Source organism: Ranitomeya variabilis, chromosome 6, assembly GCF_051348905.1.
Source record: "Ranitomeya variabilis isolate aRanVar5 chromosome 6, aRanVar5.hap1, whole genome shotgun sequence".
Lineage (NCBI taxonomy): Eukaryota > Metazoa > Chordata > Amphibia > Anura > Dendrobatidae > Ranitomeya > Ranitomeya variabilis.
The window spans coordinates 11,434,897-12,558,591 of record NC_135237.1 but is presented as its reverse complement, the minus strand read 5'-3'; the positions used below and the strand labels follow the sequence as shown (position 1 = coordinate 12,558,591).

The following is a 1,123,695-nucleotide window of genomic DNA, read 5'->3' as shown; positions in this document are numbered from 1 at the left end:
AGGATACATCGGGGGCTTATCTACAGCATTACAGAATGCATTACAGAATGCTGGAGATCAGCCCCTGATGCCGGTGGGCACAGCTCACCTTCCATTTTGGGGTGACAGGTTCCCTTTAACTACGTTTTCCAGATATTAATCAGCCCGAATTGTTTGACCTAAAACAACTCCAGCTGGGAGCTTTACTTTCAGCTTTCCTCTTGTCTTGGAAGAATCGTGGTGTATGTAGTTTCCCGCAGGTCAATACATGATGCATCACAGAGACTTACATGTGCAGTGGCAGGAAGTGTCCTGGTGCCCCCAGGATCTGTTCTTGGTCTGGGTCAGTTTGTGGAGGAATGATCAGTGTTTGCCCTGAGGGTCTCTGTCTCTTCTTGCCTATACCCCATTGTGTTTGTCCTGGCCCAGGTAGTGGTGACCCATCCTTTGTACAGATGGTATATGTGATGTGGGGGTCTCTGTCACTTCTTGCCTATACCCCATTGTGTTTGTCCTGGCCCAGGTAGTGGTGCCCCATCCTTTGTACAGATGGTATATGTGATGTGGGGGTCTCTATCACTTCTTGCCTATACTCCATTGTGTTTGTCCTGGTCTAGGTAGTGATGCCCCATCCTTTGTACAGATGGTATATGTGATGTGGGGGTCTCTGTCTCTTCTTGCCTATACCCCATTGTGTTTGTCCTGGTCTAGGTAGTGGTGCCCCATCCTTTGTACAGATGGTATATGTGATGTGGGGTCTCTGTCTCTTCTTGCCTATACCCCATTGTGTTTGTCCTGGTCTAGGTAGTGGTGACCCATCCTTTGTACAGATGGTATATGTGATGTGGGGGTCTCTGTCACTTCTTGCATATACCCCATTGTGTTTGTCCTGGCCCAGGTAGTGGTGACCCATCCTTTGTACAGATGGTATATGTGATGTGGGGTCTCTGTCACTTCTTGCCTATACTCCATTGTGTTTGTCCTGGTCTAGGTAGTGGTGACCCATCCTTTGTACAGATGGTATATGTGATGTGGGGGTCTCTGTCACTTCTTACCTATACTCCATTGTGTTTGTCCTGGCCCAGGTAGTGGTGACCCATCCTTTGTACAGATGGTATATGTGATGTGGGGGTCTCTATCACTTCTTGCCTATACTCCATTGTGTTTGTCCTGGCCCAGGTAGTGATGCCCCATCCTTTGTACAGATGGTATATGTGATGTGGGGGTCTCTGTCTCTTCTTGCATATACTCCATTGTGTTTGTCCTGGCCCAGGTAGTGGTGACCCATCCTTTGTACAGATGGTATATGTGATGTGGGGGTCTCTGTCACTTCTTGCATATACTCCATTGTGTTTGTCCTGGTCTAGGTAGTGGTGACCCATCCTTTGTACAGATGGTATATGTGATGTGGGGGTCTCTATCACTTCTTGCCTATACCCCATTGTGTTTGTCCTGGCCCAGATAGTGGTGCCCCATCCTTTGTACAGATGGTATATGTGATGTGGGGGTCTCTGTCACTTCTTGCATATACTCCATTGTGTTTGTCCTGGTCTAGGTAGTGGTGACCCATCCTTTGTACAGATGGTATATGTGATGTGGGGGTCTCTGTCACTTCTTGCATATACTCCATTGTGTTTGTCCTGGTCTAGGTAGTGGTGACCCATCCTTTGTACAGATGGTATATGTGATGTGGGGGTTTCTGTCACTTCTAGCCTATACCCCATTGTGTTTGTCCTGGTCCAGGTAGTGGTGACCCATCCTTTGTACAGATGGTATATGTGATGTGGGGGTCTCTGTCTCTTCTTGCCTATACCCCATTGTGTTTGTCCTGGCCCAGATAGTGGTGCCCCATCCTTTGTACAGATGGTATATGTGATGTGGGGGTCTCTATCACTTCTTGCCTATACTCCATTGTGTTTGTCCTGGTCCAGGTAGTGGTGACCCATCCTTTGTACAGATGGTATATCTGATATGGGGGTCTCTGTCACTTCTTGCCTATACTCCATTGTGTTTGTCCTGGTACAGGTAGTGGTGCCCCATCCTTTGTACAGATGGTATATGTGATGTGGGGGTCTCTGTCACTTCTAGCCTATACCCCATTGTGTTTGTCCTGGCCCAGGTAGTGGTGACCCATCCTTTGTACAGATGGTATATGTGATGTGGGGGTCTCTGTCACTTCTAGCCTATACCCCATTGTGTTTGTCCTGGCCCAGGTAGTGGTGCCCCATCCTTTGTACAGATGGTATATGTGATGTGGGGGTCTCTATCACTTCTTGCCTATACTCCATTGTGTTTGTCCTGGTCTAGGTAGTGGTGACCCATCCTTTGTACAGATGGTATATGTGATGTGGGGGTCTCTGTCTCTTCTTGCATATACTCCATTGTGTTTGTCCTGGTCTAGGTAGTGGTGACCCATCCTTTGTACAGATGGTATATGTGATGTGGGGGTCTCTATCACTTCTTGCCTATACTCCATTGTGTTTGTCCTGGTCCAGGTAGTGGTGACCCATCCTTTGTACAGATGGTATATGTGATGTGGGGGTCTCTGTCTCTTCTTGCCTATACCCCATTGTGTTTGTCCTGGCCCAGATAGTGGTGCCCCATCCTTTGTACAGATGGTATATGTGATGTGGGGGTCTCTGTCACTTCTTGCATATACCCCATTGTGTTTGTCCTGGCCCAGGTAGTGGTGCCCCATCCTTTGTACAGATGGTATATGTGATATGGGGGTCTGACGCCCGCCATCGCCTCTGATGAGCTGCCATTTTCTCCAGGGCCTGAGTCACATTCGCTTACGGCATGGGATGTGATATGTGACGGTCGGCTCCGGCTCTGCTGTGCGAGCCAAGCGTCTGTTCTCTGTGCTCCGACCCACTCTCATGCGAAAATCAGAGCACAGCTGCAGAGAAGATGGAGAAAGTAATGTCTCCATGTCCTCCATTACTGACGTCCGTGGGAATCGTACTGCACTCGGCTGATATCTGAGTGCAGCGCGATGTTTCTCCCATAGACCTATGTGGGTGTGTGTGATACGATTCTCGGACGCCGTCACACAATGCTGCCATTGTTTTCGCCTGCAGATTCGGTATGAGACAATAATCGCACACGTGAGCTGCCCTATAGTTTAACATTGGGCCAAGTACAATCTGATTATCGGATCACAAATGTGAGCGAGCCCTAAGGGTTAATGTGAGTCCATACAGTTTATTGTGCATGATGGGTGTTATTGTTTAGTAATCCGTGTGCAGAGGATGATTATAATGGGTCAGGAGGACAGACGGGCTTTGTCTGGAGCTTTGTCCTTTGTGGCTCTGTCGCTTTTTGGGCCTCGGGGAATCTAATTTTGGGCGACAGTTCTGAGCGCTCGCTGTTATTTGTGTGCGCGGCTCGATATAGTCCTGGGGGGAGGGGGACGCTGTGAATATAAGAACCGCAGCAGGCACATAACTCACCGCATTACTTTATATATCGCAGCGTTTGTCCTATCTCCAAGGATTTCTTAATTAAAAAATAGAAAAAAATAGAAATCCAGAACTACAGCACAGATTAAGTGAGACAAATAGATCCATGGAGGACGCTGACACTCCTCGGTCTGCAGCAGATTATATATATGTAGATTATATACAGTATACAGCTTTCTGGATTGTGAGCGGAATTCTACAGCCGCAGTGTGGACTGACACAGGGATGTAAGGAGCATCGGCCGGCGGCGGGGAGAATATGGGACGCCGTCCCCTTCTGTATAATAATAAATAGAGTTTATTGTACAGTGACGTGAATCTTCTGGGGCCCCATATACAATCTGCAGAAGGGCCCCTCACCCACCACGTGACTGGTAATGCTGCCCTAGTGCTAGAATCAGAGAGTTAGATATCAGACCCCCCCAAAAAGGTTAGGGGATAACTTGTTAACCTATAGGGGTCCGACTACAGGAACCATCAGCGATACAGAGCAAGGGGCCAAGAAAACTCATCTGTGCAGACCCCGACGCACGTCCTCTGCAGACCCCGACGCACGTCCTCTGCAGACCCCGACACACGTCCTCTGCAGACCCCGACACGCGTATTCTGCGGACCCCGACACGCGTCCTGTGCGGACCCCGACACGCGCCCTCTGCGGACCCCGACACGCGCCCTGTGCGGACCCCGACACGCGCCCTGTGCGGACCCCGACACGCGTCGTCTGCGGACCCCGACACGCGTCGTCTGCGGACCCCGACACGCGTCGTCTGCGGACCCCGACACGCGTCGTCTGCGGACCCCGACACGCGTCGTCTGCGGACCCCGACACGCGTCGTCTGCGGACCCCGACACGCGTCGTCTGCGGACCCCGACACGCGTCGTCTGCGGACCCCGACACGCGTCGTCTGCGAACCCCGACACGCGTCGTCTGCGGACCCCGACACGCGTCGTCTGCGGACCCCGACACGCGTCGTCTGCGGACCCCGACACGCGTCGTCTGCGGACCCCGACACGCGTCGTCTGCGGACCCCGACACGCGTCGTCTGCGGACCCCGACACGCGTCGTCTGCGGACCCCGACACGCGTCGTCTGCGGACCCCGACACGCGTCGTCTGCGGACCCCGACACGCGTCGTCTGCGGACCCCGACACGCGTCGTCTGCGGACCCCGACACGCGTCGTCTGCGGACCCCGACACGCGTCGTCTGCGGACCCCGACACGCGTCGTCTGCGGACCCCGACACGCGTCGTCTGCGGACCCCGACACGCGTCGTCTGCGGACCCCGACACGCGTCGTCTGCGGACCCCGACACGCGTCGTCTGCGGACCCCGACACGCGTCGTCTGCGGACCCCGACACGCGTCGTCTGCGGACCCCGACACGCGTTGTCTGCGGACCCCGACACGCGCCCTGTGCGGACCCCGACACGCGCCCTGTGCGGACCCCGACACGCGTCGTCTGCGGACCCCGACACGCGTCGTCTGCGGACCCCGACACGCGTCGTCTGCGGACCCCGACACGCGTCGTCTGCGGACCCCGACACGCGTCGTCTGCGGACCCCGACACGCGTCGTCTGCGGACCCCGACACGCGTCGTCTGCGGACCCCGACACGCGTCGTCTGCGGACCCCGACACGCGTCGTCTGCGGACCCCGACACGCGTCGTCTGCGGACCCCGACACGCGTCGTCTGCGGACCCCGACACGCGTCCTGTGCGGACCCCGACACGCGCCCTCTGCGGACCCCGACACGCGTCCTGTGCGAACCCCGACACGCGCCCTCTGCGGACCCCGACACGCGTCGTCTGCGGACCCCGACACGCGTCGTCTGCGGACCCCGACACGCGTCCTGTGCGGACCCCGACACGCGTCGTCTGCGGACCCCGACACGCGCCCTCTGCGGACCCCGACACGCGCCGTCTGCGGACCCCGACACGCGTCCTGTGCGGACCCCGACACGCGTCGTCTGCGGACCCCGACACGCGTCGTCTGCGGACCCCGACACGCGTCGTCTGCGGACCCCGACACGCGTCGTCTGCGGACCCCGACACGCGTCGTCTGCGGACCCCGACACGCGTCGTCTGCGGACCCCGACACGCGTCGTCTGCGGACCCCGACACGCGTCGTCTGCGGACCCCGACACGCGTCGTCTGCGGACCCCGACACGCGTCCTCTGCGGACCCCGACACGCGTCCTCTGCGGACCCCGACACGCGTCCTCTGCGGACCCCGACACGCGTCCTCTGCGGACCCCGACACGCGTCCTCTGCGGACCCCGACACGCGTCCTCTGCGGACCCCGACACGCGTCCTCTGCGGACCCCGACACGCGTCCTCTGCGGACCCCGACACGCGTCCTCTGCGGACCCCGACACGCGTCCTCTGCGGACCCCGACACGCGTCCTCTGCGGACCCCGACACGCGTCCTCTGCGGACCCCGACACGCGTCCTCTGCGGACCCCGACACGCGTCCTCTGCGCCATTCATTGTCTATGGGACTGCTGGAGACAGACGGATACACGTCCGCAATCAGCCCGTCCTCCCATGTTGTGGTCCCGGGACTGCGGCATCTGTGGGGTCTTCCTGCCTGTCCTCATTGCCGGACTGCGGCTCGGGGCCCCCCAGTGCTGGTCATTCTGGGGGTCCTTCTTCCACTGCCCCTAGCATTATAGCTATGGCTGACTTCTGTCTCTGGGGTCCTCTCTGCCCCTAAACACCAGGAGGGAGAGAGGAGACACAATCCCCACTGGCCCCCGGGGGCCGCTCGCTGGCGTCCGGCACGCACGGGGTCACGGTCCGGCACGCACGGGGTCACGGTCCGGCACGCACAGGGTCACTGTCCGCCTCCCTGGGTGTCGGTGCTGCTGGGAGGAGGAGGAGTGACGCGGCCGTGCGGGGCGGGAGTAGGGGGGAGGAGGAGGACGGTGTCTCCAGGTGTCACCGGCGGAGCGGAGGACGGTGAGGCGGCCACTTTGTGTCAGTGTTTACAGACTGGGGGTGCAGTGACGTCACAGGGGGGGTCTACACTGTGTGATGTCATCGGCCACTGGGCGGAGTCCAGCTGTAGTTTATCCCCAGGACCCTCCGAGCTCCCCACAGGCCCAGCGGACTACAACCCCCAACATTACCTGCTTAATGAGAAGCTCCTCCCCCACAGGTGACTTGGCTCCTCCTCCCTGACTCTTGAGCGTCTGGGGATCAATTCCTGCAGCTGTAAACTACAGTGCAAAGTGGTATGGACACGAGAGATAGGCTGCGGTCACACGCTCAGTATTCGGTCAGTATTTTACATCAGTATTTGTAGCCAAAATCAGGGGTGGGTGATAAATACAGAAGTGGAGCTTATGTTTCTATTATAGTTTTCCTCTGTTTGTTCCTCTCCTGGTTTTGGCTACAAATACTGATTTAAAATACTGACCACATACTGATAGTGTGACGGCAGCCTTAGGGCTTGTGCACACGCTGCAGATTCCATTGTGGAATTTTCCCCAGCGGATTTGAAAAATCCACAGGGCAAAACCGCTGCGGTCATTACTGCGGATTTATCGCGGTTTCCTCTGCGGTTTCCTCTGCGGTTTCCTCTGCGGGTTTCTATTGGAGCAGGTGTAAACCCGCAGCGGAATCTGCACAAAGAAGTGACATGCTGCGGATTGTAATCTGCTGCGTTCCCACATGTTTTTTTCTGCAGCATGGGCACTGCGGATTTCGTTTCCCATAGCTTTACATGGTGCTGTAAACGCATGGGAAACTGCTGCGAACCCGCAGAATCCGCAGCGTGTGACCATACCCTTATAGTTATACAGGCTCCTGCTCTGTTATCTGCCATTATTGGGGGAAGGTGATTGTAGGACTGGTGTGTACAATCCATTACTCTCTGTTATCAGCCATTATTGGGGGAAGGTGATTGTAGGACTGGTGTGTACAATCTATTGCTCTCTGTTATCAGCCATTACTGGGGGAAGGTGATTGTAGGACTGGTGTGTACAATCTATTACTCTCTGTTATCAGCCATTATTGGGGGAAGGTGATTGTAGGACTGGTGTGTACAATCTATTGCTCTCTGTTATCAGCCATTACTGGGGGAAGGTGATTGTAGGACTGGTGTGTACAATCTATTGCTCTCTGTTATCAGCCATTATTGGGGGAAGGTGATTGTAGGACTGGTGTGTACAATCTATTGCTCTCTGTTATCAGCCATTACTGGGGGAAGGTGATTGTAGGACTGGTGTGTACAATCTATTGCTCTCTGTTATCAGCCATTACTGGGGGAAGGTGATTGTAGGACTGGTGTGTACAATCTATTGCTCTCTGTTATCAGCCATTATTGGGGGAAGGTGATTGTAGGACTGGTGTGTACAATCTATTACTCTCTGTTATCAGCCATTATTGGGGGAAGGTGATTGTAGGACTGGTGTGTACAATCTATTGCTCTCTGTTATCAGCCATTACTGGGGGAAGGTGACTGTAGAATAGGGGAATAGGATGCATTGCTCCCTTGTTTTGCCGAGCGCTCCTGTGTTCTCTATGTAAAATCTGCTGATTACTCCGCCGGCGTCTTGTCTCGGGGAGAACAATGGGACTGACAGCCCAGCGACATCCCGACCGTCAGTCGCCCCCATCCAGTAACCATCGGCTGCACCCAGCGCTGTCGGTGGAGTCGCTCACCATCAGGCTGCCGTCACACGCTCAGTATTTGGTCAGTATTTTACATCAGTATTTGTAGCCAAAACCAGGAGTGGGTGATAAATACAGAAGTGGTGCAGATGTTTCTATTATACTTTTCCTCTAATTGTCCCACTCCTGGTTTTGGCTACAAATACTGATGTAAAATACTGACCACATACTGATAGTGTTACAGCAGTCTGAGGCTTCTGTGTCGCTGATGGTGGCGGCTCCTCGTATTCGCCCCCGTACTATGGAGGTCTGGGCTGGGACGTTACTGGCCCTTAGATTAGTATGTCAGCACTTCTGTTGTCATGTAGGATGTCCAGGTATCATTTGGAACTACAAGTCTCAGCATGCTTTTCAGTCACCAGTCCCAGATGTCAGCCCGCAGGCGGATCAGTCGTTCATGTTGGCCTTCTGGACGCGTTTCCCCTGTAGCGCAGGGTGGAGGGATCGGTGCACGTTCTCTGAGCGGCCGTGGTCAGGATGCAGGAAATCACACTGCTGGCATCTGACTCTGGATATTGTGCGCTGTGCAGAATGGTGGGGCGATACCAGGCTGAAGGTCTGTGCCCACCGCGCCTTACAGAATGGGCTGGCTGTACCAGGCTGAGGGTCTGTGCCCACCGCGCCTTACAGAATGGGGTGGCTGTACCAGGCTGAGGGTCTGTGCCCACCGCACCTTACAGAATGGGGTGGCTGTACCAGGCTGAGGGTCTGTGCCCACCGCACCTTACAGAATGGTCTGGCTATACCAGGCTGAGGGTCTGTGCCCACCGCACCTTACAGAATGGGCTGGCGATACCAGGCTGAGGGTCTGTGCCCACCGCGCCTTACAGAATGGGCTGGCTATACCAGGCTGAGGGTCTGTGCCCACCGCACCTTACAGAATGGGCTGGCTATACCAGGCTGAGGGTCTGTGCCCACCGCACCTTACAGAATGGGCTGGCGATACCAGGCTGAGGGTCTGTGCCCACCGCGCCTTACAGAATGGGCTGGCTATACCAGGCTGAGGGTCTGTGCCCACCGCACCTTACAGAATGGGGTGGCTGTACCAGGCTGAGGGTCTGTGCCCACCGCGCCTTACAGAATGGGCTGGCTATACCAGGCTGAGGGTCTGTGCCCACCGCGCCTTACAGAATGGGCTGGCTGTACCAGGCTGAGGGTCTGTGCCCACCGCGCCTTACAGAATGGGCTGGCTATACCAGGCTGAGGGTCTGTGCCCACCGCGCCTTACAGAATGGGCTGGCTGTACCAGGCTGAGGGTCTGTGCCCACCGCGCCTTACAGAATGGGGTGGCTATACCAGGCTGAGGGTCTGTGCCCACCGCACCTTACAGAATGGGCTGGCGATACCAGGCTGAGGGTCTGTGCCCACCGCGCCTTACAGAATGGGCTGGCTGTACCAGGCTGAGGGTCTGTGCCCACCGCGCCTTACAGAATGGGGTGGCTATACCAGGCTGAGGGTCTGTGCCCACCGCACCTTACAGAATGGGCTGGCGATACCAGGCTGAGGGTCTGTGCCCACCGCGCCTTACAGAATGGGCTGGCTATACCAGGCTGAGGGTCTGTGCCCATCGCGCCTTACAGAATGGGCTGGCTATACCAGGCTGAGGGTCTGTGCCCACCGCGCCTTACAGAATGGGGTGGCTATACCAGGCTGAGGGTCTGTGCCCACCGCGCCTTACAGAATGGTGTGGCTATACCAGGCTGAGGGTCTGTGCCCACCGCGCCTTACAGAATGGTCTGGCTATACCAGGCTGAGGGTCTGTGCCCACCGCGCCTTACAGAATGGGGTGGCTATACCAGGCTGAGGGTCTGTGCCCACCGCGCCTTACAGAATGGGCTGGCTGTACCAGGCTGAGGGTCTGTGCCCACCGCACCTTACAGAATGGGCTGGCTGTACCAGGCTGAGGGTCTGTGCCCACCGCGCCTTACAGAATGGGCTGGCTATACCAGGCTGAGGGTCTGTGCCCATCGCGCCTTACAGAATGGGGTGGCTATACCAGGCTGAGGGTCTGTGCCCACCGCACCTTACAGAATGGTGTGGCTATACCAGGCTGAGGGTCTGTGCCCACCGCACCTTACAGAATGGTCTGGCTATACCAAGCTGAGGGTCTGTGCCCACCGCACCTTACAGAATGGGGTGGCTATACCAGGCTGAGGGTCTGGGCCCACCACGCCTTACAGAATGGTGTGGCTATACCAAGCTGAGGGTCTGTGCCCACCGCACCTTACAGAATGGGCTGGCTATACCAGGCTGAGGGTCTGTGCCCACCGCACCTTACAGAATGGGGTGGCTATACCAGGCTGAGGGTCTGTGCCCACCGCACCTTACAGAATGGGCTGGCTATACCAGGCTGAGGGTCTGTGCCCACCGCACCTTACAGAATGGGCTGGCGATACCAGGCTGAGGGTCTGTGCCCACCGCGCCTTACAGAATGGGGTGGCTATACCAGGCTGAGGGTCTGTGCCCACCGCACCTTACAGAATGGGCTGGCTATACCAGGCTGAGGGTCTGTGCCCACCGCACCTTACAGAATGGGCTGGCTATACCAGGCTGAGGGTCTGTGCCCACCGCACCTTACAGAATGGGCTGGCGATACCAGGCTGAGGGTCTGTGCCCACCGCGCCTTACAGAATAGGCTGGCTATACCAGGCTGAGGGTCTGTGCACCCCGCGCCTTACAGAATGGGCTGGCTGTACCAGGCTGAGGGTCTGTGCCCACCGCGGTGCCTGAGGATGCTCCATTATACTGGACGAGGACTGATCGCCCGCAGTCCGCACATTGATGGCAGCATGGCCGCTGTACACATGATTGATCACAATTATTTTAGGGCTGCACAAACCAATGGGGTGTACGTGATCATAAGTGATAGATGGAGAACTATATAAGAATGTTTGCATTTATCATCGGGGTCGAGGAGGGTGACCCAGCTCCTCACACTTGTCAATGCCAAATTTCCTTTCCCCTCCAGTTGTTCAGTGATAGCCATGATGCAAAATCTCCGCAGCCGGATCTTGTTGGGGTTTCTGCCCATCGGCTGTTTGATGGGTCGCAGCGCTGATTGCAGATGGTTCACACTTACCTGCAACTAGTCCTTGTGAAGTTGTGTCTACAGCATAGCGCCACCCAGTGTAGGTAGCCCCTGTAACCACTGTGCTGGGATACTGTTAGGTCAGAAGCTCCTCAGCAGACACCGCTATCTGGGGACTTGCCACTTAGCCGGTCTCCCTACCAGGAATCTGCCAGTAGGATGGCCCCTCCTGAGCCGTCTATAGGGGAACAACGCTCATAAGAAGCTGAATAAAATGATACCTTCATATCTACAGTCCAATATCTTATTCCACAGAAATCCACATTTTTCTTAATATGTAAATGTGTTGCAAAGATCTATGGGTGGGGCATAGATCTCCCTGAGAATCCACCTCCAAAGCTTGGTGTAAATGACGGGTCGTTACCAGTGAGAGACAAGTAATGACTGACAGTCCGCGCTCCTGATCTACATGTCTCACACTGGCAACGTTCCCTGGCATTTATAATAATCTCTGGAGGCAGAGTCTTGGGGAGATCTATGCCCCGCCCATAGATCTTAACAGCTCAATTTCATATAAGAAAAATCTGGATTTCTCTGGAATAAGATATTCGAATGTAGATATCAAGGTGTCGTGTTATTAAGGTTCCAATGACCCGTGGCCCATGTAGACGGCTCAGGAAGCTTCATCCTACTGACAGATTCCCTTTAAGGCCGGCGTCACACTAGCGGGTTTTACGGACGTATGAGCGCATAAACTACGTCCGTAAAATACGCATAACACACGGCCCAATGATTCTCTATGTCCCAGCTCCTATCTGCCGGATATTACGCATCCGTATTATACGGTCTTATACGGCTGTAGGAAATCACAGCATGCTGCGTTTGTCACCGTATTGCGCAAAAAAAATCGCCAATGAAAGTCTATGGGGGCGAGAAAAATACGGATTCCACACGGACCATCAGTGTGACCTGCGAGAAATACGCAACGGTGTTATAGAGAAAAGCCGGTAATTCAATTGTGGAATATGCAAAAAAAAGGGGGATATGAGATGGTTTACTGTATGTAATCATGTCTCATATCCTGTTGGGTTTGTGAAGGAGAAATGAAAAGCCGGCAATTGAATTACCGACTGTTCACAGATATCGCGCTGAATTAAATTTAAATACAGTATATATATATATATATATATATATATATATATATATATATATATATATATATATATATATATATATATGTGTCTCAATGACTATATATATATATATATATATATATACTGTATATATGTTTTAACGAACATTTGAGCACATAAATCCATTAGATGTCGGTTTTGCAAGCCTGCGAGAGAATATCGCAGTACGGAAGCCATACGGATTACATACGGAGGATGCCATGCGCAAAATACGCTGACACACCCTGCCTACGGATGACATACGGATCACTATTTTGGGAACATTTCTGCGTATTACGGCCGTAATAAACGGACCGTATTTACATACGCTGCGTGTGACGCCGGCCTAAGAAGATGTATTCTCATCCATCCAGACAAATTCGGCTCTGCTAGTTCCCCCGGAGGATATGTCTGCACATAGGAGCCTGACGTGGTCTCTATACTTATATCTAAAGGGAGAAGTGAAAGGCAGAAATCTGAGATAAAGCCACAAAGCTAAAGCTCAATCACAGGAATGCAGACAGATAGGATGGAGGAAAAACTGAATAAAAAGTGTAAAAAAATAAAGGAGGGCCGGTAACAATAGCAACAAATTAGTAGACGCCCCTTGTAGTGGGCACATGTACAGGTGAGGTAGAACAGCAGGGAGCCATGGAGCCAACTCGTGTTTCTCTGGGAAAGCTTCATCAGGTGCTCACTGTTCCTAGCTAAGTTGCGTGTAGACTCAATCAGATATCCAAAAGTATCCAGCCTACAGTATACCTACTCAGAAATGGTCCCTCTAAAGGCAGAAGATATAACCAAGTGACAAATGTAAAAAATGCATCAAACTTCATTAATGAACCAAGTCCCCTGTCAAATCTAACGCCCAATGTATGAAATATACCACAGATCTACTCACTAAGCTTGGCATAGACACCAATCACATGGAAACAGTAAAACCCATCATGGGGGTCCGCTCTCTGATGGTCCTTTTTTGCTCTGACTTATGGTTCTGCTCCTGGAAGTCTGAGCTATAGCTTGTTGCATCTGGATCCAGGCCTCACTATTGTGGGTTCTTCATGCAGTTTGTAAATTCTTAATTTGTGAGTCTCTATAGTATAGACACCAAAATAGATAATAGTGTAGATGACACAATAGACACATACTGTATATAGATGCTAATTTACTTGTCAGTATAGATAACAGTACAGTCTGCAATATAGATACCAGTACAGTCTGCAGTATAGATACCAGTACAGTCTGCAGTATAGATACCAGTACAGTCTGCAGTGTAGATACCAGTACAGTCTGCAGTATACATACCAGTACAGTCTGCAGTATAGATACCAGTACAGTCTGCAGTATAGATACTGGTACAGTCCGCAGTATAGATACCAGTACAGTCTGCAGTATAGATAACAGTACAGTCTGCAATATAGATACCAGTACAGTCTGCAGTATAGATACCAGTACAGTCTGCAGTATAGATACCAGTACAGTCTGCAGTGTAGATACCAGTACAGTCTGCAGTATACATACCAGTACAGTCTGCAGTATAGATACCAGTACAGTCTGCAGTATAGATACCAGTACAGTCTGCAGTGTAGATACCAGTACAGTCTGCAGTATAGATACCGGTACAGTCTGCAGTATAGATACCAGTACAGTCTGCAGTATAGATACCAGTACAGTCCGCAGTATAGATACCAGTACAGTCTGCAGTATAGATACCGGTACAGTCCGCAGTATAGATACCAGTACAGTCTGCAGTGTAGATACCAGTACAGTCTGCAGTATACATACCAGTACAGTCTGCAGTATACATACCAGTACAGTCTGCAGTATAGATACCAGTACAGTCTGCAGTATAGATACCAGTACAGTCTGCAGTGTAGATACCAGTACAGTCTGCAGTATAGATACCGGTACAGTCTGCAGTATAGATACCAGTACAGTCTGCAGTATAGATACCAGTACAGTCCGCAGTATAGATACCAGTACAGTCTGCAGTATAGATACCGGTACAGTCCGCAGTATAGATACCAGTACAGTCTGCAGTATAGATACCAGTACAGTCTGCAGTGTAGATACCAGTACAGTCTGCAGTATACATACCAGTACAGTCTGCAGTATAGATACCAGTACAGTCTGCAGTGTAGATACCGGTACAGTCTGCAGTATAGATACCAGTACAGTCTGCAGTATAGATACCGGTACAGTCTGCAGTATAGATACCAGTACAGTCTGCAGTGTAGATACCAGTACAGTCTGCAGTGTAGATACCAGTACAGTCTGCAGTGTAGATACCAGTACAGTCTGCAGTGTAGATACCAGTATAGTCCGCAGTATAGATACCAGTACAGTCTGCAGTATAGATACCAGTACAGTCTGCAGTGTAGATACCAGTATAGTCCGCAGTATAGATACCAGTACAGTCTGCAGTATAGATACCGGTACAGTCTGCAGTATAGATACCAGTACAGTCTGCAGTATAGATACCAGTACAGTCGGCAGTATAGATACCAGTACAGTCTGCAGTGTAGATACCAGTACAGTCTGCAGTGTAGATACCAGTACAGTCTGCAGTGTAGATACCAGTACAGTCTGCAGTATAGATACCGGTACAGTCTGCAGTGTAGATACCAGTACAGTCTGCAGTGTAGATACCAGTACAGTCTGCAGTATAGATACCGGTACAGTCTGCAGTGTAGATACCAGTACAGTCTGCAGTATAGATACCAGTACAGTCTGCAGTGTAGATACCAGTATAGTCCGCAGTATAGATACCAGTACAGTCTGCAGTATAGATACCGGTACAGTCTGCAGTATAGATACCAGTACAGTCTGCAGTATAGATACCGGTACAGTCTGCAGTATAGATACCAGTACAGTCTGCAGTGTAGATACCAGTACAGTCTGCAGTGTAGATACCAGTACAGTCTGCAGTGTAGATACCAGTACAGTCTGCAGTGTAGATACCAGTATAGTCCGCAGTATAGATACCAGTACAGTCTGCAGTATAGATACCAGTACAGTCTGCAGTGTAGATACCAGTATAGTCCGCAGTATAGATACCAGTACAGTCTGCAGTATAGATACCGGTACAGTCTGCAGTATAGATACCAGTACAGTCTGCAGTATAGATACCAGTACAGTCGGCAGTATAGATACCAGTACAGTCTGCAGTGTAGATACCAGTACAGTCTGCAGTGTAGATACCAGTACAGTCTGCAGTGTAGATACCAGTACAGTCTGCAGTATAGATACCGGTACAGTCTGCAGTGTAGATACCAGTACAGTCTGCAGTGTAGATACCAGTACAGTCTGCAGTATAGATACCAGTACAGTCTGCAGTATAGATACCGGTACAGTCGGCAGTATAGACAGAAATGCAAACACCATTATAGATACCATAAATGAATATTAGTTCTAAGTTATATCATATACATTTAAATGGCGACTCAAAAAGCAATACCATTACACAGGAGAAACACGAGTCTAAAGTAGCCAACAAGTTACAAAGTTACAGAATTTATAGAAAATTCCGTCATGATTTTCACAAAGAAATATACATAATCTTACCAAGTAGTGTATGATAGATTAGACAGGCTAAGATCTGCTATCACTTGAGTGCTTGTAACTCAATTTCATAGTGATCCAACAAACTAGTGCAGTCAATTTAGTGTTAATAGAATTGCTCTAAACCTCTGTGCAGTTAATATCATTTACACAGTTAAAGGGAATAGTTACCCATATGTGCAGAAGTCCCGTCTGGATCCTGGTCATATCACCCCAACGCGCGTTTCCCGTGTGATTGTTGCCGCTTCCCTGAGGCACTCAAGTGATAGCAATTCTTAGGCTGTCCATTTGTAGGTAACCTTAGCCTCTGTAGTATTTACGTCAGTCCCGTTCTGTGAAACTGTGTCATCTATCGTATCTATGGTCACAATGTGATTTTAAACAATCTATCATACACTACTTGGTAAGATTATGTATATTTCTTTGTGAAAATCATGACGGAATTTTCAATAAATTCTGTAACTTTGTAACTTGTTGGCTACTTTAGACTCGTGTTTCTCCTGTGTAATGACATGATACAGTAGATACCAGTATAGACCTCATATATAGGCCACATATAGATACCAGTGTATACAGCAGTATACGGATTATCGCTATAGGACTAGGTAAATCACTTATACTGTATGTGGAGCGGTTGCTTATTACATTCTTGTGATCTCCTAGTCCTTCTCCTTCCATCTCTAGTTTTTGGCATCACATGTCTTGGTTGAGTTTGGCGCTGGTTCCCGGAGAGGGTGCGGAGATAATTACATTCCAGGTCTCAGACGTGATCGTGCAGATCAGCACCTGTGGGTGCGGCGATGGGACTGACGCCAGACGTGTGGTTTATAGCTAAATGTAAATATTTATCATAATTAAGGTGGATAATATGCAGGGTCACATTATACCTGGGCCATATTATGTTATACGGGCTCATATTGTGCTGGGGTTATATAGCACCATGGTCACGCTATACCAGGGTCACACTATAACAGGCTCACATTATAGCAGGGTTACATTATAGCAGGGTCACATGATACAAGGGTTCCATTATACCAGGGTCACGCTATACCAGGCTCACATTATAGCAGGGTTACATTATAGCAGGGTCACGCTATACCAGGGTCACATTATAGCAGGGTTACATTATACCAGGGTCACACTATACCAGGGTCACACTATACCAGGCTCACATTATAGCAGGGTCACGCTATACCAGGGTCACATTATACCAGGGTCACACTATACCAGGGTCACACTATACCAGGGTCACACTATACCAGGGTCACACTATACCAGGGTCACATTATAGCAGGGTTACACTATACCAGGGTCACACTATACCAGGGTCACATTATAGCAGGGTTACATTATACCAGGGTCACACTATACCAGGGTCACACTATACCAGGGTCACACTATACCAGGGTCACACTATACCAGGGTCACACTATACCAGGGTCACACTATACCAGGGTCACACTATACCAGGGTCACACTATACCAGGGTCACACTATACCAGGGTCACACTATACCAGGGTCACACTATACCAGGGTCACATTATAGCAGGGTTACATTATACCAGGGTCACATTATAGCAGGGTTACATTATACCAGGGTCACACTATACCAGGGTCACATGATACAAGGGTTCCATTATACTAGGGTCACACAATACCAGGGTCACATTATAGCAGGGCGAGGGTCCCATTATACTATTATATTTTTTATTTTATATTGCCCTCCTCCAGCCTAAAAATAGCATCTAGCAGCCATCCCAGAGAAGGCGCATCTATTAGATGGCCAATTCTGGGTAAGAGAGGCCACTTTTCCCTGACAGTCGAGGTGACCTGCTGGCTCAGAGGGTCGGGGATCTGTTATTGGTGCCTTTCCCAGTGCACTTTTTTGTGACACCTTTAGTCTCTTTTTTACTGCATTCGGGTATAGCGCACAGTTCTTGGACTCTTGAAAAAATATGTACATAGAGAATGCAGAATAAGGGTTTGTTCCCACAGTCAGTGAACGCTGCGGGTTGGACACTGCGTACACTGGCCGCGTCCAGATGTTACAGCATAGCGGATGATTGCAAGAAATCCCATGCCCAGCATGCGTGCTCAGACATCCGTGGCTTCCCTGCGGAGATGGACTTGTGGCGCGTCTTTCCAGACCGCAGCAAGTCTATTTATCTTGTGGAGACGCTCTGTCTCTGCAACATAAATCTCACCGTCCAATGTATTGGACACGGTGATTCCGCACGGTTCAATGAACACAGAGGAGTCGCCTGCGTTCAAAAGCCGGCAGCGCTTTATACGGAGCGGACACGTGCTGCGCCCAAAGTGCTGCCGACTACTGACCGTGTGCACAGACCCTGAGTGCTGGTGTGAAAAAGCAGATGAAATCGCTCACAAAGGAGATTTTGCCTTATGGAGAAATGCATCAGTTATTTCTCAGGAGTAAATGTGCACCTGCCCGGGTTACAGACAGCGACCAGGGTCTCATAGTATTTATTACAGATATCTCATTGATTGTTTTATGCTGATTAGCGTCACTACTGGTTTAAGAAATCATCGTGTGGAATTTATACTCATTGCTGTTTTGTCTGTATTTTTACTGTTTTTTTTTTTTTTTTTTTTTTAAAAGCAAAAAAATCTGCAAAAAAAAACAAAACGCGCAAAAACCGCGAGAGAAATGCAAAAAAAACCAGTGCGGATTTCCTGCAGAAAAAGTCCATTTTTTGTCAGGAAATTGAAGTGTCAGGTTATAGCAGAGTCATATTACAGCACACTAACGTTGCAGCAAGGTTATATTCTAGCAGGGTGATGTTATAAGAAGTGTCATATTATAGACAAGTGATATATTGTGAACATTTTATAGCTGTGTCATAATCTGGTGGATCGGCATCTCCCATCATTAATAGGCTAAAAATCGATGTAATAAATGGTGATAGGAAAACATCCCATGAGCCCTCCGCTGAAGCCACGCCCCCTCCGTGGCAGTGATACATTGTATCTGTGTCAGTATTTACTGTATCACTTACAACAAACACTTCCTGTATAAAGAGGAGATTAATCTTCTGTAATCCCCTGGATTGTGGGTCAGTCCTGGAGAATCAGCTCTGCCATCTCCTTCCCAATGTGTAAAGTATGTGACCCCCTCCCTCATGAATAATCATCTCAGCAGGAAATCTCACTCACCTCACTGTACTAATTCTGTGAGTTTAACAGAAATCCTGTGGAAAGAAACCGTGAGACCTGCCATGTGTCCATTGTCACAATTGATGATTGCGCCTGTGGTTTATTTGGGGTGTATGGGAATCAGAGAACCAATCAGTATCCGCTCAGTAGATTGGCATCTAATCCTGCTGTCTCCCCCATGCTGTACAGTGCTGCTCTGCTCTATCAGCTGCAGCCTGAAATTGTTGGCAAACAGTCTCCTGTGTCATCAGGTCCTTGGGCTTCTTTCTTGGTCCCCTTGCTTTACACTGCAGCATCCTTCCATTGGGACTAGGCCGGGGTCAGGGACTTTAGGCTAGCTAGGTGCATTGTTTTCGGGTCTGTAATTCAGCTCCTGCTGCTGTTCCCTAATGACCCCATGCTTTACACTGCAGCATCCTTCCATTGGGACTAGGCCGGGGTCAGGGACTTTAGGCTAGCTAGGTGCATTGTTTTCGGGTCTGTAATTCACCTCCTGCTGCTGTTCCCTAATGACCCCATGCTTTACACTGCAGCATCCTTCCATTGGGACTAGGCCGGGGTCAGGGACTTTAGGCTAGCTAGGTGCATTGTTTTCGGGTCTGTAATTCACCTCCTGCTACTGTTCCCTAATGACCCCATGCTTTACACTGCAGCATCCTTCCATTGGGACTAGGCCGGGGTCAGGGACTTTAGGCTAGCTAGGTGCATTGTTTTCGGGTCTGTAATTCACCTCCTGCTGCTGTTTCCTAATGACCCCATGCTTTACACTGCAGCATCCTTCCATTGGGACTAGGCCGGGGTCAGTGACTTTAGGCTAGCTAGGTGCATTGTTTTCGGGTCTGTAATTCACCTCCTGCTGCTGTTTCCTAATGACCCCATGCTTTACACTGCAGCTCCTCCTGTGCAGTTTGGCCCCATGTAGCCTGCAGGGAGGAGGCCCCAGGATCTCTGTGAAGTTGGTTACACACTTTCAGCTCCTGCAATAGAAGGACTAGTTGCTATTTGTGAAGTGATGAGTGATCTGAGTCTCAATGATGGGGAAGTGGAGTAGACTGGAAGGAAATACCAGAGAGCAGCAACCCACTGCGTCATCTCCACGGTTATAACCCCCGGCGCCACCACAACACTGCTACATCGTGTAATAGGGCACAGGGAAAGCTGGGTGCTGCACTGCTGCCATTCCAGCACCCACAGAGCTAGTCACCCAGCTTTCCTAGGGCCTCAAATGGTAAATCTGCCACATATAGGACCAGGACTGCTGTGTGAGTAAGGAAATATTCCCAAATATGCCACTCAGGACTCCTGGAACGCTGGGCACCACTGGCATGGGGGTATCAGGGTTATATGAGGTCGCAGATGGTATTGATGCATTGTTATACAGAGTAACGGTATACACATGCTTGGGTACACTCACGATCAGTTATGTGCTCGGTTACATGCTTGGGTACATTCTCGATCAGATATGTGCTCGGTTACACGCTTGGGTACATTCTCGATCAGATATGTGCTCGGTTACACGCTTGGGTACGTTCTCGATCGAATTTGTGCTCGGTTACATGCTTGGGTACACTCTTGATCAGTTATGTGCTCGGTTACATGCTTGGGTACGTTCTCGATCGAATTTGTGCTCGGTTACATGCTCGGGTACACTCTTGATCAGTTATGTGCTCGGTTACATGCTCGGGTACACTCTTGATCAGTTATGTGCTCGGTTACATGCTTGGGTACATTCTCGATCGAATTTGTGCTCGGTTACATGCTCGGGTACACTCTCGATCAGTTATGTGTTCAGTTGCATTCTTGGGTACACACTTGATCAGTTTCATGCTCGGCTACACTCTCGATCAGTTATGTGCTCGGTTACTTTCTTGGGTACCCTGTTGATCAGTTATGTGCTCGGTTACATTCTCGGGTACACTCTTGATCAGTTATGTGCTCGGTTACTTTTTTGGGTACCCTCTTGATCAGTTATGTGCTCGGTTACTTTCTTGGGTACCCTCTTGATCAGTTATGTGCTCGGGTACACTCTCGATCAGTTATGTGCTCGGTTACTTTCTTGGGTACACTCTTGATCAGTTATGTGCTCGGTTACTTTCTTGGGTACACTCTTGATCAGTTATGTGCCCGGTTACATTCTCGGGAACACTCTCGATTAGTCATGTGCTCGGTAACTTTCTTAGGTACACTCTTGATCAGTTATGTGCTCGGTTACATTCTCGGGTACTCTCTTGATCAGTTATGTGCCCGGTTACATTCTCGGGTACACTCTCGATCAGTCATGTGCTCGGTTACTTTCTTGGGTACACTCTTGATCAGTTATGTGCTCGGTTACTTTCTTGGGTACACTCTCGATCAGTTATGTGCTCGGTTACTTTCTTGGGTACACTCTCGATCAGTTATGTGCTCGGTTACACGCTCGGGTACACTCTTGATCAGTTATGTGCTCGGTTACTTTCTTGGGTACACTATTGATCAGTTATGTGCTCGGTTACTTTCTTGGGTACACTCTTGATCAGTTATGTGCTTGGTTACTTTCTTGGGTACACTCTTGATCAGTTATGTGCTCGGTTACTTTCTTGGGTACCCTCTTGATCAGTTATGTGCTCGGTTACTTTCTTGGGTACACTCTTGATCAGTTATGTGCTCGGTTACTTTCTTGGGTACCCTCTTGATCAGTTATGTGCTCGGTTACTTTCTTGGGTACACTCTTGATCAGTTATGTGCTCGGTTACTTTCTTGGGTACACTCTTGATCAGTTATGTGCTCGGTTACTTTCTTGGGTACACTCTTGATCAGTTATGTGCTCGGTTACTTTCTTGGGTACCCTCTTGATCAGTTATGTGCTCGGGTACACTCTCGATCAGTTATGTGCTCGGTTACTTTCTTGGGTACACTCTTGATCAGTTATGTGCTCGGTTACTTTCTTGGGTACACTCTTGATCAGTTATGTGCCCGGTTACATTCTCGGGAACACTCTCGATTAGTCATGTGCTCGGTAACTTTCTTAGGTACACTCTTGATCAGTTATGTGCTCGGTTACATTCTCGGGTACTCTCTTGATCAGTTATGTGCCCGGTTACATTCTCGGGTACACTCTCGATCAGTCATGTGCTCGGTTACTTTCTTGGGTACACTCTTGATCAGTTATGTGCTCGGTTACTTTCTTGGGTACACTCTCGATCAGTTATGTGCTCGGTTACTTTCTTGGGTACACTCTCGATCAGTTATGTGCTCGGTTACACGCTCGGGTACACTCTTGATCAGTTATGTGCTCGGTTACTTTCTTGGGTACACTATTGATCAGTTATGTGCTCGGTTACTTTCTTGGGTACACTCTTGATCAGTTATGTGCTTGGTTACTTTCTTGGGTACACTCTTGATCAGTTATGTGCTCGGTTACTTTCTTGGGTACCCTCTTGATCAGTTATGTGCTCGGTTACTTTCTTGGGTACACTCTTGATCAGTTATGTGCTCGGTTACTTTCTTGGGTACACTCTTGATCAGTTATGTGCTCGGTTACTTTCTTGGGTACACTCTTGATCAGTTATGTGCTCGGTTACTTTCTTGGGTACACTCTTGATCAGTTATGTGCTCGGTTACATTCTCGGGTACTCTCTTGATCAGTTATGTGCCCGGTTACATTCTCGGGTACACTCTCGATCAGTCATGTGCTCGGTTACTTTCTTGGGTACACTCTTGATCAGTTATGTGCTCGGTTACTTTCTTGGGTAGACTCTCGATCAGTTATGTGCTCGGTTACACGCTCGGGTACACTCTTGATCAGTTATGTGCTCGGTTACTTTCTTGGGTACACTATTGATCAGTTATGTGCTCGGTTACTTTCTTGGGTACACTCTTGATCAGTTATGTGCTTGGTTACTTTCTTGGGTACCCTCTTGATCAGTTATGTGCTCGGTTACTTTCTTGGGTACACTCTTGATCAGTTATGTGCTCGGTTACTTTCTTGGGTACACTCTTGATCAGTTATGTGCTCGGTTACTTTCTTGGGTACACTCTTGATCAGTTATGTGCTCGGTTACTTTCTTGGGTACACTCTTGATCAGTTATGTGCTCGGTTACTTTCTTGGGTACACTCTTGATCAGTTATGTGCTCGGTTACTTTCTTGGGTACACTCTTGATCAGTTATGTGCTCGGTTACTTTCTTGGGTACACTCTTGATCAGTTATGTGCTCGGTTACTTTCTTGGGTACACTCTTGATCAGTTATGTGCTCGGTTACTTTCTTGGGTACACTCTTGATCAGTTATGTGCTCGGTTACATTCTCGGGTACTCTCTTGATCAGTTATGTGCCCGGTTACATTCTCGGGTACACTCTCGATCAGTCATGTGCTCGGTTACTTTCTTGGGTACACTCTTGATCAGTTATGTGCTTGGTTACTTTCTTGGGTACCCTCTTGATCAGTTATGTGCTCGGTTACTTTCTTGGGTACACTCTTGATCAGTTATGTGCTCGGTTACTTTCTTGGGTACCCTCTTGATCAGTTATGTGCTCGGTTACTTTCTTGGGTACACTCTTGATCAGTTATGTGCTCGGTTACTTTCTTGGGTACCCTCTTGATCAGTTATGTGCTCGGTTACTTTCTTGGGTACACTCTTGATCAGTTATGTGCTCGGTTACTTTCTTGGGTACACTCTTGATCAGTTATGTGCTCGGTTACTTTCTTGGGTAGACTCTTGATCAGTTATGTGCTCGGTTACTTTCTTGGGTACACTCTTGATCAGTTATGTGCTTGGTTACTTTCTTGGGTACACCCTTGATCAGTTACGTGCTCGGTTACACGCTCGGGTACACTCTTGATCAGTTATGTGCCCGGTTACATTCTCGGGTACACTCTCGATCAGTCATGTGCTCGGTTACTTTCTTGGGTACACTCTTGATCAGTTATGTGCTTGGTTACTTTCTTGGGTACCCTCTTGATCAGTTATGTGCTCGGTTACTTTCTTGGGTACACTCTTGATCAGTTATGTGCTCGGTTACTTTCTTGGGTACCCTCTTGATCAGTTATGTGCTCGGTTACTTTCTTGGGTACACTCTTGATCAGTTATGTGCTCGGTTACTTTCTTGGGTACACTCTTGATCAGTTATGTGCTCGGTTACTTTCTTGGGTAGACTCTTGATCAGTTATGTGCTCGGTTACTTTCTTGGGTACACTCTTGATCAGTTATGTGCTTGGTTACTTTCTTGGGTACACCCTTGATCAGTTATGTGCTCGGTTACACGCTCGGGTACACTCTTGATCAGTTATGTGCCCGGTTACATGCTTGGTTGATTCATTTCTCGTTTGTTACTAGATTACAGATTATACGAGGACACGGCTCCTGATCTTGTCTCTCCTTCGTTTCCCCTCTAGGTTGATGGATTTCTGACCCATGCTGACTCCACGGTCACAGCGCACCAGCCATGTCGCGGCCCAACAGGACCTCACTACCAAGGCGGCTGGCCCGCCGTGACCCGAGCGGTAAGGACGTCAAGAGGCCGATGGATGAAGCCGCCATTAAGGTAATCACAGGCCCGGAAAGTGTCCAGGAGGCAGCAGGACCCCTCTAGGATACAGACCCCCACAGATCGGGCTCAGTTCATGGCGACAGCTCTAGTCACATCCAGAGCTGCATTCACAAGCAAGATAGCGTTAAATATCTCCAAGTGTGAGAAGTCCGCGCCCCAATAACAGGATTGTGCATGTGTTCCATTATAGTTACATGATGACTGAACATTCCGGCTGCGGAGCGAGAGGCGTGTGACGTTATAGGAGGCGACTGATCGCAGTTATTGATTCCAATGTTACGGAGGGTGCGAACTATTGTGTCCGGCCCACTGTTCGGGTTCTGTGGGAAATTCTGGCCAATTTGCCTTTCTTCCCTGTTTGTTTTGTGTGGTTCCAGTACACACGGGAAATAAACCTGCGTGTAAGAAAACGTGGGGAGCGTAGAATGTTCTGGGAGGAATGTTCTGGGACAATCTCAGGGCGCCGACACTCGCTGATGACTGTATATAGTGTATATAATCATCGCCGCCTCTCCCTGACAGAAGCTGATCCTCAGCGAGGCCGAGACGCTGCTCACACTGGAGGCCGACTTCTTATCATCGCTGTCCCAGATCAGCTCCATCGTCCTCAGCCGATTATTACAGGTGACCGGTAAGTGCAGGCTCCACTGTGTACTGTGTGAGGGTTGTCGGCCCCGCCCCCGGTGATGACATCACTGATAGGACATCAGACCACGCCTCTTATACTCCAGCCCCGCCCCCAGTCATGACATCACTTATGACATCGGACCACGCCTCTTATACTCCAGCCCCGCCCCCAGTGATGACATCACTGATAGGACATCAGACCACGCCCCCTATACACCAGCCCCGCCCCCAGTCATGACATCACTTATGACATCGGACCACGCCTCTTATACTCCAGCCCCGCCCCCAGTGATGACATCACTGATAGGACATCAGACCACGCCCCCTATACACCAGCCCCGCCCCTGGTGATGACATCACTGATAGGACATCAGACCACGCCTCTTATACTCCAGCCCCGCCCCCGGTGAGGACATCACTTATATGACATCAGACCACGCCTCTTATACTCCAGCCCCGCCCCCGGTGAGGACATCACTTATATGACATCAGACCACGCCTCTTATACTCCAGCCCCGCCCCTGGTGATGACATCACTGATAGGACATCAGACCACGCCTCTTATACTCCAGCCCCGCCCCCGGTGAGGACATCACTTATATGACATCAGACCACGCCCCTTATATTGCAGGACCGCCTCCTGAGCCATCACTGCTGACAACCCTCCTGTGTACTGTGTGAGGGTTGTCGGCCCCGCCCCCGGTGATGTCATTTTTCCATCTTTCTTTCCAGATGTTCCGGATATTTTAGGGAACGATTATCTGCAGCTGCTGCGGCACCTCAGTGATAAGTTCCACGCTGTCTGGGATGTGACCACACGATGTTTCCAAACACTAAAAGAAGCTTCCGGACATCGGACTGTGGATCTCCAGGAGCTCTACCTGCTGAGCGAGGAGAGTGCGATCCTACAGAGCTACAGTCAGTGAGTGCAAAGACTCCGAGCGCCGCGCTACACAGCTGCCACAGACTACATGTCAGAGGATTAGATACAGCGGGCAGTATCACACAGGAGAGGATTAGATACACAGCTCAGCAGACAGTATCACACAGGAGAGGATTAGATACAGCGGGCAGTATCACACAGGAGAGGATTAGATACAGCAGACAGTATCACACAGGAGAGGATTAGATACAGCGGGCAGTATCACACAGGAGAGGATTAGATACACAGCTCAGCAGACAGTATCACACAGGAGAGGATTAGATACACAGCTCAGCAGACAGTATCACACAGGAGAGGATTAGATACAGCGGGCAGTATCACACAGGAGAGGATTAGATACAGCAGACAGTATCACACAGGAGAGGATTAGATACACAGCTCAGCAGACAGTATCACACAGGAGAGGATTAGATACAGCGGGCAGTATCACACAGGAGAGGATTAGATACAGCAGACAGTATCACACAGGAGAGGATTAGATACACAGCTCAGCAGTCAGTATCACACAGGATAGGATTAGATACACAGCTCAGCAGTCAGTATCACACAGGAGAGGATTAGATACACAGCTCAGCAGACAGTATCACACAGGATAGGATTAGATACACAGCTCAGCAGTCAGTATCACACAGGATAGGATTAGATACACAGCTCAGCAGACAGTATCACACAGGATAGGATTAGATACACAGCTCAGCAGACTGTATCACACAGGATAGGATTAGATACACAGCAGTCAGCATCACACAGGGCAGGATTAGATACACAGCAGTACCACACAGGATAGGATTAGATACATAGATCAGCAGTCAGTATCACACAGGATAGGATTAGATACACGGCTCAGCAGTCAGTATCACACAGGATAGGATTAGATACACAGCTCAGCAGTCAGTATCACACAGGAGAGGATTAGATACACAGCTCAGCAGACAGTATCACACAGGATAGGATTAGATACACGGCTCAGCAGTCAGTATCACACAGGATAGGATTAGATACACAGCAGTCAGCATCACACAGGGCAGGATTAGATACACAGCAGTATCACACAGGATAGGATTAGATACATAGATCAGCAGTCAGTATCACACAGGATAGGATTAGATACACAGCTCAGCAGTCAGTATCACACAGGATGGGATTAGATACACGGCTCAGCAGTCAGTATCACACAGGATGGGATTAGGTACATGGCTCAGCAGTCAGTATCACACAGGATGGGATTAGATACACGGCTCAGCAGACAGTATCACGCATGATAGGATTAGATACAGCTCAGCAGTCAGTATCACACAGGAGAGGATTAGATACACAGCTCAGCAGACTGTATCACACAGGATAGGATTAGATACACGGCTCAGCCGACAGTATCACACAGGAGAGGATTAGATACACGGCTCAGCAGACAGTATCACACAGGAGAGGATTAGATACACAGCTCAGCAGACTGTATCACACAGGAGAGGATTAGATACACAGCTCAGCAGACAGTATCACACAGGATAGGATTAGATACACAGCTCAGCAGACAGTATCACACAGGAGAGGATTAGATACACGGCTCAGCAGACAGTATCACACAGGAGAGGATTAGATACACGGCTCAGCAGACAGTATCACACAGGAGAGGATTAGATACACAGCTCAGCAGACAGTATCACACAGGATAGGATTAGATACACAGCTCAGCAGACTGTATCACACATACTACCAGTAGATACAGTGTGTGGTTCTGCTCTTTGGCTCTGGACGCCTTTCGCCCCCTTCACTATATATAGCGCTGCTGACTCGGCGCTCGCTGCAGACGGCTCCACAATGACAGCGCGGGATCACATGGTGACTGTCAGCAGTGGCTAAATCCGGAGTCCGCAGATCATTCAGGGCAGAGTGTTATCATGAGTGAACAGTCCTTATACAGAGGATGAAGTGACATCTTTGTATTTAACACCGCTGAGGGTTTGTTACAATGTATGTAGTCTAGATCATCCTCTGGGAAGATCTGGGACTCCGGACTGATACATTGTAACAAACCATCAGCAGAGCGAGTAATGATGAGGAATGGAGACGCTCTACTATAAAGTTGCAGACCTTTCTCCTCTTTCTTTCCTGCAGATATGTTGCCGCCTTTACAAATTTTCTGGTGCTGAAAGGATTTGAAAAATCGGCCAAACAATCGAGGTAAGAAAAGGGTCAGAGACAGAGGACGCCGCTGCCCAAATATGAGCATTTCCCAATAAATATGGAGCATGGGAAGATGGAAGACGATCTCTGCAGCGCCTCAGTGACCATCGGCCTCCCGGCTCCTCCTCTCATTAGTGGACTCCTCACTTGGGATGTCAGGTTAGGTGGGCGCCGTGTCTTGTCGGTCTGCAGCTGGTCCATACTCCTTCCATGTTTGGATGATGGATTGATCAGTGCTCTGTGAGATGTTCACAGCTTGGGCTATTCTTTATAACCTAACCCAGGTTTACTCCTCCTCACTGGGAGCTGGGCAGGGTGACCATGATGAAGCTCAGGTGCGCGGGTGGTGCCCTGTCCCTATTTTCTCTCCGGTTTTCCATGTAGGGCTGGTGGAGAACTGGGTGGCTGCGGCTCCCTCTTTAAAGCTGTAAGGCTGTGGCCCCCTCTGTAAAGCTGCAATTTCCGGTTGTCACGGTTCATGGGGAGGATACCCTTATCTTCCCCACCGCTCACACCAATTTGTCATGAACTGGGGTTGTTTTGTTGCCCCTGGTTCCTTTCTGAAGGGGATTTATCTATATCCCTCTTCCCAGTTCTGGTTTGGAACCTGCAGTTCTCTGGCGCCCCCCTTACCCTCAGGTCAGACAGGGTACTGCACCTAGGGTAATTATTTGCCAGAAAGGCTGCCTTACTTTGTACTGGCTAATGGGCACACTGCAGCGAGGGTGATATAACTACTCCCACTCAGGCGGGAACAGTATCAATGCCGTCTGTCGCTACAAAGTCTCCCAAATGCACAGGATAAATCCGCTGCCACCAGCTCCAATTTCATAAATAATATCGGGTCCGGAGCCAACCCAGATTAGTAGCATAATTCACTTCAGAGGAAGTGACAGTACGTTATAGAGCAAGGAGAAACAAAACTAGTAATTTTATATATTTTACTCCAAAAAGGTAGGCAGTGTTTACAGAAGTATAAAAAGATATTATAAAGAAGACAAGTATCGTATGTACAGTACAATTACAAATAAAATGGGGTTAAAGTTGAAAAGCACTTACAGTTCGTTCATATAATTTCATCTCATGGCTGACCATGTGCTGTGGGGGATGGGCACACATCTAGATGCATCACACATCTGTCTCGCATCTAGACCTGGGACAAAAGACTAAAGACTAGTGAAGACTGAGGTCTCACTCAGTTATCTCCATGCCCAAAACCAAGGCACTCCCCCTGTGGTGACCTCACTCAGAGGCTGAATACTCCCCTTTCTTAGAGTTATGACAAACCATTTCTATACATAACTCGCTGTATGAACCTCGTAGAAGAACAACACAATGATCATGATGCTCACCACATCAGGGGGGTTCGTTTAAGTATAAACAGGGCGTAGGTATGTGACCCGCTTACGGAGAAATCCATTCCTTGCATTTCGTTGGCTTAGATCCTAGCGATTTCAGTGAGTTATAGATTTCTCGTTGGACATCCGGAATATACAACTTTTATCTCGCCATCCCTAATCGGTGCCCGTATACATAACTTTTCAAGAACAATAGAGTCCCATGCGGTTTGGAAAATGCTATACCAGTTATAGCTAGTATTAGGCGGGAGGGGGGATGAAGGGTTTAGGGAGAGACTGGCTTTCGCAGCACAAAGCCATAAAAATTCCTCAGTGGAGCTGGCACGCTGGTCTCACATTACAGCCATATAGCAGGGGGGAGGGAGTTGCCTGCAGGCTAAGGCCTCTTTCACACTTGCATCGTGTGACGTACGTCGCAATCCGTCGTTTTGGGAAAAAAACTTATCCTGCAAATGTGCCCACAGGATGCATTTTTTTCCCATTGACTTGTATTGCTGACGGATCGCGACATATGGCCACACGTCCATCGTGTGCTGGATGCGTCGGTATTTGGCGGACCGTCGTAGTGAAAAAACGTAGTGAACGTTTTTTCGTACGTGGCGTCCACCATTTTCTACCGTGCATGCGCGGCCGAAACTCCGCCCCATCATCCTCGGACTTTAGACTGGGCAGCGGATGCGTTGAAACACTGCATCCGCTGCCCACGTCGTGCATAAATTTCACTACGTGCGTCGGTACGTCGGCCCGACGCATAGTGATGGACCCATACCGACGCAAGTGTGAAAGTAGCCTAAGAGAGCAGAGCTTTCTATGCAGAGTGAAGAGGGGTCGGAAAACCCACAGCGTGTGTCTGAAAAGCCATGGACCTTTTAGGTAGTTACTCAAAACATGGCATATTCATATTATCGTGACACCGGTGACCCCGTTTTTGTGTTTCCTGCAGCAGCTACTGGAAGGGAAATAAGAAGCTGCTCCTGCAGCTGATCGGGGAGGAGTCGGAGACCCCCGTCCACCTGATGCTGCAGAGGGTCTGCATCCAGCCATTCACAAATCACGTGCAGCAATATTCACTACTACTGTCCCGGCTGAACGGAGCACTCTTAAAGGTACAGCACCTTATGTAGAGATAGGAGCTCAGCTGCATCAAATCCTCTACTCCAATCACATCCAGAGCTGCCACATTCTCTACTCCAATCACATCCAGAGCTGCCAAATCGTCTACTCCAATCACATCCAGAGCTGCCAAATTGTCTACTCCAATCCCATCCAGAGCTGCCACATCCTCTACTCCAATCACATCCAGAGCTGCCACATCCTCTACTCCAATCACATAGAGCTGCCACATCCTCTACTCCAATCACATCCAGAGCTGCCACATCCTCTACTCCAATCACACCTAGAGCTGCCAAATCCTCTACTCCAATCACATACAGAGCTGCCACATCCTCTGCTCCAATCACACCTAGAGCTGCCAAATCCTCTACTCCAATCACATCCAGAGCTGCCACATCCTCTACTCCAATCACATACAGAGCTGCCACATCCTCTACTCCAATCACATCCAGAGCTGCCACATCCTCTACTCCAATCACACCTAGAGCTGCCAAATCCTCTACTCCAATCACATACAGAGCTGCCACATCCTCTGCTCCAATCACACCTAGAGCTGCCAAATCCTCTACTCCAATCACATCCAGAGCTGCCACATCCTCTACTCCAATCACACCTAGAGCTGCCAAATCCTCTACTCCAATCACATACAGAGCTGCCACATCCTCTACTCCAATCCCATCTAGAGCTGCCAAATCCTCTACTCCAATCACATACAGAGCTGCCACATCCTCTACTCCAATCACACCTAGAGCTGCCAAATCCTCTACTCCAATCACATACAGAGCTGCCACATCCTCTACTCCAATCACACCTAGAGCTGCCAAATCCTCTACTCCAATCACATCCAGAGCTGCCACATCCTCTACTCCAATCACACCTAGAGCTGCCAAATCCTCTACTCCAATCACATACAGAGCTGCCACATCCTCTACTCCAATCACACCTAGAGCTGCCAAATCCTCTACTCCAATCACATACAGAGCTGCCACATCCTCTACTCCAATCCCATCTAGAGCTGCCAAATCCTCTACTCCAATCACATACAGAGCTGCCACATCCTCTACTCCAATCACATCCAGAGCTGCCAAATGCTCTACTCTAATCACATCCAGAGCTGCCAAATGCTCTACTCTAATCACATCCAGAGCTGCCAAATCCTCTACTCTATTCACATCCAGAGCTGCATTCACTATGTATCAATATGCTGTTAGCTCTCAGGCTGCTGGATGTCACGTCTGCCCCTCAATGTTAGTTACAGCATTTTTATACTCTAGTCGCACCCAAAGCTGCAAACACAACTTTGTTAATGCCCTGTCAGTGCTGAGCTACCAAGGCCTAGAATCTGCCTTTTCTTTCCTGAGCTACATTATCCCTCATACTCTAGTCACTCCTAAACCTTACTGCCTGCCTCACATCTGCCTTTGGATCCTTCAGAGTGGCATGATGAGGATTGTGTTTGCAGCTCTGGATGTCACCAGAGAAGGGCATGTATTATAATGCAGACACAATATCGGGCAGTGGGGCGACGTAAGCGCTTGTAGTCCGGTCATCAATAGGAAATCAGCAGAATTATGAATGCTGCTCTGGGTGTGCATGTCACAATGCTGTGACTCCTGCAGCCTGACTCATCGCTGGAAATGATTTGTGACTGCAGCTCTGGATGTGAGTAGAGTATAAAGCATGTCGTCACTCAGCAGTGCATGCAGATTATTAGCAGTGTGCCGGTCATTATACCTTCTGGGGGGTTTCCCTCTGCAATTTATCACATTATCAGTGCTGCCTGGGGGATGATCCTTTATCAGGCCAGAAATAAAAAAAGGGAAGCGAGAAAGCGGCAGAGAGCGGCCGAGCCCCCGTGCCAATTATGGGACCTCTACTTATTAATGATGACTCTGGAGCTGCTGCAAATGGTGGAGGATGCGGGCACAGATTATAATGCTGATATCAGGTCACCCGGTCAGTCCCAAATCCTGAAACACAGAACCAAAGTCCCACCAGTAGCAGGAAATACAGATATATTGCACAGGGACCAGGACTGGGGGAATGACGACAGCCCCCCCTGCAGGTTATTCCTGGTGCAGCAGGTCACATTACCCCACACTGGCTGCACCGGCCTATTATTATCGGGTTTCTCTTGTACAGAACACGACTCTCGTAGACTCCATCGCTGCATTTGGGAGATTACAGACATTTATCAGACAAGCGCTGGACGAAGCCTCGCAGACAAAAATGTTATGGAGCTCTGTGTCCAGCAAACTGGTGGTAGGTGGCAGCGCAGCCAACTTGTAACCTATGTGTATAATCTGTGTGTGTACAGTGTGTATGATGTGTCCGGTGTGTGTGTACAGTGTGTATGATGTGTCCGGTGTGTGTGTACAGTGTGTATGATGTGTCCGGTGTGTGTGTACAGTGTGTATGATGTGTCCGGTGTGTGTGTACAGTGTGTATGATGTGTCCGGTGTGTGTGTACAGTGTGTATGATGTGTCCGGTGTGTGTGTACAGTGTGTATGATGTGTCCGGTGTGTGTGTACAGTGTGTATGATGTGTCCGGTGTGTGTGTACAGTGTGTATGATGTGTACGGTGTGTGTGCGGTATGTGTGTATGGTATGTTTACAGTGTACGGTATGTGTGTACAGTGTGTATGATGTGTCCGGTGTGTGTGTACAGTGTGTATGATGTGTCCGGTGTGTGTGTACAGTGTGTATGATGTGTCCGGTGTGTGTGTGTACAGTGTGTATGATGTGCACGGTGTGTGTGTGGTATGTGTGTACGGTATGTTTACAGTGTACGGTATGTGTGTACAGTGTGTATGATGTGTCCGGTGTGTGTGTACAGTGTGTATGTGTCCGGTGTGTGTGGTATGTGTGTACAGTATGTTTACAGTGTACAGTATGTGTGTACAGTGTGTATGATGTGTCCGGTGTGTGTGTACAGTGTGTATGATGTGTCCGGTGTGTGTGGTATGTGTGTACGGTATGTTTACAGTGTACGGTATGTGTGTACAGTGTGTATGATGTGTCCGGTGTGTGTGTACAGTGTGTATGATGTGTCCGGTGTGTGTGGTATGTGTGTACGGTATGTTTACAGTGTACGGTATGTGTGTACAGTGTGTATGATGTGTCCGGTGTGTGTGTACAGTGTGTATGATGTGTCCGGTGTGTGTGGTATGTGTGTACGGTATGTTTACAGTGTATGGTATGTGTGTACAGTGTGTATGATGTGTCCGGTGTGTGTGGTATGTGTGTACGGTATGTTTACAGTGTACGGTATGTGTGTACAGTGTGTATGATGTGTCCGGTGTGTGTGGTATGTGTGTACGGTATGTTTACAGTGTACGGCATGTGTGTATGATGTGTCCGGTGTGTGTGTACAGTGTGTATGATGTGTCCGGTGTGTGTGGTATGTGTGTACGGTATGTTTACAGTGTACGGTATGTGTGTACAGTGTGTATGATGTGTCCGGTGTGTGTGTACAGTGTGTATGATGTGTCCGGTGTGTGTGGTATGTGTGTACGGTATGTTTACAGTGTATGGTATGTGTGTACAGTGTGTATGATGTGTCCGGTGTGTACGGTATGTTTACAGTGTACGGTATGTGTGTACAGTGTGTATGATGTGTCCGGTGTGTGTGGTATGTGTGTACGGTATGTTTACAGTGTACGGTATGTGTGTACAGTGTGTATGATGTGTCCGGTGTGTGTGTGTGTGGTATGTGTGTACGGTATGTTTACAGTGTACGGCATGTGTGTACAGTGTGTATGATGTGTCCGGTGTGTGTGTACAGTGTGTATGATGTGTCCGGTGTGTGTGGTATGTGTGTACGGTATGTTTACAGTGTATGGTATGTGTGTACAGTGTGTATGATGTGTCCGGTGTGTGTACAGTGTGTATGATGTGCACGGTGTGTGTGGTATGTGTGTTCGGTATGTGTTTACAGTGTATGGTATAAGTGTACAGTGTGTATGATGTGTACGGTATTATTATACTGTCCGTATGTGCACTGTGTGTACAGTATGTGTACATTGTGTATGATGTGTACAGTATATATCCGATAGTTTTGGGCACAAAATACAAATTCTCCTAAATCAGCGATTAAATAATCCTATCAAAAAAGTTTGAAGAACTTCTTAATAAAATCAACAATTTTTCATTAAACACAATAATTAACAAAACACAGATTGTAAGTAGTCCATGATTAGACAATACATGATACCTTCCAGTAAGAAGTGGTACAACTATTAGATAGTTCTTTAAAAATACAAAAATACATGATTATATGATTATTCTCACAAAAACACCGGCCTCATTATATTGGACTATGGAACTATACTCACCATAATGTTCTCAAGAATTGCAGTCACAAATGTCCACAGTTTATTCATACAAAATTAATACAGAAATGTGTATGTATATATATATATATATATATATATATATATATATATATATATATATATATAATGATTTTTCATATTCTTTCATTATTACAGTGCCCTCTAGTGGGACAGAAGGAATTACATCCTATTGGTGATTTAATCCATATGTCCTGCTGCAATCATTTCTATAATTCCTGATATGCCTTTTTGCAGATTATGCCGAGCAATATCCAGTACATATATATATATATATATATATATATATATATATATATATATATATATATATATATATATATATATATATATATATATATCTCCTTTAAATCTATATCATACTCACTGCAAAAATGCATAAAAAAAGAGGAAAGTTATTTAAAGTGCAAAGTGCAATATACTAGTATTATATTGGTGCAAGGCAATCCTCATAGCAAAAAGATGCATATAACTCTTAGGGTAACATACCACCGAGTCAGACTGAAGGGCCACATGTAGGAACCCCCTAACGCACGTTTCGCGTTCTTGCTTCTTCCGAATGTGTTCCTTCTGCTGAAAAACACCCCCATAGCATGATGCTGCCTCCACCATGCTTCACTGTTGGGATTGTGTTGGGCAGGTGATGAGCAGTGCCTGGTTTTCTCCACACATACCACTTAGAATTATCACTGAAAAGGTCTATCTTCATCTCATCAGACCAGAGAATCTTATTCCTCATAGTCTGGGAGTCCTTCATGTGTTTTTAGCAAACTCTATGCGGCTTTCATATGTCTTGCACTGAGGAGAGGCTTCCGTCGGGCCACTCTGCCATAAAGGCCTGACTGGTGGAGGGCTGCAGTGATAGGAGACTTTGTGGAACTTTCTCCCTACTGCATCTCTGGAGCTCAGCCACAGTGATCTTGGGGTTCTTCTTTACCTCTCTCACCAAGGCTCTTCTCCCACGATTGCTCAGTTTGGCTGGACGGCCAGGTCTAGGAAGACTTCTGGTGATCCCAAACTTCTTCCATGTAATGATTATGGAGGCCACTGTGCTCTTAGGAACCTTGAGTCCTGCAGACATTCTGTTGTAACCTTGGCCAGATCTGTGCCGTGCCACAATTCTGTCTCTGAGCTCCTTGGCCAGTTCCTTTGACCTCATGATTCTCATTTGGTCTGACATGCACTGTGAGCTGTGAGGTCTTATATAGACAGGTGTGTAAATCAAGTCCTATCAGTGTAATCACACACAGCTGGACTCCAATGAAGGAGTAGAACCATCTCAAGGAGGATCACAAGGAAATGGACAGCATGGGACTTACATATGAGGGTCTGAGCAAAGGGTCTGAAGACTTATGGCCATGGGATATTTCAGTTTTTCTTTTTTAATAAATTTGCAAAAATTTCTACATTTCTGTTTTTTTCAGTGAAGATGGGGTGCAGAGTGTACATTGATGAGAAACAAAATGAACTTTATTGAATTTACCAAATGGCTGCAATGAAACAAAGAGCGAAACATGTAAAGGGGTCTGAATACTTTCTGCACCCACTGTCTGTTATAAGTGTTTGCTGTGGACACGGTATGCGTGGTCTCTGTGTGTATCTGTTCTGGGGACTCATTCTCTCTGGTAGGCATTAGGACTTAGGGAACATTCACACGGGAATGCAGTTTGGGTCCAGACACGTGCAGTTTTTATTGCTTTCTACAAGTTGCACAAAGCAAACTCAGACATAAATCTGACATAAACCATGCGGATATATATGGATGCCTCTGCATGCGTCATTTTGTCGCTGCGGTGACCTGCGTCAAACGCAACATGTTGCATTTTGTTGCGGTCAGCGCAGCGTCAAAACGACGCATGCGGAGGCATCCACATATATCCGCATGGCCGGTGTACGCAATGTTAAAGATAGGGTACGCAGGACGCATGCAGACATAGGCGGAGCTGAAGGCAGAGGCGTGGCAGTGGGCGGGGCTTAAGGGAGGAAGGGGGCTGCCATCCGAACGCTAGTGGGAATTGGGAAACTAGCCAACCCTGGATATATGCAGAACCAGCCAGGTGCAAGTAATCAGCCTGTAGAGCTAGGATCTAAAACTAGCATACCGCGCTTTAGTACACGGTATACGGTGTGTGTGTGCACTGTGTGTATTGTATATATACGGTGTGTGTGTGCACTGTGTGTATTGTCTGTATACAGTGTGTGTGTGCACTGTGTGTATTGTCTGTATACAGTGTGTGTGCACTGTGTGTATTGTCTGTATACAGTGTGTGTGTGCACTGTGTGTACTGGCTGTATACGGTGTGTGTGCACTGTGTGTATTGTCTGTATACGGTGTGTGTGCACTGTGTGTATTGGCTGTATACGGTGTGTGTGTGTATTGTCTGTATACAGTGTGTGTGTGCACTGTGTGTATTGTCTGTATACAGTGTGTGTGTGCACTGTGTGTATTGTCTGTATACAGTGTGTGTGTGCACTGTGTGTACTGGCTGTATACGGTGTGTGTGCACTGTGTGTATTGTCTGTATACGGTGTGTGTGTGCACTGTGTGTATTGTATATATACGGTGTGTGTGCACTGTGTGTATTGGCTGTATACGGTGTGTGTGTGTATTGGTTGTATACGGTGTGTGTGTGCACTGTGTGTATTGTCTGTATACAGTGTGTGTGTGCACTGTGTGTATTGTCTGTATACAGTGTGTGTGTGCACTGTGTGTACTGGCTGTATACGGTGTGTGTGCACTGTGTATTGTCTGTATACGGTGTGTGTGTGCACTGTGTGTATTGTATATATACGGTGTGTGTGCACTGTGTGTATTGGCTGTATACGGTGTGTGTGTGTATTGGTTGTATACGGTGTGTGTGTGCACTGTGTGTATTGTCTGTATACAGTGTGTGTGTGCACTGTGTGTATTGTCTGTATACAGTGTGTGTGTGCACTGTGTGTACTGGCTGTATACGGTGTGTGTGTGCACTGTGTGTATTGTCTGTATACAGTGTGTGTGTGCACTGTGTGTACTGGCTGTATACGGTGTGTGTGCACTGTGTGTATTGTCTGTATACGGTGTGTGTGCACTGTGTGTATTGTATATATACGGTGTGTGTGCACTGTGTGTATTGGCTGTATACGGTGTGTGTGTGTGCACTGTGTGTATTGTCTGTATACAGTGTGTGTGCACTGTGTGTATTGTCTGTATACAGTGTGTGTGTGCACTGTGTGTACTGGCTGTATACGGTGTGTGTGCACTGTGTGTATTGTCTGTATACAGTGTGTGTGTGCACTGTGTGTATTGTCTGTATACAGTGTGTGTGTGTGCACTGTGTGTACTGGCTGTATACGGTGTGTGTGCACTGTGTGTATTGTCTGTATACGGTGTGTGTGCACTGTGTGTATTGTATATATACGGTGTGTGTGCACTGTGTGTATTGGCTGTATACGGTGTGTGTGTGCACTGTGTGTATTGGCTGTATACGGTGTGTGTGCACTGTGTGTATTGTATATATACGGTGTGTGTGCACTGTGTGTATTGGCTGTATACGGTGTGTGTGTGCACTGTGTGTATTGTCTGTATACGGTGTGTGTGCACTGTGTGTATTGTCTATATATGGTGTGTGTGTGCACTGTGCGTATTGTCTATATATGGTGTGTGTGTGTGCACTGTGTGTATTGGCTGTATACGGTGTGTGTGTGCACTGTGTGTATTGGCTGTATACGGTGTGTGTGTGCACTGTGTGTATTGGCTGTATACGGTGTGTGTGCACTGTGTGTATTGGCTGTATACGGTGTGTGTGTGCACTGTGTGTATTGGCTGTATACGGTGTGTGTGCACTGTGTGTATTGTATATATACGGTGTGTGTGTGTGCACTGTGTGTATTGGCTGTATACGGTGTGTGTGTGCACTGTGTGTATTGGCTGTATACGGTGTGTGTGTGCACTGTGTGTATTGTCTGTATACGGTGTGTGTGCACTGTGTGTATTGTCTGTATACGGTGTGTGTGTGCACTGTGTATTGTCTGTATACGGTGTGTGTGCACTGTGTATTGGCTGTATACGGTGTGTGTTTGCACTGTGTGTATTGGCTGTATACGGTGTGTGTGTGCACTGTGTGTATTGGCTGTATATGGTGTGTGTGTGTATTGTCTGTATACGGTGTGTGTGCACTGTGTGTATTGGCTTTATACGGTGTGTGTGTGTACTGTGTGTATTGTATATATACGGTGTGTGTGTGCACTGTGTGTATTGGCTGTATATGGTGTGTGTGCACTGTGTGTATTGTCTGTATACGGTGTGTGTGCACTGTGTGTATTGTCTGTATACGGTGTGTGTGTATTGTCTGTATACGGTGTGTGTGTATTGTCTGTATACGGTGTGTGTGTGTGTGTGCACTGTGTGTATTGGCTGTATACGGTGTGTGTGTGCAATGTGTGTATTGGCTGTATACGGTGTGTGTGTGCACTGTGTGTATTGGCTGTATACGGTGTGTGTGTGCACTGTGTGTATTGGCTGTATATGGTGTGTGTGTGTATTGTCTGTATACGGTGTGTGTGTGCACTGTGTGTATTGTCTGTTTACGGTGTGTGTGCACTGTGTGTATTGGTTGTATACGGTGTGTGTGTGTACTGTGTGTATTGGCTGTATACGGTGTGTGTGTGCACTGTGTGTATTGTCTGTTTATGGTGTGTGTGTGTGCACTGTGTGTATTGGTTGTAGACGGTGTGTGTGTGCCCTGTGTGTATTGGTTGTATACGGTGTGTGTGTGCACTGTGCGTTTTGGCTGTATACGGTGTGTGTGCACTGTGTGTATTGTCTGTATACGGTGTGTGTGTGTATTGGTTGTATACGGTGTGTGTGTGCACTGTGTGTATTGGTTGTATACGGTGTGTGTGTGTATTGGTTGTATACGGTGTGTGTGTGCACTGTGTGTATTGGCTGTATACGGTGTGTGTGCACTGTGTGTATTGTCTGTATACGGTGTGTGTGTGTATTGGTTGTATACGGTGTGTGTGTGCACTGTGTGTATTGGCTGTATACGGTGTGTGTGTGCACTGTGCGTTTTGGCTGTATACAGTGTGTGTGCACTGTGTGTATTGTCTGTATACGGTGTGTGTGTGTATTGGTTGTATACGGTGTGTGTGTGCACTGTGTGTATTGTCTGTATACGGTGTGTGTGTGTATTGTCTGTATACGGTGTGTGTGTGCACTGTGTGTATTGGTTGTATACGGTGTGTGTGTGCACTGTGCGTTTTGGCTGTATACGGTGTGTGTGCACTGTGTGTATTGTCTGTATACGGTGTGTGTGTGTATTGGTTGTATACGGTGTGTGTGTGCACTGTGTGTATTGTCTGTATACGGTGTGTGTGTGTATTGTCTGTATACGGTGTGTGTGTGCACTGTGTGTATTGTCTGTATACGGTGTGTGTGTATTGTCTGTATACGGTGTGTGTGTATTGTCTGTATACGGTGTGTGTGTGTGCACTGTGTGTATTGGCTGTATACGGTGTGTGTGTGCACTGTGTGTATTGGCTGTATATGGTGTGTGTGTGTATTGTCTGTATACGGTGTGTGTGTGCACTGTGTGTATTGTCTGTTTACGGTGTGTGTGCACTGTGTGTATTGGTTGTATACGGTGTGTGTGTGTACTGTGTGTATTGGCTGTATACGGTGTGTGTGTGCACTGTGTGTATTGTCTGTTTATGGTGTGTGTGTGCACTGTGTGTATTGGTTGTAGACGGTGTGTGTGTGCCCTGTGTGTATTGGTTGTATACGGTGTGTGTGTGCACTGTGCGTTTTGGCTGTATACGGTGTGTGTGCACTGTGTGTATTGTCTGTATACGGTGTGTGTGTGTATTGGTTGTATACGGTGTGTGTGTGCACTGTGTGTATTGGTTGTATACGGTGTGTGTGTGTATTGGTTGTATACGGTGTGTGTGTGCACTGTGTGTATTGGCTGTATACGGTGTGTGTGCACTGTGTGTATTGTCTGTATACGGTGTGTGTGTGTATTGGTTGTATACGGTGTGTGTGTGCACTGTGTGTATTGGCTGTATACGGTGTGTGTGTGCACTGTGCGTTTTGGCTGTATACGGTGTGTGTGCACTGTGTGTATTGTCTGTATACGGTGTGTGTGTATTGGTTGTATACGGTGTGTGTGTGCACTGTGTGTATTGTCTGTATACGGTGTGTGTGTGTATTGTCTGTATACGGTGTGTGTGTGCACTGTGTGTATTGGTTGTATACGGTGTGTGTGTGCACTGTGCGTTTTGGCTGTATACGGTGTGTGTGCACTGTGTGTATTGTCTGTATACGGTGTGTGTGTGTATTGGTTGTATACGGTGTGTGTGTGCACTGTGTGTATTGTCTGTATACGGTGTGTGTGTGCACTGTGTGTATTGGTTGTATACGGTGTGTGTGTGCACTGTGCGTTTTGGCTGTATACGGTGTGTGTGCACTGTGTGTATTGTCTGTATACGGTGTGTGTGTATTGGCTGTATACGGTGTGTGTGTGCACTGTGTGTATTGGTTGTATACGGTGTGTGTGTGCACTGTGCGTTTTGGCTGTATACGGTGTGTGTGCACTGTGTGTATTGTCTGTATACGGTGTGTGTGTGTATTGGTTGTATACGGTGTGTGTGTGCACTGTGTGTATTGGCTGTATACGGTGTGTGTGCACTGTGTGTATTGTCTGTATACGGTGTGTGTGTGTATTGGTTGTATACGGTGTGTGTGTGCACTGTGTGTATTGGCTGTATACGGTGTGTGTGTGCACTGTGCGTTTTGGCTGTATACGGTGTGTGTGCACTGTGTGTATTGTCTGTATACGGTGTGTGTGTATTGGTTGTATACGGTGTGTGTGTGCACTGTGTGTATTGTCTGTATACGGTGTGTGTGTGTATTGTCTGTATACGGTGTGTGTGTGCACTGTGTGTATTGGTTGTATACGGTGTGTGTGTGCACTGTGCGTTTTGGCTGTATACGGTGTGTGTGCACTGTGTGTATTGTCTGTATACGGTGTGTGTGTGTATTGGTTGTATACGGTGTGTGTGTGCACTGTGTGTATTGTCTGTATACGGTGTGTGTGTGCACTGTGTGTATTGGTTGTATACGGTGTGTGTGTGCACTGTGCGTTTTGGCTGTATACGGTGTGTGTGCACTGTGTGTATTGTCTGTATACGGTGTGTGTGTATTGGCTGTATACGGTGTGTGTGTGCACTGTGTGTATTGGTTGTATACGGTGTGTGTGTGCACTGTGCGTTTTGGCTGTATACGGTGTGTGTGCACTGTGTGTATTGTCTGTATACGGTGTGTGTGTGTATTGGTTGTATACGGTGTGTGTGTGCACTGTGTGTATTGGCTGTATACGGTGTGTGTGTGCACTGTGTGTATTGGTTGTATACGGTGTGTGTGTGCACTGTGTGTATTGTGCGGTCACTATGGGTGATATTACAATGATATTAGTGTCCTGTATATTAGATGAGATGTGATAATTGTCGCTGACCCTCTGCACCCCTTGTGTCGCTCCGCAGGTCGCTCTCTGTACTCCAGATCGCCGGCTGCAAGAAGACAGTAAGCATATTCCGGTGACTGCGATGCCCGGCAGATACGACCGAGTCCTGCTCTTCAATGATCTGCTGGTTTTCCTGCAGGTAGCGCCACTGAGTGAGCACATACACTGACGAGCAGAAGGGTAACAATGTTCTGACCTGCTTTTCAGGCTCCATATCTCACCATCACTTCTGCTTCGAGTAGGAGACTCCCATCATTTTATAGGCAATCATCTTGGATCTCATACATAAATGCGACTTAGCACAAGATTAGTTAGACTGTGGAGACCTGGGTGTCGTAACCAGTGCCTTCCCCCCTCCCATCAATCCCGTAATGAAACACACACAGTCCTAGGTGGGTTGAACAGGTCGGTCACAGTTTATTAATTAAATAAGCTGAGAAAGGGCAATTACACATCATAACAGGCGCTCGCGCCGAGCTCCTGTCCGTGACTGACAGGGGAATTGGCCCAACGAGCGGTTACGACCTTTGCCCTCCTCCGCTTCTTCCGCTGTGACTTAATAGAGGTTACTAGGGTTAGTTATATCACATACGTAACTACATTTTTTTTTTTTTTATATAAAATATTACGATAGCCTTTACAGATTTACATCATCCCGCAGGTTAGTATCATCCTTAGCCTTTAACAAGGGGTGGGAGGGTGGGACAAAAGCTTCCAGGTGTCCGCCGGGAGGAAAGAGGAAGCTCCCGGCCGGACACCTGGATTTAACCCCTGTAGGAGTGGCCGCAGGACCCCTCCCCTCTAGTGACCACTGGCCGGCCGGGGGTCTTCCAATTCGTGCATCACTAAGGCTGCGTGTCCACGTTCAGGATGGCCGGCGGTATCGCTGGAGCGGCGAAGCCACGCCCCCTTTTTGGACGCGATGATGCCGGATGTGTTAACTGTACACATCCGGGATCATCGCCCCCCTCCCATAGGGCCCTGTGTTATGCGTTGCGGGGACGCTGTGTCCCTGCAAGGTGTACGGACATGCTGCGATCTGAAAAGACGCGCAGCATGTCCGGAGTCGCAGGCCCGCCGCGTGCGGGTTTCCACACATAGTGGACATGGGATTTCATAAAATCCCCTCCACTATGCTGGAACATCTGGACGCTGCGTGTTTGACGCTGCAGCTCTGCGCAGCGTCAAACAAGCAGCGTTTACTGACCGTGGACACATACCCTAAGGGTACCGTCACACAGTGCAATTTTGATCGCTACGACGGTACGATTCGTGACGTTCTAGCGATATCGTTACGATATCGTTGTGTCTGACACGCAGCAGCGATCAGGGATCCTGCTGAGAATCGTACGTCGTAGCAGATCGTATGGAACTTTCTTTCGTCGCTTGATCACCCGCTGACATCGCTGGATCGTTGTGTGTGACAGCGATCCAGCGATGCGTTCGCTGGTAACCAGGGTAAACATCGGGTAACTAAGCGCAGGGCCGCGCTTAGTAACCCGATGTTTACCGTGGTTACCAGCGTAAAAGTAAAAAAAAAACAAACAGTACATACTTACATTCCGGTGTCTGTCCTCCGGCGTCTCAGCTTCTCTGCAGTGTGAGCGCCGGCCAGCCAGAAAGCGAGCACAGCGGTGACGTCTGACGTCACCGCTCTGCTTTCCGGCTATGGTGCTTACACAGTGCAGAGAAGCACAGCGCCGGGGGACAGACACCGGAATGTAAGTATGTACTGTTTGTTTTTTTTACGTTTACGCTGGTAACCAGGGTAAACATCGGGTTACTAAGCGCGGCCCTGCGCTTAGTTACCCGATGTTTACCCTGGTTACCCGGGGACTTCGGCATCGCTCCAGCGCCGTGATTGCAAAGTGTGACCGCAGTCTACGACGCTGGAGCGATAATCGTACGACGCTACGACGTCACGGATCGTGCCGTCGTAGCGATGAAAATGGTACTGTGTGACGGTACCCTAAGGGGGAGTGATGCCAGGGGGGGTTATCTCGGATCTCCCCCCCTCCCCTCTAGTGACCACTAGCCGGCCGGGGGTCATCCAATTAGTGCATCACCAAGGGGGGAGTGATGCTAGAGGGGAAAATGGCACTGACATCCTTTCCGTGCTGCTCTATCTAGGTGCTCCCCAGTCAGAGACGCGCACCTTATACAGTACTGCGTCTGCCATTCAGGTTCTCGTACTGTCGCTGCATTGTTACTGTTTTGCTCCTAAAAATATACATTTTCAGTTTTATTATTTTGTTAGTATTTTCTCAATCCACATTTCGCTTCCAACACTACGTGAAATATACTTTGGGATTGCTCTCTATCAGATTCAGGCATGTCTCCACCGACATCTGATCCCAGGCCTCTTCTCCGCGCCCCCCGTGCTGGTGCACGCTGGTCGCCTCACTGGGGTCTGTATACAGCAGTTTCTTCTCCTCCACCCATAAGTGTTGGATTGAGTTGAGGTCTGGGGATTGTGGGGACAATCCAGCACCTCTACTTCATAGTCACTGACCCACTTCTTCCCCAATCTTGCCGTATACTTCGTGTCGTTATCCTTCTGGAACACTGTCGTCCTTTTCATACCCATTGTACTCGAGTGTATGAAGGAACTCGTCTTGTAGGACACTCACATATAGCTCAGCACTGAGACCATTGATCCTGGTCAAGTACCCAACGGCTTCGGCTGTGAAGCATCCCCATATCATCAGGCTTCCTCCACTGGACTTGACAGTTCCTTCAGTTTCTCGCTCCGTTAGCCCCTGTCCACTTCTTTCTTACAGACCTGTTTGCATCCGTCAGAGCCGTCTATTGACTTTCATCTTATTGCTCCATATCACCAGTTTCCATTCTTCTACCGTCCACTTCTCGTACTTTTCTGCAATCTCGAGCCGACGCTTCTTATAACAATATTGAAGTCGAGACTTCTTCACCTTTTCTTGGGCCGCCACCAGACTTGTGTAATGTCCGTCGCATGGTGCTTGTATGGACATCTGTGGTCTCACTATTATGAAGCATACGAGCCTCCACTGCCGTGTTTGTCGCTCCAGAACTGATGGGTCTTGGGATGAACTGACTTGCTATTCCTGATATTTTACCTGGACGTCCTCCTCTTGGCTTCTGAATGGATGTGTATACCATGGACTGGGGTGAGCTCTCCAGGATACAGCGAAGCTGCGGACAATGAAACCAGAAAACACTAAACTTGTCAAATTAACTTTTACTGTTAAACTCAGACTGATTACGCTTCCACCAAGCAGCATAATGTGACAGGTTAATTAACACACAGCCGGTCAGAAGTGACGGGACCACTGTGCTGCGTCACTCGGGAGGCTCGGGAATGGTGACTATGTTACTATAATTTACCTAATTGTCCAGCTGCCTAATGCGGCTACCGAGCATTTACCTGGAAAACTGGAACAATCAGATGAACGCCAGGGGCGGCCGACTGGTGATGCCGCACAGCACTTTACAAACTAAGAAAACAACTCTAAAGCCCAGCGGTAGAACCCAGTTATGGAATTATATAAAGTTGGGTTCACCTTATGGATCATGTGAGTGCAGTGGGCCGCTCCTCGGATCACCTCTGTAGACTTTTTAGTTCTCCTGCAAGGTCAGGGTCACATTACCGTAGAATACGACCGAGTGCTATGCCATAAAACATCGCTTAACCCTCGGCCCAGTGTTACTCTATGGAGCAGCTCACATCTGCGATTATTTTCTCATGCCGAGTTGGCATACAAGAACAATCGCAACTTGCTGCGACTGGCACCGAGACTCGGCCGGTTCTCAGCTCACTTGCACCCATATAAGTCTATGTGTGCGAGTAACATCGCAATATACGCCGACAGCACAGGAGATGGAGAAATTACTTTCTCCGCTTCCTCCGCAGCTGTGCGAGATAACGGAGCACAGCCCAATGCTCGGCTCCCGCTCGCAGCAGTCCGATGGGCACTGAGGCCTGCACGTGCCTGTATCTGTGTGTGTGCGGCTCTAAACTGTGTGCATGTTCCCACCATAATCCTCGCGGCGGGCCTGAGCTCAGGATTTGCCGCCCTGTGTCTGGTTCCTGCAGAGGTGAGCCCGCCTGGACGACGGCTGTTTAACCAAAGGATGACGTGTTTCTAACCGGTACGCGGTACCACAGCTAAGTGTACGGCATGGATTTCGGCTCTGCAGATGGCGCTCGACAGAGACGTCAGGCGTTCTTCTTCATCCAACGATCACCTAAGATGGTCACCGAACCAACCCGTTCCCGTCAGGCACTTCCTCCCAATTGCCTTCCCTGGCCTGAGCCGCCATCTGGTTTTGCCAAATTGCAGTTTACAACGTTTAATTAATTTAGATTGGGGAAGTAAGATAGTATTCATATAAAACCCAAAATATATTTATTATAAATGTCTAAAAATGCCACCAACCTGTGGCTACACCAAAAAATAAACAACAAAACACACAGTGAAAAAACTGGTGTCGGGGGGAAGAATAGTCCCTAGATAGTATCTATACTGATGGCTGCCTATCAGTGGGGGTTGGCGCCCTAGGGGTGCTTGCCCTGGGGTCCCTGTAGAGCCCTATTACCGCCAATGGGTCCCTCTACCCACACATTTGATACACTGAAGGTACCCCTGATGTACTAAACAGAGATAATCCTAAACATAGGGAATCCTAAACCCCCTCACCGTGAATATAAAAACACATGAGAACATGTGGTGGGCTTATGTCTGTATGATTGATACTCATCGTTAGGTGCCACTCCGTCAGCCCACTGTCATAAATCGCCTCTCGCCTCAACGCGTTTCGCCCCTCTGGCTCATCAGGAGGCCCGATAATCCTTATCATGGATCTCAGTGATCAGTTCCTGGTCCAAACTAGAGTGACCAGACAATATTTATGTCCGTCATAAGCCCACCACGTGTTCTCATGTGTTTTTATATTCACGGTGAGGGGGTTTAGGATTCCCTATGTTTAGGATTATCTCTGTTTAGTACATCAGGGGTACCTTCAGTGTATCAAATGTGTGGGTAGAGGGACCCATTGGCGGTAATAGGGCTCTACAGGGACCCCAGGGCAAGCCGTCGTAGAGTGGGGGCGCCGCAACGTTCCCCCTAGGGCGCCAACCCCCACTGATAGTATCTATACTGATGGCTGCCTATCTAGGGACTATTCTTCCCCCCGACACCAGTTTTTTCACTGTGTGTTTTGTTGTTTATTTTTTGGTGTAGCCACAGGTTGGTGGCATTTTTAGACATTTATAATAAATATATTTTGGGTTTTATATGAATACTACCAAATTGCAGTTTACACCAGCAGAACAGAGTCCATATAACATCACACCCGCCTCCGCCCACAGAATCGCTGCTTCTACTTCTCCTCACAGAACTGGAGTCGCCGCCTCAGGATAAAAACCCTGCACTAACCAGTTCAAGCCGGAGTCATCGAGCAGCTGCTGGGGAAACAGTGGCCTCCTGTGGCCGTGATTAGTACTGCAGGCAACAATAGTGTCAATTGTACATTACTAATAAAGTGGAACAGCAGCTGCTAATTACGTGCAAACGGTTACTGGTAGGTGACAGTCAGAGGCATGCAAATGGTTAACCATAGGTGATGGTCAGCAGCATGCAAACGGTTAATGGTAGGTGATGGTCAGCAGCATGCAAACGGTTAATGGTAGGTGACAATCAGCGGCATGCAAATGGTTAATGATAGGTCATGGTCAGCAGCATGCAAGCGTTTAATGATAGGTGATGGTCAGCAGCATGCAATCGGTTAATGTTAGGTGACCTCAGCAGGATGCAAATGGTTAATGGTAGGTGACGGTCAGCAGCATGCAAACGGTTAATGGTAGGTGACGGTCAGCCTCATGCAAATGTTTAATGATAGGTGAGGGTCAGCAGCATGCAAATGGTTAAAGGTAGGTGACAGTCAGCGGCATGTAAATGGTTAATGGTAGGTGACGGTCAGCGGCATGCAAGCGTTTAATGATAGGTGACGGTCAGCGGCATGCAATCGGTTAATGGTAGGTGACGGTCAGCAGCATGCAAATGGTTAATGGTAGGTGATGGTCAGAGGCATGCCAACGGGTGATGGTAGATGACGGTCAGCGGCATGTAAACGGTAAATGGTAGGTGACGGTCAGCAGCATGCAAACGGGTGATGGTAGGTGACGGTCAGTGGAATGTTCTCCATCACCTCACAGATGGATGGACGTCATCTCTTATTCTTCCAGCTGTCATGGTGCTCACATGATGCAGTTTGGCAATTTTCTTGGCCAACAGACCGCTATTGATGAGCTGGATGATGCGGTTTCTGTTTTCTTAGGAAATCTTCTTCATGGCGTCTCCTCAGTTCGCACTGGTGACCTTTCACTTGGGAATCATCCTAATAACACACGGAACTACTAGGGAACGTGAGGACAGGTTGTGATATGCAGTGTTCAGGAAGACAAAGATTATTCTACCATCAGGACCAAAACAGAAACAATGCAGCGACATGAGAAGAATCTGAATAACTGATCATAGGCTAAATAGCGGAAAGTCACATATATGTACGAGATAGAAAAGGTGGTCGTCTATAAAGTGATGGTGGCCTCACATTCAGCAGTAGTGGCCTCACATTCAGCAGTAGTGGGTGGTGAGATCTGGAGCCTGAGAGGCAGAAGGTCAGAACATCGTTTGCTCGTCGCTGTGTAATACAATGTTTAGCAGCTGTTGTCACATTGGATCCTGCAGCCGGCGACTACGAATAGTATCAGTGCCGCCTCCAGTCCTGATCAGAGCAGATAAATATGGACGCCAGGACGATGTAACAATAGAGATGGAGGGCATCTATCATTGTGTGCAGATGATATAGTATAACAGATCGTCACTCGCCATAAATGTGTCCTTTATTACCTGGCGTAATCGCCGCCGTTCTCCTGAATCCGGCGCCGTGTTTCTTTCCTTCCTGCTCCTCTCCGCTCCTGAGATATGGACTCCTCCTCCTCCCTGTATATAAATCTGCTGTTCTCATACAAATGGGGGTGGCACAAAAGACCATGCCCACAGAGGAGAATGATAACCACACCCACTTGGCTAACAGCACTAGATTTATATACAGGGAAGACAGGGCCATATCTCAGGAACGGAGAGGAGCAGGAAGAAAAGAAACACGGCGCCGGATTCAGGAGAACGGCAGCGATTACACCAGGTGTGACGATGACACATTTATAAGATCACCTGAAGATTGAATCTGCTGTAACTAAGGCTGTCAGGTGGCGCTGCCCTATAAAAACAAGGCGCCACCTACTGGCTGCACCAGGAATATAACACAGCTGGAAATCAGGCGCCAATCACACGATTCTGGTTAAACACATTTCTGTCTTTCCAGGGGAACGAGCCTCATATCTGTGACCTGCAGACCGTCTGGGTGGACACCACAGTGAAGCAAAAATCTGAGCCGAACAGGTAGCGTTCCTTAAAGGGACAGTACAGCTGTAGACGGGCTACTGCTCCCTGTTATCAGCCATTTCAGAGTCAGCTGTCTTTCCAGTTGGGGTTTGTGTCTGTAGAGTCACACTGTGGGGGGACTGACGCTCGCTCTCTGTTACAGCCACGTCGTGCGCATTGTGACCCCAGAAGAGGAGGTTTTCCTTTCCACGAAGGAGCAGCCGCATCAGGTGACGCGACCTATCATGGAATCCTCGGAATCCTTTCCTCACCTGCCGCCGGTGGGAGGATCTCTGCTGAAATCCAGTGTAGAGCAACAACGTCTCCCGTCTGCTGGAATGTTACATTGTATCCAGTACTAAACATCTCGACTGATACATTGTGACAAACCATCAGCGCAGGGAGACGACTGTGCTGTGAAATAGGATTTGTCTTCTAATCTAATCACCATTTTATGACCACTGCTTGCTGTCAGTGAATGGGAGCCGTCATCATAAGCCAGCAGTCCTGCTCACAGCTGATGTTTGTCGCTGTGTGTCAGTGGAGGTGACGGCTATTAACCAGCGCTCAGCACACCGGAGGAGAGCTGGGATCGGCCTGGATGTTAGAGCCTGTTCTCACTGGACGCCGCAGCTTTCCTTCCTGTGCTGTGGATGGAGCTTTTTCCTCTTAAAGGGGTTGCCCGTAGTTTGGACGTTTCCATTCAGAGCCACGATCTTGTATCTAGTGGGGGTCCCGGTGATTGGACCCCCAGCGGATGGGAAGTTGTCCTACCAGGTGCAGCCCCTTTAACAGTGAGCTGGTCATCACCACCCGGTCCCCTAACTGCTCTATCTGCCGCTCCGGCTCCTAGGTGCTGTGGTCCTGGAAGGTGAACCAGCTGATCCGGCAGAGTCTGGAGGGGGCTCGAGATTTCCCTCTATGGGGGAGAACCGGAGAATCCAGCGACCCCCCGACATCGCGGCTGTGTAAATACACGTACAGGAGCGAGGGCCGATACAAGAACGCCGTGTACGAGGGGGACATGTCCTGGGGGAAACCTCACGGCAAGTAAGTGACCGGAACAGGAGAGCGCAGAGCCCCCCAAAATCACAGAACGCACGGGCTGACAACTAACACGGCCGCCATTGCTGCTTCTGATGGGGTTGTCACCCAGATCTCCGACTCCAGCACCACAATGATCACAGTATAAAGAGGGAGACAGGAATGGCGGCCACAGGGGTGGTCACTGTGCTCCTAAATGTCAGAGACAAATTCATTGCGGAATTTCTGAAATAAAACAATAATAAAACGTTCTCCCCTCCCCCCACAGGGGAACGATAAAATGGTCGGACGGACGCAACCATGTGGGAGATTTCAACTTCGGACAAGAAGATGGGTGAGAAACTGCAAAATCCGAGACATCCAGTGCCCCATAATACCAGCGACATCCACAATGCCCCCCATAATAGCAGCAACATCCACAGTGCCCCCATAATAGCAGCAACATCCACAGTGCCCTGCATAATACCAGCGACATCCACAGTGCCCCCATAATAGAAGCGACATCCACAGTGCCCCCCCATAATAGTAGTGACATTCACAGTGACCCCATAATACCAGCGACATCCACAGTGCCCCCATAATAACATCGACATCCACAGTGCCCCCCATAATACCAGCGACTTCCTCAGTGCCCCCATAATACCAGCGACATCCACAGTGCCCCCATAATAACAGCGACATCCACAGTGCCCCATAATACCAACGACTTCCACAGTGCCCCCATAACAGCAGCGACATCCACAGTGCCCCCAATAATAGCAGCAACATCCACAGTGCCCCCCATAATAGTAGTGACATTCACAGTGCCCCCCATAATAGCAGCGACATTCATAGTTCCCCCATAATAGCAGTGACATCCACAGTGCCCTCATAATACCAGTGACATCCACGGTGACCCAATAAAACCAGCAACATCCACGATGCCCCCATAATAGCAGAGACATCCACGGTGCCCCATAATACTAGCGACATCCACAGTGCCCCCATAATAGCAGCGACATCCACAGTGCCCCATAATACTAGCGACATCCACAGTGCCCCCGTAATAAGACAGTAAGAAGTTGCTGACTTTTAGTCACTATAAAAGCGCTCTGAGCTCCTCTCTCCTCTCTCTTCACCTCTCCTCTCTCACGACTCAGCTGTCAGGTGACCAGGGGCTCCTCCCCTGTCCCTAACACAAGGGGTCGCCCTAGCTCACCATATTCCCCGGAATACGTCTGAAGGTGAAGATGCCGGGGCCGCCACCCTTGCCTTATCTCCTGAATCTGCCCTCCGTCTGTTCACTTCCCCCACCCAGGAAAGAAGGGCACTAGTATGAACCACAGTACACCAATCCCACAAATTAGGCTACACGAGGAAGAGTAACTGAAAATATCAGACATACAAATATTAGCTCACATATAACAAAGGAATGCACCGTGGTGTGGAGAATGGGGAAAACCAAAGTAAGAGGAGGAAAGACTCACAAACCCACGCAACAGTCACAGATTACTCTTCCAACACTCCTTCTCAAAAAGCCACTAAACACCTCTCCTCCCAGCCATGCAGCACAAGCTAACTCTGACGATGTGTGTCAGTCAGGACCCAGATTATAAAGGGGATAGGAGTGGGTAACCAAGCTCAGCTGAGAGCTCAGACTTCCAGAGCTCCCGACATGGCTGATTAACCCCTGTACTGCCAAAAGAAAAATTATCACCATTTAAAAAGAAGTGCTTATTTTCAGTGCAGGAGTAGGAGCAATCAGACGCGTGCATAGCAATTAATGTTCAGTTCACACCAGTGCATATCCTTAATGTCCAACTCCTAACACCACATAGTACCCAGTATCCTCCAGATAGCAGCCAGGCACATATTCTCTGGGTTACACAGTGACTACACACGCAGGTCCCCATTCATGACCACGTGCCGTGGGCAACTGAACCGCCGTGTCAAAGTCTCTTTACTCACAGTTTTTCAACAGTACATGATATCCCTCAGTTTGCAGCCATTAAACACGCTAGTATTCCTTCGGTCACAAGACAGTCTACATCTGGTTCACCTATGGGCACAAGACCGTCCACCTCCAAGATTAGTTAACGTGGGCGACTGCACCTCTGTATAAGCTGTGGGTGCCAGGCTGCCTTGGCCGTTTTGGCTCTGCTGCCCTGTGTTGCCTCACACAGTTGGAGCTCTGCAACACCGACCGCTCCGCACATGATCAAGCACCAACTGACTCTGGTCCTGACACTGACACTCAACCTGACACACCCAAACCCTTTACTGCAGGGATTTTAGCTGAGATCTGTGGCCTTCAGCCACATGGAAAATCCGAGCCTGGAATGAAAAGGACTGCATGACTACCATCCTGCAGTCTGCTTCAAAATATACAGTGGGGCAAATAAGTATTTAGTCATTCAGCAATAGTGCAAGTTCCACCACTTAAAAAGATGAGAGGCGTCTGTAATTTACATCATAGGTAGACCTCAACTATGGGAGACAAACTGAGAAAAAAAATCCAGAAAATCACATTGTCTGTTTTTTTTATCATTTTATTTGCATATTCTGGTGGAAAATAAGTATTTGGTCAGAAACAAACAATCCAGATTTCTGTCTCTCACAGACCTGTAACTTCTTCTTTAAGAGGCTCCTCTTTCCTCCACTCATTACCTGTAGTAATGGCACCTGTTTAAACTTGTTATCAGTATAAAAAGACACCTGTGCACACCCTCAAACAGTCTGACTCCAAACTCCACTATGGTGAAGACCAAAGAGCTGTCAAAGGACACCAGAAACAAAATTGTAGCCCTGCACCAGGCTGGGAAGACTGAATCTGCAATAGCCAACCAGCTTGGAGTGAAGAAATCAACAGTGGGAGCAATAATTAGAAAATGGAAGACATTCAAGACCACTGATAATCTCCCTCGATCTGGGGCTCCACGCAAAATCCCACCCCGTGGGGTCAGAATGATCACAAGAACGGTGAGCAAAAATCCCAGAACCATGCGGGGGGACCTAGTGAATGAACTGCAGAGAGCTGGGACCAATGTAACAAGGCCTACCATAAGTAACACACTACGCCACCATGGACTCAGATCCTGCAGTGCCAGACGTGTCCCACTGCTTAAGCCAGTACATGTCCGGGCCCGTCTGAAGTTTGCTAGAGAGCATTTGGATGATCCAGAGGAGTTTTGGGAGAATGTCCTATGGTCTGATGAAACCAAACTGGAACTGTTTGGTAGAAACACAACTTGTCGTGTTTGGAGGAAAAAGAATACTGAGTTGCATCCATCAAACACCATACCTACTGTAAAGCATGGTGGTGGAAACATCATGCTTTGGGGCTGTTTCTCTGCAAAGGGGCCAGGACGACTGATCCGGGTACATGAAAGAATGATTGGGGCCATGTATCGTGAGATTTTGAGTGCAAACCTCCTTCCATCAGCAAGGGCATTGAAGATGAAACGTGGCTGGGTCTTTCAACATGACAATGATCCAAAGGACACCGCCAGGGCAACGAAGGATTGGCTTCGTAAGAAGCATTTCAAGGTCCTGGAGTGGCCTAGCCAGTCTCCAGATCTCAACCCTATAGAAAACCTTTGGAGGGAGTTGAAAGTCCGTGTTGCCAAGCGAAAAGCCAAAAACATCACTGCTCTAGAGGAGATCTGCATGGAGGAATGGGCCAACATACCAACAACAGTGTGTGGCAACCTTGTGAAGACTTACAGAAAACGTTTGACCTCTGTCATTGCCAACAAAGGATATATTACAAAGTATTGAGATGAAATTTTGTTTCTGACCAAATACTTATTTTCCACCATAAAATGCAAATAAAATGATAAAAAAACAGACAATGTGATTTTCTGGATTTTTTTTTCTCAGTTTGTCTCCCATAGTTGAGGTCTACCTATGATGTAAATTACAGACGCCTCTCATCTTTTTAAGTGGTGGAACTTGCACTATTGCTGACTGACTAAATACTTTTTTGCCCCACTGTAAAACTCAGAGCAGGTTTTCCCTACATCTGCCCTGGACACTAGCATGTCCAAGACTAACACTTAGGCCGGCCTCACACTAGCGAGTTTTACGGACGTAAGAGCGCATAAACTACGTCCGTAAAACTCGCAAAATAAACGGCACAATTATTCTCAATGGGGCTGCTCCTATTAGCCGTATATTACGGTTCAGTATTATACGGCTTTCTACGGCCGTACAAAATCGCAGCATGCTGCGTTTGTCACCGTATTGCGCAAAAAAATCGCCAATGAAAGTCTATGGGGGCGAGAAAAATACGGATTCCACACTGACCAGCAGTGTGACCTGCGAGAAATACGCAGCGGTGTTAGTGAAAAGTCGGTAATTCAATTGCCGGCTTTTCATTTCTCCTTCCCAAACCCGACATATGACACATGGTTTACATACAGTAAACCATCTCATATCCCCTTTTTTTTTGCATATTCCACACTACTAATGTTAGTAGTGTGTATGTGCAAAATTTCAGCGCTGTAGCTGCTGAAATAAAGGGTTAAATGGCGGAAAAAATTGGCGTGGGCTCCCGCGCAATTTTCTCCGCCAGAATGGTAAAGCCAGTGACTGAGGGCAGATATTAATAGCCAGGAGAGGGTCCATGGTTATTGGCCCCCCCCCCTGGCTAAAAACATCTGCCCCCAGCCACCCCAGAAAAGGCACATCTGGAAGATGCGCCTATTCTGGCACTTGGCCACTCTCTTCCCACTCCCTGTAGCGGTGGGATATGGGGTAATGAAGGGTTAATGTCACCTTGCTATTGTAAGGTGACATTAAGCCAGATTAATAATGGAGAGGCGTCAATTATGTCACCTATCCATTATTAATCCAATTGTATGAAAGGGTTAAAAAACACACACACACATGATTTAAAAGTATTTTAATGAAATAAACACAGCGGTTGTTGTAATATTTTATTGCTCGCTCAATCCTTAGGAAACCCTCGCTTGGCAAAACAATAAATGCACAAGATACATACCCTCTGTTGAACCGTCACGTCCCACGAGGTAATCCATAGGAAGGGGTTAAAAGAATTTACAAGCAGGAGCCCTGCTAATGCAGCTGTGCTGGTGCCTGTAATTCCCCGGAGAATGAATGAAATGTAGGTCATTGACCTACATTTCCTTCAGTCGCGGTGATGCGCCCCCTGGTGGATGTCCTCATATGACCTGGAGCGTGGGAAAAAGTTCCCAGGCTGCAGTTCATGAGAACATCCACCAGAGGGCGCCTCACCGCGACTCAATGTAAGTATAGATCACTCTGCTTTCCTTTCAGCACCCGGGGATTACAGGCACGAGCGAGTGGTTTATCGCAGCTCATGCCTGTAATATTAGTTAACCCCTTCAGATGGATTACCTCGTTGGACGTGATCTGACATCTGAAGGTATGTATCTTGTGCGTTTATTATTTTTCTAAGCGAGGGTGTTCCTGATGGATTGAGAGAACAATAAATTATTACAACAACCGCTGTGTTTATTTCATTAAAATACTTTTAAATCATGTGTGTGTGTGTTTTTTAACCCTTTCCTACAATTGGATTAATAATGGATAGGTGTCATAATTGACGCCTCTTCATTATTAATCTGGCTTAATGTCACCTTACAATAGCAAGGTGGCATTAACCCTTCATTACCCCATATCCCACCGCTACAGGGAGTGGGAAGAGAGTGGCCAAGTGCCAGAATAGGCGCATCTTCCAGATGTGCCTTTTCTGGGGTGGCTGGGGGCAGATGTTTGTAGCCACGGGGGGGTCCTATAACCATGGACCCTCTGTAGGCTATTAATATCTGCCCTCAGTCACTGGCTTTACCACTCTGGCGGAGAAAATTGCGCGGGAGCCCACGCCAATTTTTTCCGCCATTTAACCCTTTATTTTAGCAGCTACAGCGCTGAAATTTTGCACATACACACTACTAACATTAGTAGTGTGGAATATGCAAAAAAAAAGGGGATATGAGATGGTTTACTGTATGTAATCATGTCTCATATCCTGTCGGGTTTGTGCAGGAGAAATGAAAAGCCGGCAATTGAATTACCGACTTTTCACAGATATCGCGCTGAAGTAAATATAAATACAGACTATATATATATGTGTCTCAATGACATATATACTGTATATATATACTGTATATATGTTTTCCCGAACATGTGCTCTGAGCTCCTCTCTCCTGTCTCCTCTCCTCACTCACTATCTATATTCTTTGCACTATGTCTCTGACTGCGCTCTGAGCTCCTCTCCTCACTATCTATATTCTGTGCACTATGTCTCTATGACTGCTCCCTGAGCTCCTCTCTCTTGTCTCTTCTCCTCTCCTCACTCACTATCTATATTCTGCTCACAGTGTCTCTATGACGGAGCTATGGGCTCCTCTCTCCTCGCTCTTCTCCTCTCACGCTTTCTGTATTTGTGCTCTGAGCTCCTGTCTCCTATCCTCATTCCTACTAAGGCTTTTATAGTGGCTATAATCAGCAACTTCTTACTGTCTGACCTGTTACGTGGCAGCGACCATGGATTGTGATTTATCCAAATTGAATTGAGAATTATTTGGAACTGCAAAGATGATGAATTTTTTTAAAAAAATAGCGCAAATATATTTTGCCAAAGCTCTGCATTCCCCCAATGACACGGAGGAGCTCCTGGCATTCTTGCCTTTTCGGGGTCCTACATCGTCCTGTATCTAAGTAACAGAAGCTCATTACATGTTATAATCTCTGGGTGACACAGATCTTCAAAATGACTCACAGGTTCGGAATATGTCTGATCCCGGACTCTGCCCGCGACCGGTACGACTGTTATAAATGTCACTGGAGGAATGGCGCCATGTACGGATATGGAATCTGTGAGTAAGTAAAACCAGATTGTGGAGGGGATCCAATTGGGGAATGGTGATAGGTCCCAGGTAGAGGATGGTGATAGGTCCCAGTTAGAGGATGGTGATAGGTCCCAGGTAGAGGATGGTGATAGGGCCCAGGTAGAGCATGGTGATAGGGCCCAGGTAGAGGATGGTGATAGGGCCCAGGTAGAGGATAGTGATAGGGCCCAGGTAGAGGATGGTGATAGGTCCCAGGTAGAGGATGGTGGTAGGTCCCAGGTAGAGGATGGTGATTGTTGTGAACTCTATTTTTGGGCTCCCTCTTGTGGTCACAAGTGGTACTGTGTGAGTGCTGTCTTTGGGCTCCCTCTGGTGGCTCTTTGTGTCTTTCTGCAGGTTTGTGGCTGGCATCATCTGTCTCGTTATCTGGTAGTTGGTTTCCTATTTAGCTCACCTGGACTTTCAGTTGTTGCCTGCTGTCAATGTATTCAGTGCTATTTGGAGCTCTCCTGCATTCCTTCGTTATCAGTCTCTTCAAGAGAAGCTAAGTTTTTGTTTATTCATTTTTTGATCACCAGTGTTCAATATGTTTCTTGGTTGGTGATTAGTCCTTGTCCAGCTTGCTTATATGTGATTTCCTCGCTTGCTGGTAGCTCTAGGGGGCTGAGTTTCTCCCCCCACACCGTTACTTGGTGTGGGGGTTCTTGTATTCTCAGCGTGGATATTTTGCATAGGGTTTTCTACTGACCGCACAGTTCCCTATCTGTCTTCTGCTATCTAGTATTAGCGGGCCTCATTTGCTGAATCTGTTTTCATTTCTACGTTTGTATTTTCCCCTTACCTCACCGTTATTATTTGTTGGGGGCTTCCTATATATTTGGGGTTATTTCTCTGAGGCAAGTGAGGTCTTATTTTCCCTCTAGGGGTAGCTAGTTTCTCAGGCTGCGTCGAGACGTCCAGGATTTTAGGCACGTTCACCGGCTACCTTTAGTGTGTTTGGTTAGGATCAGGTTTGCGGTCAGTCCAGTTACCACCTCCCTAGAGCTCGTTTCTATGTTCAGTAACTTAGCTAGTCCGTTTTGTGATCCTCAGCCACTAAGGATCATAACAGGTGATAGGTCCCAGGTAGAGGATGGTGATAGGTCCCAGGTAGAGGATGGTGAAAGGTCCCAGGTAGAGGATGGTGATAGGGCCCAGGTAGAGGATGGTGATAGGTCCCAGATAGAGGATGGTGATGAAAGCCTTGTTGGGGGAGAATGATGGGGCCCAGGTGGGGGAGGTTGATTGGGCCCAATGGAGGTTGGTGATGATGCTGTCAGTGAATGGAATCTTTCTTCTGTTCGTCCAGAGCTGGAATTTGATCAGATACTTCTCACAGCTGAGGGTTTGTTATTGGTCAGTGTCAGGAGCCCCTGTGCATGGAGGCTGGGCGCACCCCGTATATCACAGCCTCATCTGTATTTTCCAGGTACGCAGATGAGTCCGTGTATAAAGGTTATTTTAAGGACAACATGCGTCACGGATTTGGCGTCTTGGAGAATCGGACGTCCTCCACGACCTCCTGGATATACACTGGAAGCTGGGAGAAGGACAAGAGGTCGGGCTACGGAGTCTGGGAGACTGTGGACAAGTGAGTGACAACCCGGGCAGAAAATCTGGAGAGCAAATAAAGTGCGAAAAGCTGGTTAAAACCATGGGGTGCAGCGGGGGAGGTACGCCCACTTTGTTTTGTTGCAACAAAGTAACATGTAAAAAGCATCAGCTGCTGCAGGACAGGGGTCCAGAGACTGAGGTTAATGGGGAAAGCGGGTGTATGTGGCCAAATCTGTGCTCCTGACAAAGATGAGAAACCCGGGCAGGAGGAGCGATATGTCAGTCAGTACGGTAAAATGCTCTCATCCTGATCCTCCTGCTTCACCAAGAGGATGTTAGAACTGAGAGAAGGCTTAGAGGGTAAGAAGTGGAGGAGAGTGAACACTGTGCCATCCAGCGCTTGTAGCAGGGGGCGCCAGGATCCTCCCTGACACAGTGAGGGTAACAGAGTATTGTTGTAATCCAAAGGAAAGCGATCACTGCACAACCGCAGTATGAGACGATGACACAGAGACTTGTGTGGACTGCAGCTCTGGAGGTGTCTGGAGCACAGAGCAAAATAACATTACTGTTCTGTTTCCACAGCAGCGAGAGATACATCGGGATGTGGCAGGAGAACCAGAGACACGGCCTCGGAATCGTCCTCCTAAACACAGGCGCCTGTTATCAAGGGGTCTTCATCAATAATAAACTGGTGGTATGTATCCTAATGTGACCACTCCTGACCCACGAGGTTGGATCCCAGCCCTGCTGCTTCTGTATGTAGGGAGCTCCCCTACAGAGAATGTTACAATGTATCTCTGTATACAGGGAGCTCCCCGTGGTGACTGCAGACAGGATCTTATCATGTATCTCTGTATACAGGGAGCTCCCCCTAGTGGTGACTGCAGACAATCTTATCATGTATCTCTGTATACAGGGAGCTCCCCCTAGTGGTGACTGCAGACAGGATCTTATCATGTATCTCTGTATACAGGGAGCTCCCCCTAGTGGTGGCTGCAGACAGGATCTTATCATGTATCTCTGTATACAGGGAGCTCCCCCTAGTGGTGACTGCACACAGGATCTTATCATGTATCTCTGTATACAGGGATCTCCCCCTAGTGGTGACTGCACACAGAATCTTATCATGTATCTCTGTATACAGGGAGCTCCCCCTAGTGGTGGCTGCAGATAGGATCTTATCATGTATCTCTGTATACAGGGAGCTCCCCCTAGTGGTGGCTGCAGACAGGATCTTATCATGTATCTCTGTATACAGGGAGCTCCCCCTGGTGGTGACTGCAGACAGAATCTTATCATGTATCTCTGTATACAGGGAGCTCCCCCTAGTGGTGACTACAGACAGGATCTTATCATGTATCTCTGTATACAGGGAGCTCCCCCTAGTGGTGACTACAGACAGGATCTTATCATGTATCTCTGTATACAGGGAGCTCCCCGTAGTGGTGACTGCAGACAGGATCGTATCATGTATCTCTGTATACAGGGAGCTCCCCCTAGTGGTGACTGCAGACAGGATCTTATCATGTATCTCTGTATACAGGGAGCTCCCCATAGTGGTGACTGCAGACAGGATCTTATCATGTATCTCTGTATACAGGGAGCTCCCCCTAGTGGTGGCTGCAGACAGGATCTTATCATGTATCTCTGTATACAGGGAGCTCCCCCTAGTGGTGACTACAGACAGGATCTTATCATGTATCTCTGTATACAGGGAGCTCCCCCTAGTGGTGGCTGCAGACAGGATCTTATCATGTATCTCTGTATACAGGGAGCTCCCCGTGGTGACTGCAGACAGGATCTTATCATGTATCTCTGTATACAGGGAGCTCCCCCTAGTGGTGACTGCAGACAGGATCTTATCATGTATCTGTATACAGGGAGCTCCCCCTAGTGGTGGCTGCAGACAGGATCTTATCATGTATCTCTGTATACAGGGAGCTCCCCCTAGTGGTGGCTGCAGACAGGATCTTATCATGTATCTCTGTATACAGGGAGCTCCCCCTAGTGGTGACTGCAGACAGAATCTTATCATGTATCTGTATACAGGGAGCTCCCCCTAGTGGTGACTGCAGACAGGATCTTATCATGTATCTCTGTATACAGGGAGCTCCCCCTAGTGGTGGCTGCAGACAGGATCTTATCATGTATCTCTGTATACAGGGAGCTCCCCGTGGTGACTGCAGACAGGATCTTATCATGTATCTCTGTATACAGGGAGCTCCCCCTAGTGGTGACTGCAGACAGGATCTTATCATGTATCTGTATACAGGGAGCTCCCCCTAGTGGTGGCTGCAGACAGGATCTTATCATGTATCTCTGTATACAGGGAGCTCCCCCTAGTGGTGGCTGCAGACAGGATCTTATCATGTATCTCTGTATACAGGGAGCTCCCCCTAGTGGTGACTGCAGACAGAATCTTATCATGTATCTGTATACAGGGAGCTCCCCCTAGTGGTGACTGCAGACAGGATCTTATCATGTATCTCTATATACAGGGAGCTCCCCCTAGTGGTGACTGCAGACAGGATCTTATGTATCTCTGTATACAGGGAGCTCCCCCTAGTGGTGACTGCAGACAGGATCTTATCATGTATCTCTGTATACAGGGAGCTCCCCCTAGTGGTGGCTGCAGACAGGATCTTATCATGTATCTCTGTATACAGGGAGCTCCCCCTAGTGGTGGCTGCAGACAGGATCTTATCATGTATCTCTGTATACAGGGAGCTCCCCCTAGTAGTGACTGCAGACAATATCTTATCATGTATCTCTGTATACAGGGAGCTCCCCCTAGTGGTGGCTGCAGACAAGATCTTATCATGTATCTCTGTATACAGGGAGCTCCCCCTAGTGGTGACTGCCGACATGATCTCATCATGTATCTCTGTATACAGGGAGCTCCCCCTAGTGGTGGCTACAGACAGGATCTTATCATGTATCTCTGTATACAGGGAGCTCCCCCTAGTGGTGGCTGCAGACAGGATCTTATCATGTATCTGTATACAGGGAGCTCCCCCTAGTGGTGGCTGCAGACAGGATCTTATCATGTATCTCTGTATACAGGGAGCTCCCCCTGGTGGTGACTGCAGACAGGATCTTATCATGTATCTCTGTATACAGGGAGCTCCCCCTAGTGGTGACTGCCGACATGATCTCATCATGTATCTCTGTATACAGGGAGCTCCCCCTAGTGGTGGCTACAGACAGGATCTTATCATGTATCTCTTTATACAGGGAGCTCCCCCTAGTGGTGGCTGCAGACAGGATCTTATCATGTATCTGTATACAGGGAGCTCCCCCTAGTGGTGGCTGCAGACAGGATCTTATCATGTATCTCTGTATACAGGGAGCTCCCCCTAGTGGTGGCTGCAGACAGGATCTTATCACATATCTCTGTATACAGGGAGCTCCCCCTAGTGGTGGCTGCAGACAGGATCTTATCATGTATCTCTGTATACAGGGAGCTCCCCCTAGTGGTGGCTGCAGACAGGATCTTATCATGTATCTCTGTATACAGGGAGCTCCCCCTAGTGGTGACTGCAGACAGGATCTTATCATGTATCTGTGTATACAGGGAGCTCCCCTAGTGGTGGCTGCAGACAGGATCTTATGTATCTCTGTATACAGGGAGCTCCCCCTAGTGGTGGCTGCAGTCAGGTTCTTATCATGTATCTCTGTATACAGGGAGCTCCCCCTAGTGGTGGCTGCAGACAGGATCTTATGTATCTCTCTGTATACAGGGAGCTCCCCCTAGTGGTGGCTGCAGTCAGGTTCTTATCATGTATCTCTGTATACAGGGAGCTCCCCCTAGTGGTGACTGCAGGCAGGATCTTATCATGTATCTCTGTATACAGGGAGCTCCCTCTAGTGGTGACTGCAGGCAGGATCTTATCATGTATCTCTGTATACAGAGAGCTCCCTCTAGTGGTGACTGCAGGCAGAATCTTATCATGTATCTCTGTATACAGGGAGCTCCTCCTAGTGGTGACTGCAGACAGGATCTTATCATGCATCTCTGTATACAGGGAGCTCCCCCTAGTGGTGGCTGCAGACAGGATCTTATCATGTATCTCTGTATACAGGGAGCTCCCTCTAGTGGTGGCTGCAGACAGAATCTTATCATGTATCTCTGTATACAGGGAGCTCCCCCTAGTGGTGGCTGCAGACAAAATCTTATCATGTATCTCTGTATACAGGGAGCTCTGTTGTGATCCGCTTTTTGGGCTCCCCTGGTGGTGGCTGGTGGTACTGGGGATTTGTGTGTACTTTTCTGCCTCAGCTCACCTGCTTCCATCAGTGTTTGGGAGTTCCCTATTTAGCCTTGCTCTCCACTCACTTCCTTGTCGGTCATCATTGTATCCTGAGTCTTTCAGTGCATGTTCCTGCTACTAGTCTGCTGATCAGCTAAGTGGACTCTTGTCCTGATTGTTTTGTATTTTTTGTCCAGTTTACAGTTTGGTCATTTCCTGTTACTGGAAGCTCTTGTGGACTGAAATTGCCACTCCTGTGTGATGAGTTGACACAGGAGTTTAAAGTAATTTCAGGATGGGTTTTTGAAAGGGTTTTCAGCTGACCGTGAAGTCCTCTTTTGTATCCTTCCTCTATCTAGTAAGTGGACCTCGCTTTGCTAAATCTACCTTCATACTGTGTATGTCTTTTCCCCTGAACTCACCGTTTAATATATGTGGGGGCTACTATCATCTTTGGGGATTTTCACTAGAGGTAAGCCAGGTCTGTTCCTTCCTCTTCCAGGCGTAGTTAGTTCTCCGGCTGGCGCGTGGCATCTAGGCAGCCATAGGAATGCTCCCTGGCTACTTTTAGTTGTGTGGTAGATTTAGGTCACGGTCAGCTTGAGTTTCCATCACCCGAGAGCTAGTCTGTTATTTTGTGTTTCTGATGTTCCCATGCCATTGGGGAATCATGACAGTATGACCGGCCACTGTTAAAGTAATTGGCAGTAGAAAGGAGAGTAAAAGAAGTCTGTAGATTTTTTTTTTTTTTTTGCTACTTAGTTGGCTCAGTTGTATTTCTGCTCTATCTACAGCCTTGCCTTTCTCTCCTTCTAATCCTTGAATGGCTCTGATCTCTCCGGTTTAAGGATGGACTCTCAGAGTTTGGCTGCAGGTTTAAATAATCTTGCTACGAAGGTTCAGAATTTACAAGATTATGTTATACGTACTCTTATTTCTGAACCTAAGATTCCTACACCAGAGGTATTTTCCGGAGATAGATCTCGGTTTCTGAATTTCAAATGTAATTGTAAATTATTCCTTTCTCTCAGACCTCACTCCTCTGGAGATCCTGTCCAGCAGGTTAAGATTGTGATTTCTTTGCTGCGAGGTGACCCTCAAAATTGGGCATTTTCATTGACACCAGGGGATCCTGCGTTGCTCAGTGTGGATGCGTTTTTTCTGGCTTTAGGGTTGCTGTATGAGGAACCTATTTGGAGATACAAGCTGAAAAAGCTTTAATAGCCCTGTCTCAAGGGCAAGATGAAGCTGAGATATACTGCCAAAAATTTCGTAAATGGTCTGTGCTTACTCAGTGGAATGAGTGTGCCCTGGCGGCAAGTTTCAGAGAGGGCCTTTCTGATGCCGTTAAGGATGTCATGGTGGGGTTTCCTACGCCCACAGGTCTGAATGAGTCCATGACAATGGCGATTCAGATTGATCGGCGTTTGCGGGAGCGCAAACCCGTGCACCATTTGGCGGTATCTTCTGAAGGGACGCCAGAGAAAATGCAATGTGACAGAATTCTGTCAAGAAGCGAGCGGCAGAATTATAGGCGCAAAAATGGCTTGTGCTTCTACTGTGGTGATTCCGCGCATGTTATATCAGCATGCTCTAAACGTACTAGGAAGGTTGACAAGTCTGTTTCTATTGGCACTTTACAGTCTAAATTTCTTCTGTCTGTAACTTTGATTTGTTCATTATCAGTTATTACCGTGGATGCGTATGTGGACTCTGGCGCCGCTCTGAGTCTCATGGATTGGTCCTTCGCCAGGCGCTGTGGGTTTGATTTGGAGCCTCTGGAAGTTCCTATACCTCTGAAGGGTATTGATTCTACACCTCTGGCTTGTAATAAACCACAGTTCTGGACGCAAGTGACTATGCGTATGACTCCAGACCATCAGGAGATGATTAGCTTCCTCGTGTTGCATAATTTACATGATGTTTTAGTGCTTGGATTACCATGGTTGCAATCTCATAACCCAGTACTTGACTGGAAAACTATGTCTGTGTTAAGCTGGGGATGTCGGGGGGCTCATGGGGACATACCTTTGGTTTCTATCTCGTCATCTATCCCCTCTGAGATTCCGGCATTTTTGTCGGATTTTGGGGATATTTTTGAAGAGCCTAAAATTGGTTCTCTCCCTCCCCACAGAGATTGTGATTGCGCCATAGATCTGATTCCAGGCAGTAAATTTCCAAAGGGTCGTTTGTTTAACCTATCTGTACCTGAGCATGCTGCCATGCGAGAGTATGTTAAGGAGTCCCTGGAAAAGGGACATATTCGTCCTTCTTCGTCACCTTTAGGAGCTGGGTTTTTCTTTGTCTCTAAAAAGGATGGCTCGCTGAGGCCTTGTATTGATTATCGACTCCTGAATAAAATTACAGTCAAATATCAGTATCCGTTGCCGCTGCTTACTGATTTGTTTGCTCGCATAAAGGGGGCAAGGTGGTTCTCTAAGATTGATCTCCGTGGGGCGTATAATTTGGTGCGAATTAAGCAAGGGGATGAGTGGAAAACCGCATTTAATACGCCTGAGGGCCACTTTGAGTATTTGGTAATGCCTTTCGGCCTTTCTAATGCACCTTCAGTTTTTCAGTCCTTTATGCATGATATTTTCCGTGAATATCTGGATAAATTTATGATTGTGTATTTGGACGATATTTTGATTTTTTCTGAGGACTGGGAGTCTCATGTTCAACAGGTCAGGAGGGTTTTTCAGGTCTTGCGGGAGAATTCTTTGTGTGTAAAGGGTTCTAAGTGTGTTTTTGGGGTTCAAAAGATTTCCTTTTTGGGGTACATTTTTTCCCCTTCTTCTGTTGAGATGGACCCTGTCAAGGTTCGGGCTATTTGTGACTGGACGCAGCCTACTTCTCTAAAGGGTCTTCAGAAATTCTTGGGCTTTGCTGATTTTTATCGTCGATTTATAACTGGTTTTTCTGGTGTTGCTAAGCCTCTTACGGATTTGACTAAGAAGGGTGCTGATGTTGCCAATTGGTCCTCTGCCGCTGTGGAGGCCTTTCGGGAACTTAAGCGCCGCTTTTCGTCTGCCCCTGTGTTGCGCCAGCCCGATGTCTCTCTCCCCTTTCAGGTTGAGGTCGATGCTTCCGAGATCGGAGCGGGGGCGGTTTTGTCGCAGAAAAGTTCCGATTGCTCAGTGATGAGACCTTGTGCGTTCTTTTCTCGAAAATTTTCTGCCGCCGAAAGAAATTATGATGTCGGTAATCGGGAGCTTTTGGCCATGAAGTGGGCATTTGAGGAGTGGCGTCATTGGCTTGAAGGTGCTAGACATCAGGTGGTGGTTTTGACTGATCACAAGAATTTGATTTATCTTGAGTCTGCCAGGCGCCTGAATCCTAGACAGGCGCGCTGGTCGTTGTTTTTCTCTCGGTTTAATTTTGTGGTCTCATATCTACCAGGTTCTAAGAATGTGAAGGCGGATGCCCTTTCTAGGAGTTTTGAGCCTGATTCCCCTGGTGATTCGGAACCTACAGGTATCCTTAAGGATGGGGTGATATTATCCGCTATTTCCCCAGATCTGCGACGTGCTTTGCAAGAATTTCAGGCGGATAGACCTGATCGCTGTCCACCTGGTAGACTGTTTGTTCCTGATGATTGGACCAGTAGAGTCATCTCGGAGGTTCATTCTTCTACGCTGGCGGGTCATCCTGGAATTTTTGGTACCAGGGATTTGGTGGCTAGATCCTTCTGGTGGCCATCTCTGTCTCGAGATGTGCGTGTTTTTGTGCAGTCTTGTGATGTGTGTGCTCGGGCGAAGCCTTGTTGTTCTAGGGCTAGTGGGTTGTTGTTGCCCTTGCCTATTCCAAAGAGGCCTTGGACGCACATCTCTATGGACTTTATTTCTGATCTTCCTGTCTCTCAGAGGATGTCTGTTATCTGGGTGGTGTGTGACCGTTTTTCTAAGATGGTTCATTTGGTGCCATTGCCGAAGTTGCCTTCCTCATCTGAGTTGGTTCCTTTGTTTTTTCAAAATGTGGTTCGCTTGCATGGTATTCCTGAAAATATCGTTTCTGATAGGGGTACCCAGTTCGTTTCTAGATTTTGGCGGGCATTCTGTGCCAGGTTGGGCATTGATTTGTCTTTTTCGTCTGCCTTCCATCCTCAGACTAATGGCCAGACTGAGCGAACTAATCAAACTTTGGAGACGTATTTGAGGTGTTTTGTGTCTGCGGATCAGGATGATTGGGTTGCCTTTTTGCCGTTGGCGGAGTTTGCTCTTAATAATCGGGCTAGTTCTGCCACTTTGGTTTCCCCTTTCTTTTGCAATTCGGGGTTTCATCCCCGTTTTTCTTCTGGTCAGGTGAAGTCTTCGGATTGTCCTGGAGTAGATGCTGTGGTGGATCGGTTGTATCGGATTTGGGGACAAGTGGTGGACAATTTGAATTTGTCCCAGGAGAGGACTCAGCGGTTTGCTAACCGCCAGCGTCGTGTTGGTCCTCGCCTTCGGGTTGGGGACTTGGTCTGGTTGTCTTCCCGTTTTGTCCCAATGAGGGTTTCTTCTCCTAAATTTAAGCCTCGGTTCATCGGTCCCTATAGGATTTTGGAGATTATTAATCCTGTTTCCTTTCGTTTGGACCTCCCGGCATCTTTCGCTATCCATAATGTGTTCCATCGGTCGTTATTGCGGAGATACGAGGTGCCGGTGGTTCCTTCTGCTGAACCTCCTGCTCCTGTGCTGGTTGAGGGTGAATTGGAGTACGTTATAGAGAAGATCTTGGACTCCCGTATTTCCAGGCGGAGACTCCAGTATCTGGTTAAATGGAAGGGCTATGGTCAGGAAGATAATTCTTGGGTAACTGCCTCTGATGTTCATGCCTCGGATTTGGTTCGTGCCTTTCATAGGGCTCATCCAGGTCGCCCTGGCGGTTCTTGTGAGGGTTCGGTGCCCCCTCCTTAAGGGGGGGGTACTGTTGTGATCCGCTTTTTGGGCTCCCCTGGTGGTGGCTGGTGGTACTGGGGATTTGTGTGTACTTTTCTGCCTCAGCTCACCTGCTTCCATCAGTGTTTGGGAGTTCCCTATTTAGCCTTGCTCTCCACTCACTTCCTTGCCGGTCATCATTGTATCCTGAGTCTTTCAGTGCATGTTCCTGCTACTAGTCTGCTGATCAGCTAAGTGGACTCTTGTCCTGATTGTTTTGTATTTTTTGTCCAGTTTACAGTTTGGTCATTTCCTGTTACTGGAAGCTCTTGTGGACTGAAATTGCCACTCCTGTGTGATGAGTTGACACAGGAGTTTAAAGTAATTTCAGGATGGGTTTTTGAAAGGGTTTTCAGCTGACCGTGAAGTCCTCTTTTGTATCCTTCTGCTATCTAGTAAGTGGACCTCGCTTTGCTAAATCTACCTTCATACTGTGTATGTCTTTTCCCCTGAACTCACCGTTAATATATGTGGGGGCTACTATCATCTTTGGGGATTTTCACTAGAGGTAAGCCAGGTCTGTTCCTTCCTCTTCCAGGCGTAGTTAGTCCTCCGGCTGGCGCATGGCATCTAGGCAGCCGTAGGAATGCTCCCTGGCTACTTTTAGTTGTGTGGTAGATTTAGGTCACGGTCAGCTTGAGTTTCCATCACCCGAGAGCTAGTCTGTTATTTTGTGTTTCTGATGTTCCCATGCCATTGGGGAATCATGACAGAGCTCCCCCTAGTGGTGGCTGCAGACAGGATCTTATCAGGTATCTCTGTATACAGGGAGCTCCCCCTAGTGGTGACTGCAGACATAATCTTATCATGTATCTCTATATACAGGGAGCTCCCCCTAGTGGTCGCTGCAGACAGAATCTTATCATGTATCTCTGTATACAGGGAGCTCCCCCTAGTGGTGACTGCAGACAGGATCTTACCATGTATCTCTGTATACAGGGAGCTCCCCCTAGTGGTGACTGCAGACAGGATCTTACCATGTATCTCTGTATACAGGGAGTTCCCCTAGTGGTGGCTGAAGACAGGATCTTATCAGGTATCTCTGTATACAGGGAGCTCCCCCTAGTGGTGGCTGCAGACAGGATCTTACCATGTATCTCTGTATACAGGGAGCTCCCCCTAGTGGTGACTGCAGACAGTATCTTATCGTGTATCTCTGTATACAGGGAGCTCCCCCTAGTGGTGACTGCAGATAGGATCTTATGTATCTCTCTATACAGGGAGCTCCCCCTAGTGGTGGCTGCAGACAGGATCTTATCATGTATCTCTGTATACAGGGAGCTCCACCTAGTGGTGACTGCAGACAGGATCTTATCATGTATCTCTGTATACAGGGAGCTCCCCCTAGTGGTGACTGCACACAGAATCTTATCATGTATCTCTGTATACAGGGAGCTCCCCCTAGTGGTGGCTGCAGACAGGATCTTATGTATCTCTGTATACAGGGAGCTCCCCCTAGTGGTGACTGCAGACAGGATCTTATCATGTATCTCTGTATACAGGGAGCTCCCCCTAGTGGTGACTGCAGATAGGATCTTATGTATCTCTCTATACAGGGAGCTCCCCCTAGTGGTGGCTGCAGACAGGATCTTATCATGTATCTCTGTATACAGGGAGCTCCACCTAGTGGTGACTGCAGACAGGATCTTATCATGTATCTCTGTATACAGGGAGCTCCCCCTAGTGGTGACTGCACACAGAATCTTATCATGTATCTCTGTATACAGGGAGCTCCCCCTACTGGTGACTGCAGACAGGATCTTATCATGTATGTCTGTATACAGGGAGCTCCCCCTAGTGGAGGCTGCAGACAGGATCTTATCATGTATCTCTGTATACAGGGAGCTCCCTCTAGTGGTGACTGCAGACAGAATCTTATCATGTATCTCTGTATACAGGGAGCTCCCTCTAGTGGTGACTGCAGACAGGATCTTATCATGTATGTCTGTATACAGGGAGCTCCCCCTAGTGTTGACTGCAGACAGAATCTTATCATGTATCTCTGTATACAGGGAGCTCCCCCTAGTGGTGGCTGCAGACAGAATCTTATCTTGTTTCTCTGTATACAGGGAGCTCCCCCTAGTGGTGACTGCAGACTGGATCTTATCATGTATCCCTGTATACAGGGAGCTCCCTCTAGTGGAGGCTGCAGACAGGATCTTATCATGTATCTCTGTATACAGGGAGCTCCCTCTAGTGGTGACTGCACACAGAATCTTATCATGTATCTCTGTATACAGGGAGCTCCCCCTACTGGTGACTGCAGACAGGATCTTATCATGTATGTCTGTATACAGGGAGCTCCCCCTAGTGGTGGCTGCAGACAGGATCTTATCATGTATCTCTGTATACAGGGAGCTCCCTCTAGTGGTGACTGCAGACAGCATCTTATCATGTATCTCTGTATACAGGGAGCTCCCCCTAGTGGTGGCTGCAGACAGGATCTTATCATGTATCTCTGTATACAGGGAGCTCCCCCTAGTGGTGGCTGCAGACAGGATCTTATCATGTATCTCTGTATACAGGGAGCTCCCCCTAGTGGTGACAGCAGACAGGATCTTATCATGTATCTCTGTATACAGGGAGCTCCCCCTAGTGGTGACTGCAGACAGGATCTTATCATGTATCTCTGTATACAGGGAGCTCCCCCTAGTGGTGACTGCAGACAGGATCTTATCATGTATCTCTGTATACAGGGAGCTCCCCCTAGTGGTGACTGCAGTCAGGATCTTATCATGTATCTCTGTATACAGGGAGCTCCCTCTAGTGGTGATTGCAGACAGAATCTTATCATGTATCTCTGTATACAGGGAGCTCCCCCTAGTGGTGGCTGCAGACAGGATCTTATCATGTATCTCTGTATACAGGGAGCTCCCCCTAGTGGTGGCAGCAGACAGAATCTTATTATGGTTACTATCATTTTTCTAGGGTCCCGGTGTTCTGATTACGGAGGATAATAACATATATGAGGGAGAATTCACTGAGGATTGTTTCCTATCCGGGAAGGTTTGTATGACATGTATATTTTTTCTTTTTTCTGCGTACCTCGTCCCTTGCTTTTCTATGACCCCTTAGTTTTGCAGTTTGGGGTTCAGTTCATTCTTTATCATACTTTATTCATAGTCTATTTTCCCTTAAAGTAATATAATAAAATAAAGAAGTAGGTTTTATAATAAAATGTTGGATACACACACAATGTCTGCCACCCGTGTCCTCTTTAAGTGGTTGTTGGTATCTATCTGTCTTTGTCAGTCTGAATTGTAGCACTTGGATTTCTGCTCCTGAAGCAGGAAGCTCAGGATGAACAGAGCACAAGGTTTATCCAGTGCTGAGGATTGTGTGCTTTGTCGTTTCTCCGCTACTCGGCTCCTAGTAAAATCTTAATACAATACATTATATCTGGTTGATTTATAGGGAAAACTCACTTTCGCCAATGGATTCACCTTGGTGGGGTCATTCAATAAAAGTCCGCACAGCGGCCTGCAGACACAGGGGGTCCTCACCACGGCCAGCAGCTTCCAGGACGAGGTCCTGAAGAAAAAGTTGTGAGTAATAATCAGTATGTGGAGAAATCGATGTCAGGAGAAGGAAAATGAAAGATTAAATTCAGAATGTATTACACATGGAGAGCAATGGAATGGCGCCATCCAGTGGTCACACCAAACACACACACACAGGTCAGAATATTTCCCATAGAGGTCAGTGAAGCTGTGCCATCTGCTGGTCAGATTAACTTCACATAAAAACCAGGAAATACTGTGAGACATCGCCACCTAGAGGTCAAAGTAAGTACAAGAGAAAATCAGGAGATTCCAACCCATGGAGTGTAGAGAACAGCGCCACCTAGAGGTCAAAGTAAGTACAAGAGAAAATCAGGAGATTCCACCCCATGGAGTGTAGAGAACAGCGCCACCTAGAGGTCAAAGTAAGTACAAGAGAAAATCAGGAGATTCCAACCCATGGAGTGTAGAGAACAGCGCCATCTAGAGGTCTAAGTAAGTACAAGAGAAAATCAGGAGATTCCACCCCATGGAGTGTAGAGAACAGCGCCATCTAGAGGTCAAAGTAAGTACAAGAGAAAATCAGGAGATTCCACCCCATGGAGTGTAGAGAACAGCGCCATCTAGAGGTCAAAGTAAGTACAAGAGAAAATCAGGAGATTCCAACCCATGGAGTGTAGGGAACAGCGCCATCTAGAGGTCAAAGTAAGTACAAGAGAAAATCAGGAGATTCCACCCCATCGAGTGTAGAGAACAGCGCCACCTAGAGGTCAAAGTAAGTACAAGAGAAAATCAGGAGATTCCACCCCATGGAGTGTAGAGAACATCGCCATCTAGAGGTCAAAGTAAGTACAAGAGAAAATCAGGAGATTCCAACCCATGGAGTGTAGAGAACAGCGCCATCTAGAGGTCAAAGTAAGTACAAGAGAAAACCAGGAGATTCCACCCCATGGAGTGTAGAGAACATCGCCATCTAGAGGTCAAAGTAAGTACAAGAGAAAATCAGGAGATTCCACCCCATGGAGTGTAGAGAACAGCGCCATCTAGAGGTCTAAGTAAGTACTAGAGAAAATCAGGAGATTCCAACTCATGGAGTGTAGAGAACAGCGCCACCTAGAGGTCAAAGTAAGTACAAGAGAAAATCAGGAGATTCCAACCCATGGAGTGTAGAGAACAGCGCCATCTAGAGGTCAAAGTAAGTACAAGAGAAAATCAGGAGATTCCACCCCATGGAGTGTAGAGAACAGCGCCATCTAGAGGTCAAAGTAAGTACAAGAGAAAATCAGGAGATTCCAACCCATGGAGTGTAGAGAACAGCGCCATCTAGAGGTCAAAGTAAGTACAAGAGAAAACCAGGAGATTCCAACCCATGGAGTGTAGAGAACAGCGCCATCTAGAGGTCAAAGTAAGTACAAGAGAAAACCAGGAGATTCCACCCCATGGAGTGTAGAGAACATCGCCATCTAGAGGTCAAAGTAAGTACAAGAGAAAATCAGGAGATTCCACCCCATGGAGTGTAGAGAACAGCGCCATCTAGAGGTCTAAGTAAGTACTAGAGAAAATCAGGAGATTCCAACTCATGGAGTGTAGAGAACAGCGCCACCTAGAGGTCAAAGTAAGTACAAGAGAAAATCAGGAGATTCCAACCCATGGAGTGTAGAGAACAGCGCCATCTAGAGGTCAAAGTAAGTACAAGAGAAAATCAGGAGATTCCACCCCATGGAGTGTAGAGAACAGCGCCATCTAGAGGTCAAAGTAAGTACAAGAGAAAACCAGGAGATTCCACCCCATGGAGTGTAGAGAACAGCGCCATCTAGAGGTCTAAGTAAGTACTAGAGAAAATCAGGAGATTCCACCCCATGGAGTGTAGAGAACAGCGCCATCTAGAGGTCTAAGTAAGTACAAGAGAAAATCAGGAGATTCCAACCCATGGAGTGTAGAGAACAGCGCCATCTAGAGGTCTAAGTAAGTACAAGAGAAAATCAGGAGATTCCACCCCATGGAGTGTAGGGAACAGCACCATCTAGAGCTCAGATTCACCAAGTGAGGAGATTATTACCAATGGACATCAATAAAAGTCCGGGCTGTTATATGTCACAGCTCGGTCTCCCTTGGGAGAATGCGAGTGTCGTACATGTCACGTGAGGGATAAGGCCGTACTCTGCCACATGGGGAGGGCACCCAGAGCATAGACAGCTTCTCACACACTTTGTGCTGTTTCCTTCATCTCTGATTGTTGTTAATGTAAGTCTTATTCTACAAGCACCGAGGCTCGAGATTCATGGCGCCGCCTAGTGGACGGATCAAACACATGAAAATCACAACGTTTCCTATTGAGTTTTGGAAACTGCACCATTAAGTGATCAGTCCCACAGAATATTAGAAGCCGGATTTATTATCTACATATTAGGAAGTGAAATGTCAGCGACTAGTGGTTAGAACAACAACACATGAAAACACAACCTGCAGCAACTAATGGCCACATCGGTGGACATCAGCAGACTTTAATCAGATAGCGCCATCTAGGGGTCAGATAAACCAAACTTAAGAGTCATTAGACCTCAAAAGAGCCGTGTCATCTATGGTCAGATTAACCACACAGATATCAATTCCCCATAGACTTCAATGGAACAGCGCCATCTAGTGGTCAGATTAACCACACGGATATCTATTACCTATTATTGACACAGCGCCATCTATGGTCAGATTAACCACACAGATTATTAATATTGTTATTATCATAATTTATTTCTATAGCACCATTGATTCCATGGTGCTGTACATGAGAAGGGGTTACATACAAGTTACAGATATCACAGTAAACAAACTAACAATTACAGACTGATACAGAGGGGCGAGGACCCTGCTCTTGCGGACTTACATTCTACAGGATGGTGGGGAAGGAGACAATAGGTTGAGGGTTGCAGGAGCTCCAGTGTTGGTGGAGCAGTAGCTCCAGTAGTGGTGAGGAGGCAGCGGGGTCAATGCAGGCTGTAGGCTTTCCTGAAGAGATGGGTTTTCAGATTCCGTCTGAAGGATCCGAATGTGGTTGATAGTCGGACGTGTTGGGGCAGAGAATTCCAGAAGATGGGGGATATTCTGAAGAAGTCTTGGAGGCGGTTGGGTGAGTAGCGAATAAGTGTGGAGAAGAGAAGGAGGTCTTGGGAGGACCGGAGATTCCGTGAGGGAAGATATCGGGAGATTAGGTCAGAGATATATGGAGGAGACAGGTTATGGATGGCTTTATAGGTCAGTGTTAGTAATTTGAACTGGATACGCTGAGGGAATGGGAGCCAGTGAAGGGATTTGCAGAGGGGGGAAGGGGAGGAGTAGCGAGGAGAGAGATGGATTAGTCGGGCAGCAGAGTTAAGGATGGACTGGAGAGGTGCGAGAGTGTTAGCAGGGAGGCCACAGAAAAGGATGTTGCAGTAGTCAAGGCGGGAGATGATGAGGGCACGCACAAGCATTTTAGTAGATTGACGGTTGAGGAAAGGACGGATTCTGGAGATATTTTTGAGCTGGAGGCGACAGGAGGTGGACAGAGCTTGGATGTGCGGTTTGAAGGACAGGGCAGAGTCAAGGGTTACTCCGAGGCAGCGGACTCCCGGTACGGGGAAAGCGTGATGACGTTAATTGCGATAGATAGGTCAGGTAAGGAAGATCTGTGGGGTGGAGGAAATATGATGAGTTCAGATTTGTCCACATTGAATTTGAGGAAGCGAGAGGAGAAGGAGGAGGATATGGCTGATAGACACTCTGGGATTCTGGACAGCAGAGCGGTGACGTCTGGGCCAGAGAGGTAGATCTGAGTGTCATCAGCATAGAGGTGGTACTGGAAGCCATGGGACTTTATGAGTTGTCCCAGGCCAAGTGTATAGATTGAGAAGAGTAGGGGTCCTAGAACAGAGCCTTGGGGGACTCCAACAGAGAGAGGGTGGGATGAGGAGGTAGTGTGGGAGTGGGAGACGCTGAATGTGTGGTTGGAAAGGTACGAGGAGATCCAGGATAGGGCGAGGTCTTTGATGCCAAAGGAGGAGAGGATCTGTAGTAGGAGGCAGTGGTCAACTGTGTCGAAAGCAGAGTACAGGTCTAGAAGGAGGAGTACAGAGTACTGTCCGTTAGCTTTGGCTGTAAGTAAGTCATTAGTGATTTTGGTCAGGGCAGTCTCAGTTGAGTGATGGGGGCGGAAACCAGATTGTAGATTGTCAAAGTGCAAGTTAGATGAGAGGTGGGAGGAGAGTTCAGTGTGGACGTGCTGCTCCAGGAGTTGGGTAGCAAATGGGAGCAGCGATATTGGGCGATAGCTGGACATAGCAGTTGGATCGAGGGTTGGCTTTTTAAGGATAGGTGTGATTGTGGCATGTTTGAAAGCAGAAGGGAAGGTGCCAGAAGTTAGTGATAGGTTGAATAGGTGGGTTAGGGATGAGATAAGAGTGGTGGTGAGGTTGGGGAGGGGGTGGGATGGGATGGGGTCGAGCGCACAGGTGGTGAGGTGCGATTTGGAGAGGAGACAGTTAAGCCCCCCTTCAGTGATGTTGGATAGGGAGGTTATGGGGTTTGGGCATTGGTCTGGTATACAAAGGGGTTGTGGTGGTTGAACAATGAAGATTTGCCTTGTCTGGTCGATCTTATTGTTAATGTATGTGGCAAAGTCCTCAGCAGAGATGAGGGAGGTTGGAGGGGGCAGTGGTGGGCGGAGGAGGGAGTTAAAGGTTATGAATAACTGCTTGGGGTTGTAGGATAGGGAAAATACGAGGGCTGTGAAGTCGCCTGTTTAGCAGAGGTGAGAGCAGATTTAAAAGCGAGTGTTGCCTGTTTGAATGCAGTGAAGTCATCTTGCGAATGTGTTTTCTTACAATGCCGCTCCGCAACCTTGGACACTTGCCGGAGCTTTTTAGTGGTGTTATTGTGCCAGGGTTGTCTATTGATACGTCACACTCTGCCATGGACGAGAGGGCAACCGTGTCAATAGCTGATGCGAGAGTGGCATTGTAGAAAGCAGTGGCAGTGTCTGTGTCGTGGAGTGAGGATATGGATGCCTGTGGTAAGATGGAGTCAGAGTGTGTGGGTGTCTAGGTGTGCGAGGTTTCTGCGGGGGTGCGCATGTTGCTGGACATGGGTGACTGGTGAGGAGGACAGGGATGAGAAGGTGAGCAGATGGTGGTCGGATAGAGGGAGAGGGGAGGTGGTGAAGTTAGATAGAGAGCAGAGACGGGTGAAGACCAGGTCTAGTGTATGTCCGTCTGTGTGGGTGGCTGAGGAGGACCACTGAGTAAGTCCAAAGGATGAGGTAAGGGACAGAAGTTTAGAGGCTGTTGACTGAGGGGTATCAGTGGGGATGTTAAAGTCACCCATGATGATGGTGGGAATGTTAGCAGAGAGAAAGTGAAGAAGCCAGGTGGAGAATTGGTCAATAAAGGCAGTGGCCGGGCCCGGAGGTCGGTATATGACGGCCACTTGGAGGTTGGAGGGAGAGTAGATGCGGACAGAGTGAACTTGAAAAGAAGGGATGATAAGGGAGGGTAGAGGTGGAATTGGGTTAAAGGTACAATTAGAAGAAAGGAGAAGGCCCACTCCTCCACCATGTCTGTTGCCGGGGCGAGGGGTGTGGGTGAAGTGGAGGCCGCCGTAACACAGCGCAGCATTGGAGGCGGTGTCAGAGAGTGTTAGCCATGTTTCTGTGAGGCCGAGGAAGGCAAGACTGTGAGAGAGGAAAAGGTCATGAATCACATGAAGCTTATTGCAGATTGAGCGGGCATTCCAGAGTGCTCCAGAGAGAGGGAGCAGGGGGGTGGGCGTCAGGGGCACGGGTTTTATATTGGAAAGATTGCGGGAGTTCATATTAGATAGGGAGCAGTAGGAGGGGGGAGTAATGGGAGGTATGAGCTGTGGGGGTCCAGGGTTGGGAGATATGTCGCCAGCAGTGAGGAGAAGCAGAGAAAGGGAGAGCAGGTGGGAGGAGAGTGGCTGGCTTGTTTTATGTTTTATTAGGATAGATTTGGGGTTGAGGAGCAGGTCAGCAGAGGAGGACAGGTGAGGAGGTAAGAGGGAAGGGGAGATGATTATTTGGTTAGAGGGTGCTGGGGTTTGTGATAGCGAAGGAGAGAGAGGATTAGTGGAGAAAACACTGTAAGGGCATAGGTAAACATGTTGAAGGAGTAAGATGGGTTAATAGAAAAGCTAGATCCAAGTAATAAGAAGTGCTTACTCAGCAGACATACCCAAAAGAGACAGATACATAGAGTGGGGTCCTGACTCCTGCAATGACTAACTGCCGTTGAAATAACTGCGACGTCTTTATGCTTAGCTGCGTAATGCTTTGCTGCAGGAATGTGTGTGCCTGACCCCACACGCGTGCACCCCTTAAGATGCTAATAAATGTATAGGATATTTATAGATATCATTGACACAGCGCCATCTAGTGGTCAGATTAACCACACAGATATCTGTTGCCCATAAACTTCAATGGAACAGCGCCATCTAGGGGTCAGATTAACCACACAGATATCTATTATACATAGACATCATTGACACAGCACCATCTAGTGGCCAGCTTTGAGCATACACATATAAACTCTCCTGGTTTTTCTGGATTTTCCATTGCCATCCCTCACCTATAATTCCCGCACTTGTTTCTCACCTTGCAGCCAGTTTGGCGCCGGTTCGTTCCCGGTGGAGGAGCGCTGGCAGGGAATATTCGAACAATTCCAGAAATTCCTTGAATCTGGATGCAAAAGAGAAAGTGAGGAATCGTTCCTGGGTTTTCATGTGAAGTCCAGCAAGAAGCTGCAGAAGTCGCAGGAGTATCTGCACTGTCCGAGGTGAGCGGGTGCTGGGATAAGGGCGATGACATGTCTGCAGGGGGGGTAGGAGGAGGGGCAAATACTTCTGCAATGGCCCCCAATATCCGGGGACATCACATAGGAGAGGCTGCAACAGAGGAGGGCGGGAAACCAGCGACCTATCGTAGCGTCTGCGCAATGCAAGACTACACAGCAGCACAGAGGATGTCAGGAGGCCATCAGGAGGAGCCCTGTAGGCAGTATCACAGCAGCACAGAGGATGTCAGGAGACCATCAGGAGGAGCCCTGTAGGCAGAACCACAGCAGCACAGGGGATGTCAGGAGGCCATCAGGAGGAGTCTATACGCAGAACCACAGCAGCACAGAGGATGTCAGGAGGCCATCAGGAGGAGCCCTGTAGGCAGCACCACAGCAGCACAGAGGATGTCAGGAGGCCATCAGGAGGAGCCCTGTAGGCAGTACCACAGCAGCACAGAGGATGTCAGGAGGCCATCAGGAGGAGCCCTGTAGGCAGCACCACAGCAGCACAGAGGATGTCAGGAGGCCATCAGGAGGAGCCCTGTAGGCAGTACCACAGCAGCACAGAGGATGTCAGGAGGCCATCAGGAGGAGTCTATAGGCAGAACCACAGCACAGAGGATGTCAGGAGGCCATCAGGAGGAGTCTATAGACAGCACAGAGGATGTCAGGAGGCCATCAGGAGGAGCCCTGTAGGCAGCACCACAGCAGCACAGAGGATGTCAGGAGGCCATCAGGAGGAGCCCTGCAGGCAGTACCACAGCAGCACAGAGGATGTCAGGATGCCATCAGGAGGAGCCCTGCAGGCAGTACCACAGCAGCACAGAGGATGTCAGGAGGCCATCAGGAGGAGCCCTGTAGGCAGTATCACAGCAGCACAGAGGATGTCAGGAGGCCATCAGGAGGAGCCCTGTAGGCAGTATCACAGCAGCACAGAGGATGTCAGGAGGCCATCAGGAGGAGCCCTGTAGGCAGTACCACAGCAGCACAGAGGATGTCAGGAGGCCATCAGGAGGAGTCTTGTAGGCCGAACCACAGCAGCACAGAGGATGTCAGGAGGCCATCAGGAGGAGCCCTGTAGGCAGTACCACAGCAGCACAGAGGATGTCAGGAGGCCATCAGGAGGAGTCTTGTAGGCCGAACCACAGCAGCACAGAGGATGTCAGGAGGCCATCAGGAGGAGCCCTGTAGGCAGTACCACAGCAGCACAGAGGATGTCAGGAGGCCATCTGGAGGAGTCTTGTAGGCAGTACCACAGCAGCACAGAGGATGTCAGGAGGCCATCAGGAGGAGCCCTGTAGGCAGTACCACAGCAGCACAGAGGATGTCAGGAGGCCATCAGGAGGAGCCCTGTAGGCAGTACCTTTGCAGCACGGAGGATGTCAGGAGGCCATCAGGAGGAGCCCTGCAGGCAGAAACACAGCAGCACAGAGGATGTCAGGAGGCCATCTGGAGGAGTCTTGTAGGCAGTACCACAGCAGCACAGAGGATGTCAGGAGGCCATCAGGAGGAGCCCTGTAGGCAGAACCACAGCAGCACAGAGGATGTCAGGAGCCATCAGGAGGAGCCCTGTAGGCAGTACCACAGCAGCACAGAGGATGTCAGGAGACCATCAGGAGGAGCCCTGTAGGCAGAACCACAGCAGCACAGAGGATGTCAGGAGCCATCAGGAGGAGCCCTGTAGGCAGTACCACAGCAGCACAGAGGATGTCAGGAGGCCATCAGGAGGAGCCCTGTAGGCAGTACCACAGCAGCACAGAGGATGTCAGTAGACCATCAGGAGGAGGCCTGTAGGCAGTATCACAGCAGCACAGAGGATGTCAGGAGACCATCAGGAGGAGCCCTGTAGGCAGTACCACAGCAGCACAGAGGATGGCAGGAGGCCATCAGGAGGAGCCCTGTAGGCAGTACCACAGCAGCACAGAGGATGTCAGGAGGCCATCAGGAGGAGCCCTGCAGGCAGTACCACAGCAGCACAGAGGATGTCAGTAGACCATCAGGAGGAGGCCTGTAGGCAGTATCACAGCAGCACAGAGGATGTCAGGAGACCATCAGGAGGAGCCCTGTAGGCAGTACCACAGCAGCACAGAGGATGTCAGGAGGCCATCAGGAGGAGCCCTGTAGGCAGAACCACAGCAGCACAGAGGATGTCAGGAGGAGCCCTGTAGGCAGTACCACAGCAGCACAGAGGATGTCAGGAGGCCATCAGGAGGAGCCCTGCAGGCAGTATCTCAGCAGCACAGAGGATGTCAGGAGGTCATCAGGAGGAGTCCTGTAGGCAGTACCACAGCAGCACAGAGGATGTCAGGAGGCCATCAGGAGGAGCCCTGCAGGCAGTACCACAGCAGCACAGAGGATGTCAGGAGGCCATCAGGAGGAGCCCTGTAGGCAGAACCACAGCAGCACAGAGGATGTCAGGAGGAGCCCTGTAGGCAGTACCACAGCAGCACAGAGGATGTCAGGAGGCCATCAGGAGGAGCCCTGCAGGCAGTATCTCAGCAGCACAGAGGATGTCAGGAGGTCATCAGGAGGAGTCCTGTAGGCAGTACCACAGCAGCACAGAGGATGTCAGGAGGCCATCAGGAGGAGCCCTGCAGGCAGTACCACAGCAGCACAGAGGATGTCAGGAGGCCATCAGGAGGAGCCCTGCAGGCAGTACCACAGCAGCACGGAGGATGTCAGGAGGCCATCAGGAGGAGCCCTGTAGGCAGTACCTCAGCAGCACAGAGGATGTCAGGAGGTCATCAGGAGGAGTCCTGTAGGCAGTACCACAGCAGCACAGAGGATGTCAGGAGGCCATCAGGAGGAGCCCTGTAGGCAGTATCACAGCAGCACAGAGGATGTCAGGAGGCCATCAGGAGGAGCCCTGTAGGCAGTACCACAGCAGCACAGAGGATGTCAGGAGGCCATCAGGAGGAGCCCTGTAGGCAGTACCACAGCAGTACAGAGGATGTCAGGAGGCCATCAGGAGGAGTCTTGTAGGCCGAACCACAGCAGCACAGAGGATGTCAGGAGGCGATCAGGAGGAGCCCTGCAGGCAGAAACACAGCAGCACAGAGGATGTCAGGAGGCCATCTGGAGGAGTCTTGTAGGCAGTACCACAGCAGCACAGAGGATGTCAGGAGGCCATCAGGAGGAGCCCTGTAGGCAGAACCACAGCAGCACAGAGGATGTCAGGAGGCCATCAGGAGGAGCCCTGTAGGCAGTATCACAGCAGCACAGAGGATGTCAGGAGGTCATCAGGAGGAGTCCTGTAGGCAGTACCACAGCAGCACAGAGGATGTCAGGAGGCCATCAGGAGGAGTCCTGTAGGCAGTACCACAGCAGCACAGAGGATGTCAGGAGGCCATCAGGAGGAGTCTTGTAGGCAGAACCACAGCAGCACAGAGGATGTCAGGATGCGATCAGGAGGAGCCCTGTAGGCAGTACCACAGCAGCACAGAGGATGTCAGGAGGCCATCAGGAGGAGCCCTGTAGGCAGTACCACAGCAGCACAGAGGATGTCAGGAGGCCATCAGGAGGAGCCCTGCAGGCAGTACCACAGCAGCACAGGGGATGTCAGGAGGCCATCAGGAGGAGCCCTGTAGGCAGTACCACAGCAGCACGGAGGATGTCAGGAGGCCATCAGGAGGAGGCCTGTAGGCAGTACCTCAGCAGCACAGAGGATGTCAGGAGGCCATCAGGAGGAGCCCTGTAGGCAGTACCACAGCAGCACAGAGGATGTCAGGAGGCCATCAGGAGGAGCCCTGTAGGCAGTACCACAGCAGCACAGAGGATGTCAGGAGGCCATCAGGAGGAGGCCTGTAGGCAGAACCACAGCAGCACAGAGGATGTCAGGAGGAGCCCTGTAGGCAGTATCACAGCAGCACAGAGGATGTCAGGAGGCCATCAGGAGGAGCCCTGTAGGCAGTACCACAGCAGCACAGAGGATGTCAGGAGGCCATCAGGAGGAGCCCTGTAGGCAGTACCACAGCAGCACAGAGGATGTCAGGAGGCCATCAGGAGGAGCCCTGTAGGCAGTACCACAGCAGCACAGAGGATGTCAGGAGGCCATCAGGAGGAGTCCTGCCCTGTAGGCAGTATCACAGCAGCACAGAGGATGTCAGGAGGCCATCAGGAGGAGCCCTGCAGGCAGTACCACAGCAGCACAGGGGATGTCAGGAGGCCATCAGGAGGAGCCCTGTAGGCAGTACCACAGCAGCACGGAGGATGTCAGGAGGCCATCAGGAGGAGCCCTGTAGGCAGTACCACAGCAGCACGGAGGATGTCAGGAGGCCATCAGGAGGAGGCCTGTAGGCAGTACCTCAGCAGCACAGAGGATGTCAGGAGGCCATCAGGAGGAGCCCTGTAGGCAGTACCACAGCAGCACAGTGGATGTCAGGAGGCCATCAGGAGGAGCCCTGTAGGCAGTACCACAGCAGCACAGAGGATGTCAGGAGGCCATCAGGAGGAGGCCTGTAGGCAGTATCACAGCAGCACAGAGGATGTCAGGAGGCCATCAGGAGGAGCCCTGTAGGCAGTACCACAGCAGCACAGAGGATGTCAGGAGGCCATCAGGAGGAGCCCTGTAGGCAGTACCACAGCAGCACAGAGGCCATCAGGAGGAGGCCTGTAGGCAGTATCACAGCAGCACAGAGGATGTCAGGAGGCCATCAGGAGGAGCCCTGCAGGCAGTATCACAGCAGCACAGAGGATGTCAGGAGGCCATCAGGAGGAGCCCTGTAGGCAGTACCACAGCAGCACAGAGGATGTCAGGAGGAGCCCTGTAGGCAGTACCACAGCAGCACAGAGGATGTCAGGAGGCCATCAGGAGGAGCCCTGTAGGCAGTACCACAGCAGCACAGAGGATGTCAGGATGCCATCAGGAGGAGTCCTGCAGGCAGTACCTCAGCAGCACAGAGGATGTCAGGAGGTCATCAGGAGGAGCCCTGTAGGCAGTACCACAGCAGCACAGAGGATGTCAGGAGGCCATCAGGAGGAGCCCTGTAGGCAGTACCACAGCAGCACAGAGGATGTCAGGAGGCCATCAGGAGGAGCCCTGCAGGCAGTACCACAGCAGCACGGGGGATGTCAGGAGGCCATCAGGAGGAGCCCTGTAGGCAGTACCACAGCAGCACAGAGGATGTCAGGAGGCCATCAGGAGGAGGCCTGTAGGCAGTACCTCAGCAGCACAGAGGATGTCAGGAGGCCATCAGGAGGAGCCCTGTAGGCAGTACCTCAGCAGCACAGAGGATGTCAGGAGGCCATCAGGAGGAGCCCTGTAGGCAGTACCACAGCAGCACAGAGGATGTCAGGAGACCATCAGGAGGAGCCCTGTAGGCAGTACCACAGCAGCACAGAGGATGTCAGGAGGCCATCAGAAGGAGGCCTGTAGGCAGAACCACAGCAGCACAGAGGATGTCAGGAGGCCATCAGGAGGAGCCCTGTAGGCAGTACCACAGCAGCACAGAGGATGTCAGGAGGCCATCAGGAGGAGCCCTGTAGGCAGTACCACAGCAGCACAGAGGATGTCAGGAGGCCATCAGGAGGAGCCCTGTAGGCAGTACCACAGCAGCACAGAGGATGTCAGGAGGCCATCAGGAGGAGCCCTGTAGGCAGTACCACAGCAGCACAGAGGATGTCAGGAGGCCATCAGGAGGAGCCCTGTAGGCAGTACCACAGCAGCACGGAGGATGTCAGGAGGCCATCAGGAGGAGCCTTGTAGGCAGTACCTCTGCAGCACGGAGGATGTCAGGAGGCCATCAGGAGGAGCCCTGTAGGCAGTACCTCTGCAGCACGGAGGATGTCAGGAGGCCATCAGGAGGAGCCCTGTAGGCAGTACCACAGCAGCACGGAGGATGTCAGGAGGCCATCAGGAGGAGTCCTGCAGGCAGTACCACAGCAGCACAGAGGATGTCAGGAGGCCATCAGGAGGAGCCCTGTAGGCAGTACCACAGCAGCACGGAGGATGTCAGGAGGCCATCAGGAGGAGCCTTGTAGGCAGTACCTCTGCAGCACGGAGGATGTCAGGAGGCCATCAGGAGGAGCCCTGTAGGCAGTACCTCTGCAGCACAGAGGATGTCAGGAGGCCATCAGGAGGAGCCCTGTAGGCAGTACCACAGCAGCACAGAGGATATCAGGAGGCCATCAGGAGGAGCCCTGTAGGCAGTACCACAGCAGCACAGAGGATGTCAGGAGGCCATCAGGAGGAGCCCTGTAGGCAGTACCACAGCAGCACGGAGGATGTCAGGAGGCCATCAGGAGGAGCCTTGTAGGCAGTACCTCTGCAGCACGGAGGATGTCAGGAGGCCATCAGGAGGAGCCCTGTAGGCAGTACCTCTGCAGCACGGAGGATGTCAGGAGGCCATCAGGAGGAGCCCTGTAGGCAGTACCACAGCAGCACAGAGGATGTCAGGAGGCCATCAGGAGGAGCCCTGTAGGCAGTACCACAGCAGCACAGAGGATGTCAGGAGGCCATCAGGAGGAGCCCTGTAGGCAGTACCTCTGCAGCACGGAGGATGTCAGGAGGCCATCAGGAGGAGCCCTGTAGGCAGTACCACAGCAGCACGGAGGATGTCAGGAGGCCATCAGGAGGAGTCCTGCAGGCAGTACCTCAGCAGCACAGAGGATGTCAGGAGGCCATCAGGAGGAGCCCTGTAGGCAGTACCACAGCAGCACAGAGGATGTCAGGAGGCCATCAGGAGGAGCCCTGTAGGCAGAACCACAGCAGCACAGAGGATGTCAGGAGGCCATCAGGAGGAGCCCTGTAGGCAGTACCACAGCAGCACAGAGGATGTCAGGAGGCCATCAGGAGGAGCCCTGTAGGCAGTACACAAGATGGCGTCTGTATAGAGAGGAGGAGGACTTACATCAGCTCTCAGCTGTGCAGAGCGTTTCAGCCCTAATATCCAAAACCTGATGTTTGTGTCTGTTCTCAGGGACAACGAGAAGGACTCTGGTCAGATTGAAGATGTTATGCAGGAGCTGAGTCTGGAAGCTGAATCTTTACAGAAATATCTGGAGAAGGTAAAACACCGCTATGTGAGTAGGACATCATTGTGAAATTTAAAGCGACAGTACACCCATATGTTTGATTATGGCGCATATTACCGACACCATTATTTTAATGCCAATGCGGTCCCCAGTCATCTCATGGCGGCCTCAGAATTGTTAATTAGTGTGATTCTCATGAATGTGGGTGGAGCTATTCTCAGTGTAGGTGTGGTTTCCTGAACAGTGGGTGTGGCTCATGGATGTGAACTTTGTTTCCTGGACAGTGGTTGTGTCTCATGAATGTGGTTTCCTGAACAGTGGGCGTGTCTCTCGTAAATTTGGGTGTGAGTCATGAATGTGGGTGTGGTTACCTGATCAGTGGGTGTGGCTTATATTTCTCCCATTTCTCAGTTTCGGGGGGATGGTACATCTTGTATTATGTGCCTATTGTGTACTGTTCTATTTCAGGCCTTTAACACTTCCCACCACCCCCTGAAGAAGGTGATGAAGCTGCTCCTGCTGGTCTTCCAGGCCACATACTCGGGGCTAGGAGCCAACCTCCATCTTCTGAGCATGGCGCAGGAGGAGATCAAGTACTATGCAAAGAAGCTCTGGGAGTTCTTCAGGTGTCTCCCTTTATTCTCTTAACAGAGGCTGATGTTATATGGAGAGACTATAGGGTGTCCAGTGTGTGCGTATCAAAATATTGTCCCATGTGACCGGTGTAATATTAATAATAATATCCCTGGTGTCCGGTGTAATAATAATGATAATAATAATGTTAGTATCCCTGGTATCCTGTGTAATACTAATAATAATATCCCTGGTATCCTGTGTAATAATAATAATAATATCCCTGGTATCCTGTGTAATAATAATTATATTATCCCTGGTGTCCGGGGTAATAATAATGTTAGTATCCCTGGTATCCTGTGTAATACTAATAATAATATCCCTGGTATCCTGTGTAATACTAATAATAATATCCCTGGATCCTGTGTAATAATAATAATAATATCCCTGGTATCCTGTGTAATAATAGTAATAATATCCCTGGTATCCTGTGTAATAATAATGTTAGTATCCCTGGTATCCTGTGTAATAATAATAATAATATCCCTGGTGTCCGGTGTAATAATAATGATATTATCCCTGGTGTCCAGTGTAATAATAATGTTAGTATCCCTGGTATCCTGTGTAATATTAATAATAATATCCCTGGTGTCCAGTGTAATAATAATAATATCCCTGGTATCCTGTGTAATAATAATAATAATAATATCCCTGGTATCCTGTGTAATAATAATGATATTATCCCTGGTGTCCGGGGTAATAATAATGATATTATCCCTGGTGTCCGGGGTAATAATAATAATATCCCTGGTATCCTGTGTAATAATAATAATAATAATAATAATATCCCTGGTATCCTGTGTAATAATAATGATATTATCCCTGGTGTCCAGTGTAATAATAATAATATCCCTGGTATCCTGTGTAATAATAATAATAATAATATCCCTGGTATCCTGTGTAATAATAATGATATTATCCCTGGTGTCCAGGGTAATAATAATGATATTATCCCTGGTGTCCGGGGTAATAATAATAATATCCCTGGTATCCTGTGTAATAATAATAATAATAATAATAATATCCCTGGTATCCTGTGTAATAATAATGATATTATCCCTGGTGTCCGGGGTAATAATAATGATATTATCCCTGGTGTCCGGGGTAATAATAATAATATCCCTGGTATCCTGTGTAATAATAATAATAATATCCCTGGTATCCTGTGTAATAATAATGATATTATCCCTGGTGTCCAGTGTAATAATAATAATATCCCTGGTATCCTGTGTAATAATAATAATAATAATATCCCTGGTATCCTGTGTAATAATAATGATATTATCCCTGGTGTCCAGTGTAATAATAATAATATCCCTGGTATCCTGTGTAATAATAATAATAATAATAATATCCCTGGTATCCTGTGTAATAATAATGATATTATCCCTGGTGTCCGGGGTAATAATAATGATATTATCCCTGGTGTCCAGTGTAATAATAATAATATCCCTGGTATCCTGTGTAATAATAATAATAATAATATCCCTGGTATCCTGTGTAATAATAATGATATTATCCCTGGTGTCCGGGGTAATAATAATGATATTATCCCTGGTGTCCAGTGTAATAATAATAATATCCCTGGTATCCTGTGTAATAATAATAATAATAATATCCCTGGTATCCTGTGTAATAATAATGATATTATCCCTGGTGTCCGGGGTAATAATAATGATATTATCCCTGGTGTCCGGGGTAATAATAATAATATCCCTGGTATCCTGTGTAATAATAATAATAATAATAATATCCCTGGTATCCTGCGTAATAATAATGATATTATCCCTGATGTCCGGGGTAATAATAATAATATCCCTGGTATCCTGTGTAATAATAATGATATTATCCCTGGTGTCCAGTGTAATAATATTAATATCCCTGGTATCCTGTGTAATAATAATAATAATAATAATATCCTTGGTATCCTGTGTAATAATAATGATATTATCCCTGGTGTCCGGGGTAATAATAATGATATTATCCCTGGTATCCAGTGTAATAATAATAATATCCCTGGTATCCTGTGTAATAATAATAATAATAATATCCCTGGTATCCTGTGTAATAATAATGATATTATCCCTGGTGTCCGGGGTAATAATAATGATATTATCCCTGGTGTCCGGGGTAATAATAATAATATCCCTGGTATCCTATGTAATAATAATAATAATAATATCCCTGGTATCCTGTGTAATAATAATGATATTATCCCTGGTGTCCAGTGTAATAATAATAATATCCCTGGTATCCTGTGTAATAATAATAATAATAATAATATCCCTGGTATCCTGTGTAATAATAATGTTAGTATCCCTGGTATCCTGTGTAATAATAATAATAATATCCCTGGTGTCCGGTGTAATAATAATGATATTATCCCTGGTGTCCAGTGTAATAATAATAATATCCCTGGTATCCTGTGTAATAATAATAATAATAATATCCCTGGTATCCTGTGTAATAATAATGATATTATCCCTGGTGTCCGGGGTAATAATAATGATATTATCCCTGGTGTCCGGGGTAATAATAATAATATCCCTGGTATCCTGTGTAATAATAATAATAATAATAATATCCCTGGTATCCTGTGTAATAATAATAATAATATTCCTGGTATCCTGTGTAATAATAATGATATTATCCCTGGTGTCCGGTGTAATAATAATAATATCCCTGGTATCCTGTGTAATAATAATAATAATATTCCTGGTATCCTGTGTAATAATAATGATATTATCCCTGGTGTCCAGTGTAATAATAATAATATCCCTGGTATCCTGTGTAATAATAATAATAATAATATCCCTGGTATCCTGTGTAATAATAATGATATTATCCCTGGTGTCCGGGGTAATAATAATGATATTATCCCTGGTGTCCAGTGTAATAATAATAATATCCCTGGTATCCTGTGTAATAATAATAATAATAATATCCCTGGTATCCTGTGTAATAATAATGATATTATCCCTGGTGTCCGGGGTAATAATAATGATATTATCCCTGGTGTCCAGTGTAATAATAATAATATCCCTGGTATCCTGTGTAATAATAATAATAATAATATCCCTGGTATCCTGTGTAATAATAATGATATTATCCCTGGTGTCCGGGGTAATAATAATGATATTATCCCTGGTGTCCGGGGTAATAATAATAATATCCCTGGTATCCTGTGTAATAATAATAATAATATCCCTGGTATCCTGCGTAATAATAATGATATTATCCCTGATGTCCGGGGTAATAATAATAATATCCCTGGTATCCTGTGTAATAATAATGATATTATCCCTGGTGTCCAGTGTAATAATATTAATATCCCTGGTATCCTGTGTAATAATAATAATATCCTTGGTATCCTGTGTAATAATAATGATATTATCCCTGGTGTCCGGGGTAATAATAATGATATTATCCCTGGTGTCCGGGGTAATAATAATAATATCCCTGGTATCCTATGTAATAATAATAATATCCCTGGTATCCTGTGTAATAATAATGATATTATCCCTGGTGTCCAGTGTAATAATAATAATATCCCTGGTATCCTGTGTAATAATAATAATAATAATAATATCCCTGGTATCCTGTGTAATAATAATGTTAGTATCCCTGGTATCCTGTGTAATAATAATAATAATATCCCTGGTATCCTGTGTAATAATAATGATATTATCCCTGGTGTCCAGTGTAATAATAATAATATCCCTGGTATCCTGTGTAATAATAATAATAATAATAATATCCCTGGTATCCTGTGTAATAATAATGATATTATCCCTGGTGTCCGGGGTAATAATAATGATATTATCCCTGGTGTCCGGGGTAATAATAATAATATCCCTGGTATCCTGTGTAATAATAATAATAATATCCCTGGTATCCTGTGTAATAATAATAATAATAATATTCCTGGTATCCTGTGTAATAATAATGATATTATCCCTGGTGTCCGGTGTAATAATAATAATATCCCTGGTGTCCAGTGTAATAATAATGTTAGTATCCCTGGTATCCTGTGTAATAATAATAATAATATCCCTGGTATCCTGTGTAATAATAATAATATCCCTGGTATCCTGTGTAATAATAATGATAATATTCCTGGTATCCTGTGTAATAATAATGATATTATCCCTGGTGTCCGGGGTAATAATAATGATATTATTACTGGTGTCCAGTGTAATAACAATGATAATATCCCTTGTGTCTGAGGTAATAATAATGATATTATCCCTGGTGTCCAGTGTAATAATAATAATGATAATATCCCTGGTGTCCGGGTTAATAGTAATGATATTATCCCTGATGTCTGAGGTAATAATAATGATATTATCCCTGGTGTCCAGTGTAATAATAATAATATCCCTGGTATCCTGTGTAATAATAATAATAATATCCCTGGTATCCTGTGTAATAATAATGATATTATCCCTGGTGTCCGGGGTAATAATAATGATATTATCCCTGGTGTCCAGTGTAATAATAATAATATCCCTGGTATCCTGTGTAATAATAATAATAATAATATCCCTGGTATCCTGTGTAATAATAATGATATTATCCCTGGTGTCCGGGGTAATAATAATGATATTATCCCTGGTGTCCGGGGTAATAATAATAATATCCCTGGTATCCTGTGTAATAATAATAATAATATCCCTGGTATCCTGCGTAATAATAATGATATTATCCCTGATGTCCGGGGTAATAATAATAATATCCCTGGTATCCTGTGTAATAATAATGATATTATCCCTGGTGTCCAGTGTAATAATATTAATATCCCTGGTATCCTGTGTAATAATAATAATAATAATATCCTTGGTATCCTGTGTAATAATAATGATATTATCCCTGGTGTCCGGGGTAATAATAATGATATTATCCCTGGTGTCCGGGGTAATAATAATAATATCCCTGGTATCCTATGTAATAATAATAATATCCCTGGTATCCTGTGTAATAATAATGATATTATCCCTGGTGTCCAGTGTAATTATAATAATATCCCTGGTATCCTGTGTAATAATAATAATAATAATAATATCCCTGGTATCCTGTGTAATAATAATGTTAGTATCCCTGGTATCCTGTGTAATAATAATAATAATATCCCTGGTGTCCGGTGTAATAATAATGATATTATCCCTGGTGTCCAGTGTAATAATAATGTTAGTATCCCTGGTATCCTGTGTAATAATAATAATAATATCCCTGGTATCCTGTGTAATAATAATGATATTATCCCTGGTGTCCAGTGTAATAATAATAATATCCCTGGTATCCTGTGTAATAATAATAATAATAATATCCCTGGTATCCTGTGTAATAATAATGATATTATCCCTGGTGTCCGGGGTAATAATAATGATATTATCCCTGGTGTCCGGGGTAATAATAATAATATCCCTGGTATCCTGTGTAATAATAATAATAATAATAATATCCCTGGTATCCTGTGTAATAATAATAATAATAATATTCCTGGTATCCTGTGTAATAATAATGATATTATCCCTGGTGTCCGGTGTAATAATAATAATATCCCTGGTGTCCAGTGTAATAATAATGTTAGTATCCCTGGTATCCTGTGTAATAATAATAATAATATCCCTGGTATCCTGTGTAATAATAATAATATCCCTGGTATCCTGTGTAATAATAATGATAATATTCCTGGTATCCTGTGTAATAATAATGATATTATCCCTGGTGTCCGGGGTAATAATAATGATATTATTACTGGTGTCCAGTGTAATAACAATGATAATATCCCTTGTGTCTGAGGTAATAATAATGATATTATCCCTGGTGTCCAGTGTAATAATAATAATGATAATATCCCTGGTGTCCGGGTTAATAGTAATGATATTATCCCTGATGTCTGAGGTAATAATAATGATATTATCCCTGGTGTCCAGTGTAATAATAATAATATCCCTGGTATCCTGTGTAATAATAATAATAATAATATCCCTGGTATCCTGTGTAATAATAATAATAATAATAATAATATCCCTGGTATCCTGTGTAATAATAATAATAATATTCCTGGTATCCTGTGTAATAATAATAATAATATCCCTGGTATCCTGTGTAATAATAATAATAATATTCCTGGTATCCTGTGTAATAATAATGATATTATCCCTGGTGCCCGGGGAAATAATAATGATATTATCCCTGGTGTCCGGGGTAATAATAATAATATCCCTGGTATCCTGTGTAATAATAATAATATCCCTGGTATCCTGTGTAATAATAATAATAATAATAATAATCCTGGTATCCTGTGTAATAATAATGATATTATCCCTGGTGTCCCGTGTAATAATAATGATATTATCCCTGATGTCTGAGGTAATAATAATGATATTATCCCTGGTGTCCCGTGTAATAATAATAATATTATCCTTGGTGTCCGGGGTAATAATAATGATAATATCCCTGGTGTCCGGGGTAATAATAATGATATTATTACTGGTGTCCAGTGTAATAACAATGATAATATCCCTTGTGTCTGAGGTAATAATAATGATATTATCCCTGGTGTCCAGTGTAATAATAATAATGATAATATCCCTGGTGTCCGGGTTAATAGTAATGATAATATCCCTGGTGTCCAGTGTAATAATGATATTATCCGTGGTGTTCGGGGTAATAATGATGATATTATCCCTGGTGTCCGGGGTAATAATAATGATATTATCCCTGGTGTCCGGGGTAATAATAATAATATCCCTGGTATCCTGTGTAATAATAATAATATCCCTGGTATCCTGTGTAATAATAATAATAATATTCCTGGTATCCTGTGTAATAATAATGATATTATCCCTGGTGTCCGGGGTAATAATAATGATATTATCCCTGGTGTCCGGGGTAATAATAATAATATCCCTGGTATCCTGTGTAATAATAATAATATCCCTGGTATCCTGTGTAATAATAATAATATCCCTGGTATCCTGTGTAATAATAATAATAATATTCCTGGTATCGTGTGTAATAATAATGATATTATCCCTGGTGTCCAGTGTAATAATAATAATAATATCCCTGGTATCCTGTGTAATAATAATAATAATATCCCTGGTATCCTGTGTAATAATAATAATGATATTATCCCTGGTATCCTGTGTAATAATAATAATAATAATATCCCTGGTATCCTGTGTAATAATAATGATATTATCCCTGGTGTCCAGTGTAATAATAATAATATCCCTGGTATCCTGTGTAATAATAATAATAATAATAATATCCCTGGTATCCTGTGTAATAATAATAATAATATTCCTGGTATCCTGTGTAATAATAATAATATCCCTGGTATCCTGTGTAATAATAATAATAATAATATCCCTGGTATCCTGTGTAGTAATAATAATAATAATATCCCTGGTATCCTGTGTAATAATAATAATAATATTCCTGGTATCCTGTGTAATAATAATAATAATATTCCTGGTATCCTGTGTAATAATAATGATATTATCCCTGGTGTCTGGGGTAATAATAATGATATTATCCCTGGTGTCCGGGGTAATAATAATGATATTATCCCTGGTATCCTGTGTAATAATAATAATATCCCTGGTATCCTGTGTAATAATAATAATATTCCTGGTATCCTGTGTAATAATAATGATATTATCCCTGGTGTTCCGGGTAATAATAATGATATTATCCCTGGTATCCTGTGTAATAATAATAATAATATTCCTGGTATCCTGTGTAATAATAATGATATTATCCCTGGTGTCCGGGGTAATAATGATGATATTATCCCTGGTGTCCGGGGTAATAATGATGATATTATCCCTGGTGTCCGGGGTAATAATAATGATATTATCCCTGGTGTCCGGGGTAATAATAATGATATTATCCCTGGTGTTCCGGGTAATAATAATGATATTATTACTGGTGTCCGGGGTAATAATAATGATATTATCCCTGGTGTCCGGGGTAATAATAATGATATTATCCCTGGTGTCCGGGGTAATAATAATGATATTATTACTGGTGTCCGGGGTAATAATAATGATATTATCCCTGGTGTCCGGGGTAATAATGATGATATTATCCCTGGTGTCCGGGGTAATAATGATGATATTATCCCTGGTGTCCGGGGTAATAATAATGATATTATCCCTGGTGTCCGGGGTAATAATAATGATATTATCCCTGGTGTTCCGGGTAATAATAATGATATTATTACTGGTGTCCGGGGTAATAATAATGATATTATCCCTGGTGTCCGGGGTAATAATAATGATATTATCCCTGGTGTCCGGGGTAATAATAATGATATTATCCCTGGTGTCCGGGGTAATAATAATGATATTATCCCTGGTGTTCCGGGTAATAATAATGATATTATTACTGGTGTCCGGGGTAATAATAATGATATTATCCCTGGTGTCCGGGGTAATAATAATGATATTATCCCTGGTGTCCGGGGTAATAATGATGATATTATCCCTGGTGTCCGGGGTAATAATAATGATATTATCCCTGGTGTCCGGGGTAATAATAATGATATTATCCCTGGTGTCCGGGGTAATAATAATGATATTATCCCTGGTGTCTGGGGTAATAATAATGATATTATCCCTGGTGTTCCGGGAAAAAATAATGATATTATTACTGGTGTCCGGGGTAATAATGATGATATTATCCCTGGTGTCCCGTGTAATAATGATGATATTATCCCTGGTGTCCGGGGTAATAATGATGATATTATCCCTGGTGTCCTGTGTAATAATAATGATATTATCCCTGGTGTCCGGGGTAATAATAATGATATTATCCCTGGTGTCCGGGGTAATAATGATGATATTATCCCTGGTGTCCGGGGTAATAATAATGATATTATCCCTGGTGTCCGGGGTAATAATAATGATATTATCCCTGGTGTTCCGGGTAATAATAATGATATTATTACTGGTGTCCGGGGTAATAATAATGATATTATCCCTGGTGTCCGGGGTAATAATAATGATATTATCCCTGGTGTCCGGGGTAATAATGATGATATTATCCCTGGTGTCCGGGGTAATAATAATGATATTATCCCTGGTGTCCGGGGTAATAATAATGATATTATCCCTGGTGTCCGGGGTAATAATAATGATATTATCCCTGGTGTCTGGGGTAATAATAATGATATTATCCCTGGTGTTCCGGGAAAAAATAATGATATTATTACTGGTGTCCGGGGTAATAATGATGATATTATCCCTGGTGTCCCGTGTAATAATGATGATATTATCCCTGGTGTCCGGGGTAATAATGATGATATTATCCCTGGTGTCCTGTGTAATAATAATGATATTATCCCTGGTGTCCCGTGTAATAATGATGATATTATCCCTGGTGTCTGAGGTAATAATGATGATATTATCCCTGGTGTCCGGGGTAATAATAATGATATTATCCCTGGTGTCCGGGGTATGTTGTGGTTTCTGTTGGTGGGCTCCCTCTGGTGGTTACTGCTGGTACTGGGTGACTTTGGTGGGTTGCGGCCTTTGGTTTCCACCTGTCCATCAGAGGCTGGGTGTTTCCTATTTTACCTGGCCTTTCTGTCATTTCCCTTGCCGGCTATCAATGTGTTCAGATGTGCTCTGTTTGGTTCCTGCCTACCTGCTCCCAGATCTTTCAGGATAAGCTAAGTGCTGATTTTCAGTTGTTTGGTTTTTTGTCCAGCTTGCTTATTATGTCTCTATGTTAGCTGGTTGCTCTAGTGGACTGAGGTTCTCCCCATGTGCCATGAGTTGGCACATGGGTTCTTGTAATCTCAGGATGGTTTTTTTGATTAGGGTTTTTTGCTGACCGCTCAGTCCCCTTTTGTATCATTCTGCTTTCTAGTTTTCAGCGGGCCTCTATTTGCTAAAGCTATATATATCATCTCTATGTATGTGCCTTCCTCTCATTTCACCGTCAATACATGTAGGGGGCAACTATATCTTTGGGGTTAATTCCTCTGGAGGCAAGTGAGGTCTTGTTTTCTCTGCAGTACTAGTTAGCTCTTAGGCCATGTGCACACGTTGCGGATTTCTTGCAGAAATTTCCTGAAGAAAACCGGAAATTTTCTGCAAGAAATCCGCATTTTTTTTTTTGCGTTTTTTTTCCGTTTTTTTTCGCGTTTTTTTACCATTCTGCAAGCGTAATTAGCTTGCAGAATGCTAAAGTTTTCCAAGCGATCTGTAGCATCGCTTGGAAAACTGACTGACAAGTTGGTCACACTTGTCAAACATACTGTTTGACAAGTGTGACCAACTTTTTACTATAGATGCAGCTTATGCAGCATCTATAGTAAAAGATAGAATGTTTTAAAATAATAAAAAAAATAAAAAAATGCTTATACTCACCCAGACATCTCCTCACCGGCGTCCGTTCCTCTTCCTATAGCTGGTCTGTGCGCACAGGGCCTTCCGTGACGTCACGGTCACGTGAGCGGTCACATGACCGCTCACGACCAATCACAGGATAGTGACGTCATCGGCAAGGTCCTTCGCCGCACACCAGCTACAGGAACCGAACGGCAGCGTGCAGCGGTGAGGCGGGAACACTGCGCGGGACATCGAAGGTGAGTATAGGACTATTTTTTATTTTATTTCTTATTTTTTGACCACTTATATGGTGCCCAGTGCGTGGAGGAGAGTCTCCTCTCCTCCACCCTGGGTACCAACCGCACATAATCTGCTTACTTCCCGCATGGTGTGCACAGCCCCGTGCGGGAAGTAAGCAGATCAATGGACTCCTAGGTGTGCGGAATCCATGCAATTTCGCATTTTTAATGAACATGTTGCTTTTTTTTCCGCTATGCGATTTTTTCGTGGAAAAAATCGCAACATTTGCACAAAAAATGCGGAATACCTTGTAAATAATAGGAGGCATATGTTAGCGTTTTTTTCGCGTTTTTATCACGTTTTTATAGCGAAAAAACACGAAAAAAACGCTAAAAATCCTGAACGTGTGCACATGGCCTTAGGCTGGTGCGTATAATCTGGTGCGGATAAAACAGGGTGATGAGTGGAAAACCGCATTTAATACGCCTGAGGGCCATTTTGAGTATTTGGTAATGCCTTTTGGACTCTCCAATGCTCCGTCAGTCTTTCAGTCCTTTATGCACAATATTTTCCGTGAATATCTGGATAAGTTTATGATTGTGTATTTGGATGATATTTTGGTGTTTTCTGATGACTGGGAGTCTCATGTTCTACAGGTCAGGAAGGTGTTTCAGGTTTTGCGGGCCAATTCTCTGTTTGTGAAGGGCTCAAAGTGTCTCTTCGGAGTCCAGAAGATTTCTTTTTTGGGGTACATTTTTTCTCCTTCTACTATTGAGATGGATCCCGTTAAGGTTCAGGCTATTTGTGACTGGACACAACCTACATCTGTTAAGAGCCTTCAGAAGTTCTTGGGGTTTGCTAATTTTTATCGTCGGTTCATTGCTAATTTTTCCAGTATTGTTAAACCTTTGACTGATTTGACTAAAAAGGGTGCTGATGTTGCTGATTGGTCTCCTGCGGCCGTGGAGGCCTTTCGGGAACTTAAGCGCCGGTTTTCTTCTGCTCCTGTGTTGTGTCAACCAGATGTTTCACTTCCTTTTCAGGTGGAGGTTGATGCTTCCGAGATTGGAGCGGGGGCGGTTTTGTCACAGAGAAGTTCTAATGGCTCGGTGACGAAGCCATGTGCTTTCTTCTCTAGAAAATTCTCGCCCGCCGAGCGCAATTATGATGTGGGTAATCGGGAGCTTTTGGCCATGAAGTGGGCATTTGAGGAGTGGCGTCATTGGCTTGAGGGTGCTAAACATCGCGTGGTGGTCTTGACTGATCACAAGAATCTCATTTACCTTGAGTCTGCCAGGCGTTTGAATCCTAGACAGGCTCGTTGGTCATTATTTTTTTCTCGTTTCAATTTCGTGGTTTCATACCTGCCAGGTTCAAAGAATGTGAAGGCAGATGCTCTTTCCAGGAGTTTTGTGCCTGATTCTCCTGGAGACACTGGGCCTGCTGGTATCCTTAGGGATGGGGTAATATTGTCCGCCGTATCCCCAGACTTGCGACGCGCATTGCAGGAGTTTCAGGTGGATAAACCGGATCGATGTCCTCCAGAAAGACTGTTTGTTCCGGATGATTGGACCAGTAGAGTCATCTCCGAGGTCCATTCTTCTGTGTTGGCTGGTCATCCTGGAATATTTGGTACAAGAGATTTGGTGGCCAGGTCTTTTTGGTGGCCTTCCTTGTCTAGGGATGTGCGTACCTTTGTGCAGTCTTGTGAAGTGTGTGCTCGAGCTAAGCCTTGCTGTTCACGGGCTAGTGGGTTGTTGTTATCTTTGCCCATCCCGAAGAGGCCTTGGACGCACATTTCCATGGATTTTATTTCTGATCTCCCGGTTTCACAGAAAATGTCCGTTATCTGGGTTGTGTGTGACCGCTTTTCTAAGATGGTTCATTTGGTGCCCTTGCCTAAGTTACCCTCCTCCTCTGAGTTGGTTCCTTTGTTTTTTCAGAACGTGGTTCGTTTGCATGGGATTCCGGAGAATATCGTTTCTGACAGGGGATCCCAGTTTGTGTCTAGATTTTGGCGGACATTTTGTGCCAAGATGGGCATTGATTTGTCTTTCTCGTCTGCATTCCATCCTCAGACGAATGGCCAGACGGAGCGAACTAATCAGACTTTGGAAACTTATTTGAGGTGTTTTGTTTCTGCTGATCAGGATGACTGGGTTGCTTTTTTGCCACTGGCCGAATTTGCTCTTAATAATCGGGCTAGTTCTGCCACGTTGGTCTCTCCTTTTTTTTGTAATTCGGGGTTTCATCCTCGTTTTTCCTCTGGTCAGGGGGAATCTTCGGATTGTCCTGGAGTGGACGTGGTGGTGGACAGGCTACATCGGATTTGGAATCAGGTGGTGGACAATTTGAAGTTATCTCAGGAGAAGACTCAGCAGTTTGCTAATCGCCGTCGCCGCGTGGGTCCCCGACTTCTTGTTGGGGACTTGGTGTTATTGTCTTCTCGTTTTGTCCCTATGAAGGTCTCTTCTCCTAAGTTCAAGCCTCGGTTCATCGGTCCTTATAGGATCTCGGAGATTCTTAACCCTGTATCTTTTCGTTTGGATCTCCCAGCATCGTTTGCTATTCATAATGTGTTCCATCGGTCGTTGTTGCGGAGGTATGAGGTGCCCGTTGTTCCTTCGGTCGAGCCTCCTGCTCCGGTGCTGGTGGAGGGAGAATTGGAGTATGTTGTTGAAAAGATCTTGGATTCTCGTGTTTCCAGACGCAAACTCCAGTATTTGGTTAAGTGGAAGGGTTATGGTCAGGAGGATAATTCCTGGGTGGTCGCCTCCGATGTTCACGCGACTGATTTGGTCCGCGCCTTCCATAGAGCTCACCCTGATCGCCCTGGGGGTTCTCGTGAGGGTTCGGTGACCCCTCCTCAAGGGGGGGGTACTGTTGTGGATTCTGTTGGTGGGCTCCCTCTGGTGGTTACTGCTGGTACTGGGTGACTTTGGTGGGTTGCGGCCTTTGGTTTCCACCTGTCCATCAGAGGCTGGGTGTTTCCTATTTTACCTGGCCTTTCTATCATTTCCCTTGCCGGCTATCAATGTGTTCAGATGTGCTCTGTTTGGTTCCTGCCTACCTGCTCCCAGATCTTTCAGGATAAGCTAAGTGCTGATTTTCAGTTGTTTGGTTTTTGGTCCAGCTTGCTTAGAATGTCTCTATGCTAGCTGGTTGCTCTAGTGGACTGAGGTTCTCCCCATGTGCCATGAGTTGGCACATGGGTTCTTGTAATCTCAGGATGGTTTTTTTGATTAGGGTTTTTTGCTGACCGCTCAGTCCCCTTTTGTATCATTCTGCTTTCTAGTTTTCAGCGGGCCTCTATTTGCTAAAGCTATATACATCATCTCTATGTGTGTGCCTTCCTCTCATTTCACCGTCAATATATGTGGGGGGCAACTATACCTTTGGGGTTAATTCCTCTGGAGGCAAGTGAGGTCTTGTTTTCTCTGCAGTACTAGTTAGCTCTTAGGCTGGTGCGTGGCGTCTAGAACCAACGTAGGAACGCTCCCTGGCTATCTCTAGTTGCGTTTGTCAGGCGTAGGGCAGCGGTCAGCCCAGGTTCCATCACCCTAGAGCTCGTCCGATATTTGTTATACTTTGCTTGTCCTGTGCTATCCCTAGCCATTGGGGATTCATGACAGGGGTAATAATAATGATATTATCCCTGGTGTCCGGGGTAATAATAATGATATTATCCCTGGTGTCCGGGGTAATAATAATGATATTATCCCTGGTGTCCGGGGTAATAATAATGATATTATCCCTGGTGTTCCGGGTAATAATAATGATATTATCCCTGGTGTCCGGGGTAATAATAATGATATTATCCCTGGTGTTCCGGGTAATAATAATGATATTATTACTGGTGTCCGGGGTAATAATGATGATATTATCCCTGGTGTCCCGTGTAATAATGATGATATTATCCCTGGTGTCCGGGGTAATAATGATGATATTATCCCTGGTGTCCTGTGTAATAATAATGATATTATCCCTGGTGTCCCGTGTAATAATGATGATATTATCCCTGGTGTCTGAGGTAATAATGATGATATTATCCCTGGTGTCTGAGGTAATAATGATGATATTATCCCTGGTGTTCCGGGTAATAATAATGATATTATTACTGGTGTCCGGGGTAATAATGATGATATTATCCCTGGTGTCCTGTGTAATAATGATGATATTATCCCTGGTGTCCTGTGTAATAATAATGATATTATCCCTGGTGTCCCGTGTAATAATAATAATATTATCCCTGGTGTCCCGTGTAATAATGATGATATTATCCCTGGTGTCCTGTGTAATAATAATGATATTATCCCTGGTATCCCGTGTAATAATGATGATATTATCCCTGGTGTCCTGTGTAATAATAATGATATTATCCCTGGTGTCCGGGGTAATAATAATAATAATAATATTCCTGTTATCCTGTGTAATAATAATGATATTATCCCTGGTATCCTGTGTAATAATAATGATATTATCCCTGGTGTCCGGTGGGTTAGTATTTTTATTCCTAATTCTCCTCTCTTATCTCTTTTTAGAGTTTTGCTCGCTATGAAAGCAGATAAAAGTGGCCGTTCGCTGCTGGACGACGACGAAATGAGGTGAAGATTCAGCTTTTCTTTTGTTTGTGGCTTTTATGACGGACTTGTTGGGAAACATTATTAATAATCAGATTCTCTGGAAACTTTCCATCACGTTGTAATCTGGCACCAGAATCATCAATTCGGATAATTCACAGCGACACCGGAGATCAGCGCTAGAGATGAGCGATCGCCAAACATAAATTCGGCACGAATACGGCACATTCGGATTTGTGATCAGAAACACGAGCAAAATTTAATAAAATCGGCAAATATTTGCGTTGCCAAAAAGTATTTCCCGCCCTTTAGCAGCGGTAATGGTGGTGTATCATGAGCTTGGGGCAGGTGTTTGATGTGGGGAGGGGGTTGCAGAGCTCAGAGGCGCCGCCTTCTTGTAAACAGTTATTTTTTCCCCCTAACTTTATGTGTGCACACTGCGGCTAGCCAATCAGGGAGCAGAAAGCACCCACAATGTCCGGACACAACAGCTTGTGCCATTGGCTGTTGAAATCACATGTCCCTCTCCATATAAAGAGCGGACATCTTGTTTTAGCGCCATTTTGACACTGATACAGCGCAGAGAGGCTGCTCCTGACACTGGCATGCCCCTCATGTGATGTGTTTTGGCTGTATTTGGGGCCATTGTAAGGTGCTGTGCATGCATTTGTTTTTGCCTCCCATTGACATGAATGCCGTTCGGTTATGTTCGGCGAATATTCGACAAATTAATTGACGAATATTGCAAAATTGACGATCGTAGTCAGAACTGAACATTGAAATATTCGCTCATCTCTAATCACCCCAACTAGAAGCCACACTGACTATCTGATAATCCGGAATCACTCATAATCTGCCTCCATTTACGCTAGATTACAGGGATTACACCTCAAGGTGTGGGCTGATTGTGATATTTGTTATTATTTTCAGCGAGGACCTGAACCCCTCCACGCTCATCCTCCCGGCCATCCTGCCGCGCTTCCACGCAGACCTCTTCATGCTGTACATGCTGTATCGGCAGCAGGAGGACGCCCTCTACTGGCAGGGCATCGTGCGCCTGGGTCACCTGACCGACACCAAACTGCTGGAGTTTCTGGATGTGCAGAAGTGAGTACACGGGAGAAGAGGGGCCCGAAGTGGGAGGTCAGAGGTGCCGCAAACCTGATGATCACAGGGGCCCTGAAGCGGAAGGACAGAGGGTCCCCGAAATGGAAGGTCAGAAAGACCCCACAATATATCTGACCCCAAATGCTTACCTTCCTTCATCAAACAGACCTGAGCCATCTCTGCCCGCTCTACACCAATTATCAAGTGTAATCAGTATATCAGTACTAGAGCCTTATAAGAGGGGCTGATATCAGTCACATATGTGTAGTGTCTGGAGGTTATATCAGTACTGGAGCTGTCACCAATCCCACCATATGTCAGGGATCCCACCAATAATATGTCACGGTTCACGGGGAGGATACCTTTATCATCCTCGCCACTCACACCAATTTGTCATGAACCGGGGTTGTTTGGTTGCCAATGGTTCTTTCTGAAGGGGATTTATCTATATCCCACTTCTCAGTTCCGGTTTGGAACTTGCAGCTCTGGCGCCCCGTTACCCTCAGATCAGTCAGGGTACTGCACCTAGGGTAATTAGTCGCCTGAAAGGCTGCCTTACTTTGTACTGGCTGATGGGCACTACTCCCACTCAGGCGGGAACAATAATTATCAACGCTGCCGGTCGCTACATAGCCCCCCAATCGCACAGGACAAATTCCGCTGCCACCAGCTCCGATTTCATAATTATTAACGGGTCCAGAGCCAACCCAGATTAGTAGCGCAATTCACTTCAAAGGACGTGACAGTTTGTTATAGAGCAAGGAGAGACAAGCTAGTAATTTTATATATTTTACTCCAAAAAAAAGGTACACAGTGTTTACAGAAAGGTAAAAATATATTATAAAAGTAGACAAGTCGTATGTACAAAACAATTACAAATAAAATGGGTTTGAAATTGAAAAAACGCTTACATTTCGTTATGTCATCTTATCTCATGGCCGACCGTGTGCTGTGGAGGAGGGGATGCATCTAGATGCATAGCAGGCATCTGTACAGCAGCTAGACCCCAGACAAAAGACACTTGAAGCCTTCTGCTTCACTCAGTTATTTCCTAGCCTAAAAGCAAAGCCCTCCCCCTGTGGTGACCACACTTAGAGGCTGGATACTCCCTTGTCTTTGCATTATGAAAACCCATCATCCCACATATCTTGGCGTAGGAACCTCGTATATGGAAGACACAATGATCAAGATGTGCAGCACTTCGGTGCAATTCTTTTAAGCGTAAACGTTTCATGGTTACATTGCCCGCTTACAGAGAAACCTGCTCTTTGCACTCGTTAGGTTTAGCTTCTAGCGGTTTCAGTGAGTTATAGATCCCTCGATGGATGTTCGCAATATATAATCCTTATATCTCTAGCCCTGATCAGTGCCACTTTATATAACCTTAAAAGAACAATAGAAGCTCATGGTTACTCTACCAGTTTCAACCAGTACCAGGTGGGAGGGGGAATGAGTAGGGTAGGGAGACTTGTCTGCCCACAGCTTAGAGCCATAAAACTGCTCAGTGGGGGCTGCTACACGTTGGTGTTTCGTTGCACAGAGTGTGTCTGCCATAGGGCATTGTTTTTGTATCAGTGAATGCAGTGGGGGAGAACGGGGGGTCAAATCTGCAGTGTGTGTGTGTGTGTGCCATGGTACCTTCTAGAACTAAACCCACAATATGGTATTTTTACATCATCGTGACAGGAGCGTTATAAGAGGGGCTGATATCAGTCACATATCGTGTAATGTCTGGGGGTTATATCAGTACTGGAGCGTTATAAGAGGGGCTGATATCAGTCACATACAGAGGCATAATGATCTCAGTTCAGAGGTTACAACTGCAATCAGTCCTGTGCAGGATGAGGGCGTCCGCCAACATCCGAGGACATTATACCAGGATGAGGACATTATTACAGGAAGGGGCCAGGATAGGAGACATTGCTACATGATCGAACACGTATGTCTTCACAGCTTCTGGAACGCTACAAGGGCCCATACATCTGATGAACATGTGTTTTGGGGGCCCAGGTCCCAGCAGTCTCCCATGATGTAATGTACCCTCACACATGATTGTGGTCACTCATCATGACAATAGTTATGACTTCTGTTATATTTTCTCCATTAGGCAGTTGTGGCCCCTGAAGGACGTGAAGCTGACGGCCAATCAGGTAAGAGATAACAGCGGCCCTTCATACGTCTTGCATGGTATTTGGAGTCTGAGTGTGATTTTTTTTGGTTCAGGGGATTGTAGAGAATGTGATTGGTCTAGAGACAAAAGGGGCTGGGGTGTGATTTGCGATGGTGTGAAATCTTTCCTCCATTGTGCATCTGCAGCCTCTTGTCTAGAGATATACCACCATAGAAAGGAGACATGGGCCCCATTACCCACTGTAGGGGCCCCATTACCCACTGTAGGGGCCCCGTTACCCACTGTAGGGGCCCCGTTACCCACTGTAGGGGCCCCGTTACCCACTGTAGGGGCCCCGTTACCCACTGTAGGGGCCCCGTTACCCACTGTAGGGGCCCCGTTACCCACTCAAGGGGCCCCATTACCCACTGTAGGGGCCCCGTTACCCACTGTAGGGGCCTCTTTACCCACTGTAGGGGCCCCGTTACCCACTGTAGGGGCCTCTTTACCCACTGTAGGGGCCCCATTACCCACTGTAGGGGCCCCGTTGCCCACTGTAGGGGCCTCTTTACCCACTGTAGGGGCCCCGTTACCCACTGTAGGGGCCCCATTACCCACTGTAGGGGCCCCGTTACCCACTGTAGGGGCCCCTTTACCCACTGTAGGGGCCCCGTTACCCACTGTAGGGGCCCCGTTACCCACTGTAGGGGCCTCATTACCCACTGTAGGGGCCTCATTACCCACTGTAGGGGCCTCATTACCCACTGTAGGGGCCCCATTGCCCACTGTAGGGGCCTCATTACCCACTGTAGGGGCCTCATTACCCACTGTAGGGGCCCCATTACCCACTGTAGGGGCCCCATTACCCACTGTAGGGGCCACATCGGTACCCTCCATACCCACATGCAGAGAGGTCCAGAAATATTTGGACAGTGACATAAATGTTGACATTATAACCATTTACAAAAACATATTCCAGATCCAGTTCTATAGTCAATCTGGGCTTAAAGTGAACCTGTCAGCAACAAAAACATGATTAACCTGCAGATATGGGGCTAATGTGCAGGTTAATATCGTTACTGTCTGGCACCTGTGCGCAGCTGAACGCTGCAATGGGAAAACTGACCCGGACTGACAGCTGGCCGCAATGTAGAACGAGTGCCAGTCAGCCCCGGGGGTGTTTACAGTGGCCGCTCTGTATACTGAGAGCAACTGAACCAGAGCCCCCCTATGACTGAAACTGAATGCGGCCGGGGGGGATAACGTTCATATTCTCCCCGCAGTGCTTGGCTATGTGCAGGCACCGGGAACCTGCAGATTAACCCCATATCTGTCCTGTTAACCTGCAGATTAACCCCATATCTGTCCTGTTAACCTGCAGATTAACCCCATATCTGCAGGCTAATAGTGTTTTCGCTTGTGTCAGGTTCCCTATAAAACGACGGATCTCTGCTTTAATTTGAGGTCATTGACATCCTAATTGGAAGAAGGATTTAGGTACTACAGCTCTTTATTATGGTGATGCCTCTTTTTAAAGGGACCAAAGGTAATTGGACAATTCTTTTAAAAGCTCTTTAATGGGCTTCATTGGCTTTTCCTTCATTAATCCATCATCAATTAAGCATGTAAAAAGGACTCGAGCTGATTCCAGGTATGGTATTTGCATTTGGAGGCTGTTGCTGTCAACTCACAACGTGCGATCAAAGGAGCTCACAATGGAAGAGAAACAGGCCATCAATAGGCTGAAAAAAAGAAGAAATTCTAAAGATAGATTGCAGAAATGTTAAGAGTGGCTAAATCAACAGTTTGGTACATTCTGTAAAAAAAAAAAAAAAAGAGCACCCGGGTGAGCTGGGAACTGAAAAAGTCCTGAACGTCCACTGAAGACAACAGCCGTGAATGATCGCAGAATCATTTCCTTGGGGAAGAAAAACCCCTTCACATCATCCCCCAAAATGAAGAACACTGTCCAGGAAGTTGGGGTCTCAGTACCTAAGTCCACCATAAAGAGAAGACATCATAAGAGCAAATACAGAGGGGTCACCCAGATGGAGAAGAGAAAGGCCAGAATAGACTTTGCCAAAAAACATCTAAAGAAGCCGCCCAGTTCTGGAAAAGCAAAACTAAGATCAACCTGTACCAGAATGAAGGGAGGAAGAAAGTCTGGAGAAGGCTTGGAGTGCCTCTGGGTCCTCGGCACATCCTGTGTAACACATGGTGGAGGCGGTGTGATGGTGCGGGCATGCATGGCTGCTGGGTGACTAATGATTATTAATGATGTGACTGAAGACAGAAGCAGCCGGATGAATCCTGTGTGTACAGGGCGATATTTTCTGCTCAGATTTAACCAAATGCAGCAAGGTTGTTTGAATGGAGCTTCAGAGGACTGATGGACAATGACCAAAAACATCCTGCGAAATCATAGAAGTGGAATATTCTGCAATAGCCGAGTCTCACCAGATCACAGCCCCATCGAGCCGCACTTCACCGAATGAAGATAAAACTGAAGTCAGAAAAAGCAACAAACATGCGAGAACTGAAGTCACTGCAGTAAAGGCAGCAAAGTCTCACACCAGAGACCAGCAATGATGATGTGCATGACCTCCAGACTTCAGGCCGTAATTGCTTCAAAGCCTCACACCAGAGGAGACCAGCAATGATGATGTGCATGACCTCCAGACTTCAGGCCATAATTACTGCAAAACCTCACATCGGAGGAAAGCAGCGATGGTGATGGCCATGGCCTCCAGACTTCAGGCCATCATTACTGCAAAACCTCACATCGGAGGAAACCAGCGATGGTGATGGCCATGGCCTCCAGACTTCAGGCCATCATTACTGCAAAACCTCACATCGGAGGAAAGCAGCGATGGTGATGGCCATGGCCTCCAGACTTCAGGCCATCGTTACTGCAAAACCTCACATCGGAGGAAACCAGCGATGGTGATGGCTGTTATGATCCGGTGACCCTGGAGCCGCATGTGACTATCTCTGGAGTTAGTGGTACCTGTACTGACCGCAATCCTAATACTGACACCGCAACTAGAAGTAGCCGTGGGATGTACCTAACATGGCCTAGACACCTCGACACAGCCGGAGGACTAAATACCCCTAAAGATGGAAATGGGAGTTCTATCTTGCCTCAAAGCAGAGCCCCAAAGGATAGGCAGCCCCCCACATATATTGACTGTGAATCTAAGACGAAATACGTACACAGGCAGAAAAAACAGAGTTTAGCAAAAGAGGCACTACTAGCTAAAATAGAAAAGGATAGAACAGAGTACTAAGCGGTCAGTATTAAAACTCTAAAAATCCACAGCAGAATATACTATCTACTACATCTTACTAAAAACATAGGATGTATATCTGCATCTCCAAAGAATCCAGCATGTCACAAAAATCCAAACAAAAGTCTAAGCTGGACAAAAAACACAATAGATTGCACTGCACATAATAGCACACTGCATGCGTGCTACAGAGAACAAAACCAGACACTTATCTTAGCTCAATGCCCAGCTTAGTAAAAAAGGCACGCCAAAACCTAGAAACAAACTGGGAACCTCTGTCGGACACATTAGTCTCCGGAATACCATGCAAACGAACCACATGCTGAAAAAACAAAGGAACCAAATCAGAAGAGGAAGGCAACTTAGGCAAAGTCACCAAATGAACCTTCTTAGAAAACCGATCACAAACCACCCAGATAACCGGCATCCTCTGGGAAACCGGAAGGTCTGAAATGAAATCCATAGAAATATGCGTCCAAGGCCTCTCAGGGACCGGCAAAGGCAAAAGCAACCCACTAGCGCGGGAACAACAAGGCTTAGCCCGCGCACAAGTCCCACAGGACTGCACAAAAGAACGCACATCCCGCGACAAAGAAGGCCACCAAAAAGACCTACCAACCAAATCTCTGGTACCAAAAATACCAGGATGGCCAGCCAACACAGAACAGTGAACCTCCGAAATCACTCTACTAGTCCATTTATCAGGAACGAACAGTTTCCCCACAGGACAGCGGTCAGGTTTGTCAGCCTGAAATTCCTGAAGAACCTGTCGCAAATCAGGGGAGATGGCAGAAAGGATCACCCCTTCCTTTAGAATGCCGACCGGTTCAAGGACCTCCGGAGAATCAGGCAAAAAGCTCCTAGAGAGGGCATCAGCCTTAATATTCTTAGAACCCGGAAGATACGAGACCACGAAATCAAAACGAGAGAAAAACAAAGACCATCGAGCCTGTCTAGGATTCAGCCGCTTGGCAGACTCGAGGTAAATCAGATTTTTATGATCGGTCAAGACCACAATACGGTGCTTAGCTCCCTCAAGCCAATGTCGCCATTCCTCGAACGCCCACTTCATAGCCAACAATTCCCGATTGCTGACATCATAATTACGTTCAGCAGGCGAAAATTTTCGGGAAAAGAAGGCACATGGCCTCATCAAGGAACCATCAGCATTCCACTGAGACAAAACGGCCCCTGCCCCAATCTCAGAAGCGTCAACCTCAACCTGAAATGGAAAAGAAACATCTGGCTGACGCAACACCGGGGCCGAAGTAAATCGGTGTTTAAGCTCCTGAAAGGCAGAGACAGCCGCAGAGGACCAATTCGTCACATCAGCGCCCATTTTGGTCAAATTGGTCAGGGGTTTATCCACACTGGAGAAGTTAGCAATGAAACGGCGATAAAAATTAGCAAAGCCCCAAAATTTCTGAAGACTCTTCACGGACGTGGACTGAATCCAATCATGAATGGCCTGAACCTTAACCGGATCCATCTCTATAGATGAGGGAGAAAAAATAAAGCCCAAAAAAGAAACCTTCTGTACCCCAAAGAGACACTTAGACCCCTTCACAAATAAAGCATTATCACGAAGGATCTGAAACACCATCCTGACCTGTTCCACATGAGACTCCCAATCATCGGAAAAAATCAAAATGTCATCCAAATATACAATCATGAATTTATCAAGATAATTCCGGAAGATATCATGCATGAAGGACTGAAAAACAGATGGAGCATTAGAGAGCCCGAAAGGCATCACAAGGTATTTAAAATGGCCCTTGGGCGTATTGAACGCAGTTTTCCATTCGTCACCCGGCTTAATACGAATAAGATTATATGCCCCTCGAAGGTCAATCTTAGTAAACCAACTAGCCCCCTTAATCCTAGCAAACAAATCGGAAAGCAAAGGCAAAGGGTATTGAAATTTGACAGTAATCTTATTCAAGAGGCGATAATCAATACAGGGTCTCAAGGAGCCATCCTTCTTGGCAACAAAAAAAAATCCCGCTCCCAATGGTGAAGAAGATGGCCGAATATGGCCTTTCTCCAATGACTCCTTAATATAACTCCGCATGGCGGTATGTTCAGGTACAGACAGGTTGAAAAGTCGACCCTTAGGAAACTTACAACCTGGAATCAAGTCAGTAGCACAATCACAGTCCCTATGCGGTGGAAGGGAACTGGACTTGGGCTCATCGAACACATCCTGAAAAACGCCGGGTTCTGTACCTGCAACCATGGAAAACCCAGCACAATAGCATCATGCAAATTATGCAACACCAGAAAGCGACAATCCTCCCGATGGGCTGGCGCCATGCACATGGTCACCTGTGTCCAAAACTGGGTTTGTTAGCCAAAGGTGTAGCATCAATGCTCCTTAAAGGAATAGGGTTCTCCAAAGACTGCAAGGGGAAACCACAACGTCTAGCAAATTCAAAGTCCATTAAGTTCAAAGCGGCGCCTGAATCTACAAACGCCATGACAGAAAATGACGACAATGAGCAGATCAATGTCACAGATAACAGAAATTTAGGTTGTACGGTACCAATGGTAACTGAGCTAGCGATCCTCTTAGTACGCTTAGGGCAGACAGAAATGACATGAGAAGCATCACCACAGTAAAAACACAACCCATTCTGACGTCTGAATCCCCGTTGTTCCGCTCCAGACAGAATCCTATCGCACTGCATAGGCTCAGGTGTCTGCTCTGAGGACAACGCCACAGCACGCACAGCTCACGCAGGCGCCTATCAATCTAAATGGCCAGAGACATAGAATCGCTCAGACCAATAGGCGTGGGAAACCCCACCATAACATCTTTAACAGATTCAGAAAGACCCTTTCTGAAAATTGCCGCCAAAGCATCCTCATTCCACTTAGTCAGCACAGACCATTTTCTAAATTTCTGACAATACGATTCTGCCGCTTCTTGACCCTGAAACAGGGCCAACAAGGTCTTCTCAGCATGATCCACAGAATTTGGTTCATCATACAATAACCCTAGAGCCTGAAAGAAAGCTTCTACATTAAGCAAGGCCGGATTCCCAGATTCCAGGGAGAATGTCCAATCCTGAGGATCGCCACGCAGCAGAGAGATGACAATTTTTACCTGCTGAATGGAATCACCAGAGGAACGAGGTTTCAGAGCAAAAAACAGTTTACAGTTATTTTTAAAACTCAAAAATTTAGACCTGTCCCCAAAAAATAAATCAGGAGTAGGAATCCTAGGCTCTAAAACCGGAGTCTGAACAATATAATCGGAAATACCCTGTACCCTAGCAGCCAGCTGGTCCACACGAGAAGCCAATCCCTGAACATCCATGCCAACACACAGCTCTTCAGTCACCCAGAGGTAAAGAGGGAAGGAAAGACAAAACAGACTACAGAAAAAAAAATGGCTCAGCACTTTTCTTCCCTTCTTCTGAGATGCATTTAACTCATTGTTGGCCAGTTGTACTGTTATGATCCGGTGACCCTGGAGCCGCATGTGACTATCTCTGGAGTTAGTGGTACCTGTACTGACCGCAATCCTAATACTGACACCGCAACTAGAAGTAGCCGTGGGATGTACCTAACATGGCCTAGACACCTCAACACAGCCGGAGGACTAAATACCCCTAAAGATGGAAATGGGAATTCTATCTTGCCTCAGAGCAGAGCCCCAAAAGATAGGCAGCCCCCCACAAATATTGACTGTGAGTCTAAGAGGAAATACGTACACAGGCAGAAAAAACAGAGTTTAGCAAAAGAGGCACCTCTATCTAAAATAGAAAAGGATAGGACAGAGTACTAAGCGGTCAGTATTAAAACTCTAGAAACATCCACAGCAGAATATACTATCTACTACATCTTACTAAAAACATAGGATGTATATCTGCATCTCCAAAGAATCCAGCATGTCAGAAAAATCCAAACAAAAGTCTAAGCTGGACAAAAAACACAATAGATTGCACTGCACATAATAGCACACTGCATGCGTGCTACAGAGAACAAAACCAGACACTTATCTTAGCTGAATGACAGCAGGGCAAGTGGAGCCAGAAAGAGATGCAATCCCTCCAAGATACAATGGACAACTGGCAGGGATAGAAGGATCCTACACACCTAAATACCTAATAGAGCTGCAATAAGCAGAAACGCCTGCCCTGGCTTACAATCCAGAGACCACTGCACTACCACTAGCAACCACCGGAGGGAGCCCAAGAGCAGAATTCACAACAGATGGCCATGAGCTCCAGACTTCAGGCCATCATTACTGCAAAACCTCACATCGGAGGAAAGCAGCGATGGTGATGGCCATGGCCTCCAGACTTCAGGCCATCGTTACTGCAAAACCTCACATTGGAGGAAAGCAGCGATGGTGATGGCCATGGCCTCCAGACTTCAGGCCATCGCTACTGCAAAACCTCACATCGGAGGAAAGCAGCGATGGTGATGGCCATGGCCTCCAGACTTCAGGCCATCATTACTGCAAAACCTCACATCGGAGGAAACCAGCGATGGTGATGGCCATAAGCTCCAGACTTCAGGCCATCATTACTGCAAAACCTCACATCGGAGGAAAGCAGCAATGGTGATGGCCATGGCCTCCAGACTTCAGGCCATCATTACTGCAAAACCTCGCATCGGAGGAAAGCAGCGATGGTGATGGCCATGGCCTCCAGACTTCAGGCCATCATTACTGCAAAACCTCACATCGGAGGAAAGCAGCAATGGTGATGGCCATGAGCTCCAGACTTCAGGCCATCATTACTGCAAAACCTCACATCGGAGGAAACTAGTGATGGTGATGGCCATGGCCTCCAGACTTCAGGCCATCATTACTGCAAAACCTCACATCGGAGGAAAGCAGCGATGGTGATGGCCATGGCCTCCAGACTTCAGGCTGTCTTTGCAACAAAGGATTCTCTACAAAGGGTTAAACGTGAACATTTTATTCATGGGAAAGTGAATTTGTCCAATTTCTTCTGAGCCCTGAAATGAGGACGATTTGTAGAATAACGGTTGCAATTCCTAAATTTTGTTCAACCCCTTTAATTAAACCTGAAAGTCTCCACTTCAATCACATCTCAGTTGTGTCATTTCACATCCAAAATAGCGTCCTGCGAAGCTGAAATCACGAGGATTCGTCACTGGCCGAAGAGTTCTGGACCTGGCTGTATGGGCTCATACTCACCTGCATTTAAAACAGATGAGTACAATCCAATAAAAAATCAGATCTCTGATTAATGTTAGTCAGTGATTCTGTGTTCATCTGCGATTTTCTCAGCTTGGATTGGGCTGAGAAAAATAAAGCATGGCATATTGCGAATGGCTTCATATATCGGACGAGACTCGCCAATGCAAGTCACAGGGTGCAAGAAAAAAAATCTAACAGCCACAGACCATGCGTGAACAATCCAATTTTATGCACTAATAGGAAACCCGACATTTCATCAGCCGAGTACAGAAAATTCACAGCGTCAGAAGAGAGGAGACCTATACATAAAATAGATAGAAAGATGTCAGTCACATAATCAGTGCAGTGAGTGTGCAGCCTAATGTACATGGATTTACAGTGGGTGCGGAAAGTATTCAGACCCCTTTACATGTTTCACTCTTTGTTTCATTGCAGCCATTTGGTAAATTCAATAAAGTTCATTTTTTTTCTTATTAATATACACTCTGTACCCCATCTTCACTGAAGAAAACAGAAATGTAGAAATTTTTGCAAATTTAATAAAAAAGAAAAACTGAAATATCACATGGTCATAAGTCTTCAGCCCCTTTGCTCAGACACTCATATTTAAGTCACATGCTGTCCATTTCCTTGTGATCCTCATTGAGATGGTTCTCCTCCTTCATTGGAGGCCAGCTGTGTGTGATTACACTGATAGGACTTGATTTGGAAAGGCGCACACCTGTCTATATAAGACCTCACTGCTCACAGTGCATGTCAGACCAATTGAGAATCATGAGGTCAAAGGAACTGGCCAAGGAGCTCAGAGACAGAATTGTGGCAAGGCACAGATCTGGCCAAGGTTACACCAGAATTTCTGCAGTACTCAAGGTTCCTAAGAGCACAGTGGCCTCCATAATCCTTAAATGGAAGAAGTCTGAGACCACCAGAAGTCTTCCTAGACCTGGCCATCCAGCCAAACTGAGCAATCGTGGGAGAAGAGCCTTGGTGAGAGAGGTAAAGAAGAACCCCAAGATCACTGTGGTTGAGCTCCAGAGATGCAGTAGGGAGATGGGAGAAAGTTCCACAAAGTCACCTATCACTGCAGCCCTCCACCTTTCAGGCCTTTATGGCAGAGTGGCCCGACGGAAGCCTCTCCTCAGTGCAAGACATCTGAAAGCCGCATAGAGTTTGCTAAAAACACATGAAGGACTCCCAGACTATGAGAAATAAGATTCTCTGGTCTGATGAGACAAAGATAGACCTTTGTGGTGACAATTCTAAGTGGTATGTGTGGAGAAAACCAGGCACTGCTCATCACCTGCCCAATACAATCCCCACAGTGAAACATGGTGGTGGCAGCATCAGCTGCAGGGACAGGACGACTGTTGTGAATTCTGCTCTTGGGTTCCCTCCGGTGGTTGTTGGTGGTAGTGCAATGGTCTCTGGGTTGCAATCCTGGGCAGGTGTTTCTGCTGATTGCAGCCCTGACTGGGGTATTTAGGAGTGCAGGATCCATTAGCCCTTGCCAGTTGTCCATTGTTCTTGGAGGTTTTGCATCTCTGTCTGGTTCCTCCTGCCCTGCTGCCAATTCAGCTAAGATAAGTGTCTGGTTTTTGTCTTTGCAGCACACATGCTGTGTGCTTTACAATTCAGTGCAATTCATTGTGTTTTTTGTCCAGCTTAGACTGTGTTTGGATTTTTTCAGTCATGTTGGATTCTCAGGAGATGCAGATATACATTCTATGTCTTTAGTTAGATGTGGAATTTTTGTATTATCTGCTGTGGATATTTTTAGGGTTTTAATACTGACCGCTTAGTATTCTGTCCTATCCTTTTCTTTTTAGCCAGAGGTGCCTCTTTTGCCAAATCCTGTTTTCTTATACTCACAGTCAATATTTGTGGGGGGCTGCCTATCCTTTGGGGTTCTGCATAGAATTCCCATTTCCATCTTTAGGGGTATTTAGTCCTCCGGCTGTGTCGAGGTGTCTAGGATGTGTTACGTACACCCCACGGCTACTTCTAGTTGCGGTGTCAGTTTAGGGTTTGCGGTCAGTACAGGTTCCACCTTCTCCAGAGAAAGTCTCATGCGGCTCCAAGGTCACCGGATCATAACAGAAGACTGGTTGTCACTGAAGGAAACACGAATGCAGCAGAAGTACAGAGATATCCTGGATGAAAACCTCTTCCAGAGAGCTCTGGACCTCAGACTTGGCCGAATGTTCACCTTCTAACAAGACAATGAGCCTAAGCACACAGCTAAAATAACAAAGGAGCGGCTTCAGAACAATTCTGTGGCGATTCCTGACCGGCCCAGCCAGAGCCCTGACCTAAACCCAGGGTTTTCTCTTCCATGGAGGGGGTCACTCACAATGTGTGGTGGCTTCTCATCCATGGATGGGGCTCAGTCACAATGTGTGGGGGCTTCTCATCCATGGAGGGGGCTCAGTCACAATGTATCCCCCGTCTCAGGGCAGAAGTCTGGAGAATAAGGGGCAGCTCTGCAAGTATTGAGGCGTTACAGAAAGTTCATGGATTTGTCTATAAAATGTAACAACTGATGGAATACAGTAGTGCCACGCTGCCCACACAATCATGCTCATCACAGGGCACCACTCATCTCTTCCAGGGTGGGCTTGGGTCCTGTGCATGCACACTTATGTCCCTGAGCCCCTCTCACACCCTCCCATCCTTCATGCTCTGTGCTCTCCACTCTTTAGAGGTTCCCATCCCCCAGCTGCATGTGCCGCCTCCTTATTACTAACCATCTTGTGTATCACTCTGCCCCCCAACCTCACGGCATGTCCACCCTGCACGTTGTCACAAAAATTCAGTATAAAGACAATTGCCCCTGGTTCTCCCCCAGACCCGGACTCTGCCGCTGCCCAGGAACCCAGCGCAGCCCACACCCTATCCCAGGACAAAGGTGAGATGTAGGGTCTGGTGACAAAAGTCAGAATATGTCAAAGGCAAAAAGGGTTATACAAATGGAAGGTAAATCCAAGGTCTGGCAACAAAAGATCACAATATCAAAACACAGGATACAGAGTAAGCAAAGCACAGAGCTGTCACAGCACTGACAGCCCGACGCGCCTCTGCTATCCATAGGGCAGCTGAGCTGTCACTCACAGCACTGACAGCCCGACGCGCCTCTGCTATCCATAGGGCGGCTGAGCTGTCACTGACAGCACTGACAGCCCGACGCGCCTCTGCTATCCATAGGGCGGCTGAGCTGTCACTCACAGCACTGACAGCCCGACGCGCCTCTGCTATCCATAGGGCAGCTGAGCTGTCACTCACAGCACTGACAGCCCGACGCGCCTCTGCTATCCATAGGGCGGCTGAGCTGTCACTGACAGCACTGACAGCCCGACGCGCCTCTGCTATCCATAGGGCAGCTGAGCTGTCACTCACAGCACTGACAGCCCGACGCGCCTCTGCTATCCATAGGGCGGCTGAGCTGTCACTGACAGCACTGACAGCCCGACGCGCCTCTGCTATCCATAGGGCGGCTGAGCTGTCACTGACAGCACTGACAGCCCGACGCGTCTCTGCTATCCATAGGGCGGCTGAGCTGTCACTGACAACACTGACAGCCCGACGCGCCTCTGCTATCCATAGGGCAGCTGAGCTGTCACTCACAGCACTGACAGCCCGACGCGCCTCTGCTATCCATAGGGCGGCTGAGCTGTCACTGACAGCACTGACAGCCCGACGCGCCTCTGCTATCCATAGGGCGGCTGAGCTGTCACTGACAGCACTGACAGCCCGACGCGCCTCTGCTATCCATAGGGCGGCTGAGCTGTCACTGACAGCACTGACAGCCCAACGCGCCTCTGCTATCCATAGGGCGGCTGAGCTGTCATAGTGTCCCTAGGACCCAGCGAGTGCAGAATCTTGACAGTAGATATATAGACCCCTGTATACAGCTCCCAGAGATCTGCGCTCTGTCTTACTCCAATTCTGTCCGAAGCTTCAAGCCTCTGTGTGCAAGTCACATCCTCCAGTCACTTTCAGAGCTGCAGTCACAATCTGATTGTTTCTTCTTAATTATTAATGTTTGCTCCATTACTTTCCTCTAAACGTTTAAAACCCGCAGTAATTAGGACGGTAACTGCAGCTTTGGTGGGGACTGGAGAATATAACATGATGTAACAGCAGAATAATGACCACAGCTCTGGAGGTGACTGGAGGGTAAGACATGATGTAACAGCAGAATAGTGACTGCAGCTCTGGAGGTGACTGAAGGATAAGACACGATGTAACAGCAGAATAGTGAGTGCAGCTCTGGAGGTGACTGATGTTTCATGATGGGAAGGTTTGCAGTGCGTCTATGTTGTTGGCGGGGGAGATGTGTTAGTGATTTCTTCCATTTCTATTTTCAGAGATATTCCATCGTGAGACACAAGTGTTTCCAGTCTGCGACCGAGTGTCTGCAGAAGATCATGTAAGTCCTACAGCAAAGTCAGGGTTAATATGAGCTGTATTTGGGGTGGATCCTGTGTGGATGATGGGGGCAGAATTCTGGTGTTACACTGTGACCTCATGTATCTGCTGCACTCTAAAACTGTGCTACATAAAACCAGAACACGTTGGCAGCGCTCGGCTTGTATGTAATGATAGAATGGAAAATTAAAGGGGAGCTCCACCATTGGCAAAAATCTGATGACTATGCCCATCATTTATACAGACCTGCTTCAGCGACTGCTCTGCCATCAAGTACTAAAGACCTGAAGGGTCTGATTATCTGCTTACACTGCCACATTGCAGACCACCCGCTGTACCCCCAATAAGCACAGTCAGTTTCTCAGATCTTTAGATAAAACTTTTACATTTTTCTTGTTAAATTTGTTTCTCAGCTCAACGGTCGACCCGAAGGAGAAGCTGGAAATCATCCTGAACACGTATCTGGAGATCGAGAAGACAGTGTCTCGGGTGGTCAGTGAAGACTACAAGCTCCCCATGGACGATCTGCTGCCCCTGCTCATATATGTGGTGTCTCGAGCAGGGTGAGAAGTGTAGACGTGATACATTGTGATACATTGTGATTACAGATGGGCGAACCCAAACTGTAAAGTTCAGGGCCGGACCGAACACCTACTATTCAGGCACAGACCCCGAACACGGACTTCACCAGGTTCGGTTCGGGTTCAGGTTCGGCAGCGTTACCCACGCTGTCATCTGCATGACGGCATGAACACTGGTTCTGATCAGTGGTAAAATTAGAACAGAGAACTGCGGTTCCCACTCAGATGACAGCATGAGCCAGCAGCTGTGACCGGCGGTAAAAAGTTCACCTCCGGTCACAGGTTTCTGCTGATGGGAGAGTACTACTTCCATCAGCCTACGCCTCATGTTGCTGATAACAGCGAGAGTAGGCAGCTGGCGCCTGTGCTATAATTACATAATTTAAAAAAACAGCTTGGCTCATGTTTGACAAGCAGCCAAGCTGAAGCAGACAGCTGGGGCTGGTATTCTCAGGCTGGTAAGGGACCATGGATATTGGTCCTTCCAGACTAAAAATAGAAGCCCGCAGCTGCCCAGAAAATTGTATTAGATGCACCCATTCTGGCACTTTGCCCGGCTCTTCCCACCTGCCCTGGTATGTTGGCAAGTTGGGTAATATTTGTGGGGTTGATGTCAGCAGTTTTATGGCCGCTGACATAAAGCTCACGAGTTAGTAATGGAGAGACATTTAGACACCTATTCAATTCTGACCCCACAGTCAAATAAAGACAGCCAGAATAAATTACCAGCCTGAGAATACCCTCCCCAGCTGTCCGCTTTAGCTTGGCTGGTTGTCAAAAGAGGGAGGAACCCCATGCCATTTTTTATAATTATTTATTTAAATAATTTAAAAAAAACCAGCATGGGGATGCCTCTTCATGATAGCCAGCCATAATACAGCGGAGGGTGGCAGCCCGCAGCTGTCAGTTTTTCCTGGCTGCTTATCAAAAATACAGGGAAACACACACTGTTTTTTTTTATTTATCAATCGCACAGGTGGCTGCTGATGAATACCCATATCAGCCACACCTGCTCTCGCTGTTATCAGCGACAGCAGGCGTAGGCTGATGGGAGTAGTATTGCCATCAGCTGGCACCTGTGACCGGAGTTAAACTTTTTACCACCTGTCACAGGTGCTGGCTCATGCTGTCAATTGACAGCGAGGAACCTGCCACGCTCTGACTGGTAGTAATGATCTTACCGCTGATCAGAGCCAGTGTCGCGATAAGATCCTGTCTGCAACCACCACCGGAGGGAGCTCCCTGTATACAGAGATGCATGATAAGATCCTGACTGCAGCCACCACCGGAGGGAGCTCCCTGTATACAGAGATACATGATAAGATCCTGTCTGCAGCCACCACTAGGGGGAGCTCCCTGTACACAGAGATAAATGATAAGATTCTGTCTGCAGTCACCACTAGGGGGAGCTCCCTGTATACAGAGATACATGATAAGATCCTGTCTGCAGCCACCACTAGGGGGAGCTCCCTATATACAGAGATACATGATAAGATCCTGTCTGCAGCCACCACTAGGGGGAGCTCCCTGTATACAGAGATACATGATAAGATCCTGTCTACAGCCACCACTAGGGGGAGCTCCCTGTATACAGAGATACATGATAAGATTCTGTCTGCAGCCACCACTAGGTGGAGCTCCCTGTATATAGAGATACATGAGAAGATCCTGTCTGCAGCCACCACTAGGGGGAGCTCCCTGTATACAGAGATACATGATAAGATCCTGTCTGCAGCCACCACTAGGGGGAGCTCCCTGTATACAGAGATACATGATAAGATCCTGTCTGCAGCCACCACTAGGGGGAGCTCCCTGTATACAGAGATACATGATAAGATCCTGTCAGCAGTCACCACTAGGGGGAGCTCCCTGTATACAGACATACATGATAAGATCCTGTCTGCAGTCACCACTAGGGGGAGCTCCCTGTATACAGAGATACATGATAAGATCCTGTCTGTAGCCACCACTAGGGGGAGCTCCCTGTATACAGAGATACATGATAAGATCCTGTCTGCAGCCACCACTAGGGGGAGCTCCCTGTATATAGAGATACATGATAAGATCCTGTCTGCAGCCACCACTAGGGGGAGCTCCCTGTATACAGAGATACATGATAAGATTCTGTCTGCAGTCACCACTAGGGGGAGCTCCCTGTATACAGAGACACATGATAAGATCCTGTCTGCAGACACCACTAGGGGGAGCTCCCTGTATACAGAGACACATGATAAGATCCTGTCTGCAGACACCACTAGGGGGAGCTTCCTGTATACAGAGATACATGATAAGATCCTGTCTGCAGCCACCACTAGGGGGAGCTCCCTGTATACAGAGATACATGATAAGATCCTGTCTGTAGCCACCACTAGGGGGAGCTCCCTGTGTACATAGATACATGATAAGATCCTGTCTGCAGCCACCACTAGGGGGAGCTCCCTGTATACAGATACATGATAAGTCTGTCTGCAGCCACCACTAGGGGGAGCTCCCTGTATACAGATACATGATAAGATCCTGTCTGTAGTCACCACTAGGGGGAGCTCCCTGTATACAGAGACACATGATAAGATCCTGTCTGCAGTCACCACTAGGGGGAGCTCCCTGTATACAGAGATACATGATAACATCCTGTCTGCAGCCACCACTAGGGGGAGCTCCCTGTATACAGAGATACATGATAAGATCCTGTCTGCAGTCACCACTAGGGGGAGCTCCCTGTATACAGAGATACATGATAAGATCCTGTCTGCAGTCACCACTAGGGGGAGCTCCCTGTATACAGAGATACATGATAAGATCCTGTCTGCAGCCACCACTAGGGGGAGCTCCCTGTATACAGAGATACATGATAAGATCCTGTCTGCAGCCACCACTAGGGGGAGCTCCCTGTATACAGAGATATATGATAAGATCCTGTCTGCAGCCACCACTAGGGGGAGCTCCCTGTATACAGAGATACATGATAAGATCCTGTCTGCGGCCACCACTAGGGGGAGCTCCCTGTATACAGAGATATATGATAAGATCCTGTCTGCAGCCACCACTAGGGGGAGCTCCCTGTATACAGAGATACATGATAAAATCCTGTCTGCAGTCACCACTAGGGGGAGCTCCCTCTATACAGAGATACATGATAAGATCCTGTCTGCAGTCACCACTAGGGGGAGCTCCCTGTATACAGAGATACATGATAAGATCCTGTCTGCAGCCACCACTAGGGGGAGCTCCCTGTATACAGAGGTACATGATAAGATCCTGTCTGCAGCCACCACTAGGGGGAGCTCCCTGTATACAGAGATACATGATAAGATCCTGTCTGCAGTCACCACTAGGGGGAGCTCCCTGTATACAGAGATACATGATAAGATACTGTCTGCAGCCACCACTAGGGGGAGCTCCCTGTATACAGAGATACATGATAAGGTCCTGTCTGCAGCCACCACTAGGGGGAGCTCCCTGTATACAGAGATACATGATAAGATCCTGTCTGCAGCCACCACTAGGGGGAGCTCCCTGTATACAGAGATACATGATAAGATCCTGTCTGCAGCCACCACTAGGGGGAGCTCCCTGTATACAGAGATACATGATAAGATCCTGTCTGCAGCCACCACTAGGGGGAGCTCCCTGTATACAGAGATACATGATAAGATCCTGTCTGCAGCCACCACTAGGGGGAGCTCCCTGTATACAGAGATACATGATAAGTCTGTCTGCAGCCACCACTAGGGGGAGCTCCCTGTATACAGAGATACATGATAAGATCCTGTCTGCAGCCACCACTAGGGGGAGCTCCCTGTATACAGAGATACATGATAAGATCCTGTCTGCAGCCACCACTAGGGGGAGCTCCCTGTATACAGAGATAAGATCCTGTGATTTTGATTGCTTGGAATGATCACATGACATTTATAGTAACATAGAGCACCTTATAATGTTTTTTTCTCCAGGATCCAGCACTTAGGAGCAGAAATCCACTTTATTCAAGACCTGATGGATCCCTGTAACCGTGGAGGAATTAATGACTTTCTGCTGACAGCTCTGGAGGTCTGTAGAGATTCAGGAGATATATGAAGTGTTTTGATGACGGTTATAGAAGGGAAAGGAAAATCACCTTCAGCAAATTGTATGCAAATGTAATATATTACAAAAAGAGTGATTGCAATATCATTATGTTATATTAGTGATGTCATCACTGGGGCGGAGCTGGAGTATAAGGGGTGTGGTCTCATTATTATACCAGTGTTGTCGTCACCGGGGCGGGCTTATGGCTCCTCAGGGGCGGGGCTATGGCACCTCGTGGGCAGACACATGATTGCACTTTGTTTCTCTCCGCAGTCTTGTTATGAGCACATTCAGAGAGATGAGGTTCGACTTTTCAAATGAAGATAGATTTGCGCTTCTTACATCATAAAATGCACAAATTTGTGAAAAAGAACGGTGGAGCCGAAGCCGAAGAGTCCCGCCCTTCCTCCGCCCACGATTTGTGAGCTCCGCCCTCGTGTGGTAGATCATTCAGGATGTGTCCGGATACTTCTTCCTATCTGAGCAGAGATCCGTCATTTCTTATTTCATAGATAAAATTGTGCAGAAAAGAACTATAGAAAACCAGTCGCCCACTAGAATGGTCTGAGGCCTGAAGGGATCTCCAGCACCACCTGCTTGTAAGAAGTAGAACTAGATACAAATCCAATAACTAGAATGAGAAATCTTCAGGTTAAAATGGAAATAGAATCAAAACCAGAGATCTGCACTTCACAGGCCGACCAGAAGAGGAAATACAGCAAATCAGAAACCTGCGGCACCACGAAATGGGCAGAAGTAGAATTGGAGGAGAATCAGATCCATAAAGCTGCCCGTGGCCCAGAAAAGAAATGGAGCAAAATCTCACATTTCCAGCGCCACCTGCTGGCTAAAAGTATAATAACATAGTTCTGCGGCACCACCTGCTGGCCAGGAGAAGAACTGCAAGTTTAAGCGACTAATCAATAGAAAAAATGCCTAAGCGGACATTCAGCCAAACCGGGCGCAGGATACAAACACGGGAATGTATGATATTGCCGGAGATGCCACTACAACTACTGAATTATTATGTTTTTCCGTTGGTTGAGATTATTATCAATTTTCTATTATTATAAAAGAAGCCGAGAATCAAATGTTACCGCAAACACTGTTATTTAGAGCGACAGCGCTTCCCTGCCGCCGCTTCTTGCTGCGTTTCCTGGGAGAAGTCGTGACTGTGGTGGATCTAGAGATTATTTATTACAGGTTTCTATTTATATAGGGTTTAGGTGTCTGTGTGTAAATAGGTCACGTGTCACACTACATCGAGCGTCGGCTGCAAAGATGGAAAAGGACTTTAATAATAGAAGGTGAACTGTAAAGGGTTAAGTTGTAAAAATGACATTTTATAATTAAAGCTGTAATTGGATCCCTGTGAGTATGTGGTGTCGCCGTCGGTGTGTCCTGTGTGCGGACGATCTGCGCAAAGTCGAAACATTGTAACGACTGACACAGCTCCGAGCAGTCACAAAGACACATTCCTATCATGATGCCTACAGCCGATGGTGACGATACATGAGGGGTTTACCTGTAAAGCCTCCGTCCTGACGAGACGCGTGTAACGCCCTGAGGTCTCCTAGGACCGCATCCAGACCCTCTCGCGCTCCTTAATGCACGTACAGCCCAGTAACGTCACTGTGAGCTCAGACATAAACGAGTGGTAAGAGCAGGCGCGCAGTGTCTTAACTGTAGTGAAAACTTAAGCTGATGGTAATCGCGGCCGAGCGCGAGTTTATGTCCCAGAACGACCCTCATCCCTTGTGGCCGCCATAGAGCAGGGTCCTACGGGGGGGATCCAGCCCGGACCACCATCATAAACAACTGATCTTTACCAAAGTACCAAAGTGTAGGTAGATATATCAGGTAATGGCGGCTCTCCTGGTACCACGGGCTCCGGCGCTGCGTGACATCCGTCACCGCCTTGCGCTGCTCGCGCAGATGCTGCACCATGCGCAGCACTGGATCATCCCGCGGTGTTGCAGTCTCAGCTGTAGCGCCGACACTGGAGGCGGATCTTGGCCACGTAACAATGAATGATGCCCGCTCTCTCCTGGCAATGGCGCCACTTTATTAGAGGGGATATATCTGTGTAAAAAATGGGGCGGTGCGGCATATAGGGAGGATGTCCCGCATGAAGGGCGGCCACGATGGTTGTGGCGTTGGTAAATGCTGAGTTGCCCGGTTTTGCTACGTCGTTCAGCACTGCTGCTGGCGTGAATGAGGCAAGGTTGATCGAGGAGGATGTCCATGAGCGTCGCCTGTTGGGGAGTATAAAAAAACTATAAAAAAGAGGAATGGTGTGCACTCTGGTCGAAAGCTGAGGAGGTGCTGGTAGATCAGACCGTGTGGTCAAGTCAATAGTAGAAGAGAAAATACCGCACACTCAAAATTTGATATGATGCAAAAAGGTAAATGCCAGATTTATTAACAAAAAAAGGTCAACAATTGCCACTGTATTGGTTTGTAGTAAGGAAACCCGTAGTAAGGAAACCCGACGTTTCGACCCTCCCGGGTCTTATTCATGGGGTTACTTCACTCTTTTGTTATTCATACATAGGAGTGGCAGTGTTGGTAGGCAAGACAAAGGTCCTTTAAAGTCTAACCTTGTGAGACTAATAATCACTCCTATACAATAGGCCAGGGAGTCCTGTAAGGGGTAAGCTGCAGCAAGGTAGGGAGACCTTAAAATGGGTCCGTGAGCAGCTCCTCTGTCATGTATAGAGGGGTCCTGTGTAGGGTGAATAGCAGCCTGTAGGGCTGACCTGCTCTGTGAAGCGTCCGTGGAATAGCGGCGCATCCCGCGCCCAGCTGTGTAGTCCTGGAGAATGGAGAATAGCGGATGCGGATTTTAACCAATCAAATACATATAACTTTTACATGTAAGAATTATCATCACTTTCGCTCATTAAGACATTATTGCTATCCATCAATCTTAAAGCAATACAGTTCTTCAAATGTACACGTGTATGTCCCCTTTAAGAAGGGACCAAGTCTTTAGGAGGTAGCATTTCTTCCCTAGCTACCAGTCCATACTCAGCAAAGGCTCCGGTGCGGTATCTTCGCAAAGAGTCTCTTTCTAAGTAAAACCAGTAGGAAACACCCTTAATAAGGTGTGAACTATATACAAGAAAAAGTTTGTATCATGCACGGTCCATGATTACTGCAGTTCTGTAAACTTTTGTGCAAACTTGAGGACATAAACAAAACAACAAGGATCCCGGGTCAGCAGAGGGATCCATAAGGAATTAACCCTGGATGGGTTTAGCAGCAACAGTAAACAAACAGTTAAACGAAGAACTATTTACATTTTCATGGTTTCGAGGTTTATTCTCATACTATGTTGCAAGACAACAGCTGAAAGTGGCCACCTTCCGGCTGTGTAGGCTCCGCTTCTTGATCAGTGGCTGAGGCCGCACCAACATCACCTGTGGTTCTCCCCGGTGCAGTCAGGCCACCTGAGGCCTGAACCTGAAGGCGGACTCTATCCGCCAGCTCAGTTGCTGCAAGGACGTGTACGGTGGCGATGTCAGCGAGCCCTGTCAGATTTGGTTCAATCATAGCTGAAGTAGTAGGTGACACTCTCTCAGGTCCACATCGGCGAACGTTACGGGCATACCACCCCTGGGTATTACGATGACGGTAATAGGTCACTTGATCCCACTTTTGTAGAGAGTCACCACTTCGGCCACAGCAGGGAGTCTTCACGTTGCTACTGGCAACGAAAACGTCAGTTGGTAGTCCCGGTTCCTGTATGGAACCCCATCCCCTCTTCGGGTGGAAAGTCAATACAGTTCCTCGCCGTATCACGTCTCTATCATCACATGCAGGAGGCGATTGTTGTACTTTCAGTGAACCAATCAGTTCTGCCTCTTTTTGTCTCTTCCAATGTAAGATCAAACATTGTCTATATTATTCCCAAGTAAGCACAGCAAGGGTATACCCATCCCCCCGAGATCCATTTGGCCCGATCCGGGGGGTGTCCCACCGAAGGATCACCCCATCTGGGCCCACATCTATGGGTTCACCCATTCTGGTCGGCAGCGGTGGCACCAGCTTTCCCATTGCGTCAGGAGGTAACACCATTAGCTCAGCCGAGAGGAGACGGCTTTTACTAGGGTAAGGGGCGGTCATGGAAGGGGACTCTAGCGGGGGAGCAGGGACACTGGAGTCGGCTGCAGCTCGGACCGCGGCTCCTCCAATACGGTCCCCGAACGCGGCTCCGCTCGCTGTGGCTCCTCCTCCACTGGCTCCGAGGTCGGGATTGGTGGACACAGCTCCGCTATCTGTTCCAGGGGCTTCGGATCCTCCGGCTGCAGGGGACACGGGTCTGCCTCTGATAAACGAGGGCAAACCGGGACTGCTCCTTCCCCGTTCCGGCACTCGCTGTTCTTCATCATGATCTGCTGATCGGTGGCAATGCATGCATCGGACTCCGCCATTTCTCCTGGGCCGAGCTTCTCCATCTCCTGCTTCCCGCCATTGCAAATCAGGGGGTTGTCCTCTGTTTGAAGGCAGGACCTCACTTTGCAGCCAGAAGCGCAGGGGGCGGTAGCCATTTCTCGCGCCACTCTGGTAGTCTCCTCCCATGGCACGCCCTCCTTCTTCTCTGGCGTAGCAATGGCGGCGGCTTTTGGCGGGAACTTCTCTTGGTCAATGGCAATATACAGTGTCTCAATAAAGTACAGTCCGAGCACAACAAATCACAGTTCCAAGGCACACATGACCTGATTCTTCAGGCTTAAGTAGATCCTGTTCGTGACGCCAAGTTGGAGCGCCCCCACACCGCCGCAGGGCCTAGGGGGTACCCGGAGCCGGGCCTCTCGGTCTCAGTCCTGGGGTTGTCACGGTGGCAAGACCGGGTCCGTGGCCCTGTCCGTCAGTGGGGGACATCCGGTAGAATAAGTGGTGGTGTAGCGGTGCAGTTGTGGGGTGCAGGTCGCGGTAAATAACGAGGACACCAGGTTGCAGTCTCTTTACCTCTTTACTGGAGATCTCTGAGTCCTCAGTCCAGAATATGGTTCCCCAGGCTGCGCAAGTCCGGTCGGTCCAATGGCACCTCCAGAGTTCACTTCACAGGTGGAAATCAGTGCCTTCCTTCTTAGGCTACGTTCACACTAGCGTTGTGCGCCGCTGCGTCGGCGACGCAACGCACAACGCACGCAAAAACGCGGCAAAACGCACGCAAAAACGCTGCGTTTTGCGACGCATGCGTCGGTTTTTGCCGAAAATCGGACGCAAGAAAAATGCAACTTGTTGCGTTTTCTTGGTCCGACGCTTGCGGCAAAAAAGACGCATGTGTGGCACAACGCAACAAAAAAAAACGCATGCGTCCCCCATGTTAAGTATAGGGGGCGCATGACGCATGCGTCGCCGCTGCGTCGCCGACGCAAACCCGACGCACATTAGCCAAACGCTAATGTGAACGTAGCCTTAGCGCTATGTGTTGTAGTCCTTCCCTGCTGTGCTTACGGAAAGTACCCCACAACCGTTGTGTCTGTTTCTTAAGTTCCCTCACAACTCGATTAAATGATGTTCTTCTAATCTTCCGTCCCTTCCTGATGTTACAGTTAGAACGGCACCCGTTTGACGGGTAGGCCTGGAGTTCTTCCGGGACCCTAGAGACGCCCCTCTCCCGCAATTGCCTCCTAAGTCTTCATAGGTGATTTAGGTGAGACAGCCCGCCTGAGACTGACTGTCCTGCCGCTGTTTAGAGTATTGCTTGAAGCTGTCTATTGAAATACTCCCTCGGCGTTCCGGCCACCGGTAGTGCGCCTCAGTAGGGTGTTGCCCCCTTCTCACAGCATCACCCCTACTGGTATTCTCCTATTGCTTCGATCTCGTTTCTCACTCAGCACAATATATCTCTCTTCTAGTCCTTCCTTAGGGCACCGCCGCTTCTCAGTGCAGGCATGGTCCCGTTACTTTCTTTCCTGTAGCCAGGTCTCCATCAGGGTCCCAAACCTGACAGAGGCCCTACCGAATCCTCTCCTGCAACACCCTCTGCCACAAGGTGTTGCCTGGTTCGTATCCAGTCAGCTTTCTCTCTAACTTCCTGCCTGACCCCCAGTTTTACCAGTATGTGGAGAGTGGCCTAGTAAATAGAACCCTTAGCTCCCCCTGGAGGCCCGGCGGTGAAATGTATTGGTGTCTGTGATACCTGATCAGATGAACTCCTTCAGTGCCATCGAACGTACCATAGCTCCCCTTAGTGGCTGAGCCATAGTACTGCAACAACCAGGACTCTGGGGCGCTGCACTAACATATTCCGCAGCGCTTTACAGGTTGCACACATTATCATCACTGTCCCTGATGGGGCTCACAATCTAAATTCCCTATCAGTATGTCTTTGGAATGTGGGAGGAAACCGGAGAACCCGGAGGAAACCCAGGCAAACACGGGGAGAACATACAAACTCCTTGCAGATGATGTCCTTGGTGGAATTTGAACCCAGGACCCCAGCGCTGCAGTGCTAACCACTGAGCCTCCGTATATAGTGCTAACCACTGAGCCTCGATGCTGCCCATGACTACATGCAAGTTTCCTGCGCACACAAACGTCTGACAACACAGCGGAGGAAGAGCGCAGCGTATGAGAGCGATGGTGGTGACGACAATGACCAGACACCACTGGAGGCTGCTGCATTGCTACCAGAAATACAATCGTGAGGAGGAGGACAGCTTTAGCCTTGCTCCAAGCGCTGGACATCTGGCTCTTCTCATGTGACCAGGTGATGCCCCATGTGGTGACGGAGAGCTGACGTTTCTAGTCAGTGCCAGGACGTCTGTGAGGGTGGTGAGGACGGCATGGAGCTCGCACCCTGCAATAGATGGGTCCTCTGGCATCGTGTGAAAGAATTCCCTCATCAAAGATGACCGCACGTACCATGACCAGAGTTTTCAGCTGCCGTTGAGCCTCCTCCACCAGCAGCAGTTGTGCCATCACCTGCTCCCGAACTGACCAGAAGAAGTAGATCTTTATTGCCGACACTACCGGCCTCCTTCTCTGATGACATCAATGTCACCACACCCGGGCTCCTGGAGGAGACTGACCTACATGTAGGTAGGCCACACTGAGTGACGGGGATCATGGAAGATTAAGAAAACCTTATACTGGTTTGTGCTGGATCGGCACAACGCTAGGGAACAGCTACCTCCCGGCAGGTGAGAGCCGCCGCTCCGATGGCCGCAGGATAGAGGAGGCGATCCGAGGGTCAGAAAGGCTCGATGAAGGGACTGACTGCGCGCGAAAGGAACATTGTGAATCGTGGCAGGAAACAAATTTGTTTTTTCTTATTAATCTAATTGTAATCTTGCCTGTGCTCTAAAAGCTGCAAACATATTATTTCCTGGTTCGCCAATAAAGGGATCAGTCCGAGAATACGTTTGTCATCAGTGGCGTAACTACAAAGTTATGGGCCCCGGTGCGAACTTCCAAATGGGGCCCCCCCCGCCATAAAATTCAATGTAAGCCCCATAGAATACAATGCAGCCCCCCCCTCATAGTATAATGCAGCCCCTCCATACAGGGGCAGTGACAAAGACACGAGCAAATGGTGACGAGGGGGCAGAGGAGAGGGAACAAGGGGGCAAGGAAGACAGGCACTAGGGGACACATGGGGGCTAGGAGGCAGGGGAGAAGGATACAAGGGGTCTAGTGGGCAAGGGAGACTGACACAAAGGGCACACGGGGACTAGTGGACAAGAGAGACTGGCACACGGGGACACGGACTAGTGGGCAAGGGAGACTGACACACGGGGAATAGTGGGCAAGGGAGACTGATACAAGGGGACTAGTGGGCAATGGAGACTGACACACGGGGACAAGGGACAAGCACAAGGGGACAAGGGAGACAGGCACAAGGGGACACATAGGGACTAGTGAGCAAGAGACTGACACAAGGGGACAAGGGATACAAGCACAAGGGGACACACAGGGACAAGTGGGAAAGGGAGACTGACACACAGGGACTAGTGGGCAAAGGAGACTGACACAAGCACAAGGGGACAAAGGAGACTGACAGAAGCACAAGGGGACATAGGAGACAGGCACATGGGGACACACAGGGACTAATGGGCAAGGGAGACTGGCACACGGGGACACAAGCATAAGGGAGACAGGCTCAAGGGGACACACAGGGACTAATGGGCAAGGGAGACTGGCACACGGGGACAAGGGACACAAGCATAAGGGGACAAGGGAGACAGGCACATGGGGACACACAGGGACTAATGGGCAAGGGAGACTGGCACATGGGGACACAAGCATAAGGGAGACAGGCTCAAGGGGACTCACGGCCCCCTGACCTGCCAGAGCCGCTTGCAGCTGCGACCGTAGTAGTTACGCCGCTGCCTCACACACACACATACTACAGATATCACACACACACTACAGATATCACACACACACATCATACTACAGATATCACACACACATCATATTACAGATATCACACACATACTACAGTTATCACACACACACACTACAGATATCACACACACACACAGACATACTACAGATATCACACACACACACATCATACTACAGATATCACACACACACACACACACACTACAGATAACACACACACACACTACAGATATCACACACACACACACACACATACACACACTACAGATATCACACACACACACACATACACACACTACAGATATCGCACACACACACATCATACTACAGATATCACACACATACTACAGTTATCACACACACACTACAGATACCACACACACACACACACACCAGAGATACCAGCTCATATACACAACTCACAATCTCCTCTCTGGTACAGGGGTGGCTGATGTAAACCGGCTGCAGCTCCTCAGCTTCTCCTGACTAAGGCTAGTTTCACACTAGCGTCGGGAACAACCCGTCGCTGTGCGTCGGGCCGACGTTCCCGACGCTAGTGTGGTCTCCGCCGCACAACGGGGGCAGCGGATGCATTTTTCCCACGCATCCGCTGCCCCATTGTGAGGTGCGGGGAAGTGCGGGGAGGTGGGGGCGGAGTTCCGGCCGCGCATGCGCGGTCGGAAAAAGTGGACCGTCGGGAGCAAAAAACGTTACATGTAAGGTTTTTTTCTCCCGACGGTCCACTACCACACGCCCAAGCGTCGCAAAACGGACGCGACGTTTGGCAATGCGTCGCAAATGCGTCGCTAATGTTAGTCTATGACGAAAAAACGTATCCAGCAAGAACTTTTGCTGGATGCGTATTTTCGGCAAAATGACGCATTTGCGGCGTATTGCAGTTAACGCTAGTGTGAAACTAGCCTAAAGCGGCTCTGTCCCGCACCTCCCCCCTGCTCTCGCCTTCTGTCCCGGGGTTATTTTGGCTTTCTCTTAAAGGGCACCTGTCACCCCGTTTTTTCCGTATGAGATAAAAATACTGTTAAATAGGGCCTGAGCTGTGCATTGCAATAGTGTATTTTGTGGACCCCGATTCCCCACCTATGCTGCCGAAATACGTTACCAAAGTAGTCGTTTTCGCCTGTCAATCAGGCTGGTCTGGTCAGATGGGCGTGGTGTCTTCCCCCAGATCTTGCTTAGTTTTCCGTTGGTGGCGTAGTGGTGTGCGCATGCCCAAGGTCCCGAATCCACTGCACAGGGGAGTGAAAATAGCGTGATGTGCGACATTTCATTGGTGATCGGTGGGGGCGGCCATCTTCCTTTGGCCGCGCGTGCGCAGAAGCGGCGCTCTGCTGGCCGCGGCTTCAGGAAAATGGCCGCAGGATGCCGCGCGTGCCTAGATGGAGATCGCGGCGGCCATTTTCCTGAAGCAGAGATGCGACACCTCGTACACACACGGCTCCGCTCCGTACACCTCGTACACACACGGCTCCGCTCCGTACACCTCGTACACACACGGCTCCGCTCCGTACACCTCGTACACACACGGCTCCGCTCCGTACACCTCGTACACACACGGCTCCGCTCCGTACACCTCGTACACACACGGCTCCGCTCCGTACACCTCGTACACACACGGCTCCGCTCCGTACACCTCGTACACACACGGCTCCGCTCCGTACACCTCGTACACACACGGCTCCGCTCCGTACACCTCGTACACACACGGCTCCGCTCCGTACACCTCGTACACACACGGCTCCGCTCCGTACACCTCGTACACACACGGCTCCGCTCCGTACACCTCATACACACCCGGCTCCGCTCCGTACACCTCATACACACACTGCTCTGCTACATCCACCCAAACCCCTCCTGACCTCACACAAAAGCTTACCCTCCTCCAGCATGATGACAAACAGCACTGCACTACTGTCCTGCACTACACGGAAGCCCTTGATCATGTGACTCCAACTCCTCCCCTCCTGTGACCTCATCACAGGTCCTGTGCGCACAGAGCAGCTGCAGCCATAGTAGTGGTGTGCGGCTCTCTGCGGTGGAGGGGCTCTGCTGCGGGTCAAGTGCAGTCCCACCCGTGATCGCGAGTGCACGCGCAGCAGGGCCTGTAAGGAAGAATTATTTAAAGGGCCGGCGGCCCATTTTGTAGCTTAGAGTTCTTAGGAGCCCGCCCAGTCTGCTGGACTGGGTGGGCCCCTAAGCACTGCGGGCCCCGTCGCAATTGCGACCCCTGCGACCGCGGTAGTTACGCCCCTGTTTGTCATCATTGGGCAGAAAAGTATTCACATCAGTTGGATAAAAACAAAACCTTTCGGATCAGGATACAATAATCTTCATGTTCACGGCTTTTTAGGTGTTTTTTTCGAATTCTTATGCAACACGTTGGGACACATTCATTGGAAATCACTCCCATATAGTGCGATTTTGACGGAGGGAACCATCACGCTGTGTGGCTTCACTGAAACTTAATCATGGAAAAATACCGTATTCACTTACTTGAACACCGCAAAACTAATCCTCAATGACTTAGGTACGCGAATCTGAAATGTGTTACATCTTATAAAAAGATGGACATGTCGATCCTATCGTTAAAACCTAGGGGGCCCATGGCATTTGTTTGCATAATCCATCGTGCCTCCCTTCTTAATAATAAATTATGCAGGTCTCCCCCTCTCTTGGGTAAGGTTACCTTATCGACTCCTGCAAATGTCATCACGTTGGAATCGCCCCCGTGTGTATCGCGAATATGCTCGATCAGTCTGGGTATGCCTTTCCCCGTCGTGACTGATCTGCAATGTTCGCGGAATCGTACGTAAAGACAACGTATGGTTTTTCCGATGTAAAAACGCCCACAAGGGCAATACACCACGTACACCACATATTTGGTTTTGCACGATATAAACGTATTAACCATGTGTCTGATAGGGCCTATAGCAAGAGTCTGCCCTATGACGTGACTCTTGCAATATGAACAATGTCCACACCGATGGTTCCCCTTGGGTGCGCTGGAATCTAACCAATTTCTTTTATTATTGGATATCTGATTACGAACCAAGACATCTCTTAATCTTGTGCTGCGCTTACTTGATATTAACGGACCTCTATTTGCTATTTCTACGAGGTCTCTGTCTTTTCCAAGAATATGCCAATTCTTCCTAATGGCAGTTCTGATATGCATATCCATAGGGCTAAATTGAAAACAAAATGTAAACCGTTTCCCAATGAAATTATTAACTTTCGGGCTTTTACTGTTGGTACTTATCCTATTCCTAGCTTCTTGTAATTGCTTTTTTGGATAACCTCTTTTTTTCAAACTTTTGGCATAATTCAGCTGATTGTAACTCGGCTCCTTCTAACGTACTGTTCGTCCTGTGTACTCGTAAGAGTTGGCTATATGGCAATGACTGTTTGGTGTGGGGTGGATGATGGCTATTAAAATTAAGTAATGAATCAGATGCAACTGGTTTCCGCTATAAGGTTGTGTTTAAGATTTCGTTTTTAATTTCTACGGTGACATCCAAAAAAATCAAGCCGCAAACCACCAAACACTGATGTGAACGACATATTCATCGTGTTGAGATTCAGATACAAACTGGACGAATCTCTCCTCAGGTCCATCCCATACGAAGAACATGTCATCCACATATCTACAGTAAAACTTAAAGGGAACCTATCACCCCGTTTTTTCCGTGTGAGATAAAAATACCATTAAATAGGGCCTGAGCTGTGCATTACAATAGTGTATTTTGTGGACCCCGATTCCCCACCTATGCTGCCAAAATACGTTACCAAAGTAGACGTTTTCGCCTGTCAATCAGGCTGGTCTGGTCAGGTGGGCGTGGTGTCTTCCCCCAGATCTTGCTTAGTTTTCCGTTGGTGGCGTAGTGGTTTGCACATGCCCAAGGTCCCGAATCCACTGCACAGGGGAGTGAAAAGAGCGCGATGTGCGCTATTTCCCTGGTGATCGGTGGGGGCGGCCATCTTCCTGTGGCCGCGCGTGCGCAGAAGCGGCGCTCTGCTGCCCGCGGCTTCAGGAAAATGGCCGCGGGATGCCGCGCTTGTGCAGATGCGCGGCGGCCATTTTCCTGAAGCCGAGATGCGAACTCTGCTTCAGGAAAATGGCCGCCGCGATCTCCATCTGCGCACGCGCGGCATCCCACGGCCATTTTCCTGAAGCCGCGGCCAGCAGAGCGCCGCTTCTGCACACGTGCGGCCAAAGGAAGATGGCCACCCCCACCGATCACCAGGGGAATAGCGCAGATCGCGCTCTTTTCACTACGCCACCAACGGAAAACTAAGCAATATCTGGGGGAAGACACCACGCCCATCTGACCAGACCAGCCTGATTGACAGGCGAAAACGGCTACTTTGGTAACGTATTTCGGCAGCATAGGTGGGGAATCGGGGTCCACAAAATACACTGTTGTAATGCACAGCTCAGGCCCTATTTAACAGTATTTTTATCTCATACGGAGAAAACGGGGTGACAGGTGCCCTTTAATATGTTTCAAATACATATTGTGGATGGCATAAATGTACCTTTCTTCAAAAAGGCCTAAGAACAAATTAGCAAATGTACATGCTGCCGGAGTCCCCATGGCAGTCCCGGTTGTCTGAATATACCACAGATCCATAAATGTGAACGCGTTATGTGTTAAAATAAACTTAAGACTGTCACAGACAAAATCAACAAAGGACTGAGTGCGGTCAGTAGTATTAAGTATGTACCTGATTGCCTCAACCCCTTCATCTTGGGGTATTCTTGTATATACATTGACTACATCTACGGAAGCCAATGCAAAACCTGGTTGCCACTGGAAGTGTTTGATGTTTTTTAGAAACGCATCAGTATCCTTTGTATATGATGGAATGCTGGTCAATATAGGGCGTAAAAGCCAATCTATATACCGGGACAGCGGTTCAGTTATTGATCCAGTCCCGGATACGATAGGACGCCCGGGTGGATCTGCTATTGATTTGTGTATCTTAGGGACATGATACCAATGCGGCTTCACAGGGAACTCCGGCAGCAATTTCTCAGCCTTATTTTGTGTAATGACATTTGCTTCCACGGATCGTTTCAAAAAGGATCGCAATTCACCCTTAAATTTCTGCGTGGGATCTTTTAATAACCTAACGTATGTATTTGTGTCTGCCAATTGTCTGTTTGCCTCTTTTATATACATTGCTCTAGGGATCAACACGGTTTTGCCACCTTTGTCAGCCTGTCTCACTATGGTATCTGACCAACTAGTTATTTCTTTTAAGACCTTTTTTTCGGAACTAGTTAAATTTGGCGGCGCCTTCTTATAGATTAACGCCTCAACGTCTTTAACCCCTCTGTGACCTTAGACGTACTATCCCGTCGAGGTGACCTGGGCCTATCTGACCCTTGACTGGATAGTACGTCATAGCGATCGGCCGCGCTCACGGGGGGAGCGCGGCCGATCGTGGCCAGGTGTCAGCTGCCTATCGCAGCTGACATCCGGCACTATGTGCCAGGTGTGGTCACGGACCGCCCCCGGCACATTAACCCCCGGCACACCGCGATCAAACATGATCGCGGTGTACCGGCGGTACAGGGAAGCATCGCGCAGGGAGGGGGCTCCCTGCATGCTTCCCTGAGACGATCGGTACAAGGTGATGTACTCACCTTGTACCGAGCGTCTCCTCCCTGCAGGCCCCGGATCCAAAATGGCTGCGGGGCTGCATCCGGGTCCTGCAGGGAGGACTTCCGGGTCAGGAGCCGGCTGGAGCTGCAGCTCTGTAAGCTTGCAGCGATGAGTGACATCGCCGATCTCACAGAGTGCTATGCACACTGTGAGATCGGCGATCTGTGATGTCCCCCCCTGGGACAAAGTGAAAAAGTAAAAAAAAAAATTCCCACATGTGTAAAAAAAAATAAATAAATTCCTAAATAAAGAAAAAAAATATATATTATTCCCATAAATACATTTCTTTATCTAAAAAAAAAACAAAAAAAAAAAAAACAATAAAAGTACACATATTTAGTATCGCCGGGTCCGTAACGACTAGACCTATAAAACTGCCCCACTAGTTAACCCCTTCAGTGAACACCGTAAGAAAAAAAAAAAAAACGAGCCAAAAAACAACGCTTTATTATCATACCGCCAAACAAAAAGTGGAATAACACGCGATCAAAAACACAGAAATAAATAACCATGGTACCGCTGAAATCGTCATCTCGTCCCGCAAAAAACGAGCCACCATACAGCGTCATCAGCAAAAAAATAAAAAAGTTATAGTCCTCAGAATAAAGCGATGCCAAAATAATTATTTTTTCTATAAAATAGCTTTTATCGTATAAAAGCGCCAAAACATAAAAAAATGATATAAATGAGATATCACTGTAATCGTACTGACCCGAAGAATAAAACTGCTTTATCAATGTTACCAAACGTGGAACGGTATAAACGCCTCCCCCAAAAGAAATTCATGAATAGCTGGTTTTTGGTCATTCTGCCGCACAAAAATCGGAATAAAAAGCGATCAAAAACTGTCACGTGTCCGAAAAGGTTACCAATAAAAACGTCAACTCGTCCCGCAAAAAACAAGACCTCACATGACTCTGTGGACCAAAATATGGAAAAATTATAGGTCTCAAAATGTGGAGACGCAAAAACTTTTTTGCTATAAAAAAGCGTCTTTTAGTGTGTGACGGCTGCCAATCATAAAAATCCGATATAAAAAACGCTATAAAAGTAAATCAAACCCCCCTTCATCACCCCCTTAGTTAGGGAAAAATAATAAATGTAAAAAAAATGTATTTATTTCCATTTTCCCATTAGGGCTAGGGTTAGGGTTGGGGCTAGGGTTAGGGTTGGGGCTAGGGTTAGGGCTAGGGTTAGGGTTGGGGCTAGGGTTAGGGTTGGGCTAGGGTTGGGGCTAAAGTTAGGTTTAGGGTTGGGGCTAAAGTTAAGGTTGGGGCTAAAGTTAGGGTTAAGGTTGGGGCTAAAGTTAGGGTTAGGGTTGGGGCTAAAGTTAGGGTTAGGGTTTGGATTACATTTACGGTTGGGATTAGGGTTGGGATTAGAATTAGGGGTGTGTAAGGGTTAGGGGTGTGGTTAGGGTTACCGTTGGGATTAGGGTTAGGGGTGTGTTTGGGTTAGGGTTTCAGGTAGAATTGGGGAGTTTCCACTGTCCAGGCACATCAGGGGCTCTCCAAACGTGACATGGCGTCCGATCTCAATTCCAGCCAATTCTGCGTTGAAAAAGTAAAACAGTGCTACTTCCCTTCCGAGCTCTCCCGTGCGCCCAAACAGGGGTTTACCCCAACATATGGGGCATCAGCGTACTCGGGACAAATTGGACAACAACTATTTGGGTCCAAGTTCTCATTTTATCCTTGGGAAAATAAAAATTTGGGGGGCTAAAAATCATTTTTGTGGGAAAAATAAGATTTTTTTTTTTTTCACGGCTCTGCGTTGTAAACTGTAGTGAAACACTTGGGGGTTCAAAGTTCTCACAACACATCTAGATAAGTTCCTTGGGAGGTCTAGTTTCCAAAATGGGGTTACTTGTGGGGGGCTTCTACTGTTTGCATTTGCAGAGCCTCTGATGTACCCAATGTGACGCCTGCAGACCAATCCATCTAAGTCTGCTTTCCAAATGGCGCTCCTTCCCTTCCGAGCTCTGCCATGCGCCCAAACAGTGGTTCCCCCCCACATATGGGGTATCAGCGTACTCAGGACAAATTGGACAATAACTTTTGGGGTCCAATTTATCCTGTTACCCTTGTGAAAATACAAAACTGTGGGCTAAAAAATCATTTTTGTGAAAAAAATAATTTTTATTTTCACGGCTCTGCGTTATAAACTGTAGTGAAACACTTGGGGGTTCAAAGTTCTCACAACACATCTAGGTAAGTTCCTTGGGAGGTCTAGTTTCCAATATGGGGTCACTTGTGGGGGGTTTCTACTGTTTGCATTTGCAGAGCCCCTGATGTACCCAATGTGACGCCTGCAGACCAATCCATCTAAGTCTGCTTTCCAAATGGCGCTCCTTCCCTTCCGAGCTCTGCCATGCGCCCAAACAGTGGTTCCCCCCCACATATGGGGCATCAGCGTACTCAGGACAAATTGGACAACAACTTTTGGGGTCCAATTTATCCTGTTAGACTTGTGAAATTACAAAACTGGGGGCTAAAAAATAATTTTTGTGAAAAAAAAAAATAATTTTTATTTTCACGGCTCTGCGTTATAAACTGTAGTGAATCACTTGGGGGTTCAAAGCTCTCAAAACACATCTAGATAAGTTCTTTAGGGGGTCTACTTTCCAAAATAGTGTAACTTGTGTGGGGTTTTAATGTTTAGGCACATCAGGGGCTCTCCAAACACAACATGACGTCCCATCTTAATTCCAGTCAATTTTGCATTGAAAAGTAAAATGGCGCTCCTTCACTTCTGAGCTCTGCTATGCGCCCAAACAATGGTTTACCCCCACATATGGGGTATCGTCGTACTCAGGACAAATTGAACAACAACTTTTGTGGTCTAATTTCTTCTCTTACCCGTGGGAAAATAAAAAATTGGGGGCGAAAAGATCATTTTTGTGAAAAAATATGATTTTTTATTTTTACGGCTCTGCACTATAAACTTCTGTGAAGCACTTGTTGGGTCAAAGTGCTCACCACACATCTAGATAAGTTCCTTAAGGGGTTTACTTATCAAAATGGTGTCACTTGTGGCGGGTTTCAATGTTTAGGCACATCAGGGGCTCTCCAAACACAACATGGCGTCCCATCTCAATTCCAGTCAATTTTGCATTGAAAAGTCAAATGGCGCTCCTTCCCTTCCGAGCTCTGCCCTGCGCCCAAACATTGGTTTACACCCACATATGGGCTATCAGCGTACTCAGGACAAATTGCACAACAACTTTTTAGGTTTAATTTATTCTCTTACCCTTGGGAAAATAAAAAATTGGGGCAAAAAGATCATTTTTTGTGAAAAAATATGATTTTTTATTTTTACGGCTCTGCATTATAAACTTCTGTGAATCACTTGGTGGGTCAAAGTGCTCACCACACATCTAGATAAGTTCCTTAGGGGGTCTACTTTCCAAAATGGTGTCACTTGTGGGGGGTTTCAATGTTTAGGCACATCAGGGGCTCTCCAAACGCAAAATGGCGTCCCATCTCAATTCCAGTCAATTTTGCATTGAAAAGTCAAATGGCGCTCCTTCCCTTCCGAGCTCTGCCATGCGCCCAAACAATGGTTTACCCCCACATATCGGGTATCGGCGTACTCAGAACAAATTGTACAACAACTTTGGGGGTCCATTTTCTCCTGTTACCCTTGGTAAAATAAAACAAATTGGAGCTGAAATAAATTTTGTGTGAAAAAAAGTTAAATGTTCATTTTTAATTAAACATTCCAAAAATTCCTGTGAAACATCTGAAGGGTTAATAAACTTTTTGAATGTGGTTTTGAGCACCTTGAGGGGTGCAGTTTTTAGAATGGTGTCACACTTGGGTATTTTCCATCATATAGACCCCTCAAAATGACTTCAACTGAGATTTGGTCCCTAAAAAAAAATGGTGTTGTAAAAATGAGACATTGCTGGTCAACTTTTAACCCTTATAACTCCCTAACAAAAAAAAATGTTGGTTCCAAAATTGTTCTGATGTAAAGTAGACATGTGGGAAATGTTACTTATTAAGTATTTTGCGTGACATATTTCTGTGATTTAAGGGCATAAAAATTAAAAGTTGGAAAATTGCAAAATTTTCAAAATTTTCGCCAAATTTCCATTTTTTTCTCAAATAAACGCAAGTTATATCGAATAAATTTTACCACTATCATGAAGTACAACATGTCACGATAAAACAATGTCAGAATCGCCAAGATCTGTTGAAGCGTTCCAGAGTTATAACCTCATAAAGGGACAGTGGTCAGAATTGTAAAAATTGGCCTGGTCATTAACGTGCAAACCACCCTTGGGGGTAAAGGGGTTAATCACTAATGTCTTAAAGAGATCGATCACATTACCTGGTGACACTGGGGGCATGTATCTAGAGGACACACCTCCCATAAAAGACACCCCTGAAATCAAACCATCACTATGAGGGATTACTCTTTCTCCATTAAACTTAGCAATAACTCAGCATCCCCCTACTATCAGCCAAAGTCTGTACTCCTGAACCGGCCAAGAAACCAAGTGGTCCAATACTGACGGGTTGCTCCCCCTCTTTCATTACGGGAACATTTTGGTTAGAACTAAAAGCCTTATATAAGTGCAACTTTCTGATTGCTTTAAAGAGGTCAATTCTAAAATCTGTAAAGTCAAAATCATCGGGAATACAATAGGAGAGCTCTTTGCTCAGCAAAGAAAGATGTTCGGGACCCAGCTGGTGATCAGTTAGATTAAGCACATGCTGGTCTGCTTCAATGTCTACCGTCTCTTCCTCCAAGACACATTCTTTTTCTTTCGGCGTAAGTCGTAGCCGTTTCCTCCTTGCTCCTCGCCGTGTTCTCCTTCTAAAGGGAATCCCGATCCTGCACTATCCATAGCTGGTGTCTCGTCTGCTGATTCTGTGGGGGCAGCCGCTCCCTCACTAAGGCTTGAGTCAGACTCAGTGGTAAGATAATCTTTCATTCGATACTGTTTACATTTTTTATTTTTATTATTCATAGGAAACACTCTCTCCGGACCCTTAATGTCTCCTTGTTGTTGTTTATTCCAAGTGAATATATGTCCCATCTCGAAATCGTTCTTATCTCGAATAAACTTATCTCTCTTACGTAGTTTTATATCCGCTTGTATCGGGATCATCTTAGCGTCTAATTTTTTGTTTAATTGTGTCCACTGGTTTTCTGTCAGCCTACTTTTCAATTCATCTTGTGTTTTTTGCAAATCGTTATTCACTTGTTCATATCTTTGCATATTAGATTTCAATACTAGCTGTAACAGATCCTGTGAGCATTTAAGCATGATGTTTTCCCATTCGGTTTTAAAAGTAGGGTCGTAGGTAAAATGTTCTACTTCTTTCCATACACTCAATCCTCGAGGGACTCTGCCGCTGTCATGTTGAGTTGTCTTGTCATTTCCCTGTTTTCTCCAATTGATTATTACTATTTTATGTATTGATCTAATAAAATGTGTTACTTTTATACAAATCTGCTTCTTTCGGTGCTCCTTTCTCTCTTTTTTGGTTGCTCTATACTATGCACTGAACCTTTTTCTGATATAATCCGGCACCTTATGATCTTTCAGTGTATATGTGGTTTGGTTTATATGATTTATACTTTATATAGGTAATACTGCTACTGCAGTATATAATCGCAGTATCACTTATATATTGTATATACAACAGTCAATATACATTAGACAGGTCAAGCTGCAAATGCTGCAGATACAATATATATATAAAACTGAGTGTATGTGTGTGTGTATCAAGCCACGCCCATTCCACACGCAAAGCCCCATATACTATCTAATATATATATATATAAAATAAATATCTATGTGCCCACACAGCCGCACACACAGAGCCGCACACACAGAACCGCACACAGAGCCACACACACAGAGCCGCGCACACAGAGCCGCACACACAGAGCCGCACACACGGAACCGCACACAGAGCCGCACACACAGAGCCGCACACACACAGAGCCGCGCACAGAGAGAGCCGCACACAGAGCCGCACACACAGAACCGCACACAGAGCCACACACACAGAGCCGCGCACACAGAGCCGCACACACGGAACCGCACACAGAGCCGCACACACAGAGAGCCGCACACACAGAGCCGCACACACAGAGCCGCACACAGAGCCACACACACAGAGCCGCACACACAGAACCGCACACAGAGCCACACACACAGAGCCGCGCACACAGAGCCGCACACACGGAACCGCACACAGAGCCGCACACACAGAGCCGCACACACACACAGCCGCGCACAGAGAGAGCCGCACACAGAGCCGCACACACAGAGCCGCGCACACAGAGCCGCACACACGGAACCGCACACAGAGCCGCACACACAGAGCCGCACACACACAGAGCCGCGCACAGAGAGAGCCGCACACAGAGCCGCACACACAGAGCCACACGCACAGCTGCACACACACAGAGCCGCACACACAGCTGCACACACACAGAGCCGCACGCACAGAGCCGCACACACAGAACCGCGCACAGAGAGCCGCACACACAGAGCCGCACACACAGAGCCATACACAGAGCCGCACACACAGAGCCGCACGCACAGCTGCACACACACAGCCGCACACACAGAGAGCCGCACACACAGAGCCGCACACAGAGCCCCACGCACAGAGAGCCGCACGCACAGAGAGCCGCACGCACAGAGAGCCGCACGCACAGAGAGCCGCACACACAGAGAGCCGCACACACAGAGAGCCGCACACACAGAGCCGCACACACAGAGCCGCACACACAGAGAGCCGCACACACACAGAGCCGCACACACAGAGCCCCGCACACACAGAGCCGCACACACAGAGCCGCACGCACAGCTGCACACACACAGAGCCGCACGCACAGAGCCACGCACACAGAGCCGCACACACAGGACCGCACACACAGAGCCGCGCACACAAAGCCGCACACACAGAGCCACACACAGAACCGCGCACACAGAACCGCGCACACAGAACCGCGCACACAGAACCGTACACACAGAGAGCCGCACACAGAGCTGCACACACAGCTGCACACACACAGCCGCGCACAGAGAGAGCCGCACACAGAGCCGCACACACAAAGCCGCACGCACAGCTGCACACACAGAGAGCCACACACACAGAGAGCCGCACACAAAGCCGCACGCACAGCTGCACACACACAGAGCTGCACACACAGAGAGCCGCACACACAGAGCCGCACGCACAGCTGCACACACACAGAGCCGCACGCACAGAGAGCCGCACACACAGATCCGCGCAAACAGAGCCGCGCACACAGAGCCATACACAGAGCCATACACACAGAACCGCGCACACAGAGCCGTGCACAGAGAGCCGCACACATAGAGCCCCACACACAGAGCCATACACAGAGCCGCACACAGAGAACCACACACAGAACCGCACGCACAGAGCCACGCACACAGAGCCGCACACACAGAGAGCCGCACACACAGAGCCCCACACACAGAGCCATACACAGAGCCGCGCACACAGAGCCGCGCACACAGAGAGCCCCACACACAGAGCCATACACAGAGCCCCACACACAGAACCGCACGCACACAGAACCGCGCACAGAGAACCGCGCACAGAGAACCGCGCACACAGAGCCGCACACACAGAGCCATACACAGAGCGATACACAGAGCCGCACACACAGAGAGCCGCACACACAGAGCCCCACACACAGAGCCGCACACACAGAGAGCCGTACACAGAGCTGCACACACAGAGCCGCTCACACAGAGAGCCGCACACACAGAGCCGCACGCACAGAGCCGCGCACACACAGCTGCACACACAGAGCCGCACACACAGAGAGCCGCAAACACAGAGCCGCACGCACAGAGCCGCGCACACAGAGCCCCACACACAGAGCCATACACAGAGCCGCACACACAGAACCGCACGCACAGAGCCACACACACAGAACCGCGCGCACAGAGCCGCACACACAGAACCGTGCACACAGAGCCGCACACACAGAGAGCCGCGCACACAGAGCCGCACGCACAGAGCCGCGCACACACAGCTGCACACACACAGAGCCGCACACACAGAGAGCCACACACAGAGCTGCACTCAGAGCCGCGCACACAGAGCCCCACACACAGAGCCGCACACACAGCCCCACACACAGAACCGTGCACACAGAACCGCACGCACAGAGCCACACACACAGAACTGCGTACACAGAGCCGCACACACAGAGAGCCGCACGCACAGAGCCACGCACAAACAGAGCCGCACACACAGAGAGCCACACACACAGAGCCCCACACACAGAACCGTGCACACAGAACCGCACGCACAGAGCCGCACACACAGAGAGCCCCACACACAGAGCCCCACACACAGAGCCATACACAGAGCCGCACACACAGAGAGCCGCACGCACAGAGCCATACACAGAGCCGAACACACACAGAGCCATACACAGAGCCGCACGCACAGAGCCGCGCACACAGAACCGCGCACACAGAGCCGCACACACACAGAGCCCCACACACACAGAGCCATACACAGAGCCGCACACACAGAACCGCGCACACAGAGCCGCACACACAGAGAGCCGCACACACAGAGCCCCACACACAGAGCCATACACAGAGCCATACACAGAGAACCACACACAGAACCGCACGCACAGAGCCACGCACACAGAACCGCGCACACAGAACCGCGCACACAGAGAGCCGCACGCACAGAGCCACGCACAAACAGCCGCACACACAGAGAGCCGCACACACAGAGCCCCACACACAGAACCGTGCACACAGAACCGCACGCACAGAGCCACACGCACAGAACCGCACGCACAGAGCCGCACACACAGAGAGCCCCACACACAGAGCCCCACACACAGAGCCATACACAGAGCCGCACACACAGAGAGCCGCACTGTAATGATTCTCAATGGCGAGAGAACATAGCCCAGCATATATGAGAACTAGCTCTTGGAAGATGGAAACTATACTGACCATGAACTAAACCTGCCGCACAACTAGAAGTGGCCGGGTAGCATGCCTACGTTTTTTAACCCTAGATGCCCAGCGCCAGCCGGAGAACTACCTAATCCTAGCAGAGGAAAAGACAGTCCTGGCTCACCTCTAGAGAAATTTTCCCAAAAGGCAGACAGAGGCCCCCACATATATTGGCGGTGATTTTAGATGAAATGACAAACGTAGTATGAAAATAGGTTTAGCAAAATCGAGGTCCGCTTTCTAGATAGCAGGAAGACAGAAAGGACACTTTCATGGTCAGCAGAAAACCCTATCAAAACACCATCCAGAAATTCCTTTAAGACTCTAGCATTAACTCATAACACCAGAGTGGCAATTTCCGATCACAAGAGCTTTCCAGACACAGTAACGAAACGGCAGCTGTGAACAGGAACAAAATGCAAAAACACACAAGGACAAAAGTCCAACTTAGCTGGGAGTAGTCTAGTAGCAGGAACATGCACAGAAGGCTTCTGATTACATTGTTGACCGGCAAGAAACTGACAGAGGAGCAAGGTTATATAGCGACTCCCACATCCTGATAGGAGCAGGTGAACAGAGGGGATGATGCACACAAGTTCAATTCCACAAGTGGCCACCGGGGGAGCCCAGAATCCAATTTCACAACAGTACCCCCCCCTCAAGGAGGGGGCACCGAACCCTCACCAGAACCACCAGGGCGATCAGGATGAGCCCTATGAAAGGCACGGACAAGATCGGAGGCATGAACATCAGAGGCAGTGACCCAAGAATTATCCTCCTGACCGTATCCCTTCCATTTGACCAGATACTGGAGTCTCCGTCTGGAAACACGAGAGTCTAAGATCTTTTCCACAACGTACTCCAACTCACCCTCAACCAACACCGGAGCAGGAGGCTCAACGGAAGGCACAACCGGTACCTCATACCTGCGCAACAATGACCGATGAAAAACATTATGAATCGAAAAGGATGCAGGGAGGTCCAAACGGAAGGACACAGGGTTAAGAATCTCCAATATCTTGTACGGGCCGATGAACCGAGGCTTAAACTTAGGAGAAGAAACCCTCATAGGGACAAAACGAGAAGACAACCACACCAAGTCCCCAACACAAAGCCGAGGACCAACACGACGACGGCGGTTGGCAAAAAGCTGAGTCTTCTCCTGGGACAACTTCAAATTGTCCACCACCTGCCCCCAAATCTGATGCAACCTCTCCACCACAGCATCCACTCCAGGACAATCCGAAGATTCCACTTGACCGGAGGAAAATCGAGGATGAAACCCCAAATTACAGAAAAACGGGGACACCAAGGTGGCAGAGCTGGCCCGATTATTGAGGGCGAACTCCGCCAAAGGCAAAAAAGCAACCCAATCATCCTGATCCGCAGACACAAAACACCTCAAATATGTCTCCAAGGTCTGATTAGTCCGCTCGGTCTGGCCATTAGTCTGAGGATGGAAAGCAGACGAAAAAGACAAATCTATGCCCATCCTAGCACAGAATGCCCGCCAAAATCTAGACACGAATTGGGTCCCTCTGTCAGAAACGATATTCTCAGGAATACCATGCAAACGAACAACATTTTGAAAAAACAGAGGAACCAACTCGGAAGAAGAAGGCAACTTAGGCAAGGGAACCAGATGGACCATCTTAGAGAAACGGTCACACACCACCCAGATGACAGACATCTTCCGAGAAACAGGCAGATCCGAAATAAAATCCATCGAGATGTGCGTCCAAGGCCTCTTCGGGATAGGCAAGGGCAACAACAATCCACTAGCCCGAGAACAACAAGGCTTGGCCCGAGCACAAACGTCACAAGACTGCACAAAGCCTCGCACATCTCGTGACAGGGAAGGCCACCAGAAGGACCTTGCCACCAAATCCCTGGTACCAAAGATTCCAGGATGACCTGCCAACGCAGAAGAATGAACCTCAGAGATGACTCTACTGGTCCAATCATCAGGAACAAACAGTCTACCAGGTGGGCAACGATCAGGTCTATCCGCCTGAAACTCCTGCAAGGCCCGCCGCAGGTCTGGAGAAACGGCACACAATATCACTCCATCTTTAAGGATACCTGTGGGCTCAGAATTACCAGGGGAGTCAGGCTCAAAACTCCTAGAAAGGGCATCCGCCTTAACATTCTTAGAACCCGGTAAGTACGACACCACAAAATTAAACCGAGAGAAAAACAACGACCAGCGCGCCTGTCTAGGATTCAGGCGCCTGGCAGACTCAAGGTAAATTAAATTTTTGTGGTCAGTCAATACCACCACCTGATGTCTGGCCCCCTCAAGCCAGTGACGCCACTCCTCAAAAGCCCACTTCATGGCCAAAAGCTCCCGATTCCCAATATCATAATTCCGCTCGGCGGGCGAAAATTTACGGGAAAAAAAAGCACAAGGTCTCATCACGGAGCAGTCGGAACTTCTCTGCGACAACACCGCCCCAGCTCCGATTTCAGAAGCGTCGACCTCAACCTGAAAAGGAAGAGTAACATCAGGCTGACGCAACACTGGGGCGGAAGAAAAGCGGCGCTTGAGCTCCCGAAAGGCCTCCACAGCATCAGGGGACCAATCAGCAACATCAGCACCCTTCTTAGTCAAATCAGTCAATGGTTTTACAACATCAGAAAAACCAGCAATAAATCGACGATAAAAGTTAGCAAAGCCCAAAAATTTCTGAAGACTCTTAAGAGAAGAGGGTTGCGTCCAATCACCAATAGCCTGAACCTTGACAGGATCCATCTCGATGGAAGAGGGGGAAAAAATGTATCCCAAGAAAGAAATCTTTTGAACCCCAAAAACACACTTAGAACCCTTCACACACAAGGAATTAGACCGCAAAACCTGAAAAACCCTCCTGACCTGCTGGACATGAGAGTCCCAGTCATCCGAAAAAATCAGAATATCATCCAGATAAACAATCATAAATTTATCCAAATAATCGCGGAAAATGTCATGCATAAAGGACTGGAAGACTGAAGGGGCATTTGAAAGACCAAAAGGCATCACCAAATACTCAAAATGGCCCTCGGGCGTATTAAATGCGGTTTTCCACTCATCCCCCTGCTTGATTCGCACCAAATTATACGCCCCACGGAGATCAATCTTAGAGAACCACTTGGCCCCCTTTATACGAGCAAACAAATCAGTAAGCAGTGGTAACGGATATTGATATTTAACCGTGATTTTATTCAAAAGTCGATAATCAATACACGGCCTCAAAGAGCCGTCTTTCTTAGACACAAAGAAAAAACCGGCTCCTAAGGGAGATGACGAAGGACGAATATGTCCCTTTTCCAAGGACTCCTTTATATATTCTCGCATAGCAGCGTGTTCAGGCACAGACAGATTAAATAAACGACCCTTAGGGTATTTACTACCCGGAATCAAGTCTATGGCACAATCGCACTCCCGGTGCGGAGGTAGTGAACCAACCTTGGGTTCTTCAAAAACGTCACGAAAGTCAGACAAGAATTCAGGAATCTCAGAGGGAATAGATGATGAAATGGAAACCAAAGGTACGTCCCCATGAGTTCCTTTACATCCCCAGCTTAACACAGACATAGCTCTCCAGTCGAGGACTGGGTTATGAGATTGCAGCCATGGCAATCCCAGCACCAAAACATCATGTAGATTATACAGCACCAGAAAGCGAATAACCTCCTGGTGATCCGGATTAACACGCATAGTCACTTGTGTCCAGTATTGTGGTTTATTACTAGCCAATGGGGTGGAGTCAATCCCTTTCAGAGGTATCGGAGCCTCCAGTGGCTCCAAATCATACCCACAGCGTTTGGCAAAGGACCAATCCATAAGACTCAAAGCAGCGCCAGAGTCGACATAGGCGTCCGCGGTAATAGATGACAAAGAACAAATCAGGGTCACAGATAGAATAAACTTAGACTGTAAAGTGCTAATTGAAACAGACTTGTCAGGCTTCTTAGTACGCTTAAAGCATGCTGATATAACATGAGTAGAATCACCACAATAGAAGCACAACCCATTTTTTCGTCTAAAATTCTGCCGCTCGCTTCTGGACAGAATTCTATCACATTGCATATTTTCTGGCGTTTTCTCAGTAGACACCGCCAAATGGTGCACAGGTTTGCGCTCCCGCAGACGCCTATCGATCTGAATAGCCATCGTCATGGACTCATTCAGACTCGCAGGCACAGGGAACCCCACCATAACATCCTTAATGGCATCAGAGAGACCTTCTCTGAAAATCGCCGCCAGGGCGCACTCATTCCACTGAGTAAGCACAGACCATTTGCGGAATTTTTGGCAGTATATTTCAGCTTCATCTTGCCCCTGAGACAAGGACATCAAGGCCTTTTCCGCCTGAAGCTCTAAATGAGGTTCCTCATAAAGCAACCCCAAGGCCAGAAAAAACGCATCCACATTGAGCAACGCAGGATCCCCTGGTGCCAATGCAAAAGCCCAGTCTTGAGGGTCGCCCCGGAGCAAGGAAATTACAATCCTGACCTGCTGTGCAGGGTCTCCGGCAGAGCGAGACTTCAGGGACAAAAACAATTTGCAATTATTTTTAAAATTTTGAAAGTGAGATCTATTCCCCGAGAAGAATTCAGGCAAAGGAATTCTAGGCTCAGACATAGGTGCATGAACAACAAAATCTTGCAAATTTTGTACCTTTGTGGCGAGATTATTCAAACCTGTAGCTACACTCTGAAGATCCATTTGAAACAGGTGAACACAGAGCCATTCAAGGATTAGAAGGAGAGAAAGAGAGGAAGGCTGCAGTATAGGCAGACTAGCAAGTGATTCAATTAAGAGCACACTCAGAACTAGAGGAAAAAAAAAATAAAAATTGTAGCAGACTTCTTTTTTCTCTCCTTTCTCAGCCAGTAATTTAACCCTTTTTTGGGCCGGTCAAACTGTAATGATTCTCAATGGCGAGAGAACATAGCCCAGCATATATGAGAACTAGCTCTTGGAAGATGGAAACTATACTGACCATGAACTAAACCTGCCGCACAACTAGAAGTGGCCGGGTAGCATGCCTACGTTTTTTAACCCTAGATGCCCAGCGCCAGCCAGAGAACTACCTAATCCTAGCAGAGGAAAAGACAGTCCTGGCTCACCTCTAGAGAAATTTTCCCAAAAGGCAGACAGAGGCCCCCACATATATTGGCGGTGATTTTAGATGAAATGACAAACGTAGTATGAAAATAGGTTTAGCAAAATCGAGGTCCGCTTTCTAGATAGCAGGAAGACAGAAAGGACACTTTCATGGTCAGCAGAAAACCCTATCAAAACACCATCCAGAAATTCCTTTAAGACTCTAGCATTAACTCATAACACCAGAGTGGCAATTTCCGATCACAAGAGCTTTCCAGACACAGTAACGAAACGGCAGCTGTGAACAGGAACAAAATGCAAAAACACACAAGGACAAAAGTCCAACTTAGCTGGGAGTTGTCTAGTAGCAGGAACAAGCACAGAAGGCTTCTGATTACATTGTTGACCGGCAAGAAACTGACAGAGGAGCAAGGTTATATAGCGACTCCCACATCCTGATAGGAGCAGGTGAACAGAGGGGATGATGCACACAAGTTCAATTCCACAAGTGGCCACCGGGGGAGCCCAGAATCCAATTTCACAACACCGCACGCACAGAGCCATACACAGAGCCGAACACACACAGAGCCATACACAGAGCCGCACACACAGAGAGCCGCACACAGAGCCGCACGCACAGAGCCGCGCACACAGAACCGCGCACACACAGAGCCGCACACACACAGAGCCCCACACACAGAGCCATACACAGAGCCGCACACACAGAACCGCGCACACAGAGCCACACACACAGAGAGCCGCACACACAGAGCCCCACACACAGAGCCATACACAGAGAACCACACACAGAACCGCACGCACAGAGCCACGCACACAGAACCGCGCACAGAGAGCCGCACGCACAGAGCCACGCACAAACAGAGCCGCACACACAGAGAGCCGCACACACAGAGCTCCACACACAGAGCCACACACACAGAGCCACACACACAGAGCCCCACACACAGAGCCCCACACACAGAGCCACACACAGAGCCGCACACACAGAGCCGCACACACAGAGCTGCACGCACAGAGCCGCGCACACAGAGCCACACAGAGCCGCACACAGAGCCACACACACAGAGCCGCACATACACAGAGCCGCACATACACAGAGCCGCACACACACAGAGCCACACACACAGAGCCGCACGCACAGAGTTGTACACACAGAGCCATGCACACAGAGCCGCACACACAGAGAGCCGCACACAGAGCTGCACGCACAGAGCCGCACGCACAGAGTTGTACACACAGAGCCACACACACAAAGCCACACACAGAGCCATGCACAGAGCCACACACAGAGCCACTGTAACACCCCTGGTAACCAGTTGTTACAGCGATATTGCCTTCCTTTCGGGGAGCGTGATATCACTCTTGGAGGCAAGGAGGATTCTCTTCACCAGGTAAGCACACACATGCACCACATTCTGAATCAAGGCCAGAAGAGGGAGCTCTGAACCCGGATTCAGGGGAGTGTCCCCTAGCTATATGTGGTCTGGCCTGGAGGAGGAGTTAGCCAGTTGGAGGGAGAGTGGAGACAGAGAAAGAAGTCTGGATCTGAGAGCAGACAACGGAGCTGGCAGCCAGAGAAGTGCTGCAGCTCTAGGAAATGAGAATCTGAAGGGTGAAATTGCAGTGGAGCATTGAGGGAAGGAGCACAGGAGTGGAAGAAGAGCTCAGATGGGAACAGCGGCAGGACACCCTCAGAGCCAGAGTGCAGAAACTGGGTACCGGGAGCCCGAGGTCGTGTTGTTCTCCAGGACGCGCAGCAGAACCAGAGGGCATAGGACTCTATGTCAATTGCCCACACCAAGTCTGGGGTGAAGCAGTAACTTTAGAGCCCGGGTCACGATAGAGACCCTGTAAAATGGCTCATGCTGCCTATCGTACAGACATCTGTCGTAGGACAGGAGAGAGGGGACTCTGCCAGCAAGCTACAAGCAGCAGGGACTTTGCCATCTAGCGCAAGTAGGAAAGGCTTACGGACCTCACCTGGGAGAGGGACCCTCTATTGCCTCCAATGCACACAGACGAACATTACTGAGCAGCAATATTGGTCAGGCAAAAAAATGCCTCACAGTAAAATTATTATTGCTTACTATACAGGGAGCTTTCATCACTGAAGCTGCTGAGGTAAAGTGAAAGCTGAGCTCTGATTGGTTGCTATGGGCAACTAGACAAGTCTGCCTGTGAGGCGGTTTTCATTACTGAGATGTGATTTCCTTCAGGTCATAGTAATACTGTGTGAGGGCTGCTCTGTATTTACTATTTATCCTATTACATCTCTTATCAGTGTCAGGTGAATACTAAAGGGTCATAATACTAAGGACTGTTTTTTAAAATGCTGCCTCTCATGGTTCCCACTGTGCTGCCAACACTAGGTCATGGATCCCAGCGTATATGTCAGGGATCCCGGGGAGGATATTGTTACCGTCCCCACTAGTCACACCAATTTGTCATGAACCAGGGTTGTTTGGTTGCCCCTGGTTCATTCTGAAGGGGATTTATCTATATCCCACTTCCCAGTTCCGATTTGGAACTTGCAGCTCTCTGGCGCCCCCTTACCCTCATGTCAGGCTAGGTACTGCACCATAGGGTAATTAGTCCCCAGAAAGGCTGCCTGCTATGTACTGGCTATTGGGCACACTGCAGCGAGGGCGATATAACTACTCCCACACAAGTGGGAGCAATAATTATCAACGCCGCCGTCGCTGCAAAGATTCCCAGTCACACAAAACAAAGTATGCTGCCACCAGCTCTGATTAACGGGTTCGAAGCCAACCCAAATCAGGAGTGTAATTCACTTCAGAGGACGCACAGTTGTATAGAGCAGAAGAGACAAGCTAGCAATTAAATATTTTACTCCATTAAAAATTAGGCAGTGTTTACAGAGTATAAAAAGATATTAGAAAGGAGACAATTTGTATATACATTACAGATTACAAAATAAAATAGGATTAACGGTGAAAAGAGAACACTTACAGTCATTAGATCATTTCAAATCAGCACGGCGGCCGTGTGCTCAGGAGATACATCCAGGTGCATTGGAAACAGCTTGAAAAGCTGTTCTTAGCTTGCTTCCTGGACCAAGACTGGACTGAAGGCTGGACTAAGAGTATAGTCTTATACTTCTGAGCTTGTGACATCACTAAAGGGCTGGTTAATGATATGCACTGATCGGATAGTTCTTTACCTTTTCCAAAGTCTCAGACAAAAGAATTCCTGAGTGAGAGGGGAGGGACAACCAGTGGCTTTACAGGATTGGTCGTCTGTAGTTTAAAAGCCACACCCTGCTTACACAGTAGCTTCAAGTTACACAGTGTATCTATACCAGCGAATGCAGTGGGGGGGGGAGAAAGCAGGGTGGTCGATTGTCTAGGATCATGGTCACACTCAAAAATCTCTCAGACCATAGCATTTTGCATTATCGTGACACCACCCAAAAAAGGACCATCTATTGGGCAAGTTCATCCAAAAGCTAAGAAAGCAAAATTGTGTCAAAGAGCTGAGACACGTGATCAAAGTGACTCGCGTCTTGAAAGGAAATGGATGAGACAAACTAGTGTAAGGCAGCTGAGATATCAGAGCAACGGGAATGTCGTCTTCACAAGAATCGGATAAGGCAAGCTGAAGCAACGAATATGGAAACATCTGAACAAAAGGATGAACGTTGTGAAAATGACTGCATAATGTTGACATAAAAAAAAAAAGTTGTTGTTCACATCAATGCTACAACAAATTATTAAAATTCCAAAATAATAAAAGTTTAAAGTGGAATTTTTTTTACTGTAGCACTCTGAAAATGTCAATTTCAGGGTGAAACTGAAAATTTTACTTTAGCTACCATAACCAGCAATTTAACATATTTTCCGCGAGCAAAGCGGCGGATATTCTCCTAGTTACATATAATCTTTGTACTAACCAGTAATGTTTTTTTTGTTACATAGCCAAGCATTAAATTGTAGCTAAAATTTAAATTTCCTTTGATATGTTTTTAAAGCATTGCTGTTCATAGGTGATCCAGATCCTGAGACCCTCGCCGACTGGTCAGACAACGAGGCAGGAGCGCTCATGCACATTGATGTAGAGACTAGAGTTGAGCGACTTTTGCTTTTTTAGGATCGAGTCGGGTTTCGCGAAACCCAGCTTTCTCAAAAGTCGGGTCGGGTGAAATCGGCCGATTATTGTGGAAAGTCGGGGGCCGACCGAAACACGAAACCCAATGCAAGTCAATGGGGAATCAAATTCGGCAGTGAGTGGAGGACAGGAAAACACCAACAGTGCCCATTTTAATGCCAAAAACATCAATTCTTATTGCAGAAGCTTTTCAATCTTAATTTAGTTTATAATAATAGTTAGGCATTGAAAACTGGGGGTCATTTGGCTAAAGTTGTAGGGGGGTAGGGCTGGCTCAAGATTTTTGTGGGCCCAGGAAACACGGTATTCGTCACGGCGGTGGAGCAGGGGGAGGTAAGTATTTCAACTTTGCAAGTGCTGTGATCCTGAGCAAGCAGGGGGGGCCCACAAGTTGGCATTGGCACTGGCACAGGGCCCCTCATAGTACGGCGGTGTGTTTGATGGCGGGTGGCGCCTCCCACTGGCAGAGACACTTTTGCGTACTATGAGGGGCCCTGTGCCAGTATCGTCGCCAACGAGTATGCCCCCCCACTTGATGAAGGAACCTGCACTTTCATCTGCACCTTCCTCTTTGTCCCCGTGTAAGGTGGTATAGTATGCCGGAAGGGGAACCAGACTTTCAGCAGGGTCAGATTCTGGCTGTGTATAGTGCAAGGGGAATGTAGTGGTCTGGGTCAATGTACCAGCAGACTCATCTAGCAGCGGCTGGGCAATGGGCAGGATGAGGAGGAAACACAGATATAGGCCCAAATAAGAAAGTAGGCTAAATGCAGTTCAAAATTGGTAACAGGACTAAACAGGCAGCGTTGCTTTGTTCAATGGAGGACAACTGTAATTAGTGGCAGACACAGTTAGTAGGCCCAAATAATAAAGTGGGCTAAATGTCTGCCAAAAAATTGTTCATAAATAAACAGGTGGCATAGCTAGGTACAGGGGTGGGCTCCTCTGCTGAGTAGCAGACAGTGGTAGTAGGCACAAAGTATTAACTGGTCTAAATGGAGGCCAGGGCCCCTGTATATTTTAACTATCATCTATCATTTCAACAAATTTGTATTGGCAGTGCCATTGAAGGAAGACTACACAGTGGTGGAGCAGGGAGAGGTAAGTATTGCAAGTGGTAGAGCAATGTTCGAGCTGGGGGGGAACACTCTCTCGTGGGCGGCGGTACTGGCACAGGGCCCCTCATATTACGACGGTGTTTCTGACGTTGGTTGTGCACCACCACCGTCAGACACTTCATTGTACTATGAGGGACCCTGTGCCAGTGACGTCGCCCAAGAGTGGGCACACCCACCTGTCCAGGCAAACAGCACTCACACGGGTGCTTGCGCCAGGTGGTGACCACGGCCCTGTGGGGAGAGTCAGCCCATTTAGGGAGGTATAAAAATGGCCTATGGTGGACATTCAGCAGCTGCAAATGGAGGAATTGGAGAAGTCAGTAAGAGGAGGCCAAAAGCAAGACATTTTTCAGGCAAGCTACATGTCAGCAGGGGAAGGTGGGGCAAAATAATTTGAAATCCATGATTGGTTCATTTTAATGAAGGTTAGATGATCAACATTTTGGGTAGCCAGACGATGACGCTGGCTCAACACCTCCAGCCTTAGGTGCTATTGTGCTTTTGCCACTACCACCAGATGCACCACCACCACCATCAGTACCAGCTGGCAACCACCGCCCACGGCCTCTTGCACGAGACTTCCTCATTTTTTGAAAAATCTAACCAAAATAATAACCGTTATATGGTACTGTAAAACAAGGTTGAAGGTGTACATAAACTTGTTTTTTTTTTGGAGACTGAACCAAAACTCAGGCACAGTGTATAAAACAACACAATGAAAGTGGCAGAAAGATATATGAAAAAATAGAAGGACTGTAGTACAATTTCAATCTCCCTACAATGATCTCAGGACAAGTATGGCAGCAATAAAAAGGACTGCTGCACACAAAAGTGTGGACAAATAAACAAGATAACTGTGCAGAAAGGAGCAACAGGATTTTTGCTTTTAAAAAAGCAGTTGGTTTGCACAGCAGCGTGCAAACAGCAATGCAGCTATCAGGGAGCCTTATAAGGGTATGTGTCCACGTTCAGGAAACGCTGCGTTTTTGACGCAGCGTTGTGCCGCAGCGTCAAAAACGCAGCGTCCAGATGTTACAGCATAGTGGAGGGGATTTTATGAAATCCCGACCCCACTATGCATTAAAAAACGCATGCGGCTTTCCCGGAAAAACGCACAAGCGGTGCGCTTTTTTCAGAACGCAGCATGTTGCTACAATGAGCAAAACACGCAGGAACACCGCAGGTGACCTGCCAGTGACCTCAGGTGCATTTTTGGTCAGGATTTTACCTGCATAAAATCCTGACCAAAGCCTGAAGCAAGCCTGAACGTGGACACATACCCTAAGGCAGCCTAATAAGCTACAGAGCTGATGCACAAAAATATAGCCTCCACTGTTCTTTCCAAAAAAAGGTGGTGATGCACAGTGGAAATCGCTACAGCACAAGCAGTTTGGGGGTTATTCTTCCCTCCCTAACTATATCCCTTCTGATGAAGCTGCAGCAATCTCTCCCTATGCTAACATCGGCAGAAGTAAGATGACGGTCGGCGTGCACGCCCCTTTATAGCCCCTGTGACGCCGCAGAAAGCAAGCAATCACTGTCATGCCCTTCTCTAAGACGGTGGGGACCGAGACCTATGTCATCACGCTGCCCACCCTCTGCTTCCTCCTTCATTGGCTGAGAAATGGCGCTAAACGCGTCATACGAAACGCGACTTTGGCGGGTTGATCGCCGACCGCATGGCCGATCCCACACTAGGATAGGGTCGGGTTTCATGAAACCCGACTTTGCTGAAAGTCGGCGATTTTTTAATTTGTCCGATCCGTTTCGCTCAACCCTAGTAGAGACCTGTAGTCTGTCTATTGAGTTTGTACACCGCTGTACACGCGCTCATGTATTAGCTCAGCAGTTCTTACAATTGAGCATCACATTTACAATCATACTATGAAAATGGCTTCTCTACTGTGTGAATTCTCTCACGAGTAAAAAGAGTTGATTTCTGAGCAAAACATACCCCACATTTGGAACATGAAAATGGCTTCTCTCCTGTGTGAATTCTCTCATATCTCACAAGATAAGATTTTTCTGTAAAGCATTTTCCACATTCTGAACATGAAAATGTTCTCTCTCCTCTTTCTCGTGTATAGCCAGATTTAATTTACAAGTAAAACATTTTGCACATTCTAACATTCTAATCATAAATATGACTTCTCACTTGTGTGTATTTTTTCATGTTTCAGAAGATTTTTTTTTTGAGTAAAACATTTCCCACACTCTGAACATGCAAATGGCTTTTCTCCTGTGTGAATTCTCTCATGTATAATGAGATGTGATTTATCAGCAAAACATTTCCCACACTCTGAACATGCAAATGGCTTTTCTCCTGTGTGAATTCTCTCATGTATAATGAGACGTGATTTATGAGCAAAACATTTCCCACACTCTGAACATGCAAATAGCTTCTCTCCTGTGTGAATTCTCTCATGTGTAACAAGGCTTGATTTATGTGTAAAACATTTTACACACTCTGAACTTGAATATAGCTTCCCTCCTGTGCACATTGTCTCATGTCCCATAAGACTTTGTTTACTTGTAAAGCATTTTCCACATTCTGAACATGAATATGGCTTCTCTCCTATATGAATTTTCTCATGACAATTAAGCTGTGATTTATTTGCAAAACATTTCCAACACTCTGAACATGAATATGGCTTCTCTCCTGTGTGAATTCTCTCATGTTTAACAAGAAGTGATTTATAAGCAAAAGATTTCTCACATTCTAAACATGAATATGACATCTCTCCTATATGAATTTTCTCATGACAATTAAGCTGTGATTTATTTGCAAAACATTTCCCACATTCTGAACATGAATATGGCTTCTCTCCTGTGTGAATTCTCTCATGTGTAATGAGACATGATTTATATGTAAAACATTTCACACATTCTGAACATGAATATCGCTTCTCTCCTGTGTGAATTCTCTCATGTGTAATGAGAGATGATTTATATGTAAAACATTTCCCACATTCTGAACATGAATATGGCTTCTCTCCTGTATGCATTTTCTCATGAGAATTAAGCTGTGATTTATCTGTAAAACATTTCCCACACTGTAAACATGAATATGGCTTTTCTCCTGTGTGAATTCGCTCATGTATCAGAAGATATCGTTTATGAGTAAAATATTTTCCACATTCTGAACATGAAAATGGCTTCTCTCCTGTGTGAATTCTCTCATGTATAGAAAGATATGATTTAGTTGTAAAGCACTTCCCACATTCTGAACATGAATATGGCTTATCTCCTGTGTGAATTCTCTCATGTGTAACGAGATGTGATTTATAAGTAAAACATTTCCCACATTCTGAACATGAATATGGCTTCTCTCCTGTATGCATTTTCTCATGACAATTAAGTTGTGATTTATGTGTAAAACATTTCCCACACTGTGAACATGAATATGCCTTTTCTCCTGTGTGAATTGTCTCATGTATCAGAAGATATGGCTTCCGAGTAAAACATTTTCCACATTCTGAACATGAAAATGGCTTCTCTCCTGTGTGAATTCTCTCATGTATAGAAAGATATGATTTAGTTGTAAAGCACTTCCCACATTCTGAACATGAATATGGCTTATCTCCTGTGTGAATTCTCTCATGTGTAACAAGAAGTGATTTATAAGTAAAACATTTACCACATTCTGAACATGAATATGGCTTCTCTCCTGTGTGAATTCTCTCATGTGTAATGAGAAGTGATTTATGTGTAAAACATTTCCCACACTCTGAACATGGAAGTGGCTTGTGAATTGTAGGAGCTCCCTGATCTTCCACATTTCTTCTGTTACTTTTATTTTGCTTTATAATCTGTGATGAATTTGGAGATAACGTTTCTTTACAGAGACCAGATGTCAGATCTTTGCTGTGAGGTGCTGAGGGTATATCTGAGATGCCAGCATGGTCTTCATATGTATCTTGTGTGAAACTACAATCATCTGCTTTACAATATGATGATATCAGATGTCCTTCAAAGCTCCTGGTGCACTCATCTGCCAAGAAATAAGTTGGTGTTAGTTTTTGAGAATAATGTAACCTTAAAAATTATATTTATATATATATATATAACAACATTACACAATTAATTTAAGAAATTCTGTGTAAATTGCAAGATAGGTAGCAAATTGTTAATAAAGGGAACCTACAATCAAATTCATACCTATCGTACTATGGACTGCATTGATCAGACACTGGCTGCACAATGCTCATATGTCACAAACAGAAGTGAAAGGGTAGCGCACCCCACAACACAGTAATGTGTGAAGGGGAATGTAGATGTAGACCTTGATTCTTTACAAGGTAGAAAAATGTTTGTAAGGCCGGGGTCACACTTGCCGTATGGTAAATCAGTCCGAGTCTCCATGCCGAGAGTCACAGAAGTGTTCTCCGTATGGTCATTTGGTGTAATGCGTTTGCAAAGCGATGATGCGATTTTCTCGCACCTATGTATCCATATGACATCCGTATGGCTTTACATTTCTCACTGCTTTTCCCATTGAATTTAATGGCTCAATGGGCTGAAATGAGAAAAATGTGTGCGTATTTGTGACAAGCTACACAGATGATCCATGTGGTGTCCGAGCTTTTCTTGCACCCTGTATAAGGGAAGTGCCCAGGCTCGGACTGTCCCACCGGAGAACCGGAGGATCCTCCGGTGGGCCCAGGCACTGACACCTACTGGCAGGGCCCCCACTGCTTCAGGGGCCCCCCAGCCGCCCGCCCCCACCCACCCTCCTTGAAGACGATACTCACCCTGCTCCAGCGATAGTCTCGGCGTCTGCACTGCAGCTCGTCCTGAATGAGCGGTCACGTGGTACCGCTCATTAAGGTCATGAATATGCGCATATTCATGACCTTAATGAGCCGCCGCCGGGAGTCGGGACAGAGCGCGAGCGCGAGGGATGTCGGCACGGCCCTGCAGTGTGTGGGCCAGGTGAGTATGAGGGACGGGGGGACTGGGGGATGAAGGAGGACATAAGCCGGCGTGCTGTGCAAGATGGGAGCAGGAGCAGGATCGGGTGCGGGTGTGTGGGTGTGGGGGGGGTGGAGAGATAAGCCATGCATACGGGGGATATGAGCCATGCATACAGGGGAGGACTATGAGCCATGCATACAGGGGGGGTAATAGTCTGGGGCAGATTGCTGTACACACTGGAGCAATGCTGGACATACTGGGGAAGATTGCTGGACACACTGGGGCAATGCTGGACACTGGCGCAGATTGCTGGACACACTGGGGCAATGCTGGACACTGGGGCAGATTGCTGGACATACTGAGGCAGTGCTGGACATACTGGGGCAGATTGCTGGACACACTGGGGGCAGTGCTGGACATACTGGGGCAGATTGCTGGACATACTGGGGCAGATTGCTGGACACACTGGGGCAATGCTGGCCACACTGGGGGCAGTGCTGGACACTGGGGCAGATTGCTGGACACACTGGGGGCAGTGCTGGACAATAGGGCAGATTGCTGGACAAACTGGGGCAGATTGCTGGACACACTGGGGCAGTGCTGGACATACTGGGGCAGATTGCACTGTCACACTGCTGGGGCAGATTGCCGGACACACTGGGGCAGATTGCTGGACACACTGTCCGGGGGCAATACTGGACACACTGGGGCAATATGCTTGACATACTGGGGCAGATTGCTGGACACACTGGGGCAGATTGCTGGACACACTGGGGCAGATTGCCGGACATACTGGGGCAGATTCCTGGACACACTGTCCGGGGGCAATGCTGGACATACTGGGGCCGATTGCTGGAAACACGGGGGTAATATGCTGTACACACTGGGGGCAATATGCTGGACACACTAGGGCAGATTGCTGGACACACTGGGGGCAGGACTGGAGGCATGGGCAGAATGTAGATATGGGGCATGATTGGAGACACGGGGCAAAATGAAAGATATGGGGCAGGATTGGATCATGGGGCAGGATGGATACGATGGAGACAGAATGGGGCAGGATGGGGAGATCATATGGGGTAGAATGGATACTCATGAGGGCAGGATGCGAGAACATATGGCTGGAGCCAGGAATGAGATAAACAGGGCCAGGGTGGGGAATATTATTACCATAGGGGCTAATTAAGGGATATTATTACTGCAGTGATGTATTTATTTTATTTTTTGAGGACACTGTTTTAAATGGGGGCCGGTCCTGTTACTGTGCAGAGTGACACTATATCACCTTTTTTTCTTCATGTGGTGTAATGTAGAAGTTGTGAAAAATTAAGTAATGTGTTCTGCAAGCGGAGCTCGAGATAACTGTGTTATTTCCTGCAGAGACGAGCCCTGGCTGGATGAAGTGATGGCGGTCTGTGCTGGATGAAAGATGAAGGACTTCACCTAGAGACGTCACTGGTGAGTCAGTGTTACCTATACACTGACACTATACACTGTATACTATATACAGCGGTCCTGTGTACAATGTCACCAGTGATCACTGTATTACCTATACATTATATACAGAGCTCCTGTGTATAATACCACCAGTGATCTCTGTATTACCTCTACACAGACACTGCATACTAAGTACAGATCTCCTGTGTATAATGGCACTTAGGCTGCCGTCACACTATCAGTATTTGGTCTGTAATTTACATCAGTATCAATAGGCCCAAACCAGGAGTGGGTGATAAATGCAGAAGTGGTGCAGACGTTTCTATTATACTTTTCCTCTAATTGTTCCACTCCTGGTTTTGGCTTACAAATACTGATGTAAAATACTGCTAGTGTGATGGCAGCCTTATGGTGATAGTATTGTGTTTTTGTTTTGTTTTTTATTACTGATCAGTATTGTAGTATTCAGTCACTATGTGGTGGTAATATGTGGTCTGGAAATGTTGTTGTGGTATTTGTCCCTTGTATGTGCTATTTGGTCACCAAGTGGTGGTAATATGTGGTCTTGACATGGTGCGGTGGTATTTGTCCCTTGTATGTAGTATAATTCGGTCACTATGTGGTCTGGTCATGGTGTGGTGGTATTTCTTCCTGTATGTGGTAATATTGGTCTTGGTATAGTGGATTGTGTTGTGTATTGCGGTCATTTGTTCTCTCTGATATTAAAGGGAACCTACAACGTTTCAGTCCTCAGACCTTTGTCAAGCATAATACAAAAACAATCCAACCACCATTATATATCATTAGTCCCACCCCACCAATTGACTAGCAACCAATGGGATGGTTCAGTATAATCAGGAAACATATAAACATATAACTATAATTAAAATCCACATCCCATGAGCAGCCCACCATATATACTGACCATTAGTGGGGTTATACCCTCCCTGATCGCTCCTTCTATGTGAATCATCCCCAGAAAACACAACAATATGCAACCCACATGTCCTGATAGTAAACAGCGATCGCACCAATCCATACGGTGCGTCAGCCGTTCTCATAGCAACGGGTCGTGTCCATAACAGCACTAGTCCAATCTTATCCATGGAATTCCCATGTGACATCACAACAGGGGATGTCCATAGCGGCGCTGGTCCAATCATAACCATGGAGTTCCCACGTGACATAAGCGTCATGTGTCCAGCATGCCTTGCACTGGATCTTCTCTTTGGACATGCGCACACCACTACGCCACCAACGTAATGATGAGCAGGACGCCCATATGACCAGACCAGTGTGAGTGACAGCAGAACACGGCGACTTTACAAAGGTATTTCGGCAGCTTAGGTAGGTTATAAAGGCACACAAAGACACTAATGTAACGCCCAGCTCTGCCCCTATTTAACGCTATTTTTAGCTCATCTTCAAAAAACGGGGTGACAGGTGCCCTTTAATTAGAAGATTCTTTATTTCCATTAGTTTTAATGCTTTGTACACAGCGGCGGAGATGCACTTACAGGGGTTTCCTGTGGAAAAAAGTAATCACCTCTCCACAGGATAAGTGATAACGTATTGATTGGTGGGGGTCTGACTGCTTGGACCCACTCAGCAAAATGTGGAACTTTTTATCCCCATTAGACTGGAGTGGCATGTCCGACTAGATCACTGATCCATTCATTCCCTCAGTGGCTGCACTTGTTTTTTTCTGGAAGCCCCAAAGAGAATGAATGGAGCTGTGGTCAGAAATCCCATCTGCCGCTGCATTTTAAAATAGTGATAAAAGTGTCCTGTCAGGGATAAAACTTCCCCAGTTTCTAATGGTCGGATCTAAGCGATCACCAATCCTGTGGAGCCCATGGATCAGTGATAACTTGTTTTACCAAGAACCCCATTAATGTAAACTACCGTAATTATACATCCCAGTTATTGGGGCACACGGTAGATGTGCAGCAGCCGCCGGTGTTTTACAGCCGATGCTCCACTATAATGACAGATATTAGCATATAGCTGTAGGGTGGGCCCCTAGAGTCCATTCCTCTGGTGGGCCCCAGACACCCCAGTCCGACGCTGGATGTGCCCCAAAATATACATCTTTACATAGAGATGTGTATACTGATATAAATATCTATAATTCCCCCACATGTGCTCAGTAGCCCCTCCTCCAGCTTGCTGTAATCTGCCATGTGTTCCATCTGAGGCCCCCTCCTCCACCTTGCTCCATGTGCTGGTATATCAGGTTTCATTCAGGATTGAGGGGATGTACCTTTGCCAGTTTATAATAATAATAATAATAGGCTTTATTTATATAGCGCCAACATATTCCGCAGCGCTTTACAGCTTAACAGTTTCAAACACAAACTAAATAATAGACTTTTGACATAATTCCCCGCACCTGAGGCTGGACACACCTCTTTTTAGCTGGACATAAGTAGACAAGACATGTGCTTGGACGCTCTCTTGCCTTGTTTGCTTCCTGGACAACAACATGAGGACCACATGGCTGAGTATTAGGGGTAGTGGCCATAGTTGGGAAGGCTGATATTGCATGTGTGATTTGGGTAATTTGAACAATTATGGGTTTTTACTGTGTGATATTGTGGTGATTAGTGTTGAGCATTCCGATACCGCAAGTATCGGGTATCGGCCGATACTTGCGGTATCGGAATTCCGATACCGGGATTCCGATACTTGCCGCGTATCGGATACCGGAATCGGAAGTTCCAAGATTCAAAATTCAGAAATTCAGCCAATGATAATGATTCCAAGTGTGGGCACATCCTGTTTAGCATGGAGGGCATGAAACTACTGGCATGGCTGTGATTGGCTGCTGAAATGATGTCATGATGCAGTTTAAAAGTCGCTGGCGCCATTTTGCGATCACTCTGCTGTGAATTCAGTTAGTGACAGGACGCTGTTTGCTGACTGAGGGACAGTTTTGAGATAGCGATTTGCTTTTTTGTGCTTTCCAAAGGCTAATTTAGCAACCGCTGTGTTCACCTACTATTCACCTTGCTTTTGCCTTGTAGCGCTGTTTTCACAGCGATCTGCAAGGTCTCTCTGTGTGTGTGTGTGTGTGAGTGCAGCCCACTCTCTAGTCTGAGTGCAGCCACATAGGCCATCCATAGCTGGTTGTATTCAGTTCAGGGAGGGTGGTTCATTGCCTCATACTGTTCTTTTTTTTTTTTTTTTTTTGAAGTAGTGCAGGCTGCTGCACATTTTTTCAAATAATTCCTATTAGTGTCTTTCCACCCGTCTCCAGCTAATTTGTGGAAAAACACTACATAGGATAAAGTAGAGGAGGGTTTTTGGGCCTTGCAGCGCCGTTTACGGCTGTCTGCACGGTCTCCGTGTGACTGCAGCTCGCCCTGTAGTCTGTGAGCAGCCGTAGCCTGGTTGTCTCCAGCTCAGGGTTGTTCACTGTGTCATACCGCCAAATCAATTTTCATTTTGTTTTAAGTAGTGCAGGCTGCTGCACATTTTTTCAAATAATTCCTATTAGTGTCTTTCCACCCGTCTCCAGCTAATTTGTGGAAAAACACTACATAGGATAAAGTAGAGGAGGGTTTTTGGGCCTTGCAGCGCCGTTTACGTCTGTCTGCACGGTCTCCGTGTGACTGCAGCTCTATCCGTTGTCAGTTCAGCCCCCAAAAAATAAATAAATAATAAAGTTCACCAAACACACCAGTTACACCACTTTACATTTGTGTAGGCCACATTAACTCATATTCAAGTCTAGTCCACACTTTAGAAAATTAGTGTTTCTTATACCTGTTAGGAGTTTTTCAGGAATAAGCACACAAAGCCGTTAGTACTTTTCTGCTTATCTTTATCTGTCAACCACGATGAAGAAGGCAGTGAGTAAGGCACGTGGGCGTGGGCGTGGGCGCGGAGCAGGGAGGGGACGTGGGGATTCTGTGCCTGCTGCGGGCACCGGTGACTCATCAGCACCCACTTTCACAAGGGAACAGTCGTTCATGCGCAGCTTTGTCGCCGAGCGCCGTACACCGCTGCTGCGTGAAGACCAAATTGAAGCCGTTGTGGGATGGATGGCAGCTAATGCATCAACTTCCATTAGTGCCACATCCTCTCAGACACAGAGCACTGGAGAGCAGCCATCTGTCTCTTCACCACCTGCCAAATTGCCCAGGCAGACAGAGAGCCCAGGACAGGAGCCGTCTCTACTTCTGTTCTCTGAATCTCTTGGCTTGGAAACAGGGGGCCAGCCAAGCAGCATTGGAGAAATGGAAGAAGAGGCAGGGTGCAGTGATGCCCAACAGCTTTTTCTCTCTTCCTCTGAAGAGGCGGGTGGGCCAGTGGCTCCGGTCACCACATCGCAGGCCGCATCAGCTGATGATGACACTCAGGTGCCACTTACTGGTGCGTGCTCTGCTGCTGAGACTACCCGGGAGGAGCAGTTGGGGGCAGAGGGTAGTGTAGATGATGAGGTCCTTGACCCATCTTGGCGTGAGGGACAGGAAGGTGGTGGGAGCAGCTCTGAGGAAGAGATTCCCCGTACGGCCCAAAGAGGGAGAGGGAGGGGGAAGACTGCGGATCCTGCAGCTTCCGCTTTGGCACCCGTAAGGAGCATGTCTCTTCCAAAAGTCAAAAGGGGCGCTCCCAAGACTTGCAGTGCCTGGTCCTTTTTTGACACAGTTGCAGATGACATTTGCTATGTCAGATGCAAGGTGTGTCATCAAAAAGTCAAAAGAGGTCGACATGTCGGCAACCTCAATACCTCCAACATGTGGAAACATGTGCGCAACAGGCACCCGGCGGAGTTAGACAAACACACTGAAGAGCTAGGCCAACCAACAGCGGCAGCTACCACCTCTTCAGCTCGTGTTGCCTCTTCCTCCAGCTCACACACAGCTGGTTCGGCTTCCTCCCAGGATCGCCGTGGAAGAACCTCTGGCCCTGTTGTCCAGAGACCCGCTGTAATTCCACCCGCAGCACCACTTTCCCAGTCATCCACACACTCCCAGCCCAGTCTACAGCCATCGGTAGTACAGGCATGGGAGAAAAGGCGGCCTTTCTCGTCAAACCACCCACGAGCACAGGCTCTGACTGCAGGCATTGCCAAACTGCTGTCACTGGAAATGCTGTCATTCAGGCTGGTGGAGACTGACAGCTTCCGTGACTTTATGTCATTGGCAGTCCCACAGTACAATGTGCCCAGCCGCTTTTATTTCAGCAGGCAAGCCGTCCCTGCCCTGCACAAGCATGTAGAGGGACACATAAAACACGCGCTACTGAACGCCGTCAGTAGCAAGGTCCACCTCACCACCGATGCGTGGACCAGTCAACATGGACAGGGGCGATACCTTTCCCTCACTGCCCATTGGGTTAATGTCGTTGAGCCGGGTACAGACCGTGAGAGTGGCGCAGGACGTGTCCTGCCCACTCCAAGGATTGCAGGAATCCATTCTGTACGCATTGACTCCTCCTCTTACACCAGTTCCTCAGAATCATCGCTGCAGGAGCCGTCACAGTCCACCTCCACATGGACCCGTGATGAACGTGTACCTGTTACGACCGACATGAGCACAGCCGTGGCCAAACGTCAACAGGCCGTCTTGAAATTAATTTTTTTGGGGAATCACAGCCACACAGCGCAGGAGCTCTGGAATGCCATCAAGCAGGAGAGCGATGTGTGGTTTGTGCCAGCGAATCTCCAGCCAGGCATGGTAGTGTGTGATAATGGCCGAAATCTGGTGGCAGCCCTGGGCCTCGGCAACCTCACTCACATCCCATGTCTGGCACATGTGCTCAATTTGGTCGTGCAGAGCTTTTTGAGGGACTATCCGGATCTTGATGCACTGCTGCACAAGGTCCGCCTAGAGTGTGCTCACTTGCGGCGTTCCAGCACGGCAAAAGCGCGCATTGCGGCTCTGCAGCGCCGACACCGCCTGCCGGAACATCGCATCATATGTGACCTACCTACCAGGTGGAATTCCACGTTACATATGTTGGAGCGGTTGTGTGAGCAGCAGCAAGCTGTAATGGAGTACCAGCTGTATCAGGCGCACAGAAGTCGCACTCAGCGCCGTACAGACTTCACAACCACAGAGTGGGCCACTATGAAGGACGTCTGCCAGGTTTTGCGTCCCTTTGATTATTCCACGCGGATGGCGAGTGCAGATGATGCACTAGTCAGCATGACTGTCCCCCTTATCTGCCTGCTTGAAAAATCACTGCAAGCGCTAAGGGATGATGTTGTGGAAGAGGTGGAGGATGAGGATTCACCACTTCCATCATCTTCTGGACAGTCAGCGCCACGTGGTTCCTCACAAACGCGTAGGCAGGGGACAGTTTGTGAGGAGGATGAGGAGGAGTCAATGGAGGAGGAAGACATCCGTCCAGAGGAGGGAGCTACACAATTGTCCAGTACTCAGTGTGTACAGCGAGGGTGGGGTGATGACGAGCGGGCAGAGATCTCGCCTCCAGCAGGGGACAGCGTTTCTTGGGCAGTTGGCAGTCTGCAGCACATGGTGGATTACATGCTGCAGTGCCTGAGAAACGACCGCCGCATCGCCCACATTCTCAACATGTCTGAGTATTGGGTGTTCACCCTCCTCGATCCTCGCTACCGGGACAACGTAGAAAGCCTCATCACACCGTTGAACCGGGAGCGAAAAATGCGGGAGTACCAAGACACACTGGTGAATTCCATCATCTTCTCCATTCCAACTGAGAGAAGTGCTGCTAGTGCATTCCAAAGCAGCTCAGTGCGTCCAGGCAGTGGTGGAGGCTCTGCACAAAGAGGGAGCAGAAGCAGTGCCTCTGCCCAAGGCAAGACCAGTATGGCCCAACTGTGGCACAGTTTTCTGTGCCCCCCACAAAAGTCTACACCATCACAGACGGCTCCAGTCAGCAGGAGGCAACGGTTCCGTCAGATGGTGACAGACTACATGTCTTGCCCTCTTGCTGTACTCCCAGACGCCTCTTCCCCTTTCAAGTTTTGGGTCTCAAAGCTGGATACATGGCCAGAGCTAAGCCAGTATGCATTGGAGGTGCTGTCTTGCCCTGCGGCCAGTGTATTATCGGAACGTGTCTTTAGTGCTGCAGGTGGTGTACTAACTGACCGTCGCCTGCGACTATCCTCCGATAACGTTGACCGGCTTACTTTCCTGAAAATGAACAAGGCCTGGATCTCGCAGGAATTTGCCACTCCTCCTCCTGATTAAATAATTAGGTCACTGTATACGTTATCCAGGTCTCCTGTTGTGTTCATCTTTCAACCACCTGAACTTAAATTCCTGGGCTCCAACACCGCCAGTTGAGGCTCAGAAGTGCCGTCTGCACAGTCAAAACATACGACCCAGTGTTATTGGGTTTCAGTAACGTCAGCTGATCCCCAGCTGTGTAGCCGGCAATGTGTCCTGCGACCGCCACGCTGACACAACAACTGAAATGTAAGGGAACCTGTCCACCCCCCCCCCCCAAGGCGTTTGTTACTGAAAGAGCCACCTTGTGCAGCAGTAATGCTGCACAAGGGAAAGGTAGCTATTTTCAATATGCTCCTTGCACACGCAGAACTTAACACTTATAAAATGTGTCCACTGATACCGTAAAACCGTCCCGGAGGTGGGACTTTCCTTCGTAATATGACGCAGCACAGCTGTCAGACTGTGCGGTGTCAGCTGATCCGTAATAGCATGCCACGGCCGTGGCAGCGCACAGTCTGAAGAAGCCGTAGGGAGGAGAGCGAGAGGCGAGGATATGCACTGCGCATGGCCACGGATCACAGGCCCGCGGTGGGATTACATTAGACGACACTGCGAGGCGGGCTCTCGGCCAGCGCGGCCGCACAGGCGCAGCCAGCCTGACACCAAATGATGTCGGAAGGTGGGCAGCGCTAAGTGTGCCTGGCCAAGGGATAACATAACAGCGCAGGCTCCGGGACGGAATCAAACAACGCTGAGGAGCCGGGGCACGGCGCCGAGGGGGTAGGAATGACAGCTGTGCTGCGTCATATTACGAAGGAAAGTCCCACCTCCGGGACGGTTTTACGGTATCAGTGGACACATTTTATAAGTGTTTAGTTCTGTGTTTGCAAGGAGCATAATGAAAAGAGCCACCTTTTCCTTTTGAGCTGCACAAGCTGGCTCTTTCAGCTACAAACGCCTTGGGGGGGGGGGTTAAAGGTTCCCTTTCTCCAATCAGGCTTCGGCCTACATTGTGTTCCTCTGCTTCTCCTGCTGTCCCTGGGCTCCAACACCGCTAGTTGTTGCCTGGTAGTGCTGTACGCACAGTCAACAGTCGCTCCTCTGTTATTGGGGTTCAGTAACGTCAGCTGTTCCCCTGCTGTGTGTGTGGCAATCCCTCCTACCTCCTCCTACCTCCTCCTCCTCCACCTGTCCCTGGGCTCCAACACCGCCAGTTGCCGTCCAGAAGTGCTGTACGCACAGTCCCAACAGTCCCTCCTCTGTTAGTGGGGTTCAGTAACGTCAGCTGTTCCCCTGCTGTGTGTGTGGCAATCCCTCCTACCTCCTCCTCCTCCACCTGTCCCTGGGCTCCAACACCGCCAGTTGCCGTCCAGAAGTGCTGTACGCACAGTCCCAACAGTCCCTCCTCTGTTATTGGGGTTCAGTAACGTCAGCTGTTCCCCTGCTGTGTGTGTGGCAATCCCTCCTACCTCCTCCTACCTCCTCCTCCTCCACCTGTCCCTGGGCTCCAACACCACCAGTTGCCGTCCAGAAGTGCTGTACGCACAGTCCCAACAGTCCCTCCTCTGTTATTGGGGTTCAGTAACGTCAGCTGTTCCCCTGCTGTGTGTGTGGCAATCCCTCCTACCTCCTCCTCCTCCACCTGTCCCTGGGCTCCAACACCGCCAGTTGCCGTCCAGAAGTGCTGTACGCACAGTCCCAACAGTCCCTCCTCTGTTAGTGGGGTTCAGTAACGTCAGCTGTTCCCCTGCTGTGTGTGTGGCAATCCCTCCTACCTCCTCCTACCTCCTCCTCCTCCACCTGTCCCTGGGCTCCAACACCGCCAGTTGCCGTCCAGAAGTGCTGTACGCACAGTCCCAACAGTCCCTCCTCTGTTATTGGGGTTCAGTAACGTCAGCTGTTCCCCTGCTGTGTGTGTGGCAATCCCTCCTACCTCCTCCTACCTCCTCCTCCTCCACCTGTCCCTGGGCTCCAACACCACCAGTTGCCGTCCAGAAGTGCTGTACGCACAGTCCCAACAGTCCCTCCTCTGTTATTGGGGTTCAGTAACGTCAGCTGTTCCCCTGCTGTGTGTGTGGCAATCTCTCCTACCTCCTCCTACCTCCTCCTCCTCCACCTGTCCCTGGGCTCCAACACCGCCAGTTGCCGTCCAGAAGTGCTGTACGCACAGTCCCAACAGTCCCTCCTCTGTTAGTGGGGTTCAGTAACGTCAGCTGTTCCCCTGCTGTGTGTGTGGCAATCCCTCCTACCTCCTCCTACCTCCTCCTCCTCCACCTGTCCCTGGGCTCCAACACCGCCAGTTGCCGTCCAGAAGTGCTGTACGCACAGTCCCAACAGTCCCTCCTCTGTTATTGGGGTTCAGTAACGTCAGCTGTTCCCCTGCTGTGTGTGTGGCAATCCCTCCTACCTCCTCCTACCTCCTCCTCCTCCACCTGTCCCTGGGCTCCAACACCGCCAGTTGCCGTCTAGAAGTGCTGTACGCACAGTCCCAACAGTCCCTCCTCTGTTATTGGGGTTCAGTAACGTCAGCTGTTCCCCTGCTGTGTGTGTGGCAATCCCTCCTACCTCCTCCTACCTCCTCCACCTGTCCCTGGGCTCCAACACCGCCAGTTGCCGTCCAGAAGTGCTGTACGCACAGTCCCAACAGTCCCTCCTCTGTTAGTGGGGTTCAGTAACGTCAGCTGTTCCCCTGCTGTGTGTGTGGCAATCCCTCCTACCTCCTCCTACCTCCTCCTCCTCCACCTGTCCCTGGGCTCCAACACCACCAGTTGCCGTCCAGAAGTGCTGTACGCACAGTCCCAACAGTCCCTCCTCTGTTATTGGGGTTCAGTAACGTCAGCTGTTCCCCTGCTGTGTGTGTGGCAATCCCTCCTACCTCCTCCTACCTCCTCCTCCTCCACCTGTCCCTGGGCTCCAACACCGCCAGTTGCCGTCCAGAAGTGCTGTACGCACAGTCCCAACAGTCCCTCCTCTGTTAGTGGGGTTCAGTAACGTCAGCTGTTCCCCTGCTGTGTGTGTGGCAATCCCTCCTACCTCCTCCTCCTCCACCTGTCCCTGGGCTCCAACACCGCCAGTTGCCGTCCAGAAGTGCTGTACGCACAGTCCCAACAGTCCCTCCTCTGTTAGTGGGGTTCAGTAACGTCAGCTGTTCCCCTGCTGTGTGTGTGGCAATCCCTCCTACCTCCTCCTACCTCCTCCTCCTCCACCTGTCCCTGGGCTCCAACACCGCCAGTTGCCATCCAGAAGTGCTGTACGCACAGTCCCAACAGTCCCTCCTCTGTTAGTGGGGTTCAGTAACGTCAGCTGTTCCCCTGCTGTGTGTGTGGCAATCCCTCCTACCTCCTCCTACCTCCTCCTCCTCCACCTGTCCCTGGGCTCCAACACCGCCAGTTGCCGTCCAGAAGTGCTGTACGCACAGTCCCAACAGTCCCTCCTCTGTTAGTGGGGTTCAGTAACGTCAGCTGTTCCCCTGCTGTGTGTGTGGCAATCCCTCCTACCTCCTCCTACCTCCTCCTCCTCCACCTGTCCCTGGGCTCCAACACCGCCAGTTGCCGTCCAGAAGTGCTGTACGCACAGTCCCAACAGTCCCTCCTCTGTTAGTGGGGTTCAGTAACGTCAGCTGTTCCCCTGCTGTGTGTGTGGCAATCCCTCCTACCTCCTCCTACCTCCTCCTCCTCCACCTGTCCCTGGGCTCCAACACCGCCAGTTGCCGTCCAGAAGTGCTGTACGCACAGTCCCAACAGTCCCTCCTCTGTTAGTGGGGTTCAGTAACGTCAGCTGTTCCCCTGCTGTGTGTGTCGCAATCCCTCCTACCTCCTCCTACCTCCTCCTCCTCCACCTGTCCCTGGGCTCCAACACCGCCAGTTGCCGTCCAGAAGTGCTGTACGCACAGTCCCAACAGTCCCTCCTCTGTTAGTGGGGTTCAGTAACGTCAGCTGTTCCCCTGCTGTGTGTGTGGCAATCCCTCCTACCTCCTCCTACCTCCTCCTCCTCCACCTGTCCCTGGGCTCCAACACCGCCAGTTGCCGTCCAGAAGTGCTGTACGCACAGTCCCATCAGTCCCTCCTCTGTTATTGGGGTTCAGTAACGTCAGCTGTTCCCCTGCTGTGTGTGTGGCAATCCCTCCTACCTCCTCCTACCTCCTCCTCCTCCACCTGTCCCTGGGCTCCAACACCGCCAGTTGCCGTCCAGAAGTGCTGTACGCACAGTCCCAACAGTCCCTCCTCTGTTAGTGGGGTTCAGTAACGTCAGCTGTTCCCCTGCTGTGTGTGTGGCAATCCCTCCTACCTCCTCCTCCTCCACCTGTCCCTGGGCTCCAACACCGCCAGTTGCCGTCCAGAAGTGCTGTACGCACAGTCCCAACAGTCCCTCCTCTGTTAGTGGGGTTCAGTAACGTCAGCTGTTCCCCTGCTGTGTGTGTGGCAATCCCTCCTACCTCCTCCTACCTCCTCCTCCTCCACCTGTCCCTGGGCTCCAACACCGCCAGTTGCCGTCCAGAAGTGCTGTACGCACAGTCCCAACAGTCCCTCCTCTGTTAGTGGGGTTCAGTAACGTCAGCTGTTCCCCTGCTGTGTGTGTGGCAATCCCTCCTACCTCCTCCTACCTCCTCCTCCTCCACCTGTCCCTGGGCTCCAACACCGCCAGTTGCCGTCCAGAAGTGCTGTACGCACAGAGCCAAACACCTCGCCAATGTGTTAGTGGGGTACAGCACCGCCAGCTGTTCCCCTGCTGTGTAGCCGGCAACGTGTCCTGCGACCGCCACGCAGGCACAACAAGTTAAATTTAAGGGAACCTGCCCCCCCCCAGGCGTTTGTTACTGAAGGAGCCACCTTGTGCAGCAGTAATGATGCAAAGGGAAAAAGTGCCTCTTTTCGTGGTGCTCCTTGCACATGCTGAACCTAACACTTATGATGAAATGTGTCCCCTCACAGCGTTAAACCGTCCGGTAGGTGGAACTTTCCTTTGTCGTGTGACGCAGCACAGCCATCATTTTTACCCCCTTGGCGCCGTGCGCCGCCTCCTCAGCGTTGTTTTAATCTGTCCCGGAGCCTGCGCTGTTAGGTTAGCCCTTGGCCATGCACACATTTTGCGCTGCCCGTCTTCTGACATCATTTGGTGTCAGGCTGGCTGCGCCTGTGCGGGTGCGCTGGCCGAGATCCCGCCTCGCAGTGTCGTCAAATGTAATCCCACCGCGGGCCTGGGATCCGTGGCCATGCTCAGTGCATATCCTCGCCTCTCGCTCCCCTCCCTACGACTTCTTCAGACTGTGCGGTGTCAGCTGATCCGTAATAGCATGCCACGGCCGTGACACCGCACAGTCTGAAGAAGTCGTAGGGAGGGGAGCGAGAGGCGAGGATATGCACTGAGCATGGCCACGGATCCCAGGCCCGCGGTGGGATTACATTTGACGACACTAGGAGGCGGGATCTCGGCCAGCGCACCCGCACAGGCGCAGCCAGCCTGACACCAAATGATGTCAGAAGACGGGCAGCGCAAAATGTGTGCATGGCCAAGGGCTAACCTAACAGCGCAGGCTCCGGGACAGATTAAAACAACGCTGAGGAGGCGGCGCACGGCGCCAAGGGGGTAAAAATGATGGCTGTGCTGCGTCACACGACAAAGGAAAGTTCCACCTACCGGACGGTTTAACGCTGTGAGGGGACACATTTCATAAGTGTTAGGTTCAGCATGTGCAAGGACCATAATTAAAAGAGCTAAGTTTACCTTTTCCAGCATTAGTGCTGTACACAATGGCTCTTTCAGCTACAAACGCCTGGGGAGGGGGGGGGGTTAAAGGTTTCCTTTCAACTTGCTCCGGTGCAGGCTTCGGCCTACACTCCCCTCCCCCTGCTCCTCCTCCTGCTGCTCCTCCTCCTGCTGACCCTGGGCTCTAACAAACCGCCAGTTGGGGCCCAGATGTGCTAGCTGCACAGAGAAAAACACCAGCCAATGTGTCAGTGGGGTCCAGCACCGCCAGCTGTTCCCCTGCTGTGTAGCCGGCAACGTGTCCTGCGACCGCCACGCAGACACAAGAACTGAAATTGAAGGGAACCTGTCCCCCCTCCCCCAGGTGTTTCTATGTTTTACAGCCACCTTGTACAGCAGTAATGCTGCATGTGTGCAAGGTGGCTCAGAAACTCATTCTCCTTGCCCATGTGGAACTGAACACGTCTAAAATGTGTTCTCTGAGACCATTAAAACGTCCCTCAGGTGTGATTTTTCCTTTGTATTGACACGCAACAAGCTCCTTGGTAGCGCTGCCCGTCTTCTGGCATCATTGTTTGGCTGACTGCGCCTCTGCGGCCGCCTTGCCCCACACAACGCCCCTCGGTGTCTTATTTATTTTGACTGCGAGGGTGTGATTGACGGGCATGAACGGTGCATTTCTTCGCCTATCCCTCATCTCCTTCCGCCTTCTTCGGACTGTGCGGCTTCATGGCCGTGGCATGCGATAAGGGATCAGGTGACGCCGCATAGTCTGAAGCAGGTGTAAGAACCCCAGTGTGAGAGGCGAACATATGTGCTGCGGCAGGCCATGAATCCCAGCCCCGCAGTGTTTTAACAATGTTAAGACACTGCGGGGCTGGGGTTCATGGTCATCGCGAACCGCAGCGGCCAACATGAAATGATGTCAGAAGACGGGCAGCGCTAAGAGCGCTAGGCCAGGGGATAACACGACAGCGCAGACTCCTGCACAGCAAATAACGACGCTCAGGAGGCCGCACCCAGCACCAAGGTGGGATTCTTGACATCTGTGCTGCGTCTCATTACAAAGGGAACTCGCGCCTCCAACACAGTTTGACTGTATCAAGGGCAAAATGTTATACGTGTTCCATTCAGCGTGTGCAAGGAGAAAAATTAAAAGAGCAACCTTTGACTTGTGCAGCACTACTGCTGCATAAGCTGTGGCTCTTCTAGTTTGTAACCCCTGAGGGGGGGTTAAAGGTGACTTTTAAAATCGGTTCAATTAGGCTTCGGCCTACACTCTGCTCCACCAGCAGAGCCCGGGCTCCAACACCGCTAGTTGCTGTCCGGAAGTGCTGGCTGCACAGAGCCAAACACCTCGCCAATGTGTCAGTGGGGTCCAGCACCGCCAGCTGTTCCCCTGCTGTGCAGCCGGCAACGTGTCCTGCAACAGCCACGCAGGCACAACAGACCCAAAGCTGCCGCCAGTGCAGGCTTCGGCCTACACTCTGCTCCATCTCCTCCTCCTGCTGACCCCGGGCTCTAACACCGCCAGTTGGGGCCCGGTACTGCTAGCTGCACAGAGAAAAACACCAGCCAATGTGTCAGTGGGGTTCAGCACCGCCAGCTGTTCCCCTGCTGTGCAGCCGGCATCGTGTCCTGCAAAAGCCACGCAGACACAAGAACTGAAATTGAAGGGAACCTGTCCCCCCTCCCCCAGGCGTTTGTACGTTTTACAGCCACCTTGTACAGCGGTAATGCTGCATGTGTGCAAGGTGGCTCAGAAACGTATTCTCCTCGCACATGTGGAACTGAAAACACGTCTGAAATGTGTCCTCTGTGTGACCATTTTACCGTCCCGGTGGTGTGACTTTCCTTTGTAATGACACGCTGCAACCCCCTTGGTAGCGCTGCCTGTCTTCTGGCATCATTGTTTGGCTGCCTGCGCCTCTGCTGCCGCCCTGACCCACACAACGCCCCTCGGTGTCTTATTTATTGGGACTGCGAGGGTGTGATTGATGGGCATGAGCAGTGCATCAGTTCGCCTGTCCCTCATCTCCTTCCGTCTTCTTCAGACTGTGCGGCTTCATGGCCGTGGCATGCGATAAGGGATCAGCTGACGCCGCACAGTCTGAAGCGGGTGTAAGGACCCGAGTGTGAGAGGCGAACATATGTACTGCGCCAGGTCGTGAATCCCAGCCCCGCAGTGTTTTAACTATGTAAAGACACTGCAGGGCTGGGATTCATGGTCATCGCAAAGCGCAACGGCCGACATTAAATGAGGTCAGAAGATGGGCAGCGATAACAGCGCAAGGCCAAGGGATAACACGACAGCGCAGACTCCTGTGCAACAAATAATGATGCTCAGGAGGCCGTGCAAAGCACCAAGGTGGCATTTTTGTCAGCTGTGCTGCGTCTCATTACAAAGGGAACTCACGCCTCCAACACAGTTTGACTGTATAAAGGGCTAAATGTTATACGTGTTTCATTCAGCGTGTGCAAGGAGAAAAATTAAAAGAGCAACCTTTGACTTGTGCAGCACTACTGCTGCATAAGCTGTGGCTCTTCTAGTTTGTAACCCCTGAGGGGGGGTTAAAGGTGACTTTTAAAATCGGTTCAATTAGGCTTCGGCCTACACTCTGCTCCACCAGCAGAGCCCGGGCTCCAACAACGCTAGTTGCTGTCCGGAAGTGCTGGCTGCACAGAGCCAAACACCTCTCCAAGGTGTCAGTGGGGTCCAGCACCGCCAGCTGTTCCCCTGCTGTGTAGCCGGCAACGTGTCCTGCGACCGCCACGCAGACACAACAGACCCAAAGCTGCCGCCAGTGCAGGCTTCGGCCTACACTCCCCTCCCCCTGCTCCTCCTCCTGCTGCTCCTCCTCCTGCTGACCCTGGGCTCTAACAAACCGCCAGTTGGGGCCCAGATGTGCTAGCTGCACAGAGAAAAACACCAGCCAATGTGTCAGTGGGGTCCAGCACCGCCAGCTGTTCCCCTGCTGTGTAGCCGGCAACGTGTCCTGCGACCGCCACGCAGACACAAGAACTGAAATTGAAGGGAACCTGTCCCCCCTCCCCCAGGTGTTTCTATGTTTTACAGCCACCTTGTACAGCAGTAATGCTGCATGTGTGCAAGGTGGCTCGGAAACTTATTCTCCTTGCCCATGGGGAACTGAACACGTCTAAAATGTGTCCTCTGTGACCATTTAACCGCCCCGGAGGTGTGACTTTCCTTTGTAATGACACGCTGCAACCCCCTTGGTAGCGCCGCCCGTCTTCTGGCATCATTGTTTGGCTGGCTGCGCCTCTGCGGCCGCCTTGCCCCACACAACGCCCCTCGGTGTCTTATTTATTTGGACTGCGAGGGTGTGATTGATGGGCATGAGCAGTGCCTATGTTCGCCTGTCCCTCATCTCCTTCCACCTTCTTCAGACTGTGCGGCTTCAGGGCCGTGGCATGCGATAAGGGATCAGCTGACGCCGCACAGTCTGAAGCGGGTGTAAGGACCCGAGTGTGAGAGGCGAACATATGTACTGCGCCAGGCCATGAATCCCAGCCCCGCAGTGTTTTAACTATGTAAAGACACTGCGGGGCTGGGATTCATGGTCATCGCAAAGCGCAACGGCCGACATTAAATGAGGTCAGAAGATGGGCAGCGATAACAGCGCAAGGCCAAGGGATAACACGACAGCGCAGACTCCTGTACAGCAAATAACGACGCTCAGGAGGCCGCGCCCAGCACCAAGGTGGGATTCTTGACATCTGTGCTGCGTCTCATTACGAAGGGAACTCTCGCCTCCAACACAGTTTGACTGTATAAAGGGCTAAATGTTATACGTGTTTCATTCAGCATGTGCAAGGAGAAAAATTAAAAGAGCAACCTTTGACTTGTGCAGCACTACTGCTGCATAAGCTGTGGCTCTTCTAGTTTGTAACCCCTGAGGGGGGGTTAAAGGTGACTTTTAAAATCGGTTCAATTAGGCTTCGGCCTACACTCTGCTCCACCAGCAGAGCCCGGGCTCCAACAACGCTAGTTGCTGTCCGGAAGTGCTGGCTGCACAGAGCCAAACACCTCTCCAAGGTGTCAGTGGGGTCCAGCACCGCCAGCTGTTCCCCTGCTGTGTAGCCGGCAACGTGTCCTGCGACCGCCACGCAGACACAACAGACCCAAAGCTGCCGCCAGTGCAGGCTTCGGCCTACACTCCCCTCCCCCTGCTCCTCCTCCTGCTGCTCCTCCTCCTGCTGACCCTGTGCTCTAACAAACCGCCAGTTGGGGCCCAGATGTGCTAGCTGCACAGAGAAAAACACCAGCCAATGTGTCAGTGGGGTCCAGCACCGCCAGCTGTTCCCCTGCTGTGTAGCCGGCAACGTGTCCTGCAACCGCCACGCAGACACAAGAACTGAAATTGAAGGGAACCTGTCCCCCCTCCCCCAGGTGTTTCTATGTTTTACAGCCACCTTGTACAGCAGTAATGCTGCATGTGTGCAAGGTGGCTCGGAAACTTATTCTCCTTGCCCATGGGGAACTGAACACGTCTAAAATGTGTCCTCTGTGACCATTTAACCATCCCGGTGGTGTGACTTTCCTTTGTAATGACACGCTGCAACCCCCTTGGTAGCGCCGCCCGTCTTCTGGCATCATTGTTTGGCTGGCTGCGCCTCTGCGGCCGCCTTGCCCCACACAACGCCCCTCGGTGTCTTATTTATTTGGACTGCGAGGGTGTGATTGATGGGCATGAGCAGTGCCTATGTTCGCCTGTCCCTCATCTCCTTCCACCTTCTTCAGACTGTGCGGCTTCAGGGCCGTGGCATGCGATAAGGGATCAGCTGACGCCGCACAGTCTGAAGCGGGTGTAAGGACCCGAGTGTGAGAGGCGAACATATGTACTGCGCCAGGCCATGAATCCCAGCCCCGCAGTGTTTTAACTATGTAAAGACACTGCGGGGCTGGGATTCATGGTCATCGCAAAGCGCAACGGCCGACATTAAATGAGGTCAGAAGATGGGCAGCGATAACAGCGCAAGGCCAAGGGATAACACGACAGCGCAGACTCCTGTGCAACAAATAATGATGCTCAGGAGGCCGTGCAAAGCACCAAGGTGGCATTTTTGTCAGCTGTGCTGCGTCTCATTACAAAGGGAACTCACGCCTCCAACACAGTTTCACTGTATAAAGGGCTAAATGTTATACGTGTTTCATTCAGCGTGTGCAAGGAGAAAAATTAAAAGAGCAACCTTTGACTTGTGCAGCACTACTGCTGCATAAGCTGTGGCTCTTCTAGTTTGTAACCCCTGAGGGGGGGTTAAAGGTGACTTTTAAAATCGGTTCAATTAGGCTTCGGCCTACACTCTGCTCCACCTGCAGAGCCCGGCTCCAACACCGCTAGTTGCTGTCCGGAAGTGCTGGCTGCACAGAGCCAAACACCTCGCCAATGTGTCAGTGGGGTCCAGCAACGCCAGCTGTTCCCCTGCTGTGTAGCCGGCAACGTGTCCTGCGACCGCCACGCAGGCACAACAGACCCAAAGCTGCCGCCAGTGCAGGCTTCGGCCTACACTCCCCTCCCCCTGCTCCTTCTGCTGACCCTGGGCTCTAACACCGCCAGTTGGGGCTCTAGGAAGACAAGCTTGAATAGGTCCCCATCCTGGTTCCAGTACCGTCAGCTGGTTCCGGGCAGAGCCTTTGGCTTAGGTGCCTCCCTCTGGGTATCCGAGTTCCACCAACGTCAGGTGGTCCTTGGTAGTGCTTTCAGGCACGGGTACCTCCTGCTTAGTAACCGGGTTCCAGTAACGTCAGCTGGTCCTCGGTAGTTCCATTGGCTCTTGGACCTTCGGCTACTCATCCGGGTTCCAGTACCGTCAGCTGGTTCTCGGCAGTGTCTTTTGCTCTTGTACCTTCTGCTCCCCATCCTGGTTCCAGTACCGTCAGCTGGTTCCGGGCAGAGCCTTTGGCTTAGGTGCCTCCCTCTGGGTATCCGAGTTCCACCAACGTCAGGTGGTCCTTGGTAGTGCTTTCAGGCACGGGTACCTCCTGCTTAGTAACCGGGTTCCAGTAACGTCAGCTGGTCCACGGTAGTTCCATTGGCTCTTGGACCTTCGGGTAGCCATCCGAGTTCCAGTTCCATCAGCTGTTTCTCGGCATTTCTCAGCCTTCTTGTACCTTCTGCTACATTACCAAGTTCAAGACCCTAAAGACGATGACCCGGAAGACCACCCCTAAGATGATGACGACACCAGAGACGACAACCACCGAGATGACGACGACCCTGGAGACGATGACCCTGAAGACGACCCTGATGACGACGACCCCGATGACGACGACCCCGGAGACGACGACCCCGGAGACGACGACCCTGGAGACGACGACGACGACAACCTGGAAGACCGAGAAGCAGAAGAACAAGAGGCTGCAGAACAAAGAGCAGAAGAACATTAAGCATAACACTAAATATCAGAGCAAAAGATATTATCTAAATTATAAGCAGAAGAAGACTAAGCAGTGTATGGGGGTGAGTCCGTTCCTCCTCGTGGTGCCCCTGGATAAAGCCTGATGCTGCAGGCCAAACTGAACGCGGACAAATGTAACTGTTTTGTGACAGGCAGAACGGAAGGTGTAATCTTCAAACTTTTATAGATAACAACTACGGGAATGCCTGTCACAAATAAGAATATGATGAAGAAGTTGAATATAAAAAAGATAATAGTTAAATAAAAAGAATATGAACAATGTAAAAAAAAAAAAAAAAAATATATACGTAGAAGAAGAAGAAGATGAATAAGGTGAAGAAGTTGATGTCACAGAAGCTGATGATGAGGATAATGAAGAATAAAGTGTGGGAGAAGTAAAAAAGAGGGTGAAGGGCGTGGAAGTAGTGAAACATCAATATCTGACAAAATAAATAAAAAAGTAACATAGTCAAAATCTTTCTAACGCCGAACGTCATAAAAAAATAAAAATCCTGCTATTCTATTTGATTGGGATAAACCCCTGTGCCTTTAATGTCTCCGCCACCTCCCCCAATACATCCTACATTATTCTTAGTAGTTTTCCTTCATGTAGAATTAACCTACAAGGAAAGAAAGGGTTTATTTTAATTCCGATATTTTCGTCCCATTGACTTGCATTGGGATCGGGTATCGGTATCGGATTGGATCCGATACTTTGACGGTATCGGCCGATACCGAAAGTATCGCTCAACACTAGTGGTGATATTACTGCATTAGTGTTGTAGTATCAGTATATGTGTGTGTATATATATTGTAGTGCAGTGACCCCTGTTACAGCTAGGGGGCACTGTGTGTGCTCCTTGGGATATGCATGGAGGCGTATCTGTGGTGATAATGATGGTGAAACAGTGACTGGCAGAATTGTGTATGGCCGATGTGTGTCGCAGAGGGAGTCTGCGCTGTAAGCCTGATGTGATGCTGTTTTTTCTAGGACCTGTAGTCCCACAAGTGTTTGTATAATAGTCAGGGGAGGTTTACTGGGCTAGTTCGAGAGCATGGGTGGGTTGGACCAGCCACACACACACTCCCACCTAGGGGAGTGGTTACAACCATATAATGTGACCAGGGTGTGGGTCACATGATTCTTGTGTGTTCCTGTGTATGGATCTGAATAGTCCGTGCACTGAAGGTCCTGGAGAGCCTATGTGTTGGGCGTGCCATCTCCCTGAATAGCACATGGTGGGGCTTTGGACCTGGTGGCCTGGATGTTGGACGATCCCAGCCAGGGGCAGACGTCCTGAATAGCACCTGGACAGGTCAGCTGCGTGATCTTGGACGGTTTGTGTGTTGGGAGGTCCTAGGTGGGGACAGGATCTCTGAACAGCATACTGAAAGGCCGTGGATCTGGTGGCCTGGGTGTTGGACGGTCCCAGCCAGGGACGTACGTCATGAATAGAACCCGGACAGGCCACATGCCTGTGTTGGAAGTCCTGGGAGTAGGACTTCCTGAATAGCATAACCTGTGTTGGAAGTCCTGAGAGTAGGACTTTCTGAAGAGCACATGGGAAGGAGTGAGACAGTGGTCCTGGATGGTCTGTGTTGGAGCTCCTGTGAGTGGAGTCTTCCTGGAGCACCTGAGAGACTGTGGACCTGGACGGTCTGTGTTGGGGAAGCTACCGGCCTTCGGTGGCTCTGGACTGACTGAAGTGTGCCTGCCAGGCAAGTTGGTGATCCCCGTAAGGCAGTTTCCCCAGGAGAGAGGACTGACAAGGAGTCAGCAGGTGGAGCAGGAGCTCTCGTAAGGTACCTAGTCATATAGCTCACATGACATTGAGTCATGGTCTCTAAACACGCTGAACCTCACTTCGTTCAGTTACCGTGGGAGATCACACAGTTCATAGAATATCACAAGCACCAACAGTCTGTTGCAGACTGCGAATTGAGATACTGATTTGGCTTTTATCCTAAGTCATATTGCACGACTCGTTAAAGGGTTGGTTGTGACTTGTAGGATCGCTACTTCCAACAGGTGGCGCTATAGAGTTAAGTCCTCTTTTTCTCAGAAGAGGCAATTTGCATATTAAGATAAAGCTGCAACTTAATGTCACCGGTTGTTGCCTATTATGTTCTATGAAATGTATATAATGAACTGTGCATAACCCGATTTATGACGCCATAACAAACCATATGGACTGTTTAAGTAGAAAAACCATGCCTAAGTGCTTGAATCCCGTGCCATGCGAGTGTCCCCCAATACATGCGGTAAGCACAATATTACAATACATATATATTTATAGTAGCCAGCTTGGGTATAAATATATATGTATGTAATAGACTGTAGACTTGTGTGTGTAATAAAATATGCTTTATTGATACACGGTTTTGTCTCCGCTAGTATATATTATAAGGAAAAGACAACGTTGAGGCATTATTAAGTGAGTATTAATTATTAATAGTCAATTTCGGTGTTAATATTTAATATCTGACCTCAATAGAGGTGCAGGGAGAGTTCCCCTTTGATAACTATAAGTTTAATATTTTTAGGAGGGAACTCGTCCTTTTTAAATGGCGAGCTACAGGCCCACTTTTGAAATTTTGTTTTTCATGTTTTGCTGTGTGAATTTCTGGTCATCGACTGTGAACTGATCAGGCCAGAGGGACGTGGACAGATTACATTTATAAAGGGTGAACTGTTGTGTAATTCTGTGCTTTCAGAGCGCTGATAGTTCAGACGGGTGACGCAGATTTTCAATACGAGCTATACACAGAACAAAATCAATAACAGAGAACCCAGTCTTCTGATTTTTAATATTTTTCTTTTTCCTTTGCTTGATAATCTTTGAGAGATTAGTAAAACACAGTAAATTTCACCAAGTAACCCCCACCATACTCAAATCTGCAGAATTGCTGTGGTCTGCCCTATTGGATCAAGCATGTTGGCATGATAGCATGTACATATGTGGCACCCCAGGAGTTTGGGTACCACAGTAGTGCTGCCTTCCTCTCAGGGAGGGTAGTGCTATGTCTGGAGACAAGTGAGATTCCCTTTGATTGGTTTTAATACATACACAACATCTTCCAACTCCAGGCCAGGAGGGGGAGCTCCAAACCCTGTTTTAGGGCAGCTTCCCTGGACAAAGATCCTGGTTTGGAGGCGGAGTGAGCTCAGTTACTGCAGAGAGTCTGTGTGAGAGGACAGAGAGGAGTGGAACACAGAGGAAATACAGAGCTCCAAGAGGCCATGAGCAGGCCTCTGAAGAGTTATAGCGCACGAATCCGGGTACCGGGAGCCCGAGGCTTGCATGAATTACAACACACGGAGCAGAACCGGAAGGCATTGTTCTACAGTAACTTTGCCCATATTTACCTGTAGCACAGTGAGAGGACACCAACAAGCACAGCTCGAGCTGCCTGCCATACAGGTACCTGTCTCCAGACAGGGAAGCGAATAAGGACCTTGTTTAGACGCTCAGTGGCAGCAGGGACTCAGAGACAGAAAGCACAGAGTGGTAGGCTCCCACCTGACTTACCCAGGGGAACTTGTCTCTGGACTGCCCGGACTTCTAAGTGGACCTGTTTGCCGGTGCCCTGGACTGTGGCCTGCCAACCATCAGTAAACCAGGTAAAGACTACTTGCTTGTCTCTTCCATTTATTCACCGGCTACAACATCTACGCCACACACCATAGGATCTTGGGGACCCTGCTTCACCTGTGGGAAGTGTAACATTTGGGCTGCCGCAACATCCCGCAGGGACCCCTTAACTGCAGCGTTGGTCCCAATACTGTCCGAATACCACAGGTGGCATCACGAACATAAACTTTACTCCCTTGAAAAAGACCTTTCCCTTTTACATGGGTGCCCAGGGCCACGGACCGAGTCGCCACAGTGACATTCCCCTGTGAACACCGGACCTGGTTCTGAGTACCCCACGGCCCTGGCGGGTGACTCATTTGGCATCACGAACAGGATTTCGTGCCCTGGCATCGCCGGGTACTGTGTGCCAGTGACTGTGACACTTTGCCACCAAAATCCGCCATTGCCGCGCCGCGTGGAGCGCGAGGGGAGGAGATATACCTTCGTGGGCAGAGCTAGCCGGTAAGAGCACGAAGCAGGGGAAACGGGTGCCGCGCTGCCTGGAACGCCGAGTGAAGACGTCGTACAGCGGAGCCAGAAGAGAGGACGCTGCAAAGTGCCAAGCAGAGCATTGGAGGACTGGACGGACCGCTTGCAGACTCTGGAGAGGGGACCCGACCTCTATCAGGTTAGCGAGGGGGAAGAGCCATGTCCGATCCGGGAGGGGAAATGGTGGCGGTCACAGCCGCCGGCCCCATAGCACCCCCAGGTCCCGCAGCAGCCGCTGGCCCAGCGATATCCCCAGGCCCTGCAACAGATGCATTCGCGGGCCCCACGGTGGATGCAGCCGCTGGCCCCGTACCACTACCAGGCCCTGCAGAGCCCACGCTCCAACCGACCAGCCAGACACCCCCACAGCTACAGCGGCCATCATGCCCTTATCCATGCCGTACATACCAGGAGCAGCATGGCTCCCTCAGAATTCAGGAGAATCACATACGTTAAATGACTTTAAAGAAAGGCTGTGCAGCCTATTTGAAGTTTATCCCCTGACAGAGCATCAGAAAATTAACATTCTAACTGACCAACTGATTGGTGCAGCCCTGAGAGAAGTAAAATCCTGGCCAGATGTAGACAAAAGGACTGTGCAGCAGGTCTTTACTAAGATAAAAATTACCTTTGACACCCGCACTACTGCAGAGATAAAAATGAAGTTCTTCGGCTGTAAGCAAAAAGCCCAGGACAGTATACGGGACTATGCTCTTAATTTGCAGGAGGCGCTCTGGGCTGTTAACCAAGTAGATCCTAACAGTGTACAGGATGGAGATAGCACCCACAGGACTCAGTTACGCATCCTTGCCTTGCAAAACCCTGACCTTGACTTTGCCCAATTGAAGGACAGAGCCATCCGGGTGTTGCACGAACCTTCAGCCGTGCAGTGCCTCTTAAACATCCAGCCCTCACGTACCACCAGGAGGTGGCGTCATATCCTCAGGTCCCCGTTGGGGCTGATACCCAGGTCCTTGATGATGAGACTGCAGCGACCCAGTAAAACTATTCTCCCACAAAGTGACGCCACACATGGATATTTCAAATATAACTTGTTTATTTTTTATGGCATAACTTGCTAATACCAAAATTTGCCAACCAATCGGGTGTAGGGAGATTGTCTGCCTTCCGGTCTCCCGGTGCAGGTATCATCACCACCATAATCTCCACCCATTCCGCGGCTGCGACTGAAAAGAAAAACCAAAAACACAAGGGAGCGAGAGAGGGAAACAGGTCCGGATCCAAGTGAGGGGATCCAGGAGCAGTGAGGCGTGCCCGCCCCTTTTTGAATGAGGACACGCCCCCCGGTGGCCCAGCCTCCATGCAGCCAGCGCCGTCACCCCGTGGGAGACTGGGTAAGAGCCATGTCAAGGCCCTGCAGTCAGGGGACAGCGGGAACCGCAGTGTCCCACATTCTTCCACAGGACTACGCCTCCAGGTGCAGGAACTGACCAAAAGCATTGCTGCATTAGCACGGACCGTGCAGTCTCGACAGGAACCGGCAGAGGAAAAGATCCAGCTGGCATCCATGAAGCCATGGCTGGGGGACCACCACTGTGCAGGAAGACTACTGTACACAAGATGAGGTGCAAACAACAAAAGGTAGATTTATTGGGAGGCAAGGAATGAAGGGAATGAGGAAGATGCAAACAGGGGTTAACAATAGCAAAATACAATATAAATGAGTAATACTGTCCGGAAAATAGCACAGTGCTCAAACAATTACAGACTCACAATTTGTCTCACAAGCAACTTTAAGCAATAAAACCAATAACGATGCTACTCTATGTATAACCTCCCTGGCCTTTACTAAGCAGGCCACACGGCTTCCGTGTTCTGACTACTGAAGCCTGCACTAGGCCCTAACAGGTGCACCAAACAGGAACAGACTCACTGTGATGTTGGGGACTCAGGTCCAGTCCCAGGGGGGCCCCCAGCAGTCTATACGGTGGTGCGCACGGCTTTCTGTCAGCTCTGTGAAGCGTGGTCTTCTCCTTGCTTCCGGATCCTAGGAATGCTTCTGGAAACTGCAAGTCCCTTTCTCAGTATCTTCGTGGCTTAACAAACTAGCACAGAATAGCCACCTTTGCTGAAACCCGGAAAAGTCTTACAAAATTCAGGAGTACACTCTGTCCCAACCTGGGATCTTTCTTGTAGCAAACAGCACGCAGTTCTCTCTCTCTAGAAGCTTCTGCTCACACACGCAGTCCAGGCTCAACTCCTCCCCTCAAGCTAGGGCAATTCATCTTCACAGCCTTAAGCAGGGGAAAAGCAGAACATTTCATCTCACACCAGACAAGGGGGTACAGTCTCTTAAAGTGACAGCGTGTTCCGTACTGTCCATAACAGCACTACCCTCTTACATGCCTCCCTTCTTAATGGTGGTCGTCCTCGGCCATCACAGCATCAGGGTCAAAGTGTAATGGAGGAACGTGCAATGTGGAAACAGCACCTATAGGGGAGGCAAGACAGGTGTAAAAACAGACAGAGCACACTGTTCTACATATCGGACTAGTGGAACCCCTGCATTAGACCTCTGGGATCTCCGAAGCTCTTGGCTGTCAGGCAAGGCTTGACCATCTTCCAGAGGAACAGTTGTTGCAGGGGACATTGTGAGCTCTTGTCTGGTCTCATCCTCGCATGGCGGTACTGGTACATCCATGGGATTACCGTCTCTGGGTGGCTGAGGACCTCCTACTGTGTCAGGGACGGTCCACCACTCCTCATCGATTTGGCCATCAGGCATGACAGATTCAGGAAGTGGAGTGGTGCCTTCAGGTGACAATGGCGTAGAACAGATCTCAGACCAGCAAGGCCGCAGCATATTTCTGTGAAGTACTCTAGGGGCGGATGCCCCATTCTCATTCTGTACCTTGTAGACAGGGCCGTTAGCATACACTCGCTCGATAACCTTGTACGGCTGTACATCTCTCACTTAGTTTTCCCTTAGGGCGTTTCTCTCTGACCAATACTCGGTCTCCAGGTTGGAGCTGTAACTCTTGAGTCGGTTTGCAGGCCGTATGTTCTTTTTCTTGCAGTTGCTGACCCGCCAACCGCCATATCGTTTGCAATCGTTGCCGATGCTCTTTCACCCATGAGGTGACAGTTCGCTCCATCAGCTCCTCTGGCTGTTCCAAATTCAGCTCAATGATCTCTCGTCCAGCTCTTCCAAACAACAGTAGGTAGGGGGTATAACCCGTGGTGGAGTGGACCCGATTGTTGTAGGTCCAGACCAATTCTGGCAGATAGTCTGGCCAACACGCCTTCTTATCCTCCTCCAACGTTCTAAGCATCTGAAGCAAGGTTCTGTTGAAGCGTTCACAAGCTCCATTGCCTTGAGGGTGGTAAGGGGTGGTCCGGGACTGCTCGATGCCATACATGCGATACAATTCTTTCATCACCTTGCCTTGAAAACATGCGCCTTGGTCAGAGTGGATGCGCTTAGGGCACCCATACACCCAGATTAAGTCTTGACAGATGGCTCGCGCCGCCGATTCCGCAGTCTGGTCTCTAGTCGGAGTGACTACTGCGAACTTAGAAAAATGATCGGTCATCACCAAACAGTATTGCAGCCCCCGGGCCGAGTGTCCCACGAGGAGATAGTCGATCATCAAGACTTCCAGCGGTTCCTTAGTTTGTATGGTCTGGATGGGGGCCCTCTGTTCAGTACTCTTAATGAGGTCACATACTCGACATTGCCGGCAAACCTCTTCCACCGCAAGCTCCAACCGGGGGCAATACACATACCGCTGCAACCATTGGTAGGTCTTTGTGGGGCCGAAGTGCGCTCCGAATTCATGGGCTTCTTTAGCTATTTCTTGAGCCATTCTTCCTTGGATGACCACTTGCCACCTTACTTCCATATCTTTTGGCTGTTGCCTCTTATGATATAGTACTGACTCTCGCACTTCCAGTCTAAACCACTGGTGCAACACACTCCTCATTTCAGAGTCCAGATGATCTCTCTCTTGTTTGCCACGCTCCCGCTTTTGCGTTACCCACCATTTCATCTGTCTCAGCCCTTCGTCTTCATCCTGAACATGTCCCCATTCCTCATTGGTTCTCCCCAGGGACCGGGGTAATGTGCAGGCCTCCCTTCTTGACTGGGCCACAACCATTGGGGGCTTAAACTTATTAAAGTCTGGGGTTTCCTCCTCTTTGAGTTGCTCATCAAGATCCCCCACTGGAATCTTCACAGGCAGTCTTGACAGCCCATCCGCATTTGCGTTTTCGGTAGAAGAGCGATAACGGATGGTAAAGTCGAACTTGGCTAGGCGAGCCATCCACCGTTGTTCTAAGGCCCCCAATTTAGCATTCTCAAGGTGGGCCAGGGGATTATTGTCTGTTCGAAATTGAATCTTGGTACCTGTGAGGAATCCTGCAAACTTTTCTGTCATGGCCCACACCAGGGCCAGGAGCTCTAACCGGAACAAGCTGTAATTGTGAGGGTTTCTTTCGCTGTCTCGCAGGGACCTGCTAGCATACCCGATGACTCTCTCATGTCCATCCTGTATCTGAGAAAGTACTGCACCGAGTCCATGAAGGATACCATCGGTGTACAACAGGAAAGGTTGATCGAAGTCTGCGTAGGCCAAAATCGGGGCCGAAGTAAGGGCACTCTTTATAGCCTGGAAGGCCTCGTGTTGTCCCTGTGCCCAGGGGATGCGCTGGGTCTTCGGCACTCCAGCGGTCCCCCTAAGCAACTCATTGAGAGGACCTGCCACCTTCGCGAAGTCCTTAACAAACCGGCGGTAGTACCCAGCGAGTCCCAGGAAGGCCTTGAGTTCTCTCACTGTTTAAGGGACTGGCCACTTCTGGATAGCAGCCACTTTTTCTGGCGAGGGTAGAACTCCATCTTGTGACACTATGTGGCCTAGGTACTCGATCTCTCTCTTGAAGAGGTGGCACTTCTTTGGCTTCACCTTCAGGTTATGGGCCCGCAGTCTTCCGAGTACCTGTCCAAGCCGGGCAAGGTGTTCTTCGAATGAGGCTGAAAACACAATGATGTCATCCAGATAGATCAGGGTAGCCTCAAAATTTAAATCTCCCAAACACTTTTCCATCAGCCGTTGAAAGGTGCCTGGGGCATTGGAGAGCCCGAAGGGCATCCGGTTAAACTCGAAGAGCCTCATAGGGAGGATGAAGGCGGTTTTCTCTGTCTTTCTGTGCCACGGCTACTTGCCAGTATCCACTTGCTAGGTCCAGGGTGGAGAAGTATTTGGCTTTCCCCAACGCTGTCAAGGATTCCTCGATGCGGGGCAACGGATACGAGTCTCGAACAGTGCAGGCATTGAGTTTCCTGTAGTCTACACAGAACCGGATGGTCCCATCCTTTTCCTTGACGAGCACCACCGGGGCTGCCCAAGGGCTCTGACTACTCTGCACCACTCCTGAATCCAGCATCTGCCTCAGTAATGTCTTCACCTCTTGATACATCTTGGGCGGGATCTGCCGGTATCGTTCTCGAATTGGACGAGCTTCCCCAGTCGGTATCTCATGCGTGATGGCTTCAGTACAGCCGAAATCTTTGGCGTGACGGGCAAATGTGGCCTGATTTTCCCACAGCATAGCTTCAATTGCTTGTACACGCTCAGGGCCCATAGCCTTCACATCCACTTCCATTTGATCAAGGATGACCTGTCCACTCCACTCCAGGGATGGTGTCTCTTCGTCTCCTGCAGCAACTGCTAGGGTCCATCCCACGCCTTCTTTCGGTGATAAAGACATCTCCTTCTGACTTACCACTTCACCCTTATGTAGGTACACCAGGGCCAGATTGTCCCTCGTGGCAAAGTGACCTCCCTGGGGCTCACATTCAAAGCTCTTATGGGGACATGTCCTCGTTGGACCACAGCTATCGTACGAGCTATCATGACTTCTTGGTCCACTCCTCCGCCTACCACAGGCTGAACAACCACTTCCAACCCATCAAGGTTGCGGTGAGTCCCCACTGGAAGGTATACTATAGTTTTTCGCTCAAGAGGTAGGATTACAGGTTCTTTACCAGGAGCCCTGATGACCCCTACCGATTGATAAGATGGCACACTCTTCTGCATCCCACAGACGCGGATCAGTCGTTGAAGGGCTTCCTGAGTAGGCTTATGTGGAGTAGCCTTCTTCCAATATCCAGGTCCCCGTTTGGTAAACATAATCTGATCGTGTTCACGTAGGATATTCATTCCCAGTACTACAGGCAAATCTTCCTTGATAGGCTCAGGGACTAGCAGGATCCCTTTTCTCCCAACTTCTTGCCCACAGATTCGAATATTCATCCACACGACCCCTGTGGCCGGGATCGGTTGTTGGTTGGCAGCAAACAACCGGATCAATTTCTCTTTTTCTGGCTTGGCCAGGTCCTGGAAATGCTGCTTGAAGTACGCTTCTGGCATCGTTGTCACTTGTGACCTGGTATCTACCAGGCAATCCACTAGAACTCCCTCAAATTCAGCATGTAGAATGGGACTCCCAGCAATCAAGTGTTTGTTATGATATGGGGCGGCCTCTCTCCTCGCCTCCCCCGCAGAGTGCCGCACTACTGCGGGGATTGGTAGTTTAACGGCGGCTTCCGCTGGCCTTGAGTATAGTTCCGACAGTCTCTAGCAAGGTGCCCCCGTCCTCCACATTCCCAGCATTGGATGCCTCCTCCTCACCGGGGGGCACCTCGAGCCTGTCCTCGTGCCTTCGATGCCTGACGGGAGGGGGCTTGTTCCCACTGATCCCTTGTCGATCGGGTTGAAGAATGATTGCATGAGTATGGTGGGTCAGGCTCTCGTAGTTCCCCCACTCTTCGCTCCATCTGGGTCAGTTTCTCTTGCACGTTAACCAGGGACCGCTGCAAGTCTTGCACTACGTGGACCAGCACCTCTTGATGGTTTGGGTCCCCTCTGGAATTGGCACCCTGGACACACATCACCCCAGACGCATAGCTATCTTCTTTACTGCGGGCCACTGTTTCCGCCAGGATTTGACGAAACGTAAGGGCCGAATCTGCCCGGACCCGTTCTGACAGTGCTCGCCTCAAGGATGTGCTGTGTAGTCCCAGAATGAATTGCTCCCGGACTACGGTCTTTAGAGCCCATGCCGCCAAATCCGTCTGCCTCCTTTCTCTGCACCTCTGCGAACACTTCTTGCAGTGCTGTTGCATGCTGAGAAATTCCTTCTTCTTCCCGCTGCAGCCAAGAGAAAAATTTGGTGCGAAGGTGTCCCGCGCTAGCAGTCTCGACGTAGATCTCCACCAGGAACTTCACTAGCACCTTCAGGGTACTGCGGGTGAGTTCTGGTTGTAGGCAGACATTTCTACGGGCTTCTCCCTCTAGGGCAGTTAAAGTGATGTCCGCTTCAAGGTCTGGGCTGATGTTATAAATCTTCAGGGTGCTTTGCAGCCGGAACACCCAGTCGGACAGTGGCATATTCTTGCCGTCAAACTTTGGTAGCACACTAAATATGGTGCCCATAGGGAGTGTCCTTGCAGGGGTTCCACCAATGGGCAGCACGGTGGCTCAGTGGATAGCACAGCAGCCTTGCAGCGCTGGAGTCCTGGGTTCAAGCCCCACTAAGGACAACATCTGCAAAGAGTTTGTATGTTCTCTCCGTGTTTGCGTGGGTTTCCTCCGGGTACTCCGGTTTCCTCCCACATTCCAAAGACATACTGATAGGGAATTTAGATTGTGAGCCCCAACGGGGACAGCGACGATAATGTGTGCAAACTGTAAAGCGCTGCGGAATATGTTAGCGCTATATAAAAATAAAGATTATTATTATTATTATTATTAATGCCCACAGCATCTCCATTAACACTAGCATTCCCGCCATTACTGTCTGCTGCCTCCATCTTGGTGACAGTACCCTGCTCGCAGCGCCACTTGAAGCGATGGCCGGGGGACCACCACTGTGCAGGAAGACTACTGTACACAAGATGAGGTGCAAACAAAGGGTAGATTTATTGGGAGGCAAGGAATGAAGGAAATGAGGAAGATGCAAACAGGGGTTAACAATAGCAAAAGACAATATAAATGAGTAATACTGTCCAGAAAATAACACAGTGCTCCAACAATTACAGACTCACAATTTGTCTCACAAGCAACTTTAAACAATAAAACCAATAATAATGCTACTCTATGTATAACCTCCCTGGCCTTTACTAAGCAGGCCACACGGCTCCCGTGTTCTGACTACTGAAGCCTGCACTAAGCCCTATCAGGTGCACCAAACAGGAACAGACTCACGGTGATGTTGGGGACTCAGGTCCAGTCCCAGGGGGGCCCCCAGCAGTCTATATGGTGGTGCGCATGGCTTTCTGTCAGCTCTGTGAAGTGTGGTCTTCTCCTTGCTTCCGGATCCTAGGAATGCTCCTGGAAACTGCAAGTCCCTTTCTCAGTATCTTCATGGCTTCACAAACTAGCACAGAATAGCCACCTTTGCTGAAACCTGGAAAAGTCTTGCAAAATTCAGAAGTACACTCTGTCCCAGCCTGGGATCTTTCTTGTAGCAAACAGCACGCAGTTCTCTCTCTCTCTCTAGAAGCTTCTGCTCACTAGTGGTGTGTCGTTCGCGTATGAGCCGACACAAAGAGCCGGCTCCCTGCTGTGATCGATGGGAGCCGGCACACCAGTGAGAGCCACTAAAATTCCTGAATGGCTCTCACTGGGCGTAAAATCCTGGACTTCGGGAGGCGTAACTCCGCCCACCTGAGCAAAACCCCGCCCACTCTTCAATTTAATTGGCTCTAAGAAGTGGGCGGAGTTTCTGCAGTAGGTGGGCTGAGTTTCGGACGCCTAAACAGGTGTTCAATAGGGATCCATTTAGGATCCAAAAAGAGCTATTTTGTGAGCCGAAAGAGCCGGCTCTTTTTGGTGAGCGGAGCTATGAGAGCTGGATTGGACTGCCAATCACTACTGCTCACACACGCAGTCCAGGCTCAACTCCTCCCCTCAAGCTAGGGCAGTTCATATTCACAGCCTTAAGCAGGGGAAAAGCAGAACATTCCATCTCACACCAGACAAGGGGGTGCAGTCTCTTAAAGTGACAGCGTGTTCCGTACTGTCCATAACAGCACCACCCTCTTACATCCAGACCAGAGGACGTCCCCTGGTGACGACAGAAGAGGATCCCGCTGACAAGAGGAAGAGACGATGATCACTATCACCAGGACAGATGACCCATCTGCCGCCGCTGCAACCAGGCAGGACATATTGTAAGGTACTGTCATTTAAACGAGCGACCCCTGGGGCAGAGGGCCAACCCCCAAGAGTAGGACGAACAGGCCCACACAACTGGTGAGCCAGATATGTCGGACGACAACCTGTTCTCCCTCTTGTGATCGACGGCATCCCCATGAAGGCTTTGTTGGACACTGGTTCACAGGTCACAACTATGCCGTACATACTTTATAAGCATTATTGGGCTGATACAGACATTACCCGTGGTCCAGACAGTGACTTCACGATAGTAGGCAGTAATGGTCAGCCTTTGCCGCAGGTGGGATACAAGGAGGTCACCATTAAAGTGGGGCGGGTAGAGCTAAAAGCCCAAGGGATGGTGATTGTTCACATTGATCGACGTGAATGCAACCCTATGATGACCATTGGTACTAATGTTATTGAAAATTGTCTGGCCAAGGTTATTGTTTTGTTACAGCAGGTGGCAGAAACAGCTGGTTCCAGTGAGCAGAGAGTCCTGTAGAAAGAAATCAGAGCCCTGGTACAAAGACAACAGGTAGAACTGTCTGGTGGAGAAATTCCAACAACAAAGAAAAATTGTTTCAGCTTCTTCATAAAATTTGATACTTTAAACCAACATATTAAAATAGAAAAGGACACACTCCTGGGACAATGCCATAGCACATGTGAAGAGAGCTACGCGTTTCGACCTTGCGGTCTTAGTCACAGCTGATCTATTAGGTAGCCCATCCGGTATAAGAAGGACTACTACACCAATGGAAAGGTGAGAAAAAGTCACCTGACCCGAAGGTTCTATGCAATATAAAATAAAATATTATTAAATTGCTATGTGCATACATTCGAAAAAATTCAATAAAATCCAAAGAATCCATAAACAGACAGAAATAAACGAGAAAAAAAAACAAAAACAAAAAAACCCATAAAAATATATATGAATATATACATCAAAGTACTGCTGTTATCCATGTCAATAGTTGTTATATACACCAAAATCCTGCTATTATCTATGTTAATAATGAAACATGAGTTCACTTTTTTTATTAAGACCAAACGGAAATCTTGTGCCTAAATTGAAAATCCAGAAGGCTTCCCGTGTGAGCAAAGCCCTATGCATATCACCTCCTCGTGGAGATTTTTTTATTTTTTCAATACCTGTTACTCTCACGGAGTCCGCATTGCATGAGTGTACTTCGATGAAATGTCTGGCTACAGAGGAGATGGTACGACTGTTCTTAGTTGTACATTTAATATCGTACAAATGTTCTGATATTCTGTTTTTTAGTTTTCTTATTGTGCAGCCAATATATGATTTCTCACATGAGATACAATCTATTTTGTATACTATGAAGCGTGTATTGCAATTAATGAAAGTTTGAATTTTATATTTGTTTTCCATGTCGCTCGTACCAAAAAATTTTGTGATATTTAAATGGTCACACGTGGTGCAGTTGGTAACATTGCATTTATAGCACCCTGTGCAACTCAACCAGGTGCTATTTAGTTGTTGAGAGGAAAAACAATTAGGGGATAATATGTTGCCTAGCGTGGGTGCCCTTCTGGCTATAATATTGCAACCATTATTTAGTAACACAGCAAGAATGGGATCTTCAAATAAGATTGGAATAGCTCGATTAATGATAGTTTTGACAGAAATTCCAATCAAGGTTAAAGTATGGCAGCACAGCACAATTATCCGGGGAAGAAAAACACGTACTCAAACAGTTAATGCTCTGACGTTAGCAACGGAGGTGCTCGCATAGAAAGAAGCAAAAGCAGCATACAGTCCAAGGAACAAAATGCGGCAGCACTCACCGATTCTGGAGTATAAAACGCCTTTATTTATACATCACGGTACATCTTCACGGCTCAGAGGGGAGGAATAGTGGCTGGAGTGTGCGGGGAGAGACGACGGCCGTTTCGCGCTAAAGTCAGCGCTTCTACGGGTCCACAACCAAGGGAAGTGACGCCAGGAGAAATAGGTACATGCAATCAAACTCCTCCCGTGTTCCACTCCCATTGGATGTTTAACAAGTGCACGTGCATAATAATAAAAACTGTTAAAAACAATCATAAGTTAAATAGACCACATCTATCACAAAAAAACCTTGATTTAACTCTACTCCTTTACGTATACAAACTTATTATAACTCTTTACAAAATCGTACCTGTTTACGGAACAATAACAAATGAACATGCGCGAGGTTGATAACCATAGAGCATATAAGAAATATATATAGCGGACAATCAAGAGGAGAGGTCGCATACTAGAATGGTAAGCCCAAAATATAACATGATGTTTAACATTCCCTTATATCAAAAGAATTTTTTATCTATATGTATTCTGTTACATTCAAAATCTTTTTATAGAAAAACCGACATATCGACCCTGTCGTTCAATCCTGCTGGACCAGTGGCCCTAGTGCGCAAAATCCACCTCGCCTCCTTTCTTAATAATAATTTATGCAAGTCTCCTCCTTGTGTCGGCAAAGTCACCTTCTCAACACCTGCAAATGTTAACACCTTCAGGTTCCCTCCATGAACTTCTTTGACATGATTGATTAATCTGGGTACCCCTTTTCCTGTAGAAATCGACTTAAAATGCTCTCTAAACCGCACATACATTTTTCGGATGGTCTTCCCAATGTAGAACCTCCTACACGGGCAGAATACCACATAAACTACATATTCAGATTTACATTAAATAAGCTGTTGAACAGTATGTGTCACTGAACCAATATTGAGCGCCTGTCCAGTAAGATGGTACTGACAATATTGGCAGTGACCACAACGAAAATTGCCTTTTGCATACCCAAATAAATAAATACAGAAATAGGAGACGCGGTTTTAAGAAACGCAATTCACTGAGAGACAGAGTGTATCTGACTACTGAATCAGACTCAAGTCTCAGTGAGGGAATGGTCGCTAATGCAAGTTCCGTCGAGGAATTGACATCTGAAACTCCAAATCCAGCCTTACTCCCTTTAGGAAGAAGACCCGGAGGGGGAAACGCCAACTACGCTCCCGCCGGGCAGAACAAGAGGAAATTTGTCTCTTGGAGACAGGAACGAAAATAGAAGCTGACTATCAAGACTGCGTTGTTAATTTAACACACCATGAGTTGGACATGGCTCATGTGATGTTACTATTTAAGGGTCAAAATTATTGTATACCTGACCGTTTTGATTTTTGTTCCTTTCAAATAGATCTATTTAAAGCCACGAGGAAAATCCACCTGTATAAATCTTTTCTCTCTAGCTCTGAGGGTATGTGCACACGTTGCGGATTTCTTGCAGAAAGTTCCTGAAGAAAACCGGAAATTTTCTGCAAGAAATCCGCATTTTTTTTTTTGCGTTTTTTTTCCGTTTTTTTTGCGTTTTTTTAGCATTCTGCAAGCGTAATTAGCTTGCAGAATGCTAAGTTTTCCAAGCGATCTGTAGCATCGCTTGGAAAACTGACTGACAAGTTGGTCACACTTGTCAAACATAGCGTTTGACAAGTGTGACCAACTTGTTACTATAGATGCTGCTTTTGCAGCATCTATAGTAAAAGATAGAACGTTTAAAAATAATAAAAAAAATTAAAAAAAATGCTTATACTCACCCGCAGACAGCAGATCTCCTCGCCGGCGTCCGTTCCGTATAGATGGTGTGTGCGCGCAGGGCCTTCCGTGACGTCACGGTCACGTGAGCGGTCTCGGCCAATCACAGGACAGTGACGTCATTCGGCAAGGTCCTTCACCGCACACCAGCTACAGGAACCAGCCAGCGTGCAGCACAGAGGCGGGAACACAGCGCGGGACATCGAGGGTGAGTATAGGACTATTTTTTATTTTAATTCTTATTTTTTTACCAATTATATGGTGCCCAGTGCGTGGAGGAGAGTCTCCTCTCCTCCACCCTGGGTACCAACCGCACATAATCTGCTTACTTCCCGCATCGTGGGCACAGCCCCGTGCGGGAAGTAAGCAGATCAATGGACCCCTAGGTGTGCGGAATCCCCTGCAATTCCGCATTTTAATGAACATGTTGCTTTTTTTTCCGCGATGCGATTTTTTCGCGGAAAAAAAGGCTACATTTGCACAAAAAATGCGGAATACACTGAAAATAATGGGAGGCATATGTATGCGTTTTTTTCGCGTTTTTATCACGTTTTTATAGCGAAAAAACGCGAAAAAAACGCGAAAAATACTGAACGTGTGCACATGGCCTAATACCACTACTGCATTGGAAGGTGAGTCACCTTGTAGTATAGGACCTCTTGGTTTTATGGCAGGCACGCATACAGGAGCTTTGGCGGACATCCGAGAGGATGCCGCACTACTTCTTAGCCTCTCTGAAACCGTACGTGAGAATAATAAATCAGAGGTTATAGAATATGCACCCTTCACTGGCGGGATCCCCTCTACATATATGCGTCAAACATCTCCGGGTAACATGGTAGATTTGTTCTAAGCCCTAGTACTAAAGGATATGGAGGCTTTGATGTATAAAAGAGTGCCCTCTAATCTTACTAACAAAGAGAAAAAAGCCTTGAGGGATATAGCCAGCTGGTCGGACGTTATCATACGCCCAGCTGATAAGGGGGGCAAGACTGTTCTGATTTCCAGGGAAGCTTATTTAATGGAGGCTGACCGACAACTGTCGGATTCGACTACTTACACTAAACTTCATGGTGACCCTACACAAAAATTCAAAAAGGAGTTGTCTTCTTTCCTTAGGCTACGTTCACATTTGCGTTGTGCGCCGCAGCGTCGGCGCCGCAACGCACAACGCAAACAAAAACGCAGTTGCGTTATGACCAAAAAACGCAGCGTTTTGCGCCGCATGCGCCCCCCCAAAGTCTAGACAATTTTTGCATTTTTTTTGGAAAACGTATGCGTCGTACAACGCACCACGACGCAAGTACTTGCGTCGTCTGCGTTGTCAATACAAATCAATGGGAAAAAAGGCGCATCGACGACGCAAAAGCGACGCAAACACGACGCATGCGTTTTTTAAAAAATCGGCGCCGCAAAAAAAATGCAACATGTTGCGTTTGCCGCGCCCTGACAGGTGCGCCCTAACGCCGCATGCGGCGTACGACGCACCAAAACGCATGTACATGCGGCGCCATGCGGCCCCAATGTTAAAGATAGGGGCCGCACGACGCATGCGTTTTGTTGCGGCGCCGACGCTGCGGCGCACAACGCAAATGTGAACGTAGCCTTAGAAAGGCGGTGGAAACAAAAGTAATTACTCAGAGGAAAGCAGAGAAATTATTCCCTGCTTTCCCTACCAAACCACATTGGTATTATTTGCCTAAAGTCCACAAATCGATGACGCATCCTCCGGGGAGACCCATCGTGTCTGGGATAGGGTCGCTCACTGAGCCCCTGTCCCAGTACATCGATTGGCTTCTACGCCCCTTTCTCAAGGACGTCCCGTCCTATGTAAAGGACACTAATTCTTTCCTCAATCACATACAAGATTTCACCTGGCAGCCGGGGTTCTCCCTGGCGTCCATCGACGTGGTGAGTCTATACACGAGCATACCGCAGTCTCTAGGGGTCAGTTGTTATGACCTGGTGGTTAAGGAGCAACACTGATATGACCTGGTGGTTAAAGAAACACATGGGACAAGCTCTGAGGAGGTGGTAACTTTACTGACCGCAGTTCCTAATCCTAACACCAACACTAGAAATAGCCGTGGGATGTTCCTGTCACTCCCTAGACACCTCGTCACAGCCTGAGAACTAACTACCCCTAAAGATGGAAACAGAAAACTATCTTGCCTCAGAGAAATTCCCAAAAGGAAAGATAGCCCCCCACAAATATTGACTGTGAGTGGAGAGGGAAATGACATACACAGAAATGAAAACAGATTTTAGCAAAGGAGGCCAATACTAATCTAGATAGACAGAAATAGGAAAGGATACTGTGCGGTCAGTATTAAAAACTAAAAATCCACGCAGAGTTTACAAAAATAATCTCCACACCGACTCACGATGTGGAGGGATAAATCTGCTTCCCCAGAGCTTCCAGCTAGCCTGAATATATCATAATGACAAGCTGGACAAAAAGAAACATAACATGAGCTGAGCAATAAAGTCCAAAGCAAATGGACAACCCAAAGAACTAGCAAGAACTTATCTTTTGCTGAAATGGACAGGCCTTCAGAGAAATCCAAGGAGAGATCTGAATCCAACCAGAAACATTGACAGCTGGCATGAACTGAAGGCCAGAGCCAGGTTAAATAGCAAAGCCAGGAGAAACGATCAGTGAAAGCAGCTGCTACAGCAAAACTCAAGGAGCAGCAATTCCACTCGAAACCACCAGAGGGAGCCCAAGGGCAGAACTCACAAAAGTACCATTCACAACCACAGGAGGGAGCCCAAGAATGGAATTCACAACAGTCAATGCTATCAAACGCATTCTTGAGACCTCAACCAAGGGCCCTGATTATTTGAATTTTGTTTGTGGTAGCCTTGATTTTATTCTGACCCACAATGCGTTCACATTTCTTAATGATTGGTACAGACAGACCACTGGGACTGCCATGGGGACCCCGGCTGCTTGTACTTTTGCTAATTTGTTTATGGCCGTGTTTGAGTAGGATTATGTGTATTCAAATGCAAATATGTTTTTGAAGCACATCAAACTTTATTTGAGATATGTGGACGACGTCTTTCTGGTATGGGATGGCACTGAGGATGAGTTCACATCATTTGTGGAATACATGAATACCATAAATAATGCAGGAATGACTTTTACACATTGTTTCGGAGGTGACAAATTAGAGTTTCTGGATGTGTTAGTAGAGATTCAGGAGGGGAAAATATGTACATCTATTTTTCGTAAGCCTACTGCCATCAATTCAGTCTTACATTTTGACAGCTATTGCAGCGGCCCAGAGTCCTGGTCGTTGCAGTACTGTGGCTCCGCCACTATGGGGAGCTGTGGTGCGTCCGATGGCACTGAAGGTGCTCATCTGATCAGGTATCACAGACACCAATAGATTTCACCAATAGATTTCACAGTCGGGCCTCCGGGGGGAGCTAAGGGTGCTATTCATTAGGCCACTCCCCACCATAGTGGGTAAACTGGGGGTCAGGCAGGAAGTTAGTCAGAAGCTGACTGGGTTGGAACCAGGCAACACCTTGTGGCAGAGGGTGTTGTAGGGGAAGAGACAGTAGGGTCTCTGTCAGGGGTGGGATCCTGACAGAGGCTTGGCAACGAGAACGAACGTAACGGGACCGCGCCTGCTCCGGGTAGCGGCGGTGCCCAAGAAGGGACTAGAAGAGAGATATATTGTGCTGAGTGAGAAACGAGATCGAAGCAATAGGAGAACACCAGTAGGGGTCGTGCTGTAAGACCGGAGCAACATCCTACTGAGGCGCATAACCGGTGGCCGGAACGCCGAGGGAGTATTTCAATAGACAGCTTCAAGCAATACTCTAAACAGCGGCAGGACAGTCAGTCTCAGGCGGGCTGTCTAACTCAAATCACCTATGAAGTCTTGGGAGGCAATTGCGGGAGAGGGGCGTCTCTAGGGTCCCGGAAGAACTCCAGGCCTACCCGTCAAACGGGTGCCGTTCCTACCCGGATCTCAGGGAGGGACGGAGGATTAGCAGAACATCATCTAGTCGAGTTGTGAGGGAACTTAAGAAACAGACACAACAGTTGTGGGGTACTTTCCGTGAGCACAGCAGGGAAGGACTACAACACATAGCGCTAAGAAGGAAGGCACTGATTTCCACCTGTGAGGAGAGCTCTGGAGGTGCCATTGGACCGGCCGGACTTGCGCAGCCTGGTGAACCGTATTCTGGACTGAGGACTCAGAGATCTCCAGTAAAGAGGTAAATAGACTGCAAACCTGGTGTCCTCGTTATTTACCGCGACCTGCACCCCACAACTGCACCGCTACACCACCACTATTTGCACCGGACGTCCCCCACTGACGGACAGGGCCACGGACCGGGTCTAGCCACCGTGACAACCCCAGGACTGAGACCCAGAGGCCCGGTGATGGGTACCCCTAGGCCCTGCGGCGGTGTGGGGGCGCTCCAACTTGGCGTCACGAACAGGATCTACTTAAGCCTGAAGAATCAGGTCATGTGTGCCTTGGAACTGTGATTTGTACTTGGACTGTGCTTTATTGAGAGACTGTGTATTGCCATTTGCCGCCAAAACCGCCGCCATTGCAGCGCTGAGGAGAGGCGCAGGAGAAGAAGAGGGGCGTGGAGTAGGCGTAGACAAACTGAAGAGCGCGAAGGACAATGGCCGCCCAGTCTAAGTATTTTTGTGCAGTAAGGACGTGTCCGTCAGCAGCAGAGATCCGCCTCCTCATCCTCAATGGAGGGCGGAGGCAGAGAAAACGAAACCGCTCACGAAGGAGAGAGCGGGAAAAGGACCAGGAAGTGACCCACGTGGAGGACGCCATGGCCAGCAGCTCTGAGGCCGAAAGCGGGGTGGAAGCGGACGTCTCCCCTGACTACCTGGATGAGCGTGCCGGCCGGTTCTCCGTGGACAACACCAAATTCCTGAGGGCCGAGATTGAGGACTTATATAACCAGCTCCTCCAACTGAATGTGAGGGTCCAGGCTCCACCCCCCGGTGGTGCCGGCAGCGGGTTCCCAGACATCGGAGTCCTCCCCGGAAGAACCAGCGGGACCTGTCGCGGAAAGTGACCTCGCACCAGTTGGTGAGTCCGCCGATCCTGCCCCGCCAGTGGAGGGTGTGTTAGTGGGCCCCGTTGCAGCACCCCCTTCCCCGGGGACTCATAAGCTCCAGCGTCTGTTGCCCTGGGAGGAAGCTACGGGCATGGAACACCGTATGAAGGCCCCGATCGCGCCAATCACCCTGCCATGCGAGGCCCGTGCGGAGCGTATGGTATACCGCTGGGTGAACCCCGGACCAGACCTTATGGGATTCCCCGGGGTGAAGACACGGGAAGGGGAGATGGTGCAGGCCCTGAGCTGGGAGACATACCAGGCCCAGCTGGAACAGCAGTGGAAGGAGGAAGGCGTACCAGGCTGGGATGGAGGCTTGCCATCAGAAGGACCTGGCAGTAAAAGAGCGGGCCCGCAAGGACCCCACCACTCACCAGGCCCCGCGCAGGCAGGGCATCGTCACCACCTTTAAGCTCCGAGGAGGCTGGGGCTTTATTAAAGAACCGGGGCTATACGCGGAGGTCTTTGTTAACCGCCGGGACGTCGAGTCGCACCTCAGGGAGGGCCACCCCGATCGAGACCTCTACCCGGGGGACAGCGTCACCTACACCAGGCACTTTGGGGAGAAGGGGTGGTTTGCTCTGAATGTGCGCAAGGAGAGGCCAATGGAACCCCCGCCCAAGGTGCCAGAAAAGCCGGCTCCTGTAGCCAAGGTGCCACCGTGTGACCGATCTGTGACCACCCTGGTCACCCCCACCTGTACGCTGATGGAAACTGTGACCTGCAGTCTGGCCACCACCACCACGGTGGTGACCAAGGAGGCTCTCCCTCGAACAACCGGTGCCCCTGCTGTACCAGCACGGAGAGAGGTGGGGACACAGACCCTCATTACTGCACACGACCTGGTTGTGCAACAGACCCAAACCCATGGGGTGTACCTGGCAGCGGGAGTGAACCTGGAACTTGAACTGCCTGTATTGCAGGGGTTCACCCGCCAGGTGGCGCCTCGTGGAGGATTCTGAGAATGAGTAAGCATGACTGCCTTAAAAATGTAAATAGTTCTTTGTTTAACTGTTGTTGACTGTTGCTGCTAAACCCGTCCAGGGTTAATTCCTAAGGATCCCTCTGCTGACCCGGGATCCCTGGTGTTTGTTTATTTTTCCTCAAGTTTGCACAAGTTGAAAGAACTGCAGTAATCATGGACCGTGCATGATACAAACTTTTCCTTGTAAATAGTTCACACCTTCTTAAGGGTGTTTTCTACTGGTTTTACTTAAAGACTCTTTGCGAAGATACCATACCGGAACCTTTGCTGAGTATGGACTGGTAGTCTGAGAAGACGTACTACCTCAGAAAGACTTGATCCTCTCTTAAAGGGGATGCCGAAAGTGTACTTATGCGTGATACTGTTTTAGAACAGTAATGTAATGACAATGCTTAAAGTAAAAATGATAATGTTTACATGAAGAAGTTATGTGTATTGAAATGGTTAATTGTAAAGTAAAGAAATGTTGATAATGTTCCTTAGAAGAAAGAACGAGAGACAGAAGGAAGATGCAGTAGGCCCATAGGGGTAGACAGTGTGTCCTGCATAGTCAGTAGAAAGAAGTAGTAATGAGAATTGGTGTTATAAAGGAAATAGTTGATGATGTTGATAAGAAATTGGGGATAGAAGGTAGACCCTGAGTCCTCCATAGAAAGTTAGTTTGTTATAGCAAAAGAGTTAATAATGTGTTGTAGAGGACAGAAAGTGAACCCGTAGGTGTTAGGTAGTGAGTCCTCTTAGGAGTCATATGCAGATGGCTCAGTGCTTCTAAAAACCGAAAGTAATGTTATGTTCTATACTGTGTATAGTAGTTGAAAAGGCAGTAGGCCCTGGCTGAACGGGGCGGTCCTGTAACAGAAAGGAGAGGCAGTAGGTCTGGTGCCGATAGGACAGGCGGTCCTGCAGATTTAAAGAAGGAGAATGGAAAAGTTAAAGTACCTTATAATGTGATTATAGGAAGGTCTTTGGCGGACTTAGAGTGTGCGTCTTCTAAAGACAATGTTAATATATTATCCAAATGTTTGCACTTAGTAGAATACCCGGTTGGGTAACAGGAGTTATTTATAGCCTGTAATTTATAATGTTTTGATATTTAACCATGTTTTGTAACGTTCAAGTGTCCTCACCTCCCATAAAGGGAAGCCTGTTCAAGTATACTTAATGTTATTGCACTCAACAAAATTGTATGTCTTTTTGCTAAACTTGTATTGTTGTTTTCTTCCCAGTCCCGGAGTACTGTGTTTAACCAGGGGGGAGTGCAGCGGCCCAGAGTCCTGGTCGTTGCAGTACTGTGGCTCCGCCACTATGGGGAGCTGTGGTGCGTCCGATGGCACTGAAGGAGCTCATCTGATCAGGTATCACAGACACCAATAGATTTCACAGTCGGGCCTCCGGGGGGAGCTAAGGGTGCTATTCATTAGGCCACTCCCCACCATAGTGGGTAAACTGGGGGTCAGGCAGGAAGTTAGTCAGAAGCTGACTGGGTTGGAACCAGGCAACACCTTGTGGCAGAGGGTGTTGTAGGGGAAGAGACAGTAGGGTCTCTGTCAGGGGTGGGATCCTGACAGAGGCTTGGCAACGAGAACGAACGTAACGGGACCGCACCTGCTCCGGGTAGCGGCGGTGCCCAAGAAGGGACTAGAAGAGAGATATATTGTGCTGAGTGAGAAACGAGATCGAAGCAATAGGAGAACACCAGTAGGGGTCGTGCTGTAAGACCGGAGCAACATCCTACTAAGGCGCATAACCGGTGGCCGGAACGCCGAGGGAGTATTTCAATAGACAGCTTCAAGCAATACTCTAAACAGCGGCAGGACAGTCAGTCTCAGGCGGGCTGTCTAACTCAAATCACCTATGAAGTCTTGGGAGGCAATTGCGGGAGAGGGGCGTCTCTAGGGTCCCGGAAGAACTCCAGGCCTACCCGTCAAACGGGTGCCGTTCCTACCCGGATCTCAGGGAGGGACGGAGGATTAGCAGAACATCATCTAGTCGAGTTGTGAGGGAACTTAAGAAACAGACACAACAGTTGTGGGGTACTTTCCGTGAGCACAGCAGGGAAGGACTACAACACATAGCGCTAAGAAGGAAGGCACTGATTTCCACCTGTGAGGAGAGCTCTGGAGGTGCCATTGGACCGGCCGGACTTGCGCAGCCTGGTGAACCGTATTCTGGACTGAGGACTCAGAGATCTCCAGTAAAGAGGTAAAGAGACTGCAAACCTGGTGTCCTCGTTATTTACCGCGACCTGCACCCCACAACTGCACCGCTACACCACCACTATTTGCACCGGACGTCCCCCACTGACGGACAGGGCCACGGACCGGGTCTAGCCACCGTGACAACCCCAGGACTGAGACCCAGAGGCCCGGTGCCGGGTACCCGTAGGCCCTGCAGCGGTGTGGGGGCGCTCCACTATCACCCGACTCACATTAAAAAAGCGCTACCTTATAGCCAGCTACTGAGGACACGGAGAGTGAATAACACTCAGAGGGGCTTTGAACAGCAGTCTAGTGAACTATGCCAGAGGATGCATAGTAGGGGCTATCCAGATTCAATCTTACAGAGAGGCCTGGAAAGAGTTAATAAGTGTTCCCAGAGTCCCGAATTTGACACCTCTAATACACCAGGACAACGGTTTACCTTCTGCTTCCAATATGGTCCTATGGATTGGGAGATCAGATCCACGATCAGGAAGCATTGGCATGTACTCGAAAGAGATAGAGACCTGGTGGGTAGAACAATGAATGGGCCTCTGATTTTTAATAGGCGTAGCACCCGTATTAGGGATGTAATTGTCCGGAATCGAATCATGACACAAAATACTAATTGGCTTACCCAAAGAACACCAAAAGGCAATTTTCGTTGTGGTCACTGTCAATATTGTCAGTACCATCTTACTGGACAGGCGCTCAATATTGGTTCAGTGACACATACTGTTCAACAGCTTATTTAATGTAAATCTGAATATGTAGTTTATGTGGTATTCTGCCCGTGTAGGAGGTTCTACATTGGGAAGACCATCCGAAAAATGTATGTGCGGTTTAGAGAGCATTTTAAGTCGATTTCTACAGGAAAAGGGGTACCCAGATTAATCAATCATGTCAAAGAAGTTCATGGAGGGAACCTGAAGGTGTTAACATTTGCAGGTGTTGAGAAGGTGACTTTGCCGACACAAGGAGGAGATTTGCATAAATTATTATTAAGAAAGGAGGCGAGGTGGATTTTGCGCACTAGGGCCACTGGTCCAGCAGGATTGAACGACAGGGTCGATATGTCGGTTTTTCTATAAAAAGATTTTGAATGTAACAGAATACATATAGATAAAAAATTCTTTTGATATAAGGGAATGTTAAACAACATGTTATATTTTGGGCTTACCATTCTAGTATGCGACCTCTCCTCTTGATTGTCCGCTATATATATTTCTTATATGCTCTATGGTTATCAACCTCGCGCATGTTCATTTGTTATTGTTCCGTAAACAGGTACGATTTTGTAAAGAGTTATAATAAGTTTGTATACGTAAAGGAGTAGAGTTAAATCAAGGTTTTTTGTGATAGATGTGGTCTATTTAACTTATGATTGTTTTTAACAGTTATTATTATGCATGTGCACTTGTTAAACATCCAATGGGAGTGGGACATGGGAGGAGTTTGATTGCACATACCTATTTCTCCTGGCATCACTTCCCTTGGTTGTGGACCTGTAGAAGCACTGACTTTAGCGCGAAATGGCCGTCGTCTCTCCCCGCACACTCCAGCCACTATTCCTCCCCTCTGAGCCATGAAGATGTACCGTGATGTATAAATAAAGGCATTTTATACTCCAGAATCAGTGAGTGCTGCCGCATTTTGTTCCTTGGACTGTATAATGATAGTTTTGATTTCATTAAATTGCGGACTAAATTGTAAACAAACATATGGTTTATTAGAAATTTTTTTTGATATTTTTATTTTTATTTTTGTTTTTATTGATGTTATTGCTGTTTGATTCTGCATAAATAAGATCTGATTGATTTTTCAAATTGACCACATTTGTCGCTCTATTGAGCATCCAGTTAAGGTAACCCCGCTTAGTAAATTTTTTTCGTGATTGAGATAGATCTTCCTCTAAGTCCTTGTTATTATTGCAATTCCGCTTCAGTTTGGTGAATTCACCCACGGGGATGGCTTTTATTGTATGTCTGGGGTGGCTGCTTTTAGCATGGAGAACCGTGTTGCCTGCTGTTGGTTTTATGAATGTGCGTGTGGACACTAATTCATTCGGAGTACCTGTCAATTCTAGATCCAAAAAAGAAATTTTGGATACCACATGTACAAAAGTGAATTTTATATTACAATTAGTGTTGAGCATTCCGATACCGCAAGTATCGGGTATCGGCCGATACTTGCGGTATCGGAATTCCGATACCGAGTTCCGATACTTTTGTGGTATCGGGAATCGGTATCGGGATTGATATCAATGTGTAAAATAAAGAATTAAAATAAAAAATAGGGATATACTCACCTCTCCGACGCAGCCTGGACGTTACCAATGTAACCGGCAGCCATTGTTCCTAAGAATGCGCGCTTGAAAGACCTTAGATGACGTCGCGGCTTCTGATTGGTCGCGTGAGCGGTCACGTGACCGCTACGCGACCAATCACAAGCCGCGACATCATCTAAGGTCTTTCAAGCGCGCATTCTTAGGAACAACGGCTGCCGGTTACATCGGTAACGTCCAGGCTGCGTCGGAGAGGTGAGTATATCCCTATTTTTTATTTTAATTCTTTATTTTACACATTGATATGGATCCCAGGGCCTGAAGGAGAGTTTCCTCTCCTTCAGACCCTGGGAACCATCAGGATACCTTCCGATACTTGGTGTCCCATTGACTTGTATGGGTATCGGGTATCGGTATCGGCGATATCTGATACTTTTCGGGTATCGGCCGATACTATCCGATACCGATACTTTCAAGTATCGGATGGCATCGCTCAACACTAATTACAATTATTATTGTTAATATAGTTTATGAATTCCTGTATGGCAGATACATCGCCCCTCCATATAATCAACGTATCGTCGATGTATCTGCCATACCAGTGAATAAATGAAGAAAATGGATTGGATGATGAAAACAAATATAAATATTCCCAATGGGCCATCACTAAATTTGCCAAAGATGGTGAAAATTTTGCGCCCATAGAAACACCTGTGCACTGCAAATAATAATCCCCATCAAAAGAAAAGAAATTGTGCGTTAATAGAAAAAAAGTGACCTGTAAAATAAAATTGGTCAAATCCTCTGAGTAGGTACTGTATTTCCTTAAATGAAATTGCAGTGCTGTCATGGCTACATCATGCGGAATGCATGTATATAATGATATTACATCGCAGCTTAACCATGTGAAGTCTGATTTCCACTGTTTTTGTGTTATAATACCCAGAACCTCTTTGGTATCCTTAATATGCCCTGGGGTTCTTACAACTAAAGGTTGGAGCAGAGAATCCAGCCATTGACCTAAAAATTCATTTAGTGATCCTATACTGGAGACTATAGGTCTCATTGGGGGAAATTCAGCCTGCTTGTGAATTTTGGGAAGCCCATATAAAATGGGCATAACAGGGTGTGAGACATGCATGTAGTCCGCTTGTTTAGAGGTTAAAACCCCTAAGGATACACCTTCATCAATCATTATGTCTATTTGTTGTTTAAATAGGACAGTAGGGTCAGAAGTTACTTTTTTGTAAATATTATTGTCAGAAATTAGTTTGAAAATCTCATTTTTATAATCTATAGAATTCATTATAACAATTACACCCCCTTTATCGCTTGTTTTTATGACTATATCTTTCATGGCTTTAATTTCCTGAATGGCTTTACTTTGTTGTTTAGATATATTCTTTTTAGCTGGCTGTTTATTTTCGTGTAGGAGTTTAAGATCACGTTCTACTATTTCTTGAAATTTGTTCATGCATTCAGCTTGAGAATTTATAGGATAGAAATAGGGATTTTTTGTGCCAAAATAATCTGCCTGATTAACACATTTATTTGTTCTATCACTACCCTGCAAATCCTGCAAAATTAACAATGACATTTGCTCGTGGAAATCTAATGCATGAAACTCATTTTCAACCCGGTCCTCAGTTTCTATGTCCTGTTCCTGGTTAGCTGAAAAAAAATGTTTTTTTTATAGTCAGGTTCCTGATGAATTTGTTCACATCCAAAATACTTGCAAAGAGGTTAAAGTCTTGATCCGGTGCAAAATTAAGACCAAATGCCAAAACTTGCAGTTGCTCCTGTGAAAAAATTTTTGAAGACAAATTTACGACATTCTGACTTATCTCATCATGCTTTTGTTGCGGCGGGTTTGTACACCATAATGATTTTCTGTGCTTCCTCCCACCGCGCCTTTTGCGTTTTTTGATTTATTTGATTGTTTGGCTAGATTATACTCCATGGGCTCATTGAGAGAAATGTCAGATGTGCTGAGACCATTGTCATCTGATTCGCCATCTCAAGAACTAAAGCTTACATAGCGTTTATTTGGTCTTCTGCGGCGATTGGAAAAACGTAAAATTGATCTTGGAGTACTATAAGACTCATTGCCATCATTCCAATTATACACTTTGTTATTGGCATAATCCTCTAGGTCTCGTTCAAATTTCCGTTTTTTCCGTTGTATGATTTCGTCCTCTAATGTTGTTAGTTCATCCCGGATCTTCTTATAGGTGTCACAATTTTCACAAATGACATTCATATTTTTTAGACTTTCTTTGGAACTGTCAATTTCCTTTTGTATATCCTGAAGTTTTTTCTCCTCATATTTAACAATGAGACTCATGAGGTTCAGTGAGCAATTGCTTAATATTTCATTCCATTCATTGGAAAATGTTGTACCAAAGTCGGTGGTGCCTTTTTTCTTCAACTGTAAACCTCTTGGAATCATATATTTCGATATGTAGTTTTGGAGGGTGGTTAAATCCCACCAAGTTTTTGTCTCTTTTCTCTTCTTTGGTGGAGAAATTGGCAGAGTCACAGTGAGTGATCCAATCCCCATTGCAGTACCCCCCAGGAGTGAAATGTTGATATGGTGTCGGGCAGCAATAGGAATCAGAGGTAAAGACTACCAGGCCCTGGTAGAACCTGTGTATTCAGACAGTAGGCCTACAATCCTGACAGCCAGAGGGGTGGTTGAAGTCTGCAAAGGGAGAGTACCAATACGTGTTCTTAACTGTGGAGAGAAGGATGTTCACCTAACCAGATATGCCACAATTGCCAATCTATTTTCTGTTAATAACAATGTGATCCAAGCAACAGAACCCTTGGTCCCATCAGACCAGGCGGTGGACAATGGCTCTGCAGGTCAAATGGAAGATTGGTGTCAAAAATTACATGTGGGCACTGATTCTACACCTTCACACCAGAAACAAGGGGCTTACCGGGTAGTCCAAAACTATGAATGGGTACTCAGTTAACATCCACTAGATTTTGGGCAGGTAAAAGGGGTACAACATTATATCCCCACGGGTAGTCATCCACCTATTAAGGAGAGGTACTGGCCTGTACCTCCAGCTCATTACCAGTGTGCTAAAAGTATGTTGCGAGAGATGAAAGAGGCTGGGGTAATCAGAGATAGTTGTAGCCCCTGGGCAGGTTCATTAGTCCTCATCAGAAAGAAAAAAGGCTCCATGAGAATGTGTGTAGATTATAGGCAGATAAACTGCATAACACACAAGGATGCATACCCATTGCCTAGAATAGAAGAGTCATTGGCTGCATTCAAATCTGCTAATTACTTCTCTACCTTGGATCTCACCAGTGGGTACTGGCAGGTTCCCGTAGCAGAGGCAGGCAAAGAGAAGACGGCCTTCACAACACCGATGGGTCTCTCCGAATTCAATTACATGCCGTTTGCACTGTTCAATGCCCCAGGAACATTTCAGAGAATGATGAAGTGCTGTCTCGGACACAAGAACTTCGAAACTGTCTTGCTGTACCTGGACAACGTCATCATCTTCTCCAAAACGTATGAAGACCACCTGAAGCACTTGGCCGAGGTGTTTGAAGCCCTGTCCAACTTTGGCTTGAAGGTAAAACCATCGAAATGTCACCTGATGAAATCCAAAGTGCAGTACCTGAGCCATGTGGTGAACTCTGAATGAGTGGCCCCAGATCCAGACAAGGTCACCGTGATCAAGAACTGGCCAAAACCCAGTAACCTCCATGAAGTCCGACAGTTCCTGGTAGGCTATAACAGAAGGTTTGTTAAGGACTTCACCAATTTAGCCGCACCACTGCAAGACCTGTTAGTGGGCCAATCTAAGAAAACCAAGGGTAAGAATACCCCGTTTGACTGGAACGACAAACTGGAAGGATCCTTCACTCGGATGAAGCTGGCTCTCACGGGAGATGAGGTACTGGCCTACTCCGAATACGACCGTTTGTGCTGTACATGGATGCCAGCAATGTGGGGTTGGGATCAGTACTGTCCCAGGTACAGAAAGGCAAGGAAAGGGTAATTGCTTATGCCAGCACAAAGCTTCGCCCCACAGAAAGGAACTATGAAAATTATAGTTTCTTTAAGCTGGAGTTCATTGTCATTGTCTGGGCAGTGACAGAGAGGTTCAAGCATTACCTGGCCTCTGCAAGATTTACAATCTACACAGACAACAATCCGCCGACTCACCTGGAGGCGGCAAAACTCGGTGCCTTGGAGCAGCGATGGATGGCCCAGTTGTCCAATTATGACTTCACTATCAAATACTGTGCAAGGCACAAGAATGCCAACGCAGATGTGCTGTCCAGAATGCCCAACCTACCAGATGTGGGAGAGGATTCAGAGGAATTTGAAGAGGTAGAGCTGCCAGCTTTCCATCACCCTGGAGCAACTCAGTACTCTCATTACGTGAGGAACAAGAACATAAACAAGCAAGAAGCCATGCTCAACCCATTGCCCCACCATGGATGGGCAGAGACACAGGATAGTGATCCCGCAATCCATCTGGTCAATGAGCTGCTGAAACAAGCAGATTCGCATCTTGGTCTAGATGATCCACAAGAGACGCAACAGCTATGGAAGGAAAAAGGCAAATTGTTCATGTACGATGGTAAGCTGTGCCGGAGAAACATAGATCCACGTACTTACGAGTTAGTCTGGCAGATTGTGGTCCCAAGACGAGATGCGCCAATGGTTCTGGAAGCATACCACGATGGAGCAGGACACTTCGGATGGAAGAAGTTAGAGATCCGGTTACGTGGAAGATTCTACTGGATTGGCATGACAAAAGCCATCGAAAAGTGGTGCTGAAAGTGTGGCCCATGTCACCTGCGCAGAAAGGACCGTAACAGCCAGAGGGCTCCCCTACAGCCCATAATCACCAAAAAGCCACTTGAACTGGTGGCCTTAGACCATGTGAAGCTAACTCCAAGCCAGTCACTCTATGTTTATGAAGCGCCCCCACACCGCCGCAGGGCCGAGGGGTACCCGGCACCAGGCCTCTAAGTCTCGGTGCTGGGGTTGTCACGGTAGCTAGACCCGGTCCGTGGCCCTGCCGGTCAGTGGGGGACGTCCGATGCAATGAGTGGTGATAGTGGTGCAGTTGTGGGGTGCAGGTCGCGGTAAATAACGAGGACACCAGGTTGCAGTCTCTTTACCTCTTTACTGAAGATCTCTGGGTCCTCAGTCCAGAATACGGTTCACCAGGCTGCGCAAGTCCGGCCGGTCCAATGGCACCTCCAGAGTTCTCTTCACAGGTGGAAATCTGTGCCTTCCTGCTTGCGCTATGTGTTGTGGTCCTTCCCTGCTGTGCTTACGGAAAGTCCCCACAACTGTTGTGTCTGTTTCTTAAGTTCCCTCACAACTCGATTAGATGATGTTCTGCTAATCCTCCGTCCCTCCCTGATATTCTGGTTGGGACAGCACACGTTTGATGGGTAGGCTCGGAGCTCTTCCGGGACCCTAGAGTCGCCCCTCTCCACAAGTTGCCCCCCAAGACTGCATAGGTGATTGAAGTGAGACAGCCCGCCTTAGACTGACTGTCCTGCCGCTGTTTAGAGTATTGCTTGAAGCGGAATGTTATAATACTCTCTCGGCGTTCCGGCCACCGGTTGTGCACCTCAGTAGGATGTTGCCTTGTTCTTTTAGCACGACTCCTACTGGTATTCTCCTATTGCTTTGATCTCGTTTCTCACTCAGCACAATCTATCTCGCTTCTTGTCCTTCCTTGGGCACCGCCGCTATGCTGAGCAGGCACGGTCCCATTACGTTCGCTCAATTTGCCAAGCCTCTGTCAGGATCCCACCCCTGACAGAGACCCTACTGTCTCTTCTCCCCACAACACCCTCTGCCACCAGGTGTTGTCAGGTCCAATCCAGTCAGCTTTCTGTTCTAACTTCCTGCCTGACCCCCAGTTTTACCCACAATGGTGGGGAGTGGCCTAGTGAATAGCACCCTTAGCTCCCCCTGGAGACCCAGCTGTGAAATGTATTGGTGACTGTGATACCTGGTCAGATGAACTCCTTCAGTGCCATCGGACGTACCATAGCTCCCCTTAGCGGCGGAGCCACAGTACTGCAACGACCAGGACTCTGGGGCGCTGCATCTACGCTTTGACTATTGTGGATCACTACTCCAGATTCCTGGTAGTTGAACCTGTCAAGGATCATATAGCAAAGACAGCAGCCAGAGCCTTCCAACAGCATTTCTGTGTAGACCACATGAATATCCTGAACAAGTACTTACTGATCAAGGACCAGCTTTTGAAGCGGAAGTATTTCAAGAATTCTGCAACCTATATGGATGTAAAAAGATCAGAACAACTCCGTATCACCTGTCATGATCCCAATGGCTGGGGATCGCAAAAAGGACAAGCTCCAAAAATAGGATGAGCTCTAGGGTGATGGAACCTGAGCTGACCGCGATCCTAATCCTAACACACACAACTAGCAGTAGCCGGGGAACGTTCCTGCGGTGATTCTAGACGTCTCGCGCCAGCCGGAGAACTAACTTCCCCTAACAGAGGAAACACAGACCTATCTTGCCTCCAGAGAAATACCCCAAAGAAATAGCAGCCCCCCACATGTAATGACGGTGAAATGAGAGGAAGGCACATACGTAGGTATGAAAACAGATTTAGCAAAATGAGGCCCGCTAAAGCTAGATAGCAGAAGGATACAAAAGGAACTAGACGGTCAGCGAAAAACCCTTCAAAAAACCATCCTGAAATTACGAGTACCCATGTGCCAACTCATGGTACATGGGGAGTAATTTCAGCCCACTAGAGCAACCAGCAGCAAGGATTTACATGTATGCAAGCTGGACTGAAAACATGATAATGCAAAACACAAAAGCAGGAAAATCAAAACTTAGCTTGTCCTGACGGTTATAGGAGCAGGTAGCAGAGGTAAACAGAGACACACTGATTACATTGCTAGCCGGCAAGGGAATGACAGGGAAGCCGGGTTAAATAGGGAACTCCCAGCTCCTAATGGAACAGGTGGACACCAGAGACCGCAAAAGACAAAAGTCACTCAGTACCATCAGTAACCACCAGGGGGAGCCCAAAAACAGAATCCACAACAGTACCCCCCCCCTTGAGGAGGGGTCACCGAACCCTCACGAGAACCACCAGGGCGATCAGGATGAGCCCTATGAAAGGCGCGGACCAAATCCGTCGCATGAACATCAGAGGCGACCACCCAAGAATTATCCTCCTGACCATAACCCTTCCACTTAACCAAATATTGGAGTTTCCGTCTGGAAACACGAGAATCCAAGATCTTCTCCACAACATACTCCAATTCTCCCTCTACCAGCACCGGAGCAGGAGGCTCAACTGAAGGAACAACAGGTACCTCATACCTCTGCAACAACGACCGATGGAACACATTATGAATAGCAAACGATGCTGGGAGATCTGTAGTGATCCCAATGGCAGGGGATCACAAAAAGGACAAGTACAAAAACAGGACAGCTCTAGGGTGATGGAACCTGAGCTAACCGTGATCCTGAACTTAAACACACAACTAACAGTAGCCGGGGAACGTGCCTGCGATGATCTCTAGACGTCTCGCGCCAGCCGGAGGACTAACTTCCCCTATCAGAAGAAATACAGACCTCTCTTGCCTCCAGAGAAAAACCCCCACAGAAATAGCAGCCCCCCACATGTAATGACGGTGAAATGAGAAGAAATCACATACGTAGTTATGAAAACAGATTCAGCAAAATGAGGCCCGCTAAAGCTAGATAGCAGAGGATACAAAAAGATGAACTGCGCGGTTAGCGAAAAACCCTTCAAAAAACCATCCTGAAATTACTTGATCTCATGTGCCAACTCATGGCACATGAGTAGTAATTTCAGCCCACTAGAGCAACCAGCAGCAAAGATTCACATATCTGCAAGCTGGACTAAAAACATGCTTAAGCAAAAAACGAACAGGAAAATCCAAACTTAGCTTGTCCTGAAGGTCATAGGAGCAGGTAACAGAGGTAACAGAGACACACTGATTACATTGATAGCCGGCGAGGAAATGACTGGGAAGCCAGGTTAAATAGGAACTCCCATTTACTGATGGAACAGGTGGACCAGAGAAGACAAGTCACCCAGTACCATCTGTAACCACCAGAGGGAGCCCAAAAACAGAATTCACAACAGTACCCCCCCCTTGAGGAGGGGTCACCGAACCCTCACGAGAACCACCAGGGCGATCAGGATGAGCCCTATGAAAGGCACGGACCAAATCGGTCACATGAACATCAGAGGCGACCACCCAAGAATTATCCTCCTGACCATAACCCTGCCACTTAACCAAATACTGGAGTCTCCGTCTGGAAACACGAGAATCCAAGATCTTCTCCACAACGTACTCCAATTCTCCCTCCACCAGCACCGGAGCAGGAGGCTCAGCCGAAGGAACAACAGGTACCTCATACCTCCGCAACAACGACCGATGGAACACATTATGAATAGCAAACGATGCTGGGAGATCCAAACGAAAAGACACAGGGTTAAGAATCTCCAAGATCTTATAAGGACCGATGAACCGAGGCTTGAACTTAGGAGAAGAGACCTTCATAGGAACAAAACGAGAAGACAACCACACCAAGTCCCCAACACGAAGTCGGGGACCCACGCGGCGACGGCGATTAGCAAACCGCTGAGACTTCTCCTGGGACAACTTCAAATTGTCCACCACATGATTCCAAATCTGATGCAACCTATCTACCACCACGTCCACTCCAGGACAATCAGAAGGCTCCACCTGACCAGAGGAAAAACGAGGATGAAACCCCGAATTACAAAAGAAAGGAGAAACCAAGGTAGCAGAACTAGCCCGATTATTAAGGGCAAATTCGGCCAGCGGCAAAAAGGTAACCCAGTCGTCTTGATCAGCAGAAACAAAACACCTCAAATAAGTTTCCAAGGTCTGATTAGTTCGTTCCGTCTGGCCATTCGTCTGAGGATGGAATGCAGACGAAAAAGATAAATCAATGCCCATCTTAGCACAGAACGTCCGCCAAAATCTAGACACAAACTGGGATCCCCTGTCAGAAACGATGTTTTCCGGAATCCCATGTAAACGAACCACATTCTGAAAAAACAGAGGGACCAACTCAGAGGAGGAAGGCAACTTAGGCAAGGGTACCAGATGAACCATTTTAGAAAAGCGGTCACACACAACCCAGATGACGGACATTTTCTGAGAGACAGGGAGATCTGAAATAAAGTCCATGGAAATGTGCGTCCAAGGCCTCTTCGGGATAGGCAAAGATAACAATAATCCACTGGCCCGAGAACAGCAAGGCTTAGCCCGAGCACAAACTTCACAAGACTGCACAAAAGAACGCACATCCCTTGACAAGGAAGGCCACCAAAAAGACCTGGCCACCAAGTCTCTAGTACCAAATATTCCAGGATGACCTGCCAACGCAGAAGAATGGACCTCGGAGATGACTCTACTGGTCCAATCATCCGGAACAAACAGTCTTTCAGGCGGACAACGATCAGGTTTATCTGCCTGAAACTCCTGTAAAGCACGTCGCAAGTCTGGGGAGACAGGCGACAATATCACCCCATCCCTAAGGATACCAGTGGCCTCAGAATCTCCAGGGGAGTCAGGTACAAAACTCCTAGAAAGAGCATCCGCCTTCACATTCTTTGAACCTGGTAGGTACGAGACCACAAAATTGAAACGGGAGAAAAACAACGACCAACGAGCCTGTCTAGGATTCAGACGCCTAGCAGACTCAAGGTAAATCAGATTTTTGTGATCAGTCAAGACCACCACACGATGTCTAGCACCCTCAAGCCAATGATGCCACTCCTCAAATGCCCACTTCATGGCCAAAAGCTCCCGATTACCAACATCATAATTCCGCTCGGCGGGCGAAAATTTTCTAGAAAAGAACGCGCATGGCTTCATTACCGAGCCATCGGAGCTTCTCTGAGACAAAACCGCCCCCGCTCCAATCTCGGAAGCATCCACCTCAACCTGAAAAGGAAGTGAAACGTCAGGCTGACACAACACAGGAGCAGAAGAGAACCGGCGCTTAAGTTCCCGAAAGGCCTCCACAGCCGTAGGAGACCAATTAGCAACATCAGCACCCTTCTTAGTCAAATCCGTCAAAGGCTTAACAACACTAGAAAAATTAGTTATGAAACGACGGTAAAAATTAGCAAAGCCCAAGAACTTCTGAAGACTCTTAAGAGATGTAGGTTGCGTCCAGTCACAAATAGCCTGAACCTTGACGGGATCCATCTCAATAGTAGAAGGGGAAAAAATGTACCCCAAAAAATAAATCTTCTGGACTCCAAAGAGACATTTTGAGCCCTTTACAAACAAAGAATTGGCCTGAAGGACCTGAAACACCTTCCTGACCTGTTGAACATGGGACTCCCAGTCATCAGAAAAAACCAAAACATCATCCAAATACACAATCATAAATTTATCCAGATATTCACGGAAAATATTGTGCATAAAGGACTGGAAGACTGAAGGAGCATTAGAAAGACCAAAAGGCATTACCAAATACTCAAAATGGCCCTCAGGCGTATTAAATGCGGTTTTCCACTCATCACCTTGCTTTATCCGCACAAGATTATACGCACCCCGAAGATCTATCTTAGTGAACCATTTAGCCCCCTTAATGCGAGCAAACAAATCAGTCAACAATGGCAAAGGATACTGATATTTGACTGTAATCTTATTCAAAAGACGATAATCTATACAAGGTCTCAGGGAACCATCTTTTTTGGCCACGAAAAAAAAACCTGCTCCTAAAGGGGACGAAGATGGACGGATATGTCCCTTTTCCAAGGACTCCTTAATATAATCCCGCATAGCAGTATGCTCTGGCACTGAAAGATTGAACAATCGACCCTTAGGAAATTTACTGCCAGGAATTAAATCTGTAGCACAATCGCAATCCCTGTGAGGAGGAAGCGAATTGAGCTTAGACTCCTCAAAAACATCCCGATAATCAGACAAAAATACAGGAATCTCAGAAGGAGTAGATGAAGCGATAGAAATTGGAGGAGCGTCATCATGAACCCCTTGACATCCCCAGCTTAACACAGACATTGTTTTCCAGTCAAGGACTGGGTTATGAGTTTGTAACCATGGCAGACCAAGCACTAGGACATCATGTAAATTATACAGTACAAGGAAGCAAATCACCTCCTGATGAACAGGAGTCATACGCATAGTCACTTGTGTCCAGTATTGTGGTTTATTCCTAGCCAATGGTGTAGAGTCAATTCCCTTCAAAGGGATAGGGACTTCCAGAGGCTCCAGACCAAACCCACAGCGTTTGGCAAATGACCAATCCATAAGACTCAGGGCAGCGCCTGAATCCACATAGGCATCGACGGAAATGGATGACAATGAACAAATCAGAGTTACAGACAGAATGAACTTAGACTGTAAAGTACTAATGGCAAAAGACTTATCAACCTTTCTTGTGCGTTTAGAGCATGCTGATATAACATGAGCTGAATCACCACAATAAAAACACAACCCATTCTTCCGCCTATAGTTTTGCCGTTCACTTCTGGACTAAATTCTATCACATTGCATAGTCTCAGGTGCCTGCTCAGAAGACACTGCCAAATGGTGCACAGGTTTGCGCTCCCGTAAACGCCGATCAATCTGAATAGCCATAGTCATAGACTCATTCAGACCTGCAGGCGCAGGGAACCCCACCATAACATCTTTAATGGCTTCAGAAAGGCCATCTCTGAAATGTGCAGCCAGGGCGCACTCATTCCACTGAGTAAGCACCGACCATTTCCGAAATTTTTGACAATATATTTCTGCTTCATCTTGCCCCTGAGAGAGAGCTAATAAAGCTTTTTCAGCCTGAATCTCTAGGTTAGGTTCCTCATAGAGCAAACCCAATGCCAGAAAAAACGCATCCACATTGAGCAACGCAGGATCCCCTGGTGCCAATGCAAATGCCCAATTCTGAGGGTCGCCCCGCAGGAAAGATATAACAATCTTGACCTGCTGAGCAGCGTCTCCAGAGGAGCGAGATTTCAAAGAAAGAAACAACTTGCAATTGTTCCTAAAATTCAGAAAACTAGATCTATCTCCAGAAAAAAACTCTGGGATAGGAATTCTAGGTTCAGACATTGGAGTGTGTACAACAAAATCTTGTATATTTTGAACCTTAGCTGCAAGATTATTCAGGCTGGAAGCCAAACTCTGGACGTCCATGTTAAACAGCTGAGGTCAGAGCCGTTCAAGGATTAAGAGGAGGTAAGAATCAGCCAAGCTGCAATTAAGGCCAGGCAGCAAACTCAGAGAGAGAAAAAAAAAACTTCCTCAGACTTCTTTTCCTCCTTCTTCAGCCAATACAATTAACACTTTGTGGGCCGGCTATACTGTAGTGATCCCAATGGCAGGGGATCACAAAAAGGACAAGTACAAAAACAGGACAGCTCTAGGGTGATGGAACCTGAGCTAACCGCGATCCTGAACTTAAACACACAACTAACTGTAGCCGGGGAACGTGCCTGCGATGATCTCTAGACGTCTCGCGCCAGCCGGAGGACTAACTTCCCCTATCAGAAGAAATACAGAACTCTCTTGCCTCCAGAGAAAAACCCCCACAGAAATAGCAGCCCCCCACATGTAATGACGGTGAAATGAGAAGAAATCACATACGTAGTTCTGAAAACAGATTCAGCAAAATGAGGCCCGCTAAAGCTAGATAGCAGAGGATACAAAAAGATGAACTGCGCGGTTAGCGAAAAACCCTTCAAAAAACCATCCTGAAATTACTTGATCTCATGTGCCAACTCATGGCACATGAGTAGTAATTTCAGCCCACTAGAGCAACCAGCAGCAAAGATTCACATATCTGCAAGCTGGACTAAAAACATGCTTAAGCAAAAAACGAACAGGAAAATCCAAACTTAGCTTGTCCTGAAGGTCATAGGAGTAGGTAACAGAGGTAACAGAGACACACTGATTACATTGATAGCCGGCGAGGAAATGACTGGGAAGCCAGGTTAAATAGGAACTCCCATTTACTGATGGAACAGGTGGACCAGAGAACACAAGTCACCCAGTACCATCTGTAACCACCAGAGGGAGCCCAAAAACAGAATTCACAACAGAGATCCAAACGAAAAGACACAGGGTTAAGAATCTCCAAGATCTTATAAGGACCGATGAACCGAGGCTTGAACTTAGGAGAAGAGACCTTCATAGGAACAAAACGAGAAGACAACCACACCAAGTCTCCAACACGAAGTCGGGGACCCACGCGGCGACGGCGATTAGCAAACCGCTGAGCCTTCTCCTGAGACAACTTTAAATTGTCCACCACATGATTCCAAATCTGATGCAACCTGTCCACCACCATGTCCACTCCAGAACAATCAGAAGGCTCCACCTGACCAGAGGAAAAACGAGGATGAAACCCCGAATTACAAAAGAAAGGAGAAACCAAGGTAGCCGAACTAGCCCGATTATTAAGAGCGAATTCGGCCAGTGGCAAAAAGGTAACCCAGTCATCTTGATCAGCAGAAACAAAACACCTTAAATAAGTTTACAAGGTCTGATTAGTTCGTTCTGTCTGGCCATTCGTCTGAGGATGGAATGCAGACGAAAAAGATAAATCAATGCCCATCTTAGCACAGAACGTCCGCCAAAATCTAGACACAAACTGGGATCCCCTGTCAGAAACGATGTTTTCCGGAATCCCATGCAAACGAACCACGTTCTGAAAAAATAGAGGGACCAACTCAGAGGAAGAAGGCAACTTAGGCAAGGGTACCAGATGAACCATCTTAGAAAAGCGGTCACACACAACCCAGATGACGGACATTTTCTGAGAGATAGGGAGATCTGAAATAAAATCCATGGAAATGTGCGTCCAGGGCCTCTTCGGGATAGGCAAAGATAGCAACAACCCACTGGCCCGAGAACAGCAAGGCTTAGCCCGAGCACAAACTTCACAAGACTGCACAAAAGAACGCACATCCCTTGACAAGGAAGGCCACCAAAAAGACCTGGCCACCAAGTCTCTAGTACCAAATATTCCAGGATGACCTGCCAATGCAGAAGAATGGACCTCGGAGATGACTCTACTGGTCCAACTATCCGGAACAAACAGTCTTTCTGGTGGACAACGATCAGGTTTATCCGCCTGAAACTCCTGCAATGCACGTCGCAAGTCTGGAGAGACAGCCGACAATATCAACCCATCCCTAAGGATACCAGTAGGCTCAGAATCTCCAGGGGAGTCAGGAACAAAACTCCTAGAAAGAGCATCCGCTTTCACATTCTTTGAACCTGGCAGGTACGAGACCAAAAAATTGAAACGGGAGAAAAACAACGACCAACGAGCCTGTCTAGGATTCAAACGCCTGGCAGACTCAAGGTAAATCAGATTTTTGTGATCAGTTAAGACCACCACACGATGTCTAGCACCCTCAAGCCAATGACGCCACTCCTCAAATGCCCACTTCATGGCCAAAAGCTCCCGATTACCAACATCATAATTCCGCTCGGCGGGCGAAAATTTTCTAGAAAAGAATGCACATGGCTTCATTACCGAGCCATCAGAGCTTCTTTGTGACAAAACCGCCCCCGCTCCAATCTCGGAAGCATCAACCTCAACCTGAAAAGGAAGTGAAACATCTGGTTGACACAACACAGGAGCAGAAGAGAACCGGCGCTTAAGTTCCCGAAAGGCCTCCACAGCCGCAGGAGACCAATCAGCAACATCAGCACCCTTTTTAGTCAAATCAGTCAAAGGCTTAACAACACTAGAAAAATTAGTTATGAAACGACGGTAAAAATTAGCAAAACCCAAGAACTTCTGAAGACTCTTAAGAGATGTAGGTTGCTTCCAGTCACAAATAGCCTGAACCTTGACGGGATCCATCTCAATAGTAGAAGGAGAAAAAATGTACCCCAAAAAAGAAATTTTCTGGACTCCAAAGAGACATTTTGAGCCCTTTACGAACAAAGAATTGGCCCGCAGGACTTGAAACACCTTCCTGACCTGTTGAACATGGGACTCCCAGTCATCAGAAAAAATCAAAATATCATCCAAATACACAATCATAAATTTATCCAGATATTCACGGAAAATATTGTGCATAAAGGACTGAAAGAGTGAAGGAGCATTAGAGAGTCCAAAAGGCATTACCAAATACTCAAAATGGCCCTCAGGCGTATTAAATGCGGTTTTCCACTCATCCCCTTGCTTTATCCGCACAAGATTATACGCACCCCGAAGATCTATCTTAGTGAACCATCTAGCCCCCTTAATGCGAGCAAACAAATCAGTCAACAATGGCAAAGGGTACTGATATTTGACTGTAATCTTATTCAGAAGACGATAATCTATACAAGGCCTCAGGGAACCATCTTTTTTGGCCACGAAAAAAAAACCTGCTCCCAAAGGTGACGAAGATGGACGGATATGTCCCTTTTCCAAGGACTCCTTAATATAATCCCGCATAGCAGTATGCTCTGGCACTGACAGATTGAACAAACCACCCTTAGGAAACTTACTGCCAGGAATTAAATCTATAGCACAATCGCAATCCCTATGAGGAGGAAGCGAATTGAGCTTGGGCTCTTCAAAAACATCCCGATAGTCAGACAATAATGCAGGGACCTCAGAAGGAGTAGATGAAGCGATTGAAATCTGAGGTGCGTCATCATGAACCCCCTGACATCCCCAGCTTAACACAGACATTGTTTTCCAATCCAGGACTGGATTATGAGTTTGCAACCATGGCAGACCAAGCACTAGAACATCATGTAAATTATACAGTACAAGGAAGCGAATCACCTCCTGATGAACCGGAGTCATGCGCATGGTCACTTGTGTCCAGTATTGTGGTTTATTCATAGCCAATGGTGTAGAGTCAATTCCCTTCAAAGGGATAGGGACTTCCAGAGGCTCCAGACTAAACCCACAGCGTTTGGCAAATGACCAATCCATAAGACTCAGGGCAGCGCCTGAATCTACATAGGCATCGACGGAAATGGATGACAATGAACAAATCAGAGTTACAGACAAAATGAACTTAGACTGTAGAGTACTAATGGCAAAAGATTTATCAACCTTTTTTGTGCGTTTAGAGCATGCTGATATAACATGAGCAGAATCACCACAATAAAAACACAACCCATTTTTCCGCCTATAGTTTTGCCGTTCACTTCTGGACTGAATTCTATCACATTGCATAGTCTCAGGTGCCTGTTCAGAAGACACCGCCAACTGGTGCACAGGTTTGCGCTCCTGTAAACGCCGATCAATCTGAATAGCCATAGTCATAGACTCATTCAGACCTGTAGGCGCAGGGAACCCCACCATAACATCCTTAATGGCCTCAGAAAGGCCATCTCTGAAATTTGCAGCCAGGGCGCACTCATTCCACTGAGTAAGCACCGACCATTTCCGAAATTTTTGACAATATATTTCTGCTTCATCTTGCCCCTGAGAGAGAGCTAATAAAGCTTTTTCAGCCTGAATTTCTAGGTTAGGTTCCTCATAGAGCAAACCCAGTGCCAGAAAAAACGCATCCACACTGAGCAATGCAGGATCCCCTGGTGCCAATGCAAATGCCAAATTCTGAGGGTCGCCCCGCAGGAAAGATATTACAATCTTGACCTGCTGAGCAGGATCTCCAGAGGAATGAGATTTCAAAGAAAGAAACAATTTGCAATTGTTCCTAAAATTCAGAAAACTAGATCTATCTCCAGAAAAAAACTCTGGGATAGGAATTCTAGGTTCAGACATAGGAGTGTGAATAACAAAATCCTGTATATTTTGAACCTTAGCGGCAAGATTATTCAGGCTGGAAGTCAAACTCTGGACGTCCATGTTAAACAGCTGAGGTCAGAGCCATTCAAGGATTAAGAGGAGGTAAGAAGCAGCCAGACTGCAATTAAGGCTAGGCAGCAAAACTCTGAGGAAGAGAAAAAAAAAAAAAAAAAACTTCCCAGACTTCTTTTTCTCCTGCTTCAGCCAATACAATTAACACTTTGTGGGCCGGCTATACTGTCATGATCCCAATGGCTGGGGATCGCAAAAAGGACAAGCTCCAAAAATAGGACGAGCTCTAGGGTGATGGAACCTGAGCTGACCGCGATCCTAATCCTAACACACACAACTAGCAGTAGCCGGGGAACGTTCCTGCGGTGATTCTAGACGTCTTGCGCCAGCCGGAGAACTAACTTCCCCTAACAGAGGAAACACAGACTTATCTTGCCTCCAGAGAAATACCCCAAAGAAATAGCAGCCCCCCACATGTAATGATGGTGAAATGAGAGGAAGGCACATACGTAGGTATGAAAACAGATTTAGCAAAATGAGGCCCGCTAAAGCTAGATAGCAGAAGGATACAAAAGGAACTAGACGGTCAGCGAAAAACCCTTCAAAAAACCATCCTGAAATTACGAGTACCCATGTGCCAACTCATGGTACATGGGGAGTAATTTCAGCCCACTAGAGCAACCAGCAGCAAGGATTTACATGTATGCAAGCTGGACTGAAAACATGATAATGCAAAACACAAAAACAGGAAAATCAAAACTTAGCTTGTCCTGACGGTTATAGGAGCAGGTAGCAGAGGTAAACAGAGACACACTGATTACATTGCTAGCCGGCAAGGGAATGACAGGGAAGCCGGGTTAAATAGGGAACTCCCAGCTCCTAATGGAACAGGTGGACACCAGAGACCGCAAAAGACAAAAGTCACCCAGTACCATCAGTAACCACCAGGGGGAGCCCAAAAACAGAATCCACAACAATCACCCACAAACCAACGGAATATGTGAGAAGTTGACACAAGTAGTGATTGATCTACTGAAGACATTGCCTCTACATGAAAGGAACTCATGGCCAGAGTTATTACCAGACTTGGTAGACTTGTATAACCATATCCCAGTGAATTCCACCAACTGTACTCCAGCATACCTGATGAGAGGAAGATCCAGTAAACTACCTGTTGATCTAGACATGGGAGTCCTAACCCCAGAAAATACCTCACAAGATGCGGATTGGGAAATTGAGCGACAAGAAAAGTACCGCCAATTACAAAAATGTGTAGAGAGAAGTCTATCACAAGCGAGACAAAAGCAAGAGAGAGACTATAACCAACGTGCTCCTGCAATTCCCTTGTCACCAGGTGAACAAGTGCTAAAACGTAAAAGAAGAATGCACAAACTTGACGACCAGTGGGAAGCAGAACCTTATACGATCCTACCTTCAAACTTTGACAACATGAAAGTCTGCCTTTTCAGTAAAGATGGAGGAGAAACTTTTACTGCAGTATCCAGAGACCATCTCAAAGTATGCCCTGATAAATTGAGGAACAGAGAAACAGACTCAGGAACATCTCCACCCATTGAATCAGAAGAAAAAAAGATTCACACTGTTCTTGGAGATTTTCCCCAGTCTAGGACTCAAGTGTTGTGAATTTGCTTTTTGGCTCCCTCTAGTGGTTACTAGTTTTTTGACTCTGGTTTTTCTGTCATTCCTTTTATCCTCACCTGGGTTGTTAGTTAGGGGTGTTGCTATATAAGCTCCCTGGACCTTCAGTTCTATGCCTGGCAACGTAGTTATCAGAGCTAATCTGCTGTGCTCTTGTCTACTGATCCTGGTTCCGGTTATATCAGCTAAGTCTGCTTCTTTGCTTTTTTGCTATTTGTTTTGGTTTTGTATTTTTGTCCAGCTTGTTCCAAATCTGTATCCTGACCTTTGCTGGAAGCTCTAGGGGGCTGGTGTTCTCCCCCCGGACCGTTAGACGGTTCGGGGGTTCTTGAATTTCCAGTGTGGATTTTGATAGGGTTTTTGTTGACCATATAAGTTACCTTCCTATATTCTGCTATTAGTAAGCGGGCCTCTCTGTGCTAAACCTGGTTCATTTCTGTGTTTGTCATTTCCTCTTACCTCACCGTTATTATTTGTGGGGGGCTTCTATCCTGCTTTGGGGTCCCTTTCTCTGGAGGCAAGAGAGGTCTTTGTTTTCCTCTACTAGGGGTAGTTAGATTCTCCGGCTGGCGCGAGTCATCTAGAATCAACGTAGGAATGACCCCCGGCTACTTCTAGTGTTGGCGTTAGGAGTAGATATATGGTCAACCCAGTTACCACTGCCCTATGAGCTGGATTTTTGTATCCTGCAGACTTCCACGTTCCTCTGAGACCCTCGCCATTGGGGTCATAACACTCAAGTACATCAGGCCATAGTGATACCTGTTTTTTCGTTTCCCCAGCCAGAAATACTAGAAGAAGTGACTCAGAACCATCCTGAACCAGAGGAGACTCTAAAACAGTGGGCTCAAGTAAGAGAAGTCACCCCAGCAGTGGAACCAGAAAATCCACCCTCTGCTATTGGTGAATCTGTCGTGCCCACAGTGAGCAGAAGTAGTCCAAGAAGGTCTAGTATACCTATGCTACGTAGACTCACCAGAAGTGTAGCCATAAGACAGTGCACTACACCAGTGGTAGTGAGAGCAGTAAATCCTGTCAGGTCACTAGCAATCCGTGTACTACGTAGGTCTACTCGTAGCACCAAGAGCCAAATCCCAGCTCGTTACAATGACTAGAAATGTCATTAATAGTGTTGAGCGATACCGTCCGATACTTGAAAGTATCGGTATCGGAAAGTATCGGCCGATACCGGCAAAGTATCGGATCCAATCCGATACCGATACCCGATACCAATACAAGTCAATGGGACTCAAGTATCGGACGGTATTCCTGATGGCTCCCAGGGTCTGAAGGAGAGGAAACTCTCCTTCAGGCCCTGGGATCCATATAAATGTGTAAAATAAAGAATTAAAATTAAAAATATTGCTATACTCACCTCTCCGACGCAGCCTGGACTTCAGCGAGGGAACCGGCAGCGTTGTTTGTTTAAATTTCGCGCTTTTACTTGGTTACGTGAAGTCCCGGCTTGTGATTGGTCAGGTCGGCCATGTTGCCGGGACGCGGACCAATCACAGCAAGCCGTGACGAAATTACGTCACGGCTTGCTGTGATTGGTCCGCGTCCCGGCAACATGGCCGCCATTAACCAATCACAAGCCGTGACGTCACGGGAGGCTGGACATGCGCAATTTTAAAAAGCGCGCGTTTCCAGCCTCCTGTGACGTCCCGGCTTATGATTGGTCAGGGCGCCATGTTGCCGGGACGCGGACCAATCACAGCAAGCCGTGACGAAATTACGTCACGGCTTGCTGTGATTGGTCCGCGTCCCGGCAACATGGCTGCCATTAACCAATCACAAGCCGTGACGTCACGGGAGGCTGGACATGCGCGATTTTAAAAAGCGCGCGTTTCCAGCCTCCTGTGACGTCCCGGCTTATGATTGGTCAGGGCGCCATGTTGCCGGGACGCGGACCAATCACAGCAAGCTGTGACGAAATTACGTCACGGCTTGCTGTGATTGGTTAATGGCGGCCATGTTGCCGGGACGCGGACCAATCACAGCAAGCCGTGACGTAATTTCGTCACGGCTTGCTGTGATTGGTCCGCGTCCCGGCAACATGGCCGCCATTAACCAATCACAAGCCGTGACGTCACGGGAGGCTGGACATGCGCAATTTTAAAAAGCGCGCGTTTCCAGCCTCCTGTGACGTCCCGGCTTATGATTGGTCAGGGCGCCATGTTGCCGGGACGCGGACCAATCACAGCAAGCCGTGACGAAATTACGTCACGGCTTGCTGTGATTGGTCCGCGTCCCGGCAACATGGCTGCCATTAACCAATCACAAGCCGTGACGTCACGGGAGGCTGGACATGCGCGATTTTAAAAAGCGCGCGTTTCCAGCCTCCTGTGACGTCCCGGCTTATGATTGGTCAGGGCGCCATGTTGCCGGGACGCGGACCAATCACAGCAAGCCGTGACGTAATTTCGTCACGGCTTGCTGTGATTGGTCCGCGTCCCGGCAACATGGCGCCCTGACCAATCATAAGCCGGGACGTCACAGGAGGCTGGAAACGCGCGCTTTTTAAAATCGCGCATGTCCAGCCTCCCGTGACGTCACGGCTTGTGATTGGTTAATGGCGGCCATGTTGCCGGGACGCGGACCAATCACAAGCCGTGACGTCACGGGAGGCTGGACATGCGCGATTTTAAAAAGCGCGCGTTTCCAGCCTCCTGTGACGTCCCGGCTTATGATTGGTCAGGGCACCATGTTGCCGGGACGCGGACCAATCACAGCAAGCCGTGACGAAATTACGTCACGGCTTGCTGTGATTGGTCCGCGTCCCGGCAACATGGCGCCCTGACCAATCATAAGCCGGGACGTCACAGGAGGCTGGAAACGCGCGCTTTTTAAAATCGCGCATGTCCAGCCTCCCGTGACGTCACGGCTTGTGATTGGTTAATGGCGGCCATGTTGCCGGGACGCGGACCAATCACAGCAAGCCGTGACGTAATTTCGTCACGGCTTGCTGTGATTGGTCCGCGTCCCGGCAACATGGCCGACCTGACCAATCACAAGCCGGGACTTCACGTAACCAAGTAAAAGCGCGAAATTTAAACAAACAACGCTGCCGGTTCCCTCGCTGAAGTCCAGGCTGCGTCGGAGAGGTGAGTATAGCAATATTTTTTATTTTAATTCTCTCTTTTACACATTTTCACATTAATGTTGTTTCGATACCCGATACCCGATACCACAAGAGTATCGGAATCCCGGTATCGGAATTCCGATACCGCAAGTATCGGCCGATACCCGATACTTGCGGTATCGGAATGCTCAACACTAGTCATTAATTGCAATTATCTATTTGAAATGTGTAAATGTTTTCTTTCTAGTTAAAAAATAGACAATGAGTGAATGGACAGTGATTACCCAAAAACTGTGTTGTAAATAGTTTGGCACCCTCATGGTGCACCCTGGTTCTGCCCACTAACCGGCGTGGAGTCAAAGTAATCACTGCACTCGTATAATTTCAAGTTGCATATATCAGAAGTTTATTTGACTTGAGTCAGTTCGCCAAGCATTTGTCTACTGACTCAAGTCAAATAAACTTCTGATATATGCAACTTGAAATTATACGAGTGCAGTGATTACTTTGACTCCATGACTTGTGGGATGTAGTGTCCCGTTCACTAGCACCGTGAACTATACTGATTGAGTGCTAGCTTTCCAGATTCTCTACACTAACCGGCGTGGGCAGGACCTTACTTGTTCTACAGACCGAAGACAAAACCGTCTGGTCAGAATACGCCTTGAAGCCCGCCCAAACCCACATTGGGGATTTATGACGGGTCCCTCGCATTGGTAATCTTATATTTACTTATGAACATGGACACCCTGGTATACGGCCAGATATACTTTAATATAATAGTTTGCAATGTTCAAGAACCGTGTATCCCATAGGGGAAGAAAAAGTTTAAACTGTTTTGATATGTTTCCTATGTATTTACAAAAATGTCTTTGCTAACCTGTTGTTTATGCTTTCTTTCCCAGTCTAGGAGTACTGGATTTAATGGGGGGGAATGTGCCACCCCAGGAGTTCGGGTACCACAGTAGTGCTGCCTTCCTCTTGGGGAGGGTAGTGCTATGTCTAGAGACAAGTGAGATTCCCTTTGGTGGGTTTTAATACACAACATCTTCCAACTCCAGGCCAGGAGGGGGAGCTCCAAACCCTGTTTTAGGGCAGCTTCCCTGGATAAAGATCCTGGTTTGGAGGCAGAGTGACCTCAGTTACTGCAGAGAGTCTGTGTGCGAGGACAGACAGGAGTGGAGCACAGAGGAAATAGAGCTCCAGGAGGCCACGAGCAGGCCTCTGAAGACTTATAGCAAACAAATCCGGGTACTGGGAGCCCGAGGCTTACGTGAATTACATCACATGGATCAGAACCAGAAGGCATTGCTCTACAGTGACTTTGCCCATAATTATCTGTGGCACAGTAGCACCTAGGAGCCTGGAGTCACAGTGAGAGGACAACAACAAGCACGGCTCAAGCTGCCTGCCATACAGGTACCTGTCTCCAGACATGGAAGCGAATAAGGACCTTGTTTAGACACTCAGTGGCAGCAGGGACTCAGAGACAGAGAGTGCAGAGTGGTAGGTTCCCACCTGACTTACCCAGGGGAACTTGCTTGTCTATGGACTACCCAGACTTCTAAGTGGACCTGTTTGCCGGTGCCCTGGACTGTGGCCTGCCAACCATCAGTAAACCAGGTAAAGACTACTTGCTTGTCTCTTCCATTTATTCACCGGCTACAACGTCTATGCCACACACCATAGGACCTTGGGGACCCCGCTTAACCTGTGGGAAGTGTAACATCTTGGCTGCCGCAACATCCCCCAGGGACCCTGTTATGACCCCAATGGCGAGGGTCTCAGAGGAACGTGTAAGTCTGCGAGATGCAAAAATCCAGCTCATAGGGCAGTGGTAACTGGATTGACCATATATCTACTCCTAACGCCAACACTAGAAGTAGCCGGGGATCATGCCTACGGTGATCGCTAGATGACTCGCGCCAGCCGGAGAATCTAACTACCCCTAGAAGAGGAAAACAAAGACCTCTCTTGCCTCCAGAGAAAGGGACCCCAAAGCAGGATAGAAGCCCCCCACAAATAATAACGGTGAGGTAAGAGGAAATGACAAACACAGAAATGAACCAGGATTTAGCAAAGAGAGGCCCGCTTTACTAATAGCAGAATATAGCAAGATAACTTATATGGTCAACAAAAACCCTAACAAAATCCACGCTGGAAATTCAAGAACCCCCGAACCGTCTAACGGTCCGGGGGGAGAACACCAGCCCCCTAGAGCTTCCAGCCAAGGTCAGGATACAAATTTAGAACAAGCTGGACAAAAATACAAAACAAAACAGAAGCAAAAAGCAAGGAAGCAGACTTAGCTTTCAAAAGCAGGAACCAGGATCAGAAGACCAGAGCACAAAAGATTAGCTCTGATTTCCACGTTGCCAGGCATAGAACTGAAGGTCCAGGGAGCTTATATAGCGACACCCCTGAACTAACGACCCAGGTGAGGATAAAAGGAATGACAGAAAAACCAGAGTCAAAAAACTAGTAACCACTAGAGGGAGCCAAAAAGCAAATTCACAACAGTACCCCCCCCCTTAGTGAGGGGTCACCGAACCCTCACCAAGACCACCAGGGCGATCAGGATGAGCGGCGTGAAAGGCACGAACCAAATCGGCCGCATGTACATCAGAGGCGACCACCCAGGAATTATCCTCCTGACCATAGCCCTTCCACTTGACCAGGTACTGAAGCCTCCGCCTGGAGAGACGAGAATCTAAGATCTTCTCCACCACGTACTCCAGCTCGCCCTCAACCAACACCGGAGCAGGAGGCTCAGCAGAAGGAACCACAGGCACAACGTACCGCCGCAACAAGGATCTATGAAACACGTTGTGAATGGCAAATGACACAGGAAGATCCAGGCGAAAGGACACAGGATTAAGGATTTCCAATATCTTGTAAGGACCAATGAAGCGAGGTTTAAACTTTGGAGAGGAGACCTTCATAGGAACAAAGCGAGAAGAAAGCCACACCAAATCCCCAACCCGAAGTCGGGGACCCACACCGCGGCGGCGGTTGGCAAAACGCTGAGCCTTCTCCTGTGACAACTTCAAGTTGTCCACCACATGATTCCAGATCCGCTGCAACCTATCCACCACAGAATCCACCCCAGGACAGTCAGAAGGCTCCACATGACCCGAGGAAAAGCGAGGGTGGAAACCAGAGTTGCAGAAAAATGGCGAAACCAAGGTAGCGGAACTAGCCCGATTATTAAGAGCAAACTCAGCCAACGGCAAGAAGGTCACCCAATCGTCCTGATCAGCAGAGACAAAACACCTCAAATAAGCCTCTAGAGTCTGATTAGTCCGCTCCGTCTGTCCATTAGTTTGTGGATGAAAAGCGGACGAAAACGACAAATCAATGCCCATCCTACCACAAAAGGATCGCCAGAATCTGGAGACGAACTGGGATCCTCTGTCTGACACAATATTCTCAGGGATGCCGTGTAAACGAACCACGTTCTGGAAAAACACAGGGACCAGATCGGAAGAGGAAGGCAGCTTAGGCAAAGGAACCAAATGGACCATCTTGGAGAAGCGATCACATATCACCCAGATAACAGACATGCCCTGAGACACTGGAAGATCAGAAATGAAATCCATGGAGATGTGTGTCCAAGGTCTCTTCGGGACTGGCAAGGGCAAGAGCAACCCGCTGGCACGAGAACAGCAAGGCTTAGCTCGAGCACAAGTCCCACAGGACTGCACAAATGACCGCACATCCCTTGACAAGGAAGACCACCAAAAGGATCTGGCCACCAGGTCTCTGGTGCCGAAAATTCCCGGGTGCCCTGCCAACACCGAGGAATGAATCTCGGAAATGACTCTGCTGGTCCACTTATCAGGCACAAACAATCTGTCAGGTGGACAAGAATCAGGCCTACCAGCCTGAAATCTCTGCAACACACGTCGCAGATCCGGAGAAATAGCAGACAAGATAACTCCCTCCTTAAGAATGCCAACAGGTTCAGTGACTCCAGGAGCATCAGGCACAAAGCTCCTAGAGAGAGCATCGGCCTTCACATTCTTAGAACCTGGTAAATACGAGACCACAAAGTCAAAACGGGAGAAAAACAATGACCAGCGGGCCTGTCTAGGATTAAGGCGTTTAGCAGACTCGAGATACATCAGATTTTTGTGATCAGTCAAGACCACCACACGATGCTTAGCACCCTCGAGCCAATGACGCCACTCCTCAAATGCCCACTTCATGGCCAACAACTCCCGATTGCCCACATCATAATTTCGCTCAGCAGGCGAAAACTTCCTAGAGAAAAAGGCACAAGGTCTCATAACAGAGCAACCAGGGCCTCTCTGCGACAAAACGGCCCCTGCTCCAATCTCTGAAGCATCCACCTCAACCTGAAAGGGAAGTGAGACATCAGGCTGGCACAACACAGGCGCCGAAGTAAACCGGCGTTTCAACTCCTGGAAAGCCTCCACGGCAGCAGGAGCCCAGTTAGCTACATCGGAGCCCTTCTTGGTCATATCCGTCAAAGGTTTCACAATGCTAGAAAAATTAGCGATAAAACGACGGTAGAAGTTAGCGAAACCCAAGAACTTCTGAAGACTCTTAACTGACGAGGGCTGAGTCCAATCAAGAATAGCTCGGACCTTGACTGGGTCCATCTCCACAGCAGAAGGGGAAAAAATGAACCCCAAAAAGGGAACCTTCTGTACACCAAAGAGACACTTTGAGCCCTTGACAAACAAAGAATTTTCACGCAAAATCTTAAAGACCATCCTGACCTGCTCCACATGCGAGTCCCAATTATCAGAAAAAACCAGGATATCATCCAGATAAATGATCAAAAATTCATCCAGATACTTCCGGAACTTCCGAAGGCGTAGAAGAAGCAATAGACACAGGCAGGGAATCCCCATGAATACCACGACAGCCCCAACTTGACACTGACATAGCCTTCCAGTCCAGGACTGGATTATGGGTCTGTAACCATGGCAGCCCCAAAACAACCAAATCATGCATTTTATGTAGAACAAGAAAACGTATCACCTCGCGGTGTTCAGGAGTCATGCACATGGTAACCTGTGTCCAATACTGCGGTTTATTTGCTGCCAATGGCGTAGCATCAATACCCCTAAGAGGGATAGGATTTTCTAATGGTTCAAGAATAAAACCACAGCGCTTAGCAAATGACAGATCCATAAGACTCAGGGCAGCACCTGAATCCACAAACGCCATGACAGGATAAGACGACAGTGAGCAAATCAGAGTTACAGACAGAATAAATTTAGGTTGCAAATTACCAACGGTGACAGGACTAACAACCTTAGTTATACGTTTAGAGCATGCTGAGATAACATGTGTAGAATCACCACAGTAGTAGCACAAGCCATTCCGGCGTCTATGAATTTTCCGCTCATTTCTAGTCAGGATTCTATCACATTGCATTAAATCAGGTGTCTGTTCAGACAACACCATGAGGGAATTTGCGGTTTTTCTATCACATTGCATCGAATTAGGTGTCTGTTCAGACAACACCATGAGGGAATTTGCGGTTTTGCGCTCCCGCAACCGCCGGTCAATTTGAATAGCCAGGGCCATGGAATCATTCAGACCTGTGGGAATGGGAAAACCCACCATAACATTCTTAATGGCATCAGAAAGGCCATTTCTAAAATTAGCGGCCAGTGCACACTCGTTCCAATGTGTCAGCACGGACCATTTCCGAAATTTTTGGCAATACACTTCAGCCTCGTCCTGGCCCTGAGACATAGCCAGCAAGGCCTTTTCTGCCTGAATCTCAAGATTGGGTTCCTCATAAAGTAAACCGAGCGCCAGAAAAAACGCATCAATATCAGCCAATGCCGGATCTCCTGGCGCCAACGAAAAAGCCCAATCTTGAGGGTCGCCCCGTAAGAACGAAATAACAATTTTTACTTGCTGAGCGGAGTCTCCAGATGAACAGGGTCTCAGGGACAAAAACAATTTGCAATTATTCCTGAAATTCCTAAACTTAAACCGGTCTCCGGAAAACAGTTCAGGAATCGGTATCTTAGGTTCTGACCTAGGATTTCTGATAACATAGTCTTGTATGCCCTGCACACGAGTAGCCAGCTGGTCCACACTTGTAATCAAGGTCTGGACATTCATGTCTGCAGCAAGCATAAGCCACTCTGAGGTAAAGGGGAAAAGAAAAAAAAAAAATGAGAGAGGGAAAAAAAAAAAACTCAGAATTTTCTTTCTTATAATCCCTCTTCTGCAATGCATTACACATTTAATATTGGCCTGGCAAACTGTTATGACCCCAATGGCGAGGGTCTCAGAGGAACGTGTAAGTCTGCGAGATGCAAAAATCCAGCTCATAGGGCAGTGGTAACTGGATTGACCATATATCTACTCCTAACGCCAACACTAGAAGTAGCCGGGGATCATGCCTACGGTGATCGCTAGATGACTCGCGCCAGCCGGAGAATCTAACTACCCCTAGAAGAGGAAAACAAAGACCTCTCTTGCCTCCAGAGAAAGGGACCCCAAAGCAGGATAGAAGCCCCCCACAAATAATAACGGTGAGGTAAGAGGAAATGACAAACACAGAAATGAACCAGGATTTAGCAAAGAGAGGCCCGCTTTACTAATAGCAGAATATAGCAAGATAACTTATATGGTCAACAAAAACCCTAACAAAATCCACGCTGGAAATTCAAGAACCCCCGAACCGTCTAACGGTCCGGGGGGAGAACACCAGCCCCCTAGAGCTTCCAGCCAAGGTCAGGATACAAATTTAGAACAAGCTGGACAAAAATACAAAACAAAACAGAAGCAAAAAGCAAGGAAGCAGACTTAGCTTTCAAAAGCAGGAACCAGGATCAGAAGACCAGAGCACAAAAGATTAGCTCTGATTTCCACGTTGCCAGGCATAGAACTGAAGGTCCAGGGAGCTTATATAGCGACACCCCTGAACTAACGACCCAGGTGAGGATAAAAGGAATGACAGAAAAACCAGAGTCAAAAAACTAGTAACCACTAGAGGGAGCCAAAAAGCAAATTCACAACAGGACCCCTTAACTGCAGAGTCGGTCCCAATACGGACCGAATACCACAGGTGGCGTCACGAAAATAAACTTTATTCCCTTTAAAGACCTTTCCCTTTTACATGGGCGTCCAGGGCTACGGACCGAGTCTCCACCGTGACATTCCCTTGTGAACACTGAAACCGGTTCCAAGTACCCCACGGCCCTGGCGGATGACTCACATAGATAGACGGTCGGTCTTGAATAAGTCAAGCAGATGACTGCAGATGTTAGCCAAACTAATCTGTGTTTATGAGGAATCACTGTGTAAGACAGATTCCCCAAATTTCGACTGCCAGTGTTGTGTGACTAATGTGCAGAGAGTGTGTGCCTTACAGACACAACTGACAGAGAACGATCAGAATAATGCAGACAGATAAAAGCAGATTTCAAAACTTGAATCACAACTGCTGGAAATTAAAAATCATTGTGTTGATATGGAAGCACAGCTGACTCAGTCTGGGGCTGAGATCAAAGCTGTGAAGGACATGGCAGCAGCTAGTGATGCCATTATTAATCCGTTCAGTGTGGAGCTGGATACTAGTTCCCAACTGATTACTAGTCTGAAAAATATCAATGATTTTTCAAATGTGGTGCATGCCTTCTCTTTGTCTCTGAAAACAAGGTCAGATCCTGTAGTGATCCCAATGGCAGGGGATCACAGAAAAGGACAAGTACAAAAACAGGACAGCTCTAGGGTGATGGAACCTGAGCTAACCGCGATCCTGAACTTAAACACACAACTAACAGTAGCCGGGGAACGTGCCTGCGATGATTTCTAGACGTCTCGCGCCAGCCGGAGGACTAACTTCCCCTATCAGAAGAAATACAGACCTCTCTTGCCTCCAGAGAAAAACCCCACAGAAATAGCAGCCCCCCACATGTAATGACGGTGAAATGAGAAGAAATCACATACGTAGTTATGAAAACAGATTCAGCAAAATGAGGCCCGCTAAAGCTAGATAGCAGAGGATACAAAAGATGAACTGCGCGGTTAGCGAAAAACCCTTCAAATAACCATCCTGAAATTACCTGAACTCATGTGCCAACTCATGGTACATGAGTAGTAATTTCAGGCCACTAGAGCAACCAGCAGCAAAGATTCACATATCTGCAAGCTGGACTAAAAACATGCTTAAGCAAAAAATGAACAGGAAAATCCAAACTTAGCTTGTCCTGAAGGCTATAGGAGCAGGTAACAGAGGTAACAGAGACACACTGATTACATTGATAGCCGGCGAGGAAATGACTGGGAAGCCAGGTTAAATAGGAACTCCCATTTACTGATGGAACAGGTGGACCAGATACCGCAAAGAACACAAGTCACCCAGTACCATCTGCAACCACCAGAGGGAGCCCAAAAACAGAATTCACAACAGTACCGCCCCCTTGAGGAGGGGTCACTGAACCCTCACGAGAACCACCAGGGCGATCAGGATGAGCCCTATGAAAGGCACGGACCAAATCGGTCGCATGAACATCAGAGGCGACCACCCAAGAATTATCCACCTGACCATAACCCTGCCACTTAACCAAACATTGGAGTCTCCGTCTGGAAACACGAGAATCCAAGATCTTCTCCACAATGTACTCCAATTCTCCCTCCACCAGCACCGGAGCAGGAGGCTCAACCGAAGGCACAACAGGTATCTCATACCTCCGCAACAACGACCGATGGAACACATTATGATTAGCAAACGATGCTGGGAGATCCAAACGAAAAGACACAGGGTTAAGAATCTCCAAGATCTTATAAGGACCGATGAACCGAGGCTTGAACTTAGGAGAAGAGACCTTCATAGGAACAAAACGAGAAGACAACCACACCAAGTCCCCAACACGAAGTCGGGGACCCACGCGGCGACGGCGATTAGCAAACCGCTGAGACTTCTCCTGGGACAACTTCAAATTGTCCACCACATGATTCCAAATCTGATGCAACCTATCTACCACCACGTCCACTCCAGGACAATCAGAAGGCTCCACCTGACCAGAGGAAAAACGAGGATGAAACCCCGAATTACAAAAGAAAGGAGAAACCAAGGTAGCAGAACTAGCCCGATTATTAAGGGCAAATTCGGCCAGCGGCAAAAAGGTAACCCAGTCGTCTTGATCAGCAGAAACAAAACACCTCAAATAAGTTTCCAAGGTCTGATTAGTTCGTTCTGTCTGGCCATTCGTCTGAGGATGGAATGCAGACGAAAAAGATAAATCAATGCCCAGAACGTCCGCCAAAATCTAGACACAAACTGGGATCCCCTGTCAGAAACGATGTTTTCCGGAATCCCATGTAAACGAACCACATTCTGAAAAAACAGAGGGACCAACTCAGAGGAGGAAGGCAACTTAGGCAAGGGTACCAGATGAACCATTTTAGAAAAGCGGTCACACACAACCCAGATGACGGACATTTTCTGAGAGACAGGGAGATCTGAAATAAAGTCCATGGAAATGTGCGTCCAAGGCCTCTTCGGGATAGGCAAAGATAAGAATAATCCACTGGCCCGAGAACAGCAAGGCTTAGCCCGAGCACAAACTTCACAAGACTGCACAAAAGAACGCACATCCCTTGACAAGGAAGGCCACCAAAAAGACCTGGCCACCAAGTCTCTAGTACCAAATATTCCAGGATGACCTGCCAACGCAGAAGAATGGACCTCGGAGATGACTCTACTGGTCCAATCATCCGGAACAAACAGTCTTTCAGGCGGACAACGATCAGGTTTATCCGCCTGAAACTCCTGTAATGCACGTCGCAAGTCTGTGGAGACTGCCGACAATATCACCCCATCTCTAAGGATACCAGTAGGCTCAGAGTCTCCAGGGGAGTCAGGCATAAAACTCCTAGAAAGAGCATCCGCCTTCACATTCTTTGAACCTGGTAGGTACGAGACCACAAAATTGAAACGGGAGAAAAACAACGACCAACGAGCCTGTCTAGGATTCAGACGCCTAGCAGACTCAAGGTAAATCAGATTTTTGTGATCAGTCAAGACCACCACACGATGTCTAGCACCCTCAAGCCAATGACGCCACTCCTCAAATGCCCACTTCATGGCCAAAAGCTCCCGATTACCAACATCATAATTCCGCTCGGCGGGCGAAAATTTTCTAGAAAAGAATGCGCATGGCTTCATTACCGAGCCATCGGAGCTTCTCTGTGACAAAACCGCCCCCGCTCCAATCTCGGAAGCATCAACCTCCACCTGAAAAGGAAGTGAAACGTCAGGCTGACACAACACAGGAGCAGAAGAGAACCGGCGCTTAAGTTCCCGAAAGGCCTCCACAGCTGTAGGAGACCAATTAGCAACATCAGCACCCTTCTTAGTCAAATCCGTCAAAGGCTTAACAACACTAGAAAAATTAGTTATGAAACGACGGTAAAAATTAGCAAAGCCCAAGAACTTCTGAAGACTCTTAAGAGATGTAGGTTGCGTCCAGTCACAAATAGCCTGAACCTTGACGGGATCCATCTCAATAGTAGAAGGGGGAAAAATGTACCCCAAAAAAGAAATCTTCTGGACTCCAAAGAGACATTTTGAGCCCTTTACAAACAAAGAATTGGCCCGAAGGACCTGAAACACCTTCCTGACCTGTTGAACATGGGACTCCCAGTCATCAGAAAAAACCAAAACATCATCCAAATACACATTCATAAATTTATCCAGATATTCACGGAAAATATTGTGCATAAAGGACTGGAAGACTGAAGGCGCATTAGAAAGTCCAAAAGGCATTACCAAATACTCAAAATGGCCCTCATGCGTATTAAATGCGGTTTTCCACTCATCACCTTGCTTTATCCGCACAAGATTATACGCACCCCGAAGATCTATCTTAGTGAACCATTTAGCCCCCTTAATGCGAGCAAACAAATCAGTCAACAATGGCAAAGGATACTGATATTTGACTGTAATCTTATTCAAAAGACGATAATCTATACAAGGTCTCAGGGAACCATCTTTTTTGGCCACGAAAAAAAAACCTGCTCCTAAAGGGGACGAAGATGGACGAATATGTCCCTTTTCCAAGGACTCCTTAATATAATCCCGCATAGCAGTATGCTCTGGCACTGAAAGATTGAACAATCGACCCTTAGGAAATTTACTGCCAGGAATTAAATCTATAGCACAATCGCAATCCCTGTGAGGAGGAAGCGAATTGAGCTTAGACTCCTCAAAAACATCCCGATAATCAGACAAAAATACAGGAATCTCAGAAGGAGTAGATGAAGCGATAGAAATTGGAGGTGCGTCATCATGAACCCCTTGACATCCCTAGCTTAACACAGACATTGTTTTCCAGTCAAGGACTGGGTTATGAGTTTGTAACCATGGCAGACCAAGCACTAGGACATCATGTAAATTATACAGTACAAGGAAGCGAATCACCTCCTGATGAACGGGAGTCATACGCATAGTCACTTGTGTCCAGTATTGTGGTTTATTCCTAGCCAATGGTGTAGAGTCAATTCCCTTCAAAGGGATAGGGACTTCCAGAGGCTCCAGACTAAACCCACAGCGTTTGGCAAATGACCAATCCATAAGACTCAGGGCAGCGCCTGAATCCACATAGACATCGACGGAAATGGATGACAATGAACAAATCAGAGTTACAGACAGAATGAACTTAGACTGTAAAGTACTAATGGCAAAAGACTTATCAACCTTTTTTGTGCGTTTAGAGCATGCTGATATAACATGAGCTGAATCACCACAATAAAAACACAACCCATTTTTCCGCCTATAGTTTTGCGTTCACTTCTGGACTGAATTCTATCACATTGCATAGTCTCAGGTGCCTGCTCAGAAGACACCGCCAAATGGTGCACAGGTTTGCGCTCCCGTAAACGCCGATCAATCTGAATAGCCATAGTCATAGACTCATTCAGACCTGCAGGCGCAGGGAACCCCACCATAACATCTTTAATGGCCTCAGAAAGGCCATCTCTGAAATGTGCAGCCAGGGCGCACTCATTCCACTGAGTAAGCACCGACCATTTCCGAAATTTTTGACAATATATTTCTGCTTCATCTTGCCCCTGAGAGAGAGCTAATAAAGCTTTTTCAGCCTGAATCTCTAGGTTAGGTTCCTCATAGAGCAAACCCAATGCCAGAAAAAACGCATCCACATTGAGCAACGCAGGATCCCCTGGTGCCAATGCAAATGCCCAATTCTGAGGGTCGCCCCGCAGGAAAGATATAACAATCTTGACCTGCTGAGCAGGGTCTCCAGAGGAGCGAGATTTCAAAGAAAGAAACAGCTTGCAATTGTTCCTAAAATTCAGAAAACTAGATCTATCTCCAGAAAAAAACTCTGGGATAGGAATTCTAGGTTCAGACATTGGAGTGTGTACAACAAAATCTTGTATATTTTGAACCTTAGCTGCAAGATTATTCAGGCTGGAAGCCAAACTCTGGACGTCCATGTTAAACAGCTGAGGTCAGAGCCATTCAAGGATTAAGAGGAGGTAAGAATCAGCCAAGCTGCAATTAAGGCCAGGCAGCAAACTCAGAGGAAAAAAAAAAAAAAAACTTCCTCAGACATCTTTTCCTCCTTCTTCAGCCAATACAATTAACACTTTGTGGGCCGGCTATACTGTAGTGATCCCAATGGCAGGGGATCACAAAAAGGACAAGTACAAAAACAGGACGAGCTCTAGGGTGATGGAACCTGAGCTAACCGCGATCCTGAACTTAAACACACAACTAACAGTAGCCGGGGAACATGCCTGCGATGATTTCTAGACGTCTCGCGCCAGCCGGAGGACTAGCTTCCCCTATCAGAAGAAATACAGACCTATCTTGCCTCCAGAGAAAAACCCCCACAGAAATAGCAGCCCCCCACATGTAATGACGGTGAAATGAGAAGAAAGCACATACGTAGTTATGAAAACAGATTCAGCAAAATGAGGCCCGCTAAAGCTAGATAGCAGAGGATACAAAAAGATGAACTGCGCGGTTAGCGAAAAACCCTTCAAAAAACCATCCTGAAATTACTTGATCTCATGTGCCAACTCATGGCACATGAGTAGTAATTTCAGCCCACTAGAGCAACCAGCAGCAAAGATTCACATATCTGCAAGCTGGACTAAAAACATGCTTAAGCAAAAAATGAACCAAGAAAATCCAAACTTAGCTTGTCCTGAAGGCTATAGGAGCAGGTAGCAGAGGTAACAGAGACACACTGATTACATTGATAGCCGGCGAGGAAATGACAGGGAAGCCAGGTTAAATAGGAACTCCCATTTCCTGATGGAACAGGTGGACCAGAGACCGCAGAGAACACAAGTCACCCAGTACCATCTGTAACCACCAGAGGGAGCCCAAAAACAGAATTCACAACAGTACCCCCCCCTTGAGGAGGGGTCGCCGAACCCTCACGAGAACCACCAGGGCGATCAGGATGAGCCCTATGAAAGGCACGGACCAAATCGGTCGCATGAACATCAGAGGCGACCACCCAAGAATTATCCTCCTGACCATAACCCTGCCACTTAACCAAATATTGGAGTCTCCGTCTGGAAACACGAGAATCCAAGATCTTCTCCACAACGTACTCCAATTCTCCCTCCACCAGCACCGGAGCAGGAGGCTCAACCGAAGGAACAACAGGTACCTCATACCTCCGCAATAACGACCGATGGAACACATTATGAATAGCAAACGATGCTGGGAGATCCAAACGAAAAGACACAGGGTTAAGAATCTCCAAGATCTTATAAGGACCGATGAACCGAGGCTTGAACTTAGGAGAAGAGACCTTCATAGGAACAAAACGAGAAGACAACCACACCAAGTCCCCAACACGAAGTCGGGGACCCACGCGGCGACGGCGATTAGCAAACCGCTGAGACTTCTCCTGGGACAACTTCAAATTGTCCACCACGTGATTCCAAATCTGATGCAACCTATCTACCACCACGTCCACTCCAGGACAATCAGAAGGCTCCACCTGACCAGAGGAAAAATGAGGATGAAACCCCGAATTACAAAAGAAAGGAGAAACCAAGGTAGCAGAACTAGCCCAATTATTAAGGGCAAATTCGGCCAGCGGCAAAAAGGTAACCCAGTAGTCTTGATCAGCAGAAACAAAACACCTCAAATAAGTTTCCAAGGTCTGATTAGTTCGTTCCGTCTGGCCATTCGTCTGAGGATGGAATGCAGACGAAAAAGACAAATCAATGCCCATCTTAGCACAGAACGTCCGCCAAAATCTAGACACAAACTGGGATCCCCTGTCAGAAACGATGTTTTCCGGAATCCCATGCAAACGAACCACATTCTGAAAAAACAGAGGAACCAACTCAGACCAACTCAGAGGAGGAAGGCAACTTAGGCAAGGGTACCAGATGAACCATTTTAGAAAAGCGGTCACACACAACCCAGATGACGGACATTCTCTGAGAGACAGGGAGATCTGAAATAAAGTCCATGGAAATGTGCGTCCAAGGCCTCTTCGGGATAGGCAAAGATAACAATAATCCACTGGCCCGAGAGCAGCAAGGCTTAGCCCGAGCACAAACTTCACAAGACTGCACAAAAGAACGCACATCCCTTGACAAGGAAGGCCACCAAAAAGACCTGGCCACCAAGTCTCTAGTACCAAATATTCCAGGATGACCTGCCAACGCAGAAGAATGGACCTCGGAGATGACTCTACTGGTCCAATTATCCGGAACAAACAGTCTTTCAGGCGGACAACGATCAGGTTTATCCGCCTGAAACTCCTGTAATGCACGTCGCAAGTCTGGGGAGACAGCCGACAATATCACCCCATCCCTAAGGATACCAGTGGGCTCAGAATCTCCAGGGGAGTCAGGTACAAAACTCCTAGAAAGAGCATCCGCCTTCACATTCTTTGAACCTGGTAGGTACGAGACCACAAAATTGAAACGGGAGAAAAACAACGACCAACGAGCCTGTCTAGGATTCAGACGCCTAGCAGACTCAAGGTAAATCAGATTTTTGTGATCAGTCAAGACCACCACTCGATGTCTAGCACCCTCAAGCCAATGACGCCACTCCTCAAATGCCCACTTCATGGCCAAAAGCTCCCGATTACCAACATCATCCAAATACACAATCATAAATTTATCCAGATATTCACGGAAAATATTGTGCATAAAGGACTGAAAGACTGAAGGAGCATTAGAAAGTCCAAAAGGCATTACCAAATACTCAAAATGGCCTTCAGGCGTATTAAATGCGGTTTTCCACTCACCCCCTTGCTTTATCCGCACAAGATTATACGCACCCCGAAGATCTATCTTAGTGAACCATTTAGCCCCCTTAATGCGAGCAAACAAATCAGTCAACAATGGCAAAGGATACTGATATTTGACTGTAATCTTATTCAAAAGACGATAATCTATACAAGGTCTCAGGGAACCATCTTTTTTGGCCACGAAAAAAAAACCTGCTCCTAAAGGGGACGAAGATGGGCGGATATGTCCCTTTTCCAAGGACTCCTTAATATAATCCCGCATAGCAGTATGCTCTGGCACTGAAAGATTGAACAATCGACCCTTAGGAAATTTACTGCCAGGAATTAAATCTATAGCACAATCGCAATCCCTGTGAGGAGGAAGCGAATTGAGCTTAGACTCCTCAAAAACATCCCGATAATCAGACAAAAATACAGGAATCTCAGAAGGAGTAGATGAAGCGATAGAAATCGGAGGTGCGTCATCATAAACCCCTTGGCATCCCCAGCTTAACACAGACATTGTTTTCCAGTCAAGGACTGGGTTATGAGTTTGTAACCATAGCAGACCAAGCACTAGGACATCATGTAAATTATACAGTACAAGGAAGCGAATCACCTCCTGATGAACGGGAGTCATACGCATAGTCACTTGTGTCCAGTATTGTGGTTTATTCCTAGCCAATGGTGTAGAGTCAATTCCCTTCAAAGGGATAGGGACTTCCAGAGGCTCCAGACTAAACCCACAGCGTTTGGCAAATGACCAATCCATAAGACTCAGGGCAGCGCCTGAATCCACATAGACATCGACGGAAATGGATGACAATGAACAAATCAGAGTTACAGACAGAATGAACTTAGACTGTAAAGTACTAATGGCAAAAGACTTATCAACCTTTTTGTGCGTTTAGAGCATGCTGATATAACATGAGCTGAATCACCACAATAAAAACACAACCCATTTTTCCGCCTATAGTTTTGCCGTTCACTTCTGGACTGAATTCTATCACATTGCATAGTCTCAGGCGCCTGCTCAGAAGACACCGCCAAATGGTGCACAGGTTTGCGCTCCCGTAAACGCCGATCAATCTGAATAGCCATAGTCATAGACTCATTCAGACCTGCAGGCGCAGGGAACCCCACCATAACATCTTTAATGGCCTCAGAAAGGCCATCTCTGAAATGTGCAGCCAGGGCGCACTCATTCCACTGAGTAAGCACCGACCATTTCCGAAATTTTTGACAATATATTTCTGCTTCATCTTGCCCCTGAGAGAGAGCTAATAAAGCTTTTTCAGCCTGAATCTCTAGGTTAGGTTCCTCATAGAGCAAACCCAATGCCAGAAAAAACGCATCCACATTGAGCAACGCAGGATCCCCTGGTGCCAACGCAAATGCCCAATTCTGAGGGTCGCCCCGCAGGAAAGATAGAACAATCTTGACCTGCTGAGCAGGATCTCCAGAGGAGCGAGATTTTAAAGAAAGAAACAACCTGCAATTGTTCCTAAAATTCAGAAAACTAGATCTATCTCCAGAAAAAAACTCTGGGATAGGAATTCTAGGTTCAGACATTGGAGTGTGTACAACAAAATCTTGTATATTTTGAACCTTAGCGGCGAGATTATTCAGGCTGGAAGCCAAACTCTGGACGTCCATGTTAAACAGCTGAGGTCAGAGCCATTCAAGGATTAAGAGGAGGTAAGAATCAGCCAAGCTGCAATTAAGGCCAGGCAGCAAACTCAGAGGAAAAAAAAAAAAAAAACTTCCTCAGACATCTTTTCCTCCTTCTTCAGCCAATACAATTAACACTTTGTGGGCCGGCTATACTGTAGTGATCCCAATGGCAGGGGATCACAAAAAGGACAAGTACAAAAACAGGACGAGCTCTAGGGTGATGGAACCTGAGCTAACCGCGATCCTGAACTTAAACACACAACTAACAGTAGCCGGGGAACATGCCTGCGATGATTTCTAGACGTCTCGCGCCAGCCGGAGGACTAGCTTCCCCTATCAGAAGAAATACAGACCTATCTTGCCTCCAGAGAAAAACCCCCACAGAAATAGCAGCCCCCCACATGTAATGACGGTGAAATGAGAAGAAAGCACATACGTAGTTATGAAAACAGATTCAGCAAAATGAGGCCCGCTAAAGCTAGATAGCAGAGGATACAAAAAGATGAACTGCGCGGTTAGCGAAAAACCCTTCAAAAAACCATCCTGAAATTACTTGATCTCATGTGCCAACTCATGGCACATGAGTAGTAATTTCAGCCCACTAGAGCAACCAGCAGCAAAGATTCACATATCTGCAAGCTGGACTAAAAACATGCTTAAGCAAAAAATGAACCAAGAAAATCCAAACTTAGCTTGTCCTGAAGGCTATAGGAGCAGGTAGCAGAGGTAACAGAGACACACTGATTACATTGATAGCCGGCGAGGAAATGACAGGGAAGCCAGGTTAAATAGGAACTCCCATTTCCTGATGGAACAGGTGGACCAGAGACCGCAGAGAACACAAGTCACCCAGTACCATCTGTAACCACCAGAGGGAGCCCAAAAACAGAATTCACAACAAATACCCCCCAGGAGTGAAATGTTAATATGGTGTCGGGCAGCAATAGGCCTCAGAGGTAAAGATTACCAAGCCTTTGGTAGAACCTGTGTATTCAGATAGTAGGCCCACCCTCCTGACAGCCAGAGGGGTGGTTGAAGTGGAGGGTGCCAGTACGTGTCCTTAACTGTGGATAGGAACCAAATATGCCACACTTGCCAAATTGTTTGCTGTTGATAATAATGTGATACAGGCAACAGAACCCTTGGTCCCGTCCAACCAGGCGGAGAACAATGGCTCTGCAGGACAAATGGAAGATTGGTGTCAGAAATTACATGTGGGCACTGACTCTACCCCATCACACCAAAAACAAGGGGCTTACAGGGTGGTTCATGAGTATGAGCGGGTATTTAGCAAGCACCCCCTAGATTTTGGGCAGGTAAAAAGTATTCAACATCATATCCCCACGAAAAAATCATCCACCCATTAAAGAGAGATACCGTCCTGTACCCCCAGCTCATTATCAATGTGCCAAAGACATGTTGCGAGAGATGAAGGAGGCTGGGGTAGTTAGAGACAGTTGTAGCCCCTGGGCAGCTCCATTAGTCCTTGTCAGGAAAAAGGATAGCACGATGAGGATGCGTGTTGATTATAGGCAGATAAACTGCATTACACATAACGATGCATACCCACTGCCCAGAATAGAAGAGTCCTTAGCTGCTTTAAAATCTGCTAACTACTTCTCTACCTTGGATCTCTCCAGTGGGTACTGGCAGGTTCACGTATCAGAGGCGGACAAAGAAAAGACAGCCTTCACCACACCCATGGGTCTCTGTGAATTCAACTACCATGCCATTCGGACTGTGCAACACCCCAGGAACGTTCCAGAGGATGATGGAGTGCTGTCTTGGACACAAGAACTTTGAAACCGTATTGCTATATTTGGACGATGTCATTGTCTTCTCCAAGACTTATGAGGACCATCTGGAGCACCTGGCCGAGGTGTTTGAAGCCCTGTTCAACTTTGGCCTAAAGGTAAAACCGTCCAAATGCCACCTGTTAAAGCCCAAAGTGCAGTACCTGGGCCATGTAGTGAGTGCCGAAGGGGTGGCCCCAGACCCTGACAAGGTCACTGTGATCAGGTGATCAGAGACTGGCCGAAGCCCAGCAACCTCCATGAAGTCCGGCAGTTCCTCGGGTTGGTAGGCTACTACAGGAGGATTATCAAAGAATTCACCAAAAAAACTGCGCCATTGCAAGACCTATTAGAGGGCCAATACAAGAAAACCAAGGGTAAGAATACCCCATTTCACTGGAACGACGGACTGGAGGGATCCTTCACTTGTTTGAAGTTGGCGCTGACGGGAGAAGAGGTACTGGCCTACCCTGAATATGACCAACCGTTTGTACTGTATACGGATGCCAGCAAAATTGGACTGGGAGCCGTGTTGTCCCAGGTCCAGAAAGGCAAAGAGAGGGTAATTGCTTACGCCAGCAGGAAACTTCGTCCCACTGAAAGGAACGCTGACAACTACAGTTCCTTTAAGCTGGAGTTCCTCGCCATCGTTTGGGCAGTGACAGAGAGGTTCAAGCACTACCTGGCCTTAGCAAAATTCACCATCTTCACGGACAACAATCCACTGACACACTTGGACACAGCAAAACTTGGTGCCTTAGAGCAGCGGTGGATGGCCCAGGTGTCCAATTATGATTTCATCATCAAATACTGGGCAGGGCACAAGAATGAGAATGCCGATGCATTGTCCTGGATGCCCAACTTGCCAGAAACGGGAGAAGACTCGGAAGCACTCGAAGAAATAGAGTTGCCAGCTTTCCATCGCCCCAAGGCCACTCAGTATTCCCATCATGTGAGGTACAGGTGCAAGAACAAGCAGGACTCCAGGCTGAATCCCCTGCCCCACCATGGATGGGCAGAGACCCAGAACAGTGACCCCACGGTCCGTCGGGTGAAAGAGCTCCTGACGCAGGCAGGTTCACACCCTGGCCCGGATGATCCACAAGAGACGCAACAACTGTGGAAGGGGAGAGGCAAACTGTTTATCTACGATGGTAAGCTGTGCCGAAGAAGCATCGACCAACGCACCCATGAGTTGGTATGGCAGATAGTAGTCCCAAGACAAGATGCGCCAATGGTTCTGGAAGCGTACCACGATGGAGCAGGGCACTTCGGATGGAGGAAGTTGGAGAGTCTACTTCGTGGAAGATTCTACTGGGTTGGCATGAAGAAAGCCATCAAAAAGAGGTGTCGAGAGTGTGGCCCATGTAGCCTACGCAGGAAGGACCGTGACAGCCAAAGGGCTGCTAGGGGTCCGCTGGGGTGATGTAATGGCAGCTAGATGGTGTACCTTTCCACAGGCGAAGTGTATCCCCAGGGCTTCCCAGAAGTGTAGATGGTGATGGTGAACGATGTAAGGCGCAGTGTTATGAACTGGTGGTTTAGGAGCGACATGCGACGAACTCTGAGCAGGTGGTAACTATACTGACCGCAGTTCCTGATCTTAACACAACACTAGAAGTAGCCGTGGGATGTTCCTGTCACTCCCTAGACACCTCGTCACAGCCGGAGAACTAACTACCCCTAAAGGTAGAAACAGGAAAGCTATCTTGCCTCAGAGAAAAAGGATAGACAGCCCCCCACAAATATTGACTGAAAGTGGAGAGGGAAATGACATACGTAGAATGAAAACAAGATGTAGCAAAGGATGCCACTTCTAGCTAGATAGATAGTACAGGACAGAATACTGTGCGGTCAGTAATAAAAAACTAGAAAAATCCACCACAGAGAATACGAAAAACTCCACACCTGACTAAAGGTGTGGAGGGCAACTCTGCTGCCCAGAGCTTCCAGCTTAGCTGAATAAATCCATACTGATAAGCTGGACAAGAAAGAAAAAGATAGAATGTGCTGAACAATCAAGTCCACAACAAGTGGACTGCAAAAGAACAAAGCAAGGACTTATCTTTGCTGAACTGGTCAGAATATCAGGGAAATCCAAAAAGAGATGTGACTCCAAACAGGAACCATTGACAACTGGCACTGGCTGAAGGATAAGGCCAGACTAAAATAGCCGAGCCAAAAAGACAATCAGTGGAAGCAGCTGCTGATGCTAAATCCAAGGAGCAGCCATACCACTTAAAACCACCGGAGGGAGCCCAAGAGCAGAACTCACAAAAGTGGCACTTACAACCACCGAAGGGAGCCCAAGAGCGGAATTCACAACAGTACCCCCCCTTGAGGAGGGGTCACCGAACCCTCACCAGAGCCCCCAGGCCGATTAGGACGAGCCAAGTGAAAAGCACAAACCAAATCAGCGGCATGGACATTGGAGGCAACAACCCAAGAATTATCCTCCTGGCCATAACCCTTCCACTTGACAAGATACTGAAGCCTCTGCCTCGAAAACCGAGAATCCAAAATTTTCTCAACCACATATTCCAACTCCCCCTCAACCAACACCGGGGCAGGAGGATCAACAGAGGGAACAACAGGTACCACATATCTCCGCAACAAATATCTATGGAAAACATTATGGATGGTGTTATGACCCCAATGGCGAGGGTCTCAGGGGCACTAGTAAGTCTGCAAAATACAAAAATCCAGCTCATAGGGCAGTGGTAACTGGGTTGACCATATATCTAATCCTAACGCCAACACTAGAAGTAGCCGGGGATCATGCCTAAGTTGATCGCTAGATGACTCGCGCCAGCCGGAGATTCTAACTACCCCTAGAAGAGGAAAACAAAGACCTCTCTTGCCTCCAGAGAAAGGGACCCCAAAGTAGGATACAAGCCCCCCACAAATAATAACGGTGAGGTAAGAGGAAATGACAAACACAGAAATGAACTAGGTTTAGCAAAGAGAGGCCCGCTCACTAATAGCAGAATATAGCAAGATAACTTATATGGTCAACAAAAACCCTAACAAAATCCACGCTGGAAATTCAAGAACCCCCGAACCGTCTAACGGTCCGGGGGGAGAACGCCAGCCCCCTAGAGCTTCCAGCAAGGTCAGGAACAGTTTAGTACAAGCTGGACAAAAATGCAATCAAAACAAATAGCAAAAAAGCAAAGAAGCAGACTTAGCTTGATCTAGCAGGAACCAGGATCAGTAGACAAGAGCACAGCAGATTAGCTCTGATTACTACGTTGCCAGGCATTGAACTGAAGGTCCAGGGAGCTTATATAGCAACACCCCTGAACTAACGACCCAGGTGAGCATACAAGGAATGACAGAAAAACCCAGAGTCAAATAACTAGTAACCACTAGAGGGAGCCAAAAAGCAAATTCACAACAGGATGGCAAAAGAGGCTGGAAGGGCCAAACGAAAAGATACCGGATTGATAATTTTAGAAATCTTATAAGGACCAATAAACCGAGGCTTGAACTTAGGGGAAGAAACCTTCATAGGAACATGACGAGAAGATAACAAGACTAAATTCCCCACCCGAAGCCGGGGACCAACACACCGACGGCGGTTAGCAAAACGTTGAGCCTTTTCCTGAGACAACATCAAATTGTCTACCACATGAGTCCAAATCTGCTGTAACCTGTCCATCACAGAATCCACACCAGGACAATCAGAAGGCTCAACCTGCCCCGAAGAAAAACCAGGATGGAAACCAAAATTACAAAAGAAAGGCGAAACCAAAGTAGCCGAACTGGCCCGATTATTAAGGGCAAACTCGGCCAACGGCAAGAAAGCCACCCAATCATCCTGATCAGCAGACACAAAGTATGTCAAATAGGTTTCCAAGGTTTGATTAGTTTGCTCAGTTTGGCCATTTGTCTGAGGATGGAACGCCGAAGAAAAAGACAAATCAATGCCCATCCTAGCACAAAAGGCCCGCCAAAACCTAGAAACAAACTGGGAACCTCTGTCAGACACAATATTCTCTGGAATGCCATGCAAACGAACCACATGATGAAAAAACAATGGAACCAAATCAGAGGAGGAAGGCAATTTAGGCAAAGGTACTAAATGGACCATTTTAGAGAACCGGTCACAAACCACCCAGATAACAGACATCTTCTGGGAAACAGGAAGATCCGAAATAAAATCCATGGAAATATGCATCCAGGGCCTCTCAGGGACCGGCAAAGGCGAAAGCAACCCACTAGCGCGGGAACAACAAGGCTTGGCCCGGGCACAAGTCCCACAGGACTGCACAAAAGAACGCACATCCCGCGACAAGGAAGGCCACCAGAAGGACCTAGCAACCAAATCTCTGGTACCAAAAATCCCAGGATGACCAGCCAACACCGAACAATGAAGCTCAGAAATTACCTTACTAGTCCATCTATCAGGAACAAACAGCTTCCCCATAGGACAGCGGCAGAAAGAATCACCCCTTCCTTAAGAATGCCAACCGGCTCAAGGATTCCAGGAGAATCAGGCAAAAAACTCCTAGAGAGGGCATCCGCCTTAACATTCTTAGACCCCGGAAGATACGAGACCACAAAATCGAAACGGGAGAAAAACAGGGACCATCGAGCCTGTCTAGGGTTCAGCCGCTTGGCCAACTCGAGGTAAATCAGATTCTTATGATCGGTCAAGACCACAACGCGGTGCTTGGCTCCCTCAAGCCAATGTCGCCACTCCTCAAATGCCCACTTCGTAGCCAACAATTGCCGATTGCCGACATCATAATTGCGTTCCGCAGGCAAAAACTTTCGGGAAAAGAAGGCCCACGGTTTCATCAAGGAACCATCAGAATTCCTCTGAGACAAAACAGCCCCTGCCCCAATCTCAGAAGCGTCAACCTCAACCTGAAAAGGAAGAGAAACATCCGGCTGACGCAACACAGGGGCAGAAGTAAAACGGCGTTTAAGCTCCTGAAAGGCCTCAACAGCCGCAGAGGACCAATTCGTCACATCAGCGCCTTTCTTCATCAAATCGGTCAGGGGCTTAACCACACTGGAAAAGTTGGCAATGAAACGGTGATAAAAATTAGCAAAGCCCAAAAATTTCTGAAGGCTCTTCACAGATGTGGGTTGAATCCAGTCATGAATGGCTTGGACCTTAACAGGATCCATTTCTATAGACGAGGGAGAAAAAATAAAACCCAAAAAAGAGACCTTCTGAACTCCAAATAGGCACTTAGACCCCTTCACAAATAAAGCATTATCACGAAGGATCTGGAATACCATCCTGACCTGCTTCACATGAGACTCCCAATCATCGGAAAAAATCAAAATATCATCCAAATACACAATCAAGAATTTATCAAGATAATTGCGGAAAATATCATGCATGAAGGACTGAAATACAGAAGGAACATTAGAAAGCCCGAAAGGCATCACAAGGTATTCAAAATGGCCTTCGGGCGTATTAAATGCAGTTTTCCATTTGTCACCCTGTTTAATACGAACAAGATTATATGCCCCTCGAAGGTCAATCTTAGTAAACCAACTAGCCCCCTTAATCCGAGCAAACAAATCAGAAAGCAAAGGTAAAGGGTATTGGAATTTGACCGTGATCTTATTAAGAAGGCGATAATCAATAAAAGGTCTCAAGGAGCCATCCTTCTTGGCAACAAAAAAGAATCCCGCTCCGAATGGTGACGAAGACGGCCGAATATGCCCCTTCTCCAAAGACTCCTTAACATAACTCCGCATGGCGGCATGCTCTGGCAGAGACAGATTGAAAAGTCGGCCCTTAGGGAACTTACAGCCAGGAATCAAGTCAATAGCACAATCACAGTCCCTATGTGGAGGAAGGGAACTGGACTTGGGCTCATCAAATACATCCTGGAAATCCGACAAAAACTCAGGAACATCAGAAGAGGGGGAAGAGGAAATTGACATCAAAGGAACGTCACTATGTACCCCTTGACAACCCCAACTAGTCACAGACATAGATTTCCAATCCAGCACTGGATTATGTACTTGTAACCATGGAAAACCCAGTACAACAACATCATGTAAATTATGCAACACCAGAAAACGGCAATCTTCCTGATGTGCTGGAGCCATGCACATAGTCAGCTGAGTCCAATACTGAGGTTTATTCTTGGCCAACGGTGTAGCATCAATGCCCCTCAAAGGAATAGGGCTCTGCAAAGGCTGCAAGGAAAAACCACAGCACCTGGCGAATTCACCCGGCAAGTCCATTAAGTTCAGGGCAGCGCCTGAATCCACAAATGCCATGACAGAAAAGGACGATAATGAGCAAATCAGGGTCACAGATAGGAGAAATTTAGGCTGTACAGTACTGATGGTAACAGACCTAGCGACCCTCTTAGTACGCTTAGGGCAATCAGAAATAGCATGAGCAGAATCACCACAGTAAAAACACAGCCTATTCTGACGTCTGAATCCCTGACATTCTGCTCTAGTCAAAATCCTATCACATTGCATAGGCTCAGGACTCTGTTCAGAGGACACTGCCATATGGTGCACAACTTTGCGCTCGCGCAAGTGCCGATCAATCTGAATGGCTAGAGACATAGATTCGCTCAAACCAACAGGCGTGGGGAACCCCACCATAACATCTTTAAGGGCTTCAGAAAGACCCTTTCTGAAAATTGCTGCCAGAGCATCCTCATTCCATTTAGTGAGCACAGACCATTTTCTAAATATCTGGCAGTATAATTCTGCCGCTTCCTGACCCTGACACAGGGCCAACAAGGTTTTTTCTGCATGATCCACAGAGTTAGGTTCGTCATACAATAATCCGAGCGATTGAAAAAATGCATCTACATTAAGCAATGCCGGATCACCTGACTCAAGGGAGAATGCCCAGTCCTGAGGGTCACCACGCAGCAGAGAAATGACTATTTTAACCTGCTGAATGGGATAACCAGAGGAACGGGGTTTCAGAGCAAAAAACAATTTGCAGTTATTTTTAAAGTTAAAAAACTTGGATCTGTCCCCATAAAACAAATCAGGAGTAGGAATTCTAGGCTCTAAAGCTGGAGTCTGGACAAAATAATCTTGGATACTCTGTACTCTTGCAGCAAGTTGATCCACACAAGAAAACAAACCCTGAACATCCATGCCCGCGACAAAATCCTGAACCACCCAGAGATTGAGAGGAAAAAAAAAGACAAAACAGACTACAGAGAAAAAAAAAAATGGCTCAGAACTCTTTTTTTTTCCTTCTTTTGAGATGCATTTAACTCATTTTTGGCCAGTTGTACTGTTATGAACTGGTGGTTTAGGAGCGACATGCGACGAGCTCTGAGCAGGTGGTAACTATACTGACCGCAGTTCCTGATCTTAACACAACACTAGAAGTAGCCGTGGGATGTTCCTGTCACTCCCTAGACACCTCGTCACAGCCGGAGAACTAACTACCCCTAAAGGTAGAAACAGGAAAGCTATCTTGCCTCAGAGAAAATCCCCAAAGGATAGACAGCCCCCCACAAATATTGACTGTGAGTGGAGAGGGAAATGACATACGTAGAATGAAAACAAGATGTAGCAAAGAGGCCACTTCTAGCTAGATAGATAGTACAGGACAGAATACTGTGCGGTCAGTAATAAAAAACTAGAAAAATCCACCACAGAGAATACGAAAAACTCCACACCTGACTAAAGGTGTGGAGGGCAACTCTGCTGCCCAGAGCTTCCAGCTTAGCTGAATAAATCCATACTGATAAGCTGGACAAGAAAGAAAAACATAGAATATGCTGAACAATCAAGTCCACAACAAGTGGACTGCAAAAGAACAAAGCAAGGACTTATCTTTGCTGAACTGGTCAGAATATCAGGGAAATCCAAAAAGAGATGTGACTCCAAACAGGAACCATTGACAACTGGCACTGGCTGAAGGATAAGGCCAGACTAAAATAGCCGAGCCAGAAAGACAATCAGTGGAAGCAGCTGCTGATGCTAAATCCAAGGAGCAGCCATACCACTTAAAACCACCGGAGGGAGCCCAAGAGCAGAACTCACAAAAGTGGCACTTACAACCACCGGAGGGAGCCCAAGAGCGGAATTCACAACAGCGCAGTGAATAACGAGGACACAAAGGGTGCAGACTTTTTACCTTTTACTGAAGACTTCAGCATCCGCAGTCCAGAGTACCAATCACAGGACAGGCAGAGTCCAGCCGGTCCGAAGGCAAATCCAGAGTTCCCTTATCCAAGTGGAAATCAGTAGCCTTCCTACTAGCACCTGGGTGTTGTAGTATCTCCCTGCTGAGCACCACGGGATAGTTCTCAAAACCTTTGTAGATGTTCTAGATGTTATTTCTTCCTCTCTGTCCCCCAGATGGTATGGATAGGACAAACCCGTATGACTGACGGCCTGAGGCTTGTGCAGCGCCCCAGAGTCCTGGTCGTTGCAGTAGTGTCATTCTTCCACCAGGGGGAGTGATATTACGTCTGATGGCAATCAAGGAGATCTCCTGTTCAGGTATCACAACACACCACACACTTCACACTCCAGTCCACTAGGGGGAGCAAAGGTTCTATCTATTAGGCCACTCCTCACAGTTAGGTAAAACTGGTGGGTTGGTTAGAAAGTTAGAGAGTTCCTGGCTGGAGACTGATAGAGAAAGGTCTCCAGGCCGACCTGGCTGGAGCTAGGCCCAGTCAGATCCAGACTATGGTCTGAGGAGGAAGAGGGCCACGGAGCTGCGCCTGCAACCCATGCGGCAGCATCCTAAGAAAGAGACATTGAAAGGAAGCGTGTTCTAGTGAGTGAGAAAAGAAGGCATAGCAACAAGTGGATACCAGAGGGGTTAGTAGATGTGAGGAGCTGCATCCATCTGGTGCGCGTTCCGGTAGCCAGAATACCGAGGGAGTGAAGTGCTCTATGCCGTTACTTCAGAGATTGGCAGGGCAGTCAATTCCAAGTTGGCTGCCCGACCTAAGAACCTAAGCAGGCCCGATGGCAACTGTGGGGTCGGGGCATCTCTAGGGTCCCTATGAACAAGCCTCAGGCCATCAACGTCACACGGGTTAGTCCTATCCATACCATCTGGGGGACTGAGAGAAAGACATAACATCTACAATAGTTGTGAGGACCTTACTGAGTTGCTCAGCAGGGAGGTACTACAACATCCGAGCGCTATAGGAAGGCTATTGAATTCCTCCTGGATAAGGAAACTCTAGATTTGCCTTCAGACCGGCCGGACTCTGCTTACCCTGTGATCTGGTGCCCTGGACTGTGGACACTGAAACCTTCAGTAAAAGGTAAAGAGACTGCAACCTTGTGTCCTCATTCTTTCTGCACCTCACATCATCCACTATCTACACTCCTGGGAAGCCCTGCGGATACACTTCACCTTTGGGAAGGTATACCATCTAGCTGCCATAACATCACCCCAGCGGACCCCTAAGCAGCGTCGGTCACCCTGACCGAACACCACAGGTGGTGTCACGAACACCGTACAAACTAACTCTACACCCTTTTAGTTGGTCGCCCCTCCTAGGGCCACGGGCCGGGTCGGGCCACCGTGACATCCCCTGTCGGGAACTGAAGGACCCGGTACAGAGTACCCAATTGCCCTACACGTGGGGGCGCTCCAATTACTTTGGCGTCACGAACAGGATGTACTTAAGCCTGAAGAATTGGGTCATGTGTGCCTAAGAACTGTGCCAGAATTGTGCTTGAACTGTGATTTACTGCAAGAACTGTGTTTTGCCATTTGCCGCCATTACCGCGCCACGAGGAGCGCAGGAGAAGAAGGGGGGCGTGGAGTTGTGGGCGTGAACGACTTGAGAAGCACGAACAACAATGGCCGCCCAGTCTAAATATCTTTGCATCTTGAGGACATATCTGTCAGCAGCTGAGATCCGCCTTCTGATCCTCTATGGAGGGCGGAGACCAAAAGAACGAGACCGCCCCAGAAAGAGGGCACGGGAGAAAAACGAGGGAGAAGAAGAGACCAACATGGCGGCCCCCAGGCGTCCACGTGGAGATGCTCCGTCCCAGCACCGGCCCCCATCGCAGGACGAGGAGGAGGACCCACCATCGCTGAGTGGGATGACCTCGGAGTCGCCAACGGGGGGGCCCAAAGGCCTACCACTGGACAACTGGTTGGCCGCGGCCGAGTCCCGATGGCTGGCTTCCTGTGGGAGGATCGCTCCAAGGGGGGCGCGGCCCGCCCCGCTGCTGGCTACAGCGTTCTCATCTGCAGAGTGAAACGACAGCGGCGGAATTTCCCCACACGCCGGGCTAAGAGCTGGCCGCGGTTTGGGGATTCGCCTGTCTCCCACATCCGCCCCTGTACCTGCTATGGCCGCGGGAAACCCGATTGCACCACCACCAGGCCACGGGTTCAGGACCTGAGGGTCCTTCCTTGGATGGAGTATCGGCGACACCTGATGGCTGAGTGGAAGGAGGAAGCAGGGAAAGAGGCACGGATTGACCTGCAGGACGACTGCCCACCAAAATGGGGTGTTGTCGTACCTTTCATCCCCAAAAGAGGAGAGGGTTCATCCAGGAGATCGGATTGCCGGTAAGGGTTCACGTCATCGGGGACGAGGTGGAGCCCTGCTATGGAGAGGATGATGCAGATCGTGACTTACACCCCAAAGATGCTGTAACTTATGTCCGGTATCAGAGAGGAACAGGTTGGTGGGCCCGGGACTTTCAGCGGTGTGCAGGTCTCCTGGCGACGCCTAGAGCCCAGGAGACCGATCCAGTCGCGGAAAGAACAACTGCGACCCCCGCTGTGGTCACCACCCATAGCCGAGCTGCTCGGGCCTACGAGGTAACCCTGAATTCCACCTTTTCCCAGCCGAAAAGGGAGGTGTGCCAAGTAAGGCAACCCCTAGGGATCCCTTTGTTTACCCGGGATCCCTATTGTTTTCAAGTTTTACACCAAAGAACTGCGGAATCATGAACTGTGCATAGGTCACAAACTGCTGTACATAGTTTGCACCTTCTTAAGGGTGCTCTCTACTGGTTTTACAAAAGAAGAACTTTTTGAAGAGACTGTTCCTGATTACAGCGTGAAAGTTCTTGCTGACTTGCAAATTGATTGTTTGCACTACCTCAGAAGAGACTTGGTCCCTCTTAAAGGGAATGTTTGTGGTTACACTTTCTTTAAAAGTGATAATGTTGCCTTAAATAGATAGATAGTAATAATGTTTTTACATAATGATAATATGTAGCCAATAGAGAATGTTTTATGATGTACTTTGAATAAAATTGAAGTTAAAGTAATTACTAGGTTTTGTAGAAGTAGACTAAGGGAAAATGCAGTAGGCCCATAAGGGGTAGACAGATAGTTCTGCATATGTAGAAGAAGTGAGAATGAGGAAAATGTTAATTTGCACTTTGAAGTTTTATGGTATACCCGTAGAGGGTACTCGCACTTAAAGGAAAAAATACTGTTTTGTACTTGCACTTAGTAGATAGCATACCCGTATGGGTAATGGTCATTCATAGTTAGTTAATTAATAACTGTTATTTAAAAGTCGCGCGCGCATCATGTAAATATGTTCTTGTTTGCAACGTTCAAGTGTTCTCACCTCCCATAAAGGGAAGCACTGTTATATTAATTTGTTTTAAAGCATTTCAAAAATGTGTATGTCTTTTTGCTAATGTATTGTTTTCTTTCCCAGTCCCGGAGTACTGGATTTAACAGGGGGGGGAGTGCAGCGCCCCAGAGTCCTGGTCGTTGCAGTAGTGTCATTCTTCCACCAGGGGGAGTGATATTACATCTGATGGCAATCAAGGAGATCTCCTGTTCAGGTATCACAACACACCACACACTTCACACTCCAGTCCACTAGGGGGAGCAAAGGTTCTATCTATTAGGCCACTCCTCACAGTTAGGTAAAACTGGTGGGTTGGTTAGAAAGAGAGTTCCTGGCTGGAGACTGAGAGAGAAAGGTCTCCAGGCCCACCTGGCTGGAGCTAGGCCCAGTCAGATCCAGACTACGGTCTGAGGAGGAAGAGGGCCACGGAGCTGCGCCTGCAACCCATGCAGCAGCATCCTAAGAAAGAGACATTGAAAGGAAGCGTGTTCTAGTGAGTGAGAAAAGAAGGCATAGCAACAAGTGGATACCAGAGGGGATAGTAGATGTGAGGAGCTGCATTCATCTGGTGTGTGTTCCGGTAGCCAGAATACCGAGGGAGTGAAGTGCTCTACGCCGTTACTTCAGAGACTGGCAGGACAGTCAATTCCAAGATGGCTGCCCGACCTAAGAACCTAAGCAGGCCCGATGGCAACTGTGGGGGTCGGGGCGTCTCTAGGGTCCCTATAAACAAGCCTCAGGCCATCAACATCACACGGGTTAGTCCTATCCATACCATCTGGGGGACTGAGAGAAAGACATACAGTAACATCTACAACAGTTGTGAGGACCATACCGAGTTGCTCAGCAGTGAGGTACTACAACATCCGAGCGCTATAGGAAGGCTATTGAATTCCTCCTGGGTAAGGAGACACTGGATTTGCCTTCGGACCGGCCGGACTCTGCCTGCCCTGTGGTCTGTACCCTGGACTGTGGACACTGAAGCCTTCAGTAAAAGGTAAAGAGACTGCAACCTTGTGTCCTCATTCTTTCTGCGCCTCACATCATCCACTATCTACACTCCTGGGAAGCCCTGGGGATACACTTCACCTGTGGGAAGGTATACCATCTAGCTGCCATAACATCACCCCAGCGGACCCCTAAGCAGCGTCGGTCAACCTGACCGAACACCACAGGTGGCGTCACGAACACCGTACAAAGTAACTCTACACCCTTTTAATTGGTCGCCCCTCTTAGGGTCACGGGCCGGGTCGGGCCACTGTGACATCCCCCGTCGGGAACTGAAGGACCCGGTACCAAGTAACCCATTGCCCTACACGTCAGGGTGCTCCACTTGTTTATAGGGACCCTAGAGACGCCCCGACCCCCACAATTTGCCACTGTGTCTTCTTAGGTATTAAGGTCGGGCAGCCAACTTGGAATTGACTGTCCTGCCGGTCTCTGAAGTAAAGCGTAGAGTCAATTACTCCCTCGGTGTTCCAGCCACCAGCTACGCGCCTCAGAAGGAGGCAGCCTCTTACAGGACAGAACTCCTTCTGGTGTTGTCTCCTTGTGCTATGACTTCGTTTCTCACTCTCCACAATACAATTCCTTTCTTGTCCTTTCTTAGGATGCTGCCGCACGTGGGGCAGGCGCAGCTCCGTGTCTTTCTGTCTCGTGCTAGGCCTCTGTCAGGATCCCACCCCTGATAGGGACCCTCTGTCTGCAGCTCAGATGTTCCTCCTTTCCCCGTCTGCCTGACAGGTGTTGCCTGGGCCGAGCCCAGGCAGCTTCTGACTCACTTCCTATCCAATCCACCAGTTTTACCCTAATGTGAGGAGTGCCCTAATAGATAGGAGCAAGGCTCCCCCTGGTGGACTGGAGTGTGAAGTGTATTGTGTGTCTTGTGATACCTGGTAAGATGAACTCCTTTAGTGCCATCAGACGTAATATCACTCCCCCCTGGTGGAAGAATGACGTTACTGCAACGACCAGGACTCTGGGGCGCTGAATTGTAAGTCAGGAGGTATGTGATTCCTCAGTTAAAGGAATTTAACAGATCAGATGAAAAAGCTGATTTTACTTAAGCTGATTACATGGAGAAAATGCTAAATACGGAAGACGTTTCTGTTCCAAATATCATTCCAAGTGAACAGCTCGCCAAACGCACCCCAGTGAAGCCAGGAGATTGGGTGCTGATAAAAGTCATAAAAGTAAAGCACAAGCATCAACTCCCATGGGAAGGTCCATGCCAAGTCCTATTAACCTCTCCCACTACAGCAAAAATAACTGAAAGGACCTCTTGGATCCACATGTCCCATCCCAAGCTGGTAAAACTAGAATAGGGAGGACACAATGGAATCCAAATCTAATTGCCCTAAAGTCCAGCTACAAAGGGGAACGTGCCACAAGGGAAGGCTGGTGTCAGACCTGGTGAAGACTCCCAATCCCCAATCCCGGGCAAAAGATTTCGATTTAGGATGAAGCTGGTACAGTAGGTGTAATGGGGCCTGGGGCGGCAGCTGCCGGTGAAACACTTGTTTTCTCTTGTCACTGTTAAATATTCATTAGGTTATTCAGTTACTATTATCTCTGCACGGAGTATATTTGCTGACATGACACTTAGGTTATTCTTGTACACTAAGCATGGACAGATATAGAAACAGGTGCTATGTGAGACATATATACCGTGGTGTGAAAAACTGTTTGTCCCTTCCTGATTTCCTATTCTGTTGCAAGTTTGTCGCACGTAAATGTTTCCGATCACCAAACAAATGTAAATATTAGAGAAAGATAAGACAAGTGATCACAGAATGCAGGTTATAAATGAAGGACTTTATTATTAAATATTTACATTTGTTTGGTGATCTGAAACATTTACGTGCGACAAACTTGCAAAAGAATAGGAAATCAGGAAGGGGGTGAACACTTTCACACAGCTGTATAAACCACGTGACACACAGAGGGGGCTCTTCTCTTACTTCATTCATTAGAGGGTCTACATACAACAGCTGACATGTGCTTCTAAAGGCCTGACACCTGCTATTTCTGCAGCATATTGAGCCATGATATAGACATGGACAGACGAAAATATCCATTCAGAATCCAGGGAAAGATGAGTGAATTTCAACTAATCTAATGAGCTAATTGTCGACAAATGTCTTTGTAGATATTTCACATATTTTACTGCAATGATGCTTTTTGGTGGAGAATCCAATAAAGCACTACATGTTTTATAAGAATTACTGTGACATTTTCTTTGGAGTGTTTTCTTGTAAGAAGTCCAGAATAATAATAATAATAATAAATAGTGATGAGCGAACGTGCTCGCCACTGCTCGTTGCTCACCCGAGTATCAGGGTACTCGGCGAGCAGGGAGCATTTCCGGGATTATTCGGCGGTACTGCAGTCTCCACCCCACGTTATTGGCGGACTTTAGAGACACAATCACGCTGCAGGGATTGTCTGCCAGGCCATGAAATGCTGCAGCCATCTTTGTTGTGGTCGTGCAGTGATTGGCTGCGCCGCACAGCATCATCCCGAGTATAAGAGACCTGGCGCCGCCCTGCTCGCCACATTCAGCTCCGGGTTCAGTGAGAGTAGGGAGAGCTGCTGCGGAGATAGGGTCAGAATCGTGGTTTTTAGAGTTAGTGTAGGTCTGCAACTCTTACATCCACAACTCCTGAGAAACCAACAGTCCTTTTTAGGGCTAATTCATGGGTCCCGATATTGCAGCGCTAGGCAGGCAGGGCACAGCATATCCACATCAGTGCAAGGCCTGCAGGCACTGTATGTGAGTACATTGCTCCCACTGCATCCCTCCCAAAGCTCCATAACTGCCTGCTGCTGCTTATTTACTATATACCTAGTTGGATTTTTTTTTCCAAAAATTCACCCCCTCAAAAAAAAAATATACAGTCTGTTCTGTCAGACTGAGGCCTGTTGAAAAATCATAGTTTGTCAGGCATACGTAGCAAAGTTGTGTGTGCTAGCCTTGTGCCACTTTTATTTATTTTTTGGGTGTTTTAAATTCACCGAAAAAGGCCTCATATATCTGCGTGCTCCAACTTTGGGCATTGTAGGCCGGTGGACCCCTTTTTTGCTGTCTGAGACTAATTCTATACAGCACTATTTAGCTTTAAAATTACAAAAAAGGCCACATATTTGACAGTGTGGTATTTCCGTGACAGCCGTCATATATCTGCGTGCTCCAAGTCTGGTCATTGTAGGCTGGTGTACTTATTTTTTTGCTGTCTGATACTCAAATTCTATACAGCACTATTTTGCATATCAAAACAATAAAAAGGCCACATATTTGCCAGTGTGGTATTTCCGTGACAGGCCTCATAATACGGCGTGCTCCAAATTAGCGCATTTTCGGCCGTTGAAATACTTTTTTGCTGTCTGCTACCCAAATTATATACATCACTATTTTGCATAAATTCACTTCACAAAAAAGCCCCCAAACATTGAATTGTTAAATATTAATTATTAATTGAATTATTCATATTCTCAATTTTGTACTGAACACATTGCCTATCGCTGACATTACAAAAGCTATTTATGTATATATTATTATTATTTATTTATATAGCACCATTGATTCCATGGTGCTGTACATGAGAAGGGGTTACATACAGGGTTATAAATATCGTTTACAGTAAACAAGTTTACAGTGACAGACTGGTACAGAGGGGAGAAGACCCTGTCCTTGCGGACTTACATTCTATATAGCTCAGAGTATAATCGGTACATTGGGGTATCTTCCATTATCATGATGTACAATAACAAATTGTATTGTGGTACCGTGTTAGCCACTGTGCTCTGAAAGCTTGCAAACATATTATTTTCTGGTTAGCCAATAAAGGTATCACTCCTAGAATACTTTGTCATCATTGGGCAGAAAAGTATTCATATCGATTTTCTGGCTAACACGGTACCACAATACTATTTGTTATTGTACATCATGATAATGGAAGATACCCCAATGTACCGATCACAGATGGATTTGAAAAACCTCCTGAAGAAACTGGCACAAATGAACAGCGACATTTTCTTTCTATTCAGATGCAAGAAGGAAAACCTAATCCCTAAATTTAAATGTGCTTGTTCTTATTAATCTATTTGTAATCTTGCCTGAAGAAGGAGCCACTGTGCTCTGAAAGCTTGCAAACATATTATTTTCTGGTTAGCCAATAAAGGTATCACTCCTAGAATACTTTTGTCATCATTGGGCAGAAAAGTATTCATATCGATATTTCTTTAAGAGTAACGCACCTGGTAAATCGTCCTGATTAAATAAATGTGCAAAATAAGAATATTTAACATGAATACAGTCTGTTAGGTCAGGCTGAGGCCTGCCTGGTGTTTGGGTTTGAAAAATCGTAGATTTGCAGGCATACTGATCAGATATTATTTCACTACTAATAAAGTCATTTGTGTAGAGAATTTGAAATAGTGCAGTAATTCATTTAAAATGGTTAAGGCAAGGGGCAAGGGACAGGGAAGTGGACGTGATGCTGATGGTGCATCCAGAGGATGAGGCTGTGGCCAAGGTGAAAGTGGGCAACAACAAAGACCCACATCTTCTCGCTCGACCTCCCTGTCCCAGTTTTGTAGGGGACCGCAGCACATCACAATTGAAGCCAGAGCAGTGTGAAGCGGTTGTTGGATAGCGGATAATGCTTCCAGTCACTTAGCCACCATCACCACCACCATGGCTTACACACGGTCAAGTCTGAGTAGCCGTGAGTGTGGACAGGATATTCCTCACCCTGATCCTCCTTCTTCCCACCATGCCGAGTGCCCTGAGACAACTGATCCAACACTTGGACACTCTGAAGAGCTGTTCAGTTGTCCATTTCAAGATTCAGAAATCTGTGCCGGTCAACGAAGTGGGCAAAGATGAGATTGCATGTAGAGCTTCCCAAAGACTTGACCAGCCCCGGCTGACACGAAGGTGATGGTGGGAAACTGTCACAAGAGGTGGACGATGATGAAACACAATTGCCAGAAAGTCAGGATGAGCAGGGTGCAGATGTGATAGACGAGGTGTTGGATGACATAGTGACTGACCCAACCTGGCAGGAGGACATGCATAGTGAGGACAGCAGCACAAATGGGGAAGGAGGCATATCCCACCAACAGGCAGGAAGAAGCAGTGTGGTGGCCACAGACAGAAGGCGTGCATCTGTTCCCAGTAACACCAACATGAGGGAAGTTGCCATTCCAACTGTTAGATCTTCCCGAGCCTGGTTATTTTTTAAAGACTCTGCCGATAACCCAAAACAGGCCATTTGCAGCACTTGCCATGCCTGCATCAGCAGGGGTATCAAAACAACCAGCCTCACCACCACCACCATGCAAGCCAAGCACCCGTCTTTGTGTACCGAACCCCAGGCTCCAAGAACATGGTCTGCAGGTCACAACACTGCTTCTTCCACTGTTTTGCATAGAAGTCAATCCCCAGTACACCATGCATGTGAAGATGCCTCTAGCCCTGCAGCTGTTGTGCCCCACAGTCAAGCAGCACTATCATCACGTCCTTGTCCCAGCACAGCCTTCTTTTGTCTATAACCCAGTCTTTGGAACGCAAGCGGAAATACCCAACCAACGCCCCACAGGCCACACTACTAAATTCTAATATTTCTTTTCTGCTTGCGCTAGAAATGCTGCCTTTTAGTCTCGTTGAGATGTAAGCTTTCCGCAACCTGATGGCACGGCCGTCCCAAGGTACTCGGTCCCCAGTCACCACCATTTCTCCCGGTGTGCCATACCGGCATTACACCAGCATGTGTCTGACAACATTACCCGTGCCCTCAACAATGCTATTACAGGGAAAGTCCACCTAACCACGAACAAGTGGACAAGTCCTTGTGGGCAGGGACGTTACATCTCAATGATGGCACACTGGGTAAACATAGTGGAAGCCGGGACCCAGTCGGACCTTGGGATGGAACACATCCTTCCCATGCCGAGGATTGCTGGCCCTACATCAATCAGTGTTGTCCCCACAGTCTACAGCTCCTGCACCTCCTCCTCCTCTTCATCCTCCATCTCTGAAATCAACACATCAGTCAGAAGCTGGAAGCACTGCAGCACTGCCTCAGCCAAGCAGCAACAGGCTGTGCTGAAGCTAATTTGCATAGGTGACAAACCGCACAATACAGAAGAGTTTAGGACAGCGCTGAAAGAGCAGTCAGATGGAACTCTATGCTGCATATGTTGGAAAGGATTTGTGAGCAGAAGAGGGCCGCTGTTGACTACCAACTACTATCAACAAGGCCGTCAGATTTCAGGTCAGACTCCACACATAAGACCTCAGAAGTGGACATGGATGTCAGACATATGTAACATCCTCCAAAACTTTGAGGACTGCACCAAGATGGTGAGCGGCGATGACGCCATAATTAGCATCACCATCCCGCTTCTCAGCATTCTGAAAACCTCGAGGATTCATTGCAGGCGGAGCACGAGGACATGGAGCAAGGAACTATACAGGGGGATTACACTCAGCCCAGCCTCATGTCTTCTCAATGTGGACTGGTAGACAATGCGGAGGAATAACAGGAGCTACTTTCATGCGCTATAGACGGTACTACAAACACATCTGTATTAGCATCTGTTCAGCGGGGATGGCCTGAGGACAGGGAGGAGGACGATGAGGAGGAGGAGGACAGCATGGTCAGTCATCCTATTTGTGAGGACACGGAAGTCTTGCCTGTTAGCAGTCTGGCATGCATGGCTGACTTTATGTTGCGCAGCATTTCACGTGACCCTTGCATTAGCAAAATTTTGGGTGACACTCATTACTGGTTGGTGACACTTCTAGACCCACGCTACAAGGAGAACTTTCAATCTCTTCTGCCTGAGGCAGAGAGGTGTACTAAAATGTTGCAGTACCAGAGGGCCCTTGTAGTGGAATTACTTAGAAAATTACCATGTGAGAACGCTGGCAGCAGACGTCAGAGTCTGTTGTACAACCAAGGAGTCCAAGCGAGAGAGAGACAGAAGTACAATCCAGCTCAGGCAGGGGAACAATTGCCAAGTTCTGGGACAGTTTTCTCAGACCCTCCCATCGTGGCAGCACAGAGGCAAGGGGTGCTGTCACAAGAAGTACAATGTTTATGAAGATGGTGAGGGAGTACCTTGCAGATCGTACAAACATCCTCCGTTATTCCTCTGTGCCTTTTAATTATTGGGTATCCAAGCTGGACACGTGGCATGAACTGGCTCTCTATGCCTTGGAGGTCCTGGCCTGCCCTGCTGCTAGCGTTCTGTCAGAGCGGGTTCTTAGTGCCGCTGGTGGAATTATTACTGATAAGCGCATCCGCCTGTCAACTAAAAATGCTGACAGGCTGACTCTTATAAAAATGAACAAGGGCTGGATTGGGAAAGGCTTCTGTACACCACCAAGTGAAAACAATGAAACATGACCTCTAATGCATTCTATTTTTATGGGTAGGTGTATTCTCATGCACCTTTTCAAAACCACACATGGGTATACGCTTCCAGATTTGGTCTGTTTGGTGTTATCCTCCTCCTTAGTCTCATCATCCACAACCAGTAGAGCACCAGGGTGAACGGATTCAGTGATGCCCAAGTTACAATTTTTGGGGGGCAAGGGTGTCTATGATGCCCATAGTATCTTTTTTAAAAATGTATCCTCCCATGGTGAAATGTTTGTCAGCCCATACTTTTAGTGTATGGGCATTACAAGTATAGGAGAACAGCTCCTTTAAATTGGGTCTACTTTTCAAATAGGCCTTCAGCAATGTCTCCTCATTATCCACCACTAGATCACCAGGCTGAACATCTTCTGGTCTTTTGTGCTGCTACAGGCAGTCAATTTTTGGGCAAGCGTGTGTAAGATGCCCATAGTATGTTTTTAATAAATGTATCCCCTTGGGGACATGTTTATCAGCCTTATCACTTAGTGTATGGGCATTACAAGTGTAGGAGAAACGCTCCTTTCAATTGGGCCTACTTTTGAATGAGGCCTTCCTCCACCGCTCATCATTTTCCACCACTAGATCACCAGGCATTACAAGTGTAGGAGACACAATCCTTCACATTGGGCCCAGGTTTTAATGAGGCCTTCAGCAATGTCTCCTCATTCTCCACCACTAGATCACCATGGTTCATGTGTTCCGCGCTGCTACAGACAGTCAAGTTTTTGGCAAGGGTGTCTATGATGCCCATAGTATTTTTTAAATAAATGTATTCTCCTTGGGGAAATGTTTGTCAGCCAATAGGCACTTAGTGTATGGGCATTACAAGTGTAGGAGACACAATCCTTTACCTTGGACCTAGGTTTTAATGTGGCCTTCAGCAATGTCTCCTCATTCTCCACCACCAGATCACCATGGTTAACGTGCTGTGTACTGTTATAGGCCACTGAATTTTGGGCTAGGGGGCTGTGATGGCACTATTTTATTTAGTAAAGAAAGGACCCCAAATTGGGGAATTGGGCATGGCATTCCATTGGGCCTACTTCTTAACTCTGTCTCCTGCAATGTGTTCTTTAACTGCCACTAGATCACCAGGGTGAACGTGCTCTGTACGGTGCCTTTTGGGCAAGGGCGCTGTGATGGCACTATTTTAATAAGTCCAAAAAGGACACCACATTGGGGAATTGTTTGGCAGATCATGCACTGCATTACAAGTCTCAGAGACCCACACCACTACATTGGGCCTAATTCTTAACTCTGTCTCCTGCAATGTCTCTTGTTTAACTGCCACTAGATCACCAGGGTGAACGTGCTCTGTACTATTATAGGCTGGTGAAGTTTGGGCAAGGGGGGCTGTGATGGCAATAGTATATTTTTACAAAAAGGTACCCCACATTGGTGAAACCACATCCTTGTTGGCAAACACGTCATAACATTTCTGTACCTTAAAGAGCTCACTTGAAAAGCTCCTTTTTGTGTTGCCTGGTTGCTCACATTGGACCCAATACACTTCATATAAGTTTGATAAAGCAATGCTATTAGTTTTGCTCAGTAGTTCATTAAAGATATAGCTTTGTCCACTATATTAGTTTCTCTCCTTGAGAGCTATGACTTTGGCTGCCTCAAATGTACAAATGGCAAAAATACAAATGGCGATTTGTAAACAAGATTGAAATACTGTATACCGAATGCATTCAATCACATAGCTGAATTTCTTGTAAAACATTTACAGATGTGACAGACAATGCTCATAGTGACACAATCTTTATAAATGTTTGTTTACTCACTTCACAAACAGATCGAAGCCTCTATATGTTTGCTGTTTGTCATTGTAAAACATTAAGGTTTACTGAAACTATGCCTGTGGTGGTTTGATCTAAATCCTTTTGGCTTTTATTTTCTAGGGTTGGCCCCTCGTCTGATGACTCCATGATATCTTAGTTTCATCCAACCTTGAAAAGTGGCCACTTGAAGGTCTGGGTGAAAATAGAGTTACTAGATAGTGTAAATCACTATATAACACCAGAGAAACATGAGTAAAGGTACCGTCACAATAAGCGATGCTGCAGCGATATAGACAACGATGCCGATCGCTGCAGCGTCGCTGTTTCGTCGTTGTGTGGTCGCTGGAGAGCTGTCACACAGACAGCGACCAACGATGACGAAGTCCCCGGGTAACCCGGGTAACTCGAGGTTGAGTATGTACTGTGTTTTTTTTTACTTTTACCATGGTAACCAGGGTAGCCATCGGGTTACTAAGCGCGGCCCTGCGCTTAGTAACCCGATATTTACCCTGGTTACCATTGTAAATCATTGCTGGTATTGTTGCTTTTGCTGTCAAACACAACGATACACGCCGATCTGACGACCAAATAAAGTTCTGAACTTTCAGCAACGACCAGCAATATCACAGCAGGATCCAGATCGCTGCTGCGTGTCAAACACAACGATATCGCTAGCCAGGACGCTGCAACGTCACGGATCGTTGTCGTTCTCGCTGCAAAGTCGCTTAGTGTGAAGGTACCTTTAGACAGATGCCAAAACTGGGGTACCTGTACATGTACAGTGTGCTGATACCTGCATAATTGGGGATGCCCATACAGTGTAGGTAATCTCCCAGGGGTTCTCTGACTTGGTGTTGCTTCTTGGATATTCCAGACGGATCAAGTTTAAAAGCCTCTTGGGGATTATCTAAGTATACTGTATGTAGTTAATGTTCATATATACTGTGAGGCTGTGGCCTCTGATACAGCTAGGGGGCGCTGTTTGTTCTCCCCAGAATGTGCATGCAGACGGATGAGAGTCCATAGGTGTGCATGAGAGTCATGGATTTCCGGTCCAGGTTTTCCATGTGGCTGAAGGCCACGGGTTTGTGTGTGTTTAAAAACCCTGCAGTAAGGGGTAGTGTTGTGAATTCTGTTTTTGGGCTCCCTCTGGTGGCTGTGGATGGTACTGGGTGACTTGCGTTCCCTACGGTCTCTGGTGTCCACCTGTTCTATCAGGAAGTGGGAGTTCCTATATAATCTGGCTTCCCTGTCATTCCCTCGCCGGCTATCAATGTATCAGTGTGTCTCTGTTACCTTTGCTACCTGCTCCTAAAGCCTTCAGGACAAGTTAAGTCTGGATTTTCCTGTTTCATGTTTGCTTAATCATGTTTTTAGTCCAGCTTGCAGATATGTAAATCTCTGCTGCTGGTTGCTCTAGTGGGCTGAAATTACCACTCATGTACCATGAGTTGGCACATGAGTTCAAGTAATTTCAGGATGGTATTTTGAAGGGTTTTAAGCTGACCGCGCAGTTCACCTTTTTGTATCCTCTGCTATCTAGCTTTAGCGGGCCTCATTTTGCTGAATCTGTTTTCATAACTACGTTTGTGCTTTCCTCTCATTTCACCGTCATTACATGTGGGGGGCTGCTATTTCTGTGGGGTTTTTTCTCTGGAGGCAAGAGAGGTCTGTGATTCTTCTGATAGGGGAAGTTAGATCTCCGGCTGGCGCGAGACGTCTAGAGCCCCCCCAGGAACGTTCCCCGGCTGCTGCTAGTTGTGTGTTGAGGTTCAGGATCGCGGTCAGCTCAGGTTCCATCACCCTAGAGCTCGTCCTGTTTTTGCCCGTGGTCTTTTGATTATTCCCTGCCATTGGGAACATGACAGTATAGCCGGCCCAACAAAGTGTTAATTGTATTGGCTGAAGTAGGAGGTAAAAGAAGTCTGAGGAATCCTTTTTTTTTTTTTTTTTTCCTCACTCTGAGGTTGCTGCATAGCCATAATTGCAGCCTGCTGCTTCTTACCTCCTCTTGATCCTTGAATGGCTTTGATTTCAGCTGTTTAAACATGGACGTTCAGAGTTTGGCTTCCAGCCTGAATAATCTTGCTGCTAAGGTTCAAAATATACATGATTTTGTTGTACATGCTCCTATGTCTGAACCTAGAATTCCTATCCCAGAGTTTTTTTCTGGAGATAGATCTAGTTTTTTGAATTTTAGGAACAATTGCAAGTTGTTTCTTTCTTTGAAATCTCGCTCCTCGGGAGATCCTGCTCAGCAGGTCAAGATTGTTATATCTTTCCTGCGGGGCGACCCTCAGAATTGGGCATTTGCATTGGCACCAGGGGATCCTGCGTTGCTCAGTGTAGATGCGTTTTTTCTTGCATTGGGTTTGCTCTATGAGGAACCTAACCTAGAGATTCAGGCTGAAAAAGCTTTATTAGCTCTCTCTCAGGGGCAAGATGAAGCAGAAATATATTGTCAAAAATTTCGGAAATGGTCAGTACTTACTCAGTGGAATGAGTGCGCCCTGGCTGCAAACTTCAGAAAGGGCAATTCTGAGGCAGTTAAAGATGTTATGGTGGGGTTTCCTGCGCCTACAGGTCTGAATGAGTCTATGACAATGGCTATTCAGATTGATCGGTGTTTACGGGAACGCAAACCTGTGCACCAGTTGGCAGTGTCTTCTGAGCAGGCACCTGAGACTATGCAATGTGATAGAATTCTGTCCAGAAGCGAACGGCAAAACTATAGACGGAAAAATGGGTTGTGCTTTTATTGTGGTGATTCAGCTCATGTTATATCAGCATGCTCTAAATGCACAAAAAAGGTTGACAAGTCTTTTGCCATTAGTACTTTACAGTCTAAGTTTATTCTGTCTGTGACTCTGATTTGTTCATTGTCATCCATTTCCGTCGATGCCTATGTAGATTCAGGCGCTGCCCTGAGTCTTATGGATTGGTCATTTGCCAAGCGCTGTGGTTTTGGTCTGGAGCCTCTGGAGGTCCCTATCCCCTTGAAGGGAATTGACTCTACACCATTGGCTAAGAATAAACCACAATATTGGACACAAGTGACTATGCGTATGACTCCCGTTCATCAGGAGGTGATTCGCTTCCTTGTACTGTATAATTTACAGGATGTCCTAGTGCTTGGTCTACCATGGCTACAAACTCATAATCCAGTCCTTGACTGGAAAACAATGTCTGTGTTAAGCTGGGGATGTCAGGGGGATCATGATGATGCACCTCCGATTTCCATCGCTTCATCTACTCCCTCTGAGGTCCCTGTGTTTTTGTCTGACTATCGAGATGTTTTTGAGGAGCCTAAGCTCAATTCGCTCCCTCCTCACAGGGATTGCGATTGTGCTATAGATTTAATTCCTGGCAGTAAATTTCCTAAAGGTCGTTTGTTCAATCTGTCAGTGCCAGAACATACTGCTATGCGGGATTATATTAAGGAGTCCTTGGAAAAGGGACATATCCGTCCATCTTCGTCCCCTTTAGGAGCAGGTTTTTTTTTCGTGGCCAAAAAAGATGGTTCCCTGAGGCCTTGTATAGATTATCGTCTTTTGAATAAAATTACAGTCAAATATCAGTACCCTCTGCCACTGTTGACTGATTTGTTTTCTCGCATTAAGGGGGCTAAATGGTTCACTAAGATTGATCTTCGGGGTGCGTATAATCTTGTGCGAATAAAGCAAGGGGATGAGTGGAAAACCGCATTTAATACGCCTGAGGGCCATTTTGAGTATTTGGTAATGCCTTTTGGACTTTCTAATGCTCCTTCAGTCTTCCAGTCCTTTATGCACAATATTTTCCGTGAATATCTGGATAAATTTTTGATTGTGTATTTGGATGATGTTTTGATTTTTTCTGATGACTGGGAGTCCCATGTTCAACAGGTCAGGAAGGTATTTCAGATCTTGCGGGCTAATTCTTTGTTTGTAAAGGGTTCAAAATGTCTTTTTGGAGTACAGAAGATTTCTTTTTTGGGGTACATTTTTTCCCCTTCTACTATTGAGATGGATCCTGTCAAGGTTCAGGCTATTTGTGACTGGACGCAACCTACATCTCTTAAGAGTCTTCAGAAATTCTTGGGCTTTGCTAATTTCTACCGTCGCTTCATAACTAATTTTTCTAGTGTGGTTAAACCTTTGACTGATTTGACTAAGAAGGGTGCTGATGTTGCTGATTGGTCTCCTGCGGCTGTGGAGGCCTTTCGGGAACTCAAGTGCCGGTTTTCTTCTGCCCCTGTGTTGCGCCAGCCAGATGTTTCGCTTCCTTTTCAGGTTGAGGTTGATGCTTCCGAGATTGGAGCGGGGGCAGTTTTGTCGCAGAGAAGTTCCGATGGCACGGTGATGAGGCCATGTGCATACTTTTCTAGAAAATTTTCGCCCGCCGAGCGGAATTATGATGTTGGTAATCGGGAGCTTTTGGCCATGAAGTGGGCATTTGAGGAGTGGCGTCATTGGCTTGAGGGTGCTAAACATCGTGTGGTGGTCTTGACTGATCACAAGAATCTGATTTACCTTGAGTCTGCCAGGCGTCTGAACCCTAGACAGGCTCGTTGGTCGTTGTTTTTCTCCCGTTTCAATTTTGTGGTCTCATACCTGCCAGGTTCAAAGAATGTTAAGGCGGATGCTCTTTCCAGAAGTTTTGCGCCTGACTCTCCTGGAGATTCTGGGCCCACTGGTATCCTTAGGGATGGGGTGATATTGTCAGCTGTCTCTCCAGACTTGCGACGTGCCTTGCAGGAGTTTCAGGCGGATAGACCTGATCGTTGTCCGCCTGAAAGACTGTTTGTTCCGGATAATTGGACCAGTAGAGTTATCTCTGAGGTCCATTCTTCTGCGTTGGCAGGTCATCCTGGAATATTTGGTACTAGAGACTTGGTGGCCAGGTCCTTTTGGTGGCCTTCCTTGTCAAGGGATGTGCGTTCTTTTGTGCAGTCTTGTGAGGTTTGTGCTCGGGCTAAGCCTTGCTGTTCTCGGGCCAGTGGATTGTTGTTATCTTTGCCTATCCCTAAGAGGCCTTGGACGCACATTTCCATGGACTTTATTTCAGATCTCCCTGTCTCTCAGAAAATGTCCGTCATCTGGGTTGTGTGTGACCGCTTTTCTAAAATGGTTCATCTGGTACCCTTGCCTAAGTTGCCTTCCTCCTCTGAGTTGGTCCCTCTGTTTTTTCAGAACGTGGTTCGTTTGCATGGGATTCCGGAAAACATCATTTCTGACAGGGGGTCCCAGTTTGTGTCTAGATTTTGGCGGGCGTTTTGTGCTCGGATGGGCATTGAGTTGTCTTTTTCGTCTGCATTCCATCCTCAGACGAATGGCCAGACGGAACGAACTAATCAGACCTTGGAAACTTATTTAAGGTGTTTTGTGTCTGCTGATCAAGACGACTGGGTCGCCTTTTTGCCGCTGGCTGAATTTGCCCTTAATAATCGGGCTAGCTCTGCTACCTTGGTTTCTCCTTTCTTTTGTAATTCGGGGTTTCATCCTCGTTTTTCCTCTGGTCAGGTGGAGCCTTCTGATTGTCCTGGAGTGGACATGGTGGTGGATAGGCTGCATCAGATTTGGAGTCATGTGGTGGACAATTTAAAGTTGTCCCAGGAGAAGACTCAGCAGTTCGCTAATCGTCGTCGTCGTGTGGGTCCTCGACTTCGTGTTGGGGACTTGGTGTGGTTGTCTTCTCGTTTTGTTCCTATGAAGGTCTCCTCTCCTAAGTTTAATCCTCGGTTTATCGGTCCTTATAAGATCTTGGAGATTCTTAACCCTGTATCTTTTCGTTTGGACCTCCCAGCATCGTTTGCTATCCATAATGTCTTCCATCGGTCGTTATTGCGGAGGTATGAGGTACCGGTTGTTCCTTCTGTGGAGCCTCCTGCACCGGTGCTGGTGGAGGGAGAATTGGAGTATGTTGTGGAGAAGATCTTGGATTCTCGTGTTTCCAGACGGAAACTCCAATATTTGGTTAAGTGGAAGGGTTATGGTCAGGAGGATAATTCTTGGGTGGTTGCCTCTGATGTTCATGCCACTGATTTGCTCCGCGCCTTTCATAGGGCTCATCCTGATCGCCCTGGTGGTTCTCGTGAGGGTTCGGTGACCCCTCCTCAAGGGGGGGGGGGTACTGTTGTGAATTCTGTTTTTGGGCTCCCTCTGGTGGCTGCGGATGGTACTGGGTGACTTGCGTTCCCTACGGTCTCTGGTGTCCACCTGTTCTATCAGGAAGTGGGAGTTCCTATATAATCTGGCTTCCCTGTCATTCCCTCGCCGGCTATCAATGTATCAGTGTGTCTCTGTTACCTTTGCTACCTGCTCCTAAAGCCTTCAGGACAAGTTAAGTCTGGATTTTCCTGTTTCATGTTTGCTTAATCATGTTTTTAGTCCAGCTTGCAGATATGTAAATCTCTGCTGCCGGTTGCTCTAGTGGGCTGAAATTACCACTCATGTACCATGAGTTGGCACATGAGTTCAAGTAATTTCAGGATGGTATTTTGAAGGGTTTTAAGCTGACCACGCAGTTCACCTTTTTGTATCCTCTGCTATCTAGCTTTAGCGGGCCTCATTTTGCTGAATCTGTTTTCATAACTACGTTTGTGCTTTCCTCTCATTTCACCGTCATTATATGTGGGGGGCTGCTATTTCTGTGGGGTTTTTTCTCTGGAGGCAAGAGAGGTCTGTGATTCTTCTGTAGAGATTAGACTGAAAGAATCCATTGTATCTTTCTCCTGAAACATCTGGCTCATATCAAGAAACTTGAGCAAGTTGACATTTCCTTTTTATGCACGCATTCCTTCTGTTATTATAGCCTTTTACCTACATACTAGAGGTTGTAAATTTCACAGTATAGATAAGCTTTGTAAGAGAATGTGAAATAATGAGCGCTTGTGCGCATGTCTGCAAATGCATAACTCTTTTTCTTTATAAAGGAGGGGTAAAGCCCAGAGAGTCAGACGCGCTCCTGAGCTTCCCCTGTATATGATCACACAATACTTTGTTTGCGTGTCATTTACCTGGAAGCTTACCTCCAGTAAGCCAGGGACTGAGAAGGACTTAACATTTCTCTGGCGCACCGAACAGGGACCTGAGATAAGAGTATTTGCTCGAGATTTACCTGCGGATACGGACAACGGAGATCTGGGATAATGGACGGCAAATGAACTGAAAAACCTGGCCAGGTAAGAGACATTATTAGTTCTCTTTTATCTGCCCTGTATTATCCGAAAGATCTCTATGAGCCGTGTCACGCTGGGTTAGTCTAGTAGTGAGTAGATACCTATAAAACTCGGGTTACCATATTGTATAGACTTATGAGTCCTGTCCCTGGCAGTGTGTGAACAGTGTGAAGGTTGTGGTATGTTGTGAAAGAAGAGCAAAAGTGCGTAGAAAAATAAGCCGAAATAGTTGGGGTATAAGCCTTATACACGGAGGTCAGCCTAACTGGGTCATGTGGTTGCGTCCTTCTGGGAGACCTCCGCCCATGCTTGACTATTCATTAAGTGCTTAACCTCCTTCATTTCTGGATAAGGTTTGATAGAATGAGCCCAGGACGCGGGTTTTCATGAGCCTGGGACAAGTATGCTAACTGACACAGAAAGTTTTGTGATCTGTATGGTGTTGCTGGGTCTGTTTGCGTGCATAATAGCACTTAAGTACGTCCTGCATATTAGAAGAAACGGAGCAGACAAGCCCTTCAATATTTTAGCTCCCTAGGAGAGAAGGCAACGAGACATCACCATAGAGTAAGTGATTGTCCAAACGTCACCTAGGGTAGTCATAGCTAATATTGAAAAGAAAAATGGGAAATAAACAGACCAAAACCGTCTTAGGACAAGTGGAAGCAGCAGATATCATACAGGAAAGATGTGGAAAGATAGTCAGAAGGCAGATTAGGAGGGTAAGAGAAAAATTGGGAATTTCAGAAGCACTTATGTTCAGTACAGAATGGGAAAGACTGAGTAAAGAACGAGGTGGAATTATCAAAGACAATGCGTGGGAAGAAATCATACATTGTATGATAGAGGTCTCAAAAACAGCTAAAGAGGAGAATTGGAAGTACGATCCAGACACTTCCAAATGGATCATGGGGAAGGGAAAAAGTTGTGACATAATCCCGCCACCTTACCTAGATCCAAAAGCTCAATCATTTGTACCATCTGGAAGAGCAGAAGGAGGAAAACAATTTCCAGCCTTGTATCCCAATCTTGGTGGGGTAGGAGGATGGGAATGTTCACACTGTGGACAACAAAATCCAGATTGGAGAAATGATTGCCTAGCCTGTGGTACACCTAGATATGGCGCTGTACTTGCCCCTGTTAGGGTAGTACCAAGACCTTTTAGAGAAGCTGGTGCTGACGGGGTAATGAACACCAGATATCATCAGACCAGACAATACTTTCCTTGGTCCCCTGCCGAGGGTATGTCCCTCCTGCATAATGCGCCTGATCCCACTCAATATCCTATCCGATTTGCGCAGTATATACAACAAATCATGCAGACTCATGCTGGGGTCTGGGCGGACGGGGAAGAATTATGTAGAATGAAAATGTCCCCCGGACTTTTTCAGGAATTATTGACACACCTACAGCCCAATAGACCAGTGGCAGAAGGGGGTGCCTTACAGACAGAAGCATCAGGTACCCAGTTCACAGAGGCATTAATAATTTTCATGAGAGGAAAACAGAGGGAAAGGGGGTCTACAGGTGTGATTATGCAGAAATTTGGGCAAAGTATTGAAGAATATAGTCAAGAACTAGAAAATAGCTTTAGGGATGAAGGATTGGATTTGACTGATGCTTCAGTAAGGAGACTTTTTACAAAACAATTAATAGAGGGGCTAGATCCGAAAATCAGAGAAAAATTTAAATCCTCTACTCCAGATTGGAGAACGATTGAACAACCAAATATTGTGAAACAACGATGTTTAGGAATAGCCATGGATATGAGAGAATCGTAAGCCTGTTAGAATAGCACAAGCTAATACAGGAGGAAGAGTGAGACACAATTTTCCTTGCCACTACTGTAAAAAGCCAGGTCATTTCCAAAGAGAGTGCAGGAAGAAGTTGGCAGATATAAAGTCAGGCAAATTTGTTCCCAGAAATAACCCTCCCCAAACGGACAACCAGCAGAAATCTACCATCATAGATGGTCCCATACCAGATTCAGATTGACTCGATGTGTTACAAACCTCCCTACCAGCTAGAAGACCTATGATACAGGTGAATGTGGGGGGAGAGAGATTCCATTTTTGATAGATACAGGTGCAACTTCCTCAATTTTGAATCAAGATTTTCTTCCGAATCCGGAAGATATTTCAGAACAAACAACTTTTGCTGAGGGTTATGATGGGGTAATTCGAACACTGCCATATACTGTGCCCCTAGAGGTCTCATTAGGACCTAAATGTTTTGCATCCAGATTTTTGTATGCCAGAGGTGCCCCAACATGTCTGTTAGGAACTGATGTACTAAAGAAATTAGAAGCTAACATCAATTTTAGGGAAGATGGCACAGTTATGTTGACTATCCCTGATGATGCAGAATCATTAGAACAATATGTCAGAATTCAGGCTTTTGAGGATTATACTGAAGAAAAAGAGTACAACACAGATCTAGACCTCTCAACGGTCCCAGAAACACTGTGGGCACAGGGTGACACTGATGTGGGATTATTACATATCTCTCCTGTAAAATTATCTGTGCAACCAGGAACTGTTCTCCCACAGCTCAGACAATACCCTGTGAGTGCCCAGCAGGAACTAGCGATTACAAAACAGATAGAGGGATATAGAGAGAAAGGAGTTCTGGTAGAGATACAATCACCTGCTAACACTCCTCTGTATCCAGTCAAGAAGAGAACTCTTGATAAGGGTTCTATGCCCAAATATCGTATGGTACATGATCTAAGAGAAATAAACAAAGTTCTAGATCCAATCACCCCAGTTGTACCCAATCCTCATACGTTACTATCACAGATACCAGCCAGTTCTCAAGTGTTTACTGTAATAGATCTTTCAAATGCATTTTTCTCGGTTCCTTTACACCAAGATAGTTGGCATTTGTTTGCATTTACATTTAAGGGCAAACAGTTGGCGTGGACACGCCTTCCACAGGGAATGATACACTCCCCTACTCTTTATTCAAATGCCCTACAAACAGTTCTTCAAAGGTTTGAACCTGAATCACAGGTAGTAATTTTGCAGTATGTGGATGACCTACTACTTTGCTGCCCAGATTTAGAAACTGCAGAAAGGTCCACTGTGAGTTTACTATGTTTTCTAGAAAAAGAAGGGTGTAAAGTGAATAGACAAAAGCTACAAGTTTGTCAGATCAAAGTGGTCTTTCTAGGTCATTGCATTTCTCAAGGTAAAAAGCATCTTACATCTCAAAGAACTGAAGCAATAAGACAGATGAATGAGCCTAGAAATCATAAACAGCTACGAGCATTTTTAGGAATAGTGTCTCATTGTAGACAATGGATTATACATGCCAGTCAACTAATGCAACCACTGTATGACTGTGTAAAAAGTGAACCTTACTTGTTGACAAAAGAAGGTCAGATTTCGTTCCAACAATTAAAAGATGCCCTTGTTTCAGCTCCAGCGTTAGGGCTACCAGACTACACAAAACCATTTCAGCTTATGGCTGCAGAAGTTGATTCCCATGCTACAGGAGTTCTTACCCAGAAGCATGCAGGGAAACAAAGACCAATTGCATATCTTTCAGCAAGGTTAGATCCAGTAGCCAGGGCAGCGCCAACCTGTGTACGTGTGGTTGTTGCTGTCTCGCTATTGTTGGACAAAGCATCAGAAATTGTCCTAGAGCATCCACTCACAGTTCAAACTACGCATGATGTTTATGGGATATTAAACCAGGTCCAGCCAAAACACATTTCCATGGCCAGACATTTGCGGCTACAGTGTTCTTTGCTGCTTCCCTCTACTATCACATTTGCAAGGCTTCAGACTCTCAATTTAGCTACACTGCTACCTCTCGAGTCTGAAGGGGGGAATAAGGACACTGATCCACACGCAAATTTTTTCCCTACAGACACACATGATTGTACAGAGCTCATTTTACAAGAGACGGTAGGCTTACCCAATGTATCCGAAACACCACTTCAAAATCCAGATTTAGAGCTGTTTATAGACGGTAGTAGGTTTGCAGATGACACAGGTAACTTCCATACAGGGTATGCAGTTGTGTCAGAATCTGAAACTCTCAAAGCAGAACCTCTTCCACCGAAACAGTCTGCACAAGAAGCAGAACTAACAGCATTGATTGAAGCGCTAAAAATAGCTGAGAATCAGACAGCTAATATATACACTGATTCTAGGTATGCACATGGTATTGTGTTTGACTTTGGAGTAATCTGGAGAGCTAGAGGTTACATGACAGCGTCAGGCCAACCTGTAAAACATGCTTCTCTGATCAAACAGATCTTAGAGGCTGCACAAGAAACAAAAGAAGTAGCAGTAATTAAGGTAGCTGCACATGTGAGACTCGACACTAGGGAATCTAGGGGAAATGATAGGGCTGATAAAGCAGCCAAGGCAGCAGCGGTCAAACCCTTACAGCAGGTTCATACTGTAAACCCCACAGAAAATACTGAAGATAGACTGAGACAAGCACAGGAAGATGCAGGAGAAGAGGAGAGGGACAGGTGGAAAAAGGAAGGGGCAGAAGAACAAGCAGGAATTTGGAAGAAAGATGGACTAATATGTCTACCTAGAGCCTGGTACCCGATTGTAGTTGGTGGACTGCACCACCCTACTCATGTGTCTGCAAATGCAATGACACTACTGGCAAAGCAAGTCTGGTTGGCTCCAGGTTTTGGCAACTACGCAAGAGACTATTGTGCTGCATGCGTTATATGCCTGGCACATAATCCCGGACAGACGACAAAGACCCCTATGAAGCACCACGTCCGACCTCTCTATCCGTTTCAGCGATTACAAATAGACTTTATCCAGCTGCCAAAAAGTAATGGGTATGAGTATGTGTTGGTGTGTGTGGACATGTTCTCAGGGTGGCCAGAGGCCTATCCAGTTCGGAAGGCTTCAGCTAAAAACACTGCTGTAAAGCTAGTTGCCGAACTGATACCCCGTTACGGTCTCCCTGAAGTGATCGAGTCAGATAGGGGTACTCATTTCACTGGAGAAATATTTCAAAATGTACTGAAAATGTTGGGTGTTGAAAGTCAGTTACACACTCCATACCATCCTCAAAGTTCTGGTAAGGTGGAACGCATGAATGGAACTTTAAAATTAAAAATACAGAAAGCCATGGCTGAAACAGGAAAGCCTTGGACAGAATGCCTTCCACTGGCCCTTTACTCAATACGCAATACCCCAAGGGGTAAGACTAAACTGTCTCCATATGAAATTTTGTTTGGCAGGACTGCCAATTTAGGATGTTATTTTCCACAACAACTTGTGTTAAATATTGAGTCATTGACTTCTTATGTGCAAAACCTCCAGAAACAATTAACTAAGGTGCATGCACAAGTTTTTGCTTCCCTTCCAGATCCTGACAACATTGAAGGAAGTCACAAGTTGGAACCAGGTGATCAAGTCTATGTAAAAAGACACACCAGAAAGGCTCTTGAACCAAGATTTGACGGACCCTTCCAAGTCCTGTTGACAACACCTACATCAGTCAAGCTTGAAGGAAAGGCATCATGGATACATGCAAGCCACTGCAAAAAAGCAGTACAAAACTCATGATATTGATGTTAATAATGTTAACACAGATGTGGGATGAATTAGTTAGAGCCACGGATTATCTAGATGATCAAATTTGGGATATATTGGATATACTAAACACTAGTATAGCTGTACAGAATCAGCTTATAATAGTCATATACGTACTATTCCAGATTGTGCTCAAGGGTATCTCAGTATGCACAGATAAACTTTGTGTAATAGATGCAAGAGTATAAAGTTTTTTTTTTTTTTTCTTCCTTCTTATGTTATCCTCTAGTGATTCTAATTAATATTACTGTACTAATTTTTGTTTTTATATTTTAGTATACTGCTAAAGAAGAAAATAATTTGCGATAGAAGAATTAATACTAGATGTGATTCTCTTATTAATAATATAAGTGTGTGTATGTGTAATACCAAAAATAAAGGCTTTGTCTTTGGCCCTATGGTAATAAATAAAAGGAATATGTCAAAGGGGGGAATTGTAGAGATTAGACTGAAAGAATCCATTGTATCTTTCTCCTGAAACATCTGGCTCATATCAAGAAACTTGAGCAAGTTGACATTTCCTTTTTATGCACGCATTCCTTCTGTTATTATAGCCTTTTACCTACATACTAGAGGTTGTAAATTTCACAGTATAGATAAGCTTTGTAAGAGAATGTGAAATAATGAGCGCTTGTGCGCATGTCTGCAAATGCATAACTCTTTTTCTTTATAAAGGAGGGGTAAAGCCCAGAGAGTCAGACGCGCTCCTGAGCTTCCCCTGTATATGATCACACAATACTTTGTTTGCGTGTCATTTACCTGGAAGCTTACCTCCAGTAAGCCAGGGACTGAGAAGGACTTAACACTTCTGATAGGGGAAGTTAGATCTCCGGCTGGCGCGAGACGTCTAGAGCCCCCCCAGGAACGTTCCCCGGCTGCTGCTAGTTGTGTGTTGAGGTTCAGGATCGCGGTCAGCTCAGGTTCCATCACCCTAGAGCTCGTCCTGTTTTTGCCCGTGGTCTTTTGTTTATTCCCTGCCATTGGGAACATGACAGGGTAGGGGTATTCTAAGTGTGGTGTACTTATCCAACGGATAAATTATATATATTATATGTTATATATATTAGCGACTGGATAAAAAATAACCTTTATTAGGTACTACTAAAAACCAATTATGGCACAAAATATATAGACAAAACAACACCTAAGTGATTGGTGCCCTATAACCTTCACAAAAGGGCAAAAGGGGGGGAACAACACACAACAATTGACCATATACACATAAAACCAAGCCAACACTGACAGTATTAATATGGTTTTCAATCTGCAATCGTACTATAACTCTCACAGGGCCATAGGCCCTAAGCCGTGGAGTTAACCAAATTGAAAAGACCTGCGATATATTGGACAGCAAATGTATTAGGTCACTCTTATTACTTATGTCCACCTAACTACACAATATATGCGGTACTAGTCTTTTGTTCAATGGCCTTTCAAACACAGAGATGCATTATGCTTAGTGTATTCCAATTACCGAAACACAGCATATTTCCATTACATGTAAATGTGCATACTGGAAAGTGCCATATCAAAGATTGCAGCCATGTCAGTATGAAGTGGCAGCACAAACATCCAGCCTATAAGGATGCCATATATAAATAAATAATCACCCATCCATAAACTATGGGATACATATGTTTCTCATTTCATCTTGCATGAGTGTTCCCTGATGGGTACATTTATGGCACCTTAAAGGGTTAATGCAGGTGGAGTATTAAAGAAACGCTGGGATGTATGAGATCACACATATACACTAGTTTTGTGTGCTTGGGTGGATCTGACTGCGTCTTCACCATCTCCAGCCATTCATCTGTCACGGTCCACCGCGTGTGCACCCCTGGTAAAGATATCGTGCTATGGAAAGCGTCTCGCGACGCGTTTCTTCCTCATAGATTCATCAGGGGAGAATAATAATAATAATAATAATAATTTTATTTATATAGCGCCAACATATTCCGCAGCGCTTTACAACTTATAGAGGGGACTTGTACAGACAATAGACATTACAGCATAACAGAAATCACAGTTCAAAACAGATACCAGGAGGAATGAGGGCCCTGCTCGCGAGCTTACAAACTATGAGGAAAAGGGGAGACACGAGAGGTGGATGGTAACAATTGCTTTAGTTATTTAGACCAGTCATAGTGTAAGGTTCGGGTGTTCATGTAAAGCTGCATGAACCAATTAACTGCCTAAGTATGTAACAGTACAGACACAGAGGGCTATTAACTGCAAAAAGGGTATGAGAACATGCTAAGACCATCCGCTGCCATAGGGGCGTGTCAGGTGTCGGCTCAGGTGTGTGCTGGTCTGCAGAGTGCATGGAGACACAGGTCAGCAGAGCCAGCACCCAGAGCAGCTGAATAGCCTGGCACCGGCAGCGTACACAGAGATGCAAGTCGTCCATGGTACTGGTCTCGGATGTGGACAGTCCTGTGCCCAAAAGAGTCAGATGTGGACAGTCCTGTGCCCGGAGGTGGATGTCCTGTGCCTGAAAGAGGACTAGCATGTGTAACAATTGCAAACAGGTGGATTTGGTGCCCGGCTGCTATCCAGAGGATATCCTGAGCTGTGTGCGACTGTGAGTGAAGAGTCTGTAAAGAGACTGTGATACAGCGACGCAGGACACTCACAAGAACTAGTCAGAGGAGGGCTGGCGTGTGTAGTGTCTGCAACATATGAGGCTGTGTGTATGGAGACATATAGAGACTGTGAGATGGCGTGCGGTCGCCCAGGGAAACTGGACAAGGGAAGTCTGGCCTGTTTAGGGACCGCAAATCTAAAGCCATGTGATATGTATTGCTTTGAACTGGTGTAAACTGATCACTGATAATATCCACTCAAGTTATATGCATTTATGTGAATTGGACTTTAATGCTGTGAAGAAACACATTAAAAGAGACCTTTGTGTTTGAATTTGTGGGTCACTGCTTTTTCACTGCGTACGATGCTACTGCAGCCTTACAATACGTAATCACTATATTTCTTTAATTCTTATATGTAATTATTAACCTTTGTATGTTATTGTTAACATATACAAAAAAGTGTACGCACTCACACTAATCATTTTTACTGTTCCTTGAATTTGGTAGTTTGCAATGAAATTGCTTTGAATTGCAAGGATTAGCCTTTGTTAAAGCCGTATCTGAACCTTAGTGTTAAAAACATCGCAAAGACAATTGCCAAATTCTCCTGTAAATAATTCTGCAAAGAGGGAACCATCATACCATTAAAAAATACAAGTGGATTTTCATGGGCCCATCCAGTATGTGGGTTCCAAGGCCTAATGTGGTGCATATGACTATGCAGCAGGGCTCGCCTTGCCGCCAATGTGGAAAACAAAGGAGTACGGAGCACAAAATGCATATTGTGAAGTGGATTTTCAGGAGCTCATCCAGTATGTGGGTTCCAAGGCGTAAGGGGGCATATGAATTGGTAGCAGGGCAGGCCTTGAATTCAATGCAACTCTTTTTCAGGGGTCCCCACTGGACATCTTATGACAGGGGTATTGTGGTGCATCGTAATTCTTGGCAGCCCATCCTCTCACAGCATAGGCTACAACAGCTTAGGAGACCCACTGTTTAATAATGGCCCTTTAAGAAGATTAATGCCGCCTGATGCACCAGTAAAAATAGGCCCTGTGACTTTAAGAGTCCCTCCTTTGTAAATGAAACAAGATGGGTCTGCTTATGTGTCACACACCACATGGCCAGCTAGGGGTGTTACATATTACAATGACATTTCCCAGTGATGCATTTGTTGTGGTTGAAAACAGTGTTAGGGTATGTGCACACGATGCAGATTTAGTGCAGAAACGCTGCAGAACTGCACTGTGATTTACAGTACAATGTAAATCAATGGGAAAAAAAAAAGCTGTGCACATGGTGCAGAAAAATCTGCGCAGAAACGCTGCAGATTTCAAAGAAGTGCACGTCGCTTCTTTTGTGCAGTTCTGCAGCGTTTCTGCTGCAGATTTTTCTGCACCATGTGCACAGCTTTTTTATTTTCACATTGATTTACATTGTACTGCACAGAAACTGCACAGAAACTGCACAGAAACTGCACAGAAACTGCATAGAATCTGCGCAGAAACTGCATAGAATCTGCATAGAAACTGCATAGAAACTGCACAGAAACTGCATCAAATCTGCAGATGCAGATTTAGTGCAGAAAATTCTGCACCACATTTCCTACGTGTGCACATAGCCTTAAAGTTGAAAAACGCTTCAAAAAAGCTGCATCTGAACTATGCCTAAGTGAGGGAGGAAATTTTCGGTGTGGGGTGAAATATTTGGCCTTACAGGCAAGTCATTAACCTGCAGAGGATGGACCTTGACATATTTCCAAGCAAAACTAATTTTGGTTTTGTTTTAATGTGTTTTTTGTGGCACCGGGAAAAATGGCATGAATCTCGGAAAAAATAGTTTGAAGCTGTGAACTAGGAGTCAGGAATGCTTCCAGGGGCGATCCCCATGAGGTCCCTGTGTCATTTGAGCAGTGATTCCATAATTTTCAGACATTTTTAGACCTTAAAAGGACCCCCGGGGGATCACGGTAAAAATACTCGGGTCTCACATAGACTTACATTGGGCTCGTTGTTCTGGCCGAGTACCCGAGTATTCCAATCTGCTCGACCCGAGCAACAAGCACTCGAGCATTTTAGTGCTCGCCCATCTCTAATAATAAACAAAATATGTATATTTAACAGTCAGGCCTCGGCGTGCTACATGGAGGAGTGGATCCGGTCGGGGTGTTAGCGTTGCGGTTGTGTCGGCCTTGCGCCCATGTTGGTCGCCTTGAGCCGATGGTTTTGACTAGTGCGGCGCCCCCACACCGCCGCAGGGCCGAGGGGTACCCGGAGCCGGGCCTCTGGGTCTCAGTCTCGGGGTTGTCACGGTGGCTAGACCCGGTCCGTGGCCCTGTCCGTCAGTGGGGGACGTCCGGTGAAATAGGTGGTAGTAATGATAGCAGTGGAGCGGTGCAGTTGTGGGGTGTAAGTCGCGGTAAATAACGAGGACACCAGGTTGCAGTCTCTTTACCTCTTTACTGGAGATCTCTGAGTCCTCAGTCCGGAACACGGTTCACCAGGCTACGCAAGTCCGGCCGGTCCAATGGCACCTCCAGAGTTCTCCTCTCAGGTGGAAATCTGTGCCTTCCTTCTAGCGCTATGTGTTGTAGTCCTTCCCTGCTGTGCTTACGGAAAGTAACCCCACAACGGTTGTGTCTGTTTCTTAAGTTCCCTCACAACTCGATTTGATGTTCCTCTGCAATCCACCCCTTCCCTGTATTCAGGTTGGAATGGCACCCGTTTGTCAGGTAGGCCTGGAGTTCTTCCGGGACCCTAGAGTCGCCCCTCTCCCGCAATTGCCCCCCAAGACTTCATAGGTGATATGTGGTAGACAGCCCGCCTGAGACCGACTGTCCTGCCGCTGTTTGGAGTATGGCTTGAAGCTGTATTCTAATCCACTCCCTCGGCGTTCCGGCCACCGGTATTGCGCCTCAGCAAGGTGCTGCCTCTTTCAACAAAACCCCTGCTGGTATTCTCCTTCTGCTTGATCTCGTTTCTCACTCAGCACAATCTATCTCGCTTCTAGTCCTTTCCTGAGTCCCGCCGCTTCCAGGAGCCTGCGCGGACCCGTTACGTTCTTTCAATGCCAAGCCTCTGCCAGGATCCCACCCCTGGCAGAGACCCTACAGTCTCTCCCTTCACAACACCCCCTGCCACAGGGTGTTGCTCCGTTCAATCCCGTCAGCGTTCTCTCTAACTTTCTGCCTGACCCCCAGTTTACCCACTATGGTGGGGAGTGGCCTAATGAATAGCACCCTTAGCTCCCCCCGGAGGCCCAGCTGTGAAATATATTGGTGTCTGTGATACCTGATTGGAGGAACTCCTTCGGTGCCATCGAACGTACCATGGCTCCCCTTAGCGGCGAAGCCACAGTACTGCAACGACCAGAACTCTGGGGCGCTGCACTCCCCCCTGGTTAAACACAGTACTCCGGGACTGGGAAGAAAAACAACAATACAGATTAGTAAACAGACATACAATTTTGTTGAGTGCAAAACAATAAGTATACTTGAACAGGCTTCCCTTTATGGGAGGTGAGGACACTTTTAACGTTACAAACATGGTCAACATTATAAATTACAGGCTATGCATAACTCCTGTTACCCAACCGGGTATTCTACTTAGTGCAAATTCTGGAACAATAAATTAACATTGCCTTTAAGAAACATACACTCTTAGTTTACCAAAGGCCTTCCTATAATCACATTACAGGGTAAGGTAACTTCACATTCTCCTATTTTGAACCTGCAGGACCGCCTGTCCCTATGGCACCAGACCTACTGCCTCTCCTTTCTTTTACAGGACCGCCCTGTTCATCCAGGGCCTACTGCCTTTCTCTACTATACATAGTATAGACATAACATTCCTTTCATTTAAAGAACTCTGAGCCAGCTCTACTCGGTTCCTTTAAGGACTCACTCTCTAACCCCTACGGGTTCACTCTCTGTCCTTAGTAACAAAGCAACTTTCAATGGGGACGCGGGGTTTACCTTCTATCCTCACCTTCATTATTACTTTGCTTACTTTCAACTATGCAGACCTCAATCTCTACCCCTACGGGCTCTCTGCATCTTTTCTTTCTGCAAACATTATTTAGACATTTCAACAAATTCAACACATATAACTTAGCATGTAAAACAGTTACATTTCTTTTCAAGGCATCATTATGGCATTACTGTTCTGCAACAGTATCTCTCTCAAGTTCAGTTTCTCACATCCCCTTTAAGAGGGGACCAAGTCTTTCCGAGGTAGCTCGTCTTCTCAGCCTACCAGTCCATGCAAAGGTTCCGGTATGGTATCTTCGCAAAGTGTCTTTAACTAGAACCGGTAGGAAAGGTATCTTCACAAAGTGTCTTTGGCTCAAACAAATAGGGCAAATATCTTCGCAAAGTGTCTTTGGCTAAAACCAGTAGGGAGCACCTTTAAGAAGGTGCAAACTATTTACAAGGGAAGTTCGAATCATGCACAGTCCATGATTTCTGCAGTTCTTAAAGCTTTTGTGCAACAACTTCAGAAAAAGGAAAACAAACAAAGAGGATCCCGGGTCAACAGAGGGATCCATTAACCCTGGGCGGGTTTAGCAGCAACTTAAAGGAATAAAAGACAAACAGTAACTATTTACATTTTCATAAAGCAATCTTACTGAGGTTCTACGGGAGGTGACCTTCTTCCTGGCTTCACCAGACTCACAGATCGGCCAGGTGAGCCAGGACGCCGTTCTGGTCCCAGTAAGGATAGAATCCCTCTCCGGGAGGTCCTTCTCGTCGGTAGGCGTACCCGCCTCTCCGGGGCGCGGTGAGGTCGAACTTCCCCTGGTTCCGCGGGGTCAGGTCCCGCTGCCTTTCCTCCAGGACTATCCTCTTCTGGTGTCCCAGCAGCAGCCTGGAGGGCGACACATCGTTGGACCCCCCGGGCAAACCAGCCCGTCTCACTGGTGTTCTTTCTCCACCTCGTATAGGTGACGGCGTCCCCCGGCTCCAGATTGCAATCAGACCGCCTGCCAGAAGGTTCCACCTCTTCTCGGTCCACCCGGACCTGGATCGGCTCCCCGATCTCCTGTATGACCCCTCTCCCTTGCTGGGGATGGAAGGCCACCACAACACCCCAGTGTGAGGGCGAAATCTCGGGGACACTAACCAAGTCCACTTGTTCTGCAGGCTGGGGCCGGCTCCGCCACTCTGCCATAAGGCGCCGTAAGTGCTCCGCATCCGGCATGATCTTCAGACCCGGTGCAGGTAGGGCGCTTTCAGCCGGGTCCGGGTAAGGAGCAATGGGAGACAGCTTAATCTCGGTGGGTTGGCCCACCCGGGTGAGCACGCGGGCATCGGCCCTCAGTCGGCGGGTCAGTTGGCGGGCCTCGGCCGCAGCCACACGTTCCTCTGATAACGGCGTCGGAGGTCGGCCCATCAGGGACTCGGTAAGGGTCAGACCTCCCAGCAGCGGTGCCTCGGAGCCTATCTCGGACGCCGCGGCCTCAGACTGAGCCGACTCAGCTCCGCGTGGTGCTTCGGGTGCCGCCATCTTTTTCTCCTCTCCCGCGTCTTCTTCCCGCGGTCTCTTCCGTGGGCGGCCCCGTCCCCATGGTCTCCACCCTCCGACCAAGATCAGGAGGCGTACCTCAGCTGTTGACGGGCACGTCCTCAGGACACAGAAATACTTAGACTGGGCGGCCATTACTGTTCGCGCTCTCTAGCTCGTCTACGCCCACTCCACGCCCCTCTTCTCTTCCTGCGCTTTCCTCAGCGCTGCAATGGCGGCGGATTTTGGCGGCAAATGGCACAGCACACAGTCTTGCAATAAAGTACAGTCCAAGCACAGTAAATCACAGTCTCTAGGCACACATGACCTGATTCTTCAGGCTTAAGTAGATCCTGTTCGTGACGCCAAGTTTGCGGCGCCCCCACACCGCCGCAGGGCCGAGGGGTACCCGGAGCCGGGCCTCTGGGTCTCAGTCTCGGGGTTGTCACGGTGGCTAGACCCGGTCCGTGGCCCTGTCCGTCAGTGGGGGACGTCCGGTGAAATAGGTGGTAGTAATGATAGCAGTGGAGCGGTGCAGTTGTGGGGTGTAAGTCGCGGTAAATAACGAGGACACCAGGTTGCAGTCTCTTTACCTCTTTACTGGAGATCTCTGAGTCCTCAGTCCGGAACACGGTTCACCAGGCTACGCAAGTCCGGCCGGTCCAATGGCACCTCCAGAGTTCTCCTCTCAGGTGGAAATCTGTGCCTTCCTTCTAGCGCTATGTGTTGTAGTCCTTCCCTGCTGTGCTTACGGAAAGTAACCCCACAACGGTTGTGTCTGTTTCTTAAGTTCCCTCACAACTCGATTTGATGTTCCTCTGCAATCCACCCCTTCCCTGTATTCAGGTTGGAATGGCACCCGTTTGTCAGGTAGGCCTGGAGTTCTTCCGGGACCCTAGAGTCGCCCCTCTCCCGCAATTGCCCCCCAAGACTTCATAGGTGATATGTGGTAGACAGCCCGCCTGAGACCGACTGTCCTGCCGCTGTTTGGAGTATGGCTTGAAGCTGTATTCTAATCCACTCCCTCGGCGTTCCGGCCACCGGTATTGCGCCTCAGCAAGGTGCTGCCTCTTTCAACAAAACCCCTGCTGGTATTCTCCTTCTGCTTGATCTCGTTTCTCACTCAGCACAATCTATCTCGCTTCTAGTCCTTTCCTGAGTCCCGCCGCTTCCAGGAGCCTGCGCGGACCCGTTACGTTCTTTCAATGCCAAGCCTCTGCCAGGATCCCACCCCTGGCAGAGACCCTACAGTCTCTCCCTTCACAACACCCCCTGCCACAGGGTGTTGCTCCGTTCAATCCCGTCAGCGTTCTCTCTAACTTTCTGCCTGACCCCCAGTTTACCCACTATGGTGGGGAGTGGCCTAATGAATAGCACCCTTAGCTCCCCCCGGAGGCCCAGCTGTGAAATATATTGGTGTCTGTGATACCTGATTGGAGGAACTCCTTCGGTGCCATCGAACGTACCATGGCTCCCCTTAGCGGCGAAGCCACAGTACTGCAACGACCAGAACTCTGGGGCGCTGCACTAGCCAGGACCACAAATTTCACAGATTAATAAAGGAGACTTCTGTTCAAACATGATGACTTTACGGACCTTGATACGGGTTATGTACAAGGGATAGCGGCTACACAGACTTAAGCACGGTTCTTTCAAACTGGATCCTTCCTCTGTTGGCTACTTCAGGGCTCTGCAGCTTATCGCTTCGTCTGTATGTCACCATAACCCAGCTTCTAGGCCGCAGTCCTGATGAGCGAGTTTCTTGCTACTCACCCAGCTGTTCTGCGTCCTATCACTATAGACGCTCTGGATCTACCACTCGGGACCCCCGCTGGTCACACGCTCTCAGTCCTCTTTAGGTCCGTTACCTTTGGCACTACCAAGATCTCCGGTTTCTAGTAACTCAGAGTCTCATCTGATATCGCCTGCTGGAAGGTCTCTCAGTAGCTCTCTTTAGGATCTCACTGTTCCTCACTCCAGTCTCTTCTAGCTGTGGATCACTCCTTGTCAGCAATGCACACTTCTTACAATCCAAACTCTATCTAACTCTATTCAAGAAGCACAGTCCTGTCTCTCTCACAAGGGCCCCGTCACACACAGCGACGCTGCAGCGATACAGACAACGATGCCGATCGCTGCAGCGTCACTGTTTAGTCGCTGTGTGGTCGCTGGGGAGCTGTCACACAGACAGCTCTCCAGCGACCAACGATGCCGAAGTCCCCGGGTAACCAGGGTAAACATCAAGTTGCTAAGCACAGGGCCGCGCTTAGTAACCCAATGTTTACCCTGGTTACCAGTGTAAAATGTAAAAAAACAAACAGTACATACTCACCTTCGCGTCCCCCAGCGTCCGCTTCCTGCACTGACTGAGCGCCGGCCCTAACAGCAGAGCGGTGACGTCAGCGGGACCTCAACGATCAAAAAAAGGTCCAGGCCATTCCGACACGACCAGCGATCTCACAGCAGGGGCCTGGTCGCTGGTACGTGTCAAACATAGCGAGATCGCTACTGAGGTCGCTGTTGCGTCACAAAACTTGTGACTCAGCAGCGATCTCGCTAGCGATCTCGCTATGTGAGACGGGGCCTTAAGTCTTCCCTTTGTGGACAAGTCCCAACACTTACAGTGGGGAAAAAAAGTACTTAGTCAGCCACCAATTGTGCAAGTTCTCCCATTTATAAAGATAAGAGAGGCCTGTAATTGACATCAAAGGTAGACCACAACTATGAGTCAAAATGAGAAAATAAACCCAGAAAATCACCTCTGTCTGATTTGGCAAGATGCGTTTTGCATATTATGGTGAAAAATAAGTATTTGGTCACCTAAAAATATGCAACATTTCTGGCCCTCACAGACCTGTAACTTACTCTTTAAGAGACTCCGCTGTCCTCCACTCATTACCTGTAGTAATGGCGCCTGTTTGAACTTGTTATCAGTAGAAAAGACACCTGTCCACAACCTCAAACAGTCACAATCCAAACTCCACTATGGTGAAGACCAAAGAGCTGTTGAAGGAAACCAGAGACAAAATTGTAGCCCTGCACCAGGCTGGGAAGACTGAATCTGCAATAGCCAACCAGCTTGGAGTGATGAAATCAACTGTGAAAGCAATAATACGAAAATGGAAGACATACAAGACCACTGATAATCTCCCTCAATCTGGGGCTCCACGCAAGATCTCACCCCCGTGGGGTTAAAATTATCACAAGAATGGTGAGCAAAAATCCCAGAACCACATGGGGGGACCTAGTGCATGAACTGCATAGAGCTGGGACCACCGTAACAAAGGTTACCACCAGTAACACACTACGCCGCCAGGGACTCAGATCCTGCAGTGCCAGACGTGTCCTCCTGCTTAAGCCAGTACATGTCCAGGCCCGTCTGAAGTTTGCTAGAGAGCATCTGGATTATCCAGAAAAGTATTGGGAGAATGTCATATGGTCTGATGAAACCAAAGTGGAACTGTTTGGTAGAAACAAAGCTCGTCGTATTTGGAGTTCCATCCAAAGAACACCATACCTACTGTGAAGCATGGGGGTGGCAACATCATGCTTTGGGGTTGATTCTCTGCAAAGGGACCAGGACGACTGATCCGTGTACATGAAAGAATGAATGGGGCCATGTATCATGAGATTTTGAGTGCAAACCTCCTTCCATCAGCAATAAATTTAAAATTATTTTTTTTAAATAATAATTTAAAAAAATGGCGTGGGACCCCTCTATTTTTGATAACCAGCCTTGCTAAAGCTGACAGCTGAGGAATTCAGCCCACAGCTGTCATTTTTGCCTGGCTGGTTATCAAACATACAGGGGAACTCATGCCATTATTTAATTTGTTTTATTTATAGCACAGGCACCCGCAGCTGATGAATACTCCCTTCTGTGGCACCTTCTCACTGTTATCAGCGACAGCAGAAGCAGGCTGATGGGAGTAATAGTCACATCAGCTGTCATCTGTGACAGAAGATATCCTGTTTACCTCTGGTCACAGCTGCGGGCTAACACTGTCATATGACAGTGTGGGAAATCCAGCTCTCCGACCGGCGGTATTAATCTTACCATTGATCAGAGGTAGTATTTACCGCACAGTCATGCACATGACAGCGTGGCAAACATGTGATGTTCAGACCCCCCATTCATGTGAATGGGGTCCAGGTACTGTTCTGGTACCTGAACTAAACTTTTTTTTAACTGTTTGGCCGATCTGGTTGGATCCAAACTACCAGGGGTTCATCCATCACTGCTAGTGTTATCTCCTTGCTAGCAAGCCAATAAAATGACTGGTGAGTGACCTGGGGCACCTTTCCTGGCCCTAACACTAGGGAGTGCCCTAGCTCGCCCTGTTCTCTGGGGTACTTCACATGGCAAAGATGCCGGGGCCTCCACCCTTGTCTTATCTTCTAGATCAACCCTTAGTCTGCAGCGGCCCAGAGTCCTGGTCGTTGCAGTACTGTGGCTCCGCCACTAAGGGGAGCTGTGGTACGTGGCCGATGGCACTGAAGGAACTCTTCTGATCAGGTATCACAGACACCAATGCATTTCACAGCCGGGCCTCCGGGGGGGAGCTAAGGGTGCTATTCACTAGGCCACTCCCCCACCATAGTGGGTAAACTGGGGGTCAGGCAGGAAGTTAGTCAGAAGCTGACTGGGTTGGAACCAGGCAACACCTTGTGGCAGAGGGTGTTGCAGGGGGAAGAGACAGTAGGGTCTCTGTCAGGGGTGGGATCCTGACAGAGGCTTGGCAACAGAGCGAACGTAAAGGGACCGCGCCAGCTCCTGGAAGCGGCGGGTGCCCGAGAAGGGAACAGAAGAGAGATATATTGTGCTGAGTGAGAAACGAAGTCGAAGCAATAGGAGAATACCAGCAGGGGTCGTGCTGTAAGACCATAGCAACATCCTGCTGAGGCGCATAACCGGTGGCCGGAACGCCGAGGGAGTATTTCTACAGATAGCTTCAAGCAATACTCTAAACAGCGGCAGGACAGTCAGTCTCAGGCGGGCTGTCTCACCTAAATCACCTATGAAGTCTTGGGAGGCAATTGCGGGAGAGGGGCGTCTCTAGGGTCCCGGAAGAACTCCAGGCCTACCCGACAAACGGGTGCCGTCCCTACCCGAACATCAGGGGAGGAGGCGGATGATTAGCAGAACATCACCTAATCGAGTTGTGAGGGAACTTAAGAAACAGACACAACAGTTGTGGGGTACTTTCCGTAAGCACAGCAGGGAAGGACTACAACACATAGCGCTAAGAAGGAAGGCACTGATTTCCACCTGAGAAGAGAGTTCTGGAAGTGCCATTGGACCGGCCGGACTTGCGTAGCCTGGTGAACCGTATTCTGGACTGAGGACTCAGAGATCTCCAGTAAAGAGGTAAAGAGACTGCAACCTGTTGTCCTCTTTATTTATCGCGACCTGCACCCCACAACTGCACCGCTACACCACCACTTATCGCACCGGACGTCCCCCACTGACGGACAGGGCCACGGACCGGGTCTAGCCACCGTGACAACCCCAGGACTGAGACCCAGAGGCCCGGCTCCGGGTACCCCTCGGCCCTGCGGCGGTGTGGGGGCGCTCCAACGTGGCGTCACGAACAGGATCTACTTAAGCCTGAAGAATCAGGTCATGTGTGCCTTGGAACTGTGATTTGTTGTGTTTGGACTGTAACTTTATTGAGAGGCTGTGTATTGCCATTGACCAAGAGAAATTCCCGCCAAAAGCCACCGCCATTGCTACTTCGGAGAAGAAGAAGGGCGTGGAGTAGGCGTAGACAGACTGGAGAGCGCGAACAACAATGACCGCCCAGTCCAAATACTTCTGTGTCCTGAGGACGTGTCCGTCAGTGGCTGAAGTCCGCCTCCTGATTCTGTTTGGAGGGTGGAGACCATGGAGACGGAGCCGCCCATGAAAGAGGCCGCGGGAAGAAGACATTGGAGAGGAGATAAAGATGGCGACACCAGAAGCACCGCATGGGGATGGTCGAACTCCGGGAGAGGCTGGACAGCCCGGAGTGGCTCAGGGTACGCCGCCGCTGCGGGAGCTGACCCTTACGGAGCCAACGATGGGCCGACCCCCCAGGCCGCCGTCGGAAGAGTGCATGGCCGCAGCCGAGGCCCGGCGGATCGCTGCTCGCCTGGAGGCCGATGCTCGAGTGACCGCTCGGCTGGGCCAGCCCACGGAGGTCTGCTTGTCTCCAATGTCCCTTGATCCTCTCAACCCGGTCGCGGCTGGAAGTACGCCGCTGACACCAGGCTTGAAGCTCATGCCTGAAGCCAAACACCTGCGGCACATGATGGCTGCATGGCGAGCTCGACCACAACCGGTACCCCAGGTAGACTTACTCACTGTTGCGGAGCCCCCCTTGTCTCACTGGGGTGTAGTGGTCTCCTTCAACCCCCGATATGGACGCGGGGTTATCCAGGAGATCGGGGAGCCGCTACAAGTCCACGTGGACCGAGAAGAGGTGGAGCCTTGCAGTGGAAGATTTGATCGTGACCTGGAACCGGGTGATGCCGTCACTTACACCAGGTGGAGGAGGGCAACCAGCGAAGCGGGCTGGATGGCGCGGGGCGTACAGCGGTGCGTTGCGCTTCAGGCCGCTGCTGCAACTTCCGAAGAGAACCCTCCCACCGATAAGACAACAGAACCTGATCCTGGGGAGCAGCGAGGGACCCGGACCTACCATGCACCGTGGGGGCGTGCCGGATCGGTAAAAAGAACATCCCGGCGGGGGATCCTGTCGTTGTTGGGGCGGGACCCGATCCTTGAACCAGCCGGACGACCCGTTGGTCTGGTGAGGCCCGGGAGAAAACCACCTTCCTCCCCGAAGAATGAGTAAGCATGAACGCTTTAAATATGTAAATAGTTACTGCTTTCTTTGTTTTGTTTAACTGTTGCTGCTAAAACCCGTCCAGGGTTAACCCCTTATGGATCCCACTGCTGACCGGGATCCTTGTTGTTTGTTTATTTTTATCCTCTTCAAGTTTGCACAAGTTTAAAGAACTGCAGTAATCATGGACCGTGCATGATACAAACTTTTCCTTGTAAATAGTTCACACCTTCTTAAGGGTGTTTCCTACTGGTTTTATTTAAAGACACTTTGCGAAGAAACCTTTTCTACTGGTTCCTACTTAAAGACTCTTTGTGAAGATACCGTACCGGAGTCTTGCTGAAGTATGGACTGGTAGTCAGAGAAGATGTACTACCTCTTAAAGACTTGGTCTCTTCTTAAAGGGGACCTCCACATTTTGCATTTGAAAATTGTATTGCTGCGAGATGATGGAAAGCAATAATGTCCTAATGAGTGAACGTAATGATGATGCTTACATGTAAAAGTTATGTGTATTTGTTTGGTTAAATGTAAAGAAATGCTGATAATGTTCTTTAGAAGAAAGATGCAGTAGGCCCGTAGGGGTAGACGCAGTGTCCTGCATAGTGAAAGCGAGAAAGTGAAGATCAAAGTTGTTGTTTAATAATGCTAACAGAAAATGGGGATAGAAGGTCAACCCTGAGTCTTCCATAGAAGTTGGGTGTTATAGAAAAAGAGTTAATAATGTGTTCTAAGGATAGAAAGCGAGCCCGTAGGGGTTAAGTAGTGAGTCCTTTTAGGAGCCATATGTAGACGGCTCAATGGTTCTAAAACTGAAAGAATGTTATGTCTATACCGTGTATAGTAGTGGAGGGCAGAAGGCTCGAGGAGCGGTCCTGAAAGAAAGGAGAGGCAGCAGGCCTAGTACCGATAGGACAGGCGGTCCTGCAGATTAACAGAAGGAGTATGTAAAGTTAAAATGTGCCTTATAATGTGATTATAGGAAGGTCTTTAGCGGATAAAGAGTGTATATCCTTAAAGGCAATGTTAAATTATCGTTCAGTAATTTTGCACTAAGTAGAATACCCGGTTGGGTAACAGGAGTTATTTATAACCTGTAATTTATAATGTTTTAATATGTAACTATGTTTTGTAACGTTCAAGTGTCCTTACCTCCCATAAAGGGAAGCCTGTTCAAGTATGCTTATGTTATTGCACTCAACAAAATTGTATGTCTTTTTGCTGAACTTGTATTGTTGTTTTTCTTCCCAGTCCCGGAGTACTGTGTTTAACCAGGGGGGAGTGCAGCGGCCCAGAGTCCTGGTCGTTGCAGTACTGTGGCTCCGCCACTAAGGGGAGCTGTGGTACGTCCGATGGCACTGAAGGAACTCTTCTGATCAGGTATCACAGACACCAATGCATTTCACAGCCGGGCCTCCGGGGGGGAGCTAAGGGTGCTATTCACTAGGCCACTCCCCCACCATAGTGGGTAAACTGGGGGTCAGGCAGGAAGTTAGTCAGAAGCTGACTGGGTTGGAACCAGGCAACACCTTGTGGCAGAGGGTGTTGCAGGGGGAAGAGACAGTAGGGTCTCTGTCAGGGGTGGGATCCTGACAGAGGCTTGGCAACAGAGCGAACGTAAAGGGACCGCGCCAGCTCCTGGAAGCGGCGGGTGCCCGAGAAGGGAACAGAAGAGAGATATATTGTGCTGAGTGAGAAACGAAGTCGAAGCAATAGGAGAATACCAGCAGGGGTCGTGCTTTAAGACCATAGCAACATCCTGCTGAGGCGCATAACCGGTGGCCGGAACGCCGAGGGAGTATTTCTACAGATAGCTTCAAGCAATACTCTAAACAGCGGCAGGACAGTCAGTCTCAGGCGGGCTGTCTCACCTAAATCACCTATGAAGTCTTGGGAGGCAATTGCGGGAGAGGGGCGTCTCTAGGGTCCCGGAAGAACTCCAGGCCTACCCGACAAACGGGTGCCGTCCCTACCCGAACATCAGGGGAGGAGGCGGATGATTAGCAGAACATCACCTAATCGAGTTGTGAGGGAACTTAAGAAACAGACACAACAGTTGTGGGGTACTTTCCGTAAGCACAGCAGGGAAGGACTACAACACATAGCGCTAAGAAGGAAGGCACTGATTTCCACCTGAGAAGAGAGTTCTGGAAGTGCCATTGGACCGGCCGGACTTGCGTAGCCTGGTGAACCGTATTCTGGACTGAGGACTCAGAGATCTCCAGTAAAGAGGTAAAGAGACTGCAACCTGTTGTCCTCTTTATTTATCGCGACCTGCACCCCACAACTGCACCGCTACACCACCACTTATCGCACCGGACGTCCCCCACTGACGGACAGGGCCACGGACCGGGTCTAGCCACCGTGACAACCCCAGGACTGAGACCCAGAGGCCCGGCTCCGGGTACCCCTCGGCCCTGCGGCGGTGTGGGGGCGCTCCAACTCTGTCCCCTTCCCCCACCCAGGGAAGAGGGGTGCTACTGTGTACAGCAGTACAGCAACCTAACAGACAGGGTAACAAAGACAAGGGTAAACTGAAAACTCCACGCACATAAAATATACACTCAGATATAACAGGGGTATTCACCAGGGTGTGTACGGAGGAGGAAGAAAGCAAAACAGGGAAGGATAAGGAATTACCAAATGTATAAACAAGACAACAGTCGCTAATAAACTCCTCCAGCTCTCCTTCTCAAAACCAACTTCTCCCACTCCAATGTCATGCAGCAAGTGCTAACTCTGATGAGGACTTCGTAATCAATCCCAGATTTTATAGGGAGGAGTGGCGAACCGAGCACAGCTGAATGCAGGAGTTTCCAACATGGCCAAATAACCCACGTTCTGCTGGAATAAGCACGTTTAATACACTGGAGAATTGCTTCTTCTACGCAAACGTAGGAGCAAACAGACGCTGCTGTTTTCTGGCTATGCTCCTTTGCAGGAACCCATTTGTAAGAGGGTGGACTGTGTTTGCACCAGGAGAGCACTAGGCCCCTGTGGGGTTTGTCTGCTGCAGCAAAGAGCAGGTGCTGCATGTGCCAGGGAATCTGTGTGTGCTGGGGTGCCTGGTGTCAGCTGTTTAGAGCTGTGAGGGGAGCTTCCTGGAGGAAGGAGAGTCTGCTCTGAGAGACAGTGTGTGTGGAGCAGCTTGTGAGAAGCCTAAGAGATTGAACGCTGTAAGAGACTGTTTACTGCAACCCCCTTCAACTTGGAAGCCTGAGACTTTGCGGTGGAAAAAGACAGAACATTACTGAGAGCTGTGTGATGGTGGAGCTCTGTAGAATCCATGTTTGTGATGAGCGGAGAAGCCATATTAAGCAGAACTTTTATATAGAAACAGGCATATTGCTTCTAGGAGAATTCGTGAGGACTGCAGGAGGAGAGGCGGCATCTTGAGGCAACAGAACTATACGTCCGCGGCGTTTGGGTTCGGCATCAGCTGACAAGACAAGGAACCTTGTGTTGCTGCAACTTATTGGCGCCAAAGATCTGGGACTGGCTGCAGCCTATGCAATCTTTACGCCTGAGGGGAGACTCACCTCAGGTTACCATATAGTCATAGATACCCGGGTATCCCTAGTTGAAGCGCTGAAGGATCTTTGTATTATATTTATATGTATTGTTATTGTAGGTATTTGTAGGTTATACTCAGTGTGCCATTCCAGGGGGTCTCTTGATATGACTACATTTGATTTACACCTGTTCTCTGAGTACCTGAATTAACCTTCCTGATAGGTAAATTTATTTCAACTCCCAGTGAATACACTCTTCAGGGAACGTTGGATTGGCATAGTGATTTCAGCTCCTGAGTCTACTGTATAAGGGTAATCAATCTGTTTCTTCCATATACTAAGTTCTACTTTATCTGCTGTTTAACTAAAGACACTTTTGAGATTTCTGCCTCAGTCTTGGTTCGTGACTCACTGGATCTTATTCGGACCACTGGTCATTACACCTTGACAACAAGTTTCCATAACAACTCAGCACAAGAACATTTTAATATAATTTGTTCTTGAGAAAACCCCTTTAATGGTGAGGTTAAAGACATCAGAATCTACTAACCATCTAGCCTGTACGTGATAATCTTGACTCTCTCCCGAAAGTCTTTATTCAAACGTCTGACGCTTCTGTTTTCTTGGATATTAAATCACTGCCAGAGAAGTCTGAGAGCGGATTTCTTCTCTCACCATATAAAGAAGAGATGAACATATGGCCGAATCGGGAGAGACAGCTGTGGGCAGACTCCGGTATAGCTGTGTCCACACGAACATCACTGCATACAGTATGTGTCTAATAACAGCTAATGGCTCCAGAGTCCCAAAATTGGACAAATCCTACCCCTAATCAGTAGTGACAGTAGATTATAAAGATATCGGCCCCGGTCACGCTCCTCACCTCCATGTTCCCCCTGTATCTTACACCCATATTATAGATGCACAGCGGTGTTATCACATATAGCGCTATCACATTATCTCCAGATATCACCTGTTTTTATCTGAACGGGGGAATCTACGGCTGAAGAAAACATAAAACCTCCGTCCCACAACTGTCCGGTCCGGAGAATGAGGAGAACGTGACTCTTCTCTACTTTATTTAATGGTGGCTCCTCACCAGGGCAATTACCTGTGGGTTCGTCCTCTGCGCACCGCTCATCACCCCGCACATCACGCTCTTCTTTCTCCATTATGGCGGCAGAATTAACATTCATCAGATCTTCACCAGATTTCATAACTGTGAAATAAATAATTGAAAAGTTATAGATGGAAAGAAAAGTCAACATAACTGGAGAAAAAAGACATGGACAGCACATCTAAAACTAATACAGGTGCTTCTCTCAAAATTAGAATATCATCAATAAGTAGTGTTGAGCGATACCGTCCGATACTTGAAAGTATCGGTATCGGAAAGTATCGGCCGATACCGGCAAAGTATCGGATCTAATCCGATACCGATACCCGATACCAATACAAGTCAATGGGACTCAAGTATCGGACGGTATCCCTGATGGTTCCCAGGGTCTGAAGGAGAGGAAACTCTCCTTCAGACCCTGGGAACCATATTAATGTGTAAAATAAAGAATTAAAATAAAAAATATTGCTATACTCACCTCTCCAACGCAGCCTGCACCTCACCGAGGGAACCGGCAGCGTTCTTTGCTTAAAATCCGCGCATTTAATGGCTGCCGTGACGTCACGGCTTGTGATTGGTCGCGTGCCGCCCATGTGGCCGCGACGCGACCAATCACAGCAAGCCGTGACGTAATTTTCAGGTCCTGAATGCAGAATTAGGCATTCAGGACCTGAAATTACGTCACGGCTTGCTGTGATTGGTCACGTCGCGGTCACATGGGCGGCACGCAACCAATCACAAGCCGGGACATAATTTTAAAATGCGTGCGTTTCCTGCCTCCCGTGACGTCACGGCTTGTGATTGGTCGCGTCGCCCATGTGACCGCGAAGCGACCAATCACAAGCCGGAACGTAATTTTAAAATCCTGAATGCCTAGAATTAGGCATTCAGGACCTGAAAATTACGTCACAGCTTGCTGTGATTGGTCGCGTCGCGGCCACATGGGCGGCACGCGACCAATCACAAGCCGTGACGTCACGGCAGCCATTAAACGCGCGGATTTTAAGCAAAGAACGCTGCCGGTTCCCTCGGTGAGGTCCAGGCTGCGTCGGAGAGGTGAGTATAGCAATATTTTTTATTTTAATTCTTTCTTTTACACATTAATGTTGTTTCGATACCGATACCCGATACCACAAAAGTATCGGATCTCGGTATCGGAATTCCGATACCCACAAGTATCGGCCGATACCCGATACTTGCGGTATCGGAATGCTCAACACTATCAATAAGTTAAATTATTTCAGTTCTTCAATACATAAGTGAAACTCATATATTCTATAGAGTCATTACACACAGAGTGATCTATTTCATGTGTTTATTTCTGTTAATGTTGATGATTATGGCTTACAGCCAATGAAAACCCAAAAGTCATTATCTCAGAAAATTAGAATACTTTAGAACACCAGCTTGAAAAATGATTGTAAAATCTGAAATGTCCTACTGAAATGTATGATCAGTAAATGCGCTGAATACTTGGTGTGGCATGGAGGCGATCAGCCTGTGGCACTGCTGAGGGGTTATGGAATCCCAGGTCACTTTGATAGCAGCCTTCAGCTCGTCTGCATTGTTGGGTCTGGAGTCTCATCTTCCTCTTGACAATACTCTATAGGTTTTCTATGGGGTTAAGGTCAGGCGAGTTTGTTGCCAATCAAGCCCAGTGATACTGTTGTTTTTACACCAGGTATTGGTACTTTTGGCAGTGTGGACAGGGGCCAAGTCCTGCTGGAGAATGACATTTCCATCTCCATAAAGCTTGTCGGCAGAGGGAAGCATGAAGTGCTCTAAAATGTCCTGGTAGACGGCTGTGCTGACTTTGGTCTTGATAAAACACAGTGGACCTACACCAGCAGATGACATGGCTCCCCAAACCATCACTGATTGTGGAGACTTCACACTAGACCTCCAGCAGCTTGGATTATGGCCTCCACTCCTCCTTCAGACTCTGGGACCCTGATTTCCAAATGAAATGCAAAATGTACTTTCATCTGAAAACAACACCTTGGAGCACTGACAACAGTCCAGTTCTTTTCTCCTTGGCCCAGGTAAGATGCTCCTGGCCTTGTCTATTGAACATGAGTGGCTGACACAAGGAATGTGACACTTGTAGCCCATGTCCTGGAGACGTCTGTGTGTGGTGAAGCAATGACTCCAGCAGCAGTCCACTCCTTGTGAATCTCCCCCACATTACTGAATGGCCTTTTCTTAACAATCCTTTCCAGGCTGCGGTTATCCTGGTTGCTTGTGCACCTTTTTTCTACCACACTTTTTCCTTCCACTCCACTTTCCATTAATATGCTTGGATACAGCACTGTGTGACCAGCCGGCTTCTTTACCAATGACCTTTTGTGGCTTCCCCTCCTTGTGGAGTGTCAGTGACGCCTTCTGGACATCTGTCAGGTCAGCAGTCTTCCCCATGATTGTGGAGCTACTGAAACAGACTAAGGGAGATTTATAAACACTTAAGAAGCCTTTGCAGGTGTTATTTGTTAATTATTCTAATTTTCTGAGATAATGACTTTTGGGTTTTCATTGGCTGTAAGCCATAATCATCAACATTAACAGAAATAAACACGTGAAATAGATCACTCTGTGTGAAATGACTCTATGGAATATATGAGATTCACTTTTTGTATTGAAGAACTGAAATAAATTCACTTTATGATGATATTCTAATTTTGTTGGAAGCACCTGTAATTCTTTTGCAGCTATGAAACAAATACTAAACTGAACATGTGGTTCTTAGTTAAAAGGATTGTTCTCTTTAAGTAAATATTGGTCACCGGCTCCAAGTTATTCTAAATAATCTGTACTCATCTTCCCGGAGTGTTGTCTCTGCTCCCAGCATCTGGGATTGGCTGCAGTGTTGAGGTCCAATCAACAGCACAGCAGCCAATCAGTGAGCTCAGCAGGTCAGAGCGTTGGGTCCCCATGTAGATGTAATACCCCACTCAGGTCACTGATTGGCTGCCGCACTGTTGATATGACATCAGCACCACAGCCAATCCCAGACACCGGAAGCGGCTGCATTATGATCGGAGTCCATGAAGCCCACTGCTATGTGTTCTGGAATGTTACAGCGGTCCAGCTAATTTACATTATGCCACCCACATCACAATCCCTAGGTTAGGATCAGTGTGACGTTCTCTCATGAAAGATTCTTTGTGGTGGTGCCTATGTGGTCTCCAGACCAAAGTCTGGATATCATTGTGTCTAAAACAAAAGCTGGCCTCATCTCTGATGAGGATAGACCTCCATTCCAGCCTCCGGCCCAATCTTATTACTGTGTGTGTAAATATATCTCTGATAGGAATTGGTTCTGCCGGCTCCAGAGCAGTCAGACGTGCTGTAAAGTGACATCTTGTGTCAGCGACGTCAGTGAATAGAACACTGCAGACGTGGCAGACACAAGAGTCAACACATGACTAGTGTGCAAAGCGCCTCCTAGTGGTTATGTGATAACTGCTGGAACCGGAAGAGCCCGATCATGTACATATTATATTACATTATGTGTCTGTGGCCTGTATCAACCGGTATCTACTTTATTCACTTTGTATGGAACCAATGGGAATGGCCGAGGGAAGCGCTCTGCAGCTCTATAGATAATGGAGAGAGCAGAGGCCGAGCATGCACAACTCTGCTCCATCCAGGATGAGTCTGCAGACCCCTGTTCTAAGAATCACTGAGGGGCTCAGTAGCACTATAGATAATGGAGAGAGCAGAGTCCGAGTGTGACGATAATGTAAAACTGACGAATGATTTGCCTTATTAATTCACATGCCTTTCTAGAACTTTCTGATACCTTTGAAGCTGCACTGAGGCTGCCCTTCCCCTGTCAGCAGACTGTTCTCTCTAGCTCCTGTAACCTGAACCTCCAGCTCCAAGCCAAGAATTTTAAGTAGCCAGGAGCATGTGCAAACTTCTCTCTGTCCTCTTCCCCCCTCCCGAGGGACTTTCTTTGCTTCCAAACACATGAGGTTTGCTGTGTGTGGGGATCTTTTGCATAAGCCATATCGTGTCGCCAGTGTATGATAGAGATATGCCAGAAACATATTCAGAACGTGCCTTAAGAGAGCTTCCCAATGGCGCCTCTTGTTAAACTCTAGCTCTAACAGATCCCGAGAAATGGATTTCTCCCAAACAAAGCGGAATAGCCAGACCACGTTTGGAGTCAATAGAAAGCTAATTTTAATATAAGAGGAATGATGTGTGTGCCGTTACTCGGCTAGGTTGTCCAGGGAAGATATGTGAATTATAAGTATTGCTGGTAAATCTGTAATTCGGAGGAAAGGGGAGGGCGAGGGTAACTCAACCCTCTTTAGTGATGTCACATGCCTGCAGGTATAAGTCCCTGCACTCAACCCCACCTTCATTCTTGCCTGGGATCTCACTAGAGAAAGACTATCTGATGAATTGGGATATTTGGCTCCGCCTACCTGCATGGTTTGCCTGAAATGACTTAAGCAAAATGTGAGTTTTTTCTTTCTTTAATACCTGTTTATTTTATAATTGTTTTGTACATACTTTAAATTGTCTTATTTTGTAACATCTTCATATGCCTTTTATAAACACTGCCTGATCTTTTATGGAGTAAAATATATAAATTACTAGCTTCGTTCTCTTGCTCTAAAACGTACCCTAATTCTTCTGAAGTTAATTACGCTACTTATTTGGGTTGGCTTCGTACCCGTTTAATCGAAGCTGGTGGCAGCATACTTGTCCTGTGCATTTGGGAGTCGTTGTAGCGACGGCGGCATTGATAATTATTGTACCTGCCTGAGTGGGAGTAGTTATATCGCCCTCGCTGCAGCGTGCCCAATAGCCAGTACATAGCAGGCAGCCTTTCTGGCAACTAATTACCCCAGGTGCAGTACCTAATCTGACCGGAAGGTAAGAGGGGCGCCAGAGAGCTGCAAGTTCTCAAGCAGAACTGTAAAGCGGGATATACATAAATCCCTGCAGTTCGTGTTATATTGTGGCAGAGCAGTGGGATAACTAAAATAAGCCCCTGCGGTAAATTGATAGGTCAATAGCCTTGCGTGTGTTTTCATCACATTGTAGCAGTGGAGGGATAACTAAGATAAGCCCCCTGCACATGTGATAGCCGTGTGCTGGCCAAAGGTCACCCCGATCGTGACATATTGTTAACAGTCACGGTGTGATTCCTGACACCAAGCATGCACAACTCTGCTCCATCCAGGACAAGTCTGCAGACCCCTGTTCTCAGAATCTCTGGGGGCTCAGCAGCTCTATAGATAATGGAGAGAGCAGAGGCCAAGCATGCACAACTCTGCTCCATCAAGGACAAGTCTGCAGACCCCTGTTCTCAGAATCTCTGGGGGGGGTTCAGCAGCTCTATAGATAATGGAGAGAGCAGAGGCCAAGCATGCACAACACTGCTCCATCAAGGAAAAGTCTGCAGACCCCTGTTCTCAGAATCTCTGGGGGCTCAGCAGCTCTATAGATAATGGAGAGAGCAGAGGCCGAGCATGCACAACTCTGCTCCATCAAGGACAAGTCTGCAGACCCCTGTTCTCAGAATCTCTGGGGGGCTCAGCAGCTCTATAGATAATGGAGAGAGCAGAGGCCAGAGCATGCACAACTCTGCTTCATCCAGGACAAGTCTGCAGACCCCTGTTCTCAGAATCTCTGGGGGGGGCTCAGCAGCTCTATAGATAATGGAGAGAGCAGACGCCAGAGCATGCACAACTCTGCTCCATTCAGGACAAGTCTGCAGACCCCTGTTCTCAGAATCTCTGGGGGCTCAGCAGCTCTATAGATAATGGAGAGAGCAGAGGCCAGAGCATGCACAACTCTGCTTCATCCAGGACAAGTCTGCAGACCCCTGTGCTCAGAATCTCTGGGGGCTCAGCAGCTCTATAGATAATGGAGAGAGCAGAGGCCAGAGCATGCACAACTCTGCTCCATCCAGGACAAGTCTGCAGACCCCTGTGCTCAGAATCTCTGGGGGGCTCAGCAGCTCTATAGATAATGGAGAGAGCAGAGGGCAGAGCATGCACAACTCTGCTCCATCCAGGACAAGTCTGCAGACCCCTGTTCTCAGAATCTCTGGGGGGCTCAGCAGCTCTATAGATAATGGAGAGAGAAGAGGCTGAGCATGCACAACTCTGCTTCATCCAGGACAAGTCTGCAGACCCCTGTTCTCAGAATCTCTGGGGGGGGGGGGCTCAGCAGCTCTATAGATAATGGAGAGAGCAGACGCCAGAGCATGCACAACTCTGCTTCATCCAGGACAAGTCTGCAGACCCCTGTTCTCAGAATCTCTGGGGGGGGCTCAGCAGCTCTATAGATAATGGAGAGAGCAGACGCCAGAGCATGCACAACTCTGCTCCATTCAGGACAAGTCTGCAGACCCCTGTTCTCAGAATCTCTGGGGGCTCAGCAGCTCTATAGATAATGGAGAGAGCAGAGGCCAGAGCATGCACAACTCTGCTTCATCCAGGACAAGTCTGCAGACCCCTGTGCTCAGAATCTCTGGGGGCTCAGCAGCTCTATAGATAATGGAGAGAGCAGAGGCCAGAGCATGCACAACTCTGCTCCATCCAGGACAAGTCTGCAGACCCCTGTGCTCAGAATCTCTGGGGGGCTCAGCAGCTCTATAGATAATGGAGAGAGCAGAGGGCAGAGCATGCACAACTCTGCTCCATCCAGGACAAGTCTGCAGACCCCTGTTCTCAGAATCTCTGGGGGGCTCAGCAGCTCTATAGATAATGGAGAGAGAAGAGGCCGAGCATGCACAACTCTGCTCCATACAGGATGAGTCTGCAGACCCCTGTTCCCAGAATCTCTGGAGGGCTCAGCAGCTCTATAGATAATGGAGAGAGCAGAGGGCAGAGCATGCACAACTCTGCTCCATCCAGGACAAGTCTGCAGACCCCTGTGCTCAGAATCTCTGGGGGGCTCAGCAGCTCTATAGATAATGGAGAGAGCAGACGCCAGAGCATGCACAACTCTGCTCCATTCAGGATGAGTCTGTAGACCCCTGTTCTCAATCTCTGGGGGGCTCAGCAGCTCTATAGATAATGGAGAGAGCAGAGGCTGAGCATGCACAACTCTGCTCCATTCAGGATGAGTCTGTAGACCCCTGTTCTCAGAATCTCTGGGGGGCTCAGCAGCTCTATAGATAATGGAGAGAGCAGAGGCCAAGCATGCACAACTCTGCTCCATCAAGGACAAGTCTGCAGACCCCTGTTCTCAGAATCTCTGGGGGGGGTTCAGCAGCTCTATAGATAATGGAGAGAGCAGAGGCCAAGCATGCACAACACTGCTCCATCAAGGAAAAGTCTGCAGACCCCTGTTCTCAGAATCTCTGGGGGCTCAGCAGCTCTATAGATAATGGAGAGAGCAGAGGCTGAGCATGCACAACTCTGCTCCATCACGGACAAGTCTGCAGACCCCTGTTCTCAGAATCTCTGGGGGGCTCAGCAGCTCTATAGATAATGGAGAGAGCAGAGGCCAGAGCATGCACAACTCTGCTTCATCCAGGACAAGTCTGCAGACCCCTGTTCTCAGAATCTCTGGGGGGGGCTCAGCAGCTCTATAGATAATGGAGAGAGCAGAGGCCAGAGCATGCACAACTCTGCTTCATCCAGGACAAGTCTGCAGACCCCTGTGCTCAGAATCTCTGGGGGCTCAGCAGCTCTATAGATAATGGAGAGAGCAGAGGCCAGAGCATGCACAACTCTGCTCCATCCAGGACAAGTCTGCAGACCCCTGTGCTCAGAATCTCTGGGGGGCTCAGCAGCTCTATAGATAATGGAGAGAGCAGAGGGCAGAGCATGCACAACTCTGCTCCATCCAGGACAAGTCTGCAGACCCCTGTGCTCAGAATCTCTGGGGGGCTCAGCAGCTCTATAGATAATGGAGAGAGCAGAGGGCAGAGCATGCACAACTCTGCTCCATCCAGGACAAGTCTGCAGACCCCTGTTCTCAGAATCTCTGGGGGGCTCAGCAGCTCTATAGATAATGGAGAGAGAAGAGGCTGAGCATGCACAACTCTGCTTCATCCAGGACAAGTCTGCAGACCCCTGTTCTCAGAATCTCTGGGGGGGGGCTCAGCAGCTCTATAGATAATGGAGAGAGCAGACGCCAGAGCATGCACAACTCTGCTTCATCCAGGACAAGTCTGCAGACCCCTGTTCTCAGAATCTCTGGGGGGGGCTCAGCAGCTCTATAGATAATGGAGAGAGCAGACGCCAGAGCATGCACAACTCTGCTCCATTCAGGACAAGTCTGCAGACCCCTGTTCTCAGAATCTCTGGGGGCTCAGCAGCTCTATAGATAATGGAGAGAGCAGAGGCCAGAGCATGCACAACTCTGCTTCATCCAGGACAAGTCTGCAGACCCCTGTGCTCAGAATCTCTGGGGGCTCAGCAGCTCTATAGATAATGGAGAGAGCAGAGGCCAGAGCATGCACAACTCTGCTCCATCCAGGACAAGTCTGCAGACCCCTGTGCTCAGAATCTCTGGGGGGCTCAGCAGCTCTATAGATAATGGAGAGAGCAGAGGGCAGAGCATGCACAACTCTGCTCCATCCAGGACAAGTCTGCAGACCCCTGTTCTCAGAATCTCTGGGGGGCTCAGCAGCTCTATAGATAATGGAGAGAGAAGAGGCCGAGCATGCACAACTCTGCTCCATACAGGATGAGTCTGCAGACCCCTGTTCCCAGAATCTCTGGAGGGCTCAGCAGCTCTATAGATAATGGAGAGAGCAGAGGGCAGAGCATGCACAACTCTGCTCCATCCAGGACAAGTCTGCAGACCCCTGTGCTCAGAATCTCTGGGGGGCTCAGCAGCTCTATAGATAATGGAGAGAGCAGAGGCTGAGCATGCACAACTCTGCTCCATTCAGGATGAGTCTGTAGACCCCTGTTCTCAGAATCTCTGGGGGGCTCAGCAGCTCTATAGATAATGGAGAGAGCAGAGGCCAAGCATGCACAACTCTGCTCCATCAAGGACAAGTCTGCAGACCCCTGTTCTCAGAATCTCTGGGGGGGGTTCAGCAGCTCTATAGATAATGGAGAGAGCAGAGGCCAAGCATGCACAACACTGCTCCATCAAGGAAAAGTCTGCAGACCCCTGTTCTCAGAATCTCTGGGGGCTCAGCAGCTCTATAGATAATGGAGAGAGCAGAGGCTGAGCATGCACAACTCTGCTCCATCAAGGACAAGTCTGCAGACCCCTGTTCTCAGAATCTCTGGGGGGCTCAGCAGCTCTATAGATAATGGAGAGAGCAGAGGCCAGAGCATGCACAACTCTGCTTCATCCAGGACAAGTCTGCAGACCCCTGTTCTCAGAATCTCTGGGGGGGGCTCAGCAGCTCTATAGATAATGGAGAGAGCAGAGGCCAGAGCATGCACAACTCTGCTTCATCCAGGACAAGTCTGCAGACCCCTGTGCTCAGAATCTCTGGGGGCTCAGCAGCTCTATAGATAATGGAGAGAGCAGAGGCCAGAGCATGCACAACTCTGCTCCATCCAGGACAAGTCTGCAGACCCCTGTGCTCAGAATCTCTGGGGGGCTCAGCAGCTCTATAGATAATGGAGAGAGCAGAGGGCAGAGCATGCACAACTCTGCTCCATCCAGGACAAGTCTGCAGACCCCTGTTCTCAGAATCTCTGGGGGGCTCAGCAGCTCTATAGATAATGGAGAGAGAAGAGGCTGAGCATGCACAACTCTGCTTCATCCAGGACAAGTCTGCAGACCCCTGTTCTCAGAATCTCTGGGGGGGGGGCTCAGCAGCTCTATAGATAATGGAGAGAGCAGACGCCAGAGCATGCACAACTCTGCTTCATCCAGGACAAGTCTGCAGACCCCTGTTCTCAGAATCTCTGGGGGGGGCTCAGCAGCTCTATAGATAATGGAGAGAGCAGACGCCAGAGCATGCACAACTCTGCTTCATCCAGGACAAGTCTGCAGACCCCTGTTCTCAGAATCTCTGGGGGGGGCTCAGCAGCTCTATAGATAATGGAGAGAGCAGACGCCAGAGCATGCACAACTCTGCTCCATTCAGGACAAGTCTGCAGACCCCTGTTCTCAGAATCTCTGGGGGCTCAGCAGCTCTATAGATAATGGAGAGAGCAGAGGCCAGAGCATGCACAACTCTGCTTCATCCAGGACAAGTCTGCAGACCCCTGTGCTCAGAATCTCTGGGGGCTCAGCAGCTCTATAGATAATGGAGAGAGCAGAGGCCAGAGCATGCACAACTCTGCTCCATCCAGGACAAGTCTGCAGACCCCTGTGCTCAGAATCTCTGGGGGGCTCAGCAGCTCTATAGATAATGGAGAGAGCAGAGGGCAGAGCATGCACAACTCTGCTCCATCCAGGACAAGTCTGCAGACCCCTGTTCTCAGAATCTCTGGGGGCTCAGCAGCTCTATAGATAATGGAGAGAGAAGAGGCCGAGCATGCACAACTCTGCTCCATACAGGATGAGTCTGCAGACCCCTGTTCCCAGAATCTCTGGAGGGCTCAGCAGCTCTATAGATAATGGAGAGAGCAGAGGGCAGAGCATGCACAACTCTGCTCCATCCAGGACAAGTCTGCAGACCCCTGTGCTCAGAATCTCTGGGGGGCTCAGCAGCTCTATAGATAATGGAGAGAGCAGAGGGCAGAGCATGCACAACTCTGCTCCATCCAGGACAAGTCTGCAGACCCCTGTTCTCAGAATCTCTGGGGGGCTCAGCAGCTCTATAGATAATGGAGAGAGAAGAGGCCGAGCATGCACAACTCTGCTCCATACAGGATGAGTCTGCAGACCCCTGTTCCCAGAATCTCTGGAGGGCTCAGCAGCTCTATAGATAATGGAGAGAGCAGAGGGCAGAGCATGCACAACTCTGCTCCATCCAGGACAAGTCTGCAGACCCCTGTGCTCAGAATCTCTGGGGGGCTCAGCAGCTCTATAGATAATGGAGAGAGCAGACGCCAGAGCATGCACAACTCTGCTCCATTCAGGATGAGTCTGTAGACCCCTGTGCTCAGAATCTCTGGGGGGCTCAGCAGCTCTATAGATAATGGAGAGAGCAGACGCCAGAGCATGCACAACTCTGCTCCATTCAGGATGAGTCTGTAGACCCCTGTTCTCAGAATCTCTGGGGGGCTCAGCAGCTCTATAGATAATGGAGAGAGCAGAGGCCGAGCATGCACAACTCTGCTCCGTACAGGACGAGTCTGCAAACCCCTGTTCTCAGAATCTCTGGGGGGCTCAGCAGCTCTATAGATAATGGAGAAAGTAGAGGCCGAGCATGCACCACTCTGCTCCATTCAGGGCATGACTGCAGACCCCTGTTCTCAGAATCTCTGGGGGGCCCAGTGGTCGAATCACCAGTGATCAGCAAGTTATCCCCCATCCATTATTCGGTGAATAACCCTTTAAAGAGCCAGATTCATTTTCTTATCCTTTACAATTAAAGTATCATACATGAATCGAAAACAAATATGTTCACACATATATACACATATATCGTAAGTACAAGCATACACACACACGTATACACACACTATACACATATACATACAAACATACCATACACACACATACCATACATACACACACATACCATACATACACACACATAAACTGTACATACATGTACCATACATACATACACACATACATACACTTATACCGTGCATACATACATACGCATATACATATACAGTACAGACATACACACAAATTTACATACACACACATAGATACATGTACACATATAAAAACACATACAAACACATACATACACACATAGATACACTGTACATTCATACACACATGTCTATATACAAATACATACATACTAATCTATGATATCAGGTGTTCAGATGAGCCCTGGAGGAGGTCGGCCTCATAATTCCAAGATCAGCTAGATAGGGCTGCAGACCCCACTGTGGGGGATGGGGACACAGCAGAGAGGACTGACATTTGCTCCCTTCTGCTGCTGCAGCCATGCTGTCCAACGCAGTGAGCCTCCTTTCCCTGACCTCTTCTCTGTGAGATGCTGCTGGGAATAGAACAGTGGAGGGAGCAGAAGACCCCTGTAAGTCCTGCTCTTCCTCCACTGTTGTCGCCTGTGTCCTGTGTGGCCCGGACCCCCTGTAAGTCCTGATCTTTCACCACTGTTGTAACCAGTGTGCGGTGGAGCCCGGACCCCCTGTAAGTCCTGCTCTTCCTCCACTGTTGTATCCAGTGTGCGGTGTGGCCCGGACCCCTATAAGTCCTGCTCTTTCTCCACTGTTGTACCCAGTGCGCGGTGCAGCCCGGACCCCCTGTAAGCCCTGCTCTTCCTCCACTGTTGTCTCCAGTGTGCTGTGTGGCCCGGACCCCCTGTAAGTCCTGCTCTTCCTCCGCTGTTCTCCCCTGTGTGCTGTGTGGCCCGGACCCCCTGTAAGTCCTGCTCTTCCTCCGCTGTTGTCCCTTTTGTGCTGTGTGGCTCGGACCCCCTGTAAGTCCTGCTCTTCCCCCGCTGTTGTCCCTTTTGTGCTGTGTGGCTCGGACCCCCTGTAAGTCCTGCTCTTCCTCCGCTGTTCTCCCCTGTGTGCTGTGTGGCCCGGACCCCCTGTAAGTCCTGCTCTTCCTCCGCTGTTGTCCCTTTTGTGCTGTGTGGCTCGGACCCCCTGTAAGTCCTGCTCTTCCTCCACTGTTGTCCCCTTTGTGCGGTGCAGCCCGGGCCCCTGACTACAGGTGAGCACTCACAATTGCGACATGCCGTGCAGGAGGACAGAGACGGCAGCCAGTGAGTGCTCTCATCAGTCTGGTGGGGAAAGCATTCATTGGCCAGCGTCTCTCCCTGCATGACACGCCCCCTTTTTGAACTCCTGCATTTTGTTGCGCACCGCTCTCTCCCTAGCTTTTGGTACCCACTTGATTATAGGAGGGAGTGAGAGGTACCCAGTGCTGCATAACACCGGGCCCTTCTCACTCCCAAGAATAATCTTGACTGAGTGGCCCCAAAGTAGCTGCATGGTCTGCTGCTATGGACAGTATGCCCCTGCCTGGAAAGACCCCCTCCACCTCCGGGCCCCGCTGCAATTGGACCGGCTTCATCGGTGTTATGTCTGCCCCTGATCTCCACAGAGATTAAAGCTTCACTTCAGACTAGTAGTTCTGTGAGAGACTGTTTGTGTAAGAATACAAGGAGAGAACAGTGGAAAGGTCATCATTGTAGGCGTTTACTACAGGCCACCTAGGCAAGCTGAAGATATGGATGAACTCTATGCATCATATGGCCAATTTATAAAAAAAATATGACGTAGTGATCATGGGAGATTTCAACTATCCAGATATTTGTTGGGAATCTCTCTCGGGCAAAAGTACTGGGTCTAGAAAATTCTCATCTTCTCTTGCTGACAACTTCATCTTCCAAAAGGTAGAAGAGAAAACAAGAGGATCTGCCATCTTGGACCCAATTCTTTCCAACAGGAAGGAAATAGTTGAGGAGGTAATAGTGGCTGGGACCCTAGGATGCAGCGGTTATGCTGTCATAGAATTTTGGATTACTAGATTACTAGTGAAGGAAGACCTGTGAGGACTCAGACTTTGAGGTTGCACTTCAAAAGGCAGATTTTAAGGGACTGAGGAAGAGGGTAGGAAAGGTCCAAAGACTGGATGTTCTCAAGGACAGAAATGTCCACAAGAAGGATGGAAGATTTTTGAAAAATGACAATCTCAAAGCACAATCGTTAACAATCTCTAAAAGAGGGAAGAATACGAAGCATTTAAGGAAACCAGGATGGATGAACACAGAACTTAAACACATGTTAAAAAGTAAGAATGAAATGTATAACAAATGGAAAGAGGGAGGCATATCTAAAGAAGAATATAATGTTGTCTGCAGAACCTGCAGGGCACGAATCAGATTATCTAAGGCGGACAATGAATTAAGGCTTGCAAGACATGTCAAAAGCAATAAGAAAGGATTTTTGGGGGTATGTAAAAAGTAAAGTCAAACATGCGATAGGATTTTTACAGGATGAAAAGTGTGAAGTGGTAAAAAATGATGTTGAGAAGGCCGAAATTGTAAATTCCTATTTTGCATTTGCTTTCTCTCAGAAAGTAATTGTAACATCAACTGATCTTCAGGGTGCCATCAAAGGAATAAAAGTATCCACACTATCAATAAACAGAGAGATGGTGAGGGTACACTGAGCTAATTTACATGAATTTACATCTGCTGGTCCAGATGAATTACATCCTAGGGGACTATGAAAATTGTCTCTTCAGAGAGGAACTTAACTTAGTTATGTGACAAGGCTCGTTAAAGGGTCGACACTGACTTTTAGGATTGGTACTTCCAATAGGTGGCACTAGAGTTCTAGTCCTCTTCCTGTCTGAAGAGACAATTTGCATATTTCCCAGAGGAGCATTGCGGCTTTAAGTCTCCTCATCTCAGCATGCTATACATGTCACTCTCCGCATGGAAAAATTACACTTCTTAGATCCCTCTCATATAGCCAAACCAGATCTCACACTTTGCACTGACAAGGGGCAGTACCCTGAAACACAGTGTCTGCAAATTGAGATTCTGGTTTGGCTTTTATCCTAAGTTATGTAACAAGGCCCGTTAAAGGGTTGACATTGACTTTTAGGATTGCTACTTCCAATAGGTGGTACTAGAGTTCTAGTCCCCTTCCTTTCTGACAATTTGCGCATTTCCCAGAGGACCTTTCTGGCTTTAACCCCTTCACCCCAAAGCCTGTTTTCACCTAAGTGACACGGCCAATTTTTTACAATTCTGACCACTGTCACTTTATGAGGTCATAACTCTGAAACGCTTCAACGGATCCTGGTGATTCTGAGATTGTTTTTTCGTGACATATTGTACTTCATGTTAGTGGTAACATTTCTTCGATATTACTTGCCATTATTTATGAAAAAAATGGAAATATGGCAAAAAATTTTAAAATTTTGCAATTTTCAAACTTTGTATTTTATGCCCTTAAATCAGAGAGATATGTCACAAATAAATAACATTTCCAACATGTCTACTTTACATCAGCACAATTTTGGAAACATAATTTTTTTTTGTTAGGGAGTTATAAGGGTTAAAAGTTGACCAGCGATTTCTCATTTTTGCAACAAAATTTGCAAAACCATTTTTTTTACAGACCACCTCACACTTGAAGTGACTTTGAGGGGTCTATATGACAGAAAATGCCCAAAAGTGACACCATTCTAAAAACTGCACCCCTCAAGGTACTCAAAACCACATTCAAAAAGTTTATTAACCCTTCAGGTGCTTCACAGGAATTTTTGGAATGTTTAAAAAAAATTGAACATTTTACTTTTTTTTCACAAAATTTTTACTTCAGATCCAATTTGTTTTATTTTACCAAGGGTAACAGGAGAAATTGGACCAAAAAAGTTGTTGTACAATTTGTCCTGAGTACGCCGATACCCCACATGTTGGGGTAAACCATTGATTGGGCACATGGCAGAGCTCGGAAGGGAAGGAGCGCCATTTGACTTTTCAATGCAAAATTGGCTGGAATTGAGATCGGAACCCATGTCGTGTTTGGAGAGCCCCTGATGTGCCTAAACAGTGGAAACCCCCACAAGTGACAGCATTTTGGAAAGTAGACCCTCTAAGGAACTAATCTAGATGTGTGGTGAGCACTTTGAACCTCCAAGTGCTTCACAGAAGTTTATAATGTAGAGCCGTAAAAAAAAATTAATATTAATTTTCACAAAAAATGATCTTTTTGCCCCAAATTTTTTATTTTCCCAAGGGTAGCAGGATAAATTGGACCCCAAAAGTTGTTGTGCAATTTGTCCTGAGTACGCTGATACTTCATATATGGGGATAAACCACTGTTTGGGCGCATGGCAGAGCTCGGAAGGGAAGGAGCGCCATTTGACTTTTCAATGCAAAATTGGCTGGAATTGAGATCGGAACCCATGTCGTGTTTGGAGAGCCCCTGACGTGCCTAAACAGTGGAAACCCCCACAAGTGACACCATTTTGGAAAGTAGACCCTCTAAGGAACTAATCTAGATGTGTGGTGAGCACTTTGAACCTCCAAGTGCTTCACAGAAGTTTATAATGTAGAGCCGTAAAAAAAAATTAATATTAATTTTCACAAAAAATGATCTTTTTGCCCCAAATTTTTTATTTTTCCAAGGGTAGCAGGATAAATTGGACCACAAAAGTTGTTGTGCTATTTGTCCTGAGTACGCTGATACTTCATATATGGGGATAAACCACTGTTTGGGCGCATGGCAGAGCTCGGAAGGGAAGGAGCGCCATTTGACTTTTCAATGCAAAATTGGCTGGAATTGAGATCGGAACCCATGTCGTGTTTGGAGAGCCCCTGACATGCCTAAACAGTGGAAACCCCCACAAGTGACACCATTTTGGAAAGAAGACCCCCTAAGGAACTTATCTAGATGTGTGGTGAGCACTTTTAACCCCCAGTTGTTTCACTAAAGTTTAGAATGTAGCGCTGTGAAAATTAAAAAATCATTTTTTTCTTTCCACAAAATGATGTTTTAGCCCGCAATTTTTTTTTCCCCAAGGGTAACAGGAGAAATTGGACCACAAAAGTTATTGTCCAATTTGTCCTGAGTATGCGGATACCCCATACATTGGGGGGAACCACTGTTTGGGCACACGGCAGAGCTCGGAAGGGAAGGAGCACCGTTTGAAATGCAGACTTAGATGGATTGGTCTGCAGGTGTCATGTTGCATTTGCAGAGCCCCTGATGTACCTAAACAGTAGAAACCCCCCTCAAGTGACCCCATATTGGAAACTAGACCCCCCCAGGGAACTTATCTAGATGTGTTGTGAGAATTTTGAACCAACAAGTGTTTCACTACAGTTTATCACGCAGAGCCGTGGCACTGAAATTCGTGGCACTGAAATACGTGGCACTGAAATTCGTGGCACTGAAATTCGTGGCACTGAAATTCGTGGCACTGAAATACGTGGCACTGAAAGACGTGGCACTGAAATTCGTGGCACTGAAAGACGTGGCACTGAAATATCGTGGCACTGAAATTCGTGGCACTGAAATACGTGGCACTGAAATTCGTGGCACTGAAATTCGTGGCACTGAAATTCGTGGCACTGAAAGACGTGGCACTGAAATTCGTGGCACTGAAAGACGTGGCACTGAAATTCGTGGCACTGAAATTCGTGGCACTGAAATACGTGGCACTATGACTGTCAGAAAATGTTCATTAAACGGTTAGGGGTGAGTTTAGGGGTAGGGTTAGGGTTAGGGTTTGGATCCCTTTATCACCTTGATGGTGGTGGGTGACTTTTCAGTGTGTGTTCTGGTTTTTTTCTATAAAAACGCATGCGTTTTTAACGCAAACAAACGCGTTGAGATCGGACGCCATGTCGCGTTTGGAGAGCCCCTGATGTGCCTAAACAGTGAAAACTTTTGTGAAAACTTTTTTTGTGAAAACTCTTTTGTGAAAACTTTTTTTGTGCCGACGGTCCACCATTTCCGACTGCGCATGCACGGCTGGAACTCCGTCCCCACCTCCCCGCACCTCACAATGGGGCAGCGGATGCGTGGAAAAACAGCATCCGCTGCCCCCGTTGTGCGGCGCTTGCACAGTATGCGTCGGTACGTCGGGCCGACGCAGCGCGACGGCCCAGTACCGACGCTAGTGTGAAAGTAACCTAACGGGAAAATGGAAATAAATATATTTTTTACAATTTTATTATTTTTCCCTAACTAAGGGGGTGATGAAGGGGGGTTTGATTTACTTTTATAGCGTTTTTTGGCGGATTTTTATGGTTGGCAGCCGTCACACACTAAAAGACGCTTTTTATTGCAAAAAATAGTTTTTGCATCACCACATTTTGAGAGCTAGAATTTTTCCATATTTTGGTCCACAGAGTCATGTGAGATCTTGTTTTTTGCGGGACGAGTTGACGTTTTTATTGGTACCATTTTCGGGTACATGACATTTTTTGATCGCTTTTTATTCCGATTTTTGGGAGGCGGAATGAACAAAAACCAGCAATTCCTGAAATTCTTTTAGGGGGGTGTTTATACCGTTCCGCGTTTGGTAAAAAGGATAAAGCAGTTTTATTCTTCGGGTCAGTACGATTACAGCGATACCTCATTTATGTAATTTTTTTATGTTTTGGCGCTTTTACACAATAAAAACTATTTTATAGAAAAAATAATTGTTTTTGCATCGCTTTATTCTGAGGACTATAACTTTTTTATTTTTCTGCTGATGATGCTGTTTGGCGGCTTTTTTTTTGCGGGACAAGATGACATTTTCAGCGGTACCATGGTTATTTATATCCGTCTTTTTGATCGCGTGTTATTCCACTTTTTGTTTGGCGGTATGAGAATAAAGCGTTGTTTTTTGCCTCTTTTTTTTTTTTTTTTTTTTTTTTTTACGGTGTTCACTGAAGGGGTTAACTAGTGAGATATAGTTTTATAGGTGGGGTCGTTACGGACGCGGCGATACTAAATATGTGTACTTTTATTGTTTTGTTTTTTTTATTTAGATAAAGAAATTTATTTATGGGAATAATATTTTTTTTTTTCTTTATTTTAGGAATTTATTTTTTATTTATTTTTTTTACACATGTGGAAAATTTTTTTTTTTACTTTTTTACTTTGTCCCAGGGGGGGACATCTCAGATCGGTGATCTGACAGTGTGCACAGCACTCTGTCAGATCACCGATGTGACAGGCACTGTGCAGAGGCTTGCCGGCGCCTGCTATGAGGAATTCTCTGCAGACGCCGGCAAGCAGGGTCATCTGATGACCCGGAAGGAGTCCCGCGGCCATCTTGGATCCGGGGACTCCTTCCAGGTCACCGGAGCAGCGCGATCTCATCGCGCTGCTCCGGTGGGAGAGCGCAGGGAGCCCCCGTCCCTGCGCTATCCCCCTCTATGCCGCTGTCACTATTGACAGCGGCATCAGAGGGGTTAAATGCCCGCGATCGGCGATAGCGCCGATCGTGGGCATTGCTGCGGGGTGTCAGCTGTCATATACAGCTGACACCCGCACCCGATCACCGCGGCGCTCAGCGTGAGACCGCGGTGATCGAGCCGCCGTACTAGTACTGCGGCTGGCACTAATGCAGTGCCGGCAGCGCAGTACTAGTACGGCGCATGTCGCGAAGGGGTTAAGTCTTCTCAACACGGCATGCTTAACATGTCACTCTCAGCAAGGAGAAATAATATTTCTTGTATCCTAGGGGACTGAAAGAGGAAATTGCAGAACCACTAGCCAGAATCTTTGAGAAATCCTGGAGAACAGGATAACTCACAGAACATTGGAGAAGGGTAAATGTTGTCCCTATCTTCCAAAAAGAAAAGAAGATGGAGCCAGAAAATTGCAGGCCAGTGAGACTTTCTTCTATGCCAGGAAAGATCTTTGTACAAACTATTAAACAGCATTTATGTAAGCACTTGGATAAGAATACAGTAAGAAACTAGAACAAGCATGAGTATGTAGCAAACAAGTAATGCCAGACTGATCTAATTTCCTTCAATGATGGAATCACAGACTGTGTGGATCAGGGAAATCAGGAAAAAGAAAATTGAAGCAAACTTAATGCTCCTATCCTAGTATATATGGTCCCCTCATCCCCATCCTGATACACATGGCCCCTCATCCCTATCCTGGTATGCATGGCCCCCTCATCCCTACCCTGGTATGCATGGCTCCCTTATCCCCATCCTGGAATGCATGGCTCTCTCATCCCCATCCTGGTATGCATGGCTCTCTCATCCCCATCCTGGTATGCATGCCCCACTTAACCCTATCCTGGCATGCATGGCCCCCTCATCCCTACTCTGGTTTGTATGGCTCCTTCATCCCTATCCTGGTATGCATGGCCCCCTCATCCCTACCCTGGTATGCATGGCTCCCTTATCCCCATCCTGGAATGCATGGCTCTCTCATCCCCATCCTGGTATGCATGGCTCTCTCATCCCCATCCTGGTATGCATGCCCCACTTAACCCTATCCTGGCATGCATGGTCCCCCTCATCCCTACTCTGGTTTGTATGGCTCCTTCATCCCTATCCTGGTATGCATGGCTCCCTCATCCCTATCCTGGAATGCAGGGTCCCAACTCATCTTAGTATGCATGGCCCCATCTCTATCCTGGTATACAGGGCCCCATTGTTAACCTGGTATGACTGGCCCCCATCCAGGTATGCATGTCCCCATCCTTATGATTGACCACCACCCCATCCTAGTATGCACGGCCCCATCAGAAAGCATTAAAAAAACAAACCATTACACTTACCTTCACAACGTGCCCTCGCAGCGTCCTGTTCCGATGCCAGCAACTGCTTTATGCTTGTAAGCAGCACATGGCAAGGACGTCATGCGCTGCTCGCAAGCTGAAGGGCAGCTGCTGGAATACTCAATGCTCTGCACGCCGGGACTGTGTGCACGCAAAGCAGTGAGTATTCATTGCTCTTCAGTAGTGAGCACAGTGTCAGCTGGAGACTTGTTGCTGCAGCTGGCGGTCACATGTACCGATACTTAGGAGAAACTAAAATTCATGGAATGGGGTCAATATTCATGTCTCTTAAGTAGCGGCACACGTGATTGCCGGCCGCAACAGGAAGTCTCCCGCTGACACTGTGCTTACTAGAGAGCAATGAATACTCACTGCTTTGAGTGCACACAATCCCGGCGTGCAGAGCATTGAGTATTCCTTCAGCTTGCCATGCACTGCTTACAAGCATAAAACAGCTGCTGGAATCGGAACAGTACGCTGCGAGGGAGCGCCGGAAAGGTAAGTATAATGTTTCTTTTCAATGTTTTCTGATGGGGTCATGTGAGAGACTCCCTAATTATATCTTGTGGAAGGTGCTGTGGTCGGAGGAGACAAAAATTGAACTTTTTTGCCACCAAAGTAAATGCTATGTCTGGCGTTAAAACAACATGGCTCATCATGGCACGACACGCAGCACTGTGGCTCAGTGGTTAGTACTGCATCCTTGCAGCGCTGGGGTCCTGGGTTCAAATCCCACCAAGGACAACATCTGCAAGGAGTTTGTATGTTCTCTCTGTGTTTGTGTGGGTTTCCTCCCACATTCCAAAGACATACTGATAGGGAATTTAGATTGTGAGCCCCATCGGGGACAGTGCCGGTAATGTCTGAAAAGTGCTGTGGAATTAATGGTGCTATATAAATGAGTAAAAATGAGTAAAATACATAAATAAATCACCTCAAGAACACCATCCCCATAGTGAAACATGGTAGTAGGATTATCATGCTGAGGGGATGTTTTTTGGCAACAAGGACAGGGAAAATGATCCGAGTTGAGAGGAAGATGGATGGTGCAAAATACAGGGATATTCTTGAGCAAAATCTGTTGTAGGCTGTCAGTGATTTGAGACTGGGACAGAGGTTCACCTTCCAACAAGACAATGACCCATAGCACACTGCTAAAGCAACACACGAGTGGTGTAAGGGGAAATATGTAAATGTTTTGGAGTGGCCTACTCAAAGCCCCGACCTTAATCCAATGGAGAATCTGAGGTCAGACATGAAAATCGATGTTCATCTGAGTAAACCATCTAACTTGAAGGACCTGGAGCAGTTTTGTCTTGAGGAATGGGCAAAAATCCCAGTGGCAAGATGTGGAAATCTCATAGAGACTTATCCAAAGCGACATGTAGCTGTAATTGCCACAAAAGGAGGCTCTACAAAATACTGACTTTAGGGGGTGAATAGTTTTGCACACTGAAGTTTTCAGTTATTTTGTCCTATTTGTTGTTTGCTTCACAAAATAAAAGAAAACTGAATGTTCACAGTTGTCGGCATGTTCTGTACATGAACTGATGCAAACAAGTGAAATTCCAGATTGTGAGGTAACAAAACACAAAAAATGTCAGCGGGGTGGGGGGCAGTGGGAGCTGGTAGAATATTTTCACAAGCAACTGTATATAGAGAATAATACAGATACTAAGAATTACACCCAGTATACAGGATAGGAGAAGGATTTCTGTACATATTATATACACTATATACAGTTGTCAGAGTCCTGTGTGTATATATGTGGGGGGCTACGGCAGTGACAGGCAGAGATATTTACAAGATCGTTATGTGGTGCCCCCATATACAAGGGAAGGGACACGAGACATTTGTCAGGGTCTTGGGGACAATTTTTGGGATGTTTTTCCTCCTGTCTCCAGATACAACTCTCCCCCTCCAGCTCTCCCCAGTACTAGAGATGTCTGCCCGCTGCTTCTTCCCTCCCTTATAGAAAACATGCCCATGTGTATGGGGGTCTGGAGAAATTCCCCCACCTTAACCCTTTAGCTGCCGCCCTGCTGAATTCTACTAATTCCCTCACATCGGTCTGTTTCCTCCTACTGTGATGTTATCTCCAATAAATCTCAGCAAACACTATAGACCCCCATCCCCCGCCATGTGAGGTTTGGTGTCCTGCCACATACAGTAACAGAGGAGGGTGCAGCCACATAAAAAAGAAGGACTCCGCGGTTACAATATGTCATGAGCACGAATAAGTCCTCACCCCACTCTTCATATATTACTCACAATCCCAGGAGCCAACAACTAAGGAGGTGAAGGATGGGGAATTACCTGGATGGCAGACAGCGGGGTCCTGGAGAGGCTGCTTAGTGCTGGAGGACGGCAGACAGCGGGGTCCTGGAGAGGCTGCTTAGTGCTGGAGGATGGCAGACAGCGGGGTCCTGGAGAGGCTGCTTAGTGCTGGAGGACGGCAGACAGCGGGGTCCTGGAGAGGCTGCTTAGTGCTGGAGGACGGCAGACAGCGGGGTCCTGGAGAGGCTGCTTAGTGCTGGAGGACGGCAGACAGCGGGGTCCTGGAGAGGCTGATTAGTGCTGGAGGACGGCAGACAGCGGGGTCCTGGAGAGGCTGCTTAGTGCTGGAGGACTGCAGACAGCAGGGTCCTGGAGAGGCTGCTTAGTGCTGGAGGACGGCAGACAGCGGGGTCCTGGAGAGGCTGCTTAGTGCAGGAGGACGGCAGACAGCGGGGTCCTGGAGAGGCTGCTTAGTGCTGGAGGACGGCAGACAGAGGGGTCCTGGAGAGGCTGCTTAGTGCTGGAGGACGGCAGACAGCGGGGTCCTGGAGAGGCTGCTTAGTGCTGGAGGACGGCAGACAGAGGGGTCCTGGAGAGGCTGCTTAGTGCTGGAGGACGGCAGACAGCGGAGTCCTGGAGAGGCTGCTTAGTGCTGGAGGACGGCAGACAGCGGGGTCCTGGAGAGGCTGCTTAGTGCTGGAGGACGGCAGACAGCGGGGTCCCGGAGAGGCTGCTTAGTGCTGGAGGACGGCAGACAGCGGGGTCCTGGAGAGGCTGCTTAGTGCTGGAGGACAGCAGACAGCGGGGTCCTGGAGAGGCTGCTTAGTGCTGGAGGACGGCAGACAGCGGGGTCCTGGAGAGGCTGCTTAGTGCTGGAGGACGGCAGACAGCGGGGACCTGGAGAGGCTGCTTAGTGCTGGAGGTCGGCAGATAGAGGGGTCCTGGAGAGGCTGCTTAGTGCTGGAGGACGGCAGACAGCGGGGTCCTGGAGAGGCTGCTTAGTGCTGGAGGACGGCAGACAGAGGGGTCCTGGAGAGGCTGCTTAGTGCTGGAGGACAGCAGACAGCGGGGTCCTGGAGAGGCTGCTTAGTGCTGGAGGACAGCAGACAGCGGGGTCCTGGAGAGGCTGCTTAGTGCTGGAGGTCGGCAGATAGAGGGGTCCTGGAGAGGCTGCTTAGTGCTGGAGGACGGCAGACAGCGGGGTCCTGGAGAGGCTGCTTAGTGCTGGAGGACGGCAGACAGTGGGGTCCTGGAGAGGCTGCTTAGAGCTGGAGGACGGCAGACAGCGGGGTCCTGGAGAGGCTGCTTAGTGCTGGAGGACGGCAGACAGAGGGGTCCTGGAGAGGCTGCTTAGTGCTGGAGGACGGCAGACAGAGGGGTCCTGGAGAGGCTGCTTAGTGCTGGAGGACGGCATACAGAGGGGTCCTGGAGAGGCTGCTTAGTGCTGGAGGACGGCAGACAGCGGGGTCCTGGAGAGTCTGCTTAGTGCTGGAGGACAGCAGACAGAGGGGTCCTGGAGAGGCTGCTTAGTGCTGGAGGACGGCAGACAGAGGGGTCCTGGAGAGGCTGCTTAGTGCTGGAGGACGGCAGACAGAGGGGTCCTGGAGAGGCTGCTTAGTGCTGGAGGACGGCAGACAGCGGGGTCCTGGAGAGGCTGCTTAGTGCTGGAGGACGGCAGACAGAGGGGTCCTGGAGAGGCTGCTTAGTGCTGGAGGACGGCAGACAGAGGGGTCCTGGAGAGGCTGCTTAGTGCTGGAGGACGGCAGACAGCGGGGTCCTGGAGAGGCTGCTTAGTGCTGGAGGACGGCAGACAGAGGGGTCCTGGAGAGGCTGCTTAGTGCTGGAGGACAGCAGACAGCGGGGTCCTGGAGAGGCTGCTTAGTGCTGGAGGTCGGCAGATAGAGGGGTCCTGGAGAGGCTGCTTAGTGCTGGAGGTCGGCAGATAGAGGGGTCCTGGAGAGGCTGCTTAGTGCTGGAGGACGGCATACAGAGGGGTCCTGGAGAGGCTGCTTAGTGCTGGAGGACGGCAGACAGCGGGGTCCTGGAGAGGCTGCTTAGTGCTGGAGGACGGCAGACAGAGGGGTCCTGGAGAGGCTGCTTAGAGCTGGAGGACGGCAGACAGCGGGGTCCTGGAGAGGCTGCTTAGTGCTGGAGGACGGCAGACAGAGGGGTCCTGGAGAGGCTGCTTAGTGCTGGAGGACGGCAGACAGAGGGGTCCTGGAGAGGCTGCTTAGTGCTGGAGGACGGCAGACAGAGGGGTCCTGGAGAGGCTGCTTAGTGCTGGAGGACGGCAGACAGCGGGGTCCTGGAGAGGCTGCTTAGTGCTGGAGGACGGCAGACAGAGGGGTCCTGGAGAGGCTGCTTAGTGCTGGAGGACGGCAGACAGCGGGGTCCTGGAGAGGCTGCTTAGTGCTGGAGGACGGCAGACAGCGAGGTCCTGGAGAGGCTGCTTAGTGCTGGAGGATGGCAGACAGCGGGGTCCTGGAGAGGCTGCTTAGTGCTGGAGGACGGCAGACAGCGGGGTCCTGGAGAGGCTGCTTAGTGCTGGAGGACGGCAGACAGAGGGGTCCTGGAGAGGCTGCTTAGTGCTGGAGGACGGCAGACAGCGGGGTCCTGGAGAGGCTGCTTAGTGCTGGAGGATGGCAGACAGCGGCACTGACTGCTCCAGAGTCCAGAGAAACCTCCTGAAGATTGGGGGGACGCTCCTCTTCTTGATTGACTCCTGACAGCTGCACAGGACTGAGGACATAAGGAGTCACCTGACAGCCATTGAGGATGATGAGGGTGAGAGTGCAGCTGTCTGGAGCCATCAGGAGGGGGCAGGGAGGATATTGTCAGCTTTGTGCAGGCGAAGATAAATTAGGAGAGAAAGAACTTCTGTAATATGGGAACCCCCCAAGCAGAGGTCACCAGCCCCTCAGTACTATAGAGAGCGTCTCCAGTAGTGATGAGTGAACTCGAACTGCAAAGTTCAGGAATCATACCAAACACCTAGTGTCCGGTACTAAACCCCAAACACAAACTTTTTACCAGATGTCCTGTTTGCAGCTCAGCCAATCAACAAGCTTTTAGGCTATGTGCCCACGTTGCGGATTCGTGTGCGGATTTTTCCACACCGTTCTTGAAAAATCCGCAGATAAAACGCACTGCGTTTTACCTGTGGACTAACCGTGGATTTACCGCGGATTTCCTTAATTTTTTTTGCGGATTTCCCCTGCGGATTCCTATTAAGGAACAGGTGTAAAACGATGAGGAATCCGTACAAAGAATTGACATGTTGCGGAAAATACAACGCACCGTTTCAGCGCGTTTTTTTCCGCAGCATGGGCACTGCGGATTTGGTTTTCCATAAGTTTACATGGTACTATACAACGTATGGAAAACTGCAGTGTCAAATCCGCAACGTGTGCACATACCCTTAAGCTGTGGGCACTTCCGGAGCCATCACATCCATACCAAGTCCTGGCATGGCTGTGATTAGCCAGCACACAATGTGACCCAGCCTGCATAAATGACGGATCACGTAGGCCGCCACTATTTCTGCTTAGCTTAGGAATAGGACACAGCTGGAGTGAGGGACAGTTAGGCTATGTGCACACTTTGCGGATTCCACTGCGGATTTTTCCGCAGCGGAATTCCAAAATCCGCAGAGAAAACTCTTTGCGGTTTTTACTGCGGATTTTTTGCGTTTGTTCCTGCGTTTTCTTCTGCGGATTTTCATCTGCATTTTCCTATTGGAGCAGGTGAAAATCCGCAGAAAAGAAGTGACATGTTGCGGAATGGAATTGGAGCGCCCCCACACCGCCGCAGGGCCGAGGGGTACCCGGAGCCGGGCCTCTGGGTCTCAGTCCTGGGGTTGTCACGGTGGCTAGACCCGGTCCGTGGCCCTGTCTGTCAGTGGGGTCGTCCGGTGCAATAAGTCGTGTTGTAACGGTGCAGTTGTGGGGTGCAGGTCGCGATAAATAACAAGGACACCAGGTTGCAGTCTCTTTACCTCTTTACTGGAGATCTCTGAGTCCTCAGTCCAGAACACGGTTCACCAGGCTACGCAAGTCCGGCCGGTCCAATGGCACCTCCAGAGTCCTCCTCTCAGGTGGAAATCTGTGCCTTCCTTCTAGCGCTATGTGTTGTAGTCCTTCCCTGCTGTGCTCACGGAAAGTGACCCCACAACGGTTGTGTCTGTTTCTTAAGTTCCCTCACAACTCGATTTGATGTTCCTCTGTATTCCACCCCTCCCTGTATTCAGGTTGGAATGGCACCCGTTTGTCAGGTAGGCCTGGAGTTCTTCCGGGACCCTAGAGACGCCCCTCTCCCGCAATTGCCCCCCAAGACTTCATAGGTGATATGTGGTAGACAGCCCACCTGAGACCGACTGTCCTGCCGCTGTTTGGAGTATGGCTTGAAGCTGTATTCTAATCCACTCCCTCGGCGTTCCGGCCACCGGTATTGCGCCTCAGCAGGGTGCTGCCTCTTTCAACAAAACCCCTGCTGGTATTCTCCTATTGCTTGATCTCGTTTCTCACTCAGCACAATCTGCTTCGCTTCTAGTCCTTTCTTGGGCACCGCCGCTAAGCTGAGCAGGCACGGTCCCGTTACGTTCTTTCAATGCCAAGCCTCTGCCAGGATCCCACCCCTGGCAGAGACCCTACAGTCTCTCCCTTCGCAACACCCTCTGCCACAGGGTGTTGCTCTGTTCAATCCCGTCAGCGTTCTCTCTAACTTCCTGCCTGACCCCCAGTTTACCCACTATGGTGGGGAGTGGCCTAATGAATAGCACCCTTAGCTCCCCCCGGAGGCCCTGCTGTGAAACATATTGGTGTCTGTGATACCTGATTGGAGGAACTCCTTCAGTGCCATCGAACGTACCATGGCTCCCCTTAGTGGCAGAGCCACAGTACTGCAACGACCAGGACTCTGGGGCGCTGCACTCCCCCCTGGTTAAACACAGTACTCCGGGACTGGGAAGAAAAACAACAATACAGATTAGTAAACAGACATACAATTTTGTTGAGTGCAAAACAATAAGTATACTTAAACAGGCTTCCCTTGGTGGGAGGTGAGGACACTTTTAACGTTACAAACATAGTCAACATTATAAATTACAGGCTATACATAACTCCTGTTACCCAACCGGGTATTCTACTTAGTGCAAATTCTGGAACAATAAATTAACATTGCCTTTAAGAAACATACACTCTTAGTTTACCAAAGGCCTTCCTATAATCACATTACAGGGTAGGGTAACTTCACATTCTCCTACTTTGAACCTGCAGGACCGCCTGTCCCTATGGCACCAGACCTACTGCCTCTCCTTTCTTTTACAGGACCGCCCCGTTCAGCCAGGGCCTACTGCCTTTCGCTACTATACATAGTATAGACATAACATTCCTTTCGTTTAAAGAACTCTGAGCCAGCTCTACTCGGCTCCTTTAAGGACTCACTCTCTAACCCCTACGGGTTCGCTTTCTGTCCTTAGTAACAAAGTAACTTTCTATGGGGACGCAGGGTTTACCTTCTATCCTCACCTTCATCATTACTTCTTTACTTTCAACTATGCAGATCTCTACTTCTACCCCTGCGGGCTCTCTGCATCTTTTCCTTTCACAAAACATTATTTTCAGATTTCACAATTCAAACAACTTAAACACATATAACTTTTCATGTAAAACAGTTACATTTCTTTTCAAAGCATCATCATGGCATTACTGTTCTGCAACAGTATATTTCTCAAGTTCAATTCTTCACATCCCCTTTAAGAGGGGACCAAGTCTTTCTAAGGTAGCTCGTCTTCTCAGCCTACCAGTCCATGCAAAGGTTCCAGCATTGATATCTTCGCAAAGTGTCTTTTAACTAAAACCAGTAGGAAAGGTATCTTCGCAAAGTGTCTTTTAACTAAAACCAGTAGGAGGCACCCTTAAGAAGGTGCAACTATTTACAAGGAAGTTCGAATCATGCACAGTCCATGATTACTGCAGTTCTTTAAACTTGTGCAAAATTTTAGGAAAACTCAGAACAAACACAGGGATCCCGGGTCAACAAAGGGATCCATTAACCCTGGACGGGTTCTAGCAGCAAACAATCAGGAATAGTTAAAACAATAAAATAGCAACTATTTACATTTTCAGGTTTCCGAGGTTTACTCTTGTTCAGGTGGCCTTGGCCCCTGGCTCCCGGCTAATGTCGCGCCAGTATCACTGGTGGGTCTTCTCGGTGCAGTCAGACCGCTTGATGCCTGAACCTGAAGACGGATCCTAGCTGCCAGCTCAGTTGCTGCAATGACATGTGCAGTGGCAATGTTGGTAAGCTCTGCTACATTTGGTTCAATCACAGCTGAAGTAGTAGATGACACTCTCTCAGGTCCACGTCGGCGAACGTTACGGGCACACCCTTCCTGGGCACTCCGATGGCGGGTATCTCCTGACCGTACAGGCTTCAGACCCTGGTTCACGGCTGATGCGGCGGGGGTTTGTCCCATCTCTTTCCAGTCTTTCCATTGGGAAATCAGGCACTGCTTATATTGCTCCCAAGTGAGCACGGCAATGGCGTGACCTCTTCTCCAAACCCCATTCGGCTCAATCCGGGGGGCCTCCCACCGGAGAATCACTCCCTCCGAGCTCACATCTAGGAACTCTCCCATTGCGGTCGGTGGCGGGGATACCAGACCCTTCATTACTTCGAGGGATGATGCCACCATTCCCGCCATCAAGAGGCAGCTACTGTTGTGAAGGGGGTCGGTCGCGGGAGCGAGATCGAGCGGGGATGCAGGGGTACCTTCCGTACCTACACCTGATGTGGTTCCACCGATGTCGATCTGATCCATTGACAAGGGTGCTGGAGTCGGCTGCAGCCCGGACTGCGGCTCCTCCAATAGGATTCTCGGATTCGGCTCCGCTTGCTGTAGTTCCTCCTCCTCTAACTCCGAAGTCGGGATTGGTGGACGTAGCCCCGCTGTCGGGTCCGCAGGCCTCCGGTCTATCGTTGGTGAAGGAGGACAAGCCGGAATCGCTTCCTCCTCGCTCAGGCACTCGCTGTTCATAATCGCTGCCCGATAGTCGGTGGCAGTGCATGCACCTAACTCCGCCATTTCTCCGAGGTCGGGCTTCTCCGTCACCAGCCCCTCGCTGTTGCATATCAAGGGGTGTTTCTCTTCCGTTTTGGGGCAGGTCATTCCTCTGCAACCAGAAGTGCAGGGGGCGGTAGCCATTTCTCGCGCCACACTGGGAGTCTCCGCCCATAACACGCCCTCCTTCTTCTCCAAAGTAGCAATGGCGGCGCCTTTTGGCGGGAACTTTTGGCGGCTAATGGCGCAGCACAGTCTTACAATAAAGTACAGTCCAAGTAAATCACAGTCTCTAGGCACACATGACCTGATTCTTCAGGCTTAAGTAGATCCTGTTCGTGACGCCAAGTTTGGAGCGCCCCCACACCGCCGCAGGGCCGAGGGGTACCCGGAGCCAGGCCTCTGGGTCTCAGTCCTGGGGTTGTCACGGTGGCTAGACCCGGTCCGTGGCCCTGTCTGTCAGTGGGGGACGTCCGGTGCAATAAGTCGTGTTGTAACGGTGCAGTTGTGGGGTGCAGGTCGCGATAAATAACAAGGACACCAGGTTGCAGTCTCTTTACCTCTTTACTGGAGATCTCTGAGTCCTCAGTCCAGAACACGGTTCACCAGGCTACGCAAGTCCAGCCGGTCCAATGGCACCTCCAGAGTCCTCCTCTCAGGTGGAAATCTGTGCCTTCCTTCTAGCGCTATGTGTTGTAGTCCTTCCCTGCTGTGCTCACGGAAAGTGACCCCACAACGGTTGTGTCTGTTTCTTAAGTTCCCTCACAACTCGATTTGATGTTCCTCTGTATTCCACCCCTCCCTGTATTCAGGTTGGAATGGCACCCGTTTGTCAGGTAGGCCTGGAGTTCTTCCGGGACCCTAGAGACGCCCCTCTCCCGCAATTGCCCCCCAAGACTTCATAGGTGATATGTGGTAGACAGCCCGCCTGAGACCGACTGTCCTGCCGCTGTTTGGAGTATGGCTTGAAGCTGTATTCTAATCCACTCCCTCGGCGTTCCGGCCACCGGTATTGCGCCTCAGCAGGGTGCTGCCTCTTTCAACAAAGCCCCTGCTGGTATTCTCCTATTGCTTGATCTCGTTTCTCACTCAGCACAATCTGCCTCGCTTCTAGTCCTTTCTTGGGCACCGCCGCTAAGCTGAGCAGGCACGGTCCCGTTACGTTCTTTCAATGCCAAGCCTCTGCCAGGATCCCACCCCTGGCAGAGACCCTACAGTCTCTCCCTTCGCAACACCCTCTGCCACAGGGTGTTGCTCTGTTCAATCCCGTCAGCGTTCTCTCTAACTTCCTGCCTGACCCCCAGTTTACCCACTATGGTGGGGAGTGGCCTAATGAATAGCACCCTTAGCTCCCCCCGGAGGCCCTGCTGTGAAACATATTGGTGTCTGTGATACCTGATTGGAGGAACTCCTTCAGTGCCATCGAACGTACCATGGCTCCCCTTAGTGGCAGAGCCACAGTACTGCAACGACCAGGACTCTGGGGCGCTGCAGAATCCACTGCGTTTCCGCGCGGATTTTTCCGCAACATGTGCACAGCGTTTTTTGTTTCCCATAGGTTTACATTGTACTGTAAACTCATGGGAAACTGCTGCGGATCCGCAGCGGTCGAATCCGCTGCGGATCCGCAGCAAAATCCGCAAAGTGTGAACATAGCCTTAGGTTCTATGTGTGCGCACTCTGCAAAAAAGCCTGTGTGTGCTCTCCCGCCTGAGGGAATACTGTGCCAAAAAGCCGGTGTGTGTATTCTGCATCCCTGCCTGTTGGAGTACTGTTTCAAAAAACCTCTGTGTGTTCTCTGGACCCCTGCCTGTGGGAGTACTATGCCAAAAAGCCTCTGTGTGTATTCTGCATCCCTGCCTGTGGGAGTACTGTGCCAAAAAAGCCTCTGTGTGTACTCTGGACCCCTGCCTGTGGGAGTACTGAGCCAAAAAGCCTCTGTGTATAGTCTCCACCCTCACCTGTGGGAGTACTGTGCCAAAAAGCCTCTGTGTGTACTCTGGACCCCTACCTGTGGGAGTACTATGCCAAAAAGCCTCTATTTACACTCTGCACCCCCTGCCTGTGGGAGTGCTGTACCAAAAAGACTGTGTGTGTGTACTCTGCACTGATGTCAATGGGAGAACTGATGTGCCTGTATGACTAGTGAGCCTTAAAAATAATTATACTCCACCATTGTTTCTGTACGAGTTGTGGCTAGGCCTAAAAATAATTATACTCTACCGCTGTCCCTATCCGAGTTGTGAGCCTAAAAAATAATAATACTCTGCAGTTGTCTATGTGCGAGTAGTGTGTCTAGAAACCAGTTAAAAAAAATGAGTAGACCATCAATGAGGGGACGAGGATGTGGTGGTGGTGTAGCTGCTGCTGATGGTGGTGGACCTGCTGCAGGGAGAGGATGCAGTCATTCTGTTCATGCTACGTGCCCAAGTACAACACCTTCCTCTTGTGCATGTAGGCAACAGGACATATAGAATTTGTGGGGCCAAATACCGCTAAACGAATGGTGAGGCCAGAACATGTTGAGGCGATGTTTGATTGTATGGCTGAGAGTGCCTCCAGTTTTTCGCATTATCTTCCACCCAGTCCGCTGCAGAAAGCACTGAGTTGGCACCTGAGGACCATGGTCATCTAGCTTCCACCTCACCCCTTGCAAATCAGCCAAGCAGTCTGAGCCTCCAGTCATCTAGCAGTTAAGTCGCCCGTCAGGGCAGTGGGGATACTTGGTACCGGGTCCGATCGCAATTTAAGGGGTGGTCATGGTGGCAGCAACCCGGTCCGTGGCCCTGGGCGCCCAAGTAAAAGGGACAGTTTTTAAAGGGGTTGTGGAAATAATGAAAGTTTGTGATGCCACCTGTGGTTCTCGGTCAGAGGTGACCGATGCTACTTAAAGGGGTCCTCTGGGGGCAATCATGCTGCAGCAAAGATGGTGTTACTTCCCACAGGTGAAGTGGTGTCCCCAGGGCTCCCGGGTGTTAGCAAGCCTGAGTACATGTGGGAGTTGCCTGGTTGCTAGGGAATCCCCACATGTTATAAAGCTGTCTAGTAGCCGCAAATCGTCCAGCTGTGGCAAGGAAAACTAAATCTCTGAGCAGTCATAAATATTCGGAGATCACCCGAGCGTGCTCTGGAAAACCCGAACAACGAGTATTTTCGCTCATCACTAGTCTTGAACAATAGAAAAACTATAGAAAAGACACAAATGAATACACCAATAAAAACCAGTGCTGTGCATATTATAAGAGCATACTATACATCATCCCAAGTCTTAGGGTACCGTTACACTAAACGACTTACCAACGATCACAACCAGCGACACAACCTGGCCGTGATCATTGGTAAGTTGCTGTGTGGTCGCTGGGGAGCTGTCACACAGACAGCTCTCCAGCGACCAACGATGCCGAAGTCCCCGGGTAACCAGGGTAAACATCGGGTTACTAAGCGCAGGGCCGCGCTTAGTAACCCGATGTTTACCCTGGTTACCATCGTAAATGTAAAAAAAAACAAACAGTACATACTCACATTCCGGTGTCACGTCCCCCGCCATCAGCTTCCTGCACTGACTGAGTCAGCGCCGGCCGTAAAGCAGAGCACAGCGGTGACGTCACCGCTGTGCTCTGCTTTACGGCCACCGCTGACACAGTCAGTGCAGGGAAGCTCTTGGCAGCAGCGCGTGCATTGCAGCGCTCCTGCCGAAAGCAGTTTTAACCCTGTGGACGCCGGGGGACGTGACAGACATCAGAATGTGAGTATGTAGTGCTTTTTTTTTTTTTACTTTTACAATGGTAACCAGGGTGAATATCGGGTTACTAAGCGCGGTCCTGCGCTTAGTAACCCGATATTTACCCTGGTTACAAGTGAACACATCGCTGGATCGGCGTCACACACGCCGATCCAGCGATGACAGCGGGTCATCAGTAACGAAATAAAGTTCTGGACTTCTAGCTCCGACGGATTTATCAGCTGGATAAATCTTTGGTAGGAGCGTGGAATCCTTCGTAGGGGCGAGCTAGAGATCCTCACTGTTGTGAAGAATTCCACGCTCCTCTTACCTGGCTTCAGCATCTGGATTCCATGCCACTCCGATGGATGTTCACAGCCCTCTGCTGGATTCCATGCCCCTCCACTGTGCACAGTGGAGGGGTGTGAAATCCAGGAGCAGAAGCAAGGTAAGCCCGCCTTTATCTGCTGCCGGATGAAAGATCGCCGTTTACATGGCAAAGGTTTATCCGGTGGCGGATACATTTTTCAACTTGCAAAGATCAAGGGATCAGCAGATAAATATGTGTTCCCTTGCTCTTTGGTAGTTTTCAAACAGGCATATCTCCACCAGATTTATCCTTCATAGGATAAATCCGCTGGATAAATATGACCATGTAAAAGGACTTTTACGATTGCCTATGATGTGTGAGGAAACCTGGCAGTAAGAGATGGACCCCCTTTATTTACTTTTAATTCCCTGACAGGGTGTAATAAAAATGTTTTTCTAAATTGAACAACCTCTTTAAAATAAGTCCAGTCCCTATATTTAATTATTGTACCGAAGTCTGTCAAAATCACTAAAAATGTTCACCTTGGAGCTAATACTAGAAAGTACTGAAGAAAGGACATTTTTAGTGATACACTGACAGGAGGTGATCACTCCTGCAGTGCATCTCACTTTACGGCACCGCTGCGTGAGAATTTTCTCACGCAGCGGTGCCGCAAGTGACAGCAAGAACTCCTGTGACCTTTCTCACTGCGGCACAGTGATACACTGCAGGAGGATTACCTCCGATCAGTGTATTACCGGAGGCCCTGTAGAACAGTCACATCTCCCGATGTGACTGTTCTACACGTGAGATCATGGTGGGACACTCGTTATTAAATGGACTACAGTGGAAGGGTAAGTATATGTTGGTTTATTATTTTATTTTTGTTGCAGGAGATGCGGGCATCAGGGACTAGGTGTTTGGTGAGTATGAATGTTTTTGTATTGTTTTACAACTGAACACAGTCATGCGGGATAATGGGACTACTGTCCCATCATTGTCTCATCCTGTCACTGTTATATGTGACAGCAGACATAGCCGATGGGAGTAGTAGTCCCATCAGCCAATGCCTGGCTACACACACAGAAACACACAGACAGATCTAAAATATATAATGTCCAGAGCTATATATAATATATAATGTCCAGACATCTATACTATATAATGTCCAGACAGATCTATAATATATAATGTCCAGGCAAATGTATAATATATAATGTCCAGAGATATATTTATACACCGACTCTATCTGGGAGCAAATATTGCCTACTGAGTGTGTGACGAGGCTGTGTATAGTATATACAACACAGAGGTGACTGCCAGCCCTCACTTTTTAGGGCGCTCATTCCAAATCCAGGGAACCCTCCTGGGTAATACGTATATTCAAAAGTCAAAAGAACAGCGCTCCAACGGCTGTGTGTAGTGACCTGCCGAGCAGAATTTCAATAAGCGGTAAATCAATTTCTTTTACAGCTTGTATAGAATGGTTCATTGTCCTGTGAAAACTGAACACGTGCTGCCGAGAACACGTGCTGCGAAGATTGTTCTGTGCGCATGGATAGCGCGGTATTCCAGTCTAAACAGGCTATTAAATAACCACCAACTAACTTCTTTGTAGCTCTCTCTCTCTTAGGCCTCTTTCACACATCTGTTTTTTAGAATCAGTCACAATCCGTCAAAATGTTGAAAAGACGGATAGTGTGCAGATTGTAAAAAACTGATGCACTGGATCGTTTTTTTTAATGGATGTTTCCATCGAGGCAGTTGTAGCTGGAATTTAAGGCTATGTGCACACGTTGTGTATGCGTTTTTACCTCGTTTTTTCACCGTGAAAACGCATACACAACACAACCCATTGAATTCAATGGGATACTCACCTTCTGGCAGTCCCCGCAGCTTTCCCGATCCTCGCGATGCTCCCGGCAGCTCCCGTTCCAAGTGATGCCTTGCGACAAAGACCTGTGATGACGTAGCAGTCTCGCATGATGCTACATCATCTGGGGTTATTGTCACAAGGCATCACTGGGAACGGGAGCTGGCGGGAGCATCGCGAAGATGGGGAAGGCTGAGGGGGCTGCCGGAAAGTGAGAATATCACAATTTTTTTTTTTTATTATTATTTTTAACATTATATCTTTTTACTATTGATGCTGCATAGGCAGCATCAATAGTAAAAAGAGAGAGAGAGAATTTCCCTGACTGGAAATTCTTCCAGGCATGCTCAGTTTCAAAAGACGGAACCCGTCTCTGGATTCCTGCTTTTGACAGTCAGCGACAGATCCTGCGCCCATAGGCTTCCATTATAGCCAACGACGGACGGCGCAGGATCCGTCGCTGTCCGACTTTTCGACATACAAAAAAAAGTTCCTATGTCCGTTGTCTCTGGCCGACGGACAGCGATTTTACGATGGATCCGTCAAACGACAGATGAAACGGAAGGCCATCTGTCAGAAACCATCGCTAATACAAGTCTATGAGAAAAAAACGGATCCAGCAGAAACATTTGCTGGATCCGTTTTTTTCTAAAAACGATGGATTGTGACTGATGCCAAAAAACGGATGTGTGAAAGAGGCCTAAGGTGTTTAACAGGGTGTAGCAATCGCTGTTGCCCCTATGACCAGGCCAGGTGGGTGAGGAACCTGCTGACGCCAGCAAGTACTCCAGCTAGATGTGTGACCTTGGACACACATTGCTGCTCAGACCCTTCGGGTCCATGTGTAGCAGTGCACGCTGCCGGCCAATCAGAAGCCAGTAGCTGACGCAGGTGTGCATGTAACTGGGGGCGCAAGGCTGTGACATCATGCACTCCCGTCGGTTGCATGGTGAAGTCAAAGGATGCTGCACTGTGAAGGAGTGAATGTGATTTTTTTTAAATCAGTGGGTACATGGTGGCCATACTACTACATGCTTGACTATTGGGAGTGCATTATACCATATGGAGAACTATGGGGAGTGCATTATACTGTATGGAGGTCTATGGGGTGCATTGTACTATATGGAGGACTATGTGGGTGCATTATACTATATAGAGGACTATGGGGTGCATTATACTATATGGAGGACTATGGGGTGCATTATACTATATGGAGGACTATTATGGTGCATTTTACTATATGAAGGACTATGAGGGTGCGATATACTGTATGGAGGACTATGGGGAGTGCATTATACTGTAAGGAGGACTGTGGGGTGCATTATGCTATAGGGAGGACTATAGGGAGTACATTATGCATCTTCTATGGAGCCCCATGACTTCTATGTACTCCCTTGGTTAGCATAATGGTTCATTTTTGTTCTATACAATAAAGAACATTGGCAGAATGGTGGACATATATCAGGATGGGGATATATATTGGGATGGGGCCAGGATGAGGGACAAATACACAAGGATGAGAGACATATATAAATATAATTCAGGATGGGGTGGGCTCTGTCCCAATCTTGCACTGGGGCCCATCAGACTCTAGATACGCCACTGGTATTTGGCCACCTTAAAAACCAGAAAAGATTTGATCTGCACAATGGGGTCATTGCAGATGACAGCCTCAGCTATGCTGCATTTTACACCTTCAGCTCTGCAGCCTACAATCCTCACATCTTACATTTCACATCCTCAGCTCTTACAGATTTAACAACCTTTTTTTTTTACTTGACACCATTCTGCTATATCTGACACCCTCTGCCCTCACCAATACTACACTCAACAAACTCATTGCAGCTTCTTCTGAAATACTAACCTTACCAGAATTTGATATTCTCAGTTTGGGATATCTGACAAATTGAGATTTTATTACATCTGACAACTTCATTCTGACAACAAGCTAAATGTGACTAAAAACAGCTTCCTGACTACATCAGGTTTGCTCAAACCTGCAAAATCTTTATGTCTGACGCCCAGCTCATCATTATATGATAACCGCAGCTCTGCTACATCTGACCTCACCTTTGCCCGATCCAACAAACTCCAGCCTGCTGGATCTGACAACCTCAGTCTTAGCAGGACCATAGATGTTTACTGTTACTTACTGCCGGTTACTGCTCTGCGACTAGTCCCAGCAATGTGTGTGTCCCAGCAGGGCGGGAGACTGGGCACCGCCTCTGCACCTCAGCCCCCGTAAGTGGTAACAGTCACCTTCCGGACACATAGGTTTGTTGTGACAGTGTCAGCAAGTATCAGCAGGGACTACAGGGAGAGTCGGCACCACGTGTTCTGACCGCTGCTCTGCGGCCCCCTGCCTTTAGGGATGCTCCGCCGCCTGAGGCAAAGTACTCAACTTGCGTCATGATAGCAGCACCCCTGCCTGCACAGTAGGCAACTTGAGCCGTCTCTTTGGGGTCTCTGTCTATGGTGACTCCGAGCTCTGATTGCTGCTTTACCTCAGGTGTTATGTGGGCAAGTCTCTTTTAGTTTCCTGCCCTCTGGTTCTGCCATGGGACCTGTAGTTCCTCACGACCTCGGGCTCCTGGTGCCCGGTTTGTGTGCTCAGCTTAGAGAGGCCCAGTCGAAGCCCACCTCTAGCTCATAAGTCCTTCTGTTCTCCTTCACTGTCTGCTACCAACTGACTACTCCTCCAGACCAGGATGTTTATAGGGAAGTTCCCCTTAAACTGGGTTTAGAGCTCCCCCTTCTGGCCTGGAGTCAGAATGTGTTGCATGTAAGGTTACCTGCCAAAGGGATCCCTCCTGTCTCCAGGCACAGCACTACCCTCCCCGAGAGGAAGGCAGCACCACTGTGGTACCCGAACTCCTGGGGTGCCACACAGTCACAGTGACTCTGCCGCGAGTGGCAAGAATCCGAAGGATATCCTAGTCAGAAGTCACTATGTGACAAGTCCCCCCAACATGTTCGGTGCTGGTGTGCAGAAATGGGGCTGCTTCCCATGCAGCTCATTTGTTGCGTGCAGAAATATCACACGTGCAACTACTTTTACCAGTAGAGTAACTACTGGGGGGTAGAGGGGGCCCAGTTCCTTGAAGGGGCCCACCCGCACCAATGGCCGCTTCTGTTATTAAAAAATTGTACTCTAAAGTCTAAAAACAACTATAGGCGCTGCACACAATGTATTTTTACGTGAGTGATTCTACTGCTGCTGATAAAACGGACCTAACTACCAAACCTGTCCGATATAGGATGGAAAAATACCAGCCATGAAATGTATAAATATAACTATCTGCGCTGTAGATCACAAGATAAATGGTTAATAAAGTTATCTGTATGTGTTGTCCACCAAAGCGTAAGTACACCACTGCCTGTTCCAATATAGATCAGTACATTTTTAGTGCTTTATATATAGTCTAAAAAAGTCTGCTGTTTTACCGGTTGTTCCACTCTGAAGTTCTCCTGGATCTGCCCAGCCCTCAGGTGTAGTGCCGTAGTAATCCTCTGGGTGAATACAGGCGATGAAATAAAAGGTGATTCCTTTTCAAGATATGTATGAGGATAAGGCGGAGAACTGTCCCGGCCGGTGACAGTCCCCCCTTACCTCACCGATGCTGTTCCTGGATTCACAGCGTGAGCCTCTGCTTCCACTCACTTGTTGCCGACGAGGCGCAGCACAGCCGCAGGACCTCGTGTGACGTCACTTGCACGTGATGTGGCACGTGAACGGCCAGCAAATTGCACTCAATACCATAACAAGTCTATCCAACGCGTTTCAAAGTCCACGGACTTCTTCTTCAGGGATGGTATGGTGCTAGTCAGAGCTGATATTTATATTGTCTAGCTAGTGGAAGCTTCAGATCTCATTGGTTAAATGCAAAAAGTTCAATTTCGCTATTTAACCCGTTCGGAATCAGTGTATCTAGTTCAAAAATCCATTTGCTTTCCTCTTTTGACATCTGGTTAATAAAATTACCTCTCCGCCAACTTTTTTTAACAGTTTTAATCCCGGTTATTCCAATGTCCCTTATAGAGCCCCCATGGTGTTCTCTAAAATGTAATGATAGAGGGTGACCCGCGAATTTTTTCTTGATGTTCCGTAGGTGCTCCCCTATACGTACGTGTAGAGGTCGTATAGTGCGCCCTATGTATAATTTGTTACATGGGCATTTAATCCCATAGATTACTCCGCGGGTAAGACAGGTAATATGTTCTTTAATATCGGCTTCATTGCCTTTATGGCTGATGTTAAATTGTTTTTTTATATTTAGTTCCCTACATGGTAGACATTTTTTGCAGGGAAAAAAACCAGATGGAATTTGTGATATAAATGATGGTTTTGACCTTCCGGGCTTATACACGGATGGAGCTATGATGTTGCCCAGATTATTCGCCCTCCTGTAGACGAACCTTGGGCATTTGGTTAATGTCTCTCCAATTACCTTGTCTTCTTTAAGTATGTTCCAATGCTTGTTGACAATTTTCCTCAAAAAATGGCTATTAGAGTTATATGGCGTTATTATAGGTATCCCATCATTTTCCATATTAGGACTTTTTTTCTTTTTCAATTTAAGCAAATTTTGTCTTGATTGATTCCCTACCTTTTCTTTAACCCTTAGTAGGGTCTCTTTATCATATCCTTTTTTGCAAAACCTCTCTATCAGAACATTTGTTTCTTTATTAAAATCTTCTAATTTAGAACAATTTCTGTGGGCCCTTATAAACTGACTCTTAGGTACGTTCAGAAGCCAGCTGGGCAGATGACAGCTATTGAGTGAAATATAATTATTTGAATCTGTTGGCTTATGATATAAGGTAGTTTGGATCCTATTTCCCTCTATAAAAATTTTCAAATCTAAAAAATTTATTACTTTATTACTACTGTTAGCTGTAAAATTTAAAAAATAATTATTTTTATTGAGATCATTAATAAAATTTGATAATAAAACCGGTCCCCCTGACCATATAAAAACTATATCGTCTATAAAACGCTGCCATAGGACCAGGTTTGCTCGTAGGAGTCCGTCCACATAAATGTGATCTTCCTCCCACTTACCAACATATACATTAGCATAACTTGGGGCAAACCTGGTACCCATGGCAGTGCCCCACTGCTGGGAGTAGTAGTCCTTCCCAAAACAGAAGTAATTGTGGGTAAGTATAAAATCTATACACTCGATAATAAAAGAAATTTGATCCCCCGGTAAGTTTGCATCCTTAAGTAGAAAATGTTTAGCTGTTTCACAGCCTTTCTGATGTTGGATAACTGTGTAGAGAGATGTAATGTCGAGAGTGCCGATGATATAATGGTCCTGCCATTGGACAGTTTGTAATATCCGTAGAATATGTGCACTGTCTTTTAAATAAGATGGAAGTGATGGACATAATTTCTGTAAATGGCAGTCGACATATCTCGACAAATTGGTTGTAAGTCCGCCTATGGCTGAAATTATTGGCCTCCCTGGTGGGTGAAGTGAATCCTTGTGTATCTTGGGCAAATAATAAAAATACGGAATCCTAGGGTGTGTGATGTTAACAAAATTATATTCAGATTTATTTAAAAAACCTCTATGTAGTCCTGATTTAATTAAATTTTGCATCTCACACATATAGCTTTCGGTCGGATCCGCCTTAAGTTTTTTATAAGTACGTATATCGCCCAACAAGCGTAATGATTCTCTATTATAGTCCTCGGTATCCAGGATCACTATTCCACCCCCTTTATCTGCTGGCCTTATTGTGATTTCTTTATTATTTTGAAGTTGCTTAATTGCCATTCGTTCGCAATGAGGTAGATTATATTGATATTTAGAACACTTTTTGTTTGATATCCTCCTAATGTCATTTATAACGTTCTTCTGGAAAGCATTAAAGGCCTCCGAATATTCCTGAATCGGATGGAAATTCGATTTGTTTCTCAGGGAGGTGTGTTGATATGGGTCAAATGTCACCATATCCCCATTCGGTTGCTCACTAGCAACTTTCTTCTTCATGTAATATTTTTTAATAGACAACTTCCTCATAAACAATTTTATGCCTACAAAGGCTTCAAATTTGTTGAATTTCGTGCTAGGAGCATATTTTAAACCCTTATTTAGTAGATTATTTTCATAAATACTTAACGTGTGGCTACTGAGATTGAAAATCTTGTGTTCTACCGTTGTTGGTTCGTTTTTTTGTTGTTCGTGTTGTTGTTGGTGTTTGTTCTTTTTTTTGGTAAATTTCCCGGCCCTGCACCCCCTCTTTCGTGGTTTTTTCGAACCACCTGAAAAAAAGGAAGGTGACTTTGTTTTGTCTTCTGTTGTTTTAATTTCCTTGGTTCAGCAGGTCGAGTAAATGCTTTACTCGTAGTTGGTCTATGGGGGCTTAGTTCTCTTTGCTCATTTTCGAAAGAGTTTACTTCGTTTTCAAGCAGAAGAAACCTATTTTGCATATTTGTGGATAATATGGGAGTAGAAATCTCAGGACCATTACTTTGAATGTCACCTTCAGTGTCTAGATCAATATTAGCATTATTCTCAATAATCTCACTTGAGGCATTCTCTGCATCTGAGGTGACATGTATGGAAAATCTTTCACTCAGGGATAAAAAAGACCCTTCTCTTTCCTGAATTTCATCTATTGTAACCAGTTGACCATTTTTCCTCATAGAACACTCATCCTCATTGTTAGATACGTTCCTCCTTAATGTTTGGTATTCGTCCGTTCTGTCAATTTTGTTCAATTGAGAGATATCTCGATTTTCTGATCTTAGATCCCTATGAAATTTTCTTTGTTTCTTTTCCACAATTTCTTTTTCTTTGGTCTTAATTCTCCTCCTTATACTATTAGTAAGATGTATAATCTCCTGAAAATTTTCAAAGGGTTTTATATCTTCAAACAAATCAGAGATTTCGTTACGAATCCTAATTAGCCCGTCTTTCCTTTTCTTAATAATAAACATGACCACACTCCTTGAGAAATCATTAAACATTGCATCCCATTCAGCCAAAGTTTCTAGGTCACCAATGTCTCCTGATAGAGATTTATGTACTACCAGACCTTTAGGTATACAGTTCAATGACAGGTATCTCTCTAACGTTGCTATTTCCCATAAGTCCCGCATTTCTTTAATTAGGTGTTGTTCTAAAGTTTTCAATGATTCGATAGCTTTACTTAGGTCCTCTTTATTAGGATCCAAGTATGTTGTTTGGAGGTCTGTTTGAAAGAATTTTTGTATCTTATAAATCCTTTCCTTTCGGTCACTCCAAAGTTCAGTCATTGTTAATAAGTAGTGCTGCAGCCAATTAGTAACGGTAGTTATGTAAATATTTTATATAAAAATATAAAAATATAAAAAATTGTACTCTAAAGTCTAAAAACAACTATAGGCGCTGCACACAATGTATTTTTACGTGAGTGATTCTACTGCTGCTGATAAAACGGACCTAACTACCAAACCTGTCCGATATAGGATGGAAAAATACCAGCCATGAAATGTATAAATATAACTATCTGCGCTGTAGATCACAAGATAAATGGTTAATAAAGTTATCTGTATGTGTTGTCCACCAAAGCGTAAGTACACCACTGCCTGTTCCAATATAGATCAGTACATTTTTAGTGCTTTATATATAGTCTAAAAAAGTCTGCTGTTTTACCGGTTGTTCCACTCTGAAGTTCTCCTGGATCTGCCCAGCCCTCAGGTGTAGTGCCGTAGTAATCCTCTGGGTGAATACAGGCGATGAAATAAAAGGTGATTCCTTTTCAAGATATGTATGAGGATAAGGCGGAGAACTGTCCCGGCCGGTGACAGTCCCCCCTTACCTCACCGATGCTGTTCCTGGATTCACAGCGTGAGCCTCTGCTTCCACTCACTTGTTGCCGACGAGGCGCAGCACAGCCGCAGGACCTCGTGTGACGTCACTTGCACGTGATGTGGCACGTGAACGGCCAGCAAATTGCACTCAATACCATAACAAGTCTATCCAACGCGTTTCAAAGTCCACGGACTTCTTCTTCAGGGATGGTATGGTGCTAGTCAGAGCTGATATTTATATTGTCTAGCTAGTGGAAGCTTCGGATCTCATTGGTTAAATGCAAAAAGTTCAATTTCGCTATTTAACCCGTTCGGAATCAGTGTATCTAGTTCAAAAATCCATTTGCTTTCCTCTTTTGACATCTGGTTAATAAAATTACCTCTCCGCCAACTTTTTTTAACAGTTTTAATCCCGGTTATTCCAATGTCCCTTATAGAGCCCCCATGGTGTTCTCTAAAATGTAATGATAGAGGGTGACCCGCGAATTTTTTCTTGATGTTCCGTAGGTGCTCCCCTATACGTACGTGTAGAGGTCGTATAGTGCGCCCTATGTATAATTTGTTACATGGGCATTTAATCCCATAGATTACTCCGCGGGTAAGACAGGTAATATGTTCTTTAATATCGGCTTCATTGCCTTTATGGCTGATGTTAAATTGTTTTTTTATATTTAGTTCCCTACATGGTAGACATTTTTTGCAGGGAAAAAAACCAGATGGAATTTGTGATATAAATGATGGTTTTGACCTTCCGGGCTTATACACGGATGGAGCTATGATGTTGCCCAGATTATTCGCCCTCCTGTAGACGAACCTTGGGCATTTGGTTAATGTCTCTCCAATTACCTTGTCTTCTTTAAGTATGTTCCAATGCTTGTTGACAATTTTCCTCAAAAAATGGCTATTAGAGTTATATGGCGTTATTATAGGTATCCCATCATTTTCCATATTAGGACTTTTTTTCTTTTTCAATTTAAGCAAATTTTGTCTTGATTGATTCCCTACCTTTTCTTTAACCCTTAGTAGGGTCTCTTTATCATATCCTTTTTTGCAAAACCTCTCTATCAGAACATTTGTTTCTTTATTAAAATCTTCTAATTTAGAACAATTTCTGTGGGCCCTTATAAACTGACTCTTAGGTACGTTCAGAAGCCAGCTGGGCAGATGACAGCTATTGAGTGAAATATAATTATTTGAATCTGTTGGCTTATGATATAAGGTAGTTTGGATCCTATTTCCCTCTATAAAAATTTTCAAATCTAAAAAATTTATTACTTTATTACTACTGTTAGCTGTAAAATTTAAAAAATAATTATTTTTATTGAGATCATTAATAAAATTTGATAATAAAACCGGTCCCCCTGACCATATAAAAACTATATCGTCTATAAAACGCTGCCATAGGACCAGGTTTGCCCGTAGGAGTCCGTCCACATAAATGTGATCTTCCTCCCACTTACCAACATATAAATTAGCATAACTTGGGGCAAACCTGGTACCCATGGCAGTGCCCCACTGCTGGGAGTAGTAATCCTTCCCAAAACAGAAGTAATTGTGGGTAAGTATAAAATCTATACACTCGATAATAAAAGAAATTTGATCCCCCGGTAAGTTTGCATCCTTAAGTAGAAAATGTTTAGCTGTTTCACAGCCTTTCTGATGTTGGATAACTGTGTAGAGAGATGTAATGTCGAGAGTGCCGATGATATAATGGTCCTGCCATTCTGTTATTAGGCAGCACTGAGGGAGAGCACGACAAACCTGAGACTCTGCAGGCTGGCTGGCACACCTGCAGAGTCCTCAGTGCAGAGTAACTGAGCTTACCTGATAAGATTCTGACAGGCTCTGCTCTCAGTCCTGCACTCAGCTCCGCTCCTGCGTGCCCTCCTTCATGCACGCTGGAGCTCCCCTGCATCCTAGTGCTCTCCACTGATTTACCTCAGACACTGCCTGGCCCTGTCTGACCTCATCTCTTGCTCTTCGCCTGCAGCACTTGGTCAGACATTGCCAGTGCCCTCCATGAACTACCTGCCTGCAAACTCCACCTGAGGGCGGCCAGAATGTATCAGGCTAATTAAAGGGCCACTGTCACCCCCCTCCAGCCGTTATAAACTAAAAGAGCCACCTTGTGCAGCAGTAATGTATTATGATCCGGTGACCTTGGAGCTGCATGAGACTTTCTCAGGAGTAGGTGGAACCTATACTGACCGCAATGCCTAAACTTACACCGCAACTAGAAGTAGCCGTGGGATGTACCTAACAATCCTAGACACCTCGACACAGCCGGAGGACTAAATACCCCTATAGATGGAAATGGGAATCCTATCTTGCCTCAGAGCAGAACCCCAAAGGATAGACAGCCCCCCACAAATATTGACTGTGAATATTAGAGGAAAGGCACACGCAGGTAGAAAACAGGGTTTAGCAAAAGAGGCCACTCTAGCTAAACAGGAAAGGATAGGACAGAATGCTAAGCGGTCAGTAATAAAACCCTGAAAATATCCACAGCAAATAATACAAAAATTCCACTATCTAACTAAAGACATGGAACGTATATCTGCATCTCCTGAGAATCCAACTTGACTGGAAAAATCCTGGCACAGTCTAAGCTGGACAAGAAAAAACAATGAATAGCACTGATCTGTAATGCACACCGCATGTGTGCTGGAGAAACAAAACCAGACACTTATCTTTGCTGAATTGGCCGCAGGGCAGGAGGAACCAGACTGAGATCCAAACCTTCCAAGAACAATGGACAACTGGCAAGGACTAATAAATCCTGCAACCTTAAATACCCCAGTCAGCACTGCAATCAGGGACACCTGCCCAGGATTGCAACCCAGGGACAACTATATTACCACCAACAACCACCGGAGGGAACCCAAGAGCAGAATTCACAACAGTACCCCCCCCTTGAGGAGGGGTCACCGAACCCTCACCAGAGCCCCCAGGCCAATCAGGACGAGCCAGATGAAAAGCACAAACCAATTCGTCCGCATGGACATCGGAGGCAAAAACCCAAGAATTATCCTCCTGGCCATAACCCTTCCACTTGACCAGATACTGAAGTTTCCGCCTCGAAAGACGAGAATCCAAAATCTTCTCCACCACATATTCCAACTCCCCGTCAACCAACACCGGAGCAGGAGGGTCAACAGAGGGAACCATGGGCACCACATATCTCCGCAACAAAGATCTATGGAACACATTATGAATGGAAAAAGAAGCAGGAAGGGCCAAATGAAAAGACACCGGATTAATAATTTCAGAAATCTTATAAGGACCAATAAAACGAGGCTTGAACTTAGGGGAAGAAACCTTCATAGGAACATGTCGAGAAGACAACCAGACCAAATCCCCAACAAGAAGCCGGGGATCAACGCACCGACGGCGGTTAGCAAAACGTTGAGCATTTTCCTGAGACGTTAAATTGTCCACCACTTGAGCCAAATCCGCTGCAAACTGTCCACCACAGAATCCACACCAGGACAGTCCGAAGGCTCAACCTGCCCCGAAGAAAAACGAGGATGAAAACCGAAGTTACAAAAAAAAGGCGAAACCAAGGTAGCCGAACTGGCCCGATTATTAAGGGCAAACTCAGGCCAACGGCAAGAAGGCCACCCAATCATCCTGATCCGCGGACACAAAGCATCTCAAATAGGTCTCCAAGGTCTGATTGGTTCGCTCAGTTTGGCCATTTGTCTGAGGATGAAATGCCGAAGAAAAAGACAACTCAATGCCCATTCTAGCACAAAAGGACCGCCAAAACCTAGACACAAACTGGGAACCTCTATCAGACACAATATTCTCCGGAATGCCATGCAAACGAACCACATGCTGAAAAACTAATGGAACCAAATCAGAGGAGGAAGGCAACTTAGGCAAAGGTACCAAATGGACCATTTTAGAAAACCGGTCACAAACCACCCAGATGACAGACATCTTCTGAGAGACAGGAAGATCAGAAATAAAATCCATGGAAATATGCGTCCAGGGCCTCTCAGGAACCGGCAAAGGCAAAAGCAACCCACTAGCACGAGAACAGCAGGGCTTGGCCCGGGCACAGGTCCCACAGGACTGCACAAAAGAACGCACATCCCGCGACAAGGAAGGCCACCAAAAGGACCTGGCAACCAAATCTCTGGTACCAAAAATCCCTGGATGACCAGCCAATACAGAACAATGAATCTCAGAAATTACCTTACTAGTCCATCTATCAGGAACAAACAGTTTCCCCACTGGACAGCGGTCAGGTCTATCAGCCTGAAACTCCTGAAGCACCCGCCGCAAATCAGGGGAGATGGCAGAAAGAATCACCCCCTCCTTGAGAATACCAGCCGGCTCAAGGACTCCCAGAGAATCAGGCAGAAAACTCCTAGAAAGGGCATCCGCCTTCACATTCTTAGATCCCGGAAGATACGAGACCACAAAATCAAAACGGGAGAAAAACAAAGACCATCGAGCCTGTCTAGGATTCAACCGCTTGGCAGACTCGAGGTAAATCAGATTCTTGTGATCGGTCAAGACCACAATGCGATGCTTAGCTCCCTCAAGCCAATGACGCCACTCCTCAAATGCCCACTTCATAGCCAACAACTCTCGATTGCCGACATCATAATTACGCTCAGCAGGCGAAAACTTTCTGGAGAAGAAAGCACACGGTTTCATCAAAGAGCCATCAGAACTTCTCTGAGACAAAACGGCTCCTGCCCCAATCTCAGAAGCGTCAACCTCAACCTGAAAAGGGAGAGAAACATCTGGCTGACGCAACACAGGGGCAGAAGTAAAATGACGCTAAAGCTCCTGAAAGGCCTCCACAGCCGCAGAGGACCAATTCACCACATCAGCACCTTTCTTGGTCAAATCGGTCAGAGGTTTAACCACAGTAGAAAAATTAGCAATGAAGCGGCGATAAAAATTAGCAAAGCCCAAAAATTTCTGAAGGCTCTTCACAGATGTAGGTTGAGTCCAATCATGGATGGCCTGGACCTTAACAGGGTCCATTTCAATAGCCGAGGGTGAAAAAATGAAACCCAAAAAAGAAACCTTCTGAACTCCAAAAAGGCACTTAGACCCCTTCACAAACAGTGCATTAGCACGAAGGATCTGAAATACCATCCTGACCTGCTTCACATGAGACTCCCAATCATCGGAGAAAACCAAGATATCATCCAAATATACAATCATAAATTTATCCAGATACTCCCGGAAAATATCATGCATAAAGGACTGAAACACAGATGGAGCATTAGAGAGCCCGAAAGGCATCACCAGATATTCAAAATGGCCTTCGGGCGTATTAAATGCTGTTTTCCAGTCATCACCCTGTTTAATACGAACAAGATTATACGCCCCTCGAAGGTCGATCTTAGTAAACCAGCTAGCCCCTTTAATCCGAGCAAGCAAATCAGAAAGTAAAGGTAAAGGGTACTGGAATTTGACCGTGATCTTATTGAGAAGGCGATAATATATACAGGGCCTCAAGGAGCCATCCTTCTTGGCAACAAAAAAGAACCCCGCTCCCAATGGTGACGAAGACGGGCGAATATGCCCCTTCTCTAAGGACTCCTTTACATAACTCCGCATAGCGGCATGCTCTGGCACAGACAGTTTGAAAAGTCGACCCTTAGGGAACTTACAGCCAGGAATCAAATTAATAGCACAATCACAGTCCCTATGAGGAGGCAGGGAACTAGACTTAGGCTCATCAAATATATCCTGGAAATCTGACAAAAACTCAGGAACTTCAGAAGAAGGGGAAGAGGAAATTGACATCACAGGAATATCACTATGTATCCCTTGGCAACCCCAACTAGTCACAGACATAGATTTCCAATCCAGCACCGGATTATGTACCTGTAACCATGGAAAACCCAGCACAACAACATCATGCAAATTATGCAACACCAAAAAGCGAATATTTTCCTGATGTGCTGGAGCCATGTACATGGTCAAATGTGTCCAGTACTGAGGTTTATTCTTGGCCAATGGCGTAGCATCAATCCCGCTCAAGGGAATAGGGCTCTGCAAAGGCTCCAAGGAAAAACCACAGCGCCTGGCAAAGTCTAAGTCCATTAAGTTCAGGGCAGCGCCAGAATCCACAAATGCCATTACAGAAAAGGATGACAATGAGCAAATCAGAGTAACAGACAAGAGAAATTTAGGCTGTATAGTACTAATGGCAACAGACCTAGCGACCTTCTTAGTACGCTTAGGACAATCAGAAATAGCATGAGCAGAATCACCACAGTAAAAACACAGCCCATTCTGACGTCTGAATTCCTGCCGTTCTGATCCAGTCAAAGTCCCATCACATTGCATAGGCTCAGGACTCTGCCCAGAGGACACCGCCATATGGTGCACTGTTGTGAACTCTATTTCTGGGCTCCCTCCTGTGGTCACAAGCGGTATTGTGTGAGTCTTGTCTTTCTGCAGGTTTGTGGCTTATCAGCTGTTTCGTTAGCTGTGGGTGTTTCCTATTTAGCTCTCCTGGAGACTCAGTCCCTTGCCTGCTATCAATGTATTCAGTGCTAATCTGATTCCTTCTGACTACCTTGCCACCAGTCTCTTCCAAGAGAAGCTAAGTTACCGTTTGCTTATTTTTTGATCATCAGTGTTCATTATGTTTCTTGTCCAGCTTGCCAAAATGTGATTTCCTAGCTTGCTGGTAGCTCTAGGGGGCTGAGATTCTCCCCTCACACCTTTAGTTGGTGCGGGGGTTCTTGAATACTCAGCGTGGATATTTTACAGGGTTTTTTGCTGACCGCATAGTCCACTTTCTGTTTTCTGCTATCTAGTATTAGTGGGCCTCATTTTGCTGAATCTGATTTCATCTCTACGTTTGTGCCTTCCTCTTACCTCACCGTTATTATTTGTTGGGGGCTTTCTATATCTTTGGGGATTATTTCTCTAGAGGCAAGTGAGGTCTTATTTTCCCTCTAGGGGTAGTCAGTTTCTCAGGCTGGCTCGAGATGCGGTCAGTCCAGTTACCACCTCCCTAGAGCTGGTTCTATGTTCTGTAAACTTAGCTGGAATATTAGTGATCCTCAGCCACTAAGGATCATAACAGTATAGCAGGCCAAAAGAAGTGTTTAATGCATCGCAGAAGCGGGATTAAAAGAAGCTCTGAGTACAATTTTTTTTTTCCTCTTTCTTTGCTGCAGTCTGTCTAGCTTCTTTCATCCCCTTATACTCAGGGTGGTTTTGAGCTCAGCTGCAGACATGAATGTTCAGACTCTGACTTCTAGTGTGGATCATCTTACTGCAAGGGTGCAAAGCATTCAGGATTTTGTTATTCATAACCCTATGTCTGAACCAAAAATACCTATTCCTGAGCTGTTTTTTGGAGATAGATCTAGGTTTCTGAATTTTAGGAATAATTGTAAATTGTTTCTATCTTTGAGACCTCGTTCCTCTGGAGATTCCGCTCAGCAAGTTAAAATCGTTATCTCCTTGTTGCGTGGCGACCCTCAAGATTGGGCCTTCTCTCTGGCGCCAGGAGATCCTGCATTGTTGAATGTGGATGCGTTTTTCCTGGCGCTTGGATTGCTTTATGAGGAGCCTAATCTTGAAAATCAGGCAGAAAAGGCGTTGCTAGCTATCTCTCAAGGTCAGGATGAAGCTGAGGTGTATTGTCAAAAATTTCGGAAATGGTCGGTGCTTACTCAATGGAATGAGTGTGCCCTGGCCGCAAATTTCAGAGATGGTCTTTCTGAAGCCATTAAGAATGTGATGGTGGGGTTTCCCATCCCTACAAGTCTGAGTGATTCAATGGCCTTGGCCATTCAGATTGATCGGCGTTTGCGGGAGCACAAATCTGCTCATCCTCTGGCGGTGTTGTCTGAACAGAGACCTGAGTCTATGTAATGTGACAGAATTCTGACCAGAATCGAACGGCAAAATCATAGACGTCAAAATGGGTTGTGCTTTTACTGTGGTGATTCTACTCATGTTATCTCAGCATGCTCTAAGCACTTAAAAAAGGTCGCTAAACCTGTCACCATTGGTACTTTACAGCCTAAATTTATTTTGTCTGTGACTTTAATTTGTTCTTTGTCATCCTACTCGGTTATGGCTTTTGTGGATTCGGGTGCTGCCCTGAATCTGACGGATTTGTCGTTTGCCAGGCGCTGTGGTTTTGTCCTGGAGCCTTTGGAATTTCCTATTCCTCTGAGAGGAATTGATGCTACGCCATTGGCTGAGAATAAGCCTCAGTATTGGACGCAAGTGACCATGTGCATGACTCCTGTACATCAGGAGGTGATTCGTTTTCTTGTGCTGCATAATTTGCATGATGTTGTCGTTTTGGGTCTGCCATGGCTGCAGGCCCATAATCCAGTTTTAGATTTGAAAGCTATGACTGTGTCAAGTTGGGGTTGTCAGGGAATTCATGGCGATACTCCGTTGGTGTCTATTGCTTCTTCCACTCCTTCTGAGATCCCTGAGTTTTTGTCAGACTACCAGGATGTATTTGATGAGCCCAGGTCCAGTGCCCTTCCTCCTCATAGGGACTGTGATTGTGCTATAAATTTGATTCCTGGTAGTAAGTTTCCTAAGGGACGACTTTTTAATTTATCTGTACCAGAGCATGCTGCGATGCGGAGTTATATATAGGAGTCTCTGGAGAAGGGACATATTCGCCCATCCTCTTCCCCTCTTGGTGCAGGATTTTTTTTTGTGGCCAAGAAGGACGGGTCTTTGAGACCTTGTATAGATTATCGTCTTCTGAATAAAATCACGGTCAAATTTCGGTATCCTTTGCCATTATTGTCTGATTTGTTTGCTCGGATTAAGGGTGCCAGTTGGTTCACCAAGATAGATCTTCGTGGTGCGTATAACCTTGTGCGCATTAAGCAGGGAGATGAATGGAAAACAGCATTTAATACGCCCGAAGGCCATTTTGAGTACTTGGTGATGCCTTTTGGACTCTCTAATGCTCCTTCTGTGTTTCAGTCCTTCATGCATGACATCTTCCGGGAATATCTGGATAAATTTATGATTGTTTATCTGGATGAAATTTTGTTTTTTTCTGATGATTGGGAGTCCCATGTGAAGCAGGTCAGGATGGTGTTTTAGGTCCTGCGTGCTAATGCTTTATTTGTGAAGGGCTCAAAATGCCTCTTCGGAGTACAGAAGGTTTCCTTTTTGGGTTTTATTTTTTCTCCTTCTACTGTGGAGATGGACCCAGTCAAGGTCCGGGCCATTCATGACTGGACTCAGCCTACGTCTGTTAAGAGTTTTCAGAAGTTCTTGGGTTTTGCTAATTTTTACCGTCGCTTCATCGCTAATTTTTCTGGCGTAGTTAAACCTTTGACGGATTTGACCAAGAAAGGTTCTGATGTGACTAATTGGTCTCCTGCGGCCGTGGAGGCCTTTCGGGAGCTGAAGCGCCGGTTTTCTTCAGCGCCAATCTTGTGCCAGCCAGATGTCTCTCTTCCCTTCCAGGTCGAGGTTGATGCGTCTGAAATTGGAACAGGGGCTGTTTTGTCGCAGAGAAGCTCTGATGGCTCTGTGATGAAGCCATGTGCTTTCTTTTCAAGAAAATTTTCGCCTGCCGAGCGGAATTATGATGTTGGTAATCGGGAGTTGTTGGCTATGAAGTGGGCATTTGAGGAGTGGCGACATTGGCTCGAGGGAGCTAAACATCGTGTGGTGGTCTTGACTGATCACAAAAATCTGATTTATCTTGAGTATGCCAAGCGCCTGAATCCTAGACAGGCTCATTGGTCGTTGTTTTTCTCCCGTTTTGACTTTGTGGTCTCATACCTGCCTGGTTCGAAGAACGTGAAGGCTGATGCGCTTTCTAGGAGTTTTGTGCCTGACTCTCCGGGAGTCTCAGAGCCGGCTGGTATCCTCAGAGAGGGAGTGATTTTGTCTGCCATTTCCCCAGATTTGCAACGAGTGCTGCAGAAATTTCAGGCGGATAGACCTGATCGTTGCCCACCAGAGAGACTGTTTGTCCCTGATAGATGGACCAGCAGAGTCATTTCCGAGGTTCATTCTTCGGTGTTGGCGGGGCATCCTGGGATTTTTGGTACCAGAGATTTGGTGGCTAGGTCCTTCTGGTGGCCTTCCTTGTCGCGGGATGTGCGTTCCTTTGTGCAGTCCTGTGGGATTTGTGCTCGGGCTAAGCCTTGCTGTTCTCGTGCCAGCTGTTTGCTTTTGCCTTTGCCTGTCCCGAAGAGGCCTTGGACGCACATTTCCATGGATTTTATTTCGGATCTTCCAGTATCTCAGAAAATGTCTGTCATCTGGGTGGTGTGTGATCGTTTTTCCAAGATGGTCCATTTGGTGCCCTTGCCTAAGTTGCCTTCCTCCTCCGATTTGGTTCCTTTGTTCTTTCAGAATGTGGTTCGTTTGCACGGCATCCCTGAGAATATTGTGTCTGACAGAGGATCCCAGTTTGTGTCCAGATTCTGGCGGTCCTTTTGTGCTAAGATGGGCATTGATTTGTCTTTTTCGTCGGCCTTCCATTCTCAGACTAATGGCCAAAACGAGCGAACTAATCAGACGTTGGAAACTTATTTAAGATGTTTTGTTTCTGCTGATCAGGATGATTGGGTGACTTTTTTGCCATTGGCCGAGTTTGCCCTTAATAATCGGGCTAGTTCTGCTACTTTGGTTTCGCCCTTTTTCTGCAATTCTGGTTTTCATCCTCGTTTTTCCTTGGGCCAGGTTGAGCCTTCTGACTGTCCTGGGGTGGATTCTGTGGTGGATAGGTTGCAGCAGATTTGGAACCATGTGGTGGACAATTTGAAATTGTCACAGGAGAAGGCTCAGCACTTTGCCAACCGCCGCCGCGGTGTGGGTCCCTGACTTCATGTTGGGGATTTGGTATGGTTGTCTTCTCGGTATGTTCCTATGAGGGTCTCCTCTCCTAAGTTCAAGCCTCGCTTCATCGGTCCTTATAAGATTTTGGAAATCCTTAACCCGGTGTCTTTTCGTTTGGACCTTCCAGCATCGTTTGCCATTCATAATGTGTTCCATAGGTGTTTGTTGCGGCGGTACGTGGTGCCTGTGGTTCCTGCTATTGAGCCGCCTGCTCTGGTGCTGGTTGAGGGCGAATTGGAGTACGTGGTGGAGAAGATCTTGGATTCTCGTATCTCTAGACGGAGGCTTCAGTATTTGGTTAAGTGGAAGGGCTATGGTCAGGAGGATAATTCCTGGGTTGTCGCCTCTGATGTTCATGCGGCCGATTTGGTTCATGCCTTCCACGCGGCTCATCCTGATCGCCCTGGGGGTCTTGGTGAGGGTTCGGTGACCCCTCCTCAAGGGGGGGGTACTGTTGTGAACTCTATTTCTGGGCTCCCTCCTGTGGTCACAAGCGGTATTGTGTGAGTCTTGTCTTTCTGCAGGTTTGTGGCTTATCAGCTGTTTCATTAGCTGTGGGTGTTTCCTATTTAGCTCTCCTGGAGACTCAGTCCCTTGCCTGCTATCAATGTATTCAGTGCTAATCTGATTCCTTCTGACTACCTTGCCACCAGTCTCTTCCAAGAGAAGCTAAGTTACCGTTTGCTTATTTTTTGATCATCAGTGTTCATTATGTTTCTTGTCCAGCTTGCCAAAATGTGATTTCCTAGCTTGCTGGTAGCTCTAGGGGGCTGAGATTCTCCCCTCACACCGTTAGTTGGTGCGGGGGTTCTTGAATACTCAGCGTGGATATTTTACAGGGTTTTTTGCTGACCGCATAGTCCACTTTCTCTTTTCTGCTATCTAGTATTAGTGGGCCTCATTTTGCTGAATCTGATTTCATCTCTACGTTTGTGCCTTCCTCTTACCTAACCGTTATTATTTGTTGGGGGCTTTCTATATCTTTGGGGATTATTTCTCTAGAGGCAAGTGAGGTCTTATTTTCCCTCTAGGGGTAGTCAGTTTCTCAGGCTGGCTCGAGACGTCTAGGATTTCAGGCACATTCACCGGCTACCTCTAGTGTGTGCGGTTAGGATCAGGTATGCGGTCAGTCCAGTTACCACCTCCCTAGAGCTGGTTTTATGTTCTGTAAACTTAGCTGGAATATTAGAGATCCTCAGCCACTAAGGATCATAACAGTGCACCATCTTACGCTCACGCAGGCGACGATCAATCTGAATGGCCAGAGACATTGATTCGTTCAAATAAGCAGGTGTGGGGAACCCCACCATAACATCCTTAAGGGCTTCAGAAAGACCCTTTCTGAAAATAGCTGCCAGGGCATCCTCATTCCATTTTGTAAGCACAGACCACTTTCTAAATTTCTGGCAGTAAATTTCTGCTGCTTCCTGACCCTGACATAGAGCCAGCAAGATTTTTTCTGGCTGATCCACAGAATTAGGTTCATCATAAAGCAGTCCGAGTGCTTGAAAAAATGCATCTACATTGAGCAATGCAGGATTCCCTGGCTCAAGGGAGAATGCCCAGTCTTGCGGGTCTCCACGGAGCAGAGAAATAACAATCTTCACCTGCTGAACGGAGTCACCAGAGGAACGGGGTCTCAGAGCAAAAAACAATCTGCAGTTATTTTTGAAGTTCAAAAATTTAGATCTATCCCCAGAAAACAAATCAGGAATAGGAATTCTAGGCTCAGAAACTGGAGTCTGGACAACATAATCTTTGATACTCTGTACCCTTGCAGCGAGATGATCAACACGGGAGGACAGACCCTGAACCTCCATATCAGTACCCAAATCCTGAACCACCCAAAAATTAAGGGGAAAAAAAAAGACAAAACAAGCTACATAAAAAAAAAAAATGACTCAGAACTTTCTTTTCCCTCTTTAGAGATGTATTTAACACATTGTGGGCCAGCTGTACTGTTATGACCTGGTGGTAATGGAGCAGCACTGATATGACCTGGTGGGAATGGAGCAGTGCTGATATGACCTGGTGGGTATGGAACAGCACTGATATGACCTGGTGGGTAAAATAGATCATGGACAAGCTCTGAGGAGGTGGTAGCTTTACTGACCGCAATCCCTAATCCTAACACAAACACTAGAAATAGCCGTGGGACGTTCCTTGTTATGATCCCAATGGCAGGGGATCGCAAAAAAGGACAAGCGCAAATACAAAAAAATAGGACGAGCTCTAGGGAGATGGAAACTGGACTGACCGCGGCCCTAATCCTGACAAACACAACTAGCAGTAGCCGGGGAACGTGCCTGAGTTGATTCTAGACGTCTCGCGCCAGCCGGAGAATCTAACTACCCCTAAAGTGGAAACAAAGGCCTAGCTTGCCTCCAGAGAAATCACCCCAAAGATATAGAAGCCCCCCACAAATATTAACGGTGAAAACGAGAGGAAGGCACATACGCAGGGATGAAATAAGATGTAGCAAAAGAGGCCCGCTAATGCTAGATAGCAGAAAGATACAACAGGGGACTAAACGGTCAGCAGAAAACCCTTATAAAAATCCATCCTGAATTTCACGTATCCATGTGCCAACTCATGGTACATGGGGTGAAATTCAGCCCACTAGAGCAACCAGCAAGCATAGGATTCACATTTTAGCAAGCTGGACTAGACAAAAACATGATTAATCATAAAGGCTCAAAACTGAGAACACAAAACTTAGCTTGTCCTGAAGAGTCTGAGAGCAGGTAGTCAGAGGAACAGAAAAGCACTGATTTACATTGACAGCCGGCAAGGAACTGAAAGGGAAACAGGGCTAAATAGGAAACTCCCAGCCACTAATGGAACAGGTGGAGACCAGAGACCGCAAACAACAAAAGTCACCCAGTACCACCTGTGACCACCAGAGGGAGCCCAAAAACAGAATTCACAACAGTACCCCCCTTGAGGAGGGGTCACCGAACCCTCACGAGAACCCCCAGGGCGATCAGGATGAGCCCTATGGAAGGCACGAACCAAATCCGTCGCATGAACATCAGAGGCGACAACCCAAGAATTATCCTCCTGACCATAACCCTTCCACTTAACCAAATATTGGAGCTTCCGTCTAGAAATGCGAGAATCCAAGATCTTCTCCACCACATACTCCAATTCTCCCTCAACCAGCACCGGAGCAGGAGGCTCAACCGAAGGAACCACAGGCACCACATACCTCCGCAACAACGACCGATGGAACACATTATGAATAGCAAACGATGCTGGGAGATTCAAACGAAATGACACAGGGGTAAGGACCTCCAAGATCTTATAAGGACCGATAAACCGAGGCTTAAACTTAGGAGAGGAGACCTTCATAGGAACAAAACGAGAAGACAACCACACCAAGTCCCCAACGCGAAGTCGGGGACCCACGCAACGACGGCGGTTGGCAAAGAGCTGAGCCTTCTCTTGTGACAGCTTCAGATTGTCCACCACATGATTCCAAATCTGATGCAACCTGTCCACCACCACATCCACTCCAGGGCAATCAGAAGGCTCCACCTGACCCGAAGAAAAACGAGGATGAAACCCCGAATTACAAAAGAAAGGAGAAACCAAAGTAGCAGAACTAGCCCGATTATTAAGAGCAAACTCGGCAAGCGGTAAAAAGGTAACCCAGTCATCTTGATCAGCAGAAACAAAACATCTTAAATAAGTCTCCAAGGTTTGATTAGTTCGCTCTGTCTGGCCATTCGTCTGAGGATGGAATGCCGACGAAAAAGACAAATCAATGCCCATCTTAGCACAGAAAGTCCGCCAAAATCTAGACACAAACTGGGATCCTCTGCCCGAAACAATGTTCTCAGGGATCCCATGCAAAGGAACCACGTTCTGAAAAAACAGAGGAACCAACTCGGAGGAAGAAGGCAACTTAGGTAAAGGTACCAAATGAACCATCTTAGAAAAACGGTCACATACTACCCAGATGACAGACATTTTCTGAGAGACGGGAAGATCAGAAATAAAATCCATGGAAATGTGCGTCCAAGGCCTCTTCGGGACAGGCAAGGGCAACAACAAACCACTGGCACGAGAACAGCAAGGCTTGGCCCGAGCACAAACTCCACAAGATTGCACAAAGGAGCGCACATCCCTCGACAAGGAAGGCCACCAAAAAGACCTGGCCACCAAATCTCTGGTACCAAATATTCCAGGATGACCTGCCAATACGGAAGAATGAACCTCAGAGATGATTCTACTGGTCCATCTATCCGGAACAAACAGTCTTTCTGGTGGACAACGATCAGGTCTATCCGCCTGAAACTCCTGCAGCGCACGTCGCAAATCTGGGGAGATGGCAGACAAAATCACCCCTTCCTGAAGGATACCAGTAGGCTCAGAGTCTCCCGGAGAGTCGGGCAAAAAACTCCTGGAAAGGGCATCAGCCTTAACATTCTTTGAACGAGGCAGGTACGAGACTACAAAATCAAAACGAGAAAAAAACAACGACCAACGCGCCTGTCTGGGATTCAGCCGCTTGGCTGACTGGAGATAAATCAAATTCTTGTGGTCAGTCAAGACCACCACACGATGCTTAGCTCCCTCAAGCCAATGACGCCACTCCTCAAATGCCCACTTCATGGCCAAGAGCTCCTGATTACCGACATCATAATTCCGCTCGGCAGGCGAGAATTTTCTTGAAAAGAAAGCACATGGCTTCATCACCGAGCCATCGGAGCTTTTCTGCGACAAAACCGCCCCCGCTCCAATCTCGGAAGCATCAACCTCAACCTGAAAGGGAAGTGAAACATCTGGCTGACGCAAAACCGGAGCAGAGGAGAACCGGTGCTTCAGCTCCCGAAAGGCTTCCAGAGCCGCAGAAGACCAATTAGCAACATCAGAACCTTTCCTGGTCAAATCCGTCAAAGGCTTAACAACACTAGAAAAATTAGCTATGAAGCGACGGTAAAAGTTAGCAAAACCCAAGAACTTCTGTAGACTCTTAATAGATGTAGGTTGCGTCCAGTCACGAATAGCCTGAACTTTGGCAGGGTCCATCTCAATAGTAGAAGGAGAAAAAATGTAACCCAAAAAAGAAATCTTCTGGACTCCAAAAAGGCATTTTGAGCCCTTCACAAATAAAGCATTGGCCCGCAGGATCTGAAACACCTTCCTGACTTGCTGAACATGAGACTCCCAGTCATCAGAAAAAAACAGAATATCATCCAGATACACAATCATAAATTTATCCAGATATTCACGAAAGATGTCATGCATAAAGGACTGAAAGACTGAAGGAGCATTAGCGAGTCCAAAAGGCATTACCAAGTATTCAAAATGGCCCTCAGGCGTATTAAATGCAGTTTTCCATTCATCACCTTGCTTAATCCATACCAGATTGTATGCACCTCGAAGATCTATCTTAGTGAACCACCTAGCCCCCTTAATACGAGCAAACAAATCAGTCAACAATGGCAAGGGATACTGAAATGTGACCGTAATTTTATTCAGCAGGTGATAATCTATACTAGGTCTCAAGGAGCCATCTTTTTTGGCCACAAAGAAAAAACCTGCTCCTAGAGGGGACGAAGATGGACGGATATGTCCCTTTCCAAAGACTCCTTGATGTAACTCCGCATGGCAGCATGCTCTGGAACTGACAAGTTGAACAATCGTCCCTTAGGAAACTTACTGCCAGGGATTAAATCTATAGCACAATCACAATCCCTATGAGTAGGGAGCGAATTGAGCTTGGGCTCCTCAAATATGTCCTGATAGTCAGACAAAAACGCAGGGATCTCAGAAGGAGTAGATGAAGCAATTGACATCACGGGCACGTCATCATGAACTCCCTGACACCCCCAACTTGACACAGACATTGTTTTCCAATCCAGGACTGGATTATGGGTCTGCAACCATGGCAGACCTAACACAAGAACATCATGTAAATGATGCAGCACTAGGAAGCGAATGACCTCCTGATGAACGGGAGTCATGCACATGGTCACTTGTGTCCAGTACTGAGGTTTATTCGTAGCCAAAGGAGTATAGTCAATTCCTCTCAGGGGAATAGGGACTTTTAATGGCTCCAAATCAAAACCACAGCGTTTGGCAAATGACCAATCCATAAGACTCAGGGCAGAACCAGAATCTATAAAGGCATTAGGAGATATAGATGAAAGTGAACAAATCAGAGTAACAGACAAAATGAACTTAGGTTGTAGATTACCAATGGCGACCGATTTATCAACCTTTCTCTTACGCTTAGAGCATGCTGATATAACATGAGCTGAATCACCACAATAAAAACACAATCCATTTTGCCATCTATAATTTAGCCGTTCACTTCTGGACAGAATTCTATCACATTGCATACTCTCAGGTGTCTGTTCAGAGGACACCGCCAAATGGTGCACAGGTTTGCGCTCCCGCAACCGCCGATCAATCTGAATAGCCATAGTCATTGACTCATTCAGACCTGTAGGCGTAGGGAACCCCACCATAACATCTTTAATGGCCTCAGACAGACCTTCTCTGAAATTTGCAGCCAGGGCACACTCATTCCACTGAGTAAGCACCGACCACTTCTGAAATTTTTGACAGTACACTTCAGCTTCATCTTGCCCCTGAGAGAGGGCCAATAACGCTTTTTCAGCCTGGATCTCCAGGTTGGGTTCCTCATAGAGCAAGCCTAGAGCCAGAAAAAACGCATCTACACTAAGCAATGCAGGATCCCCTGGTGCCAATGCAAACGCCCAATCCTGAGCATCGCCCCGCAGGAAAGAAATGACAATTTTAACCTGCTGAGCAGGGTCTCCAGAGGAACGAGATTTCAAAGAAAGAAACAACTTACAATTGTTCCTAAAATTTAGAAACCTAGATCTATCTCCAGAAAACAGCTCTGGAAAAGGAATTCTAGGTTCAGACATAGGAGTGTGAACAACAAAATCTTGTATATTTTGAACCTTAGTAGCAAGGTGCCCCAGACTGGAAGCCAGACTCTGGACATCCATATCAACAGCTGAAGTCAGAGCCACTCTAAGATTAAGAGGAGGTGAGAAGCTAGCAGACAGCAATTAGAGACACGGCAGCAGACCCAAAGGAAAAAAAAAAAAAAAAAATTTCCTCAAGGCTTCTCTTCTCCTGCTTCTGCCAATTAACACCTTGTTGGCCGGCTGTACTGTTATGATCCCAATGGCAGTGGATTGCAAAAAAGGACAAGCGCAAATACAAAGAAATAGGACGAGCTCTAGGGAGATGGAAACTGGACTGACCGCGGCCCTAATCCTGACAAACACAACTAGCAGTAGCCGGGGAACGTGCCTGAGTTGATTCTAGACGTCTCGCGCCAGCCGGAGAATCTAACTACCCCTAAAGTGGAAACAAAGGCCTAGCTTGCCTCCAGAGAAATCACCCCAAAGATATAGAAGCCCCCCACAAATATTAACGGTGAAAACGAGAGGAAGGCACATACGCAGGGATGAAATAAGATGTAGCAAAAGAGGCCCGCTAATGCTAGATAGCAGAAAGATACAACAGGGGACTAAACGGTCAGCAGAAAACCCTTATAAAAATCCATCCTGAATTTCACGTATCCATGTGCCAACTCATGGTACATGGGGTGAAATTCAGCCCACTAGAGCAACCAGCAAGCATAGGATTCACATTTTAGCAAGCTGGACTAGACAAAAACATGATTAATCAAAAAGGCTCAAAACTGAGAACACAAAACTTAGCTTGTCCTGAAGAGTCTGAGAGCAGGTAGTCAGAGGAACAGAAAAGCACTGATTTACATTGACAGCCGGCAAGGAACTGAAAGGGAAACAGGGCTAAATAGGAAACTCCCAGCCACTAATGGAACAGGTGGAGACCAGAGACCGCAAACAACAAAAGTCACCCAGTACCACCTGTGACCACCAGAGGGAGCCCAAAAACAGAATTCACAACAGTTCCTGTCACTCCCTAGATGCCTCTTCACAGCCTAAGAACTAACTACCCCTGAAGATTGAAATAGAAAACTATCTCGCCTCAGAGAAATTCCCCAAAAGGAAAGATAGCCCTCCACATATATTGACTGTGAGTGAAGAGGGAAATGACAAACGCAGGGATGAAAACAGATTTTAGCAAAGGAGGCCAACTCTGACTAGATAGACAAAAATAGGAAAGGGCACTGTGCGGTCAGTATATAAAACCTAAAAATCCACGCAGAGATTACAAAAATAACCTCCACACCGACTCACGGTGTGGAGGGGCAATTCTGCTTTCCCAGAGCTTCCAGCTAGCCTGAATATTTCATAATGACAAGCTGGACAAAAAGAGACATAACTTTAACTGAACAGTAAGTACAAGAACTAGCAAGAACTTATCTTATGCTGACATGGACAGGCCATCAGGGAAGTCCAAGGAGAGGACTGAGTCAAACCTAGAAAAACATTGACAGCTGGCATGATTACAGACCAGAGCCCTGTTAAATAACAAGGCCAATGGAGCCGATTAGTAAAGTCAGCTGCCAGGCCAAACTCCAGGAGCAGCAGTTCCACTCGAAACCACCAGAGGGAGCCCAAGGGCAGAACTCCCAAAAGTAGCATTCATAACCACAGGAGGGAGCCCAAGAACGGAATTTACAACAGTTATCGCTGCCACCAGCTTCGATTAAACGGGTCCGAAGCTAACCCAACACAGTAGCGTAATTCCCTTCAGGAGACAGGGTACGTTTAGAGCATGGAGAAGAGACTAGTATTAAATATTATACTCCATAAAGTTTAGGCAGTGCTTTATAAAAATATTTTACAAAGATATTACAACGGAGACAATTGCAAATATGTACAAGGTAATTATAACATAAAGGGGATTAAAGGAGAAAATATAACACTCACATGTTCTCAGTTCATTGCATTGCAGGCAACCATACGTCCCAGCTCATTGGACATGCTCAGGGCTCTCCAGGAAAAGACAAGAAGACTGAGCTGGGGATCTGGGCAGACAGTTATAGCTGGAGCCTGTAACATCCCAGAAAGGGGTTGGATCACCTCGTCCCCCCTACCTCTTCAGTTAACTAATTTTGCATTAAATATATCTGATTTTTATAACTCCGTTACAAAACATGTCATAGTCGTAACCAACCCAGCATTCATCTCGGATTAACGTGGGCTGTTGTGAACTATGTTTCTGGGCTCCCTCTTGTGGTCACAAGCGGTATGGTATGAGTCTTGTCTTTCCTCAGGCTTGGACTCAGCTGTTTCGTTAAGCTGTGGGTGTCTCCTATTTAGCTTTCCTGGAAACTCAGTCTTGTGCCTGGTATCGATGTACTTAGTCCAAATCTGTCTCCTCCTGATTCCTTGCCACCTGTCTCTAGCAAAAAAAGCTAAGTTCTGTTTGCATACAATGGATCATTTGCATTATCATTGTTTTTTGTGCAGCTTGCCCAAAATGTGATTTCCTAGCTTGCTGGAAGCTCTAGGGGGCTGATATTCTCCCCTCACACCGTTAGTCGGTGCGGGGGTTCTTGAATATTCAGCGTGGATGTTTTTGCAGGGTTTTCTGCTGACCGCATAGTTCACTTTCTATTTTCTTCCTATCTATATTAGTGGGCCTCACTATGCTGAATCTAGTTCATCTCTACGTTTGTGTTTTCCTCTTACCTCACCGTTATTATTTGTTGGGGGCTTTCTATATCTTTGGGGTTAATTTCCCTAGAGGCAAGTGAGGTCTTATTTTCTCTGCAGGGGTAGTCAGTTCTCCGGCTGGCTCGAGACGTCTAGGAACAACGTAGGCACGTTCACCGGCTACTGCTAGTTGTGTGTTAGGATCAGGTATGCGGTCAGCCCAGTTTCCACCTCCCTAGAGCTGGTTCTATGTTTTGCAGACTTAGCTGGAATACCAGAGATCCTCTCCCACTAGGATCATAACAGTGGGCATTCTAATGAGATCAAATATGTCCTATCTGGGATACATATTTACAGAGAAATCCCTACTTCTTTACTAGATGGAGTTAGAAGCCCATGTTTCGAGGGATGGGTGGATCCACCGAAGGAGATTAAGAATATATATTTTCGTGTTCTTAACGTAAACGGTTTGCGTAATATCTTACAAAAACAAAACAAAGAACTTCCATGTGTTCTAGAGACTTAGAATCCAGTTCTTGCTGGAGGAAGATTCTAACCTGGTCGTAAAAATTCATTTAGGCAATAAAACGCTCTTCCCCCATGTACATTGGCAAGGCAGCTCTTGGTTGAGTGAAAGGGAAGGGGTTTGTTTTTTTTTAGCCCACAGCTTGCTAGCAAGAGAAACTACTTATATGATATTTCATACCATATCGTGACACCAGCCAACACAGAACAATGAACCTCAGAAATCAGTCTGCTAGTCCATCTGTCAGGAACAAACAGTTTCCCCACCGGACAGCGGTCAGGTTTGTCAGCCTGAAATTCCTGAAGAACCCGTCGTAAATCAGGGGAAATGGCAGAGAGGACCACCCCTTCTTTCAGAATGCTGACCGGTTCAAGGACCTCAGGAGAATCAGGCAAAAAACTCCTAGAGAGGGCATCAGCCTTAATATTCTTAGAACCTGGAAGATACGAGACCACAAAATCAAAACGGGAAAAAAACAAGGACCATCGAGCCTGTCTAGGATTCAGCCATCTGGCAGACTCGAGGTAAATCAGATTCTTATGATTGGTCAAGACCACAATACGGTGCTTAGCTCCCTCAAGCCAATGTCGCCACTCCTCAAACGCCCACTTCATAGCCAACAATTCCCGATTGCCGACATCATAATTGCGTTCGGCAGGTGAAAACTTACGGGAAAAGAAGGCACATGGTTTCATCAAGGAACCAACAGGATCCCTCTGGGACAAAACGGCCCCTGCGCCAATCTCAGAAGCGTCAACCTCAACCTGAAACGGAAGAGAAACATCCGGTTGACGCAACACCGGGGCAGAAGTAAATCGGTGTTTAAGCTCCTGAAAGGCAGAGACAGCTGCAGAGGACCAATTCGCCACATCAGCGCCTTTCTTCGTCAAATCGGTCAAGGGTTTAACCACACTGGAGAAGTTAGCAATGAACCGGTGATAAAAATTAGCAAAGCCCAAAAATTTCTGAAGGCTCTTCACGGATGTGGGTTGAATCCAATCATGAATGGCCTGAACTTTAACCGGATCCATCTCGATAGATGAGGGAGAAAAAATGAAGCCCAAAAAAGAAACCTTCTGCACTCCAAAGAGACACTTAGACCCCTTCACAAACAAAGCATTATCACGAAGGATCTGAAATACCATCCTGACCTGCTTCACATGAGACTCCCAATCATCGGAAAAGATCAAAATGTCATCCAAATATATAATCAAGAATTTATCAAGATAAGTCCGGAAGATATCATGCATGAAGGACTGAAAAACAGATGGAGCATTAGAGAGCCCGAATAGCATCACAAGGTATTCAAAATGGCCTTCGGGTGTATTAAACGCAGTTTTCCATTCATCACCCTGCTTAATCCGAACAAGATTATATGCCCCCCGAAGGTCAATTTTAGTAAACCAACTAGCCCCCCTAATCCTAGCAAACAAATCGGAAAGCAGAGGTAAAGGGTATTAAAACTTGACCGTGATCTTATTCAAGAGGCGATAATCAATACAGGGTCTCAAGGAGCCATCCTTCTTAGCAACAAAAAAAAATCCCGCTCCCAACGGTGAAGAAGATGGCCGAATATGCCCTTTCTCCAAAGACTGCTTAACATAACTCCGCATAGCGGTATGTTCAGGCACAGACAGGTTGAAAAGTCGGCCCTTAGGAAACTTACAGCCTGGAATCAAGTCAATAGCACAATCACAGTCCCTATGCGGTGGAAGGGAACTGGACTTGGGCTCATCGAATACATCCTGAAAATCAGACAAAAACTCTGGAATTTCAGAAGTGGAAGAAGAGGAGATTGACATCAAAGGAACGTCATTGTGAACCCCCTGACAACCTCAACTAGTCACAGACATAGACTTCCAATCCAACACAGAATTATGTACCTGCAACCACGGAAAACCCAGCACGATAACATCATGAAAATAATGCAACACCAGGTATCGACAATCTTCCTGATGGGCTGGCGCCATGTGCATGGTCACCTGTGTCCAAAACTGAGGCTTATTTTTAGCCAAAGGTGTAGCATCAATCCCCCTTAAAGGAATAGGATTCTGCAAAGGCTGCAAGGGAAAACCACAACGCCTGGCAAATTCAAAGTCCATTAAGTTCAAGGCGGCGCCTGAATCCACAAACGCCATGACAGAAAATGAAGACAATGAGCAGATCAAGGACACAGATAACAGAAATTTAGGTTGTACAGTACTGATGGTAAATGAACTAGCGATCCTCTCTGTACGCTTAGGGCAGACTGAAATGACATGAGAAGCATCGCCACAATAAAAACACAACCTATTCTGACGTCTGAATCCCCGTTGTTCCGTTCTAGACAGAATCCTATCACATTGCATTGGCTCAGGCATCTGCTCTGAGGACAACGCCACAGCGCGCACAGTTCTGCGCTCTCGCAAACGCCGATCAATCTGAATGGCCAGAGACATAGAATCACTCAGACCGGAAGGCGTGGGAAACCCCACCATAACATCTTTAACGGATTCAGAAAGACCCTTTCTGAAAATTGCCGCCAAAGCATCATCATTCCATTTAGTCAGCACAGACCATTTTCTAAATTTCTGACAATACAATTCTGCCGCTTCTTGACCCTGAGACAGGGCCAACAAGGTCTTCTCTGCTTGATCCACAGAGTTTGGTTCATCATATAATAATCCGAAAGCCTGAAAGAAGGCGTCTACATTAAGCAAGGGCGGATTCCCAGATTCCAGGGAAAATGCCCAATCCTGAGGTTTGCCACGCAGCAGGGAGATGACAATTTTAACCTGCTGAATGGAATCACCAGAGGATCGAGGTCTCAGAGCAAAAAACAGTTTACAGTTATTTTTAAAACTCAGAAATTTGGACCTGTCACCAAAAAACAAATCAGGAATAGGAATCTTAGGCTCTAAAACCGGAGTCTGAACAATATAATCAGAAATACCCTGTACCCTAGCAGCAAGCTGGTCTACACGAGAAGCTAATCCCTGAATATCCATGCTAGCCCCAGACTCCTCAGCCACCCAGAGAAAAAGAGGGAAGAAAAGACAAAGCAGGCTACAGAACAAAAAAAAAATGGCTCAACACCTTTCTTCCCTTCTTCTGAGATGCATTTAACTCATTGTTGGCCAGTTGTACTGTTATGATCCGGTGACCTTGGAGCCGCATAAGACTTTCTCAGGAGTAGGTGGAACCTATACTGAACGCAATCCCTAAACTGACACCGCAACTAGAAGTAGCCGTGGGATGTACCTAACAATCCTAGACACCTCGACACAGCCGGAGGACTAAATACCCCTATAGATGGAAATGGGAATCCTATCTTGCCTCAGAGCAGAACCCCAAAGGATAGACAGCCCCCCACAAATATTGACTGAGTATTAGAGGAAAGACACACGCAGGCAGAAAACAGGGTTTAGCAAAAGAGGCCACTCTAGCTAAACATGAAAGGAAATAAAACCCTGAAAATATCCACAGCAGATAATACAAAAATTCCACTATCTAACTAAAGACATGGAACGTATATCTGCATCTCCTGAGAATCCAACTTGACTGGAAAAATCCTGGCACAGTCTAAGCTGGACAAGAAAAAACAATGAATAGCACTGATCTGTAATGCACACCGCATGTGTGCTGAAGAAACAAAACCAGACACTTATCTTTGCTGAATTGGCCGCAGGGCAGGAGGAACCAGACTGAGATCCAAACCTTCCAAGAACAATGGACAACTGGCAAGGACTAATGAATCCTGCAACCTTAAATACCCCAGTCAGCACTGCAATCAGCAGGGACACCTGCCCAGGATTGCAACCCAGGGACAACTGTATTACCACCAACTACCACCGGAGGGAACCCAAGAGCAGAATTCACAACAGTAATGCTGCATTCTAACAAGGTGGCTCTTTTAGTTTTTGGTTCAAGTATTCCCAAAATAAAGCGTTTTGAAACTTAGCCAAAATACCTGTCTCTAGCCAGGGAGGCGGGTCCTCACTCCCCAGCTTGAACCGCTAGTCTGCCGTCACTCCAATCTTCAGGGGCTTTCGTCGCCGCCCCCTCCGCGCTGTTTACGCTTCAAAACCGGAACCTGCGCTGTGTACTACTGTGCTGTGCAGGCGCAGTGAGCTCTGGCCATCTGACGTCACAGCCAGGCTTGCAGACTGCGCCTGTGCGGCCGCCCTGCTTGTGAATCCCAGCCCCGCACTCTGCATAATGCATAACACACTGCGGGGCTGGGATTCCAAAGGTGGGTGGCCGCACTGCCCGCACAGGGGCAGTCTGCAAGCCTGGCTGGGATGTCAGACGGCCAGAGCTCACTGCGCCTGCACAGCACAGAGTAGCGGTTCAAGCTGGGGAGTGAGGACCCGCCTTCCTGGCTAGAGACAGGTATTTTGGCTAAGTTTCAAAACGCTTTATTTTGGGAATACTTGAACCAAAAACTAAAAGAGCCACCTTGTTAGAATGCAGCATTACTGCTGCACAAGGTGGCTCTTTTAGTTTATAACGGCTGGAGGGGGGTGACAGTGGCCCTTTAAATTCAGGTATGTAATGGTCACTGTGGGGTGAATGTGAGAGCATGGGGCAGGGTGGTGACTGAAGGGGATGGTGGAGGGGGGACAGGGCGGGGGGCTTTATTATACTTATTATTGCAGTGTTTAACATGTAATAAGGGCTGCTTGGAAGGCTGATGGGGAGATAGGGGGCTTATTATTCTTACAGCCATGGTCTTACTATAAGCCCCAGCCTATGAGTATAACAAGCCCCTATACAGTAACCATGGCGTGAGCTGCATTATATGTAATACTGTTATAGTAAGTGACTTATTGTTGTTATAAATAACGTTATTGAAGCTCTCCTGTCTGGTGATACAGGCCATTCATGGTTTGTACAGCGTCTATCTGCAGCGGCTCTAGTGTACCAGGCAGACATGTTTGTCTCTGTAAGGCTAGTTTCACATTAGCGTTTAAATCCGCAGCGTTTAAAATGCATCCGCAAGTGGTGGAAAAAACGCATATAAACGCGTACAAATGCGGCGTTTTTTAGACGCATGCGGTGTCGCATGCGGTTAAAAAAACACCGCGTTTGTACGCGTTTATATGCGTTTTTCCTGCGTTTGCGTTTTTTGGTGCGCATGATGAGAAATTTCACAAGAGAAAACTCTAGATAACCAAACACCGCCAATGGGACTACAGAGGGCGTGTATTATGGAATCTCTATATATAGACCCCTGAACAGCTGAAATCTTCAGATTTTGCTCCTGTATCCTGTGTCATGATGGATCTTCGCATGGAGAGCTTTTATTTCAACCTGGATTTAAGCATCAAGCTGTTTCTGGCCTGTGCTTTTGCTTGGGAGCAAGACAGAAATCGCCAAAGATGGAGAAGGAGACAACGTAGGCGTTTTTGGAGACACCCCATTATCGAACTATGTGAGAGCCGTGGAGCCTATAATCTCCTCTATGCCGAGCTTAATGCCAACCCGGAGAAATTCCATGAATATACAAGGATGTCACAAGACTCGTTCCGGGATTTGCTTTCTCGTGTTCAAGGAGCCATACGAAGACAGGACACCCAGCTCCGTATAGCGATTCCACCGGAGGAACGTCTGCTGGTTACATTAAGGTACGTTCCAAATATAAACCAATGACAGTCCAAATTTTGTGTTTCTGACATGTATTTTTGGGGTATTTTCCTTTCTGTCTTTAGCGTAACCACACCATAAAAAGAATAGATTGTAATGTTTTTTGTGTTTGTTTTTTTTACAGATTTCTGGCAACCAGAGAGAGTTTATCATTAGTGTTGAGCATTCCGATAATGCAATTATTGGGTATCGGCCGATATTTGCGGTATCGGAATTCCGATACCGAGATCCGATACTTTTGTGGTATCGGGAATCGGTATCGGAATCATGTTAATGTGTAAAATAAAGAATTAAAATAAAAAATATTGATATACTCACCTCTCCGACGCAGCCTGGACCTTACCGATGTAACCGGCATCTTCCGTTCCTAAGATTTAGATGACGTCGCGGCTTGTGATTGGTCGCTGGGCGGTCACGTAACCGCTCAGCGACCAATCACAAGCCGCGACGTCATCTAAAGGTCTTTCAAGCGCCATTCTTAGGAACGGAAGATGCCGGTTACTACCAGAGCGCGTCAGAGGGTGAGTATATCAATATTTTTTATTTTAATTCTTTATTTTACACATTAATATGGATCCCAGGGCCTGAAGGGGAGTTTCCTCTCCTTCAGACCCTGGGAACCATCAGGATACCTTCCGATACTTGGTGTCCCATTGACTTGTATTGGTATCGGGTATCGGTATCGGCGATATCCGATACTTTTCGGGTATCGGCCGATACTAACCGATACCGATACTTTCAAGTATCGGACGGAATCGCTCAACACTATTTATCATCCCTCCACTTCCAATACCGGCTTGGAATATCCACCCTGTCCGGAATAGTTGCGGACACCTGTCAGGCTTTGTGGAATGTACTCCGGGATGAGTTTATACCCCTACCCACCGTCGACATGTGGCTTGAAATTGCGGACAAATTCTGGAGTGTGTGTGATTTCCCCAACTGTTTAGGAGCGGTGGATGGAAAGCACATTCACATTATCAAACCAGCCAGAACAGGATCGGAGTACTTCAATTACAAAAAATATTTTTCTGTTGTGCTCATGGCAATAGCCGATGCGAACTGTCGCTTCATCGCCATGGACATTGGAGCTTTTGGCCGTGGCAACGATTCCCAGACTTTCAAGAACTCGGATATGGGCCGCCGTGTGTATGACAACAATTTCAATTTTCCCCCTCCACAGCCTCTCCCCAACACTCAAGGTCCACCTATGCCATTTGTTATGGTTGGGGATGAGGCCTTTCAGATGTGTGAAAACCTACTGAAGCCCTATTCCAGTCGGGACTTGAACCAAACTAAAAGAATCTTTAACTACAGACTGACCAGGGCCTGAAGAACAGTAGAGTGTACCTTTGGCATTCTGGTCGCTAAATGGCGCATTCTTGCATCAGCCATAAATCTAAAAGTGGAAACAGTCGACGAGGTGGTCAAAGCCTGTGTGGTTCTACACAATTATATAATGGTTAAGGAGCAACCCAACATTGAACTGGATGAACCAGTTGCACACTCACTGCCTGATTTCCAGCATCACCTGCTGCGGTCAACTGCAGCCGTTGGTCACATGCGGGACCAATTTGCTGCTTATTTTGATTCAGATATTGGATGTGTGTCATGGCAGGACAAATGTTGTGTAAATGTCGTAAATGTTGTAATTCGATCTGTACCAGTAATTTTCTGCAATGTTAATAATATTTCTCATTAATAAACTTTAGTTTTGGTTGTGTTGACCGTGTCTCCTATCTTTTTCCTCTCCAAACCAAGGCTGTCCTAAAACTGGCAGTATTTGATCTGTATTTAATATCAGTTTTTGTATTCCAAAACCAGGAGTGGGTGATAAAGGCAGAGGTGCTAGTTATTATGTTAATATCATAATTTACCTCTAATTGTTCCACTCCTTGTTTTGGCTTACAAATACTCATATAAAACACTGGCCACATACTGCTAGTGTGATGGCAGCCATGTTGCTTTATTGGTAAGCTTGTTGACATCATTGCGTCCGGATTCTGTTCTGCTGTATCCATTGGACACAGACTGAAGAGACAATCACTGTCACACTATCTATACTCATCAAGTCAGGTGTCAGAAATAATGAATTCATGGTAAACATATACAGGCTCATGAATTCACGATTTCTGACACCTGTGCAGGTGAGCATAGATATGTAGTGTGTGACCACCATTGTCCCCTCAATTAGTGTGTAATAGATTATGTATGAAGAAGAGCAAATGGTGGTTATACAAGGCAGTTCTCTATTCACCAGGTCAGGTGTCATAACATAGTTACATAGTTATTAAGGTTGAAGGAAGACTTTAAGTCTATCCAGTTCAACCCATAGCCTAACCTAACATGCCCTAACATGTTGATCCAGAGGAAGGCAAAAAATACCCATGTGGTAAGAGTAAGCTCCACCATGGGGAAAAAAATTCCTTCCCGACCCCACATATGGCAATCAGACTAGTTCCCTGGATCAACGCCTTATCAAGGAATCTAATATATATACCCTGTAACATTATACTTTTCCAGAAAGGTATCCAGTCCCCTCTTAAATGTAAGTAATGAATCACTCATTACAACATCATACGGCATAGAGTTCCATAGTCTCACTGCTCTTACAGTAAAGAATCCGCGTCTGTTATTATGCTTAAACCTTCTTCCCTCCAGACGTAGAGGATGCCCCCTTGTCCCTGTCTCAGGTCTATGATTAAAAAGATCATCAGAAAGGTCTTTGTACTGTCCCCTCATATATTTATACATTAACATAAGATCACCCCTTAGTCTTCGTTTTTCCAAACTAAACAGCCCCAAGTGAAATAACCTATCTTGGTATTGCAGACCCCCCAGTCCTCTAATAACCTTGGTCGCTCTTCTCTGCACCCGCTCCAGTTCAGCTATGTCTTTCTTATACACCGGGGACCAGAACTGTGCACAGTATTCTAAGTGTGGTCGCACTAGTGACTTGTATAGAGGTAAAATTATGTTCTCCTCATGAGCATCTATGCCTCTTTTAATGCATCCCATTATTTTATTTGCCTTTGTAGCAGCTGCCTGACACTGGCCACTGAATATGAGTTTGTCATCCACCCATACACCCAGGTCTTTTTCATTGACGGTTTTGCCCAGAGTTTTAGAATTAAGCACATAGTTATACATCTTATTACTTCTACCCAAGTGCTAATGAGTTTTTTGACACCTGACCTGTTCAGTAGAGGTCTGCACTGTATGTCCGCGATTTTCTCTTCAGACTGCCACACTAAGCACAGACAAAAAGAGATTATGGAGATACATGTAATATTTTTTGGCCCATCTCATATTTGTATACTAAAGACACACAAAGCTGCCTTTTTTTTTAACTACTGGAGATATGATGTGGCCCAAAAAGTAAGTGTGTGGCGAAGTTTCTTGGCGCACGGTGTGTGTTGCCGGCGGCGGAAAACACAATAAACCAAACATAATTGTGGCAAATCAAACTTTTTTTATTTTGTAACAACCCAAAAATGTATTTACTGTGCCGGCTTGGGGTAGAGTGATGTAAACGGGGGGTGTTATGCACTGAGGCCTGGCTAACCGTGGATGACGCAGAGGTGGCAGGAGAAGGGGTAATGAAACTAGAAGGGTCTGGAAGTTCGGGGATGGGGCTTGACACATGAGAGGCTTGAGACGCACTGGAAGGGTGAGACAAACCTGACATTACAGACACATTGGGAGGTGAAGGGGGAGGAATGCTAAGAGTCCTCTGTTTTTTTTTGGGGGGGGGTTTCTTGGTTTGCCGGGTTGTGGGAGGTCTTGGTGGGCTCATATGGCGTGGCGGGTGACCTGTCAGGGTCCGGCTGCACTGTGCCAGAGTCAATAGTGCTCATAGAGTGTGCAGCCATGCCAGAGTCCATAGTGCTCGTAGAGCATGCAGCCATGCCAGAGTCCATAGTGCTCGTAGAGCGGGAGGCCATGCCAGAGTCCATAGCGCTTGTAGAGCGGAAGGCCATGCCAGAGTCCTGCTGCATCGTGGTGGTGGCGGTACGTAAGGCCATGCCAGGGTCTTGCTGCATCGTGGTGGTGGCGGTACGGAAGGCCATGCCAGGGTCCTGCTGCATCATGGTGGTGGCAGTACGGAAGGCCATGCCAGGGTCCTGCTGCATCGTGGTGGTGGCGGTACGGAAGGCCATGCCAGGGTCCTGCTGCATCGTGGTGTCAGTGGAGGAGGTCCAAGCAGTAGCAGCGGATGTCATGGTGGTGGCGGTGGGATGTCCAACTGCACTGGGCATGGTGGTGGTGCTGTAGTGGTGTCCGGCTGTGGAAGGAATTGAGGTGGCCGTGCAGTGGGATGCAGCAGAGGTCGGCATTGAGGTCAATCATGACAGTGATGGCACAGGTGGATATGCTGCCACTGTCTGCTGGAAATACCGACTCTGCTGCATAGCCTGCACGTAAGCAGCATTGCAGGCCTGCATGACACTCAGCTGGAGATCAGGAGTAAGGTGTTCCGACATGCCCTGCTCAATTTGGTTAAAAAAATGATGTGCTGGCCTCTGGAGGTCGGCTTTCACTTGATCAAGGCTTTTGCTGACGTCCTGGATACGTGCATTCAAGAGGTTATGTGAAACATCCATTAGGTCACCCAAAGCCTTGATTGCTTCGTGTAAAACCGAGCTCAAGTGCAAAAACTCGGGCATGAGTGACCTGTCCGCCCTCTGCCGGGAGGAGCCCCAAAAAAAAGGGGCAGTGGAAGAGGACTGCGAAAGGGGAAGACCTGATGGACCAGCTCCCTGGTCTCCAGTTAGTGTGGCAGGCCCACTTGCTGCAGTGCTGCTGGTTGGCTGGGACGGGTCCGTGGCTGTCGGATGAGGGACCGCTCCAGAACCTGGGCCAACAGTAGTGCTGTATGTGCTGTGAAAAAAGGAAAAAGACAATTAATACCAAAAATTAACCAGACGCAAAATCCTGTGGAATATAAAAATACAGATTATGGCAACACAATACAACCAAATGCAAGGGGAAAATACTTACGTTCTCTGGGCAAGGACCGGTCTTAAAAATGCCAGAACGCGATGGTATCTGTATTTTAGGATCCTTGCTCCTGAACCACTGGGAACACTGCTATCTTGATGCAGGTCCTTGTTGAAGCGGTCCTTCATGGAACGCTAACGTGTTCTGACTTTGGTCACTGTAAAAAAAAAAAACATTTGTGGTCAGAAAAAGGACTTTTGGCCGTGATCACACAACTGTGTGTGATGAGAGAAACTCCTGAGAGTTTCTTTCATCACACACAGTCGAGTGAGCAGGGCCAAGGTCTCTGCTGCTTCATACTGCAGTGCAATACTTACCAGATGCACTTCGGACCCGTGTCGGGGCATTGTTCCAGCCATCCCACATCGCTTGGGCCACCTCATTCCATAACCGCCGGATCGTGATGTTGTTCGAGTGCAGTGGATCCCGGGTGTCCCACAACGGGACTCGCTCCTGGACCAGGGTGATAAGGAGGTCATTCTCGATAAGATCATCCTCCCGTTGTGAAACCTAAAAATTAAAGAAAGTCATTACAGTTTGCTCAATTAACATAAGGAAAAGAAAGAAAAAAGATGCTGAGAAATGGCATGAATAGGAAAGTCAACATACAAAAGGATTCCAGAAGAAAAAAGTAAAGAAATAAGAATGGAAAGAAAGGAAGATTCAAGAATATTACATTGAGGACAGTCAGCCTTGTATACGTACCCACTGCCGTCTTTCCACGGACCTTGACTCCGCTGCTCCTGCCCTGTCTCTGCCGCAGTAGAAGAGCTCTAAAAAAAAGAAAAAATCAAATTGTCACATGTGTCGATGTGACAGTGAATACTTACCAATCTGACGAGGCAAGTACTCACCTCACTTACATGCTCCACTTCCGACTGTCGTGGACGAAACTCCTCACCAGAAGAAGAATCCGAAGAAGACATTCTGATGCATGTAGAAAGAAAGAAATGCAAGAAATTAGGACATGTAGAGACAGAAAATAGAAAATAAAGGCATTGGCTAGGATATACTCACATTGTTCTGAGGCTTGTTTGCTCCAAGGTGCTGGGGTCTGTCTGCTCTGCTTGGCTGTCTGGTGAGAAGTGATCTGCAACTGTCCACACCCTCCCTTTATCACCTTGATGGTGGGGGGTGGCTTATCAGTGTCTAGACATGTTTTTCTCTATTGAAACGCATGCGTTCAAGAATGCAACCAAACGCATGCGTTCATATAGACAGCAATGTGTTTTTTTGTCGCAATACTTGCGCAATCGTCTGCATGCATTTCCAGGCGGCAAATAGACGCCTCTAAAAATTACTACATGTTGCATTTCCGCTCCAAGCCGCAAACGACGAGACGACGCATGCTTGTCAAACGCGGCAAAACGCGAACAAACAAAAATGCATGCTTCGATAATGTTAAATATAGGAATACACGACGCATGCGGTTATATGCTGTACAAATGCTGCGGCCACAACCGCAAATGTGAAACTAGCCTTAAAGGGAACCTGTCACCCCGTTTTTTCAATATGAGATAAAAATACCGTTAAATAGGGCCTGAGCTGTGCTTTACAATAGTGTATTTTTGTCCCCTGATTCCCCACCTATGCTGCCGAAATACCTTACTAAAGTCGCTGTTTTCGCCTATCAATCACGCTGGTCAAATGGCCATGTTTAAATCCCTGTTTCTCTCCCCCCCCACTCCTCGGCGTGTCTGATGTAAATTCGATCTGTGAATCGCACAGATCGCGCTCTTTTTTGGCAGTTGCGCAGTGCATTCTGCTCTTGTGCATTATGCTTTGTCCAACTGTGGGCATAGCATACAGCACATCACCGCGCATGCGGTGCATGCGCAGTGATGCGCTGTATGCTATGTCCACAGTTGGGCAAAGCATAATGCGCAGGCACAAGAGCAGAATGCACTGCGCAACTTGCGACTTTAGTAAGGTATTTCAGCAGCATAGGTGGGGAATCAGGGGACAAAAAATACACTATTGTAAAGTGCAGCGCCCCAGAGTCCTGGTCGTTGCAGTACTGATGCTCCGCCACTAAGGGGGGCTATGGTACGTCTGATGGCACTGAAGGAGTTCACCTGACCAGGTATCACAGACACCAATACACTTCACGGTCTGGCCTCCAGGGGGAGCTAAGGGCGCTATGTATTAGGCCACTCCTCACAGTCTGGTAAAACTGGGGGTTAGATAGGAAGTTAGAGAGAAACTGACTGGGAATTGAACAGGCAACATCTTGTGGCAGAGGGTGTTGCGGGGAGAGACTCAGGGGGGTACCTGTCAGGGGTGGGATCCTGGCAGGGACCTAGCGAACAGGACAGAATGTAATGGGACCGCACCTGCACTTCCTTGCGGCGGTACCCAGGAAAGGACAAGAAGCGAGGTGCATTGAGAAGAGTGAGAAACGAGATCAACGCAACAAGGAGATAAGCCAATAGGGGTAGTGCTGAAAGAGCGAGCAACATCCTACTGAGGCGCATAGCCGGTGGCCAGAACGCCGAGGAAGTAATTGACTACAAGTATTACTTCAAACAGAGGCAGGACAGTTGATTACAGGTTGGCTGTCTCACACAAATCACCTATGAAGACATGGGGGGCAATCGTGGGAGAGGGGCGACTCTAGGGTCCCGGAAGAACTCCAGGCCTACTCGTCATACGGGTGCGTCCTAACCAAACCATCTGGGGGACGGAGAAGAACATCTTAATCGAGTTGTGAGGGAACATCAGAAACAGACACAACAGTTGTGGGAACTATCCCGTGGTGCTCAGCAGGGAAGGACTACAACATACAAGCGCTAGTTGGTAGGCACCGATTTCCACCTGCAAAGGGAACTCTGGAGGTGCCATTGGACCGGCCGGACTCTCACCGCCCGGTTAACCGTATTCCAGACTGAGGACCCTGAAGCCTTCAGTAAAGAGGTAAAGAGACTGCACCCCTGTGTCCTTGTTATTGATTGCGCCTTGCACCACACACCGAACTGTTATTTCTTTTATTGGACGCCCCTCAGCAGGGTCACGGACCGGGTCTAGCCACCGTGACAACCCCAGGACTGAGACTCTGAGGCCCGGTACCGGGTACCCCTCGGCCCTGCGGCAGTGGGGGGCGCCCCAACTTGGCGTCACGAACAGGATCTACTTAAGCCTGAAGAATCGGGTCATGTGTGCCTTGGAACTGTGATTGAATTGTGCTTAGACTGTGCTTTATTGAAAAGACTGTGTATTGCCATTACCAAAAGGATTACCGCTAAAACCGCCGCCATTACAGCGCTAAGGAGAGCGCAGAAAAAGAAGAAGGGCGTGGAGTGTCATGATTCCCAATGGCAAGGGAAATCTCAGGACACAAAAAATAAGGACTAGCTCTCGGGTGATGGAACCTGGAGCTGACCGTGATCTAAACCTACACACAACACTAAAAGTAGCCAGGGGACGTGCCTGCGTTTCCTAGACGTCTCGCGCCAGCCGAAGGTCTAACTACCCCTAGGAGAGGAAAGCAAAGGCCTGACTTACCTCCAGAGAAATACCCCAACAGGAGATAGAAGCCCCCCACATATAATGACGGTGAATCAAGAGGAAATAACATACGCAGTATGAAGGTAGGTTTAGCAAAGAGAGGTCCACTTTCTAATTAGCAGAAAAATACAAAAGGCAACTTCACGGTCAGCTGAAAACCCTATCAAATACCATCCTGAAATTACTTTAACTCATGTGTCAACTCATGACACCGGAGTGGCAATTTCAGCCCACAAGAGCATTCCAACTGCAGAGTGTCACATAACTGCAAGCGGGACAAAAGACTCAAAAATATACTTTAGGACAAAAAATCCAACTTAGCTGATCAGTAGACTAGGAGCAGGGTACATGCAACAGAATGGTTCTGGTCACATTGATGGCCGGCATAGAAATAACAGGAAGGCAAGTTTAAATAGGAAACTCCCCTCTGCTGATGGCCGCAGGTGAACAAAGGCTGACAAAAGCACAAAGTCACCAGTACTGCTAGTAACCACCGGGGGAGCCCACAAACAGAATTCACAACAGTACCCCCCCCTTAAGGAGGGGGCACCGAACCCTCACGAGGACCACCAGGGCGATCAGGATGAGCCCTGTGGAATGCACGGACCAAATCAGAAGCATGAACATCAGATGCTGTCACCCAAGAATTATCTTCTTGACCGTAGCCCTTCCACTTAACCAGATACTGAAGCTTCCGTCTGGAAACACGGGAGTCCAAGATCTTTTCCACAACATACTCCAATTCACCCTCAACCAGCACAGGAACAGGAGGGTCAATGGAAGGAACAACCGGTACCTCATACCTCCGCAACAACGACCGATGGAAGACATTATGGATAGCAAACGATGTCGGGAGGTCCAAACGAAAGGACACGGGATTAAGAATCTCCAAAATCCTATAAGGACCGATGAACCGAGGCTTAAACTTAGGAGAAGAGACCTTCATAGGGACAAAACGGGACGACAAGCACACTAAGTCCCCAACACGAAGACGAGGACCAGCACGCCGACGTCGATTAGCAAACTGCTGAGTCTTCTCCTGGGACAAGCTCAAATTGTCCACAACCTGTCCCCAAATCTGATGCAATCTATCCACCAGCGTATCCACTCCAGGACAATCCGAAGACTCCACCTGACCAGATGAAAATCGAGGGTGAAACCCTGAATTGCAAAAGAAGGGAGAAACCAGAGTGGCAGAACTAGCCCGATTATTAAGGGCAAACTCTGCCAACGGCAAGAAGGCGACGCAGTCATCCTGATCAGCGGACACAAAACATCTCAAATAAGTCTCCAAGGTCTGATTAGTGCACTCCGTCTGGCCATTCGTCTGGGGATGAAATGCAGACGAGAAAGACAAATCAATGCCCATTCTGGCACAGAACGACCGCCAAAATCTAGACACAAACTGAGATCCCCTATCAGAAACTATGTTTTCAGGAATACCATGCAAACACACCACATTCTGAAAAAATAGGGGAACCAACTCAGATGAGGAGGGTAATTTGGGCATAGGTACCAAATGAACCATTTTAGAAAAACGGTCACACACAACCCAGATGACAGACATCTTTTGAGACACCGGAAGATCAGAAATAAAGTCCATAGAGATGTGTGCGTCCAAGGCCTTTTCGGGATAGGCAAGGGCAACAACAAACCACTAGCCCGAGAACAGCAAGGCTTGGCCCGAGCACAAACATCACAAGACTGTACAAAAGTACGCACATCCCGAGACAGGGAAGGCCACCAAAAGGACCTAGACACCAAATCCCTGGTACCAAAAATTCCAGGATGACCTGCCAACGCAGAAGAATGAACCTCAGAGATGACTCTACTGGTCCAATCATCAGGAACAAACAGTCTACCAGACGGACAGCGATCAGGCTTATCCGCCTGAAACTCCTGCAAGGCACGTCGCAGGTCTGGGGAAACAGCAGACAATATCACCCCATCCTTAAGAATACCAGTAGGTTCAGAATCACCAGGGGAGTCAGGCTCAAAACTCCTAGAAAGAGCATCAGCCTTCACATTTTTAGAACCCGGTAAATATGATACCACAAAATTAAACCGGGAGAAAAACAACGACCAGCGTGCCTGTCTAGGATTCAGACGCCTGGCCGATTCAAGATAAATCAGATTCTTGTGATCAGTCAAGACCACCACCTGATGTCTAGCACCCTCAAGCCAATGACGCCACTCCTCAAATGCCCACTTCATAGCCAGGAGCTCCCGATTACCAACATCATAGTTTCGCTCGGCAGGCGAAAATTTTCGAGAAAAGAACGCACATGGTCTCATCACTGAGCAATCAGAGCTTCTCTGTGACAAAACAGCCCCTGCTCCGATCTCGGAAGCATCAACCTCAACCTGAAAAGGAAGAGAAACATCAGGCTGGCGCAACACAGGAGCAGAAGAAAAACGGCGCTTAAGCTCCCGAAAGGCCTCCACAGCCACAGAGGACCAATTGGCAACATCAGCACCCTTCCTAGTCATATCTGTCAAAGGCTTAACAATACCAGAAAAGCCAGCTATGAATCGACGGTAAAAATTAGCAAATCCCAAGAATTTCTGAAGACTCTTAAGAGAGGCAGGCTGCGTCCAGTCGCAAATAGCCTGAACCTTGACAGGGTCCATCTCAATAGAAGAAGGGGAAAAATGTACCCCAGAAAAGAAATCTTCTGAACCCCAAAAATACACTTTGAACCCTTTACAAACAGGGAATTAGCCCGCAAAACCCGAAAAATCTTCCTGACTTGTTGGACATGAGACTCCCAGTCATCCGAAAAAATCAAAATATCATCCAAATACACAATCATAAACTTATCCAGATATTCACGGAAAATATCATGCATAAAGGACTGAAAAACCGAAGGCGCATTCGAGAGACCGAAAGGCATTACTAAGTACTCAAAATGACCTTCGGGGGTATTGAATGCGGTTTTCCACTCATCCCCCTGCTTAATTCGTACCAGATTATACGCACCACGAAGATCAATCTTAGAGAACCACTTAGCCCCCTTAATGCGAGAAAACAAATCAGTCAATAGCGGCAAAGGATATTGATATTTAACTGTAATTTTATTCAAAAGTTGATAATCAATACAAGGTCTAAGCGAACCATCCTTCTTGCCCACGAAAAAAAAAACCTGCCCCTAAAGGGGATGAAGAAGGACGAATATGTCCCTTTTCCAAGAACTCCTTAATATATTCCCGCATAGCAGCATGCTCAGGCACAGACAGATTGAACAAACGACCTTTAGGAAACTTGCTGCCAGGAATCAAATCTATGGCACAGTCACACTCTCGATGAGGAGGAAGCGAATTGAACTTAGGCTCCTTAAAAACATCATGATAATCAGACAAAAACGCCGGAACCTCAGAGGGAGTAGATGAAGCAATAGAAACCAAAGGTGCATCCCCATGAGAGCCCCGACAACCCCAGCTTAGCACAGACATTGTTTTCCAGTCCAAGTCTGGGTTATGAATTTGTAACCATGGCAATCCAAGCACTAGAACATCATGGAGGTTATACAACACAAGGAAGTGAATCACCTCCTGATGGTCAGGAGTAGGGTTGAGCGAAACGGGTCGTTCATTTTCAAAAGTCGCCGACTTTTGGCTAAGTCGGCGTCTCATGAAACCCGATCCGACCCCTGTGCTTGTCGGCCATGCGGTACGCGACTTTCGCGCCAAAGTCGCGTTTCAATGACGCGAAAAGCGCCATTTCTCAGCCAATGAAGGTGAACGCAGAGTGTGGGCAGCGTGATGACATAGGTCCTGGTCCCCACCATCTTAGAGAAGGGCATTGCACTGATTGGCTTGCTGTCTGCGGCGTCACAGGGGCTATAAAGGGGCGTTCCCGCCGACCGCCATGTTACTGCTGCTGCTCTGAGCTTAGGGAGAGGCTGCTGCCGCTTCGTCAGAAGCAGGGAGAGCGTTAGGCAGGGTCCACTAACCACCAAACCGCTTGTGCTGTAGCGATTTCCACTGTCCAACACCACCTTCGGTGTGCAGGGACAGTGAAAGCAATTGGTTTTTTTTCCCCTCAGCGCTGTAGCTCATTGGGCTGCCCTAGAAGGCTCCCTGATAGCTGTATTGCTGCGTGTACGCCACTGTGGAAACCAACTGCTTTTTTCAAAGCACATATCCTCTTGTTCCTTCCTTTCTGCACAGCTATCTTTTTTGTTTGTCCACACTTTTTATTTAATTTGTGCATCAGTCCACTCCTATTGCTGCCTGCCATACCTGGCTTAGATTACTGCAGGGAGATAGTAATTGTAGGACAGTCCCTGTTTTTTTTTTTTTTTTTTTTGTGGGAGATTAAGATTGGCATTTCTGCTACAGTGCCATCCCTGTGTGTGCCATCTCTCACTGAGTGGGCCATAGAAAGCCTATTTATTTTTGTCCTTGATTTGTGTTCTAAACTCTACCTCAACACAAAAACACTACATCAATCAGTGGGAGAAAAATATTGGCCTCAGTCAGGGCTTGTGTGCCACTCCTGTGCGTGCCATCTCTCATTCAGTGGGCCATAGAAAGCCTTTTTTTTTGTTTTTTTTTAATATTATTTGGTTTCTAAAGTCTCCCTGAAAAAAAAAAAAAAAACATAAAAAAACAGTGGGAGAGTAATATTGCCCTTTCAGCTTGTGCGCCAGTCTTGACTCCTGGGTGTGCCACCTCTCTCTCTCTAATTGTGGGCCATAGAAAGCCTATTTATTTTTTTCCTTCATTTGTGTTTTAAAATCTACCTCAACACAAAAACACTACATCAATCAGTGGGAGAAAAATATTGGCCTCAGTCAGGGCTTGTGTGCCACTCCTGTGCGTGTCATCTCTCATTCAGTGGGCCATAGAAAGCCTTTTTTTTTTTTTTTTTTTTAATATTATTTGGTTTCTAAAGTCTCCCTGAAAATAAAAAAAAAAAAACATAAAAAAACAGTGGGAGAGTAATATTGCCCTTTCAGCTTGTGCGCCAGTCTTGACTCCTGGGTGTGCCACCTCTCTCTCTCTAATTGTGGGCCATAGAAAGCCTATTTATTTTTTTCATTCACTTGTGTTTTAAAATCTACCTCAACACAAAAACACTACATCAATCAGTGGGAGAAAAATATTGGCCTCAGTCAGGGCTTGTGTGCCACTCCTGTGCGTGTCATCTCTCATTCAGTGGGCCATAGAAAGCCTTTTTTTTTTGTTTTTTTTTGTTTTTTTTTAATATTATTTGGTTTCTAAAGTCTCCCTGAAAATAATAAAAAAAAAACATAAAAAAACAGTGGGAGAGTAATATTGCCCTTTCAGCTTGTGCGCCAGTCTTGACTCCTGTGTGTGCCACCTCTCTCTCTCTAATTGTGGGCCATAGAAAGCCTATTTATTTTTTTCCTTCATTTGTGTTTTAAAATCTACCTCAACACAAAAACACTACATCAATCAGTGGGAGAAAAATATTGGCCTCAGTCAGGGCTTGTGTGCCACTCCTGTGCGTGTCATCTCTCATTCAGTGGGCCATAGAAAGCCTTTTTTTTTGTTTTTTTTTTATATTATTTGGTTTCTAAAGTCTCCCTGAAAATAAAAAAAAAAAAACATAAAAAAACAGTGGGAGAGTAATATTGCCCTTTCAGCTTGTGCGCCAGTCTTGACTCCTGGGTGTGCCACCTCTCTCTCTCTAATTGTGGGCCATAGAAAGCCTATTTATTTTTTTCATTCACTTGTGTTTTAAAATCTACCTCAACACAAAAACACTACATCAATCAGTGGGAGAAAAATATTGGCCTCAGTCAGGGCTTGTGTGCCACTCCTGTGCGTGTCATCTCTCATTCAGTGGGCCATAGAAAGCCTTTTTTTTTTGTTTTTTTTTAATATTATTTGGTTTCTAAAGTCTCCCTGAAAAAAAAAAAAAAAAATATAAAAAAACAGTGGGAGAGTAATATTGCCCTTTCAGCTTGTGCGCCAGTCTTGACTCCTGGGTGTGCCACCTCTCTCTCTCTAATTGTGGGCCATAGAAAGCCTATTTATTTTTTTCCTTCATTTGTGTTTTAAAATCTGCCTCAACACAAAAACACTACATCAATCAGTGGGAGAAAAATATTGGCCTCAGTCAGGGCTTGTGTGCCACTCCTGTGCGTGTCATCTCTCATTCAGTGGGCCATAGAAAGCCTTTTTTTTTTTGTTTTTTTTTTGTTTTTTTTTAATATTATTTGGTTTCTAAAGTCTCCCTGAGAAAAAAAAATAAAAAAATTAGGTGGGAGATTAATATTGACATTAGTGCTTGAGTGACAGTCCTGCGTGTGTGTCATCTCTGTGATTTGGTGCCACAGAAAACAGAGTGTGTAACATTGTGCCTGATTTTCCTTGTGGTCTCACCAACCTGTTAAGGGATATTGAAATCATACTGAAGTTATAGCTCACCGTGTAAGTTGTTTGACAGCAACAAATAAAGTTACTTTGGTTAAGATTTTAAAACAATGAGGAAGTCTGGTGCAAGAGGTCGTCGTGGGCGTTCATTGTCAGCTGGTAATGATGGTAGTGGTAGTGGAGCATCAGGTGGTCGTGGGGATAAAAATATTCCACCTAAGTCTGGAGCTGTGGAGCCAGTTTCGTCGTCTGGCTACACAAGGCCTCGAACGCTCTCTTTTCTGGGAGTAGGAAAACCGCTTTTAAAGGCGGAGCAGCAACAGCAAGTTTTGGCTTACATTGCAGACTCAGCCTCTAGCTCTTTTGCCTCCTCTTCAGAAACTGGTAAATGTGGATGTAACCAGTCGCTTGTGGATGTTCACGGTCAGGGACAAGTCGCTTCCTTGTCCTCCTCAGCAAAAACTACAACAAGAGAGAAGGATGCAGCAGGCGACACAACGGGTCACTCCATGGAGCTCTTTACACATACCGTCCCTGGCTTAGAAAGTGAAACATTTAACAGGCCATGCCCATTACAAGTAGATTCTGACATGGAGTGCACTGATGCACAGCCACAGCCAGAGTACTATGCTGCTCCTTTGACTCAGACCACCACATTGCCCTCTCAGGGTACAGATCCACAATCAGACCCTGATGAGACTATGTTGCCCCGCCACGAACGCTATACCACCGACCGACACAGTGACACAGACGAAGTTGCACACGAGCTCGAAGAGGAGGTAATAGATGACCCGGTTGTTGACCCCGATTGGCAGCCATTGGGGGAACAGGGTGCAGGCAGCAGTAGTTCAGAAGCGGAGGTGGAGGAGGGGCTGCAGCAGGCATCAACATCGCAGCAGGTTCCATCTGCCGGACCCCTATCTGTCCCAAAACGCGTGTCAAAGCCAAAACCTGTTGGAGCACAGCGTTGCCATCCGGTTAAAGCTCAGTCTGCAATCCCTGAAAAGGGATCCGATGCTAGGAAGAGTGCAGTCTGGCATTTTTTTAAACAACATCCAATTGATCAGCGCAAAGTCATCTGTCAAAAATGTTCAACTAGCTTAAGCAGAGGTCAGAATCTGAAAAGTCTCAATACTAGTTGCATGCATAGACACTTAACCACCATGCATTTTCAAGCCTGGACTAACTACCAAACGTCCCTTAAGGTTGTAGCACCCTCGGCCAATGAAGCTAGTCATCAACGCAACATCCCTTCCGTCACTGTAAGGCCACCATTTTCCGCACCACCGGCAGTATCTGTGCAGGTTTCTTTGGCAGCCGAAAGCAGTCAGGGTCAGGGAATCACCAGTTTTGTAGGAGGAAATATTGCATCTAGGGCACCGGCGGAAACAATACCGTCTCCAACCGTCTCTCAGTCTGCCATGTCCACCGGCACACCCGCAAGTTCCACGATCTCCATCTCTCCAGTTCAGCTCACACTACATGAGACTCTGGTTAGAAAAAGGAAGTACTTATCCTCGCATCCGCGTACACAGGGTTTCAACGCCCACATAGCTAGACTAATCTCGTTAGAGATGATGCCCTACCGGTTAGTTGAAAGCGAAGCTTTCAAAGCCCTGATGGAGTACGCTGAACCACGATACGAGCTACCCAGTCGACACTTTTTTTCCAGAAAAGCCATCCCAGCCCTGCACCAGCATGTTAAACAGCGCATCGTCCATGCACTCAGGCAATCTGTGAGTACAAAGGTGCACCTGACTACAGATGCATGGACCAGTAGGCATGGCCAGGGACGTTATGTGTCCATCACGGCACACTGGGTGAATGTGGTGGATGCAGGGTCCACAGGCGACATCAATTTAGGGACAGTTGTGCCTAGCCCACGGTCTAGGAAACAGTTGGCTGTAGGCGTTCACACCCCCTCCTCCTCCTCCTCCTCGTCCTCCTGCAGAAGCTACAGCTCTTCCACAGAACGCAGTCGGCCAACCACTCCATCGGCAGATGACACTGTTGCACACCAGTTGTCCCATTATGGGCCAGCTACTGGCAAGCGTCAGCAGGCTGTATTGGCTATGAAGTGTTTGGGCGACAACAGACACACCGCGGAAGTTCTGTCCGAGTTCTTGCAACAAGAAACGCAGTCGTGGCTGGGCACAGTAGATCTTGAGGCAGGCAAGGTAGTGAGTGATAACGGAAGGAATTTCATGGCTGCCATCTCCCTTTCCCAACTGAAACACATTCCTTGCCTGGCTCACACCTTAAACCTGGTGGTGCAGTGCTTATTGAAAACTTATCCTGGGTTCTCCGACCTGCTCCTCAAAGTGCGTGCACTTTGCTCACATATCCGACGTTCGCCTGTACACGCCAGCCGTATGCAGACCTATCAGCGGTCTTTGAACCTTCCCCAGCATCGCCTAATCATAGACGTTGCAACAAGGTGGAACTCAACACTGCACATGCTTCAGAGACTGTGCGAACAGAGGCGTGCTGTTATTTATTTGTGGGAGGATACACGGGCAGGCAGTAGGATGGCAGACATGGAGTTGTCAGGTGTGCAGTGGTCTAAGATACAAGACATGTGTCAAGTCCTTCAGTGTTTTGAGGAATGCACACGGCTGGTTAGTGCAGACAACGCCGTAATAAGCATGAGCATCCCCCTAATGCGTCTGCTGATGCAAAGTTTGACGCACATAAAGGAGCAGGCGTCTGCACCAGAGGAAGAGGAAAGCCTTGATGACAGTCAGCCATTGTCTGGTCAGGGCAGTGTACAGGACGAGGTAGCGGGCGAAGAGGAGGTGGAGGACGAGGAGGATGATGGGGATGAGTATATTTTTAATGCGGAACCTTTCCCGGGGGCACTGGAAATTGGTTGCGTGTCACGGCCGGGTTCTGGTTTTTTGAGGGACACAAGTGACGTAGATTTGCCTGCAACTGCCCCTCAACCAATCACAACCGGAGATTTGACAACTGGAACTTTGGCCCACATGGCGGATTATGCCTTACGTATCCTAAAAAGGGACACACACATTACGAAAATGATGAACGATGACGATTACTGGTTGGCCTGCCTCCTTGATCCACGCTATAAAGGCAAATTGCAAAATATTATGCCACATGAGAACTTGGAACTAATATTAGCAACCAAACAATCAACTCTTGTTGACCGTTTGCTTCAGGCATTCCCAGCACACAGCGCACGTGATTGTTCTCACACGAGCTCCAGGGGGCAGCAGACTAGGAGTGTTAGGGGTGCACACATCAGAAGTGGCGTTGGACAGAGGGGTTTTCTGACCAGGTTGTGGAGTGATTTTGCTATGACCGCAGACAGGACAGGTACTGCTGCATCAATTGAAAGTGACAGGAGACAACATTTGTCCAGTATGGTTACTAACTATTTTTCATCCCTTATCGATGTTCTCCCTCAACCGTCATTCCCATTTGATTACTGGGCCTCCAAATTAGACACCTGGCCAGAATTGGCAGAATATGCATTGCAGGAGCTTGCTTGCCCGGCAGCAAGTGTCCTATCAGAAAGAGTATTCAGTGCTGCAGGTTCAATATTAACCGAAAAAAGGACTCGTCTGGCTACCCAAAATGTTGACGATCTAACATTCATTAAAATGAACCACAACTGGATTTCGAAATCTTTTGCCCCACCTTGCCCGGCCGACACCTAGCTTTCCTATGAAAAGCTCTTGCCTGTGAATTACTTTTCTAATGTCTAATTTGCTGCAGCTGATTGTACAGCATACGACATGTTTACACCTCCCTAAATGGCCAAACTCCCCACACGGGGCCGTGGTATCGAAACTTGGCGCAAGCACCCGTGAGACTGCTGTTTGTCTGAAGAGGTGGGTGTGCTCGCTTTTGGTTGACGGCATTGCTACTGGGTCCCTCATAGTACAATGTAGTGTCTCTGGCGGTGGTGGTGCGCACCCAACGTCAGACACACCGTTGTAACATGAGGGGCCCTGGGGCGGTCCCGCCGGCCTCTAGAGAGTTCCCCCCTACCCCAGCTCAAAATGTGCTCTACCACATGCAAAATTATGTCGCACAGCTCCACCAATCTTTAGTCTATTCGCTGACATGATTCAATGTCTGGCACTGACAATACAAATTTGTAGACATCTATGATGCAACTTAAAGTAGTCTGTGTCTGTGTCCTATATTGGCACCATTAAATAGTTACTGCCAAATTACCATGTCAGAAACTCAGCAGATGAGCCCACCCCTGTACCTAAGTATGCCACCTTTTTTTTTGTTTTGGTTGTTTTGCGAGACATTAACATCTATTTATATTTTGGGAGTACTGGGACAGACACTCCTTGCAATACTCCTCCACTGACCACCAAGCTGCCTGTGTATCCATGTAACCGATGTAAAACTGCCATGAGCCTATTGTTTGTTATTTTAGGCCTTTGATAGCCTGTCTGCGGTCCCTACTTTAAATACTCCTCCACTGACCACCAAGCTGCCTGCCCGTGTATCCATGTAACCGATGTAAAACTGCCATGAGCCTATTGTTTGTTATTTTAGGCCTTTGATAGCCTGTCTGCGGTCCCTACTTTAAATACTCCTCCACTGACCACCAAGCTGCCTGCCGTGTATCCATGTAACCGCTGTAAAACTGCCATGAGCCTATTGTTTGTTATTTTAGGCCTTTGATAGCCTGTCTACGGTCCCTACTTTAAATACTCCTCCACTGACCACCAAGCTGCCTGTGTATCCATGTAACCGCTGTAAAACTGCCATGAGCCTATTGTTTGTTATTTTAGGCCTTTGATAGCCTGTCTGCGGTCCCTACTTTAAATACTCCTCCACTGACCACCAAGCTGCCTGCCGTGTATCCATGTAACCGACGTAAAACTGCCATGAGCCTATTGTTTGTTATTTTAGGCCTTTGATAGCCTGTCTACGGTCCCTACTTTAAATACTCCTCCACTGACCACCAAGCTGCCTGTGTATCCATGTAACCGATGTAAAACTGCCATGAGCCTATTGTTTGTTATTTTAGGCCTTTGATAGCCTGTCTGCGGTCCCTACTTTAAATACTCCTCCACTGACCACCAAGCTGCCTGCCCGTGTATCCATGTAACCGATGTAAAACTGCCATGAGCCTATTGTTTGTTATTTTAGGCCTTTGATAGCCTGTCTGCGGTCCCTACTTTAAATACTCCTCCACTGACCACCAAGCTGCCTGCCGTGTATCCATGTAACCGATGTAAAACTGCCATGAGCCTATTGTTTGTTATTTTAGGCCTTTGATAGCCTGTCTGCGGTCCCTACTTTAAATACTCCTCCACTGACCACCAAGCTGCCTGTGTATCCATGTAACCGATGTAAAACTGCCATGAGCCTATTGTTTGTTATTTTAGGCCTTTGATAGCCTGTCTGCGGTCCCTACTTTAAATACTCCTCCACTGACCACCAAGCTGCCTGTGTATCATGTAACCGATGTAAAACTGCCATGAGCCTATTGTTTGTTATTTTAGGCCTTTGATAGCCTGTCTGCGGTCCCTACTTTAAATACTCCTCCACTGACCACCAAGCTGCCTGTGTATCCATGTAACCGATGTAAAACTGCCATGAGCCTATTGTTTGTTATTTTAGGCCTTTGATAGCCTGTCTGCGGTCCCTCCTTCCACTAGGCCTCCACTGACCAGACCACTGCTGCCCGTGTACCCCTGGAACCAATTATAAAGTGCCTACAGCCAGCCCATTTTATTATGTTAGGCCTTCGAAGCCTGTCTGCGGTCCCTCCTTCCACTAGGCCTCCACTGACCAGACCACTGCTGCTCGTGTACCCCTGGAACCAATTATAAAGTGCCTACAGCCAGCCCATTTTATTATGTTAGGCCTTCGAAGCCTGTCTGCGGTCCCTCCTTCCACTAGGCCTCCACTGACCAGAACACTGCTGCCCGTGTACCCCTGGAACCAATTTTAAAGTGCCTACAGCCAGCCCATTTTATTGTGTTAGGCCTTCGAAGCCTGTCTGCGGTCCCTCCTTCCACTAGGCCTCCACTGACCAGAACACTGCTGCCCGTGTACCCCTGGAACCAATTATAAAGTGCCTACAGCCAGCCCATTTTATTATGTTAGGCCTTCGAAGCCTGTCTGCGGTCCCTCCTTCCACTAGGCCTCCACTGACCAGAACACTGCTGCCCGTGTACCCCTGGAACCAATTTTAAAGTGCCTACAGCCAGCCCATTTTATTATGTTAGGCCTTCGAAGCCTGTCTGCGGTCCCTCCTTCCACTAGGCCTCCACTGACCAGAACACTGCTGCCCGTGTACCCCTGGAACCAATTTTAAAGTGCCTACAGCCAGCCCATTTTATTATGTTAGGCCTTCGAAGCCTGTCTGCGGTCCCTCCTTCCACTAGGCCTCCACTGACCAGAACACTGCTGCCCGTGTACCCCTGGAACCAATTTTAAAGTGCCTACAGCCAGCCCATTTTATTATGTTAGGCCTTCGAAGCCTGTCTGCTGTCCCTCCTTCCACTAGGCCTCCACTGACCAGAACACTGCTGCCCGTGTACCCCTGGAACCAATTTTAAAGTGCCTACAGCCAGCCCATTTTATTATGTTAGGCCTTCGAAGCCTGTCTGCTGTCCCTCCTTCCACTAGGCCTCCACTGACCAGAACACTGCTGCCCGTGTACCCCTGGAACCAATTTTAAAGTGCCTACAGCCAGCCCATTTTATTATGTTAGGCCTTCGAAGCCTGTCTGCGGTCCCTCCTTCCACTAGGCCTCCACTGACCAGAACACTGCTGCCCGTGTACCCCTGGAACCAATTTTAAAGTGCCTACAGCCAGCCCATTTTATTATGTTAGGCCTTCGAAGCCTGTCTGCTGTCCCTCCTTCCACTAGGCCTCCACTGACCAGAACACTGCTGCCCGTGTACCCCTGGAACCAATTTTAAAGTGCCTACAGCCAGCCCATTTTATTATGTTAGGCCTTCGAAGCCTGTCTGCGGTCCCTCCTTCCACTAGGCCTCCACTGACCAGAACACTGCTGCCTGTGTACCCCTGGAACCAATTTTAAAGTGCCTACAGCCAGCCCATTTTATTATGTTAGGCCTTCGAAGCCTGTCTGCTGTCCCTCCTTCCACTAGGCCTCCACTGACCAGAACACTGCTGCCCGTGTACCCCTGGAACCAATTTTAAAGTGCCTACAGCCAGCCCATTTTATTATGTTAGGCCTTCGAAGCCTGTCTGCGGTCCCTCCTTCCACTAGGCCTCCACTGACCAGAACACTGCTGCCCGTGTACCCCTGGAACCAATTTTAAAGTGCCTACAGCCAGCCCATTTTATGTTAGGCCTTCGAAGCCTGTCTGCTGTCCCTCCTTCCACTAGGCCTCCACTGACCAGAACACTGCTGCCCGTGTACCCCTGGAACCAATTTTAAAGTGCCTACAGCCAGCCCATTTTATTATGTTAGGCCTTCGAAGCCTGTCTGCGGTCCCTCCTTCCACTAGGCCTCCACTGACCAGAACACTGCTGCCCGTGTACCCCTGGAACCAATTTTAAAGTGCCTACAGCCAGCCCATTTTATTATGTTAGGCCTTCGAAGCCTGTCTGCGGTCCCTCCTTCCACTAGGCCTCCACTGACCAGAACACTGCTGCCCGTGTACCCCTGGAACCAATTTTAAAGTGCCTACAGCCAGCCCATTTTATTATGTTAGGCCTTCGAAGCCTGTCTGCTGTCCCTCCTTCCACTAGGCCTCCACTGACCAGAACACTGCTGCCCGTGTACCCCTGGAACCAATTTTAAAGTGCCTACAGCCAGCCCATTTTATTATGTTAGGCCTTCGAAGCCTGTCTGCGGTCCCTCCTTCCACTAGGCCTCCACTGACCAGAACACTGCTGCCCGTGTACCCCTGGAACCAATTTTAAAGTGCCTACAGCCAGCCCATTTTATTATGTTAGGCCTTCGAAGCCTGTCTGCTGTCCCTCCTTCCACTAGGCCTCCACTGACCAGAACACTGCTGCCCGTGTACCCCTGGAACCAATTTTAAAGTGCCTACAGCCAGCCCATTTTATTATGTTAGGCCTTCGAAGCCTGTCTGCGGTCCCTCCTTCCACTAGGCCTCCACTGACCAGAACACTGCTGCCCGTGTACCCCTGGAACCAATTTTAAAGTGCCTACAGCCAGCCCATTTTATTATGTTAGGCCTTCGAAGCCTGTCTGCTGTCCCTCCTTCCACTAGGCCTCCACTGACCAGAACACTGCTGCCCGTGTACCCCTGGAACCAATTTTAAAGTGCCTACAGCCAGCCCATTTTATTATGTTAGGCCTTCGAAGCCTGTCTGCGGTCCCTCCTTCCACTAGGCCTCCACTGACCAGAACACTGCTGCCCGTGTACCCCTGGAACCAATTTTAAAGTGCCTACAGCCAGCCCATTTTATTATGTTAGGCCTTCGAAGCCTGTCTGCTGTCCCTCCTTCCACTAGGCCTCCACTGACCAGAACACTGCTGCCTGTGTACCCCTGGAACCAATTTTAAAGTGCCTACAGCCAGCCCATTTTATTATGTTAGGCCTTCGAAGCCTGTCTGCGGTCCCTCCTTCCACTAGGCCTCCACTGACCAGAACACTGCTGCCCGTGTACCCCTGGAACCAATTTTAAAGTGCCTACAGCCAGCCCATTTTATTATGTTAGGCCTTCGAAGCCTGTCTGCGGTCCCTCCTTCCACTAGGCCTCCACTGACCAGAACACTGCTGCCCGTGTACCCCTGGAACCAATTTTAAAGTGCCTACAGCCAGCCCATTTTATTATGTTAGGCCTTCGAAGCCTGTCTGCTGTCCCTCCTTCCACTAGGCCTCCACTGACCAGAACACTGCTGCCCGTGTACCCCTGGAACCAATTTTAAAGTGCCTACAGCCAGCCCATTTTATTATGTTAGGCCTTCGAAGCCTGTCTGCGGTCCCTCCTTCCACTAGGCCTCCACTGACCAGAACACTGCTGCCCGTGTACCCCTGGAACCAATTTTAAAGTGCCTACAGCCAGCCCATTTTATTATGTTAGGCCTTCGAAGCCTGTCTGCTGTCCCTCCTTCCACTAGGCCTCCACTGACCAGAACACTGCTGCCTGTGTACCCCTGGAACCAATTTTAAAGTGCCTACAGCCAGCCCATTTTATTATGTTAGGCCTTCGAAGCCTGTCTGCGGTCCCTCCTTCCACTAGGCCTCCACTGACCAGAACACTGCTGCCCGTGTACCCCTGGAACCAATTTTAAAGTGCCTACAGCCAGCCCATTTTATTATGTTAGGCCTTCGAAGCCTGTCTGCGGTCCCTCCTTCCACTAGGCCTCCACTGACCAGAACACTGCTGCCCGTGTACCCCTGGAACCAATTTTAAAGTGCCTACAGCCAGCCCATTTTATTATGTTAGGCCTTCGAAGCCTGTCTGCTGTCCCTCCTTCCACTAGGCCTCCACTGACCAGAACACTGCTGCCCGTGTACCCCTGGAACCAATTTTAAAGTGCCTACAGCCAGCCCATTTTATTATGTTAGGCCTTCGAAGCCTGTCTGCTGTCCCTCCTTCCACTAGGCCTCCACTGACCAGAACACTGCTGCCCGTGTACCCCTGGAACCAATTTTAAAGTGCCTACAGCCAGCCCATTTTATTATGTTAGGCCTTCGAAGCCTGTCTGCTGTCCCTCCTTCCACTAGGCCTCCACTGACCAGAACACTGCTGCCCGTGTACCCCTGGAACCAATTTTAAAGTGCCTACAGCCAGCCCATTTTATTATGTTAGGCCTTCGAAGCCTGTCTGCTGTCCCTCCTTCCACTAGGCCTCCACTGACCAGAACACTGCTGCCCGTGTACCCCTGGAACCAATTTTAAAGTGCCTACAGCCAGCTCATTTTATTATGTTAGGCCTTCGAAGCCTGTCTGCTGTCCCTCCTTCCACTAGGCCTCCACTGACCAGACCACTGCTGCCCGTGTACCCCTGGAACCAATTTTAAAGTGCCTACAGCCAGCCCATTTTATTGTGTTAGGCCTTCGAAGCCTGTCTGCGGTCCCTCCTTCCACTAGGCCTACACTGACAAAGGTACACCTGACAACAGACACATGGACCTGTAGGCATGGCCACGGAAGGTTACGTGTCCTTTGTGGCTCAATGGGTTAATGTATTGGATGCATGGTCCACACAGGGGACAGCCTGCTAAGTCTGTCTGCAGTCCCTAATTCAAGTTGCCCTCAACTGAATAAAGCTGAGCTTCTACCTTCCGGCTCTGATTAACTGCTGTTTTTAAACACATTGGTGGTTCCGGCCTACTAACGGTGTCTGCCCCTGCCTGGTGTTGTCCTCAACTGAATACAGCTGAGCTTCAACCTTCTGCCTCTCATTAACTGCTGTTTTTTTTGTTTTTTTTTAAATGGTGTTTAGGGCCTACTAACGGTGTCTGCCCCTCCCTGGTGTTGCCCTCAACTGAATAAAGCTGTGCTTCAACCTTCTGGCTTTCAGCCTATAGTATCAGATATTAAACTGCATTTGGCCTTCAACTTTGGTTACGGCCTACTAACGGTGTCTGCCCCTCCCTGGTGTTGTCCTCAACTGAATACAGCTGAGCTTCAACCCTCTGGCTCTCATTAAGTGTTTTTTAAAAAACAAAATGGTGTTTAGGGCCTACTAACGGTTTCTGCCCCTCCCTGGTGTTGTCCTCAACTGAATACAGCTGAGCTTCAACCTTCTGGCTCTCATTAAGTGTTTTTTAAAAAACAAAATGGTGGTTAGGGCCTACTAACGGTGTCTGCCCCTCCCTGGTGTTGCCCTCAACTGAATAAAGCTGTGCTTCAACCTTCTGGCTTTCAGCCTATAGTATCAGATATTAAACTGCATTTGGCCTTCAACTTTGGTTACGGCCTACTAACGGTGTCTGCCCCTCCCTGGTGTTGCCCTCAACTGAATAAAGCTGAGCTTCAACCTTCTGGCTCTCATTAAGTGTTTTTTAAAAAACAAAATGGTGGTTAGGGCCTACTAACGGTGTCTGCCCCTCCCTGGTGTTGCCCTCAACTGAATAAAGCTGTGCTTCAACCTTCTGGCTTTCAGCCTATAGTATCAGATATTAAACTGCATTTGGCCTTCAACTTTGGTTACGGCCTACTAACGGTGTCTGCCCCTCCCTGGTGTTGCCCTCAACTGAATAAAGCTGTGCTTCAACCTTCTGGCTTTCGGCCTATAGTATCAGATATTAAACTGCATTTGGCTTTCAACTTTGGTTACGGCCTACTAACGGTGTCTGCCCCTCCCTGGTGTTGCCCTCAACTGAATAAAGCTGATCTTCAACCTTCTGGCTCTCATTAAGTGTTTTTTTTAAAAACAAAATGGTGTTTAGGGCCTACTAACGGTTTCTCCCCCTCCCTGGTGTTGTCCTCAACTGAATACAGCTGAGCTTCAACCTTCTGGCTTTCAGCCTATAGTATCAGATATTAAACTGCATTTGGCCTTCAACTTTGGTTACGGCCTACTAACGGTGTCTGCCCCTCCCTGGTGTTGCCCTCAACTGAATAAAGCTGAGCTTCAACCTTCTGGCTCTCATTAAGTGTTTTTTAAAAAACAAAATGGTGGTTAGGGCCTACTAACGGTGTCTGCTGTTATGACCCCAATGGCGAGGGTCTCAGAGGAACGTGGAAGTCTGCAGAATACAAAAATCCAGCTCATAGGGCAGTGGTAACTGGGTTGACCATATATCTACTCCTAACGCCAACACTAGAAGTAGCCGGGGATCATTCCTACGTTGATTCTAGATGACACGCGCCAGCCGGAGAATCTAGCTACCCCTAGTAGAGGAAAACAAAGACCTTTCTTGCCTCCAGAGAAGGGGACCCCAAAGCTGGATAGAAGCCCCCCACAAATAATGACGGTGAGGTAAGAGGAAATGACAAACACAGAAATGAACCAGGTTTAGCACAGAGAGGCCCGCTTACTGATAGCAGAATAAAGAAAGGTAACTTATATGGTCAACAAAAACCCTATCAAAATCCACACTGGAAATTCAAGAACCCCCGAACCGTCTAACGGTCCGGGGGGAGAACACCAGCCCCCTAGAGTTTCCAGCAAAGGTCAGGATGTAGATTTGGAACAAGCTGGACAAAAATACAAAACCAAAACAAATAGCAAAAAGCAAAAGGCAGACTTAGCTGATATAACTGGAACCAGGATCAGTAGACAAGAGCACAGCAGACTAGCTCTGATAACTACGTTGCCAGGCATTGAACTGAAGGTCCAGGGAGCTTATATAGCAACACCCCTAACTAACGACCCAGGTGCGGATAAAAGGAATGACAGAAAAACCAGAGTCAAAAAACTAGTAACCACTAGAGGGAGCAAAAAGCAATTTCACAACAGTACCCCCCCCTTAGTGAGGGGTCACCGAACCCTCACCACGACCACCAGGGCGATCAGGATGAGCGGCATGAAAGGCACGAACCAAATCGGCCGCATGAACATCAGAGGCGACCACCCAGGAATTATCCTCCTGACCATAGCCCTTCCACTTGACCAGGTACTGAAGCCTCCGCCTGGAGAGGCGAGAATCCAAGATCTTCTCCACCACGTACTCCAACTCGCCCTCAACCAACACCGGAGCAGGAGGCTCAGCAGAAGGAACTACAGGCACAATGTACCGCCGCAACAAGGACCTATGAAATACATTGTGAATAGCAAACGACACAGGAAGATCCAGACAAAAAGATACAGGATTAAGGATTTCCAATATCTTGTAAGGCCCAATAAAACGAGGTTTAAATTTGGGAGAGGAGACCTTCATAGGAACAAAGCGGGAAGAAAGCCATACCAAATCCCCAACGCGTAGTCGGGGACCCACACCGCGGCGGCGGTTGGCAAAGCGCTGAGCCTTCTCCTGTGACAACTTCAAGTTGTCCACCACATGATTCCAGATCTGCTGCAACCTATCCACCACAGAATCCACCCCAGGACAGTCAGAAGGCTCCACATGACCCGAAGAAAAGCGAGGATGGAAACCAGAGTTGCAGAAAAAAGGCGAAACCAAGGTGGCGGAACTAGCCCGATTATTAAGGGCAAACTCAGCCAACGGCAAGAATGTCACCCAATCGTCCTGATCAGCAGAGACAAAACACCTCAAATAAGCCTCCAAAGTCTGATTGGTTCGCTCCGTCTGTCCATTAGTCTGAGGATGGAAAGCAGACGAAAACGACAAATCAATGCCCATCCTACTACAAAAGGATCGCCAGAACCTGGAAACGAACTGGGATCCTCTGTCTGACACAATATTCTCAGGGATGCCGTGCAAACGAACCACGTTCTGGAAAAACACAGGAACCAGATCGGAAGAGGAAGGCAGTTTAGGCAAAGGAACCAAATGGACCATCTTGGAGAAGCGATCACATATCACCCAGATAACGGACATGCCCTGAGATAGCGGAAGATCAGAAATGAAATCCATGGAGATATGTGTCCAAGGTCTCTTCGGGACAGGCAAGGGCAAGAGCAAACCGCTGGCACGAGAACAGCAAGGCTTAGCTCGAGCACAAGTCCCACAGGACTGCACAAAAGACCGCACATCCCTTGACAAGGAAGGCCACCAAAAGGACCTGGCCACCAGATCTCTGGTGCCAAAAATTCCCGGGTGACCTGCCAACACCGAGGAATGAACCTCGGAAATGACTCTGCTGGTCCACTTATCCGGGACAAACAGTCTGTCAGGTGGACAAGACTCAGGCCTATCAGCCTGAAATCTCTGCAACACACGTCGCAGATCCGGAGAAATAGCTGACAAGATAACTCCATCTTTAAGAATACCAACAGGATCAGCGACTCCAGGAGCATCAGGCACAAAGCTCCTAGAAAGAGCATCGGCCTTCACATTCTTTGAACCTGGTAAATACGAGACAACAAAATCAAAGCGGGAGAAAAACAATGACCAGCGGGCCTGTCTCGGATTAAGGCGTTTAGCAGACTCGAGATACATCAGATTTTTGTGATCAGTCAAGACCACCACACGATGCTTAGCACCCTCAAGCCAATGACGCCACTCCTCAAATGCCCATTTCATGGCCAACAACTCCCGATTGCCCACATCATAATTTCGCTCGGCAGGCGAAAACTTCCTAGAGAAAAAGGCACAAGGTTTCATAACAGAGCAACCAGGGCCTCTCTGCGACAAAACGGCCCCTGCCCCAATCTCCGAAGCATCCACCTCAACCTGAAAGGGAAGTGAGACGTCAGGCTGGCATAAAACAGGCGCCGAAGTAAACCGGCGTTTCAACTCCTGGAAAGCCTCCACGGCAGCAGGAGCCCAGTTAGCTACATCGGAGCCCTTCTTGGTCATATCCGTCAAAGGTTTCACAATGCTAGAAAAATTAGCGATAAAACGACGGTAGAAGTTAGCGAAGCCCAAGAACTTCTGAAGACTCTTAACTGACGAGGGCTGAGTCCAATCAAGAATAGCTCGGACCTTGACTGGGTCCATCTCCACAGCAGAAGGGGAAAAAATGAACCCCAAAAAGGGAACCTTCTGTACACCAAAGAGACACTTTGAGCCCTTGACAAACAAAGAATTTTCACGCAAAATTTTAAAGACCAACCTGACCTGCTCCACATGCGAATCCCAATTATCAGAAAAAACCAAAATATCATCCAGATAAACAATCAAAAATTTATCCAGATACTTCCGGAAAATGTCATGCATAAAGGACTGAAAAACTGAAGGCGCATTGGAGAGCCCAAAAGGCATCACCAAGTACTCAAAATGACCTTCGGGCGTATTGAATGCGGTTTTCCATTCATCACCTTGCTTAATGCGCACAAGGTTGTACGCACCACGAAGGTCTATCTTGGTGAACCACTTGGCACCCTTAATCCGGGCAAACAAGTCAGACAACAGCGGTAAAGGATACTGAAATTTGACAGTGATCTTATTTAAAAGCCGATAATCAATACAAGGTCTCAAAGATCCGTCCTTTTTTGCCACAAAAAAGAATCCCGCACCAAGAGGGGAAGAAGACGGACGAATATGTCCTTTCTCCAGAGACTCCTTGATATATGAACGCATAGCGGTATGTTCAGGTACCGACAGATTAAACAGTCTTCCCTTAGGAAATTTACTGCCTGGGATCAAATCTATAGCACAGTCACAGTCCCTATGAGGAGGCAGTGCACTGGACTCAGACTCACTGAAGACATCCTGATAATCAGACAAATACTCCGGAACTTCCGAAGGCGTAGAAGAAGCAATAGACACAGGCAGGGAATCCCCATGAATACCACGACAGCCCCAACTTGAGACTGACATAGCCTTCCAGTCCAGGACTGGATTATGGGTCTGTAACCATGGCAGCCCTAAAACAACCAAATCATGCATTTTATGTAAAACCAGGAAACGTATCACCTCGCGGTGTTCAGGAGTCATGCACATGGTAACCTGTGTCCAATACTGCGGTTTATTTGCTGCCAATGGTGTAGCATCAATACCCCTAAGAGGAATAGGATTTTCTAATGGTTCAAGAGTAAAACCACAGCGTTTAGCAAATGAGAGATCCATGAGACTCAGGGCAGCACCTGAATCTACAAACGCCATGACAGGATAAGATGACAGTGAGCAAATCAAAGTTACAGACAGAATAAATTTAGGTTGCAAATTACCAACGGTGACAGGACTAACAACCTTAGCTATACGTTTAGAGCATGCTGAGATAACATGTGTAGAATCACCACAGTAGTAGCACAAGCCATTCCGGCGTCTATGAATTTTCCGCTCATTTCTAGTCAGGATTCTATCACATTGCATTAAATCAGGTGTCTGTTCAGACAACACCATGAGGGAATTTGCGGTTTTGCGATCCCGCAACCGCCGGTCAATTTGAATAGCCAGTGCCATAGTATCATTCAGACCTGTGGGAATGGGAAAACCCACCATAACATTCTTAATGGCTTCAGAAAGGCCATTTCTAAAATTAGCGGCCAGTGCACACTCGTTCCAATGTGTCAGCACGGACCATTTCCGAAATTTTTGGCAATACACTTCAGCCTCGTCCTGCCCCTGAGACATAGCCAGCAAGGCCTTTTCTGCCTGAATCTCAAGATTGGGTTCCTCATAAAGTAAACCGAGCGCCAGAAAAAACGCATCAAGATCAGCCAATGCCGGATCTCCTGGTGCCAGCGAAAAAGCCCAATCCTGAGGGTCGCCCCGTAAGAACGAAATAACAATTTTTACTTGCTCAGCAGAATCTCCAGATGAACAGGGTCTCAGGGACAAAAACAATTTACAATTATTCACGAAATTCCTAAACTTAAACCTGTCTCCGGAAAACAGTTCAGGAATCGGTATTTTAGGTTCTGACATAGGATTTCTGATAACATAGTCTTGTATGCCCTGCACACGAGTAGCCAGCTGGTCCACACTTGTAATCAAGGTCTGGACATTCATGTCTGCAGCAAGCATAGCCACTCTGAGGTAAAGGGGAAAAAGAAAAAAAAAAAAAAAAAAACTCAGAATCTTCTTTCTTATAATCCCTCTTCTGCAATGCATTAAACATTTAATACTGGCCTGGCAAACTGTTATGACCCCAATGGCGAGGGTCTCAGAGGAACGTGGAAGTCTGCAGAATACAAAAATCCAGCTCATAGGGCAGTGGTAACTGGGTTGACCATATATCTACTCCTAACGCCAACACTAGAAGTAGCCGGGGATCATTCCTACGTTGATTCTAGATGACACGCGCCAGCCGGAGAATCTAGCTACCCCTAGTAGAGGAAAACAAAGACCTTTCTTGCCTCCAGAGAAGGGGACCCCAAAGCTGGATAGAAGCCCCCCACAAATAATGACGGTGAGGTAAGAGGAAATGACAAACACAGAAATGAACCAGGTTTAGCACAGAGAGGCCCGCTTACTGATAGCAGAATAAAGAAAGGTAACTTATATGGTCAACAAAAACCCTATCAAAATCCACACTGGAAATTCAAGAACCCCCGAACCGTCTAACGGTCCGGGGGGAGAACACCAGCCCCCTAGAGTTTCCAGCAAAGGTCAGGATGTAGATTTGGAACAAGCTGGACAAAAATACAAAACCAAAACAAATAGCAAAAAGCAAAAGGCAGACTTAGCTGATATAACTGGAACCAGGATCAGTAGACAAGAGCACAGCAGACTAGCTCTGATAACTACGTTGCCAGGCATTGAACTGAAGGTCCAGGGAGCTTATATAGCAACACCCCTAACTAACGACCCAGGTGCGGATAAAAGGAATGACAGAAAAACCAGAGTCAAAAAACTAGTAACCACTAGAGGGAGCAAAAAGCAATTTCACAACAGTCTGCCCCTCTCTGGTGTTGCCCTCAACTGAATAAAGCTGAGCTTCAACCTTCTGGCTCTCATTAAGTGTTTTTTAAAAAACAAAATGGTGGTTAGGGCCTACTAACGGTGTCTGCCCCTCCCTGGTGTTGCCCTCAACTGAATAAAGCTGTGCTTCAACCTTCTGGCTTTCAGCCTATAGTATCAGATATTAAACTGCATTTGGCCTTCAACTTTGGTTACGGCCTACTAACGGTGTCTGCCCCTCCCTGGTGTTGCCCTCAACTGAATAAAGCTGAGCTTCAACCTTCTGGCTCTCATTAAGTGTTTTTTAAAAAACAAAATGGTGGTTAGGGCCTACTAACGGTGTCTGCCCCTCCCTGGTGTTGCCCTCAACTGAATAAAGCTGTGCTTCAACCTTCTGGCTTTCAGCCTATAGTATCAGATATTAAACTGCATTTGGCCTTCAACTTTGGTTACGGCCTACTAACGGTGTCTGCCCCTCCCTGGTGTTGCCCTCAACTGAATAAAGCTGTGCTTCAACCTTCTGGCTTTCGGCCTATAGTATCAGATATTAAACTGCATTTGGCTTTCAACTTTGGTTACGGCCTACTAACGGTGTCTGCCCCTCCCTGGTGTTGCCCTCAACTGAATAAAGCTGATCTTCAACCTTCTGGCTCTCATTAAGTGTTTTTTAAAAAACAAAATGGTGTTTAGGGCCTACTAACGGTTTCTGCCCCTCCCTGGTGTTGTCCTCAACTGAATACAGCTGAGCTTCAACCTTCTGGCTCTCATTAAGTGTTTTTTAAAAAACAAAATGGTGTTTAGGGCCTACTAACGGTTTCTGCCCCTCCCTGGTGTTGTCCTCAACTGAATACAGCTGAGCTTCAACCTTCTGGCTTTCAGCCTATAGTATCAGATATTAAACTGCATTTGGCCTTCAACTTTGGTTACGGCCTACTAACGGTGTCTGCCCCTCCCTGGTGTTGCCCTCAACTGAATAAAGCTGTGCTTCAACCTTCTGGCTTTCAGCCTATAGTATCAGATATTAAACTGCATTTGGCCTTCAACTTTGGTTACGGCCTACTAACGGTGTCTGCCCCTCCCTGGTGTTGCCCTCAACTGAATAAAGCTGTGCTTCAACCTTCTGGCTTTCAGCCTATAGTATCAGATATTAAACTGCATTTGGCCTTCAACTTTGGTTACGGCCTACTAACGGTGTCTGCCCCTCCCTGGTGTTGCCCTCAACTGAATAAAGCTGGGCTTCAACCTTCTGGCTCTCATTAAGTGTTTTTTAAAAAACAAAATGGTGGTTAGGGCCTACTAACGGTGTCTGCCCCTCTCTGGTGTTGCCCTCAACTGAATAAAGCTGAGCTTCAACCTTCTGGCTCTCATTAAGTGTTTTTTAAAAAACAAAATGGTGGTTAGGGCCTACTAACGGTGTCTGCCCCTCCCTGGTGTTGCCCTCAACTGAATAAAGCTGTGCTTCAACCTTCTGGCTTTCAGCCTATAGTATCAGATATTAAACTGCATTTGGCCTTCAACTTTGGTTACGGCCTACTAACGGTGTCTGCCCCTCCCTGGTGTTGCCCTCAACTGAATAAAGCTGAGCTTCAACCTTCTGGCTCTCATTAAGTGTTTTTTAAAAAACAAAATGGTGGTTAGGGCCTACTAACGGTGTCTGCCCCTCCCTGGTGTTGCCCTCAACTGAATAAAGCTGTGCTTCAACCTTCTGGCTTTCAGCCTATAGTATCAGATATTAAACTGCATTTGGCCTTCAACTTTGGTTACGGCCTACTAACGGTGTCTGCCCCTCCCTGGTGTTGCCCTCAACTGAATAAAGCTGTGCTTCAACCTTCTGGCTTTCGGCCTATAGTATCAGATATTAAACTGCATTTGGCTTTCAACTTTGGTTACGGCCTACTAACGGTGTCTGCCCCTCCCTGGTGTTGCCCTCAACTGAATAAAGCTGAGCTTCAACCTACTGGCTCTCATTAAGTGTTTTTTAAAAAACAAAATGGTGGTTAGGGCCTACTAACGGTGTCTGCCCCTCTCTGGTGTTGCCCTCAACTGAATAAAGCTGTGCTTCAACCTTCTGGCTTTCGGCCTATAGTATCAGATATTAAACTGCATTTGGCTTTCAACTTTGGTTACGGCCTACTAACGGTGTCTGCCCCTCCCTGGTGTTGCCCTCAACTGAATAAAGCTGAGCTTCAACCTTCTGGCTCTCATTAAGTGTTTTTTAAAAAACAAAATGGTGTTTAGGGCCTACTAACGGTTTCTGCCCCTCCCTGGTGTTGTCCTCAACTGAATACAGCTGAGCTTCAACCTTCTGGCTCTCATTAACTGTTTTTTAAAAAACAAAATGGTGTTTAGGGCCTACTAACGGTTTCTGCCCCTCCCTGGTGTTGTCCTCAACTGAATACAGCTGAGCTTCAACCTTCTGGCTTTCAGCCTATAGTATCAGATATTAAACTGCATTTGGCCTTCAACTTTGGTTACGGCCTACTAACGGTGTCTGCCCCTCCCTGGTGTTGTCCTCAACTGAATACAGCTGAGCTTCAACCTTCTGGCTCTCATTAAGTGTTTTTTAAAAAACAAAATGGTGTTTAGGGACTACTAACGGTTTCTGCCCCTCCCTGGTGTTGTCCTCAACTGAATACAGCTGAGCTTCAACCTTCTGGCTCTCATTAAGTGTTTTTTAAAAAAACAAAATGGTGGTTAGGGCCTACTAACGGTGTCTGCCCCTCCCTGGTGTTGCCCTCAACTGAATAAAGCTGTGCTTCAACCTTCTGGCTTTCAGCCTATAGTATCAGATATTAAACTGCATTTGGCCTTCAACTTTGGTTACGGCCTACTAACGGTGTCTGCCCCTCCCTGGTGTTGCCCTCAACTGAATAAAGCTGAGCTTCAACCTTCTGGCTCTCATTAAGTGTTTTTTAAAAAACAAAATGGTGGTTAGGGCCTACTAACGGTGTCTGCCCCTCCCTGGTGTTGCCCTCAACTGAATAAAGCTGTGCTTCAACCTTCTGGCTTTCAGCCTATAGTATCAGATATTAAACTGCATTTGGCCTTCAACTTTGGTTACGGCCTACTAACGGTGTCTGCCCCTCCCTGGTGTTGCCCTCAACTGAATAAAGCTGAGCTTCAACCTTCTGGCTTTCGGCCTATACTATCAGATATTAAACTGCATTTGGCCTTCAACTTTGGTTACGGCCTACTAACGGTGTCTGCCCCTCCCTGGTGTTGTCCTCAACTGAACAAAGCTGAGCTTCCACATTCTGGCTTTCGGCCTATACTATCAGATATTAAACTGCATTTGGCCTACTAGTGTGGTTAGGCCCTTGAAACAGTGTCTGCTGCTCTTGGGTTTGCTACTCCACTGAACAAAGCAATGCCGCCTGTTTAGTCCTGTTACCAATTTTGATCTGCATTTAGCCTACTTTATTCTTTGGCCCTATATCTGTTTCCTCCTCATCCTGCCCATTGCCCAGCCACTGCTAGATGAGTCTGCTGGTACATTGACCTAGACCACTACATTCCCCTTGTACTCTACACAGCCAGAATCTGACCCTGCTGAAAGTAAGGTTCCCCTTCCCGCATATTATACCACCTTACACAGGGACAAAGAGGAAGGTGCAGATGAAAGTGCAGGTTCCTTCATCAGGTGGGGGGGCATACTCGTTGGCGACGTCACTGGCACAGGGCCACTCAGAGTACGCAAAAGTGTCGCTGCTGGTGGGAGGCGCCCCCGCCATGCAAACACACCGCCGTACTTTGAGGGGCCCTGTGCCAGTGCCAATGCGAACGAGTGGGCCCCCCCCTGCTTGCTCAGGATCACAGCACTTGCAACGTTGAAATACTTACCTCTCCCTGCTCCACCGCCATGACGTAGTCCACGTTTCCTGGGCCCACTAAAACCTTGAACCAGCCCTACCCCCCACAACTTTTGCCAAATGACCCCCAATTTCCAGTGCCCAACTATTATTATAAAGTTAATTAAGATTGACAAGCTTCAGAAAACAAGAATGGATGTTTTTGGCAGTAAAATGAGCACTGTAGGTGTTTTTCTGGCCTCCACTCACTGCCGGCTATGCTTCCCCATTGACTTGCATTGGGTTTCGTGTTTCGGTCGATCCCCGACTTTTAGCGATAATCGGCCGACTTCACTCGACTCGACTCTGGACTAAATCGGGTTTCACAAAACCAGACTCGATCTTAAAAAAATGAAAGTCGCTCAACCCTAGTCAGGAGTCATATGCATAGTCACTTGTGTCCAGTATTGAGGATTATTACTAGCCAATGGTGTAGAGTCAATACCCTTCAGAGGTATAGGAGCTTCCAGAGGCTCTAAATCAAACCCACAATGCTTGGCAAAGGACCAATCCATAAGACTCAGGGCGGCGCCAGAATCAACATAGGCATCTACAGCAATGGATGATAACGAACAAATCAATGTCACAGACAGGATAAACTTAGACTGAAAAGTGCCAGTTGCCAAAGATTTATCAACCTTTTTTGTACGTTTAAAGCATGCTGATATAACATGAGCTGAATCACCACAATAGAAGCACAACCCATTTTTACGCCTATAATTCAGTCGTTCGCTTCTAGACAGAATTCTATCACATTGCATATTCTCTGGTGCCTTTTCAGAGGACACCGCCAAATGGTGCACTGGTTTTTGCTCAGAAGACACCACCGAATGGTGCACAGATTTTTGCTCAGAGGACACCGCCAAATGGTGCACAGGCTTGCGCTCCCGCAAACGCCGATCAATCTGAATGGCCATTGTCATGGTCTCATTCAGACCTGCAGGCGCAGGGAACCCCACCATGACATCTTTAATGGCATCAGAGAGACCCTCTCTGAAATTCGCCGCCAGAGCGCACTCATTCCACTGAGTAAGCACAGACCATTTTCGAAATTTTTGGCAATATATTTCAGCTTCATCTTGCCCCTGAGAAAGGGCAATCAAGGTTTTTTCAGCCAGAATCTCTAAATTAGGTTCCTCATACAGTAACCCCAAAGCCAGAAAAAACGCATCCACATTAAGCAACGCAGGATCCCCTGGCGCCAATGCAAATGCCCAATTTTGAGGGTCACCCCGCAATAAAGAAATTATAATATTAACCTGCTGAGCAGGATCTCCGGCGGAGTGAGATCTCAGAGAAAGAAACAGTTTACAATTATATTTGAAATTCAGAAAACGAGATCTATCTCCGGAAAAAAACTCAGGTACAGGAATTTTTGGTTCAGACATAGGAGCATGAATAACAAAATCTTGTAAATTTTGAACCTTAGTAGCGAGATTGTTCAAACCTGCAGCTAGACTCTGGGGATCCATAATTAAACAGGTGAAATCAGAGCCATTCAGAGATTAAGAGGAGAGAAAAGCTGAGACTGCAATTAAGCTGAAATGCAAGTGGTCAAACTAAGCTAACACTAACACAGTGGGAGGTAGGGAAAAAAAAAAATAATAATTTCCCAGTCTTCTTTTCACTCCTGCTTAGTGAAGCGATTTTAACACTTGTCCGGCCATTCTGTCATGATTCCCAATGGCAAGGGAAATCTCAGGACACAAAAAATAAGGACTAGCTCTCGGGTGATGGAACCTGGAGCTGACCGTGATCTAAACCTACACACAACACTAAAAGTAGCCAGGGGACGTGCCTGCGTTTCCTAGACGTCTCGCGCCAGCCGGAGGTCTAACTACCCCTAGGAGAGGAAAGCAAAGGCCTGACTTACCTCCAGAGAAATACCCCAACAGGAGATAGAAGCCCCCCACATATAATGACGGTGAATCAAGAGGAAATAACATACGCAGTATGAAGGTAGGTTTAGCAAAGAGAGGTCCACTTTCTAAATAGCAGAAAAATACAAAAGGCAACTTCACGGTCAGCTGAAAACCCTATCAAATACCATCCTGAAATTACTTTAACTCATGTGTCAACTCATGACACCGGAGTGGCAATTTCAGCCCACAAGAGCATTCCAACTGCAGAGTGTCACATAACTGCAAGCTGGACAAAAGACTCAAAAATATACTTTAGGACAAAAAATCCAACTTAGCTGATCAGTAGACTAGGAGCAGGGTACATGCAACAGAATGGTTCTGGTCACATTGATGGCCGGCATAGAAATAACAGGAAGGCAAGTTTAAATAGGAAACTCCCCTCTGCTGAGGGCCGCAGGTGAACAAAGGCTGACAAAAGCACAAAGTCACCAGTACCGCTAGTAACCACCGGGGGAGCCCACAAACAGAATTCACAACAGTGGAGTGGGCATAGACAAGCTGAAGAGCGCGAAAGACAATGGCCGCCCAGTCTAAATATTTTTGCATCCTGAGGACGTGTCCGTCAGCCGCTGAGGTCCGCCTTCTCATCCTCTTTGGAGGGTGGGGACCATGAAGACGGGGCCGCCCACGCAAGAGACCGCGGGAAGAGGACGCAGGAGAAAAGGCAAAGATGGCGACGTCGGAGGCACCGCATGGGGACGACCCAACTCAGCATGGAGCTGCACCACCCGACACAGCCCCAGACGAGCCATCGTTGCAGGGACTGGCCCTCACGGAGCTACCGATGGGCAGACCGAACTGGCCGCCGTCCGAGGAGTGTGTGGCCGCAGCCGAGGCCCGGCAGCTAGCATGCCGCCGGGAGGCCGAAGCTCGTGTGGTCGCTCGGCTGGGCCGACCCACGGAGGTCCGCCTGTCTCCGGTGTCCCCTGCTTCCTTCATCCCGACCGCGGCAGAGTGTGAGCTGCAGGCACAGGGCCTGAGGATCCTGCCGGAGGAAGAACACCTGCGGCGCTTGATGACCGCGTGGCGGAACCGACCCCAACCTGCGGCCCTGGTCGATCTGACGAGCATCGAGGAGACTCCACCGTCTCACTGGGGTGTTGTGGTGTCCTTCAACTCACGAAAAGGAAGGGGAGTTATTCAGGAGATCGGGGAGCCACTACAGGCCCGTGTTGACCGGGAAGAAGTGGAGCCCTGCGGAGGAAGACACAATTGCGACCTGGAGCCTGGTGACGCAGTGACTTACACCCGGTGGAGGAGGGAGGTTGGCTGGATAGCTCGGGGCGTCCAATGGTGTGTTGCACTCCAGGCCACTGCCGGAACATCGGAGGACGAGCCTCCTGCGGGGAAGGCGCCGGAACCTGTCCCCGCGGAACCCCAGGGAATCCAGGCCCACCGTGTAGTTATGGGTCGTGTCCACCCACGGGCGAGGAGGATGTCCCGGAGAGGGATCCTGTCGCTGCTGGAGCCAGGTCCGATCCTTGTTACACCATGGCGACCCGTTTGCCAGGTGAGGCCCGGAAGGAGGCCGCCTCCTGCACAGCCAGAAACTGAGTAAGCAAGAATGCTGCATCATTTGTAAATAGTTTACTGTTTGTCTCCTGCTGTGTTGCTGCTAATACCCGTCTAGGGTTAACTCTTAAAGGGATCCCATTGTTTACCCGGGATCCCTATTTCTACTTTTTGTTTTTCGCTTTCTATCTTGTTGCACAAGTTATCAAGAACTGCTGGATCATGAACACTGCATGATTACGAACTCCTTGTAAATAGTTTGCACCTTCTTAAAGGTGCTCTCTACTGGTTTTACAAAAGACAGGACTCTTTGCGAAGACACTGTTCCTGGAGACAGTACTGGAGTCCTTGCTGTATACAGACTCGCAGCTTGAGAAGTTGCACTACCTCATAGAGACCTGGATCCTTCTTAACCCCTTCATGACCCAGCCTATTTTGGCCTTAATGACCTTGCCGTTTTTTGAAATTCTGACCAGTGTCCCTTTATGAGGTAATAACTCAGGAACGCTTCAACGGATCCTAGCGATTCTGAGATTGTTTTTTCGTGACATATTGGGCTTCATGTTAGTGGTAAATTTAGGTCGATAATTTCTGAGTTTATTTGTGAAAAAAACGGAAATTTGGCAAAAAATTTGAAAATTTCGCAATTTTCACATTTTGAATTTTTATTCTGTTAAACCAGAGAGTTATGTGACACAAAATAGTTAATAAATAACGTTTCCCACATGTCTACTTTACATCAGCACAATTTTGGAAACAATTTTTTTTTTTGCTAGGAAGTTATAAGGGTTAAAATTTGACCAGTGATTTCTCATTTTTACAACAAAATTTACAAAACCATTTTTTTTAGGGACCACCTCACATTTGAAGTCATTTTGAGGGTTCTATATGGCTGAAAATACCCAAAAGTGACACCATTCTAAAAACTGCACCCCTCAAGGTGCTCAAAACCACATTCAAGAAGTTTATTAACCCTTCAGGTGTTTCACAGCAGCAGAAGCAACATGGAAGGAAAAAATGAACATTTAACTTTTTTGTCACAAAAATGATCTTTTAGCAACAATTTTTTTATTTTCCCAAGGGTAAAAGGAGAAACTGGACCACGAAAGTTGTTGTCCAATTTGTTCTGAGTACGCTGATACCTCATATGTGGGGGTAAACCACTGTTTGGGCGCACGGCAGGGCTCGGAAGGGAAGGAGCGCCATTTGACTTTTTGAATGAAAAATTGGCTCCAATCTTTAGCGGACACCATGTCACGTTTGGAGAGCCCCCGTGTGCCTAAACATTGGAGCTCCCCCACAAGTGACCCCATTTTGGAAACTAGACCCCCCAAGGAACTTATCTAGAAGCATAGTGAGCACTTTAAACCCCCAGGTGCTTCACAAATTGATCCGTAAAAATGAAAAAGTACTTTTTTTTCACAAAAAAATTATTTTTGCCTCAATTTTTTCATTTTCACATGGGCAACAGGATAAAATGGATCCTAAATTTTGTTGGGCAATTTCTCCTGAGTACACCAATACCTCACATGTGGGGGTAAACCACTGTTTGGGCACATGGTAAGGCTCGGAAGGGAAGGAGCGCCATTTGACTTTTTGAATGAAAAATTATCTCCATCGTTAGCGGACACCATGTCGCGTTTGGAAAGCCCCTGTGTGCCTAAACATTGGAGCTCCTCCACAAGTGACCCCATTTTGGAAACTAGACCCCCCAAGGAACTCATCTAGAGGCATAGTGAGCACTTTAAACCCCCAGGTGCTTCACAAATTGATCCGCAAAAATGAAAAAGTACTTTTTTTTCACACAAAATTTCTTTTAGCCTCAATTCTTTCATTTTCACATGGGCAACAGGATAAAATGGATCCTAAAATTTGTTGGGCAATTTCTCCTGAGTATGCAGATACCTCATATGTGGGGGTAAACCACTGTTTGGGTGCACGGCAAGGCTCGGAAGGGGAGGCGTGCCATTTGACTTTTTGAATGGAAAATTAGCTCCAATCGTTAGCGGACACCATGTCGCGTTTGGAGAGCCCCTGTGTGCCTAAACATTGGAGCTCCCCTACAAGTGACCCCATTTTGGAAACTAGACCCCCCAAGGAACTTATCTAGATGCATAGTGAGCACTTATAACCAGGAAATAGAAAAAAATCCAGCTCGACGAGGTGGTGAAAAAGCAAAGTCTTGGTACTTTATTCACTTCATATCAAAAAATAGAGGATAAAACAACAGCACAATAAAATTAAAAACACTATCTACGCGTTTCTGGTGACATAGCACCCTTAGTCATGATAACTTTAGTGCAGCCTGTTCTATGCTTTTATGCTAGCACCCAGTAGGCACACCGGTGCTATAACTAATTACAAAAGGTAATCTAGTCAAAATGAAAAACACATGATAGTGTGTGCAAGCTGCAATTAGTTGCACAAGACAGATGGAAAAAAAGCACAGAAAAAAAAAAAAAAAAAAAAAAAAAACACAACAAGCAGACTACATGTATACTTTGGCTATATAAAAGGAAATACAGAATACATATATGTCATTCCATAATAATTCGTTGTTTACAAATGAAATGAAGCATGTGGAGTTATGTGACATATAATAATAAATATCCAAAAAGTTTTTGATATATCAAATTCTTTATGAAGTAGCTGGAAGAAAATGATTAGAGCAATGTCATAATGAAAGACATGTTGGGTGTTTCATTTATATGTTCCAAGATAATCATTCGAAGAGAATTTTTATTCAAAGAAGATTTTTACAGGATCTTGAGCGATCTCTAAATCGGAGACCTATGAAGATATATAAATAAATAAAGAATTCTAATTATTGGCATGATGATGGTTATAAGGATACAAAAAATGATTAAGGAGGCGGATATTAATTTACTGGATAAGAAACCTATGGACTGCATTGAAGACATTCGGGGGCAAAGGTAAACGTGAAGCAATGGAGCAGCGGTCAGCTACACAGAGAGGAGGAGAACATCGCAGATCTGACAGGTGAGTTCGAGCACCATAAAGGTGCTGAAGCCTGTCATTAAAAAAAATTTATATATATTTTTTGTTAGTATACATACTAAATGAAACACCTCGATTATGTCTAAAGAATTCTGATTATTAGCATGGTGATGGTTATAACCATCACCATGCTAATAATCAGAATTCTTTAGACATAATCGAGGTGTTTCATTTAGTATGTATACTAACAAAAAATATATATAAATTTTTTTTAATGACAGGCTTCAGCACCTTTATGGTGCTCGAACTCACCTGTCAGATCTGCGATGTTCTCCTCCTCTCTGTGTAGCTGACCGCTGCTCCATTGCTTCACGTTTACCTTTGCCCCCGAATGTCTTCAATGCAGTCCATAGGTTTCTTATCCAGTAAATTAATATCCGCCTCCTTAATCATTTTTTGTATCCTTATAACCATCATCATGCCAATAATTAGAATTCTTTATTTATTTATATATCTTCATAGGTCTCCGATTTAGAGATCGCTCAAGATCCTGTAAAAATCTTCTTTGAATAAAAATTCTCTTCGAATGATTATCTTGGAACATATAAATGAAACACCCAACATGTCTTTCATTATGACATTGCTCTAATCATTTTCTTCCAGCTACTTCATAAAGAATTTGATATATCAAAAACTTTTTGGATATTTATTATTATATGTCACATAACTCCACATGCTTCATTTCATTTGTAAACAACGAATTATTATGGAATGACATATATGTATTCTGTATTTCCTTTTATATAGCCAAAGTATACATGTAGTCTGCTTGTTGTGTTTTTTTTTTTTTTTTTTTCTGTGCTTTTTATCCATCTGTCTTGTGCAACTAATTGCAGCTTGCACACACTATCATGTGTTTTTCATTTTGACTAGATTACCTTTTGTAATTAGTTATAGCACCGGTGTGCCTACTGGGTGCTAGCATAAAAGCATAGAACAGGCTGCACTAAAGTTATCATGACTAAGGGTGCTATGTCACCAGAAATGCGTAGATAGTGTTTTTAATTTTATTGTGCTGTTGTTTTATCCTCTATTTTTTGATATGAAGTGAATAAAGTACCAAGACTTTGCTTTTTCACCACCTCGTCGAGCTGGATTTTTTTCTATTTCCTGCATTCCTCACGCCTTGACACAGTGTTTCCGTGCTCCGAGCCTCCAGGGACTACAACTATGGTGAGCTGGATTTTTTCTTTTGTCAGCACTTATAACCCCCAGGTGCTTCACAGAAGTTTATAACGCAGAGCCGTGAAAATAAAAAAATAATTTTTCTTTCCTCAAAAATGATTTTTAGCCCAGAATTTTTTATTTTCCCAAGGGTAATAGGAGAAATTGGATCCCAAATGTTGTTGTCCAGTTTGTCCTGAGTACGATGATACCCCATATGTGGGGGTAAACCACTGTTTGGGCGCACGGCAGGGCTCGGAAGGGAAGGCACGCCATTTGGCTTTTTGAATGGAAAATTAGCTCCAATCATTAGCGGACACCATGTCACGTTTGGAGAGCCCCTGTGTGCCTAAACATTGGAGCTCCCGCACAAGTGACTCCATTTTGGAAACTAGACCTCCCAAGGAACTAATCTAGATGTGTGGTGAGCACTTTGAACCCCCAAGTGCTTCACAGAAGTTTATAACGCAGAGCCGTGAAAATAAAAAATGTGTTTCCTTTCCTCAAAAATATTTTTTTAGCCCAGAATTTTTTTATTTTTGCAAGAGTAACAGGAGAAATTGGACCCCAAAAGTTGTTGTCCAGTTTCTCCTGAGTACGCTGATACCCCATATGTGGGGGTAAACCACTGTTTTGGCACACGTCGGGGTTCGGAAGGGAAGTAGTGACGTTTTGAAATGCAGACTTTGATGGAATGCTCTGCGGGCATCAGGTTGCGTTTGCAGAGCCCCTGATGTGCCTAAACAGTAGGAACTCCCCACAAGTGACTCCATTTTGGAAACTAGACCCCCAAGGGAACTTATCTAGATGTGTGGTGAGCACTTTGAACCCCCAAGTGCTTCACAGAAGTTTACAACGCAGAGCCGTGAAAATAAAAAATCATTTTTCTTTCCTCAAAAAAGATGTTTTAGCAAGCAATTTTTTATTTTCACAAGGGTAATAGGAGAATTTGGACCCCAATATTTGTTGCCCAGTTTGTTGTGAGTACGTTGATACCCCATATGTGGGGGTAAACCACTGTTTGGGCGCACGTCAGGGCTCGGAAGGGAAGTAGTGACATTTGAAATGCAGACTTTGATGGAATGGTCTGCGGGCGTCACATTGCATTTGCAGAGCCCCTGATGTGCCTAAACAGTAGAAACACCCCACAAGTGACCCCATTTTGGAAACTAGACCCCCGAAGGAACTTATCTAGATGTGTGGTGAGCACTTTCAACCCCCAAGTGCTTCACAGAAGTTTATAACGCAGAGCCGTGAAAATAAAAAATAATTGTTCTTTTCTCAAAAATTATGTTTTAGCAAGTAATTTTTTATTTTTGCAAGGGTAACAGGAGAAATTGGACCCCAACAGTTGTTGCCCAGTTTGTCCTGAGTACGCTGGTACCCCAAATGTGGGGGTAAACCACTGTTTGGGCACACGTCGGGGCTTGGAAGGGCGGGAGCACCATTTGACTTTTTGAACGCAAGATTGGCTGGAATCAATGGTGGCGCCATGTTGCGTTTGGAGACCCCTGATGTGCCTAAACAGTGGAAACCCCTCAATTCTAACTTCAACACTAACCCCAACACACCCCTAATCCTAATCCCAACTGTAGCCATAACCCTAATCACAACCCTAACCCCAACACACCCCTAACCACAACCCTAACCGCAACACACCCGTAACCCTAATTCCAACCCTAATCCTAACCCTAATCCCAACCGTAACCCTAATCCCAACCCTAACCACAACTGTAACCCCAACACACCCCTAACCCTATCCGTAACCCTAACCACAAGCCTAATTTTAACCCTATTTCAAACCCTAGCCCTAATTCCAACCCTAACTCTAATTCCAACCCTAACCCTAAGGCTATGTGCCCACGTTGCGGATTCGTGTGAGATTTTTCCGCACGATTTTTGAAAAATCTGCAGGTAAAAGGCACTGCGTTTTACCTGTGGATTTACAGCAGATTTCCAGTGTTTTTTTGTGCGGATTTCACCTGCGGATTCCTATTGAGGAACAGGTGTAAAACGCTGCGGAATCCGCACAAAGAATTGACATGCTGCGGAAAATACAACGCAGCGTTTCTGCACGGAATTTTCCGCACCATGGGCACAGCGGATTTGGTTTTCCTTAGGTGTACATGGTACTGTAAACCTGATGGAAAACTGCTTCGAATTCGCAGCGGCCAATCCGCTGCGGATCCGCTGCCAATCCGCTGCGGATCCGCGGCCAATCCGCTGCGGATCCGCTGCGGATCCGCTGCCCATCCGCTGCCGATCCGCTGCCCATCCGCTGCGGATCCGCGGCGGATCCGCTGCCGATCCGCTGCCCATCCGCTGCCGATCCGCTGCCCATCCGCTGCGGATCCGCGGCCGATCCGCTGCCCATCCGCTGCCCATCCGCTGCGGATCCGCGGCCGATCCGCTGCGGATCCGCGGCCGATCTGCTGCGGATCCGCGGCCGATCCGCTGCCCATCCGCTGCGGATCCGCGGCCGATCCGCTGCCCATCCGCTGCGGATCCGCGGCCGATCCGCTGCGGATCCGCTGCGGATCCGCTGCCGATCCGCTGCCGATCCGCGGCCGATCCGCTGCGGATCCGCTCTGTGTGCACATGCCATAACCCTACCCCTAACCCTACCCGTAACCCTAACCCTACCCCTAACCCTACCCCTAGTTCTAACCCTAGTTCTAACCCTAACCCTAGTGGAAAAAAAAAAAAAAATTCTTTATTTTATTATTGTCCCTATGGGGGTGATAAAGGGGGGGGGGTTATTTAATATTTTTTTTATTTTGATCGCTGTGATAGAACCTACCACAGCGATCAAAATGTACCTGTAAGGAATCTGCCGACTGGCAGATTCGGCGGGCGCACTGAGCATGCGCCCGCCATTTTCCAAGATGGCTGCGCCCAGCGAGGAGACGGCCGGACACCGGGAGGATCGGTAAGTATGAAGGGGTGGTGGGGGGGTGGATCGGGGCACGGGGGGGGCATCGGAGCACCGGGGGGGGGGATCCTGAGCAAGGAGGGAGCGGACAGGAGGACGGGGGAGCCGGCAGGCGGACGGAGGGGACCGGAGGACTAACGGAGGGCTGGGGGGGCGATCGGTGGGTGTGGGGGGGTGACTTCAGGTTTTCCAGCCATGGCCGATGATATTGCAGCATCGGCCATGGCTGGATTGTAATATTTCACCAGTTTTTTAGGTGAAATATTACAAATCGCTCTGATTGGCAGTTTCACTTTCAACAGCCAATCAGAGCGATCGTAGCCACGGGGGGGTGAAGCCACCCCCCCTGGGCTGAAGCACCACTCCCCCTGTCTCTGCAGATCGGGTAAAATGGGAGTTAACCCCTTCACCCGATCTGCAGGGACGCGATCCCTCCATGACGCATACGCTGCGTCATAGGTCGGGAAGGCACAGACTTTCATGACGCAGCGTATGCGTCAAAGGTCGGGAAGGGGTTAAAGGGAATGTTCACATGTTGCACTTATGAATAGTGTTGCCTTAAGATAGTTTAAGTAGTAATGATGTCTTGAAGAAAGAAGTAATGATGCTGATATGTAAAAGTTATATGTAGCCAACTAGTTAATTGTGAGAAATGTTTAATGGTGTTGCTAGAAGAATGAGGACAGAAAGTGAACCCGTATGGGGTTAGTCCAGGGCCGGCTCCAGGTTTTCATGGGCCCTTGGGCGACAGAACCTCAGTGGGCCCCCTTGTGGAGCAAATCATGTGGCGACAGTAAAACAGCAGGGACCACAGAGACCCAAATATTTTATTTAGAAAAAAACTATGTAAACTTTATAAAAACACTAGTGCAAAATAGAGAAAGTGCAATATATCAGGGAAACTTTTGATAAATTAGCTTCTCTGTAAGTTGTAAACTTCTAAACAAATTTAAACAATTTATGCCTTTTGCTAGATCTTTAACAGTAGTTACTTTTCTTAGGTGCTCCTTTAAACCTTTCTTCTTGATTTCTCTGAAGCAAAACGGTGTATAACGTCATTAAAATCTACACACTCAGCTTCTTCTGCCTCAATGGAAAGAACGGCCAAAGCATTTAACCTGTCCTGAGACATCTGGGACCTGAGGTAGTTCTTAATCAGCTTCAGTTTGCTGAAGCTCCTTTCAGCTGATGCCACTGAGACAGGAACAGTTAACAGCAATTGCAATGCTAAAACAAGATTAGGAAATGTCAAGTACAGTGAGTGAGACACTATATACTGCAAAGTCTCTTGTGGGCTTAGATGATCATCGGGCAACATCCTAGCCAGTGTTTTACATTCTTCCAGCATATCCTCCCCATCAACTGCTGGATCAGAAAAGTTTAAACAGTGTTGCTCCAGCACCGATCCATCAGAGGCTGATTTCTTGAGGTCCGTTAGAAATCCAAATTTGGTAGTGAATTGTTTCAAAAAATTAAATCTTGTATCTATTTCCTCAAGGACGGTGTTAAGCAGAGGCTTGAAGTAAGTTTCTTCAAATTCAGTCCTTGTGTCTAAAAATGACGATCCACTACTTGCTTGCTGGCATGCTGGCTCTTGACAATCTTTATCACTGCATTGTCGAGTTTTTTTTCTCATTCTGTGAGTTGGGTACACAATCGGGATATCGAGCTTTTCACAAATACCAGCAGCTTTACTTTCTGCTGTTTTGAATCCTGATGACAAATATTCTTTAAAAGAAGCAGTCACAGATTCGACAAGTGGAAGGACATCAGCGAGATTAATGGTCTTTGTCTGGACAGCCAGGCTAATTTGATTAACCTGCAGTAGGACATCATACCAAACACATAATGAGACAACAAAAGGGTATGAGCATATGCAGTCTAATAAAAACTTTGCCTCGCTGTATGTGTCACTTGAATATGTAGTAGTAGTACCATGTACAAATACTTCTAGGGCTTCGACAAGCTGGGGAAACTAATAAAACAGCTTTCAATGATTGAAGACGAGCACACCACCGTGTCTGAGACAAAGCCTTAAGTGTCAACTGTGACAAATGCTCTTTGGCCACTTCCCACCTTTTTGTCGCTCCAGAGAAAAATGTATAAAGGCGATTTAGGACGTCATAAAAACGTTTGGCTTGGCTCGAACTTTCAGCAGCGTGTACAATGACAAGGTTCCAATTATGTGGCGAGCAGGGTACAAAAAAGGCATAGGGATTTTTTTCTAAAATTATGGCCTGCACTCCTTTGTATTGCCCCCTCATATTGGCACCATTGTCGTAGCATTGACCTCGAATGTCAGATACACATAATCCATGTTCGCTCAGTCTTTCCAAAACAACTCCTGCAAGACTTCTTCCAGTTGTTTCTGTGACATGAACGAATTGCAGAAAACTTTCCTTTACCTCCACTGTTTTTGTTATTTTATCAATCTCCACATATCGCAGCACAAGTGACAACTGCTCTTTTTTGGAGATGTCTGGTGTACAGTCCACTATTATACTGAAAAATTTAGCTTGTTTTACCTTTTGAATTATTATTTCAATCACTGCTTCTGCGATCAGTTGCAAGAACTTGTTTTGCATATCCTTACTTAGGTAGTGGACATTGGTTCCTTCTTTAGCACGCTGCAAGTGTTCCTTCAGAACCAGATCAAAATCGGAGATTAACTCCAGTAACTGCAGAAAAATTCCATTTTGTTCTGTAAACACTGTATCTGACGATCCTCTAAATGGCAGATTATTTTTTGCCATCCATCGAATAACTTTTAACAATCTCAACAATACTTCACGCCACCGCTGTTCTTCTAAACGGAGTTGTTGGCGCAAATCTTTATCAATAGTTCTCTCTGAACTGATGCTTGCCTCTAGCTCTTTCCACTTGACATAATTAGACATGTGGCTGCTAGATACTTCATGGAGGTGCAAAGATCCCTTACCACCGACATGCTTCCAGTCTTTAAATCCACCTGGGCTGGAGAATATTGATCTACTTTGATTGTCAAATAACCGACAACAAAAACAATATATGGAGTCACCAAGCATTGAGTATATTAGCCAATCACGTGGAACCTTTTCTCCAGTACCTATCACCCTGTAATAATGAACAGAAGAAAATCGTCTCTTACTACCATCCGGAAAATCTGTGAGTGGAAAATCGTGAAGATTTACTTGTTTAGGTCCCCTTTTGATAGTTTGGCATCTCTGAAGGTTGGTGATTACATCAGGCCATTTTGCTGGATCATCACTGAGTTCTGGCACAGGTCCAGGATGACAGGGCAGGACTGGCTGGTCTGGAGAATCCAAAGGCATGTCACCTATTTCCTCAATGTTGGAACACGCTTCTAATGAGCCACTAACATTTGGCTGCACACAGGGCAGTTTCTAGCCCAAAAATGACACAGGGCGAGAGTAGGAAATTTCGCCCCCCCCCTCCCCCCCCCCCGGCACCGAAAATAATAAACATTATTTTTGTGGGCTTGAGTAATAAATAGAGAGCAGGCTTGTATCTTCCCTTTTTTTAATAAATTATAATTTGCCTTTAACTTATATAGAACTTGGGGAAAAGGGACAAGTATGCTAATTATTAACGGTGAGAACAAAGTTGTAGGTAAATAATATCTATTAATTATTTTGGAAACAGATCCTAAAAATTGTAGGTTGCAGATTTATGAGAAACTGACTCTTCTAGATTTAGCCGCTGCAAAAGCATTAATAGCTTCCGAATAATTCAGCTTTTCTGCCAGTTCATTTTCTAATTCCAGGTCACATTTACTAATCTCTTCTAAAAGGAGATTGGCGAGACTTTCCCCAGATGTATCAGTAGCAGGACGATAGCCAATAAAATGTTCCTTTATTGCTACGTGATCATCATCTATATCAACAAATCTTAAGGTGTATGACAACTGTTCAGTGTGACCTGCATCTTGTGTGCAGTCCAACATTATTGAAAAATACTTAGATCTTTTGGCTTTTTCTAGAATACATTTCTTCACCTGAGAGGCCATCAAGCAGATAATTTCATTTTGAATTAAATTTCCACAGTAATGTGTATGGATTTCCTGGGAAGTAATTCGTTTTAAATGATCTCTCATTACTGGTTCAAATTTTCCAAGAAGCTCTATAAGCCCAAGGAAATGTCCATTATTTGGTGTAAACAATGTATTTGACGATCCTCGAAAAGCTAAATTATTGGTTGCCAGGTATACAGTTACTGCCATAACTCTTTCCAACACTTCTCGCCTGGGTGAGGATGCCACCAGACTGCCAAAGATGAGGTAAGTCAGCTGGGCCCCCTCCCGGGTTTCATGCTGTGGGGCATGCCAAATCAGCATGCCCCAAGGGTGGTTGGGGGGGGGGCAGGTGTGGGGGTCCCCATCCAAAAAAAAAGGCTAGCCCAACCCATCCCATCCCTCAGACCCCCTCACCTGTTCAGTGTGTCAGTGCCCTCTGCCCTCTGAGTCTGAGCGCGCTCAGACTGCTAAATGGGGCTGCTGGGAAGGGAAGGACTAATCCATAGGCAGGGGGTGGGCATTTTTGCTATACTGCTACCACTGTCAGACTAGACTGCAGCCTGTCCTGTCCAGCATTGAAATTGGCAACAGCCAGGCAGCCTAGTCTGACAGTGATAGTGTGTGTGCTTAGCTCTTTGATCACTGTCTCAGGGAGCGCCCGTGCTCAGCCGAGAGCGCGGCGCCCCTGCTATCAGTGTGGGAGTGGCCGAGCTGCCTCATCCTGGCTGTTCATTCTCGCTGTTCATCCAGCGCGGAGCGGAGGTGAGTCATACCTCCCAACTTTTGAAGATGGGAAAGAGGGACAAAGTTTGCGGCGCGCTTTGCGCGCCGCGGCAAATTTTAGGCCACGCCTCTGACCACACCCATTCATAATTAGTCACACCCATATCCACATCCCAACCACACCCATTTAGCACTGCCGATCACACTGTTTCATATACAATAATTATAAACAAAAAAATATGGCCACACAGTGCCCCATACTGTATAATGGCCACACATGATGCTCCATACTGTATAATGAACACACATGACGCTCCATACTGTATAATGGCCACACATGATGCTCCATACTGTATAATGAACACACATGATGCTCCATACTGTATAATGGCCACACATAATGCTCCATACTGTATAATGACCGCACATGATGCTCCATACTGTATAATGACCGCACATGATGCTCCATATTGTATAATGACCACACATGATGCTCCATACTGTATAATGACATACAGGCACGCAGCTCACACACAGGCACGCAGCTCACACGCACGCAGCTCACAAACACATGCAGCTTTGACACAAATGCATCACACACGCAGCCATCACACACACACGCAGCCATCACACACACACACACGCAGCCATCACACACACACAGCCATCACACACACACACGCAGCCATCACACACACACACACACGCAGCCATCACACACACATGCAGCCATCACACACACACGCAGACATCACACACGCAGCCATCACACACACACACACACGCAGCCATCACACACACACGCAGCCATCACACACACGCAGCCATCACACACACACAGCCATCACACACACACAGCCATCACACACACACAGCCATCACACACACGCAGCCATCACACACACACAGCCATCACACACACACAGCCATCACACACACACAGCCATCACACACACACAGCCATCACACACACACAGCCATCACACACACGCAGCCATCACACACACACAGCCATCACACACACACGCAGCCATCACACACACGCAGCCATCACACACACGCAGCCATCACACACACGCAGCCATCACACACACACACGCAGCCATCACACACACACGCAGCCATCACACACACAGCCATCACACACACACACGCAGCCATCACACACACACACACACGCGCAGCCATCACACATGCAGCCATCACACACACACGCAGCCATCACACACACACACGCAGCCATCACACACACACACGCAGCCATCACACACACACGCAGCCATCACACACACACACGCAGCCATCACACACACACACACGCAGCCATCACACACACACACACGCAGCCATCACACACACACAGCCATCACACACACACACGCAGCCATCACACACACGCAGCCATCACACACACACACACGCAGCCATCACACACACACAGCCATCACACACACACACCCAGCCATCACACACACACACACGCAGCCATCACACACATCACACACACACAATCTCCTCTGTGATGCAGGGGCGGCTGATGTCCATGTGCAGCTCTCTGCTGAAGTCTTCAGTCTCCTGCTCACAGCTCTGCACTATCCCGGCACCTCCCCCGTCTCTCCTTCTCTGCCGGGATAGCAGCTAAGAGCAGAAGCCGGAGCTCCGTGCACACACAGCCAGAGGTAGTGAATCGCTGACCTTTCTTCTTGATTGCTGCAGGCTCTCTCCTTCAGCGTGGCAGCGCCGCACAGGGGGCGGGAGGGGGGGGGGGGTGTTGCGCGGGCGGTCAGGAGGCAGCTTTTATATAAAAAAAAAAAAAAACAGGCTCTCTCTACGTCCCGGAAGTGGGCGGGGCTTCACCGGCGGCCGCAAATTCGGGATTTTAAATGCCCGAAGCGGGACAGCGGGACCCCGGTGCCAAAGCGGGACTGTCCCGCTGAAATCGGGACGGTTGGGAGGTATGGGTGAGTGGCGGCGCCGAGGTGGCCGCAACCATTATGTGCGGTGCGGGGGGGGGGGCGCGGCGACGCGAGGCGATGATCTGACCGCTCAGCTGTCAGATTTGCAGCTGAGTTCGGGCAGGGCGCGCCCGCGCTCAGCACTGAGCGCGGCATCCGCGCCCCTGACAGCCCTTAAACAGCAGCAGCAGCGGGCAGGGGACCACCGGGGCCCGAGGCCTCTCCTGCGCCCCCCGGCCCCACGGCGCCCCGTGTGGCCGCCCTGCCCGCCCTGTTGAAGAAACGGCCCTGGCTGCACATCAGACATGGTAGAAATCACAGATTCTTCATTCTCTTTAGATGCACTCTTCCTGAAGAAACGATCAATAGAAGGTAGCTTCTTGATTTTGTCCTCCAATAACTGTTTATCTTTTCTTTTCTGACTTCCAGACTTGTACTTCTTTGTAGGAGGTCCATGTTGACTTGCCAGTTCTTGGCCTTGATCCGTGCTATCCATTTTAGCCTAAAAAAAATAAAAGGGATCGCCGCCATCATCTCCGCATCACCGTCATTATTTTTCCTATCACCGCCATCATGTCTCGATCATCTCTGCATCACCGCCATTATTCTCTGCATCAGCACCATCATGTCCCCATCATCATCATCTCTACATCACTTTCATTATTCTCTGCATCACCGCCATTATAAGACCACACCGGGTACCACTCCTTTCAGCTAAGAACAGGAAACTGAGGCTACAATTTGCACAAGCTCATCGAAATTGGACAGTAGAAGATTGGAAAAACGTTGCCTGGTCTGATGAGTCTCAATTTCTGCTGCGATATTCGGATGGTAGGGTCAGAATTTGGCGTAAACAACATGAAAGCATGGATCCATCATGGTGTCATGGTGTGGGGAATATTTTCTTGGCACTCTTTGGGCCCCTTAGTACCAATTGAGCATCGTTGCAACGCCACAGCCTACCTGAGTATTGTTGATGACCATGTCCATCCCTTTATGACCACAATGTACCCAACATCTGATGGCTACTTTCAGCAGGATAATGCGCCATGTGCATGTCATAAAGCTAGAATCATCTCAGATTGGTTTCTTGAACATGACAATGAGTTCACTGTACTCAAATGGCCTCCTCAGTCACCAGATCTCAATCCAATAGAGCATCTTTGGGATGTGGTGGAACGGGAGATTCGCATCAGGGATGTGCAGCCGACAAATCTGCGGCAACTGTGTGATGCCATCATGTCAATATGGACCAAAATCTCTGAGGAATGCTTCCAGCACCTTGTTGAATCTCTGCCACGAAGAATTGAGGCAGTTCTGAAGGCAAAAGGGGGTCCAACCGTTACTAGCATGGTCATATATATATATATATATACCATGCAGTGTACTTACAAAAATGCTGTCAGGCGGTGAGCGGCAGTGGCTTCAGCGGACAGGATGCTCGCATCCCCGGCGTTGAGTGTGCGCTGATGTTCCACAGCGGCTTCAGCAGCTCAGTTTGCGCTGCCATGCGCCGTGGCTCCAGCGGACCGGACGGCTCCCTGTGTCTGCGCTCCTATGTCACATAGGACCAGTGGCGGACACAGAGGCCAAAGGGCCCATGTTCAAAGAATGGTCCTGGGCCCCCCCTTCCCCCATATATAGTGTATAACGCAGCACTTCCACATGTAGTTCAGTCAAGGAAAGTAATGTTTATTCATTATATTGGCTGTGTGCGCACACACTCATTCTCACTCACGCTGCCACGCACACACACGCACGCACTCACACACACACACACTCACGCACACACTCACTAACACACTCACACATATATACAAATACATATGATATATACACAGTAACACATATGTATATACATAGTGGACGTTAATTGAGTACTTACTGGCTGCTGTCTGCTGGTTCTGGCGGGCAGGTGTGGTGACAGTGGTGTGCAGCGTATATACAGCGGCGGTGAACCTGCCGATACGAGGGGAGATGGGGAGATCGAGATGGGCAAGTGGACGGCCGACGGCCGTGGTCTGGAGCCGGTGGCTCTGTGACTGTGACACAGACAGAGCCACCTGTGTCCTGCGAGCCGGCGGGTTCTGCGTCCGGAATTCCGCCGGGGTGCAGCAGTGGCTCGCTTCCGGGTCCAGCAAGCAACGGCTGAAGGACGTTCCACGTGGAGGGGCCGGGCAACATATGGCTGGGCGGGGCTTTCAGCGGGGACTCCGTCTCCTCCGTCCCCTCTGTCTCTGGATCGGCGAGTCGGCGGCCAGTCCCAAGTAAGAAAAAAAAAATAAAAAAAAATTGCCGTCGGATCCTGGGGGCCGGGGGGCCCCCAGAAGTCAGGGGGCCCCGGCATCTGCCCGACCCTGCCGTCCGCTGACGCCGGCCCTGGGTTAGTCAGTGAGTCCTCCAAGGAGCCATACAGAGATGGCTCAGTGATCCTGAACTGAGAGAAAGAAGATAAGGTCTATACTGTGTATAGTGGCAGAAAGGCAGTAGGCCCGGGCAGAAAGGGGCGGTCCTGTAACAGAACGAGAGGCAGTAGGCCTGGGGCAGATAGACAGGCGGTCCTGCAGATGTAAAGATGGAGAATGAAGAAAAGGTTGATTAGCTTTATAATGTTTTATAAGAAGGTCTTTAGTGGATTTAGCGTGTACGTCCTTAAAGGCAATGTTAAATTATTGTTCAGAAATTTGCACTTAGTAGAATACCCGGTTGGGTAAGAAAAAGTTATTTATAGTATGTTATTTATAATATTTAGCCATGTTTGTAACGTTCAAGTGTCCTCACCTCCCATAAAGGGAAGCTCTGTTCAAAATTTACTTATTGTTACTGCATTTCAAAAATTGTATGTCTTTTTGCTGACATGTATTGTTGTTTTCTTCCCAGTCCAGGAGTACTGGATTTAACCGGGGGGGAGTGCAGCGTCCCAGAGTCCTGGTCGTTGCAGTACTGATGCTCCGCCACTAGGGTGGGCTATGGTACGTCTGATGGCACTGAAGGAGTTCACCTGACCAGGTATCACAGACACCAATACACTTCACGGTCTGGCCTCCAGGGGGAGCTAAGGGCGCTATGTATTAGGCCACTCCTCACAGTCTGGTAAAACTGGGGGTTAGATAGGAAGTTAGAGAGAAGCTGACTGGGAATTGAACAGGCAACATCTTGTGGCAGAGGGTGTTGCGGGGAGAGACTCAGGGGGGTACCTGTCAGGGGTGGGATCCTGGCAGGGACCTAGCGAACAGGACAGAACGTAACGGGACCGCGCCTGCACTTCCTTGCGGCAGTACCCAGGAAAGGACAAGAAGCGAGGTGCATTGAGAAGAGTGAGAAACGAGATCAACGCAACAAGGAGATAAGCCAGTAGGGGTAGTGCTGAAAGACCGAGCAACATCCTACTGAGGCACGTAGCCGGTGGCCAGAACGCCGAGGAAGTAATTGACTACAAGTATTACTTCAAACAGAGGCAGGACAGTTGATTACAGGTTGGCTGTCTCACACAAATCACCTATGAAGACATGGGGGCAATCGTGGGAGAGGGGCGACTCTAGGGTCCCGGAAGAACTCCAGGCCTACTCGTCATACGGGTGCGTCCTAACCAAACCAGCTGGGGGACGGAGAAGAACATCTTAATCGAGTTGTGAGGGAACATCAGAAACAGACACAACAGTTGTGGGAACTATCCCGTGGTGCTCAGCAGGGAAGGACTACAACATACAAGCGCTAGTTGGTAGGCACCGATTTCCACCTGCAAAGGGAACTCTGGAGGTGCCATCGGACCGGCCGGACTCTCACCGCCCGGTTAACCGTATTCCAGACTGAGGACCCTGAAGCCTTCAGTAAAGAGGTAAAGAGACTGCACCCCTGTGTCCTTGTTATTGATTGCGCCTTGCACCACACACCGAACTGTTATTTCTTTTATTGGACGCCCCTCAGCAGGGTCACGGACCGGGTCTAGCCACCGTGACAACCCCAGGACTGAGACTCAGAGGCCCGGTACCGGGTACCCCTCGGCCCTGCGGCAGTGGGGGGCGCTCCATAAAGCACAGCTCAGGCCCTATTTAACAGTATTTTTATCTCATATTGAAAAAACGGGGTGACAGGTTCCCTTTAAAGCACTTTCCTACTGGTGACGTGAAGAAAATTTGACAGACCAGGCAGAGGTCCAACGTTTGCAGCTAAGGTTCACACTTGCATTGTGCAGTCCGTTCAACAAATCCGTTAAACGCACAGCACTAATGCAAGTGCCGACTTTTGCACTGTGCTAGCGCAGACGAAGCATCTGCTAGCTTGATCTGCGCTAGCAGTGCGCTACTAGTGACGGACCCGGAAATGCTGCAGCCCGCGTCTCGGGTCCGTCACTCAATGCGTCTCAGGTCCGTCACGCCATTGTGGGCGTACGCTAGCAATGCATTTGCCATTGCAAGTAATGGCGGCGTTAACGGACTACGTTACACCGTGTTATGCCGCGGTGTAACGTAGTCCTTTAAACGGGTTCACACAACGCAGTGTGAACCCAGCTTAACAGTACAGTACTCCAAGTGTTATCCCCGACAAACCCAAACCAAAGAATTATCATCCATCCTGGAAGTGAATACTTGACTTCAGCAGAGCCAGCTACATTGTATGGAGCCATTTATTATATGGCAAGCTAGATCGAGGGTGGATGACATTGACTGTGCTATATTTAGATGGAAGATCTGGTTACCATTAGCTGAGATTATTTTGGGAAGAAAGTTGAACACCCATATATTCCTACATAGCAACTTTATAATTCAAATAAAGACTGAATCCCTAAAAAGATCTTAATAAAACTTGGAAGATAACCTTTTTGTACTAATATGAAGTTATTCCAATAAAAAGGAAAACGTAGCTTAAAACCGTTATTCCGTTTCCAACCATGATAACACACTAGGCATAGGTATATGATTGCATACACATTTGTATATTTTAAGATAGAAAGTACGTATAAGGATTAAATACATGTAATGATTAAGTACATATATTCACATCATCCATCACCAAGGGGCTTTTAAACATCATCCATCTGGAAAATCAGAGAAGCAACACCAAGACAGAGAACCCCTGGAAAATTCAAAACACTGCACGGGCGTCCTCAATTATGCAGGTATCACAACACTGTACACATGTAAGAACAGGTACACCAGTTTATGCTTCTGTCTAAGGCTACTTTCACACTAGCATCGTTCGACGCACGTCACAATGCATCATTTTGAAGAAAAAACGCATCCTGCAAAGTTGCCCGCAGGATGTGGCTTTTCTCCAAGCGTAATTAGCTTGCAGAATGCTAAAGTTTTCCAAGCGATCTGTAGCAACGCACGTTGTGAAAATTGTGCACAACGTGGGCAGCGGATGCAGTTTTTCAACCCATCCGCTGCCCAGTCTATGTCCTGGGGAGGAGGGGGCAGAGTTACGGCCATGCATGAGCGGAAATGGCGGACGCGACGTATAAAAAAAAGTTTACATTGAACTTTTTTTTGTGACAACGGTTCGCCAAAACACAACGGATCCAGTGCACGACGGATGCGACGTGTGGCCATCCGTCGGCAATACAAGTCTTTGGGCAAAAAAGGCATCCTGCGGGCACATTTGCAGGATCCATTTTTTTGTCCAAAACTACGGATTGCGATGGATGCCACACGACGCAAGTGTGAAAGTAGCCTTAGGGCTAGGGTTAGGGTTGGGGCTAAAGTTAGGTCTAGGGTTAGGGTTAAATTTAGGGTTAGGGTTAGTGTTGGGGCTAAATTTAGGGTTAGGGTTAGGGCTAAAGTTAGGGTTAGGGCTACGGTTGTGGCTAAAATTAGGGTTAGGGCTAGGGTTGGGGCTAAAGTTAGGGTTAGGGCTAGTGTTATGACCCCAATGGCGAGGGTCTCAGAGGAACGTGGAAGTCTGCAGAATACAAAAATCCAGCTCATAGGGCAGTGGTAACTGGGTTGACCATATATCTACTCCTAACGCCAACACTAGAAGTAGCCGGGGATCATTCCTACGTTGATTCTAGATGACACGCGCCAGCCGGAGAATCTAGCTACCCCTAGTAGAGGAAAACAAAGACCTTTCTTGCCTCCAGAGAAGGGGACCCCAAAGCTGGATAGAAGCCCCCCACAAATAATGACGGTGAGGTAAGAGGAAATGACAAACACAGAAATGAATCAGGTTTAGCACAGAGAGGCCCGCTAACTGATAGCAGAATAAAGAAAGGTAACTTATATGGTCAACAAAAACCCTATCAAAATCCACACTGGAAATTCAAGAACCCCCGAACCGTCTAACGGTCCGGGGGGAGAACACCAGCCCCCCTAGAGCTTCCAGCAAAGGTCAGGATATAGATTTGGAACAAGCTGGACAAAAATACAAAACCAAAACAAATAGCAAAAAGCAAAAGGCAGACTTAGCTGATATAACTGGAACCAGGATCAGTAGACAAGAGCACAGCAGACTAGCTCTGATAACTACGTTGCCAGGCATTGAACTGAAGGTCCAGGGAGCTTATATAGCAACACCCCTAACTAACGACCCAGGTGCGGATAAAAGGAATGACAGAAAAACCAGAGTCAAAAAAACTAGTAACCACTAGAGGGAGCAAAAAGCAAATTCACAACAGTACCCCCCCCTTAGTGAGGGGTCACCGAACCCTCACCACGACCACCAGGGCGATCAGGATGAGCGGCATGAAAGGCACGAACTAAATCGGCCGCATGAACATCAGAGGCGACCACCCAGGAATTATCCTCCTGACCATAGCCCTTCCACTTGACCAGGTACTGAAGCCTCCGCCTGGGGAGGCGAGAATCCAAGATCTTCTCCACCACGTACTCCAACTCGCCCTCAACCAACACCGGAGCAGGAGGCTCAGCAGAAGGAACTACAGGCACAATGTACCGCCGCAACAAGGACCTATGAAATACATTGTGAATAGCAAACGACACAGGAAGATCCAGACGAAAAGATACAGGATTAAGGATTTCCAATATCTTGTAAGGCCCAATAAAACGAGGTTTAAATTTGGGAGAGGAGACCTTCATAGGAACAAAGCGGGAAGAAAGCCATACCAAATCCCCAACGCGTAGTCGGGGACCCACACCGCGGCGGCGGTTGGCAAAGCGCTGAGCCTTCTCCTGTGACAACTTCAAGTTGTCCACCACATGATTCCAGATCTGCTGCAACCTATCCACCACAGAATCCACCCCAGGACAGTCAGAAGGCTCCACATGACCCGAAGAAAAGCGAGGATGGAAACCAGAGTTGCAGAAAAAAGGCGAAACCAAGGTGGCGGAACTAGCCCGATTATTAAGGGCAAACTCAGCCAACGGCAAGAATGTCACCCAATCGTCCTGATCAGCAGAGACAAAACACCTCAAATAAGCCTCCAAAGTCTGATTGGTTCGCTCCGTCTGTCCATTAGTCTGAGGATGGAAAGCAGACGAAAACGACAAATCAATGCCCATCCTACTACAAAAGGATCGCCAGAACCTGGAAACGAACTGGGATCCTCTGTCTGACACAATATTCTCAGGGATGCCGTGCAAACGAACCACGTTCTGGAAAAACACAGGAACCAGATCGGAAGAGGAAGGCAGCTTAGGCAAAGGAACCAAATGGACCATCTTGGAGAAGCGATCACATATCACCCAGATAACGGACATGCCCTGAGATAGCGGAAGATCAGAAATGAAATCCATGGAGATATGTGTCCAAGGTCTCTTCGGGACAGGCAAGGGCAAGAGCAAACCGCTGGCACGAGAACAGCAAGGCTTAGCTCGAGCACAAGTCCCACAGGACTGCACAAATGACCGCACATCCCTTGACAAGGAAGGCCACCAAAAGGACCTGGCCACCAGATCTCTGGTGCCAAAAATTCCCGGGTGACCTGCCAACACCGAGGAATGAACCTCGGAAATGACTCTGCTGGTCCACTTATCCGGGACAAACAGTCTGTCAGGTGGACAAGACTCAGGCCTATCAGCCTGAAATCTCTGCAACACACGTCGCAGATCCGGAGAAATAGCTGACAAGATAACTCCATCTTTAAGAATACCAACAGGATCAGCGACTCCAGGAGCATCAGGCACAAAGCTCCTAGAAAGAGCATCGGCCTTCACATTCTTTGAACCTGGTAAATACGAGACAACAAAATCAAAGCGGGAGAAAAACAATGACCAGCGGGCCTGTCTCGGATTAAGGCGTTTAGCAGACTCGAGATACATCAGATTTTTGTGATCAGTCAAGACCACCACACGATGCTTAGCACCCTCGAGCCAATGACGCCACTCCTCAAATGCCCATTTCATGGCCAACAACTCCCGATTGCCCACATCATAATTTCGCTCGGCAGGCGAAAACTTCCTAGAGAAAAAGGCACAAGGTTTCATAACAGAGCAACCAGGGCCTCTCTGCGACAAAACGGCCCCTGCCCCAATCTCCGAAGCATCCACCTCAACCTGAAAGGGAAGTGAGACGTCAGGCTGGCACAAAACAGGCGCCGAAGTAAACCGGCGTTTCAACTCCTGGAAAGCCTCCACGGCAGCAGGAGCCCAGTTAGCTACATCGGAGCCCTTCTTGGTCATATCCGTCAAAGGTTTCACAATGCTAGAAAAATTAGCAATAAAACGACGGTAGAAGTTAGCGAAGCCCAAGAACTTCTGAAGACTCTTAACTGACGAGGGCTGAGTCCAATCAAGAATAGCTCGGACCTTGACTGGGTCCATCTCCACAGCAGAAGGGGAAAAAATGAACCCCAAAAAGGGAACCTTCTGTACACCAAAGAGACACTTTGAGCCCTTGACAAACAAAGAATTTTCACGCAAAATTTTAAAGACCAACCTGACCTGCTCCACATGCGAATCCCAATTATCAGAAAAAACCAAAATATCATCCAGATAAACAATCAAAAATTTATCCAGATACTTCCGGAAAATGTCATGCATAAAGGACTGAAAAACTGAAGGCGCATTGGAGAGCCCAAAAGGCATCACCAAGTACTCAAAATGACCTTCGGGCGTATTGAATGCGGTTTTCCATTCATCACCTTGCTTAATGCGCACAAGGTTGTACGCACCACGAAGGTCTATCTTGGTGAACCACTTGGCACCCTTAATCCGGGCAAACAAGTCAGACAACAGCGGTAAAGGATACTGAAATTTGACAGTGATCTTATTTAAAAGCCGATAATCAATACAAGGTCTCAAAGATCCGTCCTTTTTTGCCACAAAAAAGAATCCCGCACCAAGAGGGGAAGAAGATGGACGAATATGTCCTTTCTCCAGAGACTCCTTGATATATGAACGCATAGCGGTATGTTCAGGTACCGACAGATTAAACAGTCTTCCCTTAGGAAACTTACTGCCTGGGATCAAATCTATAGCACAGTCACAGTCCCTATGAGGAGGCAGTGCACTGGACTCAGACTCACTGAAGACATCCTGATAATCAGACAAATACTCCGGAACTTCCGAAGGCGTAGAAGAAGCAATAGACACAGGCAGGGAATCCCCATGAATACCACGACAGCCCCAACTTGAGACTGACATAGCCTTCCAGTCCAGGACTGGATTATGGGTCTGTAACCATGGCAGCCCTAAAACAACCAAATCATGCATTTTATGTAAAACCAGGAAACGTATCACCTCGCGGTGTTCAGGAGTAATGCACATGGTAACCTGTGTCCAATACTGCGGTTTATTTGCTGCCAATGGTGTAGCATCAATACCCCTAAGAGGAATAGGATTTTCTAATGGTTCAAGAGTAAAACCACAGCGCTTAGCAAATGAGAGATCAATGAGACTCAGGGCAGCACCTGAATCTACAAACGCCATGACAGGATAAGATGACAGTGAGCAAATCAAAGTTACAGACAGAATAAATTTAGGTTGCAAATTACCAACGGTGACAGGACTAACAACCTTAGCTATACGTTTAGAACATGCTGAGATAACATGTGTAGAATCACCACAGTAGTAGCACAAGCCATTCCGGCGTCTATGAATTTTCCGCTCATTTCTAGTCAGGATTCTATCACATTGCATTAAATCAGGTGTCTGTTCAGACAACACCATGAGGGAATTTGCGGTTTTGCGCTCCCGCAACCGCCGGTCAATTTGAATAGCCAGTGCCATAGTATCATTCAGACCTGTGGGAATGGGAAAACCCACCATAACATTCTTAATGGCTTCAGAAAGGCCATTTCTAAAATTAGCGGCCAGTGCACACTCGTTCCAATGTGTCAGCACGGACCATTTCCGAAATTTTTGGCAATACACTTCAGCCTCGTCCTGCCCCTGAGACATAGCCAGCAAGGCCTTTTCTGCCTGAATCTCAAGATTGGGTTCCTCATAAAGTAAACCGAGCGCCAGAAAAAACGCATCAAGATCAGCCAATGCCGGATCTCCTGGCGCCAGCGAAAAAGCCCAATCCTGAGGGTCGCCCCGTAAGAACGAAATAACAATTTTTACTTGCTGAGCAGAATCTCCAGATGAACAGGGTCTCAGGGACAAAAACAATTTACAATTATTCACGAAATTCCTAAACTTAAACCTGTCTCCGGAAAACAGTTCAGGAATCGGTATTTTAGGTTCTGACCTAGGATTTCTGATAACATAGTCTTGTATGCCCTGCACACGAGTAGCCAGCTGGTCCACACTTGTAATCAAGGTCTGGACATTCATGTCTGCAGCAAGCATAGCCACTCTGAGGTAAAGGGGAAGAAGAGAAAAAAAAAACAAACTCAGAATCTTCTTTCTTATAATCCCTCTTCTGCAATGCATTAAACATTTAATACTGGCCTGGCAAACTGTTATGACCCCAATGGCGAGGGTCTCAGAGGAACGTGGAAGTCTGCAGAATACAAAAATCCAGCTCATAGGGCAGTGGTAACTGGGTTGACCATATATCTACTCCTAACGCCAACACTAGAAGTAGCCGGGGATCATTCCTACGTTGATTCTAGATGACACGCGCCAGCCGGAGAATCTAGCTACCCCTAGTAGAGGAAAACAAAGACCTTTCTTGCCTCCAGAGAAGGGGACCCCAAAGCTGGAAAGAAGCCCCCCACAAATAATGACGGTGAGGTAAGAGGAAATGACAAACACAGAAATGAATCAGGTTTAGCACAGAGAGGCCCGCTAACTGATAGCAGAATAAAGAAAGGTAACTTATATGGTCAACAAAAACCCTATCAAAATCCACACTGGAAATTCAAGAACCCCCGAACCGTCTAACGGTCCGGGGGGAGAACACCAGCCCCCCTAGAGCTTCCAGCAAAGGTCAGGATATAGATTTGGAACAAGCTGGACAAAAATACAAAACCAAAACAAATAGCAAAAAGCAAAAGGCAGACTTAGCTGATATAACTGGAACCAGGATCAGTAGACAAGAGCACAGCAGACTAGCTCTGATAACTACGTTGCCAGGCATTGAACTGAAGGTCCAGGGAGCTTATATAGCAACACCCCTAACTAACGACCCAGGTGCGGATAAAAGGAATGACAGAAAAACCAGAGTCAAAAAAACTAGTAACCACTAGAGGGAGCAAAAAGCAAATTCACAACAGGCTAGGGTTAGAATTGGGGTTAAAGTTAGGGCTAGGGTTGGGGCTAAAGTTAGGGCTAGGGTTGAGGCTAAAGTTAGGGTTAGAGTTGGGATTAGGGTTTGGATTAGGGTTGGTATTAAGGTTAGGGTTGGCATTAGGGTTACGTTTGGGATTAGGGTTAGGTTTGGGATTAGGGTTAAGGTTAGGGTTGGGATTAGGGGTGTATTGGGAATAGGGTTAGGTTTGAGGTTAGGGTTGAGATTAGGATTAGGGGTGTGTTGGATTTAGGGTTTTGATTAGGGTTATGGTTAGGGTTGAGATTAGGGTTGTGATTATCGTTAGGGTTGTGATTAGGATTATAGATCGGGTTGGGATTAGGGTTAGGGGTGTGTTGGGGTTAGGGTTGGAGTTAGAATTGGGGGGTTCCACTGTTTATGTACATCAGGGGGTCTCCAAACACGACAGCCAATTTTGTGCTCAAAAAGTCAAATGGTGCTCCCTCCCTTCTGAGCTCTGCGGTGCACCCAAACAGTGGTTTACCCCCACATATGGGGCATCAGTGTACTCGGGACAAATTGGACAACAACTTTTGGGGTCCAATTTCTCCTGTTACCCTTGTGAAAATAAAAACTTGGGGGCTAAAAAATCTTTTTCGTGGAAAAAAAAATATTTTTTATTTTCACGACTGCATTATAAACTTCTGTGAAGCTCTTGGGCATTTAAAGTTCTCACCACACATCTAGATAAGTTCCTTGGGGGGTCTAGTTTCCAAAATGAGGTCACTTGTGGGGGGTTTCCACTGTTTAGGCACATCAGGGGCTCTCCAAACGTGACATGACGTCCGATCTCAATTCCAGCCAATTCTGCATTGAAAAAGTCAAACGGCGCTCCTTCACTTCCAAGCTCTGCGGTGCGCCCAAACAGTGGTATACCCCCACATATGGGGTATCAGCGTATTCAGGAGAAATTGCACAATAAAATTTATGGTAAAATTTCTGTTTTTACACTTGTGAAAATAAAAAAAAATGTTTTCTGAAGTAAAATATTTGCAAAAAAATGTTAAATGTTCATTTTTTCCTTCCACATTGTTTCAGTTCCTGTGAAGCACGTAAAGGGTTAATAAACTTCTTGAATGTGGTGTTGAGCACTTTGAGGAGTGCAGTTTTTAGAATGGTGTCACACTTGGTTATTTTCTATCATATAGACCCCTCAAAATGACTTCAAATGTGATGTGGTCCTTAAAAGAAATGGTGGTGTAAAAATGAGAAATTGCTGGTCAACTTTTAACCCTTATAACTCCCTAACGAAAAAAAATTTTGTTTCAAAAATTGTGATGATGTAAGGTAGACATGTGGGAAATGTTATTTATTAACTATTTTTCGTGACATATCTCTCTGATTTAAGGGCATAAAAATACAAATTTTGAAAATTGCAAAATTTTAAAAATTTTCAACATATTTCCGTTTTTTTCATAAATAATTGCAATATCGAAGAAATGTTACCACTAACATGAAGTACAATATGTCACGAAAAAAAAATCTCAGAATCAGAGGGATCCGTTAAAGTGTTCCAGAGTTATAACCTCATAAAGGGACAGTGGTCAGAATTGTAACAATTGGCTCGGTCATTAAGTACCAAATTGGCTCTGTCACTAAGGGGTTAATCCCTAAAAAGATCTTAATGAAACTTGGAAGATAACCTTGTTTTACTAATATGAACATATTCCTTTAAAAAAAGCGGAGCTTAAAACCGTTATTCCTTTTCAACCATGATAACACACTAGGCATAGGTATGGCAGAATATGGCGCATGAAGACTGAATCCCTAAAAAGATCTTAATGAAACTGGGAAAGTAACTTTCTGTCACTAATATGAACATATTCCAATAAAAAAAAACGGAGCTTAAAACGGTTATTCGTAATACTTACCAAAGTGATGATGGGAGAGCCTGGTGTTGCAGCTTGACTTCAGTAAGATATGCCCCAGCTAGCATGTCCACTTACTCTGCATTCTCTGGTTGCTAGGGTACTGGATGTGTGAGAGGAGGGTTTATAAACTATCTCAAGGTAGACAATATTAAAATTAGCTTCTAGCCTTATCTCACTCAAAACATCACCCTCCCTCTCTCAGTTCAGGTACACAGAGAAGGGAGTGGTAAGGCTATGTGCACACATTCAGTATTTATCGCGTTTTTTTCGCTATAAAAACGAGATAAAAACGTGAAAAAAACGTTTACATATGGTTCCCATTCGTTTCTATGTAATCTGCAAAACTTGTGCAAATGTTGCGATTTTTTCCGCAAAAAAAAACAATCGCGGAAAAAAAGCAACATGTTCATTAATTTTGCGGAATCGCTGATTTCCCGCACACTGTACAAAATCTACCATAGGCATAGGTATAGACAAATATGACACATAGGGTTTTAGTATTTTTCACAAAGCCGCCCTCATAGAGGCACAGCCAGGGCTGCCACTAGAAATTTCGGGGCCCCATACTGGCAAAATTTCTGGGGCCCCCTTGAGACTCCGCCCAGGCTCCACCCCAGCCCCGCCTCCACGCTCCACCCCTCAAACAGTCCACAGTCCCACCGCTCTCTCTTGGAAAAACTCCACTTCTCACCTATCACACATTGACAGTTCCCATCACCAGATCACACATATAGCCGGCAGCTTTTGTTTTGGCCAAAAGATTTTTTAAGCCACCAAAATGACAAGGTAGACACTTTTGGCCAGGCCCTACTCTACTGTAATTTATTAAATATTTGTTAAAATATGCAGTACAATTTAGGTATATTTTTATTTATTTTTCAATTTTTAAAATGACCTATAATACCACATAGAAGGAACAAATACCACAGCACCATGACCAGACCACATATTACCGCCACAGTGATTGAATAATATCAAATACAAGGAACAAATACCACAACACCATGACCAGACCACATATTACCACCACATAGTGACCGAATACTACAATACTGATCAGTAATAAATAAAAACAATACTATCACAAGTGCCATTATACACAGGAGATCTGTACTTAGTATGCAGTGTCTGTGTAGAGGTAATACAGTGATCACTGGTGACATTGTACACAGGAGATCTGTATATAATGTATAGGTAATACAGTGATCACTGGTGACATTGTACACAGGACCTCTGTATATAGTATACAGTGTATAGTGTCAGTGTATAGGTAACACACTGACTCACCAGTGACGTCTCTAGGCGAAGTCCTTCATCTTTCATCCCGCACAGACCGCCATCATTTAATCCAGCCAGGACTCGTTTCTGCTAGAAATAACACAGTTATCTCGAGCTCTGCTTGCAGAACACATTACTTAATTTTCCCAACTTCTACATTACACCACATGGAGAAAAAAAGGCAATATAGTGTCACTCTACACAGTAACAGGACCGCCCCCCCCATTTAAAACAATATACTCAAAAAATAAAATAAATACATCACTGCAGTAATAATATCCCTTAATTAGCCCCTATGGTAATAATATTCCCCGTCCTAGCCCCCGTGTGTCTCATTCCTGGCTCCAGCCATATGTTCTCCCATCCTGCCCTCATGAGTATCCATCCTGCCCCATATGATCTCCCCATCCTGTCCCATCTGTCTCCATCGTATCCATCCTGCCCCATGATCCTGCCCCATCTGTCTCCAATCATGCCCGTATCACCATTCTGCCCCGTCTCCAATCATGCCCCCTGTGTCTCAATTCTGCCCCATCTGTCTCCACTAATGCCCAGTTTCTCCATTCTGCCCCAGCGTCCAGCATTCTGCCCCAGCGTCCAGCTTTCTGCCCATGTCCAGCTTTCTTCCCCATGTCCAGCTTTCTGCCCCCGTGTCCAGCATCCTGCCTCAGTATTCAGCTTTCTGCCCCAGTGTCCAGTGTTCTGCCCCAGTATCCAGCGTTCTGCCCCAGTGTCCAGCTTTCTGCCCCTGTGTCCAGCGTTCTGCCCCTGTGTCCAGCGTTCTGCCCCTGTGTCCAGCGTTCTGCCCCTGTGTCCAGCGTTCTGCCCCTGTGTCCAGCGTTCTGCCCCAGTGTCCAGCTTTCTGCCTGTTGTGAATTCTGTTCTTGGGTTCCCTCCGGTGGTTGTTGGTGGTATTGCAGCTGTCCCTGGCTTGCAATCCTGCTCAGGTGTCCTTGCTGATTGCAGGCCTGACTGGGGTATTTAGGGCTGCTGGATTCATTAGTCAGTGCCAGTTCTCCATTGTTCTTGGAGGGATTGCTTCTCTCTGGTTCCTCATGCTCTGCTGCCAATTCAGCTAAGATAAGTGTCTGGTTTTTTGTCTCTGTGCACACATGCTGTGTGCTTGTAATTCAGTGCAATTCATTTGTGTTTTGTCCAGCTTAGACTTTGTTTGGATTTTTCAGTCATGCTGGATTCTCAGGAGTTGCAAATATACTTGCTATGTCTTTAGTTAGATGTAGTATATTTGTATTTTCTGCTGTGGATATTTTTAGGATTTTAATACTGACCACTTAGAATTCTGTCCTATCCTTTTCTATTTAGCTAGAAGTGCCTCTTTTGCTAAATTCTGTTTTTCTGCCTGCGTGTGTCTTTCCTCATACTCACAGTCGATATTTGTGGGGGGCTGCCTATCCTTTGGGGGCTCTGCTCTGAGGCAAGATAGAATTCCCATTTCCACCTATAGGGGTATTTAGTCCTCCGGCTGTGTTGAGGTGTCTAGGACGGGTCAGGCACACCCCACGGCTACTTCTATTTGCGGTGTCAGTTTAGGGTTCACGGTCAGTACAGATACCACTTACTCCTGAGAAAGTCTCTCATGCGGCTCCTAGGTCACCGGATCTTAACAGTACAACTGGCCAACAATGAGTTAAATGCATCTCAGAAGAAGGGAAGAAAGGTGTTGAGCCATTTTTTTTTCTGTAGCCTGCTTTTTCTTTCCTTCCCTCTTTTCCTCTGGGTGACTGAGGAGACTTGTTCTAGCATGGATGTTCAGGGATTAGTTTCTCGTGTAGACCAGCTTGCTGCTAGGGTACAGGGTATTTCGGATTATATTGTTCAGACTCCGCTTTTAGAGCCTAGGATTCCTACTCCTGATTTGTTTTTTGGGGACAGGTCCAAATTTTTGAGTTTTAAAAACAACTGTAAACTGTTTTTTGCTCTGAAACCTCGTTCCTCTGGTGATCCCATTCAGCAGGTTAAAACTGTCATTTCCCTGTTGCGTGGCGACCCTCAGGATTGGGCATTTTCACTGGAATCTGGGAATCCGGCCTTGCTTAGTGTAGACGCCTTTTTTCAGGCTCTAGGATTATTATATGATGAACCAAATTCTGTGGATCAAGCGAAAAAGACCTTGTTGGCCCTGTCTCAGGGTCAAGAAGCGGCAGAATTGTATTGTCAGAAATTTAGAAAATGGTCTGTGCTGACTAAATGGAATGATGAAGCTTTGGCTGCAATTTTCAGAAAGGGTCTTTCTGAATCTGTTAAAGATGTTATGGTGGGGTTTCCCACGCCTGTTGGTCTGAGTGATTCTATGTCTCTGGCCATTCAGATTGATCAGCGCTTGCGGGAGCGCAGAACTGTGCGGGCTGTGGCGTTGTCCTCAGAGCAGATGCCTGAGCCTATGCAGTGTGATAGGATTCTGTCTAGAATGGAACAACAAGGATTCAGACGTCAGAATAGGTTGTGCTTTTATTGTGGCGATGCTTCTCATGTCATTTCAGTCTGCCCTAAGCGTACAAAGAGAATCACTAGTTCAGTTACCATCAGTACTGTACAACCTAAATTTTTGTTATCTGTGACCTTGATCTGCTCATTGTCGCCATTTTCTGTCATGGCGTTTGTGGATTCAGGCGCCGCTTTGAATCTAATGGACTTTGAATTTGCCAGGCATTGTGGTTTCCCCTTGCAGTCTTTGCAGAACCCTATTCCTTTAAGGGGCATTGATGCTACAGCTTTGGCTAAAAATAAACCCCAGTTTTGGACACAGGTGACCATGCACATGGCGCCAGCCCATCAGGAAGATTGTCGTTTTCTGGTGTTGCATAATTTGCATGATGCTATTGTGCTGGGTTTTCCATGGTTGCAGATACATAATCCTGTGTTGGATTGGAAGTCTATGTCTGTGACTAGTTGGGGTTGTCAGGGGGTTCATAGTGACGTTCCTTTGATGTCAATATCCTCTTCCACCTCTTCTGAGGTTCCAGAGTTTTTGTCTGATTTTCAGGATGTATTCGATGAGCCCAAGTCCAGTTCCCTTCCACCGCACCGGGACTGTGATTGTGCTATTGACTTGATTCCAGGCTGTAAGTTTCCCAAGGGCTGACTTTTCAACCTGTCTGTGCCGGAACATACCGCCATGCGGAGTTATGTTAAGGAGTCTTTGGAGAAGGGGCATATTCGGCCATCTTCTTCACCATTGGGAGCGGGATTTTTTTTTGTTGCTAAGATTAGGATGGCTCCTTGAGACCCTGTATTGATTATCGCCTCTTGAATAAGATCACGGTCAAGTTTCAATACCCTTTGCCTTTGCTTTCCGATTTTTTTGCCAGGATTAAGGGGGCTAGTTGGTTTACTAAGATTGACCTTCGGGGGGCATATAATCTTGTTCGTATTAAGCAGGGTGATGAATGGAAAACTGCGTTTAATACGCCCGAAGGCCATTTTGAATACCTTGTGATGCCATTTGGACTCTAATGCTCCATTTGTTTTTCAGTCCTTCATGCATGATATTTTCCGGAATTATCTTGATAAATTCATGATTGTATATTTGGATGACATCTTGATTTTTTCCGATGATTGGGAGTCTCATGTGAAACAGGTCAGGATGGTATTTCAGATCCTTCGTGATAATGCTTTGTTTGTGAAGGGGTCTAAGTGTCTCTTTGGAGTGCAGAAGGTTTCTTTTTTGGGCTTCATTTTTTCTCCCTCATCTATAGAGATGGATCCGGTTAAGGTTCAGGCCATTCATGATTGGATTCAACCCACATCCGTGAAGAGCCTTCAGAAATTTTAGGGCTTTGCTAATTTTTATCGCTGTTTCATTGCTAACTTCTCCAGTGTGGTTAAACCCCTGACCGATTTGACGAAGAAAGGCGCTGATGTAACGAATTGGTCCTCTGTGGCTGTCTCTGCCTTTCAGGAGCTTAAACACCGATTTACTTCTGCCCCGGTGTTGCGTCAGTCGGATGTTTCTCTTCTGTTTCAGGTTGAGGTTGACGCTTCTGAGATTGGCGCAGGGGCCGTTTTGTCCCAGAGGGATCCTGTTGGTTCCTTGATGAAACCGTGTGCCTTCTTTTCCCGTAAATTTTCGCCTACTGAACACAATTATGATGTCGGCAATCGGGAGTTGTTGGCTATGAAGTGGGCGTTTGAGGAATGGCGACATTGGCTTGAGGGAGCCAAGCACCGTATTGTGGTCTTGACCGATCATAAAAATCTGATTTACCTCGAGTCTGCCAAACGGCTGAATCCTAGACAGGCTCGATGGTCCTTGTTTTTCTCCCGTTTTGATTTCGTGGTCTCGTATCTTCCGGGTTCTAAGAATATTAAGGCTGATGCCCTCTCAAGCAGTTTTTTGCCTGATTCTCCTGAGGTACTGGAACCGGTCGGCATTCTGAAGGAAGGGGTGGTCCTTTCTGCCATTTCTCCTGATTTGCGACGGGTTCTGCAGGAATTTCAGGCTGACAAACCTGACCGCTGTCCAGTGGGCTAACTGTTTGTTCCTGACAGATGGACTAGTAGAGTGATTTCTGAGGTTCATTGTTCTGTGTTGGCTGGCCATCCTGGTATTTTTGGTACTAGAGATTTGGTTGGTAGGTCCTTTTGGTGGCCTTCTTTGTCGCGTGATGTGCGTTCTTTTGTGCAGTCCTGTGGGACTTGTGGGCGGGCCAAGCCTTGTTGTTCCTGTGCTAGCGGGTTTCTTTTGCCTTTGCTGGTCCCTGAGGGGCCCTGGACGCATATTTCTATGGATTTTATTTCAGATCTTCCGGTTTCCCAGAGGATGTCGGTTATCTGGGTGTTTTGTGACCGGTTCTCTAAGATGGTTCATTTTGTGCCTTTGCCCAAATTGCCTTCCTCTTCTGATTTGGTTCCGTTGTTTTTCCAGCATGTGGTTTGTTTGCATGGTATTCCGGAGAATATTGTGTCCAACAGAGGTTCCCAGTTTGTTTCTAGGTTTTGGCGGGCCTTTTGTGCTAGGCTGGGCATTGATTTCACTTTTTCTTCCGCATTTCATCCGCAGACAAATGGCCAGACCGAGCGAACTAATCAGACTTTGGAAACTTATTTGAGATGCTTTGTGTCTGCTGATCAGGATGGTTGGGTGGCTTTCTTGCCATTGGCCGAGTTCGCCCTTAATAATCGGGCTAGTTCTGCTACCTTGGTTTCGCCCTTCTTTTGTAACTTTGGTTTTCATCCTCGTTTTTCTTCGGGGCAGGTTGAGCCTTCTGATTGTCCTGGTGTGGATTCTGTGGTTGACAGGTTGCAACAGATTTGGGCTCATGTGGTGGACAATTTGGTGTTGTCTCAGGAGGAGGCTCAGCATTTTTCTAACCGTCGTCGGTGTGTTGGTTCCCGGCTTAGGGTTGGGGATTTGGTCTGGTTGTCTTCCCGTCATGTTCCTATGAAGGTTTCTTCCCCTAAGTTTAAGCCTCGGTTTATTGGTCCTTATAGGATTTCTGAGATCATCAATCCGGTGTCTTTTCATTTGGCCCTTCCGGCCTCTTTTGCCATCCATAATGTTTTCCATAGATCTTTATTGCGGAAATATGTGGTGCCTGTTGTTCCCTCTGTTGATCCTCCTGCTGCTGTGTTGGTTGATGGGGAGTTGGAGTATGTGGTTGAGAAGATTTTGGATTCTTGCCTTTCGAGGCGGAGGCTTCAGTACCTTGTCAAATGGAAGGGTTATGGCCAGGATAATTCTTGGGTTTTTACCTCTGATGTCCATGCTACTGATTTGGTCCGTGCCTTTCATTTGGCTCGTCCTGATCGGCCTGGGGGCTCTGGTGAGGGTTCGGTGCCCCCTCCTCAAGGGGGGGTACTGTTGTGAATTCTGTTCTTGGGTTCCCTCCGGTTGTTGTTGGTGGTATTGCAGCTGTCCCTGGCTTGCAATCCTGCTCAGGTGTCCTTGCTGATTGCAGGCCTGACTGTGGTATTTAGGGCTGCTGGATTCATTAGTCAGTGCCAGTTGTCCATTGTTCTTAGAGGGATTGCTTCTCTCTCTGGTTCCTAATGCTCTGCTGCCAATTCAGCTAAGATAAGTGTCTGGTTTTTTGTCTCTGTGCACACATGCTGTGTGCTTGTAATTCAGTGCAATTCATTTGTGTTTTGTCCAGCTTAGACTTTGTTTGGATTTTTCAGTCATGCTGGATTCTCAGGAGTTGCAGATATACTTGCTATGTCTTTAGTTAGATGTAGTATATTTGTATTTTCTGCTGTGGATATTTTTAGGATTTTAATACTGACCACTTAGAATTCTGTCTTATCCTTTTCTATTTAGCTAGAAGTGCCTCTTTTGCTAAATTCTGTTTTTCTGCCTGCGTGTGTCTTTCCTCTTATACTCACAGTCAATATTTGTGGGGGGCTGCCTATCCTTTGGGGGCTCTGCTCTGAGGCAAGATAGAATTCCCATTTCCACCAATAGGGGTATTTAGTCCTCCGGCTGTGTCGAGGTGTCTAGGATGGGTCAGGCACACCCCACGGCTACTTCTAGTTGCGGTGTCAGTTTAGGGTTTGCGGTCAGTACAGATATCACTTACTCCTGAGAAAGTCTCTCATGCGGCTCCTAGGTCACTGGATCATAACATCTGCCCCTGTGTCCAGCTTTCTGCCCCTGTGTCCAGCTTTCTGCCCCTGTGTCCAGCATTCTGCCCCTGTGTCCTGCGTTTTGCCCCAGTGTCCAGCGCTCTGCCCGTGTCCAGCTTTCTGCCCCTGTGTCCAGCTTTCTGCCCCTGTGTCCAGCGTTCTGCCACTGTGTCCAGCGTTCTGCCCCAGTGTCCAGCGTTCTGCCCGTGTCCAGCGTTCTGCCCCTGTGTCCAGCTTTCTGCCCCTGTGTCCAGCTTTCTGCCCCTGTGTCCAGCGTTCTGCCCGTGTCCAGCTTTCTGCCCCGTGTCCAGCGTTCTGCCCCAGTGTCCAGCGTTCTGCCCCAGTGTCCAGCGTTCTACCCCCGTGTCCAGCGTTCTGCCCCCATGTCCAGCGTTCTGCCCCCGTGTCCAGCGTTCTGCCCCCGTGTCCAGCGTTCTGCCCCAGTGTCCAGCGTTCTGCCCCTGTGTCCAACGTTCTGCCCCAGTATCCAGCGTTCTGCCCCTGTGTCCAGCTTTCTGCCCCCTGTGTCCAGCTTTCTGCCCTGGGTGTCATGATCCCATGGCTTGGGAATACCAGAAAATAACAGACTAGCTCTCGGGTGATGGAAACTGAGCTGACCGTGAACTAAACCTATACACAACCCTAGAAGTAGCCGGGGAGCGTTCCTGCGTTTTATCCCTAGACGCCACGCGCCAGCCGGAGATCTAACTACCCCTGTGAGAGGAAGGAACAGACCTGTCTTACCTCCAGAGAAATTCCCCAAAGGAAACAGCAGCCCCCCACATGTAATGACGGTGAGGTAAGAAGAAATGACAAACATAGAATGATGTATATAGTTTTAGCCAAGAGAGGTCCGCTAGCTAAATAGCAGAAGGATAGAATAGATAAACTTCACGGTCAACTGAAAACCCTATTCAAAAACACCATCCTGAAATTACTTTATGACTCCAGTGGTAACTCATACCCCTGGAGTGGCAATTCCAGTCCACGAGAGCTTCCAACTGCAGAGAGAAACAATACTGCAGCTGGACAAAAAGACTTCAGATAAATTCAAAGCAAAAATCTACTTAGCTGAGCAGGATACATGAGGCAGGAGCATGCAACAGTAAGCTACTGAATACAACGATGACCGGCATGGAACTAACAACCAAGCAACCTTAAATAGGAAACTCCCCTCTGGATGATGGAAAGCAGGTGGACAGAAAAGGTAACAAACAGAGAAGCTGCCAGTACCACAAGCGACCACCGGGGGAGCCCAAAAACAGAATCACAACAGTACCCCCCCCTTAAGGAGGGGGCACCGAACCCTCACCAGAACCACCAGGGCGATCTGGATGGGCGCCATGAAATGCCTGAACCAAATCAGAGGCATGAACATCAGATGCTGTCACCCAAGAATTATCCTCCTGACCATAGCCCTTCCACTTAACCAGATACTGAAGTCTATGTCTGGAAACACGGGAGTCCAAGATCTTCTCCACTTCATACTCCAAATCACCCTCAACCAGCACAGGAGCAGGAGGCTCAGCAGAAGGAACAACCGGTACCTCATACTTCCGCAATAATGACCGATGAAAAACATTATGAATAGCAAAGGATGCAGGGAGGTCCAAGCGAAAGGACACCGGATTAAGAATTTCCAAAATCTTATACGGACCAATAAACCGAGGCTTAAACTTAGGAGAAGAGACCTTCATAGGGACGAAGCGAGAAGACAGCCACACCAAGTCCCCAACACAAAGACGAGAACCAGCACGCCGATGACGATTAGCGAACTGCTGAGTCTTCTCCTGGGACAACTTCAGATTGTCCACCACCTGTCCCCAGATCCGATGTAACTTATTAACCACAGCATCCACTCCAGGACAATCTGAAGACTCCAACTGACCGGACGAAAAACGGGGATGAAACCCTGAATTACAAAAAAAAGGCGAAACCAGAGTGGCAGAACTGGCCCGATTGTTAAGGGCAAATTCTGCCAATGGCAAAAACTCAACCCAATCATCCTGATTAGCGGACACAAAACATCTCAAATAGGTCTCCAAGGTCTGATTAGTGCGCTCAGACTGGCCATTCGTCTGAGGATGAAATGCAGACGAAAAAGACAAATCAATGCCCATCCTGGCGCAGAATGCCCGCCAAAATCTAGACACAAACTGAGTACCCCTGTCAGAAACTATGTTTTCAGGTATACCATGCAAACGCACCACATTCTGAAAAAACAGAGGGACCAGCTCAGACGAGGAGGGTAATTTGGGCAAAGGAACCAAATGAACCATCTTGGAAAAACGGTCACACACAACCCAGATGACAGACATCCTTCGAGAAACAGGAAGATCAGAAATAAAGTCCATAGAGATGTGCGTCCAAGGCCTCTTAGGGATAGGCAAGGGCAACAACAACCCACTAGCCCGAGAACAACAAGGCTTGGCCCGAGCACAAACATCACAAGACTGCACAGAAATACGCACATCTCGAGACAGGGAAGGCCACCAGAAGGACCTGGACACCAAATCCCTGGTGCCAAAAATTCCAGGATGACCTGCCAACGCAGAAGAATGCACCTCAGAGATAACTCTACTGGTCCAGTCATCCGGAACAAACAATCTTCCAGGCGGACAGCGATCAGGCCTATTAGCCTGAAATTCCTGCAAAGAGCGTCGCAGGTCTGGGGAGACAGCAGACAATATTACCCCATCCTTAAGGATACCAGTAGGCTCCGAATCACCAGGAGAATCAGGCTCAAAACTCCTAGAGAGGGCATCCGCCTTCACATTTTTAGAACCAGGCAAATATGAAACCACAAAATTAAACCTGGAGAAAAACAACGACCAGCGCGCCTGTCTAGGATTCAGACGCCTGGCCGACTCAAGATAAACCAGATTCTTGTGATCCGTCAAGACCACCACCTGATGTCTAGCACCCTCAAGCCAATGACGCCACTCCTCAAATGCCCACTTCATAGCCAAGAGCTCCCGATTACCCACATCATAATTTCGCTCAGCGGGCGAAAATTTTCGAGAAAAGAACGCACATGGTCTCATCGCTGAGCAATCAGGACTCTTCTGCGACAAAACCGCCCCTGCTCCGATCTCAGAAGCATCAACCTCAACTTGAAAAGGAAGTGAAACATCGGGTTGGCACAACACTGGAGCAGAAGAAAAGCGGCGCTTAAGCTCCCGAAAGGCCTCCACAGCCGCAGAGGACCAATTAGCAACATCAGCACCCTTCTTAGTCAAATCAGTCAAGGGCTTAGCGATGCCAGAAAACCCAGCTATGAATCGACGATAAAAGTTAGCAAATCCCAAGAACTTCTGAAGGCTCTTAAGAGAAGTAGGTTGTATCCAGTCACAAATAGCCTGAACCTTAACGGGGTCCATCTCCATAGATGAAGGAGAAAAAATAAATCCCAAAAAAGAAATCCTCTGAACCCCAAAAATGCACTTAGACCCCTTCGCAAATAGAGAATTATCCCGTAAGATCTGAAAAACCTTCCTGACCTGTTGGACATGAGACTCCCAGTCATCCGAAAAAATCAAAATATCATCCAAATACACAATCATAAACTTATCCAGATAATCATGGAAAATATCGTGCATAAATGACTGAAAAACGGAAGGAGCATTCGAGAGACCGAAAGGCATTACCAAGTACTCAAAATGGCCCTCAGGCGTATTAAATGCGGTTTTCCACTCGTCCCCCTGTTTAATCCGCACCAAATTATACGCACCACGTAGATTGATTTTAGTGAACCACTTGGCCCCCTTTATGCGTGCAAACAAATCAGTCAGTAAAGGCAGCGGATACTGGTATTTAACTGTAATCTTGTTCAAAAGTCGATAATCAATACAAGGTCTCAATGAACCATCCTTTTTACCCACAAAGAAAAAGCCTGCCCCTAGAGGAGATGAAGAGGGGCGAATATGACCCTTTTCCAAGGATTCTCTGATATACTCCCGCATAGCAGCATGCTCAGGTACAGACAAATTAAATAAACGACCCTTGGGAAATTTACAACCAGGAATCAAATCTATAGCGCAGTCACACTCTCTGTGAGGGGGGAGAGAATTAATTTTAGGCTCCTGAAAGACATCATGAAAATCTGACAGAAATGCTGGGATCTCAGAGGTAGTAGATGAAGAAATGGGAACCAAGGATACATCCTCATGAACCCCCCGACATCCCCAGCTTAACACAGACATTGTTCTCCAGTCCAAGACTGGATTATGGATTTGCAACCATGGTAATCCAAGTACTAAAACATCATGTAGATTATACAACACAAGGAAACGGATCACCTCTTGATGTTCTGGGGCAAGGTGCATAGTCACTTGTGTCCAGTATTGTGGTTTATTATTAGCTAAAGGTGTAGAATCGATACCCTTTAGGGGTATAGGTACTTCCAGAGGCTCTAAATCAAACCCACAACGCTTGGCAAAGGACCAATCCATAAGACTTAGAGCGGCGCCAGAATCCACATAGGCATCCATGGTAAAAGATGACAATGTACAAATCAATGTTACAGACAAAATAAATTTAGACTGCAAAGTGCCAACAGAAAAAGATTTGTCAACCTTTTTTATGCGTTTAGGGCATGCTGATATAACATGAGCTGGATCCCCACAATAAAAGCATAACCCATTTTTACGCCTGTAGCTCTGTCGTTCACCTCTACACAAAACTCTATCACATTGCATATGCTCTGGTGCCTTCTCAGAGGTCACCGCCAAATGGTGCTCAGGTCTTTGCTCAGAAAGTACCGCCACCTGGCGCACAGGTTTGCGCTCCCGTAAGCGCCGATCAATCTGAATAGCCAATTTCATGGCATCACTCAGACCTGTAGGTGCAGGAAACCCCACCATGACATCTTTAACGGCATCAGAGAGACCCTCTCTGAAATTCGCCGCCAGGGCGCTCTCATTCCACTTAGTAAGCACGGACCATTTACGAAATTTTTGGCAATATATCTCAGCTTCATCTTGCCCTTGAGAAAGGGCTATTAATGCCTTCTCAGCCACAATCTCTAAATTAGGTTCTTCATAAAGTAACCCCAAGGCCACAAAAAATGCATCCACATTCTGTAACGCAGGGTCCCCTGGCGCCAATGCAAACGCCCAATCTTGCGGTTCGCCGCGCAGCAGAGAAATAATAATTTTAACCTGTTGTGTAGGATCTCCAGCAGAACGAGATCTCAGAGACAGAAATAACCTACAACTATCTCTGAAATTCTGAAAGCGAGATCTATCGCCGGTAAAAAATTCAGGCATAGGAATCTTAGGTTCAGACATTGGTGCATGCACAACAAAATCCTGCAAATTCTGAACTTTAGAAGCAAGGTTATTCAAGCCTGCAGCCAGGCTCTGAGGATCCATGTTTCAAACAGGTGAATCAAAAGCCATTCAGAGATTAAGAGGAAAAAAAAAAAAAAGGTCTGAAGACTGCAATTTAAACAGAGAATGCAATGAGCAAGCTAAGCAGCAATCGTAGAACCCTAGGTGAAAGGGAAAAAAAAAAGTTCAAAACCTTTAATCTTTCATCCTGCTTTAGTGCATAGTTTTAACACATTACTGGCCGGTCATACTGTCATGATCCCATGGCTTGGGAATACCAGAAAATAACAGACTAGCTCTCGGGTGATGGAAACTGAGCTGACCGTGAACTAAACCTATACACAACCCTAGAAGTAGCCAGGGAGCGTTCCTGCGTTTTATCCCTAGACGCCACGCGCCAGCCGGAGATCTAACTACCCCTGTGAGAGGAAGGAACAGACCTGTCTTACCTCCAGAGAAATTCCCCAAAGGAAACAGCAGCCCCCCACATGTAATGACGGTGAGGTAAGAAGAAATGACAAACATAGAATGATGTATATAGTTTTAGCCAAGAGAGGTCCGCTAGCTAAATAGCAGAAGGATAGAATAGATAAACTTCACGGTCAACTGAAAACCCTATTCAAAAACACCATCCTGAAATTACTTTATGACTCCAGTGGTAACTCATACCCCTGGAGTGGCAATTCCAGTCCACGAGAGCTTCCAACTGCAGAGAGAAACAATACTGCAGCTGGACAAAAAGACTTCAGATAAATTCAAAGCAAAAATCTACTTAGCTGAGCAGGATACATGAGGCAGGAGCATGCAACAGTAAGCTACTGAATACAACGATGACCGGCATGGAACTAACAACCAAGCAACCTTAAATAGGAAACTCCCCTCTGGATGATGGAAAGCAGGTGGACAGAAAAGGTAACAAACAGAGAAGCTGCCAGTACCACAAGCGACCACCGGGGGAGCCCAAAAACAGAATCACAACACCTGGGCCGCCCGGATCGCCGCTCTCAATAAAAAAAAAAAAAAAGGTTATGCTTACCTGCCGCGCTCCTGCTCTCTCCACGCAGCTGAAGCGCGCACTCGCCGGCAACTGACAATGACGTCAGCTACCAGCCTCAGATTGGCTGGCAGCTGTTAACTATTGACGTGCGGGCGTGGACCCGCACGTCAATAGCTTTAAACAGCTGCAGTGCCGGCCGCCGCTAAGGGCCCGGTTCAGCCTGCGTCTGCCGGTAGGGGCCCGGTGAGCAGATGAGACGGGGCCCGATGCGGGCCCCCTCTGCCCACCAGGCCCCATACGCCAGTCACGGCTGTAATTGTTATGATCCTGGTGGTTAGGATCACAAAACTGACCTGATAGGTAAACCAGAATATTAGGACAAGCTCTGGGGATGTGGGAACTTTTACTGACCGCAACCCTGATCCTATCCACACACACTATAGGCAGCCGTGGAGCGTTCCTAAAATCCTAGACGCCTCTTCACAGCCTGAGAAACTAGCTACCCCTAGAGAGAAAGCAAAGCCTCACTTGCCTCAGAGAAATAACCCCAAAGTTTAGACAGCCCCCCACAAATAATAACGGTGAGTTTAAGGGGAAAATACAAACGTAGAAATGAAAACAGGTTTTAGCAAATGAGGCCCGCTAATCACTAAATAGTCAGAAGATAGCAAGGGATCTGTGCGGTCAGTATAAAACCCTATCAAAAATAGCCACGCAGAGAATACAAGAACCCCCACACTGACTCACGATGTGAGGGGCGCAACTCTGCACCCCAGAGCTACCAGCAAGCGAGAAAATCACATATAAGCAAGCTGGACTGAACTCATCATAAACTGAAAAACATTTTCAAGGAAACAATGAGCAAACATGAACTAGCAAGACTTAGCTTCTCCAGAAGGAGACAGGTCACAAGGAAGTCCAAGAGAGATCAGAACCAGTACTGAATACAACGACAGCAGGCAACAAGTAAAGGTCCAGGTGGAGTTAAATAGGAGGCCTGAATAGCAGATGACAAGGCAGCTGAGCCCAGCTACAGACCAGCCGTATCGCTAAAAGCCACCAGAGGGAGCCCAAGAACAGAACTCACACAGTAACATTCATGACCACAGGAGGGAGCCCGAGAACGGAATTCACAACAGTACCCCCCCTTGAGGAGGGGTCACCGAACCCTCACCAGAGCCCCCAGGCCGATCAGGATGAGCCAAATGAAAGGCACGCACCAAATCGGCCGCATGGACATCAGAGGCGACAACCCAGGAATTATCCTCCTGACCATAGCCCTTCCATTTAACCAAGTACTGAAGCCTTCCTCTCGAAATATGAGAATCCAAGATCTTCTCCACCACATACTCCAATTCTCCCTCAACCAACACCGGAGCAGGAGGATCTACAGAAGGAACCACAGACACCACATACCTCCGCAACAATGACCTATGGAACACATTATGAATGGCAAATGACGCTGGGAGGTCCAAACGAAATGACACAGGGTTGAGGATTTCTAAAATCTTATAAGGACCGATGAAACGAGGCTTGAACTTAGTAGAGGAAACCTTCATAGGAACATAACGAGAAGACAACCATACCAAATCCCCCACACGAAGTTGGGGACCCACACAGCGACGGCGGTTAGCAAAGCACTGAGCCTTCTCTTGTGCCAACGTCAAATTGTCCACTACATGGTTCCAAATCTGCTGCAACCTATCCACCACAGAATCCACCCCAGGACAGTCAGAAGGCTCAACCTGACCTGAGGAAAAACGAGGATGAAAACCAGAATTACAAAAAGAAGGCGAAACCAAAGTAGCGGAACTAGCCCGATTGTTGAGGGCGAACTCAGCCAATGGCAAAAAAGTCACCCAATCATGCTGATCAGCAGACACAAAACATCTCAGATAAGTTTCCAAGGTCTGATTAGTTCGTTCGGTTTGGCCATTCGTCTGAGGATGGAAGGCCGACGAAAAAGATAAATCAATGCCCATCTTAGCACAAAAGGACCGCCAAAATCTGGACACAAACTGGGATCCTCTGTCAGACACAATGTTCTCCGGAATACCATGCAAACGAACCACATTCTGAAAAAACAGCGGAACCAAATCGGAGGAAGAAGGCAACTTAGGCAAGGGCACCAAATGGACCATTTTAGAAAAACGATCACAAACCACCCAAATGACAAACATCCTCTGAGAGACTGGAAGATCCGAAATAAAATCCACGGAAATATGCGTCCAGGGCCTCTTCGGGACAGGCAAAGGCAAAAGCAATCCACTGGCGCGAGAACAGCAGGGCTTAGCCCGAGCACAAATCCCACAGGACTGCACAAAGGAACACACATCCCGCGACAAGGAAGGCCACCAAAAGGACCTAGCCACCAAATCCCTGGTACCAAAAATCCCAGGATGACCCGCCAACACCGAAGAATGAACCTCGGAAATAACTCTACTGGTCCATCTGTCCGGGACAAACAGTCTCTCCGGTGGACAACGGTCAGGTCTATTGGCCTGAAATTCCTGCAGCGCCTGTCGCAAATCAGGGGAGATAGCAGACAAAATCACCCCCTCTCTGAGGATACCAGCCGGTTCAGAAACTCCCGGAGAGTCAGGCACAAAGCTCCTAGAAAGGGCATCAGCCTTCACGTTTTTCGAACCCGGAAGGTATGAAACCACGAAATCAAAACGGGAGAAAAACAGCGACCATCGAGCCTGTCTAGGATTCAACCGTTTGGCAGACTCGAGATAAGTCAAATTCTTGTGATCCGTCAAGACCACCACACGATGTTTGGCCCCCTCAAGCCAATGACGCCACTCCTCAAATGCCCACTTCATTGCCAACAACTCTCGATTACCAACATCATAATTCCGCTCGGCAGGCGAAAACTTTCTTGAAAAGAAAGCACATGGCCTCATCACAGAGCCATCAGAGCTTCTCTGCGACAAGACAGCCCCTGCCCCAATCTCAGAAGCATCAACCTCTACCTGGAAAGGAAGAGAGACATCCGGCTGACGTAAGACAGGAGCCGAAGAAAACCGACGTTTCAGCTCCTGAAAGGCTGCCACGGCCGCAGGAGACCAATTCGTCACATCAGCACCCTTCTTGGTCAAATCCGTCAAAGGCTTAACCACACTAGAAAAACCAGTGATGAAGCGACGGTAAAAATTAGCAAAGCCCAAGAACTTCTGAAGACTCTTCAGCGATGTAGGTTGAGTCCAGTCATAAATAGCCTGGACCTTGACTGGATCCATCTCAATAGTAGACGGAGAAAATATAAAGCCCAAAAAGGAAACCTTCTGGACTCCGAAGAGACATTTAGAGCCCTTCACAAACAAGGCATTAGCACGCAGGACCTGAAATACCATCCTGACCTGCTTCACATGAGATTCCCAATCATCAGAAAAGACCAAAATATCATCCAGGTACACAATCATAAATCTATCCAGATACTCTCGGAAGATGTCATGCATGAAGGACTGAAACACGGAAGGGGCATTAAAAAGCCCAAAAGGCATCACCAAGTACTCAAAATGGCCTTCGGGTGTATTAAATGCTATTTTCCATTCATCGCCCTGCTTTATACGCACAAGATTATAAGCTCCTCGAAGATCTATCTTGGTGAACCAACTAGCCCCCCTTATCCGAGCAAACAGATCGGACAGCAGTGGCAAAGGATACTGAAATTTGACCGTGATTTTATTTAGAAGGCGATAATCTATACAGGGTCTCAGAGAACCATCCTTCTTGGCCACAAAAAAGAACCCTGCACCCAAAGGGGACGAGGACGGGCGAATATGCCCTTTCTCCAAAGACTCCTTTATATAACTCCGCATAGCGGCATATTCAGGTACAGATAAATTAAAAAGTCGTCCCTTAGGGAACTTACTACCAGGAATCAAATTTATAGCACAATCACAATCCCTATGAGGAGGTAGGGAACTGGATTTGGGCTCATCAAATACATCCCGGTAATCCGACAAAAACTCAGGGAGTTCAGAAGGAGTGGAAGAAGAAATTGACATCAAAGGAACATCGCCATGTACCCCTTGACAACCCCAACTAGACACAGACATTGATTTCCAATCCAATACTGGATTATGAACCTGCAGCCATGGCAAACCCAACACGACAACATCATGCAAATTATGCAACACCAGAAAGCGAATATCCTCCTGATGTGCAGGAGCCATGCACATGGTCAACTGAGTCCAGTACTGAGGTTTATTCTTGGCCAATGGCGTAGCATCAATTCCCCTTAATGGAATAGGATACTGCAAAGGCTCCAAGGAAAAACCACAGCGCCTGGCAAACTCCAAGTCCATCAAGTTCAGGGCAGCGCCCGAATCCACAAATGCCATAACAGAGTAGGACGATAAAGAGCAAATCAGAGTAACAGACAAGAGAAATTTAGGCTGTACAGTAGTAATGATGACAGACCTAGCGAACCGCTTAGTGCGCTTAGGACAATCAGAGATAGCATGAGTGGAGTCACCAAAGTAAAAACACAGCCCATTCTGACGTCTGTGTTCTTGCCGTTCAGTTCTGGTCAAAGTCCTATCACATTGCATAAGCTCCGGCCTCTGCTCAGAGGACACCGCCAAATGGTGCACAACTTTGCGCTTTCGCAAACGCTGATCAATCTGAATGGCCAAGGACATTGACTCATTCAGACCAGCAGGAGTGGGGAACCCCACCATAACATCCTTAAGGGCTTCAGAAAGACCCTTTCTGAAAATTGCTGCCAGGGCACACTCATTCCATTGAGTAAGCACAGACCACTTTCTAAACTTCTGGCAATATACCTCCGCTTCATCCTGACCCTGGCACAGAGCCAGCAAGATTTTCTCAGCCTGATCCACTGAATTTGGTTCGTCATATAGCAATCCAAGCGCCAGAAAAAACGCATCTACATTAAGCAATGCAGGATCTCCTGGCGCAAGGGCGAATGCCCAGTCTTGAGGGTCGCCACGCAACAAAGAAATAATAATCTTTACTTGCTGAATGGGGTCACCAGAGGTGCGGGGTTTCAGAGCAAGAAACAGTCTACAATTATTTTTGAAATTCAGAAACTTAGATCTATCCCCAGAAAACAAATTAGGAATTGGAATTCTAGGCTCAAACATCGGATTCTGAACTACATAATCTTGAATTCTTTGTACCCTTGCAGTGAGTTGATCCACACAAGAGGACAGACCTTGAATATCCATCTCTACACCTGAGTCCTGAACCACCCAGAGGTTAAGGGGAAAAGAGAGACAAAACACGCTGCAAAGAAAAAAAAATTGACTCAGAACTTCTCTTATCCCTCTTTTGAGATGCATTAACACTTTGTGGGCCAGCTGTACTGTTATGGACCTGGTGGTTAGGAGCACCCGGAATGACCTGATGGTTAAACTAGAAATATGGGACAAGCTCTGGGGAGGTGGGAACTCTACTGACCGCAAACCCTACTCCTATCGCACACACTAGAAATAGCCGTGGAGCGTTCCTAACTCTCCCTAGACGCCTCTTCACAGCCTAAGAGCTAACTACCCCTAGAGATAGAAATAAAAGCCTTACCTTGCCTCAGAGAAATTCCCCAAAGGAAAAGGCAGCCCCCCACAAATATTGACGGTGAGTTAAGAGGAAAGTCACAAACACAGGAATGAAACAGGTTTTAGCAAAGGAGGCCAATCTTACTAAATAGTCAGAGGATAGGAAAGGGAACTTTGCGGTCAGCACAAAAAACTACAAAAACTACGCAGAGTGTGCAAAAAGACCTCCACACCGACTCACGGTGTGGAGGTGCAACTCTGCACCCCCAGAGCTTCCAGCTAGCAAGGAAATATCATGATAGCAAGCTGGACTAGAACATAACATGTACAGAGAAATATTTTCAAAAAGCAATGATCAACAAATGAACTAGCAGGGACAGCTTCTGCTGGAGCAGACAGGTCCTCAGAGAAATCCAAGAGAGATCTGAACCAGTACTGAGACATTGTCAGCTGGCATGAAGTAACGATCTGAGTGGAGTTAAATAGGGAAGCCAGCAAAGCAATAAACGAGGGCAGCTGGGAAAGCCAACCTCAAGGACCAGCAGTTCCACTCAAAGCCACCAGAGGGAGTCCAAGAACAGAACTCACCAAAGTACCATTCATGACCACAGGAGGGAGCCCGAGAACAGAATTCACAACAGGCGGGCACACAAAACTTTGCCACAGTTGGGCCATACTGGTCTTGCCTTCTGCTGAGGCACAGCTTCTGCTCCCTCTATGTGCAGAGCTTCCTCCACTGCCTCGATGCACTGAGTTGCTTTGTAAAGCACTAGCAGCACTGCTCTCGATTGCACTGGAGAAGATGATGGACGGCACCAGTGTGTCTTGGTACTCCCGCATTTTACGCTCCCGGTTCAACGGTGTTATGAGGCTTTGAAAGTTGTCCTGGTAGCGAGGATCTAGGAGGGTGTACACCCAATAATCAGCCGTGTTGAGAATGTGGGCGATGCGGCGGTCGTTTCTCAGGCACTGTAGCATGAAATCAACCATGTGCTGCAGACTGCCAACTGGCCAAGAAAAGCTGTCCCCCTGCTTCAGGCATGATCTCTGCCTGCTCAGCATAACCCCACCCTCGCTCAACACACTGACTACTGGAGAATTGTGTAACTCCCTCCTCTGGACAGATGTCTTCCTCCTCCATTGACTCCTCCTCATCCTCCTCACAAAGTGTCCCCTGCCTAGGCCTCTGTAAGGAACCAAGTTGTGCAGACTGTCCAGAAGCAGATGGAATTGTTGACTCATCCTCCATCTCTTCCACAACATCATCCCTTACTGCTTGCAGTGTACTTTCAAGCAGGCAGATAAGGGGGATAGTCATGCTGACTAGTGCATCATCTGCACTCGCCATCCGCGTGGACTCATCGAAGGCACGCAAAACCTGGCAGACGTCCTTCATACACTGTGTTCTAAATTATTATGCAAATAATATTTCCTCATATTTTCTCTAAATTACCTATCTGAATTGCAGTCATTTTTATTTTACAGTCTTCTACTATTCTAGTATAACTATGCAAAACAAAAGAGGACAAGCAGTCATAAAGTCCAGACAATACTCTTTTTATTGTATCAAAAACATAAAATACAGACAAACGATGCATGACTGGGCTAAAAAGATGACAATAGGGGGTCACCTACAACATACAAAGAGAAGCCCAAGGCAGGGTGCCAACCTAACAAGCAATAGTACTGATAGCATATGGGGAACGGCTCAGAGTACACACAGCTGTAAAGTGATAGTCTCCCATATAGCTGGGAGGTATTGTATCCACAGCACTGAATACTCCATATACGCACTAGATATCTGGGCTGAAATAAGCCATATACATTACCCGATGCCGATGGTCTGTAGAGTAGGGACACCTGTACACCCCGACGCACGTTTCGGTAGTGTTCCTTCCTCAGGGGGAATAGTATAATTAGGGGGAATAGTATAATTGCAATGTTTTGGAAAAAACTGCCTATGAAAACAGTATCTTTTTTAAAAAAATAAACACTCAAAATGCATGTTCCAAATTATTATGCACAGCAGAGTTTTCAACTTTTTTTTTATTTTGAACAAAAAAATGGTGAATTGTGAAGTTATAAGCATTATCAGCTTATTACAAAATGAAATCAAACAGTTTTCAAGTGAAAACTTTATTCTAGGTGATGTTACATTTGCACGTAGGACCCCTTGTTCGAAAGAAGCTTCTGAACTCTCTCGTCCATTGAATTTGTCAGTTTTTGGATGGTTTCTGCTTCAATTGTTTTGCATGTGGACAGAATACCCTCCCAGAGCTGTTGCTTAGATGTGAACTGCCTCCCACCATCATAGACACTCCTTTTGATGATGCTCCAGAGGTTCTCAATGGGGTTGAGGTCAGGGGAAGATGGTGGCCACACCATAAGTTTGTCCTCTTTTATGCCCATAGCAGCCAGAAATGCAGATGTGTTTTTTGCAGCATGAGACGGTGCATTATCATGCATGAAAATGATCTTGCTGCGGAAAGCACGGTTCTTCCTCTTGAACCATGGCAGGAAGTGTTGTTTTAGAAACTCCACATAGATTATGGAGTTCATCTTTACCCCTTCAGGGATCATAAAGGCGCCAACAATCTCTTTCCCCATGATTCCAGCCAAAAACATTACTCCACCTCCTCCTTGTTGGTGCCTTAGCCATGTTTTCATGGGGTGTCCATCCTCCACTCCATCCATCTGGACCATCGAGCGTTGCACAGCACTCATCAGTGAACAAAACAGTTTGGAAGTCAGTCTTCATGTATCGTTTGGCCCACTGGAGCCGTTTCTGCTTGTTGCAGTGGATAGAGGTGGTCGACAGGATGGCTTACGCACAGCTGCAAACCTCTGAAGGACCCTGCATCTTGTTGTTCTGGGGACGTTGGAGGCACCAGCAGCTTCAAAAACTTGTCTGCTGCTATGACAAGGCATTTTTGCAGCTGCTCTTTTAACCTTACGCAATTGCCTGTTGGAAAGAGTCCTCAATTTATCCTTATCAGCACGCACACGTGTGTGCTGGGATTCAGCTACATACTTCTTGATTGTGCGATGATCACGATGAAGTGTCTTGGCAATGTTGATTGTAGTCATGCCTTGACCTAAATACTCCACAATTTGTTGCTTCTCAGCAGCCGACACATCCTTTTTCTTTCCCATTTTGGCAAAAAATGTAGGCTGCTTAATAATGTGGAACAGCCTTCTTAAGTAGTCTTGCCTTTATTTGGACACACCTGCCAAACTAATTTGCACAGGTATCTGCAATAGCTTTCAGTGATATAAAGAGCCCTGACACACATCACCATTAGGGTTGAGCGAAACGGATCGTTCATTTTCATAAGTCGCCGACTTTTGGCAAAGTCGGCGTCTCATGAAACCGAGCCGATCCCTGTGTGGGGTCGGCCATGCGGTACGCGACTTTCGCGCCAAAGTCACGTTTCAATGACGCTAAAAGCACCATTTCTCAGCCAATGAAGGTGGACGCAGAGTGTGGGCAGCGTGATGACATAGATGTCAGTCCCCACCATCTTAGAGAAGGGCATTGCAGTGATTGGCTTGCTTTCTGTCTCGTCACAGGGGCTATAAAGGGGCGTTCCCGCCGACCGCCATCTTACTGCTGCTGATCTGAGCGTAGGGAGAGGTTGCTGCCGCTTCTTCAGAAGCAGGGATAGTGATAGGCAGGGTACATAAAGCTACAAACCGCTTGTGCTGTAGCGATTTCCACTGTCCAACACCACCTTTTGTTTGCAGGGACAGTGGAAGCTACATTTTTTTTTCCTCAGCGCTGTCGCTCATTGGGCTGCCCTAGAAGGCTCCCTGACCCTGATAGCTGCGTTGCTGTGCCTGTGTGTGTACGCCGCTGTGCAAACCAACTGCTTTTTTCAAAGCACAAATCCTGTATTTCCTTCCTTTCTGCACAGCTATCTTGTGTGTTTGTCCACACTTTTGTGTGCAGCAGTCCTTTTTATAGCTGCCTGCCATACTTTTCTGAGATAACTGCAGGGAGATAAATATTGGCAAGTCTGCCTCTGTGCCATTGCTGTGGGTGGCATCTCTCTCATTGTGTGGCACCGAAAACGAAAACCACTGTGTGATACTTGGCCATTTTTTTTTTTTGGCTACATCCTCCCTTTTCCAGAAAAAATAACTTAGTGGGAGATAAATATTGACAAGTCTGCCTCCGTGCCATTGCTGTGGGTGGCATCTCTCTCCCATTGTGTGGCACCGAAAAAACCACTGTGTGATACTTGGCCATTTTTTTTTTGGCTACATTCTCCCTTTTCCAGAAAAAATAACTTAGTGGGAGATAAATATTGGCAAGTCTGCCTCCATGCCATTGCTGTGGGTGGCATCTCTCTCTCATTGTGTGCCACCGAAAACCACTGTGTAATACTTGGCCATTTTTTTTTATATAAATTCTCCCTTTTCCCAAAAAAATAAATTAGTGGGAGATAAATATTGGCAAGTCTGCCTCCGTGCCATTGCTGTGGGTGGCATCTCTCTCTCATTGTGTGGCACCGAAAAAACCACTGTGTGATACTTGGCCATTTTTTTTTTTGCTACATTCTCCCTTTTCCAGAAAAAATAACTTAGTGGGAGATAAATATTGGCAAGTCTGCCTCCGTGCCAGTCCTGTGTGTGGCATCTGTCTCTCATTGTGTGCCACCGAAAATCACTGTGTAATACTGGGCCTTTTTTGTTTTTGTGGGTAAATTCTCCCTTTTAAAAAAAAAAATAGTTAGTGGGAGATAAATATTGGCAAGTCTGCCTCCGTGCCAGTCCTGTGTGTGGCATCTGTCTCAAATTATTGGGGCACAGAAAACATAGTGTGTAACATTGGGCCTGATTTTCCTTTCAGTGTCAGGCACCTATAAAGGTATATATAAATCCCACAGAAGTGGAGTTCAACTTATAAGTTGTTTTACAGTAACAAATAGCGTTACTTTGGTTACGTTTTGCAAACAATGAGGAAGTCTAGTGGAAGAGGTCGTGGCAGTGGGCGGTCATTGTCAGCTGGTAATGATGGTAGTGGTGGTGGAGCATCAGGTGGTCGTGGTAAAAGCAGTACAGCACCTAAGTCTCGAGTTGTTGAGCCAAAAACGTTGTCTGCCAGTGCCTACTCAAGGCCTCGAACGCTCTCTTTTCTGGGAGTAGGAAAACCACTTTTGAAGCCGGAGCAGGAGGAACAAGTATTGTCTTTCATTGCTCACTCTGCCTCTAGCTCTTTCGCCTCCTCCTTGGAAAGTGCCAAATGTCAGAGCAGTGCATCATAAGTGGATGCTCCCGGTCAGGAACAAGTCGCTTCCTTGTGTCCTTCACCCAGAACAACAGTGAAGGATGCATCAGTCGACACAACAGGTTACTCCATGGAGCTCTTTACACATACCGTTCCTGGGTTAGACAGTGAAACAGTTAACAGGCCATGCCCATTAGAAGTTGAATCGGACATGGAGTGCACAGATGCACAGCCACAGCCAGATTACTATGCTGTTCCTTTGACTCAGACCAGAACATTGCCCTCGCAGTGTACTGAGGCAGAATCAAACCCAGCGGAGACTGTCATGGTTCCCAATGGCAGGGGAACGTCAGGAACATATAAATAAACGGACGAGCTCTTGGGTGATGGAATCTCGAGCTGACCGTGAGCTAAGTCTACCACACAACTAATAGTAGCCGGGGGGCGTGCCTACGTTTTATCCCTAGACGTCTCGCGCCAGCCGGAGGTCTAACTAACCCTGGTAGAGGAAAAAACAGACCTGGCTTACCTCTAGGGAAATTCCCAAAAAAGGAGACAGAAGCCCCCCACATATAATGACGGTGAGTTCAGAGGAAAAGACATACACAGTATGAAAGTAGATTCAGCAAAGCGAGGTCCACTTACTAGATAGAAGGATACAAAAGGGAACTTCACGGTCAGCTGAAAACCCTTTAAAATACCATCCTGAAATTACTTTAAAACTCATGTGTCAACTCATGACACCGGAGTGGTAATTTCAGCCCACAAGAGCTTCCAGCTACAGAGAATAACATAACTGTAAACTGGACAAAAGATGCAAAACAAATTTTGGACTAAAGAGTCCAACTTAGCTGATCAGTAGACTAGAAGCAGGAACATGCAACCGAAAGGCTCTGGTTACATTGATGGCCGGCAAGGCAATGACTGGAGAGCAGGATTAAATAGGATACTCCCCACTACTGATGGGAACAGGTGAACTGAGACCGCAAAACACACACAAGTCACCAGTACCACCAGCCACCACCAGGAGGAGCCCAAAAACAGATTCACAACAGTACCCCCCCCTTAAGGAGGGGGCACCGAACCCTCACAAGAACCACCAGGGCGATCTGGATGAGCCCTATGAAAGGCACGAACCAAATCAGAGGCGTGAACATCAGAAGCAGTTACCCAAGAATTATCCTCCTGACCATAGCCCTTCCACTTAACCAGATATTGAAGTCTCCGTCTGGAAATACGGGAGTCCAAGATCTTCTCTACAACATACTCCAATTCACCCTCAACCAGCACAGGAGCAGGAGGCTCAGTAGAAGGAACAACCGGTACCTCATACCTCCGCAACAACGACCGATGGAAGACATTATGGATAGCGAAAGATGCCAGGAGGTCCAAACGAAAGGACACAGGGTTAAGAATCTCCAAAATCTTATAAGGACCGATGAACCGAGGCTTAAACTTAGGCGAAGAAACCCTCATAGGGACAAAACGGGAAGACAACCAAACCAAGTCCCCAACACGAAGACGAGGACCAACACGACGACGGCGGTTAGCAAAATGTTGAGTCTTCTCCTGGGACAACTTCAAATTGTCCACCACCTGTCCCCAAATCCGATGCAACCTATCCACCATAGTATCCACTCCAGGACAATCCGAAGATTCCACCTGACCGGATGAAAAACGAGGGTGAAACCCCGAATTGCAAAAGAAAGGAGAAACCAAAGTGGCAGAACTAGCCCGATTATTAAGGGCAAATTCTGCCAACGGCAAAAAGGCAACCCAGTCATCCTGATCCGCAGACACAAAACACCTCAAATAAGTCTCCAAGGTTTGATTAGTTCGCTCAGTCTGGCCATTAGTCTGAGGATGGAACGCAGACGAAAAAGACAAATCAATGCCCATCCTGGCACAGAATGCCCGCCAAAATCTAGACACGAACTGGGCTCCCCTGTCAGAAACAATATTTTCCGGGATACCATGCAAGCGAACCACATTTTGAAAAAACAGAGGAACCAATTCAGATGAGGAAGGTAACTTAGGCAAGGGTACCAAATGAACCATTTTCGAAAAACGGTCACACACCACCCAGATGACAGACATTTTCTGAGAAACAGGGAGGTCAGAAATAAAATCCATAGAGATGTGCGTCCAAGGCCTCTTCGGAATAGGCAAGGACAACAACAATCCACTAGCCCGAGAACAACAAGGCTTGGCCCGAGCACAAACATCACAAGACTGCACAAAAACTCGTACGTCTCGAGACAGGGAAGGCCACCAGAAGGACCTAGCCACCAAATCCCTGGTACCAAAAATTCCAGGATGACCTGCCAACGCAGAAGAATGAACCTCCGAGATGACTCTACTGGTCCAATCATCAGGAACAAACAGTCTACCAGGCGGGCAACGATCAGGTCTATCCGCCTGAAACTCTTGCAAAGCCCGTCGCAGGTCTGGGGAAACAGCAGACAATATCACCCCATCCTTAAGGATACCCGTAGGTTCAGAATCACCAGGGGAGTCAGGCTCAAAACTCCTAGAAAGGGCATCTGCCTTCACATTTTTAGAACCTGGTAGGTATGAGACCACAAAATTAAACCGAGAGAAAAACAACGACCAGCGCGCCTGTCTAGGATTCAGGTGCCTGGCAGACTCAAGATAAATCAGATTCTTGTGATCAGTCAAAACCACCACCTGATGTCTAGCACCCTCAAGCCAATGACGCCACTCCTCAAATGCCCACTTCATAGCCAAAAGCTCCCGATTACCAACATCATAGTTTCGCTCGGTGGGCGAAAATTTTCGAGAAAAGAACGCACAAGGTCTCATCACTGAGCAGTCGGAACTTTTCTGCGACAAAACCGCCCCCGCTCCGATCTCAGAAGCATCGACCTCAACCTGAAAAGGAAGAGAAACATCAGGCTGGCGCAACACAGGGGCAGAAGAAAAGCGGCGCTTAAGCTCCCGAAAGGCCTCCACAGCAGCAGGGGACCAATCGGCAACATCAGCACCCTTTTTAGTCAAATCAGTCAAAGGCTTAGCAACGCCAGAAAAACCAGTTATAAATCGACGATAAAAATTAGCAAAGCCCAAGAATTTCTGAAGGCTCTTAAGAGAAGTAGGTTGCGTCCAATCACAAATAGCCCGAACCTTGACAGGATCCATCTCAATGGAAGAAGGGGAAAAAATGTACCCCAAAAAAGAAATCTTTTGAACCCCAAAAATACACTTTGAACCCTTTACACACAAAGAATTAGCCCGCAAAACCTGAAAAACCCTCCTGACTTGTTGAACATGAGAGTCCCAGTCATCCGAAAAAATCAAAATATCATCCAGATACACAATCATAAATTTATCCAAATATTCACGGAAAATGTTATGCATAAAGGACTGAAAGACTGAAGGGGCATTTGAAAGACCGAAAGGCATTACTAAATACTCAAAATGGCCCTCGGGCGTATTAAATGCGGTTTTCCACTCATCCCCCTGCTTAATTCGCACCAAATTATACGCCCCACGAAGATCAATCTTAGAGAACCACTTAGTCCCCTTTATGCGAGCAAACAAATCAGTCAGCAATGGCAGAGGATACTGATATTTGACTGTAATCTTATTCAAGAGTCGATAATCAATACAAGGCCTCAAAGAGCCATCTTTTTTAGACACAAAGAAAAAACCTGCTCCTAAGGGAGATGAAGAAGGACGAATATGTCCCTTTTCCAGGGACTCTTTAATATACTCTCGCATAGCAGCATGTTCAGGTACAGATAGATTAAACAAACGACCCTTTGGAAATTTACTGCCAGGAATCAGATCTATGGCACAATCACAATCTCTGTGAGGAGGGAGTGAACCAAGCTTAGGCTCCTCAAAAACATCACGATAATCAGACAAAAATGCCGGAATCTCAGAGGGAATAGATGACGAAATGGAAACCAAAGGTACGTCCCCATGAGCCCCCCGACATCCCCAGCTTAACACAGACATTGTTTTCCAGTCAAGGACTGGGTTATGAGATTGTAACCATGGCAATCCAAGCACTAAAACATCATGTAGATTGTACAACACAAGGAAGCGAATCACCTCCTGATGGTCTGGAGTCATACGCATAGTCACTTGTGTCCAGTATTGTGGTTTATTACTAGCCAATGGCGTAGAGTCAATACCCTTCAGAGGTATAGGGACTTCCAGAGGCTCTAGATTAAACCCACAGCGCCTGGCAAAGGACCAATCCATAAGACTCAGAGCGGCGCCAGAGTCCACATAGGCGTCCGCGGTAATAGACGATAATGAACAAATCAAGGTCACAGACAGAATAAACTTAGACTGTAAAGTGCCAATTGAAATAGACTTATCAACCTTCTTTGTGCGTCTAGAGCATGCTGATATAACATGAGCTGAATCACCACAATAGAAGCACAACCCATTTTTTCGCCTATAATTCTGCCGTTCGCTTCTGGACAGAATTCTATCACATTGCATATTCTCTGGCGCCTTCTCAGTAGACACCGCCAAATGGTGCACAGGCTTGCGCTCCCGCAAACGCCGATCAATCTGAATAGCCATTGTCATGGACTCATACAGACCTGTAGGCGCAGGGAAACCCACCATAACATCTTTAATGGCATCAGAGAGACCCTCTCTGAAATTCGCCGCCAGGGCGCACTCATTCCACTGAGTAAGCACAGACCATTTACGAAATTTTTGGCAGTATATCTCAGCTTCATCTTGCCCTTGAGATAGGGCTATCAAGGCTTTTTCAGCCTGAATCTCTAAATTAGGTTCCTCATAAAGCAACCCCAAAGCCAGAAAAAACGCATCCACATTGAGCAACGCAGGATCCCCTGGTGCCAATGCAAATGCCTAATTTTGAGGGTCACCTCGCAGCAAGGAAATTACAATCTTAACCTGCTGTGCGGGATCTCCAGCGGAGTGAGGTCTCAGAGAAAGAAATAATTTACAATTATATTTGAAATTCAGAAAACGAGATCTATCTCCGGAGAAAAACTCTGGTGTAGGAATTCTAGGTTCAGATATAGGAGCATGTATAACAAAATCCTGTAAATTTTGAACTTTAGTAGCAAGATTATTTAAACCTGTAGCCAAACTCTGAGGATCCATTTTTTAAACAGGTGAGATCAGAGCCATTCAAGGATTAGGAGAGAGGCAAAGACTGTAATTAGAGCAGAAATGCAACTGATTCAACTACAGAGCAAGCAAAGCAGCAGACTGCAATTAAAGCTGAAATGCAACTGACTCAACTACAGAGCAAGCACAGAAAAAAAAAATGTACAGACTTCTTTTTCTCTCCTTTCTTCTGCCAATAGATTTAACACTTGGCCGGCCATACTGTCATGGTTCCCAATGGCAGGGGAACGTCAGGAACATATAAATAAATGGACGAGCTCTTGGGTGATGGAATCTCGAGCTGACCGTGAGCTAAGTCTACCACACAACTAATAGTAGCCGGGGGGCGTACCTACGTTTTATCCCTAGACGTCTCGCGCCAGCCGGAGGTCTAACTAACCCTGGTAGAGGAAAAAACAGACCTGGCTTACCTCTAGGGAAATTCCCAAAAAAGGAGACAGAAGCCCCCCACATATAATGACGGTGAGTTCAGAGGAAAAGACATACACAGTATGCAAGTAGATTCAGCAAAGCGAGGTCCACTTACTAGATAGTAGAAGGATACAAAAGGGAACTTCACGGTCAGCTGAAAACCCTTTAAAATACCATCCTGAAATTACTTTAAAACTCATGTGTCAACTCATGACACCGCAGTGGTAATTTCAGCCCACAAGAGCTTCCAGCTACAGAGAATAACATAACTGTAAACTGGACAAAAGATGCAAAACAAATTTTGGACTAAAGAGTCCAACTTAGCTGATCAGTAGACTAGAAGCAGGAACATGCAACCGAAAGGCTCTGGTTACATTGATGGCCGGCAAGGCAATGACTGGAGAGCAGGATTAAATAGGATACTCCCCACTACTGATGGGAACAGGTGAACTGAGACCGCAAAACACACACAAGTCACCAGTACCACCAGCCACCACCAGGAGGAGCCCAAAAGCAGATTCACAACAGGAGACTATGGTGCCCCGTCACGAACGCTATACCACCGGCTTACACGGTGACACAGACGAAGTTGCACACGACATAGGAGGTCATAGATGACCCAGTTGTTGACCCTGATTGGCAGCCATTGGGGGAACAGGGTGCAGGCGGCAGTAGTTCAGAAGCGGAGGAGGAGGAGCCGCAGCAGGCATCAACATCACAACAGGTTCCATCTACCGGGCCCGTATCTGGCCACAAACGTGTGGCAAAACCAAAACCAGTTGGAGGACAGCGTGGCCATCCGGTTAAAGAAGCTCAGTCTGCAATGCCTCAAAAGGTATCCGATAGTAGAAAGAGTGCAGTCTGGCATTTTTTTAAACAACATCCAAATGATCAGCGCAAAGTCATCTGTCAAAAATGTTCAACTATCTTAAGCAGAGGTCAGAATCTTAAAAGTCTAAATACAAGTTGCATGCATAGACATTTAACCACCATGCATTTGCAAGCCTGGACTAACTACCAAACGTCCCTAAAGGTTGCAGCACCCTCGGCCAATGAAGCTAGTCAGCAACGCTACATCCCTTCCCTCCCTGTTAGCCCACCATTTCCCGCACCACCTGCAGTATCTGTGCAGCTTTCGTCGCCAGGCCAAAGCAGTCAGGGAATCACCAGGTTTGCAGTAGGAAACACTGCATGTAGGTCACCGGCAAGAATACCATCTCCAACCCTCTCTCACTCACCCATGTCCACCGGCACCACCGCTAGTTCCACGATCTCCAGGTCTCCAGTCCAGCTCACCCTACATGAGACTCTTGTTAGGAAAAGGAAGTACTCATCCTCGCATCCGCGTACGCAGGGTTTGAACGCCCACATTGCTAGACTAATCTCATTAGAGATGATGCCCTACCGGTTAGTTGAAAGCGAAGCTTTCAAAGCGCTGATGGACTACGCTGTACCACGCTACGAGCTACCCAGTCGGCACTTCTTTTCTAGAAAAGCCATCCCAGCCCTCCAACAGCATGTTAAAGACCGCATCGTCCATGCACTCAGGCAGTCTGTGACTACGAAGGTGCACCTGACAACAGATGCATGGACCAGTAGGCATGGCCAGGGACGTTACGTGTCCATCACGGCACACTGGGTGAATGTGGTGGATGCAGGGTCCACAGGGGACAGCAATATTGGGACAGTTCTGCCTAGCCCACGGTCAAGGAAAGAGTTGGCTGTAGGCGTTCGCCCCCCCTCCTCCTCTTCCTCCTGCAGAAGCAAGAGCTCGTCCACAGACCGCAGTCGCACATCCACTCCATCCGCAGCTGCCACTGTTGCACACCAGGTGTGCCATTATGGGACAGCTAGTGGCAAGCGTCAGCAGGCTGTATTGGCAATGAAGTGTTTGGGCGACAACAGACACACCGCGGAAGTTCTGTCCGAGTTCTTGCAGAATGAAACTCAGTCATGGCTGGGCACTGTACATCTTGAGGCAGGCAAGGTTGTGAGTGATAACGGAAGGAATTTCATGGCTGCCATAGCCCTTTCCCAACTGAAACACATTCCTTGCCTGGCTCACACCTTAAACCTGGTGGTGCAGTGCTTCCTGAAAAGTTACCCGGGCTTACCCGACCTGCTCCTGAAAGTGCGCAGACTTTGCTCGCATATCCGCCGTTCGCCCGTACACTCCAGCCGTATGCAGAACTATCAGCGGTCTTTGAACCTTCCCCAGCATCGCCTAATCATCGACATTGCAACAAGGTGGAACTCCACACTGCACATGCTTCAGAGACTGTGCGAACAGAGGCGTGCTGTTATGTTTTTGTGGGAGGATACACATACATGGGCAGGCAGTTGGATGGCAGACATGGAGTTGTCAGGTGTGCAGTGGTCGAAGCTACAAGACCTTTGTCAAGTCCTTCAGTGTTTTGAGGAATGCACACGGCTGGTTAGTGCAGACAACGCCATAATAAGCATGAGCATCCCCCTAATGCGTCTGCTGATGCAAAGTTTGACGCACATAAAGGAGCAGGCGTCTGCAGCCGATGAAGAGGAAAGCCTTGATGACAGTCAGCCATTGTCTGGTCAGGGCCGTGTAGCAGACGCGGTAGTGGGCGAAGAGGAGGAGGAGGACGAGGAGGATGATGGGGATGAGTACTTTTTGAATGAGGAAGCTTCTCCTGGGACAACAGAAATTAGTGGAGTTGCAAGGCCGGGTTCTTTTTTTTTAAGGGAGACAAGTGACGTAGATTTGCCTGTAACTGCCCCTCCAACCAGCACAACCGCAGATTTGACAACTGGAACTTTGGCCCACATGGCGGATTATGCTTTACGTATCCTCAAAAGGGACACACGCATTATTAAAATGATGAGCGATGATGATTACTGGTTGGCCTGCATCCTTGACCCTCGCTATAAAGGCAAATTGCAAAATATTATGCCACATGAGAACCTCAAACAAATCTTAGCAACCAAACAAGCTACTCTTGTAGACCGTTTGATTCAGGCATTCCCAGCACACAGCGCCGGTGATGGTTCTCACACAAGCTGCAGGGGGCTACATGGCAGGTGTTAGAGGTGCACAGATCAGAAGTGGCGTTGGACAGAGGGGTTTTCTGACCAGGTTGTGGAGTGATTTTGCAATGACCGCAGACAGGACAGGTACTGCAGCATCTATTCAAAGTGACAGGAGACAACATTTGTCCAGTATGGTTACTAACTATTTGTCATCCCTTATCGATGTTCTCCCTCAACCGTCATTCCCATTTGATTACTGGGCATCAAAATTAGACACCTGGCCTGAATTGGCAGAATATGCGTTGCAGGAGCTTGCTTGCCCAGCAGCTAGTGTGCTATCAGAAAGAGTATTCAGTGCTGCTGGTTCAATATTAACCGAAAAAAGGACTCGTCTGTCTACCCAAAACGTGGATGATCTCACCTTCATTAAAATGAACCACTCCTGGATTTCAAATTATTTTGCCCCACCTTTCCCGGCTGACACCTAGTTTTCCTATAAAAAGTGCTTGCTTGTGGACTGGTCTTACTGAGTGTTCCAATCTCTTAATTTGCAGCAGCTGTTTGACCAGCATACGACATGTTTACACCTCCCGCAATGTGAAAACTTTCCCCACGGGGCCGTGTGTTGTGGATTCCGTTTTTGGGCTCCCTCTGGTGGCTACAGATGGTACTGGTTGACTTTGGTTTTTGCGGTCTCTGGTTTCCACCTGTTCCATTAGGAGCTGGGAGTTCCCTATTTAACCTTGCTTCCCTGTCAGTCCCTTGCCGGCTGTCAATGTATTCAGAGTGTCTCAGTTTATCTCTTGCTACCTGCTCCCGATCCATGTGGACAAGCTAAGTTTTGATTTCTCAGTTTTTGTGTTTTGCCTTATCATATTTTTGGTCCAGCTTGCATATATGTGAATCTTGCTGCTGGTTGCTCTAGTGGGCTGAAATTACCCCCCAAGTACCATGAGTTGGCACATGGGTAATTTCAGGATGGTGTTTTGAAGGGTTTTTCGCTGACCGCCTAGATTACTTTTGTGTCCTTCTGCTATCTAGCTTTAGCGGGCCTCATTTTGCTAAATCTGTTTTCATACCTATGTATGTGCCTTCCTCTCATTTCACCGTCATTACATGTGGGGGGCTGCTATTTCTTTGGGGTATTTCTCTGGAGGCAAGATAGGCCTATCTTTCCTCTTAAAGGGATAGCTAGTTCTCCGGCTGGCGCGAGACGTCTAGAATCATCGCAAGCACGTTCCCCGGCTACTGCTAGTTGTGTGTTGAGGATTAGGACCGCAGTCAGCCCAGGTTCCATCACCCTAGAGCTCGTCCTATTTTTGTGCTTGTACGTTTAATGTTCCCCAGCCATTGGGAACATAACAGTACAGCCGGCCCGTAAAGTGTTAATTGTATGGCTGAAGCAGGAGAAAGAGAAGTCTTGAGGATTTTTTATTTTTTTTTTCTTTCCTCAGAGTTTTGTTGCCTAGCCTTTAATTGCTGTCTGGCTGCTTCTCACCTCCTCTTAATCTTTGAATGGCTTTGACCTCAGCTGTTTAACATGGATGTCCAGAGTTTGGCTTCCAGCCTGAATAATCTCGCCGCTAAGGTGCAAAATATACAGGATTTTGTTGTTCACACTCCTATGTCTGAACCTAGAATTCCTATCCCAGAGTTTTTTTCTGGAGATAGATCTAGTTTCCTGAATTTTAGGAACAATTGTAAATTATTTCTTTCCTTGAAATCTCGCTCCTCTGGAGACCCTGCCCAGCAGGTTAAGATTGTTATTTCTTTCCTGTGGGGCGACCCTCAGAATTGGGCATTTGCATTGGCACCAGGGGATCCTGCATTGCTCAGTGTGGATGCGTTTTTTCTGGCACTGGGTTTGCTCTATGAGGAACCTAACCTGGAAATACAGGCTGAAAAAGCTTTATTAGCCCTCTCTCAGGGGCAAGATGAAGCAGAGATATATTGTCAAAAATTTCGGAAATGGTCGGTGCTTACTCAGTGGAATGAGTGCGCCCTGGCTGCAAATTTCAGAGATGGTCTTTCTGAGGCCATTAAAGATATTATGGTGGGGTTCCCTGCGCCTACAGGTCTGAATGAGTCTATGACTATGGCCATTCAGATTGATCGGCGTTTACGGGAGCGCAAACCTGCGCACCAGTTGGCGGTGTCTTCTGAACAGGCACCTGAGAGTACGCAATGTGATAGAATTCAGTCCAGAAGTGAACGGCAAAATTATAGGCGGAAAAATGGATTGTGTTTTTATTGTGGTGATTCAGCTCATGTTATATCAGCATGCTCTAAACGCACAAAAAAGGTTGATAAATCTTTTGTCATTGGTACCTTACAGTCTAAGTTCATTTTGTCTGGAACTCTGATTTGTTCACTATCATCCATTTCTGTCGATGCCTATGTGGATTCGGGCGCTGCCCTGAGTCTTATGGATTGGTCATTTGCCAGACGCTGTGGTTTTACTCTAGAGCCTTTGGAAGTCCCTATTCCTCTGAAGGGAATTGATTCTACACCATTGGCTAGGAATAAACCTCAGTACTGGACACAGGTGACCATGCGCATGACTCCTGTTCATCAGGAGGTGATTCGTTTTCTTGTACTGTATAATTTACATGATGTTCTAGTGCTGGGTCTGCCATGGTTACAAACTCATAATCCAGTCCTGGATTGGAAGACAATGTCTGTGTTAAGCTGGGGATGTCAGGGGGTTCATGATGACGCACCTGTGATTTCAATCGCTTCATCTACTCCTTCTGAGGTTCCTGCGTTTTTGTCTGATTATCGGGATGTTTTTGAGGAGCCCAAGCTCAATTCGCTTCCTCCTCATAGGGACTGTGATTGTGCTATAGATTTAATTCCTGGCAGTAAGTTTCCTAAGGGACGTTTATTCAATCTGTCAGTGCCTGAGCATACTGCTATGCGGAATTATATTAAGGAGTCCTTGGAAAAGGGACATATTCGTCCCCTCTGGGAGCAGGTTTTTTTTTCGTGGCTAAAAAAGATGGTTCCCTGAGGCCTTGTATAGATTATCGCCTTCTGAATAAGATTACAATCAAGTTTCAGTATCCTTTGCCATTGTTGACTGATTTGTTTGCTCGTATTAAGGGGGCTAGGTGGTTCACTAAGATAGATCTTCGAGGTGCGTATAATCTTGTGCGGATAAAGCAAGGTGATGAATGGAAAACTGCATTTAATACGCCCGAGGGCCATTTTGAGTATTTGGTAATGCCTTTTGGACTTTCTAATGCTCCTTCAGTCTTTCAGTCCTTTATGCACGATATTTTCCGTGAATATCCGGATAAATTTAAGATTGTGTATCTGGATGATATTTTGTTTTTTTCTGATGACTGGGAGTCTCATGTTCAACAGGTCAGGAAGGTGTTTCAGGTCATGCGGGCCAATTCTTTGTTTGTGAAGGGCTCAAAGTGTCTCTTTGGAGTCCAGAAAATTTCCTTTTTGGGGTACATTTTTTCTCCTACTATTGAGATGGATCCCGTTAAGGTTCAGGCTATTTTTGACTGGACGCAACCTACATCTGTTAAAAGTCTTCAGAAGTTCTTGGGTTTTGCTAATTTTTACCGACGCTTCATAACTAATTTCTCTAGTGTCGTTAAGCCTTTGACTGATTTGACTAAGAAGGGTGCTGATGTTGCTAATTGGTCTCCTGCGGCTTTGGAGGCCTTTCGGGAACTTAAGCGCCGGTTCTCTTCTGCTCCGGTGTTGTGTCAGCCAGATGTATCACTTCCTTTTCAGGTGGAGGTTGATGCTTCCGAGATTGGAGCGGGGGCGGTTTTGTCACAGAAAAGTTCTGATGGCTCGGTGACGAAGCCATGTGCGTTCTTTTCTAGAAAATTCTCGCCCGCCGAGCGGAATTATGATGTCGGTAATCGGGAGCTTTTGGCCATGAAGTGGGCATTTGAGGAGTGGCGTCATTGGCTTGAGGGTGCTAGGCATCGTGTGCTGGTCCTGACTGATCACAAAAATCTGATTTACCTTGAGTCTGCCAAGCGCCTGAATCCTAGACAGGCTCGTTGGTCGCTGTTTTTCTCTCGTTTCAATTTTGTGGTTTCGTACCTGCCGGGTTCTAAGAATGTTAAGGCGGATGCCCTTTCCAGGAGTTTTGTAGCTGACTCTCCTGGAGAATCTGAACCTACTGGTATCCTTGGGGATGGGGTGATATTGTCTGCCGTCTCCCCAGACTTGCGACGTGCATTGCAGGAGTTTCAGGCGGATAAACCTGATCGTTGTCCGCCAGAAAGACTGTTTGTTCCGGATAGTTGGACCAGTAGAGTCATCTCTGAGGTTCATTCTTCTGCATTGGCAGGTCATCCTGGAATAATTGGTACTAGAGACTTGGTGGCCAGGTCTTTTTGGTGGCCTTCTTTGTCGAGGGATGTGCGTTCCTTTGTGCAGTCTTGTGAAATTTGTGCTCGGGCTAAGCCTTGCTGTTCTCGGGCCAGTGGGTTGTTGTTATCCTTGCCTATCCCGAAGAGGCCTTGGACGCACATTTCCATGGATTTTATTTCAGATCTTCCTGTCTCTCAGAGGATGTCCGTCATTTGGGTGGTGTGTGATCGCTTTTCTAAGATGGTTCATTTGGTACCCTTGCCTAAGTTGCCTTCCTCCTCTGAGTTGGTTCCTCTGTTTTTTCAGAATGTGGTTCGTCTGCATGGGATTCCGGAGAACATCGTTTCTGACAGAGGATCCCAGTTTGTGCCTAGATTTTGGCGGACGTTCTGTGCTAAGATGGGCATTGATTTATCTTTTTCGTCTGCATTCCATCCTCAGACGAATGGCCAGACAGAACGAACTAATCAGACCTTAGAGACTTATTTAAGATGTTTTGTTTCTGCTGATCAAGATGACTGGGTTACCTTTTTGCCGCTGGCCGAGTTTGCTCTTAATAATCGGGCTAGTTCTGCTACTTTGGTTTCTCCTTTCTTTTGTAATTCGGGGTTTCATCCTCGTTTTTCTTCTGGTCAGGTGGAACCTTCCGATTGTCCTGGAGTGGACGTGGTGGTGGACAGGTTGCATCAGATTTGGAATCATGTGGTGGACAATTTAAAGTTGTCTCAGGAGAAGGCTCAGCGGTTTGCTAATCGCCGTCGCTGCGTGGGTCCCCGACTTCGTGTTGGGGACTTGGTGTGGTTGTCTTCTCGTTTTGTTCCTATGAAGGTCTCTTCTCCTAAGTTCAAGCCTCGGTTCATCGGTCCTTATAAAATCTTGGAGATTCTTAACCCTGTGTCTTTTCGTTTGGATCTCCCAGCATCGTTTGCTATTCATAATGTGTTCCATCGGTCGTTATTGCGGAGGTATGTGGTGCCTGTGGCTCCTTCTGTTGAGCCTCCTGCTCCGATGCTGGTTGAGGGAGAATTGGAGTATGTTGTGGAGAAGATCTTGGATTCTCGTGTTTCCAGAAGGAAGCTCCAATATTTGGTCAAGTGGAAGGGTTATGGTCAGGAGGATAATTCTTGGGTGGTCGCCTCTGATGTTCATGCGACTGATTTGGTCCGTGCCTTCCATAGGGCTCATCCTGATTGCCCTGGGGGTTCTCGTGAGGGTTCGGTGACCCCTCCTCAAGGGGGGGGTACTGTTGTGCATTCCATTTTTGGGCTCCCTCTGGTGGCTACAGATGGTACTGGGTGACTTTGGTTTTTGCGGTCTCTGGTTTCCACCTGTTCCATTAGGAGCTGGGAGTTCCCTATTTAACCTTGCTTCCCTGTCAGTCCCTTGCCGGCTGTCAATGTATTCAGAGTGTCTCAGTTTATCTCTTGCTACCTGCTCCCGATCCATGTGGACAAGCTAAGTTTTGATTTCTCAGTTTTTGTGTTTTGCCTTATCATATTTTTGGTCCAGCTTGCATATATGTGAATCTTGCTGCTGGTTGCTCTAGTGGGCTGAAATTACCCCCCATGTACCATGCATTGGCACATGGGTACTCGTAATTTCAGGATGGTGTTTTGAAGGGTTTTTCGCTGACCGCCTAGATTACTTTTGTGTCCTTCTGCTATCTAGCTTTAGCGGGCCTCATTTTGCTAAATCTGTTTTCATACCTATGTATGTGCCTTCCTCTCATTTCACCGTCATTACATGTGGGGGGCTGCTATTTCTTTGGGGTATTTCTCTGGAGGCAAGATAGGCCTATCTTTCCTCTTAAAGGGATAGCTAGTTCTCCGGCTGGCGCGAGACGTCTAGAATCATCGCAGGCACGTTCCCCGGCTACTGCTAGTTGTGTGTTGAGGATTAGGACCGCGGTCAGCCCAGGTTCCATCACCCTAGAGCTCGTCCTATTTTTGTGCTTGTCCGTTTAATGTTCCCCAGCCATTGGGAACATAACAGCCGTGGTCTCGCCACTTGGCTCAAGCACCCGTTACAGAGCTGTTTGTCTGAAGAGGTGGGTGTGCCCGCTTTTGGTCGACGGCACTGCCATGGGATCCCTCATAGTACAATGTAGTGTCTCTGGCGGTGGTGGTGCGCACCCAACGTCAGACACACCGTTGTAACATGAGGGGCCCTGGGGCGGTCCCGCCGGCCACAAGAGAGTTCTCCCCGCCAGCTCAAACTGTGCTCTACCACGTGCTAAATTATCTTGCACAGCTCCACCAATTTTTAGTCTATTCGCTGACATCATTCAATGTATGGCACTGACAATAACAATTTGTAGACATCTATGATGCTACTTAAAGTAGTCTGGGTCAGTGTCCTATATTGGCACCATTTTATATTTTTACTGCCAAATTACTATGTCAGAAACTCAGCAGATGAGCCCACCCCTGTACCTAAGTAGGCCACCCTTTTTTTTTTTTTTGGTTGTTTTGCGAGACATTAACATCTATTTATATTTTGGGAGTACTGGGTCAGACACTCCTTGCAATACTCCTCCACTGACCTCAATGCTGCCTGCCTGTGTATCCATGTAACCGATGTAAATCTGCCATAAGCCTATGTTTTGTTATTTTAGGCCTTTGTTAGCCTGTCTGCGGCCCCTACTTGCATTACTCCTCCACTGACCACAATGCTGCCTGCCTGTGTATCCATGTAACCGATGTAAAACTGCCATGAGCCTGTTTTGTTATTTTAGGCCTTTGCTAGCCTGTCTGCGGCCCCTACTTGCATTACTCCTCCACTGACCACAATGCTGCCTGCCTGTGTATCCATGTAACCGATGTAAAACTGCCATGAGCCTATGTTTTGTTATTTTAGGCCTTTGCTAGCCTGTCTGCGGCCCCTACTTGCATTACTCCTCCATTGACCACAATGCTGCCTGCCTGTGTATCCATGTAACCGATGTAAATCTGCCATGAGCCTATGTTTTGTTATTTTAGGCCTTTGTTAGCCTGTCTGCGGTCCCTACTTGCATTACTCCTCCACTGACCACAATGCTGTCTGCCTGTGTATCCATGTAACCGATGTAAATCTGCCATGAGCCTATGTTTTGTTATTTTAGGCCTTTGTTAGCCTGTCTGCGGCCCCTACTTGCATTACTCCTCCACTGACCACAATGCTGCCTGCCTGTGTATCCATGTAACCGATGTAAAACTGCCATGAGCCTATGTTTTGTTATTTTAGGCCTTTGTTAGCCTGTCTGCGGTCCCTACTTGCATTACTCCTCCACTGACCACAATGCTGCATGCCTGTGTATCCATGTAACCGATATAAAACTGCCATGAGCCTGTTTTGTTATTTTAGGCCTTTGTTAGCCTGTCTGCGGTCCCTACTTGCATTACTCCTCCACTGACCACAATGCTGCCTGCCTGTGTATCCATGTAACCGATGTAAAACTGCCATGAGCCTATGTTTTGTTATTTTAGGCCTTTGTTAGCCTGTCTGCGGTCCCTACTTTCAATACTCCTCCTCCGCTGACCACAAAGCTGCCTGGGTATCCATGTAACCTATTTTAAACTGCCTTGAGCCTATTTTTAGGTATTTTAGGCCTAGTAAGCCTGTCTGCGGTGCCTCCTTGCAATCCTCCTCCACTTACCACACCAATGCTGCCCGTTTACCCCTGGAACCTATTTTACAGTGCATAGAGCATATTTTTTTATTTTATTTAATATTAATAAAGCCATGATGGACTACGCTGTACCACGCTATGAGCTACCCAGTTGACAATTCTTTTGCGAGAAAAGCCATCCCACCCCTACACCAGCATGTAAAAGACCGCATTGTCCATGCACTCTGTCAATCTGTGAGTCCAAAGGTACACCTGACAACAGACACATGGACCTGTAGGCATGGCCACGTAAGGTTGCGTGTCCTTTATGGCGCAATGGGTTAATGTATTGGATGCATGGTCCACACAGGGGACAGCCTGCTAAGTCTTTCTGCAGTCCCTAATTCAAGTTGTCCTCAACTGAATAAAGCTGAGCTTCTACCTTCTGGCTTTCGGCCTATAGTATCAGATATTAAACTGCATTTGGCCTTCAACTTTGGTTACGGCCTACTAACGGTGTCTGCCCCTGCCTGGTGTTTGTCCTCAACTGAATAAAGCTGAGCTTCTACCTTCTGGCTCTTATTAAGCTTTTTTTTTTTTTAAAAAAATTGGTGTTTAGGGCCTACTAATGCTGTCTGCCCCTCCCTGGTGTTGCCCTCAACTGAATACAGCCGAGCTTCTACCTTCTTGCTCTCATTAAGTGCTGTGTTTTTTAAAAAAATAAGTGTTTAGGGCCTACTAACGGTGTCTGCCCCTGCCTGGTGTTGTCCTCAACTGAATACAGCTGAGCTTCAACCTTCTGGCCTATAGTATCAGATATTAAACTGCATTTGGCCTTCAACTTTGGTTATGGCCTACTAACGGTGTCTGCCCCTGCCTGGTGTTTGTCCTCAACTGAATACAGCTGAGCTTCTACCTTCTTGCTCTCATTAAGTGCTGTTTTTTTAAAAAATAGGTGTTTAGGGCCTACTAACGGTGTCTGCCCCTGCCTGGTGTTGTCCTCAACTGAATACAGCTGAGCTTCAACCTTCTGGCTTTCGGCCTATAGTATCAGATATTAAACTGCATTAGGCCTTCAACATTGGTTACGGCCTACTAACGGTGTCTGCCCCTGCCTGGTGTTTGTCCTCAACTGAATAAAGCTGAGCTTCTACCTTCTGGCTTTCGGCCTATAGTATCAGATATTAAACTGCATTTGGCCTTCAACTTTGGTTACGGCCTACTAACGGTGTCTGCCCCTGCCTGGTGTTTGTCCTCAACTCAATAAAGCTGAGCTTCTACCTTCTTGTTCTTATTAAGCTTTTTTTTAAAAAAAAAAATTGGTGTTTAGGGCCTACTAACGCTGTCTGCCCCTCCCTGGTGTTGCCCTCAACTGAATAAAGCTGAGCTTCAACCTTCTGGCTTTTGGCCTACAGTAGCAGATATTAAACTGCATTTGGCCTACTAGTGTGGTTGGGCCCTTAAAACAGTGTCTGCTGCTCTTGGGTTTGCTACTCCACTGAACAAAGCAATGCCGCCTGTTTAGTCCTGTTACCAATTTTGAACTGCATTTAGCCTAATTTCTTTGGCCATATATCTGTTTCCTCCTCATCCTGCCCATTGCCCAGCCACTGCTAGATGAGTCTGCTGGTACATTGACCTAGACCACTACATTCCCCTTGCACTCTACACAGCCAGAATCTGACCCTGCTGAAAGTAAGGTTCCCCTTCCCGCATGTTATACCTCCTTACACAGGGACAAAGAGCAAGGTGCAGATGAAAGTGCAGGTTCCTTCATCAGGTGGGGAGGCATACTCGTTGGCGACGTCACTGGCACAGGGCCCCTCAGAGTACGCAAAAGTGTCACTGCTGGTGGGAGGCGCCCCCGCCATGCAAACACACCGCTGTACTTTGAGGGGCCCTGTGCCAGTGCGAACGAGTGGGCCACCCCTGCTTGCTCAGGATCACAGCACTTCCAACGTTGAAATACTTGCCTCTCCCTGCTCCACCGCCGTGACGTAGTCCACGATTCCTGGGCCCACTAAAACCTTGAACCAGCCCTACCCCCCACAACTTTTGCCAAATGACCCCCAAGTTCCAATGAACAACTATTATTATAAAGTTAATTAAGATTGACAAGCTTCAGAAACAAGAATGGAAGTTTTTGGCATTAAAATGGGCACTGTAGGTGTTTTCCTGGCCTCCACTCACTGCCGACTATGCTTCCCCATTGACTTGCATTGGGTTTCATGTTTCGGTCGATCCCCGACTTTTAGCGATAATCGGCCGACTGCACTCGACTCGACTCTGGGCAAAGTCGGGTTTCACAAAACCCGACTCGATCTTAAAAAAATGAAAGTCACTCAACCCTAATCACCATCAATGAGTTTAAATGACAAACAAAAAAATTCTAACCCTATCACTACTAAACTCTATGTGCATAATAATTTGGAACACAGTGTAGTGGCCCACTCAGTGGTTGTGAAATCTGAACGGCGCGTAGTGCGACTTCTTTGCGCCTGATGCAGCTGGTACTGCATTACTGCTGGCTGCTGCTCACACAACCGCTCCAACATATGTAACTTTGAATTCCACCTGGTGGGTAAGTCACATACGTATGATGCGATGTTCCGGAAGGCGGAATCGGCACTGCAGAGCTGCAATGCGTGATCTTGCCATGCTGGAACGCCGCAAGTGAGCACACTCTAACCGGACCTTGTGCAGCAGTGCATCAAGATCCGGATAGTCCCTCAAAAAACTCTGCACGACCAAGTTGAGCACATGTGCCAGACATGGGATGTGAGTGAGGTTGCCTAGGCCCAGAGCTGCCACCAGATTTTGGCCATTGTCACACACTACCATGCCTGGCTGGAGATTCACTGGCACAAACCACACATCGCTCTCCTGCTTGATGGCATTCCAGAGCTCCTGCGCTGTGTGGCTTCGATTCCCCAAAGAAATTAATTTCAGTATGGCCTCTTGACGTTTGGCCACGGCTGTGCTCATATCAGTCGTAACAGGTAAACATTCACGGGTCCATGTGGAGGTGGACTGTGACGGCTCCTGCAGTGCTGATTTAGAGGAACTTGAGTATGAGGAGTCAGTGTACAGACTGGATTCCTGCAATCCTTGGAGTTGGCAGAACATGTCCAGCGCCACTCGCACGATCTGTACCCGGCTTCACTACATTTAACCAATGGGCAGTGAGGGAAAGGTATCAACCCTGTCCATGGTGACTGGTCCTCGCATCGGTGGTGAGGTGGACCTTGCTACTGACGGCGTAGCACGTGTTTAATGTTTCCCTCCACATGCTTTTGCAGGGCAGGGACGGCTTGCCTGCTGAAATAAAAGCGGCTGGGCACATTGTATTGTGGGACTGCCATTGCCATAAAGTTACGGAAGGTGTCAGTCTCTACCAGCCTGAATGACAGCATTTCAAGGGACAGTAGTTTTGCAATGCCAGCATTCAGAGCCTGTGCTTGGGGGTGGTTTGCCGAGAATGGCCACCTTTTCTCCCATGCCTGTGCTACCGATGGCTGTAGAGTGGGCTGGGAGTGTGAGGATGACTGGGAATGTGGTGCTGTGGGTGGAATTACACTGGGTCTCTGGACAACAATGCCAGAGGTTCTTCCACGGCGATCCTGTGAGGAAGCCGAACCAGCTGTGTGTGAGCTGGAGGAAGAGGCAACAACACGAGCTGAAGAGGTGGTAGGTGCCGCTGTAGGTTGGCCTAGGTCTTCAGTGTGTTTTTTTAATTCCACCACGTGCTTGGTCCGCACATGTTTCCACATATTTGTGGTATTGAGGTTGCTGACACTTTTCCCTCTTTTGACTTTCATTACACAGCTTGCATTTGACAAAGCAAATGTTATCTGCAACTGTGTCAAAAAAGGACCAGGCACTGCAAGTCTTGGGAGCGCCCGTTTTGGCTTTTGGAAGAGGCATATTCCTAATAGGTGCCGAAGTGGAGGCTACAGGCAACGCAGTCTTCCCCCTCCCTCTTTGGGCCATTCGGGGAATCTCTTCCTCAGAGCTGCTCCCACCACCTTCCTGTACCTCACGCCATGATGGGTCAATGTCCTCATCATATACACTCCCCTCCTCCACCAACTGCCTCTCCTGCGTAGTCTTGGCAGCACAGTACGCACCTGAAATTGGCACCTGAGTCTCATCATCAGATGCGTACTGAGGTGTGCTGACCGGAGGCACTGGCTCACCTGCCTCTTCAGAATCAGAGAGACAAAGCTGTTGGGCATCACTGCATACTGCCTCTTCTTCCATTTCTAGAATGCTGCTTGGCTGGCCCCCTTTGCCCAAGCCAAGAGATTCAGAGAAGTAGAGATGGCTCCTGTCCTGGGCTCTCTGACTGCCTGGTCAATTTGGCAGGTGGTGAAGAGACAGATGGGTGCTCTTTAGTGCTCTGTGCCTGAGAGGATGTGGCACTAATTGAAGTTGATGCGTTAGCTGCCATCCATCCGACAACGGCTTCAATTTGTTCGTCCCGCAGCAGCGGGGTACGGCGAGCTCCTACAAAGCTGCGCATGAAGGACTGTTCCCTGCTAAAACTGGTGGACGATGAGTCACCGGTGCCCACAGCAGGCACAAAATCTCCATGTCCTCTCCCTGGTCCACGCTCACGCCCACGTGCCTTACTCCCTGGCTTCTTCATCTTGGTAGACTGATAAAGATAGGCAGAAAAGTACTAAGGGCTTAGTGTGCTTATTCCTAAACAGCTGCTAACAGGAATAAGGAACACTAATTTTATCAAGTGTGGACTAGAATTTAATATGAGCTAATGTGGCCTACACAACTGTAAAGTGGAGTGTTTGGTGAACTTTATAAACGTTTTGTTTTTTTCGCAGAACAGACTACAGAGTGAGCTGCACTCACACAGAGATGGTGCAGACAGCCGTGAACGGCGCTGCAAGGCCAAAAAAGCTCCTCTATGTAATCCTATATAGTGTTTTTTCACAATCTAGCAGGATACGGATGGAAAGCCAATAATAGGATGAATTTGAAAAAATGTGCAGCAGGCTGCACTAATTGAGGAACGGACAATGGAACGGTATGAGGCAGTGACACACCCTGAGCTGACTACAACCGGCTGTCGCGGCAGAACAGACTACAGAGTGAGCTGCACTCACACAGAGACAGTGCAGACAGCCGTGAACGGCGCTGCAAGGCCAAAAAAAGCTCCTCTATGTAATCCTATATAGTGTTTTTCCACAATCTAGCAGGATACGGATGGAAAGCCAATAATAGGATGAATTTGAAAAAATGTGCAGCAGGCTGCACTAATTGAGAAACTGACAATGGAACGGTATGAGGCAGTGACACACCCTGAGCTGACTACAACCGGCTGTGGCGGCAGAACAGACAACAGAGTAAGCTGCACTCACACAGAGACTGTGTAGACTGCCGTGAACGGTGTTACAAGGCCAAAAAAAGCTCCTCTATGCAATCCTATATAGTAGTTTTTCCACAATCTAGCTGGATACGGATGGAAAGCCACTAATAGGATAAATTTGAAAAAATGTGCAGAAGGCTGCACTAATTGAAAAACGGACAATGGAACGGTATGAGGCAGTGATGCACCCTGAACTGACTACAACCAGCGGTGGCTGCAGACCAGACTACAGAATGAGCTGCACTCACACAGACACCTTGCAGTCAGCTGTGAACAGCGCTGCAGGGCAAAAACAAGGTTCTCACACAGCGGTTGCTAAATTAGCCTGGCTAAAGCACAATAAAGCAAATCGCTATCTCAAAACTGGCCCTCAGTCAGAACACAGCATCCTGTCCCTAACTAAATTCACAGCAGAGTGAACCCAAAATGGCGGCGGCGGCGACTTTTATAGTGCATCATGACATCATTTCTGCAGCCAATCACAGCCATGCCAGTAGTTACATGCCTAACATGCAGAACAGGATGTGCCCACACTTCTAAGGATTCCTCATTGGCTGAATTCTGGCTTTGAATTATGGGAACTTCCGATCCCGGTATTCGATATACTGAAAGTATCGGAACTCGGTATCGGAATTCCGATACCGCAAATATCGGCCGATACCCAATACTTGCGGTATCGGAATGCTCAACACTAGTGAGGATATTACCAGATTGTGCCCACCATGCCTCAGACCACACGAGGACGTTACTAGATTGTGGCCGCCGTGCCTCAGACCAAACGAGGACGTTGCTAGATTGTACCCATCATGCCTCACACCACATGAGGACGTTACTAGATTGTACCTACCGTGCCTCACACCACATGTGAGGACATTGCTAGATTGTGCCTGCCGTGCCTCAGACCACACATGATGACATTCCTACATTATGCCTGCCATGCCTCAGATTAAGCGCTACATTAAGAGCAGAAACTTGGTCATTGTATTTTAAGTCAATACGGTACTTGTGGGGGATCATTACTGTATAAAGGGGATGTGGTGGGTACAAAAAAAATTGACCATATCAGACAAGAAATTTTCTCCCAATCCCCTCATACCATGCACTCTCCTCCCTCCTCCACTGCATCTAGCTCACTCTCTGACTTTGAACTAGTCACAGAAAAAGAAGTGATCAGGCTCCTTGCATCTTCTTGCCCTACTACTTGAACTTGTAATGTCTTTTATTATCTGTACAAGCCCCTTCTAAAATGTAAAGTGCTGCGGAATATGTTGGCGCTATAGAAATAAAACTATTATTGGTATTATTTCATATAAAGATCTGTGTGGCCCTGTACTGTACAGTGCTGTGAAAATGTTTTTGCCCCCCTCCTGATTTTTTTTACTCTTTTGTTAAATGTTTCAGAATAACAAACAAATTAAAATATTTCATAAAGATAACACAAGTAAACACAAAATTCAATTTTTAAACTAAGGTCTCTAATATTAATGGGAAATAACTGGACCCTGTGTGAAAGTAATTGCCCCCTACTTTATGTTGTGGTTTGTCACATCTTTGAAAAGCGGAGTTCAGTTTCCCTAGCCACACCCAGGCATAATTACTGCCACACCTGTTCTCAATCAAAAAATCACTTAAATAGGACTTACCTGACAACGTGAAGTTGACAAAAAGATCCTCACAAGATAGACGTCATGCTGCGATCCAATGAAATTCATGAACAAATGAGAAGCAAAGTAATTAAGATATATCAGTCTGGAAAAGTTCATAAAGCCTTTTCTAAAGCTTTGGGGCTCCAGCGAACCACAGTGAGATCCATTATCCACAAATGGAGAAAGCATGGAACAGTGGTGAACCTTTCCAGAAGAGGTTAAAGAAATTGACATTTTTTTAGCTGAATTTTTTATTTTATATGAAATAAATATTTTCTTAAACTGTACAATACAGGAACATATAGATACATTGTACATAGCAGTGTATCTCTGTGAACCTATACCATCTGCTTCTAAACTCACAACCTGCAATACAGCTATTAGGCCAGTTTCACACGTCAGTGCCTCTGGTACGTGTAGTGACAGTTTTCTCACGTACCAGAGACACTGACAAACGTAAACCGCAGATGTCAGCATGTTTTGACGGACCGTGTGCTTGTGTGCAGAACACGCAGACATGTCCGTTTTTATCTGGACACACGGCCCGCCAAACGTCCCGCACACTGAGAACAGTGTACACTGTCCTCCGTGCACATGGACGGCCGCAGGGGAAGCAGCACTGCTGTAAGCCGGATGTCATCCATTGTCCTTTGGTCGGCCGGCGAGCATGGGACAATGAATGAAAGAAAAAAATGACGTGGGGTCCCCCTTATATTTTACAACCAACCCGGCAAAACTCACAGGTGCGGTCTGCTATTCTCAGGCTGGTAAGGGGCCATGGCTATGAGCCCCCCCTCAGCCTAAAAAAATAGCATCCCGCAGCATCTATTAGATGCGCCAATTCTGAAGCTTAGCCTGGTTCTTCCCACTTGCCCTGTAGTGGTAGCAAGTGGGGTAATGAGGGGTTAATGTCACCTTCCTATTGTAAGATGACATTAAGGATACTTTCACACTAGCGTTAACTGCATTACGTCGCAAATGCGTAGTTTTGCCGAAAAAACGCATCCTGCAAAAGTGCTTGCAGGATGCGTTTTTTCTGCATTGACTTACATTAGCAACGCATTTGCGACGCAATGACACACGTCGCAACCGTCTTGCGACGGTCGCGCCGTGCTGTTGCGGACCGTCGGGAGCAAAAAACGTTACATGTAACGTTTTTTGCTCCCGACGGTCCGCTTTTTCCGACCGCGCATGCGCGGCCGGAACTCCGCCCCCGCATCCACGCACTTCCCCGCACCTCACAATGGGGCAGCGGATGCGCAGGAAATATGCATCCGCTGCCCCGTTGTGCGGCGGGGACAATGCTAGCGTCGGGGACCTCGGCCCGACGCACGGCGACGGGCCGAGCCCGACGCTAGTGTGAAAGTAGCCTAAGCCGGCTTAGTAATGGAGAGGTGTCAATAAAACACCTATCCATTACTAATCCTATAGTTGTTAAAGGGTTAATCAAACACACCACACAGTTAGAAAAAAGTATTTTAATGAAATAATACAATATGCACATTTTTTCCATCTTTATTAGTCTGCCATTCCAAGCGAAGCCCTCGATCTCCTAGAAAAAATTGTCAAAATAATAAACCAACAATATACTATACCTGTCCGGCGTACAGTCATTCCCACGCCGTAATCCATATCTAGGGGAATTTACAGTTTACATCCAGGAGCGCTGCTAATGCAGCCGCACCCGGCTGTAAACTACTGGGGAATGAATAAAATGCTGGGAGCAGAGCTTTGGTGACTAACAGTGACGTCACCGAAGCTGCGCTCCCTTCCCTGGCGGCCTGAACTAAAATGAACTCTTTAGCTGGTATTTTCCCATCACCTCCATCATCAGGACCCCTTTAAGCAGCGTCGGTCACCTCTCACCGAACACCACAGGTGGCGTCATGAACATTCTTATTTCTAATAACCTCTTTAAAGACCTTCCCTTTTATTTGGACGCCCAGGGCCACGGACCGGGTCGCTGCCACCGTGACTTCCCCTTTAATGACCACCAGACCCGGTACCAAGTAACCCCTAGGCCCAGGTGGGCGTTCAAAATCTTGGTGTCACGAACAAGATGGACCAACCTGATAAATCGTGTCCTGTGTGCTATGGACTGCATTGAATCGTTTAATGGCTGCCATTGTTACACCACGAGGTGGGTAAGGAACGGAGATGTGTTGTCACGGATGGAGCTCGAGAACGGGTGCAAAAGTTGGACCCGCCCACTATAGACTTTAATGGAAAGAGAATATGTCTGTCAGGAGGACGGATCTGCCCCCAGAGATGGCTGGCAGGAAAGTGGAGCAGAAACTGCCCATGAAAGACAGAGGAGGAAGGCGCAGGAAAGCGTGCAGCAGACATGGTTGAGCGCTACCCGGTAGAAGCGATGGCGGACAGCAGTGGAGAGCCGCCAGAAGCTACGGAAGGAGGAGTGGACTCCCCCGGTCGTCCAGAAGAAACCCCGGACTAGAAGACCGCATTGGATCTGGAGCCCCTCAGTGCAAAGATGGATGAGCTGGCCCAATAACTCCTGCGGACCCAGCTGGCAGCTTTGACCGCATGGAAGGAGTGCCTGCAGAAAAGAGTGATGACAGCGCAGCACCTGACCCTGCCACCACCACTCACAACCCCAGCGGAGGTGGAGGAGACCGGCACTGGAGAAGCAGGTATGGAAAATGTCCCAGTAGTTGAGGAGACCCTGCTGGGACTTTTAGAACCCCCGCCAACCCTAACGCCCAGCCAGGTAGTTAAAGCAGTAATCTGGGACCGCATGGCAGACCTGGGGGGTGTATTGACAGACCCGCTGATACCCGAACCCTTGCCCTTGGGGCATGCAGAAGGGAGGAAGCAATATATTGGAGGCACCCAAAGACAGACCTTATGGGATTCCCAGAGGATGCCCAAGCAGGGGCAAACCAAGTAGAGATTGTGGAGAAGGAGGAATACTGCTGGCAGCAAATATTAATGTTAGAAGCAGAAAGGCAAGAACGCAGACCTAAACGGGAGGCAATGGAGAGGCACAACATGGGGGCCAAAGCCCAAACCCGCAAAGCCAGACCTGCAGACAGGAGTCCAATCAGAAAAGGGACTGTAGTTTCCTTCAACCTGGAAAGAGGATGGGGATTCATCAGAGAGAATGGAGAGTCTTCAGAACTTTTTGTAAATCGCCGTGATGTAGAATCAGACATCTTAACCTCTTCATGACCCAGCCTATTTTGACCTTAATGACCTGGCCGTTTTTTGCAATTCTGACCAGTATCCCTTTATGAGGTAATAACTCAGGCTTCAACGGATCCTAGCGGTTCTGAGATTGTTTTTTCGTGACATATTGGGCTTCATGTTAGTGGTAAATTTAGGTCGATAAACGTAAAAATTATTTGTGAAAAAAATGGAAATTTGGCTAAAATTTTAATTTTCAAATTTTGAATTTTTATTGTGTTAAACGAGAGACTTATGTGACCCAAAATAGTTAACAAATGACATTACCCACATGTCTACTTTAGATCAGCACAATTTTGTAAGCCAAATTTTTTTTGCTAGGAAGTTATAAGGGTTAAAATTTGACCAGCGATTTCTCATTTTTACAACAAAATTTACAAAACCATTTTTTTTAGGGACCACCTCACATTTGAAGTCAGTTTGAGGGGTCTATATGGCTGAAAATACCCAAAAGTGACACCATTCTAAAAACTGCACCCCTCAAGGTAATCAAAACCACATTCAAGAAGTTTATTAACCCTTCAGGTGCTTCACAGCAGCAGAAGCAACATGGAAGGAAAAAATGAACATTTAACTTTTTAGTCACAAAAATGATCTTTTAACAACATTTTCTTTATTTTCCCAAGGGTAAAAAGAGAAACTGGACCCCAAAAATTATTGTACAATTTGTCCTAAGTACGCTGATACCCCATATGTGGAGGGTAACCACTGTTTGGGCGCACAACAGGGCTCGGAAGGGAAGGAGCGCCATTTGACTATTTCAATGAAAAATTGGTTCCAATCTTTAGCGCACACCATGTCGTGTTTGGAGAGCCCCTATGTGCCTACACATTGGAGCTCCCCAACAAGTGACCCCATTTTGGAAACTAGACCCCTCAAGGAACTTATCTAGATGTATAGTGAGCACTTTGAACCCCAAGGTGCTTCACAAATTGATCCGTAACAATGAAAAAGTACTTTTTTTTCACATAAAAATTTTTTAGCCTCGTTTTGTTCATTTCCACACGGGCAAGAGGATAAAATGGATCCTAACATTTATTTGGCAATTTCTCCTGAGTACACTGATACCTCACATGTGGGGGTAAACCACTGTTTGGGCACACAGCAGGGCTCGGAAGGGAAGGAGCGCCATTTGACTTTTTGAAAGAAAAATTAGCTCCAATCGTTACAGGACACCATGTCGCGTTTGGAGAGCCCCTGTGTGCCTAAACATTGGAGTTGCCCGACATGTGACCCCATTTTTGAAACTAGGCCTCCCATGGAACTAATCTAGATGTGCCATGAGCACTTTGAACCCCCAAGTGCTTTACAGAAGTTTATAACGCAGAGCCGTGAAAATAAAAAATCATTTTTCTTTCCTCAAAAATTATTTTTTAGACCGCAATTTTTTATTTTCACAAGAGTAACAGGAGAAATTGGACCCGAAAAGTTATTGTCCAGTTTGTCCTGAGTATGCTGATACCCCATATGTGGGGGGGGAACCACTGTTTGGGCACACGTCGGGGCTCGGAAGGGAAGTAGTGACGTTTTGGAATGCAGACTTTGATGGAATGGTCTGCGGGCATCATGTTACATTTGCAGAGCCCCTGATGTGCCTAAGCAGTAGAAACCCTCCACAAGTGACCCCATTTTGGAAACTAGACCCCCCAAGGAACTTATCTAGATATGTGGTGAGCACTTTGAACCCGCAAGTGCTTCATAGAAGTTTACAACGCAGAGCCGTGAAAATAAAAAATCATTTTTCTTTCCTCAAAAATGATGTTTTAGCAAGCAATTTTTTATTTTCACAAGGGTAACAGGAAAAATTGGACCAAAATAGTTGTTGCCCAGTTTGTCCTGAGTACACTGATACCCCATATGTGGGGGTAAACCACTGTTTGGGCACACGTCGGGGCTTGGAAGGGAAGTAGTGACTTTTGAAATGCAGACTTTGATAGAATGGTCTGCGGGCATCATGTTACGTTTGCAGAGCCCCTGATGTGCCTAAACAGTAGAAACCCCCCACAAGTGAACCCATTTTGGAAACTAGACCCCCCAAGGAACTTATCTAGATGTGTGTTGAGCACTTTGAACCCCCAAGTGCTTCACAGAAGCTTAATAACGAAGAGTCGTGAAAATAAAAAATAATTTTTCATTCCTCTAAAATTATGTTTTAGCAAGCAATTTTTTATTTTTGCAAGGGTAACAGGAGAAATTGGACCACAATAATTGTTGCCCAGTTTGTCCTGACTATGCTGGTACCCCATATGTGGGGGTAAACCACTGTTTGGCTGCATTTCAGGGCTCAGAAGGGAGGGAGCACCATTTGACTTTTTGAACGCAAGATTGGCTGGAATCAATGGTGGCGCCATGTTGCGTTTGGAGACCCCTGATGTGCCTAAACAGTGGAAACCCCTCAATTCTAACTCCAACACTAACCCCAACACACCCCAAACCCTTATCCCAACTCTAGATATAACCCTAACCCCAACACACCCCTAACCCTAATCCCAACCCTAACCCCAACCCTAACCCTAACACACCCCTAACCCTAACCACAAGCCTAATCTTAACCCTATTTCCAACCCTAGCCCTAATTCCAACCCTAACTCTAATTCCAACCCTAACCCTAAGGCTATGTGCCCACATTGCGGATTTGTGTGAGATTTTTCCGCACCATTTTTGAAAAATCCGCAGGTAAAAGGCACTGCGTTTTACCTGCGGATTTCCAGTGTTTTTTTGTGCGGATTTCACCTGCGGATTCCTATTGAGGAACAGGTGTAAAACGGAATCCGCACAAAGAATTGACATGCTGCGGAAAATACAGCACAGCGTTTCCGTGTGGTATTTTCCGTACCATGGGCACAGCGGATTTGGTTTTCCATAGGTTTACATGGTACTGTAAACCCGATGGAAAACTGCTACGAATCCGCAGCGGCCAATTGGCTGCGGATCCGCAGCCAAATCCGCACCATGTGTGCACATAGCCTAATCTAACCCTAACTCTAGTTCTAACCCTAATTCTAACCCTAGCCCTAACCCTAGTGGGGGAAGAAAAAAAAAATATAATCTTTATTTTTTTATTGTCCCTACCTATGGGGGTGATAAAGGGGGGGTTCATTTACTATTTTTCTATTTTGATCACTGTGATAGGTTTTATCACAGTGATCAAAATGTACCTGGAACGAATATGCCGGCCGGCAGATTCGGCGGGCGCACTGCGCACGCGCCTGCCATTTTGGAAGGTGGCGGCGCCCATAAAGAAGACGGATGGACACCGCGAGGCTCGGTAAGTATGAGGGGGGAGATCAGAGCAAGGGGGGATCGGAGCACGGGGGGTGGATCAAAGCACGGGGGAGCGGACAGGAGGACAAAGGGGAGCGGACCACAGTACGGGGCAGAAAGGAGGACTGGGGAGCAGATCAGTGGCGGGGGGCAGATCAGGGTTTCCAGCCATGGCCGATGATATTGCAGCATCACCCATGGCTGGATTGTAATATTTCACCATTTTCATAGGTGAAATATTACAAATCTGTTATGACCTGGAGGTTAAGGAGCAACACTGATATGACCTGATGGTTAAAAGGCAACAAGGGACGAGCTCTGAGGAGGTGGTACCTTTACTGACCGCAGACCCTGAACTTATCACAACACTAGAAGTAGCCGTGGGATGTTCCTGTCACTCCCTAGACACCTCGTCACAGCTGGAGGACTAAATACCCCTAAAGATAGAATCAGGAAAGATATCTTGCCTCAGAGAAAACCCCAAAAGGAAAGATAGCCCCCCACAAATATTGACTGTGAGTGGAGAGGGAAATGACGTACACAGAAATGAAATCAGATTTTAGCAAAGGAGGCCAATACTAATCTAGATAGACAGAATAGAAAAGGATACTGTGCGGTCAGTATTAAAAACTAAAAATCCACGCAGAGTTTACAAAAATGATCTCCACACCGACTCACGGTGTGGAGGGGCAAATCTGCTTCCCCAGAGCTTCCAGCTAGCCTGAAAATATCATAATGACAAGCTGGACAAAAAGGAACAAAACAAGAGCTTAAGCAATAAAGTCCAAAGCAAATGGACAACCAAAGAACTAGCAAGAACTTATCTTTTGCTGAAATGGACAGGCCATAAGAGAAATACAAGGAAAGATCTAAATCCAACTCAGAACATTGACAGCTGGCATGAACTAAAGCCCAGAGCCAGGTTAAATAGCAAATCTAGGCAAGACGATTAGTGAAGGCAGCTGCTACAGCTAACCTCAGGGAGCAGCAGTTCCACTCGAAACCACCAGAGGGAGCCCAAGGGCATAACTCACAAAAGTACCATTCACAACCACAGGAGGGAGCCCCAGAACGGAATTCACAACAGTACCCCCCCCCTTGAGGAGGGGTCACCGAACCCTCACCAGAGCCCCCAGGCCGATCAGGACGAGCCAAGTGAAAAGCACGAACCAAATCGGCAGCATGGACATCGGAGGCAACAACCCAAGAATTATCCTCCTGGCCGTAACCCTTCCACTTGACCAGATACTGAAGCTTCCGCCTTGAAAAACGAGAATCCAAAATCTTCTCCACCACATATTCCAACTCCCCCTCAACCAACACCGGAGCAGGAGGATCAACGGAGGGAACCATGGGCACCACATATCTCCGCAACAAAGATCTATGGAACACATTATGAATGGAAAAAGAAGCTGGAAGGGCCAAATGAAAAGACACCGGATTGATAATTTCAGAAATCTCATAAGGACCGATAAAGCGAGGCTTGAACTTAGGAGAAGAAACCTTCATAGGAACATGACGAGAAGACAACCAGACCAAATCCCCAACACGAAGCCGGGGACCAACACACCAATGACGGTTAGCAAAACGTTGAGCCTTCTCCTGAGACAACGTTAAAAATTGTCCACCACATGAGTCCAAATCTGCTGCAACCTGTCCACCACAGAATCCACACCAGGACAGTCAGAGGGCTCAACCTGCCCCGAAGAAAAACGAGGATGAAAACCAAAGTTACAAAAGAAAGGCGAAACCAAGGTAGCCGAACTAGCCCGATTATTAAGGGCAAACTCGGCCAACGGCAAGAAGGTCACCCAATCATCCTGATCAGCAGACACGAAGCATCTCAAATAGGTTTCCAAGGTCTGATTGGTTCGCTCCGTTTGGCCATTTGTCTCAGGATGAAACGCCGAAGAAAAAGACAAATCAATGCCCATCCTAGCACAAAAGGCCCGCCAAAACCTAGAAACAAACTGGGAACCTCTGTCAGACACAATATTCTCCGGAATGCCATGCAAACGAACCACATGCTGAAAAAACAATGGAACCAAATCAGAGGAGGAAGGCAATTTAGGCAAAGGTACCAAATGGACCATTTTAGAGAACCGCTCACAAACCACCCAGATAACAGACATCTTCTGGGAAACAGGAAGATCCGAAATAAAATCCATGGAAATATGCATCCAGGGCCTCTCAGGGACCGGCAAAGGCAAAAGCAACCCACTAGCGTGGGAACAGCAAGGCTTGGCCCGGGCACAAGTCCCACAGGACTGCACAAAAGAACGCACATCCCGCGACAAGGAAGGCCACCAAAAGGACCTAACAACCAAATCTCTGGTACCAAAAATCCCAGGATGACCAGCCAACTCTGAACAATGAACCTCAGAAATTACCTTACTAGTCCATCTATCAGGAACAAACAGCTTCCCCACTGGACAGCGGTCAGGTTTATCAGCCTGAAATTCCTGAAGCACCCGCCGTAAATCAGGGGAGATGACAGAAAGAATCACCCCTTCTTTAAAAACGCCAACCGGCTCAAGGACTCCAGGAGAATCTGGCAAAAAACTCCTAGAGAGGGCATCAGCCTTAACATTCTTAGATCCCGGAAGATACGAGACCACAAAATCAAAACGGGAGAAAAACAGGGACCATCGAGCCTGTCTAGGGTTCAGCCGCTTGGCCGACTCGAGGTAAATCAGATTCTTATGATCGGTCAAGACCACAACACGGTGCTTGGCTCCCTCAAGCCAATGTCGCCACTCCTCAAACGCCCACTTCATAGTCAACAACTCCCGATTGCCAACATCATAATTGCGCTCCACAGGCGAAAACTTTCTGGAAAAAAAGCACATGGTTTCATCAAAGAACCATCAGAATTCCTCTGAGACAAAACGGCCCCTGCCCCAATCTCAGAAGCGTCAACCTCAACCTGAAAAGGAAGAGAAACATCCGGCTGACGCAACACAGGGGCAGAAGTAAAACGGCGTTTAAGCTCCTGAAAGGCCTCAACAGCTGCAGAGGACCAATTCGTCACATCAGCGTCTTTCTTCGTCAAATCTGTCAGGGGTTTAACCACACTGGAAAAGTTGGCAATGAAACGGCGATAAAAATTAGCAAAGCCCAAAAATTTCTGAAGGCTCTTCACTGATGTAGGTTGAATCCAGTCATGAATGGCTTGGACCTTAACAGGATCCATTTCTATAGACGAGGGAGAAAAAATAAAACCCAAAAAAGAGACCTTCTGAACTCCAAATAGGCACTTAGACCCCTTCACAAATAAAGCATTATCACGAAGGATCTGGAATACCATCCTGACCTGCTTCACATGAGACTCCCAATCATCGGAAAAAATCAAAATATCATCCAAATACACAATCATGAATTTATCAAGATAATTGCAAAAAATATCATGCATGAAGGACTGAAATACAGAAGGAGCATTAGAAAGCCCGAAAGGCATCACAAGGTATTCAAAATGGCCTTCGGGCGTATTAAATGCAGTTTTCCATTCGTCACCCTGTTTAATACGAACAAGATTATATGCCCCTCGAAGGTCAATCTTAGTAAACCAACTAGCCCCCTTAATCTGAGCAAACAAATCAGAAAGCAAAGGTAAAGGGTATTGGAATTTGACCGTGATCTTATTAAGAAGGTGATAATCAATACAGGGTCTCAAGGAGCCATCCTTCTTGGCAACAAAAAAGAATCCCGCTCCCAATGGTGACAAAGACGGCCGAATATGCCTTCTCCAAAGACTCCTTGACATAACTCCACATGGCGGCATGCTCTGGCACAGACAGATTGAAAAGTCGGCCCTTAGGGAACTTACAGCCAGGAATCAAGTCAATAGCACAATCACAGTCCCTATGTGGAGGAAGGGAACTGGACTTGGGCTCATCAAACACATCCTGGAAATCCGACAAAAACTCAGGGACTTCAGAAGAGGGGGAAGAGGAAATTGACATCAAAGGAACGTCACTATGTACCCCTTGACAACCCCAACTAGTCACAGACATAGATTTCCAATCCAGCACCGGATTATGTACCTGTAACCATGGAAAACCCAGTACAACAACATCATGCAATACTGAGGTTTATTCTTGGCCAATGGTGTAGCATCAATGCCCCTCAAAGGAATAAGGCTCTGCAAAGGCTGCAAGGAAAAACCACAGCGCCTGGCGAATTCCAAGTCCATGAAGTTCAGGGCAGCGCCTGAATCCACAAATGCCATGACAGAAAAGGACGATAATGAGCAAATCAGGGTCACAGATAAGAGAAATTTAGGCTGTACAGTACTGATGGTAACAGACCCAGCGACCCTCTTAGTACGCTTAGGGCAATCAGAAATAACATGAGCAGAATCACCACAGTAAAAACACAGCCTATTCTGACGTCTGAATCCCTGCCGTTCTGCTCTAGTCAAAATCCTATCACATTGCATAGGCTTAGGACTCTGCTCAGAGGATACCGCCATATGGTGCACAACTTTGCACTCGCGCAGGCGCCGATCAATCTGAATGGCTAGAAACATAGATTCGCTCAAACCAGCAGGCGTGGGGAACCCCACCATAACATCTTTAAGGGCTTCAGAAAGACCCTTTCTGAAAATTGCTGCCAGAGCATCCTCATTCCATTTAGTGAGCACCGACCATTTTCTAAATTTCTGGCAGTATAATTCTGCCGCTTCCTGACCCTGACATAGGGCCAACAAGGTTTTTTCTGCATGATCCACAGAATTAGGTTCGTCATACAATAATCCGAGCGCTTGAAAAAATGCGTCTACATTAAGCAATGCCGGATCCCCTGATTCAAGGGAGAATGCCCAGTCCTGAGGGTCACCACGCAGCAAAGAGATGACAATTTTAACCTGCTGAATGGGATCACCAGAGGAACGGGGTTTCAAAGCAAAAAACAATTTGCAGTTATTTTTAAAGTTCAAAAACTTGGATCTGTCCACAAAAAACAAATCAGGAGTACGAATTCTAGGCTCTAAAGCCGGAGTCTGGACAACATAATCTTGGATATTCTGTACTCTTGCAGCAAGTTGATCCACACGAGAAAACAAACCCTGAACATCCATGTCAGCGCCAAAATCCTGAACCACCCGGAGATTAAGAGGAAAAAAAAGACAAAACAGACTGCTGAAAAAAAATTGGCTCAGAACTTTTTTTTCCTTCTTTTGAGATGCATTTAATTCATTTTTGGCCAGTTGTACTGTTATGAACTGGTGGTTTAGGAGCAACATGGACGTGCTCTGGAGGAGGTGGTACCTGTACTGACCACAGTTCCTGAGCTTAACACAACACTAGAAGTAGCCTTGGGATGTTCCTGTCACTCCCTAGACACCTCGTCACAGCCGGAGGACTAACTACCCCTAAAGATAGAAACAGGAAAGCTATCTTGTCTCAGAGAAAATCCCCAAAGGATAGACAGCCCCCCACAAATATTGACTGTGAGTGGAGAGGGAAATGACATACGCAGAATGAAACCAGGATGTAGCAAAGGAGGCCACTCTAGCTAGATATAGAACAGGACAGAATACTGTGCAGTCAGTATTAAAAACTAGAAAAATCCACCACAGAGTTTACAAAAATCTCCACACCTGACTAAAGGTGTGGAGGGTAAATCTGCTTCCCAGAGCTTCCAGCTTAACTGAATAAATCCATAGTGACAAGCTGGACTAGAAAAAACATAGAAAGTGCAGAAAGATTAAGTCCACAACAAGTGGACTGCAAAAGAACAAAGCAAGGACTTATCTTTGCTGAACTGGTCAGAATATCAGGGAAATCCAAGAAGAGATGTGAATCCAACCAGGAACCATTGACAACTGGCACAGACTGAAGGATAGAACCAGGTTAAATAGCCGAGCCAGAAAGACAATCAGTGGAAGCAGCTGCTGACTGCTAAATCCAAGGAGCAGCCGTACCACTTAAAACCACCGGAGGGAGCCCAAGAGCAGAACTCACAAAAGTGCCAATTACAACCACCGGAGGGAGCCCAAGAGCGGAATTCACAAGAGACGCCTATGTGACGTCATGGAATGATCATGTCCCTGCAGATCGGGTGAAAGGGTTAACTCCAATTTCACCCGATCTGCAGGGACAGAGGGAGTTGTACTTTAGCCCAGGGGGGTGGCTTTGCCCCCACGTGGCTACGATCACTCTGATTGGCTGCTGAAAGTGCAACAGCCAATCAGAGCAATTTGCAATATTTCACCTATGAAAATGGTGAAATATTGCAATTCAGCCATGGCCGATGCTGCAATATCATCGGCCATGGCTGGAAATCCAGATCTGCCCCCCCACCGCCACCGATCTCCTCCCCAGTCCTCCGTTCTGTCCCGTACTCCCCTCCGTCCGCCTGTCCGCTCCCCCGTCCTCCTCTCCGCTCCCCCGTGCTCCGATCCACCCCCCCTGTGATCCGATCCACCCCCCCACCCCCTCATACTTACCGATCCTCCCGGAGTCCGTCCGTCTTCTCCCAGGGCGCCACCATCTTCCGGCCGGCAGATTCATTCCATGTACATTTTGATCACTGTGATAAAACCTATCACAGTGATCAAATTAAAAAAATAGTAAATGAACCCCCCCTTTATCACCCCCATAGGTAGGGGCAATAATAAAATAAAGAAAATATTTTTTTTCCACTAGGGTTAGAACTAGGGTTAGGGGTAGGGTTGGGGGTAGGGTTAGGACTAGGGTTAGCGTTAGAATTAGGCTATGTGCACACGGTGTGGATTTTGCTGTGGATCCGCAGCGGATTCGTAGCAGTGTTCCATCAGGTTTACAGTACCATGTAAACCTATGGAAAACCAAATCCGCTGTGCCCATGGTGCGGAAAATACCACGCGGAAATGCTGCGTTGTATTTTCCGCAGCATGTCAATTCTTTGTGCGGATTTCGCAGCGTTTTACCCTTGTTCCCTAATAGGAAACCGCAGGTGAAATCCGCATAAAAAACACTGGAAATCCGCGGTAAATCCACAGGTAAAACGCAGTGCCTTTTACCTGCGGATTTTTCAAAAATGGTGTGGAAAAATCTCACACGAATCCGCAACGTGGGCACATAGCCTTAGGGTTGGAATTAGAGTTAGGGTTGGAATTAGGGCTAGGGTTAGAAATGGTTAGGGGTGTGTTGGGGTTAAAGTTGTGGTTACGGTTGGGATTAGGGTGAGGGTTGTGGTTAGGGGTGTGTTGGGGTTAGGGTTGTGATTAGGGTTATGGCTAGAGTTGGGATTAAGGTTAGGGGTGTGTTGGGGTTAGTGTTGGAGTTAGAATTGAGTGGTTTCCACTGTTTAGGCACATCAGGGGTCTCCAAACGCAACATGGCGCCCCCATTGATTCCAGCCAATCTTGCGTTCAAAAAGTCAAATGGTGCTCCCTCCCTTCCGAGCCCCGACGTGCGCCCAAACAGTGGTTTACCCCCACATATGGGGTACCAGCATACTCAGGACAAACTTGGCAACAACTGTTGGGGTCCAATTTCTCCTCTTACCCTTGTGAAAATAAAAAATTGCTTGCTAAAACATAATTTTAGAGGAATGAAAAATTATTTTTTATTTTCATGGCTCTGCGTTATAAACTTCTGTGAAGCACTTGGGGGTTCAAAGTGATCACCACACATCTAGATAAGTTCCTTGGGGGCTCTAGTTTCCAAAATGTGGTCACTTATGGGGGGTTTCTACTGTTTAGGCACATCAGGGGCTCTGCAAATGCAACGTGACACCCGCAGACCATTCCATCAAAATCTGCATTTCAAAAAGTCACTGCTTCCTTTCCGAGCCCCGATGTGTGCCCAAACAGTGGTTTACCCCCACATATGGGGTACCAACGTACTCATGACAAACTGGACAACAACTATTTGGGTCCAATTTCTCCTGTTACTCTTGCGAAAATAAAAAATTGCTTGCTAAAACACAATTTTTGAGGAATGAAAAATTATTTTTTATTTTCACTGCATTGCGTTGTAAACTTCTATGAAGCACTTGTGGGTTCTAAGTGCTCACTACACATCTAGATAAGTTCCTTGGGGGGGTCTAGTTTCCAAAATGGGGTCACTTGTGGGGGGTTTCTACTGTTTAGGCACATCAGGGGCTCTGCAAATGGAATGTGACGCCCGCAGACCACTCCATCAAAGCCTGCATTTCAAAACGTCACTACCTCCCTTCCGAGCCCCGACTTGTGCCCAAACAGTGGTTTACCCCCACATATGGGGTATCAGTGTACTCAGGACAAACTGGGCAACAACTTTTGGGGTCCAATTTCTCCTGTTACCCTTGGGAAAATAAAAAATTGTGGGCTAAAAAATCATTTTTGAGAAAACTGTTGGGGTCCAATTTCTCCTGTTACCCTTGTGAAAATAAAAAAATGCTTGCTAAAACATCATTTTTGAGGAAAGAAAAATGATTTTTTATTTTCACGGCTCTGCGTCGTAAACTTCTATGAAGCACTTGGGGGTTCTAAGTGCTCACTACACATCTAGATAAGTTCCTTGGGGTCTAGTTTCCAAAATGGGTCACTTGTGGGGGTTTCTACTGTTTAGGCACATCAGGGGCTTTTCAAACGTAACATGATGCCCGCAGACCATTCCATCAAAGTCTGCATTCCAAAACGTCACTACTTCCCTTCCGAGCCCCGGCATGTGCCCAAACAGTGGTTTTCCCCCACATATGGGGTATCAGTGTACTCAGGAGAAACTGGACAACAACTTTTGGGGTCCAATTTTTCCTGTTACCCTTGGGAAAATAAAAAATTGTGGGCTAAAAAATCATTTTTGAGAAAAGAAAAATTATTTTTTATTTTCATGGCTCTGCGTTATAAACTTCTGTGAAGAACTTGGGGGTTCAAAGTGCTCACCACACATCTAGATTAGTTCCTTGGGAGGTCTAGTTTCCAAAATGGGGTCACTTGTGGGGGAGCTCCAATCTTTAGGCACACAGGGGCTCTCCAAACGCGACATGGTGTCCCCTAATGATTGGAGCTAATTTTCCATTCAAAAAGCCAAACGGCGTACCTTCCCTTCCGAGCCCTGCCGTGCGCCCAAACAGTGGTTTACCCCCACATATGGGGTATCATCGTACTCAGGACAAACTGGACAACAACATTTGGGGTCCAATTTCTCCTGCTACCCTTGGGAAAATAAAAAATTCCGGGCTAAAAATCATTTTTGGGGAAAGAAAAATTATTTTTTATTTTCACGGCTCTGCGGTATAAACTTCTGTGAAGCACCTGGGGGTTTAAAGTGCTCACTATGCATCTAGATAAGTTCCTTGGGGGGGTCTAGTTTCCAAACTGGGGTCACTTGTAGGGGAGCTCCAATGTTTAGGCACACAGGGGCTCTCCAAACGCGACATGGTGTCTGCTAACGATTGGAGCTAATTTTACATTCAAAAAGTCAAATGGCGTGCCTTCCCTTCTGAGCCTTGCCGTGCATCCAAACAGTGGTTTACCCCCACATATGTGGTGTAGGCGTACTCAGGAGAAATTGCCCAACAAATTTTAGGATCTAGTTTATCCTGTTGCCCATGTGAAAATGAACAAATTGAGGCTAAAAGAAATTTTGTGTGGAAAAAAAGTACTTTTTCATTTTTACGGATCAATTTGTGAAGCACCTGAGGGTTTAAAGTGCTCACTATGTTTCTAGATAAGTTCCTTGGGGGGTCTAGTTTCCAAAATGGGCTCACTTGTGGGGGAACTCCAATGTTTAGGCACACAGGGGCTCTCCAAACGTGACATGGTGTCCGCTAACGATTGGAGCTAATTTTTCATTCAAAAAGTCAAATGGCGCTCCTTCCCTTCCGAGCCCTGCCGTGCGCCCAAACAGTGGTTTACCCCCACATATGAGGTATCAGCGTACTCAGGACAAATTGGACAACGTTCGTGGTCCAGTTTCTCCTTTTACCCTTGGGAAAATAAAAAAAATTGTTGCTAAAAGATCATTTTTGTGACTAAAAAGTTAAATGTTTATTTTTTCTTCCATGTTGCTTCTGCTGCTGTGAAACACCTGAAGGGTTAATAAACTTCTTGAATGTGGTTTTTAGCACCTTGAGGGGCTCAGTTTTTAGAATGGTGTCACTTTTGGGTATTTTCAGCCATATAGAACCCTCAAACTGACTTCAAATGTGAGGTGGTCCCTAAAAAAAATGGTTTTGTAAATTTGGTTGTAAAAATGAGAAATCACTGGTCAAATTTTAACCCTTATAACTTCCTAGCAAAAATAATTTTGTTTCCAAAATTGTGCTGATGTAAAGTAGACATGTGGGAAATGTTATTTATTAACTATTTTGTGTCATATAACTCTCTGGTTTAACAGAATAAAAATTAAAAATGTGAAAATTGCGAAGTTTTCAAAATTTTCGCCAAATTTCCATTTTTTTCACAAATAAACTCAGAAATTATCGACCTAAATTTACCATTGCAAAAAACGGCCAGGTCATTAAGGTCAAAATAGGCTGGGTCATGAAGGGGTTAAAATGTTTGCACTTTTCATATGATTAAAATGTTTACACTTACAGTACAGACCAAAAGTTTGGACACACCTTCTCATTTAAAGATTTTTCTGTATTTTCATGACTATGAAAATTGTACATTCACACTGAAGACATCAAAACTATGAATTAACACATGCAAAAAAGTGTGAAACAACTGAAAATATGTCATATTCTAGGTTCTTCAAAGTAGCCATCATTACTTAAAGAAATGAAGGTCAGTCTGAAAAATTGGGAAAACTTTGAAAGTATCCCCAAGTGCAGTTGCAAAAACCATCAAGTGCTACAAAGAAACTGGCTGACATGAGGACCACCCCAGGAAAGGAAGACCAAGTCACCTCTGCTTCTGAGGATAAGTTTATCCAAGTCACCAGCCTCAGAAATCGCAGGTTAACAGCAGCTCAGATTAGAGACCAGGTCAATGCCACACAGAGTTCTAGCAGCAGACACATCTCTATAACAACTGTTAAGAGGAGACTTTGTGCAGCAGGCCTTCATGGTAAAATAGCTGCTAGAAAACCACTGCTAAGGACAGGCAACAAGCAGAAGAGACTTGTTTGGGCTAAAGAACACAAGGAATGGACATTAGACCAGTGGAAATCTGCTTTGGTCTGATGAGTCCAAAGTCCGTGTCTTTGTGCGACGCAGAAAAGGTGAACAGATGGACTCTACATGCCTGGTTCCCACCGTGAAGCATGGAGGAGGTGTGATGGTGTGGGGGTGCTTTGCTGGTGACACTGTTGGGGATTTATTCAAAATTGAAGGCATACTGAACCAGCATGGCAACCACAGCATGTTGCAACGGCATGCTATTCCATCCGGTTTGCGTTTAGTTGGACCATCATTTATTTTTCAACAGGACAATGACCCCAAACACACCTCCAGGCTGTGTAAGGGCTATTTCACCAAGAAGGAGAGTGATGGGGTGCTACGCCAGATGACCTGGCCTCCACAGTCACCAGACCTAAACCCCATTGAGATGGTTTGGGGTGAGCTGGACCGCAGAGTGAAGGCAAAAGGGCCAACAAGTGCTAAGCATCTCTGGGAACTCTTTCAATATTGCTGGAAGACCATATCCGGTGACTACCTCTTGAAGCTCATCAAGAGAATGCCAAGAGTGTGCAAAGCAGTCATCAAAGCAAAAGGTGGCTACTTTGAAGAACCTAGAATATAAGACATATTTTCAGTTGTTTCACACTTTTTTGTTAAGTATATAATTCCACATGTGTTAATTCATAGTTTTGGTGCCTTCAGTGTGAATGCACAATTTTCATAGTCATGAAAATACAGAAAAATCTTTAAATGAGAAGGGGTGTCCAAACTTTTGGTCTGTACTGTATGTAAATCATGTTTTGCATGGTTTAAAGAAAAGAGTCTCCCGTAAAGGGAAGAAAAAGTTTATGTACCTGTTGAAATGCATTTGCAAAAATATTGCACAATTCTAACCTGTTATTGTTTTTGTGTCTTTTCCCAGTCCTGGAGTACTGGATTTAACAAGGGGAGTGTAACACCCCAGGAAGCCAGTTATTACAATGGTGTTGCCTTCCTTTCGGGGAGGGAGATGCCATGCCTGGAAGTGAGGAGGATCCCTTTAACAGGTGGTACATACACGCAACATGTTCTGATTCCAGGACAGAAGGAGAAGCTCTGAACCAGGTTTCAGGTGAGCTTCCCTAGATATATGTTCCTGCTTGGATGAGGAGTTAGTCTGTAGCAGACAGAGAGACAGTTGGAGAAAAGCTGGAGCTGTGCAGCCACGTGGTGCTGCAGCTCCAGGTCAGAGAGAAGCAGACAGCATTGCATCTGTAGAACGTGCCAGAGGGAAGAAGCACAAGAGAATTAAGGAGCTGGAAGAGAGCTGCGACTGAGTTCCTTCCACGCTGAAGCCGGGCACCTGAATCCCACGGCTGTGTGGGACTGTATGTCCCATAGCAGAATAGACTTCAGGTCGTCTGTCTGCACCCACCCCCGAAGGTACAGAAACATACAGAGCCCAGAGTAATCTTAGAGACCCCTATAAAAAGGCTTGCGTTGCCTACCATGCGGGTACTGTCTTAGGATAGGGAAAGAGAGAACCTTGTGTGGAGCCATAGGCAGCAAAGGACTCGCCTTACAGCGCAAGAAGGAAGGCTTACAACCTCACCAGAAAGGGGGATCCGTAATCGCTGCCAGGCCGACCGGACCTCACCAACACCTGTTATAGGTACCCTGGACTGTGGCAGTGAATCACCAGTAAACAGGTAAAGAGACTGCAACCTTGTGTCATCTGATTATTTCTGGCACCACACTATCCTTGACAAATACATTGGGAGCCCTGGGGACCCAGCTTCACCTGTGGGAAGCCATACCATCCTTGCTGCAGTGCTATCACTCCCAAGATGACCCCTTTAAGCAGCGTCAGTCACCTCTGACCAAATACCACAGGTGGTTTCACGAAAACTTATTTCTAATAACCCCTATAACCCCTTCCCGACATGCGCCGTACTATTACTGCGCATGTCGGGTCCCCTGCTTTGATGTGGGCTCCGGCGGTGAGCCCACATCAAAGTCGCGACATGTCAGCTGTTTTGTACAGCTGACATGTGCGTGCAATAGCGGCGGGTGAAGTCGCAATTCACCCGCCGCTATTAACCTGTTAAATGCCACTGTCAAACGTTGACAGCGGCATTTAACTGGCGCTTCCGGCCGCGCGGCCAGAAGTGAGTGCATTGCCGACCCCTGTCACATGATCGGGGGTCGCCGATGCATCAGGATGGTAACCATAGAGGTCTTTGAGACCTCTATGGTTACTGATGCCAGCCTGCTGTGAGCGCCCCCTGTGGTCGGCGCTCATAGCAAGCCTGCATTTCAGCTACATAGCAGCGATCTGAGGATCGCTGCTATGTAGCAGAGCCAATCGAGTTGTGCCAGCTTCTAGCCTTCCATGGAGGCTATTGAAGCATGGCACAAGTTAAAAAAAGTTTTTAAAAATTTGAAAAAAATAAACATAAAAGTTTAAATCACCCCCCTTTCGCCCCATCCAAAATAAAACAGTAATAAAAAAAAAACCTACACATATTTGGTATCGCCGCGTTCAGAATCGCCCGATCTATCAATGAAAAAAAAGCATTAACCTGATCGCTAAATGGCGTACCGAGAAAAAAATTTGAAACGCCAGAACTACATTTTTTTGGTCGCAGTGACATTGTATTAAAATGCAATAAAGGGCGATCCAAAGAACGTATCATTAAAAACGTCAGCTCGGCACGCAAAAAATAAGCCCTCACCCAACCCCAGATCACGAAAAATGGAAACGCTACGGGTATCGGAAAATGGCACTTTTTTTTTATTTTTTATTTTTAGCAAAGTTTTGAAATTTTTTTCACCACTTAGATAAAAAATAACCTAAACATGTTTGGTGTCTATGAACTCGTAAGGACCTGGAGAATCATAATTGCAGGTCAGTTTTAGCATTTAGTGAAGTTAACACAACACCAATAAAATACCCTTCGGTGGTTAGCCGCACATCAAATAAATACCTATAGAAAAAGACACCACACACAAATGATATAAAAATCACTTTATTAGAATCAGAAATAAAGACCATAAATGGTCATAAAAAAGCCAAAAATGGGCAGCAGGTAAGAAACAACAAACACAGAAAAAAAGGGGTAGACACCTGGTACACAATCATAGCAATGTATACATACATATACTAATACATCTCTAACGCTCACATTGCATATTACTAAGTATCAAACCCCTGGACGAAGCAACTTCTTGCGAAACGCGCGTCGGGTGTGGTGGACTCCTGGTTCCTGCTCCATTGTTTGGTAAATATGTGTTGGTGTGTTATTTAACATGCCAGATAAGTATTTGTATAACTGATTTTGCTTATGTGGGATACTTGTTATATGTGACTCTATATGGCATATCAGCCTTTATATGGGACCATATCTGAAATCCGGATGTCACATTTTTTTATCTAGATGTTTTTTTTTTGTGTAAAAAAACTGTTATACTATACCCAAATATGGATTTAAACGTTTGATACTTAGTAATATACAATGTGAGCGTTAGAGATGTATTAGTATATGTATGTATACATTGCTATGATTGTGTACCAGGTGTCTACCCCTTTTTTTCTGTTTGTTGTTTCTTACCTGCTGCCCATTTTTGGCTTTTTTATGACCATTTATGGTCTTTATTTCTGATACTAATAAAGTGATTTTTATATCATTTGTGTGTGGTGCCTTTTTCTATAGGTATTTATTTAGTGAAGTTAGCAAAAAAGCCAATCAAAAAACAAGTGTGGGATTGCACTTTTTTTTACAATTTCACCGCACTTGGAATTTTTTTCCCGTTTTCTAGTACAAGACAATGGTGTCGTTCAAAAGTACAACTCGTCACGCAAAAAATAAGCACTCACATGACCATATTGACGGAAAAATAAAAAAGTTATGGCTCTGGGAAGGAGGGGAGTGAAAAACGAAAATGCAAAAACAAAAAAGGGCCGAGGCTGGAAGGGGTTTTAAAGACCTTCCCTTTTATTTGGTTACCCAGGGCCACGGACCGGGTAGCAGCCACAGTAACTTCCCCTTTACTGACCACCGGACCCAATACCGAGTAACCCCTAGGCCCAGATGGGCGCTCCAGACCAAAGGACCGAAACAACAAAACTGCACAGAGTCTGTCCCAGCTCTGCACTACACAATACACATCCAGTTAGTATAATGACAGATAATACAGATAACAATGATCATATTACGGACACAAACAAACATCGCAAAACTCACTGGTGATGTTGATTCTTTGAACCGTGTTCGCAGCCTTTACCCAGAGATATGGAGAGATCCAGAAGAGAGATTGCATGTCCAAAACAAAGTAACAATAAAATTTCTTACCTTGCTACAGCTGGGATTTGCACATCCAATCTCCCAGGAAATCCCACATAAGAATTCCGAATAGGCTGGTTACCACGGTCCCATGCTGAAACCAAAACTGTTGTAGCTGTTTTCGTTCTGACCCAAAGTCAGATATGCTAGATCACCAGTGAGGCCAAATTAAAGAGGATACGCCCCAGATGACGAGCATGAAGAAAGGCATGCACGCAGATTGTGAGCAAATCACTTTCCTAATTAAACGAAAACAAGCCAGTATTTTATACCATTTACAGCAAATGCAACTGAATGTAATTCATGTAGCCCCCCGTTACCCAGCGTCATGCATTATTTACCATATGCTTAGAACATGTTGCTGACTATTGAGAACATAAGTATAAAATCCTTAAATAGGTGTTAAACATTAATTATTAATTGAATTATTCTTATTCTGTACTGAGCACATTGCTTCTTGCTGACATTACAAAAAGCTATTTCTGTGTGTGTAGCTCAACACCATATAAAGGGGAACACGTGGTCTGTGGGACATATAAATAGCATCTCTTAGGAGGGTGTGGGGGCTTTTGTCACGTGGGGGCTGTCACCTCCTGCCTTCACCATCATTCTCCATGGACATCAGACAAGTCACACAAGGAAGGAACAGCTGGTAGCCATAATAACTTCAGACTTCACACAAACGGATGGCTTTTACCATTCAGAACTTTGGGAAAGATGAGTAACAAGCACTGCTATTTACACATGGACAATCTGTTCGTAACTATTTCATCTATTTTTATGTTTTTCTTCAATTTGGTTTTTCTGTGGACAATTCAATAAACCACTACATATTTTATGAGAATATCATGACATTTTTCTTTAAGAGTAATGCACCTGGTTAAGTCCTGATTAAATAATTGTGCGAAATAAGCATATTTAACAATAGGAGACTACAAGACTATTGCATTATAATAACAAATTCTAGTAAATTCTAGCAAAAGAAGGAAAAGCATTAACCCTTCTATATCAGTAATAAAGAACTATATAATCAAATATTTAAGGGACGGTGATGTACATAACAAGAGAGGACACTGTGTAATATGAGATAGCAATATACAGTGGGCACGGAAAGTATTCAGATCCCTTGAATTTTTTTCAGTTTCATTGCAGCCATTGTGTAAATTCAGAAAAGTTCATTTTTTCTCATTAAAGGGGTTGTCCACTACTTTCAATTAACCCCCCAATGTATCCCCGCGGGGCCCCTGATGAATTGTGTAATTACCTTGCATTGCCGTTCTCGCCTGTGAGCGGCGCTATTCCGGCGGCTGAGTCCGGGTCACGTGATGCCCAGGCTGCAGCCGCCGCTTATTTCCGCCAACGTCACGTCAATTTCCAGACTCTGGAAATTGACGTGACGTCAGTAGCAGGCGTGACCCAGCCGCACAGTCAGCAGTCGCTCATCAAGAGTGACTGGGCTGTGGGCGGGGCTGAGGCTGCCTGTGGGGCTGTGCTGGGGGCAGGCGGGGCTAGGCAGGGATGATTGTGCGGGTGCCGGTGCAGTGCGGTCCCCGGCGCCTGTGCTGTGCGGTCCCCGGCGCCTGTGCTGTGCGGTCCCTGGCGCCATGCGGTCCCCGGCGCCTGTGCTGTGCGGTCCCCGGCGCCTGTGCTGTGCGGTCCCCGGCGCCTGTGCTGTGCAGTCCCCGACGCCGGTATGTGCTGGGGTCTGCTGGGGGGGTGGTCTTTGGTGTGTGTGTCTCTGTGTGCAGGCATTGTCCGATGGGACTACAAGTCCCATCGGGCTCTGCCTGCTACAGTGACAGTGAGTGACACATTAGCCAATGATGGGACAGTAGTAGTCCCATCATCCAGCTAATGTGTTGAATGTAAAAAAAAATACACATATACAGTACATACATACATACAACACACACCATGCGACAACATGCGCCATGCGACGACATGCGCCATGCGACGACATCACCATGCGATGACATGCACCATGCGACGACATGCACCATGCGACGACATGCACCATGCGACGACATGCACCATGCGACATGCGGAATGCGACGACATGCAGCATGCGACGACATGCAGCATGTGACAACATGTGCCATGCGAAGACATGCAGCATGCGCCGACATGCAGCATGCGACATGCGCCATGTGCCAACATGCAGCATCCGCCAACATGCGCCATGCAACGCCATGCACCATGCGATGACATGCGCCATGCGACAACATGCAGCATGCGACATGCGCCATGCGACAACATGCGCCATGCGACGACAACGGCCAAGCGACATGCGCCGACATACGTCATGCGCCGACATGCGCCATGCGACGACATGCAGCATGCGACAACATGCAACATCATGCGACATGACGCATACAGTACATACATATAGTACATACATACATACAGTACATGGAACATAGAGTACATACTCACCATCACTTGTCACCTTGATCCCCGAAGCCAGTGTCATCTGTAAAAAATATTAAAATAATAAACAAACACTATACTCCCTGATCCGCAGAAATCCAATTAAAACGAGTGTCCCTCGACGATCTCCCGTGGAGAGCAGGAGCATCAGCTGATGCAACCACTCTCCAGGGGCTCCAGGAACACAATGAAGGGAGGAAGGTATCCTTCCACAATGTATTCCCCACAATGTATTCCTACGCCCCTGTGAGAAAATAGTCCCTAGTCTCACTTTATGGCATTGCTGTATGAGAAAGTTCCCATGCAGCTTTTTGCCATAAATTGAGACCAGTGAACTTTAGTAACCTCAGTGATGCACTGCAGGAGCCATTGTCTCCTGTCAGTGTGTCACTGAGGGTCCTATAGAGCAGTGACATCACCCGATGTCACTGTTCTATAGGGGAGATTGTCGTGGGACACTCGTTATTAATTGGACTACGGCGGACAGGTAGTATACGGTTTATTATTTTACGTTTTTTGTAGGCGCTGAAGTATGGTAAGTATGGTGAAATGAAGAATATTAAAATACTTTTTCCTAATGTGGGTGTTTTATTAACCTTTTTTTAGTATTGGATTAATAATGGATAGGCGTCTTGATGCCTCTCCGTTATTAACCCGGCTTAATGTTACCTTACAATAGCAAGGTGACATTAACCCCTTATTACCCCATATCCCACCACTACACGGGAATGGGGAGAGGGGCTAAGTGCCAGAATTGGCGCATCTTACAGATGTGCCATTTCTGGGGCGGCTGCGGACTGGTATTTGTAGCCGGGGGGGACCAATATCCATGGCCCCTCTCTAGGCTATGAATATCAGCCCGCAGCTGTCTGAGTAGCCTTTCTGGCTATAAAATATAGGGGGACCCCACGTCATTTTTTTGGGGGGGTCCCCCTATTTTAATAGCCAGTAAAGGCTACGCAGACAGCTGCGGGCTGATATTCATAGCAGGCTACAAATATTGGCCCCCGGCTTTCCCCCTCTGGCGCAGAAAATTGCGCGGGAGCCCACACCGTTTTTATCCGGTTTTTTATTAAATTTAACGCTCATTAAGGCCTGTTTCACACTTGCGTCGGTACGGGTCCATCACTATGCGTTAGGCCTACGTACTGACGCACGTTGTGAAATTTGTGCACGTCGTGGGCAGCGAATGCAGTTTTTCAACGCATCCGCTGCCCACTCTGAAGTCCGGGGAGGAGCTTTGGCCGCGCATGCGCGGTAGAAAATGGCAGACGCAACGGACGTGCCAACGGTCCGTCAAAACACGACGCATCCGTTGACCGACGGACGCGACATGTGGCCATCCATCGCAATCCGTCACTAATACAAGTCTATGGGTAAAAAACGCATCCTTCGAGCACATTTGCAGGATCCGTTTTTTTCCCCAAAAAGACGGATTGCTAAAAATGCAACTGTGAAAGTAGCCTTAGGCTGCTTTCACACTAGCATCGGTAAGGGTCCGTCGCGCTGCGTCGCAAATAAAAGTCTAAGGAGAAAAACCGCATCCTGCAGACAACTTTGCAGGATGCGTTTTTTCTCCACAATGACGCATTGCGACGTGCAGTGCACGATGCTAGTGTGAAAGAGGCCTTAGAAACATCGGCCTTTCTATTATATATCCATGGATATATCTATCCATAGATATATTTATCTATAGATATATCTATAGATACATAGATGTATCTATCCATATATTTGGCTGCTTTCACACATCAGGTTTTTGCCGTGAGGCACAATCCGGCGAGTTTTGAAAAAAACGGATCAATTTTTTTCCGCCGGATGCGTTTTTTTCTCATAGAGTTGTATTAGCGCCGGATTGCGCCTAATGGCCACACGCTTCATCCGAATTTTGCCTGATCCGTCAAAAAAGCTGTTTCCGCAGTATGGAAAACACATACAGAGGAAAGTTTTTTCTATCCGGCGAAAAAACGCACAGCGACGGATCCGGCAAAAAAACATATGAAACTGAGCTGTGAAATGATGAATCCGGCCTTGGAATCCGTTTTTTCATACATGTTTCCATTCAAATCATGCATTTTCCGTTTATTTACTTATTTCCAAAAAAACGGCATTAAAACCGGGCATAAACCGCACCAAAAAAAGCATCAAAACTGCACCAAATACTGCATCAAAACCTGGTGCAGTTTTGGTGCGGTTTTGATGCAGTTCTTGGTGCGGTTTTGATGCAGTTCTTGGTGTGGTTTTGGTGCAGTTTTTGCGCAGTTTTGATGGTTTTTGGTGCGGTTTTGGTGCAGGGTTGTGCACTACACTGCGGATTTGATGCAATCCAGTGCGGCAAAAAACGCTGTGGATCTGCAATCAGATCTGCAACGTGTGCACACAGCCTTAGCATTTAGTGAACCTAGCAAAAAAGCCAAGCAAAAAACAAGTGTGGGATTGCACTTTTTTTGCCATTTCATTGCACTTTGAATTTTTTTCACATTTTATGTTACACGACATGGTAAAACCAATGATGTCGTTCAAAAGTAGAACTTGTCCCGCAAAAGATAAGCCCTCACATGGCCATATTGAGGGAAAAATTATGGTTCTGGAAAGAAGGGGAGCGATAAACGTAAACAAAAAAGCTCCAGGGGTGAAGGGGTTTAGAAACATGGATATGGACATATCTATGGAAATAGACATAGATATATCTGTATCTATCTATCAATCTATCTATCCCTCTATCTGTGTGTAATGGAGTGTGGGTTGGACAAATGTAAAAGAGGAGGTTGGACAGAAATGACATCACAAATCTTTTTGAAGATAGAAGGGGGAGAGGAGGGAGGGGTTGGGGTGTGCCAGGTGCAGAGTTACAGGCGAGTGCAAAGCATCATGGAACTTGTAGTATTAGAGCACAATAACTCAGGAGAAAGGAAGTTGTCGATTAACCCCATGAGAGCTGAATCCAGCACTAAAGATGTGCTGCTACAGCATAAAAGGTAATATTGCTAAAATAAACAGATGTTTTCAGTGGCACATAATAGCAAGATTTATGAAAAAAAAAGGTTATAGTAGTGGACAACTTCTTTAACCCCTTAATCCCGTTTGACGTACTATCCCGTCAAGGTGACCTGGGACTTAATTCCCGGTGACGGGATAGTACGTCATAGCGATCGGCCGCGCTCACGGGGGGAGCGCGGCCGGGTGTCAGCTGCCTATCGCAGCTGACATCCGGCACTATGTGCCAGGAGCGGTCACGGACCGCCCCTGGCACATTAACCCCCGGCACACCGCGATCAAACATGATCGCGATGTGCCGGCAGTGCAGGGAAGCATCGCGCAGGGAGAGGGCTCCCTGCGGGCTTCCCTGAGCCCCCCGCAGCAACGCGATGTGATCGCGTTGCTACGAGGGTCTTACCTCCCTCCCTGCAGGCCCCAGACCCGGATCCAAGATGGCCGCGGATCCGGGTCCTGCAGGGAGGGAGGTGGCTTCACAGAAGCCTGCTCAGAGCAGGCACTGTGAAGCAGCCTGCACTTCTATCAGATCGGTGATCTGTCAGAGTGCTATGCAAACTGGCAGATCACCGATCTGTATTGTCCCCCCCTGGGGCAAAGTAAAAAAGTAAAAAAAATTGTTTCCAAATGTGTAAAAAAAAAATAAAAAAAAATATTCCAAAATAATGAAAAAAATATATATATTATTCCCATAAATACATTTCTTTATCTAAATAAAATAAGAAAAACAATAAAAGTGCACATATTTAGTATCGCCGCGTCCGTAACGACCCGACCTATAAAACTGGCCCACTAGTTAACCCCTTCAGTAAACACCGTAAGAAAAAAAAAAAAACGAGGCAAAAAACAACGCTTTATTACCATACCGTCGAACAAAAAGTGGAATAACACGCGATCAAAAAGACGGATATAAATAACCATGGTACCGCTGAAAACGTCATCTTGTCCCGCAAAAAACGAGCCGCCATACAGCATCATCAGCAAAAAAATAAAAAAGTTATAGTCCTCAGAATAAAGCGATACCAAAATAATTATTTTTTGTATAAAATAGTTTTTATCGTATAAAAGCGCCAAAACATAAAAAAATGATATAAATGAGATATCGCTGTAATCGTACTGACCCGACGAATAAAACTGCTTTATCAATTTTACCAAATGTGGAACGATATAAACGCCTCCCCCAAAAGAAATTCATGAATAGCTGGTTTTTGATCACTCTGCCTCACAAAAATCGGAATAAAAAGCGATCAAAAAATGTCACGTGTCCGAAAATGTTACCAACAAAAACGTCAACTCGTCCCGCAAAAAACAAGATCTCACATGACTCTGTGGACTCAAATATGGAAAAATTATAGCTCTCAAAATGTGGTAACGCAAAAAATATTTTTTGCAATAAAAAGCGTCTTTCAGTGTGTGATGGCTGCCAATCATAAAAATCCGCTAAAAAAAACGGCTATAAAAGTAAATCAAACCCCCCTTCATCACCCCCTTAGTTAGGGAAAAATAAAAAAATAAAAAAAATGTATTTATTTCCATTTTCCCATTAGGGTTAGGGCTAGGGTTGGGGCTACAGTTAGGGTTGGGGCTAAAGATAGGGTTAGGGTTTGGATTACATTTACGGTTGGGAATAGGGTTGGGTGTGTCTGGGTTAGAGGTGTGGTTAGGGTTACTGTTGGGATTAGGGGTGTGTTTGGATTAGGGTATCAGTTATAATTGGGGGTTTCCACTGTTTAGGCACATCAGGGGCTCTCCAAACGGGACATGGCATCCGATCTCAATTCCAGCCAATTCTGCGTTGAAAAAGGAAAACAGTGCTCCTTCCCTTCAGAGCTCTCCCGTGTGCCCAAACAGTGGTTCCCCCCAACATATTGGGTATCAGCGTACTCAGGACAAATTGGACAACAACTTTTGGGGTCCAATTTATCCTGATACCCTTGTGAAAATACAAAACTGGGGGCTAAAAAATCATTTTTGTGAAAAAAAAAAGGAATTTTTATTTTCACGGCTCTGCGTTATAAACTGTAGTGAAACACTTGGGGGTTCAAAGCTCTCAAAACACATCTAGATAAGTTCCTTAGGGCGTCTACTTTCCAAAATGGTGTCACTTGTGGGGGTTTTTAATGTTTAGGCACATCAGGGGCTCTCCAAACGCAACATGGCATCCCATCTTAATTCCAGTCAATTTTGCATTGAAAAGTAAAATAGCGCTCCTTCCCTTCCGAGCTCTGCTATGCGCCCAAACAGTGGTTTACCCCCACATATGGGGCCTCGTCATACTCAGGACAAATTGCACAACAACTTTTGTGGTCTAATTTCTAATCTTACCCTTGGGGAAATAAAAAAATGGGGGCGAAAAGATCATTTTTGTGAAAAAATATGATTTTTTATTTTTACGGCTCTGTATTATATACTTCTGTGAAGCCCTTGTTGGGTCAAAGTGCTCAACACACATCTAAATAAGTTCCTTAAGGGGTCTACTTTCCAAAATGGTGTCACTTGTGGGGGGTTTCAATGTTTAGGCACACCAGGGGCTCTCCAAACGCAACATGGCGTCCCATCTCAATTCCAGTCAATTTTGCATTGAAAAGTCAAATGGCGCTCCTTCCCTTCCGAGCTCTGCCCTGCGCCCAAACAATGGTTTACACCCACATATGGGGTATCAGCGTACTCAGGACAAATTGCACAACAATTTTTGGGGTCCAATTTCTTCTCCTACCCTTGGGAAAATAAAAAATTGGGGGCGAAAAAATCATTTTTGTGAAAAAATATGATTTTTTATTTTTACGGCTCTGCATTATAAACTTCTGTGAAGCACTTGTTGGGTCAAAGTGCTCAACACACATCTAGATAAGTTCCTTAAGGGGTCTACTTTCCAAAATGGTGTCACTTGTGGGGGGTTTCAATGTTTAGGCACATCAGGGGCTCTCCAAATGCAACATGCGTCCCATCTCAATTCCAGTCAATTTTGCATTGAAAAGTCAAATGGCGCTCCTTTCCTTACGAGCTCTGCCATGCGCCCAAACAGTGGTTTACCCCCACATATGCGGTATCAGCGTACTCAGGACAAATTGTACAACAACTTTTGGGGTCTATTTTCTCCTGTTACCCTTGGTAAAATAAAACAAATTGGAGCTGAAATCAATTTTGTGTGAAAAAAAGTTAAATGTTCATTTTTATTTAAACATTCCAAAAATTCCTGTGAAACACCTGAAGGGTTAATAAACTTCTTGAGAGTGGTTTTGAGTACCTTGAGGGGTGCAGTTTTTAGAATAGTGTCACACTTGGGTATTTCATATCATATAGATCCCTCAAAATGACTTCAAATCAGATGTGGTCCCTAAAAAAAAATGGTGTTGTAAAAATGAGAAATTGCTGGTCAACTTTTAACCCTTATAACTCCGTCACAAAAAAAAATTTTGGTTCCAAAATTGTGCTGATGTAAAGTAGACATGTGGGAAATGTTACTTATTAAGTATTTTGCATGACATATGTCTGTGATTTAAGGGCATAATAATTCAAAGTTGGAAAATTGCGAAATTTTCAAAATTTTCGCCAAATATTCGTTTTTTTCACAAATAAACGCAAGTTATATCAAATAAATTTTACCACTAACATGAAGTACAATATGTCACGAGAAAACAATGTCAGAATCGCCAAGATCCGTTGAAGCGTTCCAGAGTTATAACCTCATAAAGGGACAGTGGTCAGAATTGTAAAAATTGGCCCGGTCATTAACGTGCAAACCACCCTCGGGGCTTAAGGGGTTAATGTACACTCTGCACCCCATCCTGCCTAAAAAAAACAAATGTAGAAATTTTTGCAAATTTAATTAAAAAAACTGAAATATCACATGGTCATAAGTATTCAGATCCTTTGCTGAGACACTCATATTTAAGTCATATGCTGTCCATTTCCTTGTGATCCTCCTTGAGATATGTGGGGTCAGGTCAGGAAACCCACACTCTGCTGTTTTATCCTTGTGCTTTATTCCTATCCTCCTATGTTCCCTTGCCATCCACATTCACCGCACAATCCCCCCTCCATCACGACTCATACACATCAGCCCCTCTATACTTCCCTTTCCCTTGTACAGCTCCCATGCACTTCTCACCTTCCTGAAAAACCTCAGCCCATCTTGCCCAAACACACTGCACAAAAAACTTTGTACAATTTCAAAAACTTCTTGCTTTTTATCTTTCTACTCCTACTGACATCTCCCTCAACCCCGGTCCACCATCCCCCAACCTCAACCACTACCCAATCTCATATCAAAACCATACTAACCTTATAATATTATTTGCACTCCCTCATCTCTCTCTTTCAGTTGTGCCCTTTGGAATCCACGGTCTGTATGTATCAAGCTTCCTATCCTGCACAACTACTTTCTGAACAACTATCTGAATCTGTTGGCCCTCACTGAAACCTGGATCCAGGACTCTGACACGGTCTCCCCTGCTGCCATTTCTCATGGTGGCTTACAATTCTCCCAATCTCCAAGACCCACAAACAGACCTGGTGGTGGAGTCGGCATACTCCTGTCCCCACAATGCACTTTCCAGGTCATCCCCCCAGTTCCATCACTCTCATTCCCTTCTTTTGAAGTCCACACCATCAGGGCCTTTCGTCCCCTCTCCCTCAGAGTAGCGGTCATATATCAGCCCCCAGGCTCACCCACCCACATCCTGGACCATTTCTCAGCCTGGTTGCCCCACTTTATCTCTTTAGAACTCCCAACCCTTATCCTGGGAGACTTCAACATCACCACCAATCCTCTGTAATGCTCTACCCCAAGATATTAGGACTATCAACAATTTGCATAGTTTTAAGCGCTCCCTCAAAACACATTTGTTCAGAGCAGCCGATCACGTTCACTAATCAGTCATTTTAGGTTTGTGCGTGTAGCTCATTCACTACTTCCATCTATTCCCTGAAGATGGCTGGACCATCATTGTAAATACACACCTCTACTTTGTATCTCCCCCACCTCATTGAAGATCATAAGCTCTCACGAGCAGGGTCATCTTATTTTGCTTTAATTATTGTATTGTTAACGTTGTTAATTATGACTGTTCTGCTTGAAACTGTAAAGCGCTGCGAAATATGTTGGCGCTATATAAAGATCATTGAGATGGTTCTACTTCATTGGAGTCCAGCTGTGTTTAAACTGATAGGACTTGATTTGTAAAGGCGCACACCTGTTGTCACGATTCATACTGTGACTGTCCATGTCACGGATCCCACCGTGCTACCGCCAATGTCACAGATCGTGGTGACCTTTGGCCAGCACACGACTATCACATGTGCAGGTGGGCTTCTCTTAGTTATCCCTCCACAACTACAACGTGATGAAAACACACACAAAGCTATTGACCTTTCAATTTACCGCAGGGGCTTATTTTAGGTATTCCACTGCTTTACAATTTAACACGAAATGCAGGGATTTATGTATATCCCGCATTAGTTCCACTTGAGAACTTGCAGCTCTCTGGCACCCCCGTGCGCTCAGGTCAGATTAGGTACTGCACCTGGGGTAATTAGACGCCAGAAAGGCTGCCTGGTATGTACTGGCTATTGGGTACGCTGCAGCGAGGGCGATATAACTACTCCCACTCAGGCAGGAACAATAATTATCAATGCCGCCGTCGTTACAACTCCCAAAGGCACAGTACCAGGTATGTTGCCACCAGCTTCGATTAAACGGGTCCAAAGCCAACCCAAATCAGTAGCACAATTCACTTCAGTGGCTTAGGGTACGTTTTAGAGCAAGAGAACGAAACTAGTAATTTAAATATTTTACTCCATAAAAGAACAGGCAGTGTTTATAAAAGGTATATAAAGATGTTATAATATGAGACAATTTAAAGTATGTACAAAGCAATTATAAAATAACATGGATTAAAGAAGATAAAACTCACATGTGCTCAGATCATTTCAGGAAACCATGCTGGTAGGCGGAGCCAAATATCCCAACTCATGAGGTTTGGCAGCAACAGCTCCTCAGGCAAGACTGAAGGTGGGGTTGTCTGCCGGGCTTTATAGTCGCCGGCTGGTGACATCACAAAAAGGCTGGTTTCCCTGGACCCTCCCCTCTCCTCAGACAGATTTCAACAGCAATTCTTATAATTCTCATATCTTCGCTCGAGAATCTGGCAGAGTCCCAACACACACCTCATTCATCTTGTATTAAAATTGGCTCTCTATTGAATCCAAACATGATCTGGCTAGTCCGCTTTGTTTGGGAGAAATTTCTCAGGTTGTGTTGGAGTTAGACTCTAGCAAGAGGCTTCGTTGTGAAGCTCTATTAAATTATTAAATAACATTCCGAATATGCATCCTGTTTTTTTTATCATTGATGGGGCCCGAATTATGCCCTTTTTACTATCTCCCATGTCTACAAAGGAAAGCACGTTTCTTGTGGACAAAGCCAGCTCGGGGCCAATTAACATTCCTGGCTTGGAGGGGCAGAGCAGAGAGGAATAGCTTCACACACACACACAGCAGAAGCAAAGAGAGGAGGCTCAGAGCCCACAGCGTGCATGATAATAGGGAAAATGAAAAATCCTAATCCATTTTATGAATTATCGTGACACCTGTCTATAGAAGACCTCACAGCTCACAGTGCATGTCAGACCAAATGAGAATCATGAGGTCAAAGGAACTGGCCAAGGAGCTCAGAGACAGAATTGTGGCAAGGCACACATCTGGCCAAGGCTACAAAAGAATTTCTGCAGTACTCAAGGTTCCTAAGAGCACAGTGGACTCCATGATCCTTAAATGGAAAAAGTTTGGGACCACCAGAAGTCTTCCTAGACCTGGCCATCCAGCCAAACTGAGCAATCATGGGAGAAGAGCCTTTGTAAGAGGTAAAGAACCCCAAGATCACTATGGCAAACGCTCCACAGATGCAGTAGGGAGAAGGTTGCAGTCAACTATCACTGCAGCCCTCCACCAGTCGGGTCTTTATGGCAGACTGGCCTGACGGAAGCCTCTCCTCAGTGCGAGACATGAAAGCTTGTATAGTTTGCTAAAAAAAAAAACCACACAAAGGACTCCCAGACTATGATAAATAAGATTCTCTGGTCTAATGAGACGAAGATAGAACTTTATGGTGATAATTCTAAGCGGTATGTGTGGAGAAAACTAGGCACTGCTCACCTGCCCAATACAATCCCAACAGTAAAACATGGTGGTGGCAGCATCATGCTATGGGGGTGTTTTTCAGCTGCAGGGACACGACAACTGGTTGCAATTGAAGGAAATATGAATGTGGCCAAGTATAGAAATATATTTGATGAAAACATCTTCTAGAGTGCTCTGGACCTCAGGCAAGGCCTAAAGTTCAATTTCCAACAAGACAATGACCCTAAGCACACAGCTAAAATAACAATGGAGTGGCTTCAGAACAACTCTGTGACCATTCTTGACTGGCCCAGCCAGAGCCCTGACCTAAACCAGAGCATCTCTGGAGAGACCTGAAAATGGCGCCCACCAACGTTCACCATCCAACCTGACGGAACTGGAGAGGATCTGCAAGGAAGAATGGCCAAGGATCCCCAAATCCAGGTGTGAAAATCTTGTTGCATTATTCCCAAGAAGACTCATGGCTGTACTAGCTCAAAAGGTGCTTCTACCCAATACTGAGAAAAGGGGCTGAATACTTATGGCCATGTGAGATTTCAGTTTTTCTTTTTTAATAAGCAAAAATGTCTACATTTCTGTTTTTTCAGACAAGATGGGGAGCAGAGTATACATTAAAAAGAAAAAAGTGAACTTTTTTGAATTTACCATTTGGCTGTAATGAAAGAGTGAAAAATGTCAAGGGGTCTGAATACTTTCAGTACCCACTGTACATAATAAAAGAGACTATGTAAGATATATATATATATATGTGTGTGTGTGTGGCTATATACATGTGGAGACACGGGGATCGGTGGGTGCCCGGGTCCGCTAGCTGGAAGCACATGAACCAGGGATCATCCCACTGCACGCCAGCTCTCACCTTTAACGTGAGCATAATGCTAATCAGACAAAACTCACAGATAACACGTAGAACAGTCCCAGCAAAATACCCCAAGATGGTGCACATTACAGTCTCACCCTTCCGCTGACTCGCCTGTATAATAGCACCTGTTACTTCAGAGCTTCCATGATCGACTACTCCATCTGTGGCACACACACATAGAGGAGGTAGCGACAAGCTTAGGAAGATGACAGTTCATTGAGGTACAAGGCCAGTTGACCTGAGAGTCACAACCTCGCTTCTCCGAACATTTCCATGGAGGCAGGCGACCGGCAGGTCCCAATCCTGGCTTTCTCCAAACGTATCCACGGATTTGCGATGGTCAATGGAGCAGATCTGTTTTCTTCCAGCTGGGACCAAAGTCCCCTAAGCCAACATCCTGTAGAATAATGAATTTGTGTCCCTCGTGATTGAGCCATGATGTATTTCTCACAGTGCTGTAGAATCCCCTGGATGTTTGGATGTCTTGGCATAATCTCTGGCTGGCTCTCAGTCTCTCTATAGAGGTATGAAACCTCTTTTTATACTTAACAAGTGTCCTTCATTCAGTATTGACATAAAGGGTAAGAATGGAGATGAGATCAAGTAGCATTACTTGATCATTAATCTATTTGCATAGTTTTTCCTGCTCTGCTTTAGAAGTCACCAAACTATCTGGCCTACACAATGCATAATTACCATATCAGTAAACATCACTACTCATCAAGGATAAAAGCACAATGTTATATGAAATTTCAATATTACAGACTTACACAAGCAAAGGTCTGTCTTATTGACCAACACAAATTCAAAAGTCAACATAGTCTATTCTTCTTGGTTTGCTAAAAACAGTCATCTGGTTAATGAAGATACAATGCTGTGTTTCCACAATGATTACCTAACAAGGTATGAAGTGACACGTAGGTAAATAAAGGTAAAATTATTTTTATTGACATATTACTTAAAATAACAAATCTTTAAAAAAACAGGGTGATGGAAATAAATGGACCTCCAAACAAAAATAGGGGGTGACCCAAAGACCCAGATGGCAGTATGTTTTTTTGAAATTTTTATATATATAATGTTGCTATACTGAAAGTAATATCCCTGTTAGAAAGAAAGGACTAACAATATGGATGGACGTGAAAAAGTCTCTTTAAAAACCATAAGGCAGTCTTATATCTAATTTAAGGGTATATATAGAACAAGCAACCAAATATATATATACAAACCAATGCCCTCACATCATGAAATAAACATGGCTTTGTTAGCAGTGATAATAAGTTTCATAGTGACCAAACAGTGTGAATAGTATCCACTCCTAGGCAGAGTAAGGAAATAAGTACGATGTAATTCAAAAGTAATTCAAAAGGGTGGTCACTAGATGGCAGTGCAATACCACAGAAAGAATGGCTAATGCAAAGGCATGCAGAGAGAAAGATATATTCACAAAGCCGTTAAGTATTTACCTGACGATGAGTGGAACAAGTAGCAATGAAGGTGGGAAGGCGGGTCACCTCCTAAGCCCGACGAGCGCCGTTTAGCCTTTCGGATTCTTCAATCAAGAGGGGCGTACTTATTTCCTTACTCTGCCTAGGAGTGGATACTATTCACACGGTTGGGTCACTATGAAACTTATTATCACTGCTAACAAAGCCATGTTTATTTCATGATGTGAGGGCATTGGTTTATATATATATATATATATATATATATATATATATATATATATATATATATATTTGGTTGCTTGTTCTATATATACACCCTTAAATTAGATATAAGACTGCCTTATGGTTTTTAAAGAGACTTTTTCACGTCCATCCATATTGTTAGTCCTTTCTTTCTAACAGGGATATTACTTTCAGTATAGCAACATTATATATATAAAAATTTCTAAAAAACATACTGCCATCTATGTCACCCCCTATTTTTGTTTGGAGGTCCATTTATTTCCATCACCCTGTTTTTTAAAGATTTGTTATTTTAAGTAATATGTCAATAAAAATAATTTTACCTTTATTTACCTACGTGTCACTTCATACCTTGTTAGGTAATCTATGTCAGCATTCATGATCGAAGTGCTAATTCTTTGCCTATAAAAACTCCTTTGTTTTCGGATTATGGGATTAATGTGTTTCCACAATATATATATCTATCTCGTTAGATTTGTTGCCATTGAAGGAGGGGGGCATAGACACATTTCTTGCACAGGGGCACCAAGGTGTCAGTGTCTGTCCCTGGTCTTGTGACTACTAAGATGTGATTTATATGCAAAACATTTCCCACATTCTGAACATGAATATGGCTTCTCTCTTATATGAATTTTCTCATGACAATCAAGATATGATTTACGTGCAAAACATTTCCCACATTCTGAACATGAATATGGCTTCTCTCCTGTATGAATTCTCTTATGTCTATGAAGTGCTGATTTACATGGAAAACATTTCCCACATTCTGAACATGAATATGGCTTCTCTCTTGTATGAATTTTCTCATGACAATTAAGCTGTGATTTATGTGCAAAACATTTCCCACATTCTGAACATGAATATGGCTTCTCTTCTGTATGAATTCTCTTATGTCTATGAAGTTCTGATTTACATGGAAAAGATTTCCCACATTCTGAACATGAATATGGCTTCTCTCCTGTATGAATTTTCTCATGTTTACTAAGATGTGATTTATGTGCAAAACATTTCCCACATACTGAACATGAATATGGCTTCTCTCCTGTATGAATTTTCTCATGACAATCAAGATGTGATTTATGTGCAAAACATTTCCCACATTCTGAACATGAATATGGCTTCTCTCCTGTATGAATTCTCTTATGTCTATGAAGTGCTGATTTACATGGAAAACATTTCCCACATTCTGAACATGAAAAAGGCTTCTCTCCTGTATGAATTCTCTTATGTTTATGAAGTGCTGATTTACATGGAAAACATTTCCCACATTCTGAACATGAAAATGGCTTCTCTCCTGTATGAATTTTCTCATGACTATTAAGATGTGATTTATAAGCAAAGTATTTCCCACATTCTGAACATGAATATGGCTTCTCTACTGTATGAATAATTTTCACGTGACCATTAAGCTGTGATTTACTTGCAAAACATTTCCCACATTCTGAACATGAAAATGGCTTCTCTCCGGTATGAATTTTCTCATGACTATTAAGATGTGATTTACGTGCAAAACATTTCCCACATTCTGAACATGAATATGGCTTCTCTCCTGTATGATGCATTTGATGTTTAATTAGAGTGTTGTTTCCAGTAAAACATTTCCCACATTCTGAACATGAATATGGCTTCTCTCCTGTATGAATTTTCTCGTGATATTTAAGATATGGTTTATGTGCAAAACATTTCCCACATTCTGAACATGAAAATGGCTTCTCTCCGGTATGAATTTTCTCATGACTATCAAGATGTGATTTATGTGCAAAACTTTTCCCACATTCTGAACATGAATATGGCTTCTCTCCTGTATGATGCATTTGATGTTTAATTAGAGCGTGGTTTTGAGTAAAACATTTCCCACATTCTGAACATGAATATGGCTTCTCTCCTGTGTGATGTCTTTGATGTTTAATTAGAGCATTTTTTTGAGTAAAACATTTCCCACATTCTGAACATGAATATGGCTTTTCTCCTGTATGAATTCTCTTGTGCTTAATAAGGTCCGCATTACATACAAAACATTTCCCACATTCTGAACATGAAAATGGCTTCTCTCCTGTGTGAAGACGTTGATGTCGAACAAGATTTACTTTATGAGAAAAACACTTGCCACATTCTGAACATGAATATGGCTTCTCTCCTGTATGAATTCTCTTGTGCTTAATAAGGTCCGCATTACATACAAAACATTTCCCACATTCTGAACATGAAAATGGCTTCTCTCCTGTGTGAAGACTTTGATGTCGAACAAGAGTTACTTTATGAGAAAAACACTTCCCACATTCTGAACATGAATATGGCTTCTCTCCTGTATGATGTCTTTGATGTTTAATTAGAGTGTTGTTTTCAGTAAAACATTTCCCACATTCTGAACATGAATACGGCTTCTCTCCTGTATGAATTCTCTTGTGCTGATTAAGCTCCGCATTACATACAAAACATTTCCCACATTCTGAACATAAAAATGGTTTCTGTCCTGTGTGAAGGATTTGATGTCGAACAAGAGAATCTTTACGAGAAAAACACTTCCCACATTCTGAACATGAATATGGCTTCTCTACTGTGTGAATTCTTGTGTGATTACTAAGAAGTGATAAACGTGAAAAACATTTCCCACATTCTGAACATGAATATGGCTTCTTCCTTGTAGGAGGGCTTTTATCTTCAGCATTTCTTCTGCGACTTTCCTTTTGTTTAACTATCTGTGATGGAGTAGGAGATATTTCTTCATTAAAATCATGAGATGATCGATCTCTGCTGTGAATGGCTGAGGAAATATCAGAGATATCAGCATGCTGTTTAAATGCATCTTGTGTGATACTACAATTCTCTGCTTTAAATTCTAAAGATATTAGATGTCCCTTGGAGCTCCCGGTACAGTCATCTGCCAAAAATAAAACGCATGTTATTTTTGAAAACTATAACCTTAAATATATCTAAATGTAACAAATATTGAAAAAAATCCCATACAAATTGCAGAGTAAGCAGCAAAATTATTACTAATTGCCTAAAGTGTCATTTACTTGGGGGTGAAGACAGAATAATCAATTCTACTAATGTTCATTATTGTTCAGTGTGGAATCCTGCTACTCGTTGTACTGCTGAGTGAAACAGTTGTCGTGTGTCAGTAGATCTGCTCCATTGGGCCAGAATTACTGTGGGCGCTGAGAGTCAGGAGACGTATAATGCAGTGTATGTGCGCACACTGCGGACTGATTAACCCTTTAGTGTCAGAGCCAATTTGATACTTAATGACCAAGCCAATTTTTACAATTCTGTCCACTGTCACTTTGAGGTTATAGCTCTGGAACGCTTTAACGTATCCCACTGATTCTGTTTTATCGTGGCATTTTGTACTTCATGTTAGTGGTAAAATTTATTCGATAACTTTCACTTTTTTATTAAAACAAAACGGAAATTTGGAGAAAACCTAGAAAACTTTTAAATTTCAAAACTTAACTTTTGTACCCTTAAATCAGAGTGGTGTCAGACAAAATAGTTAATAAATAACATTTCCCACATGTCTACTTTACATCACCACAATTCTGTAAAGATATTTTTTTTTGTTAGGACGTTGTAAGGGTTTAAAGTTGACCAGCGATTTCTCATTTTTCCAATTTACAAAACCATTTTTTTTATTTAGGGACCACCTCACATTTCAAGTCAGTTTGGGGAGTCAATACAACAGAAAATACCCAAAAGAGACACCATTCTAAAAACTGCACCCCTCAAGGTGAGTAAAAACACATTCAAGAAGTTATAAACACTAAAAGTCACAAAGGCGCTTATTAACACGTGTGCCTAGTAGGAACAGCAGCAGGCAACCAGCCAGTAAGGTGTGTGAGACTGTCAAAAGGTAATAAACATGTAAAAAAGAGAGAGGTTGCCGCGCTGAAGGCACTTACAATTTTGCAGTGTAGTCCTATGTAGAAAATGTCCACATGTGACAGCAAACTCTTCTCCACTGTTCAGTGGTGTTTAGCAAATGGGAGCGTCCTCCCCGTAATTGCAGTCCCCGGAAAATGCCCGCCGCTCTTCCTCAACCCACCTTGAGGAAGAGGGACGGTTCCCTCGAAACGCGTCGGGATTGGCCCTTGCACACGTCCGTCAGTTACGGACAGGTGACGTCACTAACACACCACGCCCCCCGCTAACCCCGCTACGCTACAGCGGCGCCATCGGCCGTGGTTACCGCTGACACACAGCGGCGGGCATTTTCCGGGGACTGCAATTACGGGGAGGACGCTCCCATTTGCTAAACACCACTGAACAGTGGAGAAGAGTTTGCTGTCACATGTGGACATTTTCTACATAGGACTACACTGCAAAATTGTAAGTGCCTTCAGCGCGGCAACCTCTCTCTTTTTTACATTCAAGAAGTTTGTGAACCCTTTAGGTGCTTCACGAGAACGAAAGAAATGTGGACAGAAAAAAAATGAACATTTTACTTTTTTCACAAATTTTTTTACAGTGGAACCAATTTTTTCTATTTTCACAAGGGTAAGAAGAGAAAATGGACCACAAAATTTGTTGTGCGATTTCTCCTGAGAACGCTGACACCCCGCTTGTGGGGAAAAGATACTGTGTGGGCTCATGGCAGGACTCAGAATGGAGGGAGCACCGTTTGACTTTTTGAACAAAAAATTGGCTGGAATCAATGGTGGCACTATGTTGTATTTGGAGACCCCCTAATGTACCTAAACAGTGGAAACCCCCCAATTCTAACTCTTAGCCCAACCCACTTTAGCACAACCCTAATAGAAAAATGGAAATATATTTTTTTTATTTAATTATTTTTCCCTACATAAGGGGGTGATAAATTTACTTTTTTATTTTGATCACTGTGATAGGGCCTATCACAGTGATCAAATTGAACCAATAGAAAAATTCTACTGTTGTCAGGTGCCTGCCGGCAGATCTTGGCGGGAGCTCTGCACATGCGCCCGCCATTTTCTTCCAGGAAGACGACACAGGCAGTCCGGGGACAATCAGGGGGGATGCAGGGACTCCGGAGGTACCGGGGGGAGGGGGATGGGAATCGGAGGGGGACCCTATTTCTTTTTTTTTTTGTGGTTGCCATTATACCATTAATAATGGCAACTGCAACACTGGGTTTGGTAAAAAAAAAACAACCCGAATCATGTTCTCAGAGAAATTCAGACTCTGGGGGGCGCTATACTCTTATTCCTCAGCTTCGTTAAAAAGCGGCGCTGTGGTTTAAGTACCCTTACAGCTGCTGTTAAAAGCCGTATCGGTTGTTAAGGGCTTTATGTGCATTGTGCAGTGCACACTGCTGCCATTTACTGGCTGATGTGCATATGAACATATATTCAGTCTCCCTCCCCAGAAGATGCCATAGAAACAGTGGGAGATGCTTTCACGCTCAGTGCGGACACTTTCTGTAAGGTGGTACAACCTAGTTCTGCCCTGTCTAGTCCAGGGAGCGGTGGGAAGCACTATACTACCAGAATCTACTCCAGTCGATGCTGTGGGGACATCTTTCTCCATATAGTCACCTCTACAAAGGCGTGAAGCTTCTTACAATGGAGAGAGATAAATCTGACCCAGTGCACCCCTCCTTGCACTGTGGTTACAGCCTGATGAAGAAGTCAGTGGAGTTTCAAATGTATATAAGAAAAAAAGCGTATAATTTATTGAGTCTGCTGGATCATTACAGTGGATTTTCACCAACAGGTCAGAGGAACCACTTTATATTTCTCTTAGCATTTATATTGGCTTATCCTTAGTAAAAGACATCAATATCAGATGACTGGGGATCCAACACTCAGCACCACCATCAATTTCCTATTACCAGCTCTGGCAGCATCCATATTTAAACAGTATACAGCGTGTAACAGCACAGCTCTGCAACTTTCTATCTACAATTCTAAAAGGTTTGTTTCATAACATGTCTCACCATGCATCACTAAATAATCACCATCCCCACAGTGAGGCATGGTGGGGGAAGCATGTGCTCTGGATCTTATCTTCTGCAGCTGGGGTTTTAGTCAAGCTGGAGGGAAACATGACAGTAAAAACGAGAGAGTTCCAGCATTCACTTGTTAATGTGGAATTAAAACATGACTTTTAATTGGAAATATTAAAAATTAAAGAAAAAAAATCAAAAATTGAAGGAAGAAGGGGAGGTAGACATAGGAAGAGGGGTATAGTATAAAAGTACGTGGGTTACTCGTTTCAAGCTAAAACACTTTTAGGGTATGTGCACACGTTGCGGATTTCCTGCGGATCTGCAGCATTTTTTTATCGTGCAGAAACGCTGCAGATCTGCAAGTGATTTACAGTACAATGTAAATCAATTGGAAAAAAAAATTCTGTGCTAATGGTGCAGAAAATTCCATGCGGAAACGCTGCGGATTAAAAGAAGGAGCATGTCAATTCTTTTTTGCGGATCTGCAGCGTTTTTGTACCCATTCCATTATAGAAATTCGCAGGGGTAAAAAGCCCAAGAAATCCACACAAAATCCGCAGTAAATCTGCAAAAAATCCGTACAAAAAACGCATCAAATCCGCACCTGCGTTTTCTGCCAAGACATGCAGAATCCGCACGAAAAATTCCTGAGGGTAATCTGCAACGTGGGCACATAGCCTAAGTCCTGACAATAAAGGTGTCCGAATGAGATGCATATATAGCAAACAGGAAAAGGAAAGGACAAATGGAACATGTGGTGCAATTAGACAGACAGTACAGACCAAAAGTTTGGACACACCTTCTTATTTAAAGATTTTTCTGTATTTTGAGGACTATGAAAATTGTAAATTCACACTGAAGGCATCAATACTATTAACACATGTGGAATTATATACTTAACAAAAAAGTGTGAAACAACTGAAAATATGTCATATTCCAGGATCTGCAAAGTAGCCACCTTTTGCTTTGATGACTGCTTTGCACACTCTTGGCATTCTCTTGATGAGCTTCAAGAGGTAGTCACCGGGAATGGTCTTCACTTCACAGGTGTGCCCTGTCAGGTTTAATAAGTGGGATTTCTTGCCTTATAAATGGGGTTGGGACCATCAGTTGTGTTGAGCAGAAGTCTGGTGGATACACAGCTGATAGTCCTACTGAACAGACTGTTAGAATTTGTATTATGGCAAGAAAAAAGCAGCAAGAAAAATACAGAAAAATCTTTAAATGAGAAGGTGTGTCCAAACTTTTGGTCTGTACTGTATATTGTCTTCCAAATTATTATATATGATTTCCATCAGTCTGTATAAAGGGCTGTACTCAGAGGAGAAAACTCCATTGAACAGAGAAAAAGGGGTGGTGGGATGGGGCGGACAATGCATGTAGGATACTATACCCGAACAGTAGATGCAGTGGAAAAATGTCTGAAGTGCATAATGTTCATAACTGAATTAGCGACGATATGGCCCCAATGGAAAAATGTCAAAAATATCTCAAGAAACTGTATTTACAAGAAAACCCATATATCATAAGGTAAAAATAAAATCACAATGTTTGGTTATTGTCTGTACAGGGCTTTTATTTGTGTCCAAATGAAGGGGCTGTCCAGGGATTACGCAAGAAATGAAAGACTTAACATGCAGGGAAGCCCATTAACCATCTCCTAATGATTAAAGGGAACCTGTCACCCCCAAAATCAAAGATGAGCTATGCCCACTGTCATCAGGGGCTTATCTACAGCATTCTGTAATGCATTCTGTAATGCTGTAGATAAGCCCCGATGTATCCTGAAAGATGAGAAAAACAGGTTAGATTATACTCACCCAGGGGTGGTCCCGGTCTGGTTCGGGTCCAATGGGCGTCGCGGTCCGGTCCGGGGCCTCCCATTTCTTACAATGACGTCCTCTTCTTGTCTTCTTGCTGCGGCTCCGGCGCAGGCGTACTTTATCTCCCTGTTAAGGGCAGAGCAAAGTACAGCAGTGCGCAGGTGCCGGGCCTCTCTGACCTTTTCCGGCACCTGCGCACTGCAGTACTTTGCTCTGCCCTCAACAGGGAGATAAAGTACGCCTGCGCCGGAGCAAGAAGACAAGAAGAGGATGTCATCATAAGAAGATAGGAGGCCCCGGATCAGACCGCGATGCCCATCGGACCAGAACGCAGCGGGACCGCCCCTGGGTGAGTATAATCTAACCTCTTTTTCTCATGTTTCAGGGTACATTGGGGGCTTATCTACAGCATTAAAGAATGCATTACACAATGCTGGAGATAAGCCCCTGATGGCGGTGGGTGACAGGTTCACTTTAACACCAACCAAAGAGACAAATCTCATTAGGTGAGAAGCTCGCGGTAACATCATACGGATGTTAATGATTACGGCACTATTAGTGGCATTGGTCATAAGCCAGATTAGAATTGATGGCAATATTCATTAAGTACATAGAAACAGCAGTGCCGCAATAATAGGAATGTCACCAGATTATATACGGGAGGATTGGGTCTCAACTGCTGTAGCAAGTTTATTTCATGGGTCTTGCTGTAGATCAGTCATGTATAATAAAGCATTAGATGTAATACATTTGTAAAAAATAATATGTAGACTTAAGGTTCCGGCGCTTTAGATGTAGCACCAGGAGAAGCAGCTCCCACACCGACAAGAATCCTACTGACAAATCTGCAGACATCCACCTCCCCAACACAAGAGAAAGACCACCGGCCCCCACATGATCTATAAAGGCCAGTCACTAGAATCCCGGACCATTTCTGAGACCTGGAGGGCGCACGTGTGCACCTAGAGCCAGGAGGGGCTGCTCTTCCCACAGAAAAACCCAAAAAGGTACAATCTGATGAGCGGCACATGGAAGACCCTTCAAGATTGATAACAATAGACTATAACAAACGCCCCCCCCCCCTTCATGAAGAAGCGGTAACGCGAAAAGGCGCTCGTCGGGCGCAGGACACTAACACGATCTTACTCTTATGCTGCATCACTTTTCAGCCTCTTGAGCCAGGTAAAACTGATCATTTCTTTCATCAGCTCTATTACATCTTTTTCTGTTTTTGAATCCTCTATTTCCCTATGCATTGCACTTCACTCTATACTTGCCTGCCACCATTGGCCCTTCTTGCAATCACAGTCTATAGGACATTTTTTATGGTATAATACAGATAGTAATTCGCTCGATTTCCCACGTTTTTTGAGCTGTTTTCAGTAATATTTAAATTGAATTTAATGTCTGTGGTGACAAGTTAGGCTCTCCTTGGTTTTTGTTTTCCTTTTGTGTAATGGACAGAAGGGAAATCTGAGACGCTCTGACATCCACCCCCTCTCTGAGTATATCCATATAACCTCCCTTCAGGGAACACTTCCCAACAGACATATTACTAGAAAACTGCCATCATTTTGTGTCACATCCTGACTTTTTTCTGGAGGTCCTACATTTTTTCCATCTCCCTGTCTTTCTTATACTATATAAGTTGTTTTAAACATTACGTTAAATAAAAAATTCTTTTATTCACTACTTTGTGTGTCACTTCATACCTTTTTAGGTAAATTTTGGTAATTATATATAACAAACTGGCGGCTGACATGGCAAGTAGCATTATGCCAGACATCCAAAAGACCCTGGAACAGGCTATGAAGAAGGCCTTTCAGCATTTTCAAGAAGAATTAAGCAAAACATAAATGACAGATAGAGGAGCCGAAGCAGAGGGTCTCACAACTGGAGGGTGATAACATACAGCTCTCCTTGCAGATGAAAAAGACAACTGCAGAAACAAAATGCGTGTCTGAGAAGGTCGAAGATCTGGAAAACAGGTCAAGGCGCAGAAACCTAAGGCTAGTAGGGCTCTCTGAGTCGGTCCCTGCAGCTGAACTTCAAAGACTTTGCAAAAGAGACCTACCAATGGCCCTGGGAATTAATCACGGTTGTAGGGTTGAAAGGGCTCACAGAGTTGGGCCAGTTCTACGATCTCACAACCAAGGATCTGGTGACCGGACATTAAGACCACATCAAGTAATCATGAAATTTCCTACAACGGTGTGTACTTGTAATAATTATAGGGGATAACTCAGGAGACTCTTTGCGTGGAACAAGTTAACTACAGGACACAGTTTTATAAGTGGTAAAGTCTATATTATCACACGGTGATTCAAACAGGTGCAGAGAGAAACTCAAGTCCACAACACTTGGTGCAAATAATAAATGCAGCTTAGCAGTCTATAGCAGACCTGGGCAAGATGCGGCCCGCGGGCCGCATCCGGCCCGCCTGACGATTTTAAACGGCCCGCCGCCCGCCACCGCTTGGCCAGCCGCCAGAGACAGTGCAGCGGCTGCGCGTCGCTACGGCGCTACCAAGCATGGGTCCCCTTCCCTGCTGTTTGGCACTCCAGCGCCTGCGCACCCTGCCCTGAAACTCCTGTCTGCTGAGAGGCGCTGACCGCCGCTGGTACTTCCGCATCAGGGAAGCGCCAGCAGCGGGTGACGTCACTGAGCGTGTGACAGGCTGCTGCGGTGCTCCTTCATCCGTTGCGCCGGACGCCGGTGTTCTGTGCGGCTGTAGCGTACTTGGACAGTGACGTCGATCGGGCGGGTGCCGGTGGTAAGTGCTCCATACCACGGCCGCGCGGACCGGGTAATGGAGCTGCCTGGGGCCTGCATGCATGATGGGGGGGGGGGGGGAGCAGCAGCCAGCCCTGGGGGGGATGTGGATGGGGGCAGCACAAACAGGACATTATGGGGCAGAATTATCAGGTTTCAGGACAGTATGATGGGGGCACAAGTGACAAATCAGGACAGTATGGGCCATACTGTCCTGATTTGTCACTTGTGCCACAATACTGTCCAGATTTGTCACTTGTGCCACCATAATGTCCTGATTTGTCACTTGTGCCACCATACTATGGGGGCACAAGTGACAAATCAGGACAGTATGGTGGCACAAGTGACAAATCGGGACAGTATGGTGGCACAAGTGACAAATCAGGACAGTATGGTGGCACAAGTGACAGATCAGGACAGTATGGTCACCATACTGTCCTGATCTGTCACTTGTGCCACCATACCGTCCAGATTTGTCACTTGTGCCACCATACTGTCCTGATTTGTCACTTGTGCCACCATACTATGGGGGCACAAGTGACAAATCAGGACAGTATGGTGGCACAAGTGACAAATCAGGACAGTATGGTGGCACAAGTGACAAATCTGGACAGTATGGGGGCACCAAAATGAATTCTTGCCCCGGGTATTACTACTACAGTATTGGGTAAAAATGAGTTAATTATATTAGTCCGGCCCTTTACAACCATCCAAATTTCTCATGCGGCCCCATGGCAAAATTAAATGCCCACCCCTGGTCTATAGGAAACTTCAGAGAAACAAGCAATCAAGCAGAAAGTCTATGAAGCACAGTTATACTTGAGGATACTTGACACGAATAAATCCTTGACTTAGTCCAGACACAGATAGATAAGCTTATAAGGCAGTTCAAATCATATCTTAGCTCAACCAGGGAGGCCTGGTTAATAGTCACAGGTTATTGCAGCAGCAACAGCTTACATGTCCAGCAAATGCAGATGAAGTAAACACGAGCAGCAGATGAAGGAGGATTACTGGAGACTTGTGTATGCAGGAGGAAGTCAGAGCAGAGTAGCAGGATCACCACACAGGTTCACAGGAGCAGGTGTATAGCCAGGGAGTAGTCAGAGGTCAGGAGCTGGATGCAAGGCAGAATAATCTAGCACAGACTGAAGGCTGGGGTGGAATTTTATAGCAGGAAGAAACAGTGCACATGAGACCAAAGACGCCATGTTGGAAAAGGGCAGTGATGCACAAAAGGTAAAAAATGTTCAGAGTCCTGACAGTACTACTCCCTTCAAAGGAGAGCACAAACAGGCTCTAACCAGAGTAGAAAGAGAAGTGGAAGGCCCCGCTGCACAACTGAGCAACAAGACAAGTACATTAGAGTCTGTAGTTCGAGAAATCGACGCCTCACAGGTCCTCAACTGGCAGCTTCATTAAATAATACACACAAAACGCCAGTGTCATCGTCTACAGTGAAGAGGCGACTCCGGGATGCGGCCTTCAGGGCAGAGTGGCAAAGAAAAAGCCATATCTGAGACTGGCTAATAAAAGGAAAAGATTAATATGGGCAAAAGAACAGACATTGGACAGGGGAAGATTGGATAAAAGTGTTATGGACAGACAAATCCAAGTTTGAGGTGTTTGGATCAAACAGAGGAACATTTAATACATAAAGATATACTTTTGTGGTTTCCTGATGAAGGAGTCACAGTACTCCGAAACACGTTGAATAAAGCCACTTTTTCATCTGAATATCCATTTGGACTTCAAGCAGCGCGGAGTTAATACACCTTTTTATCCCCCCCCCCTTTTTTTTTTTTTACAGAACAAAATTTGTGAGATGCAGAACAACTGAAAAGATACTGGAAGAGTGCCTGACACCATCTGTCAAGCATGGTCGAGCTAATGTGATGGTCTGGGGTTGCTTTGGTGCTGGTAAAGTGGGAGATTTGTACAAGGTAAAAGGGATTTTGAATAAGGAAGGCCATAACTCCATTTGCCACGCCATGCCATACCCTGTGGACAGCGCTTGATTGGAGCCAATCTCATCCTACAACAGGACAATGACCCAAAGCACACCTCCAAATTATGCCGAAACTATTTAGGGAAGAAGCCGGCAGCTGGTATTCTATCTGTAATGCAGTGGCCAGCGCAGTCACCAGATCTCAACCCCATTGAGCTGTTGTGGGAGCAGCTTGACCGTATGGTGCGCAAAAAGTGCCCATCAAGTCAAACCAACTTGTGGGAGAGGCTTCTGGAAGCATGGGGGAAAAAGTCTCCAGATTACCTCCGCAAATTAACTGCTAGAATGCCAAAGGTCTGCAATGCTGGAATTGCTGCAAAGGGAGCATTTTCTGACGAAAGCAAAGTTTGAAGGAGAAAATTATTATTATAAATAAAAATATTTTTTTCGAACCTTGTCAAAGTCTGGACTAGATTTTACATTCATTTGGCAACTCATTTGATTAATGAAAGTATGTGTTTTCATGGAAAACACAAAATTGTCTGGGTGACCCCAAACTTTTGAACGATAGTGTAGTAGTTATAAACACTACAAATACAAAGTAGTGGCTACTGCTGGAAGTGAAAAAGGAATCCAGCTCAGGAAAATGTATAAAATTGAAAATTCTTTAATTTTTTTAAAAAGAGAAGAAACACTGCATGTCAAAAATCAGCATAATCCAAAAGATGGAAGGATAACCATAGTACAGCTGAACGCGTTTCGAACACCAAGTGCTCTTAGTCCACGGCTGTGGACTAAGAGCACTTGGTGTTCGAAACGCGTTCAGCTGTACTATGGTTATCCTTCCATTTTTTGGATTATGCTGATTTTTGACATGCAGTGTTTCTTCTCTTTTTAAAAAAAATTTGGAATAAAGAATTTTCAATTTTATACATTTTCCTGAGCTGGATTCCTTTTTCACTTCCAATGTTTCCCGAGAGCTGCAGCAGAAGCTCCTTTCCGTGCTCGGACTGATCAAAACCTATGGAGGTCAATCAAGAAGGGTGAGCTGAAATTCTCTGTGTGCTTCAGTGGCTACTGCTGGAAGTAATAAATACCTGAAAAAACTCCAACAATAAGAACAAAATTTATCTAACTTCTCGGAAACTTACTATCTAATTATATAATAACATCAATAAAAAGGGCAGTAAGCTTCACCTATGAAGTATGGTATCTAAGACCAGCACATAAGAAGGGTATATGCTAGATAGGAGACATAGGTGTAATATGCTATATATGGCATATAGTTGATGGGCAAATACCTCCTACAATACATCATAAGACAGACAGTTGCAAGACATTTAAAAAAAATTTTGTCACGTACTCGCTTCTCAACACGTGACTTGGGGTTGCGCCTGCAAGGGTTAATCTATCTCCCCGCTCTCAGTCCAGCATTCAACCTCTGTCCTATGCTGTAATGGGAGCATAAATCACACACCGACAAAGGCCACACACCCCGCTCATACACGCTGCCACCACTCACCGAACACACGGGCGATGAGTCCCAGAAATGTTACTACTACTGTCTGCCAATCAGCAGGGTCAAATACTTTAAGACTATGGACTCTTCAGAGCATACAAGGTTCAGACTTATTAAAGTTTTAAGATTTAATAGAAAAGGTACAGTGCTTACAATAAAAGATATAAAATATGGGATTGAAAAGGGACAAAAAAATGCAAAAATAGTGATAAAATAAAGGGATAAAACTTACAGAAATATCAAACTTTGCTTTCTGATTCTCCGTCCCTGAGGGAGGGAGAAATATGGAATGGCTCACATCAGCTTTTCATGCTGCCCCCCCCCCCAATGTGAACATCTTTCTTTGTGTGTAGGCCTAATTTATATAGTCAACCTGGAGGTCAACTTTCTAGACGAGCCTCTCAGGTTAATATTATAATTCCTGGTTTGTGACTGGACCATGGCCACTCCACCGATGAATGTATTATTTTCTCTGAAACTCTTTGTGTAACGTTTCTCATAGATAGTTTCAGGCTGTAATTTGCATCTCTCTTCAAACGAGCCAGATGGTGTGAAATGTTTCCACTTCCTGGTTCTTAGCAAGGCCCCCTGGCGAGATTGGAGACAGGAGACTGCCTTCTCAGGATAACATACGCTGTGACCCCTGCAGTCTCAGGACTATGTTAAATTACTGCTAGTCATAAATCACTACAATACTGTCTAAGAAAAAGGGCAGTAAGCCTCACTTATGAAGTATGGTACATAAAGAGGGTATATGCTAGAGAGGAGACATATAGGTATTATTATAGATTATAGGTGTAATATGCTATATATGGCAAATAGTTAATGGGCAAATACCTCCAAGAATACACCATAAGGCAGACAGTAGCAAGACATTTCAAAAGTATACAAATGAACGAAGGATATATGACCTTTTGACAGCAGTGCAGCTCCCCGACGTGCGTTTCGCTTCTTCCTGGGGGTCCTGTGACAGGACTATATAATATGTGATGTGGGATATGGTTCTTCCCATAGGTTTTTTTTGTGGTTTTTACTTCCTCAGAAAAAAGTCCACAATGTTATTAGTGGTGTAGGAAGCTAGAAATACACTATAGCATATAGAGAGCTCACTGTTTATTTGTTTTAGGGTAAGTTCACACAGGGCGTTTTGCTGCTTTTTTTTCTGCAGCAAAACCTGATCATCTTGTCAGGAAAGAAGCTGCGCCAAAAACGCAGTTTTAGGTGCGTTTTTTGCCGCTTTTTTTCATGCGTTTTTTTTCTTTGTGCATGCCAATAAAGTTGAGTGCACACAGAGAAAATAAAACAACTTCCTGTAGATATGATAGATAGATTGCATAGAATGAATAGAATAGATACTTTACCTGTGGTAACCTCTTCCCCGGCATTTTCCCACGGTATAGAGGTAACTGCAGGTCAGGCTGTGAGGGAGCGAAGGCTCGGTGACATCACAGCTAGTTACTGAGCCTGCGCCCGCTCCGTCTCCTTCATTTCCCAGTTGCTTACAGCCGGGAGCGGTCGCATTAGCATCGCTCCTGGTTGTAAGCTTTATCTCCCCCAGATACTGCGTGGGACACTCGATTTATCGGACTACGACGGATCAGGCAGTATAGTTTTGCTTTTTTATTTTATTTTTATTACAGGAGATCGATGGCTTCGCTTTGGAATGGCAGAAAAATAAAAGGATTGTCAAAACTGTTTGGTGTTTTATTTCATTAACCCCTTCATGACCCAGCCCATTTTGACCTTAATGACCTGGCCGTTTTTTGCAATTCTGGCCAATGTCCCTTTATGAGGTAATAACTCAGGAACGTTTCAACGGATCCTTGCGGTTTTGAGACTGTTTTTTCGTGACATATTGGGCTTCATGTTAGTGGTAAATTTAGGGCAATAATTTTTGCGTTTATTTGTGAAAAAAATGGAAATTTGGTGAAAATTTTGAAAATTTAGCAATTTTCAAATTTTTAATTTTTATTCCGTTAAGCGAGAGTTATGTGACTCAAAATAGTTAATAAATAACATAACTCACATGTCTACTTTACATCAGCACAATTTTGGAAATAATTTTTTTTTTTTACTAGGAAGTTATAAGGGTTAAAATTTGACCAGCGATTTCTTATTTTTACAACTAAATTTACAAAACCATTTTTTTTAGGGACCACCTCACATTTGAAGTCAGTTTGAGGGTTCTATATGGCTGAAAATACCCAAAAGTGACATCATTCTAAAAACTGCACCCCTCAAGGTGCTCAAAACCACATTCAAGAAGTTTATTAACCATTCAGATGCTTCACAGCAGCAGAAGCAACATGGAAGGAAAAAATGAACATTTAACTTTTAAGTCACAAAAATGATGTTTAGCAACAATATTTTTATTTTCCCAAGGGTAAAAAGAGAAACTGGACCCCAAAAGTTATTGTACAATTTGTCCTGAGTCCGTCAATACCCAATATGTGGGGAACCACTGTTTGTGCACACGACAGGGCTCGGAAGGGAAGGAGCGCCATTTGACTTTTTCAATGAAAAATTGGCTCCAATCTTTAGCGGACACCATGTCGTGTTTGGAGAGCCCGTGTGCCTAAACATTGGAGCTCCTCCACATGTGACCCCATTTTGGAAACTAGACCTCCCATGGAACTAATCTAGATGTGCGGTGACCACTTTAAACCCCCAAGTGCTTCACAGAATTTTATAAAGCTGAGACGTGAAAATAAAAAATAATTTTTCTTTACTCAAAAATTATTTTTTAGCCCGCAATTTTTTATTTTCACAAGAGTAACAGTAGAAATTGGACCCCAAAAGTTGTTGTCCAGTTTGTCCTGAGTACGCTGGTACAACGACATGTTGGGGCTCGGAAGGGAAGTAGTGACGTTTTGGAATGCAGACTTTGATGGAATGGTCTGCGGGCATCACGTTGTGTTTACAGAGCCCCTGATGTGCCTAAACAGTAGAAACCCCCACAAGTGACCCCTAAGGAACTAATCTAGACATGTGGTGAGCACTTTGAACCCCCAAGTGCTTCACAGAAGTTTACAACGCAGAGACGTGAAAATAAAAAATCATTTTTCTTTCCTCAAAAATTATGTTTTAGCAAGCAATTTTTTATTTTCACAAGGGTAACAGGAGAAATTGGACCCCAATATTTGTTGCCCAGTTTGTCCTGAGTATGCTGGTACCCCATATGTGGGGGTAAACCACTGTTTGGGGAAGTAGTGACGTTTTGAAATGCAGACTTTGATGGAATGGTCTGCGGGCGTGACGTTGCGTTTGCAGAGCCCCTGATGTGTCTAAACAGTAGAAACCCAACACAAGTGACCCCATTTTGGAAACTAGAGCCCTCAAGGAACTTATCTAGTTGTGTGGTGAGCACTTTGAACCCCCAAATGCTTCACAGAAGTTTATAACGCAGAGCCGTGAAAATAAAAAAAATTTAATTCCTCAAAAATTATGTTTTAGCAAGCAATTTTTTATTTTCGCAAGGGTAACAGGAGAAATTGGACCCCAATAGTTGTTGCCCAGTTTGTCCTGAGTATGCTGGTACCCCATATGTGGGGGTAAACCACTGTTTGGGCGCACGTCGGGGCTCGGAAGGTAGGGAGCACCATTTGACTTTTTGAACGCAAGATTGGCTGGAATCAATGGTGGCGCCATGTTGCGTTTGGAGACCCCTGATGTGCCTAAACAGTGGAAACCCCTCAATTCTAACTCCAACACTAACCCCAACACATCCCTAACCCTAATCCTAATCTAGCCATAACCCAATCACAACCCTAACCCCAACACACCCCTAACCACAAACCCAACACACCTCTAACCCTAATCCCAACCCTAACCCTAATCCCAACCCTAACCACAACCCTGACCCCAACACACCCCTAACCCTAACCATAACTCTAACCACAAGCCTAATCTTAACCCTAGTTCCAGCCCTAGCCCTAATTCCAACCCTAACCCTAAGGCTGTGTGCACACGATGCGGATTCGTGTGAGATTTTTCTGCAACATTTTTGAATAATCCGCAGGTAAAAGGCACTGCGTTTTACCTGCGGATTTACCTTAGATTTCCAGTGTTTTTTGTGCGGATTTCACCTGTGGATTCCTATTGAGGAACAGGTGTAAAATGCGGCGGAATCCGCACAAAGAATTGACATGCTGCGGAAAATGCAACGCAGTGTTTCCGCGTGGTATGTTCCGCACCATGGGCACAGCGGATTTGGTTTTCCATAGATTTACATGGTACTGTAAACCTAGCCTAATTCTAACTCTAGCCCTAACCGAAACCCTAACACTAACCCTGGTTCTAACCCTAACCCTAGTTCTAACACTAACCCTAACCCTAGTTCTAACCCTAACCCTAATTCTAACCCTACCCTAGTGGAAAAATAAAAGTAAATATAATTTCTTTATTTTATTATTGTCCCTACCTATGGAGGTGATAAAGGGGGGGTTCGTTTACTGTTTTTTTATTTTGATCACTGTGATAGGTTTTATCAGTGATCAAAATGTACCTGGAACGAATCTGCCGGCCGATTCGGCGGGCGCACTGCGGAAGATCGCGGCGCCCATGGATCAGACGGACGGACACCTGGAGGCTCGGGAAGTATGAGGGGATCGGTGCACAGGTGGGGGATCGGAGCACTGGGGGAGCAGACAGGAGGACGGGGGAGCGGACAGGCGGACGGAGGGGAGCAGAGCACAGGACGGAGGACCGGGGAGGAGATCGGTGGCAGTGGGGCAAATCAGGGTTTCCAGCCATGGCCGATGATATTGCAGCATCGGCCATGGCTGGATTGTAATATTTCACCAGTTTTCATAGGTGAAATATTACAAATCGCTCTGATTGGCTGTTTCACTTTCAACAGCCGATCAGAGCGATCCTTGCCACGGGGGGGATGTCCGGGGACGAGTACCACTCCCCCTGTCCCTGCAGATCGGGTGAAATTGGAGTTAACCCTTTCACCCGATCTGCAGGGAAGTGATCCCTCCATGACGCCACATAGGCGTCACAGGTCGGATTGGCACCGACTTTCATGATGCCTACGTGGCATCACAGGTCGGGAAGGGGTTAAAAGATTTTTTTCTTCATGTGTGTGTTTTTATTTAACCATTTAATTACTGTAGGATTAGCAATGGATAGGTATCTTATTGACACCTCTCCATTACTAACCCGGCTTAATGTCACCTTACAATAGCAAGCTGATATTAACCTCTGCTTTGTGGCCTCCCCTCTAACACTCTCGCACCCCTCCAATCTATTCTAAACTCTGCTGCCCAACTAATCCACCTGCCCCCCCCCCCCTCCCCCGCTACTCCCCGCCCGGCCTCTCCCATCTGTGAATCCCTTCACTGGCTCCCCATTGCCCAGAGACTCCAGTAAAAAACCCTAACCATGACATACAAAGCCATCCACAACCTGTCTCCTCCATACATCTGACCTCGTCTCTCGGTACTTACCTACACGCAACCTCCGATCCTCACAAGATCTCCTTCTCTACTCCCCTCTTATCTCCTCTTCCCACAATCGTATCTCGTACACAAGATTTCTCTCGCGTATCACCCCTACTCTGGAACCCTCTACCACAACACATCAGACTCTCGCCTACCATCGAAACCTTCAAAAAAGAGCCTGAAGACCCCCCTCTTCCAACAAGCCTACAACCTGCAGTAACCACCGATCGACCAAACCGCTGCATGACCAGCTCTATCCTCACCTACTGTATCCTCACCCATCCCTTGTAGATTGTGAGCCTTCGCGGGCAGGGTCCTCTCTCCTCCTGTACCAGTTATGACTTGTATTGTTTAAGATTATTGTACTTGTTTTTATTATGTATACCCCTCCTCACATGTAAAGCGCCATGGAATAAATGGCGCTATAACAATAAATAATAATAATAATAACCCCTTATTGCCCCACTTGCCACTGCTACAGGGCAAGTGGGAAGAGCGGGCAAAGAGCCAGAATTGGGGTATCTAAGGCTGGTTTCACATTTGCATTTAAAAACGCAGCGTATTAAACGCAAACGTAGCTGGTGAAAAAACGCATGTAAACGCGTGCAAACGCTGCGTTTTTTAGACGCATGCTGTAAAAAAAAGTGGCGTTTTGCCGCGTTTACATGCGTTTTTTCCTGTGTTTGCGTTTTTGAAACGCATGCTGAGAAGTGTGTGACAGCTGCCAATCATCAAAATCAACAAGAAAACTCACTATAAATAGAAATAGCTAGGGTTAGGATCCCTAGGGTTAGGGGTAGGGCCTAACCCTAACCATCCTAACCCTACCCCTAACCCTAGGGATTTTAACCCTAACCATACCCCTAGGGATCCTAACCCTAAACCTAACCCTACCACTAACCCTACCCCTAACCCTAACCCTAGGGATCCTAACCCTAACCCGGATGCTAACCCTAACCCTAGCTATTTCTATTTATAGTGGGTTAGGGGTAGGGTTAGGATCCCTAGGGTTAGGGGTAGGGTTAGGATCCCTAGGGTTAGGGGTGGGGTTAGGGGTAGGGTTAGAGGTAGGATCCCTAGGGTTAGGTGTAGGGTTAAGGTACCTTCACACGAAACGATATCGCTAGCGATCCGTGACGTTGCAGCGTCCTGGCTAGCGATATCATTTCGTTTGACACGCAGCAGCGATCAGGATCCTGCTGTGATGTCGCTGGTCGCTGAATAAAGTTCAGAACTTTATTTGGTCGTCCGATCGCTGTGTATCGTTGTGTTTGAAAGCAAAAGCAACGATACCAGCGATATTTTACACTGGTAACCAGGGTAAACATCGGGTTACTAAGCGCAGGGCCGCGCTTAGTAACCCGATGTTTACCCTGGTTACCAGCGTAAAAGTAAAAAAAACAAACAGTACATACTCACCTGCGCGTCCCCCAGCGTCTGCTTCCTGCTCTGACTGAGATCCGGCCCTAAACTGAAAGTGAAAGCACAGTGGTGACGTCACCGCTGTGCTGTTAGGGCCGGAGCTCAGTCATTGCAGGAAGCAGACGCTGGGGGACGCGCTGGTGAGTATGTAGTGTTTGTTTTTTTTACTTTTACGCTGGTAACCAGGGTAAACATCGGGTTACTAAGCGCGGCCCTGCGCTTAGCAACCCGATGTTTACCCTGGTTACCCGGGGACCTCGGCATCGTTGGTCGCTGGAGAGCGGTCTGTGTGACAGCTCTCCAGCGATCAAACAGCGACGCTGCAGCGATCAGCATCGTTGTCGTTATCGCTGCAGGGTCGCTTCGTGTGAAGGTACCTTTAGGGTTTGGATCCCTTTATCACCTTGATGGTGGGGGGTGGCTTAGCAGTGTGTATTCTTGTTTTTTTCTATAAAAACACATGCGTTTTAAACGCAAACAAACGCATGTGCCTTAAAAACGCATGGGTTTACATAGACAGCAATACTTTTTTTTGCCGCAAAAAAGCATGCGTTTTTTTGCGGCAAAAAAACGCCTCTAGAAATTACTACATGTTGCATTTCTGCAACCAAACGCAAGCGTAGAAAAAACGCATGCATTGACAAACGCAGCAAAACGCATGCAAAAAAACCGCATGCGTTTTTATTATTAAATATAGGGAAAAAACGCATGCCTTTTTTTGCGCTAAAACGCAGCGGCAAAAAAACGCAAATGTGAAACCAGCCTAATACATGTGCCTTTTCTGGGCAGCTGTGAGCTGCTATTTTTAGGCTGGGGAGGCCTATATCAATGGCCCCTTACCAGCCTAAGAATACCAGCCCCCAGCTGTGAGCTTCAGCAAGGCTGGTTGTCAAAAATGGGGGGACTCCATGCCGTTTTTTTTTTTTTTATTATTTATTTAAATAATTTAAAAAAAAGCGTGAGGACCCCTCTATTCTTGATAACTAGCCTTGCAGAAGCTCACGGCTGGGGGTTGCAGTCAACAGCTGTGAGTTTTGTTTGGCTGGTTATCAAAATTAGGGGGGAACCCACGCCGTTTTTTAATTTATTTATATTTCCCTGCCGATCAGAAGCGGTGTGACAGAGTGTCAATCACTAATGTCGGACCCCCCATTCAAATGAATGGGGGGTTCGCTGCTGGATGACAGGCTGCATGGACGCATCGCGCAGCATGCCATCTAGATGTAGCAGTCACATCCGTCTCTCCTTGACTTTTCTGCAGCAAATACGCTGCACGAAAAGTCAACCTAGCGTATTTGCAGCGTTTTTTCACCACCCATTCAAGTCAATGGGTGAAAAAACGCTGGAAAAATGATGAAAGAAGTGACATGCTCTATGTCAAAAAACGCTGCAAAGCATAAAAAATACTGACCTCACAAAAACCCAATGTGTGTGCATGAGATTTCTGAAGTCTCATAGGCATTGCTGGTACTGGAAAAAGCAGCTGAAAATTAGCATAAAAAAACGCAGCAAAAACGCCCTGTGTGAACTTACCCTTAAGGGTTAAATCTCTGTCCCTTTTTATATCATTGTTAAGTCTTTTTTTCTTTCTTTTCTACCCTTCTCTAACCACCTGAGGATCTTCCTTTCATCCCTAGAACCATCACAAGGAAAACAAAGCAAAAAGGTAATAGGCTGAGGTGGCAGTGATTATGAAGGTCATCTCTTGGAAGGTGAAAGACCTACGATATAAAAGAGTAAAGATACTACTGAGACATCTGAAAAGGTACTCGCCAGATACTGTATTGCTCCAAGAAACCCATCTAAAAGGAAGAGGATTTTTTTAGGCTCAGCAAGTTGTGGGTGGGAAAAGTAGTGGGCTCGGCAGCTCAAGGTAGACAGACACGCAGGGGTAGTGATACTATTCCATTGTAATTTTGTATTTAATCTGCTGTCCCAGGAAGGTGATGATCGGGGAAGATGGGTTTGGGTCACCATAAAGCACGGAGGAGAAGTCTATTCAACCTACAATGTATATGGACCTAAAGGTTCTAAGGCCATGTGCACACCTTCAGTATTTTTTGCGTTTTTTTCGCTATAAAAACGTGATAAAAACGCGAAAAAAAAGCTAACATATGCCTCCTATTATTTACAGTGTATTCCGCATTTTTTGTGCAAATGTTGCATTTTTTTCCACTAAAAAATCGCATCGCGGAAAAAAAAGCAACATGTTCATTAAAAATGCGGAATTGTGGGGATTCCGCACACCTAGGAGTCCATTGATCTGCTTACTTCCCGCACGTGGCTGTGCACACCATGCGGGAAGTAAGCAGATTATGTGCGGTTGGTACCCAGGGTGGAGGAGAGGAGACTCTCCTCCACGGACTGGGCACCATATAATTGGTCAAAAAAAAAGAATTAAAATAAAAAATAGTGATATACTCACCTTCGATGTCTTCCCGCCTCTCAGGTGCATGCTGCCGCTTCGGTTCCTATAGCTGGTGTGCGGTGAAAGACCTGCGATGACGTCACTGTCTTGTGATTGGTCGAGACCGGTCATGTGACCGCTCACGTGACCGCGACGTCATGGAAGGTCCTGCGCGCGCACACCAGCTATAGGAACGGACGCCGGTGAGGAGATCAGCTGTCTGCAGGTGAGTATAAGCATTTTTTTTAATTATTTTTAAACATTCTATCTTTTACTATAGATGCTGCACAGGCTGCATCTATAGTAAAAAGTTGGTCACACTTGTCAAACACTATGTTTGACAAGTGTGACCAACCTGTCAGTCAGTTTTCCAAGTGATGCTACAGATCGCTTGGAAAACTTTAGCATTCTGCAAGCTAATTACGCTTGCAGAATGCTAAAAAAAGCGCGAAAAAAAAAAACGCAAAAAAACCACCGCAAAAAAAAAAATGCGGATTTCTTGCAGAAAATTTCCGGTTTTCTTCAGGAAATTTCTGCAAGAAATCCGGACGTGTGCACATACCCTAACAGAGTCTTCTTTGAGGACCTGGAGAGGAAAATTGTCCCGGACAACTCGCCTTTGATAATTACTGGGGAGACTTGAATACAGTTCACAATAGGGAGGTGGAGAGAAAGAGCCAGAGTCTGATCCCTCCAAAAAGACTGTTCTCCCCTCTTTTCTTGAACAAACTGGATTGAGGGATGTTTGGCGTTGGTTACATCCAGAGGATAGAGAATTTACCCACTTCTCTCATGCCCACAAATCCTGGTCAAGGTTAGATTATCTGCTGATCTCAGAGAAACTATTAAATAAAATGAAGTCAGTGGAGATCCACGATCTGGTCATATCTGACCATGCTCCGGAGGGTATGGAATTGGTGGATAATCAGATATAAAAGGAACACATTACATATGGAAATTTCCAGCCTCTCTCACAAAAGATGAGGGATTTAAAGACAAATTATGGGGCAGGTGGGAGGAATTCGAATGGGACAAGGAACATGCAAACCAACACACTTTGTACTGGAGTACAGAGAAAGCGGTACTAAGAGTCAAAATTATGATGTCTGTGCCTTCAAAGAAAAGAGTAGCGGAAAAATAATCAGGTTCTAGTGCAAAGATTAGAAATCTATATACAGAGCCCCACAACGCAAAACAGGGAACAATGGAAGCTGGCCAAACAAGAGAGTTTGAAACCTGGACCGATAGGAGGGAGCAGATGTTCCACTCTAGGCAGGAGGTTGAATTGCTGAGATAAGGGAACAAAGCGGAGAAGTTGCTGGCAAGACTGGCAAAAGGGCGTCTGCAGGTGAATCCAAAAGATTACGAGATGGCCAGGGAACTATAACCCCAAACTTTGTAAAAGTTTTGTAGTATTTCATTGATTTTCCTAAGAATTATATGAACTCTCACATACTAATTTGGTAGAAGGTAAAAAAGTCCTCCAACAAGTCACGCTTCTAAAACTAACACGGACAAGATGTAATTAATGCAGAAATAACAGAAGGAGAAGTCATAAGCCATAAGTCATCTTCAAAATGGGAAAGCACCGGGCCAGATGGATTTAGCAGGAAGTTTTATAAGGCCCTCAGGTAACATATCTCCCAATTGTTAACAAATTACTACAACACCAATCTCTTAAACGGAGGGGGGGTTGTTGTGGGGGGGGGGGGGGGGGGGGTGTCATTCCAGAAAGATCTAAAGAAACATATATTAGGGCAGAGACACACTGCCGTATTTCTCGTGTGATAGATCGCACTGCACGGACTGCCTGGCACCTCTCCTGACCGGAGCATGACAGAATGATGGATTACTATGCAGTTGTCAAGCTCAGGTCAGGAGAGCCAACAGCCAGTACAAGTTTTACGAGAAATACAGCAGTGTGTCTCTGCCCTTAAAGTCTTACCCAAACCAGGCAAGGACCCCCTTGAGGCCTGCTCTTCTAGACCCATTTCCCTTATTGATGTGGACCAGAAGATTATGTAAAAAATAATGGCGGACAGATTGGCAGTAATATTACCCCAACTGGTGAACCCTGCACAAGTGGGATTTGTTAAAGGTAGGGTGGCAGTAAAAAACATACGAAAGGTGCTGTGTTGGACGGGATGGGTCGCCACAGCCAGTCGGGAGAAATCCGGCTCTGCTGTCTCTGGATGCAGAGAAACCTTTAGATAATGTTAGCTGGGACCTTCTGGGGGGTGGCTCCGAACTCGTTCAACACAAAGGGCAATTTTAGAATATACACGGAGGGGTGCATAGGGACCCGACCGCTAGAATATAAACGCCAGGCCTCCTCTCTGAGCCATTTTGACTATATAAGGGGAACAGGCAGGGGTGCCCGATGTCACCACTGCTTTTCAGCTTGGCATTGGAGCCCTTTGCTCGGTATATGGAAGAGTCAGATTGATTTTAGGGAATCGGGATGGGCGCTAGCAGCACTAAAATAGCATTATTTGCAGATGAGGTCATCTTGCTCTTGTACCGGCCACTGGAACAATTCGGAAACATCTTTCAGTTTATCCAGAAATTTGGGGAATACTAGGGCTATAAGTTCAATATCGCCAAGAGTGAACTGTTGGAATTGGGGAAAAATGCCTGCAGAACAATGGAAGAAAGTAGGTTTAGAATTGGATATTGCAAAGACACATATCACCTATTTGGGAATAAAGTTAGGCAGCCTTCCGGCACAACTATATTCACGAAATTATACATCTCATCGAAAAAATGTTAGGAGAACTTCGGAGATGGGAGAATCTACCACTATCTCTTCTGGGAAGATGCAATTTAATTAAAATGATCAGCTTTGCCAGACTCCTATACCCACTACAGACATTACCACTGATACTCAAACATCTACATATAAACAAAATAAATTGAGCTTTCACCCATTTTATTTGGGTGGATAAAAGGCCCAGAATCGCATTGGAAAAACTGATGATAACTAGGAGTGAAGGTGGGATCAATTTCCCCGAATGTTAGAGCCCACAACATAGCAAGTCTTTTTAGACACGTGATAGATTGGCTACAGGAGACTTAGGGTACCGTCTCACAGTGGCACTTTTGTCGCTACGACGGTACGATCCGTGACGTTCCAGCGATATCCATACGATATCGCTGTGTCTGACACGCAGCAGCGATCAGGGACCCCGCTGAGAATCGTACGTCGTAGCAGATCGTTTGGAACTTTATTTCGTCGCTGGATCTCCCGCTGTCATCGTTGGATCGGTGTGTGACACCGATCCAACGATGCGTTCGCTTGTAACCAGGGTAAACATCGGGTTACTAAGCGCAGGGCCGCGCTTAGTAACCCGATGTTTACCCTGGTTACCATCGTAAATGTAAAACAACAAACACTACATACTTACATTCTGGTGTCCGTCAGGTCCCTTGCCTTCCGCTTCCCGCACTGACTGAGTGCCGGCCGTACAGTGAGAGCAGAGTGCAGCGGTGTCACCGCTGCGCTCTGCTTTCACTTTACGGCCGGCAGTCAGTCAGTGCGGGAAGCGGAAGGCAAGGGACCTGACGGACACCAGAATGTAAGTATGTACTGTTTGTTTTTTTTACTTTTACAATGGTAACCAGGGTAAACATCGGGTTACTAAGCACAGCCATGCGCTTAGTAACCCGATGTTTACCCTGGTTACCCGGGGACTTCGGCATCGTTGGTCGCTGGAGAGCTGTCTGTGTGACAGCTCTCCAGCGACCACACAACGACTTACCATCGATCACGGCCAGGTCGTATCACTGGTCGTGATCGTTGGTAAATCGTTCTGCGAGACGGTACCCTTACTGCTACTCTAATACCCAACTGGAAAGACATCTGGCGGCGCCGTGTGAATTAAATGCCCTCTTACATGCAAAACAGGCCAAACTCCCGCAAAATGTAAAATCCTCCTTATTGCTTCGGGATACTATCGCATAATGGAAGATAGTAAGGAAGGCATTCGGCCTTCCCTTCCAGATCTCTAAACATATGCCACCATTTGGTCACCCGGAATTTCCCCAGGGATCAGAAATCAAAAGAGCGATAGGACAAGCAGGCGACAACATGAGAAAAGCAGGGGATTGTGATCAATCACCAGGGGGATATATCTGAATATCCCACTGCTGCCACCAATATGTCAGGAACTGGGGGCATGTGTGGTAGCTCCCCAGTTTTCAGGGATTTATTATATCACACCAATTATTACAAATGTACTATTTATTAGTGGTCATGGGTCATATAACCACCCATAACTTTTGTTTCCACCTTCAGTTCCGGTTTTGGAACTTGCAGCATTCTGGCGTCCCCCTTTACCCTCAGGTCAGTCAGAGAACTACACGTAGGATAAATAGTCATCAGAAAAGCTGCCTTGCTATGTCCTGGCTATTGGGCAATCTGCCATGAGTGCGGTATGTATATTCCCAGTCCCAGGGCGGGTAATACACATAAAACCTCAGTTCTGTCACTGCCAGAGTCTCCCAAATCCCCGAACACTTTGCTGCCACCAGCACCTCATTCTATATTAAAATCAATATCGGGTCAGGAGCCAACCCACAAGGTAGCAACCTTTTTTGCGTGGAGATCGTGGCGATATACGTTCTTAGAGCAAGGAAAAAGAAACTAGTAAATATAATAGATTTATTCCCAAAAAAATATAGGCAAGGTTTACAAAAGTATAAAGATGGTACAGAAAGAGACAAGATACAGTACATGCAGGAAAATACAAAATAAAATGGATTAAAATATGAAACTTACACATCTCAGTCAATGGCACGCCATGTGGAGGAGGGGAACCTTCCCTGGGCATCAGGTCAAAAGATTCCCCTTTGTCTCGCCCTCTGAGCTTTATACCTCTGCCCAAAATTAAGGGTCTTCCCCCCTGGAAGACCTCATAGGATGGGCTGGTTACACCCCCTTTAGAAAGTTATTAGGAAACTACTATTGGTCATAAATCTGGGTGGAAACTTGACGCCAGGGGTATCATTTCTCTTATTACGACATTATTATTATTATTATTTATTTATATAGCACCATTAATTCCATGGTGCTGTACATGAGAAGGGGTTACATACAGGGTTATAGATACCGTTTATAGTACACAGGTTTACCGTGACAGACTGGTACAGAAGGGAGAGGACCCTGTCCTTGCGGACTTACATTCTATGGGATAGTGGGGAAGAGACAGAAGGTAGGGGTGAGGCGGCGGCGAGGAGGCGGCTCTGGTGGTGGTGAGGCGGTGGCTCTGGCGGTGGAGAGGCGGCGGCTCTGGTGGTGGCGAGGTGGCAGAATGGTTATTGTAGGCTGTAGGCTTTCCTGAAGAGATGGGTTTTCAGGTTCCGTCTGAAGGATCCGAGGGTGGTGGATAATCGGACATGTTGAGGCATGGAATTCCAGAGGATGGGGGACATAATGTTTGCCATCAAAAGAAAGATAACTACCTGCCGGTTAGGGGAAGGAAGGAAACCTTTTCTCAGCTCCTGACAGGCACATAAGCCAAAAAACGCTGCTGTGAACAGTGCTATTCATGCAGATTCCAAAAATATAAGTTTCCTGCATCTATGACCATTCTATTATATTCGAGTTGGAATGAACAAAGACATGGGTTTGCCATGTGCTTGAGACAGACGGATATACACGGGTAGGGCAATAAATGTGCCCAGCTGCTGGTCTCACATTAAACCAGCATGTGTAGCTGGAGGGAGGGGGCCAGTGGACATACCAACATGGGGAAGAGGGAGGGGGTTGGAGGCTGCAGTTTAAGGGTCTCAGGGCTGCATGGCACAAAAGTAATGGGGGAAGGGCAGCACCAGCCCTGGGAGTGTACTTAGAATATAAACATATTCATATGTACGAAACTATGTCTGCACTGTACTGTCTGGAGAATTTGGGCAGGATGTTAAGGGTCTTGGGAACTATTCTAGAGGTATAATGTCTATTAAAGATACAACATATATTACCAGAGAACGCCACTCTTGACAATGCAAAATGCAGTAAAAGATTAAATAAAAATAAAATAAATCAAAATTAAATAAATACAGTAAAAGAGATTCTCTTCCTTCCCCTATTACCCTTCTATGTATTCATCCTGTCTTCACTCTCTCATTATTTCTCCAAAGTTTGTGTTACAAGGCACTGATGGATAAATACCGTATATACTCGAGTATAAGCCAAGACCCCTAATTTTGCCACAAAAAACTGGGAAAACTTAATGACTCGAGTATAAGCCTAGGGTGGAAATGCAGCAGCTACCGGTAAATGTCAAAAGTAAAAATAGATACCAATAAAAGTAAAATTAATTGAGGCATCAGTAGGTTAAGTGTTTTTGAATATCCATATTGAATCAGGAGCCCCATATAATGCTCCATACTGTTCATTATGGGCCCCATAAGATGCTCCATATTAAAATATGCCCCATATAATGCTGCACAAAGGTAAAGGCCCCATAAGAAGCTCCATAGACACATTTGCCCCATATAGTGCTGCACAAACCTTATGGCCCCATATAGTGCTGCACAAACGTTATGGCCCCATAGATGCTCCATACAGACATTTGCCCCATTTGCTGTTGCTCCGATTAAAAAAAAAAAAAAAAAACACATACTCGCCTCTCCGTCGCTCAGGCCCCCGGCACTTTCAATATTTACCGGCTCCTCGTTCCGGCGCCGCTCCATCTTCAGCGTCTCCTGCACTGACCGTCAGGCAGAGGGCGCGAACTAACCACGTCACCGTGCCCTTTGACCTGAGCGTCACTGCTGAAGATGGAGTGGCGCCAGAACGAGGAGCAGGTGAATATCGCGCAGCGCTCCCCCTCCCCGTTATACTCACCTGCTCCTGGCGCGGTGCAGTCCCTGCCTCCCCGCAGCTTCTTCCTGTAGTGAGCGGTCACCGCATATAAATTACTGTAATGAGCGGTACCATGTGACCGCTCACTACAGGAAGAAGCTGCCGGCGCCGGGGAAGCCAGAGAAGTGCAGGGACCGCGCCAGGAGCAGGTGAGTATAATTAGACAGCCCCCGCTCCCCCTCCTCTGCCGACCCCTAGGTATGACTCGAGTATAAGCCGAGAGGGAACTTTCAGCCCGAAAAAATGGGCTGAAAATCTCGGCTTATACTCGAGTATATACAATATTTATGTATCTATATACTATTTTAAAAGTTATGCGGACCTGTTGTCTGACAAGTAAGATTTGTATATGTACTTTTAGTAATTTACAGTGCCATTGCTGATGTTATATCCTATCCTACGCTATGTTATCCTATCCAATGTTATTTAAAAAAAAAAAAAAATCAAAAATATTATGTTTAAAAAAGTAATCTCTATACAAGGGTGGATGCTTATGAGCAGGGCAAATAAAGGAGAAGGAGAAAAAAATTAAAACTTTTTTTTGTTATGTGTGGATGGAAATTGATGCTAGGTGTAAATAAGGAGCAATTACATGAACTGCTTGAGGAGAAAGCCGCACTTTGCATTCGCTGCGTCTAGTGGCTTGCGCTTTCAGTGGAAGATAGGTCTACAGATGGAGATCTAAAATATGAAACTGGTGTATTTCTAGCCCAACTCGGTGCTGCGATATATCACTTTACAAGAACAATAAAAATCCATGCCTTTGAGAGCGACTTAGATCAGTTTTAGCTGGAGGGATGTGGCTGAGCACTCCTGCACCTGTGGACACATCAACCTTTGCAGTGAAATGGTTATCAGGTTCAGTTGGCACATTTACATCATTTTCCGCATCATTCCTAGGGAAAAAATGGTTATCAGAGACATAATTACTAGATAAAGCATGGTCACGTAACACATGCGATTTCCCATTATAGTCATCATCAGGGTTAACGATAACCTTATTAGCAGATTGGGGAGGGGTGTCAGGGACGTAGTATGCAACCATCCTCCCCAAATCAGTCCCCAATAAAACATCAGTGGGCAAGTTATCAGACAGCCCCACTTCCTTCACCCCGCTCCCGGCACCCCAATCAATGAAAACCCGGGCCATCGGCAAGGGACAGCTGATGCCCCCAATCCCGGTGACAGTCAGGGTTTTCCCCGGAATGATCTCTTCAGGGGCCGCCAGTTCGGGTCGGATGATGGTCCGTTCAGCCCGTGTCCTTGAGGCCTATAGCGACATTGTCTCCCACGGTGATGTGCTGTACGTTGTCACACCCCCTCCCAGCCACACCACCCACCAAAAGAACTGCTGCATTAGGCCCTGGCGCCTTGGCTGGGGGGGCTCTTCTGTTTCGCTGGACAGTAGGCACTGATATGACCAGTCTGTTTGCAGGAAAAACACTGGCGGTTGGTGGTAGGTCTGGTGATGTTGGCAACAGGGACAGGGCCTCTGTTGTGTTGGCTGGCAGGGGCACTGGCATTGGTTGCAGGCTTACCCCCTCTCCAGCTGACGGTGACTAGCTTCCGCACATCCGACTTACGGTTGGCCTCGTAGGCATCGGCAATCTGCCCTGCTTTCGTCACATCTTTGGGCTCTCGGTCCATCACAAACTGTCGCACCTCAGCTGGCAAAGATGTAAGAACTGGTCTTTGATCATCAGGTCTCGCAGCTGTGCAAAGGTGGTCACTGACAGTCCTTGGGTCCACTGGTCAAAGTGGGTCCCCAGTCCATGCGCCACATCGCTGTAACTATCATGGGGACCACGTTGGAGGTTCCGGAACTTTCTACGGTAAACCTCGGGTGTAAGCTGGAACTTGGGTATCAGGGCCTGCTTGAAGGCCTCATAGTCACCATCTTGTTCTTGAGGGAGGGCAGCAAACGCCTCCAGAGCTTTGCCTCTCAGCCCTGGGGTCAGGTATCGTGCCCATTGGTCCCCAGGCAGCCCGTACTGTCTGCAGGTTTTTTCAAAGGCCCGCAGAAAAGTGTCCAAGTCCCCGTCCTTTTCCTTCACAAGTGCTTGGGCCGGGGCTTTGGTATCTGAGTGCTGTTGGGATCACGGCAGGTGGTGGAGGGTATCGGGTATCCCCCCCTGCCGGACCATTGCCAGTTCATATTCTCGCTGGGCTTGACGCTCGGCTCGCTGGGCCTCGGCCTCCAGCAGGTATTGCTGAATGAGCTGCAGACGTCCATCACTGGGGAGTTATTCCAAGGCCGCAAGCAGGTGGGGGTCCAATTCACCCTGGTTGCTAGTAAGGCCGGCATTCAGTGGTTGGACCTCGGCAGCAGCACCGCCTCTGCTTGGGCCGGGTTCTGCGCCTGCTGGGCTCTGGCCGTTTTCCCGTTGCACCAGAGCCACGACTAGTTGACCTTTGTTTGTGTTCGTGGCGTCGATCCGCCACACCCCACAAAGGGCAATAAGAGCGTCCTTCTTAAGCTGCTTATACCAGTTTTCTCCCATCGCAGCCATGGTTGCCAAATAAAAGATAGGAAAGAAAAACGAAGAGAAGGGTAGGGGGTAATCGCAAGTACATACGGTATTATCTCAGGACTAGAAAACCGGTTTTTACGTACCGGTAATAGGATTTTACAGAGTCCACGACAGCACCCACAACGAGAGAGGGGATCCGCCCACCTTCCGGACAGGAACCTACAGGTTAAAAAAGGGCGGCCCCCCCTCGCCCTCCAGTTTGTGTTCCAGAGTACAAGGGATACCGCCAATGAATCAGTACATGACAATATTATCTTAAACACTACTAAATACCACCACCTCTATAGAGTGATCTCTAAGGCACACCTTCCAACAGAGTGCAGGAATAAGTAACTAAATACGGGGGGAATGTATGGGTGCTGTCGTGGACTCTGTAAAATCCTATTACCGGTACGTAAAAACCGGTTTTCCTATCGCCACGACAGCACCCACAACGAGAGACTTTCAAAGACTATTAACTGGGAGGGACCACAGCACTAAGTACTGAACGGCCAAACTGTAAGCTGGAATTAGCAGATAGATCAAGGCGATAGTGTTTATAAAAGGTGGAAGGTGATGACCAAGTTGCCGCCTAAAGGTACCTTCACACGAAACGATATCGCTAGCGATTCGTGACGTTGCAGCGTCCTGGCTAGCGATATCGTTTCGTTTGACACGCAGCAGCGATCAGGATCCTGCTGTGATGTCGCTGGTCGCTGAATAAAGTCCAGAACTTTATTTGGTCGTCCGATCGCTGTGTATCGTTGTGTTTGAAAGCAAAAGCAACGATACCAGCGATATTTTACACTGGTAACCAGGGTAAACATCGGGTTACTAAGCGCAGGGCCGCGCTTAGTAACCCGATGTTTACCCTGGTTACCAGCGTAAAAGTAAAAAAAACAAACAGTACATACTCACCAGCGCGTCCCCCCAGCGTCTGCTTCCTGACACTTGAGCGCCGGCCCTAAAGTGAAAGTGAAAGCAGAGCGGTGACGTCACCGCTCTGCTGTTAGGGCCGGAGCTCAGTCAGTGTCAGGAAGCAGACCTGGGGGACGCGCTGGTGAGTATGTAGTGTTTTTTTTTTTTACTTTTACGCTGGTAACCAGGGTAAACATCGGGTTACTAAGCGCGGCCCTGCGCTTAGCAACCCGATGTTTACCCTGGTTACCCGGGGACCTCGGCATCGTTGATCGCTGGAGAGCGGTCTGTGTGACAGCTCTCCAGCGATCAAACAGCGACGCTGCAGCGATCGGCATCGTTGTCGCTATCGCTGCAGCGTCGCTTCGTGTGAAGGTACCTTTACATATCATTTCAATGGGGACATCTGCCTTCTCCGCCCAGGATGATGCCATGGCCCGAGTGGAGTGCGCCCTGATGCCTTCTGGTGGTGTTACTCCCCTGGCAGAGTAGGCAAGACATATCGCTTCTCTAATCCACCTAGCGATAGAGCTCTTCGTGACACCGGAACCCTTTTTTCGATTCTGGAAAGAAATAAACAGAGCCCTACTCTGTCTCCAGCTCTGTTCCTGAATCCAGGTATTCTAGTATTGCCCTCTTTACATCTAAGGTATGATATTTTTCCTCCTCCTCTGAACCTGGATTTTCATAGAAAGATGGTAAATAAATCTCCTGACTTCTATGAAATTTAGTTGCCACTTTTGGCAAGTATGCAGGATCAGGTTTTAAGACAATCTTATCTTGGAGAATTACCAAGTAGGGAGGATCTACTGACAACGCATGTATATCACTGACCCTCCTGGCAGATGTTAATGCTAAGAGTAGGGCTGTTTTTAAGGTTAGATTTTTAATCGAAATAGAGTCTAAAGGCTCAAAGGGAGGTTCAGTCAATGCCTCAAGCACCAAATTGAGGTCCCAAGGGGGTACTCTTACAATATGGATTGGGTTAGAACGCTGGCATGCCTTAATAAACCTAGCAACCCATCTATTACCAGCTATGTCACTGTTGTACAGAGCTCCTAAGGCTGATACATGAACCCTTAGAGTGTTGACCGCTAGACCCAACTCCCAGCCTTTCTGAAGAAATTCTAAAATGGCTGAGATCGGAGCATTATCTCCCAATGGTTTCTGGTAAAACATAAGGAATCTTTTCCAAATTTTTGAATAGATTTTTGTTGTAACCTCCTTCCTGCTTTTCAATAAGGTAGTTATTAAAGCCTCGGAGAACCCCCTCTCCTTCAGAAGCTCCCTCTCAAGTTCCACGCTGTTAAGTGAAGAGTCTCCAAATCTGGATGACGAAATGGACCTTGAGAGAGGAGATCCGGAACCACTGGTAACACCCAGGGATCGGTGACAGACATTGCTTTGAGGAGAGAAAACCAAGGCCTCCTGGGCCAGAAGGGGGCGATTAAAATTACTCTGGCCCCTTCCTCCCGGATCTTCCTGAGAACTATCGGAATTAGACACATAGGAGGGAATGCATACGCTAGCCGGAAGTTCCAACGGACGCGAAGGGAGTCCACTATGAGAGGTTGGTCTGCCCTGTGTAAGGATGCGAACCTCCTGGTCTTCCTGTTCTCCCTCGTAGCAAACAGATCTATTGTCGGTAATCCCCACAGATTGACTATCTGATTGAATATGTGCTGGTCTAGGGACCACTCTCCCTGACGAAGGGAATGGCGACTGAGGAAGTCTGCTTCTATATTGAGTTTCCCTTCTATGTGAACCGCTGTCAGAGATTGTAAGTGATCCTCGGCCAGAGACAATATCTGTGCTGCAGTGGTCATTAAGGAACGTGACCTTGTCCCTCCCTGATGATTGATGTAGGACACCACAGTCATATTGTCTGACTGTATTTGAACGTGCGAACTCTTCAGGGGAGGTAGCAGGCAAAGAAGAGCCTGGTTGACTGCGGCCAGCTCTCTTAGGTTTGAGGAATTCTGGGACTCTAGACTTGACCAACGCCCCTGGGTTAGAATGTCTCCCATATGGGCTCCCCAACCGAACGGACTGGCATCTGTCGTGACCACGTTGTCCGGAGTGATGGTCCAGAGGACTCCTTTTGACAAATGTACTGGATTGAGCCACCATCTGAGGTCGTGAAGAGTGGCAGGCGATATACTGAACTTCCTGCTTAGAGCACCCTGAAGATTTTTCTCTGCTTGAAGCACCTCGTACTGAAGCATTCGGGTGTGAGATTGAGCCCATCTCACCGCCGATATACATGCAGTCAAAGAACCTAGAAGAGACATTGCGTCTCTTAAACTTAAGTTTGGAGCTTTCCTTACGGCCGTGATCTTCTGAATGATCCTTTGTTTCTTTTCTTCTGGTAGGAAGGATGACTGATTTTCTGAGTCTAGGAGAACTCCTAAGAATGATTGATGTCTTGTGGGTTCTAGTTTTGACTTTTTCCAGTTGATTATCCACCAGAGACCCTGTAGGGATGATATTATGGCATTTACCCTAGATGTACACTGAGCGATAGAATTTCCAATTATTAAAAAAATCATCTAGATAGGGCACTACCAGGGTTTCTCTTTCCCTGACATGGGCCATTACTTCTGACACAACCTTTGTAAAAATTCTAGGAGCCATGGATAGGCCAAAGGGCATTGCTAAGAACTGGAAATGCTTAATCTGATGGTTTACCCATACTGCCATCCTGAGGAATTGCTGATGATCCCGGTGAACTGGAAGATGGTAATACGCATCTTTTAGATCCAACACTGACATGTAGCACCTAGGAAACAAAAGCTTAGTTGTTGATCTGATGGATTCCATCTTAAAAGCGCGGTACTGAAGATATTCATTCAATCTGCATAAATTTATAATAGTCCTAAAGGACCCATCAGGCTTAGAGATTAAGAACAGCGGAGAATAAAAGCCAGTCTTCTCCTGATATCTTGGTACTTCTTCAATAACTCGCTTTGTCAGCAATTGTTGAATCTCTAACTCTAAGGCCTGTTGTTGGGCCGGAGTATCCAGTGATGTTACAATAAAACGATTTGGGGGAGTTCTCAAAAACTCTAATTTTAAACCTGACCCGACTACCCCCATTATCCAGGCACTAGATGTTATCTTCTGCCATTCTGCTGAGAAGAACTTTAGTCTTCCCCCTACTGGCAGACCTGCTTTATCTGCGTCTCCGTCTTGAGAAAGATGAAGGGTTTTTATAGTCCTTTCTTCTTCTGATCCGACGTCTCCCAGTCACGATTATATCCCTGCTGGTCTGACTGGAATTTCCTGAAGGGCATGCGTCTTCGGAAGGCGTTCCTAAAAGTGGGATTAAATGCTTTAGGAAATCCCTTCTTTCTATCTTCTGCCTTTGCAAGTATGTCATCCAGCACTGGGCCGAACAGGTACTCACCCCTACACGGAATAGAGCATAATTTGGCTTTCGCCTGGGCATCCCCCTTCCAAGTCTTTAGCCAAAGCGCCCGTCGGGCTGCATTTGAGAGCCCCGCCGATCTTGCAGCTAATTTCAGGGAGTCAATTGAGGCATCTGCCAGATAAGCCGCTCCTTCTCTGACCTGAGACAGGGAGTTTAGCAACTTATCCCTAGGTGTTTTGGCTTTAAGCTGTTTTTCCAGCTGCGTCACCCAGACCATGATTGACCTTGCCGTACAGGTGCCTGCGATTGCAGGTTTAAAGGCTCCCGATGATGCCTCCCACACTTTCTTAAGGAGCATGTCAGCCTTTCTGTCTGAGGGATCCTTAAGGAGTCCTACATCCTCTAATGGTAGTGAAGCTGTTTTTGAGGTAGAGGCTACTGCCGCATCCACTTTCGGGACTTTCACCCACTGAGATAAGGTGTCATCCTCAAAGGGGTACCTTCTCTTTGCGGCCGAAGGTAAGAACCCCTTATCCAGCTTGTCCCATTCTCGTCTGACCAGATCTTTAATGGTCTCAACTACGGGGAAAGCTCTACGATTTCTCTGGCTCAGTCCTGCAAACATGATTTCCTGGGTGGTTTTTGGCTCTTTGCTCTCTGCCACCCCCATAGTTGCACGGACTGCTTTAATTAAAGTGTCCATATTTTCCGTGGAGAAACAAGGCCTTCCTTCCTCATCCGAGGAGGCCGATGATGAAGTCTCCGAGCACTCGCCCTCTTGCAATGAAGGGCTGGAATCGGATATTACCTCCATGCTACTTTTCTCATGCCGCTTGGTTTTAAGGGATGATTTTATTTCCTCCCTAATTACTTCCCTTAAATCTGATACACGAAGGGGAGCTTCTTCCTCTAACGTGCGGTATATACACAACTGACATAACTTTTTTAGATAGGTGTCAGGTAGTGGCTCCGTGCATAACGCACACTGCTTATGCTTGGACTTTGAGGTCTTTTTTCCCTATAAGAAAACATAGTACAGGGGACAATCTGTATCAGCCAATGGTTCAAATATAAAACTCACCACTGCTGATGAAACAATAAAGTACCGGTTTTTGAGGGGGTGAGGTACGACGTGACGTGCCAGGGTCCTGCTGCCCGCGTGCCACATCTCCAGTGTGAGATCTGCTGCTGCTCCTTTGCTCACCTAACGTTCGGTGTTCGGCGTCTCCTGTAGAAGACATGCTGCCGCACACTACTCACCAAGCGCTGCCTTCTTTTCAAAGGTCCCGCGCTCTTCCTCCCGGCCTCCTCCGGAAGTCGTTCCTCTACTTCCGGGTCATAAGCGCCGACATTCTGTAGCGTCGTGCGCGCGTGGTCGACCCGGGGCGGCGCGCCTTCCCCCGGGAACGCCACCTCGACCGCTCAGCTATTCCTCACCGAGCCGGTCCTTGCCAGACGAGGGGGGAGGCTGAAAACAGAACCTCCCCCGACGCTGCTTCCAGGCCCCCGACTCTGCCGTTCTCACCCGGACACCGCACAGAGGCTTGGCGGACCTGGGTAAGCTAAACTGTAGGCTCCCGCCGTCCGGACAGGAACCCAAACTGGAGGGCGAGGGGGGGCCGCCCTTTTTTAACCTGTAGGTTCCTGTCCGGAAGGTGGGCGGATCCCCTCTCTCGTTGTGGGTGCTGTCGTGGCGATAGGAAAACACTGAGCTTGCTCTCCAAACATATTTGCGCAGAGTCCTCGCAAGAACTTTGCAAGTTTTTAGTGAGAGGAATGACTGCTCAAACCAGATCACTAATCCTCTATTATCCCAGCGCCTGCTGCCAATATGTCACGATTCACACCGTGACTGCCAACACTAGGTCACGGGTCCCACCAATGTGTCACGGATCCCAGGGAGGATATCTTTATCATCCCTGCCGCTCACACTAATATGTCATGAACCGGGGATGTTTGGTTGCCCAGCTCTTTTCTGAAGGGGATTTATCTATATCCCACTTCCCAGTTTCGGTTTGGAACTTGCAGCTCTCTGGCGCCCCCTTACCCTCAGGTCAGATTAGGTACTGCACCTAGGGTAATTAGTCTCCAGAAAGGCTGCCTGCTATGTATTGGCTGTTGGGCACACTGCAGCGAGGGCAATAACTACTCCCACTCAGGCAGGAACAATAATTATCAACGCCGCCGTCACTACAAAGATTCTCAATTGCACAGGACAAGGTATGCTGCCACCAGCTCCGAGTAAACGGGTCCGAAGCCAACCCAAATCAGTAGCGCAATTCACTTCAGAGGACACAGTTTGTTTATAGAGCAGAAGAGGCAAGCTTAGTAAAAAAATTACATACTTTACTCCATTAAAAATTAGGCAGTGTTTATAAAAATATTAAAAGGATATTACTAAGGAGACGATCATATGTACATTACAAATGAAAAAGGGATTAAGAGTGAAAATTGACTTACGATTCTTTCATATCATTCAATGGTGCCGTGTGCTAGCTGGGGGAGTGGACCTTCCCCACTTAGTTTCAGTTAGATATATCTCAAGGCACGGTGCATATAATAATTATAATTAAGAGAAAAAATATTTATATATAATATCTAAATCTATAACCACTAATATGCACCAATGGAAAGTAGAATGGACATTCGGAACCATATAGAACAACAAACGAAGAAAAACCGAAACAAAGTCCAAAACATAAATTACAAATTTTATTAAAATATATATAATATGGTGTAACAGTGGGAAAAATACCGTAAAAGGAACATCACCAGGGACAATTAGTCAAATTAAATAAATATAACACCTAATATGATAGTATATATAAGTCTATACCCATGGGCAAAAATTATATGGAGCAGCCAGGAAAATGATAATAAATAAATAATCCATAATAATTGATAATTAAAAGTGCATATACAACCAGTACAAAATATATATATATATATATATATATATATATATATATATATATATATATATATATATATATATATATATATATATATATATATATATATGTATATATATATATATGTATATATATATATATATATATATATATATATATATATATATATATATACACGGTATATATGTGTGGCTCAAAAGGAAACCAGAGTTTACAGATATTGGTGCAAAATAATAGTGCTGGGTCTAAGTGATATAAATTATGTAGTAATCATAGCGATATGGTCATAGTGACCCTAAAGATGAATTGCCCAGCAAGAGACAAAAAAGTACATCCCAGGGACATCTACCCCATTCGGCTTTAGCTGCAGGTAACATTAGGTGGCTTCCTTTTCCTTGTATTTTTTCTCTCGTTTATTTTTATACTTTGTTTTTTGTCTCTTGCTGGGCAATTCATCTTTAGGGTCACTATGACCATATCACTATGATTACTACATAATTTATATCACTTAGACCCAGCACTATTATTTTGCACCAATATCTGTAAACTCTGGTTTCCTTTTGAGCCACACACACACACATATATATATATATATATATATATATATTGTACTGGCTGTATATGCACTTTTAATTATCAATTATTATGGATTATTTATTTATCATCATTTTCCTGGCTGCTCCATATAATTTTTGCCCATGGGTATAGACTTATATATACTATCATATTAGGTGTTATATTTATTTAATTTGACTAATTGTCCCTGGTGATGTTCCTTTTACGGTATTTTTCCCACTGTTACACCATATTATATATATTTTAATAAAATTTGTAATTTATATTTTGGACTTTGTTTCAGTTTTTCTTCGTTTGTTCCACTTAGTTTCAGGTCCGATTGCACAGCCTGTCACAGCTGAATCCCCTGGCAAAAGACACCCCAAGCATCCTGTCTTACTAAGTTATTCAAGCCCCAATCCCAGGCACTCCCCTTGTAGTGACATCACTTAAAAGCTGAGACCTCCTTTTTACTTACACTTAAGAAAACTATTGTTACTCATATCTTGCTGTATGAACTTCGTATCCGGAATACACCCGAATCTCTAGGTGCGCCACGTCAGGGAGATTCTTTTAAGTGTAACTACGGAGCAATTACATGAACTGCTTAAAGAGAAATCCGCACTTTGCACTCGCTGCGTCTAGCGGATCGTGCTTTCAGTGGAAGACAGGTCTACCGATTGATATCTAAAATATGAAATGGGTGTATTTCTAGCCCAACTCGGTGCTGCGATATATTACTTTACAAGAACAATAGAAATCCATGCCCTTTGAGAGTGACTTAGACCAGTTTTAGCTGGTACTAGATGGGAGAATTGTTTACCACAGCTACAGGAGCAATAAACATTCTTTTGGTGGGGGCAATGAGTGATTTAGGATTCACACACTGCTACATATCAGCAAGCTGAAGCAAACAGAGAAGGGGGGTCAGAGCCCACAGCATGTGTGCTAACAGGGAAAACTAAAAATCATATTATACATTATCGTCACACTCGTCAATGTAAATATAGCAGATCCGTTTTATAATTTAACCCTTTGGGAAATCTGGTTTCACCTTTAAGGATCGAATGTGATACATATTTGAGAAGCGCTTTTCTTCAATTACCTCCTCGTGAGGGACAACTGACCCTTTCTATGCCTGTGAACATCAGGGAGGATAAATCTCCCTGGCGTGTGTCTAGGAAATGCCTGGATAGCCCTGACAATGAGCTTTTCATTTTTATAGATGTGGATGCTACGTCATAAATACCTTCTCATAATGTGACCTCACGCTTTCTTGTGGAGCAGACCGCGTATTGTTTAGCACGTAATTTGCATTCAGCTAAGTAAACCACTTGTGTGATGATACATTTGATGAAGGAATCAATAGCACACTGCTCAAAAAAATAAAGGGAATACTAAAATCCCACATCCTAGATATCACTGAATGAAATATTCCAGTTGTAAATCTTTATTCATTACATAGGGGAATGTATTGAGAACAATAAAACCTAAAAATGATCAACGTAAATCACAACTAATATCCCACGGAGGTCTGGAGTTGGAATGATGCTCAAAATCGAAGTGGAAAATGAAGTTACAGGCTGATCCAACTTCAGTGGAACTGCCTCAAGACAAGGAAATGATGCTCAGTAGTCTGTGTGGCCTCCATGTCCCTGATGATCTCCCAACAACGCCTGGGCATGCTCCTGATGAGGCGTCGGATGGTCTCCTGAGGGATCTCCTCCCAGACCTGGACTAAAGCATCCGCCAACTCCTGGACAGTCTGTGGTGCAACGTGACGTTGGTGGATGGTGCAAGACATTATGTCCCAAATGTGCTCAATCGGATTCAGGTCTGGGGAACGCATAGCTTCAATGCCTTCATCTTGCAGAAACTGCTGACACACTCCAGCCACATGAGGTCTAGCATTGTCCTGCATAAGGAGGAACCCAGGGCCAACCGCACCAGCATATGGTCTCACAAGGGGTCTGAGGATCTCATCTCGGTACCTAATGGCAGTCAGGCTACCTCTGGCGAGCACATGGAGGGCTGTGCAGCCCTACAAAGAAATGCCACCCCACACCATTACTGACCCACTGCCAAACCGGTCATGCTGAAAGTTGTTGCAGGCAGCAGATCGCTCTCCACTGGGTCTCCAGACTCTATCACGTCTGTCACGAGTACAGGGCACCAGTGGCAAATTTGCCAATCCTGGTGTTCTGTGGCAAATGCCAAGCATCCTGCACGGTGTTGGGCTGTGAGTACAACCCCCCATCTGTGGACATCAGGCACTCAGACCACCCTCATGGAGTCGGTTTCTAACTGTTTGTACCGACACATGCACATTTGTGGCCTGCTGGAGGTCATTTTGCAGGGCTCTGGCAGCGCTTCTCCTGTTCCTCCTTGTACAAAGGCTGAGGTAAAGGTCCTGTTGCTGGATTGTTGCCCCCTCCACGTCTCCTGGTGTACTGGCCTGTCTCCTGGTAGCGCCTCCAGCCTCTGGACTCTACTCTGACAGACACAGTAAACCTTCTTGCCACAGCTCGCATTGATGTGCCATTCTGGATGAGCTGCACTACCTGAGACACTTGTGTGGGTTGTAGAGTCCGTCTCATGCTACCACGAGTGTGAAAGCACAACCAACATTCAAAAGTGACCAAAACATCAGCCAGAAAGCATTGGTACTGAGATGTGGTCTGTGGTCCCCACCTGCAGAACCACTCCTTTATTGAGTGTCTTGATAATTGGCAATAATTTCCATCTGTTGTCTATTCCATTTGCACAACAGTATGTGAAATTGATTGTCAAACAGTGTTGGTTCCTAAGTGGACAGTCTGATTTCACAGAAGTTTGATTTAATTGGAGTTAGATTCCGTTGTTTAAGCGTTCTTTATTTTTTTGAGCAGTGTATATTACATTCTCTTGTTGTAAGGCTGTGTTTCCACGGTCAGTAAATGCTGCGAGTTTGACGCTGTGTAAATCCGCAGCTTCAAACCCGCAGTGTCCAGATGTTACAGCATAGTGGAGGGGATTTCAGCACAAGCAAAACGCCCATCCACGACACATAGCTTCCAGTCCCACTTTGCAGGAAGGCAAGAGACACCACTTATGTAGCCACAGCAAAGTGAATAAGTGGTCGGTTGGATAACAGATATTGCTTCCAGCATGCTTGCCAGCTCCACCCAGTCTTCCACATGGTCCGGTCTCACCACACTAGAATATGGATCACTTAATCCTCACCCTGATCCCCCTTCCTCCCACATGTCGAGTCCCAGGAGACCTGCGATCCCACACTAGGACACACCGAGGAGCTCTTTACATCATCATTTCTTGATTGTGTCTTCTTACCCTGCATGCTCCAAGAGGGACAGGAGGACATGCTGTTTAGTGATGAATAAAACTGAGCAGCCAAGGCCACAAGACCATGACGGTGGGGAATGGCAAATTTTGTCTAAGGCCATGTTCACACAGTGCGTTTTTTACCGCGGAAACGCGGCGGTTTTGCCGCTGCGGTTCCGCAGCTGTTTTCCATGCAGGGTACAGTACACTGTACCCTATGGAAAACAGGACACACTGTGCACATGGTCCGGAAATTTAAAAAAAAAAGCCGTGCGGAATAGCTCCCGGAAAAAAGAAGGAGCATGTCAATTCTTCGTCCTGAACCGCAGCAGTTCTGCACCCATAGACCTCCATTGTGAGGTCAAAATCGCAGTAAAACACGCAGATCAAAAATATATCTGCGTGTTTTACTGCGGTTTGATGTGCAGAACCGCTGCTGCAGGAAGTGCGGGGGAGCGGGCGGAAGTGCGTGGGCGGAAGTCCGTGGGCGGCGTGTGTGGTCCCGACTGTGTCACGAAGAGACTGTCATCATGGAGTTATACCATCGCATGGGGATCGATGTCGGGCGTCTGATTGATTTGGTAAGTCTGTGTGTCCGTCCCCATGCGACGATATGCCTCTATTGTGCTAAGTCGCCGTATCGGACTACTACTCCCATCCGGTATTAGGATGGGAGAGTTGTCCCTGTGTCCGGCGACTTAGCACAATACTAAAGTTCACACCAAACACAAACACACAATACACATACATGACACACAGTACAGTACATACAACACATAACATAGAGTATATACTCACCATACACCACACTTGTAGGCGAAGCCCTCGATCCTCCAGGAAAAAAATCACAAAATAAAAAATCAAATCCATACTCCCTGTCCGCAGAATCCATAAAACGAGTGTCCCACGCCGATCGGCTGCTCTCCGGCGATACACTGCCAGGAGCGAAGCTCCTAGCAGTGTATCGCGTACTGTCCCGGAGCTCAATGGCGCCGGCGTCTCGGTTAACGGCAGTACAGCTGCGTTGAACTTTCCCACGCAGCACTGCCGTTAAGCGAGAGAGCCGGGGTCAATGACCGCCGGTAAACTCGCTCGCGCATGCGCAGTGACACACCGACAGGAACTATGGCTCCTGTCAGTGTGTTGCTGCAGCCGTGGAGAGCAGACATATCTCTGGATGTGTCTGTTCTCCATGGAAGATCTTCGTGGGACCCTCGATGGATTTCTGCGGACAGGGCCAGGGAGTATGAATTTGTTTTTTTATTTTGCGTCTTTTTCAGGTCGAGGGTCTTCAGGACGGATTGAGCGTACAATAAAATATGGTCAAAAAGTGTGTGTCTTTATTTCATTAAAATAATTTTTTTCTAGTGTTTGTGTTTTTTTTTTTAACCCTTTCATTGGATTAATAATGGATAGGCGTCTTATTGACGCCTCTCCATTATTAACCGGGCTTAATGCCACCTTACAATAGCAAGGTGGCATTAACCCCTCATTACCCCATATCCCACCGCTACACGGGAGTGGGAAGAGAGTGGCCAAGTGCCAGAATAGGCGCATCTTCCAGATGTGCCTTTTCTGGGGTGGCTGGGGGCAGATGTTTGTAGCCAGGGGGGGCCAATAACCATGGACCCTCTTCTGGCTATTAATATCTGCCCTCAGTCACTGGCTTTACCATTCTGGCGGAGAAAATTGCGCGGGAGCCCACGCCAATTTTTTCCGCCATTTAACCCTTTAATAGGATTAATAATGGATAGGCGTCTTATTAACGCCTCTCCATTATTAACCGGGATTAATGCCACCTTACAATAGGAAAAATACGTGCAAATGAAAGACGTGGCACTTAAATACGGGGTACGTGGCACTTAAATACGTGGCACTTGTACGTGATACGTGGCACTTAAATACGTGATACGTGTCACTTATACGTGATACATGTCACTTATACGTGATACGTGGCACATGGCACTTATACGTGGCACTTAAATACGTGGCACGTGGCACTTAAATACGTGGCACTTAAATACGTGGCACGTGGCACTTATACGTGGCACTTAAATACGTGGCACGTGGCACTTTTTTACGTGGCACTTAAATACGTGGCACGTGGCACTTAAATACGTGGCACGTGGCACTTATACGTGGCACTTAAATACGTGGCACGTGGCACTTAAATACGTGGCACTTAAATACGTGGCACTTAAATACGTGGCACGTGGCACTTAAATACGTGGCACTTAAATACGTGGCACGTGGCACTTAAATACGTGGCACTTATACGTGGCACTTAAATACGTGGCACGTGGCACTTAAATACGTGGCACGTGGCACTTAAATACGTGGCACGTGGCACTTAAATACGTGGCACGTGGCACTTTTTTACGTGGCACTTAAATACGTGGCACTTATACGTGGCACTTAAATACGTGGCTTGTGTTCAGTTATTAGGGGTTACTTTGAAATATTTCCAGCAATTGTTTAACATTACTTGGTCGCGCTATAGATTATGAGATGACACTATTGTATTTATTGTAGGTTCGGGATTATCCGGCCTTGTGGGACCCAGCTGATGAATCCTACAAGGATAAATATTTCCGGGACCTAGCCTGGACTAAAATAGTACGAGACCTTATCCCAGATTGGGACAAGTATCCAGGGAGTACACAGCAGCAAATTGGTAATTTTATTTAAATTTATTTAGTAAACCTTGAGTATATTAAAAATATAATTTGTTTAGATCTCACAAAAAATGTTGTTGTATTTTTTAACCTTTTTTTGGTAGATAACGACGTGAGGAAACGTTGGCGCTCAATCAGAGACCGTTTCACGAAGTTCCTGAACGAATGTTCTAAGAGTGGCTCTTCGCCAAGCAGAAGAAAATTTCCCTTTAGCGAAGAGCTGCAGTTTCTTGTGTCCAGTAGGACATTGAGAAAGTAAGTTAAAATCCACTCCACATGATTATTTAAATATAATATGTTGTGCGAAAAATTGATGTTTTTTTTTTCTCCAACAGGACGGAAGGAAACATGTCGGTGGCTGATCTGGAGGACAGCGACAAAGAGGATGGAGCAGGCAGTTCCTCTGGAGTGGGAGGGACCATCTCTACCTCCACTCCCACAGCTTCTGCTGAATCAGCATCCACTTCAGCAGCTGCTGCATCAACATCTAGTTCAGCAGCTGCTGAAGCATCTGATTCCGCAGAAGCTGTGAGAGTGGAGAAGAGAGCTGTCTATCCGGTGGCAGCAGAGAAAAAAAAAAAAAAAACAAAGAAAAACCAAGATGACCAAACTGTCCAAATAGCTTGCGACACGTTAGATCTATTAAAAAAATCAAGTTCTGATGACCACTGCGACTCCTTCGCAATAACTGTGGCTAGAAAAACACGCTCCCTGCCACCGGATAGACAATCTCTTTTCATGTCCATGGTCCAGATGTCCCTCACTGCTCTGGAGGACCCTGCTCCGATATCTCCATACAATGAAGTTCTGATGGGGGTGTTGGGACTTTTCAGGCCCCGACACCGAACACCGGAAACCCCAGCTTCCAGACCCCAGTATTTGGCCCACAGCCAAGTTACTTCGGGAGATAGAGGAAGTTCGCAGCATATGGGGGGAGCACCATATCAATCAGAGGGATCAAATGTCCTCTACACTCCAGAATATACTTTTCTGAATTGAACGTGGGCAAAAGTTTTCAGTGGCACCGAGTTTTTTTTTGTTTGCTTTTTAGCTCCAGTTGCCGGTTGCCTTTGAAAGGGGCTTTTTTTGATTTTTTTCTAATTGAAAAATCTTTTGTAAATATTGCAAAGAATTTGTGTTCTTTTAAATATATTATATTTCACACATAATATTCTCGTCTTTATTACAATGCGGTCAAGGCCGCTATCCTGGGTTTATGGGCTATCAATTAGTGGTTTATGTGTTGATGTGTTAACAATTGTATACGTCATACTGCTATTATTTTCATAAAACACCAAAATTTTTGTAGCCAAAAAAAACAAAAAAAAAAAAAATTACACCCAAATAGATTTTTTATTGATATTACAACCAATTATTTAAAACTTTTTTTGGTAACATGAAACAAAAAAATTTTTTTTCAAACTTTTGTGTTGGTTGCTGGCGTTTCTCATTCTTCGGGATGTTGGCAAAACTGTTATCAGCGATGTCGGCAACATTTCTGGGGGGGTCAGTGTAGATGCATCCTTCTCTGCTGGTCAGGCTGCTCAACACCAGCACAGGAGTATTGCCAGTGCACGGCACCTTCTGGACTCATGAAGTAGTCAGTGAAGGATTCTCTCACACGCACACCCGAGTTGGACGGCCTGCCCAGACCCCCGTTGACCACTGGATTAAATACTGCCTGCTGGTACTCCACATCTACGTCAGTGTTGTACTCACGAGCATAGTTGTGGAGTACACAGCAAGCCTTTATCACAGCATCAACGGTGTCTGTGTCCAACTGAATGGCAGTGTGAAAGATCCTCCACTGACTAGTCATGATCCCAAAGGTGCATTCCACATATCTGCGTGCACGACTCAGCCGATAATTAAAAATCCTCCGTCGGGCATCCAGTCCCCTTCGTGGGTATGGGCGCAGCAGGGTTGTCGTTAAGGGAAACGCCTCATCCGATACCATCACAAAGGGCACTGGATGTGTGGAACCCGGCAAAGGTCTTGGGGCTGGGAGCGTGCCGCCATCTCGAAGAATTTGCATCCCAATCTGTGACGTTCGCAACACCCGAGAATCCCCAGTACTACCATAGGCACCAACATCAATGGCAACAAATTTGTAATGGGCATCAGCCACCGCCATCAGGACCACTGAAAAATACTTCTTATAATTAAAGAAGCGTGATCCTGATCGTGGTGGCTGCTGAACCCGAACATGTTTACCATCGACTGCACCTATGCAGTTTGGGAAATTGGCCACAGACTGAAAGCCTGCTGCAACCTGCAGCCAAGTCTCCTCGGTTGGGGAAGGCATCACTATAGGTTGCAACTTCTGCCAGATGACGGTACATGTACACCTCACAATGTTAGAGATGGTAGATTTACCAACTCTAAATTGGAGGTGCAGTGATGTATAGCTCTCTCCTGTGGCCAAAAATCTGCAAAGAAACAAAAAAGAAAATTAGAAATGTCACACAAAAAGGTAATTACAACATGTCACAAGTAAAGCCGCTATAATATGCGTCCAGCACCATTCAATAATGATGGCATTAACACCCAGCACAACACAAAGGGTGTAAAAAATTTAAATAGAAAGCCTGATGGGACTTGTGCACACACGCATGCGAGATATGACCGAGTGTTGCATGGTAATCCCCGGACCTGCTGCATGCACTCCGTTGTGGAGCGTGCGGCTCCATGTATTGGTATGTGGGTGCACACTCCGCTCCAGAGTGCAGGCGGCAGGGCCGGGGATTACCATGCAACACTCGGCCGTATCTCACGTGTGTGTGTGTATGTGTGCACCCTGTCCAACAGGAGGACTGGGTGGGTTTAATCACACATACTGGACACAGAGACGTGTAGAATAGAGACCTAACGACATTCCCCCCTGAAAAATTGTTACTTACCGCAAGGTGATGAGCAGCCTTTCCTCAGCAGAGATGGACTTCCTCATCACCGTGTCTTGCCGTTTTAAATGGGGTGCCAGGATGGTAAGAAGTCTGTCGAAGGCCGTAATTGTTAGCCGACAAAAAGAGATAAATTTTTCAGGATATCTGAAAAATTAAAAAGAAACACAAAAAAGGGTTACTTCACAAGTATTGCTAGCAAAAAAATGTAAATTAGTCTTCAATATATTTCTACTTACCTCCTCAAATCATTGTACAGCACATGAAAGTGCCCCTTCTCCGTTCGGTCTGCTACAAGCGGGTGCACCCACATCCTTTTCTGCGCACGTCTTCTCTGCCGCAGCCTCTAAAATAAAAAAAAAAATATATATTTTGTAAACACAACAATGAAAAATATATCCAACATGCCTGTAAAACAATGTGGATTATGTAAGGGTACGTGTCCACATTCAGGAAGGCCCACCCCCTTCTGGGACGCAATGATGCCAGATGTGTTCATTGTACAAATCCGGCATCATCGCACCCCACGCATAGGGCCCTGTTTTATTCCTTGCGGAGCCGCAGCTTCTCAGCAAGGAACACGGACATGCTGTGATCATAAAAGACGCGCAGCATGTCCAGAGTCGCAGGGCTGACGCATGACACACAGTGGACACGTGATTTCATGAAATCCCCTCCACTATGCTGTTACATCTGGACGCTGCATGTTTGGCGCTGCGGCCCCACGCAGCGCCAAACACACAGCGTTTCCAGAACGTGGACATGTACCCATAACCCAATATATAAAACAAATAGACATCTGCTTACCTGACGTTTATGACGATTCAAGATTAGAAGAATCAACCCCAGGATCGCAATCCGGTGTGGTGTGCGGAGCTGGATCCGCGGGCTGTCATCTGGCCTACTCTCAGCACTCTGCAGAGCGCTGTCATTACAAACACGTCCACTCATTTTGGTGTGTTAGTTCCAAAATGGAGGATGGAAGAAGAAAAGGGTTGGACAAGGAAATGACATCATTTTTTTTTTTTTTTCCTCCCCACTGCAGTAAACTTTATTTCTGTTAAACACAGACAATCTGCAGACAAAACTGCATCAAAAAACGCACTAAAAAACGCACTAAAAAACGCACCAAAAACGCACCAAAAAACGCACCTGCGTTTTCTGCAGAGACCTGCAGTTTCAGTCAGGAAAAAAAAAGGATGGAAATCCTGAACGTGTGAACATACCCTAAAGGTACCTTCACACGAAGCGACGCTGCAGCGATAGCGACAACGATGCCGATCGCTGCAGCGTCGCTGTTTGGTCGCTGGAGAGCTGTCACACAGACCGCTCTCCAGCGACCAACGATGCCGAGGTCCCCGGGTAACCAGGGTAAACATCGGGTTGCTAAGCGCAGAGCCGACGTTGCAGCGTCCTGGCTAGCGATATCGTTTAGTTTGACACGCAGCAGCGATCAGGATCCTGCTGTGATGTCGCTGGTCGCTGAATAAAGTTCAGAACTTTATTTGGTCGTCAGACCGGCGTGTATCATCGTGTTTGAAAGCAAAAGCAACGATACCAGCGATATTTTACACTGGTAACCAGGGTAAACATCGGGTTACTAAGCGCAGGGCCGCGCTCATTAACCCGATGTTTACCCTGGTTACCAGCGTAAAATGTAAAAAAAACAAACAGCACATACTCACCTGCGCATCCCCCAGCGTCTGCTTCCTGACACTGACTGAGTGCTGCCGGCCCCAACAGCAGAGCGGTGACGACACCGGTGCTGTACTTTCACTTTACGGCGCTCAGTCAGTGTCAGGAAGCGGACGCTGGGGGACGCGCAGGTGAGTATGTACTGTTTGTTTTTTTTTACTTTTACGCTGGTAACCAGGGTAAACATCGGGTTAATGATCGCGGCCCTGCGCTTAGTAACCCGATGTTTACCCTGGTTACCAGTGTAAAATATCGCTGGTATCGTTGCTTTTGCTTTCAAACACAACGATACACGCCGGTCTGACGACCAAATAAAGTTCTGAACTTTATTCAGCGACCAGCGACATCACAGCAGGATCCTGATCGCTGCTGCGTGTCAAACTAAACGATATCGCTAGCCAGGACGCTGCAACGTCACGGATTGCTAGCGATATCGTTACAAAGTCGTTTCGTGTGAAGGTACCTTTAGGAGGAAGATGGTGATAAGACACAGTTGCTGATAAGTCAGGTTGTTGCTAAGTCACCAATTCAGGAGGACCAGGGCAGCGCATGGCGGTGGAAGACGAGGTGGTGGTTGATGAAGTCACTGAACCAACCTGGGAAACCTGGGGCATGCAGAGCAAGGCCAGCAGAACTGAAGGGGACAGATCGGCAGTACCGAAACCGGCAGGAATAGGTAGTAGGGTGACCAGGGGGAGAAGGTGGGAAATTATTCCGCCGACACTCGTCAACTTCTTCTTCAAAGAATTAGAAGATCCCCAGTCTGGTTCTTTTAAAGCAGAGAGTTCTAAGTAAAAAAAAATGGTAATTTACAACCTGTGCAATGAAAAAAATAAGCAAGGGCCTGACTACTAAGAGCCTAAACACCAACCTGCATGATCAGGAACATGTCATCTAAGCACCTGAGAACGATTGGGTCTACAATTGGTGCCAATGGGTGACACCACTGCCTCTTCCCCTGTGGTAGGTGATGGCCAATCCCCTGTCTACGATACTGTTGCAGATGCCTCCCACCATACGCCTTTTATTGCACATTCTGAGGCACCATTATCAGGTGTTACAAAATCGTTGTCCAAGCACAGCATTCAGCTGTCCCTACCCCAGGCCTTGAAATGAAAAAGAAAATTCTCAGCCATCTACCTATGGGCCCAAATGCTAAATGTGCACATTTCCAGGCTGCTTGCCGTGGAAATGTTGCCTTTTTAAGTTTGTAGACACAAAGTATTTCTGCTGACTCATGGCGGCAGCTTTCCCTTGATTCTTTGTCCCCAGCTGACTATTTCTTTTGGTGTGGCATTTCCTCTTCTACTAGCACGTGTCCAGGAATATCACTCATGCCCTCATGCCCTTACCAATGCACTTACTGGGATTGTCCACTACACGACCGATACGTGGACACGTGTCATGTCCCCTGGTCCTTGTGTGGCTAAGTCCTGAACCCGAACCCGTCCGAACCTGCTTCCCCAGTCCAAACACGTTTTTCCTAATTCATGTTTGGCCAGTGCCTGAACCAGAAAACCCTGGTTGGTGTGCAGCCAGTTTCTCCACCTGCTCCTCTGGTACGTGTGTGGTCAGTGCCTGAACTCGAACCCCTGGTCCTTGTGCAGCAAGAGCCTGAAGCAGCTTCCCATCAACCCACTGAGGCCAGTGCCTGAACCTGAAACCCTGGTCCTTGTGTGTCCAGTGCCTCAACCTGCTCCCTTGGTCCTTCCCCGGTCAGTTCCTCAACATGCTCCACTGGTCTGTGTGTGGACAGTGCCTGAACCCGACCCTCTGGTCCTAGTTCGGCCATTGCAAGAACCTGCTTCCCTGTTCTGTGTGTTACCAGCGCCTGAACCTGTTCCCCTGGTCCATGTGTGGCCAGTTCCTGAACCTGTTCCCCTGGTCCATGTGTAGCCCGTTCCTGAACCTGCTCCCCTGGTCTGTGTGTGGTCAGTGCCTGAACCTGCTTCCCTACTCCATGTGTGGCCAGTGCCACAACCTACTCCACAGTCCGTGTGTGTGTCCAGGACCTGAACCTATTCCGGAGATCCACGAGTCTGGACAGCTATACCAGTCTCCAAATTCAGTCCTGTCAGTGACTCCTTGTCAGTGTCGTTCTTCCTGAGTATCCAGAACTGGCATAGTCTGAGCAGAGCCAGAGACCGTGTCAGTGTGTGTGACCCTTGGGGTGAGCAGCTGCAGTACCAGGGACTGCCCTGGAGTGATAGCCGGCCGATATAAGCAGCTCAAGCATGACTCCACCATCAGGAGCTCCAGCGAAAACCAGGAACTCGATTAGCTACGCCTTTCTTAGTTAAGCCCAACCCTGCTCCTATTTCACCTCTATGTTCTCGCTGTATCTTACACCCATATTATAGATGCACAGCGGTGTTATCACATATAGCGCTATCACATTATCTCCAGATATCACCTGTATTACCTGAATCAATAGCTGAAAAAACACAAAACATAAACCCTCCATCCCAGAACTGTCCGGTCTGGAGAATGAGGAGAATGTGACCCTTCTCTGCTTTATTTAATGGTGGCTCCTCACCGGGGTGGTTACCTGTGGGATCGTCCTCTGTGCACCGCTCATCACCCTGCACATCACGCTTTTCTTTCTCCATTATGGCTGTAGTATTATTATTTTCAAATTTTACACCTGGATTTCAGATCTGTGAAAAAAATAATGGAAAAATCACAAACCGAAGGAAAAGTAACAGCAAAAACACAAGAAAGGAAAAGTCACGTGGAAAGTTCTAGATGACCAGAGAAGATCAGTAAAGAGGCGCCATCATCTCTCCGGACATGACGGCTTTAGTAAATCCTCATAGTCTCCATTATATGATTCTGGAGCATCTCGCTTTATATCTCGGCCTTGTACCGTACCTCTGTTATTCCTACTGATAATGTATGAATATATTGACAGCCGGGTGTTACCAGGTGAGAGATGTCTCAGCACAGTCCAATCAGTTCACAGGGTCAGTGTATGGACATGCCCCTTTAATAAATCTAATGTAAACACCCAGTTGTCAATTTATTCATAGCTGAGGACCCCCGTGCCAAAAGCGTCTAGAAAGTTTTTACTCAGGGTCAAGAAACCAGGATCTGGTGACTGCGTCGGCGTTTCCTTCCATGTAATGTCACTCCGCGCCGTGAGGTCAGACGTGGATATTGCTGTGTGATAACCAGAAGAGGATCCTGTGGTCAGAGGATCCTTCAGATCTAGATCTGATGTGAGAATAGGCCAGGGCCTATTTAACACTTCAAGGACCAGAGATTTTATTTGCTTTTGTTTTTTTCCCTCACAGGTGAGGGATATGGTTGTTTGTCATTTTTCTTTTTTTAATAATAATAATAATAATAATAATAATAATAATAATAATAATCTTTATTTTATATAGCGCTAACATATTCCGCAGCGCTTTACATGTTGCACACATTATCATCACTGGGCTCACAATCTACATTCCCTACCAGTATGTCTTTGGAATGTGGGAGGAAACCGGAGAACCCGGAGGAAACCCACGCAAACACGGAGAGAACATACAAACTCTTTGCAGATGTTGTCCTTGGTGGGGTTTGAACCCAGGACTCCAGCGCTGCTAACCACTGCGCCACCGTGCTACCCCTTTTTTTACAGGACACCAGGGATTCAATGGATTGGGCATTAGGTGACTCACAAAGTCCCCTTCCCGCATGCTGCTGCGTTCCCGCAAACCGCATTACTGGTACGGCGGCACGACGATCGTGCGGCCTTACGGAGAGCGGCGTGGCGACCCGTGCGGCTGTCAGCTGTATGTGACAGCTGACACCCCGCAGCAATGCCCACGATCGGCACAGAGAACAATCGCGATGCGATCGCGTTGTTCCGGTGTTCCCCATAGAGACCCCGGCTCCAAAATGGCCACGGGCGTCCTTCCGGGTCCTTCACTGAGGTGGCTTGGAGGCGCCTGCTGAGATCAGACGCCGGCAAGCCTCCTACAGTGCCTGTCAGATCGCTGATCTGACACAGTGCTATGCAAAGTGTCAGATCAGCAATCTGACTTTATATAGTAATGTCCCAACCTGGGACAATGTAATAAAGTAAAGAAAAAAAATATATATATTTTGCAATAAATCCATTCATTTCTGTAAATAAAAAAACAATAAAAGTACACATATTTGGTATCACCGCGTCCATAAGGACCCACTCTATAAAACTATCCCACTAGTTACCCCTTCAGTAAACACCGTAAAAAAAAAAAAAGAGGCAAAAAAATGCTTTAGCATCATATTGCCGAACGAAAAGTGCAATAAAACGCGATCAAAAAGACAGATATAAATAAACATGGTACCTCTGAAAACGTCATCTTGTCCCGCAAAAAAGCCGCCATACAGCACCATCAGCAGAAAAATAAAAAAGTTATAGCTCTGAGAATAAAGCGATGCAAAAACAATTTGTTGTTTTTTTTTTTTATATAAAATAATTTTTATTGTTTAAAAGCGCAAAACATAAAAAAAATAAATGAGGTATCGCTGCAATCGTACTGACCCGAAGAATAAAACTGCTTTATACTATTCCGCGTGTGGTAAAATTGATAAACGCCCCCCCCCAAGAAATTCAGGAATAGCTGTTTTTTGTTCATTCTGCCTCCCAAAAAATCGGAATAAAAAGCGATCAAAAAATGTCATGTACCCAAAAATGATACCAACAAAAACGTCAACTCGTCCGGCAAAAAACAAGACCTCACTTGACTCTGTGGGCCAAAATATGGATAAATTATAGCTCTCAAAATGTGGTGATGCAAAAACTATTTTTTGCAATAAAAAGCGTCTTTTAGCGTGTGACCACCGCCAAACAAAAACCCGCTATAAAAACCCGCTATCAATAGTAAATCAAACCCCCCTTCATCACCCCCTTAGTTAGGGAAATATAATAAAATAAAAAAATGTATTTATTTCCATTTTCCCATTAGGGTTAGGGCTAAAGTTGGATTTAGGGTTTGGATTATGTTTACGGTTGGGGTTAGGGTTGGAATTAGGGTTAGGGGTGTGTTGGGGTTAGTGGTGTGGTTCGAGTTATGGTTGGGAATAGGGTTAGGGGTGTGTTCGGGTTAAGGGTGGGATTACGGTTGGGAGTGTGTTGGGGTTAGGGGTGTGTTGGCGTTAGTGGTGTGGTTAGGGTTATGGTTGGGATTAGGGGGTGTGGTTACGGTTATGATTGGAAGTGTGTTGGGGTTAGGGGTGTGTTGGGGTTAGTGGTGTGGTTAGGGTTATGGTTGGGATTAGGGTTAGGGGTGTGTTCGGGATAGGGGTGTGGTTAGGGTTGGGATTACGGTTAGGGGTGTGTTGGGGTTAGGGTTGGAGTTAGAATTGAGGGGTTTCCACTGTTTAGGCACATCAGGGGCTCTCCAAACGCGACATGGCGTCCGATCTCAATTCCAGCCAATTTTGCATCGAAAAGTCAAATGGTGCTCTCTCCCATCCGAGCTCTGCCGTGCTCCCAAACAGTGGTTTACCCCCACATATGGGGTATCCGTGTACTCAGGACAAATTGCACAACAACTTTTGAAGTCCAATTTCTCCTGTTACCCTTGGGAAAATAAAAAATTTGGGGTGAAAAATCATTTTTGTGAAAACAAAATATGAATTTTTTTTTGTACGGCTCTACAATATAAACGTCTGTGAAGCACTTGGGGGTTCAAAGTGCTCACCACACATCTAGGTTTGTTCCTTAGGGGGTCTAGTTTCCAAAATGGTGTCACTTGGGGGGGTCTCCACTGTTTATGCACATCAGAGGCTCTCCAAACATGACATGGTGTCAGATCTCAATTCCAGCAAATTTTGCATTGAAAAGTGGAACAGTGGTTTACCCCCACATATGGGGTGTCAGCGTACTCAGGACAAATTGTATAACAACGTTTGGGATCCAATTTCTCCTGTTACCCTTGGGAAAATAAAACAAATTGGATCTGAAGTACAATTTTTGTGAAAAAAAGTTAAATGTTCAATTTTTTTTAAACATTCCAAAAATTCCTGTGAAGCACCTGAAGGGTTAATAAACTTCTTGAATGTGGTTTTGAGTACCTTGAGGGTATGTGCACACGTTCAGGATTTCTTGCAGAAATTTCCTGACAAAAACTGGACATTTCTGCCAGAAATCCGCATGCGTTTTTTCCGCGTTTGTGCGTTTTTTTCCGGAGCTTCCCATTAAATAGCGAGAAAAACCGCAAAATTAATGAACATGCTGCGTTTTTTACCGCGATGAGTTTTTTTCGTGGAAAAAAAAACACATCATGTGCACAAAAATTGGGGAATGCATTCTAAATGACAGGATGCATATGTATTTGTTTTTTATGCATTTTTATTGCGTTTTTATAGCAAAAAAACTGAACGTGTGCACATACCCTGAGGGGTGCAGTTTTTAGAATGGTGTCAATTTTGGGGATTTTCTATCATATAGGCCCTCAAAGTCACTTCAAGTGTGTGGTGGTCCCTAAAAAAATTGTTTTGCAAGTTTTGTTGTAAAAATTAGAAATCGCTGGTCAACTTTTAACCCTTATAACTTCCTAACAAAAAAAAATATGTTTCCAAAATTGTGCTAATGAAAAGCAGACGTGGGAAATGTTATTTATTAACTATATTGCGCGATATGACTCTCTAATTTAAGGGCATAAAAACTAAAAGTTTGAAAATTGCAAAATTTTTGCCAAATTTCCATTCTTTCCACAAACAAACGCAAGTCATATCGAAGAACTTTTACCACTATCATAAAGTACAATATGTCACGAGAAAACTATCTCAGAATCACCAGGATCCGCTAAAGCGTTTCAGAGTTATAACCACATAAAGTGACAGTGGTCAGAATTGAAAAAAATGGTCTGGTCAGGAAGTTGAAAACAGGCTTCGGGGTGAAGGGGTTAGGGATACAGCACTACATAGTACCCAGTATCCTCTGGATTGCAGCCGGGAACCATGCCCTCAAGTTTGCAGACGATAAACACGCTAGTCCTTCTTCGGGCATAGGACAGTCTACTGCCGGGTATAAGACAGTCCACCTCCGAGACCAGTTGCCGTGGGCGACTGCACCGCTGTGTATGCTGTGGGTGCCAGGCCTCTGAGCTGCCTTGGCTGCTTGGCTCCGCTTATCTGTGTTGCCTCACATAGCTGACTGCTCTGCCCTCTAGCACTCACCAGACTGACATTCAACCTGACATTGGACCTGACATACCCAAACCCTTTACTGCAGGGATTTTAACTAGGATCTGTGGCCTTCAGCCACATGGAAAACCCGGGCCTGGAATAAAATGGACTGTACGACTATCATCCTGCAGTGTGTTTCAAAATACAAAAACCCAGAGCAGGTTTTCCCAACTCTGCCCTGGACACTAGCACAAAGACTAACACTTATTCTTAGTCTGCACTACAATCACAGCTACGCCTGTGACTGCAATGCACTCTCATGGCCTCCATAAGCCTCTGTGAGCATCATGGGGAGAATAAACAGCAACCTCTATCTGTGACATCGGTCACTGCCTCACATAATGTTGTTCATTGTTTTCGTTTTTGTTACAGGGAATGTAAATGTTGTTACTTAAAAAAAAAGTAAAACAGTTCTATTTCAAATAAAGGACTTTATACTGGCTATGTATTTATTTACCATATACCGTATTTTTCGCTTTGTAAGACGCTCCGGATTATAAGACACACCCCAAATTTTGAGGAGAAAAATAGGAAAAAACTTTTTTTAATAAATTGGTGGGGCGTCTTATAATCCATGCGTCTTATTACTTACCAGGGGTTGTGGCTGCGGTGGATCAGGGTCCCAGGGTCGTTGCTGGAGGCAGGAGTGGAGCATTGCTGCAGGCTGGCATGAGGGGGTCTGCAGGAGGGGCTCCGGTTCTGCAGGGGGGGCTCCGGTTCTGCAAGGGGGCCTCCGTGCTGCAGGGGGGCCTCCGGTGCTGCAGGGGGGCCTCCGGTGCTGCAGGGGGGCCTCCGGTGCTGCAGGGGGGGCCTCCGGTGCTGCAGGGGGGCCTCTGGTGCTGCAGGGGGGCCTCCGGTGCTGCAGGGGGGCCTCCGGTGCTGCAGGGCTGTCTTCAGTGCTGCGGGGGGCTCTGGCAACATTTTGTGAAAGACCAGAGCCCCCCGGCAGTTGTCCATGCATTCCTGTATAGACTGACTCCGGGAAAATGGCCGCCGGAATCTCGAGAGATGAGATCTCAGAGCTGAAATCTCATCTCCCGAGATTCCGGCGGCCATTTTCCCAGAGTCAGTCATACAAGAACGCATGGACGAACTGCCAGGGGGCTCTGGTCTTTCACAAAATGTCGCCAGAGCCCCCCGCAGCACCGGAGCCTCCAGCATCACCCGGGGCAGCAGCGGTGACGGGCGACAGTGGTGGCGGGCGGCGGACACCCCCTCATCCCAGCCGGTAAGCGGTATATCCGCTTTGTAAGACGCACCCCCATTTTCCCCCAAAATTTGGGGGAAATAAAGTGTGTCTTACAAAGCGGAAAATACGGTAACTATAAGATTAGTAATGGATAGGTGTCTTAAAGATGCCTCTACATTACTAACCCGTGGGCTTGATGTCACCTGACAATACAAAAGGTGACATCAACCCCACAAATATTATCCCACTTTTCACCGCATCAGAGTCATTTGGATGTTTTGGGTTGTCATTATGATTTAAAAAGAGAAAACACAGTAGTTTGACAATAAATGGATTCACCCAACCACTAACCATGAGTGGAGAAAAAGTTTTGGTGTTTTCATTGCTATTCTCTGAAAAAAGGGCTAAAAAAATTCTGCCGGGGAATGTAAACTTTTGAGCACAACTGTATATAAATGTATTTGCATTTTGCAGTGAGAAATAAGTATTTGATCCCCTACCAAATATTAAGGGTATGTTTCCACGTTCAGGAAACGCTGCGTTTTTGATGCTGCGTTTTTCCGCAGCGTCAAAAACGCAGCGTCCAGATGTTACAGCATAGTGGAGGGGATTTCATGAAATCCCGACTCCACTATGCGTTAAAAAACGCATGCGTTTTTGCCGCGAAAACGCATGCGTGGTGCGTTTTTTCAAAACGCAGCATGTTGCTACAATGAGCAAAACACGCAGGCACACCGCAGGTGACCTGCCAGTGACCTCAGGTGCAGTTTTGGTCAGGATTTTACTTGCATAAAATCCTGACCAAAGCCTGAAGCAATCCTGAACGTGGACACATACCCTAAGAGTTCTGGCTCCTACAGACCAGTTAGACGCTCCTAATCAACTCGTTACCTGCATTAAAGACAGCTGTCTTAGTCACCTTTATAAAAGACTGCTGTCCACAGAGTCAATTAATCAGTCAGACTCTAACCTCTACAACATGGGCAAGACCAAAGAGCTTTCTAAAGATGTCAGGGACAAGATCATAGACATGCACAAAGCTGGAATTGGCTGCAAAACCGTAAGTAAGACCAGAGGTGTATTTAGGTTTTCTGGCACCCGGGGAAAGAATTCAGTTTGGCGTACCCCCCCCCCCCCCCCCCTCCTCCAAGGACATATGCATTATGTCATGCACCGACGAGCTGCTTTTCCTAATGATCTCAATTTTCAGTGAAAAACTGAGATAAGCAGGAAGAGAAGCTCGTTGTGACAGGACTATAAGGGTATGTGTCCACGGTAAGTAAACGCTGCTTGTTTGATGCTGCGCAGAGCTGCAGCGTCAAACACGCAGCGTCCAGATGTTCCAGCATAGTGGAGGAGATTTTTTGAAATCCCGTGTCCACTATGCTTGGAATCACGCACGCGGCGGCCCTGCGAGTCCGGACATGCTGCGCGTCTTTGCAGATCGCAGCATGTCCGTCTACCTTGCGGGGACGCTGCGTCCCCGCAAGGCATAACACAGGGCCCTATGCGTGGGGTGCGGTGATCCCGGATGTGTACAATAAACACATCCGGCATCATCGCGTCCCAGAAGGGGGAGGGGCTTAGCGCCGAGCGGCTTTGCCGCTCCGACGATACCACCGGCCATCCTGAACGTGGACACGTACCCTTAGTGTGAAAATAGCATATGAGTGAAGTGTCCATGTGACGACTACTGAAACCTGCAGAGCTGAATCCTGACATTGCAGGCTTCTGAATTCTGACAACGAATGCACTGCACACTTTTGGGATTCTCCCTTGCCGGTGGACGGTCATGTCAGCACAAGCATGTGATTTGTATCCTTCTGGCCACATTCCGACTAGACGTGTCTGACCTCGCTCAGTTCATTTTCATTTACTAAGGCCACACATGTCTAGTCAGCATGTGACCGCATGAATGTAAATCGCCAGCACGAGAGAATCCTGACAGCGTGCAGTGCGCACTGTGAAAATTCAGAAGTCTGCAGTCACAAAGAATGACTGCATCACAAACCTGGACATCCCCTTTAATGCTCCTAACAAATAAAAGCATGAGAATTAGTCAGTATCACAAATAAAATTTACATCCAGGTACCTTATAGATGACGTCGTCTCTGGCGTCAGTCTCCTTTTCTTCATCTTGTCCAGACCCCATGATGAGTTTTCTCATCCACAGCCGTCTCTGCAGACTTCCATCTTCTCAGGTCTTTTGCAGCACATCCCCACACAACGCCCTTAACCCCTTCACCCCCAAGGGTGGTTTGCACGTTAATGACCGGGCCAATTTTTACAATTCTGACCACTGTCCCTTTATGAGGTTATAACTCTGGAACGCTTCAACGGATCTTGGCGATTCTGACATTGTTTTCTCGTGACATATTGTACTTCATGATAGTGGTAAAATTTCTTCGATATAACTTGCGTTTATTTGTGAAAAAAACGAGTATTTGGCGAAAATTTTGAAAATTTCGCAATTTTCCAACTTTGAATTTTTATGCCCTTAAATCACAGACATATGTCACGCAAAATACTTAATAAGTAACATTTCCCACATGTCTACTTTACATCAGCACAATTTTGGAACCAAAATTTTTTTTTGTTAGGGAGTTATAAGGGTTAAAAGTTGACCAGCAATTTCTCATTTTTACAACACCATTTTTTTTTTAGGGACCACATCTCATTTGAAGTCATTTTGAGGGGTCTATATGATAGAAATTACCCAAGTGTGACACCATTCTAAAAACTGCACCCCTCAAGGTACTCAAAACCACTTTCAAGAAGTTTATTAACCCTTCAGGTGTTTCACAGTAATTTTTGGAATGTTTAAATAAAAATAAACATTTAACTTTTTTTCACGCAAAATTTATTTCAGCTCCAATTTGTTTTATTTTACCAAGGGTAACAGGAGAAACTAGACCCCAAAATTTGTTGTACAATTTGTCCTGAGTACGCTGATACCCCATATGTGGGGGTAAACCACTGTTTGGGCGCATGGCAGAGCTCGGAAGCGAAGGAGCTCCATTTGACTTTTCAATGCAAAATTGACTGGAATTGAGATGGGACGCCATGTTGCGTTTGGGGAGCCCCTGATGTGCCTAAACATTGAAACCCCCCACAAGTGACACCATTTTGGAAAGTAGACCCCCTAAGGATCTTATCTAGATGTGTGGTGAGCACTTTGACCCAACAAATGCTTCACAGAAGTTTATAATGCAGAGCCGTAAAAATAAAAAATCATATTTTTTCACAAAAATGATCTTTTCGCCCCCAATTTTTTATTTTCCCAAGGGTAAGAGAAGAAATTGGACCACAAAAGTTGTTGTGCAATTTGTCCTGAGTACGACGATACCCCATATGTGGGGGTAAACCACTGTTTGGGCGCATAGCAGAGCTCGGAAGGGAAGGAGCGCTATTTTACTTTTCAATGCAAAATTGACTGGAATTAAGATGGGATGCCATGTTGCGTTTGGAGAGCCCCTGATGTGCCTAAACATTGAAACCCCCACAAGTGACACCATTTTGGAAATTAGACCCCCTAAGGAACTTATCTAGATATGTTTTGAGAGCTTTGAACCCCCAAGTGTTTCACTACAGTTTATAACGCAGAGCCGTGAAAATAAAAATTCTTTTTTTTTTTTTTTTTTTTCACAAAAATGATTTTTTAGCCCCCAGTTTTGTATTTTCACAAGGGTATCAGGATAAATTGGACCCCAAACATTGTTGTCCAATTTGTCCTGAGTACGCTGATACCCCATATGTGGGGGGGAACCACTGTTTGGGCGCATGACAGAGCTCGGAAGGGAAGGAGCGCCATTTGGAATGCAGACTTAAATGGATTGGTCTGCAGGCGTCACGTTGCATTTGCAGAGCCCCTGATGTACCCAAACAGTACAAACCCCCCACTAGTGACCCCATATTGGAAACTAGACCCCCCAAGGAACTTATCTAGATGTGTTGTGAGAACTTCGAACCCCCAAGTGTTTCACTACAGTTTACAACGCAGAGCCGTGAAAATAAAAAATCTTTTTTTTCCCACAAAACTTATTTTTTGGCCCCCAGTTTTGTATTTTCCCAAGGGTAGCAGGAGAAATTGGACCCCAAAAGATGATGTCCAATTTGTCCTGAGTACGCTGATACCCCATATGTTGGGGTAAACCCCTGTTTGGGCACACGGGAGAGCTCAGAAGGGAAGGAGCACTGTTTTCCTTTTTCAACGCAGAATTGGCTGGAATTCAGATCGGATGCCATGTCCCGTTTGGAGAGCCCCTGATGTGCCTAAACAGTGGAAACCCCCCAATTATAACTGATACCCTAATCCAAACACACCCCTAACCCTAATCCCAACGGTAACCCTAACCACACCTCTAACCCAGACACACCCAACCCTATTCCCAACCATAAATGTAATCCAAACCCTAACCCTATCTTTAGCCCCAACCCTAACTGTAGCCCCAACCCTAGCCCTAACCCTAGCAATAACCCTAGCAATAACCCTAACACTAGCCGTAACACTAGCCCTAGCCCCAACCCTAGCCCTAACCCTAGCCCCAACCCTAGCCCTAACCCTAGCCCTAACCCTTGCCCTAACTCTAGTCCTAACTCTAGCCCTAACCCTAATGGGAAAATGGAAATAAATACATTTTTTAATTTTTTTATTTTTCCCTAAGGGGGTGATGAAGGGGGGTTTGATTTACTTTTATAGCGGGTTTTTTAGCGGATTTTTATGATTGGCAGCCGTCACACACTGAAAGACGCTTTTCATTGCAAAAAATATTTTTTGCGTTACCACATTTTGAGAGCTGTAATTTTTCCATATTTGAGTCCACAGAGTCATGTGAGATCTTGTTTTTTGCGGGACGAGTTGACGTTTTTATTGGTAACATTTTCGGACACGTGACATTTTTTGATCGCTTTTTATTCCGATTTTTGTGAGGCAGAGTGATCAAAAAACAGCTATTCATGAATTTCTTTTGGGGGAGGTGTTTATACCGAACCGCGTTTGGTAAAATTGATAAAGCAGTTTTATTCGTCGGGTCAGTATGATTACAGCGATATCTCATTTATATCATTTTTTTTATGTTTTGGCGCTTTTATACGATAAAAACTATTTTATAGAAAAAATAATTATTTTGGTATCGCTTTATTCTCAGGACAATAACTTTTTTATTTTTTTGCTGATGATGCTGTATGGCGGCTCGTTTTTTGCGGGACAAGATGACGTTTTCAGCGGTACCATGGTTATTTATATCAGTCTTTTTGATCGCGTGTTATTCCACTTTTTGTTCGGCGGTATGATAATAAAGCGTTGTTTTTTGCCTCTTTTTTTTTTTTCTTACGGTGTTTACTGAAGGGGTTAACTAGTGGGGCAGTTTTATAGGTTGGGTCGTTATGGACGCGGCGATACTAAATATGTGTACTTTTATTGTTTTTTTTATTTTATTTAGCTAAAGAAATGTATTTATGGGAATAATATATATATATTTTTTTCTTTATTTAGGATATTTTTTTTATTTTTTATTTTTTTTACACATGTGGGGAATTTTTTTTTTACTTTTTTACTTTGTCCCAGGGGGGGACATTACAGATCATTGATCTGACAGTGTGCACAGCACAGACGATCTGCTGTGCAGGGCTGCAGGCTTACCAGCGCCTGCTCTGAGCAGGCACTCGGTAAGCCATCTCCCTCCCTGCAGGACCCGGATGACGCGGCCATCTTGGATCCGGGACCTGTGGCGAGGAGGGAGGTAGGAGACCCTCGGAGCAACGCGATCACATCGCGTTGCTCCGGGGGTCTCAGGGAAGCCAGCAGGGAGCCCCCTCCCTGCGCGATGCTTCCCTATACCGCCGGTACACCGCGATTATGTTTGATCGCGGTGTGCCGGGGTTAATGTGCCGGGGGCGGTCCGTGACCGCTCCTGGCACATAGTGCCGGATGTCAGCTGCGATATGCAGCTGACACCCGGCCGCGATCGGCCGCGCTCCCCCCGAGAGCGCGGCCGATCGCGTATGACGTACTATCCCGTCGGTGGTCATACAGGCCCACCCCACCTCGACGGGATAGTACGTCAGATGTCAGAAAGGGGTTAAAGATAGAAGCATCATTATAATGCTCCTGAATAAAAAATTGCCCCTCACTATATTCCCTGCACAAAATATGACCCCCACACTGTCCCTCTTATGCTACATGCTCTTTACACTGACCTCTCCTTTCTATACCGCCCCCTCTTCACACTGTCCTCTCACACTGTGACCCCCCTATAGGGCCCAGCATTTATACTGTACTCTCTCATCACATACACCCTCCTTAGTATACTGTCCCCTTCTGGCTGTGCCCTTACACTGCCCCCCCATGCTACGCCCCCACTACTCAGTTTCTATTCTGTGCCCACTCACTTTTCTCCCCCCATACTGTCTCCTCACACTATTTCCCTCCCTCATACTGTCTCCTCTCACATCCCCCCGTTCACCATACTGTCTCCTCATATATTTACCCCCTCACTTTCTATACTGCCTGCTCACACATGCCTTTGACTCCCCATACTGTGTCTGCACACATCCATCACTCTCACCCCCCATACTCTGTCCACATACATTTTTCACATCGCTACTCATTCTGTGTCCGCATACATTCCCCGTTCGCTCCCCATACTGTCTGCACACATCCCCAATCACTATACTGTTTCTGCACCCATCCCCCTATACTGTTTCCTCATACATGCCCCCCATTCCCCAGTACTGTTTCCTCATACATGTCCCCCATTCCCCCGTACTGTTTCCTCATACATGCCCCCATTCCCCCGTACTGTTTCCTCATACATGCCCCCATTCCCCCGTACTGTTTCCTCATACATGCCCCCCATTCCCCAGTAGATTCCTCCTACATGCCCCCCATTCCTCCGTACTGTTTCCTCATACATGCCCCCCATTCCCCCGTACTGTTTCCTCATACATGCCCCCATTCCCCCGTACTGTTTCCTCATACATGCCCCCCATTCCCCAGTAGATTCCTCCTACATGCCCCCCATTCCTCCGTACTGTTTCCTCATACATGCCCCCCATTCCCCCGTACTGTTTCCTCATACATGCCCCCCATTCCCCAGTAGATTCCTCCTACATGCCCCCCATTCCTCCGTACTGTTTCCTCATACATGCCCCCCATTCCCCGTACTGTTTCCTCATACATGCCCCCCATTCCCCCGTACTGTTTCCTCATACATGCCCCCATTCCCCAGTACTGTTTCCTCATACATGCCCCCCATTCCCCAGTACTGTTTCCTCGTACATGCCCCCCATTCCCCCGTACTGTTTCCTCGTACATGCCCCCATTTCCCTGTACTGTTTCCTTGTACATGCCCCCATTCCCCCGTACTGTTTCCTTGTACATGCCCCCATTCCCCCGTACATGCCCACCATTCCTCCATACTGTTTCCTCGTACATGCCCCCATTCCCGCGTACTGTTCCTTCGTACATGTCCCCATTCCCCCGTACATGCACCCATTCCAGTGTACTGTTTCCTCATACATGCCCCGATCATCCCCTTTGCTCCTCATTTTGTGTCCTCAAATCTCCTCCCATACATTAAATTCCCCATTCCCCACTCCAAATCTCCCACCAACACAATGAGTAACCCCATCTCCACTCCAAATCTCCCCCCACACAATAAATCCCACCATCCCCACTCCAAATCTCCCCCAACACATTAAATCCCCCAACCCCACTCATTAAATCCCCCATCCCCACTCAAATTCTCCCCCAAATTAAATCTCCCCTCATTAATTTTATCTTCGGTGTCTTCAGCTCCACTGGAGCACTTACCACCCATCTGCGTCTCTGCAGCGCCGGCGAGTGACGTCAGCAGCGTGATGACATGACACGATCATGCAGCTGGCGTCGCTCTGACCTAGCGGTCAGAGCTTCAATTGTACTCGCGTCTCTAAGATGCGAGCACAATTATTCCCTTGAAGCCGACGAGCTGCAGTTTCTCTGTGCCAGCTGTCAGTTTGACAGTCGGCACAGAGAACAGCTGACTCCGAGTCTGAGGGGCAGCAGAATGCAGCCACCGGGGGAAGACACTGCGGACCGCCACATTAGACTACCCGACTGCGCCCCCTGCTGGCTGCGCCTGTCGCACATGCCCTGGATGCCCCCCTAGATACACCTCTGAATAAGACTCTGGGTAAGAAGGAGACAACTGTTGGTGCAATAGTAAGAAAATGGAAGAAATACAAAATGATTGTCAATCGACATCGATCTGGGGCACCATGTAAAATCTCACTTCGTGGGGTATCCATGATCATGAGGAAGGTGAGAGATCAGCCTAAAACTGCATGGGGGAAACTTGTTAATGATCTCAGGGCAGCTGGGACAACAGTCACCAAGAAAACCATTGGTAAAACATTAACACATTACGTCATAAAGGTATAAAATCCTGCAGTGCCCGCAAGGTGCTTCTGCTCAAGAAGGAACATGTACAGCCTGGCTGAAGATTGCCAATGAACACCTCGATGATTCTGTGAGTGATTGGGAGAAGGTGCTGTGGTCAGATGAGACAAAAATTGAGGTTTTTGGCAGTAACTCAACTCACCGTGTTTGGAGGAAGAGAAATGCTGCCTATGACCCAAAGAACACCGTCCCCACTATCAAGCATGGAGGTGGAAACATTATGTTTTGGGGGTGTTTCTCTGCTAAGGGCACAGGACTACTTCACTGCATCACCGTAAAATCCTCAGACAAACCTCCTTCCCTCCGCCAGGACACACAAAAATGGGTTGTGGCTGGGTCTTCAAACAAGACAATGACAAAAACAGTCAAGGCCACAAAGGAGTAGCTCAAAAAGAAGAACACTAAGGTCATGGAGTGGCCTAGCCAGTCTTCAGACCTTAAGCCCCCGTCTCACTAAGCGAGATCGCTAGCGAGATCGCTGCTGAGTCACAAGTTTTGTGATGCAACAGCGACCTCAGTAGCGATCTCGCTATGTGTGACACGTAGCAGCGACCAGGCCCCTGCTGTGAGATCGCTGGTCGTGTCGGAATGGCCTGGACCATTTTTTGATCGTTGAGGTGCCGCTGGGTAGCACACATCACTGTGTTTGACACCTTACCAACGACCTCGTTGACGACTCAGACACTGAATCGTCATAATAGCTCCCATGTGACATCGTTGTACAGGTCGCTACAGGTCGCTGGTGAGATGTCAAACAGTGAGATCGCAGCAGCGATCGTTGGGAAGATCTCACTGTTTGACATCTCACCAGCGACCACATAGCGACGCAGCAACGATCCCTGACAGGTCGTATCGTTGTCGGGATCGCTTTAGCGTCGCTAAGTGAGACGGGGCCTTTAATCCCATAAAAAACGTATGCATGGAGTTGAAGCTCCGAGTTGCAAAGTGACAGCCTCAAAATCTAATGATTTAGAGATGATTACTGCCTTTACTGTTGTATGGGGCCCGGTGGCAGAAGGAAAGAGGAGGGCCCGGAAATGCTGGCTGCTCAGGTCCCTCCCCTCTTTGCCTCAGCTCACCGGGAACCAGGGGCAAGGGGGCCGGTCACCGTCACATACCAACTGTAACGCTGCTTTACTTTTCACAACTATGCACGCGGCATCTCGCATCTCCTGTCGTCACAGCTGCTCCTCCCGACTCGTACCTGTTAGATCGCCCCTTCTCCCTGCACACATTTCCAGCCTCTGCAGAACGGTGTCTGCACGCTCATGGCTGGATGGAAGCTGCAGCTGTGTGCAGGACCTCAATCACCCCCTGAACAAGAGGTAAAGAATGGCCTGAATGTGTCTGATTGCTTAGCAGAGTAAAGAGGGGAGGCAGGGGCTGCAGTCAGAGACTAGAAGCAGCGATTTACTGTGACCCCGGAGCTTTGTGCTGTCTGATCGGTGCAGGATTCTCATCTACAGACAGCACTGACCAGAGAGCTCGGGAACACAGTCACTAAACCACTAGCTGTATTCTCTGACTGGCGGCCTCCTGTCATTAATACTGTAACAGATCCAGGCTGGGGCTGAGCCCTGAGCCCAGTGAAGCCTTTATTCACATATATTATACCTGTGGTATGTAACACACAGCTACAATATAGACACATAATACATACATGTACAGTATATCACATATGCAGTAGACACAGGGGTTTATTATACACTAGATCAGAAGTCCCCAATGTTTCTGACCTTGAGAGCCACATTCAGCCTTGAGAGAGGGTCGCGAGCCACATTCAGCTCTCACCCCCTCACGATAGTGGCAACCAAAGCCTCATTACAGGCATAGTGTTAACCAAAGCTTTTCCACAAAAATCAATCACCCCAAAGCAGCATACAAAGATCTAGGGGTCCCTACAATACCCCCCATTCAGTATTCTCCTATAAAGCACTCCCAAGACACTGTCACATCCAGCTTCAAACACCCCCTCTGACAGGTGGTGTCATCCTGTCTCCAGCGTACCATACTTAAATCAGGGTGGATAAAAATCAATGTTTTTTTTTAAAAATCAAAAAAATCTGATTTTTTTGATTTAAATCGGATTTTTTTGATTTAAATCGGATTTTTTTCAATAAACTGCTTTTTGAGGAAAATATTTTACCATCCAAAGGTTCTTCCATCATGAGATAAAGCTGAGTTGTTTAACTCAGTAGAATAAAGGCTGTATATGTGTAACATTCACAATGCCATGCTCTTCCAGAGGTTTCTGTAGGATGCTGACTATCCAACAAGTTTGGGCATGTCAACTGAATGGAAAAAGAAACTAAACCAAAAGTGAAACCAAGCTAGAAGTGTGGAATTAAAGGGGCAGTATGAACAAAATGTGGAGGCTATTAATAGTTTATACAATTAAGACATGCTGCTTTTAAACACCTACCTATTGCCATATAGTAAAACAAAAAAGATTTTTACTTACTTTGGGGTCCCCCCCTCACCCTGGCGTTAGATCGTTGCCCCTAGTTTCGTCCGTGTAACTATGGGCGCACATGCGCACTGCTCTCACTTCTCATTTTAATCGTGATTTATATTAAAAAAACCTTTTGATTTAAATCAGTGATTTAAATCATGATTAAAATCATGATTTAAATCGATCCGATTTAAATAGAAAAAAATCTTTTGATTTAAATCGTGATTTAAATCATGATTTAAATCGGCGTGATTTAAATCAATCCACCCTGACTTAAATCATCTCAAAATCCCTAAGGCTAGGTTCAGATTGCGTTAGTGCAATCCGTTTAGCGCGAGCGCTAGCGGATTGCGCTAACGCAATGTATTTTTCGGGGCCGCGTTCAGGGGTCGCGCTAACGTCCCCGCTCTTGCAGATCCCTGATCTGCGAGAGCGGGGAACGGACCTCTGGCGCGCTACAAAAGACCGGCACATCGCTAGCGCGTGCCGAAAATGACACGCGCTAGCAATGCGCTCCAACATTGCCGGCAATGGGAGCGCTAATGGACACGGTGCACGGCGTTAATTTCGCCGTGCAACGCTGTCCGTTAGCGCTATCCCATTAACGCAATGGGAACCTAGCCTAAGACTAGTAGATGTGTATCCAGATCTTCTCTTCTGTGCAGGGCTGCTCACAAAATTCACCATTTTCAGATGTGCTCTTCATACCAATTTGCTAGAACTGGAGCTAATTCACCAAGCTGACAGACAGCCGCGAGCTACAATTCATGGGACCGCGAGCCACATGTGGCTCCCGAGCTACAGGTTGGGGACCCCTGCACTAGATGGTGGCCCGATTCTAACGCATCGGGTATTCTACAATATGTATGTATGTATGTTTGTTGCGCTGTCAGTGGTGTTTAAATCCCGCACTAATATCGCTGATTGGCTGATATCCGAGACAGACAATTAGACCCTTAGACAACACAATGGCGGCACTTGACAGCAGTGGAGGACAATGATGATTCCAGAATTCGCGGCAGACAGTGCCCTTCGCTGATTGGTCGAGGCCGCCAGGTCTCGACCAATCAGCGACGTGGGAGGCCGGCCTCGACCAGAGACTGTGCCCTTCGCTGATTGGTCGAGGCCTTGTGGCCTCGACCAATCAGCAACGCGGGATTTCCAGGACAGACAGCCAAACCCTTAGACAATTATATATATACTAGATGGTGGCCCGATTCTAACGCATCGGGTATTCTAGAATATGCATGTCCACGTAGTATATTGCCCAGTTAGGTAGTATATTGCCCAGCGACGTAGTATATTGCCCAGCCACGTAGTATATTGCCCAGCCACGTAGTATATTGCCCAGTGACGTAGTATACAGCACAGAGCCACGTAGTATATAGCCCAGTGACGTAGTATACAGCAGAGCCACGTAGTATACAGCACAGAGCCATGTATTATATTGCAGAGCCACGTAATATACAGCACAGAGCCATGTAGTATATTGCAGAGCGACATAGTATACAGCACAGAGCCACGTAGTATATTGCCCAGTGACGTAGTATACAGCACAGAGCCACATAGTATATTGCCCAGCCACGTAGTATATTGCCCAGCCACGTAGTATATTGCCCAGTGACGTAGTATATTGCCCAGTGACGTAGTATATTGCCCAGTGACGTAGTATATTGCCCAGTGACGTAGTATATTGCCCAGCCACGTAGTATATTGCCCAGCCACGTAGTATATTGCCCAGTGATCGTATACAGCACAGAGCCACGTAGTATACAGCACAGAGCCATGTAGTATATTGCCCAGTGACGTAGTATATTGCCCAGTGACGTAGTATATTGCCCAATGACGTAGTATATTGCCCAATGACGTAGTATATTGCCCAGTGACGTAGTATACAGCACAGAGCCACATAGTATATTGCCCAGCTACGTATGTCACAGGTTAAAAAATAAACATACTCACCTTCCGATCCGAGGGCCCATTGTAGTTCTAATATACTCACCATCGGGTATTCTAGAATATGTATGTATGTATGTATGTATGTATGTATGTATGTATGTATGTATGTATGTATGTATGTTGCGCTGTCAGTGGTGTTTAAATCCCGCACTAATATCGCTGATTGGCTGATATCCGAGACAGACAATTAGACCCTTAGACAACACAATGGTGGCACTTGACAGCAGTGGAGGACAATGATGATTCCAGAATTCGCGGCAGACTGTGCCCGTCGCTGATTGGTCGAGGCCATCAGGTCTCGACCAATCAGCGACGCGCACAGGCCGGCTGGCCTCGACCAATCAGAGACTGTGATCGTCGCTGATTGGCGGCCTCGACCAATCAGCGACGCAGGATTTCCAGGACAGACAGAAAAACCCTTAGACACACACACACATACAGTCATGGCCAAAAGTATTGACACCCCTGCAATTCTGTCAGATAATACTCAGTTTTTTCCTGAAAATGATTGCAAACACAAATTCTTTGGTATTATTATCTTCAATTAATTTGTCTTAAATGAAAAAACACAAAAGAGAATGAAGCAAAAAGCAAAACATTGATCATTTCACACAAAACTCCAAAAATGGGCCAGACAAAAGTATTGGCACCCTCAGCCTAATACGTGGTTGCACAACCTTTAGCCAAAATAACTGCGACCAACCGCTTCCGGTAACCATCAATGAGTTTCTTACAATGCTCTGCTGGAATTTTAGACCATTCTTCTTTGGCAAACTGCTCCAGGTCCCTGATATTTGAAGGGTGCCTTCTCCAAACTGCCATTTTTAGATCTCTCCACAGGTGTTCTATGGGTTTCAGGTCTGGACTCATTGCTGGCCACCTTAGAAGTCTCCAGTGCTTTCTCTCAAACCATTTTCTAGTGCTTTTTGAAGTTTGTTTTGGGTCATTGTCCTGCTGGAAGACCCATTACCTCTGAAGGAGACGCAGCTTTCTCACACTGGGCCCTACATTATGCTGCAAAATTTGTTGGTAGTCTTCAGACTTCATAATGCCATGCACACGGTCAAGCAGTCTAGTGCCAGAGGTAGCAAAGCAACCCCAAAACATCAGGGAACCTCCGCTATGTTTGACTGTGGGGACCGTGTTCTTTTCTTTGAATGCCTCTTTTTTTTCTCCTGTAAACTCTATGTTGATGCCTTTGCCCAAAAAGCTCTACTTTTGTCTCTTCTGACCAGAGAACATTCTTCCAAAAAGTTTTAGGCTTTTTCAGTTAAGTTTTGACAAACTCCTGCCTGGCTTTTTTATGTCTCGGGGTAAGAAGTGGGGTCTTCCTGAGTCTCCTACCATACAGTCCCTTTTCATTCAGACACCGACAGATAGTACGGGTTGACACGGTTGTACCCTCGGACTACAGGGCAGCTTGAACTTGTTTGGATGTTAGTCGAGGTTCTTTATCCAACATCCGCACAATCTTGCGTTTAAATCTCTCGTCAATTTTTCTTTTCCGTCCACATCTAGGGAGGTTAGCCACAGTGCCATGGGCTTTAAACTTCTTGATGACACTGCTCACGGTAGACACAGGAACATTCAGGTCTTTGGAGATGGACTTGTAGCCTTCAGATTGCTCATGCTTCCTCACAATTTGGTTTCTCAAGTCCTCAGACAGTTCTTTGGTCTTCTTTCTTTTCTCCATGCTCAATGTGGTACACACAAGGACACAGGACAGAGGTTGAGTCAACTTTAATCCATGTCAACTTGCTGCAAGTGTGATTTAGTTATTGCCAACACCTGTTAGGTGCCACAGGGAAGTTACAGGTGCTGTTACTTACACAAATTAGAGAAGCATCACAAGATTTTTCGAACAGTGCCAATACTTTTGTCCACCCCTTTTTTTATGTTTGGTGTGGAATTATATCCAATTTGGCTTTAGGACAATTCTTTTTGTGTTTTTTCATTTAAGACAAATTAAATGCAGATAATATTAACAAAGAATTTGTGTTTGCAATCATTTTCAGGAAGAAACTGAGTATTATCTGACAGAATTGCAGGGGTGTGAATACTTTTGGCCATGACTGTATATATATATATATATATATATATATATATATATATATATATATGTATATATATAGATGGGTACCATATATACTCGAGTATAAGCCGAGATTTTCAGCCCATTTTTTTAGGCTGAAATTGCCCCTCTCTGCTTAAACTCGAGTCATTGTCCCAGGGGGGTCGGCGGGTGAGGGGGAGCAGTGGCTGTGACATATTCACCTGCTCCTTGCATCTCCGATGGTCTCCAGGTGTCGGCAGCCTCTTCCAGCGTTGAGCGGTCACATGGTACCGCTCATTACAGTAATGAATATGGACCTGACCACTCCCATAGGGGCGTAGCCGCATATTCATTAATGTAATGAGCGGTAACGGTGATCGCTCAACGCTGGAAGAAGCTGTCAGAACCCAGAGAACCAGGCACGCGCCAGGAGCAGGTGTCCTCTGCAGTGTCGCTCAGGTCAGAAGGCGCGATGATGTGGTTAGTGCGCGCTCTCTGCCTGAGCGTCAGTGCAGAGGACGCTGAAGACACAGCGGCGACGGAACGAGGAGAGGTGAGTATTGCAAGTGCCGGGGGCCTGAGCGACGAGAGGTGAGTGTGTGATTTTTTCTTTTTTATCGCAGCAACAGCAAATGGGGCAAATATCTCTATGGAGCATCTTATGGGGCCATAATCACCATTTGTCCAACATTATATGGGGCATATTTTAATATGGAGTATCTTATGGGGCCATCATGAACTGTATGGAGTATTATATGGGGGCTCCTGATTCAATATGGATATTCAAAAACACTACCTACTGATGTCTCAATTAATTTTACTTTTATTGGTATCTATTTTTATTTTTGAAATTTACCGGTAGCTGCTGCATTTCCCACCCTAGGCTTATACTCGAGTCAATAAGTTTTCACAGTTTTTAGTGGCAAAATTAGGGGGGACGGCTTATACTCGAGTATATACGATATATTCTATATGTGTACACACATATATATATATATATATATATATATATATATATATATATATATATATACGCTGTGAGTGTACTTCACATATACATTACAGACCAAAAGTTTGGACGCACCTTCTCAATTAAAGATTTTTCTGTATTTTCATGGCTATGAGCATTGTAAAAAAAAAAAACAAATCACAGAGCAAAAAGCAGAGATGATTACCTGCTGAAGCCTCCAAACAAAGGCACCTGCAGGGCGCATCGGACCCAATTAATGATGGCAAAAAAACAGGTGCAAAAAATACCGATGAAACAACCACTTTCAATCCAGTATTGGTTGCTTGGCATTATTGCACAAAAAGATAAGCGATAATAGTCTGTATGTGGCGTTGTTCACACAAGCAATGCAGAGCATCTGGTCTACAGCCTATTACTAACGCACATACAGGCGGGCTGCCCAGTGCTACAAAATGCATGCTGTGTGAATAGAGGCCTACAGTTTACAGAGCCATCTTGGTCCGACTGCGCCCTGCAAGATAAAGTGCAAAAAAACCACATATCAATGTATGTAAGGTATTAGTTTATATTGGGGCCTCAATACGTAAGCCGGCAATATACACTCACTGTCCACTTTATTAGGTACACCATGCTAGTAACGGGTTGGACCCCCTTTTGCCTTCAGAACTGCCTCAATTCTTCGTGGCATAGATTCAACAAGGTGCTGGAAGCATTCCTCAGAGATTTTGGTCCATATTGACATGATGGCATCACACAGTTGCCGCAGATTTGTCCCACCACCAGCCTGAACCGTTGATACAAGGCAGGATGGATCCATGCTTTCATGTTGTTTACGCCAAATTCTGACCCTACCATCCGAATGTCGCAGCAGAAATCGAGACTCATCAGACCAAGCAACGTTTTTCCAATCTTCTACTGTCCAATTTCGATGAGCTTGTGCAAATTGTAGCCTCAGTTTCCTGTTCTTAGCTGAAAGGAGTGGTACCCGGTGTGGTCTTCTGCTGCTGTAGCCCATCTGCCTCAAAGTTCGACGCACTGTGCGTTCAGAGATGCTCTTAGGCCTACCTTGGTTGTAACGGGTGGCGATTTGAGTCACTGTTGCCTTTCTATCAGCTCGAACCAGTCTGCCCATTCTCCTCTGATCTCTGGCATCAACAAGGCATTTCCGCCCACAGAACTGCCGCTCACTGGATTTTTTTTCTTTTTCGGACCATTCTCTGTAAACCCTAGAGATGGTTGTGCGTGAAAATCCCAGTAGATCAGCAGTTTCTGAAATACTCAGACCAGCCCTTCTGGCACCAACAACCATGCCACGTTCAAAGGCACTCAAATCACCTTTCTTCCCCATACTGATGCTCGGTTTGAACTGCAGGAGATTGTCTTGACCATGTCTACATGCCTAAATGCACTGAGTTGCCGCCATGTGATTGGCTGATTAGAAATTAAGTGTTAACAAGAAGTTGGACAGGTGTACCTAATAAAGTGGCCAGTGAGTGTATATTATATACATATATATATGCACTGTGAGTGTACTTCACATATACATTACAGACCAAAAGTTTGGACACACCTTCTCATTTAAAGATTTTTCTGTATTTTCATGACTATGAACATTGTACATTCACACTGAAGGCATCAAAACTATGAATTAACATATGTGGGATTATATACTTAGCAAAAAAGTGTGAAACAACTGAAATTATGTCTTATATTCTAGGTTCTTCACAGTAGCCACCTTTTGCTTTGATGACTGCTTTGCACACTCTTGGCATTCTCTTGATGAGCTTCAAGAGGTAGACACCAGGAATGGTCTTCACTTCACAGGTGTGCCCTGTCAGGTTTAATAAGTGGGATTTCTTGCCTTATAAATGGGGTTGGGACCATCAGTTGTGTTGTGCAGAAGTCTGGTGGATACACAGCTTATAGTTCTACTGAATAGACTGTTAGAATTTGTATTATGGCAAGAAAAAAGCAGCTAAGTAAAGAAAAACGAGTGGCCATCATTACTTTAAGAAATGAAGGTCAGTCAGTCCGAAAAATTGGGTAAAACTTTGAAAGTGTCTCCAAGTGCAGTGGCAAAAACCATCAAGCACTACAAAGAAACTGGCTCACATGAGGACCGCCCCATGAAAGGAAGACCAAGAGTCACCTCTGCTTCTGAGGATACGTTTATCCGAGTCACCAGCCTCAGAAATCGCAGGTTAACAGCAGCTCAGATCAGAGACCAGGTCAATGCCACACAGAGGTCTAGCAGCAGACACATCTCTACAACTGTTAAGAGGAGACTTTGTGCAGCAGGCCTTCATGGAAACATAGCTGCTAGGAAACCACTGCTAAGGACAGGCAACAAGCAGAAGAGACTTGTTTGGGCTAAAGAACACAAGGAATGGACATTAAACCAGTGGAAATCTGCGCTTTGGTCTGATGAGTCCAAATTTGAGATCTTTAGTTCCAACGACCGTGTCTTTGTGCAGAAAAGGTGAACGGATGGACTCTACATGCCTGGTTCCCACCGTGAAGCATGGAGGAGGAGGTGTGATGGTGTGGGGGTGCTCTGCTGGTGACACTGTTGGGGATTTATACAAAATTGAAGTCATAATGAACCAGCATGGCTACCACAGCATCCTGCAGCGGCATGCTATTCCATCCGGGTTGCGTTTAGTTGGACCATCATTTATTTTTCAACAGGACAATGACCCCAAACACACCTCCAGGCTGTGTAAGGGCTATTTGACCAAGAAGGAGAGTGATGGGTGCTACGCCAGATGACCTGGCCTCCACAGTCACCAGACCTGAACCCAATCGAGATGGTTTGGAGTGAGCTGGACCGCAGAGTGAAGGCAAAAGGGCCAACAAGTGCTAAGCATCTCTGGGAACTCTTTCAAGATTGTTGGAAGACCATTCCCGGTGACTACCTCTTGAAGCTAATTAACCCCTTACTGACCTCGGACGGGATAGTACGTCTGAGGTCAGCTCCCCTGCTTTGATGCAGGGCTCCGCGGTGAGCCCGCATCAAAGCCGGGACATGTCAGCTGTTTTGAACAGCTGACATGTGCCCGCAATAGCGGCGGGTGAAATCGCGATTCACCCACCGCTATTAACTAGTTAAATGCCGCTGTCAAACGCAGCGATCTGGTCATGGTGTGGCGGTATTTCTCCCGTTTGTGGTATTATTCGGTCAGTATATGGTGATAACATGTGGTCTGGTCATGGTGTGGCAGTATTTGTTCCTTGTACTTGTATGTGGTATAATTCGGTCACTATGTGGTGGTAATTTGTGGTCTGGTCACGGTGTCGCGATATTTGTTAATTTTATTTGGTATTATTGGTCTTAGTATAGGAGATTGTGTTGTGCATTGAGGTCACTTGTTATCTATGATATCAATAAGGGGAAGAGTCTTGATTTCCAATACAGATCAAACATGTGGAAGTTTACCCCTCCCTGTCCTGTGACTACTACACAGTAGAAAAAAATGAACTTACATTTGTTCTCCTGCGAAAACAAGTACCGTATATACTCGAGTATAAGCCGAGATTTTCAGCCCATTTTTTGGGGCTGAAAGTCCCCCTCTCGGCTTATACTCGAGTCATACCCGGGGGTCGGCAGGGGAGGGGGGCTCTCTAATTATACTCACCTACTCCCGGCGCGGTCCCTGGACGTCCCTGCTTCTTCCAGCACTGCAGATTCTTCCTCTACTGAGCGGTCACATGGTACCGCTCATTACAGTAATGAATATGCGGCTCCACCTCCCATAGAGGTAAAGTCGCATATTCATTTCTGTAATGAGCGGTAACTGTGACCGCTCAGTACAGGAAGAAGATGCAGCGCTGGAAGAAGCAGGGACTGCACAGCGCCAGCAGTAGGTGAGTATATGGGGAGGGGGAGCGCAGCGCTGTGCGATATTTACCTCTCCTCGTTCCAGTGCGGCTCAGTCTTCAGCATCCTCTGGCTGTGACGCTCAGGTCAGAGGGCGCGGAGACGTAGTCAGTGCGCGCCCTCTGCTGAACGTTAGTGCTGAGGACGGAGCCGCACGAGGAGCAGGTAAATATTGAAAGTGCCGGGGTCCTGAGCGAAGAGAGGTGAGTATGTGATTTTTTTTTATCGCTTCAAAAGCATAAGGGGCAAGTGACTATACGGGGCATCTTATGGGGCCCTAACTCTTGTGCAGCATTATAATGGGGCAAGTGAATATACGGAGAATCTTATGGGGCCATAACTCTTGTGCAGCATTATATGGGGCAAGTGACTACATGGAGCATCTTATGGGGCTATAACTCTTGTGCAGCATTATATGGGGTAAGTGACTATATGGAGCATCTTATGGGGCCATAATGCTTGTGCATCATTATAATTGGGCAAGTGACTATACGGAGCATCTTATGGGGCCATAACTCTTGTGCAGCATTATATGGGGCAATTGACTATACGGAGCATCTTATGGGGCCATAACGTTTGTGCAGCATTATAATGGGGCAAGTGACTATACGGAGCATCTTATGGGGCCATAACTCTTGTGCAGCATTATAATGGGGCAAGTGACTGTACGGAGCATCTTATGGGGCTATAACACTTGTGCAGCATTATAATGGGGCAAGTGACTGTACGGAGCATCTTATGGGGCTATAACACTTGTGCAGCATTATAATGGGGCAAGTGACTGTGGAGCATCTTATGGGGCCATAACACTTGTGCAGCACTATATGGGGCAAGTGGCTGTACGGAGCATCTTATGGGGCCATAACACTTGTGCAGCACTATATGGGGCAAGTGACTGTGTGGAGCATCTTATGGGGCCATAACACTTGTGCAGCACTATATGGGGCAAGTGGCTGTACGGAGGATCTTATGGGGCCATAACACTTGTGCAGCACTATATGGGGCAAGTGACTGTACGGAGCATCTTATGGGGCCATAACACTTGTGCAGCACTTTATGCAGGATTATATGGGGCATCTAATGGGGCCCATCAAACTTTATAGAGCATTATATGGGGCTCCTGATTCAATATGGATATTCAAAAACACTTAACCTACTGATGTCTCAATTAATTTTACTTTTATTGGTATCTATTTTTACTTTTGAAATTTACCGGTAGCTGCTGCATTTTCCACCCTAGGCTTATACTCGAGTCATTAAGTTTTCCCAATTTTTTGTGGCAAAATTAGGGGGGTCGGCTTATACTCGAGTATATATGGTAATCACTTATGCTAAGGCCACATTCAAACGTTCAGTATTTGGTATTATACATCAATATTTGTAAGCCAAAACCAGGAGTGGGTGATAAATACAGAAGTAGTGACATGTTTCTATTATACTTCTCCTCTGATTTTTCCACTCCTGACTGGCTAAAACAAAAGCTGCTGGCTATGCATGTGACCTGGTGATGGGAACTGTTAATATATGATTGTTGAGGCTGTGGTGCAGAAGTGGAGTTTTTCCAAGAGAGGTCGGTGGGACTGTGGAACGTGTGAGGGGTGGAGGAGCTGGGGTGGATCCTGGGCGGAGTCTCAAGGGGGACCGATATGTTCGAAAGTATGGGGCCCTGAAATTCCTAATGGCAACCCTGCCTATACATAGAACAACTCGGCACAGATGGCGAAAATCCTCGCACACACTGCAAACATGTTTCCTGCAGCGGTGCTCCAGGTGCGCCAAACGCCTGTGTAGAAAATCCAATCTACCCGAAGATTTCATCCATTATAAGTTTATGCTTAAAACATACCACACTGCCCTTCACGTCTCCAAACAAACCTATTACAACACCCTCATCACCTCACTGTCTAATAACCCTAAACGTCTCTGACACTTTTCATTCCCTACTCAACCCAAGAGTGCAGGCCCCAACCACGGATCTCCGCACTGACGATCTTGCCAATTGCTTCAAAGAAAGAATTGACCATATCTTACAGGAAATTACCTCCCAATCCCCTCATACATGCACTGTCCTCCCTCCCTCACTGCATCCAGTTCACTCTCTGACATTGAACTAGTCACAGAAGAAGAAGTAATCAGGCTCCTTCCATCTTCTCGCCCTACTAATTGCACCAGTGACCCTATTCCGTCACATCTCCTCCAGTCCCTTTCCCTGGCTGTCTCCACTCACCTAACAAAAATATTCAAGTTCTCTCTCTTCCGGTATCTTTCCCTCCTCATTTAAGCATGCCATCATACATCCATTACTTAAAAAAACATTGCTCGACCAAAACTGTGCCGCTAACTATAGACCTGTCTCTAATCTACCCTTCATCTCTAAACTCCTGGAACGCCTGGTCCACTCCCGTCTTATCCGCTATCTCTCAGATAACTCTTCTCAACCCTCTACAATCCGGTATCCGCACTTTAGACTCTACTGAAACTGCCCCCACTAAAGTCTCTAATGATCTAACAGCTAAATCTAATGGTCACTACTCCATGCTAATTCTCTTGGATCTCTCCGCAGCATTCGACACTGTGGATCATCAGCTCCTCCTCACTATGCTCCGCTCCATCGGCCTCAAGGACACCGTTCTCTCCTGGTTCTCCTCCTATCTCTCTGGCCGATCCTTCACTGTATCTTTTGCTGGTTCCTCCTCCTTCCCCTTACTGTTGGAGTTCCTCAAGGATCACACCTGATTGCTCTTAGCTGCAGATATATTCAGAGCCATGAGTCTGATCCAGACTATATTCTGATCCAGGCATCTTTCAAATTACAGATTTCGAAGTACATTACTTTGAATTAGACTCTCGAATTTGACTGGAATTGACTGTAAGGTAATGGGATAGAAAAACCACTACAATGTTTCTGTTTCTTTTCACTTTCACCCCCATACTACTTCATTTCTTCCTATTTCCTGTAATCCCAACACCTAGTAAGGCACTAGTAATTTCCCCCTTCATCCCTCCCAGCCATCTCAACTCCTCCTCCAAACTGTTCCTCCACATACAATCCTTTTTCTCCAGTCACACATGGCCACATTATGTCCTATCCTGCTCCCACTTTCTAACGCTTTGTCTACTCCTCATTGCTAGTGACGTATCCCCAAATTCTGGCCCTCCTCAACACATCCCCACCACTCATTTCTAACACCCTGCCACGATCCTCTACATGTTTTCACAACCCTGATAACCTCATACTTCTTCATCCAGTCTCCACTCCCCCAGTCCCCCTACCTGGAGAGCATGCTCTGTCTGCAACAAACTGTCGTATACCTATGACTTCTTTATCACTAACAAACTCTCCTTCCTTGGTATCACAGAAACCAGGCTCACCCCTCTGACTCAGCCTCTCCAGCAGCACTTTCTTTTGGTGGACTCAATCTCTCACACCCCTCGCCACACCAACAAATGTGGTGGAGGAGTTGGCTTGCTCCTGTCCTATACCTGCTCCTTTACCCCAATTCCCCTACCACCCTCCGCTACTCTTCCCTCGTTTGAGGTGCACTCCGTCTGCCTCCGCCCCCCGCTCCAAACAAGCCATCTCCACCTTTCTCGACCACTTCACCACAAGGCTACTTAATTTCCTTTCTGATGACATCCCCACTATCATCATGGTTGACTTCAACATCCCCATTGACACTTCCACCTCAGCTGCCTCTAAACTTTTATCAATGTCTGCCTCCTTTGGCCTCACTCAATGGCCCTTGGTGGCCACTCACAAAGATGGCCACACGCTGGACCTTATCTTCACCCTCCTCTGTTCCCTAACTAATTTCCCTAACTCACCCCTCCGCTTGTCTGACCACAACCTACTGAGTTTCTCTTCCCTCTCCTCTCCTAGTGAGCAACCCCCACTCCAAAAACTCACTCACCCTTGCCGAAATCTCAAACACCTCAATTTACAATCACTCTCTGAGTCCTTTCATGACAGATGCTGGTGCCACTTTTTATAACACAATAACAGCTTTTATAACAATAACACTTGATTCGGCCATCCCCCTCACGCACAGCAAAATTCGTGCAATCAACAGGTAACCCTGGCTGACCAGCCTGACCAAAGAACTGAGATGGGCTTCCAAAGCGGATATGGAAGAGATCCTGTTCTGTCGAACACTTTATTGCATACGAGCAGTCCTGTCACGGATCCCTTCTCCGTGGTGTCACTTATTTGTTACGTGCCTGCTCTCACACGTGACATGGGGTTGCGCCTGCAAGGGTTAATCTATCTCCCCAATCTCAGTCCAGCATTCAACCTCTGTCCTATGCTGTAATGGGAGCATAAATCACACACTGACCCAGGCCACACACCCGCTCATACACGCTGCCACCACTCATCGAATACACTGGCAAGGAGTCCCAGAAATAACTCATAAAAATATGTTTATCACTCATAAGGCTCACAAACCTCAAGGCTATGGATTCTTTAGAACATTCAAGGTTCAACTTATGAAAGTTTATACTATAATAACAAAAGGTTCAATGCTTACAATAAGAAAAAGGTATAAAAATATGATAATAAAAAGACATACAACTTATGCAAACAATGTCAAAATAAACAGGATAAACTTACAGAAATCATGTAACTGGTAGGGTACTGTCACACAGTGAAATTTCCATCGCTACGACGTTACGATTCGTGACGTTCTAGCGATATCATTACGATATCGCTGTGTCTGACACGCTACTGCGATCAGACACCCTGCTGAGAATCGTACGTCGTAGCAGATCGTTTGGAACTTTCTTTTGTCGCTTGATCTCCCGCTGACATCGCTGGATCGTTGTGTGTGACAGCGATCCAGCGATGTCTTCGCTGGTAACCAGGGTAAATATCGGGTAACTAAGCGCAGGGCCGCGCTTAGTAACCCGATGTTTACCCTGGTTACCAGCGTAAACGTAAAAAAAACAAACAGTACATACTCACATTCCGGTGTCTGTCCCCCGGCGTCTCAGCTTCTCTGCACTGTGAGCGCCTGCCGGCCGGAAAGCGAGCACAGCGGTGACGTCACCGCTCTGCTTTCCGGCCGCTGTGCTTACACAGTGCAGAGAAGCAGAACGCCGGGGGACAGACACCGGAATGTGAGTATGTACTGTTTGTTTTTTTACGTTTACGCTGGTAACCAGGGTAAACATCGGGTTACTAAGCGCGGCCCTGCGCTTAGTAACCCGATGTTTACCCTGGTTACCCGGGGACTTCGGCATCGCTCCAGCGCCGTGATTGCAACGTGTGACCGCAGTCTACGACGCTGGAGCGATAATTATACGACGCTGCGACGTCACGGATCGTGCCGTCGTAGCGTCCAAAGTTGTACTGTGTGACAGTACCCGTAGTCTGCTTCTGCTCCCTGGGGGGGGGGGGTGAATATAGATTGGATCACACCAGCTTCTCAGGCTGCCCTCACATGTGAACACAATTCTCTGTCTGCAGCCTAAATTTTTAACTTTGGTCTAAGGTCAGGTTTCTAGACCGGCCCCTCAGGCCAATATCATAACTGCTGCCTGTTTGATTTGGCCACGGCCGCGCCACTAATGAATACATATTATTTTCCTCTGGAGACATTTCTGAGATGGTTCCCAGGAATAGCTAACCTTCAAGCCGCAATTAGCATCTCCCCTCCAAGACCTCAGAGGTGTCAAGTGATCCTTTGTTCTCGGCCTTAGCCAGACCTCCTGGGGAGATTTGGAGACAGAGGTCTTAAGGTACCTTCACACGAAACGACTTTGTAACGATATCGCTAGCGATCCGTGACTTTGCAGCGTCCTGGCTAGCGATATCGTTTAGTTTGACACGCAGCAGCGATCAGGATCCTGCTGTGATGTCGCTGGTCGCTGAATAAAGTTCAGAACTTTATTTGGTCGTCAGATCGCCGTGTATCGTTGTGTTTGACAGCAAAAGCAACGATACCAGTGATGTTTTACACTGGTAACCAGGGTAAACATCGGGTTACTAAGCGCAGGGCCGCGCTTAGTAACCCGATGTTTACCCTGGTTACCAGCGTAAAATGTAAAAAAAACAAACAGTACATACTCACCTGCGCGTCCCCCAGCGTCTGCTTCCTGACACTGACTGGGCGCCGGCCCTAAAGTGAAAGCACAGCGGTGACGTCACCGCTGTGCTGTTAGGGCCGGAGCTCTGTCAGTGTCAGGAAGCAGAAGCTGGGGGACGCGCAAGTGAGTATGTACTGTTTGTTTTTTTACTTTTACGCTGGTAACCAGGGTAAACATCGGGTTACTAAGCACGGCCCTGCGCTTAGCAACCCGATGTTTACCCTGGTTACCCGGGGACCTCGGCATCGTTGGTCGCTGGAGAGCGGTCTGTGTGACAGCTCTCCAGCGATCAAACAGCAACGCTGCAGCGATCAGCATCGTTGTCGCTATCGCTGCAGCGTCGCTTCGTGTTAAGGTACCTTTACTGGTCCCAAGGAAGTACATATTAACACCTAGGTGCGACTTGCCTTCAGGACAGATGCTACATTATCACTAGTCACACTTATAACCCTAGACATATGCTTCCTACATATATATATATATATATATATATATATATATATATATATATATATATATATATATATATACATATACACACACACACACACATTTCACCACAAGTCCCTTGCTAGCTTCAAGTCCGCGCTCACTGACGCAAAACAAGATTACTTCTCATCTCTCATATCTTCCCTGTCTTGCAACTCTAAACAGCTTTTCAACACTTTCAATTATCTACTCAGTCCCCCGGCACCTCCTCCCTCTCCTCTCATTTCTGCTTAAGGGTACCGTTACACAAAACGATTTACCAACGATCACGACCAGCGATACGACCTGGCCGTGATCGTTGGTAAGTCGTTGTGTGGTTGCTGGGGAGCTGTCACACAGACCGCTCTCCAGCGACCAACGATGCCGAGGTCCCCGGGTAACCATCGGGTTTCTAAGCGCAGGGCCGCGCTTAGTAACCCGATGTTTACCCTGGTTACCATCGTAAATGTAAAAAAAACAGTACATACTCACATTCCGGTGTCCGTCAGGTCCCTCGCTGACTGCTTCCCGCACTGACTGACTGCCGGCCGTAAAGTGAAAGCAGAGCACAGCGGTGACGTCACCGCTGTGCTCTGTACTGCCGGCAGTCAGTCAGTGCGGGAAGCGGACGGCGAGGGACCTGACGGACACCAGAATGTAAGTATGTACTGTTTGTTTTTTTACATTTACGATGGTAACCAGGGTAAGCATCGGGTTATTAAGCGCGGCCCTGCGCTTAGTAACCCGATGTTTACCCTGGTTACAAGCGAACGCATCGTTGGATCGGTGTCACACACACCGATCCAACGATGACAGCGGGAGATCCAGCGACAAAATAAAGTTCCAAACGATCTGCTACGACGTACGATTCACAGCGGGGTCCCTGATCGCTGCTGCGTGTCAGACACAGCGATATCGTATGGATATCGCTGGAACATCACGGATCGTACCGTCGTAGCGACAAAAGTGCAACTGTGAGACGGTACCCTAAGACTTTGATTCTTTGACTCCCATCCTCAAAAAGTTTGCCGTCGACCCATCCTCTGCATCTAGCTATCGCTCAACATCTCTTCTCCATTATGCCTCAAAACTACTCAAACAGCATGTCCATCTTGAACTGTCCTCCCACCTCTCCTCCTTTTTATACCAGTTATAATCTGGCTTCCGACCGCATCACTCAACTTAAACTGCCCTAACTAAAGTCACCAATGAACTACTAACCGCCAAGAGCAAGCGACACTATTCTATCCTCCTTCTCCTGGACCTGTCTTCTGCCTTTGCCATTGTGGACCATTCCCTTGTTACAATTTCTCTCTTCTTTGGCAGCACAGACTTGGCCCTATCCTGGATCTCATCATATCAGACCAGACATTCAGTGTCTCCCTCTCCCACACCACCTCCTCACCTTGCCCTCTGTCTGTCGATGTTCCCCAAGGATCAGTTCTAGGACCCCTACTCTTCTCCATCTACACCTTCGGCCTGGGAAAGCTCATAGACTCCCACGGTATGCAGTATCATCTCTACGCCGATGACACGCAGATCTACCTATCTGAACCTGACATAACCTCCTTACTGATGAAAATCCCACAATGTCTGTACGCTATTTCATCTTTCTTTTCTTCTCGCTTTCTAAAACTGAACATGGACAAAACAGAATTTATCATCTTTCCCCCCCCTCACTCTACCCCTCCACCAGACCTATCTATCAATGTCAGCTCACTTTCCCCAGTCCCGCACGCTCGGTGCCTCGGGGTGATCCTCGACTCTGCCCTCTCTTTCCAGCCACATATCCAAGCCCTTGCCTCCTCCTGCCAACTCAAAAACATTTCCCGAATCCGTGCATTCCTTGACCAAGAAACTGCAAAAACACTAGTGCACGCCCTCATCATCTCCCGCATCGACTATTGCAACTTCCTACTCTCTGGCCTTCCCTCCAGCACTCTCGCACCACTCCATCCTACACTCTGCTGCCTGACTAACCCACCTGTCTCCCCGCCGTTACTCTCCTGCCCTTCCGCTCTGCCAAGCCCTTCACTGGCTTCCTATTGTCCAGAGGCTCCAGTTCAAAACCCTATGACAAACTAAGCCATCCACAACCTGTTTCCTCCATACATCTGTGACATGGTCTCCCGATACCTACGGTACCTACACGCAACATCCGATCCTCACGAGATCTCCTTCTCTCCTCTTATCTCTTCTTACCACAACCGCATCCAAGACTTCTCCCGTGCTTCCCCCATACTCTGGAACTCTCTACCCCAACACATCAGACTCTCGCCTACCACGGAAACCTTCAAAAAGAACCTGAAGACCCACCTCTTCTAACAAGCCTACAACCTACAGTGATCCTCAGTCTACTGAACCGCCGCGCAACCAGCTCTATCCTCTCCTAGTGTATCCTCACCCATCTCCTGTAGACTGTGAGCCCTCGCGGGCAGGGTCCTCTCTCCTTATGTACTTGTGTGTGCTTTGTATTGCTCATTTTTATTGTGCTTGTCTATGGTTGCCCTGTTCACATATAAAGCGCCATGGTATAAATGGCTCTATAAAAATGTATAATAATAATAATAATAATAATCAGTCCTAGGCCGCCTACTCTTCTCTTTGTATACTGCCCTTAAGGGACAAGCAAAGTAAGCTGAATAAGCGGATTACCATTACAAACTGCTTGCTGACATAGAATAGAGCGAACACATTCAGGATCAGTGTAAGATCTATGAATTAAAATAAACTTTGTTCCTGGGACAATTTCTTTACTTTTGCTTCCGTATGAAAAGATTCATCGTCATTTGATGAGAAGGAAAAACTTGGGTCAATTGTAGACGTAAATCTGCAGGTTGGACGCGACTCAGTACAAGTTGTTAATTTCAGTTATTTGAGTCTGACGTCCCTGGTTTTATATCAGAGGAAATTCTGTGTGTGATCGGCGCCGTCACCGTCCAGACCCAAATCCAGAGAATCTGAGAGAAGGCGGAAAATCGCTGATCACAGATGTCTCCATCCAATATCACCGAGAGAGAGAGAGCAAAGCTGGAGAGACAGACCCCAAAAGACTGCAGAGAAAGGAGGAGAGACACCCCAAAAGACTGCAGAGAAAGGAGACAGACCCCAAAAGACTGCAGAGAAAGGAGACAGACCCCAAAAGACTGCAGAGAAAGGAGACAGACCCCAAAAGACTGCAGAGAAAGGAGACAGACCCCAAAAGACTGCAGAGAAAGGAGACAGACCCCAAAAGACTGCAGAAAAAGGAGACAGACCCCAAAAGACTGCAGAGAAAGGAGACAGACCCCAAAAGACTGCAGAGAAAGGAGAGACAGATCCCCAAAAGACTGCAGAGGCTACGTTCACATTAGCGTCGTGCGGCGCAGTGTCGGGCGCAGCCGCAGCGACGCATCATGCGCCCCAAAATTTAACATGGGGGGCGCATATACATGCGTTGTCTTGTGTTTTGTAACGCATGCGTCATTTGGGCGCAACTATCAGGGTGCAGAGGACGCTGCATGATGCAGTTTGTTCTGCGTCAAAAATCATGCAAAAAATGAACGCATGTGTCACAAAACGCTGCGTTTTGCATGCGTTGTGCGTTCCATTGCTGACGCTGCGGCGCACAACGCAAATGTGAACATAGCCTGAGAAAGGAGGAGAGACAGACCCCAAAAGACTGCAGAGAAAGGTGGAGAGACAGACCCCAAAAGACTGCAGAGAAAGGAGGGAGAGACAGACCCCAAAAGACTGCAGAGAATGGTGGAGAGACAGACCCCAAAAGACTGCAGAGAAAGGAGGGAGAGACAGACCCCCCCCCATAGACTGCAGAGTTAGGTGGTCCTATAAAGTGCTACTACTGACTAAGGCTACGTTCACATTTGCGTTGTGCGCCGCAGCGTCGGCGACACAACGCACACCGCAAATGTGAACGCATGCACAACGCTGCGTTTTGCGCCGCATGCGTCCTTTTTTTCATTGATTTTGGACGCAGCAAAAATGCAACTTGCTGCGTCCTCTGCGCCCGGACGCGGGCGCCGCAGGGACGCATGCGGCGCAAAACGCAAGTGCACCGCATGTCCATGCGCCCCCATGTTACATATAGGGGCGCATGATGCATGCGGCGCCGCTGCGGCGAGGACCGCAAATGTGAACGTAGACTAAGGGGCTGAACACTAATGCGCGGCACAATGTGCAGTTAGAGCTGTAGAATTATTATTCCTCCTTCCTGTATTATTTCCTTCACACCATAGAAAATCCCAATAAAATACACAGAAGTTCCAGGGACTGAAGCCTACACGGCCGGTGTGCGGCCCCCTGTATACAGACACATGGTGTGCGGCCCTCTGTATACAGACACATGGTGTGCGGCCCTCTGTATACAGACACATGGTGTGCGGCCCTCTGTATACAGACACATGGTGTGCGGCCCCCTGTATACAGACACATGGTGTGCGGCCCCCTGTATACAGACACATGGTGTGCGGCCCCCTGTATACAGACACATGGTGTGCGGCCCCCTGTATACAGACACATGGTGTGCGGCCCTCTGTATACAGACACATGGTGTGCGGCCCTCTGTATACAGACACATGGTGTGCGGCCCCCTGTATACAGACACATGGTGTGCGGCCCTCTGTATACAGACACGTGGTGTGCGGCCCCCTGTATACAGACACGTGGTGTGCGGCCCTCTGTATACAGACACGCGGTGTGCGGCCCCCTGTATACAGACACATGGTGTGCGGCCCTCTGTATACAGACACGTGGTGTGCGGCCCCCTGTATACAGGCACATGGTGTGCGGCCCTCTGTATACAGACACATGGTGTGCGGCCCTCTGTATACAGACACGCGGTGTGCGGCCCTCTGTATACAGACACGCGGTGTGCGGCCCTCTGTATACAGACACGCGGTGTGCGGCCCTCTGTATACAGACACGCGGTGTGCGGCCCTCTGTATACAGACACGCGGTGTGCGGCCCTCTGTATACAGACACGCGGTGTGCGGCCCTCTGTATACAGACACGCGGTGTGCGGCCCTCTGTATACAGGCACGCGGTGTGCGGCCCTCTGTATACAGACACGCGGTGTGCGGCCCCCTGTATACAGACACATGGTGTGCGGCCCTCTGTATACAGACACATGGTGTGCGGCCCCCTGTATACAGACACATGGTGTGCGGCCCCCTGTATACAGACACATGGTGTGCGGCCCTCTGTATACAGACACATGGTGTGCGGCCCTCTGTATACAGACACATGGTGTGCGGCCCTCTGTATACAGACACGCGGTGTGCGGCCCTCTGTATACAGACACGTGGTGTGCGGCCCCCTGTATACAGACACATGGTGTGCGGCCCCCTGTATACAGACACATGGTGTGCGGCCCTCTGTATACAGACACATGGTGTGCGGCCCCCTGTATACAGACACATGGTGTGCGGCCCCCTGTATACAGACACATGGTGTGCGGCCCTCTGTATACAGACACATGGTGTGCGGCCCTCTGTATACAGACACATGGTGTGCGGCCCTCTGTATACAGACACGCGGTGTGCGGCCCTCTGTATACAGACACGTGGTGTGCGGCCCTCTGTATACAGACACGCGGTGTGCGGCCCTCTGTATACAGACACGCGGTGTGCGGCCCTCTGTATACAGACACGCGGTGTGCGGCCCTCTGTATACAGACACATGGCGTGCGGCCCTCTGTATACAGGCACGCGGTGTGCGGCCCTCTGTATACAGGCACATGGAGGCCGAGCACCGGTCCTGGCCCTTCCGCCTCCTCACAGAACACAACATGGCCCCGGGCACAGACAGATGGGCGGCTGGGATTACCTGCTCACGAGTCTAATGGCGGCTCCACCGGGACCGGACAGACGTCAGCTCCACCGGACACAGCGGCCACAGGGAGAAGCCGCACAGTGAGAACACTGCCCGAGACCGGAGGGCAGCGCACAAGTGGTGAGAGAGAGGCCTGGACGTAGGAGCACGTGGCCACAGTGAGGGGGGAGGAGCACACAGAGACTGGCGGGAGCCGAGCCTGGGAGACCCCCGGCCATGACGTCACCATCCGTCATAGGACTCAGAGTCACCTCAGGACCCGGGGAGTGCGCGCTCATAGGGACTGACACCGCGGCAGCCATGTTGGATAAGGGAACACTGCCCTAAACCTGCCGCAGTGCTGAGGTAATATGACCCCAAGAGGCGACAACGGCGGCAGCAAAGGAAGAAAACCGCGTCCAAAGTGATCTGGAGGATCAGGAAGGACACAGCACACAGGAGCCGCCAGATCCTCCCACAAGTCACAACATGGCGCATTCAGCACAACAAAGGCGTTCGGCCATGTGCACACGTTCTACAGATCAAAGGTCCAAAAGAGTCAGAACACCCTGCAAATACATAGGACTCCTCCAATCCCCCGTGTATAGATTAGAGAAACATGGAGGAAAAAATCCAAATAATGTAGATTTAAAATGAAATAATTTATTTCACATTAAAATATTAAAATTGAAACCAGGGAATATCACAAAATAAATGAGGGTCACAGAGACCAGGAATTCTTACTAGTTGGACAGATAATGATAAATGCCACAGAGACCCTCATACATTTTAAATATCCCACCAACAACCCTCCATAGAAAATGCTCAGTGCCAGAATCTTTGTTGTGGTAACAGATACTTATAGCTTCTAAAAACGCCAAGTGCCAATAGGAGCATCTGTTAGTCTACGTTCACTATTGCGGTCCTCGCCGCAGCGTCGGGCGCCGCATGCGTCATGCGCCTCTATATTTAACATGGGGGCGCATGGACATGTGGTGCACTTGCGTTTTGCGCCGCATGCGTCACTGCGGCGCCCGCTTCCGGGCGCAGAGGACGCAGCAAGTTGCATTTTTGCTGCGTCCAAAATCAATGAAAAAAAGGACGCATGCGGCGCAAAACGCAGCGTTGTGCATGCGTTTTGCTGCGTTTTTGTTTGCGTTGTGCGTTGCGGCGCCGACGCTGCGGCGCACAACGCAAATGTGAACGTACCCTAAAGGCGACGGCCCACGTGTGAACGATATCATGTTACTACAGTAGTGATGGGCAGTCCGGCTCTTTTTTTAAATAAAACTAGATTCTCCTCTGTCCTCGTTCCCGCTCTTTGCCTGTACAGTGACAGCCTCATGATACACCTGCTGTATAAGTCTCTAGTGAAGCAGGACACACTGTGTTTAGCATTGCTGTTTCCTCAGATTGTCGGCTCCTGTGATCAGGCCCGTGCTACTCGGTTGTAGTCCTCACCTGTATTACTGTGTAATATTTGCCGTTTTTTGTACACGTCCTTTCTGAATTAGTAAGTGCTGTGCTATATGTTGGTGCTGTATAAGGTTGTAATTCGTAAAAATAAAGGCGTGCTGCAAGCACTATGCTAAGGCTGCTTTCACACTAGCGTCGGTGCGGGGCCGTCGCTATGCATCAGCCCGATGTACCGACGCACGTTGTGAAAGAAATGAACAACGGGGGCAGCGGATGCAGTTTTTCAACGCATCCGCTGCCCCATTGTAAAGTCTGGGGAGGAGGGGGCGCGGTCGAAAATGGCGGACGCGACGCACAAAAAAACTTACATGGTACGTTTTTTTGTGCCGACAGTCCACCAAAAGACGACGCATCCGTCATGTGGCCATACGTCGCAATGCGTCGCTAATGAAAGTCTATGGAGAAAAAACGCATCATGCAGACAATTCTGCAGGATGCGTTTTTCTCCAAAACAGCGCATTGCGACGTACACAACAACAACGCTAGTGTGAAAGTAGCCTTCCACGCACACTACACACACTACACACACATACACTGTATACATACACAATGTATACACACACTGTACAAACACACACACACACTGTACACACACACTGTACACACACACACACACTGTATACACACTGTACACACACACACACACTGTATACACACTGTACACACACACACTGTACACACATACACTGTATACATACACAATGTATACACACACTGTACAAACACACACACACACACTGTACACACACACTGTACACACACACACTGTATACACACTGTACACACACACACTGTGCAAAGCATACGGAATAGTAATCTCAGTTTATTTCAACACAACATGGAACAGAAATGTATAAATGCCACTATACCATGGTATCAACTTCTCCTTCTGGTGGTGCACAGCACTACAAATCCCAGCAAGTCAAACAGACTATGGCAATGCAACCCTAGTTACATACCAACTGTATTAACAGTTAAGTTACAGTAAATATAATTGAGGTAGTATTACACATAGAACAAGTTAAAAGAGATTGTCCGTGACTAACAAAGTACTTTGCACGCGAAACGCGCGTTGGGGATCTCTGACACAGGCTGGAGGAGGACGCCTCACCATATTATGGGTAAATTAAGCTATCTTCCTTGTACATGAATGAGGCATTAAGCTTTCTGCAGCATGTGCTGTGGATACTGTGTTTGACAGATTGCAATTGGCGGTTTATTTATTTTTTTCAGTTAACCACAGCATATGTTGTGAGTGCGGCAATATGAGTGGGAGGGAATGTACACCTATTTCGGTGATCATACAGGCACATAGCATATAAGCAGTGTGGTGATCCCTCATTGTCCGTCTAATACCTTTAGTCTGAGATACTCCACCCTGTGTCATAATTAACACTTTAGAGTGATTCACATGATTTTGTAAGAATGACCTATGTATTTATGTTTAATTTTTATGGCAATAAATAAAAAGAGCTACTAAATTTGAACTAATGTGTTTTGGTATGTTACTCATTGTCCTCCTGATTAATAATGTTTCCCGAGAGCTGTAGCAGAAGCTCCTTTCCGTGCTCGGACTGATCAAAACCTATGGAGGTCAATCAAGAAGGGTGAGCTGAAATTCTCTGTGTGCTTCTTTGGCAGGTCTCCTATACCTGAGGGCAGAGTCCCCAGGGGGCAGGTCCCTTGTACTTGAGATCAGAGTCCCCAGGGGGCAGGTCCCTGTACCTGAGGGCAGAGTCCCCAGGGGGCAGGTCCCTTGTACCTGACATGAGTCCCCAGGGGGCAGGTCCCTTGTACCTGAGATCAGAGTCCCCAGGGGGCAGGTCCCCTGTACCTGAGGGCAGAGTCCCCAGGGGGCAGGTCCCCTATACCTGGGGGCAGAGTCCCCAGGGGGCAGGTCCCTGTACCTGAGGGCAGAGTCCCCAGGGGGCATGTCCCTGTACCTGAGGGCAGAGTCCCCAGGGGGCAGGTCCCTGTACCTGAGGGCAGAGTCCCCAGGGGGCAGGTCCCTTGTACCTGACATGAGTCCCCAGGGGGCAGGTCCCTTGTACCTGAGATCAGAGTCCCCAGGGGGCAGGTCCCTGTACCTGAGGGCAGAGTCCCCAGGGGGCAGGTCCCTTGTACCTGACATGAGTCCCCAGGGGGAAGGTCCCTTGTACCTGAGATCAGAGTCCCCAGGGGGCAGGTCCCTGTACCTGAGGGCAGAGTCCCCAGGGGGCAGGTCCCCTATACCTGGGGGCAGAGTCCCCAGGGGGCAGGTCCCTGTACCTGAGGGCAGAGTCCCCAGGGGGCATGTCCCTGTACCTGAGGGCAGAGTCCCCAGGGGGCAGGTCCCTGTACCTGAGGGCAGAGTCCCCAGGGGGCAGGTCACTGTACCTGAGGGCAGAGTCCCCAGGGGGCACTTCCCTGTACCTGAGGGCAGAGTCCCCAGGGGGCAGGTCCCTTGTACTTGAGATCAGAGTCCCCAGGGGGCAGGTCCCCTGTACCTGAGGGCAGAGTCCCCAGGGGGCAGGTCCCTGTACCTGAGGGCAGAGTCCCCTGGGGGCAGGTCCCCTATACCTGAGGGCAGAGTCCCCAGGGGGCAGGTCCCCTATACCTGAGGGCAGAGTCCCCAGGGGGCAGGTCCCTGTACCTGAGGGCAGAATCCCCCCGGGGCAGGTCCCCTGTACCTGAGGCGAGAGTCCCCAGGATTAATACTCTCTGTAGTAACATGATATCGCTCACGTGGGCCGTCGCCTTTATGCTCCTATTGGCACTTGGCGTTTTTAGAAGCTATAAGTATCTGGTTACCACAACAAAGATTCTGGCACTGAGCATTTTCTATGGAGGGTTGTTGGTGGGATATTTAAAATGTACAAGGGTCTCTGTGGCATTTATCATTATCTGTCCAACTAGTAAGAATTCCTGGTCTCTGTGACCCTCATTTATTTTGTGATATTCCCTTGTTTCAATTTTAATATTTAAATGTGAAATAAATTATTTCATTTTAAAGAAATCTACATTATTTGGATTTTTTTCCTCCATTTTTCTCTAATGTATACATGGGGGATTGGAGCAGTCATATGTGCGCACATTGCAGATTTGCCTGTGGAATTTTCAGCGCAAATTCTGCATCTCTTGTAAGAAAACGCAAGTAAAAACATGCGGATTTGATGCATTTTTGATGATTTTCAGGCTTTTTTTTATCTATAGATATATCTATCTATTATCTATCATGAACCTATTATCTATCTATCTATCTATCTATCTATCTATCTATCTATCTATCTATCTATCTATCTATCTATGTTATCTATTTATCCATCTATGTATTATATATCTATTATCTATCTTATCTATCCATCTATGTATCTATCTGTCTATTATCTATCTTATCTATTTATCCATCTATCTATTATCCATCACTAGATGGTGGCCCGATTTTTACATAGTATATAGCACAGCCACGTAGTATATAGCAGCCACATAGTGTTTAGGACAGCCACGTAGTATATAGCACAGCCCGCAGTATACAGCACAGCCCACGTAGTATATAACACAGACACGTAGTATATAGCACAGCCACGTAGTATATAGCACAGCCACGTAGTATATAACACAGACACGTAGTATATAGCACAGCCATGTAGTATATTGCACTGCCACGTAGTATATGGCACAGCCACGTAGTATATAACACAGCCACGTAGTATATAGCTCAGCCACGTAGTATATAGCACAGCCACGTAGTATATAGCACAGCCACGTAGTATATAACACAGACACGTATATAGCACAGCCATGTAGAATATAGCACAGCCCCGTAGTATATAACACAGCCACGTAGTATATAGCACAGTCACGTAGTATATTGCACAGCCACATGGTATATAGCACAGCCACGTAGTATATAGCACAGCCACATAGTATATAGCACAGCTACGTAGTATATAGCAGCCACGTAGTGTATAGGACAGTCACGTAGTATATAGCACAGCCCTCAGTATACAGCACAGCCCACGTAGTATATAACACAGCCCACGTAATATATAACACAGCCACGTAGTATATAGCTCAGCCACGTAGTATATAGCACAGCCACGTAGTATATAGCACAGCCACGTAGTATATAGCACAGCCACGTAGTATATAGCACAGCCACGTAGTATATAACACAGACACGTAGTATATAGCACAGCCATGTAGTATATAGCACAGCCACGTAGTATATAGCACAGCCACGTAGTATATAACACAGACACGTAGTATATAGCACAGCCATGTAGTATATTGCACAGCCACATAGTATATAGCACAGCCACGTAGTATATAGCACAGCCACATAGTATATAGCACAACCCGTAGTATATAGCACAGCCATGTAGTATATTGCACACCCACATAGTATATAGCAGCCACATAGTATATAGCACAGCCACATAGTATATAGCACAGCCCGTAGTATATAGCACAGCCCACGTAGTATATAACACAGACACGTAGTATATAGCACAGCCACGTAGTATATAGCACAGCCACATAGTATATAACACAGACACGTAGTATATAGCACAGCCATGTAGTATATTGCACTGCCAAGTAGTATATAGCACAGCCACGTAGTATATAGCACAGCCCGTAGTATATAGCACAGCCCACGTAGTATATAGCACAGCCACGCAGTATATAGCACAGCCACGTAGTATATAGCACAGCCACATAGTATATAACACAGACACGTAGTATATAGCACAGCCATGTAGTATATAGCACAGCCATGTAGTACATAACACAGCCACGTAGTATATAGCACAGTCACGTAGTATATTGCACAGCCACATAGTATATAGCACAGCCACGTAGTATATAGCAGCCACGTAGTGTATAGGACAATTACGTAGTATATAGCACAGCCCGCAGTATACAGCACAGCCCACGTAGTATATAACACAGCCCACATAGTACATAACACAGCCACGTAGTATATAGCACAGCCACGTAGTATATAGCACAGCCACGTAGTATATAACACAGACACGTAGTATATAGCACAGCCATGTAGTATATTGCACAGCCACATAGTAAATAGCACAGCCACGTAGTATATAGCACAGCCACATAGTATATAGCACAACCCGTAGTATATAGCACAGCCATGTAGTATATTGCACACCCACATAGTATATAGCAGCCACATAGTATATAGCACAGCCACATAGTATATAGCACAGCCCGTAGTATATAGCACAGCCACGTAGTATATAACACAGACATGTATATAGCACAGCCACATAGTATATTGCACAGCTACATAGTACATTGCACAGCCCCGTAGTATATAGCACAGCCACGTGGTATATTGCACAGCCACGTAGTATATAGCACAGCCACGTAGTATATAGCACAGCCACGTAGTATATAGCACAGCCACATAGTATATAGCACAGCCCGTAGTATATTGCACAGCCACGTAGTATATTGCACAGCCACGTAGTATATTGCACAGCCACGTAGTATATAGCACAGCCATGTTGTATATAACACAGCCCATGTACTATATAACACAGACAGCCACGTAGTATATAGCACAGTCACGTAGTATATTGCACAGCCACATGGTATATAGCACAGCCACGTAGTATATAGCACAGCCACATAGTATATAGCACAGCCCGTAGTATATTGCACAGCCACATAGTATATTGCACAGCCACGTAGTATATTGCACAGCCACGTAGTATATAGCACAGCCATGTTGTATATAACACAGCCCATGTACTATATAACACAGACAGCCACGTAGTATATAGCACAGTCACGTAGTATATTGCACAGCCACATGGTATATAGCACAGCCACGTAGTATATAGCACAGCCACATAGTATATAGCACAGCCACGTAGTATATAGCAGCCACGTAGTGTATAGGACAGTCACGTAGTATATAGCACAGCCCGCAGTATACAGCACAGCCCGCAGTATACAGCACAGCCCACGTAGTATATAACACAGCCACGTAGTATATAGCACAGCCAAGTAGTATATAGTACAGACACGTAGTATATAACAGACACGTAGTATATAGCACAGCCATGCAGTATATTGCACAGCCACATAGTATATAGCACAGACACGTAGTATATAGCACAGCCACATAGTATATAGCACAACCTGTAGTATATAGCACAGCCATGTAGTATATTGCACACCCACATAGTATATAGCAGCCACATAGTATATAGCACAGCTACGTAGTATATAGCACAGCCCATAGTATATAGCACAGACACGTAGTATATAACACACATGTAGTATATAGCACAGCCACGTAGTATATTGCACAGCTACATAGTACATTGCACAGCCCCATAGTATATAGCACAGCCACGTGGTATATTGCACAGCCACATAGTACATAACACAGCCACGTAGTATATAGCACAGCCACATAGTATATAGCACAGCCACGTAGTATATAGCACAGCCACATAGTATATAGCACAGCCCGTAGTATATTGCACAGCCACGTAGTATATTGCACAGCCACGTAGTATATTGCACAGCCACGTAGTATATAGCACAGCCATGTAGCATATAACACAGCCCATGTACTATATAACACAGACAGCCACGTAGTATATAGCAGAGCCACGTAGTATATAGCAGAGCCACGTAGTATATAGCAGCCACATAGTATATAGCACAGCCACATCATATAGCGCAGCCACATAGTATATAGCACAGCCATGTAGTATATAGCACAGCCACATAGTACATAGCAGACACGTAGTACATAGAACAGCCACGTAGTATATAACAGCCACGTAGTATATAACACAGCCCACGCAGTAAATAACACAGCCCACGCAGTATATGACACTGCCCACATAGTATATATTAGTCACACAGTATATAACAGCCCACGTAGTATATAACACAGCCCATGTAGTATGCAGCAGTGTGGGCACCATATCCCTGTTAAAAAAAAAATTAAAATAAAAAATAGTTATATACTCACCCTCCGGCGTCCAATGAAGCTGTCCTGATGCGTGCAAGGCTGCCGCCAGCTTCCGTTCCCAGTGATGCATTGTGAAATTACCCAGATGACTTAGCGGTCTCGCGAGACCACTAAGTCATCTGGGTTATTTCGCAATGCATCGCTGGGAACGGAAGCTGGCGGCAGCCTCGCCACTCGCGCGCATCGGTGGATGGCGGAAGGTGAGAATAGCACCATTTTTAATTTTTTAAAATTATTTTTAACTTTATATCTTTTTACTATTGATGCTGCATAGGCAGCATCAATAGTAAAAAGTTTGTCACACAGGGTTAATAGCAGCGTTAACAGACTACGTTACACCGCGTTATGCCACGGTGTAACGCAGTCAGTTTAATGGACTGCTAAAATGCTATGCAGGAGGCGGCGCTGACTGGGGGGAGTATGGAGGGGGCACTGAAAGCAGGGGAGTAGGGAGCGGCCATTTCGCGGCCGGACTGTGCCCATCGCTGATTGGTCGCGGCCTTCTGGCCTCGACCAATCAACGACTTGGGATTTCCGTGACAGACAGACAGACAAACAGACGGAAGTGGACCTTAGACAAGTATATATATAGATGTATCTATTATCTATCTATTATCTCTCTACCGTATATACTCGAGTATAAGCAGAGAATTTCAACCCATTTTTTAGGCTGAAATTGCCCCTCTCGGCTTATACTTGAGTCATACCCAGGGGTCGGCAGGGGAGGGGGAGCAGCAGCTGTGTAATCATAACTCACCTGCTCCTGGCGCGGTCCCTGGTTCCCCCCGGCGCCGGCAGCTTCTTCCTAGTAGGTAGCGAGCGGGCACATGGTACCGCTTATTACAGTAATGAATATGGACCCCACTCCGCTCCCATAGGGGTGGAGCCGCATATTCATTACTGTAATGAGCGGTACCATATGACCGCTCACTACAGGAAGAAGCTGCCGGCGTCGGGGGAACCAGGGACTGCGCCAGGAGCAGGTGAGTATAACGCAGTGCGCGATATTCACCTGCTCCTCGTTCCACCGTCGGCGCCGCTCTGTCTTCTGCACTGATGCTCAGGTCAGAGGGCGCAGTAACGCGATTAGTGCACGCCGCCCTCAGCCTGAACAGTCAGTGCAGAGGACGGGGAAGACACAGCGGCGCCCAGCGGTGGAACGGGGAGTAGGTGAATATAGGAAGTGCCAGGGGCCTGAGAGGTGAGTATGTGATTTTTTTTTTTATCGCAGCAACAGCAAATAGGGCAAATGACTACATGGAGCATCTTATGGGGCCATAATCAACATTTATGGAGCATTATATGGGGCAAATGTCTGTATGGAGCATGTTATGGGGCCATAATCAACGTTTGTGGAGCATTATATGGGGCAAATGTCTGTATGGAGCATCTTATGGGGCCATAATCAACGTTTGTGGAGCTTTATATGGGGCAAATGATTGTATGGAGCATCTTATGGAGCCATAATCAACGTTTGTGGAGCTTTATATGGGGCAAATGATTGTATGGAGCATGTTATGGGGCCATAATCAACATTTGTGGAGCTTTATATGGGGCACATGTCTGTATGGAGCATTTTATTGGGCCATAATCAACGTTTGTGGAGCTTTATATGGGGCAAATGATTGTATTGGGCATCTTATGGGGCCATAATCAACGTTTGTGGAGCTTTATATGGGGCAAATGATTATAAGGAGCATCTTATGGGGACATAATCAACGTTTGTGGAGCATTATACGGGGCAAATGTCTGTATGGAGCATCTTATGGAGCCATAATCAACATTTGTGGAGCTTTATATGGGGCAAATGATTGTATGGAGCATGTTATGGGGCCATAATCAACATTTGTGGAGCTTTATATGGGGCAAATGTCTGTATGGAGCATCTTATGGAGCCATAATCAACATTTGTGGAGCTTTATATGGGGCAAATGATTGTATGGAGCATGTTATGGGGCCATAATCAACATTTGTGGAGCTTTATATGGGGCAAATGTCTGTATGGAGCATCTTATTGGGCCATAATCAACGTTTGTGGAGCTTTATATGGGGCAAATGAGTGTATTGGGCATCTTATGGGGCCATAATCAACGTTTGTGGAGCTTTATATGGGGCAAATGATTATAAGGAGCATCTTATGGGGACATAATCAACGTTTGTGGAGCATTATACGGGGCAAATGTCTGTATGGAGCATCTTATGGAGCCATAATCAACATTTGTGCAGCATTATATGGGGCATATTTTAATATGGAGCATCTTATGGGGCCGATTATAAACTTTATGGAGCATTATATGTGGCTCCTGATTCAATATGGATATTCAAAAACATTTAACCTACTGATGTCTCAATTAATTTTACTTTTATTGGTATCTATTTGTATTTTTGACATTTACCGGTAGCTGCTGCATTTTCCACCCTAGGCTTATACTCGAGTCACTAAGTTTTCCCAGTTTTTTGTGGCAAAATTAGGGGTCTCGGCTTATACTCGGGTCGGCTTATACTCGAGTATATACGGTATTTATCCATCTATCATCTATCTATCTATCTATCTATCTATCTATCTATCTATCTATCCATAAATCCATTATCTATCTATTATCTATCTATTATCTATCTATTTATCCATCTATCTATTATCTATCTATTTATCCATCTATCTATTATCTATCCATCTATCATCTAAGGAGGCTGAAGTTGGTTTCTTATTCGTTCAGTTTCTTATTCGGAGCTGAAGTTGGTTTCTTATTCGTCAGTTTCTTATTCGGCAATTTTTTATTTTCTGTTTTTTATAGGTTTAACAACAAAAAATAAGCATCACAATAACAAAACACAATGCAGCGAGGTGCCCTGATGTGAATACACTTAAAAACAGCTACAAAAACTACAAAACTGGCACAAAAATGGGCATCAAAGTGGGCACCAAAGAGTGGTGAAGAAAGGGTTAAATGCCTTTGGGCCACTGATCTCACACTGCAGACATATAGAAGAGGGCACCACACATAAAAACCAGGTATCTCCAGCCTGGCCCAAATGGGTTCTGGGCATCAGAACTGGCATCAAAGTGGGCAAACAGCTCATTTTCACAGATTTGAATATGTAACCGATGTTTTTATGGGCAAACAGCTCATTTTCACAGATTTGAGTAAGTAACAAATGTTTCTAAGGGGTTAAATGACTTTGGGCCACTGATCTGACACTTAAAATACACAGAAAGTGATGCCCTGCATCAAACCCAGGTCCCTCCAGCCTGGCCCAAATGGGTTCTGGGCACCAGAACAGGCATCAAAGTGGGCAAACAGTCCATTTTCACAGGTTTGAATAGGTAACTGATGTTTTAAGGGGTTAAATAACTTTGAGCCACTGATATACCACAGTGCATATGTCAGGAAATATTAAGAAGTCCTGATTACTTCAATTACACATACAGGGCTCTCAGCTACAGTTTCCTCTGCCTGCCAGTGCAAGGCTGGAATTCTAAGCCACTCCTCTTTCTCCCTCCCCCCTGCTATACAGCCGTAATATGAGACGAGCCTGCCAGCTTCACTGAAGAATTTATATGGCCCTGTGCTGCGAAAGCCCGTGTCTCCTTAAATCCCTCATTCGCCCTCCCCCCTGATACTGGCTTAAACTGGTACAGAAAACATGGCATTCTATTGTTCTTTTAAGGTTATGTATATTGGCACCAATCAGGTTGTCCCGTTGGGGTGATCCTGCCGAGGTGTGCATGGAGGAGTACTGCGAGGTTCTGCCTCCGTAGCGCAGTCCAAAAGGGGAAGGTGTCAGGAAATAGGAAGAAGTTCTGATTACGTCAATTACGCATACAGAGCTCTCAGCTGCAGTTTCCTGTGCCTGCCAGCAGAAGGCTGGAATTCTAAGCCTGCATGCAACTCCCTCCCCCTGCTATTTAGTTGTAATGGGAGACCAGGAATGTTTATGGCTCTGTGCTGGGACAGACAAGTCTCCCTACACTCCTCATTCCCCCCTCCCACCTGATACTGGCTAAAACTGGTAAAGCAAGCATGGGATTCTATTGTTCTTTTAAGGTTATGTATATTGGCACCGATCGGGCCTAGAGATATAAGGATTATATATTCCAGATGTCCATCGAGAGATCTATTACTCCCTGAAATCGCTAGAAGCTAAACCCAACAAGTGCAAGGAGCGGGTTTCTCCGTAATCGGGTCCTGTAACTACGCCGTGTTTACACTTAAAAGAATCCCCCCCGACGTGGTGCACATCCTGATCATTGTATCATTCATATACGAGGTTCATACAGCGAGCTAGGTATAAAAATAGTTTGTCATAACTCTTAAGAAAGGGGAGGATTCAGTCCGAGTGTGATCACCAGGGGCGTAACTACCGCGGTCGCAGCGGTCGCCATTGCGACCGGGCCCCGCAGGTCAGGGGCCCCGGGCCGGCAGGTCTGAGCAGGGCCAGGCTGGCCATCGGGCACTTCTGGCAAATGCCAGAAGAGCCGATGCCAGTAGTGGGCCGCTGCACTGTTCCTCCCCCGGAACCCCCCCCAGTGCCGCCGCCGCATTTAACTATACCGGCGTCTATGACACCGGTATAGTTCAATGCAATGATGGGAGGAGAGAGCGTCACCTGACGTTTCCTCTCCCATCATTCCCCGCTCTGCCTCTGACAGTACACTGCGGGTGCGCGATGACGTCATATCATCGCGCACCTGCAGTGTCCTGGGCAGACTGCAGCCGCCAGGAGCAGCGCGGGCAAAAGGAAAGGTGAGGAGAGTTTTTTTTTTTTTTTTCTTTTTAACCGGACTGTGGGGCCATTATCGGGGGGGATGAGATGAGATGTGGGCTGTGCTCTATATATCCCTGCGCGGGCTGTGCTGTATATACCACTGTGCGGGCTCTGCTGTATATAACACTGTGCGGGCTGTGCTCTATATACCACTGTGCGGGCTCTGCTGTATATAACACTGTGCGGGCTGTGCTGTATATACCACTGTGCGGGCTCTGCTGTATATAACACTGTGCGGGCTGTGCTGTATATACCACTGTGCGGGCTCTGCTGTATATAACACTGTGCGGGCTGTGCTCTATATACCACTGTGCGGGCTCTGCTGTATATAACACTGTGCGGGCTGTGCTGTATATACCACTGTGCGGGCTGTGCTCTATATACCACTGTGCAGGCTCTGCTGTATATAACACTGTGCGGGCTGTGCTCTATATACCACTGTGCGGGCTGTGCTCTATATACCACTGTGCGGGCTGTGCTCTATATACCACTGTGCGGGCTGTGCTGTATATACCACTGTGTGGGCTGTGCTGTATATACCCCTGTGCGGGCTGTGCTCTATATACCACTGTGCGGGCTGTGCTCTATATACCACTGTGCGGGCTCTGCTGTATATAACACTGTGCGGGCTGTGCTGTATATACCACTGTGCGGGCTGTGCTGTATATACCACTGTGCGGGCTGTGCTCTATATACCACTGTGCGGGCTGTGCTCTATATACCACTGTGCGGGCTGTGCTCTATATACCACTGTGCGGGCTGTGCTCTATATACCACTGTGCGGGCTGTGCTGTATATACCACTGTGTGGGCTGTGCTGTATATACCCCTGTGCGGGCTGTGCTCTATATACCACTGTGCGGGCTGTGCTGTATATACCACTGTGTGGGCTGTGCTGTATATACCCCTGTGCGGGCTGTGCTCTATATACCACTGTGCGGTCTGTGCTGTATATACCACTGTGCGGGCTCTGCTGTATATACCACTGTGCGGGCTGTGCTGTATATACCACTGTGCGGGCTGTGCTCTATATACCACTGTGCAGGCTCTGCTGTATATAACACTGTGCGGGCTGTGCTCTATATACCACTGTGCGGGCTGTGCTCTATATACCACTGTGCGGGCTGTGCTCTATATACCACTGTGCGGGCTGTGCTCTATATACCACTGCGGGCTGTGCTCTATATACCACTGTGCGGTCTGTGCTGTATATACCACTGTGCGGGCTCTGCTGTATATACCACTGTGCGGGCTGTGCTGTATATACCACTGTGCGGGCTGTGCTGTATATACCACTGTGCGGGCTGTGCTGTATATACCACTGTGCGGGCTCTGCTGGATATACCACTGTGCGGGCTGTGCTCTATATATCCCTGTGCGGGCTCTGCTGTATATACCACTGTGCGGGCTGTGCTCTATATACCACTGTGCGGGCTGTGCTCTATATACCACTGTGCGGGCTGTGCTCTATATACCACTGCGGGCTGTGCTCTATATACCACTGTGCGGTCTGTGCTGTATATACCACTGTGCGGGCTCTGCTGTATATACCACTGTGCGGGCTGTGCTGTATATACCACTGTGCGGGCTGTGCTGTATATACCACTGTGCGGGCTGTGCTGTATATACCACTGTGCGGGCTCTGCTGGATATACCACTGTGCGGGCTGTGCTCTATATATCCCTGTGCGGGCTCTGCTGTATATACCACTGTGCGGGCTGTGCTCTATATACCACTGTGCAGGCTCTGCTGTATATATCCCTGTGCGGGCTCTGCTGTATATACCACTGTGCGGGCTCTGCTGTATATACCACTGTGCGGGCTGTGCTGTATATACCACTGTGCGGGCTGTGCTGTATATACCACTGTGCGGGCTGTGCTGTATATACCACTGTGCGGGCTCTGCTGTATATACCACTGTGCGGGCTGTGCTGGATATACCACTGTGAGGGCTGTGCTGTATATACCCCCTGTGCGGGCTGTGCTGTATATACCCCTGTGCGGGCTGTGCTGTATATACCCCTGTGCGGGCTGTGCTGTATATACCACTGTGCGGGCTGTGCTGGATATACCACTGTGCGGTCTGTGCTGGATATACCACTGTGCGGTCTGTGCTGGATATACCACTGTGCGGGCTGTGCTGGATATACCACTGTGCGGTCTGTGCTGGATATACCACTGTGCGGTCTGTGCTGGATATACCACTGTGCGGTCTGTGCTGGATATACCACTGTGAGGGCTGTGCTCTATATACCCCCTGTGCTGGCTGTGCTGTATATAACCCTGTGCGGGCTGTGCTGTATATACCCCTGTGCGGGCTGTGCTGGATATACCACTGTGCGGTCTGTGCTGGATATACCACTGTGCGGTCTGTGCTGGATATACCACTGTGCGGTCTGTGCTGGATATACCACTGTGCGGTCTGTGCTGGATATACCACTGTGCGGTCTGTGCTGGATATACCACTGTGCGGGCTGTGCTGGATATACCACTGTGCGGGCTGTGCTGGATATACCACTGTGTGGGCTGTGCTGGCACCCAACACCATGTTGCAGTGCAGGAGATTCCTGCAACAGTCCGAGGCGTATCTAGGGGAAGCGGGGCGGGGGAAGGTGGGGGGGTTGTGGGGGCGGGGGAAGGTGGGGGGGGTAGGGGGGGTAGGGGGCGGGGGAAGGTGGGGGGGGGTAGGGGGGGTAGGGGGGGGGTAAGGGGGGGGTAGGGGGGGGCCCCATTTGGAAGTTCGCACCGGGGCCCATAACTTTGTAGTTACGCCACTGGTGATCACCACAGGGGGAGTGCCTTGGTTTTAGGCTGGGAAATAAGTGAATGAAGCAGCAGTCTTTCAGTGTCTTTTGTCCCTATACTAGCTGCTACACAGATGTGTGATATACATCTTGATGTGTCACCTGAGCACATGGTCGGCCGGGAGATGAAATGATCTGAACAAAATGTAAGTGTTCTTTTCAACTTTAATCCCATTTTATTTGTAATTGTACTGTACATACGATACTTGTCTTCATTATGATATCTTTTTATACTTTTGTAAACACTGTTACCTTTTTTTGGAGTAAAATATCAAATTACTAGCTTTGTCTCTCCTTGCTCTATAACGTACGGTCACGTTATCTGAAGTGAATTACGCTACTAATGTGGGTGGGCTCTGGACCCGTTATTAATTAAGAAATCAGAGCTGGTGGCAGCGGAATTTGTCCTGTGCATTTGGTAGGCTTTGTAGCGACCGGCAGCGTTGATAATTATTGTTCCCGCCTGAGTGGAAGTAGTTATATCTCCCTCGCTGCAGTGTGCCCATTAGTCAGTGCAAAGTAAGGCAGCCTTTCTGGCGACTAATCCTAGGTGCAGTTCCCGGTCTGACCTGAGGGTAAGGGGGGCACCAGAGAGCTGCAAGTTCCAAACCGGAACTGGGGAGTGGGATATAGATAAATCCCCTTCAAAAAGAACCAGGGGCAACGAAACAACCCCGGTTCATGACAAATTGGTATGAGTGGTGGGGATGATAAAGGTATTCTTACCGTGAATGTGACAGAAGTATAAAAAGATATTATAAAGAAGACAAGTATCGTATGTACAGTACAATTACAAATAAAATGGGATTAAAGTTGGAAAAACACTTACATTTTGTTCAGATCATGTCATCTCCTGGCCGACCTTGTGCTCAGGTGACACATCAAGATGCATATCACACATCTGTGTAGCAACTAGTATCCGGACAAAAGACACTGGAAGAATGATGCTTCACTGACTTATTTCCCAGCCTAAAACCAAGGCACTCCCCCTGTGGTGATCACACTCAGGGGCTGAATCCTCCCCTTTCTTAGAGTTATGACAAACCATTTTTATACCTAGATCGCTGTATGAACCTCGTATATGAATGACACAATGATCAGGACCTGCACCACGTCGGGGGATTCTTTTAAGTATAAACACAGCATAGTTACATTACCTGCTTACGGAGAAACCCGCTCCTTGCACTCGTTGGGTTTAGCTTCTAGCGATTTCAGGGAGTTATAGATCTCTCGATGGACATCCGGAATATATAATCGCTATATCTCTATCCCCGATCAGTGCCAATATACATAACCTTAATGAACAATAGAATCCCATGCTTGCTTTACCAGTTTTAGCCAGTATCAGGCGGGAGTGGGGAATGAGGAGTGTAGGGAGACTTGTCTGTCCCAGCACAGAGCCATAAACATTCCTGGTCTCCTATTCTAACTATATAGCAGGGGGAGGGAGTTGCCTGCAGGCTTAGAATTCCAGCCTTCTGCTGGCAGGCACAGGAAACTGCAGCTGAGAGCTCTGTATGCGTAATTGACGTAATCAGAACTTCTTCCTATTTCCTGACACCTCCCCCTTTTGGACTGCACTACGGAGGCAGAACCTCGCGGTACTCCTCCATGCGCACCTCGGCAGGAACGCCACAACAGGACAACCTGATCGGTGCCAATATACATAACCTTAAAAGAACAATAGAATCCCATGCTTTCTGTACCAGTTTAAGCCAGTATCAGGTGGGAGGGGGGAATGAGGGATTTAGGGTGAGATGGGCTTTGGCAGCACAGGGCCATGTACATTCTTCAATGAAGCTGGCAGGCTCGTCTCACATTACGGCTGTATAGCAGGGGGAGGGAGAAAGAGTGGCTTAGAATTCCAGCCTTGTGCTGGCAGGCAGAGGAAACTGCAGCTGAGAGCGCTGTATGTGTAATTGAAGTAATCAGGACTTCTTCCCATTTCCTGACATATGCACTGTGGTATCAGTGGCCCAAAGGCATTTAGCCCCTTAAAAACATCAGTTACTTATTCAAATCTGTGAAAATGGACTGCCCACTTTGATGCCAGTTCTGGTGCCCAGAACCCATTTGGGCCAGGCTGGAGGGACCTGGGTTTGATGTGGGGCTCCTGTTGTGGATTCTGTTTTTGGGCTCCCTCTGGTGGTTACTAGTGGTACTGGGTGACTTTGGTGGTTTGCGATCTCTGGTTTCCACCTGTTCCATCAGAATCTGGGAGTTTCCTATTTAGCCTGGCTTTCCTGTCATTCCCTTGCCGGCTATCAATGTAATCAGAGTGTCTCTGTTTGCCTCTGCTACCTGCTCCTATAACCTGCTGGACAAGCTAAGTTTTGATTTTCTTGTTTTTGTGTTTTGCCTTATCATGTTTTTAGTCCAGCTTGCATACATATTAATCCTTGCTGCTGGTTGCTCTAGTGGGCTGAAATTACCCCCCATGTACCATGAGTTGGCACATGGGTACTAGTAATTTCAGGATGGTTTTTTGATGAAAGGGTTTTTCGCTGACCGCCTAGGTTACTTTTGTATCCTTCTGCTATCTAGCTTTAGCGGGCTGTTATGGTTCTCAATGGCAAGAGAACATAGCCCAGCAAACATAAGAACTAGCTCTTGGAAGGATGGAAACTAAACTGACCATGAACTAAACCTGCCGCACAACTAACGGTAGCCGGGTAGCGTAGCCTGCGTTTTATCCCTAGACGCCCAGCGCCGGCCGGAGGACTAACTAATCCTGGCAGAGGAAAATATAGTCCTGGCTCACCTCTAGAGAAAATTCCCCGAAAGGCAGACAGAGGCCCCCACAAATATTGGCGGTGATTTTAGATGAAATGACAAACGTAGTATGAAAATAGGTTTAGCAAAATTGAGGTCCGCTTACTAAATAGCAGGAAGACAGAAAGGACACTTTCATGGTCAGCTAAAAACACTATCAAAACACCATCCTGAAATTACTTTAAGACTCTAGTATTAACTCATAACATCAGAGTGGCAATTTCAGATCACAAGAGCTTTCCAGACACAGAAACGAAACTGCAGCTGTGAACTGGAACAAAATGCAAAAACAAACAAGGACTAAAGTCCAACTTAGCTGGGAGTTGTCTAGCAGCAGGAACATGCACAGAAAGGCTTCTGATTACAATGTTGACCGGCATGGAAGTGACAGAGGAGCAAGGCTAAATAGCGACTCCCACATCCTGATGGAAACAGGTGAACAGAGAGGATGATGCACACCAGTTCAATTCCACCAGTGGCCACCGGGGGAGCCCAAAATCCAATTTCACAACAGTACCCCCCCCTCAAGGAGGGGGCACCGAACCCTCACCAGAACCACCAGGGCGATCAGGATGAGCCCTATGAAAGGCACGGACCAAATCGGAGGCATGAACATCAGAGGCAGTCACCCAAGAATTATCCTCCTGACCGTATCCCTTCCATTTGACCAGATACTGGAGTTTCCGTCTGGAAACACGGGAGTCCAAGATTTTTTCCACAACGTACTCCAACTCACCCTCAACCAACACCGGAGCAGGAGGCTCAACGGAAGGCACAACCGGTACCTCATACCTGCGCAATAATGACCGATGAAAAACATTATGAATAGAAAAAGATGCAGGGAGGTCCAAACGGAAGGACACAGGGTTAAGAATCTCCAATATCTTGTACGGGCCGATGAACCGAGGCTTAAACTTGGGAGAAGAAACCCTCATAGGGACAAAACGAGAAGACAACCACACCAAGTCCCCAACACAAAGCCGAGGACCAACCCGACGCCGGCGGTTGGCAAAAAGCTGAGTCTTCTCCTGGGACAACTTCAAATTGTCCACTACCTGCCCCCAAATCTGATGCAACCTCTCCACCACAGCATCCACTCCAGGACAATCCGAAGATTCCACCTGACCAGAAGAAAATCGAGGATGAAACCCCGAATTACAGAAAAAGGGAGACACCAAGGTGGCAGAGCTGGCCCGATTATTGAGGGCAAACTCCGCTAAAGGCAAAAAAGCAACCCAATCATCCTGATCTGCAGACACAAAACACCTCAAATATGTCTCCAAGGTCTGATTCGTCCGCTCGGTCTGGCCATTAGTCTGAGGATGGAAAGCAGACGAGAAAGACAAATCTATGCCCATCCTAGCACAGAATGCTCGCCAAAATCTAGACACGAATTGGGTACCTCTGTCAGAAACGATATTCTCCGGAATACCATGCAAACGGACCACATTTTGAAAAAACAGAGGAACCAACTCGGAAGAAGAAGGCAACTTAGGCAGGGGAACCAAATGGACCATCTTAGAGAAACGATCACACACCACCCAGATGACAGACATCTTCTGAGAAACAGGAAGATCCGAAATAAAATCCATCGAGATGTGCGTCCAGGGCCTCTTCGGGATAGGCAAGGGCAACAACAATCCACTAGCCCGAGAACAACAAGGCTTGGCCCGAGCACAAACGTCACAAGACTGCACGAAGCCTCGCACATCTCGAGACAGGGAAGGCCACCAGAAGGACCTTGCCACCAAATCCCTGGTACCAAAGATTCCAGGATGACCTGCCAACGCAGAAGAATGAACCTCAGAAATGACCTTACTGGTCCAATCATCAGGAACAAACAGTCTACCAGGTGGGCAACGATCAGGTCTATCCGCCTGAAACTCCTGCAAGGCCCGCCGCAGGTCTGGAGAAACGGCAGACAATATCACTCCATCCTTAAGGATACCTGTAGGTTCAGAATTACCAGGGGAGTCAGGCTCAAAACTCCTAGAAAGGGCATCCGCCTTAACATTCTTAGAACCCGGCAGGTAGGACACCACAAAATTAAACCGAGAGAAAAACAACGACCAGCGCGCCTGTCTAGGATTCAGGCGTCTGGCGGACTCAAGATAAATTAGATTTTTGTGGTCAGTCAATACCACCACCTGATGTCTAGCCCCCTCAAGCCAATGACGCCACTCCTCAAAAGCCCACTTCATGGCCAAAAGCTCCCGATTCCCAACATCATAATTCCGCTCGGCGGGCGAAAATTTACGTGAGAAAAAAGCACAAGGTCTCATCACGGAGCAATCGGAACTTCTCTGCGACAAAACCGCCCCAGCTCCGATCTCAGAAGCGTCGACCTCAACCTGAAAAGGAAGAGCAACATCAGGCTGACGCAGCACAGGGGCGGAAGAAAAGCGGCGCTTAAGCTCCCGAAAGGCCTCCACAGCAGCAGGGGACCAATCAGCAACATCAGCACCCTTCTTAGTCAAATCAGTCAATGGTCTAACAACATCAGAAAAACCAGCAATAAATCGACGATAAAAGTTAGCAAAGCCCAAAAATTTCTGAAGACTCTTAAGAGAAGAGGGTTGCGTCCAATCACAAATAGCCTGAACCTTGACAGGATCCATCTCGATGGAAGAGGGGGAAAAAATATATCCCAAAAAGGAAATCTTTTGAACCCCAAAAACGCACTTAGAACCCTTCACACACAAGGAATTAGACCGCAAAACCTGAAAAACCCCTCCTGACCTGCTGGACATGAGAGTCCCAGTCATCCGAAAAAATCAAAATATCATCCAGATACACAATCATAAATTTATCCAAATAATCACGGAAAATGTCATGCATAAAGGACTGAAAGACTGAAGGGGCATTTGAAAGACCAAAAGGCATCACCAAATACTCAAAGTGGCCCTCGGGCGTATTAAATGCGGTTTTCCACTCATCCCCCTGCTTAATTCGCACCAAATTATACGCCCCACGGAGATCTATCTTAGAGAACCACTTGGCCCCCTTTATGCGAGCAAACAAATCAGTCAGCAGTGGCAACGGATATTGATATTTAACCGTGATCTTATTCAAAAGCCGATAATCAATGCACAGCCTCAAAGAGCCATCTTTCTTAGCCACAAAGAAAAAACCGGCTCCTAAGGGAGATGACGAAGGACGAATATGTCCCTTTTCCAAGGACTCCTTTATATATTCTCGCATAGCAGCATGTTCAGGCACAGACAGATTAAATAAACGACCCTTAGGGTATTTACTACCCGGAATCAAATCTATGGCACAATCGCACTCCCGGTGCGGAGGTAATGAACCAAGCTTAGGTTCTTCAAAAACGTCACGATATTCAGTCAAGAATTCAGGAATCTCAGAGGGAATAGATGATGAAATGGAAACCACAGGTACGTCCCCATGCGTCCCCTTACATCCCCAGCTTAACACAGACATAGCTTTCCAGTCAAGGACTGGGTTATGAGATTGCAGCCATGGCAATCCAAGCACCAACACATCATGTAGGTTATACAGCACAAGAAAGCGAATAATCTCCTGGTGATCCGGATTAATCCGCATAGTTACTTGTGTCCAGTATTGTGGTTTATTGCTAGCCAATGGGGTGGAGTCAATCCCCTTCAGGGGTATAGGAGTTTCAAGAGGCTCCAAATCATACCCACAGCGTTTGGCAAAGGACCAATCCATAAAACTCAAAGCGGCGCCAGAGTCGACATAGGCATCCGCGGTAATAGATGATAAAGAACAAATCAGGGTCACAGATAGAATAAACTTAGACTGTAAAGTGCCAATTGAAACAGACTTATCAAGCTTCTTAGTACGCTTAGAGCATGCTGATATAACATGAGTTGAATCACCGCAATAGAAGCACAACCTATTTTTTCGTCTAAAATTCTGCCGTTCACTTCTGGACAGAATTCTATCACATTGCATATTCTCTGGCGTCTTCTCAGTAGACACCGCCAAATGGTGCACAGGTTTGCGCTCCCGCAGACGCCTATCGATCTGGATAGCCATTGTCATGGACTCATTCAGACCCGCAGGCACAGGGAACCCCACCATAACATCCTTAATGGCATCAGAGAGACCCTAGTCTCTCAGAGTAAGCACAGCCCATTTACGGAATTTCTGGCAGTATATTTCAGCTTCGTCTTGCCCCTGAGATAGGGCCATCAAGGCCTTTTCCGCCTGAAGTTCTAACTGAGGTTCCTCATAAAGCAACCCCAAGGCCAGAAAAAACGCATCCACATTGAGCAACGCAGGATCCCCTGGAGCCAATGCAAAAGCCCAATCCTGAGGGTCGCCCCGGAGCAAGGAAATCACAATCCTGACCTGCTGAGCAGGATCTCCAGCAGAGCGAGATTTCAGGGACAAAAACAACTTGCAATTATTTTTGAAATTTTGAAAGCAAGATCTATCCCCCGAGAAAAATTCAGGCAAAGGAATTCTAGGTTCAGATATAGGAACATGAACAACAAAATCTTGTAAATTTTGAACTTTCGTGGTAAGATTATTCAAACCTGCAGCTAAACTCTGAATATCCATTTTAAACAGGTGAACACAGAGCCATTCCAGGATTAGAAGGAGAGAGAGAGAGAAAGGCTGCAACATAGGCAGACTTGCAAGAGATTCAATTACAAGCACACTCAGAACTGAGAAAAAAAAAAAAAAAAATCTTCAGCAGACTTCTCTTATCTCTCCTTTCTCTGTCAATTAATTTAACCCTTTTTGGGCCGGTCAAACTGTTATGGTTCTCAATGGCAAGAGAACATAGCCCAGCAAACATAAGAACTAGCTCTTGGAAGGATGGAAACTAAACTGACCATGAACTAAACCTGCCGCACAACTAACGGTAGCTGTTGTGAATTTGCTTTTTGCTCCCTCTAGTGGTTACTAGTTTTTTGACTCTGGTTTTTCTGTCATTCCTTTTATCCGCACCTGGGTCGTTAGTTAGGGGTGTTGCTATATAAGCTCCCTGGACCTTCAGTTCTATGCCTGGCAACGTAGTTATCAGAGCTAGTCTGCTGTGCTCTTGTCTACTGATCCTGGTTCCAGTTATATCAGCTAAGTCTGCCTTTTGCTTTTTGCTATTTGTTTTGGTTTTGTATTTTTGTCCAGCTTGTTCCAAATCTATATCCTGACCTTTGCTGGAAGCTCTAGGGGGGCTGGTGTTCTCCCCCCGGACCGTTAGACGGTTCGGGGGTTCTTGAATTTCCAGTGTGGATTTTGATAGGGTTTTTGTTGACCATATAAGTTACCTTTCTTTATTCTGCTATCAGTAAGCGGGCCTCTCTGTGCTAAACCTGATTCATTTCTGTGTTTGTCATTTCCTCTTACCTCACCGTCATTATTTGTGGGGGGCTTCTATCCAGCTTTGGGGTCCCCTTCTCTGGAGGCAAGAAAGGTCTTTGTTTTCCTCTACTAGGGGTAGCTAGATTCTCCGGCTGGCGCGTGTCATCTAGAATCAACGTAGGAATGATCCCCGGCTACTTCTAGTGTTGGCGTTAGGAGTAGATATATGGTCAACCCAGTTACCACTGCCCTATGAGCTGGATTTTTGTATTCTGCAGACTTCCACGTTCCTCTGAGACCCTCGCCATTGGGGTCATAATAGTTTGCCAGGCCAGTATTAAATGTTTAATGCATTGCAGAAGAGGGATTATAAGAAAGAAGATTCTGAGTTTTTTTTTTTTTTCTTCTTCCCCTTTACCTCAGAGTGGCTATGCTTGCTGCAGACATGAATGTCCAGACCTTGATTACAAGTGTGGACCAGCTGGCTACTCGTGTGCAGGGCATACAAGACTATGTTATCAGAAATCCTAGGTCAGAACCTAAAATACCGATTCCTGAACTGTTTTCCGGAGACAGGTTTAAGTTTAGGAATTTCGTGAATAATTGTAAATTGTTTTTGTCCCTGAGACCCTGTTCATCTGGAGATTCTGCTCAGCAAGTAAAAATTGTTATTTCGTTCTTACGGGGCGACCCTCAGGATTGGGCTTTTTCGCTGGCGCCAGGAGATCCGGCATTGGCTGATCTTGATGCGTTTTTTCTGGCGCTCGGTTTACTTTATGAGGAACCCAATCTTGAGATTCAGGCAGAAAAGGCCTTGCTGGCTATGTCTCAGGGCCAGGACGAGGCTGAAGTGTATTGCCAAAAATTTCGGAAATGGTCCGTGCTGACACATTGGAACGAGTGTGCACTGGCCGCTAATTTTAGAAATGGCCTTTCTGAAGCCATTAAGAATGTTATGGTGGGTTTTCCCATTCCCACAGGTCTGAATGATACTATGGCACTGGCTATTCAAATTGACCGGCGGTTGCGGGAGCGCAAAACCGCAAATTCCCTCATGGTGTTGTCTGAACAGACACCTAATTCGGTGCAATGTGATAGAAAAACCGCAAATTCCCTCATGGTGTTGTCTGAACAGACACCTGATTTAATGCAATGTGATAGAATCCTGACTAGAAATGAGCGGAAAATTCATAGACGCCGGAATGGCTTGTGCTACTACTGTGGTGATTCTACACATGTTATCTCAGCATGCTCTAAACGTATAGCTAAGGTTGTTAGTCCTGTCACCGTTGGTAATTTGCAACCTAAATTTATTCTGTCTGTAACTTTGATTTGCTCACTGTCATCTTATCCTGTCATGGCGTTTGTAGATTCAGGTGCTGCCCTGAGTCTCATGGATCTCTCATTTGCTAAGCGCTGTGGTTTTACTCTTGAACCATTAGAAAATCCTATTCCTCTTAGGGGTATTGATGCTACACCATTGGCAGCAAATAAACCGCAGTATTGGACACAGGTTACCATGTGCATGACTCCTGAACACCGCGAGGTGATACGTTTCCTGGTTTTACATAAAATGCATGATTTGGTTGTTTTAGGGCTGCCATGGTTACAGACCCATAATCCAGTCCTGGACTGGAAGGCTATGTCAGTCTCAAGTTGGGGCTGTCGTGGTATTCATGGGGATTCCCTGCCTGTGTCTATTGCTTCTTCTACGCCTTCGGAAGTTCCGGAGTATTTGTCTGATTATCAGGATGTCTTCAGTGAGTCTGAGTCCAGTGCACTGCCTCCTCATAGGGACTGTGACTGTGCTATAGATTTGATCCCAGGCAGTAAGTTTCCTAAGGGAAGACTGTTTAATCTGTCGGTACCTGAACATACCGCTATGCGTTCATATATCAAGAAGTCTCTGGAGAAAGGACATATTCGTCCGTCTTCTTCCCCTCTTGGTGCGGGATTCTTTTTTGTGGCAAAAAAGGACGGATCTTTGAGACCTTGTATTGATTATCGGCTTTTAAATAAGATCACTGTCAAATTTCAGTATCCTTTACCGCTGTTGTCTGACTTGTTTGCCCGGATTAAGGGTGCCAAGTGGTTCACCAAGATAGACCTTCGTGGAGCGTACAACCTTGTGCGCATTAAGCAAGGTGATGAATGGAAAACCGCATTCAATACGCCCGAAGGTCATTTTGAGTACTTGGTGATGCCTTTTGGGCTCTCCAATGCGCCTTCAGTTTTTCAGTCCTTTATGCATGACATTTTCCGGAAGTATCTGGATAAATTTTTGATTGTTTATCTGGATGATATTTTGGTTTTTTCTGATAATTGGGATTCGCATGTGGAGCAGGTCAGGTTGGTCTTTAAAATTTTGCGTGAAAATTCTTTGTTTGTCAAGGGCTCAAAGTGTCTCTTTGGTGTACAGAAGGTTCCCTTTTTGGGGTTCATTTTTTCTCCTTCTGCTGTGGAGATGGACCCAGTCAAGGTCCGAGCTATTCTTGATTGGACTCAGCCCTCGTCAGTTAAGAGTCTTCAGAAGTTCTTGGGCTTCGCTAACTTCTACCGTCGTTTTATCGCTAATTTTTCTAGCATTGTGAAACCTTTGACGGATATGACCAAGAAGGGCTCCGATGTAGCTAACTGGGCTCCTGCTGCCGTGGAGGCTTTCCAGGAGTTGAAACGCCGGTTTACTTCGGCGCCTGTTTTGTGCCAGCCTGACGTCTCACTTCCCTTTCAGGTTGAGGTGGATGCTTCGGAGATTGGGGCAGGGGCCGTTTTGTCGCAGAGAGGCCCTGGTTGCTCTGTTATGAAACCTTGTGCCTTTTTCTCTAGGAAGTTTTCGCCTGCCGAGCGAAATTATGATGTGGGCAATCGGGAGTTGTTGGCCATGAAATGGGCATTTGAGGAGTGGCGTCATTGGCTCGAGGGTGCTAAGCATCGTGTGGTGGTCTTGACTGATCACAAAAATCTGATGTATCTCGAGTCTGCTAAACGCCTTAATCCGAGACAGGCCCGCTGGTCATTGTTTTTCTCCCGCTTTGATTTTGTTGTCTCGTATTTACCAGGTTCAAAGAATGTGAAGGCCGATGCTCTTTCTAGGAGCTTTGTGCCTGATGCTCCTGGAGTCGCTGATCCTGTTGGTATTCTTAAAGATGGAGTTATCTTGTCAGCTATTTCTCCGGATCTGCGACGTGTGTTGCAGAGATTTCAGGCTGATAGGCCTGAGTCTTGTCCACCTGACAGACTGTTTGTCCCGGATAAGTGGACCAGCAGAGTCATTTCCGAGGTTCATTCCTCGGTGTTGGCAGGTCACCCGGGAATTTTTGGCACCAGAGATCTGGTGGCCAGGTCCTTTTGGTGGCCTTCCTTGTCAAGAGATGTGCGGTCATTTGTGCAGTCCTGTGGGACTTGTGCTCGAGCTAAGCCTTGCTGTTCTCGTGCCAGCGGTTTGCTCTTGCCCTTGCCTGTCCCGAAGAGACCTTGGACACATATCTCCATGGATTTCATTTCTGATCTTCCGCTATCTCAGGGCATGTCCGTTATCTGGGTGATATGTGATCGCTTCTCCAAGATGGTCCATTTGGTTCCTTTGCCTAAGCTGCCTTCCTCTTCCGATCTGGTTCCTGTGTTTTTCCAGAACGTGGTTCGTTTGCACGGCATCCCTGAGAATATTGTGTCAGACAGAGGATCCCAGTTCGTTTCCAGGTTCTGGCGATCCTTTTGTAGTAGGATGGGCATTGATTTGTCGTTTTCGTCTGCTTTCCATCCTCAGACTAATGGACAGACGGAGCGAACCAATCAGACTTTGGAGGCTTATTTGAGGTGTTTTGTCTCTGCTGATCAGGACGATTGGGTGACCTTCTTGCCGTTGGCTGAGTTTGCCCTTAATAATCGGGCTAGTTCCGCCACCTTGGTTTCGCCTTTTTTCTGCAACTCTGGTTTCCATCCTCGCTTTTCTTCGGGTCATGTGGAGCCTTCTGACTGTCCTGGGGTGGATTCTGTGGTGGATAGGTTGCAGCAGATCTGGAATCATGTGGTGGACAACTTGAAGTTGTCACAGGAGAAGGCTCAGCGCTTTGCCAACCGCCGCCGCGGTGTGGGTCCCCGACTACGCGTTGGGGATTTGGTATGGCTTTCTTCCCGCTTTGTTCCTATGAAGGTCTCCTCTCCCAAATTTAAACCTCGTTTTATTGGGCCTTACAAGATATTGGAAATCCTTAATCCTGTATCTTTTCGTCTGGATCTTCCTGTGTCGTTTGCTATTCACAATGTATTTCATAGGTCCTTGTTGCGGCGGTACATTGTGCCTGTAGTTCCTTCTGCTGAGCCTCCTGCTCCGGTGTTGGTTGAGGGCGAGTTGGAGTACGTGGTGGAGAAGATCTTGGATTCTCGCCTCTCCAGGCGGAGGCTTCAGTACCTGGTCAAGTGGAAGGGCTATGGTCAGGAGGATAATTCCTGGGTGGTCGCCTCTGATGTTCATGCGGCCGATTTAGTTTGTGCCTTTCATGCCGCTCATCCTGATCGCCCTGGTGGTCGTGGTGAGGGTTCGGTGACCCCTCACTAAGGGGGGGGTACTGTTGTGAATTTGCTTTTTGCTCCCTCTAGTGGTTACTAGTTTTTTGACTCTGGTTTTTCTGTCATTCCTTTTATCCGCACCTGGGTCGTTAGTTAGGGGTGTTGCTATATAAGCTCCCTGGACCTTCAGTTCTATGCCTGGCAACGTAGTTATCAGAGCTAGTCTGCTGTGCTCTTGTCTACTGATCCTGGTTCCAGTTATATCAGCTAAGTCTGCCTTTTGCTTTTTGCTATTTGTTTTGGTTTTGTATTTTTGTCCAGCTTGTTCCAAATCTATATCCTGACCTTTGCTGGAAGCTCTAGGGGGGCTGGTGTTCTCCCCCCGGACCGTTAGACGGTTCGGGGGTTCTTGAATTTCCAGTGTGGATTTTGATAGGGTTTTTGTTGACCATATAAGTTACCTTTCTTTATTCTGCTATCAGTAAGCGGGCCTCTCTGTGCTAAACCTGATTCATTTCTGTGTTTGTCATTTCCTCTTACCTCACCGTCATTATTTGTGGGGGGCTTCTATCCAGCTTTGGGGTCCCCTTCTCTGGAGGCAAGAAAGGTCTTTGTTTTCCTCTACTAGGGGTAGCTAGATTCTCCGGCTGGCGCGTGTCATCTAGAATCAACGTAGGAATGATCCCCGGCTACTTCTAGTGTTGGCGTTAGGAGTAGATTTATGGTCAACCCAGTTACCACTGCCCTATGAGCTGGATTTTTGTATTCTGCAGACTTCCACGTTCCTCTGAGACCCTCGCCATTGGGGTCATAACAGGTAGCCGGGTAGCGTAGCCTGCGTTTTATCCCTAGACGCCCAGCGCCAGCCGGAGGACTAACTAATCCTGGCAGAGGAAAATATAGTCCTGGCTCACCTCTAGAGAAAATTCCCCGAAAGGCAGACAGAGGCCCCCACAAATATTGGCGGTGATTTTAGATGAAATGACAAACGTAGTATGAAAATAGGTTTAGCAAAATTGAGGTCCGCTTACTAAATAGCAGGAAGACAGAAAGGACACTTTCATGGTCAGCTAAAAACACTATCAAAACACCATCCTGAAATTACTTTAAGACTCTAGTATTAACTCATAACATCAGAGTGGCAATTTCAGATCACAAGAGCTTTCTAGACACAGAAACGAAACTACAGCTGTGAACTGGAACAAAATGCAAAAACAAACAAGGACTAAAGTCCAACTTAGCTGGGAGTTGTCTAGCAGCAGGAACATGCACAGAAAGGCTTCTGATTACAATGTTGACCGGCATGGAAGTGACAGAGGAGCAAGGCTAAATAGCGACTCCCACATCCTGATGGAAACAGGTGAACAGAGAGGATGATGCACACCAGTTCAATTCCACCAGTGGCCACCGGGGGAGCCCAAAATCCAATTTCACAACAGCGGGCCTCATTTTGCTAAATCTGTTTTCATATCTACGTATGTGCCTTCCTCTCAACTCACCGTCATTACATGTGGGGGGCTGCTATATTCTTTGGGGTATTTATCTGGAGGCAAGAAAGGTCTGCGTTTCCTCTTCTAGGGGAAGTTAGTTCTCCGGCTGGCGCGAGACGTCTAGAGTCACCGCAGGCACGTTCCCCGGCTACTGCTAGTGTGTGTGTTAAGTTCAGGATCGCGGTCAGCTCAGGTTCCATCACCCTAGAGCTCGTCCTATTTTTGTGCTTGTCCTTTTGTGATCCCTAGCCATTGGGATCATGACAGTCTAGCCGGCCCGCAAAGTGTTAATTGTTTGGGCTGAAGCAGGAGAAAAAGAAGACTTGAGGAAGGTTTTTTTTTTTTCCTTCCTCAGAGTTTTGCTGCCTAGCCTTTAATTGCTGTCTAGCTGCTTCTTACCTCCTCTTAACCCTTGAATGGCTCTGACCTCAACTGTTTAACATGGATGTCCAGAGTTTGGCTTCCAGCCTGAATAATCTTGCTGCTAAGGTTCAAAACATACAGGATTTTGTTGTTCACACTCCTATGTCTGAACCTAGAATTCCTATTCCAGAGTTTTTTTCTGGAGATAGATCTCGTTTCCTGAATTTCAGGAACAATTGCAAATTGTTTCTTTCTTTGAAATCTCGCTCCTCTGGAGACCCTGCTCAACAGGTCAAGATTGTTATATCTTTCCTGCGGGGCGACCCTCAGAATTGGGCATTTGCATTGGCACCAGGGGATCCTGCATTGCTCAGTGTGGATGCGTTTTTTCTGGCATTGGGTTTGCTCTATGAGGAACCTAATCTAGAGATTCAGGCTGAAAAAGCTTTATTAGCCCTCTCTCAGGGGCAAGATGAAGCGGAAGTATATTGTAAAAAATTCCGGAAATGGTCGGTGCTTACTCAGTGGAATGAGTGCGCCCTGGCTGCAAATTTCAGAGATGGTCTTTCTGAGGCCATTAAGGATATTATGGTGGGGTTCCCTGCGCCTACAGGTCTGAATGAGTCTATGACTATGGCCATTCAGATTGATCGGCGTTTACGGAGCGCAAACCTGTGCACCAGTTGGCGGTGTCTTCTGAACAGGCACCTGAGACTATGCAATGTGATAGAATTCAGTCCAGAAGTGAACGGCAAAACTATAGGCGGAAAAATGGATTGTGTTTTTATTGTGGTGATTCAGCTCATGTTATATCAGCATGCTCTAAACGCACAAAAAAGGTTGATAAATCTTTTGCCATTAGTACTCTACAGTCTAAGTTCATTTTGTCTGTAACTCTGATTTGTTCTCTGTCATCTATTTCCGTCGATGCCTATGTAGATTCGGGCGCTGCCCTGAGTCTTATGGATTGGTCATTTGCCAAACGCTGCGGTTTTAGTCTGGAGCCTCTGGAAGTTCCTATTCCTTTGAAGGGAATTGATTCTACACCATTGGCTATGAATAAACCGCAGTACTGGACACAAGTGACCATGCGCATGACTCCCGTTCATCAGGAGGTGATTCGCTTTCTTGTACTGTATAATTTACATGATGTACTAGTGCTTGGTCTGCCATGGTTACAAACTCATAATCCAGTCCTGGATTGGAAAACAATGTCTGTGTTAAGCTGGGGATGTCAGGGGGTTCATGATGACGCACCTCTGATTTCAATCGCTTCATCCACTCCTTCTGAGGTCCCTGCATTTTTATCTGACTATCGGGATGTTTTTGAGGAGCCTAAGCTCAATTCGCTCCCTCCTCATAGGGATTGTGATTGTGCTATAGATTTAATTCCTGGCAGTAAGTTCCCTAAGGGTCGTTTATTCAATCTGTCAGTGCCAGAGCATACTGCTATGCGGAATTATATTAAGGAGTCCTTGGAAAAGGGACATATTCGTCCATCTTTGTCCCCTCTGGGAGCAGGTTTTTTTTTCGTGGCTAAAAAAGATGGTTCCCTGAGGCCTTGTATAGATTATCGCCTTCTGAATAAGATTACAGTCAAATATCAGTATCCTTTGCCACTATTAACTGATTTGTTTGCTCGCATTAAGGCCGGCGTCACACTCGGCGTAAGACAATACGGTCCGTATTTTACGGCCGTAATACGGCCGAAATACGGTGAAATGTTCCCAAAATAGTGATCCGTAGGCAGGGTGTGTCAGCGTATTTTGCGCATGGCATCCTCCGTATGTAATCCGTATGGCATCCGTACTGCGAGATTTTCGCGCAGGCTTGCAAAACCGACATCTAATGGATTTATGTGCTCAAATGTTCATTAAAACATATATACAGTATATATATATATATATATGTCATTGAGACACATATATATATATTCTGTATTTAGATTTCATTCAGCGCGATATCTTTGACCAGCCGCTAATTCAATTGCCGGCTTTTCATTTCTCCTGCACAAACCCGACAGGATATGAGACATGGTTTACATACAGTAAACCATCTCATATCCCCTTTTTTTTTGCATATTCCACACTACTAATGTTAGTAGTGTGTATGTGCAAAATTTCAGCGCTGTAGCTGCTAAAATAAAGGGTTAAATGGCGGAAAAAATTGGCGTGGGCTCCCGCGCAATTTTCTCCGCCAGAGCGGTAAAGCCAGTGACTGAGGGCAGATATTAATAGCCAGGAGAGGGTCCATGGTTATTGGCCTCCCCGTGGCTAAAAACATCTGCCCCCAGCCACCCCAGAAAAGGCACATCTGGAAGATGCGCCTATTCTGGCACTTGGCCACTCTCTTCCCACTCCCTGTAGCGGTGGGATATGGGGTAATGAAGGGTTAATGCCACCTTGCTATTGGAAGGTGACATTAAGCCAGATTAATAATGGAGAGGCGTCAATTATGACACCTATCCATTATTAATCCAATTGTTGGAAAGGGTTAAAAAACACACACACACATGATTAAAAAGGATTTTAATGAAATAAACACAGCGGTTGTTGTAATAATTTATTGTTCTCTCAAATCCATTTGCAGTCCCTCGCTTGGCAACATAATAAACGCACAATATACATACCTTCTGATGTCAGATCAGGTCCCACGAAGTAATCCATCTGAAGGGGTTAACTAATATTACAAGCAGGAGCCCTGCTATAATGCAGCTGTGCTCCGTGCTTGTAATTCCCCTGCGAATGAATGAAATGTAGGTCATTGACCTACATTTCATTCATTCGCGGTGAGGCGCCCTCTGGTGGATGTTCTCATGAACTGCAGCCTGGGAACTTTTTCCCACGCTCCAGGTCATATGAGGACATCCACCAGGGGGCGCATCACCGCGACTGAAGGAAATGTAGGTCAATGACCTACATTTCATTCATTCGCAGGGGAATTACAAGCACGGAGCACAGCTGCATTTAGCAGGGCTCCTGCTTGTAATATTAGTTAACCCCTTCAGATGGATTACATCGTTGGACCTGACAGTACATCAGAAGGTATGTATCTTGTGCGTTTATTATGTTGCCAAGCGAGGGACTGCAAATGGATTTGAGAGAACAATAAATTATTACAACAACCGCTGTGTTTATTTCATTAAAATCCTTTTTAATCATGTGTGTGTGTGTTTTTTAACCCTTTCCAACAATTGGATTAATAATGGATAGGTGTCATAATTGACGCCTCTCCATTATTAATCTGGCTTAATGTCACCTTCCAATAGCAAGGTGGCATTAACCCTTCATTACCCCATATCCCACCGCTACAGGGAGTGGGAAGAGAGTGGCCAAGTGCCAGAATAGGCGCATCTTCCAGATGTGCCTTTTCTGGGGTGGCTGGGGGCAGATGTTTTTAGCCACGGGGGGGCCAATAACCATGGACCCTCTCCTGGCTATTAATATCTGCCCTCGGTCACTGGCTTTACCGCTCTGGCGGAGAAAATTGCGCGGGAGCCCACGCCAATTTTTTCCGCCATTTAACCCTTTATTTTAGCAGCTACAGCGCTGAAATTTTGCACATACACACTACTAACATTAGTAGTGTGGAATATGCAAAAAAAATGGGGATATGAGATGGTTTACTGTATGTAAACCATGTCTCATATCCTGTCGGGTTTGTGCAGGAGAAATGAAAAGCCGGCAATTGAATTACCGACTTTTCACTAACAGCGCTGCGTATTTCTCGCAAGTCACACTGCTGGTCCGTGTGGAATCCGTATTTTTCTCGCCCCCATAGACTTTCATTGGCGATTTTTTTGCGCAGTACGCTGACAAACGCAGCATGCTGCGATTTTGTACGGCCGTAGAAAGCCGTATAATACTGAACCGTAATATACGGCTAATAGGAGCAGCCCCATTGAGAATAATTGTGCCGTATGTTATGCGAGTTTTACGGACGTAGTTTCTGCGCTCTTACGTCCGTAAAACTCGCCAGTGTGACGCCGGCCTAAGGGGGCTAGGTGGTTCACTAAGATAGATCTTCGGAGTGCGTATAATCTTGTGCGGATAAAGCAGGGTGATGAGTGGAAAACCGCATTTAATACGCCTGAGGGCCATTTTGAGTATTTGGTAATGCCTTTTGGACTCTCCAATGCTCCGTCAGTCTTTCAGTCCTTTATGCACAATATTTTCCGTGAATACCTGGATAAATTTATTATTGTGTATTTGGATGATATTTTTTTTTTTTCTGATGACTGGGAGTCTCATGTTCAACAGGTCAGGAAGGTGTTTCAGGTCCTGCGGGCCAATTCTTTGTTCGTGAAGGGCTCAAAATGTCTCTTTGGAGTCCAGAAGATTTCTTTTTTGGGGTACATTTTTTCTCCTTCTACTATTGAGATGGATCCCGTCAAGGTTCAGGCGGTCTGTGACTGGACGCAACCTACATCTGTTAAGAGTCTTCAGAAGTTCTTGGGTTTTGCAAATTTTTACCGTCGTTTCATAACTAATTTTTCCAGTGTTGTTAAGCCTTTGACTGATTTGACTAAAAAGGGTGCTGATGTTGCTAATTGGTCTCCTACGGCTGTGGAGGCCTTTCAGGAACTTAAGCGCCGGTTCTCTTCTGCTCCTGTGTTGTGTCAACCAGATGTTTCACTTCCTTTTCAGGTTGAGGTTGATGCTTCCGAGATTGGAGCGGGGGCGGTTTTGTCACAGAGAAGTTCCGATGGCTCGGTGATGAAGCCATGTGCGTTCTTTTCTAGAAAATTCTCGCCCGCCGAGCGGAATTATGATGTTGGTAATCGGGAGCTTTTGGCCATGAAGTGGGCATTTGAGGAGTGGTGTCATTGGCTTGAGGGTGCTAGACATCGTGTGGTGGTCTTGACTGATCACAAAAATCTGATTTACCTTGAGTCTGCCAGGCGTCTGAATCCTAGACAGGCTCGTTGGTCATTGTTTTTCTCTCGTTTCAATTTTGTGGTCTCGTACCTGCCAGGCTCAAAGAATGTGAAAGCGGATGCTCTTTCCAGGAGTTTTGTGCCTGACTCTCCTGGAGACGCTGAGCCTACTGGTATCCTTAAGGATGGGGTGATATTATCTGCCGTCTCCCCAGACTTGCGACATGCATTGCAGGAGTTTCAGGCGGATAAACCTGATCTTTGTCCGCCAGAAAGACTGTTCCGGATAGTTGGACCAGTAGAGTCATCTCCGAGGTCCATTCTTCTGCATTGGCTGGTCACCCTGGAATATTTGGTACTAGAGACTTGGTGGCCAGGTCTTTTTGGTGGCCTTCCTTGTCAAGGGATGTGCGTTCCTTTGTGCAGTCTTGTGAAGTTTGTGCTCGGGCTAAGCCTTGCTGTTCTCGGGCCAGTGGGTTGTTGTTATCCTTGCCTATCCCGAAGAGGCCTTGGATGCACATTTCCATGGATTTTATTTCAGATCTCCCTGTCTCACAGAAAATGTCCGTTATCTGGGTTGTGTGTGACCGCTTTTCTAAGATGGTTCATTTGGTACCCTTGCCTAAGTTACCTTCCTCCTCTGAGTTGGTCCCTCTGTTTTTTCAGAACGTGGTTCGTTTACATGGGATTCCGGAGAATATCGTTTCTGACAGGGGATCCCAGTTTGTGTCTAGATTTTGGCGGACGTTTTGTGCTAAGATGGGCATTAATTTGTCTTTTTCGTCTGCATTCCATCCTCAGACGAATGGCCAGACGGAGCGAACTAATCAGACCTTAGAAACTTATTTAAGGTGTTTTGTTTCTGCTGATCAAGATGACTGGGTTGCCTTTTTGCCGCTGGCCGAATTTGCTCTTAATAATCGGGCTAGTTCTGCTACTTTGGTTTCTCCTTTCTTTTGTAATTCGGGGTTTCATCCTCGTTTTTCCTCTGGTCAGGTGGAGCCTTCTGATTGTCCTGGAGTGGACGTGGTGGTGGACAGGCTGCATCAGATTTGGAATCAGGTGGTGGACAATTTAAAGTTGTCTCAGGAGAAGGCTCAGCAGTTCGCTAATCGCCGTCGCAGCGTGGGTCCCCGACTTCGCGTTGGGGACTTGGTGTGGTTGTCTTCTCGTTTTGTCCCTATGAAGGTCTCTTCTCCTAAGTTCAAGCCTTGGTTCATCGGTCCTTATAAGATCTTGGAAATTCTTAACCCTGTGTCTTTTCGTTTGGATCTCCCAGCATCGTTTTCTATTCATAATGTGTTCCATCGGTCGTTATTGCGGAGGTATGAGGTACCTGTTGTTCCTTCGGTTGAGCCTCCTGCTCCGGTGCTGGTGGAGGGAGAATTGGAGTATGTTGTTGAGAAGATCTTGGATTCTCGTGTTTCCAGACGTAAACTCCAATATTTGGTTAAGTGGAAGGGTTATGGTCAGGAGGATAATTCTTGGGTGGTCGCCTCTGATGTTCATGCGACTGATTTGGTCCGCGCCTTCCATAGGGCTCATCCTGATCGCCCTGGGGGTTCTCGTGAGGGTTCGGTGACCCCTCCTCAAAGGGGGGGTACTGTTGTGGATTCTGTTTTTGGGCTCCCTCTGGTGGTTACTAGTGGTACTGGGTGACTTTGGTGGTTTGCGGTCTCTGGTTTCCACCTGTTCCATCAGAATCTGGGAGTTTCCTATTTAGCCTGGCTTTCCTGTCATTCCCTTGCCGGCTATCAATGTAATCAGAGTGTCTCTGTTTGCCTCTGCTACCTGCTCCTATAACCTGCTGGACAAGCTAAGTTTTGATTTTCTTGTTTTTGTGTTTTGCCTTATCATGTTTTTAGTCCAGCTTGCATACATATTAATCCTTGCTGCTGGTTGCTCTACTGGGCTGAAATTACCCCCCATGTACCATGAGTTGGCACATGGGTACTAGTAATTTCAGGATGGTTTTTTGATGAAAGGGTTTTTCGCTGACCGCCTAGATTACTGTTGTATCCTTCTGCTATCTAGCTTTAGCGGGCCTCATTTTGCTAAATCTGTTTTCATATCTACGTATGTGCCTTCCTCTCAACTCACCGTCATTACATGTGGGGGGCTGCTATATTCTTTGGGGTATTTCTCTGGAGGCAAGAAAGGTCTGCGTTTCCTCTTCTAGGGGAAGTTAGTTCTCCGGCTGGCACGAGACGTCTAGAGTCACCGCAGGCACGTTCCCCGGCTACTGCTAGTGTGTGTGTTAAGTTCAGGATCGCGGTCAGCTCAGGTTCCATCACCCTAGAGCTCGTCCTATTTTTGTGCTTGTCCTTTTGTGATCCCTAGCCATTGGGATCATGACAGGCTCCCTTTTCTATATGTATGCCCTGTGGTATCAGTGGTCCTATTAGGGTTGAACAATTAATATAAATGTTCAATTCTCTAGTTGCCTACTCCTGGCCTAATGGATATATTGATCATGTGCACTAAAGAAATACACCAGACACAGTCAGCTGTAACTCTCCTTGATCAATGTGTGGCTCAGCTCCAAGAAGGGATTTATTAGTGAAAACACAATGTTATATATCTCCTGTAAGGGGGCTCGGTTAGCTCTAAAATGGGAGTGATCGGATGTATTCCATTGGTTAGTGGGTTGGGCATGAGCAAGTCCATGGGCGGATCCATGAGGTCATCAGGGTGGGTTGGTCCGTGAGGTCATCAGAGTGGGCGTCACTGTGGGTGGATCCATGAGGTCATCAGGATGGGCGTCATCTTGGATACCAGACCACACGGCATGCTGAAACAGGAAATGGCGGCCATCTTCAGTGTCTTCATTGTTCATCTTGGATACCAGAGCACACGGCTCTGGTAGAGGAGATGGCAGCCATCTTAAGTGTCCTACTTTGTCTGAGGAAAACTTATGTAAGGTTAAACAATACATGTTATGGGTTGCTTCCCTCAATTACCTTGTGTGTTGAGGTTAATTAAGTATTTGATATTATGGCTCTCCTCAACAGTCCCCCCTAAATACTTTATTAACCTTTTCTTTTATCTTGATCCCACCGTGGTTCCCTAACCCATCGATGTTAAGTGTTATTATGACATCAGAGGCTTCATGACAATATGGATGCTATAGACACCAGAGAATGTGTGACCAATTATGGGTATACTGAGGAGGTATATCGGAGCGTGTTACCAGTGTCCTCGGGACTTCCCAACCTGCTGGATCTATTACTCTCCAATCTCCATGGTTACTTAGAGTAAAATACACATGTGACTAACCCTGATGTACACATCCTAGATCTGACCGTCTTGCCCGGGAGGGGGGAATTGGAGTTTTCACCAGTTTGAGACAAGTTTTCCCTTGTGGAAAACCTCCCTTTGTAGCTGGACTTTGACAAGCAGGTCAGATCCTACTCTGTCCCTAACTGTCTAACAAGTTTATAATGTGAGAGATGGATCCAGGAGGCGCTCAGCAATCCTGACTGAAGTAGGAGTAGTCAGGAGCACTTAGTAGGGACCCTTAAATCTCGACTCCAGGAATGTCTTTTCTGATGAACTTCTTTACCAGCATGTAGTCACCAGGTTAGAAAGTATGGGTACCGTCACTGGAATCTGGACCTGGAATGGATGATAAAACTTGTACATGTGTTATTGACAGTTCTTTAGTAACAACAATTACATAATTTACAAGAGTATCACTTCCTAAGGCTTGCTGTTGTGGAAAATATTGACCCAACCTTGGAGGCCCCCCAAAAAGAATCTCGTATGGTGTGAGTTTGGTGGGACCCCTTGGAGTGTTTATGACTGAGTATAAGGCAACGGGCAAAATGTCTGTCCAAGTCTGACCTCCTAACTGGCTTTCAGTATTTTATTTTTGAAGGCGTCACTCAGTCTTTCTACTTTCCCACTGCTCTGTGGGTGATATGAAGTATGTAAACCCAAATCAGCTCCCACCAATGTCCATAGTTCCTTAGTCAGTGCTGCAGTGAACGCAGGTCCTTGGTCACTCTCAATTACCTCTGGGACCCCATATCTGCAGACTACTTCAGTCACCAGTCTCTTAACAGTCACTCTGGCAGTCATGTTGGTTACTGGATAGGCTTCGGGCCATCCTGAGAACATGTCAGTCACTACCAGTACATACTCGTACTTCCCTACTTTTGGCATTTGAATGTGATCAATCTGAATCCTCTGAAAGGGATAAAGTGGTTTAGCCAAATGTTTCTGAGTAACTTTCTGAGGCGGTGCTGGATTGCATGTTGCACACACAAGGCAGGACTTGCAATATTTTTGGGTAACAGTAGAGATTCCAGGTGCCATATAAGTCTTCCAAATTAGGTCATTCATCTGATTCTTGCCTCTGTGGGTGATACCGTGTGCCCATTCTGTCACTGAGGGGTACAGATTACGGGGTAGACAGACCTTTGTGTTCACCCTCCAGACTCCATCTTCATCCTTTTTTAGCTCCTCCTTCTTGCCATGACTTCTTTTCATCATCTGGTGTCTTGCCTTGATGTATATTGATAATCCTCATAAGAGAGGCTTTAGTCCCTTCTTCAGTGTCTTGTGACACGTACACCGCTGCTTTTTCTTTCCCAAATGGATCCACAGCATAGGTTTTTGCTGTTTTGTCAACAAAGAAGTTCCCCCTTGCTTCTGGAGAATCCAGTCTCCCGTGAGCTTTGATCTTGATCACTGCAACCTTTGAAGGTAGATTCAGAGCGACCACAAGTTCTTGCATGGTAGCAGCATGTTTTAGAGGAGTTCCACTGGACGTTAGGTATCCTCTGGCTGCCCAGATACTGCCGACGTCATAAGCCACTGCAAAAGCGTATCTTGAATCCGTGTAGATGTTGACCATCTCCGTCGCTTCCTGACAAGCCAACGTCAAAGCTTTAAGTTCCGCTTCTTGTGCAGACGTGCGGTGGTAGGGATCCGGCTGAGATGACCTGGTCATGTGTAACCATGGCATATCCCGTATGGAACCTTCCTGTTTCATCTCCAAATCTGGAACCATCAGTGAAGAACGTCAGGTCAGCATGTGGGAGTGGGTCTTCAGACACGTTTTTCTTGGAGGCTGCTTCTTCCTGCATTTGTTTGAGACAGTCATGATCCTCTGAGTGTGTAGAGGCATCTTCTCCGAGAGCATCAGTATCATCATCCACATCCCCCCTGGAAAGAGGAAGCAGCGTGGACAGTTTGAAGATGCTGCAGCGGACAAGAGTGACATTATCCGGAACCAAGAGCCAACATTGGAGTCTCATATGATGCTGCACCAACAGATGTTTAGGTTCCAACAATAGCAATTATGTCGTGTGGAGCCATTAAGAGAACTGGATGTCCTCAGATGATATCAGGATTTGTGATTCCAAGAGCTGGTGCAGACTGTATGGCCTGTTTAAGAGCATAGAAAGCTTCCACGGATTTAGTACATAGTGGAAACGCTGACATCTTGAGGTCATCGTACAATGGCTGCATCAGCTTTGAGGCATCTGGAAACCTTTGGCAACAATAATAATTGATAGGTCAGCCAACTCATCCGAGGCCCTTGTCTTAGGTTCTTGGCAGAACTCAACACCAGAGTCCCATGTCTCGTCATGCTCCTGTAGAAAGGCATCGGCTGTTTTTCTGGATCTAGAACTTGGTTCAACAGAGTAGCAGCTTGCTGGGGTGTAAACTTGATGTAGAGGGTGGGCTCCTCAGACATGAGCATTGGCACTGTTGGTGGTGGCACCTGAGGCGGGAGTAGAGATGGCACCGGGAGTGCAGATGTAGTCCCTTGTGTATGAGGAGCCGGAGGAGGTAACAGTCCTGGAATGAGGGGCTCTATTTGAGCAGCTCCAGTATCATGGTGTGGGGTCCAGGTGACACAGACAGTCTTAAAAAAACTTTAACAGTCCTGTCCTTATTAATGCGAGTTATTGCTGCATGAAGTTGCTGAGCACTAACGTCTGGATGAATAGGGTCATAAGTAGGGGTCACAGTGTATATGATCATTCTACACAGGAGATTGCCAGCTTTAGTCATCGCTAAGTCCCCAACAGCTATCTGACCACGTGACTCAACAATGATTTGACTGTCAGCTTGAATAGTCGCCCCTCCTGCTTCCACTATAGCTCTAGCTACACCTCCATTGTGCTCTAACCGAGAATTGGCAGCATTAACAATAGCGTCTGTCTCCATTGTTGTTATGTCACCCTTTCCCACCACTAACAAGGGTCCCTCAGGAAGTTCTTTTTCAAAAATAGGTTGCCAACATTCCCTCCCCTTTGTGCTTCCTGTGCTATTGGTATCCCCCTCCCACATTGAGCCCCCCTTGTTACAGTTGCCACCGTCCCATACAGGTGTGCGCTTGGCTGCGAGACAGCCTGTGAGGTACTGGGTATAGAGTTAGGTAGACTGCATGAGAGTGCTGTTGTGGAAGCATTGGGAGGAGAGGCCGCTGCTTGGAGCATCTCATGTGGGTGTGCGGCTAAATTGGCAGTGGAAGTGACAGTAGAAAGGGTAGGTGCTGGGGACGATCCAGGTGGGAGGACTGCTGGATTCACAACAGGAGTGATAGGGGAAAGGGTTGGTGCCCCATTGGAAACAACTGAGATAGGAAACATGGGTAAAGCCTGTTCACTTCCCGAAGGAATATAGTATTGGCCGTTAGTGGTCATTACTGGGTAACAAGGATTTGGTGATGTGGCGTGTAGCCCTTAATCTGAGATGTTCACCACCAGGAGCAGCACATTCGCCATCCACAACATGGCCGCCGTCAGAATTATATTTACCACCAACAAGATGGCCGCCATCAGAATTATATTTACCACCAACAAGATGGCCGCCATCAGAATTATATTTACCACCAACAAGATGGCCGCCATCAGAATTATATTTACCACCAACAAAATGGCTGCCGTCAGAATTGTATTTACCACCAACAAGATGGCCGCCATCAGAATTATATTTACCAACAAAATGGCTGCCGTCAGAATTGTATTTACCACCAACAAGATGGCCGCCATTACATTTAGCACATGGCTCTGGGCCACCATTTTGGCTGCTATCACATTTAACACATTCGCCATTAACAAAATGGCCGCCATTACATTTACCACATGGCTCTGGGCCACCATTTTGGCTGCTATCACATTTAACACATTCGCCATTAACAAAATGGCCGCCATCACATTTACCACATGGCTCTGGGCCACCATTATACGGTGGTGGCCGCTCACAGGATATATTTTTGTAATACACATAAGTCAAAACTCTATTCTTTCTATTCCTTTTCTCTTCTACCCAATTTCCAATTTTTTATTTATTTATTTATTTTTTTTTTAAATACAGACTTTCAGAGACTCTTTCTCCTGCCCTAGCAATAGACAACAATCCATTATCTTCTAGGATACCTTTTCTTTCTTTCAAGACAAGCTTCCAGTCCAGGGGCTGTAACCATCCCCCTTCTGGCATTCCACACAATTTCCACTAATGTGCATGAGTCTAACTTGCCATCTGAATTTGGCTTAGTGCCCATACGGCAGAACTGCATTAATTTCTCCATCTTTCTATAGATATACAGTATATATATATATCTATCTATCAAGATAACAAACACCAAACAAACAATAAGACGGGGGAGATGACTCAAACCTGAGATTCTAAAGGGAACTGAGTCTGCAGTACTCAGTTCCTATTGCTTCTTGTCACGTGGTCCCTGTCTGACTTCCGTGCTCCGTACTTTACAAACCAATTATTCCCTACTTGTCAAATTGCTCCCTAACTTACCGGTCCCCGTGCAGAGTCAATTACTCGATGTCACGGGGCAAAAAAAGAAAAACTATAAATGTAATTGGCTCAAACTGAGCCAATTGCTCCAAGTTTCAATGAGCCGCTACACAATTTATTATGCCCGAACTGAGCCAATTGCTCCAAGATTTACTGGGCCCCCCTAGGCCGAGTCAATTACTCCAGGTCCTAGTCTCTCTTGTACAGAACTGAAAATCTTATCACAGGCGACAACCGTATACCACAGACAAAAATTATTTTTCTACACTTGCTTGCTTTCCTTCCCTAAAAAAAAACAAACTTGTTTTTCCCGTCCTACCACATGCTTTTCTTTCTGTAAACACTTGCTTTCCTTCCTAGAAACCTCTCCTGTTCCAAACACAATGCTTCTCCTAACTACCAGTGTAAAAACCCGTTTTTCCTGTTTTATCACTTGCCTCTAGCCCTCTGTAAACACTTGCTTTTTTTTTCTTTCTTAGAAACCTGCTTTGACTGTCCTTACACAATACTTCTCTTCACTATCAGTCATCTCCCCTCTTCACAACATGTAACAGGCAGTAGGCAACTAAAACATGTGACGGTTCTTGCAATTAAATGACCAGCAGCGGAGATACCCTTTCTGCCGTCTTACAGATACCAAGAAAACCGGACACGGTCAGGCAATCTGCACAGGATACCCCGAAGGACACAGGTAAAGACTACAGATTATAAAAAATCAGCAGACTTACCGTGTTCTGTTAAGGAGTTGATCAGTCTCCAGGTTCGGGGTACTCAGTGCATCCAGCCGTTCCACTCGCCGGTTTTCAGGGTTCAGGGCTCTTCCTCTGCTGGCCCCAGGTTGGGCGGCCAAATATTAGGGTTGAACAATTAATATAAATGTTCAATTCTCTAGTTGCCTACTCCTGGCCTAATGGATATATTGATCATGTGCACTAAAGAAATACACCAGACACAGTCAGCTGTAACTCTCCTTGATCAATGTGTGGCTCAGCTCCAAGAAGGGATTTATTAGTGAAAACACAATGTTATATATCTCCTGTAAGGGGGCTCGGTTAGCTCTAAAATGGGAGTGATCGGATGTATTCCATTGGTTAGTGGGTTGGGCATGAGCAAGTCCATGGGCGGATCCATGAGGTCATCAGGGTGGGTTGGTCCGTGAGGTCATCAGAGTGGGCGTCGCTGTGGGTGGATCCATGAGGTCATCAGGATGGGCGTCATCTTGGATACCAGACCACACGGCATGCTGAAACAGGAAATGGCGGCCATCTTCAGTGTCTTCATTGTTCATCTTGGATACCAGAGCACACGGCTCTGGTAGAGGAGATGGCAGCCATCTTAAGTGTCCTACTTTGTCTGAGGAAAACTTATGTAAGGTTAAACAATACATGTTATGGGTTGCTTCCCTCAATTACCTTGTGTGTTGAGGTTAATTAAGTATTTGATCTTATGGCTCTCCTCAACAGTCCAAAGGCATTTAACCCCTTAAAAACATCACTTATTCAAATTTTGTGAAAATGGGCTGCTTGCTCACTTTGATGCCAGTTCTGGTGTCCAGAACCCATTTGGGCCACGCTGGAGGGACCTGGATTTGATGCAGTGCATCACTGTCTGTGTATGTTAAGTGTCAGATCAGTGGACCAAAGTCATTTAACCCCTTAAAAACATCAGTTACTTATTCAAATCTGTGAAAATTGCTGTTTGACCACTTTGATGCCAGTTCTGGTGCCCAGAACCCATTTGGGCCAGGCTGGAGGGACTTGGGTTTGATACAGGGCATCACTATCTGTGTATTTTAAGTGTCAGATCTCAATGGCCCAAAGGCATTTAACCCCTTAGAACCATCAGATACTTATTCAAATCTGTGAAAATCGGCTGTTTGCCCACTTTGATGCCAGTTCTGGTGCCCAGAACCCATTTGGGCCAGGCTGGAGGGACCAGCGTTTGATGCAGGGCATCAGTATCTGTGTATTTTAAGTGTCAGATCAGTGGCTCAAAGTCATTTAACCCCTTAAAACATCAGTTACTTTTTCAAATCTGTGAAAATGGGCTGTTTGTCCACTTTGATGCAAGTTCTAGTGCCCAGAACCCATTTGGCCCAGGCTGGAGGGACCTGGTTTTGATGTGGAGCTCGCTTTTCTATATGTATTCACTGTGGTATCAGTGGCCCAAAGGCATTTAACCCCTTAAAAACAGTTACTTATTCAAATCTGTGAAAATGGACTGTTTGCCACTTTGATGCCAGTTCTGGTGCCCAGAACCCATTTGGGCCAGGCTGGAGAGACCTGGGTTTGATGCAGGGAATCACTATCTGTGTATTTTATGTATCAAATCAGTGGCCCAAAGTCATTTAACCCCTTAAAAACATCAGTTACTTATTTAAATGGCCAAAATTGACTGCCCACTTTGATGCCAGTTCTGATGCCCAGAACCCATTTGGGCCAGACTGGAGATACCTTGTTTTGATGTGGGGCGCCCTGTTCTATATGTCTGTAGTGTGAGATCAGTAGCCCAAAGGCATTTAACCCTTTCTTCACCGCTCTTTGGTGCCCACTTTGATGCCCATTTTTGTGCCAGTTTTTTTAGTTTTTGTAGCTATTTTTAAGTGTATTCACATCAGGGCACCTCGCTGCATTGTGTTTTGTTATTGTGATGCTTATTTTTTGTTGTTAAACCTATAAAAAACAGAAAAGAAAAAATTGCCGAATAAGAAACTGACGAATAAGAAACCAACTTCAGCTCCGAATAAGAAACTGAACGAATAAGAAACCAACTTCAGCCTCGTTATCATCTATCTATTATCTATCTATTATCTATATATTATCTTTCTATCTATTATCTATCTATAGATATATCTATCCAGCTATCTATAGATCTATCTATCCATAGATCTATCTATTTATAGATAGTGTTACAACTCTGCTGGCATCACTGCATGGCTTCCCATCCCTCACACACCATCTTACTCACTGCTCCAGGTCATGCTGTGATCTGCCTGCTGCCGCCTCCATGTTCTGTGCCTCTGCTCTCTGCTTGCTTCCTGGCTGTGTGCATAGGGAGGCGGGGCCAGAACTCTCTGGTTCTTATAGAATTAAGGTGCACCTATCTAATGTGTTCCTGGCCAATTACCAAGAGGCCTCTAGTATTTAGGGCAGCTCCAACCTGTGGACTGGGCCTGTGCAATGTGTTAACTCAATGTCTAGCATCTGAGCTGCTAGGTCTTGCTCTGTGTTTTGCCTTCTCTGGAGGCTTTTCTCCTTGCCTTTCCTTTATCTTGTTTGTCTGCCCTCCAGGAGGCAGAATATCCTGGTCTCGGTGTCCTTGTTCTTGTACCTTGTCTCGTTCCATTACCTTGTCTGAACTTTGTCCTACCTCTGTCTGGTAGTCTTCTTGTCTGGGGTTTCTTTCCCTGCTGTGTCTTTCCTTGTGTTTTCCCTGTACCACTTTCTACCTCTGCTCCGCACTCCTGCGGTTCTGCTCCGTTCCACTCTGTTCCGCTGCTGCAGAAATCTCTTGCTGCAGCTCCTCTCCGCATACCTTGCGGTTCCGCTCTGCTTAGCTTTTGTTGCTGCAGAACCTCTTGCTGCAGCTCCTCTCCACATGCCCTGCTGTTCCGCTTCGCTGTACTTCTGCTACTGCAGAATCTCTTGCTGCTCTACAGCTCTTATCCGCAGCCTTGCAGTTCTTCTGTGTGAACAGGTCCCAACCTGTTCCGTCATACTTCATTCCTTCCTGCTTGTAAGTGTACCTGTACCTCCTGTGTGTACATGTCCCAACCTGTCCCTTCATACTTCATTCCTTCCTGCTTGTATCCATCCCTGCACCTCCTGTGTGTATAGGTCCCAACCAGGGGTTGATTAAGGGTAGCCAGGGCCCCGGGTCATGTGATGGGGTCATGCGACGGGGTCATCATATACCTGAACCAGATTATTCCAGAAAAATAGTTGCTGTGTGAAACTATAACCTGTCAAACATCCATTGATCTAGTCAATTTACCCTTCAGTTAGGAAGAAAAAAAAACAATCACAATACTATCACCATAAGTGCCAGTATTCACAGGAGATCTGTACTTAGTATGCAGTGTCTGTGTAGAGGTAATACAGAGATCACCGGTGACATTATACACAGGAGCTCTGTATATAGTATACAGTGTATAGTGTCAGTGTATAGGTAACACTGACTCACCAGTGACGTCTCTAGGTGAAGTCCTTCATCTTTCATCCAGCACAGACCACCGTCACTTCATCCAGCCAGGACTTGTCTCTGCAGGAAATAACACAGTTATCTTGAGCTCCGCTTGCAGAACACATTACTTAATGTTTCCCAACTTCTACACTACACCACATGAAGAAAAAAAGGCGACATTGTGTCACTCTGCACAGTAACAGGACCGCCCGCCCATTTAAAACAGTGTCCTCAAAAAATACAATAAATACATCACTGCTGTAATAATATCCCTTAATTAGCCCCTATGGTAATAATATTCCCCATCCTGACCCCGTGTATCTCATTCCTGGCTCCAGCCATATGTTCTCCCATCCTGCCCTCATGAGTATCCATCCTGCCCCATATGATCTCCCCATCCTGCCCCATCAGTCTCCATGGTATCCATCCTGCCCCATGATCCTGCATGATCTGTCTCCAGTCCTGCCCCATGTCTTTCATTCTGCCCCGTGTCTCCAATCATGCCCCGTATCTACATTCTGCCCATGTCTCCAGTCCTGCCCCATCTGTCTCCAGTCCTGCCCCCAGTGTGCCCAGCATCTCTGCCCCCAGTGTCCAGCATCTCTGCACCCAGTGTCCAGCATCTCTGCACCCAGTGTCCAGCATCTGCCCCCAATGTCCAGCATCTCTGCCCCCAGTGTGTCCAGCATCCTGCCCCCAGTGTGTCTAGCATCCTGCCCCCAGTGTGTCCAGCATCTCTGCCCCCAGTGTCCAGCATCCTGCCCCCAGTGTGTCCAGAATTCTGCCCCAGTGTGTCCAACATACTGCCCCCAGTGTGTCCAGCATCCTGCCCCAGTGTGTCCAGCATATTGCCCCCAGTGTGTCCAGCATTCTACCCCAGTGTCTCCAGCATATTGCCCCCAGTGTGTCCAGCATTCTACCCCAGTGTCTCCAGCATATTGCCCCCAGTGTGTCCAGCAATCTGCCCCAGTGTCTCCAGAATATTGCCCCCAGTGTATCCAGCAATCTGCCCCAGTGTCTCCAGCATATTGCCCCCAGTGTGTCCAGCAATCTGCCCCAGTGTCTCCAGCATATTGTCCCCAGTGTGTCCAGCAATCTGCCCCAGTGTCTCCAGCATATTGCCCCCAGTATGTCCAGCATATTACTCCTAGTTTGTCCAGCATCCTGCCCCCAGTGTGTCCAGCATTCTGCCCCCAGTGTGTCCAGCATATTGCCCCCAGCTTGTCCAGCATCCTGCCCCAAGTGTGTCCATCCTGCCCCCAGTGTGTCCAGCAATCTGCCCCAGTGTCTCCAGCATATTGTCCCCAGTGTGTCCAGCACTCTGCCCCAGTGTGTCCAGCATATTGCCCCCAGTTTGTACAGCATTCTGCCCCCAGTGTGTCCAGCATCCTGCCCCCAGTGTGTCCAGAATCCTGCCCCCAGTGTGTCCAGCATCCTGCCCCAGTATGTCCAGCATATTGCCCCCAGTGTGTCCAGCAATCTGCCCTAGTGTGTCCAGCATTTTGCCCCCAGTGTGTCCAGCAATCTGCCCTAGTGTGTCCAGCATATTGCCCCCAGTGTCTCCAGCATATTGCTCCCAGTTTGTCCAGCATCCTGCCCTATTGTGAATTCTGCTCTTGGGCTCCCTCCGGTGGTTATAAGTGGTAGTGCTGCTGTCTTTGGATCGCAGCATTCATCAGGTGTGTCCACTTATTGCAATTCTGACTGGGCTATTTAGCCTTGCTTGATCCTTTAGTCAGTGCCAGTTGTCCATTGTTTTTGGAGGATTCACATCCCTGCCTAGTCTCTCCTGCTTTGCCCATCCAAATCTACAAAGATAAGTTCTGGCTTTGTTTTGCAGTCCACATGCTGTGGGCCTTATAGTTCAGTGCATTTCCATGTTTTGTCTTGTCCAGCTTTGTCTGTGTAAGGATTTATTCAGCCAAGCTGGAATCTCTGGAGATGCAGATATACCCTCCATATCTTTAGTCAGATGTGGAGATTTTGTATTTTCTGTGGTGGATATTTTCTAGTGTTTTAATACTGACCGCATAGTACTCTGTCCTATCCTTTCTATTTAGCTAGAGTGGCCTCCTTTGCTAAATCCTGTTTTCAGTCTGCGTATGTAATTTCCCTCTCCTCTCACAGTCAATATTCGTGGGAGGGCTGTCTATCCTTTGGGAATTTTCTCTGAGGCAAGATAGTTTTCCCGTTTCTTTCTATAGGGGTATTTAGTCCTCCGGCCGTGTCGAGGTGTCTAGGGAGTGTTAGGTACATCCCACGGCTACTTCTAATTGCGGTGTTAAGTTCAGGGTCTGCGGTCAGTACAGGTACCACCTTCTCCAGAGTATGTCTCATGCTGCTCCTAGGCCACCAGATCATAACAGTACAACTGGCCGACAATGAGTTAAACGCATCTCAGAAGAAGGGAAGAAAAGTGCTGAGCCATTTTTTTTTCTGTAGTCTATTGTGTCTTTCCTTCCCTCTTTTCCTCTGGGTGGCTCAGGAGTTTGGCGCTGGCATGGATGTTCAGGGATTGGCTTCTCGTGTGGACCAACTTGCTGCTAGAGTACAGGGTATTTCCGATTATATCGTTCAGACTCCGGTTTTAGAGCCTAGAATTTCAACTCCTGATTTGTTTTTTGGGGACAGGTCCAAATTTTTGAGCTTTAAAAATAACTGTAAACTGTTTTTTGCTCTGAAACCCCGTTCCTCTGGTGATCCCATTCAGCAGGTTAAAATTGTCATCTCCCTGCTGCGTGGTGATCCTCAGGATTGGGCATTTTCCCTGGAATCTGGGAATCCGGCTTTGCTTAATGTAGACACCTTTTTTCAGGCGCTAGGGTTATTGTATGATGAACCTAATTCACTGGATCATGCAGAGAAGACCTTGTTGGCCCTGTGTCAGGGTCAAGAAGCGGCAGAATCGTATTGACAGAAATTTAGAAAATGGTCTGTGCTGACTAAATGGAATGAGGATGCCTTGGCGGCAATTTTCAGAAAGGGTCTTTCTGAATCCGTTAAAGATGTTATGGTGGGGTTCCCCACGCCTGCTGGTCTGAGTGATTCTGTGTCTCTGGCCATTCAGATTGATCGGCGCTTATGCGAGCGCAGAGTTGTGCACACTATGGCGTTGTCCGACGAGCGGAGTCCTGAGCCTATGCAGTGTGATAGGATTTTGTCTAGAGCTGAGCGACAAGGATTCAGACGTCAGAATAGGTTGTGTTTTTACTGCGGCGATTCTGCTCATGTTATTTCTGATTGCCCTAAGCGTACAAAGAGAATCGCTAGTTCAGTTACTATCAGTACTGTAAAACGTAAATTTCTGTTATCTGTGACCTTGATCTGCTCATTATCTTCATTTTCTGTCATAGCATTTGTGGATTCAGGTGCCGCTTTGAACTTAATGGACTTAGAATTTGCCAGACGTTGTGGTTTCCCCTTGCAGCCTTTGCAGAACCCTATTCCTTTAAGGGGCATTGATGCTACACCGTTGGCTAAAAATAAACCTCAGTTTTGGACACAGCTGACCATGTGCATGGCGCCAGCCCATCAGGAAGATTGTCGTTTTCTGGTGTTGCATAATTTGCATGATGCTATTGTGCTGGGTTTTCCATGGTTACAGGTACATAATCCGGTGTTAGATTGGAAATCTATGTCTGTAAATAGTTGGGGTTGTCAGGGGGTTCATGGTGACGTTCCTTTGATGTCAATTTCCTCTTCCCCCTCTTCTGAAATTCCTGAGTTTTTGTCAGATATCCAGGATGTATTCGATGAGCCCAAATCCAGTTCCCTTCCACCGCATAGGGACTGTGATTGTGCTATTGACTTGATTCCAGGCTGTAAGTTCCCTAAAGGCCGACTTTTCAACCTGTCTGTGCCAGAACATACCGCCATGCGGAGTTATGTTAAGGAGTCTTTGGAGAAAGGGCATATTCGGCCATCTTCTTCACCATTGGGAGCAGGTTTTTTTTTTGTTGCCAAGAAGGATGGCTCCTTGAGACCCTGTATTGATTATCGCCTCTTAAATAAGACCACGGTCAAATTTCAGTACCCTTTGCCTTTGCTTTCTGATTTGTTTGCTAGGATTAAGGTGGCTAGTTGGTTTGCTAAGATTGACCTTCGAGGGGCATATAATCTTGTTCTTATTAAGCAGGGTGATGAATGGAAAACTGCGTTTAATACGCCCGAAGGCCATTTTGAATACCTTGTGATGCCATTCGGGCTCTCTAATGCTCCATCTGTGTTTCAGTCCTTCATGCATGATATCTTTCGGAATTATCTTGATAAATTCATGATTGTATATTTAGATGATATTTTGATTTTTTTCGATGATTGGGAGTATCATGTGAAACAGGTCAGGATGGTATTTCAGATCCTTCGTGATAATGCTTTATTTGTGAAGGGGTGTAAGTGCCTCTTTGGAGTGCAGAAGGTTTCTTTTTTGGGCTTCATTTTTTCTCCCTCATCTATAGAAATGGATCCGGTTAAGGTTCAGACCATTCATGATTGGATTCAGCCCACATCCATGAAGAGCCTTCAGAAATTTTTGGGCTTTGCTAATTTTTATCGCCGTTTCATTGCCAACTTCTCCAGTGTGGTTAAACCCCTGACTGATTTGACGAAGAAAGGCGCTGATGTGACGAATTGGTCATCTGCGGCTGTTTCTGCCTTTCAGGAGCTTAAACGCCGATTTACTTCTGCCCCTGTGTTGCGTCAGCCGGATGTTTCTCTTCCATTTCAGGTTGAGGTTGACGCTTCTGAGATTGGGGCAGGGGCTGTTTTGTCTCAGAGGAATTCTGATGGTTCCTTGATGAAACCGTGTGCCTTCTTTTCTCGAAAGTTTTCGCCTGCGGAATGCAATTATGATGTCGGCAATCGGGAGTTGTTGGCTATGAAGTGGGCATTTGAGGATTGGCGACATTGGCTTGAGGGGGCCCGGGTTCTAAGAATGTTAAGGCTGATGCCCTCTCTCGGAGCTTTTTGCCTGATTCTCCTGGGGTCCTTGAGCCGGTCGGCATTCTGAAGAAAGGGGTGATTCTTTCTGCCATCTCCCCTGATTTCTGACGGGTTCTTCAGGAATTTCAGGCTGATAAACCTAACCGCTGTCCAGTGGGGAAACTGTTTGTTCCTGATAAATGGACTAGTAAAGTGATTTCTGAGGTTCATTGTTCTGTGTTGACTGGCCATCCTGGGATTTTTGGTACCAGGGATTTGGTTGGTAGGTCCTTTTGGTGGCCTTCTTTGTCACGGGATGTGCGTTCTTTTGTGCAGTCCTGTGGGACTTGTACGCGGGCCAAGCCTTGCTGTTCCCGCGCTAGTGGGTTGCTTTTGCCTTTGCCGGTCCCTGAGAGGCCTTGGACGCATATTTCTATGGATTTTATTTCAGATCTTCCGGTTTCCCAGAGGATGTCGGTTATCTGGGTGGTTTGTGACCGGTTTTCTAAGATGGTTCATTTGGTACCTTTGCCTAAATTGCCTTCCTCTTCTGATTTGGTTCCGTTGTTTTTTCAGCATGTGGTTCGTTTGCATGGCATTCCGGAGAATATTGTGTCCGATAGAGGTTTCCAGTTTGTTTCTAAGTTTTGACGGGCCTTTTGTGCTAGGCTGGGCATTGATTTGTCTTTTTCTTCCGCATTTCATCCTCAGACAAATGGCCAAACCGAGCGAACTAATCAGACCTTGGAAACTTATTTGAGATGTTTTGTGTCTGCTGATCAGGATGATTGGGTGGCTTTCTTGCCATTGGCCGAGTTTGCCCTTAATAATCGGGCTAGTTCTGCTACCTTGGTTTCGCCCTTCTTTTGTAATTTTGGTTTTCATCTTCGTTTTTCTTCAGGGCAGGTTGAGCCTTCTGATTGTCCTGGTGTGGATTCTGTGGTTGACAGGTTGCAGCAAATTTGGGCTCATGTGGTGGACAATTTCTTGTTGTCTCAGGAGGAGGCTCAGCGTTTTGCTAACCGTCGTCGGTGTGTTGGTTCCCGGCTTCGGGTTGGGGATTTGGTCTGGTTGTCTTCCCGTCATGTTCCTATGAAGGTTTCTTCCCCTAAGTTCAAGCCTCGGTTTATTGGTCCTTATAGGATTTCTGAGATTATCAATGCAGTGTCTTTTCGTTTGGCCCTTCCAGCCTCTTTTTCCATCCATAATGTTTTCCATAGATCTTTGTTGCGGAAATATGTGGTGCCCGTTGTTCCCTCTGTTGATCCTCCTGCCCCGGTGTTGGTTGATGGGGAGTTGGAGTATGTGGTTGAGAAGATTTTGGATTCTCGTTTTTCGAGGCGGAAGCTTCAGTATCTTGTCAAATGGAAGGGTTATGGCCAGGAGGATAATTCTTGGGTTGTTGCCTCCGATGTTCATGCTGACGATTTGGTTCGTGCTTTTCATTTGGCTCGTCCTGATCGGCCTGGGGGCTCTGGTGAGGGTTCGGTGACCCCTCCTCAAGGGGGGGTACTGTTGTGAATTCTGCCTTGAGGCTCCCTCCAGTGGTAGGGCTGCTGTCTTTGGATCGCAGCATTCATCAGGTCTGTCCACTTATTGCAATTCTGACTGGGCTATTTAGTCTTGCTTGATCCTTTAGTCAGTGCCAGTTGTCCATTGTTTTTGGAGGATTCACATCCCTGCCTGGTCTCTCCTGCTTTGCTGTCCAAATCTACAAAGATAAGTTCTAGCTTTGTTTTGCAGTCCACATGCTGTGGGCCTTATAGTTCAGTGCATTTCCATGTTTTGTCTTGTCCAGCTTTGTCTGTGTAAGGATTTATTCAGCCAAGCTGGAATCTCTGGAGATGCAGATATACCCTCCATATCTTTAGTCAGATGTGGAGATTTTGTATTTTCTGTGGTGGATATTTTCTAGTGTTTTAATACTGACCGCATAGTACTCTGTCCTATCCTTTCTATTTAGCTAGAGTGGCCTCCTTTGCTAAATCCTGTTTTCAGTCTGCGTATGTAATTTCCCTCTCCTCTCACAGTCAATATTCGTGGGGGGGCTGTCTATCCTTTGGGAATTTTCTCTGAGGCAAAATAGTTTTACCGTTTCTATCTATAGGGGTATTTAGTCCTCCGGCTGTGTCAAGGTGTCTAGGGAGTGTTAGGTACATCCCACGGCTACTTCTAATTGCGGTGTTAAGATCAGGGTCTGCTGTCAGTACTGGTACCACTTTCTCCAGAGTATGTCTCATGCTGCTCCTAGGCCACCAGATCATAACACTGCCCCCAGTGAGTCCAGCATTCTGCCCCCAGTGTGTCCAGCATATTGCCCCCAGTTTGTCCAGCATTCTCTCCCCAGTGTGTCCAACATCCTGCCCCCAGTGTGTCCAGCATCCTGCCCCCAGTGTGTCCAGAAATCTGCCCCAGTGTCTCCAGCATATTGTCCCCAGTGTGTCCAGCATTCTGCCCCAGTGTGTCCAGCATATTACCTCCAGTTTGTACAGCATTCTGCCCCCAATGTGTCCAGCATCCTGCCCCCAGTGTGTCCAGCATCCTGCACCCAGTGTGTCCAGCATATTGCCCCCAGTGTGTCCAGCAATCTGCCCCAGTGTGTCCAGCAATCTGCCCCAGTGTGTCCAGCATATTGCCCTCAGTGTGTCCAGCATATTGCCCCCACTGTGTCCAGCATTCTGCCCCAGTGTGTCCAGCATTCTCCCCCAGTGTGTCCAGCATATTGCCCCCAGTGTGTCCAGCAATCTGCCCCAGTGTGTCCAGCATATTGCCCCCAGTGTGTCCAGCATATTTCCCCCAGTGTGTCCAGCATATTGCCCCCAGTTTGTCCAGTATCCTGCCCCCAGTGTGTCCAGCATTCTGCCCCCAGTGTGTCCATCATATTGCCCTCAGTTTGTCCAGCATTCTGTCCCCAGTGTGTCCAGCATCCTGCCCCCAGTGTCCAGCATCCTGCCCCCAGTGTGTTCATCAATCTGCCCCCAGTGTCTCCAGCATATTGCCCCCAGTGTGTCCAGCATTTAGCCAATTGTGTCCAGCATATTGCCCCCAGTTTGTCCAGCATTCTCTCCCCAGTGTGTCCAACATCCTGCCCCCAGTGTGTCCAGCATCCTCCACCAGTGTGTCCAGCATCCTGCCCCCAGTGTGTCCAGAAATCTGCCCCAGTGTCTCCAGCATATTGTCCCCAGTGTGTCCAGCATTCTGCCCCAGTGTGTCCAGCATATTACCTCCAGTTTGTACAGCATTCTGCCCCCAATGTGTCCAGCATCCTGCCCCCAGTGTGTCCAGCATCCTGCCCCCAGTGTGTCCAGCATCCTGCACCCAGTGTGTCCAGCATATTGCCCCCAGTGTGTCCAGCAATCTGCCCCAGTGTGTCCAGCATATTGCCCCCAGTGTGTCCAACATATTGCCCCCACTGTGTCCAGCATTCTGCCCCAGTGTGTTCAGCATTCTCCCCCAGTGTGTCCAGCATATTGCCCCCAGTGTGTCCAGCAATCTGCCCCAGTGTGTCCAGCATATTGCCCCCAGTGTGTCCAGCATATTGCCCCCAGTTTGTCCAGTATCCTGCCCTCAGTGTGTCCAGCATTCTGCCCCCAGTGTGCCCATCATATTTCCCCCAGTTTGTCCAGCATTCTGTCCCTAGTGTGTCCAGCATCCTGCCCCCAGTGTGTCCAGCATCCTGCCCCAGTGTGTTCAGCAATCTGCCCCCAGTGTGTTCAGCAATCTGCCCCCAGTGTCTCCAGCATATTGCCCCCAGTGTGTCCAGCATTTAGCCCCAGTGTGTCCAGCATATTGCCCCCAGTTTGTAGAGCATTCTGCCCCCAATGTGTCCAGCATCCTACCCCTAGTGTGTCCAGCATTCTGCCCCGTGTGTCCAGCATTCTGCCCCCAGTGTGTCCAGCATCCCGCCCCTAATGTGTCCAGCATATTGCTCCCAGTGTGTCCAGCAATTTGCCCCAGTGTCTCCAGCATATTGCCCCCAGTGTGTCCAGCATACTGCCCCCAGTGTATCCTGCATTCTGTTCCAGTGTGCGCCCGCACGTCAATAGTGTTAACTGCCGCAGCGCCGGTAGGGGCCCGGTGAGCAGATGAGACGGGGCCCGATGCGGGCCCCCTCTGCCCACCAGGCCCATATACCAGTCAGGGCAGTGATGGCGGCGGTCATCTGAGCGGTTGCCCAGGGCCCCCCCACACCACTGGGCCCTGGGCTACCTCCCAGATTGACCTCATTATAATCCGCCACTGGTCCCAACCTGTTCCGTCATACTTCATTCCTTCCTGCTTGTATTTGTACCTGCACCTCCTGTGTGAACAGGTCCCAATCTGTGGCTTCATACTTCACTCGCTCCTGTCTGTTCCAGTACTAGTATCCACTGTGTGAACAGGTCTCTACCTGTTCTTTCATACACCAGCCTGCCTGCCTGCCTTGTCTCTGCCGTGCCTGCCTGCCTACACGCCTGAGTTTCTGCCGTGCTCTTCTGCTAGTCCTGCCTGTCGCCCGCACCTGTCCCAGTGTTCCTGTTTCCCCAGTGGGATCAGCAGCCACAGCCAGACACCGCTCTGGAGTAGCACCTGGCAGCTGCCTGCTGCACAAGCCTGAGCTCACCATCAGAGGCCCCAATGAAAACCAAGGCAGCTGTCCTAGTCACGCCCCTTCCAGGGTAGTCTAGTTTGTGGCACAGTGGGTCCACAAACCCCCTGGCTCACGCCCAGCAGTCAAGGCATGACAGATAGATCTATAGATAGATAATACCAAGCCCAATGTTTAGTAATAAACATAATAAAATGGTACATAGAGAGTTAAATAAACACACATACTCACACTATATCTGCATTAGGTCGGGGTCACACTTGCGAGAAACTCGCACGAGTCTCGCACCTCAGTACCTGGCACTGCCGCCGGAACTGGGACCGAAGCATTCAGATACATAGAAATACATGCAGCTGCACACTCCGGTCCCGAGTGCCGGCGGCAGTGCTGGGTATTGATGTGAGACACTCGTGCAAGTTTCTTGCAAGTATGACCCCAGCAATAAACGCAATATCTGTAAGAAAAATTGGAAAAAAAATGGCGTGCGCTCCCGTGCAATTTTCTGTGCCAGTGAGGGAAAGCCAGCGACTGGGGGCCGATGTTTATAGCCTAGGAAGGGGTTAATACCCATGGATTTTCCCAAGCTATGAATATCAGTCCACAGCTGTATATTTAGCCTTTTCAGGCTATTAAAAAAGGGGGCCCACCCCCCCCCAAAAAAAAATAACATGGGGTCCCCCTATAATTTATAGCCAGGAAAAGCTATGCAGACAGCTGCGGGCTGGTATCCATAGGCTAGAGAGGGACTATGGATATTGGCCCCCTCTCGGCTACAAACACCAGCACACAGCCGCCCCGGATCTTAAGGTACCTTCACACTGAACAACTTAACAACGATAACGATAGCGATCCGAGACGTTGCAGCGATAGCTGGATAGCGATATCGTTGTGTTTGGCACGCAGCAGTGATCAGGATCCCGCTGTGATGTCGTTGGTCGGAGCTAGAAGGCCAGCACCTTATTTCGTCGCTGGATCTCCCGCTGACATCGCTGAATCGGTGTGTGTGACACCGATCCAGCGATGTCTTCACTGGTAACCAGGGTAAACATCGGGTTACTAAGCGCAGGGCCGCACTTAGTAACCCGATATTTACCCTGGTTACCAGTGTAAATGTAAAAAAAAACAAACACTACATACTCACCTTCTGATGTCTGTCACGTCCCTCGCCGTCTGCTTCCTGCACTGACTGTGAGCGCCGGCCATAAAGTAAAAGCACAGCACAGCGGTGACATCACCGCTCTGCTTTAGGGCCGGCGCTTACACAGTGCAGGGAAGCGGACGCTGGGGGACGACGCGGCAGACACCGGAATGTAAGTATGTAGTGTTTTTTTTTTTACATTTACACTGGTAACCAGGGTAAACATCGGGTTACTAATGGCTGCCCTGCGCTTAGTAACTTGATGTTTACCCTGGTTACCCAGGGACTTCGGCATCGTTGGTCGCTGGAGAGCTGTCTGTGTGACAGCTCTCCAGCGACCACACAACGATGAAACAGCGACACTGCAGCGATCGGCATCGTTGTCTATATCGCTGCAGCGTCGCTTAATGTGACGGTACCTTTAGCCTCTCTCTCACCACTGCCCTGTAGCGGTGGCATATGGGGTAATAAGGGGTTAATGTCACCTTTCTATTGTGTATCTTCTCCGCCCACACACATAGTCTCTGCTTACACTCTGTCCACACACTCTTCCTCCTCCCTATCTGCAGCGTTTCTCGCACCCATCTCCGCAGCAAAACCTCAGATGTTTTTAAATCTGCGTTTTTGCTGTGCATTTGCCTGACACAGTGTAAGTCAATGGGTGCAGAAACGCTGCAGATCCGCAAAAAAAATTGACATGCTGCTGAAAATAAAACGCTGCAAATCCGCACTATTTTTCTGCAGCATGTGCACACCAATTGTCAATTTCCCATTGAATAACATTGGATGTTTACTACACTGCGGATTTGATGCAATTCTGCACATCCAAAGACGCGGATCTGCATCAAAATCCGCAACGTGTGAACATAGCCTTACAGCTCTCAGAATAAGACAATGGAAAAACAAATTCGTTTTTGCAAAATATTATTTTAATGTGCAAGGCTGAGTTCACACGTAGCAGAATTGCCGCGGAAATTTCCGTGGCAATTCTGCGCCTCCTGCCGCGGGTATATCGCATGCAGAATTAGCATGCATATACCCACAGAAAACTAGCGTTTTGCAAGCATAATTAGCTTGCAGAATGCTAGCGTTTTCCAAGCGATCTGTAGCATCGCTTGGAAAACTGTTTGACAGGTTGGTCACACTTGTCAAACATAGTGTTTGACAAGTGTGACCAACTTTTTACTATAGATGCAGCCTATGCAGCATCTATAGTAAAAGATAGAATGTTTAAAAATAATAAAAAAAATAAAAAAAATGCTTATACTCACCTCAGCGGCTTCCGTTCCTAATGCTGTGTGTTCAGGACCTTCCATTGACGTAGCGGTCACGTGACCGCGGGTCATGTGACCGCGACGTCATCACAGGTCCTTCACACACACCACGGAAGCCGCTGAGGAGGTCGGGCCACCAGAAGGTGAGTATATCGCTATTTTTTATTTTAATTCTTTTTTTTTTACCACTTATATGGTGCCCAGTCCGTGGAGGAGAGTCTCCTCTCCTCCACCCTGGGTACCAACCGCACTTGATCTGCTTACTTCCCGCATGGTGTGCACAGCCCCGTGCGGGAAGTAAGCAGATCAATGCACTCCTATGTGTGCAGAATCGCCGCGATTCCGCAATTTTAATGAACATGCTGCGTTTTTTTCTGGATTGCGATTCCGCTCAGGAAAAAAATGCAGCATGTGCACAAAAAATGCGGAATGCATTCTGTTACATAGGATGCTTAATGTTAGCGTTTTTTTCGTGGTTTTATAGCGTTTTTATAGCGAAAAAACGCGAAAAAAATGCAAAAAATCTGCTACGTGTGCACACAGCCTAAAAGTAGCAAAGCATAAAAAGCTATAAATGTTGTATTGCTACAATCGTACTGACCCCAAGAATAAGTCGTCACTTTTACCACAAAATAAAATATAAAAAAAATGTGTAAATTTCTGTTTTTTCTTCTGAAGAAAAAGCGATCGTTAAATATTATCCACCTGAAATAGTCACGAAAAATCTTTAACTTGTCGCGCAAAACATAAAGAAGTTGCAGCTCTCCGAGCATGTTTAGTGCGCCGACTTTGGTCTTGATAAAACACAGTGGACCTACAGCAGATGACATGGCTCCCCAAACCATCACTGATTGTGGAGACTTCACACTAGACCTTGGAAATCAAGGTCCCAAAGTCTGGAGGAAGAGTGGAGAGGCCACAATCCAAGCTGCTGGAGGTCTAGTGTGAAGTCTCCACAATCAGTGATGGTTTGGGGAGCCATGTCATCTGCTGGTGTAGGTCCACTGGGTTTTATCAAGACCAAAGTCAGCGCAGCCGTCTACCAGGACATTTTAGAGCACTTCATGCTTCCCTCTGCCGACAAGCTTTTTGGATATGGAAATGTCATTCTCCAGCAGGACTTGGCCCCTGTCCACACTGCCAAAAGTACCAATACCTGGTGTAAAAACAACAGTATCACTGGGCTTGATTGGCAGCAAACTCGCCTGACCCTAACCCCATAGAGAATCTATGGAGTATGGTCAAGAGGAAGATGAGAGACACCAGACCCAGCAATGCAGATGAGCTAAAGGCTGCTATCAAAGCAACCTGGGCTTCCATAACCCCTCAGCAGTGCCACAGGCTGATCGCCTCCATGCCACGCCGCATTGATGCAGTAATTGATGCAAAAGGAGCCGCTGCAAAGTATTGAGGGCATTTACTGAACATACATATCAGTAGGAAAATGTAATGACTCTATAGAATATACGAGATTAACTTTTTGTATTGAAGAACTGAAATAAATTCACTTTTGGATTATATTCTAATTTTGTGAGATGCATCTGTAAGTGTTGGTCTGCCTGTCTGGGAGCCATACTTACACAGGCAACCCACCAGATGGAGACCCAACATGGAGTCTCCACATTTCAAAAAATTGTTTGTAACATCAGCAGCAGCAGTAACAGCAGGCACAGAAACCATGACAAAGGCGGCACAGAAACCATGACAAAGGCGGCACAGACTGCAATAATGTGAAATCAATGCATGACACTAAAAACGACACAATCGCCTAGACTGCCCAGTCTGCGACTGTTGTAGTAAAGTCATTGGAGATCCATGACTTGTTCATCTTGATGAAAGTTAGGCAGGCTACACTTTTAGAGGACAGCCGGCTGCGCTTATCCGTCGTCACCACCAACAGCGCTGAAGACATATTCTGAGAGAACACTGGCTGCCGGGCACGACAAAACCTTCAAGGCATGTGAGGCGAGCTCAGGCCACACTTCTATTTTTGAAGACCAAAATGCAGAAGGGTCAGGGGCAGGCTGGGCCGGGGGGCAGAGAGGCAAATGCCACCCGGGCCGCACTCCCAGCAAATTATGCGGCCGCGGCCAGCAGCAGACACAGTTGCATCACAGTCCATAAGCGCACATGTCTACGCCGTGAGCTGTGCACAGCTGTCTAACCTTAACGGCTGCGCAGCTCCATGTTCTCTGTACTTCCGGGTCAGGTGTCGGGCATGCGCGATGAGATGTACCAGATGCTGGAAGCAGAGAGGTGCTGCTGGGGTTATAAAATGAATTCAATGGGTGAGGGGGTGAGGGTAACTGCAAGTGATGAAGTGGGTGTAAGGGGGACTGCACATGATGGAGTTTGGGGGTTAAAAGAGACAGCACATGATGGAGTGGGGGTAAGTGGGGCTGCACATGATGAAGTGGAGGGAGTGGGGCTGCACATGATGGAGTGGGGCTGCGCATGATGAAATGGGAATGGGGCTGCACATGATGTGGGGATAAGGGGGATTGCACATGATGAAGGGAGTGGGGCTGTGTTGTGAATTCTGTTTTTGGGCTCCCTCTGGTGGCTACTTGTGGTACTGGCTGACTTGTGGCTTGGGTCTTCAGTGCACCTGTTTTCATCAGGCAATTGGGAGTTTCCTACTTAGGCTGGCTTCTCAGTCACTCTAGCGCCGGCAATCAATGTTACCAGAGCTCTCCTGTTACTTGCTACCTGCTCCAAGTCTGCAATTCAGCTAAGTTGAATCTTTGGCATTTGAACATTTCTTTTTTGTCCAGCATGCATTTATGTTTCTTGTGCTGCTGGAAGCTCTAGTGAGCTGAAATTGCCGCTCCGGTGTCATGAGTTGATAACGGAGCTAAGGTAATTTCAGGATGGCTATTTAGGATTTTTGAGGTAACCGTGAAGTCCTCTTTTGTATTTTCTGCTATTTAGTTAGAGGGCCTCACTGTGCTGAATCTATTTTCATACTGCGTTTGTGTTTTCCTCTTATCTAACCGTTATTATATGTGGGGGGCTACTATGACTTTTGGGGTTTCCCTGGAGGCAAGCCAGGTCTGTGTATTCCTCTTCTAGGGGTAGTTAGATCTCCGGCTGGCGCGAGGTGTCTAGAACCAACTTAGGAACACCCCCTGGCTACTATTAGTTGCGTGGTAGGTTCAGCATCGCGGTTACCTTAGTTACCATCTTCCTAGAGCTTGTCCGTTTTTTCCCTGTTCCCTTGCCATTGGGGATCATGACAGTATTGCCGGCCACTGAATGTATTGGCTGAAGAAGGAGAGAAAAGAAAAGAAGTTTCTGACCTTTTTTTTTTTTTTTTGCTCTGAAACTCTGCTTAGCCATAATTGCAGTTTGCTGTTTTTTTTTTTTTCCTCTCCTCTTAACCCCTGAATGGCTCAGATCTCAGCTGCTGAGAGATGGATATCCAGGGTTTGGCTTCGGACCTGAATACACTTGCTTCTAGGGTTCAAAATATCCAAGACTATGTTATACATGCTCCTATATCTGAACCCAAGATCCCTATACCTGAGTTCTTTTCTGGAGATAGATCTTGCTTTTTGAATTTTAAGCACAATTGTAAATTGTATCTTTCTCTGAAATCTCGCTCCGCTGGAGACCCCGCTCAGCAGGTTAAAATTGTTATTTCCTTGTTGCGGGGTGACCCCCAGAATTGGGCATTTGCATTGGCACCAGGGGATCCTGCGTTGCTCAATGTGGATGCGTTTTTTCTGGCACTGGGGTTGCTCTATGAGGAACCTAATTTGGAGATTCAGGCTGAAAAGGCCTTGATAGCCCTCTCTCAAGGGCATGATGAAGCTGAAATATATTGTCAAAAATTTCGAAAGTGGTCTGTGCTTACTCAGTGGAATGAGTGCGCCCTGGCGGCTAATTTCAGAGAAGGTCTCTCTGACGCCGTTAAAGATGTAATGGTGGGGTTTCCTACGCCCACAGGTCTGAATGAGTCCATGACTATGGCTATTCAGATTGATCGGCGTTTACGGGAGCGCAGACCAGTGCACCATTTGGCGGTGTCTTCTGAGCAGGCACCGGAGATTATGCAATGTGATAGAATTCTGTCCAGAAGTGAACGGCAGAATTATAGGCGTAAAAATGGATTGTGCTTTTACTGCGGTGATTCTGCTCATGTTATATCAGCATGCTCTAAACGCACAAAAAAGGCTGATAAGTCTTTTGCAATTGGCACCTTACAGTCTAAGTTTATTTTGTCTGTAACCTTGATCTGTTCATTATCATCTATTACTGTGGATGCCTATGTGGATTCTGGCGCTTCCTTGAGTCTTATGGATTGGTCCTTTGCCAGACAATGTGGGTTTAGCCTAGAGCCATTGGAAGTTCCTATCCCACTGAAGGGTATCGATTCCACCCCTTTGGCTAGGAATAGGCCACAATTCTGGACACAAGTGACTATGTGCATGACTCCTGATCATCAGGAGGTGATTCGTTTCCTTGTGCTACATAACTTGCATGATGTCTTAGTGCTTGGACTGCCATGGTTGCAAACTCATAATCCAGTCCTTGACTGGAAAACTATGTCTGTATTAAGCTGGGGATGTCGGGGGGCTCATGGGGGAGCATCTTTGGTTTCTATTGCTTCATCTACTCCTTCTGAAATTCCAGCATTTTTGTCTGATTTCTCTGATGTTTTTGAGGAGCCTAAATTGAGTTCTCTTCCCCCCCACAGGGATTGTGATTGTGCAATAGACTTGATCCCTGGCAGCAAGTTTCCCAAGGGTCGCTTGTTCAATCTATCTGTGCCTGAGCATGCTGCTATGCGAGAGTATATTAAGGAGTCCTTGGAAAAGGGACATATTCGTCCATCCTCATCCCCTTTAGGAGCAGGTTTTTTTTTCGTGGGTAAAAAGGATGGCTCCCTGAGGCCCTGCATTGATTATCGCCTGTTGAATAAGATTACAGTCAAATACCAGTATCCTTTGCCACTATTGACTGATTTATTTGCTCGTATTAAAGGGGCAAAGTGGTTCTCTAAGGTTGATCTTCGGGGTGCGTATAATTTGGTGCGGATTAAGCAGGGGGATGAGTGGAAAACTGCATTTAATACGCCCGAGGGCCATTTTGAGTATTTGGTGATGCCTTTTGGCCTTTCTAATGCTCCTTCAGTCTTTCAGTCCTTTATGCACGATATTTTCCGTAAATACCTGGATAAATTTATGATTGTGTATCTGGACGATATTTTGATTTTTTCGGATGACTGGGAGTCGCATGTTCAACAGGTTAGGAAGGTTTTTCAGGTTTTGCGGTCCAATTCTTTGTTTGTAAAGGGTTCAAAGTGTACCTTTGGGGTTCAGAAGATCTCCTTTTTGGGGTATATTTTTTCCCCTTCTTCTGTTGAGATGGATCCTGTCAAGGTTCGGGCCATTTGTGATTGGACGCAGCCTACTTCCCTGAAGAGTCTTCAGAAGTTCTTGGGCTTTGCTAATTTCTATCGTCGATTTATAACTGGGTTTTCAAGTATTGCTAGACCTTTGACTGATTTGACTAAGAAGGGTGCTGATGTTGCCAATTGGTCCTCTGCGGCTGTGGAGGCCTTTCGGGAGCTTAAGCGCCGCTTTGCTTCTGCCCCTGTGTTGCGCCAGCCTGATGTTTCGCTCCCTTTTCAGGTTGAGGTGGATGCTTCCGAGATTGGAGCAGGGGCGGTTTTGTCACAGAAAAGTCCCGATTGCTCAGTGATGAGACCGTGTGCATTTTTCTCTCGAAAGTTTTCGCCCGCGGAGCGAAATTATGATGTCGGGAATCGGGAGCTTTTGGCTATGAAGTGGGCATTTGAGGAGTGGCGTCATTGGCTTGAGGGTGCTAGACATCAGGTGGTGGTCTTGACTGATCACAAGAACCTGATTTACCTTGAGTCTGCCAGGCGTCTGAATCCCAGACAGGCGCGCTGGTCGTTGTTTTTCTCCCGGTTTGATTTCGTGGTTTCATACTTGCCGGGCTCGAAAAATGTAAAGGCAGATGCTCTTTCTAGGAGTTTTGAGCCTGACTCCTCTGGTGATTCCGAGCCTACTGGTATCCTTAAGGATGGAGTGATTTTGTCTGCTGTCTCTCCAGACTTGCGACGTGCGTTGCAGGAGTTTCAGACTGATAGGCCTGATCGTTGTCCGTCTGGGAGATTGTTTGTTCCAGATGAGTGGACCAGTAAAGTCATCTCAGAGGTTCATTCTTCTGTGTTGGCAGGCCACCCTGGAATTTTTGGTACCAGAGATTTGGTGGCCAGGTCCTTCTGGTGGCCTTCCCTGTCTCGAGATGTGCGTACCTTCGTGCAGTCTTGTGATGTGTGTGCTCGGGCCAAGCCTTGCTGTTCTCGGGCTAGTGGATTGTTGTTGTCCTTGCCTATTCCAAAGAGGCCGTGGACGCACATCTCTATGGACTTTATCTCGGATCTTCCGGTGTCTCAGAAGATGTCCGTCATTTGGGTGGTGTGTGACCGTTTTTCTAAGATGGTTCATTTGGTACCCTTGCCCAAATTGCCTTCTTCATCGGAGTTGGTTCCCTTATTTTTTCAGAATGTGGTTCGTCTACATGGTATCCCGGAAAACATCGTTTCTGACAGGGGATCTCAATTTGTATCTAGGTTTTGGCGAGCGTTCTGTGCCAGGATGGGCATTGACTTGTCTTTTTCGTCTGCGTTCCACCCTCAGACTAATGGCCAGACGGAGCGAACTAATCAGACCTTGGAGACTTATTTAAGGTGTTTTGTGTCTGCTGATCAGGATGATTGGGTCGCCTTTTTGCCGTTGGCCGAGTTTGCCCTCAATAATCGGGCCAGTTCTGCTACTCTGGTTTCTCCTTTCTTTTGCAATTCAGGGTTTCACCCTCGTTTTTCATCTGGCCAGGTGGAATCTTCGGATTGTCCTGGAGTGGACACTGTGGTGGATAGACTGCACCAGATTTGGAGTCATGTGGTGGACAATTTGAAGTTGTCTCAGGAGAAGACTCAGCAGTTTGCTAATCGTCATCGTCGTGAGTGTCATCGTCTCCGTGTTGGGGACTTGGTGTGGTTGTCTTCTCGTTTTGTCCCTATGAAGGTCTCTTCTCCTAAGTTTAAACCTCGGTTTATAGGTCCGTATAAGATTTTGGAGATTCTTAATCCTGTATCTTTTCGTCTGGACCTACCAGCATCTTTCACCATTCATAATGTCTTCCATCGGTCGTTGTTGCGGAGGTATGAGGTGCCGGTTGTTCCTTCTGTTGAGCCTCCTGCTCCTGTGCTGGTGGAGGGTGAATTGGAGTATGTTGTGGAGAAGATTTTGGACTCTCGCATTTCCAGATGGAGACTTCAATATTTGGTTAAATGGAAGGGATACGGTCAGGAAGATAATTCTTGGGTGACTGCTTCTGATGTTCATGCCTCTGATTTGGTCCGCGCCTTTCATAGGGCGCATCCAGATCGCCCTGGTGGTTCTCATGAGGGTTCGGTGCCCCCTCCTTAAGGGGGGGGTACTGTTGTGAATTCTGTTTTTGGGCTCCCTCTGGTGGCTACTTGTGGTACTGCTGACTTGTGGCTTGGGTTCCCAGTGCACCTGTTTTCATCAGGCAAATTGGGAGTTTCCTACTTAGGCTGGCTTCTCAGTTATTCTACTGCCGGCTGTCAATGTTACCAGAGCTCCTCTGTTGCTTGCTACCTGCTCCAAGTCTGCAATTCAGCTAAGTTGAATCTTTGGCATTTGATCTTTTGTTTTTTGTCCAGCATGCATCTATGTTTCTTGTGCTGCTGGAAGCTCTAGTGAGCTGAAATTGCCACTCCGGTGTCATGAGTTGATAACGGAGCTAAGGTAATTTCAGGATGGCTACTTAGGGTTTTTAGGTAACCGTGAAGTCCTCTTTTGTATTTTTCTGCTATCTAGTTAGAGGGCCTCACTGTGCTGAATCTATATTCATACTGCGTTTGTGTTTTCCTCTTACCTAGCCGTCGTTATATGTGGGGGGCTGCTATGACTTTTGGGGTTTCCCTGGAGGCAAGCCAGGTCTGTGTATTCCTCTGATAGGGGTAGTTAGATCTCCGGCTGGCGCGAGGTGTCTAGAATCAACGTAGGAACACCCCCTGGCTACTGTTAGTTGCGTGGTAGGTTCAGCATCGCGGTTACCTTAGTTTCCATCTTCCTAGAGCTAGTCCGTTTTTTCCTATTCCCTTGCCATTGGGAATCATGACAGCCCGCTAATACTAGATAGCAGAAAATAGAAAGGGATCTATGCGGTCAGTAAAAAACCCTCTGTAAAATCCACTCAGAGAATGCGCGAGCCCCTCACACCAACTAACGGTGTGAGGGGAGCAACTCTGAACCCCAGAGCTACCAGCAAGCAGGAAATCACATGTTAGCAAGCTGGATTAAACTCATCATACACAGAGCACATATTGATAACTGATGAGTAAAAACTGAACAACAAAAACTTAGCTTGTCTTGGAAAGACAGAGACCAAACGTAGTCAGATGAAATCAGAGTAGGTCTGAACACATTGACAGCAGGCAACAAGTGAAGTTGCAGCTGAGCTAAATAGGAAACCTCACTGGTGGATAACGAGACAGCTGATCCCAGCCACAAACCCACAGGAAGATAAACAAAACCACCAGAGGGAGCCCTGTTATGATCCTCGTGGCAGGGGATCGCAAAAAAGACAAGCAGTATTAGCATAAATAGAACTAGCTCTAGGGAGTTGGTAACTGGACTGACCGCAGACCTAAACCTATCCAACACAACTAGAGGCAGCCGGGGAACGTGCCTACGTTGGTTCTAGACGTCTCGCGCCAGCCTGAGAAACTGTCTACCCCTGAAGAGAAAGCAAAGAACTCTCTTGCCTCCAGTGAAATAATCCCCAAAGAAATAGAAGCCCCCAACAAATATTAACGGTGAGGTAAGAAGAAAGCACATACATAGAAATGAAATAAGGTTCAGCAAAAGAGGCCCGCTAATACTAGAAAGAGGAAAATAGAACAGGGATCTAAAGCGGTCAGCAGAAAACCCTTACACAAAATCCATCCTGAGATTACAAGAACCCATGCACCATCTAATGATGCATGGGGAGAAACTCAGTTCCACTAGAGCGACCAGCAAGCATGGGAATCACATTTTAGCAAGCTGGGCAAGACATCATGAAAAACAAAATATGCAAAAACTGAGAAAACAAAACTTAGCTTGTCTGAAGAAACAGGGAGCAGGGAGTCAGATGGAATCTGAGTAGCTCTGATTACATTGACAGCCGGCAACAACTGAAAGGGAAACATAGCTATATAGGAAACTCCCAGAAGATAATGAGAATCACAATGGCAGGTGTTAGCCAAAGACCAGCAGAATAAAATGCAGAGCCACCAGGGGGAGCTCAAAGCAAAAGTCACACAGTACCATCCGTGACCACAAGAGGGAGCCCAAAAACAGAGTTCACAACAGTACCCCCCCTTGAGGAGGGGTCACCGAACCCTCACAAGAACCCCCCGGACGATCGGGATGAGCCACATGGAAGGCCTGGACCAAATCGGCCGCATGAACATCAGAGGCGACAACCCAGGAATTATCCTCCTGACCATAACCCTTCCACTTAACCAAATATTGGAGCCTCCGTCTAGAAATACGAGAATCCAAGATCTTCTCCACCACGTACTCCAATTCTCCCTCAACCAACACCGGAGCAGGAGGCTCAACCGGAGGAACCACAGGTACCACATACCTCCGCAACAACGACCGATGGAACACATTATGAATAGCAAACGATGTCGGAAGGTCCAAATGAAAAGACACCGGGTTGAGGACTTCCAAAATCTTATAAGGACCGATAAACCGAGGCTTAAACTTAGGAGATGAGACCTTCATAGGGACGAAGCGAGAAGACAACCACACCAAGTCCCCAACACAGAGTCGGGAACCCACACAACGACGGCAGTTGGCAAACAGCTGAGCCTTCTCTTGTGACAGCTTCAAATTGTCCACCACATGATTCCAAATCTGATGCAATCTGTCGACCACCACATCCACACCAGGACAATCAGAAGGCTCCATCTGACCCGAAGAAAAACGAGGATGAAACCCCGAATTACAAAAAAAAGGAGAAACCAAAGTAGCAGAACTAGCCCGATTATTAAGAGCAAACTCGGCCAACGGCAAAAAAGCAACCCAGTCATCCTGATCCGCAGAAACAAAGCATCTTAAATAAGTCTCCAAGGTCTGATTAGTTCGCTCGGTTTGGCCATTCGTCTGAGGATGGAAAGCAGACGAAAAAGACAAATCAATGCCCATCTTAGCACAAAAAGTCCGCCAAAATCTAGACACAAACTGGGATCCTCTGTCAGAAACTATGTTCTCAGGAATCCCATGCAAACGAACCACATTCTGAAGAAAAAGCGGAACCAACTCGGAGGAGGAAGGCAACTTAGGCAAGAGCACCAAATGGACCATCTTAGAGAAACGATCACACACCACCCAGATGACAGACATTCTCTGAGAGACCGGGAGATCTGAAATAAAATCCATGGAAATGTGCGTCCAAGGCCTCTTCGGGACAGGCAAAGGTGACAACAAACCACTGGCACGAGAACAGCAAGGCTTAGCCCGAGCACAAATTCCACAAGACTGCACAAAGGAACGCACATCCCTTGACAAGGAAGGCCACCAAAAAGACCTGGCCACCAAATCTCTGGTACCAAATATTCCGGGATGACCCGCCAACACAGAAGAATGAACCTCAGAGATAACTCTACTAGTCCATCTATCCGGGACAAATAATCTCTCTGGTGGACAACGATCAGGTCTATCCACCTGAAATTCCTGCAGCACACGTCGCAAATCCGGGGAGATGGCAGACAAAATAACTCCTTCCCTAAGGACACCAGTAGGCTCAGAATTTCCAGGGGAGTCCGGCACAAAACTCCTGGAGAGAGCATCAGCCTTCACATTCTTTGAACCAGGCAGGTATGAGACCACAAAATCAAAACGAGAGAAAAACAACGACCAACGAGCCTGTCTGGGATTAAGCCGCTTGGCTGACTCGAGATAAATCAAATTCTTGTGATCAGTCAAGACCACCACACGATGTTTAGCTCCCTCGAGCCAATGCCGCCACTCCTCAAATGCCCACTTCATCGCCAACAGCTCCCGATTACCGACATCATAATTCCACTCGGCAGGCGAGAACTTTCTTGAGAAGAAAGCACATGGCTTCATAACAGAGCCATCGGAGCTTCTCTGCGACAAAACTGCCCCCGCTCCAATCTCGGAAGCATCAACCTCAACCTGGAAGGGAAGTGAGACATCTGGCTGACACAACACCGGAGCCGAAGAAAACCGGCGCTTCAGCTCCTGAAAGGCCTCCACAGCCGCAGAAGACCAATTAGTAACATCAGAACCCTTCTTGGTCAAATAAGTCAAAGGCTTAACAACACTAGAAAAATTAGCTATGAAGCGACGGTAAAAATTAGCAAAACCCAAGAACTTCTGAAGACTCTTAACAGACGTAGGCTGTGTCCAGTCACGAATAGCCTGAACCTTGACAGGGTCCATCTCTATAGTAGAAGGAGAAAAAATGAAACCCAAAAACGAAATCTTCTGGACTCCAAAAAGACATTTTGAGCCCTTCACAAATAAAGCATTGGCCCGCAGGACCTGAAACACCATCCTGACCTGCTGCACATGAGACTCCCAGTCATCAGAAAAAAACAGAATATCATCCAGATACACAATCATGAATTTATCCAGATATTCACGGAAGATGTCATGCATGAAGGACTGAAAGACTGAAGGAGCATTAGAAAGTCCAAAAGGCATCACCAAGTACTCAAAATGGCCTTCAGGCGTATTAAATGCAGTTTTCCATTCATCACCCTGCTTTATACGCACAAGGTTTTTTTTTTTTTTTTTTTTTTTCAAAGTACTTTTTTTTCTAAGTATTCAGCAGTTATAACATGGCAGTTAGACAGGGCAGGAGACAGGTAAGACAATCAAAATCTATTCCCTATTCAGTTGGCACACAGCAAATACTCACCATATGTATTTGTATAATTTATATCCTGGCTGCTGCTTTCACACACAATCACCGCCCTTGCATCAACTCTTTACACTCCATCCATATTGGCCCCTCTGTCCTGGCCTCTCCTATGTATAGCACTCATGCTCTGTTCACATTGCTTAACAGTACAGATCCATTCAGTCCCACCATCCAATACAAGAGACGCTCTCACAAATCACTTAACCATCTGCTCACTCTTTCTATCCTCCTTCTCCTAGTTGCTGGAGACATCTCTCCGAACCCCGGCCCCCCATGTTATAGCCAGTCAAACCTCCCAACTGCTACACCCAGAAACCCCTCTAACCTTATTAATATTCCATGCATGCCTTCTGTCTCTTTCAATTGTGCTCTTTGGAATTCTCGCTCTGTGTGTAATAAACTCTCCTTCATTCATGACTTCTTCCTTTCTAACTCTCTTAATCTCCTGGCTCTTACTGAAACCTGGATCCAGCAGTCAGACACCACCGCTGCTGCTGCTCTCTCATTTGGTGGACTACACTTTTCTCATACCCCAAGATCAGACAACAGAGCAGGTGGAGGCGTTGGTCTGCTCCTTTCACCCAAATGTACCTTCCAAGTTATCCCCCAAGTACCCTCACTTGTATTCCCTTCCTTTGAGGTCCATGCTGTCAGATTCTACGTCCCCTTCTCCATGCGAGTGGCGGTGGTGTATCGTCCTCCCGGCCCCTCTCACCAGTTCCTGGATCATTTTGCCACCTGGCTTCCACACTTTCTCTCTTATGACACCCCCACCCTCATCATGGGTGATTTCAATATCCCAATTGCTTCTCCCCTCTCCCCATCTGCTTCTCACCTTTTATCTCTAACCTCCTCTTTTGGCCTCTCGCAGCATACTAACTCTCCAACACATGAAGATGGAAACTCCCTTGATTTGGTCTTCTCCCGGCTTTGCTCACTGGATGATTTCACAAACTCCCCTCTCCCGCTCTCTGACCACAACCTTCTTTCATTCTCTATCAAGAACTGCCATCCCGCTCAGGTCATCCCCACTTTCCACACTTATAGAAACATACAGGCCATTAACACCCAGAAACTTATGAAGAACTTGCAGTCTTCATTGGCCCCAATCTCCTCCATCTCTTGTCCTGATTCTGCTCTGAAGCATTACAATGAAACCCTGCAAAGTGCCCTGGAAGAAGCTGCACCTCCTATACATAGAACAACTCGGCACAGACGGCGACAACCGTGGCACACGCTGCAAACACGTTTCCTGCAGCGGTGCTCCAGGTGCGCCGAACGTCTGTGGAGAAAATCTAATCTGCCCGAAGATTTCATCCATTATAAGTTCATGTTAAAAACATACAACTCTGCCCTTCACCTCTCCAAACAAACCTATTTCAACACCCTCATCACCTCGCTGTCCAATAACCCTAAACGTCTCTTTGACACTTTCCGGTCCCTACTCAACCCAAGAGAGCAGGCCCCAACCACAGATCTCCATGCTGACGATCTGGCCAATTACTTCAAAGAAAAAATTGACCACATTCGACAGGAAATCATTTCCCAATCTCTTCATACCAAGCACTGTCCTCCCTCCCCCACTGCATCTAGTTCACTCTCTGACTTTGAACCAGTTACAGAAGAAGAAGTAAGCAGGCTCCTTGCATCTTCTCGCCCGACCACTTGCACCAGCGACCCCATTCCGTCGCATCTCCTCCAGTCCCTTTCCCCGGCTGTCACCTCTCACCTAACAAAAATATTCAACCTTTCCCTCACTTCCGGTATTTTTCCCTCCTCATTTAAGCATGCCATCATACATCCACTACTTAAAAAGCCCTCCCTCGATCAAAATTGTGCCGCTAATTATAGACCTGTCTCTAATCTTCCCTTCATCTCTAAACTCCTCGAACGCCTGGTCCACTCCCGTCTTACTCGCTATCTCTCAGATAATTCTCTTCTCGACCCTCTTCAATCTGGTTTCCGCTCTTTACACTCTACAGAAACTGCCCTCACTAAAGTCTCTAATGACCTACTAACAGCTAAATCTAATGGTCACTATTCCATGCTAATTCTCTTGGATCTCTCCGCAGCATTCGACACTGTGGATCATCAGCTCCTCCTCACTATGCTCCGCTCCATCGGCCTCAAGGACACCGTTCTCTCTTGGTTCTCCTCCTATCTCTCTGGCCGATCCTTCACTGTTTGTTTTGCTGGTTCCTCCTCCTCTCACCTTCCCCTTACTGTTGGGGTTCCTCAAGGATCAGTCCTAGGCCCCCTCCTCTTCTCTTTGTATACTGCCCCTATTGGACAAACAATCAGTAGATTTGGTTTCCAGTACCATCTCTATGCTGACGACACCCAATTATATACCTCTTCTCCTGTTATCACGCCGACCTTTTTAGAAAACACCAGTGATTGTCTTACCGCTGTCTCTAACATCATGTCCTCCCTCTATCTGAAACTGAACCTGTCAAAAACTGAACTCCTCGTGTTCTCTCCCTCTACAAACCTACCTTTGCCCGACATTGCCATCTCTGTGTGCGGTTCCACCATTACTCCAAAGCAACATGCCCGCTGCCTTGGAGTCATCCTTGATTCCGAGCTTTCATTCACCCCCCACATCCGATCACTGGCTCGCTCTTCTTATCTGCATCTCAAAAACATTTCCAGAATTCGCCCTTTTCTTACTTTCGACTCTGCAAAAACTCTTACTGTCTCACTTATTCATTCTCGTCTGGACTATTGTAACTCTCTACTAATTGGCCTACCTTTTACCAGACTCTCCCCGCTCCAATCTGTCCTGAATGCTGCTGCCAGGATCATATTCCTCGCCAACCGTTACACCGATGCCTCTACCTTGTGCCAGTCATTACACTGGCTACCCATCCAATCCAGAATCCAGTACAAAACTACTACCCTCATCCACAAAGCACTCCATGGCTCAGCACCACCCTACATCTCCTCTCTGGTCTCAGTCTACCAACCTACCCGTGCCCTCCGCTCTGCTAATGACCTCAGGTTAGCATCCTCAATAATCAGAACCTCCCACTCCCGTCTCCAAGACTTTACACGTGCGGCGCCGATTCTTTGGAATGCACTACCTAGGTTAATACAATTAATCCCCAATCCCCACAGTTTTAAGAGTGCACTAAAAACTCATTTGTTCAGATTGGCCTACCGCCTCAACGCATTAACCTAATTATCCCTGTGTGGCCTATTAATAAAAAACAACAACATAATCACGTTCCTCCATCATGTTCTCATACACTTTATGCAGTTAATAGCCTCTGTCTGTACTGTTACATACTTAGGCAGTTAACTGGTTCATGCAGCTTTACATGAACATCCGAGCCTTACACTATGGCTGGTCCAAATAACTAAAGCAATTGTTACCATCCACCTCTTGTGTCTCCCCTTTTCCTCATAGATTGTAAGCTTGCGAGCAGGGCCCTCATTCCTCCTGGTATCTGTTTTGAACTGTGATTTCTGTTATGCTGTAATGTCTGTTGTCTGTATAAGTCCCCTCTATAAGTTGTAAAGCGCTGCGGAATATGTTGGCGCTATATAAATAAAATTATTATTATTATTATTATAAGGTTATACGCGCCACGAAGATCTATCTTGGTGAACCAACTAGACCCCTTAATGCGAGCAAACAAATCAGTTAACAATGGCAAAGGATACTGAAACTTTACCGTGATTTTATTCAAAAGGCGATAATCAATACAAGGTCTCATCGAGCCATCTTTTTTAGCAACGAAAAAAAAACCTGCACCCAAAGGGGACGAGGATGGACGAATATGTCCCTTTTCCAAAGACTCCTTTATATAACTCCGCATGGCAGTATGTTCTGGCACTGACAAATTTAAAAGTCGTCCCTTAGGAAACTTACTACCAGGAATCAAATCTATAGCGCAATCACAATCTCTATGAGGAGGTAGAGAATTGAACTTGGGCTCCTCAAATACATCCTGGTAGTCAGACAAAAACACAGGGATTTCAGAAGGAGTGGATGAAGCAATTGACACCACAGGAGTGTCATCATGAACTCCCTGACAACCCCAACTTGACACAGACATAGCTTTCCAATCCAGGATTGGATTATGAATCTGCAGCCATGGCAGACCCAGCACGACAGTATCATGCAAATTATGCAATACAAGAAAGCGAATCACCTCCTGATGAACAGGAGTCATGCACATGGTCACCTGAGTCCAGTACTAAGGTTTATTTGTAGCCAATGGTGTAAAATCAATTCCCCTCAGAGGTATAGGGATTTTCAAAGGCTCCAAATCAAAACCACAGCGCCTGGCAAATGACCAATCCATCAGACTCAGGGCAGCACCTGAATCCACAAAAGCATTCACTGAATAAGATGACAGGGAACAAATCAGAGTAACAGACAAAATAAACTTAGGCTGTAAAGTACCAATGGTGACTGATTTATCAACCTTCTTTTTGCGCTTAGAGCATGCTGATATAACATGAGCTGAGTCACCACAGTAAAAGCACAACCCATTTTGCTGTCTATAATTTTGTCGTTCATTTCTGGTCAAAGTTCTATCACATTGCATAGTGTCAGATGTCTGTTCAGAAGGCACCGCCAAATGGTGCACAGGTTTGCGCTCCCGTAAACGCCGATCAATCTGAATGGCCAGAGTCATGGACTCACGCAGACCTGCAGGCGTAGGGAACCCCACCATGACATTCTTAATGGCTTCAGAAAGACCTTCACTGAAATTTGCAGCCAGGGCACACTCATTCCACTGAGTAAGCACCGACCACTTGCAAAATTTTTGGCAGTACACCTCTGCTTCATCTTGCCCCTGTGAGAGGGCCAATAACGCTTTTTCGGCCTGAATCTCAAGGTTAGGTTCCTCATAGAGCAATCCAAGAGCCAGAAAAAACGCATCCACACTGAGCAATGCAGGATCCCCTGGGGCCAATGCAAAAGCCCAATCTTGAGGGTCACCGCGCAAAAAAGAAATAATAATCTTAACTTGCTGAACGGAATCACCAGAGGAACAAGATTTCAATGAAAGAAACATTTTACAATTGTTCTTAAAATTCAGGAACCTAGATCTATCACCAGAAAAAAACTCCGGAATAGGTATTCTAGGCTCAGACATAGAACTGCGAACAACAAAATCCTGAATATTTTGAACCCTAGCAGTAAGGTGATCCAGACTGGAAGCCAAACTCTGGACATCCATGATAACAGCTGAACTAAGAGCCACACCAAGATTATGAGGAGGAAAGAAGCAGCCACACAGCAACTAGAGACACGGCAGCAAAAGGAAAAAAAATAAATAAATTCCTCAAGGCTTCTTTTCTCCTGCTTCTGCCATGCAATTAACACTTTGTTGGCCGGCTGTACTGATATGATCCTCGTGGCAGGGGATCGCAAAAAAGACAATCAGTATTAGCAAAAATAGAACTAGCTCTAGGGAGCTGGTAACTGGACTGACCGCAGACCTAAACCTATCCAACACAACTAGAGGCAGCCGGGGAACGTGCCTACGTTGGTTCTAGATGTCTCGCGCCAGCCTGAGAAACTGTCTACCCCTGAAGAGAAAGCAAAGACCTCTCTTGCCTCCAGAGAAATAATCCCCAAAGAAATAGAAGCCCCCAACAAATATTAACGGTGAGGTAAGAAGAAAGCACATACATAGAAATGAAATAAGGTTCAGCAAAAGAGGCCCGCTAATACTAGAAAGAGGAAAATAGAACAGGGATCTAAAGCGGTCAGCAGAAAACCCTTACACAAAATCCATCCTGAGATTACAAGAACCCATGCACCATCTAATGATGCATGGGGAGAAACTCAGTTCCACTAGAGCGACCAGCAAGCATGGGAATCACATTTTAGCAAGCTGGGCAAGACATCATGAAAAACAAAATATGCAAAAACTGAGAAAACAAAACTTAGCTTGTCTGAAGAAATAGGGAGCAGGGAGTCAGAAGGAATCTGAGTAGCTCTGATTACATTGACAGCCGGCAACAACTGAAAGGGAAACATAGCTATATAGGAAACTCCCAGAAGATAATGAGAATCACAATGGCAGGTGTTAGCCAAAGACCAGCAGAATAAAATGCAGAGCCACCAGGGGGAGCTCAAAGCAAAAGTCACACAGTACCATCCGTGACCACAAGAGGGAGCCCAAAAACAGAGTTCACAACAGAGCCCAAAGACAACACTCACACAGTACCAGTTGTGACCACAAGAGGGAGCCCACGAACAGAGTTCACAACAGCTATGGTTATTCATTTGGTTTATCAATGCCATGCAGTATTGTGGCTGGAATATCTATTAGAGTCATTATGTGTCAGTGCGGCGCCCCAGGGTCCTGGTCATTGCAGTGATGTCATTTTCCTCTCGGGGACAGTGATATTACGTTTGGAGGCAAAGAAGGACAACTGCATCCAGGTAGCACGAACATGCAACACATTTCACACTCCAGACCACCTGCTCCTATTTATTAGGTCACTCCCCACAAACATATGAAAACTGGTGATCTGGAGGGGGAGTTAGTTCCTGGCTGGGGTTCAGCCTAGTCGTTTCCTGGCAGGAGTGAGTTTCTGTCAGAGGACAAAGCAGAAAGATAGGGAGCTGTGCATGCCCTGAGAGCTGCAGCATCCAAGAAAGAGGCAACTTGAAGGAGAACTGTATTGTAGCGAGTATGAAGGAAGTTATAGCAAGGGAGTGGATACCAGAAGGGGACCAGCCCTGCACAGACTGCCTCCTTCTGAGGCGCAGAATCCCGGTAGCCGGAACACAGAGGAAGTAAGGATCTCTATGCTTTGCTCCAGAGACCGGCAGGACAGCTAATTGTACATTACCTGCCCGCCCCTATACCTAGGAGGTACGGTGGCAACTCTCAGAGGCTGGGGCGTGCTAGAGTCCCTATAAACCGCCTCAAGCCACCAGTCATACGGGTTTTGTCCTAACCGACCACGGGGGACAGAGAGAGAGCCATTAAATCAGTGAGTACCTTATTTGAAGCTAATGCAGTAAGGAACTACAACACGTTAGCGCAAGGGAAAGCTACTGATTTACACCTGGATAAGGGCACTCTGGACTTGCCTCCAAACCGGCCGGACTCTGCCTGCCCTGTGATCTGGTGCCCTGGACTGTGAATTCCTGAAGTCTTCAGTAAATGTAAAGAGACTGCAAACCTGTATCCTCGTTATTCTCTCCACCCCTCACCATCTTCTATCCACACATCAGGAGCCCTGGACATATACTTCACCTGTGGGAAGGTATACCATCTCAGCTGCCATAACATCACCCCAGCGGACCCCTTAAAGCAGCGTCGGTCACCCTGACCAAATACCACAGGTGGCGTCACGAACATAAACTATTTCCCTTTTAAAGACCCTTCCCCAAACCTTTTTTTGGACGTCCCGCAAGGGCCACGGACCGGGTCAGCCACCGTGACATCCCCCTGCAACGTAACGGACCCGGTACCGAGTACCCCATTGCCCTAACTGGGGGCGATCCAACAGCACCTATTAAATCCCTGAAAATTGAGAAGGTGGGGATTCTTTTTATAGTGAAGTGCTGTTATGGTACCTAGATATTTATCTATAACCCTAATTGTATCAGTTATGAGTGATCTAGATTGAATGCACTGTCTATTCTATGTTACATATGTACATCTTACCCTTTTACTAGTTATTATGTGCACATTGTTATCAATCTAGTAGTGTATCATATAGTCAGTACAGGCCGTCTGGCCCTCTGTTTCTTACTTTCGGTCTTATAGGGTTTAATAGGAGTGCAGGGACAGCCATCGCACGAGCGGGGAGCCAGTCTCGTGTTTCTTAGGGTGCCAACCTCCGCACCTAGGTAGGCACTCAGACAGAGCTAATATCTAGGGACAGGTCACTCATTTCCACACATCGGCTGAGTGAGCTTGTCGTGACATAGCAGCACTTTCATACCATCACTATCTAGATGTTATCAAATTTGGTGTTGTCAGTTGTATGATGTATGTTTTTATGAGGTATAATACTGGGCGTACCTATATATATATATATATATATATATATATATATATATATATACATCTTTGATGGAGGTATTTTGATGGAGGCATTTTTCTAGTATTTTATTATTATTTACTAGTCAGTTTGAGAATATAGGGTATTTCACTGATTTTTCTTCCCTATTATCTCTCAGCCCAGTATATATAGGCATTTTTCACTGAGGGGGATTCTCTATTTTCTCTATTTTATCATAGATTTAATAATAAAGGTTATATTTGATAAGAGGGGCTTCTCTTTTGGTAAGCTGTTATATTTTCACCCCTGTGCATATATTAGTTTGTAAGAAGGTGATAGTGGACTGCAATGGATGAAGTAAGGGGACTTCAAATTAAAGTGGAGGGGAGTAAGACGTCTGAATAAATGTCATTGTTCAATTAGATCCTCCACCAAATTTCACAGCGGGTGCAGGACACTGTGGCTTGTACTTCTCTCCGGGTCTCCGTCTAACCATTAGATGACCAGGTGATGATCTGGGGAGGCTTTAGCAAGGCTGGAATTGGGCAGATTAATCAAATGAATCAAGCCGCATACCAGTTTATCCTGGACAAACAGCTGCTTCCTTCTGCTCGGGCAATGTTCCCCAACTCTGAGGACTGTTTTTTCCAGCAGGACAATGCGCCATGCCACTCTGCTAGATCAATCAAGGTGTGGATGAAGGACCACCACATCAAATCCCTGTCATGGCCACCCAATCTCCAGACCTGAACCCAACTGAAAACCTCAGGAATGTAATCAGGAGGATGATGGATCGTCACAAGCCATCAAACAAAGAAGAACTGCTGACATTATTGTATCAGGTGGCGCAGTGGATAGCACAGCAGCCTTGCAGCGCTGGAGTCCTGGGTTCAAACCCCACCAAGGACAACATCTGCAAAGAGTTTGTATGTTCTCTCCGTGTTTGCGTGGGTTTCCTCCGGGCACTCCGGTTTCCTCCCACATTCCAAAGACATACTGATAGGGAATTTAGATTGTGAGCCCCATCGGGGACAGTGATGATAATGTCTGTAAAGCGCTGCGGAATATGTTAGCGCTATATAAAAATAAAGATTATTATCAGGAGTGCCATAAGGTCACCCAGGAGCAGAGTGAGAGACTGGTGGAAAGCTGCCAAGATGCAGGAAAGCCGGGATTAACAATCATGGTTATTCCACAAAATATTGATTTCTGAACTCTTCCTGGGGTATAACATTAGTATTGTTGTTTCTAAATGACTATGAACTAGTTTTTTTTCATTATTTGAGGTCTGCAAGCAATGCATTTTTTGTTATTTTGACCATTTCTCATTTTCAGAAAATAAATACAACATTTATTGCTTGGAGCTTCGGAGACATGTTGTCAGTAGTTTATAGAATAAAAGAACAATTTACATTTTGCTCAAAAATATAAAGAGAAAAATCAGACAAACTGAACATTTTGCAGTGGTCTCTTCATTTTTGCCAGAGCTGTATATGCTGCAGGTCTCTGAGTTACTCTTTCTTCCGGAAGTAAATCACACGGAAACACCCCTGAAAATATTTGTTCTGTATAGCAATCCACCTTCATCAGTCTTGTAATATGCAGGGAATCCATCAGTAGAAATCCTATAAGACTTCACGCTCGTTATTCATTTCTAGAATAGATGAGTACAGGGCATACCTCACCATATATACAGTGTGTGGCGTAGATAGAGCAGAGCATACTTCGGCACGCAGGTCACCTGTTTTAATAAGGTGGAAGCGACCTCCAGGTTCTGGATCAGCTGATACATCAAATGCAAAGAATCTGAAACCGTCTATAATAATAATAATAATAATTTTATTTATATAGCGCCAACATATTTCGCAGCGCTTTACAACTTATAGAGGGGACTTATACAGACAATAGACATTACAGCATAACAGAAATCACAGTTCAAAACAGATACCAGGAGGAGTGAGGGCCCTGCTGCTTGCAAGCTTACAAACTATGAGGAAAAGGGGAGACACGAGAGGTGGATGGTAACAATTGCTTTAGTTATTTGGACCAGCCACAGTGTAAGGCTCGGGTGTTCATGTAAAGCTGCATGAACCAGTTAACAGCCTAAGTATGTAGCAGTACAGACACAGAGGCTATTAACTACATAAAGTGTATGAGAACATGATGGAGGAACGTGATTATGTTGTTGTTTTTTTTTTTTTAATAGGCCACACAGGGATAGTTAGGTTAATGCATTGAGGCGGTAGGCCAATCTGAACAAATGAGTTTTTAGGGCACGCTTAAAACTGTGGGGATTGGGGATTAATCGTATTAACCTAGGTAGTGCATTCCAAAGAATCGGCGCCGCACGTGTAAAGTCTTGGAGACGGGAGTGGGAGGTTCTGATTATTGAGGATGCTAACCTGAGGTCATTAGCAGAGCGGAGGGCATGGGTAGGTTGGTAGACTGAGACCAGAGAGGAGATGTAGGGTGGTGCTGAGCCATGGAGTGCTTTGTGGATGAGGGTAGTAGTTTTGTACTGGATTCTGGAGTGGATGGGTAGCCAGTGTAATGACTGGCACAAGGTAGAGGCATCGGTGTAACGTTTGGCGAGGAATATGATCCTGGCAGCAGCATTCAGGACAGATTGGAGCGGGGAGAGTTTGGTAAGAGGGAGGCCGATTAGTAGAGAGTTACAATAGTCCAGACGAGAATGAATAAGTGAGACAGTAAGAGTTTTTGCAGAGTCGAAAGTAAGAAAAGGGCGAATAAATTCTTCTCAATGAATTGCTAGAGCGCAATTAGCCTTATGTTTACCAGATATATGGGCGAGGGCCATATCCTCTCTAACTGCTAGATCAGTATTGAAATTGGGTTGATATGGCTGGGATGGTAAAATATAGTGATGTACTACAGATACTTGGCTCATGCTAAACATGATGCAGAGGAACTATTAACTTTAAAGCTCATTAGCACTCCTGAATCTGATCACCAACTATTGTTGAATTCAGAACCTGATAAAAAATACAGATGTTAATGAAACTGTAAGTCATGTAAATCCGCGATATAAAAAGAATGCAGAGTTTTTACTAAGCAGACTGTAAGGCTAGGTTCACATTGCGTTAATGTGTGCACGCTAACGGACAGCGTTGCACGGCGAAAATGTCGCAATTAACGCCGTGCAACGGGTCCGTTAGCGCACCCATTGATAGCAATGTGAAGTTTCCCTGTAGCGCATCGCAAGCACGTGCCCTTTTCGGCTCACGCTAGCAATGTGCCGTTTTTCTGTGGCGCGCCTCGGACGCTGCTTGCAGCGTCCGCGGTGCGCCCGAGGTCCGTTCCCCGCTCTCGCAGATCGGGGATCTGAGAGAGTGGGGACGTTAACGCGACCCCTAACGCGGCCCCTAAATAAACATTGCGTTAGCGCAATCCGCTAGCGCTAGCGCTAAACGGATTGCCCTAACGCAATGTGAACCTAGCCTTACAGAACCAAAATATTACATTGTGGAATGATAAAAGTGAATTTATATTCAAAGGAAGTGTAATTCCCGGCTCTATCATGCTGGATGTGGTGCATAACACAACTCAGAGTCCTGCCATGTCCAGCAGGAATTTACCCCAGGGCTGGGATACATTTATGCAGGCTATGGAGGGATTAAATCTGCCATCCACCATTGTGGGTAATTCCACTACTAGACAACAGTTTGATTGATTAAAAATTCCAAAGAACAAAACTGATGGACCATCTAAGCCACAAACTCTATTCAGACTACACCGTGCGATCCGTCCTTTACACTCCTCACCACTACAGGTACCTTCACACTAAGCGACGCTGCAGCGATACAGACAACGATGCCGATCGCTGCAGCGTCGCTGTTTGGTCGCTGGAGAGCTGTCACACAGACGGCTCTCCAGCGACCAACGATGCCGAAGTCCCCGGGTAACCAGGGTAAACATCGGGTTGCTAAGCGCAGGGCCGCGCTTAGTAACCCGATGTTTACCCTGGTTACCATCGTAAATGTAAAAAAAACAAACACTACATACTCACCTTCTGATGTCTGTCCCCTCGCCGTCAGCTTCCCGCACTGACTGTGAGCGCTGGCAGTAGCAGGGCACAGCGGTGACGTCACCGCTGCGCTCTGCTTTTACTTTACGGCCGGCACTCACACTCAGTGCGGGAAGCGGACGGCGGGGGACATGTGACAGACATCAGAAGGTGAGTATGTACTGTTTGTTTTTTTTACTTTTACGATGGTAACTAGGGTAAACATCGGTTTACTAAGCGCAGCCCTGCGCTTAGCAACCCGATGTTTACCCTGGTTACCATTGTAAAACATCGCTGGCATCGTTGCTTTTGGTGTCAAACACGACGATACACGGCGATCTGACGACCAAATAAAGTTCTGAACTTTCAGCAACGACCAGCGATATCACAGCAGGATCCTGATCGCTGCTGCCTGTCAAACTCAACGATATCGCTATCCAGGACGCTGCAACATCACAGATCACTAGCGATAATGTCCAGCTTTCTGCCCCAATGTCCAGCTTTCTGCCCCAATGTCCAGCTTTCTGCCCCAGTGTCCAGCTTTCTGCTCCAGTGTCCAGCGTTCTGCCCCAGTGTCCAGCGTTCTGCCCCAGTGTCCAGCGTTCTGCCCCAGTATTCAGCGTTCTGCCCCAGTGTCCTGCGTTCTGCCCCAGTGTCCAGCTTTCTGCCCCCCGTGTCCAGCTTTCTGCCCCCGTGTCCAGCTTACTGCCCCCCTGTGTCCAGCTTTCTGCCCCCGTGTCCAGCCTTCTGCCCCCCTGTGTCCAGCTTTCTGCCCCCCTGTGTGCAGCTTTCTGCCCCCCTGTGTGCAGCTTTCTGCCCCCGTGTGCAGCTTTCTGCCCCCGTGTCCAGCTTTCTGCCCCAGTGTCCAGCTTTCTGCCCCCCAGTGTCCAGCGTTCAGCCCCGTGTCCAGCATTCTGCCCCCGTGTCCAGCATTCTGCCCCCGTGTCCAGCATTCTGCCCCAATGTCCTTTCTGCCCCCCTGTGTCCAGCGTTCTGCCCCAGTGTCCAGCGTTCTGCCCCAGTGTCCAGCGTTCTGCCCCAGTGTCCAGCGTTCTGCCCCCGTGTCCAGCGTTCTGCCCCCGTGTCCAGCGTTCTGCCCCCGTGTCCAGCGTTCTGCCCCAATGTCCTTTCTGCCCCCCTGTGTCCAGCTTTCTGCCCCCCGTGTCCAGCTTTCTGCCCCCCGTGTCCAGCTTTCTGCCCCCCGTGTCCAGCTTTCTGCCCCCCGTGTCCAGCGTTCTGCCCCCCGTGTCCAGCGTTCTGCCCCCGTGTCCAGCTTTCTGCCCCCTGTGTCCAGCTTTCTGCCCCCGTGTCCAGCTTTCTGCCCCCCGTGTCCAGCTTTCTGCCCCCCGTGTCCAGCTTTCTGCCCCGTGTCCAGCTTTCTGCCCCCGTGTCCAGCCTTCTGCCCCCCTGTGTCCAGCTTTCTGCCCCCCTGTGTGCAGCTTTCTGCCCCCCTGTGTGCAGCTTTCTGCCCCCCAGTGTCCAGCGTTCAGCCCCGTGTCCAGCATTCTTCCCCCGTGTCCAGCATTCTGCCCCCGTGTCCAGCATTCTGCCCCAATGTCCTTTCTGCCCCCGTGTCCAGCGTTCTGCCCCAGTGTCCAGCGTTCTGCCCCAGTGTCCAGCGTTCTGCCCCAGTGTCCAGCGTTCTGTCCCAGTGTCCAGCATCCTGCCCCAGTGTCCAGCATTCTGCCCCCGTGTCCAGCGTTCTGCCCCCGTGTCCAGCGTTCTGCCCCCGTGTCCAGCGTTCTGCCCCCATGTCCAGCGTTCTGCCCCAATGTCCTTTCTGCCCCCCTGTGTCCAGCTTTCTGCCCCCTGTGTCCAGCTTTCTGCCCCCTCTGTGTCCAGCTTTCTGCCCCCGTGTCCAGCTTTCTGCCCCCGTGTCCAGCTTTCTGCCCCCGTGTCCAGCCTTCTGCCCCCCTGTGTCCAGCTTTCTGCCCCCGTGTGCAGCTTTCTGCCCCCCTGTGTGCAGCTTTCTGCCCCCCTGTGTGCAGCTTTCTGCCCCAGTGTCCAGCTTTCTGCCCCCCAGTGTCCAGCGTTCAGCCCCATGTCCAGCATTCTGCCCCCGTGTCCAGCATTCTGCCCCAATGTCCTTTCTGCCCCCGTGTCCAGCGTTCTGCCCCAGTGTCCAGCGTTCTGCCCCAGTGTCCAGCGTTCTGCCCCAGTGTCCAGCGTTCTGACCCCTGTGTCCAGCTTTCTGACCCCTGTGTCCAGCTTTCTGCCCTGGCCCCCCCCCCGCCCCCCCCCCGATCGCCGCTCTCAATAATAAAAAAAAAAAAAAAACAAGTTCTGCTTACCTGACCGCGATCCTGCTCTCTCTGGTTATCGGTGGGGGCGGCCATCTTCCTGAGGCTGCGCGTTCGCAGGTGGAGTGCTCTGCTGCCCGGGGCTTCAGGAAAATGGCCGCGGGATGCCGCGCATGCGCAGATGGAGATCGCAGCGGCCATTTTTCTGAAGCCGAGATGCGAACAGGTAAATTCTGCGCCGCCGGCGACCCGCCCCACGCATTGTGCCGCCCCCCGCATTGTGCCGCCCGGGGCGGCCCGCCCCCCCCGCCCCCCCTTCCTACGCCACTGGTCCCGTGCATAATGTCACAGGTGATCCCTGTATTACCTGTACATTGACATTTTAAACAGAACTCGTGGGTATAATGTCACTGGTGATCACTGTATTACTTGTACACTGACACTATACACTGTATACAGAGCTCCTGTATATAATTTCACTGGTGATCACTAGTGATGAGTGAACGCGCTCGCGACTACTAGTTATTCGCCCGAGTATCACGGTACTCGTCATACTCAGCGAGCACCGAGCATTTCCGGGATTATTCGGCGGGAACTGGTGTCTCCATCCAGCATTTTTGGTGGACTTTAGAGACCCAATCACGCTGCAGGGATTGTCTGCCAGACCATGAAAGGAGCCAGCAGCCATCTTTGTTGTGGTCGTGCAGTGATTGGCTTGGCCGCACAGCATCATCACGAGTTTAACAGACCTGGTGCCGCCCTGCTCGCCACATTCAGCTCCTGATTTGGCGAGTGTAGGGAGAGCTGCTGCTGAGATAGGGTCAGAATCGTGGTTTTAAGGCCGGCCTCACACTAGCGAGTTTTACGGACGTATGAGCGCATAAACTACGTCCGTAAAATACGCATTAAACATGGCCCAATGATTCCCTATGTCCCAGCTCCTATCTGCCGTATTTTACGGATCCGTAATATACGGTCTTGTACGGCCGTAGAAAATCGCAGCATGCTGCGTTTGTCACCGTGTTGCGCAAAAAAATCGCCAATGAAAGTCTATGGGTGCGTGAAAAATACGGATTACACACGGACCAGCAGTGTGACTTGCGAGAAATACGCCAGCCAACGCCAGGTGCAAGGAATTGAGCCAAGCTCTCAATCATGAATCCCAGACATGCTAATTAGCTGAAAACGCCACACAGACATCCCGGAAGTCTGGGGCTCGCCTCCACAGAGTTGCATGCATCATGGCCAGTCTAATTAATGTGGACATGCTCCTCATCCTGGTCCAAGAAAGGCCAGAAATATGGGACCAGCGGGATCCAAACTACTCCAACCGGGCCAGGAAAGAGGCAGCTTGGAGGGCCATCTGTGGCCTCCTATTCCCTGATTATGCCCAACGGCCACGTGCGGACCAGACAAGACTAAGTAAGTACACTCATGTATTCCCCAGATTTGACTTTACAAGATGCTTTCCCTACATGATGACTTGAAGAATCATTTTTAGATATCTGTGTCATTTATGTCCATTTTGTCAAATCCCAAAGCTGATTAACAAGGCCAAGTGTTTATGTACATAGGTAATCTTGATGTTGCGCGGATAAATATTTCTTGGTACTCATACCTCGCCCAGAGGGGTGTTGCCCCTTGTCTTTATTTGTCCTAAATTGTCACATTAGGCTAATTCTTGCAGAAGGCATTTTTATTTCACATTCACAATCCGACCTAATGTATGTTTGCAAGAACAGGGTTCTCTCCCCTCCCAGTCTGTGACTGTAAAGTTTCCAACTGTGACCGATATATAGACCACTGCATGTAACCCCTTTCACATCTGCTGCACCATGTAAATAATGGTGCAAGAAACCCCCCCCCAAAAAAAACAAACAAAAAAACAAAAACAATGACAACTGTAAGAAGCTATGTTCCTACTGATCTTGCTCAATATTTTTGAACATGTAATTGCAGTGGATGATGTAATGACACGATGGCGCAGCATCCGGGACCAATACCGGCGTGAAAGACAGCAGCGGGCAAGAAGTGGGTCATCAGCCCCACTCAAGAAGCGGAAATATATCTACTATGACCGTCTTTCATTTTTGGATGTCAGTATGAATCTGAGGCAGTAAGTAATAACCTCTCCACACATTTTGATTGATAATCAATCTTATCTTGTTATTTTTACGGTTCTTACATTGCCAATTACATGTAAGGATGTGTAAATATAGTGCAAAATATAATGTAAACAAGGCTAAATTCAAAAAGGATCCTGGATGAGAGAGGACTCTGCCCGCCAAACATCACTACCTACTACAAGGGATGGATGAGAAGGTAGTAGGCGAGATTAGAAATGTTCATGCAGTGGTTTGTTAGTTGGTTTGTTACTGGATGTTCTGTGATTGTTTGAAGATGTGGGTCTTCCTGTTTTTGTTTGAGCTTGAAATGTTAGGCCACATTATGATGTGTTGTGATAGTGTTGTTAACCTTTGGTGTGATCCCACAGAAAAATCTGGTATATTCATGTGTGAATTTGAGATAAGAGTGGAGTAGATGTTGGTCTGATATGAGGTTGTGTGTATGTTTTTTGACACAATATAGCTCACAGATGTGTAATTAAACAATGGGCAAAAACTAATCCCTTTTTTTTTGGCTTTTTATTAACAGAACACAGTCTAACCTCACAGAGAGGGAGACCGGGTCGGAATCGGAGGCTCTGATCGATCCTGTAAGTGTTGATGAAGAGGTGGCAGGCCCATCTTTCCAAGCTTCAGCATCCATCCTTGAGGACCCATCAGCATCATCATCACAGCAGGCAGCAGCAAGTGAGGAAGATGCAGCAGCACCACCACCCTCAGCACCACATGATGCTGAAAGGCCTGAGGAACATGCCCAGAGCAGCAGCCCTCCACACCCACTGGTGTCATCCCCACAGGCAGCTGGGCCTTTACGGAGAGCCCGCCGAAGGAGAGAGCTGCAAGCAACAAGAAATGATGTTGACGCTGGGGTCCTCAATTATTTGGCCAGGGCAGCAACGGATGATGGAGAGGAGGCCTTTGCCCGCAGCCTTGCCCGTTACCTTAGACCCCTTCCCCGTGAGGTGAGGCTACGTGTGAGAGGGTGTATGCAAATCCTGATTGATTTAAGCACAGCTCCAAATAACCCCTATGAGGTGTTTGAATATCTTGAGCGAAGGCAGCTTTCCCAAACCAACCTCTTGCGCCTTCAATTCCCTCAACAGGAGCAAGATCAATCAGGATTTGCAGCACCTCCTCCACGTATGCCTCCACCTCAACCCCTCCCACCACCAAATATACAAAGGCCATCAGTCTACCAAATGGCAGCCTACAACCCCCAATCCCAATATGGCAACTTTTCCAGACCCAGTGATGTAGGCTGGTCCCAACCTGGGTTTGGACAACATGGCCATTTTGGGCTTGGGTATGATGCAAGCCAATATGTCCGTCAGCATGAGGCACAGAGACAATTGGCTTATGGACACCACCCAACTGGCCAATATGGACAAGGCCAGTATTCTGTGCCACAAGCCAGTGCATCCTCACAGGATGAAGTCACATTGGCCCAACAAAGGCCCCCTGACCAGGACCCAGAGCAGGCACCATCTCCCCCGCCAACTTACAGGGATTTGTAATGTATTGTTGTTTTGTGGCCTAATCTTTATATTTGTGAGCTGCCTACCATGGTTTTGTGTTATTTTTGGCACCATTTAACCTTTTCTGTTTTTTCTGGTTTTAAACTTCACCCTAAAAAAGGAAAACTAACATATGAAAAAAATATGTTAACAGGGAAACCAAAAAAGGCTGGTTCTTTAAGTAAAATGTTTTTGAAAAAGCTAAATGATGTTTTGGTCAAAATCATTATTGCATCACACACATATTCTAGAAACAGAAACATAGGGTCAATAAGGAAACACAACACACACAGTACTTTTTCTGGGGCATAAAAAATTATATTTCACAAAGACATCAAGAAAATAAGAAAATTACAACTGAGAAACAGCATAATCTTGCCAGGGAGTAGAACCCTGAGGAGATACAAAATAATTTGTCAAAACATCCCTAACTTTGACTCCAGAAAGGGGACGGCGCGGAGGAGGGCCATGTGGTGTTGGCCTAATTACACTACGCAACATGTGTTCATCATTACCATCTGCAAAGCAATCATGTATGCGGGTAAAGTTGTGCAAAATGACTGATGCTTTGATAACTTCAGTGACGGTAGCCTCACTGAGCTGTATGGCAGTCTGAAGGACACGCCATTTTGCCACCAGAATACCAAATGCACACTCAACCAGTCTCCGCGCCCTAGAAAGGCGCAAATTAAATATCCTCCGACGGTGGTCCAGGTTGCGCCGGGGATAAGGCCTCATGAGGTGTCTGGTCAGTTGGAACGCCTCATCACCCACCAAAAAAAAAGGCATTGGTTCTGCAGTGGAGCCTGGGAGTGGTTGTGGTGGTGGGAGATGTAACTGGTTGTCACGTAGCCGCCGACCCATTATAGACGAATTGAATACCCTAGAGTCTCCAGTTCGGCCATAGGCCCCAATGTCTACAATTATAAACCTGTAGTTACTGTCAACTACAGCTAACAGTACTACAGAGAAAAACTGCTTATAGTTGTAGAATTGGGAGCCCGAGTTCGGCGGCTTACGTACCCGGATATGTTTCCCATCCACCGCTCCAATGCAGTTTGGGAAGTCACAATTCACCTGGAACCCATGGGCTATTTTGAGCCAATCAGCCTGTTTTGGCTCAGGCATCACAAGGTCCTTGAGTCTATCCCATATTTGCCGACATGTTAAACGCACAATGCCAGAAATGGTTGATTGGCCAATCAAAAACTCCAGGTGGAGTCCCGCAAATGACAATCCAGTGGCCAGGAATCTGAAAGAGAAACACATACCAAAAAATTACATATGGGTCAAGAGTGCACACAAAACATTTCTCATAAAAAAATCCCAAACAATGCTGGGACAAACCAAAATTACAAAGGGAGCTTAACTAAAATATTTTATGATCTTTGTCACATCTGCTTGTGACCTAATGTACACATATTCTGGGTCAAAAATAAAGGAAACCCATAAATACAACAAAAGGTATGTGAGGATGTAGAATACATACCGTAATGTAAGGAGAAGACGTTCCTCGGCGGAGATGGCTTTGCGCATCATTGTGTCCTGAAATGTTATTCCTGGGCGTAATATCTCCAACAATCTGTCAAATGTTTGGATTGTCATGCGGCAGTAGAGATAGAACTTTTCTGGATGTGCCCGCAGAGCTGTATATAGCCGATGAAAATGGCCTTTAGTGAGGCGTTGGGTCAACAGAGGATGCACCCACATTCTTCTGCTCCTCCTTCGCGGATCCACAATCACAGGGTATGGCTGGCCAAACCGACGCGACAAGACCCAGTTAAACAAAACCCGCTGTGTTGGGGTGAACTGCAGGTGGTCAGACATGGTACAAATGTTAACCCAACACTCCAACAGATGGCAAACCACAAAATGACCATATGGGAGGGAGACACCTGTTGTAGGGGCCTTAAATAGGGTTGATGATGGTAATTTAAATCAAGTTCAGCCTCAAAAACCGTTAATTGTCCATTTTGTCAAGTTGCGTGAAAAAAACGCAATACGGTGGACATACGGATTACATACGCAACATTACCTGCGCAAAATACGCCACCACACCTTGCCTACGGAGTTCGTACGGATCACCGTATTTCGAAGCTTGAGGCGTATTACGGCCGTAAAAAACGGACCGTAATTTTATACGCTGAGTGTGAGGGCGGCCTAATAGTTAGTGTAGGTCTGCAACTGTGAAACCACAACTCCAGAGAAACCAACAGTCCTTTTTAGGGCTAATTCATGGGTCCCGAGATTGCAGCGCTAGGTAGGCAGGGCACAGTATATCCACATCAGTGCAAGGCCTGCAGGCACTGTATGTGCGTCCATTGCTCCCACTGCATCCCTCCCAAAGATAACTGCCTGCTGCTGCTTATTTAGGGTACTGTCACACAGTCACACTTTGGACGCTACGACGGTACGATCCGTGACGTTGCAGAGATATCCTTACGATATCGCTGTGTCTGACACTCTACTGCGATCAGACACCCTGCTGAGAATCGTACGTCGTAGCAGATCGTTTGGAACTTTCTTTCGTCGCTTGATCACCCGCTGACATCGCTGGATCGTTGTGTGTGACAGCGATCCAGCGATGTGTTCGCTTGTAACCAGGGTAAACATCGGGTAACTAAGCGCAGGGCCGCGCTTAGTAACCCGATGTTTACCCTGGTTACCAGCGTAAACGTAAAAAACCAAACAGTACATACTTACATTCCGGTGTCTGTCCCCCGGCGTCTCAGCTTCTCTGCACTGTGAACGCCTGCCGGCCGGAAAGCGAGCACAGCGGTGACGTCACCGCTGTGCTTTCCGGCCACTGTGCTTACACAGTGCAGAGAAGCAGAACGCCGGGGGACAGACACCAGATGGTGAGTATGTACTGTTTGTTTTTTTTACGTTTGCGCTGGTAACCAGGGTAAACATCGGGTTACTAAGCGCGGCCCTGCGCTTAGTAACCCGATGTTTACCCTGGTTACCTGGGGACTTCGGCATCGCTCCAGCGCTGTGATTGCAAAGTGTGACCGCAGTCTACGACGCTGGAGCGATAATCATACGACGCTGCGACGTCACGGATCGTGCCGTCGTAGCGTCCAAAGTGTGACTGTGTGACAGTACCCTTACTATATACCTAGATGCAGGGTTTTTTTTTTTTTAATTCACCCAAAAGCAAAACATTTTTTAATACAGTCTGTTATGTCAGGCTGAGAGCTGTTGTTTCTGTCTTTGAAAAATCGTATTTCCGCAGGCATATGTAGCATAGTTCTGTGTGCTAGCCTTGTTCAATTCTTTTTGTTAAATTAACCAAAAGCCTTGTGCCACTCTTTTTTTGGGGGGTTTAAATTCACCAAAAAGCCAAAAAAAATGTAATACAGTGTTATGTCAGGCTGAGGGATGGTGTTTCTGTGTTTGAAAAATCGTAGCTTTGCAGGCATACTGATCAGATATAATAAATACATTTGTGTTGAATGTTTGAAATAGTGCAGTAGTCCATTTAAAATGGGCAAGGCAAGGAACGGGGAAGTGGATGTGATGGTGATGGTGCATGCAGAGGACGAGGCCCTGGCCAAGCTGAAAGTGGGCCATAACAAAGACCCACATCTTCTCTCTCGACCTTCCTGTCCCAGTTTCTAGAGGACCGCAGCACACCACTATTGAAGCCAGATCAGTGTGAAACGGTTGTTGGTTGGATAGCGGATAATGCTTCCAGTCACTTAGCCACCACCGCGACCACCATGTCTTCAACATGGTCGTGTCTGAGTAGCTGTGAGTGTGGCCCGGATATTCCTCACCCTGATCCTCCTTGCTCCCACCATGCCGAGTGCCCTGAGACAACTGATCCCACACTTGGACACTCCGAAGAGCTGTTCAGTTTTCCCTTTCAAGATTCTTGACTCTTGGCTGGTCAACTTGAAGTGAGGAAAGATGAGATCGCATGTAGTGATGCCCAAAGCTTTGAACAGCCACGGTCACACAAAGGCGATGGTGGGAAAGTGTCACAAGAGGTGGACGATGAGTCAATATTGCCAGAAAGTCAGGAGGAGGAGCAGGGTGCTGATGTGGAAGACAATGTGGTGGATGACATAGGGACTGACCCAACCTGGCAGGAGGACATGCAGAGTGAAGACAGCAGCACACATGGGGAAGGAGGCATATCACCCCAACAGGCAGAAACAAGCAGTGTGGTGGTCACAGACAGGTGTGCATCCGTTCTCCGTAACATCAACATGAGGGAAGTTGCCTTTCCAACTGTTAGATCTTCCCGATTCAGGTTATTTTTTAAAGACTATGAAGGAACAGATGATTGGCCTCGGGGAGACCAAAACATCCAACACCGCGGAGACACCATCACGTGTTTCTCAACGCAGTGATCCAGAACACTGCCCCCATCCCTTATGGGAAATATGCAAATGCTTCTCTGCATTCTGAAAACTTCTCTGCTCACAATTAAAGAGGATGCATTGCAGGCAGAGCACGAGGACATGGAGCAAGGAATCATACAGGGGGATTACCCTCATGTCTTCTTTCTTTAAGCAGATCGATAACATCAGAAAAAGCTTTGGCCTGCAGCCCCCAATGCCCCTCCTCTTATCTGCTCAGACCTGTTCTTCTGTCATGGTGGAGAAGCTGGTTTTGGAAGATCAGCTCCCCACCCTTCTGTCAAGATCACATCTCACCACTTGCACGCTTGACCCGCTTCCCGTCCCACCTCGCCAGTCTTCATCCCAACCTTAACACATCTCTTCAACCTTTCACTTACAAATGGTGTCTTCCCCTAATCCTTCAAACGTGCCTCAATGATTCCCACCCTCAAAAAGTCCTCCCTCGACCCATCCTCTGCATCTATCGCTCAACATCTCTTCTCCATTATGCCTCAAAACTACTCGAACAGCATGTCCATCTTGAACTGTCCTCCCACCTCTCCTCCTGCTCCCTCTTTGACAGGTTACAATCTGGCTTCCGACCGCATCACTCAACTGAAACTGCCCTAACTAAAGTCACCAATGACCTACTAACTGCCAGGAGCAAGCGACACTGTTCTATACCCCTTCTCCTGGACCTGTCTTCTGCCTTTGACATTGTGGACCATTCCCTCTTGTTACAACTTCTCTCTTCTCTTGGCAGCACAGATTTGGCCCTATCCTGGATCTCGTCATATGTAACAGACCGAACATTCAGTGTCTTCCTCTCCCACACCACCTCACCTTGTCGGTGTTCCCCAAGGCTCAGTTCTAGGACCCCTACTCTTCTCCACCTACACCTTCGGCCTGGGACAGCTCATCATAGAATCCTGTGGTTTGCAGTATCATCTCTATGCCGATGACACGCAGATCTACCTATCTGGATCTGACATCACCTCCTTACTGATGAAAATCCCACAATATCTGTCCGCTATTTAATCTTTCTTTTCTGCTCTCTTTCTAAAACTGAGCATGGACAAAACAGAATTCATCATCTTTCCCCCTCATACTACCCCTTCACCAGACCTATCCATCAATGTCAATGGCTGCTCTCTTTCCCCAGTCCCGCATGCTCGGTGCCTCGGGGTGATCCTCGACTCTACCCTCTCTTTCAAGCCACATACCCAAGCCCTTGCCTCCTCCTGCAGACTCCAACTCAAAAATATTTCCAGAATCCGTACATTCCTTGACCAAGAAATTGCAAAAACATTAATGCATGCACTCATAATCTCCCGCATCGACTACTGCAACCTCCTACTCTCTGGCCTCCCCTCTAGCACGCTGGCACCACTCCAATCCATCCTACACTCTGCTGCCCGACTAACCCACCTGTCTCCCCGTTATTACCCAGCCTCTCCTCTCAGCCAAGCCCTTCACTGGCTTCTTATTGTCCAGAGTCTCCAGTTCCAAACCCTATGACATACAAAGCCATCCACAACCTGTCTCCTCAATACATCTGTGACATGGTCTCTCGGTACTTACCTACACGCAACCTTCGATCCTCTCAAGATCTCCTTGTCTACTCCCCTCTTATCTCTTTTCCGAAAGATGAGACTGAACTCCAGCGATTTCTTGGACTATGTACCTATTGTCGTCAGTCGATACCAGACACATCCTGCATAATGCAACCCTTTTACGATGCCTTAAAAGATGGTATAATGAACTATAAGGAAAAATTATCCATTTGTATGGAAATCCTTCATCGTGCCTTCTCTGAATTAAAGCAGCTTATTGCTTCCGCCCCTGCCTTGGGCATCCCAGACTATACTCGACCGTTCCATTTGTGTCTGAGAATGAAGGACACGCAGCAGGGTTACTCACACAGTCGCCTGGCAATAGACAACGACCAGTGAGCTATTATTCGGCCCGCCTTGACCCCGTGGCCCAAGGGTCACCAAGTTGCACGAGGGCAGTTCACGCCACTCACTCGTTGCTTGACAAGACTGCAGACATAATTCTTGGACATGAGATGCACATTTTTGCCCCGCATGATATTGCGGCAATACTCACACTCACTCCAACAGCCAAGACATTTGACTGTACAACGACACTTGCGGCTGCAGTGTTTATTCCTTTTGCCGGACTAAGTCAAGTTGCATCGCTGTACTACAATCAACCCTGCTACTTTACTGCCGGTCCCCAAGAAGGATGGCAGTGATGAGGATTACCTCCAACATGACTGTTCCCAACTCCTGACTGGAGAGACAGCTACTCCTTCAAATGTCAGCGAAAACCCACTTCCAAATCCCTATCTGGTGTTATACACGGATGGTTCAAGATATGCTGATGAGTTTGGCAGATTCCACACCGGATATGCTGTTACTACGGAAGACACTGTAGTGCACGCAGCTGTACTCCCTCCATCACAGTCAGCACAAGAAGCAGAACTTCAGGCTCTGTCTACTGCATATGTTCTGGCCAAAGACAGGCAGGCTAATAAATACACAGACTCACAGTATGCATTTGGCATTGCTCATGATTTTGGAGCCCTATGGGCCAATCGAGGGTTTATTACTACCGCCGGTACTCCAGTGAAGGATGCTGAAGCTGTTAAAACCCTCATGGACTCAATCAAATTATCTACCCAGGTGGCCATTATCAAGGTCAAGGCGCACGGTCCTAGGAACAGTCCACAGACTGATGGTAACGCCTTTGAGGATATGCAAGCAAAAGCTGCTGCTCTCCTACCTGTTGAACTGACCATACTAACTATGGTGACCACACGCTCTCAGCGTAAACAGTTAGAAGAAACACTGACTCTACAGGAACCTGATGATATACACCAGACAGGTTTTTTGCCGGACCCCGCGAGACTGCTTAATGACAATGCAGAGAATGTCCCCAAAGGAAGTGAAGCAGTGGAAGGCTGATGGAGCACGTATGGACAATGGTCTCTGGAAAAAGGACCAACTTGTCTGTCTCCCTAAGCGGATGTACCCTGCTATTGCCATGTGGGCACATGGGCCCACACATCGAGGAAAAAACCAGGCCCTAGCCCTGGTACAAAAATTTTACTGGACTCCAGGTATTTCTACAGTCCTGACAGCACTCAACCGTGCATGTAACATCTATCAAACCTGCAATCCGGGTCAACTTCAACGTGTACCCCCGAAGCACCTTACTAAGCCAGACTATCCTTTCCAAAGGCTTCAGGTGGACCACATCATGTTGCCTAAGTCTGGAAGGTATGAATATTGTCTGGTGGTTGTCGACATGTTCTCCAGTTGGCCGGAAGCATTCCCCATTACCAACATGACTGCAAAAACTACAGCAAAGAAACTGGTGATGGAAGTCATATGCAGATATGGTGTTCCAGAAGTCGTTGAAAGTGACCAAGGCCCGGCCTTTTTTTCTCATGCGTATCAGGAGGTTCTGACAATGCTTGGATCCACTGTAGCCCTCCATACTCTGTACCATCCACAATCTAGTGGGAAAGTTGAGAGGCTGAATGGCACACTGAAGGGACAATTGACCAAAATGATGCAGACTACCGCTCCATGGCCAGAGCTCCTACCCATTGTACTGTAGCACATTCGTACTACCCCTATGGCAAAACATGGCCTGTCCCCATATCAGATAGTTTGGTGTAGGCCCCCAGTTGCAAATTTCCAGCCTCAGTAGTTATCAGAAGAAACTGACCGTTAGTACTATTTGTACATCCAATGATTATGCAAATGTGGGATAAATTAGTAAAATCCACAGATTTAGATGATCAAATATATGCAATATTGGAGATATTGAATACTGTTCCTGTGCAGCAACAATTGGTAAGTTACTAACCAACATACCTTAGTGCTTATCTTACTGCTGCGCAAGGAGGAATGTGTCAAGTTATAGGTCCTGCTTGCTGACATTACATAGATCCTCAAGGACAATTACATTTACAAGTTAAATTGGATAATATACAACAACCAAGAGAAAAATACCAAAGAGATAATAATGAGAATAGAGATAGTTGGTGGTCCAATACTTTTTTTTTTTTATCCTACTAATTGGTTCCAAGGTATCGGGGGATGGTTAGTGGGAATTTTACAAGGCGCTTTTCAAGTTATATTGCTTATTGTTTTAATACATATAAGTATTAAGATAATCATGTATTGGGTAAAATGCTTTGTGAAAAAAATCAAGTGTTTCAAAATCAAATGTGATGACTCCTTATATAAAATATTGATATTTATACGAGATATTCTTCTTCTGCACAGCAAATGTTGAATTGGTTAATTTATCCAGTATTGGTAATGGCTATTTTAATAATTCTATTATCTGTGTGGAATTGTTTCATAACCTTTAAAATGTTGTGTAAGAAGCCAACAGTACTCATGGTGATCTACAGCAACCGCAACAAACCAATTGATCAAGGACCGATACAAATGGGACAAGATTGATTGTATGGATGAAATAGATCGGTATCCAGACATATATAATGATCAATATGGTTTCTCACTTTAGAGTATGAGTACAAGGTTATTATCGGACAAAATATGGCTGCAGAAGGAGAATAGTCTAGTTAGTTGTACAAAACGGGAGTATAATAACCTTGAAAAAAGAACAAAATAAGCTGATAAGACCCTTGGAAAAACAACTGCGCATGACCTTAAAAGGAAATCACGCGCTAGAAGGTTCTGGAAGACTTCATTGCACATGACAGTGCGTGATGAATTATATAACGATGATTTTGTAGAATGTACTGCGCAGAAGTGGATATAGTCAGATAGGACTATAAAAGAATGGGGATGATTCAGTGAGGTAGGAACTTTCTTCAGACAGGTGAAGCAGAGGTGCTGGCCGTCTTGATGTTTTCCCGGAATTTTCCTCAACTGAATTGAGGTCCCTCCAAGTGAGGAGTGATGCTACAATATCCGGTGATGTATTGATGCTTATTCATTCCTATGTAATTTGTTGTATGTTTTTGACATGACTGATAGTCACTGTATATCCTTTAATTTATGCTTAAAATTGCTATTATATCTGAATAAAACATTTTGTTTTACCACAAGAACTGTTATGACTTATGTTAGTGAGCGAGCTGTAGGTTTAAAAAATTTGAATTGGTAAGACAGTCAGCTAGCTGGAACCGCATGGACCGGGGATCTCGTCCCACCGCACGCCCACTCTCCCTTTAACGTGAGCATAATGCTACTTAGACAACACAGAGTGAGGGTAAAACAGTGTGGCAATGCTTTACTGAACCACAAAACAGGAAAAACGAAATAGAATATTAAACTAAGGTTCAAAAAACTAAGCAAAAAACAAAGAAACCTTGTATGTATAGGTACTGGATAAAACCAATTTTTATTTATTGAATCTCTAAAAACCTAAAACAACAACAATCAACACACAGACAACCGTGCCAGACTAAACTGCCCCTTGCACTATATATGTCCTGAATTGCCCTGCCTTGCCGCGGAGGTTGGCACCCTAAACACCAAATCGAGAAAGGCGCCCCCGCTCAACGTCGACTATCCACTATTTCTCCTATCTGCCAACTATACAATGTGATGCATTTATGCCAACATGCTGACAAAGATGGACAGAGGAAAGTCTTGCCGACTAATATATCAGGGCAATAATGGCAGTAAGTCACCCATGTGATAAAAGGTGCAAGACACCATACCATAAAGTGCAAAAAACAGTGCTAGACATACACCAAGTACCTCGCTCTAACTGCTCCCTGCCAAACTCACTCCTGCCTGCCAGTGGAGGTTGGCACCCTACTGTGAAGCGGATATGGCGCCCCCACTCCGCATCGGCTGGCCCTAAGAGCTAGCCCTACGTGTGCTACTTGACACTAAAAAGATGTTATATGTATAATGTGATCACAACCATTTGTTATGGTCAAGGCACTAAGGTAGCAGGCAGAAGATATGGGTACAGTATTGATATATAACCGTAACCCAATACAATAGTATTCATATATATAGCAGTTAAAGAAACCGGGTACTTATCATTTCTGATGTATATGAACGCCTCAACGCGTTTCGCCAAAATGGCTCATCAGGAGGCTGAGATAGAAAGATGCTGCATGTTGACTGCCCACGTTCCCCCTATATATAGACCATTAGAATTGAGCACCACCCCCAACATATCCTTTAAGCGGTAGAGGTGCATGTTATACTATAACTCCTGAACTCACTCCATGTATACATCATATGTCACTCAATTTGGTTACTCACTCTATAGCCAAAAGTTGAACCGCCATCATACGATCCTGTGGTAAATCGATAGTGCCACGAGGATCGGCATCTCTAGTGTGTGTTGTTCCGGCGTGTGCGTGCTCTTTCTGCGCATGACCGGAAATGTACCGGCTGCCATGTTGTTGAAGATCAAACACTATTATAGACCAGCTATTATGAGCTACGGAAGATATGGACCTCCATTTTTAGGAGGACTCAATCATACACTCAGAGCGCTCCTGCGCAAGTACCAAAGCAACTTATTATTGATGATCAAAACATAACAGGTCCTCCACGCCAATACGGAAGTCACACATTTATCACAAGAATCGGCGTCTCTAGTGTGTATAATTACGGCGTGTGAGTGCTCCTTCTGCGCATGACCGGAAATATACCGGCTGCCATGTTGTTGAAGACCAACCCCTATTTTAGACCAGCTACTATACGCTGTGGAAGTTGTCATCCTCCATTTTTAGGAGGAATCAATCATACACTTAGAGCACTTCTGCGCCAATACCGAGGCACCCTGTTAATGATGCTCAAGACCTAACAGGTACTCCATGCCGATGCGGAAGTCACACACAAAAGAGATTTTGTATACATATAATTAAAAATTGGCCATCGTGAGATTATGTCCAAGGAACAACATAGAATGATTAAATCTTAATAGTCCAAGGGAACAGTGGGTATAGAATAATTGGTAGTAAGATACATATATATAAGAAATGTAAAATGATATTCCATTACAATTAATGGGACCCATTATAAAAATTGGGCATGAACTGCCCGGCATAGCAAGTAGAAATCATCGAATAAAGGCCCCTATATCATGGGCAGAGGACTCACTAATTTTTTTAATTAATTTAGACTTCTAAGAACCAAAGAACAAAGAATGCACTATAAAAAGCAGGCATAGGACACATTCTCGTTCCGACCTCTTGGAGTAATACAATTGAACCGGTAAATCCAAGCACACTCCTTTTGAAGCAGCAACCTGTCAAAATTTCCCCCCCTGGGACTTAGGGTGAGCGATTCAATGACACTGAATGAGATTTCATTCACATCGCCCTGATGAACCTCATTCATGTGCCTAGCAATCGGAGAGTCACGTTTATGCCTTATATCTCCGATATGCTCACCCACCCTTCTTCTTAGTTCTCTCCGTGTCTTCCCCACATAATTTTTGGGGCATCCACAGGTGGCTACATATATTACGCCACTAGTTTTGCAGTTTGAGAAATCTCTAAGATAGTATTCCCTCCCATCATATGCACTGATGATTGATTTACAGGGTCGCATGAATTTACAATTCACGCAGTCACCACATTTAAAAAAACCCGCATGTTCTGCGTTCAAGCCACGTACCCCTCGTTGCCGATCTCTTAAAGTGGCTATGTACCAGCCTGTCTCTCAGGGAACGACCCCTCTTATATGTTATCTGTGGACAAGGTCCTACAAAGTCAGCTAGATCTGGGTCGGCTGTTAGAATGTCCCAATGTTTATACAGGATTTTCATTACCCTATCATGTTGGCAATCATATGTGCCAATAATCCTGGTTTTAGTCAGGGCTGTATTTTCTTTGCGGCCTCGGGCCTGACCCTGTAACAGGGAATCCCTATCTTGCTGAAGAGCATGATTAAATGCTGTTTCAATAATCCCTGTCGGGTAACCCCTCTCTGAGAACCTTTTCTTCATGTCCCCAGCTTGTTTAAGGAAGGCCTCCATGTCCAAACAATTCCTCCTGAGTCTTAAAAATTGTCCCTTAGGGATGCCGTTTCTCAATGCCCTAGGGTGATGGCTCTCACACCTAAGGAGACTATTTGTGCTCGTAGGTTTCCGAAAAATTTGTGAACCTAGAGAGCCATCCACCTTTCTATGGATCAGGACATCCAGGAATGGTAATGCTGTACGGTCAAGCTCAAAAGTAAATTTCATACCAAGGGTATTATGATTGAGCTCAGCCATAAATTCACCAAATTCCTGTTGTGTCCCTTGCCACAAAACAAAAACATCATCAATAAATCTGTACCACATGTTTATATGCCGATGCCACCATTGCGTGTCATCCGCAAAGACAATGGTTTCCTCCAACCAGCCCAGGAACAGGTTTGCATAGGTCGGGGCGCAGGGACTCCCCATGGCCGTGCCCCTTAGCTGGTGGAAGTACTTCCTGTCAAAAATAAAAACATTTTTTGTGAGTGTGAACTGTAATAGATCTAACACAAATTGGTTATGAGTCTTAAGTTGTACTGCTCTAGATTTTAGAAAATATTCAACGGCTCTTAAACCTAAATCATGTGATATATTACTGTACAGACTTTCGACGTCAATGGAGACCAGGAAGGAATCTTCAAGGACATGGATGCCTTCCAATTTTAGAAGATCGGAGGTGTCCCTAATGTATGGAGAGCTAGCACAAACGGGCGTAATATCTCATCAACATAAACACCACAATTCTGTGTCAGAGAATCTGAGCCCGAAACAATTGGGCGACCTCTCAGTGGATCTATCCCCTTGTGCACCTTAGGTAAGGTGTAAAAGGTTGCAGTAAGGGGATATGTTGGCAAAAGGAAATCATATTCGTTTTTACAAATGAGCTTACTCAACAGTGCTGCTTCAAGGATAGATTTCAACTCATTCCTGAAAGTGATTGAAGGGTCAGATGGTAAGATTTCATTTGTGTCATGATCATTCAAGATGGTATAGCACATTTTTGTGTATTTGGATTCTGTCATAATTACCAAATTGCCCCCTTTATCAGACGGCTTTATGACCAGGGCACTTTCTTTAGTGAGTTTTAATAGAGACTCTTGTTCAGATCTAGTTAAGTTGCACTCCATAGGGCCCAATGGAATCTTATGTAAATCTCTTTCCACTAAATTAAGGAAGATATCGATACTTGTAATATCGCCCTGTGGGGGCATCTTGGCGCTTTTATTACGAAGATTGGTATGAGATGAAACTATATTACTAGACTCATTCTCCTCCAATAAGCCCACTAGTGCCCTGTAGCTCTCCAAATCACTACCATCCAGCCCCAATCTCTCACATTCTGATTGATCATTACGTGCAAAAAATTTCTTCGACTTCAATTTTCTACAAAACAAGTTAATGTCTTTAGTCCATTCAAAGCTGTTAAATTTGTTTGTGGGGACAAAGTTCAAACCTTTTTTTAATACACAATAGTCCTCTCTGGTCAGGGGTACATCAGACAAATTAATGATCTGCCCACGATTTAATTCAACTTCGACCTCAGCTGGTACCCTGTTGTAATGTTCCTCTCTAAAAAAGAGGAGGATGAGGAAGAGGCTGCAGAGGAGGGATGGGAGAATGGATTTAACCCATCTTTCCCAGCAGTGGGATTTCTCACCGCTTGTTGTACCTGCCCACCTCTGTGAAAGCCTCTTGTGTGGTATTTCCCTCTTCCCCTCCATTTATGGCGCCTCCCTCCTCTAGAGGAAAAGAATGGTTGAGACCTTTCTGTGTCGGATGTATCAATATCAGAAGATGATATGTCTGATATACTATTTTGATGAAATGTGTAGGCATGATTCTCACTGAAGGCCTTAAAATCCCTTTGGAACTGCAGTTGTTTCCTCTCCTTAATGAAAGATTGGTACTTTTCTACCGAGGTTTGTAATAGACCCTCTCGTCTGTTAAAGTCTGAGTCACCTCTCAATTTTAAGATGTTCTCAATTGATTTATTCAATTGTTTAGAAGATGCCTCAAAGATCTTTTTTTCTTCCTCAAGAAGTAATAACATAAATCTTATTGAGGACTCAATAGACTCCTTTAACCACCTTGTTAATAGATCAGGAGATGCAGTTCGAGGTGATGGTTGTAGGTTTATTCTAAGGCCTCTAGGAACCACCCTATTTTTGATGTAGTTCTCTAGGGTCTTGATCTCCCACCAGGACTTAATGTGTTCCTTATAGTCACTATATAGATTCCCAAACTGGGATTTGAGTGACTGGTTTGAACTGTCCCCTAGTGCAGAAAGCCTGATTTGCATCCTCTGTCCACGCCTCTATATTCAATGGGCCTGACAGAAAACTTGCCATGCCAGCATAGAATAAGCAAGAAAAACGAAATAGAATATTAAACTAAGGTTCAAAAAACTAAGCAAAAAACAAAGAAACCTTGTATGTATAAATACTGGATAAAACCAATTTTTATTTATTGAATCTCTAAAAACCTAAAACAAGAACAATCAACATACAGACAACCGTGCCAGACTAAACTCCCCCTTGCACTATATATGTCCTGAATTGCCCTGCCTTGCCGAGGAGGTTGGCACCCTAAACACCAAATCGAGAAAGGCGCCCCCGCTCAACGTCGACTATCCACTATTTCTCCTATCTGCCAACTATAAAATGTGATGCATTTATGCCAACATGCTGACAAAGATGGACAGAGGAAAGTCTTGCCGACTAATATATCAGGGCAATAATGGCAGTAAGTCACCCATGTGATAAAAGGTGCAAGACACCATACCCTAAAGTGCAAAAAACAGTGCTCGTCCACAGATAACATATAAGAGGGGTCGTTCCCTGAGAGACAGGCTGGTACATACCCACTTTAAGAGATCGGCAACGAGGGGTACGTGGCTTGAACACAGAACATGCGGTTTTTTCAAATTTGGTGACTGCGTGAATTGTAAATTCATGCGACCCTGTAAATAAATCATCAGTGCATATGATGGGAGGGAATACTATCTTAGAGATTTCTCAAACTGCAAAACTAGTGGCGTAATATATGTAGCCACCTGTGGATGCCCCAAAAATTATGTGGGGAAGACACGGAGAGAACTAAGAAGAAGGGTGGGTGAGCATATCGTAGATATAAGGCATAAACGTGACTCTCCGATTGCTAGGCACATGAATGAGGTTCATCAGGGCGATGTGAATGAAATCTCATTCAGTGTCATTGAATCACTCACCCTAAATCCCAGGGGGGGAAATTTTGACAAGTTGCTGCTTCAAAAGGAGTGTGCTTGGATTTACCGGTTCAATTGTATTACTCCAAGAGGTCTGAACGAGAATGTGTCCTATGCCTGCTTTTTATAGTGCATTCTTTGTTCTTTGGTTCTTAGAAGTCTAAATTAATTAAAAACATTAGTGAGTCCTCTGCCCATGATATAGGGGCCTTTATTCGATGATTTCTACTTGCTATGCCGGGCAGTTCATGCCCAATTTTTATAATGGGTCCCATTAATTGTAATGGAATATCATTTTACATTTCTTATATATATGTATCTTACTACCAATTATTCTATACCCACTGTTCCCTTGGACTATTAAGATTTAATCATTCTATGTTGTTCCTTGGACATAATCTCACGATGGCCAATTTTTAATTATATATATATACAAAATCTCTTTTGTGTGTGACTTCCGCATCGGCGTGGAGTACCTGTTAGGTCTTGAGCATCAATAACAGGGTGCCTCGGTACTGGCGCAGAAGTGCTCTAAGTGTATGATTGATTCCTCCTAAAAATGGAGGATGACAACTTCCAGAGCGTATAGTAGCTGGCCTAAAATAGGGGTTGGTCTTCAACAACATGGCAGCCGGTATATTTCCGGTCATGCGCAGAAGGAGCACTCACACGCCGTAATTATACACACTAGAGACGCCGATTCTTGTGATGTGTGACTTCCGTATTGGCGTGGAGGACCTGTTATGTTTTGATCATCAATAATAAGTTGCTTTGGTACTTGCGCAGGAGCGCTCTGAGTGTATGATTGAGTCCTCCTAAAAATGGAGGTCCATATCTTCCGTAGCTCATAATAGCTGGTCTATAATAGTCCAAAATACAAAAAGAATAAAGATGCGGCACTCACCCAATGTTTGCTGTGTGATACGTGAAGTTTATTTCTGACAAGCTTTAAAATCCATCAGGACTGCAGGAACATGGTGAGGGTGCGGTAACTGGAGTACGGACGATGGCCGTTTCGCACTACATGTGCTTCAACGGGTCCGATTAGAAGATTACAATACGTCATTTCCTCTTAAAGGTTTTCAGACGATTTAACATGTGACAATATAAGTGAATCATTAATAAAATAACAACATAAATATACAAGTAATCCTTATACAGACATGCAATTATGAAATATTACCATCTTTTCTTTTTTAGAGCTACCGATGTACTATTCAAAAAATTGTTATATTCCACTGTCGACCTTTGTTCTAAGAACACGCTATAAAACTGTTATACATAAGAATATGAAGCTAATTACAAATCTTAAGTTGCAAGCAACAAATATGCAATCATTTTGTTAGAAAATCCGATCCAGATAGGCTCTGTTTCACATAGAGTAAGAGATTTGATTCTTTGTAAAAGTAAATTCGTTGTGTACGTTTTGTTCTGCCCATGCCGATATTTTTATATCGGAAAAACAATAAGGCCTTTAATTGTAAGGTTCAAAGAACATTACAATTCGATTAAAACAGGAAAAGGCTGTCTTAGGTTAATTCAGCATAAGAAGGAAAAACATAACGCTAATCCTGATCTTCTTACATTCGCTGGCATAGAATTAGTGAAATATCCTGCGCAAGGAGGCGATCATCATAGGAGACTATTGCAAAAAGAAGCTAGATGGATTTTAGATACTAATGCCCAAGGGCCAATAGGTTTAAATGACCGTTTAGACATGTCGGTATTTCTATAGTATGGTTCTCCAAAATGATTGCATATTTGTTGCTTGCAACTTAAGATTTGTAATTAGCTTCATATTCTTATGTATAACAGTTTTATAGCGTGTTCTTAGAACAAAGGTCGACAGTGGAATATAACAATTTTTTGAATAGTACATCGGTAGCTCTAAAAAAGAAAAGATATGGTAATATTTCATAATTGCATGTCTGTATAAGGATTACTTGTATATTTATGTTGTTATTTTATTAATGATTCACTTATATTGTCACATGTTAAATCGTCTGAAAACCTTTAAGAGGAAATGACATATTGTAATCTTCTAATCGGACCCGTTGAAGCACATGTAGTGCGAAACGGCCGTCGTCCGTACTCCAGTTACCGCACCCTCACCATGTTCCTGCAGTCCTGATGGATTTTAAAGCTTGTCAGAAATAAACTTCACGTATCACACAGCAAACATTGGGTGAGTGCCGCATCTTTATTCTTTTTGTATTTTGGACACACAGCGTTGTTTCCCATGCAGAGCACCATACACCCATAGCTGTTGTGAGACCTGTTTTGATGTCAGAGGTTCGCTATCAGCTATATGCTGGGGAATAAAAAGGTTTGATTGCCGTCCGGATATTTTTCTCTTTTTACGTGTGTGGTCTATAATAGTGTTTGATCTTCAACATGGCAGCCGGTACATTTCCGGTCATGCGCAGAAAGAGCACGCACACGCCGGAACAACACACACTAGAGATGCCGATCCTCGTGGCACTATCGATTTACCACAGGATCGTATGATGGCGGTTCAACTTTTGGCTATAGAGTGAGTAACCAAATTGAGTGACATATGATGTATACATGGAGTGAGTTCAGGAGTTATAGTATAACATGCACCTCTACCGCTTAAAGGATATGTTGGGGGTGGTGTTCAATTCTAATGGTCTATATATAGGGGGAACGTGGGCAGTTAACATGCAGCATCTTTCTATCTCAGCCTCCTGATGAGCCATTTTGGCAAAATGCGTTGAGGCGTTCATATACATCAGAAATGATAAGTACCCGGTTTCTTTAACTGCTATATATATGAATACTATTGTATTGGGTTACGGTTATATATCAATACTGTACCCATATCTTCTGCCTGCTACCTTAGTGCCTTGACCATAACAAATGGTTGTGATCACATTATACATATAACATCTTTTTAGTGTCAAGTAGCACACGTAGGGCTAGCTCTTAGGGCCAGCCGATGCGGAGTGGGGGCGCCATATCCGCTTCACAGTAGGGTGCCAACCTCCACTGGCAGGCAGGAGTGAGTTTGGCAGGGAGCAGTTAGAGCGAGGTACTTGGTGTATGTCTAGCACTGTTTTTTGCACTTTATGGTATGGTGTCTTGCACCTTTTATCACATGGGTGACTTACTGCCATTATTGCCCTGATATATTAGTCGGCAAGACTTTCCTCTGTCCATCTTTGTCAGCATGTTGGCATAAATGCATCACATTGTATAGTTGGCAGATAGGAGAAATAGTGGATAGTCGACGTTGAGCGGGGGCGCCTTTCTCGATTTGGTGTTTAGGGTGCCAACCTCCGCGGCAAGGCAGGGCAATTCAGGACATATATAGTGCAAGGGGCAGTTTAGTTTGGCACGGTTGTCTGTATGTTGATTGTTGTTGTTTTAGGTTTTTAGAGATTCAATAAATAAAAATTGGTTTTATCCAGTATCTATACATACAAGGTTTCTTTGTTTTTTGCTGAACCACAAAACAGGCAGATAACACGTAGAACACTCCCAGCAAGATATCCCAAGATGTTGCACATTAGAATCTGACCCTTCCACTGACTCGCCGGGATGGCAGCTGTTACTTCAGAGCTTCCAGGATCGACTACCCCACCTGTGGCACACACACAGAGAGGAGGTAACGAGAAGCGTTGGAAGATGACAGTCCATTCAGGTACAAATTCAGTTAACCAGAGGGTCACAACCTGGCTTCATCTTCCAGGGTCGATTACCCCACCTGTGGCACACACACACACGGGAACACCAAGCTTAGGAAGATGATAGTTCATTGAGGTACAAAACCATTTGATCCGAGTCACAACCTGGCAGGTCCCAATCGTGAAGAAGATAGTTGAGGATAGCGACGCTGTTACGTTTAAAAGAGGCGGACTGCAGCAGGTTGAACCCTATATCACTACTAGGGTATAAAAGCTAAAAAGTAAGGATACATACACACCAAGTATATACACATCCGCGCTACGTCCTACGTTGCATTAAGTAATAACACTACGGGTATGAAATTTACCTGCTCAATGGAATGAGATGAGCGGTTTTGATAGTGGTACAAGTCAGGTCAAAGATAGTATAAATTTGTTTACTAAAAGACAAAAGTAAGGGTATTTGTTAGATATATGTTAGAGTGGTCTATTTGAGTGCATAAAAATATACACACATTGATAGCATTGCTCTATGATCAAGAGCTGGATTGCTCGTTCTCAAGGTGTCCGTCGTGTAAAATGCACTCAGGGTATCAATCTGGAAGAAAAAAGAGCCTATATATATCCCTTAATTAGTATCAGTCTCTAAAGATTGCAGTTATAGGTTACTAAATACCTGTTCCCAATATGCGCTTATACAAAGTCCGCAGATCATGCGCTGCTTAATACCTATATATTGTAACTAGATAGGTTGATATAGAGTCCAGGAGTCTCAGACGGCGCTGAGACGACAGTCAGCAGAGCGATAATGCATGAGGGAAGGCTACTTAGCTGTAGGGTTCATGCCATTTCCTTTCGGTGGTTGTCAGCGGGAGTCTTCTGCACGCACTGTCCCGGCCGGTGACAGGCGTGAGTGTAGTTAGAAGTCGTCACCGGAAGTTGAGAAGGACCTTCGGTATCCGGGTCACGTGATCATGTCACGTGATGCTTCTCTTGCCTGACGATCACGTGACCTGGATACCGAAGGTCCTTCTAAACTTCTGGTGAAGACTTCTTAACTACGCGCACGCCTATCACTGGCCGGGACAGTGCGTGCAGAAGATTCCCGCTGACAACCACCGAAAGGAAACAGCAGGAACCTGACAGCTAAGTAGCCTTGCCTCATGCATTATCGCTCTGCTGTCGTCTCAGCGCCGTCTGAGACTCCTGGACTCTATATCAACCTATCTAGTTACAATATATAGGTATTAAGCAGCAAATGATCTGCGGACTTGTATAAGCGCATATTGGGAACAGGTATTTAGGAACCTATAACTCTGCAATCTTGAGAGACTGTGATACTAATTAAGGTATATATAGAGGCTTTTTTTCTTCCAGATTGATACCCTGAGTGCATTATTCTACATAACGGACACCTCGAGAACGAGCAATCCAGCTCTTGATCATAGAGCAACGCTATCAATGTGTGTATATTTTTATGCACTCAAATAGACCACTCTAACATATAACATCCACCTCCCGTGTCTCCCCTTTTCCTCATAGTTTGTAAGCTTGCGAGCAGGGCCCTCATTCCTACTGGTATGTTTTGAACTGTGATTTCTGTTACGCTGTAATGTCTATTGTCTGTACAAGTCCCCTCTATAAGTTGTAAAGCGCTGCGGAATATGTTGGCGCTATATAAAATTATTATAACTAACAAATACCCTTACTTTTCTCTTTAAGTAAACACATTTATACTATCTTTGACCTGACTTGTACCACTATCAAAACCGCTCATCTCATTCCATCGAGCAGGTAAATTTCATACCAGCAGTGTTATTACTTAATGCAACGTAGGACGTAGCGCGGGTGTGTATACACTTGGTGTGTATATATCCTTACCTTTTAGGTCCCAATCCTGGCTTTCTCCAAAAGTATCCATGGATTTGTGATGGTCAATGGAGCAGATCTGTATTCTGCTGGCTGGGGGTGAAGACCCCCTAAGCCGGTATCATGTAGAGCAGAGGTCCCCAACTCCAGTCCTCAAGGCCCACCAACAGATCAGGTTTTCAGGATTTCCTTTGTGTTGCACAGGTGTTGCAATTACCACCTGGGCAGGACTAAGGAAATCCTGAAAACATGACCTGTTGGTGGGCCTTGAGGACTGGAGTTGGGGACCTCTGATGTAGAATAATGAATCTGTGTCCCTCGTGATGGAGCCATGATGCATTACCTGCAGTCCTGTAGAGTTCCCTGGATGTCTTTGCGAAATCTCCGACTGTCTCTCGAAAGAGGCATGTAACCTCTTTTTATACTTAACAAGTGTCCTTCATTCAGTATTTACATATAGGGTAAGAATGGAGATGAGATCAAGTAGCATTACTTGATTATTTAATCTACTTGCATAGTTTTTCCTGCTCTGTTTTCGAAGTCACCAAACTATCTGGCTTACACAATGCATAATTAGCATATCAGTAAACATCACTAGTCATCAAGGATAAGATCACAATATGTTATATGAAATGTCAATATTACAGGCTTACACAAACAAAAGTTTGTTTTCTTGACCAACACAAATTCAAAAGTCAACATACAGATAACAGTCTATTCATCTTGGTTTGCAAAAAATAGTCATCCGGTTAATTAAGATACAATGCTGTGTCTCCACAATAGATATGCAAAATGCAAGCAGGAACCGCGTATACCGAACGACACAACCAAGTTGCGGGAATTGTATACAGGAACTTCTGCACAGCATATGGGCTAAGTCCCCCTAAGTCCAGGTGGGTGATGCCAGAGAAAGTGCAGAATGAAAGGCCAAAAATCCTGTGGGACTTCAAGATCCAGACGAATAAGCAGGTGTTGGCTATCCAACCAGACATTGTGATAGCAAGCAAGGATCAGAAGACAGCAATGATAATAGATGTGGCAGTGCCAAATGACAGCAGCATTAGAAAGAAGGACCATGAGAAGCTGGAGAAGTTCCAGGGCCTCAAAGGAGAACTGGAGATGTGGAAGGTGAAGGCAACAGTGATTCCAGTGGTGATAGGAGCACATGGAGCAGTGACACCAGAGTTGGAAGAATGGCTACAACAGATCCCAGGAACAACATCTGAGCTCTCTGTCCAGAAAAGAGCAATGCTGGGAACAACTAAGATACTGCCCAGAACCCTCAGGGTATGTGCACATGTTCAGGATTTCTTGCAGAAAATTCCTGAAGAAAACCGGAAATTTTCTGCAAGAAATCCGCATTTTTTTTTTTGCGTTTTTTTAGCATTCTGCAAGCGTAATTAGCTTGCAGAATGCTAAAGTTTTCCAAGCGATCTGTAGCATCGCTTGGAAAACTGACTGACAGGTTGGTCACACTTGTCAAACATACTGTTTGACAAGTGTGACCAACTTTTTACTATAGATGCTGCTTTTGCAGCATCTATAGTAAAAGATAGAATGTTTAAAAATAATAAAAAAAATAAAAAAATGCTTATACTCACCCAGACATCTCCTCAGCGGCGTCCGTTCCTCTTCCTATAGCTAGTGTGTGCGCACAGGACGTCCCGGTCACATGACCGCTCACGACCAATCACAGGACAGTGACGTCATCGGCAGGTCCTTCACCGCACACCAGCTACAGGAACCGAACGGCAGCATGCAGCGGGGAGGCGGGAAGACATCGAGGGTGAGTATAGGACTATTTTTTATTTTAATTCTTTTTTTTTGACCACTTATATGGTGCCCAGTCCGTGGAGGAGTCTCCTCTCCTCCACCCTGGGTACCAACCGCACATAATCTGCTTACTTCCCGCATCGTGGGCACAGCCCCGTGAGGGAAGTAAGCAGATCAATGGACTCCTAGGTGTGCGGAATCCCCTGCAATTCCGCATTTTAATGAACATGTTGCTTTTTTTTCCACGATGCGATTTTTTTGCGGAAAAAAAGGCTACATTTGCACAAAAAATGCGGAATACACTTAAAATAATAGGAGGCACATGTTAGCGTTTTTTTCGCGTTTTTATAGCGAAAAAACGCGAAAAATACTGAACGTGTGCACATGGCCTGAAACTCCCAGACCTCTGGTAGAATGAGAAATGACAACAAAAACCAATTCCAGTGGGGGGTGAGAAGGAAGTTTTTATGTTTCATATCTGTATATTTGTAGCCATTAAAAGAGGGGGACCCAGACCCTTTTCTTGCACCAAGCTGTCAGTGTAAGCCCCTGGTCTTGTGACTACTAAGATATGATTTACGTGTGAAACATTTCCCACATTCTGAACACGAATATGGCTTCTTTCCTGTATGAATTGTCTCGTGCCTATTAACATGTGATTTCAGTGCAAAACATTTCCCACATTCTGAACATGAATAAGGCTTCTCTCCTGTATGAATTTTCTCGTGCCTATTAACATGTGATTTCAGTGCAAAACATTTCCCACATTCTGAACATGAATATGGCTTCTCTCCTGTATGAATTTTCTCATGACAATTAAGCTGGGATTTCAGTGCAAAACATTTCCTACATTCTGAACATGAATATGGCTTCTCTCCTGTATGAATTTTCTCGTGACAATTAAGCTGTGATTTCCATGCAAAACATTTCCCACAATCTGAACATGAAAATGGCTTCTCTCCTGTATGAATGTTCTCATGACTATTAAGATGTGATTTACGTGCAAAACATTTCCCACATTCTGAACATGAATATGGCTTCTCTCCTGTGTGAAGTCTTTGATGTTGATTAAGATAAGATTTATGAGTAAAACATTGCCCACATTCTGAACATGAAAATGGCCTCTCTCCTGTGTGATATCTCTCATGCGAATTAAGATCTGTTTTATAAGTAAAACATTTCCCACATTCTGAACATGAATATGGCTTCTCTCCTGTGTGAATTCTCTCATGATAACTAAGTTGTGATTTATTAATAAAATATTTCCTGCATTCTGAACATGAATATTGCTTCTCTCCTGTGTGAAGTCTTTGATGTTGAATAAGATTTACTTTATGAGAAAAACATTTCCCACATTCTGAACATGAAAATGGTTTCTTTCCTGTGTGAAGCCTTTGATGTCGAATAAGAGTTTCTTTAAGAGAGAAACATTTCCCACATTCTGAACATGAAAATGGCTTCTCTCCTGTATGAATTTTCTCATGACAATTAAGCTGTGATTTCTGTGTAAAACATTTCCCACATTCTGAACATGAAAATGGCTTCTCTCCTGTGTGAACTCTCTTGTGACGACTAAGATGCGATTTATGTGCAAAACATTTCCCACATTCTGAACATGAAAATGGCTTCTCTCCTGTGTGAAGTCTTTCATGAGAATTGAGATATGATTTCAGTGAAAAACATTTCTCACATTCTGAACATGAATATGGCCTCTCTCCTGTGTGAATTCTGTTGTGACGATTAAGATGCGATTTCTGTGCAAAACATTTCCCACATTCTGAACATGTATATGGCTTCTCTCCTGTGTGAATTCTCTCATGATAATTAAGATATGATTTCAGTGAAAAACATTTACCACATTCTGAACATGAATATGGCTTCTTCCTTGTAGGAGGGCTTTTATATTCAGCATTTCTTCTACTTTTATTTTGCTTAACAATCTTTGATGGAGTAGGAGATATTTCTTCATTAAAATCATCCGATGATCGATCTCTGCTGTCAAAGGCTGGGGGTATATCTAAGATGTCAGAATGCTGTGTACATGTATCTTGTGTGATACCAGAATTATCTGCTTTAAATTCTAAAGATATCAGATGTCCCTCGGAGCTCCCGGTACAGTCCTCTGCCAAAAATAAAATGCATGTTATTATTTTTGAAAAATATAACCTTAACTATATCTAAATATAACAAATATTGAAGAAAAAATGCCATACAAGTTTCAAAGTAGCAAAACTGTTATTAATTGACTAAAGAGTCTTTTACTTGGGGGTGAAGACAGAATAAGCAATCAATTCTAATAATGTTCATTATTGTCCAGTGTGGAATCCTGTTACCCACTGTACTACTGCCGAGTGAAACAGAGTCGTGTGTCAGTAGATCTGTTCCAATGTGCCAGAATTACTGTAGGCGCAGTGAGTCACGGGATGTATAATTATTATTATTATAGCGCCATTAATTCCATGGCACTTAACATATGAGAAGGGATATACATAAAAAACAAGTACAATAATCTTAACCATTACAAGTCACAACTGGTACATGAGGAGAGAGGACCCTGCCCGCGAGGGCTCACAATCAACAAGGGTTGGGTGAGGATACAGCTGGTCCTGCAGCGGTTTGGTTGAGCAGTGGTTACTGCAGGTTGTAGGCTTATCGCAAGAGGTAGGTCTTCAGGTTCTTTTTGAAGGTTTCCATGGTAGGCGAGAGTCTATGTTGTGGTAGAGAGTTCCAGAGTAGCGGTGATGCGCAAGAAAAATCTTGCATTCGATTGTGGGAAGAGAAGAGGAGATAACAGGGGAATATAGAAGATCTTGTGAGGATCGGTGGTTGCGTGCAGGTAAGTACCGGGAGTCGAGGTCAAAGATGTATGGAGGAGACAGGTTGTAGATGGCTTTGTATGCCATTGTTAGGGTTTTGAACTGGAGTCTTTGGGTAATGGGGAGCCAGTGAAGGGATTGACAAGAGGGGAGAGGCCGGGGAATAGCAGGGGGACAGGTGGATTAGTCGGGCAGCAGAGTTTAGAATAGATTAGAGGGGTGCGAGAGTGTTAGAAGGGAGGTCATAGAGCAGGAGGTTGCAGTAATCAAGGCGAGAGATGATGAGGGCATGGACTAGGGTTTTTGTAGATTCTTGGTTGAGAAATGTACGGATCCGATAAATATTTTTGAGTTTAAGTCGGCAGGAAGTGGAAAGGTGTTGTGAATTCTGCTCTTGGGCTCCCTCCGGTGGTTGTAAGTGGTACTGCTGCTCCTTTGGATCTCAGCAGTCATCAGGTGCTTTCACTTACTACCAATTCTGACTGGGCTATTTAATCTGGCTAGATCCTTTAGTCAGTGCCAGTTGTCCATTGTTTTTGGAGGATTCACATCTCTGCTTTGTTTCTCCTGCTATGCTGTCCAAATCATCAAAGATAAGTCCTGGCTTTGTTTTTGCAGTCCACATGCTGTGGACCTTATTGCTCAGTGCATTTCTATGTTTTTTCTTGTCCAGCTTTGTCTGTGTAAGGATTTATTCAGCCAAGCTGGAAGCTCTGGAGATGCAGAGTTACCCTCCATGCCTTTAGTTAGGTGTGGAGATTTTTGTATTCTCTGTGGTGGATATTTTGTAGTATTTTAATACTGACCGCACAGTACTCTGTCCTGTCCTTTCTTTTTAGCTAGCGTGGCCTCCTTTGCTAAATTCTGTTTTCAGTCTGCGTATGTAATTTCCCTCTCCTCTCACAGTCAATATTTGTGGGGGGCTGTCTATCCTTTGGGGATTTTCTCTGAGGCAAGATAGTTTTCCCGTTTCTTTCTTTAGGGGTAATTAGTCCTCAGGCTGTGGCGAGGTGTCTAGGGAGTGACAGGAACATCCCACGGCTACTTCTAGTTGCGGTGTTAAGTTCAGGGTCTGCGGTCAGTATAGAGGCCACCTTCTCCACAGCTCGTCCATGCTGCTCCTAGGCCACCAGATCACAGAAAGGGCTTGGATATGTGGTTTGAAGAAGAGCTCAGTGACAAGGATTACACCAAGGCATCGAGCATGCAGTAATATCAAATAATGCAGTATATATGCGCACACTGCAGACTGATTAATGTGAATTGTGCGGTACACGCTGCTGCCATCTACTGGCTGATCTGTGCATATGAATGTTATATATGAAGATGCCATAGAAACAGTGGGAGATGCCTCCGCGTTCAGTGAGGACACTTCCTGTAAGGAGGTACAAACTAGTTTTGCCCTGTCTAGACCAGGGAGCCGTGAGCAGCACTCCCACTCCCAGAATCTATTCCAGTCCATGCTGTGGGGACATCTTTCTCCATATAGACGCCTCCACAATGGAGTGAAGCTTCTTACAGTCGGGAGAGATAAATCTGAACGAGTGCGCTCGTCCTTGCATTGTTGTTATAGCCTGATGAAGGTGGTGGAATTTGAAATGTAGATAACAAAAAGCATAGAAGTTATTGAGTCTCCTGGATCATTACTGTGAATTTTCACCAACAGGGCAGAGGAACCACTTTATTTTTCCTTTAGCATTTCTAATGACTTATCCTTAGTAAAAGTCATCAAGATCAGATCACTGGAGATCCAACACTCAGCAGCACCACCCTCAATCTGCTGCTACCAGCTCTGGCAGCAGCCAGATGTAAACCGCATACAGAGCTGAACAGCACAGCCCTGGAACTTTCTATTCTAAAAGGTTTGGTTTGTGTCATGTCTCACCATGCATCATTATAGAATCACCATCCCCATGGTGAGCCATGGTGGAGGAAGCATGTGCTCTTCTACAGCTGGAGTTTTAGTCAAGGTGGACTGGATTATGACTGTAAAAAAGAGAGGGTTCCAGCAACAGCTTGACAGTGTGGAATTAAAACATGACTTTTAATTGGAAATATTAAAAATTAAAGAAAAAACAAAAAATTGAAGGGAGAAGGGTAGAAAGACATAGGAAGAGGGGGGAGGATAAAAGGACAAGAGTTACACGTTTCAAACTAGAACGCAGTTAGTCCTGACAATAAAGGCGTCCGAATGAGATGCATATATAGCAAACAGGAAAAGGAAAGGACAAATGGAACATGTGGTGCAAGTAGACAGATGTTGTCTTCCAAATTGTATTTCAATCAGTCTATATAGAGGACTGTGCTCAGAGGAGAAAACTCAATTGAACAGAGAAAAGGGGTAAAGGGTGTGTGGGGGCGGACAATGCATGTAGGATACTATATCCGAACAGTAGATGCGGTGGAAAAACATCTGTGAAGTGCATAATGTTCATAACTGAATTAGTGACGATATGGCCTCAATGGAAAAATGTCGAAAACATCTCAAGAAACTGTATTTACAGCAAAACCCATATATCATAAGGTAAAAATAAAATCACGATGTTTGGGCAATTGTCTAAACAGGGCTTTTGTGTCCAAATGAAGGGGCTGCCAAGGGATTAGGCAGGAAATGAAAGACATAACATGCAGGGAAGCCCAGTAACCTAATGATTAACACCAACCAACAGAGACAAATCTCATTAGGTGAGAAGCTAGCGGTAACATCATATGTATATTAATTAGTGATGAGTAAGTATACTCGTTGCTCTGGTTTTCCAGAGCACGCTCAGGTGATCTCCGAGTATTTGTTAGTGCTCAGAGATTTAGTTTTAGTCACAGCAGCTGCATGATTTGCGACTGTTAAACCGCCTGATTACATGTGGGGATTCCCTAGCAACCAGGCAACCCCCACATGTACTTAGGCTGGCTAGCAGCTGTAAATCACGCAGCCGCATCAACAAAAACTAAATCTCCAAGCACTAACAAATACTCGGGAGACCACCCGAGCAACGAGCATACTCGCTCATCACTAATATTAATGATTATGGCACTATTAGTGGCATTGGTTATAAGCCAGATTAGAATTGATGGAAATATTCATTAAAGGGACTCTGTCACCTGAATTTGGAGGGAACAATTTTCAGCCATATGGGCGGGGTTTTCGGGTGTTTGATTCACCCTTTCCTTACCCGCTGGCTGCAATATTGGATTGAAGTTCATTCTCTGTCCTCCGGAATACATGCCAGCGCAAGGCAATCTTGCCTTCCGCAGGCATGTACTCCAGAGGACAGAGAATGAACTTCAATCCAATATTGCGGCGAGCATGCAGCCAGCGGGTAAGGAAAGGGTGAATCAAACACCCGAAAATCCCGCCCCTATGGCTGAAAATTGTTCCCTCCAAATTCAAGTGACAGAGTCCCTTTAAGTACATAGAAACAGCAGTGAAGCAATGTATGAATGTCACCAGATTATACAACCCCTGGCAAAAATTATGGAATCACCGGCCTTGGAGGATGTTCATTCAGTTGCTTAATTTTGTAGAAAAAAAAAGCAGATCACAGACATGGCACAAGCTAAAGTAATTTCAAATGGCAACTTTCTGGCTTTATGAAACACTAAAAGAAATCAAGAACATAAAATGTGGTAGTCAGTAATGGTTACTTTTTTATCCAAGCATAGAGGAAAATTATGGACTCACTAAATTCTGAGGAAAAAATTATGGAATCATGAAAAACAAACAAGCAAAAAAAACCTCCAACACATCACTAGTATTTTGTTGCACCCCGTCTGGCTTTTATTACAGCTTGCAGTCTCTGAGGCCTGGACTTAATGAGTGTCACACAGGACTCTTCATCAATCTGGCTCCTACTTTCTCTGGTTGCTGTGGCAGATCAGCTTTGCAGGTTGGAGCCTTGTCATGGACCATTTTCTTCAACTTCCACCAAAGATTTTCAATTGGATTGAGATCCGTACTATTTGAAGGCCATGATATTGACCTTATGTGTCTTTATTCAAGGAATGTTTTCACAGTTTTTGCTCTATGGTAGGAGGCATTATCATCTTGAAAAATGTTTTCATCATCCATCCCCAAACATCCTTTCAATGGATGGGATAAGAAAAGTGTCCAAAATATCAAGATAAACTTGTGCAAAGAAGTGTCCAAAATATCAACATAAACTTGTGCATTTATTGAAGATGTAATGACAGCCATCTCCCCAGTGCCTTTACCTGACATGCAGCCCCATATCATCAATGACTGTGGAAATTTGCATGTTCTCTTCAGGCAGTCATCTTTATAAATCTCATTGGAATGGCACCAAACACAAGTTCCAGCATCATCACCTTGCCCAATGCAGATTCGCGATTCATCACTGAATATGACTTTCATCCAGTCATCCACAGTCCACGATTGCTTTTCCTTAGCCCATTGTAATCTTGTTTTTTTCTGTTTAGGTGTTAATGATGGCTTTCGTTTAGCTATTCTGTATGTACATCCCATTTCCTTTAGGCGGTTTCTTACAGTTCGGTCACAGACGTTGACTCCAGTTTCCACCCATTCGTTCTTCATTTGTATTGTTGCGCATTTCCTGTTTTGGAGACGTATTGCTTTAAGTTTCCGGTCTTGACACTTTGATGTCTTCCTTGGTCTACCAGTATGTTTGCCTTTAAAATCTGGACCAAATACAAACAACATGGGAAGGTTGTTAGACACAGCTGTGAACAACCAACATCTTTTTCAACATTGCGTGATGATTTACCCTCTTTTAAGTTTGATAATCCTCTCCTTTGTTTCAATTGACATCTCTTGTGTTGGAGCCATGATTCATGTCAGCCCACTTGGTGCAGCAGCTCTCCAGGTGTGATCACTCAGTTTTAAAAGCAGACTAATGAGCAGATGTAATTTGATGCAGGTGTTAGTTTTGGGTATGAAAGTTTACAGGGTGATTCCATAATTACACCCTTATGCTTGGTTAAAAAAAGTAACCATTACTGACTAACACATTTTTGTTCTTGATTTCTTTTAGTGTTTCTTAACCCCTTCATGACCCAGCCTATTTTGGCCTTAATGACCTTGCCGTTTTTTGCAATTCTGACCAGTGTCCCTTTATGAGGTAATAACTCAGGAACGCTTCAACGGATCCTAGCGGTTCTCAGATTGTTTTTTCGTGACATATTGGGCTTCATGTTAGTGGTATATTTAGGTCGATAATTTTTGCGTTTATTTGTGAAAAAATGAAAATTTGGCTAAAATTTTGAAAATTTAGCAATTTTCAAATAATGAATTTATATTCTGTTAAACAAGAGAGTTATGTGACACAAAATAGTTAATAAATAACATTACCCACATGTCTACTTTACATCAGTACAATTTTGGAAACAAAATTTTTTTTTCTAGGAAGTTTTAAGGGTTAAAATTTGACCAGCAATTTCTCATTTTTACAACGAAATTTACAAAACCATTTTTTTTAGGGACCACCTCACATTTGAAGTCAGTTTGAGGGGTCTATATGGCTGAAAATACGCAAAAGTGACACCATTCTAAAAACTGCACCCCTCAAGGTACTCAAAACCACATTCAAGAAGTTTATTAACCCTTCAGGGGCTTCACATCAGCAGAAGCAACATGGAAGGGAAAAATGAACATTTAACTTTTTAGTCACAAAAATGATCTTTTAGCAACAATTCTTTTATTTTCCCAAGGGTAAAAAGAGAAACTGGACCCCAAACGTTATTGTACAATTTGTCCTGAGTACGCCGATACCCCATATGTGGGGGGGAACCACTGTTTGGGCGCACGACAGGGCTCGGAAGGGAAGGAGCGCCATTTGACTTTTTGAAAGAAAAATTGGCTCCAATCTTTAGCGGACACCATGTCGCGTTTGGAGAGCCCCTGTGTGCCTAAACATTGGAACTCCCCCACAACTGACCCCATTTTGGAAACTAGACCCCCCCAAGGAGCTCATCTAGATGCATATTGAGCACTTTGAACCCCCAGGTGCTTCACAAATTAATCCGTAAGAATGAAAAAGTACTTTTTTTTTTTTCACAAAAAATTTCTTTTACCCTCAATTTTTTCATTTTCACATGGGCAACAGGGTAAAATGGATCATAAAATTTATTGGGCAATTTCTCCTGAGTACACTGATACCTAACATGTGGGGGTAAACCACTGTTTGGGCACACGTCAGGGCTCGGAAGGGAAGGAGCACCATTTGACTTTTTCAATGAACAATTGGCTCCAATCGTTAGCGGACACCATGTCGCGTTTGGGGAGCCCCTGTGTGCCTAAACATTGGAGCTCCTCCACAAGTGACCCCATTTTGGAAACTAGACCTCCCATGGAACTAATCTAGATGTGCGGTGACCACTTTAAACCCCCAAGTGCTTCACAGAAGTTTATAACGCAGAGCTGTGAAAATAAAAAATCATTTTTCTTTCCTCAAAAATTATTTTTTAGCCCGCAATTTTTTATTTTCACAAGAGTAACAGGAGAAATTGGACCCCAAAAGTTGTTGTCCAGTTTGTCCTGAGTACACTAATACCCCATATGTTGGGGTAAACCACTGCTTGGGCACACGTCGAGGCTCGGAAGGGAAGTAGTGACTTTTGAAATGCAGACTGATGGAATGGTCTGCGGGCATCACGTTGCGTTTGCAGAGCCCCTGATGTGGGGGGTTTCTACTGTTTAGGCACAAGTGACCCCATTTTGGAAACTAGATCCCCCAAGGAACTTATCTAGATATGTGGTGAGCACTTTCACCCCCAAAGTGCTTCGCAAAAGTTTACAACGCAGAGCCGTGAAAATAAAAAATCATTTTTCTTTCCTCTAAAATTATGTTTTAGCGAGCAATTTTTTAATTTCACAAGGGTAGCAGGAGAAATTGGACCCCAAAAGTTGTTGTCCAGTTTGTCGTGGGTACACTGATACCCCAAATGTGGGGGGAACCACTGTTTGGGCACACGTCGGGGCTCGGAATGGAAGTAGTGACTTTTGAAATGCAGACTTTGATGGAATGGTCTGCGGGGGTCACGTTGCGTTTGCAGAGCCCCTGATGTGCCTAAACAGTAGAAACTCCCCACAAGGGACCCCATTTTGGAAACTAGACCCTCCACGGAACTTATCTAGATATGTGGTGAGCACTTTGAACCCCCAAGTGCTTCACTGAAGTTTACAACGCAGAGCCGTGAAAATAAAAAAATAATTTTTCATTCCTCTAAAATTATGTTTTAGCAAGCAATTTTTTATTTTTGCAAGGGCAACAGGAGAAATTGGACCCCAATAATTGTTGCCCAGTTTGTCCTGAGTATGCTGTTACCCGATATGTGGGGATAAACCACTGATTGGGCGCATGTCGGGGCTCGGAAGGGAGGGAGCACCATTTGACTTTTTGAACGCAAGATTGGCTGGAATCAATGATGGCGTCATGTTGCGTTTGGAGACCCCTGATGTGCCTAAAAAGTGGAAGCCCCTCAATTCTAACTCCAACACTCACCCCAACACACCCCTAACCCTAATCCCAACTCTACCCATGACTCTAATCACAACCCTAACCCCAACACACCCCTAACCATAACCCTAACCCCGACACACCCATAACCCAAATCCCAACCCTAACCCCACCACACCCCTAACCCTAACCACATGCCTAATCTTAACCCCATTTCCAATCCTAGCCCTAATTCCAACCCTAACCCTAAGGCTATGTGCCCACGTTGCGGATTCGTGTGAGATTTTTCTGCACCATTTTTGAAAAATCCGCAGGTAAAAGGCACTGCATTTTACCTGCGGATTTACCGCGGATTTCCAGTGTTTTTTGTGCGGATTTCAGCTGCAGATTCCTATTGAAGAACCGGTGTAAAACGCTGCGGAATTCGCACAAAGAATTGACATGCTGCGGAAACACAACACAGCGTTTCCGCGCGGTATTTTCCGCACCATGGGCACAGCGGATTTGGTTATCCATAGGTTTACATGGCACTGTAAATCTGATGGAAAACTGCTACGAATCCGCAGCGGCCAATCCGCTGCGGATCCGCAGCCAACTCCGCACCGTGTGCACATAGCCTAATTCTAACCCTAGTTCTAACCCTAACCCTAGTTCTAACCCTGACCCTAGCCCTAACCCTAATGCTAACCCTAGCCCTAACCCTAACCCTAGTGCAGAAAAAAAAAATATATTTTCTCTTTATTTTATTATTGTCCCTACCTATGGGGGTGATAAAGGGGGGGGGGGGTTCATTTACTATTTTTTTTATTTTGATCACTGTGATGTTTATCACAGTGATCAAAATATACCTTGAACGAATTTGCGCCCATGGAGGAGACGGACGGACTCCGTGAGGCTCGGTAAGTATGAGGGGGGGATGGGGGGGATCGGGAGGGGACTACGGGACAGAACAGAGGACTGGGGAGGCAATCGGTGGCTGTGGGGGCACATCAGGGTTTCCAGCCATGGCCGATGATATTGCAGGATCGGCCATGGCTGGATTGTAATATTTCACCACTTTTTATAGGTGAAATATTACGAATTGCTCTGATTGGCTGTTGTACTTTCAACAGCCAATCAGAGCGATCGTAGCCACGAGGGGGTGAAGCCACCCCCCCTGGGCTGAAGCACCACTCCCCCTGTCCCTGCAGAACGGGTGAAATTGGAGTTAACCCTTTCACGCGATCTGCAGGGACACGATCCCTCCATCACGCCACATAGGCGTCACAGGTAGGATTGGCACCGACTTTCATGACGCCTACGTGGCGTCACAGGTCGGTAAGGGGTTAACCCCTTCAAGTCGCAGCCCTTTTTCATTTTTGCGTTTTTGTTTTTCACTTCCCTCCTTCCCAGAGCCATAACTTTTATATTTTTCCGTCAATATGGTCATGTGAGGGCTTATTTTTTGCGGAACGAGTTGTACTTTTGAACGACACCATTGGTTTTACCATGTCTTTTACTAGAAAATGGGAAAAAAATTCCAAGTGCGGTGAAATTGCAAAAAAGTGCAATCCCACACTTGTTTTTTGTTTGGCTTTTTTCGCTAGGTTCACTAAATGCTAAAACTAACCTGCCACTGTGATTTTCTAGGTCATTACGAGTTCATAGACACCTAACATGTCTAGGTTATTTTTATCCAAGTGGTGAAAAAAAATTCAAATCTTTACTTGAAAAAAAAAAAAGAAAAAAAAAGTGCCATTTTCCGATACCCGAAGCGTCTCCATTTTTTGTGATCTGGGGTCAGGTGAGGGCTTATTTTTTGCGTGCCGAGCTGATGTTTTTAATGATACCATTTCGGTGCAGATACGTTCTTTTGATGGCCTGTTATTGCATTTTAATGCAATGTCGCGGCGACCAAAAAATCGTAATTTCGGATTTTTTTGTCGCTACGCTGTTTAGGGATCGGGTTAATGCTTTTTTTATTGACAGATCGGGCGATTCTGAACGCGGCGATACCAAATACGTGTAGGTTTGATTTTTTTTTATTGTTTTATTTAGGATGGGGCGAAAGGGGGGTGATTTAAACTTTCATATTTTTTATATTTTTTTCATATTTTTAAAAACTTTTTTTTTTAACTTGTGCCATGCTTCAATAGCCTCCATGGGAGGCTAGAAGCAGGCACAACTCGATCGGCTCTGCTACATAGCAGCGATCATCAGATCGCTGCTATGTAGGTGTGCTGTGAGCGCCGACCACAGGGGGGCGCTCACAGCAGGCCGGCATCAGTAACCATAGAGGTCTCAAGGACCTCTATCGTTACTGTCCTGACACATCGCCGACCCCGATCATGTGACAGGGGTCGGCGATGAGGTCATTTCCGGCCGCCCGGCCGGAAGCAGTAGTTAAATGCCGCTGTCTGCGTTTGACAGCAGCATTTAACAGGTTAATAGCGGCGGGTGAATAGCGATTTCACCCGCCGCTATTGCGCGCACATGTCAGCTGTACAAAACAGCTGACATGTCGCGACTTTGATGCGGGCTCAGCGCCGGAGCGCACATCAAAGGGGGAGACACGGCATGCGCAGTAATAGTACGGTGCATGTCGTGAAAGGGCTATAGCCGGAATGTTGCCATTTGAAATGACTGTAGATATGTGCCATGTCTGTGATCTGCTTTTTTTCTACAAAATTAATCAACTGAATGAACATCCTCCAAGGCCGGTGATTCCATAATTTTTGCCAGGGGTTGTATAAGAGAGGATTGTGTCTCAACTGCTGTTTATTTTATGATTCAGAGGGTCTTGCTGTACATCAGTCACGTATAATAAATCATTAGCGGCAATACATTTGTAAAAAACAATAAGTTGACGATATATAAGGGCGGATGCTTATGAGCAGGGCAAATACTAAAGGAAAAAAGAAAAGAAAAAGGAAGAAAGAAAAATTATAAAATGTTTTTTGCTTATGTGTGGATGGAGATTGATGCGGTCAATGTAAATATAGCAGATCCGTTGTATAATTTAACCTTTTGGGAAATCTGGTTTCACGTTTTAGGATCCAGTGTGATTCACATTTGAGAAGCGCTTTTTTTTCAATTACCGTATATACTCGAATATAAGCCGACCGGAGAATAAGCAGAGACCACCTAATTTTGCCACAAAAAAAATGGGAAAACTTATTGACTCGAGTATAAGCCTAGGGTGGAAAATTCAGCAGCTACCGGTAAATTTCAAAAATAAAAATAGATACCAATAAAATTAAAATTGGGACATCAGTAGGTTAAATGTTTTTGAATATCCATATTGAATCAGAAGCCCCATATAATTCTCATACAGTTCATGATGGGCCCCATAAGATGCTCCATACAAAAATATGCCCCATATAATGCTGCACAAAGGTAAAATGGCCCCATAAGATGCTCCATATTAAAATATGCCCAATATGCTGCTCCATAAAGGTTGATGGCCCCATAAGTTGCCCGATAGAATAATATGCCCCATATAATGATGCACAAAGGTTAATAATAGCTCCATAAGATGCTCCATAGAATAACATGCCCCATATGCTACTGCTGCAAATACAAAAAAAAAAAAAAATGAAATACTCACCTCTCATCGCTGAGGGCTAGGTGCCGGGGTCCTGAGCAGGCAGGGATACCGGCGCGCTATGCGGGCGAGGTGCCCGTGTCACCGCTGAATGAATGAATATGCACTCCACGCCTATGGGAGTGGAGTCGCATCCATATTCATTACTTTAATGAATAACTGAACACAGGAAGAGCTGCCGGCGCCGGAGACCATCTGAGAAGCAGGGACCTTCAGAGACTGCGTCAGGAGGGGGTCAGTATGATGTGACTCCTGCTGCTCCCCCGCCGACCCCCTGGGACAATGATTCGAGTATAAGCCGAGGGGACACTTTCAGCCTAAGAAAATGGGCTGAAAATCTCGGCTATTACTCAAGTATATACGGTACCTCCTCATGATGGACAATTGACCCTTTCTATGACTGTGAACATCAGGGAGGATACATCTCCCTGGTGTGTGTCTAGGAAATGCCTGGATAGCCCTGACAGTGATCTTCTAATTTTTATATAGGTGGATGATATGTCATAAATACGTTCTGATAATCTGACCTCACGCTGCCATGCCGGCTTCAGACTCTGTTCACACTGGGGAGTCTGCTGTGCAGTCTTAAGGTACCTTCACACTAAAATATATCGCTAGCGATCCGTGACGTTGCAGCGTCCTGGCTAGCGATATCGTTGTGTTTGACAGGCAGCAACGATCAGGATCCTGCTTTGATATCGTTGGTCGGAGCAGAAAGGCCAGAACTTTATTTCGTCGCTGGATCTCCCGTAGACATCGCTGGATCGGTGTGTGTGACACCGATTCAGCGATGTCTTCACTGGTAACCAGGGTAAACATCGGGTTATTAAGCGCAGGGCCGCGCTTAGTAACCCGATGTTTACCCTGGTTACCAGCGTAAATGTAAAAAAAAACAAACAGTACATACTCACCTTCTGCTGTCTGTCACACGTCCCTCGCCGTCCGCTTCCCGCACTGACTGTGAGTGCCGGACTAAAAGTAAAAGCAGAGCGCAGCGGTGGCGTCACCGCTGTGCTGTGCTTTCACTTTACGGCTGGCACTGACACAGTCCGTGCGGGAAGCGGACGGCGAGGGACGTGTGACAGACAGCAGAAGGTGAGTATGTACTGTTTTTTTTTTTACGTTTATGCTGGTAACCAGGGTAAACATCCGGTTACTAAAGGTACCTTCACACTAAACGATATCGCTAGGGATCCGTGACGTTGCAGCGTCCTGGCTAGCGATATCGTTTAGTTTGACACGCAGCAGCGATCAGGATCCTGCTGTGAGGTCGCTGGTTGCTGAATAAAGTTCAGAACTTTATTTGGTCGTCCGATCGCCGTGTATCGTTGTGTTTGACAGCAAAAGCAACGATACCAACGATATTTTACACTGGTAACCAGGGTAAACATCGGGTTACTAAGCGCAGGGCCGCGCTTAGTAACCCGATGTTTACCCTGGTTACCAGTGTAAAATGTAAAAAAAACAAACAGTACATACTTACATTCGCGTCCCCCGGCGTCCGCTTCCCACACTGACTGAGCGCCGCAAAGTGAAAGTGAAAGCACAGCACAGCGGTGACGTCACCGCTGTGCCCTGCTACTGCCGGCGCTCAGTCAGTGCAGGAAGCGGACGCCGGGGAACGCGAATGTAAGTATGTACTGTTTGTTTTTTTTACATTTTACGTTGGTAACCAGGGTAAACATCGGGTTACTAAACGCGGCCCTGCGCTTAGCAACCCAATGTTTACCCTGGTTACCCGGGGACCTCGGCATCGTTGGTCGCTGGAGAGCGGTCTGTGTGACAGCTCTCCAGCGATCAAACAGACGCTGCAGCGATCGGCATCGTTGTCGCTATCGCTGCAGCTTCGCTTAATGTGAAGGTACCTTAAGCGCGGCCCTGAGCTTAGTAACCCGATGTTTACCCTGGTTACCCGGGGACTTCGGCATCGTTGGTCGCTGGAGACCACACAACGACTTACCAACGATCACGGCCAGGTCGTATCGCTGGTCGTGATCGTTGGTAAATCGTTTAGTGTGAAAGTACCTTTAGACCTTCCTGTTGCTCAGCCTGAGTTTGGGGGTTGGTGGAGGTTTGTTCACTGATGTTCAGCTTGGCAGGAGGTAACTTTTTGTTTAGTAGCTGAGGCTGCTGGGAAGGCCTTCTCCCATTTAGCTCAGAACATTCCTGGATGCCGACTATAGCATTTGCGTGTCTCTTGTATACCAGCCCTGTGTTGGTGTAGCTGTTGATACTCTAGTCTTTATTCAGGAGTTTGGTGAAGTATACTTTGCTGTTTGTTCATTTCTCTATTGGATTTGTGTTCCCCTCACCCACATATTCTGTCTTCCTGATAGGTTGCTTTGTGGTGCAGTTTACTTTATTCCCTGTCTTTCTTTAGCTGTGGTTTCCATTACTGTTCACCTCCTGGGGTGGGGGTTGGGGGTTTAGCTCAGGGCTGGACAAAAGATAGGGACAGGTTGGTGACTCTGGCCTCCCTACCATCAAGGGTACCCCCGAGTTAATGAAAGGCAGGCCTTCCCCTAATCTGAGGGGCAGTTCAGGGGCCCAGGTTCCTCATCTCCTGTTTTCCCATTGCTTCCCGTGACATATGCTTTCTTGTGGAGCAGCCGGCGTATTTTTTAGCACATAATTTGCATTCAGCTAAATAAACCACTTGTGTGGTGTTACAGTTGATGAAGTATATCAATACTAAAAAGACTGGGCTTTGACCATACGTTTGCATATTGCACATTTGGATGAGCCACATCTAAAAGTTACCTATGAAAGATAACCAGGATTTGTGAGCGGGAGAGGGACAACTGAATAATCCTGGAGATAATGTATCTCCTAAGGAGCAGAATGTCTGGCTCCTGAAGACAGTATGCTAGCCAATTTTTTATCTTGATACAATATTGGTAAATTTTTATTAAAAATAGATGTAATAGCCTGGTAGTCAGTGCTATGTATCACCACAAATGTGAGAGCTTCAAGTCTTTTATTTTTTGTACGTATATAGGAGGGAATTAGGAACAATACCAAATATCAGTTAAGTTTACATCAAAACCTTCAGGCCTGGGCTAAAAAGCTGAAGACGTAGAGGAATTTCACCTTTCAGCACAACAAGGACCCTAGCGACCTCCAAATCACCGTAAGAAAGGCTTCACCAGAAGAAGATGGAAGTTCTGGATTGGCCCAGTCACTTTCTTGGTAGGATTTTTTTTCCTGGCATTTTAATAAGGGTGTGAAGACTTTTTATATACACTGTATGGCTTAAGGATTCCACCTCGACAGGTGAGCCCAATACAGTCATTACACAGAAGCGACCTTACACCATTTATTCCACACTGAACAATACTGTCCCACTACTGGCCCTACAACTTCAATGACATCAGGTGAGAAAGATCTTTTGTCCAAAAAGACATTTCAGACAATTGAAGACAACAAAGAAAGTGATTTCCAGACTCCCCTGGAGAACAGAAGGGTCAGGCAATTAAATGCCCCCTGCCCAACAGATGTCCAGATTGTTAGCGGAGTGTGATATGTACAGAGGTGTGAACTGTCACCTGTATATTGACTGTATTGTCTTCTATATAGTTTAATGAGCTTTTGTGTAAAATTGTGGTGGTTTAACATTTTTAGAAACCGCTTGACCTGCTACAGTTCACAATTTTTATTCTAAAAAATGACTACTGTCATCCATGCCGTTTAAATATACTTTGTGTGAAGTTATGGTGGCTTGAAATAAAACAAAAACGCTTGGCCTAGTACAGGTGACCAAATTTTATTTTATTAAAAAACGTAGCTTCAATTAATCAAGAAAACTTGATTTCCAGAAACCTAGTTATTAGGCATGTGGTAAGGGACAGGAAGTGCTGATGATGGTGCATGCAGGCGGCGAGGACGTGGATAAGGTTCGACTGCGCCTGTTGCTGAAGCACAAGCAACACGCCCACCCACAACACATAGCATCCTGTCCCATTTTGCAGGGAGGCATGGGACACCACTTCTGTAGCCACACCAAGGTGAGCAGGTGGTCAGATGGGTAGCAGATAATGCTTCCAACATGTTTGCCAGCACCACCCAGTCTTCCTCATAAGTCCAGTCTCACCACCCAAGAGTCTGGATCACTTAATCCTCATCCTGATCCTCCTTCCTCCCACCATGTCGAGTCCCTGGAGACCTGTAATCTCACACTAGGACACTCCGAGGAGCTCTTGACATCATCAATTCTTGATTGTTTCTTCTCACCCTGCATGATCCAAGATGAACTGGAGGACATGCTGTTTAGTGATGCAAAAAACTTAGAGCAGCCAAGGCCACAAGACAATGATGGTGGGGAATGGCAAATTTTGTCTAAGGAGGTAGATGATGATAAGACACAGTTGTCGATAAGTCAGGTTGTTGCCAAGTTACCAATTCATGAGGACCAGGGCAGCGCGCGGCGGTGGATGACAAAGGCACTGACCCTACCTGGGAAGCTGTCATGCAGGGCAAGGCCAGCAGAACTGAAGGGGACAGATCGGCAGTACGGAAACAGGCAGGAATAGGTAGTAGGGTGACCAGGGGGAGAAGGCGGGAAATTATTCCGCTAACACTTGTGAACTTCTCCTGCAAAGAGTGTTAGAGCAGGATCCATTTTATTTTGCTTGCCTCCATTTTGTGTAAGTGTTACAAAAGTTCAGAAAAACAAGTCAATATTCACTATTCTTCATTGTGCTGTTATTGCTGATTGCTAAGAACTAATTGTAGCAGGGAATGTCCTTGGTAAGATAACGAATAATGCTCTGTGTAAAAATATGTTTTCGAAACCATAGGGAGAAGGGAGTAATACACTCCGACGCTTAGCCCAGATATGGAGAATCCGCCTCAGACATAAGAATGAATAAAAAGTGTGTGTAAGCTCAATAAACTAGAGATACTTTGGACGCATGCCAGGTGTATTGTGTCTTATCTCTTCGGCGCCGTTATCTCTAGGGTGGACTCAGAGAACAGGTCGAGACCTGCGACAACAATTCTGGCTGCCCGAACAGGGACCTGAGTGCTTCATCTGAGACCCGGCCGACTCCAGTAATGGACCAGGGGACTTCCAGGGACTAGTGGTATCACACAGCGCTGGGGTAAGAATACTGATTATATTCTGCCTACGTCATTCCACTTGTGGACGGGTTTTCCCCTGCTTCTAGTCGACCGGGACCAGGTAAGATCACGGGCTTTGCCCAGCTCAGGTACCCTTGAACCCAGATGTTAACCCTCATTGTGTGGCTACTGATGACTCCACTGTTAGACTAAAATGATTGACTCTTTGTATGTTGTGCTTGTGGAGTGTTTGTTGTTTGTCTGTTCATATACCTGTGTTATCAATCTTGGAAGCAAGCTAATGCAGTAACCTTCAAGCACAGTAAACCTATAGTTTAGGACTAAGGCAGGAGGACATAGCCTACTCTAGGTGAGGAGGAAAGGTCCATCTGATAAGTTTTCAGCCTGCATGTATCGTAGGAGGACATAGCCTACTCTAGCTGAGGAGGAAAGGTCCGTCTGATAGTTTTCAGCCTGCACGTATACTTGCAATAGAATTGGGAACCAAGTACAGGGTTCCATAGTGCTAGAGAATTAGTCCAGAGAATAGTCCAGAAGGGAAGGAATCCCAGAAGCAGGTTAGTGTGCTCTTGAAGGCAGGAGGCTTCCACCCCTCAGGGGAATTAGATTCAGGTAAATGGCATGACTTCATGAAAACCCACACGGCGCAGCTGACAGTGGACCTCCGACTTACCATGTTGCTAGTAGGTATCACCCATGGTCTCCCACAGAACAGATGTCTTTGACTGCCCAGCTGCCAGACATTAACCAATGACCTATGACTTTTGCCAGACAGTGTTGGGTGATACAGCACACTTACCAGGCAACCAGACAGGACGTGCAACAGTTAGTGCGTTCAGCCCTGGGGGAAGCACCTTCCACCCGACTGACAGCTGAGACATTTAAAATGTACCCAGGGGGAAATGGTCCCCAAGACGAAGAACCTAACAATGCCAGGTCAGGGTCTGACTTTGTTGAAGCACTAGAAAAAGCCTTTAAGATTAGACAGGAGGAAGTATCGGTGCATTTAGAAGACTGTGTACAGGACCCGAAGGAGCTCCCCATTGATTATTTCTACAGGTTGCAACAACGATGGTCTGATATGGGTTATGGTGAAGATGATAGAACTGCGACATGTTTGTTAAGTCATGCATATATGCAAGGGATTGATAAGTATGTGAGAGAAGGTGATGGCAAGTAGACCAGATTGGAGATCCTGCCCCCCAGGCGATCTTGCTAAGATTGCACATGGAGTCAGTTTGGACTAGCAGAAGCAGAAGACTAAGGTTCAATTTCAGAGGAGTGGACCCTCACAGAGAGGTGGAGGACCCACTACGGGCCCTAGATTGTGTTACGGATGTAAGAATCCAGTTACATTTTAGGAAAGATTGTCGCACAAACCCATACCCAGATAAGGTTCCCACCCCCCAGACCGACGAATAGGTAACTGGCAGCCTGCAACTGTGTCCTCTAGTCACTCTACCTCCCACCCCCGACTGTACAGTACAGGTGAGCCTGCCAGGAGGAACTACAGCCGACTTTCAGGAACAGTGACTATGACCCCTCAACTTAAACCCAGTACCCTCTGCAAGATTATGGCCCTGGATGCAGCTGCAAGTACTGCAGAAAGTGATCCTCCCACTGCACCTGCCCTGGATCAACTCCCCACTGATCTGTGGGCAAAAGGCAAAACTGATGTGGGAAAACTCAAAGTTCCTCCCATAATAGTCAAATTGAAACCGGGGTAGCACCACCCCTATTGCGTCAGTACCCCTTGAGTGCTGCTCAGGAGGCTGCAATAGACGCACAGTTACAAAAATTGCTGGAATCAGGGGTTGTTGTGCCTACACAGTCCGTTTGCAACACTCCCCTGTATCCAGTAAAGAAGGTTAGGCCTGGGGAGCCGGTGAATTATAGAATGGTCCATGACCTCAGAGCAGTCAATGCTGCAACAGAACTGCTCGCTCCCTTGGTTCCTAACCCACACACCTTGTTGGCACACATACCTGTTGACAGTATTTGTTTTTCAGTGATTGACTTAGCAAATGCCTTTTTCAGTGTTCGATTGCACCTAGATTGCCAGTATCGTTTTGCTTTCATCTTCCACAACAAACAGTATACTTGGACTCTCTCTACTACAAGGAGCCCAGAATTCCCCTACTATCTTCTCACAGTGCATGGCACAAGTCCTGCAAGGCTGGCATGTTAAAAGAGTAGTTCTCATTCAGTATGTTGATGACCTATTGCTGTGTGCTCCTTCTCGTTCTCTGTGTAAAATGACCACGATCTCTTTACTCTTTTTCCTCCACGAACAGGGGTGTAAGGTATCCAAACAAAAATTACAGTTTTGCTTAAGTAGTGTTGTGTTTCTAGGACATTGTCTCTCTCCAGGGAAAAAGCACCTCACCCCTGAGCGAAAACAGGCTATCATGGACATGCAGCCCTCACGGAATTTGCAGGGCCTCCGTGTGTTTCTAGGACTAGCTTCCTACTGTCGTCCATGGATTCGTTCTGCCTCCATCTTAATGCAAACTCTATATGACTGTATGCAACCTGTCCCCTTCTGCCTTACACCAGAGGCACTTGACTGTTTTTACTCTCTGAAATTTACATTGTTTCTTCTCCAGCTTTGGGCATTCCCAATTATGCCCTTCCTTTTAACCTCTTTCTTTATGAAAATGCAGGACATGCTACGGGTGTGCTAACTCAGCTTCATGGAGACAGAGACCTGTTGCTTATTACAGCGGCCGCCTGGATACAGTGGCGAGAGGAAGTCCCTCCTGTGTTCGGGCTGTGTTGTCTGTCCAGCTGTTGCTACACAAGTCTTCAGAGATTGTTTGGGATCACCCACTGACGGTCCATACCCCACATGATGTACATAGTATCCTTAACCAAGTACAACCTAGCCACCTGTCCATGGCCAGACAGCTGCGACTTCAGTGTGCTACTCTCATGCCTACTAATGTGACTTTGAAAAGGTGCACTGTCCTAAACCCCGCTACTCTTCTCCCAGTTCCCATGGATCCAAATGGGGGAGGGGTAGGTGACATGGAAAAGGACACTCTTTTTCTTTCTAGAATGGATCCAGAGGAACAAGATCACGTTTCCAAACCACATGATTGTCTAGAATTGATGTCTCAGGAAACGGTTGGTCTCCCTACTGTCTCTAGTGTGCCCATACTTAATGCTGATTCTGAGCTTTTTGTAGATGGATCCCGTCACCAAGATGACCAAGGACGCTTCTGTACCGGATATGCTGTGGTCTCAGAACATGAGGTAATCAAGGCAGAGTCAATGCCAGCTCATATGTCTGCACAAGAAGCAGAGCTCAAGGCGCTCATAGAAGCGTGCAAACTAGCAGAAGGTAAGACTGTAAATATCTACACTGATTCCAGGTATGCCTCTGGCATTGCACACGATTATGGGCCTATCTGGAGAGCCAGGGCTTTCCTGACAGCAAATGGCCACCCCATTAAACATGCTGAGGCAGTCCAGCAACTTATGAATGCACTACAGCTTCCCACCCAAGCAGGCATCATAAAGGTAAAGGCACATATCAGAGGCACTGATGGACAGGCAAAGGGTAACGCACTGGCAGACCAGGCTGCCAAGAAAGCAGCAAGCACTCCTGTAGCCTCTAGAGTACATCACCTAGACACCCCACCATCTCCACTTGTGTCAAAAGACATCTTAGCCCGGTTACAAGAACAGGCAAGTAATGAGGAGAAAAATAGGTGGCAAGAGATAGGGACTTGCTCTGATACCGTCACTGGGTTATGGGGGAGGGGTGAAAAGGTCTGCCTACCACAGATACTGTACCCAAAGATGGCACAGGTTCTGCACGGGAATGTGCACCACTCTAAGACGGCCATGTGTGACACCATAATAATAATCTTTACCCTACAGAAACAATGGATTGCCCTTGGGTTTTCCACCTGCGCAGAAAGGCAGGTACAGAGCTGCATGATATGTGCCACACATAATCAGGGTAGGACAGTGAAAACTCCATCCAAACACACTCCCTGACCCCTTTACCCATTCCAGAGACTGCAGATTGATTATATTCAGTTGCGTAGGGTAGGGACATATGAGTATGTGTTGGTCTGCATTGATTTATTCTCAGGTTGGCCAGAAGCCTACCCAGTTGCCAAAAGGTAAGGCTAAGACAACGGCGAAGAAACTGATGGCTGAGATCATATGCAGGTATGGAGTTCCTGAAGTCATTAAAAGCGATCGGGGCTCCCATTTTACTGGCGAGATCATGTCAGAGGTAATGGCAGCACTTGGGGTAAGTCAAGCATTGCATACTCCATACCATCCACAGAGCAGTGGAAAAGTGGAGAGACTAAATGGAACTCTTAGGCTTAAAATCCAGAAGGCAATGGCAGAGACTGGTAAACCATGGACAGAATGCCTTCCTCTGGCTTTGTTTTTAGTAAGATATACCCCAAACAGGAAGACAGGACTGTCACCGTATGAGATTCTGTTTGGCAGGGGCCCCAATCTTGGATGGTTGTTTCCACAACAGTTGCAGCTCAAGTACCAGGACTTGACTAGCTATGTGCAGGCCTTACATGGACACCTTGCTAAAGTGCATTTAACTGTCTTCAGTTCTCTTCCAGACCCAGACAAGGTTCCTGGACACCATCCCTTGGGGTAGTGATAAAGCGGCACGTCCGGAAGAGCCTGGAACCGAGATTTGACGGACCATACCAAGTGCTCCTGACCACAGCCACAGCTGTCAAGCTCAAAGGAAAACCTAGTTGGATCCACGCATCACACTGCAAGCGAGTTAAAGAACCCGACAGCCGATAAAGGAAACATATTGATTTGGCTGGTTTCGATTTCCATGATATTATGCGTAATCGCATGGGACAGTCTGAATTCTCCAACATCCTTGAACAATAAGTTTGCGCAACATCACAGAAAATTGATAGATTACTTGTTGAGAAATTCCCAGCCCTTATCAGACTGTTGGATCTGTACACATTCACCAACGTCAGCCACAAGTATCCCCTTCCTAGCTATCCCTGTGTCACCTGAGGAACTGTTTGCCTGGACTGATTGTTCTGACACACTTGCCAACAATGCCACAAACAATGTTCAGTTGTGGAACACTACTGTTGGACAGCTGGTGGTCAGATACTTTCTCTTTCCTAAACCCAGCCAATTGGTTTAAGGGGATCGGGGGCTGGGTAGCTGGGATTTTACAAAGCTTATTGCATATAGTTGCGATTGTCCTTATTGCATATATAGTGTTCAAAATAGTTTTTAAGTGTATCTCTGTATGTGCTGGGAGATCTGTGTTTTGTTTAAAGCAACAATATTGTTTTGCAGTAGAAAGAAATATTGTAAGTTGAAGTTGGAAGTTGAAATATGGTGCCTAGTTTTAGAAGGAAACTTGTATGTGATTGTTTGGTTATCAGTGTGATTGAAAGATTGGTAAAAGATTTACCTGCTTCAAGTTGAGTGGTTGATATATAGCAAATTAGGATCAACAGAGGAAGTGAATTCTGATTGTTTTTGTCACACTGAAAAAGGAAAGTTGTCTATTACTATGACAAAAAAACTCAATGTTTTGCAGTGCAAGAAGGAACTGAGATTAATGTGTCGGGAAAGCAAACAATTACAAATTTGGGACAGGGGGTCTCCCTGCTAGATAATCAGTTTCCGTATAAGAAGACGACTTTGAATTTGTGTGTTGAATCTGATATTGTTAGCCCAAAGACGGGGAAAGAAATCTGTCAGGAATGCAGGAAAAATATTCTCAATCATTGGTTTTTCTAAGGTGTTCTGGTACGTGAATTATGTGATGAAGGTTTTGTAGAAATTAATTAAGTCTGAGAACTGCTGCATTCCATTTCTGTGTGAAATTTCTAAAATACCTGATGGGAGGGGGGAGTCAAACATCTGCGCTATTGCTTTCTTCTGTGTTGAGGAATGCTGTGATTTTCTTATCTCTGCTGTGTCTCTGGTATGGAGGGGACACGTAGCTGCGTTCCAGTTTTCTCTGTATTTTCTGTCCTTGGTGTAGTATGCGCTGGGAAATTCTGCAATCACACAGCTGATGAGGATATATATTAACAAATCCTATGGCCAGGAAACAGTACAGCTTATTCAGAATAGTGAATAAAATGGGGGAATATGTTAGACCAGGATCCATTTTATTTTGCTTGCCTCCATTTTGTGTGTTACAAAAGTTCAGAAAAACAAGTCAATATTCACTATTCTTCATTGTGCTGTTATTGCTGATCGCTAAGAACTAATTGTAGCAGGGAATGTCCTTGGTAAGATAACGAATAATGTTCTGTATAAAAATATGTTATCGAAACCATAGGGAGAAGGGAGTAATACACTCCGACGCTTAGCCCATATATGGAGAATCCGCCTCTGACATAAGAATGAATAAAAAGTGTGTGTAAGCTCAATGAACTAGAGATACTTTGGACGCATGCCAGGTGTATTGTGTCTTGTCTCTCCGGCGCCGTTATCTCTAGGGTGGACTCATCAGAGAACAGGTCGAGACCTGCGACAACAAGAGTTAGATGATTTCCAGTCTGGTACTTTTTTAAAGAGAGTTCTAAGACAAAAATGGTAATTTACAACCTGTGTAATGCCAAGATCAGCAAGGGCCTGACCACTAAGAACCTAAGCACCACCAGCATGATTAGGCACATGTCATCTAAGCACCTGACTCGTTGGGACGAACGATTGGGTTTACAACAGGTGCCAATGAGTGACACCACTGCCTCTTCCCCTGTGCTACGTGATGGCCAATCCCATGTCCATGATATTGTTGCAGATGCCTCCCACCCTACGCCTGTTATTGCACATTCTGAGGCACCATTATCAGGTGTTACAAATTCCATGTCCAAGCACAGCATTCAGCTGTCCCTACCCCAGGCCTTGAAACGAAAAAGAAAAATTTTCAGCCACCCACCTATGGGCCCAAATGCTAAAAGTGCACATTTGCAGGCTGCTTGCCATGGAAATGTTGCCTTTTAAGCTTGTAGACAAAAAGGATTTCCGCAAACTCATGGCAGCAGCTTTCCCTTGATACTCGGTCCCCAGCTGCCACTATTTCTCCTGGTGTGGCATCTCCTCCTCCTACCAGCACGTATCCAGGAATATCACCCATGCTCTTACCAATGCACTTACTGGGATTGTCCACTTAACGACCGAGACGTGGACACGTGTTATGTCCCCTGGTCCTTGTGTGGCTAAGTACTGAACCCAAACCCCTGGTCCTTGTGTGGCCCAGTGACCGAACCTGCTTCCCTGTTCCATGTGTTGCTTGTTCCTAAACATGTTTTCCCTAGTTCATGTTTGGCCAGTGCCTGAACCCGAAAACCCTGGTTCTTGTGCAGCCAGTGCCTGAACCTGCTCCCTTGGTCCTTGTGTGGCCAATTCCTCAACCTGCTCTCCTGGTACGTGTGTGGTCAGTGCCTGAACTCAAACCCCTGGTTCTTGTGCAGCAAGAGCCTGAAGCGGCTTCCCATCAACCTGAGGCCAGTGCCTGAACCTGAAACCCTGGTCCTTGTGCATCCAGTGCCTCAACCTGCTCCCTTGGTCCTTCTGCTTTTACTTCCTTAACATGCTCTACTAGTCTGTGTGTGGCAGTGACTGAACCCAACCCTCTGGTCCTAGTTCAGCCATTGCAGGAACCTGCTTCCCTGGTCTGTGTGTTGCCAGCGCCTGAACCTGTTCCCCTGGTCCATGTGTGGCCAGTTCCTGAACCTGCTCCCCTGGTCTGTGTGTGGTCAGTGCCTGAACCTGCTTCCCTAGTCCCTGTGTGACCAGTGCCAGAAGCTACTCCCTAGTCCGTGTGTGTCCAGGGCCTAAACCTATTCCTGAGATCCATGAGTTTGGACAGCTATACCAGTCTCCAAATTCAGCCCTGTCAGTGACTCCTTGTCAGTGTCATTCTTCCCGAGTGTCCAGAACCGGTGTAGTCTGAGCAGAGCCAGAGACCGCGTCAGTGTGTGTGACCCTTGGGGTTAGCAGCTGCAGTACAGGGACTGCCCTGGAGTGGTACCCGGCCGCTATCAGCAGCTGAAGCATGACTCCACCATCAGGAGCTCCAGTGAAAACCAGGAACTCAATTAGCTACGCCTCTCTAAGGTAAAGCCCGGACCCTGTTCCTATTCCACCTCCATGTTCCCGCTGTATCTTACACCCATATTACAGATGCACAGCAGTGCTACCACATATAGCGCTATCACATTATCACCAGATATCACCTGTATTTATCTGAACGGGGGAATCAATAGCTGAGAAAACACAAAGCATAAAACCTCTGTCCCAGAACTGTCTGGTTCGGAGAATGTGACTCTTGTCTGCTTTTTTTAATGGTGGCTCTCCACCGGGGTGGTTACCTGTAGGATCGTCCTCTGGTGTGCACCGCTCATCATGCTTTTCTATCTCCATTATGGCTATAGTATTATTTTCAAATTTTCCACCCAGATATCAGAACTGTGAAAGAAATAATGGAAAAATCACAAACAGAAGGAAAAGTAACACAATAAAAAGACTTAAGGAAAAGTCACGTGGAAAGTTTTAGATGACCAGAAAAGATCAGTAAAGAGGCGCCATCAGCTCTCTGGACACGACGGCTTTAGTAAATCCTCATATTCTCCATTATATGATTCTGGAGCATCTCGCTTTATATCTCGGCGCTGTACCGTTCCTCTGTTATTCCTACTGATAATGTGTGAATATATTGACAGCTGGGTGTTACCAGGTGAGGTGGTGTTTCGGCCAGGGTGGATAAAAATCAATGTTTGTTTAAAAAAATCAAAAAAATCGGATTTTTTTGATTTAAATCGGATTTTTTTGATTTAAATCGGATTTTTTTCAATAAACTGCTTTTTGAGGAAAATATTTTACCATCCAAAGGTTCTTCCATCATGAGATAAAGCTGAGTTGTTTAACTCAGTAGAATAAAGGCTGTATATGTGTAACATTCACAATGCCATGCTCTTCCAGAGGTTTCTGTAGGATGCTGACTATCCAACAAGTTTGGGCATGTCAACTGAATGGAAAAAGAAACTAAACCAAAAGTGAAACCAAGCTAGAAGTGTGGAATTAAAGGGGCAGTATGAACAAAATGTGGAGGCTATTAATAGTTTATACAATTAAGACATGCTGCTTTTAAACACCTACCTATTGCCATATAGTAAAACAAAAAAGATTTTTACTTACTTTGGGGTCCCCCCCTCACCCTGGCGTTAGATCGTTGCCCCTAGTTTCGTCCGTGTAACTATGGGCGCACATGCGCACTGCTCTCACTTCTCATTTTAATCGTGATTTATATTAAAAAAAACCTTTTGATTTAAATCAGTGATTTAAATCATGATTAAAATCATGATTTAAATCGATCCGATTTAAATAGAAAAAAATCTTTTGATTTAAATCGTGATTTAAATCATGATTTAAATCGGCGTGATTTAAATCAATCCACCCTGGTTTCGGCACAGTCCGATCAGTTCACAGGGTCAGTGTATGGACATGCCCTTTTAATAAATATAATTTAAACGCCCAGTTGTCAATTTATTCATAGCTGAGGACAGGGCTGTGGAGTCGGTAAGCCACAGTTGCGACTCCGAGATTTTATCAGGTTCCGACTCCGGCTCCTTCATAAATGGCCAATTCGTAACAATAAATTTACTGTTGTAAAATATTAACATCGTGCTTATTCAGTTTCTCACCATCATATAAGTAATCAGACCACTTAGAGCAAAAACTATATTTATAAGAATACAATTAGAATATAGCAAATAACTTTTATAAACCTTTCTAAGTAAATATGCAATAAACACTTATGCAGTTAATAAGAAATCTATAAATTTGTCCTCAGAAAAAGTATTGCCTCTGTCAGATCCTCCTTCATGGATGCCCTCAAATCTGATCTAATTATTTTGCGAGCAGAGAACAACCTCTCTACACTAACTTGGGTTGGTGGCAAAGCAGTAACCACTCGGGCAACATCTCTGACAATGTCAGGATACAGAGGAATCGCTTGTTGCACTGTTATTTTTGATGAACGGTCAAATTTCTCAATTTCTTTTAGTGCACATGAAAAATTCTGCTGAAATGTACTGGCTGTGTTCTTTGATGGGGATGACTCTTCTTCTATGCGGGAACGCTTTGCACGGTCCTTGTGATCCAATTATTGTTCTAAATTAAATTCATCAGTTGATGAGGGTGAAGATGTGACAGGACGACCAAATTCTTCTTGTTCCTCCTGACTGTTCTGCAACCCTTTCATCCTTACTGCTATTTCAAACAGAGCTTCTTTTCCTTTAGTTAGCTGTTGATCATGTAGAAGAATCCGATGCATTGGGTCTACATAAACAGCTGCCAAAAGAATGTTATTTTGTAATAGTAGCTCCTCTCTCCATTTCATTGATGTAGCAATGCCACTTGCAATTAACCCTCCTCTTTGGGACAGGCGAAACATCAGGTGCTTCCACTCCTTTAAGAAAATACCTGGAGTTAAGTCCTCTGCTTGTAATTTTTTAGTCACTGTAAATGGGTGCTCTAGCAATTTTTCCAGCTCAGTCACCTGATTCCACTGACTTTCATTTAGCGTTAGTTGAGGGTTAGCCATGTCTACAAGAAAGGTTTTCAGTTCAACCAAGCGCTGAATCATTAAGTAAGTACTGCCCCATCGTGTGGCTCAATAATTGCCCCTTTTCCAGCACGTCTCTTCAAAATTGAGTCAACTTTAGGGGTTCTGGCAACAGTAGCCAATTTTCTCACCTTGCCAATCAGTGCGGCAGCATGTCCTTCTTATAGAAAAACAATCCACTGAAACATATAGAAATATCTCCAAGGGGCAAATTGCCGCATTGATAGACTTCTCATAGATATCTCAGGACACTCCGAATACTATAAATCCTACACACGACCAAAAAGGAGTACATGTCCCACTTAATTAACCAATTTAAATATTTTATTAATAAATACAAAATCACAAAATCAATATAAAACAGACATGAAAAAGGCTTCAGACAACAACTCATGAGGGGGAAGAACGACACAACTGCAATAACGGAATAAATAAGTGAGCAGACCTAGTAAGCGTGTAGTCCAAATTCACCAGTATCCATTATAACAGGTAAAACCCCATAATAGGGTTGGATATCTGTGAAAGTACCATACACTCTATATACCAGCATAAACAGGGAAATCCTGATTCTCTAATACTCAATTAGGCATGGTACAAGAAAAAAGATATACGGACCCCTTTAAAGGACGCTCAGCTTACCCATAGTAATATCCGTCAGTGTGCGCTCCACAGCAGCCCCAACGCGCGTTTCGCGTGGGCTTCTTCCGGGGGCATGTCCTTCTTGCAGACTGTCTCTTATAGCCAGCTGTAGAGTATGCACAACATAGCGCATGTGATGAATGAAAGAACGTATTGACACAGTTTCAACAAGATCATCTAAACCAGGGGTGGGCAATTAATTTTGCGATGGGGCCCATGAGAAATTGGGATGGTTTTAGAGGGCCGGACTAATACAATTAACTCATTTTTACCCAATACTGTGGTATACATATGCTATCTTTTAAAAAACATACAGTATGTTAAACAATGCAAAGATTTACAATACAAAGAAAATATGGAAGACATACATCATTAGATTAGAGATGAGTGAACTTACAGTAAGTACAGGTTCTTGCAAATGCAAATTTTCCACTGGATTCCACTGCCTGGAGAAAATGGATGCAGCCCTAGAGCCAGGAAAACAAGAATACAGCCATGTATAGCTATGGAAATAAACATATCTGGTATCGCTGTATATGAAATTGTCAACTATGGGCCAGATGGGGGTGTGGATGCAGGAAAAAATAGTATTTAGGACCCCTCTATTACATAGTAAAAGTGCCCCATCTGTGCCCTCATACCCCACTGTGCCTCCATATAGAAAATAGAACCCCTATGTCCCTGCATATAGGGATCAGACCCTTCTGTGCCTCTAGCAATCCCCCCGTCCCCCTCCCCAGTATGTGATATCACCATTTTAGGTAGTATTCTCCATGTAGCCCCCAATATGTAGTATCCCTTAATGTAGCCATCCCCTGTAGGTGATCCCCACTGATAGCAATCCCACCTGCCCTGCCCCCCCCAGTATGCGATATCCCCCACTTTAGGTAGTATTCTCCATGTAGCCCCAAAATTATTGTGTCACCCTGTGTATTCAACACTCCTGTGTCACCCTGTGTATTCTGCACCGTTTCACCATGTGTGTATCCTGCACCCGTGTCTCCCTGTGTATTCTGCACCCCTGTGTCTCTGGATGTTTTTCACCCCCATGTCACCCTGTGTATCCTGCACCCGTGTCACCCTGTGTATCCTGCACCCGTGTCACTCTGTGTATCCTGCACCCCTGTGTCACCGTGTATCCTGCACCCCTGTGTCTCTCTGTGTATCTTGCACCCGTTTCCTGCACCCCCGTGTCGCCCTGGGTATCCGGTGGCTGCACTATATGGCAGTGTCCCCTATATTACCCTCCGTCTCTTATAAGTGCAGATAAGAGATGCAACCTCTGCCATTCACCCCCAGCCCAGAACACACGTGCTTCCTACAGGACTGGGCCCTGGCTCTCTGGAAATTGATGCTTGCTGGTTTCTCTGCTGATTCTGACGATTGCTTTGGTTGGATATCCCTGGGAGCAGATATGGACCACGGACACACAGGCTTCAGCTGCGGATTAGTGTCTCCTCATACCCGTGTCGTGTCCACCTCGGCATTAGGTAGTACATGGACTTGTACGTTCCCCGTTGTGTTTCGGGTGATTTAATGGGAGGATCAGGGTTCATAACTCCCCAGCAACACAAGGACCCCCTCTCCCCCCGACTGCACGGATACTCACCCGAGACCGCCAGCCAGCAACTTTCACCGCAGCACATCCCGCGCGGCGCTGGAGTGACGTACACACGTGACGTACAGGGCCGGCCAGTGAGCACCGCCCCGCCAAACCACTAGCGTCGCCCTGACCGCCGACGCAAGATCACATGGGGACCCATATGATCAACGCATCAGACAGCGGGTGGAGTCAGTGGGTATGGCAGGGTGCAGTCAAATGACCAACGCACTCCGGCGGCCATCTTAATCATGGGCTGCTCAGAAGCGTCTGGCCGAGCGGTGCCAGGGCGGGCTGTTTAAAATCATCAGGCGGCCCGCATCTTGCCCAGGTCTGATCTAAACTATCATGTTGCTGTTCATCTGAAGCAACTTCAGTTTGCTCCTCAGTTACAATACTGTGTTCCTCTATTTCAAACATTTCTGTGTCAGTAGACCCAGAATGTTCTTCTAGCTGCTGGTCACCATCATTACTCTCACTCATTAGCTTAATAGTACTTATCATATTTGAAGCATTGTCAGTTACGACAGAAAGAACTTGCTCTTTTTTAAGTTCATAGTCTTGCAGAACCTTTTCCACCAAGACCTGGAGAAACTCACTGGTGTGAGGAGCTTTGGTGTCTTTTACTGCCAATGTCTTGGTAACTATTTCATTTTTGTCACAAACAAATCGGACATTGATGGCAAAATAGTTCACTCTGTGACGTGTGCAGGCATCCATTTTAAGAAACAGAAAGCGTCCCTTGAGAGTTTTTTTTCTAATACTCTCTCTCTCCAGAGAAACACCAAGCTTGCGGGCCATTTCCCCCCATTCAGACACATAAAAAGCTGGTCGTGAAAATAATGAAATAGGCACACTATCCTTTACAACAAGCTCTATGATCTGTTTTTTTAACTGTATCTACTGTTATTGTCACAGTAACTTTGTCACTGACAAAATATCTTGCAACTGATGGCTGCAAAGTTCCCTGCCCCTTTGTTTGGCTGAAGAGCCTGGTTCATTGGTTTGGATGCAGTCTTTCTCATCCACTGCTTTCAGTACTTCTGGATGAAAGCGCTGTAAATCTCTCTTTAGATTAGAAGCTCTGGTAGGAGCATTTTTATCTTTGCCTGAATATGCACTGATCTTGGCTTCACAGCATTTGTTTTCGTCTGGATCATTTGTCATACACTGACAGACATAATCATAATTTCTATCTTGCGTGATGGTGAAATGTTCAAATACAGCTGATTTAATGTGACGCTTCTTTGACATTCTCAGGTTTTTAATTCTGCATTCACAATCCAAATGACAATTGTTTTTCCTATAAACAATTGTACAAAATTATTGCCAGGTCGTACAACTGATATAGTGTTCAGTAATACTGTTATTCCTCATGTACTCACAGTTAACTGATGCAAAGTTTGTTAAAAAGATAATACTTCTTACAGTCTTCCTCTTCTGAGTAGCAGCTGTGAGATGCTTGGAAGACGCACACCTAGTAAACATCTAGTCTAGAGGAGGAGCTTTACTACTAAGAATTTGCAACACATTTTCACTTTCAGTTTCATACATTGTAAGTAGGGGGGTTGGGGCAGCATGAGGTTAACCAAGTATAAGATTAGATAAGGCCAGTGGAGAACAGTGACACACAAGTAAGGCAGTGTGCACACGTAGCAGATTTTTTTACGTTTTTTTTCGTGGTTTTTCGCTATAAAAACGCAAAAAAACGCTAACATTAAGCATCCTACGTAACAGAATGCAATCCGCATTTTTTGTGCACATGCTGCATTTTTTTCCTGAGCGGAATCGCAATCCAGAAAAAAACGCAGCATGTTCATTAAAATTGCGGAATCGCGGCGATTCTGCACACACAGGAGTGCATTGATCTGCTTACTTCCCGCACGAAGCTGTGCACACCATGCGGGAAGTAAGCAGATCAAGTGCGGTTGGTACCCAGGGTGGAGGAGAGGAGACTCTCCTCCACGGACTGGGCACCATGTATTTGGTAAAAAAAAAAAAGAATTAAAATACAAAATAGTGATATACTCACCTTCTGGCGGCCCGACCTCCTCAGCGGCTTCCGTGGTGTGTGTGAAGGACCTGCGATGACGTCGCGGTCACATGACCGCGGGTCACGTGACCGTGACGTCAATGGAAGGTCCTGAACACACAGCATTAGGAACGGAAGCCGCTGAGGTGAGTATAACCTTTTTTTTTTGTTTTTTTTATTATTTTTAACATTCTACCTTTTACTATGGGTGCGGCATAGGCTGCATCTATAGTAAAAAGTTGGTCACACGTGTCAAACACTATGTTTGACAAGTGTGACCAACCTGTCAGTCAGAAATTAGCTTGCAGAATGCTAGAGTTTTCCAAGCGATCTGTAGCATCGCTTGGAAAACTCTAGCATTCTGCAAGCTAATTTCGCTTGCAAAACGCTAGTTTTCTGCGGGTATATGCATGCAAATTCTGCATGCGATATACCTGCGGCAGGAGGTGCAGAATTGCCACGGAAATTTCCGCGGCAATTCTGCTACGTGTGCACTCAGCCTAAGAAATGTCTCTATCTCCAGCAGAACTGCTTATCACTGTTGTTCATAGTTTGATAGAACATATATATATTTAAGTAACATTTATAAAATTCATATATAAGTTAAATTATGAAATATTAATACATTTTTTTTACAGCTGGAGTCGGAGTCGGTACATTTCCGACTCCAACCAAAACTAACTCCGACTCCACAGCTCCTGATCACGATCCCAACTTGTATTTTGGTACAGATGTGGCTAGGAGCATAGCAGGCACATATACAGTTTTTGAAATTAAACGCTTTTTTCGGAAATGCATTTTAAAATTTTGCGCTTGCGTTCCCATGGATAAAATATTATCAAACATACTCTTGTGACATATCTGGTGAAAACCTGTACAGTTCTGAGTAGAATGGTGTTTATTTTGTTTCTCTATCTTTTTTCTAGCCTGAGTTATGAGGGGAAATGTAAAGGCAGGCAACACCGAAATTCACACTTTTTCCAAACTTTGAAAATCAATTAAAAAAAAAAAAATTCTAGAATTTTTTTTTCTTTACATTTGGCACTCTCTGACACACTATTAAAAAATAACAAAATCTCAAAAGAATTAAAAATATAGAGGTAAAAATCATTGGTTCACTTGACATGGAATGACTCCTCCCCCCAAACTAGCCATCTCCACCTTTCTCGACCACTTCACCACCAGGCTACTTAATTTCCTTTCTGCTGACATCCCCACTATCATCATGGGTGACTTCAACATCCCCATTGACACTTCCACCTCAGCTGCCTCTAAACTTTTATCACTGTCTGCCTCCTTTGGCCTCACTCAATGGTCCTCGGTGGCCATTCACAAAGATGGCCACACGCTGGACCTTATCTTCACCCTCCTCTGTTCCCTTACTAATTTCCCTAACTCACCCCTCCCCCGTCTGACTACAACCTACTGACATTCTCTTCCCTCTCCTCTCCTAGTGAGCAACCCCCACTCCAAAAACTCACTCTTGCAGAAATCTCAAACACCTCAATTTACAATCACTCTCTGAGTCCATTCTCCCTCTTAGGCCTCTTTCACACTTTCGTCTTTTCAGATCCGTTGCAAAGCGTCGTTTTGGGAAAAAAACTGATCCTGCAAATGTGCCCGCAGGATGTTTTTTTCCCATAGACTTGTATTAGCGACAGATGGCCACACGTCGCATCCGTCGTGCGACAGATCCGTCGTGTTTTGGTGGACCGTCGTCTGGAAAAAACGTTCAGTAACGTTTTTTGTCTGCGTTGAAAAAACGTACAGCGACGGATCCTGCGGCATCCGTCGTTGGCTAAAATGGAAACCTATGGGCGCAGGACCCGTTGCTGTCCGTCAAATGACGGAATCCAGCAACTGATTCCATTTTTTTACACTGAGCATGCCTGGAAGGATTTCTATTCCTTTAATTTAACCCATTTTTCCTGCAGCTGCTGCAACGACGGATCCGTCAAAAAACAGGATCCAGTGCATCCGTTTTTTACAATCTGCACAGGATCCGTCTTTTCAACACTTTGACGGATTGTGACTGATTCTAAAAGACAGAAGTGTGAAAGAGGCCTAACAGACATTGCTTCCCTTCATGACAGATGCTGCTGCCACTTTTTATAACAGCAACACTTGATTTGGCCATCCCTCTCACGCACAGCAAAACTCATACAATCAATAGGCAACCCTGGCTGACCAGCCTGACCAAAGAACTGAGATGGGCTTCCAGGGTTGCTGAGCGGAGATGGAAGAGATCCCGCTCTGCCGAGCACTTTATTGCATACGAGCATTCCCTTGCCAGCTTCAAGTCCGCGCTCACTGCCGCAAAACAAGATTACTTCTCATCTCTCATATCTTCCCTGTCTTTCAACTCTAAAGAGCTTTTCAACACTTTCAATTCTCTACTCAGTCCCCCGACACCTCCTCCCTCTCTTCTCATTTCTGCTTAAAGGTACCTTCACACGAAGCGACGCTGCAGCGATAGCGACAACGATGCCAATCGCTGCAGCGTCGCTGTTTGGTCGCTGGAGAGCTGTCACACAGACCGCTCTCCAGTGACCAACGATGCCGAGGTCCCCGGGTAAACATCGGGTTACTAAGCGCAGGGCCGCACTTAGTAACCCGATGTTTACCCTGGTTACCAGCGTAAAAGTAAAAAAAACAAACACTACATACTCACCTGCGCGTCCCCCAGCGTCTGCTTCCTGACACTGACTGAGCTCCGGCCCTAACAGCACAGCGGTGACGTCACCGCTGTGCTTTCACTTTCACTTTAGGGCCGGCGCTCAGTAAGTGTCAGGAAGCAGACTCTGGGGGACGCGCAGGTGAGTATGTAGTGTTTGTTTTTTTTACTTTTACGCTGGTAACCAGGGTAAACATCGGGTTACTAAGCGCGGCCCTGCGCTTGGTAACCCGATGTTTACCCTGGTTACCAGTGTAAAACATCGCTGGTATCGTTGCTTTTGCTGTCAAACACAACGATACACGGCGATCGGACGACCAAATAAAGTTCTGGACTTTATTCAGCGACCAGCGACATCACAGCAGGATCCTGATCGCTGCTGCATGTCAAACTAAACGATATCGCTAGCCAGGACGCTGCAACATCACGGATCGCAAGCGATATCGTTACAAAGTCGTTTCGTGTGAAGGTACCTTAAGACTTTGTTTCTTTCTTTAAGCAGATCGATAACATCAGAAAGGCTTTGGCCCACAGCCCCCAATGCCTTTCTCTTATCTTCTCAGACCTGTTCTTCCAAAACCAGTTTCCCCACCATGACAGAAGATCAGCTCCCCACCCCTCTGTCAAGATCACATCTCACCACTTGACCCGCTTCCCATCCCACCACATCCCCAACCTCGCCACAGTCTTCATTCTAACCTTAACACATCTCTTCAACCTCTCACTCACAGCTGGTGTCTTCCCCTCATCCTTCAAACATGCTTCAATGACTCCCATCCTCAAAAAGTCCTCCCTCGACCCATCCTCTGCATCTAGCTATCGCTCAACATCTCTTCTCCATTATGCCTCAAAACTACTCGAACAGCATGTCCATCTTGAACTATCATCCCACCTCTCCTCCTGCTCCCTTTTTGACCGGTTACAATCTGGCTTCCGACTGCATCACTCAACTGAAACTGCCCTAACTAAAGTCACCAATGACCTACTAACCGCCAAGAGCAAGCGACACTACTCTGTCCTCCTTCTCCTGGACCTGTCGTCTGCCTTTGACATTGTGGACCATTCCCTCTTGTTACAATTTCTTTCTTCTTTGGCAGCACAGACTTGGCCCTATCCTGGATCTCGTCATATCAGACCAGACATTGAGTGTCTCCCTCTCCCACACCACCTCCTCACCTTGCCCCGTCTGTCGGTGTTCCCCAAGGATCAGTTCTAGGACCCCTACTCTTCTCCATCTACACCTTCGGCCTGGGAAAGCTCATAGACTCCCACGGTATGCAGTATTATCTCAACGCCGATGACACGCAGATCTACTTATCTGAACCTGACATAACCTCCTTACTGATAAAAATCCCACAATGTCTGCCCACTATTTCATCTTTCTTTTCTTCTCGCTTTCTAAAACTGAACATGGACAAAACAGAATTCATCATCTTTCGCCCCTCACTCTAACCCTCTGCCAGACCTATCTATCAATGTCAATGGCTGTTCACTTTCCTCAGTCCCGCACGCTCGGTTCCTCAGGGTGATCCTCGACTCTGCCCTCTCTTTCAAGCCACATATCCAAGCCCTTACCTCCTCCTTCCGACTCAAACTTAAAAACATTTCCCGAATCCGTGCATTCCTTGACCAAGAAACTGCAAAAACGCTAGTGCATGCCCTCATCATCTCCCGCATCAACTATTGCAACCTCCTATTCTCTGGCCTCCCCTCTAGCACTCTGGCACCACTCCAATCCATCCTACACTCTGCTGCCCGACTAACCCACCTGTCTCCCCGTTACTCTCCTGCCCTTCCTCTCTGCCAAGCCCTTCATTGGCTTCCTATTGTCCAGAGGCTACAGTTCAAAACCCTATAACATACTAAGCCATCCACAACCTGTCTCCTCCATACATCTGTGACCTCGTCTCCCGGTACTGACCTGCACGCAACCTCCGATCCTCACAAGATCTCCTTCTCTACTCCCTTATCTCTTCCCACAACCACATACAAGACTTCTCCCGTGCCTTCCCCTATACCCTGGAACTCTCTACACCAACACATCAGACTCTCGCCTACCACGGAAACCTTCAAAAAGAACCTGAAGACCCACCTCTTCCGACAAGCCTACAACCTACAGTGATCCTCAGTCTACTGAACCGCCGCGCAACCAGCTCTATCCTCTCCTAGTGTATCCTCAACCATCCCCTGTAGACTGTGAGCCCTCGCGGGCAGGGTCCTCTCTCCTTATGTACTTGTGTGTGCTTTGTATTGCTCATTTTTATTGTACTTGTCTATGTTTGCCCCGTTCACATGTAAAGCGCCATGGAATAAATGTCTCTATAAAAATGTATAATAACAATAATAATAATCAGTCCTAGGCCTCCTCCTCTTCTCTTTGTATACTGCCCTTAAGGGACAAGCAAAGTAAGCTGAATAAGCTGATTACCATTACAAACTGCTTGCTGACATAGAATAGAGTGAACACATTCAGGATCAGTGTAAGATCTATGAATTAAAATAAACTTTGTTCCTAGGACAATTTCTTTAACCCCTTCCCGACCTTTGACGCCACGTAGGCGTCATGAAAGTCAGTGCTAATCCGACCCATGACGCCTATGTGGCGTCATGGAATGATCGCGTCCCTGCAGATCGGGTGAAAGGGTTAACTCCTATTTTACCCGATCTGCAGGGAGAGGGGGAGTTGTACTTCAGCCCAGGGGGGGGTGGCTTTGCCCCCACGTGGCTACGATCGCTGATTGGCTGTTGCACTTTCGACAGCCAATCAGAGCAATTTGCAATATTTCACCTATGAAAATGGTGAAATATTGCAATCCAGCCATGGCCGATGCTGCAATAGCATCTGCCATGGCTGGAAATCATGTTCTGCCCCCCCCCCCCCCCCCCGATCTCCTCCCCAGTCCTCCGTTCTGTCCGGTACCCCCCTCCGTCCCCCTGTCCGCTCCCACCGTGCTCCTGTCCGCTCCCCCCGTCTTCCGATCCCCCCCCCCCCCCGTGCTCCGATCCACCCCCCCGCCACCCCCTCATACTTACCGAGTCTCCCGAAGTCGGTCCGTCTTCTCCCTGGGCGCCGCCATCTTCCAAAATGGCGGGCGCATGCGCGGTGCGCCCGCCGAATCTGCCGGCCAGCAGATTCATTACAAAGTACATTTTGATCGCTGTGGTAGGTTCTATCACAGCGATCAAAATAAAAAAATAATAAATAACACCCCCCCCTTTATCACCCCCATAGGTAGGGACAATAATAAAATAAAGAAAATATTTTTTTTTTCTTTTTCCACTAGGGTTAGGGTTAGGGGTAGGGTTAGGGTTACGGGTAGGGTTATGGCATGTGCACACAGTGCGGATTTGGGCGTGGATCCGCAGCGGATTGGCCGCAGATCCGCAGCGGATTGGCTGCTGCGAATTCGTAGCAGTTTTCCATCAGGTTTACAGTACCATGTACACCTATGGAAAACCAAATCCGCTGTGCCCATGGTGCGGAAAATTCTGTGCAGAAACGCTGCGTTGTATTTTCCGCAGCATGTCAATTCTTTGTGCGGATTCCGCAGCGTTTTACACCTGTTCCTCAATAGGAATCCGCAGGTGAAATCCGCACAAAAAAACACTGGAAATCCGCTGTAAATCTGCAGGTAAAACGCAGTGCCTTTTACCTGCAGATTTTTCAAAAATCGTGCGGAAAAATCTCACACGAATCCGCAACGTGGGCACATAGCCTTAGGGTTAGGGTTGGAATCAGAGTTAGGGTTGGAATTAGGGCTAGGGTTGGAAATAGGGTTAAGATTAGCCTTGTGGTTAGGGTTACGGGTGTGTTGGGGTTAGGGTTGTGGTTAGGGGTGTGTTGGGGTTAGGGTTGTGATTAGGGTTATGGCTACAGTTGGGATTAGGGGTGTGTTGGGGTTAGTGTTGAAGTTAGAATTGAGGGGTTTCCACTGTTTAGGCACATCAGGGGTCTCCAAACGCAACATGGCGCCACCATTGATTCCAGCCAATCTTGCGTTCAAAAAGTCAAATGGTGCTCCCTCCCTTCCAAGCCTCGACGTGCGCCCAAACAGTGGTTTACCCCCACATTTGGGGTACCAGCGTACTCAGGACAAACTGGGCAACAACTGTTGGGGTCCAATTTCTCCTGTTACCCTTGCAAAAATAAAAAATTACTTGCTAAAACATAATTTTTGAGGAAAAAACAATTATTTTTTATTTTCACGGCTCTGCGTTATTAACTTCTGTGAAGCACTTGGGGGTTGAAAGTGCTCACCACACATCTAGATAGGTTCCTTCGGGGGTCTAGTTTCCAAAATGGGGTCACTTGTGGGGTGTTTCTACTATTTAGGCACATCAGGGGCTCTGCAAATGCAACGTGATGCTCGCAGACCATTCCATCAAAGTCTGCATTTCAAATGTCACTACTTCCCTTCCGAGCCCTGACGTGCGCCCAAACAGTGGTTTACCCCCACATATGGGGTACCAGCACACTCACAACAAACTGGGCAACAAATATTGGGGCCCAATTTCTCCTGTTACCCTTGTGAAAATAAAAAATTGCTTGCTAAAACATCTTTTTTGAGGAAAGAAAAATGATTTTTTATTTTCACGGCTCTGCGTTGTAAACTTCTGTGAAGCTCTTGGGGGTTGAACGTGCTCACCACACATCTAGATAAGTTCCTTGGGGGGTCTAGTTTCCAAAATGGGGTCACTTGTGGGGGGTTTCTACTGTTTAGGCATATCAGGGGCTCTGCAAACGTAACATGATGCCCGCAGACCATTCCATCAAAGTCTGCATTCCAAAACGTCACTACTTCCCTTCCGAGCCCCGGCATGTGCTCAAACAGTGGTTTACCCCCACATATGAAGTATCAGCGTACTCAGGAGAAAAGAAACTGGACAACAACTTTTGGGGTCCAATTTCTCCTGTTACCCCTGGGAAAATAAAAAATTGTGGGCTAAAAAAATATTTTTGAGGAAAGGAAACACATTTATTATTTTCACGGCTCTGCGTTATAAACTTCTGTGAAGCACTTGGGGGTTCAAAGTGCTCACCACACATCTAGATAAGTTCCCTTGGGGGTCTAATTTCCAAAATGGAGTCACTTGTGGGGAGTTCCTACTGTTTAGGCACATCAGGGGCTCTGCAAACGCAACCTGACGCCCGCAGAGCATTCCATCAAAGTCTGCATTTCAAAACGTCACTACTTCCCTTCCAAACCCCGACGTGTGCCAAAACAGTGGTTTACCCCCACATATGGGGTAGCAGCATACTCAGGAGAAACTGGACAACAACTTTTGGGGTCCAATTTCTCCTGTTACCCTTGGGAAAATAAAAAATTGTGGGCTAAAAAGTCATTTTTGAGGAAAGAAAAATTATTTTTTATTTTCATGGCTCTGCGTTATAAACTTCTGTGAAGCACTTGGGGGTTCAAAGTGCTCACCACACATCTAGATTAGTTCCTTGGGAGGTCTAGTTTCCAAAATGGGGTCACTTGTGCGGGAGCTCCAATGTTTAGGCACACAGGGGCTCTCCAAACGCGACATGGTGTCCGCTAATGATTGAAGCTAATTTTCCATTCAAAAAGCCAAATGGCGTGCCTTCCCTTCCGAGCCCTGCGGTGCGCCCAAACAATGGTTTACCCCCACATATGGGGTATCATCGTACTCAGGACAAACTGGACAACAACATTTGGGGTCCAATTTCTCCTATTACCCTTGGGAAAATAAAAAATTCTGGGCTAAAAATCATTTTTGAGGAAAGAAAAATTATTTTTTATTTTGACGGCTCTGTGTTATAAACTTCTGTGAAGCACCTGGGGGTTATAAGTGCTCACTATGCATCTAGATAAGTTCCTTGGGGGGTCTAGTTTCCAAAATGGGGTCACTTGTAGGGGAGCTCCAATGTTTAGGCACACAGGGGCTCTCCAAACGCGACATGGTGTCCGCTAACGATTGGAGCTAATTTTCCATTCAAAAAGTCAAATGGCACGCCTCCCCTTCCGAGCCTTGCCGTGCACCCAAACAGTGGTTTACCCCCACATATGAGGTATCGGCGTACTCAGGAGAAATTGCCCAACAAATTTTAGGATCGATTTTATCCTGTTACCCATGTGAAAATGAAAAAAATGAGGCTAAAAGAAATTTTGTGTGAAAAAAAAAGTACTTTTTCATTTTTACGGATCAATTTGTGAAGCACCTGGGGGTTTAAAGTGCTCACTATGCTTCTAGATAAGTTCCTTGGGGGGTCTAGTTTCCAAAATGGGGTCACTTGTGGGGGAGCTCCAATGTTTAGGCACACGGGGGCTCTCCAAAAGCGACATGGTGTCCGCTAAAGATTGGAGCCAATTTTTCATTGAAAAAGTCAAATGGCGCTCCTTCCCTTCCGAGCCCTGCGCCCAAACAGTGGTTTACCCCCACATATGAGGTATCAGCGTACTCAGGACAAATTGGACAACAACGTTCGTGGTCCAGTTTCTCCTTTTACCCTTGGGAAAATAAAAAAATTTTCGCTAAAAGATCATTTTTGTGACTAAAAAGTTAAATGTTCATTTTTTCCTTCCATGTTGCTTCTGCTGCTGTGAAACATCTGAAGGGTTAATAAACTTCTTGAATGTGGTTTTGAGCACCTTGAGGGGTGCAGTTTTTAGAATGGTGTCACTTTTGGGTATTTTCAGCCATATAGAACCCTCAAACTGACTTCAAATGTGAGGTGGTCCCTAAAAAAAATGGTTTTGTAAATTTTGTTGTAAAAATGAGAAATCACTGGCCAAATTTTAACCCTTATAACTTCCTAGCAAAAAAAAAATTTGTTTCCAAAATTGTGCTGATGTAAAGTAGACATGTGGGAAATGTTATTTATTAACTATTTTGTGTCACATAACTCTCTGGTTTAACAGAATAAAAATTCAAAATGTGAAAATTGTGAAATTTTCAAAATTTTTGCCAAATTTCTGTTTTTTTCACAAATAAACTCAGAAATTATCGACCTAAATTTACCACTAACATGAAGCCCAATATGTCACGAAAAAACAATCTCAGAATCGCTAGGATCCATTGAAGCGTTCCTGAGTTATTACCTCATAAAGGGACACTGGTCAGAATTGCAAAAAACGGCAAGGTCATTAAGGCCAAAATAGGCTGGATCATGAAGACAGACCCCAAAAGACAGCAGAGAAAGGAGGAAAGACAGACCCCAAAAGACTGCAGAGAAAGGAGGACAGACCCCAAAAGACTGCAGAGAAAGGAGAGACAGACCCCAAAAGAGTGAAGCGGAAGAGACAGACCCCAAAAGACTGCAGAGAAAATAGGAGACAGACCCCAAAAGACTGCAGAGAAAGGAGGAGAGACAGACCCCAAAAGACTGCAGAGAAAGGAGAGACAGACCCCAAAAGACTGCAGAGAAAGGAGGAGAGAGACCCCAAAATACTGCAGAGAAAGGAGGACAGACCCCAAAAGACTGCAGAGAAAGGAGAGACAGACCCCAAAAGACTTCAGAGAAAGGAGGAGAGACAGACCCCAAAAGACTGCAGAGAAAGGAGGACAGACCCCAAAAGACTGCAGAGAAAATAGGAGACTGACCCCAAAAGACTGCAGAGAAAGGAGGAGAGACAGACCCCAAAAGACTGCAGAGAAAGGAGGAGAGACAGACCCCAAAAGACTGCAGAGAAAGGAGAGACAGACCCCAAAAGACTGCAGAGAAAGGAGGAGAGACAGACCCCAAAAGACTGCAGAGAAAGGAGGAGAGACAGACCCCAAAAGACTGCAGAGAAAGGAGAGACAGACCCCAAAAGACTGCAGAGAAAGGAGAGACAGACCCCAAAAGACTGCAGAAAGGAGTAGAGACAGACCCCCATAGACTGCAGAGAAAGGTGGTCCTATAAAGTACTAAGGGGCTGAACACTAATGCGCGGCACAATGTGCAGTTAGAGCTGTAGAATTATTATTCCTCCTTCCTGTATTATTTCCTTCACACCAGAGAAAATCCCCATAAAACTACACAGGAGAAGTTCCGGGGACTGAAGCCTCTTACACGGCCGGTGTGCGGCCCTCGGTATACAGGCACGCGGTGTGCGGCCCTCGGTATACAGGCACGCGGTGTGCGGCCCTCTGTATACAGGCACGCGGTGTGCGGCCCTCGGTATACAGGCACGCCGTGTGCGGCCCTCGGTATACAGGCACGCCGTGTGCGGCCCTCGGTATACAGGCACGCGGTGTGCGGCCCTCGGTATACAGGCACGCGGTGTGCGGCCCTCGGTATACAGGCACGCGGTGTGCGGCCCTCGGTATACAGGCACATGGTGTGCGGCCCTCTGTATACAGACACGCGGTGTGCGGCCCTCGGTATACAGGCACGCGGTGTGCGGCCCTCGGTATACAGGCACGCGGTGTGCGGCCCTCTGTATACAGGAACGCGGTGTGCGGCCCTCTGTATACAGGCACGCGGTGTGCGGCCCTCGGTATACAGGCACGCCGTGTGCGGCCCTCGGTATACAGGCACGCCGTGTGCGGCCCTCTGTATACAGGCACGCCGTGTGCGGCCCTCTGTATACAGGCACGCCGTGTGCGGCCCTCTGTATACAGGCACGCCGTGTGCGGCCCTCTGTATACAGGCACGCCGTGTGCGGCCCTCTGTATACAGACACGCGGTGTGCGGCCCTCTGTATACAGACACGCGGTGTGCGGCCCTCTGTATACAGACACATGGCGTGCGGCCCTCTGTATACAGACACATGGCGTGCGGCCCTCTGTATACAGACACATGGTGTGCGGCCCTCTGTATACAGACACATGGTGTGCGGCCCTCTGTATACAGACACATGGTGTGCGGCCCTCTGTATACAGGCACGCGGTGTGCGGTCCTCTGTGTACAGACACGCGGTGTGCGGCCCTCTGTATACAGACACGCGGTGTGCGGCCCTCTGTATACAGGCACGCGGTGTGCGGCCCTCTGTATACAGACACGCGGTGTGCGGCCCTCTGTATACAGACACATGGTGTGCGGCCCTCTGTATACAGACACGCGGTGTGCGGCCCTCTGTATACAGACACGCGGTGTGCGGCCCTCTGTATACAGACACATGGTGTGCGGCCCCCTGTATACAGACACATGGTGTGCGGCCCCCTGTATACAGACACGCGGTGTGCGGCCCTCTGTATACAGACACATGGTGTGCGGCCCTCTGTATACAGACACGCCGTGTGCGGCCCTCTGTATACAGACACGCGGTGTGCGGCCCTCTGTATACAGACACATGGTGTGCGGCCCTCTGTATACAGACACATGGTGTGCGGCCCTCTGTATACAGACACGCGGTGTGCGGCCCCCTGTATACAGACACGCGGTGTGCGGCCCTCTGTATACAGGCACATGGTGTGCGGCCCTCTGTATACAGACACGCCGTGTGCGGCCCTCTGTATACAGACACGCGGTGTGCGGCCCTCTGTATACAGACACATGGTGTGCGGCCCTCTGTATACAGACACGCGGTGTGCGGTCCTCTGTATACAGACACATGGTGTGCGGCCCTCTGTATACAGACACGCGGTGTGCGGCCCTCTGTATACAGACACATGGTGTGCGGCCCTCTGTATACAGACACGTGGTGTGCGGCCCTCTGTATACAGACACATGGTGTGCGGCCCTCTGTATACAGACACGCGGTGTGCGGCCCTCTGTACACAGACACGTGGTGTGCGGCCCTCTGTATACAGACACGCGGTGTGCGGCCCTCTGTATACAGACACATGGAGGCCGAGCACTGGTCCGGGACCTTCCTCCTCCTCACAGAACACAACATGGCCCCGGGCACAGACTGGTGTGCGGCGGCTGGGAGGATTACCTGCTCAGGAGTCTAATGGCGGCTCCACCGGACACAGGGAGAAGCCGCACAGTGAGAACTCTCCCCAAGACCGGACGGCGGAGCACAAGTGGTGAGAGAGAGGCCTGGACGTAGGAGCACGTGGCCACACTGAGGGGGAGGACCACAAAGAGACGGGCGGGAGCCGAGCCTGGGAGACCCCCGGCCATGACGTCACCATCCGTCATGTCACCTCAGAGCCCGGGGAGTGCGCGCTCATAGGGACTGATACTGCGGCAGCCATGTTGGATGAGGGAACACTGCCCTAAACCTGCAGCAGTGCTGAGGTAATATGACCCAAGAGACGGCAGCAAAGGAAGAAAACCGCGTCCAAAGTGATCTGGAGGATCAGGAAGGACACAGCACACAGGAGCCGCCAGATCCTCCCACAAGTCACAACATGGCGCATTCAGCACAACAAAGGCGTTCGGCCATGTGCACACGTTCTACAGATCAAAGGTCCAAAAGAGTCAGAACACCCTGCAAATACATAGGACTGCTCCAATCCCCCGTGTATAGATTAGAGAAACATGGAGGAAAAAATCCAAATAATGTAGATTTCTTTAAAATGAAATAATTTATTTCACATTTAAATATTAAAATTGAAACCAGGGAATATCACAAAATAAATGAGGGTCACAGAGACCAGGAATTCTTACTAGTTGGACAGATAATGATCAATGCCACAGAGACCCTCATACATTTTAAATATCCCACCAACAACCCTCCATAGAAAATGCTCAGTGCCCTGTAAAGGCGGCTACTGCCCATGTGTAATGTGCACCATGTTACCACAGAGAGTATTCATCCTGGGGACTCTGCCCTCAGGTACAGGGACCTGCCCCCCGCTGAGGAAGCCATTAGGGCGCTGTCGGGGGACGTGAGGGCAGAGTCACCAGGACTAATACTCTGCGCCTGTCGCTGATTGGTTGCGGCCGGCCGGGCACGACCAATGACCAAAGCGGTGTTTAAATACAACGCCAATATCACAGCTGGACTGCATCTGTCACTGATTGGTCGCAGGATGTCGGGGGTTCGGGGTGCAGGATATAGTACAGCCACATAGTATATATCACAGCCACGTAGTATATAGCACAGCCACGTAGTATATAGCACAGCCACATAGTATATAGCACAGCCACGTAGTATATAGCACAGCCACGTAGTATATAACACAGCCACATAGTATATAGCACAGCCTGTAGTATATAGCACAGCCTGTAGTATATAGCACAGCCACATAGTATATAGCACAGCCACATAGTATATAGCACAGCCACATAGTATATATCACAGCCACGTAGTATATAACACAGCCACATAGTATATAGCACAGCCTGTAGTATATAGCACAGCCTGTAGTATATAGCACAGCCACATAGTATATAGCACAGCCACGTAGTATATAGCACAGCCTGTAGTATATAGCACAGCCTGTAGTATATAGCACAGCCACATAGTATATAGCACAGCCACGTAGTATATAGCACAGCCACATAGTATGTATCACAGCCACGTAGTATATAGGACAGCCACGTAGTATATAGCACAGCCACATAGTATATAACACAGCCACATAGTATATAGCACAGCCTGTAGTATATAGCACAGCCATGTAGTATATAACACAGACACGTAGTATATAGCACAGCCACGTAGTATATAGCACAGCCCGTAGTATATAGCACAACCATGAAAAAAAACAAAAACATAATCCAGTTCCTCCATCATGTTCTCATACACTTTATGCAGTTAATAGCCTCTGTGTCTGTACTGCTACATACTTAGGCTGATAACTGGTTCATGCAGCTTTACATGAACACCCGAGCCTTACACTATGGCTGGTCCAAATAACTAAAGCAATTGTCACCATCCACCTCTCGTGTCTCCCCTTTTCCTTATAGATTGTAAGCTTGCGAGCAGCAGGGCCCTCATTCCTCCTGGTATCTGTTTTGAACTGTGATTTCTGTTATGCTGTAATGTCTATTGTCTGTACAAGTCCCCTCTATAAGTTGTAAAGCGCTGCGGAATATGTTGGCGCTATATAAATAAAATTATTATTATCATTATTATTAAATACATTTGTACAGCTGCAGACACATACTCAGGACTGACGGTGGGATGTCCATGTAAATCAGTCACCCAATGGAGTACTTGGAGAACCTTAGAACTGATTACACAATATTATGGTACTCCTTTGCAAGTACAAACAGATAATGGGTCTCACTTTACAGGACAACAAGCGAAAGACCATGCCTTATAACAAAATATAGAATGGGGGCATCATGAGCCCTATTACCCACAGGTGGCGGGTCTTATTGAAAGCATGAATGGATTATTAGAATCCCGTGCACCTGGAAGGTGGTGAGCTGCCTTTGTTTTCTTGCTGACTTCATGCTATACCTGTTTGTTGTGCTCCCACTTTTTCACTGCTCCATTACATTTAAGACCTTATCATTTGCACCATTGCACTTTACTCTGAACAACTACAGTTTAATTTTCACCGTGTCTGGTGTTTTCTTCATCATGTCGGATTTATCCAGACAAAGGCTGAAAAAAGCAGCTCGGGTATTTTCTGATAAACCTGATGAATGAGACCAATGATTTTTCTGACCTCTCTACCAATTTTAAACAGCTGTAGAAATTAAGGCTGCAGGAAACTAAGGTGTGGTGGGATCTCACTACCTTAGGCTACGTTCACATTTGCGGTGTGCGCCGCAGCGTCGTCGCCGCACCAAAACGCATGCGGCGTGCGGCCCTATCTTTAACATTGGGGCCGCATGGCGCCGCATGTACATGCGTTGTCATGCGTTTTGGTGCGTTGTACGCCGCATGCGGCGTTAGGGCGCACCTGTCAGGGCGCGGCAAACGCAACATGTTGCATTTTTTGGGCGGCGCAGACTTTGGAAAAAACGCATGCGCCGTGTTTGCGTCGTCGATGCGGCTTTTTTCCCATTGACTTGTATTGACAACGCAGACGACGCAAGTACTTGCGTCGTGGTGCGTTGTACGACGCATGCGTTTTCCAATAAAAAATGCAAAACATTGTCTAGACTTTTGTCTAGACAAAAAAAAACCACTATATATATATAAAAAAAAAGGGGTTTGGCATTGTCTTTCACAAGGCTATTCACTACAGACAAGACTGAGAGGAGAATCTGCTTTCCAAACCTGTAAGTATATATTTCTCTTTGCATATTTTTTATTCTGTGTTTTATTTTTTGATTTGGATTTAATTTGTGCAATGTTTGGTCTGTGCTATTGTACGGTTATGGCACTGTGGGTTGTTAGTGAAAAATTGTGTTTTTTAATCTTGTTTTGATGTACTTCTGGCGTTATATGATGGCGTTTATTGTCACCGGCCTTGCTTGGTTTTGGATTGGTTTTATGGATTTGGGGTTGTTCTGGTGTCATGCGGTTGTTCAATGTCTTTAAATTTGGCAGATTTTTATGTTAAATTTCTGGTGCATGTCTTTTTCTGGTTTCTATTGTTGGGGGTATCCGTATGGCATTTTCTTGGCTCATGTCTTGCTGTGTTTTATGCTGTTGGCATTTTTTTTTTCTTTCCTTGAGTGTCTTTTCTTGCTGGTGGGGGGGCTACATTTATGATGTTTCATTTGTATTGTATTGTTCTGTGCTGCTATGACATTCTATTTTCAATTGTATTTTCCCTTTTTTTTTTTTTTTTTTTTTTAACTGATGGTTTTATGTCGTTTTCCCCATGGCTTCCGTATGTATCTCCTTTCTTGAATGTTTCCATTGAGAAGTGTGTAGTATGGCCTCTTTTTTTTTTTTTTTTTTTTTTTTTTTTTTAGTTGGGGGCCTTTTTTAAAAAATTTATTGTGTTTTCTTTTCATTTGGACTATGTTTTATCTTTTGGGTTGCTGTATATTGTAACAGCGGTTGTCCCGTAATGTTTATTGCTTAGTATCTAGAATGTTATTTAGCGCCTTTTTCTGATGTATTTTGGTGGATGTCACCAGATGGTGTTGTTTTGGATTATGTCTTGTTGTAATTGTAAATTATGGCGTTCATTAGTTTGCTTATTTCATTGTGCCTTTTTTTTTTCCAGTAGAAATTTTTAGGTGTCTATTTTTTCTGAATTTTATTTGGTTCTATTCTTGTATTGTTTCTTCTATTGTCTTCTCTTGCAATGTATGGCGTTGTGGTGTCGCTTTTTGAGTTTGCATTGTCCTATCAGTCAACAGTCATTTGTGGTTGTTTTAATGTTTTGGGCCTATTTTATTGTATGTGGCATTGGATGTAATTTTTTGCTCATTTTTTTCATTGCAGAACAAACTTGCAAGAATGCCAAGTTCTTCGGAGCATAGCCAATCGGCGCGGGGGAGTGCGGTGAGTAATTATGTCTAGTTGCTTACAATTCGCTGCCATTTGTAGCATTGACAATAATTTTTGTATACAATTTTTCCAGGCTTCTTCAAGTGAGGGGGAAGACGGTCAGCGGGAGCAGAGAGATCGGGGCCAAGATGTGGCGTCAGGCCGGCGAGTGAGTATTTTTTTTCTTTATTTTTTTTTTTTTCAGTAGCATCCTGCTGTGAGGAACATTACATTTGAGGAGCATCCTGCTTTCACTAGGGATGTTTACTAAGCTTAGGCCCCCGTCACACATAGCGAGATCGCTAGCGAGATCGCTGCTGAGTCACTAGTTTTGTGACGCAACAGCGACCTCAGTAGCGATCTCGCTATGTGTGACACGTACCAGCGATCAGGCCCCTGCTGTGAGATCGCTGGCCGTGTTGGAATGGCCTGGGCCGTTTTTTGGTCGTTGAGGTCCCGCTGACATCGCTGAATCGGTGTGTGTGACACCGATCCAGCGATGTCTTCACTGGTAACCAGGGTAAACATCGGGTTACTAAGCGCAGGGCTGCGCTTAGTAACCCGATGTTTACCCTGGTTACCCGGATGCTGCAGGGGGACTTCGGCATCGTTGAAGACAGTTTCAACGATGCTGAATTCGGTCCCCTGATCGTTGGTCGCTGGAGAGAGCGGTCTGTGTGACAGCTCCCCAGCAACCACACAACGACTTAACAACGATCACGGCCAGGCAGTATCGCTATTCGTGATCGTTGGTAAATCGCTATGTGAGACGGGGCCTTTGTACATTATAGATTTTCAGGGCAGCAAGTATTGGGGGAAGGTAAAATAAAGTTGAACTCCCTGCACACAAACATTCCAAAACACAGGTGTAGAAAACATCAATATACATACATCAAATGGCAAAGGATAGGGCAAAGGTACCTATCATTCCAGGTACTGGTGGTTGTTATTATTTGCATATTTTTAACCTATTTGTTTTCTAATTTTTCTAGGTTTCACAACGGGACCAAGGAGATACTGGAATTGATGTTGACCTCCTGATCTCCAGCATCCAGGAGCGTGGCCCGTTGTGGGACAGCCGTGACCCTCGGCACATGGACCAGGTGGTGTCGAGGCGTTTGTGGGCAGAGGTGGCAAAGTCGCTGTGGGATGGCTTTGACAGTGCCTCAGCGAAGGCCAAAGGCAACTTTAGTGAGTATTGCAGATACGCTGCTATGACCCATCTTGCCAGGATAAACACAACCGTGTGTGATGCGATCAACGCCTAAACTTTGCATCGCTCACGGTTGTTTTATCCTTTTAAAATGCTAAATATGTAACCATTTTTTTGTCTTTACATTCACAGTGAAAAAGTTGAGGACCAGATGGCGATCCATGAAGGACCGTTTCAATAAGGGGATCCGTGCTGCGGAGGAGCAAGCTCGGAGTGGTGCTGCTGCGTCCAAGTCGGTGCCGTACAAATACAACAGGGCCCTCCAGTTCCTAAGACCGGTCCTTACCCGCCGACAGTAAGTATTTTGGCCACATAACATATTGCACAGCCACATTGTACATTGCCCAGACACATAGCATATTGCACAGCCACATAGTACATTGCCCAGCCACGTACATTGTGCATCCACATAGTAGATTGCCAGGCCACTATATCGCAGCCACATAGTACACGTTCTAGCTACATATACACATAGTATATTTCCAAAGGAACATAGTGTATTGGCCATCCATGTAGTCATTGTAGCATTTTGGCCATCCTTTTACCCTAGTGGAATGGTATATAGCCCATTAGTAATTTTTTGGTTAGGCGTGAGTCATTGTAGTCCATGACAGGTTACGTTCTGAGTCAGGGTAGTTCTGATCGCATGAATAATGATGACGTCTGGATCACATGATCCTAACGTCATGGCCGTTCCTGCGATCAGATCAGCAAAGTGTATTTATTTATTTTTTTTTTATAAATGTTTTTTTTTACTTTAAATTTTTTACTAATTTTGCGGCATAGGCAGCATCAAGAAAGATTTTTTTTTTTTAAATGTTTTAAAACGATGACAGAGGTATGCATTGACTTTTGCAGCGGGAATGACCAGTCATTTTCTACCGTAGGTATGTCCATGATTGTTATCGTCAGCCCTAATGGTCAGCTGGCGGTAACAATCAGCAATTTATTATAGGCAACACAGACTGAGAGACAGGGGATTGTAATGTATTGATGTGTCATGTAATGTTAATTTTTTAACAGGAGTTGGCGTATGTGATAGGTTATTAATTGAAGACTAATTTTTTCCTTATCTTTTCACAGGACACACAGCAGCACCCTCCAGCGAGCTCCCCCCTGTGAAGCGGAACTTCATGGATCGCCATCTGACCCGTCACAGCCCTCCCACAGCGACAGCAGGCTTGCACCACCATCATCTGGAGAACCGGCTGCCGGTACATCAGGTTTTCCCCTGCCCGAGGCCTCTGGCGCACCTTCGTTCGGGAATTCCCGACAGTGCCAGCGGGCCTCGGACAGGTCAGTCATGCCCGAATTTTTGCACTTGGGCACGGTGTTCCAGAACGGTTTCAAGGCGTTGAGCGATAAAATGTCCAGTATGGAACGGCGCCTTGAAATCCTGGAAGCCGAGCTCTCAAATCCGGCAAAGCATTTTTTAAGCACAATTGCTAAAGGCATGGTGGAAAACCTTACGCCGGAACTCCAGATTTCGGTGATGCAGGACTGCAACAATTCCTACGTGAGGGCTCTGCAGCAGTCTCGGCGCATGCAGTCAGCGACACTGCCAGTAGTACCGTCGCTGGCTAGCATGACTCCGACTACTGCTGCAGAGCCACTCCAGCCAACCCACCCTGGTCCAAGTGCCGAGCGACGCCACCACAGGCACCATAGCAGTGTGCCTCCTGCTCCTGCCAGGCCCTCATCCTCCCGCAGCCATCATTCTAGGGGAGATCGGGGAAAGAAAAGAAAAAAACACAGAAGCAAGAGAACACGCACTGAGGCTCTGGCTGCTCCAGTACAAACAACAAGTAGACGTAGGGGCTCTAGCCGCAGTAGGAGCAGCCAGAGCCAACCAAGAACCTCACAAAGGCTCGTGTTGCCTCCTCCCTCCCCTGCAGAGGTGGCGGTTTGCTCCCCATTAGACCTGCCATCCAGCCTCCTGGACTATAATAGGTCAACATCCTCCTCCTCCTCGTCGTCGTCATCATCCTCATTTTCCGCTCCCCATTCCGAAAAAGATACATACCATTCCCCCTTTGTGGCACACGTTGATACCCCCTAAGTTTATTTCCCCTTTTTTTTTTTCTGTTTCCCCCCAATAAAAAATTTTGGTTGTAATACAATATTTGCTCTTATTTACCTGTATACTTCTCAGCAAGTCACACCGTGCGCCGTCTACACATATTTTGTGCTTCAAACAACTCATATATGCAATGTCAGACACTATTTTTACCATTTTTATTTTGCCTTTTTTGGTGTGTCTCTCATTGCTGTATGAGGTGTTTACAAACAATAAAGTGTATGAGGTGTTTTCAATCACTAAGGGTATGTGTCCACGCTCAGGATTGCATGAGGATTTGGTCATGATTTTACATAAGTATTTGTAACCCAAAACCAGGAGTGGGTGATAAATACAGAAGTGGAGCTTATGTTTCTATTCTACTTTGCCTCTAATTGTTCCACTCCTGGTTTTGTATTACAAATACTGAAGAAAAATCGTGACAAAATCATCATGCAATCCTGAACGTGGACACATACCGTAAAGGTACCTTCACACTTAACAATGCTGCAGCGAAACATACAATGATGCAGATCACTGCAGCATCGCTATTTGGTCGCTGGAGAGCTGTCTGTGTGACAGCTCTCCAGCGACCAACGATGCCGAGGTCCCCGGGTAACCAGGGTAAACATCAGGTTGTTAAGCGCAGGCCGCCGCGCTTCCGATGATTACCCTGGTTACCAGTGTTAAATGTAAATAAAACAACAGTACATACACTCAGAATTGCGTCCCCCGGCGTCCGCTTCCCTGCCCTGACTGAGTGACGGCCCTAACAGCAGAGCGGTCACATCACCGCTGTGCTGTGCATTCACTTTCCGGCCGGCGCTCAGTCAGTGCAGGAAGCATACGCCGGGGGACGCGAAGATGAGTATATGTCCTGTTTTTTTTTAAAACTTTCACACTGGGAAACAGGGTAAATATCAGTTTACTATGCGCCGCCCTACGCTTAGTAACCCGATATTTACCCTGATTACCATTGTAAAACATCGCTGGTATCGTTGATTTTGCTGTCAAACACAACGATACACGGCGATCTGACAAACAAATAAATATGTTATATGGTATGGTATAAATTTTGTCTTTGAAGCAGGGTAGAAAACTTAAGAAAATTTTTTTATTAAAACACAACATTTTAAAAACAAAGGGTTCCAAGTTTTTTAGATAAGGCACATTACATTGGTGAACTATTTTTAGCATAGTCACACCAGAATACAGTCCAACAGTTTACTACACCATTGTATCTTGCCATGACAGACGGCCAACATCTGACACAAAATAGGCCGCAAAACGATCCCTCATCTGCGCAATTTCCACACTTGTCCTCAGAGGATGATCATGGAAATTGGGCAATGGGTTGGCTATGGTTTCATCGAGATCAACGTTCAGTCTCTCTTTGGCCAGAATAAAATTGTGGAGAACCACACACGCCTTCACCACCTCATCCACTGTCTCAGTTTTCAGATTAATGGCGGATCCTAATATCCGCCATTTTGAGACAAGGATGCCAAAGGCGCACTCCACAGTCCTTCTGGCCCTGGACAGTCTGTAATTGAACACCCTTTTCCAGTCCACCACCTGACAGCACCATTAGAGGACGTCCTTCTTATCCGCAGTGGGACAGGAACCACAAGTTAAAAGGACCCTCCCCACTCCACCCACCAGTGTTTTTCCTGTCCCACTGCGGATAGGAACTGCAAGACGTAGCCTCAGACGGTGCTGTGCAGATGGTGGGGATCAGGGGGCCCAGCCTTTCCCTTCCCCGCCGCAAGATATCTGCGGCTGATACCTGCGATGGGGGGTCCCTCAGCCTCCCCCAGTGTAGCGCTGCTCCTGGGGCCAAGGTCCGTTTCTCCTTGCTGGGGCTCTCGGCCCGGGCGCTGTCTGCTGCAGCGGCGGCTGTTCCCGCATGCGGCCGCAGCCGTTTCGGCGGGGGCTCTCTGTGCAGCAGCCGCTGCCGGCTCCAGGACACGCGGCCGCGTCACTTCCGGTCGGCGGCCGCGTCACTTCCGGTCGCGGCAAGCATCGGACCGGAGGACGCTAGCGGCAGCGCCGGCCTTCAGGAAGGCCTTTTCTCAGCATGGTCGACCGCGCGGGGCGCGGTAAGGAGGCAGGATCAACCAGGTAAAACCTATATAAGCATACAATGGGGGTCGTTGTTCCGCCGGCTATCCTGACAAAAGGTGCACACGGCTGTATTGTAATATTATCCTCATCATGGAGGACACTACCAGACCTGAGGGGACTGACCAGCTTCAGGGGCACGTGAGTAGGCTATGTAAAGCCATACCACAAAGCCCACCCCTCCCCCCCCCCCCCCCCGCTTCCCTACTTACGGTGCCACGTATGTCTATTTACCCTAGGCTGAGCCTCCCATCCCCACAACTGAAAGGAAAAAATCGGGGAAGAATAAATGCCCGATTTGTGCCACTAAGTTTCCAGAAAATTGGCGGAAACCATTGTGCAGATCGTGCACATCCAAAATTGTGGGTGATGAGCAGACGGCACTACTATCCAGCATGAGGACCATGATTCGACAGGAGGTTCAGGCTTCTATCTCAGGCTTGAATCTTCCCCAGACTCAGTCAGAACCACAGACTTCACGGAAGAGGCCAAGGGAGTCTAGCCCTTCTTCCGAGGGTGAGGTTTCGGAGGATTCTGACCAGGAAAGAGACGGATCTGTGGGCAAAGGGAAGAGATATCTCTTCGCCGCAGCAGACACAGATGAACTTCTTTATGCTGTACGTAACACCATGCAGCTACAAGATACACCAGAGGAAACCTCGATCCAGGACGAGATGTTTGGCGGATTACATGCCCAGGTGACAAAAGTCTTCCCCGTCAACAACCACATCCGTTCCATGATCCTGGAAGAGTGGCAGGAAGCGGAGAAGAAGCTAGTGATTCCCAGGGACTTTAGACTTCGTCTGCCCTACAACCCTGAGGACATTAAAGTTTGGGATGAAGTTCCCAAGATCGATGTCCCACTAGCAAAGGTGGCGAAGAAGACCTCAATTCCATTTGAGGACTCTTCCGCGTTAAAGGATCCTATGGATCGTAAAGCGGATGGTTTGCTAAGGAGAACTTGGGAGTCCTCCGCGGCAATAATACGGGCCAATATAGCGGCAACTTCCGTAGCCCGGTCAATGCACTTATGGATTGACGACTTAGAGGATCACCTCAAAGCCAAGACTTCTAGAGAGGTTATCCTTAAATCATTGCCTTTGCTCAAACTCGCAACAGGCTTTATGGCGGACGCTTCTGCCGAATCTGTACGGTTTGCGGCTAGAAGCGAATCCCTGTCTAATGCGGCCAGAAGAGCCATATGGCTAAAGACCTGGTCGGGGGATCTCCAGTCAAAAAATAAATTGTGTGGAATCCCATTCTCAGGAAATAAAGTATTTGGGCCGATTCTAGACGATATTCTAGAAAAAGCCTCAGATAAAAAGAAGGGTTTTCCTGAGGAGAATACCAAAAAATATCAACCCTTTCGTAGGTCCCGACCTGGTCAGAGGACAAACTACAAGGGGAAAGGGAAGACTGGGAGGTGGTCTTATCCCAAGGGTGGAAAGGGTAGAGACTCCATCTTCCCTAGTGCAGGCACACCAAAGTCAAATAAATGACATAAAGGTGGGAGGTCGATTACAGAAATTTCTAGGGGGTTGGCAGAAGGTATCCCAGAATCCTTGGATTCTACAAGTAGTTGCACAGGGATACAAATTAGAGTTCTCCAGCAGTCCCCCAGAAAGATTTGTAGTGACCCGACCTTGCCCGCTCTCCGACTCCTCCATGTGGACAAACATTCAGGAGCTGTTAGAATTAGAAGCGATTGTGCCAGTTCCCATCTCAGAAAGAGGCAGAGGCCATTATTCCCATTTGTTTTCAATAAAGAAACCATCCGGAGACTCCCGGACGATTATAAATTTAAAACCATTAAACAAATGGGTCCGGTACAAAAGATTCCGGATGGAATCTATAAGATCCACGACGCCTCTAATAGACAAAGACATGGTAATGTGTACCCTAGACCTAAGCAACGCATACTATCATGTCCCGATACACCTCTCCTACCAAAAGTTCCTGAGGTTCGCCATAATGAACAGGGGGATTGTACATCACTTCCAGTTCAGATGTCTCCCCTTCGGGCTTGCTTCAGCGCCCAGGATCTTTACCAAGCTGATGTCGGAAGTTGTGGCCTATCTAAGGAATCAGAATGTGACCATAGTCCCATACCTGGACGACTTCCTGATAATGGCGAAATCACAGAAACTCCTCAAGATAGACTGCACGTTCACTCTTTCCATCCTACAGGAGCTGGGGTGGATCGTGAACTGGAAAAAGTCCTGCCTGGTCCCAAATTCCAGAATAAAATTTTTGGGAGTGATCTTAGATTCCAATCTAAGAACATCTTTTTTACCAGAAGACAGACAAGAGACCTTGATCAGGCACATCCACCATTTCAGAAGAAGTACCCCCTCCATAAGAGAGGCAATGAGGATACTCGGTTTCATGACAGCATGCATACCCTGTGTGAGATGGAGCCAATTCCACTCGCGGAAGTTGCAAAGAGAAGTCCTAGGATCTTGGAACAGAAAACAAAGTTCCCTAGACAGGAAGATGCTTGTGTCTCCTTCGGTAAAGAAATCCCTAACCTGGTGGACCACACCAGCGAACCTGAGAGAGGGAGTTCCATGGATACTCGATCCCTGTGTTACGGTTACCACAGACGCCAGTCAATACGGATGGGGCGGTCATATAGGGAGAACATACTACCAGGGAGAATGGACTCCTCAAATTGCCGCAAGATCGTCGAATTTCAGAGAGCTGTACGCGATCTGGAAAGTGTTGTGCCAGGCCCAGTCATTGGTCCGAGACAAACACGTGAGAATACTGTCCGACAATGTCACAGCAGTGGCATTTCTGAGACACCAGGGAGGTCCGAGACATCCACCACTGCAACACTTAGCAGACCAGATTTTCAGGTGGGCAGAAAGATCTGTCAAATCCATCTCGGCAGTTCACCTGGAAGGTGCCAAGAATCAGGTTGCAGATTTCCTGAGCCGAAAGTCGGTACATCCCGGAGAATGGGAATTGAACCCGGAAGTATTCAGCAGTCTGTGCCAGAAATGGGGAACGCCTCAGGTGGACCTCTTTGCCACCAGGTCAAACACAAAGGCCAGAGCATTTTTTTCTCTGAATCCTCTAGATGGAGCCACAGGAGTAGACGCCTTGTCTCAGTATTGGGGAGAAGGTCTCCTATACGCTTTTCCGCCTCTTCCTCTGATACCGAAGACACTCAGGAAGATACGAGACGAAAGAGCAACCGTAATCCTGGTGGTTCCTTTCTGGCCGAAAAGGAGCTGGTTTTCTCTATTGTCCAGGATGTCAACAGAAGAACCAGTCTTTCTACCGAACAGGCAGGACCTTCTACTTCAAGGTCCAGTATTCCACAAGAATCCAGACTCTTTTCACCTATCTGCTTGGATCCTGAACGACAAACCCTAAGATCTAGAGGCCTGTCAGAAGATGTCATTACCACACTCCAGGCAAGCAGAAAGCCGGTGACTTCGGCGATTTACAACAAGATCTGGAAGCGGTATTGTTCCTTTCTGGGAGAAGGTCATGTGGATACTTCAAAACCAGATATCCCCAAAATCCTCGATTTCCTGCAACTCGGATTTGACAAGGGCCTTCGGCCTAGCACTCTAAAAGTACAGATTGCAGCACTTAGTGTATTTTTTGATACATCACTAGCCTCCCATCCCTGGATAGCCAGATTTTCCAGGGCCACACAGAGAATGAGGCCACTTGTGAGGAAATCAACTCCTCCTTGGGACCTAAACTTGGTCCTTAACACTTTGTGTAAAACCCCTTACTTACTGTCAGAAGATATGGACATAGCCAATCTCTCCTTTAAAACCGCCTTCCTGATTGCCATCACATCGGCTAAAAGGCTAGGGGAGATGCAGGCTCTTTCTATCCAGAACCCATATCTTCAAATCTTTGACGACAGAATAGTCTTCAAACATAACCCAGCTTTCCTCCCCAAAGTAGTATCATCTACCAATATCAATCAGGAGATAATCCTTCCTTCTTTCTGCCAACACCCTAAAAACGCAAAAGAAGGGGTCTACCATAACCTTGACGTTAGGGAGACTGTTCTAAAATACCTGGGGGCGACAAAAAGCTGGAGACGGGACACTAACTTATTTATTCAATACGGTGGTCCAAATAGGGGTTGCAAGGCAGCAAAATCAACCATTGCTAGGTGGATTATAAACATGATTAGCCTAGCATATACAAACCAAGGGAAAGATCCCCCGGACACTCTTAGGGCCCACTCAACACGAGCCATTTCTACATCATGGGCAGAGAAGGGGGGGTGCCTCAGCTGAGCAAATCTGTAGGGCGGCGACTTGGACTAGTCTTTCTACCTTTGCTAGACACTATAAATTAGATGTCGTATCAGACCAATTAGCCTTTGGTAGAAAAGTCTTACATGCAGTAGTCCCACCCTAGTTAACATCCTTTGGTATTCTCCAATGGTGCTGTCAGGTGGTGGACTGGAAAACGGTAATTAGTTCTTACCGGTAATTGTATTTCCAGGAATCCACCTGACAGCACTACTAGTTCCCTCCCACTGCAAACTTTTACTACTGACTAATGTGATGTAACATTGGTGTGTAATTGTAAATAAACTCTCTTTTTTGCATCCATCCAGATGTGGTACTTAGAAAATCACTGGTGGGTGGAGTGGGGAGGGTCCTTTTAACTTGTGGTTCCTGTCCCACTGCGGATAAGAAGGACGTCCTCTAATAGTGCTGTCAGGTGGATTCCTGGAAATACAATTACTGGTAAGAACTAATTACCGTTTTCGTATGGTCCAAGCCCCGACTGGAGTAGGGTTTCAATAGGTTGGCAGACATTTGGAATGCCTCATCCCCAACCACAACAAATGGCATCGCAGGGCCTTCGGTGTGGGGAAGAGGTCGTGGCTGGGGGAAATTGAAATTGTTGCCATATAATTTTTGGCCCATATCCGACTCTTTGAATGTGCGCGAGTCATTTGAACGGCCAAACGCACCAATGTCGACTGCGAGAAAACGGCAGTCCGCACCGGCAATTGCCATCAGCACAGTGGAAAAATATTTTTTGTAGTTGTAGAAAAGGGATCCACTTTTCCCTGGCTTGGTAATCCGTATGTGCTTGCCATCCACCGCGCCAATACAGTTTGGAAACGAACACACTTCCTCAAATTTCTCGGCGTTGGCCAACCAGATATCGCTTGTAGGGACGGGTAAAAATTCTTCACGGAGATTATCCCACAAAGCGCGGCAGGTCTCAGCAATAATTCCGGAGAGAGTGGAGACTCCAATCCGGAACTGAAATTGAAGGGATCGCAAGGTCTCTCCGGTAGCCAGGAAACTGCCAAGAAGATAAAGAAATTACATTAGTACATTGCAATTTATAAAAGTACATTGACCATACCACCCCCAACAAAAATTAAGAAAAAAAAAAAAAAAAAAAGGGAAGATGTGAACGTAGCCGAACATATCTCAGTCATTCAAACAGCTACGTACCGTAGAGTCACCAGCAGCCGCTCCTCTGCGGATATAGCTCTCCGGAGCTGAGTATCCTGCCTGCTAATGGCTCCTTCCACCTGACGCAGAAGATACCGGAAGCTCTCCTGAGACATCCTGGTGTACTCGAAATATTTCTCCAGGTTCTCATTCAGTTCGCCAAACAAGCTATGGTATGCTCCACGGCTCTCCCGGACTTCCAAGATAGGGTGTATCCAAAATCGGCGATGAATCCATCTCCGTTTTTCTCTTTCATGAGCACAGGCGACAGCATAGGCATGAGCCAAGGCAAATTCCATCTCCATATCCATGACGATACTGTCCATGGGACGCTCCATCATGAATACCAGCAAAATGGGAGGAATTCATGTCTGCCATGGTATATATACACAATTACATAAACACCAACCCTCTTCTAGCCATTGGTGGCCCTTATCTATTGTGTAGACACTTTTTTTTGTGGGTGGGATGAAGAATGACTCACTGCACAAAAAAACGCATGCGGCGCAAAACGCTGCGTTTTTTGTTGAAAACGCAACTGCGTTTACAAAAAACGCTGCGTTTTGCGCCGCATGCGTTGAAAGCATGCGGCGCAAAACGCAGCGTTGTGCATGCGTTTTGCTGCGTTTTTGTTTGCGTTGTGCGTTGCGGCGACGACGCTGCGGCGCACACCGCAAATGTGAACGTAGCCTTACAAAGTTATGTTTCCAAAAGAATGATATCAAGAGGTCTGAGAATAAAGAAAAAATCCACCACTACTTTCTGTACTGAATTCACACCAGATTGGAACAATTTATTAAGTGACTGTTCATTAAATCTTATGCGTTTAATTATACGCTGAACAACCACAAGGATGCTGCTGAATATGAGGAATTTTTCAAAAAAATGCATAATTTGGTGTTCACATTGGAGGAGGAAATTATTCAAAGAAAAAAACGTAAATTTCAGAGAGAACTGAATGATTACTCTTCCAACAGGATTTAGGATTGGCAATATTAGAACTCCGAAGTCTATTCTGAGACATGGTGAGAAAAATGCCAGGAAGACACAGGTCAGCTTCAATTCGTCCAACTATGAGTCGTCTGACAATTTCAGTGCTTCTGATTCTTCAGACATTCTTCTAACAGACCACACAGGCTGTCAAAAAACGCACAAGGCGCAGCGGCCGCAAGCACAGAAAGACACTTTGGCATGACAACGCGCCTCAAGAAAACCTTCTCAATGAATTAATTCCTGACAATGTTCTGAATTTATCTTCAAGAAATGTATCAGCTGAACATTTAAGTGTTATCACATGGTTTGAATTTTGCTGTGGACCAGGATTTTGATTTATTTTCCACTATTCTTGATGTAAATAAATTCATGCGTGATTTGACAGTGAAAAGACATTTTTTTGAAGATTTTTCCAATTCAGTGTATACCTCTGATATGGTTACTAATGAATTTCATGGGTTGGATTTTCAGGAACAATATTCGGTATTAACGCTTCAAGAACTCAGTTCACAAACCAACATGTCAAGTGACTCAGTCAGTCCAGAAGCTTCAAAGTGAGAAATCCATCATTTTATCCGATTCAATCTCGACCTGATTGTATGGACAGATTTCAGGAGGTTATAGAGCGTGAATTGAAACTGCTTAAAAACAACACAAGAAGAAATTCTAATAAAAATAATTTGTCAAAAAAACATCAAAATGCCATTTCAGAATTGAAAAAAATGACGGACATAATAATCAAAATGTCTGACAAGGGCGGAGTGATAGTTATCATGAACTCTGAGGATCATAGAGGTGCAATGGAGAAATTGTTGGGGGATAATCTCACATATAAAAAAACTACAAGAGGATCCAACAGTGCAATATAAACTAGAAACTGATATATATAACCCTGTATGTAAGCCCTTCTCATGTGCAGCACCATGGAATTAATGGTGCTATAGAAATAAATAATAGTAGAAACTGATAGAATTATCCAGGATGGACCGAGTTTGGGGGTTTTGTCAAAAAAACAGGCAGAATTTCTGCAAGTTGATTATCCTATTTTGCCCATTTTGCATGGTTTGCCAAAGATACACAAACCTGGATCGTTTCCATCTCTGAGACCCATAGTCTCGAGAATAGGGGCTGCAAATGAACACTTATGTGAATGGCTTGACTCATTGCTTCAGCCATTAGTTCGACGTACCCCGGGATATATTAAAGATTCCAGGGACATTCTCAGTGTTCTATCAAACAGAAAGTGGTCATCAACTTATACCTGGCTAAGTGTGGATGTTATATCATTATCAGTAGCGTAGCTACTGGGGGGGCAGAGGGGGCCATTGCCCCGGGCCCAGTCACCTGAAGGGGCCCACCGGGAGATCCACTGCGGAGTCTGAGGTGTCAGGGAGAGAGCAGCACAATGCCGGCTGCAGAGCCTCCCTCCGTGCAGAGTGCAATGTGGTCTCACCAGAGGAGTCTCTTCCTGGCTGGCAGCAGCAGCTGCAGTTCCTTTCTGGCTGTGCAGTCAGTGTGCACGCTAGGTTTGGCTGAGGCACGCTGGGTCCTAGTGCCCTCCTTGCATCTTAGTGATGGGCAGTCCGGCTCTTTTTGGTGATCCGGCTCTCATGGCTCCGCTCACCAAAAAGAGCCGGCTCTTTCGGCTCCTGAGCCGACTCTTTTAGTATCCTATTAAATCCCTATTGAATATATGTTCATGCGTCCGAAACTCCGCCCACCTACTTCAGAAACTCCGCCCACTTCTTAGAGAGCCAATTAAATTGAAGAGTGGGAGGGGTTTGCTCAGGTGGGCGGAGTTACGCCTCCCAAAGTCCGGGATTTTACACCCAGTGAGAGCCATTCAGGGATTTTAGTGGCTCTCACTGGTGTGCCGGCTCCCATCGTTCACAGCAGGGAGCCGGCTCTTTGTGTCGGCTCGTTCGCGAACGACACATCACTATTGCATCTATCTGGACACTTCCTGGTTCTCCTCACTGTCTGCCTGAAAACTTCATCAGTAAGTGGGGATAGAATTTATTAGAGTAATTCTATTTAGGCACATCATGGTCACTGTGGGGGTGAATGGAAGAGGATTGTGATATTGTAGAGGCTGAAGTGGGAGAGGAAGACAGGGCACTGTGGGGTAAATGTGAAACGATAGGGGTTATTGTGGGTGTGCAGGGGGACAGGGCACTGTAGGGGTGAATGAGAGAGGATGGTGGTATTTTGGGAGGGGGACAGGGTACTGGGGGTGAATGGGAGAGTCTGAGGGTATTGTGAGGGCTGACGTGGGTAAGGGGGCACTGGGGGGCTGATTATTCTTATACTGTTTAATGTTATGAGATATTCACTCCATCATATGTGAGGGTATGTGTCCCCGAGGTGTATTGGCAGCGCTTTGGACGCAGCAGATACCCCGCTCCACCCAAAGCGCCGCGATTCTGCATATATTCATTGAACACAGGTGGAATCACCGCATCCTATTCATAGACTGTTTTATTTATCTTGTAGAGACGGAGCATCTCCACAAGATAAATAGACACGCTGCTGTCTAGAAAGATGCGTCACATGTCCGGTTACGCAGGTCTGCCACCTGCGTCTATGTATGCATAGTGGAGATGGGATTTCATAAAATCCCCTCCACTATGCTGTAACACCTGGAAGCTGCGGTTTCGACGCTGCGGATGTTCACAGCATCCAATCCGCAGCAAAAACCCAAGCAATACGCCCCTTGGAAACATACCCTAATAGTTGCTGTCTTGGGGGCTGGAGATGGGGAGGTCGGGGGCTTTTTATTATTGCGAGCTGGGTCTTTTATAAGTATTAGTTAAAGGGAACCTGTCACCACGTTTTTGGAAGATGGGATAAAAATAGCGTTAAATAGGGGCAGAGGTGGGCGTTACATTAGTGTGTTTGTTATGCGTTTATTACCCACCTAAGTTGCCGAAATACCTTTGCAAAGTCTCCGTTTTCACCTGTCAATCAGGCTGGTCTGGTCAAAAGGGCGTCTTGTCTTCCCCCAGATTTTGCGTAGTTTTCCGTTGGTGGCGTAGTGGTGTGCGCATGCCCAAAGTCCCGAATCCTCTGCCAGGGGATTTAAAAGAGCGCGCTGTTCGTTTTCATTGGTGATCGGTGGGCGCGGCCATCTTCCTTTGGCCGCGCGTGCGCAGAAGCGGCGCTCTGCTGGCCGCGGCTTCAGGAAAATGGCCGCGGGATGCCGCGCGTGCGCAGATGGATATCGCGGCGGCCATTTTCCTGAAGCCGCGGCCAGCAGAGCGCCGCTTCTGCGCACGCGCGGCCAAAGGAAGATGGCCGCGCCCACCGATCACCAATGAAAACGAACAGCGCGCTCTTTTAAATCCCCTGGCAGAGGATTCGGGACCTTGGGCATGCGCACACCACTACGCCACCAACGGAAAACTACGCAAAATCTGGGGGAAGACAAGACGCCCTTTTGACCAGACCAGCCTGATTGACAGGCGAAAACGGAGACTTTGCAAAGGTATTTCGGCAACTTAGGTGGGTAATAAACGCATAACAAACACACTAATGTAACGCCCACCTCTGCCCCTATTTAACGCTATTTTTATCCCATCTTCCAAAAACGTGGTGACAGGTTCCCTTTAAACAAGCATAGCAAAGAAGGTTAATATTACTATAACAAGGATAAGTATTAACATAAGGGCACAGACAGACACTGTATAACTCGTGACGATTGCATTGCAATCCTCGGACTGGCCCTGACACCTCTCCTGACATAAGCTTGACAGCGCAATAGATTACTATGCAACTGTCAGCCTCAGGTCAGGAGAGCCAAGGATTGTGATGCGATCCTCACATGAGAAATACGTCCGTCTGTCTGCCCCCTAACAAGTATAACAATACAGTAACCACGGGCTGCATTCTATGTTATAAGAATACATTGCTTATAATTAAATTATTAAAAGGAACCTGTCACCCCCCCAGGGCCTATTAGGGTAATAGAGCCAGCCACCTTCAGCAGCGCTAAGTCTGCATTCTGTGAAGGTGGCTCTTATGTTTTTGATCCCTAATAACGCTGAAATATTCACTTTTATAAATTGCGTGCCATGCCCGCATTGAGTCTGGGGGGTACGTCTTTTGTCCCTGGACACAACCGCCTCCCAGCCGTCTATCATCCCACCGGGGCGCCGATGCCTGGACTCTTATTTTTCGGCATGCGCCGTGCGTGCTGCCCTGGAACTCACATCAGCTGATGTACTGATATCGCGCCTGCGTGTAGCGGAGGACCGAGATCCCGCCCCGCAGTGTTATGATTTATTCACACTGCGGGGCTGGGAATCTGGTGCTGTGCGTAGGTGCGATCGACTTACATCACTTGATATAAGTTCCAGGGCAGCGCGCACTGCGCATGCCCGAGAAATAATTGCAGAGCGCTGGTGACGGCACAAGACAGAAAGGAGGCGGTGCTCGGTGGGATGATGAACGGCTGCGAGGCGGCTGAGTCAGGGGGAGAAAACATAGCCCCCGGACTCAATACTGGTATGGCGCACAATTTATAAAAGTGAATATTTCAGCGTTATTAGGGATAAAAAAACATAAGAGCCACCTTCACAGAATGCAGCCTTAGTGCTGAAGAAGGTGGCTCTTTTACCCTCTTTTAGTAGGCCCTGGGGGGGTGACAGGTTCCCTTTTATTAAAGGCTTGGGATAATTGTCTGCAGTCACTCTACAGACTGCCAAATCATGATGGGGGGCACCTGCCGTCATGAGACCCCAAGACCACTGGTGTGATCAGGTGGTCATGCGACCACGTTTGCTATTTGCACGTGTTGACTAGACAAGTTTGACTTCTCTTAATAAAAGAAAATCATCACATGACCTCCTGCTCTCATCAGCGATGCTGGGGCCATTATAACTGTACATAGGGGGACTCCTAAATATTAAGTAGGCACTTACGAAGCATTGAAGCCTAGCTACTGGGTGGCAGACGGTGCTGAACCGGCTGTCAGTCTGTCCCGGGGCATCAGTTACAGCCGCCACTCTCTATACACAGAGCGGTGACTGAAAAATGTTGAAGTAATAGTATACACAGTTTGTCAGTCTGGGCCAGGTGGAAAAGATGGGAAAAGTGAATGGCTCCACCGGAAAGAACGTCCTCTGTAAGTCATCATCAATAACTGTACTGTGATCTCTCTATGTCATGCAGGACTGGTATCTACCACTATATGGTATTACCATATGGCGGTGATATCAGTCCTGGTTATTGTATAGAGATTTATTTTCAATAACAGTGTGGTCATCTTCTGAGGTTCCCCTATACCCACCGTAGTTACAATCATGGTTACCTGGTTAAGGGCCACAGGTGGACACAGACAGAAAAGGGCCCATGTGCAAGAACAATATATGGGCCCTTTGCAGCACAAAAACTTCTAAAAATACAAAATTGCACCTTATTTAGAGGTAGAAATGGGCCCCCTAAACTCTTGGGCCCATGTGCTGCCACATACACTCACCGGCCACTTTATTAGGTACACCATGCTAGTAACGGGTTGGACCCCCTTTTGCCTTCAGAACTGCCTCAATTCTTCGTGGCATAGATTCAACAAGGTGCTGGAAGCATTCCTCAGAGATTTTGGTCCATATTGACATGATGGCATCACACAGTTGCCGCAGATTTGTCGGCTGCACATCCCAAAGATGCTCCATACAAGGCAGGATGGATCCATGCTTTCATGTTGTTTACGCCAAATTCTGACCCTACCATCCGAATGTCGCAGCAGAAATCGAGACTCATCAGACCAAGCAACGTTTTTCCAATCTTCTACTGTCCAATTTCGATGAGCTTGTACAAATTGTAGCCTCAGTTTCCTGTTCTTAGCTGAAAGGAGTGGTACCCGGTGTGGTCTTCTGCTGCTGTAGCCCATCTGCCTCAAAGTTCGACGCACTGTGCGTTCAGAGATGCTCTTAGGCCTACCTTGGTTGTAACGGGTGGCGATTTGAGTCACTGTTGCCTTTCTATCAGCTCGAACCAGTCTGCCCATTCTCCTCTGACCTCTGGCATCAACAAGGCATTTCCGCCCACAGAACTGCCGCTCACTGGATTTTTTTTCTTTTTCGGACCATTCTCTGTAAACCCTAGAGATGGTTGTGCGTGAAAATCCCAGTAGATCAGCAGTTTCTGAAATACTCAGACCAGCCCTTCTGGCACCAACAACCATGCCACGTTCAAAGGCACTCAAATCACCTTTCTTCCCCATACTGATGCTCGGTTTGAACTGCAGGAGATTGTCTTGACCATGTCTACATGCCTAAATGCACTGAGTTGCCGCCATGTGATTGGCTGATTAGAAATTAAGTGTTAACAAGAAGTTGGACAGGTGTACCTAATAAAGTGGCCCGTGAGTGTAGTTTGCACTAATGATATGTCCACCTGTTAGGGGCCCACTCACATGTTTCGCCCCCCCTGAGCTGAACCCCTAGCTACGCCTCTGATCATTATATACATGTATACCACATGATTTGGCAATGAGATCATTGAATTTTCATCTGACAAGATACAGTAATTATTCCCAAGATTTAATCAATTATATTTTGCAGGTTATATTTTTTTTTTGCTAACTCACATTTTTTCTTTTGATCAATGTTTTTATTTACAGCATACTGGGGTGGCCATGGGTGCAAAATTCTCACCTTCATTAGCAAATTTGGTCATGGCTTTTTGGGAATTTCAGTTTTTGTTTTCTGACTCTACTCCTTTTATTTCTGCCATTGTCTGGTATGGCAGATACATCGATGACATGCTCATCATATGGGGTGCCGATGTATCTGCCATACCAGATTTCATCAACTACATCAACTCCAATAATTTGAATATCAGGTTTACTCATGTCTTTGATAGACATCAGATTTCTTTTCTGGATTTGAAATTATGTGGGGTTCAGGATTGCAAGATTTCCACACAAACGTATCATAAACCAATGAGTGGCAAAACAATTCTTCATGCCAAAAGCTGTCATCCTAAACACACCATCAGGTCCATACCTGTTGGTGAGTTTACTAGAATTAAACGTAATTGTAATGATCAACAAAATTTAAACACAGAACTTTTGTAAGAAGACTTGTAAGAATAGAGCTCTAAATAGAGTGGCAGCCAAAAATCATGAGGATTTGATTTCCTCTCATAATTCTAACAATATAACTGATGACTCTGTTGGTCGTAAACCTTTTTTATGTTTGCAATATAGTTCTCAATTTTATTTAATCAGAAATATCATCAAAAAATTCATTCCAATTTTGCATGAGGATCCCACACTTGCATTGATATTACAAAGTGGATGCAATATAGTAGCAAGAAAGGCCCCCACTATAGGTAACGTTTTGTCTCCTACCATGTACACATCTCGTACTTCTCGGGAGACATGGTGGAGCACAAAGGGTAGCTATAAATGTGGAACAACAAATTGCAAAGCATGCAAACAAGCTATCAATACCACATTTTTTCACAATCATGACAATACTAAAAAATTCGACATTAGGAGCTTTATTAATTGTAACACTAAGTCAGTGGTTTATAAAATTGATTGTACCATCTGTAAATTAGCCCATGTAAGCTGCACAATAAGGAAGTTAAAAACTCGCATAGCTGAACATTTAGATGATATTTCTAATGGTACTGACACCAACTTTTCCCGTAATATATCTTCAGTAGCAAAAATTTCATTCAGATGCCGGTAACATTTCCTCACTGCAAGTTTGTGGACTGGAGAAGTGTTATGATCCCAGTGGCAAGGATCGCAGGTCTGACAAGCTAAGTACTAAAGGACAACTAGCTCTGGGGAAGTGGTAACTAGATTGACCGCAACCTGATCCTATCCGCACACAACTAAAGGTAGCCGTGGAACGTTACCTAAAAAATTCCTAGATGTCTCGTCACGGCCTGAGAAACTGACTATTCCTAGAGGGAAAGAAAGTCCTTGCTTGCCTCAGTGAAATGACCCCAAAGATATATTGATAGAGATTGCTCGAGCCCCTCGCACCAACTAACGGTGCGGGGGAAGCAACTCCGTACCCCAGAGCTTACCAGCAAAAAGAAATCACATACTAGCAAGCTGGACTAGACTCATCATACACAGAAATCATATTGCAAGCAGATGAGCAAAAAATATTCAAACAGAACTTAGCTTATCCTGAAGAGGCAGAAAACAAGATGATCAAGAGCAATCAGAATAGCACTGAATACATTGACAGCCGGCGACAAGTGGAAGTGAAGCAGAGCTAAATAAGAGCCTCCCTGGTGGATAACGAGGCAGCTGATCCAGCCAGACCTGCAGGATAATAAACCAAGCCACCAGGGGGAGCCAAAAAACCAAAGTCACACAATACCATCTGTGACCACAAGAGGGAGCCTGAAAACGGAGTTCTCAACAGAGAAGGTTAACCCCTTCCCGACATTTGACGTACTATCCCGTCGAGGTGGGGTGGGCCCCCATGACCGCCGACGGGATAGTACGTCATACGCGATCGGCCGCGCTCACGGGGGGAGCGCGGCCGATCGCGGCCGGGTGTCGGCTGCATATCGCAGCTGACATCCGGCACTATGTGCCAGGAGCGGTCACGGACCGCCCCCGGCATATTAACCCCCGGCACACCGCGATCAAACATGATCGCGGTGTACCGGCGGTACAGGGAAGCATCGCGCAGGGAGGGGGCTCCCTGCGTGCTTCCCTGAGACGATCGGTACAAGGTGATGTACTCACCTCGTACCGAACGTCTTCTCCCTGCAGGCCCCGGATCCAAAATGGCCGAGGGGCTGTATCCGGGTCCTGCAGGGAGTACTTCCGGGTCGGAGCAGGCTGCAGATGAAAGCTGCAGCCTGCTCCGATGAAAGTATGATCGCCGATCTGATAGAGTGCTGTGCACACTATCAGATCTGCGATCTGTGATGTCCCCCCCCCCTGGGACAAAGTAAAAAAGTAAAAAAAAAAAATTCCACATGTGTAAAAAAAAAAAAAATAAATTCCTAAATAAATAATAATAAAAAAAAAATATTATTCCCATAAATACATTTCTTTATCTAAAAAAAACAAACAAAAACAATAAAAGTACACATATTTAGTATCGCCGCGTCCGTAACGACCCAACCTATAAAACTGGCCCACTAGTTAACCCCTTCAGTAAACACCGTAAGAAAAAAAAAAAAAAAACGAGGCAAAAAACAACGCTTTATTACCATAACGCTGAACAAAAAGTGGAATAACACGCGATCAAAAAGACGGATATAAATAACCATGTTACCGCTGAAAACGTCATCTTGTCCCGCAAAAAACGAGCCGCCATACAGCATCATCAGCAAAAAAATAAAAAAGTTATAGTCCTCAGAATAAAGCGATGCCAAAATAATTATTTTTTCTATAAAATAGTTTTTATCGTATAAAAGCGTCAAAACATAAAAAATGATATAAATGAGATATCGCTGTAATCGTACTGACCCGACGAATAAAACTGCTTTATCAATTTTACCAAACGCGGAACGGTATAAACGCCTCCCCCAAAAGAAATTCATGAATAGCTGGTTTTTGGTTATTCTGCCTCACAAAAATCGGAATAAAAAGTGATAAAAAATGGTCACGTGTCCGAAAATGTTACCAATAAAAACGTCAACTCGTCCCGCAAAAAACAAGACCTCACATGACTCTGTGGACCAAAATGTGGAAAAATTATAGGTCTCAAAATGTGGAGACGCAAAAACTTTTTTGCTATAAAAAGCGTCTTTTAGTCTGGTTTCACACTTGCGTTTTTATCTGCATGCGTTTTTTAAAAAAACCACATGTGTGAAAAAATGCATGTAAACGCGGTAAAACGCATGCGTTTTTATAGAAAAACACAAGAAAACAAGAAAAAAACAAAAAACCCTAACCCTACCCCTAACCCTACCCCTAACCTGAAATACGTGGCACTGAAATACGTGGCACTGAAATATACGTTTATATACGTATATACGTATATAAGTGCCACGATATTTCAGTGGCCACATATATAAGTGCCACGTATTTAAGTGCCACGTATTTAAGTGCCACGTATTTAAGTGCCACGTATTTCAGTGCCACGTATTTCAGTGCCACGTATTTCAGTGCCACGTATTTCAGTGCCACGTATTTACGTGCCACGTATTTTTCAGTGCCTGAAATACGTGGCACTGAAATACGTGGCACTGAAATATACGTTTATATACGTATATAAGTGCCACGATATTTCAGTGGCCACGTATATAAGTGCCACGTATTTAAGTGCCACGTATTTAAGTGCCACGTATTTAAGTGCCACGTATTTAAGTGCCACGTATTTACGTGCCACGTATTTACGTGCCACGTATTTTTCAGTGCCTGAAATACGTGGCACTGAAATATCATGGCACTGAAATATCGTGGCACTGAAATATCGTGGCACTGAAATATCGTGGCACTGAAGTATTTACGTGCCACGTATTTTTCAGTGCCTGAAATACGTGGCACTGAAATACGTGGCACTGAAATACGTGGCACTGAAATATCGTGGCACTGAAATACGTGGCACTTAAATACGTGGCACTTAAATACGTGGCTCTTAAATACGTGGCACTTATATACGTGGCACTTATGACTGTCAGAAAATGTTCAGTAAACGGTTAGGGGTGAGGTTAGGGGTAGGGTTTCAGGTAGAATTGGGGAGTTTCCACTGTCCAGGCACATCAGGGGCTCTCCAAACGCGACATGGCGTCCAATCTCAATTCCAGCCAATTCTGCGTTGAAAAAGTAAAACAGTGCTCCTTCCCTTCCGAGCTCTCCCGTGCGTCCAAAAAGGGGTTTACCCCAACATATGGGGTATCAGCGTACTAGGGACAAATTGAACAACAACTTCTGGGGTCCAAGTTCTCTTGTTATCCTTGGGAAAATAAAAATTTGGGGGGCTAAAAATCATTTTTGTGGGAAAAAAAATATGTTTTATTTTCATGGCTCTGCGTTGTAAACTGTAGTGAAACACTTGGGGGTTCAAAGGTCTCACAACACATCTAGATAAGTTCCTTGGGAGGTCTAGTTTCCAATATGGGGTCACTTGTGGGGGGTTTGTACTATTTGGGTACATCAGGGGCTCTGCAAATGCAACGTGACGCCTGCAGACCAATCCATTTAAGTCTGCATTCCAAATGGCGCTCCTTCCCTTCCGAGCTCTGTCATGCGCCCAAACAGTGGTTCCCCCCCACATAGGGGGTATCAGCGTACTCAGGACAAATTGGACAACAACTTTTAGGGTCCAATTTATCCTGATACCCTTGTGAAAATACAAAACTGGGGGCTAAAAAATCATTTTTGTGAAAAAAAAAAATAATTTTTATTTTCACGGCTCTGCGTTATAAACTGTAGTGAAACACTTGGGGGTTCAAAGTTCTCACAACACATCTAGATAAGTTCCTTGGGGGGTGTAGTTTCCAATATGGGGTCACTTGTGGGGGGTTTGTACTGTTTGGGTACATCAGGGGCTCTGCAAATGCAACGTGACGCCTGCAGACCAATCCATTTAAGTCTGCATTCCAAATGGCGCTCCTTCCCTTCCGAGCTCTGTCATGCGCCCAAACAGTGGTTCCCCCCCACATAGGGGGTATCAGCGTACTCAGGACAAATTGGACAACAACTTTTAGGGTCCAATTTATCCTGATACCCTTGTGAAAATACAAAACTGGGGGCTAAAAAATCATTTTTGTGAAAAAAAAAAATAATTTTTATTTTCACGGCTCTGCGTTATAAACTGTAGTGAAACACTTGGGGGTTCAAAGTTCTCACAACACATCTAGATAAGTTCCTTGGGGGGTGTAGTTTCCAATATGGGGTCACTTGTGGGGGGTTTGTACTGTTTGGGTACATCAGGGGCTCTGCAAATGCAACGTGACGCCTGCAGACCAATCCATTTAAGTCTGCATTCCAAATGGCGCTCCTTCCCTTCCGAGCTCTGTCATGCGCCCAAACAGTGGTTCCCCCCCACATAGGGGGTATCAGCGTACTCAGGACAAATTGGACAACAACTTTTAGGGTCCAATTTATCCTGATACCCTTGTGAAAATACAAAACTGGGGGCTAAAAAATCATTTTTGTGAAAAAAAAAAAATATATATTTTCACGGCTCTGCGTTATAAACTGTAGTGAAACACTTGGGGGTTCAAAGTTCTCACAACACATCTAGATAAGTTCCTTGGGGGGTCTAGTTTCCAATATGGGGTCACTTGTGGGGGGTTTGTACTGTTTGGGTACATCAGGGGCTCTGCAAATGCAACGTGACGCCTGCAGACCAATCCATTTAAGTCTGCATTCCAAATGGCGCTCCTTCCCTTCCGAGCTCTGTCATGCGCCCAAACAGTGGTTCCCCCCCACATAGGGGGTATCAGCGTACTCAGGACAAATTGGACAACAACTTTTAGGGTCCAATTTATCCTGATACCCTTGTGAAAATACAAAACTGGGGGCTAAATTTCATTTTTGTGAAAAAAAAAAAAAATTATTTTCACGGCTCTGCGTTATAAACTGTAGTGAAACACTTGGGGGTTCAAAGTTCTCACAACACATCTAGATAAGTTCCTTGGGGGGTCTAGTTTCCAATATGGGGTCACTTGTGGGGGGTTTGTACTGTTTGGGTACATCAGGGGCTCTGCAAATGCAACATGACGCCTGCAGACCAATCCATTTAAGTCTGCATTCCAAATGGCGCTCCTTCCCTTCCGAGCTCTGTCATGCGCCCAAACAGTGGTCCCCCCCCACAAATGGGGTATCAGCGTACTCCAGACAAATTGGACAACAACTTTTGGGGTCCAATTTATCCTGATACCCTTGTGAAAATACAAAACTGGGGGCTAAAAAATCATTTTTGTGAAAAAAAAAAATTATTTTTATTTTCACGGCTCTGCGTTATAAACTGTAGTGAAACACTTGGGGGTTCAAAGCTCTCAAAACACATCTAGATAAGTTCCTTAGGGGGTCTACTTTCCAAAATGGTGTCACTTGGGGGGGGGTTTAATGTTTAGGCACATCAGGGGCTCTCCAAACGCAACATGGCGTCCCATCTCAATTCCAGTCAATTTTGCATTGAAAAGTCAAATGGCGCTCCTTCCCTTCTGAGCTCTGCCCTGCGCCCAAACAATGGTTTACACCCACATATGGGGTATCAGTGTACTCAGGACAAATTGCACAACAATTTTTGGGGTCCAATTTCTTCTCTTACCCTTGGGAAAATAAAAAATTGGGGGTGAAAAGATCATTTTTGTGAAAAAATATGATTTTTTATTTTTACGGCTCTGCATTATAAACTTCTGTAAAGCACTTGTTGGGTCAAAGTGCTCACCACAAATCTAGATAAGTTCCTTAGGGGGTCTACTTTCCAAAATGGTGTCACTTGTTAGGGGTTTCAATGTTTAGGCACATCAAGGGCTCTCTAAATGCAACATGGCGTCCCATCTCAATTCCAGTCAATTTTGCATTGAAAAGTCAAATGGCGCTCCTTCCCTTCCGAGCTCTGCCCTGCGCCCAAACAATGGTTTACACCCACATATGGGGTATCAGCGTACTCAGGACAAATTGCACAACAATTTTTGGGGTCCAATTTCTTCTCTCACCCTTGGGAAAATAAAAAATTGGGGGTGAAAAGATCATTTTTGTGAAAAAATATGATTTTTTATTTTTACGGCTCTGCATTATAAACTTCTGTAAAGCACTTGTTGGGTCAAAGTGCTCACCACACATCTAGATAAGTTCCTTAGGGGGTCTACTTTCCAAAATGGTGTCACTTGTTAGGGGTTTCAATGTTTAGGCACATCAGGGGCTCTCCAAATGCAACATGGCGTCCCATCTCAATTCCAGTCAATTTTGCATTGAAAAGTCAAATGGCGCTCCTTCGCTTCCGAGCTCTGCCCTGCGCCCAAACTGTGGTTTACCCCCACATATGGGGTATCAGCGTACTCAGGACAAATTGTACAACAACTTTTGGGGTCTATTTTCTCCTGTTACCCTTGGTAAAATAAAACAAATTGGAGCTGAAATAAATTTTGTGTGAAAAAAAGTTAAATGTTCATTTTTATTTAAACATTCCAAAAATTCCTGTGAAACACCTGAAGGGTTAATAAACTTCTTGAAAGTGGTTTTGAGTACCTTGAGGGGTGCAGTTTTTAGAATGGTGTCACACTTGGGTATTTTCTATCATATAGACCCGTCAAAATGACTTCAAATGAGATGTGGTCCCTAAAAAAAAATGGTGTTGCAAAAATGAGAAATTGCTGGTCAACTTTTAACCCTTATAACTCCGTCACAAAAAAAAATTTTGGTTCCAAAATTGTGCTGATGTAAAGTAGACATGTGGGAAATGTTATTTATTAAGTATTTTGTGTGACATATGTCTGTGATTTAAGGGCATAAAAATTCAAAGTTGGAAAATTGCGAAATTTTCAAAATTTTCGCCAAATATTCGTTTTTTTCACAAATAAACACAAGTTATATCGAAGAAATTTTACCACTAACATGAAGTACAATATGTCACGAGAAAACAATGTCAGAATCGCCAAGATCCGTTGAAGCGTTCCAGAGTTATAACCTCATAAAGGGACAGTGGTCAGAATTGTAAAAATTGGCCCGGTCATTAACGTGCAAACCACCCTTGGTGGTGAAGGGGTTAATAACTCACTGCGTGGTGGAGACGTCAGACACCGACTATTAACCCGAGACGCCTACTGGATTTATTACCTAGGCACCAGATTTCCAGACTGAATAGACGCAATGAAATTATGTTTCATTATCAATGAATGTGTCTTTTATTCATTTGCTTTGTATATTATCTTTTGTAGGAGTGTTTTTATCTTATTTTTGTACATTCGGTTTGTTCACAATCAATGTTGTAGGACCTTATGTGTCATGTGATTAGTCACTCTGAATGGATTGGTTCAGTCTGTATATATATATCCTTCATTTGTAGCATATAGCAGCTTTGATAAAGATCGCTCTTGCGATCGAAACGCGTCACCCGCTGTCTCTGTGTGCACATGGTGCGGTCTTTTGCCTTTTGTCATTTTTAATTGATGAAATAAATGTTGAAGATATTATCTAAGGAGCTGCAACAAATACCTTTTTTCTTCCTCTGCTGTTGTGAACTATATTTCTGTGCTCCCTCTTGTGGTCATTAGCGGTATGGCACTTTGAGTGTCTTTCCCCAGGTTGGCACCCACCTGCTTCGTTTGGTCTTGGGTGTGCCTATATAAACTTCTTGGATACTCAGTATTGTGCCTGGATTCGTTATCAGACCATGTCTGTTTTCTCCTGCCTCCTGGTCTCCTGATTTTGCAAGATAAGCTAAGTCCTGCTTTCTTATTTTTGTGCATTTGAATTTTCCTTATTTTGTTCCAGCTTGGTGTAAAATGTGATTGCTATTTTGCTGGAAGCTCAAGGGAGGCTGTTATCCTCAAGGGGGTTCTTGGATATTCAGCGTGGATATTTTGTAGGGTTTTTTGCTGACCGTATAAGTCATCTTTCTATTTTCTGCTATTAGTCAGTGGGCCTCTCTTTGCTAAATCTAGTTCATTCTTACGTTTGTCATTTCTTCTTACCTCACCGTTATTATTTGTGGGGTGCTTGTATTTACTTTGGGGTCTTTTCTCTTGAGGCAAGAGAGGTCTTATTTTCTCTGAAAGGGTTAGTTAGTTCTCCGGCTGGTGCGAGACGTCTAGAACCAACGTAGGTACGTTCCCCGGCTGCTGCTAGTTGTTTGTGTCAGGATTAGGTATACGGTCAGCCTAGTTACCACTTCCCTATGAGCTGGTTTTTTGTGTTTGCAGACTTAGCTGGTACTCCTGAGATCCTCTGCCATTAGGATCATAACACTCTGCTACTCATCGTCTCATCAGGACGGAGTTCCCGTGCACCTGGAAGGTGGTGAGCTGGCTTTATTTTCTTGATGACTTCATTATTAAAATCCACATTGGAGAAAATTACACAATCAGATTCATATGGACAATGGAGAGATAATCTCAGTAAGGCCCTGCAGATTAAAAATCGGCCCATTACTGACTCCATGACACCACTCATGAGGATGCCGACACCTAATGTGAGTATACATGAAGTACACGTTGACACACAAATTTACTGGAAGTTACATGAAGAGGTAAAAATGCCTTATTGTGCTACTCCAGCGGCTGCTGGATTATAATTGTATGCTACAGAAGCAGTATTAATAATGCCAGGAAACGTAAGTACAATCCCTACAGGATTGAGATGCAAAATTACTAAGGGTCATTTTGGGCAGATTAATACTCGATCCAGTTTTGCTTTGAAAGGGGCATTAGTAATAGGAGGAGTAATTGATGCAGATTCTCAAGGAGAAATGAAAGTGATTATGATCAATTGGGAGCAGAACCCCTTGTGGTTAAAAAAAATAAGGTAAAAAAACGGCTCAGATATTGTTAATTCCCATCAGTTTAGCAGATGCCAAAGAAGGACAAGCCCCTACTGAACTAACAGTAAGAGGAGATAAAGGGTTCGGCTCCACTAATATTACGCATGTCGGAGCTAAAATTTGGGTCCAAAACCCTCAAGGACCGCCTTCCCCTGCTGAAGTCATTGCTTAGAGAAGTGTTATGATCTGGTGGCCAGGAGCAGCATGGACGAGCTCTGGAGAAGGTGGCCTCTATACTGACCGCAGACCCTGAACTTAACACCGCAACTAGAAGTAGCCATGGGATGTTCATGTCACTCCCTAGACACCTCGTCACAGCCGGAGGACTAATTACCCCTAAAGAAAGAAACAGGAAAACTATCTTGCCTCAGAGAAAATCCCCAAAGGAAATACAGACCCCCACAAATATTGACTGTGAGAGGAGAGGGAAATTACACACGCAGACTGAAAACAGAATTAGCAAAGGAGGCCACGCTAACTAGAAAGAAAAGACAGAACAGAGTACTTTGCGGTCAGTATTAAAATACTACAAAAATCCACCACAGAGAATACAAAAATCTCCACACCTAACTAAAGGCATGGAGGGTAACTCTGCAACTCCAGAGCTTCCAGCTTGGCTGAATAAATCCTTACTTACACAGACCAAGCTGGACAAGAAAAAACATAGCAATTCACTGAGCTATAAAGTCCACCGCATGTGGACTGCAAAAACAAAGCCAGGACTTATCTTTGATGATTTGGACAATCCAGCAGGAGAAACCAAGCAGAGATGTGAATCCTCCAGAAAACCATGGACAACTGGCACTGACTAAAGGATCTAGCCAGAATAAGTAGCCCAGTCAGAATTGGTAGTAAGTGAAAGCACCTGATGACTGCTGAGATCAGCAGCAGTACCACTTACAACCACCGGAGGGAGCCCAAGAGCAGAATTCACAACAGAGAAGGATAGGACTCTCCTCATAATGAGGCCTGGAGTAGAAAAGTGGGAATATGACCCTCAAGAAAAATGTTATTTGAGGGAATAATGCTTTTTTATTTTGTTACAGATTCAAAAACGTAATATGTGGAATCCTTGGAATAGTGTATTTGGACATCCCCACGGTTATAGGGTGGACAAGTTTACAGTGAACAAGATCCCGACACATCATCTCGTGCTACCTGAAGCATTAAAAGCATCCAGTATACAGACTGCTGGATTTGTACTCTGTCATGGTTCTCAATGGCAAGAGAACGTAGTAAGCATACAAAAAGGACTAGCTCTTGGAAGATGGGAACTCGAGCTGACCGTGAGCTAAACCTACCGCACAACTAACAGTGGCCGGGTAGCGTGCCTACGTTTTTATCCCTAGACGCCCAGCGCCAGCCGGAGGACTGACTGACCCTAGCAGAGGAAAATACAGACCTGGCTTACCTCTAGAGAAATTTTCCCCAAAAGGCAGACAGTAGCCCCCACATATATTGTCGGTGATTTCAGAGGAAATTGACATACAAAGTATGAAGATAGGTTTAGCAAATTGAGGTCCGCTTACTAGATAGTAGGAAGACAGAAAAGGGAACTTCACAGTCAGCTGAAAACCCTTTCAAAATACCATCCTGAAATTACTTTAAGACTCTAATATCAACTCATGACACCAGAGTGGCAATTTCAGCTCACAAGAGCTTCCAGCCTCAGAAATATTCAATCACAGAGAACTGGAACAAAAATGCAAAACAAACTTAGGACTACAAGTCCAACTTAGCTGATAGTAGTCTAGGAGCAGGAACATGCAACAGAAAGGCTTCTGGTAACATTGTTGGCCGGCATAGAAATGACTGAGGAGCAAGGCTAAATAGAAAACTCCCACATCCTGATGGAAACAGGTGAACAGAGGAGATGAAGCACACAAGTTCAGTACCACCAGTGACCACCGGGGGAGCCCAGAAACCAAATTCACAACAGTACCCCCCCCTCAAGGAGGGGGCACCGAACCCTCACCAGAACCACCAGGGCGATCAGGATGAGCCCTATGAAAGGCACGGACCAAATCGGAGGCATGAACATCAGAGGCTGTCACCCAAGAATTATCCTCCTGACCGTAGCCCTTCCACTTGACCAGATACTGAAGTCTCCGTCTGGAAACACGGGAGTCCAAGATCTTCTCGACAACGTACTCCAACTCACCCTCAACCAACACCGGAGCAGGAGGCTCAACGGAAGGCACAACCGGTACCTCATACCTGCGCAACAATGACCGATGGAAGACATTATGAATAGAAAAAGATGCAGGGAGGTCCAAACGAAAGGACACAGGGTTAAGAATCTCCAATATCTTGTACGGGCCGATGAACCGAGGCTTAAACTTAGGAGAAGAAACCTTCATAGGGACGAAACGAGAAGACAACCACACCAAGTCCCCAACACAAAGACGAGGACCAACACGACAACGGCGGTTGGCAAAATGCTGAGTCTTCTCCTGGGACAACTTCAAATTGTCCACCACATGCCCCCAAATCTGATGCAACCTCTGCACCACAGCATCCACTCCAGGACAATCCGAAGACTCCACCTGACCGGAAGAGAAACGAGGATGAAACCCCGAATTACAGAAAAAAGGAGAAACCAAGGTGGCAGAACTAGCCCGATTATTGAGGGCAAACTCCGCCAAGGGCAAAAAGGCAACCCAATCATCTTGATCCGCAGACACAAAACACCTCAAATAAGTCTCCAAGGTCTGATTAGTTCGCTCGGTCTGGCCATTAGTCTGAGGATGGAAAGCAGACGAAAAAGACAAATCAATGCCCATCCTAGCACAGAACGCTCGCCAAAATCTAGACACGAATTGGGTTCCCCTGTCAGAAACTATATTCTCCGGAATACCATGCAAGCGAACCACATTTTGAAAAAACAGAGGAACCAGCTCGGATGAGGAAGGCAATTTAGGCAAGGGAACCAAATGGACCATCTTAGAGAAACGGTCACACACCACCCAGATAACAGACATCTTCTGAGAAACAGGGAGATCAGAAATAAAATCCATGGAGATGTGAGTCCAAGGCCTCTTCGGAATAGGCAAGGATAACAACAATCCACTAGCCCGAGAACAACAAGGCTTGGCCCGAGCACAAACATCACAAGACTGCACAAAACCTCGCACATCTCGCGACAGGGAAGGCCACCAGAAGGACCTAGCCACCAAATCCCTGGTACCAAAGATTCCAGGATGACCTGCTAACGCAGAAGAATGGACCTCCGAGATGACTCTACTGGTCCAATCATCAGGAACAAACATTCTACCAGGCGGGCAACGATCAGGTCTATCCGCCTGAAACTCCTGCAAGACCCGTCGCAAGTCTGGGGAAACAGCAGATAATATCACTCCATCCTTAAGGATACCTGTAGGTTCAGAATTACCAGGGGAATCAGGCTCAAAACTCCTAGAAAGGGCATCCGCCTTCACATTTTTAGAACCCGGTAGGTAAGAAACCACAAAATTAAACCGAGAGAAAAATAACGACCAGCGCGACTGTCTAGGATTCAGGCGCCTGGCAGACTCAAGATAAATCAAATTCTTGTGGTCGGTCAATACCACTACCTGATGTCTAGCCCCCTCAAGCCAATGACGCCACTCCTCAAAAGCCCACTTCATAGCCAAAAGCTCCCGATTACCAATATCATAATTTCGCTCAGCGGGCGAAAATTTACGAGAAAAGAACGCGAAAGGTCTCATCACGGAGCAGTCGGAACTTTTCTGCGACAAAACCGCCCCAGCTCCGATTTCTGAAGCGTCGACCTCAACCTGAAAAGGAAGAGTAACATCAGGCTGACGCAATACAGGGGCGGAAGAAAAGCGGCGCTTAAGCTCCCGAAAGGCCTCCACAGCAGCAGGGGACCAATCAGCAACATCAGCACCCTTCTTAGTCAAATCAGTCAACGGTTTAGCAACATCAGAAAAACCAGTTATAAATCGACGATAAAAATTAGCAAAGCCCAAAAACTTCTGAAGGCTCTTAAGAGAAGAGGGTTGCGTCCAATCACAAATAGCCTGAACCTTGACAGGGTCCATCTCAATGGAAGAGGGGGAAAAAATGTACCCCAAAAACGAAATCTTTTGAACCCCAAAAACGCACTTAGAACCCTTTACACACAAGGAATTAGAGCGCAAAACCTGGAAAACCCTCCTGACCTGTTGGACATGAGAGTCCCAGTCATCCGAAAAAATCAAAATATCATCCAGATACACAATCAAAAATTTATCCAAATATTCACGGAAAATGTCATGCATAAAGGACTGAAAGACTGAAGGGGCATTTGAAAGACCAAAAGGCATTACTAAATACTCAAAATGGCCCTCAGGCGTATTAAATGCGGTTTTCCACTCATCCCCCTGCTTAATTCGCACTAAATTATACGCCCCACGAAGATCAATCTTAGAGAACCACTTGGCCCCCTTTATTCGAGCAAACAAATCAGTAAGCAGTGGCAAAGGATACTGATATTTAACCGTGATTTTATTCAAAAGCCGATAATCAATACACGGCCTCAAAGAGCCATCTTTTTTAGATACAAAGAAAAAACCGGCTCCTAAGGGAGATGACGAAGCACGAATATGTCCCTTTTCCAAGGACTCCTTAATATATTCCCGCATAGCAGCATGTTCAGGCACAGATAGATTAAATAAACGACCCTTTGGAAACTTACTGCCCGGAATCAGATCTATAGTACAATCGCAATCTCTGTGCGGAGGTAGTGAACCAAGTTTAGGCTCCTCAAAAACGTCACGATAATCAGATAAAAATTCCGGAATCTCAGAGGGAATAGATGACGAAATGGAAACCAAAGGTACGTCCCCATGAGTCCCCTGACATCCCCAGCTTAACACAGACATTGCTTTCCAGTCGAGGACTGGGTTATGAGATTGCAGCCATGGCAATCCAAGCACCAACACATCATGCAGATTATACAACACAAGGAAGCGAATAATCTCCTGGTGATCCGGATTAATACGCATAGTTACTTGTGTCCAGTATTGTGGTTTATTACTAGCCAATGGCGTGGAGTCAATACCCTTCAGAGGTATAGGAACTTCCAGAGGCTCTAAATCATACCCACAGCGTTTGGCAAAGGACCAATCCATAAGACTCAAAGCGGCGCCAGAGTCGACATAGGCGTCCGCGGTAATAGACGATAAAGAGCAAATCAGGGTCACAGATAGAATAAACTTAGACTGTAAAGTGCCAATAGAAACAGACTTATCAACCTTCTTAGTACGTTTAGAGCATGCTGATATAACATGAGTTGAATCACCACAATAGAAGCATAACCCATTTTTTCGCCTAAAATTCTGTCGTTCGCTTCTGGACAGAATTCTATCACATTGCATAATCTCTGGCGCCTTCTCAGTAGACACCGCCAAATGGTGCACAGGTTTGCGCTCCCGCAAACGCCGATCAATCTGAATAGCCATTGTCATGGACTCATTCAGACCTGTAGGCACAGGGAACCCCACCATAACATCCTTAATGGCATCAGAGAGACCCTCTCTGAAATTCGCCGCCAGGGCGCACTCATTCCACTGAGTAAGCACAGACCACTTACGAAATTCTTGGCAGTATATTTCAGCCTCATCTTGCCCTTGAGACAGGGCCATCAAGGCTTTTTCAGCCTGAATCTCTAAATGAGGTTCCTCATAAAGCAACCCCAAAGCCAGGAAAAACGCATCCACATTGAGCAACGCAGGATCCCCTGGTGCCAAAGCAAATGCCCAATCCTGAGGGTCGCCCCGGAGCAAGGAAATTACAATCCTGACCTGCTGTGCAGGATCTCCAGCGGAGCGAGATCTCAGAGACAAAAATAATTTACAATTATGTTTGAAATTCTGGAAGCGAGATCTATCCCCGGAGAAAAATTCAGGTAAAGGAATTCTAGGTTCAGATATAGGAGCCTGAATAACAAAATCCTGTAAACTTTGAACCTTCATAGCGAGATTATTCAAATCTGTAGCTAAACTCTGAGGATCCATTTTAATCAGGTGAAATCAGAACCATTCAAGGATTAGAAGGAGAGAGAGACGAAGGCTGCAGTAAGCAGAGATGCTAGTGAATCAACTAATGAGCAAACTCAGAAAAAAAAAAAAAAATTCTCTGCAGACTTCTTTTCTCTCCTTTCTTCTGCCAATTATTTTAACCCTTGGCCGGCCAAACTGTCATGGTTCTCAATGGCAAGAGAACATAGTAAAGCATGCAAAAGGACTAGCTCTTGGAAGATGGGAACTCGAGCTGACCGTGAGCTAAACCTACCGCACAACTAACAGTGGCCGGGTAGCGTGCCTACGTTTTTATCCCTAGACGCCCAGCGCCAGCCGGAGGACTGACTGACCCTAGCAGAGGAAAATACAGACCTGGCTTACCTCTAGAGAAATTTTCCCCAAAAGGCAGACAGTAGCCCCCACATATATTGTCGGTGATTTCAGAGGAAATTGACATACGAAGTATGAAGATAGGTTTAGCAAATTGAGGTCCGCTTACTAGATAGTAGGAAGACAGAAAAGGGAACTTCACAGTCAGCTGAAAACCCTTTCAAAACACCATCCTGAAATTACTTTAAGACTCTAATATCAACTCATGACACCAGAGTGGCAATTTCAGCTCACAAGAGCTTCCAGCCTCAGAAATATTCAATCACAGAGAACTGGAACAAAAATGCAAAACAAACTTAGGACTACAAGTCCAACTTAGCTGATAGTAGTCTAGGAGCAGGAACATGCAACAGAAAGGCTTCTGGTAACATTGTTGGCCGGCATAGAAATGACTGAGGAGCAAGGCTAAATAGAAAACTCCCACATCCTGATGGAAACAGGTGAACAGAGGAGATGAAGCACACAAGTTCAGTACCACCAGTGACCACCGGGGGAGCCCAGAAACCAAATTCACAACAGTACTCATTCACCTGTAACAGCGACGAGCCTCCCATTTTTGGCTATTCCAGTATCTTTGGAAGAAAGTTTAACCTGGAACAATTGCTCAGATACTTTGGCAAATAATAACACTCAAAATTCCCGATTATGGAACACTACGGTGCCCATACCAGTAGTAGGATGGTCAATCTTCCTTGGTGGCAAGGGAATATGAGTGGAACAAGTAATAACTTACAATATTTAGCTTATAAAGGACGTGCATTGGTACCAAGAAATAAAACCGGATTGACTGATTTAGGAATGATCCCTTTAAATAATATACAAATAAGTTTTAAATCTACATCCAATACTGCGGATGCTTTTAAACCCATTTTGTTAGAAAGAGTAATTCATAATGTATCATGGTCATATGCTTAAATGTTTATTAATGTCACTAATGATACCCCGCGAAGAAGCCTACGCAAAACACGTAGGGGCTGCAAATCCCTTGATTCACTGCGACCAAGATGGGTGAGAATCAACCCTTGAATAGCCTCATCACTTATTGCACGTAAAGGCGCAGATATGGGTTTACTTTGGGGCAGTTGTTCAAACAACAATCAGCTGGTGAAAAACATCCAGCAAGCACACAAGCCGGAAGAAAGCACACAAGCCGAAACGCGCGTAGGGGTGGCGCCGCAGGTCTGAGGTAATTATGCTTCAACAATGTTACTTAGTGTCTTGCATATAGCTTGGATGTGCTTGCTGGATGTTTTTCACCAGCTGATTGTTATTTATCTTATATTTTACTAGCACACTTGCTCTCTTTGCTATGACCGTATCTTATTTTTGAGTATAGCTTATCAATATCCTCTCACCTGCGGCTATGGTGTAGTTGTCACCTTTAAATAGCATCTCCTTCTCTTTTTTAATATTTGTTATTTTTAATATTGTAGTCTTCAATAAAGTTTATTGTTTGATATCATCCCGTTTTGTGCAAGGTTTTCTTTGTAGGGTCTATATGCTGTGGTTGCATGGGATTTCTTGTTAGTAATCCCTTAATGGGCACAGGTGTTATTTGTGACACACTGTGTATTGTTTATCATTATTGGTTGACATTAAGGGAAGTTGTACGTTGGCTAGACTGACGCCTGCTACATTTATTGTGCCATATAAACAGATGCTGGGGTATTACCTAACCATATGATATTCAAAAGAGCGGCAGATAATAAACCTAGGGAATCAGGACGACCTCATGTAGTGCAAATGGAAGTGAAAAATACAATCTTTAGTACTCGGTTTGTACATCCAATGATTATGCAAATGTGGGATAAATTAGTAGAATCCACAGAATATTTAGATGATCAAATAGATGCAATATTGGAGATAATGAATACTGTTCCCGTGCAGCAACAATTGGTAATAGTTACCAACCAACATACCTTAGTGCTTGATTATCTTACTGCTGCGCAGAGTAATGTGTCAAATTATTGGTCCTGCTTGCTGTCATTACATAGATCATCATTTACATTTACAAGTCAAATTGGATAATATACAACGACCAAGAGAAAAATACCAAAGAGATAATAATGAGAATAGAGATAGTTGGTGGTCCAATACTTTATTTTTAATCCTACTAATTGGTTCCAAGGTATCGGGGGATGGTTAGTGGAAATTTTACAAGGCGCTTTTCAAGTTATATTGCTTATTGTTTTAATATATATAAGTATTAAGATAATCATGTGTTGTGCAAAATGCTTTGTGAAAAAAAATCAATCAAATGTGATGACTCCTTATATAAAATATTGATATTTGTATGAGAAATTCTTCTGCAGAGCAAATGTTGAATTGGTTAATTTATCCAGTATTGGTAATGGCTATTTTAATAATTCTATTATCTGTGTGGAATTGTTTCATAGCCTTTAAAATGTTTTGTAGGAAGCCAACAGTACTCATGGTGACCTACAGCAACAAACCAATTGATCAAGGACCGAATGTGATACAAATATATCCAATATGTAAGGGACGGTGATGTACATAACAAGAGAGTTCACTGTGTAATAAGAGATATCAATATACATATTAAAGTAGACTATGTAAGATATATGTGTGTGTATGGCTATATATATGTGGAGACACGGGGATCGGCAGGCATCCAGGTCCGTGTGATACCAATGGGACAAGATTGATTGTATGGATTAGATAGGTATCCAGACATATATAGTGATCAATATGGTTTCTTGCTTTAGAGTATGAGTACAAGGTTATTATCAGACAAAATATGGCTGCAAAAGGAGAATAGTCTAGTTGTACAAACCAAGAGTATAATAACCTTGAAAAAAGAACAAAATAAGCTGATAAGACCCTCGGAAAAACAACTGCGCATGACCTTAAAACTAATCACGCGGTAGAAGGTTCTGGAAGTCTTCATTGCGCATGACAGTGCGTGATGAATTATATAACGATGATTTTGTAGAATGTACTGCGCAGAAGTGGATATAGTCAGATAAGAATATAAAAGAATGGGGATGATTCAGTGAGGTAGGGACTTTCTTCAGACAGGTGAAGCAGACGTGCTGTCCGTCTTGATGTTTTCCCGGCATTTTCCTCCTCACTGAATCGAGGTCCCTCCAATTGAGGAGTGATGCTACAACATCCGGTGATCTATTGACGCTTATTCATTCCTATGTAATTTGTTGTATGTTTATGACATGACTCTGATAGTCACTGTATATCCTTTAATTCATGCTTAAAATTGCTATTATATATGAATAAAATACTTTGTTTTTCACAAGAACTGTTCTCAGTTGTGCCTAACTTGCATGTTAGTGAGTGAGCTGTAGGTTTCAAAAATTTGAGTGGGTAAGACAGTCAGCTAGCCGGAACCGCATGGACCAGGGATCTCGTCCCACCGCACGCCCACTCTCTCTTTAACGTGAGCATAATGCTACTTAGACAACACAGAGTTAGGGAAAACAGTGTGGCAATGCTTTATTGAACCACAAAACAGGCAGATAACACGTAGAACACTCCTAGCAAGATATCCCAAGATTGTGCACATTAGAATCTGACCCTTCCGCTGACTCGCCGGGATGGCAGCTGCTTCCAGGATCGACTACCCCACCTGTGGCACACACACACAGAGAGGTGGTAACGAGAAGCGTTGGAAGATGACAGTCCATTCAGGTACAAATTCAGTTAACCGGAGGGTCACAACCTGGCTTCATCTTCCAGGGTCGATTACCCCCCCTGTGGCACACACACACACACACACACACACACACACACACACACACACACACACACACACACACACACACACACACACACACACAGAGAGTAGGTAAAAACAAGCTTAGAAAGATGACAGTTTATTGAGGTATAAGGCCGTTTGACCCGAGTCACAACCTGGCAGGTCCCAATGCTGGCTTTCTCCAAAAGTATCAATAGATTTTTGATGGTCAATGGAGCAGATCTGTATTCTGCCGGCTGAGGCTGAAGTCCCCTAAGCTGGAAATCCTGTAGAATAATGAATCTGTGTCCCTCATCATGGAGCCATGATGCATTACCTGCAGTCCTGTAGAGTCCCCTGGATGTCTTAGCAAAATCTCTGGCTGTCTCTCAGTCTCTCTCTATAGAGGCATGTAACCTCTTTTTATACTTAACAAGTGTCCTTCATTCAGTATTTACATAAAGGGTAAGAATGGAGATGAGATCAAGTAATATTACTTGATTTTTTAATCTACTTGCATAGTTTTTCCTGCTCTGTTTTTGAAGTCACCAAACTATCTGGCTTACACAATGCATAATTAGCATATCAGTAAACATCACTAGTCATCAAGGATAAGATCACAATATGTTATATGAAATTTCAATATTACAGGCTTACAGGCTTACACAAGCAAAAGTCTGTTTTCTTGACCAACACAAATTCAAAAGTCAACATATAGATAACAGTCTATTCATCTTGGTTTGCAAAAAATAGTTATCCGGTGAAATAAGATACAATGCTGTGTCTCCACAATAGATATGCAAAATGCAAGCAGGAACAGCGTATACCGAATGACAACCAAGTACCGGGAATTGTATACAGGAACTTCTGCACAGCATATGGGCTAAGTCCCCCTAAGTCCAGGTGGGAGATACCAGAGAAAGTGCTGGAGAATGAAAGGGCAAAAATCCTGTGGGACTTCAAGATCCAGACGACTAAGCAGGTGTTGGCTAACCAACCAGACCTTGTGATAGCAGACAAGGATCAGAAGACAGCAATGATAATAGATGTGGCAGTGCCAAATGACAGCAGCATTAGAAAGAAGGAACATGAGAAGCTGGAGAAGTTCCAGGGCCTCAAAGGAGAACTGGAGATGTGGAAGGTGAAGGTAACAGTGATTCCAGTGGTGATAGGAGCACTTGGAGCAGTGACACCCAAGTTGGAAGAATGGCTACAACAGATCCCAGGAACAACATCTGAGTTCTCTGTCCAGAAAAGAGCAATGCTGGGAACAACTAAGATCCTGCGCAGAACCCTCAAACTCCCAGGCCTCCCTGGTAGAATGAGAAATGACAACAAAGACCAACTCCAGTGGGGGGTGAGAAGAAAGTTTTTATGTTTTATTTTTGTAGATTTATAGCCATTAAAAGAGGGGGGGCCCAGACCCTTTTCTTGCACCAAGCTGTCAGTGCAACCCCCTGGTCTTGTGACTACTAAGATGTGCTTTCTGTGCAAAACATTTCCCACATTCTGAACATGAATATGGCTTCTCTCCTGTATGAATTTTCTCATGACAATTAAGATATGATTTCTGTGCAAAACATTTCCAACATTCTGAACATGAATATGGCTTCTCTCCTGTATGAATTTTCTCGTGACAATTAAGATGTGATTTCTGTACAAAACATTTCCCACATTCTGAACATGAATATGGCTTCTCTCCTGTATGAATTTTCTCATGACAATTAAGATGTGATTTCTGTACAAAACATTTCCCACATTCTGAACATGAATATGGCTTCTCTCCTGTATGAATTTTCTTGTGAAAATTAAGATGTGATTTCTGTACAAAACATTTCCCACATTCTGAACATGAATATGGCTTCTCTCCTGTATGAATTTTCTCATGACAATTAAGATGTGATTTCTGTACAAAACATTTCCCACATTCTGAACATGAATATGGCTTCTCTCCTGTATGAATTTTCTCATGACAATTAAGATGTGATTTCTGTACAAAACATTTCCCACATTCTGAACATGAATATGGCTTCTCTCCTGTATGAATTTTCTTGTGAAAATTAAGCTGTAATTTCAATGCAAAACATTTCCCACAATCTGAACATGAAAATGGCTTCTCTCCTGTATGAATATTCTCATGTATATTAAGATATGATTTCTGTGCAAAACATTTCCCACATTCTGAACATGAAAATGGCTTCTCTCCTGTATGAATTTTCTCATGACTATTAAGAGATGATTTATGTGCAAAACTTTTCTCACATTCTGAACATGAATAAGACTTCACTCCTGTGTGAAGTCTTTGATGTTGATTACGATTAGATTTATGAGTAAAACATTTCCCACATTCTGAACATGAATATAGCTTCTCTCCTGTGTGAAGTCTTTGATGTTGATTACGATTAGATTTATGAGTAAAACATTTCCCACATTCTGAACACGAAAATGGTTTCGTTCCTGTGTGAAGCCTTTGATGTTGAATAAGAGTTTCTTTAAAAGAAAAACATTTCCCACATTCTGAACATGAAAATGGCTTCTCTCCTGTGTGAATTCTCTTGTGCCAATTAAGATGGGATTTTTTTGCAAAACATTTCCCACATTCTGAACATGAAAATGGCTTCTCTCCTGTGTGAATTCTCTTGTGACAATTAAGCTGTGATTTCTGTGCAAAATATTTCCCACATTCTGAACATGAATATGACTTCTTCCTTGTAGGAGGGCTTTTATCTTCAGCATTTCTTCTCCGACTTTTATTTTGCTTAACAATCTTTGATGGAGTAGGAGATATTTCTTCATTAAAAACATCCGATGATCGATCTCTGCTGTCAACGGCTGGGGGTATATCTAAGATGTCAGAATGCTGTGTACATGTATCTTGTGTGATACTAGAATTATCTGCTTGAAATTCTAAAGATATTAGATGTCCCTCGGAGCTCCCGATACAGTCATCTGCCAAAAATAAAAGGCATGTTATTATTTTTGAAAAATATAACCTTAAATATATCTTAATATAACAAATATTTAAGGAAAAAAATCACATACAAATTGCAAAGTAGCAAAACTATTATTAATTGTCTAAAGAGTCGTTTACTTGGGGGTGAAGACAGAATAAGCAATCAATTCTAATAATGTTCATTATTGTCCAGTGTGGAATCCTGCTACCCACTGTACTACTGCTGAGTGAAACAGTTGTCGTGTGTCAGTAGATCTGTTCCAATGTGCCAGAATTACTGTGGGCGCAGTGAGTCAGGAGTTGTATAATTATTATTATTTATTATTATAGCACCATTAATTCCATGGCACTTAACATGTGAGGAGGAGTATACATAAAAAACAAGTACAATAATCTTAATCAATACAAGTCTGACTGGTACATGAGGAGAGAGGACCCTGCCCACGAGGGCTCACAATCTACAAGGGTTGGGTAATGACACAGCTAGTCGTGCAGAGATTTAGTTGAGCGGTGGTTACTGCAGGTTGTAGGCTTATTGGAAGAGGTAGGTCTTCAGGTTCTTTTTGAAGGTTTCCACGGTAGGCGAGAGTCTGATATGTTGTGTGTGATGGTGTGATATGCTATGTGGATATCATTTTCTGTATATTTCTATTTTACTTATTTTCATGGTGTTGAGCTGTTATTTGCCATGTGATATTCTCCTCACAGTTCTGTATTGTTATCTCTCCACAGGGTCAGTATAATGTTGTTTGCTAATATGCTAATGACATGTTGACCTAGCTTGTTGAAACAATGAGCCCCTGGGACCCACCCCTCTAACCTGTGAATGGGGAGGTGAGACATAGATCAGTCTTGTTTGGAACTATGAAGTGAAGAAGACAGCATGTCAGAGAGAAGGGGAAGCATATGGACCATTTTTTATCCTCTGTGTGCTGGATTGTTGGACTTTTATCCTGTTACTGAACTGCATTCGTGTTCTGGACTGCTGTATCCTCAGTGTGGTGGATTATATGGACCTTTCGTGTTTTTGCCTAAATAAAGGTTCTGGAATTGTTCACTATTCTCTTGCTCTGTTGATTGTGTGATACTGGAGAAGGAACCTGTGACATTGTGGTAGAGAGTTCCAGAGTAGGGGTGATGCGCGAGAGAAATCTTGTATTCAATTGTGGGAAGAGGAGATGAGAAGGGAATATAGAAGGAGATCTTGTGAGGATCGGAGGTTGCGTGCAGGAAAGTACCGGGAGACGAGGTCAAAGATTTATGGAGGAGACAGGTTGTGGATGGCTTTGTATGCCATGGTTAGGGTTTTGAACTGGAGTCTTTGGGTAATAGGGAGCTAGTGAAGGGATTGACAGAGGGGAGAGGCCGGGGAATAGCGGGGGGACAGGTGGATTAGTCGGGCAGCAGAGTTTAGAATAGATTGGAGGGGTGCGAGAGTGTTAGAGGGGAGGCCACAGAGCAGGAGGTTACAGTAGTCTAGGCGAGAGATGATAAGGGAATGGACTAGGGTTTATGTAGATTCTTGGTTGACAAATGTACGGATCCAGGAAATATTTTTGAGTTGAAGGCGGCAGGAAGTGGAAAGTGCTTGGATATGTGGTTTCAAGGAGAGCTCAGTGTCAAGGATTACACCAAGGCAGCGAGCTTGCAGTAATATCTATAATGCAGTGTATGTGCGCACACTGCAGACTGATTAATGTGAATTGTGCGGTACACGCTGCTGCCATCTACTGGCTGATGTGTGCATAAGGACGTTACACATTCAGCCCCCCCTCAAGAGGCTGCCATTGAAATAGTGGGAGAAGCCTCCACGCTCAGTGCGGACACTTCCTGTAAGGAGGTACAAACTAGGTTTGCCCTGTCTAGTCCAGGGAGCCGTGAGAAGCACTACAGTGAGAAGCGTCTTACAGTTGGGAGAGATCAATCTGAACGTGTGCGCTCCTCCTTGCATTGTTGTTATAGCCTGATGAAGGTGGTGGACTTTGAAATGTAGATAATAAAAAGGAACCACTTTATTTTTCCTTTACCATTTCTAATGACTTATCCTTAGTAAAAGTCATCAAGATCAGATCAATGGGGATCCAACACTCAGCACCACCACCCTCAATCTGCTGCTACCAGCTCTGTCAGCAGCCAGATGTAAACAGCATACAGAGCGGAACAGCACAGCCCTGGAACTTTCTATTCTAAAAGGTTTGGTTTGTGTCATGTCTCACCATGCATCACTATATAATCACCATCCCCACGGTGAGGCATGGTGGAGGAAGCATGTGCTTTGGAGCTTCTCTTCTACAGCTGGGGTTTTAGTCATGATGGACTGGATTATGACAGTAAAAACGAGAGGGTTCCAGCAACCGCTTGATAGTGTGGAATTAAAACATGACTTTCAATTGGAAATATTAAAAATTAAAGAAAAAAAAAACATACAAAATTGAAGGAAGAAGGGTAGGAAGACATAGGAAGAGGGGGGAGGATAAAAGGACAAGAGTTACACGTTTCAAACTATAACGCAGTTAGTCCTGACAATAAAGGTGTCCGAATGAGATGCATATATAGCAAACAGGAAAAGGAAAGGACAAATGGAACATGTGGTGCAAGTAGACAGATGTTGTCTTCCAAATTGTATTTCAATCAGTCTATATATAGGGCTGTGCTCAGAGGAGAAAACTCAATTGAACAGAGAAAAGGGGGAAAGGGTGTGTGGGGGCGGACAATGCATGTAGGATACTATATCCGAACAGTAGATGTGGTGAAAAAACATCTGTGAAGTGCATAATGTTCATAACTGAATTAGTGACGATATGGCCCCCAATGGAAAAATATCGAAAACATCTCAAGAAACTGTATTTACAGCAAAACCCATATATCATAAGGTAAAAATAAAATCACGATGTTTGGGCATTGTCTAAACAGGGCTTTTATTTGTGTCCAAATGAAGGGGCTGTCCAGGGATTACGCAGGAAATGAAACATAACATGCACGGAAGCCCAGTAACCTAATGATTAACACCAACCGAGACAAATCTCATTAGGTGAGAAGCTAGCGGTAACATCATATGTATATTAATTAGTGATGAGTGAGTAAACTCGTTGCTCGGGTTTTCCAGAGCACGCTCGGGTGATCTCCGAGTATTTGTTAGTGCTCGGAGATTTAGTTTTAGTCACAGCAGCTGCATGATTTGCGACTGATAGACAGCCTAATTACATGTGGGGATTCCCTAGCAACCAGGCAACCCCCACATGTACTCAGGCTGGCTAGCAGCTGTAAATCATGCAGCCGCATCAACAAAAACTAAATCTCCAAGCACTAACAAATACTCGGAGACCACCCGAGCAACAAGTATACTCGCTCATCACTAATATTAACCCCTTCCCGACCTGTGACGCCACATAGGAATCATGAAAGTCGGTGCCAATCCGACCTATGACGCCTATGTGGCATCATGGAGGGATCGCGTCCCTGCAGATCGAGTGAAAGGGTTAACTCCAATTTCAACCGATCTGCAGGGACAGGGGGAGTGGTACTTCAGCCCAGGGGGGGTGGCTTCACCCCCCGTGGCTATGATCGCTCTGATTGGCTGTTGAAAGTGAAACAGCCAATCAGAGCGATTTGTAATATTTCACCTATGAAAACTGGTGAAATATTACAATTCAGCCATGGCCGATGCTGCATCATCATCATCGGCCATGGCTGGAAACCCTGATCTGCCCCCCCCCCCCACGATTGCCTCCCCAGTCCTCCGTTCTGTGCTCCACTCCCCTCCGTCCGCCTGTCCACTCCCCCGTCCTTCTGTCCACTCCCCCGTCCTCCTGTCCACTCCCCCGTCCTCCTGTCCACTCCCCCCGTCCTCCTGTCCGCTCCCCCCGTCCTCCGATCCCACCCCCATGCTCCGATCTCCCCCCTCATACTTACCGAGCCTCCCGGTGTGTGTCCGTCTGCTCCATGGGCGCCGCCATCTTCCAAAATGGCAGGCGCTTGCGCAGTGCGCCCACCGAATCTGCTGGCCGGCAGATTCGTTCCAGGTACATTTTGATCACTGTGACCAAATAAAAAAAATAGTAAATTAACCCCCCTTTATCACCCCCATAGGTAGGGACAATAATAAAATAAAGAAAATACATTTATTTTTCCACTAGGGTTAGGGTTAGAACTAGGGTTAGGGATAGAACTAGGGTTAGGGTTAGAGTTAGGGCTAGGGTTAGAATTAGGGTTAGAATTAGGCTATGTGCACACAGTGCAGATTTGGCTGCGGATTTGTGGCGGATTGGCCGCTGCAGATTCGTAGCAGTTTTCCATCAGGTTTACAGTACCATGTAAACTTATGGAAAACCAAATCCGCTGTGCCCATGGTGCGGAAAATACAGCGCGGAAACGCTGCATTGTATTTTCCGCAGCACGTCAATTCTTTGTGCGGATTCTGCAGCGTTTTACACCTGTTCCTCAATAGGAATCCGCAGGTGAAATCCGCATAAAAAACACTGGAAATCCGCAGTAAATCTGCAGGTAAAATGCAGTGCATTTTACCTGCGGATTTTTACAAAATGGTGCAGAAAAATCTCACACGAACCAGCAATGTGGGCACATAGACTTAAAGTTAGGGTTGGAATAAGAGTTAGGGTTGGAATTAGGGCTAGGGTTGGAAATAGGGTTAAGATTAGGCTTGTGGTTAGGGTTATGGTTAGGCGTGTGTTGGGGTTAGGGTTGTGGTTGGGATTAGGGTTAGGGTTGGGATTAGGGTTAGGATTAGGGCTATGGCTAGAGTTGGGATTAGGGTTAGGGGTGTGTTGGGGTTAGTGTTGGAGTTAGAATTGAGGGGTTTCCACTGTTTAGGCACATCAGGGGTCTCCAAACGCAACATGGCGCCACCATTGATTCCAGCCAATCTTGCGTTCAAAAAGTCAAATGGTTCTCCCTCCCTTCCGAGCCCTGACATGCGCGCAAACAGTGGTTTACCCCCACATATGGGGTACCAGCATACTCAGGACAAACAGGACAACACCTATTGGTGTCCAATTTCTCCTGCTACCCTTGCGAAAATAAAAAAAAATTGCTTGCTGAAACATAATTTGTGAGGAAAGAAAAATGATATTTTATTTTCACGGCTCTGCGTTATAAACTTCTGTGAAGCAATTGGGGGTTCAAATTGCTCACCACACATCTAGATAAGTTCCTTGGGGGGTCTAGTTTCCAAAATGGGGTCAATTGTGGGGGGCTTCTACTGTTTAGGCACATCAGGGGCTCTGCAAACGTAACATGATGCCCGCAGACCATTCCATCAAAGTCTGCATACCAAACTGTCACTACTTCACTTCTGAGCCCCGACGTGTGCCCAAACAGTGGTTCCTCCCCCCATATGGGGTATCAGCGTACTCAGGACAAACTGGGCAACAATTTTTGGGGTCCAATTGCTCCTGTTACTCTTGTGAAAATAAAAAATTGAGGGCTAAAAAATAATTTTTGAGGATAGGAAAAGGATTTTTTATTTTCACGGCTCTGCGTTATAAACTTCTGTGACGCACTTGGGGGTTTAAGGTGGTCACGGCTCATCCATGGGAGATCTAGTTTCCAAAATGGGGTCATATGTGGGGGAGCTCCAATGTTTAGGCACACAGGGGCTCTCCAAACGCGACATGGTGTCCGCTAACGATTGGAGCTCATTTTTCATTCAAAAGTCAAATGGCGCTCCTTCCCTTCCGAGCCTTGCCGTGTGCCCAAACAGTAATTTACTCCACATATGAGGTATCGGTGTACTCAGGAGAAACACATTTTAGGATCCATTTTATCCTGTTGCCCATGTGAAAATGAAAAAATTGAGGCTAAAAATTTTTTTGTGAAAAAAAGTACTTTTTCATTTTTACTGATCAATTTGTGAAGCACCTGGGGGTTCAAAGTGCTCACTATGCACATAGATAAGCTCCTTGGGGGTCTAGTTTCCAAAATGGGGTCACTTGTGGGGGAGCTCCAATGTTTAGGCACACAGGGGCTCTCTAAACGCGACATGGTGTCCGCTAACGATTGGAGCTAATTTTTCATTGAAAAAGTCAAATGGCACTCCTTCCCTTCCGAGCCCTGCGCCCAAACAGTGGTTTACCCCCACATATGGGGTATCGGTGTACTCAGGACAAATTGTACAATAACATTTGGGGTCCAGTTTCTCTTTTTACCCTTGGGAAAATAAAAAACTTGTTTCTAAAAGATCTTTTTCGTGACTAAAAAGTTAAATGTTCATTTTTTCCTTCCATGTTGCTTCTGCTGCTGTGAAGCACCTGAAGGGTTAATAAACTTCTTGAATGTGGTTTTGAGCACCTTGAGGGGTGCAGTTTTTAGAATGGTGTCACTTTTGGGAATTTTCAGGCATATAGACCCCTCAAACTGACTTCAAATGTGAGGTGGTCCCTAAAAAAAATGGTTTTGTAAATTTCGTTGTAAAAATGAGAAATCGCTGGTCAAATTTTAACCCTTATAACTTTCTAGCAAAAAAAAATTTTGTTTAAAAAATTGTGCTAATGTAAAGTAGACATGTGGGTAATGTTATTTATTAACTATTTTGTGTCACATAACTCTCTCGTCTAAAAGAATAAAAATTCAAAATTTGAAATTTGCGAAATTTTCTAAATTTTTGCCAAATTTCCATTTTTTTCACAAAAACGCAAAAATTATCAACCTAAATGTACCACTAACATGAAGCCCAATATGTCACGAAAAAACAATCTCAGAATCGCTAGGATCCGTTGAAGCGTTCCGGAGTTATTACCTCATAAAGGGACACTGGTCAGAATTGCAAAAAACGGCCAGGTCATTAAGGTCAAAATAGGCTGGGTCATGAAGGGGTTAATGATTATGGCACTATTAGTGGCACTGGTCATAAGCCAGATTAGAATTGATGGAAATATTCACTAAGTACATAGAAACAGCAGTGCCGCAATGTATGAACGTCACCAGATTATATACGGGAGGATTGTGCCTTAACTGCTGTTTATTTTATGATTGAGAGGGTCTTGCTGTACATCAGTCACGTATAATAAATCATTAGATGTAATACATTTGTAAAAAATAATAAGTTGACGATATATAAGGGCGGATGCTTATGAGCAGGGCAAATACTAAAGGAAAAGAGAAAAGAAAAAGGAAGAAAGAAAATTTAAAAAATATTTTTTGTTTGTGTGTGGATGGAAATTGATGCTGTCAATATAAATATAGCAGATCCGTTGTATAATTTAACCTTTTGGGAAATCTGGTTTCACGTTTTAGGATCCAGTGTGATTCACTTTTGAGAAGCGCTTTTTTTTTTCAATTACCATATATACTCGAGTATAAGCCGTCCCGAGTATAAGCCGAGACCCCTAATTTTGCCACAAAAAAATTAGAAAACTTATTGACTCGAGTATACAGGTAAATTTCAAAAATAAAAATAGATACCAATAAAAGTAAAATTAATTGAGACATCAGTAGGATAAATGTTTTTGAATATCCATATTGAATCAGGAGCCCCATATAATCCTGCATAAAGTTGATGATGGGCCCTATAAGATGCTCCATAAAAAATACGCCCCATATAATGCTGCACAAAAGGTTAATAATGACCCCATAAGATGCTCCATACAAAAATATGCCCTTTAATGCTGCACAAAGGTTAATGATGGCCCCATAAGATGCTCCATAATATAATATGCCCTATATGCTGCTCCATAAAGGTTGATGGGCCCCATAACTTGCCCCATACTATAATATGCCCCATATAATGATGCACAAAGGTTAATAATGGCTCCATAAGATGCTCCATAGAATAAGAGGATCCATTGAATAATATGCCCCATATGCTACTGCTGCGATTGCAAAAAAAAATAAAAAATGAAATACTCCCCTCTTATCACAGGGGGCTAGGTGCCAGGGTCCTCAGCAGGCGGGGATACCGGCGCGCTATGGGGGCGAGGTGCCCGTTTCACCACTGGCTCAGTCCCCCTGCACTTGCGATATTCACCTGTCCCCGATCCACCGACGTGCGCCGCTGTCTCTTCCGGGTGACTGTTCAGGCAGAGGGTACGTACTAAACACGTAATCGCGCCCTCTGACCTGAACATCACAGCCAGAGGATGCGGAAGACACAGCGCGGCGGTGGAGCGGCGACAGGTGACTATCACATGGCTCACCCTCCCTCGTCATACTCACCCTCCTGGCGCGGTCTCTGCTTCTCCGATGGTCTCTCCATCGCCGGCGGCATCTTCCTGTGTTCAGCGGTCATGTGGTACCGCTCATTAAAGTAATGAATATGCACTCCACGCCTATGGGAGTGGAGTCCCATCCATATTCATTACTTTACTGAATAACTGAACACAGGAAGAGCTGCCGGCGCCGGAGACCATCTGAGAAGAAGGGACCTTCAGAGACTGCGTCAGCAGGGGGTGAGAATGATGCTGCTCCCCCGCCGACCCCCTGGGACAATGATTCAAGTATAAGCCGAGAGGGGCACTTTCAGCCTAAGAAAATGGGCTGAAAATCTCGACCTATACTCAAGTATATACGGTACCTCCTCATGATGGACAATTGACCCTTTCTATGACTGTGAACATCAGGGAGGATACATCTCCCTGGTGTGTGTATAGGAAATGCCTGGATAGCCCTGACAGTGATCTTTTCATTTTTATAGGGGTGGATGATATGTCATAAATACGTTCTGATAATCTGACCTCACGCTGCCATGCCGGCTTCAGACTCTGTTCACACTGGGGAGTCTGTTGTGCAGTCTTAGACGTTCCTGTTGCTCAGCCCGAGTTTGGACATCGGCGGTGGTTTGTTCACTGATGTTCAGCTTGGCAGGAGGTAACTGTTTGATTAGTGGCTGAGGCTTCTGGGAAGGCCTTCACCCTCTTAGTATGGCTCAGAACATTCCTGGATGCCGACTATAGCATTTGCGAATCTCTTGTATACCGGCCCTGTGTTGGTGTAGCTGTTGATACTCTAGTCTTTATTCAGGAGTTTGGTGAAGTATACTTTGTTGTTTGTTCATTTCTCTATTGGATTTGTGTTCCCCTCACCCACATATTCTGTCTTCCTGATAGGATGCTTTGTGGTGCAGTTTACTTTATTCCCTGTCTTTCTTTATCTGTGGTTTCCATTACTGTTCACCTCCTGGGGTGGGGGTTGGGGGTTTAGCTCAGGGCTGGACAGGAGATAGGGGCAGGTTGGTGACTCTGGCCTCCCTACCATCAAGGGTACCCCCGAGTTAATGAAAGACAGGCCTCACCCTAGTCTGAGGGGCAGTTCAGGGACCCAGGTTCCTCATCTCCTGTTTTCCCATTGCTTCCTGTGACATATGCTTTCTTGTGGTGCAGCCCGCATATTGTTTAGCACATAATTTGCATTCAGCTAAATTAATCACTTGTGTGGTGTTACAGTTGATGAAGGAATCAATACTATATTGCATCCTCTTGTTGCAAGATGAAAAAGACTGGGCTTCGACCATAAGTTTCCATATTGCACATTTGGATGAGCCACATCTAAAGTTACCTATGAAAGATAACCAGGATTTGTGAGCGGGAGAGGGACAACTGGAAAAACCTGGAGATAACGTATCTCCTAATGAGCAGAATGTCTGGCTCCTGAAGACAGTATGTTAGCCAATGTTTCATCTTGATACAATATTGGTAAATTTTTATTACAGATAGATGTAATAGCCTGGTAGTCAGTGCTATGTATTGCCAAAAAATTTGAGAGCTTCAAGTCTTTTATTTTTTGTACGTGTATAGGAGGGAATTAGTAACAATACCAAATATCAGTTAAGTTTACATCAAAACCTTCAGGCCTGGGCTAAAAAGCTGAAGATGTAGAGGAATTCCACCTTTCAGCACAACAAGGACCCTAAGCGACCTCCAAATCACCATAAGAATGGCTTCACCAGAAGATGGAATTTCTGGATTGGCCCAGTCACTTTCTTGGTAGGATTTTTTTCCTGCCATTTTAATAGGGGTGTGAAGATTTTTTATATCCACTGTATAGCTTAAGGATTCCACCTCGACACGTGAGCCCAATACAATCATTACACAGAAGCGACCTTACACCATTTATTCCACACTGAACAATACTGTCCCACTACTGATGCACCCTGCCCAACAGATACAAGATTGTCAGTGGAGTGTGATATGTACAGAGGTGTGAACTGTCACCTGTATATTGACTGTATTGTCTTCTATATAGTTTAATGAGCTTTTGTGTAAAATTGTGGTGGTTTAACATTTTTAGAAACCGCTTGACCTGCTACAGTTCACAATTTTTATTCTAAAAAATGACTACTGTCATCCATGCCGTTTAAATATACTTTGTGTGAAGTTATGGTGGCTTGAAATAAAACAAAAACGCTTGGCCTGGTACAGGTAACCAAATTTTATTTTATTAAAAAACGTAGCTTCAATTAATCAATGAAACTTGATTTCCAGAAACCTAGTAATTAGGCATGTGGTAAGGGACAGGAAGTGCTGATGATGGTGCATGCAGGCGGCGAGGACGTGGATAAGGTGCGACTGCGCCTGTTGCTGAAGCACAAGCAACACGCCCACCCACGACACATAGCATCTTGTCCCATTTTGCAGGGAGGCATGGGGCACCACTTCTGTAGCCACACCAAGGTGAGCAGGTGGTCGGATGGGTAGCAGATACTGCTTCCAGTATGTTTGCCAGCACCACCCAGTCTTCCTCATAGTCCAGTCTCACCACCCAAGAGTCTGGATCACTTAATCCTCATCCTGATCCTCCTTCCTCCCACCATGTCGAGTCCCTGGAGACCTGTAATCTCACACTAGGACACTCCGAGGAGCTCTTTACATTATCAATTATTGATTGTTTCTTCTCACCCTGCATGATCCAAGAGGGACATGAGGACATGCTGTTTAGTGATGCAAAAAACTTAGAGCAGCCAAGGCCACAAGACCATGATGGTGGGGAATGGCAAATTTTGTCTAAGGAGGTACATGATGATAAGACACAGTTGTCGATATGTCAGGTTGTTGCCAAGTTACCAATTCAGGAGGACCAGGGCAGCGCGCGGTGGTGGAAGACGAGGTGGTGGATGACAAAGGCACTGACCCTACCTGGGAAGCTGGCATGCAGGGCAAGGCCAGCAGAACTGAAGGGGACAGATCGGCAGTACAGAAACAGGCAGGAACAGGTAGTAGGGTGACCAGGGGAAGAAGGCAGGAAATTATTCCGCCGACACGTGTAAACTTCTCCTGCAAAGAGTTAGATGATCTCCAGTCTGGTACTTTTTTAAAGAGAGTTCCATAACAAAACAATGGTAATTTACAACCTGTGTAATGCCAAGATCAGCAAGGGCCTGACCACTAAGAGCCTAAGCACCACCAGCATGATTAGGCACATGTCATCTAAGCACCTGACTCGGTGGGACGAACGATTGGGTTTAAAACTGGTGCCAATGGGTGACACCACTGCCTCTTCCCCTGTGCTAGGTGATGGCCAATCCCATGTCCATGACACTGTTGCAGATGTCTCCCACCCTACGCCTATTATTGCACATTCTGAGGCACCATTATCAGGTGTTACAAATTCCATGTCCAAGCACAGCATTCAGCTGTCCCTACCCCAGGCCTTGAAACGAAAAAGAAAAATTCTCAGCCAACCACCTATGGGCCCAAATGCTAAAAGTGCACATTTGCAGGCTGGTTGCCATGGAAATGTTGCCTTTTAAGCTTGTAGACAAAAAGGATTTCCGCAGACTCATGGCGGCAGCTTTCCCTTGATACTCGGTCCCCAGCTGCCACTATTTCTCCTGGTGTGGCATCTCCTCCTTCTACCAGCACATGTCCAGGAATATCACCCATGCTCTTACCAATGCACTTACTGGGATTGTCCACTTAACGACCGAGACGTGGACACGTGTTATGTCCACTGGTCCTTGTGTGGCTAAGTCCTGAACCCAAACCCCTGGTCTTTGTGTGGCCCAGTGGCCGAACCTGCTTCCCTGGTCCATGTGTTTCTAGTTCCTAAACATGTTTTCCCTAGTTCATGTTTGGCCAGTGCCTGAACCCAAAAACCCTGGTTCTTGTGCAGCCAGTGCCTGAACCTGCTCCCTTGGTCCTTGTGCGGCCAGTTCCTCAACCTGCTCTCCTGGTATGTGTGTAGTCAATGCCTGAACTCAAACCCCAGGTCCTTGTGCAGCAAGAGCCTGAAGCGGCTTCCCATCAACCTACTGAGGCCAGTGCCTGAACCTGAAACCCTGGTCCTTGTGCGTCCAGTGCCTCAACCTGCTCCCTTGGTCCTTCTGCGGTTACTTCCTCAACATGCTACACTAGTCTGTGTGTGGCAGTGACTGAACCCAACCCTCTGGTCCTAGTTCAGCCACTGCAGGAACCTGCTTCCCTGGTCTGTGTGTTGCCAGCGCCTGAACCTGTTCCCCTGGTCCATGTGTGGCCAGTTCCTGAACCTTCTCCCCTGGTCTGTGTGTGGTCAGTTCCTGAACCTGCTCCCCTGGTCCATGTGTGACCAGTGCCTGAACCTGCTTCCCTAGTCCATGTGTGACCAGTGCCAGAACCTACTCCATAGTCCGTGTGTGTGTCCAGGGCCTAAACCTATTCCTGAGATCCATGAGTCTGGACAGCTATACCAGCCTCCAAATTCAGCCCTGTCAGTGACTCCTTGTCAGAGTCATTCATCCCGAGTGTCCAGAACTGGCGGAGTCTGAGCAGAGCCAGAGACCGTGTCAGTGTGTGTACCCGGCCGCTATCAGCAGCTCAAGCATGACTCCACCATCAGGAGCTCTAGTGAAAACCAGGAACTCGATTAGCTACGCCTCTCTAAGGTAAAGCCCGGACCCTGTTCCTATTCCACCTCCATGTTCCCGCTGTATCTTACACCCATATTACAGATGCACAGCGGTGCGATCACATATAGCGCCATCACATTATCTCCAGATATCATCTGTATTTATCTGAACGGGGGAATCAATAGCTGAGAAAACACAAAGCATAAAACCTGTCCCAGAACTGTCTGGTTCGGAGAATGTTACTCTTGTCTGCTTTTTTTAATGGTGGCTCTCCACCGGGGTGGTTACCTGTAGGATCGTCCTCTGTGCACCGCTCATCACGCTTTTCTATCTCCATTATGGCTATAGTATTATTTTCAAATTTTCCACCCAGATATCAGATCTGTGAAAGAAATAATGGAAAAATCACAAACAGAAGGAAAAGTAACACAATAAAAAGACCTAAGGAAAAGTCACGTGGAAAGTTCTAGATGACCAGAGAAGATCAGTAAAGAGGCAAGCGTCAGCTCTCCGGACACGACGGCTTTAGTAGATCCTCATAGTCTCCATTATATGATTCTGGAGCATCTCGCTTTATATCTCGGCGTTGTACCGTTCCTCTGTTATTCCTACTGATAATGTGTGAATATATTGACAGCTGGGTGTTACCAGGTGAGGGGGTGTCTCGGCACAGTCCAATCAGTTCACAGGGTAAGTGTATGGACATGCCCTTTTAATAAATATAATTTAAACGCCCAGTTGTCAATTTATTCATAGCTGAGGACCCCTATGCCAAAAGCATCTAGAAAGTTTTTACTCAGGGTCAAGAAACCAGGATCTGGTGACTGCGTCCGGGTTTCCTTCCATGTAATGTGACTCCACGTCAGGAGGTCAGACGTGGATATTGCTGTGCGATAACCAGAAGAGGATCCTGTGGTCAGTGGATCCTTCAGATCTAGATCTGATGTGAGAATAGGCCAGGGCCTATTTAACACTTCAAAGACCAAGGATTTTTTTCTTGCTTTTGTTTTTTCCTCACAGGTGAGGGATATGGTTGTTTTTCATTTTTGTTTTTTTGCCAAATGCATAGAATAGCGGGAAAAACGCAGAAAATCCGCAAAATTAATGAACATGCTGCTTTTTTTACCGCGATGCATTTTTTTTGCGTAAAAAAAACGCATCATGTGCACAAGACATGCAGAATGTATTCTAAATGATAGGATGCATAATGCATGCGTTTTTTATGAGTTTTTATAGCATTTTTATTGCAAAAAAAACGTGAAAAAACCTGTGCACATAGCCAAAGTCTCTTTAATGCGGTTACTTCACAGCATTAATGTCCAATTCAAACACTACAAAGTACCCAGTATCCTCCGCATTGCAGCCAGGAACCATGCCCTCAAGTTTGCAGCCAATAAAATCGCTAGTCCTCCTTCATGCATAGGACAGTTCACCTCCGATACCAGTTGCCGTGGGCGACTGCACCGCTGTGTATGCTGTGGGTGCCAGGCCCCTGAGCTGCCTTGGCTGCTTAGCTCTGCTGGTCTGTTCACATAGATGGAGCACTGCAGAGCCGACCGCTCTGCCCTCTAGCACACACCCGACTGACACTCAGCCCGACACTGGACCTGACACACCTAAACCCTTTACTGCAGGGATTTTAACTGGGATCTGTGGCCTTCAGCCACATGGAAAATCTGGGCCTGGAATGAAACGGACTGCACGACTACCATCCTACAGTCTGTTTCAAAATACAAAAACCCAGAGCAGGTTTTCCCAACTCTGCCCTGGACACTAGCATGACCAAGACTAACACTTATTTTTAGTCTGCACTGCAATCACAGCTACCCCTACATGTGACACTGCGGGTTCTCCCGAAGCGGATTTGATAAATCTGCAGGGCAAAACCACTGCGGTTATCCCTGCAGATTTATCGCGGTTTGTCTTGCGGTTTCCGCTGCGGGTTTACTCCTGCACTCGTTTTACTATTGATGCAGCAATATGCAGCATCAATAGTAATGTTAAAAATAATAAAAAAATGGTCATACTCACCCTCTGACGTCCCGATCTCCTCGGCGCTGCACGCTGCGGTCCGGTTCCAAAGATGCTATGCGTGAAGGACCTTCGTGACGTCATCGCAGGTCCTGCTCGCACAGCAACCCTGAGACCGGACGGCCGCGTGCAGCGCTGAGAGGTTAGTATATCATTATTTTTTATTTTAATTCTTTTTTTTACACAAATATGGTTCCCAGGGCCTGGAGGAGAGTCTCCTCTCCTCCATCCCGGGTACCATCCGCACATGATCCGCTTACTTCCCGCATCGTGGGCACAGCCCCATGTGGGAAGTAAGCGGTTCAATGCATTCCTATGTGTGCAGAATCGCAGCGATTCCGCACAAAGAAGTGACATGCTGCGGAATGTAAACCGCTGCGTTCCCGCGCTTTTTTTCCGCAGCATGTGCACTGCGTTTTCGGTTTCCCATAGGTTTACATTGAACTGTAAACTCATGGGAATCTGCTGCAGACCTGCAGCTGCAGAAACGCTGCAGATCCGTAGCAAAATCCGCAACGTGTGCACATACCCTCAGGATTCTCCCTTGCCGGTGGACGGTCATGTCAGCACAAGCATGTGATTTGTATACTTCTGACCACATTCCGACTAGACATGCCCGGCCTCGCTCAGTTCATTTTCATTGAGTGAGGCCACGCATGTCTATTCGGCACGTGACCGCATGTATATAAATCGCCAGCACGAGAGATTCCTGACAGTGTGCAGGGCGCACTGTGAGAATTCAGAAGTCTGCAGTCACATAGAATGACTGCAGACTCATCACAAACATGGACATCCCCTTTAATGCTCCTAACAAATAAAAGCATGATAATTAGTCAGTATCACAAATAACATTTACATCCAGGTACCTTATAGATGACATCATCTCTGGAGTCGTTCTCTTTTTCTTCATTTTGGCCAGACCTCATGATGAGTTTTCTCATCCACAGCCGTCTCTGCAGACTTCCATCTTCTCCGGTCTTCTGCAGCACATCCCCACACAACGCCCTTTAAGATAGAAGAGTGATTATAACGCTCCGGAATAAAAAATTGCCCCTCACTATATTCCCTGCACAAAATATGACCCCCACACTGTCCCTCTTATGGTACATGCTCTTTACACTGACCTCTCTTTTCCATACCAGCCCCCTCTTCACACTGTCCTCTCACACTGTGTCCCCCCTATAGGGCCCAGTATTTATACTGTACTTTCTCATCACATACACCCAACTTAGTATACGGTCCCCTTCTGGCTGTGCCCCTACACTGTCCTCCCAAGCTATGCCCCCACTACTCAGTTTCTATTCTGTGCCCACTCACTTTTCTCCTCTATACCATCTCCTCACACTATTCCCCTCTCTCCTCATATTGTCTCCTCTCACATCCCCCGTTCACCATACTGTCTCCTCATATATTTGCCCCCTCATTTTCTATACTGCCTGCCCACACATGCCTCTGACTCCCCATACTGTGTCTGCACACATCCCATCACCCTCACTCAACATACTCTGTCCACATATATTTTTCACATCGTTACCCATACTGTGTCCGCATACATTCCCCGTTCGCTCCCCATGCTGTCTGCACTCATCCCCAAGAACCATGTTTCTGCACCCATCCACCATACTGTTTCCTTTTACATGCCCCCCATTCCCACGTAGTTTCCTCGTACATGCCCCCCATTTCCGCATACTGTTACCTCATACATGCCCCCATTCCCCAGTACTGTTTCCTCACACATGCCCACCATTCCCCAGTACTGTTTCCTCGTACATGCCCTCAATTCCACCATACTGTTTCCTCCTACATGCCGAAGGAAATGGTGTGAATCCAGCTCCAGGATAAAAATGCAAAATTTTATTTAAACATTTAAAACACTGCTAGAACATGACCAGCACGAAGGTGACGGAGAGCAACCAGCACCTGGACGCGTTTCGGGCAACAAAGATGAGGACTAAGGGCATCTTTGTTGCCCAAAACGCGTCCAGGTGCTGGTTGCTCTCCGTCACCTTCGTGCTGGTCATGTTCTAGCAGCGTTTTAAATGTTTAAATAAAATTTTGCATTTTTATCCCGGAGCTGGATTCACACCGTTTCCTTCTACATACCAATCAGTGTTGTGGCAGCAACACTTTGTATCCGTGCTCGGACTGACTTCTACCATCTCGTCTGAATTAATGGGTGAGCTGAAATACCGTTCTTTTTTCACCTCCTACATGCCCCCAGTTCCACTGTACTGTTTCCTCGTACATGCCCCCAATTCCACTGTACTGTTACCTCATACATGCCCCCATCCTCCCATACTGTTCCTTCATACATGCCCCCATTCCCCCATACGGTTTCCTCGTACATGCCCCCATGCCTGTGTACTGTTTCCTCATACATGACCTCATTCACCTGTACTATTTCCTCATATATGCCCCCCATCTCCCCCTTTGCTCCTCATTTTGTGTCCTCAAATCTCCCCATACATTAAATCACCCATTCCCCACTCCAAATCTCTCCCCCACACAATAAGTAACCCCATCTCCACTCCATATCTCCCCCACACATTAAATCCCCCCCAACCTCACTCCAAATCTCCCACATCCCCACACACAATAAATACTCCCATCCCCACTCAAATTCTCCCCCATCTTCACTCCTAATTCTCCCCCCAAACTAAATCTCCTCCATGCATTTAACCTTTGGTGTCTTCAGTTTCTCTGGAGCACTCACCATCCATTGGCGTCTCTGCAGCGCCAGCGATTGACGTCAGCAGCGTGATCACATGACAATCACGCAGCTGGCGTCGCTCTGACCTGGCGATCAGAGCTTCAATTGTACTCGCGCCTCTAAGATGTGAGCACAATTATTCCCTGGGAGCCGATGCGCTGCAGCTTCTCTGTGCCGGCTGTCAGCTTGACAGTCGGCACAGGGAACAACTGACTCCAAGTCTGGGGGCAGCAAAATGTAGCCACTGGGGGAGACACTGCGGACCACCGCATTAGACTGCCCGATGGCGCTCCCTGCTGGCTGCACCCGGGGCACATGCACCGTCTGCCCCCCCTCTAGATATGCTTATGAGTAAGATGCTGGGTGAGGAGACAACTGCTGGTGCAATAGTAAGAAAATGGAAGAAATACAAAATGACATTGATCTGGGGCACCATGCAAAATCTCACCTCGTGGGGTATCCTTGACCCTCAGGAAGGTGAGAGAGCAGCCTAAAACTACACATGGGGAACTTCTTAATGATCTCAAGGCAGCTGGGACCACAGTCACCAAGAAAACCATTGGTAACATATTACGCTGTAAAGGTTTAAAATTCTGCACTGCCCGCAACTTGGTCCCCCTGCTCAAGAAGGCACATGTGCAGGCCCATCATCACACCTAGATGATTCTCTGAGTGATTTGGAGAAGGTGCTGTGGTCAGATGAGACAGAAACTTAGGTCTTTGGCATTAACTCAACTCGCCGCGTTTGGAGGAGGAGAAATGCTGTCTATAACCCAAAGAACACCATCCCAACAGTCAAGCATGGAGGTGGAAACATTATGTTTTGGGGGTATCTCTCTGCTAAGGGCACAGGACCACTTCACTGCATCACCATAAAATCCTCAGTGACAACCCCTCCTTCCCTCCGCCAGGACAATAAAAATGGGTCGTGGCTGGGTCTTCCAACAAGACAATGAAACAAAACATACAGCCAAGGCAACAAAGGAGTGGCTCAAAAAGAAGCACATTAAGGTCATGGAGTGGCCTAGCCAGTCTTCAGACCTTTATCCCATAAAAAAAATTTATGGAGGGAGTTGAACCTCCGAGTTGCCAAGCGACAGCCTCAAAATCTAATGATTTAGAGATGATCTGCAAAGAGGAGTAGAGCAAAATTCCTCCTGACATGTGTGCAAACCTCATTATCAACTACAAAAAGCGTCTGGCTGCTGTGCTTGCCAACAAGGGTTTTACGATCAAGTATTACTCTTGTTTGCCAGAGGGATCAAATACTTCTTTCTCACTGCAAAATACAAATACATTTATATCTTGAACTGTCCTCCCACCTCTCCTCCTGTTCCCTCTTTGACCGGTTACAATCTGGCTTCCGATCACATCACTCAACTGAAACTGCCGTAACTAAAGTGACCAACGACCCACTAACCGCCAAGAGCAAGCGACACTACTCTGTCCTCCTCCTGGACCTGTCTTCTGCCTTCGAAACTATGGACCACTCTCTCCTGTTACAGATTCTCTCATCTCTTGGCATCACAGACTGGCCCTATCCTGGATCTCATCATATCTAACAGACCGGATATTCAGTGTCTCCTTCTCCCACACCACCTCCTCATCTTGCCCCCTGTCTGTCGGTGTTCCCCAAGGCTCAGTTCTAGGACCCCTACTCTTCTCCATCTACACCTTCAGCCTGGGACAGCTCAGAATCCCACGGTTTACAATATCATCTCTACGCTGATGACACGCAGATCTACCTATCTGGACCTGACCTCACTTCCTTACTGACCAAAATCCCACAATGTCTGCCCACTATTTCATCTTTCTTTTCTGCTCGCTTTCTAAAACTAAACATGGACAAAACAGAATACATCATCCTTCCACCTCACACTACCCCTCCACCCGACCTATCCATCAATGTCAACGGCTGATCACTTTCCCTGGTCCCGCACGCTCGCTGCCTCGGGGTGATCCTTGACTCTACCCTCTCTTTCAAGCCACATATCCAAGCTCTTGCCTCCTCTTGCCGATTCCAACTCAAAAACATTTCCCGGATCCGTGCATTCCTTGACCTTGAAACCACAAAAACACTAGTACATGGCCTTATCATCTCCGGCCTCGACTACTGCAACCTCCTACTCTCTGGCCTCCTCTCTAGCACTACTCCAATCCATCCTAAACTCTGCTGCCCGACTAATCCACCTGTCTCCCCGTTATTCCCCTCTCCTCTCTGCCAGGCCCTTTACTGGCTTCCTATTGCCCAGAGACTACAGTTCAAAACACTAACAATGACATACAAAACCATTCACAACCTGACTCCTCCATACATGTGACATGGTCTCCCGATACCTACCTACACGCAAACTTCGATCGTCTCATAATCTCCTTCTCCCTCATCTCTTCCTCCCACAACCGCATCCAAGACTTCTGCCGTGCTTCCCCTATACTCTGGAACTCTCTACCCCAACACATCAGACTATCGCCTACCACGGAAACCTTCAAAAGGAACCTGAAGACTCACCTCTTCTGACAAGCCTACAGCCTGCAGTGATCCTCAGTCTACTGAACTGCCGCATGACCAGCTCTACCCTCTCCTAGTGTATCCTCACCCATCCCCTGTAGACTGTGAGCCCTCGCGGGTAGGGTCCTCTCTCCTCCTGTACTTGCGTGTGCCTTGTTTTACTCATGCTTATTGTACTTGTCTATATTTGCCCCGTTCACATGTAAAGCGCCATGGAATAAATGGCGCTATAAAAATGTATAATAATAATAATAATATAAATTATACAATTTGATTTTCTGGATTTTATTTTTTTTACCCTTAAAATTATAGACTGTTCATGCCTGTGTCAGTGAGCAAACTTACAAAATCAGCAGGGGATCAAATAATTATTTCCCCCACTGTATGTGGGGCCCATTATTCGGTATGGAAGACTACGTGGGGCCCATTTTACTGTATGTAGGACTATATGGGGCTCATTATTCTGTATGTAGGACTAGGTAGAAACGAATATTCTGTATGGAGGACTATGCGGGTCCCATTTTTCTGTAAGGAGGACAATGTGGGGACTTTATACTGTATAAAGGATTTTGTGGGGAAACTATACTGTATTGAGGACTATGAGTGGACATTATATTGTATGGAATACTATATGTGGCTATTGTACTGTTTGATGGACTACGTGGGGCCACTATCCTGTATGGAGGATTATGTGGGGCCCATTATTCTTTATGAAGGATTTTGAGGGTCATTATTCTGTATAGATCCGTTATGCTGTATAGGCAACTATGTGGAGACCATTGTACTGTATGGAGGACTATCCAACACAAGAGATGCTCTCAGAAATCATTTAACCATTTGCTCACTCTTTCTATCCTCGGTTATGATCCTTAGTGGTTGAGGATCACAAATTACTCCAGCTAAGTAACAAACATAGGACAAGCTCTAGGGAGGTGGCAAACTGGACTGACCGCAAATCTGAAACTATCCAAACACACTAGAAGTAGCCGGTGAACGTGCCTAAAAATCCTAGACGTCTCAAGCCAGCCTGAGGAACTAACTACCCCTAGAGAGAAAGAAAGACCTCTCTTGCCTCCAGAGAAATAATCCCCAAAGATATATAAGCCCCCAACAAATAATAACAGTGAGGTAAGAGGAAGGCACATACACAGGGGTGAAAGCAGATTAAGCAAATGAGGCCCACTAATACTAGATAGCAGAAAATAGAAAAGGGAATCTATGCGGTCAGTAAAAAACCCTTACAAAATATCCACTCTGAGATTTCAAGAACCCCCGGACCAACTAACGGTGTGGGGGGAGAAACTCAGTCCCCTAGAGCAACCAGCAAGCGAGGAAATAACATTTTAGCAAACTGGACAAGAAACATGATGAATGCTGATAATCAAAAAATGAACAAACAAAAACTTAGCTTGTCTTGGAGAGACTGGGAGCAAGGTAGTCACAAGGAATCTGAAGAGCACTGAATACATTGATAGCAGGCAAGGAACTGAGTATCCAGGTGAGCTAAATAGGAAACCAACCAAGGATAACGAACCAGCTGATGCAGCCAACCTGCAGAAAGACAACACTACACAGTACCGCTTGTGACCACTAGAGGGAGCCCAAAAATAGAGTTCACAACAGTACCCCCCCTTGAGGAGGGGTCACCGAACCCTCATCAAGACCCCCAGGGCGATCAGGGTGAGCCGCGTGGAAGGCACGAACCAAATCGGCCGCATGAACATCAGAGGCGACAACCCAGGAATTATCCTCCTGACCATAGCCCTTCCACTTAACTAAATACTGAAGCCTCCGTCTAGAGATACGAGAATCCAAAATCTTCTCCACCACGTACTCCAATTCGCCCTCGACCAGCACCGGAGCAGGAGGCTCAACAGAAGGAACCACAGGTACCACATACCTCCGCAACAAAGACCTATGGAACACATTATGAATGGCAAACGATGCTGGGAGATCCAAACGAAAAGACACCGGGTTAAGGATTTCCAAGATCTTATAAGGACCAATGAAGCGCGGCTTGAATTTAGGAGAGGAGACCTTCATAGGAACATACCGAGAAGACAGCCACACCAAATCCCCAACACGAAGTCGGGGACCCACACCGCGGCGGCAGTTGGCAAAGCGCTGAGCCTTCTCCTGTGACAACCTCAAATTGTCCACTACATGGTTCCAAATCTGCTGCAACCTATCCACCACAGAATCCACCCCAGGACAGTCAGAAGGCTCAACCTGACCCGAGGAAAAACGAGGATGGAAACCAGAATTGCAGAAAAAAGGCGAAACCAAAGTAGCAGAACTAGCCCGATTATTAAGGGCAAACTCGGCCAATGGCAAAAAAGTCACCCAATCATCCTGATCAGCAGAAACAAAACATCTCAAATAAGTTTCCAACGTCTGATTAGTTCGCTCGGTTTGGCCATTAGTCTGAGGATGGAAGGCCGACGAAAAAGACAAATCAATGCCCATCTTAGCACAAAAAGTCTGCCAAAACCTGGACACAAACTGGGATCCTCTATTAGACACAATATTTTCAGGAATGCCGTGCAAGCGAACCACATTCTGAAAAAATAGAGGCACCAAATCGGAGGAGGAAGGCAACTTAGGCAAGGGCACCAAATGGACCATCTTGGAAAAACGATCACACACCACCCAGATGACAGACATTTTCTGAGATACTGGAAGATCCGAAATAAAATCCATGGAAATGTGCGTCCAAGGCCTTTTCGGGACATGCAAAGGCAAAAGCAAACCGCTGGCACGAGAACAGCAAGGCTTAGCCCGAGCACAAATCCCACAAGACTGCACAAAGGAACACACATCCTGCGACAAGGAAAGCCACCAGAAGGACCTAGCCACCAAATGTCTGGTACCAAAAATCCCAGGATGACCCGCCAACACCGAAGAATGAACCTCGGAAATAACTCTGCTGGTCCATTTATCCGGGACAAACAGTCTCTCTGGTGGACAACGGTCAGGTCTATCCGCCTGAAATTTCTGCAGCACTCGTCGCAAATCTGGGGAAATGGCAGACAAAATCACTCCCTCTCTGAGAATACCAGCCGGCTCAGAAACTCCCGGAGAGTCAGGCACAAAACTCCTAGAAAGTGCCATCAGCTTTCACGTTCTTTGAACCAGACAGGTATGAGACCACGAAGTTGAAACGGGAGAAAAACAACGACCAACGAGCCTGTCTAGGATTCAGGTGCTTGGCAGATTCGAGGTAAATCAGATTTTTGTGATCAGTCAAGACCACCACACGATGTTTAGCTCCTTCGAGCCAATGTCGCCACTCCTCAAATGCCCACTTCATAGCCAACAACTCCCGATTACCAACATCATAATTCCGCTCGGCAGGCGAAAATTTTCTTGAAAAGAAAGCACATGGCTTCATCACAGAGGCATCAGAGCTTCTCTGCGACAAAACAGCCCCTGCTCCAATCTCAGAAGCATCAACCTCGACCTGGAAGGGGAGAGAGACATCTGGCTGACATAAGACTGGGGCTGAAGAAAACCGGTGCTTCAGCTCCCGAAAGGCTTCCACGGCCGCAGGAGACCAATTAGTCACATCAGAACCCTTCTTGGTCAAATCCGTCGAAGGTTTAACCACGCTAGAAAAATTAGCGATGAAACGATGGTAAAAATTAGCAAAACCCAAGAACTTCTGAAGACTCTTAACAGACGTGGGCTGAGTCCAGTCATGAATAGCCTGGACCTTGACTGGGTCCATCTCCACAGTAGAAGGAGAAAAAATAAAACCCAAAAAGGAGACCTTCTGTATTCCGAAGAGGCATTTTGAGCCCTTCACAAATAAAGCATTAGCACGCAGGACCTGAAACACCATCCTGACCTGCTTCACATGGGACTCCCAATCATCAGAAAAGACCAAAATGTCATCCAGATAAACAATCATAAATTTATCCAGATATTCTCGGAAGATGTCATGCATGAAGGACTGAAACACAGAAGGAGCATTAGAGAGTCCAAAAGGCATCACCAAGTACTCAAAATGGCCTTCGGGCGTATTAAATGCTGTTTTCCATTCATCTCCCTGCTTAATGCGCACAAGGTTATACGCACCACGGAGATCTATCTTGGTGAACCAACTGGCACCCTTAATCCGAGCAAACAAATCAGACAATAGTGGCAAAGGATACTGAAATTTGACTGTGATTTTATTCAGAAGACGATAATCTATACAAGGTCTCAAAGAACCGTCCTTCTTGGCCACAAAAAAGAATCCTGCACCAAGAGGGGAAGAGGATGGGCGAATATGTCCCTTCTCCAAAGACTCCTTTATATAACTCCGCATCGCGGCATGCTCTGGTATAGACAAATTAAAAAGTCGTCCCTTAGGGAATTTACTACCAGGAATTAAATTTATAGCACAGTCACAATCCCTATGAGGGGGCAGGGCACTGGACCTGGGCTCATCAAATACATCCTGGTAGTCAGACAAAAACTCAGGGACCTCAGAAGGAGTGGAAGACGCAATAGACACCAACGGAGTATCGCCATGAATTCCCTGACAACCCCAACTTGACACAGACATAGCTTTCCAATCTAAAACTGGATTATGAGCCTGCAGCCATGGCAGACCCAAAACGACAACATCATGCAAATTATGCAGAACAAGAAAGCGAATCACCTCCTGATGTACGGGAGTCATGCACATGGTCATTTGCGTCCAATACTGAGGCTTATTCTCAGCCAATGGCGTAGCATCAATTCCCCTCAGAGGAATAGGAAATTCCAAAGGCTCCAGGACAAAACCACAGCGCCTGGCAAACGACAAATCCATCAGATTCAGGGCAGCACCCGAATCCACAAAAGCCATAACCGGGTAGGACGACAAAGAACAAATCAAAGTAACAGACAAAATAAATTTAGGCTGCATAGTACCAATGGTGACAGGTTTAGCGAATTTTTTTAAAGCGTTTAGAGCATGCTGAGATAACATGAGTAGAATCACCACAGTAAAAGCACAACCCATTTTGACGTCTATGACTTTGTCGCTCAATTCTGGTCAGAGTTCGGTCACATTGCATGGACTCAGGTCTCTGTTCAGAAAATACCGCCAAAGGATGAGCAGATTTGCGCTCCCGCAAACGCCGATCAACCTGAATGGCTAAAGCCATAGAATCACTCAGACTTGTAGGGGTGGGAAACCCCACCATAACATTCTTAACGGCCTCAGAAAGACCTTCTCTGAAATTTGCAGCCAGGGCACACTTATTCCATTGAGTAAGCACCGACCATTTCCGAAATTTTTGACAATACACCTCTGCTTCATCCTGACCTTGAGAGATAGCCAGCAAAGCTTTTTCTGCCTGATTCTCAAGATTAGGCTCCTCATAAAGCAGTCCAAGAGCCAGAAAAAATGCATCTACATTAAGCAATGCAGGATCTCCTGGCGCCAGAGAGAAAGCCCAATCCTGAGGGTCGCCACGCAACAAGGAGATAACAATCTTAACTTGCTGAGTGGAATCACCAGAGGAACGAGGTCTCAGAGATAGAAATAACTTACAATTATTCTTAAAATTTAGAAACCTAGATCTATCTCCAGAAAACAACTCAGGAATGGGTATCTTTGGTTCTGACATAGGGCTATGAATAACAAAATCCTGAATACTTTGCACCCGTGCAGTAAGATGATCCACACTAGAAGTCAGAGTCTGAACATTCATGTCTGCAGCTGAGCTCAAAACCACCCAGAGTTCAAGGGGATGAAAGAAGCTAAACAGACTGCAGCAAAGGAAAAGCGGGAGGAAAAAAAAAAAAAAAAAAACAGTACTCAGGTCTTCTTTTTATCCCACTTCGGCGATGCATTAAACACTTTTTGGCCTGCTATACTGTTATGATCCTTAGTGGTTGAGGATCACAAATTACTCCAGCTAAGTAACAAACATAGGACAAGCTCTAGGGAGGTGGCAAACTGGACTGACCGCAAATCTGAACCTATCCAAACACACTAGAAGTAGCCGGTGAACGTGCCTAAAAATCCTAGACGTCTCAAGCCAGCCTGAGGAACTAACTACCCCTAGAGAGAAAGAAAGACCTCTCTTGCCTCCAGAGAAATAATCCCCAAAGATATAGAAGCCCCCAACAAATAATAACGGTGAGGTAAGAGGAAGGCACATACACAGGGGTGAAAGCAGATTAAGCAAATGAGGCCCACTTATACTAGATAGCAGAAAATAGAAAAGGGAATCTATGCGGTCAGTAAAAAACCCTTACAAAATATCCACTCTGAGATTTTAAGAACCCCCGCACCAACTAACGGTGTGGGGGGAGAAAATCAGTCCCCTAGAGCAACCAGCAAGCGAGGAAATAACATTTTAGCAAACTGGACAAGAAACATGATGAATGCTGATAATAAAAAAATGAACAAACAAAAACTTAGCTTGTCTTGGAGAGACTGGGAGCAAGGTAGTCACAAGGAATCTGAAGAGCACTGAATACATGGATAGCAGGCAAGGAACTGAGTATCCAGGTGAGCTAAATAGGAAACCAACCAAGGATAACGAACCAGCTGATGCAGCCAACCTGCAGAAAGACAACACTACACAGTACCGCTTGTGACCACTAGAGGGAACCCAAAAATAGAGTTCACAACAATCCTCCTCCTAGTCGCAGGAGATATCTGTCCCAATCCTGGCCCCTCATGTTATAGCAAGTCGAACCCCTCAATTGCTACACTGAGAAATCCCTCAAATCTCATTAATATTCCCTGCATGCCTTCAGTCTCCTCTTAATTGTGCCCTTTGGAATTCTCGCTCAGTGTGTAATAAACTCTCCTTCATCCATGACTTCTAACTTTCTGATTCTGGCTCTTACTGAAACCTGGATCCAACAGTCAGACACCACCGCTGCTGCTGCTCTTTGATATGGAGGACTACACTTCTCTCACACCCAAAGATCGGACAACAGAGCAGGTGGAGGCGTTGGTCTGCTCCTATCAACCAAATGTACCTTCCAAGTTATCCCCCAAGTACCCTCACTTGTATTCCCTTCGTTTGAGGTCCATGCTGTCAGAGTCTACATCCCCTTCGCCATGCGAGTGGCGGTGGTGTATCGTCCTCCAGGTCCTTCCCATCAATTCCTGGATCACTTTGCCACCTGGATTCCACACTTTCTCTCCTGTGACACCCACACCCTTACCATGAGAGACTTTAAAATCCCAATTGCTTTTCTCCTCTCCCCATCTGCTACTCACCTTTTATCTCTAACCTCCTCCTTCGGCCTTTCGCAGCATACTAACTCTCCTACGCATGAAGACAAACTCCCTCGACTTGGTCTTCTCCCGGCTTTGCTCAGTGGATGATTTTACAAACTTCCCTCTCCCACTTTTTGACCACAACCTTCCTTCATTCTAGGTTAAGAACTACCATCCTGCTCAGGTCACCCCCACTTTCCACACTTACAGAAATATACAAGCCATTAACACCCAAAAACTTATGAAGGACTTGCAGTCCTCATTGACCCCTATCTCCTCCACCTCATGTCCTGATTCTGCACAGAAGAATTATAATGAAACACTGCACAGTGCCCTGGATGAAGCTGCACCTCCTATACACAGGACCACTATTAGGGCATTACTGCCCTTACTGTTGTATGGGGCCCGGTTGGCAGAAGGAAAGAGGAGGGCCTGGAAATGCTGGCTGCTTGGGCCCCTCCCCTCTTTGCTTCAGCTCACCGGGAACCAGGGGCAAGGGGACTGGTAATCGCCATCACTTACTAACTGTAATAGAAAACATGAGGAAAAACAAGAGCTTTTATATTCCAGAATATAACCAAAATAGTACCAAGACGTAATAAACTAGTGTGAGGCAAAAAAAGTATAAGAAAATATATATCTTTATTAATGTATAAATATATGAGCCAAACACACTCTTACAAAAAATATAACACAAAAAACACAAACTGGACAGGTCCACAGGATGATGATACAAACTGGCAGGGGCCGGCGATCCAATACAAAGAGGTGCTGACAAATGTGTACCCAACCTACATACAATATCCATAATAAATATACGACTAACTGTCATGTGACAAAGTATGTCTGGAGGGCAGAGCAGCCTAATGAAAATACACTAGAATAAATAGGGACAAAATATACCACACGTCACAGGCAGCAACAGACCAGGATGTAATAGATAGTGACACATAGTACCCTGGCCATGTTCTCATAGAGCAAGCAGTGTAGTGCCAAACATGTGTGAAAATAGAATGATAGGCATATCTTACCCATGGACGCCGGAACCAACTGCACAGATACCCCACGTCTCCTGTGACGTGTGGTATATTTTGTCCCTATTTATTCTAGTGTATTTTCATTAGGCTGCTCTGCCCTCCAGACATACTTTGTATATTTATTATGGAAATGGTATGTAGGTTGGGTACACATTTGTGAGCACCTTTTTGTATTGGATCGCCGGCCCCTGCCAGTTTGTATCATCATCCTGTGGACCTGTCCAGTTTGTGTTTTTTGTGTTATATTTTTTGTAAGTGTGTGTTTGGCTCATATATTTATACATTAATAAAGATATATATTTTCTTATACTTTTTTGCCTCACACTAGTTTATTACGTCTTGGAACTATATTGGTTATGTTCTGGAATTTAAAAGCTCTTGTTTTTCCTCATGTTTTCTATTGTTCTAGTGGAGTTTTCCTCTAAATATGGTCACATTATTATATCAGTTCTGGCATGTTATCATTACTAACTGTAATGCTGCTTTAGGATATGAGCACACGTTGCAGATTTGCCTGCGGATTTTTCTGCACTAAATTCTCATAGAATTCTATTAGCGCCGGATTGCACCTGATGGCCTCACGTTTCATCCGTTTTTTGCTGGATCATTAAAAAAAAAATGTTTCCGCCGGACGGGGATAACGTACAGAAGAAAGTTTTTTTTCTGTCCGGTGAAAAAACGCCCAGCAACAGATCAGGCAAAAAATGTATGAAACGGAGATGTGAAATCATGAATCCGGCCTCCGAATCCGGTTTCTCATGAATTTTTTCCATTGAAATCATGCACATTTTCCATTCTCTCTCTCTCAAAAAAAAAAACCGGATCAGTTGCATTAATTTTTCACTATTTGCAACAGATCCGTTTTTTCGAAAATTCGCCGGATCCTGCCTGATGGATAGATGTAGATAGATATATGGATATAGTAAATATAGGAAAACTGACTGAACAGCAATCTAGTCTGAACAGGTGCATAACCAAAAAAGTCTTACATAGCAAATAGATAATGGCTGCACTCAATTTTACTGTGCTAAAGCAGGAAAATGTGCGATACATGAAATGTAAATAGCACACTGGCTTGTGAAATCTATGAAAAAACACATGAGATGCTTAGCACAAGATTTGGCCAAAAATTGTGAGCCCATCCACCAAACGTCAAGGTAATCTCAAATCGGATGGGTACCTGACCTGTCTGCCTAGTGTGAACACTTACCTATGGCTAATAACATGGAAAAGCCTGCATTTCTAGGGAGGTCAGAACCAACTGTGTTTGAATGTAATTAAAATCACAGCATGGTGAAGGGCTAGTGTTCACACTAGGCAGACAGGTTAGGTACCCATCCGATCTGAGATTACCTTGACGTTTGGTGGATGGGCTCACAATTCTTGACCAAATCTTGTGCTAAGCATCTCATGTGTTTTTTCATAGATTTCAGTCAGTATGCTATTCACATTTCATGTATCGCACATTTCCTTGCTTTAACGCAGTAAAATTGAGTGCAGCCATTATCTATTTGCTGGATATATGGATAGTTAGGCTACTTTCACACATCAGTTGTTTTCAGTCAGGAAGGATCCGGCGAATTTTTGATTAGGAGGCGGATTCGGAGGCTGGATTCATCATTTTACATCTCAGTTTCATAAGTTTTTCGCCGGACAGAAAAAACGTTCTTCTGAACAGGTTTACTAGGGACCATTCATGTCAGACTAATCTGATCAGCTTCTATGAAGAGGTAAGTTCCGGACTGGACCAACGGAACCCAGTGGATGTAGTGTATATGGACTTTTCAAAAGCTTTTGATACGGTGCCACACAAAAGGTTGTTACATAAAATGAGAATAATGGGGATAGGGGAAAATATGTGTAAGTGGGTTAAGAGCTGGCTGTCAGGACTCTGAACATTTTTTACCTTTTGTGCATTACTGCCCTTTTCCAACATGGCATCTTTGGTCTCATGTGCACTTGTCTTCCTGCTATAAAACTCCACCCCAGCCTTCAGTCTGTGCTAGATTATTCTGCTTTGCATCCAGCTCCTGATTACTCCCTGGCCTTGCACTTGCTCCTGTGAACCTTTGTTGGAGATCCTGCCACTCTGCTTTGAGTTCCTGCTGCGTACACCAGTGTTCAGTAATCCTCCATCTGCTGCTCGTGTTACTTCCATCTGCATTTGCTGGACATGTAAGCTGTTTGTTGCTCTGCAAAACCTGAGACTATTAACCAGGCCTCCCTGGTTGAGCTAAGATATGATGTGAACTGCCTTATAGCATATCTATCTGTGTCTGGACTAAGTCAAGGATCTTTTCGTGTCAAGTTTCCTCAAGAATAACTGTGCTTCATAGACCTTCCGTTTGTTTGCATCTACCTCTGAAGTTTCCTATTGACTGCTAAGCTGCGTTTATTATTTGCACCAAGTGTTGTGGACTTGAGTTTCTCTCTGCACCTGTTTGAATCACCGTGTGATAATATAAACTTTACCACTTATAAAACTGTGTCCTGTTGTCTTGTTCCACGCAAAGAGTCTCCTGAATTATCCCCTATAATTATTACAGAATAATCTAGCCTAAAAAAAAAAAAAAGGAGACTGCTGGAACAATGACTGCAGAGAGCAGATTAGATCAGGTGTTTTCCATAATTAGATCACTGGAGAAAGATGTGGATGGTCTGCAAAAGAAGTTTGGAAGCTTTGAACACAATCAACAAGTGTTTGGACAAACTTTGCAGGACTTAAGCAATTGCATGGCAGCCCAGGAAAACAAACTTGCTGGCATAGAGTCCCAGTATGGACGGGCTTTTCAGGACATAAGCACGCAAATAGCTGCACAAGTGACTTTATCCTCTGGGCAACCGCCACCAGCTAGCCTACCTAAGTTGCCCCCATTCAGATTTAAAGGTGACCACGACACATTTCGTGGCTTTGTGAATCAATGTATGCTATATTTTGATGTGCATGCTGACCATTTTCCTACTGACAGATCCAAAGTATTGTGTGTAATAATGCTACTGACCTCACGAGCGCTCGCCTGGGCGAATCCGATGATTGAGTCTCGTGACCCACGGTTAAATGACTTGGATGATTTCTTGGCCGCTATGGCATTAATGTTTGATGACCCTAATCGCCGTGCAACCGCTGAATCTGCTTTGTTGTCTTTACGCCAGGCTAAACGTTCTGTTATTGAGTATGCCACTGAATTCAGGAGATTGGCGGTAGATACCAATTGGGACAGTTATGCACAATGGCCTATTTTTAAAAGGGGTCTGTCTAGTATTATAAAAGATGAACTAGCTCGCTCGGAGTCACAAGAACTTGAGACATTTATACAGCATTGTGTGCGCATAGACATTCGCCTTACTGAGCGTAGGCAGGAGAAATTTGCTGCATATAACCGTATTTCTAACTTTTCCCTTCCTTCCAAAAAGCCTGCAGGTAAAACATCTCGGGAAGTGGAGGAGGTGCCCATGCAAATTGATTCCGTTCAGAGACGCGAGATCAATGAGCGCCGGGAGCATCGCCTTCGTGAAAGTCTATGTTTCTACTGCGTCCTGTCTGACCACTTCTTGATCAATTGTCCTAAGTGTCCTAGACGGCCTAACAAGGTGCTAGCAGCAATAGGGGAGTATGACAACTGTGATGATGAATCTGACATCTCTGAATGTAGCCTGCCTTTAAACGCTGTATTCCATTCACTTTCTATGACTTCACCCCCCAAGGAGCTGAAGGAAAAGAACTCTCACTGTTCTCTCCCTATTAAGATCCTGTGTTCAGGACAGTGGATTTCCAGTGCAGCTATGATTGACTCTGGTGCAGGTGGCAATTTAATGGATATCGCATTTGCCAAGGAACATGGTATTGAAATTCAGCAAAGAGCCTCTCCAATTACCATGGAAACAGTGGATGGGTCACCTTTAATCTCTGGGCCTGTGGATCAGGAGACCGTACCCCTTGAAATTTTGTTGGAGCCTAATCATCAGGAGCAACTTTCTTTCTGGCTAATTTCTTCTTCTCATTTTCCTGTGATTTTAAGCATTCCTTGGTTGCGTTCTCAGAACCCAATTATCAACTTTGAGACAAAGGAGATTATCATTCCAACAAGGAGCAACTCAGCGTTAACAGAAGCTGTCCCTGAGTCCACGGAACCACATGTACAGGTATCTTCTTTACCTCCAGCATATAAAGAGTTCTCTGACCTCTGTGACAAGAAGAATGCAGATCAGCTTCCTCCACACAGGCATTATGACTGTTCCATTGAGTTGCTTCCTGAGGCAGATATTCCTTTTGGTCACGTATACCCTTTGGCGGCACCTGAGCTTCAAGCCTTAAAGGAGTATATTGATGAAAATCTGGCCAAAGGCTTCATACGTCCTTGTTCCTCACCAGCAGGGGCACCCATTTTTTTTTGTAAAGAAAAAGGATGGGACCCTGAGACCCTGTGTTGACTATCGGGAACTCAATACGGTAACCGTACGAAACCGTTACCCTTTGCCTCTGATTCCCGAATTACTGGAAAGAGTCCGCCATGCTAAGGTGTTCTCGAAGCTGGATCTTCGTGGGGCTTATAATTTGGTGCGTATTCATCCAGGAGATGAGTGGAAGACAGCATTCAGATGCCGGTATGGACACTTTGAATCTCTTGTGATGCCCTTCGGGCTTTGTAACGCCCCTGCAGCATTTCAACACCTTGTTAATAACATCTTCAGAGATTTGTTGGACCAGTTTGTGGTGATCTATTTGGACGATATACTAATCTTTTCTGACTCTCTACAGGAACATGAAGAACATGTCAAAACTGTTTTAAGACGTCTGAAAGAGAACCAACTGTATATCAAGCCGGAGAAATGCGAGTTCCATCGTTCTGAGATACAGTTCTTGGGTTATATCATCTCTCCCCAGGGGCTGAACATGGAATCTGGTAAGATTCAGGCTATCCTTGACTGGCCGGCACCTAAGAACGTTAAGGAGGTCCAACGTTTTATTGGTTTTGCAAATTTCTACAGACGCTTCATTCGAAATTTTTCTGATATTGTCCGTCTCATTACTTCCTTGACAAAGAAGGAAAAGCCCTTTAAGTGGTCATCACAGGCTCAAGAAGCTTTTGATCAGCTGAAGATCTGTTTCACATCAGCACCGCTGTTGATACACCCAGATCCAACACATCCTTTCATGGTGGAGGTGGACGCTTCTGATAATGCTTTGGGGGCTATTCTCTCCCAAAGAACTGGAGAGAAGGGTCTGCTACATCCTTGTGCTTTCTTTTCCCATAGACTAACCTCAGCAGAGAAGAATTACGACGTGGGAGACAAGGAATTGCTGGCTATTATTGCGGCTTTCAAAGAATGGAGGCATCATCTGCAAGGAGCTGCACAACAGATCATAGTGCTAACTGACCATCGCAATCTAGAGTTCCTTAGATCCGCTAGATGTCTTTCTCCTCGTCAGGCTCGTTGGAACTTATTTCTAAATCAATTTAACTTTGTTATCTCGTACCGTCCAGGTTCTTGTAATGGGAAGGCTGATGCTTTATCCCGAATCCATGCTGCGGATTCCGTACCTGGAGCCCCGTCCAAGACCATTCTATCTGATGCCAATTTCATCTGAGTTATCCACGATCAGGACTTGTGGACGGAGTGCAGGGAGGCCTATGAAGGTGATGTATTTCTGGCCAACCCACCTGTGGATATTAATCTTGTCTTTAAGGGTGGCATGTGGTTCAGAGATCGACGTATCTACGTCCCTGAGGTCATCCGTCTGCAGATCCTCAAGTTGGTACATGACTCCAAATTGGCTGGTCACAGGAGGGTACAGAAGACACAAGAGTTCCTGAGCCGATTCTTCTGGTGGCCAACTTGCCTGAAGGATACCAAGGACTATGTTCTCTCTTGCGAGGTATGTGCCCGTTACAAGACTCCTCATGTGGCACCTACGGGTCTTCTAAAACCATTACCTGTTCCGTCCTGCCCTTGGGGGTCTATATCAATGGACTTTATTGTGGAGCTGCCTACATCAGGGGGCATGAATACAATAATGGTGGTAGTTGATCGCCTGACTAAAGCTGCTCATTTTGTTCCGTGCACCGGCCTCCCCTCAGCTAAAGATACAGTGAACTTGGTTATACAGAATGTCTTTTGGTTGCATGGGGTGCCGGATGAGATCATCTCTGACCGTGGAGTACAGTTCACTTCAAGATTCTGGAAGGGGTTTTGCTCTGCACTCAATATTAATGTCTGTCTCTCTTCTGCTTACCATCCCCAGACAAATGGTCAGACTGAGCGTACCAACCAGACGCTGGAACAATATCTAAGATGCTATGTCAGCTATCTCCAGGATGATTGGTTGGAGTTGCTGCCATTAGCTGAATTTTCATATAATAATTCTCAGAGCGCCTCCACTAAATTTACACCTTTCTTTGCCAATCTGGGTTATCATCCGTGTATTTTACCTAGGTCTCCAATTAATTCTCCGGTTCCAGCAGTGGAGGAAAGGCTGACTGCGATGAGACAAAATCTGGAGGTTCTGAAGGAATCCCTGACCACGGCTCAAGAACGTTATAAGAGATCGGCTGTTAGATTCCGTAAACCTGCACCCATGTACAAGGTAGGAGATTCCGTGTGGTTAGCAACTAAGAATTTGAAGTTAAACGTTCCTTCACAAAAACTTGGACAGAAATTCATTGGCCCTTTCAAGATCAACGGTATTGTGAGCTCTGTGGCCTGCCGGCTGAAGCTACCTAGGACAATGAAGGTACACACAATTTTTCATGTATCTTTACTAAAGCCCGTATCTAATAATACCTTCCAGGGACGTGTTGTGCCACCTCCGCAGCCTGTGTTGATTGATGGGCAAGAACAATTTGTGGTGGAGGAAATTATTGATTCCAGGATTCGCAGGAATCGGCTCCAATATCTGATAAGATGGCAGGGATATCACCCTGAGGAAGACTCTTGGGAACCTGTGGAAAACATCAATGCCCAACAGAAGATTTCTCGTTTTCATCAGAGATTCCCTAAGAAACCAGGTCCAGGATCGTCCTGAGGCAGCTTCTAAGGAGGGAGTAATGTCAGGACTCTGAACATTTTTTACCTTTTGTGCATTACTGCCCTTTTCCAACATGGCGTCTTTGGTCTCATGTGCACTTGTCTTCCTGCTATAAAACTCCACCCCAGCCTTCAGTCTGTGCTAGATTATTCTGCTTTGCATCCAGCTACTGATTACTCCCTGGCCTTGCACCTGCACCTGCTCCTGTGAACCTGTGTTGGAGATCCTGCCACTCTGCTCTGAGTTCCTGCTGCATACACCAGTTCCAGTAATCCTCCTTCATCTGCTGCTCGTGTTTACTTCCATCTGCATTTGCTGGACATGTAAGCTGTTTGTTGCTCTGCAAAACCTGAGACTATTAACCAGGCGTCCCTGGTTGAGCTAAGATATGATGTGAACTGCCTTATAGCATATCTATCTGTGTCTGGACTAAGTCAAGGATCTTTTTGTGTCAAGTTTCCTCAAGAATAACTGTGCTTCATAGACTTTCCGTTTGTTTGCATCAACCAACCGCTGCACGATCAGCTCTTTCCTCACCTACTGTATTCTCACCCATCCCTTGTAGATAGTGAGCCTTCGCGGGCAGGGTCCTCTCTCCTCCTGTACCAGTTATGACTTGTATTGTTTAAGATTATTGTACTTGTTTTTATTATGTATACCCCTCCTCACTTGTAAAGCGCCATGGAATAAATGGCGCTATAACAAAGAATAATAATAAATAATCTACCTCTGAAGTTTCCTATTGACTGCTAAGCTGCATTCATTATTTGCACCAAGTGTTGTGGACTTGAGTTTCTCTCTGCACCTGTTTGAATCACCGTGTGATAATATAAACTTTAAACACTTATAAAACTGTGTCCTGTTGTCTTGTTCCATGCAAAGAGTCTCCTGAATTATCCCCTATAATTATTACACTGGCTCAAGGATAGGAAACAAAGGGTGGTTATTAATGGAGCACACTCGGACTGGGTGGCGGTTAGCAGTGGGGTACCACAGGGGTCAGTATTGGGCCCTCTTCTTTTTAACATATTTATTAATGACCTTGTAGGGTGTTGTGAGTTCTGCTCTTGGGCTCCCTCCTGTGGTTTTGAGTGGTATGGCTGCTTCTTGGATTTAGCATCAGCAGCTGCTTCCACTGATCATCTTTCTGGCTCGGCTATTTTAGTCTGGCCTTATCCCTCACTCGATGCCAGTTGTCATTTGTTCCTGCTTGGAGTCACAGCTCTTTTGGATTTCCCTGACACTCTGACCAGTTCTGCAAAGATAAGTCCTTTCTTCTCCTTTGCAGTCCACTTGTCGCGGACTTGATTGTTCAGCACATTCTATGTTTTTTGTCCAGCTTATTAGTATGGAACTATTCAGCTAAGCTGGAAGCTCTGGGCAGCAGATTTTGCCCTCCACACCTTTAGTCAGGTGTGGAGATTTTTACAATCTCTGCGGTGGACTTTTTCTAGTTTTTATTACTGACCGCACAGTGTTCTGTCCTGTACTATCTGTCTAGCTAGAATTTGCCTCCTTTGCTACATCTTGTTTCATTCTACGTATGTCATTTCCCTCTCCACTCACAGTCATTATTTGTGGGGCGCTGTCTATCCTTTGGGGATTTTCTCTGAGGCAAGATAGCTTTCCTGTTTCTACCTTTAGGGGTAGTTAGTTCTTAGGCTGTGACGAGGTGTCTAGGGAGTGACAGGAACATCCCACGGCTACTTCTAGTGTTGTGTTAAGATCAGGAACTGCGGTCAGTATAGTTCCCACCTGCTCAGAGCTCGTCGCATGTCGCTCCTAAATCACCAGCCCATAACAGTAGGGGGCATTCAGAGTAGAATTTCAATATTTGCAGATGACACTAAACTCTGCAGGGTAATCAATACAGGGGAGGACAATTTTATATTACAGGATGATTTATGTAAACTAGAAGATTGGGCTGATAATTGGCAAATGAGCTTTAATGGGGATAAATGTAAGGTCATGCACTTGGGTAGAAGTAATAAGATGTATAACTATGTGCTTAATTCTAAAACTCTGGGCAAAACCGTCAATGAAAAAGACCTGGGTGTATGGGTGGATGACAAACTCATATTCAGTGGCCAGTGTCAGGCAGCTGCTACAAAGGCAAATAAAATAATGGGATGCATTAAAAGAGGCATAGATGCTCATGAGGAGAACATAATTTTACCTCTATACAAGTCACTAGTGCGACCACACTTAGAATACTGTGCACAGTTCTGGTCCCCGGTGTATAAGAAAGACATAGCTGAACTGGAGCGGGTGCAGAGAAGAGCGACCAAGGTTATTAGAGGACTGGGGGGTCTGCAATACCAAGATAGGTTATTACACTTGGGGCTGTTTAGTTTAGAAAAACGAAGACTAAGGGGTGATCTTATGTTAATGTATAAATATATGAGGGGACAGTACAAAGACATTTCTGATGATCTTTTTAATTGTAGACCTGAGACAGGGACAGGGGGGCATCCTCTACGTCTGGAGGAAAGAAGGTTTAAGCATAATAACAGACGTGGATTCTTTACTGTAAGAGCAGTGAGACTATGGAGCTCTCTGCCGTATGATGTTGTAATGAGTGATTCATTAATTAAATTTAAGAGGGGACTGGATGCCTTTCTGGAAAAGTATAATATTACAGGGTATATATACTAGATTCCTTGATAAGGCGTTGATCCAGGGAACTAGTCTGATTGCCGTATGTGGAGTCGGGAAGGAATTTTTTTCCCCAATGTGGAGCTTACTCTTTGCCACATGTTTTTTTTTTGCCTTCCTCTGGATCAACATGTTAGGGCATGTTAGGTTAGGCTATGGGTTGAACTAGATGGACTTAAAGTCTTCCTTCAACCTTAATAACTATGAATGTTTTCTCCATCCGCCAGAAACAGCTTTTTGGACGGATCCAGCAAAAAACGGATGAACCGTGTGGCCATTAGGCGCAATCTGGCTCTAATACAACTCTATGAGAAAAAAACGTATCTGGCAAAAAAAACCCACGGATGTCTTTTTCAAAACTCGCCGGATTGTGCCTGATGGCAAAAACCTGATGTGTGAAAGTAGCCAGATAGATATATGGATTGAAACATCCATGTATCTACAGATATATCTATCTATCGATAAATATATTGATAGATAGATATAGCCAGTTATCCATCCATAGATATATCCATAGTTTTATATATATATATATATATATATATATATATATATATATATACACACACACACACACACACACACACACACACACACAGTTAGGTCCATATATATTTGGACAGAGACAACATTTTTCTAATTTTGGTTATGGACATTACCACAATGAATTTTAAACAAAACAATTCAGATGCAGTTGAAGTTCAGACTTTCAGCTTTCATTTGAGGGTATCCACATTAAAATTGGATGAAGGGTTAAGGAGTTTCAGCTACTTAACATGTGCCACCCTGTTTTTAAAGGGACCAAAAGTAATTGGACAATTGACTCCAAGGCTATTTCATGGACAGGTGTGGGCAATCCCTTCGTTATGTCATTCTCAATTAAGCAGATAAAAGGCCTGGAGCTGATTTGAGGTGTGGTGCTGCATTTGGAAGGTTTTGCTGTGAAGTAAACATGCGGTCAAAGGAGCTCTCCATGCAGGTGAAACAAGCCATCCTTAAGCTGCGAAAACAGAAAAAACCCATCCGAGAAATTGCTACAATATTAGGAGCGGCAAAATCTACAGTTTGGTACATCCTGAGAAAGAAAGAAAGCACTGGTGAACTCATCAATGCAAAAAGACCTGGGCGCCCACGGAAGACAACAGTGGTGGATGATCGCAGAATAATCTCCATGGTGAAGAGAAACCCCTTCACAACAGCCAACCAAGTGACCAACACTCTCCAGGAGGTCGGCGTATCAATATCCAAATCTACCATAAAGAGAAGACTGCATGAAAGTAACTACAGAGGGTTCACTGCACGGTGCAGCCACTCATAAGCATCAAGAATAAAAAGGCTAAAAACATCTAAAAAAACCAGCACAGTTCTGGAACAACATTCTTTGGACAGATGAAACAAAGACCAACCTCTACCAGAATGATGGAAAGAGAAAAGTATGGCGAAGGCGTGGTACAGATCATGATCCAAAGCATACCACCTCATCTGTAAAACACGGCGGAGGCAGTGTGATGGCTTGGGCATGCATGGCTGCCAGTGGTACTGGGTCACTAGTGTTTATTGATGATGTGACACAGGACAGAAGCAGCCGAATGAATTCGGAGGTATTCAGAGACATACTGTGTGCTCAGATCCAGCCAAATGCAGCCAAACTGATTGGTCGTCGTTTCATACTACAGATGGACAATGACTAGTGTTGAGCATTCCGATACTGGGATTCCGATACTTGCCGCGTATCGGATACCGGAATCGGAAGTTCCCAGATTCAAAATGCACAAATTCAGCTAATGAGAATGATTCCAAGTGTGGGCACATCCTGTTTAGCATGGAGGGCATGAAACTACTGGCAAGGCTGTGATTGGCTGCTGAAATGATGTCATGATGCAGTTTAAAAGTCGCTGGTGCCATTTTGCGCTCACTCTGCTGTGAATTCAGTTAGTGACAGGACGCTGTTTGCTGACTGAGGGACAGTTTAGAGATAGCGATTTGCTTCTTTGTGCTTTCCAAAGGCTAATTTAGCAACCGCTGTGTTCACCTACTATTCACCTTGCTTTTGCCTTGTAGCGCTGTTTTCACAGCGATCTGCAAGGTCTGTGTGTGTGTGTGTGTGTGTGTGAGTGCAGCCCACTCTCTAGTCTGAGTGCAGCCACATAGGCCATCCATAGCTGGTTGTATTCAGTTCAGGGAGGGTGGTTCATTGCCTCATACTGTTCTTTTTTTTTTTTTTCCAAGTAGTGTAGTCTGCTGCTAATTTATTCAAAAAAATCCTATTAGTGTCTTTCCACCCGTCTCCAGCTAATTTGTGGAAAAACACTACATAGGATAACGTAGAGGAGGGTTTTTGGGCCTTGCAGCGCCGTTTACGGCTGTCTGCACGGTCTCCGTGTGACTGCAGCTCGCCCTGTAGTCTGTGAGCAGCCATAGCCTGGTTGTCTCCAGCTCAGGGTTGTTCACTGCGTCATACCGCCAAATCAATTTTCATTTTGTTTTAAGTAGTGCAGGCTGCTGCACATTTTTTCAAAAAATTCCTATTAGTGTCTTTCCACCCATCTCCAGCTAATTTGTGGAAAAACACTACATAGGATAACGTAGAGGAGGGTTTTTGGGCCTTGCAGCGCCGTTTACGGCTGTCTGCACGGTCTCCGTGTGACTGCAGCTCTATCTGTTGTCAGTTCAGCCCCCAAAAAATAAATAAATAATAAAGTTCACCAAACACACCAGTTACACCACTTTACATTTGTGTAGGCCACATTAGCTCATATTAAAGTCTAGTCCACACTTTAGAAAATTAGTGTTTCTTATACCTGTTAGGAGGAGTTGCTCAGGAATAAGCACACAAAGCCATTAGTACTTTTCTGCTTATCTTTATCAGTCAACCAAGATGAAGAAGGCAGTGAGTAAGGCACGTGGGCGTGGGCGCGGAGCAGGGAGGGGACGTGGGGATTCTGTGCCTGCTGCAGGCACCGGTGACTCATCAGCACCCACTTTCACCAGGCAACAGTCATTCATGCGCAGCTTTGTGTCAGAGCGCCGTACACCGCTGCTGCGTGAAGAACAAATTGAAGCCGTTGTCGGATGGATGGCAGCTAATGCATCAACTTCAATTAGTGCCACATCCTCTCAGACACAGAGCACTGGAGAGCAGCCATCTGTCTCTTCACCACCTGCCAAATTGCCCAGGCAGACAGAGAGCCCAGGACAGGAGCCGTCTCTACTTCTGTTCTCCGAATCTCTTGGCTTGGAAACAGGGGGCCAGTCAAGCAGCATTGGAGAAATGGAAGAAGAGGCAGGGTGCAGTGATGCCCAACAGCTTTTTCTCTCTTCCTCTGAAGAGGCGGGTGGGCCAGTGGCTCCGTTCACCACATCGCAGGCCGCATCAGCTGATGATGACACTCAGGTGCCACTTACTGGTGCGTGCTCTGCTGCTGAGACTACCCAGGAGGAGCAGTTGGGGGCAGAGGGTAGTGTAGATGATGAGGTCCTTGACCCATCTTGGCGTGAGTGACAGGAAGGTGGTGGGAGCAGCTCTGAGGAAGAGATTCCCCGTACGGCCCAAAGAGGGAGAGGGAGGGGGAAGACTGCGGATCCTACAGCCTCCGCTTTGGCACCCGTTAGGAGCATGTCTCTTCCAAAAGCCAAAAAGGGCGCTCCCAAGACTTGCAGTGCCTGGTCCTTTTTTGACACAGTTGCAGATGACATTTGCTATGTCAGATGCAAGGTGTGTCATCAAAAAGTCAAAAGAGGTCGAAATGTCAGCAACCTCAATACCTCCAACATGTGGAAACATGTGCGCAACAGGCACCCGGCGGAGTTAGAAAAACACACTGAAGAGCTAGGCCAACCAACAGCGGCAGCTACCACCTCTTCAGCTCGTGTTGCCTCTTCCTCCAGCTCACACGCAGCTGGTTCGGCTTCCTCCCAGGATCGCCGTGGAAGAACCTCTGGCCCTGTTGTCCAGAGACCCGCTGTAATTCCACCCGCAGCACCACTTTCCCAGTCATCCACACACTCCCAGCCCAGTCTACAGCCATCGGTAGTACAGGCATGGGAGAAAAGGCGGCCTTTCTCGTCAAACCACCCACGAGCACAGGCTCTGACTGCAGGCATTGCCAAACTTCTGTCACTGGAAATGCTGTCATTCAGGCTGGTGGAGACTGACAGCTTCCGTGACTTGATGTCATTGGCAGTCCCACAGTACAATGTGCCCAGCCGCTTTTACTTCAGCAGGCAAGCCGTCCCTGCCCTGCACAAGCATGTGGAGGGACACATAAAACACGCGCTACTGAACGCCGTCAGTAGCAAGGTCCACCTCACCACCGATGCGTGGACCAGTCAACATGGACAGGGGCGATACCTTTCCCTCACTGCCCATTGGGTTAATGTCGTTGAGCCGGGTACAGACCGTGCGAGTGGCGCAGGACGTGTCCTGCCCACTCCAAGGATTGCAGGAATCCATTCTGTACGCATTGACTCCTCCTCTTACACCAGTTCCTCAGAATCATCGCTGCAGGAGCCGTCACAGTCCACCTCCACATGGACCCGTGATGAACGTGTACCTGTTACGACCGACATGAGCACAGCCGTGGCCAAACGTCAACAGGCCGTCTTGAAATTAATTTTTTTGGGGAATCGTAGCCACACAGCGCAGGAGCTCTGGAATGCCATCAAGCAGGAGAGCGATGTGTGGTTTGTGCCAGCGAATCTCCAGCCAGGCATGGTAGTGTGTGATAATGGCCGAAATCTGGTGGCAGCTCTGGGCCTCGGCAACCTCACTCACATCCCATGTCTGGCACATGTGCTCAATTTGGTTGTGCAGAGCTTTTTGAGGGACTATCCGGATCTTGATGCACTGCTGCACAAGGTCCGCCTAGAGTGTGCTCACTTGCGGCGTTCCAGCACGGCAAAAGCGCGCATTGCGGCTCTGCAGCGCCGACACCGCCTGCCGGAACATCGCATCATATGTGACCTACCTACCAGGTGGAATTCCACGTTACATATGTTGGAGCGGTTGTGTGAGCAGCAGCAAGCTGTAATGGAGTACCAGCTGCTTCAGGCGCAAAGAAGTCGCAGTCAGCGCCGTACAGACTTCACAACCACAGAGTGGGCCACTATGAATGACGTCTGCCAGGTTTTGCGTCCCTTTGATTATTCCACGCGGATGGCGAGTGCAGATGATGCACTAGTCAGCATGACTGTCCCCCTTATCTGCCTGCTTGAAAAATCACTGCAAGCGCTAAGGGATGATGTTGTGGAAGAGGTGGAGGATGAGGATTCAGCATTTCCATCATCTTCTGGACAGTCAGCGCCACGTGGTTCCTCACAAACGCGTAGGCAGGGGACAGTTTGTGAGGAGGATGAGGAGGATGAGGAGGAGTCAATGGAGGAGGAAGACATCCGTCCAGAGGAGGGAGTTACACAATTGTCCAGTAGTCAGTGTGTACAGCGAGGGTGGGGTGATGACGAGCGGGCAGAGATCACGCCTCCAGCAGGGGACAGCGTTTCTTGGGCAGTTGGCAGTCTGCAGCACATGGTAGATTACATGCTGCAGTGCCTGAGAAACGACCGCCGCATCGCCCACATTCTCAACATGTCTGATTATTGGGTGTTCACCCTCCTCGATCCTCGCTACCGGGACAACGTAGAAAGCCTCATCACACCGTTGAACCGGGAGCGAAAAATGCGGGAGTACCAAGACACACTGGTCAGTTCCATCATCTTCTCCATTCCAACTGAGAGAAGTGCTGCTAGTGCATTACAAAGCAGCTCAGTGCGTCCAGGCAGTGGTGGAGGCTCTGCACAAAGAGGGAGCAGAAGCAGTGCCTCTGTCCAAGGCAAGACCAGTATGGCCCAACTGTGGCACAGTTTTCTGTGCCCCCCACAAAAGTCTACACCATCACAGACGGCTCCAGTCAGCAGGAGGCAACGGTTCCGTCAGATGGTGACAGACTACATGTCTTGCCCTCTTGCTGTACTCCCAGACGGCTCTTCCCCTTTCAAGTTTTGGGTCTCAAAGCTGGATACATGGCCAGAGCTAAGCCAGTATGCATTGGAGGTGCTGTCTTGCCCTGCGGCCAGTGTATTATCGGAACGTGTCTTTAGTGCTGCAGGTGGTGTACTAACTGACCGTCGCATGCGACTATCCTCCGATAACGTTGACCGGCTTACTTTCCTGAAAATGAACAAGGCCTGGATCTCGCAGGAATTTGCCACTCCTCCTCCTAATTAATTAGGTCACTGTATACGTTATCCAGGTCTCCTGTTGTGTTCATCTTTCTACCACCTGAACTTAAATTCCTGGGCTCCAACACCGCCAGTTGAGGCTCAGAAGTGCCGTCTGCACAGTCAAAACATACGACCCAGTGTTATTGGGTTTCAGTAACGTCAGCTGATCCCCAGCTGTGTAGCCGGCAATGTGTCATGCGACCGCCACGCTGACACAACAACTGAAATGTAAGGGAATCTGTCCCCCCCCCCCCCCCAAGGCGTTTGTTACTGAAAGAGCCACCTTGTGCAGCAGTAATGCTGCACAAGGAAAAGGTAGCTATTTTTGTTTAGCTCCTTGCACACGCAGAACTTAACACTTATAAAATGTGTCCACTGATACCGTAAAACCGTCCCGGAGGTGGGACTTTCCTTCGTAATATGACGCAGCACAGCCGTCATTACTACCCCCCCGGCGCCGCGCCCCGGCTCCTCAGCATTGTTTGATTCCGTCCCGGAGCCTGCGCTGTTATGTTATCCCGTGGCCAGGCACACTTAGCGCTGCCCGTCTTCTGGCATCATTTGGTGTCAGGATGGCTGCGCCTGTGCGGCCGCGCTGGCCGAGAGCCCGCCTCGCAGTGTCTTCTGATTTAATCCCACTGGGGGCCTGGGATCCATGGACATGCGCAGTGCATATCTGAACCTCCACCTCTCACTCATCTCCCTATGGCTTCTTCAGACTGTTCGGTGTCAGCTGGTCCCTAATAGCATGCCACGGCCGTGACACCGCACAGTCTTAAGAAGCCGTAGGGAGGGGAGTGAGAGGCGAGGATATGCACTGCGCATGGCCATGGATCCCAGGCCCCCAGTGGGATTAAATCAGAAGACACTGCGAGGCGGGCTCTCGGCCAGCGCGGCCGCACAGGCGCAGCCAGCCTGACACCAAATGATGTCAGAAGATGGGCAGCGCTGTTGTGAATTTGCTTTTTGCTCCCTCTAGTGGTTACTAGTTTTTTGACTCTGGTTTTTCTGTCATTCCTTTTATCCGCACCTGGGTCGTTAGTTAGGGGTGTTGCTATATAAGCTCCCTGGACCTTCAGTTCTATGCCTGGCAACGTAGTTATCAGAGCTAGTCTGCTGTGCTCTTGTCTACTGATCCTGGTTCCAGTTATATCAGCTAAGTCTGCCTTTTGCTTTTTGCTTTTTGTTTTGGTTTTGTATTTTTGTCCAGCTTGTTCCAAATCTATATCCTGACCTTTGCTGGAAGCTCTAGGGGGCTGGTGTTCTCCCCCCGGACCGTTAGACGGTTCGGGGGTTCTTGAATTTCCAGTGTGGATTTTGATAGGGTTTTTGTTGACCATATAAGTTACCTTTCTTTATTCTGCTATCAGTAAGCGGGCCTCTCTGTGCTAAACCTGGTTCATTTCTGTGTTTGTCATTTCCTCTTACCTCACCGTTATTATTTGTGGGGGGCTTCTATCCAGCTTTGGGGTCCCCTTCTCTGGAGGCAAGAAAGGTCTTTGTTTTCCTCTACTAGGGGTAGCTAGATTCTCCGGCTGGCGCGTGTCATCTAGAATCAACGTAGGAATGATCCCCGGCTACTGCTAGTGTTGGCGTTAGGAGTAGATATATGGTCAACCCAGTTACCACTGCCCTATGAGCTGGATTTTTGTATTCTGCAGACTTCCACGTTCCTCTGAGACCCTCGCCATTGGGGTCATAACAGTTTGCCAGGCCAGTATTAAATGTTTAATGCATTGCAGAAGAGGGATTATAAGAAAGAAGATTCTGAGTTTTTTTTTTCTTCTTCCCCTTTACCTCAGAGTGGCTATGCTTGCTGCAGACATGAATGTCCAGACCTTGATTACAAGTGTGGACCAGCTGGCTACTCGTGTGCAGGGCATACAAGACTATGTTATCAGAAATCCTAGGTCAGAACCTAAAATACCGCTTCCTGAACTGTTTTCCGGAGACAGGTTTAAGTTTAGGAATTTCATGAATAATTGTAAATTGTTTTTGTCCCTGAGACCCTGTTCATCTGGAGACTCTGCTCAGCAAGTAAAAATTGTTATTTCGTTCTTACGGGGCGACCCTCAGGATTGGGCTTTTTCGCTGGCGCCAGGAGATCCGGCATTGGCTGATATTGATGCGTTTTTTCTGGCGCTCGGTTTACTTTATGAGGAACCCAATCTTGAGATTCAGGCAGAAAAGGCCTTGCTGGCTATGTCTCAGGGGCAGGACGAGGCTGAAGTGTATTGCCAAAAATTTCGGAAATGGTCCGTGCTGACACATTGGAACGAGTGTGCACTGGCCGCTAATTTTAGAAATGGCCTTTCTGAAGCCATTAAGAATGTTATGGTGGGTTTTCCCATTCCCACAGGTCTGAATGATACTATGGCACTGGCTATTCAAATTGACCGGCGGTTGCGGGAACGCAAAACCGCAAATTCCCTCATGGTGTTGTCTGAACAGACACCTAATTCGGTGCAATGTGATAGAAAAACCGCAAATTCCCTCATGGTGTTGTCTGAACAGACACCTGATTTAATGCAAGGTGATAGAATCCTGACTAGAAATGAGCGGAAAATTCATAGACGCCGGAATGGCTTGTGCTACTACTGTGGTGATTCTACACATGTTATCTCAGCATGCTCTAAACGTATAGCTAAGGTTGTTAGTCCTGTCACCGTTGGTAATTTGCAACCTAAATTTATTCTGTCTGTAACTTTGATTTGCTCACTGTCGTCTTATCCTGTCATGGCGTTTGTAGATTCAGGTGCTGCCCTGAGTCTTATGGATCTGTCATTTGCTAAGCGCTGTGGTTTTACTCTTGAACCATTAGTAAATCCTATTCCTCTTAGGGGTATTGATGCTACGCCATTGGCAGCAAATAAACCGCAGTATTGGACACAGGTTACCATGTGCATGACTCCTGAACACCGCGAGGTGATACGTTTCCTGGTTTTACATAAAATGCATGATTTGGTTGTTTTAGGGCTGCCATGGTTACAGACCCATAATCCAGTCCTGGACTGGAAGGCTATGTCAGTCTCAAGTTGGGGCTGTCGTGGTATTCATGGGGATTCCCTGCCTGTGTCTATTGCTTCTTCTACGCCTTCGGAAGTTCCTGAGTATTTGTCTGATTATCAGGATGTCTTCAGTGAGTCTGAGTCCAGTGCACTGCCTCCTCATAGGGACTGTGACTGTGCTATAGATTTGATCCCAGGCAGTAAATTTCCTAAGGGAAGACTGTTTAATCTGTCGGTACCTGAACATACCGCTATGCGTTCATATATCAAGCAGTCTCTGGAGAAAGGACATATTCGTCCGTCTTCTTCCCCTCTTGGTGCGGGATTCTTTTTTGTGGCAAAAAAGGACGGATCTTTGAGGCCTTGTATTGATTATCGGCTTTTAAATAAGATCACTGTCAAATTTCAGTATCCTTTACCGCTGTTGTCTGACTTGTTTGCCCGGATTAAAGGTGCCAAGTGGTTCACCAAGATAGACCTTCGTGGTGCGTACAACCTTGTGCGCATTAAGCAAGGTGATGAATGGAAAACCGCATTCAATACGCCCGAAGGTCATTTTGAGTACTTGGTGATGCCTTTTGGGCTCTCCAATGCGCCTTCAGTTTTTCAGTCCTTTATGCATGACATTTTCCGGAAGTATCTGGATAAATTTTTGATTGTTTATCTGGATGATATTTTGGTTTTTTCTGAGAATTGGGATTCGCATGTGGAGCAGGTCAGGTTGGTCTTTAAAATTTTGCGTGAAAATTCGTTATTTGTCAAGGGCTCAAAATGTCTCTTTGGTGTACAGAAGGTTCCCTTTTTGGGGTTCATTTTTTCCCCTTCTGCTGTGGAGATGGACCCAGTCACTGTCCGAGCTATTCTTGATTGGACTCAGCCCTCGTCAGTTAAGAGTCTTCAGAAGTTCTTGGGTTTCGCTAACTTCTACCGTCGTTTTATCGCTAATTTTTCTAGCATTGTGAAACCTTTGACGGATATGACCAAGAAGGGCTCCGATGTAGCTAACTGGGCTCCTGCTGCCGTGGAGGCTTTCCAGGAGTTGAAACGCCGGTTTACTTCGGCGCCTGTTTTGTGCCAGCCCGATGTCTCACTTCCCTTTCAGGTTGAGGTGGATGCTTCAGAGATTGGAGCAGGGGCCGTTTTGTCGCAGAGAGGCCCTGGTTGCTCTGTTATGAAACCTTGTGCCTTTTTCTCTAGGAAGTTTTCGCCTGCCGAGCGAAATTATGATGTGGGCAATCGGGAGTTGTTGGCCATGAAATGGGCATTTGAGGAGTGGCGTCATTGGCTCGAGGGTGCTAAGCATCGTGTGGTGGTCTTGACTGATCACAAAAATCTGATGTATCTCGAGTCTGCTAAACGCCTTAATCCGAGACAGGCCCGCTGGTCATTGTTTTTCTCCCGCTTTGATTTTGTTGTCTCGTATTTACCAGGTTCAAAGAATGTGAAGGCCGATGCTCTTTCTAGGAGCTTTGTGCCTGATGCTCCTGAAGTCGCTGATCCTGTTGGTATTCTTAAAGATGGAGTTATCTTGTCAGCTATTTCTCCGGATCTGCGACGTGTGTTGCAGAGATTTCAGGCTGATAGGCCTGACTCTTGTCCACCTGACAGACTGTTTGTCCCGGATAAGTGGACTAGCAGAGTCATTTCCGAGGTTCATTCCTCGGTGTTGGCAGGTCACCCGGGAATTTTTGGCACCAGAGATCTGGTGGCCAGGTCCTTTTGGTGGCCTTCCTTGTCAAGGGATGTGCGGTCATTTGTGCAGTCCTGTGGGACTTGTGCTCGAGCCAAGCCTTGCTGTTCTCGTGCCAGCGGTTTGCTCTTGCCCTTGCCTGTCCCGAAGAGACCTTGGACACATATCTCCATGGATTTCATTTCTGATCTTCCGCTATCTCAGGGCATGTCCGTTATCTGGGTGATATGTGATCGCTTCTCCAAGATGGTCCATTTGGTTCCTTTGCCTAAGCTGCCTTCCTCTTCCGATCTGGTTCCTGTGTTTTTCCAGAACGTGGTTCGTTTGCACGGCATCCCTGAGAATATTGTGTCAGACAGAGGATCCCAGTTCGTTTCCAGGTTCTGGCGATCCTTTTGTAGTAGGATGGGCATTGATTTGTCGTTTTCGTCTGCTTTCCATCCTCAGACTAATGGACAGATGGAGCGAACCAATCAGACTTTGGAGGCTTATTTGAGGTGTTTTGTCTCTGCTGATCAGGACGATTGGGTGACATTCTTGCCGTTGGCTGAGTTTGCCCTTAATAATCGGGCTAGTTCCGCCACCTTGGTTTCGCCTTTTTTCTGCAACTCTGGTTTCCATCCTCGCTTTTCTTCGGGTCATGTGGAGCCTTCTGACTGTCCTGGGGTGGATTCTGTGGTGGATAGGTTGCAGCGGATCTGGAATCATGTGGTGGACAACTTGAAGTTGTCACAGGAGAGGGCTCAGCGCTTTGCCAACCGCCACCACGGTGTGGGTCCCCGACTACGCGTTGGGGATTTGGTATGGCTTTCTTCCCGCTTTGTTCCTATGAAGGTCTCCTCTCCCAAATTTAAACCTCGTTTTATTGGGCCTTACAAGATATTGGAAATCCTTAATCCTGTGTCTTTTCGTCTGGATCTTCCTGTGTCGTTTGCTATTCACAATGTATTTCATAGGTCCTTGTTGCGGCGGTACATTGTGCCTGTAGTTCCTTCTGCTGAGCCTCCTGCTCCGGTGTTGGTTGAGGGCGAGTTGGAGTACGTGGTGGAGAAGATCTTGGATTCTCGCCTCTCCAGGCGGAGGCTTCAGTACCTGGTCAAGTGGAAGGGCTATGGTCAGGAGGATAATTCCTGGGTGGTCGCCTCTGATGTTCATGCGGCCGATTTAGTTTGTGCCTTTCATGCCGCTCATCCTGATCGCCCTGGTGGTCGTGGTGAGGGTTCGGTGACCCCTCACTAAGGGGGGGGTACTGTTGTGAATTTGCTTTTTGCTCCCTCTAGTGGTTACTAGCTTTTTGACTCTGGTTTTTCTGTCATTCCTTTTATCCGCACCTGGGTCGTTAGTTAGGGGTGTTGCTATATAAGCTCCCTGGACCTTCAGTTCTATGCCTGGCAACGTAGTTATCAGAGCTAGTCTGCTGTGCTCTTGTCTACTGATCCTGGTTCCAGTTATATCAGCTAAGTCTGCCTTTTGCTTTTTGCTTTTTGTTTTGGTTTTGTATTTTTGTCCAGCTTGTTCCAAATCTATATCCTGACCTTTGCTGGAAGCTCTAGGGGGCTGGTGTTCTCCCCCCGGACCGTTAGACGGTTCGGGGGTTCTTGAATTTCCAGTGTGGATTTTGATAGGGTTTTTGTTGACCATATAAGTTACCTTTCTTTATTCTGCTATCAGTAAGCGGGCCTCTCTGTGCTAAACCTGGTTCATTTCTGTGTTTGTCATTTCCTCTTACCTCACCGTTATTATTTGTGGGGGGCTTCTATCCAGCTTTGGGGTCCCCTTCTCTGGAGGCAAGAAAGGTCTTTGTTTTCCTCTACTAGGGGTAGCTAGATTCTCCGGCTGGCGCGTGTCATCTAGAATCAACGTAGGAATGATCCCCGGCTACTGCTAGTGTTGGCGTTAGGAGTAGATATATGGTCAACCCAGTTACCACTGCCCTATGAGCTGGATTTTTGTATTCTGCAGACTTCCACGTTCCTCTGAGACCCTCGCCATTGGGGTCATAACACAGCGCTAAGTGTGCCTGGCCACGGGATAACATAACAGCGCAAGCTCCGGGACGAAATCAAACAACGCTGAGGAGCCGGGGCGCGGCGCCGGGGGGGGTAGGAATGACGGCTGTGCTGCGTCATATTACGAAGGAAAGTCCCACCTCCGGGACGGTTTCACGGTTTCAGGGGACACATTTTATAAGTGTTTAGTTCTGTGTTTGCAAGGAGCATGATGAAAAGAGCCACCTTTTCCTTTTGCATCTTTTGTGCTGCACAAGCTGGCTCTTTCAGCTACAAACGCCTTGGGGGGGGGGTTAAAGGTTCCCTTTCGACTTTCTCAGGCTTCGGCCTACATTGTGTTCCTCTGCTTTTCCACCTGTCCCTGGGCTCCAACACCGCTAGTTGCCGTCCAGAAGTGCTGTCCGCACAGTCCCAACAGTCGCTCCTCTGTTATTGGGGTTCAGTAACGTCAGCTGTTCCCCAGCTGTGTGTGTGGCAATCCCTCCTACCTCCTCCACCTGTCCCTGGGCTCCAACACCGCTAGTTGTTGCCTGGTAGTGCTGTACGCACAGTCAACAGTCCCTCCTCTGTTATTGGGGTTCAGTAACGTCAGCTGTTCCCCTGCTGTGTGTGTGGCAATCCCTCCTACCTCCTCCACCTGTCCCTGGGCTCCAACACCGCTAGTTGTTGCCTGGTAGTGCTGTACGCACAGTCAACAGTCCCTCCTCTGTTATTGGGGTTCAGTAACGTCAGCTGTTCCCCTGCTGTGTGTGTGGCAATCCCTCCTACCTCCTCCACCTCCACCTGTCCCTGGGCTCCAACACCGCTAGTTGTTGCCTGGTAGTGCTGTACGCACAGTCCCAACAGTCCCTCCTCTGTTATTGGGGTTCAGTAACGTCAGCTGTTCCCCTGCTGTGTGTGTGGCAATCCCTCCTACCTCCTCCACCTCCTCCTCCTCCACCTGTCCCTGGGCTCCAACACCGCTAGTTGTTGCCTGGTAGTGCTGTACGCACAGTCCCAACAGTCCCTCCTCTGTTATTGGGGTTCAGTAACGTCAGCTGTTCCCCTGCTGTGTGTGTGGCAATCCCTCCTACCTCCTCCTCCTCCTCCACCTGTCCCTGGGCTCCAACACCGCTAGTTGTTGCCTGGTAGTGCTGTACGCACAGTCAACAGTCCCTCCTCTGTTATTGGGGGTCAGTAACGTCAGCTGTTCCCCTGCTGTGTGTGTGGCAATCCCTCCTCCTCCTCCACCTGTCCCTGGGCTCCAACACCGCTAGTTGCCGTCCAGAAGTGCTGTCCGCACAGAGCCAAACACCTCGCCAATGTGTTAGTGGGGTTCAGCACCGCCAGCTGTTCCCCTGCTGTGCAGCCGGCAACGTGTACTGCGACCGCCACGCAGGCACAAGTTAAATTTAAGGGAACCTGAACCCCCCCCCCCCCCAGGCGTTTGTTACTGAAGGAGCCACCTTGTGCAGCAGTAATGATGCAAAGGGAAAAAGTGCCTCTTTTCGTGGTGCTCCTTGCACATGCTGATCCTAACACTTATGAAAAGTGTCCCCTCCTACCGTGATACCGTCCGGTAGGTGGAACTTTCCTTTGTGATGTGACGCAGCACAGCCGTCATTCTTACCCCCTTGGCGCCGTGCGCCGCCTCCTCAGCGTTGTTTGAATCAGTCCCGGAGCCTGCGCTGTTAGGTTAGCCCTTGGCCATGCACACATTTTGCGCTGCCCGTCTTCTGACATCATTTGGTGTCAGGCTGGCTGCGCCTGTGCGGCCGCGCTGGCCGAGAGCCCGCCTCGTACTGTCTTCTGATTTAATCCCACTGGGGGCCCGAGATCCATGGACATGCGCAGTGCATATCTGAACCTCCACCTCTCACTCATCTCCCTACGGCTTCATCAAACTGTGCGGTGTCAGCTGGTCCCTAATAGCATGCCACGGCCGTGACACCGCAGTCAGAAGAAGCCGTAGGGAGATGAGTGAGAGGTGGAGGTTCAGATATGCACTGCGCATGTCCATGGATCTCAGGCCCCCAGTGGGATTAAATCACAAGACAGTACGAGGCGGGCTCTCGGCCAGCGCGGCCGCACAGGCGCAGCCAGCCTGACACCAAATGATGTCAGAAGACGGGCAGCGCAAAATGTGTGCATGGCCAAGGGCTAACCTAACAGCGCAGGCTCCGGGACTGATTCAAACAACGCTGAGGAGGCGGCGCACGGCGCCAAGGGGGTAAGAATGACGGCTGTGCTGCGTCACATCACAAAGGAAAGTTCCACCTACCGGACGGTATCACGGTAGGAGGGGACACTTTTTATAAGTGTTAGGTTCAGCATGTGCAAGGACCATAATTAAAAGAGCTAAGTTTACCTTTTCCAGCATTAGTGCTGTACACGATGGCTCTTTCAGCTACAAACGCCTGGGGGGGGGGGGGTTAAAGTTTCCCTTTCAACTTGCTCCAGTGCAGGCTTCGGTCTACACTCTGCTCCCTCTCCTCCTCCTGCTGACCCTGGGCTCTAACACCGCCAGTTGGGGCCCAGATGTGCTAGCTGCACAGAGCCAAACACCAGCCAATGTGTCAGTGGGGTTCAGCACCGCCAGCTGTTCCCCTGCTGTGTAGCCGGCAACGTGTCCTGCAACAGCCACGCAGACACAAGAACTGAAATTGAAGGAAACCTGTCCCCCCTCCCCCAGGCGTTTTTACATTTTACAGCCACCTTGTACGACAGTAATGCTGCATGTGTGCAAGGTGGCTCAGAAACTTATTCTCCTTGCCCATGTTGAAGTGAACACGTCTAAAAATGAGTTCTCTGCGACCATTAAAACGTCCCTCAGGTGTGATTTTCCTTTGTATTGACACGCAACAAGCTCCTTGGTAGCGCTGCCCGTCTTCTGATATCATTGTTTGGCTGCCTGCGCCTCTGCGGCCGCCCTGACCCACACAACGCCCCTCGGTGTCTTATTTATTGGGACTGCGAGGGTGTGATTGATGGGCATGATCAGTGCATCAGTTCGCCTGTCCCTCATCTCCTTCCGCCTTCTTCAGACTGTGCGGCTTCATGGCCGTGGCATGCGATAAGGGATCAGATGACGCCGCACAGTCTGAAGCGGGTGTAAGGACCCGAGTGTGAGAGGCGAACATATGTGCAGCGCCAGGCCCTGAATCCCAGCCCCGCAGTGTTTTAACAATGTTAAGACACTGCGGGGCTGGGATTCATGGTCATCGCGAACCGCACCGGCCGACATTAAATGATGTCAGAAGATGGGCAGCGCTAACAGCGCTAGGCCAGGGGATAACACGACAGCGCAGACTCCTGTACAGCAAATAACAACGCTCAGGAGGCTGCACCCAGCACCAAGGTGGGATTCTTGACATCTGTGCTGCGTCTCATTACAAAGGGAACTCGCGCCTCCAACAGTTTGACTGTATAAAGGGCTAAATGTTATACGTGTTTCATTCAGCGTGTGCAAGGAGCAAAATTAAAAGAGCAACCTTTGACTTGTGCAGCACTACTGCTGCATAAGCTGTGGCTCTTCTACTTTGTAACCCCTGAGGGGGGGTTAAAGGTTACCTTTGAAATTGGTTCAATTAGGCTTCGGCCTACACTCTGCTCCCCCTGCAGAGCCCGGGCTCCAACACCGCCAGTTGGGGCCCGGTACTGCTAGCTGCACAGAGAAAAACACCAGCCAATGTGTCAGTGGGGTTCAGCACCGCCAGCTGTTCCCCTGCTGTGCAGCCGGCATCGTGTCCTGCAAAAGCCACGCAGACACTTGCTCTTGTACCTTCTGCTCCCCATCCTGGTTCCAGTACCGTCAGCTGATTCCGGGCAGAGCCTTTGGCTTAGGTGCCTCCCTCTGGGTATCCGAGTTCCACCAACGTCAGGTGGTCCTTGGTAGTGCTTTCAGGCACGGGTACCTCCTGCTTAGTAACCGGGTTCCAGTAACGTCAGCTGGTCCTCGGTAGTTCCATTGGCTCTTGGACCTTCGGCTACCCATCCGGGTTCCAGCACCGTCAGCTGGTTCTCGGCACTGTCTTTTGCTCTTGTACCTTCTGCTCCCCATCCTGGTTCCAGTACCGTCAGCTGGTTCCGGGCAGAGCCTTTGGCTTAGGTGCCTCCCTCTGGGTATCCGAGTTCCACCAACGTCAGGTGGTCCTTGGTAGTGCTTTCAAGCACGGGTACCTCCTGCTTAGTAACCGGGTTCCAGTAACGTCAGCTGGTCCTCGGTAGTTCCATTGGCTCTTGGACCTTCAGGTAGCCATCCGAGTTCCAGTTCCATCAGCTGGTTCTCGGCATTTTCTCAGCCTTCTTGTACCTTCTGCTACATTTCCAAGTTCAAGAGACTAAACACGATGACCCGGAAGACCACCCCTAAGATGACGACGACACCAGAGACGACAACCACCGTGATGACGACCCTGGAGACGATGACCCTGAAGACCACCCCGATGACGACGACCCCAGAGACGACGACCCTGAAGACCACCCCGATGACGACGACCCCGGAGACGACGACCCTGGAGACGACGACGACGACCTGGAAGACCGAGAAGCAGAAGAACAAGAGGCTGCAGAACAAAGAGCAGAAGAACATTAAGCATAACACTAAATATCAGAGCAAAAAATATTATGTAAATTATAAGCAGAAGAAGACTAAGCAGTGTATGGGGGTGAGTCCGTTCCTCCTCGTGGTGCCCCTGGATAAAGCCTGATGCTGCAGGCCAAACTGAACGCGGACAAATGTAACTGTTTTGTGACAGGCAGAACGGAAGGTGTAATCTTCAAACTTTTATAGATAACAACTACGGGAATGCCTGTCACAAATAAGAATATGATGAAGAAGTAGAATATGATGAAGATAATAGTAAAATAAAAAGAATATGAACAATGTAACCAAAAAAATAATAGGTAGAAGATGAAGAAGAAGATGAATAAGGTGAAGAAGTTGATGTCAAAGAAGCTGATGATGAGGATAATGAAGAAGAAAGTGTGGGAGAAGTAAAAAAGAAGGTGAAGGGCGTGGAAGTAGTGAAACTTCAATATCTGACAAAATAAAAAAAATTAACATAGTCAAAATCTTTCTAACGCCGAACGTCATAAAAAACAAAACAAAATCCTGCTATTCTATTACATTGGGCTAAACCTCTGTGCCTTTAATGTTTCTGCCACGTCCCCCAATACATCCTGCATTATTCTTAGTTGTTTTCCTTCATGTAGAATGAACCTACAAGTTTATAAAGGGTTTATTTTAATTCCGATATTTTCGTCCCATTGACTTGCATTGGGATCGGGTATCGGTATCGGATTAGATCCGATATTTTGACGGTATCGGCCGATACTTTCCGATACCGATACTTTCCGATATCGGAAAGTATCGCTCAACACTAACAATGACCCAAAACATAAAGCCAAAGCAACCCAGGAGTTAATTAAAGCAAAGAAGTGGAATATTCTTGAATGGCCGAGTCAGTCACCTGATCTCAACCCAATTGAGCAGCATTTCACTTGTTAAAGACTAAACTTCAGACAGAAAGGCCACAAACAACCAGCAACTGAAAACCACCGCAGTGAAGGCCTGGCAGAGCATCAAAAAGGAGGAAACACAGCGTCTGGTGATGTCCATGAGTTCAAGACTTCAGGCAGTCATTGCCAACAAAGGGTTTTCAACCAAGTATTAAAAATGAACATTTCATTTAAAATTATTGAATCTGTCCAATTACTTTTGGTCCCTTTAAAAACACGGTGGCACATGTTAAGTAGCTGAAACTCCTTAACCCTTCATCCAATTTTAACCCCTTCACCCCCGGAGCTTTTTCCGTTTTTCCGTTTTCGTTTTTCGCTCCCCTCCTTCCCAGAGCCATAACTTTTTTATTTTTCCGTCAATTTGGCCATGTGAGGGCTTATTTTTTGCGGGACGAGTTGTACTTTTGACGACATCATTGGTTTTACCATGTCGTGTACTAGAAAACGGGAAAAAAATTCCAAGTGCAGTGAAATTGCAAAAAAAGTGCAATCCCACACTTGTTTTTTGCTTGCCTATTTTGCTAGGTTCACTAAATGCTAAAACTGACCTGCCATTATGATTCTCCAGGTCAGTACGAGTTCATAGACACCTAACATGACTAGGTTATTTTTCACCTAAGTGGTGAAAAAAAAATTCCAAACTTTGCAAAAAACAAAAAAAAACCAAAATTGCGCCATTTTCCGATACTCGTAGCGTCTCCATTTTTCGTGATCTGGGGTCAGGTGAGGGCTTATTTTTTGCGTGCCGAGCTGGCATTTTTAATGATAGCATTTTGGTGCAGATACGTTCTTTTGATCGCCCGTTATTGCATTTTAATGCAATGTCGTGGCGACCAAAAAAACGTAAAACTGACATTTCGATTTTTTTTCTCATTACGCCATTTAGCGATCAGGTTAATGCTTTTTTTTTTATTGATAGATCGGGAGATTCTGAACGCGGCGATACCAAATATGTGTAGGTTGGGTTTTTTTTTTATTGATTTATTTTGATTGGGGCGAAAGGGGGGTGATTTAAACTTTTATATTTTTTTCACATTTTTTTTAACTTTTTTTTTTTTAACTTTTACCATGCTTCTATAGCCTCCATGGGAGGCTAGAAGCAGGCACAGCCCGATCGGCTCTGCTACATAACAGCGATCATCAGATCGCTGTTATGTAGCTAAAATGCAGGTGTGCTGTGAGCGCCGACCACAGGGTGGCGCTCACAGCCACCGGCGATCAGTAACCAATAGAGGTCTCCAGGACCTCTATGGTTACAATGTACAAGCATCGCCGACCCCCGATCATGTGACGGGGGTCGGCGATGCGCTCATATCCGGCCGCACGGCCGGATGCGGTAGTTAAATGCCGCTGTCTGCGTTTGACAGCGGCATTTAACTAGTTAATAGCGGCGGGTGATCGCAATTTCACCCGCCGCTATTGCACGCACATGTCAGCTGTAAAAAACAGCTGACATGTCGCGACTTTGATGTGCGCTCACGGCCGGAGCGCACATCAAAGCGGGGGTCCCGACATGTGACGTACTATACCGTCACATGTCGGGAAGGGGTTAATGTCGATACCCTCAAATGAAAGCTGAAAGTCTGAACTTCAACAGCATCTGAATTGTCTTGGTTAAAATTCATTGTGGTAATGTCTATAACCAAAATTAGAAAAATGTCTCTGTCCAAATATATATGGACCTAACTGTATATATATATATATATATATATATATACATACACACACACACTCACTGGCCACTTTATTAGGTACACCTGTCCAACTTCTTGTTAACACTTAATTTCTAATCAGCCAATCACATGGCGGCAACTCAGTGCATTTAGGCATGTAGACATGGTCAAGACAATCTCCTGCAGTTCAAACCGAGCATCAGTATGGGGAAGAAAGGTGATTTGAGTGCCTTTGAACGTGGCATGGTTGTTGGTGCCAGAAGGGCTGGTCTGAGTATTTCAGAAACTGCTGATCTACTGGGATTTTCACGCACAACCATCTCTAGGGTTTACAGAGAATGGTCCGAAAAAGAAAAAAAATCCAGTGAGCGGCAGTTCTGTGGGCGGAAATGCCTTGTTGATGCCAGAGGTCAGAGGAGAATGGGCAGACTGGTTCGAGCTGATAGAAAGGCAACAGTGACTCAAATCGCCACCCGTTACAACCAAGGTAGGCCTAAGAGCATCTCTGAACGCACAGCGCGTCGAACTTTGAGGCAGATGGGCTACAGCAGCAGAAGACCACACCGGGTACCACTCCTTTCAGCTAAGAACAGGAAACTGAGGCTACAATTTGCACAAGCTCATCGAAATTGGACAGTAGAAGATTGGAAAAACGTTGCTTGGTCTGATGAGTCTCGATTTCTGCTGCGACATTCGGATGGTAGGGTCAGAATTTGGCGTAAACAACATGAAATCTTTGGGATGTGGTGGAACGGGAGATTCGCATCAGGGATGTGCAGCCGACAAATCTGCGGCAACTGTGTGATGCCATCATGTCAATATGGACCAAAATCTCTGAGGAATGCTTCCAGCACCTTGTTGAATCTATGCCATGAAGAATTGAGGCAGTTCTGAAGGCAAAAGGGGGTCCAACCCGTTACTAGCATGGTGTACCTAATAAAGTGGCCAGTGAGTGTATATAGATTTATCTATGGATATATCCATAGATCTATAATAGCAAGGCCTATGTTTGTTAATGAACGTTTAATTGAAAAATAAACAAAAAACGGAAATAAATGGCGTGGACTCCCATGCAATTTTCTGCGCCAGACGGGGAAAGTCGATGGCCGGGGGCCAATATTTATAGCCTGGGAAGGGGTTAATACCCATGGCCTCTCTCTAGGCTATGAATATCAGCCCGCAGCTGTCTGCGTAGCCTTTACTGGTTATTAAAAAAAAAAAAATGACGTGGGATGCCCCTATATTTTATAGTCAGAAGGGCTATGCAGAAAGCTGCGGGCTGATATTCATAGCCTAGAGATTGGCCATGGATATTGCCCCTCCCCCCCAGTTACAAATACCAGCCCGCAGCCGCCCCAGAAATGGCGCATCTGTAAGATGCGCCAATTCCGGCACTTAGCCTGTTGTGAATTTGCTTTTTGCTCCCTCTAGTGGTTACTAGTTTTTTGACTCTGGTTTTTCTGTCATTCCTTTTATCCGCACCTGGGTCGTTAGTTAGGGGTGTTGCTATATAAGCTCCCTGGACCTTCAGTTCAATGCCTGGCAACGTAGTTATCAGAGCTAGTCTGCTGTGCTCTTGTCTACTGATCCTGGTTCCAGTTATATCAGCTAAGTCTGCCTTTTGCTTTTTGCTATTTGTTTTGGTTTTGTATTTTTGTCCAGCTTGTTCCAACTCTATATCCTGACCTTTGCTGGAAGCTCTAGGGGGCTGGTGTTCTCCCCCCGGACCGTTAGACGGTTCGGGGGTTCTTGAATTTCCAGTGTGGATTTTGATAGGGTTTTTGTTGACCATATAAGTTACCTTTCTTTATTCTGCTATCAGTAAGCGGGCCTCTCTGTGCTAAACCTGATTCATTTCTGTGTTTGTCATTTCCTCTTACCTCACCGTCATTATTTGTGGGGGGCTTCTATCCAGCTTTGGGGTCCCCTTCTCTGGAGGCAAGAAAGGTCTTTGTTTTCCTCTACTAGGGGTAGCTAGATTCTCCGGCTGGCGCGTGTCATCTAGAATCAACGTAGGAATGATCCCCGGCTACTTCTAGTGTTGGCGTTAGGAGTAGATATATGGTCAACCCAGTTACCACTGCCCTATGAGCTGGATTTTTGTATTCTGCAGACTTCCACGTTCCTCTGAGACCCTCGCCATTGGGGTCATAACATTAGCCCCTCTCTTCCCACTCCCGTGTAGCGGTGGGATATGGGGTAATAAGGGGTTAATGTCACCTTGCTATTGTAAGGTGACATTAAGCCCGGATAATAATGGAGAGGCATCAATAAGACGCCTATCCATTATTAATCCAATAGTAGTGAAATATTTAAGAAAAAATAAAGCCACAGGCAGAAAAAAGTATTTTAATATTCTTAATTTACCCATACTTACCATACTCGATCACCTGCAAAAAATTAAAATAAACCGTATACTCCCTGTCCGACGCAGTCCAATTAATAACGAGTGTCCCACGACGATCTGCCCTATAGAACAGTGACATCGGGTGATGTCACCGCTCTATAGAACTTCAGTGACACACTGACAGGAGACAATGACTCCTGCAGTGCATCACTGAGAGGTCACCTGAGTTCAGAGTCTCACTTTATGGCAATGCTGCGTGAGAAATTTCTCACACAGCAGTGCCTCAAGTGAGACCAGGGACCATTTTTTACAGTGGCGGAGGAATACAGTGCGGAAGGATATCTTCCGTCATTGTATTCCTGGAGCCCCTGGAGAGCAGTCGCATCAGCTGATGCTGTTGCTCTCCACGGGAGATCGTCGTGGGACACTCGCATTAATTGAATTTCTGCGGATCAGGGAGTATATAGTTTGCTTATTATTTTAATATTTTTTAAAGGTCACACTGGCTTCGGGGATCAAGGTGACAAGTGATGATGAGTATGTACTCTATGTTGTATGTACTGTATGTCTATATGTATGTAATGTATGAATGTACTGTATGTATTGTATGTTATATGTTGTATGTACAGTTATATGTTATATGTTGTATGTACAGTTATGTTTGTGATTTTTTTTTTTTACATTCAACACATTAGCCAGATGATGGGACCACTACTGTCCCATCATTGGCTGTGTCAATCACTGTCACTGCAGCAGGCATAGCCCGATGGGACTTGTAGTCCCATCGGACAATGCCTGCACACAAACACACACACCCCCGAGCGCCCCGCACAGACTCCCGAGAGCCCCACACAGACCCCCGGCAGCCCGCAGTCTCCTGAGAGCCCCGCACAGAACCTCGGCAGCAGGCACAGACCCCCGAGAGCCCCGCACACACGCCCGAGAGCCCCGCCCACACCGCCAGCCCCCGCCCACACACACGCCCACACTCCTCCCACACACTTGCCCCCCTCCCGATCTGCGTTTCACCCGCAGCTAAACCGCAGATCTTTTTTACATCTGCGGTTTTGCTGCGGATGTGCCTGACTCAACACAAGTCAATGGGTGCAGAAACGCTGCAGATCCGCACAAAGAATTGACATGCTGCGGAAAAAACAACGCTGCGTTTCCGCGCGTTTTTTTCCGCAACATGTGCACCGCGAATTTGGTTTTCCATAGGTTTACATGGTACTGTAAACCGCATGGAAAACTGCTGCAGATCCGCAGTGTCAAAAACGCCGCAGATCCGCGGTAAAATCCGCAACGTGTGCACATGGCCTTACTTTTCACAACTATGCATGGGGCATCTCCTGTCTTCACAGCTCCTCCTCCTCCCGACTCCTCCCGGCTCGTACCTTTTCCCTGCGCACATTTCCAGCCTCTGCAGAACGGTGTCTGCACGCTCATGGCTGGAAGGAAGCTGCAGCTGTGTGCAGGACCTCAATCACCCCCTGAACAAGAGGTAAAGAACGGCCTGAATGTGTCTGATTGCTTAGCAGAGTAAAGAGGGGAGGCAGGGGCTGCAGTCAGAGACTAGAAGCAGTGATTTACTGTGACCCCGGAGCTTTGTGCTGTCTGATCGGTGCAGGATTCTCATCCACAGACAGCACTGACCAGAGAGCTCGGGGCACAGTCACTAAACCACTAGCTGTATTCTCTGACTGGCGGCCTCCTGTCATTAATACGGTAACAGATCCAGGCTGGGGCTGAGCCCAGTGAAGCCTTTATTCACATATATTATACCTGTGGAATGTAACACACAGCTACAATACATAGACACATAATACACACATGTACAGTATATCACGTATGCAGTGGACACAGGGGTTTATTATACATGGGTATATTCTATATGTGTATTATATATAGATATGCACCGTGAGGGTACTTCATATATAGCTATACTCTGATGCATTGATATAGGCAGCTACATCACTTTTGCCTACTTCTAGTTTTGAAAAATCTCCCCAAAGTGTATAAGCCCTTAGTGAAGAATGACATACTGGGTACATCACTTGTCGTCTCCCTGCCTTGATGCAGGCTCATAAGATGATCCCGCATCTTTCCTTTGCAAATGATGGCAGTGATATTCAGCCATCATCTTAACACAGTGACACAGTAACAGCAAGGCAGAAAAAAGCCATGTGTCCATCCAGTTCAGCCTATATTCCGTCAGAATAAATCCCCAGATGTAAGTCCATCTAAAGAACCTAATAACTGTAAGATACAATATTGTTCTGCTCCAGGAAGACGTCCAGGCCTCTCCTGAACCCCTCGGCTGAGTTCGCCATCACCACCTCCTCAGGCGAGGAATTCCAGATTCTCACTGCCCTAACAGTAAAGAATCCTCTTCTATGTTGGTGGAGAAACCTTCTTTCCTCCAGACGCAGAGAATGCCCCCTTGTGCCCGTCACCTTCCTTGGTATAAACAGATCCTCAGCAAGATATTTGTATTGTCCCCTTATATACTTATACATGGTTATTAGATCGCCCCTCAGTCGTCTTTTTCTAGACTAAATAATCCTCATTTTGCTAATCTCTCTGGGTGTTGTAGTTCCCCCATCTGTCACTAACAGCCACTGTTCACTTGTTAAACACCGCTGTGGATCTGTGACAGCAGCATTCACAGCGTGTCAGCAGGGGGAGTGTTGATGAATGAGCCCATTGGCACTCTTGTGACGTGATCGTGGGGAGCTGATGGGTTGCCATTATGGACAGAGGCCCGATGACAGCCTGTGTCTGTCAAGACAAATTCCTGTGAAAACCAGCCTGTAGCTGACCTTCATAGATCGTGATTTTTGCAATATTCAGCAACACTGTGGCACTGCTAAATGTAGTACAAGTGATCGGATTATTGCAGGTTCAAGCCCCCTAAGAAGAATAACAAACAAAGAAAAGTAAAAGAAAAATGATTTGAAAAATATGAAAACAAAAAAAGTTCAAATTACCCTCCTTGTTCCCGATTAGGAAATAAAAAAAATTACACATCTTTGGTATCACTACATTAGTAATAGTGTGGCGTGGTCATAGTGTGGCAGTAATTCTACCTTGTATGTGGTAATATACAGTCACTATGTGGTGATAATGTGGTCTGGTCACAGTGTGGCAGTATTTGTCCCTGGCATGTGGTATTAGTCACTCAGTTGTTGTTAAATGTGATCTGGTCATGGTGTGGTGGTATTTCTCCCCTGCTTGTGGTATTATTTGGTCAGTATATGGTGGAAACATGTGGTCTGGTCATGGTGTGGCAGTATTTGTTCCTTGTATGTGGTATTATTCAGTCACTATGTTGTGGTAATTTGTGTTCTGGTCACGGTGTGGCGGTATTTGTTCCTTTTATTTGGTATTATTGGTCTTGGTATAGTGGATTGTGTTGGGTATTGAGGTCACTTGTTATCTATGATATCAATAAGGGGAAGATTCTTGATTTCCAATACAGATCAAATACTTGGAAGTTTTACCCCTCCCGTGTCCTGTGACTACTGCACAGTAGAAATAATGCTCTTACATTTGTTCTCCTGTGAAAATAAGTAATCACCTATCCTAAGGCCACATCCACACGTTCAGTATTTGGTCAGTATTATATATACATCAGTATTTGTAAGCCAAAACCAGGCGTGGGTGATAAATACAGAAGTAGTGATGTGTTTCTATTATACTTCTCCTCTGGATTTTTCCACTCCTGACTGGCTAAAACAAAAGCTGCTGGCTATGCATGTGACCTGGTGATGGGAACTGGTGATGGGAACTGTTAATATCTGATTGGTGAGGATGTGGTGCAGAAGTGGAGTTTTTCCAAGAGAGGTCGGTGGGACTGTGGAAGGTGTGACGGGTGGAGAAGGAGCTGGGATGGAGCATCAAGGGGGCCTAAAAATTTTGACAGTATGGGGCCCTGAAATTCCTAGTGGCAACCCTGATAGAGATGACGGGAATATAATGCAGGCTACAGATGATGTGACTGATGGAGATGACGGGAATATAATGCTGGCTACAGATGATGTGACTGATGGAGATGACGGGAATATAATGCTGGCTACAGATGATGTGACTGATGGAGATGACGGGAATATAATGCCAGCTACAGATGATGTGACTGATGGAGATGATGGGAATATAATGCCAGCTACAGATGATGTGACTGATGGAGATGACGGGAATATAATGCCGGCTACAGATGATGTGACTGATGGAGATGACGGGAATATAATGCAGGCTACAGATGATGTGACTGATGGAGATGACGGGAATATAATGCCAGCAACAGATGATGTGACTGATGGAGATGACGGGAATATAATGCAGGCTACAGATGATGTGACTGATGGAGATGACAGGAATATAATGCCGGCTACAGATGATGTGACTGATAGAGATGACGGGAATATAATGCAGGCTACATACAGATGATGTGACTGATAGAGATGACGGGAATATAATGCCGGCTACAGATGATGTGACTGATGGAGATGACGGGAATATAATGCCGGCTACAGATGATGTGACTGACGGAGATGACGGGAATATAATGCCGGCTACAGATGATGTGACTGATGGAGATGACGGGAATATAATGCCGGCTACAGATGATGTGACTGATGGAGATGACGGGAATATAATGCCGGCTACAGATGATGTGACTGATGGAGATGACGGGAATATAATGCCGGCTACAGATGATGTGACTGATGGAGATGACGGGAATATAATGTCGGCTACAGATGATGTGACTGACGGAGATGACGGGAATATAATGTCGGCTACAGATGATGTGACTGATGGAGATGGCGGGAATATAATGCCGGCTACAGATGATGTGACTGATGGAGATGATGGGAATATAATGCCGACTACAGATGATGTGACTGATGGAGATGAGGGGAATATAATGCCGGCTACAGATGATGTGACTGATGGAGATGACGGGAATATAATGCCGGCTACAGATGATGTGACTGATGGAGATGACGGGAATATAATGTCGGCTACAGATGATGTGACTGACGGAGATGACGGGAATATAATGTCGGCTACAGATGATGTGACTGATGGAGATGGCGGGAATATAATGCCGGCTACAGATGATGTGACTGATGGAGATGATGGGAATATAATGCCGGCTACAGATGATGTGACTGATGGAGATGACGGGAATATAATGCCGGCTACAGATGATGTGACTGATGGAGATGACGGGAATATAATGCCGGCTACAGATGATGTGACTGATGGAGATGGCTACGATCCTCTACTTGTGGACACCACACAGACCTTCACCAGATTTCATTCTGTATTCCTCTTAATAGTGTAAATGAAAGTTACATTGCCATTGTCTTTAGTTAGGGATTTTTTTGGCTTTGGCAATTTGATAATAATTGCACTTATCCCATGCCAGGGGCTGCTTGGCAAATTTTAGCCTGGGGGGCAAGCACACAGCAGAGGTCCATTAGTAGGGGCCCATCCTTAAAGGGGTTGTCGGATCTTAAAGGGAAGGTGCCACCAGTTTTCTTGTAGTTGTTTTTTTTGTGAAATTAAGCTTAAAATAGTAATTAAAATGTATTAATGTAATGTTTGCACTTCTTGTAAACATTTCTATAAGAAAAATATTATATTTTTGTACAAATATATATATTTACCACTAGGGGGAGCATTTTCTGTTTTAGACCTCAAGCGGCTATAGCAAGACTTACCAGCTTTACTGTTAGCATCACCATTTCCCGTTTCACAAGTCTGCAGTCACATATAATGACACAGAGTGAATGCACCAATGACTGACACACACACAGCCCCACTGTATAATGACACTCGCACAGCCCCACTGTATAATGACACGCACAGCCCCACTGTATAATGACACACAGCCCCACTGTATAATGACACGCACAGCCCCACTGTATAATGACACTCGCACAGCCCCACTGTATGACACACAGCCCCACTGTATAATGACACGCACAGCCCCACTGTATAATGACACGCACAGCCCCACTGTATAATGACACGCACAGCCCCACTGTATAATGACACGCACAGCCCCACTGTATAATGACACGCACAGCCCCACTGTATAATGACACACACACACAGCCCCACTGTACAATGACACACACAGCCCCACTGTATAATGACACGCACAGCCCCACTGTATAATGACACGCACACAGCCCCACTGTATAATGACACACACACAGCCCCACTGTATAATGACACGCACAGCCCCACTGTATAATGACACACACACAGCCCCACTGTATAATGACACGCACAGCCCCACTGTATAATGACACGCACAGCCCCACTGTATAATGACACGCACAGCCCCACTGTATAATGACACGCACAGCCCCACTGTATAATGACACGCACAGCCCCACTGTATAATGACACGCACAGCCCCACTGTATAATGACACACACACACACAGCCCCACTGTACAATGACACACACAGCCCCACTGTATAATGACACGCACAGCCCCACTGTATAATGACACGCACAGCCCCACTGTATAATGACACGCACAGCCCCACTGTATAATGACACGCACAGCCCCACTGTATAATGACACACGCACAGCCCCACTGTATAATGACACGCACAGCCCCACTGTATAATGACACACACAGCCCCACTGTATAATGACACGTACAGCCCCACTGTATAATGACACGCACAGCCCCACTGTATAATGACACGCACAGCCCCACTGTATAATGACACGCACAGCCCCACTGTATAATGACACGCACAGCCCCACTGTATAATGACACGCACAGCCCCACTGTATAATGACACACACACACACAGCCCCACTGTACAATGACACACACAGCCCCACTGTATAATGACACGCACAGCCCCACTGTATAATGACACGCACAGCCCCACTGTATAATGACACGCACAGCCCCACTGTATAATGACACGCACAGCCCCACTGTATAATGACACACGCACAGCCCCACTGTATAATGACACGCACAGCCCCACTGTATAATGACACACACAGCCCCACTGTATAATGACACACACAGCCCCACTGTATAATGACACACACACAGCCCCACTGTATAATGACACACACACAGCCCCACTGTATAATGACACACACACAGCCCCACTGTATAATGACACACACACAGCCCCACTGTATAATGACACACACAGCTCCACTGTATAATGACACACACACAGCCCCACTGTATAATGACACACACACAGCCCCACTGTATAATGACACACAGCCCCACTGTATAATGACACACACAGCCCCACTGTATAATGACACACACACAGCCCCACTGTATAATGACACACAGCCCCACTGTATAATGACACACACAGCCCCACTGTATAATGACACACACAGCCTCACTGTATAATGACACACACACAGCCCCACTGTATAATGACACACACACAGCCCCACTGTATAATGACACACACACAGCCCCACTGTATAATGACACACGTACAGCCCCACTGTATAATGACACGCACAGCCCCACTGTATAATGACACACACACAGCCCCACTGTATAATGACACACGCACAGCCCCACTGTATAATGACACACACACAGCCTCACTGTATAATGACACACACAGCTCCACTGTATAATGACACACGTACAGCCCCACTGTATAATGACACACACACAGCCCCACTGTATAATGACACACACACAGCCCCACTGTATAATGACACACACAGCTCCACTGTATAATGACACACACACAGCCCCACTGTATAATGACACACACACAGCCCCACTGTATAATGACACACAGCCCCACTGTATAATGACACACACAGCCCCACTGTATAATGACACACACACAGCCCCACTGTATAATGACACACAGCCCCACTGTATAATGACACACACAGCCCCACTGTATAATGACACACACAGCCTCACTGTATAATGACACACACACAGCCCCACTGTATAATGACACACACACAGCCCCACTGTATAATGACACACACACAGCCCCACTGTATAATGACACACGTACAGCCCCACTGTATAATGACACGCACAGCCCCACTGTATAATGACACACACACAGCCCCACTGTATAATGACACACGCACAGCCCCACTGTATAATGACACACACACAGCCTCACTGTATAATGACACACACAGCTCCACTGTATAATGACACACGTACAGCCCCACTGTATAATGACACACGTACAGCCCCACTGTATAATGACACACACACACAGCCTCACTGTATAATGACACACGCACAGCCCCACTGTATAATGACACACGCACAGCTCCACTGTATAATGACACACACACAGCCCCACTGTATAATGACAGTCGCACAGCCCCACTGTATAATGACACACACACAGCCCCACTGTATAATGACACACACAGCCTCACTGTATAATGACACACGCACAGCCCCACTGTATAATGACACACACACAGCCTCACTGTATAATGACACACACAGCCCCACTGTATAATGACACACACACAGCCCCACTGTATAATGACACACACACAGCCCCACTGTATAATGACACACACACAGCCCCACTGTATAATGACACACACACAGCCCCACTGTATAATGACACGCACAGCCCCACTGTATAATGACACACACACAGCCCCACTGTATAATGACACACACACAGCCCCACTGTATAATGACACACGCACAGCCCCACTGTATAATGACACACGCACAGCCCCACTGTATAATGACACACACAGCCGCACTGTATAATGACACACACAGCCCCACTGTATAATGACACACACACAGCCCCACTGTATAATGACACACACACAGCCCCACTGTATAATGACACACACACAGCCTCACTGTATAATGACACACACACAGCCCCACTGTATAATGACACGCACAGCCCCACTGTATAATGACACACACAGCCCCACTGTATAATGACACACACACAGCCCCACTGTATAATGACACACACACAGCCCCACTGTATAATGACACACGCACAGCCCCACTGTATAATGACACACGCACAGCCCCACTGTATAATGACACACACAGCCGCACTGTATAATGACAGTCGCACAGCCCCACTGTATAATGACACACACACAGCCTCACTGTATAATGACACACACAGCCCCACTGTATAATGACACACACACAGCCCCACTGTATAATGACAGTCGCACAGCCCCACTGTATAATGACACACACACAGCCCCACTGTATAATGACACACACACAGCCCCACTGTATAATGACACACACACAGCCTCACTGTATAATGACACACACAGCCCCACTGTATAATGACACACACACAGCCCCACTGTATAATGACACACACAGCCCCACTGTATAATGACACACACACAGCCCCACTGTATAATGACACACACAGCTCCACTGTATAATGACACACGCACAGCCCCACTGTATAATGACACACACACAGCCTCACTGTATAATGACACACACAGCCCCACTGTATAATGACACACACACAGCCCCACTGTATAATGACACACACAGCCCCACTGTATAATGACACACACACAGCCCCACTGTATAATGACACACACAGCTCCACTGTATAATGACACACGCACAGCCCCACTGTATAATGACACACACAGCCGCACTGTATAATGACAGTCGCACAGCCCCACTGTATAATGACACACACACAGCCTCACTGTATAATGACACACACAGCCCCACTGTATAATGACACACACACAGCCCCACTGTATAATGACAGTCGCACAGCCCCACTGTATAATGACACACACACAGCCCCACTGTATAATGACACACACACAGCCCCACTGTATAATGACACACACACAGCCTCACTGTATAATGACACACACACAGCTCCACTGTATAATGACACACACAGCCCCACTGTATAATGACACACGTACAGCCCCACTGTATAATGACAGTCGCACAGCCCCACTGTATAATGACACACACACAGCCCCACTGTATAATGACACACAGACAGCCCCACTGTATAATGACAGTCGCACAGCCCCACTGTATAATGACACACGCACAGCCCCACTGTATAATGACACACACACAGCCCCACTGTATAATGACACACACACAGCCCCACTGTATAATGACACACACAGCCCCACTGTATAATGACACACACACAGCCCCACTGTATAATGACACACACACAGCCCCACTGTATAATGACACACAGCCCCACTGTATAATGACACACACACAGCCCCACTGTATAATGACACACACAGCCCCACTGTATAATGACACACACACAGCCCCACTGTATAATGACAGTCGCACAGCCCCACTGTATAATGACACACACACAGCCTCACTGTATAATGACACAGACACACACATATAGGAAAACACACACATACAGGAAAAAAAAAACCACATACACACATAGGAAAATGCGCATACCCAGAAAAACCCCACATACTCTAACCTGCCATGTTTAATTTGTCAAAGGCCCCTCCCCCTTGGTACTTAGCACAGCAAAAGTAGAGCTGGGCACTGGGGAGGTTGCCTGAAGTGTGCTGGATGGGGGCACACAGGGCAGCTAGCTCTCATCTTGTCCTGCGCGCTGTCGCTCCTCCAGGTCCTGGCTGATCGGACATCGGAGACAGATCTGCACACAGAACAGGAGGAGGCTGCGTGCGATCACTATGGAAGTAACGCACCTCCTGCTCCTCTTCTTAGTTGTGTGCCCGGAGCTGCCCCCTCACCGCTGCCTGCACATTACTGCAGCCGGCCATGGCTCCGGCCCCAGGCGCAGGCGGCGCGTCCTTCCCATCACATACCGCTGCAGCCTGCATGTCGGGGCGGCTGGCGGGATAATGTGACCGCGCACTACAGGACTGCCGGTCCTCCAGCGGCCCTGTGCAGCTGCTTAGGCTTTCCTGCCGCCCGGCCCAGCGCGCCCACTCCAGCCCGCCCAGCATTGCGCTGACTGTTTAGAACAGCACACCTTGTGTTCAAACTTTTACATCGGCCCATTTTCGTTTATGTACATTTTACAATGTAAAATTGACTATATAAGTTTTGCCTAAAATACAAAGCAGACGTGTGATCTGTAACTTCAGGCCTACGACACATCATCTCACTCACAATAACAGTAATGTGACCAGGGGTGCACAAACTTTATATGTCACTGTATGTGCAAGTATATATACTGTACTAATGGGTCAAAATCCTCTGTGTGTCCGTACATGTACAGTATATATATTATACACACACACACACACTCACACTCACACTCACACTCACACTCACACTCACACTCACACACACACACACACGGGCTCTGGCAGTGACAGGCTCAGTTATTTATAAGCTGCTCGCAATGTGGCGCCCCCATATACCGGGGAGGGGACATGAGACATTTGTCGGGGTCTATTGGACATTTTCTGGGATGATTTTCCTCCCCATAATCTCCTTTCTTCCTCTGATATCTCCGGAGATAAGCGGCACTAGAGACTCTCTCCCACCACTTCTCCCCTCCCCCCCAGTACAGAACATATATGTATGGGGCCTGGAGAGATCCACCACCTTAACCCTAGAACTGCCGCACTGCTGGATTCTAGTAATCCTTTCCCACTGGTCTCTTTAATCTCCTCAGACACCATAGACCCCCAACCCGCTCAGTGACCTCTGGAGACCCCTCCCCCACACATAAGAGGACCCAGCACCATAATGAGACAGGGCTCAATGGCCACAGTGTGAATAAGTCCTCCCCGCCGTTCTCACATATAAGGGCTCATACTCGTTTGCGAGAAAAACGGAGGCGTGCACTCGGACCAATGTTGTTCAATGGGTGACATCTCATCTGCGATTTTTGTCTCAGCTGAAATCGGACGGAGAATAACATCTCCGCATGCTGCGTATCTCGGACGAGACTCCCCAATGTAAGTCAATGGTTGGGAGGAAAAAAAAAATCACACGACATATGGACCATCCGTATTCCGTCCGTTTTTTACAGATACTTTACCATTCTGTGGCATAGAACACTGTAAATGATCTTAGAAAAATAGTAGCAGAGAAAAAAAAGCATTATACAGTATACGGATGTCACACGGAGGTTCTGTGAGAAAACTCGCATTGTACTGGCATGACACTCGCCCATTTTTTTTCGGTCCAGATTACAGACCGTTTTTTTTCTCGCAAATGGGTATGAGCCCTTACAATCCCAGGAGCCGACATCTCTGGAGGTGAAGGACGGGAATTACCTGGATGGCAGACAGCGGGGTCCTGGAGAGGCTGCTTAGTGCTGGAGGACGGCAGACAGCGGGGTCCTGGAGAGGCTGCTTAGTGCTGGAGGACGGCAGACAGCGGGGTCCTGGAGAGGCTGCTTAGTGCTGGAGGACGGCAGACAGCGGGGTCCTGGAGAGGCTGCTTAGTGCTGGAGGACGGCAGACAGCGGGGTCCTGGAGAGGCTGCTTAGTGCTGGAGGACGGCAGACAGCGGGGTCCTGGAGAGGCTGCTTAGTGCTGGAGGACGGCAGACAGCGGGGTCCTGGAGAGGCTGCTTAGTGCTGGAGGACGGCAGACAGCGGGGTCCTGGAGAGGCTGCTTAGTGCTGGAGGACGGCAGACAGCGGGGTCCTGGAGAGGCTGCTTAGTGCTGGAGGACGGCAGACAGCGGGGTCCTGGAGAGGCTGCTTAGTGCTGGAGGACGGCAGACAGCGGGGTCCTGGAGAGGCTGCTTAGTGCTGGAGGACAGCAGACAGCGGGGTCCTGGAGAGGCTGCTTAGTGCTGGAGGATGGCAGACAGCGAGGTCCTGGAGAGGCTGCTTAGTGCTGGAGGACAGCAGACAGCGGGGTCCTGGAGAGGCTGCTTAGTGCTGGAGGACGGCAGACAGCGGGGTCCTGGAGAGGCTGCTTAGTGCTGGAGGACGGCAGACAGCGAGGTCCTGGAGAGGCTGCTTAGTGCTGGAGGACGGCAGACAGCGGGGTCCTGGAGAGGCTGCTTAGTGCTGGAGGACGGCAGACAGCGGGGTCCTGGAGAGGCTGCTTAGTGCTGGAGGACGGCAGACAGCGGGGTCCTGGAGAGGCTGCTTAGTGCTGGAGGACGGCAGACAGCGGGGTCCTGGAGAGGCTGCTTAGTGCTGGAGGACGGCAGACAGCGAGGTCCTGGAGAGGCTGCTTAGTGCTGGAGGACGGCAGACAGCGGGGTCCTGGAGAGGCTGCTTAGTGCTGGAGGACGGCAGACAGCGGGGTCCTAGAGAGGCTGCTTAGTGCTGGAGGACGGCAGACAGCGGGGTCCTGGAGAGGCTGCTTAGTGCTGGAGGACGGCAGACAGCGGGGTCCTGGAGAGGCTGCTTAGTGCTGGAGGACGGCAGACAGCGGGGTCCTGGAGAGGCTGCTTAGTGCTGGAGGACAGCAGACAGCGGGGTCCTGGAGAGGCTGCTTAGTGCTGGAGGACGGCAGACAGCGGGGTCCTGGAGAGGCTGCTTAGTGCTGGAGGACGGCATACAGCGGGGTCCTGGAGAGGCTGCTTAGTGCTGGAGGACGGCAGACAGCGGGGTCCTGGAGAGGCTGCTTAGTGCTGGAGGACGGCAGACAGCGGGGTCCTGGAGAGGCTGCTTAGTGCTGGAGGACGGCAGACAGCGGGGTCCTGGAGAGGCTGCTTAGTGCTGGAGGACGGCAGACAGCGGGGTCCTGGAGAGTCTGCTTAGTGCTGGAGGACGGCAGACAGCGACACTGACTGTTCCAGAGAAGCCTCCTGAAGATTGGGGGGACGCTCCTCTTCTTGATTGACTCCTGACAGCTGCACAGGACTGGGGACATATGGAGTTTCCTGCCGGCCATTGAGGATGATGAGGGCAAGAGTGCAGCTATCTGGAGTTGTCAGGTGGGACCCAGGGGTGGGGGTGGGGAGGGATATTGTTAGCTCTGTGCAGGAGGGGAGAAATTAGGAGAGAAGGATCCCCTGTGACATGGAAGCCATCCCCGACCAGAGGTTACTGGGCCCCATTACTACAGAGAGAGGTCACCAGCCCCCCAGTGCTATAGAGAGAGGTCACCAGCCCCCCAGTTTTACAGAGAGAGGTCACCAGCCCCCCAGTACTACAGAGAGAGGTCACCAGCCCCCCAGTACTACAGAGAGAGGCCACCAGCCCCCCAGTACTACAGAGAGAGGTCACCAGCCCCCCAGTACTATAGAGAGGTCACCAGCCCCCCAGTACTACAGAGAGAGTGAAAGGTAACGGCGTGTGCACTACTATTGGTGGTGCCAAGGTAGGTCCCCACACCTTGTGAAACTAAGAAGAAAGAACCTGGCACTCAACTTAATGCTTGTGTTAATTTTAATGTAGTACTCAAAACGTTTCAGTCCTATGATGGGACATTCATCAGTTACTACAAAGGTGAAAAATATATATATATATATTGTAAGATTGCTCTTACTGAGTGTATTGGGGACACTCGCTTGGCACGGGATTGACGTAGTCAGGCACGATTTTTCGCTTAAACACAGTCCATACGGTTTATTAAAGTGTCATAAACCGGGTTTTGCACAGTTCATTATATACATTTCACGGAACACAACAGGCACCAACTGGTGATATTATCTTGCAGCTTTATCTTAAATACTTCATTTACGGCTTTGACTCACGGACACTAAACATGCTGGACCTCTCACTTCCCAGTTACCATGGGTGTCCGTACGCCGTACACTTCACCAATGTCCCAAGTCACATACAGCACATATGACACTGGGTCGCGGACTCTAAACACGCCGAACCTCACTCCGTTCAGTTGCCGTGGGAGACCACACAGCTCATAGAACATCACAAGCACCAACAGTCTGTATAGTACCTGACGGGAGCTCCAGCTCCACCTGCTGACTCCTTGTCAGTCCACTCCTCCGGGTAAGCTGCCTCACAGGGATCACCAACTTGCCTGGCCGGCACACATTAGTCAGTCCAGACCCACCGAAGGACTGTAGCTTCCCCACACAGTAGCTGTCACTGGCTCTGCAGATCCCGGTCCTCACCTCGGGCTATTCAGGGATCCGGTCCTACTCCCAGGACCTCCCAACACCCAGGATCACACAGGTGGCCAGTCCGGGTACTATTCAGGACGTCCATCCCCAGCTGAGACCGTCCAATACCCAGGCCACAGTAGCAAAGTCCCACCAGGTGCTATTCAGGATTCCTACTCCCAGGAAATCCAACACATACTTCCAGGACCTTCACCACTCAGGTCCAACCACTGGTACCATAGAGAAACATACACAGGAACATGTGACCCACACCCTGGTCACATTATGTACCTTGCAACCACACCCCTGGGTGGGAGTGTGGCTAGTCTGTCCCGCCCATCTCACATAACTAGCCCTGCCAATCTCCCATTAGAACTATACAATTACTTGTGGGACTACGGGTCCCAGAACACAACATATCTTTAGACTTACAGCGCAGAGTGTCCTCCTCTGCGACACACATACCAGCCATTTATAATCCTGCCAGACTCTGTTTTATCACAACTATGCCTCCAAGTGCAACTTGAAGTGCACACACAGCGCCCCCTAGCTGCCACAGGGGTCACTGTGCAGCGCCCCAGAGTCCTGGTCATTGCAGTACTGTGGCTCCGCCGCTAAGGGGGGCTATGGTACGTCTGATGGCACTGAAGGAGTTCATCTGACCAGGTATCACAGACACCAATACATTTCACAGTCGGGCCTCCAGGGGGAGCTAAGGGTGCTATTTATTAGGCCACTCCTCACAGTCTGGTAAAACTGGGGGTCAGGCAGGAAGTTAGAAAGCTGACTGGGTTGGAACCAGGCAACACCTTGTGGCAGAGGGTGTTGTGGGGAAAGATTCGGTAGGGTCCCTGTCAGGTTTGGGACCCTGACAGAGGCCTGGCTACAAGAAAGAACATCACGGGACCGTGCCTGCTCAGCATAGCGGCGGTGCCCTAAGAAAGGATTAGAAGCGAGATATATTGTGCTGAATGAGAAATGAGATCAAAGCAAGAAGGAGAATACCAGTAGGGGTCGTGCTGTAAGACCGAGGCAACATCCTACTGAGGCGCACAACCGGCGGCCGGAACGCCGAGGAAGTATTTATATATCTAGCTCCAAGCAATACTTCAAACCAACGGCAGGACAGTCAGTCTCAGGCGGGCTGTCTCACATACATCACCTATGAAGACATGGGGGGCGCACTAGGAGAGGGGCGACTCTAGGGTCCCGGAAGAGCTCTGAGCCTACTCGTCATACGGGTGCCGTCCTAACCAGAACATCAGGGAGGGACGGAGGAGAAGAACATCATCCGAACGGGTTGTGAGGGAACATCAGAAACAGACACAACAGTTGTGGGGTACTATCCCGTAAGCACAGCAGGGGAGGACCACAACACATAGCGCTAGCAGGAAGGCACAGATTTCCACCTGTGAAGAGAACTCTGGAGGTGCCATTGGGCCGGCCGGACTTGCGTAGCCTGGTGAACCGTATTCCAGACTGAAGACCCAGAGATCTTCAGTAAAGAGGTAAAGAGACTGCAACCTGGTGTCCTCGTTATTTACTGCACCGCACCACCACCACCATCCACATCTATCAGATACTGGGCGCCCTTCGGCAGGGTCACGGACCGGGGCCTAGCCACCGTGACAACCCCAGAGCAGAGACTCAGAGGCCCAGTACCGGGTACCCCTCAGCCCTGCGGCAGTGGGGGCGCTACAACTTGGCGTCACGAACAGGATCTACTTAAGCCTGAAGAATCAGGTCATGTGTGCCTTGGAACTGTGATTTACTGTGCTTGGACTGTACTTTATTGCAAAGACTGTGCTGCGCCATTTACTGCCAAAATCCGCCGCCATTACAGCGCTGAGGAGAGCGCAGGAGAAGAAGAGGGGCGTGGAGTAGGCGTGGACAGGCTGAAGAGCGCGGACGACAATGGCCGCCCAGTCTAAATATTTCTGTGTCCTGAGGACGTGTCCGTCAACAGCTGAGGTCCGCCTCCTGATCCTGTTTGGAGGGTGGAGACCATGGAGACGGGGCCACCCACGAAAGAGACCGCGGGAAGAAGACACTGGAGAGGAGATAAAGATGGCGACGCCGGGAGCACCGCGTGGGGATGACCTGACTCGGCATGGAGCCGCATCACCGGACACAGCCTCGGAGATGCCATCGTTGCGGGGACTGGCCCTCACGGAACCACCGATGGGTCGACCCAACTGGCAGATGTCTGAGGAGTGTGTGGCCGCAGCCGAGGCCTGACAAATAGCACGCCGCTTGGAGGCTGATGCCCGCGTGCTCGCTCGGCTGGGCCAGCCCACGGAGGTCCGTCTATCTCCGGTGTCACCGGCTCCTCCCAACCCGGCCGCGGCTGAAGGTACGCTGCAAACACAGGGCATGAGGATCTTGCCGGAGGCCGAACACCTGCGGCACTTGATGACGGCGTGGCGGAGCCGGCCCCAGCCTGCAGCTCAGATTGATTTGACCAGTGTGGAAGAAACCCCGCCATCACACTGGGGTGTAGTGGTGTCCTTTAACTCCCGACACGGAAGGGGAGTTATACAGGAGATTGGGGAGCCGATACAGGTCCGTGTAGACCGGGAGGAGGTAGAGCCCTGCGGAGGAAGGTTCGCTCGCGACCTGGAGCCAGGTGACGCTGTAACCTACACTAGGTGGAGGAGGGAAACAGGTGAAGCTGGCTGGATAGCTCGGGGCGTCCAGCGGTGCGTCGCACGCCAGGCCGCCGCCGAAACATCCGAAGAGGAACCTCCTGCTGAAAAGGCCATGGAACCTGTCCCTGCGGAGCAGCGGGGAACCCGGACCCACCACGTACCTTGGGGGCGTGCCGGCCCATCGGTGAGAAGAGCATCACGGCGAGGGATCCTGTCATTGCTGGGACGGGACCCGCTCCTTGGATCGGCAGCGCGACCCGTAGGTCTGGTGAGGCCCGGAAGGAAACCACCTTCGGCATCAAAAGAGTAAGATCTTAGAACTCTGAAAATGTACATAGTTCTTTAAACTGTTTCCTGATTTTGCTGCTAAACCCGTCTAGGGTTAACTCTTAAAGGGATCCCTTTGTTGACCCGGGATCCCTATTGGTTTTGGTTATTTTCTATTTTCTTATTTTCTTCTTTGTTATCAAGAACTGCCGCAATCATGAACAGTGCATGATACAAACTGCTTGTAAATAGTTTGCACCTTATTAAAGGTGCCCCCTACTGGTTTTACTTAAAGAAGGACTCTTTGCGAAGATACCGCACCGGAGCCTTTGCCGAGTACGGACTGGTAGCTTGAGAAGATGTGCTACCTCATAGAGACTTGATCCCCTCTTAAAGGGGATGTCCACGTATTGCGCTGATGAACCGTATTGCCTTAAGACAGTTGGGTGGCAATAATGTCTTGAAAAAAAAAAGAAAGTAATAATGCTGATATGTAAGAGTTAAATGTAACTAACTAGTTAATTGTAAGAAAGGTTCAATAATGTTGAAAGAAAAATGAGGACAGAAAGTGAACCCGTACGGGGTTAATCAGTGAGTCCTCTTAGGAGTCATGTAGAGATGGCTCAGTGATTACAAACTGAAAGTAAGTGTTATGTTCTATACTGTGTATAGTAGTGGAAGGACAGTAGGCCCGGGCTGAAAGGGGCGGTCCTGTAAAGAAAGGAGAGGCAGTAGGTCTGGAGCATCTAGGACAGGCGGTCCTGCAGATTTAAAGAAGGAGTATGAAGTTAATTGCCTTATAATGTGTTATAAGAAGGTCTTTAGTGGATTTAGAGTGTACATCCTTAAAGGCAATGTTAAATTATTGTTCAACAATTTTGCACTTAGTAGAATACCCGGTTGGGTAAAGGAAAGTTAGTTATAGCATGTTGCTATAATATTTAACCATGTTTTGTAACGTTCAAGTGCCCTCACCTCCCATAAAGGGAAGCCTGTTTAAATATGCTTACTGTTATTGCACTCACAAAAATTGTATGTCTTTTTGCTAACCTGTATTGTTGTTTTCTTCCCAGTCCCGGAGTACTGGATTTAACCGGGGGGGAGTGCAGCGCCCCAGAGTCCTGGTCGTTGCAGTACTGTGGCTCCGCCGCTAAGGGGAGCTATGGTACGTCTGATGGCACTGAAGGAGTTCATCTGACCAGGTATCTCATACACCAATACATTTCACAGTCGGGCCTCCAGGGGGAGCTAAGGGTGCTATTTATTAGGCCACTCCTCACCACTGTGGGTAAACTGGGGGTCAGGCCGGAAGTTAGACAGAAAGCTGACTGGGTTGGAACCAGGCAACACCTTGTGGCAGAGGGTGTTGTGGGGAAAGATTCGGTAGGGACCCTGTCAGGTTTGGGACCCTGACAGAGGCCTGGCTACAAGAAAGAACGTCACGGGACCGCGCCTGCTCAGCATAGCGGCGGTGCCCTAAGAAAGGATTAGAAGCGAGATATATTGTGCTGAGTGAGAAACGAGATCAAAACAAGAGGAGAAATACCAGTAGGAGTCGTGCTGTAAGACCGAGGCAACATCCTACTGAGGCGCACAACCGGCGGCCGGAACGCCGAGGAAGTATTTATATATCTAGCTCCAAGCAATACTTCAAACCAACGGCAGGACAGTCAGTCTCAGGCGGGCTGTCTCACATACATCACCTATGAAGACATGGGGGGCGCACTAGGAGAGGGGCGACTCTAGGGTCCCGGAAGAGCTCCGAGCCTACCCGTCATACGGGTGCGTCCCAACCAGAACATTAGGGAGGGACGGAGGAGAAGAACATTATCCGAATGGGTTGTGAGGGAACATCAGAAACAGACACAACAGTTGTGGGGTACTATCCCGTAAGCACAGCAGGGGAGGACCACAACACATAGCGCTAGCGGGAAGGCACAGATTTCCACCTGCAAAGAGAACTCTGGAGGTGCCATTGGACCGGCCGGACTTGCGCAGCCTGGTGAACCGTATTCCGGACTGAGGACCCAGAGATCTTCAGTAAAGAGGTAAAGAGACTGCAACCTGGTGTCCTCGTTATTTACTGCACCGCACCACCACCACATCTATCAGATACTGGGCGCCCTTCGGCAGGGTCACGGACCGGGGCCTAGCCACCGTGACAACCCCAGAGCAGAGACTCAGAGGCCCGGTACCGGGTACCCCTCGGCCCTGCGGCAGTGGGGGCGCTACAAACTGCGTCACAACATAAATAGAAAAAGGAAAAAACATGAAAGTATATACAAAATGCAAAATATCAGGTTCGCCGTGAGCAATAGTGCAACATGGTCATATTGGAAAGACTGACATGGATAATATAATGGCCAGCAGAGAGAGACCAAACAAGTGTGGGGCATAAGTAAGTATGAGAGCAGGGGAAAAAAAGAAGGGGAAGAAAACCGTATAAGAAACGTACCGTACTCGTAGTCTAATTCTGGTATTAGTGACAAAGATGTCAGTGGGCACACCGTGGTCTGCATCTAAGATAAAGTAAAATGGCCGCTCACGTCGGTGTGCACAGGTGGATGGTGGGAAGAGTATAACGGCATACCTGTGATTGCGCAGTTACTATGGCAATATGGGGTGGACTAGGAGTAAAGGTAAATGGCATAGAGTTAGTATACCGCAGTGCTATGTGAGCGTTGCGATAACAGTCCGCGACGATCAGTGAACTAGAAGGCTGTGGATGAAATGACCGTATATCTCATAACGCTGATGTGTACCCGTGTCCAGACGCGGTATCCCCCGCTGGTCTGGGGGAGTGGAGAAAAGTGCGCGTACTAGTAGGCAGGGGGCGGTGCCCAGGAAGCGTCGGCGGCCGAACGAAAAAGCGCTCCGTGAAACCGGAAGTGACATCGCCGGAAGTGGTATGGCCGAGCGTGTCACTAGATTAGCAGTATGCGTTCCACCTAGGTGAGGCCGCTACGTATACATGCCGGGGGAGGATCCTGTCGTGGGAGGTGCCTTGAATGCCTAGGGCACTGAGGAAAAAACTGTGGAGAGGCGGTGGTCCGGAGGTGGACCAAGCAGAAGGCGGTCCAGTGGTGGCTCTAAAGGACAATGGGGGAGTGGAGTAATCCGGTGGAGAGAATCTTAGAAGGAGAAAGGATGGCAAATGGTGCAACATCATCAGTATAGTCGGCTCTATAAGGAAAGGAAACAATCGTTAGAATTGAAGCCAGAAGAAGATTAGTCACACATATTAATGGCAACCAAACAGAGAAAACCCTATGGAACCCTATGTAAAGTCCATATGAAATCTATATGTACATAGACAAAAGGGTCAAACTGTGTGTAACTTGGTTGCAATTGGTATATATAGATGATAATAATTATAATGGAGAAAGAGGATAGTAACCGTGTTATAAATCCCATATGAGAGTTACCTACAGCAGCATGGAGATATGAGGGGCCCATGGTTGTGGACATGGTGGAAAGGTGAAGTCTAAAGTAGCATACTCACATAAAGGACGCCAAATCATAATCTCTATTAAGTCCCTTCGGATGGAGGGTCTCAAGGTTATGGATCCAGAACGCCTCTCGGCATTTCAGTTGGGCAATCCTATTGCCACCCCGTCTGGGTGGGGGTATATGCTCAATCACCTGGAACTTTAGTTGGGAGATACTGTGGCCCCGGGTGACAAAATGGAGAGGGATTGGCAACAGGAGATTTTTGCAGCGTATGGTAGATTTGTGTTTTGATATTCTGTCGCGTATAGGTTGTGTGGTTTCTCCCACGTATAGTAAGCTGCACGGGCATTTTATCAGGTAAACCACCCATGAGGTCTCACAGGGGAAAAAATCCGGAATGTTGAATGTTTTACCCGTATGGGGATGGTGGAAGGATGTACCCTTAAGTACATTGCGGCACTGGGTACAGTGAAGGCAGGGGAAAGTCCCTGTTCTGGGATTTTGAAGGAACCGTTGGTGAAGTGCCGATGTCAGGACTCTGAACATTTTTTATGACCTTTTTGTGCATTACTGCCCTTTTCCAAGATGGCGTCTTTGGTCTCATGTGCACTGTGTCTTCCTGCTATAAAACTCCACCCCAGCCTTCAGTCTGTGCTAGAGTATTCTGCCTTGCATCCAGCTCCTGACCTCTGATTACTCCCTGGCTATACACCTGCTCCTGTGAACCTGTGTGGTGATCCTGCTACTCTGCTCTGAGTTCCTGCTGCATACACAAGTTTCCAGTAATCCTCCTTCATCTGCTGCTCATGTTTACTTCATCTGCACTGCTGGACATGTAAGCTGTTGCTGCTCTGCAAGAACCTGAGACTATTACCCAGACCTCCCTGGTTGAGCTAAGATATAATTTGAACTGCCTTATAAGCATATCTATCTGTGTCTGGACTAAGTCAAGGATTTATTCCTGTCAAGTATCCTCAAGAATAACTGTGCTTTATAGACTTTCTGCTTGATTGCATTTTTCTCTGAAGTTTCCTATAGACTGCTAAGCTGCATTTAATATTTGCACCAAGTGTTGTGGACTTGAGTTTCTCTTTGCACCTGTTTGAATCACCGTGTTGCAATATAGACTTTACCACTTATAAAACTGTGTCCTGTAGTTGTCTTGTTCCACGTAAAGAGTCTCCTGAGTTATCCCCTATAATTATTACAAGAGGCTTTGGGCTGTCACAACTCCCAGGTATTAATGCTGCGGGGAGAGCTGCACGCCGCAGCAAGGGAGCTGAGAGCAGAGCGGCAGGGAACTCACCAGGTAGCAAGCAGGACCTGGACCACTTGAAACGGAAGGAGGTGGCCGAGGGCGGCACCAGATGCTGGGGTGCAGAGGAGACGATACACACTGGAGAGTAGTTAAACATGCCAAGATTAAAACCAGGAGATACCGAGGTAACCAATGCTTGAGGCGGAGGGATTAACCAAGGCTTGAGGTGGAGGGATAGTCAGAAAGGGAGCTAAAGGTCAGAAAACCAGCAGAACAAAAAAGCAGAGTAAAGCACGGAGAGCAAAGCAAGCAAATGCAAACTGGGCACACACTCAAGGGGTCAGAAACACAGACTAAATGAAAGTATAGCTGACGGAATCCTAGTCTGGAGTGTGTATAAATTCCCCTCCCAGATCCAAAGAGATGCCAGCAATATTAACCCTGAGAGAGCAGGACATGAACCATGTCCTATACCAAGACAGGAGGTTGTAGGCCAAAGTTTTTTCTGATGTTATCAATGTTCTGCTTGAAGGGTGAGGCAAAGTATTCAGCTGAGAGAAGTGGAGAGGGAGGAGGTGCTGGTGGACAGAGAAGAGAATTGAAAGTATTGAATAGCTATTTAGGGTTGTGAGACATATGAGAGATGAGAGGTTTGTTTTGCTGCAGCGAGTGGCCTTGAAAGTAGTGAGGGACTGTTTGAATGCCATGAAGTGCTTGTTGGAGTGTGATCTTTTTCATCTCTGCTCAGCAGCTCTGGTAACCCGTCTCAGTTCTTTGGTCAGGCTGGTGTGCCAGGGTTGTCTTTTCATATTGCAAGCTTCGGTATGTCTAATAGAGGCAACCGATTCAAAAGCTGCAGCTATTGTGGTGTTACATAAAGCGGAAGCGGCATCCGCATTGTGTAGAGAACTTATGTCTGTAAGATAGAGAAGAGATTCAGAGAGTGAGTGTGGAGTGAGGTGTTTAAGATTTCTGCTAGAGTGTGCAAGGTGGGGATTGTGGACCTGGAGAGGAACGGGAAGAGAATATAAGTAGGTTGTGTGGCTGCTGGGGCGGGACGTGTGGAAAAGGTGGAATCAACCATTTGAAAGTGCAACAGGAGCGGCTGTGTCAGAGCGTTCTATAGAGCTCCTTTTAGTGGGACTGGTGGAGCAGGAGCTGGGCGAATGGGTATAAAGTTAGATAAGTTACGGAAATTTGTGATAGGAGCGTGGATGGGAGGTAGAAATGACTAGAAATGTGGTGAGCAGGGCCAGGATTTGGAGAAATATCACTGGCAGTGAGTAGGACCAAGGATAGTGTTAGTAGGTGGAGCAGTAAAGGTCATGAGGGGCTGTCTGTGTTTGGAAACAGAGGATTGTATGTTGAGGAACAGATCTGAGGAGGAGGTGAGGTGAATGGGGAGAATGGAGGGAGAGATCACCAGTTCATTACTAGGTATTGGGATTAGGGGGGTTAGCAGAAAGTGAAGGATTATAGGGGTGAGAGTGAAACCAAACAGAAACATTGTTTACAGTGACCAAGTATCTCATAGAATCATAGAATGGTAGAGTTGGAAGGGACCTCCTGGGTCATCTGGTCCAACCCCTTGTTCAAAGCAGGATTCACTAAATCATCCCAAACACATGTCTGTCCAGCCTCTGCTTGAAGACTTCCATTGAAGGAGAACTCACCACCTCTCGTGGCAGCCTGTTCCACTCATTGATCACCCTAACTGTCAAAAAGTTTTTTCTAATATCCAATCTGTGTCTCCTCCCATTCATTTTCATCCCATTGTTTCTAGTCTTTCCTTGTGCAAATGAAAATAAAGATGATCCTTCTACAATGTGACAGCCCTTGAGATATTTGTAGACAGCTATTAAGTCTCCTCTCAGTCTTCTTTTCTGCAAGCTAAACATTCCCAAATCCTGTAACCGTTCCTCATAGGACCAGGTTTGCAGACCGGTCACCATTCTGGTCGCTCTTCTCTGAACTTGCTCCAGTTTGTTGATGTCTTTTTTAAAATGGACACAGTATTCCAGATGAGGTCTGACCAAAGAGGAGTAGAGGGCAATAATGACTTCACATAATCTAGACCGTATGCTTCTGTTAATACATCCCAGAATTGTATTTGCCTTTTTTGCTGCTGCATCACACTGTTGACTCAAGTTCAGTTTATGATCTATTAGTATACCCAAGTCTTTTTCCACATGTGCTGTTGCTTAGCCCTATTCCTCCCTTTCTGTATATGCTTTTTTCATTTTTATTTCCCAGATGTAGTACTTTGCATTTTTCACTATTAAAAACCATTCTGTTAGTTGCTGCCAACTGCTCCAGTTTATTTATATCTTTTTGAATCCTCTCGCTCTCTCTTCTCTAGTATTAGCTATCCCTCCTAGCTTTGTATCATCAGCAAATTTAATCAGTTTACCCTCACTTCCTTCATCTAAATCATTGATAAAGATGTTGAACAATACAGGGCCCAGGACAGAGCCTTGTGGTAGCCCACTTGAGACATTCTTCCAACTGGATGTGCAGCCATTTACGACCACTCTTTGGGTCCGATCACTAAGGCCAGGTTCACATTACGTTATTGGCTTCCGTTAGATGGACTACGTTACACCGTGGCATAACGCGGTGTTACGTAGTCCGTTAATGCCGCCATTGAGTCCAATGACGGATGCATCGCTAGCACACGCCCACAATGGGCGTGCACTAGCGATGTGCCATCATTGAATGACAGACCCTGGGACATGGGCTGCAGCATTTCCGGGTCCATCACTGCTAGCACAGATAGAGCTTCTGCTAGCTCTATCTGCGCTAGCGCGAAGACATATCGGCACTTGCGTTAACAGCAGCCCATTAACGGATGTGTTGAACAGGCTGCTGTTAACACAATGTGAACCTGGCCTAAGCCAGTTATGAATCCTCCTAACAGTTGCCTTGTCCATTCCATACTTAGTCATTTTTTCAATAAGGATTGTGTGAGATACTTTGTCAAATGCGTTGCTGAAGTCAAGATATACTATATCTACAGCATTTCCCTGATCCACCCAGTCAGTGATTCTGTCATAGAAGGAAATTAAGTCAGTCTGACATGTCTTATTAGTTACAAACCCATGCTGACTCTGGTTAATCACTTCATTCTTATCCAGGTACTTACATACATGTTGTTTAGTAATTTGTTCAAAGATCTTTCCAGGTATAGACATCAGACTCACCGGCCTATAGTTCCCTGGGTCTAACTTCTTCCCCTTTTTGAAGATAGGAACAATATTTGCTCTTCTCCAGTCTTCTGGGACTTCTCCTGTTCTCCAAGAGTTTTCAAAGATTATGGAGAGTGGTTCAAAAATTTCTTCTGCTATCTCCTTCAGTACTCTGGGATGTAATTCACCTGGACCTGGAGACTTAAATTCATTTATGTTAGTTAAGTGTTTCCTCACTAACTTTCTATTTATAGATACCCTGGATTCTTCTATTTCCTTAATAGGACAGGGAAAATCAGTTGATGTTACATTTCCTTTCTGAGAAAAAACAGATGCAAAATAGGAATTTAAAAGTTCGGCCTTCTCAACATCCTTTCTTATCATTTCAACATTTCCATCCTGTAAAAATCCTATAGCATCTTTGACTTTTCTTTTACTTTTGACATATCCCCCAAAACCTTTTTTATTGCTTTTAATGTCTCTTGCAAGCCTTAATTCATTGTCAGCATTAGATAATCTGATTTGTGCCCTGCAGGTTCTGCAGAGAGCATTATATTCTTCTTTAGATATGCCTCCCTCTTTCCATTTGATAAAATTTCTTTCTTCCTTTTTAGAATGTGTTTAAGTTCTGTGTTCATCCATCCTGGTTTCCTTAAATGCTTCATATTCTTCCCTTTTCGGAATTGTTAATGATTGTGCTTTTTCTAGATTTCCCATCCTTCCTGAACATTTTTGTCCTTAAGCAAATCCAGCCATTGGATCCCCCCGATTCTCTTTCTGAGTCCCTTAAAATTTGCCCTTCTGAAATTTAACCTTGAAGTCTGAGGCTTCACAGGTCTTCCTCCCCTAGTTATCCAAAATTCTAAAATTGCATGGTCACTACCTCCTAGGGTCCCAGCCACTCTTACCTCCTCAACCATTTCCTCCCTGTTTATAAGGATTAGATCCAAGAAAGCAGATCCCCTTGTTTTCTCTCCTACCTTTTGGAAGATACAATTATCAGCAAGTAGGGCCGCCATCAGGGCATTACAGCCGTTACTGCTGTATGGGGCCCGGTCAGCAGCAGTACACAGAGCGGCCCGCAGATCCGGGGTCCCACTATTGTGCTTCTACTGATCGGGCCCCATCATGCACTAAAATACTGTGCACTGCGGCGCACACGTCGGCGCTGGGGCCCGGAAGCCGTTTTGGAGCCGTCTTACCTAGTCGGCTGCGTAGCTCCTGCACGGCTGTAGCTAGAATGTATGGGCTCCCTGCAGGTCCTGACTACAGCCCATCCATTGTAGCAATCTCAGTAGTGAATGTGCTAGAATGTATGTGTAGCGCCCCCACTGCCGCAGGGCCGAGGGGTACCCGGTACCGGGCCTCTGAGTCTCTGCTCTGGGGTTGTCACGGTGGCTAGACCCGGTCCGTGACCCTGCTGAGGGGCGTACAGTGATAGATGTAGATAGTGGTGGTGGTGCGGTGCAGTAAATAACGAGGACACCAGGTTGCAGTCTCTTTACCTCTTTACTGAAGATCTCTGGGTCCTCAGTCCGGAATACGGTTCACCAGGCTGCGCAAGTCCGGCCGGTCCGATGGCACCTCCAGAGTTCTCCTTGCAGGTGGAAATCTGTGCCTTCCTGCTAGCGCTATGTGTTGTGGTCCTCCCCTGCTGTGCTTACGGGATAGTCCCCACAACTGTTGTGTCTGTTTCTCGTGTTCCCTCACAACAACTCGATTAGATGATGTTCTGCTAATCCTCCGTCCCTCCCGGTGTTATGGTTGGGACGCACCCGTATGACGGGTAGGCTCGGAGCTCTTCCGGGACCCTAGAGTCGCCCCTCTCCACAGGTTGCCCCCCAAGTCTGCATAGGTGATTTAGGTGAGACAGCCCGCCTCAGACTGACTGTCCTGCCATTGGTTTGAAGTATTGCTTGAAGCTAGATATATGAATACTTCCTCGGCGTTCCGGCCGCCGGTTGTGCGCCTCAGTAGGATGTTGCCTCGGTCTTACAGCACGACCCCTACTGGTATTCTCCTTCTTGCTTTGATCTCGTTTCTCACTCAGCACAATATATCTCGCTTCTGATCCTTTCTTAGGGCACCGCCGCTATGCTGAGCAGGCACGGTCCCGTGACGTTCTTTCTTGTTGCCAGGCCTCTGTCAGGATCCCAAACCTGACAGGGACCCTTCCGAATCTTCCCCCACAACACCCTCTGCCACAAGGTGTTGCCTGGTTCCAACCCAGTCAGCTTTCTGAACTAACTTCCTGCCTGACCCCCAGTTTACCCACACGGTGAGGAGTGGCCTAATAAATAGCACCCTTAGCTCCCCCTGGAGGCCCGACTGTGAAATGTATTGGTGTCTGTGATACCTGGTCAGATGAACTCCTTCAGTGCCATCAGACGTACCATAGCCCCCCTTAGCGGCGGAGCCACAGTACTGCAATGACCAGGACTCTGGGGCGCTGCATATGGGCTCCTGTCGGGTCCTCTCAGCAGCCCATACATTCTAGCTGCTGCTTCACTGCTGGAAACACTAGACGCCCCGGAACGACTGAGGTAAGTATAAAAAACATTTTTATTTTTATTTTTTTAAATGGGTGAGGTTGGGGGGAGTGAGACTGCAGATGATGGAGTGTGTTTGAGGGGGCACTGCGCATGATGAAATGATAGGGGACTGCAAATGATGATGTGGGAGTGATGGAGAATGCAGATGATGAATTGTGTTTGAGGGGGTACTGCACATGATGAAATGATGAAGTAAGGTGGACTGCAAATGATGAAGTGGGGGTGATGGGGACTGCACATCAAGTGAGTGTGAGGGACGGTGGACAGCAATTGAATTGAAGGTGGGGTGGGGAGAGCCAATGGTGTATTGAAGGTAGGGAGAGCAAATAATGAATTTTGAGGGTGGGGAAGAGCAGTTGATAATGAATAGAGGCTGGGAGAGAGAGAAGATATGACAATGACTTGAGGCAGAAGGGGCATGTAACTATAATGAATCGGAGTTAAGGTACCTTCACACTCCGCAACTTTGCAACGAGAACGACAACGATCTGTGACGTTGCAGCGTCCTGGATAGCGAACTCGTTGTGTTTGACAAGCAGCAGCGACCTGGATCCCGCTGTGATATCGCTGATCGGAGCTAGAAGTCCAGAACTTTATTTGGTCGTCAGATCAGTGTGTATCGTCGTGTTTGACAGCAAAAGCAATGATGCCAGCAATGTTTTACATGGAGCTAACGACCTGCGAGAACGATAAGTGAGTCACCGGTACGTCACAGGATCGCTCCTGCATCGTTCTGGAGCTGCTGTGTTTGACGTCTCTACAGCGACCTAAACAGCGAAGCTCCAGCGATCGGCTCGTTGTCTATATCGCTGCAGGGTCGCTGAGTGTGACGGTACCTTTAGGGTTAGAGCGGGAGGTACATAGTGGGGATCGTTGAGGATAAAGTGACTGGAAATAAATTGGGGGAAAGAGTACAGGTGCTAATTAATTTATATATTAAATGGGGAAAGTGGCTATGTATAGCTAGAAGGGGCTCAGTGGCGTATTATAATTTATATTTGGAATGGTGGGTTGCATAATAACCAATTACAGTATATATTAATGGTGGGTGAATGTCTGTATTCAGAAGTGTAGTATAGAAGAAAGGGAAAAAGTGGGGAATGTGATCTGGAAGCGGTGCTCTAGATAACTGTTATTTTATGCAGAGACGAGTCCTGGCTGAAAGAAGCGATGGCGGTCTGCGCTGGATTAAAAAGAAACTCAAAGATGAAGGACTTCAGCTAGAGACGTCACTGGTGAGTCAGTATGTTACCTGTACACTGACACAATACACTGTATACTGTATACAGAGCTCCTGTGTATAATGTCACTGGTGATCACTATATTATCTGTACACTATACAATATATACAGAGCTCCTGTGTATAATGTCACTGGTGATCACTGTATTACCTGTAAACTGACACTATACACAGAGCTCCTGTGTATAATGTCACTAGTGATCACTGTATTACATGTACACTGACACTATATATAGAGCTCCTGTGTATAATGTCACTGGTGATCTGTTATGATCCGGTGACCTTGGAGCTGCATGGGACTTTCTCAGGAGACGTGGAATCTATACTGACCGCAAACCCTGAACTAACACCGCAACTAGAAGTAGCCGTGGGGTGTGCCTAACAAACCTAGACACCTCGACACAGCCGAAGGACTACATACCCCTATAGATGGAAATGGGAATCCTAACTTGCCTCAGAGCAGAACCCCAAAGGATAGGCAGCCCCCCACAAATATTGACTGTGAGTAGGAGAGGAAAGACACACAGGCAGAAAACAGATTTCAGCAAAAGAGGCCACTCTAACTAAACAGGAAAAGATAGGACAGAATACTAAGCGGTCAGTATTAAAATACTTCAAAAATATCCACTGCAGATAATACAAAAAGTTCCACAATCTAACTAAAGTCATGGAATGTACATCTGCTCCTGAGAATCCAACAAGACTGTGAAAAACACTGACACAATCAAAGCTGGACAAAAAAACAATGAATAGTACTGAATAATAAAGCACATAGCATGTGTGCACAAAAGAAACCAGACACTTATCTTGCAGATTTGGCAGTAAGGCAGAAGGAACCAGGCTAGGACTAAACCTCCAAAAACAATGGACAACTGGCAAGGACAAATGAATCCTGCAAGCCTAAATACCCCAGTCAGAACTGCAATCAGTAGATTCACCTGACCAGACCAGGGACCACTGCATTACCATCTACAACCACCGGAGGGAGCCAAAAAGCAGAATTCACAACAGTGATCCCTGTATTACCTGTACACTGACACTATATATAGAGCTCCTGTGTATAATGTCACTGGTGATCCCTGTATTACCTGTACACTGACACTATATATAGAGCTCCTGTGTATAATGGCACTGATGATCCCTGTATTACCTGTACACAGACACTGCATACTAAGAACAGATCTCCTATGTATAATGGCACTTATGGTGATAGTATTTTTTTTATTATTAATGATCAGTATTGTACTATTCAGTCACAATGTGGTGGTAATATGTTGTCCAGCCATTGTGTGGCAGGATTTGTTCCCTGTATGTGCTATTATATGGTCACTATGTGGTGGTAATATGTGGTCTGGTCATGGTGTGGTGGTATTTGTTCCTTGTACGTGCTATTATTCAGTCACCGTGTGCTGGTAATATGTGGTCTGGTCATGTTGTGTTGGTATTTGTTCCTTGTATGTAGTTGGTCACCATGTGGTGGTAATATGTGGTCTGTACATGCTGCGGTGGTATTTGTCCCTTGTATGCGATATTGTTCGGTCACTGTGGTGGTAATATGTGGTCTGCACATGGTGTGGCAGTATTTATTCCTTGTAGATAGTATTATAGGTCACTATGTGGTGATAATGTGGTGTCTGGTCATGGTGCTGTGGTATTTGTCCCTTGTATGTGGTATTATTGGTCATTTGAAAAATTGAAAAATAAATAAAAATATACCTAAATTGTATTGCATATTTTTACAAATGTTTAATAAGTTAGAGTAGAGTAGGGCCCGGCCAAAAGAGTCTACCTTGTCATCGTGGCAGATTAAAAAAACCTTTTGGCCAAAACAAAATCTGCTGGCTATGTGGGTGATCTGGTGATGGGAACTGTTAATGTGTGATTGGTGAGAAGTGGAGTTTTTCCAAGAGACAGTGGTGGTGCTGTGGACAGTTCGAGGGTTGGAGGCGGGGCTGGGGTGGAGCCTGGGTGGAGTCTTAAGGGGGCCCCGAAAATTTTGCCAGTATGGGGCCCCGAAATTTCTAGTCGCAGCCCTGTCAGCAAGAGAGGATAAGAATTTGCTTGACCTGTTAGTTTTGCCTGAGAGAGATTCCCAACAAATGTCTGAATAGTTGAAATCTCCCATGACAACTATGTCATGTTTTTGGAGAACTTGGCCATTTGATGCATAAAGAGTTCATCCATATCCTCAGCTTGCACAGGCGGCCTGTAGTAAACGCCTACAATCGTGTCCTTTCCATTGTTCTGTCCTTGTATTCTTACATAAACAGTTTCCACAGAACTCCCAGTCTCTGAAGCTTCAATCTCTGTGCAGACATATGCTTTTCGTTTATTAAGTCTGTTTCTTGCAAATAAGTTGTATCCTTCTAGCCTTGTATTCCAATCATGTGTATCGTCCCACCAAGTTTCAGTGATTCCAATGACGTCATATTTCTTCTCCTGCGTTAGTAGTTCCAATTCTCCTTGTTTGTTGCCCTTGCTTTGTGCATTCGTATAGAATCATTTTAATTTGTGATTGGTTCCTCTTCCTCCAATATTTTTATTATTTAGATTTTCTTGTCTTTGTTCTTCCTTTCCACTTCTAATAGCAGAGTTCTCAGTAGTATTTGTCAGGTGTATGGCTTTTTCTGGTCTTTTGCTTCCCTTCCCATATTGTTCCTAGTTTAAAGCTCTCCTCATGAGTTTAGCAAGGTGACTTCCAAATACATGTTTTCCAGTTTTTGTAAGGTGCACCCCATCTCTAGCAAGTAGTCCATCGTATAGGTAATTCACTGCGTGATCCAGAAATCCAAATCTTTGCTGACAGCACCATCGACGTAGCCAGTTGTTCACCTGCAGAATCTTATTCCACCTCCTTGTTCCGTGGCCATCCACTGGAAGGATGGAAGAGAAGACCACTTGCACTCCCAGTTCTTTCACTTTCTCACCTAAGCAGTTACCTTCAGTTCCCTGCTGGTTCAATTATGGATTAATTAATTAATAACTCCACACTTCTATGGTGCACTTATGTGATGCACTGGGCAGACTGACGTTGTGGGAGTCATATGGTTTGTAATATATTTGCTTGAAAATGCATTCAGGTGTGAAACTGAAGGGAATGGTCTGTGCTCATCTTGGTCAAATAATTAAGAGTGAGCCAGATGCAGGATGATCAAGGCAGAGTAAACAAGGAGGTCATAAATAACATTGGAGGTATAGCAGTTGAAAAGTATACCAAGTAGCAGAGGTAGTGAAATTCAGTGTGGAAAGCTGGATGATGCACCAGTTGGTTGCAAGTAGCAGAGGTAGGAAAAGTCAGTGTGGAAAGCTGGATGACTTACATTGTGGTTGCAAGTGACAGAGGTATGGAAAGGATATGTGGTCTGGTCATGGTGTGGTGGTATTTGTTCCTTGTACGTGGTATTATTTGGTCACTATGTGGTGGTAATATGTGGTCCAGTCATGGTATGACGGTATTTGTCCTTTGTATGTGGTATTATTAGTCATTTTAAAAAATGTATGTGACACATTCACTAAAAGAATAATGAATAAAATATACTTAAAAAGAATATCGGAAATTTTAAAAAGGTATCAACCACTGAGGACTTTCAATTCTAAACATTTTTCGGAAATTTTAAGACATTTTTAATAGGTTAGAATAGAGTAGGGCCCAGCCAAAACATTCTTCTTTGTCGTGGTGGCAAGCTTAAAAAAATCTTTTGACCAAAACAAAAGCTACTGGCTCAGTATGTGATCTGGTGTTAGATGGAAACTGTGTTATTTGTGAGGACGTGGTGCAGAAGTGGCATTTTCCTAAGAGTGGGATGCGGGAACGTAGAAGGTTCGGTGGTGGAGGTAGAGCTGCTATGAAGCGAGGGCGTAGTCTCAGGGGGCCTGAAAATTTTGCCAATACGGGGCTCTTAAATTCCAGGTGGCAACCTTGCTTACAGTTAATTGGGGAGAGTCACAGACTGAATAATTTATACTATTGCACAGCAGAGACTGTAGTTGATGGGGGGCACAGTGCTGCTTATTACTGTATATTTTTAATGGTGGGGTACATATCTGTATTCAGGGGGGAGACACATGTATGTATACCATGAATGTGACCATGTTATTTTCAGGGCTGTGACGATCATCGTGACAAGACAAGTCGTTGCTGGGAGATGTCGACATGAAGGTCTGACCAGATGGAGAAGAAACAGCAGAAAATGGATCTAATCAGACGAGACGTCAGCAATAAGTGCCTGGATGTAGATATTATTCTGTATCTGCACTGTGTGACGCGCAGTGATAATGTTATGTAAAATACCTTAGGCCACATTCTCGCATTCATGTGATATGTCCGTGTGCTTTCAGATTTTTTTATCGGATGGCACACGGACTCGTAGAGTTTTATAGGTCCACTAGATGGTGGCCCGATTCTAACGTATCGGGTATTCTAGAATATGAAGGTAGTATATAGCACAGGCTATGTACTATATTGCACAGTGACTTAGTATATAACACAACCGACATAGTATATAACATAGCTACGTAGTATATAATATAGCCACGTGTATTGCACAGGCACGTAGTATATTGGTCAGGCACATAGTATATAGCAGAGCCACGTAGTATATAACATAGCCATGTAGTATATTGCACAGGCACGTACTATATAACACAGTCACGTAGTGTATTTCACCGCTACGTAGTGTATTGCACAGCTATGCAGTATATTGGTCAGCCACGTAGTATATAACATAGCCACGTAGTATATTGTAGAGGCACGTAGTATATTGCATAGCTACGTAGTATATTGCACAGCCACGTAGTATATAACAGAGCCAAGTAGTATATTGCACAGTCGGCGTAGTATCTAACAGAACCTACACAGCCACATAGTATATTGCACAGCTGCGTAGTATATAACACAGAGCACGTAGTATATTGCACAGCCACGTAGTATATTGCAGTCACGTTGTATATTGCCCAGCTACATAGTATATAGCACAGAGATGTAGTATATAACAGAGCCCACGCAATATGTAACACAGCCCACGTAGTATATAGCAATATGGGCACTATATGCGTGGTTAAAAATGACTTAAAATATACATATACTCACCTTCCGAAGGCCCCTTGAAGTCCTGGCGCCGGTGTGCGATGCACGCGGCAGCTTCCGGTCCCAGGGTTGGTATGAGCGCAGGACCTGTGATGACGTCAAGGTCACATGACCGTGACGTCATGGCAGGTCCTTCTCGCATAGCATCCTTGGGAGGGCCGGACTGGCCATCGGGCATTTCTGGCAAATGCCAGAAGGGCCGATGCCTGTAGTGGGCCACTCGATCCATTCTTGGTGTCAGGGAAGTCTGTAATAGCTAAATACTTACGAGGAAGCTAAAGGACCTTCAGTGATGTCATGAGCATGTGATCAGTCACATGCATGTGTAGGCGGGATCAGAATATCAGCAGGGCTGGAGGTCACGTGATCTATTCATCACAGAGATGGATGTGCCTGCACTGCAGTGCCTTCTGGGATGGGGCACCGCAGGAGAGTGATAATGCGTGGGGGCGCTGCGGTCAAATGACCAGGATGGGGGTAGGAGTGCTCATTAACCCCTGCAGTGCCGGACAGGTGTGTGAGGTACCACAATAGTGACTGCAAGACCCCAATAGGAGCCGGCATCAAGCGTGTAATGCGAGGAGCTATGGTGATGGTGAACTACCGATACCAGGGAGGGAGCCTCTGCGTGCCAAGCAGTGTAGAGGTGTCTGGGACAGGGGTGTGAGAAAAACACAGCAGAAAAAGGGCAGCTGTACCATCATCAGGTCACAGTACTACTGCACTGCAGCAGCTGCCACAATAAAAGGGGCAATGAACTGGTGAGAGTAACCAACATGGAGGGGGTCTGCCTAGTAATATAACTGCACTCGGAGGAGGTGTGTATAGGGCGCTTGTCACATGCTGCCTGGTACTTTCCCCTCTGCCTTCAAACATGCCACCACCACACCCATCCTCAAAAAAGCTAACCTTGACCCAACTGCTATGCCCAGCTATCGCCCCATATCACTGGTCCCGTTTGCTTCCAAACTCCTTGAGCAGAATGTCCATGCTCAACTTTCCTCCCACTTTTCATCTAACTCTCTCCTTGACAACCTCCAATCTGGCTTCCACCCCCTCAACTCCACCGAAACTGCTCTGACCAAAATTACTAATGACTTACTCACAGCCAAAGCTAACAGACAGTTCTCCATCCTCCTCCTTCTCGACCTGTCCTCTGCTTTCGACACAGTCGACCACTGCCTACTGCTACAGATTCTTTCTTCCCTTGGCATCAAAGGCCTTGCCCTGTCCTGGATCGCCTCATACCTTTCCGACCGCGCATTTAGCATTTCCCACTCCCACACTACCTCATCATCCCGCCCTCTCTCTGTTGGAGTCCCTCAAGGCTCTGTCCTAGGGCCCCTACTTTTTTCCATCTATACCCTTGGCTTAGGACAACTCATAAAGTCCCATGGCTTCGAGTACCACCTGTATGCAGACGACACTCAGATCTACTTCTCTGGCCCAGATGTCACCTCTCTGCTGTCCAGAATCCCGGAGTGTCTGTCAGCCATATCCTCCTTCTTCAACTCTCGCTTCCTAAAACTCAATGTAGACAGAACAGAACTCATTATCTTTCCCCCATCTTGTGTATCCCCCCTACCTGATCTATCTATTATGGTAAACAGCATCACGCTCTCTCCCGCACCTGAAATCCACTGCCTCGGGGTAACTCTCGACTCTGCCCTGTCCTTCAAACCACACGTCCAAACTCTTGCCACCTCCTGTCGCCTCCAAATCAAAAATATTGCCAGAATCCGTCCCTTCCTCACCCCACAATCTACTAAAACTCTTGTGCATGCCCTCATCATATCGCGCCTCAATTACTGCAACACCCTCCTCTGTGGCCTCCCCAATAACTCCTTTGCACCACTCCAGTCTGTCCTCAACTCTGCTGCCCGGCTAATCCACCTCTCTCCTCGCTTCTCCCCTCTGCAAATCCCTCCACTGGCTCCCAATTCCCCAACGAATCCAATTCAAACTACTAACACTGATCTACAAAGCCATCCACAACCTGTCCCAACCTGTCCCCTCCCTATATCTCTGAACTAATCTCCCACTATCTTCCCTCACGCAATCTTCAATCCTCCCAAGACCTCCTACTCTCCTCCGCACTTATTCGTTCCTCACACAACCACCTCCAAGATTTCTCCCGAATAGCCCCCATGCTGTGGAATTCCACGCCTCAACACATCCGATTATCCACCACCCTCGGATCCTTCAGACGGAACCTGAAAACCCATCTCTTCAGGAAAGCCTACAGCCTGCAATAACCATTCTGCCACCTCACCAACCACCCAAGCTGCCGCCTCACCACCACCAGAGATGCCGCCTCACCACCACCAGAGCTGCCGCATCCCCGACCTTCTGTCTCTTCCCCAGTATCCTGTAGAATGTAAGTCCGCAAGAACAGGGTCCTCTCCCCTCTGTACCAGTCTGTCATCGTAAATTTGTGTACTGTAAATGATATCTATAACTCTGTATATAACCCCTTTCTCATGTACAGCACCATGGAGTTAATGGTGCTACATAAATAAATAATAATAATAATAATGCTGCGTCACTGTCAGTGGCGCAATCCTGCAGTATTCTGCATCGTCACTGGTCCACCTCCTACAGCTATGGGTATATTCTGTGATGACTTTACTTAAATTACCTTTGATTCGCTTTGATAACATCTGTACTCCTATTTTTCATGATATATTGTGTTGATTTATTCTTTATATTGGTGACAGGATAGGGGTGCAGGATGGGAGAGGCACATGACAGGATGGGGGCACAGGATGGGAGCAGCACATTACAGAATGGGGGAGCAGGATGGGAGCAGCACATGACAGGATGGGGTGCAGGATGGGAGCAGCACATGACAGGATGGGGGCGCAGGATGGGAGCAGCACATGACAGGATGGGGGCGCAGGATGGGAGCAGCACATGACAGGATGGGGGCACAGGATGAGAGCAGCACATGACAGGATGGGGGCACAGGATGGGAGCAGCACATGACAGAATTGGGGGGGCGCAGGATGAGAGCACCACATGACAGGATGGGGGCACAGGATGGGAGCAGCACATAACAGGATGGGGGCACAGGATGGGAGCAGCACATGACAGGATGGGGGCGCAGGATGGGAGCAGCAAATGACAGGATGGGGGCGCAGGATGAGAGCAGCACATGACAGGATGGGGGCGCAGGATGAGAGCAGCACATGACAGGATTGAGGCGCAGGATGGGAGCAGCACATGACAGAATGGGGGCGCAGGATGAGAGCACCACATGACAGGATGGGGGTGCAGGATGGGAGCAGCACATGACAGGATGGGGGCGCAGGATGGGAGCAGCACATGACAGAATGGGGGTGCAGGATGGGAGCAGCACATGACAGAATGGGGGTGCAGGATGGGAGCAGCACATACCAGAATGGGGCGCAGGATGGGAGCAGCACATGACAGAATGGGGGTGCAGGATGGGAGCAGCACATACCAGAAAGGGGGCGCAGGATGGGAGCAGCACATGACAGAATGGGGGTGCAGGATGGGAGCAGTACATGACAGCATGGGGGTGCAGGATGGGAGCATCACATGACAGGATTGTGGCGCAGAATGGGAGCACATGACAGGATGAGGGCACAGGAAGAGAGTAGCAAATGACAAGATGAAGGTGCACAAAACAGGATGAGGGCGCAGGATGGGGGCTGCACATGACAGGAAGGGGGTGCAGGATGGGAGCAGCATATAACAGGATGGGGGCGCAAGATAGTAGCAGCACATGACTAGATTAGGGCGCAGGATGGAAGCAGCACATAACAGGATGGAGACCATATACCAATATAAATGCTAGCCACCCGGACGTAAAATGGGTTCAATGGCTAGTATATATGTATATATATATATACAGTACAATGGAAGATTTACCCTTCTGCAGTTTATTGTAAAAGAATACAAACTTCTGCTGCGCCGGCGTCTATTATTGTCTTCATCTCTGCCATCACGTCAATAGCGCTACAGAGGATTAGCTGTTGAGCTCCTCATTGGTGGCAGCACTATTGACGTGACATCAGAACTGTAGATACTGGATCTGTGGAGTGTGAATAAAGTGCAGTTTTTTATTCACACAAACAACGTGGGAGGTAGTGCCATATGATGTTTTATCGAAAAGCACTCAGCCCAGTGTTATTCTATGGTGCAGAGCAGTTCAGCGATTATTTTCTCATGCTGAATTGGCATGAGAGAACAATGGCAGCATACTCTACTCAATCACACCTCCATACAAGTCCATGAGTCTTGAGTGAAACATCACACTGCACTCGGATACCACCCCAGTGCCATCCGATATACACCGAGTGACGCCATGGAGGAGACGGAGTAGTTTCTCCATCTCCTCCATTACCTGTCTCGACGTATATCGGACTGCACTGTAATGACATCCGAGTGCTCTCCGATGTTTCACATGCATCCATAGACTTGTGTGGGTGTGAGTGAGACAAGTCTCTGTGCCAATCGCAGCATGCAGCGATTCTTCTCTCATGCTGAATCAACATGAGAAAATAATCGCAGATCTGAGCTGCACCAAAGGATAAGACTCGGCCGAGTGCTATACGATGTTTTATCACATAGCACTCAGCCATGTTATACGCTCATGTGACCCCGGTCTTGGAGCAATAAATAGGACTTAGCTGTAATACTGGATTATGTAATCTTGTTACACTCACATCACATCTTGTGACCTACAGGTGCACAAATATATTATATTTTCACCATGCGACAAGTGGGCCTGTGTACCTTCAAATGCCAGGGCTGAATTTTAGTCCCAGTCCAGCCCTGATCCTTGGCACCGGAACCTGCCACTTGCACTGCTGAGGACAGCGTGCGACGTCGGATGGTGAGAATAACCTTTTTATTATTATTATTTGTAACATTAGATCTTTTTACTATTGATGCTGCATACGCAGCATCAATAGTAAAAAGTTGGTCACACAGGGTTAATACCTGTGTTAACGGAGTGCATTACACCGCGGTCTGTTAACACTGGCATTAACCCTGTGAGCGCTCAGCGCTGACTGCAGGGCAGTAGAGCAGCGTCTATTTCGCTGCCAGACTATGGCCGTCGCTGTTTGGTCGTGGCAAGGGTCGTGGCAATGGTCGTGGGCGTTTTGCCACGACCAATCAGCGACTTGGATTTCCATGACAGACAGAGGCCGCGACCAATGAATATCCGTGACAGACAGAGGGACAGACGGAAGTGACCCTTAGACAATTATATAGTAAATTCGCACATCTGTAAAAATCATGGATCTGAGAATGAGATCTGTGAGGGTCAGAGAATGTCCTGTTTTGATTTCGATCTTGAGGATCAGAATAGGACATCCTCAATTGGGTGTGGAAAAAGCTTGCAGCACACCGACACTGCACACAGACACAGGAATGTAGCCTTAGGCTTGAGTCACATTAGCGTATTGCATCCGATGCAAGAGCATCTGATGCGATATGCTAATGACCCCCGGCTCCTGCTGTACTGCGAGCAGGAGCCCAGTGTCATGCGAGTGTGTTCCGAGCCTCTTGCACAGTTAGGATCGGAGCACAGCTGTAGAGGAGGCAGAGAAATTAATTTCTCTATCTCCTCCATTGCCGTGGCCAGCGCATAATGCACAGCACTCGGATGATATCCAAGTGATGTGCATTGTCTCACTCTCATCCAAAGGCTTATATGGGTGCGACTGATGCGAGTCTCGGCTGAGTCTCAGTGACAATCACAGCATGCTGCTAGTGTTGAGCGATATCTTCCGATACTTGAAAGTATCGGTATCGGATAGTATCGGCCGATATCTGAAAAATGTCGGATATCGCCGATACCGATACCCGATACCAATACAAGTCAATGGGACACAAAGTATTGGAAGGTATCCTGGATGGTTCCCAGGGATCCATATTCATGTGACCGCTCACGCGACCAATCACAAGCCGCGACGTCATTGAAGGCCCTTCACGCGCTCATTCTTAGGAACGGAGGCTGCCAGTTACAGCGCTAAGGTCCAGGGGCCTCCGGAGAGGTGAGTATATCCCTATTTTTTATTTTTATTCTTTATTTTACACATAAATATGGATCCCGATACCGATTCCTGATATCGTAAAAATATCGGAACTCGGTATCGGAATTCCGATACCGCAAATATCGGCCGATACCCGATACTTGCGGTATCGGAATGCTCAACACTACATGCTGCAAATTCATTCAGACGCTGAAGACAGCTGATGGGAGCTGCCCCATAGTGGAATACTGGTCTGAGTGCTATGCAATTTTTTTATCACATAACACTCATCTGCATTCCTCTCTACTGTGACCCCGGCCTCATTATGTATAGCGCAGTCCCTTAGTGTATAGTGTACTTATAATGTATAGCGCAGTCCCTTAGTATATGCAGTGGGTTTGTAAAGTATTCAGACCCCTTTACATTTTTCACTCTTTGTTTCATTGTAGCCATTTGGTAAATTCACACACTCAATTCAATACACTCTGCCCCCCATCTTGACTGAATAAAACAGAAAGATAGGAATATTTGCAAATTTATTCAAAAAAGAATAACTGAAATATCACATGGTCATAAGTATTCAGACCCTTTGCTCACTCATATTTAAGTCCCATGCTGTCCACTTCCTTGTGATCCTCCTTGAGATGGTTCTACTCCTTCATTGGAGTCCAGCTGTGTGTAATTACACTGATAGGACTTGATTTGGAAAGGCGCACACCTGTCTATATAAGACCTCACCGCTCACAGTGCATGTCAGACCAAATGAGAATCATGAGGTCAAAGGAACTGGCCAAGGAGCTCAGAGACAGAATTGTGGCATGGCACAGATCTGGCCAAGGTTACAACAGAATGTCTGCAGGACTCAAGGTTCGTAAGAGCACAGTGGCCTCCATAATCCTTAAATGGAAGAACTTTGGGACCACCAGCAGTTTTCTTAGACCTGGCCATCCAGCCAAACTAAGCAATCGTAGGAGAAGAGCCTTGGTGCGAGAGGTGAAGAACCCCAAGATCACTGTGGCTGAACTCTACAGATGCAATAGGGGGATGGGAGAAAGTTCCACAAAGTCAACTATCACTGCAGCTCTCTACCAATCTGGCCTATATGACAAAGTGGCCCGACAGATGCCTCTCTTCAGTGCAAGACATATGAAAGCCTGCACATGAAGGACTCCCAGACTATGAGAAATAAGATTCTCTGGTCTGATGAGTAGTGTTGAGCATTCCGATACCGCAAGTATCGGGTATCGGCCGATATTTGCTGTATCGGAATTCCGATACCGAGATCCGATACTTTTGTGGTATCGGGTATCGGTATCGAAACAACATTAATGTAAAAATGTGTAAAAGAGATAATTAAAATAAAAAATATTGCTATACTCACCTCTCCGACACAGCCTGCACCTTACCGAGGGAAGCGGCAGCGTTCTTTGTTTAAAATTCGCGCTTTTCTTTCCTTACGTGAAGTCCCGGCTTTGTGATTGGTTGCGTCGCAGTCACATGGGCGACGCAACCAATCACAAGCCGTGACGTCACGGGAGGCTGGACACGCGCGCATTTTAAAATGCCGAGGAAGTATCAGGCTCCAAGCAATACTTCAAACCTACGGCAGGACAGTCAGCTATAGGCGGGCTGTCACACAACAATCACCTATGAAGACATGGGGGGCACACTAGGAGAAGGGCGACACTAGAGCTCCGAGCCTACTCGTCATACGGGTGCGTCCTAGCCATATCATCTGGGGGACGAAGAAGAACATCAGAATCTAGTTGTGAGGGAACACGAGAAACAGACACAACAGTTGTGGGGACTATCCCGTAAGCACAGCAGGGGAGGACCACAACACACAAGCGCTAGAAGGTAGGCACAGATTTCCACCTGCAAAGGGAACTCTGGAGGTGCCATCGGACCAGCCAGACTTGCGCAGCCTGGTTAACCGTATTCCGGACTGAGGATCCTGAAGCCTTCAGTAAACAGGTAAAGAGACTGCAACCTGGTGTCCTCGTTATTTACTGTGACCGGCACTGCACCGCACTACCACCATCATCTACACCCTATTATTTGGGCGCCCCTCAGCAGGGTCACGGACCGGGTCTAGCCACCGTGACAACCCCAGAACAGAGACTCAGAGGCCCGGTACCGGGTACCCCTCGGCCCTGCGGCAGTGGGGGCGCTACAATAGCAGTCCCTTAGTATATAGTGTACTCACTTATGTATAGCGCCATCCTTAGTTACATACTTTCCTTTTTTATTACTGTATGTATATCATAGTCTCTTATTATGTAAAATCCTCTAGTTCTATATAATGCCGTCTCTTATTATATACCATCGTCTGCTGTTATATACAGTGCTGTCTCTTACATAGTGTATTCTTGTTATTTTTTGTTATTAAGAGCGGCCTCTTTTATTACATAGTCCCATCTCTTGTTGAAATATAAAATGACTGCTGATGGGGCAGCATCTGACCAGATGACCAGTCCATCAACTCCTCCAGTAGAAAGGAAACTTCCCCATGCTCATTCAGCCATCATTGCATTATATATCTAACAACAGAGGATAGTATATAATAACGAACAGGGCACTATATATCCGATATGTAAGGGACGGTGATGTACATAACAAGAGAGTTCACTGTGTAATAAGAGATATCAATATACATATTAAAGGGGACTATGTAAGATATATGTGTGTGTGGCTATATACATGTGGAGACACGGGGATCGGCGGGCATCCAGGTCCGTGTGATACCAATGGGACAAGATTGATTGTATGGACGTAATAGGTATCCAGACATATATAGTGATCAATATGGTTTCTTGCTTTAGAGTATGAGTACAAGGTTATTATCAGACAAAATATGGCTGCAGAAGGAGAATAGTCTAGTTGTACAAAACGGGAGTATAATAACCTTGAAAAAAGAACAAAATAAGCTGATAAGACCCTCGGAAAAAGAACTAACTGCGCATGACGCACAAGAAGGTTCTGGAAGTCTTCATTGCGCATGACAGTGCGTGATGAATTATATAACGATGATTTTGTAGAATGTCCTGCGCAGAAGTGGATATAGTCAGATAAGAATATAAAAGAATGGGGATGATTCAGTGAGGTAGGGACTTTCTTCAGACAGGTGAAGCAGACGTGCTGGCCGTCTTGATGTTTTCCCGGCATTTTCCTCCTCACTGAATCGAGGTCCCTCCAATTGAGGAGTGATGCTACAACAGCCGGTGATCTATTGATGCTTATTCATTCCTATGTAATTTGTTGTATGTTTATGACATGACTCTGATAGTCACTGTATATCCTTTAATTCATGCTTAAAATTGCTATTATATATGAATAAAATACTTTGTTTTCCCACAAGAACTGTTCTCAGTTGTGCCTAACTTGTACGTTAGTGAGCGAGCTGTAGGTTTCAAAAATTTGAGTTGGTAAGACATAAATTGGCGTAGTCGGCAGGATTTTATGAATGTAAGGCTTTTCACTTAAAAGTATTTTGTGATAGATAATAGATGGATTTTTGTAAGTTTGATTGTCTAGACAAAGGAAATGGTTAAGTTGTTAGTAGATTGTTTCTTTTTTGCATAAAGCCAATTTTTAGAAATCCTTATAACTTTTTGTCTGAACATAATTTTGAAATTCTGTTTTTATAAAAGTGATATATTTTGATTGATAATTCTTCGTGCAAAAAAATCAGCATTTGGCCAAACTTTTTTGTTACAATGTTCAGGCAAGGTAAAAAAGAGAAAGTCGAGGAAAAAAACGGATGTCTGCGGCTGGTCCGAGGCTCCATATGATATAATAGCGCATGAATTGGAAAGTAGTGGACTTGCAGAGGCATGGGATAATAAGCTCAAGAGCCCTATGATGTTATTAATGTACTTGAGGGTGTCCCTGCCAAGGCAGGTGATGCAGTTAACCCCTCGATGTTGTTGTGTTACTCGAGGGTGTCCCTGCCAAGGCAGGTGATGCAGTGTCTCCAGGGCGTTGGCCACCGCCTATAGAGCACTTCACCAGAAGAACTCTCTGTTGTTGAAAAAAAAATATCTCAAGCTGAACAGAGATTAACTGAGTCTGAAGGAAGACGAGTAAAGCTGGAATGCAGTCAAAAAATTACCAAAAGATAATTCGGAGCACTACCAGAACATAGCGGAAAAGCTGCTGTAAAAGTTGCTCAGTATAAATAAAGGGAAAAGAAAACATTTCAAAGAAGGATAAAACCAACAAAGAGAAAGATCATAAAGAGAAACCAGCTAAGTTGAAGCCTCTCGAGTGGGAAGATTTCCAGAAAATCTACCCTTGGGAAGAAATGGCTACAATGGTAGCCACAAAAAGTGCAGGAGGGAATTTCTTCAGCCCTTCCTAAGGAGGATTCAGACTAGGATTCTGATTCCTCGGCATAGTTAGCCAGCCAAGCCCCTATATGGATAAGAAGGGATGAAAGACCCTACGTCCAATTATCCATACATTGGAAAGGGGAAATGTAGAAAGAGTACCAGCATTAATTGATACGGGGGCGGAGGCTACATTAATCTATGGAAACCCTAAAAAATTTAAAGGACCTGGGTAAAAATTTCAGGACTTGGGGGGGAAGAGTGACTGAAGGAGTACAGACTCAAGTCACCCTCATGGGGACTTGCCATTGAGAAAATATCCTGTTTTGGTTGTTCCCATACCTGAGTAAATAATTGGTATTGACATACTCAAGGGAATGACCTTATATTTGGAAGAAGGTAAATATACTTTTGGATTAAAGAAAAACTATATATCCATGAAACCTGTTGTGGTAGGAAAAGTAAAAATGCCCTCAGTGCATATACCTCCGGCTGCTAAATTGGTGGCTATGAAACAATAGCGAATCCCTGGAGGACCGAAAGAAATAGGTGAAACAATTAAAGAACTGGTGGAAGTGGGCGTAATGCGTCCCACAACTACTGCAGGGAACAATCCGGTTTGGCCCATAAAAAAGAGTGATGGATCATGGAGAATGACAGTAGATTATAGGGAGCTGAACAAACATACTCCTCCCCTAACAGCTGCTGTCCCTGATACCATAACAATGGTTGGAATATTCAAAGTCATGAAGGAACATGGTATGCTGTCAGTGATTTGGCTAATGCGTTATTCACCATACCAATTGAAGAGAAGGCACAAGACCAATTTGCCTTTACATGGTTAGGAGACAGTATACTTGTACTAGGCTCCCACAAGGCTGGATTCACAGCCCGACTATCTGTCACCGGACGGTGGCAGAGCATTTGGATGAGTTTGATCTTCCAAAAGATAAGCAGCTTTCTCATATCGATGATATAATGATACAAGGGTCAGACGAGGAATCAGTTAAAGAACAATTGGCTAAATTACTCTCCCACATGAGATCTAAGGGATGGGAGATTAATGATGCTAAGGTCCAAGGACCGTCTCAAACAGTAAAGTTCCTGGGGATCCAATGGAACAAAGGACATAGCGAAATTCTCCCTAAGGCGAAACAGAAAATGTTGAATTTTCCTACAACTAAATGAAAACAGGAAACTCAATCTTATATTGGGTTATTTGGAGACAGCACATACCTCATCTTGGACAGTTATTGGCCCCACTGTACAAAGTTACTAGGAAAAAATATGAATTTAAGTGGGGAGAACAACAAACTGCATTTGAAATGGTAAAAGAAGCCATTCAGCAAGCAGATTTTATGGCCCATAAAGGAAGGAGAAGTGGAATTGCATATATCAGTGCAGCATCAATATGCCAATTGGTCTTTATGGGAAAAACAAGGAGCCAATAGAGTGCCTCTGGGTTTTTGGAACCAAAAACTACCTGATGCTGGAGAAAAATATACTCCACTTGTCATGTCGGACACTGTTCAGACCAGGTCATCTGACAGACAGCGGTAATTCCGCGTTTGACCACTGTTTGCTCATTGTCGTCGGCTAGTTTTCGTCTGGCTGCTCCGGGGTTAATTTACCTGATGCTCGGATTGGAAGCTGGGCCATGCCCATTTCCTTTAAATAGTTCTCCTGATTTTTGGGCGTCGCCGATTATAGCTTCTGTCTTATCCGTAGTTATCTCGGTCCGGAGTGGAGAGCTGGTTGTTGGAGAATCGTTGCTGGTGGTGTATTTTCCTTTGTCTTATTTACTCCTTCCTATATTTGTGTTTATTTTGCCCTGCACATTTATAGTGTATTCCTGATTGACTGCAGCATGGTGTATATTTTCCTTTATCCTTGTTTGTTATTACTGTGGGTATTGGTCTATTGCATTCACTGGTGGTGGGCGGTGGTGTTCAGTCTAGGGCTGAATGAGGAGTCAGGGTGAGGGTGGAGGCCTGGACACCTTCAGTGTAAACTTCAGGTAGAGGGTCAGGCAGGGTTTCCCTAGTCTGAGGGAAATTGCAGGGGCCCGGGTTATTAGCTCTCACCCTCCTTGTCTCCCCGTGACATTATAATCGGCCTAACAAAAAAAAAAAGAAAGGGGTTCCTTTTTTTTTTTTTTTCTTCTCTGTGTTTTGTCATGGATCCCATGATTTCCATAACCCGCCAGTTGGAGGCGCTGTCCCTACAGGTCACTGAGTTGAGGGGAGCAGTGCAGCAACAGGGACTAGCAGTATCCAATATACAAGCTGGAGCGACAGGAGGAGTTAATGAGCCCAAGTTTCCTTTGCCTGAAAAATTTGCTGGGGAACGCAGTAAATTTGTTTCTTTTCGTGAAGCTTGCAAACTGTATTTCCGTATGCACCCGATCTCCTCTGGTAATGAGGCTCAACGTGTGGGCCTGGTGTTGTCATTATTAAGCGGGGATCCCCAAGCATGGGCATTTTCGTTGCCGTCTGATTATGCTGCATTTAACTCTGGAGAGTTTCTTTTCTGCTCTAGGACACATTTACGACGATCCAGACAGAATGGCTCTAGCAGAATCTAAGTTACGCACTATTTGCCAGGGGGAGCGAGTTGCAGAGGATTACTGTTCTGAATTTCGCCGCTGGGCAGTTGACACTCAGTGGAATGATCCAGCATTGCGGAGTCACTTTATTCATGGAGTTTCTAATAGGGTTAAAAAAGCCCTCCTGATGTACGAGACTCCTGCTTCACTAGATTCCGCTATGAGTCTTGTTGTCTGCATTGATCGCCGTTTGCGTCAGGGGAATCATGAGACGCCGCCTGTTGGTGAAGGTTTAGGTTCACGTGAGGTTGCTGCAGGTGAGCCCACGGAATCTATGCAAATTGCAGGGGTGTCACATGTTAAGAATCGTACCCCTGTACTCAGGAAGCAGGGAGCCTGTTTTTTCTGTGGTAAAACTGGTGATTTTATTAATATCTGTCCTCTGCTGTTAAAGAAAAACGCAACGGCGGAAAACTTCTGAGCTCAGAGGGTGTGGAGGAGTCCAATCTGAGCTTATGTATATCCTCCATGATGATTTCTCAGTGCATGCTCCCTGCCAAAGTTATTGTCATTGGCAGAGAGATACCAATCACTGTTTTTGTGGATAGTGGTTCCGCCACAAATCTCATTGATGAGGAGTTTGCGCGCACTGCTGGTTTTAAGATTGAAAAACTGCCTCATCCTATCCGTATTAACAGGGTTCCCAGAGTCATAACGATAGTCTGGATCCAAGCACATACACATTGAGTGCCTCCAGGCTAATAAAGCTCCATCAAATACATATACAAACAGGAGAAAATAAGGAGCATATAGTATTGCATATCAAATATCCTTTATTGGTACAAAAATTTAAAAACAGTAGTATGTTTCAAATGGATGGTGTCTCCCAATCAAACACGAGAGGGGGAAACTAACCCCTATATTGCCCCCATATGTAAATACTGAAATCAACATAAGAGGGGAGCTGGAAAAAGAAACAGCAAACCCCCCACAGTAGAAGATAGAGTTATGAACACACCAAGGTATGTCCTCTGCTAATGCGGTAGCCAAAGCAGGGCCCTTGAGAAAGCGGCGTGGTTTTGCCGCGAAACGCGCGTCGGGGCGCTCTTTTGTTCCGGTGGGACTCCCCCTTCTTGCCCCCTCAACTGGTAAGCTCACCTCTGGTATCCACTATATTACTATGCACTATGCACTTTATTGTGGCCCTGCTTTGGCTACCGCATTAGCGAGGACATACCTTGGTGTGTTCATAACTCTATCTTCTACTGTGGCGGGTTTGCTGTTTCTTTTTCCAGCTCCCCTCTTATGTTGATTTCAGTATTTACATATGGGGGCAATATAGGGGTTAGTTTCCCCCTCTCGTGTTTGATTGGGAGACACCATCCATTTGAAACATACTTGTTGTGAATTTGGATTCTGGGCTCCCCCGGTGGCCGCTTGTGGAATTGGACTTGTCATCCTCTTTCCTGTTTCTCCTGGTTCCATCAGTAGTGGGTGTCGCTATTTAAGCTCATTTCTCTGGTGGTTTCTTGCCGGTCAACAATGTTATCTGATGCCTCTCAGTGCTTGTTCCTGCTTCTAGACTACTACTAAATAAGTTGGACTTTTGTCCATGTTTTGTTTTGCCTATTTGTTCCAGTTCACAGCTGAAGTTTTGTTACTGTGTCTGGAAAGCTCTCGTTGATCAGGGATTGCTACTCTGGCGTTATGAGTTAATGCCAGAGTTTAAGGTAATCTCTGGATGGTGTTTTGTTAGTGTTTTTCTGCTGACCATGAAAGTATACTATCTGTCTTCTGCTATCTAGTAAGCGGACCTCAAATTTGCTAAGACTATTTTCCTGCTGCGTTTGTTGTTTCATCTGAACTCACCGTCATTATATGTGGGGGGCTACTGTCTTCTTTGGAATATTTCTCTAGAGGTGAGCCAGGTCTTATATTTCCCTCTGCTAGCTATTTAGGTCTTAGGCCAGAGCTGGGCATCTAGCGATAAATAGGAAATGCTACCTGGCTATTTCTAGTTGCGCGGCAGGCTTAGTTCATGGTCAGTATAGTTCCATCTTCCGAGAGCTTGTCCCTCTATAGGCTTGCTATGATCTCTGCCTGCAGAGATCATGACAGTTTGACCGGCCAATAAAGTGTTAAAGACCCAGGTTGAGAAAGGAGAGTTATAAGAAGTCTGCTGGGATTTTTTTTTTTTTTTTTTTTTTTTCCTCCAGTCTGCCTTGCTGCAGTCTTTTTTCTCTCTCTCCTCCTAATCTCTGTATGGCTCTGTGTGCACCTGACAATAATGGATCTCCAGAGTGTAACTGCGGGTTTGAATAATCTCATCACGAAAGTACAAAATTTACAAGATTTTGTGGTACATGCTCCGGTATCTGAGCCGAGAATTCCTTTGCCGGAGTTCTTCACAGGGAATAGAGCTAGCTTCCAGAATTTCCGAAATAATTGTAAGCTTTATTTGTCCCTGAAGTCTCGTTCAGCTGGAGACCCTGCTCAGCAGGTTAGGATTGTGATTTCCTTGCTCAGGGGTGACCCTCAAGATTGGGCCTTCTCATTGCCAGCAGGGGATCCTGCGTTACGCGATGTGGATGCGTTTTTTCTGGCCTTGGGCTTGCTTTATGAGGAACCTCATTTGGAACTTCAGGCAGAAAAAACTTTGATGGCACTATCTCAGGGGCAAGACGAAGCTGAAGTTTTCTGCCAAAAATTCCGTAAATGGTCTGTGCTTACTCAGTGGAATGAGTGCGCCTTGGCGGCAACTTTCAGAGAAGGTCTCTCTGATGCCGTTAAGGATGTTATGGTGGGGTTCCCTGTGCCTGCAGGTCTGAATGAGTCCATGACAATGGCTATTCAGATTGATAGGCGTCTGCGGGAGCGCAAACCGGTGCACCATCTGGCGGTGTCTATGGAAAAGACGCCAGAAAGTATGCAGTGTGATAGAATTCTGTCCAGGAGCGAGCGACAGAATTTTAGACGGAAGAATGGATTGTGTTTCTATTGTGGGGATTCTACTCATGTTATATCAGCATGCTCTAGGCGTACAAAGAAGCTTGATAAGTCTGTTTCCATTGGCACCATTCAGTCTAAGTTTATTTTGTCTGTAACCCTGATTTGCTCTTTGTCATCCATTGCCACGGACGCCTATGTTGACTCTGGCGCCGCTCTGAGTCTTATGGATTGGTCCTTTGCCAATCGTTGTGGTTTTGATTTAGAGCCTTTGGAGACTCTTATTCCTCTGAAGGGGATTGACTCCACCCCATTGGCTAATAATAAACCACAATACTGGACACAAGTAACCATGCGTATCAATCCGGATCACCAGGAGATTATTCGTTTCCTGGTGCTGTATAATTTACATGACGATTTGGTACTGGGATTGCCATGGTTGCAGTCTCACAACCCAGTCTTGGACTGGAGAGCAATGTCTGTGTTGAGCTGGGGATGTAAGGGTATTCATGGGGACTTACCTTTGGTTTCTATTTCGTCGTCCATTCCCTCTGAAGTCCCTGAGTTCCTCTCTGATTATCAAGACGTCTTTGACGAACCCAAGCTTGGGTCGTTACCTCCGCACCGTGAGTGCGATTGTGCCATAGATTTGATACCGGGTTGTAAATATCCAAAGGGTCGTTTGTTTAATTTGTCTGTGCCGGAACATGCTGCTATGCGGGAATATATAAAGGAGTCTTTGGAAAAGGGACATATTCGTCCATCTTCTTCTCCCTTGGGAGCTGGGTTTTTCTTTGTCTCAAAAAAAGACGGCTCTTTGAGACCATGTATTGATTATCGGCTTCTGAATAAGATCACTGTTAAGTATCAATACCCATTGCCATTGCTTACTGATTTGTTTGCTCGTATAGAGGGTGCTAAGTGGTTCTCTAAAATTGATCTTCGTGGGGCGTATAATTTGGTGCGGATCAGGCAGGGGGATGAGTGGAAGACCGCATTTAATACGCCCGAGGGCCACTTTGAGTATTTGGTCATGCCTTTTGGTCTTTCTAATGCCCCTTCAGTTTTCCAGTCTTTTATGCATGATATTTTCCGCGATTTTCTGGATAAATTTATGATAATATATCTGGATGATATTCTGATTTTTTCTGATGACTGGGACTCTCATGTCCAGCAGGTCAGGAGAGTTTTTCAGGTTCTGCGGTCTAATTCTTTATGTGTGAAGGGGTCTAAGTGCGTTTTTGGGGTCCAGAAAATTTCCTTTTTGGGGTATATTTTTTCTCCCTCTTCCATTGAGATGGATCCCGTCAAGGTGCAAGCTATTTGTGACTGGACTCAGCCCTCCTCTCTTAAGGGTCTTCAGAGATTTTTGGGCTTTGCCAACTTTTACCGCCGATTTATTGCTGGTTTTTCGGATGTCGTTAAACCACTGACTGATTTGACCAGACAAGGCGCTGATGTTGCTAATTGGTCCCCTCATGCTGTAGAGGCCTTTCAGGAGCTTAAGCGCCGTTTTGCCTCTGCCCCTGTGTTGCGTCAGCCTGATGTGAATCTGCCTTTTCAGGTTGAGGTTGACGCTTCGGAGATCGGAGCTGGGGCAGTGTTGTCGCAGAAAGGTTCCGACTGCTCCGTCATTAGGCCTTGTGCCTTCTTTTCTCGCAAATTTTCGCCCGCAGAGCGGAATTATGATGTTGGGAATCGGGAGCTTTTGGCCATGAAGTGGGCGTTTGAGGAGTGGCGCCATTGGCTCGAGGGGGCTAGGCATCAGGTGGTGGTATTGACTGACCACAAAAATTTGATTTATCTTGAGACTGCCAGACGCCTGAATCCTAGACAGGCGCGCTGGTCTTTATTTTTTTCTCGCTTTAATTTTGTGGTGTCATACCTACCGGGTTCTAAGAATGTTAAGGCAGATGCCCTTTCTAGGAGTTTTGACCCGGACTCTCCTGGTAATTCTGAACCCACAGGTATCCTTAGGGAGGGAGTAATTTTGTCGGCCGTTTCTCCTGATCTGCGGCGGTCCTTGCAAGAGTTTCAGGCGGATAGACCGGATCGTTGTCCGCCTGATAGACTGTTTGTTCCGGATGATTGGACCAGCAGAGTCATCTCTGAGGTACATTCTTCTGCATTGGCAGGTCATCCCGGAATTTTTGGTACCAGGGATTTGGTGGCAAGATCCTTCTGGTGGCCTTCCCTGTCACGAGATGTGCGAGTCTTTGTGCAGTCATGTGACGTTTGTGCTCGGGCCAAGTCTTGTAGTTCTCGGGCTAGCGGACTGCTGTTGCCCTTGCCTATTCCTAAGAGGCCTTGGACACACATCTCGATGGATTTTATTTCAGATCTGCCTGTTTCCCAGAAGATGTCTGTCATCTGGGTGGTCTGTGACCGTTTCTCTAAAATGGTCCATTTGGTTCCTCTGCCCAAGTTGCCTTCTTCTTCTGAGTTGGTTCCTCTGTTTTTTCAGAATGTTGTCCGATTGCACGGTATTCCTGAGAATATTGTTTCTGACAGAGGTACCCAATTTGTGTCTAGATTTTGGCGGGCATTCTGTGCTAGGATGGGCATAGATTTGTCTTTTTCATCTGCTTTTCACCCTCAGACTAATGGCCAGACCGAGCGGACTAATCAGACCCTTGAGACATATCTGAGGTGTTTTGTCTCTGCTGACCAGGATGATTGGGTTGCTTTTTTGCCATTGGCAGAGTTCGCCCTCAATAATCGGGCCAGCTCTTCCACCTTGGTGTCCCCGTTTTTCTGTAATTCGGGGTTTCACCCTCGATTTTCCTCCGGTCAGGTGGAATCCTCGGATTGTCCTGGAGTGGATGCGGTGGTGGAGAGATTGCATCACATCTGGGGGCAGGTTATGGACAATTTGAAGTTGTCCCAGGAGAAGACTCAGCGTTTTGCCAACCGTCATCGTCGTGTTGGTTCTCGGCTTTGTGTTGGAGATTTAGTGTGGTTGTCTTCTCGTTTTGTCCCTATGAGGGTCTCTTCTCCTAAGTTTAAACCTCGGTTCATCGGCCCTTATAGAATATTGGAGATTCTTAATCCTGTTTCTTTCCGTTTGGACCTCCCTGCGTCCTTTTCCATTCATAACGTTTTTCATCGGTCGTTATTGCGCAGGTATGAGGTACCTGTTGTACCTTCAGTTGAGCCTCCTGCTCCGGTGTTGGTTGAGGGTGAGTTGGAGTACGTTGTGGAGAAAATTTTGGACTCTCGTGTTTCCAGACGGAAACTCCAGTATCTGGTCAACTGGAAGGGTTACGGCCAGGAGGATAATTCTTGGGTCAATGCATCTGATGTTCATGCTTCTGATCTTGTTCGTGCCTTCCATAGGGCTCATCCTGGTCGCCCTGGTGGATCTGGTGAGGGTTCGGTGCCCCCTCCTTGAGGGGGGGGTACTGTTGTGAATTTGGATTCTGGGCTCCCCCGGTGGCCGCTTGTGGAATTGGACTTGTCATCCTCTTTCCTGTTTCTCCTGGTTCCATCAGTAGTGGGTGTCGCTATTTAAGCTCATTTCTCTGGTGGTTTCTTGCCGGTCAACAATGTTATCTGATGCCTCTCAGTGCTTGTTCCTGCTTCTAGACTACTACTAGATAAGTTGGACTTTTGTCCATGTTTTGTTTTGCCTATTTGTTCCAGTTCACAGCTGAAGTTTTGTTACTGTGTCTGGAAAGCTCTCGTTGATCAGGGATTGCTACTCTGGCGTTATGAGTTAATGCCAGAGTTTAAGGTAATCTCTGGATGGTGTTTTGTTAGTGTTTTTCTGCTGACCATGAAAGTATACTATCTGTCTTCTGCTATCTAGTAAGCGGACCTCAAATTTGCTAAGACTATTTTCCTGCTGCGTTTGTTGTTTCATCTGAACTCACCGTCATTATATGTGGGGGGCTACTGTCTTCTTTGGAATATTTCTCTAGAGGTGAGCCAGGTCTTATATTTCCCTCTGCTAGCTATTTAGGTCTTAGGCCAGAGCTGGGCATCTAGCGATAAATAGGAAATGCTACCTGGCTATTTCTAGTTGCGCGGCAGGCTTAGTTCATGGTCAGTATAGTTCCATCTTCCGAGAGCTTGTCCCTCTATAGGCTTGCTATGATCTCTGCCTGCAGAGATCATGACACATACTACTGTTTTTAAATTTTTGTACCAATAAAGGATATTTGATATGCAATACTATATGCTCCTTATTTTCTCCTGTTTGTATACTCATCCTATCTGTGTGGTCACCATCAATTCTGCTCCTCTTCCACAGGGGGAGATTACTGAGTTCGTGGCTGAGGTTAAACTCCACACTGGGGTTCTTCCAGAGGCGTAGCTAGGGTTTTGGTCCAGGGGGGGCGAAGCTTCTGAGTGGGCCCCTAACCAGGTAACCTTCATTACAATTCAGTGATGCGCCCTAATAGTGGAGGAGAACTTCAGCAGATGACCGCACTGTTACTGAAGATAATCTCTATATAAAGACCAACATTGATATTACCGCCATATGGTCAGTGGTAAATACCAGTCTTAGGGTACCGTCACACATTGAAATTTCCATCGCTACGACGTTACGATTCGTGACGTTCTAGCGATATCGTTACGATATCGCTGTGTCTGACACGCTACTGCGATCAGGGACCCTGCTGAGAATCGTACGTCGTAGCAGATCGTTTGGAACTTTCTTTCGTCGCTTGATCACCCACTGACATCGCTGGATCGTTGTGTGTGACAGCGATCCAGCGATGTCTTCGCTTGTAACCAGGGTAAACATCGGGTAACTAAGCGCAGGGCCGCGCTTAGTAACCCGATGTTTACCCTGGTTACAAGCGTAAACGTAAAAAAACAAACCGTACATACTCACCCGTCGGTGTCCTTCAGGTCCCTTGCCGTCTGCTTCCTGCTCTGAGTGCCGGCCGGAAAGTGAGAGCAGATCACAGCGGTGCTGCGATCTGCTCTCACTGTACGGCTGCACTCAGAGCAGGAAGCAGACAGCAAGGGACCTGAAGGACACCGACGGGTGAGTATGTACTGTTTGTTTTTTTACGTTTACGCTGGTAACCAGGGTAAACATCGGGTTACTAAGCGCGGCCTTGCGCTTAGTTACCCGATGTTTACCCTGGTTACCCGGGGACTTCGGCATCGCTCCAGCGCCGTGATTGCAGCGTGTGACCGCAGTCTACGACGCTGGAGCGATGATTATACGACGCTGCGACGTCACGAATCGTGCCGTCGCAGCGATGAAAATTTCAATGTGTGACGGTACCCTTACAGAACATATAACAGATCACTGCACAGTTACAGATAATGACTTACCTCTGATGTTCTTTCTGATAGAATTGTTCATTTTTCCCGTCTTTTCCATCTGGCCCAGACCGACATGACAACTTCTTCCAGCTACAACTCATCTGCAGAGAATACAACAAAGACACGTTTCACTTCTCACATTCCAGCACCATCACCATCTATTCCCAACCTGCACAACCTCCTCATCCTGCTGATACCCCAATACAGAGCCGCTACTGCTGTATGTGTCCTTATTACTGCCCCTGATACCCCAATACTGAGCCGCTGCTGCCGTATGTGTCCCTATTACTGCACTGATACCCCAATACCGAGCCGCTGCTGCCGTATGTGTCCCTATTACTGCCCCTGATACCCCAATACTGAGCCACTGCTGCCGTATGTGTCCCTATTACTGACCCCGATACCCCAATACTGAGCCGCTGCTGCCGTATGTGTCCCTATTACTGCACCTGCTGTGTGGTTCTCTGTGCCCTCTAAATTCTAAAGCACCCCTCTATAATATAGTAATGCCAGGTGCAAGTGCCCTAGAAAACAGTGCCCACATTTTGTCCCCTAGAAAGTAATAATGCCCTCTGTGTGTGACCCTTTGATAGTCACAGTAACCTGAGTTCCCCTGTAAGAATAAGTGCCCACTTTACATTTAATAAAGACCCGAGTCTCCCCCACTGTACAGCTCCCCTATACACAGTATGATGCCCCCTCACTGTATATACTGACCCGTTAATATCCCCCAAACTGGCTCCAACACTGTATGATGGCCCCGTCGCTTGTATCTCCACACTGAATGATGGCCCTCTAGATAGCCTCCATATAGCATAATACACCAGATAGTCCTCAATATGGTATAATACATTCCCCATAGGCCTCCATATAGTATCATGCACTCCCCATAGGCAGACCCTATAGTATAATGCCCTTCACATAGGAAGACTTCATAGTATAATGCAGCTCCCATAGGCAGCCTCTATAAGGAAGGCTGTAAATGTGTCCCCAATCCCCTCCGCAAGGCATAAAAATGACCTCTCATTATACTCACCAATGGCTCTCACCAAGGCATAGCTGCTCTTGACTTAAGATCGCCATCCTCCATTACTGCTTCATCTGGATGACACATTCTACGTCATCCACACAGTGTCACCCATTGCGCTCCTGTGCAGGCGCACTTCTCTCTAGGCTGCTGAAAGCAGAGGCAAGTACTGTAGTGCATGTGCGCTGGGAAAGGCCAAAGGGCGCTGATTACCTGGAAATAAAGCCGGCGCATGCGCACTACAATACTGTGCTCTGACTTCAGCAGGGCAAAGAGAAGTGCGCCTGCACAGGAGTGCGATAGAGGACACTGAATGCATGATGTAGGACGCATCTTCCACACGAAGAGGGACAGCGATCACAGGAAGAGGGTCGGCGCCAGATCAAGACTGTGACGCCCGGACCACGCCATCCGTGATTATAATAAAAGCTCTTTTTTGTGCCTTGCATAGAGGATTGGGGACATAGAGAGCATTCTAGAACACTATGTGAGGGCGTACAGATGCTGGCCGGACCTTATATGGTGACAGGCTCCCACATGTAAAAGCCGTCCTGCAAGATTCCAGCCACTCGCAAACTTAAGAAAATAATCATTCTCCTTCTCATAAGCTAATCAGCAGTAAATAAATTATGTGCAAGACACTTATCGATCACATGTCAGTGTTCAGTGTCTGTCCAGATTGCAGGATAAACAAGACATACAAGTTTAAAGGGAACCTGTCACCCCGTTTTTTAAAGATGAGATAAAAATAGCGTTAAATAAGGGCAGAGCTGGGCGTTACATTAGTGTATTTTTTGTGCCTTTATTCCCCAGCTATGCTGCCGAAATACCTTTGTAAAGTCGCCATTTTGGGCTGTCACTCACGCTGGTCTGGTCATATGGGCGTGGTGACAGCGCTGTTTCTCCCCCAGATCTTGCTTATCTGTCCGTTGGTGGCGTAGTGGTGCGCATGTCCAGCTGCCGAATCCACTGCGCAGGTGAAGGAAAAGAGCGCGATCTGCGCTATTCCCCTGGTGATCGGTGGGGGCGGCCATCTTCCTGAGGCCGCGCGTGCACAGATGGAGTGCTCGGCTTCCCGGGGCTTCAGGAAAATGGCCGCCGCGATCTCCATCTGCGCACGCGCGGCATCCCGCGGCCATTTTCCTGAAGCCCCGTGCAGCAGAGCACTCCATCTGTGCACGCGCGGCCTCAGGAAGATGGCCGCCCCCACCGATCACCAGGGGAACAGCGCAGATCGCGCTCCTTTCCTTCACCTGTGCAGTGGATGCGGCAGCTGGACATGCGCACACCACTACGCCACCAACGGGCAGATAAGCAAGATCTGGGGGAAGAAACAGCGATGATGATGATGATGATCACTTCTCTGCAGCACAGGAGCTTTGAGCAGAGCGCGCTCAGCCGGGATTGGGTGAGTGGCCTCCCTTCCCCCTCTCCTCCACAGACTGCAGAAGAGCGATCACATGACTCACTCCCTGCACTCTGATTGGAGGCCTTCTCTTCCTTCTCTCTGCTGGCTCCCTCCTGTGAGCGTTTGTACCGTGCATGTTACTTTAGCTACATACACAGTACAAACGCAGGGGAAATAAAAGACAAACATTGCCCGGAGGCAGGGGCCCCTAACGCCGGCCCTGACAGTAGCGTAGCTCCAGGTGGGCCCCCTCAGAGCACAGGGCCCGGGGCGACCGCCCCCTCTGCCCCCCTGGTAGCTACGCTACTGGGTTCTTCATTTCGAGCAGGTCACATATAAGGTGCTCAAGAGTCTTCCGGCACAATTGGTTCTGGGTTTTCCATGGTTGTCTACACACAACCCGGTGATTGACTGGAAAACTCAGGTCATAATCCAGTGGAGTGATTTCTGTCAGGAGAATTGCCTGGCCACATGTGTGTCCGCTGTGACTTCAAGCGTTCCTGAGTCACTTCAGGATTATGCGGATGTGTTCTCTGAGAAGGGTTGTTCAGAGTTGCCGCCACACCGCTCCTATGACTGTTCTATCAGGTTTAAACCAGGGGCCAAGTTGCCTAAAGCAAGGATGTTCAACATCTCCGGTCCGGAGAGACAAGCGCTCAAGGATTACATTTCTGAAAGTTTGAGCAAAGGGCACATCAGGCCGTCATCCTCGCCGGTGCAGCAGGGTTCTTCTTCGTGAAGAAGAAAGATGGCGGATTACGCCCGTGTTTGGATTTCAGGGAGTTGAACCAGATTACGGTTCGTGATCCATACCCTATGCCACTGATACCTGACTTGTTCATCCAGGTGGCAGGTGCTAAGTGGTTTACCAAGCTTGACCTCAGGGGGGCGTACAACCTCATAAGAGTCCGTCAAGGTGATGAGTGGAAGACGGCTTTTAATACCCCTGAGGGTCATTTTGAAAATTTGGTGATGCCTTTTGGGTTAACTAACGCACCTGCAGTGTTCCAACATTTCATCAATGATGTGTTCTCGCATGTTTTGGGGAAATTCGTTATCATGTACCTAGATGACATCCTCATATATTCTTGCGACCGCGATGCTCATTTAGATCATGTCAGGCAGGTGTTACAGCTTCTCAGAGAGAATAAGCTGTATGCTAAACTTGAGAAATGTGTATTTTTTGCTCAAGAGTTGCCGTTCTTGGGTTATATTGTGTCTGCTTCTGGTTTTAAAATGGACGCCGCAAAGGTGCAAGCGGTGCTGCATTGGGAACGTCCTGATAACTTGAAAGCACTTCAGCGGTTCCTTGGGTTTTCTAACTACTATAGGAAATTTATCAAGGATTTTTCTATCATTGCTAAACCGCTAACTGACATGACTAAAAAGGGTACCAATTTCTCCGTTTGGCCTGAGGCTGCTGTTCGCGCATTTGAATTTCTCAAGAACAGTTTTGTTTCAGCCCCCATTCTTGTGCAGCCAGACGTATCTATACCCTTTGTCGTGGAAGTCGATGCGTCTGAGGTTGGTGTGGGGGTGGTACTATCTCAAGGCTAATCCTTGAGTGGTTTGCGTCCGTGCGCCTATTGCTCCAAAAAACTGTCGTCCGCTGAACATAACTATGATATCGGCAACAGGGAGTTGTTGGCTATTAAGTTGGCCTTTGAGGAATGGCGACACTTCTTGGAGGGGTCGGTACATCAGGTTACTGTTATTACTGACCATAAGAATCTGCTGTATTTGGAGTCTGCCAAGCATCTGTCTCCCAGGCAGGCTCGCTGGGCATTGTTTTTCACGCGGTTCAACTTCGTTGTCACTTACAGACCAGGGTCTAAAAACACGAAGGCGGATGCTCTGTCCAGGTGTTTTCCGGGGGGAGAACCTCGGGAAGACCCAGTACCCATTCTCCAAAAGGGTGTTGTGGTTTCAGCCCTCACTACCGAGGTTGAGGCTGAGATTGCCGAGGCTCAGGAGGAGGTACCATCTGAGCTTCCCATCAACAAATCTTTTGTACCGCTTCATCTCCGCCTAAAGATGTGGGCGGAGCATCATGATACTGTCCTGGCTGGCCACCCAGGGGTTAGAGGTACTTTGGAGTTGGTGTCACGTCGGTTTTGGTGGCCCAAAATCTGACAGGACGTGGTCTCATATGTGTCAGCTTGCACCACGTGCGCTAGGGCGAAGACGCCCCGCTCCCGTCCTGTTGGCACACTACTTCCTCTGGAGGTACCTAGTAAGCCATGGACGGAAATCTCCATGGATTTCATCACTGATTTGCCTCCCTCAGCTGGGAACACGGTCATTTTGGTGATTGTGGATCGGTTTTCAAAAATGTCGCACTTTGTGTCTTTGCCTTCTTTACCTAACGCTAAGACTCTTGCTCAGGTGTTTGTGCAGGAGGTGGTCAGGGTTCATGGAGTTCCATCTGACATCGTGTCAGATAGGGGTACTCAGTTTGTAGCAAAATTTTGGAAAGCATTTTGCTCACGGCTGGGGATCAAGTTGTTTCATTCGTCTGCGTTTCATCCCCAGTCAAATAGTCAGACCGAGCGCATGAACCAAAATTTGGAGCAGTACTTGCGCTGCTTTGTCTCTGATAACCAGGAGGAGTGGTCTCCCTTTCTTCCTTTGGCTGAGTTTGCCATCAATAATCACCACCAGGAGTCGTCTGGGGAGTCTCCGTTTCTTTGTGTTTACGGGCTACATCCTCAGTTTTGTACGTTGAGTCAGAGAGGCTCTTCCGGCGTTCCAGAGGAAGACCAGTTAGGAACACAATTGTCATCAGTCTGGAGGAGAGTGAAACAGCGCCTGTTGAGTGTGGGTGCTAGGTACAAACATGTGGCTGACAGTAGGCGTGTGCCAGGTCCAGACCTGAGTGTGGATGACTGGGTGTGGTTATCTACAAAAAACATAAGACTCAAGATACCATCCCTTAAATTGGGTCCACGGTTTATTGGTCCATTTAGGGTCACCGCCGTCATTAACCCAGTAGCGTACCGACTGGAGCTCCCTACGGTGTATAAAATACACAACGTGTTCCACAGGTCTCTTCTTAAGAAGGTGGTGGGTTCTGTGGACGCGGCGCCTATGCCACCTCCAGTCTTAGTGGATGGTAACCTAAAATTTGAAGTCTCCAGGGTGGTTGACTCTCGTGTGGTGCGCTGCACTTTACAATATTTGGTACACTGGCATGGTTATGGGCCTGAGGAGAGGTCCTAGGTACCAGCCTCGGACATTCATGCGGATCGGCTGGTCAGGTGTTTTCATCGTCGCCATCCGGACAAGCCGGGTCCTATAAGCCGTGAGGGCCCTGGGGTCCCTCGTAGAAGGCGGGGTACTGTCATGTCGGACACTGTTCAGACCAGGTCGTCTGACAGACAGCGGTAATTCCACGTTTGACCACTGTTTGCTCATTGGCGTCAGCTAGTTTTCGTCTGGCTGCTCCGGGGTTAATTTATCTGATCCTCGGATTGGAGGCTGGGCCATGCCCATTTCCTTTAAATGGTTCTCCTGATCTTTGGACGTCGCCGATTATAGCTTCTGTCTTATCCGTAGTCATCTCGGTCCGGAGTGGAGAGCTGGTTGTTGGAGAATCGTTGCTGGTGGTGTATTTTCCTTTGTCTTATTTACTCCTTCCTATATTTGTATTTATTTTGCCCTGCACATTTATAGTGTATTCCTGATTGACTGCGGCGTGGTGTATATTTTCCTTTATCCTTGTTTGTTATTACTGTGGGTATTGGTCTATTGCATTCACTGGTGGTGGGCGGTGGTGTTCAGTCTAGGGCTGAATCAGGAGTCAGGGTGAGGGTGGAGGCCTGGACATGCACACCTTCAGTGTAAACTTCAGGTAGAGGGTCAGACAGGATTTCCCTAGTCTGAGGGAAATTGCAGGGGCCCGGGTTATTAGCTCTCGCCCTCCTTGTCTCCCCGTGACACCACTGGAACAACAATTGTAGGCATGTTATTGGGCCTTGATAGATACGGAGCCGTTGGCTTTAAATGATGAAGTGCTGCTAAGGCCACAAATACCCATCATGCAGTGGGTAATGTCAAATCCCAAATCCAATGGGAACAAAGTATTATCAAATGGAAATGGTATATTTCTGAGGGAGCAAAGAGAGGGGAAGGAGGGGTTGCAGCCTTTCATGAAAAAGTTGCTGATATTCCTACAGAAGGACTAGGGCCTTCTGTAGAGACAACAAAAATGGAAGAATCTCCTGTGAAATGGGAAAAACCATACTCCGAACTGACACAAGAACAACAAAAACATGCTTGGTTTACTGATGGGTCAGCTAAGTATATCAGTGAAAGAAGAAGATGGAAAAGTGCTGCATTTAATCCAAAAATAAGCAAAACTTTAATAACAGAAGGTGAAGGGAAAAGCAGTCAGTATGCAGAATTGCTGCTATTTTTCTGGCTCTAAAACATAAGCAAGGGTCCGAGTGTCATCTTTACACTGATTCATGGTCAGTAGCTAATGGATTGGCCACCTGGATCATTGGGGGGGGAGAAAACACAATTGTCAAATTCACGGTAAAGAGGTATGGGGAAGAAAGGTGTGGCAAAATATCGAGGAAATAATTCAATGTACTAAAAGTTCTGCATTTCATGTTGATGCTCATGTTCCTCTTGACTCACTTGAACGTTATTCCCAAGCAGGTGTGGCAGCCTCCATCCCTGTCGCAGATACTGAGTCTGATAAAGAAGAAGAAACATGGTCGCACGGTACAGCCGTCTGTGCACCAAAAATGTGGGCACTTGGGAGAGAAAGCCACTGACAGGTGGGCACAAAAGAGGAGTGCCCTTACCTCTAGACATCATCAAACAAGTCACTGCACAATGTCCCATATGTCACAGAAACGAGAGGTACCACACAGTTATGGGCACATTGGGAGGGGGCAGTTATCGGCCCAGATATGGCAGATGGATTTTGTGGGGCCCCTCCCTGAGAGTAGACAATGTAAATACATTTGTACAGCTGCAGACACATACTCAGGACTGACGGTGGGATTTCCATGTAAATCAGTCACCCAATGGAGTACTTGGAGAACCTTAGAACTGATTACACAATATTATGGTACTCCTTTGCAAGTACAAACAGATAATGGGTCTCACTTTACAGGACAACAAGCGAAAGACCATGCCTTATAACAAAATATAGAATGGGGGCATCACGAGCCCTATTACCCACAGGTGGCTGGTCTTATTGAAAGCATGAATGGATTATTAGAATCCCGTGCACCTGGAAGGTGGTGAGCTGCCTTTATTTTCTTGCTGACTTCATGCTATACCTGTTTGCCGTGCTCCCACTTTTTCACTGCTCCATTACATTTAAGACCTTATCATTTGCACCATTGCACTTTACTCTGAACAACTACAGTTTAATTTTCACCGTGTCTGGTGTTTTCTTCATCATGTCGGATTTATCCAGAGAAGGGCTGAAAAAAGCAGCTCGGGTATTTTCTGATAAACCTGATGAATGAGACCAATGATTTTTCTGACCTCTCTACCAATTTTAAACAGCTGTAGAAATTAAGGCTGCAGGAAACTAAGGTGTGGTGGGATCTCACTACCTTACAAAATTATGTTTCCAAAAGAATGATATCAAGAGGTCTGAGAATAAAGAAAAAATCCACCACTACTTTCTGCACTGAATTCACACCAGATTGGAACAATTTATTAAGTGACTGTTCATTAAATCTTATGCGTTTAATTATACGCTGAACAACCACAAGGATGCTGCTGAATATGAGGATTTTTTCACAAAAATGCATAATTTGGTGTTCACATTGGAGGAGGAAATTATTCAAAGAAAAAAACGTAAATTTCAGAGAGAACTGAATAATTACTCTTCCAGCAGGATTTATGATTGGCAATATTAGAACTCCGAAGTCTATTCTGAGACATGGTAAGAAGAATGCCAGGAAGACACAGGTCAGCTTCAATTCGTCCAACTATGAGTCGTCTGACAATTTCAGTGCTTCTGATTCTTCAGACATTCTTCTAACAGACCACACAGGCTGTCAAAAAACGCACAAGGCGCAGCGGCCGCAAGCACAGAAAGACACTTTGGCATGATAACGCGCCTCAAGAAAACCTCAATGAATTAATTCCTGACAATGTTCTGAGTTTATTTTCAAGAAATGTATCAGATGAACATTTAAGTGTTATCACATGGTTTAAATATGCAAATTGCCTCTTCTGAGAAAAAGAGGACTTAACTCTATAGCGCCACCTATTGGAAGTAGCGATCCTACAAGTCACAATCAACCCTTTAACGAGTCTTGCAATATGACTTAGGATTAAAGCCAAATCAGTATCTCAATTCGCAGACACGGTGTTTCGGGCTGTTGGCCTTCGTCAGTGCGAAGCATGAGAACTGATTTGGCTAGGTGAGAGGCTCTGGAGTGGGGTCTAAGGGGTAACGTTTCTCCTTATGGAGAGTGACATACCATCTCTGGCTTGTCAAGGTAAGGAGGCTTATTCGCCGTGCAATGCTCCTCTGGGAATTTAAATATGCAAATTGCCTCTTCTGAGAAAAAGAGGACTTAACTCTATAGCGCCACCTATTGGAAGTAGCGATCCTACAAGTCACAATCAACCCTTTAACGAGTCGTGCAATATGTGACTTGTAGGATCGCTACTTCCAATAGGTGGCGCTATAGAGTTAAGTCCTCTTTTTCTCAGAAGAGGCAATTTGCATATTTAAATTCCCAGAGGAGCATTGCACGGCGAATAAGCCTCCTTACCTTGACAAGCCAGAGATGGTATGTCACTCTCCATAAGGAGAAACGTTACCCCTTAGACCCCATCACATGGTTTGAATTTTTTAGGTGGACCAGGATTTTGATTTATTATCCACTATTCTTGATGTAAATAAATTCATGCGTGATTTGACAGTGAAAAGACATTTTTTGGAAGATTTTTCCAATTCAGTGTATACCTCTGATGTGGTTACTAATGAATTTCATGGGTTGGATTTTCAGGAACAATATTCGGTATTAACGCTTCAAGAACTCAGTTCACAAACCAACAAGTCAAGTGACTCAGTCATTCCAGAAGCTTCAAAGTGAGAAATCCATCATTTTATCCGATTCAATCTCGATCTGATTGTATGGACAGATTTCAGGAGGTTATAGAGCGTGAATTGCAACTGCTTAAAAACAACACAAGAAGAAATTCTAATAAAAATAATTTGTCAAAAAAACATCAAAATGCCATTTCAGAATTGAAAAAAAATGACGGACATAATAATTAAAATGTCTGACAAGGGCGGTGTGATAGTTATCATGAACTCTGAGGATTATAGAGATGCAATGGAGAAATTGTTGGGGGATAATCTCACATATAAAATCTACAAGAGAATCCAACAGTGCAATATAAACTAGAAACTGATATATATAACCCTGTATGTAACCCCTTCTCATGTGCAGCACCATGGAATTAATGGTGCTATAGAAGTAAATAATAGTAGAAACTGATAGAATTATCCAGGATGGACCGAGTTTGGGGGTTTTGTCAAAAAAACAGGCAGAATTTCTGCAAGTTGATTATCCTATTTTGCCCATTTTGCATGGTTTGCCAAAGATACACAAACCTGGATCGTTTCCATCTATGAGACCCATAGTCTCGAGAATAGGGGCTGCAAATGAACACTTATGTGAATGGCTTGACTCATTGCTTCAGCCATTAGTTTGATGTACACCAGGATATATTAAAGATTCCAGGGACATTCTCAGTGTTCTATCAAACAGAAAGTGGTCATCAACTTATACCTGGCTAAGTGTGAATGTTATATCATTATATACATGTATACCACATGATTTGGCAATGAGATCATTGAATTTTCATCTGACAAGATACAGTAATTATTCCCAAGATTTAATCAATTATATTTTGCAGGTTATATTTTTTTTGCTAACTCACAATTTTTTTTCTTTTGATCAATGTTTTTATTTACAGCACACTGGGTGGCCATGGGTGCAAAATTCTCACCTTCATTAGCAAATTTGGTCATGGATTTTTGGGAATTTCAGTTTTTGTTTTCTGACTCTAATCCTTTTATTTCTGCCATTGTCTGGTATGGTAGATACATCGATGACACACTCATCATATGGGGTGCCGATGTATCTGCCATACCAGATTTCATCAACTACATCAACTCCAATAATTTGAATATCAGGTTTACTCATGTCTTTGATAGACATCAGATTTCTTTTCTAGATTTGAAATTATGTGGGGTTCAGGATTGCAAGATTTCCACACAAACGTATCATAAACCAATGAGTGGCAACACAATTCTTCATGCCAAAAGCTCTCATCCTAAACACACCATCAGGTCTATACCTGTTGGTGAGTTTACTAGAATTAAACGTAATTGTAATGATAAACAAAATTTAAACACAGAACTTTTGTAAGAAGACTTGTAAGAATAGAGCTCTAAATAGAGTGGCAGCCAAAAATCATGAGGATTTGATTTCCTCTCATCATTCTAACAATACAACTGATGACTCTGTTATTCGTAAACCTTTTTTATGTTTGCAATATAGTTCCCAATTTTATTTAATCAGAAATATCAAAAAATTAATTCCAATTTTGCATGAGGATCCCACACTTGCATTGATATTACAAAGTGTCCCCCACTATAGGTAACATTTTGTCTGCTAGCATGTATACATCTCGTACTTCTCAGGAGACATGGTTGAGCACAAAAGGTAGCTATAAATGTGGAACAACAAATTGCAAAACATGCAAACAAGCTATCAATACCAAATTTTTTCACAATCATGACAATACTAACAAATTCAACATTAGGAGCTTTATTAATTGTAACACTAAGTCAGTGGTTTATAAAATTGATTGTACCATCTGTAAATTAGTCCATGTAGGCTGCACAATAAGAAAGTAAAAAACTCGCATAGCTGAACATTTAAATGATATTTCTAATGGTATTGACACCAACTTTTCCCGTAATATATCTTCAGTAGCAAAAATTTAATTCAGATGCCGGTAACATTTCCTCACTGCAAGTTTGTGGACTGGAGGTTAATAACTCACTACGTGGTGGAGACGTCAGACGCCGACTATTAACCCGAGAAGCCTACTGGATTTATTACCTAGGCACCAGATTTCCAGACAGACTGAATAGATGCAATGAAATTATATTTCATTATCAATGAATGTGTCTTTTATTCATTTGCTTTGTATATTATCTTTTGTAGGAGTGTTTTTCTTATTTTTGTATATTCTGTTTGTTCACAATGTTGTAGGACCTTATGTTGTCAAGGTGAAAATATTCTTTCTTATATACCTTTTGTACTTTTATATATCTTATACTGTGAAACAATAAGTTTTTCCTATCTGCTAGCTAATGCAAATGTAATTGTATCTAAAGATGGCTGCCAGTGTTCATTCTTCATTTCAGTTTAGAATGTGAAGGGTTAAGTTTCATTTCTCTTGAAAAGATAACTCTGGAATGTGAAGAAAGAAGTAACCCCCGGGAGACGTTCTGACGAATCAGAGAGAGAGACTGAGCACTAGATGTATGCTGCTTAAACTCCGCCTAATGCATTCCTTTTTCCTAAACAATAGTACTGTGTATTTGAAAAATAAAGTTCAGTTGCTGTACTGCTCCTTACCGAGGTGGATGCGGGACATCAGCTAAAATTGAATCAGCTGCGTGCCTGAGTCATTTTAATTGGTACCAGATGTTTTGCGCTCACACTACAATTTGGAATGACTGGTGAATGAGGATTTATTGTCGTTACGACCCCGACAATTTGGAGCCCAACGGGGGGCGTGGCCAGCGATCCGAGACCCCCTGGACCCATGCCTGGATGTCTGTGGATGATACCCGTAGTGGCTGACCTCGAGGACTGATCACCCTCCGCACACGGTAAGTGGCGATCATATACACTGTATGTGTCACACTTGCTAGTGTCTCAGCCGTTATTGGTTTGTCTGTGGTCTCCTTGGGTCCGGGAGGTGACCGGCCGAGTGGTGAGATCGAATGCGATCCTGTGCCACGCTCTGAACCAGCAACTGAGAGACGTCGCATCCTGTGCGTCCTCTGTACACCACACCTCCTCCACCGGTCATTGTACTCCATTCAACCATCTTACCCGTGACTATTGTCTAGTAGTGAAGTGGACTGAAAAATTGAGCTAGTTGTAGATTGTGGGGCGGCTTAGAGAAAGGGATAGGAGACGCAGCCTCTGTGATATTGTACTAACCGGTAATTAAGACGTCCCAAGTGGGGGACCACCAGAATTTTGAGTACAAATAGGTAATTAAGACACCCCGTATGGAGCCACCAGAAATAGGTAATTAAGACGTCCCGGAACGGGACCACCAGAAACAGGTAATTAAGACGCTCCGTACGGGACCACCAGAATTTTTGTGGAGGGGACTCACTAGGAGACCGCCTCCCAACGGTTTGGAATATCGTGGCAGGATAGTCTGTTAATCACTGTTGTTCAGGTTAGGGGACAGGAAATATTGAGCGCAAGGCTCTTTTCCTTATACGTTGAGCGAGAGGCTCCGTGTTTTTAGAACAAAGTGTTGACATTTCTGCCAGTGGTTTACTGCAGAAAACCATAGTATTCTGTAAGAGTCATGCTGCGTATCTTAAAGCAGAAGAAGTCAGTGCCCCACAAGTTAGATGAGGATGCTGTGGAAGTCAGGCCAATAGTGGAGTCACGGGAGGGAAAGAAGGCAGTCAAGAATGTTGAGAGATTGTATAAGCATGTAGGATTGCCCTCGTCAGGGAGATTGTAGCCGGCTATGTGGCCCAATCTCATAGAAAATAAAAGGGGCATGTTGAAAGATAAAGGATTGTTAGAACAAGCGCAAGCTCATCTGCGAGTTGCGCGAAGCTTAAAGAATGAAGGATGAAAATAGGTTGATGGAGAGGGAGGATCAGACAATGTAGAACCCGTGTTTGGTTATAAAATGCCTTTGAACTGTGATTTTACAGATTGTAAAATGGCCGCCGTGGCACTGATGATGAAAATGCGGTCCCAGCCATCGCCCTGTAATGGCGGTGGGATGGGCTTTCCAGAAGCGTAGGTGTGTCCTGTTTGTGTTGTGCAGAATCCAACCTGGGTGAAGACCTGCCGCGTGTGTGCGTGTACGGGCCGTCCTTGGGGCTCCGCCCAGACCACGGAGGATCATAGGAAAGTTTTGTAGAAATTAAGTCTGAAAACTGCTGCAATTTGTTACTTTGTAGAAGATACGGAGCCTTGTATCAGTGCTGTGTAGGAGAGGGGAGGAGGGAGCGGACTGCTCCTCTTTCCTCATCTGTGTTACGAACTTAGAGAAAGGGGGGGGCAAAGAGCTGGGCTTTTGTGTTCTCCCTTCTGTGCTGACTCGCTGAGGAATGCAGTACTAGATGGGAGGGGGTGAGTGAATCCCTGCGCGACCTGCTTGCAATTCCTCCCCTCGGTGCTGCGGGCTAGAGGGACGGGGAACCATGTATTGCATTCCAAAGTTTTCTCTGTCCTTGTAGTCCATGAGCCAAGAACCAAATTTGACGATATCGGTACCAAGCGGAGTGACTAATTCTCTTTGGTATTTTTAGGTAGATGCATGTCTGTAGTTTATTTTTTGATATGATAGCCCTTACATATACGTAGCTTATTAACCCCTTCAGCCCTAGGCCTATTTGTACCCAAGTGCCTAAGCCAATCTGACCTGTGCCACTTCATGGGCTAATAACTTTGGAACGCTTTCACCTATCCAAGCCATTCTGAGATTGTTTTCTCGTGACATATTGTACTTCACGTCAGTGCTAAATGGGAGTCAATATATTTTACCTTTCTATATAAAAAAATGCTAAATATTCGGAAATTTTGGAAAAATCGGCAATTTTTTAACTTTGAAATTCTCTGCTTTTTACAAAAATACTGATACCCCCCATAATAGTTATTAATTTACACTCCCCACATGTTTACTTCATATTGGCATCATTTTGAAAATGAAACCTTATTGTTTTACGACGTAATAGGGCTTATAGTTTTATGCGCAATTTTTCACATTTACAGCAAAACCCACTTTTCAAAGGACCAAGTCACTTCTGAAGTCACTTTAAGGGGCTTACATAACAGAAACCACCCATAAATTACCCCATTTTGCAAACTACACCCCTCAAGCTGTTCAAAACTCATTTTTAAAAACTGTTAACCCTTTAGGTGTTCCACAGGAATTTTAGCATGAGCCAAGAACCAAATATGACGATATCGGTACCACCCGGAGTGACTAGATGTAGTATTTGTAACAAAATTTAATCCAAGTTATGTAAATACACACTGAACATGTCATGTGCATATATATATATATATATATATATATATATATATATATATATATATATATATATATGTTACTCCATAATATCTTCAACATCGGACTCTGAATCTGACTGTTGTTCTACTGGCTCGTCTTCAGTACCCTTGTTCTGGCATGTCTGTAATCTGCACATGTCTGTGCACTTCAGGCCATTGCTGAGGCAAGTACACTGAGGAAGTTCACATGACCGCACACACTTGCAGGACAGTAGCTGTATAATAGCTTCTGGTGCTGGTGCCCCTTGCATCCACTTGACAACAAGCTTTCCGTCGTTATCTATCATCCAACCGCAGTCTGTTGGGTTTGCAACCCATGGCTGGCTCTGCAGACTTCTCCTCCAGATCGCAGCCTGGTAGTTTGCACGCAGTGCATGCATGAAAAGGCAGTCCTGGCAAGGAGGGAGTTGACTTGACTCTACCACTCCACGTCTGGCACAGAACAGCTGATAACGGAGCCTGTTTACCTCAGTTGTTTGGGTAGTTGGCAGGTACATGTGGCAGGTGATTTCCTGTAACTTCTCAAAAAGTTCGGTAGACACTTCCCATGAACGACCAACTTCCTGAAAGGCATCCTGGTATGTCTTGTTCATCTTCAACTGCTTGAGTGTCGTCATCTTCCCACGGCCAGCGAATGCACTGACGGTGTCACAGCCTGTAAATGCATGCATACCAATCAATGAATCACATACGCTGCCTCCCAATGTTCGGCTCAGAGTGGTGATATCCAGGAATCTTGTCCGGTTCTGTGTACCGCATTTCTGGAACAGGTGGGATGGGATTTTGTGGCACATGCCCAGACACAGGACCATGACATCAGTATCCTCCGAAGTGATGATGACCGACTTGTAACCAGATTCTGCTGCATGAAGAGCATGGAGAAGGAGGCGTGTGTCTGCTTCTTCTTGATTTGACTTAAGGTCAGCAGCCTCTTCCCACTGTTCTTTGGTGATCTTAAAGCAGAGCTGCTCACATGTGACATACAGCTCCTTCTCCTCAAGCTTCTCCCTGTGGTGTTTCGCCTTCCATTCTTCTACCAGAAACTTTATGAGACTTGCCTTGTTGGAGGAACTACTTAGAAGCTTTTTCCACTGCTGGATGTTGTGCCCATGTTGAATGTTCTTGAAATGGATCCCTGTGCCTTCATATCTGTTGACTCTTTCTGTATCTTTGATGGATGTCTCCTTGTAGACGTCAAAGACAATATCAATGCGCTTGCTCTTAGCACCCTCATGGATAGCGCGACTCATTGCTGTGCCTGCTAGCTGGCCAAATGTTGCATTGTTTCCCTTCAGTTTCTGAACCAGGCTCATCCCATCAATGATGGTTGCAGAGGGCTCGGGGATCACTTCTGCAGGACGAGCATTCCTCTCCAACTCCCTTGCGAGGGCAGCCTTGTTGGTCTTGCGGATAGACCCATCACCATTGGCAAGTGCCCATGGCAATGGACCCAGGGGATGAGTCAAGACATCACTCATTTGTAGCTTTCTGTTCTCAGCTACAAGTATCATCTGGCCAAATAGGTTTCTGTCAGCCTTCAAAATTACCTCCTTGCCAAGACCTTGTCTGCGTGTCTTCATTTGGATGTTAGAGAACGTTTTAAGTTTGTTCTTCGTCATCTTGTCATGAAACAATGTAGTTGGCTTATCGGTACCCAAACGCTCATCCTTGAATGTTTGATATGCATCCTCTCCTATACTGTATGCCCCTTGAAGGTCTTTGGCTACATCTGGTGGTGCTACAGTCGCTGTTGACAAACTGATAAGTTCACCATTATGCTCTTTGTTGAAGGGGTTCACCCAACCTGTCTCCAGCAGTTGAACGAAAGATTGGACATCGGCTTCATCTCTTCTAATCCTAGACACCTGTAGGTCTGAATGGCTGAAGTCAGTATATTGTTGGCCTACCAGGGCCCTCAGCTGCCTCAAGTACATACTGCGGTACTCTGATGTCAGGTAGAACCTGGAAACAGCTCCAACTTTGAGGCTGAAGCCTTTTGTGCCCCCTGGTGTCTGGGTGTCTTTGTTGATTGTCTCTTCAATGGTCTGGTCCACAGGAATTCGTCCAAAAGGATTCTTGCTACCGATCTGGACCGAAAAGCCACCTTGCATGAAGTATTCATGGACCTCTGGGTGTTCTATGGGCAGCCGAGACATTGTGGCATAGTAATAGGTTAGGTATCGGGCATAGTTGACCTTGTCATAGGCAAAACACCATGGTATCATCTGTCGGATTGCTCCTAGGTGAAGCATCCAGTTGCCTTCTCTTGAAGCTCGAACCAGGGCCAGCATGGTCTCGACCATGTCCAAGTATGACATCCAGAATGCTGAGAGTTGTTCATTTCTGAGGGTCTCAAGATAAACTTGAAAGAGCTTCAGGGTAAGTGTGCAAGATTCATTATCCAAGAGCTTTTCGAAGGATCCCTGCGACACACTGATGCGAAAGTTTGTGATGTTCTTCAGTGTTTCATCCAGATGGTGAAGGTCCCTTGCATGGTTTTCTTCTAGCCATGGAAGGAAGTTTTTCCATGCAAGCCTCATAAGTGCTTCATAGACCAGCTTGTGTAGTCTCACTGCTCTGTTGTACCTCCGGCCGTCCATCACTCCAGACACTGATCCTTCAGCGATTACACCGGATTCAACACACAGATCTCTAAGGCCTGCATCCTGAAATCTGTTCCCTATGATAGAGAGGAGATTACAGATTGTGTGGAAGACACCCATTCTAATTATAATGTTCTTGAACTTCTCCTGTTTCCAGATAACCTCGGCAGCTTTGGCATAGAGTGCTTGATCAAACACACACACAATTCTGTTAAGCTTCAGGGTCTGCATGATGGCATGTGTTTGCTCCAAGACTTCATTCACAGTGGACATGGCTGTTGCAGGAGCATTGATAGTGGGCAGGTAGCTTACAGTGTCCTGGGCCACTACAATGTCGCTGCGGATTTTTATGTTGAACCCAGTCCAACTGCTGGTGGTCTGATCCTCATGGTCTGACATTCTAGCCAGAAGCCAGATATGGTTTTTGGTTTTTGAATCCTGGACCTCCTTGGTAGTGTTAACATTCGAAGTCTCAATCCTGGGTGGCTCTCCCCGCTGCCCAACATTGTATATCGGTAGCATTAATTCTGTCAGAGTTATGCTTCTTTTCTTCGACTTGGTTACATCTGGCAGGACTTTCTTTGTCACAGAGCATGCAACATTGGACTGAACAGCAATGCCATTGACTCTATGAGATGTACCTGCTCCACTTAGTGTCTCCTCAAGTCTGTCAATGTTATCCCAGGCCAGGGTTGTGAACACACCTGGGTAGATACTTGCTGGCATTGGGATGTCATCCTTTGAACATTCCAACTTCTGGATACAAAGGGCTGTATCGATCTCCTCAGCCATTGAATATGACACACAGTGGCCAAGACGATTCAGAGTTCGAATCAGTTCTGTATTGCCGGTCAAAGACTTAACTGCAAAGGATAGCAGTACGTGCTTTGGTGGCTTTGTCTTTCCATTGGTAACAGCAAAAACCAAGTCACTGCCGAAGGATGTGGCAAGACGTTGAGCTCTTTCACAGGTAGTTTGGCACTCACAATCTCCTGTAAGCAGGGTTTGCAGGAATTGAGTGACTAATGCAGGAACGACATTCTGATCTGTATTGGGAGGCCATGGCTGACTCACATCTTGCTTCTTGATCTCATTCCTTAGCTGCATTGCTGCTTTGGTTACGATATCTCCAGAGTTAGCAGCTCTTGCTTCTTGCAGATCTTTTGTCATGCTGTGTACTTGCCGGACAAGGTCGTCCATTGATAGGCTACATGGATAGACTAGAAGCTTACCTTTCTCATCTGAGAGAAAGCGGAGTGATTCCCCAATCTCTGTTTCAAGTTTTCGTCGAACATGTTTCTTTGTCGATGGTTTCAGTTGGATGATACCACGGGATATCATTAATCTCTCAAGCCTAGATGTGAGGTTTATCATAGGCAGTACTTCTGGGTTTGGGAACAATTTAGTCCTTATATACAAGAAGAGTTCTTCAAGGGCCTCTTTCTCTGCCTCTTCGTAGCGTACTTCCTCGCTTTCGACCTGATTTTCAGCTGCACTAGACCTACAGGCCACTTGGGAATCATCTTTTGTGAATAGTTTGTAGCACGACTTGTGGTAGTGCCCCTCTGCAGCAACAAGGTCTCTGCTAAGTAAACCAAGTATTCTCTGTGTGCCTTTCCTTATCGCTGCTCTGCGGATCGTCTCATCTGCTCGTAGCTCAACACACTGGACAATTGGCTCCCTTGTTTGTTTTCCTTTTAGGTACTTGCTTGACTTCTCACAGAAGATACATACTTTGGCATACACCCTGCTATCACTGGGGGCACCCCTCGGTAGCTTCCTCATGGAGATTTTGCTTGCTGTTTCGACATTGACACCCTTGCCAAGGATAGAATCCAGTGACTTCTTCATTGTAAAGATACTACGACATTTACGGTGATATTGTATGTGTGGTATTTCTCCTTCTTCAAGGCCCTTAGCTGCTACCAGGACTGATTCATGCTGCCTGATCTCTGCAGCCCTAAGCAATGTTTTCCAGGAGTCCAAATCCTTAAGGGACGCCAGATCATCGCTGTCATCATTAGAGCAGTGTATGATACAGTCGATCCGTGATTTCTTCCTTGCTGGTACTTCCATCATGCCGTTAGATAGTCAGTAAACACCTGCAAACACAAAGAAAAACATTAAAATTTTATTTACCGTATTTCCTGGCGTATAAGACGACTTTTTAGCCATGAAAAACATGGCTCCAAGAGGGCGGTTGTCTTATACGCCGAATACAGCCGCCGGGGGGAAAGGCCGCCGCGCAGGGAAGGAGGAGGCAGGGGCCCACCTTCATGAGGCGCTCGTTCTTAGAGCTGGGAGCGCTGGTGCTAGGTGACTGTTCCCCCTCTCTCCACAAGTTCCTTACCAGCAGCAGCACACAGTACAGGACTACAGGACCTGTGGTGATGTCACGGCCATGTGATCAGTCACAAGCCTGGGAGGTGTCAGCCTCTACAGAGGGAGATAGGAGCTCTGCAGAGAAGACCGGAGAGTCCTGTTCAGCACAGAACGTGTATGTGTCAGTGTGTGTGCGTGTGTTGGGGCACCTCAGGGTGTCTTCAAATGTGACATAGCCCCCTAGATTTCTTCCAGTAAAATTTGCACTCCAAAAGTCATTTGGCGCTCCTTCCCTTCCGAGGCCTGCCGTTCCCCAATACTGCAGTGTACGACAACATATCGGGTGTTGTTGTGTTCGGGAGAGATTGGTGAACAAATAGTGGGGTGCATTTTTTGCTGGTACACCTCTTAAAAATAAAAAAATGAGCCTAAAATGACACCTTCATGTAAAAAATGCACTTTTTCCATTTTCTCAACCAAGTGTTTCCAACTACTGTGAAACACTGGTTGGGTCAAAGTGGTCACTATACCCCCTAAAAGATTCCTTGGGGGTGTAGTTTCCAAAATAGGGTCACTTTTTGGGGTTTCCACTGTGGGGGTACCTCAGGCAGCCTTCAAATGTGACATGGCCCCCTAGATTTCTTCCAGTGAATCCGCCACCCAAAAACCACATAGCGCTCCTTCCGTGTTGAGCTGTGCTGTGTGCCCATACTTTAGTTTACGAGTACATGTGGGGTGTTTCTATAAACTGCAGAATTAGGGTAACCAAGTTTGGGTTTGCCGTTAACCCTTGCTAGGTTGCAGGTAAAATTGGATTACAATGTAATATCTGGAAAAAAAATGAAATTTTGAAATTTCGCCTTCATTCTGCTAAAATTCCTGTGGAACACCTAAAGGGTTAACAGTTTTTAAAAATGAGTTTTGAACAGCTTGAGGGGTGTAGTTTGCAAAATGGGGTAATTTATGGGTGGTTTCTGTTATGTAAGCCCCTTAAAGTGACTTCAGAAGTGACTTGGTCCTTTGAAAAGTGGGTTTTGCTGTAAATGTGAAAAATTGCGCATAAAACTATAAGCCCTATTACGTCGTAAAACAATAAGGTTTCATTTTCAAAATGATGCCAATATGAAGTAAACATGTGGGGAGTGTAAATTAATAACTATTATGGGGGGTATCAGTATTTTTGTAAAAAGCAGAGAATTTCAAAGTTAAAAAATTGCCGATTTTTCCAAAATTTCCGAATATTTAGCATTTTTTTATATAGAAAGGTAAAATATATTGACTCCCATTTAGCACTGACGTGAAGTACAATATGTCACGAGAAAACAATCTCAGAATGGCTTGGATAGGTGAAAGCGTTCCAAAGTTATTAGCCCATGAAGTGGCACAGGTCAGATTGGCTTAGGCACTTGGGTACAAATAGGCCTAGGGCTGAAGGGGTTAATAAGCTACGTATATGTAAGGGCTATCATATCAAAAAATAAACTACAGACATGCATCTACCTAAAAATACCAAAGAAAATTAGTCACTCCGGGTGGTACCGATATCTGGCCCGGCTCATGGACTATTGGTTTAGTACACGCTGAGAGATTTGTGTTTAAAGCAATAAGTACTGTATGAAATTGAAAGTGAAATAGACCTGTGCCTAGTCTTAGAGAAAAACTTGTAAGTAATTGAAAGATTGGTAAAAGGCACCAATATATCCTGGACTGCCGAGAAGTACTATGGGCGTCTTATGGTAGTATTTAAAGATCTGGGATTCCCATTGTAACAAAAAGCCCATTCATACCTTTTTGTAGTAGATCCGATATTGAGATTTCCACTCCGGATGATGCATTGAAAATAGTAAAGAGTTTTCAAAAGAATTTAGCCCAGCAGGAAAGGCAAGGGTTAAATCACTAGCCGTAGTAATTCTTGCTCGCTCACTGGCCCCCATCGCTGCAGCTGCGAGATCAGTGTTTCTTATCTCCCTGTAACAGACTCCAGTTTTTGCCTCCTCCCATCTACACGCAAGTCCAGCTTCACACTGCAATACGCCTTTAATTTTGTATGGGAATTTCACTACCTCTCCGGCCCCGTTATGTCAATTTTCAGACCAAGAGCTTGCTTTAATCGGTGTAAATGGCAGACCCCCCAGCCCGGAAAGGCCCCTACATCTCCTCTTCCCATGAAACCTTCACACTTACAAGGCCAGATTTTCCAGGAATCTGAAGTTTGGTTCCCTGTCATTCACGCTACTACATCACACCTCAGGAATCCCAGGTTCTTTTCTCAGTAGGGTATGGGGACATACTTACCCACCAGGTAGGAGCCATAGTAAACCCAGCTAATTCTACCCTGTCACATAGAGGTGGTTTGGCCCAACAGATAGCTAGAAAAGGGAAGCCCAGTCATAGCCCAAGAGTGTCAGGCCTACCTTGTCGTTTATGGCCCCTTGCATCCAGGAGACGCTATGTCCACCCAAAGAGGGAATTTGCCCTGTGATATAGTGTTACACATTGCAGGCCCCGTATATGATTCCAAGACACCCGAGCACTGCCGTACAGTATTGCAGACTGCCTTGCAGACAGAGCTCACCTATGCGGGGCATGCTACAGGTGTGCTGATTCAGCTTTATGGAGATAAACAGAGATCTGTTGCTTATTACAGCGGCCGCCTGGATACGGTGGCAAGAGGAAGTTCCTTATGTGTTTGGGCTGTGTTGTCTGTCCAGCTATTGCTACACAAATCTTCAGAGATTGTTTTGGATTACCCACTGATGGTCCACACCCCACACGATGTATATAGTATCCCTGACCAGGTACAACCTAGCCACATGTCCATGGCTGGACAGCTGCGACTTTGGTGTGCTATTCTCATGCCTACTAATGTGATTTTGAAAAGGTGCACTGTCCTGAACCCCGCTATTTTTCTCCTAGTTCCTATGGATCCAAAGGGGGGAGGAGTAGGTGACATAAGGAGTAGGTGACATGAGCAAGGACACTCTTTTTCTTTCTAGAATGGATCCAGAGGAACAAGATTAGGTTTCCAAACCTTATGATTGTCTAGAATTGATGTCTCAGGAAACGGCTGGTCTCTAGTGTGCCTATTCTAATGCTGATTTTGAGCTTTTTGTAGATGGATCCCGTCACCAAGATGACCAAGGACCCTACTGTACCAGATATGCTGTGGTCTCAGAACATGAGGTAATCAAGGCAGAGTCAATGCCAGCTCATATGTCTGCACAAGAAGCAGAGCGTGCAAACTAGCAGAAGGTAAGACTGTAAATATCTACACTGATTCTAGGTATGCTTTTGGCATTGCACACGATTATGGGCCTATCTGGAGAGCCAGGGCTTTCCTGACAGCAAATGGCCACCCCTTTAAATGTGCTGAGGCAGTCCAGCAACTTATGAATGCACTACAGCTTCCCACCCAAGCAGGCATCATAAAGGTAAAGGCACATACCAAAGGCACTGATGGACGGACAAAGGGTAACGCATTGGCAGACCAGGCTGCCAAGAAAGCAGCAAGCATTCCTGTAGCCTCTCAAGTACATCACCTAGACACCCCACCATCTCCACTTGTGTTGAAAGACATCTTAGCCCGGTTACAAGAACAGGCAAGTAAGGAGGAGAAAAATAGGTGGCAAAAGATAGGGGCTTGCTCTGATAACGTCACTGGACTATGGGGGAGGGGTGAAAAGGTCTGCCTACCACAGGTACTGTACCCAATGATGGCACAGGTTCTGCACGAGAATGTGCACCACTCAAAGACGGCCATGTGTGACACCCTACAGAAGCAATGGATTGCCCCCGGGTTTTCTGTTGTGAATTAGACTTTTTGGCTCCCTCTTGTGGTCACTAGTGGTATGACTCTGGGATTGTCTTTTTTCTGTTTGGCACTCACCTGGGTCGTTAGTCCAGGGGTGTCGCTATATTAACTTCATGGATCCTTAGTCCAGTGCCTGGCATCGTTGTAATCAGATCCTTCTGTTGCTCCTGTCTGCTGGTCCTGGCTCTTGCAAAATTAAGCTAAGTCTTGCTTCTTTGTTTTTTGAGTTACTTGCTTTGCTACTATTTTTGTCCAGCTTGTACTAAATGTGATTTCTGACCTTGCTGGAAGCTCTAGGGGGCTGGTGTTCTCCCCCCGGCCATTAGACGGTTCGGGGGTTCTTGAATATCCAGCGTGGATATTTTAATAGGGTTTTTGCTGACCATATAAGTCATCTTACTATATTCTGCTATTAGCTAGTGGGCCTCACTTTGCTAAATACCTAGCTCATTCTTATGTTTGTCTTTTCCTCTTACCTCACCGTTATTATTTGTTGGGGGCTTGTATCCAACTTTTGGGGTCTTTTCTCTGGAGGCAAGAAAGGTCTTTCTTTTCCCTTCTAGGGTTAGTTAGTTCTCCGGCTGGCGCGAGACGTCTAGAACCAACGTAGGCACGTTCCCCGGCTACTTCTATTTGTGGTGCTAGGATTAGATATATGGTCAGCCCAGTTACCACTGCCCTATGAGCTGAGTTTTTGTGTTTGCAGACTGGTATTTATTCCTGAGACCCTCTGCAATTGGGGTCGAACAGTATGCCAGGCCAACATTGAATGTTTAATGCATTGCAGAAGTGGGATATAAGAAAGGAAATTCTGAATTTTTTTTTATTTTTTTTTTCCTCTCTTCCTCCCCTTTACCTCTGAGTGGCTTGAGCTTGCTGCAGACATGAATGTCCAGACCTTGATTACAAGTGTGGACCAGCTTGCTGCTCATGTGCAAAGCATACAAGATTTTGTTACCAGTAGTCCTATGTCTGAACCTAAAATACCTATTCCTGAACTGTTTTCTGGAGACCGATTTAAGTTTAGGAATTTCAGGGATAATTGTAAATTGTTTCTATCTCTGAGACCCCGTTCATCTGGAGACTCAGTTCAGCAAGTTAAAATTGTTATCTCTTTTTTACGGGGCGACCCTCAGGATTGGGCTTTCTCGCTAGCGCCAGGAGATCCGGCATTGGCAAATATTGATGCGTTTTTTCTGGCGCTCGGATTGCTTTACGAGGAACCCAATCTTGAGGTTCAGGCAGAAAAAGCCTTGCTGGCTATTTCTCAGGGCCAGGATGAAGCTGAAGTGTATTGCCAAAAATTTCGGAAATGGTCCGTGCTTACTCAGTGGAATGAGTGTGCTCTGGCCGCAAACTTCAGAAATGGCCTTTCTGAAGCCAATAAGAATGTGATGGTGGGTTTCTCCATTCCTACAAGTCTGAATGATTCCATGGCGCTGGCTATTCAAATTGACCGGCGTTTGCGGGAGCGCAAAACCGCTAATCCTCTGGTGGTCTCTACACAAACACCTGATTTGATGCAATGTGATAGAATTCAGACCAGAAATGAGCAGAAAAATCATAGACGTCAGAATGGGTTGTGTTTTTACTGTGGTGATTCTACACATGTTATATCAGCATGCTCTAAACGCCTAACAAGGGTTGTTAGTCCTGTCGCCATTGGTAATTTGCAACCTAAATTTATTTTGTCTGTGACTTTAATTTGCTCATTGTCCTCTTACCCTGTTATGGCGTTTGTGGATTCAGGTGCTGCCCTGAGTCTTATGGATCTGTCATTTGCCAAGCGCTGTGGTTTTGTTCTTGAGCCGTTGGTTAATCCTATCCCTCTGAGGGGTATTGATGCTACGCCATTGGCGGAAAATAAACCGCAGTTTTGGACGCAGGTAACCATGTGCATGACTCCTGAACATTGGGAGGTGATTCGTTTTCTTGTTCTGCATAAAATGCATGATTTGGTCGTTTTGGGTGTGCCATGGTTACAGACTCATAATTAGTGTTGAGCATTCCGATGCTGCAAGTATCGGGTATCGGCCGATACTTGCTGTATCGGAATTCCGATACCGGGATTCCGATACTCTTGTGGTATCGGGTATCGGGTATCGGAACAACATTAATGTTAAAATGTGTAAAATAGAGAATTAAAATAAAAAATATCGCTATACTCACCTGTCCGACGCAGCCGGGACCTCAGCGCAGGAACCGGCAGCGTTGTTTGTTTAAAATTCCCGCTTTTACATGGTTACGCGAAGTCCCGGCTTGTGATTGGTCAGGGCGGCCATGTTGCCGGGCCGCGGACCAATCACAGCAAGCCGTGACGAAAATACGTCACGGCTTGCTGTGATTGGTCTGCGTCCCGGCAACATGGCCGCCATTAACCAATCACAAGCCGTGACGTCACGGGACCCTGGAAACGCGCTCATTTTAAAAAGGGCGCGTGTCCAGCCTCCCGTGACGTCACGGCTTGTGATTGGTTGCGTCGCGGTCAACCAATCACAAGCCGGGAGGCTGGACACGCGCCCATTTCAAAATGAGCGCGTCCAGCCTCCCGGCTTGTGATTGGTTGATCGCGGCGCAACCAATCACAAGCCGTGACGTCACGGGAGGCTGGACACGCGCCCATTTCAAAATGAGCGCGTGTCCAGCCTCCCGTGACGTCCCGGCTTGTGATTGGTCAGGGCGGCCATATTGCCGGGACGCGGACCAATCACAGCAAGCCGTGACGTAATTTCGTCACGGCTTGCTGTGATTGGTCCGCGTCCCGGCAACATGGCCGACCTGACCAATCACAAGCCGGGAATTCACGTAACCAAGTAATAGCGCGATTTTTAAACAAACAACGCTGCCGGTTCCCTCGCTGAAGTCCCGGCTGCGTCGGACAGGTGAGTATAGCAATATTTTTTATTTTAATTCTTTCTTTTACACATTTATATGGTTCCCAGGGCCTGAAGGAGAGTTTCCTCTCCTTCAGACCCTGGGAACCATCAGGGATACCGTCCGATACATGAGTCCCATTGACTTGTATTGGTATCGGGTATCGGTATCGGATTGGATTCCGATACTGTGACGGTATCGGCCGATACTTTCCGATACCGATACTTTCAAGTATCGGACGGTATCGCTCAACACTACTCATAATCCAGTCTTGGATTGGAAGGCAATGTCTGTGTCAAGTTGGGGCTGTCAGGGTATTCATGGTGATTCCCCGCCGGTGTCTATTGCTTCCTCTACTCCTTCGGAAGTTCCTGAGTATTTGTCTGATTATCAGGATGTGTTCAGCGAGTCCAGGTCCACTGTTCTGCCTCCTCATAGGGACTGTGACTGTGCCATAGATTTGATTCCAGGTAGCAAATTTCCTAAGGGAAGACTATTTAATCTGTCTGTACCTGAGCATACCGCAATGCGTTCGTATATCAAGGAATCTCTGGAGAAGGGGCATATCTGTCCTTCCTCTTCCCCTCTTGGTGCGGGATTCTTTTTTGTGGCCAAGAAGGACGGATCTTTGAGACCTTGTATTGACTATCGGCTTTTGAATAAAATCACTGTTAAATTTCAGTATCCTTTGCCTCTGTTGTCAGACTTGTTTGCCCGAATTAAAGGTGCCAAGTGGTTCACCAAGATAGATCTTCGTGGTGCGTACAACCTTGTGCGCATTAAGCGAGGAGATGAATGGAAAACCGCGTTTAATACGCCCGAAGGTCATTTTGAGTACTTGGTGATGCCTTTTGGGCTCTCTAATGCTCCTTCAGTGTTTCAGTCCTTTATGCATGATATTTTCCGGAAGTATCTGGATAAATTTATGATCGTTTATCTGGATGATATTCTGTTTTTTTCTGATGACTGGGACTCGCATGTAGAGCAGATCAGGATGGTGTTTCAGATTTTGCGTGAGAATGCTTTATTTGTTAAGGGCTCAAAGTGTCTCTTTGGAGTACAGAAGGTTCCCTTTTTGGGGTTTATTTTTTCCCCTTCTGCGGTGGAGATGGACCCAGTCAAGGTCCGTGCTATTCATGATTGGACTCAACCCACGTCAGTTAAGAGTCTTCAGAAGTTCTTGGGTTTTGCTAACTTCTACCGTCGTTTTATTGCTAATTTTTCTAGCATTGCTAAACCTTTGACGGATATGACCAAGAAAGGTTCTGATGTTGCTAACTGGGCTCCTGCAGCCGTGGAGGCTTTCCAGGAGTTGAAGCGCCGGTTTACTTCAGCGCCTGTTTTGTGCCAGCCTGATGTCTCACTTCCCTTTCAGGTTGAAGTGGATGCTTCTGAGATTGGGGCAGGGGCCGTTTTGTCGCAGAGAGGCCCTGGTTGCTCTGTGATGAGACCTTGTGCCTTTTTCTCGAGGAAGTTTTCGCCTGCTGAGCGGAATTATGATGTTGGCAATCGGGAGTTGTTGGCCATGAAGTGGGCATTTGAGGAGTGGCGTCATTGGCTCGAGGGTGCTAAGCATCGTGTGGTGGTCTTGACTGATCACAAAAATCTGATGTATCTCGAGTCTGCTAAACGCCTGAATCCTAGACAGGCCCGCTGGTCATTGTTTTTCTCCCGTTTTGACTTTGTGGTCTCGTATTTACCAGGTTCAAAGAATGTGAAGGCTGATGCTATTTCAAGGAGCTTTGTGCCTGACTCTCCGGGAGTCGCAGAACCAGTTGGTATTCTTAAAGAGGGAGTTATCTTGTCAGCCATTTCTCCGGATTTGCGACGTGTGTTGCAGAGATTTCAGGCTGGTAGACCTGACTCTTGTCCACCTGACAGACTGTTTGTTCCTGATAAGTGGACCAGCAGAGTCATTTCCGAGGTTCATTCCTCGGTGTTGGCAGGGCATCCGGGAATTTTTGGCACCAGAGATCTGGTGGCTAGGTCCTTTTGGTGGCCTTCCTTGTCACGGGATGTGCGGTCGTTTGTGCAGTCCTGTGGGACTTGTGCTCGAGCTAAGCCTTGCTGTTCGCGTGCCAGCGGGTTGCTCTTGCCCTTGCCTGTCCCGAAGAGGCCTTGGACACACATTTCCATGGATTTCATTTCAGATCTCCCGGTGTCTCAGGGCATGTCTGTCATCTGGGTGGTATGTGATCGCTTTTCTAAGATGGTCCATTTGGTACCTTTGCCTAAGCTGCCTTCCTCTTCCGATCTGGTTCCTGTGTTCTTTCAGAATGTGGTTCGTTTACACGGCATTCCTGAGAATATTGTGTCTGACAGAGGATCCCAGTTTGTTTCCAGGTTCTGGCGATCCTTTTGTGCTAGGATGGGCATTGAGTTGTCGTTTTCGTCTGCCTTTCATCCTCAGACTAATGGACAAACGGAGCGAACTAATCAGACTCTGGAGGCTTATTTGAGGTGTTTTGTTTCTGCGGATCAGGATGATTGGGTGACCTTCTTGCCATTGGCTGAGTTTGCCCTTAATAATCGGGCTAGTTCCGCTACATTGGTTTCGCCATTTTTCTGCAACTCTGGTTTCCATCCTCGTTTTTCCTCGGGACATGTGGAGCCTTCTGACTGTCCTGGGGTAGATTCCATGGTGGATAGGTTGCAGCAGATCTGGAATCATGTGGTGGACAACTTAAAGTTGTCACAAGAGAAGGCTCAGCGTTTTGCCAACCGCCGCCGCGGTGTGGGTCCCCGACTTCGTGTTGGGGATTTGGTATGGCTGTCTTCTCGATTTGTTCCTATGAAGGTCTCCTCTCCTAAATTTAAGCCTCGCTTCATCGGTCCTTACAAGATATTGGAAATCCTTAATCCTGTGTCCTTTCGCTTGGATCTTCCTGTGTCGTTTGCCATTCACAACGTGTTCCATAGGTCTTTGTTGCGGCGGTACGTTGTACCTGTGGTTCCTTCTGTTGAGCCTCCTGCTCCGGTGTTGGTTGAGGGCGAGTTGGAGTACGTGGTGGAGAAGATCTTGGATTCTCGTCTCTCCAGGCGGAGGCTTCAGTATCTGGTCAAGTGGAAGGGCTATGGTCAGGAGGATAATTCCTGGGTGGTTGCCTCTGATGTGCATGCGGCCGATTTAGTTCGTGCCTTTCACGCTGCTCATCCTGATCGCCCTGGTGGTCTTGGTGAGGGTTCGGTGACCCCTCCTTAAGGGGGGGGTACTGTTGTGAATTAGACTTTTTGGCTCCCTCTTGTGGTCACTAGTGGTATGACTCTGGGATTGTCTTTTTTCTGTTTGGCACTCACCTGGGTCGTTAGTCCAGGGGTGTCGCTATATTAACTTCCTGGATCCTTAGTCCAGTGCCTGGCATCGTTGTAATCAGATCCTTCTGTTGCTCCTGTCTGCTGGTCCTGGCTCTTGCAAAATTAAGCTAAGTCTTGCTTCTTTGTTTTTTGAGTTACTTGCTTTGCTACTATTTTTGTCCAGCTTGTACTAAATGTGATTTCTGACCTTGCTGGAAGCTCTAGGGGGCTGGTGTTCTCCCCCCGGCCGTTAGACGGTTCGGGGGTTCTTGAATATCCAGCGTGGATATTTTAATAGGGTTTTTGCTGACCATATAAGTCATCTTACTATATTCTGCTATTAGCTAGTGGGCCTCTCTTTGCTAAATACCTAGCTCATTCTTATGTTTGTCTTTTCCTCTTACCTCACCGTTATTATTTGTTGGGGGCTTGTATCCAACTTTTGGGGTCTTTTCTCTGGAGGCAAGAAAGGTCTTTCTTTTCCCTTCTAGGGTTAGTTAGTTCTCCGGCTGGCGCGAGACGTCTAGAACCAACGTAGGCACGTTCCCCGGCTACTTCTATTTGTGGTGCTAGGATTAGATATATGGTCAGCCCAGTTACCACTGCCCTATGAGCTGAGTTTTTGTGTTTGCAGACTTGGTATTTATTCCTGAGACCCTCTGCCATTGGGGTCATAACAGTTTTCCACCTGCGCAGAAAGGCAGGTACAGAGCTGCATGATATGTGCCACACATAATCAGAGTAGGATAGTGAAAACCCCATCCAAGCACACTCCCCGGCCCTTTAACCAATGCCAGAGACTGCAGAATGATTATATTCAGTTACCCAGGGTAGGGACGTATGAGTATGTGTTGGTCTGCATTGATTTATTTTCAGGTTGGCCAGAAGCCTACCCAGTTGCCAAAGCTACGGCTAAGACAACGGCGAAGAAACTGATGGCTGAGATCATATGCAGGTATGGAGTTCCTGAAGTCATTGAAAGCGATCGGAGTTCCTATTTTACTGGAGAGATCATGTCAGAGGTAATGGCAGCACTGGGGGTAAGTCAAGCATTGCATACTCCTTCCGCAGAGCAGTGGAAAAGTGGAGAGACTAAATGGAACTCTTAAGCTTAAAATCCAGAAGGCAATGGCAGAGACTGGTAAACCATGGACAGAATGCCTTCCTCTAGTTTCGTTTTCAGTAAGATATACCCCAAACAGGAAGACAGGACTGTCACCGTATGAGATTCTGTTTGGCAGGAGCCCCAGTCTTGAATGTTTCTTTCCATAACAGTTGCAACCCAAGTACCAGGACTTGACTAGCTATGAGCAGGCCTTACATGGACACCTTGCCAAAGTGCATTTAACTGTCTTCAGTTCTCTTCCAGACCCAGACAAGGTTCCTGGACACCATCCCTTTGTGCCAGGAGACCTGGTGTATGTGAAAGTTTGTGCGCAGAGATTGTCTCCAGACAAGATTTGAAGGACCCCACACGGTGATCCTGGTCAACCCCATGCCCTGAGACTGAACGGGTGGTAGAGAGAATCATCCAGTTTTATATGTGTGTTACCAGAAATGACAACGATAACCGTTATTATTGGTCAGATGCTGCCTGGAGTACGGGAGATGATTGGGGATATAAACCTAGCGAAGCCATGTTCCCTAAGGATGGGACGGGTAGGAGTCTCCGTGGGAGAATGCATCTAACAGCTTTTCTGCAATTACCTAGAGGCTGTAAATGGGGTAAAAGTTGTCACCCCCTCCTCCTGAATCTTGAAAACCCCCAATCTGCTGATCTGCAGACGTTTGTACTAGGAAGGCATTATCATTATGTATTTAATGGTGGATACTATGGGAATTTAGGCCATGTACAGCTCCAGTATATTAGCTTCAGACCAACCAAGGCCCCCGTTACCAGTACAGCTAAAACAGGCCCAGGTGAGCGTTTGCAAAATGTAGTTAATGAAGTGATACCCATTCCAGGTCTCAGTTGGCAAGAGGTTTTCTCCATAGAAACACAAACAGCCCCAAGGAAAAACCTATGGTTAGAATGGGTGAGATACAATGTAAGAGTCCAGAATATCTCTGTAGGATGTATTGCTTGTGCTGCTGCGAATACACATCTCTACACACATGCATTGCTTTTTCCTGATGACAACACCACTGCCTGTGTCATGAATCTGTTGAAAGGTTTGAAGCCCACTGATTGCCCAGATTATGTCCCAATAATTCATAAGGAACCCAGACTAAAGGTCCCAGGAGAAGTAACCGTATTAGCTGACAATTACACCTGCTATAATTACGACACCACAGGTACACCAGTAGGGATCTTCGAGACAAGTTTCTGCAAAGAGAACAGTTCTCTAGATACTGATTTGCTAATTAAACATACACAATACATGCACACCAAAGATACCTGATGAACCTACCAGAAAGAGGAGAAGTTTTGATCAGCTCCACATGAGTTATGAAGAAGATCCACTGATATACACTCACTGGCCACTTTATTAGGTACACCATGCTAGTAACGGGTTGGACCCCTTTTGCCTTCAGAACTGCCTCAATTCTTCGTGGCATAGATTCAACAAGGTGCTGGAAGCATTCCTCAGAGATTTTGGTCCATATTGACATGATGACATCACACAGTTGCCGCAGATTTGTCGGCTGCACATCCCTGATGCGAATCTCCCGTTCCACCACATCCCAAAGATTTCATGTTGTTTACGCCAAATTCTGACCCTACCATCCGAATGTCGCAGCAGAAATCGAGACTCATCAGACCAAGCAACGTTTTTCCAATCTTCTACTGTCCAATTTCGATGAGCTTGTGCAAATTGTAGCCTCAGTTTCCTGTTCTTAGCTGAAAGGAGTGGTACCCGGTGTGGTCTTCTGCTGCTGTAGCCCATCTGCCTCAAAGTTCGACGCACTGTGCATTCAGAGATGCTCTTAGGCCTACCTTGGTTGTAACGGGTGGCGATTTGAGTCACTGTTGCCTTTCTATCAGCTCGAACCAGTCTGCCCATTCTCCTCTTACCTCTGGCATCAACAAGGCATTTCCGCCCACAGAACTGCCGCTCACTGGATTTTTTTTCTTTTTCGGACCATTCTCTGTAAACCCTAGAGATGGTTGTGCGTGAAAATCCCAGTAGATCAGCAGTTTCTGAAATACTCAGACCAGCCCTTCTGGCACCAACAACCATGCCACGTTCAAAGGCACTCAAATCACCTTTCTTCCCCATACTGATGCTCGGTTTGAACTGCAGGAGATTGTCTTGACCATGTCTACATGCCTAAATGCACTGAGTTGCCGCCATGTGATTGGCTGATTAGAAATTAAGTGTTAACAAGAAGTTCGACAGGTGTACCTAATAAAGTGGCCAGTGAGTGTATATTGATGCCATTGGAGTGCCAAGGGGGGTGCCTGACCAGTTTAAAGCCCAGAACCAGATTTATGCCGGCATTGCTTCTATAATCCCACAGGTGCAGATTAATAAAAATGTTGAATGGATCAATTATATATATTACAGGGAACAAAGGTTCGTCAATTTTAGCCAAGATGCCTTTCAGGATATAGTTGAGGGTTTGAGCCCTAACACTTGTATGACCCGTGCTGCAACCCGACCTAAGAGAATTACACTGAATCCTGTCCAGACAAGATCACATGTAGTGACATAAGAAGCTGACACAGGATTGTGGTTGGTGGATAGTGGGGACATTAACTTTTAGGAGTAGGCTGACAGTAATCCTTTTGGGAAGGAGCTGTAGACCAGCATGTCATGTCACTCCCCACCACCAGAGAACCAACCACATCAGGTAGGGTAAGACAGATACAGGAGTATTATCCCTGGAGGCCCTCTGACTAGCTAGCTACGCAAAAACATTTGCCTGACCCTGAGAACCAACCTTTCTCATTCTACAGACAAATAATGACCATATGATGGATGTATAAGTGCACCTAGGCAGGCCTAGGTAGTTAGTGAGCACAAAAACAGGTGACGTGCTAGGACGCAAATTAAGATTTTCTACAGATGTGACAAAGGAGAGAGTGTAGAGCTATACTTTGGACGGTTACAGCTGAAATGGGAAGATATGGAGTACAGTCCCATAAACCCACTTGATGTTAGAGTATTGGTAAATACATTCATTGACGGTATGACCAAAGACTTACGAGACGAAATATAGACAGCCAGACATGAATGTCGAAATGTAGATCCGAAAGACCTGAAGGTTTCTAAAGAAGTTGAACAAATTAGGACAATAAGACGACGTGTCATGTATGCTGGAGCAGACACATCTTTCTTCTCCAGTTGGTTAGGTGGGATCAAGGGATTCCTTCAATAAGTTTTTTTAGCACTGATTGCCCTCCTTATAGTTGGATCGATAATTCTCTGTTGTGTTATTACCTTGTATAAAAAGGTTATTGCCAAAGCAACTCCGACTGGCGCCTTCCTCAATCAAGAAATAGATCCACCAGAGTACAATGGTACTGATCCAGGGGAGATCCCGAAGTATATTCCTCTCAAGAGAATAGACAAAACCCCCCCATTCTCAGATGATGCTAAGAGATTTAGTTTAGGGACAGTGGGAGAACTCCATGTGAGGTTAGTGAAGGGTTCAGCTGCCTGGAGGCCTCTCGCTAGGGGAGAGTTTCTGAGGTGTCTGGATGAAGAAATCCACCTCCCCTTTTCCCATCACATGGACAGTCTCGAAGGATCTTTCTTTAAGGGAAAAACTTAGTGTTTAGGGGGGATTGTCAAGGTGAAAATATACTTTCTTATATACCTTTTGTACTTTTATATATCTTATACTGTGAAACAATAAGTTTGTCCTATCTGCTAGCTAATGCAAATGTAATTGTATCTAAAGATGGCTGCCAGTGTTCATTCTTCATTTCACTTTAGAATGTGAAGGGTTAAGTTTCGTTTCTCTTGAAAAGATAACTCTGGAATGTGAAGAAAGAAGTAACCATCGGAGATGTCCTGACGAATCAGAGAGAGAGACTGAGCACTAGATGTATGCTGCTTAAACTCCGCCTAATGCATTCCTTTTTCCTAAACAATAGTACTGTGTATTTGAAAAATAAAGTTCAGTTGCTGTACTGCTCCTTACCGAGGTGGATGCGGGACATCAGCTAAAATTGAATCAGCTGCGTGCCTGAGTCATTTTAATTGGTACCAGATGTTTTGCGCTCACACTACAATTTGGAATGACTGGTGAATGAGGATTTATTGTCGTTACGACCCCGACAATTTGGAGCCCAACGGGGGGCGTGGCCAGCGATCCGAGACCCCCTGGACCCATGCCTGGATGTCTGTGGATGATACCCGTAGTGGCTGACCTCGAGGACTGATCACCCTCCGCACACGGTAAGTGGCGATCATATACACTGTATGTGTCACACTTGCTAGTGTCTCAGCCGTTATTGGTTTGTCTGTGGTCTCCTTGGGTCCGGGAGGTGACCGGTCGAGTGGTGAGATCGAATGCGATCCTGTGCCACGCTCTGAACCAGCAACTGAGAGACGTCGCATCCTGTGCGTCCTCTGTACACCACACCTCCTCCACCGGTCATTGTACTCCATTCAACCATCTTACCCGTGACTATTGTCTAGTAGTGAAGTGGACTGAAAAATTGAGCTAGTTGTAGATTGTGGGGCGGCTTAGAGAAAGGGATAGGAGACGCAGCCTCTGTGATATTGTACTAACCGGTAATTAAGACGTCCCAAGTGGGGGACCACCAGAATTTTGAGTACAAATAGGTAATTAAGACACCCCGTATGGAGCCACCAGAAATAGGTAATTAAGACGTCCCGGAACGGGACCACCAGAAACAGGTAATTAAGACGCTCCGTACGGGACCACCAGAATTTTTGTGGAGGGGACTCACTAGGAGACCGCCTCCCAACGGTTTGGAATATCGTGGCAGGATAGTCTGTTAATCACTGTTGTTCAGGTTAGGGGACAGGAAATATTGAGCGCAAGGCTCTTTTCCTTATACGTTGAGCGAGAGGCTCCGTGTTTTTAGAACAAAGTGTTGACATTTCTGCCAGTGGTTTACTGCAGAAAACCATAGTATTCTGTAAGAGTCATGCTGCGTATCTTAAAGCAGAAGAAGTCAGTGCCCCACAAGTTAGATGAGGATGCTGTGGAAGTCAGGCCAATAGTGGAGTCACGGGAGGGAAAGAAGGCAGTCAAGAATGTTGAGAGATTGTATAAGCATGTAGGATTGCCCTCGTCAGGGAGATTGTAGCCGGCTATGTGGCCCAATCTCATAGAAAATAAAAGGGGCATGTTGAAAGATAAAGGATTGTTAGAACAAGCGCAAGCTCATCTGCGAGTTGCGCGAAGCTTAAAGAATGAAGGATGAAAATAGGTTGATGGAGAGGGAGGATCAGACAATGTAGAACCCGTGTTTGGTTATAAAATGCCTTTGAACTGTGATTTTACAGATTGTAAAATGGCCGCCGTGGCACTGATGATGAAAATGCGGTCCCAGCCATCGCCCTGTAATGGCGGTGGGATGGGCTTTCCAGAAGCGTAGGTGTGTCCTGTTTGTGTTGTGCAGAATCCAACCTGGGTGAAGACCTGCCGCGTGTGTGCGTGTACGGGCCGTCCTTGGGGCTCCGCCCAGACCACGGAGGATCATAGGAAAGTTTTGTAGAAATTAAGTCTGAAAACTGCTGCAATTTGTTACTTTGTAGAAGATACGGAGCCTTGTATCAGTGCTGTGTAGGAGAGGGGAGGAGGGAGCGGACTGCTCCTCTTTCCTCATCTGTGTTACGAACTTAGAGAAAGGGGGGGGCAAAGAGCTGGGCTTTTGTGTTCTCCCTTCTGTGCTGACTCGCTGAGGAATGCAGTACTAGATGGGAGGGGGTGAGTGAATCCCTGCGCGACCTGCTTGCAATTCCTCCCCTCGGTGCTGCGGGCTAGAGGGACGGGGAACCATGTATTGCATTCCAAAGTTTTCTCTGTCCTTGGTTTAGTACACGCTGAGAGATTTGTGTTTAAAGCAATAAGTACTGTATGAAATTGAAAGTGAAATAGACCTGTGCCTAGTCTTAGAGAAAAACTTGTAAGTAATTGAAAGATTGGTAAAAGGCACCAATATATCCTGGACTGCCGAGAAGTACTATGGGCGTCTTATGGTAGTATTTAAAGATCTGGGATTCCCATTGTAACAAAAAGCCCATTCATACCTTTTTGTAGTAGATCCGATATTGAGATTTCCACTCCGGATGATGCATTGAAAATAGTAAAGAGTTTTCAAAAGAATTTAGCCCAGCAGGAAAGGCAAGGGTTAAATCACTAGCCGTAGTAATTCTTGCTCGCTCACTGGCCCCCATCGCTGCAGCTGCGAGATCAGTGTTTCTTATCTCCCTGTAACAGACTCCAGTTTTTGCCTCCTCCCATCTACACGCAAGTCCAGCTTCACACTGCAATACGCCTTTAATTTTGTATGGGAATTTCACTACCTCTCCGGCCCCGTTATGTCAATTTTCAGACCAAGAGCTTGCTTTAATCGGTGTAAATGGCAGACCCCCCAGCCCGGAAAGGCCCCTACATCTCCTCTTCCCATGAAACCTTCACACTTACAAGGCCAGATTTTCCAGGAATCTGAAGTTTGGTTCCCTGTCATTCACGCTACTACATCACACCTCAGGAATCCCAGGTTCTTTTCTCAGTAGGGTATGGGGACATACTTACCCACCAGGTAGGAGCCATAGTAAACCCAGCTAATTCTACCCTGTCACATAGAGGTGGTTTGGCCCAACAGATAGCTAGAAAAGGGAAGCCCAGTCATAGCCCAAGAGTGTCAGGCCTACCTTGTCGTTTATGGCCCCTTGCATCCAGGAGACGCTATGTCCACCCAAAGAGGGAATTTGCCCTGTGATATAGTGTTACACATTGCAGGCCCCGTATATGATTCCAAGACACCCGAGCACTGCCGTACAGTATTGCAGACTGCCTTGCAGACAGAGCTCACCTATGCGGGGCATGCTACAGGTGTGCTGATTCAGCTTTATGGAGATAAACAGAGATCTGTTGCTTATTACAGCGGCCGCCTGGATACGGTGGCAAGAGGAAGTTCCTTATGTGTTTGGGCTGTGTTGTCTGTCCAGCTATTGCTACACAAATCTTCAGAGATTGTTTTGGATTACCCACTGATGGTCCACACCCCACACGATGTATATAGTATCCCTGACCAGGTACAACCTAGCCACATGTCCATGGCTGGACAGCTGCGACTTTGGTGTGCTATTCTCATGCCTACTAATGTGATTTTGAAAAGGTGCACTGTCCTGAACCCCGCTATTTTTCTCCTAGTTCCTATGGATCCAAAGGGGGGAGGAGTAGGTGACATAAGGAGTAGGTGACATGAGCAAGGACACTCTTTTTCTTTCTAGAATGGATCCAGAGGAACAAGATTAGGTTTCCAAACCTTATGATTGTCTAGAATTGATGTCTCAGGAAACGGCTGGTCTCTAGTGTGCCTATTCTAATGCTGATTTTGAGCTTTTTGTAGATGGATCCCGTCACCAAGATGACCAAGGACCCTACTGTACCAGATATGCTGTGGTCTCAGAACATGAGGTAATCAAGGCAGAGTCAATGCCAGCTCATATGTCTGCACAAGAAGCAGAGCGTGCAAACTAGCAGAAGGTAAGACTGTAAATATCTACACTGATTCTAGGTATGCTTTTGGCATTGCACACGATTATGGGCCTATCTGGAGAGCCAGGGCTTTCCTGACAGCAAATGGCCACCCCTTTAAATGTGCTGAGGCAGTCCAGCAACTTATGAATGCACTACAGCTTCCCACCCAAGCAGGCATCATAAAGGTAAAGGCACATACCAAAGGCACTGATGGACGGACAAAGGGTAACGCATTGGCAGACCAGGCTGCCAAGAAAGCAGCAAGCATTCCTGTAGCCTCTCAAGTACATCACCTAGACACCCCACCATCTCCACTTGTGTTGAAAGACATCTTAGCCCGGTTACAAGAACAGGCAAGTAAGGAGGAGAAAAATAGGTGGCAAAAGATAGGGGCTTGCTCTGATAACGTCACTGGACTATGGGGGAGGGGTGAAAAGGTCTGCCTACCACAGGTACTGTACCCAATGATGGCACAGGTTCTGCACGAGAATGTGCACCACTCAAAGACGGCCATGTGTGACACCCTACAGAAGCAATGGATTGCCCCCGGGTTTTCTGTTGTGAATTAGACTTTTTGGCTCCCTCTTGTGGTCACTAGTGGTATGACTCTGGGATTGTCTTTTTTCTGTTTGGCACTCACCTGGGTCGTTAGTCCAGGGGTGTCGCTATATTAACTTCATGGATCCTTAGTCCAGTGCCTGGCATCGTTGTAATCAGATCCTTCTGTTGCTCCTGTCTGCTGGTCCTGGCTCTTGCAAAATTAAGCTAAGTCTTGCTTCTTTGTTTTTTGAGTTACTTGCTTTGCTACTATTTTTGTCCAGCTTGTACTAAATGTGATTTCTGACCTTGCTGGAAGCTCTAGGGGGCTGGTGTTCTCCCCCCGGCCATTAGACGGTTCGGGGGTTCTTGAATATCCAGCGTGGATATTTTAATAGGGTTTTTGCTGACCATATAAGTCATCTTACTATATTCTGCTATTAGCTAGTGGGCCTCACTTTGCTAAATACCTAGCTCATTCTTATGTTTGTCTTTTCCTCTTACCTCACCGTTATTATTTGTTGGGGGCTTGTATCCAACTTTTGGGGTCTTTTCTCTGGAGGCAAGAAAGGTCTTTCTTTTCCCTTCTAGGGTTAGTTAGTTCTCCGGCTGGCGCGAGACGTCTAGAACCAACGTAGGCACGTTCCCCGGCTACTTCTATTTGTGGTGCTAGGATTAGATATATGGTCAGCCCAGTTACCACTGCCCTATGAGCTGAGTTTTTGTGTTTGCAGACTGGTATTTATTCCTGAGACCCTCTGCAATTGGGGTCGAACAGTATGCCAGGCCAACATTGAATGTTTAATGCATTGCAGAAGTGGGATATAAGAAAGGAAATTCTGAATTTTTTTTTATTTTTTTTTTCCTCTCTTCCTCCCCTTTACCTCTGAGTGGCTTGAGCTTGCTGCAGACATGAATGTCCAGACCTTGATTACAAGTGTGGACCAGCTTGCTGCTCATGTGCAAAGCATACAAGATTTTGTTACCAGTAGTCCTATGTCTGAACCTAAAATACCTATTCCTGAACTGTTTTCTGGAGACCGATTTAAGTTTAGGAATTTCAGGGATAATTGTAAATTGTTTCTATCTCTGAGACCCCGTTCATCTGGAGACTCAGTTCAGCAAGTTAAAATTGTTATCTCTTTTTTACGGGGCGACCCTCAGGATTGGGCTTTCTCGCTAGCGCCAGGAGATCCGGCATTGGCAAATATTGATGCGTTTTTTCTGGCGCTCGGATTGCTTTACGAGGAACCCAATCTTGAGTTTCAGGCAGAAAAAGCCTTGCTGGCTATTTCTCAGGGCCAGGATGAAGCTGAAGTGTATTGCCAAAAATTTCGGAAATGGTCCGTGCTTACTCAGTGGAATGAGTGTGCTCTGGCCGCAAACTTCAGAAATGGCCTTTCTGAAGCCAATAAGAATGTGATGGTGGGTTTCTCCATTCCTACAAGTCTGAATGATTCCATGGCGCTGGCTATTCAAATTGACCGGCGTTTGCGGGAGCGCAAAACCGCTAATCCTCTGGTGGTCTCTACACAAACACCTGATTTGATGCAATGTGATAGAATTCAGACCAGAAATGAGCAGAAAAATCATAGACGTCAGAATGGGTTGTGTTTTTACTGTGGTGATTCTACACATGTTATATCAGCATGCTCTAAACGCCTAACAAGGGTTGTTAGTCCTGTCGCCATTGGTAATTTGCAACCTAAATTTATTTTGTCTGTGACTTTAATTTGCTCATTGTCCTCTTACCCTGTTATGGCGTTTGTGGATTCAGGTGCTGCCCTGAGTCTTATGGATCTGTCATTTGCCAAGCGCTGTGGTTTTGTTCTTGAGCCGTTGGTTAATCCTATCCCTCTGAGGGGTATTGATGCTACGCCATTGGCGGAAAATAAACCGCAGTTTTGGACGCAGGTAACCATGTGCATGACTCCTGAACATTGGGAGGTGATTCGTTTTCTTGTTCTGCATAAAATGCATGATTTGGTCGTTTTGGGTGTGCCATGGTTACAGACTCATAATCCAGTCTTGGATTGGAAGGCAATGTCTGTGTCAAGTTGGGGCTGTCAGGGTATTCATGGTGATTCCCCGCCGGTGTCTATTGCTTCCTCTACTCCTTCGGAAGTTCCTGAGTATTTGTCTGATTATCAGGATGTGTTCAGCGAGTCCAGGTCCACTGTTCTGCCTCCTCATAGGGACTGTGACTGTGCCATAGATTTGATTCCAGGTAGCAAATTTCCTAAGGGAAGACTATTTAATCTGTCTGTACCTGAGCATACCGCAATGCGTTCGTATATCAAGGAATCTCTGGAGAAGGGGCATATCTGTCCTTCCTCTTCCCCTCTTGGTGCGGGATTCTTTTTTGTGGCCAAGAAGGACGGATCTTTGAGACCTTGTATTGACTATCGGCTTTTGAATAAAATCACTGTTAAATTTCAGTATCCTTTGCCTCTGTTGTCAGACTTGTTTGCCCGAATTAAAGGTGCCAAGTGGTTCACCAAGATAGATCTTCGTGGTGCGTACAACCTTGTGCGCATTAAGCGAGGAGATGAATGGAAAACCGCGTTTAATACGCCCGAAGGTCATTTTGAGTACTTGGTGATGCCTTTTGGGCTCTCTAATGCTCCTTCAGTGTTTCAGTCCTTTATGCATGATATTTTCCGGAAGTATCTGGATAAATTTATGATCGTTTATCTGGATGATATTCTGTTTTTTTCTGATGACTGGGACTCGCATGTAGAGCAGATCAGGATGGTGTTTCAGATTTTGCGTGAGAATGCTTTATTTGTTAAGGGCTCAAAGTGTCTCTTTGGAGTACAGAAGGTTCCCTTTTTGGGGTTTATTTTTTCCCCTTCTGCGGTGGAGATGGACCCAGTCAAGGTCCGTGCTATTCATGATTGGACTCAACCCACGTCAGTTAAGAGTCTTCAGAAGTTCTTGGGTTTTGCTAACTTCTACCGTCGTTTTATTGCTAATTTTTCTAGCATTGCTAAACCTTTGACGGATATGACCAAGAAAGGTTCTGATGTTGCTAACTGGGCTCCTGCAGCCGTGGAGGCTTTCCAGGAGTTGAAGCGCCGGTTTACTTCAGCGCCTGTTTTGTGCCAGCCTGATGTCTCACTTCCCTTTCAGGTTGAAGTGGATGCTTCTGAGATTGGGGCAGGGGCCGTTTTGTCGCAGAGAGGCCCTGGTTGCTCTGTGATGAGACCTTGTGCCTTTTTCTCGAGGAAGTTTTCGCCTGCTGAGCGGAATTATGATGTTGGCAATCGGGAGTTGTTGGCCATGAAGTGGGCATTTGAGGAGTGGCGTCATTGGCTCGAGGGTGCTAAGCATCGTGTGGTGGTCTTGACTGATCACAAAAATCTGATGTATCTCGAGTCTGCTAAACGCCTGAATCCTAGACAGGCCCGCTGGTCATTGTTTTTCTCCCGTTTTGACTTTGTGGTCTCGTATTTACCAGGTTCAAAGAATGTGAAGGCTGATGCTATTTCAAGGAGCTTTGTGCCTGACTCTCCGGGAGTCGCAGAACCAGTTGGTATTCTTAAAGAGGGAGTTATCTTGTCAGCCATTTCTCCGGATTTGCGACGTGTGTTGCAGAGATTTCAGGCTGGTAGACCTGACTCTTGTCCACCTGACAGACTGTTTGTTCCTGATAAGTGGACCAGCAGAGTCATTTCCGAGGTTCATTCCTCGGTGTTGGCAGGGCATCCGGGAATTTTTGGCACCAGAGATCTGGTGGCTAGGTCCTTTTGGTGGCCTTCCTTGTCACGGGATGTGCGGTCGTTTGTGCAGTCCTGTGGGACTTGTGCTCGAGCTAAGCCTTGCTGTTCGCGTGCCAGCGGGTTGCTCTTGCCCTTGCCTGTCCCGAAGAGGCCTTGGACACACATTTCCATGGATTTCATTTCAGATCTCCCGGTGTCTCAGGGCATGTCTGTCATCTGGGTGGTATGTGATCGCTTTTCTAAGATGGTCCATTTGGTACCTTTGCCTAAGCTGCCTTCCTCTTCCGATCTGGTTCCTGTGTTCTTTCAGAATGTGGTTCGTTTACACGGCATTCCTGAGAATATTGTGTCTGACAGAGGATCCCAGTTTGTTTCCAGGTTCTGGCGATCCTTTTGTGCTAGGATGGGCATTGAGTTGTCGTTTTCGTCTGCCTTTCATCCTCAGACTAATGGACAAACGGAGCGAACTAATCAGACTCTGGAGGCTTATTTGAGGTGTTTTGTTTCTGCGGATCAGGATGATTGGGTGACCTTCTTGCCGTTGGCTGAGTTTGCCCTTAATAATCGGGCTAGTTCCGCTACATTGGTTTCGCCATTTTTCTGCAACTCTGGTTTCCATCCTCGTTTTTCCTCGGGACATGTGGAGCCTTCTGACTGTCCTGGGGTAGATTCCATGGTGGATAGGTTGCAGCAGATCTGGAATCATGTGGTGGACAACTTAAAGTTGTCACAAGAGAAGGCTCAGCGTTTTGCCAACCGCCGCCGCGGTGTGGGTCCCCGACTTCGTGTTGGGGATTTGGTATGGCTGTCTTCTCGATTTGTTCCTATGAAGGTCTCCTCTCCTAAATTTAAGCCTCGCTTCATCGGTCCTTACAAGATATTGGAAATCCTTAATCCTGTGTCCTTTCGCTTGGATCTTCCTGTGTCGTTTGCCATTCACAACGTGTTCCATAGGTCTTTGTTGCGGCGGTACGTTGTACCTGTGGTTCCTTCTGTTGAGCCTCCTGCTCCGGTGTTGGTTGAGGGCGAGTTGGAGTACGTGGTGGAGAAGATCTTGGATTCTCGTCTCTCCAGGCGGAGGCTTCAGTATCTGGTCAAGTGGAAGGGCTATGGTCAGGAGGATAATTCCTGGGTGGTTGCCTCTGATGTGCATGCGGCCGATTTAGTTCGTGCCTTTCACGCTGCTCATCCTGATCGCCCTGGTGGTCTTGGTGAGGGTTCGGTGACCCCTCCTTAAGGGGGGGGTACTGTTGTGAATTAGACTTTTTGGCTCCCTCTTGTGGTCACTAGTGGTATGACTCTGGGATTGTCTTTTTTCTGTTTGGCACTCACCTGGGTCGTTAGTCCAGGGGTGTCGCTATATTAACTTCCTGGATCCTTAGTCCAGTGCCTGGCATCGTTGTAATCAGATCCTTCTGTTGCTCCTGTCTGCTGGTCCTGGCTCTTGCAAAATTAAGCTAAGTCTTGCTTCTTTGTTTTTTGAGTTACTTGCTTTGCTACTATTTTTGTCCAGCTTGTACTAAATGTGATTTCTGACCTTGCTGGAAGCTCTAGGGGGCTGGTGTTCTCCCCCCGGCCGTTAGACGGTTCGGGGGTTCTTGAATATCCAGCGTGGATATTTTAATAGGGTTTTTGCTGACCATATAAGTCATCTTACTATATTCTGCTATTAGCTAGTGGGCCTCTCTTTGCTAAATACCTAGCTCATTCTTATGTTTGTCTTTTCCTCTTACCTCACCGTTATTATTTGTTGGGGGCTTGTATCCAACTTTTGGGGTCTTTTCTCTGGAGGCAAGAAAGGTCTTTCTTTTCCCTTCTAGGGTTAGTTAGTTCTCCGGCTGGCGCGAGACGTCTAGAACCAACGTAGGCACGTTCCCCGGCTACTTCTATTTGTGGTGCTAGGATTAGATATATGGTCAGCCCAGTTACCACTGCCCTATGAGCTGAGTTTTTGTGTTTGCAGACTTGGTATTTATTCCTGAGACCCTCTGCCATTGGGGTCATAACAGTTTTCCACCTGCGCAGAAAGGCAGGTACAGAGCTGCATGATATGTGCCACACATAATCAGAGTAGGATAGTGAAAACCCCATCCAAGCACACTCCCCGGCCCTTTAACCAATGCCAGAGACTGCAGAATGATTATATTCAGTTACCCAGGGTAGGGACGTATGAGTATGTGTTGGTCTGCATTGATTTATTTTCAGGTTGGCCAGAAGCCTACCCAGTTGCCAAAGCTACGGCTAAGACAACGGCGAAGAAACTGATGGCTGAGATCATATGCAGGTATGGAGTTCCTGAAGTCATTGAAAGCGATCGGAGTTCCTATTTTACTGGAGAGATCATGTCAGAGGTAATGGCAGCACTGGGGGTAAGTCAAGCATTGCATACTCCTTCCGCAGAGCAGTGGAAAAGTGGAGAGACTAAATGGAACTCTTAAGCTTAAAATCCAGAAGGCAATGGCAGAGACTGGTAAACCATGGACAGAATGCCTTCCTCTAGTTTCGTTTTCAGTAAGATATACCCCAAACAGGAAGACAGGACTGTCACCGTATGAGATTCTGTTTGGCAGGAGCCCCAGTCTTGAATGTTTCTTTCCATAACAGTTGCAACCCAAGTACCAGGACTTGACTAGCTATGAGCAGGCCTTACATGGACACCTTGCCAAAGTGCATTTAACTGTCTTCAGTTCTCTTCCAGACCCAGACAAGGTTCCTGGACACCATCCCTTTGTGCCAGGAGACCTGGTGTATGTGAAAGTTTGTGCGCAGAGATTGTCTCCAGACAAGATTTGAAGGACCCCACACGGTGATCCTGGTCAACCCCATGCCCTGAGACTGAACGGGTGGTAGAGAGAATCATCCAGTTTTATATGTGTGTTACCAGAAATGACAACGATAACCGTTATTATTGGTCAGATGCTGCCTGGAGTACGGGAGATGATTGGGGATATAAACCTAGCGAAGCCATGTTCCCTAAGGATGGGACGGGTAGGAGTCTCCGTGGGAGAATGCATCTAACAGCTTTTCTGCAATTACCTAGAGGCTGTAAATGGGGTAAAAGTTGTCACCCCCTCCTCCTGAATCTTGAAAACCCCCAATCTGCTGATCTGCAGACGTTTGTACTAGGAAGGCATTATCATTATGTATTTAATGGTGGATACTATGGGAATTTAGGCCATGTACAGCTCCAGTATATTAGCTTCAGACCAACCAAGGCCCCCGTTACCAGTACAGCTAAAACAGGCCCAGGTGAGCGTTTGCAAAATGTAGTTAATGAAGTGATACCCATTCCAGGTCTCAGTTGGCAAGAGGTTTTCTCCATAGAAACACAAACAGCCCCAAGGAAAAACCTATGGTTAGAATGGGTGAGATACAATGTAAGAGTCCAGAATATCTCTGTAGGATGTATTGCTTGTGCTGCTGCGAATACACATCTCTACACACATGCATTGCTTTTTCCTGATGACAACACCACTGCCTGTGTCATGAATCTGTTGAAAGGTTTGAAGCCCACTGATTGCCCAGATTATGTCCCAATAATTCATAAGGAACCCAGACTAAAGGTCCCAGGAGAAGTAACCGTATTAGCTGACAATTACACCTGCTATAATTACGACACCACAGGTACACCAGTAGGGATCTTCGAGACAAGTTTCTGCAAAGAGAACAGTTCTCTAGATACTGATTTGCTAATTAAACATACACAATACATGCACACCAAAGATACCTGATGAACCTACCAGAAAGAGGAGAAGTTTTGATCAGCTCCACATGAGTTATGAAGAAGATCCACTGATATACACTCACTGGCCACTTTATTAGGTACACCATGCTAGTAACGGGTTGGACCCCTTTTGCCTTCAGAACTGCCTCAATTCTTCGTGGCATAGATTCAACAAGGTGCTGGAAGCATTCCTCAGAGATTTTGGTCCATATTGACATGATGACATCACACAGTTGCCGCAGATTTGTCGGCTGCACATCCCTGATGCGAATCTCCCGTTCCACCACATCCCAAAGATTTCATGTTGTTTACGCCAAATTCTGACCCTACCATCCGAATGTCGCAGCAGAAATCGAGACTCATCAGACCAAGCAACGTTTTTCCAATCTTCTACTGTCCAATTTCGATGAGCTTGTGCAAATTGTAGCCTCAGTTTCCTGTTCTTAGCTGAAAGGAGTGGTACCCGGTGTGGTCTTCTGCTGCTGTAGCCCATCTGCCTCAAAGTTCGACGCACTGTGCATTCAGAGATGCTCTTAGGCCTACCTTGGTTGTAACGGGTGGCGATTTGAGTCACTGTTGCCTTTCTATCAGCTCGAACCAGTCTGCCCATTCTCCTCTGACCTCTGGCATCAACAAGGCATTTCCGCCCACAGAACTGCCGCTCACTGGATTTTTTTTCTTTTTCGGACCATTCTCTGTAAACCCTAGAGATGGTTGTGCGTGAAAATCCCAGTAGATCAGCAGTTTCTGAAATACTCAGACCAGCCCTTCTGGCACCAACAACCATGCCACGTTCAAAGGCACTCAAATCACCTTTCTTCCCCATACTGATGCTCGGTTTGAACTGCAGGAGATTGTCTTGACCATGTCTACATGCCTAAATGCACTGAGTTGCCGCCATGTGATTGGCTGATTAGAAATTAAGTGTTAACAAGAAGTTCGACAGGTGTACCTAATAAAGTGGCCAGTGAGTGTATATTGATGCCATTGGAGTGCCAAGGGGGGTGCCTGACCAGTTTAAAGCCCAGAACCAGATTTATGCCGGCATTGCTTCTATAATCCCACAGGTGCAGATTAATAAAAATGTTGAATGGATCAATTATATATATTACAGGGAACAAAGGTTCGTCAATTTTAGCCAAGATGCCTTTCAGGATATAGTTGAGGGTTTGAGCCCTAACACTTGTATGACCCGTGCTGCAACCCGACCTAAGAGAATTACACTGAATCCTGTCCAGACAAGATCACATGTAGTGACATAAGAAGCTGACACAGGATTGTGGTTGGTGGATAGTGGGGACATTAACTTTTAGGAGTAGGCTGACAGTAATCCTTTTGGGAAGGAGCTGTAGACCAGCATGTCATGTCACTCCCCACCACCAGAGAACCAACCACATCAGGTAGGGTAAGACAGATACAGGAGTATTATCCCTGGAGGCCCTCTGACTAGCTAGCTACGCAAAAACATTTGCCTGACCCTGAGAACCAACCTTTCTCATTCTACAGACAAATAATGACCATATGATGGATGTATAAGTGCACCTAGGCAGGCCTAGGTAGTTAGTGAGCACAAAAACAGGTGACGTGCTAGGACGCAAATTAAGATTTTCTACAGATGTGACAAAGGAGAGAGTGTAGAGCTATACTTTGGACGGTTACAGCTGAAATGGGAAGATATGGAGTACAGTCCCATAAACCCACTTGATGTTAGAGTATTGGTAAATACATTCATTGATGGTATGACCAAAGACTTACGAGACGAAATATAGACAGCCAGACATGAATGTCGAAATGTAGATCCGAAAGACCTGAAGGTTTCTAAAGAAGTTGAACAAATTAGGACAATAAGACGACGTGTCATGTATGCTGGAGCAGACACATCTTTCTTCTCCAGTTGGTTAGGTGGGATCAAGGGATTCCTTCAATAAGTTTTTTTAGCACTGATTGCCCTCCTTATAGTTGGATCGATAATTCTCTGTTGTGTTATTACCTTGTATAAAAAGGTTATTGCCAAAGCAACTCCGACTGGCGCCTTCCTCAATCAAGAAATAGATCCACCAGAGTACAATGGTACTGATCCAGGGGAGATCCCGAAGTATATTCCTCTCAAGAGAATAGACAAAACCCCCCCATTCTCAGATGATGCTAAGAGATTTAGTTTAGGGACAGTGGGAGAACTCCATGTGAGGTTAGTGAAGGGTTCAGCTGCCTGGAGGCCTCTCGCTAGGGGAGAGTTTCTGAGGTGTCTGGATGAAGAAATCCACCTCCCCTTTTCCCATCACATGGACAGTCTCGAAGGATCTTTCTTTAAGGGAAAAACTTAGTGTTTAGGGGGGATTGTCAAGGTGAAAATATACTTTCTTATATACCTTTTGTACTTTTATATATCTTATACTGTGAAACAATAAGTTTGTCCTATCTGCTAGCTAATGCAAATGTAATTGTATCTAAAGATGGCTGCCAGTGTTCATTCTTCATTTCACTTTAGAATGTGAAGGGTTAAGTTTCGTTTCTCTTGAAAAGATAACTCTGGAATGTGAAGAAAGAAGTAACCATCGGAGATGTCCTGACGAATCAGAGAGAGAGACTGAGCACTAGATGTATGCTGCTTAAACTCCGCCTAATGCATTCCTTTTTCCTAAACAATAGTACTGTGTATTTGAAAAATAAAGTTCAGTTGCTGTACTGCTCCTTACCGAGGTGGATGCGGGACATCAGCTAAAATTGAATCAGCTGCGTGCCTGAGTCATTTTAATTGGTACCAGATGTTTTGCGCTCACACTACAATTTGGAATGACTGGTGAATGAGGATTTATTGTCGTTACGACCCCGACAATGTGTCATGTGATTAGTCACTCTGAATGGATGGGTTCAGTCTGTATATATATATATACACTCACCGGCCACTTTATTAGGTACACCATGCTAGTAACGGGTTGGACCCCCTTTTGCCTTCAGAACTGCCTCAATTCTTCGTGGCATAGATTCAACAAGGTGCTGGAAGCATTCCTCAGAGATTTTGGTCCATATTGACATGATGGCATCACACAGTTGCCGCAGATTTGTCGGTTGCACATCCCAAAGATGCTCCATACAAGGCAGGATGGATCCATGCTTTCATGTTGTTTACGCCAAATTCTGACCCTACCATCCGAATGTCGCAGCAGAAATCGAGACTCATCAGACGAAGCAACGTTTTTCCAATCTTCTACTGTCCAATTTCGATGAGCTTGTACAAATTGTAGCCTCAGTTTCCTGTTCTTAGCTGAAAGGAGTGGTACCCGGTGTGGTCTTCTGCTGCTGTAGCCCATCTGTCTCAAAGTTCGACGCACTGTGCGTTCAGAGATGCTCTTAGGCCTACCTTGGTTCTAACGGGTGGCGATTTGAGTCACTGTTGCCTTTCTATCAGCTCGAACCAGTCTGCCCATTCTCCTCTGACCTCTGGCATCAACAAGGCATTTCCGCCCACAGAACTGCCGCTCACTGGATTTTTTTTCTTTTTCGGACCATTCTCTGTAAACCCTAGAGATGGTTGTGCGTGAAAATCCCAGTAGATCAGCAGTTTCTGAAATACTCAGACAAGCCCTTCTGGCACCAACAACCATGCCACGTTCAAAGGCACTCAAATCACCTTTCTTCCCCATACTGATGCTCGGTTTGAACTGCAGGAGATTGTCTTGACCATGTCTACATGCCTAAATGCACTGAGTTGCCGCCATGTGATTGGCTGATTAGAAATTAAGTGTTAACAAGAAGTTGGACAGGTGTACCTAATAAAGTGGCCGGTGAGTGTATATATATATATATATATATATATATATATATATCCTTCATTTGTAGCATATAGCAGCTTTGATAAAGATCGCTCTTGCGATCGAAACGCGTCACCCGCTGTCTCTGTGTGCACATGGTGCGGTCTTTTGCCTTTTGTCATTTTTAATTGATGAAATAAATGTTGAAGATTTTATCTAAGGAGCTGGAACAAAGACCTTTTTTCTTCCTCTGCTACATATCGTCTCATCAGGACGGAGTTCCCGTGCACCTGGAAGGTGGTGAGCTGGCTTTATTTTCTTGTTGACTTCATTATTAAAATCCACATTAGAGAAAATTACACAGATTCATATGGACAATGGAGAGATAATCTCAGATTAAAAATCGGCCCATTACTGACTCCAGGACACCACTCATGAGGATGCCGACACCTAATGTGAGTATACATGAAGTACATGGTGACACACAAATTTACTGGAAGTTACATGAAGAGGTAAAAATGCCTTATCGTGCTACTCCAGCGGCTGCTGGATTATAATTGTATGCTACAGAAGCAGTATTAGTAATGCCAGGAAAGGTAAGTACAATCCCTACAGGACTCAGATGCAAAATTACTAAGGGTCATTTTGGGCAGATTAATACTCGATCCAGTTTTGCTTTGAAAAGGGCATTAGTAATAGGAGGAGTAATTGATGCAGATTCCCAAGGAGAAATTAAAGTGATTATGATCAATTGGGAGCAGAACCCCTTGTGGTTAAAAAAAAAGGTAAAAAAATGGCTCAGATATTGTTAGTTCCCATCAGTTTAGCTGACGCCAAAGAAGGACAAGCCCCTACTGAACTAACAGTAAGAGGAGATAAAGGGTTCGGCTCCACTAATATTATGCATGTCGAAGCTAAAATTTGGGTCCAAAACCCTCAAGGACCGCCTTCACCTGCTGAAGTCATTGCTTAGGGAAGGATAGGACTCTCCTCATAATGAGGCCTGGAGTAGAAAAGTGGAATATGTCCCTCAAGAAAAATGTTATTTGCGGGAATAATGCGATTTTATTTTGTTACAGATTCAAAAACTGAATATGTGGAATCCTTGGAATAGTGTATTCGGACATCCCTACGGTTATAGGGTGGACAAGTTTACCCCAAGTGGAGCCAGTGAACAACAAGTCCCTGACACATCATCGCGTGCTACCTGAAGCATTAAAAGTAGCCAGTATACAGACTGCTGGATTTGTACTCATTCACCTGTAACAGCGACGAGCCTCACATTTTTGGCTATTCCAGTATCCTTGGAAGAAATTTTAACCTGGAACAATTGCTCAGATACTTTGACAAATAATAATACTCAAAATTCCCGATTATGGAACACTATGGGGCCCATACCAGTATTAGGATGGTCAATCTTGGTGGCAAGGGAATATGAGTGGAACAAGTACTAATTTACAATATTTAGCTTTTAAAGGAGGTTTACGGGTACCAAGAAATAAAACCGGATTGGCCGATTTAGGGATGATCCCTTTAAATAATATACAAATAAGTTTTAAATCTACAACCAATACTGCAGATGCTTTTAAACCAATTTTGTTAGAAAGAGTAATTCATAATGTATCATGACCATATGCTGAAATGTTTGTTAATGGAACTAATGATACCCCCCGAAGAAGCCTACGCGAAACACACGTAGGGGCTGCAAGTCCCTTGATTCACTGCGACCAAGATGGGTGAGAATCAACCTTTGACTAGCCACATCACTTATTGCACGTAAAGGCGCAGATATGTGTTTACTTTGGGGCATAGTTGTTCAAAGAACTTGTATTCTCTGGTCGGATTAATATCATCAGTGGTTTCCTTGGGACTCCCCTTCTTTACCCGTGTCCTTCAGTTTTACTGATAACTGTTATAATCACCAGTTTATCTATATCTATATGAGTATTTGTACTTGCAATTGTTGTTACTGCAGCGCCCCAGAGTCCTGGTCATTGCAGTATTGGCGCTCCGCCGCTAAGGGGAGTGCTGGTACGTCTGATGGCATCTAAGGAGTTCACCTGACCAGGTATCACAGACACCAATACACTTCACCATCTGGCCTCCAGGGGGAGCAAAGGGCACTATGTATTAGGCAACTCCTCACAATCTGGTAAAACTGGGGGTTGGACCGAAAGTTAGAGAGAAGCTGACTGGGGATTGAACAGGCAACATCCTGTGGCAGAGGGTGTTGCGGGGAGAGACTCAGAAGGGTCCCTGTCAGGGGTGGGAGCCTGGCAGAGACCTAGCGAACTAGGAAGAACGTTACGGGACCGCGCCTGCACTTCATTGCGTCGGTACCCAAAGGAAGGAAAAGAAGCGAGGTTCATTGTGACGAGTGAGAAACGAGATCAAAGCAACAAGGAGATAAAGCCAGTAGGAGTCGTGCTGTTAGACCGAGGCAACATCCTACTGAGGCGCGTAGCCAGTGGCCAGAACGCCGAGGAAGTAATTGACTTCAAGTATTACTTCAAACAGAGGCAGGACAGTCAGTTACAGGCGGGCTGTCTCACATACATCACCTATGAAGACATGGGGGGCAACAGTGGGAGAGGGGCGACTCTAGGGTTCCGGAAGAACTCCAGGCCTACTCGTCATATGGGTGCGTCTTAGCCAAATAATCTGGGGGACAGAGAAGAACATCAGAATCAGTTGTGAGGGAACATTAGAAACAGACACAACAGTTGTGAGGACTATCCCGTGGTGCTCAGCAGGGAAGGACTACAACACACAGCGCTAGTTGGTAGGCACCGATTTCCACCTGCAAAGGGAACTCTGGATGTGCCATTGGACCGGCCGGTCTCAGCCAGCTCGGTTAGCAGTGCTCTGGATTGAGGATCCTGAAGCCTTCAGTAAAGAGGTATAGAGACTGCAACCCTGTGTCCTCGTTATTCATCGCCACCTGCACCGCACACCACCACCTACACCTTTCATTGGACGCCCCTTAGCAGGGTCATGGACCGGGGTCTAGCCACCATGACATCGCCAGAACTCGCAGAAGAGAGACCCGGTACCGAGTACTCCGCGGCCCTGTGTCTGGGGGTGCTCCAAACTTGGCGTCATGAACAGGATGTACTTAAGCCTGAAGAATCAGGTCATGTGTGCCTTGGAACTGTGATTTATTGTGCTTGGACTGTGCTTTACTGTAAAGACTGTGTACCGCTATCTGCCGCCAAAATCCACCATTACCGCGCCCTGAGGAGCGCAGAAGAAGAAGAAGAGTGTGGAAGTGGGCGTTAACAAGCTGAAGAGCGTGAAAAATCATGGCCGCCCAGTCTAAGTATTTCTGCGCTGTGAGGACGTGTCCGTCAGCAGCCGAGATCCGCCTCCTAATCCTCAATGGAGGGCGGAGACAAAGAAAACGAAACTGCCCACGAAGGAGAGAGCGGGAAAAAGACCAGTAAGCGATCCACGTGGAGGACGCCATGGTCAGCAGCTCAGAACCCGAATGTGGGGTGGAAGCGGAGGACTCCCCCACCTACCCGGAAGAGCACCGCAGCCAAATCTCCATGGTCGGCACCAACCTCCTGCAAATGGAGATGGAGGACTTGATTAGCCAGCTTCTTCAGTTGGGTGTGAAGGTCCAAGCCCCGCACCAGGTGGCGCCGGAAGAAGTCCCCATGACAGAGGACCCTGCGCTGCCACCGGAGCTGCTGCTGAGGACTAGTGTTGAGCATTCCGATACCGCAAGTATCGGGTATTGGCCGATACTTGCGGTATCGGAATTCCGATACCGGGATTCCGATACTTGCCGCGTATCGGATACCGGAATCGGAAGTTCACAGATTCAAACTGTACAAATTCAGCCAATGAGAATGATTCCAAGTGTGGGCACATCCTGTTCAGCATGGAGGGCATGAAACTACTGGCATGGCTGTGATTGGCTGCTGAAATGATGTCATGATGCAGTTTAAAAGTCGCTGGCGCCATTTTGCGCTCACTCTGCTGTGAATTCAGTTAGTGACAGGACGCTGTTTGCTGACTGAGGGCCAGTTTAGAGATAACGATTTGCTTCTTTGTGCTTTTCAAAGGCTAATTTAGCAACCGCTGTGTTCACCTACTATTCACCTTGCTTTTGCCTTGTAGCGCTGTTTTCACAGCGATCTGCAAGGTCTGTGTGTGTGTGTGTGAGTGCAGCCCACTCTCTAGTCTGAGTGCAGCCACATAGGCCATCCATAGCTGGCTGTATACAGTTCAGGGAGGGTGGTTCATTGCCTCATACTGTTCTTTTTTTTTTTTTTCCAAGTAGTGTAGTCTGCTGCTAATTTTTTCAAAAAAATTCTATTAGTGTCTTTCCACCCGTCTCCAGCTAATTTGTGGAAAAACACTACATAGGATAACATAGAGGAGGGTTTTTGGGCCTTGCAGCGCCGTTTACGGCTGTCTGCACGGTCTCCGTGTGACTGCAGCTCGCCCTGTAGTCTGTGAGCAGCCATAGCCTGGTTGACTCCAGCTCAGGGTTCTTCACTGCGTCATACCGCAAAATCAATTTTCATTTTGTTTTAAGTAGTGCAGGCTGCTGCACATTTTTTCAAAAAATTCCTATTAGTGTCTTTCCACCCGTCTCCAGCTAATTTGTGGAAAAACACTTCATAGGATAACGTAGAGGAGGGTTTTTGGGCCTTGCAGCGCCGTTTACGGCTGTCTGCACGGTCTCCGTGTGACTGCAGCTCGCCCCGTAGTCTGTGAGCAGCCATAGCCTGGTTGTCTCCAGCTCAGGGTTCTTCACTGCGTCATACCGCAAAATCAATTTTTATTTTGTTTTAAGTAGTGCAGGCTGCTGCACATTTTTTCAAAAAATTCCTATTAGTGTCTTTCCACCCGTCTCCAGCTAACTTGTGGAAAAACACTACATAGGATAACGTAGAGGAGGGTTTTTGGGCCTTGCAGCGCCGTTTACGGCTGTCTGCACGGTCTCCGTGTGACTGCAGCTCTATCTGCTGTCAGTTCAGCCCCCAAAAAATAAATAAATAATAAAGTTCACCAAACACACCAGTGACACCACTTTACATTTGTGTAGGCCACATTAGCTCATATTAAAGTCTAGTCCACACTTTAGAAAATTAGTGTTTCTTATACCTGTTAGGAGTTGTTCAGGAATAAGCACACAAAGCCGTTAGTACTTTTCTGCTTATCTTTATCAGTCAACCAAGATGAAGAAGGCAGTGAGTAAGGCACGTGGGCGTGGGCGTGGAGCAGGGAGAGGACGTGGGGATTCTGTGCCTGCTGCGGGCACCGGTGACTCATCAGCCCCCACTTTCACCAGGGAACAGTCATTCATGCGCAGCTTTGTCGCAGAGCGCCGTACACCGCTGCTGTGTGAAGAACAAATTGAAGCCGTTGTCGGATGGATGGCAGCTAATGCATCAACTTCAATTAGTGCCACATCCTCTCAGACACAGAGCACTGGAGAGCAGCCATCTGTCTCTTCACCACCTGCCAAATTGCCCAGGCAGACAGAGAGCCCAGGACAGGAGCCGTCTCTACTTCTGGTCTCTGAATCTCTTGGCTTGGAAACAGGGGGCCAGCCAAGCAGCATTGGAGAAATGGAAGAAGAGGCAGGGTGCAGTGATGCCCAACAGCTTTTTCTCTCTTCCTCTGAAGAGGCGGGTGGGCCAGTGGCTCCGTTCACCACATCGCAGGCCGCATCAGCTGATGATGACACTCAGGTGCCACTTACTGGTGCGTGCTCTGCTGCTGAGACTACCCAGGAGGAGCAGTTGGGGGCAGAGGGTAGTGTAGATGATGAGGTCCTTGACCCATCTTGGCGTGAGGGACAGGAAGGTGGTGGGAGCAGCTCTGAGGAAGAGATTCCCCGTACGGCCCAAAGAGGGAGAGGGAGGGGGAGGACTGCGGATCCTGCAGCCTCCGCTTTGGCACCCGTTAGGAGCATGTCTCTTCCAAAAGCCAAAAAGGGCGCTCCCAAGACTTGCAGTGCCTGGTCCTTTTTTGACACAGTTGCAGATGACATTTGCTATGTCAAATGCAAGGTGTGTCATCAAAAAGTCAAAAGAGGGAAAAATGTCAGCAACCTCAATACCTCCAACATGTGGAAACATGTGCGCACCAGGCACGCGGCGGAGTTAGAAAAACACACTGAAGAGCTAGGCCAACCAACAGCGGCAGCTACCACCTCTTCAGCTCGTGTTGCCTCTTCCTCCAGCTCACACTCAGCTGGTTCGGCTTCCTCCCAGGAACGCCGTGGAAGAACCTCTGGCCTTGTTGTCCAGAGACCCGCTGTAATTCCACCCGCAGCACCACTTTCCCAGTCATCCACTCACTCCCAGCCCAGTCTACAGCCATCGGTAGTACAGGCATGGGAGAAAAGGCGGCCTTTCTCGTCAAACCACCCACGAGCACAGGCTCTGACTGCAGGCATTGCCAAACTTCTGTCACTGGAAATGCTGTCATTCAGGCTGGTGGAGACTGACAGCTTCCGTGACTTGATGTCATTGGCAGTCCCACAGTACAATGTGCCCAGCCGCTTTTACTTCAGCAGGCAAGCCGTCCCTGCCCTGCACAAGCATGTGGAGGGACACATAAAACACGCGCTACTGAACGCCGTCAGTAGCAAGGTCCACCTCACCACCGATGCGTGGACCAGTCAACATGGACAGGGGCGATACCTTTCCCTCACTGCCCATTGGGTTAATGTCGTTAAGCCGGATGTTGTGAATTAGACTTTTTTGGCTCCCTCTTGTGGTCACTAGTGATATGACTCTGGGATTGTCTTTCCTCAGTTTGGCACCCACCTGGGTCGTTAGTCCAGGGGTGTTGCTATATAAACTTCCTGGTTTCTCAGTCCTGTGCCTGGCATCGTTGTAATCAGTTCCTTTCTGTTTGCTCCTGTCTGCTGGTCTTGGATCTTGCAAAATTAAGCTAAGTCCTGCTTCCTTGTTTTTTGGTTATTTGCTTTGCTCTTATTTTTTGTCCATCTTGTACTAAATGTGATTCCTGATTTTGCTGGAAGCTCTAGGGGGCTGGTGTTCTCCCCCCGGGCCGTTAGACGGTTCGGAGGTTCTTGAATATCCAGCGTGGAAATTTTGCTGACCATATAAGTCATCTTACTATATTCTGCTAATAGTCAGTGGGCCTCTCTTTGCTAAATATCTAGTTCATTCTTACGTTTGTCTTTTCTCCTTACCTCACCGTTATTATTTGTTGGGGGCTTGTATCCAACTTTTGGGGTCTTTTCTCTGGAGGCAAGAAAGGTCTATCTTTTCCCCTCTAGGGTTAGTTAGTTCTCCGGCTGGCGCGAGACGTCTAGAACCAACGTAGGCACGTTCCCCGGCTGCTGCTATTTGTGGTGCTAGGATTAGATATATGGTCAGCCCAGTTACCACTGCCCTATGAGCTGGTTTTTTGTGTTTGCAGACTTGGTATGTACTTTTGAGACCCTCTGCCATTGGGGTCATAACAGTATGCCAGGCCAAGGTTGAATGTTTAATGCATTGCAGAAGTGGGATTACAAGAAAGGAAAGTCTGAGGTTTTTTTTTTTTTTCTCTTTCCTCTCTTTTTTCCTCCCCTTTACCTCTGAGTGGCTTGTGCTTGCTGCAGACATGAATGTCCAGACTTTGATTACAAGTGTGGATCAGCTTGCTGCTCGTGTGCAGGGCATACAAGATTTTGTTACCAGTAGTCCAATGTCTGAACCTAAAATACCTATTCCTGAACTGTTCTCTGGAGACCGATTTAAGTTTAGGAATTTCAGGAATAATTGTAAATTGTTTCTATCTCTGAGACCCCGTTCATCTGGAGACTCAGCTCAGCAAGTAAAAATTGTTATCTCTTTCTTACGGGGCGACCCTCAGGATTGGGCTTTCTCGCTAGCGCCAGGAGATCCGGCATTGGCAAATATTGATGCGTTTTTTCTGGCGCTCGGATTGCTTTACGAGGAACCCAATCTTGAAATTCAGGCAGAAAAAGCCTTGCTGGCTATTTCTCAGGGTCAGGATGAAGCTGAAGTGTATTGCCAAAAATTTCGGAAATGGTCCGTGCTTACTCAGTGGAATGAGTGTGCTCTGGCCGCAAATTTCAGAAATGGCCTTTCTGAAGCCATTAAGAATGTGATGGTGGGTTTCTCCATTCCTACAGGTCTGAATGATTCCATGGCGCTGGCTATTCAAATTGACCGGCGTTTGCGGGAGCGCAAAGCCGCGAATCCTCTGGTGGTGTTGTCTGAACAAACACCTGATTTGATGCAATGTGGTAGAATTCAGACTAGAAATGAACGGAAAAATCATAGACGTCAGAATGGGTTGTGTTTTTACTGTGGTGATTCTACACATGTTATATCAGCATGCTCTAAACGCCTAACTAGGGTTGTTAGTCCTGTCGCCATTGGTAATTTGCAACCTAAGTTTATTTTGTCTGTGACTTTAATTTGCTCATTGTCCTCCTACCCTGTTATGGCGTTTGTGGATTCAGGTGCTGCCCTGAGTCTTATGGATCTGTCGTTTGCCAAGCGCTGTGGTTTTGTTCTTGAGCCGTTGGTAAATCCTATCCCTCTTAGAGGTATTGATGCTACGCCATTGGCGGAAAATAAACCGCTGTTTTGGACACAGGTAACCATGTGCATGACTCCTGAACATCGGGAGGTGATTCGTTTTCTTGTTCTGCATAAAATGCATGATTTGGTCGTTTTCGGTCTGCCATGGTTACAGACCCATAATCCAGTCTTGGATTGGAAGGCAATGTCTGTGTCAAGTTGGGGCTGTCAGGGAATTCATGGTGATTCCCCGCCGGTGTCTATTGCTTCCTCTACTCCTTCAGAAGTTCCTGAGTATTTGTCTGATTACCAGGATGTATTCAGCGAGTCCAGGTCCAGTGCTCTTCCTCCTCATAGGGACTGTGACTGCGCTATAGATTTGATTCCAGGTAGTAAATTTCCTAAGGGAAGATTATTTAATCTGTCTGTACCTGAGCATACCGCAATGCGTTCGTATATCAAGGAATCTCTGGAGAAGGGGCATATCCGTCCATCCTCTTCCCCTCTTGGTGCGGGATTCTTTTTTGTGGCCAAGAAGGACGGATCTTTGAGACCTTGTATTGACTATCGGCTTCTGAATAAAATCACTGTTAAATTTCAGTATCCTTTGCCTCTGTTGTCGGACTTGTTTGCCCGGATTAAAGGTGCCAAGTGGTTCACCAAGATAGATCTTCGTGGTGCGTACAACCTTGTGCGCATTATGCAAGGAGATGAATGGAAAACTGCATTTAATACGCCCGAAGGTCATTTTGAGTACTTGGTGATGCCTTTCGGGCTCTCTAATGCTCCTTCAGTGTTTCAGTCCTTTATGCATGATATTTTCCGGAAGTATCTGGATAAATTTATGATTGTTTATCTGGATGATATTCTGTTTTTTTCTGATGATTGGGACTCGCATGTAGAGCAGGTCAGGATGGTGTTTCAGGTTTTGCGTGAGAATGCTTTGTTTGTTAAGGGCTCAAAGTGTCTCTTTGGAGTACAGAAGGTTCCCTTTTTGGGTTTTATTTTTTCCCCTTCTGCGGTGGAGATGGACCCAGTCAAGGTCCGAGCTATTCATGATTGGACTCAACCCACGTCAGTTAAGAGTCTTCAGAAGTTCTTGGGGTTGCTAACTTCTACCGTCGTTTTATCGCTAATTTTTCTAGCGTTGTTAAACCTTTGACGGATATGACCAAGAAAGGTTCTGATGTTGCTAACTGGGCTCCTGCAGCCGTGGAAGCCTTTCAAGAGTTGAAGCGCCGGTTTACTTCGGCGCCTGTTTTGTGCCAGCCTGATGTCTCACTTCCCTTTCAGGTTGAAGTGGATGCTTCTGAGATTGGGGCAGGGGCCGTTTTGTCGCAGAGAGGCCCTAGTTGCTCTGTAATGAGACCATGTGCTTTTTTCTCTAGGAAGTTTTCGCCTGCTGAGCGGAATTATGATGTTGGCAATCGGGAGTTGTTGGCCATGAAGTGGGCATTTGAGGAGTGGCGTCATTGGCTCGAGGGTGCTAAGCATCGTGTGGTGGTCTTGACTGATCACAAAAATCTGATGTATCTCGAGTCTGCTAAACGCTTGAATCCTAGACAGGCCCGCTGGTCATTGTTTTTCTCCCGTTTTGACTTTGTGGTCTCGTATTTACCAGGTTCAAAGAATGTGAAGGCTGATGCTCTTTCAAGGAGCTTTGTGCCTGACTCTCCTGGAGTCGCAGAACCAGTTGGTATTCTCAAAGAGGGAGTTATCCTGTCAGCCATTTCTCCGGATTTGCGACGTGTGTTGCAGAGATTTCAGGCTGGTAGACCTGACTCTTGTCCACCTGACAGACTGTTTGTTCCTGATAAGTGGACCAGCAGAGTAATTTCCGAGGTTCATTCCTCGGTGTTGGCAGGGCATCCGGGAATTTTTGGCACCAGAGATCTGGTGGCTAGGTCCTTTTGGTGGCCTTCCTTGTCACGGGATGTGCGGTCATTTGTGCAGTCCTGTGGGACTTGTGCTCGAGCTAAGCCTTGCTGTTCTCGTGCCAGCGGGTTGCTCTTGCCCTTGCCTGTCCCGAAGAGGCCTTGGACACACATTTCCATGGATTTCATTTCAGATCTTCCGGTGTCTCAGGGCATGTCTGTCATCTGGGTGGTATGTGATCGCTTTTCCAAGATGGTCCATTTGGTATCTTTGCCTAAGCTGCCTTCCTCTTCCGATCTGGTTCCTTTGTTCTTTCAGAATGTGGTTCGTTTACACGACATTCCTGAGAATATTGTGTCTGACAGAGGATCCCAGTTTGTTTCCAGGTTCTGGCGATCCTTTTGTGCTAAGATGGGCATTGATTTGTCGTTTTCATCTGCCTTTCATCCTCAGACTAATGGACAAACGGAGCGAACTAATCAGACTCTGGAGGCTTATTTGAGGTGTTTTGTTTCTGCAGATCAGGATGATTGGGTGACTTTCTTGCTGTTGGCTGAGTTTGCCCTTAATAATCGGGCTAGTTCCGCTACTTTGGTTTCGCCATTTTTTTGCAACTCTGGTTTCCATCCTCGTTTTTCCTCGGGACATGTAGAGCCTTCTGACTGTCCTGGGGTAGATTCCATGGTGGATAGGTTGCAGCGGATCTGGAATCATGTGGTGGACAACTTGAAGTTGTCACAGGAGAAGGCTCAGCGTTTTGCCAACCGCCGCCGCGGTGTGGGTCCCCGACTTCGTGTTGGGGATTTGGTATGGCTGTCTTCTCGATTTGTTCCTATGAAGGTCTCCTCTCCTAAATTTAAGCCTCGCTTCATCGGTCCTTACAAGATATTGGAAATCCTTAATCCTGTGTCCTTTCGCTTGGATCTTCCGGTGTCGTTTGCCATTCACAACGTGTTCCATAGGTCTTTGTTGCGGCAGTACGTTGTACCTGTGGTTCCTTCTGTTGAGCCTCCTGCTCCGGTGTTGGTTGAGGGCGAGTTGGAGTACGTGGTGGAGAAGATCTTGGATTCTCGTCTCTCCAGGCGGAGGCTTCAGTATCTGGTCAAGTGGAAGGGCTATGGTCAGGAGGATAGTTCCTGGGTGGTTGCCTCTGATGTGCATGCGGCCGATTTAGTTCGTGCCTTTCACGCTGCTCATCCTGATCGCCCTGGTGGTCTTGGTGAGGGTTCGGTGACCCCTCCTTAAAGGGGGGGTACTGTTGTGAATTAGACTTTTTTGGCTCCCTCTTGTGGTCACTAGTGATATGACTCTGGGATTGTCTTTCCTCAGTTTGGCACCCACCTGGGTCGTTAGTCCAGGGGTGTTGCTATATAAACTTCCTGGTTTCTCAGTCCTGTGCCTGGCATCGTTGTAATCAGTTCCTTTCTGTTTGCTCCTGTCTGCTGGTCTTGGATCTTGCAAAATTAAGCTAAGTCCTGCTTCCTTGTTTTTTGGTTATTTGCTTTGCTCTTATTTTTTGTCCAGCTTGTACTAAATGTGATTCCTGATTTTGCTGGAAGCTCTAGGGGGCTGGTGTTCTCCCCCCGGGCCGTTAGACGGTTCGGGGGTTCTTGAATATCCAGCGTGGAAATTTTGATAGGGTTTTTTGCTGACCATATAAGTCATCTTACTATATTCTGCTATTAGTCAGTGGGCCTCTCTTTGCTAAATATCTAGTTCATTCTTACGTTTGTCTTTTCTCCTTACCTCACCGTTATTATTTGTTGGGGGCTTGTATCCAACTTTTGGGGTCTTTTCTCTGGAGGCAAGAAAGGTCTATCTTTTCCCTTCTAGGGTTAGTTAGTTCTCCGGCTGGCGCGAGACGTCTAGAACCAACGTAGGCACGTTCCCCGGCTGCTGCTATTTGTGGTGCTAGGATTAGATATATGGTCAGCCCAGTTACCACTGCCCTATGAGCTGTTTTTTTGTGTTTGCAGACTTGGTATGTACTTTTGAGACCCTCTGCCATTGGGGTCATAACAGCCGGGTACAGATCGTGCGAGTGGCGCAGGACGTGTCCTGCCCACTCCAAGGATTGCAGGAATCCATTCTGTACGCATTGACTCTTCCTCTTACACCAGTTCCTCAGAATCATCGCTGCAGGAGCCATCACAGTCCACCTCCACATGGACCCGTGATGAACGTTTACCTGTTACGACCGACATGAGCACAGCCGTGGCCAAACGTCAACAGGCCGTCTTGAAATTAATTTATTTGGGGAATCGAAGCCACACAGCGCAGGAGCTCTGGAATGCCATCAAGCAGGAGAGCGATGTGTGGTTTGTGCCAGCGAATCTCCAGCCAGGCATGGTAGTGTGTGATAATGGCCGAAATCTGGTGGCAGCTCTGGGCCTCGGCAACCTCACTCACATCCCATGTCTGGCACATGTGCTCAATTTGGTAGTGCAGAGTTTTTTGAGGGACTATCCGGATCTTGATGCACTGCTGCACAAGGTCCGCCTAGAGTGTGCTCACTTGCGGCGTTCCAGCACGGCAAAAGCGCGCATTGCGGCTCTGCAGCGCCGACACCGCCTGCCGGAACATCGCATCATATGTGACCTACCTACCAGGTGGAATTCCACGTTACATATGTTGGAGCGGTTGTGTGAGCAGCAGCAAGCTGTAATGGAGTACCAGCTGCATCAGGCGCAAAGAAGTCGCCCTCCGCGCCGTACAGACTTCACAACCACAGAGTGGGCCACTATGAATGACGTCTGCCAGGTTTTGCGTCCCTTTGATTATTCCACGCGGATGGCGAGTGCAGATGATGCACTAGTCAGCATGACTGTCCCCCTTATCTGCCTGCTTGAAAAATCACTGCAAGCGCTAAGGGATGATGTTGTGGAAGAGGTGGAGGATGAGGATTCAGCATTTCCATCATCTTCTGGACAGTCAGCGCCACGTGGTTCCTCACAAACGCGTAGGCAGGGGACAGTTTGTGAGGAGGATGAGGAGGAGTCAATGGAGGAGGAAGACATCCGTCCAGAGGAGGGAGTTACACAATTGTCCAGTACTCAGTGTGTACAGCGAGGGTGGGGTGATGACGAGCGGGCAGAGATCACACCTCCAGCAGGGGACAGCGTTTCTTGGGCAGTTGGCAGTCTGCAGCACATGGTGGATTACATGCTGCAGTGCCTGAGAAACGACCGCCGCATCGCCCACATTCTCAACATGTCTGATTATTGGGTGTTCACCCTCCTCGATCCTCGCTACCGGGACAACGTAGAAAGCCTCATCACACCGTTGAACCGGGAGCAAAAAATGCGGGAGTACCAAGACACACTGGTGAATTCCATCATCTTCTCCATTCCAACTGAGAGAAGTGCTGCTAGTGCATTCCAAAGCAGCTCAGTGCGTCCAGGCAGTGGTGGAGGCTCTGCACAAAGAGGGAGCAGAAGCAGTGCCTCTGCCCAAGGCAAGACCAGTATGGCCCAACTGTGGCACAATTTTCTGTGCCCGCCACAAAAGTCTACACCATCACAGACGGCTCCAGTCAGCAGGAGGCAACGGTTCCGTCAGATGGTGACAGACTACATGTCTTGCCCTCTTGCTGTACTCCCAGACGGCTCTTCACCTTTCAAGTTTTGGGTCTCAAAGCTGGATACATGGCCAGAGCTAAGCCAGTATGCATTGGAGGTGCTGTCTTGCCCTGCGGCCAGTGTATTATCGGAACGTGTCTTTAGTGCTGCAGGTGGTGTACTAACTGACCGTCGCATGCGACTATCCTCCGATAACGTTGACCGGCTTACTTTCCTGAAAATGAACAAGGCCTGGATCTCGCAGGAATTTGCCACTCCTCTTCCTGATTAAATAATTAGGTGACTGTCTACAGTATCCAGGTCTCCTGTTGTGTTCATCTTTCTACCACCTGAACTTTAATTCCTGGGCTCCAACAACTCCAGTTGAGGCTCAGAAGTGCCGTCTGCACAGTCAAAACATACGACCCAGTGTTATTGGGTTTCAGTAACGTCAGCTGATCCCCAGCTGTGTAGCCGGCAATGTGTCCTGCGACCGCCACGCTGACACAACAACTGAAATGTAAGGGAACCTGTCCCCCCCCCCAAGGCGTTTGTTACTGAAAGAGCCACCTTGTGCAGCAGTAATGCTGCACAAGGAAAAGGTAGCTATTTTTGTTTAGCTCCTTGCACACGCAGAACTTAACACTTATAAAATGTGTCCACTGATACCGTAAAACCGTCCCGGAGGTGGGACTTTCCTTCGTAATATGACGCAGCACAGCCGTCATTCCTACCCCCTTGGCGCCATGTCTCGGCTCCTCAGCGTTGTTTGATTCCGTCCCGGAGCCTGCACTGTTATGTTATCCCTTGGCCAGGCACACTTAGCGCTGCCCGTCTTCTGACATCATTTGGTGTCAGGATGGCTGCGCCTGTGCGGCCGCGCTGGCCGAGAGCCCGCCTCGCAGTGTCTTCTGATTTAATCCCACTGGGGGCCTGAGATCCATGGACATGCGCAGTGCATATCTGAACCTCCACCTCTCACTCATCTCCCTACGGCTTCTTCAGACTGTGCGGTGTCAGCTGGTCCCTAATAGCATGCCACGGCCGTGACACCGCACAGTCTTAAGAAGCCGTAGGGAGGGGAGTGAGAGGCGAGGATATGCACTGCGCATGGCCATGGATCCCAGGCCCGCGGTGGGATTACATTAGACGACACTGCGAGGCGGGCTCTCGGCCAGCGCGTCCGCACAGGCGCAGCCATCCTGACACCGAATGATGTCAGAAGATGGGCAGCGCTAAGTGTGCCTGGCCAAGGGATAACATAACAGCGTAGGCTCCGGGACGGAATCAAACAACGCTGAGGAGCCGGGGCACGGCGCCAAGGGGGTAGGAATGATGGCTGTGCTGCGTCATATTACGAAGGAAAGTCCCACCTCCGGGACGGTCTCACGGTTTCAGGGGACACATTTTATAAGTGTTTAGTTCTGTGTTTGCAAGGAGCATAATGAAAAGAGCCACCTTTTTTTGCATCTTTTGTGCTGCACAAGCTGGCTCTTTCAGCTACAAACGCCTTGGGGGGGGGGGGTTAAAGGTTCCCTTTCGACTTTCTCCAATCAGGCTTCGGCCTACATTGTGTTCCTCTGCTTTTCCTCCTGTCCCTGGGCTCCAACACCGCTAGTTGCCATCCAGAAGTGCTGTCCGCACAGTCCCTACAGTCCCTCCTCTGTTATTGGGGTTCAGTAACGTCAGCTGTTCCCCAGCTGTGTGTGTGGCAATCCCTCCTATCTCCTCCACCTCCTCCTCCTTTCCCTGGGCTCCAACACCGCTAGTTGTTGCCTGGTAGTGCTGTACGCACAGTCAACAGTCCCTCCTCTGTTATTGGGGTTCAGTAATGTCAGCTGTTCCCCTGCTGTGTGTGTGGCAATCCCTCCTATCTCCTCCACCTCCACCTCCCCCTCCTGTCCCTGGGCTCCAACACCGCTAGTTGCCGTCCAGAAGTGCTGTCCGCACAGTCCCTACAGTCCCTCCTCTGTTATTGGGGTTCAGTAACGTCAGCTGTTCCCCTGCTGTGTGTGTGGCAATCCCTCCTATCTCCTCCACCTCCACCTCCCCCTCCTGTCCCTGGGCTCCAACACCGCTAGTTGTTGCCTGGTAGTGCTGTACGCACAGTCAACAGTCCCTCCTCTGTTATTGGGGTTCAGTAACGTCAGCTGTTCCCCTGCTGTGTGTGTGGCAATCCCTCCTATCTCCTCCACCTCCACCTCCCCCTCCTGTCTCTGGGCTCCAACACCGCTAGTTGTTGCCTGGTAGTGCTGTACGCACAGTCAACAGTCCCTCCTCTGTTATTGGGGTTCAGTAACGTCAGCTGTTCCCCTGCTGTGTGTGTGGCAATCCCTCCTATCGCCTCCACCTCCACCTCCCCCTCCTGTCCCTGGGCTCCAACACCGCTAGTTGCCGTCCAGAAGTGCTGTCCGCACAGTCCCTACAGTCCCTCCTCTGTTATTGGGGTTCAGTAACGTCAGCTGTTCCCCAGCTGTGTGTGTGGCAATCCCTCCTATCTCCTCCACCTCCTCCTCCTCCTCCTGTCCCTGGGCTCCAACACCGCTAGTTGTTGCCTGGTAGTGCTGTACGCACAGACAACAGTCCCTCCTCTGTTATTGGGGTTCAGTAACGTCAGCTGTTCCCCTGCTGTGTGTGTGGCAATCCCTCCTATCTCCTCCACCTCCACCTCCCCCTCCTGTCCCTGGGCTCCAACACCGCTAGTTGCCGTCCAGAAGTGCTGTACGCACAGTCAACAGTCCCTCCTCTGTTATTGGGGTTCAGTAACGTCAGCTGTTCCCCTGCTGTGTGTGTGGTAATCCCTCCTATCTCCTCCACCTCCACCTCCCCCTCCTGTCCCTGGGCTCCAACACCGCTAGTTGTTGCCTGGTAGTGCTGTACGCACAGTCCCAACAGTCCCTCCTCTGTTATTGGGGTTCAGTAACGTCAGCTGTTCCCCAGCTGTGTGTGTGGCAATCCCTCCTATCTCCTCCACCTCCTCCTCCTCCTCCTGTCCCTGGGCTCCAACACCGCTAGTTGTTGCCTGGTAGTGCTGTACGCACAGTCAACAGTCCCTCCTCTGTTATTGGGGTTCAGTAACGTCAGCTGTTCCCCTGCTGTGTGTGTGGCAATCCCTCCTATCTCCTCCACCTCCACCTCCCCCTCCTGTCCCTGGGCTCCAACACCGCTAGTTGCCGTCCAGAAGTGCTGTCCGCACAGTCCCAACAGTCCCTCCTCTGTTATTGGGGTTCAGTAACGTCAGCTGTTCCCCTGCTGTGTGTGTGGCAATCCCTCCTATCTCCTCCACCTCCTCCTCCTCCTCCTGTCCCTGGGCTCCAACACCGCTAGTTGCCATCCAGAAGTGCTGTCCGCACAGTCCCAACAGTCCCTCCTCTGTTATTGGGGTTCAGTAACGTCAGCTGTTCCCCAGCTGTGTGTGTGGCAATCCCTCCTATCTCCTCCACCTCCTCCTCCTCCTCCTCCTGTCCCTGGGCTCCAACACCGCTAGTTGTTGCCTGGTACTGCTGTACGCACAGTCAACAGTCCCTCCTCTGTTATTGGGGTTCAGTAACGTCAGCTGTTCCCCTGCTGTGTGTGTGGCAATCCCTCCTATCTCCTCCACCTCCACCTCCCCCTCCTGTCCCTGGGCTCCAACACCGCTAGTTGTTGCCTGGTAGTGCTGTACGCACAGTCAACAGTCCCTCCTCTGTTATTGGGGTTCAGTAACGTCAGCTGTTCCCCTGCTGTGTGTGTGGTAATCCCTCCTATCTCCTCCACCTCCACCTCCCCCTCCTGTCTCTGGGCTCCAACACCGCTAGTTGTTGCCTGGTAGTGCTGTACGCACAGTCCCAACAGTCCCTCCTCTGTTATTGGGGTTCAGTAACGTCAGCTGTTCCCCAGCTGTGTGTGTGGCAATCCCTCCTATCTCCTCCACCTCCTCCTCCTCCTCCTGTCCCTGGGCTCCAACACCGCTAGTTGTTGCCTGGTAGTGCTGTACGCACAGTCAACAGTCCCTCCTCTGTTATTGGGGTTCAGTAACGTCAGCTGTTCCCCTGCTGTGTGTGTGGCAATCCCTCCTATTTCCTCCACCTCCACCTCCCCCTCCTGTCCCTGGGCTCCAACACCGCTAGTTGCCGTCCAGAAGTGCTGTCCGCACAGTCCCAACAGTCCCTCCTCTGTTATTGGGGTTCAGTAACGTCAGCTGTTCCCCTGCTGTGTGTGTGGCAATCCCTCCTATCTCCTCCACCTCCTCCTCCTGTCCCTGGGCTCCAACAACGCTAGTTGCCGTCCAGAAGTGCTGTCCGCACAGAGCCAAACACCTCGCCAATGTGTTAGTGAGGTTCAGCACCGCCAGCTGTTCCCCTGCTGTGTATACGGCAACGTGTACTGCGACCGCCACGCAGGCACAACAAGTTAAATTTAAGGGAACCTGTGCCCCCCCCCCCAGGCGTTTGTTACTGAAGGAGCCACCTTGTGCAGCAGTAATGATGCAAAGGGAAAAAGTGCCTCTTTTCGTGGTGCTCCTTGCACATGCTGAACCTAACACTTATGAAAAGTGTCCCCTCCTACCGTGATACCGTCCGGTTGGTGGAACTTTCCTTTGTGATGTGACGCAGCACAGCCGTCATTCTTCCCCCGTTGGCGCCGTGCGCCGCCTCCTCAGCGTTGTTTGAATCAGTCCCGGAGCCTGCGCTGTTAGGTTAGCCCTTGGCCATGCACACATTTTGCGCTGCCCGTCTTCTGACATCATTTGGTGTCAGGCTGGCTGCGCCTGTGCGGCCGCGCTGGACGAGATCCCGCCTCGTACTGTCTTCTGATTTAATCCCACTGGGGGCCTGAGATCCATGGACATGCGCAGTGCATATCTGAACCTCCACCTCTCACTCATCTCCCTACGGCTTCTTCAGACTGTGCGGTGTCAGCTGGTCCCTAATAGCATGCCACGGCCGTGACACCGCACAGTCTGAAGAAGCCGTAGGGAGGGGAGTGAGAGGTGAGGATATGCACTGCGCATGGCCACGGATCCCAGGCCCGCGGTGGGATTACATTAGACGACACTGCGAGGCGGGATCTCGGCCAGCGCAGCCGCACAGGCGCAGCCAGTCTGACACCAAATGATGTCAGAAGACGGGCAGCGCAAAATGTGTGCATGGCCAAGGGCTAACCTAACAGCGCAGGTTCCGGGACTGATTCAAACAACGCTGAGGAGGCGGCGCACGGCGCCAAGGGGGTAAGAATGACGGCTGTGCTGCGTCACATCACAAAGGAAAGTTCCACCTACCGGACGGTATCACGGTAGGAGGGGACACTTTTCATAAGTGTTAGGTTCAGCATGTGCAAGGACCATAATTAAAAGAGCTAAGTTTACCTTTTCCAGCATTACTGCTGTACACGATGGCTCTTTCAGCTACAAACGCTTGGGGGGGGGGGGGGGTTAAAGTTTCCCTTTCAACTTGCTCCAGTGCAGGCTTCGGCCTACACTCTGCTCCCTCTCCTCCTCCTGCTGACCCTGGGCTCTAACACCGCCAGTTGGGGCCCAGATGTGCTAGCTGCACAGAGCCAAACACCAGCCAATGTGTCAGTGGGGTTCAGCACCGCCAGCTGTTCCCCTGCTGTGCAGCCGGCAATGTGTCCTGCAACAGCCACGCAGACACAAGAACTGAAATTGAAGGGAACCTGTCCCCCCTCCCCCAGGCGTTTGAATGTTTTACAGCCACCTTGTACAGCGGTAATGCTGCATGTGTGCAAGGTGGCTCAGAAACTTATTCTCCTTGCCCAGGTTAAACTGAACACGTCTAAAATGAGTCCTCTGCGACCATTAAAACGTCCCTCAGGTGTGATTTTCCTTTGTATTGACACGCAACAAGCTCCTTGGTAGCGCTGCCCGTCTTCTGGCATCATTGTTTGGCTGCCTGCGCCTCTGTGGCCGCCTTGCCCCACACAACGCCCCTCGGTGTCTTATTTATTTGGACTGCGAGGGTGTGATTGATGGGCATGAACGGTGCATTTCTTCGCCTGTCCCTCATCTCCTTCCGCCTTCTTCGGACTGTGCGTCTTCATGGCCGTGGCATTCGATAAGGGATCAGATGACGCCGCATAGTCTGAAGCGGGTGTAAGAACCCAAGCGAGAGGCGAACATATGTACTGCGCCAGGCCATGAATCCCAGCCCCGCAGTGTTTTAACAATGTTAAGACACTGCGGGGCTGGGATTCATGGTCATCGCAAACCGCAACGGCCGACATTACATGATGTCAGAGGATGGGCAGCGCTAACAGCGCAAGGCCAAGGGATAACACAAAAGCGCAGACTCCTGTGCAACAAATAACGATGCTCAGGAGGCCGCGCAAAGCACCAAGGTGGCATTTTTGCCAGCTGTACTGCGTCTCTTTACGAAGGGAACTCACGCCTCAAAATCAGTTTGACTGTGTAAGGGCCTAAATGTTATACGTGTTCCTTTCAGCGTGTGCAAGGATCAAAATTAAAAGAGCAACCTTTGACTTGTGCAGCATTACTGCTGCATAAGCTGTGGCTCTTCTAGTTTGTAACCCCTGAGGGGGGGTTAAAGGTTACCTTTGAAATTGGTTCAATTAGGCTTCGGCCTACACTCTGCTCCCTCTCCTCCTCCTGCTGTCCCTGGGCTCTAACACCGCCAGTTGGGGCCCAGATGTGCTGGCTGCACAGAGCCAAACACCAGCCAATGTGTCAGTGGGGTTCAGCACCGCCAGCTGTTCCCCTGCTGTGTAGCCGGCATCGTGTCTGTTGTGAATTTATCTTTTTGGCTCCCTCTAGTGGTTACTAGTGATTTGACTCTGGGTATGTCTGCCATCCCTTGTATGCTCACCTGGGTCGTTAGGTCAGGGGTGTTGCTATATAAGCTCCCTGGACCTTCAGTTCAATGCCTGGCAACGTTGTAATCAGAGCTAATCTGTTGTGCTCTTGTCTACTGATCCTGGTTCCTGCTAAATTAAGCTAAGTCTGCTTTCTTGCTTTTTGCTATTTGTTTTTGTTTGCATTTTTGTCCAGCTTGTACATAATCTGTATCCTAACCTTGCTGGAAGCTCTAGGGAGGCTGGAGTTCTCCCCCCGGGCCGTTAGACGGTTCGGGGGTTCTTGAATCTCCTGTGTGGATTTTTGTTAGGGTTTTTGTTGACCATATAAGTTATCTTACTACATTCTGCTATTAGTAAGTGGGCCTCTCTTTGCTAAACCTAGTTCATCTCTGTGTTTGTCATTTCCTCTTACCTCACCGTTATTATTTGTGGGGGGCTTGTATCCTACTTTTGGGGTCTATTCTCTGGAGGCAAGAGAGGTCTTTGTTTTCCTCTTCTAGGGGTAGTTAGTCCTCCGGCTGGCGCGAGACATCTAGCGACCAACGTAGGCATGTTCCCCGGCTACTTCTAGTGTTGGCGTTAGGAGTAGATATATGGTCAACCCAGTTACCACTGCCCTATGAGCTGGATTTTTGTACTTCGCAGACTTACTTGTTCCTCTGAGACCCTCGCCATTGGGGTCATAACAGTTTGCCAGGCCTGTATTAAATGTTAAATGCATTGCAGAAGCGGGATTATAAGAAAGAAAGTTCTGAGTTTTTTTTTCTCTCTCTCATTTTTTTTTTTTTTTCTTTTCCCCTTTACCTCTGAGTGGCTTGTGTTTGCTGCAGACATGAATGTCCAGACCTTGATTACAAGTGTGGACCAGCTTGCTGCTCGTGTGCAGGGCATACAAGATTATGTTATCAGAAATCCTATATCAGAACCTAAGATACCGATTCCTGAACCGTTTTCCGGAGACCGATTTAAATTTAGAAATTTCAGGAATAATTGTAAATTGTTTTTGTCCCTGAGACCCTGTTCATCTGGAGACTCCGCTCAGCAAGTAAAAATTGTTATTTCTTTTTTACGGGGTGACCCTCAGGATTGGGCTTTCTCGCTGGCGCCAGGAGATCCGGCATTGGCTGACATTGATGCGTTTTTTCTGGCGCTCGGTTTGCTTTATGAGGAACCCAATCTTGAGATTCAGGCAGAAAAAGCCTTGCTGGCGATGTCTCAGGGTCAGGACGAGGCTGAAGTGTATTGCCAAAAATTTCGGAAATGGTCCGTGCTGACCCAGTGGAACAAGTGTGCATTGGCTGCAAATTTTAGAAATGGCCTTTCTGAAGCCATTAAGAATGTGATGGTGGGTTTTCCCATTCCCACAGGTCTGAATGATTCTATGGCCCTGGCTATTCAAATCGACCAGCGGTTGCGGGAGCGCAAAACCGCAAATTCCCTCATGGTGTTGTCTGAACAGGCACCTGATTTAATGCAATGTGATAGAATCCTGACTAGAAATGAGCGGAAAATTCATAGATGCCAGAATGGCTTGTGTTACTACTGTGGTGATTCTACACATGTTATCTCAGCATGCTCTAAACGTCTTACTAAGGTTGTTAGTCCGGTCGCCATTGGTAATTTGCAACCTAAATTTATTCTATCTGTAACTTTGATTTGCTCACTGTCATCGTATCCTGTCATGGCGTTTGTGGACTCAGGTGCTGCCCTGAGCCTTATGGATCTGTCATTTGCCAAGCGCTGCGGATTTGTTCTTGAGCCATTGGAAAATCCTATCCCTCTTAGGGGTATTGATTCTACGCCATTGGCAAAAAATAAACCGCAGTTTTGGACACAGGTTACCATGTGCATGACTCCCGAACATCGGGAGGTAATACGTTTTCTTGTTCTGCATAAAATGCATGCTTTGGTTGTTTTGGGTTTGCCATGGTTACAGACCCATAATCCAGTCTTGGACTGGAAGGCTATGTCAGTGTCAAGTTGGGGCTGCCATGGAATTCATGGAGATTCCCTGCCCTTGTCTATTGCTTCTTCTACGCCTTCGGAAGTTCCGGCGTATTTGTCTGATTATCAGGATGTCTTCAGCGAGTCTAAGTCCAGTGCACTGCCTCCTCATAGGGAATGTGACTGTGCAATAGATTTGATTCCTGGCAGTAAGTTTCCTAAGGGGAGACTGTTTAATCTGTCGATACCTGAACATACCGCGATGCATTCATATATCAAGGAGTCTCTTGAGAAGGGGCATATCCGTCCTTCTTCTTCCCCTCTTGGTGCGGGATTCTTTTTTGTGGCCAAAAAGGACGGATCTTTGAGGCCTTGTATTGACTATCGGCTTTTAAATAAGATCACTGTCAAATTTCAGTATCCTTTGCCGCTGTTGTCAGATTTGTTTGCCCGGATTAAAGGTGCCAAGTGGTTCACCAAGATAGACCTTCGTGGTGCGTACAACCTTGTGCGCCTTAGGCAGGGCGATGAATGGAAAACCGCATTCAATACGCCCGAAGGTCATTTTGAGTACTTGGTGATGCCATTTGGGCTCTCTAATGCACCTTCAGTTTTTCAGTCCTTCATGCATGACATTTTCTGGAAGTATCTGGATAGATTTTTGATTGTTTATCTGGATGATATTCTGTTTTTTTCTGATGATTGGGACTCGCATGTGGAGCAGGTCAGGATGGTTTTTGAGATTCTGCGTGAAAATTCTTTGTTTGTAAAAGGCTCAAAGTGTCTCTTTGGAGTACAGAAGGTTCCCTTTTTGGGGTTAATTTTTTCCCCTTCTGCTGTGGAGATGGATCCAGTCAAGGTCCGAGCTATTCATGATTGGACTCAACCCTCGTCAGTTAAGAGTCTTCAGAAGTTCTTGGGTTTTGCTAACTTCTACCGTCGTTTTATCGCAAATTTTTCTAGCGTTGTTAAACCGCTGACGGATATGACCAAGAAAGGCTCTGATGTAGCTAACTGGGCTCCTGCTGCCGTGGAGGCTTTCCAGGAGTTGAAACGCCGGTTTACTTCAGCGCCTGTTTTGTGCCAGCCTGACGTCTCACTTCCCTTTCAGGTTGAGGTGGATGCTTCGGAGATTGGGGCAGGGGCCGTTTTGTCGCAGAGAGGCCCTGGTTGCTCTACTATGAGACCTTGTGCCTTTTTCTCTAGGAAGTTTTCGCCGGCAGAGCGAAATTATGATGTGGGCAATCGGGAGTTGTTGGCCATGAAGTGGGCATTTGAGGAGTGGCGTCATTGGCTCGAGGGTGCTAAGCATCGTGTGGTGGTCTTGACTGATCACAAAAATCTGATGTATCTCGAGTCTGCTAAACGCCTGAATCCTAGACAGGCCCGCTGGTCATTGTTTTTCTCCCGTTTTGACTTTGTGGTCTCGTATTTACCAGGTTCTAAGAATGTGAAGGCCGATGCTCTGTCTAGGAGCTTTGTGCCTGATGCTCCTGGAGTCGCTGAACCTGTGGGTATTCTTAAGGAAGGAGTTGTCGTGTCTGCTATTTCTCCAGATCTGCGACGTGTGTTACAGAGATTTCAGGCTGGTAGGCCTGACTCTTGTCCACCTGACAGATTGTTTGTGCCTGCTAGATGGACCAGCAGAGTCATTTCCGAGGTTCAATCCTCGGTGTTGGCAGGGCACCCGGGAATTTTTGGCACCAGAGATCTGGTGGCCAGGTCCTTTTGGTGGCCTTCCTTGTCAAGGGATGTGCGGTCATTTGTGCAGTCCTGTGGTACTTGTGCTCGAGCTAAGCCTTGCTGCTCTCGTGCCAGCGGGTTGCTCTTGCCCTTGCCTGTCCCGAAGAGACCTTGGACACACATCTCTATGGATTTCATTTCTGATCTTCCGGTGTCTCAGGGCATGTCTGTCATCTGGGTGATATGTGATCGTTTCTCCAAGATGGTCCATTTGGTTCCTTTGCCTAAGCTGCCCTCCTCTTCTGATCTGGTTCCTGTGTTCTTCCAGAACGTGGTTTGTTTGCACGGCATTCCTGAGAATATTGTGTCGGACAGAGGATCCCAGTTTGTTTCCAGGTTCTGGCGATCCTTTTGTGGTAGGATGGGCATTGAGTTGTCGTTTTCATCCGCTTTCCATCCCCAGACTAACGGACAAACGGAGTGAACTAATCAGACTCTGGAGGCTTATTTGAGGTGTTTTGTCTCTTCTGATCAGGATGATAGGGTGACCTTCTTGCCGTTGGCTGAATTTGCCCTTAATAATCGGGCTAGTTCCGCCACCTTGGTTTCGCCATTTTTCTGCAACTCTGGTTTCCATCCTCGTTTTTCCTCGGGACATGTGGAGCCTTCTGACTGTCCTGGGGTGGATTCCGTGGTGGATAGATTGCAGCGGATCTGGAGTCATGTGGTGGACAACTTGAAGTTGTCACAGGAGAAGGCTCAGCGTTTTGCCAACCGCCGCCGCGGTGTGGGTCCCCGACTTCGCGTTGGGGATTTGGTATGGCTGTCTTCTCGATTTGTTCCTATGAAGGTCTCCTCTCCCAAATTTAAGCCTCGCTTCATTGGTCCTTACAAGATATTGGAAATCATTAATCCTGTATCCTTTCGCCTGGATCTTCCGGTGTCGTTTGCCATCCACAACGTATTTCATAGGTCCTTGTTGCGGCGGTACGTTGTGCCTGTGGTTCCTTCTGCTGAGCCTCCTGCTCCGGTGTTGGTTGAGGGCGAGTTGGAGTACGTGGTGGAGAAGATCTTAGATTCTCGTCTCTCCAGGCGGAGGCTTCAGTACCTGGTCAAGTGGAAGGGCTATGGTCAGGAGGATAATTCCTGGGTGGTCGCCTCTGATGTGCATGCGGCCGATTTGGTTCGTGCCTTTCACACCGCTCATCCTGATCGCCCTGGTGGTCTTGGTGAGGGTTCGGTGACCCCTCACTAAGGGGGGGGGTACTGTTGTGAATTTATCTTTTTGGCTCCCTCTAGTGGTTACTAGTGATTTGACTCTGGGTATGTCTGCCATCCCTTGTATGCTCACCTGGGTCGGTAGGTCAGGGGTGTTGCTATATAAGCTCCCTGGACCTTCAGTTCAATGCCTGGCAACGTTGTAATCAGAGCTAATCTGTTGTGCTCTTGTCTACTGATCCTGGTTCCTGCTAAATTAAGCTAAGTCTGCTTTCTTGCTTTTTGCTATTTGTTTTTGTTTGCATTTTTGTCCAGCTTGTACATAATCTGTATCCTAACCTTGCTGGAAGCTCTAGGGAGGCTGGAGTTCTCCCCCCGGGCCGTTAGACGGTTCGGGGGTTCTTGAATCTCCAGTGTGGATTTTTGTTAGGGTTTTTGTTGACCATATAAGTTATCTTACTACATTCTGCTATTAGTAAGTGGGCCTCTCTTTGCTAAATCTAGTTCATCTCTGTGTTTGTCATTTCCTCTTACCTCACCGTTATTATTTGTGGGGGGCTTGTATCCTACTTTTGGGGTCTATTCTCTGGAGGCAAGAGAGGTCTTTGTTTTCCTCTTCTAGGGGTAGTTAGTCCTCCGGCTGGCGCGAGACATCTAGCGACCAACGTAGGCATGTTCCCCGGCTACTTCTAGTGTTGGCGTTAGGAGTAGATATATGGTCAACCCAGTTACCACTGCCCTATGAGCTGGATTTTTGTACTTCGCAGACTTACTTGTTCCTCTGAGACCCTCGCCATTGGGGTCATAACACGTGTCCTGCAAAAGCCACGGAGACACAAGAACTGAAATTGAAGGGAACCTGTCCCCCCTCCCCCAGGCGTTTGTATGTTTTACAGCCACCTTGTACAGCGGTAATGCTGCATGTGTGCAAGGTGGCTCATAAACTTATTCTCCTCGCACATGTGGAACTGAAAACACGTCTAAAATGTGTCCTCTGTGTGACCATTAAAACGTCCCTGAGGTGTGACTTTCCTTTGTAATGACACGCAGCAACCTGTTATGACCCCAATGGCAGAGGGTCTCAGAAATAATTACTAAGTCTGCAAGCACAAAAAACCAGCTCCTAGGGCAGTGGTAACTGAGCTGACCATATATCTAATCCTAGCACCACAAATAGCAGCAGCCGGGGAACGTGCCTACGTTGGTTCTAGACGTCTCGCGCCAGCCGGAGAACTAACTAACCCTAGAAGGGAAAAGAAAGACCTTTCTTGCCTCCAGAGAAAAGACCCCAAAAGTTGGATACAAGCCCCCAACAAATAATAACGGTGAGGTAAGAGGAAAAGACAAACGTAAGAATGAGCTAGGTATTTAGCAAAGAGAGGCCCACTAGCTAATAGCAGAATATAGTAAGATGACTTATATGGTCAGCAAAAACCCTATCAAAATATCCACGCTGGATATTCAAGAACCCCCGAACCGTCTAACGGCCCGGGGGGAGAACACCAGCCCCCTAGAGCTTCCAGCAAAGTCAGGAATCACATTTAGTACAAGCTGGACAAAAATAAGAGCAAAGCAAATAACCAAAAAACAAAGAAGCAGGACTTAGCTTAATTTTGCAAGAACCCGGACCAGCAGACAGGAGCAAACAGAAAGGATCTGATTACAACGATGCCAGGCACTGGACTAAGGATCCAGGAATCATCCAAAAAAGCAACAAAAAAGCAATATAGCCATAAAATAACAAGATTTTATTGAATTACATATAAATACAGAAAAAAGTTAAAAATATGATGACAGTATGGGGGTAGAAACTATGCAAAAAAGTAACGCACTCTTCCCCGGACGAAGCATTACACGAAACGCGCGTCGGGTCGCTGCTACCACCGTGAGATAATAATCTAGGCCGCTGCTTCTTATTAGCCATGTCATAATTTCTAGTGCATGTGTAATCTGGTTATCTGTAGGCTATAAACTGCCACTTGTTTTATGCAGCCATATATCTACTAACCACTTGGTTTTTATACAGCTATAGGCGTTAATATCATAGGTGTTGGTACCATATATATTGCTAATATATGCCTGTATCTTCTATTAACATGTATTCATGTAAGCATAGATTTTTTCCACATGCCTATTTCAATCATTTTTTGGCATTATAACTAGCATGCCTAGTGTATATATATTCTTTATGCGCATTGCATGTCCTGCATTTTTTCTTCGTATAACCATACCGCAGTTATACTATATGCCTTTCGGCTCTTTACATATATTTTGCGCATAATTATGTTATTTGAGTAATGTATTATTCCATACTAATAATGCACTTTACCTCCTGGTGGTTACTTTTTTGCATAGTTTCTACCCCCATACTGTCATCATATTTTTAACTTTTTTCTGTATTTATATGTAATTCAATAAAATCTTGTTATTTTATGGCTATATTGCTTTTTCGTTGCTTTTTTGGATGATTATATTATTTTGGAGCATTGCCACTAAACTAGGCAGATACCTTTTCTCCTTTTGATGTAAGGATCCAGGAAGTTTATATAGCTACACCCCTGGACTAACGGCCCAGGTGGGTGCCAAACGGAGGAAAGACAATCCCAGAGTCATATCACTAGTAACCACAAGAGGGAGCCAAAAAGTCTAATTCACAACAGTACCCCCCCCTTAAGGAGGGGTCACCGAACCCTCACCAAGACCACCAGGGCGATCAGGATGAGCAGCGTGAAAGGCACGAACTAAATCGGCCGCATGCACATCAGAAGCAACCACCCAGGAATTATCTTCCTGACCATAGCCCTTCCACTTGACCAGATACTGAAGCCTCCGTCTGGAGAGACGAGAATCCAAGATCTTCTCCACCACGTACTCCAACTCGCCCTCAACCAACACCGGAGCAGGAGGCTCAACAGAAGGAACCACAGGTACAACGTACCACCGCAACAAAGACCTATGGAACACGTTGTGAATGGCAAACGACACCGGAAGATCCAAGCGAAAGGACACAGGATTAAGGATTTCCAGTATCTTGTAAGGACCGATGAAGCGAGGCTTAAATTTAGGAGAGGAGACCTTCATAGGAACAAATCGAGAAGACAGCCATACCAAATCCCCAACACGAAGTCGGGGACCCACACCGCGGCGGCGGTTGGCAAAACGCTGAGCCTTCTCCTGTGACAACTTTAAGTTGTCCATCACATGATTCCAGATCTGCTACAACCTATCCACCACAGAATCTACCCCAGGACAGTCAGAAGGCTCCACATGTCCCGAGGAAAAACGAGGATGGAAACCAGAGTTGCAGGAAAATGGCGAAACCAAAGTAGCGGAACTAGCCCGATTATTAAGGGCAAACTCAGCCAACGGCAAGAAGGTCACCCAATCATCCTGATCTGCCGAAACAAAACACCTCAAATAAGCCTCCAGAGTCTGATTAGTTCGCTCCGTTTGTCCATTAGTCTGAGGATGAAAGGCAGACGAAAACGACAAATCAATGCCCATCCTAGCACAAAAGGATCGCCAGAACCTGGAAACAAACTGGGATCCTCTGTCAGACACAATATTCTCAGGAATGCCGTGTAAACGAACCACATTCTGAAAGAACACAGGAACCAGATCGGAAGAGGAAGGCAGCTTAGGCAAAGGCACCAAATGGACCATTTTAGAAAAGCGATCACATACCACCCAGATGACAGACATGCCCTGAGACACCGGGAGATCTGAAATGAAATCCATGGAAATGTGTGTCCAAGGCCTCTTCGGGACAAGCAAGGGCAAGAGCAACCCGCTGGCACGAGAACAGCAAGGCTTAGCTCGAGCACAAGTCCCACAGGACTGCACAAATGACCGCACATCCCGTGACAAGGAAGGCCACCAAAAGGACCTAGCCACCAGATCTCTGGTGCCAAAAATTCCCGGATGCCCTGCCAACACCGAGGAATGAACCTCGGAAATGACTCTGCTGGTCCACTTATCAGGAACAAACAGTCTGTCAGGTGGACAAGAGTCAGGTCTACCAGCCTGAAATCTCTGCAACACACGTCGCAAATCAGGAGAAATGGCCGACAAGATAACTCCCTCTTTAAGAATACCAACTGGTTCTGCGACTCCAGGAGAGTCAGGCACAAAGCTCCTTGAAAGAGCATCAGCCTTCACATTCTTTGAACCTGGTAAATACGAGACCACAAAGTCAAAACGGGAGAAAAACAATGACCAGCGGGCCTGTCTAGGATTCAGGCATTTAGCAGACTCCAGATACATCAAATTTTTGTGATCAGTCAAGACCACCACACGATGCTTAGCACCCTCGAGCCAATGACGCCACTCCTCAAATGCCCACTTCATGGCCAGCAACTCCCGATTGCCAACATCATAATTCCGCTCAGCAGGCGAAAACTTCCTAGAGAAGAAAGCACATGGTCTCATTACCGAGCAACCAGGGCCTCTCTGCGACAAAACGGCCCCTGCCCCAATCTCAGAAGCATCCACTTCGACCTGAAAGGGAAGTGAGACATCAGGCTGGCACAAAACAGGTGCCGAAGTAAACCGGCGCTTCAACTCTTGGAACGCCTCCACGGCTGCAGGAGCCCAGTTAGCAACATCAGAACCTTTCTTGGTCATATCCGTCAAAGGTTTAACAACGCTAGAAAAATTAGCGATAAAACGACGGTAGAAGTTAGTAGAACCCAAGAACTTCTGAAGACTCTTAACTGACGTGGGTTGAGTCCAATCATGAATAGCTCGGACCTTGACTGGGTCCATCTCCACAGCAGAAGGCGAAAAAATAAACCCCAAAAAGGGAACCTTCTGTACTCCAAAGAGACACTTTGAGCCCTTAACAAACAAAGCATTCTCACGCAAAACCTGAAACACCATCCTGACCTGCTCCACATGTGAGTCCCAATCTTCAGAGAAAACCAGAATATCATCCAGATAAACAATCATAAATTTATCCAGATACTTCCGGAAAATATCATGCATAAAGGACTGAAACACTGAGGGAGCATTAGAGAGCCCAAAAGGCATCACCAAGTACTCAAAATGACCTTCGGGCGTATTAAATGCTGTCTTCCATTCATCTCCTTGCTTAATGTGCACAAGGTAGTACGCACCACGAAGATCTATCTTGGTGAACCACTTGGCACCTTTAATCCGGGCAAACAAGTCCGACAACAGAGGCAAAGGATACTGAAATTTAACAGTGATTTTATTCAGAAGCCGATAGTCAATACAAGGTCTCAAAGATCCGTCCTTCTTGGCCACAAAAAAGAATCCCGCACCAAGAGGGGATGAGGATGGACGGATATGCCCCTTCTCCAGAGACTCCTTGATATACGAACGCATTGCGGCATGCTCAGGTACAGACAGATTAAATAGTCTTCCCTTAGGAAATTTACTACCTGGAATCAAATCTATGGCGCAGTCACAGTCCCTATGAGGAGGCAGAGCACTGGACCTGGACTCGCTGAATACATCCTGATAATCAGACAAATACTCAGGAACTTCCGAAGGAGTAGAGGAAGCAATAGACACCGGCGGGGAATCAGCATGAATTCCCTGACAGCCCCAACTTGACACAGACATTGCCTTCCAATCCAAGACTGGATTGTGGGTCTGTAACCATGGCAGACCCAAAACGACCAAATCATGCATTTTATGCAGAACAAGAAAACAAATCACCTCCCGATGTTCAGGAGTCATGCACATGGTCACCTGCGTCCAAAACTGCGGTTTATTTTCCGCCAATGGCGTAGCATCAATACCTCTAAGAGGAATAGGATTTACCAACGGTTCAAGAACAAAACCACAGCGCTTGGCAAATGACAGATCCATAAGACTCAGGGCAGCACCTGAATCCACAAACGCCATAACAGGGTAAGAAGACAATGAGCAAATTAAAGTCACAGACAAAATAAATTTAGGTTGCAAATTACCAATGGCGACAGGACTAACAACCCTTGTTAGGCGTTTAGAGCATGCTGATATAACATGTGTAGAATCACCACAGTAAAAACACAACCCATTCTGACGTCTATGATTTTTCTGCTCATTTCTAGTCTGAATTCTATCACATTGCATTAAATCAGGTGTTTGTTCAGACAACACCACCAGAGGATTAGCGGTTTTGCGCTCCCGCAAACGCCGGTCAATTTGAATAGCCAGCGCCATGGAATCATTCAGACTTGTAGGAATGGGGAAACCCACCATCACATTCTTAATGGCTTCAGAAAGGCCATTTCTGAAATTTGCGGCCAGAGCACACTCATTCCACTGAGTAAGCACGGACCATTTCCGAAATTTTTGGCAATACACTTCAGCTTCATCCTGGCCCTGAGAAATAGCCAGCAAGGCTTTTTCTGCCTGAACTTCAAGATTGGGTTCCTCGTAAAGCAATCCGAGCACCAGAAAAAAACGCATCAATATTTGCCAATGCCGGATCTCCTGGCGCTAGCGAGAAAGCCCAATCCTGAGGGTCGCCCCGTAAAAAAGAGATAACAATTTTAACTTGCTGAGCTGAATCTCCAGATGAACGGGGTCTCACAGATAGAAACAATTTACAATTATTCCTGAAATTCCTAAACTTAAATCCGTCTCCAGAAAACAGTTCAGGAATAGGTATTTTAGGTTCAGACATAGGACTCCTGGTAACAAAATCTTGTATGCCCTGCACACGAGCAGCAAGCTGGTCTACACTTGTAATCAAGGTCTGGACATTCATGTCTGCAGCAAGCACAAGCCACTCAGAGGTAAAGGGGAGGAAGAGAGGAAAGAGAAAAAAAAAAAAAAAACTCAGAATTTCCTTTCTTATTATCCCACTTCTGCAATGCATTAAACATTCAATGTCGGCCTGGCATACTGTTATGAGTATGACCCCAATGGCAGAGGGTCTCAGAAATAATTACTAAGTCTGCAAGCACAAAAAACCAGCTCCTAGGGCAGTGGTAACTGAGCTGACCATATATCTAATCCTAGCACCACAAATAGCAGCAGCCGGGGAACGTGCCTACGTTGGTTCTAGACATCTCGCGCCAGCCGGAGAACTAACTAACCCTAGAAGGGAAAAGAAAGACCTTTCTTGCCTCCAGAGAAAAGACCCCAAAAGTTGGATACAAGCCCCCAACAAATAATAACGGTGAGGTAAGAGGAAAAGACAAACGTAAGAATGAGCTAGGTATTTAGCAAAGAGAGGCCCACTAGCTAATAGCAGAATATAGTAAGATGACTTATATGGTCAGCAAAAACCCTATCAAAATATCCACGCTGGATATTCAAGAACCCCCGAACCGTCTAACGGCCCGGGGGGAGAACACCAGCCCCCTAGAGCTTCCAGCAAAGTCAGGAATCACATTTAGTACAAGCTGGACAAAAATAAGAGCAAAGCAAATAACCAAAAAACAAAGAAGCAGGACTTAGCTTAATTTTGCAAGAACCCGGACCAGCAGACAGGAGCAAACAGAAAGGATCTGATTACAATGATGCCAGGCACTGGACTAAGGATCCAGGAAGTTTATATAGCTACACCCCTGGACTAACGACCCAGGTGGGTGCCAAACTGAGGAAAGACAATCCCAGAGTCATATCACTAGTAACCACAAGAGGGAGCCAAAAAGTCTAATTCACAACAGCAACCCCCTTGGTAGCACTGCCCGTCTTCTGACATCATTGTTTGGCTGGCTGCACATCTGCGGCAGCCCTGCCCGACACAACGCCCCTCGGTGTCTTATTTATTTTGACTGCGAGGGTGTGATTGACGGGCAGGAGCAGTGCATATCTTCGCCTGTTGTCACTCATCTCCTTCCGTCTTCTTCAGACTGTGCGGCTTCATGGCCGTGGCATGCGATAAGGGATCAGTTGACGCCGCACAGTCTGTAGCAGGTGTAAGGACCCGAGCGAGAGGCGAACATATGTACTGCGCCAGGCCATGAATCCCAGCCCCGCAGTGTTTTAACTATGTAAAGACACTGCGGGGCTGGGATTCATGGTCATCGCGAACCGCACCGGCCGACATTAACTGATGCCAGAAGATGGGCAGCGCTAACAGCGCAAGGCCAAGGGATAAAACGACAGCGCAGACTCCTGTACAGCAAATAACAACGCTCAGGAGGCTGCGCCCAGCACCAAGGTGGGATTCTTGACATCTGTGCTGCGTCTCATTACGAAGGGAACTCCCACCTCCAACACAGTTTGACTGTATAAAGGGCTAAATGTTATACGTGTTTCATTCAGCGTGTGCAAGGAGAGCAACCTTTGACTTGTGCAGCACTACTGCTGCATAAGCTGTGGCTCTTCTAGTTTGTAACACCTGAGGGGGGTTAAAGGTTACCTTTAAAATTGGTTCAATTAGGCTTCGGCCTACACTCTGCTCCCCCTGCAGAGCCTGGGCTCTAACACCGTCAGTTGGGGCCCGGTACTGCTAGCTGCACAGAGAAAAACACCAGCCAATGTGTCAGTGGGGTTCAGCACCGCCAGCTGTTCCCCTGCTGTGTAGCCGGCAACGTGTCCTGCAACAGCCACGCAGGCACAACAGACCCAAAGCTGCCGCCAGTGCAGGCTTCGGCCTACACTCTGCTCCCTCTCCTCCTCCTGCTGACTCTGGGCTCTAACACCGCCAGTTGGGGCCCGGTACTGCTAGCTGCACAGAGCAAAACACCAGCCAATGTGTCAGTGGGGTTCAGCACCGCCAGCTGTTCCCCTGCTGTGTAGCCGGCATCGTGTCCTGCAAAAGCCACGCAGACACAAGAACTGAAATTGAAGGGAACCTGTCCCCCCTCCCCCAGGCGTTTGTATGTTTTACAGCCACCTTGTACAGCAGTAATGCTGCATGTGTGCAAGGTGGCTCATAAACTTATTCTCCTCGCCCAGGTTGAACTGAACACGTCTAAAATGAGTCCTCTGCGACCATTAAAACGTCCCTCAGGTGTGATTTTCCTTTGTATTGACACGCAACAAGCTCCTTGGTAGCGCTGCCGGTCTTCTGGCATCATTGTTTGGCTGCCTGCGCCTCTGCGGCCGCCTTGCCCCACACAACGCCCCTCTGTGTCTTATTTATTTTGACTGCGAGGGTGTGATTGACGGGTAGGAGCAGTGCATATCTTCGCCTGTTGTCACTCATCTCCTTCCGTCTTCTTCAGACTGTGCGGCTTCATGGCCGTGGCATGCGATAAGGGATCAGCTGACGCCGCACAGTCTGTAGCAGGTGTAAGGACCCGAGCGAGAGGCGAACATATGTACTGCGCCAGGCCATGAATCCCAGCCCCGCAGTGTTTTAACTATGTTAAGACACTGCGGGGCTGGGATTCATGGTCATCGCAAACCGCAACGGCCGACATTACATGATGTCAGAGGATGGGCAGCTCTAACAGCGCAAGGCCAAGGGATAACACAAAAGCGCAGACTCCTGTGCAACAAATAACGATGCTCAGGAGGCCGCGCAAAGCACCAAGGTGGCATTTTTGCCAGCTGTACTGCGTCTCTTTACGAAGGGAACTCACGCCTCAAAATCAGTTTGACTGTGTAAGGGCCTAAATGTTATATGTGTTCCTTTCAGCGTGTGCAAGGAGCAAAATTAAAAGAGCAACCTTTGACTTGTGCAGCATTACTGCTGCATAAGCTGTGGCTCTTCTAGTTTGTAACCCCTGAGGGGGGGTTAAAGGTTACCTTTGAAATTGGTTCAATTAGGCTTCGGCCTACACTCTGCTCCCTCTCCTCCTCCTGCTGTCCCTGGGCTCTAACACCGCCAGTTGGGGCCCAGATGTGCTGGCTGCACAGAGCCAAACACCTCGCCAATGTGTCAGTGGGGTTCAGCACCGCCAGCTGTTCCCCTGCTGTGTAGCCGGCAACGTGTCCTGCAACTGCCACGCAGACACAACAGACCCAAAGCTGCCGCCAGTGCAGGCTTCGGCCTACACTCTGCTCCCTCTCCTCCTCCTGCTGACTCTGGGCTCTAACACCGCCAGTTGGGGCCCGGTACTGCTAGCTGCACAGAGAAAAACACCAGCCAATGTGTCAGTGGGGTTCAGCACCGCCAGCTGTTCCCCTGCTGTGTAGCCGGCATCGTGTCCTGCAAAAGCCACGCAGACACAAGAACTGAAATTGAAGGGAACCTGTCCCCCCTCCCCCAGGCGTTTGTATGTTTTACAGCCACCTTGTACAGCGGTAATGCTGCATGTGTGCAAGGTGGCTCATAAACTTATTCTCCTCGCACATGTGGAACTGAACACGTCTAAAATGTGTCCTCTGTGACCATTTAACCGTCCCGGAGGTGTGACTTTCCTTTGTAATGACACGCTGCAACCCCCTTGGTAGCGCTGCCCGTCTTCTGGCATCATTGTTTGGTTGCCTGCGCCTCTGCGGCCGCCCTGCCCCACACAATGCCCCTCGGTGTCTTATTTATTTGGACTGCGAGGGTGTGATTGATGGGCATGAGCAGTGCATATGTTCGCCTGTCCCTCATCTCCTTCCGCCTTCCTCAGACTGTGCGGCTTCATGGCAGCGGCATGCGATAAGGGATCAGCTGACGCCGCACAGTCTGAAGCGGGTGTAAGGACCCGAGTGTGAGAGGCCAACATATGTACTGCGCCAGGCCATGAATCCCAGCCCCGCAGTGCTTTAACTATGTAAAGACACTGCGGGGCTGGGATTCATGGTCATCGCGAACCTCACCGGCCGACATTAAATGATGCCAGAAGATGGGCAGCGCTAACAGCGCAAGGCCAAGGGATAAAACGACAGCGCAGACTCCTGTACAGCAAATAACAACGCTCAGGAGGCTGCGCCCAGCACCAAGGTGGGATTCTTGACATCTGTGCTGCGTCTCATTACGAAGGGAACTCCCGCCTCCAACACAGTTTGACTGTATAAAGGGCTAAATGTTATACGTGTTTCATTCAGCGTGTGCAAGGAGAAAAATTAAAAGAGCAACCTTTGACTTGTGCAGCACTACTGCTGCATAAGATGTGGCTCTTCTAGTTTGTAACACCTGAGGGGGGGTTAAAGGTTACCTTTAAAATTGGTTCAATTAGGCTTCGGCCTACACTCTGCTCCCCCTGCAGAGCCTGGGCTCTAACACCGTCAGTTGGGGCCCGGTACTGCTAGCTGCACAGAGAAAAACACCAGCCAATGTGTCAGTGGGGTTCAGCACCGTCAGCTGTTCCCCTGCTGTGTAGCCGGCAACGTGTCCTGCAACAGCCACGCAGGCACAACAGACCCAAAGCTGCCGCCAGTGCAGGCTTCGGCCTACACTCTGCTCCCTCTCCTCCTCCTGCTGACCCTTTGCTCCAACACTGCTAGTTGGGGCTCTAGGAAGACAAGCTTGAATAGGTCCCCATCCTGGTTCCAGCACCGTCAGCTGGTTCCGGGCAGAGCCTTTGGCTTAGGTGCCTCCTTCTGGGTATCCGAGTTCCACCAACGTCAGGTGGTCCTTGGTAGTGCTTTCAGGCACGGGTACCTCCTGCTTAGCAACCGGGTTCCAGTAACGTCAGCTGGTCCTCGGTAGTTCCATTGGCTCTTGGACCTTCGGCTACCCATCCGGGGTCCAGCACCGTCAGCTGGTTCTCGGCAGTGTCTTTTGCTCTTGTACCTTCTGCTCCCCATCCTGGTTCCAGTACCGTCAGCTGGTTCCGGGCAGAGACTTTGGCTTAGGTGCCTCCCTCTGGGTATCTGAGTTCCACCAACGTCAGGTGGTCCTTGGTAGTGCTTTCAGCACGGGTACCTCCTGCTTAGTAACCGGGTTCCAGTAACGTCAGCTGGTCCTTGGTAGTTCCATTGGCTCTTGGACCTTCGGCTACCCATCCGGGTTCCAGTACCGTCAGCTGGTTCTCGGCAGTGTCTTTTGCTCTTGTACCTTCTGCTCCCCATCCTGGTTCCAGTACCGTCAGCTGGTTCCGGGCAGAGCCTTTGGCTTAGGTGCCTCCCTCTGGGTATCCGAGTTCCACCAACGTCAGGTGGTCCTTGGTAGTGCTTTCAGGCACGGGTACCTCCTGCTTAGTAACCGGGTTCCAGTAACGTCAGCTGGTCCTCGGTAGTTCCATTGGCTCTTGGACCTTCGGGTAGCCATCCGAGTTCCAGTTCCATCAGCTGTTTCTTGGCATTTTCTCAGCCTTCTTGTACCTTCTGCTACATTTCCAAGTTCAAGACCCTAACGACGACGACCCGGAAGACCACCCCTAAGATGACGACGACACCAGAGACGACGACCACTGAGATGACGACGACCCTGGAGACGATGACCCTGAAGACCACCCCGATGACGACGACCCCGGAGACGACGACCCTGGAGACGACGACCCTGGAGACGATGACGACATGGGAGACCGAGAAGCAGAAGAACAAGAGGCTGCAGAACAAAGAGCAGAAGAACATTAAGCATAAGACTAAATATCAGAGCAAAAGATATTATCTAAATTATAAGCAGAAGAAGACTAAGCAGTGTATGGGGGTGAGTCCGTTCCTCCTCGTGGTGCCCCTGGATAAAGCCTGATGCTGCAGGCCAAACTGAACGCGGACAAATGTAACTCTTTTGTGACAGGCAGAACGGAAGGTGTAATCTTCAAACTTTTATAGATAACAACTACGGGAATGCCTGTCACAAATAAGAATATGATGAAGAAGTTGAATATGAAAAAGATAATAGTTAAATAAAAAGAATATGAACAATGTAAAAAAAAAAATATATAGGTAGAAGAAGAAGATGAATAAGGTGAAGATAGTTGATGTCAAAGAAGCTGATGATGAGGATAATGAAGAAGAAAGTGGGAGAAGTAAAAAAGAAGGTGAAGGACGTGGAAGTAGTGAAACATCAATATCTGAAAAATAAAATAAAATAATAACATAGTCAAAATCTTTCTAACGCCGAACGTCATAAAAAAAAACTATAAAAACCTGCTATTCTATTTGTTTGGGCTAAACCTCTGTGCCTTTAATGTCTCCGCCACCTCCCCCAATACATCCTACATTATTCTTAGTTGTTTTCCTTCATGTAGAATTTACCTACAAGGAAAGAAAGGGTTTATTTTAATTCCGATATTTTCGTCCCATTGACTTGCATTGGGATCGGGTATCGGTTTAGATCCGATACTTTGACGGTATCGGACGATACTTTCCGATACCGATACTTTCCGATATCGGAAGGTATCGCTCAACACTACTGAGGACCCCGCCGACGGAGCCAGCCGCGATGGAGGGAGCCGACCCTACCCCGCTAACAGAGGACCTGCTGATAGGCCCCGTCGCGGCACCTCCTCTCCCTGGAACCCACCGACTCCAACACCTCCTTCCCTGGGACCAGGCCACGGGCATGGAGCACTTCCTAAAGGCCCCGATCTTGCCGATCATCATGCCAGGCGAGGTCTATGCAGAGCGCACGGTGTGTCGCTGGGTGAACCCCGGGTCCAACTTCATGGGGTTCCCCGGGGTGAAGACGCAGGAGGGGGAGATGGTGCAGGCCCTCATCTGGGACGAATATCAGGCCCAGCTGGAACAGCAGTGGGCAGAGAAGGAGAGGGTGTACCAGGCCGGGCTGGAGGCCCACCACCAAAAAGACTTGGCGGTAAAGGATCGGGCCCGCAAGGACCCCACCACTCATCAGGCCCCGCGCCGGCAGGGCATCATTATCACCATTAAGCTCCATGGAGGTTGGGGCTTTATAAAGGAGTCGGGCCTGTACGCCGAGGTCTTTGTTAATCGGCGAGATGTGGAGTCCCACCTCAAAGAAGGCCATCCTGATCGAGACCTCTACCCGGGGGACGAGGTTACCTGTTACCTACACCCGGCACTTTGGGGAAAAGGGGTGGTTCGCCTTGAATGTTCACAAGAGGCGAGATCCTGTGATGCCCCCGACTAAGGTGCCGGTGAGACCGTCCCCTGTGGCAAAGGTGCCCCCTTGTGGTCAGGCCACGAGTTACACCGTTGTCACCACCACCGTTATGGCCAAGGAGCTGGCTCCCCTGACGACCGATGCTCACGCTGCTCCAGAGCAAAGGACAGTGGGTACTCAGACCCCAGCCTGGTGCGAGGAAGCTCCCTATGTGTCGCCAGGTAACCACAAGTATCCAGCTGGGTGGCCCCGTTCACTGCTGCTTGCAGAACTGCGGCCGCCAGAGAAAAAGTAAACCTCGAAAAACTGAAACTTGTATATAGTTAACTGTCCCCCCCCCCTTTTCTTGCTCCTAATACCCGACCAGGGTTGCTCTTAAAGGGATCTCTTAGTTGACCCGGGATCCCTATTACTTTTTGCTTTTCTGTTTTCTACCTTTTTGCACAAGTTCACAAGAACTGCAGAATCATGGACAATGCATGATCACAAACTGTGATGTAAATATTTTGCACCTTATTAAAGGTGCCCCCTACTGGTTTTACAAAAGAAATGGACACTTTGTGAAGAAACTGTTCCTGGAAACAGTACAAAAGTGCCTGCTGTGAACAGACTCGCAATTTGAGAAGTTGCACTACCTCAGAGAGACTTGATTCCCTCTTAAAGGGAATGTCCACTTGTTGCACTTAATGCATAATGTCGCCTTAAAAGACTAGTGATAATGTTGTCATGTAGTAAGTTATATGTAGTTAGCTAGACAATTATAGAAAACGTTGATGATGTTCTTTTAAATAGATTTGGAGTTCAAGTGATTATTAGGAAGATGCAGCAGGCCCGTAGGGGTAGACATAGCGTCCTGCATATATGCCACTAAGAAAGTAATGAAGGAAGTTTAATGTTTTATATGAAAGATAGATAGCTGATTAGAACTTAATAGAGAATGTTTAATAATGTGTTAGAGAATGAGGACAGGAAGTGAACCCGTAGGGGTTAGTGGCGAGTCCTCCTAGGGGCCATACAGAGATGGCTCAGTAATCTGAGAGGAGGTTGTTAAGTTCTATACTGTGTATAGTAGAAGAAATGCAGTAGGCCCAGACGAGGAACTAGGCGGTCCTGCACCAGAGCGAGAGGCAGTAGGCCTGGGCAAATAGACAGGCGGTCCTGTGAAAAAGTTGGAAAATTAGGAAAAAGTTGATTAGTATTGTAGTATTTTATAAGTAGGCCTTTAGTGGATTCAGCTTATACGTCCTTAGAGGCAAAAGTTAAATTATTGTCCAACAATTGCATATTAGTAGAATACCCGGTCGGGTAAAGAAAGTTATTTATAGTAAATTAAAGTGTTATTTAAAAATATAAAAATATTTAAAATGTTACTGTTTGCAACGTTCAAGTGTTCTCACCTCCCATAAAGGGAAGCATTGTTATTTTTCTTGTTTATTGCATTTCAAAATTTGTATGTCTTTTTGCTGACATGTATTGTTGTTTTCTTCCCAGTCCGGGATGTTGTGAAATTGGATTTTGGGCTCCCCCGGTGGCCACTGGTGGAATTGAACTGGTGTGCATCATCCCCTCTGTTCACCTGTTCCCATCAGGATGTGGGAGTCGCTATTTAACCTTGCTCCTCTGTCACTTCCATGCCGGTCAACATTGTAATCAGAAGCCTTTCTGTGCATGTTCCTGCTGCTAGACTACTCCCAGATAAGTTGGACTTTAGTCCTCGTTTGTTTTTGCATTTTGTTCCAGTTCACAGCTGTAGTTTCGTTTCTGTGTCTGGAAAGCTCTTGTGATCTGAAATTGCCACTCTGATGTTATGAGTTAATACTAGAGTCTTAAAGTAATTTCAGGATGGTATTTTGATAGGGTTTTCAGCTGACCATGAAAGTGCCCTTTCTGTCTTCCTGCTATCTAGTAAGCGGACCTCAATTTTGCTAAACCTATTTTCATACTACGTTTGTCATTTTCATCTAAAATCACCGCCAATATATGTGGGGGCCTCTGTCTGCCTTTCGGGGAAATTTCTCTAGAGGTGAGCCAGGACTATATTTTCCTCTGCCAGGATTAGTTAGTCCTCCGGCCGGCGCTGGGCGTCTAGGGATAAAACGCAGGCAACGCTACCCGGCTACTGTTAGTTGTGCGGCAGGTTTAGTTCATGGTCAGTTTAGTTTCCATCCTTCCAAGAGCTAGTTCTTATGTTTGCTGGGCTATGTTCTCTTGCCATTGAGAACCATAACAGTTTGACCGGCCACAAAAGGGTTAAATTAATTGACAGAGAAAGGAGAGAAAAGAGAAGTCTGCTGAAGATTTTTTTTTTTTTTTTTTCCCTTCAGTTCTGAGTGTGCTTGTAATTGAATCTCTTGCAAGTCTGCCTATATTGCAGCCTTTCTCTCCCTCTCTCCTTCTAATCCTGGAATGGCTCTGTGTCCACCTGTTTAAAATGGATATTCAGAGTTTAGCTGCAGGTTTGAATAATCTCACCACGAAAGTTCAAAATTTACAAGATTTTGTTGTTCATGTTCCTATATCTGAACCTAAAATTCCTTTGCCTGAATTTTTCTCGGGGAATAGATCTTGCTTTCAAAATTTCAAAAATAATTGCAAGTTGTTTTTGTCCCTGAAATCTCGCTCTGCTGGAGATCCTGCTCAGCAGGTCAGGATTGTGATTTCCTTGCTCCGGGGCGACCCTCAGGATTGGGCTTTTGCATTGGCTCCAGGGGATCCTGCGTTGCTCAATGTGGATGCGTTTTTTCTGGCCTTGGGGTTGCTTTATGAGGAACCCCAGTTAGAACTTCAGGCGGAAAAGGCCTTGATGTCCCTATCTCAGGGGCAAGACGAAGCTGAAATATACTGCCAGAAATTTCGTAAATGGGCTGTGCTTACTCAGTGGAATGAGTGCGCCCTGGCGGCGAATTTCAGAGAGGGTCTCTCTGACGGCATTAAGGATGTTATGGTGGGGTTCCCTGTGCCTGCGGGTCTGAATGAGTCCATGACAATGGCTATCCAGATCGATAGGCGTCTGCGGGAGCGCAAACCTGTGCACCATTTGGCGGTGTCTGCTGAGAAGACGCCAGAGAATATGCAATGTGATAGAATTCTGTCCAGAAGTGAACGGCAGAATTTTAGACGGAAAAATGGGTTGTGCTTCTATTGCGGTGATTCTACTCATGTTATATCAGCATGCTCTAAGCGTACTAAGAAGCTTGATAAGTCTGTTTCAATTGGCACTTTACAGTCTAAGTTTATTCTATCTGTGACCCTGATTTGTTCTTTATCATCTATTACCGCGGATGCCTATGTCGACTCTGGCGCCGCTTTGAGTCTTATGGATTGGTCCTTTGCCAAACGCTGTGGGTATGATTTGGAGCCTCTTGAAACTCCTATACCCCTGAAGGGGATTGACTCCACCCCATTGGCTAGCAATAAACCACAATACTGGACACAAGTAACTATGCGGATTAATCCGGATCATCAGGAGATTATTCGCTTTCTTGTGCTGTATAACCTACATGATGTGTTGGTGCTTGGATTGCCATGGCTGCAATCTCATAACCCAGTCCTTGACTGGAAAGCTATGTCTGTGTTAAGCTGGGGATGTAAGGGGACGCATGGGGACGTACCTGTGGTTTCCATTTCATCATCTATTCCCTCTGAGATTCCTGAATTCTTGACTGAATATCGTGACGTTTTTGAAGAACCTAAGCTTGGTTCATTACCTCCGCACCGGGAGTGCGATTGTGCCATAGATTTGATTCCGGGTAGTAAATACCCTAAGGGTCGTTTATTTAATCTGTCTGTGCCTGAACATGCTGCTATGCGAGAATATATAAAGGAGTCCTTGGAAAAGGGACATATTCGTCCTTCGTCATCTCCCTTAGGAGCCGGTTTTTTCTTTGTGGCTAAGAAAGATGGCTCTTTGAGGCCGTGTATTGATTATCGGCTTTTGAATAAAATCACGGTTAAATATCAATATCCGTTGCCACTGCTGACTGATTTGTTTGCTCGCATAAAGGGGGCCAAGTGGTTCTCTAAGATAGATCTCCGTGGGGCGTATAATTTAGTGCGAATTAAGCAGGGGGATGAGTGGAAAACAGCATTTAATACGCCCGAGGGCCACTTTGAGTATTTGGTGATGCCTTTTGGTCTTTCTAATGCACCTTCGGTCTTTCAGTCCTTTATGCATGACATTTTCCGTGATTATTTGGATAAATTTATGATTGTGTATCTGGATGATATTTTGATTTTTTCGGATAACTGGGACTCTCATGTCCAGCAGGTCAGGAGGGTTTTTCAGGTTTTGCGGTCTAATTCCTTGTGTGTGAAGGGTTCTAAGTGCGTTTTTGGGGTTCAAAAGATTTCCTTTTTGGGATATATTTTTTCCCCCTCTTCCATCGAGATGGATCCTGTCAAGGTTCAGGCTATTTGTGATTGGACGCAACCCTCTTCTCTTAAGAGTCTTCAGAAATTTTTGGGCTTTGCTAACTTTTATCGTCGATTTATTACTGGTTTTTCTGATGTTGTTAAACCATTGACTGATTTGACTAAGAAGGGTGCTGATGTTGCTGATTGGTCCCCTGCTGCTGTGGAGGCCTTTCGGGAGCTTAAGCGCCGATTTTCTTCCGCCCCTGTGTTGCGTCAGCCTGATGTTGCTCTTCCTTTTCAGGTTGAGGTCGACGCTTCTGAAATCGGAGCTGGGGCGGTTTTGTCGCAGAGAAGTTCCGATTGCTCCGTGATGAGACCTTGTGCTTTTTTCTCGCGTAAATTTTCGCCTGCCGAGCGGAATTATGATGTTGGGAATCGGGAGCTTTTGGCCATGAAGTGGGCTTTTGAGGAGTGGCGTCATTGGCTTGAGGGGGCTAGACATCAGGTGGTGGTATTGACTGACCACAAAAATCTAATTTATCTTGAGTCCGCCAGACGCCTGAATCCTAGACAGGCGCGCTGGTCGTTGTTTTTCTCTCGGTTTAATTTTGTGGTGTCCTACCTGCCGGGTTCTAAGAATGTTAAGGCGGATGCCCTTTCTAGGAGTTTTGAGCCTGACTCCCCTGGTAATTCTGAACCTACAGGTATCCTTAAGGATGGAGTGATATTGTCTGCCGTTTCTCCAGACCTGCGGCGGGCCTTGCAGGAGTTTCAGGCGGATAGACCTGATCGTTGCCCACCTGGTAGACTGTTTGTTCCTGATGATTGGACCAGTAAAGTCATTTCTGAGGTTCATTCTTCTGCGTTGGCAGGTCATCCTGGAATCTTTGGTACTAGGGATTTGGTGGCAAGGTCCTTCTGGTGGCCTTCCCTGTCTCGAGATGTGCGAGGCTTCGTGCAGTCTTGTGACGTTTGTGCTCGGGCCAAGCCTTGTTGTTCTCGGGCTAGTGGATTGTTGTTGCCCTTGCCTATCCCGAAGAGGCCCTGGACGCACATCTCGATGGATTTTATTTCGGATCTTCCTGTTTCTCAGAAGATGTCTGTCATTTGGGTGGTGTGTGATCGTTTCTCTAAGATGGTCCATTTGGTTCCCCTGCCTAAGTTACCTTCTTCTTCCGAGTTGGTTCCTCTGTTTTTTCAAAATGTGGTCCGTTTGCATGGTATTCCGGAGAATATCGTTTCTGACAGAGGTACCCAATTCGTGTCTAGATTTTGGCGAGCATTCTGTGCTAGGATGGGCATAGATTTGTCTTTCTCGTCTGCTTTCCATCCTCAGACTAATGGCCAGACCGAGCGGACGAATCAGACCTTGGAGACATATTTGAGGTGTTTTGTGTCTGCAGATCAGGATGATTGGGTTGCTTTTTTGCCTTTAGCGGAGTTTGCCCTCAATAATCAGGCCAGCTCTGCCACCTTGGTGTCTCCCTTTTTCTGTAATTCGGGGTTTCATCCTCGATTTTCTTCTGGTCAGGTGGAATCTTCGGATTGTCCTGGAGTGGATGCTGTGGTGCAGAGGTTGCATCAGATTTGGGGGCAGGTAGTGGACAATTTGAAGTTGTCCCAGGAGAAGACTCAGCTTTTTGCCAACCGCCGGCGTCGGGTTGGTCCTCGGCTTTGTGTTGGGGACTTGGTGTGGTTGTCTTCTCGTTTTGTCCCTATGAGGGTTTCTTCTCCCAAGTTTAAGCCTCGGTTCATTGGCCCGTACAAGATATTGGAGATTCTTAACCCTGTGTCCTTCCGTTTGGACCTCCCTGCATCTTTTTCTATTCATAATGTTTTTCATCGGTCATTATTGCGCAGGTATGAGGTACCGGTTGTGCCTTCCGTTGAGCCTCCTGCTCCGGTGTTGGTTGAGGGCGAGTTGGAGTACGTTGTGGAAAAAATCTTGGACTCCCGTGTTTCCAGACGGAAACTCCAGTATCTGGTCAAATGGAAGGGATACGGTCAGGAGGATAATTCTTGGGTGACTGCCTCTGATGTTCATGCCTCCGATCTGGTCCGTGCCTTTCATAGGGCTCATCCTGATCGCCCTGGTGGTTCTGGTGAGGGTTCGGTGCCCCCTCCTTGAGGGGGGGGTACTGTTGTGAAATTGGATTTTGGGCTCCCCCGGTGGCCACTGGTGGAATTGAACTGGTGTGCATCATCCCCTCTGTTCACCTGTTCCCATCAGGATGTGGGAGTCGCTATTTAGCCTTGCTCCTCTGTCACTTCCATGCCGGTCAACATTGTAATCAGAAGCCTTTCTGTGCATGTTCCTGCTGCTAGACTACTCCCAGATAAGTTGGACTTTAGTCCTCGTTTGTTTTTGCATTTTGTTCCAGTTCACAGCTGTAGTTTCGTTTCTGTGTCTGGAAAGCTCTTGTGATCTGAAATTGCCACTCTGATGTTATGAGTTAATACTAGAGTCTTAAAGTAATTTCAGGATGGTATTTTGATAGGGTTTTCAGCTGACCATGAAAGTGCCCTTTCTGTCTTCCTGCTATCGAGTAAGCGGACCTCAATTTTGCTAAACCTATTTTCATACTACATTTGTCATTTTCATCTAAAATCACCGCCAATATATGTGGGGGCCTCTGTCTGCCTTTCGGGGAAATTTCTCTAGAGGTGAGCCAGGACTATATTTTCCTCTGCCAGGATTAGTTAGTCCTCCGGCCGGCGCTGGGCGTCTAGGGATAAAACGCAGGCAACGCTACCCGGCTACTGTTAGTTGTGCGGCAGGTTTAGTTCATGGTCAGTTTAGTTTCCATCCTTCCAAGAGCTAGTTCTTATGTTTGCTGGGCTATGTTCTCTTGCCATTGAGAACCATAACACCGGGAGTACTGGATTTAACCGGGGGGGGAGTGCAGCGCCCCAGAGTCCTGGTCGTTGCAGTATTGGCGCTCCGCCGCTAAGGGGAGTGCTGGTACGTCTGATGGCATCTAAGGAGTTCACCTGACCAGGTATCACAGACACCAATACATTTCATAGTCAGGCCTCCAGGGGGAGCTAAGGGCACTATGTATTAGGCCACTCCTCACAATCTGGTAAAACTGGGGGTTGGACCGAAAGTTAGAGAGAAGCTGACTGGGGATTGAACAGGCAACATCCTGTGGCAGAGGGTGTTGCGGGGAGAGACTCAGAAGGGTCCCTGTCAGGGGTGGGATCCTGGCAGAGACCTAGCGAACTAGGAAGAACGTTACGGGACCGCGCCTGCACTTCATTGCGTCGGTACCCAAAGGAAGGAAAAGAAGCGAGGTTCATTGTGACAAGTGAGAAACGAGATGAAAGCAACAAGGAGATAAAGCCAGTAGGAGTCGTGCTGTTAGACTGAGGCAACATCCTACTGAGGCGCGTAGCCGGTGGCCAGAACGCCGAGGAAGTAATTGACTTCAAGTATTACTTCAAACAGAGGCAGGACAGTCAGTTACAGGCGGGCTGTCTCACATACATCACCTATGAAGACATGGGGGACAACAGTGGGAGAGGGGCGACTCTAGGGTCCCGAAAGAACTCCAGGCCTACTCGTCATATGGGTGCGTCCTAGCCAAATCATTTGGGGGACGGAGAACATCAGAATCAGTTGTGAGGGAACATTAGAAACAGACACAACAGTTGTGAGGACTATCCTGTGGTGCTCAACAGGGAAGGACTACAACACACAGCGCTAGTTGGTAGGCACCGATTTCCACCTGCAAAGGGAACTCTTGATGTGCCATTGGACCGGCCGGTCTCAGCCAGCTCGGTTAGCAGTGCTCTGGATTGAGGATCCTGAAGCCTTCAGTAAAGAGGTAAAGAGACTGCAACCCTGTGTCCTCGTTATTCATCGTCACGTGCACCGCACACCACCACCTACACCTTTCATTGGACGCCCCTTAGCAGGGACCGGGGTCTAGCCACCGTGACATCGCCAGAACCGCAGAAGAGAGACCCGGTACCGAGTATTCCGCGGCCCTGTGTCTGGGGGTGCTCCATTACTATGTTCATTAAATTGTTTTGGTTTATTTAATATCATTGGCTGACTCCAATTGTTCTAATTTCATACATGTATCCCTAGGAGTCTTTGATTATACTGACACAGTTTAGTAGTCAGTTAAATATATAATATATGTGCTCCGACATATTTCTCAACTAATGATACTTGTAGTAATATACCTGGAAGTTTGATGTGTGATGAATCGTCTGAGTATACAAAAGGCGAAAGAACATGTGTTAATCCTAATGCAGGTTATTGTAGTCCTAGAGGACAAAGTCCTGGTTGGTGAATGATGTCAAATGTTAGTATCTTTATCGATTTAGTTCATCGGTTGGTATTACAACATTCAGCTTTATGGGATCTTCCTAATGGAATGTATTGGATATGTGGAAGTAATGCATATAAATGGCTTCTGGTAGGAATTAAGGGAAGTTGTACGTTGGCTAGACTGACGCCTGCTACATTTATTGTGCCATATAAACAGATGCTGGGGTATTACCTAACCATATGATATTCAAAAGAGCGGCAGATAATAAACCTAGGGAATCAGGACGACCTCATGTAGTGCAAATGGAAGTAAAAAATACAATCTTTAGTACTCGGTTTGTACATCCAATGATTATGCAAATGTGGGATAAATTAGTAGAATCCACAGATTATTTAGATGATCAAAGATATGCAATATTGGAGATATTGAATACTGTTCCTGTGCAGCAACAATTGGTAATAGTTACCAACCAACATACCTTAGTGCTTGATTATCTTACTGCTGCGCAAGGAGGAATGTGTCAAATTATAGGTCCTGCTTGCTGTCATTACATAGATTCTCATTTACACGACCAAGAGAAAAATACCAAAGAGATAATAATGAGAATAGAGATAGTTGGTGGTCCAATACTTTTTTTTTTTAATCCTACTAATTGGTTCCAAGGTATCGGGGGATGGTTAGTGGGAATTTTACAAGGCGCTTTTCAAGTTATATTGCTTATTGTTTTAATATATATAAGTATTAAGATAATCATGTATTGTGCAAAATGCTTTGTGAAAAAAATCAATCAAATGTGATGACTCCTTATATAAAATATTGATATTAATATAAGAAATTCTTCTGCAGAGCAAATGTTGAATTGGTTAATTTATCCAGTATTGGTAATGGCTATTTTAATAATTCTATTATCTGTGTGGAATTGTTTCATAGCCTTTAAAATGTTTTGTAGGAAGCCAACAGTACTCATGGTGACCTACAGCAACAGCAACAAACCAATTGATCAAGGACCGAATGTGATAAAATATATCCGATATGTAAGGGACGGTGACAGAGGCGTAGCTAGGGTTTTGGTCCAGGGGGGGGGCGAAGCTTCTGAGTGGGCACCTAACCAGGTAACCTTGATTACAACTCGATGACACACCCTAACAGTGGAGGAGACCTCAGCAGATGACCGCGCTATTACTGAAGATAATCTCTATATAACGACCAACATGGATATTACTGCCATATGGTCAGTGGTAGATACCAGTCCTACAGAACATATAAGAGATCACACCAATGCACCACAGTCACAGATGGCAGGTGACTTACCGTTGACGTTCTTTATGATGGAATCGTCACTTTTCCCGTCTTTTCCATCTGGCCCAGACCGACATGACAACTTCTTCTGGCCAGGACTCAGCTGCAGGGAATACAACAAAGACACATTTCTCTTCTCACATTCCAGCCATCACCATCTATTCCCAACCTGCACAAACTCCTCATCCTGCTGATACCCCAATACTGAGCCGCTGCTGCCGTATGTGTCCCTATTACTGCCCCTGATACCCCAACACTGAGCCGCTGCTGCCGTATGTGTCCCTATTACTGCACCTGATACCCCAATACTGAGCCGCTGCTGCCGTATGTGACCCTATTACTGCACCTGATACCCCAATACTGAGCAGCTGCTGCCGTATGTGTCCCTATTACTGCCCCTGATACCCCAATACTGAGCCGCTGCTGCCGTATGTGTCCTTATTACTGCCCCTGATACCCCAATGCTGAGCAGCTGCTGCCGTATGTGTCCCTATTACTGCACCTGATACCCCAATGCTGAGCAGCTGCTGCCATATGTGTCCCTATTACTGCCCCTGATACCCCAATACTGAGCCGCTGCTGCCGTATGTGTCCTTATTACTGCCCCTGATACCCCAATGCTGAGCAGCTGCTGCCGTATGTGTCCCTATTACTGCACCTGATACCCCAATACTGAGCCGCTGCTGCCGTATGTGTCCCTATTACTGCCCCTGATACCCCAATACTGAGCCGCTGCTGCCGTATGTGTCCTTATTACTGCCCCTGATACCCCAATGCTGAGCAGCTGCTGCCATATGTGTCCCTATTACTGCACCTGATACCCCAATGCTGAGCAGCTGCTGCCATATGTGTCCCTATTACTGCACCTGATACCCCAATACTGAGCCGCTGCTGCCGTATGTGACCCTATTACTGCCCCTGATACCCCAATGCTGAGCAGCTGCTGCCGTATGTGTCCCTATTACTGCCCCTGATACCCCAATGCTGAGCAGCTGCTGCCGTATGTGTCCCTATTACTGCCCCTGATACCCCAATACTGAGCCGCTGCTGCCGTATGTGTCCCTATTACTGCCCCTGATACCCCAATACTGAGCCACTGCTGCCGTATGTGTCCCTATTACTGCACCTGATACCCCAATACTGAGCCGCTGCTGCCGTATGTGTCCCTATTACTGCCCCTGATACCCTAATACTGAGCCGCTGCTGCCGTATGTGTCCCTATTACTGCACCTGATACCCCAATACTGAGCCTCTGCTGCCGTATGTGTCCCTATTACTGCCCCTGATACCCCAATACTGAGCCGCTGTTGCCGTATGTGTCCCTATTACTGCCCGATACCCCAATACTGAGCCGCTGCTGCCGTATGTGTCCCTATTACTGCCCCTGATACCCCAATACTGAGCCGCTGCTGCCGTATGTGTCCCTATTACTGCCCCTGATACCCCAATACTGAGCCGCTGCTGCCGTATGTGTCCCTATTACTGCACCTGATACCCCAATACTGAGCCGCTGCTGCCGTATGTGTCCCTATTACTGCCCCTGATACCCCAATACTGAGCAGCTGCTGCCGTATGTGTCCCTATTACTGCCCCTGATACCCCAATGCTGAGCCGCTGCTGCCGTATGTGTCCCTATTACTGCCCCTGATACCCCAATACTGAGCCGCTGCTGCCGTATGTGTCCCTATTACTGCCCCTGATACCCCAATACTGAGCAGCTGCTGCCGTATGTGTCCCTATTACTGCCCCTGATACCCCAATGCTGAGCCGCTGCTGCCGTATGTGTCCCTATTACTGCCCCTGATACCCCAATACTGAGCCGCTGCTGCCGTATGTGTCCCTATTACTGCCCCGATACCCCAATACTGAGCCGCTGCTGCCGTATGTGTCCCAATTACTGCCCCGATACCCCAATACTGAGCCGCTGCTGCCATATGTGTCCCTATTACTGCACCTGATACCCCAATACTGAGCCGCTGCTGCCGTATGTGTCCCTATTACTGCACCTGATACCCCAATACTGAGCCGCTGCTGCCTTATGTGTCCCTATTACTGCACCTGATACCCCAATACTGAGCCACTGCTGCCGTATGTGTCCCTATTACTGCCCGATACCCCAATACTGAGCCGCTGCTGCCGTATGTGTCCCTATTACTGCACCTGATACCCCAATACTGAGCCGCTGCTGCCGTATGTGTCCCTATTACTGCACCTGATACCCCAATACTGAGCCGCTGCTGCCATGTGTCCCTATTACTGCACCTGATACCCCAATACTGAGCCAATGCTGCCGTATGTGTCCCTATTACTGCACCTGATACCCCAATACTGAGCCGCTGCTGCCGTATGTGTCCCTATTACTGCCCCTGATACCCCAATACTGAGCCGCTGCTGCCGTATGTGTCCCTATTACTGCCCCTGATACCCCAATACTGAGCCGCTGCTGCCGTATGTGTCCCTATTACTGCACCTGATACCCCAATACTGAGCCTCTGCTGCCGTATGTGACCCTATTACTGCCCCTACTCTGTGGTTCTCTGTACCCTCTAAATTCTAAAGCACCCCTCTATAATATAGTAATGCCGGGTGCAAGTGCCGTAGAAACCAGAGCCCACATTTTGCCCCCTAGAAAATAATAGTGCCCTCTGTGTGCCCCTTTGATAGTCACAGTAACCTGATTTCCCCTATTACAATAAGTGCCCACTTTACATTTAATAATGTCCTGAGTCTCCCCCCTGTACAGCTCCCCTATACACAGTATAATGCCCCCTAACTGTATAGGACCACCCACACAGTATACTGACCCGTTAGTAGCCTTCAAACTGTTTGATGGCTCCAACACTGTAATCCCCACACTGTATGATGGCCCCATAGATAACCTCCATATAGTATAATGTGCCAAATAGTCCTCAATATAGCACAAGGCAGCACCCCTACAGGCAGACCCTGTAGTATAAGGCAGCACCCCCCATAGGCAGGTCCGGTAGAATAAGGCAGCACCCCCAAAGGCAGATCCTGTAGAATAAGGCAGCACTCCCCTGCATAGGCAGATCCTGTAGAATAAGGCAGCACTCCCCCCCCCATAGGCAGATCCTGTAGAATAAGGCAGCACTCCCCCCATAGGCAGATCCTGTAGAATAAGGCAGCACTCCCCCATAGGCAGATCCTGTAGAATAAGGCAGCACTCCCCCCCATAGGCAGATCCTGTAGAATAAGGCAGCACTCCCCCCCCATAGGCAGATACAGCAGAATAAGGCAGCACTCCCCTGCATAGGCAGATCCTGTAGAATAAGGCAGCACTCCCCCCCCCATAGGCAGATCCTGTAGAATAAGGCAGCACTCCCCCCATAGGCAGATCCTGTAGAATAAGGCAGCACTCCCCCATAGGCAGATCCTGTAGAATAAGGCAGCACTCCCCCCCATAGGCAGATCCTGTAGAATAAGGCAGCACTCCCCCCCCATAGGCAGATACAGCAGAATAAGGCAGCACTCCCCCCTATAGGCAGATACTGTAGAATAAGGCAGCACTCCCCCCCATAGGCAGATCCTGTATATAAGGCAGCACTCCCCCCCTATAGGCAGATACTGTAGAATAAGGCAGCACTCCCCCCTATAGGCAGATCCTGTATATAAGGAAGCACTCCCCCCATAGGCACATCCTGTATATAAGGCAGCACCCCCCTATAGGCAGATACTGTAGAATAAGGCAGCACTCCCCCCCATAGGCAGATCCTGTATATAAGGCAGCACTCCCCCCTATAGGCAGATACTGTAGAATAAGGCAGCACTCCCCCCTATAGGCAGATCCTGTATATAAGGCAGCACTCCCCCCCTATAGGCAGATCCTGTATATAAGGCAGCACTCCCCCTATAGGCAGATCCTGTGTATAAGGCAGCACTCTCCCCCCATAGGCAGATCCTGTATATAAGGCAGCACTCCCCCCTATAGGCAGATACTGTATATAAGGCAGCACTCCCCCCTATAGGCAGATCCTGTATATAAGGCAGCACTCCCCCCATAGGCAGATCCTGTGTATAAGGCAGCACTCCCCCCATAGGCAGATCCTGTATATAAGGCAGCACTCCCCCCTATAGGCAGATCCTGTATATAAGGCAGCACTCCCCCCTTATAGGCAGATACTGTAGAATAAGGCAGCACTCCCCCCCTATAGGCAGATCCTGTGTATAAGGCAGCACTCCCCCCTATAGGCAGATCCTGTAGAATAAGGCAGCACTCCCCCCCATAGGCAGATCCTGTGTATAAGGCAGCACTCCCCTGCATAGGCAGATCCCGTAGAATAAGGCAGCACTCCCCCTTATAGGCAGATCCTGTAGAATAAGGCAGCACTCCCCCATAGGCAGATCCTGTAGAATAAGGCAGCACTCCCCCCCATAGGCAGATCCTGTAGAATAAGGCAGCACTCCCCCCCCATAGGCAGATACAGCAGAATAAGGCAGCACTCCCCCCTATAGGCAGATACTGTAGAATAAGGCAGCACTCCCCCCCATAGGCAGATCCTGTATATAAGGCAGCACTCCCCCCCTATAGGCAGATACTGTAGAATAAGGCAGCACTCCCCCCTATAGGCAGATCCTTTATATAAGGAAGCACTCCCCCCATAGGCACATCCTGTATATAAGGCAGCACCCCCCTATAGGCAGATACTGTAGAATAAGGCAGCACTCCCCCCATAGGCAGATCCTGTATATAAGGCAGCACTCCCCCCTATAGGCAGATACTGTAGAATAAGGCAGCACTCCCCCCTATAGGCAGATCCTGTATATAAGGCAGCACTCCCCCCCTATAGGCAGATCCTGTATATAAGGCAGCACTCCCCCTATAGGCAGATCCTGTGTATAAGGCAGCACTCTCCCCCCATAGGCAGATCCTGTATATAAGGCAGCACTCCCCCCTATAGGCAGATACTGTATATAAGGCAGCACTCCCCCCTATAGGCAGATCCTGTATATAAGGCAGCACTCCCCCCATAGGCAGATCCTGTGTATAAGGCAGCACTCCCCCCCATAGGCAGATCCTGTGTATAAGGCAGCACTCCCCCCCTATAGGCAGATCCTGTATATAAGGCAGCACTCCCCCCTATAGGCAGATCCTGTATATAAGGCAGCACTCCCCCCTTATAGGCAGATACTGTAGAATAAGGCAGCACTCCCCCCCTATAGGCAGATCCTGTGTATAAGGCAGCACTCCCCCCTATAGGCAGATCCTGTAGAATAAGGCAGCACTCCCCCCCATAGGCAGATCCTGTGTATAAGGCAGCACTCCCCTGCATAGGCAGATCCCGTAGAATAAGGCAGCACTCCCCCTTATAGGCAGATACTGTAGAATAAGGCAGCCCCCCAGGCAGATCAAGCAGCCCCCCTCCCAGACAGATCAAGCAGCCCCCCCCAGGCAGATCAAGCAGCCCCCCCACACACACACAGACCAAGCAGCATCCCCCCCAGACAGATCAAGCAGCCCCCCCCAGACAGATCAAGCAGCCCCCCCCCAGGCAGATCAAGCAGCCCCCCCCCAGGCAGATAAGGAACAGCCCCCATATAAAACACAGTAAAGAAATACTCACCTCTCTAACTCCTTGTTCCAGCGGCGCTCCCTGCTCTCGCTCATCTGACAGTGGGCACTGGGCGGTGACGTCATCGCGCCCGCTGTCAGACGGTGTGGGGGATGATGGGAGGAGCGCAGCGCAGCACTCTTTCCCTCATCACTGCGGTGAGCTGTATCGGCTAGATACCGATACAGCTCACCGTGTAAGACAGGCGGGGGGCCCTCTGCTGGCACCGGGCCCCCGCCGCCTGCTCAGGGGCCCCATAGCGGCAGAGCAGGGGATCGATTCTCCCTGCTCTGCCACAGAATGTAACTGCAACGGCGCGCTGCGAGCGCCTATGCAGTTACAGTAGCGTAGCTCGGGGTGGGCCCCCTCAGAGCGCGGGGCCCGGGGCGATGGCCCCCTCTGCCCCCCCGGTAGCTACGCTACTGGACGGTGATGTACATAACAAGAGAGTTGACTGTGTAATAAGAGATATAAATATACATATTAAAGGAGACTATGTAAGATATATGTGTGTATGGCTATATACATGTGGAGACACGGGGATCTGCGGGCATCCAGGAATCGAGGTCCCTCCAATTGAGGAGTGATGCTACAATATCCGGTGATGTATTGATGCTTATTCATTCCTATGTAATTTATTGTATGTTTATGACATGACTGATAGTCACTGTATATCCTTTAATTCATGCTTAAAATTGCTATTATATATGAATAAAATACTTTGTTTTACCACAAGAACTGTTCTCAGTTGTGCCTAACTTGCATGTTAGTGAGTGAGCTGTAGGTTTAAAAAATTTAAGTTGGTAAGACAGTCAGCTAGTCAGAACCGCATGGACCAGGGATCTCGTCCCACCGCACGCCCACTCTCTCTTTAACGTGAGCATAATGCTACTTAGACAACACAGAGTTACGGAAAACACTGTGGCAATGCTTTACTGAACCACAAAACAGGCAGATAACACGTAGAACACTCCCAGCAAGATATCCCAAGATGGTGCACATTAGAATCTGACCCTTCCGCTGACTCGTCGGGATGGCAGCTGTTACTTCAGAGCTTCCAGGATCAACTACCCCACCTGTGGCACACACACACAGAGAGGTGGTAACGAGAAGCGTTGGAAGATGACAGTCCATTCAGGTACAAATTCAGTTAACCGGAGGGTCACAACCTGGCTTCATCTTCCAGGGTCGATTATCCCACCTGTGGCACACACACACACACAGAGTAGGTAAAAACAAGCTTAAAAAGATGACAGTTTATTGAGGTATAAGGCCGTTTGACCCGAGTCTCAACCTGGCAGGTCCCAATGCTGGCTTTCTCCAAAAGTATCAATGGATTTGTGATGGTCAATGGAACAGATCTGTATTCTGCCGGCTGGGGCTGAAGTCCCCTAAGCCGGAAATCCTGTAGAATAATGAATCTGTGTCCCTCGTTCCAGATCCAGACGACTAAGCAGGTGTTGGCTAACCAACCAGACATTGTGATAGCAGACAAGGATCAGAAGACAGCAATGATAATAGATGTGGCAGTGCCAAATGACAGCAGCATTAGAAAGAAGGAACATGAGAAGCTGGAGAAGTTCCAGGGCCTCAAAGGAGAACTGGAGATGTGGAAGGTGAAGGTAACAGTGATTCCAGTGGTGATAGGAACACTTAGAGCAGTGACACCCAAGTTGGAAGAATGGCTACAACAGATCCCAGGAACAACATCTGAGTTCTCTGTCCAGAAAAGAGCAATGCTGGGAACAACTAAGATCCTGCGCAGAACCCTCAAACTCCCAGGCCTCCCTGGTAGAATGAGAAATGACAACAAAGACCAACTTCAGTGGGGGGTGAGAAGGAAGTTTTTATGTTTTATATTTGTAGATTTATAGCCATTAAAAGAGGGGGGCCCAGATCCTTTTCTTGCACCAAGCTGTCAGTGCAACCCCCTGGTCTTGTGACTACTAAGATGTGCTTTCCGTGCAAAACATTTCCCACATTCTGAACATGAATATGGCTTCTCTCCTGTATGAATTTTCTCGTGACAATTAAGATATGATTTCTGTGCAAAACATTTCCCACATTCTGAACATGAATATGGCTTCTCTCCTGTATGAATTTTCTCGTGACAATTAAGATATGATTTCTGTGCAAAACATTTCCCACATTCTGAACATGAATATGGCTTCTCTCCGGTATGAATTTTCTCGTGACAATTAAGACGTGATTTCTGTACAAAACATTTCCCACATTCTGAACATGAATATGGCTTCTCTCCTGTATGAATTTTCTCGTGACAATTAAGCTGTGATTTCCAAGCAAAACGTTGCCCACATTCTGAACATGAAAATGGCTTCTCTCCTGTATGAATGTTCTCATGTATATTAAGATATGATTTCTTTGCAAAACATTTCCCACATTCTGAACATGAATATGGCTTCTCTCCTGTATGAATTTTCTCGTGACAATTAAGCTGTGATTTCCAAGCAAAACGTTGCCCACATTCTGAACATGAAAATGGCTTCTCTCCTGTATGAATGTTCTCATGTATATTAAGATATGATTTCTGTGCAAAACATTTCCCACATTCTGAACATGAATATGGCTTCTCTCCTGTATGAATTTTCTCGTGACAATTAAGCTGTGATTTCCAAGCAAAACTTTGCCCACATTCTGAACATGAAAATGGCTTCTCTCCTGTATGAATTTTCTCATGACTATTAAGAGATGATTTATGTGCAAAACTTTTCTCACATTCTGAACATGAATATGGCTTCTCTCCTGTATGAATTCTCTTATGACTACAAAGTTGTGATTTTTTAGTAAAATATTTCCCACATTCTGAACATGAATAAGACTTCACTCCTGTGTGAAGCCTTTGATGTTGAGTGAGTGATAATTTCTGATAATAACATTTCCCACATTCTGAACATGTAAATGGCTTCTTTCCTGTGTGAATTCTCTCATGAATAACAAGAAGAAATTTCTGCGAATAGCATTTCCCACAATCTAAGCACGAATATGGCTTCTCTCCTGTGTGATGTTTTTGATGTTGATAAAGATTAGATTTACGAGTAAAACATTTCCCACATTCTGAACATGAAAATGGCTTCTCTCCTGTATGAATTTTCTCATGACTATTAAGAGATGATTTATGTGCAAATCTTTTCTCACATTCTGAACATGAAAATGGCTTCTCTCCTGTGTGAATTCTCTTGTGACAATTAAGATGTGACTTATGTGCAAAACATTTCCCACATTCTGAACATGAAAATGGCTTCTCTCCTGTGTGAAATCTTTCATGAGAATTAAGATATGATTTCAGTGAAAAACATTTCCCACATTCTGAACATGAATATGGCTTCTCTTCAGTGTGAATTCTCTCATGATTATTAAGCTGTGATTTCTGTGCAAAATATTTCCCACATTCTGAACATGAATATGACTTCTTCCTTGTAGGAGGGCTTTTATCTTCAGCATTTCTTCTCCGACTTTTATTTTGCTTAACAATCTTTGATGGAGTAGGAGATATTTCTTCATTAAAAACATCCAATGATCGATCTCTGCTGTCAACGGCTGGAGGTATATCTAAGATGTCAGAATGCTGTGTACATGTATCTTGTGTGATACTAGAATTATCTGCTTTAAATTCTAAAGATATTAGATGTCCCTCGGAGCTCCCGATACAGTCATCTGCCAAAAATAAAAGGCATGTTATTATTTTTGAAAAATATAACCTTAAATATATCTAAATATAACAAATATTTAAGGAAAAAATCACATACAAATTGCAAAGTAGCAAAACTATTATTAATTGACTAAAGAGTCCTTTACTTGGGGGTGAAGACAGAATAAACAATCAATTCTAATAATGTTCATTATTGTCCAGTGTGGAATCCTGCTACCCACTGTACTACTGCTGAGTGAAACAGTTGTCGTGTGTCAGTAGATCTGTTCCAATGTGCCAGAATTACTGTGGGCGCAGTGAGTCAGGAGATGTATAATTATTATTATTTATTATTATAGCGCCATTAATTCCATGGCACTTAACATGTGAGGAGGGGTATACATAAAAAACAAGTACAATAATCTTAATCAATACAAGTCTGACTGGTACATGAGGAGAGAGGACCCTGCCCGCGAGGGCTCACAATCTACAAGGGTTGGGTAAGGATACAGCTAGTCGTGCAGAGATTTAGTTGAGCGGTGGTTACTGCAGGTTGTAGGCTTATTGGAAGAGGTAGGTCTTCAGGTTCTTTTTGAAGGTTTCCACGGTAGGCGAGAGTCTGATATGTTGTGTGTAGGGTTGAGCGACTTTAATTTTTTTAAGATCGAGTCGGGTTTTGTGAAACCCGACTTTGTCCAGAGTCGAGTCGAGTGCAGTCGGCCGATTATCGCTAAAAGTCGGGGATCGACCGAAACACGAAACCCAATGCAAGTCAATGGGGAAGCATAGTCGGCAGTGAGTGGAGGCCAGGAAAACACCTACAGTGCCCATTTTAATGCCAAAAACATCCATTCTTGTTTCTGAAGCTTGTCAATCTTAATTAACTTTATAATAATAGTTGGGGAGGGTCAGACACCGTTAGTAGGCCCTAACCACCAATTTTTAAAATAACAGCACTTAATGAGAGCCTGAAGGTTGAAGCTCAGCTTTATACAGTTGAGGACAAACACCAGGCAGGGGCAGACACCATTAGTAGGCCCTAACCACCAATTTTTAAAATAACAGCACTTAATGAGAGCCTGAAGGTTGAAGCTCAGCTTTATTCAGTTGAGGAAAAACACCAGGCAGGGGCAGACACCGTTAGTAGGCCCTAACCACCAATTTTTAAAATAACAGCACTTAATGAGAGCCAGAAGGTTGAAGCTCAGCTTTATACAGTTGAGGACAAACACCAGGGAGGGGCAGACACCGTTAGTAGGCCCTAACCACCAATTTTTAAAATAACAGCACTTAATGAGAGCCTGAAGGTTGAAGCTCAGCTTTATTCAGTTGAGGAAAACCACCAGGCAGGGGCAGACACGGTTAGTAGGCCCTAACCACCAATTCTTAAAATAACAGCACTTAATGAGAGCCTGAAGGTTGAAGCTCAGATTTAGACAGTGGAGGACAATTTGAATTAGGGACTGCAGACAGACTTAGTAGGCTGTCCCCTGTGGACCATGCATCCACCACATTAACCCATTGCGCCGTAATGGACACGTAATGTTCCGTGGCCATGCCTACAGGTCCATGCGTCTGTTGTCAGGTGCACCTTTGTACTCACAGATTGCCAGAGTGCATGGACAATGCGGTCTTTTACATGCTGGTGGAGGGTTGGGATGGCTTTTCTCGCAAAAGAAGTGTCGACTGATTAGCTTGTAGCATGGTACAGAGTAGTCCATCATGGCCTTATTAATAGTAAATAAAATATATAACTAGGCTCTATGAACTTTTAAATAGGTTCCAGGGGTACACGGGCAGCATTGGTGTGGTCAGTGGAGGAGTATTGCAAGTAGGGACCGCAGATAGGCTAATGAAGGCCTAAAATAACAAAAATTAGGCTCAAGGCAGTTTTACATCCGTTACATGGATACACAGGCAGCTTTGTGGTCAGTGGAGGAGGATTGCAAGGAGGGACCGCAGACAGGCTAATGAAGGCCTAACATAACAAAACATAGGCTCATGGCAGTTTTACATCGGTTACATGGATACACAGGCAGCATTGTGGTCAGCGGAGGAGGAGTATTGCAAGTAGGGACCGCAGATAGGCTAACGAAGGCCTAAAATAACAAAACATAGGCTCATGGCAGTTTTACATCGGTTACATGGATACACAGGCAGCATTGTGGTCAGCGGAGGAGGAGTATTGCAAGTAGGGACCACAGATAGGCTAACGAAGGCCTAACATAACAAAACATAGGCTCATGGCAGTTTTACATCGGTTACATGGATACACAGGCAGCATTGTGGTCAGTGGAGGAGTATTGCAAGGAGTGTCTGACACAGTTAGTACTCCCAAAAAAAAAATAGATGTTAATGTCTCGCAAAACAACTATAAATAAAAAAAGGGTGGCATGCTTAGGTACAGGGGTGGGCTCATCTGCAGAGTTTATGACAAAGTAATTTGGCAGTAAATTAGTATTTACTGGTGTCAATATAGGACACTGACACAGACTACTCTAACTAGCATCATAGATGTCAACAAATTGGTATTGTTTGTCAGTGCCAGGCATTGAATGATGTCAGCGCATAGACTAAACATTGGTGGAGCTGTGCGAGATAATTTTGAACGTGGTAGAGCACAGTTTGAGCTGGGGGGGGAACTCTCTTGTGGCCGGCGGTACCGCCCCAGGGCCACTCATGTTACAACGGTGTGTCTGACGTTGGGTGCGCACCACCACCGCCAGAGACACTACATTGTACTATGAGGGACCCAGTGGCAGTGCCGTCGACCAAAAGCGGGCACACCCACCTCTTCAGACAAACAGCACTGTAACTAACGGGTGCTTGCGCCAAGTGGCGAGACCACGGCCCCGTGGGGGGAGTTTTCCCATTGGGGGAGGTGTAAACATGTCATATGCTGGACAAACAGCTGATGCAAGTTAAGAGATTGAAACACTCAGTAAGACCTGTCCACAAGCAAGCACTTTTTATAGGAAAGCTAGGTGTCAGCCGGGAAAGGTGGGGAAAAATAATTTGAAATCCAGGAGTGGTTCATTTTAATGAAGGTGAGATCATCCACATTTTGGGTAGCCAGACGAGTCCTTTTTTCGGTTAATATTGAACCAGCAGCACTGAATACTCTTTCTGATAGCACACTAGCTGCTGGGGAAGCAAGCTCCTGCAACGCATATTCTGCCAATTCTGGCCAGGTGTCTAATTTTGATGCCCAGTAATCAAATGGGAATGACGGTTGAGGGAGAACATCGATAAGGGATGAAAAATAGTTAGTAACCATACTGGACAAATGTTGTCTCCTGTCACTTTGAATAGATGCTGCAGTACCTGTCCTGTCTGCGGTCATTGCAAAATCACTCCACAACCTGGTCAGAAAACCCCTCTGTCCAACGCCACTTCTGATCTGTGCACCTCTAACACCTCTGCCATGTAGCCCCCTGCAGCTTGTGTGAGAACCATCACCGGCGCTGTGTGCTGGGAATGCATGAATCAAACGGTCTACAAGAGTAGCTTGTTTGGTTGCTAAGATTTGTTCGAGGTTCTCATGTGGCATAATATTTTGCAATTTGCCTTTATAGCGAGGGTCAAGGATGCAGGCCAACCAGTAATCATCATCGCTCATCATTTTAATAATGCGTGTGTCCCTTTTGAGGATATGTAAGGCATAATCCGCCATGTGGGCCAAAGTTCCAGTTGTCAAATCTGCGGTTGTGCTGGTTGGAGGGGCAGTTACAGGCAAATCTACGTCACTTGTCTCCCTTAAAAAAACAGAACCCGGCCTTGCAATGCCACTAATTTCTGTTGGCCCAGGAGAAGCTTCCTCATTCAAAAAGTACTCATCCCCATCATCCTCCTCCTCTTCGCCCGCTACCGCGTCCTCTACACGGCCCTGACCAGACAATGGCTGACTGTCATCAAGGCTTTCCTCTTCCTCGGCTGCAGATGCCTGCTCCTTTATGTGCGTCAAACTTCGCATCAGCAGACGCATTAGGGGGATGCTCATGCTTATTATGGCGTTGTCTGCATTAACCAGCCGTGTGCATTCCTCAAAACACTGAAGGACTTGACACAGTTCTTGTAGCTTCGACCACTGCACACCTGACAACTCCATGTCTGCCATCCAACTGCCTGCCCGTGTATGTGTATCCTCCCACAAAAACATAACAGCACGCCTCTGTTCGCACAGTCTCTGAAGCATGTGCAGTGTGGAGTTCCACCTTGTTGCAACATTGATGATTAGGCGATGCTGGGGAAGGTTCAAAGACTGCTGATAGTTCTGCATACGGCTCGAGTGTACGGGCGAACGGCGGATATGCGAGCAAAGTCTGCGCACTTTGAGGAGCAGGTCGGGTAACCCCGGGTAACTTTTCAGGAAGCACTGCACCACCAGGTTTAAGGTGTGAGCCAAGCAAGTAATGTGTTTCAGTTGGGAAAGGGCTATGGCAGCCATGAAATTCCTTCCATTATCACTGACTACCTTGCCTGCCTCAAGATGTACAGTGCCCAGCCATGACTGAGTTTCATTCTGCAAGAACTCGGACAGAACTTCCGCAGTATGTCTGTTGTCGCCCAAACACTTCATTGCCAATACAGCCTGCTGACGCTTGCCACTAGCTGTCCCATAATGGCACACCTGGTGTGCAACAGTGGCAGCTGCCGATGGAGTGAATGTGCGACTGCGGTCTGTGGACGAGCTCTCGCTTCTGCATGAGGAGGAGGAAGAGGAGGAGGGGGGGCGAACGCCTACAGCCAACTCTTTCCTTGACCGTGGGCTAGGCAGAACTGTCCCAATATTGTTGTCCCCTGTGGACCCTGCATCCACCACATTCACCCAGTGTGCCGTGATGGACACGTAACGTCCCTGGCCATGCCTACTGGTCCATGCATCTGTTGTCAGGTGCACCTTCGTAGTCACAGACTGCCTGAGTGCATGGACGATGCGGTCTTTAACATGCTGTTGGAGGGCTGGGATGGCTTTTCTAGAAAAGAAGTGCCGACTGGGTAGCTCGTAGCGTGGTACAGCATAGTCCATCAGCGCTTTGAAAGCTTCGCTTTCAACTAACCGGTAGGGCATCATCTCTAATGAGATTAGTCTAGCAATGTGTGCGTTCAAACCCTGTGTACGCGGATGCGAGGATGAGTACTTCCTTTTCCTAACAAGAGTCTCATGTAGGGTGAGCTGGACTGGAGAACTGGAGATCGTGGAACTAGCGGTGGTGCCGGTGGACATGGCAGACTGAGAGAGGGTTGGAGATGGTATTCTTGCCGGTTCCCTACATGCAGTGTTTCCTACTGCAAACCTGGTGATTCCCTGACTGCTTTGGCCTGGCGACGAAAGCTGCACAGATACTGCAGGTGGTGCGGGAAATGGTGGGTTTACAGTGAGGGAAGGGATGTAGCGTTGCTGACTAGCTTCATTGGCCGTGGGTGCTGCAACCTTTAGGGACGTTTGGTAGTTAGTCCAGGCTTGCAAATGCATGGTGGATAAATGTCTATGCATGCAACTTGTATTTAGACTTTTAAGATTCTGACCTCTGCTTAAGGTAGTTGAACATTTTTGACAGATGACTTTGCGCTGATCATTTGGATGTTGTTTAAAAAAATGCCAGACTGCACTCTTTCTACTATCGGATACTTTTTCAGGCATTGCAGACTGAGCTTCTGTAACCGGATGGCCACGCTGTCCTCCAACTGGTTTTGGTTTTGCCACGCGTTTTTGGCCAGATACGGGCCCGGTAGATGGAACCTGTTGTGATGTTGATGCCTGCTGCGGCTCCTCCTCCTCCGCTTCAGAACTACTGCCGCCTGCACCCTGTTCCCCCAATGGCTGCCAATCGGGGTCAACAACTGGGTCATCTATGACCTCCTCTTCTATGTCGTGTGCAACTTCGTCTGTGTCACCGTGTAAGCCGGTGGTATAGCGTTCGTGACGGGGCACCATAGTCTCCGCTGGGTTTAATTCTGGCTCAGTACACTGCGAGGGCAATGTTCTGGTCTGAGTCAAAGGAACAGCATAGTAATCTGGCTGTGGCTGTGCATCTGTGCACTCCATGTCCGATTCAACTTCTAATGGGCATGGCCTGTTAACTGTTTCACTGTCTAACCCAGGAACGGTATGTGTAAAGAGCTCCATGGAATAACCCGATGTGTCGCCTGGCGCATCATTCGCTCTTGTTCTGGGTGGAGAAGACAAGGAAGTGACTTGTCCCTGACCGTGAACATCCACTAACGACGCGCTTTTACATTTAGCACTTTCAGAAGAGGAGGCAAATGAGCTAGAGGCTGAGTCAGCAAGGAAAGCCAAAACTTGTTCTTGCTGCTCCGGCTTTAAAAGCGGTTTTCCTACTCCCAGAAAAGAGAGCGTTCGAGGCCTTGTGTAGCCAGACGACGAACCTGTCTCAACAACTCGAGACTTAGGTGCTGTATTGCTTTTACCACGACCGCCTAATGCTCCACCACCACTACCATCATTACCAGCTGACAATGACCACCCACGGCCACGACCTCTTCCACTAGACTTCCTCATTGTTTGAAAAACGTAACCAAAGTAACGGTATTTGGTACTGTAAAACAACTTATAAGGTGAACTCAAACTTCTGTTGGATTTATATATACCTTTATAGGTGCCTGACACTGAAAGGAAAATCAGGCCCAATGTTACACACTAGGTTTTCTGTGCCCCAATAATTTGAGACTGATGGCACACACAGGACCAGCACTCAAGCAGACTTTCCAATATTTATCTACCACTATTTTTTTTTTTTAGAAAAGGGAGAATTTACCCCCCCCCCAAAAAAAAATATGGCCAAGTAGCACACACTGGTTTTCGGTGGCGCACAATGAGAGACAGATGCCACACACAGCAATGGCACGGAGGCAGACTTGCCAATATTTATCTCACACTAATATTTTTTTTTAGAAAAGGGAGAATTTACCCCCCCCCCAAAAAAAATATGGCCATGTAGCACACACTGGTTTTCGGTGGCGTACAATGAGAGACAGATGCCACACACAGCAATGGCACGGAGGCAGACTTGCCAATATTTATCTCACACTAATATTTTTTTTTTTAGAAAAGGGAGAATTTACCCCCCCCCAAAAAAAAATATGGCCAAGTAGCACACACTGGTTTTCGGTGGCGTACAATGAGAGACAGATGCCACACACAGCAATGGCATGGAGGCAGACTTGCCAATATTTATCTCACACTAATATTTTTTTTTAGAAAAGGGAGAATTTACCCCCCCCAAAAAAAATATGGCCAAGTAGCACACACTGGTTTTCGGTGGCGTACAATGAGAGACAGATGCCACACACAGCAATGGCACGGAGGCAGACTTGCCAATATTTATCTCACACTAATATTTTTTTTTAGAAAAGGGAGAATTTACCCCCCCCCAAAAAAATATGGCCAAGTAGCACACACTGGTTTTCGGTGGCGTACAATGAGAGACAGATGCCACACACAGCAATGGCACGGAGGCAGACTTGCCAATATTTATCTCACACTAATATTTTTTTTTAGAAAAGGGAGAATTTACCCCCCCCCCCCAAAAAAAAAATATGGCCAAGTAGCACACACTGGTTTTCGGTGGCGTACAATGAGAGACAGATGCCACACACAGCAATGGCACGGAGGCAGACTTGCCAATATTTATCTCACTGCAGTTATCTCAGAAAAGTATGGCAGGCAGCTATAAAAAGGACAGCTGCACACAGAAGTGTGGACAAACACACAAGATAGCTGTGCAGAAAGGAAGGAAAAACAGGATTTGTGCTTTGAAAAAAGCAGTTGGTTTGCACAGCAGCGTACACACAGCAACGCAGCTATCAGGGTCAGGGAGCCTTCTAGGGCAGCCCAATGAGCGACAGCGCTGAGGAAAAAAAAATGTAGCTTCCACTGTCCCTGCAAACAAAAGGTGGTGTTGGACAGTGGAAATCACTACAGCACAAGCGGTTTGTGGCTTTATGTACCCTGCCTAACACTATCCCTGCTTCTGACAAAGCCGCAGCAACCTCTCCCTATGCTCAGATCAGCGGCAGTGAGATGGCGTTCGGTGGGAACGCCCCTTTATAGCCCCTGTGACGCCGCAGAAAGCAAGCCAATCACTGCAATGCCCTTCTCTAAGATGGTGGGGACTGAGATCTATGTCATCACGCTGCCCACACTCTGCGTCCACCTTCATTGGCTGAGAAATGGCGCTTTTAGCATCATTGAAACGCGACTTTGGCGCGAAAGTCGTGTACCACATGGCCGACCCCACACAGGGATCAGATCGGGTTTCATAAGACGCCGACTTAGCCAAAAGTCGGCGACTTATGAAAATGAACGATCCGTTTCGCTCAACCCTAGTTGTGTGTGATGGTGTGATATGCTATGTGGGTATCATTTTCTGTATATTTCTATTTTACTTATTTTCATGGTGTTGAGTTGTTATTTGCCATCTGATATTCTCCTCATAGTTCTGTATTGTTATCTCTCCACAGGGTCAGTATAATGTTGTTTGCTAATATGCTAATGACATGTTGACCTAGCTTGTTGAAACAATGAGCCCCTGCGACCCACCCCCCTAACCTGTGAATGGGGAGGTGAGACATAGATCAGTCTTGTTTGGAGCTATGAAGTAAAGAAGACAGCATGTCAGAGAGAAGGGGAAGCATATGGACCATTTTTTATCCTCTGTGTGCTGGATTGTTGGACTTTTATCCTGTTACTGAACTGCATTCGTGTTCTGGACTGCTGTATCCTCAGTGTGGTGGATTATATGGACCTTTCGTGTTTTTGCCTAAATAAAGGTTCTGGAATTGTTCACTATTCTCTTGCTCTGTTGATTGTGTGATACCGGAGAAGGAACCTGTGACATTGTGGTAGAGAGTTCCAGAGTAGGGGTGATGCGCGAGAGAAATCTTGTATTTGATTGTGGGAAGAGGAGATGAGAGGGGAATATAGAAGGAGATCTTGTGAGGATCGGATGTTGCGTGTAGGTAAGTACCAGGAGACGAGGTCAAAGATGTATGGAGGAGACAGGTTGTGGATGGCTTTGTATACCATGGTTAGGGATTTGAACTGGAGTCTTTGGGTAATAGGGAGCTAGTGAAGGGATTGACAGAGGGGAGAGGCCGGGGAATAGCGGGGGGGGACAGGTGGATTAATCGGGCAGCAGAGTTTAGAATAGATTGGAGGGGTGCGAGAGTGTTAGAGGGGAGGCCACAGAGCAGGAGGTTACAGTAGTCAAGGCGAGAGATGATAAGGGAATGGACTAGGGTTTTGTAGATTCTTGGTTGACAAATGTACGGATCCAGGAAATATTTTTGAGTTGAAGGCGGCACGAAGTGGAAAGTGCTTGGATATGTGGTTTCAAGGAGAGCTCAGTGTCAAGGATTACACCAAGGCAGCGAGCTTGCAGTAATATCTATAATGCAGTGTATGTGCGCACACTGCAGACTGATTAATGTGAATTGTGCGGTACACGCTGCTGCCATCCCATCTACTGGCTGATGTGTGCATAAGGACGTTACATATTCAGCCCCCCCTCAAGAGGCTGCCATTGAAATAGTGGGAGAAGCCTCCACGCTCAGTGCGGACACTTCCTGTAAGGAGGTACAAACTAGGTTTGCCCTGTCTAGTCCAGGGAGCCGTGAGAAGCACTACAGTGAGAAGCTTCTTACAGTCGGGAGAGATCAATCTGAACGCGTGCGCTCCTCCTTGCATTGTTGTTATAGCCTGATGAAGGTGGTGGACTTTGAAATGTAGATAATAAAAAGGAACCACTTTATTTTTCCTTTAGCATTTCTAATGACTTATCCTTAGTAAAAGTCATCAAGATCAGATCAATGGGGATCCAACACTCAGCACCACCACCCTCAATCTGCTGCTACCAGCTCTGGCAGCAGCCAGATGTAAACAGCATACAGAGCGGAACAACACAGCCCTGGAACTTTCTATTCTAAAAGGTTTGGTTTGTGTTATGTCTCACCATGCATCACTATATAATCACCTTCCCCACGGTGAGGCATGGTGGAGGAAGCATGTGCTTTGGAGCTTCTCTTCTACAGCTGGGGTTTTAGTCATGATCAAGCAACCACTTGATAGTGTGAAATTAAAACATGACTTTCAATTGGAAATATTAAAAATTAAAGAAAAAAAAAACTTACAAAATTGAAGGGAGAAGGGTAGGAAGACATAGGAAGAGGGGGGAGGATAAAAGGACAAGAGTTACACGTTTCAAACTATAACGCAGTTAGTCCTGACAATAAAGGTGTCCGAATGAGATGCATATATAGCAAACAGGAAAAGGAAAGGACAAATGGAACATGTGGTGCAAGTAGACAGATGTTGTCTTCCAAATTGTATTTCAATCAGTCTATATATAGGGCTGTGCTCAGAGGAGAAAACTCAATTGAACAGAGAAAAGGGGGAAAGTGTGTGTGGGGGCAGACAATGCATGTAGGATACTATATCCGAACAGTAGATGTGGTGAAAAAACATCTGTGAAGTGCATAATGTTCATAACTGAATTAGTGACGATATGGCCTCAATGGAAAAATGTTGAAAACATCTCAAGAAACTGTATTTACAGCAAAACCCATATATCATAAGGTAAAAATAAAATCACGATATTTGGGCATTGTCTAAACAGGGCTTTTATTTGCATCCAAATGAAGGGGCTGTCCAGGGATTACGCAGGAAATGAAAGACATAACATGCACGGAAGCCCAGTAACCTAATGATTAACACCAACCGAGACAAATCTCATTAGGTGAGAAGCTAGCGGTAACATCATATGTATATTAATTAGTGATGAGCGAGTATACTCATTGCTCGGGTTTTCCAGAGCACGCTCGGGTGATCTCCAAATATTTGTTAGTGCTCGGAGATTTAGTGTTAGTCACAGCAGCTGCATGATTTGCGACTGATAGACAGCTGTTGTGAACTCTATTTCTGGGCTCCCTCTTGTGGTCACAAGTGGTACTGTGTGAGTGCTGTCTTTCTGCAGGTTTGTGGCTGGCTTCAGCTGTCTCGTTATAGGTGGGTTGGTTCCCTATTTAGCTCACCTGGACTATCAGTCCATGCCTGCTGGCAATGTATTCAGTGCTATTCTGATTCCTTCTGACTAACTTGCTGCCAGTCTCTTCAGGAGAAGCTAAGTTTCCGTTTGTTCATTTTTGATATTCAGTGTTCAATATGTTTCTTGTCCAGCTTGCTAATATGTGATTTCCTCGCTTGCTGGTAGCTCTAGGGGGCTGAGTTTCTCCCCTCACACCGTTAGTGGTGTGGGGGTTCTTGAATTCTCAGCGTGGATATTTTGTTAGGGTTTTCTGCTGACCGCACAGTTCACTATCTGTCTTCTGCTATCTAGTATTAGCGGGCCTCATTTGCTGAATCTGTTTTCATTTCTACGTATGTGATTTCCCCTTACCTCACCATTATTATTTGTTGGGGGCTTCCTATAAACTTTGGGGTTATTTCTCTTGAGGCAAGTGAGGTCTTTCTTTCTCTCTAGGGGTAGCTAGTTCCTCAGGCTGCGTCGTGACGTCTAGGATTTTAGGCACGTTCACCGGCTACCTTTAGTGTGTTCGGTTAGGATCAGGATTGCGGTCAGTCCAGTTACCACCTCCCTAGAGCTTGTTCTACGTTCAGTAACTTAGCTAGTATTCCTGTGATCCCCTGCCACTGGGATCATAACAGTAAAGCAGGCCTAAAAGTGTTAAATGCATCGCAGAAGCAGGATAAGAGAAGTCCTGAGTACATTTTTTTTTTCTGCTGCAGTTTGTCTTGCTTCTCTCCTCCTCTTAAACTCTGGGTGGCTCTGAGTTCAGCTGCAGACATGGATATTCAGAGTCTGACTTCTAGCATGGATCATCTTGCTGCTAGGGTACAAAGCATTCAGGATTTTGTGGTTCACAGTCCTATGTCAGAGCCAAGAATTCCGATTCCTGAGTTGTTTTCTGGAGATAGAGCTAGGTTTCTGAATTTCAGGAATAATTGTAAATTGTTCCTTTCTTTGAGACCTCGTTCCTCTGGTGATTCCGCTCAGCAAGTTAAAATTGTTATCTCCTTATTACGTGGCGACCCTCAGGATTGGGCATTCTCCCTGGCGCCAGGAGACCCTGCATTGCTGAATGTGGATGCGTTTTTTCTGGCGCTCGGATAGCTTTATGAGGAACCTAATCTTGAGAATCAGGCAGAAAAGGCTTTGTTGGCCCTCTCTCAGGGTCAGGATGAAGCAGAGGTATATTGTCAAAAATTTAGAAAATGGTCGGTGCTTACTCAATGGAATGAGTGTGCTCTGGCTGCAAATTTCAGAGAAGGTCTTTCTGAGGCCATTAAAGATGTTATGGTGGGATTTCCCACGCCTGCAGGTCTGAATGAGTCAATGGCTTTGGCCATTCAGATTGATCGGCGTTTGCGGGAGCGCAAATCTGCGCTCCATCTGGCGGTGTTGTCTGAACAGAAACCTGAGTCTATGCAATGTGGCAGAATTCTGACCAGAACTGAATGACAAAATCATAGACGTCAAAATGGGTTGTGTTTTTACTGTGGTGATTCTGCTCATGTTATCTCAGCATGCTCTAAGCGCTTAAAAAAAAAATCACTGAATCTGTCACCGTTGGTACTATACAACCTAAGTTCATTTTGTCTGTTACTTTAATTTGTTCTCTGTCATCTTACTCTGTTATGGCTTTTGTAGATTCAGGTTCTGCCCTGAATCTGATGGATTTGTCATTTGCCAGGCGCTGTGGTTTTGTTTTGGAGCCTTTAAAAATCCCTATTCCACTAAGGGGAATTGATGCTACACCATTGGCTAAGAATAAACCTCAGTACTGGACTCAAGTGACTATGTGCATGACTCCTGCACATCAGGAGGTAATTCGCTTTCTTGTGCTGCATAATTTGCATGATGTTGTTGTGTTGGGTCTGCCATGGCTGCAGGCTCATAATCCAGTCCTGGATTGGAAAGCAATGTCTGTGTCAAGTTGGGGTTGCCAGGGAATTCATGGCGATGCTCCTTTGGTGTCAATTGCTTCTTCTACTCCTTCTGAGGTCCCTGGATTTTTGTCGGACTACCAGGATGTATTCGATGAGCCCAAGTCCAGTGCCCTACCTCCTCATAGGGATTGCGATTGTGCTATAAATTTGATTCCTGGTAGTAAGTTCCCTAAAGGGACGACTGTTTAATTTTCCCTAAAGGGACGACTGTTTAATTTGTCTGTGCCAGAGCATGTCGCTATGCGGAGCTATGTAAAGGAGTCTTTAGAGAAGGGACATATTCGCCCATCCTCATCCCCTCTTGGTGCAGGTTTTTTTTTCGTGGCCAAAAAGGATGGTTCTCTGAGACCTTGTATAGATTATCGTCTTCTAAATAAAATCATGGTCAAATTTCAGTATCCTTTGCCATTATTGTCTGATCTGTTTGCTCGGATTAAGGGGTCCAGTTGGTTCACCAAGATAGATCTTCGTGGTGCGTATAACCTTGTGCGCATTAAGCAGGGGGATGAATGGAAAACTGCATTTAATACGCCCGAAGGCCATTTTGAGTACTTGGTGATGCCTTTTGGACTCTCTAATGCTCCTTCGGTGTTTCAGTCCTTCATGCATGACATATTCCGAGAATATCTGGATAAATTTATGATTGTGTATCTGGATGACATTTTGGTCTTTTCTGATGATTGGGAGTCCCATGTGAAGCAGGTCAGGATGGTGTTTCAGGTCCTGCGTGCTAATGCTTTATTTGTGAAGGGCTCAAAATGTCTCTTCAGAGTACAGAAGGTTTCCTTTTTGGGTTTTATTTTTTCACCTTCTACTATTGAGATGGACCCAGTCAAGGTCCAGGCTATTCATGACTGGACTCAGCCTACATCTGTTAAGAGTCTTCAGAAGTTCTTGGGTTTTTGCTAATTTTTACCGTCGCTTCATCGCTAATTTTTCTGGCGTGGTTAAGCCCTTGACGGATTTGACCAAGAAGGGTTCTGATGTTACTAATTGGTCTCCTGCAGCTGTGGAAGCCTTTCAGGAGCTGAAGTGCCGGTTTTCTTCAGCTCCAGTCTTACGTCAGCCTGATACCTCTCTTCCTTTTCAGGTCGAGGTGGATGCTTCTGAGATTGGAGCAGGGGCTGTTTTGTCGGGGAGAGGCTCTGATGGCTCTGTGATGAAGCCTTGTGCCTTCTTTTCAAGAAAGTTTTCGCCTGCCGAGCGGAATTATGATGTTGTAATCGGGAGTTGTTGGCTATGAAGTGGGCATTTGAAGAGTGGCGACATTGGCTAGAGGGAGCTAAGCATCGTGTGGTGGTCTTGACTGATCACAAAAATCTGATTTATCTCGAGTCTGCCAAGCGCCTGAATCCTAGACAGGCTCGTTGGTCGTTGTTTTTCTCCCGTTTCGATTTTGTGGTCTCGTACCTGCCTGGTTCGAAGAACGTGAAGGATGATGCTCTTTCTAGGAGCTTCGTGCCTGACTCTCCGGGAGTTTCAGAGCCGGCTGGTATTCTCAAAGAGGGAGTGATTTTGTCTGCCATTTCCCCAGATTTGCGACGAGTGCTGCAGAAATTTCAGGTGGATAGACCTGACCGTTGCCCACCAGAGAGACTGTTTGTCCCTGATAGATGGACCAACAGAGTTATTTCCGAGGTTCATTCTTCGGTGTTGGCGGGTCATCCTGGGATTTTTAGTACCAGAGATTTGGTGGCTAGGACCTTCTGGTGGCCTTCCTTGTCGCGGGATGTGCGTTCCTTTGTGCAGTCCTGTGGGATTTGTGCTCGGGCTAAGCCTTGCTGTTCTCGTGCCAGCGGGTTGCTTTTGCCTTTGCCTGTCCCGAAGAGGCCTTGGACGCACATTTCCATGGATTTTATTTCGGATCTTCCAGTATCTCAGAGAATGTCTGTCATCTGGGTGGTGTGTGATCGTTTTTCCAAAATGGTCCATTTGGTGCCCTTGCCTAAGTTGCCTTCCTCCTCCGATTTGGTTCTTCTATTTTTTCAGAATGTGGTTCGCTTGCACGGCATCCCTGAGAACATTGTGTCTGACAGAGGATCCCAGTTTGTGTCCAGATTTTGGCGGATTTTTTGTGCTAAGATGGGCATTGATTTGTCTTTTTCGTCGGCCTTCCATCCTCAGACGAATGGCCAAACCGAGCGAACTAATCAGACGTTGGAAACTTATTTGAGATGTTTTGTTTCTGCTGATCAGGATGATTGGGTGACTTTTTTGCCATTGGCCGAGTTTGCCCTTAATAATCGGGCTAGTTCTGCTACTTTGGTTTCGCCCTTTTTCTGCAATTCTGGTTTTCATCCTCGTTTTTCCTCGGGTCAGGTTGAGCCTTCTGACTGTCCTGGGGTGGATTCTGTGGTGGATAGGTAGCAGCAGATTTGGAACAATGTGGTGGACAATTTGAAGTTGTCACAGAAGGCTCAGCGCTTTGCCAACCGCCGTCGCGGTGTGGGTCCCCGACTTCGTGTTGGGGATTTGGTATGGCTTTCTTCTCGGTATGTTCCTATGAAGGTCTCCTCTCCTAAATTCAAGCCTCGCTTCATCGGTCCTTATAAGATTTTGGAAATCCTTAACCCTGTGTCTTTTCGTTTGGACCTCCCAGCATCGTTTGCCATTCATAATGTGTTCCATAGGTCTTTGTTGCGGAGGTATGTGGTGCCTGTGGTTCCTTCTGCTGAGCCTCCTGCTCCGGTGATGGTTGAGGGCGAATTGGAGTACGTGGTGGAGAAGATTTTGGATTCTCGTATCTCTAGACGGAGGCTTCAGTATTTGGTTAAGTGGAAGGGCTATGGTCAGGAGGATAATTCCTGGGTTGTCGCCTCTGATGTTCATGCGGCCGATTTGGTTCGTGCCTTCCACGCGGCTCATCCTGATCGCCCTGGTGGTCTTGATGAGGGTTCGGTGACCCCTCCTCAAGGGGGGGGGTACTGTTGTGAACTCTATTTCTGGGCTCCCTCTTGTGGTCACAAGTGGTACTGTGTGAGTGCTGTCTTTCTGCAGGTTTGTGGCTGGCTTCAGGTGTCTCATTATAGGTGGGTTGGTTCCCTATTTAGCTCACCTGGACTATCAGTCCATGCCTGCTGGCAATGTATTCAGTGCTATTCTGATTCCTTCTGACTAACTTGCTGCCAGTCTCTTCAGGAGAAGCTAAGTTTCCGTTTGTTCATTTTTGATATTCAGTGTTCAATATGTTTCTTGTCCAGCTTGCTAATATGTGATTTCCTCGCTTGCTGGTAGCTCTAGGGGGCTGAGTTTCTCCCCTCACACCGTTAGTGGTGTGGGGGTTCTTGAATTCTCAGCGTGGATATTTTGTTAGGGTTTCTGCTGACCGCACAGTTCACTATCTGTCTTCTGCTATCTAGTATTAGCGGGCCTCATTTGCTGAATCTGTTTTCATTTCTACGTATGTGATTTCCCCTTACCTCACCGTTATTATTTGTTGGGGGCTTCCTATAAACTTTGGGGTTATTTCTCTTGAGGCAAGTGAGGTCTTTCTTTCTCTCTAGGGGTAGCTAGTTCCTCAGGCTGCGTCGTGACGTCCAGGATTTTAGGCACGTTCACCGGCTACCTTTAGTGTGTTCGGTTAGGATCAGGATTGCGGTCAGTCCAGTTACCACCTCCCTAGAGCTTGTTCTACGTTCAGTAACTTAGCTAGTATTCCTGTGATCCCCTGCCACTGGGATCATAACAGACAGCCTAATTACATGTGGGGATTCCCTAGCAACCAGGCAACCCCCACATGTACTCAGGCTGGCTAGCAGCTGTAAAACATGCAGCCGCATCAACAAAAACTAAATCTCCAAGCACTAACAAATACTCGGAGACTACCCGAGCAACAAGTATACTCGCTCATCACTAATATTAACCCCTTCCCGACCTGTGACGCCACATAGGAATCATGAAAGTCGGTGCCAATTCGACCTATGACGCCTATGTGGCATCATGGAGGGATCGCGTCCCTGCAGATCGAGTGAAAGGGTTAACTCCAATTTCAACCGATCTGCAGGGACAGGGGGAGTGGTACTTCAGCCCAGGGGGGGTGGCTTCACCCCCCCGTGGCTACGATCGCTCTGATTGGCTGTTGAAAGTGAAACAGCCAATCAGAGCGATTTGTAATATTTCACCTATGAAAACTGGTGAAATATTACAATTCAGCCATGGCCGATGCTGCATCATCATCATCGGCCATGGCTGGAAACCCTGATCTGCCCCCCCCCACCGATCGCCTCCCCAGTCCTCCGTTCTGTGCTCCACTCCCCTCCGTCCGCCTGTCCGCTCCCCCGTCCTCCTGTCCGCTCCCCCGTCCTCCTGTCCGCTCCCCCGTCCTCCTGTCCGCTCCCCCGTCCTCCTGTCTGCTCCTCCCGTGCTCCGATCCCACCCCCATGCTCCGATCTCCCCCCTCATACTTACCGAGCCTCCCGGTGTGTGTCCGTCTGCTCCATGGGCGCCGCCATCTTCCAAAATGGCAGGCGCTTGTGCAGTGCGCTGTTGTGAATTTGGATTCTGGGCTCCCCCGGTGGCCGCTTGTGGAATTGGACTTGTCATCCTCTTTCCTGTTTCACCTGGTTTCATCAGTAGTGGGTGTCGCTATTTAAGCTCATTTCTCTGGTGGTTTCTTGCCGGTCAACAATGTTATCTGATGCCTCTCAGTGCTTGTTCCTGCTTCTAGACAACTACTAGATAAGTTGGACTTTTGTCCATGTTTTGTTTTGCCTATTTGTTCCAGTTCACAGCTGAAGTTTTGTTACTGTGTCTGGAAAGCTCTCGTTGATCAGGGATTGCTACTCTGGCGTTATGAGTTAATGCCAGAGTTTAAGGTAATCTCTGGATGGTGTTTTGTTAGTGTTTTTCTGCTGACCATGAAAGTATACTATCTGTCTTCTGCTATCTAGTAAGCGGGCCTCAAATTTGCTAAGACTATTTTCCTGCTGCGTTTGTTGTTTCATCTGAACTCACCGTCATTATATGTGGGGGGCTACTGTCTTCTTTGGAATATTTCTCTAGAGGTGAGCCAGGTCTTATATTTCCCTCTGCTAGCTATTTAGGTCTTAGGCCAGAGCTGGGCATCTAGCGATAAATAGGAAATGCTACCTGGCTATTTCTAGTTGCGCGGCAGGCTTAGTTCATGGTCAGTATAGTTCCATCTTCCGAGAGCTTGTCCCTCTATAGGCTTGCTATGATCTCTGCCTGCAGAGATCACGACAGTTTGACCGGCCTATAAAGTGTTAAAGACCCAGGTTGAGAAAGGAGAGTTATAAGAAGTCTGCTGGAATTTTTTTTTTTTTTTTTTTTTTCCTCCAGTCTGCCTTGCTGCAGTCTTTTTTCTCTCTCTCCTCCTAATCTCTGTATGCTCTGTGTGCACCTGACAATAATGGATCTTCAGAGTGTAACTGCGGGTTTGAATAATCTCATCACGAAAGTACAAAATTTACAAGATTTTGTGGTACATGCTCCGGTATCTGAGCCGAGAATTCCTTTGCCGGAGTTCTTCACAGGGAATAGAGCTAGCTTCCAGAATTTCCGAAATAATTGTAAGCTTTATTTGTCCCTGAAGTCTCGTTCAGCTGGAGACCCTGCTCAGCAGGTTAGGATTGTGATTTCCTTGCTCAGGGGTGACCCTCAAGATTGGGCCTTCTCATTGCCAGCAGGGGATCCTGCGTTACGCGATGTGGATGCGTTTTTTCTGGCCTTGGGCTTGCTTTATGAGGAACCTCATTTGGAACTTCAGGCAGAAAAAACTTTGATGGCACTATCTCAGGGGCAAGACGAAGCTGAAGTTTTCTGCCAAAAATTCCGTAAATGGTCTGTGCTTACTCAGTGGAATGAGTGCGCCTTGGCGGCAACTTTCAGAGAAGGTCTCTCTGATGCCGTTAAGGATGTTATGGTGGGGTTCCCTTTGCCTGCAGGTCTGAATGAGTCCATGACAATGGCTATTCAGATTGATAGGCGTCTGCGGGAGCGCAAACCGGTGCACCATCTGGCGGTGTCTATGGAAAAGACGCCAGAAAGTATGCAGTGTGATAGAATTCTGTCCAGGAGCGAGCGACAGAATTTTAGACGGAAGAATGGATTGTGTTTCTATTGTGGGGATTCTACTCATGTTATATCGGCATGCTCTAGGCGTACAAAGAAGCTTGATAAGTCTGTTTCCATTGGCACCATTCAGTCTAAGTTTATTTTGTCTGTAACCCTGATTTGCTCTTTGTCATCCATTGCCACGGACGCCTATGTTGACTCTGGCGCCGCTCTGAGTCTTATGGATTGGTCCTTTGCCAATCGTTGTGGTTTTGATTTAGAGCCTTTGGAGACTCTTATTCCTCTGAAGGGGATTGACTCCACCCCATTGGCTAATAATAAACCACAATACTGGACACAAGTAACCATGCGTATCAATCCGGATCACCAGGAGATTATTCGTTTCCTGGTGCTGTATAATTTACATGACGATTTGGTACTGGGATTGCCATGGTTGCAGTCTCACAACCCAGTCTTGGACTGGAGAGCAATGTCTGTGTTGAGCTGGGGATGTAAGGGTATTCATGGGGACGTACCTTTGGTTTCTATTTCGTCGTCCATTCCCTCTGAAGTCCCTGAGTTCCTCTCTGATTATCAAGACGTCTTTGACGAACCCAAGCTTGGGTCGTTACCTCCGCACCGTGAGTGCGATTGTGCCATAGATTTGATACCGGGTTGTAAATATCCAAAGGGTCGTTTGTTTAATTTGTCTGTGCCGGAACATGCTGCTATGCGGGAATATATAAAGGAGTCTTTGGAAAAGGGACATATTCGTCCATCTTCTTCTCCCTTGGGAGCTGGGTTTTTCTTTGTCTCAAAAAAAGACGGCTCTTTGAGACCATGTATTGATTATCGGCTTCTGAATAAGATCACTGTTAAGTATCAATACCCATTGCCATTGCTTACTGATTTGTTTGCTCGTATAGAGGGTGCTAAGTGGTTCTCTAAAATTGATCTTCGTGGGGCGTATAATTTGGTGCGGATCAGGCAGGGGGATGAGTGGAAGACCGCATTTAATACGCCCGAGGGCCACTTTGAGTATTTGGTCATGCCTTTTGGTCTTTCTAATGCCCCTTCAGTTTTCCAGTCTTTTATGCATGATATTTTCCGCGATTTTCTGGATAAATTTATGATAATATATCTGGATGATATTCTGATTTTTTCTGATGACTGGGACTCTCATGTCCAGCAGGTCAGGAGAGTTTTTCAGGTTCTGCGGTCTAATTCTTTATGTGTGAAGGGGTCTAAGTGCGTTTTTGGGGTCCAGAAAATTTCCTTTTTGGGGTATATTTTTTCTCCCTCTTCCATTGAGATGGATCCCGTCAAGGTGCAAGCCATTTGTGACTGGACTCAGCCCTCCTCTCTTAAGGGTCTTCAGAGATTTTTGGGCTTTGCCAACTTTTACCGCCGATTTATTGCTGGTTTTTCGGATGTCGTTAAACCACTGACTGATTTGACCAGACAAGGCGCTGATGTTGCTAATTGGTCCCCTCATGCTGTAGAGGCCTTTCAGGAGCTTAAGCGCCGTTTTGCCTCTGCCCCTGTGTTGCGTCAGCCTGATTTGAATCTGCCTTTTCAGGTTGAGGTTGACGCTTCGGAGATCGGAGCTGGGGCAGTGTTGTCGCAGAAAGGTTCCGACTGCTCCGTCATTAGGCCTTGTGCCTTCTTTTCTCGCAAATTTTCGCCCGCAGAGCGGAATTATGATGTTGGGAATCGGGAGCTTTTGGCCATGAAGTGGGCGTTTGAGGAGTGGCGCCATTGGCTCGAGGGGGCTAGGCATCAGGTGGTGGTATTGACTGACCACAAAAATTTGATTTATCTTGAGACTGCCAGACGCCTGAATCCTAGACAGGCGCGCTGGTCTTTATTTTTTTCTCGCTTTAATTTTGTGGTGTCATACCTACCGGGTTCGAAGAATGTTAAGGCAGATGCCCTTTCTAGGAGTTTTGACCCGGACTCTCCTGGTAATTCTGAACCCACAGGTATCCTTAGGGAGGGAGTAATTTTGTCGGCCGTTTCTCCTGATCTGCGGCGGTCCTTGCAAGAGTTTCAGGCGGATAGACCGGATCGTTGTCCGCCTGATAGACTGTTTGTTCCGGATGATTGGACCAGCAGAGTCATCTCTGAGGTACATTCTTCTGCATTGGCAGGTCATCCCGGAATTTTTGGTACCAGGGATTTGGTGGCAAGATCCTTCTGGTGGCCTTCTCTGTCACGGGATGTGCGAGTCTTTGTGCAGTCATGTGACGTTTGTGCTCGGGCCAAGTCTTGTAGTTCTCGGGCTAGCGGACTGCTGTTGCCCTTGCCTATTCCTAAGAGGCCTTGGACACACATCTCGATGGATTTTATTTCAGATCTGCCTGTTTCCCAGAAGATGTCTGTCATCTGGGTGGTCTGTGACCGTTTCTCTAAAATGGTCCATTTGGTTCCTCTGCCCAAGTTGCCTTCTTCTTCTGAGTTGGTTCCTCTGTTTTTTCAGAATGTTGTCCGATTGCACGGTATTCCTGAGAATATTGTTTCTGACAGAGGTACCCAATTTGTGTCTAGATTTTGGCGGGCATTCTGTGCTAGGATGGGCATAGATTTGTCTTTTTCATCTGCTTTTCACCCTCAGACTAATGGCCAGACCGAGCGGACTAATCAGACCCTTGAGACATATCTGAGGTGTTTTGTCTCTGCTGACCAGGATGATTGGGTTGCTTTTTTGCCATTGGCAGAGTTCGCCCTCAATAATCGGGCCAGTTCTTCCACCTTGGTGTCCCCGTTTTTCTGTAATTCGGGGTTTCACCCTCGATTTTCCTCCGGTCAGGTGGAATCCTCGGATTGTCCTGGAGTGGATGCGGTGGTGGAGAGATTGCATCACATCTGGGGGCAGGTTATGGACAATTTGAAGTTGTCCCAGGAGAAGACTCAGCGTTTTGCCAACCGTCATCGTCGTGTTGGTTCTCGGCTTTGTGTTGGAGATTTAGTGTGGTTGTCTTCTCGTTTTGTCCCTATGAGGGTCTCTTCTCCTAAGTTTAAACCTCGGTTCATCGGCCCTTATAGAATATTGGAGATTCTTAATCCTGTTTCTTTCCGTTTGGACCTCCCTGCGTCCTTTTCCATTCATAACGTTTTTCATCGGTCGTTATTGCGCAGGTATGAGGTACCTGTTGTACCTTCAGTTGAGCCTCCTGCTCCGGTGTTGGTTGAGGGTGAGTTGGAGTACGTTGTGGAGAAAATTTTGGACTCTCGTGTTTCCAGACGGAAACTCCAGTATCTGGTCAACTGGAAGGGTTACGGCCAGGAGGATAATTCTTGGGTCAATGCATCTGATGTTCATGCTTCTGATCTTGTTCGTGCCTTCCATAGGGCTCATCCTGGTCGCCCTGGTGGATCTGGTGAGGGTTCGGTGCCCCCTCCTTGAGGGGGGGGTACTGTTGTGAATTTGGATTCTGGGCTCCCCCGGTGGCCGCTTGTGGAATTGGACTTGTCATCCTCTTTCCTGTTTCACCTGGTTTCATCAGTAGTGGGTGTCGCTATTTAAGCTCATTTCTCTGGTGGTTTCTTGCCGGTCAACAATGTTATCTGATGCCTCTCAGTGCTTGTTCCTGCTTCTAGACAACTACTAGATAAGTTGGACTTTTGTCCATGTTTTGTTTTGCCTATTTGTTCCAGTTCACAGCTGAAGTTTTGTTACTGTGTCTGGAAAGCTCTCGTTGATCAGGGATTGCTACTCTGGCGTTATGAGTTAATGCCAGAGTTTAAGGTAATCTCTGGATGGTGTTTTGTTAGTGTTTTTCTGCTGACCATGAAAGTATACTATCTGTCTTCTGCTATCTAGTAAGCGGGCCTCAAATTTGCTAAGACTATTTTCCTGCTGCGTTTGTTGTTTCATCTGAACTCACCGTCATTATATGTGGGGGGCTACTGTCTTCTTTGGAATATTTCTCTAGAGGTGAGCCAGGTCTTATATTTCCCTCTGCTAGCTATTTAGGTCTTAGGCCAGAGCTGGGCATCTAGCGATAAATAGGAAATGCTACCTGGCTATTTCTAGTTGCGCGGCAGGCTTAGTTCATGGTCAGTATAGTTCCATCTTCCGAGAGCTTGTCCCTCTATAGGCTTGCTATGATCTCTGCCTGCAGAGATCACGACAGTGCGCCCACCGAATCTGCTACCTGCAGATTCGTTCCAGGTACATTTTGATCACTGTGACCAAATAAAAAAAATAGCAAATTAACCCCCCTTTATCACCCCCATAGGTAGGGACAATAATAAAATAAAGAAAATACATTTATTTTTCCACTAGGGTTAGGGTTAGAACTAGGGTTAGGGTTCGAGTTAGGGCTAGGGTTAGAATTAGGGTTAGAATTAGGCTATGTGCACACGGTGCGGATTTGGCTGCGGATTCGCGGTGGATTGGCCGCTGCAGATTCATAGCAGTTTTCCATCAGGTTTACAGTACCATGTAAACCTATGGAAAACCAAATCTGCTGTGCCCATGGTGCGGAAAATACAGCGCGGAAACGCTGCATTGTATTTTCCGCAGCACGTCAATTCTTTGTGCGGATTCTGCAGCGTTTTACACCTGTTCCTCAATAGGAATCCGCAGGTGAAATCCGCATAAAAAACACTGGAAATCCGCGGTAAATCTGCAGGTAAAATGCAGTGCATTTTTCAAAAATGGTGCAGAAAAATCTCACACGAACCAGCAACGTGGGCACATAGACTTAAGGTTAGGGTTGGAATAAGAGTTAGGGTTGGAATTAGGGCTAGGGTTGGAAATTGGGTTAAGATTAGGCTTGTGGTTAGGGTTATGGTTAGGGGTGTGTTGGGGTTGGGGTTGTGATTAGGGTTATGGCTAGAGTTGGGATTAGGGTTAGGGGTGTGTTGGGGTTAGTGTTGGAGTTAGAATTGAGGGGTTTCCACTGTTTAGGCACATTAGGGGTCTCCAAATGCAACATGGCGCCACCATTAATTCCAGCCAATCTTGCGTTCAAAAAGTCAAATGGTTCTCCCTCTCTTCCGAGCCCTGACATGCGCGCAAACAGTGGTTTACCCCCACATATGGGGTAACAGCATACTCAGGACAAACAGGACAACAACTATTGGTGTCCAATTTCTCCTGCTACCCTTGCGAAAATAAAAAAAAATTGCTTGCTAAAACATAATTTGTGAGGAAAGAAAAATGATATTTTATTTTCACGGCTCTGCGTTATAAACTTCTGTGAAGCAATTGTGGGTTCAAATTGCTCACCACACATCTAGATAAGTTCTTTGGGGGGTCTAGTTTCCAAAATGGGGTCAATTGTGGGGGGTTTCTATTGTTTAGGCACATCAGGAGCTCTGCAAACGTAACATGATGCCCGCAGACCATTCCATCAAAGTCTGCATACCAAACTGTCACTACTTCACTTCCGAGCCCCGACGTGTGCCCAAACAGTGGTTCCCCCCCACATATGGGGTATCAGCGTACTCAGGACAAACTGGACAACAACTTTTGGGGTCCAATTGCTCCTGTTACTCTTGTGAAAATAAAAAATTGAGGGCTAAAAAATAATTTTTGAGGAAAGAAAAAGGATTTTTTATTTTCACGGCTCTGCGTTATAAACGTCTGTGAAGCACTTGGGGGTTTAAGGTGGTCACCGCTCATCCATGGGAGATCTAGTTTCCAAAATGGGGTCATATGTGGGGGAGCTCCAATGTTTACATATGAGGTATCAGTGTACTCAGGAGAAACACATTTTAGGATCCATTTTATCCTGTTGCCCATGTGAAAATGAAAAAATTGAGGCTAAAAATTTTTTTTGTGAAAAAAAGTACTTTTTCATTTTTACTGATCAATTTGTGAAGCACCTGGGGGTTCAAAGTGCTCACTATGCACCTAGATAAGCTCCTTGGGGGTCTAGTTTCCAAAATGGGGTCACTTGTGGGGGAGCTCCAATGTTTAGGCACACAGGGGCTCTCCAAACGGGACATGGTGTCCGCTAACGATTGGAGCCAATTTTTCATTGAAAAAGTCAAATGGCGCTCCTTCCCTTCCGAGCCCTGTCATGCGCCCAAACAGTGATTACCCCCACATATGGGGTATCGGTGTACTCAGGACAAATTGTACAATAACATTTGGGGTCCAGTTTCTCTTTTTACCCTTAGGAAAAAAAAAAACTTGTTGCTAAAAGATCTTTTTAGTGACTAAAAAGTTAAATGTTCATTTTTTCCTTCCATGTTGCTTCTGCTGCTGTGAAGCACCTGAAGGGTTAATAAACTTATTGAATGTGGTTTTGAGCACCTTGAGGGGTGCAGTTTTTAGAATGGTGTCACTTTTGGGAATTTTCAGGCATATAGATCCCTCAAACTGACTTCAAATGTGAGGTGGTCCCTAAAAAAAAATGGTTTTGTAAATTTCGTTGTAAAAATGAGAAATCGCTGGTCAAATTTTAACCCTTAAAACTTCCTAGCAAAAAAAATTTTGTTTCAAAAATTGTGCTAATGTAAAGTAGACCTGTGGGAAATGTTATTTATTAATTATTTTGTGTCACATAACTCTCTCGTCTAACAGAATAAAAATTCAAAATTTGAAAATTGCGAAATTTTCGCCAAATTTCCATTTTTTTCACAAATAAACGCAAAAATTATCAACCTAAATGTACTACTATCATGAAGCCCAATATGTCATGAAAAAACAGTCTCAGAATCGCTAGGATCCGTTGAAGCGTTCCTGAGTTATTACGTCATAAAGGGACACTGGTCAGAATTGCAAAAAACGGCCAGGTCATTAAGGTCAAAATAGGCTGGGTCATGAAGGGGTTAATGATTATGGCACTATTAGTGGCACTGGTCATAAGCCAGATTAGAAGTGATGGAAATATTCACTAAGTACATAGAAACAGCAATGAAGCAATGTATGAACGTCACCAGATTATATACGGGAGGATTGTGCCTTAACTGCTGTTTATTTTATGATTGAGAGGGTCTTGCTGTACATCAGTCACGTATAATAAATGATTAGATGTAATACATTTGTAAAAAATAATAAGTTGACGATATATAAGGGCGGATGCTTATGAGCAGGGCAAATACTAAAGGAAAAGAGAAAAGAAAAAGGAAGAAAGAAAATTTTAAAAATATTTTTTGTTTATGTGTGGATGGAAATTGATGCTGTCAATATAAATATAGCAGATCCGTTGTATAATTTAACCTTTTGGGAAATCTGGTTTCACGTTTTAGGATCCAGTGTGATTCACATTTGAGAAGCGCTTTTTTTTTCCAATTACCGTATATACTCGAGTATAAGCCGTCCCGAGTATAAGCCGAGACCCCTAATTTTGCCACAAAAAAATTAGAAAACTTATTGACTCGAGTATAAGCCTAGGGTGGAAAATTCAGCAGCTACCGGTAAATTTCAAAAATAAAAATAGATACCAATAAAAGTAAAATTAATTGAGATATTAGTAGGATAAATGTTTTTGAATATCCATATTGAATGAGGAGCCCCATATAATGCTCCATAAAGTTGATGATGGGCCCTATAAGATGCTCCATAAAAAATACGCCCCATATAATGCTGCACAAAGGTTAATAATGGCCTCATAAGATGCTCCATACAAAATATGCCCCATATAATACACCGTAAAGTTCATGATGGGCCCCATAAGATGCTCCATATTAAAAAATACCCCATATAATGCTGCATAAAAGATTAATAATGACCCCATAAGATGCTCCATACAAAAATATGCCCTTTAATGCTGCACAAAGGTTAATGATGGCCCCATTAGATGCTCCATAATATAATATGCCCTATATGCTGCTCCATAAAGGTTGATGGGCCCCATAACTTGCCCCATACTATAATATGCCCCATATAATGATGCACAAAGGTTAATAATGGCTCCATAAGATGCTCCATAGAATAAGAGGATCCATTGAATAATATGCCCCATATGCTACTGCTGCGAGTGCAAAAAAAAATAAAATGAAATACTCCCCTCTCATCACTGGGGGCTAGGTGCCGGGGTCCTGAGCAGGCGGGGATACCGGCACGCTATGGGGGCGAGGTGCCCGTGTCACCACTGGCTCAGGCCCCCTGCACTTGCGATATTCACCTGTCCCCGATCCACCGACGTGCGCCGCTGTCTCTTCTGGGTGACTGTTCAGGCAGAGGGTACGTACTAAACACGTAATCGCGTCCTCTGACCTGAACGTCACAGCCAGAGGATGCGGAAGACACAGCGCGGCGGTGGAGCGGCGACAGGTGACTATCACATGGTCCTCCCTCATCATACTCACCCTCCTGGCGCGGTCTCTGCTTCTCCAATGGTCTCTCCGGCGCCGGCAGCTCTTCCTGTGTTCAGCGGTCATGTGGTACCGCTCATTAAAGTAATGAATATGCACTCCACGCCTATGGGAGTGGAGTCGCATCCATATTCATTACTTTAGTGAATAACTGAACACAGGAAGAGCTGCCGGCGCCGGAGACCATCTGAGAAGAAGGGACCTTCAGAGACTGCGTCAGCAGGGGGTGAGTATGATGCTGCTCCCCCGCCGACCCCCTGGGACAATGATTCAAGTATAAGCCGAGAGGGGCACTTTCAGCCTAAGAAAATGGGCTGAAAATCTCGGCTTATACTCAAATAAATACGGTACCTCCTCATGATGGACAATTGACCCTTTCTATGACTGTGAACATCAGGGAGGATACATCTCCCTGGTGGTGTGTCTAGGAAATGCCTGGATAGCCCTGACAATGAACTTTTCATTTTTATAGAGGTGGATGATATGTCATAAATACGTTCTGATAATCTGACCTCACGCTGCCATGCCGGCTTCAGACTCTGTTCACACTGGGGAGTCTGTTGTGCAGTCTTAGACCTTCCTGTTGCTCAGCCTGAGTTTGGGCGTCGGTGGTGGTTTGTTCACTGATGTTCAGCTTGGCAGGAGGTAACTGTTTGATTAGTGGCTGAGGCTGCTGGGAAGGCCTTCACCCTCTTAGTATGGCTCAGAACATTCCTGGATGCCGACTATAGCATTTGCGTGTCTCTTGTATACCAGCCCTGTGTTGGTGTAGCTGTTGATACTCTAGTCTTTATTCAGGAGTTTGGTGAAGTATACTTTGTTGTTTGTTCATTTCTCTATTGGATTGTGTTCCCCTCACCCACATATTCTGTCTTCCTGATAGGATGCTTTGTGGTGCAGTTTACTTTATTCCCTGTCTTTCTTTATCTGTGGTTTCCATTACTGTTCACCTCCTGGGGTGGGGGTTGGGGGTTTAGCTCAGGGTTGGACAGGAGATAGGGGCAGGTTAGTGACTCTGGCCTCCCTACCATCAAGGCTACCGCCGAGTTAATGAAAGACAGGCCTCACCCTAGTCTGAGGGGCAGTTCAGGGGCCCAGGTTCCTCATCTCCTGTTTTCCCATTGCTTCCTGTGACATATGCTTTCTTGTGGTGCAGCCCGCGTATTGTTTAGCACATAATTTGCATTCAGCTAAATTAATCACTTGTGTGGTGTTACAGTTGAGGAAGGAATCAATACTATATTGCATCCTCTTGTTGCAAGATGAAAAAGACTGGGCTTTGACCATAAGTTTACATATTGCACATTTGGATGAGCCACATCTAAAGTTACCTATGAAAGATAACCAGGATTTGTGAGCGGGAGAGGGACAACTGGATAAACCTGGAGATAACTAGTGATGAGCGAACGTGTTCACTCGAACCTGGTGTTCGATCGGACATTAGGGCGTTCGAAGGTGTTCGGTATTCGGCCGAACATCTCGCGGTACTCGAGTGAAATCTCGTTTTTGTTTTTCTCATTTTTGGCGGTTTTTCAAGGAGCCAATCATGTTAGGTGAGCCTTCTAAGCTACTAGCATGACGTAGGGACATGTACAAGACGAGAGCAGTGAGTGGCTGGCCAGATCAGGTGACCTGACCAGCCAATAGACTGCTTTCATTATGTTCGGCGCTTTCAGCCATTTGCAGTGTGAAAGAGCATAGGGACAGACGTGCTGGGGGGACTGGGAATTGATAGGGACTAGAGCAGGGACAAAGACCAGAATTAATCAGGCAGGCAGGGTGCAGAAATCAACAGCCCTTGTCAGGGCTAATCTACGTTTACTACTACTAGTCCTCTCTTGTATTTGCTGGCTAGCTGTGTGGCAGCTGGGACCAGGAGTGCAGCGGCCGCCATCTTAGCTGCGCACTCACTGTCTCAGTGCCAAGTCTCAATCTCAGTCTCCAAGTCAATCTTTATAGGCATTAGGCATTAGGCAGGGATCGTGTGTGCATTAGGCTGGGCTTTATAGTGCGGCGTCCGCCATTTTGGGCGAACGCCGCACTATTAGAATATCGGCTGCTGGATGTTCCTCAGACTCCATTTAGCCTCCAGCACACGCTGTCTGTAACCTCATTTGTGCTGCTGTCTGGGACTTGTAGTGCCTCAGACTCCAGCACACGCTGTAACCTCATTTGTGCTGCTGTCTGGGACTTGTAGTGCCTCAGACTCCAGCACACGCTGTAACCTCATTTGTGCTGCTGTCTGGGACTTGTAGTGCCTCAGACTCCAGCACACGCTGTAACCTCATTTGTGCTGCTGTCTGGGACTTGTAGTGCCTCAGACTCCGTAGAGTGGTACAGCACACGCTGTCACCTCATTTAATAATAATAATATTAATTAATAACAATAATTAATAAATTAAAAAAGGAAATATTTGCGGCCTAAAAATAAAACCGCATAAGATATAAAAATGCATTTTTGAGTGATACAGATATACCACACCTGGCCCAAAAATATTTGTTTAGCGTACACATAAGCGCAGTGTACAGAATACGCAATTCTGCCACATATATAGTATATATATATAGTATAGAATACCCTACATTCTAATCCAAGGTTTTGTGTGTCCAAAAAACCGCATTAGATAAAAATTGCATTTTTATAGCACGCCATATCTAATAGTTAAAGAAATAAAGGGTATTTGATGTGAAGAAATACCACAAATATAAACACAGTTTTATATCTGTTACTGGTACCCAAGTTTTGTGGTTCAAAAATACGCTCTGTATTTAGTGACTAGGCCTGTGGCCAGTTTTGTGCACGCCATATCTAATAGTTACATAAAGAAGGGGTATTTGATCTGAAGAAATACCACAAATATAAAACACAGTTTTATATCTGTTACTGATACACATCAGTTTGCTGTAAACCAAGGTTTGGTTGCATAAAATACGCTCTTTACCGAATAGTCCTTTTTGCAACACGCAATATATCCTCTGTTTGGACAAATAGAGTGTATTTCACCTTCATAACTAGCTTTTCTAGCATAACCTTTACAATGGTGAACCCCAGGGGTAAGGGACGAGGACGAGGACGTGGTCGTGGGCGTCAAAGTGAGGTTGCAGGCAGAGGCCGTAGTCCTGGGCAGGGTGACACAGTACCTGCTTCTGATGGAGCACTGGAACGCCGCAGAGTACCCTTTTCTAGCTTCCTGTCCCAATTTACAGTGTCACGTGGCACACCCCTATTGGATCCCCAGCAGTGCGAACAGGTGATCAACTGGATAGCGGATAATGCATCCAGTAGTTTATCCACCGCCCAGTCTTCCACGCAGTCCACCAACGCTAGCCAAGGGAGTGGACCTCAGGATCTTTCAGCTCAACCTCCTCCCGCCCAGCCTGGCCCCTCCTTGGAAATTAGTGATTCAAATCCTGCATACTCCCAGGAACTGTTTTCCCAACCCTTCCTAGATTCACAAAGCACTGCTGAGCAGCAACCTGACCAGTGGGTCTGTCCCGATGCCCAAAATAGAGAGCTTTCCCAGTCTGTGGGTGATGAAAGTGGGGATTTACAAATAGTCTGTGGAGAGGTGTCTGAGGATGAGACACGGGTGTCAGACAGTGAGGTGCTTGTCAGTGCAGTAATTCCCAGGGGGGAGCAGGCTGATGAATGGGAGGAGGAGGAGCCGGTGGATGATGAGGTGACTGACCCCAGCTGGGTTGTTAGGCCTAGTCAAGAGAGTGCTTCGGAGGGGGAGGCAAGTGTAACATCAGAAAACGTTGCAAGAGGTAGACGTGCGACCAGAGGGAGAGGCAGGGCCAGAGTAATTTCATCAGACAGAGGTTCAACAAGTGAACCAGTTTGGTCGAGGCCTCGGTGTTCTAAAGTCTGGAGCTTCTTTAAAGAAAGTGAGGAGGACCGACGGACTGTGTTGTGCAACCTGTGCCACACCAAGCTCAGTAGGGGAGCCACCACTAGCAACCTAAGCACTACCAGCATGCGCAGGCATATGAGTGCTAAACACCCAACTCATTGGAATCAAGGCCGTTCACCTCCTTCTGGTCGCACCGCTGCTCCTTCCCCTGTGTCACATGCTGGCTCTGCCAGTAACTCCCCAGCCCAGGAGCCCGGCACCAGCGACTCCCGCCATGCAACCACCCCTGCACCTTCACCATCCCCCCCACAATCCAACAATGTGTCCCAGCGCAGTGTTCAGCTGTCTTTGCATGAAACATTTGAGCGCAAGCGCAAATATGCCTCCACCCACCCACATGCACAGGCCTTAAATGTCCACGTCTCCAAACTCCTGAGTTTGGAGATGCTGCCCTACAGGCTGGTGGAGACGGAGGCATTCCGCAACCTGATGGCGGTGGCTGCCCCTCGCTACTCCGTCCCAAGCCGCCACTATTTTTCTCGATGTGCCGTCCCAGCACTACACCAGCACGTGTCTCAGAACATCAACCGTGCCCTGACCAACGCGGTTACAGAAAAGGTCCACTTAACCACGGACACGTGGACCAGTGCTGGGGGGCAGGGACACTATATCTCCCTGACGGCACATTGGATTAATTTGATTGAGGCTGGGACAGAGTCTGAACCGGGGTCAGCTCATGTGTTGCCCACACCCAGGATTGCGGGGCCTACCTCGGTGACTGTTTCCCAGGATTACTATACTTCTCCCTCCCCCCCCTTCCTCCTCCTCCTCCTCCTCCTCCACAAACACCACTTGTAAATTTCCATCCGTGGACACGCCACCTTCAGTCGGCAGCTGCAGTCGCAGCAGGACCGCAGTGGGCAAGCGCCAGCAGGCGGTGCTAAAACTGCTGAGCGTAGGTGACAAGAGGCACACTGCCCAGGAGCTGTTACAGGGCATGACGGCTCAGACGGATCTTTGGCTGGCGCCGCTGAACCTGAAAGCAGGCATGGTCGTGTGTGACAACGGGCGTAATCTGGTGGCGGCTCTGCAACTGGGCAGACTCACACACGTTCCATGCCTTGCCCACGTGTTCAATCTGGTGGTTCAGCGGTTCCTCAAGACCTACCCCAATCTGTCAGATTTGCTCACCAAGGTGAGACGCATCTGTGCCCATTTCCGCAAATCCACCACTGATGCTGCCACCCTGAGGGCAGTGCAACGGCGCTTACAACTGCCAGCTCACCGACTGTTGTGCGACGTGCCAACGAGATGGAATTCCACCCTACACATGTTAAACAGGGTTTACCAGCAGCGCAGAGCCATTGTAGACTGTCAGATGACCACTTCCACCAGAACCGGTAGTCAAGTTAGTCAGCTTCCTCAAATCTACAATGAGGAGTGGACGTGGATGTCTGATATATGTAAGGTGTTAAGCCACTTTGACGAGTCAACACTGATGGTCAGCGGGGATGACGCCATAATCAGCGTCACCATCCCGCTTGCTTTGTCTGCTGAAAAAATCATTGCTCAGCATGAAGTCTGAGGCGCATCGATTGTCACAGGAGATGGGGGAAGAAGAGTTGACTGAGAGCCAGAACACCAGCCAGTCTGTTTCTCAGAGTGTAACTGAGGAGGGGGAGGAGGAAGATGAGGATGAAGAGGAGGAGACTGTGGGCGAGACTGAAGACGGTACCCATTCCCTCTTCTCAGTTCAGCGTGTTTGGGCTGAGGAGGAGGAGTTGGAGGAGGAGGAGGAGGAGGAAATGGAGAGTCGGCCTGTTGCGGAGGGGGAATTCTTACGTGTTGGGACTCTGGCGCACATGGCTGACTTCATGTTAGGCTGCCTTTCCCGTGACCCTCGCGTGAGAAAAATATTTTCCACCAGCGATTACTGGGTGTTCACCCTCTTGGACCCCCGGTACAAGCACAACTTTTCCACTCTAATTCCTATAGAGGAAAGGATAGAGGAAAGGAGTATGAGACTGCATCAATACCAACTGGCCCTGGTGCACAAGCTGAAAATAGCCTTCCCATCTGACACCGCTAGCGGCAGAGGACGTGGTTCTGAGGGCCAACAAGCGAGGGAGAGGAGGGGAGCAGGCAGCTTGTCAAGCGCTGGCAGAGGATCAATCTCCAAGGCCTTTGCCAGTTTTATGTCACCCATGCAAGAGTATGCCACCAATCCACAGTCTAGACAGAGTAGAGGCGAGATTTACAGAAAGATGGTGAAGGACTACCTAGGTGACCATACCAACGTCCTGCATGATCACTCTGCTCCATACAACTACTGGGTTTCAAAGCTGGACACGTGGCCAGAACTGGCACTGTACGCCTTGGAGGTGCTGGCTTGCCCTGCCGCTAGCGTGTTGTCAGAGCGGGTCTTCAGTGCAGCTGGTGGCATCATCACCGATAAGCGTACACGCCTATCAACTGACAGCGCTGACAGGCTGACGCTTATCAAGATGAATAAAGCATGGATTTCTACAGATTTCCACTCGCCACCGTGTTAAAGCAGCTCAAACTGAAGTCTGTCATGTCACCGTGCCACTCTCCGTGCTGACGCTGCTGACGCCTCCACATGCTGGGTCTTCGCTACCTCCAAACTATGTAATTGTGCCACTCTGTGGCCTCAATGTGTAAGGAATGATGCTGCTGCCGCCTCCTCAAGGGTCCGTCACCGTGCCACTCTCCGTGCTGACGCCTCCACATGCTGGGTCTTCGCTACCTCCAAACTATGTAAATGTGCCACTCTGTGGCCTCAATGTGAAAGGAATGATGCTGCTGCCGCCTCCTCAAGGGTCCGTCACCGTGCCACTCTCCGTGCTGACGCCTCCACATGCTGGGTCTTCGCTACCTCCAAACTATGTAATTGTGCCACTCTGTGGCCTCAATGTGTAAGGAATGATGCTGCTGCCGCCTCCTCAAGGGTCCGTCACTGTGCCGCTCTCCGGCCTGATGCTGCCTCCGCATGCCGTGCCCATAGCTGCCATGCTGTGTCAGGCTCAATTTCGGTGTGTTTCACCTGCTACCTCATCAAAGTGGGTCACTCTGTCACCACAAAGCTGTTGGCCATAATTTGGCGTAATGGTGCATTTGGGCAGCCTCAGAGGCAACTATGCATGCTGCCCCTGCTGTTTCCTGTCCATTCCAGTGTTGTTTCCATCATTTTCTGAGCTTCCCAGGTTTTTAGGCGACCTTCCCTGTGCAGAGCTTTGGTCCCGCTGAAAAATGTTCGAGTCTCCCATTGACTACAATGGGGTTCGTTATTCGAAACGAACACTCGAACATCGGGAGATGTTCGACTCGAACAACGAGCACCCGAACATTTTAGTGTTCGCTCATCACTAGAGATAACGTATCTCCTAATGATCAGAATGTCTGGCTCCTGAAGACAGTATGTTAGCCAATGTTTCATCTTGATACAATATTGATAAATTTTTATTACAGATAGATGTAATAGCCTGGTAGTCAGTGCTATGTTTCGCTACAAATGTGAGAGCATCAAGTCTTTTATTTTTTGTACGTGTATAGGAGGGAATTAGGATCAATGCCAAATATCAGTTAAGTTTACATCAAAACCTTCAGGCCTGGGCTAAAAAGCTGAAGACGTAGAGGAATTTCACCTTTCAGCACAACAAGGACCCTAAGCGACCTCCAAATCACCATAAGAATGGCTTCACCAGAAGAAGATTGAAGTTCTGGATTGGCCCAGTCACTTTCTTGGTAAGATTTTTTTCCTGCCATTTTAATAGGGGTGTGAAGATTTTTTATATCCACTGTATAGCTTAAAGGGAACCTGTCACCACGTTTTTGGAAGATGGGATAAAAATAGCGTTAAATAGGGGCAGAGGTGGGCGTTACATTAGTGTGTGTGTTATGCGTTTATTACCCACCTAAGTTGCCGAAATAACTTTGCAAAGTCTCCGTTTTCGCCTGTCAATCAGGCTGGTCAGGTCACATGGGCGTGGTGTCTTCACCCAGATTTGGCGTAGTTTTCCGTTGGTGGCGTAGTGGTGTGCGCATGCCCAAAGTCCGGAATCCTCTTCCAGGGGATTTAAAATAGCGCGGTGTTCGTTATTGCATTGGTGATCGGTGGGCGCGGCCATCTTCCTTTGGCCGCGCGTGCGCAGAAGCGGCGCTCTGCTGGCCGCGGCTTCAGGAAAATGGCCGCGGGATGCCGCGCGTGCGCAGATGGATATCGCGGCGGCCATTTTCCTGAAGCCGCGGCCAGCAGAGCGCCGCTTCTGCGCACGCGCGGCCAAAGGAAGATGGCCGCGCCCACCGATCACCAATGCAATAACGAACACCGCGCTATTTTAAATCCCCTGGAAGAGGATTCCGGACTTTGGGCATGCGCACACCACTACGCCACCAACGGAAAACTACGCCAAATCTGGGGGAAGACAACGCCCATGCGACCTGACCAGCCTGATTGACAGGCGAAAACGGAGACTTTGCAAAGTTATTTCGGCAACTTAGGTGGGTAATAAACGCATAACACACACACTAATGTAACGCCCACCTCTGCCCCTATTTAACGCTATTTTTATCCCATCTTCCAAAAACGTGGTGACAGGTTCCCTTTAAGGATTCCACCTCAACAGGTGAGCCCAATACAGTCATTACACAGAAGCCACCTTACACCATTTATTCCACACTGAACAATACTGTCCCACTACTGATGCCCCCTGCCCAACAGATGTCCAGATTGTCAGCGGAGTGTGACATGTACAGAGGTGTGAACTGTCACCTGTATATTGACTGTATTGTCTTCTATATAGTTTAATGAGCTTTTGTGTAAAATTGTGGTGGTTTAACATTTTTAGAAACCGCTTGACCTGCTACAGTTCACAATTTTTATTCTAAAAAATGACTACTGTCATCCATGCCGTTTAAATATACTTTGTGTGAAGTTATGGTGGCTTGAAATAAAACAAAAACGCTTGGCCTGGTACAGGTAACCAAATTTTATTTTATTAAAAAAACGTAGCTTCAATTAATCAAGGAAACTTGATTTCCAGAAACTTAGTAATTAGGCATGTGGTAAGGGACAGGAAGTGCTGATGATGGTGCATGCAGGCGGCGAGGACGTGGATAAGGTGCAACTGCGCCTGTTGCTGAAGCACAAGCAACACGCCCACCCACGACACATAGCATCCTGTCCCATTTTGCAGGGAGGCATGGGGCACCACTTCTGTAGCCACACCAAGGTGAGCAGGTGGTCGGATGGGTAGCAGATAATGCTTCCAACATGTTTGTCAGCACCACCCAGTCTTCCTCATAGTCCAGTCTCACCACCCAAGAGACTGGATCACTTAGGCTATGTTCACATTTGCGTTGTTGTGTGTTGCGTCGGCGACGCATCGGCAACGCAACGCACAACGCACGCAAAACGCAGCATTTTGTGACGCATGCGTTCATTTTTTTAGCACAAAAAAAAGCAACATGCTGCGTCCTCTGCGCCGACGCTTGCGCCAAAAAAAAGTATGCGTCACAAAACGCAACACAACGCATGTCCATGCGCCCCCATGTTAAATATAGGGGCGCATGACGCATGCGTCGCTGCGGCTGCGCCCGACGCAACGTAAATGTGAACGTAGCCTTAATCCTCACCCTGATCCTCCTTCCTCCCACCATGTCGAGTCCCTGGAGACCTGTAATCTCACACTAGGACACTCCGAGGAGCTCTTTACATCATCAAGTATTGATTGTTTCTTCTCACCCTGCATGATCCAAGAGGGACAGGAGGACATGCTGTTTAGTGATGCAAAAAACTTAGAGCAGCCAAGGCCACAAGACCATGATGGTGGGGAATGGCAAATTTTGTCTAAGGAGGTAGATGATGATAAGACACAGTTGTCGATAATTCAGGTTGTTGCCAAGTTACCAATTCAGGAGGACCAGGGCAGCGCGCCGGCGGTGGAAGACGAGGTGGTGGATGACAAAGGCACTGACCCTACCTGGGAAGCTGGCATGCAGGGCAAGGCCAGCAGAACTGAAGGGGACAGATCGGCAGTACAGAAACAGGCAGGAACAGGTAGTAGGGTGACCAGGGGGAGAAGGCAGGAAATTATTCCGCCGACACTTGTGAACGTCTCCTGCAAAGAGTTAGATGATCTCCAGTCTGGTACTTTTTAAAAGAGAGTTCCATAACAAAACAGTGGTAATTTACAACCTGTGTAATGCCAAGATCAGCAAGGGCCTGACCACTAAGAGCCTAAGCACCACCAGCATGATTAGGCACATGTCATCTAAGCACCTGACCCAGTGGGACGAACGATTGGGTTTACAACTGGTGCCAATGGGTGACACCACTGCCTCTTCCCCTGTGCTAGGTGATGGCCAATCCCATGTCCATGACACTGTTGCAGATGCCTCCCACCCTACGCCTGTTATTGCACATTCTGAGGCACCATTATCAGGTGTTACAAATTCCATGTCCAAGCACAGCATTCAGCTGTCCCTACCCCAGGCCTTGAAACGAAAAAGAAAAATTCTCAGCCACCCACCTATGGGCCCAAATGCTAAAAGTGCACATTTGCAGGCTGGTTGCCATGGAAATGTTGCCTTTTAAGTTTGTAGACAAAAAGGATTTCCACAGACTCATGGCGGCAGCTTTCCCTTGATACTCGGTCCCCAGCTGCCACTATTTCTCCTGGTGTGGCATCTCCTCCTTCTACCAGCACATGTCCACGAATATCACCCATGCTCTTACCAATGCACTTACTGGGATTGTCCACTTAACGACCGAGACGTGGACACATGTTATGTCCCCTGGTCCTTGTGTGGCTAAGTGCTGAACCCAAACCCCTGGTCTTTGTGTGGCCCAGTGGCCGAACCTGCTTCCCTGGTCCATGTGTTGCTAGTTCCTAAACATGTTTTCCCTAGTTCATGTTTGGCCAGTGCCTGAACCCAAAAACCCTGGTTCTTGTGGAGCCAGTGCCTGAACCTGCTCCCTTGGTCCTTGTGCAGCCAGTTCCTCAACCTGCTCTCCTGGTATGTGTGTGGTCAATGCCTGAACTCAAACCCCTGGTCCTTGTGCAGCAAGAGCGTGAAGCGGCTTCCCATCAACCTACTGAGGCCAGTGCCTGAACCCCTGGTCCTTGTGCGTCCAGTGCCTCAACCTGCTCCCTTGGTCCTTCTGCTTTTACTTCCTTAACATGCTCCACTAGTCTGTGTGTGGCAGTGACTGAACCAAACCCTCTGGTCCTAGTTCAGCCATTGCAGGAACCTGCTTCTCGTGTCTGTGTGTTGCCAGCGCCTGAACCTGTTTCCCTGGTCCATGTGTGGCCAGTTCCTGAACCTTCTCCCCCGGTCTGTGTGTGACCAGTTCCTGAACCTGCTTCCCTAGTCCCTGTGTGACCAGTGCCAGAACCTACTCCCTAGTCCATGTGTGTCCAGGGTCTAAACCTATTCCTGAGATCCATGAGTCTGGACAGCTATACCAGTCTCCAAATTCAGCCCTGTCAGTGACTCCTTGTCAGTGTCATTCTTCCCGAGTGTCCAGAACCGGTGTAGTCTGAGCAGAGCCAGAGACCTTGTCAGTGTCTATGTGTGTGACCCTTGGGGTTAGCAGCTGCAGTACAGGGACTGCCCTGGAGTGGTACCCGGCCGCTATCAGCAGCTCAAGCATGACTCCACCATCAGGAGCTCTAGTGAAAACCAGGAACTCAATTAGCTACGCCTCTCTAAGGTAAAGCCCGGACCCTGTTCCTATTCCACCTCCATGTTCCCGCTGTATCTTACACCCATATTACAGATGCACAGCGGTGCGATCACATATAGCGCCATCACATTATCTCCAGATATCATCTGTATTATCTGAACGGGGGGAATCAATAGCTGAGAAAACACAAAGCATAAAACCTCTGTCCCAGAACTGTCTGGTTCGGAGAATGTGACTCTTGTCTGCTTTTTTTAATGGTGGCTCCTCACCGGGGTGGTTACCTGTAGGATCGTCCTCTGTGCACCGCTCATCATGCTTTTCTATCTCCATTATGGCTATAGTATTATTTTCAAGTTTTCCACCCAGATATCAGATCTGTGAAAGAAATAATGGAAAAATCACAAACAGAAGGAAAAGTAACACAATAAAAAGACCTAAGGAAAAGTCACGTGGGAAGTTCTAGATGACCAGAGAAGATCAGTAAAGAGGCGCCATCAGCTCTCCGGACACGACGGCTCTAGTAGATCCTCATAGTCTCCATTATATGATTCTGGAGCATCTCGCTTTATATCTCGGCGCTGTACCGTTCCTCTGTTATTCCTACTGATAATGTGTGAATATATTGACAGCTGGGTGTTACCAGGTGAGGGGGTGTCTCGGCACAGTCCAATCAGTTCACAGGGTCAGTGTATGGACATGCCCTTTTAATAAATATAATTTAAACGTTTAAAAGTTGTCAATTTATTCATAGCTGAGGACCCCGTGCCAAAAGCATCTAGAAAGTTTTTACTCAGGATCAAAGAAACCAGGATCTGGTGACTGCGTCCGGGTTTCCTTCCATGTAATGTGACTCCACGCCGGGAGGTCAGACGTGGATATTGCTGTGTGATAACCAGAAGAGGATCCTGTGGTCAGTGGATCCTTCAGATCTAGATCTGATGTGAGAATAGGCCAGGGCCTATTTAACACTTCAAAGACCAAGGATTTTTTTCTTGCTTTTGTTTTTTCCTCACAGGTGAGGGATATGGTTGTTTTTCATTTTTGTTTTTTTGCCAAATGCATAGAATAGCGGGAAAAACGCAGAAAATCCGCAAAATTAATGAACATGCTGCTTTTTTTACCGCGATGCATTTTTTTTGCGGAAAAAAAACGCATCATGTGCACAAGACATGCAGAATGTATTCTAAATGATAGGATGCATAATGCATGCGTTTTTTATGAGTTTTTATAGCATTTTTATTGCAAAAAAAAGGTGAAAAAACCTGTGCACATAGCCAAAGTCTCTTTAATTCGGTTACTTCACAACATTAATGTCCAATTCAAACACTACAAAGTACCCAGTATCCTCCGCATTGCAGCCAGGAACCATGCCCTCAAGTTTGCAGCCAATAAACTCGCTAGTCCTCCTTCATGCATAGGACAGATCACCTCTGATACCAGTTGCCGTGGGCGACTGCACCGCTGTGTATGCTGTGGGTGCCAGGCCCCTGAGCTGCCTTGGCTGCTTAGCTCCGCTGGTCTGTTTTGGTTCACATAGATGACACTGCAGAGCCGACTGCTCTGCCCTCTAGCACACACCAGACTGACACTCAGCCCGACACTGGACCTGACACACCTAAACCCTTTACTGCAGGGATTTTAACTGGGATCTGTGGCCTTCAGCCACATGGAAAATCCGGGCCTGGAATGAAACGGACCGCACGACTACCATCCTACAGTCTGTTTCAAAATACAAAAACCCAGAGCAGGTTTTCCCAACTCTGCCCTGGAAACTAGCATGACCAAGACTAACACTTATTTTTAAAATTCGCAAAGAAGGACAGCATCCAATCCAGGTGAAATCTTTAAAAAACGTATCCTTTATTTGCCAGATGCAACGTTTCGACCATAGAGGTCTTTTTCAAGCATAAAATACATTGGTCATGGCGGCCTTATATAGGAAGTGGATTGACATCCACCAATCCCCATACAGCGACCACCACCTGCTATACAACATTTAAAATCATACCTAAATATATATAGACAAATTACATAATATGCACATTACAAATAATGGGGTACAGTCCAAAAATTCTATATAGTTACATAAATAACCTGCTTGTTTCCTATACAGGAAAGGCACTAACAAACACATTCAAATGTCAGTGCCAATCACAACTTACAACACAACCAGCTTGATATCTTATAGCGAATCAAGTGTGCCTTTTTATGCTCATCCCCCACATGTTACTATTCACCCAATGCAACGCCTCCATAGGTCCACCAATCATTGATCGAGTCACCACTGTCTTCTACCACTCACTGCAGGCAGCACACACTCTGTTTACAAAATAAAGGCATACAGCCAATAGATGGGCTGCTTTACTATGGCGCTCCTTTTGAGCGCCATAGTAAAGCAGCCCATCTATTGGCTGTATGCCTTTATTTTGTAAACAGAGTGTGTGCTGTCTGCAGTGAGTGGTAGAAGGTGCGGGTCCTTTGCGCATGCTCGGGGTTGCGGTGAGGAGCGTTCTGTGCTTCTTTCACTCAGCTGCATCATGTGATGGTGACGCTGTGGTGGGTGGAGCCTTGAACGTCTGGACGCCGGTGTTCTGAAAATTGTCGGCATGTCGTAGATAGTAGGGATGGGCGAGGCTACGGAGTCACGTGCCGCAAACTGACCAATCACGGCCAAGCAACAGCTGAAGATGCAGGGTGGAGAGAAGAGGAGCTCTGGGCGGGGCTCTGGGCGGCAACATGCCTGAAAATTTCAGGGACGGGCGTGATTATGGCACCTGGGGGCCTGGTTAAAACCACAATAGTGAGGGAGGGGGCGTGACAAAGGGAGGGGGGCGTTACTATGCTCAGAAATTTCAGGGCGTCTTCATTTCTGCAAAGGGGGGTGATTAAAGCAGCGGGGAGTGACTACATGCCGAGAAGGGGAGTGTATACGTGCCCAGAAATTTCACCAGAGGGACGATGCTGAAGTTGGTTTCTTATTCGTTCAGTTTCTTATTCGGCTATTTTTTATTTTCTGTTTTTTTTCAGGTTTTTCAATAAAAATAAACCATTGTAAGTATATAATATTATGCGGTCATGTGCCCTCTTGTGAATACACTTAAAAACAGATAAAAATATTAGAAGGCTGGCACAAAAATGGGCATCAAAGTGGGCACTGAGGTATGGTATTAAAGGTGTTAAATGGCTTTGTGCCACTGATCTGACACCTGACTTGCATACCTTGTGATGCCACACATCAAGTTCCTGTCAATCCAGCCTGGCACAAATGGGTTCTGGGCATCAGAACTGGCATCAAAGTGGGCAGAGAACCAATTTTCACACATGCGAATAAGTAACAGCTATTTTTAAGGGGTTAAATGCCTTTGTGCCACTGATCTAACACCTGATTTACATACCTACTGATGCCCCACATGAAATACATGTCACTCCAGCCTGGCACAAATGGGTTCTGGGCATCAGAACTGGCATCAAAATGGTCAAATCGCCCATTTTCACAGATTTGAATAAGTAACAGCTATTTTTAAGGGGTTAAATAGCTTTGTGCCACTGATCTAACACCTGATTTACATACCTACTGATGCCCCACATGAAATACATGTCACTCCAGCCTGGCACAAATGGGTTCTGGCCATCAGAACTGGCATCAAAATGGTCAAATCGCCCATTTTCACAGATTTGAATAAGTAACAGCTATTTTTGAGAGGTTAAATGCCTTTGTGCCACTGATCTGACACCTGATTAACATACCTAATGATGCCCCACATGAAATCCATGTCACTCCAGCCTGGCACAAATGGGTTCTGGGCATCAGAACTGGCATCAAATGGGGCAAACAGCCCATTTTCACAGATTTGAATAAGTAACTGATGTTTTTAAGGGGTTAAATGGCTTTGGGCCACTGATCTGACACTTAAAATACACAAATAGCGATGCCCTGCATCAAACCCAGGTCCCTCCAGCCTAGCCCAAATGGGTTCTGGGCACCAGAATTAGCATCAAAGTGGGCAAATATAGTGGGTTGGTGTCGGGAATGCCTTGGTTACAGCATCAAAACCCTGTTATTAACTGGGTTACTGAGGAAATTGTTCAATGGTCCTTATCTAAGTCCTTGAAGTGTGTATCTGTGTTGTCTGTCGGTCTGGAAGCTATTCCGGAGTATCTGAAGGTCTTTGAAGACGTGTTCTCTGAAAGCGAGGCTGAGGTTCTACCGCCACATCCATCTTTTAATTGTGCCATCAATTTAATCTGTCTTGTCCTGAGCGGCTGGCCATGAAGGAGTATATTGCCGAGAGTCTTCGTAAGGGGCATATCCGCCCTTATGTTTCTCCTGTGGCAGCTGGCTTTTTCTTTGTAAAGAAAAAAGATGGTGGTTTGAGTCCTTGCCTCGACTTTCGGGAACTCAACAAAATCACTGTGAGAAACACTTACCCACTTCCTCTCATTCCTGACTTGTGTAACCAGTTGTCTGGGGCCAAATGATTTTCAAAGTTGGATTTGTGGGGAGCCTATAATTGGATAAGTGTTTGAGAGGGAGACGAGTGGAAGACGGCGTTTCTCACGTGAGAAGTTCTTTTTGAGAATCTTTTTACGTCCTTCGGGCTAACAAACACCCCTGGCCATTTTTCAAAATTTTATTAATATTGTGTTTGCTGATCTGATCGGTCACTTTGCGATTATTTACCTTGACGACATCTTGGTTTACTCCCCTGACAGTGAAACCCATTTTCACTATTTGCGTACTGTCCTTCATAGACTCAGTGTTCTGTCTCCGCCATCTAATTTGTTGCCTCCAATTATTTGTTTGCATAATCGCAGTTTCTCAGTATACAGTATTGATATATTCATGCCTTTATTCATCTGTAGTGCTTTGGCTCCCTCTAGCGGTCAGAGATATGTTGACTGTTCTATTTTTCTGCTATGTATTTTTTATGTCTGATCCTCCTTTGCAATGCATTATGGTAGCTCAGCCCACATTTCCCTCCAGTTTTCATTCACTTCCTCTAGTTTGCCTTCCAGGGAAGACGCTTACACTTCATTCCCCTTGCGATTGCATTGCCGGTATGTCTTTATGTTTTTTCTCTAGATATTTCTGCTCTATATTAGCCTAGCTTAACCAGTTGCACTCCTAGTTCAGTTACTAGCCTTCTAAATGTAATGCATAATGTTTATCATGTGTAGTATGTATCGTTCTATACCATGTACTGATTCCATGTATATCATTGTTCACAGTTTCACCGCATCAATATACCACTACGTTTAATAAAGCACAGACTCAACCACAGTCTCCTTATTGGACCCCGGTATAGCGGTTTAGCTGACTGGATAGCTACAATGAGCCTGCCTCATTTAGTGAGGACAGAGCAGTGAAACGGCAGCCATCCAACTAGTGGGATTCAAGTCACCGGCTACTCAGAGACTAAATACAGCTACAGCAATCTCTGCACAGCCAAGCACTTTCCCAAGACACCATGTCTCACAAATCGCATAGAACAAGATCTGTTACTTCCGTTTCCTCAAAGACAACATCTATCACCAGCGCGGTTGCCATTGCCCGCGCAAATGCTGAAGCCGCCAAAATACGAGCGAGCTTTGCTGACCAAGAGATGCAACTTAAATTAGAAAAAGCACGCCTAGATGATGAAGAGAGAAGGTCACGCTTAGAGAGAGCACGCATAGATCATGAGAGAGCCGATCAAGAGAGAAGGATGCAGTTAGAAAAGGCACGTGTGGATGCCGCCTTAGAAAGCCTAGCAGCAAAAAGGGAAGCTGCCGCAGCCCTCGCTGAAGCGGAATCGCTAGAAGCCGCGCAAAGCCCCAAGCTGCATAGCCAAAGCAGTACGTCAAGTCTGGAGTTTCCACTACAAGACACACCACAACGCACATCTCAGTATGTTAATGAACTTCCTGATCCAAACTATAACCCTGAACCAGCACCAGAACGAGAATACGACGTCTCCAGCGAAGTGAGCGAGAGTCACCACGAGGCTCAGCTCCAGGACAGAAACAAACTCGAAAACGTGAGACAAAACGACTCTGCTAATGACTACCTTGCCCCTCACCAGGTAACCAACGTGGATCACCCTGCTGACACACCGTACGTCAGACCGAAGCAATACGACACCGGCTGGCGCCACCCTGAGGACACTAACAGGTATGAACGCACCTCACATCACTATCAGGGCGATCCATCACCAGTGTACTCCACCGACAACCGGTTCACAACAGAATTTGCCAAGTTCTTCACACGACGTGAACTGGTTGCCAAGGGACTCATGAAATTCACTGACCAAGCTGAAGGTTACAGAGCTTGGAAAGCTTCCTTCCAAAATGTCATTAGAGACTTGGGGCTACAACACAGGGAAGAGATAGACCTGTTAGTCAAATACCTGGGAGGAGAGTCAGTCAAACACGCAGTAAGGATCAGAGACATTAATATAAACCGCCCTGAGACCGGCCTCAAAGAGATCTGGAAGAGGCTGGATGAGTGTTACGGCTCAGCAGAAGTAATAGAAAGAGCCTTGTTCAAAAGAATCTATGACTTTCCTAAAATTTCTAACAAAGGTCTCCAGAAACTTAGAGAGCTAAGCGACCTACTAAAGGAAGTCCAAGTTGCCAAATACGAGGACGACCTACAGGGACTTGCATTTCTCGACACAGCCAGAGGTGTTAACCCTATAGTCCAGAAGTTGCCCTACAATCTACAGGAGAGGTGGCTCACACATGGTTCCACGTACAAATACAAACACAGTGTTCCATTTCCCCCCTTCTCCGTTTTTGTAGACTTTATACACCAACAAGCGAGAATTAGAAACGATCCCAGCTTTGACTTTGCAATGCCATATGCCACACCGTCACCACCTGCAAATCCACGCAGAACATCTGTGGCAGTACACAAGACTTATGTTTCTTCTCCAGGTTCTAATTACAGGTCTGCTGGCTGCTCCCAATCAGAGACAAAGGTGCAGGACCCTGACAAGCAGTGCCCACTTCATCAGAAGCCTCATCCTCTCCTGAAATGCAGAGCCTTCAGAGGAAAATCTATGCCAGACCGCAGAAGCTTCCTGAAAGAGAACGGTATCTGCTACAAGTGCTGCTCGTCCACAACTCATCTCGCCAAGGACTGCAAGGTCAGTGTAAAATGCACAGAATGTGGCACCACAGACCATAACACTGCTCTACACCCAGGCCCAGCTCCATGGAGTGCACAAAACACGCCAGCTGACAGTGAGCATGGCGGGGAGGAAAGGAACACTGATACAGCTACGCCAGAGATCACTTCACAATGTACCGAGGTCTGCAAAGGGACAATAGACAGTAGGTCCTGTTCAAAAATATGCCTTGTCAGAGTATACCCAAAAGGCCATAGAGACCAGGCTGTAAGACTGTATGCTATCTTGGATGATCAAAGTAATCGATCCTTGGCTAGATCAACTTTCTTTGACCTATTCAACATCAAAGGGCCAAGCACTCCCTACTCATTAAAGACATGTGCAGGTACTGTGACAACAGCGGGCAGGAAAGCTACAGACTACCAAATCGAGTCATTAGACGGACAATTCTGCCTACCACTACCTACGATCATCGAATGTAACCAGATCCCAGACAACAGATCTGAAATCCCTACGCCAGATGTAGCAATCCATCACGCTCACTTAAAGCAAATAGCACACCTTATACCAGAACTCGACCATCAGGCCCAGATAATTCTGCTGTTGGGGAGAGATATCCTGCAGGTTCATAAAGTGAGACGTCATATCAATGGACTCCACAATGCTCCCTATGCCCAAAAGCTAGACCTAGGATGGGTCATAATTGGCAACGTATGCTTGGGACACATGCACGCCCCATCTTCTGTGACAAGCATGCTGACAAATACATTGGAGAAAGGACGACCATCTCTGTTTCAACCTTGTAACAATGAGTTCCATGTCAGGGAACTGCCACACAGCATCCAACTGCCCAATCATTTAATAGACTTTACTCACGACAGCAGTATAGTGTCGGGAAGCTATGAGGATCAGTTAGGGTGCACAGTCTTCCAGAGAACTAAACAGGACAACCAAGTGGCAATGTCGGTAGAGGACAAGTTGTTCTTAGAGGTAATGGACAAGGGACTCGTTAAAGATGAGACCAACAGCTGGGTCGCACCTCTTCCCTTCAAAACCCACAGACCACGTCTACCGAACAACAGAAATCAGGCATTACAACGTTTCTCCTCTCTCAAACGTAATCTGCAAAAGAAACCAGAGATGAAAGATCACTTTTTCTCCTTCATGTCAAAGATTTTCGAAAACTGTCACGCAGAACTAGCTCCCACTCTCAAAGACTCTGAAGAATGCTGGTTCCTACCCATGTTCGGAGTATACCACCCTAAGAAACCAGGCCAGATTAGAGTCGTGTTCGATTCCAGTGCCAAATTTAATGATGTCTCCCTAAATGACGTTCTACTAACAGGACCAGACCTCAATAACAAACTGCTGGGAGTACTTATGCGCTTCCGTAAGGATTCCATTGCCTTCATCGCTGACATCCAGCAAATGTTCCATTGTTTCCTTGTGAGAGAGAGAGACAGGAACTTCCTAAGATTCTTCTGGTACAGAGACAATGATCCTACTAAAGAAGTCACAGAGTACCGCATGAGAGTGCACATCTTCGGCAACAGTCCTTCCCCTGCCGTCGCCATTTACGGACTCAAAAGGTCAGCTCAGGAAGGAGAAGCAGAATACGGAGAAGATGTCAGAAGATTCATAGAAAAGGACTTTTATGTCGACGACTGTCTCAAAGCAATGCCTTCAATTGAGACTGCCATCAGTCTTCTCAGGAGAGCCCAGGACATGCTTGCCTGCTCGAACCTTAGGCTTCATAAAATAGCCTCAAACAGCCAAGAACTCATGGAAGCGTTCCCTTCTCAGGACCTATGTAATGGTCTCAGAGACCTGGACCTGGGGTCAGACCCCGCACCAATGCAACGCAGCCTTGGGCTTCTCTGGAATCTACAGTCAGACACTTTCACCTTTCAGGTCAACCAGGAAGAAAGGCCTTTCACACGTAGAGGCGTCCTGTCTACCATCAACAGTCTGTACGATCCCTTGGGTTTCGCAGCTCCTGTTACTATACAAGGCAAGGCCCTACTAAGAGACTTAACTAGGGAAACATCTGACTGGGATGCACCTCTGCCACCTGATAAGAGGATCCAGTGGGAAGAGTGGAAGAACTCGTTAGCGGCACTCTCCAACCTGAATGTGCCAAGACCATACGCCCCTGTGCCATCTACTGAAATACAAAGCCAAAGACTGTACGTATTTGCAGATGCTTCTGTCAAAGCGATTGCCGCTGTTGCCTACCTGAGAACTGTAGATTCCAAATGTCAGTGCCACATTGGTTTCATTATGGGAAAGGCCAAACTCGCACCACAACCAGAGCACACTATACCCAGGTTAGAGCTTTGTGCCGCAGTCCTAGCCATTGAGTTAGCAGAGTTCATCACATCCGAAATGGATATCGACCTGACACAGGCCAAGTTCTACTCGGACAGCAAAGTAGTCCTGGGATATATCCACAACGAAACCAGGCGATTCTACGTTTATGTCAATAACAGAGTGCTACGAATCAGGAGATCAGTTCATCCAAAGCAGTGGCATTACATACCCACAGACCAGAATCCTGCAGATCATGCAACTAGAGCAGTTGACGCAAGTCGACTAGGAAGCACAACGTGGCTGTCAGGACCAAAATTATTGCACATTGAGGAATGTTTTCCAGACACCTTTGAACTAGTAGGAGAGGACTCAGATGTTGAAATCCGCCCTCAGGTGTCTACACTTCATACAATGACCTCTGTCATCCAGCTTGGATCTTGCAGGTTCGACAGATTCTCAAGTTGGAAGTCACTTACTCGAGCCATTACCTGCCTGACTCATATAGCTCGCTCATTCAAGACCACCAGAACTTGTGGCACAGAAAAATGTAAAGGTTGGCATCTTTGTAAAAATACCTATGTTACCTCCGACTTAGAGTTCTCTAGAAATCACATCATCCTCACTGTTCAAAGAGAATCCTACTTTGCAGAAATCCAATGTCTTATCAACAAAGCTCCAATACCAGTGAGCAGCGTATTGAGAAAACTCGATCCATTCATCGACAACAGTGGCCTACTGAGAGTAGGAGGCCGACTCAAAGAAGCTGAGATGGGGTTTGTGGAGAAATTCCCTCTTATACTTCCCGGAAAATGTCATGTTGCCTACCTAATCGTACAACATTACCACAATCTGGTCAAGCACCAAGGAAGACTATTTACTGAAGGAGCCATCAGGTCTGCCGGTGTGTGGATCGTTGGTGCAAAGAGACTCATCAGTAGTGTCATCTACAAATGTATTACCTGCCGTAAGCTTCGTGGTTCGACTCAAACTCAAAAGATGGCTGACCTACCAGCAGATAGACTCAGCCCAGACCCTCCCTTTACCAGCGTTGGTCTCGATGTGTTCGGGCCTTGGTCAGTTGTTACACGTCGTACTAGAGGCGGCCAAGCCAATAGTAAACGTTGGGCAGTCATGTTCACTTGCATGTCAATCAGAGCCGTCCACATAGAGGTCATTGAGTCCCTCGACACGTCAAGCTTCATCAATGCCTTAAGACGCTTTATTGCCATCCGTGGTCCTATCAAGCACATACGCTCAGACAGAGGTACCAACTTCGTCGGTGCAGCAAAGGAATTGGGAATACCTTCAAATCTAGACTATAAGACTCTTGAGAGGTTCCTCAGTGACCAAAGTTGCACATGGTCATTCAACCCACCTCATTCTTCACATATGGGAGGATCTTGGGAGCGAATGATTGGTCTAGTACGGAGAATTCTTGACTCCACTCTTCTTCAAGAAGGGGCAGCGAGGCTCACCCATGAAAGCCTCATCACCTTCATGGCAGAAGCTGCAGCTATAATTAACGCAAGACCCCTGGTTCCAGTTCCTAACGACCCTGAGGAGCCCTTGTTATTGACTCCAGCTACTCTACTTACCCAGAAAACGGGACTGTCCAGTGCCCCTCCAGGAGGATTCGACGCTAAGGACCTCTACAAGCGCCAATGGAGACAGGTACAAAGTCTTGCAAATACTTTCTGGGACAGGTGGCGCAAACAATATTTGTCTACTCTGCAGCCACGTACGAAGTGGCAATCTACTAAACCTAATCTGAACGTAGGTGACCTTGTTCTTGTGAAGGACTGTCAAATTCACCGGAACCAGTGGCCACTTGGTCTAGTTACCGCAACGTTCCCCAGCAAGGATGGCAATGTCCGCAAAGTTGAACTAAGGATGACCAAAGGGAATGAACCTAAGACATTTTCCAGACCGGTATCTGAACTGGTCCTATTGTTGCCTTCGGAAGAAAGGAGTAGTGACATCCGTTGATGTCAGACGGGGAGTGTTCTGTCTCCGCCATCTAATTTGTTGCCTCCAATTATTTGTTTGCATAATCGCAGTTTCTCAGTATACAGTATTGATATATTCATGCCTTTATTCATCTGTAGTGCTTTGGCTCCCTCTAGCGGTCAGAGATATGTTGACTGTTCTATTTTTCTGCTATGTATTTTTTATGTCTGATCCTCCTTTGCAATGCATTATGGTAGCTCAGCCCACATTTCCCTCCAGTTTTCATTCACTTCCTCTAGTTTGCCTTCCAGGGAAGACGCTTACACTTCATTCCCCTTGCGATTGCATTGCCGGTATGTCTTTATGTTTTTTCTCTAGATATTTCTGCTCTATATTAGCCTAGCTTAACCAGTTGCACTCCTAGTTCAGTTACTAGCCTTCTAAATGTAATGCATAATGTTTATCATGTGTAGTATGTATCGTTCTATACCATGTACTGATTCCATGTATATCATTGTTCACAGTTTCACCGCATCAATATACCACTACGTTTAATAAAGCACAGACTCAACCACAGTCTCCTTATTGGACCCCGGTATAGCGGTTTAGCTGACTGGATAGCTACAATGAGCCTGCCTCATTTAGTGAGGACAGAACACTCAGGGAAAAACTACTTTTTTCAAAATTTGAAATGTTAATTTTTTGTACAGGAGTTATCATTTTTGGGTTTGATTGTTTCCAATGAGGGGTTTCACATGGATCCCAAGAAGGTGCAGGCTATTAGTGATTGGGTTCAGCCCCGTGACTTGAAGGGTTTGCAACTAGTGATGAGCGAGTATACTCGTTACTTGGGTTTTCCCGAGCACACTCGGGTGGTCTCCAAGTATTTATGTCTGATCAGAGATTTAGTTTTCCTTGCCGCAGCTGCATGATTTACAGCTACTAGACAGCTTGATTACATGTGGGGATTCCCTGGCAAACAGGCAACCCCCACATGTACTCAGGCTGGCTAGCAGCCATACATTATGCAGCTGCATCAACAAAAACTAAATCTCTGAGCAGTCACAAATACTCGGGAGACCACCCGAGCGTGCTCGGGAAAGCCCGAGCAACGAGTATACTCGCTCATCACTATTTGCAACGCTTCTTGGGGTTTGCAAACTACTATCGAAAGTTCATCAAGTGTTTTTTGCAGGTAGTTAATAGTGATGAGCGAATATACTTGTTGCTCGGGAAATCTCCGAGTATTTGTGACTGCTCAGAGATTTAGTTTTTGTTGACGCAGCTGCATGATTTATGGCAATTATGGCACTTAGCCTCTCTCTTCCCACTGCCCTGTAGCGGTGGCAATGGGGTAATAGTTGGGTGGTTGATGTGACCTTTGAATTGTAAGGTCACATCAAGCCCGGCTTAGTAATGGAGAGGTGTCAATAAGACAGCTATCCATTACTAATCCTATAGATCTCCTGTAATGAATAAAAAAAAACAAAAACAACAATATACCTGTCCGTTGTTCTGTCCCACGCAGTAATCCATATCTGGGGAAAATACAGTTTGCAACCAGGACTGTACTAAGATGCTACCAGCCCAGCTGCAAACTACTGGGGAATGAGGAGATGCTGCCAGCGCAGCCTCAGTGACTAGCGGTGAAGTCACTGCGTCTACCCTCCCTGCTTGCCTGACCCGCGCTGAACTCTGGAGCGTGGGAAAATGCCAGTTCATTTTCCCACGCTGCAGAGTTCATTGCAGTTCAAGCCGGAAGGGAGGGCAGACTATGTGACATCAGCACTAGTCTCTGTAGCTGCACTGGCAGCATCTCCTCATTCCCCAGTAGTTTGCAGCCATGGCGGTTGCATTTCAGCACCGCTCCTAGTTGCAAACTGTATTTTCCCCAGATATTGATTACTGCGTGGGACAGAACGACTGACAGGTATGGTATATTGTTGGGTTTTTGTTTTTGTTTTTTTTTAATTACAGGAGAACAAGGGCGTTGTATGTATTAGCTGGATAATAAGGATGAAAAACTGTGTTTAGTGTTTTATTTCATTAAAAGACTTTATCCTGGCTGCGTCTTTATTGAACCTGTAACAACTATAGGATTAGCAATGGATAGGTGTCTTCTTGACACTTCTCCATTACTAAGCCGGGCTTGATGTGACCTTACAATATAAAGGTCACATCAACCCCCAAACTATTACCCCATATACCACCGATACAGGGCAGCGGGAAGAGAGAGGCTAAGTGCTGAAATTGGTGAATCTTAAAAATGTGACATTTCTGGGGAGGCTGAGAGCTAGTGTTTGTAGCCATGAGGGGTCAATATCCATGGCCCCTTCCTAGGCTATGAATATCAGCCCGCAGCTGTCTGCATAGCTTTTTCTGGAATTTAATTATAAGGGTACCCCATGTCATTTTTGGGGGCTACCCTATTTTAATAGCCAGTAAACACTAAAAATACAGCTGTGGGCTCATATTCATAGCCTGGGGAGATCCATGGGTATTAACCCCTTCTTAGGCTATAAACATTGGCCTCCAGTCGCTGGCTTTCCCTCTCTGGATTGGAAAATTATGCGGGAGCCCGCAACATTTTTTCCCCCCAAAATAATCTTTTATTAATTACATACATGTCCTCTAATTTGCACACACACTATACTAATTGTATTGATCACTGACATATACAGTACATATCTAACTATTCTGCATCTACTTAGTGTATGTAAACCATGTCTTCTATCCTGTCGGCTCCAGCAGTGATTTTAGAGAGGCTGACAAATGAATTACCGGCTATTCTTCTATGTATCTCTCTCTGCAATATAAAGACTATATATATATACAGTGTATATATATATATATATATATATATATATATATATATATATATATATATATATAACCATATGCAAGAAGAAAGAGAAGGCACTCACCGATCTAAATTTCCCAACTTTATTTCATCTTAATGTTAAAAAAATTCCATGGCCGGGGGAGTGAGGAGCGGAGTTCTTGTGAGCAGGGATAGACGACGGCCGTTTGTGCTTGCGCTTCCACGGGTCAGTATTTTGTTAACATGAAGATGAAATAAAGTTGGGAATTTTAGATCGGTGAGTGCCTTCTCTTTCTTCTTGCATATGGTCATGGATTTTCGTGTATTTTCAGAAGAGCACCTATGATCTTGATGCATGGCTGATGCTAGGACTATTATTCATTAATACCTGAACCCGAAATTTTTGGATAACCTCGTTTCACAGACAGTGCCGTTCGTTTTTGGTCTTCTTGGCGTTATATATATATATATATATACACACACCCACTAGCTATTGAACCTGTTCTACGCCCGGGTGGCGAGCATTTGTATTGGTATATGGTCTCCATCCTGGTATGCGCCTCTTCCATCCTGCCCCCTAATCTTGTCATGTGCTGCTACCATCTTGCACCCCCATCCTGTCATACGCTGCTCCCATCCTGCGCCCCCTTCCTGTCATGTGCAGCCCCATCCTGTGCCCTCATCCTGTTTTGTGCGCCTCCATCTTGTCATGTGCTACTCTTTTCCTGTGCCCTCATCCTGTCATGTGCTGCTCCCATCCTGCGCCCCCATCCTGTCATGTGCTGCTTTCATCCTGCGCCCCATCCTGTCATGTGCTGCTCCCATTCTGCGCCCCCATTCTGTAATGTGCTGCTCCCATCCTGCGCCCCCATTCTGTCATGTGCTGCAACCATTCTGCGCCCCCATTCTGTCATGTGCTGCTCCCATCCTGTGCCCCCATTCTGTCATGTGCTGCTCCCATCCTGCGCCCCATTCTGTAATGTGCTGCACCCATTCTGCGCCCCCATTCTGTCATGTGCTGCTCCCATCGTTGATGGCCCCCATAAGATGCTCCATAGCATAATATGCCCCGTATGCTGATGCTGCGATTTCAAAAAAAAAAATGACAGACTCACCTCTCGTCGCTGGGCGCCGAGTGCCTAAGCAGGCGGGAACACCAGCGCACTATGGGGGTCAGGTGCTGGAGTCGCCGCTGGCTAAGGCCCCCGGTGTAACAGCGTGTCCCTCCCCCGGCCTGTGTCCCTGGACTGCTATGTAATCAGGCTTGAGTCAACAACCAGAAGGGGGAGCTTTCCCTCATGGAGGGATGGATCCCAGGACACAGAACAATAGACTCATGTGTTGGCTGATTCAATTGTGTGGTGACTTGCGAAGGGCTGGGATCGTATGCTGAGGCGAGATCCTGGTGCCCGTGTGTGGAGGATTAAAAGCTGCCACGTGGAATGGTGTTGTGTCCCTCATCTGCTGGATCCAGTAAACCCATCCCAGGATTATTTTTCTTTTGCCTGGCTTCGGATTGCCAGGTGGCGCCCCCGGATCTGCTCCCTTTGTGTGGACTCATTGTAGACTAATTACGGACGCTGCAGAATTACTTTGATTTGTGTTGTCCCAGTTCCCTGTTCCGATAAATTTTATTGGATTGATTACTGGCGTGGTGTCTCTTCCTGCTCTGTCGCATGCCCCGTCACACCCGGCACTTGCGATATTCACCTGTCTCTGTTCCACCGCCGCGCGCCACTCTGTCATCCGTGTCCTCTGGCTGTGACTGTTGAGGCAGGGGGCGCGCACTGACCACGTCATCGCGCCCTATGACCTGAACGTCACAGCCAGAGGATGCGGAAGACCCGGCGGTGGAACGGGGACAGGTGAATATAGCATGGCTCACCCTCCCCCTTCATACTCACCCTCCTGGTGCGTCTCTGCTTCTCCGTTGGAGATAGCGGTATGCGTTCAGTGCTTACTCATACCGCGATCTCCTGGGCCACAATCCTCCTCCCCGGATGCGTCACACTGTGGGATCCAGACTGTGCAGACGCGTCGCGCTTGCGCAGTCTATAAAGGCTTTGGACAGAGTGACGCTATCAGCGATATATATATATATATATATATATATACACACACCACACATTTATTCTATGTGTATATCTCTATTCTATCGTAATCTAACCTGTCACTCTGATTAAAATGTACGTGGCTGATCATTTGCCGGCTTTTAATCTATCTTTCTAGAATATATACGGTATATACATTTTGAAGAATATTACGTTTTAAAACTATGTGTAAATGATTAATAACATTTCTGTATGTAAAATCTCATGTTAAAATCGCACTGCAGTCGGATGTAGATCGGGTGTTAGGTGTGAGAAGTCAGATTGTACTCGCACAAAAAACGCCTGACACTCACATGACACTTGCATTGCACTCGTCAGACTTTCCTGCAATAAATAGGACCAATTTTTAAATCGCTAGTGTGTCTCCAGCCTGTGTATGTCATAGTGGTGTGAGATCAGTGGCCAAGGTCATTTAACCCCTTAAAATTCAGTTACTTATTCAAATCATTAAAATCAATGCCAACTTTGATGCCAATTCTCACGGCCAGAACCCATTTGGGAAAAGCTAAAGTGACATGAATTTCATGCAGGGCATCAAAATGCATGTAATAATGGTGTCAGATCAGTGGCCCAAAGTCATTTAACCTCTTAAAAAATCACTTACTTATTCAAATATGTGAAAATGGGCTGTTTGCCCACTTTGATGCCAGTTCTGATGCCCAGTACCCATTTGGGCCAGGCTGAAGGGACCTGGGTTTGATGCAGGGCATCACTGTCTGTGTATTTTAAGTGTCAGATCAGTGGCCCAAAGTCATTTAACCCCTTGAAAACACCAGTTGCTTATTCAAATCTGTGAAAATGGGCTGTTTGCCGACTTTGATGCCAATTCTGGTGCCCAAAACCCATTTGGGCCAGGCTGAAGGGACCTGGGTTTGATGCAGGGCATCACTTTCTGTGTATTTTACGTGTCAGATCAGTGGCCCAAAGGCAATTAACCCCTTAAAAACATCAGTTACTTATTCAAATCTGTGAAAATGGGCGATTTGCCCACTTTGATGCCAGTTTTGATGCCCCGAACCGATTTGTGCCAGGCTGCAGTAACTTGGATTTCATGTGGGGCATCAGTAGTTATGTAAATCAGGTGTTAGATCAGTGGCACAAAGCTATTTAACCCCTTAAAAATAGCTGTTACTTATTCAAATCTGTGAAAATGGGCTATTTGCCCCCTTTGATGCCAGTTCTGATGCCCAGAACCCATTTGTGCCAGGCTGGATTGACTTGGATTTCATGTGGGGCATCAGTAGGTATGTAAATCAGGTGTTAGATCAGTGGCACAAAGGCATTTAACCCCTTAAAAATAGCTGTTACTTATTCAAATCAGTGAAAATGGGCGATTTGCCCCATTTGATGCCAGTTTTGATGCCCAGAACCCATTTGTGCCAGGCTGGAGTGACATGGATTTCATGTGGGGCATCAGTAGGTATGTAAATCAGGTGTTTAATAAGTAGCACAAAGGCATTTAACCCCTTAAAAATAGCTGTTACTTATTCGCATGTGTGAAAATTGGTTCTCTGCCCACTTTGATGCCAGTTCTGATGCCCAGAACCCATTTGTGCCAGGCTGGATTGACAGGAACTTGATGTGTGGCATCACAAGGTATGCAAGTCAGGTGTCAGATCAGTGGCACAAAGCCATTTAACACCTTTAATACCATACCTCAGTGCCCACTTTGATGCCCATTTTTGTGCCAGCCTTCTAATATTTTTATCTGTTTTTAAGTGTATTCACAAGAGGGCACATGACCGCATAATATTATATACTTACAATGGTTTATTTTTATTGAAAAACCTGAAAAAAAACAGAAAATAAAAAATAGCCGAATAAGAAACTGAACGAATAAGAAACCAACTTCAGCATCGTCCCTCTGGTGAAATTTCTGGGCACGTATACACTCCCCTTCTCGGCATGTAGTCACTCCCCGCTGCTTTAATCACCCCCCTTTGCAGAAATGAAGACGCCCTGAAATTTCTGAGCATAGTAACGCCCCCCTCCCTTTGTCACGCCCCCTCCCTCACTATTGTGGTTTTAACCAGGCCCCCAGGTGCCATAATCACGCCCGTCCCTGAAATTTTCAGGCATGTTGCCGCCCAGAGCCCCGCCCAGAGCTCCTCTTCTCTCCACCCTGCATCTTCAGCTGTTGCTTGGCCGTGATTGGTCAGTTTGCGGCACGTGACTCCGTAGCCTCGCCCATCCCTACTATCTACGACATGCCGACAATTTTCAGAACACCGGCACACGAGTGGTGAGCAGTGGAGACGGAGCTGCAATGAAAACGGACTTGACAGCTCTGCTGATTGGAGCAGGTACATGTGCTCCCGTTGAGCGCCATAGTAAAGCAGCCCATCTATTGGCTGTATGCCTTTATTTTGTAAACAGAGTGTGTGCTGCCTGCAGTGAGTGGTAGAAGACAGTGGTGACTCGATCAATGATTGGTGGACCTATGGAGGCGTTGCATTGGGTGAATAGTAACATGTGGGGGATGAGCATAAAAAGGCACACTTGATTCGCTATAAGATATCAAGCTGGTTGTGTTGTAAGTTGTGATTGGCACTGACATTTGAATGTGTTTGTTAGTGCCTTTCCTGTATAGGAAACAAGCAGGTTATTTATGTAACTATATAGAATTTTTGGACTGTACCCCATTATTTGTAATGTGCATATTATGTAATTTGTCTATATATATTTAGGTATGATTTTAAATGTTGTATAGCAGGTGGTGGTCGCTGTATGGGGATTGGTGGATGTCAATCCACTTCCTATATAAGGCCGCCATGACCAATGTATTTTATGCTTGAAAAAGACCTCTATGGTCGAAACGTTGCATCTGGCAAATAAAGGATACGTTTTTTAAAGATTTCACCTGGATTGGATGCTGTCCTTCTTTGCGAATTTTGGTATGTACATTTTCCACTTGGTCCAGTGGAACTAGGACTTGCATCTACGTCTGTTGTGCTGTCAGCCACCTACTATTGACATTTAACACTTATTTTTAGTCTGCACTGCAATCACAGCTACCCCTACATGTGACACTGCGGGTTCTCCCGCAGCGGAATTGATAAATCTGCAGGGCAAAACTGCTGCGGTTATCCCTGCAGATATATCGCGGTTTGTCTTGCGGTTTCCGCTGCGGGTTTACTCCCATACTATTGATGCTGCATATGCAGCAATATGCAGCATCAATAGTAATGTTAAAAATAATAAAAAAATGGTCATACTCACCCTCTGACGTCCCGATCTCCTCGGTGCTGCACGCTGCGGTCCGGTTCCAAAGATGCTATGCGTTAAGGACCTTCATGACGTCACAGTCATGTGACCGTGACATCATCGCAGGTCCTGCTCGCATAGCAACCCTGAGACCGGACGGCCGCATGCAGCACTGAGAGGTGAGTATATCATTATTTTTAATTTTAATTCTTTTTTTTTTACACAAATATGGTTCCCAGGGCCTGGAAGAGAGTCTCCTCTCCTCCACCCTGGGTACCATCCGCACATGATCCTCTTACTTCCCACATGGTGGGCATAACCCATGCGGGAAGTAAGCGGTTCAATGCATTCCTATGTGTGCAGAATCGCCGCGATTCCACACAAAGAAGTGACATGCTGCGTAATGTAAACCGTTGCGTTCCCGCGCGTTTTTTTTGCACAGCGTTTTCGGTTTCCCATAGGTTTACACTGAACTGTAATCTCATGGGAAACTGCTGCAGACCTGCAGCTGCAGAAACGCTGCGGATCCGCAGCAAAATCCGCAACGTGTGCACATACCCTCAGGATTCTCCCTTGCCGGTGGACGGTCATGTCAGCACAAGCATGTGATTTGTATACTTCTGACCACATTCCGACTAGACATGCCCGGCCTCACTCAGTTCATTTTCATTGAGTGAGGCCACACATGTCTAGTCAGCACGTGACCGCATGTATATAAATCGCCAGCACGAGAGAATCCTGACAGCGTGCAGTGCGCAGTGTGAGAAGTCAGAAGTCTGCAGTCACATAGAATGACTGCAGACTCATTACAAACATGGACATCCCCTTTAATGCTCCTAACAAATAAAAGCATGATAATTAGTCAGTATCACAAATAACATTTACATCCAGGTACCTTATAGATGACATCATCTCTGGAGTCGTTCTCTTTTTCTTCATCTTGTCCAGACCCCATGATGAGTTTTCTCATCCACAGCCATCTCTGCAGACTTCCATCTTCTCCGGTCTTCTGCAGCACATCCCCACACAACGCCCTTAAAGATAGAAGAGTGATTATAGCGCTCCGGAATAAAAAATTGCCCCTCACTATATTGTCTGCTCAAAAAATGACCCCCCACAGTGTCCCTCTTATGTTACATGCTCTTTACACTGACCTCTCCTTTCTATACCGGCCCCCTCTTCACACTGTCCTCTCACACTGTGTCCCCCCTATAGGGCCCAGTATTTATACTGTACTCTCTCATCACATACACCCTCCTTAGTATACTGTCCCCTTCTGGCTGTGCCCCTACACTGTCCTCCCAAGCTATGCCCCCACTACTCAGTTTCTATTCTGTGCCCACTCACTTTTCTCCCCTATACCATCTCCTCACACTATTCCCCTCTCTCCTCATACTGTCTCCTCTCACATCCCCCGTTCACCATACTGTCTCCTCATATATTTGCCCCCTCATTTTCTATACTGCCTGCTCACACCCGACTCTGACTCCCCATACTGTGTCTGCACACATCCCATCACCCTCACCCCCCATACTCTGTCCACATATATTTTTCACATCGCTACCCATACTGTGTCCGCATACATTCCCTATTCGATCCCCATGCTGTCTGCACTCATCCCCATTCACCATGTTTCTGCACCCATCCCCCCATACTGTTTCCTTTTACATGCCCCCCATTCCCACATAGTTTCCTCGTACATGCCCCCCATTTCCGCATACTGTTACCTCATACATGCCCCCATTCCCCAGTACTGTTTCCTCACACATGCCCACCATTCCCCAGTAGTTTCCTCGTACATGCCCTCAATTCCACCATACTGTTTCCTCCTACATGCCCCCAATTCCACTGTACTGTTTCCTCGTACATGCCATACATTCCCCCAATCTGTTTCCTTATACATGCCTCCCATTTCCCCATACATGCCCCCCAATCCCCCGTACTGCTTTCTTATACATGCCCCCCATTCCCCCGTACTATTTCCTCGTACATGTCCCTCATTCCTCCGTACTGTTTAATCATTCATGCTCCCATACTGTTCCTTCAAACATGCCCCCATTCCTCCATAGGGTTTCCTCGTACATGCCCCCATGCCTGTGTACTGTTTCCTCATACATGACCTCATTCACCTGTACTATTTCCTCATATATGCCCCCCATCTCCCCCTTTGCTCATTTTGTGTACTCAAATCTCCCCATACATTAAATCACCCATTCCCCACTCCAAATCTCTCCCCCACACAATAAGTAACCCCATCTCGACTCCATATCTCCCCCACACATTAAATCCCCCCCAACCTCACTCCAAATCTCCCACATCCCCACACACAATAAATCCCCCCATCCCCACTCAAATTCTCCCCCATCTTCACTCCCAATTCTCTCCCCCATGCATTTAACCTTCGGTGTCTTCAGTTTCTCTGGAGCACTCACACCCATTGGCGTCTCTGCAGCGCTGGTGATTGACATCAGCAGCGTGATCACATGATATAATCACGGAGCTGGCATCGCTCTGACCTGGCGGTCAGAGCTTCAATTGTACTCGCGCCTCTAAGATGTGAGCACAATTATTCCCTGGGAGCCGATGCGCTGCAGCTTCTCTGTGCCTGCTGTCAGCTTGACAGTCTGCACAGGGAACAACTGACTCCAAGTCTGGGGGCAGCAGAATGTAGCCACCGGGGGAGACACTGCGGACCACCGCATTAGACTGCCCGATGGCGCTCCCTGCTGGCTGCACCCGGGGCACATGCCCCGGCTGCCCACCCCCTATAGATATGCTTATGAGTAAGACGCTGGGTGAGGAGAAAACTGCTGGTGCAATAGTAAGAAAATGGAAGAAATACAAAATGACTGTCAATCAACATTGATCTGGGGCACCATGCAAAATCTCACCTCGTGGGGTATCCTTGATCCTCAGGAAGGTGAGAGATCAACCTAAAACTACACATGGGGAACTTCTTAATGATCTCAAGGCAGCTGGGAACACAGTCACCAAGAAAACCATTGGTAACACATTACGCTGTAAAGGTTTAAAATCCTGCACTGCCCGCAACTTGGTCCCCCTGCTCAAGAAGGCACATGTGCAGGCCCATCATCACACCTAGATGATTCTCTAAGCGATTTGGAGAAGGTGCTGTGGTCAGATGAGACAGAAACTTAGGTCTTTGGCATTAACTCAACTCGCCGCGTTTGGAAGAGGAGAAATGCTGCCTATGACCCAAAGAACACCGTCCCAACAGTCAAGCACGGAGGTGGAAACATTATGTTTTGGGGGTGTCTCTCTGCTAAGGGCACAGGACCACTTCACTGCATCACCATAAAATCCTCAGTGACAAACCTCCTTCCCTCCGCCAGGACAATAAAAATGGGTCGTGGCTGGGTCTTCCAACAAGACAATGAAACAAAACATACAGCCAAGGCAACAAAGGAGTGGCTCAAAAAGAAGCACATTAAGGTCATGGAGTGGCCTAGCCAGTCTTCAGACCTTTATTCCATTAAAAAATTTATGGAGGGAGTTGAACCTCCGAGTTGCCAAGCGACAGCCTCAAAATCTAATGATTTAGAGATGATCTGCAAAGAGGAGTAGAGCAAAATTCCTCCTGACATGTGTGCAAACCTCATTATCAACTACAAAAAGCGTCTGGCTGCTGTGCTTGCCAACAAGGGTTTTACCATCAAGTACTAGTCTTGTTTGCCAGAGGGATCAAATACTTTTTACTCACTGCAAAATACAAATACATTTATATCTTGAACTGTCCTCCCACCTCTCCTCCTGTTCCCTCTTTGACCGGTCACAATCTGGCTTCCGATCACATCACTCAACTGAAACTGCCCTAACTAAAGTAACCAACGACCTACTAACCGCCAAAAGCAATCGACACTACTCTGTCCTCCTCCTGGACCTGTCTTCTGCCTTCGAAACCCTGGACCACTCTCTCCGGTTACAGATTCTCTCATCTCTTGGCATCACAGACTTGGCCCTATCCTGGATGTCATTATATGAATTATATCACATTCAGTGTTTCCCTCTTCTACACCACCTCCTCATCTCACCCCCTGTCTGTCGGTGTTCCCCAAGGCTCAGTTCTAGGACCCCTACTCTTCTCCATCTACACCTTCAGCTTGGGACAGCTCAGAATCCCACGGTTTACAATATCATCTCTACCTATCTGGACCTGATCTCACTTCCTTACTGACAAAATCCCACAATGTCTGTCTGCTATTTCATCTTTCTTTTCTGCTCGCTTTCTAAAACTAAACATGGACAAAACAGAATTCATCATCCTTCCACCTCACACTACCCCTCCACCCGACCTATCCATCAATGTCAAAGGCTGCTCACTTTCCCTGGTCCCACACGCTCACTGCCTCGGGGTGATCCTTGACTCTACCCTCTCTTTCAAGCCACATATCCAAGCTCTTGCCTCCTCTTGCCAATTCCAACTCAAAAACATTTCCCGGATCCGTGCATTCCTTGACCTTGAAACCACAAAAACACTAGTACATGGCCTTATCATCTCCGGCCTCGACTACTGCAACCTCCTACTCTCTGGCCTCTTCTCTAGCACTACTCCAATCCATCCTAAACTCTGCTGCCCGACTAATCCACCTGTCTCCCCGTTATTCCCCTCTCCTCTCTGCCAGGCCATTCACTGGCTTCCTATTGCCCAGAGACTACAGTTCAAAACACTAACAATGACATACAAAACCATTCACAACCGTCTCCTCCATACATCTGTGACATGGTCTCCCGATACCTACCTACACGCAACCTTCGATCGTCTCATAATCTCCTCCCTCAGCTCTTCCTTCCACAACCGCATCCAAGACTTCTGCCGTGCTTCCCCTTTACTCTGGAACTCTCTACCCCAACACATCAGGCTCTCACCTACCACGGAAACCTTCAAAAGGAACCTGAAGACCCACCTCTTCCGACAAGCCTACAGCCTGCAGTGATCCTCAGTCTACTGAACCGCCGCATGCCAAGGTCTACCCTCTCCTAGTGTATCCTCACCCATCCCCTGTAGACTGTGAGCCCTCGTGGGCAGGGTCCTTCCTCCTCCTGTACTTACGTGTGCCTTGTTTTACTCATGCTTATTGTACTTGTCTATATTTGCCCCGTTCACATGTAAAGCGCCATGGAATAAATGGCGCTATAAAAATGTATAACAATAATAATATAAATTATACAATGTGATTTTCTGGATTTTATTTTTTTTACCCTTAAAATTATAGACTGTTCATGCCTATGTCAGTGGGCAAACTTACAAAATCAGCAGGGGATCAAATCATTATTTCCCCCACTGTATGTGGGGCCCATTATTCGGTATGGAAGACTATGTGGGGCCCATTTTACTGTATGTAGGACTATATGGGTCTCATTATTCTGTATCTAGGACTATGTAGGGACTAATATTCTGTATGGAGGACTATGCGGGTCCCATTTTTCTGTAAGGAGGACAATGTGGGGACTTTATACTGTATAAAGGATTTTGTGGGGAAACTATACTGTATGGAGGACTATGAGTGGACATTATACTGTATGGAATACTATATGTGGCTATTATACTGTATGATGGACTACGTGGGGCCATTATCCTGTATGGAGGATTATGTGGGGCCCATTATTCTGTATGAAGGATTTTGAGGGGTCATTATTCTGTATAGATCTGTTATGCTGTATAGGCAACTATGTGGGGACCATTGTAATGTATGGAGGACTATCCAACACAAGAGATGCTCTCAGAAATCATTTAACCATCTGCTCACTCTTTCTATCCTCCTCCTCCGAGTCGCAGGAGATATCTGTCCCAATTCTGGCCCCTCATGGAAGGACATCGCCGAAACGCGCGTTGGGGTGGGTCTGGAGTGGATGCGCTCTCCCCAGGACAGCAGCTGGTAGGACTCCTTTAGTTTACATTGTATACTTATATCATGTGATACGTACTGGCTGGTTCACAAATTTTTTTTTTTTTTTTTTTTTGTGTTCCATTTATGGCATACTTATTGAGTCCTAAAAATGTAGCAGTAAGCAAATTATGTTATGCTCTGCCTGTCTGCTGACTTGTGGTGAGGTGCCATTTATCTCCAGACATACGGTACATGTTACCTGCATCTTTTATCCACCATTTCTGCATTCCTTGTTGTTATATCTTTTATATTTATTTAATAAAGATTTTTGTACATTTTGGACATTTTCTTGCACCATTTTTTTGGTAGTTTGTTCCCCTCATGTTATAGCAAGTCGAACCCCTCAACTGCTACACTCAGAAATCCCTCAAATCTCATTAATATTCCCTGCATGCCTTCAGTCTTTTAATTGTGCCCTTCGGAATTCTCGCTCTGTGTGTAATAAACTCTCCTTCATCCATGACATCTAACTTTCTGATTCTGGCTCTTACTGAAACCTGGATCTAGCAGTCAGACACCACCGCTGCTGCTGCTCTTTGATATGGTGGACTACACTTCTCTCACACCCAAAGATCGGACAACAGAACAGGTGGAGGCGTTGGTCTGCTCCTATCAACCAAATGTACCTTTCAGGTTTCCCCCAAGTACCCTCATTTGTCTTCCCTTCTTTTGAGGTCCATGCTGTCAGAGTCTACATCCCCTTCGCCATGCGAGTGGCGGTGGTGTATCGTCCTCCAGGTCCTTCCCATCAATTCCTGGATCACTTTGCCACCTGGATTCCACAATTTCTCTTATGTGACACCCACACCCTTACCATGAGAGACTTTAAAATCCCAATTGCTTTTCTCTTCTCCCCATCTGCTACTCACCTTTTATCTCTAACCTCCTTCGGCCTTTCGCAGCATACTAACTCTCCTACGCATGAAGACAAACTCCCTCGACTTGGTCTTCTCCTGGCTTTGCTCCTCTTTTACATTTGTCCAACCCACACTACATTACACATAGATAGATAGATAGATAGATAGAAGGAATGAGATAGATAGATGTAGATAGATATATGGATAGTTAGGTTACTTGAACACATCAGGTTTTTGCCGTCAGGCACAATCCAGAGAGTTTAGAAAAAAAAGATCTGTCTTTTTTTCGCCGGATCCGTTTTTTTCCTCATAGAATTATATTAGCGCCGGATTGCACCTGATGGCCTCATGTTTCATCCGTTTTTTTGCTGGATCCGTTAAAAAAAACTGTTTCCGCAGGACGGGGATAACGTACAGAGGAAAGTTTTTTTCTGTCCGGTGAAAAAAACACCCAGCGACGGATCAGGCAAAAATGAATGAATGTATGAAATGTATGAAACGTATGAATGTATGAAACTGAGATGTGAAATCATGAATCCAGCCTCCGAATCCGGTTTATCATGAATTTTTTTCCATTGAAATCATGTACATTTTCCTTTCTCTCTCTCAAAAAAAAAAAAAAACGGATCAGTTGCATCAATTTTTCACTATTTGCAACGGATCCGTTTTTTCGAAAATTCGCCGGATCCTGCCTGATGGATAGATGTAGATAGATTTATGGATAGTTAGGCTACTTTCACACATCAGTTGTTTTCTGTCAGGAAGGATCCGGCGAATTTTTGATTCGGTGGCGGATTCGGAGGCCGGATTCATCATTTTACATCTCAGTTTCATAAGTTTTTCGCCGGACAGAAAAAACGTTCTTCTGAATGTTTTCTCCATCCGCCAGAAACAGCTTTTCAGACGGATCCAGCAAAAAAACGGATGAACTGTGTGACCATCAGGCGCAATCTGGCGCTAATACAACTCTATGAGAAAAAAACGGATCCGGCAAAAAAAACAACATTTTTTTTCAAAACTCGCCGGATTGTGCCTGATGGCAAAAACCTGATGTGTGAAAGTAGCCAGATAGATATATGGATTGAAACATCCATGTATCTACAGATATATCTATCTATCGATAAATATATCGATAGATAGATATAGCCTGTTATCCTTCCATAGATATATCCATAGTTATATCTATACATATATCTATACTTATATCCATAGATATCCATCTATAGATATATTGATTTATATATATATATCCATAGATATATCCATAGATCTATAATAGCAAGGCCCATGTTTGTTAATGAACGTTTAATTGAAAAAAAAAACAAAAACGGAAATGGCGTGGGCTCCCGTGCAATTTTCTGCGCCAGAGGGGAAAAGTCGGCGGCCGGGGGCCAATATTTGTAACCTGGGAAGGGGTTAATACCCATGGCGTCTCTCTAGGCTATGAACATCAGCCCGCAGCTGTCTGCGTAGCCTTTACTGGTTATTTGAATAGAAGGACCCTCCCCCCCCCAAAAAAAATGATGTGGGATGCCCCTATATTTTATAGTCAGAAGGGCTACGCACAAAGCTGCGGGCTGATATTCATAGCCTAGAGATTGGCCATGGATATTGCCCCCCCCCCAGTTACAAATACCGGCCCGCAGCCGCCCCAGAAATGGCGCATCTGTAAGATGCGCCAATTCCGGCACTTAGCCCGTCTCTTCCCACTCCAGTGTAGTGGTGGGATATGGGGTAATAAGAGGTTAATGTCACCTTGCTATTGTAAGGTGACATTAAGCCCGGTTAATAATGGAGAGGCGTCAATAAGATGCTTATCCATTATGAATCCAATAGTAGTGAAATAGTTAAAAAAAAACAAAGCCACAGGCAGAAAAAAGTATTTTAATATTTTTAATTTAACCATACTTACCATACTCGATCACCTGCAAAAAATTAAAAATAAACCGTATACTCCCTGTCCAACGCAGTCCAATTAATAACGAGTGTCCCACGACGATCTCCCCTATAGAACAGTGACATTGGGTGATGTCACCGCTCTATAGACCTTCAGTGACACACTGACAGGAGACAATGGCTCCTGCAGTGTATCACTGAGAGGTCACCTGAGTTCAGAATCTCACTTCATGGCAATGCTGCGTGGGAAATTTCTCACACAGCAGAGCCACAAGTGAGACCAGGGACCATTTTTTACAGTGGCAGAGGAATACATTGCGGAAGGATATCTTCCGTCATTGTATTCCTGGAGCCCCTGGAGAGCAGTCGCATCAGCTGATGCTGCTGCTCTCCACGGGAGATCGTCGTTAATTGGATTTCTGCGGATCAGGGAGTATATAGTTTGCTTATTATTTTAATATTTTTTACAGGTGACACTGGCTTCGGGGATCAAGGTGACAAGTGATGGTGAGTATGTACTCTATGTTGTATGTACTGTATGTCTATATGTATGTATTGTATGTAATGTATGAATGTACTGTATGTATGTATTGTATGTTATATGTTGTATGTTCTGTTATATGTTGTATGTAGTTATATGTTGTATGTACAGTTATGTTTGGTGTTTTTTTTTTTTTTTTACATTCCACACATTAGCCGGATGATGGGACTACTACTGTCCCATCATTGGCTAATGTGTCAATCACTGTCACTGCAGCAGGCATAGCCCGATGGGACTTGTAGTCCCATCGGACAATGCCTGCCCACAAACACACACACCCCCGAGCGCCCCGCACAGACTCCCGAGAGCCCCGCACAGACCCCCGGCAGCCCGCAGTCTCCTGAGAGCCCTGCACAGAACCACGGCGGCAGGCACAGACCCCGGAGAGTCCTGTACAGATCCGAGAGCCCCGCACAGACCCCCGCACACACCCCCGAGAGCCCGCACACACCCCCGAGAGCCCCGCACACCCCCCCCCCCGAGAGCCCCGCACACCCCCCCCCCCCCGAGAGCCCCGCACACACCCCCGAGAGACCCGCACACACATGCCCACACTCCGCTCACACACTTCCCTCCTCCCGATCTGCGTTTCACCAGCAGCGAAACCACAGATCTTTTTTACATCTGCGGTTTTGCTGTGGATGTGCCTGACTCAATGCAAGTCAATGGGTGCAGAAATGCTGCAGATCCGCACAAAGAATTGACATGCTGCGGAAAAAACAACTGCGTTTCCGCACATTTTTTTCCGCAGCATGTGCACAGTGGATTTGGTTTTCCATAGGTTTACATGGTACTGTAACAGTAAACGGCATGGAAAACTGCTGCAGATCCGCAACGTGTGCACATGGCCTTACTTTTCACAACTATGCATGCGGCATCTCCTGTCTTCACAGCTCCTCCTCCTCCCGACTCCTCCCGACTCGCACCTGTTAGATCGCCCCTTCTCCCTGCACACATTTCCAGCCTCTGCAGAACGGTGTCTGCTCATGGCTGGATGGAAGCTGCAGCTGTGTGCAGGACCTCAATCACCCCCTGAACAAGAGGTAAAGAACGGCCTGAATGTGTCTGATTGCTTAGCAGAGTAAAGAGGGGAGGCAGGGGCTGCAGTCAGAGACTACAAGCAGTGATTTACTGTGACCCCGGAGCTTTGTGCTGTCTGATCGGTGCAGGATTCTCATCCACAGACAGCACTGACCAGAGAGCTCGGGACACAGTCACTAAACCACTAGCTGTATTCTCTGACTGGCGGCCTCCTGTCATTAATACTGTAACAGATCCAGGCTGGGGCTGAGCCCAGTGAAGCCTTTATTCACATATATTATACCTGTGGAATGTAACACACAGCTACAATACTTAGACACATAATACACACATGTACAGTATATCACATATGCAGTAGACACAGGGGTTTATTATACATGGGTATATTCTATATGTGTGCATTATATATATATATATATATATATATATATATATATATATATATATATATATATATATATATATATATATATATATAGTTAGGTTCATATATATTTGGACAGAGACAACATTTTTCTCATTTTGGTTATAGACATTACCACAATGAATTTTAACCCCTTAATCCCGTTTGACGTACTATCCCGTCAAGGTGACCTGGGACTTAATTCCGGGTGACGGGATAGTACGTCATACGCGATCGGCCGCGCTCACGGGGGGAGCGCGGCCGATCGCGGCCGGGTGTCAGCTGCCTATCGCAGCTGACATCCGGCACTATGTGCCAGGAGCGGTCACGGACCGCCCCCGGCACATTAACCCCCGGCACACCGCGATCAAACATGATCGCGATGTGCCGGCGGTGCAGGGAAGCATCGCGCAGGGAGGGGGCTCCCTGCGGGCTTCCCTGAGACCCCCGGAGCAACGCGATGTGATCGCGTTGCTGCGAGAGTCTCCTACCTCCTTCCTGGCTGCAGGTCCCGGATCCAAGATGGCCGCGGCATCCGGGTCCTGCAGGGAAGGAGGTGGCTTACCGAGTGCCTGCTCAGAGCAGACACTTGGTAAGCCTGCAGCCCTGCACAGCAGATCGCAGATCTGGCAGAGTGCTGTGCACACTGCCAGATCAATGATCTGTGATGTCCCCCCCTGGGACAAAGTAAAAAAGTAAAAAAAAACATTTTCCACATGTGTAAAAAAAAAAGAAAAAAATTCCTAAATAAATAATAAAAAAAAAATATATATTATTCCCATAAATACATTTCTTTATCTAAATAAAAAAAAAAAAACAATAAAAGTACACATATTTAGTATCGCCGCGTCCGTAACGACCCAACCTATAAAACTGCCCCACTAGTTAACCCCTTCAGTAAACACCGTAAGAAAAAAAAAAAAAAAAACGAGGCAAAAAACAACGCTTTATTACCATACCGGCGAACAAAAAGTGGAATAACACGCGATCAAAAAGACTGATATAAATATCCATGGTACCGCTGAAAACGTCATCTTGTCCCGCAAAAAACAAGCCGCCATACAGCATCATCAGCAAAAAAATAAAAAAGTTATAGTCCTGAGAATAAAGCGATACCAAAATAATTATTTTTTCTATAAAATAGTTTTTATCATATAAAAGCGCCAAAACATAAAAAAATGATATAAATGAGGTATCGCTGTAATCGTACTGACCCGTCGAATAAAACCGCTTTATCAATTTTACCAAACGCGGAACGGTATAAACGCCTCTCCCAAAAGAAATTCATGAATAGCAGGTTTTTGGTAATTCTGCCTCACAAAAATCGGAATAAAAAGCGATCAAAAGCGGTCACGTGTCCGAAAATGTTACCAATAAAAACGTCAACTCGTCCCGCAAAAAACAAGACCTCACATGACTCTGTGGAGCAAAATGTGGAAAAATTATAGGTCTCAAAATGTGGAGACGCAAAAACTTTTTTGCTATAAAAAGCGTCGCTGGTTTCACACTTGCGTTTTTGTCTGCAGCGTTTTTTGCACAAAAAAACGCATGCGTTTTTTCCCTATATTTAACATTGAAAACGCATGCGTTTTTTGTACGCGTTTGGTCGCGTTTTCAAACGCATGCGTTTTTTTTCTGCATGCGTTCATTTTCAGAAATACAACCTGCAGTATTTTCTTGCGTTTTTAAGCACATGCGTTTGCGTTAAAAACGCATGCGTTTTTATTGGAAAAAAACAGAAAACACACTGAAAAGCCACCCACCACCATCAAGGTGATAAAGGGATCCAAACCCTAACCCTAACTCTACCCCTAACCGTTTAATGAACATTTTCTGACAGTCATAGTGCCACGTATTTAAGTGCCACGTATTTAAGTGCCACGTATTTCAGTACCACGTATTTCAGTGCCACGTATTTCAGTGCCACGTATTTCAGTGCCACGTATCACGTATTTCAGTGCCACGTATCACGTATTTCAGTGTCACATATTTTAGTACCACGTATTTCAGTGCCACGTATTTCAGTGCCACGTATTTCAGTGCCACGTATTTCAGTGCCACGTATTTCAGTGCCACGTATCACGTATTTCAGTGCCACGTGTTTCAGTGCCACGTATTTAAGTGCCACGTATCACGTATTTCAGTGCCACGTATTTCAGTGCCACGTATTTCAGTGCCACGTATTTCAGTGCCACGTATCACGTATTTCAGTGCCACGTGTTTCAGTGCCACGTATTTAAGTGCCACGTATCACGTATTTCAGTGCCACGTATTTCAGTGCCACGTATTTCAGTGCCACGTATTTCAGTGCCACGTATCACGTATTTCAGTGCCACGTGTTTCAGTGCCACGTATTTCAGTGCCACATATTTCAGTCACGTTTAGGGTTAGGGTTAGGGGTAGGGTTAGGGTTAGGGCTAGGGTTGGAGGTAAAGTTAGGGTTGGGGCTAAAGTTAGGGTTAGGGTTTGGATTACATTTACGGTTTGGATTAGGGTTGGGACTAGAATTATGGGTGTGTCAGGGCTAGGGGTGTGGTTAGGGTTACCGTTGGGATTAGGGTTAGGGGTGTGTTTGGGTTAGGGTTTCAGGTAGAATTGGGGAGTTTCCACTGTCCAGGCACATCAGGGGCTCTCCAAGCGCGACATGGCGTCCAATCTCAATTCCAGCCAATTCTGCGTTGAAAAAGTAAAACAGTGCTCCTTCCCTTCCGAGCTCTCCCGTGCGCCCAAAAAGGGGTTTACCCCAACATATGTGTTATCAGCGTACTCGGGACAAATTGAACAACAACTTCTGGGGTCCAAGTTCTCTTGTTATCCTTAGGAAAATAAAAATTTGGGGGGCTAAAAATCATTTTTGTGGGAAAAAAAAGATGTTTTATTTTCACGGCTCTGCGTTATAAACTGTAGTGAAACACTTGGGGGTTCAAAGTTCTCACAACACATCTAGATAAGTTCCTTGGGAGGTCTAGTTTCCAATATGGGGTCACTTGTGGGGGGTTTGTACTGTTTGGGTACATCAGGGGCTCTGCAAATGCAACGTGACGCCTGCAGACCAATCCATTTAAGGCTGCATTCCAAATGGCGCTCCTTCCCTTCCGAGCTCTGTCATGCACCCAAACAGTGGTTCCCCCCCACATATGGGGTATCAGCGTACTCAGGACAAATTGGACAACAACTTTTGGGGTCTAATTTATCCTGTTACCCTTGTGAAAATACAAAACTGGGGGCTAAAAAATCATTTTTGTGAAAAAAAAAAAGGAATTTTTATTTTCACGGCTTTGCGCTATAAACTTTAGTGAAACACTTGGGGGTTCAAAGTTCTCAAAACACATCTAGATAAGTTCCTTGGGAGGTCTAGTTTCCAATATGGGGTCACTTGTGGGGGGTTTGTACTGTTTGGGTACATCAGGGGCTCTGCAAATGCAACGTGACGGCTGCTGACCAATCCATTTAAGTCTGCATTCCAAATGGCGCTCCTTCCCTTCCGAGCTCTGTCATGCGCCCAAACAGTGGTTCCCCCCCCACATATGGGGTATCAGCGTACTCAGGACAAATTGAAAAACAAATTTTGGGGTCCAATTTATTCTGTTACCCTTGTAAAAATACAAAGCTGGGGGCTAAAAAATCATTTTTGAGAAAAAAAAAAAATTATTTTCACGGCTCTGCGTTATAATCTGTAGTGAAACACTTGGGGGTTCAAAGCTCTCAAAACACATCTAGATAAGTTCCTTAGGGGGTCTACTTTCCAAAATGGTGTCAATTGTGGGGGGTTTCAATGTTTAGGCACATCAGGGGCTCTCCAAACGCAACATGGCGTCCCATCTCAATTCCAGTCAATTTTGCATTGAAAAGTCAAATGGCGCTCCTTCCCTTCCAAGCTCTGCCATGCGCCCAAACAATGGTTTACACCCACATATGGGGTATCAGCGTACTCAGGACAAATTGCACAACATTTTTTGTGGTCCAATTTCTTCTCTTACCCTTGAGAAAATAAAAAATTGGGGGCAAAAAGATCATTTTTGTGAAAAAATATGATTTTTTATTTTTACGGCTCTGCATTATAAACTTCTGTAAAGCACTTGGTGGATCAAAGTGCTCACCACACATCTAGATAAGTTCCTTAGGGGGTCTACTTTCCAAAATGGTGTCACTTGTAGGGAGTTTTAATGTTTAGGCACATCAGGGGCTCTCCAAACGCAACATGGCGTCCCATCTCAATTCCAGTCAATTTTGCATTGAAAAGTCAAATGGCGCTCCTTCCCTTCCAAGCTCTGCCATGCGCCCAAACAATGGTTTACACCCATATATGGGGTATCAGCGTACTCAGGACAAATTGCACAACATTTTTTGGGGTCCAATTTCTTCTCTTACCCTTGGGAAAATAAAAAATTGGGGGCGAAAAGATCATTTTTGTGAAAAAATATGATTTTTTATTTTTACGGCTCTGCATTATAAACTTCTGTGAAGCACTTGGTGGGTCAAAGTGCTCACCACACATCAAGATAAGTTCCTTAGGGGGTCTACTTTCCAAAATGGTGTCACTTGTAGGGGGTTTCAGTGTTTAGGCACATCAGGGGCTCTCCAAACGCAACATGGCGTCCCATCTCAATTCCAGTCAATTTTGCATTGAAAAGTCAAATGGCGCTCCTTTCCTTCCGAGCTCTGCCATACGCCCAAACAGTGGTTTACCCCCACATATGGGGTATCAGCGTACTCAGGACAAATTGTACAACAACTTTGGGGGTCCATTTTCTCCTGTTACCCTTGGTAAAATAAAACAAATTGGAGCTGAAATAAATTTTGTGTGAAAAAAAGTTAAATGTTCATTTTTATTTAAACATTCCAAAAATTCCTGTGAAACACCTGAAGGGTTAATAAACTTCTTGAATGTGGTTTTGAGCACCTTGAGGGGTGCAGTTTTTAGAATGGTGTCACACTTGGGTATTTTCTATCATATAGACCCCTCAAAATGACTTCAAATAAGATGTGGTCCCTAAAAAAAAATGGTGTTGTAAAAATGAGAAATTGCTGGTCAACTTTTAACCCTTATAACTCCGTCACAAAAAAAAATTTTGGTTCCAAAATTGTACTGATGTAAAGTAGACATGTGGGAAATGTTACTTATTAAGTATTTTGCATGACATATGTCTGTGATTTAAGGGCATAAAAATTCAAAGTTGGAAAATTGCAAAATTTTCAAAATTTTCGCCAAATTTCCATTTTTTTCACAAATAAACGCAAGTTATATCGAATAAATTTTACGACTAACATGAAGTACAATATGTCACAAGAAAACAATGTCAGAATCGCCAAGATCCGTCAAAGCGTTCCAGAGTTATAGCCTCATAAAGGGACAGTGGTCAGAATTGTAAAAATTGGCCCGGTCATTAACGTGCAAACCACCCTCGGGGCTTAAGGGGTTAAACAAAACAATTCAGATGCAGTTGAAGTTCAGACTTTCAGCTTTCATTTGATGGTATCCACAATAAAATTGGATGAAGGGTTTAGGAGTTTCAGCTCCTTAACATGTGCCACCCTGTTTTTAAAGGGACCAAAAGTAATTGGACAATTGACTCCAAGGCTATTTCATGGGCAGGTGTGGGCAATCCCTTCGTTATGTCATTCTCAATTAAGCAGATAAAAGGCCTGGAGTTGATTTGAACTGTGGTGCTTGCATTTGGAAGATTTTGCTGTGAAGTAAACATGCGGTAAAGGAGCTCTCCATGCAGGTGAAACAAGCCATCCTTAAGCTGCGAAAACAGAAAAAACCCATCCGAGAAATTGCTACAATATTAGGAGTGGCAAAATGTACAGTTTGGTACATCCTGAGAAAGAAAGAAAGCACTGGTGAACTCATCAATGCAAAAAGACCTGGGCGTCCACGGAAGACAACAGCGGTGGATGATCACAGAATAATCTCCATGGTGAAGAGAAACCCCTTCACAACAGCCAACCAAGTGAACAACTCTCTCCAGGAGGTCGGCGTATCAATATCCAAATCTACCATAAAGAGAAGACTGCATGAAAGTAACTACAGAGGGTTCACTGCACGGTGCAGCCACTCATAAGCATCAAGAATAAAAAGGCTAAAAACATCTAAAAAAGCCAGCACAGTTCTGGAAGAACATTCTTTGGACAGATGAAACCAAGATCAACCTCTACCAGAATGATGGAAAGAGAAAAGTATGGCGAAGGCTTGGTACAGATCATGATCCAAAGCATACCACATCATCTGTAAAACACGGCAGAGGCAGTGTGATGGCTTGGGCATGCATGGCTGCCAGTGGCACTGGGTCACTAGTGTTTATTGATGATGTGACACAGGAATGAATTCTGAGGTCTTCAGAGCCGCCATACTGTGTGCTCAGATCCAGCCAAATGCAGCCAAACTGATTGGTCGTCGTTTCATCCTACAGATAGACAATGACCCAAAACATAAAGCCAAAGCAACCCAGGAGTTTATTAAAGCAAAGAAGTGGAATATTCCTGAATGGCCAAGTCAGTCACCTGATCTCAACCAAACTGAGCAGCATTTCACTTGTTATAGACTAAACTTCAGACAGAAAGGCCACAAACAAACAGCAACTGAAAACCACCGCAGTGAAGGCCTGGCGGAGCATCAAAAAGGAGGAAACAGCGTCTGGTGATGTCCATGAGCTCAAGACTTCAGGCAGTCATTGCCAACAAAGGATTTTCAACCAAGTACTAGAAATGAACATTTTATTTACAATTATTGAATCTGTCCAATTACTTTTGGTCCCTTTAAAAACAGGGTGGCACATATTAAGGAGCTGAAACTCCAAAACCCTTCATCCAATTTTAATGTGGATACCCTCAAATGAAAGCTGAAAGTCTGAACTTCAACTGCATCTGAATTGTTTTGTTTAAAATTCATTGTGGTATTGTCTATAACCAAAACTAGAAAAATGTTGTCTCTGTCCAAATATATATGGACCTAACTGATATATATATATATATATATATATATATATATATATATATATATATATATATATATGCACCGTGAGGGTACTTCATATATAGCTATACTCTGATGCATTGATATAGGCAGCTACAAGACCGTGTATGGCCAATTTGGCTCCTTCTTACCCAAAAACCCAACCACCACTCCGTGTACCCCCCAATAAACCAGACTTTAAAATAAAAACAAAACACAATAGTTACTTTTTGGATAATTTTGGCCACAGCGGCCAGTTTATTAACAAACAATAACAAACATTTTCATTAAGCATTAATATACATTTTATGCAAAAAATTTGAGGGGAGGGTTCTTGGAGCCCACCGGGAAAAAATTCTGGCTTAAATATTTTGGCAAAACAAAAAGACAGAACTTAAACACCTCAAATTACCCTCAGCCGTACCACCAGCTCGAGGGCACCATAATTCCCGTTCTGGGAACAAATTAACCACCACCAGCTCCCAGGGTAAAAACCCCATCCAGAGCCTGTAACCAAAATGCCAGAACAACCAACCAATTTAACTGACCGGAATTTCCTTCAAATTCCTTCCCCGCTTAATCTGCATCAACTCCAAGAACCCCACCCCCCGCCACAAACTCACAGCCCTGAAAACCTCAGGCTCGTGAGTGCCCCAACACCACCACGGCTCTCTCCAATCCTTCCTGTATTGACAGGGCCCACAAATCCACTCCAATCTCATTCAGGTGAACCCCGTCTTCCCTCCAAAAATTACCAACACACGTCTCCAAATCAAAATGCCGTACACTTATACCCCCGTTCCTGGAGACAAACTTTGATATCGCGCTATTCAATTTCACCCGAGCCCTATTGATCCCCTTGAAAGATCGCGCTAACCTCCACTTCTTACGGGGAACAATATCCGACCAGACTGTTAACACACCCGGAAATTCTCTCCACAACCGTAGGAAATCAAATCGGATGTCTCTTATCAAGTCTCTGACTGGTTTGGAGCCTAAATCGTTCCCTCCCAAATGAACCACCAAAATATCGGGGGCTCTATCCAATCGGGCAGCGCGTGCAAAATAGGAAATCACCCTGCTCCAAACCATACCCCGAAAACCGAGCCACCAAACAACAACTTGCTCTCTACTGAAACCCAACTGCCTACCGTCCGGCCTGCCATCCGCCCGAAGCGCCCCCCAATAGACAAAGGAATGTCCAAAAATCCAGGCAAGGTATGGGCCCCAACCTGAAATATAATAATAACAACAACAACAGTAACCATTAAACAAAGACCATAATCCTACCAAGCCACCACAATTAGTGCCGTACATAAGACAAATAACGGACGGAGCTCCAGCGTCCGATACGCTTAATCATTTCCGGCCCCAAGCCAAGGCTATCAGCCTCAGATGCTGCCCCGATCCTGAATGAATGCGATCCAAATTCGTCCCGCGGAAAACCCAAAACCCTTAAACTTTTGTGAAGAATCGCAATAAACTGATAACGAGACAGAAAAACCCCGTCTTGATGGCACAACAATGGGCCCTCCCGACTAGACCACAAGCTCCAATAAGCCCGTAAACACTGTGCCGAGCACATCAATGACCCTGCAACTCCCAAAACTACCCATTTTCCCGCCCCAACTTGATCCGTCTTGGAACACCGGATCCAAAAAACGATACCACCAGTCCAAAAATCAACGTCTTGGGCCAATAATCCGCCCGCACTCACTCTGCTACGAGACACCAACTCCCCTATATGTAAGGCTCCGAAAAAAGCCAAAGAAAAAGCCAAACAAAACAATACTGTTTCAAAATTAGAGCAGCAGATGCAATCCAATATTCCGCCTAAAAATTCCAGAACATTAAACGATATAGGCCGGCGCCCGTCCACACTCTTTTTTCCCCTCCGAAACCCTTTTAAAGCTTGCCATACCCAAAAATTTTTTGTCACATCCACCGAACCCTCCAGCTTAAAACCAAACGCTAATCCGGCCACAAATTTGTTTACCTTAGAGATAGACCAGCCTGAATCTGCCGCCCTACCAACCAAACACAAAACGGCTAACAGCTTGTCTTCCTCAGACCCAAACGCACCCCACTGACCCACCGAACTCTGCCAAATATTCCATGCTGTTTCATATGACGCCCAAGTCTGACTCGTAACTGAGGCCCGAATCAACCGGCCCGCTCCTCCGTAGGAATCTCCCACAAGTGCAAAGGGCATACCA

General features: G+C 46.7%; 7 protein-coding genes across 29 annotated transcripts in view; 4 read left to right on the top strand and 3 right to left on the bottom strand.

Moving 5' to 3' along the window:
• ALS2CL (ALS2 C-terminal like) overlaps nucleotides 1-123,922 on the top strand; it is a 152,991-nt gene extending 29,069 nt beyond the window's left edge. For 2 of the 7 annotated variants that reach the window (XM_077267853.1, XM_077267855.1), the window contains exons 2-28: nucleotides 24,418-24,566; nucleotides 25,095-25,203; nucleotides 25,932-26,121; nucleotides 28,258-28,323; nucleotides 30,628-30,790; nucleotides 32,940-33,059; nucleotides 42,672-42,791; nucleotides 50,015-50,091; nucleotides 50,237-50,303; nucleotides 50,927-51,123; nucleotides 51,386-51,451; nucleotides 57,865-57,963; nucleotides 59,401-59,562; nucleotides 60,111-60,222; nucleotides 71,626-71,703; nucleotides 72,112-72,242; nucleotides 78,845-79,018; nucleotides 85,936-86,023; nucleotides 86,459-86,616; nucleotides 101,754-101,816; nucleotides 102,723-102,899; nucleotides 105,007-105,049; nucleotides 116,318-116,377; nucleotides 117,837-117,898; nucleotides 118,311-118,460; nucleotides 122,432-122,528; nucleotides 122,820-123,920. In XM_077267853.1, the coding sequence (XP_077123968.1) occupies nucleotides 24,468-24,566; nucleotides 25,095-25,203; nucleotides 25,932-26,121; nucleotides 28,258-28,323; nucleotides 30,628-30,790; nucleotides 32,940-33,059; nucleotides 42,672-42,791; nucleotides 50,015-50,091; nucleotides 50,237-50,303; nucleotides 50,927-51,123; nucleotides 51,386-51,451; nucleotides 57,865-57,963; nucleotides 59,401-59,562; nucleotides 60,111-60,222; nucleotides 71,626-71,703; nucleotides 72,112-72,242; nucleotides 78,845-79,018; nucleotides 85,936-86,023; nucleotides 86,459-86,616; nucleotides 101,754-101,816; nucleotides 102,723-102,899; nucleotides 105,007-105,049; nucleotides 116,318-116,377; nucleotides 117,837-117,898; nucleotides 118,311-118,460; nucleotides 122,432-122,528; nucleotides 122,820-122,867 (2,976 nt within the window). In that variant the 5' untranslated portion in view covers nucleotides 24,418-24,467 and the 3' untranslated portion in view covers nucleotides 122,868-123,920. Of the gene's footprint in view, nucleotides 1-6,287; nucleotides 6,592-24,417; nucleotides 24,567-25,094; nucleotides 25,204-25,931; nucleotides 26,122-28,257; nucleotides 28,324-30,627; nucleotides 30,791-32,939; nucleotides 33,060-42,671; nucleotides 42,792-50,014; nucleotides 50,092-50,236; nucleotides 50,304-50,926; nucleotides 51,124-51,385; nucleotides 51,452-57,864; nucleotides 57,964-59,400; nucleotides 59,563-60,110; nucleotides 60,223-71,625; nucleotides 71,704-72,111; nucleotides 72,243-78,844; nucleotides 79,019-85,935; nucleotides 86,024-86,458; nucleotides 86,617-101,753; nucleotides 101,817-102,722; nucleotides 102,900-105,006; nucleotides 105,050-116,317; nucleotides 116,378-117,836; nucleotides 117,899-118,310; nucleotides 118,461-122,431; nucleotides 122,529-122,819 lie in introns of those variants that run through there. The other 5 variants (XM_077267854.1, XM_077267852.1, XM_077267857.1 and 2 more) reach the window with 5 other exon arrangements.
• Nucleotides 123,923-156,878: 32,956 nt separating this feature from the next.
• On the bottom strand, nucleotides 156,879-775,071 carry LOC143781301 (uncharacterized). 10 transcript variants are annotated; one of them, XM_077267832.1, is made up of 4 exons: nucleotides 616,761-617,312; nucleotides 578,827-578,935; nucleotides 303,335-303,442; nucleotides 156,879-159,933 (listed from the first exon to the last, which is right to left on the bottom strand). In XM_077267832.1, the coding sequence occupies exons 2-4, from the start codon at nucleotides 578,885-578,887 to the stop codon at nucleotides 158,078-158,080; spliced, it is 2,025 nt and encodes a 674-aa protein (XP_077123947.1). In that variant the 5' UTR covers nucleotides 578,888-578,935; nucleotides 616,761-617,312; the 3' UTR covers nucleotides 156,879-158,077. The 10 variants fall into 10 exon arrangements, with proteins under 10 accessions (XP_077123947.1, XP_077123949.1, XP_077123948.1 ...); XM_077267827.1 differs by lacking the exons at nucleotides 156,879-159,933; nucleotides 303,335-303,442 and adding exons at nucleotides 525,626-528,177; nucleotides 775,029-775,071 and having other exon boundaries at nucleotides 578,815-578,935; nucleotides 616,761-616,823; XM_077267834.1 differs by lacking the exons at nucleotides 578,827-578,935; nucleotides 616,761-617,312 and adding an exon at nucleotides 342,270-342,669.
• LOC143781308 (uncharacterized) lies at nucleotides 569,553-572,682 on the top strand. The gene is made up of 4 exons (XM_077267849.1): nucleotides 569,553-569,589; nucleotides 571,541-571,682; nucleotides 571,788-571,938; nucleotides 572,019-572,682. The coding sequence occupies exons 1-4, from the start codon at nucleotides 569,557-569,559 to the stop codon at nucleotides 572,680-572,682; spliced, it is 990 nt and encodes a 329-aa protein (XP_077123964.1). The 5' UTR covers nucleotides 569,553-569,556.
• LOC143781307 (uncharacterized) lies at nucleotides 703,062-706,072 on the top strand. The gene is made up of 2 exons (XM_077267848.1): nucleotides 703,062-704,331; nucleotides 704,871-706,072. Exons 1-2 carry the CDS (start codon nucleotides 704,129-704,131, stop codon nucleotides 705,853-705,855), a joined length of 1,188 nt encoding a protein of 395 aa, XP_077123963.1. The 5' UTR covers nucleotides 703,062-704,128; the 3' UTR covers nucleotides 705,856-706,072.
• On the bottom strand, nucleotides 727,414-901,865 carry LOC143781303 (uncharacterized). Of its 8 annotated transcripts, XM_077267838.1 has the most exons (5): nucleotides 774,992-775,137; nucleotides 759,256-759,325; nucleotides 758,859-758,964; nucleotides 755,965-756,061; nucleotides 727,414-730,824 (listed from the first exon to the last, which is right to left on the bottom strand). In XM_077267838.1, the coding sequence occupies exons 4-5, from the start codon at nucleotides 756,014-756,016 to the stop codon at nucleotides 729,239-729,241; spliced, it is 1,638 nt and encodes a 545-aa protein (XP_077123953.1). In that variant the 5' UTR covers nucleotides 756,017-756,061; nucleotides 758,859-758,964; nucleotides 759,256-759,325; nucleotides 774,992-775,137; the 3' UTR covers nucleotides 727,414-729,238. The 8 variants fall into 8 exon arrangements, with proteins under 8 accessions (XP_077123953.1, XP_077123952.1, XP_077123954.1 ...); XM_077267837.1 differs by lacking the exon at nucleotides 755,965-756,061 and having other exon boundaries at nucleotides 774,992-775,208; XM_077267839.1 differs by lacking the exon at nucleotides 774,992-775,137 and having other exon boundaries at nucleotides 759,256-759,582.
• LOC143782049 (uncharacterized) lies at nucleotides 775,302-791,388 on the top strand. Its single transcript, XM_077269147.1, has 5 exons — nucleotides 775,302-775,478; nucleotides 780,340-780,538; nucleotides 780,693-780,855; nucleotides 781,644-782,230; nucleotides 791,171-791,388. The coding sequence occupies exons 1-5, from the start codon at nucleotides 775,302-775,304 to the stop codon at nucleotides 791,386-791,388; spliced, it is 1,344 nt and encodes a 447-aa protein (XP_077125262.1).
• A 140,875-nt stretch (nucleotides 901,866-1,042,740) lies between the features above and the next one.
• LOC143781304 (uncharacterized) lies at nucleotides 1,042,741-1,084,739 on the bottom strand. The gene is made up of 2 exons (XM_077267846.1): nucleotides 1,084,654-1,084,739; nucleotides 1,042,741-1,045,562 (listed from the first exon to the last, which is right to left on the bottom strand). The coding sequence occupies exons 1-2, from the start codon at nucleotides 1,084,700-1,084,702 to the stop codon at nucleotides 1,043,806-1,043,808; spliced, it is 1,806 nt and encodes a 601-aa protein (XP_077123961.1). The 5' UTR covers nucleotides 1,084,703-1,084,739; the 3' UTR covers nucleotides 1,042,741-1,043,805.
• Between the last annotated feature and the right edge of the window lie 38,956 nt (nucleotides 1,084,740-1,123,695).

Excerpts from the sequence above, each read along its gene's own strand:
- LOC143781308 (XM_077267849.1), top strand. The coding sequence starts at position 569,557 with ATGGGGATCGATGTCGGGCGTCTGATTGATTTG. Across the intron at positions 569,590-571,540 it reads TCGGGCGTCTGATTGATTTG|GTTCGGGATTATCCGGCCTT; the intron begins GTAAGTCTGTGT and ends TATTTATTGTAG. Across the intron at positions 571,939-572,018 it reads TCCAGTAGGACATTGAGAAA|GACGGAAGGAAACATGTCGG; the intron begins GTAAGTTAAAAT and ends TTTCTCCAACAG.
- LOC143781301 (XM_077267827.1), bottom strand. The coding sequence starts at position 578,887 with ATGGAGAAAGAAAAGCGTGATGTGCAGGGTGATGAGCGGTGCACAGAG. Across the intron at positions 528,178-578,814 it reads TCCCACAGGTAACCACCCCG|ATGACTGTACCGGGAGCTCC; the intron begins GTGAGGAGCCAC and ends TATTTTTGGCAG.
- LOC143781307 (XM_077267848.1), top strand. The coding sequence starts at position 704,129 with ATGTTCCTACTGATCTTGCTCAATATTTTTGAACATGTAATTGCAGTG. Across the intron at positions 704,332-704,870 it reads GTCAGTATGAATCTGAGGCA|AACACAGTCTAACCTCACAG; the intron begins GTAAGTAATAAC and ends TTTTATTAACAG.
- LOC143781303 (XM_077267837.1), bottom strand. The coding sequence starts at position 775,197 with ATGACGGATGGTGACGTCATGGCCGGGGGTCTCCCAGGCTCGGCTCCC. Across the intron at positions 759,326-774,991 it reads GCCATTAGACTCCTGAGCAG|GGCTGCATCCATTTTCTCCA; the intron begins GTAATCCTCCCA and ends TCCTGGCTCTAG. Across the intron at positions 758,965-759,255 it reads TGCAAGAACCTGTACTTACT|CTGGCTATAAGAGACAGTCT; the intron begins GTAAGTTCACTC and ends CATACTCTACAG.
- LOC143782049 (XM_077269147.1), top strand. The coding sequence starts at position 775,302 with ATGACCCAAGAGACGGCAGCAAAGGAAGAAAACCGCGTCCAAAGTGAT. Across the intron at positions 780,539-780,692 it reads GAAGGCCAAAGGCAACTTTA|TGAAAAAGTTGAGGACCAGA; the intron begins GTGAGTATTGCA and ends TTACATTCACAG. Across the intron at positions 782,231-791,170 it reads CCACCACAGGCACCATAGCA|GATTTAGGATTGGCAATATT; the intron begins GTGTGCCTCCTG and ends CTCTTCCAACAG.
- LOC143781304 (XM_077267846.1), bottom strand. The coding sequence starts at position 1,084,702 with ATGGAGATAGAAAAGCATGATGAGCGGTGCACAGAGGACGATCCTACA. Across the intron at positions 1,045,563-1,084,653 it reads CACAGAGGACGATCCTACAG|ATGACTGTATCGGGAGCTCC; the intron begins GTAACCACCCCG and ends TATTTTTGGCAG.